This window comes from Emys orbicularis, chromosome 4 (assembly GCF_028017835.1).
Source record: "Emys orbicularis isolate rEmyOrb1 chromosome 4, rEmyOrb1.hap1, whole genome shotgun sequence".
Classification (NCBI taxonomy): Eukaryota; Metazoa; Chordata; order Testudines; family Emydidae; genus Emys; species Emys orbicularis.
In genome coordinates this window covers 71149818-72231715 of record NC_088686.1, presented here as the reverse complement: position 1 = coordinate 72231715, position 1081898 = coordinate 71149818, and the positions used below count along the sequence as shown (strand labels likewise).

Genomic DNA, 1081898 nt, shown 5'->3' with positions numbered 1-1081898 from the left:
CATTGCAGGTTACTGTACACACAAGTGAAAGGCTGGTGGCAGTAGCAGGGTGCTGGGGTCTAGCAGAGGGGTTGTGGCCTGAGTTCAGGTGGCATTAAGGTGCAGGGAAAGTGGCGGTTAAGTGGTTGCTGGGTCTTATAGCTGAAGTCTACCTCTAATCAATCCATTAGCAGCAGAACCTAGCTTTCACTGCATGCTCAGGCCATTTGCAACAATGCTTATATAAAGTCTGGGGAACACAAGTTCATGATTTCCAAAGTTTTTAGGGGTGTCCACTCTAACATGCCAAATGTTTTATTGGGGGAGATAGGCATTAGCAGCCATCTCTTCAGATCTACGGAACACACTTGCTGGATACTAGGGCAGGCTATGTTATTTAAACAGAACCCAAAAGCCACCTGTCTAGCCTCCCTCAGCATCTTGCTGAGGTGTGTGTGTGTGTGTGCTGCATGCTACTGTCCTCTGTTGGAGAGAATAGATAATCAGCCTTCCTTGTATGCTTCTAGGGCAGGGGTTCTCAGACTTTTGTACTGGTGACCCCTTTCACACAGCAAGCTTCTGAGTGCGACCCCCACCCCCCATACATTAAAAGCACTTTTTTATATATTTAACAACATTATAAATGCTGACCCCCAGATTGAGAACCCCTGTTCTAGGGGCTGTTTGCAGAGTAGTCCTTTTAGTTCACTGGGTGGAGTCTGGTGTGTGTGCAGAAGAGAGTTGGGCCTAAACTCAGAACCAAACATCCTCAGACTTTGTAACTTAGGTTGCCCATCTCTAGTTTGCAGCAAAAAGATTGTGAATTCTGGTTCAGGTGTTGCACTTCTGTAGCAGTTACATTAGCAGGATCCGGATGACTTCCACCAATTAGGTAGTTTATAATAACAGCAGAAGTTCCCATCGGCATAGCCAGCTGCAAAATAATTTTCCCACATTAAATCACACCAGCTGACATACTTGTACTTTTGAGGTACCTTGCTTTTGAAGCCAGGGAGTGCAACTTTGTCTTTGGTCTCCAAGGGGGTGTGGTTTGGCTTGCTGGGGAGTATGTACAAGCACAAAGTTAATTGTGTAATGTGACTGTAAGGACAATTCCTAAGTTTAGATTGCTGTTGAGATCATCCATCTACCACAGAGGCAGAGCTTTGAGACAGTATGAAATAAACAGGGTTTAGACAATAGAACTAATTTAGGGAAGAACAGGGATGAAGAAAGGAGCTAAATCAAATCTTATTACTCTAAGCAACACTGTACATTAAACATACTCAGGTAACATCCTGGTTACAGTTACAGTTATCCAACCCAGGGATGTCCCTCAATCTACCCAAGTTCAATTGTAGTCTCCCATCTCATGTTCGTAACACAGTTCTGCCTTCTGCTGGAATCCAAGCAGAGAAGCAATGGGCAGCAAGTCAGGCACTCAGCACTAGTAAAAAGGCTGATCATGTGATGAAATCAGTAACATATTAAAAACAATATTAGGCCAAGATTTTCAAACTTGGGTGCCTAAAGTTAGGCTCCTAAATCCATACTTAGGCACCTAAATAAGTTTGATTTTAAAAGGGGCTGAGAACCTAGCAGTTTCCGTTGACTTCAGGGGGAAGCAGACTCAGACTTACAAAATTTTCTGGATTTCAAGGGGCATTCTGCATGTTGGTTGAATCAGGCAGCCTGTCCTGCTGCACCAGAAAGGCAGACAATGATCCACAGATGCATGAGAAAGGTGGGAAGGAAGCTGGGCTGAGATAAGCAGAGAGCTGGGCGGAGGTTGGCAAGGAACTGGCAAGAGACAGAAGGTGAGGGCAGGGACAGGCAGGAACCTGAGCAGAGATGGACCTAGTAATGGCAACATTACCACTTTCCACCCAAAGAGATTCCCCCAGTGATTCCCACTTCTGCTGCCAACAGTACCCGGAAGAAAGGGACTCTGGTTGCTAACAGTGTGTTTATGTTAATCATTATTCCTGTTGGTTAAAGTATTGTAATAAATAACCAGTGTCAAGGTACCTAAGATTTGCCCAAAGGGTTTCCTTTAGGGGAGAAAGGAACTTATTGTGACTGAGGTATTTATCTTTGTCCCCCTGGTCCAGGTTAATAGAGTTTAAGTCCAGAAGGAGACCTTTAAGATCATCTAGTCTGACATTCTGCACAACACAGGCCGTAGAACCTCACCCAGTAATTTCTGCATCAAGCCCATAACTTCTGGTTGAGCTATAGCAATTTGTTTAGCATGGGATTTGGGAGGAGTTAAGAACAGGTAATGGGCCACAAATGAGTGGCTTGGTTCTGCAATTCGCTTTGATAAGTTAATCCAAGGACACCTGAGGAGAGGCTGACCACAAATTAAGGGATGTCTAAGAGGAGGAATAGGAGCTATTTCCCTATGGCTCCCCTGCTATCCTCTTTTTCATGCTTCTCAACCAGGAAATGTCTCCACCAGACTGCACAGCCACCAGTTTGTATCAGTCTCTTAGCCTGGATTTTATGAGAGATTTTTGTTCTCTCTTTAAAGTCACTGGGACAAATTCTCCTCTCATTTACACCAGTGAAGCCAGTAGGGTTGCATCAGTGTAACTGAAATGAGAATTTGGCCCACTGTTTTTCCCAGGCAGTGAAGCATGACTCCTGAGTCCCAGGACATTCTTCAGCCACTGAACTTCATACAAAGCAACTCCCCAGCGAACTGCCTACCCACACCTAGCCTTGGTGCTTTAACCCCTTGAGTGCTGAAACCCTACCATAACTCACCCCACAGACTCTTGAGCTGCCATTTCTCTAACACAGGAATCCTGTAAGGCTGCAGCCCATTGAGCCTTAAGATGTTACCTTTGTTAAACAGTATTAATAATAATTAATAGCAATAATAATAAATTGCAATTTGTTAAGAATGGGATTTGGGAGGAGTTAAGAACATGTAATGACCACAACTGAGTGGCTTGGTTCAGAAATTCTCTTTGATATGTCAATCCAGGAACATTATAGCAATCCCTTTCAATCCATAGACACATCAGTTGGCAGAAAATAAAATTCAGTATAAACAGCAAAGAACTTGATAAAAATAAAGCCCCCCTGACAGATCTAAGGGATCCATGTTTAGCATTGTTATAATACCAAAACACACCTCACAGTGCTTTGCTAGGAGCACCATTTTAGAAATACATGGGCAGAAGGACAAAATATTTTGGTGCCAACATCTAACAAGTTCTTGAGCCAAAGACTATTAACCCTGAAGTAGTTTAAAAAAGAACTATATGCTAGGAAACTAGAACAGAGGAAATACTACAACCCATATGCCCCATTACAAATGGGAGAGAATGTTAAATTACTAACAAAATGTGACTAGCAACCTGTCAAACTAACAGCTATACCATCCTCACCGAGGGCACATATTAGAACCACCCCTACATGGGGAACAGAAAACATCTGCACAAAACCCAGAAGGACACCCTCTCTTTCTTTTTTGAGGATATCCAGTGTGCTTCTGACAGAGCTTTTATGCTAACAGAAGTAACATGGACCCACATCATTATTGACTGTGAAAAGCACAAGAAGCAGCAACCACAGATTCATAGTAGGAGATCCACTTCATTGGATAAGCAGATTGCTGCAGGAGGAACTGATGTGAGAATAAGAAGTGGCCACAGTATCACACACCCAGTAGTTAGTATTAGTTTGTGATTATTAATTTTTGTTGCTCTTATATTTTATGTCCATTTGATTTTTTTTAAGGGAAGATTTAACGGTAACAATTTGGAGTCGCTGGCTACTGACCCTGTCATGTGACCGAGGTATTTATTTTTGTCACTCTGGCCCAGGTTCATAGAGTTTAAGACCAGAAGGAGACCTTTCAGATCATCTAGTAGTCTGACTTTCTGAACAACACAGGGCACAGAACCTCACCCAGTAATTTCTGCATCAAGTCCATAACTTCTGGCTGAGCTATAGCATATCTTCCAGAAAGATGTCCAATTTTGACTTAAACACTTCATGTAATGGAGAATCTACCACATCCCTAGGTAAGTTATTCCAGTGATTAATTATCCTCACTGTTAAAACAATGCACCTTAGTTCCAACCTGAATTTGTTTGGTTTCAACTTCCAAGCATTGGATTGTATTTTGTTTGCCTTTTTCTGATAGATTAAAAAGAAATCTACTGTCAGAAATCACATAAATACTCATAGGCTGTAATCAAGTCTTACCCTTCTCTTGGATAAACTAAGTAGATGTTTGACTTGGTCATAGGACTGGGACCAGGAAATAAAGTCCAGTTTCTTATCAGCACTCCTGTATGTATCAGACCTTTATTACATTGTCTTCACTGTTAAATAAGATGTATTTTTTAACCTTGTGGGTAATTAATACATGTGAGCTATCCCAAGGTAAAAACACAGTGAAGACCAGGCACTTTAGTTTTTACAAGGTAAACTCCCTGAGATCAACCCCTGGTGGGAGTATAGGTCTGTTTACCTCTTGGTTTACCTCATGATAACACTAAAATTTTCTAAAGTGCCTAGTCTTTACTGTGTTTTTATCTCAGAATAGGTCACACTCCTTAGTTACCCCAAGGAAAAAATGCACCTTTTTTAGCAGCGAAGACAGGGCTGCAGATGGTAAAGAGGAGTAGGCAATGTGGAAGTAGACAGGCAGAGGAGGAGGAGACTGGTACTTGGTAGCATATTTGTTTTGTATGATCATTGTGTGTCTGGTATTGGGTGGTATGCAGCACATTGTTTTCACATACCAGAGTGCTCCCTGCACCTTTCTCTGAGTCCACAGGCTACAGAGGTAAATGCTGTGTGAGTGATGTCATGCATTATATATCACATGGAAAAACTGTATCAAACTCCGTTGCTGTGGGTGTCGAGGTTGCATGTAACCACCCAAGGGGATGAGAAACTCAATCAGGGGATGAGACCAAACTCAGCTGAAGAGGAGTAACAATAGGCTCTGGTTCTGGGGACTGGGAATAGGATATAGTACTTTTAATTTCTAGATTGTTGGTTCATTTTCAGACCATTCTGTAGAAAGCAAAAACTGTTGTGATCTGATGGCTGTTAGGGGGCTGATGTGAAAAGCTGTGGTGGTCTCAGTCCAATTCTTCATAGCCAGATGTCCACACTACAAAACCCACAAATACAATTTACACTTCTGACCCTCCCAGTACAGATGCCAAGGCCTGAGTGGATCCTGGAGACTGACAGGTGTTTCTTGGAGGTCAGGGGTTGGGCAAGGTGCAGGAGGCACTGTTGCAGTCCATGTACCTGTTTAGAGGATGCATAGAGGATTTCAATTTCCAGAGCTGTCAAGCCAATACTCTAAACAAGTAAAGAGGAAAGTAGGTCTTGGGGTGCCCTTCTGATCTGTGATTACCTCAGTTCTCAGTGCAAACAGCTTGCAGCAGCACAGTGCTCAGAGCAGAATAGGATTTGGAGATGAGCAGAATTCCCTGTTATAGAATCCCTATTTACTGAAGTCTATTTCACTGGAACCAGTAGGTTGGAGTGTTTTGGGTGGGCGGGTGGGTTGGGGGAGAGAAGAGAAAAGTTTCTAGTAACAGATATGGCTGGCTTTGTTGGAAGGGCTTTTGGCTCCCTTCCTGGTCTGACACAGGAGTCAGACATGCAGCTGCCAGATGTTTGCATTCTCTGCTCTGGTATCTTTCAGGCCTGTCAAGGAAATGTGTGATGGGAAGGAATTATCTCATGGGGGGGGGGGGGGGAGAGTGTGTGTGCAGAGAGCCCCTGCTGTGCTCTCCTCTGCCTGAATCACCCAGGAGAGGTCATTCTCAGGTTTCTTGTAAATAACCATGGAGACCGTGCCAGCTAGAACATTGTCCCAGACAACTGCGCCAAAACAAAGTGGTGATAGAGCAGTTCTTCTTGGGGCTCCCCTGGCATGAGACTCCTCTCTCATTAGTTTCCATGGTGACTCACAAAGGGAGCAGGAAGATAAACACTGCTCTCCTAGCAAAGAAGAAAAACAAATAGGTTAGTGACTGGCAGTGCTCTTGCTGTCATGTCCAGCAGAATACCTTAGTTTCAGTGCCAGTCCTAGTGCCTTGCTCCCTGACCTGGCATGGAGAGTTCTACAGTGCCATGCCTTGGTGGGGATATTGCTGAAAGCAGCAGTTGATGCTGGCAGGTAGCATTAGGTGGCACAACTACAATTATGCCAAGTGGTGTTACTAGGTAGCACTGGCAAAAGTAAGCAAGTGGCACAGGCAGGTGGCATTACATGGCAGAGGCAAGTGGTATCCCTGAAAGATGGCATTAGTTAGCACTGACAGGGGATACAGTCAGTTGGCATTGGCAGGTGGCACTATAGAGTGTGTATACATGCACATATACTGTATAGATTTAGCATGCACTTTCTAGGCTTTCTGATATCTCCAAAAAGGTTTTAATGTAAAAATATCTGAGGTTTAATCTTTGTAGTATATGAAAAATATGTGTGCAAAGAATGGTCCACTAGAACATCCAGTTCATCAGGTCCCAGCAGCCTTCACCCGCAGACGCTGCCCTGAAGGTCTCACCATGACCTGCTCTCCATTACAAAAGCAGCAGACATTACTCTGCACTGTACCTTTCCGTCCAGTTTGGCAGCTGCTGTCTGCCTCTTACTCTCCAGCCCCTCCATGGAGCAACTTGTGATGCAGCCATGATCAGACACAGAGCAGACCTCAAGGGTGAAATGAGACAGAGGTGGGTGGGTGGTGAATTTCTGATCTGCATCTGTTTTGTTTTGTAATGTAAGATTTCCAGGAGAATTCCAGGGAAAGGAGAGGAATAGAGGGGGCTAAAAGGTAAGATGGCTTTTAAACATGGCCAACATTTTAAAAGTAGCCACTAATCTGTGGTGCCTCCATTTCTGGCTGACCAATTTGAAACATGATGGGCCTTATTTTAGAGCTGCTGAGCACTCCCATAGGCTTGCTAGGTGACTGGTTTTTGACTGGAACACCAGGTTGAAAAGGAACCCTGGCAGCTCCAGTCAGCATTGCCATTAAAAGTCCGGTTGGCAGCACAGTGGGGCTGGCAGGCTCCCTGCCCAACTCTGCGTGGCTCCTGGGAAACGGCTGGCATGTTCCTTCAGCTCCTAGGCTGAGGGATGGCCACAGGGGCTCTGTACGCTGCCTCCACTCCAAGCGCCGACTCCACAGCTCCCATTGGCCAGGAACCGTGGCCAGTGGGAGCTGCGGGGGTGGTGCCTATGGACAGGGGCAGCGCACAGAGCCCCCTGGCCGCCCCTCAGCCTATGAGCTGGAGGGACGTGTCGCCGCTTCCTGGGAGCCACCTGAGGTCAGCGCCCCAAAACCCTCCCACACCCCAACCCCTTGCCCGAGCCCTGAGCCCCCTCCCACACCCAAGCTCCCTCTTGGATCCCGTGCCCCCTCCTGCACGCCAACCCCTTGCCCCAGCCCGGAGCACCCTCCTGCACCCTGAATCCTTCATTTCTGGACCCACCCCAGAGCCTGCACTCCCAGCCCAGAGCCTGTAGCCCCTCCCACACCCCAACCCTCTGCCTCAGCCTAGAGCCCCCTCCCACACTCTGAACTCCTTGGCCCCAGCCCGGAGCCCCCTCCTGCACCCCAACCCCCTCATCCACAGCCCCACCCCAGAGCCCTCACCCCCAGCTGGAGCCCTCACCCCCTCTCACTCCCCAACCCCCTGCCCCAGCCCGGTGAAAATGAGCAAGTGAGCAAGGGTGGGGGAGAGCAAGTGACGGAGGGAGTGGGGATGGAGGTGAGCGGGGGCAGGGACCTCAGAGGAAGGTCAGGGCAGGGGCAGGGCAAGGGTGTTCAGTTTTCTGCAATTAGAAAGTTGGCAACCCTGCACTCACAGTTTCAGTGAAGTCAAGGGGAGCTGTGGAAATGGGACTCAAAGTGTTTCCAACAGGTCATGCCAAAATAATGGCACCCCAAATAAATGGCCACTTATGAAGATGTTGACCTAAATATTTAATCATGCAACATTGTGAGCAGGACAAGCCTCCTCCCCGCAGTGGTTAGAGTCTGTGACAATAGCACCACCTCCTAATAAGTGTCTGTGACAACAGCTCCACTTAATGGTAGAGGGATAGGGAAACCAAGGCCCTCCCATTCTACTGTGTTGTGAACCAAGGGCCTTCTTGACTTTAAGGCAAATGTCTGCTACCTACGACCCAGTTAACACTCTCCCCTGGGTCTCTTCCCAGAGCTTGGCCCCTACTTGGGGTGCTTTCTGGTTCGTGGCTATCCCTGGCAACCTGGTCCACAGGCCTCAGCAAGCTAGGGAGTCCACGTTGTGGTGCAGCAGCCCTCCCTGGGGATGCCCTCCTAGCAAAGTTCCTCCCTAACAGTGAGCACAGATCTGCCTCTCTCCTCCCACCACCCTGCTGTGCTGAAGACACTCACTTTTAAATCCCTCCTCCAACTGGACCATGCCCACAGCCACAGGCTTGAGAGGTTGGGGCTTCCAGGGCCCAAAGTTATTTCTGCACCTGGCCTTATCTCTCCAGTGTGGGGGTTTATCCACCCCATTGTAAACCTCCTTTTGGCAAGTGCCCTACAGGAGGCATAGGTATGAATTCCAAACCTGTTCACTCACTCTGCTGGGAACCTGAGGTAAAATCGTTAACTCACTGAAATCAATGGGAGTTTTGTAATCGACACTCCTGGTGATTAGTACCCTATAGGAGACTCACTCACAAGTTTCAGTCCTCTTTTCTCATTCCTCTGGCCAGGGCTGATTTGAGCACCACTGGGAACCTCTGAAAGCCAACTTGTTTGAAGCCATCTTTCTGTGTCAGTAGTTGTGTCCTGTTCCCCATGCCCTACATATTATTATTAACTGTACAATAATAATAATAAAAAATAATTAACAATTAATTAATACACAACAACTGTTCACACTCTGAGCACCCACCTATCTAGAGAGAATAATTCTAGACAGATGACCAACAGAAAAGACCCAGGCAGCTCCAAGCATAAAAACAAACTGGGATTCTTTACAAGGCTGTCATATCATAATGCCACACAGCAAGAGGGCAAAATGACAGATTCCAAACAGAAAATGCATAGTTTTAGTCAGGTGGGAGATATGAGTTCTAGATCCAGTCCATATCTCTCACACTCCTGGGAATCTAGTGCCAATGCCAAGTGAGAGACAAGCCTTTACTCACAGGTATGACTCCTTCAGTAATTGTAAGGAAATAAATCCCTTGGAATTCTCTGGAATAGAGAGAATGGGGCCAGAAGAAAAAGAGAGAGCTCAACGCAAGGAAAATCTCCGAAGGGTGCCCTCCTGAGTGATCCTTCCAGGTTTCAGGGCTCTGAACCACAGAGTTTTTCAATGGAGTTTTTCATGCATTGGCTGTAAAAATCACCTGCAGTATGTAGCTGCAAGTAGGGCTAGGAGAACATTTTCTGCTGAAACTTTTTTGACAGAAAATTAAGTTTGCAACTAAATGAAGATTTTTTTAGAAAGTGTCTGCTTTCCACACAGAAATTCAATTTTTAGTTGGAAAACCAAAATTTTTAATGTTTTATCAGATCAAAAAATCGGTTTTGATTGCTAAAAAAAACAGTTCTTCAGTTTGCAGGGTTTTTTGACAAAAGTCAATTTTTCGGTGGGGGGGGGGAAATATTTCCCAAGTAGCTCTAGTTACAAGCACTTTGCTATATCAATCTGAGTAAATCCCTATCTTTCTTTGTCTCATCAAACACAGATTCTTGTTTTTTATTTTTTTAAATATATTCTGGAGTACTTGGAGCTGTACCAAAAGAAGGCTGAGGGGGGATATGATTGCGCTCTTTAAATATATCAGAGGGATAAATACCAGGGAGGGAGAGGAATTATTTCAGCTCAGTACTAATGTGGACATGAGAACGAATGGATATAAACTGGCCGTGGGGAAGTTTAGGCTTGAAATTAGACGAAGGTTTCTAACCGTCAGAGGGGTGAAATTTTGGAACAGCCTTCCGAGGGAAACGGTGGGGGCAAAAGACCTCTCTGGCTTCAAGATTAGGCTAGATAAGTTTATGGAGGGAATGGTTTGATGGGATAACGTGATTTTAGTCAATTAGGCAATAACGTGCCATCGCTGGTAAAATGAGGGTCTGGCTGGAGAATCTTGCCTGTATGCTCGGGGTTCTACTGATCGCCATATTTGGGGTCGGGAAGGAATTTTCCTCCAGGGTAGATTGGCAGAGGCCCTGGAGGTTTTTCGCCTTCCTCCGCAGCATGGGGCAGGGGTCGCAGGCTGGAGGATTCTCTGCGACTTGAAGTCTTTAAATCACGATCTGGAGACTTCAACAGCTGAGTTAAGGGAAAGTGGGTGGGTCAGCTTTTGTGGCCTGCATCATGCGGGAGGTCAGACTAGATGACCATAATGGTCCCTTCTGACCTTAAAGTCTATGAGTCTATGAGTGTTTAAAGCTCTCTGCTGAGAGTTCAGAAGCAAGACCTCCCCCAAGAAGTTTATTCATTCACCCTCCTGTGCATGATTACTGTGAAGCTGTCTCTTAGTGCCATCTAGCTGCTGCAATTATTCATGGTTTCTCCATGGTGCTCCAGTTTTCCACTGTAAGGAAGAATGAGCGTCATGATGCTGGGAAACTTTCTGCCTTATAATAACGGGGATAAGGAAATAAGGAAAAATCTAGGCAAGATTCTATATCAGGGGTGGCCAAACCCGCATGCAGCTCTTTTACAGTTAAGGTGTGGCTTGCGGAGTCCCCCACACTCCCCCCCATTCTCTGCCTACCAGACTGGGGGAGGGAGCTTGGGGCTTCTGCCCTGCGTCAGGGTGGTGGGGTAGGGGCTTCTGCCCTGCAGGGAGGGGAGTCTCGGGGCTTTCACCCCATGGGGGGGGGGCACTGGGGCTCAGGGTTTCAGCCAGGTGCGTGCCCTGGCAGGCACCACCCCTTGGGGATGAAGCCCCGAGCCCCATCAGGCACTGCCCCGTGGGCCAAGTTGTGAGTGTCTTATAGCTCTCAAACTTTTGAAGATTATTGTATGTGTCTTGGAAAGTCAGTAAGTTTGGCCACCCCTGTTCTATATTTTGCTATTATAAAGATAGATAGATAGATTCTATCATTGGAAGCAATATATCTAGGAATTAAAGCAGAGGATTATCAATCAGGAGACCTGGGTCCTATATGGTTCTCCCTCTGACTTCCTGAATGACCTTTGGCATTAGTTAAGTCACAGCCAAATTTTGGCAAGTAGTCTTCACTTTTAGATGCTTCAGTTTTGGGGTGCCATATTTGAGATATCTTATATGTCTGCATTTAGGCACCAAAAATTGAGGTTCCCAAAGTTAATGGCCACTCTTGTGGCCTTAACCTCTCTGTACGTAAATTTCTCCATTAGTAAAATGGGTATCTATTTAGCAATATGTTATCTGGTGTAATTTCAGTGGAATTGCATGCCTTTACAGCAGGCTGTATGGGACTAAGGAATGCAGTGTTGTAGCCATGTTGCTCCCAGGATATTAGAGAGACAAGGTGGGTGAGGTAATATCTTTTATTGAACCAACTTTTGGGGGTGAGAGAGACAAGCTTTCGTGCTAAGCTCTGTGTAGCTTGTCTCTCTCACCCACAGAAGTTGGTCCAATTAAAGATATTACCTCCAGGGCCGGCTCTGGCTTTTTTGCCGCCCCAGGCAAAAAAGCCTCCCGCCGCCCCCCGCCGCCCCCCGCCCCCCAGTGGGGAGCACGGCAGGGGAGGGCGCCGAGCCCGGCCGCGGCCCCGCTCTCCCCGGCCTGCCGGAGCGCCGGGAGGAGGGCGGCGAGCCTGGCCGCGGGCCCGCTCTCCCTGGCCGGCCGGAGCGCTGGGGGAGGGCGGCGAGCCCGCCGCGGCTCCGCTCTCCCCGGCGGCCGGAGCGCCGGGGGGAGGGCGGCCCCGCTCTCCCCGGCCGGCCGGAGCGCCGGGGGGAGGGCGGTGAGCCCGTCCGCGGCCCCGCTCTCCCCGGCCGGCCGGAGCGCTGGGGGAAGGCGGCGAGCCCGCCGCAGCTCCGCTCTCCCCGGTGGCCGGAGCGCCGGGGGTAGAGTGGCGAGCCCGGCTGGGGCCCCGCTCTCCCCGACTGGCCGGCGCGCCGGGGGAGGGCGGCGAGCCCGCTGCAGCTCCGCTCTCCCCGACAGCCGGAGCGCCGTGGCGAGGGCGGCGAGCCCAGTCGCGGCCCCGCTCGGGCCGGAGCGCCGCCGGGCGCCCCAACAGCCCCAGTATGTTTAAAAAAAAGCCCAAAAAAACCCAACCCTGAGCGCCGCCCCCCTCCAGGTGCCGCCCCAAGCACATGCTTGGTAGGCTGGTGCCTGGAGCCGGCCCTGATTACCTCACCCACCTTGTCTCTCTACCGCTGGAAAGCCCTCTGAGATCCTTGAATGAAAGGCACTGCAGAAGTACAAAGTATGAAAGACTCATTAATTTGCACTTTGCTAAATGGGACATCAAACACTGCAAACCAAACAGAGCTCTCTCTTCACATCTCAGGGCTTGTCTACACCACGCAGCTTTTAGCAACAAGGCCTTGTCGCTAAAAGTCAGCATGTGTAAAAGCTCTTTGTCCAAAAATACTTCCAGCCCCACAAGCGGCATTAGCTTTGTCGGCAGGAGAGCGCTTCTGCGGACAAAGCCCGTTCACACTGCCACTTGCTTCAGCAAAATTTTTGTCTTTCGGAGGGGGGGGGGGGGCTTTTTTAAATACCCGTGAAAGACCAAAGTTTTGTCAACAACTTTGCAGTAACAACAAGGAGTCTGATGGCACCTTAAAGTAGACATACCCATAGTATGAAATATAAGTTTTGCAGAGGAGAGGTGCCCCTGGGGCAGGGAGTCAGTGTTTTGTTTACAAACAGAGACAGGGTGATTAAGATAAGAAAGGGCTGATGATAATATTAAGGATATGGAAGTTTAGCCTGTAAAAAAGCAAAAGGAGGAGTCCTTGTGGCACCTTAGGCCGTGGCTACACTCGAAACTTCAAAGCGCTACCGCGGGAGCGCTTTGAAGTGCGAGTGTGGTCGCGCGCCAGCGCTGGGTACTCCACCTCCACGAGAGGATTAGCTTACAGCGCTGGGAGCACGGATCCCAGCGCTGGGGCACTGTTTACACTGGTGCTTTACAGCGCTGTAACTTGCTGTGCTCAGGGGGGTGTTTTTTCACACCCCTGAGCAAGAAAGTTGCAGTGCTGTAAAGCGCAAGTGTAGCCATAGCCTTAGAGACTTCTATAACCCACTTCATCAGATGCATGGAGTGCAAAATACAGTAGGCAGGTATAAATACACAGCACATGAAAAGATGGGAGTTGCCTTACTGAGTGGCGGGTCAGTGCTAACGAGGCCAATTCAGTTAGGGTGGATGTGGCCCATTCCCAAAAGTTGACAAGAAGGGGTGAATATCAACAGAGGGAAACAACGAGGAGTCCTTGTGGCACCTTAGAGACTAACAAATTTATTTGGGTATAAACTTTCATGGGCTAAAACCCACTTCATCAGATGCATGGAGTGGAAAATACAGGAGCAGGTATAAATATATGAAAGGATGGGGGTTGCTTTACCAAGTATGAGGTCAGTCTAATGAGACAAATCAATTAACAGCAGGATACCAAGGGAGGGAAAATAACTTTTGAAGTGGTAAGTGACAAGAAGGTGTGAGTATCAACAGAGGGAAAATTATTTTTTGTAGTAACCCAGCCACTCCCAGTCTTTATTCAGTCCTAATTTGAATGTTCACTGTGATGTTTATATCTATGAGTGGAGGCACTGATGGGAATACAAGTTTTATTTGATTAAGGACTAGAAGATTTGACCCTCCAACTTTCTTTCTAGAGGAGGAGCTGCCCAAAGCTCTTGTGCCTGTTTATTTTCCTTTCTTGCCTGCAGTGGCCCTGATATACCTCAGAAGTCTCATTTTTTTTCTCAACTTTAATATATAGAATTTTCTTGGTGTTTGGTTTTAAATATTCTCCTATGAGAACTGCAACTCAGTCACTGTAGTGTTGTGTTTAAGAGCCTTCTGGAAAGTAACTAGCCTTTAAACAGAAGTAAAAGCAGTATTGCCAACTCTCATGATTTTGTCATGAGCCTCATGATAATTGTTTTCCTTAAAGCCCCAGCTCCTGGAGTCAAATGGATATGTGATGATTTCAGCCTTCATTCTTAAAGAAAATGAAGTTTCTAGTCCTCGTGGCTGTGGAGAAAGCTTCAAAATGTGACCCCAGTGCACCCTAAAGGCTCAAAAAGCAAAAGGAAAATAAAAAGAACCCCAAATCTGTTATTTTTACATAATCTCATGATTTTAAAACCAATCTCATGATTTTTAGTGAGCCCGATTAATGATTTTTGAACATTTGGGATTGGCAATACTGTGAAAGTAACTTGAAAGTGTCAGTTTCACTCCTGTTTAAGGTTAGTTTCTAGTCTATTATTTGTAGTGAGGTAACACCTCTAGAGCCCCAGGCAGGTACAGTATAAACTCATGGGGTCTTGCCCTAGTAGGATTTCCAAAGTTAAATGATCTATTCCAACCTTGATGAACCTCAAAAAAGTGATAGAAAATAATCTAGATTTTTCGACAATTGTTTCAATTGTTGTATTCAAGAGTTAGTAACAAAGAATATACATTAAAATTTTAAACCTAACCAGTGTCTCTTAAGTGACTTGACACAAGATGTGAGAACATGTTAGTATTAGAGCTGAGTGAGTCTAATATTTATTAAATCCTCTTTTTTTTTATATAGGAATGACATACAGTGTTCCTATGAGCTAATTTCTAAATTATCTGCAAAAAAACTCCTAAAGTTTTCAGGTGCCTAAGTAGCCGTTGGAATCACGGTTAAAGGTGCTCCTCCCCCCAAAAAAAATCTGAAATGGCGCCCCTGTGCACTGGACAGCCTCATGTATAAGAGAGGACATTTCAGAGGGTATTGCAGCAGCTGTGCTGCTCTTGCTCTCCCACAGTCATTCTCCTCTGTGGCACAACCTCCAGAATTGCCTGCTGGGGCAATGCCACTCTACATCACGACTACCACGGGCTGTTATTTACAGCCATAATTTAGCCCTATGTGTCATCAAGTCACATCTGTTAACTCCACTGTCATAAAGGTGTTTCCTTCTATTAGCCCTGCAGAAGCCAGTAGAGCTTTGTGTCTATTCTATCTCCTACCGAAACAATAAGATTACCAGCCAAGTGGCAAATGCTGAATCTTCCATGAGTTTTTTTGCTGTGAACATTATCACCAGAATTGATCACATATGGGCTTTGTGGCACTCACAGTTAAAAAAATAATCTATGAACTCCTAAACTGAGCACATTTGATCTGGACTCACTGAAAAGAAATGTGGGAGCCTGTTGTGTCATTAATTATGCAGACATTTTCCTGAGTGTAACTGTAAGTTTGGGCCAGCATGAACATCCTTCTTTAAACAGCAAACATCAGAGTTAAATAGTTACTCTTTGCCTTTGCTGTTTGGCGCTCTTGCATACCAAAGCCTTAGCTCTTAGCAACATGAAAACCCATCCTAATTAGCCTTTGTTTAACAATAACTCTCTGTACCATTCTCAGGATGCCAAGATCCTTTTATTCTGGGGCTACAAAAGTGGGAAACAGTTTATTTAAAGCTCTGCTGCAGAGTTTTATGACTCTTTATGTGAAGTGAATTGCACTGTTGCCGTACTTTGGACCTAGCAGACTCAGCTTGAAAACTAAAAGCAGCACTTGAGATTTAAAAGACTCTGAACCAAATGCAGCCTGGTGCAAGCAGGCAAAGCTGCCATAGGAAATTTTGGGCCAATTTCAGCAGTGTTGTAAAAGCTGGTAAAGATGATGCAGTAAGTGTGTAGTAGTCATAAAACCGATGTAATATAGTATAAGTGGTAAGGCTGTGTAATTTTCTCTAATTTGACTCCAATTTGAATGCAAAAGGATTGTAACATACATACTAATGGGACAGAAAAGGGGTGTAAAATAAAACAACCCCTCCACACATACGTACAACCACCACCTCTATTTTAATTACACCTGTACCATTCCCAACACTTCCCAGACCAAATTTAGCCCTCGTGCAAGTTGGTACTACTTCTATTCACTTCAATAAGAGTTGAGCCTACGTATGCCAGAGCCCCATGTTATATATAGTCCCCAGAGGATACTGAATCAATGAAAGTTACACTGCTTTGCATCTTACACTGACTTTCACCTATTTTCTGACCATGATACACCTAATGTAACTTCCACCAGCAGTTAGGTTTACTACTGACTTTGACACAATGGTAAGAAATACACACACACACTCACACTCTGTGGATGAGTAGAAACTCAGAGACTTTTTACTGAATCTCCTATCTTGCTGTCCTGAAAGCACTGGCACAACTGCACCTGCATGTCTATACCCTGATTTTTCAAAAACATAGGCCTTGTCTACACAGCCACTTTACAGCGCTGCAACTTTCTCGCTCAGGATGTGAAAAACACCTCCCGAGCGCTGCAAGTTTCAGCGCTGTAAAGTGGCAGTGTAGACAGTGCACCAGCGCTGGAAGCTGGGAGCTACTCCCCTCGTGGGGGTGGTTTTTTTACAGCGCTGGAAGAGCTCTCTCCCAGCGCTGGTGCCGCGACTACATAGCCACATTAAAGCGCTGCCACAGCAGCACTCTAACATTGCTAGTGAAGACATACGCTAAGGCACATAACTTCACATGCAAAATGCATGCACAATAATGCACCTAATTGGGATAGAAAATTACCATGATTACAAATGCAAATTGGCCACTGAAGATGCCAATGGCTACAGGTCATTTGCATGTGCAGTTGCCCAGCTGGTTCCTCGTTAAGCTACTGTAAACTGTTCCCCTCCCAGGAAGGTCTTTGATCTGCATTCATCCGTAAACATGCAGAGAGTTTCACAGCCAGAGGTACTTTCCATCCTGCTCCACCAGGGAAACCACTTGCAGTCTGTTTCACTCACTTTTCTCCGAAACTTCGACCTACTTTCCCTCCCACAAATCTCCTTCTCTAGTTCAGTTTGCTCTGTGCTGGTGAATAATGCATGGTGTCCTTCAAATCACATCTATCAGCATTTGCATCAAGACTCTTCGTGGTTCACTCAGCCTCACCTCCCTCTGACATCTCTCCTCCATCAAGAAGCTATGCGAGCGGCATGTTCACTAAAGGAAGGTTCATGGCTGCCAAATTAAGCAGGAGAGTCCCTTCATGGAATGAGTGTGATACCTGTTCTTAAAGGAAAACAGTAGTGTCATAGCACAGTTCTTCTGATCATCGCCACTGATTATAAAGAAGTAGGGCTATCAAGCGATTAAAAAAATTAATCGCAATTAATTGCGCTGTTAATAAGAGAATACCATTTATTTAAATATTTTTGGATGTTTTCTACATTTTCAAATATATTGATTTCAATTATAATACAGAATACAAAGTGTACAGTACTCAACTTTATATTTATTTTTGAATACAAATATTTGCACTGTAAAAAACAAAAGAAATAGTATTTTTCAATTAACCTCATACAAGTACTGTAGTGCAGTCTCTTTATGATGAAAGTTGAACTTACAAATGTAGAAATATGTACAAAAAATAACTTAATTCAAAGATAAAACAATGGAAAAATTTAGAACCTACGAGTCCATTCAGTCCTACTTCTTGTTCAGCCAATCGCTCAGACAAACAAGTTTGTTTACATTTTCAGTAGATAATGCTGCCCGCATTTTGTTTCCAATGTCACCTGAAAGTTAGAAAAGGCATTCGCGTAGCACTGTTGTAGCAAGGGTCACAAGATATTTACATGCCAGATGTGCTAAAGATTCATATGTCCCTTCATGCTTCAACCACCTTTCCAGAGGACATGCGTTCATGCTGATGACGGGTTCTGCCCAATAATGATCCAAAGCAGGGCAGACCGACTCATGTTCATTTTCATCATCTGAGTCAGATGCCACCAGCAGAAGGTTGATTTTCTTTTTTGGTGGTCCGGGTTCTGTAGTTTCCACATCGGAGTGTTTTTCTTTTAAGACTTCTGAAAGCATGCTCCATGCCTCGTCCCTCTCAAATTTTGGAAGGCACTTCAGATTCTTAAACCTTGGGTCGAGTGCTGTAGCTATTTTTAGAAATCTCACATTAGTACCTTCTTTGCATTTTGTCAGATCTGCAGTGAAGGTATTCTTAACACAAAAAACATGTGCTGGGTCATCATCCGAGACTGCTATAACATGAAATATATAGCAGAATACAGGTAAAACAGAGCAGGAGACATACAATTCTCTCCCAAGCAGTTCAGTCACAAATTTAATTAACGCATTATATTTTTAACCAGTGTCATCATCATGGAAGCATGTCTTCTGGAATGGTGGCTGAAGCATGAAGGGGCATACGAATGTTTAGCATATCTGGCATGTAAATACCTTGCAATGCCAGCTACAAAATTGCCATGCAAACGCCTGTTCTCACTTTTAGTGACATTGTAAATAAGAAGCGGGCAGAATTAACTCCTGGAAATGTAAACAAACTTGTTTATCTTAGTGATTGGCCGAATAAGAAATAGGACTGAGTGGACTTGTAGGCTCTAAAGTTTTACATTGTTTTGTTTTTGAGTGCAGTTATGTAACAAAAAAATCTACATTTGTAAGTTGCACTTTCATGATAAAGAGATTACACTACAGTACTTGCATGAGGTGAACTGAAAAATACTATTTCTTTTGTCTATCATTTTTACAGTGCAAATATTTGTAATAAAAAATAATAATATAAAGTGAGCAGTGTACACTTTGTATTCTATGTTATAACTGAAATCAATATATTTGAAAATGTAGAAAAACATCCCAAAATATTTAATAAATTTAAATTGGTATTCTATTGTTTAACAGTGCGATTAATCACAATTAATTTTTTAATCGCGATTAATTTTTTTTAGTTAATCGCGTGCGTTAACTGCGATTAATCGACAGCCCTATAAAAGAAATGTAAATTCCCTGCATGAAACACTTTGCTAAGGGGAAGTCATGGTTGCACACATGTAGAATTGTTTGAGAGTATAATGGAGCAGCCATAAATCACTCTACATTTAGTGTTGCAGCCCAGTTCCTATTATAACCCCTGTTTTTTAATTTCCTCTAAAATTCGCAAATAAAGACCTTGGGGGCTGACAGTTAGTAAGTTGCCTCAACGGTCAAGACAGAATTTTGCTAACACATTTCACACAAATTGAACAGGAATTCTGGAGCTACAGAGCCCCCAGAATCTGGCTGGCACTTGCAGTTTAGAAATTCCTATAACTTTTTGGCACAATCATTATTCAAAAAGCATATGGAGTGCAGACATGAAACATACATGTGAGTGACACCCAGCTCTGTATATCTGTTGGATTAGTGTCAGATGGTATAGTTGAAGAACCATGTGCCTAGCCAGGATTTACAGAAGTAAACCTTGACCCACTGGGAGAAGCAATCAGATGACATGGTGGAGATTGTATTAGATCCCCTGACTGAGGGAGCTTACATTTGTTACTCAGGTTTCTATGGGTCTTATTGGATCTTTTGTTGATTCTGAATTTCTACACACCAGCAGTGGCTAAGACCATGTTTTTCATCTTTGTTTGGGGAGAGGTTGCAGGCTTTCCTTTGGGATGCAGACCTTGTCACTGTGACCCATGCCTTTGTCACCTCAAGACTGCCTTTGGGCTCAGAGCTACACATGTGGCTGGTGAAGAAAGTGGCCACACACCCACTTAGTGGTAGTTCTCACAGAGAGCACATTGCCCATTCGCTCCAGAGTATGCACTGTCTTCCAGGTGATTTCTGGGTGAAGCCTAAGATGTTGATTTTGAGTTATGTAGCCCTCGAGTGGTTCTTTCTGCCTGAAAGACTGCTTCTCTCTTCATTTGATGCCACAACACTTGTGTTCGGTATGGTGCTGAAGCTCACAGTTCTGTGATTTAAATTGGAAGAGTATCCTGGCAGGGTGTTCTCAGAAAAATAATCTGGACTTTGAAGTTTACTCATCCCCACAGTCTCACACAACCTGGATTTGATTATCATGACAGTCTGCTACAAAGCTTCGTCTATTTTGCAAGCCTTTCTCAGAGGGAATGTGCTGAGCGGGGCATGAGTGGGCAGAGAGGTGATAATTTTATCCTGGTTGGCTGACAGTAATATACTGATCTAGTAGTATATTTTTGTCTGTATGTGTTTTTATAGATGACCTATAAAAGCCCAGTATTTAGGTATATGTTTCTCTGCTCCTGATTATGATGGGCTGTCCCACGTCCTGCCAGCAGGGATCTCAGCACGAAAGCACCATTTTTACTTTCTTTGGGTATGTCTACACTACGGGATTAATCCGAATTTATATAATTCAAATTTAGGAAACCGATTTTATAAATTCGAATGTATTCGGCCACACTAGGCACATTAATTCGGTGGTGTGCGTCCAAGCTACCGTACTAGCATCGATTTCCAGAGCGTTGCATTGTGGGTAGCTTTCCCATAGCTATCCCATAGTTCCCGCAGTCTCCACCCCCCCTTGGAATTCTGGGTTGAGACCCCAGTGCATGATGGGGCAAAAAACATTGTCGCAGGTGGTTCTGGGTACAGCCTCCCCCTCCCTCCCTGAAAGCAACGGCAGACAACCATTTCGCGCCTTTTTTCCTGAGTGAACTCTGCAGACTCCATACCACAGCAAGCATGGATCCCGCTCAGCTCCAGAACGCAGTCATGAACATTGTAAACACCTCGCGCGTTCTCGTGGAGTTTATGCTTACCCAGGACCAGAAAAAAGAGGCGAGGAGGAGGAGGCGGCGACTGCAGCGCAGCGACAAGCGTGATGAGGACATGGACATGGACCGTGAATTCTCTCAGACCGCGGGCCCCGGTGCTTTGGAGATTATGATGTTAATGGGCCAGGTTATAGGCTTGGAACGCCGATTCTGGGCCCGGGAAACAAGCACAGACTGGTGGGACCGCATAGTGTTGCAGGTGTGGGACGATTCCCAGTGGCTGAGAAACTTTCGCATGCGTAAGGGCACTTTCATGGAACTTTGTGACTTGCTTTCCCCTGCCCTGAAGCGCCAGAATACCAAGATGAGAGCAGCCCTCACAGTTGAGAAGTGAGTGGCGATAGCCCTGTGGAAGCTTGCAACGCCAGACAGCTACCGGTCAGTCGGTAATCAATTTGGAGTGGGCAAATCTACTGTGGGGGCTGCTGTGATGCAAGTAGCCAAAGCAATCACGGAGGTGCTGCTACGAAAGGTAGTGACTCTGGGAAATGTGCAGGTCATAGTGGATGGCTTTGCTGCAATGGGATTCCCTAACTGTGGTGGGGCGATAGATGGAACCCATATTCCTATCTTGGCACCGGAGCACCAGGGTACCCACTACATAAACCGCAAGGGGTACTTTTCAATGGTGCTGCAAGCACTTGTGGATCACAAGGGACGTTTCACCAACATCCATGTGGGCTGGCCGGGAAGGGTTCATGACGCTCGCGTCTTCAGGAACACCAATCTGTTTAAACGGCTGCAGCAAGGGACTTACTTTCCGGACCAGAAAATAACCGTTGGGGATGTTGAAATGCCAATTGTTATTCTTGGGGACCCAGCCTACCCCTTAATGCCATGGCTCATGAAGCCATACACAGGCAGCCTGGACAGGAGTCAGGAGTTGTTCAACTACAGGCTGAGCAAGTGCAGAATGGTGGTAGAATGTGCATTTGGCCGTTTAAAAGGTCGCTGGCGATCCTTACTGACTCGCTCAGACCTCAGCCAAACCAATATCCCCATTGTTATTACTGCTTGCTGTTTGCTTCACAATCTCTGTGAGAGCAAGGGGGAGACCTTTATGGCAGGGTGGGAGGCTGAGGCAAATCGCCTGGCTGCTGATTACGCGCAGCCAGACACCAGGGCGATTAGAAGAGCACACCAGGAAGCGCTGCGCATTAGGGAAGCTTTGAAAACCAGTTTCATGACTGGCCAGGCTACAGTGTGAAATTTCTGTTTGTTTATCCTTCATGAAAACCCGCCCCCTTTATTGACTCATTCTCTGTAAGGAACCCACCCTCCCCCTTCCCCCAGCTTGCTTTCAAAGGAAATAAAGTCACTATTGTTTAAAAATCATTTATTCTTTATTAATTGATTATAAAAAGAGGGAGAGAACCCGAGTGGGGTTTGGGAGGAGGATCAGCGGGAAGGAAAAGCCCACTAAAAAAAGGTTAAAAAAATGGCAGCCTTTTGCTTGGGCTGTCCACTGGGGTGGAATGGGAGGGTGTACGGAGCCTCCCCCCCCCCGTGTTCTTACACGTCTGGGTGAGGAGGCTATGGAACATGGTGAGGAGGTAGGGGGGTTATACAGGGGCTGTAGCTGCACTCTGTTCTCCAGCAGCCGTTCCTGAAGCTCCACCAGACGTCGGAGCATGTCTGTTTGCTCACGCAGCAGCCCCAGCGTTGCATCCTGCCTCCTCTGATCTTCCTGACGCCACCTCTCATCTCGAGCGTCTCTCCTCTCCTCACGTTGGTCCCTTCTGTCCTCACGTTGGTCCCTCATGTCCTCACGTTGGTCCCTCCTGTCCTCACGTTCACTGGCTTCTTTCCTATACTTGCAAACCGTGTCCTTCCACTCATTCAGATGAGCTCTTTCACTCCTGGTGGATTGCATGATTTCTGCAAACATCTCGTCTCGCGTCTTCTTTTTCCGACGCCTTATCTGGGATAGCCTTCGGGAAGGAGGAGGGAGGCTTGAAACATTTGCAGCTGCTGGAGGGAGTGAAAAAAGGAGAGAATTTTTTTAAAAGATACATTTTTCAGAAGTGGGTTGTAACCCACGAAAGCTTATGCTCTAATAAATTTGTTAGTCTCTAAGGTGCCACAAGTACTCCTGTTATTTTTGCAGATACAGACTAACACGGCTGCTACTCTGAAACCAATTTTTCAGAACAATGCTTATACTCTTTCACGGTGACAAATACTATTCACATTACATAGCACATGTGATTTCTGTGCAAGGTCGCATTTAGCCTCTTAATATTGAGTGCCTGTGGCTTTGCTGCTAGAGATCACAGACGCAGGTCCGGGCAACAGAATTCAGCTTGCATGCTGCCATGGTAAGCCACTGTCTTTAGGCTTCTGTGCCCTGCTTTCCCACATACCAAGCAAAGCCCGTTGTGCTGCAGTTTTCCTGTTAACCTTCAGCAGCAGAAAACAAGCTAACACCCCCCCACCATCCAATTGCTTTATCCCTCCCCCCACTGCGTGGCTGGTATCAGGGAAGATCCCTGCAGGAACCAAACTAACACCCCCCCAACCCGCCATGAATTCTCTGGGATGAGTGCTTTATCCCTCCCCCCACCGCGTGGCTGGTATCAGGGAAGATCCCTGCAGGAACCAAACTAACACGCCCCCCAACCCGCCATGAATTCTCTGGGATGAGTGCTTTATCCCTCCCCCCACCGCGTGGCTGGTATCAGGGAAGATCCCTGCTAGCAAAATGCGAAAAGCTCTGGGCCAATCCTCCCCCCCCCCCCCTTTGCACTTGGCTAAATGCAGGGAAGGATTTCTTTTCAGCCACAGGCAAACAGCCCAGTAGGAACGGCCACCTCTGTCCCCTTAATTAAATTCCCGTATTTCAACCAGGTTACCCTAAGCGATATCACTCTCCTGAGGATTACACAGCAAGATAAAGAACGGATGTTGCTTGAATGCCAGCAAACACCGGGACCATACGCTGCCAGGCTTTGTCATGCAATGATACCAGATTACTTGCTACTAGCATGGCGTGGTCAAGTGTCCTACCATGGAGGACGGAATAAGGCTGCACTGCCCAGAAACCTTGTGGCAAGGCTTTTGAAGTACCTCCAGGAGAGCTTCATGGAGATGTCCCTGGAGGATTTCCGCTCCATCCCCAGACATGTTAACAGACTTTTCCAGTAGCTGTACTGGCTGCGAATGCATCCCAAGTGCTCAGGGCAAATTAATCATTAAAAATGCTTGCTTTTAAACCATGTTTTATATTTTAAAAGGTAAACTCACCTGAGGTCCCTTCCATGGGGTCATGGTCTTGGGTACTGGCTTGGCAGGGTACTTCAGTCAGGGTGAGAAACAGATCCTGGCTGTTGGGGAGAACGGAGAGCTGGGTGCTCTCTGCCAGCTCGTCCTCCTCCTCCTCCTCTTCCCCTTCCGCGGAATCATCAGGTGTACCTGATGAGATTATCCCCATCTCGGAATCCACAGTCAGAGGTGGGGTAGTGGTGGCGGCCCCCCCTAGAAATGCATTTAGCTCGGCGTAGAAGCGGCATGTCCGCGGCTCTGACCCGGAGCGACCGTTTGCCTCCTTTGCTTTTTGATAGGCTTGTCTGAGCTCCTTGACTTTCACGCGGCACTGATCTGAGTCCCTATTGTGGCCTCTCTCCATCATGCCCTTGGAAATTTTTTCAAAAGTTTTGGCATTTCGTCTTTTCGAACGAAGTTCTGCTAGCACTGAATCCTCTCCCCATATAGCGATCAAATCCAGTACCTCCTGTACGGTCCATGCTGGTGCTCTTTTTCGATTATCAGCCTGCATGGTTACCTGTGCTGATGAGCTCTCTGTGGTCACCTGTGCTCTCCACGCTGTGCAAACAGGAAATGAAATTCAAATGTTCCCGGGGCTTTTCCTGTCCACCTGGCCAGCGCATCCGAGTTCAGATTGCTGTCCAGAGTGGTCACAATGGTGCACTGTGGGATAGCTCCTGGAGGCCAATAACATCGAATTGCGGCCACACTAACCTTAATTCGGATTAACAATACCGATTTTGACGCTACTCCTCTCGTCGAGGAGGAGTACAGAAATCGAATTAAAGGGCTTTTTAATTCGAATTAAATGGCTTCGTTGTGCGGACGGGTCCAGCGTTAATTCGATTTAAAGCAGCTAAATCCGAATTAAAGTCGTAGTGTAGACCAGGCCTTTGATTGCAGGGATCTCTCTGAATTGAGAAGTCACAGCACAGCATGGATCACGGCAAGAGAGATCCCACTTTTTGCACAAGAGCTGAAACTCTGGTCAGCGGTAAATCCCACTGGGAACTTTCTTGTGCTGTGACTCTCTGCATAATGGGTGTCTGCGCTGCTATTGTCTCACTCAGAGGCTGAGAACGCCGTCTTGGGGGATCCAGGAGTTTTGTCAGGAGGGAGGTGACAACTCCACCCCTAGCAGCTTTTCTTCATCCATTTGGGGGTTGAAACAGTTCTTCACCCAAATTATTTTTCCTATCAGTTTTTGGCATCTCTAGAATTGTTTCTACAAACAGAAGCAGGCCCCCTTCCAAGAAAGATTATTCTGGCACTGTGAAAATGACTTAGAAGCAGATTTAATTAACACAAGCTGATGGAAGAGCTCTGCTGGAGGGTGTCAGCTCCACTGCTAGGCTGTCCATCTGGCAGCCCAGCCTTGCTCATTTCTCCTTCCTCAAATCATGGGACAGAGACATTGGGAACAGAGGGGATTTTAAACATTGGGGGAAAGAAGATGACTAGCTGCCCTAGTGCAGAATATAAAGAGAAGAAAACACTGAAGTGTTAAAACAACAAGGAGTCTGGTGGCACCTTAAAGACTAACAGATTTATTTGGGCATAAGCTTTCGTGAGTAAAAACCTCACTTCTTCGGATGCTACCCCCTGATACTTGACACTGAAGTGTTAGACAGCTTTTTATTAACCTCAGCTAGAAGAGTGATCTAACAGTCTGAGCACAGGCCTAGGAGCCAGGCACCTCTGGGTTAATTTTGTAAATGTTTGTTTGTTTTATACTGATATTTGCAGATAAGGACACAGCCAAGTATTCATTAAATACATAAGTGGATATGCAGGTTTGAGGTGTGGTGCAGTGACTCAAAAGTTAAGCCAGCATGGCCTGATCTGTACTACAAAAACAGTCTAGCTAGAGCACTTGGTTAGAATAGTTGTCCCCGACCGTGTTACAGGAAAGCAAACCGGCCACCAGGTCAACCCAGGGCCCCGGAGAGGGGAGAGGAAAGGAGGTGGCCGGGCCCCACAGCAAACCGGCCACCAGGTCAACCCAAGGAGTCCGATGGGTTGACCTGATGTTCCCCGAGGGGAAAGGGGGTGGCCGGACCCTCTTCTGCCGAGGGTCGCCCTGCCCACCGCCCTGCCCCGGGCTTAAGTCCCGTCCGGCCACCAGGTCCAATTTCAGAACGTGGTTAAGGCTGTATCTGCAAAGTGGACTCTCTCCAGTTTGTTCACCTCTTTTTTTAAAGGGTGGTGCTTGTAGTGGGGCAGCTGCCTCATTCCTGGAAAACAAGGGTTAAAAGCAGCCCCGGAGAGGGCTGCAGCTGTGAAAGGCTAAGCTGATTGGAGTAGCAGCCACAGCTGTGGCCAGTTCAATTAGGGCCCAGATGGCCCTGATAAGAGGGCTGTGGGGCAGAAGCTGGAAGAGTTTCACTCTAGCCCTGGAGTGGGAAGGGCTAGCTGCCTGAGAGACAGGGCCGTAGCAACAAAGAATGTGGCCCCCTCCGAACGGTGGCCCCCTCCGAACATATGTCCGGGCGGGGCCCCTTACAATGCAGAAACTGGAATGCGGTATTTATTTTGCCACTTTTAGGGGCCCCCTTCCTTGCGGGGCCCCCTCCGGTCGGAGGGTACGGAGGGCGCTCGCTACGCCTCTGCTGAGAGAAAGGTACCTGGGAGTAGAGTAGGGCTGGGGAAAGGCAAGAGGAGCTGCTGAGCTCCAGCATGGCAAATGTCCAGGCTGCAGGCCTTGCTAAGGGCCAAAACAGGTACTTGGGTTGCAGAGGCAGCTGGTCCATCCTCCTTGCTAATGATGAGTGGCCATGACAGCCTGCAGTCTGTCCCAGTGAGCGGGGGCTAGATGATGACTGGCAGTAGCCACTGAGGCAAAGTGCGTTTAGAGGGTTGGGGGTTCCCCTGGAAGGGGAGACACAGAATGTGGGGGTACTGCTGGGACAGAACCCTGAGGAAAAGGGCACCGGGTCTGGGAGGGACACGGGGCTTAAGGCAGGCGAGACACCGGCCTGCAGAGAACACTCCAAGCTGGACAAGAGCTAATTCCCAGGATGACCAGCAGGAGGTGCTGCGCCCGTGAGTCATCGCTTTGCTATAGTGCTGAAAACTGGACACAGTACTCCAGTTGTGACCTCACAGTGCCGTGTTTAGTCACTTTTCAGAGTAGACACTCGTTAAGACTTATTTTTAAAGTTCAATGTGCTGTACATGAGCAAGCAGGCATTTGCTAATGTTATATTTAAACTGTATTAGAAAGTATCATGTATAGTTTCTTATTGAAAATGTTATGAACTGACATTCCCCAGTGCTGTAGTCAAGTGACTAATTGTTACAGCTATTTGCATTTGGATGGATTTCTTCACAAAAGTACTGTGGAAAACATCTTCCTCCTCTCCCCCCCAAAAAAACAAAAACCAAAAAAACCCCAACCATCTTTGCAATCCATGTTGGGGTTATGCCCACTGTACTTTCATTACACCCAGGGCCGGCTCCAAGCACCAGCTTACCAAGCAAGTGCTTGGGGCGGCCACTCCAGAGAGGGGCGGCACGTCCAGCTATTCGGCGGCAATTCGGCGAACAGTCCCTCACTCTGGCTCGGAGCGAAGGACCTTCCGCCGAATTGGTGCCGCAGATCGCGATCGCGGCTTTTTTTTTTTTTTTTTGGCTGCTTCGGGCGGCCAAAACCCTGGAGCCCGGTCCTGATTACACCTAGGATATATCAAAATTTGGTGGGAGGTTTATTTATTCAGCATGTCAATAAGAAACTGATATCTTTCTGGACTGACTGATCCTCAAAGATGGGCTCCCTTCCTCAGTCAAGCAAAATTTTCTGAGAACAATCTGGAAAATCACCCCAAATTGTCACCTTGCCATCTCTTGAGATCAAGTATTTGGCACACACATGTTGTATGAAGATAATCAAAACACAAAAGGAAAATGCAAACTTATTTATATTATGCGGTTTAAAAGGGCCATGACCCTCCTGATTTAGCACTCTTTGACCCCTGTACATTTATTTGGGAGACAAGTGGTTAGGTTAGAGGACTATGAGTCCTGAGTTTTATTCCCAGTTCTGCCTCTGATTGGCTGTTTGACCTTGGACAAACTTCTCTGTGCCTTGGTTTATCTGTCTGAATAATGGTTATATTAATATATACCTACTTCACAGGGGTGTTTTGAGAATCAGTTCTGATAAAACTTGGGGATGATAACAAAGATTGGTGGAATGGTAAGTAATGATGAGGACAGGGCAGTCAAGTGGAGTGATCTGGATTGCTTACAAAGCTGGGCCCATTCAAACCAAATGCATTTTAATAGAGCCAAATGCAAGGTCATTCATCTAGGAACAAGGAGTACAGGCCATAGCTACAGAATGGGAAACAGTATCCTGGAAAGCAGTGACTCTGAAAAGGATTTAGGGGTCATAGTGGACAAGCACCTGAACATGAACTCCCAGTGCGATTCTGTGGTATAAAGGACTAATGTAGAACTGGCTGAAACTCCAAATTTCCATTCTGTGGGAATTTCTGATATTTCAAAAAAGTTTTCGTTGTGAATCAGAACAAAACCTAGAAATTTTGAAATTTCCTGCAGAAAGGAAATTCTGAAAAAAAAAATTGTTTAGGAAAAATCCAACTGCTTCAATTTTCATTTTGTTTTTGATCCCCAACTTGAGCTGGAGTTCTCAGGGCTTCCAGGCTCCCAGATGTAAGTCCAGAGGTCTCGTGCTCTGAGATAGCATAGCATGGCCTGGCAGGGCTTCCCTGGAGCCATGGACCCGGGAGCCCTTGGATTCCTGTCCCCAGGGCTGTCCACATGCCAGGGGCTGCCTTGGGGTCATAGACCCTAGAAGTTCATCAAAGTTCACCACTCCCCAGCAGCCAGTTCCTCAAAACCAAAATCCTTCCACAAAACATTTTGGATTAGATGAATCAGCGTTTTCTAATGAAAAAAACATTTATTAAAAAAATTCCCAGCCAGCTCCATGCGAAAGCAATCCTTGGGTGTATAAACAAACAGGGCCGGCTCCAGGCACCAGCTTGTCAAGCAGGTGCTTGGGGTGGCCGCTCGGGAGAGGGGCGGCACGTCCAGCTATTCGGTGGATGGTCCCTCACTCCGCCTCGGAGCGAAGGACCTCCCACCGAATTGCCGCCGCAGATCGCGATCACGGCTTTTTTTTTTTTTTTTTTTTGGCTGCTTGGGGCGGCTAAAACCCTGGAGCCGGCCCTGTAAACAAAGGAGTAGTGAGTAGGAGTAGGGAGGTGATTTTTACCTCTGTCCACTGCATTGGTGAGACCAATACTGGAATACTGAGCACAGCTCTGATGTCCACCTTTTAAAAAGGATTTTTTTTAAATTGGAGAGGGTGCAGAAAAGAGCCACAAAAATTATTCAAGAGCTGAAGAAAATACAGTGGGAGACTTAAAAGAGCTCAATCTGTTTAGCTGAGCAAAAAGACGATTGAAAGGTGACTTGACTAGGGTGACCAGACATCCTGATATTATCGGGATCATCCTGATATTAGGTGCTTTGTCTTATATGGACAACTATACCCCCTACTCCCCGGGGGAAAAAAGGGTCCCAACTTTTCACACTTGCTATCTGGTCACTAGTATATAAGTAACTTCATGGGGGGAAAAGGCCAGGTACTAAAGGGCTCTTTAGTCTAGTGGAGAAAAGCCTAACAAGAACCAATGGCAGAAAGCTGAATCCAAACAAATTCAAATTAGAAATAAGGTACAACATTTTAACAGGGGGGTGACTTGGAACAAACCACCAAGGGAAGTGGTGGATTCTTCATCTCTTACTGACTTCAAATAAGACTGGGTGCCCTTTGGGAAGATATGCTTTAGAGTAAAACAAGTTATTGGGCTTAATCAGAGGTAAGTGGGTGAAATTTAATGGCCTGTGACTTACAGGAGGTCACACTAGATGATCTAATGATCCCTTTTGGATTTAAACTCTATGAATCTCTGAGATCCTTGGATGTATGGTGATGCAGAAGAGAAAGGTATTGTTAATTATTAGTATTTAATGAGCTGCAGTTAAACATACAACATTCCTTTTGTTCTATGCTTGAAAGCCATTTAATGATAATGGAATGAATTAAACCTGCCAAGATAACTAATGGAAGGGACCAGAGGATTGAAAATCTCCACAGAGCGATTTTCTGTGTTTATTTAGACACCTCAGCAGATGGTCACCTTGCCTGGTAGATCATTATAATAGACTTTGCAATATCAGGGTCATCAAACAAGCTGAGACCTGTTCTTCACTGAGTAACTATGCCTCTTCTCTCCCTTGTTCCTCTGTGCAGAGTTTTCTTTCCTTGGTTGTTGCACACACATGCACTGACTTGATCTTGTGTGGAGAAAACTAGATGTGCACATAATACCAAGAGAAAACTTTGCAGAGGTTAGTGTTAGAAAACATGAATGGAAGTTGGTATTTTCACTAGGAATGAAAAATATCTTATAGTCATCATGGGCCAGATTTTTAAAGGTAGTTGAGTACCTAAAGATGCAGATAGGTGCCTAATTGGATACTAGGCTCCTGACTCAGATTGATTTCAATGGACATTTGGCACCATGGGGCTTTTGAAAATCCCACAAGGCACCTATCTGCATCTTTAGGCATCTAAGTAACTTTAAAAATCTGGCCCATTATGACTTTCATCCTGAAGGATGGTTTCTGTGTACAGGAATCTCTTCATGCACCTGTACAGTAGAACTGGCAGCTGCTAACAGCATGCAGCAACCGTACATAATGGCTTAAGTAAGAAAGTGAAGAATCTTATCAACAAGAGAAACTGCAGGAGAAATGTAGGGAGGCAAGAGGGAGAAGAGAGAAATAAATTATTTGTTTCAAATTATTCACTTGATACATTTAACTGCTTCAGAATTGTTTGTAAGCAGCTTCCATTTGTCTCAGATGTATTCACTATTCAAATCATGCTTGGTCTGTGGCTTATTCATGAGCAGTTCATTGTGAGTATTCGATATCCGAAATTCAAGAATGAAGCTGCAGTACTTAGCTTTGAACTGCCTTCCTATATCTCTTTGCCTCATCAGCTCCCCTCTTCATTTCAAATTTCAGATGAAAAATTTTCACCTATACTACTTAATTTCTCTCCTCTTCCTCCATTTTTTCTTTTCCTGTTGTAACCCTTGTCCTCATTCCTCCATCCCTTACCACCATGCATTCAATCATGGTATGTTGTCATCTCTTGTGTACTTTGTCTGAATTACATTGCAAACACCTTGGGGCAAGGACTTGTCATTTTACTTGTTGTGTAAAGCAGGCTGTAAACATTTGGTGTTGTATAAATAAAAAATACAGCTACAGAGATATTAACTCTCTAAAGCATTTTGCAATATAGCATGTATAAAAGATACTATGCAGAATAATATTGTACAGTATTTACTTATTATAGTTATCTTAGCTCTGCCACCGACACCCTGGGAGACCTTGGGGAAACTCATTTTACCTGTCTGTGTCTCAGTTTCCTGACCTAGCTCAGAGTCGTAAATGAATCAGTAGAAGAGCCAGGTATCCTGATGCCCAGCTCTAACCACTAGACAGTACTGTAGTGATGGGTGCTATAGAAAACCCAGGAGCGCCGCCAGCTTTTCTGCCGCCTTAGGCGGCGGAAGGTCCCACCCCGAAATGCTGACCCCCACCGAGGCGGCGGAAGGTCCCGCCACCGAAATACCACTGCGGTCGCCCCCCCCCCAAATTGTAGCGCCTTGGGGGACCGCCTAGGTCGCCTAATGGGTTGCGCCGGCCCTGAGAAAACCCTCAAATAGATAATACCTTGGTCTTATATGGTGGCTTACATCTATAGATCTCAAAGCCCTTTACAAAGGAGAGAAGTATCTGTGTGTCCCTGTTGTAGCCTCTCTCCACCATGCCCTGTGCGGTTTTGGCATATATATTAGCATTTCTTCTTTTTGATTGGAATTCAGCCTGCACAGATTCTTCTCGCCTGCACAGATTCTTCTCGCCATACAGCAATCAGATCCAGTGTCTCCTGTTTGGTCCATGCTGGAGCTCGTTTGCGATTCTGGAACTGCATGATCACCTGTGCTGCTGAGTTCGCCACGCTGACCAAACAGGAAATGAAATTCAAAATTTCCTGGGGCTTTTCCTGTGTACCTGGCTAGTGCATCAGAGTTGAAAGTGCTGTCCAGAGCGGTCACATTGGAGCATTCTGGGATAGCTCCCGGAGGCCAATACTATCGAATTGCATCTGCACTACCCCAAATTCGACCCAGCAAGGTTGATTTTAACGCTACTTCCCTCGCCAGGGAGGAGTACAGAAGTCAATTTTAAGAGCTCTTTAGGTCAATGGAACGGGATTGGTTGTGTAGACGCATTGCTTATAAAATCGACCTAACGTGGCTAAATTTGACCTAACCTTGTAGTGTAGACCAGGGCTAAGAGAAAAAGGAGTTCAGGAGAGCTGGCAGTTTCTCAAAGAGACAATATTAAAGGCACAATAGCAAACTATCCCAATGTAAAGGAAAGATAGGAAGAATACTAACAGGCCAATATGGCTGCATTAGGAGCTCTTTAATGACTTGAAAATCTAAAAGGAATCCTACAAAAGTGGAAACATGGACGAATTGCTAAGGAGGCGTACAGAAGAATAGCACAAACACGTAAGGACAAATTCAGAAAGACTATTGTTACAGAAGGAACTGATTATTATTTTTTTATCAGAAATTCAGGACTTAGCTCCCTTAGAAGATTCTTCAGACAATTCAAGAACTAGTAGGATTGTGCAGGTAACTATGGCTTGATCCCTCCTGCAGCTGCCTAGATGCAGCCATGGAGAGGACCCAGAAGTAGTTAATTCAGCTGCAAACTGTCTTAACTCCCAACCACATTTCTGCATGGAAATCTGACAGCTCTGTTGGAGATAGTGCTGCTGTAAGGCACAGCCAGTCCCATGCTCCTCCACCACCCCAAGCTCTCAGACCTTCCAGAGCTCTGATCCCATGAAGCATGCACGATGGGCCAATGAAAGGGTACAAGTGTGGGGGCAGTACTGGAAGTGTCATCCCTCCATTCCTCATGGTTCATCCTCCTGCTGTTTCCCCCTCATTATAGCCCTTACCCCATTTATCTTCTCCTCTCCCACTATTGCCTCTCACTCTCCTCAATCTAACCCTGACCCCTCCTATCTGGCTCTCCTCCCCTCACTGTGACATTCTCATCTCCACTAACCTTCCCCACCCTCACTCTGCCTCCGCCTTCCATTCTTCTCAGTGTAATAGCTCCTTCCTCTGCCTGATCACTGTGACTGGAGGGGAAAATATAGATTTGCATGTTCATCTCTCCTACTTTTTTTCTTTTTCTTTTACGCTCTTCCATTTCTGTGCATTGATTTCCCCTTCCTGCCTGTGGGTGAGTCTTTCTTTCTAACTAGGGAGCTTTTTTTTTTTTCTTACTTCCTCACTGATCTTTCCCTCATCTCTCACTTCCCATACAGCATTCTCCTTTTCTTCTCATGCTGCGAAATGGTCTTGGATACTTTCTGAAAGATTTCAGAGTAGCAGCCGTGTTAATCTGTATCCGCAAAAAGAACAGGATTACTTGTGGCACCTTAGAGACTAACAAATTTATTTGAGCATAAGCTTTCGTGGGCATCCGAAGAAGTGGCTGTATCCCACGAAAGCTTATGCTCAAATAAATTTGTTAGTCTCTAAGGTGCCACAAGTAATCCTGTTCTTTTTCCGAAAGATGCGACCTAACAATAAAATGTATCAGGTTGTGGTCCTCTTTCTGACTAATTTATCATCTATTGTATTTGTAAGGGACATCTCACTGTAATATCTAAGCAACCTCCTTTTCAACACATTGAAATCTATTCAAAATAATTATTTTTTTTATCAACCACCATATCCTAAATGTAGCAATAATAGCCCAGCTTGCAAAGGTCAGCCGCTGAGTTATAATTCAGCCATATGCTACATTTTGTTTCCCCATCAAAATACTCCATGTTTCTGATACTCTTGTTCTTGCAGAGAAATTGGTGTGGTCAGGTGACTCTGTGACAGGCTGGTTTGCTGCATTGTGGCATATTAGGAGGAATCCCATTCATTTGTGCATAGAACTACCTGAGTGAATATTCACTGAGGGTATGTCTACACTACCCGCCGCGGGTAGCGATTGATCTATCGGGGATCGATTTATCGTGTGTAGTGTAGACGTGATAAATTGATCCCCGATCGCTCTCCCGTCGACTGCTGAACTCCAGCTTGGCGAGAGGCGGAAGCAAAGTCGACAGGGGAGCCGCGGCATGCTGCGAGGACGCGAAGTAAGTAATTTTAATTCGATCTAAGATACGTCGACTTATAGCTATGCTATGCTATTCTCGTAGCTGAAGTTGCGTATCTTAGATCGATTTCCCCCCTCTCCCCCCAGTGTAGACTAGGCCTGAGAATGAGATCCTAATAACACAGTATTCTTCTCCAATGCAATCTTCTGGGCTCTGATATCTGCATGGTGCTGAGCACTTGCTGGCCCTGCAACTTCTCTTTGATTCCTGACACTTCTATGCTGAAGAAGTTATCTTTGATAGATAGTCCATTGTGGCAGGATCTCTTGATGGTCCCTCATTATAAGGCATCCCTTAATTGCCTCTGTCCGGCACAAACCTAATGTTGCCTCGCTCCTGTAGCTATATATTATTGACATCAGAATGCAGAGACATAAAATTAAAGTTATAAAAATGTTCTTCTTCTCTCAGCTACATTAACTTTGTGCTTCAGAGGTCAGAGGGGACCCCAGTCATCTAGTCTGACCTCCTATGTGTAACAGGCTATAGGAGTTCCCCAAAATAATTCCAGTTTGAATTAGACCATATCTTTTAGAAAAACACCCACTCTTAATTTATAATATCCTGTGATGGATAATCCACCACAGCCCATGGTAAACTGTTCCAATGATTAACGACTCACTGTAAAAAACATACGCCTTATTTCCAGTTTGAATTTGTCTAGTTTCCACTTTCAACCATTGGATCATGGCTTTGTCGGATTGAAGAACCCTTTATCCCATGAAAAGCGACAAAGAGTCCTGCGGCGCCTTATAGACTAACAGATGTATTGGAGCATAAGTTTTCGTGGGTGAATACCCACTTCGTCAGACATGCGTCTGACGAAGTGTGTATTCACCCTCAAAAGCTTACGCTCCAATACATCTGTTAGTCTATAAGGCGCCGCAGGACTCTTTGTCACTTTTTACAGATCCAGACTAACACGGCTACCCTTCTGATACTTTATCCCATGAAGTTACTTAAAGACATGATTAACCATAGAAGCCAGGAGAGACACCTGAGGACTATGAAAAAGCAAACATGGAATCTGTTGTTCAGCTAGTTCTTGAAGGAAAAAGGAAGAGCCACAAAGGAAGTGGCTGATTGGAGAAGAAGTGGGTTCTTGCATCTGAAGAAGTGGGTTTTTACCCACGAAGGCTTATGCCCAAATAAATCTGTTAGTCTTTAAGGTGCCACTGGACTCCTCGTTGTTTTTGATTGGAGAAGAGAGATCATGGTTAAAACATGAGACTCAGAAGCAAGTGTTTTAGATTCTTTTCCTAGTTCTAGTACAGACCTCAGGTGGTGACACAGGAAAAGTCATTTTATCCATCTGTACCTCAATCTCTCTCTCTGTAAAATAACCAAACCTTGTACTTCTCAGCCTTCTATCAGAGGACCTTAAAACACATTACCAATGTTAACTAGCTAATCCTCCTCCTCAGAGACCTTCTTTAAGCTAGACAGGTATTACTTCCATTTTACAGATGAGGAAATTGAGGTACAGGGAAGTTACATGCTTGCCAAAGGTCACACAGGAATTCTGTGGCAGGAGCCAAATCTCCTGACTTCTAATACAGTGGTTTAACCGCAAGAGCATTCTTCCACCATACAAAGAGCAGGTAATTTTGCAGAAGAGTTAACACAGAGGAAGAAGGGAATCTGATTCTGTAACTTTAATTTATTTTCATTCTTCTCCATCGGCAAGCTTAGTCAGGGAATAATCTAAAGAGGACTTTCTGGGTGGAAATGGAAAAACCGTAAAGAGATTGTTTCAGGATGTAGCAATGAAGCCTTCGAAAATATATTTCTTGCTATGTGTGTCTGATCTCATACACTACAGGCGTGTCCCGTCAGTGACAACAAATGACATTGGGATCTAAGTTCCCTCCAAGCTGCACGGCTGCCTATTAAGCCTCACGCAGCGGCTCAGGGCTGCGGCACGGAGAGATGCTGCTCCCCGCCGGGCAAAGTACGGATCTGCAGCAGCGGGGAGAGGCGTCCCTCCCCGCCGGCCCCAGTGTGGACCTGCCCCGGACTTGCCACGTCCGGGGGAGAGGAGCCCCTCCCTCGGCCTAGCCCAGCCCCACCAGAGCTGCCGCGGCCGGGGAGAGGCACCTCTCCCCTGGCCCTGAGCTGCTGCGGCGAGAAAGGGCTGGGGAGAGTCCTCTCTCCCCACCGCAGCCCCAGGGCAGCCTGCACCCCAAACCCCTCATCCCTGGCCCCACCCAAGAGCCTGCACCCCCAGCCAGAGCCCTCATCCTTGCACACCCCAACCCTCTGCCCCAGCCCTGAGCCCCCTCCTGCATCCTGAACCCTTCGGCCCCACCCCCACCACATGAATTTTATGTGCACCAATATGAAGGTGATGTGTGACACATCACCTCCATATTGGTGCACATAAAATTCATTCTGCACATGGACGTAAAAAATTAGAGGGAACACTGATTGGGATTATATTCTTTGACCTTTTTTTCCCCTTATGTTTCTTAGGTGTTTTATACATAAATTATTATTAATCAGAAATCATATATGGAATCTGTCTTGTATCTACATTAAACAAAAGTATTGAAATGGCTGTGCAATGCCTAGTGTCCACTCACAACAGCTGACCCAGGCCTTTTACACAGGGCTGGCTCTAGGATTTTTGCCGCCCCAAGCAAAAAATTTGCCATCCCAAGCTCAGGTGAGGCTGGGGCTCACAGGCGGCGCTGGAAGCGGAGGGAGTGATGTCACCTTCTCCCAGTGCCTGCAGTGGCTTTACCCCCTCCCCCGCCCGGCTGTGCAGAGAAGTCCCGATATAAGGGGTGACACAAGGCAGCGCAGCAGCCAGTCCACAGATGAGGTGGCGCAGCCCCGGCTCCCCGGCATGACTCACCCTCTCCTCCCCAGGTAACGGCTGGGCCCTGGCAGCTCAGCATCCCGGGGCTGGGGCTTCCCCTTCCCACTGCGGCCGGAGGCACGGCGCCCTCACCCCGTCTAAGTGGCACAGCTCCGAGAGCGCAACTGCCCCGAAAAAAAGGATGGCCGGAATGCCGCCCCTGGAAATGTGCCGCCCCAAGCACGTGCTTGCTTTGCTGGTGCCTAGAGCCGGTCCTGCTTTTACAAGCATTGGTTACCACATCTGAGAGCAGGTTTTTAGTTAGAAAACTGAACAGAAAATATTTACCACTTTACAGAGGTGTGAATGAGTGTTTGCAAAGGACCTTGAGATTGTAACAGGTTGGTTTGCCCCTGGGCTGGAGAACCCAGGGCTAAACTAGCTGTGATTACAAGATGAGCCAAAGGAATCCGAGAGGAATCAGACAATTCAATATAAATGGCAGCAGGAAGGTGAGGAGGGTAGGGTAGTTGGTTGAGAGAAGTAGCGGAGACTGCCAGAAGCAGGAGGCCCTGAAGTAAACTAGGGAAGCCCAGGAAACAGGATGCTGTGAGGAGCTGGAACTGATTAAACAGTTTGTGTTTGTTTTGGGACTTTTGAGTTCTGTTTTTGACAAACTCTGTTGGCTGCCTCGTAAAGAGCGAATTAAAGGATTTTGGACTGAGAAGGTGACTGGAAACGGAGACTGGAGTTCTTAAAGGGGCTCTCATGAGGGGGAAATTGAGGTAGGTGTCAGACACTGTACTAGAGATCATCCAATAGAAGGTCAATAGCCTAGGATCTATTCCAGGTAAAGTACCTGAGTAGGTAATAAATCAGACTGAGGAAGGAGTGATTGAGGCCTGCAAAGATTGGGTGACCTAAGTGCTCTCTTCTAGCTCCTATTTTTGTATCCTTTGTTTTGGGCCTTTGTCCCATATTTTGGCCGTGGCAAGCAAGGGGGTATGTCATAGCTGGAATATTGATGGGAGGGGGGTGTCTATTTTTCCTGGAATATTGATGGGAGTGGGGTGTCTATTTTTCCTGCAACCCCTCATGGCAACTACAGCATGTAACACAAGGACTCTGAAGCATCACCAGGAAGCCAGTTACCTGCCTTGGTGGACCAGGAGTCTGATGGGGCCTAGCAAATCCTAAATTCTCAGGAGCTGGTACCTGTGTTGCTTCTGTATTTAGCAGCTACAGATGATGCAAATTCGTTGCATGTAAATTTACCAGGTAAATTATTAAAAATTGGAAGAACTGCAGCAGGGAACGTGACCTGAATTAACCCTTAGCAAGCCAGAAGGAGTACGCTGGAAAGCCGATCCTGCTCTATAGGAGCTGCTGTAGGTGCAATTGTAGGTGCTGTAGGCCAGGAGGTGGGAGCAGGAGAGCTGAGGCCTGCAGCCAGATGATTTTCCCTGCTAAAGTCAGTGCGGGTATCTCCCCTCCATCATCACCTCCCTGTATCGCTGCTGGCTCAGGACAGCAGCGAAGGAGTTAAGGGCTGGTGCTGGAGAAGGCCGGCTGTCAGGAGGGAGCATGTGCAGTTTGCAACCGCATCCATGCTACGGGTTAGTGTCACTGGAACATTTAATCTCCAGCAGCCGCCGCCGCCTCGAGCCATCCATGGAGGCGAGGAAGACAATGCACGGCTGAGCGGAGGAGGAGGGAGAGGCAGGAGCGAGGCAGAGCGTGGCCGCAGCAGCTGCTCTGGAGCGCGCTCTCCCCATCTCCGCCAGGGTAGGTGCAGGGGGAGCCCGTCCAGGCCTCCCGCAACGGAGCTGGCGGATGCTGAGCTGGGCTGGGGGATGCCGGAGCCGGCGTGGGAGGGCTCTGGAGCCCGACCGCTGTTGCTTTCGCTTCGCGCTGCGCTGGCTCTGGCTCCGGCTCCGGCTCCGGCTCCGCTTCCTCCCGCAGGAGAGGAGTTGGAAGGGGGGGTGAGAGAGCAACTCACACCCGGAACAAAGCGGACTCCAGGGGTGGGGGGGTTGCCCAGGGCAGCGGAAGGCAAACACAGCGGGAGCGGGCTGGCCCCGTGTTGTGCGCCGGAGCAGGGCGTGCTGGAGCCTGCTGTCGGAGCAGATGTTGGCAGCGCCGGGGGCTGGGCGCCAGCGCCGCTGGAGCGGAGTTGCGGGGGGTGGCTAGAAGGAGCCGGGGCCGGCCATATGCTGGGCGCTGGAGCCACACGGACGATTCCGGGTCAGGAACTGTCGCCCTCTCCCGGGAATAGGCAAGGCATCCGCGTGGGGCATCTGGCAGGCGCTGAGACCCGGCTCCCCAGCAAAGGGAGGGAACCTCGCCTTCCCCGGCAGGCTCTGTCGCTTGCCCGCCCTGGCTGATCGGACAGCGGGACACAGGCAGGAGAGATCCCGGGCACCTGCAGCGTCCGCCATAGGTGCTGGAACTAGGGGGGCTGGAGGGACTGCCGCACCGCACCCGCTGGCTTGAAGTGGGTATCATCATACAGGGTTTACATTTGGTTCAATGGCTCTCAGCACAGCACCCCCAGTATACAAATTGTTCCAGCCCCCCTGGTTCTGCTCTTCCCCTGCGCCTTCCACGCTGTGCCCTTCTTCCCCCCCTCCGCCCCCAGCAGGGGCCCTTCCCCTCCTTCCTTTGTCCCCTGTGGCTGTGAAGAGCCGGGGCTGGCACGCACTGGGTCAGGTCGAGGGTAGGAAAGTTTCTTTGTGTGTGTTTCGCGTTCAGCCAGAGCTGATTGTGATGAGGGGCAGGGACCCCTGTGCGATGTACTGGGGGATCCCTGGTAGAGCTCGCTGCACAATGTACATTAACATGGTCTCTTCGGCAAGAAAACGGGTCAGCTTTGACACTCAGCATTTTCTGTAGATATTGAGAAGTTTTTGTTTTGGGAAACAAATGAAATGGTGTCCATGTGCCCTGCTTTTTCTGAACAACACGGCTCAATTTTTCTCTGCCCAATGCCATTCATTGTTTTGATATGAAACTAATTTTTCAAAAGTTTTTCATAAGGCTGAATTGGGAATGAAATGTTTTGATTTTATTGAAATGAAACACTTCAGTTGACCCAAAATGGAAGAAATTTTCAGAATTTTGTTTTTGCAGAAAACTTCTTCACTTTTTAGTTTTTGTTCCTTTTTCGGAATGGAAAAAACATGTTGAAATTCTTGAGTTTCCCACTAAACAGAAAAACTGGCTTCTACCCATCCCTAGTCCTTGGTACTGGGATTTCTTAAGATACCTTTAGACATTTGTGATGGCTGGGATATTAGGAGGTGGGTTCCCAGCCCCGTCCGAGCTAGCGTGTCACACCCAGGCTTCCTTGTCTGGTTTTGGCATCCTCTTGCACTGGACCTGCAAACTTGTGTCACATAGGAGCTAAGGTTCAGAAGCTGGACCTGCTCTCCCTCCCACCAGAGGCAAGGAAGCTTTCCCAGCTTCAGTTTGTTGCATTGCTTAATAACAGGAGAATCCTCTTATTTCCCTCTTGCCTGCTGGAAAAGATGGTCCCTCCAGGAGCTGAAATTATTCATAGGCAGGATGGTGAATTTGATTACCTGAACTGTATTTATCAAGTGTCTGTAAAAGAAATAAAGCACTCAGAGTGCAACATCCTTTCATTTTCATGTATACAAATACCTTAATACTTATACTGCATTGGTCAGGGACTTGATAGCGATAGATGATTCTAAGATAATAAATCCCAAAGGAGAATTTAAAAAAAAATTATGAGTGAGCAGAAAAACAGCACTTGTTACAATGAGACCTCTACTGGCGGCAGCCACTGCAGGCTACAAGTCAGGCAAGCCATTCACTATGTATCTAATGTTAAATACATGCTTATGTCCTATTTACATCAATGGAATTTAAACCTGAGCTTACGTACTTCCCTGAAGTGGGGTCATAATAAGCTGGTCCAAGATACTCCACACACAGATGACAGTAGTGAACATGTTCCTAATTACAATGACACAGTTCCTTGCTGCTGGGAAAATGTATTACACTTCAAAGTGGAGGGGTATGGTGGGGAATCTCCTCCCTGAGCTGTGTTGTACATAAAGATGGCCTATTCTGCACTGCTTATGCAGAGGACCCTTCCATTTGAGAGACACTATTACTGTTTTGTAAAAGGGGAAACGGAGGCACTGTCAGTAGTAGATCTTTGACTACAACCCAGGAATTGACTCCCATCCCTTGGTTTAACCATTAGTTAACACTGCCTCTCAACAAAGGATAACAGGGGCAGTGAGGCTCACTTATTATTTTTTGTTATTATTGTAGGGCCTACCTAGGAGCTCTAGTCATGTGCCAGGACCCTGTTGTGCTACATGCTGTACAGACACAGAATGCTTTGAGATCCTCCTGATAAAATGCACAAAGAAGTACAAAGTATTAGCTTATCTCCCCCCTACCCAGGATAAGTGGCATACAGGCACTGGAAAGAATATTTACTTTCTCCTTATTGGTGTTGTCACAGCATGACCATAAGGGAAGTCAGTATTATTGTATCTATTCTACAGATGGGTGAAAACTCAGGCAAACAGAAAGTAAGTGACTTGCTCAAGGTCACACGGTGAATCAATGGCAGAGCAAAGAATAGACTAGGAATCCTGCCTCTTATATCTATGCTGCAATCAGGCATTGTGATGGTAGCACCTGTATATGTGTCCGAGCTAGCTCAAGTGACAATGGCAATGAAGCCACCAAAACATGGGCAACTTTGTGGGCTAGCCTTGCCTGCCCAGGATCCTACATTTCTACTTGAGTGGCTGCTGACTGTGCTGCTGCCCTAGTTCCTTGTGCTAGCTTTGATCTAGCTTAGGTCTAGCTCAGGTATGTCTACACATGCTGCAGTCACATCTCCCAATTGCAGTGCAGACACCCCTCCAGTGGCTTGCCCTGGTCATAGTGCTATATATAATATAAACGCCAGAACTGACACAACTAAGGCCCAGTTATGACAAACAAGCAAAACACCCTAATCAAACAAAAAAACAAATACATACAGAATAAATGGTTGACCTATTTGATTAATAATGACTTATCATAGCAGCAGTTCTGCCAGTAAGGGTCAAATATTGGCATTCTCACAGTACTGCAGATTATTGTAAAAAAAACTCATGGAGAGTCACACAAATGATCCAGGGGCTGGAAAACAAGCCTACAATGTGAGGCTTAAGGAGCTCAGCGTATTGAAGGAAAGGATGAGAGGTGACTTGATCACTGTGTATAGATGCTTACATGCAGAATGAGAGAGCTGATCATCAGGGATCCTAGTTTTCTGTGATAAAAAAAAAATTATCTGATTTAAAAAAAATAAAAACGTGCATTTTTCCATGATTAAAATGAGACGCTGAATTTTAGTTTCCCTAGCCACAATATATACAGGTATCAATAAAACATTGTGTTCAACTGGTATACAAAGAAACCTCATTTATCCGATGTAATTGGGATTGGGGCCAGACTAGATAATCAAAAATTCAAATAATCCAGAGAGCTTCAGCCCCGGGTGGCAAGGCTCAGGCTGTCAGCCCTGGTTCAGTTAGTAGGGAGAGCTGTATAATGGAGGTGCAGATAAACTGGGTTCTTATTCTTTTTATTTTTTCACAACATGTAAAAACTAAAGATTCTGTGTAAAAATGCAAATTCTGCGTTTTTCCATGGCAAATGGATTTCTATGATCCCTGCCGATCACAGGGGGCTTTTCAACCTTGCTGACAAAGGCATAACAAGATCCAATGGCTGGAAGTTGAAGTTAGACAAATTCAACCTCGAAATAAGACACAATTTCCTACCAATGAGGGAAATTAACTATTAGAACAGTTTACCAGGGGAGGTGGTGGGCTCATCATTAAGAAGACATAGGATATCTTTTTTAAAAAGATATGCTTTAATCCAGTTTCTGGGAGAAATTCTACAGCCTGTGTATGCAAGGGAGCAGGCTGGATGGTTGTGGTGGTTCATTCTGGCCTTGGAATCTGTGACTCTATGAACCATTGTGTCCATTCCCTTCTTTTATGGGGCATGGAGACAATGGGAAGTTCTCCATTGCCCTCAACATGCTCATAATATTTGCAACTCTGCAGTAAGACAATGACAATCTCATGCTTCAGGGGCTTCAGCCATTTGTCTGCAGGGGTCAGGAAGAAATCTTTCTTTTCCCTAATGCACAATTGTCTAGATGTATTCTGAGGGTTTTTTCCCATCTTCTTCTGAAGCATCAGCAATTGGCCACCGCTGGATACAGGGTGGACCCGTGCTCTGAAGTGGTACAGAGAATCCTCTGTCTTGATGCCTGGCTGGTGTTTTGCTCATGTGCTCAGGGTCAAACTGATCACGAGATTTGAGGGCAGGAAGGAATTCCCTACACACACACACACACACACACACACACACACACACACACACACACACACACACACACACACACACACACACACACACACACACACACACACACACACACACACACACACACACACCCCGGCCCAGATTGGCAGAGATTTTGGTAAGATGCGGGTTTGCCTTCTTCTGCAGCATGAAGCATGGATTGCCTGCTGGATCATCTGGTCATATCTCACCTAATCAATTCTCTGCCATTGCAGGAGCTTCGGGCATCCGTGGCATCTTGGTCTCCTCTTCCTGCCTGTGGTGCACATTATTAGTATTATTATATGTATTACCATGGTACCTAGGATCCCCAGTCAGAGACAGGACCCTGTTAGGCTAGGTGCTGTATAAACACAGAGCAGAAAGATAGCCCCTGCTCCAAAGACCTTACAATCTAAGTATAAGACAAGAGACAACAGCGGGATATAGACAGATGGGGTAGTACAAAGAAACAGTGAGACAATATTGGTCAGCATGATCACCAGCAGCCGAACTGTTGTCAAATTATTTGTAGGTATCACAGAAAAGGAGTGTTTTGAAGGAGGATCATAAGTTAGTTTTGCAGATGTTTACAGGTAGCTTCTCCCGAGCAGCAGCATGGGGGAAAGCAAAAAGGTGCTTGTTTGAAAATTTAACAAATGGGTGACGGAGGCCGGCTTCCTGGGCTAATCAGAGGCAAGAGTTGACCTTTCAGTATTGAATGAGAGATGATAGGTAGGGTAGGGATAGGTCGTGAAGGGCCTGAAAAATGAAGACAAGCAGCTTATGTTTGATGTGATAGAGAAGGGGGAGCCAGCAGAGGGATATAATGAGCGGGTGACATGGTCAAAGCAATGGGCTAGGACAGGAGTTCTCAAACTTCATTGCATTGCGACCCCCTCCTGACAAGAAAAATTACTACATGACCCCAGGAGCGGAGACTGAAGCCTGAGTCTGCCTGAGCCCCACCGCCCAGGGTGAGGGGCCAAAGCAGAAGCCCAAGGGCTTTAAACCCAGGCGGGGTCCTGTAACCTGAGCCCCACCACCCAGGGCCGAAACCCTTGGGCTTTGGCCCTGGGGCTTGGGCTTCAGCTAGGGTTGCCAACTTTCTAATTGCACAAAACCGAACACCCCAAGGCCCTGCCCTACCCCGCCACTTCCCTGAGGCCCCGCCCCTGCTCGCTCCATTCCCCCTCCCTCTGTCGCTTGCTCTCCCCCATCCTCACTCACTTTCACCAGGCTGGGGCAGGAGGTAGAGGTGCGGGGAAGGGGTGTGAGGGCTCCAGCTGGGGGTGTGGGCTCTGGGGTGGGGCTGGGAATGAGGGGTTTGGGGTGCAGGATGGGGCTCCAGGCTGGGCCAGGGGGTTGGGGAGTGCAGGGTGCGGGCTCCAGGAGGGAGTTTGGGTTCAGGAGGGGACTGTGGGCTGGGGCAGAGGGTTTGGGTGTGGGAGAGGGTTTGGGGTGTGGGGTCCCGGCGGCGCTTACCGCAGCTCCTAGGAAGCAGCCGCCAGGTCCCTGTGGCCCCTCCGGCATGGGCAGCCAGGGAGGCTCTGAGTGCCGCCCCCATGCCTGCAGCCGCCACTCCCGCAGCTCCCAATTCCCGGCCAATGGGAGCTGCTTAGCCGGCACTCGGGGCGTGGGCAGCGCACGGAGCCTTCCTGCCCGCTCATGTGTCTGGGGGCAGCAAGGACTTGGCAGTCGCTTCCGGGAGTTGTGCGGAGCTAGGGCAGGCAGGGAGCCTGTCTTAGCCCTGGGCCCCCGCTGCACCGCTGACCGAATTTTTAACGGCCCAGTTGGCGGTGCTGACCAGAGCCGCCAAGGTCCCTTTTCGACCAGGCGTTCTAGTCAAAAAACGGACGCCTGGCAACCCTAGCTTCAGCCCCACGCCCCAGAAAGTCTATGCCAGCCCTGTCACAACCCACTTTGGGGTCCCAACCCACAGTTTGAGAACCGCTGGGCTAGGAAAATGATCTTTGCAGCAGCATGCTGAATGGATATAAGTGGAGCAACATTGCATCTCAGGGCCAGAGAGAAGAATGTTGCAGTACTTCCAAGACAAGATAACGGGAGCCTGGAAGAATATTTTAGCTGTGTGGATGAATAGGAAAGCCCTCTCTTAGATATGTTATGCAGAAGGAATCTGCAAGACTTAAACATAGCCTGGATGTGAGGACCTAGAGAGGGGTTCAGCTCAAAGATGATAACCAGGTTATGGGCCTAAGTGACAGGCAGGATGGTGGAGTTGTCTGCAGAGAACAAGGCAGTTTAGTCTCCTGATGACTGGAATGGTTTAGTCTAACCCAAATTATTGGGCTCAAAACAGGGTGAAATTTAATGGCCTGTGATATGCAGGAGGTCAGGCTAGATAATCGAATGGTCCCTTCTGGCCTTAAACTCTCTGAAACTATGAAGGCAGACAAGCAAATTTTTCGGAAAATGAAAGAAAAGTGTCCTGAAAAGACAGCTACAAAACAGTAACGATTTGGTAAAGCCTAATGTTTGTGAGGAGGTGAAGGTTACAATGGCATATAAAAAGAATCTGTTTGTCCTGGCACTAGAGCCATACAAGTAATAGGGTAGTCGTTATTTCTATTGATGCTATGTCACCCTCAGGATTTTGTGAGTTTCTGGATTTCCTGTAATAAAAGTCATATTTAAATAAATAAAGTGAAGGGGCTTCCAGTCATGGCTTTTCAATGCCAGACTGCCTGCCACCCTCATCAAGATAGACTAGAAAATGGTAATGTTAATTAAAGGGCACCAATATTCCTTCCCCCTTGGGTTAATTATTCTGGGGAAACAGAGTCAACTGAGCTGAGTAAACTTGTTGTTTACCAGTGGGAGTCAGATTGAGATAATTTTTCCTTTCTCCACCTTCCCCTAGTGGAGAGTTTTGTATATTTAGATATGTTCTGGGGGTCTTGCATCTTTCTTTGCATAACGCATTGGCCACAGATGGAGACAGGATCCTGACTAGAAGAATGATTGGTTTGTTCTGGTTTGTCAGCTCCTATGTGGACTGAGAGTGAAGCAAGACTCTACAAAGGTACTTTTGGTTTTGGTCTACACTGAAGAACACTGGTGATGAATTTTAAGCGTCCAGCAGTGGGAGTTCCACCTTCCAGAGAAAAACCTATCTGTAACAAGAAGGTGAAAGTGGCTATTTTCTTGTTTATTTTCAAAGGAAGGTTTAGCACCCAGGGAACTAAATATACAGGCAATACCTGTGCTCGTCATAGCCAACAAGTAAATATATAAAAATGGCCTCATTTTGCTTCTCAGATCTGCTTCCCATAAATATATTTGAGTAAGGTCTGCTGCTTGTATCTTCACAACAAATGTTTCCTCCTGTTAGCCCTGCAAGCCCAATACAGATGTAGTGGAGTGAACTGGAGCCTGTTCTGCTTTCTAAGCCAGCAACAGAGTTGTCTGGTCAGTTTCTAGTCTCTCCATTATCCATGTTGATGTATGAGGCAAAAAGACCCAGATAGTTTCTCACTTCCTAGATGAAGGTTGCTGTGCTGGCAGCCAGAAAAAGCACATTCTTTTGAAAACTGAGCCAGCTGGATTTGGAAGTCACACAAGAATGGGCATACTGTGTCAGACCAGTGGTCCATCTAGCCCAGTCTACTGTCTTCTGACAGTGGCTGGTGCCAGGTGCTTCAGAGGGAATGAACAGAACAGGGCAATTTATCAAGTGATCCATCCCCTGTTGTCATGGAGAGGGGATAAATACGATGTCTTTTACAGCACCACTTTTCTGCCTATATCTGCACTTTAAGGTACAAATACCATCTGTGCTGGATGCTTGTGATATGAAGTTTAGGCGGTGATTCTATCTGATAGTGAATAGGAAAGAAAGCAAACTGAGTTGAAGCTCTGGCTCTGCAGCAACAGATACTAGCATCTGTGCCAGTTTGGAACAACGTGCCTGTTTCTGGTTGGTTAGCATGCCACATTCCTGTTAGCTTCTTTGTAAGTGATACACCCATTGTTGTCTGTTACAAGTCAGAGGTTGTTCATAAACTCAAAGGCATCTAACACCTTCCAACCACCCCATCCCACAAAATGCAAAAGATATAGGTAATTTCCAAGGTTGCATATGTGCATGTTCGTAACTGTTTTTAATATAATATTAGCCTGAAGGGAAGCTGGGCAGCTTTAGAAGTTTCTCTTGTACACTGTATATTCCACACTGAGTGGGGAATCGGAACTGGTTCCCGTTAGTGGGGGGCAGGGAAGGATTTATTTCATCCTCTGCTTGCGTATTTCCATTGAACCCGGCTAATCAAATCTAGTACAGTAGTTCAGAGCAACCCCACTCCTAAACCTTCCCCTCCTCCACAATCTTCTTTTCAAGCTCTTCATAAAAGTTGGATTAGCATATAAAGAGGATCTTGTCCATTAAGTCTTCACTATCATGTGTTATCTTTCCTTCAGTTGCATAAGGCTAGAGAATTAGTGCTCATTAGATCAGCATTGATGGGGTAAGCTGGCAAGTCTTGAACAATCAGTGAACTCCTTTCTTGCTGGATTGTCCCTCTCAGGCTGATATGTTTGTCTAGAATTAAGGCAGCATCTACCAGAAGTACATATTATAAAGAAGCTCTGAAAATCAAACTTCTGTCCTTGAGTTCTGCTGCTCCATCGCTGCTAGTGGAAGAAAAGGGATTCTAAGTTGCTTTGTGCTGTCAAATGGCTGCAGTGCTCCACCTCAGAGGTGACTGCACTTCAGTAGTGCTTGTAATAATCTCTGTATATGTGTCCTGGATGTAAAATTCAAGGAGTGCAAACTGTAAAACAGCATAAATGGGTATAGCTCCATAAATCTTGTCCAAGGTATTGATTTAGATCTATAAAAGCCTATATTAGCCTGGGAGCATAACGTAGTAAAATCTCATTCCATGGGCAAGTTAGTAATAGAACGGTAAGGGAGATGTCATTTGACTCATAAAATTCTACAGAAGTATAATTTAAATGGTGTCATCCTCTGTGGTGTGGCAGGGGAGATTCAGAACCCCCTCACTTCCCAGCTTCAGGTCCTCCAGTTGGTGGAAATTTTAATAAAACAATGTTGTCGGAAATGGGTCAAGTTAGGTATCATTCGAAAACCCTTTCTGCATGAACACAATGGTACCAAACCTGACAAACCTACTACAATTAAGTAGTTATGTATTTGAGAAAATGTTTAAAAATCAACTTTTAAAAATTATACTTTAATGCCAGGGATGCATTGCTTATATAAAAGACATTGATCTTTGGTAATCCAAGGGTAGTTAGCCTTGACATGTAGGAGTGAAACCATTTATTTATCAAAGTCATCATCGGTGTCCTGTCTGTCTAGGGCACCACTGCTAGACATGTCACACTGATCCTCATCTGCGCCACACTCGCATATCTCCATACAAGGCAGGCTTCTGGCCAAACATTTGCAGGATAGTGAACATCTGGTCTTTGCTTTTGATTACCTGAAGGATTGATTTGGGAGCATGTGATATTTCACACATAACTGGTTTGGATCAGTCCATCTCCCAAGATTCATCCATGCCTGATAGTGAGGGTAGTTCTGGATGCGCTCAATCATCCCGGAGCCATTCCATTGCTTGATAATTTGGCCTCTTGATAGCAGGTATGAATGCGTCCCTTGTCAGTGGCAGTTTTTCTCCATTTGTCTATTTCTTGGAAAACATCCACCAACCTAGCTCTGTAAGTGTCATAATGTTGGTCTTCAAATGGTAAACTCAGTATATGAACGCCTCCAGTGCAGTTATGACCTCATCAGAGAGACTCTCAGCTGTTCCGAGGACTCTCAGAGAGAGGAGAGAGTCTTTGGAAGCTGAATCAAATGCCTTCCAGTAAGATAATTTGTTCTTCCAGCCAGCCTTCCAGTAGTGTCACATCCTGAAAGAAACCTGGCAGTGTGGTGGCTTTTAATGGTGTGAATGATAGGAACACACCACCTGAGAGAGAGACAGCGATTCCGTTTCCCAGCAGCAGGCACAAAACCAGAATCTTGCAGAAATCTTGGGTAGTGTCTCACAGAGAGCACTAGAATATCTGTGTCTTGTGCAAAGATATGGAGTTTTAGTAGCACCTTTTTCTGTGGCACTGATGACATGCAAGATAATTTTAGTGTCAGCTTCCTCATGGGAACTATGAAGAAACTCCACTGAACAGAGCAAGGCAGCAGCTTCATTATGCCATCCAATGACAAAATTATTCGAGCAATTATTCGCGTGCTGGAGTATTTTTCCTGTAAAGTATGTGGTTAACTCATCCTTTGTGTGAGTATGAGACAGTAACTTCTTCTCTGTGACATTGGAGATGTTCATGAAGTCAGTGATTTTTGTATTGGTGCAATATCATGGAGTCTCTTCTTTCTGGTAATATTTTAAATTCATTCCTCTGCATATGTATCAAACACCAGGTGGACTTTGCCATAGGTCCATTATTTTCTCTGTAGCCTCATAATGAAGTGTTCAGCCAAATCTCAGCGGGTGTTAACAGTTTTTGGTTTGTCAAGAGCTTGTACCTCAGCCATACCATCTATGTTGGTATGCCGAAAGGCCTCTAGTACATAAGATACTGGTCATTTTGTCAGTAGATGCTGGCTTAGGAAGCCATGCAGGATACATATTAGTTTGCTTTTTGCCCGGCACATATAAATTGTTCTGTCACATTCGAACATCCATTGTGGTACCACGGAGAACTCATACTTCAAGTCTCACGTAGATCAAGATCATGCTGAGATCTGGACACAACCAGGAAATGAGCAAACAATGACCTGTCTGTGGTAAGCCATGAAATAGTCCTGCCACACCTTCACTTTGACTTTCTTTTTTGCATTCGAGCACAGCTTTAGTCTGTTTTTGATCAGAGCCCATAGATTGATGGAGCCTTGGATAATTCTTTGAATTTTGAAGGTTTCATACAAGTGATGACCTAAAGTATCCATTTGAGTGACATCTTTAGCTATCTTATCCCTGAAGACTGCTTTCATCATGATATTAATGAGCTCCTGTCTGTCATACTCAAATAGGTTGCCAGTATGAGTAAACTCATCCTGTAGCTTTAAAATTCCCCCTTCTTGGCATTTAACAATGCCTAATGAGTCTAGATGGTGCTTGCTTACTTCTGGGGACGTCATCCCAGCTATACTTAATGTTTTGTTCTAAATTGGATGGACTTCTGGGGTTGTCAGGAAACACCAGGAAAGAGTATTTGGATGCTGTGTTATGCCTACCAACCCCATAATGACTTTCACTGCTCTGTTTTCATGTTCTAGATTTTCATCTGAACCAAGTACACAGAAGGGAACTGGCGATCTTTTCTAACAACTCAATTTCCTTTTTGAAATTCCTCCCATGTGTCAGGGTCAGACTTTTCTCCACCTGTTATTTCAGCGAGGTGTAGGGCAATCATTGCAGAATAGTTGGCTAAATCTAAAGCAAAAAACTATTTCACAAACCGTATTGTTCCCTCTAATTTTTTCCATCCATGTGCGGAATGAATTTTGTTATGTGCAGCACCAATACTGAGATAATGTGCGGATGTGCACCACCAGTAGAAACAAAAAACCTAGATATAATATATATTTTTTAAAAGCCCTCTCTCCCTGCCGCAGCCCCAGGACTGGGGGAGAGGCCTCTCTCCCTGCCGCAGCCCCAGGACTGGGGGAGAGGCCTCTCTCCCCGCCACAGCTATGCATGCCCCAAGCTCCCTCATCACCGCCTCCCATCTCACCCCACTGCCCACCCCCACCCCTATTCCCCACCTCACCCTACACATCCTCCAGGCCCACCTGTGCCTACACCCCGTGTGCTGTGTGGGCGCCTGCACTAATCAGGTGTGTGCCCCTTGAAACCTCTTGTGCGGCTGCACAGGCGTGCACCTTAGAGGGAACACAGTCACAAAGTCTTCCAGAGCTGTGAGGTGCAAATTCCAATTAGCCGTCCTGACAGATCAAATAAAGAGCAGCAAACACCCGTCAACAGCTGGCATTTGTCCCGGCATCTTCATGTTTCTCCTGATCCTTGATGAACTTCCTCAACCTGCCTTGCCAAAGCCAGTTTATGGGCACACTTCTTATAGCATGTAAGATGCCACTGAGTGCCGTGTTTAAGCAGGTCCCCCACTGTGGTATTCTCCAAAGATTCTGCTACTGGTTGGTACTCTTCATCTCCCCATTGATGCCTAAAAATGATCAAGACAAAAGTAAAAACAAGGATTTTGTAATAAGTTACTTTGAGATTGTAATTAGTTACTTAACATACATTACATAATTTTGTGCATGCCATTGGATTCCTGTAATTTTTGGCTGGATGCTGATGTCTTAACCAGTGTGTCATTACAACTCGTTTGGCATAATAAACAAAGCTGATAATCAATACCGCTGGTCCTCTTCTTTTTTGCTGATGATGGCAAATGAACTTGAAGCCCTCCTTCCATTTATAGTAATCTGTCACATTAAAACAATTAATTGGATATCATGTTCTGAGCATTAATTGATAGTACAATATTGTTAGTCAAGGTCCAGAATTTAACTTTTTGTGAGGGCTGCATGTTTGACATATCTGTGCTAAGATATAATGAAACGTTCTTTCAAATATATATATATCTACATAATTGTTCTAGGTTTGTCATGGTTGGTATCGCTGTGTTCCTGAGAGAAGGGACTTTTGGATGATATCCAATTCAACGCATTGCCAATGACATTGTGGTATCAACATTTCCACCTACCAGAAGACCTGGTGCTGGGAGCTGGGGAGGAAGGGAAGGAGTATCCCTGCCATGCCGCAGAGGGTGACACCATTGAAATTATGTAGATGTTTGCAAATCAAATGACCCCTCCCTTACTTTTCTATCATTAACTGGCCCACGGAATTAGACATGCTCCCAGCTTTTATGGTGTGTGGTTACTGGCTACCTCAGAGACGCCCATTCCCCTATTTCTGTATATTTGCTCACAGTCCCTAGGTCTGAATGTCTGGTTGCTGGGCATTCTCAGTGGAGGGTTTGCTATTCTGGAATTCACTTTCCTTGCTAATCTAACAAAGCCCAAGCCAGCTGACTTTCAGGGCACCCTCTTGGGACCATGTATCTTCTCAGGCTTGTGCATGAGCAGGTGATTGTGGGAAAGACATTCCAGGTAAATTCTTGAGGAGGGGGAAGTCTCTTTCTTTGTTTTGTGATTTTCGTGTTATATGTTGCGTACATTTTCTTGGAGTGGCTTGATGGGTACAGTGTAAGCAGATCAAAATAAATATAGGGTCTGATCCTGCAGTCCTCTCAAAGGCACATTACCCAGTGAAGCCTTTAATTGGCAGCCCACTACAGGATCTGGTGAATAGTTTGTGAAATACTTTGAACTCCACCAGGATGAGATCAGCTAATATGAGACAGCAAGATAAGCGAGACAATTCCATAGTGATGTAGGACTTCACTGTTGCCACTCTGATGCTCTCCATGGCCATTTAAAACTTCACAAAGACAATAGGGAGAGAATTCAGATCCCACTCCCCCCCATTCCAAAAGCACAAGCCCTTGCTGCTTGGGATAAAGGAGAATATCTGTTATTTGTGAACAGCATGGGGACTATCCTATGTAGTTGAGCAGTTCAGATGCCAACCAGTAGAGGGTAGTGGTAGATGTATAAAGCAGCCAGTTTATTACAATATTACGATAATATACAGTTTGGAGATTGACCTTTCATTTATCTATGTACTCAGTCCTCTTGTGAACTAATTACATGTTTTGGAAACAAGGTCTGAGTTTTGACTTTGACATTGTGAGGTATTAGTGATCACCATAAAGGTAATAAAAAGCATGATTCTTTTGTAGGTTTGTTAGAATTTGATCAGTTTTCAAAGATGAAGTCAATAAGTAGAAGACATCCATTTCTAAAAATGTTGCACAGCTACTGAATTATACCTGGTTCCTCAGAGGGGGAGCTCCATTAATTTTTGTGATTGCTGTTACTCCAAGTTTAAGTCTATGTGTGTTACTCCATTTTTTGGCTATATCCCAGGGATGGGAATGAGGGAGGATATCACATTCTGACCGGAGAGACATACTTTTCATATTTTGCTACTTGAGATACGAGTGAAGAAAATTATATGAAAAACAAGTTCTGACAAGTGGAATGACAACAGTCAGAATTTGCTACTTGATGGACCAGGGATGAGAAAAGTGGAGAGTACAGAACTGTAGTAAGTACCAATACCTGCACTTACACAATACCATTCATCAGAGAATCACTGAGTTCATTATCAGTCTTAACGAAGCTTCACCACACTTCTGTGAGGTGAAGTAGGTATTATCAGTCCCATTTTACAGATAGGTAAATAAAGCAGATAAATGATTTGCCCGAGAACTCACAACCAGTGGAAGAGGCAGGACTCAAATCCAGGAATCTCCTAAAGCCCAGATCTATGCTGTAACCACTAAACTCTACTTTATTATCAGTAAAGAGATTAAATGGGTTACTTGTGGCAGCAATTTTTTTTGATTGGGTAAGGAAACATAAGAATGACAAATGATTATGTGACAATGATATCTAGAAGTGTATGTGACACTTGGGAAAAGGTTACTCAGACAAGTTTCTAGGCAACAGTGTCCTGCCTTTGATTACCAATCAGTCAATGAGAGTTTGTTCTGATGATGTAATGTTTGTAGTTTAATCCTTGATAAAGCATGTGTGGGTCGAGTTTTGTGAAAACTGGTCACTTTTGTTTAGGGAACACCCCAGCTCTCATTCTGCTAATTTAATTTTATTTTAAAGACACACTATCAAGTCAAATTTGACCCCAAATTTAAATTTGGTAACTTAAAAGTTTTTATAAAACCGAAGACCAATGGAAATGTTCCAGTTAAGTTATTTTAAAATAATTCAAAAGTCATTTTTTATAAATAAATAACCGTTTCTTTGTGCAGTGTTTGCAATCCAAACATTGCAGCATTATGCTGGTGCCTGAGAGCATAAATGTGGAACAAATATGAAACTGACCAGTCTATTTTTATTTTCATTGTTGAGCAGAAAAAAATTTAAAAAGTGAACAATATAAACAGCAAAAAAGTAGTAAGAATTTAATAATCGAAGGCACTTGGTAATACAGGAAAATATGTGTTTGTTTTTAAATGTTGATTTTAACTGGGCTATGTCCCGTGTATGAAAACAGTTGTAGTCAATTTTTTTTTTTTTACACTTAACTATTACTCGAAACACAGGAAAAGTCAGATTTTGCTCAAGGTAAGCAAACTTCCAAGGAAATATTTGAAGACATTATAATTCTCCTGTGATACAGGCATCTCCCCAACGTTTGTGAGATGTGGGGTGGCAATGAGGCAATTAAAAAGAATTGTTATACTCTGAAACTCTACTATTGTGATTCCCAAACGCTTTGCCTGAAGTTTTCACTTGGGCTACTACTGTACCTAGTAGCATTTAGGAAAAAGGATATCTCATGCATAGCACTGTGGATTGTTTGCTTTCATCATTTGCATCTAGAAGTTGTTGTTACTATACAGACTTGGCTTGAAATATACAGTAGAGCAATTGTTCCCTTTGGTAGGTGGGGAATGCGTGGTAGCAGTATACTGCAGATAACTTGCAGATTCTAATTCAGGGCTTTCATAGGGAAAACTCAGCTGTGAATATGAGCTCATGTTTTGCCTACTAGTCAAGGTTCACAAAAGTTCAGATCCCCGCTGATTGGTGTACAAGTTTGAAAAGGCATATGAAGAACTGTGGGTGTCTAATACACTGTGACACAGCGCTCTCAACCGTATTTTCATAAGAGAGTGGGTTGAGTTTCTGAAAACAGGACTGGGAGCCAGGAATTCCTGGTTTCTGTTTCCAGCTTTGTCACTAACTCACAGAGAAACCTTGGGCAAGTCACATAACCTCTCTGTGCCTACATTTCCTATTTGTAAAATGGCACTTAATACTTTATCACGGAATTGTTGTATGGACTGATTAGTTCATTGGTTTTGCAAAGCGCTTTGAAGAAAAGTTCAAAGTAGTAAACTAACCAAAATACAGAAAAATACATGGAAGAAATACAGAAACTTCCACTTTCCAGTCAAGAATTGACTCCCCTTTTTTGTTTGGTTACTGCAGATACTCTTATTTGGTGAACAGTACAAGTGGTTAATTCTACGAACGTGCAATCTCCAGCCTTGTCTACATTGGGAACGTTAGTGCCCATATTACAACAACTGCCAGCAATGGTGCATCAGTGTGTGTGGTACAACAGTGTAAGTGCTAGTGGTTGACTGAGTTCCTAATAGGCATTCATGACACTTTGTTTAAAAGATGCCTGAGCCTGGCCTACACTAGTGGATTTTATTTATTTTTGTCTAGGTATCTTGATGACCCCATCACCATTATCAAAAGATGCCTTCACAAGCATTTCACCTTTTAAGCATTGATATTGCAAACATGTCAGCTTCATTACATATTGAATGCAAAAACAAAATAATAATTTTGAAACTTTACAGTTGCATTACATGCTCCAAGTATGAGGCTGAGCATGCATCCTTATCTGTTCTGCTTTGCTCATATGCTTTACAGTATACTATTTCTCAAATAATATTTTTCATTCAAATGTAGATACACACATGTGCTTAAGGTAATACAGACTGTATTGTAATGCAGCTGCATTATTTTAGTGAAAGGAGATATCTCCAGCATCATTGTGCCCCCTCATCTCCTGGTAGGCCATTGGTTAGAATTGAGTCGTAAGTAAAAGTGCCCCCTACTGAATCAGGAACACCGCTTCCTAGAGCATTGAGTTTTTCCATGGCAGTGGAGGCTCTCATCTCAGCACATCAGTTCCAAGATGTCAAATTCCACAAAGTTAACACGGTCAAGATCACTGGTCTAGGTAGTAGAACTGCAGGATTTTTTATTCCAGCTCTCATCCTGAAATATCTAGACCTATCTTTTTTTTTTTCTTAGTTCTTAAATGGGGATGGGTGAGGTTACAGACACCAAAATATGTCTGTGGAGATCCAAATATATAGAAGACGGCTGCCTTCTGCTCCTCCTCCCTCCCACTAACCTAGTTTTCAGAAGATAGACTTCTGACCATGATTTTTGTCCTTGATTCTAGGTCAGCTCCTGATCCCATTTAAGTAAATGGGAAAACTCTTATTGGCTTGAATGGAAATAGTGACCACGACAATGTGATGCAAAAGTATAAAGAAGAAATCCATGCAAAATCCATGCTATGGCCAAAACTTTCAAAAGTAGCCACTGAATTTGGGTGTCTAAATTGAAACACCTAGGACCTGATTTTCAGAAGTGTTGAACAATGTACAACTGCTGCTTAAGTCAGCTGAAAATCAGGCCCAGGCACCCAAAATAAGTGTCCACTTTTGAAAATGTTGGTCTAAATTTTTCGTAAGTTTTGCCCTTGTTTCGTGTATCAAAACTGGCAGTCAGGAGCTCTAAGCTATTTGTGTGCACAGGAACTGTTTCAACAAATAAAACCTACTTCACCTTTAAACAAGAGGGCAAAACTAAGTGAATGAATTGGAGTCATAGCCATTAGTTTAAGTATAGTAATGCATTTTCCATATGAGAGTGAAAAGTACATTCCCAAACATAGAGGATGGATTTGCACATTGAAGGAGTTCTGAATAACTGCAAAGCTTTCTGTTCATATGTTCTTTCTCCTCATTTTTTACAAAATTAATTATGGACTGATAGATTTGGCTATCTAAAAATGTTCACAATATTCTCATTGTTTTGGGGAGTACAGTTTTATATGCTTTCTCTGCATCTCAACCTTACAAAGTTAAATACAAACCCCTACAGCCAACTGAGACAAGATACGTAAAATGAAATTAACATACAAATTAAATTTTTTAAAAGCATTATAAAATATATAACAATATAAACCATAGCTAACCCAGTTACAATAGAAAGGCCTTTTCCATATCTGATCCACTAACACAATCTTATTATAATAGCAATGTTATTCTCAGAAAGAGAAGCCTAATTAGATTTAAATCTATCTACGTAAATATGAAATGGGTGCCAACTGTCTCTCTAATTCCCATGGCACATGGATTTAATTAAATGTTTATACTCTTATTAATTATTGCGTAAATCTTGGTGGGAGTTTATTTTTTGGGGGGGGGCTTAGTCATTTAATCTGCATTCATTTTATTGGAATACTTTTTTAGATCACTACTGTATAAATTAAAGCTAAAGTTTTTGAAGGAACCTAAGGGGGTTAGGCACACAAATCCCATTAATTTCAATCCTAACTCAATTAGGCTCCTTTGAAAATCCCAGCCTGTATGTAGTCGGATACTTAGGGCTTGTCTGTACATGTAATTGTTCCTGATTTAACTCCATGTGTGGACAATCTTTTTCCACAATAAAGAGTGCCTTGTTCCTGTTTAGCTTAATGCACAAACAAGGCAGTCTTCTTTCAGAATAAGTGGGTCCATACATGGAGTTAATCAGGAATATCTCCATGGGTAAACAGGCCCTTAGATGGTCAGGTTTCAGAGTAGCAGCCGTGTTAGTCTGTATCCGCAAAAATAACAGGAGTACTTGTGGCACCTTAGAGACTAACAAATTTATTAGAGCATAAGCTTTCGTGGGCTACAACCCACTTCTTCGGATGCATATAGAGTGAACCATATATTGAGGAGATATATATACACACACATACAGAGAGCATGAACAGGTGGGAGTTGTCTTACCAACTCTGAGAGGCCAATTAAGTAAGAGAAAAAAAACCTTTTGAAGTGATAATCAAGATGGCTCAGTACAGACAGTTTGATAAGAAGCAAGTGTGAAAATACTTACAAGGGGAGATAGATTCAATGTTTGTAATGGCTCAGCCATTCCCAATCCCTATTTAGCCCTGAGTTGATTGTGTCTAGTTTGCATATCAATTCCAGCTCAGCAGTCTCTCTTTGGAGTCTGTTTTTGAAGTTTTTCTGTTTTAAGATAGCCACCCGCAGGTCTGCCAAAGAATGGCCAGACAGGTTAAAGTGTTCTCCCACTGGTTTTTGAGTATTATGATTCCTGATGTCAGATTTGTGTCCATTAATTCTTTTGCGTAGAGACTGTCCGGTTTGGCCAATGTACATGGCAGAGGGGCATTGCTGGCACATGATGGCATATATCACATTGGTAGATGTGCAGGTGAACGAGCCACCGATGGTATGGCTGATGTGATTCGGCCCTATGATGGTGTCACTTGAATAGATATGTGGACAGAGTTGGCATCGGGCTTTGTTACAAGGATAGGTTCCTGGGTCAGTGTTTTTGTTCAGTGATGTGTGGTTGCTGGTGAGTATTTGCTTTAGGTTGGGGGGTTGTCTGTAAGCGAGGACAGGTCTGTCTCCCAAGATCTGTGAGAGTAAAGGATCATCTTTCAGGATAGGTTGTAGATCTCTGATGATGCGCTGGAGAGGTTTTAGTTGGGGGCTGAAGGTGACAGCTAGTGGTGTTCTGTTATTTTCTTTGTTGGCCCTGTCTTGTAGGAGGTGACAACAGTATCCCCGATAATGTCACAGCTAACCTGGTGGCTGAACTCTGTGACTTTGTCCTCACCCACAACTATTTCACATTTGGGGACAATATATACCTTCAAGTCAGCGGCACTGCTATGGGTACCCGCATGGCCCCGCAGTATGCCAACATTTTTATGGCTGACTTAGAACAACGCTTCCTTAGCTCTCGTCCCCTAACGCCCCTACTCTACTTGCGCTACATTGATGACATCTTCATCATCTGGACCCATGGAAAAGAAGCCCTTGAGGAATTCCACCATGATTTCAATAATTTCCATCCCACCATCAACCTCAGCCTAGATCAATCCACACAAGCGGTCCATTTCCTGGATACTACTGTGTTAATAAGCGATGGTCACATAAATACCACCCTGTACCGGAAACCTACTGACCGCTACACTTACCTACATGCCTCCAGCTTCCATCCAGGACACACCACACGATCCATTGTCTACAGCCAAGCTCTAAGATATAACCGCATTTGCTCCAATCCCTCAGATAGAGACAAGCACCTACAAGATCTCTATCAAGCATTCTTAAAACTACAATACCCACCTGCTGAAGTGAAAAAACAGATTGACAGAGCCAGACGAGTACCCAGAAGTCACCTCCTACAAGACAGGGCCAACAAAGAAAATAACAGAACACCACTAGCTGTCACCTTCAGCCCCCAACTAAAACCTCTCCAGCGCATCATCAGAGATCTACAACCTATCCTGAAAGATGATCCTTTACTCTCACAGATCTTGGGAGACAGACCTGTCCTCGCTTACAGACAACCCCCCAACCTAAAGCAAATACTCACCAGCAACCACACATCACTGAACAAAAACACTGACCCAGGAACCTATCCTTGTAACAAAGCCCGATGCCAACTCTGTCCACATATCTATTCAAGTGACACCATCATAGGGCCTAATCACATCAGCCATACCATCGGTGGCTCGTTCACCTGCACATCTACCAATGTGATATATGCCATCATGTGCCAGCAATGCCCCTCTGCCATGTACATTGGCCAAACCGGACAGTCTCTACGCAAAAGAATTAATGGACACAAATCTGACATCAGGAATCATAATACTCAAAAACCAGTGGGAGAACACTTTAACCTGTCTGGCCATTCTTTGGCAGACCTGCGGGTGGCTATCTTAAAACAGAAAAACTTCAAAAACAGACTCCAAAGAGAGACTGCTGAGCTGGAATTGATATGCAAACTAGACACAATCAACTCAGGGCTAAATAGGGATTGGGAATGGCTGAGCCATTACAAACATTGAATCTATCTCCCCTTGTAAGTATTTTCACACTTGCTTCTTATCAAACTGTCTGTACTGAGCCATCTTGATTATCACTTCAAAAGGTTTTTTTTCTCTTACTTAATTGGCCTCTCAGAGTTGGTAAGACAACTCCCACCTGTTCATGCTCTCTGTATGTGTGTGTATATATATCTCCTCAATATATGGTTCACTCTATATGCATCCGAAGAAGTGGGTTGTAGCCCACGAAAGCTTATGCTCTAATAAATTTGTTAGTCTCTAAGGTGCCACAAGTACTCCTGTTATTTTTTAGATGGTCAGGGACCATCCTGTAATGATATGTTTATACTGTGTCTAGCACAATGGGGCTTGGACTGCTAGGCACTACATCAATACAACTACTATTACTAGGTAACTTAGGACAATGTCATCCTTCACATACTGGCTGTTGTCTCTGTTAGTCACCTTTTGGTTGGGTTTATATTCTTCTGGACAATAAAATAGGGGCAGCAGACAACTGTAGGGAAAACTTTGAGTTATTATGGGAGAGTTTTGTGCTGATTTTTAGCAAGGATTTATTGTTTATTACTTGGTGTAAGGAAGCAGAGTGGCCTCATCTAACCTCACTCTGACCCCTCTGGAGGAAGTGCAGGGGCAGGGCAGGAAGTATAAGAACAGGGCCCTGCAATAGGGTTGCCAGACATCTGGTTTTTGACTAGAACACCTGGTCAAAAAGGGACCCTGGCAGCTCTGGTCAGCACTGCTGACTGGGCTGTTAAAAGTCCGGTTGGCGGCACAGCAGGGCTGGCTCCGTGCAGCTCCCGGACCAGGAGCTGCCTGAGGTAAGTGCCACCTGGCTGGAGCCCGCACCCCAAACTCCCTCCCAGACTCCACACCCTGACGTGCACCCCAACCCCCTGTCCCAATCCTGAGTCCCCTCGGGCACCCTCTCAGAGCTCACACCCTGAATCCCCTTCCGAATCCCCTGCCCCAGCCCTGAGCCTCCAGACCCCTTGGCCCCAGCCTGGAGCCCCCTCCTGCACCCCAAGCTCCTCATCCCCAGCCCCAGCCCCACCCCAGAGCCCGCATGCCCAGCCGGAGCCCACACCCCAACCCCTTGCCCCAGTCCGGAGCCCGCTTCCGCATCCTGAACGCCTCATTTCTTGCCCCACCCCGGAGCTTGCACCCCCAGCAGGAGCCCTCACTGCCTCCCACACTCCAACCCTGTCCTAGCCCAGTGAAAGTGAGTGAGGGTGTGGGAGAGCAAGCAACTGAGGGAGGGGGGCTGGAGTGAGTGGGGGCGGCACCTCAGAGAAGGGGCAGGGCAGGAGTTGGGGCAAAGGTGTTTGCTTTTGTGCAATTAGAAAGTTGGCAACCCTACCCTGCAGTACAGCTCAGTTAGGGCCGGACAAGGGAAGGAGGCGGATGTCCTTCTCAGGGAGCTGAGCCCTCAGCCGAGCCTGTGACCGGGAGCAGAAAAGAAAGGCAAACCACTGCCCCAGGAGACGGAAGGCCCCAGGGAGAGACTGGAGGAAGGGCCGCCTGATCGCGACACTGAGAGCCAGGTCCCAGCAGCGACGGAGCAGTGCCAGCAGGAACCAGTAGGAATTAGCCCAGGGAAAAGAGACTTTTGGTGTGCTGCCGGGACGTGAGGCAGCTATCACATATTTCCCTGCTGACCCCGGCCGGGATCGCCTGCCACGTCTAGGGCCCTGGGCTGGGACCTGGTGGAGTAGGGTGGGCTCGGATCCCTCTCCCCCCAGCATTGTACAGGGGCTGGTTGCGCTCTAATCTTTAGGCCAGAAGGCCGGCAATATAGACCGTTTAATTGCTCAGCCCGCAGTCAGAGGGCCTGAGCCATAGACTATTGTTGTTCACCCCACACCAGGAGGCCTGAACTACCAGCCAGCTGGTGGTTTGCTTAATCCTCCTTCAGAGGTTTGAACTGCTATTTGGGCGATTGTGCAGCTGCAGACCAGGCTGCCTGATAAAACCTCTGGTGGTCGTACTGACACCCCGCCACTGCCGGAGGGGGCACCCTGGCCCTGAAAGATAGGAAGGCTACACTTGGGCTACAAGGGTATCTAGAGGCTCCAACCAAGATTGGGACCCCATTGTGCTAGGTGCTGTACAAACAGTTAGTAAGCGTCCCTGGTCCAAGGAGCTTACTGTGAAGGACGGGGGGCTGCTCTGCAATAATAGATGAATTATTGACTTCCTTGGCTCCAGCCAAGTTACACAGATTGCTTACCAAGGCTGGGACCCAAAAGATCAAAGGACAATAAAAATTTAAGACTCTCTGCCCAGAGATGAGGTGAGGGAACAAGGCCTAAGACCTGTGGGGGGCACTCAGAGAGATCAGAGAAGGGGTATGGCACTTAGAATCTAAATAGATGATATAACAGACAAAGGATGGGAGGGGAAACAGAGGCACAGAGTTGAAGTGACTTGCTTAAGGTCACAGTGCAGGTCAGTGGCAGAGCACGGAATAGGATTCAGGTCTCCTGAGTTCCAGTCCCATGCCTTGCCCACTGGATCATGCTGCCTCTGATTTTCTTTCTTTACTTTTGCATCACATTGTTCTGGTCACTCCTAATTAGTTGCTTAAACATATTGTGGTGTTACTGTCTCTTTAATACAGCATAAGCAGGTGCACTCAGGGCCAATAAAAATAAGCACAACAAACAGCAGCTAGGGACTAAAGGAAAACAGCAGGTAAAGAGTGGAAGATCTTGTGGCTAAAGCACAGGGGTGTGTCAGAAGATCTGGATTCTATTCCTGGCTCAGCAAAAGAGTTGATGCTTGATTTCAGGGCCTGATTCACCATTGTGTTACTCCAGTTTGACACTAGTATAAATCCATTGGGCTCAATTCACCATTACTCTGCCTTATGTAGTCATTTACACTAGTTGCAGAGTGGGTGTAAAATGCTATTGAATCAGAATGGTTGACGGACACCATCGACTTTACATACTTGATCCAGGCACCTGTGCTTGGCATTGCAAGGTAAGTGTAACAATCCAGAGACCCTGCAGTGCTCACAGGGAGTGCTTGATGGGGCTGCAGTGTGTTTTGTGCATCTAAAACAGGAGGCCTAGTATGGATGCTCTGATCGTTACAGCCTGCAGCAGTTCAAGCACACTGTTATTAGCTGCCCCAGTGCAATTCTATAGTGTGGACCAATTTTCATTAATAGCTCCCACTACTTGCAGTACTTCCTGGTCTTCTTTATCTTATCTTATAACTCTGTTTATAACAAGGCAATCCCCCTAATATCTCAGTGTGGGATATATGCAACTCACATGGACCCAACTCTCCATTCCTCCTGTGATTTATCCTCTGTCCCAATGGGGCTCATTCTTAGTAGCTCTCTCCAGGAGATCCTTGGCTGTGGCATTCTTCACTTCTACTACTGGGGGAAATCCTGCCCAAAGAGAGATTGTGACATCCCTTAACCACCCAACCAACCTCTCCCCTACCCCACAGATACTTCTCCTTTAGTTAACAATTGCTGTTTTACATAGCACATCTGGACTCCATTGTCCAGCTGAATTTGAAGTTGGGGACCAGGTGACTCTCATGGATCCCCATCAGCTGGGGAGGGAAAGAGATGAGGTTGGTTGCAGAAATGCTGATGGGTAAGCAATATTAGCTGCTGCCTAGGGCTCCAAATGTGATCTCGCTACCATTTACTCAGCTGAAAACAGTGCTTTAGTTGGTAGAAAACTGTCATCCACTGAACTGTAAAGTTCAGGCCAGCACTGTAGCAAGGTTATGATAAACCAGGTGTCAGCAGGGTTCCTCAGAAAGCTGCTGGTGGACTGAGCTGTTGGAATGAATCCAAGTGTTGTGTCGATGATGAAGCTGTGAGCATGGTTATTAAAAAAGCTGGTATAAGTAGTGCAAGTGCTGCTTATCGCTTGCCCTCAAGAACCATCAAAGGAAGCACAGACATCTTCCATTGCTGTTAAAACAAAAATCAAGCACCCATGTGGGCATCAAAAAAAACACCCAGAGATATTGACAGCTGAACAAGGCTATGAATAATTCATCCCTCAAATGCCTCCTGTGTGTTTCATCCATTTAGGCTGCTCAGAGTTCTAGCCACTGAATATACAGACAGATCTACTTCCAAAACCACAGGGACGAAACCCTACAGACTGTGATTGCCACTTCTGTCAGCTTGTCCTCCAGGAAGCTGTGGCTGTTGCAATGTTGTGTGACATTTCCCAGGCCAAGAAAGTGATTGTGCAACCTTTGCTCATCTTGCAAGCAGTGCTGGTAGGAAGCAGTGTCACTCAGCAAAATTGGGACTAGCTGTTATCTGGGTGAGTAAATGAGCTGGGGTTAAGCTGGGAAGTAGTGGTCTGATGTCTTCTACAAGAAGGGATGTGATGGGCTAGTTGGACAGTGGCTCTTTGCTTTGGGAGGGGAATTTGCACCTTGAACACTAGTTTATGTGCCAAGCAATCTCTTGTGAGTCCATGTTCAAAAACAGTCTAGGTGTTCCCTGCCGAAAGTTCCTGAGACACGAGTGTGACGTTATTGATATAATCTGGGACCATATAGATCATTGTTGCAACCAAGGTCCTGTAGTGGCACGCAAATCTTGTATAAAGGGGGTCAAATGAGGTGTCTAAGACAAGGTTATGGTTTACTGGTTATGATTAGGCTGTCTATATGTGTGTATCAATTTTGTAGTTGAAGTTATGAATATTGGCTCTATACTGTCTGTATTTCAAATTTATGCTATGCTGCTGGGTGACACCCCAGACAAACTGGTGTTAGCCCTGCCTAGCCTGCTTGATGGCCCATTAAGGACCATCAGCTATACAATGGACCCATTGAGAGAAGGCAAATATGCCTTGAGACTCAGCAAAGTATGCAGGGACTGGCCCAGGTGACTGCAGACTCCATCTTGCTGTAATTTTCCACAGTAAGAACAAAGAGGTGTTCTTACACCTGGAAAAGACTATATAAGGCTGATTCCTCATCTCCATCTTGTCTTCAATCCGGCTTCATATCTCTGGAGGAACTTTGCTACAACTGAAGCTTTGAACAAAGGACTGAGGACCCATCCCAGCGGGGGATGTATTCCAGAGACTTGATTTGAACCTGCAGTTTGTTCTATCGCTGCTGCAAGCCTGAACCAAGAACTTTGCCATTACTGTATGTAATCGATTCCATTTAACCAATTCTAACTCTCATCTCTATCTTTTTCCTTTTATGAATAAACCTTTAGATTTTAGATTCTAAAGGATTGGCAACAGCGTGATTTGTGGGTAAGATCTGATTTGTATATTGACCTGGGTCTGGGGCTTGGTCCTTTGGGATCAGGAGAACCTTTTTCTTTTACTGGGGTCTTGGTTTTCATAACCATTTGTCCCCATAACGAGTGGTACTGGTGGTGATACTGGGTAACTGGAGTGCCTAAGGAGATTGCTTGTGAGACTTGCGGTTAGCCAGTGGGGTGAGACCGAAGTCCTCTTAGTCTGGCTGGTTTGGTTTGCCTTAGAGGTGGAAAAACCCCAGCCTTGGGCTGTAACTGCCCTGTTTGAGCAATTTGTCCTGAGTTGGCACTCTCAGTTGGGTTCCGCCAGAACCGCATCGTCACAACGAGTAAGGATTTTTCCCAGCCTAAACTGTCTCAGTGGAAGAGAAGATGTTAAATGGCTGTGCCACAGCCTATGTGAAGTGAGCTAGTTGTTTCAGCTCATTTGCTAGTGGGCAGTTGTCAGCATCATGGTTGGTGACCTTGTTGGCAGCCTAAGCAGGGACGCTAAAGATTCACCGGACTAGAGTCTGATTTCCCCTCCCACCCCCACAGAAGATCCTCTTGGGTCAGGAGTGAGTTTTTTTGACGGAGCAGAATGAGGGAAGGCTGCACTGAGGAGAAAAAAGGGCTTTGCTTTCCAGGACTGTCAACCTGGTACCTGTTCCTCAGCACAGAATTCACATATTAGGCTGCAGAGACCTTTCTTATAATATACTCCTTCCCTGCTGCTGGTTTATATTAAAAACCCCTCCAACCACTCTATTCATCATCATCATCATGTTCCCATTACGGCTCTAGGATTTTGGGCAGCGACGAAAGCATTCTATCTGGCCAAAGGATGCTGCCAGTTAGATTCATCAGCATTCCCCCATCTCTCCTCCACATTCCCCAGAATTCCTGTGGCCCAGAAGGCTTTTTCCCAGCTTGCAGACAGTCAGACTCTCAGCTGGCTCTCCCGCACTATAATCACAGCAGCTATAGAGATGACTGACTGCTTAGGGTAAGAATTTAACTCCTTGCATGGTTAAAATACAAAAACCATGAGGAGTCCTGGTGGCACCTTAGAGACTAACAAATTTATTTGGGCATAAGCTTTCGTGGGCTATAACCCACTTCATCAGATGCATGGAGTGAAAAATACAGTAGGCAGGTATAAATATACAGAACATGAAAAGATGGGAGTTGCCTTACCGAGTGGGAGTCAGTGCTAACGAGGCCAATTCAGTTAGGGTGGATGTGGCCCATTCCCAACAGTTGACGAAAACGCCACTAGCCATCACCTGTAGCCCCCAACTAAAACCTCTCCAGCGGATCATCAAGGATCTACAACCTATCCTGAAGGATGATCCCTCACTCTCACAGCCCTTGGGAGACAGGCCAGTCCTCTCTTACAGAGAGCCCCCCAACCTGAAGCAAATACACTCCACACAACAGAAACACTAACTCAGGAACCAATCCCTGCAACAAACCCCGCTGCCAACTCTGTCCACATATCTATTCAAGGGACACCATCATAGGACCTAACCACATCAGCCACACCATCAGGGGCTCGTTCACCTGCACATCTACCAATGTGATATATGCCATCACGTGCCAGCAATGCCCCTCTGCCATGTACATTGGCCAAACTGGACAGTCTCTACTCAAAAGAATAAATGGACACAAATCAGATACACCTCTATCCCGATATAACGCTGTCCTCGGGAGCCAAAAAATCTTACCGCATTATAGGTGAAACTGCGTTATATCGAACTTGCTTTGATCCGCCAGAGTGCACAGCCCCGCCCCCCGGACCGCTGCTTTACCGCGTTATGTCCAAATTCGTGTTATATCAGGTCGCGTTATATCGGATAGAGGTGTATCAAGAATTGTAACATTCAAAAACCAGTAGGAGAGCACTTCAATCTCCCTGGACACTCAATAACAGACTTAAAAGTGGCCATTCTTCAACAAAAAAACTTCAGAAACAGACTTCAATGAGAAACTGCAGAATTGGAATTAATTTGCAAACTTGACACCATCAAATTAGGCCTAAATAAAGACTGGAAGTGGCTGGGTCACTACAAAAAATAATTTCCCCCCTGTTGATACTCACACCTTCTTGTCAACTGTTGGGAATGGGCCACATCCACCCTAATTGAATTGGTCTCGTTAGCACTGATCTCCCACTTGGTAAGGCAACTCCCATCTTTTCATGTGCTGTATATTTATACCTGCCTATTGTATTTTTCACTCCATGGATCTGATGAAGTGGTTATAGCCCACAAAAGCTTATGCCCAAATAAATTTGTTAGTCTCTAAGGTGCCACAAGGATTCCTCGTTGCTTTGCTGATACAGACTAACACGGCTACCCCTCTGAAACATGGAAGAATACATTACTTATTAGGAGAAGAAATACACAGACAAAGCAAGCCGGGCTTTTGACTTGTGTCTGGGTGGTTTCCATAGCAATGTAGCTGTGGAGCCCTTTGTGCTGCTGGTCTTGAGCCTCACGGCAGTTCCACTTAATGGTTTATAAGTGCTCAACTCTCATACCAAGGGAAATGTATCCAACTCAAAAGTGGGATGGAAATCCCAAGACAGGCAACTGTGGGTACTTATGTTTATTGTGTTTGCTGTGTCCCCTGAACAAACTATGAACACCAGCGTGTTGGAAACCATGGCTCCTTTGCAGCCAAGTGAGGCAATGAAACTTCACATGGATTTTGGGATAATACAGTAGCTTCTGCAGCAGACATTGATATTATAAGCACAAGGTTATGACGACCCATATCCCTTGCTCTCACACATGCTACAAACCATTAGTACTCACACCTAACACATTCAGAACACATACACAAATCTCAAACATACACTAATCACAGGCACATTCAATACACATTAACTGATCACAGGCACAACCTTTGGACACACATGGACACACAGTGTTCTGTCACACACAGACACCTATCACCTCACTTGCATATGTGAGTCATGAGAGCAAGATTATGATTATGGCTGCATGTAGGTCATGAAATGGTGGATTCTAGTATTTTCATGGGGTGGGTTGTTTTTTAATAGCCTTGTCTTCTGACATTTGGGGATTTTTGTACATGGGGGGGTGGATCTAACTGTTAATAATTGAAAGTGAGAACATTTTAAACTTGGCTTTCAGGAGAGGCTGAGAGAGCAGGATCTTTCTTTGTTACAGCTAGTGGTTTGTCAATTGATCACAGGGATGGAAAGGTACAGAATGTGTGGTGTCTCTGTTTTTCTTTGGGTGTGGGGAAAGTCCTTGAGCTAACATAGCTGGTTTAAGAGGTGACTGTACAATGCTGCTTTTTTCAAAGGCTGAGATCAGGAAGGCGATGTTGAAGAAGAGTGACATTCCTCTGCCTCTCTCACCAGTGCACACCCCACCACCATTATATACCAGTCACAAACATGCATACACCAGTGGCATCCAGTCATGCACTTCCCTATGACTGTCACATGCACTGAAACATACAGCACACCCACTTATCACACTGACTTGCACACTACCAGAAGTATCAATCTCGTGCACACAGATCACACACAGAGACACCAATCAGACATGTCCCGACTATACTCCTATGACTAATGCAGCCATGCCACACAGAGCCTTACGTATGCGCTATGTACCTGCCATCTATGTTTACAACACTTACACATACCCACACACCAACACCTGACATACATCAACCAATCACACACCCAGATGTTTACATCAACCAATCACACGTGTACCACTCCTCCATATCCACCTGGATGCACTGATCTCTCTGAGCCCCAACATCACTGCACAGGTTGAATTCTGTTTGGATGGCAGCCTCCGGTCCTGAGGCCTCTCCATTGTTTTCCTAGGTATGAAACATCGCATTGTTGTTGGACGCTTGTTTTTCCATCTCCCTGAATGGAAGACCCTTTTCTAGGGCCTTTGTTTTGCTTGTTTAGAGCTGATGTAATGAATGTAATGGGTCCTCTGTTCTCTTTGTAGAAAGGAATGTTAATTATTTTCAGCAGACTAATTACACTGCTAATGAGAGGCTGTACTGCAGTGATATTCCCTTTAATTACTTGTTCTTAAGTGCTGTACCGAGCCGTTTTTGAACATGCTATTAAATGCAAATGCCTGCGTCTGGCTTGGAGATGTGCCTTTGGGCTCCCCGGAAGCAGAGGCGGCTCCAGGCACCAGCGCACCAAGCGGGGGTCAGCCTGCCAGTTGCCGTGAGGGCGGCATGCCTGCGGGAGGTCCGCCGGTCCCGCGGTTTCAGCGGCAATTCGGCGGTGGGTACGCTGAATGCGTGGGACCTGTGGACCTCCCGCAGGCATGCCGCCGAAGGCTGCCTGACTGCCGTGCTTGGGGCGGCAAAATATATAGAGCCGCCCCTGCCCGGAAGAAATGCTTTGCTAAGTTTAGGAGTCCATGTGATACAGGCAATTGAACAAATGAGCGTAGTGCGCAGATCCAACTAGTCAGGGACCCACCAGAACAACGGTTTGCTTTATTTTCTGTATGAATTCTGTGCTGGTGGAAGTGAAGGATTGTTGTTATTTCTATTCCAGTAGTGCCTGGAGGTCTCAACCAAGATCAGGGCTCCACTGTGCTAGGGGCTGTAGTACTAACATGGTCCCTCCACCAAAGATCTCACAGTCTAATGAAGCAAGCAGGCAAAGGGTGGATTGGGAAGTTGAGGCAGAGAGATAGAGATGAAATGACTTGCCCAAGGTGTCACAGCAGGTCAGTGACAGAGCTGGGAATAGAACCTAGGTCTCACAAGTCTTAGTGTAAGCGGGGGAATGGTCCCGCTATTGTAGGGAACTTTCCTGGCTTCTGCACTACCCCGGTGAAGTGGGCTAGCGAAAGGATCTGAGTCCTCGCTCCCACTTCCTTTACCCAGAGGCCTCCCTGCCCTTGAGGACTCCCCTTCCACTCTCCTGTCTGGCAGAGTCCTCGTAAACCCCGACAAGGCTGGGCCCAGGATTCCTGGGGGGCTCAACCCCCAACCCTGCTGTGGTCACCCAGGACAGGGGCTAGGGTGTCCCCTCTCCGGGGTACTTTTTCTGCACTGGGCACCTCCCTGACCCACTGATTATTTCATACAATTTAAAGCAAATACAAGTTGTTTAATTAACAATTAATTTTAAAAAAGAATAAGGAAAAATGGGAAAGGTTAAAGGAAAACACATCACCCTGCTCTGTGGCAGGGAACATTACAAACAGTGTCTCTGGAACGTCAGGGCAGTTCACAGTCTGTTCCTTGTAGGTCCCAGGCCTCCTTCTCAGGCCCTGGCTGTGCTGCAGAGATGCTGTGGGTTGGACACTTGCTCTGGCAGTGGCCACACGCTCTCAGGCTCTAGGTGGCAGGACCCTTTTTCCCAGCGTCGCCCCTGCCCGGTCGGGGTTATGATCCCCCTCCAAGTCTGGCCTGCAGAGCCTCTTGGCTGAGGCGTCTCCCTGTGCTGGGCCCACTGCCCAGGGTCCCCTCACGCTCCCCAGCTGCTCACCGCACCCGGCTCCGGACTGCTGCAGCCCCAGCTCCAGTTCCACTCTGCCTCAGCACGGCTGCTGCTACTGCTCTGCCTTCAGCTCCCTGGGCTGCTTGTCTGGCCTCTCTGGCTCTGGTTGCTACAGCTCTGCCCCCAGGGCAGGTCTGCTCTGCAGGCTGCTTCTGTGACTCTGCTCCCAGCTCTGACCTGCTTCCTGGCTGCTTGTCTGGCCCCTCTGGCTCTGGTTGCTGCAGCTCTCCTCCCAGGGCAGGTCTGCTCTCTCTGGGCTGTGCTCTGGCTTTGGGGCTGCAGCTCTGCTTCCAGCAACTTAGCTCGGGCCCCTGCTCTCTCCTTAGCTCGGCCCCACTCTGTCTGACCCAGGCAATTTCAGTTCACACGGAGGACGGGGACCCCCCTGGCCTCCTGACTCTCTGATTAGCCTGCCCGCCCTGTCAATCAGGCTGATCTTGAGCATTGGCCTCTCCCCATTGTTCTTGGGGACTGTCAGTCTCAGGCTCCTGATTTGCCATCGACCCTTCCCCTTTTAGTGCTGGGAGCTAGCCAACCAAAACACCCCCACTGAATGTTAGTAAGGGGGCAACAGTCCCCTTACATTCCCCCTTGCTAAAATACTGCCACATCCACAATATTCACACCGGAAGAGCCGGGCCCCATAGTAACAACATAGACCCACATCATTTTATATTAACAACCCATTAGCAATTATCAAAAGAACATTTAACATTTCACATTTACTTTGTAATACCATACATAACAATATTTATTAAAACACTACATAGAACCAATAACATACTTATTTTTAAGTCTAACAGGAAGTACATCCTTATTAGCCCTCTGGGACCTTCTTAAGACTGGCGGTTCGTTACCCATATTTTTTATTTTTCTATTCTCGGGTAATACTGGGTCAGTTTGAAGGATCTGGCCATTCTTCTTAGGGTTTGGGTTTGCCCCACTCTGTCCCCCTCTGTATGCGGTTTGTGGGACTAGAACCATTTCCCAATTGGGTTCAGCCTCCTCGGGGTGTACTGATCTACGCCTCCTATGGTCCCTGTTTGGACTAAGAGTGCAATGTTTCAACTGGTCCCTATGTACTACTCTCTCAGGACCTCCTCGTTCAGGCTGGTTAGCGTACACTGGCAGTTCGGGATTGTTGTGGGTGACCACAGTGGGGGGATTTGGCTTCCATTTGTCCTGTATTTTATTACATCTCCGGCGTCTACGGCTACGAATTGGTACACAGTCACCAGATCTGATGACAGCCCCACTGGACTTGCTATCATAAGTCCTTTTCCTACTTTGGGCTGTGTCTTTAGTTGTACTGAGAGCAACCTTCCAGGCTGTCTTCAGCCTGTCATAGTGACCTTTAACCTGGTCATCATAATTGGTCACCTCATCCTTAGAAAAGACTTCTTGATGCTTCTCTGGTAACGCCCTTATGTTAGCCACATGTGCAGGAATCAGCCCTTGGCGTGCCGCTTGAACTGGAACTGGCAGTCTTCCATCACATCTTTCTTGAAGAAAGGTAACTCGTCCTCCCTTCTCCCTCGTCACCTGCAGCTTATTTCCTGGTACACAGCGGTGTTCATCAAGGATCTTCCCTCTCCAAGGAGGAATAATGGTCTTCCATTTTCTGCCCACTTTAACATTTCCAATATGCCTTGTGGGGCCCAGGGAATGACTCTGCCTCTCCGCTCGAGCCAGTTCTCTACTCAGCACAGCATTCTTCATAGAGTGCTCGTGACAGTTCATCCTCCTGGTTCCTTCTCCTGGTAAGAGTAGCTCCTTCAGCTCACTAATGATGTTCATTCCTAGAATCCCTGGGACTCCTTCTCCAATATGGCTCCCTTTTGATGCTTTGTCTTTCAGGATGAAGATGCATTTTCCTGGCAGTGTCTGGCCCATATACTCTATGTCTGCTTCAAGGCACCCCACCACTGGGATTGCCAGTCCATTAACAGCTGTTAGATGTACAAACCGTGTGCTGTGCATGGTCAGGTCCTTGTCCTTCAAATATTTTTGAAAATGTGACTCAGTAATGGTGGTGACTTCTGAGCCAGTATCTAACAAACATCTGGTCTTCACCCCTGCTATACATACTTCAGCAGTTAGACAGTCTCCAAATGCTCGCTTACAGAAGTCGCTAGATATGCTGGCACTGCCCACGTTCCTCTCAACACTGTATGCAGAGGGATTTTCCACGAAGGACAGGCCTAGGAATCCTTCTGCCACTGCGTGGCCTTCTACTGTAGATGGACCACTTGCTCCTGGTGCCCCATTGGTTTCGAGTGCCTGGGACTCTGTTCTCCTTTTCAGTGGACATTCTCGGCTAATATGTCCTGGCCTTTCACAAGTGTAACAAACGTATCTTCCCAGCTCGTCCTTCAGTGGGGCTCTTCGGGATCCCGGTGCCCTTGGATACTTTGGCATACTAATGGGATTTTTTTCTTTCATCAACTCGGTCATCACTTTCAGCATCTCCCCCTGTTGGACCGCCAGTTTTTGGACAGCTTCACTTAAGCTTTCGAATGTTAGCTCTGTTTGGGGCAGGGCCTTTTTCCCAGCAGCTGCATTCACTAGGCCCCCACTTCGTGTATGGGGGTTAGGCTTGGCCGCCTCTGCCACAGGAACTTCCTCTTCTTCTGACCACATAATGGCAGCCTGCATGAGTTCATGGAACTTCTTACTGGGCTCTTCTTTAAACCTCCTTTTCATTTCACGTCGGAGGGAGTCATCACGGAGCCCCAGCACCAACTGCTCTTTCAGAACTGTATCTGGGTCTGGAACTCGCCGAGGGTCTCGCCGCTCCACTTTGCTCATTCTCTCCTGGAGGTCATATGCGTATGCCCGGACAGTTTCACCAGGCTCCTGCTTTCTCTCAAAAAACTCCTTTAGTCGGGTTCCAATAGGTACCTTGTCTCCATACACTTTTAGGAGGAGTTCAAATACCTTTTCCACATCTTTCTTGTCTGCCACTGCCATGAACTTTACTGTGGCCTTGGCCTGGCCCTTGAGGTGCTCCTCTATGAAGTCCACATGATCTTCTTCAGGTACTCTTAGCACACGCAGAGCTGCCTTTACAGACTTGACCCACTCCTCTACTGTAATGTCTCCTGGTCTAGTTGGGAAGCCACCAAACTCCGTGATCTTCTGCTCCCGTGGGACATAAATAGTAGGGGGTTTCTTAGCTTCTGCTGTCTGTTGGTCTATTACTGCCTTGGCCAGCGATAAGGCTTCTCTCTGTTCAGTTCTAGCTTGTTGTAATGCCTCCGCTTGGTCTGATAATCTGCGCTGAAGTTCAGCAAACTGGGTTCGTAGTTCTTCAATTCCAGCCCGGACCGTGCTACTAGAACTTAACCAGAAAACCAATGGGGTGGACCCTGTGCATAGGATCCTGTTCGTGACGCCAATTATGTAAGCGGGGGAATGGTCCCGCTATTGTGGGGAACTTTCCTGGCTTCTGCACTACCCCGGTGAAGTGGGCTAGCGAAAGGATCTGAGTCCTCGCTCCCACTGCCTTTACCCAGAGGCCTCCCTGCCCTTGAGGACTCCCCTTCCACTCTCCTGTCTGGCAGAGTCCTCGTAAACCCCGACAAGGCTGGGCCCAGGATTCCTGGGGGGCTCAACCCCCAACCCTGCTGTGGTCACCCAGGACAGGGGCTAGCGTGTCCCCACTCCGGGGTACTCTCTCTGCACTGGACACCTCCCTGACCCACTGATCATTTCATACAATGTAAAGCAAATACAAGTTGTTTAATTAACAATTAAATTTAAAAAAGAATAAGGAAAAATGGGAAAGGTTAAAGGAAAACACATCACCCTGCTCTGTGGCAGGGAACATTACAAACAGTGTCTCTGGAACGTCAGGGCAGTTCACAGTCTGTTCCTTGTAGGTCCCAGGCCTCCTTCTCAGGCCCCGGCTGTGCTGCAGAGACGCTGCGGGTTGGACATTTGCTCTGGCGGTGGCCACACGCTCTCAGGCTCTAGGTGGCAGGACCCATTTTCCCAGCGTCGCCCCTGCCCGGTCGGGGTTATGATCCCCCTCCAAGTCTGGCCTGCAGAGCCTCTTGGCTGAGGCGTCTCCCTGTGCTGGGCCCACTGCCCAGGGTCCCCTCACGCTCCCCAGCTGCTCACCGCACCCGGCTCCGGACTGCTGCAGCCCCAGCTCCAGTTCCACTCTGCCTCAGCACGGCTGCTGCTGCTGCTCTGCCTTCAGCTCCCTGGGCTGCTTGTCTGGCCTCTCTGGCTCTGGTTGCTACAGCTCTGCCCCCAGGGCAGGTCTGCTCTGCAGGCTGCTTCTGTGACTCTGCTCCCAGCTCTGACCTGCTTCCTGGCTGCTTGTCTGGCCCCTCTGGCTCTGGTTGCTGCAGCTCTCCTCCCAGGGCAGGTCTGCTCTCTCTGGGCTGTGCTCTGGCTTTGGGGCTGCAGCTCTGCTTCCAGCAACTTAGCTCGGGCCCCTGCTCTCTCCTTAGCTCGGCCCCACTCTGTCTGACCCAGGCAATTTCAGTTCACACGGAGGACGGGACCCCCCTGGCCTCCTGACTCTCTGATTAGCCTGCCCGCCCTGTCAATCAGGCTGATCTTGAGCATTGGCCTCTCCCCATTGTTCTTGGGGACTGTCAGTCTCAGGCTCCTGATTTGCCATCGACCCTTCCCCTTTTAGTGCTGGGAGCTAGCCAACCAAAACACCCCCACTGAATGTTAGTAAGGGGGCAACAGTCCCCTTACATTAGGGTGATGCTCTACCCACTGAACCACATTGCCTGTAACTTTATGCTTAGAGCCAGTATGACTAATAGTATGACTAGAGCCAGCAGACATATTGCACACTCATAGTGCAAGTTACCTCCAGCCAACTCCACAAGTACACCTCAGCCCTGATCCCTACGTGTTCCTGTGCTTCTCTCCCTGAATTCTGTAGGTCTTCTCCTTATGTCCTCCAAAGTCTTTTCTACCTAAACTGCTGACAAAATGGCATATTTTATGTCTGTCCTGAGAGAGCCACTGTACTGTAGCTGGTATTCAAGTCCTGCTACCCTCCCTCCAGTGCTGCTCAGTCTGGATCTGCAGCACCTCCTTTTATTCAAATGCTGCACCATCTCTGCAAAAGTACCTCAGGTTTTTCTGCAGCACCTTCACCTGTTCCAGTCCTGGCCCCTCTTGCCATTTTCCCAATGCACCTCAACTCTGACGTATCTGATGCCCATAACTTGAGTCTTGAGACTCCGAACACACAGTAAGCTCTGCCAATGCACCTTAGTGTGGTTATTCCAGTCACAGGGGAGATGCAAAGGGCGTGATACTGTATTGCTGTCACTTGCCAGGGAGGAGGAAATGCTTGTACAATGACCATGCTAGGAGCCAGTGAAAGATGGAGTGTTGATAGGATTCCAAAAGTCCAGTGCATCTCAGAGTTACAACAGGCAACTTCATGTGTAGTTAAAGCAACTAAAAGTCAGGTGATCTTGGGACCTTTGTAAGGAGTGAAGTGGACCCCAGGAGACAGAAGACCCTACCCAGGAGGGCACTTTCAGCATGATGTGCTGAGAGTTGTCCCCAGAGCTCTAAATGGCCCAGTGTGTCTTCTGGAATAAATGCTGATATCTGGTATAAAGAACACCCTCAGAATGGTTGCTCTCCTGAGTGGGGCATCCTAGCAAACTGGGCTGAGCTCCTTCATTGGGCAGTTGCCACCTTCATTTGGCTTTTCTGAGAGGCGTGTGTCGAAAGCTCAGTTCCGTTCTGTCAGTTTGGTGGGAGAATGCCTTCTCTCTCTCCTGGCAGGCCCTGTGCCTGCCCCTCACGTTCTCTTTGGAGCAAAGAGTTGCTGAGCTCTGGGAGGCTGAGTGGGCGGGTAATGAGTTTGAGCCTGCATCGCTGGTATCATCAGACTTCTGAGGGGACGATAATCCCTGGGGGGGAAATTCTTGTGAATACAAGTAGGTCATTTGTTTCTGCTTCTCGCACTTCCTTTACTTTTTCTTGCCTTCCCCTCCCCCACTGGCTGTTGCTTGGCTGCTCAAAATGCTCTGAAGCAGCTTCACAGTGTTACTGTAAAGCTTGCTGTTGAAATAAAAAATATGGTCCAGGCCCTCCAATGCAGCGCAGCCACTTTGTACCACACTGCTGGCATAAACTGCCCCGACAGCTGGTGGAATAGGCCCAGGCAGGATCACCCCAGCGCAAGGGTGATCCTCCAGTGGTGCAGAGATGACACAGGGGTTTATGCATCACTTCCTGCTGCTGGGGTAGGAGGGGAAAGAGGTGTGGCCAGAGGAAATAGGCATGGCCAGGACACTCCTGTTGCTATCCAATCTTTTATGTTTTTGCTCTCTTGAGGCTATTTACAAACAGCTGATTAAAGCCGATTGAAAATGGCTCCAATTTGTTGAAAGCGGGGAGCTAGGTTGGTCAGAGGTAGTGCCAGGATGAGGAGAGTGCACAGATGGTCATTTAAGCCACCTTTGGACACAAACCTCTGACCTGCACCATCTGCTTCCCATATTGAGGTCTATATATATACCATGTAAAGTTCCCTTACCTGCCTGACTAATAACACAATAATATTTTTGATCATTACAGTGGAAAGAATTTTGAAAATCTTTGCCCCACTGAAGCCATTTGTCTGTTCTTTGGACTTTACTCATCTCAGACAGTGAAACTAGATTGCCCAGTTTCATCTTATAGGTTGCAAGCCAGTGCCAGGCTAAGTTTAAAGGGAGTATAAAAAGCTACTAAATCTGAATGATAGCCTTTTACATTGACTCCGCACAGGTGTAAATGACTGCACAAGCTGCAATGCAGTGGAGAATCAGGCGCTGTGAGGTGTCTGTATGATATGAGGAGTGATTGCATATATTTCAAAACTAGTGATTTTGGGGATCCATAGGTAGCCTGGTACTTGTGGATTTTATCAGCATCACTTCCTTTTAGTGTGGATGGAGCCGAACAGTTGAATTCTTGCTTGCCACTGATAATGCACCTCTTAGAACAGATGACATAACACAAGCTGTTCATCAGTGTGTAATACCTACTTGGTTTCATGTAAGCTCCTCCGCACTGTGCACATGCCGACCTGAAGAGAAGAATGGGCAAAATGCCCAATGCCTGCTACTCCAGGGCTGTCAATGTGCAGTTTGAGAACCAGGACGCCCAGGACTCAAGGATACAGGCACTGAAGTTGCAGATCTTTTGTCCTTTGTAAAGACTGGGACAACATAGGCTCAGTGTCTGGTTCCATTTGTTCTAGGTCAACAGATGTCATGTTTGCTTAACAGGTTTTAAACATGGGTTAAAACTAATTGAGGCTAATTTAGTTTTGGTTGGCCAGGCTGGACCAGGCTGGACCAAACTATGTTTCACTGAAGTTTAGAAACTGTATTCTGGTCTAGATAGCTATCAGGAGCCCATCACCATAGCATTTAGGTGCCAGTGTTCCCATGTTCATTCAGTCCCCTGCCCAGAAAGACATTGTTCAAGTTGGTGTCCAGCAGGAAAAGAAGAAAAAGGAATAGTCTCATTGTACAATAAGTGAGTGTTGAAATAAAAGGTTTGCTTAGACTTCATAAGTCAGTTATGACCTGTCAGGTGAATAAGTGATAAATCAGAATGGTACCAAGGCGTAATATTGATATGTTAGAGACTGAACCTCAGTAAATCTGTCCCTTGGAGGTGCAGTTATCAGCAGTCCTAAGAGCTATGTGCCTGCATTAAGGAAGGAGCAGGTCCATAGTGTTTAGCTACCAATTAAATGTATCTTTTTTAAAATAATGAATGAAGTGGTTATTTAGATGTTTTCTCTTTTTAGGAGGCATTAACTATGTCCATTGCTAAGTAAAACTCAGGGGCTGAAGTTTGAAACCAGCAGTTAAGCTGACCATAACTGCTGGAGGCATATGAATGGCAAGATCAAGGGCAGGAAATACACCGGTCTCTGAGTCTCCTACTACAGAACAGTGCAGAGTGATTAACAATACAGGATACCTGTGCCATGGCTGCCTGAGACCGTTCTCTCTCCATCTAACAGCTGTTAGTTATATGCCACCTGGGTAAGATTTATGTTACAGTTCAACAGATCAGCTGATCTGGTGGTTCAGTTAAAAGGGCCAGGTGTCCTTATATAATTCAAGAGCTTCTCTAAGTGCTGCAGGCTCACTGCTGTGGTGTCTCTCTTCCGTCCAGTACAGAGTGTGGCACAGCCACAGCTGCTGCCTTTGCAGGCAGTTAGGAATTGAGTGCCTTCTGCAAAGAGAGGAGACCCCCAGTCTCTCTCAGAGGGAGTCCACTGAAACTAATAGGAGCTAAGGGTGCTCAATGCTTTTTTTTTTTTTTTCCTTCTCTTAACAAAACTAATTTTTTTGGGCGGGGGGGGGGGGGGTGTAAATTTCCTGAGTGGCATTAACTAAAAATGACTTCAGCTGCCAGAGAACTCTGCAGACAGGAAGTGGCCTTCACACCACTTCCTCTTGGAAGTTACTGTGCAGAGTGAGCTGCTATGTAGTATGAGCACTGGCAAAACAGGGTTCTCTCTACCTTCCAGCCAACTGGGAGCAGCCTTTGCATTGGGATTTAGCCTCCAAGATGTGGTGGGGTGCCTGGAAACTTAGCCTCTCAAGAGAAGTGAGCAAGGTACATTATGTCTCAATGTTCTGGTGGGTTTTTTGAATGAGAAGACATTCAGTTTGTTACTGTCCCTGAGACATGACCACAGCCTGACACCAAGGTGGTCAGATTAAAGTAATTGAGCAAACAGTGTAGTTCTCTGATAGACCTCTGACTTCTTCTCCTTTGCCCCCCTTATGTCCATATGTCCTAAGGGTCCCTGAGTGACTATCGTTAATGTTTTTGTAAAGTTAGTTCAGTGTTTGTGAATGGTGTTGGTTTGACAGCCCGGAAAATTCATGTGCTCTGTTTATATAAAAGAAAGCAAAGCACCAGCAATGACCGTGTCTGCTTTCCCTACAGCAGTCTGCCTCAACGCTGCCCTGGAGAGACCTGCCTTTAGGGGCAGGAGGGGGAATTCAGAACTCCAGTCAGCTATGGAGACTGGCTTCTCTGCTGAGGATAACAAGAGTGAGAGCCAAATAGTGTTAACTGAGGTGAAGGTTTGATTATAGAAATATGGAGGTGTCAGTCATTGGGATTGAAACGTATACAAGAAAACCAGAGAGAGGGAGCCAAATGTGCTTTGGGATAGGGAGAGGGCTGACAAGACAGGACACTCTCTGAACAGCCTCACTCAGAAAGCAGACACAATTCTAATTTTCAAATTCCCCTTTTCTAAAAGGAATCCAACCCTGACTAAGAAACACTGTTGGTACAGAAAGCTCTCTGGGATAGGGACTCACTTTATGCCTGCACAGTGCTTGGCACAGTGGGGCTCCCAAGCTGGTTGAGATGTGTAGATTTACTGCAGTATAAATGCTATCGTAATAATAAGGAGGTTTATGCTTTGCTCTGAAGTATCTGGTACTAGATACAAGCGGAAAGGATAGAAGATACAAGGGAGTATTGTTCATTCCTGTGTACTTTAGGTTTTAGCGCACTTTTATTTTGAAAAGGTTTTCTTTTTGGTTGATCTATGTTTGTATTCTATCTATCCATCCATTTTAGGAAACACAACGACAATAGCTGTGTTTTTGTGAGAGTGAATATAGCCTCTGCTGGTTGATGGGGCTAAGACTTAAGATCCCAGTTACACTACAAAATACTGAGCTAGAAAATCACTTTTTAAAACTGGCTAGTCTCGAGAATGGTTTCCAAAAGCTGTTTGAATCAAATTATGCCCCATCTATTCAGGTAGTAATGCCAGATTACTGGAAACCATTTTAAAATTGGTATTTAAGAACAATTTGCTAGCATAGTCAATTTTGTAGGGTAGAAAGGACAGCGTGAATGATACAGTCCTACCTCACCCATTTTATCTCTTATCTGCACACAACAGCTGTTGCACTGAGGAAAGAAGGAAGGGTTGCAATAGTCCACCACAGAAACACTTGCCTGAGAAGCTGCAACAAACTTCCTTTCAATAAAACTGAAACAGTGGCTTGTACCAAGATAAATTACTGTCGCCTTAGCCTCCCTGAGCAGGTCTATTGTCTGTACTGTACTCTTCTCAACCTTGACTTGCCTGAACACCTTTTAAATTGGGTTTTTCTGGCTGTCCAGTAGTTTATCCAATCACGGTGAAATGTTCTCCAGTCACAGTGAGCTACCCAGTCATCTTCCCACCAGCCCCTGCCTCACTTCCTGTGTTTTCTTCCTGCATCCTACATAGCAGAGTGGTCTGCCAGGGGGGAGCCACAATGAGTAGCTGCCCAGTGGTCCAGTTTGTAATTACACCTCCCATGTTAACACTGCAATTGAACAAAATACTCCGATTAAGGTAGTTCTAAACAGACTTCTAAACACAGCTGTATTCTAATTTAAGGGACTAAATTGCTGAAATGTATCACTTTAAAAGGCTTTCTTTACTCCCTATGTTCACCTGTTTGTACATGCAGCAGCTTTGTATCTCTCCTGCTCTCTTCCTTTCAATAGATGCCTTGTTGATACTTGAGTGCAGCTTGCTCGCAGTGATCCATCAGCAGCCCAGCAATGAGAGGAAAATGGCCTTTGCTTTCCAAACCAGTTAAAATTCTCAGGCAGGTTTGTTTGAAGGAGCCTGATACAGGGCCGGCTCTACTGTTTTTGCCGCCCCAAGCAGCGCGCCGAATTGCCGCCGTGGACGGCGGGGGCAGTCCGTATGCCATTTGGGCGGCATGCGTGTTTCCACGGCGGCAGCAGCTTCTGTCTTCAGCCGGAAGACAGAAGCCACCGAATTGCCCCCATGGGCAGCTGAACATAGAAGCTGCCGCCGAATTGCCGCTGCCGTGGAAACGCGTGTGCTGCCCTAACGGCACACGGACTGCCCCCGCTGTCCGCGGTGGCAATTCGGCGCACTGCTTGGAGCGACAAAAACACACTGACTGCCGCCCCTTGCAGATTGCTGCCCCAAGCACCTGCTTGGAATGCTGGTGCCTGGAGCCGGCCCTGGCCTGATAAGAAGAGAGTGGAGGCATGAAGCGAGTTGAAGTATTCTGGTATTCTCATATTTACCTGGGCCCTGTAATAGCCACAGAGGAGCAGTGCATCTTCACTAGCTCCTTCTCACAGAAGGGATCTATCTCCAAAGGTGACTGACTATCTAGGTATAGCAAAGGTAGGGGAGGATTCACTAGCTTGTCTTCCGGATAGCCCACCCCAGCAAGGCCTCTACAATAGTAGAGGTTACATTTTTAACAGTGAGGGTAGTTGCCCGCTGGAACAGCTTACTACGGGTTGTAGTGGCACTGACAATTTTTAAATCAAGGCTAGTTGTTTTTCTAAAAGGCAAGCTGTAGTTCAAACAGGAACTAATTCCCTGGAAGTTCCATGGCCTGTGTTATGCAGGAGGTCAGACTAGATGATCACAATGGTCCTTTCCACTTTATAATCTATGAAACACACCTTCTGTCTCACTCCAGTGCGTTCCTTCTTGCTCCTCCATTACACAATCACAGCACTTCTCCAGCCCACCTTCATTAATCCCCTGCCTCAGATCACTCATCTGTTTTGTCCTGCAGCCTTCCCCAAATGGAGGGGGCTCCAGCTCCACACTCCCAGCCTCTCATTTCCTTCTGTGCCTTGAGCTCTGTGGTCATTGAGAAGCTAATAGAATTCTGGGCCTGTAGTTAGCAGGTTGGAGGAATCTAAAGCAGTCTCCCCTCCTAGCAAGGATCAGTTCTATGTGACAGGGCTCAAACCCCAGTCTCCCTTTCCCACTGCATCCCTGCCTTCATCAGGACCGCGCTAGCCTCCTCCATCAGAGCATGGGTATTGGCTCCTATTTGGAGTGCTAGCTAGTGGGAAGGGAGTGAGAGTTCAGTGTGACAGCATTCCCTGCCCCTCTGGAAAAGAAGACTTCCATTCAGTGACACCCCTGCTAGCCCACCCTGCGAAAGACTGAGAGTGGGATTAGAACTAGCAGCCTTGGAAATTTTTGCCCTTTGAGGCAAAGTTATCAGTCCTTCAAGGAGGATGTATTGCAGATATTTTGTCATGATGTGGTGAAGTTGCATCAGCCCTGAAGTTATTTCAGGACTTTCGATGCCCTAGGAAACTGCAGGATAGCATCACACAAGGCTGGACGTTCCCATCAAAGCTGAATTGCCAGCTAAGTTTCAATTTTAGAATAGTTATTTCTGGAAAGAATATGAAAGGCAGAAAGACATGCCTGGATTCTGCAATACTAGGAGGAGTTCATGGCACCAGCAGCTAGAAAAATGATCTTTAGATCCATAGGCAGAGCATGCTGGCTCTAGAAATCACAAAGAGAATCAACATGGGATTCAATCTAGGGCCAGACTGTTGGCCCAAGCCAAAGTACAGAGGGTGCAAGTAGGGCTGGCAACATGTGTTTGTGAAAAGGTGGCTTAAATCTCACCTTTGTGCTCTTCTTCGTGCAGGGGCTGGTCCCTTTGCACTTGGAGTAGCATGAACGATGCCCTAATTTACACCAGGCTGCGATGACCCCAGGGGATAAAAATGCAGCTAAAGATCAATAGAGTTCAAGTGCAGGGGCATCTCGGGCAGGCCATCTTTCTCCTGCTACACTGGCAGCAGGGAGGAAGGGTGGTGTGAGAGACCCTGCATTAGCTCTATGCCACTAGAGTATTCCCCTTGCACTGGGAGGATCTTCCCTTGGCTAGTTGAGGCAGCTTTAGAGCCACATTTCACTGACAATGTAGAGCCAAGCAGCTGTCCTTTACTGGGGAATCTGTCCCCTCATTTATACAGTGCCTTTTCTGATTCTAGCTGCCCCTCCTGGCCCTGTTCTCACCGTCCTGGTCCTTGTGTACTTGCTTGCATCACTGCACAGTGAATGTGATGTTGGGTAAAATGCAGCTATTCTGATGTGGTAGCATTTTATGCCATCTTTGCAAATGACAGCACAAGGCAGTGGAGAATCCAACTCACTGTGTGGGAACTACTCTCCTGGATCTCAAGTTCCCTGCAAGATAGGTCTAAAGTTCCTTGCCCTCCTTATCCTTTGGACAAATGAGCATTGACTATGTGGTGGGGCCAGCTGTACTAAATAACGGGGGACTCGTGGGTTGCTCATTGTTCTCTATTTTCAAGTGTCTGTGTTGAAGAGCACTTGGGTAATAGAGAATAAAACTCACCACTAATTCCTCTGACTGTACAATATGTTTCCACTGCTAATGATACGCTTTGAAAACCATGGAGGCAGTGAACTAATCCTTGTGGTAAGCTAATTGCTGGAAGCCAGGAGGAGAGTGGTTTATTTCCACAGAAACTGCTTAGGGGACCTACCTTTCCCAGCTGTAAACACAGTGGCTCTTTTCAGAAATGGGTTTTAACCGTCATGCCCACCAATGGCAAAACTTCAGAGTCAGTTTTTATGTTGCACATTTGTTTGTTTTAAAGTAGAGGTCCTGTGCTCAGTGGTTGTGATGTTTTGTTTTGTTTTGTTTTTTGTTTTTATTAGGCAGAAGGAACCTTTACTAGAATTGGCCAAGTAGGGCCCAGTCAGATAAGGAAGAAGGAATTTTAAGGTCTTTGGGCTCAAATTGCAGTAGCAAGGGAAGGATGTATTTTAATGAATAGTCAATAGGTTTTTGAAGTGTATCCTCCTTATGCTCCATCCCCATCCAGGAACTATATGATATTTGTATCACCTAGAACCTGTAAACTAGGACCTAAGAACATGGCAGAACTACACTACTAGAGACTTCCAAGGGACATGTTTGATCAGAAAGAATCACACAATATTTTGAGGATTATTATGAGGAATTTCAGGAATCCCAGATTGGCAGCTAATACAAAGGTTCCTGTGCTGGTTTTTGGAGGAACTGATTCCATGGAATCTCAACCTTAGTGTGATAGAAAGAAGATATGTTTTTTTGGGGGTGGGTGGGAGGGTGGAGGAGCTACAGAATTGCTATCAAGAGAACAACAAAAGGGGGAGAGAGAGATTGTGGCTGGACCATTTTCAGGACCCTCTGGAACATAAGAGATGGTAAAAAGTTCAATAAAGTTGAAAGGCCCTTGAAGGGTAATTATACTGTATGAGAGAGCTCTGGGGTAAGATAAATATATTTCACAGTGGGAAGGTTTTTAAAAAAATGTTATACATTGTCTTTGCCTGGGGTGTTCAGAAAGGTTTAGAAGAGAGAAAGTGCTGTAGAGAAGGAAGTTTGTTTCCCCGAGTTGTACCTTTACTCGGAAAGGGTTTTGGAAGCTGCCATTTTGTTCTCCACTAAATAACAGGTAGAATTTTAGAAGCCTAATTTGCCTGTGTTTGCCTGAGACAAGCTAATAGATCTGTCATGTTCAACATTTCTAAAAGCAATCTTTTACTCTCTGCTTCTAGCTCCCCAGAAGCTTAACATCATACCTGTTTTACCCTTCTCTATAGCACTTTGTCTGAGGATCTCTGGGCATTGTACAAATGTCAATGAAGTAAGCCTCATAGGACTCCTGAGAGGGAGGGAAGTCTTGTTATCCCCATTCGTGAGGAAACAGGCAGAGACAATTTAAGTGACTTGCACGAGGTCACATTAGCAGAGGTAGAAATTTAGATGCTCGTAATTTTGTGCCTTAGCCATAAGACTCTATTTCCTCCAGAGCACCCTTCCTAAAGCTGATATGTGTTTTCACTGCCAAATGTGGCTTTCCTCCATTGCACACTGATGCTGGTTTTGATTATCACAGTTTGCTCAGAAGAGCTGGGCTGAACATTTTGGTTTATTATTGTAGGGTTGCTCCTGAGCACTGGCTTTCTCCCATTGGTTGGTTATTGTAGGGTTGCTCATGAAGGATGAGCTGGTGGAACTGATTTTCTCTTTTGGAAAGAAGATTGGGGAATACGTTCAGAAAAGATACACACATTTAAAAAGAACTCTGTGGATTTCCATATAGCTTTAGGAAATCACATAAGATAGGTGACAGTGCCCTGATCTTGATGGTGTCCTCCCTTGAGGTCTGCTGGCTGCAGCGACAGTGCAGAAGGTGATGGGGACTGCAGTGCTTCCTTAGGTGGCTGGATGCTGTCAGCTCCAGGATTCACTCATCACTTTGCAAAAACAAACCAATGAGCCGTGATGCACATAGTGCTCTGCTGATTGCTACTCTTGCTGCTAATACAATATTTAGGCTCAAACTTTCAAAAGTGGCTACTGATTCTGATTGCAACAATATTTGGGTGCCCTTCTTAACAGACTAGGGGCCTGATTTTCAGAAGTACTGAGCACCCACTTCTCCAACTAGGAGGTCTGAATGCTCAGCTCCAGTGACACAAAATAGCCCTAAAGCTGGCTTGGACAGCTGCTGGAGGATTCCCCTAGTGTAGGGGGATCCATGGGTGCTGTTAAGCCACTATAGCAGCTCCTGGTCCCAAGCACCCGCTCCTGACCACTTGAGCAGGAAGAATAGTATCTGGTATTAATTAGAACAGCCCTGTCCCCAAGGGACCTTTCTGGCAGCCAGAGACTGGAGGAGTACGAGGAAAGCCTAGCAATGCTCCCTTCCGCTGCCAGTCATGCTGGTTTATTATATGATAGGGGTCAGTCCAGAGACCACTGAGCCCCAGCATCGGAGGGGGGCAAATGCCTTTGTACACCCCCCTTTCAGCTCTGCTGAGTGCTGCTCAGCTGCAGCTGAGGCTTTGGCCCAGGGAGAGCAGAAGTAGGTCCTTAGCTAACATTATCCTTCTTAGGCTTTTTCTACATTTACAGCAGTGTGTAGCGTATATATGCTGTATGCCCCCTGGCATGGCTATAAGTAGCAGTGTAGGTGGGGAGGCACTGCTTAGGCGAACACACCAGAACCTTGGGGTATGTGCACTACACGGCTCTCTACGTGCCCAAGCAGTGCCTCCCCTGCTATTTTTAACAGGGCAGTGTCTCACTGCCAGAGCCTTTCACTGCCGTGTGTAGCTACACACCGCAGTGTGGACACAGCCTGCTTTTCACTGTGGCATGTAGCTACAGATATCCTCCATGCCTCCACTGTGTAGGCCAGGCCTTAGACTCTTTGTTCATTGCTGTGCTGTAATTCCCAGGAGAGAAAATTAACATTGGGCCTGCCCCCCGTGAGCACCTGGAGGTAGCCAAGTGGGCAAGCTTTGAATGGCCAACCAGTGATATAAACAGAATCTACTGGTTGAGAAACAGGCAAGTGCCACAGCATAATCTATTAAACACAATGAAAACAGTGACATACATGCCTTTTGAAATCCAGTTCACAGCAGAGACTACCACAGGCTTTGGGATGAATGCTTTTGGTAAAGTCACATCTGTAGTTAGGGAGAGCCAGGGTTTATATTTTATGGGTCTGTAATTCCGATCTTGTGTACATTAGGATCCTAAGGTGGATGGGATTTATCAGTTTTTTATGGGTCTTTCATACGAGTCTGGCACTTGCAGGACTATAAGAAGGTCCTGAAATTAGGCATCCTCCTTGCATAGAGATACAAGCTATGTTCTTTAGTGTCCCCACTCTTCTTACAGAGACCATGCAATAGTAGGGTAGTATGCAGGAGTGCTGATAAGAGAGTGAACTTTATTTCCTCCCCCCAGTCACCGGACCCGGGTGAGAGATACAAAGGTTAATACACTTGTCACATAACATGGATCAGTATCCACTGACTCCTGTGGCTGTTGTTACACTGGCTGTCCCCCACCCTACTGTCAGTGAGTGACAGTCATGGACCCTCAAAAATATTCCCACTTGACCAGGCCATTCATTAGTGATTAAGAAGCCTTTGGGGACCAGAGTGGAGTGCTGGCAGGAGCCAACCCCTCACTCAGCAGCACTTTGCTTTGAGTAGCACAGGGTTGCTCCTGATAACCCCCCACATGTGGCCAAAGGACTTAAAACCTTGCTGCTAATACTATGCCTGCAATTCGTCTCCAGAGTAGCCTGGCTGGCTGTGAATGAAATGCCAGTCTCAGCCATGGAGTCAGTCTGTCCCAACAATTCTTCATAAGCTGCTGGATTGCGTGGACAGGCACACATGCATTATTTAATATGATAGTAGCAATCAGAAGATTAGAATCAAACCCCCATTCTATTAAGCTCTGTACAGATACATTCTTAGACCAAGTTTTTGTATGTGGGCTGTGCATGTGTATGATGGATTACATGTCTGTGCACATAGACCCAGGGATATGCATTTGCATGTGTAGATGCACATGGGTGTGAGTACTCATAGGTGCAGACATAAATAATTACATATGTTTGTGGTTCTATTCATGCCTGTCAACACATGTTGGTGCACATGTCAAATGTGGGTGCATGCCTGCTGGTGCATATATAAATGTAGGATGCAGGTATGAGAATGCATCTATGTACTTGGGTGCCTGCAGCCATGTGCATGAGATGTGAGTGTGTGCATGCATACAGTACATATGCCATACAGTACAGTTATCGGTACAGTAGCAAGCATCTCTCATCCTATTGTAAACATAGAGTCTCTATCTTCATGGCTCCCATGTTAGTGTTGCCGTCTGCCAGGCTTAGTTGCAGTTTTCATTCTCTGCCTTACATTTTGTGGCCCCTAGATGAGGGTAATGGGAAAGTGCAAGCTTTATACTCTTTTACTGCCATTCTCCATGATTAAAGTCAGTAAAATGACTACATTAATGATGATGTCTTCATGTTCTCCCTTTACTCCGTGAGCAGTCACCTAGGGAACTGGGGCTGCCTTACTGCTCCCTTGCAATGAACGGTGCCTTCTGGGCAGCATGAATGGAGGAGTATTACTGTTAAAACCCACAAGGACTCAACTCCTTTGGCTTAGCTGGTAATTGGATTCATGTAATCTTCTTTGGTCATCATTCTTTTTTATTGTATTCATATTTTCTCCGGGACAGATTTGAGAGATTGACAGGGATCAGCTGCTGCCACCAGCTACAGGATGTACTGGACAAGACACCAGAAGTGATTGGGAAGGTGTGGGCCCTGGAATGGGAAAGAGACAGACATTAAGAGGCAATTACACAATGTAGGTTTGGGGTCTTGCTTGTATCTTAAAGTGTATTCTTAAAAACATGAATATATATATATTACAAAATTTATTCTCACTTATTTTGGTGAATGTCCTTAAAAATTTAAACTTAGTGATGATTGATTTAAAAATAAATCTTTGAATAAGGAACTGGGAACTGTGAATAAGGAACCAACTTCAGCCTTGTTAAAATTCACCTGAGCTTACATACATACACCCCAGCTGGGGGAACTCTCAGCCTCCAGTCCCCCACTAATTTGAAGAAATGTTCCATGAAAAACTTTTTTTTTTTTTTTTTTAATATTGGCAATTCAGAAGTAGGTAAGTTACCTTGAAAAGGATCCAAGGTAAGCTTGCCAGCCTCTATGGGGGTGCAGGGAGGATGTGTAAGATCTGGGAGAGCCTTTGGAAGACAGGGCACAGATCAGTTGCTTTGGCCTTGATCCACCACAGCATGAGAGCTTCTAGGTAGGAGAGTTTTGACAAGCAAGCAGATTGTGTTCTACATTTTTGATCACACATGCACATGACACACATTAGCATGTTCCGCAAAGCGCTTGTGTGGCAAATCTGCCCTGCTCTGTGGGTCCCACATCACCACTTCACTACTGCTAGCCTGGATGCAGCTTGGGCAATGGATAGTGTCCAGCATCAGAATAGAATGTCAGCGTCATAGTTGTGCTCGCTCTCAGATGCGCAGAGTGGGCTTCAAAAGGGAAAGTGACTAGGACTGCATGATCTCTGCATATAGCTTGCTCTGTGTAAAGGACCACATCCCAGGGTTGTTAGACTGCATCGGGGTATTGGCATGTGTGGTGAAAATATTGGTTGGGAGGGGGCAAGATACACTGGGTAGAAGAAAAGGTTATTACTTACAATGGGAGGGGAAGGGAAGAATTAGCTTGCTCCCACTTCTAACTTCCGGAAGCATCTCTCTAGTCATATGTGAGGCAGAAAGATGCTATCTTCACCCTGGAATTTGGGCATATTCCTCTAGCAAAGTCAAACAAGCTTGAGTAGAGAGTTGGTTCCTGAGAAGAGGATTTGGAGAGTGGTTTGTTGATTCAGTGTGATTATTCTTCTCCCCCTCCGCCCCCCTCATTTTATCTGCCTGGCCCACAGCATCAGCCTCTCTCTCCATATCTCCTCCCCAGATCACAGGAATGGCTAACAGCCAAATCCCAATTGGCAAACTGGCATTTGAAGCCTTCATCTCAGTGCCATAACAGTATCCCTCTTCTTGCAGTCCTGGGCCAGAAAATCTAGCTCTGATCCTAAAACCAGGTTTCTGTATGGCAACACAGCCCTTTAAACGTAGACTGCCAGGCATTTGCTTTGAAAGTGCCCTTGTAAACTGCAGATAGAAGTTCTTGGCTTCTGTCCTGTCAGCAAATTCTATGATTAACCACAGAGGCCTTGCCAGGCAAGGAAGGAGTTCGGTACGGTCTGTTCCCAGGTACACAGTGGGGGAGGATGATGTGTAATTTCAATACTTAGCCCTTTTCTCTCTCTAATTCCATTAGCAGATTGGGAAGGAAGCTCCTAAAAGGAAAATGGTAGCACATGCTGCCCTAGTTTAGCCCTGTTCAGACAAAACATAGAATCATAGAAATGTAGGCCTGGAAGGATCCTCGATGGGTCATCTAGTCCAGTCCCCTGCAACGAGGCAAGACTAAGTATTATCGAGACCATGAATGGCCGGTGTTTGTCCAACCTGTTCTTAAAAACCTCCAATAATGGAGATTGCACAACCTCCTTAGGTAATTTGTCCTTTTGCTTAACTACCCTGACAGTTAGGAAGATTTTCCTAATGTCTAACCTAAATCTCCCTTGCAGCAATGTAAGCCCATTGCTTCTTGTCCTGTCCTCAGTGGTTAAGGAGAACAATTTATCACCCTCTTTATAACAACCTTTTTCATACTTGAAGACTATTATGTCCCCCCTCAGTCTTCTCTTCTCCAGACTACCCAATTTTCCAATCTTTTCTCATAGGTCATGTTTTCTAGACCTTTAATCATTTTTGTTGCTCTTCTCTGGACTTTCTCCAATTTGTCCACATCTTTCCCAAAGTGTGGTGCTCAGAACTGGACACAATACTCCTGCTGTGGCCTTATCAGTGCTGAGTAGAGCGGAAGAATTACTTCTCCTGTCTTGCTTACAACACTCCTGCTAATACATCCCAGAATGATATTAACTGTTTTTGCAACAGTGTTACAGTCTCATATTTAGTTTGTGATCCACTATAATGCCCCGATCCTTTTCTGCAGTGCTCCTTCCTAGGCAGTCATTTCCCATTTTGTATCTGTGCAATTGTTCGTTCCTTCCTAAGGCCAGGTCTACACTATAAACGTCCATCAGTATAACTACGTCACTTAAGGGGTGTGACACACACCCCCCCCGAGTGACACAGTTATACCAACCTAACCCCTGGTGTAGACAGCGCTAAGCCGACGGTAGAGATTCTCCTGTCCACATAATCCACCTCCATGAGGCAGTAGCTAACTACGCTGACACAAGCTCTCCCATTGGCGTAGTAGCATCTTCACTGAAGCACTAATGTAGCGTTTTAAGTGTAGACCTGCCCTAAGTGTAGTACTTGGCATTTGGCCGTATTGAATTTCATCCTATTTATTTTAGACCATTTCTCCAGTTGATCAAGATAATTTTTGAATTCTAATCCTGTCTTCCAAAGCCCTTGCAAACCCTCACAACTTGGTGTCATCTGCAGAATTTATAGGTGTACCTACTATGCCGTAATGCAAATCATTTATGAAGATATTGAATAGAACCAGACCCAGGACAGATCCCTGTGAATCATTGATAACTACTCCCTGAGTATGGTTTTTCAACCAGTTGTGCACCCACCTTATTGTAGGTTTGTCTAGGCTATATTTCCCTGGTTTGCTTCTGATGTCAAGTGAGACCGTATCAAAAACCTTACTAAAGTTGATCTATATCACAGCTACTGGTTCCTCCCCACTCCTGGACCACAAGGCTTGTAAGGCTTATTATCCTGTCAAAGGCGGTTAGGTTGATTTGACAAGAACAAATCCATGTTGACTATTACTTATTACTTTATTATCTTCTAGCTGCTTACAAATTGATTGTTAGATTATTTGCCCCATTATCTTTCTGGGTACCAAAATTAAGCTGTCTGTTCTATAATTCCCTGGGTTGTCCTTATTCCCCTTTTTATAAATAGGTACTCTATCTGCACTTTTCCAGTCCTCTGGGATCTCTCCCATCCTCCATGAGTTCTCAAAGATAATCACTAATGGCTCGGAGAGCTCTTCAGCCAGTTCCTTAAGTATTCTAGGATGTATTTTGTGAGGCCCTGCCAACTTGACATCTAACTTGTCCAGCCTGGTCTACCCTGAAGCGCTACAGCGGCCTAGTTGCAGGGGTGCAGCTGAGCTGCTGTAGCATTTTAAGGGTAGACGCATCCTAAGTAATTGTTAACTTGTTCTTTCTCTATTTTAGCCCGAGATCCTACACCATTTACACTGATGTTTCCTGTGTTAGTTGTCCGATGACTGCTAACCTTTTTGATGAAAACTGAAGCAAAAGAACTTAAGAAGAGCTCTGTGTAGCTTGAAAGCCTGTCTCTTTCACCAACAGAAGTTGGTTCAATAAAAGATATTACTTCACCCACCTTGTCTCTCTTATATCTTGGGACCAACAGGGCTATAACACTGCATGAAACAAAAGAAGGCACTTAACACTTTGGCCATTGCTGCATTTTCATGCTAAGTTTGAAGGCACCTCTTTCGCTTTAAACATTTGAAATGTAAAGTGAATCTAGTGCTGGAGAAAGGTGCTAGTTTCACAGCCTTGAATAATTGAAGTCCTCTGTTTTTTCCAACTCAACTTTCTAGAAAACCATCTCATACTGAGAGCTAACTTTAATAGCAGTGATGGCATCTGGTCAATTAGGAAACAAAAAAATTATAATTAATTCTTTGTTATAACAATCTATGGCCTGCTAACAACCCCCATCCCAAGCTGCCTTTTTTCCTTCTTCTCTCCTCCTACCCCATGAATGGGCCACTTCAACTTGAACAGTCCCTTAAAATATGTGTTAACTTCTTATACTAAACAGTCTGTTCTACCTTGTATTTAGCTGTGACAACCTGTGTATCTCTACACTGCAATTAAAAACCCAGGACTGGCCTGTGCTAGCTGACTGGATCACACTAAGGGGCTATTTAATTGCTATGTACATGCTCAGGCTGGAGCCCAGGCTCTAGGACCCTGTGAAATGGCTCAGGATGCAGCCCAAGCATCTACACTGCAATTAAACAGCCCCTTAGCCCAAGCACTGTGAGCCTGAGTCAGCTGGCATGGGCCAGACACAGGTTTTTAATTGCACTGTAGACGTACATTCTGAGTACGTTTCCCAGACCCGAGGAAGAGCTCTGTGTGGCTTGAAAGCTTCTCTCTCTCACCAACAGAAGTTGGTCTAATAAAATATATTATCTCCCCCACCTTGTCTCTGGAACTAATTAATATCAATCTTTGCAGGCAGCTTTCCTAACAAAAAAGTGCCCATATGTGTCATCCTGTGAACAGGATGTGGCTAGACAAATTACTCCAGAGGAATGGGGTTTCATCTGGAAAAGAGGACCAGCAACATCAGTAGGTAGCACAATAAAAGAAAATGTCTTTAAGATACTATTGCAATGGCACCTCACACTAGTCAGGTTAAAATAGAGAGAGAGATTAAATGGCGATAAATGGTGAAGAAATTGTGGTGAAAAAGATGATTTTAAAGCATATATGGTGGATACATCCAGTCATTAGAAAGTATTTGGATGCAGTCTGTAACAAAATACCACAAATTGTTAGATGTTTATTACCAAATGATCCGTTGGTAATCCACTTGGGCTTCTTATTGGAAATGGTCAGGCACAAAGAGAAAAAGAATTAATCTTTCATCTTCTAGCAAATGCTCAGCTATTGGTAGCCTTTCATTGAAAAAAGAAAAATAGCCCAACTATGGAGGAATGGTTTAAATAAAAAAGTGGGGGAGGTTGTGGTTATGGAAAAATTAACACACCAATTATATACCCAGCAAAATAGACAGAGGACAGATAGATACTTAAATATTTGGTTATCTTTTATTCCATATTCAGACAAAGTGCATTCACTTGCAAAAACAAAACTACACCTGTCCAGTTTTTTAAATGTTAACATTTGATATTCAACAGACCTAGTATGTCTATATGTAATCGGAGATTTCACTCCATTTAATAAAATCACTAGGAACAATTTTGGGGTTTTAATGATGCTGACTCTGTAATTTGGCAACACCCTGTTAAAGAGGAAGATCTGATGATGACTGTAATCCTGTATAATATCTCTCTAAACAAAAGCTCACTGTTGTAATGATTATTTGTTTCTGATATTTATATGGCAAAGATTTATAAACATGTAAGAACTTCCTAAATAAAGTTTTATTTTTTTATTTTTAAAGTGCAGCATGAGCAGTAGCAGAACAAGCTTTGCCTATGCTGCCCTCTGCCAGGGGGACCTGAAGGGACGACCACCAGGGGTTGGAGAGGAGTGCACTCTCTGTGCCCCATTCACTTTCTGCTGTGAACAATCAGCAATGTGCCATCTGCAGCGCTGGCTTTTGGGAAGTGGACAGCTGTCTTGCTGGGAATTGCACTGATATACTCCACCTCATTTCCCACCGGTGACAGAACAGCTATCAACTCTTAAGAGCTTTTTGATCACTATCACGGTCATTCCATTAGAAATCCTGCCATCACATTCAAGCTTCTCTTTGCCTTTAAGACCCTTCATAAATCTGCTCCTCCCTGCTCATTCGTTCTTGTTTCTTATCACATCTAGCCTCCATTTCATAGATTTTAGGGCCGGAAAGAATCACTGTGATCATTTAGTCTGTTTCTTCAACAAATGGCTCCGTGCTTTCTTTCAGGATGCCCCTTGTACATAAAATGCTGTCGTTGAATGAATCTGTAAAGCCACTAATCTTGCCTCCTTCCTATCCCTTCTCCAGAGCCACTTCTGCTGTGATATTTACAAGAAATCAGCCAAGCAATGAAGGCTAGGTGGTGTGGTGCTTGGGGATTAGATGGATTTTATAAACACTTAGATGATTTAGAACCACTGTGTTGTGCAATTGCTAATCTGTGTAACTATGTAATCTTATTGTTTCTTGCATCTCCCCCTCACACTTCCTTTCTGTTTGTTACTCACATGTTGCATCTTGTATACAATAGAATGTAAGCACTTCAGGGTAAGCGCTGCAGCTTCCTATACATTTGCACAGTGCCTAGCAGGATAGGGTCTGATTTCATTTGGGGCCATTGGGCATTACCAAAATCCAGCAAAAGAGAAATGCAGGCCTTGTTTTGGAATCTTTTAATCAGCGAGGAACCTCAGGGGTTAGGTGTAGAGCTAGTTGGAAATTTTTCAATGGGTCATTTTCCTATGGGAAAATGCTGATTCACTGCTGTTGAAATGTTCCCTGGGAACATGTGAATTGCCTCAGATCTTCCTCAGAACATAGGCAGGTTTCAAAACTAGCATGGAGTCTTGCCATCCTTAGTAGCCTCAGTGGCGGACTGCCCTGGAGTTGGGACGCTTGGGCATCCAGGCCCTATGGCTGCACTGAAAGGCGTCTGGGAGCCAGGGCCGAGCTGAGAGCTTCTTGGAAGCCAAAGCTCTGAAGATATTTTGATTAGAAATTTTCTAAATGAAACATTCTGGTTATTTCAAAATGTTTTTTTCAGAATTGCCCTTCTGCAGGAAATTTTGAAGTTGCTACTTTTCATTTTGAAAGTGACTTTTTTCTCCAAAAATGTTGGAATTTCTCACAGAAAGGGGCATTCTGACTTTCAAACAACTCTGGTTAGGAATTGATGGGGTTGTCACTTGAGGCATATGTATAGGGATAATATCTCCACAGAATTTGCTGGGAGTTATGTACATTGGTGTGGCTGACACTGCTGTCAGTTGATAAGTGCACAGTTACCTGGTTCATTCCCAGCACAGCTGATAATTGTGGGCAGTTGAGTTTTCATTAGTGATTGTCACAAGGCTCAAAAAAGACCAGTTATGGTCTGTCTGGTGAACTAGTTGCTAGTGCAAAGTATGGCCTGCAGGAGGCCTGTGTTCAGTTTCTGGCTCCAGTCTCCCATTGTGTGGACTAGATGCCTATTTGGAAAAATACAAGAGAAGAGAGAACGTTGACTTGGTCTCGGGTTAGTCCCCGGGATGAATAATTATCTAATAAATATGGAGTGTATCTTATCAGTAAAGAATGGCTTTCCTCTGAGAGCACCACAACACAGCTCTGGGAATGCTGGCTGTGCACTGGAAGGGGTGCAGTTTTAGTCTGTACTGAACACCAGATGCACCTGCACAGCAAAGCTGGCCACCAGAAGGGGGCGCTGCTAGATGGACACATCTACCCGAGTGTTTGGTCACCAGTGGGCAGGCATGCGGCAACAGGACTTGAACAGAAGCAGTTGTGACTTTGAGAGAAGGTGCTTACTGCATCTTTCAATGCTTCTCTTGCTGAGTTTTATTTTGTAAGGCCCCAGAACATTTTGAAAAGACATTTCTGAACTTACTGGAAAGAAAGGCCTGAGTATGCAGACAGTATTGGGGCTGCGGGAGTTCTCAACCAACAGAATGCAAACACAGCTCCTACAGAGGGGGAGGGGAGGGGGAGTTAGAAAGCCTTATAGAAATGACCTAGAAGAACCTCAGCCCTGGACTGTGTCCTCCCCTCTACTACATGGTGAGGACTCCCCGACCCCTCTCCTCTCCAGACAGTGATAGCTCCCTGTGCCTTGTCTTCCCTGGATAGGAATAGTTCCTCTGATCCTTCTCATAACTCCTGTCCTCCCTCAGACACTGTCCTGTCCTCCCCCCACCCCATCTCCTACTCCTAACTCTAACTAGCGGGTATATAGATCAGTTTTCTCTTGAAATCATGTGAAAATGGAGGAATGATATGAAAACTCATTGGCCCAGGTCTCTCAGCTGTGCTGAGAAGAAACCAAGTAACAGCACATAGAATAACTGCTGGCAGTTCCCCTGATCACCCTCAGGAACATTAGTGACATGCACTGCACTGAAGCTCTCAGTGGCGATGTTACACCTACACACGTCACAGGCAACAACCCTATTGCCCTCTAATCCTCAGAGTTTCTTGGTTGATTAAATCATTCTTAAATTGGGGTCTGAATGGCTCAGAGAATTTTCTAATGACTTTGTAGTCTTTCACTTATAGGTCAACCAGTTTGATATTGACCCAAAGTCTGCAGCACCCGAAGGCTGGTCATTGGCCTATGTAAAACGGTGTGGCTTTGCAGGTATCCTGCCCTCAGCTCCCTCTGGCTTCTTGCAATAATTCACTCCCATGCCAGAATTCTTAAAGTAAGATCCCCCTAGTTGGTATCATTTATTAATTCTTATTGGCACTTTGTCCACCCAGTTCTAAACCTTGTTCCATGTAAATCAGGAGTCCTACAGCCATGCTTCTTTGGCTTGTGCTGTGATTAAAGCAGGGGGTTTTCTCCATGACTGAGGAGTCACACGGCCCCCTGCTGGGGGGCTATACTGTGATTAGAGCCAGTTTCCAGCTCTACTTCACAAAGCACCTCTTCTCTCCTTTGGTTCAGGGGGGCCCACAGCCCTCCTGGGGCTCTGCTTGGCAGACAGGCAGTCTCCTTTCTGAGCTGTCTGCCTTTTCTCCTCCTTTTAGCTTTCTGGGGGCTTCTCTCTTATCTCTAGGTCTGGACTGACTTTTAAGCACATGACCTACCTGTTATGTGGCTACACTAATTTTTCCCACCTGAGGAGGAGGAGGGTTGAATGAGTCATAGGTGAGGCTGGACTCATTACCTCATAAAGGGGCCAGTCGCCCTGTGACAGTGGGTCTCAGTTCATTGTCTAGTGGGACAGGTGCGCACTTCATAAAAAACATCATGACAGTGGGCGCTGGTTGGTCATCTTAATGGCTCTCATATAAGAGTGAGTGGGCCATGGGCACTCATCTGTCTTCCCTATGTTCAGTACTACCTTGATCCTTCTCCTTTTTCAGAAACAAATAGCAGATTAACTTTCTCTCCCCACAATAATTTTCTTTCCCTTTATGCCGTTTTTAGGTAAATTTCCTCCCTCTACCATCTTCCCTCTGCCCATTATTTGGATGCCTTTTCTCCTTTGGAAGTCTTCCTTCTCTCCCAAACAAATCCTTCTCTCACTCACCTCCCACCAGTACCTCACCTCCAGTGCAATTTCATACTGTATAGAGAGAGGCATCATGTTACAGAGCAGGGAGGTTTTACGCTCTCTCTCTATGGCATTGTTAAGACCACACCTGACATTCTGCAGTCAGTTCTGGGTATCTTGTACCATAAAGCTGTCCAGTTCAGAGGGCGCCTGAGGAAGGAAGTTAGAAAGCAGCATCTGAACAAGGGACTGGAGAAACTGATTTGTAAGGATAGATTTTTTAAAAAGTGAATTGGTCAGATTCATTTCTGGTGTAACTCTACTCAAGTCAATGGAGTTACACCAGGATGAACTTGGGACAATGTGTATAGCTTGGCTAAGCAGTGATTAAGACATGATAAATCTCTACAGATATTTGAAGGATGTAATAGTAATTGTTTGGGAGGGGGAGGGTTGAACTTGATTAGGGTGATGAAGTTATTCCCTTTTAAAATCTTTTTCTCCACCCTCATGTCTCTTCCTATAACTTACACTCCAGTATACAGACACAGGGTCCTTATTCCAAACCCGCACTCAGCATGACTGACTATATCTCTACCCTCAGCTTTCCTTTTTATTCTCACCCTTTATGCTTCCAGAAGCCAAATTTGAATGTATTTCAATAGATCTCTTGTGCCTTTTGACTGTAAATCAGGCAATTCTGTATTATATCAAATGCTTCCCTGAATCCCAGATATCTCATGTCTGCCACTTCCTTAATGTACAGCAACGGTTCAGTTGAACAGGGGCAGGTGTAACAGCTGAGAACACTCCTCTTTGTTTCTCTCACTAGCCAGTTAAAAGGGCACCCTCAAATCCCTGTTTGCTAAACTGAGATTTCTGGGGGCATGAACCATGGAGGGCACCATAAGGGTCTAAGATTATTTCAATACCTTACTTGCCTCATCTGTCCTATATTGCCTGAGATTCAGCAAAGTGGGGGTCAGTGCTACTTCTTTCAGAACTAAAGGACTTCTTCCTCCTGTATTTTTCATAGTATTACTTGTTTCCAGTAAGCTGATTTGTAGTCACGCTACCCTTCATCTCCCTCATTACCACTGAGTACCAGCTCGATCCAAGACCTCCTGGTAGTGCAGTGTGCAGGAAACCTGCACTGCTGCTGCCTGATTGCCAGCCTCTTAATCACCAATCTGTCAGCTTTCACCAGCACTACGATTAATGCTAGGAAGAATGAAACCACCTAAAGTTTTTTGCATCTCTGGTTAATCCCGTCATCAAAAGGGATACATCTCATTTCTCGACTTCTCTCTTGTCGATGTTGTTAATTTACTCATATTCCTCTCAATGAGATGAGACCCAGTGATGTCCTTATTGATTTTCTGCCTGTCTTTGTTCCTTTCAGAGTTCCGGCTGGGGACTGTGTGGAAGGATGGCTGCTGCGGAACCCCTGACTGCCTTCTCACGGTGGTACCTCTATGCCATTCATGGCTATTTCTGTGAGGTGATGTTTACGGCTGCCTGGGAGTTTGTGGTCAACTTTAACTGGAAGTTCCCAGGTGTCACCAGTGTCTGGGCGCTCTTCATCTATGGGACCTCCATCCTCATCGTGGAGAAGATGTACCTGTATCTGAAAGACAAGTGTAACATTTTAGTGCGATGCCTCATTTACACCCTCTGGACATACCTTTGGGAGTTCACCACTGGCTTCATCCTGCGCCAGTTTAACGCCTGCCCTTGGGACTATTCACAGTTTGATTTTGACTTCATGGGCCTCATCACCCTAGAGTATGCCATCCCATGGTTCTGTGCTGCGTTCATCATGGAGCAGCTGGTTATCAGGAACACCTTGCGCTTGCGATTTGATGAAAATGCTGAGCCAGGGGACCCCACCGCCACAATCGCCTTGGCCAACGGCCATGTCAAAACCAATTGAACAATAACCCAATGCCACACTTAAAGTGAGAGAGCCCACCCATATCCCAGACTGGTCTCAAAGACTGATACATCCTGTACGATACACCATCCCCTTTATGATGGGGGCATGCATGGGATATAGCAGAATAAAAATGGAACCAATAGATTTTCTATGGATTTTATGTTTTTGGCCACAGGAAGCAGTGTCAGCTACTTGTTGGTTAGGTAGTTTCTGACTTCTAAATTATTATGGGGGAAAAAAAGTCCTGTTAGCTGCATTTTACTGGATGTGGAGAAATGAGAGAAAATGCTACAGTTGAAATGTATACAAAAAACAAACTAGTGGATGGGCATAGACGCCCCGGCTAAATTAGTGATTTGGCTTATTCCATTAGGCAATATTCAGGTGCTTGCTTGCAACCAATACCTCCCATGGGACCTGAGATGCTGCAGGATCAAGGAAAATCCATCTGCTGTTGAGAACGACCCAACAGTGGTGCTCTACTGGGAAGGTAGACAGCGCCCCCTCTTGTGGTCTCCCTGACCTTCCCCTAAGGTTCTTTATTGCACCATAGTATGTTATGGTGCTGGACATCTTGCTGGATTTATATGAAACTTGTACTTTTTGAATTCTCAGTCCTGATGCTCACTCAAGAGTTTTCCCCACTCCTTTTTATAAATAAAAGGCCTTTTCTGCCGGGTGAATTCCACCATACTCTGTGCAATCTGAATCACGGCAAAGTGGCCAAAGAGAGAGATAGCTGAAGTCTTCCCCTCACAGTGGAACTCATCACAAGGGCTGCTCCAGCTCCATTTCCAACCAGGCAAACCCAATGGAGATGTAGACGCCACCTGGGGTTTTCTGCCTTCCTTCCCAGGGATTTCTCTGTCACTAAGGATGCTGATGACTTAATTCTGACTGCAGCCCCTTGCACTGCCTGATGTCAAAGTCCTCATTTGACTAAGGCAGCAACCAGGAATCAGTTGGAGTCCTCTGGGACAGACTATATCGCCTGTGTCTATTTCCTCCTGCACCAGTTGATCTTGTCTCAGCTTGGCCCAGTGTTCTTCTCCGAGTACTGACTTTATTTTCCCTTCCCAAATGCTATTTTAAACTAAGTACAGCAAACCCTCTCCATAAAGCTGATTTGGGGCAGCACAGGATGTGCCTCACTGCCTGATATCAGGGAGTACATTAAAAAAGAAAGTTTCTAAGGAGCACAGTAGGGCTATTCCTCAATTTCTTCCAGATGAGGATGGGGTTGGGTTGTGAGAAGAGAGGTGGAAAGGCCGCAAGGTACTGTTGCTCTATTTTAGAGCTATCTCAGCTAGAGATTGTTCCCAAGTGGCTAAATTTGAAACTATCCTGAGGCTGTGGGGGAGGTGGTGGCATGAAAGATGCATAGCTCTGGCAGCCACACATTAATTGTTTGTCCTGAGGACTCTTCTTGGCTGCTGGCATAAGCAACAAGGATGCATTGTACCACATGGCAGTCTTCTCTCACTCAGAGCTTTATGAGGAGGGTGTGCTGTAAATAGGTATATGGGGCCAGATTAATTCCAGGTGTCATTCCACCGAAGTCAGTGGCATTGCACCAGCAATGAATTTGGTTCAAGATGTGAATGTGTGTGTGATTGTGGAGTCTCGCTTTTCTGTTGTGTTGGGAATGGCTGGATTATTACCATGTTGGTCCACGACTGTTCTCTCTAGCCAGCACTCAGCCCATAAATCTGCCCATTGGTCTGTGGAATTCCATTCCAGAGGGAAAAGAAACTCTGTTGCTATCAATGGAATTGTTTGTTGGTAACGCTGCTGCTTCTGAACAAGAATCAACACACACAGTGTTAATTTTTTTCTGTACTGCACAAAATGCAATTGTTTTATTCCTCCCTATGCCCCATTTCACATGACAACCTTTGCCGGCAACGGACATGTGAAACCAGTGGCAGCAAGGAGTTAATGAGCTCTGTCCTGTGGTATGCAATGCCTCCTGAAATACCCAGAACATAGAGAGAGGTATTAGTATTCCCTTTTTGTAGTTCATTAAATTAAACCAACAAACAAAAAACAGAGAACAGAAACGTGTTTTCCATGCTATGATGCCAGTACCATGAAATCAAAGAAATAATAGGTTCAATTTATCAGCCAGGTAAATGATGGTTTCAAATATTTAGATCTCAGCAAAATAATCACTTTGGGTGTACAAATGCTATGGATGGGTAATTTGCACATGGGGGCAATTCATAGGCAGTAGAGTCAGATATTAGGGGGTGAGTGAGGGAGAGGAGGTGCAGACAGGAACTGGGACATGCCTATCCATTGTGGCAGTTGCATTCATGAAGAGAATGTGTGAGGGTGACTAACCTCAGTGTCTAAATCCAAGGACCTTCTAGCTGCCCAGTTTAACTCTGGTGTAGCACTGCCTTCCGTGCAGCATGCAACGTCTGCGTCAGGTCACGCCCTCACTTTGGAGCAGGTTGCACTAGAACCCTGCCGTTACAGAAACATTAAGAAGGTTTAAGTGGCTTAGTGAATTGGCAGCACAACCAATGACCCCACAGTTATGACTCCGTGGTGGGGGCAGCTATCCACTGTGGTGACCAGCACCTCAATCATGTGTTCTTTGGCTTTAGAAACTCCCCAAGTGCGACTGTTCTTGCACAGCTGCATAACAATCAGTGGCTCACTTAAGGAACGGTCCCTGAGTGGCCTTTGACATGTGGCTATATCATGCAAATCAGACTCAGTTGCCCCCGAGTTACCATTGTGGCACCTATTCAAGCTTCTTGCTCACCAATGACTGACAAATACCGCTCAGCTCTTGCACCCTCACGGGGCTCTAATTTACCCACAAAAGTGCACTTTACTTGCAGTTTGCACACCAGGAACTGAATTGGACCCAGTACATTATTAAATCACTGTGTAGCATCCACTGGATCACTCTCCTACTATTACTGGGTACCCTGGCACCTTCCAACAAAGACACCATTGGCCAGATTTCCGAAAGTGCTGAGTGCTCTCCAGTTCCTGTTTTCAATGGCACCTGCTAGGTGCTGAGCACTTCTGAAAAGCTGGCTCTGTATCTGCTGCTACACCATGCAGGGCTCATTTCTCTTTCTGAAGAGCAACGGTGGCTGCAGTCAGAGATTTAATCTCCCCTTCAATACAAGTGAATACTACCGATAACCTTTTACAACAAGGGTGCCCAAACTACATGACAGCAAGGCCCACATTAGCAGCTCCTCAGGAGCCTGGGAGCTATACCTAATGTGCAGAGACATTTACATACAAAATTTATCACACCCCCCCAACCCCACACACAAAGGCCTAATATTTGGTTGTACATGTATCTTCAATAGATTAAAATTGCCTGTTTGAGTTCACCAGCAATAAAAACTTGTGATTTATCAGTTTTGTCCTCACTCTGCAGCTTTTGGGAGAGGGTGGCCCAGAGCTGCATATTTGGATACGATGGGCCACATTTAGCCCTTGGGCTTCACTCTGGATACCTCTATCTTATATTTCAAGAGCACCTTTCATCCCAAAGGATCCCCAAGCACGTCACAAAATATATACACTGGTGCCTTGTGCATGAGAGCTGGCTCTAGCGCCAGCGTGGTGATCATTCCTGCTTCGAAGAACTTGCCAGTGCAGAACGGTTGATATTAAAGCAAAGTTAGCTAAACTGTTTGTTTAATTTCAGCATTATGATCTAGATGCAGGGATACCAATGTACCAGGTTCTGGAAAGTCTTCCCACTGCTTCTGGTCTAAGTCTGTTTTGTAATTGAAATCCTCCTTGCGTAGAGATAATCCTGTCAAGGCTTTGCTTGAACTACAAATAGTTGTTTAAAAATAAAAGTAAGTGAAGAAAGACTGAAAGCTTGAACAGGTTTGGAATTAGCAAACAGGTAACCTGAGACCTCCTGGGTGCAGCAGCATTGATTGTCAGTAACCAATTTACCAAAACCTGCACTAAGGGAAAAGGGATCTCATATTTAATTTGAACTTCTACCCTTTCTGCATTATGAATATAGTACACAAGTCACTAGTAAGATGAGACTTTCAGATGAGTTTAAACAAAACGTCCTTTTGTTTTAGCCTGGCATAACTTTTCTGAATTGATGCAACATACCATGCAAGAGGTAAGTTTACAGACCAGTGCTCTCTCTGCTTCCAGTTCCTCCTGGCTTCTAACCAGGATCCTCTACTAACAAACAAAATGCTTCTTTTCCCCTTTCCTGTACAATAGAAGGATCCCATTACAATCCCTGCTTTTGCTTCATATCTGATATATTAAAACAGAAAGTGTCACTGCTTTTATGGAGCCCCTTCCAAGTCAACTGCTGGTCCTACAATGCAACACCTCCATCCAATTGCTTCAGCATCTACCCATCACGGAGCTGTGGAGAACTCTAAGAGCCTAGTTCAAGTTTTAGCAAATAGCTAATTACATTTCTGTCTCTTACTACCCCAAAATGTGCTTTTCATGATCTGGAGCCATTGAGAAGGGGCTTTCCACAATCTTCGTGTAACCCACACTTGCAGCGTGTGCCATTCTAACACTGTCTAGAGCAGGGGTGGGCAAACTACGGCCCGGAGGCCACATCCAGTCCATCAGACCTTTTAATCCGGCCCTCGAGCTCCCGCCGGGGAGCAGGGTCCAGGGCTTGCCCCACTCTGGCGCTCCAGTCGGGGAGCGGGGTCGGGGGCTTGCCCCACTTCGTGCATTCCGTGGCTCCGCATGGCTCCTGGAAGAAGCAGCATGTCCCCCCTTCGGCTCCTACACGTAGGGGTAGCCAAGGGGCTCTGCATGCTGCCCCCACCCCAAGCGCCACCCCCATTGGCCAGGAACCATGACCAATGGGAGCTGCAGGGGCGGCGCCTGTGGATGGGGTAGTATGCAGAACTGCCTGGCTGCGCCTCCATATAGGAGCTGGAGGGGTGACATGCCACTGCTTCTGGGAGCTGATTGAGGTAAGCGCCGCCTGGAGCCTGCACCCCTGACCCCCTCCCATGCCCCAACCCCAGCCACAGCCCTGATCCCCCTCCTGCCCTCCAAACCCCTGGATCCCACCCTGGAGCACCCTCCTGCACCCCAAACCCTCATTCCCAGACCCACCTCAGAGCCCACACCCCCAGCCAGAGCCCTCCCCCCTGCACCCCAACCCCTTGCCCCAGCCCAGAGCCCCCTCCTGCACACTGAACTCCTCATTTCTGGACCCACCACAGAGCCCACACACCCCAGCCAGAGCCCTTACCCTCTCCCACACCCCAACCCCCAATTTCATGAGCATTCATGGCCCACCATACAATTTCTATACCCAGATGTGGCCCTTGGGCCAAAATGTTTGCCCACCCCTGGTCTAGAGGGTGGGCCAGGCACAGAGGTTGATAATTCCCTTTTAGCTCAGCCAGTAGAGATTCATGCTTTCTGATCCAGTACTCTCTGCTTCAACCCCCACTGTCAATAACCCACGCAGGGGCATCATGTTATGTGCACATCAATGGGATTAGCTTCCCTTATCTCTAAGATGCCTCAATTCACCCAGAGTCTGCCCTGCTGGCACTGAGTCCCTTAAGGCTATCCAGCTGGAGATTACAGTGGCACAAGATGCCCTCGGTCCCTGTTCTGCCAGGGGCCCACAGTCAGCTAGCACAGCCCCCAAAGTAGGCAATGCTGCCTTGGAAGGGCCAAAGCTAGGGTAACTGGGGATGCATGGATTAGTTACTGACCTGTGGAGCTCCTGCCGCAAATGGAAAGCGGTCCTTCTCTGGTGGAATGCCCAATGAATATGGCAATGCAAATGCTACCTGTCCTTCCCCAGGGGCAAAGCCCTCCTAAAATGTCTCAGGGGAGGAGGGGATCCTCACATCTGTTAAGTCTCCCATTTCCCTGGGAGACTCCTAGTTCTATGAGTTCCCCAATGAGTGTCTGAATCACCCGGGGAAACAAGGAGGCTTAAACAGGAAGTGGGGGTGAAATGCTCCATTCTCAAACCTTCATCTTTATGGTTTCAGCTAGGTTGCTCTGGTTTATGGATGGAGCAACTTAGCTGAGACCTTAAGGACCAGAGGTGGGGGGTTAGAGTGACTCACCCTGACCTCGTGTCAGACCTCGGAGCTGTTCATTTCCTGTGTGAAGCAGGGAAGGGGCCTTCACAGGGTGAGCTGGGGCTGTAGTGAGATGAACAGCAGAAATAGAGCCAGCAGTGATTGCAGAGCAGGGGCTGGAGATGGTATCTATGATCCCAGCTGTCAGAGGAGCTGGACTAGTGAGGGAGTCTCCCATTGAAGGAACTCGGCTCCTCCTGCTTGGGGTTTGTTTGGAGTCTAACATTATTAAAGGCATTCATGTGGCATTTTTCTTGGTTTGGCTGAAGGAGGGCAGTTCTCATCCCCTCACCATGGTGTCTGGGCTCCTCGCTCTCCCTCCATTAGTGACTGTTGGCATTTCTGATATGAGACACTCCATCAGACTGTCAGCCAATACTATTTTTAAACAATAAATCCAAATGTTTGACTTCAGTTTTTATTTATGCTTCAGTTTCGTTAGGACTTAAAGGCACCTAAATATCTAGTAAAGTTATTTATTTTTACAGATGCTTATAGCATGCCTATCATGGTTGGGGGGTGAGCAACTGTTACTGCATGAGGGAGCAGGAGTGGAAAATAAAAATTTGTTCATTAAAAAGACTACTTATGCAAATGAGTCCCGTGCATATTAAATATGCAAACTGCAACACTGCATTATTTGCATAAAACCTGCAGATTTCTGGGTCATCGGATTTACCAGACACAGGGGTATACTTTACACCCACTTCCCCAATGTGGGAAGTGGAACTAATCCCTGGAACAGAATGTTCCCCTCTTACCATTACCAACTGGGATGGACTCTCTTTTCCATAATGACTACCCCATTCCCAACATAGCCACCATAATTTGGAATAGACTTTCCCTGGTGTTTTGTTTAGAGTAATAATAATACTTAGCCTTTTTGTAGCATCTTCCATTAAAGGGATCTCAGAGTGCTTCACACACTTTAAACCTCATGTCAGCCCTGTGATATAGGTCAGTATTATCCCCATTTAACGGGGAATGAAACTCAGGCATAGAGAGAATTGCTCATGCGTGGGAGCAGGGGCCCTCCAAGCCTCCTAAAGATCTTTTCAGCATTGGAAAAGTGGGCTTCTCTCTCTGCCCATCTCCAAGAGATTCTAGATTTGGAGAGCAGACAAATTCCATCCCGTGAAAATCCTGGGATGAGGGAGAAAGGCCACTGGCTTTGGACACCTGGAGCTGAGCTGGGAGCAATTTGCCGCTTATCACTCAGCTTTTACCCCTGAAGACTAAGGTAAGGCTGGGTGAGGGCTATTCAAGATATTGCCAATTGTTTTTCATTTATCCAGTACTGCTTATTGGGTAAAATTCTGAAGTCCTCACTCAGGGCCAGATCCTCCATTGACTTCTGTAAAATTATGCTGATTTACACCAGCTGGGCATCTGGCCCTCAGACTTCAATGGGGACTTTGCTTGAATAAGGGCAGGTTGAGAACTTCATGTGGTCATTATAATTAAATGTTTCTAAAGAGCCCACCACTGAAATCATAGAATCATAGAATATTAGGGTTGGAAGAGACCTCAGGAGGTCATCTAGTCCAATCCCCTGCTCAAAGAAGGACCAACCCCAACTAAATTACCCCAGCCAGGGCTTTGTCGAGCCAAAAACCTTTAAGGATGGAGATTCCACCACCTCCCTAGGTAACCCATCCAGTGCTTCTCCACCCTCCTAGTGAAATAGTATCCAACCTAGACCTCCCCACTCTGCAACTTGAGACCATTGCTTCTTGTTCTGTCATCTGCCACCACTGAGAACAGCCTACCTCCATCCTCTTTGGAACCCCCCTTCAGGTAGTTGAAGGCTGCTATCAAATCCCCCCTCACTCTTCTCTTCTGCAGACTAAATAACCCCAGTTCCCTCAGCCTCTCCCCATATGTCATGTGCCCCAGCACCCTAATAATTTTTGTTGCCCTCGGCTGGACTCTCTCCAATTTGTCCACATCCCTTCTGTAGTGGGGGGACCAAAACTGGACACAATACTCCAGGTGTGGCCTCACCTGGACCTTCCCTGCATTTAAATGCCTTGGGCCCCTGCTGAATGTTGATTAAACTCTTAACCAGTGTACATTTAAACTTCTTAATCCAGTCCAATCTTTCCCAAAGAAAGACATTTGTCTCTTGATACCAACAAAGGTACAATTAGTAGCTGTTCTTGACAGTTCACTTTTACTGGCATTTCCCTAGTATTCCTATCCGCTGTGTGGTATAGTTTGTTTTCTGAACCACAATACTGCATTGTAGTTTACATATTCTGAATTAGCTTTTGTTATATTTTCCTAATAATGTTTGATTGCAGTCCTATTAACTATTTCCATTTATTTGTAATTATCTTTATATGATGACCCCAGTCATGATCAGGGACACGTGCTAGGCGAATGAGCACTGAAAGCTCCCTAGAAGTGAGGGGGCCACCGGTGCCCGAAGCCCCACCCCACCTGTTCCCCAAAACCCCGCCCTTGCCGCGCCTCTTCCCATGAGGCCCTGCCTCCCGCTTTCTCCTCTCTGACTCCTCCACCCCATCACTTGCCTTTAAGGCAGGTAAAAAGTGGGAGGGTATAGCCTTCCCACTTTCAAAAGTTATGGGGCCATGGCCCTCTGCCTCCCACTCCCCCATCCCATTCTGTCACCCCTGGCTAGGCACTGTACTGACACATAGAAAGACACAGTTGTTGCCCCAAAGATTGTACAGTCTAGTGTTTATGCCATTTCATTACCAGGTAGAGTTGTACATACTATGTGGCTAGCTTCAATCCAGGGTATGCCAATGTAATCCCAGGAAGAAAGTCTGCTGCAGGGAGATTGTGGCAGTGTGAAGACAGCTAGGATACAAGAAGCAGAAAACAGCTGGGATTTAGTGTACTATGTAGGGCAGATAGCACTTATAAAACCTGGGGCTCAGAACATTTTGATGTCTACACGTTGAGTTACTGCGTGACAAGCCAGGGTGTGAATCTACAACACACCAGCTTGCCACACACCAACTCACCATGTGAACATTGCTACTGTGCAGTGAAAGTCCCAGAGTGCAGCTAGTTGCTGTGCTGTAAATTTGCCAAGTAGAAAAGAGACAAGTTCTTGCTGCGAGAGTGGAAGGAAGAGCTTTGTCTCCTATACTAAGTGTCTCTATGAGGTTTTTGTTGTTTTATGAAGGAGCTCTGGATGTCCACCTTCATAGTGACCTTCCCTGCATTTAAATGGGTGCTTTCCACTTTTGTCCATCGTAATGCTGCATATACCTTTCTTGTTTCTCTGCAAAGCCTCCTTACTCTAATTCCTGGGCCTGCTTTGGAGCTTGTACTGTACATTTCTGGTTCCGATACTGTATTAGACATGCTAGGCTCCTGGAACAGCATCAGCCTGTGTAGTTATCAAAGTTTACAACTGAAAACATAGACAGACAAACTCTGCATCAGAAAAGGGCTACACTGGCAGCAAGCTGAACATAATTTGTTGGTAGGCAAAACTGGCAAGCAAAGGGGACAGCCAATTTATAGCAGAGCTGTGTCTGATTCAAAACAAGATAGCTGTGCCCATTGTGTCTGCCAGCCCACCCCATCTTCCTCAAAGGAGTACTCTCAGGTGAAGATTTTGAGTCAGGAGCAACCAGCCAGGTTAGCGGATATACTGTGATGACCGTCTGCTACATCAATTTGTGTTGTTGCTGTTACTGAGCCCACTATATGTCACTGCTTCTGTTGCAGGTTTCAAAGTAGCAGCCGTGTTAGTCTGTATCCGCAAAAAGAACAGGAGTACTTGTGACACCTTAGAGACTAACAAATTTATTCCAGCATAAGCTTTCGTGGGCTACAGCTCACTTCTTCAGATCACTCACCATCTGCAAGCTGTCGCTGTTGGTCCTGTTTCTCTACCAGCCATGTTGGCAGTCTGTCCATTTCCATACCCTCATTTATTAAGGACCTGGTTTTCAATCATGGGCACTCTGATGGGACATGCCCCCATCCCAAGCAAACTTAACAGGTGTCCCTCCACTCAGGCACTGCCAATTAGGTGCACCTGCCGAGCATGCGCTGCCCAGAGAAGGGAGCTTACAAAGGTGAAGCTGGCCACAGAGCAAGAGGGGAGTTTACACAAGAGGAGGGGCTGCTAGAGCTCAGCTCAAGGCAGCAACTGGCCTTCCCTCCACCCCCCATTTAGGGGAGACAGACACTGTAGCCCTGAGAGGAACTTCATCAGTGCTCTACAGCTGGACTTGAGGAGCAGCACCAGGGACTGGAGGTAACTGGAGTCAGAAAGGACCCTAGGAGTGAGCTTGCCCAGGAGTGAGGTTCTGGAGAGGCTGCAGGGGCAAGAGATGATGGCTGAGCCTTGGCTGACTACAGGCATCTAAAGCTGGATATCTAAATCCTCATTTAGGTGGCTAAATAAAAGGGGGCTGCTTGCTGATCAGCTGCAGCTTCCCTAGACTTCAGTGGGATTTGGAAGTGCTCATACTTCTTTAAATCAGGGCACCCCTATTTAAGGGCCTAATTTTAGGCACCTGAGTTTGAAATTGTCATCCTATGTTTGTGTTAGTGTCTGAAAAATGGAATGTAAGCAGTTTCCTCTATCCTCTGTGAATCTGTTTGTCCTCCATAATTAGTTTCAGCTGAGTCTGCCTACAGGGTTAGGGCATTCTGCAGTCTCTGCAATGAGGGAAGACACCTGCTGTATGGTAGTTCTTCCCTCCAAAAAGGAGTTTAACATTGGGCAGGGCTCATACATGCAGGCCCATTCTTGCATGTGTGAACTGGAGAGGACCTGAATCAAAGCCCAGCATGTAGACCTAGATTAAGATGACACTTCATAGTTTGACTGTCTATAACTAGCTGAATCGGAACACATTAGCATTGGGGAAAGCTGCTATTCATATCTGTGTTTGAAATCTCCACATTTGGGGTGTTTAGTTCTTAGCATGCGGTTAGGCCCTGGGAAAAGAGATGTGGTTTGGACACACAGATGGCTGTGTCCAATTCTTGCTCCTTCTTCCTTCACAGCATTTCAGTGGGTTATGTCTTCGCTGCAGAGCTAACTCAAGTTACATACCCCCAAACTTGGTTTGTTAGCCTAGCTCGAGGGGGAATGCTCCCATTGTGATATGACACTTGAGCTGCTGTGTTTACACTGGCACTACATTCATTCATAGAAGTGCTTCATAGAATATTAGAGTTAAAAGAGACCTCAGGAGGTCATCTAGTCCAACCCCCTGCTCAAAGCAGGACCAATCCCCAGATAGATTTTTACCCCAGTTCCCTAAATGGCCTCCTTAAAGATTGAACTCACAACCCTAGGTTTAGCAGGCCATTGCTCAAACCACTGAGCTATCCCTCCCTCCTCATGTATAGTACTAAGACCTCTGGAAGCATATCCCACATTTCTTAGTGTTGCAATAAGTGGAGGCACTCTGAGTTCTTTCCCAGTGAACTGTGGGAGGACTTATCTGTCCTGTCTGGGCACATGGGGGAATTGTGGGAAGGCATTGGAGGACTAGTGCTACTTGAAAAGTGCTAGTCTGGGTCCACGCTGCAGCGTGGTTGTGTCAGCAGTTGACAAGTTGAGTTTTAGTCAATATCCCCTGGCGGGCCAGCCAGCTACAGTTAAAAGCATCCCCACACTTCAGTTAAGGATTTGTGTGTGGATGCGATTTGAGTCAATTGTGCAGTGAAGACAAGACCTAAGACCTGATCCTTTTTCTCTGTCTATACAGTTAAACCACGCGTAGGGACCTTCATAATTTCCTGTCTTGTTTACTTCAGTCTCGTCTTCTGTTTTCCCTGACACCCATATTGCCCCACTCCGGCCATACAAAACAGCCACCAAGTTTAATTTCCTTACCCATTTTTCTTACCATGTTTCTCACACCACCTTTGAAGTGCTCCACTAGCTCTCCGTCTCCCCCACATCAAGTTCAAGTTTCATGTGATCACCTTCAAGGCCCTACACAACTCTGCCTTTCCCTATTTATTCACCCTTGTCTCTTATCACCTTGCCCCCATCCACTCAGCTTTCTCAAGAATTCCAGGCGCTGTTTGCTTGTTTTGCTAATAGCTGCCCTTTACAAATAGAATGTCCTTCCTGAGGTGACCCACTAGGAGCTACCCACTCCATATTCAGGTCCCTCAACAAACCAGCTGATTAACTGATCTATTTCACTTATTTATCCTATGAGTGATCTGTTTATTGTGAAGGGGTCAATTGTTACAGGGGAGGGAAATAAGAATACTGGAACTGAAGTGGGGTATGGATGTGAAGGTACATAAGAACTGTGTGTGTGTGTGTGTGTGTGTGTGTGTGTGTGTGAATTTCCTGTGTTTAAATTAAATGCAGATAACCAAAACAACACAGACAAACAAACATGTAGCAGATAAGTCATGTTCCTATCCTGCCCCTGCTCACTCTGCTTGTATGTTGTACCCTTTTCCTCCTCGGTACATTGTGTTCTTTTCCTCCTCAGTATGTCTGTCCCCATCTTCAGGGCAGGGACTGTGTCTTCCTCTGTGTTTGGAAAGTGCATACCACATTTTTGGAATTGCTGCAATAGAAGTACATACATAACAGACACCCCCTTCTTCGGTGACCCCAAAGTTAACAGACATTTTTTGTCAGACTGATTAATTTGCTATGCTCCATCTGACCTCTTTGTAGCTTTGTGACTAGTAAAGTGCTTTCCAACTTCCCCAGCACAGCACAGAAACTGTGCAGCTCCCAGAAAGCAGAAGGATTTGCGTGTAAGGTTGTTAAAGTTATCTCCCTAAACTCAGCTCTATTTTCCATCTGTTGTGTGCTATTACTTTCACAGGACACACAAGGAAGTGAGATGTTGGCCGGGCACTACAGAAATCTCTTGGGTCACCACGCTGAGCACTAGATAAAAGAACCCTACTTAGTCCAACAGAAAGATACCGTTTTGTGTGTGAGAACTCTTTTCAGATTGGGTTATTTTTGCCTTAAAGCCCCAATGATTCATTATAGGATTCTGCAGTGAGTGATTGGACTTTGATGGCTGAGCTCCATTCAGATTTAACACAGCACATGCAGCAGACACTGCCAAAAGATTATACTTCTTCATGTACAGTAGGTCTCCTAGGAGATGATATGTACAGGGCCAGCATGGCAGAGGAGTAGCATTGGGCTGGCATTGGGCTGGCTCTATGGCTCAGTGAGGATGGTGATATACTGTTACAATGCAAACATCTGTACAGCATAGGGCATTCCTGAGGGGGGTCAGCAGTAGACTCTGTGACACTGAGAGGGAGGTGAACCCCTCTGATCCCTCAGTGGAATTGTATCTCAAGTGCTAGGTGACTTTTATAGTCGAATCATAAGCATTACTCAAATAGCTTGCATTTCTGTAGCGCAGGGGTAGGCAACCTTTCAGAAGTGGTGTGCCGAGTCTTCATTTATTCACTTTAATTTAAGGTTTTGTGTGCTGGTAATACATTTTAATGTTTTTTAGAAGGTCTCTCTCTATAAGTCTATATTATATAACTAAACTATTGTTGTATGTAAAGTAAACAAGGTTTTCAAAACGTTTAAGAAGCTTCATTTAAAATTACATTAAAATACTGATCTTACAACGCCAGCCTGTTCAGCCCACTTCCAGCCTGGGATTCTGTTCACCTAGGCCGGCAGCAGGCTGAGCAGGGCCTGCGGCCGGGATGCCGGCTGGCAAGGGGCCGGCAGCTGGGACCCCAGACCTGGGGGGTGGGGTTCAGGGGTCAGGGCAGAGGGCTGGGGGTGTGTGGGGGGTGCAGGGCAGAAGGCTGCGTGGGGGGGGGTTCAGGGGTGAGGGCAGTGGGGATGTGGGGGTGTTCAGGGCAGAAGGCTGGGGGTGGGGGGGGCTTGGGGGTCAGGGCAGAGGGCTGGGGTGTGTGGGGAGTGCAGGGCAGAAGGCTGGGTGTGGGGGGGAGTTCAGGAGTCAGGGCAGAGGGCTGGGGTGTGTGTGGAGGTGCAGGGCAGAAGGCTGGGTGTGGGGGGGGGTTCAGGGCAGAGGGCTGGGGTGCTTGGCTCGTGGGGGTGCTCCCAGCCCCCTGCCCTGAGCGGCTCATGGCAGGGGGCTGGAAGGTATATGCCCTGTTCCACCCCCTTCCCCAAGGCCCCATCCCTACCTCTTCTCTGCCTCCTCTACGGAGCAGGAAGCACGCTGCCACTCCTCTCCCTCCCCCTCGCAAGGGCCATCAGCTGATCGGCGCAGGGAAGGAGAGGAGGAGGGGCATGAAAGTACCAAGCTGGGGGAAGAAGGGAAGCTTGGCTGCCGCAGGACCAAGCTTCTGCCTCCTGCCCCCATAGGGGAGAGCGGTGGGTGGGGGGGGCTGAGTGGGGCTGGGGGACAGGACCCCCCCCACCGCTCTCCCCTGCGGGGCAGGAGGCAGAAGCTTGGTCCTGTGGCAGCCAAGCTTCCCCCCTCCCCCGCTTCTTCCCCCCAGCGTGGTGCTTTCCTGCCCCTCCTCCCCCCTCACCGGGCAGGCAGCAGCGTGCCACTCAAAATTGGCTTGCGGGCCGTGTTTGGCATGCGTGCCGTAGGTTGCCGACCCCTGCTGTAGTGTCTTTCATTTCCAGCTCTGGCCACAGCCTCACTCAGATGAGCAGCTCTTACTCACACACACAGCCCCCCCACCCCCGGAATCGAATGGGACTATACACATGAGTAAAGAGTACTTGCCCCAGCAGAGGTTTGCAGGAGCAGGTGCTTTTTGTACTGTACAGTAGTTTGACGCTACTACTGAAATGCAGACATATCTGGTGAAGAGGTTATCACCACCTGGCCAGCACATAATACCCTGCGCAATACAGGCAGGAGAGGAAATGATGTCCAAGGATACTGCAGCAAACCTCTACTATTGTATGAAAAGCCATGGGATCATTAATGCACACACAGACAGGCCAGAAAGGAGCTCAGTTTTTAAGATGTTCTAAAAAAAACTCCAGCTCTGCCTGACATTCAATTTATCTGTTTCAGATAATAAAGGATTAAAAGCTCAATAAACCCCACTGGGATATGCGTTTCTGGTTCCACAAAGTCTCAGTATTCCAATCCTGAGTTCAGTCCCTTAAAACTCCCTCAGGCTATCACACCTGTTAACCAACTAGGCATCAAGTCAAGGCTATGCTAGACCATGAACTTGCTTCTAATGCCTTGGTATTGAAAGACACTGCGGGACAAATTCTGAAATCCGCCTTCAGGACCAGATTCTCCATTGCCCTCCACCTTATATCGTCATCTACACCAATGGCAGTGGGCAAAAAAGGCTACCAAATTGGAAAGATAATAATGATCCACATCTACTTTGCACTGATGTACATGACGACACCTGGGGCAGGGAAACAGAAAATCTAGCCCTCAGTGGTTATTCAGTCCCAACTCAGGCAAAGCTCTTTTTGACTTCACCGAGAGTTATGCCTGAATAAGCACAAAACAAAAACTAAGGAAGGATTTCTGAATTTAATTCAGAGTGCTGAAAACTGAGCCAGAGAAAGAGCTAGTTTCAGCAGGTGCATCTCAAAGCCTTATCCAGAGATCAGTTTTCAAGCATTTTAGAGCTATGCGCTGCAGCTGACTCTCACATACAAAATGCCCTGTCATCTTTTCCATGTGCACAACTTACTAATACCAATCAAAGGTAAATGGCAGGAAGCGTTAATGTGTAGGGATGTAATAAATATGATTAGGTAACCTAGTGAGCATTATGGGGGGGCTGTAAGGGCTTATATATAAAAAGCACTTAAAAAGACCACAAAAATACCTAAAATAACCCCATTCCCCCTTCATTCTGCAACAGCAGCCATGTGCTATAGACATGCTATCCCCCATGTACTGTAAGAGGGTAAAGTTAGTAATGAATATAGGGTTGGACAGGATGTCTGTGGGTCAGAATGTGCTATCCTGCCACCTGCCCCCTTATTGGCTAGTAGCAGCATTGCAGTATTCCACATAGGTGTGGCAGACGTCATGGGTGGGATGACATGAACCAAACATTTATTTCTAAATTACTGGTGGGTAAGAAAGCAAAAGGTCCCAATGCTGCAGAAGTCGAGATGGGTCCAAACTGCAGAATTCGGATCCAGATCTTCAAACTTTGGGTAGCTGGGGCCAGGGGTTTAGTTTGAGCCCACCTCTGGGGAGAAGTTTGTTCAGAATCAGTCTGATAATATCCTGGTCACTGGTGCCATTGGTCATCAGACACAACGTATCACCACTGTTGCCCTTGTACCTTGGCTAAAATATTGGGGCTAGGAGTGGTGGCAACAACATATTTTTTTCTCTCTTTTAAATAGGAAGAAGAAGAAAAGTGGGGCTGGTGGTGGTGGGTTAGTAGTAGGAACCTCCTATATGGGAGGATGAAGAAACTGACCTCCACCACAAGTAGGTTTCCCATTTTCACTAAAACATGTTACATTTATGTTATTTATAGATTTAGATTTATGACAAAATATACTTAAAAGGTGCCTGTCCATTACTCTAGGCACTTTTGGCAGATATTTAGGAGAACAATCCAACTAAGATCCACAGCTAACCCACATCACAAACAACTCAAACCCCAGCCAAAAGCTTCATCCAAGCGAACCAAACATCAGCCCTCCTCAGGCACTCTGGGCTGCTGACAGGGCTCTCAGCCTCTTTAGTGGCTCTGGAATCGCACTTCAGAGACAGCATGCCTGCTTGCTTACTGATTTTGAAGCAGCTCTGACATGCTTTGGAGAGGATTTCAAAGCTCTTCTTGATGAGAATGGCCCATGGGAAGCATGGGAGGATGGGGGAGCCATGGAGCAAAAATGGAAGGGGGGGGGGGAATATGTGTGGGTTATGAAAGGGACATAGATAACAGCTTGGGGAAGGTTGCTATGTCATTTTGCATTTGAAAGGAATGAGTCTGTTTTTCCTAGCGATTCAGGAAAAGGAGGATGGAAAAAATTGTTTAGGTTTATAAAATGTTAATTGGATTGGTGGTATTATACTGCACTGTTTAGCTAATGGTCACACAAAATACTGCAGAGTTTGAGGTTTTCATTCTTTGTAGGAAATCAATATTCTGGTTAATGGAGAGATTGGGGCACTTGCTATCTGGGATGTGCCAAGTATCTATAAATAAGGCAATAGAAACCAAAAATGATCAGTAGAACTGAGTACAAGAGGGAAAATCCATTCCTTGCCTTGTCCTGAAAACCGCCGCCCCCCACTATTTCAGTCTCTGTTCCTTCCACATCTCAGATGATACACATCAGTCCTGAACTGCAAAGTACCACCCATTTTTCAGTCCTCGGAACATGACCACAGCTCTTTCAATGCAGCTCTGTCTTGTCCTACAGCATATTCTACTAGCCAGTCCTTGTTTACAAAGGGAAATTGAGAAGCCTACGATTTTCTTTTCAGTTGACATTAATTTACCCTCACAGTTTCTTTTCTCTCTGACCATTTGGGAAAAAATGGCTGAAGTAAAAGATTGTGTTTATCTCCTATATTACTAATCCCCCAAATGCTTGAGTTGGTTCACACCAGATTTACATCTGTGTAACTCCATTTATTTCACTGGACTTTGTCCTGATCTACACCAATGTAAGTAGAAAATCAGGCTGTTATATTGAAACATCTCTCTCTCTTTTTTTTTTTTTTTTAAACAGTTTCAGGAGTTAAAAATAAACTAGTCTCACCCCCATCCTTCCATCTTCCATCTCCCAGCCCTGGTGATTTGTATTATAACTTCAGGCCCAAATAATCAAAAATGGCCACTGATTTTGGGTGCCTCAATTTTTGGGTCCCCAGGTGGGGACATTTTAAACCTGATTTTCTAAAGTTCTGAAGTCAGTGGCAGCTGGACATGCTCAGCACATCTGAAGAATTAAGCTTAAAATGCCTCAAATGGAGGTGCCTCAAATGAGTGGTCCCTTTTGATAACTGGGGCCCTAGTGTCTGGTACCAAGTTCCAGCTGAGAGGTGGTGAATATTCTCAACTACCAATGAAAGCAGCTGAGACCTTCTGCAGCTGCTTTTGTGTGGCTATGGGGGACAAACATAGCCAAGGGCAGGACTGCCCCGTAGAAGCCATGCTTGCAGTGGGAAGGAGAAGCCAGAACAGCCACATACAGAAAATCATTTGTGCAGGATGACTAAATCCTCTGTTGACCTGAAAGTCCCTTTCCTTGTAGAAACCTTTAATCTGTTCCATTTCCCACTCTCTGGCTCCATGTCCCAGTCCCCCACCCCAGACCCTCCTCAGGCTCTTTTTCCCAATGCCCCACTCCTTTTCCTACTGGCTCCTCGTCCCCTCGCCACCCCCCAGGCCCAGCATCTCGCTCCTCTGCATGCCATCTAGCCTCCTTCCTCTTCCTGGCTGTCTCGGCCCGAGCTGGGGTAGCACTGAATCATAGAATATCCGGGTTGGAGGGGACCTCAGGAGGTCATCTAGTCCAACCCCCTGCTCAAAGCAGGACCAATTCCCAACTAAATCATCTCAGCCAGGGCTTTGTCTAGCCTGACCTTAAAAACCTCTAAGGAAGGAGATTCCACCACCTCCCTAGGTAACCCATTCCAGTGCTTCTCCACCCTCCTAGTGAAAAAGATTTTCCTAATATCCAACCTAAACCTCCCCCACTGCAACTTGAGACCATTACTCCTTGTTCTGTCATCTGGTACCACTGAGAACAGTCTAGATCCATCCTCTTTGGAACCTCCTTTCAGGTAGTTGAAAGCAGCTATCAAATCCCCCCTCATTCTTCTCTTCTGCAGACAAAACAATCCCAGTTCCCTCAGCCTCACCTCTTAAGTCATGTGCTCCAGCCCCCTAATCATTTTTGTTACCCTCTGCTGGACTCTTTCCAATTTTTCCACATCCTTCTTGTAGTGTGGGGTCCAAAACTGGACACAGTACTCCAGATGAGGCCTCACCAACGTCGAATAGAGGGGAATGATCATGTCCCTCGATCTGCTGGCAATACCCCTACTTATACAGCCCAAAATGCTGTTAGCCTTCTTGGCAACAAGGGCACACTGTCGACTCATATCCAGCTTCTTGTCCACTGTAACCCCTAGGTCCTTTTCTGCAGAACTGCTGCCTAGCCATTTGGTCCCTAGTTTGTAGCAGTGCATGGGATTCTTCCGTCCTAAGTGCCGGACTCTGCACTTGTCCTTGTTGAACCTCATCAGGTTTCTGTTGGCCCAATCCTCTAATTTGTCTAAGTCTCTCTGTATCCTATCCCTACCCTCCAGCATATCTACCACTTCTCCCAGTTTAGTGTCATCTGCAAACTTGCTGAGAGTGCAGTCCATGCCATCCTCCAGATCATTAATGAAGATATTGAACAAAACTGGCCCCAGGACCGACCCTTGGGGCACTCCGCTTGATACCGGCTGCCAACTAGACATGGAGCCATTGATCACTACCCGTTGAGCCCGACGATCTAGCCAGCTTTCTATCCACCTTATAGTCCATTCATCCAGCCCATACTTCTTTAACTTGCCAGCAAGAATACTGTGGGAGACTGTAACAAAAGCTTTGCTAAAGTCAAGGAATAACACATCCACTGCTTTCCCCTCATCCACAGACCCAGTTATCTCCTCATAGAAGGCAATTAGGTTAGTCAGGCATGACTTGCCCTTGGTGAATCCATGCTGACTGTTCCTGATCACTGAGAGCATAAGTGAGACAGTCTCCCTACTATCAGTTCCTGTGGCCTGTGCCAAAGTGGCCCAGAGCAGCCAGGAAGTACCAGTATAAAAAAAAAAATCCTGCTCAGCCCCTGCGACCCTGGGATGGAGCATGCTCAGTGCAGAAGGAAATATTGGAGAAAGTTAGCTGCCACACCAGCAAGTTTCTACTGAGATGTATGAATTGAGATTTTTTGGAAGCTCATAACTTGGCTAAATTTGGGCAGATTTTCACAGAAAAAGCAAAAGGCACAAATAGGACTACATTAATGCAAACTAGGTATCTTTTAGTTCACACTAGTAGTATCTACATGGGGCAGATAAAGCACAACATTTTAGTGCACACTGCAACTCAAACCCCCATGGTCTGCATTATGGGGCTGTGTAGACAAACCCTTAGCTCTCTTTGGAAGAGAATTCCGGAGTTCACAATAAATGTGGAGTCAGTGCACTACAATGAATTGCGTTGTGTGTACGCCAATATTCTTAAAGCAGATTAACTCAATAGTCTGCTTATTAAATTCCAGTGTAGATAAGACTGAAGCCATCTTTGTCTGTGCATAGCTTTCCTTCCAAGTTTTCTCATGGACTAGTTAGGCGAGGAGGAGAGAAGCACACAGAATATGTATTTAAGTTGCAATCCACCCAGTATTTAAGGGCTGGACACTTTTCTCCCCACGGCCCCCCCATCCCCCCCAAAAAATCAGGAGTACTGGATTCTATGTCCAGCACTGCTACAGACTGACTGTGTAACCTTGGGCAAGGCACTTCACTTCTCTGTGTCTCTCACTCTTCCCATCTGATAAATGGGGGGCCATGATATCTGCCTAATTCACAGGGGATTTACTAGGCTTAATTAACTAATATTTGCAAAGCACTTTGAGCTTCTTTGACAGAAGAAGCTATAGAAGGGCAAGAAATATCATTTGAAGTCCAAGTTCTATTGGCCAGACTTTCCCCACTGTGCTATTCATCTCCAGGAGAAAAAAGGCTCTGTGACATGGTGCATGGGCACTGCCTGCTTCCCAGTATACAAGAGGTTAACTCCAGCTTCCCCTGCCCCATTCCTTGTACAGGTATCAGGAGACGGGCTATAAGAAGAGATGCTAGGGAGGCAGAAGAGGGAAAATATCTGTGAGAGAATAGAGTTAGGCTGGTTCTGTTTCTGTTATTTGTTTTTACATAAAGTAGGTTGTTCTTAATGCGTGATGATAAAGATTTTCTCCCTCTCACAAGAAATCCTTGGTGATTATTGTGCTGTCACCCCACCAGTTTACAGCCTCCTCATCTAAGAGGACTTTAAAACAGAGCTATAAAAAGCCCCCAGACATAAATAAGGACTGCTGCTGTCCCTTTAATAAAAAAAAAAAAACCTAAAGGAAGTAGGAAGAAGCTCTTAGAGGGCAATCTGCTTAGAAGAGTAAAGGCTAAATGTGGAATAATCCTTGAGGCCTCTTATTTAGCCTGTTGTGCTTTGGCCAAAGAGTAAACACAACTCTCCCTCTAATCAGTAGTCCTTGTTCAAAGCTGTAATATGTGAGTTGGTCGGTCACCCTGTGTGTACAACATGCATTTTCTTGTCTAGCAGCAGCAGCTGTTCTGGTTTGCTTTAGCAAAGGGGCGGGAGATACAAAAGTTCTTTTTTAAGAAAGTAGATAACTAATGCGAAACGCAAAACTTATTTGTGGTGGGAGATGCAAGATGCAACTTAATAGTGATGCACTAAACAGTGGACAACCCATACTTCCAGTCCTCTGCATGTTGGGGTGGAAAGCAGGGAACTGCCCCATCTGGAAAAATCATCTGTTTCTGCAGGTCCCACTTTGAGAGGCGTCCCTATTACTTATTATTTGTACTACCACAGGGCCTAAGAGCCCTAGTCATGGACAAAGACCCCATTGTGCTAGGTGCAGTACAAACTCAGAACCAAAAAGATGGTTTCCCAGGGACAACTGCAGCCAGGGGAAGCCCTGGTGACATGGCTCTGCTCAACCTCGCTCCCTGGCTGGAGTGTGGCAAACCCCCGCTCCCGCTCCCTGGCAGGAGCTGAGGAGGCGGGATCCAGGGTCTTGTAGCTGGTGTGCCCGTATAGAGCCTCCTGCACATTACTGGCCTCCTGTGGAGATGTGCAGGACTGGGAATAGATCTGCATCTCATTCGGGGAGGATGGCTATCGGGAGAATACGGCTCTTCCCTCGTGGAACAAAGTGGATTCCTTTGTGGAATTTTTCATTCTCGTAGGTAACCTCTGGTGGGTTTTATCCCAGGAAAGCTTGATCTGGCCTGTAATGATTTCCCAGTCCAGGAGAATGTATTTTCTCCTCCATAAGAATATGCTAGGTATCGGTCAAATAGACATCTCCAAAGAACGAGACTATGTCTAGACAGCAAGAATAAACTGGAGAATGATCCATCCTGTGAATTTTGTAGCTGAACTGGTTTTGGTCTGCCTACACCAGGTCTGTTTCTGCATTGACATGAATACATTGAATAGCACTGGCTCGTGCAAGGTCCATGGAAGTACTCTCATGAACAAGTGCTACGCAGCAGGAGTCAGAGCTGCAGAACTGGGTACTTAGATAATAAGCTCTGTGGTAGCGTCTTCTGAGCATGTGCTTAAATGTTCTCCTCCCACACTGTATAACTCTAAAATAATAATGAATAATTAGAAGCTAATCTTGAGAGAGATAATGAATAGGGAGTCTGAGATTTACCCTTGTTTTTTAATTGGCTGAATAATCTGAAACTTTTTGCTACTGCGTAAAATTGTTTGCTGAAGATACATGTGGCAGGCTGCCTTGGGTTACCGAGAGAAACTGATGTGCTGATTCCTTTTCAAGAATTTGCTGAATGGGTACTGTCCTTTACATAGCAGGAGCCCAGCAAAGTCCTCCAAAAGATGAGGGATTTACACTGACAAAAGCTGTTAAGTATTCCACCCTCCACCATTCAAATCAGGCTAATTCCCCATTGGTTTGCCCTTGGGCATGCTACTTACTATTAAATTCTTGATGGTAATTGATCTGCTTGATATTAGAACACTTTGCTCCTACAAAATCTCATTTGTTGTTGCTGTTATACTTTGTTTCTTTGTGACAATCTTCCTCTGGAGCCTCAGTTTAGTAGAAGCTCCTTGAATTAGTGCAGTGAGACTCAATGTTCATGCAAGTAACTCTCGGCTTTATTATCACCATTTTATTATTTGTATTCCAATAATAACATCAGGAGGCTCCAGCCAAGATCATGGCCCCCTTGTGCCAGGCACTGTATATATACATAGTGAGAGAGAGTCCCTGCCTTGAAGAGTTCAGTCTCTAATAGGACAAGACAGGAAAAAAGGTGGGAAGGGAAACATAGGCACAGAGAGATTAAGCTACTTGGTCAAGGTCATACAGAAGAGGCACAGCTGATATTAGAACAGGAATAGGCAAACTTTTTGGCCTGATGGCCCCATTGGGGTATGGAAATTGTATGGTGGGCCATGAATGCTCACGAAATTGGGGGTAGGGTTGCGGGAGGGGGTGAGGGCTCCAGACACGCCTCCGCGTACTACATAGGAGCCGGAGGGGGGCCATGCTGGCTGCTTCCTGGGAGCTGCTTGGTGCAGGGCAAGCCCCCGACCTCGCTCCCTGGCTGAAGTGTGGCAAACCCCCGACCCTGCTCCCCGGCAGGAGCTGAGGACCAGATTAAATGGTCTGACGGGCCGGATGTGGCCCACGGGGCGTAGTTTGCTCACCCCTGTATTAGAACCTAGGTCTCCTGACTCCGACTGGGCCCCTATTCAAATGTGTGAAACCCCTGGAAAAGGTTAGTGAGTCACTTCTAGGCTTGATTGAAAGGGCATTTGAAAGCTTTGTTGACCATTGGAAATATGCGGATGTTTAACACTTCTTACTCCCTTTTTTTGTTTAATAAATATCTTTTGGAGAGGTAAGATCAACTATGCAGTAGTGTGTAGGAAAGAAGGAAGACATGCAGTTACATGCCAGTGTTTGAAAGCTGTAAATAGGCATATCTGGGAAGTAAATAGGGGCATGCCTTTTGATCCACTTGCTTGGATCTCCTTAACAAAATGGTTCATTCTTCTTTAATACAGAAAGAAAAGTGCAAAGAGCCACCCAGCTGTCAAAACAGCTAAACTCACTCTAGTAACATTGCTTCAATAACACATCCTTACATTCTCCAAATAACATCCACATAGACTAGGGGTGGCCAAACCATGGCCGAGCCGCACGTGGCTCTTTGACAGTTAAAGCGTGGCTCACGAAGCCCCCACGCCTCTCCCCTTTCTCCGCTTATCAGACTGGGGGAAGGGGGAAGATTGGGGCTTCTGCCCTGTAGCGCGGTGGTGGGGATACGGGCTTCTGCCAGAGACCACTGGTGCCTGCTGAGAGTGGGGAGGCACAATTTAAAGGTTTGGACACCCCTCCCCTCCCAACAGCTTAAGTCACGCCTCTCCCCTCCCCCCCGCCCTTAGCAGCCGCTCCCAGGTGTTAGCTCCCAGTGAAAAGGCAGCAGCAAACAGCTGGGAGCTGCAGGGAGAAGCCACTGCTTTAGCTCCATGGAGAGAGGGAGCAGCAAAAGCAGTGGCTCTCCCTGCAGCTCCCAGCTTGCTGGCTCCAGCAGCTGCCCTGCAGGGAGGGGCCCCGGCAGCTGTACCATGTGACCTAGCGGGGCCAGCAAACCCTGGCAAAACTCTGGGGGACATGGCCGCTGGCTCTTCTGCCCAGTGGGAAGGGGGGGATCGGAGCTTCAGCCCTGTGGAAAGTGCCTGCCACAGCTTGGAGCTTCAGATCTATGGGAGATGCCTCCCGGGGCTTGGGACTTCAGCAGGAATGAGGCTGAAGCCCTGAGCCCCAACAGGCGCCTCCCACAGGGCTGAAGCTCCAATACCCCCCTTCCCACTGGGCAGAAGCCCTGAGCCGTGGCAAGTGCCTCCTGCAGGGCTGAAGCCTCAAGACCCCTGGCAGGCAGGTGCTTGCCATGGGGCTGAAGCCTCAAGATCCCGCTCCCCGCAGGGCTGAAGCCATGACCCTGGCAGGTGCCTCCCGTGGGGCTGAAGCCCTGAGCCCCCCCCAGTCCCCTCAGGGCAGAAGCCTCTAGCCCCACCACCCTGTTGCGGAACTGAAGCCCTGAGCCTCCGACCAGCAGGTGCACCTCCTGTGGGGCTGAAGTCCTGAGCCCTCCCACCCCCAGCAGGGCTGAAGCCTTGAGCCCCAGCATGCGCATCCTGGCTCTTGAACCTCTGAAGATTATATGTGGCTCAGAGGGTCAGTAAATTTGGCCACCCCTGAGGTAGACGAACACATGATCTGGTACACAAGGAGACACTGCTGGCCAAAACCAGGCTAGATTTGGCAAATGTAGAATGAATATAAAATAAAAATGGCAAACCTTTCACCTTTTGACAGCCAGGCAGCTCTAGCCTATCGGAATATAGCAGCTCTCATTAACTCATGGGCATATCAGAATTTATTATTCCTTTTGGCTACTGGATTAAATTATTGTGCATGCCATATTATATGTGGAGTTGGTACTGCCTATTACAGTTGCCCAACACTTCCCATTATAAGACCCTGTTTTCAGTTGCTTATAATTTTGCTGAAATTTGGGCTAAAATATTCCATACCAGCTAAATTATAAGCCGATCTAGTGAGTGTGATCATGTCTCCCTTTAGTCACTGGTCCTAGCAACTACACAGCCTTCCTATTGCTACCTCTCTTTGAATAGTGGGGGTGCTGAAAGCCAGCCCCCTTACTCCTGTCTGCTCCCCCACTCCCCGGAGCTGGCAGCCACAACCTGGGGGTGGGGACCCAGGGCACCGGGGGCCAGGAGTGGAGCCCCAGCTAAAAGCTGAGGGTTCTGCAGCACGCCCTGCACCCTAGTTCCCGTGCCTATGCTCGTAAAGTAAAGGAGTTCTCTTTTAGCTTGAGCATTAGGGATCTGTGCTTTTGTTGTTGAAGGCCTGAGGTTCCATGCCTACTGATGACCATGGTGTCTGTATGTGTATGTGAACTTAGTTTGTTTTGCACACCCATATTTTGAGGGCCAGAATAAGGGCCCTAACTGCTGGAGGCATATGATTGTCAGAATCTTAAGAAAAACGTGAAAATCTGACCCAAATGTAACCAACACAGTGATATCTGTCTGACGCTGCAGATGGCCTGGAATAGTAGCTCTGAGAGGGATGAACTGCCCTATGCATCTTAATGGGGTGTTAACTGCAAACTCCACTGCTCTGGGAGAGCCCTGCTAACACCACCTTACACTGGTGACTATGTGACAGGAGGAGAAGAGTGCTGTAAATCCAGCCTATGCCCCATGCAGATACTGGGGTAAATACTGGGGGATTCACTACTGCTGCGGCTGTCCTGCCTTTCTGGAGGAAGAGAGAGAACCCTGCTTCTCCTGAGGTGAGGGGGAAACCTGCATCTGGAGAAGACAAAGAGACCTGTGCTACTGCCACTCTGGGAGAAGTAGGGGGGGGGGTTGTTACTGCCACGCCTAGTGGGCAATGGGTCTGTGATATGGTGTCCCAGATTGCCTTAATCTGGCCCTGGGTATCTCTATACCCTGCCCACTCCAATATGCACACAGCTTTCCCTCCCTTGTCCAACCCTTTAAGACAGACTTGAAATGAAAAGTCCATTTTTGATTGCAGACTTCTTTACTACACTAGGTGTCACTCTTTCTCCATTTCATCTCTGTATATTTGACATATTGCTTGCTCTTTTACCAATTCCTTAAATCCTCTGTGGTATTTCTCATTGAAGACAACTCCTTTCTTTCTTAGTGTGAACTCCCTGTTTCATTAACTCTTTCTGATTGTATATTTGTTAGATTTCTGATGGCTAAGGGCTACATTTTAGTCATGGGTATTTTTAGTAAGTCATGGACAGGTCACAGGCAGTAAACAAAAATTCACGGCCTGTGACCTATCCATGACTTGTACTATACCCCTGACTAAATCTTGGGAGTGGGGCCGCAGATGCTGGGGGGAGACCTGGGGTGTGTGCCATGGGTGCTGGGGGAATGCGGGTGTTTGGGGGGGCAGTCCAGGGGGCGCGGCAGGTGCTTGGGTGGGAGCAAACCGGAACCCCCGCTGGTGCTGGGAGGGGGGGAGTTGGAGCTCGCAGGCCCCCTACTTGGCTTCTTGGAAGCGGCGAAGCGGTGACATGTCCCCCCTGAAGTTCCTAGCTACGCGCGCTGGCAGCTCCACAGCTCCCATTGGCTGGTATCCGTGGCCAATGGGAGCTGTGGGGGCATGCCTGCAGCTGGAGGCAGTGCACAGAGCTAGGGAGGGAGGGACGCGTTGCCGCTTTCGGGGCGCCCCCCCAAGGTAAGCGCTGCCCAGAGCCCTCACGCCCTCTTGTGCCCCAACCCCCAGCCCTAAGCCCCCTCCCACACCCAAACTCCTCCTGCTAGTTTTGGGTGGGGGCGGTGCCTGAGACTGCCCCAGCAGTGGCCAGTGCAACTGGCCCAGGGGCTGCCTAAGCTGCTCGGGCAGCCCTGGAGCCTGCCGCACCAGCTGCTGCAGAAGTCACGGAGGTCAAACTCTCAGCCTTACTCATGGCCTCTTGCTATGTCATAGCTTTCACCATGTTTTTATGACTTGCTGCAGATGTGGATTAGGGGTTTGTGGGGGTCTGGGCCAGAGCAAGTGGGGGCCCTTCCCCACTCCTTCTGCCTGCAGTCCCCCACCCCATCCTCCCTCTCTCCCGGTGCTCCTGCTGGGAAAATGGGTTGAGGCGTGGGGGCTTGCCCCACTCCCCCGCCTGGCACTCCTGCCGGGGAGCGGGGTCAGTGTATGGGGGCTTCCCTCGTCCGCCTGGTGCTCCTGCCGGGAAGAAGGGTAGGGTCGCCGGGGCTTTCCCCACTCCCCGGCAGGAGGGCTGGGCGGGTGGACAGGGGTCAAGCCCCTGTGCCCCAACCCCGCTCTCCGGCAGGAGCACCGGGAGGGTGGGCGGAGCGGGGGCACTCATTTTCTGGGGGCCCCCAATTGGCTGGGGCCCCTGGGCACAGGCCCCGTTGGCCCAGTGGCTAATCCACCACTGACTTGCTGGTTTTATAAAGTATTGAACTTGCTCTTGTATTTTTTTTTTTTTCAATTCCACTATATTTTTTTTTTATTGCACTACACACACATAAACATACAGTTCAGGGCATATATCTCCCTCAATATATATTCCAAATGAGTCAACGTATTTTTTCAATCAGCTAGGTTAATCTTTGGGACTAAATATTATGACAATGATTAATACTGTAGATAACACAAATAATACTTTTCACTTTTTAGGTGCCTTCCATCTGAGGATTCCAAATCACATTGCAAACATTAATGAATTAAGCCTCACAAGCTTTCTGTAAGGTAGTTGTTATTCCTATTTTACAGGTGTCACCGAGCAGTTAATGGATTTTCCTTAGGCTGGAGAGGGAGTCTGTGATAGGGCTGGCAGGCCGTAGAAATGAAATCTCTTGACCAAGTCCTGAGTTTGAGTCAAAAGATAATCCTTCTCTTATTATTCATTATTACTGAAACCTTATATTTTATACTGGTTTTCATCCTGAATGCTACCAAATGATTTGTAGACTGTACATACAAGGATTGTATGTGCTAACCTACTAATAGAATGCAGGAACTCTAGGGTAGGGCATGGCAGCCATTCTGCCTCAGCAACGATATGCATGTTTTTAAGGGGGAACGCAGTAAAGACTAACTTTGGCAACTGAACTGCAAGGAGAACTTAAGTCAACACAATGTGATTATCCAAATGGATTTGAACAGGATATTTTCTAGCACACTACTAGATCTTTTTTCATATTGCTTTTTCTGAACAGAGGATGCCAGTAATATGAAATTCTGCAGTGGCTTTGTGAAATGGACAAATGAGGACTAATTAGAGACCAACCAAATTATTTTTATTTGTGACTCATGTCTGGGCTCTGAATCCTGTTCCCAATCATTTAGGATTTTGACCAAATAATCTTGAACTTGATGGAGATTTCCATCAATTATGTTACCATACTGTTTTTTCATGAGAGTCAAATGATGACAAATCACTTAGCTGATTGTGGAGTGAATCTCATTTCTTTTTAAACTCCAGAGAGCTGGACCCTAGAACAGTTAGTGGTTAGTGTAATCTGAAGCATAATTCCTCTTTCTGTTTGCAGTTCTACTTTAATATTGTGTAATCAGTTAGAATCCAACCCTGCCTTGGTCCTTGAAGGCAACCTTTGGCTTTGCCTCCATTACTTGAATAATTTCTTTGTGGGTGTTTCCAGAATTCCCTGAAGGTTGATCTGACAATTTCCTCATAAGCAGATTAATGTAAAGCTCTCTCCCCTCATGTTGTAATGAATTTGAATACTTGTGAATGGGTTACTCTGCCATTAGGGTCCCTCCTTCTCAAGAAGGGAACACTCTTTAGAATTACGATGCAAGAATTTGCTACAGGTGGAGACAGCTACCTGCTAACTGGTTTGTACCATGATGATTATTTTATATGCATTTATAATTTGAAATTGCACCAGTGGCTTCACCTTCAGCAAACAATCTTTCAAACTCTGTACATCTCAGTCTCCCCCATCAGAAGATGGAAATAATACTTACCCACCTTTATAAAGCAATTTGAGATCCTCAGATTAAAGAAGTATATTAATGCTAAGTAATAGTAATCACCATTTTAAAAGTACCTCCATTTTTCCAGTATATGTAGTTTGAGCTCTGCCTTTGGACCAGTCTCTCTACAAGGAAAATGACTTTAGCTGGTCCCTGGACTTCTAACATTCTGAGCCTCTGGGCAGCTTCAAACCATCACGTGCTTGTACATACACAACCACAGCCAAGAAATTATGGGGAAGAGGAATTCTCTTATCTTCCATCCCTTGAAAACAAGCCAAGGGGGGCAGCTGCCAGCCACTCTAGATGCACTGCAGGGAGCAAAACCCCTGCACACCTCATACGCCCACAGGAGAACGGGCTGGGGGGGGTGGCCGCCGCTCACTGTGCGAGCCTCCCCAGAGAACTACAACTCCCAGCATGCCTCGCGCTTGGCTGAGCCATAGCGCTGCAGCTTATTGGTCGGTGGCTTAGGGTAACGGGCCAAGCGCTGCCCTGGATGTTGCTCTGTGGCTCCACCTCTTGCTCGGGGAAGTGGGAGACTTTGAAAAAGTTGCCAGGTCAGGGCGCGGGGCCGTTGTGGCGGTTGGATGGCGGAGCCCGGGGGGAGGGGCTCGGCGGCCCCAGGGCAGGAGGAGGGGGCTGCAGCCAGCAGTCGCCGGGCGGGACATGGGGAACCTGGGTCGGCGCGGGAAGGCAGCGGGGCGCCCTGCACCGTGTGGGAGGGACATTCCCGCACTATCCCACGGGGGAAGTGGGGTCAGGGCAGAATGAGGGGCGCCCCCCTCCACAGCCCATCCTCCTGGGGGCACTGGTGTGTGTATGTGGAGCGACCAGGGCTGCCCAGGGGGCAGGGCAAGTGGGGCAATTTGCCCCAAGCCCCACAGGGGCCCCCACCAGAATATAGTATTCTATAGTATTGCAACTTTTTTTTTTATGGAAGGGGCCCCTGAAATTGCTTTGCCCCAGGCCCCCTGAATCCTTTGGGCAGCCCTGGGAGCCACTCGCTCATTACCGCCTTCTGGGCCATGCAAGAAGTGGGGGGTAGGTAGGGAGGCCTCCCCCCCCCCCGGGGTCATTCACAAAGGAGAGGTAACAGCTGGATGATGATCCCCATAGATGAACTTGAGGATCCGCGCCATAAACCCTGTCTGCACTGGCAGCATTAGGACCTGTAATTCACTATCGGTGCAGCCCCGCTGGTGGAAACTGGGATTAAACTGAGGCTATGTACACACTACATCTTACCTCGGTATGAGTTATGTCACTCAGGGGTGTGAATAAGCTACCCCCCGAGTGATGTAAATTACATGACCTAAGTGCTGGTGTGGATAGTACTATGTCTGCAGGAGCGCTTCTCCCATGGACATAGCTCCTGCTGCTCTCAGTGGCTGGAGTAAACAAGTCAGTGGGAGAACTCTCCTGTTGGCTTTAGAGTATCTGCTGTAGTACTACAGTGGCACAGCTGTGTCGCTTTAAGCTCTGTAGTGTAGCCATAGCCTCAGGTGTTATTTTTGTACCATAGCATCATCTGAGTAGGGTTAAATAACAGGGTGGAAGTAACACTTGAGTCCTGTCTACAGGTTCTACTGCAGGAACTGCATCAGTGATGAATTATGGGTCCTGTAGATGAAGCCCTAATGTCGCAAGGCAAACATGGCAATGAATTTTCAGGATCTCTTGGCTTTCTGGAACTCCCTATCAGTATTTTCCTTCCTCCTTGTTTCCCTGCTAATCTGTTTCATTCTCTCTTTTTTTTTTTTTCCAGGCTGCTTTGGAAGTAGCTCTTGTCCCTTTGCCTGGTGCCATATCGTGTGCCAAGGGTTATGGGCAGCATTTCTATGTCTAATTGTTTTCTTCTCTTCCTGAAACAAAGCAGAGTAACAGAAGATCTGATCAGACACATGGGTTTTGCAATAGCAGTATGTGAGATACATGAGAGCCAGTTGCTACTCTAGAGCTATGGGCTGAGTGTGTGGATGTTATATTAAAATGAAAAATTATTTACTAATTTGATCCTTTTCATGACTGTCCTTTTAACATCCTGCAAATCCTATTCTACAATCAACCTTCACTTCTCAATCTCCAGGACACTTACTGCTTTCTTGGCAGGACACTGAACATGTAAAGATGTATATATCTCCTCTATGGCTGCAGGAGAAATTTAGTACTTCAACAATAACATTTTGATGCAGCCAAATGACAAAGATATATGTTGTGAGCTCTGAGACTCTATAGTGATATACATAACAATGAACTCCACTGATGATTTCTGCACTGCATGAGTATTCACACAACACTAACATAACCCTGTGGCTTGACCCACCAGGCACCAAGATCAGTGATACCTGAGAGACATTCAGAAGAGCCAGTCTCTTTGAAATCCTCGTTACGAGCCCACAGGGAATATCCCCAGGATATTATGTGTGAAAGAACAAAATGATTGAATATATGTGTAGACAGGAAGACAAATGCGTATAGATGCTTTAGACGATCTGTTACATCTGCTTTTCAGTTGCCAGGCATACTGGTATCTTTTATGCCCTGGTTGAGAGATTAGAAGAACATGAAAAATGGTACAGTTGTAATATCCCAGCTAATTACTAGATTTAAAGGCTGGGCCATTGTTATCTTCAAGTCTGAGGTGCATAACACAGGCCATAGGAATTCCTTCTTCAAGTCCAATAGCTATGGCTGAACTAGACCATATCTTTTAGAAAAACAACTGATATGGATTTAAAAATTGCAAGCAATAAAGAATCCACCACAACCCCTGGAAAGATGTTCTAATGGTTAATTACCCTCACTGTTAAAAACATGCACCTTATTTCTAGCCTGAATTTGTCTAGTTTCAACTTTCAGCTATTGGATTGTGCTATACCTTTGCCTGCAAGATTGAAGAGCCCTCTATTATCAAATTTCTGTTCCCCATTTAGGTACTTACAGACTCTGATCAAGTCACTCCTTAACTTTCTCTTAGATAAGCTAAATAGATCAAGCTCCTTAAATCTCTCACTGAGGTATGTTTTCTAATCCTTTAATCATTCTCGTGCCTCTTTTCTGACCTCTCTAATTTCTCAGCAACCTTGAATTGTGGACACACTATTCCAGTAGTGGTTGCACCAGTGCCAGATACTCTCTACTTCTACTTGATATTACCCTACTTATACATCCAAGGTTTGCATTAGTCCTTTTAGTCACAGTGTTGCAGTGGGAACTCATGTTCAGATAATTATCTGCTATGACCCCCAAAATCTCAGTCACTGCTTCCCAGAATGGAGTCCCTAATCCTGTATGCATGACCTGCTTTCTTTGTTCCTAGGTGCATGGCCTTGCATTTGGCTATTTATGGGTAATTGTTATTTAACAGGAGTTGCTCTGTGACCACTTACACACTCCGATGGTACAAAGATTTGTAATGTGTGATATGTTTCCATTCTTTAGAGTAGAGTGTGTGTTTGTGTTTTTGTGCTGGTATTGTTTGTGTTGGTATTGCAAACAGCTTTTCTAGATTTGTTTTGCTGTACTGTGATTGTTTTTTCTGTTCACCAGATGTGGGAACATGGCCACTAAGAAATTAAGAAGAGCAGGGTTATCTCAGGAACTTTGTGACAGGCTGAGTCGGCATCAGATCACTACCTGTCGGGTGAGACTTTCGCTTAATAGATATAGAGATTTATTTTATGTTGGGTTATGAGTCTCTTTGACACATGTATGGCCTGCTGCCTTGTAAAGGTGTAGTCTTGAATTTGTGCAGAAATAACTTCCCAACAGGTTCATACTTTACATTTATATAGAGCCTTTCATCCCAAAGATCCTAAAGTAATGTAGAGATCACTTCTGTCACCAATGAAATTCAGCTGCCACTTGGGTGGAGCAAGACAACTGTTTAACCAAATACAGCAGCACAATACAACAGGAAGTGAAGATGGTCATATTAAACTGAAACTAGTAGTGGTGTTTTCTCATTCTCTTCTCAAACCAGAATTGTTAATTTGGTGTTCTGTGACTTTGTCCAATACAGGGTGATTCAGGGCTAGATCCTGCAAATGTCTGTATGAATAGATCCCTAAGCAGAGCCAGGGTCTCTGTGCAGAGGCTGCAGTCCTCTGACATGAATCCAATTGTAGGATCTGGCCCTAAGTCTGATAATTAGAAAATGAGACCTTGTTTGAGGTGGTCTGTGATCATTTTTCATTTAAGGACAGAGGCTTGTGAGAAAGGCAATATTGTTGTTTCATCCCACCCCAATATGACAATCATTGAATGTTTAATTTTTTCCGCTCTCCCCACTCCCACCCAGCCCTTTAAAATGCGAGGCAAAATTAATGACTTGTATAATTCCATTGTCTTGAGTGGAATTGCACCATGGGGGAATTTGGAATATGAACTGATTGTTTATAAATATATTAAACGGATGTAATCTCTTTCCCCCCTTCAATCCCCAGATTGAACTCTGTTCCTTTTAATCATCTTTCAGGACTTTCTGTGTCTTTCACTCTTGGAGTTAATGAAAGTGACCGGGCAAAGTTATTGGAATGTACAGAAACTTCTTTGCAAAGTCAGCTTAGCTTGTGCTCCCAAAATGCAGACTGTAAGTATCCTTGTGGTGATCCTGTTATGAAATTTGACTACAGTCACTTTTCTTTTTACCTATCAAGGGTATAGTGTAGTATAGGTTTGTTGCAAATAAAATGAGATGGCGTGCCATCCAAGATGTAAACAGTGGAATTCCATTATAAGGATCAAGTCAGGCTATGCCTGTGTTCATTGCTAAATTCAGATCCAAAAGACGACAATGAATTTCTCAGTTCAGATGTGTATAAAAAGAAAATCTCTTTCTTGTCAGAATACAGTGAGTTCAGCTATGCGTTTTAGTGCTTAAGCAGGTTGCTCAGGTTATTACAATAGGATATAAGTAGCACTCCTACAAGTGACATATGTATGCTGAGAGCCACTCAAGAAGATAAGAAATTCTTTCCTACCTCTGAGAATATCAAAGAAATTGCTTCCAATCTGAGCCTTACAACTGAAAGTGCCATTGATTAGTGTAGGTGAAGGGTAGGAACATCAGTGCCCATAGAAACTGGTTTTTAGAAAGTAATGTTAGTGCCAAAGAGCAGAGTGATCATTAAAGCTATATTCTGCTCATTTTGGAGAATCTCGTATTCTCTCATTCCAGGCAAATGGGAATGTGGAGTGGCATGAAAGTGATGCATCTGGTGTTAGAGTTGGTGGGAGTGGAGGGAAGGAGACAGGAGGTGTGGGCTGCACTGCTGTTGACTGGATTCTTGTGGCTACTCTAAGAGAACAAGTCTGAATTAGACTGTTGTTGTCCACCCAGCCATAAAGAAAAGATGCTAATGATAGTAGCCTGCTTGTGGCAGGAGGGAGAGATGGGGCAGAGAAAACTGGGTGTCAAGACAGTGCAGGTCCAGGTAACGTTCACTGCAGTTTAAGAGTTGGCCAAGGAGCTCTCCAGATAATCAATGTGAATTTTTAATAAATCTTGGGTAATAAATCTTGGGCAACTGGGGAAGTTCCAGAGGACTGGAAGAAAGCCAATGTTGTGCCAGTATTCAAAAGTTAAATGGGCTGACCTGGCTGGCCTGACCTTGATCCTAGGAAAAAATAATGCAGTGGCTGATATGGGACTCTATCAGCAAAGGAAGGAAATATAATTAATGCCAATCTGCATGTATTCTTGAAAAACAGGTCTTGTCAAATGAAAATGAAATCGTTCTTTATCAACCACACTTGCAACCTTGTGAAAGGTAACTACTAATATAATGAACTTGGTGTCACATAAAATTCAGATTAAAAAATTAGCATTATACAAAATCAACATAGCACATATTAAATGGATTAAAACTGGCTGATAAATCTCAGTGGATAACTGTTAACTAGGAATCATCAAGTGGTGAGGGTGTTTCTAGTAGGGTCCCATAGGGACTGGTTCTCAGACCATCCTTATTGAGTATTTTTATCAACAAGTCTGGGGTGTATTTTGTCAAACAGTGGTTCTGCAAAGGATTTGGGGTCATGGTGGATAAGCAACTGAACAGGAACTCACAGTGTGATGCTGTGGCTAGCGTGATCCTTGAATGAAAAAACAGAAATATTGAGTGTGGGTAAGAAGGTGATAGTGGTCTCAACATTGTTCCATACCAGGGGTGGGCAAACTTTTTGGCCCAAGGGCCACATCTGGGTATGGAAACTGTATGGCGGGCCATGAATGCTCATGAAATTGGGGGTTGGGGTGCAGGAGGGGGTGAGGGCTCTGGCTGGGGGTGCGGGCTCTGGGGTGGGACTGAGGGTTTTGGAGGGTTGGAGGGGGATCAGGACTGGGGCAGTGGGTTGGGGCATGGGAGGGGGTCAGGGGTGCAGGCTCCAGGCGGTGCTTACCTCAAGCAGCTCCCAGAAGCAGCAGCATGTCCTCCCTCTGCCTCCTACGCGGAGGCACGGCCAGGCAGCTCTATGCACTGCCCTGTCCACAGGCGCCGCCCCTGTAGTTCCCATTGGCTGTGGTTCCCGGCCAATGGAAGCTGCGGGGGCAGCACTTGGGGCAAGAGCAGCATGCGGAGCCCCCTAATTGCCCCTATACGTAGGAGGGGGACATGCTGCTGCTTCCAGGAGCCGCGCGGAGTGGGGCAAGCCCCTGACCCCGCTCCCTGCCTGGAGTGCCAGAGCGGGGCAAGTCCCGGACCCCGTTCCCCAATGGGAGCTCGAGGCCGGATTAAAACGTCTGGAGGGCCGGATGCGGCCCCTGGCCTGTAGTTTGCCCACCCCTGTTCTATACAGATGTACTACTAGAGTTCTGTGTCCAAAGATATTGAAAAATTGGAGAGGATTTAGAAAAGAGTAACAAAAATGGTTTGAGGTCTGGAAAATTCCACTCAGAATGGGAAACGTAAGGAGCTGAATCTATTGAGTTCATCAAAGGGAAAGTTAAGAGGTGATTTGATTGTGGCCAAGAAGCACCTATAAAGAGAGAAGATATCTGATATTAGAAAACTCTAATTGAGCATGCAAAAGCATAACAAGATCCAGTGGCTGGAGTTTGTCAGAAAAATTCAAAGGGGAAATAAGATGGAAAATTTTTAACATTGAACAGACTAAGGGATGTGGTAAATTCTTTTCATTTGGAGTTTTTAAATCAAGACTGAATGTCTTTCTAAAAGATATGTTAGCAAAACCACAATTTCTCAGATTCAGTACAGGAATTATTGGATGAAATTCTATGGCCTATGTTATGCAGGCAGTCAGATTAGATTATCATAATGATTCCTTTTTACATTAAAATCTATATGAGGCAGATCCACAGCTAGTGTAAAATGTCATAGTTTAAAAAAAAGACTAATTTTGTACTAATGATAAAATGTGTGCAAATCCCTTATCACTCTGTGCATTCCTTTTTCCAGTTAACCTGAACCCAAATCTATCAGGATATCGCTGGAGCCAGTTTTGCTTTGTGGTGTTTTGTGCCCTGAAAAGATCAAAACAGATGTTTTTCATATACTTTGTACAGTTCCACTCTCTAGCACCTTTTGGCTGAGGATCTCCAAATTCTTTTCAAATATTAACTGGTTAAGCCTGCTGCCCAGTATTTGGGGAAACTGAGGCATAAAAAAGGGTGCGTGACTGGCCTCATATCTTAAGTCAGCTGGAAGGAGAACCCAAATTTCCTGACTGCCAGTCTGGTGCCGTACTCACTAGATCAGGCTCACAAAACCCAAAAGCTATGCTAGGCTTTGGTATTGACCCAGACTTGTTCAAACAGTTTACAAATCTTAATGAACCTTTCAATGAACTCGAATGGTTTTAAGATGCCAAGTTCAAAATCAGCCAAATTCTTGGTTTTGGGTTTCACTGTGAATGTTTTGCACAGTTCTGCTGACCACAGAGTTAGTATTTCCTTGTTCATAAGTAGTAGTTAGGCAGATCAAAAGCAGCACATGTTGGCCAGGGGGAAAAAAAACTTCACTTTTGAAAAGTTATTGTAAAGTGCTTTTTATAATTTGACATTGTGATGTGGGAGAAAAGTTCAAAGCTAGACTGCAAAAACCTCAGTGTATACAATAAACTTCTTTAAATCTACTTAGTGGTGTCTGCATTTAAGTGTGGTGGAGGCTCAGGTGGAGAAAGAACACAGGGAAGGATGAGAATATAGTTTAGGATTTGTACAGTAAACTTGTAGGCCAAGTATTAAATAATGCTAGATTGTTGGGGCGCAAATGCCAGAAATTTCTCTTGCCCTCTGAAAAAGCTTTTTTTTGGTTAATTTTTGCTGTTATAGGCTTATGAGATGAAAATGAAAAGGGCTATCAATCCATCCTCAGCCTTCTTCTCCACTACCCTAGATGGTTTGGATAAAGCCCTGCATGGTGGAGTGGCCTGTGGATCCCTCACAGAGGTAAAATTAATATTTACAGTTTTTACTGCAGTAGTGCCTAAAGGCCACAACCTTTAGTGGGGGTCCATTTGGGCACTATATAAATGTATAATAAATGACAGTTCTTGACCCAAAGAGTTTTCAGTCTAAAACGTGTACGTTGGACTCTTCTCCACTCGTACAGTATGTTAAATATATTTTGCTTCCACTTTTAAAGGTAGGTAGGACAAAAAGATTTAAGAGATATTTGCGATTATCTTTTCTGCTTAAAAAATGGCTGTTTGAAAATTTCCTAATGATCATAAATGATAAACACTTCACATTTTTTAATATGAATGCACCACTGACTGACACTTCCCAGTGAGGAAAGTTAAATTTTGTAAGCAGTTAGTCAAATGTAATTTTGTAACATGATAGAATAGGACCATAATACTGTCTATTGGTTAGAGCACAAGACTGGAAATCATGATTTTATTCCTAATCTGACATTGACTTGCCATGTGACCTTGGCAAGTCACTTGTTCTCTGCCTACCTTAGTTTACCTATCTAAGTTACTAAAGATATAATGGACCATTACAACAAACAGAAGTGTAAGAATGCAGGGATGAAAAATATTTTTACAAGAAGGATCATGTGTAGCTAAGGCTGTAAAAAAATTGTATAACTTTATTATTTGAAAAATATATGTGATAGTGTAATTAAAGACTGCATTGTAATGTGTATACACAACAGGACAGAATTAAAGTTGCATGTAAATCCTTAACTTTATCACTTTCTGACTTTTAAGTTTAACTTTAAAGTTTTCTTAACATAGTTTTTTGCATGGCATTTCCTGTCTGTGTTTTAAAATAGAACGTCATTATCCAGTACTTAGAAACTATGCTGTCTTGCAAAAAGTTGCCAATAATTGATATAAATTCTATAATTTGAAATTTGCAGTGTTGTTGTAGTAATGTGTAATGACAGAATTTGGCAATACAAGGTGCACTCAAATTCCTCCCTTAAACTTTTTGTACCTTTTGAATCATTCAGGGGCTGAGGTAAGCACTTCTAGTGACCTTGTTCTCTGAAAACATCCACTCAATGTGCAGCGGCAGTCAAAAAAGCGAACAGAATGCTGGGAATAATTAAGAAAGGGATAGATAATAGGACTGAAAATATCATGTTGCCTTTATATAAATCCATGGTACACCCACATCTTGAATACTGCATGCAGATGTGGTCGCCCCACAAAAAAGATGTATTGGAATTGGAAAAGGTTCAGAAATGGGCAACAAAAACGGCTTCTGTATGAGGAGAGATTAATAAGATTGGGACTTTTCAGCTGGGAAAAGAGACAGCTAAGGGGAGATATGATTGAGGTAAAATCATGACTGGTGTAGAGAAAGTAGATAAGGAAGTGTTGTTTACTACTTCTCATAACACAAGAACTAGGGGTCACCAAATGAAATTAATAGGCAGCAGATTTAAAACAAATAAAAGGAAGTATTTCTTCACACAACACACAGTCAACCTGTGGAACTCCTTGCCAGAGGATGTTGTGAAGGCCAAGACCATAATAGGGTTCAAAAAAGAACTAGATAAATTCATGGAGGATAGGTCCATCAATGGCTGTTAGCCAGGACGGGTGGGAATGGTGTCCCTAGCCTCTGTTTGCCAGAAGCTGGGAATGAGTGACAGGGGATGGATCACTTGATGATCACCTGTTCTGTTCATTCCCTCTGGGGCACCTGGCACTGGCCACTGTCGGAAGACAGGATACTGGGCTAGATGGACCTTTGGTCTGACCCAGTAGGGCCATTCTTACGTTCTTGCCTCAACCCATAAATATCTTCAATAGACAGATTACAAGTTGCTCAAGATCCATCTACCTTCTTATGCTGTGCTCATCACTGAAGTATCCAAATGCCTCCTCTCCTCAACCCCTGCACACCTCACAAAATGTGTAGGAGCCCTCCTTCAACCCTTGCATTTTTTTAAGATGCAGAGATGCTAAGGGAGGCCTCCTAAGCACTTTAAATTGCGTAGGAACCCACAATATATTTGACTAGATTTGATGCACTTGAAGTAAGTTAAAAACCCTACTACTCGGTATGTAATTTTCAAATGCTCAGAGCTCAGTCAAGTCCAAACCAATTTTCTCTGGATCACTGACAGTCACTTCCACTCAGTAAGGGCCATTTCCATGTCAAATTTCAACTTTAAACTCAGACATTGTGGTTGTAGAGCTGTACAAATAAGAAGACTGCAAAAATTCTTTTATCACAGGGGAAAGTATATTTTTCCACTCTTCATAATTCAACATGACTGAACTGTTTTTGCTCAAACTTAAAAAGAAATCACCTTTGAAGCATGAAAGTAATAAGTAAAAACAGGCTGGAATGAAAACAGTATTGCAACTTAAACTATAGTGGTTTCTGCTTCAGTAAATGCTTATATAACAGGGTTGGGGCTATGACCTTAGAGACATGAAAGAGACCAGTTTTCTTTCTGCTCCAGGTGTAGAAGGATGTACAGTTTATCTCCAAAGAGCTGCTTAAGAGGGTATCTTGTGAATTTATTTTGTCCCTCAATGAATTAATGAAGGTTTTTTCAGATGTGGGTTTTGATACCTGTGTTGATAACTGGCCATAAGGGGGTCATGTTGCACAATCCAGCCTGAAAGTGATCAGCACTGTGGCTTAGCCTGCATTAGGGGAAAAGGGCAATGTTTCATGGCTGGCTAAAGATGAAACAGTTGCTCTTTGGGCAGATAGGACCAGCACAGAGTCAGATAGGATCTTGAGACTATGCAGATGCCCTCAATAGAGGATGAGCACTTAATTCCTGAAAATATTTTGCTCTGTCTAGCAGTAACCGTAGTTGCTCACCTGGGTTAAATCAATGCTTTTCATACAGATTTTAGTTTCTTCCAGACACTGGGACAGTTGGTGAATACAACACTATAAATGTTTGAGAAGGAGATTGCAGAGCTACTTTTTATCAGATTATTGATGACACTGGAGCCACTGGTATCTCCCAATCTCCATTGTGATTGTGAATGAGAGGTGACAGGAGTGAGCTATGAAGGACTGTATAAGTGAGCACTCAGGGATAAGGAAAAAATACCTCTCATGGTTCTGGGATCTGTCTAAGAGGAATGAGCAAAAACCGCTTAAGGTGACTCTGTACACCATGTTGAGTTCCTGTAGGTGAGTTAGCAGTCCCTCATGATCAGTATAAAAGGCTGCTGATAGATTTAATAGCATTATCTTGGATGCTTGTCTTTTGCCCTCAGCCATAAAGTGACTGTCATTCAGCTTGACCAATACATTCTCCTTGCCATACCTTCACCTGAATGAGGGCTTTTAGATATTGGCAGAGGTTAGGTTTTGCTGGAATTGGCTAGCTACTATCTTTGACCTTGCTCAAGAAAGAGATTAAAGACAAGTGGTGGCTACTGAGTCAATGGGAGTTTTGCCTGAGTTAAGAGACTAAGTTATGAATTTTACGTCACAGAGTTATAGAATTTAGGACCAGAAGTCATTGATATTCATTTTTGGCCTTTATCTAAATGTACAAAGTGCTGCTGCTGTAGGAAATGATGGGTCCATTTTGTGCCAAAGGCATGTTTTCTAAGGTGGGCTCGGAGAATGCTCTTCTGGACATGAATACAGATGTACAGTTTTGGAAAATTATTTAAATGTTTTGTAGATCTTTAGGGCCACTTTCCAGTTGTGTTAAGTATCACAATGCCTAATGCCCTAATACAGGTACTTACAGTACATTAAATCTATGCATTATATTACTGACTAAATGACGTACTGAAGTACATGTCTGCAAAAGAGACACCTATTGGCTGAGTCTGGATTTGCACTTGAAATCTGCTCTACAGCAGTAAGCTGGCCTTGGCTGCATTGTTGCTCCAGGGTAATTATATTACGTTGTCAGTACTGCCACTCCTAAACGTTAAAAAAAATCACAAGTCAGGCCCCAGAAAATCATGAAATTTATGAAAGAAAATATGGGGTCCTTTTTATTTGCCTTCTGGGTTTTGAATCTTTAGGGAGAACTTGGGTCACTTTTTCAGGCTTTTCTTCACAAGCATAGTATAACCTTACTTAAAAAAAAACAACAAAAAAAACCCACTCCCCAAAACAGCAAAAGCTGAAATTTTCACTGAATCACTTGACTGCAGGACCTGGGACTTTAAGAAAAACACCAGATATCACGAGACTTTCAACAAAACCTCGAGTTGGCAAGACTGCAACTCTTCTTCATTTGGCGCTAATATAGGTGTTCATCTAAGTCTATCCGCATTCTATTGCTGCTGCTTCATTCTGGAGGTGTACCTTACAAAGAGTTCAGGTTCCGGTTCCGGTCTACAGTACTCTGTCTTAAGTCAAGTGATCCTGCAACCTGTAATCTCTCTGATCTGAGCCTCCTCTATTAAAATGAGCATCCCTGTGAGCCACATACTTGAACTTCTTGGGCCACGGCACAGTTGACCTGAATGTTGTACTTGGGATACTTTTGCTTTTAGACAGTTGGTTCAAGCTTGGGAGAAGTCCTCACAAAGCATGTTTCTTGGAGCATGTGCTTCCCAGTTGGTGTGGCTAAAGATTTTGCTGTTTTCTCTTCCCATTCCTCTTATGCTATGCAACAGCAATGGTGGTTTGAAATTTGGAATTTGAATACATGAATCATGAGAGGATTTCAGTGGTATCTTCTACAGCCAAATCTTGTCCTTGCATTTTGAGTGCCAGAGGCAAATGACTTACACTGTTCTGGCTCTGACCCTTTTCTCCAAATCACTGGTGGGGTTTAGGTTAGAAATTAAATCATAACTGACATTTTGTGGTCAAATATCAGAACTTTTGACCAAATTGTTTGAGCAAAAATTTGTTCATGGCTATTTGAATGTTTAATCCCCTGGGTAACGCTGAAGTAGAATTAACTACTTAAGACCTCACCTCCCCCTTCGCGCCCCCCCCCCCAAAAAAAACAACCCCCCCCAAACCCCTGTTCAGATGTGCCTGGGAAAATAACATATAATGTACTGAAAAAGAAAAGTGTATTTTTTTAAAAGTACAGACACATTAAACACTGTTGTAGTTCTGAAATCTCTATTATCAGGGCAGACTCTTGATTTCAAAACCAAACTTAAAAAGAGACAAACTCACAGACTCATGGACTTTAAGGCCAGAAGGCCATCATGAGCATCTAGTTTGACCTCCTGCACATCGCAGGCCACAGAACTTCACCCACCCACTCCTGTAATAGACCCACAACCTCTGGCTGAGTTACTGAAGTCCTCAAATCATGATTTAAAGATTTCAAGTTACATAGAATCCACCATTTACACTAGTTTAAACGTGCAAGTGATCTGTGCCCCATGCTGCAGAGGAAGGTGAAAAACCCCCAAGGTCTCTGCCAATATGACCCCGGAGGAAAAATTCCTTCCTGACCGCAAATATGGCAGTCATTGGATCCTGATCATGTGGGCAAGATCCACCAGCCAGAGACTCAGGAAATAATTCTCTGTTGTAGCTCAGAGCCCTTCCCGTGTAGTTTCTCAACACTAAGGCTGCAATTTGGTCATGGAGGTTGTGGAAGTCACAGAATCCATGACTTCCACAGACCTCCGTGACTTCAACCCGCCATGGCTGGGAGCTGCAGGCTACCCCCACCTCCCCTGGTGACCGGGAGCTTCGGGGTACCCCTGCCGCCTGGAGTGGCAGCCTGGAGTGGTAGGGGTCTGCCACTGCTCCCCAGTCCCCGCGGGTGCGGAGGGAATACCCCAGAGCTCCCCAGTCCCTGCAGGTGCTGGGGACCCCCGGCAGTTCCCCAGCCACTGCAGGCGGTGGGGGTGGGAGGAATCCCCCAGAAGCTCCCCAGCCACCACGGGAGGTGTGGGGGAGAATCCCCCGTGCAGCTCCCCTCCTGCCATGGGTGGCAAGAGACCCCCGCAGCTCCCCTGCCTTGGGGGGAATCCCCCAGAGCTCCCCGGGTGGCGTGGGATCCCCCGCAGCTCCCCAGCCACCACAGATGGGGGTCCCTCCCAGCCACAGTGGGGCATGGTGCTGGACCCTCCTCCCTCCCCCTTTTTGTCATGGACATTTTTAGTAAAAATCAAGGACACGTCACGGCTTCTGTGAATTTTTGTTAATTGCCCGTGACCTGTCCGTGACTTTTACTAAAAATGTCCATGATAAAATCGTAGCCTTACTCATCACCAATCATTGGAGATATTTGCTGCTAGCAGTCACAGATTGGCTACATGCCATTGTAGGCAGTCTAATCATCCCATCCCCTCCATAAACTTACCAAGCTCAGTCTTGAAGCCAATTAGGTTTTTTGCCCCCTCTGCTCCCCTTGGAAGGCTGTTCCATAACTTGACTCCTCTGATGGTTAGAAACCTTTGTCTAATTTCAAGCCTAAACTTGTTGATGGCCAGTTTATATCTATTTGTTTTTGTGTCCACATTGGTGCTTAATTTAACTCCTCTCTGTCCCTGGTATTTATCCCTTTGATATATTTATAGAGAGAATCATATCTCCCCTCAGCCTTCTTTTGGTTAGGCTAAACAAGCCAAACTCGTTGAGTCTTCTCTCATAAGGTAGGTTTTTCCAGTCCTCGGATAATCCTAAAAGCCCTTCTCTGTACCTTTTCCAGTTTCAATTCATCTTTCTTAAATGTGGGAGACCAGAATTGCACACAGTATTCCAGATGAAGTCTCACCAGTGCCTTGTATAATGGTACTAACGCTTCCCTATTTCTACTAGAAATATCTCGCCTGATGCATCCTAGGACTTCATTAGCCTTTTTCATTTCTGCATCACATCGGTCATGCTGTGATCAATCAATACACTCTGGTCTTTCTCCTCTTCTCTCTCTTCCAACTGATAAGTCCCCAATTTATAGCAAAAATTCTTGTTAGTCCCTAAGTGCATGACCTTGCACTTTGCACTATTAAATTTTGTCCCATTTCTATTACTCTAGTTTTTAGCAAACTGTCAGTGTGGAATGGTTTTGAATTATTTTACATCCCACTTAAATACCTATTAAGTGAATGTGGTACTGGCCAAAGGTGAAAGATTGCCATCCTTGGGGAGAGAAGGCGTTTGTTTATCCACCGAACAGATACATCATAAGAAATAGCACTACAAGCTTCTTCACATTGCTCTAACAGACTTCAGCCTTGACCTGGAAGGACCAGCTTTAGGGATGAGGGGAATTCAGTCTTCACAGCCCATTCAGTCATTAGCATCTTTACTTCAACTGCAGTTGTGGTGATGCTGATTGTGATTCGGAAAATGGCATACTAGGAACTGGACTGAGATCTGCCAATTCATTTTACAGAGGCCTCCAAACATCTATAAAATGGCAATAATTTGTACTCAGTACTTATCTGGGCTGGATTCAACCAGGGAAGATAGTGTACCCTCATATCAAATCCCTCAAGCTGTCCAGTTGCAATTTTGAACCCTGTATAAATCCTTTCGATAGTTATAATTTCCCTGTTTATTTTCCTGTAGAATGTTGTTTTAGATCATTGTTTTTCAGACCTGTCTGTAGATATCCAGACTTTCTCTCCTGGATTGGCTACCCGAGTAAAGAAATAAATGATGTCAATTCTCATGCATCTTCCAGGAAAGGCTCAAACTGCAAACACTTTCATGAGCTCCTTTCCTTGTCTCCTGTCCACAGAGTTAACAGGGTGAATGAGGTTCCTCTTCTTTTTTGATTTTTGAATTGGAGATATTTTTCAATTGAAGAGGGGTGCATGGAGTCCTAACTGCTTATTCTGGCCCATGGACCATAATTCAAAATGGAATTAGGCCCTTTCTCCCAATGAGTGTAATACCCCTAGTTTATATGAATACTTTTCTTTTTAGGTAACTGGCCCATCGGGTTGTGGCAAAACTCAGTTTTGTCTTATGATGAGTGTACTGGCTACTCTGCCTATCAGCTTGGGAGGACTAGATGGGGCTGTCATATACATTGACACAGAGTCTGCATTTGGTGCTGAAAGGTAAGAAGTATATGTTCTAAAATAATACTTTCAGTTTCTCTAGCGCATTTCATCACACAGCCTTAAAATGTTTTCCAAGCGTTAATTAATTAAGCATCACAACAGCTCTGTGAGGTAGGGAGCTATTTTGCAAATGGGGAAACTAAAGTGCATAGTCTGTGACATTTTGATCTATCCACTGGACATTGCCTCATAATATGCAATAAAGTTTGCAACTAAAAAACTATATGTCCAATTTTTTTTCCTTTTGCATATTAGTTTCTGGAGTTAGCAGGGAAATTTTTGGGAGGCAGAGGTTCACTAAATGAATCTTTTGAATACAGGAGAGAAATAAAAATGACCTGCTTAGATCTTCTAGATAAGAGGTTTCAGGAATTTGGCCTGTGTGCTGGATGTGCCACCGTTGATGTATTTCATGTGGCCTGACTCTTCAGCATCTGAAGTATGTGTATTTGCAACTCAGATCTCCAGCATCTCAAGCTTTCGTTTAAAAGAAAAAAGGAAAAGGAAAAAGTGTGATCCAGGTACTTCTTGGTGCCACAGGGGGTGCACATGGGTTTACAGGGATCTATGGGTCAGATATGTGCATAATTGTTCACCAAAGAGTGGCATGTGCAGTCTCCACTGAGAGCCAATTGCCCACTGGTTGACATAATCATTGTGAAATGTATGTACAGATAATATTTAAGGTGTATGTATCGATATTAAAATCTATGTTCTTAGGATCTTGGCATTAAGGCAGGTCACATACCTCAGAAATTTCCTTTCAGTCAGGAGGCAGCAGCGGGGGAGGGTTAGCTCAGTGGTTTGAGCATTGGCCTGCTAAACCCAGGGTTGTGAGCTCAATCCTTGAGGGAGCCATTTAGGGATTGGGGGCAAAAAACAACTACTAAAAAACTGTCAGGGACAGTACTTGGTCCTGCTAGTGAAGGCAGTGGATTGGACTCAATGACCTTTCAAGGTCCCTTCCAGTTCTATGAGATAGGTATTTTTCCATATATTAATTAATTAACCTATCTCCTTGTCTGGTCATTTCTGTGTATTGTATGCATCACAATATAGGCCTATTTGCGTATTGGCAAGAGAGGAGATTGTGAAATCTATAGGAGAGGAAATTGACAAAGGATTGTTAGGGTCTATATCTGGGTACAAGGAAACGCACAGGATCCTTCACATAGGAGGCAAGCTGACAGCTTGTCTGTCTCATGAAAGGAGGGTCACAACTAATCTGGCTGTGAAATGTTGCAAAGATTTGGGGAGAGCAATATTCTGCAAGACAGGAGAGTATCTTGTTAAGTAAGTCTAGGTCTAGAATGCATGCTATGACTTTGTTTTATATGTAACTGTTTCCAATGCTTCTACTTGCTATTACTTGAATCTCTATGCTTTATTAATAAACTTATACTTGATTTCACTAAAAAACAAATCTAAGTGCTGTGTGTTAAGCGGAGCAGTGATCTGAGGCAGAACTGGTAAGATGGGGTGTACTTTTTTGGAAGCAGCAAATCTGTGAACACTGCAAGTGTCCAGTGGACCAGGGACTGAACACTCTAGGGAGACGCTTGGAGAGCTTGAGGATAGGCGCACACTAATCACTAACCTGTAGAGAGAGAGCAAGGCCTAGAAGGGAGTGCTCATATTGCCAGTGGCCAGTGGAGTAGGGAGCTGACCCGTGGCAGGGACAGGTGGTAGCAAAATGCCTCACAACTTTGGGTACTTCCAGGAAGTGTCACAGTAAGGTTTTAGCCCCCATGGTTGTCAGGTTAACCTTGCAGATGTTTGAAATTAGTGCAAACTGATGCAGTGTTATCTTTGAGTCTACAGATGGTCTGAAATAATTGCACTGAGAAGTATGAATTCCACTGCCTCTATTAATATTAATATCTAACTTGGACGATGACCAGTTGCATATAAGCACTAACTTTCATTGCAGATCATCCTGTCGGGGGGTGGGGAATGGGGTGTGAGTGAAGCTCAGTGGGGGCTGCAGTTGCTGCAGTGACGTAAATGCAGAATGAGGAAAGGAAAAATGCGACACATACACACACAGATACGGAAGTGGGAAAGAAAGAGAGAGGAGGATGGGGAAGGGAGAGAAACACTGCAGAAATAGCAGTGTTTCTAAAGGTGAGAATATTTTTCCACTGACCAATGCTAAACGTGATTTAACAGAGACTAATGTATTTAAAAGTGTTTTTTTTTTTTTTTTTTTAAACTAGACAGGCCATAATCTACATTTGATCTTTGATCAAACCTCACATTGACATGCATGGGAAATCCACAGAGAGCTGAAGATCGTATGTAGTACTGAGTTTAAATATGTTCCATCATAAAAGTGGAATTCAGTCCTTTCCAAAATTCACTTTAACATACCTGTTCTAGAAATGTCAGATGAAAGAGGGCAAATATCAAGAATATTTAATAATAATTTTAAAAAAATAGATAAGCAGGGAAAACCTTACCTGTCATTGTCTTTATCTAGACAAAAATTCACTGTATCAGAAAGTCAGGGATAATGTTCACAGCCCTGCTGTATTTTAGGAATAGGGGAAATGGAAGTATATACTGTATCTGCTGTGCCACAGGCTTTGGTCCATGCTTCATGAAAAAGACACTCTCAGGCAGTTGGCTAACTCCCCCGCCCTCTCCCCTTTGAGACATTCTTTTTGTCTTTCTGGTTAGGAATTGATCAGATGGTGTGAAAGACTTAGTTCAGGCAGGTTTTTGTTCTGAAAAACTTTCATGGTCTATTCTTATGCCAGTTCTCTAGAATGACAGCTTAGTTCACTCTATGGACTTGTGCACACTGGGTGTGTTTATGCTGCAACTCCACCTCACCTCCCCAGCAGTGAGTCTTAGAGCCTGGGTTTACAGACTGGGGCTCATGCTATGGCACTAAAAATAACGGTGTAACTGTTCCTGCTCAGGTTCTGAAACCCCTGCTCTCCTCCCTGAGCTTCAGAGCCCAAGCTCCAGCCTGAGTGGAAACATCTACATAGCTATTTTTAGTGCTGTAACATGAGCCCGAGTCTGTAGACCTGGGCTCTGCTGCAGGAGGTTTTTTTCCCCCCAGTGTGGACATATCTACTGAGACATAGGCCTTGTCTACACTGCCACTTTACAGCGCTGCAACTTTCTCACTCAGGGGTGTGAAAAAACACCCCCCTGAGCACTGTAAAGTGACAGTGTAGAAAATGCACCAGCGCTGGGAGCCACTCCCCTCCTGGAGCTCTCTCCCAGTGCCACGACTACACAGCCATGTTAAAGCACTTCTGTAGCAGCGCTTTAACGTTGCTAGTGAAGACATATCCTTAGTGCATGGGAGGCTGGGGTGTAAATCTACAGTGCACTGGCTTGTTGCCCACAACTGACCATGATGTAGACGATGTTACTATACATTAAAAGTCAGTGCACTTTGACCTACTGCTTTCCATAGTGGATTTTGACATACTACTGTTTAAACAAAGTGCACTAGGGAGCTTTTAGTGCATGGTAGAAAGGTCCACTGGCAGGTTTGTGGGCTGTAGATTTACACCCCAGCTTGTGGAGTACTAACTCTCTGGGTGCCCAACCCTTAACTTACTCCTGGGGGAATTCTGTGGGATTGTGTGCCCGCAGAAAAAGCCCCTCCCCCTGCACAATTCCTGTGCTTCCCTGCAGAAAATGGCAGGGAAGCAAAGGGAAGCCGCGCAGGGGGGATGACCATGGGTTCAGTTTTTCTGGGGATTGCCTCTCCCAAACAGAGGTGAGGCATGGGGGCATACACAGGGTTACGTGCCACTGTCCCCCTCTCATTTCTGCAAGTGCAGACCTGCCCAGCTGAAGGAGGCTGAGTCTCACGGATGCTGACTCTGGAGCTGAATGCTGCCTCCTGGGTCCTAGTGCCAGTCATGTTACCCTTCTGTGTGCTGAGAGCCTTCCTGTTTTCTGTGCAGTAGTGAGTGCCTGTGGTGGGGCTGGGTAAGGGAGGGTGGGGGAAGTGGGGGTGAGGGGCAGTGGGGAAGAAAGGGGGTGTGGAATAGGGAAGGGGAATGTGGGAGTGAGGAGAGGCGGATGGGGCAGTGGGTGAGGGGGATGAGATGGGGAAGAAAAGGGGATAGGGGAATTGCGGGGGGGAAGCGGGAGCCTGGCATGCAGCATCCCCTCGGCAGCAGTTGGGGCTCCCCCGTTAAGCAGGCCCATTGAACCTTCACCCTGATAAACCCTACCACTGGGTAGCTAAGCAATGCACTGTTGCAAGTTTCTGCAGCAGTTTGCATCATTTTAAATCATAATGCAATCATAAATAATAAATCATAATAAAAAGCCATATCAATGCAGTGGATATTCTGCATCTTCATCAACAAGCTGGCACTAGAACAGGTAGATGAAAACATCTCTGTTAATACAGTAAACTAAAGTTGTTTTCAGTTATGCTCTTATTTTTTTGTAGCAGTTCAGTACAAAAGTAACCAGCTAGTGAGTGAGGAATCTGTACTATACTTGTCTAGTGAGTATATGAAAAGCATTTTCTCTGTTTATTCTTTCTTTAACTATGTTTATGGTTTGTGAAAAACACTGGAAACCAAAGCCAAAGGCAGTGTGAGGTTTTCCACCCTGTCTGGGTAAAACACCTCAACCCTGATCTTCAGGGAATACAGTTAAGCTCCTTTCAGTCCTTGGCCTCTCATAATGAATAATAATCCTTAGCTCTTACAGAACTTTGCACCTACACTGTGCTGTGCAAACGTTAACTACATCTCCCTGAAATTGCCAGTAAGGATGTCATTTTAGATTAATTGTACTGGTGTTTTTTGTGATGTGGACACCTTTCCTTTAGGAGGTGGATTGAAGCCAGCAAATGTTTCATCCAGACCACTCACTGAATGGCTGTCATATGATAACGGCACTCCTTATGAAGAGTGCCCTGTCCAGAGTAAGAAAATAGTGGTGTTTTAGAACTAATGTATATGTTAGCAAATATATTTTAATGTTTGTAGGCATCTCAGGTAGTTGAGTGAAATTTCCCCTTTTGACCAATATTCCTTTGGTCTTCCCTGGGTTGAATTTGAGCTGCTTCTCATCCAGGTGTTGATCTCCTGATGGTCTTGTGATATCCTTGTTATGGCATGGTTGCATATGTGAAAAATGAGAGATTCATCCAGGTGTCATTGACATGTTTTTGCAATGAAGCCTGTGTCTTCTCATCAGCTTTCAAACTGTAAATGAGAGTAACTCATGTGCCGAAGAAGGTGAGGCAGGATGGATAAAAATAAAAAGTATTTGTTTGATTTAAATTGGATATCTTTTATTTACATTGAATTAGATACATTTTAAAAATCTATTTAAAATTAAATTTGAAATTTATGATAATGTGTTAAGGTCTAAATTTACTATAATCTATTAAAACCATATAATTGAAATTAAAAAAATAGTGAAGCAGTACATGCTTGCTGTCCAAGTTGTAAAGAAAGTCAGACCCCTGACTGGTGAAAATCACTGACTAAAAACCTGGAACCAGAGTTTGTTGAATGCCAAACCAGCTTTTGACAGCGGTAGCTTTTTTTGTAGGTGCAAAGAAAATATTTTCTTCATGCCAGTTTATTCAGCTAGATCAGTTGAATGACTAGTTCATTCAAAGTTCAGAAACCGATCGGGAGCTGAAAAAGTAGGAACGCTTGTTCTCCTCGTCCAGTCTATGAATTAAAATGAGGTGTGAGAGAATGAGATTTATTGGTTTTAAAATCTTGAAGGACATTGTGACTACAATCAATTCAATTCACTAATTACAGATAACATTATCTTTGTTTAATAAATTAGTTCATTTTAAAAGCAAAACATGTTTTTATAAACTTACTTTTTTCCTTATGTATCCAGGACATTTAAGATAGTTTTAACTAATAAAAATAATTTTACAATGCTGGTTTTGTGTATTTTTAAATAAATTCCAATTTTCAGCCAAATGCAGCTAATCACAAATCATGAGTTAAAAAAAATCATTCTGTAAATAAGAAATGAATCAGTCATTGTTTTCTAATATAAAAATTAAGAATCTGAATACATGTATGTTAACCTATAAAAAAATTAATTAAATGTGTATTGATATAGTGTATCCTCCTGGTAAGCAAAAAGAAGTACTAAATTATACCAACCATTGAGAAACAAACTTTCTTTAAGAAAATAAATAAGTACAAATGCAAAATAAGTTAAAATTGTTTATTTAAACCAAGATATCCTGCTTGCTGATTTAAATCATGATCAAAATTGGTGATTTCATTCACTTTGATTTAACTCAATCCTACCTGAAATGAAGTAGGAAAAGCTAACAGAAGGACTTTCCTTACTTTATCTTACCACTTCCTGTTGTTTTTTCATGGTACTTCCTCCTTAGCACCCAACTTGCATCAATTTGAAGTTTAGTTGTTGTGCAGAGTGAGTAAGTTATTGAATATTGTTACAGTGCCTGAAATGTGCTGTGCAATATACTGGGCTAATTGAAAGTCAAGGTCTCTGCCCTGAAAAGTTGGCTCTGAACTTCTAGATGCAGCAAGTAGTCTTAGTAATAAATAGAGGAAGGAGATTAATTAGAAGGTTATCTTAGTAAGATTACACTGTTAGTCAAGATGTGAAAATGCCTAACCTAATGGTTCAATTAAGAGTTTATTTTTAAATAAAGTAAGCACAAATTATAATGAAAAGTAACATACATTTCCAAAATAGCTTCAGTTTTAATAATATTGTGATCTCTTGTAAAACAAAGGAAAACATTTTATAATATGATTTTTATCTCAACAGTGAAGTGTTTGGGGAAAAAATATCATCCACCAGATGTCACTCTCTTCACACATACAGTGTGTGGAGTGTAAATACTACCTAGCAAAGTTAAACAGTTTCTCTTCCTTGTTCATTTTGAACATTGCAAAACAATTACAATAGTCATAGGGATCAAAAATTTTAAACACCAGTGCCTAAAGTTAGGCTCCTAAATCCATATTTAGGTACCTAGATAAATGTGGCCTGATTTTCAAAGGTGTTTGCACTGAAGTCAGTGCAAGTTGGAAGGACTCAATTTGTGGGAGCTCAGCATTTCTAAAAATCATGCCACTTCCACCTAAGTGCCTGAGTAACTTTAAGCACCTGAATTTGAAAATGTTTGCCTCTGATAATTGAGAATTATTTAGTTTCAGAGTTGTGATTGTGGGCTTTTTTTTCTTCTTCAGAGCCTGGCTTTTGAATATACACCTCTACCTCGATATAATGCTGTCCTCAGGAGCCAAAAAATCTTACCGCGTTATAGGTGAAACCGCGTTATATTGAACTTACTTTGATCCACCGGAGTGCGCAGCCCTGCCCCCCCCCGGAGCACTGCTTTACCGCATTATATCCCAATTCATGTTATATCGGGTCGCGTTATATCGAGGTAGCGGTGTAATAACGTTCGGGACCAGGTGAAAAACATTCATGGTGCTCTGAATTTTTTGGTTTGAACAATTAATGAGATGCACTTACTAGCATGGTAATAAGCAGCTGCAATCTTAACAATGACAACTAATGGACTGAATGGGTCAGGGACTTGCTAATGGGGTATAGAATATTTCATCTCTAAGCCACTCATTTAAATCAGTCAATAGTGTGTGAAAGTTACTGTCATTTGAAAACTGTTCAGTGACCTAGATCAGTGTTTCTTAACGACCGGTCCATGGACTGGTGCTGCTCCCTGAGATCTCCCTGATGCAGGTTAGGAAGGCAGCAAGCCAGTCTTGGTATCAGAAAGATTGAGAAACACTGACCTATGCGAAGCAGTACAATGGTGTAGGACCTGTCTTAATGCCCCATCACAACCTCCTGCCAGCCATCTCGGGTAACCTCTTGGTTGGTTGACTATATTGTGTCAGTTTTGTGGATGAACTGAGGATTTTATTTGCTGGAGCTGTCCATCTAATGATCTTTCCCTGTGGCCTGAAAAATAATTTTTAAAAGGACGTGTGAAAGCCTAGAGCAGAAAAGGGAAAGTGGCAAAATCAGAGAATTGTCATTTGAGAGATTTTCATGCTGAAGCAAACTTTTAAAACAGCCCATACATGAAAAAGCATTTGACTTGGTTAAGAACTCTCTCCGTATCTGTGCTGCTGTTACCAATTTGCATTTGAATCATGACCTCTTCCTCCCAATTCCACCTTTTTGTCTACTGGATGTTGCAGTGATGTCATAATCTTGTGTTTATGACATCAGCTTGTTGCCAAAGAAATTTCTGTGATGACACAAACTCAGCTTTATGACCTCACTACAGGGTTGAGGCAGAAGAGAAGATGATCTGGGATCATCAATACCCTTATTTAAATGCAAATATCATTGATAAGCAGAACTATAGCAATAATACTTTGCACTTCAGTAGCGACTTTTGTACAAGAATCTTAAAGTGCATTTCATTCGGGCCTGGTTTGCACTACAGTTTTAGATCAATGCAAGGCAATTAACGTTGACCTAACTATGTAAGTGTTTACACTAAAATTTTGCTCCTGCTGACGTAATTGCCCCACTACACCAACTTAATAACTCCACCTCCATGAGAGGCGTAGAGTCAAAGTCGATGTAGTTAGGTCGCTGCAGTGTCAGTGTAGACACTAAGTTGCTTACATTGACTGTTACTTTCAGAAGCATCCCACAATGCCCCTCATTGACAGTACAATCGATTCAAGCGTTCCCGGTAAAGACACACCCCGCTTACACAAGGAGCAAAATACAGACACGCACCAGTGATGTAATTACTGTAGCGGCTGTATGCTGACCTAAGTTAGGTTGACTTATTTTTGTAGTGTAGACATGCCGTTAGTAACTAAACCTCACAATTCCCCTTGGGAAATGTTATTACTGTACTTTTATTTTATTCATAGAGGAGCTAACACAGAGAAGTGGTGTCTTGCCTAACTTCACTAGCGATTCAGTGGCATAGCTGGGAATAGAACCGTCATCCCCTGACTTCTAGCACTCTACTCTGGCCGCTAGAATGTGCTTCCTCCTTGGAAAAGGAAGTCAAATATTATTAGCTTTAAATCTACATCTGCTCATCCTTCATCTATTTAGTTCATCAAATATCTCTTCCTTTGTGTACTTTGAATTTATGGGGGTGGTGGAAATGGTACAGGAAGGTTGCTGTCTTGTTAGCCCAGAATTTGCAGTGATGTGCCTTTTGAATTTTGACAGGTTGGTTGAGATAGCAGAACACCGTTTCCCTAATTATTTTGGCACAGAAGAAAAGTTGTTTTCAATGACCCGTAGCATTCATCTCTATCGGGAGCTCACCTGTGACAGTGTGCTGAAAAGGTATTGTTTGCTTTGGAGTGCAATGAGAAGCCCATCATTGCTGAATGGTCTGTAATGAGTATGTTCTACATCTCAAGTTTTATGTACAGTAGTTCACTTCTTTGGGCCTTTACATTTCAATAGCTAGGCAAGTCTGACTAGATAAAATTAGTGCAAAACCACCAAAAACCCTGCATCTTGATGCATGTATTTGATCCCACGTTGTCTTTATTCTGAAGATTTTGAAAAAGCTTTCTGAGATGTCTCATTTAGTGTATGACCAATGGCTATCAATGTTGCTATTTTTATAATGCAGTAACCTCTAATACACAGCCAGCAAAACGTGGTTTGCAGGAATCCCTTCATAATCCTAGATGTAGCTCTTACAGAGTTTGTGCGTCTGATGGGCACCCGGCTTGCTCTAGCTCAGTTTAGGGTAGAGTGAGGAAAATCATGGAAGTGCCTCCCAACTATTCCTCCTGAGTATCTTCCTCCCATCCCCACATTGAGGGAGGAAGAAAAGGAGATGCTGGGATCCTCCTGCAAATAGAGAGAGGAGCCCCACTCATGACTGTCAGCCAGGAAGGCTTTTACATGATGATCCTGTGTTGCCATGTTACTTTGTCAACTTGTGATGACACATTGTCATGAAGACAGGTTATGATGTGGCAAGGACATCTTGCCATTCTTCTTGTGTGTATCTGCAAACGTGTTAGTACTTGTGCTGTATACTACCTACAGCCCCATCAGAGAGGATGAACTATTAGCATATTATTAACCAAATATATTTTGACATGTATATTACATTACAAGTATGTAGAAAGGGACCTGGCCCTATGGCTGTAGAGGGGACCCACGGTGGTAGAAATGGGATGTTTCTACTATATCAGAGAGGAGGCAGGGCACAGCCTCTGTGCGTGCATATCTCTCTGGTTACTCCCATGACTGCATGGGACAGAGCAGATCCATATTATATGGGTCCTCCAACCCTCCACTCTGAAGGGGGCACTTTGGGGTACAGGAGCTATGGCAGCCTGAGAGCTATGGTAGTGGTTATGGAGCAGGATTCCTTCCCACCTCCACATCTCCATAACCCAGTAAGGGTGACTGTTGACAGAGGGGGTTGGCTGTATATAAAGGTTTTATGCTTATAAAATATTTCTTTTTTTTGTGTTAACTGTATACAACTAACATCCTGCTGTCTGATGTTACTGCTTCACCTAAGTCAATACTTTTTGTTTTTTTCCCCTTTTTTTAAGGATTGAGACTTTGGAAGAAGAAATCATTTCTAAGAAGGTTAAGCTTGTAATAATTGACTCTGTTGCTTCAGTGGTCAGAAAGGAGTTTGATATGAAACTTCAAGGAAACTTGATGGAGAGAAGTAACTTTCTGGCTAGAGAAGCATCGTTATTGAAGTACTTGGCTGAGGAATTTTCAATACCAGTAAGTTTTTCCTTTTTTTTTTTTTTTTTTTTTTTTTTAAGTCTCTGGCCCACAGTATCAAGTCATAAAATCAGAGAAGCATGAAAATGACAGGAAGATGAAAAACAGATGATGTTTTAACAGGGATGAACAAGCCAGTTACCGTAAGCACATCTGTGAAAAAAAAACATCATTCTATTTGGACAGTTCAGTTGGTGACTTTATTGTGTTTTCCTTAATATTTATTTCAGACTTTAGAGATGGCTTTACAAGATTCTCTCTACCATTTCTTTTCAGTGTTTCATTTTCTTTAGCTTTTTTGTAAGGCTGTTATCTGTGTTGTTTCAATTAGACTTGGCTCATTTAGTTCCATAATTTTCTTTTGACGCTGTCGTCTAAAGCAGTACTTCCAGTGCTTTTTGGTGAGTCTTACCCGCTGATGGTCAATTTCCTGCCTCTCCTGTTCAGTTTTGTGGAGTCTAAAATGGAGGTTGGCTCTTCCAGGCCCAAGTACTGTGATTTTGAGTTTGGGATCTGGAGCAGTGTCCTTCCTTTATGAGTTAAAATACCCACAGATTTGTGGGAGGAAGGTAGTAAAAGTGCACCAGGCCCCAGGCTTATCAGTAAGCCTACAGTACCACTCACAAGAGCTTCAGTACCATACCAGGACTGGGTGAGGTTGATCAAAGTGGTATTACAAGATGTAATGTCTTTGAATGAAAGAAGGCAAAGTTCAGACATAAAGAAAAGCTTCTAATAGTAAGATCAATTTGAGAACGGAAAAAGTTGCCAAGTGATGTCAGAGAGGCTCCACCAACAGAAATAGATTAAGTATAAGAGAGTAAACTGCTGTAGGGACTTTAGAAATGTGAGGTCTTGTCCATCTGTAACTTCTATGGTTTGTATAGCTGCCTTCTCAGTCAGAGTTATGCATATGTCAGGGGGAGAATTTATCCCTAGCTTAAGAGGAATTGGATTCTGTTTCTCTGTAAAATATCAAGACATTTGGCTACCTTGAGAAAATTAAAAAACCCTGCATCTGTGCCTTTAAAAATTGTGTGCAAATGTAGTATCCCAAATTACCGCACCCAATGATATTTATAGAGCTAAAAAGAAGCCAGGAAAAATATGAAGTTTGCAAGAAAGTGTGTATTTAATGACACTTTTATTCATATTTAGGGAAAATGTGATGCAGTTCCCTGGCAAAGAAGAAGGTTATAAAGTTTATACTGGAAGATGTTCATTTCTGTCTTTTATTTTTTTTAAATTTGATTTTAGTTGTTAAAATGGTAAATTCGAGCTGGCTGTGAGCCATCCAGAGACCATGCTTATGGCCCTTCTTAGAAACAGGGAGACAGAATATTAATATTCATGGAGCTTCTAATAATTTACAGAGACACTGGATGAATTGAAAAGTTAAGGGTTGTGTGCTTATGTTATTTATTTCATCCTTTTGATTTGTTTAACTCCATATAAACCATTTACAGTTGGTTAAAAGAAAAGAAAACTTCACCATTTAAAGTTCTTCAGTGTATCAGAACTAGTGTAGTGTTTTGAGGTATGTATTGTACCTGCTGTCTGTTGGTCCTTTCTTGATTTCAGAGTTCTGTCCATGTTTCCATTAGAAACCTTCCGTACAGAGGTTTAGAATTCTGGCCATAAATTTCTGCCTCTGACTGAAACTTGGTATTTGCAGCTTTGGACCAGGAGAGAATTTAATTTCACAATGTTAAACAAAAATGTAAATGGAGGGTGTCAGAAGTCTTAGAACTATTAATTAAAAAGTATTGAAAGTTTGCCAAAATGTCATTTGTGCACCAGTAGTCCTAAATACCAGTATTGACTGATCAGTGGCTAATTTACTATTCTAATTGCTTTTGGTATCTTGTAAAGAGAGTTGATTTACGATTGTTGAAATATTTGTCCTTAGAAATGGACTAAGTTAGAAAATACTCTTCTTCATTGCTTTCACTCCTTATCATATCAAGCTACCATCTTATTGGCTAGTTTTTATATCCATTCACATGGTAAATGCAGGTGTCCTTTTATTGTCTGAATATGTATAGCTTGTGCATGGAGTTGCTGGGTTACATCAAAAATGTTTAAATTTATATTGCACAACAGACAGGAGGGTCCCCTGTAAATTAGCATATTAAGAAGATCTGGTTTTGGATGAGAGGATGTAGGAGGGGTCAGTAGCACTGTCTATTAAGGTTGTCTGACACTTAGCATTACAAGACTCTTTTTTCAGTTGCTTTTAACTTTGCCAAACTTTAACTGTTTAGACTGAAATTTTCTATTTTGAATGGTTGCCTCAAGCAGAATTTTTTTGGAAATTTTAGCTAAAAAGAGAAAATAAGCTTGTCCATGTTTAAAAAAATCTGGTGCCTTTTTTTTTTTTTTTTTTTTTTAAACAGCTCCAGCTCCCCCTACGCTTTGGAGTAGGGTTCTGGAATGGCTCAGTACTGTGAATGCCAGTCTCAGGTCAGACTGTCAGAAAACAGGGTGGACCCCCCAAACTGGTGGTATATTCTATAGTTAGATTTCACCAAGCCAGTAACAAATGTAATCTCCTGGATCACTATATTAGCCTTACCATGGAGACACGGACAACTGCCTTAGACTCTCCAGCGTATCTTACCAGCCAGAAAACTGGACTTTGTGATACTAGGTTACTCCCAACTCCAAAGGATCAGTCACTTACCCCAGGTCAATGAATACTTTCGATCTTACACCAAGACAACGCTGGCAACCAATTTCTCTAGTAAACTAACTAAAGGTTTATTAGCTAAGAAAAAGAAATGAGAGTTATCGAGGAATTAAAGCAGATAAAATACATTAACAGATAAGTCTAAGTTTGTAAGTCCACAATGATAGTAGAGATGTAGTAATTTGCTAGTTTTCCATAAGTCTCTCAGAGTTACCCAAAATAACTTTGAGGATCTCTGTCTCGCATCTGGAACACTTTCCTTTGAGTGTCCAAATAGTTCAGAGATACTAGATCCCTTTTTGAATTCATATTTATAGCTTTTCCACACAGAAAGCAATCTGATGTGACTTTACTCCATGTCCCCTTGCTTTGAAATTAGCATTTCCTGTTACAGCCATTAAGTCCTTCATTTGCATTTCCAAGGTTCCATTCCCATTTGATGAATTAGTCCCAGGGATATACACAATATAAAAGGTAATGTAATAGGAAACAAACAATCCTTCATTAGTTTTCATGAAATTTACACATCAGGTACATTCTTATCTTAACACACATTTGATCTAGAAGAAACAATGAGGAGTTCTTGTGGCACCTTAGAGACTAACAAATTTATTTGGGCATAAGCTTTCGTGAGCTAGAACCCACTTCATCAGATGCATGGAGTGGAAAATACAGGAGCAGGTATAAATATATGAAAGGATGGGGGTTGCTTTACCAAGTGTGAGGTCAGTCTAACAAGATAAGTCAATTAACAGCAGGATAACAAGGGAGGAAAAATAACTTTTGAAGTGGTAAGAGAATGGCCCATTACAGACAGTTGACAAGAAGGTGTGAGTAACAGTAGGGAGAAATTAGTATTGGGGGGAAATTAGGTTTAGGTTTCATAATGACCCAACAACTCGCAGTCTTTATTCAGGCCTAAACTGATGGTATCCAGTTTGCAAATTAATTCCAGTTCTGCAGCTTCACGTTGGAGTCTGTTTTTGAAGTTTTTTTGTTGAAGAATTGCCATTTTTAGGTCTGTTATTGAGTGACCAGAGAGATTGAAGTGTTCTCCTACTGGTTTTTGAATGTCATGATTCCTGATGTCAGATTTGTGTCCATTTATTCTTTTGTGTAGAGACTGTCCAGTTTGGCCAATGTACATGGAAGAGGGGCATTGCTGGCACATGATGGCATATATCACATTGGTAGATGTCTAGGTGAACGAGCCCCTGATGGTGTGGCTGATGTGGTTAAGTCCTGTGATCGTGTCCCTTGAATAGATATGTGGACAGAGTTGGCACTGGGGTTTGTTGCAGTGTTTGGTTCCTGGGTTGGTGTTTTTGTTGTGTGGTGTGTAGTTGCTGGTGAGTATTTGAAGCAATTGAAGTAATTGAAGCTTGAAGTAAATACTCACCAGCAACTGGGTGGGTGCGGGAAGGGAATGAAGCAGGAACTGGTTGGACAAGAAAACTGGGAGCCATGGGGAGGAGAAGGAAAGAGACTGGGCCCAGCTGGATAAGGAGATCGTGAGAAGGAACCTCAGTCCCTGGAAAAATCATGGAGCAGGTCCTCAAGGAATCAATTCTGAAGCACTTAGAGGAGAGGAAAGTGATCAGGAACAGTCAGCATGGATTCATCAAGGGCAAGTCATGCCTGACTAACCTAATTGCCTTCTATGAGGAGATAACTGGGTCTGTGGATGAGGGGAAAGCAGTGGATGTGTTATTCCTTGACTTTAGCAAAGCTTTTGTTACGGTCTCCCACAGTATTCTTGCTGGCAAGTTAAAGAAGTATGGGCTGGATGAATGGACTATAAGGTGGATAGAAAGCTGGCTAGATCGTCGGGCTCAACGGGTAGTGATCAATGGCTCCATGTCTAGTTGGCAGCCGGTTTCAAGCGGAGTGCCCCAAGGGTCGGTCCTGGGGCAGGTTTTGTTCAATATCTTCATTAATGATCTGGAGGATGGCGTGGACTGTACTCTCAGCAAGTTTGCAGATGACACTAAACTCGGAGGAGTGGTAGATACGCTGGAGGGTAGGGATAGGATACAGAGGGACCTAGACAAATTAGAGGATTGGGCCAACAGAAACCTGATGAGGTTCAACAAGGACAAGTGCAGAGTCCGGCACTTAGGACGGAAGAATCCCATTCACTGTTACAGACTAGGGACAGAATGGCTAGGAAGCAGTTCTGCAGAAAAGGACCTAGGGGTTACAGTGGACGAGAAGCTGGATATGAGTCGACAGTGTGCCCTTGTTGCCAAGAAGGCTAACGGCATTTTGGGCTGTATAAGTAGGAGCATTGCCAGCAGATCGAGGGACGTGATCATTCCCTTCTATTCAACATTGGTGAGGCTTCATCTGGAGTACTGTGTCCAGTTTTGGGCCCCACACTACAAGAAGGATGTGTAAAAATTGGAAAGAGTCCAGCGGAGGGCAACAAAAATGATTAGGGGGCTGGAGCACATGATTTATGAGGAGAGGCTGAGGGAACTGGGATTGTTTAGTCTGCAGAAGAGAAGAATGAGGGGGGATTTGATAGCTGCTTTCAACTACCTGAAAGGGGGTTCCAAAGAGGATGGATCTAGACTGTTCTCAGTGGTACCAGATGACAGAACAAGGAGTAATGGTCTCAAGTTGCAGTGGGGGAGGTTTAGCTTGGATATTAGGAAAAACTTTTTTCACTAGGAGGGTGGTGAAGCACTGGAATGGGTTACCTAGGGAGGTGGTGGAATCTCCTTCCCTAGAGGTTTTTAAGGTCAGGCTTGACAAAGCCCTGGCTGGGATGATTTAGTTGGGGATTGGTCCTGCTTTGAGCAGGGGGTTGAACTAGATGACCTCCTGAGGTCCCTTCCAATCCGGATATTCTATGATTCTATGAACCAGTGTGTGGTGGGGAGAGGAGAGACAAATCTAGTAAGGAGTTATGTGCAGAGGGAGAGCTGGGAATGACTGGGCAAAGAGACTGGGGCAAAGAGTCAGGGAGGGAGGAGACTGGGTCAAAGAGTCATGGAGAAGAGACAAAGATTATATGAGGAGCCCAGTGAGGGAGACTGGGACTGTGAACCAATGGTGGGGAAGGAAGAGGAGAGACAGATTGGATGAGGAGCAGGGAGGGGAGAATGGAGACTGGCTGGTCAAGGAGACTTGGAGTGGGATGAGAAGCCTGAGAAGTGGAAACTGGGACTGGGTAGTGAAGGAGAATGGGAGAAGGACAAGGAGCCAGGGGTGGGGAATAGACAGGACTGGGACAGGTTGAAGGGATGGGGTGGTCAAGCTTGGAGGAAAATAAGGATACTAGTCTGTGTGCTCACTAGCATGCTCCTTTCCAGAGCCGGGAGTGGAACCCACGATTCCTGAGTCTCACTATTCCTTTGCTGTTAGCAAATATCTGTGAAACCCACTGGCAATGTGTGTCTCATTCCCCTCCAGTGTCATTACCAGTTATTCTTTTAACTCACGTGGCAGAGGTCTGTGCAGTGGATCTAAAGATTACAACCCTGCTGATGAGCCATGTGGATGTTAATATGATCGTCTTTAATTACATGAACACATATGATTTTTTTCCAAAGGATCCCTGCCTCATTTAGTGCACTGGATGTACCTGCTCTGGGGATGAATTGTGGTTGTGTAGTGAAGGAATCTCTTATCTGTAGGACCCTTGCCTCATTTGTTGCAGAAGTTGGAAGGTGTGTAGTGAATGAGGCAGAGGACTGCAGGTAGAGGAAGGATGGTCTCATAATTAAGGCAGTTGAATGCTACCCTGGAGATCTGGATTCTATCCCTACCTCTGTCAGAGTGCTTATGTGATGCTAGGCAAGACAATTAAACTAAATTTTTCACAAGTGGTCATTGAAAGGAATCCTAAGATGGTTATCGATCCATTATTAAATGGAAAGATAGAATTGTCAATAATAATGCAGAAAAGACAGAAGTGTTCAATAAATATTTCTGTTCTGTATTTGGTAAAATGCAGCATGATCTATTCACATATGATGATGGTGAAACACTTTCCATTCCAACAGTAACTCAGGAGGTTGTTAAACCGCAACTACTAAAGTTAGACATTTTAAAATCAACAGGGTCCAGATAATTTGCATCCTAGAATTTAAAGAGCTGGCTGAGGAGCTTGCTGGACCGTTAATGATACCATTCAATAAGTCTTGGAACACTGAGGAAGTTTCAGAAGACTGAAAGAAAGCTGATGTGCCAATTTTCAAAAAGGGCAAACAGGATGATTTGGGTAATTAGGCCTGTCAGCCTGACATGGATCTTGGGTAAAACAGTGGAAAGGCTGATATGGGACTTGACTGATAAAGAATTAATGTCAATCAACTGAGGTATAGAGAAAATAGAGTTTGTCAAACTAACTAGATTTTTTTGGATCAAGATTAGGAGTTTGGTTGATAAAGATAAGTGTTGATGCAATAGACTTTTGTAAGATTGACTCGGTACTGCATGATGCTTAGATTAAGAAACTAGAACAATGTAAAATCAACATGGCACACATTAAACGGATTAAATGGCAGACTGATAGATTTCAAAATGTAATTGTAATGGCGTGGCTGTGTTTCTAGAGGGGCCCTGCATAGCATTGTTATTGGCCCTATGCCATTTAACATTTGTATCAATGACCTGGAAGAAAACATAAAATCATTACTGATAAAGCTTGCAGATGACACAAAGATTGGTGGAGTGGTAAATAATGAAGAGGACAGGTCACTGATATAGAGTAATCAGCTGGACGCAAGCAAGCAAAGTATGTGTTTCAGGATGGCCTAATGTAAAGTCATACATCTAAGAACAGAGAATGCATGTCATACTTACAGGATGGGGGACTGTATCCTGGGAAGCAGTGACTTTAAAAGTGTTGGTGCCCACAATAAAAAAAAATGTTGAAAAATGGGAGAGGGTTCAGAGAAGAGCCACAAGAATAACTAACAGATTGGAAGACATACTTTATAATAAAAGACTCAAGGAGCTCAATCTATGTAGTTTATCAAAGAGAAGATTAGGGGGTGATTTGATCAGTCTATAAATACCTATATGGGGAACTGAAACTTGATTTAAAAAAGGGCTCCTCAATCTAACAGACAAAGGTATAATGAGATTCAATGGCTGGAAGCTGAAGCTAGACAAATTCAGTTTAGAAATAAGACTGTATTTTTTTAAGTGAGGGTAACTAACCTTTGGAATAGTTTACAAAGGTTTGTAGACGATTTTCTGTGACAAAATTTTAAAATCAAGAATTGAATGTTTTTTTTTTTTTTTTTTTTAACATGATCTAGTTTAAACAAGAATTAATTCAAGGAAGTCCTATGGCCTGTATTATGTGGGAGGTCAAATTAAATTATGACATTCTAATCTGGCTTTATAATTTATAAATCTATGAATTATTGTGTTGATTTTCTGGGTGCCCAAATTGAGTCTCTGGGGTCTGATTTGTAGAAGTGCTGAGCACTCACAGCTGCAACTGAAGTAAATGGGAGCTGTGCTTTGAATATATAAAGTGTTATATAATTCTTTGAAAAATCAGTTCCTAGGTGTCCCTAATTGGGCACCTAATTTTGACCTTAATCTCTCTGTGTCTCAGTTCTCCTTTTGTCCTCAAGGGTACGTATGAATTGTGTGCAGTAAGGAATGGGGGCCATACATTAAACAATGAAGTAAAAGTAAAATATTGAATAGCTCAGGGGTTTTCAGTCTGTGGTCTGCGGAGCCCTGGGGATCCTCAGACTATGGGGTCCGCAAAAGGTTGTTGTTACCATAGAACAGTGGTTTTCAACCTGTGGTCCACAGACCCCTGGGGGTCTGCAGACTGCGTCTAAGATTTCCAAAAGGACCTGTGCCTCTAAATTTTTTAGGGGTATACAAATGAAAAAAGGTTGAAAATCACTGGAATAGCTTCTTTAGGTGACCAGACGTACTGTCCCGATTTTGAGGAGTTTGTCCCGCGTCCCGACCGAAGTATGGTCGGGACGCCATTTGTCCCGATATTTTGTTATGGGCGTTTTTTTTTTCTTTACACTCACCCGTCCGGGTCTTCGGCGGCAATTCGGCAGAGGGTCCTTCAGTCGCTGACGGTCTTCGGCGGCATTTCGGCGGCGAGTGCTTCTGTCTTTGGCAGGCAAGGTTTATTACCCGCTGCCGAAGACTGTCAGCGACTGATGGACCCTCCGCCGAATTGCCGCTGAAGACCCAGACGGGTGAGTGTAACAATTAAAAGGTGCCCCCCCTGCGGCAGTCCCTATATTTTCCACTTAGCAACTGGTCACCCTAAGCTTCTTAAGTGGGCACTGTATAGTCTGTACACTGAATGAGGCCGGGGTCCTGTAGAAAAAATAGTATGTGATCATGTAATTTAAAAATTGTATCAAAATGTACGTACACAAGAGGGCTGAATTAATTCTTAACTTTTGAGTGCTTGACTTTATAAACTTAATGTTCTTTCAATGGCTTTTTTTGTTTTTGATATTAATATATATGCACACAAAATCGGTAAAAAATCTATTGTTTGTAGAATACATTGAAGATATAAAACAATATAGAAAGCTTTTATTGTGTTTATAAAAGCTATTAAAAAAAGGGAAATTAATAGCACGGTGCATTAAAGGGCCTTTGGATCCAAATGAATGTACCCAATTTTGACTCTTTAAATATTTTAGCATGAAAAATATTAATAATCCAGTGATCAATTAGTCTAAATCATTGTTGTATATTATTAAACAGTGACCACAGTCTCTCAGATACAAAATAAATTTTTCCCTCATAAAAAAAATGGAAGGACCTAAACAACTTGAGAGAATCTCTGGATGTATTATTTTGGACTTTACATGGTGTGAGGCCTTCTGAGTATAATATGCCACAGCAAAATGTGGTGTTGTATATATTCTTTGTTTTTTACATGTTGTTCACACTGCTTCAATGTGATTTTGTGTTTTGAAGCCATTTTATTAGTAAGCCACATCTTATTTTTTAGCCACCCGATGAAGGTGGAAGCCAAAACACACTCTGGATTTACAGTTGGACGAATTTTGTTTGTTTTTGTTGTGTGTGTGCATCCCATACTTCATACGGGTATATTGTGCCAAGGTTTGGAGACGTTACTAAATCACATCAGAGGAAATGTTCATTCTTGCATTACGTGTTTTCTGAGTAATTTTCCCAGGGAGAGTATGTGGCTGATGAGGTTTACAGCTTAGGTTAATTTTTTTATATGAAATGCACGTGGTGCTCGTACCAATCTGGAAACAAGTAATATCACTATTCTAATGAGAGAGAGCGAACTAGACTTGAATATATAGTAAGAATAGTACTGATCATACTGCTTTTCTTGTGACAGGTTTTTAAGTAGTTTTCTGATTACTTGCTCAGCTTCTGTAAATGTTAATTTCTGTGGGCTAGCCTGCTGATTAGTAGTAACAGTTAACAAAATGCACGTGGGTGGCTAGCCATTCCCTCTAGATAGCATTTTTAAAAATGGTACCTGCGAAAGCAAACTATAGGAATAATTCTGTGTAATAAATAAAAGTGGAAAGAAGACTGAGGGAGGCTTAGGATAAAATTCAATTTATTGTAACACCATTGATTTACAGCAGAGATGAATTTAGCTCCTAGTGCTTTGTCCTAAACACTGTGGATGATCTCTTTGTAAATCTGGGCAAATGTGTCCTACTGCATATGTTGAGGACATTGGTCAACACTACTACAAGAAAATGCCCATCAGTTTGTTTTAAAAAAGAAAAGGCGGGGGGGGGGGGGGAATCTCCCTCCCCGCTCAGAGACAAATAGGCTTTGGAAGTGAAATAATTTAATGAGATGGAGAGATTTCCCTTTGTCATCTATGAATATAGTGCAAATGAAAGTGGGACATTTTGGAGTCAGACTTACGCTGTTTTATCTACTATAATTGTGAGAGTTAAAGGAATGCTCTGGTTAAAAACATGTTTTTTCACAAATACATTTAATTTCATTTGAGGTTGACACCGTAAAATGGAAAGTTTTAAAAAGGCAAATTACTTGTCACTATTTGTTCCTGGTTTATATTTTTATTTCTCTCAGCATGAGTAATTAAAAATTTCTGGACAGTTTCCCTCTCAGGCTCTCATGCACTTAGCATAGTGCTATATGTTTGGTTTATGAATCCTGTGGGGGAAAGTTTAAATCCAATAGGCTGCTTTCATGATAATTTAAAAAAAAAAGTTAGCGGAAAATTTTCTTTGTTCATTCTCAGGTTTTGTAAACTCTAGTTTTCAAAAATAATTCAACTTTACATATCATTTGATGCCTGCAGTGACTCTCCTCTGTCCCCTTCTCTGTCTGCTTTAACCAAGTAAATTTATGGTTTCATATCAGCTTCATCCAACTAAATGTCTCCAGAACAGAAGTGCTTCTATTGGGCAAGAAGAAGATCTTCAAACTGAACTCTGTATCTTCTCTTTCTTTTTATGTTAAGTCCTCCCTTTTATCTCTGTTGTCAGTAACTTTGGTATCATCCTTAACACTGCACGTTCCTTCTCTTCTTGAGTGTGCAGTTCTGTTTGTTAACACCTCTGCAAACTCTATCTCTGAACAAATCAGTGTGTTGGGGAGGCCCAAATAAAACTGGAAAGAGTTTGAGGAGAAGATATGAAAAAAGCAAGTTACACTGCCACTGGATATGAATATGCAAAAAACTTTGGGAAAAATTAGGTAGTCTGTCTTTATTGCAACATTGATAACCCATACGTTCTGATATTTCCAACGGCATAGAGATATGTTAACAAATTTGAATTTCAAATGGCCTTTAATTGAGCAATGTCTAAGTGGGGTGGGACCTATAGGTAAGCTCTTTGGGGTGGGACCTTGTTTTCATACTTGTCTGTATAGCAACTACCAGGGTACCTTATTGATGTTATACAAATAATCACATTTGCCTATTGTTGTTTAGTTCAGGGGTTTTCAAACTTCATTGCACCGCGCCCTTTCTGACAACAAAGAATTACTACATGACCCCGGGAGGGTGACCGAAGCCTGAGCCTGCCCGAACCCCGCCGCCCTGGGTGTGGGGGACCAAAGTCAAAGTCCAAGGGTTTCAGAAGCTAAAGTCTGAGCCCTGCTGCCCGGGGCTGAAGCTTCGGCCCTGGGTGGTGGGGCTCGGGCTTCCGCCTCAGCAAGTCTAAGCCAGCACTGGCGACCCCATTATATGGGGTCGGGACCCACTTTGGGGTCCTGACCCACAGTTTGAGAACCACTGGTAGTTGTTTCCTCCACCTTTTTCTTGAACAAACCTATGTCCTTCTAAATGCCTGCCTCACCATGCCCCTTTTGAGTCTGTCTAAAAAGTGAGAACTGTTTTTGTATGTTATGTCATACAAATGTTTGTTTGGTGAATGAGGTGCTGACTAAGAGGGAGAAGCAGTTAGAGAAACTTTACTATCAGTTTGAAAAAATGTACCAGCCATGTTCTAGGCAGAGGACCAGGCCTATTACCCAGAAATTATTATGTACAACTTGGCTTCAAACCGATAGTTTCATAGGCAAGATCTCAATGAGAAGTCCAGTTCCTCTTCCACCAGCTGCTGGGAAGAGGGATGATACTGGGATTTTTAGCAGAGTGCTCTCCTTGGACCCTCTCGTGGGTCTGAACTTTTATGTCATTCTCTGGTATGTGTTGTATGAATTTGAAGTTTCCCCCCCACAATTGCTAGAAGGGAGAAGGAGCTTTCTGTCTCTTCTCCCACATGCTCAGCCTCCTGGCTGCTGCATCAGTAGAGTGTTCTAATCTAGTCCTCACCCAGCCATCTGGTTGCTGCAAAGGAGATGTGGTCTCCTTGATTCTCTATCCCTTCTTCAACCTCTGGTTTTTCAGTCCTTCTCTCCAGTGAATAACTCCAGTGCCTGACTGCGCTGCTGCAGCATGTAGTTTTCTTAATTAAATTGACATGATTTGTGATAATTCTTTGTAGGGGTTCTCAATAGCAGTTGTGAAGCTGATCAGTTTTGTTAATTTTAATCTGCTCCTTCTTGGAAAAGCTAAGGAGCAGCAGCAGAAGTATCTCTTCAGAGTCAGGAAGATGAGAAGATACTGTTGCTTTACAGTCATTGTATTTGGAATGTAACTGTAAGGGCTTGAAATTTAATGTTTATAAATGATTCCTCAGAAGCTGATGAGTCTGAATATTATTAGTGTTTATGAACTAAAGGTATATAGATTTCAAATTACCCCGGTTTTATATGTACAGTTTAATTTCTGCTTTGCATATCTATTGTATAGGGAAGAAGGATGGCCTTGTAGTTAAGGTACAGGATTGGGAAATAAAACATTGGGTTCTATTCCCAGCTCCTCCATTGCTTCCAGTGTGACCTTTGCAGAGTTACTTAAATTTGCCAATTTCTCTGTCTATAAAATAGGATAAGAATACTTGCTTGCTTCATAATTGTGTTGTGAGGCTAAATAAATGTCAAGGGCACAAAGATCTTCTGTTAGAAGGTGATATATAAATGCAACGTGTTAAGGCATTTATGATGATGTTTTGTGTTAATTCTGTGAAAAGACTAATACAAATTAAATCATTAAAAAAATCACTCACAAAACATGACTAATGAAAAACTAACACCAACCATACTTGGACCAATGAAAAACAATATTCACTCAAGCATATGCTTGGAACCAGTGGTGAGCTGGAGCCGGTTCGCGCAAACCTGTTGTTAAATTTAGAAGCTGGTTTAGAACCGGTTGTTAAAGGGGTGGGCAAACTCCGGCCCACGGGACTGTCCTGTTCGGCCCGCCTGAGCTCCCGGCTGGGGAGGCTCCCCCAGCACCTCCGTCACCTTCCCCCCTCTCACAGAGCCTCAGCGTGCCGCTCTGCCGGCGCCAGTGCTCTGGACCGCTCCTGGGCAGCTCTGCAGCTCCTGCCGCTTTGAGCAGCATGGTAAGGGGGTGGGGCTGCGAGCTCCAGTGGGCCGCGCAGCATCCATACACGCTGCCCTGAGCAGCATGGTTAGGGGGCCGGGCCGGGGTTGGGAGGAGGGGTTGAATAAGGGGCAGGGAGCGTTTGAAGGGGGCGGAGGTTCTGGGGGTGCGGTCAGGGGACGGGGAACGGGGGGGTTGGGTGGGGGAGTCCTGGGGGGCAGTTAGGGTGGGGAGTCTCAGGAGGGAGTGGTCAGGGGACAAGGAGCAGGGGGAGATTTGATGGGTTGCGGGTTCTGAGGGGGGCAGTTGGGGGCAGGACGTGGGTGGGGGTCGGATGGGGGAGGACACAGGCTGTTTTGGGAGGCACGGGGGCTTGTACTCACCGGGCGGTTCCCTACCTGGTCTTCGGTGGCACTTCGGTGTCGGGTCCTTCACTCACTCCGGGTCTTCGGCGGCACTGAAGGGCCCGCCACCGACGTGCCGCCAAAGACCCGGAGCGAGTCAAGGACCTGCCGCCGAAGTGCTGCCGAAGAACCGGTAGGGAACCGGTTCTTAAGACTTTGGCAGCTCATCACTGCTTGGAACATGTTTTTGCACTGTCCCCACCAACCAGGGAACCAAACTGTGTTAGAAAACAGGAGCTGTATTTGACCCGTGTTTTAATATGGCTTTCAAATACATTTTCCCTTTGATGTAGATGGACCCCTTAAATGCACTTCAACAGTTCCTGTAACAAATTCTTTAAGAAAGCATGTAAAGCATTTTATAGTTAACTGCATGATTTTTTTCTTCCACATTATAAACCTGTAGCAGTGTTTTCATTCAGGTAGCTCAATCCATAGGTTTGTTTTTGGTTAGCCGTTTCTAGTGTACTCAAAACAGCCATTGTTTTCTCTTTTGTTTTTGTTTTTTTTTACAAACTGTTGAAGTATAGTTGCAGTGAAAATACCTCACTTATATATAGGGTTCACCTTGGGAAAGTATTTTTTGGAATCTGTTTCCAATTGCATTATTATGTACAGTAATAAAAACTAAGAACTTGAGGGGGAATCTGTCAACTGAAGAGCAATGTCCTTTTTCTACAGAAATTTTCACTAAATTACTTCTTATTGTTGGCACATTGGCCATGTTTAAATTGTGTTCCTCCGCTCCATAGTACTGTGCAAAAACTTTTTAATAAAGGAGAATTATTCTGGTTTACTACTGAAAGTGTCACTGCAAAGGTGAATTGAGATGCTTTTGTATTCCAATGTTGGTTGTTAAAAAATTATTCTCAGAAGGCACAACTTTGTGTTAGTTGAAAATGACTAAAATGTAATTATTACCATTTCAGTACCGTTGCAATATGCATTCTTTGTTATAGACCTCTGGAGAATATGCATTTCTGCAGTTTATGGTCTGACACAGTGTTCCTTTCGGAATATCCATGCTCATAAAATGTTTAATACTATTGAGAAAAAGGAATGAAAACCGCTAGAGCAGTATTTCCTGTTTTCATGCCATGGTGAAATATATAGAAGGAGATGGTTTAAAGTTATAAAATACTGGAAAGTCATTTTTTCTTTGCTTTTAACTTTTGCCTCATTATTTTTTCCATTTTACAGTGCAAATGACCCTGCCAAAAACTAACACCCTGCATAGATGCAGGTACAGCGTCATGTGGAAGGAAAGAAGCAAATGGCTTTGTGGATAAGGTGTGGGCATAGGAGTTGGGAGACTAGGGTTTTATTCCCAGATCTGCCATTGGCTCACTGTGTGATTTTGGGCAAATCTCTTACCCTGGAAGTGTCTTCAGGGCCGGTGGAAGGATGTTTCGCGCCCTAGGTGAAACTTCCATCTTGCGCCCCCCCTGTCCCCGAGCCCCCGCCCTGAGGTACCCCCCCCCGCCCCAGCTCACCCCTGCCCCGCCTCCTCCCCGAGCACGCCGTCGCTGCTTCACTTCTCCCGCCTCCCAGGCTTGCGGCGCCTAAACTGATTGGTGCCGCAAGCCTGGGAGGTGGGAGAAGTGAAGCAGCCACGGCGTGCTCAGGGAGGAGGCGGGGCAGGGGTGAGCTGGGGAGGGGAGTTCCCCTGCATGCCGCCCCCCCTTTGCTGCAGGCAGCCCTCCCCGCGCTCCACTGCCCCAGCTCCCTCTGCCTAAATGCCGGCAGGGACCGGGGCGGCCGAAGATCCGGCCGCCGCGGTCGCTGCCAAAGAAAATGGCGCCCCCCAAATCCTAGCACCCTAGGCGACCGCCTAGGTCGCCTAAATGGTTGCACCGGCCCTGAGTGTCTTGATTTCTCTGTCTGTAAAATTAGAATACCTATTTACTTCATGTGGGGGCTATGAGGCTAAATTCATAGGCATAGTTGGTAGCCTATTCTTAAGGTGGTTGGACATTAGTATAAAACCCTGTTTTCAATTGCTTATAACTTTGCCAGACTTTACCTTTTCAGGCTGAAATTTTCCATGCTAGGTATCTGCCTCAGGCTGAATTTAAAAAAAAATTTCAGTAAAAATCGTTCAGCAATTTCTGAGGACAAGATTAGAGAAAAATATGTTTTGTTCAGGATAATACAATTCTTACAATTGTTTTGTTGGGAAGCTGTAACGCCTTCCTGCTTTTGAGCAGGGACTTGAAATTTGGCGGGGTGGGGGTGGGGGAGGAGGGAGGGCGGGCTGGCTTTGTATCAGCTATGTGCCTTTTGCTGTTTCTAGGAAAAATTGTCCCAATTTCACCAAGTTATAAGCTTTTGAAAAATCTCAGTTTGCATGTGCTCAGTAGAGATTTGTTAGAGTTTGACGTGAAAGTTGCCAAAGAGTCCATCTACACTGAGCAAGCTCCACCCCAGTTGCTGCTGCCCGTTGCTGTGACACCAGGCAGCAGAACTGAACTGTATAGGTGACAAGAGATGAAGGTATCAGTGGAAATGAAAGTGAGGCAGCACATGTGATTGCTGTGGAGCTGTCGTTGATAAGCAGATTTTTCAAATAGGATCATATCCTCCCAAGGAGGGATGAAAAGAGTAACCACTTTCTTTCATTGCCTGGAAACTGACAGAAGAAAAGAGAGGAAACCAATGTTGCAATATCTCCTCCTTCTGAATCTATAGAAACCCCTTTGTGAGAAGACTACACTAGTAGGAGCTTTGCTGTTCCATACAGCATACTCTCCTGACAGCCCCATGGGAGAAGCTCCTTCAGAAGTTAATGCTAACCTGTCAACATTGTTTCTCAGAATTTCTACCATGTGGGTTCCCTCCCGTGTTTGGGGAGTAGGGTGGGAGTGGTAGTATCTCCAGGGACAGGCAGGGAGACAGTGCTTGAGGGAGCCATGCTGCCTTGAGGACGGGAAGGCCTGAATAACAGCACAGATGTCGTTAGCTTCTGTGAATTTACCTTCTGATCTCAAACATCTTGTGCATCTGAAGAGCCATGAGCCCTGCCCCCATTAGTGGTGCTCCAAACTCAGCCTTGTGATAGGATGATGAGTCAGGAACTGAGAGTTGCAACTTGAGGAGTTTCCTGAGTAATTTCACCCTGACTTTTTTTTTTTTTTTTTTTAACTAGACTGTTTGATCTGATCCATACTTTGCTTGTCATTTCTTACTTTAATGATAGAGAAACCTATATTTTCATTTTAAACAAAAATATACCTCTAGCTTTTTCTTTGCAGAAATAGGCCTTATAGTGTAATCCAATTGCTCAGGAGGCTTGTCAATAAAAAGACAGAATTTTTCCCACTTAAAGACTCACAAGAAATTTTCAGTAGAAAATTGGGGTGAAAATATTACACATCTGGGTAGCTGCAAGTAAGCATTTCAATACGTTTGGCAAAATTAATGTAATCAAGCACTACAAAGAAACTTTCTAAATGCACAGTCTCCATCCGAGAGTCCATTTGATTTTAACTCCCTTATAAAACATTGGTTGCATTGCTTCTCATTTAGATATGTATAGCATTATCCCATGTGAGACTTTTTGGTTTTTGTGGTAGTATTTTGGGTCATAGGCGCTGACTACGTGGGTGCTTCGGGGCTGGAGCACCCACGGAAAACCCCCCCACCAGCCACAGCTGTTTGGTGGCACCTCCAATCAGCTGTTTGGTGGCTGGGGGAGGGGCTTGGGGAAGGGCAGAGACCAGTGAGCTGGTGGGGGCCTCGGGAAGGGGGCAGGGCAGGGGCAGTAGGAGGTGAAGCGAGTGCAGGGCTTTGCGGGAAGGAAGCAGAACAGGTATCTGAGGTCTTGACTTTCTTTTTGGCAGTCTCCAGTATTTTTGTTTCCATCCTGTGTTGGTTAGTTAAGTGACTGTTAATATGGGAACCACACACTTATTTTTTTCTTTTCTGGTCATTAAAAATAACTTTTCATATCCAGAAAAAAAAGACTTAGTTTTCTTCTAATACCTCATGTTTCTTCTAATACCTCTACCTGCTATCCAGGGGTTCTCAAACTTCATTGCACCGCAATGCCCTTCTGATAAAAATTACTACATGACCCCATGCCTGAGCTCTGCCACCCTGGGCAGGGGGGCCAAAGCCCAAGGGCTTCAGCCCTGGGCAGGGGGCCTGTAACCTGAGCCTCACCACCCAGGGCCAAAGTCTGAACCCCCCGCCCAAGGCTGAAGCCCTTGGGCTTCAGCTTCAGCTCCGGGTGGTGGGGCTGTGGCTTCAGCTTCAGCCCTGGGCCCCAGCAAGTCTAACGCCAGCCCTGGCGACCCCATTAAAACAGAGTTGCGACCAATTTTGGGATCCCTACCCACAGTTTGAGAACCACTGTGCTATACTATACATTCTCTCATGAAAAAACTTGTTTAAGGCTGCTGGCACACATCAGTGGTTTGAGTGCATATTACTTCTCAGTGACGTTGGTTAAAACAAATAAACCTGCAAATGTTGAAAATCAAGGAAATGCAGAGCTAAAGTTATACTTCTCAGACAAGGCACACAGATTACCTTAATGTAATGTGCCCTGATTAGATTGTGAGCCGTTAGGTGCGGGACCATATCTACTTCTGTGTTTTGAGGCTTACAAGGGAAATTTTTGCACCACCTAAGGCTCATTAGGTGACCTGTGATATTAGGTGTTCTCTCTCCAGTAAACCTGAAAGGTGGGAAATGCCCTCTAATCTCCTTTACTCAATCCTCCACCTACATGGGTCTCCTAAGGTCTGCAGGAACAGTGTGCTTCATTCTTGTGAACCTAAGGAGGTCTACAGTAATTGGGCGGGAGTGCCCTTGGGAGGATATCAGAGGTACATTGTCTCCTTACCCATATCCCAATGGACTTTCTAAGGGCTGCAGGAAGAGATAACACCCATAGAATCTTAAAAGGCTTATCATCCTGCGTCATGAGCCTTTTGGTGGGAAAAATTCTATATTTTTTTCATCAATGAGCCTCCTTAGTGAGTGGGTTACATTTTGAGGCCTGTCTCTTCAAGGAAAACAGCCAGAGGTATATTTTTGTTTAAAATGGAAAAATATAGGTCTCCAGAAATCCTCTGATGTCCTATCAATTAGTTTGGTAATCTAACTTTAACTACATTTTGGTCCTGGTCACTAGATCTCTGCTGGAGGAGCCTAGTAAAGTAGGAAAGTAAGCAGGGAAGGGACATGTATAAGAATTCCAGGAGCCTTGTGGACAAATCTGAATTGCCGCTGCTATTTGCTTGAAAAAAAAAAAAAGAGGGGGAGAGAGAGGCACAGTGCAATTGGCTTTGTCTAGGGGAGAAGTCAGTCCCAGGAAGGATGTAATCAGGGAGCAATTTTTCAGATTTTTTGTTTATGGTACATAAACAAGATGGAATTATAATGCTAATTCAGCAGTGCTCATTATTTTTCTGTGATCTACAAAGTGTTGTCTTTCTAACATACTGATATCCAGTTAATTGTTTTGCACTCCATCTGCAACATTCACATATGAATCCCTTTAATTTTAAGCAGAGGCATGTCTGGAAGGTAATTTTTTAGGGTGTATAACCAGTGCTTATTTAGAACAAGAATTGACAATGTTGTGGTTTTTAGGGCTTGGTTGTGTCAACAGTTGTGTTCCAAGAGGAAATTTTTAATTCAAAAAATCTTTAAATGTGTGTAATCACAGAATTTCTTATGATGTAATGCATGCAGTTCAGGTTGATGGCTGGTGTATCTCACAATAATGAAATGTTGTTCTTTTCTAGATAGTCTCTATGGTATGCCTACATTGCAATTAGACACCTGCGGCTGGTCCGTGCCAGTGGCTCAGGCTCGCAGGGCTCAGACTGCGGGGTTGTTTAATTGTGGTGTAGACATTCCAGCTCAGGCTGCAACCCACATTCTGGGACCCTCCCACCTTGTACGGTCCTAGAGCCTGTGCTCCAGCCTGAGCCTGGAAGTCTACATTGTAATTAATCAGCCCCTTAGTCCAAGCCCTGCGAGTTCCAGTCACCTGGCACAGGCCAGACACAGGTTTTTAATTGCCGTGTAGACATACCTTAAGTGCTTTACAGACATTAAGCCTCACAGTCCCAATGATGAGGGATAGATAAGTAGTGTCCTAATTTTAGAGACAGGGAAACAGAGAGAGGTTAAGTGAGTTGCCCGAGGTCAGAGAATGAGTCCGCATCAGAGCTTCAACTGGGACAGAAAATTCTTGAATAAAAGGCTTCGTATAATTGAAAGAGACATCCAGGGTATTTTTCAGTGTAAATGGGCAAAAGAAGCTATGCTAAGCATTAGTATGCCTTTTAGAACCATAATCATTTTATGGAGAATTCAATTACAGGCATTTTTGTGATGGTTTCTGCCTTTGACAAGAGGCAGTCAAATCTCTGGCTGTACTGTCAGTCCCTGCATCTCAAAAAAGTTTTCTTACCCCATAAGGACAGTTTATTAATAATTGTAACTCCGATGTAGTATGTATGTACTGGTTTAGAAATGCATCACAATTTGTTGTGTTTGTAGGTTGTAAGGGATCCATGCATAAAGCATTATCATTGAGGTTAGGGCCGACCTTAGGGAAAATGGCACCCTAGGCAAACTTGTATTTTGGCGCCCCCCCTCCCCATCACTCCTGGCCCCCATGGGCTCCCGGGGTTCCCCCCCATCACCTCTGGGCCCCACTGCCTCCCCAGTGTTTAATTTGTATTGAAAGAGATGACAGAGGCTAGAGCTCAGCCCTGGCACTAATTAAACACTGGCAGGGCAGCCTGATACTGGCGGGTGCTGGCCAGGCACCCAGCTCTGAAGGCAACACTACCACCAGCAGCAGCGCAGAAGTAAGGGTGGCATGGTATATGGTGTATTGCCCCCTTTCTGCACTGCTGCTGTGGCTTGTGGCACCTGATACTCGGCATGTGGCTCAAGGCCGGCTTCATGCTGTCACATGGGGGCTGCATCTTGCCAGAGCCCATGGCCCTCCTGGCTCACCCAGGGTGCCATCTCAGATTTTGGGGTGGGGAGGGGAGGAAACTTTAACCATGATTCCAGGGGCTACTTAGCCACCTGAAAACTCAGTTTTTGCAGATAATAACTTAGGAATTAGCTAACAGGAGCACTGAATCTAATTGTTATATAAAGAAAGAAAAAAAAATACAAACTTCAATTAAAGCCACGTTTAAAGTTTATATGTAAATTTAGAACAATCAGGAGATAATACAGCAAAATAGTCCCAATCCCAAGCCTTGAGGTATCAATTCTAGAGCTTTAACACAGATATCAGAAACACAACGTTTGATACTTTGTACACTATCTTTATTAGAGATACATAAAAATAAATAAAATCTGCTTAAAATCTGTGTTAGTGCCATTGTCTACTCTATTTTAGTCAGTCGTTTTTCACTAAAAACATAATTTTAACATGTGATTAAGGTTTTTTTTCTCTTAAGAAAGAGAATTTATTTTTCTAATTATTTTGGCATTTATGTTTACTGATCACAATCATGTATGTGACTCATTAACATTTGACTCCATCATTGCTATTGGTATCATAGTTGGAACTGCATTTATTTTCATGCAAATTTTAAGTTATTTTACAGATATAACTAAAAATACAATTTGAAAATAATCAACCTTCATCTGCCCAGTGTCTAAAGTTATGTGTTTAGCTAATGTTTTTTAAACTTGCACTGCTAAGGTTAGTACAAGCTAAAGTTACATTCTAGAAGGATATTATTATTTGATTGTACCGCTTTAAATAATGAATGACAAAGCACAATATGATAATAAAAGTAATAATGATAATTACTCCAGCCAGGACAGGTTAGGCATTTTAGAACTCACTACTCAAAGAATTAAATTTAAGCATGAGAGAGAAATAAAATTATGAAATGCACAGACCAGTCAAAAAACTAAAATAACAGCACTTTGAAAGAATAAAATTACAGAGAACATATATGCATTACAGGAAGTACCAACAAGTAGTAACAACAACAATATAAGTATGGGTTGGGGGGGTGAGTGTGAAAGAGACCGCGTGTGTGAGCTGGGGGAGTGAGAGAGCGTGGCACTCATCAGCCTGAAGGAAAGCTCCTTCAGACACAGGAGCAGCTGCCAGCAGCTCCGACCCTCTTTTGGTGAGCCCTGTCATCACCCCCTCCTCCCCCGCTCTGCGGAGATGGGGTACATGGGCGGAGGACACCCTGACATCAGCACCCCGTACGGCAAATGGGAGGCTCCCAGGAGCAGTTGGCCGGGGCGACTCCAAGGCAGGGGGCAGAGCTGCGGGGCTGCAGACGCCAGCAGAATAGCTGGCGAGGTTGTAACTTGCTTGCCTTCCTTCATTATTAATAGTTTTATATCCATCTGTCAGCACTCTATGGCTACAACATTAGCCAAGTTCTTGCAGTAGCTGTTGTAGAAGCCCGCAGTGTATGGTTATCTTCTACTCCTGAGTTTTGTCTACTGGTAAGAATGAAGAGATTTTTCAGGAAACATGTTAAATTGTCCAAGACTGCAAGTTCAGCTATAGGTGGACATTCTGTTATCTTTATAATGCAGCTCAAGCTGCTTTGTGGCATTAACATCTCTGTTTGGTGCAATAGAATATGGGTTTTTGTCCTTTGATTTCTTTGGGGGGGGGGGAGGGATAGCTCAGTGGTTTGAGCATTGGCCTGCTAAATCCAGGGTTGTGAGTTCAATCCTTGAGGGGGCCATTTAGGGATCTGGGGCAAAAAATTGGTCCTGCTAGTGAAGGCAGGGGACTGGACTCGATGACCTTTCAAGGTCCCTTCCAGTTCTATGAGATAGGTATATCTCCATATATTGTTTGAACTATACAGGTTGCATCAGTTACTCAAACTGTCAATGTATTGTTTTGTTTATCAAAGCATTTCTGCTAGAGATTCTGCTCATAGTTTGCATAGTTCTTTAAACATTTTTTTTAAGTTAGAATTATGCTTGTGAAAGTTGCAAATTTGACTTTCTAAGGATCCTGACTTGTAAGGCCCACCTCTAGGAGATAGAGAGAGAGAGGCATTTATTCTTTATGGACCATTCATTTTTTGACCCCTCTCCACTCAGGCCATTGACAAGGTTGTAAGTTGTTTGTAATGAAGATATTTGTTCATTAGAAACTGGACTGAGACTCCCAAGTCATCTTGTCCAGGTTGCTAAACAGCCGTTGAACAGCAGCAATTTTATTTACTGCTGACGTGTTCTAGATTCAAACCTGTGATCTGAAGGTGACCTATCGCATTCACCTGGGTAGTCCAGTGTAATTTACATACTTCCATTACCATCTAATACACAAGGCACTAGTTGGTATCACTTGGGGACGGATGGATGCTTCCAGACTCTCCCTACCCATTCCCAATAGCGGCGCTAGATGAAACCTGTCCAGACATGAATGGAAAGTTTTCAAATGAAGTGATGTTGCTGTATGGTTAAAAGGTGCTGTGTCCTACCACCGTGTCATTCATGTACCGATACCTCAATAGTCATGTGATGAAGTCCTTACTGGGTTATAAAATGCAGAGCCATGTGGTAAATTACATTTATCATTCACAATTGACTGTCCCATCTGCATTCAGTCCACTCCAGCCTCTATAGCTGGACTACTAGTAACATTCCAAAGCTCTGAGCAGTTTCTTCAAACAGTTGTTGTTTAAAATAAACAGAAACAAGCTCTGTCAAAGAAATGTTTCCATTTTTACTTCCAAAAATTCCGAGGTCCAGAACTCGCCCACGATGAGTAGGTTTTTTGAAGTAGATTTTTTGTGTGTGCAGGAATGTTCTGTAATATAAATATAATGATAGCTTGAAGGAAGTTCCTATCTCCCATTCAGGTATTTTAATATCCACTGTCCCCTAATTTAATTTCTCTTGTAAATAGCCCTTAAATGCTACTGTTGTTTACTATAAGATGAAGTTGGTTTCATAGTTATTTATGAGGAAATTACTCTCTAGTAGTAATTAGGAAACAGACATCTGTTCTCTCAAAGGAGACAAAGATAAATGTGTCAGCTGACACAAGGGCCAAAGGTTTGTAAAATCTGTGATATTCCCTCCCAAACTGTATCCCAGAAAGTGTGGACACCATTTTGGATGCAGTGAGCAAACAGCCTCTGGATATGGGGTACTGTCAAGCAGTCATGGAAAAGTACTAATTCCTATGTCAATATGCTGTCTGTGTTACCCTTGACCTTTACTGGGTGAAAAGTCAGACCTGTTCAAATATGTGTGATCATGTCACTCCCTGTTGGCTGGAGTACACAGAAGCTATAAGCCCTAATACTACCACACAAGTATAACTGAATCATGAATCACTATTGTTATGAATCACGTTTATTACGATAGCACTTAAGGGCCAACCAAGATGGGCCCCCATTGTGCTAGGCACTGTACAGACAGAGAGTAATAGATGGTCCCTGCCCTGAAAAACTTACAATCTTACTACAGATAGTCAAGACAGACACAGGATGGAGGAAGGGGCAGGACACAAAGACAGAGCGAATAATGTGATGGTAGCAAATGGCATGTTAGTGCCAGGATTTATTTAATTCAGGGGTTCTCAAACTTCATTGCACTGTGACCACCTTCTGACAACAAAAATTACTTCACAGACCACAGGAGTGGGGACTGAAGCCTGAGCCCACCATTTTGGATGCAATGAGCAAACAGCCTCTGGATATGAGGTACTGTCATGCAGTTATGGAAAAGTACCACTCCGGGCAGGGGGGCCAAAGTTGAAGCTCAAGGGCTTCAGCCCCAGGCAGCTGGCCTGCAACCTGAGTCCTGCTGCCCACGGCTGAAGCCCTCGATCGTTGGTGTCGGCCCTGGGTAGTGGGGCTCAGGCTTCAGCCCTGGTGACCCCATTCAAAGGGAGCCTGACCCACTTTGGGGTTCCGACCCACAGTTTGAGAACTCCCGATTTAATGTATTGTGGGGTGCATTAGGAGGAGAATCAGCTAAATAGAAAAGAGAAGGGCAGGGCAGAAGGTGAGGTGGACGGGACAGGGAAGGAATTGGTGAGAGGTGTGGAGTGAAGCTGAGATGAAGAAACTGGGGCGGGAAGGGGAGAAGGAGAGGGTTGGAGCAAACAGCCAATCAGCAGAAAAAGTCCAGTCAACACTGTAGAAAGTTCTTTGAATGTCTGGAGTCCCTGCTTTGGCCTCTTCTGCCCCTGTCAACTGGAGTCAGGCTGGATGCCCTTTGCAGTGGCTGATGGGGGGAGGAGGAGTCACCACCGGGTTCCAATTCCCCCATGTGTTTATGGGGAGTCTTTTCTGCACAGTTCTTGATACACGGGGGTGTTGGGGAGAGGTGGGCCCAGCTGGTCTCCATTTTATCCCCTTCTCCCTCTTGTGCAGCAGTCCCTGTTTTCACTGCTTTTTCTCCTGCTGGCTGGAGTCTCTAGTCATTACTCTTGAATTATGGGACATAATGAAAACTGTTGAATATCAGTAAAATGATGCACCTTCAGTAAGGGCCAATAGCATGTTCAGTATCAATTTTTTTATTTTTTATTATGTGTCGCTGGGCTGAGCATGCTGAAGATTAGAATGTCGTCCTTAGTATTATCTAAAGTGGTTGCATAGCAAATCAGCCTCTATTTTTGTATTATAAGCTGTTTTACAGTAAAATAGTAATGCTTCCTTTGGAGCCAGAGGCCCTTTTCATCCTTGTTTCAGACACTGGAGTAGCTAGAAGTATCCAGAAATTTTTTAGTGGCCCAGTTACAGTAAATAAAATTGGGTTGACACAAATCTCTGGAAGGAAGGTTGGAAAATCTTGAGTTAAGTCTCATTACATACACACACAAGCTTATGTCATTGCTGTGGGGGCGCAGGGAAGTATAATGTTTCAGACAGTAGGATCTGAGGTGCTTGCACAATGCTTATAAATGACTAGATGTGGAATTTTGCTTTCTTCCTCCTAGATAATTTCCATGTAATAGAATCATTTTGTTGGACTGAATGATTTACAACTTGTCTTGTGCTTGCCCCTTGCATATGCCATCCTGCTCCCTCTCTTGGATGCATGCACTCTCAGAGGAATTCTGAAGATCTGTTGTTCCTGTACAAAGACGTTGGGTCTACAGCTATTTAAATATAAAGGCAAATAAGTCCTCCTCAATCCCACCCCCGAATGAAATAAGGGTTGAATACAGGTGAGCTGGGGAAAGGAGACAGCGCAACAGAGGACTCAGCAGCAGCTGGTGGAATGCTGATATCACCTCTCCTCCAGCATAGTGCTTGTGCACTGGGGAGGTCGGCTGGCTAGTATTCCTGGCAAGGAAGCATTACCAGCCAGGAATGGCTGTGGCCACGCTCCAGGCCCCTGCCGACAACTGATAGGAGGCACAAGGTGTGAAGCACACTCCACACCAAGTGTATATGAACAGCTAATGTCTCAGATAACCTCTGCTTGGCCACTACATCTGCATGCCCTCAGAGCTCCTCAAAGAAGCAAAGCCACGATTGGACCCACTCTATATTTTTAGGTTTGAAAAGTGCATATATTAAAAAAAAGACAGTATATGAATAGTGAAGGTGAATGCTAATAGTCCCTATCCAGGCTCTCATCTTTCTGGCCTCACCACTTTGACAATTTGTCCAACTGTCAGTGGAGTGTGTTGGCTGCAGATTTCAGTGATGCCATTTGAGTTAATAATGCAATCTGAATGTTAAGAACTAGTGGAAAGCATCACCCATAGGTGAACCTGGAACTATAAAATCCAGAGAGCACCTTGCATACATTGTGGAATCTTGTTTGCTCTTGAGTTTGAAGCGTATGCCATCTATGCAAATAGTCTTGTGTACTCTGCTAAATTAACCTTACATAGTTGCACAAGTACACTGTACGGCACCAAACACTGATAATTTGTATACTGAGTTTAATTGTAAAAAATGCAAATAACTATGACATACCTCAAATGGTTCATATATTTCAGTTGTTTGCAAGATATACTAGATAACATCCAGCAATCAGTTGGCATCCTGTTAATCTGCCAAGGGCTGACCGCTTTTAACTGGATCAACATACTCAAATGGGCTCATGGTTTTGATAATTGGATATATGGTCTGTAATTAGGATACTGTTGCATAAAATACACTGTACAACAGCTCTAAGCATTTCAGACTCAATAGAATTCTAATTCAGCTTCAGCTCCCATCCCTTATCTCCCACCCCACTTATACAGACATTTTGTTTCAAACCAGTTAGTTTGGCTGCACATAAAAGAGAGAAAAGATAAAGAGAAAATAATTTAAAAATATATAATTCATTACATAGCAAAGATGCCTCGTTCATAATATTGTACTATAGATGGCATTGTATAAGCAAGAGTCACTGCAATGCTACAATTCAATCTTCGCGTTCTAAATATATAAACTAGGTGATTTTTTTGTCATGCTTTATTGCATGATCAGAAGCTCTAGATGAAATTGTAGCTTCCTAATTTATCACTGGCCCATGCATTTTCCTATATTGCCTATAGGAATATTGCCTATATATATTCCCTATATTTATACACTGAAGTTTTTGTGGCAGAATAAATGTCAGACTTTACTGTAAAGTCTGACCAGTGCACAAACGCTATAGTCTGAAGTCCTAGATTGTAATTGTCACATCTTTTTGCTGTACCTCAGTGAAGTCTGTTGCCTATTTAAAGTCAGGGGAATTGCTAACAGGCTTTGAAATCTGTACTTGAGGGTCAAGGGACAGAGTACTGACACTAAAGCCTCCTGTGTTTCCTAACCAGAACCCCTGCTTCTCTGAAGGTTTCTTTTGCTCTCTAATTAAGATTATATTGTATATTACAAAATTTTGAACTCTTGTTGTAATTTACATGTATATTGCAATCTCTTTGTGCTGGTGTAAATGATGTCACAAAGTACAAGCTCTTAGTGCCCCCCAAATATCTCTTCAGTCACTGAAAAGATTTCTCTTCCCACCTGTTAGGCAAAGGTTGGAATCCAGTGAAATGATACCTTAAGAGAAGCACAATTACTTAAATGGAAATTACACACCCACTTATTCCAGGGCTGAATTGCCCCTGGGAGCGATAGACGAGATGTGGGAGTTAGTTAAAGCACGGATTGAGCCTTCCAGTTAATTACTTTTCCTAATACCCAGCACCTTTCCACTCCCTCTTTGTACAAGTTACTCATTTTGCCCACCTATTGGATGCCAAATTGGTACAAGTTAGACAATTTTTTGGAACTTACATCCACACTCTGACCACATTTACACCATTCTTTTCAATCACTGCTGAATTTGGCCCAGAGGCTTCCATGGGAGTTTCATGTGCTTACTTCAAGCTGCATTTTGGTGTGTTTGGCCTGGAGAATTTTGCTTTGTTTCCTCATGAAGTGGCATGAAAATGGTGGGTGGGTGGTGAGTACATGGTGTCCATATCAGAATTAATCAAACATGACACATGAGCTATCAGAGATCCTAAGGCTTGCCTGTCCTTGTGATTATTTATTTTTATTTTGATGATGACGTATATATTTTTGATTGCATATATGATAACTGAATTGAAGTGCATAAGATTTAATTTCAGATTTATTTTCCATATATATAAGTGCATTGATGGATGGGATGGCAATGACTTACAGGAAAATAATTTTATCCAGGGAGAATCCTAAAACAGAATGTAACTCATCACAATCCACTTGTTTCTTTATAATCTATTGATTTAAAATATATTACAACTTTAAAAAAACCCTAAAACTTAGTGAATCAGTTGCACTAGAAATGATTGTATCTATGGGAAAAGTTTCAAGAACAATGAATGTTGGCTTAATTTATTCTCATACATTTTAACTGGTTATTTGATCTACACATCTACACATCCTGTAAATGATGTCTGAATATTCTAAAAATGTCAGTTGATTATATAGCTAATATCAGTGTGGATTTTGATTTTCTGATGTCATGGCAATTGAATTTTTAAAAAGCTATAAACATTTATTGCCACCTTCCATATTGTGAGGAGTAGGTGTATTGATTTCATCAAGGCATATCATGATGTTTAGTTTGCTAGTGTTGAGAGCCCCATTCCATTGTACATCAATATTTCCTTTTTTGAGATGTGTTTTCAGTCACTTAACGAGAGGGTGTTTTCTCTACTAGTTAGGATTTCTGTCTCCCAGTCTTTCTCTGGATCTTGTTCCCAGCTTTGCTGCATAACCCTTCTGTGTTGTTTTACCCTTCTATAAAATATGGATATTTACTAACTCATGGGAAAGTTGAGGCTTAATTAAGGAATGTAAGGAAAATGGTCAGAGATGAAAGCTGCTACAGAACTGCAAAGTATTGTGGATTTGTTACTGATTTCAATTCGTATAGATGTAATTGGCACATAACTATGTAACTGTGATCTTAGCAGTTAGCCTCATCCTTCCTACCCATTTTCTTCATGTTGTTATACAAACACTTGGGAGTATCTTGTTCTAAATTAGATTGTAAATGTTTTGGGGCCAGGATTGTCTATTACTGTGTTTGCACAACATCTAGCATAATGGGGCTGTGATTCTGTTTGTGGCTATTGACAAATAATAGTAGTCCTCAACACTGAAGCAGTAATTGTGAATTAACTTGCAGCATTAGCAACAGTTAATGCTGTTACAGAAGTGATAAACATATAGATGGGATACTGGAGAAGCCTGCTGTCATGTTGTAGGTTAAACTAATTCACATTTTGGGGTATTAGCATAATTGGGGTATTGTGAGGGTTGTTTTTTACTAGCCACTTCTAAATCAAATACATTTCAGCCTTAATTATTCACACTTGTTATGCAAAACTTCCTGTTATCTGAAACATGCCAGGCCCTCATAATGATAATTTTAATTACTGATAATTTTCTCATTATCCAAAGATATTTGATGTCCCCAATGACATTTGGATAATTGGGGTTGTGCTGTATTAGAACTGTTCCTGCCCGTTGCTGATGCCTCTTTCACAGGGAAAGCAGCCACTAGGTGGTGCCTTTTCATCATGCAACTCTTTAAATTCAAGAGGAAAGTGAGCTAAAAGATGTACTGTATAAAGGGTTGCTGGCTTTTTGCGTGCTGTTTGGCAGAAAGGAAGAATTTAGATAGCAAAGTAATAGTTTTGACCCCTTTCTCTCTAAACAAAAGTTAACACCATCATTCTGTACTGTTTCAAACATTGCTTTATTGCAGAGGTGTCAGCATGTGAATGGTTTGAGTTGTGGTACTCAGAGGCCCAGAACTGGAGAATAGGATAGTGGCTACTGTAAATCAGGATTGAACTGTATTGGTAGAGCTATGAAAGAACCAGCCCTGGAATAAGAGAAATTCTGCAGGTCAGGTTTGAGGTAAATTGCCAGAGCTGTTGGTAAGACCAGGAGTAGAACAGCAAAAGTTGCTGCATGTCAGGATTAAGCTGGTGTATTTAGTACAGATGTGTAAAACCCAAGAGTGGAAGATCAAAGGGTGCTGTAGTCCACTGCTGGGGCAGAGGATTGAGAGGGTAGTTGACATAGTGTCTGTAGGCACATTAAGACTGATTTAGCCAACTTGATCTGTCTTTCACTCCAGTGCAGAATAATCAACACTTCACTCCAAAGTTTGCCACTTCAGTTACATTTAAGTTTATCTTTATAAGTTTAATATAATTGAAGGCGATGCAGTTAATAAATTGCTTGAGATGTTCTCATCTCTTGTTTAGTGAGAATTGAAACTAGGTATGTAAGGGGGGAGTGTTTTTTCACTTGCCCTATATATATTTCCCATCTATGAGCCCTCTGACAATATGCATAAAAAACAAAACAAAACTGATAGGTGAAAGGGGCACTGCCTGAGCTGACAGACCAAACACTTAAATACTCATCTGTTCAGTGCTTTAAAAAAACTGCATGGCAAAGCAATTATATTTTGAAATCTTTGGAGGATCTTCCTACTAGTTGTGCACAATTTCAGACATCAGGGCTGTCAATGGGAGGAAAAATCTGTTTCTCTCAGGTATGCGCTGCATTATATCAATTTTCATTGAAACTAGCAAACCTCAGACTCCTTTCTTACCTCCCTGCCAAATTTCCTGCTATAAATTGGTTATGTGTTTGCTTGTGTGTACCTCATGACCATTGCAGAATATTTGTGGTATTTTAAACCCTGCATTGTGCGCATGACAGTGTTTAGTTTGGAAATGAAATTTAGTTTAATCACACATGTTGAGCCTGGTGTTTATTTTGGAATCCAGAAGTGGGAAGGGTCACTTTTAGTATTTTATAAGTCTGGACACAGTTTGTTACTTGATAACCATGTATGAGATTGAACTCCGAAATCAATATTCAGAACAATGTTAAAATGCTGATGACATTTGGGTATAGCCTCCCATTCACTGCAGGGTTTCAGTGTTTTCAGATCTCTCTCACAAGGAACAAGCCACAAAACCCCAGGAGTTAGTGACAAAATGGCTATTTGTTTAGTAGAAGATTGTGAAGTATTGCGCTCTACATGCCAGTGGAGGGGGATACTTTGGAAACAGTGACATTCATATTAGAGGATAGGCCTTGTCTGTTTGCTCATTGCATGCATTGTGGAGGGAGGGAACTGTGTTTCCAGAGGGAGGTTATAGTTCTTTGGTCCTGGTCTTGGATTTTTTTTGGTATCCACATATCTACGTCTTTCCTACAGCCATGGATGGCAGAATGAGGAGTAGAATAAGGGAGAATCAGAAGCTGATTTACAAAAGATCTATCCTGTGATTTAAACGTTAATAATGAATGTAGAATAATAACTGTGTTCTCAAGCTTCCTTGTCCTGCTCAGAAGGCCATCCTGTACTGCAGTCAGACTGCCAAGGGATGAGGGGGGCAGGAGAGGAGGTGAGTTTCCATCAACAGTGATATCTAATAAAAATAAATTGAAGGCTATGAATTCTGAATGGAAAGCTAGCCAATAGCACATTTATGCCCATCATTGTGGGGTTTCTGTCTCCTACACTGAATGGTTGCCCAAGATAGCTTCAGTATGCAATCCTCAAACTGTCATGAGACATCTATCAGGTAACTGATGTCAGCAAAAAACATTATTGTCCTTGCAATATTATATTAGGGTTCCTATCCAGTGGGAAACTTCCTCTCAGAAGTAGTGTTGGGGTTGTCTCCTAGTATAGCAATCACAATTAAAATACGGGATTTGCTAACAGTTACTATGTTTCATGAAATACCACAGAAAAGTTTAACTAAAAACATAAATACTCTTGCTGGAAGATTGCAATGTAAGATTACTTTATTTCTTGGAATTGAGAATGAGAAAATACAAGAACTCAAAAACAGAGAGAGCAAAACTAGGCTGCTCCCCTAGCACAGACAAGCACAACACATCCCATCTGACTTTAGGCTCTCTGTCTGCAAACTGGCGCACTTCCCTACAGAGCCCCCTGCCTGCAACAGGACTAGGAAAACTTCTGAGAATTTAAAGTGATAGATCACAATTGTAACACAGTTTAATACACCATCATTATCACAATATCAATGTTTGAGATACTATACTCACTTCCTATTCTAAACTTCTGCATAGTGGTATCTCCAACACCATTAGATGGTAACTGTTGGCAATTGCTGCCATTTCAATGGTACCACTGTGGGACTTTTCCATCTCTAATTTCTATGAACTCAGATTGGAAGATGCAAGAGCACTGTGAAAATGGTATCCCCTGGAGGGGGAAAAAGCTGAATAGTATTCCTCTGAGTGGCTGCAGTAACATGTGATTAACCATACTAGAAGTAGATTGAGGAGGGAGTGAAGCAGAGGAAAATGTTGGGTCAAAAGCAAAGAGAGAGTGAGAGAATCTAAAGATCTGGCTTGGACCAAGATAACGAGTTCCCTGCCTCAAAAGGGTGACAGCCTGAGGCTGGTTGGCATATATGCCTTGTGTTGGGATGGTGGGTGAGACTGGGCATACTGTATCAAATTTGTTTGATATGAAAAGGGCAAATTTCTTCCTGGGCATAGCTGACATTTGTCAGCAGAAATACTGGGTTCCTAAACAGATGCAGTAGATGGCGCTTTAGTTCTGATTTTGAAGATACAGAGTAGATTAAGGCTAACTCAGCTCTTGAAGACTTTTTTTAAACAGGCAATATTTCATCAGAAGAGCAGTTTCAAAGCTTTGCATTTGATAAGATAGGCACTCCCTAGAAGATAACAAAAAATCTTTTTCAGTACAAACGTTTTCTCAGAGTCCTTGATTTGCTTTCCATTTGCCTATTTGAAAATAAGACATTTTCAGTTTGAACCATAAATACATAAGGGCTAGTTGTATGCTCATTTCCCTTTTAAATGTTGCCAGCCTTTTTTTTTTAAATAATCCATTTCTTCCATCAGTTTCTCCAGTACTCTTTTCTTTTTTTTGTTTCCTGATCTCTTTCTTGCTCTACCTCCCCCATCCCCTGCCCATTTGCATTAGTAACAGAGTTTCAGAAATTTGCTAACAAAGTGGGCTTTTAGGAATAAAACTTTTTCATAAAACAGTCAAATTGTTGCACAACAGATTCCCTTATTCTAGCAGTGCCTGAATGCCAGTGTTTTGGCTTAAGGGTCTGTCAGTGTTTCTGTTAATCAGAATGTAAAATACAGGGATGAGGATACTCTAAGTCAGTAGTTCTCAACCTGCGGCCCAATCAGCACAGAGCTGCGGTCCATGTGACATCCTCAGGGCCATAGAGGTAGTATTGGATGCAGCCCACATAACACATTGTGGGCCACATATGCAGCCCACAGTGGTAAATAGGTTGAGAACCACTGATCTAAGTGCTTACCTAGTGCTATCTTCAGCGCTGCCCTCGTGGCTAGTACTATCTAGTCTTTTATTTATTTTCAAATATCCAGTTTTCAGTACTGGTGAAAGGCACTGGGCTAACAGCCCTGAAAGTAGAAGTTTCTCCCATAGTGCTCTGCCACCAGAACTCCACTCTGATCTGCAGGGATCCTTCAGGGGATAAGAGGATAGCTCAATCTCTGTTGCCCATTCATTCCTATGGCCTTTCTTTCTCCAAGTAGTGTTGGTGGTTTCTTGTGATGGACACATCCATATGCTATGAACTGGGCTGAAACCACCAAACTCATTTCACATAGATTTCATCATTCTGCCAATGCTAGTCTTTTCTAAGGTGATAGATATCAACTTGTCAAAGCTGAAAGAGTGGCTATACAGCAATCTGTCTGCTAGAGGGCAGATCTTTTCAGCTGTGTATCTTTCACTTTATTGAGCTGATTTGGATAAAAGGCTCATTAGGTGGAGATGCTTGTGTTTGGTTAACAGCATTTATGTAACAGTTTGTAATCGCATCCTTTGGGGGAATGCTACATATATTAATAGTGTTAAAATAGTAAAGGTCAGTGGCAATTAATATTATTGGGAACATCTTGGTTTGGTTTTTGGGACTTGACTACTCCCAGGACAGAGAGGGAGAGCTTCATATCTGTGGGTACTAAAGTGTTCTGGAGGAGAGGGCACCCAGCACTGAAGAAGTAGTGAGAAATTCAGGACGCTCTGTGGTGCAGAGACCCAATAAAAACTTATTTTAGCAGCTTGTTAGTTGTGTACATACAGTCCTACTTTTTTCCTCTTTGAATGAGGCTTCCAAATGCACCAACAGAAGGTACCTCTTTGCCCAGCCAGTTGGCTAAAATGCACATCCATATGCAAAGACTGCCTTGGAACACACATACATTTCATTTTAATTCCAGGCTGCCTTCCTGCCATGGCTGCCTTCAGAAGCGAAAGAAGTGAACTAATCTGGAATCTTGAAAGTAAAGTACTTAGTGAAGCCCTGGGGTTTACTGTAATTCCAGTTGGCATAATTAAGGAGAGGAACTGTACACCCTGTACCTGATATTTTTAATTAGTCTTCCTTTGATCTGGTCTCTCAATTAAACTCAGATCCAAATCAATACCCTGCTGCTATATGTTGCTTAACTTCACTCATTTCTAAAGCCTGATAAGGAGAGGGGAGTTCTTGCCTTCACTTTCTGTTTTTGCTGGAGAAAATTATCTTGGCTGCCCTTCCTCCCAACCTGTGATTTTATATTGGAACTTTGACCCTGAATAGCCGCCTCCTCCTTCTAGTGCTTGCTCATGTTCATTCCACATTAGGTGTGCGTGTGCTGCGTGCATTGTTGCCGGAGATTTTTCCCTCAGTGGTATCCATCAGGCCGGCTATAGCGCCCTCTGGTGTCACACACTTATGCGCCACTATAAGGGACGCTGTGACCCCTCACCCTCTCAGTTCCTTCTTACCACCCGTGACAGTTGCTGGAACAACTCCTTTTGCTTTGGCAAGGCATTTTTCAGTGGTTTCTTCTCTGTATCCTAGTTTATTAGTCTTAGTATAGTTGTAGTGTAAATGTTGTAAATATTTGTGTAGATAGAACCCCTCCTTTATCATTGAGGAGCTCCTTTTGCCCCTGGGATCGGGCATGCCCCTATCCTGGGCTTCCTTGTGCCTTCTGTGGCAAACCTATGCCCATGAGCGAGAGTACTGGTAATGGTCACTTCGTGAGAACTCTGCATCGGAGTCCAAGGTAGAGCCATACACCCGTCCCAAGAACTGCCACCAGTACCCGTCTTATGTTACACTGGACCCCAGTGCGAGACCCCTGCCGGTACCTGGCCAGATGGACTGTGGTCTATGCAATGTGCTCTCTAGAATCCATGGGGATTTCCCCTGGTACTGGGACCGTCTTCTCACTGATCATACTCAGTTGCTCCTGAGAGGAGGGCCTTGCACCGCTCCGGTCGGCACCGGACCCTGACTTTGGTACCAAACCCTGTACTGATACACAGGATGTGGGCTGCATGGAGGTAGTTGAGGTTGAAGAAGAGGAAGAAGCCCCCCCGGTACAGGCCTCTTCCTCCTCTTCCCCAGACAAGGCCGTCTCAGGACTGAGCAGCTCGCTGCCGCAAGATGACTTTAGAGCCCATCAGGAGCTTCTAAAGAGGATAGCGGTTAATCTGGGGCTAGAGGTTGAGGCGCTCAACCATAGCCTCATTGACATTCTGGCTACAGCAGCACCATCTAACATAGCCCTACCCATTAACGAGGCTGTAATGGGTCCTCATCTTCTCTCCTTCCCACTTCGAAGAGGTGTAGAAATACTACGTGCCAGCCAAAGGGTACGAGTACCTATACTCTCACTTCCCTCCTGGGTCCCTAGTTGTATCGGCGGCCAATGAGAGGGATAGACAGGGCCAAGCAAGTGCTACCCCCAAATGGAAGGATGCAAAGAAACTCTATTTGTTTGGGAGAAAAATTTATTCTAGACCAGGCAGCACTGGACGCGGCAGCCAGGATGACGGCTTCTGCAGTGGCTATGAGGCGATGCTCTTGGCTTCAGTCCTTGGGGCTACCTCAGGAGGTCCAGCAGTTGATTCAGGACCTCCCTTTTGAAGGCTCCTTGTTTTCGGAGCAAACAGACACAAAACTGCATGGCCTGAAGGACTCAAGGGCTACTCTCAGGTCCCAGCGCCTCTGTGCTCCGTTTACTTTGAGGAAGCACTGCAGGCCTCAACTGCTGGCCCACTTTTCAGCTCCGCCACCAATTCAGGACCTGTTGAAAAGAAGGGGCAGTGGTTACAAGCATCGTCAACTGCTTCCATCCACCTCAACCTCAGTGCCGGGGTCGCATAGATACTCTGGTGGGCCCAAGCAGGCCTTTTGAAGGTGCACCGAGGGCACTAATTAATTGGTCAGTGGAGTTGCTAGCAGGTAATGTGAATTGATCGTGAGCTATGGGCTGCACTCACTGGATGTTTTAGAGGTACTCATGAACCCCAAGCTGCTGCTATTTATTTTGTATAGTGTGCTATTAAGTTAAAATTGATTCTGTGTTGCAAAAACAGATTCCCTTTACTATGAGGTAGATATCCTCTTATGTTGTTAAAACAAGAAGAATGTTAGGAATCAAATTTAATTTTCACCACTGATGCTGTTAGTTTGCTTTGTAGTTCTCTCAACTTGGATAATGAAAATAGAGTAATCAGTTTCAATGCTGGAGTTTCATGTAGTATCACAATGCTACAATATTTGGGTTGTGAACACTGCTGGGGAACGTTTTTCTCTTTTAAAAAACCATGGAAACACTTTTTGTGTGTGTGACTTTTATAAGAAATCATCCAACTGATGATGGCTAGCTTGAGGGACAGATGGGGAGAACTGACTATCTATATTTTTTTTACATTTAGGTGCATTAAAATTATATAGTTATATTCATTGTTTCACCCTTTTTGTATGTTGCTTGTTGTCTTAGATTGTAAATTCTGCAGTGATTTTTTTTTTCTGTATGTATTAGGATAGTGCCGACCACAATGGGGCCTTGATCTTCATTGAGGCTTTGGAAAGCTGCTCCAATATAAATACTATATGATAATATCGGTCTCACATTTTAGAAAAACAAGCTTTTACAAAACCTACATTTTAGGCCACATTTTAGTTTCCATTTAATTTTGAAAAGCATGGAATCACATATAAAGAATTACATGGTCTTTGCATACAGATATCAGAGAAAGGAAAGTAGGCCAATTTTTGGATTTTGCAACCTTAGCTATATTACAAATTAACAATAGAATACCTACTAGTGATAAGCAAGCTTCCCCAGTTAGAATGAACCATAAGAGGAACTTCTTTAAAAAGTCTTTTATTTTACTGGAACATTTTTGTGTAAACCGTTGTGTAATGTTCCTATGTGCTGTTAAACAGCTAGCATACTCTCTCAGAGGTGTCTGCATTTCCTTTCTGACAAGAATGATTCCTATATGCATATGTGTGGAAAGTGCTTTGGATTCCTTAGAGGGGAAGGGCACTGCACTCTATAAATGTATGCTCTAAAAATCATTGTTTCGATCATTGTACTTCTAGTTTTAATTATTTACATCTAATTGGAAAAAAAATATATTTTTTTAAAGTTACATTAAATACAACAAATTGGTTGTTAGGATTCAGTCACTTAGGGCTTGTCTACACTACAAAATTAGGTCGGATTTATAGAAGCCGGATTTATAGAAGCCGGTTTTATGCAGCCGACTGTGTGTGTCCCCACATAAAATGCTCTAAGTGCATGAAGTCGGCGGACCGCGTCCACAGTACCGAGGCTAGCGTCGACTTCCGGCGCATTGCACTATGGGTACCTATGGGTACCTATCCCACAGTTCCCGGAGTCTCCGGCGCCCATTGGAATTATGGGTTGAGATCGCAATGCCCGAATGATGCAAAGCAGTGCCGCGGGGGGTTCTGGGTACATTGCGTCACGCACCTCCCCCGCCGTCACAGCAACGGCAGACAATAGATTCGCGCCTTTTTACCTGGGTTACCTGTGCAGACAACATACCACGCCAAGCATGGAGCCCGCTCAGCTCAGCTCACCGTCACCATATGTCTTCCGGGTGCCGGCAAACGTGTGACTGCATTGCTAAACAGCAGCAGCAGATTACTGCCTTTTGGCGGTAGACGGTGCAGCATGAGTAGTAGCCTTCATCGGCGCTCGGGATGCTGGTAGCTGTGGGGCTGGCAGCCGTAGGGCTGCATTGCACCAGCCCCTTGCCTTTTGGCAGTAGATAGTTTATTACGACTGGTAACCGTCCTGTCAGTATTGTCTGCTGAGCATCCAGAAGAGGCCGAGGGCAATCTGGGTGCTCAGCAGATCTGAAAGAAGAGCTTTCCTCAGGTCTGAAAGCAAGTAAATTTAGAGGTTGCCTGAAATGCTCATAGATTATTGTAGCCTGAGCGCCTTTACCGAGCCTTCTGGCTACTGTACAGCAGCAACCCCTTGCCTTTAACTGTCCTCGTTGGACAATGATGGTTACCAGTCGTAGTATACTATTTGCTGCCAAGTATTGTCTGCTAAGCACCCAGAAAAGGCCGAGGGCGATCTGGGTGCTGGCAGACATGTGGCTGGCACACGTGGGGCTACATTGCTACACAGCAGCAACCCCTTGCCTTTAACCGTCCTCGTTGGACAATGATGGTTACCAGTCGTAGTATACTATTTGCTGCCAAGTATTGGCTGCCAAGCACCCAGAAAATGCCGAGGGCTATCAGTCATGCTGCACTGTCGTCTTAAGATGTAAAAAATAGATTTGTGTTTTATTCATTTCCTTCCCCCCTCCCTCCGTCAAATCAACGGCCCGCTAAACCCAGGCTTAGGAGTTCAATCTCTGGGGGGGGGGCATTCTGTGTGACAGTTGTTTGTATTTCTCCCTGATGCACAGCCACCTTTCTTGATTTTAATTCCCTGTACCTGTACGCCATGTCGTCAGTCGCCCGCCCCTCCCTCCCTCCCTCCCTCCCTCCCCTGGTCTTTAGATACTAGTTTCGCGCCTTTTTTCAGACCAGACGCCATAGCTAGCACTGGGATCATGGAGCCCGCTCAGATCACCGCGGCAATTATGAGCACTATGAACACCACGCGCATTGTCCTGGAGTATATGCAGAGCCTGGACATGCCAAAGCAAAACCAGGAGGACCAGCTGAGGAGGAGGAGGCGATTGCAGCGCGGCGACGATAGTGATGAGGAAATTGACATGGACCTCTCACAAGGCACAGGCCCCAGCAATGTGGAAATCATGGTGTTACTGGGGCAGGTTCTATCCATGGAACGCCGATTCTGGGCCCGGGAAACAAGCACAGACTGGTGGGACCGCATCGTGTTGCAGGTCTGGGACGATTCCCAGTGGCTGCGAAACTTTCGCATGCGTAAGGGCACTTTCATGGAACTTTGTGACTTGCTTTCCCCTGCCCTGAAGCGCCAGAATACCAAGATGAGAGCAGCCCTCACAGTTGAGAAGCGAGTGGCAATAGCCCTGTGGAAGCTTGCAACGCCAGACAGCTACCGGTCAGTCAGGAATCAATTTGGAGTGGGCAAATCTACTGTGGGGGCTGCTGTGATCCAAGTTGCCAGGGCAATGAGAGGCCTGGTGATATCAAGGGTAGTGACTCTGGGAAACGTGCAGGACATAGTGGATGGCTTTGCTGCAATGGGATTCCCAAACTGTGGTGGGGCGATAGACGGAACCCATATCCCTATCTTGGCACCGGCGCACCAAGCCACCGAGTACATAAACCGCAAGGGGTACTTTTCAATGCTGCTGCAAGCCCTGGTGGATCACAAGGGACGTTTCACCGACATCAACGTGGGCTGGCCGGGAAGGGTACATGATGCTCGCGTCTTCAGGCACTCTCTTCTGTTTCGAAAGCTGGAGGAAGGGACTTTCTTCCCGGACCAGAAAATAACCATTGGGGATGTTGAAATGCCTATCGTGATCCTTGGGGACCCAGCCTACCCCTTAATGCCATGGCTCATGAAGCCATACACAGGCAGCCTGGACAGGAGTCAGGACCTGTTCAACTACAGGCTGAGCAAGTGCCGAATGGTGGTGGAATGTGCATTTGGGCGTTTAAAAGCGCGCTGGCGCAGCTTACTGACTCGCTGTGACCTCAGCGAAAAGAATATCCCCATTGTTATTGCTACTTGCTGTGCGCTCCACAATATCTGTGAGAGTAAGGGGGAGACATTTATGGTGGGGTGGGAGGTAGAGGCAAATCGCCTGGCCGCTGATTACGCGCAGCCAGACACCAGGTCGGTTAGAGCAGCACAGCAGGGCACGGTGCGCATCAGAGAGGCTTTGAAAACTAGTTTTGTGACTGGGCAGGATATGGTGTGAAACTTCTGTTTGTTTCTCCTTGATGAAATCGCAGCCCCCCCCCCCACGCACCCGGTTAACTCTACTACCCTGTAAACCAAGCACCCCAACCTCCCCTCCCCTCCCCTCTTCAAGCACCACTTGCAGAGGCAATAAAGTCATTGTTACTTCACATTCATGCATTCTTTATTAATTGAGCACACAACTAGGGGGATAATTGCAAAGGTAGCCCGGGATGGGTGGGGGAGGAGGGAAGCAGCACACAACTAGGGGGATAATTGCAAAGGTAGCCCGGGATGGGTGGGGGAGGAGGGAAGGAAAAGGACACACTGCACTTTAAAACTTTAAAACTTATTGCTGTGGAAATCATCTAGGGTGGAGTGATTGGGTGGCCGGAGGCCCCCCCACCGTGTTCTTGGGCGTCTGGGTGAGGAGGCAATGGGACTTGGGGAGGAGGGCTGGTGGTTACAGAGGGGCTGTAGCGGCGGTCTCTGCTCCTGCTGTTGGTTACAGAGGGGCTGTAGCGGCGGTCTCTGCTCCTGCTGCCTTTCCTGCAGCTCAACCATACGCAGGAGCATATCACTTTGATGCTCCAGCAGCCGGAGCATCGACTCTTGCTTTCTGAGTACAAGCTGACGCCACTTCTCCTCTTCAGCCCGCGTTTCAGCACGCAACCTCTGCTCTTCAGCCCGCGACTTCTCCTCTTCAGCCCGCCACCTCTCCTCTCGCTCATATTGGGCTTTTTTAAAATCAGTCATTGACTGCCTCCACGCATTCTGCTGTGCTCTGTCAGCGTGGGAGGCAGTCTGTAGTTCAGTGAACATTTCGTCACGTGTCCTTCGCTTCCTTCTTCGAATATTCACTAGCCTCTGTGAAGGTGAAACATTTGCAGCTGGTGGAGGAGAAGGGAGAGTTGTTTAAAAAAGATACATTTTTGAGAACAATGGGTACACTCTTTCACGTTAGATTTTGCTGTTCACATCACACAGCACATGTGCTTTCGTTACAAGGTCGCATTTTTCCTCTTATATTGAGGGACTGCCGGTTTGGTGTGAGAGATCACTCACGCAGTGCCAGGCCACAGATTTCAGCTTGCAGGCAGCCATGGTAAGACACAGTCTTTGGGCTTTTTTAACCTTGTTAACAAGTGGGGATGGTTTAAAACAGTACTGCTCTCATTAACCATACCAAGCACCCGTTGGGTTGGCCATTTAAAATGGGTTTGCAATGTAAAAGGAGGGGCTGAGGTTTAAGGTTTAACATGCAGCACAAACCCAACTAACTCCCCTCCCCCACACACCCAATTCTCTGGGTTGGTCACTTCACCCCTCCCCCCCACCGCGTGGTTAACAGCGGGGAATATTTCTGTTCAGCAGAGCAGGAAGGGGCACCTCTGAATGTCCCCTTAATAAAATCGCCCCATTTCAACCAGGTGACCGTGAATGATATCACTCTCCTGAGGATAACAAAGAGCGATAAGGAATGGATGTTGTCTGCATGCCAGCAAACACCGGGACCATACGCTGCCATGCTTTGTTATGCAATGATTCCAGACTACGTGCTACTGGCCTGGCGTGGTAAAGTGTCCTACCATGGCGGACGGGATAAGGCAGCCCTCCCCAGAAACCTTTTGCAAAGGCTTTGGGAGTACATGAAGGAGAGCTTTCTGGAGATGTCCCTGGAGGATTTCCGCTCCATCCCCATACACGTTAACAGACTTTTCCAGTAGCTGTACTGGCCGCGATTGCCAGGGCAAATTAATCATTAATCATTAAACACGCTTGTTTTTAAACCATGTGTAATATTTACAAAGGTACACTCACCAGAGGTCCCCTGTGTGCCCACAGGGTCTTGGGTGAGTTCGGGGGTTACTGGTTCCAGGTCCAGGGTGACAAACATATCCTGGCTGTTGGGGAAACTGGTTTCTCCGCTTCCTTGCTGCTGTGAGCTATCTATGATGTTCTCTCCATCCTCATCTTCCTCGTCCGCCGAACCCGCTTCCCTGTCTCCAGAGAGGGACTGATAGCACACGCTTGGGCTACTGGTGGCTGCACCCCCTAGAATGGCATGCAGCTCCTCGTAGTAGCGGCATGTTTGCGGCTCAGCCCCGGACCTTCCGTTTGCGTCTCTGGCTTTGTGGTAGGCTTGCCTTAGCTCCTTAATTTTCACGCGGCACTGCTGTGCGTCCCTGTTATGGTCTCTGTCCTTCATGGCCTTGGAGATCTTTTCTAATGTTTTGCCATTTCTTTTACTGTTTCGGAGTTCGGCCAGCACTGCTTCATCTCCCCAGATGGCGATCAGATCCCGTACCTCCCGTTCGGTCCAGGCTGGAGCTCTTTTGCGATCCTGAGACTGGGACTGGGACTCCATCACGGTTACCTGTGCTGATGAGCTCTGCATGGTCACCTGTGCTTTCCACGCTGAGCAAACAGGAAATGAAATTCAAACGTTCGCGGGGCTTTTCCTGTCTACCTGGCCAGTGCATCTGAGATGAGAGTGCTGTCCAGAGCGGTCACAATGAAGCACTGTGGGATAGCTCCCGGAGGCCACTAATGTCGAATTCCGTCCTCACTACCCAATTCCGACCCCCATAAGGCCGATTTTATCGCTAATCCCCTCGTCGAGGTGGTGTAAAGAAACCGGTTTAAAGGGCCCTTTAAGTCGAAAGAAAGGGCTTCGTCGTGTAAACGTGTCCAGGCTTAAGTCGACTTAACGCAGCTAAAGTCGACCTAAACTCGTAGTGTAGACCAGGCCTTACACTGATGCTGTTTAAATAAGGTAAGTTAACCAATTGTGAACTCTGAGTAAACTCTGCTAAATGCACCTACAGATCACATGAAATTGTTAGACAAGCACTGTGGTAAGCATACCAAATGCATCCATCATTGCTTTGCATAAGCAATCAGCGTTTAAATTACAAGTCCATTTCAGTTTGTTGCTTCCTTAAATGAGCATGAGGAATCTCATCATGATTACTTGACAAACGTAAAGTCAAGCTTTTTGGCTTTTCCCTGAGTATTGAAAAAATGGATGCTTTCAAACTTGCTGGCTTTTAGAGAATTGGTGGGGAGATGATCAGATATTCTGCTCATGATGCAAGTACATATAATTGGCAGATAGAATTCCTGACACCCAGTGTGCAGTCTGAGTGGTTTGGTTGGACTGAGGATCTCTTAAGTGGAGGGGAATCCTCCCAACTCCTTAAGACTGGGCCACTCCCACCCTTGGTGTGTAAGTGCCTATTGGATCTACATAGCAGCAGATTTGCTGGCCCCATTCCCTGCTTCTCACCTATCCTGTTTCCCCCCCACAAAACTTGAGTGTTGAGACACAAGGGACCCACACAGAGCCCCTTTGCAGCAGAACTGCACTGCTTCTGCTAGGCAAGAACCCTCTGAGGATAGCAATGCAAATAGGGGAGAAATTTGGCCCAGACTGCCGTGAATACAATTTAAAACTTGAAATCAAAACAATTAGAGATGATAAAGGCCCAAAGGAGATCTAATCCATCCCCTGCCAAGGGCCAGTGCAGGATGGTTCCTGATTGTATATTCTCCAGAGCTTTGTCCTCCATTTTAATTGTATGTAGCAAAATGCAATTTAAAAACCTGGGTTTAAATTCTGCCCTGACTTTCACCCTGTGATGCCCTAGTTAAAAATCAGTAGGGTTGCACAGGATGTGAATCAGGGCAAAATGGTCTTGGGTTTCACTGAATCAAAATTGGCCCAAAAGTAGTCAGGAAGAGAGAGATTCTGTGGCAGTGAAGGCTAAATGGACTCTATATCTACTGTAGGTCAATATATACTACCAGTGTTTAATTTGTGCCAGGGCTGAGCATTTCATAGCCCCAGCACCTCTGGGCTTGCTGCATCAGTTATGAATATTAAAAAATTTCTTGAGCCCAGCACCCTTTTCACTACAAATTAAGCACTATATATTGCCCCATATCCAACTGTTTCAATGCCTTGTCAAAACCAGCTCTTGGATGAAGAGCAGCTGGCTAAACCTGTACCTGGGCAAGACTAAGGTTATGTTTGTCAGTGAGAGCCACTGTCAATAACTTGATTCTTTTGAATTCCGCTGCCCATCCTAGTATAGATGCCATTTGTTCTCAGATTGGTCAGTTAGTTGTCTGGGGTTCTCTTGGGCTTCTCAGTGCTACTGGTTGTCCAGGTAATTATAGTGGTTTCACAAAGTGGCTGTCCCCAGTAAAAGAAGTAGGTCCAGCTCCCTGTGCCAGAACAGGTGCTTCCATTTGGCCAATTAAGAGGGCAGGGCCACACCTGGGGGCCATAAAGGACTGGGGAGAATCTGAGGGAGGAGACCCACTTAGAGAGTGACCTGGTGAATCAGAACTGCCTGAGTTGGGGTCAAGGACAGGTGTTTTCCCTGCCAATTCTTAAAAATGTCCAATGATGGGGTTCCATAATCTCCGTTGATAACTAGTTCCAGTGCTTCCCTATCCCTATAGTTAGAAAGTTTTCCATAATATAGTAGAACCTCAGAGTTACAAACGGAAGTTGTTCGTAACTCTGAAATGTTCGTAACTGAACAAAATGTTATGGTTGTTCTTTCAGAAGTTTACAACTGAACATTGTCTTAATACTGCTTTGAAACTTTACTATGCAGAAGAAAAATGCTGCTTTTAACCATCTTAATTTACATTAAACAAGCATAGAAACAGTTTCCTTGCCTGGTCCAATTTTTTTTTTTTTTTTAAACTTTCCTTTTATTCGTTAGTAGTTTGTGTTCAACACAGTACTGTGCCGTACAGTATTTGCTTTTTTTTTTTGTCTCTGCTGCCAGATTGTGTTCTTCCAATTCCAAATGAGGTGTGTGGTTGACCAGTCATTTTGTAACTCTGAGGTTCTACTGTATCTAACCTAAATCTCCCTTGCTGCACATTAAGCCTGATCACTTCTTGTCCTAGCTTCAGTTGCTGTGGAGGACAATTGATCACTGTCCTCTTTATAACAGCTCTTAACATACTTGAAGACCGTTATCAGATCCCTCCCTAAATGTTCTTTCCTCATAGGTCAGGTTTTCTAAATCTTTTATCATTTTTGTTGCTGTACTCTAGACTCTGTCCAATTTGTCCACATCTTTCCTAAAGTGTGGTGCTAAAAACTGCACATAATACTCCAACTGAGAACTCATCAATACTAAGTAAAGTGGGATAATTACTTCATGTGACTTACCTATGAGACACCTGTTAATACACCCCAGAATATTAGTCTTTTTTGCAACTGCATCACGTTGGCTCATATTCAAGTCGTGATCCTTTTCAGCTGTACTACTGCCTAGCCTGTTATTCCCCATTTTGTAGTTGTGCATTTGATTGTTTGCTTTCTAAATATAGTACATTGCACTTCTCTGGTTTGAATTTAATCTTATTTCAGACCAATTCTCCAATTTGTGAAGGTCGTTTTGAATTCTAATCCTGTCTTCCAAAGTGTTTGCAATCCCTCCCAGCTTGATGTTATCTGCACATTTTATATGCATACTGTCCACTCCATTATCAACACCATTAACAAAAATATTGAATAGTATCAGCTCCAGGACATACTCCTGCAAAACCCCGCTAGATATGTCCTCCCACTTTGACAGCTAACTATTGATGACAACTCTCTGAATACAGTTTTTCAACCAGTTGTGCACCCATCTTGTAGTAACTTCATCTTGACCACATTTCCCTAGTTTGCTTATGAGAATGTCATATGGGACTGTGTCAAAAGCCTTACTAAAATCAAGACCAATGTCTACAGCTTTCCCCTTCTCCACTAGGCCAGTAATCCTGTTAAAGGAGGACATTCAGTTGGTTTAGGCGTGATTTGTTCTTGACAAATACATTTTGGCAATTACTTATTGCCCTATTGTCCTCTAGATATTTAGAAATTATTTAATAATTTCTTCCAGTATCTTTCCAGGCATTGAAGTTAGGCTGACTATAATTTACTAGGTCCTCTCCCCTCCCCACCTTTTAAAGATAGGTACTCTATTTGCGCTTTGTCAGTCCTCTAGGACCTTATGCATCCTCTGAGATTTTGAAGATAATTTCTAATGGTCCCAAGATTGCTTCAGCTAGTTCCTTAAGTACCCTAGAGTGAATTTCGTCAGGCCCTGCCAACTTGAATATTTATCTAAATATTCTTTAGCCTGTTCTTTCCTTATTCTGACTTGTTACCTTCCCCCTTGTTACTATTAATTGTGGTAAACATCTGATCACAGTTAGCCTTTTTAGTGAAGACTGAAGCAAAATAGGCATTAAACACCTCAGCTTTCTTGATACCATCCATTATTAGCTCTCCTTCACTACTAAGTAGTGGACCTACACTTTCCTTCCTTATATACTCGGTGTCTTGTTTTGAAATGCAAATATGGAAGGCAAGTATAATTAAATCTTATTTATGCTGTCTCTCTTCTTACTGAAAAGAAAATCCTTAGTACTATCAGATTTTGAGCTCTGGAGGGCTGATTTTTTTTTTTTTTTTGGAGGGGGTTTGGTGGATAAATGGGGAACAGAGGGTGTATGTATTTACTTGTCAAATAATTGAAATTCACAGCAATTACAGAGATTAAAATAGAATTGGCTAAGGATTAAAAACTGAAGCAACACAAATTTGTATGCTTCTTTGGGAAGACACCGTTTTCCCTGTAGGCGCCTGGGTGTGGGTGTCGGAGTTTGTTTCTTTGTGTTGTCTGAAATGATTTATTTAGTTATGATTTCAACATGCCCACAGGGCCAAACCCTGAAAATGTTTCATAACAAAGTTAACCAGAACAAATGGTATATGGCTTCTTTATCCATTTGCAGACGGTGAACCTGAAAGGAAGCAGCACTGTTTTTCCTGAATGTTTAAGTGATACCTAGTGTGTTTGACTTTTGGGTGTTGCAAGTTCCAGTAATTAAAGCAGTGGTACAGGTTTCAGAGAGAATAACAGTAAGCGAAAACACTAGTCTGTCCAGTTAGATTTTGGAACACTCTCTGTGGGCCTGATCCAAAGCCATTAAAGTCAATAGCTGGGTGCTCATCGCATTTGAAAATCAGGCCACTTATTTGGGTGGCTAAATACGGACTTAGGAATTGAAATTTAATAGCCATTTTAAAAAATCTTAGCCTCAAAGTTTTAAAACAACCTCAAACTGAAGAGGTTTCCTACACAACTTATCATTGTTTTTAGTACTACAAGGGGGATGAGGGTGCAGAGAATAAGGAGAATGGAAATTTACGCAACCAAAACAAACGTGGTTTTAAAATCTAAAACAAAGAAGATATTCAGAATTAAAACTGAAATATTACATGGGTTATTGAACAGAGAACTCTCAGTAACACATGGTATACACTGCAGTATTGAGGCACAATGGGACAAGGAGAGGCTGCATGTTACTTCTCAGCATTTCTGGGTATAATTCTGATCTTTAATTTGCTTTGTAATTATTCTTTTGCTTAAAGAGTTTTGTTGTATTTCAGTACTCTGTATTATGCTTGTAAATGTGCACCAGCTTCTTTAGTTTACTTGTAATTTGATCACTGAAAAGGACACTGTTCCTCCTTAGTTAAAACAACATCACCTGGTTATATGACACTGAACCTCAGGCTGTAATAATTGCGTTTTACATTGAAATACTTGTTTGATCGTAATCATTCGAGACTTTTTATTTACTGTAATAAGCACATTTTCAATTGACATTGATATATTTTACAAAAGCTACAGAAAGGGAGGCTATTTTTTAACCTCATAAATCTAACTTGGGTCATCTGGTTACAAGCTCCGCATCAATTTTGAGATGACAAAGATAACAAATGTCTTGTTGACCTTTTCAGCACCTTGGATGCTTAACACACACTGTCAAGACTTGAAAGGCCCTAAATTTTACTTTTTTTTTTTTAAATCCGTTGGTAAAGCCTATGTAATTATGTACCTGTATCTTTCAAAACAAATGGTTTTTTACACTTTTTTCTTAAAATAAATAAAAGGCCTGTAAACCAGAGCAGCAATATAATACAGCACAATTTGTTATAATAGGGCTTTGGACATTGGTTGTCCCAATCTGTGTTCAGTTTGGACAGTTGGAATACCATACCCATGTCTTAATATCATATCTTAGAATCAGAAAAATGTAGGTCTGAAAGGGGACTTTGAGAAGTTATCAAGTCCAACCCCCTGTGCTCAGGCAGGACCACATAAACCTAGTCCATCCCTAAAAGATGTTTGTCCAACCTGTTCTTAAAAACTTCCAGTGGTGGGGATTCTGTACCCTCCCTTGGAAACCTATCCCAGAGCTTAACTACCTTTATAGGTAGAAAACGTTTCCTCATAACTAACATAAATCTCCCTTGCTGCACATTAAGCCTATTACTTCTTGTCCTACCTTCAGTGGACATGGAGAACAATTGATCACAGTCCTCTTTATAACAGCCCTTAACATATTTGACTCCTACGATCGGGTTCCCCCTCAGTCTTCTTTTCTCAAGACTAAACATGCCCAGATGTTTTTAACCTTTCCTCATAGGTCAGGTTTTCTAAACCTATTTTCATTTTTATTGTTGCTCTCTGGACTTTCTTCAATTTGTTCACATCTTTCCTAAAGTGTAGTGCTCAGAATTGGACACAGTGCTCCAGACGAGACCTCACCAGTGCTCAGAAGAGTGGGACAGTTGCCTCTCATATCTTACATACAACTCTCCTGTTAATACACCAAAGAATATTAGTCTTTTTTGCATCACGTTGTTGACTCGTTGTGATGCATGGCCAAAAAGGGTTAAACATCCTGTAGAATAAATGACTCAAATTTAACCTTAAAGACATATGGGGAGATAATACAGGTAGTGGTCAGCAATGTAAATAACAGTCCCCGTCTATGCTGTATTCTGTTAATTCAAAGATCAAAAGAACATCCTAGCATTTAAATGAATTTTAAACATGGAATATCTCAGTATTTCTCTCTCTTTGACATGTATAGCAAATCACCTGTGAATGGTGGAAAAATAGGCCATTGCCTTATGTTAATCTGTGAATAATTAACAAAGATGCTTAGGAAATGAGGGCCTATTGTTCCCCGAGGGACTCCAACTTGTCAAAGAAGGCCTGAAATGGTATAAAAGATCCTTGGGACCTGATCCTTTTTATCTCAGATCTGCTTAAGCTTCATCAGGGGAAGTTTGAGTTGCATGATTGAGGTCCCAGTTATGCTGGTACTCCCTGAAGGTGACATTGGACTATAACTTATGAACTAAATTCTAAAAGAACTCTTTGCAACTTCAAAGCTCACCATCTCTGCTATGTATCTGAATCTCAAGAATTGAACTCATGTCTGTATGTATATTGATCTTTTAACCATACTCTCTCTCTTTTCTTTTTTAATACATTTTAGTTTAGTTAATAAGTCTTGGCCCAGATTACACAATAAATCAGTGGCAGAGAAGGTAATGGAATTCACTAACTACCCATAAACCCAGTCTGTTGCGCTGTGCCCTACCTTTAACTATTTACATGCACTACAGTAGTTACCAGAGGCCCCAATTCTGACTCTACCCCACACAAGACCTGAGTATGTAAAAGGGGTTAGTTAACCCTGTGATAAGGTCTAATTGATGATGAAGCCCAGCTGGGCAGGGGCAGGCTGAGCTAGTATAAAATTAGGAAGTTGGTGGCAGAAGATGGGCTGCAGGGAGGAACACTGAAGTTGCTCCATAGATAGGAGGGGAGTTGGCAAGAGACAAGGAGGAGTTCTAGGTGGCAGTAAACTCTGGCATTCTGCCTGGGAATACAGACACTGGCAAGAACCTGAGAGGGGGTGGAATAGCTACAGGGAGTAGAGGAAACTCCACAGGTAGTGGCAGTGGCGGGGGGGAGAGGGGCAGAGCTAGAGAAGAAAGGTAGGAAGGAGCCCAGGGTAACAGCAACAGGGTCTGGGATTGCTTAGTCTGTGGTTGCTAGTCATAGGGTCCTTGGGCTGGAATGTGGAATAATGGGTGGAAAGGGTTCCCATACCAGCCACGGGAAAAGTGGCACAGTCTGGGCAGTAGATCAGAAGACTGCTTGAGACAGTTTGTCCAGAGGGACTTTGATATCCCTGAAGGGGAAAACTAATGATCTGACTGAAGGGCCCAGGTCCAAAGAGGGAGCACCCTGAGTCACGAAGATGGAGTAACCTGATTCCAGGGCAGGAGAGAGACCATAGGGCAAGCCACTGAAGGAGGAGGCATCAGACTGGTTGGGAGCTAATTCCCAGACAATGTCAGAAGGAGGTGCCATAGCGGTGAGGAGTGTACCCCATGACGGTGCTGTACAAACATACACTAAGAGGTTAACCCTGTCCAAAGAGCTTACCATCTAAAAAATAGTTAAACTGAAGCAGTCTTAGTATAATGAAAAAATCAATAGAAAATCACCATCTTGACAGCAGATTGTGGAGATAGACTTCGTTGTGCAAGGAGCCGCAACATATTTAATAAAAGAGCAGAAGCCTGGTGAATAGATGTCTGGTAAATGGATAGAAGGGAACTGGGCAGAATCTGGCTAATTGAGCTAAGGGCCTATGGTTTCCAAAACTTTTGGCTAGTCTGTTTCATGTTTGCCTTTTTAGGATCAATTTTGGAAGTGGGGAAATTTCCAAAGACTTATGCCTGTACTTAGGATTTTGTTCCAATTTGCACTGAAAGCTTTTTTAAATTGCTTGCTCTTTTTCTCTCCACCTTGCTCAACATCATGAAGTAAAGATTTATAGCCTTCATCTGCTGCAAGAACCTAGCACGAGGTCACCCTGACTGGCTAGTTTTCTCAATCGCTATTGTTAAATTTTGTTTTTCCAGGTACATTTTTGTTCAAAACCTTGTCTTTTGTCACGAGGTTTTCAGCATCAACTGACTGTCGTTTTTGTTTTCACAAAGAAAAATAGAGGTGAAATCTGCCACCAGTATTTTGTTGGGGCTGGTAGTGCATGAAAACTGTGTTCTTCCACTCTCCACTGACTGAAGTCTTTCTTGCCTAGGATCTTTTTTTTTTTTTTTTAAATCTTCAGTCTTAACCATTCCTGCGATGTGTCACTTTTCTCATAAATTAATTAGTCTTTCATCAGGTTGGGGTGCTTGCTGCACCTAGAGTTGGGCCCACACTAACACCCTGGACATAAACACCTGCGGCTTCCAATTGTTCAAAATCCAGATCTGAATTTTACATATCACAGCTGTACTTTTTCTTTAAAAATAAATAAATAAAAGCCCACACCACCAAACATAACATTTGCTGGGAAGAAAAGTGAGGCCCCGTCCATGCTGGGCTCAGAGTGCTTCAATTTGTAACTGCCTCAACTTAGGGCTTGTCTATAGGAGAACATTTTTCCAGCTATACTAGTATAATCATATTAGACTAGTAATAGCACCGGAACTCCCCCATGTGGAAAATCTTATTCTGAAATAAGTAGCTTTTTTTTTTTTTGGCATGGCTTAAACCAGTCTCAAAGTGACAAACTAAACTGGAAAAAGGCATCCTTATTCTGAAATAAGTGTCTGCTTGGGGAGGTATACTGGTATAACTATGACAGCTTAAATTCACACCCTACCTTATGCTGGCATAACTGTCTTGTGTGAACAAGGCCCAAAATGGATGTTTATAGAAATGAGTAAGTTTATCTCTTTAAATCAGAGAACTAAAGGAAAACAATAGAGATGTTGTGACGGGTTGGATCACAGAAACCCCCTTGGGAGCTGCCACCCAATGTGCAAAGAGTACCCCTGCTTCTGTTTTCCCTGCCAGCTCAGGATTCCAGCACCCTGTCTTGCTGAGCCAGACACTCCAGTCTGCTCTAACAAAGTCTCAGGGTCTGAATCACTTGTCCCAAAGCTGCAAGTTTACCTGAAAACCAGCTCACAGGAGTGTGCTTGTCTTTAGCACTCAGATGCCCAACTCCCAATGGGGTCTAAACCCAGATCAATCCGTTTTACCCTGCATAAAGCTTATGCAAGGCAAACTCATAAATTGTTCGCCCTCTATAACACTGATAGAGAGATATGCACAGCTGTTTGCTCCCCCAGGTATTAATACATACTCTGAGTAAATTACTAAATAAAAAGTGATTTTATTAAATACAGACAGTAGGATTTAAGTGGTTCAAAGTAGTAACAGACAGAACAAAGTAAGTCACAAGCAAAATAAAATAAAATGCGCAAATCTATGCCTAATCAAACTAAATACAGATAATCTCACCCTCAGAGATGCTTCAGTAAGTTTTTCTCAGACTGGACACCTTCCAGGCCTGGGCACAATTCTTTCCCCTGGTACAGCTTTTGTTCCAGCTTAGGTGTTATCTAGGGGATTCTCCATGATGGCTCCTCTCTCTCTCTGTTCTCTTCCACCCCTTTATATATCTTTTGCATAAGGCGGGAACCCTTTGTCTCTCTGGGTTTCCACCCCCCCCTCACTGGAAAAGCACCAGGTTAAAGATGGATTCCAGTTCAGGTGACATGATCACATGTCACTGCAAGACTTCATTACTCACTTGCCAGCACACATATACAGGAAGACTCACAGGTAAACACAGTCTTCTGCAGACAATGGTCCTTGTTAATGGGAGTCATCAAGATTCCAAACCATCATTAATGGCCCACACTTTACATAATTACAATAGGCCCTCAGAGTTATGTTTTATATTTCTAGTTTTAGATACAAGAGTGGTACATTTATACAAATCGGTACACTCAGTAGATTATAAGCTTTGTAATGATACCTTACAAGAGACCTTTTGCATGAAGCATATCCCAGTTACATTATACTCACTTATATTTTTATAAAACCATATAGACTGCACAACGTCACAGATGTATGCTTTACTCTCATTGTCACACCATCCGACCTAGATGATATGATGTTGGGATTCTAAAGAACTAATGAGTGTCAAATTTTTAGACTGGCTGTTTCAAGTCATCTAACTTTGATTTTGAATTCTGAGGGTGCCTTACATGTGGAACACTGGCTATTACAATGCACTCTTACACTTTTAATTAGCTAAAGGGTGGGAAGATGTGTTCCTTCTTAAAACTGGGTGTTATATATTTATAATGTAATTTTTAAAATGTATATTTTAAAGCACTTCATAACCATCTCTGAAATTAATGTATGCTAAAATTAGGGGGTGTCCTATTCACCACTCCAGTGGCTCATAAACTGTTATCTATCAAACTCTTGAAGCTGTATCTACTAAATTCAGTATAGTCAATGTTTGGAGTGAGACACATACAGCACTATATGAATAAATTTCACTTGCTCTGTATCTAAAATCCCCATTTATGTAAATAGAGAGTTTCACTGCAAGTTTAGGGTTGTATATATCTCTAAAGCAGTAAGGAATATTCAGCCAGTTCTCAATTAGCTATACATTCCGCACCTCATTAAACTACAAATGGAGAGGCTGCTATTATAGTCCCTCTCCTAATAGCAAAATCTCATGTTGCTTGTGATGGGGTTGGTAAACCCCACAGTGGGCCAGGGCAGGAATGGGTTAATGGAGTGCCATGGAGAAAGGCGTTTAAATCAGGTGATGAAACACCTGTGAAGCATGAAGTACAAACCCATCAGCTATGGTTGATAATTAGGTAGTGCATCAAACTTAAGAATGTATATCAAGACCTATAGGCAGAATACAAAGGTGAACAAATAGGAGAGATGATTTGTTTGCATTACTACAATAAAAAAGGAATCGTAACATGACACAAAGGGGTTCAGCACAAGTTGTGTGGTGTCCTGTTTTCAGTAAAAGCAACCATTTGACAAGAGTGTCACAAATTGCCAAAAAATGCAAAATACATTCATGAACATACAACTGGAGGACAAAGCTCTGATGATAATATAAAGTTTTGTTGCGTCTAAAAAGATAAGTCATACAAGGTTCAGTTTGTGACACTGGAGATAAATGAACAAACAGTTAATTTCAGAATAGATGCTCGAGATGAGTGGTGTCCTCACAGTTGGCAGGTTGGGCCTTTGTTGCTGTGACACCTGCATAGTGATAATATTGAAAAGCTTATGAGACAAATGCATGCGTTATCCAGTTAAAAGTTATCAGAAGTGGATTTGGAGTGTGAGAAGGTTGTTAAAAGAAGTTATTTAACCAAGTAAAATCTTCTATATTTCAGAATATGTTTCTGAATGTTGTCTGTGTAAAGGCATACATGAGGTTCTGCTGACAGTTACTATGAAGGAATAGCAGACTTCACATATGTTCTGTTATGCAGGGAGCTGCTCAACTTTGTTATCCTCTAACTAATGTCCAGAATATTCAGAAAGCATCTTATAATTAAGCAGTAAGGACCAAGAGGCAGCATCTTCCTGGGCAATTTATAGCATGGCTCTGGTGTTGTCATAAAGCATAGTGTTGAAGGCTTGGTATCTATAACGATTCAGTGTAAAAAATAGTTTAAGAATGCAACACCTGATGTATCCGATTGCTATTCATACCAAAAGTAAGATGGAAAAAGGCAGACATGTACTTAATGGGGCATAACTAACAAAAGTATGATGCTATTGATGGTCAATCGTAATAATAATCTGCTCCAGTTGTGTCTGCAGTCCTGAATTTGATTCTAAGTCCTTTATGAAACCCAATAATAAAACAGGAGGAGGATTGGGTCCTGATGTGCTGTTCACCCACAATTCCCATTGCAGTCATGGGAATGGAGTGGTCAGTTTATTTCATATCTGAGCCCAAGATTATCACCCATCCAAATAAGCATGATTTGGTTGCCAGGTTTGATACTGATGGGTTGAGTGTTCTTTCCTGAATTTTAGATTATGAAACCATGAAGGTCCAAGTCATCTCTTTGATTTAGTCAACCTTGATTATGGTGTGAACATGTCTGCTTTTTTCCCTCAGTAATCCACTCTTTGCCTATTTAGGGACTGGGTGCTTGCTGAAATTCTCTCTCTGGACTGGCACAGAGGGATAGTTGTAACTTCTTAATTGTTAATTGTTATCTGCATGTCTCTGTCTCGTAGCCCAGAAATGTCACTCAACTTTAGTTGTTTTGGTGAAGTATGGATCTTCTTTTCTGAAAAAAATCTTAAGTATTTCTTTAGAAATAACAGAAATGTTATCACTTTGGAAGTCTAAGTGAGCAGATGCAGTCAGCTCCCTTCGTATGGGGAGTGATAGCAAATGAGTTTCCCTTTTGCTATCTCCATCTGCTGGTAAGAGAACTTAAACCTACTCTCTTGACATAGAGGATCTTGGAAAAATCAAATTTACAGGTAAGAAATTACCATCATCCTTCTCCTTGCCATAAAAACTTTATATAAGGTAGAGATGCATCTTTCCATGGTTACTTAAAAAGAAATACAGACAGTCAGACTTCAGTGATCTGGTAAAGGAAAGGGGAATGTCACAAGCGGTAGACAAAGCTTTTAAAATCACCTTTGTTAAAAGCCCTCTGGCGAATGCTGTGTAAGTAATATTAAACATTTACAGATGTGTACTTTCTCCATAATAACAAATAAGGATGAACTTGGTCTCCAGGGAAAACCTGGGAGCAGTGTTTTATTGTCTTGATGGGGAGTAATGCCATATGAAATGATTTATCCCAGAAATGTTCCCTCCGGCAAGCTTGCAGCACTGGCTTTAAGCCTTAAACTATCAAAGCAGAAAGTGTCAGAATCTCAGAGCATTACAGGTATTAAATAATGAACAATTCATGTGGTCTGATCCTTACTGTGCCTCAAAGCTATGCTTATGGCCAAACATTTTGACAGAGGTATAAAGCTAAGGAATACATGTCTATATCTTTTGTGGGTGAGGAGTTTAGCAGAACTGAGATGTGTAATTTTGCAGTAATGGCTTACCATTTGTAAATGGAAAATACTGGTCATGAAATGTTAGAGTTATGTACTGAAATGCATACAAGACAGGAAATTCAAAGTTAAGGTTCTTATAGCAATCTAAAATTGTCCTTGTGTGTATATAGCATTTTCTATTGATGTATTGTACATGATATTGAATATATGTTGCCTTACTACAGAAATAAAATGTAGTCAGATAACAGTTTTGCCGAATCTATAACTTTGAATTACTTGACGTCTGTGTAGTCTTCAGTCACTTTCTCTAACTGTTGTGTAGTGTTGAAGTGTGCTGTTAAGCAGTATCTGCATTCTACCACAAAGGTGGTTGTGTTTCATTTATATGGATCCCTAAACTCTTTACAAACTTTAATAACTGTTTGTACTAGCTACACACATACCAGAGGGAGCCTTTCACCCACCAATGAAAGAAGCTGTGTAAATGCAAAACTGCTGTTTTATCTGACCAAATTCTGTGGTATTTTATGATGTGTAAACCTACATTTTCTTGGATAAGTCATCTACCCACACTCTTCTAAGAAAAATAAGGAAGAGGATCAAGCTTCTGTACTGCAGAGCAAGGGCTCAGAGAATGGAAAATTAGAAGGCGCCTCGTATATTTACTTGGATTATTTGGGGGATTTAAAATTTGAACTGTTGAACTGATACTTGTCTGGTTTTGTAGCCTGTGCTGTTAACTTACTTCAGGTTTTTCTTGCGAATATCTATGTTTCTATCTGGTTTTGAAGTCAGATTTGTGTATGTATTCCTTGTCCTATTAGAATCTAATTCTGTGAGCTAGACACATTTGTTCTCTTTTATGTAAAAGGGGCACTGTTAAAGTAAAACTTATGGTATTGATCCTCTGGTCTGGTTGAGCAGTGCATGGCATAGGACACACAAAATTGGGAGGTAAAGTTGGCTGTATGTGAATTTATATTCCCCTGATCTCAAGGGCTGCTGGAAGCTGATTTGGCCCATACCATGTTAGAGCAACATCAGGGATTCTCTAATCTATGGCCACCTTCACTTAACCCCTTGGGAAAAGAATTGGCTTTGTCAGCTCTTCACCACTCCAGTGATTCCCCTAAACTATGGGAATCCTCAGATTGCCACAAAGATTACCTTACGGGAGCTTTTACACTGCTGGTGTGATGCAAAGCAGCCTTATCAGGGCTGAGAATCTGGCCCCGTATCTAAAAATAATTCCTTATTTTACCAACTGATCTTATTAAATCTGAAATAATTTTAAAATACAACTTGCCTTTCACCATTTATCCAGTTCATTTTAACACTTCACTCACCTTGGATAGTGATAATAGATGTGCCTGATTCCCTTCCAATTCATAGTCAGATGTTTAACTTCCTTATTGCCGGGAGCTAATATAATGCTGTTTTATTTTGGGTTTCCACAGTGTTTAAAAACTAAACAAAAACAGTTTTTATTTACTTTAAAATATAATCACTAAAACCTTGTACTGTAGGTTTTTAAAACAAATCTTAAATTTTTGGTTGAAACTTCTTGAAAAATGTCCTTCCTATTGAATATCCTATTTCATTAAGCACATTACTTGTGAACATAAATTCTTTTCAAATTCATATTTTTTTCCATTTGAAATTACGAGAGTACACACATACAGTTAGCGATGAAGGATGACATTCTATATAGATGAGTTTTTAACTTTCTATAATTTCCATAAAGTTCACACAAGAACAGTGACTAAATGATGAGTCATTGCAAATGTGTCATACTCTACAAATCTAAAGAGACTTATTAATCAATCAAAAATACACAGCAATATATATGAAAGAAAATAATCATTCATCTTCCACAGGCTGGAACATTAGATTTTGTCTCAAACAGGTATAATAATGAAGGTAAATCTGAAATATACACACCAAATAGACTGAAAATCTGGAATAACAGAATTCTTCTTCATCGAAATGTGATGAAAGGCCTATAGTTGATATATGTTCCGTTCAATTCAGTGGGAATATTGCCTAAGTAGGGAATACAGAACTGGTCTTTCATTAGATTTAGATGAATTGATGAGAAATTCTATCTAGGACAAGAAAATCCCAAATATCCAAAACCTGGGTGTGGCGGTGTGCTGGGCAACAGCAGCCGAGCAAGTGCTCTGGTCACTGCAACTCTAATTAATTACTCCACTGCAGACCTCATTAGGAAGATCTGTGCCTAATTGATGGGCTGAGGAGAGAACTAAAGGGTTAATAGGCTCATGATACAAAAAGTACAAGAAGGAAGTGGGAAAGGGAGGAAGTAAGATGCTCTTTCCTGCTTGCCTCAAGAGATGAGGGCTCTAGGGCTAAGGCTTTATGGTACATAAAGGTAGTGGAAATTAATATTATAAATAAATTGCATCAGGTGTTTTACCAGCAAAAAAGGTCTCTGAGCTGTTTGTCTACTTGTCCAGAGGCAGGAACAAGTGGGCCCTGTCACACTAGGTTATCCTACATTTGTCCCTTGAATCTGAATTTTTTGTTTGACACTTAATTATTCAAAGGTTCTAGATGTCTCCTTAGACATTCAGATGATTAGGGTTGACCTGTATTCCAGGGTTTGAGTTCATTGATTCAGTACTGACTCAGAGAACAGTTGGGTTGTGAATCATTTTCCCTGCCTCTTCTCTTCACAGAATCATAAGTGTTAGGACAAGATGGGACCATTGTGATCGTCTAGTAGTTTAATCTGCATAAGTGTGACAGGTTGGAGCCCCTGGGATGTCACGTGGTGTACTGGGACACCACTGAGTCAGACTATTCTGCCAGCCTGGGCCCCCTTTTACCTGGTCTTGCTGGGCTAGGCTCCCCAGCCTTTTCCAGCCAAGCACACAGGCAGGGCCACACCCAGGTGCACAGAGAGACAGAGATCTGCTCTGAGAGGCTCAGTTTAAGGGGCTCGCCACAGCACCCACATGTCCACCCCCCCTTGGGGTACAAACCCAAAATTATATGAAATTCGCCTCTTCCCTCAATGTGGAGGAGCGTATGCACAACTTCTCGCCCCCCCAGTTAGAAATCACATAAACTGGGTTATAGTAGTGTATTTTAAGTAGTTAAGGATTTAGCAGACAGAACAAGGCAGATTACTAAGAAAATAAAACAGAGCACGCAAACTAAGCTTAATACACTAAAGAAACTGGTTACATGTACATTCTCACCCTAAATGTGGTTCTAATAATCTTCTTCACAGGCCAGATGCCCTTCCAGCCTGGGTCCAGTTCTTTTTCCCAGTTCAGTCTTAGGGCCGCAGCAGCACTTTAACGTGGCTTGTGTGGTCGCGGCAGAGCCACCTCAGTGAGGGTCATAGCTACCAGTGCTGGGAGCGTACACTGGCGCTTTACAGCGCTGAAACTTGCTGTGCTCGTGGGTGTTTTTTCCTGAGCGAGAAAGTTGTAGCGCTGTAAATTGCCAGTGTAGACAAGCCCATAATTGTTTCCAGCAGTCATCTTGGGTGGGGCACCAGGGGAGAACTGACGACCTGGATTATCTCCCTCCCCACCCTTAAATAGGATTTGCATAAAGCGGAAGTCCTTTGTTTCCTAGTTTGACCTCTCCCCTCCCGCCCAGCTTCTCATGGAAAAGTACAGAATTCAAGATGGGTTTCAGTATCAGGTGACATGGTCACATGCCTCTGTAGGGCTCCTGTGCCCATTCTTCACAGGCTGACCCACACATTCACAGGAAGACTAAGTTCTTTTTCAGTCTATTGTGTTGCTGATGGGCCATCAGCACTGTCGGGCTTTTTCAGTGTTGTACCTGAAGTGTTAGCAGGGGACGTCACCCAAAGTAACATAGTTGAAATATAGATACATAGTAAATATTCCTAATTTCAGATACAGAAATGATACATGCATACAAATAGGATAATCATATTCAGTAAATTATAACCTTTCCAATGATACCTTACAAGAGTTATCTTGCAGAAAGCATACCTTAGTTATGTCATATTCTGACCACAAGCATATTTTCATAAAGAATATGGAGTATAATGTCACACACAGGCCATAGGACTTGCTTGAATTATTTTCTGTTTCAAGTCCAATAGCTGTGATTGCACTAGGACATATTATTTAGAAAAACATCTAATCTTGATTTTAAAAATTTCCAGTTATGGGGAATCCACCACTACCGTTGGTAAGCTGTTTCAATGTTTAACCTAACTATTAAAATTTTGCTCCTTTATTACTAGTTTGAATTTGTCTAACTTCAACTGCTAGCCATTAGTTCTTGTTATACTCTTCTCTGCTAGATTGAAGAGCCCTGAGATTTCTGTTCCCCATGTAGGTACTTAGAGACTCTGATCAAATCACCCCTTAACCTTCTGTTTGATAAAATAAATAGATTAACAGTGCCCCCTTAATAACGTTGGGTCACTTTTGTGTGTTTGTCCAACATCTTACATTAATGTCAATATTGAATTTTTTAGTTCTTCCATCTAACAGTGGACCATTTTAATGAATAAATACATTTGGTTTTTATCTTTTACTGGGTTGTACAATTGCTTTGAACCACTGTGTCACTCTGAAGTATTTACCTGAACAGAACATATATTTACAAGTATTTTTTGTTTGTTTTTTGGCACTAGAAATGTTAGTCTATAATTTCAATCTGAGCCTGACAGCTTTATTCTGAAAAGTTAAAAGGAATATAGTGAGACTATCAAAGCTCTTTTTATGCCATTTAGGCCTATTAGAAAGCAATAAGAAAGATATAAAAGTGTTAGGAACCTAGAGGGGCAGGGAAATGGGAAGACTCATTGGTAATTGGAGCGTGTGCAGAGGTTCTCAACCTATTTACCATTGTGGGCCACATATGCAGCTCTCTGTGTTATGTGGGCTACATCCACACAATATATATACCACCTGTATGGCCCTGAGGATCTCTCATGGGCTGCAGCTGTGTGCTGATTGGGCCACATGTGGCCCGCGGGTTGAGAATCACTGATCTAGTGTGTTGAATTTATTGTTGTTGGATGCTGAAGGCGGGTGATATAGATTTGTGAACTGTTAGGGGGCTTGCCTTGCTAGAATCTAGCAACTTCTGGAGAGTAGCAGGATATTTGATCATGTGGATTTTTAAGATGCTGGCTAGTTCATTTTAGATTTCAGACATAGTGTTAGGTAGTAGCTGCTGATCTCCACTACTTCAAGTGTGTGATTGGTTTTTAGTTGTTACCATTCATCAGTGTATGAATTTATCTGCCTAAAGCTGAAGGGAAGTAATAGGAAACAAGTGATTGAATGGAATTATATAATGTAAAACATTGTCAAGAATTAAGTAGCAAGATAGAAGAAATTCATTAATTTAATAAAGTGCAGAAAAATGCTTTATTTGGATTCTTCAAGATCAAATATTGATTCCATTGAGTGAAACTGTCTATGGAAGTAGAAGAGCTGAAAATTCAGTGTGTGACGGTGCTGCAAGTGAGACATTTTCAGCACTATTGCCATCAGAGTATAGCCAGAATGAAAATTCAAGTCTCTGTTCCAGGCCTCCCAGCAGCTCTTCAACATTCACTACTAAATATGGCAAAGTTCAAGCAGTGATTGTCATAAAAATGACTGGAAAGGTAAATAATTGAATTTGATAAGAAAATTGCACCTTACTTAGTGTTAACACTATCTTTTGATGCATCAAAAATGAGCAGTTTAAAGAACTGATTGAAATTCATCCCTTTGGACAAACTTCTCCAAACAGGTTTAAGCTTGCAGGTCCACTTGCTCAGTACTGCAAGTGGAGAAAATAAAGGAAGAACTGTGAAATTCCACAGTGACATTAATGCAAAATGGTTGGTCAATCATGGGAAATAATCTAGTGATGGTCACAAACAAGCCATATAAGCAAACATTTGTACGTAAGACTATTCATTCTGTGTCTGAAAAGAAACCCACAGAATATTGTGTTCGTTGTTGTAAGTGCCATTCAAAGAATGCAGAGGCAAGAAAAATAAAATAAAGTTCTCAGGTGCAATCAATCATCCTAAACTATTAACACATGGGTATTCAGCATGCTTTTTTAAGCTGCACTGAGGAAGATGTAATACCTAATGCAGTTTTAAAGCACACTGTGGAGATTCACAAAATTTTCTGCAGTCTCGTATCAGCTTCATAGTTGAAAAAGCAATTGTGACACTTCAGCTTCCAGTGACACTCAGTGGAACCCGTGGGAAGATTCTCTGTTTGCGTCCACCTGCCATAACTATGTTGATATTTGCACTGAGCATAAGGAAGATTGATTAAAAACCTAACACACATTTCACACAACATGCACAGCAATTAAAGAAGGTTTCAAAGAGGCGTTACAGTTTAGTTTGATGACATTACTGAAGCAATCTCAGTGGAAATCTAGCTTCATCTAATTAACAATAAAGAATTGGAACCACGCGAGCACAACTCTGAAAAATTACTTGGAAAATTGATGGAACTTTTTCCTTACTTAGCCAACATGACTAATACAAGAGGAAAAGATTTTTCAAAAGTGACCAGTGATTTTGGGTAGCTCTATTTTTGGATGCCCAGCATGAGGCACCTTAAGGAGGTCTGATTTTCAGGTGATTGGTACTCAGCACTTTCTGAAAATGAGGCCCAAAATGTGTCAAGTTATAAACTGAGTGCAGAGCAGGAGGAACAGATGTAAATATGGGTAATGGATCATACTCCTGAGTTTATCCTTCATGCATATAAAATCAGAGATCCATATCTCTACCCCAAATCTGTAGGTAGTTATTACAGTTCACTGGATTAAAATGGTGGGAAATTATGGAAGTAAAAACATGAGACAGGAAATTTGTAAAAGACCTACACTCCTGTCCAGCATCAATCGATGTGTGTTTTTAGCATGTGTAGTTGATTTTGTTGTAACTTGTAATAGGCAAAGTATTTGAAAAATAAATAAATTGGTAAACATGCATCTAAGTGCAGACACGAGTGGTAGAGCTAGACTGAGAACTTGATTATAGTGTTCTTAGGTTTTCTGAGGCCCTCCTCTGATGACACCTTGCTCCTGGATGTAGAAATCTAGGTGCAATACAATGTTAATGAAAGCATACATGATTCCAAGCAGTTCTGTCAGAAAAAGCCTTAGTAAATAGAGAAGACTTACAGGGAACACTGGTCCCATCAGACTTGGGAATCAAGGTGTGAATCTCAGAATTGAAGTCCTCTTTCCAGAACACCTTGCCTCCAGATGTATACATCTAAATGCTCAGCAAGATCAGAACCAAGGTGAACACTGTTATCTCAAGAGTTAATCTGATCTCAGCTGCAAGTTAAGATGTGAATGCTAGCTGTTTCTAAGTAATGTAGAACCCAAACCATTATTAAAATATCTAGACAATCTAGTCAATGGGTACAGAAAATTAAACTTCTGTTTTTCTATAGATGGGATAGGAGGTCTTTGAAGATGTGCTTTGTAGAAGTATAACTAGAAAATGTCATATGAGATAATGATTCATTTCATTTAGAGGATATTGATGCCAAATGGGGAGAAACATTGAATTACCTAAATAATTAACAGATTTCAAAGAAGTCTTGGAACTGTTTGTTGATAGAATAAATACCGTCAGGGGAGTCCAGTATAAGGGTTTTTCAGTAGGTCCCTTAACTAGCTACTGTCTGGAACAATTTATCTTGTATGATTATTTACCTCGACACACCAAGTTAGAATCCACATTATGGTTCCTTTATTTAAACCTAAAACAAAACTTTTGCTTACTCAGCACATATTTTAGGGAAGACTTTGTTAGGAGCAATGGCTGACATTCTCCACAGTGTGGTATTGTGCGTGTGTGTGTTTGAATAACTTGGCAATTATATTCTGTATGAAATAATGTTCAGGGGTAGTTCAGCCAAAGTTTATTCAATGGAACGATTGAAATTGGAGCATTTTTATAACACTGGGTAGGTAACATCCATCAACTCAGCTTTCCATTAAATAGCCAAATTATGATTAAACACCATGATAGTTTGGATAAAAGGCAGCAAAAATCAAGAAATGCAAAGGTAAGTCCAACAAAGGCTGCTGTTCGCATATGTTATTGTATTAATCTTAAAATTCCAACCTTACCTCAAATGTGTTTTTATATTTTTAAATTCACAAAAACCTAATTTAAACCAGTACTCTTCTGAAGAGTTTCTCTGTGCAGACCTTTGAGGAAAATTGCAGTGACTAGATATAATTAAAGCTGTGCAAATAAACCATATTAAAACAATTTGTTAAATGTAGCCCCTTCTCTGCTTGCAAATTTGCCACAAAGAGATTACATTTTCCATACATTTGTTCAGTGTTTGCATTTACTTGATGACTCCTTGGTGGGGTATATTTCTATTTATGGATTCTGTTGCACACTGCTGCAAGTACTGTATTGCTGTTAGCCCAAATATTGAATGTGAAGATCAAGTACTGTGGTTTGCTACCTAAGTCATGTGCTACCATTTCAGTTCCCTGATTGAATTACTTTTATAAAAAGGAGAGGGCCTGAATAAGTTTTGATACTCACCGGGAGAAGAATTAGCCTTTCATTTTTCCTTCAGTATGTGGTTTATTTGGAAAAAGTACTGCTAAGGCTCCCAACGGAGCCATAAGAGTAAAATCTTATATTGATGCAATATTTTTTACTACTTCACCTAATCAGTTGCATAATACATTGAAAGTGTTGTGTTCTTTGAGTGCTTTCTCATGTCCATTCCAATGTAGGTGTATTCTTTCCCCAAGCAGCGCGGCTGGAAAGTTTCCCTCAGTGGTGTCCGTCGGGTCAGCTTTGGTGCCCCCTGGAGTTGCACCCTCATAGCGCTAGTATATAGGGCCCCACGGTGCCTTCAATTCCTTCTTAAAACCCATGACGGTCGCTGGAACTTCTCCTCGTTCTTGCATTTTTCCTGCAAGTACCTTCTCTCAGTGGACTTGTTTTGTAGATTGTAAATAGTTACCTTTTTAGAGTTAAGTTTTAGTTAATTAATTAGCTAGTTAGTAATATGGCCAGCAGCATAACCCGCTTAGCAGGGCTAGTCCTTCTCCAGCACTGAGGTATGCCTCGGTCCCCGGGGTTCAAACCATGTGCATCGTGCCATAAACCGATGCTGGTTAGTGACCCACACGCTAACTGCCTTAAGTGTCTGGGGAAGGCTAATGTGTAGGAGTGTTGCAGGATCTGCAGGGGCTTCAGACCCAGAACAAAAAAGGACCGGGACACCAGACTGAAGTTCCTCCTCATGAAGGCAGCGCTCCATCCCCCTTCAGAGCCGAGTCATGTGGACTCAGCACCAAGCACTTCGATTTCTGTGAGAAGTGCCTCGTCGTTTCTGAGGGAGGTGCAGTGGCCTTCTGCCTCCCTGGCACTGAGGCGGGACTCCATGCCTACAGCCTGGGACTCCTGGCACTGACACACATCCCTGGTGCCAAGGAATTCAATTCCAGCATGGGACTCTCGGCACCGCTCTCCATCACCGATGGTAAGAAAGACTGACCAGGGGCATTCTCCAATCTCAAGGTCTATGGGCCATAGAGACGCCAGTAGAGTGCGACTTGTGCCGGGCCACTCGGAGACGCCAGTGGGGCATGTGGTACCATTGACTCTAGCCCTGGGAAGGGCGCCATTGAGTCCAGTACCATTGGACTCTCTGCCAAGTGAAGCCATTGGGGTATGACAGCCCTGGCACTACCATCTATACTGGAGGCATTTGAGGCAGCGAGTAACTTACTGTCCCTCCCAGTACCACTATACCTGTCCATTCGGGAAATGACAGTGGCAGCACCAGGAATGAGGACCACTGTGGCACCGAGGCAGGTGCTGTTAAAGGGAAAAATGATCAGGTTGGCGCAGTGCCAATCTTCTCCCCCCAGCACTGTTCTCCAGCACCAGTCGGTACCGCTCTGCCCTGGTCGCCAAGAATGGACTCCTTGGACTCCAATACTAAAGCAGTCCTACACCTCGTGCAGGATCAGACACCGTTTGGATCAGCGATATCCTATGGCTGACATGAGCTAGGGCAGGGGTCGGCAATCTTTCAGAAGTAGTGTGCTGAGTCTTCATTTATTCATTCTAATTTAAGGTTTCGCGTGCCAGTTAATACATTTTAACGTTTTTAGAAGGTCTCTTTCTATAAGTCTATAATATATAACTAAACTATTGTTGTATGTAAAGTAAATAAGGTTTTTAAAATGTTTAAGAAGCTTCATTTAAAATTAAATTAAAAAGCAGAGGCCCGCGGACTGGTGGCCAGGACCCAGGCAGTGAGAGTGCCACTGAAAATCGGCTTGCGTGCCGCCTTCGGCACGTGTGCCATAGGTTGCCTACCCCTGAGCTAGGGCATGCTGCCAATGGCCTGGCCATTGAACAGTGCCATCCTGTAGCCTATAAAAGCTCTATGGCAGACTCCTGCATCACTCCAACATCCTGCAAAGAGGACGGAGAAGAAGTACTTTGTCCCTCCCAAGGGGTATGAATTTTTGTATTACCCCCCCCCCACACACACACACACACTAGGTTCACTGGTTGTTTCAGCGGCAAACAAAAGGGGAGAGACAGGGTCAGCAGGGGCCAAGTCCCAAAGCTAAAGATGCAAAAAAAACTCTACCTTTTTGGTAGAAAGGTCTACTCAACAGGTGGCCTCCAGCTCAGAATTGCTAACCATCAGGTGCTCCTGGACTGGTATGATTTCAACTCCTGGAGCACAATGGTGAAATTCAGGGAGCTTTTTCCCTAGCTGAGGAGGAAAAATTAGTGGCTAAAGCGTCCCTCCAGGTAGCTCTGCATGTGGCAGACTCTGCAGCCCATTCCCTGGCTTCAGCGGTGGTCATGAGGCGAAGCTTGTGGCTTCAATCTTCGGGGTTGCCCTATGAGGTCTAGCAGACACTTCAGGACTTTCCGTTTGAAGGCAAGTCACTCTTCTTGGAGCAGACAGACTTGAACCTGCATATCTTAAAGGACTCTAGAGCCAGCCTTAAATCCCTGGGGCTGCATACACCAGGCCCTGCCAGGAAGAATTACAAGCCCCAACCCAATGCCCTGTTTCTATTCATCACAGCAGAGACCGGAGTACAGCAGGAGAAGGAACAGAAGCTACAAGAGGAGGCCTCCATCCCAATCTTCATCTGCCCCAGTGCCTGTCTTCCTCCTGCCCCCCTCGAGACACTCGGCGGGGTCTAAGCAGGCCTGTTGATGGGACACTCAGGGACGACGTACCAGGACACTGTATGGATCTGATTTCCCCTACATTTGTAGACTGGCTTTCCCACTTCTATCAGGCATGGGTCCACATTACCTCAGATCACTGGGTGCTACTCACGATAGAAGTGGGATACGTCCTTCAATTCAGTTGTTCTTTTCCCTCCCCGTCCCTCTGCAGAGACCTTTTCATGAGAAACTTGTAGCCTAGGAGGTGCAGTCGCTCCTAAGGGTGGGAGCAGTGGAAGAGGTTCCACCAGAATGAAGGGGCCGGGAGTTCTATTCCTGTTACTTCCTAATCCCAAAGGCCAATGGTGACCTCAGACCGATCTTGGATCTTTGAAACCTCAACAGACTCATGAAGAAACTGAAGTTCCTCACGGTCTCCTTGGTCTCCATTATCCCTTCTCTGGTTCCAGGGAATTGGTATGCCACACTCAACTTGAAGGATGCGTATTTCCATATTGCTATATTTTGGGGACACAGAAGGTTCCTACGATTCATTGTAAACCACAGGCACTACCAATTTGTACTCCTATTTGCGTGTCAGCGGCTTCTTGTGTGTTCACGAAGTGCATGGTAGTCATTGCAGCCTTTCTAAGGAGACCAGGAGTTCAGGTCAGCCAGTCGTCTAGGTAGGGGTAGATCAGAGGTCAATCCAAGGCTCGGGTGAAGGCAAACGTAAAGCTAGTACAGTCAACTTTCCAGGACTTGGGGTTGTTGATAAACATGCAGAAATCCACCCTTTGCCTGGTTCAAAGGATAAAATTAATCGGGGTGGTCCTCTACTCAACCCATGCCAGAGCCTTTCTCCTAGAAAACTGGTTCAGAGCTCTAGGGGTGCTCAGAGAGAGCCTAAGGAGTCACCCCAGCACCACAGCAAGAAACTGCTTAAATCTCCTGGGGCATATAGCATCATACACCTATGTGGTGCAACACACAAGACTGCGACTCAGACCTCTCCAATCTTGGCTAGCGTCAGTATACATACCAGGTCGATACCATCTGAACAAGGTGGTCTTACTTCCCCTGTCAGTGATTTCCATCCTCCTTTGGTGGCTGGACCTGGGGACAGTATGCACAGGAGTCCCATTCTCAAGATCCCAACCATCAATGTCTCTTGACACAGACGTGTCGGCGATTGGATGGGGGGCTCACTTGGGACCCTCAGAACTCAAGGCTTCAGGTCCCCAGAGGAGCTCTCGTTACACATCAATGTGAGGGAACTGAGATCCCACTGCGGGACACTTTGAAGACCTGGGGTGCATCTGTTGTCAACCTTCAAGGCAGAGAAGGCAGGGGTAGCCCAGAGGAGAGAGTTTGAGTGGCTAAGATGCTGGTGGTGTTAGGGAGCTAACACCCATCTAGTACAGGCAAGACTCCCTTGTGCTGGAGGCTGATGGCAACAAAGTGAATCACAGCCCTGGGAGCCCCAAGAAGTGTCCCTCCTACTTGATCAGAAACACTGGTGGGTGAGCTCTGATCCATACACCTCTGAGAATACACAGTGTAGTTCACCCTTACATCCCATCCTTGCATATCAGCCACTTTAAAAAAAACAACCCAGCCAATTAAAAATAAAGCATAAAAAGCCACCAAGCTGAGAGCTAGGCTACGGAAGATGGCCTGGTTCAGTCGATGTTGGGGATGAAGAGGAATTTGATTGGATCCTGGAGGAACTCCATGTAGATAGGCAGTGCTGATGGCAGAAATAAAGGAATCTAGCAATAAGAAGCTGTTGTCAGCTAGCAAGGATATGAGGGTGCCAGCTGGTGCTTAGCAGAAGGCTTGAGGTGGATTAGGAAGAGGTAGGGGTCTTACCGAAAAGGGAGGGAGTAGAGTAGAGTGTGGAAGGAGGTAACGAGGAGGCAGAGAAGGAAAGGATCTGGAGTTTGTTTACTTTGCTCCTGTACTTCTGCTTAGATGCACTAGAATGAATTTCCTCATCCTTAGGGGTCTATGAGCTAAAGAAAAATATCACTGAAAAGTGAATTCTTGACCATATGCAGTAGCTAATTGGCCAGGTTTTATATCTGAGGTTTTATTTAATTTCAACTTGTATTTTTATTTCAATAACTCCTATTTCACAGTGCGTAGGCAGGAAGATATATCACACTGTATAACTGATACATTGCAGAACAGATACTTAGCAGACAATATCCAGAGACAAAAGGGTTTTAGCATCATACATAAGAGTGTTGTAGTGATTTATCTTTTGGTTTAGGTGTAAAATCATAGTCCTGACCATTTGTGGCCATTAAGCATTCCCTGTCAACTTCTGCAAGAGTTTAGAGATGTTAGCCCTAGTATCTAAACTGCAACTTTGGTAACCACAGTCTGCCTTCCTAAATCCCATCACAGTGGTTTGTTAGATACAGAACAGAAAGTGAAGAATACTTATCTGTTAAATATTGCTGCTGTGCTATTAAACAACTGTCAGTCTATCCCAGGTGTGATTGCATTTCAGTGGTGGTGATCAAATTCTCTCTACTCACACATTTAAAAATTCAGCTATTTTATTTCCATTAAAAGAAAAAATGCTTTCAGGCTGCAGATGTGTAACTCTGTCTGGTCTCTCCTGTATGGGGTTAGCATAGTTATAGAGATTTGGTTTTAAATTGCAAATTATAGGTAGAAAAATAAATGTAAAAATGAGATTGTGGGGTTCCCAGTTTTCATTATCAATGATTTTGAAACCCTCTCTTCCCTCCCAGATCACCTGGGAGCAGGCTCACCACTTGTCTAGGGACCTGATGTTCTTGAGGATAATGGAGATTCTGTGAAGGTCCCTGCGGTAGTGTTGGATAGGTGGAAATCTTCTATCCACCCATCTGCAGCAGCTCTCTACTCATAGGAAGAATGACAGTTGGTGGTGCCTCCACCTGTATATGTACTGCATACCTTTATTAGATTACCTTGGTAGCTTCCAGGAACTACTCTGGCCTAGAAGATAAGAGCAAATAATACTTACTGCTCTAAGGCAGGGGTTCTCAAACTTCATTGCACTGCGACCCCCTTCTGACAACAAAAACTACTACATGACTCCAGGATGGGGAACTGAAGTCTGAACCCACCTGAGTGCCATCGCCCGTTGGAGGCCCAAGCCCAAGAGCTTCAGCCCCGGGCAAGGGGCCTATAATCTTAGCCCTGCCACCCAGGGCTAAAGTTCTCAGGCTTCAGCACTGGGCAGTGGGGCTTGGGCCCCGGACGGTGGGGCTCAGGCTTTGGCCCTGCGCTCCAGCAAGTCTAAGCCAGCCCTGGCGACCTCATTAAAATGGGGATGCGACCCACTTTGGGGTCCCGACCCACAGTTTGAGAACCGCTGCTCTAAGGAAATCATTAAACACATAAGTTGGAGCCAGGATCAGCTTTACTTCGAAGTAATATAGCAACGTACAATGACAATGCAATAGAAAAAAGAGTACCTACTGTAATGACTGTGACAAGTCAACAAGTGGCATTGTAACGGTTCAGCTAATGGTGACTGCTTATAAACATTAAAGTAAACTTATCTACTACTCACTACAACTGAGGCTTATGTTAAAAAAACAACTTAAACTTGCATAAGAACATTCACCATTACATTGTACAAACCCTGAGCATGCACTCCCCTGTAGTTTTAAAATCACAGACACTTTCTTGTGATGGCATGTTATTAAACAAGAGCTACCAACACTAAGCAGGCAATCACTTTTCTTACAAGCTCCTTGGTCTTCACCTCGGCTAACCTGTGATGAGACACTGTCCCTAACACAAAGACTTTCACTCCAAACCACCACAGGGACTGACAGGGTCTCCCCAAACAAGGATAGTCTCTGGGGTACTCATACTTTCCACAATTGCCTGCAGCTTTCAGTGGTCGGCTGCTGAGAAGGAGGAAATGTGCTGAAGCTTTTTGCTAGCAGGCCTGTGGGTGCAGCGTGGCCTTAATACCGCTCGTGTGGTCTCAGCAGGGACAACTTGACAGCAGAGTCTCCTAAATCTCTTGTTCTAAACATAGGCAACTACTAATAGTTCCTATTCTGCCAGATGCCTAAACCTGGTAAATTAGCACAGCTAGCTCCAGGTCTAGACTCCCTTTCTCATGAAACTTCTGACATTCTTTTTCAGGTGCTTGATTTCCCACTCTCTCTCAGCCTTATCTGTCTTCCAGCTTCCCTTTTCTAACTAATGGTACCACAGACTCCACCCAAACTCTGAAAAACCAGCTGGCTTTCTTTTGCCTCGCATCATCACCAGTAGTACAGTAACTCCTCACTTAACGTTGTAGTTATGTTCCTGAAAAATGCAACTTTAAGTGAAATGATGTTAAACAAATCCAATTTTCCCATAAGATTTAATGTAAATGTGGGGGGTTAGGTTCCAAGGAAATTTTCTTGGGGCAGACAAAAGGCATTATATACTGTACTGTACTGTGGTGGGGACGTGCAGGGTCTGGGAGGGAGTTAGTGTGGGAGGGCGCTCAGGGTCGGGGTGCGGGGTCTGGGAGGGAGTTAGGGTGGGGAGGGCGCTCAGGGTGGGGGTGCGGGAGGAGGCTCAGGGCTAGGGCAGGCAGGAGGTGCAGAGCACTTACCTGGGGCAGCTCCTGTTTGGTGCAGGGGGTGTGCAGGTGGCTCTGCGCAGCGCAGCACCGCCCCCATGGCCGTGATTCCGGGAGCTGCAATTTCTGGGAGCTGTCCCCCCTCCTCCCCTGCAGGCAGGGCTACCTGGAACACAGGGGCTTTAGGGGCTGCAGGGCTCTGGGGCGGGGCCCTGGCCTGCAGCTCTAAAGCCACTTTCAGAATGCGAGCATGGGCCGGAGGACTCAGGAGGAGCAGGGGCAGCTACGCAGCGAGCGGCCGGAGAGAAGCGGCCCTTTCCCCTTCTGTACAAATTTAGCAATCAGAATGTAGACTACAAAAATTCTCTTGCTGATGTGCAAAGTGGAGTAGAATTCAGGTTATTTCACCAAAGCAGTACTGATTGCAGCTGCAGTGCTAACAGGAATAAAATTATATCAGTGTGACCTGCAAATAGAGTCAAATCCTGTTAATTGTACCAAACTCTCCCATGGTGAGCAGGTTTTGGCCCATGTGGAGCAGACATATGAAGTAAAAAGCTGCCATTTTAATAGCCATTTTATTGATTAAAACTGCGTTTTAATTGTAACTGCTAACAGTGACACTTTAACACTTTTTATTGTTAAGGGCTTGGGATTGGCACTGTTCTGCTCTGGTGTGTGTGTGTGTGTGTTTGAGGTGGGATAGGTGTTATAAACACTTTATCCAAAATAATCTAACCAGTTTAAGCTCTTCCTTTATACTAAAGTAATTACAGTGGGGGGGTGGGGGGAGGGATAGCTCAGTGGTTTGAGCATTGGCCTGCTAAACCCAGGTTTGTGTTTCAATCCTTGAGGGGGCCATTTAGGGATTTGGGGCAAAAATCTGTCTGGGGATTGGTCCTGCTTTGAGCAGGGGGTTGGACTAGATGACTTCCTGAGGTCCCTTCCAACCCTGATATTCTATGATTCTATGTATGACTACTCCTTAAAATATTTCTTTGCTGAAATGAGTATATAAGGAGTATCAGAGAGGTTCCTGTCACTTCTAATGGGTCTTCCATTTTGCAGACATAGGACTGTTATTTCTCTGAAACCCAGATTGGTGGGCAATTCTTAACAATGAGACTGTCAAAAGCTGTCTTCACAAGACGACCCCCTCTTCCCCCATGGAGTAAAGCAGTTATCTCAACTTCTAATTTCTTTGTGTCATTAACACACAGTTGGAAACAATCACTAACACAGATGTTTGCCTCCTACATACATGTGTAAAAGACACCACAGATCTATGAAGCCACTTCAGTCTCAACTGCAACTTTCACTGCTATTCCAGTGCTAAAGTTCACCTCAGTAGTGACAAAAACAATGATGAGTCCTTGTGGCACCTTAGAGACTAATAAATTTATTTGGGCATAAGCTTGGCAATTATGCAAAAGTATACAAAACGGTGCGGCTCTATGGCAGGGATCAGGTACAGGGTTAGACTAGCTAAAACTCATTTCATTTATACTCATATGTATTTCACAGGTCTCTGGAGCAAAGATAAAATTTTAATTCAATAAAGGCCCACCAGAGTGAAATGCATTGACAAGTTTGTAAATGCTCACCATTTTATTAAAAATGTATTTCCTCTACCCTCCCAATAATTCACAGCATGAAATAAATTCTGTACTTTAACATCTCTCCATTTTAGTTGGAGCTCTGTAAGTGGCACTGTGCTTTTCCTCACCATTGCTATGGCAGACTTTCAGGATTGCTGACTTTATAGGTTTGACTAAACTCTGCACATCTGTGACAGGGTACCCACTTGTATTGCTTAAGCCCACACTGTTGCATCTACATGGCTATTTTTAGCCATGCTAGCGTGGGTAAAGCTAGCACAGATGCGTCTAACTGAGCTGTAATCACATCTTGACTTGCAGTATAGCTGTACCCTGAGTGTTTGCCTACAGTATGCCTGTGTGGCTGCTGTTCAAACAATCATATGTCCACGAGCCCCAAAATAACTAAATGCAAAGATGTTACCCACTCTTAAGAGTTTATTGGTTATCATTGTTGAGCTACTGAAATACAAGAAGAGTCTGTGGCCTTGTCTACACGCTAACTTGCCTAGGTTTAGCTAAAGATGTTTTTCCAAGCACGCTTAATTAAACCAGTGCAAGTTTGTGTGTAGATATTTTTTTATTTCAGTTCAGCTTAATCCATCTTGTTTACAGAATCAAGATATATTGAAGTTAGCCACTCTTAAACTGAAATCAGTGCATTTACAGCCTGTACAATATTTTAGGTGTCCTTCCACTTTAGACATCCAAGTGAAAATTCTGGCCTTTATAGCTTTTACAATAGCATTGGGAAAATTGTTGAGTGTTGGCGTGTGCATGTCAGTGAAATAGGATAGGGAATAATCAGTCCTGGAATTATTAACCAATATAAATTAGCTACTAGCTTTGGAGAAGAGTCACCTACTGTATCTTTTACTTCATGAGATGGAGTAAGATGAAAAGCAACATAAGAGAAAAGGATTGTTCCAATGGAAATTATTTGAACCTATTTTCTGTACCAGTCTAGTTGTCAAAGCATTCTGCCTGCTGTTTCCAAGCGGTTCTCTGTGAAATAGTTAAAACATAAACAAAGGAAGCCACTATTGCCATGTAAGCAGTTTTCATCATTTGTTTTCAGTGCCTCCAGGTGAGAGAAACAGTGTTTCTCTGCATAACTGTCTCTGACAACTATATGAAAATGACTCACCTGGTGATAAAAATAACCCACAAACATTAGCTGTTTGTTTAGAGACAAATGCTTGGATGTTTTTGGTCAGATGGCTCTGTAATCACTATTTCCTTTGTTGACATATGCTAATACAATGTGTCACTCTGACTGCACCCAAATGCTATTTATATAACTTTATAGACTTTACGTATGTCTGTTAGGGGCTTCTGGCCTTGTCTAGGCTTAAAATTTTGTGGCTTTATCTATGCTGCCAGCATAATTTAAAGTGTCAAAAAACCCCACCCTTGTAGATGTAGTTGTACTAGTATAAAAATGCTTATCAGTTATAGCTATTCCTGCTTGGTGAAGCGAATTAAGCCATATGGGTATTAAATGTACTATACTGGTACAACTGTGTCTACAGTAAGGCTTTAACTGACAACTTTGCTGATAAAAATTATAACCCTTACCGACATAGTTATGTGGCAGAACTTAAGTGTAGACCAGGCCTCTGTCTCTGCATCAGTGTAGTGGCACTAATTTTATGGAGGTTCTCTGTAGAAGATTGCTTCATTGGATTTTGGTTTTGGATGAAGCTCATGCTGAGTAAATTCACTTGATAGCTGTTTTTTGCTAAGTGATTACATCCCTCTAATTGCCTTATTGGGCTCGATTCAGTGGTTATGAAAAGGTTGGTTCAGTGATTTAAGCAAAGGCAAAATAGTCACCTAGGGTATGTGAGATAGAAGTGTTATTTGCACATTGGGGCAATTCAGTGATAATAAACTGTGGTCTAAATTCCTTTATTCAGAGTTGGGGTGGTGAATGTAGTGTGAGAAAGGAAAAAGAAGGTTCATACTCATGGCGTCTGTTCATCCTTTCTGGTAGTGTTGCTCCAGATACACTGTTTCACCAGCTCAGACATCCAGATTTGAACTTGATTACACTGGAACAGTTTTCAACAGCAGTTGCAGAAGCATAATAGCATGCAATTTCTTTTTCTTAAAGCAAGTTGACAATGTGCACAATAGACTCAGGCCTGGTCTACACTTAAAAGTTTTACTGTGATAGCTATGTTGGTTAGGGGTGTGAAAAAAATCACACCTCTATCAGACCTAGCTATGCCAACTAAAGCCCTATTATAGATGCAGTTATACTGAGAAAAAAATATTTTTTTCCAGTTGAGCTTATTATTCTTGGGAAACTGGTATGGGCTATACTGGCAAAAGATGTGAAAATGGAACATGAAAACTGAAGCAAAAATGTACTTGCAGTTGTCAAGAGCAACAGTTTTTCTCACTTTTTCATCAAAGTTTTGAATTTTTAATATTTGCTTCCCTTTTTGTGTGGGAGGGGGGAATCTTCTGTCTGATAGTCCCATCATTTTCTGGCAACTCATTTGGGAGGAAGAGTCTTAGGGCCATGTGAACTCTGTAAAGTTCCTTATGATTAACTGTTGGTCAACCAGGGAAGAACTTGCACCCCTACTGGGATATCAGGGAGACTTCCTCTGATGTAATTCTCTAGCACCTGACTTCTATATAAAGCGTTTGGGTGGGACAAAGGCGTGGTCTCTGCTTTGGGAAGTCAGGAGCGGGGAAAGGCATAGGATGTTATGTAAGAGGTAGGCAGTAGTCTCAAGAAAGGGGGTGATCCTATGTTATTGGCCTCAGGAGAACAGAGTAGGGCAGAGAGTGAAGAATGCATGCAGCTGCTCAGCCCAGAGCTGCAGCTAGGCTGGAATCTCCAAGATGGAGAGAGCAGAGTAAGGGCAGTAAGGATAGTGGGAGAGGGTAATAGCTGGGCATATGTGATTGGGGATAGAGTGGGGTTACAAGCAGAGGGTAGTGTTGGGCTATGTGTGGGAGAGTGATTATGCTCTTCCAGTGAAGCCAACCAATGGCTGTCCTCTGCAAGAATGCACTGCAGGGCTCCCTGCACCACCACCTCCCTCAAGCACACCTGTTCAGGGACATCTGTAATTACATTCTTTAAACATTAAACACAAAGTTCTTGAGCTTGTTTAACAGAAATATGTATTAAATATGTATTGATAATTAAGAGGCAGTGTGGTGTAGAACAGTACCGAACTGAGAGTCAGATGACCTAGTTTGCATTCCCAGCTCTGCCCTGACATGCAGTGATATCAGGCATATGACTTGCCATCTCTTTGTGCCACTGTTTCCTGTGCCACTCCTTCTCTGTTTAGATTGTAAACTTGTTGGGTTATGTGCTGTTTCTGACTATGGACATGTACAGTGCCTGGCACAATGTGGCACTCATCTTGGTTGGGGTTTCTAAGCATTACTGCAATGCAAATAATAATAAAAAGGAAAAATATTTAATCCAGAAATTCCCATTGAAATTGAACATAATTACTTCCATGGGTATCCTGGGATTTAAAGCAGACGGAAACGAGTTTACAGTCTTACTTTAGGTGCTTCCCAGAGAATAGTGGTGTCACAGATGAGGTTGGTTTTTCAACAAGATGTACGGTGCCAGCAGACAACTTGGTGATGCCAGTGTTAAACAGAGACTCTAAATTCAAATATATTTTAAACCTTATACTCAGCAGGAGTGCTCCTTGCCATGTGAAATTTCAGAACTCCGCATGGGGCAAAATTGGATGCATCTTTCCATATAGATTCCTTAAGCTTCTATTTCCCCTTCTAATGTCTTTTCATTTTATTTAACACTTTTTTAAGATGCCTGTCATTCAGCATCTAAATGCTATGCAATAAAATGAAACATAAAGATCCAACTAGCCTGTATGGACTAGCAGCCAGAAGTTGATGTTTGCATGGGCAAACACAGTAGGCCTCAGGCAAAAGCACCTTGCCAAAAAGGGGGAACATAAAAAGGGAGCATTAAAAAAAAATAAAGAAAGCAATTGGCATATAGAAAAAGGAAAAATGTGAACAAGGGAAGATGGGTCCCAAATAAACAGTCCAAAGCAAGCTTGATGAAATAGCATTGTTTATAAGGACATGTGCATTTTATTCCATTAATGGCTATGGTAGTTTTTCCTGTGCTTTGACATAGTGCCTTAAATATGTATCCGTTTTTCAAATTTAGTTGGCGTTAGAATGGGGTGGGAGCATATTTTTCCTGAGATCAAGAAACCTATGCTGTAACTGTTGTCTCCATTGTAAGCGTGTAGACAGAGCCTAGTACGACTAGCTTATGGCATTCTTGTGAACACAGTCTTAGAGCCTGGAGGAAGGTAGTTTTCCTGCAGCTGGCACAAGATTGTAATTTTCTTTTGATGGTTAATTTCATTACAGTTATGCATTTTCTGTACAAAGTCCAGTTAAAACAACTGGATTCTGAACCCACTTCTGTACTGATTAAGAAGTTTATTTATATGGTGTGGGATATGGAGGCACAACCTGTTAACAGCTGCAAATTTTGTTGATTAAACTAGGTGCAGACAAATTTACAAGGGAAACTGTTCCCTGAAACATTCCAGTTCACTGACATATGAAGGTATCCTGGCCATTTCTTACCAGTTTCCACAATCTCTCGCCAAGAATAATAATGGGTTTCTTGCGAAGTGTTGACACCAGAGGTTTTAAATGCTAAATGTTTTATCGATCATCGTGGGTTGTCTTGAATCCCGATAAACAAACAGACGTATCTATGTAGACACCTGGAGATGCTCTTAGCCTGTGAAGATCGTATTCTTTTTAGGCAGACTTTCAGATCCCTTTGTGGCCATAGTGCTAAGTAAGTTTGTGTCGACTGTTGAGAGGCACCAAATAGTAATGGAAATTACAGAACACTGGCCTAAATTTTGTTTATTACACAGTGAAACTCTTGAATAGTAATATTCACAATGAATTTGGCCTGCAGGTAGTACAAATCCTATAATTTATCAAGCAGTGTTATATATTCTGAAATCTTGATATGTGATTATTTGTGTAGTGTCTTTCACCTATGGGTCTCAGAGGACATTGCAAACAATAAGTCTCTCAAAACCCCTGTGAGATAGGGAAGAATTACTATCCCCATTTTATGGATGAGTCACTGAGGCACAAAGAGGTTAAATGACCAGCCCAAGAATAGAGTGAGTCTATGGCAGAACCAAGACTAAGACCCAACTCTTCTGATTCCTTGTCCTTTTATCTAACACTAAACTGTTTCCTCTTTGAATCCAAAGTTAAAGGGACAGAGTCAAGTTTGTTATGCCCGAAATGTGATCTGCTTTTTTTCTTGTGTATGTAATTTAAAAGCTCATGCTCATCTTTCAGTGTATTTTTTCTTACTCAAAACAGATGCTTAGAAACTTTTTAAAACAAGCAGTCCAGTGCTCATGATCTCCTTTAACAGACCAGTGTGTGCAGCCCAGTTTGCAGTAACAAACCAGTGTGTGAATACAGTGGAAATATATCTTCATAAGGAAATGGATTGTAGTTTGTAGCTTTCAGGATGTTGTCATAAATAAGGAGTAAAGAACAAAACAAAAAAGACACCCTCCTCCCGCCCAAGCTGATGAAATACTTGGTTCCATTTAAATTAAAATTTGTGTGTGTGTGAGTGTGAGAGAGAGATGATTGTATAGAGCCAAGGTGATGGACAATTCTGAGTAGGATGTCAAAATAGAACTGTAGCTCTTCCACACAAATTCTTTATTGTGAATTACAGATGGGACTTTTATTGTTTGGGTGTTTTGAGAAGAAACATAGTCTGCTATTGCATGTGAAACACATCTGCTTTATCAGGAACACATTATTTCCTTGTTCACCTATATTCTTGACTGAAATATTGCTCTAGATATATAGATTCTTTTTCTTTTGTTCTGAGACAGTAACTTTAGACAGCTAAAGATCAAGGAAAATGAGCTCATTTAGCAGAATAATCCAACAAGTGCCAAACATATTTGCTGATTGCCAGATTTTAATGCCTTGTGGGAGGGCAAGCTAAATGATAGAAAACACTGAAGACTATTTTGTGAAAAGATGCAAGTCTGTTTAGGTCACCTAGCAAAGAAACATAGCAGAAAACAAACAGTGTACTATTTTAAAATCTTCTTACTCCGGGGACTGGCCATCTCTGCAGATTGGTAATATGATATCAAGATTTTTACCTGGAAGTCAGCAATTCACATCCAGACCAGTTGATCAGGTACCACAATGATGGGGTGCTGTATAAAAAACAAAGCATAATATTACACACACACAAAAAACTACTTTGAAAGAACATTATTAAGGCTGCAAAATCAAGCACTGAAAAATTAGGAAATGCCAGAATTAAGGTTGCCTATGCCCCGTGTGAATTTACATTATGATACAGTCTAATTACAGGATCTCAAACAGTTTTTTCTACAGGGCTCCTGCCTCACTTAGTGCACAGGATGGATGATGCTCCCTTACTGAACATCCATTCAATATTTTGTTTTCTTCTTCAGTGTGTGTCCCAGTGCTTTATTTACTGTTCACTATTCAAACCTTGCTCTGAGGACAGAATTATTAATTTCCTTGTGGGCTTTTGCATTCACTTCTCACTATAGTGTCTGAGTGCTTCACAAATATTACATAATTTACCTTCTCAACACCTCTGTGTGATGAGGGTGTATTATTATCCTTATTTTACAAACAGGGAACTGAGGCACAGAGCAATTAAAGTCAAAAGTCTTCGCTAATCTTGGGTGCCCAATTTGAGACATCTAGGACTTGATTTTTCAGAGTACATAGCGTTAGATTGCACTTAATCCATTTAAAGTGCAGCTGCCGTTGACTTCAGTTTCAGTTGCAAGGGTCCAGCACTTCTGCATATCCGAACCCAGGATGAAGTCAGGCACCAGAAAATGAAAAATACACAGCTAGTGAACACCTATGAAAAGTTTTGGTTCAACCTGGGATCACATAGGAACACTGTGGCAGAGGCAGAGATAGGATCCATTTCTCCACGGCAGGATTCAACTGTCTTAATTAGAGTCTGTCCTTTTTCTTGCTGCAGTTCCCTGCCTCATTCGCTACACCCCCTTCAGATTTTTGCAACAAAAGATGCAGGACTCCTACAGTCAAGTCTACTTCATTACACAACCCTGATTCATCCCCAGAGTACCATCCATCCTGTGCAGCGAAGGAGGCGGGGTGGCGGGGGGGGGGGGAGAGAAATAGTATGTGATCGTTAATTAAAGATATCATCATGCATATGCATGGGGGGGGGGGTCAATTAAGGTTGCACAGACAACCTTAATTCTGGCATTTCCTAATTCCTGAGTGCTTGACTTTGCAACCATAATGTTAGGCTTTTTGTGTAATTTGCTAGATTTTAAAAAAGCAAAGTGAAAAGATAGAAATTCCATCATGCAGCATCATAATGACAGGTATGTGGGTCATCAGTAAGGTTGGGACCTTTTAGATCAATGGCTCTCAACCTTTCCAGATCACTGTACCCCTTTCAGGAGTCTGATTTGTCTTGTGTACCCCCAAGTTTCACCTAACTTAAAAACTTGCCTGCAAAATCAGACATAAAAATACAAAAGTGTCACAGCATACTATGACTGAAAAATTGCTTACTTTCTCATTTTTATCATATAGTTATAAAATCAATTGGAATATAAATATTGTACTAACATTTCAGTATATAGTATATAGAGCAGTCTAATCAAGTAATTGTTTAGCTGAAATTTTAGTTTGTACCGACTTCGCTAGTGCTATTTATGTAGCCTGTTGTAAAACTAGGCAAATATCTAGATGAGTTGATGAACCCCCTGGAAGACCTCTGTGTACCCGCAGGGGTATGCATACCCTTGGTTGAGAACCACTGTTTTAGATTAACCTCAAAGATCTCTGAGACTGCTAATCAAGTAAATGATAGTAGTAGTAGGTTATAATCCTCTATGTGAACCAGCCCTAAAGGGGATGAGACTCTTTACCAGAGAGCTTCACAGATACTTGCTGACAGCAGAGGAATAGTGAGACAGGAATCCTGGATTCCATTCCAGGTTCTGGAAGGGAGTGTGCTCTAGATGGCACAGACTCTTCTGCCCATTGCTCCAAAGTGTAAGCCTTTCTGACCCTTCCCCTCCAAGCTGTCCATGTCCCAATTCTATTTCTGCTGCACGCCTGGCTCCTCATCCTATTCCATTCTCATTTAGCCAGTCTCACTCTCCACTTCTCAGGCTTCTCATCCCAGTTCTAATCTCCTTCCCCAGCAAGTTCTAGCCTCCCCACTCCTTGTCCAATGTATCTTTCTCCCACCCCTGACCTCCAGTCACACTCTCATCCATGTTCCCTGTCCCCACTGGCTCCCAGTTATGGTCTCTGTCCCTGGGGTCCTCATCCAAGTTCAGTATCTCATTTATCCCACCCACATCCTGGCTCATTGTCCTTGACTCTTTGCCCAGCCAGTCCAAGTTCTCCCCCCACACCCCGATTCCTCATCAGATCTGTTTCCCCTCAGTTTATTTTTCCTAGCCATCTTCTCAGAAATGGTTGAGAAGAAAAAAATTCAGCTTGAAGTAGACACCCAACATGGAAGATTTCAGCCTGGAAGGTAAAATTTGGCAATATAATGAACAATTGAAAACAGTATCTTATAATGGTAAGTGTCAGGCAACATTATTAGGCGGTGCTACCAACCACACCTATAATTACAGAGCATGATGGATAATAATGATAAAATATATGGCTGCTCATAATTTCAGTTAAATTAATCTTAGACTTTGTCTACACTGCCACTTTACAGCAGGGAAACTTTCTTGCTTAGGGGTGTGAAAAAACACCCCCTCTGAGTGATGCAAGTTTCAGCGCTGTAAAGTGGCAGTGTAGACAGTGGTAACTACTCCCCTTGTGGGGGTGGTTGTTCTTTTACAGAGCTGGAAGACCTCTCTCCCAGCGCTGGTGCCGTGACTACACAGCCATGGCAGTACTTTAAGGGTATGTCTTCACTACCAACATTGGAGTCTCAGCCCTGTTTATAATGAACAGATGTGCCCTTTACAATCACTACTACCATGTTTAGCACTCTTGACACTCTTGCTAAAAGGCAGGACTAAGTGGTCACACAGACTGAATTGTCTCCTAAAATACACAGACTACCTGTTGGTGTCATGTGCTATAAAGTTTTTGTGGTGCTTGTTTGGGATTACCTGCAGGTTGTTCTCACAGGCAAAGACTTTCAAAACTGGGTGCCTAAATTAGGCTCCTAATACATATTTAGACACTTACATTTGTGGCCTGATTTTCTAAAGTGCTGAATATGCAGCAGCCCCCATTTACTCCAGTCGAAGCCATGGCATGCTAACTACTTTGATAAATCAGGCTTGTTGGGTGCCTAAATAAGAACTCAGGAGCCTAACTTTAATTATTCAGTTTTGAAAACATTGCCCAGAATTGGGAATGAGTTGTACCGGTATAAGAATGTGTAGAGTGATCTATTCATCTGACAACTTTCCACTTGTGCCTAGAGGTCAGAGTCAGAACTAGGCATAGAATTCTGACATTGGTGAGAAACTTGAATTTAAGCCTACAATGTAAATGCTGGTGAAGAGTAATGTATGGGATTGATTGACCGCCGCAGAAAGCAGAGATATAGAGTGGTTTTGTGTTTAATGTTGGAAAGAGGTTACAGAAGGATTCCTGAAAAGAGTATGATGTACTCAACCTCTTCTCTGAGGAGTCTTAGTTTTTTTCCAGGTTTTTCCCCCCAGTTCAAAGGGTTTACACCATGGGTGTGCAAACTACGGCCCGGGGGCCGCATCCGGCCCTTCAGACATTTTAATCCAGCCCTCGAGCTCCCGACGGGGAGCGGGGTCCGGGGCTTACCCTGCTCCGCCTGTGCCATGGCTCTGCGCAACTCCTGGAATCAGTGGCATGTCCCTGCTCCGGCTCCTACGTGGAGGTGTAGCCAGGCGGCTCTGCATGCTGCCCCTGCCCCAAGTGCCGCCCCTGCCCCAAGTGCCACCCCTGCAGCTCCCATTGACCGGGAACCGCGGCCAATGGGAGCTGCAGGGGCGGCGCATGCGGACAGGGCAGTGCGCCGAGCCGCCTGGCTGCGCCTCCGTGTAGGAGCTGGAGCGGGGACATGCTGCTGCTTCCAGGAGCTGCTTGAGATAAGCGCCGCCTGGAGTTTGCGCCCCTGACACCCTCCCACACTCCAACCCCCTGCCCCAGCCCTGATTCCCCTCCTGCCCTCCAAACCCCTCGGTCCCAGCCCGGAGCACCCTCCTGCACCCCCAAGCCCTCATCTCCAGCCCCACCCCAGAGCCCGCACCCCCTGCCAGAGCCCACACCCTTACCCCTGCCTGGAGCCCCCTCCTGTACCCTGAACTCCTCATTTCTGGCCCCATCCCAGAGCCCACACCCCCAGCCAGAGCCCTCACCCCCTCCTGCACCCCAGCCCCCAATTTCGTGAGCATTCATGGCCCGCCATACAATTTCCATACCCAGATGTGGCCCTCGGGCCAAAAAGTTTGCCCACCCCTGGTTTACACTGATGAAGCCTTGTGTTGCAATTGCTTTGATTTTCTTGTGATTGGATCTTTAAAATAGTTTAGAAAGAATCATAATCTCTTCTCCCCCTAAAGACAGAGAGGGGGATCTTTGGGTAGGACTACACAAGGAGAGCAGACATGGAGACTGGAAACTGTGCAACTTGCAGTTTTGCCTTGGGAATACAGGAGAGATGGAACAGAACTGTGTCTGCCTCTGGAAACACTTAACTTTGGCACCTAGCAGGAATCACTTTGCAAGTATGTTCCTTCTATAGGTTATGTCCCAGGTAATTCATTACATCACAGTGCAAGTTTCTTCAGAGGAAATCCCAAAGTAACTTTGCATTTCTGATTGCCTGATATTAACCTATCACTGTCTGGAGGAAAGTGGGGAGAGGTTATTGTTCAAATCTTACTTTTGCTTTCTTCCTCCCCTCCCCCCAGGTTATTTAAATCTGTTTTGGAAGAAAATTTTAAAGTTTAAATGTTAATTGTCCAATAGAAAAGACATTAAGTATGTAAATGTATCACTTCCATCATCATCATGGGGGCATCAGTCTTAGCTCCGTAGCTAAAGTTGATTTCATATTGCGCTTAAAGCAAGGACTCAGCCGCTTTTTTTATATGAACAGTATAGTGTATCCTCCCCAAGCGAACAGCACTTACTTTTTGAGTATAGAATGATTTTTTTGAGAATTTAATTGTAGATCTGTAAATTAGTTTGTAAAAATTTATAAAAATAACTTTACAAGAGTAACACACACTCTTCATACTTTCCATATAGTCAAAATGATTTTAAATTATATGCATAGGCTATAGTTGAAGAAATTAAGTTGTAATTAAATTATTAATGTTTGTATCTAAATATAGACAACAGACAGGGTCAGGACAACTCTGCATTTCTTGATATGCTTTGTTGTGGAGTAACAATAAAATTCCTTTAATATTTTCTTTCTTTTTAAAGGTATGTCTTCACTACAGAGTTTCCTCAGATATGGGAACCATGGTTAGCCAACCCCAGGTGTGAGCATCCACACAGCTAGGTCATACTTGGGTTATATCCATGAAGCTGCGTCCACACTGGCACTGCACTAACCCAGATTAGGTGCTAGGATTTCCGGGGAGATACCCTGTAGTTTTTAGTGCTGCACTACTTTATGAATGGTTTTGTGGCATATTGTGGGAGAACTTGTCTGTCTTTCCCAAATCCCTGTGTGGAAATGTTATTAGCCCACCAATGAAAGTGCTTTCAACTGGGCACGCTCTTTACTTCTGTCCACAGCCCACATTGCAGACAGTAGCAAGATGTTTATCCAGCTCAGGACAATGACCTGTTCCAGCTGTTGTCACTGTTAATACAATGCTTACTTGGCAACAGAAGACAGATATAGGGCACGAGAAACTGTGGAGGCCATTTCTGTATTAGCTTGTTGCCATGGAAAGCCAGCATCATACCTTGGTGAGGAGATCACACAGGCTGCATGCAGACATGGTGTAGTGCAGAAGTTGATGCAGGTTTTAACCTCTGTGAAATCCTCCTGTGCTGATTGGTGGTTCTGGCACAGCACCACAGGCACAGAGTGGCAGGACTACCTCCTTATGCAGATCTGGGATGACCATCAGTGGCTCAAGAACTTCCATATGAAGGAGGACATCTTCATGCAGCTGTGTGAGGAGCTTGCCTTGAACCTTCAGTTCCAGGACGTGCTTCTACACTGTATAGCCTCCTTCTACACTGTATAGCCTCCCTTATCTGCAAGTTGCTACCTTAGGCTATGTCTACACTATGCCGTAAGTCGACCTAAGTTACGTTACTCCAGCTACGTGAATAATGTAGCTGGAGTCGATGTAGCTTAGGTTGACTTACTGTGGTGTCTACACTGCGCTGGGTCGACAGGAGAGACTCTCCCGTCGACTTACCTTACTCTTCTCGTTTGGGATGGAGTACTGGGGTCGACCAGAGAGCGATCTGCAGTCGATTTGGCAGGTCTTCACTAGACTTTGTCTTTATTTAGTATTAATCTGTTCTTTTGTTAACTATGTTGATCGCAGCCATGCACTTTGTGCCTCACTCTAGGAATTTCATTTGCATTTCTTTATGTTCTGCTGCTTGGCATGTGAATGATGCCTTTTCAAGTATCAGGTGTGTGTCACTGAGGATATGTCTACCTTGCAATTACATACCTGTGGCTGCCCCATGCTAGCTGACTTGAGCTTGTGTAGCTCCAGCCAAGGGTTCTGGATTGGGCTGCAGGCCGAGCTCTGGGGCTCTCTCTTAGGGTCCTAGAGCCCATGCTCCAGCCCGAGCCCAAACATCTACACCACAATTAAACCTCCCGTACTTAACTCAAGCCCCGTGAGCCCAGACAGCTGGCATGGGTCAGCCGCAGGTTTTTAATTGCAGTGTAAACGTACCCTGTGTAGCTTTTCATTTACTTTTATACTGATATTTAATGAAGGGAGTCTTATAATATTTCAGTTTCATAATACTCTGGAAAATATATTTTTCACAGGTAACACAGGAACTAGAGCTGGCTGAAATCTTTTCAACGAGTAATAACTTTGCAGAGAAATGCATTATCAGGGCACCAAAACTATTACTGAATTTGGGTTGAATTTGGCAAAGAGTTTTGGCTGGGGGGAAAAAGACATTTAGTTTTTACACTTCATTTCAAAACAACATTTTTGAAGTGGTTCGTTCAATCTGAATGAATTTTTGTTGTTTGTTTCAGCCATCAAACCAAAAAATCTATTATATGCTCAGGTCTACTAGGGACACAATAACAGTCACAGATTTTCAGTGCTCTCTTCTCTTTCATTTCAGCGCTCTCTTCTCCTTCCTCATCACTAACTGCAATGTGGACTGACTGCATTGTAAATATGTAGATCTTGTGCATCAGCTACCATCAACAGCAGTGCAATTTTTAGCCCAACTTCCATTTTACTAGCATCTACAGCTTAAATTGCATTTTGAGCCTTTTCCAAGTTTCAGAATTCTCCATGAGATTTATGATCGGTGGATTTACATGTTGCAGTTGTACAGGCTCAACAGTAGCTATTTTTCGTTTGCTTTTCAACCTGTTAGTAGGCAACATGATTTTCCTCAACCATTTGCAATCTGGCTGTTTTTCTTCTGGATTTGCTAGGAATCTGTGGCTATCTATTCCATGGAGTATTTCAATAGTGATCTAGGCAGCATTTGGGGTAACTTATTTAAGGAACAGCAAGAAATACAGCAAACAGTTATGCTGCTGCTGTAATCTCTCCCGACTATGTTTCTTTTGTGTCAGTGTGAGTCAGCAAGAAATGAGGCACTGGATAGTGTCCTGCAGGCTGTGTGTCAACTCTGAACTTCCTTTGGAAGCCTAACCATTTATAGCACATGGCCCTTTAACTTTGCATTATATGGTCTCTGTCAGATTCATACTGCATGTGCCTGCATCAAAAAAAAAACCCATTACAGTTGGCACTAATTGGCTCCCATGTTGGCAACTTTGCCAAAGGCTGACTTGGTCATGAACTCTGAACTCTCTTCTTACCTCTATAGTTGGTCCTTTTAGGGTAGGGTTGAGAGATGTAGCAGGGCAGTGCCAAGTAGCTTTCAGTCGAACTGCCTCTACTGTACCAAATCTGTGGGAAAACATAGGACTTTAGTCTCCAGGGGTGTCAATCTGGCAACTAAATTCTCTTTTTAAGGATCCAGCTGAGAATTTTATTTCTTGATGTTGTTTATGTAATGTAGCACTGGATCTGACAACCCCTAAGGGTGGTCACTGTAAACAAGTACAGAAATACTTGAAAAATGCTTGTCGTTAACTGCAATGGTGTAAGCAAATCTCCTCTGGCTCATAAATATGACCTTATTATCTTAAGTGGATTTATTAGATGTTCCAGAACCAAGCAACATGATAAAATAAAACAAAGGGAAATCTAGGAAGAAATATACTGTTGCAACTATTCAAATACACTGTCCTCAACAGGATATGAAGTAAGCTTCAGCTTTACTGGGTCCATGTTACATTGTGATTACATTTACAAGTCATAACTTTGTGAAGGACCCCAACATCTTGTCCCAGAACAGGCTTCCAGTGTAAAATAAGGAATACAAACACATGGTGTTCTGTGCTATTGCAGTAAAGCAATGCACACATCCCCAAAACACATCAGAGAGGAGGAGTACAGTAAAAGCTGTGTTATCCAGCACTTTACCAACCGAAAAGCTCTATAAACTGGCATTCCTGATCTTCATTGAAAATCTGGTTTATAGTCCAGTTGGTGCGGGGCCGGCAGGCTCCCTACCTGGCTCTGCATGGCTCCCCAGAAGTGGCAACATGTCCCTGCTGCTCCTAGGCAGAGGAATGGCCATGAGGGGTTCAGAGTGCAGGAAGCGGGCTCTGGGAGGGAGGGAAGGGGGCTTGGAGCAGGGGCGTGGGAGAGGGTGTGGGGTGTCGGATCAGCGTTCACCTCTGACGACTCCCCGCAAGCAGCAACCTTCACGCTGCCCTCGCCCCGTCCTGAGCGCTGGCTCCGCAGCTCCCACTGGCCGGGAACCAGAGGTCTTATGGTATGTCTACACTGCAATTAAAAACTCATGGCTGGCCCATGCCAGCTGACTCAGGCTCGTGGAGCTCGGTCTAAGGGGCTGTTTAATTACAGTGTAGATGTTTGGGCTTGCGCTGGAGGACCCTGTGAGGTGGGAGGTGCCAGAGATCAGAGTGTAGCCCGAGCCCATCATCTACACTGCAGTTAAACTGCCCCTGAGCCCAAGTCTGAGCCAGCTGGCACGGGCCCACCACAGGTGTCTAATTGCAGTGTAGACATACCCTAAAAGACCTGTTGATGTCTCCTGGGGGGAACATACAGGTTATACATTATTTAGATACTTTTTTATATATGTTGTTATCTCTATTCCTTTTCCTATCTTCTTGTTGTTGGAACATTTACCTGAAAATAGGCCATTTATTTCTTCAGGTTCATAAACTCTTGTAACTTATTCATCACCAGAAAACTATAATCCACTGTGATGGTATAATTTGTTGTCATGGAAATAATTATAGGTTGAGTTCTTACTGATGATATTTATATTGCTCCAGGCAGGGGGGCTGGAACAATTTGTATAGTGGGGGTTCTGAGACCCATTGAAGCAAAATGTAAACCCTGTATATGATGGAAACCACTTCATACCAGGGGGTGCGGCAGCACCCCTAGTTTCAGCACATATGGCTCCAGGATCAAGAAGCATCCTCATTTTTAAAAAGAAAGAATCACCTCTGATATTTCATAGGAAAGACTAGAACACCCATAATGGATCTAATGAAGCAAGACTGTAGTATACCATATCATGTAGGGAGATGACTTCCTGGCTGCAGCCAAAGATAAACTTAGGCTTAGAAGCATGAGAATTTAGAACCCTTATAAATTCCATGTCTTCAAGCAGCTCTTTGGGATTCAATTGTGATTCCTTGTTTACAGGATATGTCTGGGATGACTTGTGTAACTTCCAAATCCTGTTTGGTATTGCTTGGGTGTGTCTGCACCCTGAAACTGCCTTTCAGAAATAAAAACACAAATTAGAAGAGGCAATATGGATGAAATTCATGTAAGAACAAAAGGAGGAGAGTATTTTGAGGTTTGACCCAACTGCTCTACTATAAAATAATCTGAGACATTGAATATTCTATCAATAATATAGATGGAGGTCAAGGGAATACAACAAATATTAGAGACGGGAAGAGATCTAACACACAGCCCCTTGACTTATCCAAAAGTTTGTGGGTCTAGGAGTAGCAGTATATCATTGACAATATTGATACTTTGCACTTATATAATGCCTTTCATCCAAGAGTCTCAAAGCATTTTACAAAGTTACAAAATGCAGTGTTGTCTCCATTTTACAAATGGGGGTACTGAGGCACTGAGTCGATAAGTGACTGGCACCAAGGTCAAACAGTGCTTCAATGGTGGACGTAAGAACAGAATCTTGTGACTCAATAATATTCTGTTCTAACTACTTGACACACTGCCTTCCATAGGATTTGGAGCCATTTGTTATGGAGAGTTCAATTTATCCTTCTACATATTTGCTCAGTAAGGGCAAAATCTTGCTGCCCACATGGACAAGCAAGGTTATGAACACAGCAGAATCAATGTGAGATGGCAGGAAGGAATCAGTACAATCATCTCTCTTCCCAATCATGCTGGAAGGAATGTGCCAAAGGAGGAGCAGGGATGGGGCAGATGGGTCTGCCATTTTACCCCACAGTGGGTGTATGTTTGTGCTTCATTTGTGGGAGTTACTGTATCCATAAGGCTTCAACAACAACCTGGAAGTGATTAGCGGCGTGAGGATTCCATCCCTGCTAGTTCCCTTGAGGGGCTTCTTTGAGCACAGCCCATGTACTTAACCTGTGTGTAGGCTCCCTGATATGCTCCAGTTGAAGAATCTGGAATTAGAGAGTTGCATTATCACGTGGTTAGCAGATAGTTGTATCTTGTCTGTTTTTGTATTTGGCATCTGGGCCACCACAAGTTAGAAAAACAGTTTTAAAAGGCATCACATCACTCACTCATTCTCAGCAGAAATCCTTTTCTGCACTCCTGCAGAACTGGGCCCTGAAGTTTAACTTTATATACATGCACACACATACACACACATTATGTACGGTGGTGGTTTTTAACTGTGTATCTGTAACATGGCATTAACTGCAATATTGGACCCAGTAATGATGATGATATGCCATTTGTTGATGCTTTATAGAAATGTACATATTTCACAGGTTTAAATTTTGAAATAGTTCTGTTGTGATGCCTGCACAAAATCAGCCATACAACAAGGTTGAAGGATGTAGCTGATATTATTTTATAATTATTAAAGAAACAATCAAACACAATGTCACACACTTTCAAATGATTTGGACCCATTAAGTGGCATATATAGCTCACCTATATAACCACGTGATCTTGTTGCCCCCCACTTTCATTTTCCTTTCTCTTTCCCTCCTATTGCGGGTTTCATTCATTTGTTGCATATTGGTTTAAATCAGATTAAAAACATTTTCAGGGCAGGGACCAGGTCTTCCCATGTCTTTGTACAGCAGGTAGCACAATGGGACTCCAATGTTGTTAATAAACCCCTGTGAACATTAAAACAGAAATAACATTATGAATCAATTTTTCACCATATATGTTGTTTAACTACTATAATAAAACTTGACAGTCTAAATTTTTCCGTAATCCATATCTTGCATTGATAATGTGATGTTCACTTTCCCAATCTGAAAACTTTTATTTAGAAACAAACATTTCCATGAGGTACTGTAGAAAACTTTGGAAAGGCAATCACTCAGTTTTGTTCTCCATGCTGGAAAGGTATCTAAAGATAACTTGCATGTCAGTTATGAATCATAATAACTCTCCTAATATTTAAGGGACTAACCGTAGAGTATCTCTTTTTAAAATAGTGCATTCCGAAGCTGGTAAGCAATGTTTGAAAGTGACGGGGTTTGTGTACAGTGGAGTAGAGAAAAGGGTTGAACCTTGGAATAAATCAAGTTCTGTAACTCTTTGAGGTACATCTTTGTGTGAAGAGGCTGGTAAAAACAGCATTTGGTTCTGTTTTTCATTTCTGTTATCCTGTACAACTCCCTAAAGACAAGATTCAGATTGTAGAACTTCTGTCCATGTTACTGTGGATCAGAGAAATATTGAAAAGGTCATGTAATTTTTTCTTTACACGAGCAAATAAATCTGAAAGGAAACACAATCTTTACAGTTTGTTCCTCTCTCATTGTTAGTTTTATAAACTGAACCTACACTGCATGTTTCATGGGTTGGGGAAGGGGACAACTTGTCTGTAAGCCTTCCAATAAAGTGATCTCTCTGATTGTCCATGGACAACTTTTCCCCCTATTGAAGCGATCTAGATGTGCCATACATCAGTCAAAATGACATAATCCATATATGTCAAACACAGCTTTTGTTTTTTGAATAGTGTGCACAACCAACGGTTCATACATATCTTACCAGTTAAGACAGTTTACTTTGCACAACTTTCGGAGCACAAGTTCCTTCAGCAAAACCATAGGTGGCAGCAAGTGGTGTGTAGGCAGTGGAGTTTTCAGTTGGGTTCCTTATGTTACATCTTTCTTCTTTCTGAAACAATATAATTTTTTTGCAGTTTAATATGACCTGCGTTTAACCATAAATCTGATGGAAAGGTACATTAAGTACTGTCAGTCTGAAAGCTGAAATATATTGTAGAAATATGACTTGACATGCTGACTATGTTGAACTATCATATGACTTGTTGGTTATAATGTCATATGATGGGTCTTCTGCTAGTGAAATTGTGTAATTGAGTGAAAATGCTTACATTCAATAATTAGGACTCACGAACAAAAGTGTCCAAGTGTTTGACTTTTACAGTGGTAGTGTCAATTGCTGACACTTTTCTCAGTTGGTATAAATAGACCTTATTCAGACCCAAAACATTTTAGCCTCAGCTGTTTTTGAAAGTGCTCTATAGTCATTCAGATTCTAGTTTACATTGTTCATCTGCTACAGTTCTATACATGTATGCACACATTTTCTCACAAAATTGGCTATGTCAACATAGAAAGGAAAGAGTCCCACTCTGTGAATCAGGGCAAACCTTTCTTTAAGAGGCATAACTTCTGTTGTTTGGGAAAGCTCAGTCTTATCAATGTGTGTCTAATGAGAAAAGTGAGTAAAGGTTCCCAGGGTGTGCCAAGTCAGCAGTTTGTGCATGTTGAGGCCAAGGAGTGAATTAAATAGACTGCAAGAGTTTTTAACAAGTCAGAACGTTTTCACTATTTCCATATTTATCAAACGTGTCACGGAATGTGGTCACAAGGCTTCCAGGGATTAACTGCTCTAGTACTTTGATTGTTTTTGTTACCGTGAAGGAAGCCAAGTTCTCAATGTGCTACAGTACTTTCATATCCTCAAGTCTGAAAATGAAGATGATTGGTTGATGTCGTAGATCCTTTCTAAACAGCAGGCAGATTTCTCTTAATGCTAATTAATTTACGCCTTGGAATTCATGTTGACCTATGATATGGGAGATAACTAATATTTTGGCACATCTCCCAGGACCAAAAGGGTGGAATGAATTGTCTGAAGTGTCCGCAAATGATCTTCCTTTGATCAACCAGTGGAGGATACTTTAAAACACACACCACCTCCCCAATGGATGAACAAGTTATGATCTATAGCCTGGGCAGTGAACGTAATCTCCCCAAGCTTGCAGGAGTTGCAAAACCGTTCTGAATATCTGATCATCAGTTCACTCAAGATTTTGAAAATCAGGAAGAACAGTTTCACTTCCTCCATAAAGACAGAGAAGACTCACCAGAAGAGAACAAGAAATGAACAAAGCAAACACATGATTGAGTCAAGAAAATATTGATTCAATGAAAGCAAAACATTTTACAAAAATGTGTCAATTTTGATGAAATTTCTTTTCAAAAGAAAAATTGAGAAAAAGTGTTTCAATAATGTCAAAACATTATGTTTCAACACTTTTGGAATGGAACATTTCAATTTTCCATTTTGAAATGAGTTTCCATTTCATTTTTCTTTTATATTATAATATTAAAAAAGTTGAAATCAGAATGAAACATTGTGACTTTATCAGAATGAAATGCTTTGTCCAAAACAATTTTTTTGGTGGGGGTGGAAGGAAAGAGATTTCATTTTGTGGGAAATCTAGAAATTTTCTGTTTTTGAAATGGAAATTTCAAAATCATGGATTTCCCTGCAAAAAGAAAAGCCTGGATCTTGTCCAGTTCCAATATGGACAAAAAGAGATGTGTGGCATACAATTGGCTTGTGGGCACTGTGGACAATTATGTGCTTGATATAGGAATCGTGTGGTGAAATTCTATAGCCTGTATTATGCATGTGAGACTAGATGATTAGAATGTTGTCATCTGGCCTTAAAAGGTCAAGAATGAACCTCTAGTTTTAGAGTTTTGTATCATTCCCCAGAGCAACATTGAGTAATAATTGGTGCCTTTATTATTATTATTATTGTGGAAACATCTCTGTCAGCAGAAGCAAGAAGAATAGAATAAATCTCACTTATTTCTTTACAGAATCTAAAGAAATGAGAAATCTAAGGATTCTAATAGTGACCCAAATTTTGCCCGGGTGTAACTTCAGAGTAACACTGGAATTACTTCAGGTCTATGTTGGTGTAATTGAGCATAATTTGGCTCCAGTATTTTCTGAAGTATACCAGGTACAGCACCTTTCTTTTTGTGTGTTGTCTTCAGATGACAGTGCTTATGCCCTTAAAATTTGGTTTTGATCTCAATGAAACTTTGTCTAGAAAATTGTAAAATACTGTGTATTGATAGTTTAAAATCTCATTTATGTGTTTCTTGGAGCAAACATGGATTTTGTCTTTTCTACTTGTATGCTTTGGCAGTGTGAATGGAAATATATATTGGCAAGCTGGATGAGGTTGGTCTTATTTAGTGATAGCTTCAATAGAAATAAGGGTTTCTATAGAATCTCTTCAGGTTTTCTTGGTATAAGTCCTGTCTGTATTACAGTTCTTAGTGTTAGGCAGTTTCATATTTAATGCAAGAAAGGTGCTAAAATGTTTTTTTCTGGCCAGTATGGGAAGACATAAGCATGTTATAGATTTCTGGGAACTGGTAAATCTGTCTGTAGCATTGTTTTTTTTGTTTTTGTTTTTTTAACTTCTTATAACATAGTTAGGGCTTGTCTGTTCTCGATATGAGAAGCATTTTAGTACCTTGCTAGCAAGAGCTGTATTTTAACACAGTTCTGGCTAACAACGTTAGAACTGTAGTGTATACAGGGCATGAGGTTTAAAGAAATAATTACTAATAAAAGTCTGCTAGAGGAAGTAAATAGTAGTAGTAATACTTTTCTCTCTATAGTACCTTTCACCTGAAGATTTCAAAGTACTTTATGCCTTACACTGTGATAGGTATGTTCCTGTTTTACAGATAAGGAAAATAACTATCAAATGCCGTTCAAAATGTCACAAGAATCTTAAATCCCAGTTCTCTGCTCTAGGCTCTGATCCTGCAAACAAACAGCTGCTTAACTCTGGCATTACTCAATGCTCAAAGTTAAGCACTTGCAGGTTCCTGGCCTTACTTATTCAGCAGTATTATGTTTGTTTATGCTGAGAAGGATAAGAATGCCAAACTTTTTTCAGGCTGCTCATGGGCTTCCCGTTCTGAGAACATAAATATTTTAATTGTGTTGAATAATGCCTGGAAAATTGTACTGTACAACATTGCATTTATTTCCTCCAAAAAACCCTTCCCTACACAATGAAATAAATATGGAAACAGACACCCTAAATATGTTGCATAGAACACAATTGTTCTCAGGCTTGGTAACTTTGAATTGGGGGATGTTGAGAAATTGTTCAGATTGTTAGTGAAAATGGTTCAAAAATTCCTCTCCATTTTATATTTTTCGTTACACTTTGTTTATTAAAAATATTCCATGCATACTTCCAACTGAGGAACTATTGATAGTATACTACTGTAAGGAGGTCTGAGTTCCTATATTGCATTAGTCTTATGTGCTTTCAAAATAAGACAAGTTCATAACCTATTTCAGTTGTGTGCAGGGCTGCCGGGGGGGGGGGGGGGGGGGGGCAATTTATCCCAGGCCCCGGACCCTGCAGGGGCCTCCATGAGAATATAGTATTCTATAGTATTGCAACTTTTTTTTATGGAAGGGGCCCCTGAAATTGCTTTGCCCCAAGACCCCTGAATCCTCTGGGTGGCCCTGGTTGTGTGTTCACTTAACTTTTCATAAAATCAGTGGGGCAGATCCTCAGTTGGTGGAAATTCTCATAGCTCCATTAGTGGCCAATGTACATAAGCTGAAGATCTGCCCCAGTAGCTTTAATAATTTTAAAGTCTTGGACCCATATCATGAGCCACAGCTGAGGAACACTGAGCACATTTCATGAGTCTGTGCAATGGTAACCTTCAGCCATATTTGTGCTAATCCTGTGGCTGTTCTGAGCAGACTAAAGGTTGTTCTAATATATGCAAGCTGCCAAGTGCCTCATGGGGCTACTTCGGCAGCTAGGGATTAGCCAAGTAAAAGGGATCTTTGCCTCCCCACACTACATTGGTGGCCAGGAGGAGTGGTGGTGAAGGAGACCTGCAGGGGTTCTGTGCTACCCAAGGATCCTCCTGTGCTGAGGGACTCTTCCAATGCCTTCATTAACTGGTTTTTGGACAACTTTGCAACAGTGGAGAAGTGATAAACTGTTGCCATTAAAAAAAAAAAAAAAAAAAGACTTAAAATCCCAGTATTTTCCCAGCGAGTTGGTCAACTGATTTGAACGCACTACAATGTTTATATTGTAACTACAGCTAATGTTAGGTAATTGACAATTATAGCTAGTTACTGCTTAAATATTAGTAAAGCACTTCGCATATGAAAAGCGCTAAATTTTATTAACACTATTGATTTGAGGATAGGGGTTGAATGATCAGTTGCTGTATGTACATGCATTAGTGTTACTGCTGAAAAGACATGGATTTTCCCTTTCAAAATGAATAAATAAGCCATAAATATGAGAAAGGAAGAGAGAAGTGGTTGGGAAAAAATCATGTTATTGTTGGATCAACAAAAAGCAAAAATTTCTTAACCACCAGACCAGATATTGGTAGTAATCATATGAATTTTATTCCAGTTCCAAAGTCAATAATTATAGATGCAGGAATATCATTTACTGTACTAAAATTATTAAAATTTTGTTTTTACGTTTGAGGTAACAAGCAAAATGACAGAGGGATCACTTTTTCTGGTTCTGCCACCATGAAGAATGACTTTACCCAGTGTCTCTAGGCAAAAAGGGTGCTGCATGTAGCCAGGAATAATGCAATGTCTTTGACAAATCATTCAGCTTTTTAAACGTCATTGTTCTGCTTTTGTCCATGGACATGTAACATTGGATTCACAGACACTGCAGTGAGTATACAGGACAAGTGCCTAAGTAGCTTATATCTGTTTATGACACAACTTGCAAGCTAAAAGCAGAGAGAACTTTTAATTTGTATTCATTTGTGGAATATGAGAATGGGTGGAAACAGCCACAATAAGCAACTTATTTGGTTTAGATTTACAGTGTTAAAGAGACTGGTTAAAATTAAAAATAATTATTATAAAACAAATTCTCTTACCCGTGTTACTGATAACATGTTAGATTATTAAAACTGAGAGCATTTTTAAAATCTGATTTCTTTTTTTACTATTTTAACTACTCTTTTGCATTTTTCTCAGCTTGGTCAGTGGAAATAGATTGATTAAAAAATGACCAGTTTCATTTTCAGGCTCTCATTAAAAAAAAAAAAGCATAGTGGTTCAATGTTTGGGTTGCAAATATGTCTGGGGCAGACCTGCCAAATGTCATGCACTTAGCATGGCAATTGCACTTGCAACACCAACCATTTTTATTCCTGTAGCTCGGCTAGAACCTCATGCATCCTACAGAGCTGCAAGTTTTCATTGAAAGTACTCCTTCTAGCTACCCCGGAGGTTGTGGCATCAGATATGAAGGCAGCCGGGCTCTCTGGAGCCACTGTTGACTTGCAGCCTTCAAGGAACTTTCAGTTCTGAAGCAGCCCTAGATAGCAGGGAGGAGGAAGAGGAGAACATGGCAAAAGCCTGCTGCTTCAGTGCGCTGCCCTCAGGGGAAATAAGAGGGGTAGATTGGAGACAAAGGCTAAAGGGTTCATAGTGATTTTGGGAAACAGAATAGAGTGGAGGCTAATGGAGTGGCTTGGCCATATGTCTTGACCTGCCAAGGCCCCATTGTATGACAAAGACCCACAATGAGGGACACAAAAATTATTCATGCAGGAAACTTAAAATGCAGTGGGATTTATGCCTGTAGTGTAAATAATCCTTTCCATAACCAGTTACCTGATTCCTTATTTCTGATTTAAATAATTTTTAATGATAAAAGTGAGGGGGACACCAAATTTGTGTGGAATGTAGGGGCAACTTTGGGGCTAAAATGAGTGACATCCCTCAAAGTAAGGAACTTTACAGGGCCAATGTTGAACTGAGTGGGATAGGAGCTGAAAGCATCAGGAACAGAATATAGCTAGCTTAATAGGGTGCAGGAGTATAATGTGGGGAGCCTCCCACAATTCTCCCACCCAGCCCCAGCATTCCAGACTCCTTCTCTCACTCTGAACAATCCTTAATGTGCTCCCTTCGCTCTCTCTCTCTTGCCCCCTCTTCCTCCCCCCCCCAAGATTCCTGACACCACTTCTGCAGGGTATAGAGAATAAACTCCTCTTTCCCCATTCACTGCCTGTTATGGAAATAAGTGATTTGTCATCAGTGAGAAATGTCACACATGGAGCTGCACAAAACTTGGCAGTTCTTCAGGCAAAGCTGTTGTTTCTAAAAACTTTTCATTTGATTTTTTTTTTTTTTTAAAAGCATGGAAACATTTCTGATGGCCTTGTGAAACCAAGCTCATAATAAGACCGCCATTTTGGATGGCAACAGTGGAAGTTGTACATTCTCTCAGCAAGTGACTCAGTGTGAGAAATCACTGATTCAGTAGAAATAAGGAAATGAGTCCTGTTGGGGGTGATGTAGATTTTCCACATGGGGTGGGTCCAGCAAGACTGAGCTCAGTTTCCTCTCTTCTCCCAGGAGGAGCATAAAGGAAAACACATAAGCACAGGCAAGTCTTCAGACAGGAGGTTGCTGAGGTGGCAAACTCTTTTCATTATATGTATTAGTAATTTCAATTAAACCAGCCACAGATTCTCCTTGTCCCTGCCTTCCCGAGCTGATTGAGCATCCTGTGCTGCTATGAGCCTTCTGTTTCCAGCAGTAACCAACCACCTCACTCAGAAGAAATTCCCTCTTCAGCAGCAGGACTTGCCCCTAGTTGCCATGGTGGATCATCTTATAGGAAATTACAAGCAGATCTGCCTGTGATGCCAGCAAGAACTGAAAGGGGGGGGGCAGTTCTTTTGGCTGAATAACTAAGAAAAAGGTATTAAGTGGGAGTCTAACATGGAGGAACTTCTAAAACGGTAATAAATTAGAGCTTTGATGGTGCTATGCTTAAGATTAAGCTGAGTTTTCTTGTTTGAAATGGGGTACTATTCCATCTTTTACTGAATATTCAAATAACGTGGTCACATAAATATTTGCTTTCACAGTAGTAGGATGTTGTTGTTTTATTACTTTCTTTGTATTATAGTAGTGTCTAGAGGGACCACTGAGATCAGGGCCCCATTATGCTGGGTGCTGTCCATATACACATAGGAAGAGATAATTTCCTTGCTCTGAAAATCTACAGTTTAAATGAACCAGAGGACCCCACTGAATTTCACTGGGAATTGGGTGTCTAACTACCATGGATTCCTTTTGAAATCCCAGTGCATATGGATAGGGTGAACATCTGCAGTTACAGCAGTAAGAATTAAAAGAAGTTCTTAGAATTAAACACTTGTACTTCAGGACATAAACCATCCCACTAACTGCTGGGGGTTAGGAAGGAACTTTTTTCTAAGAATTGGTTATTCCATAACTAACTATTGCAGGGTTTCTTATACCTTCCTCTGAAGCATCTGGTACCAGCCACTGTCATAAACCTGTTACTGGACTAGGTTGACCATTGGTCTGATTTGGTATGACACATCCTATGTTCTTATGTTTGTGTTGTAGTAAAACCAATCACTGGTCTCTTCTGTTTATTATTTAATAAGAATGGCACATGTAATTCACCTTGTGTTTCATATTATGTACAGTGGCTGGGTAGATTGCAGTTTACCTCACTCTATCCTTCCCAAGGAATATTGGCTCCATTCCCTTCCCAAAGGCCAAGATTCCCCTCCACTCCTAGTAATTCAGTAAATGTTTGCTTTTGCACAAAGGGTAAACAAATGCTTTCCATCTAGTTTAGGTTTAGGAGACTCACTTGGGCATTTGATTCCCACAATGCACTGTCTTTGCTTTATCTAAGTACCATGCAACTAGACATATTTCTCCAATTAGCTACGCTCTCTGGTTGTGGTTCCAAAGATGTTTTTTGCAGGCCTGTTGTTTATGGATCTGACATTTTTCTTTCTAATAATGGTTAGTAGGTTAGAGTTGATCCCATTGTTTGGATTATTTTGATTGTGTGGTCCCTATCTGTGCCCTGTTTGTGCCACTACTTGTTTCCCAATTCCTGTGTTCAGTTCCTCATTTGGCAGCCTGCTGCATCCAGTATTTTACTGTCACATAGATGATGGTGGTTGCAGCAACTTTTTGGATGCTCCCTGAGTACAATAGTGTAATGCCATCCATCCCATGTCTTTTGAATTTTCCCCATCAATTCCCTTGCAGCAAATATTTGACCTGGGCTCATCTTAACCAGTGAAGCCACCTGACTGGCTAGCTCTCAATGTAATTGTTGTTGTCCTCCCATTTCTGAAACAGTTTCCTTCCTTGTTGACTTTCAGATCTTCCAAAGATTGTTTTGAATATTGGCTAATTTCAGCCCGGATACGATCACTGCATGTCCTTGTCATTGTTTGTTAGCATTGGCTCTGGACCTGTTCTAGATGATAGTTCTCACCTGCTTGGCTTCATCAAGTGCAGACATAATGCACGGCAGCAGATCCATCAGGTAAACTAAGAATTCAGTAAATAGCCTTGTGCACCAAATCTGCTGCAGGAGGATGAGGGAGTTTCCCCCTCTAAATAACTACCCAGTTTCAGTCATAGGTTTATAGACCTTATTAGATCTTATGCAATGTTAGTCTCTCCATAATACTTTTGTATCCTGGTCTCAATTTAGTGCTCCAGGTTACTTACTGTAGCTGATCCAGTCCTTTTGACAAGTTTTTCCAATTTGTTCAACAATTATGATCTGTGTAGGGAACATTTGGTACCCCAATTGTTGTATTTGTGGTTTTAAAATTCAGCTTCTGATACCTTAGTACATGCTACTTCATTTTCATTTACAGTTACCTCAGATCTATGATGAACACCAACATTATTATTACAAATAACATTTTATTTTAAGTGCATTTATGGCAGTTGAAAACATAATCTTAGATTTATGAAACTTTGGGGGAATAATCTTCACCTCTCAAAGTAATCACAACTATTTTTATAGGAATACCTTATTTCTATTAATAGGGTTCAAAAAAGGCTTTTAATGGACCTGCTGCTTTCAAACTTAAATATGGAGTTGTGTATATGGTTGCATATAATTCTTATAACATTTTATAAATTATAAATGTTAAGATTAATTATTAATATTACAAGTACATATAATCATAATTTTTCAAAAAGAATTGCTGAGACTGCTTTTATTTATTATTGAATACCTCCTATACTTTGGTTTGAAAAAGTATCAGAAATGTTTCTGGCTCCCATCAGAGTTCACATCTCATTTTCTTCTCTTTTCCCTTCCCTCTTCATTGTGTTGGAAATGTTTGACAGGAGATTATGAAGAGAAAGAAATAGGACTGACATGTAGGTGCAGAGTGCTTGGCTTAGATGTATTAATAGTTTCTTTCCCCACCTGTAGAGGAAGAAAAAGGGGGTCAGTGGGTCATTTGTAAGAGGAGTGCATGTTTAAACCTTGTCAAGTTAATTAGCTGACTTGGACTGAAAATTGCTTGCATGTTTTACAAAAGGATTTATCCGGGTTTGTTATTTGGGGGAGGGAAAAATATTCCAAAACAAAGGTGCCTATATTTTTGTTCTACAACATGCACATGTCTTAAGAGAAAGCATGTGCAAGATATTTGTTGTTGACATTCTTTTCTGTGGAAAAAGGTTATAATGAATTCCTTTAAATTATGTGAAATCTGTAGTAGGAATTAACATCCTTAACTGTTGTTTTCATTGAGGTGGTATCCCACTACCAGCTTGAATTCAGAGGGAGATTGTAAAGAAGTATTGACTGCAAAAGGTTGGTCTGGTTTGTTGTTGTTCTGTCCCTTGCTTTCACTTCATGTAGACAAGGGAGATACTGCTCTCTATGATAGGACTCCCCGAAATGCAGTCAGTAGAATATGTGTTTATGGCATCTCTCTGTTATAAAATTCCCTGGTTCATTACTTTATTTATTATTTAATAGGCACAGGTGAATTAAATATCAGCCATATTCATGAAGACAAATGTTAAAAAAAGAAAAATATTTGCCTGAAAGGCATTTGAGAGAGTATGCATAAGGAAAAAATGAGAGGTAAATTTCCCAGTTTCAGTATAACATTCCAAGCAATCTGATGCCAGATTTAGATTATAGTGCTAACATTTTCAAACTTCAGGCCTACTTAAAGCTGCTCAACAAATACTTACATTGTGAATAAAGACAATTTTTCTTTACTGTCTTCATTCTCCTTTTTTAAAAAATAAATAAAATTCTTCTTCAAGCAGAGACACCACCTGGAAAATTTGCTAAAGTTATACATGACTGAAAAAAGGCCTGAGGAATGGAAATGGTTAGGTCAGTGTCACAGCACAGTGTTACTGAAAAATTGCTTACTTTCTCATTTTTACCATATAATTATAAATCAGTTGAAATATAAATATTATACTTACATTTCAGTGGTATATAGAGCAGTATAAACAAATCACTGTATGAAATTTTAGTTTGTACTGACTTCGCTAGTGCTTTGTATGTAGCCTGTTGTAAAACTAGGCAAATATCTAGATGAGTTGATGTAACCCCTGGAAGACTTCTGAGTACCCCCAGGGGTATGCGTACCCCTGGTTGAGAACCACTGACGTAGGTAACCTTATCGGTAGATGTTGCTACTCATTCCATCTGTGACAGACTTCATCATGGTCATCATAATGATCTTGTTGTTCTTTTCAATCACTCACTCACTCATGCCCGTCACCCCAGTCGGGGTATGGGCCGCCAACCACAGATCTCCAGAGTCCTTTATCCTGGGCCATTTGCTCTAGCTGGTTCCAGGTATAGCCCATTTTTATGCTATCAGCCTGAAGGTCGCGTCGCCAGGTGTTTCTTGGACGGCCTCTTTTCCGCTTGCCTTGGGGGTTCCACCGCAATGCCTGTCTAGTGATGTTGGTTGGCTGCTTGTGTAGTGTGTGTCCTATCCAACCCCACCTTCTCTTTCTAATTTCTTCCTCTGCTGGAAGTTGACGGGTCCTCTACAAGAGATAGATGTTGCTGATGGTGTCTGGCCAGCGGATCTGGAGAATCCTTCTAAGGCAACTATTTATGAAGGTCTGGATCTTCCTGGTGGTTGTTTTAATTATCCTCCAGGTTTCAGCTCCATACAATAAGACTGATTTCACGTTGGAGTTGAACAGTCTAATCTTTGTTGCCAAAGACAGCTCTCTAGAGCTCCAGATGTTCTTGAGCTGTAAGAAAGCTGCTCTTGCCTTACCGATCCTTGCTTTGATGTCTGCGTCCGTGCCACCCTGTTGGTCGATGATGCTGCCTAGGTAGGTGAAGGACTGCACTTCTTCCAGAGGGCTTCCATTCAGTGTGACTGGGTCATTACTGATGGAGTTAATCTTGAGGATCTTGGTCTTGTCCTTGTGGATGTTGAGGCCAACCTGTGATGACGTGGCTGCCACTACGTTGGTCTTCTCTTGCATCTGCTGTTTGCTATGCGAAAGGAGTGCAAGGTCATCGGCAAAATCCAGGTCATCAAGCTGGGTCCACAACGTCCACTGGATTCCGTTCCTACGCTCATAAGTGGATGTCTTCATAATCCAATCAATGACAAGGAGAAAGAGAAATGGTGACAACAAGCATCCTTGTCTGACTCCAGTTCGCACCTGGAAGCTGTTTGTAAGCTGCCCTCCATGGATCACTCTACAGTGTATGCCGTCATATAAGTTCTTAATCAGGTTGACCACCTTTGCTGGGATGCCATAGTGCCGAAGGAGCTTCCAGAGAGTCTCTCGGTCCACGCTATCGAATGCTTTCTCATAGTCAACAAAGTTGATGTACAACGAGGAGTTCCACTCCATAGACTGCTTGACTATGATGCGGAGCATTGCTATCTGGTCCGTGCATGATCTATTTTGCCGGAAACCTGCTTGCTCATCTCATAGCTGTGGATCGACGGCATCCTTCATTCTCTCTAAGAGGACTCGGTTGAAGACCTTCACTGGCACCGACAGAAGTGTGATTCCTCTGTAGTTGGCACAATTGCTGAGGTCTCCTTTCTTGGGGATTTTAATAAGATATCCCTCTTTCCAGTCTTCTTCCCATATCTTCTCAAAGAGGGGGTACAGCATTTCCACTGAAACATCCAGATCTACTTTCAGGGCCTCTGCTGGAATATCGTCAGGTCCAGCCGCCTTCCTATTCTTCATCATAGTGATGGCTTTTCTGATCTTATCTCTGGTTGGTCTATCACAATTGATTGGAAGGTCTTCGTTGGCTGGGTCAATGTCTGGTGGATTTAATGGTGCTGGTCTATTCAGGAGTTGCTCAAAGTGCTCCGCCCATCTATTCATCTGTTGTTCTATTTCTGTTATAGACTTTCCCTGCTTGTCTTTGACGGGACGCTCTGGCTTGCTGAACTTTCCAGACAGTCGCTTGGTGATGTCATACAGCTGTTTCATATTACCATTGTATGCTGCCTGCTCCGCTTCTGCTGCCAGTCCATCCACATAATCTCTCTTATCCTTCCTAATATTCCTCTTCACTACTCTATGGACTTCAGCATACTCTTTTTGCGCTTTAGCCTTTGCTGCTCTAGTCCTGCTGTTATTAACTACTGCCTTCTTCTTCTTTCTATCTTCTATCTTAGTCAAGGTCTCCGCTGTGATCCACTCTTTCTGCTGGTATTTCTTAATTCCGAGCACTTCCTGGCATGCTGACCTAAGTGTGTCTCTCACTTTCTGCCGTCTGTTGGGTACACTGTCTTCCTCTTCCTCAGACCGATCCTGTAGTACTGAAAACTTATTCTTCAGCGTCAGTCCAAAATCTTCCTTGATCTTATGATCCTTCAAAAGGCTGACATTGTACTTTGCTCTTCTATCTGACGCGTCTATCCAGTTCTTCTTCAGCTTCAATCTGGCCACCACTAAGTGATGGTCGGACGCTACGTCTGCTCCTCTTCTAACTCTAACGTCCTGCAAAGATCTTCTGAACTTCTGGCTAATACAGACATGATCGATCTGGTTTTCTATCGTGCCTGCTGGCGATACCCAGATACTCTGATGGATCCGCTTGTGAGGAAAAATGCTACCTCCTATGACCAGGTTGTTAAGTGCACACAGATCCACAAATCTCTCTCCATTCTCACTCATCTCTCCCAGAGCGTGGGTCCCCATGACTTGTTCATATCCTGTGTTGTCAGGTCCAATTTTGGCATTAAAATCTCCCATAAGGATGGTAATGTCTTTGTCTGGGAGAATCTCTAATATTTTCTGAAGTCTGTTGTAAAAATAGTCTTTGTCCCCCTCTTCACTGTCATTGGTTGGAGCATAGCACTGTACAACATTCATCTTAATCCTCTTCATTTTAGTTCTGAAGGATGCTGTGATGATCCTGGAACCATGTGCCTCCCAACCAATCAGTGCTCTCTGTGCCTGTTTGGACAACATGAAGCCTACTCCCTGTGTGTGGGGTGCGTCGCTCTCTTCATGTCCGGAATACAGCAACAGCTCTCCTGTCAACAGTCGTCTTTGTCCAGCTTGCGTCCATCTTGTCTCGCTAATGCCTAGTAGGGTCAAGTTGTTACTCCTCATCTCTGCTGCAACCTGCGCCGTCTTTCTTGACTCGTACATGGTCCTCACGTTCCATGTACCGATGGTAATCCTCCTGGTTGCAAGAAGGGTAATCGGCTTAGTGGCTTCCTCACGACTTTCACCACCCAGCGTCATGCGTCTTCGAGTTGAAGACCCTTCTTTTTCCAGGCTAAAAGTCTCTGTTATCTCTATTGTTGGCGTTTCTGTAGCAGGTTGATTTTTTACGGGGTGGAGTTGCTAGCCCCATGCCCAACCCTCCTCCTTTATCCTGACTTGGGACAGGCAGATGGCCCCAAAGGACCTCTCTGGTGGAGTTGTTCTGTTCAATACTCCTCAACCAATTCTGATGAAAAGGAGGGAGTACTCAAAAACAAAATACTCAAATTCTTGCAAAATATGTATTCATTTTATTGGTACAAGTGACAGCACTTGGTAAATATGCAGCATCTTTCATCAGTGGATCTCAAATCATTTTCCAAACACTTTAATTAGGCAATTATTTCACTTAATTTAAAAATAAATAATGGAAGACGGGCTAAGTGACTGGTACAATATAATACAGTAAATTAGTATCAGTCTGAAATGGAATCCAGGAGTTTTGGCTCCTAGTTCCCTGGTGTAACCAGATAATGTCAGTGCAGCTCCTCATTTTGCATCTGTATAACATAACGTTGCATAAAACAGTGAATAATTGCAGAGCTTAAGTTTTCAGAACTTTATTGAAGCTGATGGTTTCTTGTACTTTCTCTACACTGGTGCCACAGAGTTCGTTCGAAGTTCTGGAAGCAGAGCACATCTGCTTCTCCATCCTCCACAGAATGAAGTAATGCCACTGTCATAAAGGCTTTGGGAAAAAATGGGAGGGCCTGTGTATTATTGTAACAAAGTGAAAGCTGCAACTCTTTTAAATTGAGTCCTGCCTCGGAACAGTCTCTATTAAATAAACATTGACTCTGATGGGTTCCTGGAACTCAGTGGATTTCTCATTATTTGGGGTTATATCCATTTTTGTCTGATATATATTATTTTAAAAGATCTTTTGAAAATTACATTGGCCCTGAATTCTTGGTGTTTATCCCTTCCAATGTTTTGTTGTACAACATTATAACCATTTTTCCTCTCTTTTTCAATAGAGGAATGGACTAGAAGTTGGTAGTAAAGTATCTGGCAAGAGGAACACCACTGAGCATGATTTGTTACCCCTCTTTTGTACTGTTCCCTTTGGGGCTGAGCAGGAACGTTAGTATAGATCATCTGTTGTACCTGGTGTATTTAACCTTTACCTTTTTGCTCTCCTTAGTAAAAAAATAATCTCTTATTTACTGGAAGCATGCATGTATCTGTTGGCTACCTAACAAAGGCTAGAATCTGTAAAGCCTTGTCCTTAGAGTGCCTGCAACACCTGTTTCCAAGGTTGTGGCATATAGATCCTGCTACCAAATAGCTAAAAGGCATTAATGTGCCACAGTACATACATAAACCCTGCAGAGGGAAAGCTACTGTAAGACTCTTTGTTCACCTTTGGACCCACCCTTGGGACTAACCTTTTTGAAGGTTCTGAAATATTTCTTTCTTCCATCTTACTCTTGTTTATTTTCTTATGACTTCTGCACTTCTGGGTTCCGTTTGGAAGTGTCAAGATACGATGAGAGAGGTTGTTGCTAGCCCCTCTTGTAAGAGAGCTGCTTCTTCAGAAGTTGTGGTCAAATAGTGCAGATTCAGGAGGTTTGGAGAGTTCAGACAAACTTTGGGTAAACATTTAAAGCTTCTGGGCTCTTATCTGAACAGAGAAAACTTTGATATTTGATTGTCGTGAAACATTATTTCTTTTAAAGACTGCACTTAGTACATAATAAATCTGGAAGCATTGGAACTTTGGCATTTATGTGCAAGAATATATCTAGGCATGTCCGCCATTTGTTATGAAGGAGTAATGCATCAGAATGAGGGGCTGGTCATATGGAGACTTTGAGGTCAAAGCACACTACGGAAGTGCTAGCAAGGTCCACATGGCAGCTTAGTGCGCATCAGACTAGAGTGCTGTAGATTTACACTGGTTTGCCATGCATTAAATCTCTGTGTAGAGAAGCCCTCAGAAGACAAATCTTTTGTATTATTTTCCTCTTACATGCAGTGTTAGTTTCATTTTCCTGAAGGTGACTAATAACATGAGAAAAGCTTTCTTGCAAATTTCACTGCAACAATTTTAATTGTTTTTTTAATTAATGGGAGTTACCTGTTTTGCATAAGAAAGTTAACAGAGTTACTTTGCAGGAATTACTTCTTTTCTTATTGCATTGTTGTTCATGTACTAATAGAAAGCCAGTTGAATTTCTCATGGGAAAAGCCACATTGATGGAAATATGTAGCAAATCAGGACATTAACTTGAACTATGTTGAAATGAACTTACCTGGAGGACAAGGCAACATGAATCATGATAAACTGTGATGAGTTAGTAAGGAAAGTTAAAGAAGATTGTGGCACGATCAGAAAAGTGACCCTAAAAATATCTACAAATTATTGAACACCGCTGCATTATATGGATTATTATTATACATTTTGGTGCTTAAATAATAAGCATCTTACACATGATCTAGGAATGCATATTTGTTCATTGAAGACAGATTTGCTGCTTTTACGCTAAATAATACCATACTTTGCAATAAATCACGTTAGTTTCAGTGGTGCTGCTCACAGCGAAAGGTACTACTTAACATGAGTAAAAATGGCGCAATATAGCTCTCTGTAATTTCAGAGTGAGAGATGCTCAATGTATTGACAAAATAAATCTATACTTCTGTTGGGCCTGCAGAGCCAGTATAGCTGCTGAAGCTTGAGCTGAATTGTACTGTCTCTCACACATCAACAAAATAGTTAGCTGAGTTCTGATTTTGGAATCGTGTGTGGTGGGCTTAATTTTCAGAGTGATTGCTGACCTTGTAATGCTCTCACAGCAAGAAAAATCTGTTTTTAACTAGCAAAATGAGCAAATTTGCTCAGGAGTGAGAGGGAAGAATAAATGTGAAACCAGAAGATGTCATTTTTACAAAGTCACTTTTTGAACCCACTTTAATTCAAACACATTGCGTTAAATTTGTGTTTACTTGAGTTAAGATTGGTCTTTGTTCTGATGTTTGTTAAAATTGTACTTGATTTGGCTTGATTTGCAAAGGTCTGTTCCCTTGTAAATTGGTAACCTAGCTGATGAAGTCCCGGGAATGCTGTTTGGAAGGAAGGAAGGAGACCTGGTTAGTCCATTGAGTACAGAAAATGGACAGGCTTTTATCTCTTCTTTTTAATGCCTCCCTAGTTCATTTCTATCTAGTGCAGATCACTCTCTTCTCAGGAAGAAGCATGTATTTTAATGATCGAAACCTTGAAAGTACAGTAAAAGCTATGTTATCCAGTACTTTATCAACCGGAAATCTCTATTAACCAGTATTTCTGATATCTCCCAAAACAAATCTTCAGTCTAGCAACCGGGACTAGTATACTGCGCAGGAGGTTATGCAATTGCACATTCTGCACTCTACTTTTATGCAAAAGAGGCAGAAGACAAGTAAGCAAGCTGATATCAGGGATTTATTCAAAAAAGCAGCTTACAGGGTGTGTCATAGGGTCATTACAGATTCAACCCAATCTCCTACACCTTCTACATCTACAATGATAATTGATGTTGATAATGATGACCCTGATTCACTGCAAGATCCTGAAGTGCCTTCTGAATCATCAAAGAAAGATTAAATTATGTTAAATATAGTTTTAGTGCTAGTGTATTTTTAGTGATCTGGGTGTATGCCATGTGCTGCCCATAGTGATATCTAGTGTCATAAGATAACCTACTGTATAGAAAACTTTACCTGTATACACCTAAGAGCTTCAAGAAACTAACCACTCTGCAGTGCAGTACTACTACTGGATTGGTGAGTACCTGTATACTATTTTATACTTTATTCATGTTATTGTATTCTAATTCTTTGAAAATTGGTATTCCATTGATAAGTATAACTCTTAGTTCACTGGAATTTTTGATTAACCGGCACCCCGTATTCCCCCAACATGCCAGATAACAAAGCTTTTACTGTAATAAGCTGAATCCCTCAGATAACATTAAGTTGTTCAGCAAATTCCATTACTTATCATGGGTCATTTCTGCACTATAGGCAGGGATGAAGCTGTTATAGAGTAGAGTTAGGTTTGGGTCAAATTGTGAACTCCATGTTGCTTTGTGAACTCCATTTTGTGATTGTAGCCATCACTGTGACATTGACTCTGTATTGTAACCTCCATGTTAGGTTAAGTCATCCAGGTCGTGCTGAAAACCCATCTAATCTTGACAAGATCAGACTGTTCTACATGCTGCGTGCTCATGCTTGAGTGTGGGATGTCTTGAGAGGCTCAGAGTGAAAGGGCCACCAGTGCTGAATGACTTTTCCTTTCTGGAAAGATGGATTTTCTACCAGTAGGGCCTTTGACTTTGATTCTCAACAACCAATCCAATCTCTTAGGACAATGGACTCTTTACACAGAAGCTGATGGTGGGGGAGGGAGGCTGGAGCTGTGAATTCCCTTCCCCTTCTGCCCACCAAAGCATGTTGGCAGGAATGGGACAGACAGTTTTAAGAGAAGGCTGCTATTCTAAGCAAGGGGTCATTCCGTCACCATTTGTAAACTGAACTTGTTGGAGACAGTTAATGCAGGAGACACTTTGCCGCACCTAAAGACACCAACCAGAACCTGGACTCTCAGATGGTGTGAGCTCAGACTGGGGAGGGCAGGGAGTTTGCTGTTTTTAATAGATCTGAAACTCTCTTATGCTTTTTAAAGTGTAATGTGTTTGTGGTTAAGAATTCCTTTGCTAAGCCTGTGTTCCTTGCTTTACTGTCACATTGTCCACAAAGGATGTAACTAGGAAACCAGAGCTCCTACAGCCAGGTGGACTCTGGGGGGATGTGTCCAAGCAACTGGTGGTTCAGGAGAGCTGTGGGACTTGTTCTGGGGTCTAAGGCAGCCGGACTGGGGAGTCCCACTACCCAAAAAGGGTGTCAGATATGGGGTCTACATCAGGGAGCATGCCTGTGAGACTTAGAACTAGGGATAGTGATCAGTCACTAGCCAGGCCCACTGGGCTTAGAATCACATGGGATTTGGTGGTTGGGGCCACTCACCACAGTTTGGTGTTTGTCCAGAGTGATGGACTGGGCCAAGCTGTGACAGAAGCACTAACAAGACATTCCTATTGACTGGGGAGATGTGTAAGGAAGCTAATTGGACATCTGGGCCAGTATACACAATGGAAATTTATCTTGTCTGATATTTCAGTAATTGAACTTCATGCTGCTGTTCTTTCTTGTTCCTAACCAGGATGTAAATATTACCCTTCAAATCTTATATTTACCAGTTGGTGAATCAATTCGGTGGTCTTAGCCGAGAGCCCAGTAGACAGGTTCTTCTTCGAGTGCTTGTTCACGTCCATTCCACATTAGGTGTACGCGCGCCGCGTGCACGAACGTCGGAAACTTTTCCCCTCAGCGGCTCCCGTCGGGCCCGCAGGGTCTCCCTTCCCGCCAGAGCGGCGCCCCGCCCCAGCGTATATATACCCCTGCTGGCCCGACCCTCCCTCAGTTCCTTCTTACCGCCCGTGGCGACATTGGAACAGCTCTTCTCTCGCTTGAGAGTGTCCCTTAGCATAGCCATTAGCAATAGTTATCAGTTCATTGTTTAGTAAGTGTTAGAGTTAAGTAGTTATTTAGTTGTCACAAAGACCAAACAAACTCTTGGTGATAGGGGTTTGGTCAACCCCGGCACCGGCCCTGGGCGGCGGGGCATGCCGCATGCCCAAGGCTTCAAGGCTTGTGCCGCGTGCCGCAGGCCCATGCCAGTGAGCGACCCGCACGAGTCGTGTCTCCGTTGCCTGGGGGAAGCACACCAGAAGGAGCGCTGTAAAATTTGTAAGGCTTTCAAGCCCAGAACTCAAAAAGAGAGAGACTTTCGCCTAAAACAGCTCCTCATGGAGATGGCGTTACAGCCCTCCGCTTCCACGGCACCGTCGGCTTCGGTGCGGAGTGCCCCGGCATCGGTCCGCGACCCGACACAGGCGGTGCAGACTAAGCCTACGGTGCCGCCTCGGCGAGATCACGCCCGGCACCGGTCTGCTTCGCCGGCCAAGCCCAAGAGCCAGCCCAAGGCCCGGGGTCGCTCCCCGCACAAGAAGGTGGCACCAACGAAGACCGCTAGTGCGTCCAAAGCCGTGCCGGCCCCGGCACAGGTCCCGGTACCAGTGGCTCCGGCGCCGAAAGGCCCGTCGAGCCCCGGGACAAGCGCGTCGAGTGAGGAGGAAGGGCTGGAGGAACTGTTGGAACAGCCCTCCACCCCGGACACATTTGAGGCGGCGAAGGACCTCATTGAATTGTCCTCCGTCAGCACACTCCGCGCCAAAGACATTCCGCCGCGACTGCCTTCCAAGGGAAGCCGGCGATGATGCGCCCATCGTGGTCGCCATCTCGGCACCGCTCCCGGCGCCGGTCCCGGTCGAGCTCCGCCTCGGTGGACTCCCGGCTTCCCGCCGCGCAACGGGCCTCCAAACAGACAGGTCCCGGCGCGAGCGAGGCACCGTCCCAGCAACCCGGCCCGAGCAGGCACCGGGACGCTTCGACGGCGAGGACCCCAAGACCGTCCTCCCGCAGCCGTTCCCGGTCCCGCGGTCAACGGTACCGTTCTCGATCCAGATCGGTACGGCGCTACTCACGGTCCCGGTCCCGACGGCACCGCTCCCCGACACTGGACCGGCACCGCTCCACGGCACCGCCGTGGCCCTCCAGGTCACCGTCGCTTGCGTCGGAAGAGAGCTCGGGGCTGTCGAGATACGGCGGCAGAGGGCATGCCGCTACACGGCACGAGGCCTCTTGGCAACCGCATTGGAGCCATCCTGGACAGTGGCCATTCTGGACCCCGTGGGCCTATCATCAGCAAGGCCCGCCATCCAGAACTTCGAGATCGGGCCCTTCAGGGGACCGGTCCCGCTCCCCACGGTGCCGCCCCACCTCCCGTGCGGAGGCCACGGTCTCCAGATGAAGCCGTGGCGGGCACAACAGTGTCCGGCCCTCCCCCGATTGACCACCGGGCACACCAGGACTTGCTCCGCCGGGTGGCCCTCAATTTGGGGTTACAGGCGGAGGAGACGGTCGAGCAGGAGGACCCCATGGTAGACATTCTCAGCCCGGAGGGTCCCTCCAGGATTGCTCTTCCGTTAATAAAGACTGTACAGTCCAATTATAAGACTGTGTGGCAGACGCCAGCCTCCTCTGCGCCGACCGCACGGGGCGTCGAGAGGAAGTACTTTGCCCCATCCAAAGGGTTTGACTTCCTCTTCTCCCATCCAGCCCCATGTTCGCTGGTCGTTTCGGCGGTCAACGAGAAGGAGCGGCATGGCCAGCAGGCCCCAGCCCCCAAGGCCAAGGAGGCGAAACGATTAGACTTGTTCGGCAGAAAGGTCTACTCGTCGTGAGGCCTCCAGTTGCGGATCGCTAACCAGCAGGCGATCCTCAACAGGCATAACTTTAACTCCTGGGCGTCGGTGTCTAAATTTAAGGATGCCTTGCCTCAGGGATCGCAGCCCGAGTTTGCGGCCATTGTGGACGAGGGAAAGGCGGTGGCCAAGACCTCGTTACAGGCCTCGCTCGACTCGGCTGATGCGGCCGCTAGGACTATCGCGTCCGGCGTGGTGATGAGACGCTCAGCGTGGTTGCAAGCGTCTGGTCTTCCTCCAGAGGTGCAAAACACCCTCCAAGACCTTCCGTTTGAAGGGACGGGGTTGTTTTCGGAGCAGACAGATGCCAGGCTCCATGGCCTCAAGGATTCGCGGGCTACCCTCAAGTCCCTGGGGATGCATACCCCTGTGACACAGAGGAAACCCTTTAAACCACAGCCTCCACAGAGGCAGTACCAGCCTCGCCCTCGACACGAACCATACCGTAGGCGGGGCAGAGACAATAGGCGTAGGCGCAACAATACGCCTAACCAGGGTCAAAGCCAGGGCAACAACAAGCCGCAGCCGGGCAATAAGCAAGGATTTTGAAGACGCGATCGAGGACAGCGTACCTATCTCTTCCCCGGATCCTCCCCTGTGTTTCAGGGACCGCCTATCCCGTTTTTTCCGTGCCTGGTCCCATATAACATCAGACCATTGGGTCCGACGCACGGTAGAGTCAGGATATGCCCTCCAGTTTTCCTCGCCCCCCCCCTTCCACCCCCCCCCGTCCCTCTTCAGGGACCCCTCTCACGAGCAACTTCCTATGCAGGAGATACGGACCCTCCTCGCTGTAGGGGCGGTGGAAGAGGTTCCTCCAGACCTCAGAGGAAAAGGGTTCTATTCCAGATACTTCCTCATTCCCAAGGTGAAAGGGGGCCTCCGTCCTATCCTGGACCTTCGCAAGCTGAACAAGTACTTGCAAAAACCACGTTTCCGTATGGTCTCCCTTGGTACCATCATTCCTTCCCTGGATCCGGGGGATTGGTACACTGCCCTCGATATGAAAGACACTTACTTTCACATCGCTATCCGCCCGGCTCACCGGCGGTTCCTGCGCTTCACTATCCAGCAACGCCATTTTCAGTTTGCGGTCTTGCCCTTCGGCCTCGCAACGGCCCCACGTGTTTTCACGAAATGCATGTCCGTGGTGGCGGCCTTCCTTCGGCAACGACGGATGCGCGTCTACCCATACCTAGATGACTGGCTCCTAGCGGGCCGGTCAGAGGCGGAGGTTCACGCCCACGTGACATTGGCGCTACAAGTGTTCTGCGATCTCGGCCTGTTGGTCAATGTGCCCAAGTCCTCACTAGTCCCCACACAGAGACTGGAGTTCATAGGGGCAGTCCTGGACTCGGTGGCGGCACGGGCGAGTCTTCCCGTATCGCGTTTCCTGGCTATCCAGGAGGCCGTGACCTCCATTCAGAGATTCCCCACAACCACGGCCAGACGTTGCTTACAGCTCTTGGGGCACATGGCGGCATGCACCCACGTGGTTGGACACGCCCGCCTCAGGCTCCGGCCTCTGCAGCTGTGGTTGGCCCAAGTATACCGCCCCAACAGCAACCCATTGGACATGGTGGTCTCGATCCCGGCTCGGGTATCGAGCGCCCTCTGTTGGTGGCTCGACCAACAGCAGGTCTGTGCGGGGGTCCCGTTCGCCGCCCCACAACCAGTTCTGACGTTAGTGACGGACGCGTCGGACCTGGGGTGGGGGGCGCACCTAGGGGACCTCCGCACTCAGGGCTTGTGGTCCAGGGAGGAACGGTTGCTTCACATCAACCTGAAGGAGCTGAGGGCGGTTCGCCTCGCCTGCCAGACCTTTCACGCCACCATAAGAGGGCACGGCGTGTCAGTTCTGACGGACAACACTACCGCTATGTTTTATATAAACAAGCAGGGCGGGTCCCGGTCCTCTCCTCTCTGTCACGAGGCTCTCCTCCCCTGGGACTTCTGCATAGCCCATTCAGTGCACCTTCGGGCGGCATATCTCCCCGGGGTCCAGAACGGATTGGCGGACCATCTCAGCCGGTCCTATCTCACACACGAGTGGAGGCTGAGGCGGGACATCCTCCGTTCAATCTTCCTCAGGTGGGGGTTTCCCCAGGTGGATCTGTTTGCCACCATGGACAACAGCCAGTGCCCACAGTTTTGCTCATTCCAGAACCGCAGTCCGGGCTCTCTGGCGGACGCCTTTGCAATCCTGTGGGGCGGGAGCCTGCGGTATGCCTTCCCCCCGTTCCCACTCATTCACAGGGTCCTTCTAAAGACCCGCAGGGACGGGGCGACGGTCATTCTCATCGCCCCGGCGTGGCCACGTCAACACTGGTTTACAACTCTCTTAGAGCTGTCCGTGGCCTCTCCGATAACCCTCCCCCTCCATCACGACCTCATCACACAAGACCGAGGTCGCCTACTCCACCCAAACCTGCCATCGCTGCATCTCACGGCATGGCTGCTCTCTGGCTAAGTGAGGCGGAGCACAGGTGCTCTCAGGAGGTCCAGCTAATCCTCCTGGGTAGTAGGAAGCCCTCCACAAGGGCAACCTACCTGGCCAAGTGGAAGCGCTTCTCCCTCTGGTGTGAGCCTCAGCGCGTCCAGCCCTTGCGGGCCTCGATACCACTAATTCTGGATTACTTGCTGCACCTTAAGCGCCAAGGCCTTGCCCCCGCTTCTATTAAGGTGCATCTAGCCGCCATATCGGCTTTTCACCTGGGGGAATCGGGGATGTCCGTGTTTTCCAACCCCACTGTGGTCCGATTCCTCAAGGGGCTGGATAGGATGTTCCCCTACACTCGCCCACCTATACCCCCGTGGGACCTCAATCTGGTCCTCACTAAGCTCATGGGGCCCCCCTTTTGAACCCCTGGCCTCTTGCTCCCTCATGCACCTTTCATGGAAGGTCGCGTTCCTCGTGGCCGTCACCTCGGCTAGGAGGGTGTCGGAGCTGAGGGCCCTCACCTCGGAGCCTCCTTATACTGTTTTTTATAAGGATAAGGTGCAGCTTAGGCCTCACCCTAAGTTCCTCCCTAAGGTGGTCACGAGTTTTCACATGGGGCAGGACATCTGTTTGCCGGTGTTCTTCCCCAAGCCCCATACGGACCCACGCCACCGTAGCCTGCATACCCTCGATGTGCGGAGGGCGTTGGCTTTCTATCTGGACCGTACCAGGCCTTTCCGCAAGTCGACTCAACTATTCGTGGCCATTGCGGAACGGATGAAGGGCCAGCCTATTTCAACGCAACGCCTGTCGGCGTGGATCGTGCTTTGCATACGCACGTGCTACGAGCTCGCCAACGTGCCTGCACCTCCGATCCGGGCTCACTCTACTAGGGCCCAAGCGTCCTCGACGGCCTTCTTGGCGCAGGTCCCGCTTCAGGAGATCTGCAAGGCAGCCACCTGGTCATCGGTTCATACCTTCACAGCCCACTACGCGATCCACCATCAGACCAGAGATGACGCGATGGTCGGCAGGGCGGTGCTTCAATCAGTTATTCCTTGACTCCTACCCTCCTCCAATGGTAAGCTTGTGAGTCACCTAATGTGGAATGGACGTGAACAAGCACTCGAAAAAGACGGTTACTTACCTTCTGTAACTGTTGTTCTTCGAGATGTGTTGTTCACGTCCATTACACTTCCCACCCTCCTTCCCCTCTGTCGGAGTCACCGGCAAGAAGGAACTGAGGGAGGGTCGGGCCAGCAGGGGTATATATACGCTGGGGCGGGGCGCCGCTCTGGCGGGAAGGGAGACCCTGCGGGCCCGACGGGAGCCGCTGAGGGGAAAAGTTTCCGACGTTCGTGCACGCGGCGCGCGTACACCTAATGTGGAATGGACGTGAACAACACATCTCGAAGAACAACAGTTACAGAAGGTAAGTAACCGTCTTTTTCAACATCACTAAAACTACTACCACAGTTGGTGCTAACTGGGCCCCTTCTGGCAGGCTTAACAGTTGAATAAGCCATGGAGGTAATCCCTCCAGGACTGGGATGTGAGACCTTGATGGGAGGAGCTTATATTGCTACTACCTATGCTGTACCTGCTCGGAAGATAAACAGGTGACTTGACTCTCCATAGATGACAATCCAGCATCTTTCATGATTCACAACCATAGAATTCTCAATATTTTTTAGAAGTTAAGTGTATGCATTAAAATTGTTTTAAAATATAATAATAAATATAATAATTGAATTATGTGCCACACTGTGATCTCATCTTAACTGTTGTGCTGGAGTTAAAAAGTGCACATCTCACCAATAAATACATCTACACTAATAAACAAATAGACAGGGCATGTAGTCTGTTGGCCTGAATGAATTTGTTTTTCAGGTTTAATATTAACACATAATATGGGTATGAACACAGTTATTCAAATTCAGCTCAATGTTTGCTCCCTGTTGGAAGGATCCATTTAAGCAAGTGAAATCAAGGCTCTCTGTCCAGAAAGTGTCAAGATTGAGCATTGTATCTGACATCTCTTCAGTTGAACAGCCCATCTGCCTGGGGTGGCTGTTCTGTTGATCTCCATTTAAGAATGATTCTTCCTTAGTTTTCGTTATGGAAATTGAAGGAACCAGTCAGTAATCTGGTCAGTTCATGCATGAGCTCCTCAGTGAGACCAGTGTGGCGTCTTCTTCCAGATCCTCACTAGAGAACTCAGACAAAACGGCTGCTTTATGTGAAGTCTTGTTCTGCATCTCCCCAAATCTTGGCTTAGAGACTGTATGTAAGGGCAGGTCTACACTTACTTCCTGGTCCGGCCGTAAGCAATCGATCTTCTGGGATCGATCCCGGAAGTGCTCACCGTCGACGCCGGTACTTCAGCTCAGCGAGAGGAGAACGCGGCATCGACGGGGGAGCCTGCCTGCCGCGTCTGGACCCGCGGTAAGTTCGAACTAAGGTACTTCGAATTCAGCTACGTTATTAACGTAGCTGAATTTGCGTACCTTAGTTCGAAGTGGGGGGTTAGTGTGGACCAGGCCTAAAGTTCAAACGGTACATTTAGGTATCATTTAAAAAGAATGAACCCCTGCAAGGGCTTCATTTGAAGTAGTAATAATTATAGTGAATAAGGGTGCTCTTGTTAAAACCTAGGACTAGAAATTGAAAGAATTGAGTTCAGTTCCTACTCCTGTCACAGACTTACTACATAAATGTAGGGAAGTCATTTAACTTCTCTGTGCTTCAGTTTCCCTATCCATAAAATGCTTACCTAACAGCAGGATTGTGAGCCTCAATTCATTAATGTTTGTAAAGAAGGAAGGTGCTGTAGAAGTGCAAAGTATTATCATTTTAGCTCTGTTTGCATTTCCTTTTAGTTCCAGATTTCCAGTGTGAATGAAAGCAAATATTTTCCTTATCATTCAGACCTGTTTGGATCACAAGTGCCAAAGCTGGAAAGTAGTTTTCTTTCTTACCCAAAACTCTTAATTTTTTCCCCTTCCTCTTTACATATTTTGGAAACATTCTCATGTTGCTGCATCTGCCTCTGTCAGTTATGCCAGGAGAACTATTTGCATGCCAACACTTTTGTTTATGTTTAATGTAATATTTTTTTCCACTTCAGACAGTCCTGAAGTGTGTTCAGGGCTCAGCTTTGGCTGCCCTGCATATGTAACAGTAGAAGAAGGGGGCAATTAAAAACCTGAACAAATTGACTAACAGCAACAGGTTCTTTACTGTTCCTAATTAAATTGTGAAGATGGGGAAAATATCTGTTAGTGTCATTTTCCTCCCTGTATTCATGCTCTTCAGGGAGCCCTGACCCAACAGATCCTTCTTTCAATAAATCTAGCCAAAACTAAGAATGGCTTTTCATTGTGCAACATTTTTGTGTGTTTGAAAGATCTCCTAAACCAAAGCCTGCCCTCTTTACTTATTTTCACTGAAATGTTGTTGGTTTTTCTCTTGCAACCTCTCCACCTGCCTCTTGCCTTATTCAGTACCTCAATTCTGCCTTCCTTTTGTACACTTTGCTTTGTGTAACCACTGGAAAGCAAGGTGACCAAATGGTCCCCAAATACAGACATGCTAGCTGTCGTTTTTATTCCTGTTTGATTATTTAACATACTGTGTTTGTTCCAATATCATCTTTTATGACTCTTATTTATGGAAAAGATTGCTCCTGTTAAGTTAAAAAAGTGAGGCGGGGGTGAAGCCTTTTAACGTGTTTCATTTTAGCACTCAGTCTTCATTAATAGCGCATTTTGGGGGCTGGTACCATGTTGGGGGTGACTGTTAGCCCTCTTATGCTGCATTGAAGACTTAAACACTTGATACTCTGCTATAAAGATAGAACAATAACTCGGCTTCAAACAACCTCTTGATGGAACAAATCCATGCAGCCACCTCAATACAGTGCTATTCAATTACTGGCCTTGCTAATGGTGTCTCTTCCTTTTTTTTTTTTTTTTTTTTTCCTGATTGTGGCTCTTTTGATAGCTTGGAAGAACCATTTGATTACAGATTAACATGCTCTGCAGAAGTGAAAAATACTACAATTCTGTTTTCTACTTGGGTATTCAGATTACAGCTGTGGATTACTTGGTAGGGGTTTTAAACAGCAAACATCTATCAATAATGTTATGTTGTTTGGTTCCAATGACAGCTTTATAGAACATCTGCTATCTGTGAGAGTATTGTCAACACACGCTATTAGAAGACAAACAGCTGAGGTTAGATCTGACCTGTACACTGTGGCTTCCTTATTTGCAATGAATTACTGTGTTGCTAATCACCTTTTAAACTAGTTTTTGGCTGGTATTCTTCTGTCTTCTTGGCAGATAGTTTGGTTGTTGAGAAGGGTTATATGAGGATATGCTGCTCCCTGTTTGGAGGAAAAGGTTATTTGCTGTTGATCTGAAAAAGTTCTACCAGATTTTGCGTCTGGGTGCCTTAGGAATGTGTATAATAATAAATTTGGGGTTGAATTAAATGTAAATTTGCACTTTGTTTCTCCAAACTTGCCCCGTTTGCTGTTCATTAGTGGTACATGCTGAGAATCTGGCCACAGCTGTAAATCAGCATAGCTCCATTGAAGTCAATGAAGCAACATAGATTTACGCTCTCTAAGGATGCAGCCCTGTATTTTTTGTAATGTTATTGTACACAAGAAGGGATCTCACTGGGAAGAGAAGGAGGATGCGGCAGACGTCCAATTTAATGGCAAGCCACTTTCACAGGAAAAGTACTGAAGATGACACCGTGCTAGAGTGCTGTGTTTGAATAAATCAGTATAGTGATAGCCTTTCAGTTGAGAGTGGTTGATGCATGCCCAGTGTTTAAAAACTTGACATAGCAAATGCTGTGTTGTGTTTGTGAAGAGAAGACCACAATTAGGAAATTCCAGCTTAGGTAACTGCACTGGTTGAACTCTCAGGTGGTGATGAATCTCTTGCTAATAAATATACTCTTTAGTGATGAAAAGAAAAACAAAAATGTTTCGAACTGGTGTTGTGAAGAACTTTGTGTTTGTTGCTCACCAGTGAACTAAAATAGGACAATATAATTTTTCAGATGCCTTTATCAAGTGTATTAAGGGACCACCAAGATATTTTGGACCTCACAATTTGACTGACGGAATCTCCTTGTTTCCCACCAAGACCCAGATCCTCCAATCAGCATGGACTGCACTTAGAGCAAGATCAGGGGGTTGAGGAAAAAGTGGCTTTAAAGCTGCCTTTGTTTTCCCATTCCTGTGGTCTGCTTGGGACTGGGCCAGTCCCTAACATTATAGCAGCATCAGGGCTGCTCTGACTTATGCCCAGATGTGGATATACTTGATGTTAACTGGCTCCCTTGGATGTTTTTGTGTGTTTGTATTGAGACTAGCTCACCAAGACTGACAGATGCAATAGATATGGTACCGTTCTTTTCCTTCCCAAGGAGTTACCGTCAGAGCTTTGAGGATCCTTTCCTTCCTCCATTAAAAGGCTACATTTTTTAGCAACTGTGTCTCTGGCAGAGCTCATCTGAGCATATGGATTGGTCCATGAAAAAGACAGGAGTGCTCTGTCATTCCCCCCCCGCCCCACCAGACACTGATTTTTGCTGTGTCTACAGCTCTACCAGATTCTGCTTCTGGGTGTGAGAGACATGAAGTATATTCAGTACAGATCTAAAAGAATATTGCCTTGAGACTACAATGTGTTATGACTCTCTAACTTGATACCATGTACGTGAGGCTGCATTATCCAGGTATGTGTATTTTTCAGAGAATCCCATTCGTTGCTTGCAATTTACTTGCTATCAATTAGAACCTATTTATTAACAGAAAATAGGATTATTTTTGGTCAGTCTAAGAGAAAGGAAGATTAATTTTGGTTAGTCTGTGTTTGTTATGCTAAAGCAGGGCCTGCCCCTCTGGTATTTATTTTCTCAAATTAAGAGCTGGTGCTATGTCTTCCTGTAAAATAAATTCCTTTATATTCCCTTTTTAGGATAGACTGAACTGGTATTCATTGGGGTAATTTACTGAAAATTTGTTCTAGACAGCTTCCTTGCCCTCCCCTGCGTCATTCTGTGCGTGAGGTGAGTGAAGTTGACAAGCTCTCAGAAGCACTATCAGAGCCACAGAAGTTTTATCAGTTTCTCTGCCCAGTGACACATGCAGAAAGATGGTGAGGAGGGATCATGTTATAGTACAATAGTGCGCTAACATTGTTGTAGTGTAGTTTGGCCATACCTATGTAGATGGAATCAATTCTTGTTTTCAGTGTCCATATTATGTAATCATCCTTTAAAGTCCTGGAAAGACCAGGGAAGTAGCACAGTTTGGTAATCTTGTGTTGCCTCCTCTGCAATGATGCCAGTCTTTGCCTGTTCGTCAACTTTTTGCACATACATCTCTACCCCGATATAACGCTGTCCTCGGGAGCCACAAAATCTTACCGTGTTATATCAAACTTGCTTTGATCCGCCGGAGTGTGCAGTCCCCCCTCCCCCCCCCCCCCCCGGAGCACTGCTTTACCGCGTTATATCCGAATTTGTGTTATATTGGGTCGCGTTATAGGTGTATGTTGTCTTGCCTTCTGCCCCTTATATGCGGACATTCTCCCTGACATAGTCCATAAAGCCATTCTCCATTCCTTTTTCAAAACCCTCCTCAAGAACCACATATATTGTGACACCTATAAAAATCAGCCAGTTAATGGTGGCTAGGTAGAGGGCAATGGCATTAATTCACACTTTATTAATAATTATTGGGGAACAGGAGAAGAAGGAAGGGGAAGCACTTGTAATGTGATTTAAAGGACGTGAACTGCATTCCTGACATAGTGTATGGAAAAGAGAATGCCAAGTAGCTTTGATCATAATGGCATCTGTCTGACTTTTTTCATTACCATTGATTATTTTTCATTCTGATCATCTTTGGTGGAAAAATGGGCTTTCTTTTTAACTAAAAGTATAGAACAAACTTAAAAAGCACAAATAAAGCAAAATTACTAATTCCTATCAACTGTGGCTTCTTTTAGACAATTTTTCAAGTTCCTTATGAAATTAAACCCATAACACAGTAGTCTTGTTTCATATATGGTGTCTGGTTTGCCAGATATGATCTTCCAACTGAGTCCATATCTACACTGCAGAGCCTATGTTGGCATCGCTATGCTGGCATGGCTGTCTTCTATTGCAGTAGCTGCATGTACACTGGGGGTTTTGTTGATGTAAATGTCGCAAGGCACAGTGTGTTTTTTCACACCCCTGACTGACATAGCTATTCCAGTATAAATTTTAAGTGTAGACCAGGCTTAACTTTTAGTTCATGAGGAACTGAAGAATCTGAAGTTGGCTAGTATTTTGTCTGCTTTTTCTGTTTAGCATTAAGAAAGTAAGAGATCTACTCTTCAACAGACCAGCCATTACCCAGCAAGTATCATTAAAAGACAAGGATTTATGGATGGTTGAGGAATCAGGATCAAGGAAAATAGTTTGGATTTCTTGTTTTCAGCTACTGAAAATAGGAAGATCCACTTCACCTGCTCTTCCTTCCCTAAGTCAAGATTCAGGGACTGGAATTTTTAAAAAATCCTTCTGTCTGTTACTTTGGGGTTGTATATAGCAAGATTATGTTCCAACATGGGGGAAGATCTTTAGACTAGCCCAGTAAGCAGGTGTGTGGATGAACTAGTTCAACAAGTACATAAAAGATTGCTACAAGGAAGAGGAGAAAAATTGTTCTCCTTAACTTCTGAGGATAGGACAAGAAGCAATGGGCTTAAATTGCAGCAAGGGCGGTGTAAGTTGGACATTAGGAAAAACTTCCTAACTGTCAGGGTAGTTAAACACTGGAATAAATTGTCTAGGGAGGTTGTGAGATCTCCATCATTGGAGATTTTTAAGAGCAGGTTAGACAAACACCTGTCAGGGATGGTATAGATAATACTTAGTCCTGCCATGAGTTTAGGGGACTGGACTAGATGACCTCTCGAGGTATCTTCCAGTCCTATGATTCTATGAACAATGATAGATCAGTCCTTCATTCAACAAGTTTTCCTCCTGAAGGTTTTATTCCCAGGCTGTAGAGTGCAGGGATTACAACAGGAGAAGCACAATTTTTTTAAAAACATATTAAACAGAAAAAGAAACCTGGCCTTGACTACAACCTAGCTCTGAAACAAGGTGTGTGTTAGAGCTCCACCTTCTGAAAGTCTTTTCCCTTCTAATGTTCAAATGGCTTTTTTAGCTTCTCCGTACAGACACCCAGTTTAGGCCTTCAGTCTGCTTCTATACTCTGCCCATATGGCTGTGTCAAAGCAGGGAGTTAGCACTGCCTTCTAGTTTGCTGAAAAACAAGCAAGTCATCTGGACCCTGTCACAAGCACGCACACTCAGTGTTGTTAGATCAAATGTGACCTAGTTTGACAATGGCAAGTATGTCCCCACTGATTAAAGTGATTGAAAAGCTGTTCTAGCTGATGTTTACTTTAATGATGATGATTAATTTTCACTTGCACCAGTTCTTTCATTCAGGGATCAGTTTTGTTACTGATTTTATTTTCAGTTGCTATGTATTCAGTTGATAACTCATTGATAAATCAATACTTAAAATCTAACCTGTTTCCTAATTAACCATGTGCAAAAAGGTATCCTTATGTACAAAGACACAAAGAGTTTTCATTCTTATGTTACTCAAAACTGGTTTTAATGATTTGGTGGAAGGTTTCTTTTAAACCACCTTTGTGTTGAAACGAAGCATAAGACATTTCATTGTAAAGTTAAAATGTTAGGAAATTTTATGAAGGAACAAAAACAGAGGTTTAGAAGGGAAGCAATGTCTCTTCCTAAGGCTGAGTGGTTGTGAGGTCATATCCTTCCCACAAGAAGACTGCAGCTGAGATTCCTCCACATGTGATGGAGGGAATGATTCTCACATACGATTAAAATACAGTGCTGCTAATTTCATTTTGTAGAGGTACCTGTAGACTGTTTTCCTTTTGGGAGTCTTACCCATCTGGTTGCTAATTTTTGTAAGAAACCCTTTGTAGTTCACCTTTTAATGTATTGGTCTGTAATTTCTTGTTTAAGATTTTGAACTTTTTTAAAATTAATGGAGTTATGTTTTTTGCTTTCCCAAGCCTTGAGAATTTTGCCTGAATCTCAGGAATTTCTAAAAAGGTTTGTTAATTTCCCTGCACACTTGGGGCTAAATCATGTCAATTGTCAGACAGTGTGGGGCTGCACTGCCTGAGTGTAGCTCAGGGAGGAATTGTGGCTGAGGTTATGTGCAGAGAGGGTACATAGACTCTACTATCTTTTAGAATGGTGTAGGGTGACCAGATGTCCTGATTTTATAGGGACAGTCCCGATATTTGGAGCTTTTTAAAATATGGACTCCTATTACACCCCATCCCCTGTCCCGATTTTTCACACTTGCTATCTGGTCACCCTAGAATGGTGTAGCCTGGTGCTGAGTGGCAAAGTACAGAAGCATAGTCCTGTCTCCTTTTTCCCTGCACTGGGGTGATGTGTGTCCCTGGGGACAAATGGAGGGACCAGTCCCTGCACTGCCTTGAGTGGTACAGAGGGGAAAGCCCCTTGTGCCCTCTATCCCCTCTATGCATCTGCATTGAGAGTCAGTTGCAATCTTGTCTTTGGTATATGCACATGATGCTGTCAGTCAGTATTTGAGGGACTTCTTCATTTACAGAATTACCATGACACCTCCTCTGGTGTATCTTAGGAACATCAGAACACGATTCTGTTCAATATAATTGTACAGTTATGGTCTACAATTTCAGCCAGCAGAACAAACAAGGAAAGCCAAGCCAGGATATAAACTAGCGGAGTTTACTTCTGTTTCAATCTGATTAATCCCACTTTACAGCAATGGAATTTATTCCCAGTGTGAACCAGGCCTTTGTATTTAGAGGAGGGGTCAAAGAGTCAGGGTTCCTGAATTCAGTTCTCAGCTTTTCTGCTTAGTCACTGTATGACCTTGAGCAGGACACTTGTCCTCTTTGAGCCTTAATATCCTCATCTGTACAATGGCAGTAATAATACTGACTTGCCTCACACATTGTGTGGGCTGGGGAGCTGGGCTGCTAAATTCATTAATGATCGTAAAGTGCCCTGACATGCTTGGATGCTGATTGCTTTAAAAGGCCAGTGTCGTCTTATTTCTCTTGGATTTTGTCTGGAAGAAAACATTCCTAGGAACTCTGGGTAAATTTGCTGATTTGCCTTTCTCTTGAGGCATTTGACAGGTGGACTGACAGCACCACGTAACACTGGTGCTGTTGTCAGAAGTGAACCTGATATTGTTATTGTTCCACTTAAATGAAGTTGTGTGAAGAAATGCCAGCTCTTCTATTGAGAGAACCCAATCAAGTGGAAAAGTTTTCAGTTTCTTGCATTAGGAGCTGCCAAACAAATGGGGAGAACTGATTAAATCTGAATATGGCAGCTAACTTGACAAGCCTCTTAAAGAGTGGAACATAAATAAATTCTGCACTTTGCAGGGGAGGTTCCTGGCATGTAAACCACAGGTGGGAAACATTCCTATTCAGCTCGTTGATTTTCTTTGTGTGTGTTACAAAACCCCCATACCTTTTAAAAATGATTAAATCATTGCAGAGTGTTGAGAATTAGACAACACAAAATTTCACACTAACTCTCAGGAGAAGACCAATTAAGAATCATACAATGCAAATTAAAATAAGTCTTTTCTTATACAGTGTAATCTTCTCTTACTGCTCCTGCAACTAACCATACTGCTAGCACACTCTACCTGCAAAACTTCAGGATTCAGGCTTGCTGTTTTCTTGTGGGGCTTGGGAGCTCTCCCAATGACTTTATTTGTGAAGACCAAAATTTTCCAAAGTGGGTGCTTAAAGTTAAACTCCCAAATCCGTGCCTAGGCTTCTAAATTAATGGCCTTATTTCCAGCAATGGTGAGCATTCAGCAGCTTTCATTGACATCAGCACTCAGCAGTTCTGGAAATCAGGCCACTTATTGAAATATAAATGTAGATTAACTCAAGGCACCCACTCCTGGAAATTTTGGATGAAATTTCTAGGGAGCTGGAAGCCTCTTGAAGTTGCAGACCAAGTTATATAGTACATCATACCACAGTCAGAAGAAAATAATGCAATCTACAGAAAAAGGAGGACATGAAGAGGAAACAAGTACAAGTTACTGTTTACAGTCAGGAAGAAAGAGGGTGTTTTGGGAGGTTGGGGAAAATGCTGGTTTCATGGGCTTCTGCCCTATGAAAGAATTATTGGGCTAGTGCTATATAAAATGCTGCTACTAATACTGCTTTGCACTATTATAGGGCCTTCCAATGATAATCTTAATTGGCTTTACAGACATTAATGAGTTAAGCTTCATAATACCCCACGAGGAAGGTAACAATATTAGACCATTTTACAGTTGGTTAAACTGATACACAGAGAAGTGAAGTGTCTTGCTTGAGATTATACAGGAAGTCTTTAGTAGTGCGGGGCATAGAACTAATCTCTCCTGGCCCTGTCCTGTTTTTGTAACCACAAGACCATCCTTCCTCTTCTCTTAAATGTTTGCAACAAAATTCAAAATCTTGTCATTGTTCAGAATTTTTTACACATATTTGAAACTAGATCAGATTAGTGAAAAGGTCCACTACTGTTCCCAAACGATTTGATAGAACCTGGCACTATTTTGAGTAAATCTGGGTTGATATGAATCAGTTACTTTCAAAGAATTTTGCTTTGAGTTTTAAGATTCCAAGTGAAACTCAGCAGTGGTAACTGAAACAAACAAATAGTTCACACAAATCTCTGCAGTCTAAACTGCAGAATTTCACATAGCTATACCTGAAGGGAAGTGTATCTTCCATTTGATCTGGTTCTTCTCCTGATTTGGAAACTGCCTCTGTGAACATTAGAAGTGTTGTAAAATTTTAGTTTGAGGTTTAGATCCAAATATAAAGTTTCCCAAAGTGGGTTGATGTTTTGACTTAGCCCATTTTAGAGAAAGATCTGAGTCACAAAGTTTGGTTCCAGGTCTCAGCTTTTTGAACTTTTAAGTTTATGCCCATCTTTAAAAATGGATGTGAATAACCTTCCTCTGAAACCAGATTTTATGGGTTTAAATGATAATGGTCAAGTCATCTTTTCCACTTATGTGTATTTGCACATGATCAAAAACTTTTGAAAGACAGACATGAGTAAAGTAATGAAAGTCCTTCATTCATTTAAAAAAAAAAATCTATGGCCAATATTTTTAAAATATGTTTTAAATATGTCTTAAAGTTAGGCACCTAAACAAAAAATGGTTTGATTTTTAGAGGTGTTGAGCACCCACGGCTTCTAGTGACTTCCATGGCATTTGTAGCTTATAAAGGTAGTATACTAACCATGTGTGGTCAATAGAGAATGCCTGGAGTTTTTGTTTTTTGTTGTTTGTAAGATCAGCAGTTTTCTCTCTGGTGTTCTGGCCAGATTCCAACTCAGGTAACTTTTTTATGCCTCCTTAAATTTCCTCTTCAGTTTCATTTGATTATATTTATCTTCACTTATTTTCTTCATATCCTAAATTGCTGTGTAGTGTTGCTTTATGCTATTCAGTAATGGGTTCTATTTGTGTGATTTCTATTTGCATAGCACTTTGGGATCCGTTAGCATGAAAGGTGCTATAGAAATTGATGGTAACATTCCATTTAGTTTAGAATATTAAGAAACTTGTGATTGGCTTATATACTAGCAGCTAATTGTTTGAAGTGCACAGTACAGCTAAAGTAAATATGCTGCTGATATTACATATATTTTGACTGTGCTGAGAGTAGAAAAGAGAAATGCAACAAAACAAATGATATTTTAGAACTCTAAATTTGAATATTTATTTTAAATAACAGCAATCCCCATGGTGTAGAGAATTTCCTGTGGGTCAAGGACCAGCTGGGATTAATTGGCCCTCCCAGTTGCTCATTATTCTCCAGGAAGTACTATGCATTTTGGGCACCAGGATTAGTTTACAGTTCTCAGCTTGTTTTCTCTAACATGGGATTGATTTTAAGGTTTTAGTTTGGTTTCAGTGCTTATACCTTTCAGTCTCATAGGATTCCATGGTCTCATATTATATGCCAGGTATCACAGTCCTACTCAGGAAAGTTTCCTTAACAGTCCATGAGACCAACAATGTTGATTATCTCCTGGTATCTCATCTACAGTTAGTTCTCAGCAACTCATCAAGCAACCTGTAGGCTGTTACCTCTTTTCCAGAAAAAATATTTCTTTTCTGTGATTTTTAAGTTGTGGTGTGAAATGATTGTTGATGGGTTAGTTGGAAGTACAAGTCATGGAGGTTCTTCAGTGATGGACAGAACAGAAACCATGTGGATCTATGTGATTAGTATTTGTGCATATTACATTATCTCTTCTGTTCTTAAACCCATAGTCTGAAAAAATATTCATCTGATATTCTTCTGGATGGTACAGAGACTGAAAATTACACTAGTCCAAGTTTTGCTATATTCAGTCCTATGAAAGTATGTGTGTGTGGTGGGGAAAGCCCTGCTTAGATAGAGGGAGGATAGGGGGCACTTAAAGCTTAGCATAGTTTTAATTAAATTGCCTGATAAGTAGCAAGAGCCTGGCCTTAAACTCATATTATTTCTGCTGTTATCTGAAAAGTGTGAGATTCCCCACTAGGTGATTTGTAGGATCCTGCATGCTTCAAGATTTTTTCAGGATTTCTCATCTGATTACTTAGCAGAGCCCCTCATGCTGCAAATTCCAACAGTGTGTGCAAGTTGGATATGCTTATCAACCTTGTATCACTGTATTTTGAACTTTGACAACTTTTGGTTCGTTGAACTATATGTATTTTTATATTAGCAAACATACAACTAGAGGGAAAAAGATGCCCACATTTTTCCTAAGACTGTATTACAAGATATTGTGATGTATTACAATGTCATATCTTGATGCACATCACCAAGATGACTGCTGTTATTTTAAGGACATAACTGTTATATTGGTACAGAGCAGTCGTTCATCTGGTCCAATAGCCTGTTTCCAACTATAGGCAATGCTGGATTCTTCAGAGAAAGGAGTAAAACCTCAGTAATGCCGCTAATTAGTTAATATGTGGGTTTTGTATAATTTCCTCCTGACCTCAGCTGGTGGTAGTTGATGCCCTGCAGCATGAGGGTTAAAAAGCTCCTGTAATTTTAATCCCCATGTAGTCCTACTGCAGATGTTCTTTCTTGTGCCAGCATTGTATTCATTTTTTAAAATATTCTAAGATGTTTCAATAAGAGCTTGAGACAGTGGGTTTCCTGGGTTACCAGCACATTGCATAAAAACATATTTAGCTTTATTTGTTTGTTTTTTAATTAAATCATAGTTTAAAAATAGACTCAAAACAATTTAGTTGTGCAACAAAACTGGCCTATGTTAACACATACTCTTATTATTTCCTTCATCCTCCCTCACTTACCTCTTCCTAATGTTTGTTGTGTCTTCTCTTGAATCAGATGGCAAGCTCTTCAAGTCAGGGACTGACCACCTCTCTTGATGTGGACATAGCAGCAAAATGAGGACAGAAACATACATGGAATTAAAGCAGGCCACAACTTTTATTAAGCTTTAACACAGGGGAGGGTGCTACCTGCCCATCACCCATACACTCTTATACTAGGCATTTAATTGGTTCCAGGGGGGTTACAGGGCTTCTTATCATATAAACTGTAACTGGCACCAGGGTTACAGGGCTCTTTACTGTATAACCAATAACATGAGGTAGGATCTCCTCAGCCTACCCCACAGGACTCAGCTCTCTCTCTGAGAGGGGAGAGAGGGTACAGCAGAGTGGCAACCTCAGCCTGCGAGGGCCACAAGGGCTGACCCTATCACATGAGCCCAAAGCCCAGCACCAAAATCCCAGGTATTTTACCTCTGAGAACTGTTCATTTTATTCTCTTATCCCACTGGAAACTGGCTGCAGGTTGTGATGAATAAACTACTATGCCCCAGTACCTCACTTAGGTACTAAGCCTGTTCTTACTCAACCCACTGTGGCTTGCAGGTGCTGCGAGGAAGGCAAAAAAACCTCTCTGGTTCTCTGCCAATTGGCCCATGGGAGGAAAAAATTCCTTCCTGCCCCCCTAAAGAGGTGATCGGCTAGACATGCAACATCTGTCAGGCTGGGTTTCATTCCTACTTTGGGTGGGTAGAGTGGGCTGCTGGAACAGAGCCAAAAGAGACTCCGCATGGCCCTGTGCTGGGCTAAATCCTGGGAGCTGGGGAATGCTGGCCAATCAGCACCTCTCTTCCTCAGCTGGCTAATGGGTGCCAGAGACTTCCAGGGGGAGGAGCTACTTATTGGCCCTTGGTGAGTGTCTCCCTTCCTTGCTACTGGGACTGGCCCCCTTTCACTGCTGGCCCCATCCATTTCCCCCACCCGTTGATGCAGGTGGATGGCATGTATTTATACAGTGCCCAGCACATGGGGACCTGATGTTGCCTGTGGATTTCATTGAGTTCTCCCTTGTTCTGTACAGGGAATGGATTCCTCCCGACCCTGTATTAAAGTAGAATGAGTCAGCCATGGCTTCCAAAACCACTGACACGCCATGGATCATTTAGATACTCACACTATTAAAACTGTAGACAAATCCCAGAAACACCAGCTAACAACATCTGCTTAATGGGTTCATGAGACTTTTTTATTTGGCGGTTTTTACAGCCAAAAAAGCACTGAGGTTCCAGTGTTACATGCCAGGTCAATTTTAAAGGGCTGCTTCCTTTTCTGTATGCATGGCTTCCAATGCCTCCATTGTCATTGAGCCAAATTCATTCCTGCTGTAACTCAGATGAAAGGAGGGAATTACATCAGTGATAAATTTGGTCCTCTGGCTTCTTCATAACCCTAAGTGTAAGTGTGTTCATGAAGATTATTATTTATTGTGGTAGGATGCGAAATATTCAAGTTGCCTTGAAGAGGATACAGTCCAAAAGGACAAGGACAGAAGAAGGGTAGGGGAAAAGGGGTACAATATATAAGTCGAGTGATCAGTGTAATAATAGTCACATGACTTGCTTGTTACAAGCTTCAAGGGGAAACTGTTCCACAGAGCAGCACTAGTTTCTGGAGCTGGGACTTCTGGGTGGAGCTCTTCCTTTCTGTTGCTCAGAACTCCCATGCTGCATTCTGGCCTGCCTCCCCACACAGTCTCGTCTCCCTTTATTGCCAGGTTCTGCTGCTTGCTTGGGCAGCTGCAGCAAGGGGCAGAGAAATCCTTATCTGGAGCCCAGATAAATTCTGTGCTAAGGAGACAGTGGTCAGGTGGGCAAGGTTTAAGAGGCTCTCTGCCTACTCAGGGGGCACCTTTCAAATACCTTGCTTGGGCAAAGAAATGTGAGGGGTATCACTGAGCAGCTGGAAGAGGGAGAGGGGCTGGGGAAGGAGAGAGGAAATTGAGTTTACCTCTGCTCCCCTTCATCATTATAATCAGATGTGTTCCAAAGTTGCTGTATTTTTTGGAGCAGCAGGACTGTTACCCAACTAAACAGGAATAGTGTAATCTCTCACTGTTGCCATCATGGCCTGACTTCATCACTGATGTAAGCCAATGCAACGCCATTGACTTTAGAGAAGCTGCAGATGTTATCGCCAGCGATGAATTTGTCTCCAAGTTTCCACTCACACGCTAGTTGGGTAAATAATGTTACACAAAGTTCTTATAAGTGGATTGCAGCAAAGTTACAATGGGTTTAATACAGTCTTGACAGACCCAAATGGCTTTGTTTTGGAGGCTGATAATGAGGTTTACAACTACACTGAGGATTCAGGTCTGAACCTGTTACAACATTATGAGGTGGTATCGCTCCACTTGTACACCTAGCTGAATCTATAAGATAAATATTTACAGTCTGTTCATTTGTGTGGTATTTAACCCATGTAGATTAGATTTAGGACCAAATAATTAGGGTAAGGACAGGAGCTTCTGGTGTCCTAAACGGGACTAAATTAAGTGCTGTCAAACCAGCATCTTTCACCAGTGCATAATGTTTATGGGGAAAAATAAAATAACAAATTCTCATCTCTGAGTGTGTCCCCTCTGCCTTGGCGCTTACTTATTTTGTGGGTGTGTAAGGCTAGCCCTGCATGCAGTTCCCATAGTCTGTATGTGTGTTTATATGAGGCTGAGCTTTACCCCTAGCCTGTCTTTCCCAGGCTCTGTATACACTCCATTTGGGTTACTTTATTTGTATTACAAGGTCAAATGTGACCTTGGTGCACAGGAGTCTGTCTTAAGCAGAAATTCCCTTGATTGTTATTGAGATTGCCCCTCTCCTCCCCGCACCCCCCAAGTCATTTTTTGACAACCGATCTGATTGGAAATGGGCAGAATCTGGCATGAAATGCTATTATGTCATTTTTGTTTTTATTTCCTACCCACTCATTCTTTTTTATTTAATGTTATATTAATTTTTCAACAGAGAGTGACATATTGTTATAATTACATCATTTGGAAATGTGTTTATCCCTGAGAGCCCAGATTTGATTTAGGAACTGTTTTTCCTGCTTTCAGTCTGTTATTCATGGCATGGCATGACCAGCAGGCTTCTGCAGCAGGACTTGACACTTACACCACTTTAAATGGTTGCATGCCAAAACACAAGAGTCTATTGATGCATATTGGGGGTGGGGGTGATTTAAGGTTTGATAAAACCCCTGCAGGTTGAATAAACTTTAATAACATCTTGGTGGTTCAGTGTAGACTATTAATTCATTCGTATCTCTTTGCTTTTTGAACAGAAATGTGTTTTTATGAGTGTTTTTATGTGTTTATATAGGGTGCTTGTAATGGGGTTGAATGTCCGGCCCTCAATCTTGTGCAGCAGGAAGCAATGGCTCTTGAGGTTATTTGTTAAAGGAAAACTGCAGTGAATTTTAGAACTGCTTTAGGTGGCTACAAAAAAAACAAAACATTTAATTTGAGTATGTATGTTAAGGATATTTCAAAACAGTATTTAAAAATACAACAAAATATGCCAAAATCTATGATTTTATGATTTAAGCAGCTGTGTAAACCCTGGGAGCTGCCTTTTTAGTGATAATTACAACAGGAAGCACAGCTGGATGATATCTATCAGGGCAGGAAGATAAGAACTGCAGCCAGAGGCACAAGAGACAGCAGGAATTTTCAGAGGTATAGAGTTCAGAGGCAGTCAGCGTTTTCTGGTATCTCTGGACCCCTTGCCCTGATAATAGGTATAAATATCATATGGATACTGAATACACATGAAACAGAAAATCCCAGAAAAAGATACAGAATGTACCCAAAGAGAGAGAAACTCCTACTCCTCTTTGAGAGTCTGCTTGCAACACTGTCCACCTGGCCTGATAAATTGTCAAAATGACAATATGGCAGCTTAATTAGTAGTTACATTTTATAGAGAGAGTATTTGAAACAAATTATTAATAATTTAGGGCCCAATCCTGCAGTCTCTTAGTCTGTAAATAGTTCCTGGGATTATTCATCTGTAAAGAGGTTTTCAGGCTTGTGCCCTCAACCATGTTGTACATTAGATCAGATTATTAGAAATTATTTTTTATGCCAGTAGCCTTTTCCTAGAAGAAAGAAACAAGTTTTTATTATGGGTAAGGTCAGGGCCTGGAGGTCATATAACAGAGAATTAAGGCTCTGCTCTGTTTTGGCCTGTGCACAGTGTGTCTAAGAATGGAACTTCAAAAAGTGATTGTTAGTGTGTTGGCGGGAAGGGTTATTGCCTTGCTGTAATGCACAATTGGTTTTCACTTGCATCCTTCTGTATATTTTATATCCCTCTTTTCAGATGAATTTGTATGCTTTTGCCAGATGGAATGCAAAATCTCTTACTATTTACATTGGGTGAATAAAATAATTTTGAATCATAGCTTCAGTTTTATCACAATTTAAGATGTTAATTTTAATCAGTCTGTTTACATTTCCAGTGACTCCCAGTCTCCTGGACACGTTCATTTTCCCATGCACTGATTGCTCAACTTACAAAATGAATTAAAGTAAAAGCAGCAATGGGACACATAGTAGGACCGATCTTTATTTCTCAGCCTTACTCACATAATATGTGTGATGGTTACAAAAGATTATACCTTTCTCACTTGGCTGGAGTCAGTATCCACTTACTACAGTGGGACTGTGACATCTTTCCTTTAAAAAAAAATCAAAAGCAAATAAAACAGAATGTAAACTAAAACTATAAACCACAAAGGAATACAGACATTTAATAAAACATACAGCTAGGATGGTGAACAGAGCAAATGTCCTGAATACCTATGCACTGATGAGATGATTATGCTCTGTGTTATTGGACACCTGTTAATAATTAACTGTTAACCTCAGTGATTTTCTGATCGCACATCCAATAGTTGTTCTCAGAGAAGTTCCTCCTGGAGTGGCCTGTTTGGCTGCTGCAGTGTGTGTTGTTTTTCATTGTCAGTGAATGGTCGGGCACGTATCATTGTGACAAGGATTGTCAACAACATTCTGGATGTTCTCAAATATCAGAAAGCCAGTCTGTTACAGTAGCAGATTACTTTCCCCACTTCTCATAATGTTATTGTTCATCTTTACTCTAGATCACCATAGCAGCAATAATTACTTCCACCCCATTCTGATCCTCAACGATGTGGGTCATGATGCTTTGGTACGCCTCACATAAACAGGCAGACTCTCAGGGAAGTTGCTTGAAAAGTAGAAGTTGCATGGTTTGGCATTTCCTGTTCCCGATTCTGTCCTGCACCAGAATACATTGAGCATTGGACTGGGGGGAGGGAGAATATCAGGGAGCCAGTTATGCCCTCCTGATTCTTAAGGGGCCCTAACCCTGATGTAAATAAGAACAACCTTTGGGCTCTGTTATTAACACACCTCTAGTCTTCTAGAAGCGCTCAGCGTGCTCTTGACTGGAATGAAGGCTACTGTCATGACTTGCCTTAGACATATTTCCATATTAGAAATCTGGTGAGCTACTGCTTGGAGCTTGATTAATATTTTGACAAAACATTACTCTTAGATCAGTTGCATAATTCGTAAGCCGTATTAAAGTAACTTTTATTTAAATATTCTTTGTCCCAGCACCCAGAGGGAGGAGTACTGCTTGCCAAAGTCCCAAGGGTGGGAATGTACAGAGGCCACTCAAAGAAGAAATGAAGTAACTGAAGTTCCTCAAGATAACCTCTGCACATTCACACTCCCTCCATCCTTTCCCTCTTCCTCAGAGTCCTAATTTCAGTTTTGGACTGGAGGAAGCATTGGAAAGAACTGAGGCATTTGGCATGCCACACTGTCTTTGATAGCCCCACCCTCTGAGCATCTGGAGCTACAATGGAAGGGGCAGGAGACACGAAAGCGCTCCATTGGGCAAAGCTACTAGAAGGTTCCGTTGGTCCAAGGTACGCTGCTGGTGCATCCCAAGAGTGTGAATGTATAGAGGTCATCTTGAAGAACTCCAATTATCGGTGAGTAACCTTCATTTCCTGATGCATCCCAATTCATTAAGCTCTCCAGCAAGTTCTTTAAGACTACGTTATGCATCCTGTTTGGTGGATAGTTTATAATTCTGTTTGATCATCTACGTTTGCAGACTGCTCTTCAACCCATGCACACATTGGACTTCCTGTTCCACTGTATCAAAATCCACTTAGTATCAATCATAGCAGCTTTGCAACATTGACTCATTTTGTCCCTATTATATGAAATAAATTTAATTCTGTATTTTCCCATTGTATGATCGCTAACCTTTTTATATACTTGCTGTGATTGTATTGTACTCACTTTCAGTGATCTATCCTGAAATAATTTTTTTGGTCAAGTTTTTCATGTAACCAATTTTTTTGAGAACTTGGCTTTATAAATGCATTAAAAGACCCAACAAATAACTATGTTTCTGTATCATCAGGAGATGTTTGTCCAGCTCTATGGTTATGAATGTGTTTTGCTTTTTTACTTTGCAGTATGTGCAAAATGTTACCAAAAGGGTTATCAAGTTAGTTGCTTTTACTTCACCCGTTGTATTGGGCATTTTTTGGTGTGGATTGTGATACCCTCCACTTTTATTGTAAACAAATCACGACTGATGTTTACCCATGTATTCAGTTTTGAGGCCTTGGTTTGTTAAGATTTAATTTGGTTAACACAGTGTTTACTAGATGCTTCAAAGAACTGGACATTTGCAGAGGAGATCAGTTTCTTGCTATAATCTTCCTTTGACCTAGTTTACACTTATACCACAAACTGGGTCTCTAATTTGTCTATCTGTGAATTCTTTACATTCACCTGACTTAGCTTTATTATGTAGGTCTGTAAAACAATGGTCAGTGATCTCACTTGGCAGCTGCTCTCAAATGAAGAAAATGTGCCTTTTCCAAATCACATTCTTCCATGGATCAAAGTGTTCTTGAATGTTTTTAATGAATGTGTTTAGCAATTTGTAGCTCCCAAGGAATGTACCGCTGCTCTGCAATTGCTTTGGCCTGCTGTATGTAGTAGCATGGAGAATTTCACCCTCTCCGATTTCTCTTCAATATTACTTTCTTCCAAGAAAACCTGGAAGTACTGCAACTACCTCCCAGATTCCCTTCCAGAATGAAGGATTAAGGTGGCTTCATTTGGTCCATTTTTGCCGCAGTTTTCTTGTGACACCAGGTAACAACAATGTGATATGGGAGTGCCAGTAAGAGAGACTGATCTTAATTTTTTGGCCCCAAGTCACTTGACATGAGTGAATGAGAGTCACAAAAGGTTTATACTTCTTTAAAACATGCAGGAGTCAGCATTCACTGATTTCAGTGGCTGCCATTAGAGTAATACTTGCCTAGTGCCTGATCCAGTGAAGTTCTGTACATCCTCAACCACTATTGACGTAAATGGGAATTGAGGGCACTCTGCACATCACAAGATCGATCATAATATTCCCTACCAATTTTGTCACAAGCAGAATTTATTAACTCATGTCTTTTCCCTATCCCCCCATTTGTTCTTTCTGTTCTCCACTATAATTTTGAAACGATACTGTAAGTTATACGTGTTTCCTAAGGTAAAACTGATTATTTTCTCTTTTGGGGGTGGGTATGGTGGAGGGGGAGACAGATTTCAGACTGACGTTTGACATATTTTTTGAACTTTTACTGTCTCTCTGAGAACAGAGAAAATGAATTATTCACAGTTGCTTAAATAGGAACTTGAAAAGATTTTATAAATTACATACAATAAAATGCAACACAGCTAATTGAGAAAGAGTTGGTTGGAAGTTGATTTTACTAATGCAGATGTGCTGGATAAAAACACATATGGTGCTTGATTAACAAACTTGAACTGATATTCTGTCAAATAATACCAGAAGATAAGAATGTTAAAGGGCCACTGTCAAAATTAAAGATATATATTTTAAAACAAATCCTTGATAGTAGTATATCACTAATCACAGTGTTAGATAATAAAACTGAAAGACTTTAAAGATCTAATTTATTCTTCATCACTTATGCAGGTTGTTTATCTTTTGTAGCTCATTGATCTTGGAGGGGGAAATTAGGATGGTGAATTTCACTTTTCTTTAAAGAAAGCTCCATTTATTGGTCTCCACACACAAGCACAATGCTACTATGTTTGGGTTTCCAGTGCTAGTGGGGAACATTTTTGAATGGCAAAATCCTGCTTTCATTTAAATAAAAAATATAAAAAACCCTAAAAATGTTTTTATCCCTCTTAAAATGTATAGCCCCACCCTTTTTAAAAGAATGTAAGTTTCATGCCTAACCTAAGTTGTCTCCCTTTAAAGATCATATTTGCTTCCTGAGGTTTGTACAGTATATCTCAGCATATCCATCATTTTGTTATTAACTTCTAAATTAGAGTCAATCCCATACCTAATTGTTTGTAGCCTAGAGTTTAGACCCGAGGACTGGGAGAACTTCTAAATTCAATTTACAGTTTTGCCAGAAACCCTGAGCAAATCACCAGCTCTTTGTGCCTGAATTTTCCCGATCAGTAAAATGGGATAATACCTACCTCTTCCAAAAGAAGGTATGCTTAATACTATTAAAGAGAAAGCACTATTAATATGGTGAGGAAACATTTTTTGTAAGTCTGCTCCTAAAACAGGGGTGGGCAAACTTTTTGGTCTGAGGGCCACATCTGGGTGGGGAAATTGCATGCAGGGCCATGAATGTAGGGCTGGGGCAGGGGGTTGGGGTACGGGAGGGAGTGTGGGGTGTGGGAGGAGGTGTGGTGTGCAGGAAGGGGCTCAGGGCAAGGGGTTGGGGCACAGGAGAGGTGTGGGATGTATGAGGGGGCTCAGGGCAGGGGATTAGGGTTCAGGAGAGGGTGTGGAGTGCGGGGGGCTCATGGCAGGGGGTTGGGGTGCAGGAGGGGTGCAGCAGAGGGTTAGGGGATTCAGGGCAGGGGGTTGGGATGCAGGAGGGCTGCGGCAGGAGGCTCAAGGCAGGGGTTTGGGGTGCAGGAGGGGTTTGGGGTGCAGGAGGCGTTTGGGGTGCGGCAGGGGGTTGGGGTGCAGGCAGAGGGCTCAGGGCAGGGGGTTGTGGTGCAGGAGGGGTGCGGTAGGAGGCTCAGGGCAGGGGGTTGGGGTGCGGGGTGCAGGATACATTCCATCTTGAAGTATCACCTCTCTGAAAGTCGGTTTAATATGCAATGTGGTGTTTTATATTAATATGTGTACTGTTTGTCATTGTTACCTCATTTCTGCTCTGCCTGTCTGTGACAGAATATTCTGGAAAGTCATTATCTGGGGACAGCTTAAATGAGAGGAATGGTCAGAATATGTCAGAGTGTTTTTTGTGTCAGAGCTTTAGTGTATGGAGCATTTTATAGCTCAAAAAGAGTGAAGACTAGTCCTAACTGGGGTATGATTAAAAGGAAAGCAAATCTATACATCAGAATTCCTATTTGAATGTGAAGAAATGTTCAGATCACATGATGAGTTAGTGAACTGATGTCTGGATCTTGAGTTACTGAGGTAGGAGCAAATACGTTTTTGCTGTAATCTGACGAAAAGGCTACCAAATATTCATTACTTTTAGAGAACTTCTGTGATAACAAGAACTTGCATATGTTGACCAAATTCATCCTTTGTGAACTCTGTTGAAGTAAACAGGGTTGCTCTAGATCTGAATTTGGCCTGCTGTGCCTAGTTGCTAACTGCCCACCTCCTCAGAGTGAAAGAGTGGTTAAAACCTGCAAAACTTCTATGTTTTTCCTGAATGATCCTTCATACTGTCACGGCTGCCTGTTTGCAATAAACTTTCTTCATAGTGTTTTCTTAATGCAAAACACAAGTTTACTGGGTGACAGAAGTGAAAGATGCAAACTGCTTTCAGTTCACTTGTTACTTCAGAAACGTACAGCTTTGAATTAAGGATAACACTTCCAGCTGTGTTTATAGTTTGCTAGAAATTGAATTTCAGCACCTTTCAAAATCAGGCCACCCTGAGCCTCCGTTCCCACTTCTGTAAAATAGATATAATCATACCTACTGCATGGGGATATTTTGAGTTTTATCCATTGTTTGCAAAGTGTTTTGAGGACCTTGGCTGGGAGGCACTAAGGATGTGCAAAATATTATTGTTACTAAAATCTGTATAGCTGGTGCAGGAGAAGTGTACTGCATTAGTAGGTGTATATAAGCAGAACATGACCAAAATCCGAAGCTCTTCAAGCTTGTGTTTATTGTCATCCTCAAGCTCTTGGCTAATTTTTAATTGTGTGTAATGTCTCAAACCTAGAACTCTGTAATTCAGAGGAAATTATCATGTGATTGAACTGTAGTTGTTGTTTTAGTGCAGACTTGGGAAATAAAAACGGACAGCTGTGTTCCAGCTGTACTCCATTAACAGCAAGCATGGAGAGGCAGCAGCAGCTTTGGGGTTATTTTGCCATCATTGCTGAGCAAAATGAAGTTGCCTTATTTGGTTGTCCTGTGAAATATTTGCCAGGTGATTTAAAGCCAAAATAATAAGAATGGGAAAAGAAAATGCAGTAAATAGATGGAAATATAGTAGTAACAAACAACATGCAAATACACGTACATGCCTGTGGCTATTCTGAATATATGAATGATCAGCTTTAAACTCCTAAAGCAGGAGTTCTCAAACTGGGGGTCGGGATCCCTTAGGGGGTCGGGAGGTTATTTCATGGGGGTTGCGAGCTGTCAGCCTCCACCCCAAGCCCCACTTTGCCTCCAGCATTTATAATGATGTTAAATATATAAAAAAGCGTTTTTAATTTATAAGGGGGGTCGCATTCAGAGGCTTGCTAAGTGAAAGGGGTCACCAGTACAAAAGTTTGAGAACTACTGCTTGGGGAAGATTGTGCCATAGATGATAGGAAAGGTCATCCCCCCCTCAATTTGTGATAAAAGCTCAAATTTAGCATTTAGTGACCTCCATGTCACTACTTATTAATTATTGCCAGACATCTGATATATAGGAAAACAAATATTTGACTGTTGGTGCCTATACTAGAGTTTAATTTACAAGGATAAAGTTGATTAGTAAATCTCCTTTATTTCTAAAATTGAATATCCCTATTCCTTAGGCAGGGAGGCGCTCCACTAAGAAATACATATAAATATTGGTACTTTTAACTGTAAAGTGATGTTTCCATATTTGTTCCTGTTATAGTGTCTTGAGATATATGTAAAAGTAAAGCAACTCTATAAATCTGAATGTTAGTTCAGAGGCTGCCTGTTCAAGAAAAATCGAGGACTAGAAATGGGAGGTGATGCAGATCAGAGCTGAGGTGCACGACGAATGATTTAAGCTACTTATTTAAAGATATTCAGTTTTACTTCTACTCTTAGAAATATTGAACGTATTGGGTCAGATTTTCAAAAATGTTGAAGAGGCTTAGGAGTCGAAATCCCACTGGTGTAAGTCAATGCAATTTAGACTCTAAGTCACTTTAGTTTTGAAAAGTTTACTTGTTTGTTTTGGTTTTATGATTTTTATGGTAAGGCAACATGAAGTCTGTGAACATCTATATACTTTGTAACCTCGTAAGAAAAAGACATAACCATCCTTATCCCATAAAGGGCATATCAGAAATAGAAAAGGTTCAGAGAGGATACAAAATATTACTTTGTCCTTTCTAGGTGGGTCTCAATAGGTTAGGATTACAAATGTTAATGAAGTAAGCCTCATAACAATATGTAAGATAAGTAATTGTTAACCACATTTTAGAGATCAGGTAAGTGAATAAAACCCAGAACTCATGACTCTCAGTCCTGTGCTATAGCTAATGGACTGTTCATGCCTCACAAAGACCACCTATGCCAAAAATGAGTAGAGAGACAAGGAGGATAAGGTAATATCTTTTATTGGATCAACTTCTGTTGGTGAAAGAGACAAGCTTTCGAGCTTACACAGAGACCCGAAGAAGAAAGAGCACTGTGTAAGCTCGAAAGCCAAGTTCTGACAATTTAAATAGTTCCATTAACTGTTTGCACTGCTGATATGCATTCTAGCAGAAACATCACATTAGTGTATTTCAACACACATCTGAAGGTCCTGACTCTGGAAAGCACTTAAATGCATGCTTAAATTCCTCCTCATTCAACACAATACGTAAGGGTATGCTTAACTCCAATTTATTTCTGTGAGACTTAAACACATGCTTAAAGTAATCATGTTTAAGTGCTGTCCTGAATTAGGGCAATTTCTTGTGTCTTCCCTTGTGCCAGAAACATCAACTGTCCCCTAGTCAGCTAGCCAAACCCCCAGATTTTCCCCTGAGAATCTTCCAGTGCAAGACATTCTGCTTTCCTATAAACAGAAGTGCAGAATTCCTCTGGGCTTCATCCATGCTGACAGAGCATTTCAGAAGTGGCATGGGCACCAGGAGAAATTCTGGAATACAGTGGGAGAATTGATGGATGTTTTCCCCCAGCTTCCCTATTTCCTCTGAAACCCAGGAAGATATTTCATACTACACTGTGAAAATTGCCCAGAATGTGGCAAAGCTGGAATCCATGTAAGGGACCCTAAAGTACCTACCTGCACTGTATTTAATTAGATGCAGTGCAGTGTTGAGTGGACGCAAGGTTTGGAATGTGCACACTATCAGTTTTGCTGGATCATGGCTTTTGAACAAAGTATGTGTGTGTGGTCAACACAAAAATAAAATAAAATTAATTTGATATCAAAATAATTAATCTAATAAACTAAAGGGCTGCAGATTTTGGGTCCAGCTTGTTGCAGGGTACATGTTCTTCCAGGACTGTTCAATGTGTACTGAACCATGGTTTGCAATCCAAGTTAATGTGGACATTGCCTTCCATATTTCCCAAATGTAAATTCTCTCCATTAACAGATCTCAAAGCCTTGAAAACTCTCTGCAGACTGGTTTTCTATACAGTCAGGAATTCCATCAGCTGTGATATGTGTTTTAGATGTGACAGCTTGTTGCTGTGGAGTTCTGAATAAGCTTTCTGATCTGAAATAAGAAAAACTCTAGCAATTTGAGCTTCTGAGTTCTTAGACTAGATTTCCGAGTGACCTATCAGTCTCTCTCGCTGATTATTCACCGCATAAAAGCAAAATTAACCTACTACAGGCAACATTGTGCTGAACTGTGATTTACTTACTACAATGAAAACTTCGTTCTGATATTGTGTGTGCAAATATTTTACCAGTTTGCATATTTTTTACATCGGGACAGTGGAGCATTGCATGAAAATGGCATTGGTTTGCATCTGGGATCAGGGCAATGCCTGGCACCCTATAGAAACTGCCTTTTGAATGCCAACTGAAGGGCAATGATTAGAAATTCCATGGGGGGAAATTCCATGTGCTCTCCAGGGTGAAGATTTAAAGAGTGGATGTGGCTTTCTGGACAGAGTATACTAGCATTATCAGCTACACAATGAAAACAGATCATAAAAGCAACTAGAGATGGAAAAGGCCTATTAGGTCATTTAGTCCATCCTCCTCCCCACTCACCTCCGGCCAGTGCAGGATTGCTCCCAACAGTGTGCTGCAAGCCAAACCAGTGGTCACCCATTTATTTGGCTTGTAATAAAATTTCATCCCATTTTTTTGACTGTTATGGAAACTTTCCAATTGAGGGATTATAAAAGAGAGCCAACAAAATGGTTATAGCTGAAAGGTTAGAGACAGCCAGAGAGGAAAAAGTCAGCCCAGTTGGGTGGAGACAGTAATGTGTATTTGACAGCCCGGTGTTCTTTTGAGTTTGAGACTTTGGAGAATGGCCTCTGTATGGTGTATAAATGCCAAATAACTCAAAGCCTGGTAACTTATGCTAAGTCTGCCAAAGTTGGAATCCAAGCCCACCCTGTGATGCTCCATTCTAGAAAGCACTTTAGTGACTAACTAGTAACACCGGACTATAATCCAGTATTTTTAAATCTCAGTCCAAGGCTCAAATTCATAGGACACTGTGCTTCTTGGAACTTTTTCTCTGTGTATTAGTTTATTTGAGTAGAGGGAGTACTTTGTGTCACTGCAACACAATCCTTATTGTTACAGAAACATGATGTGTGAGTTCTAAAGGAATCCCACATCGACCTCTTTGGTGAGGGGAAGTTCAGGAGAGCACGAGGCTTCACTGTGGGTAGTGTGGAGTTGTAAATCAGAGGAAATTGGCAGGTTCTTCAGGGCTGCAGGAGAGATGTAGAGGACACTTCCTAACCCCCCAAAATGCTGTTGATGTACTATACAGATAAGTAGCTCTGTGGAAGTCCTTGTAATGTAACTTGGAGCTGTGTGAATTATGTGGTTTCATATGCCTCTTTAACTCCAAAGCCATCATGATCTGAAGGGAGTCACCCCATGTCTTCAGTGAAAGTGTGTAATGACCGGTCATCCAATACTACTTTAGTGATGTCAAGATTTTATCCACTCATTAGTCACAGCAGAAAATCTATAGACAAAAACCATGAAGTTCTCCACATTCCAAGTCTATGAACTTGTAATGTTAGCATAAATTCATCCTCCTTTTTCCCTCTACCCTCCAGTTGTTTGTTGTGCTCCCTTGTGCATCTTGTCTTTAATTAGGTTGTGAACTCATAGAGGCAGAAATCATGTTTACTACTGTTTGTGTACAACTTGCAACATAGTTGGACTCTGACCCTGACTGATCCCTTTTGGCCCATATATAGTATTTATATTAAATAATAATAATACCCTTTCAAATTGTATGACTTCCAATACAATTTCCTTCATTTAAACACTGTACCAGTCCCCAAAAGCCCTCTTTGAAAACCAAAACAAGCTAACTAAACAAACTCAGGCTGATTTTCAAAGGCACAAAAGCATTCAACTCCCATGTATGTCTTAGAAATTATCCCTCTGTGTATCACAAGCAATATCACACAGTTATTACTGTTTGTTTTATGACTGTGCCTGAAGGCCTCAGTCAGGATCAGGACCTATTTGTGCTGGATGCTGTTTAGACACCAAGTAGAAGACAGACACGGTCCCAGGAAAGCTTAAACTCCAGCCGCCTCAGTGTATCTGCTACATTGGACATTGTTAGTCACATCCTCCTCCTTTCTATTTGATGGTCTTTCATGACTAGGTGCTTGAATAATTCTCCTCTTACTTTCTTACCCACTCCGTCATTGTCATCCTTCTTGGTTCCACCTTCTCCCTTGATGTCCATTAGGGCTCTTCCTTGGCCACCTCCCCTCCACCCTTTATATTATGTTCCTGGGTGATCTCCTCATCTAACATGAATTTAACTTCCATTTCTAGACTGACAACTTCCAAATCAACTGCCTTTGACCTCTTTTTTCTGTTTAGTCTTGGATCTGAAACTGTCCATCTGACATCTGATCCTGGACATCATGCCACAAACTCAGCGTCATTATGGCAGAAACAGAAATCCTCATCTCCACTCTGTTCTCCTGATTCCTGAGTAGAGCAAGGTGGGGACTTGGCAGCAAAGTGAGAGTAGCTCTCACTGACGGGGGGGGGACGGGACGGGACTTATATCACATAAGTCCCATCAAGAAAGCCTCCATGCTGCAGCATCTCCCAGTGGCCTCACCACATCCACCATGGATCTGCACAGTTTCCTAACGGTTAATATTGTAAGCTGGTAGTTTGAATCTGGAAGTGCAAACCTACAATAACTAATATGTTTGGAGAACAGACAGCTGTTGGATGTGCAGTAGCTCTTTAATTCCTTTAGACCCACCTTCCCACATCAAATTCAACATATGTTCCAAGAGTAGAGGGAACAGCTCATGCTCAAACATAAGTTGAGAATTCCCAAAATTTACCAAAGCAAAATACAATTCAGAGTTCCACTTAGGTTTTATATATGACTTCTGAAAGAGCCCAGCCTGCCTCCCAGTTTTGTTGCTCCGATACAATAACCTTACGTTATATAAAAGGAAAATAGTCTGTGTGTAATCAGTTTATAGTGGTGCCACCTGAAAGTGCTGTTTCTCTTCAGACCCTGGGGACAGGCCCTGTACAGCTTCCCTGTACTGCCCTTCCCAGAAGTCTTCACTTTGATACATTATTATTATTTATTATTAAAAAGCCAAGGCCATGGAGCAGTGTCATAGTCCCTCAATGTTAGGTGATGAAATTATTGGTTGCTTATACATGTACATGGTACTTTACAGTCAAAAATGGCAGGTCCCTGTTCTAAGAAGCCTGCAATCTAAACTCTCCGTAATCTGTGTGGTAGTAGAAAAGTGTATTTCTAGGGTTTAGCATTTCAGGTGGTAGAAACTTTGCACAGGGCATTTGGTAACTGTCCCACATGTGCCCCTCTTCTACTTCCATTTACCAGTTAAAGCTGCAGTTCCCAACAGAAAATATATGTACATGAATTGGCACATCATGCTTTTGCCAGTCGTATTTTGCTGGATATCTGTTGCCCTCTGCAATACACTTTCCTACCTTAAATTTAACTACACATTGACTTGTGGTACAGCACTGCTTCCCATCTCCACTTCATTTTGACATTATTCTGATGCACAATGAAGTTTGGGCTGCTCCAACCCAAAATTTATGCTGTCTGGAAGGCTCTAGGACTTGGGGCTCCCCAAGGTCCATGATGCATATGGGAGTGTACAAATGAATGGGCGGAGTGGCCCAGAAGCTGAACCTTGAAATATCACTAATGGGATGTAGGGGAAAGAGACTGCTGACAGCAGTATCCTTTCTCGCTTCCTATCTAAATTGTTGTGTGTTGTTACTGTGAACTGCTGAACAGCTGTCATGTTCCACCCTAGAGGTGGTTGTATTTCAGTGGGTGAAGTGTTTTTGGACCCATTGGGATGAAAGATACTATTGAAATAAGAGTTGCTATTGTTACTTTCACCTTCTGCATAATTAATTCCTCTTTAGGGAGGTAGAACAAGTTAAGAAAATAATTTAACCTCATCAGAACTGAGGCACAGGACCATATGTCCTAGTAGTCTGTGTTATCCCAGACACAAATATTCCAACAGAGAGGGGAAAAGTAAAGTAATAGCAAATGGACTGTGTGCCATTCGTCCCTCCTCTGCCTGAGAGCAGGCAATGTATTTATTTTAGGAAATGGTTCTGTTGAACTAGTCCTGATGCTGATCCAAGTCAATTGGTGACTGCCTTTTCCATGGGGAAGTGAAGTGAATGTGTTATGTTCTAAAGTAAGCTCTTTAGCTGCTGCTCTTCACAGGTTCAGTCTATTAGTTGTTTATTCAGCTGGGCATGACAACTTCTGTCTTAACTGCACAGAGAGAACTTAGCTCAGCTTTTCCCCCCACTTTTATTTTCTCTTCGTCCTCAGGCTGGTGTGATTAATTTTCAGGATTTCTTTCTAAATTATATATCCATGTCTGAGATCGGTTCCTCAACTCTATACTGTACACTGTATCTATAAATGTTACTTTCTCAGTTAAAAATGAAAGGTCATTCAAATACTATTTATTCTCAATGGCTCTGAATGGAACAGTACAGTGATTAGTTAGATTAAGGGAAATGTTATTTGCTAAAGCCAAATAGTGGGAAGGGAAGGGAGAGAGAAACAACAGATGTAACTACCATTTTTTCTATTGTAAATGACCTACAGATGGGCCTGAATTGCCTAGCTCAGATATGGAATCTGTCCCAAATCTGAATTTCTCCAAAGTGTGGGGGATGTTTGGATCTAGGAATCTATTCTGAGAGAAGACTGGACTCTTGGAAATAGAGGCCAGTGTCTCAAGGTTCAGAATTGGAATCAGAATCAGATCTAGAGTTGCTAAAAGTATGAGGTGAAATATTAGGGCATTTGATCTCATTTTCTGGTTCATGCATCTCTCTTACTTGGTCTGCTAATATAGCAGGTTGTTAGTAATAAAAAACAATAGTCAGTTGATGTTGAGTTAGATGAGTTAAATGTTGGCTTTTCATATCCCATTTTGTTAATTACTTGTTATTGTCATCCTTTCATATTATGAAAAACCCACTGCAGATAAAATAGCTACTTTTGATTCAACAGGCATTCAGTACCAAATCCCTAATCACAATGAAAGATGGTTATTTCTGTTTTCTGTTAAGACATTTTGGCAATTAAATCTGTTCAGAAAAAAACATAATTTTCTTTTATAAAATTAATAGTTTTCTTTCTAAAAAATAATAAAGTGGGCTCAATGCACTCGGGCAAGATTAAAGATTGTACTCCAGATCCTCCTCTGCTTAGAATTGGATCTGGATATTTAGAATGAGGAGGAGTCTTGATGGTGAGATCAATATTTACCTTCTATCTACCAAAATTTGTTGGTAATGGCAAAAATGTAGTTTAAAACACATGTTCTAAGAGTGAGGCAAGGGCCGGGGACTTGCAAACGGCACAGAATGGTGAAGGGATGGAAGGTTACTTGTGTAACCACCCCTCCCCCCGCCGCACACCCCTGCAAGAGCCATGGGGCAGGATCAGTGAGAACAGTTATAGGAAGCTATATATACATAAACATGTGGAAATGAGCTGTCTTCTCCCTAACTGCCCTGGAACAATTTTCCAGATTGGTTGGGTTGCACTGTGTTGTGCTGAGCTGGCCTGCATGAATGGCACATGCCATTTGAAAAACTATGGCTTGCAAATTGTTCTGAAGTCAGGTGGATACAGATACTGTTTTTTCAAAGAGCTTTGTTATAAGTGGGTTATAAAACTTTGCCATGGGGTGGTTGTGTAGCGCAATTGGTCTGACACACCTCTTGGTGGAAAATGTCTATTCACGATGGCCAAGAAAACCTGGCAACAACTGTGTTTCAGCCATGGTGTTGGACAGGTGGCTAGTATTTTGACTGGTTATGGGTAAGAAAAGATTCATTGCTATATGTAGGGGGACAGAACTTAGTGAAAATGTTGGTCAGATTATAGAAAAGTAAAGCCCCCTTCTTCTCCCTCCTGTCACTTTGATCAGTCCAATTCACTCCTCCTGTCACAGTGGATGAAGGGAAGAGTAGAGCAACGTGATAGCCGAACTCCATGGACACTCTGGAAGATGAAAAAATGAAACTCCAATTTTCTACTCCCCTGAATGGGTGTAACTTGCACAGGGATGTGCAGAGCCTTGAACTAGTTAAATGCTTTCAAGATGAGTATTTTTGCTACAGTTTTGATTGTACTGATCCATCAGATGAGATTGTAAAACAACACTAAGAAGGACCTCAGCTATTCAGTAGTCATCATGCTTTCTTCTGAGTTACCTCTCAATCAGTGCCTGCCACACAATGATGGATGCTTAATCACTGGGTGGTGTGTAACCACAGCTACCTATTAATGGAAGGCTGAAGGAACAGGTCTCAAGTATAGTCGGGGCCCACAAAACTAACAGCTTTAAAAAAAAGTGCCAGTTTAAAATCAACTCACAACTTTCTTGGCAGACAGTGTAAACCAAACAGGGTATAAAATTATCTTCATAAATCACTACATAAATGAGTGAATAGTCATTCCACTTGAACATACTGCAAGCAACAGGGCAGCCATACTAACGGCCATACTAACGGCCCTGTATAAAGGGAATTTTACAATTGAGTCTCATCGTCACTAGGGCATTTGTACTTGGTGCCAAGATAGCAGTATCTGAGATCAATGCCAAGTATCATTAGATTCCCAGTGGAAGATCACGAGCATCCTTTATTTTGTGAGACTGAGTATCTGCTTTTGAAAAAAAAAATATTGCTTAACAAACTGGATTGACTGCCAATTTTAGGAAGTGAAAAAATTAGGAATTCTTATATTTTACAGTTTAGTAAGCAGAGGCAGGGTTCCGTTGGAGTCCTGGCCATCTCCATGCGACCAGTGGAAGTGCATTTTGGAGGAGGCAGGCACCTTTCCACTTGCTAGATTTGGATGTGACTGGACAGAAGCAAGGGCTCCTAACTTACTTATACACTTTATGCAGAACAGTGTGTTCTAGTGCTGTCTGGCAAATGATTGCACACCTGTTCTTTTAAAAAAAAAAACAAAACAAAAACCTAGCAAGCAGAATCTTAGGAAAATAAATACAAAAACATTAAAAGAATATTAAGGTGCACTCAAAAGCCATATTCTGTTTGTAATTATAATGTTAAGGTTGCCTGTGCAACCTTAACTCTGCCCCTTGTGTGTATAGTTATGATATAATGCTTAATTACATAATCACCTATGCTACTCTTTCCACCAGAACCCTGTCTTGTTTAGTGTGCACAATGGGAGATGTTCATTGAATTGAGGCCACTGTTCAGTGGTTTTGTGCTCATCATTTAATGTGTAGCCCCATGGCTCACAATTGTACACCATTCAAACAATGCACTGACTCTAACCTCATTAAGTGGTCATTCTCCAATTTTTAGAACGAATCCTGCAGGAGAGTTGCAGATTTCAGTCTCATTCCTCATGCGTGTATCACCTTAATCCCTGAAGAAGATAGAGGTGTTTTGGACCTCACCTCATTTACTTATATAAACTAGGTCAACAACCCTCCTTTACTGTCCAGCCTGCGCATTGAATGAACAGAAAAGAGCTGGCAGCTGGACATTTTTAGTGAAGAGTCCTCAACCCTGGAACGCACTCCCATTGTCTTCCAGAACCTGAATTTGTTGCCCTGCCCATGTGTTGCAAAGCTTATATATTTTTCACATGATTTCTCTGGAGGGGCAGGTGGGTGAGTTGGAGGGGGTGGGGTTTACGTTCTGGTAGATGGGAAGGCTTTAGTATTGATATTCAACCTGAACATTTTTTTTTTTTTTTTTTTTTTTTAAACAATTACATTGTGCCTTGGAAGTGCACATTTTATAATGAAATGAATAATTAAATACCATTAATAGATAAAGAAAACTGTCTGCTTCCTTATTTAGTCATGTGCTGGGCATTTAAACATCTGCTCTGAAGAGATGGGGCTGCTATAAGTATAAAAACATGTAGGCAGGGGGTGGATTCTCATTTCCTGTTGTATTTCTAATAAGATGGTTAATGTGCAGAGAAGATGGCAGTAAAATCTGAATTGCACATGAAATCTAACTTAATTCTCCTGTGAAGTTGTGTTAGTAACCCAATAGAATTATAAACATATTTTCACAACTTTTTATTTCTGTTACGTGCTATTAAATAGAACAATAAAGAAAGCATTAAAGGTGTCTATGCTAAATATTGACTTTTAGTATGGCATCCAATATATGAATAATATAATAGCAATATGCAATTGTATAGCATCTCTTATAAGCAATTAACTAGTGCTACTCATGCTTAAAGTTAAGCCTGTGCATATGTGTTTACAAGAGTGGGGCTTTCATCTCACAATGCTGTAATGTAGACAAGGCAACATTACATAACCATTGAAGAGACTAAATCTTAAATATTCCATATAGAATTGAAACCTCAGAGGGAATTTTAGTTAGGCCATATGTAAATATCTGATTTGGAACTTGGTGTGGGATACTGAGTTAATACTGCTACTCTTGCAAAAAGTTCATGGGCTCTTTAATGAAAACAGGTGGTCAGGGCATCAGTTTTATCACATCTGAAAGACCCAACACCCTAGAAACTGCCCTGGTACATTGGGTCACAGAAGAGTGCCACATATATAGTCCTGTAGCACCTGGTTGCTCCTTGGGGGGCCTTTTTACTGACCCAGTCCAACTGAGCTTAGTTTGGGAGCTGCACAAGTGCAGCTGTAGTTCTGGTGAAGGGGTAATGGATCATTAACAGAACTCTTTAAACCCTCTGTTTTCAGCAGGGGAAACAACTCCCATCATTTGAAGGTAAAATGTCCATCCCTCTGACTTTCAAATGTTTTACAACAGTATCTTTTTAAAATCTGCTTGTGTACAGTTTGCCTTCCATTAACATACAAGCTTTGTGGATTTGAAGGGCTTAATTTAAAATGACAGTTACTAACTGTAATTGTTCCTCTGTTTGTGTGCTAGGTTGCAAAATCCAAGCCATTTGCACTTTCCTATCGTTTTTGTTGGAGTGAGCAGGTTTCCTGAAGGAAACAAGTGCTGTTTCATCAAGGTGCAGGACACCTGTTTCTGACACATCCTCCAATACTGTAATTTTTGTGTCATCTTAATCTTGTAAAGTGAAGATGATGGCTATTTTTGCTAGTAAAGGCTGGACTTTCTTTAAATCAATTTGAGGCGTAAAAATTTCTTTCTTGTTGTCACAGAATAAGCTCTGTTAAGACCAGACAGCAAATCATTAAAGGAATTTCCTCCTGTATAGTCTATTCTGAATGAGGTTTTGAGGATTTATTTTAAAAAACAAAGAATGTAATATGGCATATAAAACTATACACCATAATCTGTGTACTTGGTCCAGATAGGAGGTGGTGGCAATGATATATTAGTACTTTGGATTTATTTATTGCAGCACCTTTCATCTGAGGATCTTTGAGCAATTTATGCCACAAACTTCAAGGGCCAAAATCTAGTTTGAGGACTCAGACCAAATAACTCAGTACAGGGATATACAGATGAGGGTGTTTCATCAGGAGAGAAGGAATCTCTTGATTGTTGTGCAAACACTATTGCATTATAGACCATACATTTCTTGCATCTCAGTTCTGCAAGGGGATGGCCAGTCGACGACCAAATTGATCCACAGTGTCTACTTTCCAAATCCCCTTGCATGTAGTGCTGCAGTGAGGCCCCATGGAATGTAATTCTGTAGCACAAAGAAGAGATGGATCCTCTGCATGGGCTAAGTCATGGCATCCTGCTTCCTCTTATCTGCACAGCTGAACTGCACTCTCTGTAGCTCTATGTTTGTACGTCAGTATTTACTGTAAATTTATTAAACTTTGCCAAATCTCTATAAGATGGAGTTGAACCCTGGCTGGACTCCTCTTGTGCACAGTCACCAAGCTGCTGTATGAGTTCCAAACCTTGGCTACCACATGCTTTTAAGCCTAAAGAGTTGGACAGTGTCCAGACACTGGCTCTGTCTGGCTATTTAGGCACATTCCTTGAGAAAACATTCCAAAACTGGTTAACTCTTCTTGGGATGCGAGGCCCAGCTGCCCTTAAGCCTCAAGACCAGTGTGGACCTCCCAAGACTCCCAGTAGCTCTCACATGTCCTCTCCAGAGCACCAACCTTTCAGGTTCTCTAGATTGTAGGTTCTCCAGATAGACGTCCTTTGGGGACATTATGACAGCTAAAGCAAGGACCACAAGGAATTCATAAAGGTCTCTAAATTACACCCACTTGACTGATTGCCACAACACAGAAATATACATATCTACTGAAAAATAACTAATATCTTGGCACTAGGGTGACTAGATGTCCCAATTTTATAGGGATAGTCTCACTTTTTGGGTCTTTTTCTTATATAGGCTCCTATTACCCCCCACCCCCTGTCCTGATTTTTCACACTTGCTGTCTGGTCACCCTACTTGGCACTAGTCCCTCCCACAGTTTCCTTACTCCTTCTTAGAGCTCTTTGTGTCTTAGTCAGTGTCTGCCAGGAAGCCCAGGATTCTTCTGTACCCCCCCTCTCCTTCTGTCCAGTCTTGTCTCTGGTGCTGCTAGTGCTCTCCCTTGCTGGAGAGAGTCTTCCTTTTAACAGCCAATTCTAACATGTTTGTCTCTTCCTGTCCTTCCCCTTGGACTTGGACCAAATGACAACATCTCTTGACACTTGTATTGTTTGGTTAAGTATCAATGATTGGGCTGTCTACACCCATTGTCTGCCATCCTGCAAAGGAGGAACCCTCAAAGACTAAGCTTGCTCTTTGTACCCGTGGAGCAGACACATGTTAGTAATCAAATAGACATAAATACATATAATATTAATTAAAAATACAGCTCTACCATGTTCTTCACAGAAGACCAATAATTATTTAACCCATTTTACAGATAGGTAAACTGAGGCAGGGAGAAGTTACATTTTGTCCAAAGTAGTACCTTGAGTCAGAGACAAAGTCATGTGGAGATCCCAATCCCTTGTAGAACACAGTGCCAGTAGGAGTACTTCATTTCAGGAAGAAAGAATATAATAATATAATTTATAACACTTGTTGGCTCAAATCTCTTAATGCTTCTTATGTGTTATTTCTGTTTCACAATAGATAATTTGAAATTTAATGTTTCCTGTATGGAGAGTACAATACTGATCTTGATGACAGTGGTCATTAGAAATAGATCTTTGGAAAATAATATTTTATTTGCATTTTCCATTGTGCAAATATAGTACACTAAAGAGTATTTGTTCTCTACATTATTTGTATCTTTTACGTGATACTGGTTCTATAAAGCTTATGTAAGCAAAGCAAATAACTTAATGAAACAAGCCCATTTTAAATTACTTGGATTGTTGTTATTTTTGCATATCAATCACTCGTGGTATTATGCATGTCCCTGCATGTTTACAGTTAACTTGTCTGACTCCAGATTATTTACATGTTTATTCAATATTGTAAGATATTTGTTGGGTGAAAAAGTTTCCTTTGTTGTGGCATTTTCTACTAAGACCTTGAAGCAACTTTGTGGCCAGATAAGGTATTTTGCATCAGAAGCTGAGGTTGTGTGTGCTGTAGTGTAGTGGTTCTCACACTTTTTCACATAAGGCAAAGCTCCTTTCATAAACCACCTGTTTTCCTAATCCCCACCCCACCCCTTCTTTGCAGTAACTCTAGTGTGGTATTCTTGAAAAAGTGTTACTGGGACATTATCCAGGAAACAAGGAGATGACATGAAAATAAACTAGTTGTAATGCAATTGGTGCCCCTCCTGATTTGTATCTTTGCTGTTTATTTCCTCTCCTTCTGTGTATTTGGGAATCAATATCCCCTTTCTGCCTGCAGTCCCTACTTCATGTCACTGTGATCTTCTCTATTTTTGGCTCTGATCCTTGGCTGTGGCTGAGGTCTACAAAAACAGCCTTAAGCAACCTTTGTGTATCTCTGACCCTGGGTCAGTTGTTGCCAAGCCTCTCTCCCAGCATCAGTTAGAGCAGACTGAAGACTTCTTTGAGTTAATCCAGCTGTCCCTGCCCCTAAAGGGTTGATATGACAACAGGATCATCAAATTGCCACATCGCCTTTCTCCAGTCACCACCTCTGCAGGTCACAGGGCCAGAAGTGACATATGAGCTGTAGTGCTGTCTCTATACCGCCCGAGGCTCCTTGTGTGCTGAGGTGATCTTCTTGTGGCTGGTTCAGGAGGATTCTGGGCCGCTTTGCATTGGTATTGTGAGGCAAAGCAGCCATTAAACATGGGGAAAGCTGGGCCTTAGTCATGTCTTTAAATTGGTTTGTGCTTGAATTTACAGCAGAGAAAGACCCAACCAAGAAATACATTGTAGTTCCATTGCTCTGGTCTGGGTTTGGGCCCCAGACCCAAGAGCTGGGAGCCTGTCTCTCCTGTGCTCAGTATCCCTGCTGGGCCCAGATGGTGTGAAGGAGGAAACTGCCTGAGTCACATCCAGAGAGGTCAACCACCAGATCTGGGGAGTAGAGTGGGAAAAGGAGCCGGGGGATGGGGAGAAGACTGGGATTGGAGGCTGGCATGGGGGAGGGAAAGGGAAACTAGAATTGGGGAGTTGTGGGGAGACTGGGAGGAAAGAAACTGGGACTGGGAGCCAGGGAGGTGAAACGGGGAAGGGACTAATATCTGATGAGGAGATGGGGTGCAAGTTGTTCTGGCTGGGAAAGGAGACTGGATTTGGGAACCGGGGGTGGGGGGGAGGGAGAAGAAGGGGCAGGGAGACACCTTTGATGAGGAGCCTGGAATGGGGTGAGAACTGGGATTGGCTGGGCAAAGAAAATGGGACTAAGATCTTGTAGAGAAGTGTTGGACTCTGAGACTGTAAGGGGACTCTGGGGAGGGTGTTTGGGACTGGAAGTCCATGGGAGTAGGGGTGACTGAAGGCTAGTGATGGGAGAAGAGACAGTTTGCCTGAGGAGATAGGAAGTGGGGACTGGGACTGGCTGGGCAAGAAGACTGGGGGCAGGAATGGGGGGACTCAGAATGGGTGGGTGTTACCGTTACAGAGTAATCAGCAAATCTGATTCGTTTTTGGTCATTCCTGAGTGTAAGCGTAAGTGACAGGCGCTGTGCATTCACTCATCTCTGAGTGGAATCCTGTGATTCTCCTGCTCACAGACCCTGGTTCTTGGGCTGCAGCACTCTTGTTTACCAACAGTGTTTCCTCAACAGGTCTGGCTGGGTTTGACACTTTCCAAAGACTTCCTTTTGGGAGCTGTGACCAGTAGGTTAATGCTGCGACTCAGAACAGCGTCTTCAAAACAAAGTATTGATTTAACCATAGGAACATACCATTCAGAGGGAAAAGAGTTAAAACAACAAAAGACTCATGGGACCTAACACGTCTTGGCAGACCACACCATAACAATCACACATATATACACAAAATGTTCATAAAACTAATACACCTCTCCCACGGTCCTCACACAGACTGGGATAAAAAGAATAGAGAGTGGCCTGAAGAGGAGAATGGAACTGGGACAAGGAGCCGTTGGTGGGGATAGTCAGGACTGGGACAGGGAAAGATTAGAGGGGATGGGGCAGAGGGGTCAAGCTTGGGGGAAACAGGTAGAAGAGTCTGTGCCCATTCTCTTTGGGGCAAGGATTGTCTGCTATTCTCTGTCCAGTGCCTAGCACAATGGGCCCCCATGCGTGGTTGGTCTTTAGGCACTACTATAATAAACATGATTAATAATGAGGAAGAATCAGGATTTGTAGGGAAGGAGACTCGCTCTGTCTGATTGCTTCATTTGCAGAAGTTGGAAGGTGTGTGGTGAATAAGGCAAGAGTTTGAAGGAAGAGAAAGGATGGTCTTGAGGTTGATGCAGTTGCCCTGGAGAATTGAATTCTATCCCTGCCTCTATCACAGAATTCCTCTGTGATGCTGGGCAAGTCAAATAAACCAGGATTTTCACAGGCGGTGACTAACTGTGCATTCCTCATTTTCTGGGTGCTTGATTTGAGATGCTGGGGCCTGATTTGCAGACGTGCTGAGCACTCACAGTTGCAAGTGCAGTCAGTGGGAGCTGTGCTTTGAACATACGAAGTGCTATGTAATGCTAAATTCTTCGAAAAATCAGGTCCTAGGCACCTCAGATTGGGCAACCAAAATTAGTGGATATTTCTGACTTATCTCTCTGCCTCAGTTCCTCATCTGTAAAATGATGATAATAATACCACCTGACCTCACATGGTTTTTGTGAAAATAAATTAATGTTAATGAACTATTCAGGTACTATAGTGATGAGCATCATAGAAAAGCCCACGAGGAAATTAATATTTCTGTTTTCAGAGCAGGGTTTTGATAGGGCACAATAAATTCGTACTGGGGGCACACACTGAACAATAAGAAGAGAGCAAAATACTGAATAGCTTCTCATTCAGCGAGAACCATGTATCTTGTGCAGTGAATCCTGTGGAAAAATAGTATGATTTTGTAATGAAGGACTGTTTTATAATGCATATGCACAAGGAGGCACAGGCAACCTTAATTCTAGCATTTCCTAACTTCTGAGTGCTGGACTTTGCAACCTTAATAATGTTCTTTTAACACTTTGTGTGTGTGTTTGTAATATTACATATATTAATATTTACATATACAAAATATAAGAGCATTAAAACATTTATTTAAGAAACAAGGATAATAATACTATATGATGGAGACATAGTACTGTTGCCCAAGACACCAGAGCAAAATGTATTCCTGGTGTAACGCCATTGAAATTAGATGAGTTTGTCTCAATAATTGTAATAGCAGTCATTAAAGCATCCTACAGGATATAATAGGTCTTTACACAGATCTGTATCATAGAATCATAGACTATCAGGGTTGGAAGGGAGCTCAGGAGGTCATCTAGTCCAACCCCGTGCTCAAAGCAGAACCAATCCCCAACTAAATCATCCCAGCCAGGGCTTCGTCAAGCCTGACCCTAAAAACCTCTAAGGAAGGAGATTCCACCACCTCCCTAGGTAACCCATTCCAGTGCTTCACCACCCTCCTAGTGAAAAAGTTTTTCCTAATATCCAACCTAAACCTCCCCCACTGCAACTTGAGACCATTACTCCTTGTTCTGTCATCTGGTACCACTGAGAACAGCCGAGCTCCATCCTCTTTGGAGCCCCCTTTCAGGTAGTTGAAAGCAGCTATCAAATCCCCCCTCATTCTTCTCTTCTGCAGACTAAACAATCCCAGTTCCCTCAGCCTCTCCTCATAAGTCATATGCTCCAGCCCCCTAATCATTTTTGTTGCCCTCCACTGGACTCTTTCCAGTTTTTCCACATCCTTCTTGTAGTGTAGTATCACTTAGAAGTCTTCAAGATTTGTGTTTTGACCACTGCAAATGGAAACAAAAGAGCCAGGGAACAAAACAAAACAAAAGTTTTGCTTTTCATTTTTATTATTCATTAGGAATCAAGTCAGAAATCCCATGTAATCCATCTGTCTCCTTGATTTTTCTTCTGCTCAGCTGGGCTGCAGGTATCATGAATTTTGGCTGAGTTTTCAGTACTTGGAGGTTACAGTCATTACTAAAATTCACTGGCACACATTCCCCTTGGAATGCTGCTGATGTCATGGAAAAGCGGGACCTGAGTGGTAACCCCTAACAACCAGAGCTGCAGTAAACAGAAAACGTTACCTCCACCAAGATATTGGTTTTTAAAGAGATTTAACAGGATGATGTTTGCATGCCAAAAATCATAAAAATTGTACTTATAATTTTACCATAGTCTTCCTAAAAGCACCAGCACATTGCTGGAGTTTAGCCATGATATTTGTATGCCTAGTAAAAGCAGAAATAATTCTGTTTGTCTTCAATAGAAGTATTTGATTCTTTCCACCACCTAAAACTTTCTTGGCTTTTCAAATTGTAAAACAGCGTTAGTATGTTAGTTACAAGGTAATTAGTAAGGTAGTTTTCATAATTTTAAAAACATAATTTCTTGCCAAAATATATTTTTCCTGTATTTCCAGATGAGTGCATTAGTTTGTTACTGTAGGGTTAAGATAAAGCACTGAACTGCACATTTTTTTGTTTGCGCTTTTGTAGGTTCCATTCTCAGCCTTGAGCTTTGTTTTGTATGGTCACTCCTGAACGTTGGACTGTGCAGCATTTGTGAACACTGCACCACTCTGACCCCCCCCCCCCCCCATGTAATATTTACTTGGACTTTGTAAGTAAATAATAGTGTGGGGTAAAAGAATGATTAGTCCAAAATATACCTGGAGAGGGCCCTTTTGATAACATATTCGTATTTCTTATGTTGCTTTCTAATGAGAGGACTTAATTGACTATGGTTCTGTTTGATGCCATGTTCACATGCTGTGTTCTTTGGCCTAGATTATGTGCTGTAGTTTCAGTTGCTTTGTGCTTCTAACGGGGGCATATCCATCTGTGGGAGGATCACAGTTTAGAGGGATGCTAGTATAGTATTTCCTACCCTCCTTGCCAGTAGAGACCAATTATTGCTCTTATGCAGACCCATAATTAAGCAGTGCTGTCCTTGGGCATATCTGGGAATCTGAGCCCTTGATTTCATGTGTGCAAAAGCAGGTCTGAATTTGTGTAAGCTCAAAAGCTTGTCTCTCCCACTGACAGAAATTGGTCCAATAAAAGATATTACCTCACCCACCTTGTATCTCTAATATTCTGGGACCAAGACGGCTACAACAACAGTGCATATAAGATAAATGTATAGCATAAGAGAAGAAACTGCAGTGACAAGATTTTGTTCCTTAGGTGCATACAGGTTTCTGCATTTCCATGTGCCCTCCCACTGCCATTTGTATTTCATCCACATTTGGAAAAGCTCTGAAGAAGAGTAACAGCTGGGGTACAATTTTAGGGGCCATCCTGCATGTATACATGGCTTGGAAAACTTGGCTACTACACTTACAATCATTTATCTAACAAGATTAGGTCCCAGGAAGAGCAAACCCCATGACTAGCACAAAACAGCATAATTGTCATGATTTAAGGTCTGATATCTGGGGTCTGGATTTAAGGTCTGATATCTGCCATTTTAGCAACTAGTAATATATGTCCAGTTGAACATCTAGAAATATCCCCTTTCCAATAGTCTAAAATTCTATTTCTAGTTATTGTGGCAGACACAAGATTGGACCATAAAAGTGTGTCTGGCCCTGGACTGACTGTTTTGCCTCTTGGACCATGGAACAGAATAAAGTGAGAGTTTAGGAAAAAAGTAGACACTTGTGGGCAGAGCAGGGATGGAAAAGGAACCATTTCTGTGGTTGAGGTTTTTTAAAATGGTGGCTGTTCAAATTGTTCAGAATGTTGAAATATTAGAAATGCTCCTGGTATAGATACAATGGGCAAATTGCAGGGGAGCCTGTCAAATTGCATAATAAATGCAATGTCACTTGACTTTCTAACTGCTACCATTAAAATAAAAATTGATCTGCCAATTTAAAAAATCCCCCCCATACACAGGTGTGAAATGCAGCACACACAATGTTCAGTTGTGGAAAAAAGTTTCATTTAAAGTCCAATGTCTCATGACCCTCCAGAGAGGCAGACAGAAACTTGATTCCTTTTTTATCACTTTTTAAAGCATTTTCTGTTAAAATCATTGGGGACCTAGGAAACAGCAACGAGAGCCTGTTGCCCTTCTCCAGAGAGTTGACTGGTGTGTTTGTCCTTCCCTGAAACTCCGGCAAATAGAGCCTGCAGATTTTGTCGTTCTTTTTACAAGTTTGTATCTGCATTCTTTTGCTTTTTGTTTACAAATGTCCTGTGGGAGATTTAGTTTCTTTCAGATTGTTTGCCAGACAGCTTTTTCCACATAAAACCTTTTTATACATTTAGACACAGCAAGATAGATGAATTTAGCTCACTCAGAATCATAGAATTTCTTTTCCTACTACCTTTCGTCTTCCCATTTTGATATATTCTCACCAGTTTTTCCCTGCCTCAGTACCAGTGAAGGTCTCTGGTCAAGTTCACTAACACAGCACCTAAACTGGCTATCAGTGATAACTGATGGGACAGGGACCCGGGCCCTGTTGGTTTAAGAAGCCAAAGGTTGTGTATAAAAATCAAGAACAGTTCTCTTATTGTGGAATCCTAGAATAGCACTGCCAAGTCACCAGTCAGTGTCTTCATTTTTAATGGTACTGCTAGTATGACAGTTTCAGATTTCCTGATCACTCTTTGGAAGTCGCGATGTAAATAAATCAGTTGTTTCATAGTGTACTACCCAACTGTCCACTGTTCCTTTTATTACAGAATTCCTTAGCCTTCATTTTAAAGGGTTACTGTTGTGAATATCTTTTCAAGTTGAATGATGGCATGTCAAATTACTTTCTTGACAATCCCAGCGTATCCACTTTTGAATGTTGTTCTTTGTTTCTGAATAGTTTTAGGGAAAAATGTGGGCAAGATAATAAAAATAGGAGCCTAAAGGTAGGTCCCTAAATTGATATTTATGCACCTGATTTATGGGGGGGACTCACAAAAAGAACAATATTAGTTTTAACAGCTTTTCAAATAGAACCTGTAAAACTACATATGTGGATATGATCAGGAGAACATTTACAAAAGATGAAAATGTCCCTGTGCAGAAGGCTGGCACATGGCTCTATGTACCATTTCAGCATCTTTTTAAGGACGTAAGGGTCTTCAACATTGGCTTTGTGTTAGGATGAATTTGTCCCAAATGGAATAGGTAACTCTATATTTTAAAGAAATGTGGAATTTGGGAGTTCCAACTGCTTAACAGCATCAACTGGGTGAGAGCAGGATCAGAAGGTTAAAAAATATTTATTGCATTGTATTTGCCTTCAGTGTGGTGGTGGTGCAAAGAAGCAAGCTGAGTTTAGAAAGTGTTTCTGCCCCTCTTTTCTTGGCATTTGCATCTGAGCCTGGCTGAATTCTTTGCTTGTTTTTCTTTGTATATCAGCCAGGAAGTTTTCAAAATGTGAGCCCACCATAGAAAGCCGCCTGAAGTACCCCTTTGTTTTGAGCTCTGGTTTTCAGCTTGTTTAGCAGAATGTTTATAAAGCCAAAGCTTCACTTCAGGGAATTCTAAACACTATGATAATTAAAAAAAACAACCACCACCAAAATTACTGTCATGTTCTTTTAAAAATCATATTTGCTTTATCATTAGTTTTGATTACCAGGGAATTTTTATGTAAATAAAATCTCTTTATTGTCATCCTGGAAATGATTGTATTGTTCACTAATTGAATTATATTTTGCTATTACTACTGCAATTTTTAACTGAGCTTTTTAAAACCTTAATGAATTAAATCTGGACTCCTGCATTATCCCATGAGGCAGTTAATTAGTATTTCCATTTTACAGATACATATTGCAGGTAGATGTGAAAAGACATGCCCACCATGAACCATGTCAGTAGCAGTGACAGGAATAAAACCTAAGACTTTTTAATCCCTGTGCCTTGCAACATGCTTGCCTAGTTTTTCGGAGATATTCAGCACCAGTGGTGAATGACATCACTTAATTATCAGGGCAATTTAGAAACTAATGCTCCTGTTTAAAAACTAACAAACAAAAACCCTTGGTCACTTACCGAATGAGTGTGTGTGAGGGGGAGAGACAGTTAAATGGGAAGTCCGATAAAATATTAAATTCAGTGCTATTTGCCAGAGTCCAACAAAAGGCCTCTTTAGGGGCCTGATCTGCAAGCACTTATGCATGTGAATGACATTACTCAGGTGAGTAGTCCTATTGAATTTATTAAGGTTACTCACCTGAGTAAAGTTGCTCACATGCATAAGTGTTGCAGGCTTGGGCCTTAACATAGAAGACATCACTATACCAGCTGTATAGAAAATTGTGATACACTATCAGAATATATTAGGGGGTGCCAACACTTTGATAGTTTCATCTTCTTTGTCAATAGATGCTGGATAAGAAAGAAACAGAAAATAGTTTAAAAAAAAAATTTTTTTTAAAGCATTGAAGTGTTTGTATACATGGAACAGGAGGGAATAAGGATTTGGTATCTGAAATGAGTGATTAATATGCAATCAGTGTTGTTAATCCACCGTTTGAGCAAAGCGTGACTTGCCATGAATTGAATTAAAAAAAAAAAAAAGAGGAAAAAAAAAAGACGGAGAAAAATTATTCTCCCTTGCCACAGAGGTAATGGGTTCAAACTACAGCACAGCAGATTTAGGCCATGTCTACACTACCACTTATGACAGCAAAATTTATGTCGTTCAGGGGTGTGAAAAAACATACCCCTGTGCAACATAAGTTTCGCTGGCATAACGTAGTGTGGACAGCGCTATGTTGGCAGGAGAGCTTTTCCTGCTGACATAGCTATCTCAGCTCGTTGGGGGTGGTTTAATTATGTCAACGGGAGAGCTCTCTCCCATCAGCATAGACCGGCTACATGAGAGATCTTACAGCGTTGCAGCTGCATCAGTACAGCTATGCTGCTGTAAGATGCTTAGTGTAGACATTGCCTAAGGTTATGTCTACACTGGCAATTGAACGACAAAACTTTTGTCTTTCAGAGGTGTTAAACCCCCTCACCCCAAAAGACACAAGTCTTGCCAGCGACAAGCGCCAGTATGAACAGCGTGTTGTCGGCAGGAGAGCTGAGAAACAGTGGCTACACTGCGCGACTTTTAGCGGCACAGCTGTAGCAACACAGCCATGTCACTAAAAGCTGTGTAGTGTAGACATAGCCTTAGATTAAATCTCAGGAAAAACTTCCTAACTGGAAGAACAGTAAGACAATGGAACAAACTGCCTAGGGAACTGGAAGGTCCTTCACTGGAGGTTTTCATAAAGAGACTGGATAGCCATCTGTCTTGGATGGTTTAGACATAACCAATCCTGCAGCTTGGCACAGGGTTAGATTAGATCAGTGGTTCTCAACCAGGGGTACGCATATCCCCGGGATATGCAGAGGTCTTCCAGGGGGTACATCAATTCATCTAGATATTTGCCTAGTTTTACAACAGGCTACATAAAAAGCACTAGCGAAGTCAGTACAAAATAAAATTTCATACAGACAATGACTTGTTTATACTGCTCTATATACTGTACACTGAAATGTAAGTACAATATTTATATTACAGTTGATTTATTTTATAATTATATGGTTAAAATGAGAAAGAAAGCAATTTTTCAGTAATAGTGTGCTGTGACACTTTTGTATTTTTATGTCTGATTTTGTAAGCAAGTGAGGTGAAACTTGGGGTAAGCAAGACAAATCAGACTCCTGAAAGGGGTACAGTAGTCTGGAAAGGCTAAGAGCCACTCGACTAGATGACCCTTGCGGTCCCTTCTAACCCTATGATTCGGAGTCAATGAATTTTAATGCAGCTCGACCCTGTCTATGAGTAGGGAGAGGGTTTTTTTCCCTCCAGTTTCCTGCATCATCAAATTTTTCTGAGCCAAGTGTTTTGAGGTTTCATGTTGTTGGCCCAGGAGACATTAAGGACTGGTAATAAATGTGTTTCATTTGTTGTTTCTTGTATTTTTGTGTTTATCATCATGGAATAATTTCCAGTCACATGGCAGGATATGTGCTGCTGCCTTGCACTAGAGTGACTAGTTACTGATCCTGTTGACCTTATCTCCTGAACTGGGGGGAGAGTTCTCACATTTTGGCACTGAGACAGCACTTTCAAGTGCAGTATCTCAAGGGCTTAACACAGCACAGGTCTGCATACCTAAGATACTTTATTGAAATCTAATGCCTGCTTGGCAGTTTTCAAAGGCCTCTGTCAAGTCATATTTATTTTTACTCAGTTTGTTATACATTCACAGATAATCATTACAAGCCAAATATCACTTAGCAATCTATTCTGTAGATGAACAACAATCAAACAATGGACCTTTAAGTGACTCCCACCTCAGAAATGCGAGAAGTGAACAAAAGGAAAATTTCAATGTGGAGTTTCATTTGTAACGTTTTAATACAAAGCCATTTATGAACTGGGCTCCAGATCAGCCTCTCCCAGTCAGAGAGCACTGTGGAAGGGAACCTATGCTAGGATCCCATTGTGGAGGTTCTCTCACATCTCTCTGTCACAGGTGTGGGGTGGAATTTAAGTCTCTGACCCTGTCATGGCACAAGTGTGGTACCTCTGTCAAAGATCTTGGGTTTTGAAGGTTCCACTGAAGGCCAGGCTTCTGGATTGAGATTTTCAAGAAGATGACTAGAGAAACCCCCTGTGGTAGTTGTGTGGCTAAGTTTTAGTCCTTTGAAAATCTCAACTCTGGTCCCCACTGGTTTCTGTAGCACCCTGGCTGTATGTTTCCCCATTGGAAATGTGCTACCAAGAACTCCCACTAGCTACCGCTGCCCTTCTGGGGGCTGCATGAAAAAGATAAAACACCTTCAGTTTGTACTTTCTTTTCCAGGGAGACCCCATGGAGTCAGAGTGACTGTTGTTACTCCCCACCGCAGTCTGCCCACACCTGCACCTAGCCTATGCAGTCTCTGAATACTCCCCCAGTGTAGATCCTAGACCCATATAGTGCCCTCTGTGCAATATGGAAGGAGATAAGAGGGAATGGTGCCATGGAGGAAGCTGAGCACCTTTTCTGTGAGGGGATAAGTCTGTCCTTCTTTAAAAAGAATTAGAAAACGTGAGCATCATGTGAGATGTGTGACACTAGCCAGTTCTGTATTAGTTTTTAAAAAAGTAGAACATTCCTTATTTGAGTTTCTAATAACCCAACAGTTTATCAAAATTGAAAGAGCTGAAAATTCTAATTGATTTTTCATTATCTGAAAGTCGGTTTGTTTTGTACTTCATTCAGCTGGGACAGTAAGGGCCAGATCCTCAGTTGCTTTGTGTCACTCTACTGGTGCAGAAGTGCCCTAACTCTGGGTTTCCTGGTCAATTTATGATTCCCCTGTGTGGATCCTCTCTATCATTTGCTCTAGATGGAATTTGGGATTTCACAGAGTAGCAAGAAAGATGGACAGATCTTGGTGGAACATCAACTTAAGTTTCCCCTCTATGTTCAGGACAGTTCCATGGATATCTTCTAAAAAATCACACCTAATAAGATGGCTGTTGTCTCTGGACCCTGCTAACTTAGTGTTCCCCTGCTGTTTGAATTTCTTTAAAAATATTATTTTTAAAGGTTAAGAATCCATTTGTGTGCTCTGTGGAGCCAAGGTGTGGCAGAGGCCTTGTCTTACTTACAAGCCTCTCATTTTTCTCCTCATTTCTATTAGCTCCTTAAAAAGGACAAAAACAAATTGAGAGCCCACAGAACACTGCAGATGAAGAGAGAGTTTTCAGACATACAATATCAAGTGACAAAATAAACTGAAGTGAGTCAGAAGTTTGAGCAATTTATGCTCTCCTTCTCTATTTCAATCTCACCTAATAAAGTATTCTCCTTAAGGATATTAAATACTTGTGGGTTTTTAAAACCTGATCTTCATTCTGCATCTCAATATTGAAAATAACAATCACTAAAATTAAAATTACAGTTGGTTGCTTCCTGTGGATCTAGTGGTCTTTTCTGAAATGATGGGTGCTCCTCTAATGATGTATATACTAAGTACAGTGCCTCTCCGATTTCTTTCAACATTTTATGAGAAATCTAACTTTGGAATATCTCACGAATAATAAAATAGCTAGAGTAGCCTTACAAAGTGCTCCTGTTCCCAGTGATTTATTTGTGAAATTTATAGAGGGTATGGAAGGGGAATCACAGACATAAGAGAGTGAAAAGGTTTATTAGATCAATTATTCTATTGTGGAGCACAATGCAAGATTGTTTCCTACCATATAGTTTCCAGTGCTTTCTTCAGGATAGTATTAAATAACCCAAACAGTGAAGCTTCCACAACTTTTCCTGGTAAAGTATTCAATAGTTTAATAGGTCTCACTGCTGTGAAGTTTTTTTCTGATTATACATTTACATTTTATTTGGTTTTAATTCATCCTTTTACTCCTGGTAATGCCTCATGGTATCACAGCACTGCCAACCCCAGGCATTCAAAAGTCATGAGACTGGCTTAAAAATGAGATTTTTTTAAAGTAATAAAGTTTGGGGTTCTTTTTATTTGCCTTCTGGTTTTTGAGTCTTTAGGAGTTCCCATTTTCCAACTTTTCTCTGCAACCACAAGGGCTGGAGCCTTACTCTCCCCTCCCCAGCCTTTTTCTTCCTTTAATGAAAACTGGGGCTTCAAGCGAAATACTAAATATTGGTGACTCCTAAAATCACAAAAGTTGGCACTATCGGTACCAATCTAAACAATTCTTTCCCCTCATTGACGTTTACAACCTCAAAATACTTATAGACTGTTATCGTGTCCTCTCCTAGTCATTGTTTAGCCAAGTTACTCATATTTAGCTTTTTTGGTTCACTCTTCCAGTCCCCAGAGCATTCTTTGCTCCTTTCAGAACTCCAATTTGTCTCAATTTTTTTGGTTTTGAAGTATCCAGACCAGAGTTAAATGTAGCCCACTAACACTATATAGACAAGTGTTGCTTCCTGCTCTGTGATTCCTCTGGATATACAGCTCCAAGTTGTATTGGCCTTTCTGCTACCCTGGTGCTTTGCTGAGAAACTGAGCTCATCATAATATATAATGCAAGCACAGAAAACTATGTAGTGAACTACATTGTCTTGTTAGGAAGTTATTGAACATCATACGCCAGGGAACTGTTTATTCTTCTTCGAGTGCTTGTTCACGTCCATTCCACATTAGGTGTACGCGCGCCGCGTGCACGAACGTCGGAAACTTTTCCCCTCAGCGGCTCCCGTCGGGCCCGCAGGGTCTCCCTTCCCGCCAGAGCGGCGCCCCGCCCTAGCGTATATATATCCCTGCCGGCCCGATCCTCCCTCAGTTCCTTCTTACCGCCCGTGGCGACGTTGGAACAACTCTGTCTCTCGCTTGAGAGTGTCCCTTAGCATAGCCATTAGCATTAGTTATCAGTTCATAGTATAGTTAAGTGTTAGTGTTAAGTAGTTATTTAGTTCTTCACAAAGACCATAAAGATCTTGGTGATAGGGGTTTGGTCAACCCCGGCACCGGCCCTGCGCGGCGGGGCATGCCGCACGCCCAAGGCTTCAAGGCTTGTGCCGCGTGCCGCAGGCCTATGCCAGTGAGCGACCCGCACGAGTCGTGTCTCCGTTGCCTGGGGGAAGCGCACCAGAAGGAGCGCTGTAAAATTTGTAAGGCTTTCAAGCCCAGGACAAAAAAGGAGAGAGACTTTCGTCTTAAACAGCTCCTCATGGAGGCGGCGTTACAGCCCTCCGCTTCCACGGTACCGTCGGCTTCGGTGCGGAGTGCCCCGGCATCGGTCCGCGACCCGACACCGGCGGTGCAGACTAAGCCTACGGTGCCGCCACGGCGAGATCACGCCCGGCACCGGTCTGCTTCGCCGGCCAAGCCCAAGAGCCAGCCCAAGGCCCGGGGTCGCTCCCCGCACAAAAAGGTGGCACCAGCAAAGACCGCAAGTGCGGCCAAGGCCGTGCCGGCCCCGATACAAGTCCCGGTACCAGTGGCTCCGGCGCCGAAAGGCCCGTCGAGCCCCGGGACAAGCGCGTCGAGTGAGGAGGAAGGGCTGGAGGAACTGTTGGAACAGCCCTCCACCCCGGACACATTTGAGGCGGCAAAGGACCTCATTGAATTGTCCTCCGACAACACACTCCGCGCTAAAGACATTCCGCCGCGACTGCCTTCCAAGGGCAAGCCGGCGATGATGCGCCCATCGCGGTCGCCATCTTGGCACCGTTCACGGCGCCGGTCCCGGTCGAGTTCCGCCTCGGTGGACTCCCGGCTTCCCGCCACGCAACGGGCCTCCAAACAGACAGGCCCCGATGTGAGCGAGGCACCGTCCCAGCAGCCCGGCTCGAGCAGGCACCGGGACGCTTCGATGGCGAGGGTCGCCAGACCATCCTCCCGCAGCCGTTCCCGGTCCCGCGGTCAACGGTACCGTTCCAGGTCCAGATCGGCACGGCGCTACTCACGGTCCCGGTCCCGACGGCACCGCTCCCCGACACTGGACCGGCACCGCCCCACGGCACCGCCGTGGCCCTCTAGGTCGCCGTCGCTTGCGTCGGAAGAGGGCTCGGGGTTTTCCAGATATGGCCGCAGAGGGCACGCCGCTAGAGAGCACGAGGCCTCTTGGCAACCGCATTGGAGCCATCCGGGACAGTGGCCGTTCTGGACCCCGTGGGCCTATCATCAGCAAGGCCCTCCGTCCCGAACCTCGAGATCGGGCCCTTCAGGAGACCGGTCCCGCTCCCCACGGTGCCGTCCTGCCTCCCGTGCGGAGGCCACGGTCTCCAGACCACCTGATACAGAGAGGGCGGACTCGGCACCGAGCCCGGCACCGTCCCTGACTCAGGGCAGGGGACGCACCCCGGAGGGCCACCCCGCTGAGGAGGAGTTACAGGAGGATGAGGACGCTCAAAAGGCCATGACCACCTCCTCCTCACCGGATGAAGCCGTGGCGGGCACAACAGTGTCCGGCCCTCCCCCGATTGACCACCGGGCACACCAGGACTTGCTCCGCCGGGTGGCCCTCAATTTGGGGTTGCAGGCGGAGGAGACGGTCGAGCAGGAGGACCCCATGGTAGACATTCTCAGCCCGGAGGGTCCCTCCAGGATCGCACTTCCACTAATAAAGACGGTACAGTCAAATTATAAGACTGTATGGCAGACGCCAGCCTCCTCTGCGCCGACGGCAAGGGGCGTCGAGAGGAAGTACTTTGCCCCATCCAAGGGGTTCGACTTCCTCTTCTCCCATCCAGCCCCATGTTCGCTGGTCGTTTCGGCGGTCAACGAGAGGGAGCGGCATGGCCAGCAGGCCCCAGCCCCCAAGGCCAAGGAGGCAAAACGATTGGACTTGTTCGGCAGAAAGGTCTACTCGTCGGGAGGCCTCCAGTTGCGGATCGCGAACCAGCAGGCGATCCTCAATAGGCATAACTTTAACTCCTGGGCATCGGTGTCTAAATTTAAGGATGCCTTGCCTCAGGGATCGCAACCCGAGTTTGCGGCCATAGTGGACGAGGGAAAGGCGGTGGCCAAGACCTCGTTACAGGCCTCGCTCGACTCGGCTGATGCGGCCGCTAGGACTATCGCGTCCGGCGTGGTGATGAGACGCTCAGCGTGGCTGCAGGCTTCTGGTCTTCCCCCTGAGGTGCAAAACACCCTCCAAGACCTTCCGTTTGAGGGGACGGGGTTGTTTTCGGAGCAGACGGATGCCAGACTCCATGGCCTCAAGGACTCGCGGGCTACCCTCAAGTCCTTGGGGATGCATACCCCTGTGACACAGAGGAAGCCCTTCAAACCGCAGCCTCCAGAGAGGCAGTACCAGCCTCGCCCTCGACACGAACCATACCGTAGGCGGGGCAGAGACAATAGGCGTAGGCGCAACAATACGCCTAACCAAGGCCAAAACCAGGGCAACAATAAGCCGCAGCCGGGAAATAAGCAGGGATTTTGAAGGTGCGATCGAGGACAGCGTACCTATCTCTTCTCCGGATCCTCCCCTGTGTTTCAGGGACCGCCTGTCCCGTTTTTTTTTCCGTGCCTGGTCCCATATAACATCAGACCATTGGGTCCTGCGCACGGTAGAGTCAGGCTATACCCCCCAGTTCTCCTCGCCCCCTCCCTCCCACCCACCACCCCCGTCCCTCTTCAGGGACCCCTCTCACGAGCAACTTCTCATGCAGGATGTACAGACCCTCCTCGCTGTAGGGGCGGTGGAAGAGGTTCCTCCAGACCTCAGAGGAAAAGGGTTCTATTCCAGATACTTCCTCATTCCCAAAGCGAAAGGGGGCCTCCGTCCTATCCTGGATCTTCGCAAGCTGAACAAGTACTTGCAAAAACCACGTTTCCGTATGGTCTCCCTTGGTACCATCATTCCTTCCCTGGATCCGGGGGATTGGTACGCTGCCCTCGATATGAAAGACGCTTACTTTCACATCGCTATCCGCCCGGCCCACCGGCGGTTCCTGCGCTTCACCATCCAGCAGCGTCATTTTCAGTTTACGGTCTTGCCCTTCGGCCTGGCAACGGCCCCACGTGTCTTCACGAAATGCATGTCCGTGGTGGCGGCCTTCCTTCGGAAAAGACGGATGCGCGTCTACCCGTACCTAGACGATTGGCTCCTGGCGGGCCGGTCTGAGGCAGAGGTTCGCGCTCACGTGACATTGGCGCTACAAGTATTCCGCGAACTCGGACTGTTGGTCAATGTGCCCAAGTCCTCACTAGTCCCCACACAGAGACTGGAGTTCATAGGGGCAGTCCTGGACTCGGTGGCGGCACGGGCGAGTCTTCCCGTATCGCGATTCCTGGCGATCCAGGAGGCCGTGACCTCCATTCAGAGATTCCCCACGACCACGGCCAGACGTTGCTTACAGCTCTTGGGGCACATGGCGGCATGCACCCACGTAGTTGGACACGCCCGCCTCAGGCTCCGGCCTCTACAGCTGTGGTTGGCCCAAGTATACCGCCCCAACAGCGACCCATTGGACATGGTCGTCACGATCCCGGCTCGGGTATCGAGCGCCCTCTGTTGGTGGCTTGACCAACAGCAGGTCTGTGCGGGGGTCCCGTTCGCCGCCCCACAACCAGTTCTGACCTTAGTGACAGATGCGTCGGACCTGGGTTGGGGGGCGCACCTGGGGGACCTGCGCACTCAGGGCTTGTGGTCCAGGGAGGAACAGCTGCTTCACATCAACCTGAAGGAGCTGAGGGCGGTTCGCCTCGCCTGCCAGACCTTTCATGCCGCCATAAGAGGGCACGGCGTGTCAGTTCTGATGGACAACACTACCGCTATGTTTTACATAAACAAGCAGGGCGGGTCCCGGTCCTCTCCTCTCTGTCGCGAGGCGCTCCTCCTCTGGGACTTCTGCATAGCCCATTCAGTACACCTCCAGGCTGCATATCTCCCCGGGGTCCAGAACGGCTTGGCGGACCGTCTCAGCCGGTCCTATCTCATGCACGAGTGGAGGCTGAGACGGGACATCCTCCGTTCAATCTTCCTCAGGTGGGGGTTTCCCCAGGTGGATCTGTTTGCCACCATGGACAACAGCCAGTGCCCGCAGTTTTGCTCCTTCCAGAACCGCAGTCCGGGGTCTCTGGCGGACGCCTTTGCAATCCCGTGGGGCGGGAGCCTGCGGTATGCCTTCCCCCCGTTCCCACTCATCCACAGGGTCCTCCTAAAGACCCGCAGGGACAGGGCGACGGTCATTCTCATCGCCCCGGTGTGGCCACATCAACACTGGTTTACAACTCTCTTAGAACTGTCCGTGACCTCTCCGATAGCCCTCCCCCTCCATCACGACCTCATCACACAAGACCGAGGTCGCCTACTCCACCCAAACCTGCCATCGCTGCATCTCACGGCGTGACTTCTCTCTGGCTAAGTGAGGTGGAGCACAGGTGCTCTCAGGAGGTCCAGCAAATCCTCCTGGGTAGTAGGAAGCCCTCCGCAAGGGCGACCTACCTTGCCAAGTGGAAACGCTTCTCCCTATGGTGTGAACCTCAGCACATCCAGCCCTTGCAGGCCTCGATACCACTGATTCTGGACTACTTGCTGCACCTCAAGCGTCAAGGCCTCGCCCCCGCTTCTATTAAGGTGCATCTAGCCGCCATATCGGCGTTCCACCCGGGGGAATCGGGGATGTCCGTATTCTCCAACCCCACTGTAGTCCGATTCCTCAAGGGGCTGGAAAGGATGTTCCCCTACTCTCGCCCACCTATACCCCCGTGGGACCTCAATCTGGTCCTCACTAAGCTCATGGGGCCCCCCTTTGAACCCCTGGCCTCTTGCTCCCTCATGCACCTTTCATGGAAGGTCGCGTTTCTCGCGGCCGTCACCTCGGCTAGGAGGGTATCGGAGTTGAGGGCCCTCACCTCGGAGCCTCCTTATACCGTCTTTCATAAGGATAAGGTGCAGCTTAGACCTCACCCTAAATTCCTCCCTAAAGTGGTCACGAGTTTTCACATGGGGCAGGACATCTGTTTGCCGGTGTTCTTCCCCAAGCCCCATATGGACCCTCGCCATCGTAGCCTGCATACCCTCGATGTTCGGCGGGCGTTGGCTTTCTATCTGGACCGTACCAGGCCTTTCCGCAAGTCGACTCAACTGTTTGTGGCCATTGCGGAATGGATGAAGGGCCAGCCTATTTCGACGCAACGCCTGTCGGCGTGGATCGTGCTTTGCATACGCACGTGCTACGAGCTCGCCAACATGCCTGCACCTCCGATCCGGGCTCACTCTACTAGGGCCCAAGCGTCCTCGACGGCCTTCTTGGCGCAGGTCCCGCTCCAGGAGATCTGCAAGGCAGCCACCTGGTCATCGGTTCATACCTTCACAGCCCACTACGCGATCCACCATCAGACCAGAGATGACGCGATGGTCGGCAGGGCGGTGCTTCAATCAGTTATTCCTTGACTCCTACCCTCCTCCAATGGTAAGCTTGTGAGTCACCTAATGTGGAATGGACGTGAACAAGCACTCGAAGAAGAAAAGACGGTTACTTACCTTCTGTAACTGTTGTTCTTCGAGATGTGTTGTTCACGTCCATTACACTTCCCACCCTCCTTCCCCTATGTCGGAGTCACCGGCAAGAAGGAACTGAGGGAGGGTCGGGCCGGCAGGGATATATATACGCTGGGGCGGGGCGCCGCTCTGGTGGGAAGGGAGACCCTGCGGGCCCGACGGGAGCTGCTGAGGGAAAAAGTTTCCGACGTTCGTGCACGCGGCGCGCGTACACCTAATGTGGAATGGACGTGAACAACACATCTCGAAGAACAACAGTTACAGAAGGTAAGTAACCGTCTTTTTTCAGATGGAGGCTGGGCCTGAAAGTAGCCTGGCTTTTCCCCTTCCTCCTCAGAAGTAAATTTCTGACTGTTCCCTAAACATGTTAAGATGAGAGTTAAAATTCCATATATCTCTTTAGCAAATTAGGATCCTGATCCTGCAACTACTTTACACTTGAGTAACTTTACACACATGGGCAGTCTTATTGTACTCATTGGGGTTGTACTTGTATGTAAAGTGATTTATGTGTTTGCAGAATTGGGACCTAGGCTTGTAATAGTGGTACTATCTAATGATATAACACACTAATGTTTTCCTTCCCCATAGTCAATCCTATGCCGCAGATCATTCCTAAATGTCTGCTCTTCTCTCTAAGCATCTTCAAAATGGCATTTTGATCCTTTGGTTTTATGAGCTACAACACAAAGACAGATTCCATATTTAACTGCCTCTGTAACTCACATTTTAACATTAATAAGTCATGTATTTGGGGTTCCTGGTTAAACAGAAGAACTTGCCTTCCCAGATAAATTACTATAGAAGGCAAATTTCAAGAAAATCTAACATCCTAAACAGATAGTTTTTGAAATACATCCAGTTGGGAATTTTATTAATTAGATTTGGGCCAATTGTCTAATATCTTCTTTTTGCATCAAATGTATGTCATAATAATTTTATACCATATCTCACAATAGCTATATTTTAAACAAAAATTGATTTAATCAAATTTAGATGTGTTAACAACACACAATGGGTCCAATAGAGAGCTTGTATCATTTTACTTTCGTGTGTGCACTACAAATATTGAACATATCAAAATAAAGAGAGAACTGTTCAGAGGAGGTTAAAGAACAAATGAAATTTTCTGCTTCATGTTTTTCTACAACATTAACCAAACATATTTTTGTCCCTTTGGCCCAAGTGGGTAGCCAGTATCCAGGGCCATGCAGTTATGATGAGAAATTTGTGGTACAAGTAAAGTGTATTTCTAGTGTAATCTTGTTTATTCACAAAAATATGCACATGGTGCTTTTTCTCTGAATTACAGTAGAAACAACAGCAGGCAGTTTCTATGCTCAGAATTCCCCACATCTGCCACTATAGCAATCTCGGTGCCCAATAAGTCATTCCCTCTGGTTCCATTTTGTGTCACATTTGCAACTCTGTGTTTTGGCTTTCTGCCTCCAGCACATACAACCTATGTCTTAGCCCTGCCTTTATAACCCAGGAAATGCCCCAGTCCACATGGTTAGCTCTAACCTGTCATGTGACCTATTGCCTGGAGTTGTTACCACCATGATCTGCAGCTGTCTTTACTACATGAAGAGGCTTTATTGCTCCTTCTGTTGAGCCTGAGAGAGTACTTGGCTCATTGGCTTTAATGAGTTCTGTGATTATCTTTAGAGCTAAGGCTTGGTCTACATTAGAAACTTTTGTCTGTATATAAGCTGCATCTACACTAGGAGATTGTTGGCATAAAAATCAGCAAACGTTTTCTAGTGTAGACTAGGCCTAAGACTCACCAGCTATCAGCCAGTAGCATCTTTCTGCACAAGAATATAACTCATTGGGTAATATGCGCCTTTCCAAAGCTCATGCTGGAACATATTTAAATGTGAATGACTGTACAAATTAATACTTTATCTGATCATTATTGCAGGTTTGACCATTAGGTAGATCCTTATGGATTTATAGCAAATGCCCTGTTTTTCTGCAGTGGATGCATGTTGCTAATTTATTATGTAATAAGGATGAGAAAATGCTTTTATATTCCCAGGTCTCAAATTCCTTTACCCCATAAACAGGTTTGTGATATACCATGTTCTACACCATCACTCCAGAAAATGGTGACTTCTTTTTCATACCTGTACTTCAGAAAGAACTGCAAATTTTACATGTTCTTATGCTTTTATGTGAACGTTAGTCAAAGTATCCAAACATTTTGTATAACCCCCCCCCCCCCCCCAAAAAAAAAAAAAGCACAGAAAGATACCACTTCAAAACAAAGAGGTGTCAGTAACTCAAGTTTCCTAAATTCATGGGGAATTTAGGAAACTTGAGTTACTAACACCTCTTTGTTTTGAAGTGGTATCTTTCTTTGGATGCTTTCTTTTGAGTGGGGGAGGAGAGGATACAATATGTATAACCAATATTGCATTAGAAAGCAGTTAAAGCCAGAAAAAAGGAGATTGTGGAGTCTCCTATTAATTCTCTTTTGGTGGATCTCAGATTAAATGTAGAGAGACAAGGTGCGTGAGGTAATATCTTTTATTGGACCAACTTCTGTTGATGAGACAGACAAGATTTTGAGCCACGCAGAGCGCTTCTTCAAATCCAAGAAAGGTACTCCCAGTGTCACAGCAAAATGCTAGGTGGAACAGATTGTTTAGCATATGTAGTTAGCACATACTGTGAGGAACCATTCAAGGTAGAGTGGCCCGTTAATACCTCTGCAGTCATAGGACAAAAAGAGTGTGTTAGTGGGTTACAGATTGCTGTAATAAGTCCTATGACTTAGGGCATGGCTACACTTGCAGATGTAAAGCGCTTTGAGTTAAACCAGCCTTCGGAGAGCGCAGTAGGGAAAGCGCTGCAGTCTGTCCACACTGACAGCTGCTTGCGCGCTGGCGTGGCCACATTTGCGGCACTTGCAGCGGCATTGGGATTGGTGCATTATGGACAGCTATCCCACGGATCACCTCTTCCCATTTTGGCGCTGTGGTTTATGGGAAGGGGCGCGGGGGATGCGGGGCATTCTGGGTCCTGTCCCAATGCCCTGTGATGCATCAGTTTGCATCCCAGCAATCCCTGTGCTTCCATCCACATTTGGTGCCATCTTTCAATGTTTTTTGTGCTGCGCGCTCTGTCTTCCCTTTCGGTCTGCGGGAATGGAGCCTGAACTGCTGAGGAATATGCTGACGAGTCTCGCCAGCACGACACATTTGGCAGTCGAGTTATTCCTTAAGATCCAAACTGACAGTGAGGACTCCGACGATGATATCGACTCGAGTAACGCATGTGACACAAGATTGCTTGTGGCATTCACGGATATGCTCACCACCGTGGAACGCCGCTTTTGGGCTCGGAAAACAAGCACTGAGTGGTGGGATCACATCGTCATACAAGTCTGGGATGATGAGCAATGGCTGCAAAACTTTTGGATGAGAAAAGCCACTTTCATGGACTGTGTGATGAGCTCGCTCCCACCCTGCGGCGCAAGGACACGATATTGAGAGCTGCTCTGACAGTGGAGAAGCGGGTGGCTATTGCAGTCTGGAAGCTGGCAACTCCAGACAGCTACCGATCGGTCGCTAACCAGTTTCGAGTGGGAAAGTCGACCGTTGGAATTGTGTTGATGCAAGTTTGCAGGGCCATTAATCACATCCTGCTCAGAAGAACCGTGACTCTGGGTAACGTGCATGACATTGTGGCTGGCTTTGCACAAAAGGGTTTCCCTAACTGCGGAGGGGTGATAGATGGGACGCATATTCCAATTCTGGCACCAGCCCACCTAGCCTCCGAGTACGTTAATCGGAAGGGGTATTTCTCTATGGTTTTCCAGGCGCTTGTGGATCACCGTGGGCGTTTCATTGACATTAACCCAGGCTGGCCCGGAAAGGTGCATGACGCATGCATCTTTTGGAACACTGGCCTGTTCAGGAAGCTGAAAGCCGGGACTTTTTTCCCAGATCAGAAAATCACCATAGGGGAAGTCGAAATGCCCATTGTGATCCTTGGAGACCCTGCTTACCCTTTAATGCCGTGGCTCATGAAACCCTACACAGGGAGCCTTGACAGCAGCAAGGAGTGGTTCAACAACAGGCTGAGCCGATGCAGAATGACTGTGAGAGTGCTTTTGGCCGTTTAAAGGGCCACTGGCACTCTCTGTATGGGAAGCTGACCTGGCCGATGACAGCATCCCCACGGTTATATCCGCGTGCTGTCCCCTCCATAACATTTGTGAAGGGAAGGGTGAAAGATTCACTCAGGCATGGAATTCAGAGGTTCAACACCTGGAGGCTGAATTTGAACAGCCAGAGAGCAGGGCTATTAGAGGGGCCCAGTGTGGGGCTGCAAGGGTTAGGGATTCCTTGAGGGAGCAATTTGAGGCTGAAAGCCACCAGTAATGTTTGGTGCCCCGTACGGGAGTGAAGTGCAGTGGTTCCAATGTTAGTAAGAATCTGTGTTTGCTACTCTGACTTGCAGTGCCTATTGCTTTTCTGGGCTAAGGTATCTTTTACTTTATGCAATAATAAAGAATGTTTTCAAAGGCAAAAAATCCATTTATTGGAAAGAAAATTCATTTATTGAAAAGAAACACAACTGCTTGGGAAACAGAAATGGCAAGGGGGTGGGGTGGGGAACGGTACAATCACAGATTTGCATATGTCCTATCATACTCAGCCTTCCTGTCTGGAGTGCTGTGCAATGAGTGCTGCACTTCAGGATAGCTATACTGCATTGTGATGGGGGTCGAGTGCAGTGGGTAACGGTCATAGTTTTCAGGGCTGGGTGGTGAAGCTACAGGTGTTGGAGGCAGCTGGTGGTGGTAAGAACCCAGATGTTGGGGAAAGTGGCTTGGAGGTGACATGGGGGCACAAGGAAAAGAGTTTTGGGGCAAGGGCTGCAGGGGGGGTGGGCACGGTAGTGCTCCGCCTGCATGGCTACAAGCGCCTGGATAGAGTCCGCTTGGCGCTCCATGATGCTTATCAGACGATCCGTGCTTTGCTGCCGGAGCACCGCGCTTTTGTGCCGGTGCTCCTCATTCTGCTGGTGGATCCTCCTTTCGCTCTCCCTCCACTCCTGCACTTTTAGATTCTCGTTAAGTGACTGCTGCATTACTTCATGCAGCTGTCTTCTTTGCTTCTACGTGGCCTCTTCCTGATTCTTTGCAGTCTCTCGGCCGGTGATAACACGGACGGCTGAGATCTCAAGGTTGCATCTGTAAAGGCAAAATGCAACACTTAACAGAGGCAGCATTGGTCACACCAGACAGAGCAATGATTCCCCCGTACTTAAGGAGGGCAAGCACAGTCTACACAACAGCATAATTTGCCCATCCCAAAGTGAGCGCACATAACCCACGGGAGCCCCAAAATGGTGAGTAAGCACAGGGGCAAGGGGGACTGATTGTTTCATGGCTGTACTGTCCTCTGGGTTTCTGTGCCTTGGGGAGAGCCAACAGCTGCAGGGGGCACCTATACTGAACACTGTCCTCACATTTTCCACAGGAGTTCGTCCTGGAAAAGATCTCGCTGCTGAGGGTGACCTGGGAAGCAAGGGAGAGTCTTCTACTACAATGCGGCTTCCGCCCTGGCCCATATGCAGCTTGCCTATGTGCAGCAATGGTCCCCCCGCCCGTCACGGCACAGTGGCGTGGACATGTTAGCCTGACTGGGACAAGGACCACAGTGGTTCTCCCAAGAAACCTGCGCAAGTGCATTGCCCAAGTTCTGGCTGAGACCTTTGAAGAGATCACTGAGGCCGGTTACTGCGATGTGAGAGAGCACATCAATGCCCTATTCTGCATCTAGGCATGCATGTAGCCCTAACCCTCCTCGCCCCAAGAGCCCGCACTGAATAACTTCCTTCCCAAAATAAAAGCTGCTTACCGGGAACCTCCTCTGGTGTTTGTTCTTCCCCAAGCACCAGCCGCTATGACTGGCTACCTGCCTCCTGGCTTGAGAACAGCTCCTGGCTGCATGCATCTAGGAATTCCGGGGTGTCTTCCTCTGCCTCAGCACCCTTGCTCCTGCTTTGCTCCTCCTCCTGCCTTGTTGGACTGGACTCTGAAGTGTCCATGGTTGTACTCGGAGTGGAGGTGGGGCCGCCCCAAGTATCACGTCTAGGTCTTTGTAGAAACGTCAGGTCGCGGGGGCAGCAGCGGAGCGGCGGTTTGCCTTCACTTTAAGCCTGCTCTGCAGTGCATCCCGGTCATGGCTCCTTTCCATCATGTCCCTTGATATCTGCCCGAAGGTATCGTAATTCCTACGGCTGGAGCGCAGCTGGGACTGAACAGCTTCCTCCCCCCAAACACTGATGAGGTCCAGCACCTCGTCATTGCTCCATACTGGGGATTGCCTGGCACGTGGAGGCATGGTCACATGGAAAGATTCGCTGAGAGCACTCCATGCCTGGCTGAGCAAACAGGAAGGGGATTTTCAAAATTCCCAGAGAATTTAAAGGGCGGGTCTGATGGTTGGCCACCTGAGGGCAGGGCAGTAGAGTTTAAACTGAGGACCAGAGTGGCTAGAACAGGCATTGTGGGACACTTCTGGGGGCCGATCAGAGCCCATTAACAGACCAGGGCGTCCACACTGGTGCTGTTGCGCTCCAGTAGGAGCGCATCAAACGTTATTCCACTCACCAAAGTGGATTACCAGGAGCGCTCTAGTCGCGGAGTCAGAGCTCTGTACATGCCTTGCCAGTGTGGACTCATCGTGCGTTAGAGCGCACTGGGCTGCTTTAATGCTCTCTAACTCGCAAGTGTAGCCATGCCCTTAGGCTATGTCCACACTGGCAATTGAATGAGAAAACTTTTGTCTTTCAGAGCAGTTAAACAATGCCCCCCCAAAGACAAAAGTTTTGCTGCAACAAGTGCCAGTGTGAACAGCTCCTGCCGACAAAGCTAACCCCACTCGTTGGGGGTGGAAGCTTTTTGTTGGCAGGAGAGCTACACTGAGTCAGCTGTGTCGTTAAAAGCTGTGTAGTGTAGACAAAGCCTAAGTAACTTTCAGCACCAGAACTATCCCCCAATGCAGCCATGCTATTTCTGCTTCCCTTACCAGGAAGAAAGCTTCTGCAATCAGAACTTAGCTGACAACTCTTACGCCGATACATGACGCAAATAGAGTTCACTCTCCCACAGCTATATTGGCTAGTTCTGCAAGGCTAACAGGAGGAAACATCATTGTGTCAGCAGGAGCAGCCCTAGCCATGTTGGCCACCAGGGCAAAAAATGTTTTTGGGCTGTCCCCCTACCTCCAAAACCAAGAAAACCCACAGTCAGCCAATCAGAATGGAGTAAAAATGTCTGGACAGTCAAAGTAGAGCAAAAAACTGTATCTAGTAGCGTAGTGGTACAGTGCCCCCATGGAAGTTGGCGCTCAGAGCAACTGCCCTGCTCTCTATCACCTGCACATGCTTGCTTGCTTGCTTGTGCTTGCTCTCTCCCACCCCCCAGCCCCAAAACCAGCCCTGTGTGTCAGTAAAGTGAGCAGGTCTGATTTGAAGATTTGTGGGGAGCAGATAGGTTGAGTAAGAACTCTGTAATTTTACATTATCAGTTTTTGCACCATAACTGCTGGGTAAGAGATAATTGCACTGGATAATTGCTGTGAATCTCCCAATGGTGATGCAAGAGCATGAATGTCAACCTCAGGGCAAACTGTTAAAAACCAGGGCACAAACCCCAAAATGGTTGTGAGTTCTAAATTTGGATTTCACCAACAAGACTGAGAAAAGTTGTTCTCTTTTGCCATAGAGGGCAGGACAAAAGGTAATGGGTTCAACCGACAACCTGGCAGTTTTAGATTAAATTTCAGGAAAAACTTCCTAACTGTAAGAATAGTAGGACAATGGAACAGACTGTCTAGGGAAGTTGTGGAAGTTCCTTCACTGGAAGTTTTCAAAAAAGGAAGCTGGATAGCCATCTGTCTTTGGATGGTTTAGAGACAACAAATCCTGCATTTTAGTGGGGGTGGGGGTGTGTGGGGGGGTTAGACTAGATGACCCTTGTGATCCATGATTCTAAGTGCAATCTCTTTGTGCATTCTAGCAGCTTTAATATGAAGCCACAGACAGTCCCCTGAAATTCTGGTCTGTCTTGCCTCCCAGGTGTGTGCATCTTTGTGATAGATGGCCCCTTACAGCAAGAATCACAGCAATATTCAGGTATCAGGAGGTAACTGTGTTAGTCTGTATCCACAAAAACAACAAGGAGTCCGGTGGCACCTTAAAGACTAACAGATTTATTTGGGCATAAGCTTTCGTGGTGCATCTGAAGAAGTGAGGTTTTTTACCCACGAAAGCTTATGCCCAAATAAATCCGTTAGTCTTTAAGGTGCTACCGGACTCTTGGTTGTTTTAGCAATATTCAGGTTATTCCTAATCCCAAAGGACCAGTCACTTACCCCAAGTCAATTGCGCTTTAGATCTCACACCAATTGTTTTAACAATTTCTGAAGAAGAGCATCTCTTCACACTAATTAATACAGATTCATACCGCCACAGAGGCTTACAATACAACTGCTCAAATATTACATTACAGAATAGAATACAGATATTACAAGTAACATAAATGCATGCAGCAATTCAAAAGCGTTCAATACACACTAAACACTTTCTTATAATTATAATACCTGTTTTATCAATAGTAACAGACAAGTGAATCAGACAGATTCTAGCTATGTATCTGGGAATGTACAGTTGAGACATGGGGCCCATGGCATGAGCTTGCACGGCTGGGGCTAATGTTCTTTGACTTTCATGAACATTATGTTTGCTTAGGGCTTATTAACACCCTTCCCTCCCCATTCCCTCCCACCCCACCCCAGTCCTGCAAGTGCATTTTGGTTGGTGACTGGAGTGTAGCTGAACTAAACTATAAAATGGTAGTTCTTGCAAGGTTTGGTATTCCAGTTTTTATGGAATGTCCCTCAGGAGAAAAGGAATAACATCCAGAGGATGTTATGAATATGTGTGGGATAGGCTGTCAGATTTCTCCTACAAAATGGGGACTTTGTGATACAGGAAGAGTGCCTGCTTTTCTCTCCCTGTGGAATGCGTTTCATATCCTACAGCTGCTGGTTATTTGGTCTAACACCTCAGAGAAATCAAACTTTAAAAAAAAAAAAAATTATACAGTTGATCTGACAGGGTTTGATCCCATTCGTTACTCCAAGTACATGCGGTTTCTGAATGCACTGCAGCTGTTCTGCATTCAGAAAGCTGTTGTGCTACTGTGTTCAATCAAAAAAAATAATAAAGTGGTAAAAATATTACTTTGAAGTTGTGGACTGACAGCAGTTTCTTTCTATGAGTGTTATGAAATTTTGGTTACATAAAGTGATGGTTTTGTTCTATTTTTTAGCCATAAAGCTGAGTATAACACATTGATGACTGAGATTTATTACTGGACAAAGCAAGTATTTTTGTTTGGTTGGTTTTTTTAACTTTTTAGGCAAATTGAATGCCCACGAACTGAGGGACTATTAATACTGTACTGGCTAGTGGCAGATATAGTACATGTGTTTTCAGTGGACCTCTTTCATGAACAGCTTTGCTATCAAGCTTTGGTCCAAACCGGTAACACCTGCTGTTCCAGTTCTGAGCCCACTTCAGGTCTTTCAATATAATTAGGTACTGATCTAAACTATCCTTTGCTGTTCTTATCCTGAACCTGTTCTGACTGAGACTGATAGTGTTGTGTCAGAGATCCATTAAGGACAAGACCTGTTCCAGGATTTGAACTCAGATCTCCAAGGGTGAAAGGTTAATGATCTCATTTCCTCTTGGTTAAAGAAAAGTTTACCAGTAGGATCACTATGCATTCTGTGAAATGAAGAGATAACATGCTGGAAAATGGGTAGTAATGTATATAATCTGGATTGTCAAACTGTTCTCGATTCTAATGTAGCCATGTATACTTAATTTAGTAAATGCAATTCTGGTATAGGTTTCTGGCCAACCTAGTATGGTACTTTGTCTCTGATTGGCAGCTGCTTTACAAGAGTTTTAAATCCCACACTGCGCCTAATAGTGTAATATAATTCTTCATTTAGAAGGACTCAGGGTTGGTTAAATATGACATACCTAAGTGTAAATTAAACAGCAAGAAAATCCGTATTATGGGGCACCTTTACCCTAATACCCACAAAACCTTTCAATTGAATATGATGGACTCCATATCTTCACAAGAAACTCTATTCAGCCACCAACAAAACACAGTAATCTCTCTCGCAGTAAAAATGGAAAACCTTAATTATGTCCTCAGCAACATTGGCAGGTGTTCATGTTTAACATACATGAACAGGTTAAGTGTACAATGTGTTATGTGTTTATGGTAGAAGTGTGAGGTTTTAAATAAGGTTTTGGATAGATGAAAGGTGAAGGAGAAAAGCAATGTTGGGTACAGTAGGGATACTGTAGTCTGGAAAGGGGTACAGTAATCTGGAAAGGTTGAGACCCATTGAACTAGTTGATGTCAAGCATTAATACTTTCCAGCATAACAACACTCCCCAACTCAGCTCTACCCATCTTTCTAATTTAAGATCTTGACACCCTGAATAACTTATGTCCCAGATAGAAAAGAAATAATAATGGTGGGCGAAAGGGAAGAATGGGGAGCACACACAGTCAATAGAGAGGGAGAGGGGTGGGGACACAGAGGGCCCTTGGCATGTGGAGAAGGGAGGAATGGGGGCACACAGATCCCTTGGCATGAGGGGAGAATATGAGAGAATGGTAGGGGGTGGAGGAAGACATGGGGGACACATACAGCCCCTGACATGTGGCAGAGGAGGGAATGGGGACACGCATAGAACTTCTAGCATGGGGGAGAAGACAGATGTGACATATATTGCAATTCCATACAATAGCTTTGGGAATCATGTTGTATTATGTTTATGTATCACTGTGAGCCAGGGATTGTATGCAACTCCAGGGTGGAGGGCTACAACAGTTCTTCCAGGAACCAAAAACAGCGGGGGGAGATTTAGATGAATCACTTAGTTTGTAAACACCCCCAGAGAAGTACCACACCTTGTGATGTTTGCATATAATGGTTCAAACTGAGTTATCCAGAGACTCAGACAAAGAAAGAGCTTTTGGTATGCTGACTTTGAACTGGCTCAGAGCCTTCTTTCTTATCCAGCAATCAGACAGGACCTTCTGTCCAGAAGAGGCCCTAACCCTTGCAGAAGGATTGGAAAGACTTTGGCCTACTAGGGACCCATAAGATTGGTGGGTGATTCCTGGTATGTTTAGTATGTGTTTTAAATCTGTTTTTTTTAATCTGTTTTCTCTGTAATGCTTTTACTTTAAGAATAAATGAGCTTGCTAAGAAAGAGCTGAGCGGTAAGTTTTAACTGCTGGCAAATGCACTGGTCAGAGCCCCCTGAGAGAAAGCAAAGCTGGCTTTTGGGCAGACTGGCTTGCTGGGTATATCACAGTGTAAGGCAGGGATAAGTGCAGCCTTAAAAGCCCTGGTCACAAGGCTCCCTGTCCAGAGACAGGTGATGGCTGGAGACCTAAGACCTGACTGGGGGAATACAGGTGCAATTACTCTGAAACTGTGACAGTGGGAATGGAGGGAGATGGGAGTGGGGGGGGGGGAGGTGCACAGAGCCCCTAGCTTGAGGGAGGAGGTTGGGGTGTTGCAGGGAGTCCCTGAAATAGAGGGGGATGGGACGGTGGCACACAGCTTGTGGGGGACAGTGGAGGAATGCAAGAAGCCCCTGGTGTGCAGAGAGCTCAGCTTACAGAAGCAGAAACAAAGTGTGTGACCCCTTAGGATTTCCCATTACAAGTATAAGGATTACCTGCTGAAAATGCTAAAACCTTACCTAATGGTAAACAGCTAAAAGAAAACTGTTCTATGTGACCGAATGTGTTTTTAATTACAGGAACTGACATTCATTTTCTAAAAAATGCTCAATTCGCTGACCAAGAACAATTTCATTTATCACACGTGCTTGGATGCTGCATAATTATAAAACATACATTGGCACTTAGGAATGTACTTCCATCTCCTAAACAATTTACATAAAAATGATCAAGCCACAAAATTCTGATTAGGAGCCACATTTCAAATATCCCAAAATTCAGGATCCTAAGTTTTGATTAGAGTCCATTTCCGATTTAAATATTAGTACAAAATTAAACAGTTAGAAAAAATACATTGACGTGGCTTAATATACTTGCAGTATGTGAGTATGATTCAGAATCTGGATTGCATTCTGATGGCAATCTGAAGGTGATGCTAATGGACTGAGAGACAGCCCTCTTTAACACTTGCCATAGCATTTTTACTAACATGTACCAGATGTGGGTAGTTAATTGTTCTCAGATGTGATAAGTACCTGCCAGTGCTAATTTTGTTTTTGGTAAACAGTGGCCAAAGGCTCTTGCTGTTCATTTGATAGGCTTGTGACTGTTTGCACATTATCTATTAATAAAAGTGCAACACTCCTTTAGTTTTCCTTTCCCAGGGCCAGATAAAACATTTCAGACACTCAATGTACCTGTCTTAAGTAAATCAGACAAAGTAAACAAATGAGGCAGGTTAACTTTGTAACCTGGTTCAGTGTTACCTTTGGAGTTCAGCTCAATGCCATAAAAACTGCATTAACTACATGCCATTTTAAATAACCTTTATAGCATGAACCCTTCTTTCTTTTATGGATTTAGTACATTTCACAAGTTCTTTCAGCTTTTGGGCAGTAGTAGTACCTTTCACTGTGTTCCTGGTGCAAGAAAAATAAAGTTTAGGGCAACTGATTTGATTCAGGTTTTGTTTGTTTTTGTGAGTTTTGAGGGATTTTTTTTTTTTTTTAAGTGCTGGTGAAAGTGCTAAATTGACAGTGGTGGAGACTGAAGTTCTCTATTCACAGAACAGGTATAACATTGGCACTGGCAGTGACCCCATGCTGTTGCTTGACATTTTTGCCCCAGCCAGAACTTGGAGGGATCATCTATTGGTATGACTTGAGAGCAGAATTGTCTCAATTGTTCATTTAGTCTCTGTCCTTTGCAGAGACTGCTAGCAATTTGTACTTGTCCTGTCCCCTAGGAACTAGACTGAGACATACACAGTGTATATACAGTGTATATGAGGCATCATGGTCTTGTAGTTTCAGAAAAGGACTGGGTTTCAGGTCATGGAGTTCTGTTTCTGGTTACATAGTAAGAGTATGGTGAGGATTAGAACCAAGAATTCCAGAGTATAGGATGGCCCAGTGACTGTAGCATGGCATAGTATGGCATAGTATTATAGAGAGGGAGAGGAAGAGGAATCAGTTGTGTTTGGGATGGGCTGCAGCAAAGAACTATTTCATAAACCTGCCCAAAAATGCAAAGACCTGCTTTACAAACACGAGTCAGAACAGTAGAAAAAAGAGACAGTGCTTGTTATCATTGCCACCCACAAATCTCAGAACAATTGTATGTTTCTGTTAAACAGTCCACAGAAATATACTTCAATGGAAATGTTACTAAGTAGTCACCATTAGGATTCTGAGTTAACACCACTTCAGCATGAGGGCTGCTTGCAACTCTCGGAGCTCTTGTTCAGCCTATCAGGGTTGTTGAGGCAGACTTTCACATGGTCATATTTAGATGGTGTTCTTTGCAGCCATAAGACTGCTAGAAATTTAACTTAAAAAAAAAAAAAGCTTCATTTCTTCAGATGAATCTGTCTGTAAAACGCTGGGACAGCATAGTACCAAGTAACAGGACAATCTTATCCTGAGGGCATAAGGACAGAATCCCAGAGAGGGTCTCTGTGGTGCCATTTCTGACGGTAGGCCATACAGGATATTGCAAGTGCAAAGGCTGTATAATGTTCCAGCCAGTTGTGCATGTCAGTCTCAAAAATAAAATGAAAAGCTCAGGGAAGCAATGCCACAGTGATTGCTTCCAGTCCCTCCAGAGTATAAACCTGTTTCCTCAAGTGTAATACTCAAAATACCACACGTATGCTCATTGTTAAACACATCTATCCTCTTTCAGGACAGAATGTATTCTGGCAAATATAGGTCAGCTATAATGATAAAACAGGTGAGGTGTCAGTTTCCTAAATGTCAGGATTACAGTTTCTGTGACTGTGGAGCGGGGGCCGATGTTGTGATGGAAGAGAGATAACAACAACAGGTGAACAGCTGCTCAGGGCTCACCTGAAAGAGGTAGGAAAAAACAACTGTTGCAATGTAAACTGCAAATAAAGATAACACTCCACCCACTCTGAGTCTCAGTCCCCTACTGAGTCATGCAGGTGCTTTCTATGTGCTAGGTCTTTGATGCTTATCATTAGGACATTTCCTTTAGATTTATCATAGGTCACACTGGGGTCAAAGTGCTTTACCTAAAATCATGGTTTGCTCCCACCTCCTCTGGCTGTTTGACCTGGGTGGCCTTCCATTGTCTCTTGACAGATTTGTACTGTGTACTGTGACCAGCCTGGTGTGATCGATACACCTAGCCATCATGTCACTGAAATTAATACATCTGCACAAAGGTTTTAAATAAGTACATTGCTCTGCACTGACTCTGAGGCTATTTATATGTTCCATTCACTGGCAGTGGCAGTATGATTATCTTCTGTAGGGAGCATAACTAGTGATGGAGATACTGCCTCAATTTCTCTCTTAAAGCTGCATACAGAATTGGTTTAAATTTCAAATTATTCTTAATCTCCAAAAGGTCTCCAGGATGATATACCTCTGATTTAGAATGGTTGAACACTCTTCCTCCATCTTCCTTAAAATTCATGTGTTCATGAAATTTACAAACCGGATACCTGGAGATATCAGTGGTACATCTCGTAACGTGTTCCTATGGGTGGACATTTAGAAGTACAGCATGGTGTTTATGGAAATTCACATTTCAATTACCTCTTAATAAAGGACGGGAGAGACAAATATAAAAACAGCTCCCCCTTTCTGACATTAAGAACCCCAGTATTGTAGAGACACCACTGTTGTTTTTTGAAACATGTTGGCCAAAATTGTGTAAGATCTTGCAACAAAGGAATAAAATATATGCAGACTGTAGCAGAACTATGTGATTACCCCCAACTGCATTATTTAGATGAGAATTTTAGCTGTGTCATGTGAATATTGGGGGGAAAAGCAGGGCCTAAATACTTCTCTTTTCTATGAGATCTATATGTCTTCACTAACTGCTCCAGATTCTAAAAAGGGATTAAGGTACCCTGATACATTTGTGACACCTCCTAATTAGCTGGCCAGTTGTGAAGTGCTGAATATGGGTTAAGGAAGGAATTTGTTCCCCATGTAGGGCACTGCACAACAAGCCCTAGATTAAGTGTTTTATCCTTCCTCTGAATCTTCAGATATTTGTCACTGTTAGAGGCAAGACAGCAGATTGCTTACAAATCTAGACTCCACCTAACTAAGGTTCTCCCTAGCCAGCATTCTACCTCTTAGTCATTTGTACTGTATACCATGGAGCAATAAATAACCTGGATGTGGTTACTGCTGCATGGCAGCAGTTTCTAATTTTAGATACTTTGCTTCATTTTAAAACCCAGAAAAAAATGTATTTGATAGGCATCAAATACAGATTCCCTTTTCTAGACTGTTTGCTGCGGACTAAATGGAACATTATTACATATCAGCTGAGGAATTCACATTAAACAGCATTCATTCTCAAAATCTTACCACATCATCCAAACATTGTTATAAATAGGCTGATTGATGGGAGCTGAATCGCTTATGGCCTAGTGCTGCATGCCTTTCGCTTATCCTGTCTTTAAACCAGACTTTTCAACAGACACACAGTAAAGGGGCACAGTAAAGAGTCTGAGTCGGTTTTTTAGAAGTGGTTCATTTGGATGGGTCATATCTACATAAGTGATCAATCCATATACTTTTCCAAAATAGGTCAATTAGCTTAATAGAAATAATGGGATGCTATCATATTGGCATGCAGTTAGCACAAAAGAAGCTTTTTAGTAAGTGAATTTGATGCTTATGACATTGAAGGATTAATAACATTGATTTCAGTCAAGCCTAGTGCAGGAAGGCACTATTCAAGCTTTTGCCATTCAGCTCCTGCAACATGTTATTCCTGTTTAACTATTCCACTTCCAAAGTGGATTAAGCTAATTTGGAATAAAATACTTTTATTCCAGAATAAGAGCATCCACACATGGAGTTAATCTGCTTTAAATTCACACCTACCTGAATCTGGATTAATTTTTATTAGGGCTCTCAAGCGATTAATTGTGTGATTAATCGCACAGTTAATAATAGAATACCATTTATTTAAATATTTTTGATGTTTTCTACATTATTCAGTATATTGATTTCAATAACAACACAGAATACAAATTGTACAGTGCTCACTTTATATTTGATTACAAATATTTGCACTGTAAAAAAAAAAAAAGATGGTATTTCTCAATTCACCTGATACAAGTACTGTAGTTCAACCTCTCTTTATCATGAAAATTGAATTTACAAATGTAAAATTATGTAAAAAAAAAAACCTGCATTCAAAAATAAAACAATGTAAAACTTTAGAGCCTACAAGTCCACTCAGTCCTATTTCTTGTTCAGCCAATCCCTCAGACAAACAAGTTTGTTTACCTTTGCAGGAGATAATGCTGCCTGCTTCTTGTTCACAATGCCACCTGAAAGTGAGAACTGGCATTCTCATGGCACTTTTGCAGCCGGCATCGCAATATATTTACATGCCAGATGCGCTAAAGATTCATATGTCCCTTCATGCTTCAGCCGGAGACATACAATTCTCCCCCAAGGAGTTCAGTCACAAATTTAATTAATGCATTATTTTTTTAACGAGCATCATCAGCATGGAAGGATGTCCTCTGGAATGGTGGGTCAAGTATGAAGGGGCATATGAATGTTTAGCATATCTGGCACATAAATACCTTGCAATGCCAGCTACAAAAGTTCTATGTAAATGCCTGTTCTCACTTTCTAAATAATAAGTGGGCTGCATTATCACCCATAATGTAAACAAACTTGTTTGTCATAGCGATTGGCTGAACAAGAAGTAGGACTGAATGGACTTGTAGGCTCTAAAGTTTTGCATTGTTTTGGTTTTGGGTGCAGTTATGTAACAAAAAAAATCCACATTTGTAGGTTGCATTTTCACGATAAAGAGATTGCACTATAATACTTGTATGAGGTGAATTGAAAAATACTATTTCTTTCATTTATCATTTTGACAGTGCAAATATTTGTAATCAAAAATAATAATATAAAGTGAGCAGTGTACACTTTGTATTCTGTGTTGTAATTGAAATCAATATATTTTAAAATGTATAAAAACATCCAAAAATATTTAATAAATTTCAATTGGTTTTCTATTGTTTAACAGTGCAATTAAAACTGTGATTAATCGGGATTAATTTTTTTTAGTTAATCACGTGAGTTAACTGTGATTAATCAACAGCCCTAATTTTTATGTGTGAACAGTCTCTCAGTTTTGAACTGTAGAACCCCCAGCTGTTTAAGCCTTGGCTTCTTTTACACAGCTCTGCCAATGTGCCTTTTCCTGCTTTGCTTAACTCCTTGCTGTTTTAGTATGGGGCCCACATAGCTCAGCCAATGCATCTCTATCCTGACCTTCAGCACCGCTGACTGTTCTAGCAGCAAACCCTATGTAGCTTTGCTAGTTTTTACGGCAATCATTCCTGAGTATCAGAACCCCTGGCTACTTCAGTAATGAGTCCTTATGCCACTCGGTCAATGCACCTCAGGTTTCACCTGCAGCACTCTTCTTATAGCCAACCTGAGCCTCTCATGAGCAGACATTATCGATTATGCTAAATGCTGCAGTGGGTTTGGGACCTGTAATTTAAGGTGTAGGGAAGGCTGCAGTCTAACGTAAAGAACTTGAGAGGTTTGAATTCTTGGAAATACATCCCTATTCCTTTCTTCTTTCTGCAGTGGCTGGCACTTTTTGTGCTTGCCGGGTGTGTTCACAAGTAATGAGACCTGCATTGTGAAAGAGAAATTAGACACTTATCCTGTTAATTATTAGCCTCTATGGCCTCATTCACTTCCTCTGTCATGCCTTTATTGTAGCTTATTTGCTAAGTTCTAAGAAAAATCTCAGTGGCATTTTATCATAGTTTTCAGACATCAGAGTACGTGGGGAATGAAACTATCAGGTTGAGCAGATGTGGGAGCTGGGTTTCTTTTTCTGACAAGTCACCTGTATAAACATCTATCAAGAATATGTAGAATCCATTAGTGAGAGTGGTGGTGTAGTGGAATCATAAATAGTTTTCCTATACATTGCTTGCTAAAAGAGCCTGTATATCCTCTAGTCTAGAGGTTCTCAACCTTTTTCTTTCTGAGGCCCCCCCAACATGCTATAAAAACTTCACGGCCCAGCTGTGCCACAACAACTGTTTTTCTGTATATAAAAGCCAGGGCCAGCATAAGGGGGTAGCAAGCAGGGCAATTGCCCGGGGCCCTACACCACAAGGGTCCCCACAAAGCTAAGTTGCTCAGGCTTTGGAGTCAGCCCTGGGTGATGGTGCTTGGGGCCCCGGGCTGCAGTCCTGCATGGTGGGGCTTTGGCTTTCTGCTCTGGGCACTAGCAAGTCTAACGCCAGCCATGCTTGGAGGACCCCTGAAACCTGCTCACAGCCCCCCAAGGGCCCCGGAGCCCTGGTTGAAAACCACTGCTCTAACCTCTAATTGTATATCCCTGATAGGTGCCCTTCTTTGCCCCAGCCCGGCGAGGAATGGATGAAATGCCCATCCATACAGTTGTTTAATCAGTTCTGGGCCTGGAGCAATAGAAATGGGACATCAGATCTCCCATTTGGACAATTAAGGACCAAAAGAACAGCCATAGTAGTTCAGACCAAAGGTCCATCTAGCCAAGCATCCTGTCTTCCAATGGTGGCCAATGCCAGGTGCCCCAGAGGGAATGAACAGAACAGGTAATCTTCAAGTGATCCATCTCCTGTCATCCATTCCCAGCTTCTGGCAAACAGAGGCTAGGGACACCATCCCTGCCCATCCTTGCTAATAGCCATTGATGGAACTATCCTCCATGAACGTATCTAGTTCTTTTTTGAACCCTGTTATAGTCTTAGCTTTCACAACATCCTCTGGCAAGGAGTTCCACAGGTTGACTGTGTGTTGTGTGAAGAAGTACTTCCTTTTGTTTGTTTTAATCCTGCTGCCTATTGATTTCATTTGGTGCCCCCTAGTTCTTGTGTTATGAGAAGGAGTCAATAACACTTCCTTATTTACTTTCTCCACACCAGTCATGATTTTATAGTCCTCTATCATATCCCCCCTTAGTCGTCTCTTTTCCAAGCTGAAAAGTCCCAGTCTTATTAATCTCTCTCCTCATATGGAAACTGTTCCATACCCCTAATCATTTTTGTTGCCTTTTTTTTAACCTTTTCCAATTCCAATATATCTTTTTTGAGATGGGGCGACCACATCTGCATGCAGTATTCAAGATATGGATGTACCATGGGTTTATATAGCGGCAATATGATAATTTCTGTCTTATTATCTATCCCTTTCTTAATGATTCCCAACATTCTGTTCGCTTTTTTGACTGCCGCTGCACATTGAGTGGATGCTTTCAGAGAACTATCCACAATGACTCCAAGATCTCTTTCTTGAGTGGTAACAGCTAATTTAGACCCCATCATTGTATATGTATAGTTGGGATTATGTTTTCCAATGTGCATTACTTTGCATTTATCAAAATTGAATTTCATCTGCTATTTTGTTGCCCAGTCACCCAGTTTTGTGAGATCCTTTTGTAGCTCTTCGCAGTCCTCCTGGAACTTAACTATCTTGAGTAGTTTTGTATCATCTGCAAATTTTGCCACCTCACTGTTTACCCCTTTTTCCAGATCATTTATGAATATGTTGAATAGAACTGGTCCCAGTACAGACTCCTGGAGGACACCATTATTTACCTCTCATACTCAATAGGCCAAAGAAATGGCAATTAACTATTTATATTTCACTTTTGAAAATGGTGAAATCCCAAATTTTGAATGGATGAGAAGATAATCCCCAGTTATGTAAATCTAACCGTTACCGGAGAGAGTGACTTTGAAAAGGAGGAGATATAGTAGTGGCTGGCTTTCAGCCCTCTTGGTTTGACTGCCTCTTCTGCAAGTGCAATGCTTTCCAAAGAGTTGGTGAGCACTTTACAAAGCATCGCTTGCACCAAAATAAGGAAAAAGATTTTGTAGTCAGAAGAGAAATGTTGCCTTAGCCTATGTTTTTGAGTGGAAGGTTTTAGTATCTGGCTGCTTTTGTATGCAGAGAAACAGTGTTGTATACTATGTCTTGGAGTTGTACCAAGGTCCAGACTTTTTTTTCTAGTAGTTGAAAGGTGCCAAATTGACAGATACTGAAATCCTCTTTATCAACAGAAAGGGGGGTGCAGCATGGACAGCATTAGTGTGAGTTTCCCCAGAATGTCCTATCAATACGTCTCAAGGCAATTCAGAACAATTTAGTCTTTGTGGCCCAATCAATTCTTGGCTTCTCTGCTGATGCTGCCACCAAAGGTGCTGACTGATTTTTGTGGTCTTAACACCTCTCCTAGGAAGTGGATTGCAACCACCAGCTCATCTTGAATAGGTCACCACATCATCTGCAAAGAATAAAGATAATGATTAATACCAACCTCATCTTATTGGAAGCAGAAACCTGATAAACACTAGATCTATCTAATCTATTTGTGTGTTTTGAATAAACTTATCACCATGGTACCATATGTGGTGATGTAAGGCTCCATGTCTCACCAACATTTTGGTCCATCGAGTCCTTCTTTGTGTTAGGTTTATTGTCATGGTCCTTAAGCATTGGTTTAGATTGTTTTTTGTAATCAAGTTGTAGCAAAGACAACTATTGGGTGAAAATTTAAAAAAAAGGCATTCTTAGTACTACATTGAGACTGTGCAGATGGATCCACCCAAACTGTAGATCAGTACAGTAAATATAATAGAATTCTTATTTATAACGATCACTTGGCTAAATGCATTAAATCTTAGTTTCCAGAAGTCATCTCCTATTGTGCCTGATGTGTTTTCTCCTGACAAATAGTATAACTGAGGATTTGGTCTTAAAGATTACAAATTATTTATTTGATTTTCTTTGACATTGTAAAAGTTAGGAAAGAATTTCATACTTCTTTGAGTACTTTTCCTTTATCCCCCATCTTCATGCAAAGAATGTTGCAGTTCGTAGGAGCATCAGTTAGAACTAATGTTAACCTCATTTGTTGGGAATGGCATTAAAATGCCTTGGATGGACAAACTTTGTCCTGACAAGATGGACATTTCCTTCTGTGCATGTATCTGACTTAAGAAGCTTACTGAATCTGAATGTAGGCCTTGATTTAGCAAAGAACTTAAACATATGCTTACCTTTAAGCATGTGAGCTGTCCTATTGACCTCAGTGGGACTAACTGTGTGCTTACAGTTAAGCATGTGGTTAAGTTATTTCTGAATTGGAGCCACCCTGATCATTCAGACAGAACCATCAACATGGAGGTTGCTCAAGTGGATCTGTATACTGTTTACCAACGTCCCTTAAAGGAACAGTGTAGTCATTAGTTCTAAGACTTCAGCTAGCTAGATAAATATTTTCCACATAAGAAGTACTTAAGTTATTAAGAACATATATTTTTAAATGATGCCTTAATATAGAGGAATTGTACATATAAAAATGTTGGCAGTTTTCATCATACGGCTGTCACTTAATGTGTGACTATAAAAGAAAACTCCCTGGCAATTAAAATGTCATACTTTCAATTTTACTTCAAACCGCTAAGATATGTTTTCCATGTATACTGACTGATTGATTAGCATAAACTATCCATCTAAGAATATTTAATAATGATGATGCAGCCACAGAAGGCTATTAAGAAGTATCTAACAAACTTCCTTGTTAATTTGTACCACACAGCACAGCTGATGACACCTCATGCCCTCTTTCAGTATGGTCTAAATTCTCTTTTCCAAATTAATTTGGATTTCTCTTGCATGTTCTGCAAGTGAAAAATAAGTGACATGTATTGCACATGTCACTGGGACCGTTGAAAGACTTGCCAGAAACAGACAGGAGTGGAGGAACTTTGTCACTGCCCTAAGCGCCAGAGGCGTAATGGGAACATGATGATGATTGCACATCAGAGATGACAAGTTGGTATTGTCCCTTACGTGTAATAAGAAAATAATATATTTCAATAGCTAGTTTAAAAAAAGGAGGTCTTTGATTTAATGGAGTATTTTGGGACTGTTGTTCCAGTGCTGAATTACTAATTTCATGAGTAATGTGATTAGATTTTTAGTAAAGTAGTATGTGTCCTCAGATAGCATGTTATCATTTGGCCAAATTCTGCTCTCATTAAAGAATCCATAGCACTTTCCACGAGACAAGGGTGTTTCCTGTAATGTCTGGCCAAATTTAAATTGGGTAGCTACATTCTGCCTCTTTAAATTCTCTAGGTGTTTTAAATGGCTGTGATATGGTTTGATTTTCTGCTCTAAACTCTTGTGCTGTGTTTTGTTGCACTAAATGTACAATGGCACAAACTTGGTTTTGTAACACTGTAGTAAATTCAATGTGATTCTGATTACTATACTGGAATTACATTGGATTTATACTGGTTTAAGTGAATTCAGAATCTGAATCAATATTCATCTGAAAACTACTGATATTTTTCATTTATATAAATACTTATATCCTGAAGAATCCAAATGCTCTAGATTTCATTTCTCTATGACTTTCTCTTACATGTGTACTTTAACTGCTGGCATACAAAATACAGCTGCTTAATAGTGCACATTTTGGGTCCTGTCAGTGTCAGTTAAAAACAAAACAAATACGACTTTATTTCTGCTATCCTGTACTAAAATTTTTTAAAACTACATCATTTCCCTTTTTAAAATACAAAAAGGTATACTGTATCACCAAATCTGGAATTAAAGATTTGATGATGATAAACCTCATAAGACAGTATCAGATGAGGTTAATACTAGGTAATATAATTTTGTGACTGGTGGGGGAAAAAATTCTATATTGTTGCTCTTGAATTTACTTCCATCATAATTGTTAATGCATTTTTGTCCCTATTCCCGTAAGTCAGTGTGTTAATCATCTGTGTTACATTAGAAGTACTGAACCTCGCCTGAAACCTACTCTAATCACTCTTTTTATTATACTTATCAGTTTGCAATGCTCAGGTTATCCACTGCAACACAACAGCTTTATGAGGAAAGGAATTTTTGATGTAGATAAAGCTTGGGAGGGAACTTAATATGTCATGCAAACTTAACTACTTTCTTCCCCCCACCTTGCACCCTTTCCCACACTAGTGGGTTATTTAGCAGGGGAAGTTTTCACAACAGTTGCTTGTTTACCTCTTCTGTGAATAATTAGTGGAATCTGGGGTCATGTCTACACAAAATAATTTTATGAGCCCTAGTGTAGGCAAGGCTCCAAATACAGAGGCACATCTTTAATTGGGATGGTGATAAAAAAGCCAGAAGCTACCAGAGCTTGTTTTATCTTCGTTAGAGCTGCCATTGATGCTTGCACTGTTTTAGCTGAATCAGTGTGACTCAGCTATGGTGTGAATTTGTTTTGTAAAATCCTCTAGTGTAGAGGAGGTCTGCTAGGACTAGCTCAGTGGTTTGAGCATTGGCCTGCTAAACCCAGGGTTGTGAGTTCAATCCTTGAGGCGGCCACTTGGGGATCTGGGGCAAAATCAGTACTTGGTCCTGCTAGTGAAGGCAGGGGGCTGGACTTGATGACCTTTCAAGGTCCCTTCCAGTTCTAGGAGATGGGATATCTCCATTAATTATTATTATTATTATTATTAAATCCAGCGCTCTTCACGTTTAAAAGAGAGAGCTGTGTTGTTTTATACCTACCATGAGCACCACTTCAGAAAGTAACACAGAGTTAAAATATTTCTCCCAAGTCATTATGTCTGGCCAAGGAGTGACCTCAACCCTCTCCTACTCTCTGCTAAATTACCTGGGTGCTCTAAACAGACTCTGAGTTAAATTGCAGTGCCAGAAATTGTTTGTTTTTTTCGAGTGCTTTGGATGGCTACATGCACACAACCTTGACATTGTTAGTAGGGTCACTGTTACACCCACGAACTGTAGATGTAGTAGCAGATTAACCACTCCATCTCCAACTACTTTCATGTTTGTAATCTTTCTAATCTTGAGCTAGTAGCCATGTTGTTTGTCTCCTTCTGCACGTAGGCAGAGCCTGGCCGTGGGATTGTTCCTCAGGCTGTTTTTATAGTGACCGCTACAGACTGAAATACACATTTATTCTAAAGAGTGCAGATGCCGCATGAAATGTTATGCTAACACTTACATAGGAGCTGAATCTGAAAATCCCTGCTATACGGCATATTCAAGTAACCAAAATACATTATTAAAATGGCCTTTTAGGAAACATAGAGGATAAGTGCTTTTCATATAATTGAAAGTAGAGCTTTAAACTTCTGTTCTCCACTGCCCTAAAATAACATATGGACATTGGGTCATCAGGCTATTGATGTGTCAGACCCAACACACTGCCTCCAGCAGTGATCAAACTGGTGTTTCAGAAGAAGGGGAGAAAAAACCAAACCCAACAATTGTGTAGTGTTGGCTGCATTCGAGGCAAAATAGGATTATTTCCTGATCATTGCAGCATTCAGTTTATCCCCTGAAGCATGAGATTTGATTACACTTATTTTAGCTTGCCTAACTACAAATGTTACTAGTCATAAAACTAGACCTGAAGTAGAGTTCTGTGTAAGCTTGAAAGCTTGTCTCTCTCACCAACAGAAGTTGGTCTAATAAAAGATATTACCTCACCCACCTTGTCTTTCAAATAAAAACTACCCAGACCTTTTTAAAATCTAGCCTCAGTATTAGACTTTGAAGTGTGAACAAGAATTTTTTTTCTTTCAGGAGCCAAAAAGGGAGCTGTTTTTAGACCTTGTATCAGTGTGAATTACAGTATTTCTAGCTAGGTTTGGTTTGCCAAGGTTTCTGTTGCAGCATGGAGAGAGAAACACTTTTTTCCCTTGGAGCTTTTAAATGGTGATGGACAGTGACACACTTTTAGTGGCATTAGGCGTATGTTCCTTTACACAGTTTTATGAGAGAACCTCTTGCGTGGCAAAAATGGTGTCTTTGAATGACAACAGCAGAATTCCTTAAACTGCCTTGCTTTCCCTAGGTGGCAGCCCCGGAACTTTTTGGGATTTTTTTTGTGATGAGATTTTGCCCACTCTCGTTCTTCTCTGAGATATTTTTCCCTACCTGGAGGGCACTGACTTGATAGAAGAATTGGTTTGATAAATGGAGACACATTCCATGACATCCAACCAAAATATAGTCATGCCCTCTGACATTCAGGTCCGTTAACAAGGACAGGGTCTGAAGAAAGAATAACATTATGGTGCAATATGGTTACACAGCCTTGTACTATGTTAACATCATGGTAGTATAAATAGTGTGGTAGTTGTACCTTACTTGTATTCCGAGACACACAAACTTGAGGTGGAGAGTATCTATCATTAGGGTTTAAATTGGGAAAAATACAGTGATGATTGTCACGGAAGCTCTGCCCACAGTCTGTGTTCCACTTAAAGTTCTTCCTGCCACATGGCATATCTACCCTGTTCTAGTCTATATAGGTTCTAACACTGCACTCATCACTATAATATCTGAGTACCTTCTAGTAGTGCATTGAGTGACATGACTAGCATCTGTCATGTCATTTACTCTCTCATCCTCTTCCCAGGGGGAAAATTGCATGTGCAGTAGTGTTTTGTTTTGTTTTGATGTGTGTGTGTTGGGTTTTGTATGTACATGCCGCTCTGTGTTTATATTAGAGAAGGCAAGTCATCAAATGTGCCTGGCACTTGGAGTGTAAGGGGGTGAAGTTTGTGATGGTCCTTAATTCCTGTGGGAGTTTATGCCACAGTCTCAGACTGTGGCCATGCTCTTTTGACCATATCCCTGTCTGCATTGCCCTGTTCTCCAGCTTATTTTCCAGTGGCCATCTCCATCATTTCTGTGATGAATTGAGAGAGTGAAAAAGAGAAACTGTGAGCGTTTGGAGGATTGAGGAGGGAGAGGAAAATCATAAGGGAGGGATGCCCTTTCCTTTTGTTAGCCATGCAGATTTTAGAGCATTTCAAGTCCAGCTTTAAACACAAAGCTCATTTAACCATTAACTGTAGTAGTCCTGCCAGTCCTCTATAATATAGCTGTTGGGGAACACCTAGTGCCAGTCAGAAGTACAGTATTAGAAAGAGAACATGCCCCAAGCTTCAGCCTGGTGTGTTTGTGCTGGTGCATGCAAGCCTGTGGCATCAGTTAGTCATACCAAGAGGAGACGCTCTTTGAGAGAGCGTTAATATGGAAGTGAATAAGGTGGATTCTGAAAAGATTTTGCCACCTGTTCCAAAACCAAATCAGACACTGCATTTTGTGCCAGGGGTAGTAAAGATTAAAGTTGTGTGTTTACAGAGATGATCTGGATTTATCCAGGGACTCTTGAAGGTAATTGGTGTGATCAGCATTTTGGGAACACTGCACCATGTATCTAAGCTGCTAAGTAACTGAGAGTTTTTGTAGGGACACATTGGGAGAGGCTTGTAGGTAAAATTCTTTACTTCTTGCTTCTCAAATAGCAGCTCTCTTTAATGCATTCCAGGGGTTTAGCCTGCTTGGCTTAAAGTAGAACTTTCATACTCGGGAAGGTAATTATTCCCAAATAATAATACTTTGCACTTCAATACCAAGATTTGTGTATACAGTCAGCTGGTCAGAACTTTGCATAAACAGGGGCTATAATATTTCACAAACTTATTTTTATGTTAATGTTTGGTTTGTTTCCAATATTCTTATTCACTCAGTGACCCAGACACTTTCTTTGTGTATATAGTGCATGAATGGAAACCTGAACAGGACCAAAAGCAGGTGTTCATGGCACAGAGGAGAGCTTTAGAACAATATTTATAGGCTATTCAATTTATTTTCTTTATTTAATTTATATGAAGTTCTTGGATAAGGTTGAAATTGAAACAGAAAACATAGCAAAAGTTCAGCTATATCCAGAGAGCCAAATTTAACCCTGGTGTAACTCTGCTGAAGCCAGGGGACTTTCACCAGGAACTAATCTGAATTGGCTTTTTCCACTGGCTGACTGATACGTTTCCTTAGGGCCTGATTCTGCCACGTGTACTCACATTACATAGTATCTTACTCTAGGATTAGACATCGTTGTCACTACTCTCAATGAGCAGTCCTGTTGAAGCTAGTGGGACTACTTATGAAATAAGGCATGTCTTTATGTGTGGAAGGGTGGCAGAATCCGGCCCTTTGAAAATAGAGTAGGAAGCATACAAATCCCAAGCATCTATGTTTAAATCTCTTTCCATCCCCTATCTGATTCCATCTGTATGTCAGTCCTTTAATTGTGATTGTACATTAAAACTCAGGGCCATGAGACAATGGAAGAGTTTGGCTGGTGTTGAACATCCTAAAGGAAAGCATGCCTTGTGGCTGGTGTTCAGTGCAGCTGTGTGCACAAATCCAGTTTGAGGGCTTGTTCTGGTCTCTCCTTCCCTGTGCTAACAGGAGCTGGAAGTGCTGTGGATACTGCCCATTTGTCCCTTTGGAAGATAATATTTTAAGTTGCTCAACAGCAGTCCTTTGAGATGACTTTGGAGTAGTGAAAGTGCATGCCAAGGGGATAGAAAGATAGTGGCTGAGAGGAGGGACACTGCTGATTGGAGGTTTAATTGGTATATTTGGGGAAGGACAGGGTAAGAACTCTATTAGGCATACATAATTCTGTTTCAAGTAACAGTCAAATATCCTTACTTTTTTGTAGTACGAGTTGTGAGTTTAAATTGTTGGTTTGATCAGAAAAGTGACTTATCTTGTAAGTCAGATATGCTAGTTTTCCTCCCAATTATACATTTTCCTCCTATTAGCCCTGCAGATCCCATACAACTACAAAAGAGCAACCAAGATGGAATCTATTCTGCCTCATTCATCATCTGTTAAATTCCAGGTGGTGAATCTCTATTACTGGAGATGATGTCAGAGACAGAGAGAGCCCAGGTAGAGTTTGCAGCAGCACTAGTATTTAGAAAAATCATATGTTAATTTGTAAACGGAGTATGTTCTGTCCAGAGTCATCGAGAGAGAGAATGTGGAGTCTTTCCCTGTCATTTATCCAGAGTCAGTTTTCAGATGGAAACCACAACTTTCAGATGCACTCAGGTTCATGAGAGGAAGTATTAGCAGTCTTCCCTTAAAGATGATATTGAAACCCATTTAATTTAAATGAAAGATATGATGAAGGTATACATAATCCCATTTCATCCATTTAATATCCGGTCAGCATGGATTTCCTTTTAAAGAGCTGCCCTGCAAAAGCCGGGTAACACTTTTTGTGACATGTAATTTATTGAAATCCATTCCTAAATGTTCTGGCTTCCATGATGCCATGCTTTAGGGGCAGCAGACCTCTTATGGGAGACTTAATTGCTTTCCCTTCCAAAGATTTGAGTCTCTGAAACTTCCATTGGCTGGTATCCAGAAAGAAAAAAAGATTTGTTGGTACAGCCTAGTGTCTGCAAATGTGTGGTGATATAAATATCCACTCAGCTGTTTTCATTCTGGTGAGAGCTGATAAAACACTTGTGGCTAGAGGTGAATAGAGTCAAATTCTGCCCTTAGAAACATGTGCATTTATTCCACTGAATTTTGATGGTTAGGATTCTCTGTGGGAGGTCATTTCACTTGTACACTAACTCTCCTAGTGGGAAAAATGAATAGTTTTTTTAAGGAAGGAAGAAAACAACTTAAATCTTTTTTTTTTTTTTGAAGTCTTATTGTTATAGTTGGTATGGAGTTGGGTGCAGAGCAAGTGAGGGTTTATGCTGAGGCAAGAAAAGGATTATTACTCTTGGAGCTCTTTAATGAAAATCCATTTCACTCTACATGGTTGTACAAGGTCAAAACCCCTCCATATCCAGAACAGTTTGTAGACAACTCTGCCATCTCAGTCCTATATACTTTTAAACTTTTTATGACTGCAGAGAGGAGAGCAAACACATTTCACTTGCATGCAAAACCCAGCCAATCTGGGGCAAAAACCTGGTCAGTGAAGATTTACCTGCTGACTCTGAAAAGCATAAAACTGACAAATACCCGCTTAATTTATTTTGACATAGTCCAGTTTTTGCTTAAATAGATATTATTTCACCCTATCATCTCACCTGAAAGTACATTTCACCTCTTCACCACTCCATATATGGCCTAGTGTAGTGGCTCTCAACCTTTTCCATAGTGTGACCCCCATCTTAAAATGACAAAAAAAAATTGGCTTCCTGTCCCATCTAGCAATAAAGAAAGGAAGTGTAAGGTCGTGCAGGTCTAGAACCCAGGTCTGCAGAGCGGTCAGGCAGCTGACATCTCCAGGCTGTCCATGACCCACTGTGAACACAGACTATGGGAAGACCTGCCTCACAGAGTTTGACAGGCAGCAGCCTCATAGCTCCTGATTGGACTTAGTAAATGTTCCTTAGGAATTGTTAAAAGCCTTATAATTTAAGACTTTAAGAACTAGACTAGACAAAGTACTAGAAAAATGTACTACAGAGAACAGTTCTGCATTAGTAGGGAGATGGACTGGATGATCCTATAGGTCTTTCCCATTTATTTTTAATGCAATTCTAAGTGTTCAAGATTTTAGTTCAGCAACTTTGTGCAGTATTGTCATGTTGTACTGGACCTGGCCCACAAAAGTTAACTTTGCTAAGTTGGAGAGTGAAACTTCAAGGGTGTAGTTTAAGAAAATATTGATTCATTTTTTTGTCCGGATGACAACAAGCAGGCATTTGCCCAGTGGGGCGGGGTAGTAAAGTTATCTTGACTCTGTAGTAATAACTTTAGTGTTTGGCTCTGAAACCTTGAGAACACTTGGACAAATTTGGCGGCTGTTTGCCGTCGGCCAGATAAGAGTTGTTGTTTCTAGACTTGTACCGTAGACTGACTTTTGCACAAACCAATAGCACGGGGATTTCCTACATCGCTGATTTTCCAGACGTCTAACATACCTCATGTGCAATTTCAACCCAGGTGCCTCTTACTAACCCTGGTTACTCATCAGTTGGACAAAGCCATGTTCATTACTCAAGCCAGCAGAATATCTTTGTCAGTGCAAGTAAGCACTGTACAGCTATCCCTTTTGGAAATACTACACCACATATAAGTTACAGCTATTATGTTCTTTCAGCTATGTGTTCTTAACTAGCTGGATTCTAGTTCAGTGTTTTAAACGTTTTCCTAGTGTGGATGTGGCAGAGTAATTACCTGGGAGCTAAAGGAACAGAGGCCCTGGTCTGAAGTCAATGGAAACACACCCATAGACTTAATCGGACTTTGGATCGGACCCTGAGAGAGCTACTGGGTACATACGTATATAAGGAATCTTGTTGGTCTTGAATAGAGTGGAGCATTTGGAGGCCTAGTTAACCTGTGGCTCTTTTGGCTCTGCCTGCACTTCTAAAATCCTCAGTTTGGGAGCTTTCTGAGGGGCATACCCTGGAGATGTTTCCCCATGAGGGGTTTTCTTTCTAACAGAGGCTTTTCTACCAATGGTGTTGTCTCAGAGCTTGAAGCTAGAGGAGGGTTTTTCTTGGTAGTGGCCAGGAAAGGATTGTTGTCCTTGAGTTGAGGATTTGGGAATTGACTTAACCAAATTAAATCTCCTAGGGAATTTGCTGTGTTTGGAAATGTCCCTTTTACTTGAGGATATGGATTAAATGGCCTGGAAGTAAGGAAATTTTAGGACCTGACCACTTCCCATTGAAGTCAATTCCAATGGGCATCATCCAAGGCCAGTTTTTCCAGTGCAATATCTGAGTTTTAAAGTCTTATCCTATTTTGGTATTATTGATTAAAAGCTTATTCTGGTGTGTAAAGGATTACTTCTTCATGGAATTTACGTTGGGGGCAGTCTAATTTACCTCCAGGCAATAGTGCATAATAAAGAAACTGTTCACATGTTATCAATGAGGAAGCTGAGGCATAGAATGATTTAAAACAAAATTTCCGGTGCCCAACAGTAGACTCCTTTACCTTGATGTAACCTAGTAGGTTTCAGAGTTGCTGAGTACCCATTGCTTCCCCTGAAATTTGTCTATTTGGATTGCACCAGAGTTGAGCAGTAATTTAGCGCTTTTTTTTTTTTTAGTTTGAAGTAACACAAACTTATTGCATTCAACACAGATTTGGTTTGTAATGTGCACATCCTTGGATGATTACAAACTGTTAACCATTGAGTGAATGAGAGTGTTTTCTTTTGAGGGATATGGATGAGAGAACTGTGCGCTGTGAAGAGCCATTGAGCAATTTGTACTTTTAAGAGGTAGATATCTTCTCTTACCTTCTCTATTGTAACTCCCTTCTTGCTGACCTCTTCAAGTGCCAGCTCTCCAGACTCCATTGTGTGCAGAATGCAGCTGTGTGGGATAGCGATCATTTATGGCTAGGTTTTTCATGCCCTTCCCACCAAAGGATCAGAAAATTCTCTGGTAATTTTGTACCTATAGCTTTGGAAAATATCTCGGTGCCACAGAAGGGAGTAATCTCTGCTCTTTGATGTTTATACTGGCTCTTTTTCCTTTTTAATAATCAGAACAGGAGGAAATGTGGTGAATTAGCTGCATGACAGAAGCAGAGGAATTCATTAAAGAAACTAAAATGAATTCTACTCAAGTTTCAGGCTTTAGGGTTGGAGTCACAAAGCAGTAATCGTCTTTCAGTTGTTTTTAATGATTTCTTTTGTGGCACCTTCCTTGTCCATGAAACTGATATTTACCTTGGTGTGGGTGAGCCTGAGAAAATGAGCAGTATAGTGGAAGCTTTGAACAGGGATTTTTAACAGCATTAATATTAACCAGTTCCTTTCAACTGTGTTCTCTGATGTGGGTCAGGACTATTGACAGTGTAAAGGGAAAGAGAAATTGGATGGTTGAGGGGATTATATGGGATTAAGTAGCCCTTCTTTTGTAGCCCAGGTTGGTAGTGACTGGAACTTTTTACCATCTGTTGGCAGTTTTGTGGCCTATGTGAAATGAGTTAGTGATTTTATAATGCACAGGTTTCCCCATCATGGCTGGCACTAAGCAGGCCTCTTGTTGGGCTGTCTCAGCAGAATACTGTAGTTAAGGATTGAATGGGCTCTGGAGACTGAACTGCTCTCTCATCCCTAGAAGTTGTCCCTCTAGGTCAGGGTTGCATCACATTGGTGGGGGTGTGTGGAAAAGCTTGCAAGAGGGCTTCACTCTTCAGGACTTAGAGACATTGCAACATCACTAAATATTTGTTTGGGTTAGAGCCAGCTAAGCAGCAAACTTCTGTGAACAAAACTTGAGCTCCAGACTTTAAGGCTTGCTTATCTTGAGCTATCAATGAGAGACACAATGTTTTCTTATTACCTACTTGTTAATTAGAGGCTACCCTTTTTCAGCAGCAGTGTTACCACATTCAAATTGCCTGCACAAGCTGGTCATCCATTTCTACAAAAGGTAAAGATATATGGGGAAAGAACATTATAGAAATATAAGGCCAAATTTCTAATGTTACATGCATGTTATGGACACGCATTTTCACATGCTTAACTTGTGAGTCAGAGAATTACGTACATGCACAGTCAGCTAATTTACACACACACACACACACACTCACTAATCAAGCAGTCAGTTTCCGTACATAAATTGTGATAGCAGTACTGTCCAGTGGTAAGGACACTAGCTTAGGACTTGAGAGACCTGGGTTCAAGACCCTACTCTGCCACAGGCTCTCCTATGTGACATGGGTAAGTCATTTAGCCTCCCTATGCCTCAGCATCCCATCTATAAAATGGGAATGATAGTACTTCCCTATCTCAGGAGTGTTGTGAGGATGAATATTTTAATTAAAGATTGTGAAATGCTACAGTAATAGGAGGGGCCATGTAACTATCCAAGATAGATAAATTGTGGATTGGATTTTATGAGACAGTTGTGTACCGTGATGTAAATACATTTGTGTGCACCAAAACTGGTATGTGCAAACCCCAATATACATGTGTACATGGGCATTATATTTATTTTCCTGGAAATAATGACACATTGTATGTAGCTCCACCCCTGTTTTTATTGAACGAAGCAAGCATCATACTACAATACAATGTGATGAATCAGCTGAGCTGCAGGGCTGACTCGTCCTGTTCCAGCTTTATTGGCTCTGTTATCTTCACTCTGGCACCCATCGCTATATGAACTTCATTCAGAGAAGAGTCTTTAAAGTAGATGTTCCCCAGTTCCCAACTGATTTTATTATGTGCAAGCTTTCTCCACAGCTTTTTCTATAGAGCTGAATATTTGGACAGGTGAAGTCTCGTTCAGGAGAAACTGATAGTCCGGTAGGAAAAGGGGAAGGAAAGACTTGTGCCACTGATTACTGTTGTTGCTCTTCTCTTAACTACCCGAGTATTACCAGGAAAGTCTTTAATACCAGATTTTCTGTCCATTACTGAGAATGAAAAAAGCCTCAGATTAATATATTTGGCAATAGAGGTGCTATGACTGCAATCCTACACACAAACACCCTGCTACATGTGCAGAGATCCACAGCAGAATCAATACAGTTCTGCTGCATGGGGAGAGGGGACCAATTCTGGGGAACTTGTGCAGAGCTTCTGGGGAACTTGTGCAGAGCTTCTGCATCCATTGAGTGCCATGGATCTATAAGACTGCAGACTCCAGTTTGCCGGAAAATTTTGGAGTAGGTTCTCAAGGGGTGCGGATGGTTCATCACACGATCAGTAGATTCATTATTATGCAGATCCACCTCTCACTCACCCACGAAGAGCAGGTGTGGCAGAAGTTTGGCTGAGTGTAACCATGAGGTAAGGGTGCAGATCAGCTCCACTGCCACTCCATGGCCAAGGATATTCCTTCTTTCCATAAAAAGCAACAGAGGGTCCTGTGGCACCTTTAAGACTAACAGAAGTATTGGGAGCATAAGCTTTCGTGGGTAAGAACCTCACTTCTTCAGATGAAAGCTTATGCTCCCAATACTTCTGTTAGTCTTAAAGGTGCCACAGGACCCTCTGTTGCTTTTTACAGATTCAGACTAACACGGCTACCCCTCTGATACCTTCTTTCCATAGGTTCTGTGGGTTTCATCAACACACAGCTCAGCTTCTCAATTTGTATGCCGAGACCATGGTTTGTCCCTTATAACTTACCACTTTTTCAGCTCTTTGTCTTCAAAGTGCTTCAAAGTAACTAATACTCACAACACCCCTGTAATAATTAAGTACACTTTTCTGTATAATGCAGGCTTTATTTGGAAGTTATCGTGGCTTTTCCCCAGAGATGGTATATATCTAGTTGTATGTTCTGAATTAAGTTCTGTTTTCCTACTGGCAGGGCCATCCTTCGGCATAGGCGGCTGCGTACGGTATCTGAAAATTTGGGACACCATTCCCCTCGCTGGCGGCGGCTGGTATCCTCTCTTCTCCGGCCCCTCCCCCACGCTGGGCCAGCGGGCTTCTCCCCGCCCCCAACCCCGCCCCCTCCCTCACTCGCTCCTCAGCATACTTCTATGTCCCCATTATAGTAGTATATTTGAGCACCCCCCAATCTTTTAATGTATTTATTGTCAGAGGGCCCATTTGCTATAGGGAAGTACTCTAATCCCCATTGTACAGATGAGGACCTGGGGCCTAGATTCACAAAACTGCTGAACCGTGTAGGTACCTAAACTGACTCAGGTTTAGGTACCAAGGGAACTTTTTGCAGTTACAAAGTTCCCTTGGTACTTGTTTCTCTGCATCTAGGCATATGCACTGCTGCCTCACTCTAGGCATAAGTGATGTATTCAAAGTCTTTGGTGGAGCAGGCAAGTGAACCCAGATTTTTCGAGTCTCTGGCTAATGCCCTGACCATTAGACCATCCTACACACTGCTAATATTGATTAAAATATTGTTGGTACATTTGTGTATTGTGCAACCAGTTTAAAAAAATGAACTTGAACCAAAAACCCTTTTATAGCAACACTGTAAATACAAGTCAAATTATTTCTAAATATATAAAAATTTGCAAAGTTTTCCTTGAGGTGCCAGCAGCTCGTTAATTAGAAATTTGGTAGTTTTGATGGAAGTTGATTGTAATAGCCTGCCAAAGCTGTACCAGAAAAACGCTTTGTACTTGATACCAGTTACTCCTCAGTAAGTTAGAGGCTTCCTTTATGGATGGTGCTGAACTACAGCAATATCTTGAGCACACAGGGTGTTAGAGGTTAAAGGAAACTTGCAAAGCACATTTTATAGAATTATATAAAAAGAATGTTAAAGAAAGTGTTCTTTATTCAAAATGGAAAGATACATGAACTACCATCAATATTTTTCCATCAGTACCTTCACAGAAGTTCTGGGACTAGAAGTAACAAGAAAAACATCTCAACAGCTAGTAAATATTTCTTTTCCACATTAGCTTCCAGAATTCAAATAAAGTTATTTTAACCTGATATAATTTACAGTTAGAAAGCATTATAGAACATCCACATGCCCAACATAGAATGGTAGTGGTAGGATGGCTTTATAGTCTGTGCATCAGGTTTGAAATACTCAGACTTCCTGGAACTACTGGCTGAAATCCTGGCATCGTCAACTCAACCTTACATCCTTCCGTGGTAGCTTGAGTATTGTACAGTCAACTGGGTGTCAGTCATTTCAATGAGCCCTTAAAAACTGAGGTCAGGTATGCCCTGAGTGGATTTTAATGATCCCATGACACTCTTATAAATGTATGGTGAGGAGAGTTTCCAGGAATCCTTGGCCAAATTGTCCCCCTTCCTATGTCCCCTGTTGTGCAACATTGTGTGATCCAGTTGTTTGTTCCCCTCCACCCTGTTTCAGTAATCCAGACGGTATGTATAGCTATCTGGTATTCTTTGGAATGAAAGGCACTTAATATTCAATCCCAAAAAACCATTGCTTTTAATATTGCTAATATTTTACATTTGTCCTTATAGTAGCCATTTCCTATTGGAATTGTGAAATTGCCAAATTCTACAGCAAGTACAGTACTGTAGCTTGTATGTGACATTGTATATATTGCACTTAGTGACTTATGCATACTAACATAGACAGTACATTCCCCCGGGAACTAGTGTTTCATACAACACTGTTGGAAGTACTGCCGAGGGAAATTAGAGCTAGAAAAGATCAATTAGATGTCTAGTCCATCACCTTGCTGTTCTACAGTACATTTTTTAGTGCATTGATTGGTTTCATTTTTAAGTGCACGTTATGGTGTTACTACAGCCTAATGCATTTAATTGTCAAAACGTTTTTCCTGATATATTTTCTTTCTTAGTTTTATCCCATTGTTCCTAGTTGTAATTCTTTTTATTGCCCTAAATAATTCCTCTGACTGTTTGCTGCTTGCACACTTCAAATATATCTAATCTGTTCTTCTTCGAGTGCTTGCTCATGTCGATTCCATTGTAGGTACGTGCACTCCCACGTGCGTGGTCGTCGGAGATTTTTGCCTTAGTTATCTGTAGGGCCGGCTGTGGCGCCCCCTGGAGTGCCGCGCTCATGCCACAGTATATCAGGCGCTGCATCCCATGCTTCGCAAGCGGCCAGCGGTTCTTTTTCCTGTCTCAGCCTCATCAACACTGGTTCAGCATGCTGCTGAGTCTGTCAGCAGCCACCCCCCTGCAGCTGCCTCTTTGGCCGGATCTGCTATCCCAGAACCACGGCAATCTGCTGCACCCAAACCTGGTGGCACTACACTTGATAGCCTGGCTGCTGCGTGGCTGAGTGAAGAGGAACAACGGTATCCTGCTGGGCAGCAGGAAGCCTTCCACCCAAGCTACCTATGTGGCGAAGTGGAAGCGATTTACATGTTGGGCCTCGGATCGTCACATCCGTGCAGAAGAGGCCCTGCTGCAAGACATCCTGGACTATTTGCTGCACCTCAAGCTCCAGGGCCTGTTTCTTTCTTTGGTCAAGTTGCACTTGGCAGCCATTTGGGCGTTCCATACTCCGTTTCAAGGCAGGTCAGTCTTCGCCCACCCTATGACAGCACGGTTTCTGAAAGGCCTGGTGCGCCTTTACTCACATGCCCAGGATCCGGGACCCCCTTGGTACCTGAATCTTGTGCTGTCAAAGCTCATGGGTCCCCCTTCGAGCCCTTAGCTTCCTGCTCCCTCCTGCTTCTCTCCTGGAAGGTCTCCTTCCTAGTCGCCATAACTTCGGCTTGTCGAGTGTCCGAAATCAAAGCGCTAACATCTGAACCACCTTACATGGTCTTCTATAAGGACAAGGTTCAGCTGCGTCCGCACCCAACCTTTCTGCCCAAGGTCGTCTCCCAGTTCCATACTGGTCAAGACATATACCTGCTGGTCCTTTGTCCAAACCCCCACGTGACGGATTGCATACCCTGGATGTCAGACGGGCTCTGGCCTTCTACATAGACAGAATGAAACCATTCTGTAAGTCGACGCAGTTGTTCGTGGCGATCGCAGACAGGATGAAAGGTTGCCCAGTGTCTGCCCAAAGAATATCATTGTGGATCACGGCCTGTATCCGCTACTGTTATGAGCTGGTGAAGGTGCCCCCACTGGCAATTGTGATGGCTCACTCAACTAGGGCTCAGGCGTCCTCGGCAGCCTTCCTCGCTCAGGTGCCGATCCAAGAAATCTGTCGGGCCGTGACCTGGTCATCCGCCCACACATTCGCTTCACACTATGCACTGACCCAGCAAACTCAAGATGACGCTGGCTTTGGCAGAGCAGTGCTCCAATCTGCAAGTCTCTGAACTCCGAGCCCACCTCCAAGGATTCTGCTTCTGAGTCACCTACAATGGAATTGACATTAACAAGCACTCAAAGAAAAAATGGTTACCTACCTTTCGTAACTGTTCTTTGAGATATGTTGCTCATGTTCATTCCATTCCCTGCCCTCCTACGTCTCTGTCGGAGTTGTCAGCAAGAAGGATCTGAGAAGGCATAGGGTTGGCAGTGCCTGATATACTGCGGCATGAGCGCGGCACTCCAGGGGGCGCCACAAGCTGGCCCCACGGATACTGCTAAGGCAAAAATCTCCAGTGACCGCACATTTGGGCACGCACACACCTACAATGAATGCACATGAGCAACACATCTTGAAGAACAACAATAACAACTGTTTTAGCTGGCGTTGCAAGATATTTACGTGCCAGATGCGCTAAAGATTCATATGTCCCTTTCTGCTTCAACTACCATTCCAGGAGACATGTGTCCATACTGATGATGGGTTCTGTTCGATAACAATCCAAAGCAGTGTGCCCGTTCTCACTTTCTGGTGACTTTGTAAATAAGAACAGGGCAGCATTATCTCCTGTAAATGTAAACAGACTTGTTTGTCTTAGTGATTGGCTGAACAAAAAGTAGGACTGAGTGGACTTGTAGGCTCTGAAATTTTTTATTGTTTTGTTTTTGAGTGCAGTTATGTAACAACAAAAATCTACATTTGTAAGTTGCACTTTCACAGCAAAGAGATTACACTACAGTACTTGTATGAGGTGAAATGAAAAATACTATTTCTTTTGTTTATCATTTTTACAGTGAAAATATTTTAAATAAAAATAATATACAGTGATTTCAATTACAACACAGAATACAATATATATGAAAATGTAGGAAAATATCCAAAATATTTAATAAATTTCAATTGGTATTCTATTGTTTAACAGTGCGATTAAAACTGCAATTAATCATGATTCATTTTTGTAATCACGATTAATTTTTTTGAGTTAATCGCCTGAGTTAACTGCGATTAATCGACAGCCCTAAAATAAACCCCTTCAGCCATCTAATTGGGTTTTTTTGGCTCTAGTTTGAACTCTTCCCCCATCACTACCTTTTATTTGCCCAGAATCAAATGCAATATTCCATGTGTGCTCTCTTTTTAAAAACAAACATTTCCCGCCTCCACTCCCTCCCAGATAGTCAAAGCTGCCTGCAAGCACACAACCTCAGGCTTTGATCTTGCCAAATCTCAGAAGCTGAAGAGGTGGGTCAGGTTAGTACTTGGAAGGGACTAAGAGAGATCTCCAAAGAAACACTTGGGTGCTGAAGGAAATGGTATTAGTGAGTCAATAGACTGGGAATCAGGAGTATAGCTTGGTAATAGAGAACCCTGAATAGTTTACATGCTGTCATTGTGGAGTGTGTTATGAAATCAAGGACCAGAGCAGTTACTGTAATTAAAATACTCACTGAATTTCTCCCATAACTGGAGGTGTTAGCTAAATTGTTTTCTTGGCTAAATTTCTGGTGGAAACTATGCTGCATTTTGCCTACTTATATTCTCCTTGCAGTTTCAGTTGGATACAGTATTTTTTTTTTTTTTTACTTTCTCCCCTAAATTATTGTGTATTGTTGTGTGCTGTTGAAGACCTACTTTCTTCAAACCCAGAGTTGTTAGTATTTCAGTGGAGGCTGAAAACTTTCATTTTCATGTGCATACTGGATTCATAGAGATTCTCAGAGTATTATAAAAATCCATTGTTAGCTCAAATGCGGGTCTCTTGTCATGGGACAAAACTCAGTTCTCCATTCTCTACTCAGGCAAATATCCATTGACGTCGTTGGGTATTTTCTCTGGGTGAGGACTGCGGAACTGGGTCCACAATATGTAAAGCACTTTGTGATCCTTCAGGATGAAAGGCCTTGTACATTTCTATGAACACTGTCAGCTTGTCATATTATAAAATCCAAAGCACTTTCCTTTTCAGCAATATATGTAACACCTGTGAGGATCAAAACTGAAAGAATTTTTAAAATCTAATTTACTTTTCACCGTCTTATAAACCATATGGTCTCCAAAGGCTCAACCCAACTCCCACTGAAGTAGATAGAAAATTCCATGGACTTGAATGGGAGCTGGATGAGATCCTGATACCACGTTTTGTTTACATTAGTCTAGCACTAGTCTTGCTTAATTTTAGCACATGTGCCTTAAAGGGAGAACATACCCCTTTGTAGGAAGTTAGATGATGTAGAGTAGTTTCAGTGACGAACTTTACCCTCCCTCTACTGAGCCCTACTGAATGGATCTGCCAGCAAGCTGTTTGACAGACTGGATGCAATGTTTTTTATCATTAGTAGGGCTGTCGATTAATCACAGTTAACTCACGCAATGAACTCAAAATTTTTTTTGCGATTAAAAAAATTAATCACGATTAATCGCTGTTTTAATCGCACTGTTAAACAATACAATGGGTGAACTAGAGTGCCTAGTATTAAATGAGGATATTGATATAATAGGCATTACAGAAACCTGGTGGAATGACGATAATCAATGGGACATAGTAATACCAGGGTACAAAATATATCGGAAGGACAGAACAGGTTGTGCTGGTGGAGGAGTGGCACTATATGTGAAAGAAAGCGTAGAATCAAATGAAGTAAAAACCTTAAATGAACTAAATTGTACCATAGAATCTCTATGGATAGTAATTCCTTGCCTGAAAAATAAGAATATAGCAGTAGTGTTAGATTACAGACCACCTGACCAGGATGGTGTTAGTGACTCTGAAATGCTCAAGGAGATTAGAGAGTCTATTAATATAAAAAACTCAATAATAATAATAATGGGGGATTTCAACTATCTTCATATTGACTGGGTACATATCACTGCAGGAAGGGATGCTGAGATAAAGTTTCTTGACACCTTAAATGACTGCTTCTTGGAGCAGCTAGTCCTGGAACCCACAAGAGGAGAGGCAATTCTTGATTTAGTCCTAAGTGGAGCACAGGATCAGGTCCAAGAGGTGAATATAGCTGGACTGCTTGGTAATAGTGACCATAGTATAATTAAATTTAACATCCCTGTGGCGGGGAAAACACCACAGCGGCCCAACACTGTAGCATTTAATTTCAGAAAGGGGAACTACACAAAAATGAGGAGGTTAGTGAAACAGAAATTAAAAGGTACAGTACCAAAAGTAAAATCCCTGCAACCTGTGTGGAAACTTTTTAAAGACACCATAATAGAGGCTCAACTTAAATGCATACTCCAATTTAAAAAACATAGTAAGAGAACCAAAAAAGAGCCACTATGGATAAATAACAAAGTAAAAGAAGCAGTGAGAGGCAAAAAGGCATCCTTTAAAAAGTGGAAGAGAAATCCTAATGAGGAAAATAGAAAAGAGCATAAACTCTGGCAAATGAAGTGTAAAAATATAATTAGAAAGACCAAAAAAGAATTTGAAGAACAGCTAGCCAAAAACTCCAAAAGTGATAGCAAATTTTTTTTTTAAATACATCAGAAGCAGGAAGCCTGCTAAACAACCAGTGGGGCCACTGGACGATCGAGATGCTAAAGGAGCACTCAAAGACGATAAGGCCATTGCGGAGAAACTAAATGAATTCTTTGCATCGGTCTTCACTGTTGAGGATGTGAGGGAGATTTCCAAACCTGAGCCATTCTTTTTGGGTGACAGATCTGAGGAACTGTCACAAATTGAGGTGACATTAGAGGAGGATTTGGAACAAATTGATACACTAAACAGTAATAAGTCTCCAGGACCTGATGGTATTCGCCCAAGAGTTCTGAAGGAACTCAAATGTGAAATTGCAGGACTACTAACTGTCATCTGTAACCTATCATTTAAATCAGCTTCTGTACCAAATGACTGGAGGATAGCTAATCTGACACCAATTTTTAAAAAGGGCACCAGAGGTGACCCTGGCAACTACAGGCCAGTAAGCCTCACTTCAGTACCGGGCAAATTGGTTGAAACGATCGTAAAAAACAAAATTGTCAGACACATAGATGAACATAATTTGTTGGGAAATAGTCAACATGGTTTTTGTAAAGGGAAATCCTGCCTCACCAATCTACTAGAATTCTTTGAGAGGGTCAACAAGCATGCGGACAAAGGAGATCCAGTGGATATAGTGTATTTAGATTTTTAGAAAGCCTTTGACAAGGTCCTTCACCAAAGGCGCTTAAGCAAAATAAGCTGTCATGGGATAAGAGGGAAGGTTCTCTCATGGATTGGTAACTGGTTAAAAGATAGGAAACAAAGAGTAGGAATAAATGGTCAGTTTTCAGAATGGAGAGAGGTAAATAATGGTGTCCCCCAGAAGTCTGTACTGGGCCCAGTCCTATTTAACATATTCATAAATGATCTGGAAAAAGGGGTAAACAGTGAGGTGACAAAATTTGGAGATGATACAAAACTACTCAAGATAGTTAAGTTCCAGGCAGACTGCGAAGAGCTACAAAAGGATCTCACAAAACTGGGTGACTGGGCAATAAAATGGCAGATGAAATTTAATGCTGATATATGCAAAGTAATGCACATTGGAATACATAATCCCAACTATACATCTACAATGACGGGGTCTAAATTAGCTGTTGCCACTCAAGAAAGAGATCTTGGAGTCATTGTAGATAGTTCTCTGAAATCATCCACTCAATGTGCAGCGGCAGTCAAAAAAGCAAACAGAATGTTGGGAATCATCAAGAAAGGGATAGATAATAAGACAGAAAATATATTGCCTCTATATAAATCTGTGGTAGGCCCACACCTTGAATACTGAGTGCAGATGTCATCTCCCCATCTCAAAAAAGATATATTGGAATTGGAAAAGGTTCAGAAAAGGGCAACAAAAATGATTAGGGGTATAGAATGGCTTCCATATGAGGAGAGATTAATAAGAGTGGGACTTTTCAGCTTGGAAAAGAGGCGACTAAGGGGGGGATATGATAGAGGTCTATAAAATCATGAGTAGTATAGTGAAAGTAAATAAGGAAGTGTTATTTACTCCTTCTCATAATACAAGAACAAGGGGCCACCAAATGAAATTAATAGGTAGCAAGTTTAAAACAAACACAAGAAAGTATTTTTTCACGCAACGCACTGTCAACCTCTGGAAGTTCTTGCCAGAGGGTGTTGTGAAGGCCAATACTATAATGGGGTTCAAAAGGGAGCTAGATAGATTCATGGAAGATAGGTCCATCAATGGCTATTAGCCAGGATGGGCAGGAACGGTGTCCCTAGCCTCTATTTGCCAGAAGCTCGGATTGGGTGACAGGGCATGGATTACTTGATGATATCCTGTCTGTTCATTCCCTTTGGAGCACCTGCCATTGGCCACTGTCAGAGGACAGGATTCTGGGCTTGATGGACCTTTGGTCTGACCCAGTATGGCCGTTCTTATGTACAATACCAATTGAAATTTATTAAATATTTTGGATGTTTTTCTACATTTTCAAATATATTGATTTAAATTAAAACACAGAATACAAAGTGTATAGTGCTCACTTTATATTATTTTTATTACAAATATTTGCACTGTAAAAATGATAAGCAAAAGAAATAGTATTTTTCAATTCACCTCATACAAGTACTGTAATGCAATCTCTTTATCATGAAATCACAGCTTACAAATTAGAATTTTTTTTGTTACATAACTGCACTCAAAAACAAAATAATGTAAAACTTTAAGGCCTACTAGTCCACTCAGTCCTACTTCTTGTTCAGCCAATCGCTAAGACAAACAAGTTTGTTTACATTTATGGGAGATAATGCTGCCAGCTTCTTATTTACAATGTCACCTGAAAGTGAGAACAGATGTTTGCATGGCACTTTTGTAGCTGGCACTGTAAGATATTTATGGTCCAGATATGCTAAATATTTGTATGCCCGTTCATGCTTTGGCACCATTCCAGAGGACATGCTTCCATGCTGATGACGCTCGTTAAAAAAAGAATGCGTTAATTACATTTGTAACTGAACTCCTTGGGGGGAGAATTGTATTTCTCCTGCTCTGTGTTTTACCCGCATTCTGCCATATATTTCATGTAATAAGAGTCTTGGATGATGACCCAGCATGTTGTTCATTTTAAGAACACTTTTTCTTTGCGTTTTTGAAGGTACCAATGTGAGATTTCTAAAGATAGCTAGAGCACTCGACCCAAGATTTAAGAATCTGAAGTGCCTTCCAAAATCTGAGCGGGACGGGGTGTACAGCATGCTTTCAAAAGTCTTAAAAGAGCAACACTCTGTTGCGAAAACTACAGAACCTGAACCACCAAAAAAGAAAATCAACCTTCTGCTGGTGACATCTTACTCAGATGATGAAAATGAATATGTGCTGGTCTGCACTGCTTTGGATCGTTATCGAGCAGAACCCATCATCAGCATGAATGCATGTCCCCCTGGAATGGTGGTTGAAGCATGAAGGGACATATGAATCTTTAGCTCATCTGGCACGTAAATATCTTGCAACGCCGGCTACAACAGTGCCATGTGAACGCCTGTTCTTACTTTCAGGTGACATTGCAAACAAGAAGCGGGCAGTATTATCTCCTGCAAATGTAAACAAACTTGTTTGAGCGATTCACTGAACAAGACCTAGGACTGAGTGGGCTTGTAGGCTCTAAAGTTTTACATTGTTTTATTTTTGAATGCAGTTATTTTTTGTACATAACTCTACATTTGTAAGTTCAATTTTCATGATAAAGAGATTGCACTACAATCCTTATACACCTCCACCTCGATATAACGCTACCCGATATAACACGAATTCGGATGTAACGCGGTAAAGCAGCGCTCTGGGGCAGCGGGGCTGCGCACACTGGCGGATCAAAGCAAGTTCGATATAACGCGGTTTCACCTATAATGCAGTAAGATTTTTTGGCTCCCAAGGACAGCGTTATATCGAGGTAGAGGTGTTTTAAGTGAATTGAAAAATATTTTTTTTATTTTTATAGTGCAAATATTAAAAAAATATAAAGTGAGCACTGTACACTTTGTATTCTGTGTTGTAATTGAAATCAATATAATATTTGAAAATGTGGAAAACATCCAAAAATATTTATATATTATTGTTTGACAGCGCAATTAATTTTTAATCGCTTGACAGCCCTAATTATTAGCTACCAAAATGTGATCAGATTTTGTAATAACTATGCTGTTTTGCTCTTCTCTACCTGCTGTGCCCACCTAGTTTAAAAATGCTACAGCATCTTTCATCTGAGGATTTCTTAAGTGCTTGACATGCCATAACAAATTAAGCACCCCTATAAGTATTTTTGTTGTACACTTGAGAAAAGTAACAGCTCATCACTGACCAAACACAGTCATGTGGCTAGTGAATAAGCTTCTATCTTTTACCTCCTAAGAGGTTTGGAAATAGTTTAATCAGAAAAAATATGCAAATTAGTGAATGCTGACTTCTATATTGAAATCAGATAAATCTGTCATCTCCCAGGAGGCAAGTAATGTTTTTTATCAAACCCTTTAATTTCATCTGTACTTCAGAATATTAGTTTAAACGAAGAAAACTATACTTTTTAAATACACAGCCACAACAGAGTAATTATCAGATATTTCTGATGAAGACATTTAAAATTTATTAAACAATACATGCTAATATTGATATCTGGTTTTGGTGAACAGAAGTTTTATTGTCCATCAAGGAAAACACTCCCTCTACTTTTACATAAGTCAATATTTTCCCCTTGCTCAGTATCCCTTGATAGTCATCTTTAAAAAAAAAAAAAAAAAAAAAAAAAAAAAAAAGGGCGTTATATACTTGTTCATGTTTATACATGTGAAATTAAAGCACAGAGAGACTCAAGGTATGTCTATGGTGGAGCTGGACGTGTTATTTCCAGCTCTGGTAGACATTCTTGTGCTAGCTTTGATCGAGCTAGCCCTCCAAAAACACCAGTGTAACCTCCACAGCATGGACAACAGGGAGAGCAAGCTGCCCAAGTTACACTGCAAGTATTTTTAGCACCCTAGCTCTATCAAAGCTAGCAGGCATACATCTGTCTGAGTTGGAAATTACAACTTAAGCTGCAGTGAAGACATACTTGAAGGGTATGTCTACACTGCAATTAAAAACCCGTGGCTAGCCCATGCCAGCAGATTCGGGCTGGCAGGGCTCAGGCTAAAGGGCTGTTTAATTGCAGCGTAGATGTTCGGGCTCAGGCTGGAGTCTGTGCTCTAGGACCCTGTGAGGTGGGAAGGTCCAAGACCTCCGGCTGCAGCCTGAACATCTACAGTGCAATTAAACAGCCCCTTAGCCCGAGCCCTGTGAGCCCAAATCAGCTGGCTCAGGCCAGCCACAGGTGTCTAACTGCAGCATAGACATACCCTAAGAGAATTGCAGTGAGTCAGTGATGGAGCCAAGAATTGAACGAAGATCTCCTCTCTATCTACACTATAGACAAGACTAATATGGGTCAAGCGTATGAATAGTTATAATAAGTAGCCTTTCTATTTTGTGCACTTGCATTATCACATGCCTTCTATAAAGCCTCATTTTTCTTCGAGTGCTTGTTCACGTCCATTCCACATTAGGTGTGTGCACGCCGCGTGCACGAGCGTCGGAAACTTTTCCCTTAGCGGCACCTGGCGGGCCAGCGGGGCCCCTGCCTGAGTGGTGCCACTGCGCCGTGCATATATATCCCCACTGGCCTGACCCCCTCCAGTTCCTTCTTACCGTCCGTGGCGGCGTTGGAACAACCTCTTGCTCTCGTACGAGAAGCAATCCCTTAGCTTTAGAGTACTTATTTATTATTAGAGTAAATTATTTATAATTTATAATTTACTTAGCTGCTATAAATTATTTATAATTTATAATTTACTTAGCTGCTATCAGGCTAGCATTCCCTTGTTGTGGACACTTAATAGATTAGGAGCTTGGAGACTTCCAGCACCCGCCCTGGGCTGCGGGGCATGCCGCAGGCCCACCGGTTTAAGGCTTGTGCCACGTGCCGCAAGCCTATGCCGGTTAGTGACCCCCACGACTCCTGCCTACTTTGCCTGGGGAAAGTACACCAAATAGAGAGGTGTAAGAATTGCAAGGCGTTTAAGCCTAGAACAGGGGTAGGCAACCTATGGCACACGTGCCAAAGGCGGCACGCGAGCTGATTTTCAGTGGCACTCACACTACCCAGGTCCTGGCCATCAGTCCAGGGGGCTCTCCATTTTAATTTAATTTTAAATGAAGCTTCTTAAACTATTACTTTACATACAACAATAGTTTAGTTATATAATATAGACTTATAGAAAGAGACCTTCTAAAAACATTAAAATGTATTACTGGCACGCGAAACCTTAAATTAGAGTGAATAAATGAAGACTCAGCACACCACTTCTGAAAGGTTGCCGACCCCTGGCCTAGAACAAAGAAAGAGAGAGACTTTCGTTTGAAGCAGTTGTTGATGGAGGCCGCGCTGCAGCCATCGGGGCCGGAGCGCCCGACGCCGGCTCCAGCCTCCTCGGTGAGGAATGCCCCGGAGTCGGCAAGACACCCAGTGCCGGATAAGCACCGCAAGCCGTCAGCCTCGGAGCGAAGTAGGCCCCGGCACCGCTCATCCTCCCTGGTGCGGCCCAAAGCTAAACCAAAGGAAGGGTGCGGACGTTCCCCACAAAGGAAACCGGCGCCCTCTAAGGGCCTGGGCACCGGGAAGAGCGTGATGGACGCTGTACCGGCGCCGGCACCGGTGGCACCATCGCCACAAGTCCCACTGAGTCCAGCCCCAAGTGAACTCAGTGAGGACGACGGGCTTAAGGGAGTAATAGATCAGCCCTCCACGCCTGACACATTTGAGGCAGTGAAGGACCTCATTGGGTTGTCGGCGGTGAGCCCCCTCCCAACCAGGGAGAAGCCTCCGGCACCCGGGCCTGGGGTGCCGTCTAGGGGAAAGCCGGCAATGGTGCACCGTTCGAGGACACCGTCCCGGCATCGTTCCCGCCGTTGGTCCCGGTCGAGCTTGGAGTCTGTGGATACAGTTACCCGCACAGGGCACCGGACAACAGAGAACACCAGGCTGGGTGGCAACCCCAGTGGGGACCACCAGGACACTGGCCCTTCTGGACCCCTTGGGCTTACCAAAAGCGGCAAGGGGCTCCCTCCAGGGCCAGCTACTTGGTGCACCGGTCCCCGCACCGACGCTCCTCCATGCTGGAAGTTACGGTGTCCAGACCACCTTCGCCGAGCGAGAGACTGGAGAAACCGGCACCGAGTCCGGTGCCACCCCAAGGTCAGCTGTCCTGGCCTGAGCCGGAAGTCCCTCCCTCGGGGGAGGGGGACCAAGGGGACCAGCAGGGGGAAGCTGAGCAGCTGCTGACCTCCTCATCATCCCTGGATGAAGCGGTGGCAGGCACAGTGGTATCAGGGCCTCCGCCAATAGACCACAGAGCCCACCAAGAGCTACTGCGTAAGGTTGCTCATAACTTGGGGTTGCAGGCCGAGGAAACGGTTGAGCAGGAGTACCCTATGGTGGACATTCTGAGCCCAGAAGGTCCATCCAGAATAGCGCTTCCGCTCATTAAGACCATACAGTCAAACTATAAAACTATATGGCAGACCCCGGCCTCCAGCACTCCAACAGGCAAGGGTGTGGAGCGCAAGTACTTCGCCCCGCAGTAAATGAGAGAGAGCGCCAGGGGCAGCAGGCCCCAGCCCCCAAGGCCAAGGAAGCGAAGTGCCTGGACCTGTTTGGCAGGAAGGTGTATTCCTCAGGGGGCCTCCAGTTGAGGATTCCTAACCAGCAGGCCATCTTCAACAGGCATAACTTCAACTCCTGGGCGGCAGTGGGGAAGTTTAAGGACAACCTCTCGCAGGGTTCCCAGCAGGAGTTCACGGCGCTGGTAGACGAAGGCAAGGCCGTAGCGAAGACCTTTCTCCAGGCATCCTTGGATTCGGCAGATGCGACGGCCAGGACAATCACGTCTGGAGTGGTCATGCAACGCTCGACGTGGCTTCAGGAGTCAGGTCTGCCGCCTGAGCTCCAGAACTCACTCCAGGACCTCCCCTTCGAAGGGTCCGGGCTCTTTTCGGACCAGATGGACACAAAGCTACATAGCCTCAAGGACTCGAGGGCTACACTCAAGTCGCTGGGTATGCACACCTTGGCGACTCAAAGGAAGCCCTTCAACCCGCAGCCTCCTCCTCAGCATCACTACCAGCCCTACCGCAGGCGAAGCGGGGATAACAGGAGGCAACGTAATAATAATAATAACAATAACAATGGCTCCAATAGGCCGGGCCAGAGGCAAGGCCAGCGTAAGTCCCAGACGGGCCCTAAACCAGGCTTTTGAAGGTGCGCTCAAGGACAGCGTACCAGACCAACCACTGGATCCGTCCCCTTGTTTCCTGAACCGCCTGTCCCGTTTCTCCCGTGTGTAGTCCAGCATTACGTTGGACCGTTGGGTGTTGCACATGGTGCGAAGCGGATACATGCTGCAGTTCTCCTCCCTGCCTACCTCCCACCCTCCTTCCCCGTCCCTCTTCAGGGACCCCTCTCACGAGCACCTCCTGGAAAAGGAGGTTCGCACGCTCCTAGAGGCGGGGGCGGTAGAGATGGTACTGAAAGACCTAAGGAGGAAAGGGTTCTACTCCCGATACTTCCTCATTCCCAAGGCCAAAGGAGGCCTTCGACCCATTCTAGACCTACGCGGGGTCAACAAGTTCCTGGTCAAGGCCCGGTTCCTCATGGTCACTCTGGGCACCATCATCCCTTCCCTGGATCCGGGGGACTGGTATGCTGCCCTCGACATGAAGGACGTGTACTTTCATATCGCCATCCACCCAGCGCATCGCCGATTCCTGCGTTTCTGGTTCTCCCGTTTGGCCTAGCTGCGGCCCCATGGGTGTTCACAAAATGCATGGCGGTAGTGGCGGCCTTCTTACGGAGGCAGAGGATTCGAGTTTACCCGTACCTCGAAGACTGGCTCCTGGCAGGCCGGTCCGAAGAGGAAGTTCGGTCCCACGTGCAGGTGGCCCGGAGACTATTCCGCACGCTGGGGCTCCTGGTCAACATCCCCAAATCCACCCTCATTCCAACGCAGAGTGGAATTCATATGGGTGGTCCTAGATGCGGTACAGGCAAAGGCGAGCCTTCCAGTATCACGATTCCTGGCCATCCAGCAAGCAGTGAACTCCCTGTGCCAGTTTCCCACTACAACAGCCAGATGCTGTCTGAGGCTGCTGGGCCATATGGCAGCATGCACGTGGTCAAGCATGCCAGACTAAAACTCAGGACGCTGCAGGCTTGGCTCGCCCGTGTATACCGCCCAGGCAGGAACCCCCTGGACTCGGTAGTGACAGCCCCGGGGGACATGCTAGACTCCTTGCAGTGGTGGCGGTCCCAGACCGTGGTTTGCGAAGGCATCCCCTTTGCCGCACAACAGCCGGACCTGACGCTTGTGACGGACGCGTCAGACCTCGGATGGGGTGCTCACCTAGGGGACCTCAGGACTCAGGGCTTGTGGTCGGGAGCAGAGCAGTCGCCCCATATCAATGTGAAGGAGCTCAGGGCTGTTCGTTTAGCCTGCCAGACCTTTCACGCCACTTTGAGTGGTCACAGCGTGACAGTTCTGACGGACAACACGACCGCCATGTTTTATATAAACAAGCAGGATGGAGCCACGAGGCTCTCCTCCTCTGGAACTTTTGCATAGCCCATGCCATTCACCTCGAGGCGTCATATCTCCTGGGGGTGCGGAACGAACTGGGAGACCACCTCAGCAGGTCGTACCGCATGCACGAGTGGACGCTCAGAGTGGACGTCGTGTTTTCGCTCTTCCACAAGTGGGGGTTTTCCCGGGTAGACCTGTTTGCCACCAAGGGCAACGCCCAATGCCCACAGTTCTGCTTGTTCCAGGGCTGCAGCCCGGGCTCAATAGCAGATGCGTTCGCGATCCCGTGGGGAGGGGAATTGAAATACGCCTTTCCCTGCTTCCTCTGGTGCACAAAGTCCTGCTCAAGGTGCCCAGGGACAGGGCGGCAGTCATCCTTATCGCCCTGGCCTGGCCCCGCCAGCACTGGTTCACCACGCTCCTGGAGCTGTCGGTGGAAGCCCCGGTAACCCTGCCCCTACACTGGGACCTCATCACGCAGGACGGAGGGCGGTTCCTCCACCCCGACCTGCAATCACTGCATCTGATGGCATGGAAGCTCTGTGGCTGAATGCTTTGGAGAGCCAGTGCTCCCTTCCTGTGCAGCAGGTTCTACTTGGCAGTAGGAAGCCCTCTACCAGGGCGACTTACCTGGCCAAGTGGAAGAGGTTCTCGTGCTGGTGTGGCCCCAGGTTCAGCCACGCCAGGCCCCGGTGCCAATCATTCTAGAGTATCTACTGCTCCTCAAGCAGCAGGGGCTGGCCCTGTCCTCGATCAGGGTGCATCTGGCGGCCATTTCCGCTTTCCACCCAGGGTTTTCAGGGGGCTCGGTGTTCTCCCACCCAATGGTGGGGCGGTTCCTTAAAGGACTGGAGAGGATGTTCCCTTACTCACGCCCCCTAGTCCCTCCATGGAATCTCAACTTAGTCCTTTCTAAGCTCATGGGGCTCCCATTCGAGCCCCTCGCTACCTGCTCCCTCCTCCACCTTTCCTGGAAGGTGGCATTCCTGGTGGCCATCACCTCGGCCTGAAGGATATCTGAGCTGACGGCACTCACCTCGGAGCCACCATATACAGTGTTTCATAAAGACAAGATGCAGCTCCGTCCGCACCCCAAGTTCCTCCCAAAGGTGGTCTCACAATTCCATCTAGGCCAGGACATTTGTCTGCCAGTGTTTTTCCCCAAACCCAATGCGGACCCGAGTCACCGCAGCCTGCACACCCTGGATGTCCGTCGAGTGTTAGCGTTCTACTTGGAGCGCACCAAGCCCTTTCGTAAATCCACGCAGCTGTTCGTGGCCGGGGCTGAGAGGATGAGAGGCCTCCCAGTGTCGGCGCAGCAAATCTCCTCCTGCATTACAGACTGCATTAGGGCATGTTATGACCTCGCAGGTGTTCCGGTCGCGGCGGTCGCGGCCCACTCGACCAGAGCACAAGCAGCTTCAGCGGCTTTCCTGGCACAGGTCCCAATCCAGGAGATCTGCAGAGCAGCCACCTGGTCATCGGTGCATACCTTCACGACCCACTACGCAGTCAACCAGCAGGCCCGAGAGGATGCGGTGGTTGGTGGGGGCGGTCCTCCGATCAATTGTTCCATGACTCCTACCCTCCTCCAAAGGTAAGCTTGTAATTCATCTAATGTGGAATGGACGTGAACAAGCACTCAAAGAAGAAAAAACGGTTACCTACCTTTTCGTAACTGTTGTTCTTCGAGATGTGTTGTTCACGTCCATTCCACCACCTGCCCTCCTACCCCTCTGTCGGAGTCGCCGGCAAGAAGGAACTGGAGGGGGTTGGGCCAGTGCAGCGCAATGCACGGCGCAGTGGTGCCACTCAGGCGGGGGCCCTGCCGGCCCGACGGGTACCGCTAAGGGAAAAGTTTCTGATGCTCGTGCACGCGGCGCGCGCACACCTAATGTGAAATGGACGTGAACAACACATCTCGAAGAACAACAGTTACAAAAAGGTAAGTAACCGTTTTTTCTCGATTTATAGCCATCACTGGTGCAAAATAATTCCCTTGGATATAGCGCTGCATGTAGTGCAATGCCTAAGCACAGCAAGGCCGATTTAAGAATACTGTAGGAGTGATAGCTGAAGCTGTCCTTGCCTTTGTGAATTTTACTTTAAAAGGTCACTGTCAAGATAAATACCATTTTCTTTACAATTCTATTCGGATTTAACTGTTCTGCCGTGCCGTTAACTTTTCTTCCAGACAGTGCATAGAATTCTTCAATACACTTTTAGTAAGTTGATTTTAAAATTGACGGGTTATACTCTGAAAAGCGACTTAAAAAATCACATGATAAGGTCCCATATGCATTTACTTTGCAACCTTCTGCAACAAATGTGCTCAGTCAAGTCAGAAAATGTTTTTTTTCTGCCAGCACCACAAGCTCCCCTGGGACCCTGAGAATCCAGCTGCATCTTTCTGTCTCATAAAGAGATCTTCATAAACTTCAAAAAAAATCATATTTCCATCTCAAAATGTTTTCCCAATTATAGTTACAAATTGTACCTAAGATTAGTGTAATAGAAGGAGATTAGAGGAAAAATTTTTTTCATTTTACTTTGTGCATTTGACAGCACTTTGTGTACAGTTAGTTTCAGTGTTTCATCTGAATAGTCAGACATTCTCCCCAGTTATGTATGGTGTCTTTCACAGGGAATCAGGGGAGAGACATTTAAAAACCAGGAAAATATGATTGAAACCCACAAAAATTCTCTTTAAACCTGTTGGTAGAAAATGATGAGATTTCAGGTGAGTCTCTTTCAAAGTCAACAATTGGTACTTACCTGAGAATGCTTTCCCTAATATTGGAGACAGAACAGAATCCAACTTGCTTTTCTGTAGCTGTATGGGACACAGCTGAGTTAACAGGACCAAACACTTTCTTTCTTTCATGTACTGCTATTGAGCAATGACTTGAAGACACACTCTAAGCAGATACTGTATATTGAGTAAAAAGGTGTCATAGTTAAAGGGTGACATTTCAGACCATACCCACATTTAAGTGAATATGCTTTTTTAACATAAAAGGAAGATGTTTGCATAATCTACAAATCCAATTTTGAACCCTCTGTAAATTTAGATTCAGACTGAAAGCATTCCATGCTGTTAAGGAAAGGGTAAGACTCTGCCTTCACCATATGGTTTCCTTTAAAGGTATTTGTGTTTTAAAAGTCTGCATTGTATTAAGTTTGAAACCAAATTTTAAAATGTTGTAGTATTTGGCTTTCATTCAGAAGAATAACCTTTGAAACGCAATTCCATAATGTAGAAAACCTGTTTTTAAGCATTGTTTTCATCTATAAATAAAGTTTTATGAAAATATTTCACTCTCCAAAGCTTTTTATTAAAACAAATTTTAACCTAGCAATAATACCATAGTTTGTGTCATATGCTGAAATGCTTATTCCCTCCTCTAGTGAATGTGTTGCACTAATAATCTGGTGCAGAGGCTGAACTTTTTCCAAACCATGATCCACATAACAGCAGAATAAGGTTTCAGGCTCTCTCTCCCATCTAACTATAAAGAAAGGGTGGATTGTTGTGACCCCTGGACCTTTTCTTGTTCACCTAATGTCTATGGCCCCCAGGTTGAAAACGCATGTTGTATTAAATCTAGTTCAGATGACAGATATTGGATTGGTAGCCCAGAGATGAAGTCCTCTATTTTTATCCACAGATCAGGTACAGCACGAACAGTGGCTTCCTCTCTTCACACATGATCTTGCCAATACACTTCACCCTAAAATAGTGACCAGTTCTATAGGGATGGCAGGGAGTTGGGTCTTCAAATTTATTCAATCCTTCATCTCTTGGACACTACTAAGAAGGGCAGCAGTTAGTTGCCAATTGCAATGAGTTTTGGATTTTTTTGTGATGCAGAAATATGTCTGCTAGGAACTAGACCATGACCACCCACTCATTTCACATAAGCCACGGATCACTTGTCAGTTGGCAAAGACTAAGGAAGTAAGATTTAACATACCAGATCAGACTCTTTATTTTATATCTTCCTTGTCTCAGAGTAAGGCAACATCCCCTCACCTGCCTTTCTTGCTATGTCCATATGCATCAGAACAATGTGCAATGCTATGCACGGATGAATGAATGGGTGGGTAGAAATGTACCCCTCATGGCTTTGATGATCCTTTACGCTATGAGACATGAGATTTGATTACCCTTTTCTGTTTGCCTAACTACAATGTTGGTTTTGGTCATAAAGTTGTTCAGCCCTTTCTTAATTTGGCCTTAGCTTCAAGTTTTTAAAAAATATTCATTTGCAAAATCTGAAACCAATAGAAATATTTCCATCTTGTTTTAAAAAATTAGCTGTTTGAAATGTTTTTCTCTAAACATATAGGCATTCTTCTTAAGTGTTTGCCACCCCGATGTTGTTACGTTGTGATAGTATGTGAAAGTGAATTGGCTAGAAATTGCTGGAAAATTAATCAGAGTAGAGCTGATCAGTTTGTCATTATCAAAGCTAAGTGAAATGCAAAAAATAAATAAATTGATCATTAAATCTTCTGGGTTTGAATATCCTAATATACTTAAATAAGCAGATCTGTGATTTTTTTTATTTTAATACACAATGGTGCTAATACAGGAAAGCACTTATGCATGTGCTTCGCTTTAAACAAGTGAGTAGTTCCACTGAAGTCAATGGGACATAAGCACATGCTTTAACCATATGTTATGTTCCTTTAAATCTAGCTCTTTTGTGCTACTTCATTACTTATGATTCTGGTCTGTACAAGTTGGAAAAGCAGAGGCAGAACGAATAGTGAAAAATAAAGTTTAAAATAATGTACATCTTTTAAACCCCAAAAGTTTCAGTTCAAGTTTGTGTCAAAGATTCAATATATGGCTCTCTAATATGTCCATCACTGTGATGTCTTCATGCCAAATACAAAAATTAAAGGAAGCATTAAGTTTATTCAAAAAGGACCCTGTTCTGCATCACTCTTTCACTCAGAAACTGCTACTGAAAGCTTTTTTTGTTGAAGAAAGATGCAGATTCATTCTTGAGCTCTCTTGATTAAGAGGAGGCTCTTGTGAAAAAGATGGGCTTTGCCATGTATTCTGAAAGCGGTCAAACTTGCAGCAGAAGGTCTATGTCTGTGGCCCACTGCATAAAATGTTTGTCCCCATCTTATTATTTTATCTTGGGGTTTGTCAGCTGCAGCATACTCATTGAGTGTCTATATCTCAGTAGTAGAGAAGTGTTTTTTTAAAATAGCTGGGCTTTAGCTCATTAAGAGCCTTAGAGACTAGGACTAGGGTTTTGAATTTTTGGAAATGAATAGGGAGCCAAGTGATATATATGGTGTACCTGGATGATGTGTTCTTGCCAGTCTTTCCTGCTTCATAAGCAGGGTGATTGTAGAAACTAAACTTGCTATGTTGCTTTCACCTTTATGTCTATGTGGAGTGTGTTTCAGTGGTCTATCCTAGAGATGATGAATCACAGATGGATCACAGTTGGAACTTCTTTTTTTGATAGGAATGAGCATAATCCCTTAACTAAACAAAGTGGAAGAAGGCATTTATTGTTACTTTTGCAGTCTGTGTGTTCAGAAGCTGAACTGAGTCCAACATGACTCTGAAACAATTCATTACTTTTGATGATATGAGGTCAGGTGCTGTCAGTAAAAGCCAAAAATCAGTCTTCTGGCTAGCTCCTTTGTGTTTTCCCTCTTCTTACCAGCATTGCCTTTGTTTTACCTAGGTTGCCATGAGCCAGCTGATCTTCATCTATGTGGTTATTTCTCTGAGGTACTGAGAAATTTGTGTGATAGCACTGGCCCTATTTATTGAATAAGAGAAACAGGGATGGGTGTTTTCAGCAAAGTGGAGTCCAGGGAATCTCACAACTTACTTTCTAACTCACAACTTCTCCCAGGGGTCTCTGATACATATATGTGTGTGTATATGTACATGTTTGGATATAAATACTGATAAAGAGAGGAGATAGGGTTGAGCTTTGCTGGATTCCATATGTGATCCTGGGGAAGAGGAGAAATTGCCCAGTGTGACTTTCTGGGATCTGTTTGAGAGGAATAATTGAAACCATCTTACTGCTACATAGTTCACTGGTTCTAGCTCCCCTATACTTGTCTGCAGTACTTTACAATTGGAGAAGATGAAAGTTGTAGAGAGCTTCAGTATGGAAGTTTGTCCTTTGTCAAAGGCCTTAAGGAGACCATCTGTCATTGTCACCAAAGCTTTGTGTATCATGCCCTAATCTGATTGCTGATTGTTAAGAGGGAAGGATGTAGGCAGAGGTCACCAAAGCTTTGTGTATCATGCCCTAATCTGATTGCTGATTGTTAAGAGGGAAGGATGTAGGCAGAGGTCCTGGTGTTCAGCTTTCAGCAATTTTCCCCATAAAGAGATGGCTTGGTCATTGATGAAGTAATTGGGATTGAGTGTTGGGGTTTTTAGGGCTGACCAGAGCAGTATATGCTTCAGCGTCTCTGTGACGTTGTGCAGTCTACATGGTTTTATAAAAACATGATAATAAGTGAATATAATGTAACTGGGATAGTTTTATAAAAATTTTGATAATAAGTGACTATAATGCAAATGGGATATGCTTTGTGCAAAAGGTCTCTTGTAAGGTATCATTACAAAGCTCATAATCTACTGAGTGTGATCATCCTATTTGTAGAAATGTACCACTCTTGTATCTAAAACTAGAAATATAAAATGTAACTCTGAGGGCCTATTGTAATTATGTAAAGTGTGGGCCATTAATGATGGTTTGGAATCTTGATGACTCCCATTGTCTGCAGATGGCTGTATTTACCTGTGAGTCTTCCTGTATATGTGTGTGCTGGCAAGTGAGTAATGAAGTCTTGCAGTGACATGTGATCATGTCACCTGAACTGGAATCCATCTTTAACCTGGTGCTTTTCCAGTGGGGGGGGGGGGGGTGGAAACCCAGAGGGACAAAGGTTTCCCGCCTTATGCAAAAGATATATAAAGGGGTGGAAGAGAACAGAGAGTGAGAGAAGCCATCATGAAGAATCCCCTAGCTATCACCTGAGCTGGAACAAGAGCTGTACCAGGGGAAAGAATTGTGCCCAGGCCTGGAAGGTGTCCAGTCTGAGAAAAAGCTTACTGAAGCATCTCTGAGGGTGAGATTATCTGTATTCAGTTTGATTAGGCATAGATTTGCGCATTTTATTTTATTTTGCTTGTGACTTACTTTGTTCTGTCTGTTACTACTTTGAACCACTTAAATCCTACTGTCTGTATTTAATAAAATCACTTTTTATTTAGTAATTTACTCAGAGTATGTATTAATACCTGGGGGAGCAAACAACTGTGCATATCTCTCTATCAGTGTTATAGAGGGCGAACAATTTATGAGTTTGCCCTGCATAAACTTTATGCAGGGTAAAACGGATTTATCTGGGTTTAGACCCCATTGGGAGTTGGGCATCTGAGTGCTAAAGACAAGCACACTACTGTGAGCTGTTTTCAGGTAAACTTGCAGCTTTGGGACAAGTGAATCAGACCCTGGGTCTGTGTCTGGAGCCAAACGGGAGTGTCTAACTCAGCAAGACAGGGTGCTGGAGTCTTGAGCTGGCAGGGAAAACAGAAGCAGGGGTAGTCTTTGCACATCGGGTGGCAGCTCCCAAGGGGGTTTCTGTGATCCAACCCGTCACAGTCTCTCAATCCATATTGGGCACAATGAGCGCTTCGCTTGGCTATCACCAACCACAAGGGGCAGAGACCATGAAGTCTGTGTGATGTGACCTCTGAGGTCATCTGGGATGATGATCCCTAGCAATTTTGTAGATGGTAAACTAAAGGGACTTGTTTAACTTGTCACTTCTGCAACAGATTGCATTGCCAAGTGGGTCAAGACTGTAATCAAGAAACCTTTGCCTTCCAGTAGGGCAGGGAATTATCAGAGAAGTAGTACAGCCTAGTGGATAGGACACTACACTGGGGCCCAGGAGACCTGGGTTCAATTCTTGGCTTTACAACTGGCCAGTTGGTGAAATGGGGCAAGTCACTTCCCTCCCTGTATCTCAGTTGCTAATCTGTAAAATGGAGATAATGATACTGATCTCCTTTGTAAAGTTCTTTGTGATCTAAAGGTGAAAAGGGTTATATAGAAATGATGTATTATTATTATTATGACTATTACTATAGATTAATAAATTCAGTGCTGAAGAGGCCTTTGGCCTGCACCAGGGCTGGGTGTGGCTGACTATGCTGAACAGAGCTTGAATGAGTAAATACAATACCTTCTTGAGAACACTAGAGGAAGTTTAAAAAAGGAGTCAAGGAGGAAGGAGGAGAAAACAAAATGGTGAGAGAGCTGTTGCATTTATGTGAGTTAGTTTAAATAATCCAGTTTAATTCAATGACTGTTTGCTTAACAAAGTCAAAATACAACAGATTGGGATTGGGCCATTGAACCTTACCCCTCTAAATCATTGGTTAATAGCCAGCCTATGCCAACAGGTCCCAGAAGCCAGTGCCACCTGGTGGCTATTTAGTGACTTAAGTGAAATGTTGGTGAGCTCAGACCAATATCAACATTGCAAGAACTATCATTACCACAATTCATCCCTTCCGCAGAAGGCCAAATTACTATGGAAAATGAACTCCTCCCTCAACCCTAGAAGTGCCTTCTCCAGAATAGGGTTTGGCAAACAGTGCTAAAGTAATGTGGGGGAAGCTTGCACAGCTACTGCCCATGCTATAATTATTCTCTATATTGCAGATTTTATTTTCTAAGGTTGTCACAGGGCGGCTTTGTGATGTTCCCCTGGTATTATCTGGATTGGTGATCTGCTAGGTCACTCCAATCCTCGACTCTGGGAGCCAGCCTTACCTTGCTCTGCTGTGAGAACCCCCACTCCCGAGCTGTTCACGCACAGCCTCTAGCATGGGAGCTGCTCCCAGCTACGTGAGTGAGCACTTTTGGCCAGCTGCTGCTTGGATTGTGCAACCGAATGACACTAGCCAATATCTCCGGTCCAAGACACAACCCTAAGGAACCTCCATCTTGCAGTGTCCAGTTATGCCCGCTGGACACTGCAAGCTTATATTAGTTCGTCAATTTAACAAAGAAATTGATATGTACCAGGCTTGTTATCCCAAAGGGAGTCTCTGGCACGCTTCAAACCAAATGCACTGCTTTAGGTAGAATAAACAAACAAATTTATTAACTACAAAAGATAGATGTTAAGTGATTATAAGTCAAAGCACAACAAGTCAGATTTGGTCAAATGAAATAAAAGCAAAACACATTCTAAGCTGATCTTAACACTTTCAGTGCCCTTACAAACTTAGATGCTTCTCACCACAGACTGGCTGGTTGCCCTTCAGTCGCTTGGTGATGGCGTCTGGAGATGGAGGTGGAAGAGAGAGAGAGCATGGCAAATGTCTCTCCCTTTTATCATGTTCTTTCTTCCATCTTGGCTTTGCCCCCTCCCTTCAGAGTCAGGTGAGCATTACCTCATCGTAGTCCTAAACTGACCAAGGGAAGGGGGTGACTCCCTGGAGAGTCCGACAGATCCTTTGTTGCTGTCTAGGCCAGTGTCCTTTGTTCCTGTGAGGCTGGGCTGGGTTTGTCCCATACATGCCCTGATGAGGTGTGAACTGCCCCTCTGCTCCTGGAGAGTTTCGCCTGGGCTTGTTTTAAGCCATGAGGACACATTTTTAGCCTCATAACTATATACACAAAATTACAACTTATAACATTACTATAACAACAATGCTCAGTGCATCATGAGCCTTCTGAAGACACCCAACATGACAAACTTTGCATTGGATACCACACAATCATATTATAAGGATGAACATGGGGGTGTAGGGTGTTCCCCCGGGGTACAGAGCGTCACAGGCTTTCACAAACACTAACCTCACTTTAAAAAAAGATTAGGAAAAATGTGATACATAGAGATATATAGATAGGTCTCCCTGTGCATATATATCCTTTCTATTGTCTATATAAACTTATACAACGAGAGAGATTGACAGCAAGTACTATCATCTCAGAGAACGCAGTAGCCCAATAAGAAAAGGCTTTTTAATGACACTGGAGCACATTTCTTCAGCTGCATTTACCTATTCCTAAATATTTTGCTTTTTGTTTCGTCCGTGTTTTCCCTATGGAGTGAATAGCTAAATGGCCACTAGTGTGCTCTCTTTGATTTTCAGAGTTTGTGTCACATTGGATAGTCTATAGACAGACAAGGTATTTAACAAATGTACTGTTTAAAAAAACCTGCTTAAACAAGACACTCCACTGCACACACTTCTTCCTCTGGGGAGAGGATAAGAGAACAAACAACACGTAACAAATGTGTAAACAGATTGCTTAGAGCAATACTAGAAGGTGCTTAGATATTACAGGGATGAGCATGCTATAAAATTTTTATACTGTAAAAGATATTTGCCTCTTACTCAAGCCTACCTACATCACCCCCCATGGACGGCAGGTGGAGCCCGCCTCTGGGGAGGCTAGCCCCTGGCTCCGCCCCTTCCACCCTAACCCTCCCCACAGCTGGAGCCTTGAGACCCTCTATCCCTCCCCCCCCACGCAGTTGAAGCCACAATTCCCCCCTGGCTGTAAAGGTGTGTCGTCCCCACCCACCCCCCAGCCACAGGAGTCTTAGGCCGACTGAAGCCCCGAACCTCCCCCTCTGCCCGGAGGAGCCCCAGGCTAGTGGAAGTCCCAAGCCTCCCCCCCTCCCCTGCCCGGAGGAGCCCGAGGCTGGCCACAACCTTGCCGTGCTTCCCCTCCTCAGATCCAACCCGCCCAGGGGAAAAGCATCTCTAAGAAGATGCTTTTGATATGCTCCATGCCGGTTCTGGGGCGGCTGAGGAGGCAGTATGTTCCTCCTCAGCCGCCCCGGAACATGCGTGGGGCATAATAAAGCAAAAACTTCATCACCAAACCCCGCAACCAGGGGTCTGGCAGCCACAGGGAAGGCAGATCCTCCCCTGGCCTATTATACCCGCTGCCCATGGCACCCTCTGCTATTCCAGCCCCAGGCTCCCCACACAGCTTTTTCAGTCATAACATGTAACAAGCTCCTCTGAGAAAACTGTAATGTGGTACAAAGGCTTTGAGACTGGGATTCTTGGTATAGTCAGTGGAGCTCATTTCAGTGAAACCTTGTTAAAGAAATAGTTCTGTAACATAGAATATGTTTTCATTCTGTCACTCTGCTATAATACCACATAGAGAAGCCTTAAGAAATGGATCCCTGACAAAGGAATAGAGATGTGACCAGACGAAAACTCTAGGGTCCCAAATGGTAAAATGTAGAAGAACATAAGAATAGCCATACTGGGTCAGACCAAAGATCCATCTAGCCCAGTATGCTGTCTTCCGACAGTGGCCGATGCCCAGTGCCCCAGAGGGAATGAACAGAACAGGTAATCGTCAAGTGATCCATCCCATCGCCCATTCCCAGCTTCTGGCAAACAGAGACTAGGGAAACCATCCATGCCTATCCTGGCTAATAGCCATTGATGGACCTATCCTCCTTGAATTTATCTAGTTCTTTTTTGAACCCTGTTATAGTCTTGGCCATTACAACATCCTCCCGCAAAGAGTTCCATATGTTGACTGTGTGTTGTGTGAAGAAATACTTCATTTTGTTTGTTTAAAACCTGCTGCCTGTTAATTTCATTTGGTGACCCCTAGTTCTTGTGTTATGAGGAATAAATAACACTTACTTACTTTACTTTCTCCACACCAGTCATCATATCCACCCCCCCCCCCTTAGTTGTCTCTTTTCCAAGCTGAAAAGTACCAATCTTATTAATCTCTCCTCATACGGAAGCTGTTCCATACCCCCTAATCAACTGTAATACTCCATACTATTCCAGCCCTGGGTCTCTCCTGAAATAACATGGTTAATAATACAATGGAACAACTTTTGAAAAAGAAAGTAGTTAAGGACATAGATATAAATGGTAATTGGGATAAAATACAACATGGTTTTACAAATGGTAGATTGTGCCAGAGCAACCTGATCTCTTTCTTTGAGAACATAACTTTTTTTTTTTTTTTTAAGACCAAGGAAATGCAGTGGATCTAATCTACCTGGATTTCAGTAAGGCATTTGATATAGTTCCACATGGGAAATTATTAATTAAATTGGAGAAGATGGAGATTAATATGAGAATTGAAAGGTGGTTAAGGAACTGGTTAAAGGGGAGACGACAATGTGTCATATTGAAAGGTGAACTCTCATGCTTGGGAATAATCTTATTTAACATTTTTATTAATGAACTAACCTAAAAGTGGGGTGTGCTAATAAAATTTGCAAATGACACAAAGTTGGGAGATCTTGCCAATACAGAGGACTGGAATACTATACAAGAATATCTGGACAATCTTGAAAACTGGAGTAATAGAAATGGGACAAAATTTAATAGTGCAAAGAGCAAAGTCAAGCACTTAGGAGCTAACGAGAATTTTTGCTATAAACTGGGGATTTATCAGTTGGAAGCAACAGAGGAGGAGAAAGACCTGGGCGTATTGGTTGATCACTGGCAGTTCATAGTCATGCTATGTGATGCAGCCATGAAAAAGGCTAATGCAGTCTTAGGATGCATCAGGCGAGGTATTTCCAGTAGAGATAGGGAAGTGTTAGTGCCATTATGCAAGGCACTGGTGAAACTTCATCTGGAGTACTGTCTGCAGTTCTGATCTCCCATATTTAAGAAAGATGAATTCAAACTGGAACAGGTATAGAGAAGGGGTACTAGGATGATCAGAAGAATGGAAAACCTACTTTGAAAGAAGACTCAGAGTTTGTCTTGTCTAGCCTAACCAAAAGAAGGCTATGGGGAGATATGATTGCTCTCCATAAACATAGAGGGATAAATGCCAGGGAGGGAAAGGAGTTATATAAGTTAAGCACCGATGTTGGCACAAAAACAAATGCATATAAACTGGCCATCAATAAGTTTAGGCTTGACATTAGATGAAGATTTCTAACCATTAGAGGAGTGAAGTTCTGGAACAGCCTTCCAAGGGGAGCAGTGGGGGCAAAAAAGCCTAACTGGCTTCAAGACTGAGCTTGATAAGTTTATGGAGGGGATGGTATGATGAAACTGCCTACAATGTCATGTAGCTGATCTGCAACTACTAGCCACAAATGATCTCCAATGGCTGACCATGGCACACTAGATGGGGAGGGCTCTGAGTTACCACAGAGCATTCTTTCCCAGGTGTCTGGCTGGTGGAACTGGTGAAATGCTCAGGGTCCATCTGATCTCCATATTGGGTTCGGGAAGGAATTCTTCCGCAGGCCATATTGGCAGAGACCCTGTTTTGTTTTGGATTTTTTGCCTACCTCTGCAGCATGGGGCACAGGTGACTTGCAGGTTTAAACTAGTGTAAATGGTGGATTCTCTGTAACTTTAAGTCTTTAAATCATGGTTTGAAGACTTCAGTAACTCAGCCAGAGGTTATGGGTCTATTACAGGAATGGGTGGGTGAGATTCCGTCACCTGCAATGTGCAGGAAGTAAGACCAGATGATAATGATGGTCCCTTCTGGCCTTAAAGTCTATGAGTCTGTGTTTGGTGGTTTGCACAAATGAGCACTAGAATGAGATCACTATTCTTGTTTTCATTTGGAGTCTAAGTCTGTACATAATTTGGACCTCCAGAAATAATGGCAGAAAGGTGGCAGTACACTACTGCTCTTGCTCATGACGAATATCCCCAGAGCTCAGCAGGTGAGGCTGGTGCAGGGAGATAGAATTTACACCTCTTTGCACCAGCAAGAGTTAATCTGGCTCAGTAGCTTGATTTCTGCTCTCTTTGGCTTCTCACTATATCCTCTCAAAGCAAACGTGTTGTCAAAGTTAAATAATCAGTGTTGGTCTTTTCTGCTTTGTTACAGGTCAAGGGTTAAATAAGAAGGAGTCCAAGTGCTTTCAGCCAGTGGAAAACCCCTGACTTTCCAAATGTTGCAATCCTCATTTCACATGGGCCTTAGTCAGAGTTTAGCACTCTTGTAACTCTTAAAACTCTGTGTTGATTAATTGTTTGCATACCCTGACTCATTCAAGTCTTGAGGAAATAGTTTCAGATTCTGGCTGCATCGCACTATAGATCAGGCTGGTTAGATAATAAATAGGCTTATTGTTGGTGTATAGAGAAATGGAATGTATTGCCAAAAGTGTCTAGGCATGCTGTGCAGAGATGCTAGTGGGCTCTTGCCAGAGGCTGCTGCGGATCAGTCGTATTCAAAACAGGATGTTAATTGAAAAGCCTTTTCATATGTATTATGAAATGTTAGTTTATTTTGAAAGTACTCAGGTCCTTTAAGATGTATTCATTAAAGAGTTACTCCATTTACTTGATTTTTATGACTTTGTTACAAGTAAGGTGTATAATGTACTAAATATGCAACCATGCCACCTCAGGCTATGATTTTTCTCACAATTCTCACAGGCTAAACAAGGTTGGGCCTGGTCAATAAATGGATAGGAGACCGCCAAGGAAACAGGAACTGGTGTTGGCAGGTAGGTAGGTGACTCAGGACTGACTCAGAAAGAGGGTTCCAATATCCCTGCATAAAGGGGCCCTGTAGTGCCGGAAGTGCCATCTTTCTGATGAGATGCAAAACAATGGTCGTCTTGTATGCTCATTGAAAAGTCTCTTGGATTTTGCACAAGATTTCAGTGTCTTGGGCAAATTCCAATTTAGTACCTGCATTCCACCTTCCTAAAATACCCCCTGCAGTTTAATTTTGCGAGGGTATTCTTCACTTCCTCTTCAAAACTGTAGTGACGGGTTGCTGTTTACTGTTAAATAGCTGTCATATTCAACTACAGAGGTGGCTGCAATTCACAGGTGGATAAAGTAGTTCCTTTACTATGTATAGTTTGTAAAGCATACTGCAGTCTGTCTGTATGAAAGAAGCTATACAATAAATGTAAGATACTACTATTACTATATAATTTTAAAATCTGAGTCAAATTACCTCTTCTGCTTTTCCATTAAGCTCTTTTGCTTTATGTGCAAATGCTGTTGCATTCCTACGGTGAATAAGGCATTGTATCAGAGTTCCTGTGAAAAGAAGCCTGTCCTGGACATATGAGCTAATAGCTATGCTCTATCACAGCCAAACCACCAAAAATATAAAACCCTGGAAAGACAGTCTAGGCCTTTTCTCTGGTGTGGATGTGTTACAGAATATCTCACAGGGTTTTGAAATTGTAGAGCAGCAGTTCTCAAACTTTTGTACCGGTGACCCCTTTCACATAGCAAGCCTCAGAGTGCGACCCCCCTAATAAATTAAAAACACTTTTTTATATATTTAACACCATTATAAATGCTGGAGGCAAAGCAGGGTTTGGGGTGGAGGCTGTCAGCTCGCGACCCCCCATTTAATAACCTCATGACCCCCTGAGGGGCCCCGACCACCAGTTTGAGAACCCCTGTTATAGAGGGTTCTTAATTAAGTGATCTCTTGAAGTATTGGATTTCTGTTTTTCCTTCAGTCTCACTTCTAGTAGCAGACTAAGCTGAAGTAAGTGTTCTCCAGAGGTGCCTTCATGCCTGTCCCATAGAGAGCTAGCATATGGGGCTCGTGTCACTAGCACATTCAAGACCATGAATATTTGAAATCGCTAGGCTAATTCAGTCATGGCATTAATCTGCTAATTTCAGTGGATTGGCCTCTACTTACATGAGGCCTGAATTTGGTCTTGTCTTCTTTTCAAAGGTAAAGTTAACTTCCCCCTGTGGTTTAAAAACATCAGTTTGATTGGTCCAGGGTCAGAGAACAAATTAATCAAATCACAGGGTGAGACCTGCCCAGAGATTCATTGGTAATCCACTGTTAATTCTACCAATAAATAAAGCAGCATTTCAGAGTAATAGAGTCCAATTATCTCTCTTGTTGACAGCAGCAAGGATTATATAGCTGGGTAGTGGAAGAAAATAGCACTCTTCTGCATTGTCACATGATATAACAAAATATGGGATATAGCTGTGCTGAAAAATGACACCATCAAGTTCGAATCCAAGGTAGATAAAAATGAATGGCATTTGGTTTCCATTTATTGAATTTTCAGTCAAGAAACATTCATGTACTGTAAAAACTAAAACATCTGCATGATTACTTTGAGTAATAACTACAAATATTTATGCAGTGAAGGAAAAGAAAATTCAGGAGTGAAAAAAGATACTGGGCTTGTACATGAGGACATTCCATTAAAACTTCTGAAGAGTAGACAGGCCTTCATTAAATTCAAGACTATTACAATGCATTCTTCTATGAAATTAAGCTTTTTATAAATGCATGAAAATAATGTTTTACTAGTTGTTAAGGAAGGATTGTCTTGTTAAGGTATTGGACTGGAACTGAGGAGATCTGGGTTAGAGCCCATTCTGCTACAGGCATCCTTGGTGACCTTGGGCAAGATGCCGCAATTCCCTATCTGTAAAAACAAGAACAGTAATGCTTTCCCAACTCACTGAAGTGCGGAATTAATTATTTTGAGGCTCTTTGATACTGTGGTTATGGGGGCTCATATAAATACCTAGATACCTAGCTACAATATTATTGTCCATAATATAGAAACTGTTGGTATCATTTCAAAATCTGAAATTAAAAGCTCTAATCAAAAATACAAATTTGGGCATCAGACTCAGTAATGAGTCCAATCTGCTGGAAGAAAAGGAAACAAAAGACAATAAAAATTGTAAATCCAGCCAGTAAATCCATCACTGCATTCCCACTGTACCAGAGATATTGCTGAAAACACTGCCAGTCACATTACATATTGAAGAGTTGGCTGGGTTCTCCTCTGGCATTCTCTTCCATAGATTTCCTAGAATACATCCTGGAGAAATTCTGTAGGTGGGATACAAAGGTGCTGTCTTGATAATTAATCTATGCCTGACTAAAACTAAAACAAAAATACCCTCCTCCAAGCCCTCAATCGTAGGAGTGTGAAGCTGCTGAAAATGTGTCACTTGGAGAAGGCAATGTTAGTTTGTCTAATGTATACTAGGCAGTTGGAAATCAAAGGCCTAAAGGACCCGAATGAGGGAGTGTATGTTTATTGTAGATGGCAATGGATAGTCGCCAAAACTAACAAGGTATAACACGCCTTCAGTGGAGCTGTAAATGAGGGATAGACAGAATATGTCAGTTTAATACAAAGAGCAGTTAACCATACTACCTTGTGCTGTGATCCCCGTAAGTCTCACAAGCTAAGCAACATTAGTCCAGGGTAGAATTTGAACAGGAGGCCACCCATGACTGTAATGGCCCAATAATGTAGGGAAACCTCTGATAGGACATTATGGGGAGAGGAGTTCCTAGCTCACTGAAGGCATTCTTCTCTCTGAGGAAATACTCTCCCACTGCCTATATGTGGAGATAAGGTCTTTTTTCCTCCTAGAAGCACTGAGTTTTGGATGAGATGTAAAATGGGAATCCTGACCACTTGTGATAATTAAGAATCCCATGAAACTTTTCCGCATGAGTTTTGGATCTCTAATACATCTAACTATGGCCTGGCTCTCTAATTTCCCTCTGCAGTTTCAGTTGGATGGCATATTCTTTTTCACTGCTTTTCCTACACAGTTGCGATGTTACTGTTAGCTGTCCTCTTCCATTCCAAAGACAGACATTCAGCAGTGGTGAAGTGATACTTGTGCATAGTTTACATTTGTAAAGCGCCATGAGGTCCTTTGGTGTGAATGGTGCCATAGAGCACAAATGAAAGATCTAATTTTGTTATTATTAGATCTCAAATAGGCATAGTGAGAACATGATTTGTTTAATTCATTTTTTGGGGGGTAAGGAGAGGGAGTCTTCTAATTTCCTCTTCATTTCTTCCTTTATTTGTCAGAGTGGTCTCTAAAGGCATTTCTCAGCCTCTCTTCTCTCCTACCCTGTGAATTCCAGCTCCTGCTGGACTCCTCACATATCTAAGTGCTGTACTGCTACCACTAGCCAGCTGGGCTGGCCCATGAACTAATTGAATTAATATATTGTGTATAGGACGTAAATAAGAGAGAAGAGGATTTCTCCTTTAAAGGGACAAATCCTGTCCTAGCGAGTGCTGTAAGGGAGAGTGGAGATGCTGTTAGATACATGCTCTGCAGTAGGAATCCTTACACTTTCCAGGCCACCAGGTTACATGATGGAGTCACCTTTATGTTGCTCTGCTGAAAATGAGCAGTGTGTTCTCTTGGCTAATGTGGACTGATGATGGCGACTTACACCAGAGGTTGCTGGGGATTGAATGCTCTCCTGCCCAACTGGTAGACTGTACCCTTTTGTAATTTGCCAGTTATAAAGGGACTTGTCAGTCATGATAAATCCTTAGTTATGTTGCTAGTAACACCTGAGATTCTTATAATTGAAAGGATTTAAAAAATGTAGTTTAACTTTCCCTATTAATGCAGTTTCTCTACATTTACACTTCATCAGCTGGGACAGTTTCACTTTTAAAAAAATCAGGCTACTGTCTTTCACAGCATCATCTGGCAGTGTTTGGATTCACAACCTCACAGGGGAATAATTTTCCCTAAAGAACTGTTTTCTGTGAGATAATTTGAGCATAATCCTGAAAATATTTGTCATTATTATTATGTTTGTATTTTTCTAAATGTTGATCTTTATTGTTGCTGACCTTGGCAGTGGATCTCTTTAAAATTATAGGTGGAAAGGGAAGTAGGAAGGGAAAAGGAGTGTATTATATAGATTACTGTGCTGTTTATGGCTTTGTCTCTGATAATAGTGAGTGATTGTTATTTTTTACAGACAGTGTGAAATAACTGTATTTTATATTGGCATCTATAGAAAAATTGAATTGGTTTTTTATTAGGGTTATTGTTTTAAAGTTGCAAAGACTTGCATTAAAATTTCTAATGTATCCATAAGAACAAACAGTAGGTGGCAGAATAACTGCATCCAAAGATCAGTTCCTTAGCTTAGCCCACCTTTTCCTATGTGAATTTACACATTAGAGAAAAACAGATGTATCCATGTGAGATTTGACCATTTGGTACCCCCAGATAATTCTTTTAACAGAGAATGCACTGAGGGAATTCCAAAACAGATGCTGCAAGATTTTCTTTACTTATCTTTTTTAAGATTCTCTGCTCCTTGATTCTGTGCAACAGCTAGGTACTTTATTTTCTAGAATGTTTTCAAAGAGAGCTCATACCTGTGGTTTACTGCTGCAGAACACACATTTGTTAGCAACATGCTTAACTTAGAATAAATGCTATTTTAGAAGGTTTGTGTGTCTATGTAAATACACACACAATCCTTTTCTTTTTTAAAAAAAAAAAAACAGTATGTAATTATGTTACCAACAAATGCATATTCTGCACCAGTAAGCCACAGACTAATACTGCTGTCAGTTTTATAAAGATATGAACGATCATTGAAAACATTCTGGTAAATAAAGACCACAATTTTTTGACAATCGAAGAGTAAAGAATCTAAATAAGCTATTTTGGGGGAGGGGTGGCGGAGTGTGACAGCCATGAGACAAATAAGATTTATCATGCACTTCATACCAACCCTTCTACACTGTGCCCACTAATCCATCTCCCTGGGACAACTTCTCACGTTCCAAAACTCTGAGCAGCATCAAAGAGTGCCATTAAAAATAAATAAAAGTCTACTAGCTGATTGTTTCCTTCCCCTCTCCAGCCAAAAATTACATTGCTTTAAGGTGTACAATAGGCCTTGATCAATCCTGCAGCAGTGACTAGTCTCTGAAATCTTCAGATCCATCAGGGCTAGAAACAGAGGGCCTGATTCTTATCTATACTAAGGCCCCTTTACACCATGCTAGCATGAGGGTAACTTTAAGGCCATTGTACACTGCTAGAGACATGAGAGTTAGGCTTAGGATCATTGTACCATTGGGAAGGGGAGATTCTCAGCACTTGCTTCTAGCCCTGCTTGATGCCTTCATATCGGACCCTAATCTCTTGGATTTTGTGTTATTTAGAAAAACTAACTGAGGTAACTTTTAGAGCTTTCTAACATTTTTAGGCATATTTTTCTTCCTTGGCTGCCTACACAGTTGGACTCATGAGAGCTTAGCTTTAGAAGTGGAGGGATATGAAAAATAGTACTAAGGATGTTTTCAGATTATCTAAAATATTTCTAAACTAATTTTTCTGTTTAAAAAAAAAAAAAAAAAAAAACCATTCCATATACAAACTACATGAGGGTGTGATGGGGTCGAAAGGTTTCATCAGCACTGGTTTGGGATGCTAGCATCACATGTGAGTAACTGCACCACACATGAGTAATACAGCCATTCCAAACTCAAATTGATAAAACCTTTATAACATCAAGTATTCATATATTTATATGCACACATGGAGTAAAACTTTACATAATGCAACAACTAGTATGAAAAGCAATGATATATTGGTATCGGGCTGTGACATTGTATCTGGATCTGAAGAGGAAGTAAGTAGTAGTTTTGCCTTCATTGCTCTACTGAATTCCACCACGGTGGTTGCTGTGACATCCTCTGACTGACTCCTTTGTGTTGAATGCTATATGACAAGATGGTCATCTGCTGTTCTGTTCTAAACTAAGCCTAAGAGTAGTAGTACTGTAGATGACCCTGCTATGCACACAAATATGAGAAACCAAAAATATTGTATGCTGTAAAACCAGGCCACAGATGAGTGCAGAGGAAGGGAAAAAAGCAGCGCTATAAACAGCAACACTATGTGAACAAAAACTACACTAATTGAATGAAACAATGGGGGGAATTTGGGGTATCATCAGACACATGAAAATGATGTGGTGGGCCAGGAAATTTAAAGTGGGTCTTTTAATGCTCCTCAAAATGAAATACACTAAAAAAAATCTAGAGGTGAAATATCCTAGAGAGAGCTCTTTTATTAGTATTATGCTGCTACTAGGAATTGCCATATAAGATTAGACTCTAGAGGGTTATCTAGTCCAGTTTGGATTTTTACCTGCTGCTCCACATTGAGCAGGGGTCTTCATTGAACTGTCCACGGTTAGGCCCAGGTCTTGAATTGACCTCTCTCAGTTAATTTACAACCTAGCAGTTTGTGTGAATAGTTCAAATTATTCTTTCCATCTGTCTACACTGAATTTCATCTGCCGCTGTTGCCCATTCATCTAGCTATGCTAGGACCCACTGACTTTCATCACAATTCACTCTGGCCTTGACTATGATAAATAATTTTGTGTCATCTGCAAATTTTGCCACCATGATGTTCAACCTATTTCTCAGATTGTTAATAAATAGGCAATTGGGTGAAAGTGATCATGATAGGGTAGCGTTCATGATTCTAAGGAAAGTAAGGAGTGAGAGCAGCAGAATAAGGACATTGGACTTCAAAAAAGGATCAGTTTGCCTTTGCAGAAAAGGAACACTCGTTGGTGAGTGTTTCAACCAATTTCATTCGTACTGAGTAAGACTGGCTAGTCTGCATTATCATTATGATCTCTACTGCTTTTTCTTTCTTTTTTTAGGTGCAGCATTGCTACCCTCCAGTTCTCCAGCACAGTAATTGATTTTTATGAACAAGTGCATAATTTTTTTAGCTGTTTAACCATTTGACATAAGTTTTGTAAGTGTTCTTGGGTGTATGCCATCCAGTCCTGGTAGCTTGTTGCTCCTTCACATATCCATTTGGTCTAGCATCTTTCCCTTCAATGCACTAGTTGTTGGTATTGTGTCATCTTTGTTACCCAAAAAGAGTAGGTCCAGGTCAGGTATTTCCCCAGCATTCTCCATGGTGAAGACTGATGCAAAGGAATCACTTAGTTTCTCCTTCTGGTCCTTATCCTCCTTAATTGCTACTTTTTCTCCCTTGTGATCCAGCAGACTCACTGAGGAGTCTCACTCAGGCTTCTTCCGTTTGATGCATTTTAATAATTTCTTGTTTGTTTTTATGCCTTTGGCTATTTGCTCTTCAAGTTCCATCATAGCTTTCCAAATTTCCTTCTTACATATTGACTGCTGAAGTTTATTCTCCTTTCCATTGACTACACTACTTTTGGATTTCAATTTTCTGAAAATTATTTGTCTAGCTCAAATAACCTCTTGAAGTTTGCCATTTAGCTCTATTGGCTTACCTCTTGCCTTGCTGTTTCTTTTTATGTTCAGGGGCATGCATGCCATCTGAGACTGTTACAGTATGCTTTTAGGTAGCCTTTATGTCAAAACTACAGGTTTGGGGTTTGTTAGTTTTTTACTTTTTGATTTTAGAGCCTTTCACTAGCTTTCTCTCTCTCTCTCTCTCTTTTTTTTGAAATTCCTCTTTCTAAAGTTTAATGCAACTAAGCTAGTTTTTGATGTTTTCCCTCCCCTGATGATGTGGAATTGTGGTCACTTATCTAGTGGCACAACTATAGTGACTCAACTTCTCTGAGTTTCTTAGGAGTTTCTTAGGAAGAACCTCTTGTGCTCTAGCTATTCCAGAAAGGCAATCATTTTTTAAGATCTTGAGAAATTGCATCTCAAAACCTTGTCCTGTTTGACATTTGACCAGCTTATGTATGGGAAGATGAGAAGTCACTCATAATTACTATCGTGTTAGACTTACTTGCCTCTTTGATCTTCCTCAACATTGTGCACTCAACATCCTTTTCCTGAGCTGCAGACCAGTAGTATATTTGTATTCTAATTACTTGGATTTATGTTAATGAAGATTCCACTGTGATATCTTCCGCTTACACTCTGTATATCAATAGATTATATGGAATCATTTAGGTATAATGCTACTCTACTACCTCTGAGACCTTCACTGTCCTTCCTTTATAGTTTATAGCCAGGCATTGTTATATGATATTGACTTTTGTTATTTTATTATTTCTCAGTAATGTCTATTATATAAACGTCTATTCTGTTGCCAAGTGTTCTAGTTTGATAATTTGTTGCTTTTGAGCTTTTCACATTGGTTTACAGACATTTATAATATTTATTTTTGACAATATGCCTATTTTAATTTAACTGCTTATCTCATACCCTCTTAATTATCAGAAATAATTTCTGTGGTCTCCACATGTCCCCATTACATTTCAGCTGTTATTTTATTTTATACATTATTTGCGATCCAGGAGGGCTCTACGTATGTTAGGTGCAATCTATGCATACAGGAAGATTCAATCTCTGCCCACAGTATTTTGTTTTCTAATAGTCCCTTCACTATTGCAGGTATTAAGTAAAACTGTGTGAATACTGCCCAAAATTTACTATTCACATCCATTTGAATTTCTAAGAAAACTCATACTGGCCCTGATTCAGGAAAGCACTTAAGCCCATTGAAGTCAATTGATCTTAAGCAAATGCTTAAAATTAAGCATGTGCATACTTTCCAGAATAGAGGTACTTTCCTGAATCAGAGTCTTTGGCTGTGTTTGCATCCCTTTTGATGTTTGCTTTTTAGAGATATTTATAAACCTTACAGGTCAAACGTGCTTGACAATGTCCATTGTACCAGGTCAAAGTCTTAGAACAGTCCGTTGTTAGATACTTTCTTTGATCTATCCTGGTGCTTGTGGAAAAGAATGTGGCTTCCTTTTCATTTCTGAAGTCTGAGGTGAAAAATTTTATATGAGGTGATGTTTCTGGAGGAGGGAGGCCCTGGTTTGGTCTTTGCTTTGAATGTTATATAAATAATTTATTAACTTGTCAATCCAAATCGATTTTAAAGATTCGTTTCCCAGTCTTGGTTGCATGTCCTGAAAGTAGATGCAGTCAGACGAATTACTGAAAAGAAGAAAATATACACATTTATGGAGTAAAGTGATATATAGAAGAAAGAAATGCCTTGTTTCATTTCCCCCATTGGTTACCTTGCAGTTGTATCATTCTTTAGGTCTGCACAAAATCTTGGGGGGTAAATCTAAAGAGCGACAGATCTGAATTTCATGGCTCAGGCCTATCTCTACTCAGCAATATCTAGAGTTATCACAGTGGCCCAAATTCTCAAAGTACAATGGATTCCTGAGCCCCTCTGAGCATGTTATTTACCTGGATTTGGTTTCAGGAACATTCGTGCCAGGAATGAAAATGGCAGGTAGAAAGGTAACCTTAATAGAGCTAGTTGTTAGTTTTACTGTAAACTTGCACAATAACATCTTCTGGAGACCCAGAGAAGCAAAGGAGGTTCTGTGTGTGAGTAAACAAGTCAAAGGCTTTTTTCGTCACACTCCCTCCCATTCTGCTTAGACATCACAACTCTTTGAAGACATTAAAGACAGAGTTGAAAGACATTGATTGGGACTATCTCCTTCTTTTCCATGTGAGACCTAACAAAGATTGCTAAATCCAAGTATTAAAAAATCGTGATGCAGGCCCCCAAAAGTCACGAGACTCTCTTAAAGATGAGATTTTATTTAAATAAATACATTTGGGGGTATTTTATTTGCCTTCCAGTTAGAGTCTCGAGAGTTCACATTTTCCTGCTCTTCTCTGCCACCAGGAGAACTAGAGACTTTTTTTTTTTTTTTTTAAAGGAAAGCTGAGATTCTCACATAATCAAATGAGTTTAGGAGCTGGGCTTCAAGAAAACCACCAGATATCACGAGATTCACTATAAAATCATTCAACTTGACAGCACTGCACCATACCACTTAATGTAGATAAAGTTAGCCTGCTGCAATTAGGCCTGTTTGCACTACAAATTCAACAGTATTGGGGGCATAGTTACAATACACTTCCATTTTGGAGCCCTTTCCCTTATGTAATTGATTCCTCAATTAGAATTAGACTGCAACCCTGTTATGTCAGATGAAAAAAAGCACACACACTCCTCCCCCCCAAAGCACCATGGATCCTAAATTGAAACAGCTGACACCACTATTAGCTAAGATTTAGAGACAGCATACAAACAGCCATGGCTGAGCCTAAACCTTTTTCCTAGTTGTCTTACAAGAGTGACAAGAAATACAAAGAGTATAATAATATACGTCAACACTGTAACCACACAAAGACTGCATAGCCATTCAAAAATGATAAAAAGGTTTGTATCCTTGCGTAGTAGAGGAAGGACAGTTGCAATTAAAAATGCTCTGTCTGAAGGACTCCTTGTAAACATGGTTCTGGACATGTTTTGATATGATTATCAAAACACACACAAAATAAATGTGGTGAACCTGATGAAAACATGATGATAATACTAGCCCATCTTTCATCAGAAGTTCTCAAGGTAAGAATTATTATATCTGCCTTACAGACTGGGAAACTGAGGCACAGGGATGTTAGATTACCTCCCTCACATTACAAGACACCACTTTCTAGGGCACCCCCAGCAGTGGCAATGGAGAAGCAGTAAACCCAGGGAATAGAAGACTGTATCCCGGTTACACTGAAGAATGAAGTTGGGGATGAACTTCCTGCTTCACAGATTATGTTTATGAGGAATTTGTGGGGAGTTGAAGGACCTATCAGCTGAACCCGCAAGATGCCAGATGTAGTGGGAGGAAAGAGATACTGGTTGTCCCCCAAAGACATCAAAGGTGGGGGAAGGTTGCAAGTTACCCCAAAAGACACAAAAGGGTACGGCATGTCAAAGATTGTTTGGAGGAAGAAGGGTTATGTCTGTTTTGTTCCAAAACTATCTGATATATAGTCTCAACCCAAAACCAGGCAAAACCTTGCTTTTGGCTGAGTTTTCCAGCTTCATGTAATGAACTCTTAGAGAAATCCAGAGGGCGCAAAGCAACACAGACTAAAACTAAGGAAAAGTTCGCCAGGTGTCCTCTGAACTGAAACATCTGAGCTTTGCACTATACTAGCCCCAATTCCCTGTCCCCAGCTCTCTCCTTACATGGGAAAGGGACAGTTAAACAACACCCCTTCCCCAAGTGGGGAAGAAGTTGTTGTCTCCTAGCTGACAGCTCTGGATTCAAATGAAGAGAGCTTATAGAGGAAAACATCCCAATTCAGGCTGACCTAAGTTGTTCTGGCTGCCTGAATAGCACAGTCAGACTTGAGACTTTATGTGGCTGTGCTGGAAGAAAAGGGCTGCTAGAAAAGAATGCATTCCTTTCCCAAAATGATCTGGGGAACAGGAAATAGGACTAATACAGTATCATCGTATTTGAGCTTTTCAAAAATTGACCTGTCAAATAATGTTTTTACACGAAGAAATACAAATAAAAAGATGCCTTAGGTAGACGGTTGGCTTGTGTTCTGTTCTTACTCAGTTTATAAGTCATTCAGAACTGATGGTATCTTATGGGGGATTTTTTAGTCCAGTAAATTTTCTGGAACAATCCTCTGTCACAAACCATGTGACAATGCTCCATGTTAAACTTATCCTCATGTCAGCAGTCGCAAGCTGGCAAGAACTAATGGAGCTGTATACATTTCTTTGGTACTCCTCATTAAAATGTTTTGGTTATGGATTAACTTTTCTTTGCCCATTGTTTATAATTACAGGCTAACGGGAATGTTGAGAGACAATTAACATAATCTGGCTAATGTACAAGGCATTAATGTTCTAGAAATACCTTGTACATACCAGCTGAAAATACAGCACCATTAATACAATCCATGTAATTTTCAGCTTATAACAGCAATAAAATCACATTTTAGGTATTGTGTACAGCATGCAATTCTTTGACTTAGGAGAGGTTTGTAACAGCAGTGTTTGTTTTATTCTGTCTGATAGGGAATAACAAGACAGTCCTCTCTAGTGTACTGTGACAATGGGGGTATAGGGACATGCTATTACTCAACACTTGCTTACCACATAGGAGTGTTGTGAAGTAAGCATTAGCCCTATTTTACAGATACACAGACTGAGGCACTGAGAGACTAAGTACCAAGATCTCAGAGGGAGTCAATGGCATAATTTGAACTCCCGAGTTTTTGGCTTCCATTTCTGTGCTCAGACCTGTAAGAGTTTGATTAGTGGGGGAGCATGTACTGTAAATTATACAACAGTGTTTAAGCAGAGGCACTTGCAAAAGAGACAGTGAAACTGAACAGATTCATTCAGGTAGTCAAAGTGCCCTCAGTTTCTTTTTCAGACAAAGGAAACAATTAAGGCACATTCAATTACATGCATGATATTTCTTGGGAATATATGACTAGTTGGGAGGAGGAGGATGCCCTGAGGAGCAGCCAAGGGACCCACAGATTGTCATTAATTATCCAGAAATTATGTACACTTCAGATATCATCACTAATTGTTTCATCTGCCTCAGATTGGAAACTGCAGCTGTTATAAGATGATAGAACAGTTATCTAGTTTCACTTAGCCTACCTAGCCTTCGATAAAACACAGTTTAACTTAAAAATTCCTCAGTCAAATATAATGGATACATTTAGAAGACAATGCCAAGCAGGACTGTTTTCATCTCTCTCATGCAGTGGAAGAACTCTACAGTTTCAAATCTTTACTAAATGAGAGCCAAACTTCCTGCAAGTTCAAGGACATTTAGATCATTGGTTTGGGCCCAGATCTATTCTTGGTGCTTTTTTTCTCGGTAGCTTACCATACTTTGAAATCCTTCATAATCCTGTTGGTGACTGTTACACAGTCATTCATAGACCTCTGTGGTGGCCTCATGCCATGCTATTTTACTGCCCATAACAGGCACACTTTCATCAAGTTTAACAGATTGGTACTTTTGGGAGAAATGGCTTCTTGCAGAGAACAAATCTTTTATTTATTGCCACGTTACTCACAGTGTAAGGAGGACAGTAAGTCTCTGGAACTCCATGCACTTTCTGTGGCTCCAGCAATAGGGCCTGATGACCCATCTTGTCCTAGAAGTGCTGTATTAATTGAACAGAGGTCTGCTCATTCTGCTGTTCCCATTTATGTTTGGCACCAGTCGTCCTGAACAGCAGAACATATTTTCTGAAACAACCAGATGGTAGTAGGGATTTGTAAATGGGTGCTAACATACTTCCCTGCATCTCCTATCTTTGGCTGCCATGGTCTCTCAGAATTGTAAGTTCAGTCTTTACAAGATATAACAGCTGGTCTCTTTACAGGTATGACATGTTCATGTTTCCAGGTGATCAGGCTCCACTGGCTTCCTGTCCATTTAACAGTCCAGTGCAAAATCTCCCTCCTAGCTTTCAGGATCCTCCTTAAACTAGGCCCCCCAGTTTCCTCAATTTCTACATCAATATTCCCTACGCTTCTCAAAATACTTATAAAGAGGCCCCAAGCCACAGAGTTTAGATCTCAATTCAAACATCCAAACTTTGGGAAAGTTCTCTTCTGACATTTTGGTTCAACCTATTAAAGAGGTAAGCCAAAGTTCACATCTGAATCTGAGCTTCCCCCAGCCTTCCAGGGTGTTTTGGTCTGGTGGTGTGATTTGGGCTCGTCTCTCTGAAATACCAGATTTTTTCCCCTCTCTCTCTGCAATGGGATGTGGTCTTCTCCCACACTGCCCCACCATCTGCAACTGATTCCTTAACTAGCCTGATAGCTATAAAACTGGTGTGAGGTCAAAATCAGGCCCATTTTAGTCTTCAGGACCCTGGAAGATAGGTAACTGTTGTCTGCATTTTACAAGTAATAGATACGACTTTCACAGGGTCACACAATAAATCAGTGACAGAGCTGAGACTAGAAACCAGGAATCGTGCCTCTCTGCCCTGCTCTTAGTTATAGGCCACACTCACTTCTTCTAGCTATTATGCCTCACACTGGTTCTTGTTATTTCATAACTTTCACCACCCTGGAACTCCCAAAGTCCTCCTTGCCTTGCAAAACAGTTGACGCTTCTCTGAAACACCCTCCACAAGAGAACCACAGAAGGAATTCACCACGCCAGAACCACAAGCTAAAACTTACATTAAAAAAAACCCTAATATTATTTTAATAAGGAACTAACATTTCACAGCCATATGCACATCCTAGAGCAGAGAGGCACATCCTAGAGCAGAAGGCAAATTTTCTCCATTTTCCCTTCCCAACCCCAGTACATGCAGTAGTGGTACTGAGTCTGTTGCACATCTCAAGGAGTGGGGAAAGATGTTAAGAACTTCCATCTACAGTACTTAAAGGCATGCAGCTACACTCACAGAACATACAGTACTGGGATACTATTGCTTAAATTACAAAAAACACCTCCACATCAACCGTGTTGAGGGGATTACAACAGTAATTTTTCCTTGTACAGGACTTTTCACCCAAAGATTTCAAAGTACTTTGAAAACATCAACTGTTAAGTTGCACAATACTCCTGTATGGTAGGTATTATCCCTGCTTGGGAAACTGAGGCATAAAATTTAAGTGACTAGCTTATGGTGCTACAGCTGCTCAAGGTCAGAACTAGAATTAGAACCAGGAGTTCTGACTCCAAGACTGCTCCTATCACTACTAGATTATGGCTTCAGGTGAAGACTCAGGAGTAGGAGAAAATGAACTCTTAGCCAAAGATTATCTTTCCTTGCAAATGTCTTTAGGAATAAAGAATGAAAGCAGAGAGAGACAAGCAATGGATCAAACATTTCCTTGGTTAACTCCCTTTAAATCCATGGAGTAAGAGCTAGGATTAACCTGGCTCATTATGAAATATAAAATTAGTAATTTAAAAAAAGAATATCAAAATGTTTTCCCCAGCACATCAGCTATTCTGTTTATCCTGGCCTAAATTCTGTAGTAAGATACATATCAAATGTTCTGCTAGATAGGTGTGTTAAAGATAAAATAGCAAACTTCCCTCTCTATTTCCTTGTGCTTATAAATTTATATACACAGTTACTATGCAGGTCAGGTTTGTTCAAAATGTGGCAATGTTTGCAGGCAAAAAGTAAAACAAACTACAGTCAGTTGGTTGTCCTTAATAATCCTGGGGAGTAGCCAATGGCTAAGGGGATTTTTCAGTGTTATTAATTCCAACAAACAGTTTTCTAGTTGATTCTTGTTTTGATGATCTCAGGAAAACAGACGGCATAGCTTGAAGCATATATTGCAATTGCCATTATGCCTGCAGAAATTGCAATGCTTATATCACACAAGGCATTTTGCAAAATTAGCACATAACTTCATTCACATCAAATGTTTAGCTTTCATGATAAACGTTAGCTAGACTCAGTGTAGGCAGGCAGCTGCTGTTCAAGCTGTTACACACACTGCTCTGCTAATGCACCCCACTAAACTCTCAGCACTCCCTTTATTCCAGTGCTGATGACTTGTATCTGTCTGCCCGTACATCTCAGTCCTGACCTGCATCTCCCCCTTACTGTTCCAGTGCTGGGTTCCTACACATCTCTGCCAATATGCCTCAATCCTGACCTGTGGCAGCCTATTCTGTCCCACTGCTGAGTTCCCACACATCTTTGTCAATACACTACATTCCTCCTGGCAGGTAGCACAACTTACTGTTCCAGTCATGGGAGCTATATGAAGGTCCACCAGTGCACTTCAATACTCCTGATTTACAGCATAATTTACTTTTCTACTCCTGCACTCCCACAAAACTTAACCAATGGACCTCAGTGGTAATGTACAGCATCTCTTGCTAGTCCAGTGCTGGGCCTCTCCTGAGCGGAGACTGCAAATTGAATTTGTGAGGATTTTGTGAGGAAGTCTTTGGAGTAAGCAAATGAAGTGGAGGCCAATGAAAAAGCACTATCCTGTCAAATTTGCAGCAAACAAAAGAAATCGTATAATACGCTGCTAGCAGCCTTGAGCTTTCAATCCTGCAACTCTGCAAAAGCCTAGCTTATTAACAAGGAAATGCCAGACGTTTTTTACTGCTGCCATTATACATACTTAGTAAGATATGCAGCCAGAGTGTCAATAGGTGATGTTCTGCTCCGATGTTTACCCTGTGCAACCCCATTAGAGTCAGAGCAGAACTTGGCCCTATAAATTTAATTCCCAATGAGCATTCCCTTTGGAATTCTGAAATATCCTACATCTAGGACCATCACAAAACGTTACCCTAAAGGATAGCATCCCTAACACTGCAGCAACATAGTTATTTTACCAGAGCTCATGACCCCAAACTTGCTGTAGTTTCAGTGACTTAAAAAAAAAAAAAAGACAGAAAAATAAATGCAAGTATGTATTCAGAGAGGTATGTGTTGTACTGAATAAAGGTGATAAGGGTTATGTTCTTTTCAGTCATTATACATTAGTTCTTAATATGTCAGTTGAACAGACTAATCATTCCTGTAGACCCCTCTCCTGGAAGTCAGTGGAGTGACTCCCATTAACTTCAGAGGAATTTGAATCAAGTTCTTTGTATATATTTCACTGTTAGCAACCTTTCATTGAATTTAACATAGTCCAGTGAAATGTTGGCTCAAACAGCCCTGCAGCATGCAGTCCTCTGGGTATCCTCCAAGTGCAGTACAGGCAGTGGCTGTGCAAGCTTCACCCACACTGCCCTTCATCCATATATTACTGCAGTGACTGTAGGGGTCACCTCTAGGGGTGAGAAGGTAGCTAGTGCACATCTTTTTTTTTTATGGTTCTGAACTGTTTCTCAGACAATCTCAAATGCTATTTTTATTTTATTATGAAAGAGGAAAACCAAAAGTGTCATGCTGCATTCTCAGCACAAAAATGACACACTGCATTTTTCTAAGTTCACTTTCCATCCTTAGCTCTAAGTTTCAGAGGTCTGGGGTAATTTACATTTCCAGAGTAAGGACTAGCTGTCTGCTAGGCGATTAATAAATAGAAGGTTGTCATTTTTAAAAGAAACATAAGCCCCAGTGTTATTGGGAAAGCACTAACTGACTGTGATTCTTAATAATGCAGTTAGAAATAAGCCACAGAACCCCAAGAAAATGCCTCTGATGAAACCCCAGAATAGCTTAATCAGCAAGACCATTTTTTTGTTTCTGTCAGGAAAGGAAACTTGGCCACTTTCGTTTTCCCTCTGGGTAATATCATATAAGACATGCTTGTCAAGCAATCATGTATACTCAGCTATATGCATCCGAAGAAGTGGGTTGTAGCCCACGAAAGCTTATGCTCTAATAAATTTGTTAGTCTCTAAGGTGCCACAAGTACTCCTGTTATTTTCATGTATACTCAGGTCTGTCTTCTGCTTTTTTATGAGCTGTCCAGCTATATACCTCTGTGCGTGTTATATGCAGAATATAGCGCATGTGGTGTTGCAGTTACAATAGGTTGGGGTTTTTTTTTTAGGGGGGTTGGGATGGACACATGCATAAATGGTGGAGCTAATCATCTCACACAAGTGAAAATAAAATCTTCACCCCACACCACATCAGCACACATTCTGTATATGACACACATTTTGCAGGACAAGAGCTTTTAGGAATGCTTTACAGGGTTTTAAAAATTGTATTGAAACTTTAAATTTTAATATCCTTCTGCTTACAAAGCCAACTGTCTTAGTTATCACCATCCAACTCTACAAGCTTTGGAAGCAGTGAAAAAAATACCTAAACAACTTTTCTCTGCACAAAAATATTGCAACTTTATATTATAGGGACTTTGATATCTAGACTGGAAGTAATGCTAGTTATCCCAGTGGAGAGTTTAAGAAATTCTCTGGTCCAGTGGTATAAAGTTTCCATTCCCAGCCCTAATAGATCACACGGTATTGGGCATGTCAGTGGTGCTGGACTGAATATTGCCTGGCCTTTGCACCACTGATATTTGGAGTGGGGTGTGGAATTTCATATTTTGAGGAAGTGATGGAAACATCTTGTAAGTTAATTTTTGTTAAATGGTGAATGAAGCTCCTGAGAGGTCTGGAATATTGTAAGTAGTTCTGGCAGAGATGGAATAGTGGTCAGAGTGACAAAGGTGCATGATAAATGCAATGCAGTGCATTGATATCAGCACATTAGGATAATAGAAATATAGGGCTGGAAGGGAACCTCAAGGTCATCAAATCCAGCTCCCTGTGCTGAGGCAGGGCCAAGTAAACCTAGACCATCCCTGGCAGGGGTTTGTCCAACCAGTTCTTAAAAACCTTCAGTGATGGGGATTCCACAACCTCCACTGGAAACCCATTCCAGAGTTTAACTACCCTTACAGTTAGAACGCTTTTCCTAATATCTAACTTAATCTCCCTTGCTGCAGATTATAAACCCATTACTTCTTGTCCATGCTTTAACTGAGCATGGACATGGAGAACAATTGATTCCCCCATCCTCTTTATAACAGTCCTTAACATATTTGAAGACTGTTATCAGGCCTTCCCTCAGTCTTCTTTCCTCAGGACTATGCATGCCCAGTTTTTTTAACCTTTCCTTCTATGGCAAGTTTTTTAAACCTTTTGTCATTTTTGTTGCTCTCCTCTGGACTCTCTCCAGTGTATCCGCATCTTTCCTCAAGTGTGGCATTCAGAAATGAACACAGTACAAGAGCTGAGACCTCACCAGTGATGAACAGAGCAGGACAATTATCTCCCATGTCTTACCTAAGACATTCCTGTTAATACACCTGAGAATGATATTTGCCTTTTTTGCAACTGCATCACATTATGGATTCAATTTGTGATCCACTATAACCCCCAGATCCTTTTCAACAGTATTGCCAGTATTCCCCATTTTGTAGTTGTGCATTTTATTTTTCCTTCTTAAATGTAGTGCTTTATAGTTGTCTTTATTGAATTTCAGCTTGTTGATTTCAAACCAATTATCCAATTTGTCAAGGTTGTTTTGCATTCTAATCCTGTCCTCCAAAGTGCTTGCAGCCCCCCTTCCCACTAGCTTGGTATCATCCGGAAATTTTATAAGCATACTCTCCACTGCATTATCCAAATCATTAATAAAAATATTGATTAGAGTCTGACCCAGGACTGACTCCTGCAGGGCCCCACTAGGTGCTAATGAGAATGGCATGTGAAAGTATGTCAAAAGACTTACCATGTCTATTGCTTTCCCCCATTCACTAGGCCAGTTACCAGGATATGGGGTGGTACACACATATGGCATATACACAATACAAATGATTGACAGCTATTTCTTCTCATTTCCTTCCATGTATATTTCTGAGCGTGAGAATAGAGAGAGGCAAAACTGACAGTGGTTTTGGATAGAATATGTTTATTCAACAACTAATTATTACTGGATGAGTTAAACCCTCCATCCTTTCCAGCTGATGGTGGCTGAAGTGTTTGCAACACTTTGGGGTTCCTGGAGAGAGAGACTGTTTCTCCAAATGGGCCTGATTGCACTGACTGATGCTGTATTCACTTGTGCAGCTCTTGCTTTGTTCATAAGTTTCTCTGAATTTTGTGGAAATCATTGGTGTTTTGATGGGATAATCATACTTTTATACAGTGTCTTTCACCCCCAATGGATCTCCAAAAGGCTATACAGATGTGGTAATCTTACCTTAAATAAATAGAGAGGAGGTTTGCAGAATTCCCTGTTCTTCCCTATATTTAATGTAGGGAATACTACAAATGTTGAAGTCATGTTACTTAGCTGTTTAGGGCAACTGGCAAGTTTTTATGGGTAAGCACTGTATATACATACAGAACTAAATTCTCTCGCCCTGAAATGCATTCACTTTTCAATGGAGGGCAGCAGGTACTGTAGCATAGTGTGAGAGGAAGAAGAAACCTCCGTCAAGGACATTGTGGAAAGCCCCTATTATGAAAAGCACCCTGGAATCCGTAACATCATTTGTAGACTAAATAGGACTTAACTACTGTACTTTAGGGAGGCTGTGAGGACATATTAATAGTAAAACAATGTGAACATGTGAAGAACAATGAAGTATTTATTAATATTACAGTAGGTGCCCACTTAAGCTTGGAGGAGCACAGAGCAGTACTGGGTAGGGAAGAACAAACATCCCTACAGTTATCTGAGTTCTGCTGCCTATCACAGAAACTTGGAGAACCTCAACTCAGCAGACTCAGGACACAAAAAGAGGGGTTGAATGGTAGTAGAAGCTTTATTGGGCGTACGGCGTGGTGCATACTTTGTCGCTACATTCATTTAATTGTCTAAGTCTGTGAATCCAAGTGGGGAGGGTTGCTAGTCAGCTGTTCATCTATCACTTCCCTCAGATTGTACAACAGATTGTATGCGGTTTGTGAATTTTGGAAACTGCACATGCACAGTGTGACATCCTGCCACAAGATGAGACTGTGCTAGCCCTGCCCACTCCTCTTCCAAGTTTCCTACCCCAAAGCTGACCTGATGAGTGTGCTCACATGTACTATACAAGGTTATTCATCTCAAAACTAGTCCCTGGGCCAGATTTGGGCACCTTCTTTACACTGCTCCAGTAGCAAACACTGACTGTAAACGGGTGTGGGCTGTCCACGAGGAGGATGCCCACAGCACAGGGGCAGCTAAGTCCAGTGTATATAACTCTACACTGTTCCCCTTGCATTCCCTGGCATAGGAGAATGCTGAGGGACAATGGGGCATAAGGAGAAGTTGTCAATCGGCAGTTGAGTAAAGCTGCCATAAATTAGAGTAGCCCTGAAGGCTGCTCTGACTTATACCAGAGGCCTTATTGTTCCCCAGAGTAGCCCAGAATCAGGGAGTTACAGAAGTGAATTAAGCCATTCTAATTCAGGGTCGTACCATCTGTGCTCCACCTCTCTGGTCCTATGTGTGTATTATGATAGGAAGTGTCTTTCTCACACACTTCTCAGAGTCAAATAAGAATACAGTACATTGTGTATCAGCTTTGCCAGAGGCCCATGATGGAAGCTAATTAAGTATTTTAGGAAAAAGTGTGAAAGCGGCCACCAACAAGAGTTGGTGGCTGCACTCTGAGGCCACAAAAAAATTTGTCCTGAGAACCTCTGAACTAGAGCATGAAGTCTCTAATCGGCAAACCAACCCACTGGTGAAAATTAGCAGAGTGAATATTTAAGCAAAAGTGACTTTTCAAGTTCTTTTTTAATGTTTCAGTGTGAACATTTCTAGTCTTCTGAAATTGCACAAAAAAGTGAAATTTTGGGGGGGTGCAGAATCAGATGAAATAAATTGGAAAAAAAAAGTCACACTATTTTTTGCCAAACATGAGACATGGAAGCAGCCATGTCTAGATCTCCCCTCATCAAAGATAACATCGTCTAGTCACTACTAACCTGAGCTGTATTGGAACTGATGACCTAGAGTTGAGGGGTTACAACTTTGCTACCAATCTCCTCTTCAGTCTTCCAAAACAAAGCTACTTGTTTGGAATGAGGGATGGTTTAAGGTTGATTTGTAAGCATAGGCTTTTGCTAAGGAAATTGTACATTCACCACAAACTCCACAATCAACCTGCCATATGATTTTTACTTATTTGAAAATGAAGCAGATTTTGGACAAACAATTGGCTTTAGAGTAGGACTGCCTACTGCTGGCTCTTCCACTCCAGCCTGGCCAATATCAGTTGCCTTATTGTAGTCCCAAAACTGCAAAGGAAAGAGCTCCATACAGAAAGCTGTGTCCTTCTGCAAAGATTTCTAGAGGGCGGGGGAAGGTCTGGTCAAACTAACCTAGAGCTCTGGGAGACTGGCAGGGTGTAAAAGCAGGTTGGCAACCTGAGCCACCTGGCCCTTGGGGGAATGTCTTGCGCATGTCTCTGCAAACAAGTCTGTACAAGCTGCAGAAGCAGGGAGTGTTGGATGTGAAGCCTGTCCAGGCACATAGGTCTTTTTGAGAAGCACAATGAAGGGGTGCTAGAGCCTAGATTTGGAAGGTTACATTTGTGTTGGCTGCGTTCCTTGCTCAGAGAAGAGGAAAGGCAAAAGACCTTGGGCTATCTCTGGGTGGTAGTTGTTTCAACTTCAAGACATGTAGCTGCCTGACAACCGCACATTTTTGTGTTTTGTTTTGTTTTTTTCTTCCTGTGGAACTTTTATTAATTTTTTGTGATTATTTTTAAGCACTTGGCACAGACTTGCAGCTAGTCTCTGCCTCTCCAGCAGGCTTTTGGAATGGAATTGCATAACTCTGTACTTTTCCTGTATAAAACAGAATAAATTGGAGCTAATATACAGTAGCCATTTGGGTGTTTTGTTTCTGAAAAGTTCCTTGGTTTCTTCCCTATCCTATTTATACCCAATGAAGTCCAGTGGCTCTAAGTAGCCTGTGCCACTATGAATTGCCCTGCTGAAGGAGAAGAGCAGAGGATCTTGGGTGGATGAGAGGTGGTAACAAAGTAGGAGTTCAGCTTCCATCATAGAAGTCTAATAAGATCAGTTTCCCCCAGCAGCCTTGGGAAAAGTGCCCTGAATGCTAGATCTCCACTGTGTCAGTACAATTCCTATAGAAGTTACTCATTATGCATTGTTTCTCAACTATTGGACTGTCTAATCAACATTTTTTATCTTGATGAGACACAGCTGAAAACACACAGGATAAAACTCAGCTCAGACAAGATGGGTGGTGCTTGCGTGGGGAGGGAGGGAGAGGAAGCATTTGAGTTGGTTTTTTTTGGTTTGTGGGTGCCTAAAATTCAGGGAATTATACCCATTTCTGGGGAGACATGTTTGGAATTTGAGGGTAACTCTCTTTTCAGCTCTCAGCATGGAGGCCCCAGATTTTTCAGTGTTTTCAATTGTCACATCTAAAAACATCCACCCACTTCCCTCAAATGTGGGCCTCACCAGAGTTACTCATGCCTTTGTCACATTTAGGTAAAACTGCTGTAATGCATTGTTTATCAGGCTTTCCTTTAAACTCATCTGGTGACTGCAACGGTTGCAGAACATGGCAGCTTGTCTGCTCCTTAGGATAGGAGCAAAGGATCCCTGTCACTTTCCTCTGTGATCTACACTGACTGTCAATACAGCACATAAAAGCATTGCTGTATAAAGCCCTTTTAACTTGGGCCTTGATTAAGCAAAGCACATGCTTAATTTTGAGTATGTGATTAGTCCCATTGACTTCAAGGGCTTGCCCTTCAGTCTAGTTCTCTAGTTTTGGCTGATGATCTGCCTGGGCTGGTGGTTCTTATTTTTTTATTTTTTGTGTAATGTTTAGATGGTGGCTCCTATAATTGCACCAGGACACTATGCCATCACAGTAATATAGTGTCAAGATGCAGAGATACAAAGTTATCTCCTGAAAATTCAGTACCATGTCATAAAAACTGGGATTGTCCTTTGAATTTCAAGCTTGGTGGTGACACTGTTTGGGTATGGTAGCCAGCTCCCTCTCAATAAGCTAGTGGGGCTGGCCAGAGGTTAGATATGAGACTAGATGGACACCTGGGAGAAGAGAACTGAGTTGTTGTGGTGAAACAGTGTCTTTTTTTGCTTTGGGTTTGAGCAGGGTGAAAATCTGCTTTTTTCATTGTGTATTTGATTCATATGAGCCAAGAGAGATTTTAAATTTCCTGAGAATATGAAGGACATAAACCCCTATTTTTGTAAGTGCACATGCATTTGGACCTGATTCCCTAGAACAGTTCTGCCCCCAACACACTTCCCCTGAGATACCTAAACTCTATCATAAGGGTAGAGGCTGAAGAACAAGTGAAGACGAACTCGGTGTAAGCTCAAAACCGTGTCTCTTTCACCAACAGAAGTTGGTCCAATAAAATATATTACCTCACCCACCTAGTCTTTCTAATGGTAGAAGCTGTTGGTCACATAAACCTGGTTTCCCCTGTGGCATCATGACTTGCCATCATCACAACTCTGAGCCCTTGAGTTCTTTCAGTAAAACTCTGGTATTGCTTGGTTGTTCTGATACTTCAACTCCAGCTTCTCTCTTTCTATGTCCCTTACTCCTTCATTCCACGGAAGGTGCTGATTTTTTTTGTTTTATTTTTGAAAGGCTGCTAATATGGTGATTTACAGTAAGTCTCTCTGAGGTCATGGGCAACTTTTCAACAGTCTTTGTGGCAAGTGGCTACTAATCCTGACTACCCGAAGAGAGGCTGGAGCTGAAGGAAATGCTAATCCAGTGTCTAGTCTGAATTCTGTGTCGTCAGTAAGTATCCCCTTTCTCCAACTGCCTGTTCTAGCTGGGATACAACTGCTCCCCTTGTACAGAGGCTGATGCTAGTTATCATCACAATCAAAAAAAGCTGTAACAGGTTCCTACAGGAGGGCTGAAGTTCTCATCAGTCTATGAACTGTGCCCCACCTCAGTTTTGTCACCACTCCTTCTTTCCATTTGTAACCCCAGTGCCGCTCCCATCTGGCTTTGTGCTGTTTCCTTTCCTGCTTTGTGCACATTCCTTCCACCAGAACCTAGACAATGGTCATCATTGTTTAAGTCCATTATAAACAGTACTGACTATACTTGAATGCGGCATATTAAAAGCTCTCTGCTCTAGGGCCAGGGAGAGGTGCCTCTTTAGTGACAGGAATGTAGAATGTTAAACTCTGATCTCTTCGATAGGGACAACATTGAAATGTTGGGGATTAAAAAAGCTTGTGTCCCCCTTCCCCAGCATGCTGAGTCAGCATCCTACCCTTGCAGACTGACTGTCACTTGTACCGCTTGATCTGACTGCACTGCTGGAGTGCAGTAAAAAAACACAAAGAACATGCGTTGGTGAAGGACAGAATCGTTCTGGATTTTTGTTTGTGTTTTTGTGCTTGCTCTTCCAGCTCGACAGGAAGCCTTTAATAAGAGTTTTCCTAAATGATGCTGAATGTCAAATGGGGAAATTTTACTCTGTTCTCTTAACAAACAGCCATTTCATGAGAGGGTTTTTCCGCCCCTCTCAGTACATTCCAAAAGGCTTTATACCTCCGCTGGTTACTGATTGATGGCTCTGTGCTGAACTCCCTTTAATTTTGCAATAAACCAACAAGGAGGCTGAGACCACAAGTTTACAGAGAATGACTTATTTACTTAACTGCATTTACAAGGATGACAAAGTCAGATTTAGTAGTTTCAGTGTGGTCCTTGGGAGGGCAGGAGGAGTACTTGAGAAATTATACTGTATAAATAACCAAACAAAAAATAGCTTGCTTATTCTTCCATGTAAAAGCAGTCATATTTCAGTTCCTAGGCCAACTCACTCCCAGGCTCTGCAGGGGCGTTACACTTACAAAGACTGTTCACTAAGGCCAGCATTTTCAAACTTGGGTGCTTGAGCTTAGGCACCTAAAAATGTCTTCTGATTTTTCTGACGTGCTCCCAGAACACCAGCCAAGACAGTTAAATTGTGGGAGATTCTGTTGGCATGATGAGCTGTACAAGTGTTGCCAAAGCATAAAGAAGAGTTGTGCACTTCAGGTATCTCTTACAGGTAGGTAAGATCCATCCAGGATATGGCTACACTTTTTTGGGGCTTGATCCCCTATGTTCCTGTGTACAGTGGCAGCACCTCTGAAAAGCAGGCAAATGATTTAGAAGCCTAAATATTTCTTAAATACCTTACTTTAGGCACCCACATTTGAAAATTTTGCCCTTGCTGTCCCTCAGTTTCCCTATCTGTAATAGAGGATTGTTAATTATTTCTGTAACACCTTAGTTGTTCATAGTGCTTTACAGATACAGCAGGAAGGAAGATGTGGATCATGCCCCAAGGTGCTTAGACTCTAATGCTAATATGCTGCTACTAATACTTAGCTTTCTTATGGGAGAAACTAATTGCAAAGTATTTTAAGATATTAAGAAGTTCAAACTTTTCCAATAAATGGTTCTGACATTTGAATAGATCTAAATAAACTTTTCAACAGTATTTGCAATCTTATCATGTTTTGCAGCCTCTGGACTGCAAATTTTCACTTGTTAAACTGTTAGCCATACTGGTCAAAATTGGCCATGCTCAAAGGTTAAGGGGCAGTGGTTCACTGAACTCAGCAGGAAAGTGAGACAAATTTCCAGCAGCATTGACCTATCCAACTGACCTCTTTAGTTTAGTTTTAGTTGCAGAGGGTGTTTTCTATTCATGTACAGTCATTGGCTGGGGAAGCCTCTCATATTGATTTTACCATGAACAGGGAACAGAAAACTATAACACAACCCATCACCTATTGCAGATGTTTGGGGTTAGCTGGGGATGAAGGAGGGAAGGTGGTGTTTCCTGTTCCCTTGCTCTGTAATGATTACTCTAATAAGAATGAGAGAGAGCTTTGTTGGGTTAATTGATACCAGACAATAGGATCTCTCATGCATTAAAATGTTGCATAACAGAATTCTCACTGTTGAAAGCTCTGTTGGAAGATAATGGACTAGTAATTTGAGTTGTGCCTCTTAAATTGAAGCCAGGGCTGCATGGTCTGAAGTCCATTATGTGTTAGGAGAGCCCACAACAGAAGGGACTGACTCTTTCTTTACCCACTTGGGCTGTGATCCTGGCAAGTCTCATGAACTAAACAGAGTAAAATATGGTCAATATTTCGATGGGAGATCTCCAAGGAAAATTTCAGAACGTTGCATGGTGACTCGATTGAAGGCACCTCCCCCCACTAAATAAGTTCTGGATCAATGCTCCAGCATGTTGTTAGGAAGCACTGCATAATTAGAGATGACATCTTTCAGGCAAGAGATATAACAGATGAAAAATGGATATCCTGACCTTTCCAGCTTTCTGTGTGTATACAGCTCTTATGTTTATCCCTGATGATTTGTGAGATATTGGACCTTAAAGTCAGGCCAGCACTAGGTTTTGTGGGACCTGTCTGAAGAACTATGTGTGTCCCTCCCTACCTGTAAGTGCGACACCCCACCGGGAAATCGCATGGCCATGTCTCACCACCCTTCCTTAGTCTATCTCAATCTCTTCTTGCTCTCAGGCTGTGGTGACTCCGTCACGCACCTGTTTGTGAGGCTCAGCAGCTGCTGGTGAGCCATTTATATGGATCAGGAGGTAAAGATGAAGTGCACTTTTAAAGCTGGTGACGAAGACATTGAAGGAATTTAATACTTGTGGCCTGCTGACACCAGAGTAAAGTGGGGGTGGCATTCTGGCTGGTGAATTAGATGTGCCTGTATGCTGAGGGACCCTGGGAGATGTGGGGCCTCGTGTGCTGATGCTGTTTACAAATGGGATGTTCTCTTGTACCAAAATCCTATTTTAGAAATGTAAAAAATTCTAACTATATCCAGTAAATAGTTATATATGGGTACATTATTTAGAATTTTGTATTAAACTCGTGAGTCTATATTTGAAGCCCCGCATTTTCAGAAATGTCCTTATTTTTTTTGCTGCCCAGCCTGAGACACTTTGGGCCTGGTTGCCACCCTTTGCTGAGCACCCACAATTCCAATGTAAGCCAAGGAGAGCTGAGGGTACTCAACAGCCTTGAAAATCAGGCTCAACTGGGGAAGCTGGGGACCCAGAATTGTACTACTGGTTGATAACATTGGAGATACACAGCTATAACTGAGGGTAGACATTTCAGGCAATGGGGTTGCACAAGTGTAACTGCTACATTTGGTACCTAATTACCAATTCTGTTAATTTATGCTTGAACTAGAGTAGAATCCAGCTCTCTCTCCCAGCTCTGTTGGGCCAAGAGGGGTAAAGAATAGTGTCACTTTATTTTTTTCACAGAAATAAGCTTTCTGAATACACACGGGGCTCCAGTTTCAAAAAGCATCCTTACTCAGGGCACTATTTAAGCACTTGCTCAACTACCACTGAAGTCAGTGGAACTTGAGCACATGCTTAGTTGTCATCCTGAATCAGGGCCAGAGTAGCTGAGTAAAAATGTGCCATTTTTACAATCACTTTACAGACGCTTAAATAGGGAATGATCCCTGATGATCTATTCAGAGAGAAAGTGCACTCTAGTCCCATAGAAGATAAGAATCAGAGGTATGGCTGGTTTTTTAAAGCGAAGGGTGAAGAGGATTACAATCCTCCATCCAAACCAGTGCCACAAGATTCCCTGACATGGGGAGAACTGACCAACCTGAAAGGTACAGAGTCCAGTTATGCAATTTCTAGTTTTCTCTCAGTTTGAAGCCCGTAAAGTCCGTTGGAAGGGGGAGGGAGGGATATGAAATATGGTACCTCTAGGTTTTTTTAAAAAAAATCTTAAATACAGTAGCTTTTCTCTCAGTTGTATGACATAAACTTTATACTGTGTCATCATATTTTGTTTATCTTGGCCCAGGTTTGGGTTGACTGCATCACTCATGGGTGCCTTTGAAACTTATGAGTAATGTGGTCAGTGCAAACTTGTGCCAATAAAAACATCGTACCACACCAGAATACATATATACATATAGCAAATATTTATTTAATTTAAGGTATTACAACTAATCATTGCAGTTTCCCTTTCAAACTGTATAATGTTGGTGTGAAATCTATTCTATCCCTCCCTTTACATCTGCCTCTGTTTACTCAGAGTTTTCTATAAGCTTCTATCAGGCTTGTGCCTTGGGCTCTACCTTATCATTTGAATCGAGGTTTGTCCTATTATAACCACAAAACTGGTTTCTAGGCGCCTGACTCTTCCACCCCCTTGAATAGCTTATTTTCTCTTGGTATCTGAGGTACACGCTCTGTGCTGAGGTTCTTGTGATGACAGTGACATTAGTGCTGTGTACCAGATTGTTCCTTGAAAACCTGAATTCTGGGGTTTCTCTTTTGTAATAAACTTTCACGATGAGCCTGTCACAGAGGCACCAGGCCGATGCTCTGGAGCTGCTCTGTATGAAGCCAGTCAGGACTCTGGTGTAGCATGCCTCACACTGTCACCAGGGCAAGAAGCTTACATAGTTTCGGCCTTCCTGGGTCTGACCTCAGAGCATTCAGTATCCCTTTTCACACTGTGCTTCCCGCAGCAAATCCAGGTTACAAAGGGCACTATCCATAGCTTATGTGCAGGCAGCTGGAGCAGCCTCACCAGCCCCTGAGGGTCTCAGCAAAAGTATCACACTCTTATTCCCACCACCTAGGCATTGGTTCAATACACAGGGAAACTGAGGCATGCACAGTATTCATGCAAAACAGTAAGACTCACATATGCTCACATACAACATAACAAGGGGAAAACCTCACTTTGTCACAGCCTTAACACCCAGTCCTGCAAACACACAGGCATAACTTTCATGATTATTCCTATTGGAGAAGATCCACAGTCTCCTCTGCATTTTTCTGGATGCCATTCAGGTGATACAAAGCAGTCAGAATGCTGACGTAACTGGCTATCTGGGAATTCCCCTAGTGTAAGGAGCCATCTCTTTGCCAATCCACCTCTTAGTACTCGGTCCAGGGAGCATGTTGTTGTTGTGGTGGCGTCATTGCCCTATGGTGATGCCCATCTGCCAGAAGAGGCTCATGGGGGCCATTGCACCTGGGTGCAACTTAGAGCAGCCTTTAGGCCACCTTTGTGCCTTCCTTCACTGTGTCAGGTAGAGCTGAAGCTCTGGTCCAGTAACTTCAATGGGAGTATGCATGGAGTCGGGTTACTTACGTGTGCAACTATTAGCAGATTAGACCCATGCCTATAGCTTTTCTTAGTCTCCAAGAGTGGGGATCAATTATCGGTAATTCTGGGGAAATGGTAATCACTTACATTCTTCTTCGAGTGATTGTTCACGTCCATTACACATTAGGTGTGCGCGCGCTGCGTGCACGAACGTCGGAAACTTTTTCCCTCAGCGGCTCCCGTCGGGCCTGCAGGGTCTCCCCTCCCGCCAGAGCGGCGCCCCGCTCTAGCGTATATATATCCCTGCCGGCCCAACCCTCCCTCAGTTCCTTCTTACCGCCCGTGGCGATGTTGGAACAACTCTATCTCTCGTCTGAGAGTGTCCCTTAGCATAGTACTCAGTGTTATCTTCAGTATCAGTTCTTCAGTAGTTAGTGTTAAGCCCCTGGCTATTTAGAAAGACTTAAACTTCTTTTGTGTCGGGTGTTTGACCAACCCCGGCACCGGCCCTGGGCGGCGGGGCATGCCGCACGCCCAAGGCTTTAAGGCTTGTGCCACGTGCCGCAAGCCCATGCCAGTAAGCGACCCACACGACTCGTGTCTCCGTTGTCTGGGGGAAGCGCTGCAAGATCTGCAAGGCTTTCAAGCCTAGGACTAAAAAAGAGAGAGACTTTTGCTTGAAGCAGCTGCTCATGGAGACGGCGTTACAGCCCTCCACTTCAACAGCACCGTCAACCTCGGTGCGGAGTGCCCCGGCATCGGTTCGTGATCCGACGCCGGCGGGGCAACCTAAGTCCACGGCACCGAATCAGCGGGAACACCTCCGGCACCGGTCGTCTTCGCCGGCTAAATCGAAGGGCCAACCCAAGGCCCGAGAACGTTCCCCGCACAGGAGGGTAGCGCCCGCGAAGACCGCAAGTGCTCCTAAGGCCGTTGCGGCCCCAGCACAGATCCCGGTACCAGTGGCTCCGGCGCCGAAAGGCCCGTCGAGCCCCGGGATAGGCGCGTCGAGTGAGGAGGAAGGGCTGGAGGAGCTTTTGGAACAGCCCTCCACCCCGGACACATTTGAGGCAGCAAAGGACCTCATTGAATTGTCCGCTGAGGGCACCCTCCGCGCTAAGGACATTCCGCCGAGACTGCCATCCAAAGGCAAGCCGGCGATGATGCGCCCATCACGGTCGCCATCTCGGCACCGTTCACGGCGCCGGTCCCGGTCGAGCTCCGCCTCGGTGGACTCCCGGCTTCCCTCCGCGCAGAGGGCCGCACAACAGTCGGGCCCCAACAAGCACAAGGCACCGGCCCAGCAGCCCTGCTCGAGTAGGCACCGGGATGTATCGGTTGCACGATCCCCGAGACCGTCCTCCCGCAGTCGTTCTCGGTCCCGGGGCCACCGGTACCGATCCAGGTCCAGGTCAGCAAGGCGCTACTCCCGGTCCCGGTCACGAAAGCACCGCTCTCCGACCCCGGACCGGCACCGTCCCACGGCACCGCCGTGGCCCTCTAGATCACCGTCCGTAGTTTCGGAGGTAGACTCGGGCCATTCCACCAGATATGCCCACAGAGCACAGACCAGTAGGGAGCACGAAGCCACTTGGCACCCACAGTGGGGCCACCCAGGGCAATGGCCATTCTGGACCCCTTGGGCCTACCACCAACAAGGCCCCCCCGTCCAGGACCTCGAGATCTGGCCCCTCGGGATACCGGTCCCGCTCTCCACAGTGGCGCCCACCCTCTCGCAAAGAGGCCACGGTCTCCAGGCCGCCAGAGAGGGAAAGGGCTGACTCGGCACCGAGCCCGGCACCGTCCCAGACCCACGTCCGGGAACGCACTCCGGAGGAGCAACCAGCCGATGAGGAGTTGCAGGAGGAGGAAGACGCGCAAAAGGCCATGACCTCCTCCTCCTCGCCAGACGAAGCCGTGGCGGGCACAACCGTGTCCGGTCCTCCCCCGATAGACCATCGAGCGCACCAGGACCTGCTCCGCCGAGTAACCCTCAATTTGGGGTTGCAGGCAGAGGAGACTGTTGAGCAGGAGGACCCTGTGGTCGACATTCTAAGCCCGGAGGGCCCCTCCAGGATCGTGCTCCCGCTCATAAAAACGGTCCAGTCTAATTATAAGACAGTATGGCAAACACCAGCCTCCAGTGCGCCTACTGCAAAGGGCGTAGAGAGGAAATACTTCGCCCCATCTAAAGGGTTTGATTTCCTATTCTCCCATCCAACACCATGTTCGCTGGTCGTCTCGGCGGTCAACGAACGGGAGCGACATGGCCAGCAAGCCCCGGCCCCCAAGGCCAAGGAGGCTAAACGCTTGGACTTATTTGGGAGAAAGGTCTACTCGTCCGGAGGCCTCCAGTTGAGGATCGCAAACCAACAAGCGATTCTGAACAGACACAACTTCAATTCCTGGGCATCGGTCTCCAAGTTCAAAGAAGCCTTGCCTCAGGGCTCGCAACCCGAATTTGCGGCCATAGTAGACGAAGGGAAGGCAGTAGCCAAGACTTCGCTACAGGCCTCCCTTGACTCCGCGGACGCAGCCGCCAGGACAATCGCGTCAGGAGTGGTAATGAGGCACTCGGCGTGGCTACAGGCATCCGGCCTTCCCCCAGAGGTGCAAAACACCCTACAAGACCTTCCGTTCGAGGGATGAGGCTTGTTCTCGGACCAGACGGACGCCAGACTGCATAGCCTCAAGGACTCTCGAGCTACCCTCAAGTCGTTGGGGATGCACACCCCAGTGACGCAGAGGAAGCCCTTTAAGCCCCAACCTCCACAGAGGCAGTACCATCCTCGTCCTAGACAGGAACCGTACCGCAGGAGGGGCAGGGATAACAGGCGTAGACGCAACAACACGCCTAACCAGGGCCAGAATCATGGCCAAAGCAAGCCGCAGCCGGGAAACAAGCAAGGGTTTTGAAGCTGCGATCGAGGACAGAGTACCAACCTCTATTCCGGATCCCCCTCTGTGTTTCAGGGACCGCCTGTCCCATTTTTACCGTGCTTGGTCACATAAAACATCGGACCGCTGGGTCCTGCGCACGGTGGAGGCGGGCTACACCCTTCAGTTTTCCTCGCCCCCCTCCCTCCCACCCCCCATCCCCGTCCCTCTTCAGGGACCCCTCTCACGAGCAACTCCTCATGCAGGAGGTACAGACCCTCCTCACAGTAGGAGCGGTGGAAGAGGTTCCTCCGGACCTCAGGGGGAAAGGGTTCTACTCCAGATACTTCCTCATTCCCAAAGCAAAAGGGTGCCTCCGTCCTATTTTGGACCTACGCAAACTAAACAAATACTTGCTCAAAACACGTTTCCGTATGGTCTCCCTTGGTGCTATTATCCCGTCCCTGGATCTGGGAGATTGGTACGCTGCCCTCGATATGAAAGATGCCTACTTTCACATCGCCATCCGCCCGGCCCACCAGCGGTTCCTGCGCTTCACTATCAACCAGCGCCATTTTCAATTTACAGTCTTGCCCTTCGGCCTGGCAACGGCCCCGCGCGTATTCACAAAATGCATGTCCGTGGTGGCAGCTTTTCTTCGAAAAAGACGGATGCGCGTCTACCCATACTTGGACGACTGGCTCCTTGCGGGCCGGTCGGAGGCCGAGGTTCGCTCCCATGTGACGTTGGCGCTACTGGTGTTCCACAAGCTCGGTCTACTGGTCAATGTACCCAAGTCATCGCTGGTCCCCACGCAGAGACTGGACTTCATAGGGGCAGTCCTGGACTCAGTGGCGGCATGGGCGAGTCTTCCCGTATCGTGGTTCTTGGCCATTCAGAAGGTCGTGAGCTCCATCCAGCAATTCCCCACGACCACGGCCAGATGCTGCTTGCAGCTTTTGGGGCACATGGCGGCCTGCACTCATGTAGTCGGACACGCCCTCCTAAGACTCAGGCCATTGCAGTTGTGGCTGGCCCAAACATATCGCCCCAACAGAGACCCCTTAGACCTGGTCGTGACGATCCCGGCTCGGGTGACGAACTCTCTCTGTTGGTGGCTCGATCGGCAGCAAGTTTGCGCAGGGGTCCCTTTCGCCACCCCGCAACCCGATCTGACATTGGTAACAGACGCGTCGGACCTGGGTTGGGGGGCGCACCTGGGGGACCTGCGGACTCAGGGCTTATGGTCCAGGGAAGAAAAGTTGCTTCATATCAACCTGAAGGAGTTGAGGGCGGTTCGCCTCTCCTGCCAGACCTTTCACGCCACCATAGAAGGCCACAGCGTGTCAGTTCTGACGGACAACACTACCGCCATGTTCTACATAAACAAGCAGGGCGGGTCCCGGTCCTCTCCCCTCTGTCACGAGGCGCTCCTCCTCTGGGACTTCTGCATAGCCCATTCAGTCCACCTACTAGCGACATATCTCCCGGGGGCCCAAAACAGGTTAGCGGACCGCCTCAGCCGGTCCTATCACGTGCACGAGTGGACGTTGAGACAGGACGTCCTGCATTTAATCTTCCAGAGGTGGGGGTTTCCCCAGGTGGATCTCTTTGCCACCAAGGACAACAGCCAATGCCCTCAATTTTGTTCATTCCAGAACCTCAGTCCGGGCTCATTGGCAGATGCCTTCGCAATTCCGTGGGGCGAGAGCCTGATGTATGCCTTCCCCCCATTCCCGCTCATCCACAGGGTCCTCCTCAAAACCCACAGGGACAAGGCGACAGTCATCCTCATCGCCCCGGCATGGCCACGCCAACACTGGTTCACGACCCTGTTGGAACTGTCCGTGACCACTCTGATCGCCCTCCATCACGACCTCATCACGCAAGACCGAGGTCGCCTACTCCACCCGAACCTACCGTCGCTACATCTCGCGACATGGTTTCTCTCTGGCTAAACGATATGGAGCACAGGTGCTCCCACCAGGTCCAGCAGGTCCTCCTTGGTAGTCGGAAGCCCTCCACAAGAGCGACCTACCTCGCCAAATGGAAACAGTTCTCCCACTGGTGTGAGCCTCATCACATCCAGCCTCTGCAGGCCTCAGTCCCATCGATTCTGGACTACTTGCTGCACCTCAAGCATCAGGGGCTCGCCCCCGCCTCAATTAAGGTGCATCTGGCTGCCATATCGGCGTTCCACCCTGGGGAGTTGGGGGCTTCAGTGTTCTCTAACCCCACAGTAGCCCGATTCCTCAAGGGGCTGGACAAGGTGTTTCCCTACTTGCGCCCGCCGGTCCCTGCGTGGAATCTCAACCTGGTCCTCACCAAGCTCATGGGGCCGCCCTTCGAACCCCTGGCCTCTTGCTCCCTCATGCACCTCTCATGGAAGGTAGCGTTTCTCGTGGCCATCACATCGGCTAGGAGGGTCTCGGAGTTGAGGGCCCTCACTTCGGAACCTCCCTATACAGTCTTCTATAAAGATAAGGTGCAGCTCAGACCGCACCCGAAATTCCTCCCGAAAGTGGTCACGCAGTTTCATACGGGACAGGACGTTTGTTTACCGGTGTTCTTCCCTAAGCCACACTCGGACCCAAGCCAACGCAGCTTGCATACCCTCGATGTCCGTAGGGCATTAGCTTTCTATCTGGAACGGACCAGGCCATTCCGTAAGTCGACTCAACTGTTCGTTGCCATTGCGGAGCGAATGAGAGGCCAACCTATCTCGACGCAACGCTTGTCGGCATGGATTGTGCTTTGCATACGCACGTGCTATGAGCTCGCTAACGTACCAGCCCCGAAGATCAGGGCTCACTCTACTAGGGCCCAAGTGTCCTCGGCGGCGTTCTTGGCGCAGGTTCCACTCCAGGAAATCTGTAAAGCGGCCACCTGGTCGTCGGTGCATACGTTCACAGCCCACTATGCGATCCATCATCAGACCAGAGAGGACGCGGCGGTCGGTAGAGCTGTGCTTCAGTCGATTATTCCTTGACTCCTACCCTCCTCCAATGGTAAGCTTGTGAGTCACCTAATGTGTAATGGACGTGAACAATCACTCAAAGAAGAAAAAACGGTTACTTACCTTCTGTAACTGTTGTTCTTCGAGATGTGTTATTCACGTCCATTACACTTCCCACCCTCCTTCCCCTCTGTCGGAGTCACCGGCAAGAAGGAACCAAGGGAGGGTCGGGCCGGCAGGGATATATATACGCTAGAGCGGGGCGCCGCTCTGGCGGGAGGGGAGACCCTGCAGGCCCGACGGGAGCCGCTGAGGGAAAAAGTTTCCGACGTTCGTGCACGCGGCGCGCGCACACCTAATGTGTAATGGATGTGAACAACACATCTCGAAGAACAACAGTTACAGAAGGTAAGTAACCGTTTTTTACCACCAAATGATTACACTGCAATAGATCCACACTTACCCACTCAGTCTCCCTGTATAGTTGGCATTATATGTTTGTACTAGTTTGTTTCTCTCTCTCATTGGAAAAAAATAACTGAGCTTTGAATTTATACTGCTAATGGTTCATCCCCTCAGCAAGGAATTAGTATTTGTATAGTACTAGATAAGTGCTAAGTTTTATTATTATTAATTATTATTAATGAAACCTCTTGAATCAGTAAAACATTCCAGGAAACCTTATGAAAACAGGCTACCTTGTGAGATCTGGAGTGCTGCCTACCTCTGGTCAATGTGGAAATATGACGACAATAGCTTTTCTCATGGTGCTGTATTTCAGCACTTATTCTCCTGGTCTCAGTCAGAAATAGGGAGTGCAGAGGCCACATGCAAATATATAGGGTGGCAGTGGGATGCCTACTAGGAGGAAAAGAGCCTCCAAGGGGAGAGTCTTAGGTGGCAATGCTCAGCTGCAGGAGCAAAGAAGAACTCTGCAGGGTTCAGGAGTAAGGGTGAAGAGCAGGGAACTTCAGCATAGCCCAAGGGGGGGGGGGGGGGGGAGGATCATTTGTTTGGATTTTCAGTTGGACTTTTGTTACCCTGAAGGGTGACTGAACTTGAAAGGTGACCTGGCTGGATCACAGAATGACAGGCAATAGAATCCCTGCAATGCCACTTCTATGCACAGGGGGCTGCCTCTGGGGGCAGGACCCCATTACAGTCGCTCTTGAAAAAAGGCAGTATAGATATACAGGGTGGGTAATATTTTGTCTTTGACTAACTTTAAAAGTCTCCTCAGTTTGTTGTGCTTTTTATAATATCCCTTTGATGAGTTATTGCAAGTAGCTTCAAATGAACTTGATAAAGGTCAAAGTGTGGAGTTGTCTGTCTGTCTTTGTATGTTCTAGTTCTCATCTGGGCTGCTACCTGTCCTCCAGTAGCTATAATAATTCATTTTTCCTCCTGTTTGCAGGTTATCTTGACAAATCAGATTACCACACGGCTGAGCAATGGCCTTGATATCCAGGCAGACCTGGTGTCTCCAGCTGATGACTTGTCCCTGTCTGAAGGTAGGAGCTCCATTTTATCACAGCTGAAGCTTGATACTGACGCAAATCCCCACTATCACTTGCAGTCTCTTGTTGATATTCGGGAGCACATGGGACTGGGTTTATCAAGTTTAGCATAAAATATAGTCGGAGTTCAAAAACATTCTTAAATTTCTTTGTAACTTTCATCATTTAAGGGGGAATGTCACCCATGTTAACCAAACGACTACCTTTACTAGGGGCCACAAAGAAATTTTCAGTGTCCAGTTCTATAGTATTTTCCTCTGTAGTATCGCTGATGCATAATTAGCCATGTGCACTAGCATCTCTGATGCCATTGTGAGAGGCAAGAAACTGAATAGACACTGGCTTGATCTGATATGGTAAATCCTATGCTCCTGTTCATTGATTGTAATGATCAGCAATTCAAAAGAGAAACACCTTGCCACAAATCAAAAAAGGATAAACTTTAATTTGTGTCCCCTGGACTATACACTAATCATACTTCAAGTACAGTGACTCAAACTGCAGATCTCAATATTATATTGATGCTATACAAGTGTGGCGTGCCTTGTAACACCTTTCTTATAATACTGCATTTTGTTTCTGTGCTAATTTCAGGGTATTGTATATTCCAAAGAAATTGAAGCAATAATTACACATTTTCATGCAATAATAAGAGAGTTAACTTCTCAGTGTATCTATCAGTGAGAAGAAAAGTAAGAATTCAAGTAAGAATTCAAACCCGGTCACCATCTTGTATGGTAACTGCAGTGTCTAGCTATTGCAAGAATAGTTGGGCCCATACCACATGCTGCAGAAAACTGTAGAGCAGTTCCCTATTTAGAGTTCAGTTGTGTCAGAGGCCCCACTCTGCTGTGGTAAGCAAGGTTTTCCCTCTAGTGGGTTCCTCAAACAGTATTGCTGACCTTATATCACATTTGCAACTTGGCAGGATATGGTAAGGTGGTTTTCACTCTTCTTCTTTGTTGCACCTTTCTGGTGGGTCTGGATCAGCTACTCTCTTACACCAGTTCTCACACAGGAAAATTCCCCATCCTGTATGACACATGCAAAGGGGTATTACTAAAGAGAAAACAGAACCAGGCTAGAGTTCATACTTGTAGCCCAGCGGGGCCCATCAGCGCTGGTTCTCCACTCTCCTGGTGCTGTCAGTGAAACCTCCAATTTCATTTACACTAGATTCAGAGCTAATCTCCCAGGATCACGGTTGCCTACCCCAACTAAGCCTACAATCCCTTCAGTTAACTGCATGAATGCTCCATGGCTAGACAGTCAAGAGCAGGCTTGTTCAAAAGATCCTACTAAATATTAGAACGTCTTCTACAAGAACTTACCTTGCTAAATTGAGGCATTTTTTCACCTGGTCTTGGCAGTAAGGGGTATTGCCAACCAGTTCTTCAGTTCAACATATTCTGGACTACTTACTATACCTGAAATACGAAGATTTGGTGGTTAGTTCCATCAAAATACATCTGGCTGCTATTTCAGCGTTCCATTCTAAAGTGGACAATCACTCTGTTTTCTCCAATGATATGTCCATACGATTTTTAAAGGGCTTAATCAAATTATACCCTCAAATGCAAGACCCCATTCCTCTGTGGGATCTAAACTTACTATTGTCAAGACTTATGGGTCCCCTGTTTGAACCGTTGGCTACCTACTTGCTGTTGCATCTGTCAATGAAGGTGGTATTTCTGGTGGACATTACCTTGGTTTGAAGAGTAGGGGAGCTGTGGGCATTAATGTCAGGGTCTCCATGTACAATCTTTTTTTAAGGACAAGTTTTACCTGCATCCTCATCAAAAGTTCCTCCCAAAGGTGGTTTCCTCTTTCCATATCAATCATCCAATTTATTTGCCTGAATTCTACCCAAACCACACATGACCAGGGAGGAAGAGCGTTTGTGTACATTCGATGTCAGAAGAGCATTGGCATTTGTGACGCTCTGTACCTTGAGGGAGCACCTGCACCCCCATGTTCATCCTTATAATATGATTGTGTGGTATCCAATGCAAAGTTTGTTATGTCAGGTGTCTTTGGAAGGCTCATGATGCACTGAGCATTGTTTTTTATAGTGATGTTATAGGTTGTAATTTCATGTATATAGTTATGAGGCAGAAACTGTGTCCTCATGGCTTAAAACAAGCCCAGGCAAAAACTCTCCAGGAGCAGAGGGGCAGTTCACACCTCATCAGGGCATGTATGGGACAAACCCAGCCCAGCCTCACAGAAACTAAGGACACTGGACTAGGCAGCAACAAAGGATCTGTTGGACTCTCGAGTGAGTCACCTCCCTTCCCATGGTCAGTTTGGGACTACGATGAGGTAATGCTCATCTAACTCTGAAGGGGTGGGGGGGGGGGGAAAGCCAAGAGGGAAGAAAGGAGATGATAAAAAGGAGAAACGTTTGCTATGCTCTCTCTTTCTTCCACCTCCATCTACAGCAGGGGTGGGCAAACTTTTTGGCCTGAGGGCCGCATGGGGTTTCAGAAATTGCATGGAGGGCCAGTTAGGGGAGGCTGTTCCTCCCCAAAAAGCCAGGCGTGGTCTGGCCCCCACCCCCTATCCGTCGCCCCCTGACGGTCCCCCCGGGATCCCTGCCGCATCCACCCCCCCTCCTCTCTGTCTCCTGACTGCCCCTGGACCGCCTGCCCCTAACTGCTCCCCGCCACCCCATCCAAGCCCCCCTCTCCTTCCTGACGGCCCCCCCCGGGACCCGTGCCCCATCCAACCACCTCTTCTCCCTGACCGCCCCCGGAACCCCCACCCTTGACTGCCCCCCACCGCCCCATCCAACCCCTCCTCTCCTTCCTGACTGCCCCCCGCAACCCGTGCCCCCATTCAACCCCCCTGTTCCCCGCCCTCTGACTGCCCCGACCCCTATCCACACCCTCGGCTCCTGACCACCCCCCGAACTCCCCTGCCCCCTTACCACGCTGCATGGAGCACCGGTGGCTGGTGGCGTGGCTGCACCAGGATAGGCAGCCGCGCCGCCCAGCTGGAGCCAGCCACGCACCGCGCATCTCAGAGCACCAGTTCAGGCCGGGCTCTGCAGCTGTGCTACACCAGGAGCTCGCAGCCCCGCCGCCCAGAGTGCTGCCCATGTGGCAACGTAGCTGCGGGGGAGGGGGGACAGCAGGGGAGGGGCCAGGGGCGAGCCTCCCGGGCCAGGAGCTCAGGGGCCGGGCAGAACGGATGTGGCCTGCGGGCCATAGTTTGCCCACCTCTGATCTACAGACACCACCACCAAGTGACTGAAGCATGATCAAAGGGGAGAGCCTGGCTGAAGGGCAACCAGCCAGCCTGTGGTAAGGAGCATCTAACTTTGTAAGGGTACTGAAAATGTTAAGATCAGCTTAGAATGCGTTTTGCTTTTATTTCATTTGAGCATATCTGACTTGTTGTGCTTTGACTTATAATCATTTAAAATCTATCTTTTGTAGTTAACAAATTTGTTTGTTTATTCTACCTGAAGCAGTGCATTTGGTTTGAAGCATGCCAGAGACTCCCCTTGGTATAACAAGCCTGGTACATATCAATTTCTTTGTTAAATTGACGAACTCATATAAGCTTGCAGCGTCCAGCGGGCATAACTGGACACTGCAAGACGGAGGTTCCTAGGATTGTGTCTGGGACCGGAGATATTGGCTAGTGTCATTCGGTTGCACAATCCAAGCTGTGGCTGGCCAAAAGTACTCACTCACGTAGCTGGAAGCAGCTCACATGCTAGAGGCTGTGCGTGAACAGCCCGGGAGTGGGGGTTCTCACAGCAGAGCAGGGTAAGGCTGGCTCCCAGAGTTGAGGATTAGAGTGACCTAGCAGATCACCGGTTCAGATAACACGAGGGGAACGTCACAGCATTTTACCTGGACAGAATCAGACACTTTCGTAAATCCTCCCAGCTGTTTGTATCAGTTGCAGACAGGGTAAGAGGTTAATCAGTCTCCACCTAGAGAATTTTTTCCTGGATCACATCTGGAATATGCATGACCTATGACTTGGCTAATGTCGCTCCATCCAACAGAGTCATCACTCATTCAATGAGGTCTCAATCTGCCTCAGTGCCCTTTCTGGCACTAGTTCCAATTGCGCGCACTTGTATAGCAGCAACCTGGTCCTCACTTTTGGCTCCCACTATGCTGTGGCTCAAGACTCCAGAGACAATGCTAGAGTGGGAAGAAGAAAAAATGGTCACTAATCTGTTCCGTAACAGTTGTTCTTCGAGATGTGTTGGACATATCCATTCCACAACCCATCCTCCTAACCCAGAGGTGGGCAAACTATGCCTGTGGGCCACATCCGGCCCACGGGACCGTCATGCCCGGCCCCCGAGCTCCTGTCCCGGGAGGCTAGCCCCGGCCCCTCCCCGCTGTTCCCCCTCCGCTGCAGCCTCAGCTCATTCGCTCCGCTGCCAGCGCAATGCTCTGGGCGGCGGGGCTGTGAGCTCCTGGGGCAGCGCAGCTGCAGAGCCTGGCCTGACCCGGTCTCTGTGCTGCGTGGTGGCAGCGGCGTGGCTGGCTCCAGCCAGGCGGCATGGCTGTAGCACCACCAGTCACTGGTACTCCTGGCAGCGCGGTAAGGGGGCATGGAGGAGGGGGGGTTGGATAGAGGGTAGGGGAGTTCGTGGGGTGGTCAGGGGGCGGGGGTATGGATAGGGGTCGGGGCGGTTGGGGGGGGAAGAGGGGGTTGAATGGGGGCGGGGTCCTGGGGGGGCAGTCAGGAATGAGAGGGGGGGTTGGACGGGGTGGCGGGGGCAGTCAGGGGCAGGGGTTCCGGGAGCAGTCAGGGGACAGGGAGAAGGGGTGGTTGGATGGGGCAGGGGTTCCAGGGGGGCCGTCAGGAATGAGAGGAGGGGTCGGATGGGGTGGCGGGGGTCTGGGGGCGGTCAGGGGACAGGGAGCGGGGGTGTGTGGATGGGGCAGGGGTCCTGGGGGGGCCATCAGGGAACAGGGGAGGTTGGATGGGGCAGGAGTCCCCGGGGGGGGGGGGGAGGGCCGGGCCACGACCCCCTCACCTAACTGGCCCTCCATACAATTTACAAAACCCGATGCGGCCCTCAGGCCAAAAAGTTTGCCCACCCCTGTCCTAACCCTTGTTGGATTTGCAACAAGAAGGAGCTGAGAGGGTTGGGGTAGCTCTGCCCTTTATATCTGCACACAGTGGTGTGCGGCAGCAGGGGAAACTTGTGCTGCTCAGTGGGTACTGTTGAGGGGAAAAGTTTCCAACAGCCGCTGGATCGCATTGACACCGAGAGGAATGGACATGTGCAATGCATCTGAAGAACAACAGTTATGGAACAGGTTCATAACTGTTTTTTCTCAGTTAAATATAATTTGTGGCTTTGGTTAAGTGTCAAAAAATCCTGAAAAAAATGCTGAAATATACATCTATTGTTAGATAGTATTGGATTCCCTGTACGTGAAAGATTGTGTTAGTGGCTCATGCAAGCAAAGATGATGGTATTCTAAAATCAGGACTTTGGAAGATGGCCTGGGTGTAATTTTTTGTGGTGATTATGATAAATGTGTTCATGCAGCTATTGTGGGTAGTAATGGGAGTTAGTTGTTCGTCTAATTTTCTGGTGCCAGTGTTTTGAACTTTTGCCCTTGAGTGCCATGAATGAGGTGGGATTTGTTGACTTTTGTATGTGAATTTTTTTTTTCATTAAGTAAATTCATGCTGGTGAAAGGTGCTGGAGTGATAGTCATGGGATTTGAAGATCTCTATTTATCCCCAGAACAAGAACAAAACAGTCAGCAGAAGTGCACGTTTTTCCTACAAATTCTCCCATTAAATGCCTCAGTCCTCACCTATATTGACCACCTCTGGCAGTGAAAGTGGAATTCACACCCATTCTGTACTTTTCCCTGTCTGCCAGCAAGGGGCTCAGCTGTCATGACGGTTTTTGCACTGTGGACACTGGTTCACTAGAAATTGGATTGAGACATCCTCCAAACTCATTTGATATTACCACCAAACAACCTGCAAATAATAATAATAATACTTTGCAATTTTATTGCTCTTATCAGCTGAGGAGCTCAAATGACTTTAAAAACATTCGTGAATTAGCCTACCAACACCCCTGTGATGCAGGTAATTATCATTCCCATTTTACAGTGGTCAAAGCATAGCCCCTTAAACATGCAGAGGGGGCTTTTGGTAGGGGATCCTGGTCCTTCCCACTCCACTGGGATCTGGCCCAGGGCCCTGTGACACTCAGGAGCACCTTAAAGCTGTCCTCCCATGGCCACTTTCTACCAGCCTGCTATTGTCCAAAGTTTGCAGTCTATCAGAGGAGGCTGTTAAGGGCGGCTCACTGCTTGGTATCTCTTTGCAGCTGGGCATGGTGTGGTAGCTGTCTTCCTCCTGGGGTGGTGGCTGCCTCCTGTCATGCCTTGGCCCTCCGTGCAGGTCAGTTTCAAGTCTCTCCCTTTCAGGGGTAGTCCATAAACAAAACATAGGGAATCAACACAAATAAACCGGGTTAGTAAATGGGTGGGGGGGAGAATGCCTCCCTCTCTGGGTATAACAGAAACAGGTCTTCCCTTGTCTTAGGGAGTGACCTTCAGGCAGTTGTTGAGGGAGAGATCTTGCCTTCCCTTAGCCCTTTTCTCAGGAACTTCAAGGCAGAAGTTCTTTTCTCTTCCTTGGTCTGCCCACAAGTGAGCTGTTTTGCTCCCTTTTAACTCCTCTTCCAGTCTGTGCATCTCTTGCAGGTGTGGTGGGCCAGGGCTGATTGAGCCCAGAGCAGCTCCTTAACCCCTTGTTGTCCAGTGTGAGGTTTGTATACCCCATCACATATGATCAGGAATATAATCTAGAACTCATGACTGTGTTCTTATCGTAAGATCATCATTCCTTTCATTCATCACCAACTTGAGCTGGATTTGAGCTTGTAACTTAGTTGTAAAGGATCCATAATACAATATTAGTCCCAAAAGGAATTAATTCTGTTGGATTATATATATCTAAAACATTATGTTAGCCATGTCAAAGTCATGTTTCTGTAAACTGCTTGGTGTGTGGATAATTTTTTAGAAAATCATCCAGAAATGAACCTTTCGCTGTTCTAAATATCCTATTAGGAAGAAACAAAATAGGAAGAATAAAAGCTACAGTGGCTTTTATTCTTTGCTTCTGTGTCTGACTGTGCATTAGAAGGGAATTTGTTGGACCATTATTATGTGTTGGATCAGGCCCAGTCCTCACCTCATTTCTACCCTGGAGCAGTTGCAGGGTTGGGTCCTAAAGGTTGCATAAGAAAAGGTAATATTTTCCTACAACAGTAGAGAGCTTTAGGGCTGAATTCATAGTGGTGTAACTGGTGTAAATCAGTGGCATTACAGAAGGGCTGGATTTGGCTCTTAGTGAGGGGGTGATACAGGCAGAAATAACGTGAGCAAGATCCTGGGCTCTAAGTCAAGTCTGCTTTGCACCACATCTCAGACGCAATGCAAATGTAGTTAGTTTAATTGGCCAGCTGAAGATTCCTCTTGCATACGGGAATCCTCTAATGGTGTACAGCCAGCATAGCTGGCCCTACACCAAACCTCTTGCAGCTCCCAACATAGGGGTTGTGTTGGGGCATGTCTAGAGTGTTGCTGCACTTCAGTGAATTTTGGCTTATAGAATAATCCCCTTGTGGGCTGTTGCAGCCAGATGTAACTTAGAGCAGCTTCATGGCTGCTATGAGTTGCAGTGAGGGCCAAACCAGCTCTCAGTTGTCACCAGGCTCAAAAGCATTACCTGAGGAGCTATCCCTCAGTATACAAATTTGTTACAAAGAGGACAAACTCAAAATATCCTTGTTAGTAGTGGAAAGACCCAGAAGAAATAGATTTAAACTGTGTCACGTTAAACAAATATTAGAAGTAGAGCTTAACAACTATTGCAAAACATTTTCTGTGACTATTCATTCAGATTCTTAAACAAATTCATTGTGGCCATGGTTGTGCCCTTTTCATTTTGCTTTTGCAATCATTCACATGATCGGGTTATGCCAGCATGTACACTCATGGAAAAAGTGAATTGTAGGCTTGCATGTTTGAATCCTAGTGGAAAGCAAATTTTAAATTAATTTTCCTTAAGCGTTTGTCCCAGAAATCTGTTTTTTAAGGGAAATGCACATCCATTCAAGGAACACAAACAATATCAATATACTAATCACTTTCCATCTATCCAGGTACCCCACAACACATTATCTCATAGTTGCAGCAAAGCTTGAATAGCAAAGTGTAGAGTAAGCAACATTTTTAAAAAACGTACTTTTAATATTTTTGCATAAAGAATAAATTAGAAAAAATGCTGTTTGCACAGATATTCTTTGAACAGAAGAGGAAGTAAAATACATCAGATATTTATTTGTTACTAATTATTTACTCTGTGAGGTGCAAAGGAAGGCTGTATATTGCCATCAGTGGGGATGCTCAGGATTAAGAATAAACATCCCAGGTTTAGGAAAAATTAAGCCACTCCTACTTTGGTGCTGGGGGATGTGATGGTGTAACCCACTCAAGTACCCTTCTAAACCAAAAGACTCTATGATATTAATATATGTTCCAGCCGCAGGACCAAAAGCTGCCTCTTACAGAGATCAAACAAATGCCCTATCTCACTTGGGCAAAGATCGTGACCATGTTGCTGTGGCCAAGAGCAGAGCCCTGCCCTCTCTGGCAGGCACAGAGGTATAAGAAAAGGGAGGCAGGGAGGGAGGGAGGGAACTCTCAGGTTTCTTTAATCTCAGCTGACTAGCTGCTGTCTTGAAATGTTTGTTTGGAAAAGTTAGAGTTATTCTTTGACTTGACTTGGTCTGTAGGTTTCTGCTAGGTCGGAGAGGCTGGTGTTCCCTTTCATTCTCTTTAAAACAAGCACAGCTTGCTGGACAGTACTTTTTAATTCATAAGTGTAACAGTGGGTTTAGCGTGTACTTTCAAACTTGCTCATCATTGCCATCTTAAATTGTATTAGACTATGGAGCAAGGGTGGCCTTCCAATTTGTGAGGATGAAAGGTTGGAAGCTGCCACACAGCCCTCCCTCCATAGGACCCTTCCTCCCTTGGTCTAAGAAGTTTAGTCTAGTGGACAAGGCAAGGGACTCAGTGTTGGGAGACCTGGATTCTATTCCTTACTTTACCTTTGATTCATTGAGACCTTCGGAGAGTCACTTCACTACTCCATGCCCTAGTTTCCCTATTTTTAAAATGGGGATAATCTCTCCTACTTTGTGACTGATTTGTTTTAAAGCACTTTGAGATCCTCCTGTGAAAAAAGCCTGAGTCCCACTACCGGAGAGGGTAGCTATGCAGGCAAGTACTATAATTTACTCCCCTCCAGGACTGCTGCTGAATGGAGAGGGGAAATCAGGCAGGGAATTAATAAAATGACCAAGGGCCCCCAAACTTCACAGTTCCTACTGGTCATTTATTTTACCTGTTTTTAAGGCTAGCCCTATGGGTAATCTTATCTCAGTCACAAAGATCGTTAATCCCTATGAAAACACAAACACCTCTGTTTCACAGAGGCTTAGAGCTGATGAGACAGCCATTAAACATGCTTTTGAATCAGTGCTGTTCCACTTTGTAGTTTTATAAGCCACGTGAAACTGTGCTTGTTCCTGTGAAGTGCTCCAGCACTTCATATTGAAAAACATTAGAAAGAATCATAACATTTTGACATACATTAGATTACTCTCTTTAGTGTTATGGCCGCAAGCTCCTTAAAACCTTTACAGGCTGGTTTACACAAGTTCTGTCTGACAGAAGAGAGGTTTTGTCTTGACATCTTGTGAATTACTGAGGATTTGTCAGATATTATCCAATTTAACTAGAGTACTTTTTTTTAAAGGACAATTCATAAACAAATAGTCTATCTTTTTGGAATATGGAATTAGCTTTCTGGGGTCTGTATGTATTTGGATGGTAATGAAAGAAAGACCTGTTTTTTGCTTATCATTGACAGTCTTTTCTAATGATTGAGATATTTCATTTCCGTCTTGTACAGTGCTATGCAATCATCAAAGATGTCTTGATTATATTCCTCCTTGAACAGGCCCCTGTAATGTTAGTGGAATGTATGTACATGCATTTGTTGGGAAGAAGAAGAGAGTATGTCCCATTAATTTAATGGAACTTGCATACGCAACTCTTAGGCTTTGTCTACACTGCCTGTCAACAATACGAACCCCGCTCGTAGGGGGTGGAAGTATTTTGTCGGCAAAAGTGCCGACAAACAGCATTTACACTGCCTGACTTTTAGTGACAAAGCCTCAGAGAGGTGGGGTTGGAAAGAGCCCAAAACAATTCAGATATGCACAAGGAGAAGGAAAGACCCCACCTAATATTGAGTTGCATATGAGCACCAGAGAGGGAATAGTCCCCAGTTATGTTAATGGATATCAGTGCCTTTATTGAGTAGTATAAGTAGGCTTGGAAGAATTAGATTTTTATCTGTAGATAACATAAACATTGATTTCACGGTACACACACAAACCGATGATAAAATATTTCCATTTATGATCATTGAAATTTACGGATGGCAAAGAAAAGTGGTGCTTGAGAACTTAGAGTTTGAATTAAGGATATTTGCTTTGTATATTTTGACATGTGATTTTGACCATTTGTTTTAACGGTTATAAAGCTTTAACTTTTTGAATTTCAATATTTACTATCATTAAATGATTGTCTGATTCGCCATTGTCTGACTTCCCCCCATAATTTCCCACAACATGCAAATTTTTTTGATAAAAATAGAAAAAAAGCTTATAAATAAACCTTGATATTATCCATTGAAATTATTAAAAAAATCAAATTCTGCCACTCCTAAATATAGGTTTCCTTGATCTTCCTATCAGATATGGAGCTTGCCAGGCCAATTTGCAGCAGTCTCATCAGTGAAGTTCAGAGCCCTCAGACCACCATCAAATCTGGTCAAAGGGCAGTTGTCAGTGATGTGTGACATTGTCTGTCTTTGACCGCATCGGCATGTAGTATCCTCTTGTTGCCCCATGTGTGAAAGCTGGTTGCATTTTAACCCTGAACCATTCAAAATCAGTTCAGAAGGACTCATGAGTGGCATGGCAAATCGAAGCTGGATACATGCATGGTCGGGCCAGTTATAATAGACTGGTTGCTGATGTCAGCTGCAGATCATTCTTCACACCATGTTGATGTTGCAGAGAAATCTGAGCAGGGCAAGCAGATCCACAATGGTTGCTTCAATGTCAAGCATGCTCTTGGATGGTCAAAGAGGTTTGTGTATAGTGGTAGGCATAGGTTTGCCCTGATCTTCCCAACCATTCTGGCTTTAGTGTCCTCATGATGAATGTGTGGAGGAGTGATGTTGCTTAACTCGAGGAGCCAGAGTATTGGTGTGGGTAGAAGCATCCCAATTACGATATGCACAGTTGAGTACAGTTGTGTGTCAGCCGATTTGACATGGGATGAATGGAGCCAGACTGGAGCATAGTATTCTGCTGCAGAGTAACAGAGGGCTAAACTGAATGATCAAAGAGTTTGAGCATTTGCTCCCCACAAACTGCCAGCCCATTTGCTTAGAAGGTTATGTGACCTCACCTTAGTCACAGTTTTACTCAGGTGGTTAAGAAGATATGCGAGAGATCTATCTAGGGTTACTCCAAAGTAGACAGGGTGGGAATCCTGTTTCAAGAAATGTCCATTGAGAAAGATAGTCAGTTCTTGGGCTGTTCTGGCATAGTAAAGACAGAACACACTCAAAACTGTTTTGGTCACACTTGGTTGTAAATACCACTGACTACTGTATTTGGCCATCTTAATCAAGTGAGCTTTTAGGGAGTCTTCAAGTTCTGCGAATGACCGTGCTTGGATGTCTAAGCAAATGTCATTTGTGTACGTGAACTTGCGGAATTGGGTAAGTGAAAGGTCATTTGTGTACATGTTGAAAAATATGGGTGCCAGCACAGAGCCTTGCGATAGACTGTTGGTTTGTCTTTTCCACGCACTTAGCTCTGTCTCCCACGTGCATTTGGAAACACCTGTTGCAGAGGAGAAGGTCAATGGCATTGACTACTCATGCTGGGAGTGCTCTTGACAATTTGACTAGAGCCCCATGGCCAGACCATGCCATGTCAGTGGGTGATAGTAATGGGCATCCAGAGGGAACTGACCCATTTTTTTATGTTAGTGGGGCTTATAATTATACACTGAGGGTATGTCTACACTACAAAATTAGGTTGAATTTATAGAAGTCAGTTTTTTAGAAATCATTTTTATACAGTCGATTGTGTGTGTCCACACACAAAATGCTCTACGTGCATTAAGTCGGCGGACTACGGCCACAATACTGAGGCTAGCGTAGACTTCTGGAGCGTTGCACTGTGGGTAGCTATCCCACAGTTCCCGCAGTCTCTGCCACCCATTGGAATTCTGGTTTGAGATCCCAATGCCTGATGGGGCAAAAACAGTGTTGCGGGTGATTCTGGGTACATGTTGTCAGGCCCCCACTCCCTCCCTCCCTCCCTCCATGAAAGCAACGGCAGACAATTGTTTCGTGCCTTTTTTCAGCCCAGACGCCATAGCACTGGGATCATGGAGCCCGCTCAGATCACCGTGGCAATTATGAGCACTATAAGCACCACGTGCATTATCCTGGAGTATATGCAGAACCAGAACCTGCCAAAGCAAAACCAGGCGAGGAGGCGATGGCAGCGCAGTGACGAGAGTGATGAGGACATAGATATGGACATAGACTTCTCACAAAGTATGGGCCCCGGCAATGTGCACATCATGGTGTTAATGGGGCAGGTTCATGCCGTGGAATGCCGATTCTGGGCCCGGGAAACAAGCACAGACTGGTGGGACCACATAGTGTTGCAGGTCTGGGACGATTCCCAGTGGCTGCGAAACTTTCGCATGCGTAAGGGCACTTTCATGGAACTTTGTGACTTGCTTTCCCCTGCCCTGAAGCGCCAGAATACCAAGATGAGAGCAGCCCTCACAGTTGAGAAGCGAGTGGTGATAGCCCCGTGGAAGCTTGCAACGCCAGACAGCTACCGGTTAGTCGGGCATCAATTTGGAGTGGGCAAATCTACTGTGGGGACTGCTGTGATCCAAGTAGCCAATGCAATCAAAGAGCTGCTGATATCAAGGGTAGTGATTCTGGGAAATGTGCAGGTCATAGTGGATGGCTTTGCTGCAATGGGATTCCCTAACTGTGATGGGGCGATAGACGGAACTCATATCCCTATTTTGGCACTGGAGCACCAAGCCAGCGAGTACATAAACCGAAAGGGGTACTTTTCGATGCTGCTGCAAGCACTGGTGGATCACAAGGGATGTTTCACCAACATCAACGTGGGATGGCCGGGAAAGGTACATGACGCTCACATCTTCAGGAACTCTGGTCTGTTTCAAAAGCTGCAGGAAGGGACTTTCTTCCCAGACCAGAAAATAACCATTGGGGATGTTGAAATGCCTATCGTTATCCTTGGGGACCCAGCCTACCCCTTAATGCCATGGCTCATGAAGCCATACACAGGCAGCCTGGACAGTAGTCAGGAGCTGTTCAACTATAGGCTGAGCAAGTGCAGAATGGTGGTAGAATGTGCATTTGGACGTTTAAAAGCACGCTGGCGCAGTTTACTGACTCAGATAGACCTCAGCGAAACCAATATTCCCATTGTTATTACTGCTTGCTGTGCGCTCCACAATATCTGTGAGAGTAAGGGGGAGACATTTATGGCAGGGTGGGAGGTTGAGGCAAATCGCCTGGCTGCTGATTACGCGCAGCCAGACACCAGGGCGGTTAGAAGAGCACAGCAGGGCGCGGTGCGCATCAGAGAAGCTTTGCAAACCAGTTTCATAGATTCATAGATTCTAGGACTGGAAGGGACCTCGAGAGGTCATCGAGTCCAGTCCCCTGCCCGCATGGCAGGACCAAATACTGTCTAGACCATCCCTGATAGACATTTATCTAACCTACTCTTAAATATCTCCAGAGATGGAGATTCCACAACCTCCCTAGGCAATTTATTCCAGTGTTTAACCACCCTGACAGTTAGGAACTTTTTCCTAATGTCCAATCTAGACCTCCCTTGCTGCAGTTTAAGCCCATTGCTTCTTGTTCTATCCTTAGAGGCTAAGGTGAACAAGTTTTCTCCCTCCTCCTTATGACACCCTTTTAGATACCTGAAAACTGCTATCATGTCCCCTCTCAGTCTTCTCTTTTCCAAACTAAACAAACCCAATTCTTTCAGCCTTCCTTCATAGGTCATGTTCTCAAGACCTTTAATCATTCTTTTTGCTCTTCTCTGGACCCTTTCCAATTTCTCCACATCTTTCTTGAAATGCGGTGCCCAGAACTGGACACAATACTCCAGCTGAGGCCTAACCAGAGCAGAGTAGAGCGGAAGAGTGACTTCTCGTGTCTTGCTCACAACACACCTGTTAATACATCCCAGAATCATGTTTGCTTTTTTTGCAACAGCATCACACTGTTGAGTCATATTTAGCTTGTGGTCCACTATAACCCCTAGATCCCTTTCTGCCGTACTCCTTCCTAGACAGTCTCTTCCCATTCTGTATGTGTGAAACTGATTTTTTCTTCCTAAATGGAGCACTTTGCATTTGTCTTTGTTAAACTTCATCCTGTTTAACTCAGACCATTTCTCCAATTTGTCCAGATCATTTTGAATTATGACCCTGTCCTCCAAAGCAGTTGCAATCCCTCCCAGTTTGGTATCATCCGCAAACTTAATAAGCTTACTTTCTATGCCAATATCTAAGTCGTTAATGAAGATATTGAACAGAGCCGGTCCCAAAACAGATCCCTGCGGAACCCCACTCGTTATGCCTTTCCAGCAGGATTGGGAACCATTAATAACAACTCTCTGAGTACGGTTATCCAGCCAGTTATGCACCCACCTTATAGTAGCCCCATCTAAATTGTATTTGCCTAGTTTATCGATAAGAATATCATGTGAGACCGTATCAAATGCCTTACTAAAGTCTAGGTATACCACATCCACAGCTTCTCCCTTATCCACAAGACTCGTTATCCTATCGAAGAAAGCTATCAGATTGGTTTGACATGATTTGTTCTTTACAAATCCATGCTGGCTGTTCCCTATCACCTTACCACCTTCCAAGTGTTTGCAGATGATTTCCTTAATTACTTGCTCAATTATCTTCCCTGGCACAGAAGTTAAACTAACTGGTCTGTAGTTTCCTGGGTTGTTTTTATTTCCCTTTTTATAGATGGGCACTATATTTGCCCTTTTCCAGTCTTCTGGAATCTCTCCTGTCTCCCATGGTTTTCCAAAGATAATAGCTAGAGGCTCAGATACCTCCTCTATTAGCTCCTTGAGTATTCTAGGATGCATTTCATCAGGCCCTGGTGACTTGCAGGCATCTAACTTTTCTAAGTGATTTTTAACTTGTTCTTTTTTTATTTTATCTGCTAAACCTACCCCCTTCCCATTAGCATTCACTATGTTAGGCATGACTGGCCAGCCTACGGTGTGAAAGTTCTGTTTGTTTCTCCTTGATGAACCACCCCCCTTGGTTCACTCTACTTCCCTGTAAGCTAGCCACCCTACCCTCCCGCCTTCGATCACCGCTTGCAGAGGCAATAAAGTCATTCTTACTTCACATTCATGCATTCTTTATTAATTCATCACACAAATAGGGGGATAACTGCCAAGGTAGCCCGGGAGGGGTGGGAGAGGAGGGAAGGACAAAGACACACTGCACTTTAAAACTTTAAAACTTATTGAAGGCCAGCCTTCTGTTGCTTGGGCAATCCTCTGGGGTGGAGTGGCTGGGTGGCCGGAGGCCCCCCCACCGCGTTCTTGGGCGTCTGGGTGAGGAGGCTATGGAACTTGGGGAGGAGAGCTGTTGGTTACACAGGGGCTGTAGCGGCAGTCTGTGCTCCTGCTGCCTTTCCTGCAGCTCAACCATACACTGGAGTATATCAGTTTGATGCTCCAGCAGCCGGAGCATCGACTCTTGCCATCTGTCAGCAAGCTGACGCCACCTATCCTCTTCAGCCCGCCACTTACTCTCTTCAGCCCGCCACCTCTCCTCGCGTTCATATTGTGCTTTCCTGCACTCTGATATTGTCTGCCTCCACAAAGTCTGCTGTGCTCTGTCAGTGTGGGAGGACAGCAGGAGCTCGGAGAACATGTCATCCCGAGTGCGTTTTTTTCGCCTTCTAATCTTCGCTAGCATCTGCGAAGGAGAAACATTTGCAGCTGGTGGGGGAAAAGGGAGATTGGTAGTTAAAAAGACACATTTTAGAGAAAATAGGATCACTCTTTCCCGTTAAACCTTGCTGTTCACATTACACAGCACATGTGCTTTCGTTACAAGGTCGCATTTTGCCTCTTATATTGAGGGCCTGCCGGTTTGGTGTGAGAGATCACTCACACAATGCCAGGCAACAGAATTCGGCTTGCAGGCAGCCATGGTAAGCCACAGTCTTTTGGCTTCTTTAACCTTCATAACATGTGGGAATGGTTTCAAACAGCAGCGCCCTCATTTCCCATACCAAGCAGCCGTTGGGTTGGCCATTTAAAATAGGTTGGCAGTTTAAAAGGAGGGGCTGCGGTTTGCGGGTTAGCGTGCAGCACAAACCCAAATAACCCCCCCACACACACACGCAATTCTCTGGGATGATCACTTCACCCCTCCCACCACCGCGTGGCTAACAGCGGGGAACATTTCTGTTCAGCCACAGCCAAACAGCAGAGCAGGAACGGGCACCTCTGAATGTCCCCTTAATAAAAGCACCCTATTTCAACCAGGTGACCATGAATGATATCACTCTCCTGAGGATAACACAGAGAGATAAGGAACGGATGTTGTTTGAATGCCAGCAAACACCAGGACCATAAGCTGCCATGCTTTGCTATGCAATGATTCCAGACTACGTGCTACTGACCTGGCGTGGTAAAGTGTCCTACCATGGTGGACGGAATGAGGCAGCCCTCCCCAGAAACCTTTTGCAAAGGCTTTGGGAGTACATCCAGGAGAGCTTTATGGAGATGTCTCTGGAGGATTTCCGCTCCATCCCCATACACATTAACAGACTTTTCCAGTAGCTGTACTGGCCACGAACGCCAGGGCAAATTAATCATTAAACACGCTTGCTTTTAAACCATGTGTAATATTTACAAAGGTACACTCACCAGAGGTCCCTTGTCTGCCCTCAGGGTCCGGGAGCACGCCTTGGGTGGGTTCGGGGGTTACTAGCTCCAGGTCGAGGGTAAAAAACGTATCTTGGCTGTTAGGGAAACTGGTTTCTCTGCTTCCTTGCTGTGAGCGATCTTCAAGCTCTTCATCATCATCTTCCTCGTCCCCGAAACCCGCTTCCGTGTTGCGTGATTCTCCATTGATGGAGTCAAAGCACAGGGTTGGGGTAGTGGTGGCTGCACCCGCTAGCATGGCATGCAGCTCAGCGTAGAAGCGGCATGTCTGCGGCTCTGCCCCGGACCTTCCATTTGCCTCTCTGGTTTTGTGGTAGGCTTGCCTTAGCTCCTTAATTTTCAGGCAGCACTGCTGGGCGTCCCTGTTATGGCCTCTGTCCTTCATGCTCTTTGAGACTTTTTCTAATGTTTTGGCATTTTGTTTACTGGAACGGAGTTCAGCTAGCACGGATTCGTCTCCCCATAGGGCGAGCAGATCTCGTACCTCCTGTTCGGTCCATGCTGGAGCTCTTTTGCGATCCTGGGACTCCATTATGGTCACCTCTGCTGATGAGATCTGCACTCACCTGCACCTTGCCACGCTAGCCAAACAGGAAATGAGATTCAAAAGTTTGTGGGCCTTTTCCTGTCTACCTGGCCAGTGCATCTGAGTTGAGAGCGCTGTGCAGAGCGGTAACATTGAGCACTCCGGGATAGCTCCCGGAGGCCAATACCGTCGAATTCCGTCCACACTACCCCAAATTCGACCCGGCAAGGCCGATTTCAGCGCTAATCCCCTCGTCGGAGGTGAAGTAAAGAAATCGATTTAAAGAGCCCTTTAAGTCGAAAAAAAGGGCTTCGTCGTGTGGACGGGTCCAGGCTTAAATTGAGGTAATACTGCTAAATTCGACCTAAAATCGTAGTGTAGACCAGGCCTGAGAGGGAAAGTGACTGGAGTTTACAGGGTTATGGCATGGATTTTGAACAAAGTTAAATTATGGTTCGCTCCTTTATATACCATGCTTTAACCATGTCAGGGCATTGCCATGCTAATCTCGCAACATAATTCATAAATGAAGATGGGACTCAAGGTGAGGATACATTTTCTAAACTCAGTTTAGCTCACACTGTGACCACCTCTGTATATACACTGGTTAAGGGAAACAGAAGTAAAATTGAGACTTTGTGTTTCACTAGCATCCAGCCCTGTGTTCTGTGGAGTTCTATAGCACTAACAACTGATCTCTTTTCATTAGGAAAGTAGAGTTTGGGGGATTTATATGTATGGGAAAACATCCCTGTGAAGGGACAGCTGTTGACCTGCAGAAATATGTACAGCATATGGCTCACTCTGCAAAATGAGACCATGCAAGAGTGGCCCAGGGTTGACGGGTATGTGTGTGTGTGCGGGAGAGGGAACACACTTCAAAGTCTCATGCCTATATTCTAGTTCCACTTACATGTCTGCTTTCCAGCTGGATTTGCTCTGGATTTACTGCAGGATGTTTGAAAATTTGACTCCTTGTTAATTCTAGGCAGACCATATGATTAATGGCTCCCCTTATTTGTAATAAAAATGAGTGTATTGGTGTTTCTGCTTAAATTGTGTGTATTTCCTGCTTTAGTATTGTAATTGTGATTTGTTGTCCTAAATCATGCAAGTTTAGAATCCATGAACTTTCTTTGGAGGTTGGAGCTCGGGGTGTGCTGGCATGTGAGTGAACTTCTTTCCATGGATGGGCTGCTCCTAAAAGGATAAATTCAAGCCCCCCTCCCTACCCCACAAATCAACAATAAAAATCAACAAAAATGGCTTCTCTCTTAATATAATCAAAATAGGCAGATTTTCTGTGCTCCCCTTTTGGCTGTGAAGCAGCAGATCTTACACACTGAACAAGGGGTGTATCACATTTGGCCACTGCTTGTCTTTCTGTAATAGAAATATGTCAAACAATTGAAGAGCATTCAGAGAAGAGCAACCGAAGCAATCAGAGCCCTGGACAGATTGATATATGAAGAAGATTAAAATTTTCATTGTGGCTATGATGCTGGAAGGCGAGATGCCAGCTCTTGCCCAGGCTGCAGGCATTAGCTAAGAACTGAGAAACTCATAGCTGGAGACCAGACCAGTTTACCTGTATGTTAAGATTTGCTCAAAATAGGTATTAGTCTTATAAGGATGTATTTCGTGTTTAGATGCTATGAAATGCTTGTAAGTCCCTGCATGCGTTAATCTCACTTGTAATGTCGGTATTCCATCCTATAAGAAAATATGGAAGTTTTGCTTAATAACTTTGAGAATGTTTGCTCTGAACTTGTGAACCCAACCATGCAAATTATTCTCCCACCAGCAACGCTAAATACCAATGAGATATTTGGATGTAAAACAGAAACTTGCCCATTTAATAAACATCTTCTACCAGCCTGCCCATATTGTTTACCGATTTCATAATCCAGTGTCCATGACATCATCATTCACAGTCATGGTAGTGAAAACAAAGGATTGAAACAGCAAAATCAGGAAGGAGGAGGAGCCTGACTGGAAAGGAGAATTTATTCTGTTTATATACATACAAAGATCCTGGTAATTGCCAATGATGGGTGGAGGGGACATGCGGGGGAGGGAGGGAGAGCCAAGAGAATATGACAATTACTCATAGTTTAGATAAAATGCTGTAATTTATATAAAATTTGCCTGAGTTTGGCACTCTGCAAGTCTGGGTTTTCAAAGCTCTATACAGGGCTCTTTGTTTAGGGATGTTGCTGGACTGGTTTTCTGTCAGGCAGGTGTAGAGAGCATTCAGGCTGAAACACAAACACCAAAGTCAACTCCTTATGGTGGCAATCTCCAGAGTGACTCAAGGAAATAAAGTCAGCAATGTCTCTTGCTACAAGCTGGTACTGTACATGCTACTCCTGAATTATTTTTTTAACTTTGTATTCGTAACTTGATCGTCTCTTATAAACTAATTGTATGTCAGAAAATGGAGCACAAAGGCTCCTCCATCTGTCCAGGTTGGATATGGTGCACAATGGAGCATATCCGATTTGCGGTACCTCTTAGGTAATCAGATTAATATCTCCCGAATTTAATTTACCCTTTTGATACAGAGCCTTTCATGTGCCTCCCTTCACGTCTCACATTTTGATGAAGCTGAATGAACTTTTAGTAATTTCCCTGAAATCTATATGCGGGACGTCTGCACTCGTTTGAGGAGTTCTTGGGACTTGTATAATTAAATATGTTTCTGGCACTCTCTTAATGGCATACTCTCCCCTGAGTGAAAAACTGCTCCAAAATCTGAGGTCATTTGTTTAATTTAAAAGCAAAGGTTATGGAACAACAATTTCAGGCTTCACCAGCCAAGCCCCCGTGACTTTGAAGGGAAAAAAATCTAATAAATTTGATGTCCTACGCACAAAATAAATTAACTATTGTGTCACTTTTAAAATGATATCAGATTTCAGGCAGGTTCCCCCTCCCACTCTGTTCCCTGCTCTTCTTTTCATTTTAATTCTTTCTCCACTTATTATGTTTTCGACTTCTTACCTGGCTTTGTTGCTCACTGTTGTTCTTGCATAGCAAACATCTGGATGAGATTTTGTCAGCTGGATTTGAGGAAGAACTGTAAATGATGCAGGTTTTTTTAAAAAAAAATTATTCATAGAAAGTTTGAAGTCAGAATCATGTTTTAAATGGTTTTAGCTTCTGGCTGTTGGTTCCCGAGGAATGCACAGCGTAAGACAGTTTGCTGCTGTTTTCTCAAGGATACTTAGGGTGGAATTATGTAATTCCCCATTCTTCTTCATGTGCTGTCCTTATGTGTATTCCACACACGCATGTGTGCCATGCACCTGAGGTCGGAAAACCCTGCAGTTAGTGTCCATTGGCCTGCGCTCTGGAACTCCTTTTGCTCAGTACCGAATGTATAAGGGGAGGTGCAGAATAACAACCTTTCCTGTTCCTTCTTACCACCACATGGCCTGAGTCAGCATCATCTATGTTTTAAGCTTCTTTGCACTTTCTTATCTGTAAATATAATTTTATATAGTTCTTAGTGTTTTGGTGTGTTTTGTAGTCTATTACAGTTAGTGTAGATTAATTTTTCCCCATCTTGGGAACACTCTCCATTTCCCCCACCCCTTGGGTAAGGACTGTGCTGAGAGTTCCAAGATTTTAGAACTGATGAACACCAGCACTGTCTCTACTGGCTTGGGGAGGCATGTATCTCCACTAACTCTAGTATCTGCCTCTCCTTCCCTCCCTGGATCCAAGAGGGACAAGCCTTGATTGAGGAAGTATCTCGTAGAGAAAGCCATGAGACCCCAGTCGGACCCATATCCTCTTGTACATCGGCCTCAGTCCTCGAGTAGCGCCCCTCTGAGCATGAGCTCCAGGGCAGAGGTCAGATCTGATAAACCCAAAGACCTATAGACTCAGGCTTCTCTTGAGAGTAAGGGACAGTCTCACAGGTACAAGATTGCACTCCAGATCTCCTCCCAAGAGAAGAGATCCCTCCCCAACTCCCTCCAAATCAGGTGAGTTCTCGCACTTGGGTCTTAAAGACTTATGTCTGCTTAAGCCTCCTGACCACAAGGGTAAAGTAGCAGGAGCAAGCATGCAAAGGTACTGACTCTGGTACCAGCTAGTAAGCCAATGGATCAACCTCTGCCGGCACTGACCAAGAACTTCAGGTGGGACTCTTCTCCTCTGACTGTTCCGTCGTGATTATGTAAGGACCTGCGGACCACTAAAACCATGGATGTGCCGGATTCAATGATACCAGCTAACTACTGGGACCAAGTGACCTCTAGAACTGAGACTTATGCCTCCCTGGAGGATATTTTTGCCCTCCCATACCCACATAATCCCAACTATACATATAAAATGATGGGGTCTAAATTAGCTGTTACCACTCAAGAAAGAGATCTTGGAGTCATTGTAGATAGTTCTCTGAAATCATCCACTCAATGTGCAGCGGCAGTCAAAAAAGCGAACAGAATGTTGGGAATCATTAAGAAAGGGATCGATAATAAGACAGACAATATCATATTGCCTCTATATAAATCCATGGTACGCCCCCATCTTGAATACTGTGTGCAGATGTGTTCGCCCCATCTCAAAAAAGATATATTAGAATTGGAAAAGGTACAGAAAAGTGCAACAAAAATGATTAGGGGTATGGAACAGCTTCCGTATGAGGAGAGATTAATAAGACTGGGACTTTTCAGCTTGGAAAAGAGACGACTAAGGGGGTATATGATAGAGGTCTATAAAGTCATGACTGGTGTGGAGCAAGTAAATAAGGAAGTGTTACTACTTCTCATAAAACAAGAACTAGGGGCTCACCAAATGAAATTAGTAGTCAGCAAGTTTAAAACAAACAAAAGGAAGTATTTCTTCACACAACGCACAGTCAACATGTGGGACTCTTTGCCAGAGGATATTGTGAAGGCCAAGACTATAACAGGGTTCAAAAAAGAGCTAGATAAATTCATGGAGGATAGGTCCATCAATGGCTATTATCCCGGATGGGCAGGGATGGTGTCCCTAGCCTCTGTTTGCCAGAAGTTGGGAATGGGTGTCAGGGGATGGATCACTTGATGATTACCTGTTCTGTTCATTCCCTCTGGGGCACCTGGCACTGGCCACCATAGGAAGATTGGTTGCTTGGCTAGATGGACCTTTGGTCTGAACCACTATGGCTGTTCTTATGTTCTTAATCTCCTTTGCTTTCCGGTCCAGTCATTCTGAGGGACATTTTGACTCCAGAAGAGGAAACCACCTTGAGGAGAGAAAGCTACTCCCCCCACTCTATCCATGAGCTGGAGACTCCATCCACCATTACTGACAGTACCACCAGTGGATCTGGTTCCAACCTTCTTGTCAGCTGAACGTGACATCCAGAATGAACCGTCAAATCAACAAAGAGAGATTAGCGTGGACAGGGCTTCTTGACTATCTTGGACCTATCCTCTGCCCAGACAAGATTACCTTCCAAGATAGCTCTGGTAGCCAATGCCCTTGGGGTCTTCCCCAACCAGCCTTTGAACGATCATACTGACCCTGTTGGGGTCCATGGGATCCCTGTACACAGCACCCTGGATCTGTGCAAGAGTCTCACTGGCCCTCTTCCCCTAGGCAACAGCAACCAGCTCTGCCAGAGTATGTGGAGGGGGAAGACATGAAGCCAGATCCAGTGATACCGATGGTACTGACAGACGCATCATCCTCATCTGATGATGCAATTGCCCCAACTTTATCATTGCTGTCGGATAATCACAGGCAATAACAAGTACCATAGGCGATGAGTAGGTGGGAAGTAATGAGGGGTCAAGTGCACCCCCCCCATCAGATTTCTGCTTGGCCTGCCAGTGGAGGGAGAGGGGCTCCCTTCTCTCGCAGCACATGCCCCCTGGCATGCTTGGCCCCTGTACCTAGCAGCTGGGCTTGGGCAGGGAGCAGAAGGGGCAGGACCAGCCACTTCTCAGGCCAGTCGCTTCTCATGCATGCAAGAGCCCAGCTGGGGAGGAGGCAGCAGCCTGCCTTGTCTGCTGCCCACCTGGGACTGGCTGCCGGGGTCAGGGGTCAAGAGAGCCGGAACCCACTCTGCACCCCAGCCACTGCCGCCTCCCCAGCCAGGTTCTCATAGGCAGCCTCCACGCTGCATAGGGCAGTGACCTGGAGTGGCCAGCTTCAGCTGTCATGAGCAGTGGCTCCGTCCCACTCCCCACCTGGGCCTGGCTGCCAGGAAGAACGGCCAAATGATCTGGAAACGTGCCAGGGGGAGGCACAGCATGAGAAGACAGAGCCCCTCCACCCCTGCGGGTAACTCTGGTGGGGCGGGGAGAGTGCGGCAGCCCAGGGCTGGGCACTAGGGCAGGAGGTCACTGGGGAAGGTGCCGGGAGCAGTTTCCCTGGTCTCTGCTCAGCCAGAAGTAGGGTCATTGCCCGCACCCTGTGCCTCCCCTGCTGAGGTGTCTGCGAGTTCTGGGTAGACACTGGTGATGTGAGTCTTCCCGGGCTGGGGCCGGCCCCAGCCAGGCACAGAGGCACATGCTCCCTGTTCCTGTGGCCCTAGCTCCCCAGGAGCTGGCAGGATTGGCTGCCCTTCCCTTTATATTATGCCCCCCCCCAAGTCGTCTATGCCAAGTACTCTTGCAGAGGGTGACTGTTGAACCTAAAATCCCACTTTAGGAAGTTCATGATTACTGATACATAAGCTCCTGGACATCCTACAGCCCACTGGACCCAATCAAGTAGCTCTCCCATTAAACAAGGCATTATGGAACCAGCCAGAGTGGTATGGCACACACATCCATCATGCACCCCAGTCCCCAAAAGAGCTGAAGCACAATTCTTCATACCTGCAAAAGGGGCAGAATTTTTGTTCACCCACCCTACCCCCAACTCCCTAGTAGTATAAGAAGCTGCAGAAACATCCACGCAACAACACCCCAAGACCACCCCTGCGGACAGGGCACCAAATGACTTGATCTTATAGAAAGCAAGGTGTTCATATCCACCAGCCTCCAGTTTAAAATTGCTAACTACCAGGCCCTGTTAGTGAAGTATGATTTTATGAACTAGTCAAAATTCTTCGAGTGCAAAGTTAAACTCCACCAGGGGGACAGGGCCCAATTCAAAGCCCTTGTTGACAAGGGTAGACTTATGGAAAAATCTTCACTCCAACCCACAGTGCACTCAGCTGTTTCCGTATCTGGAGTATAGCAACTGCAATAGTAGTGTGGCGAGAATTATGGATTCACACTTTGGGATTCTCCAGAGAGATTCAGAACACCATCAAGGATTTGCCCTTTGATTAAACTAATCTCTTTAACTAGAAGACAGATATGTCTTTGCAATTAAGACTCCAGGACAACTCTTTGATGCTTGGGCTTGTATACCCTGGCCCAGAAAAGGAAGCATCATAAACTGATATATAACCAAGCCCTCTTTTGCAGCCTTTCTACCACCTATAACCACACGAACCACGATGCAAGCATCAAAAGTTGGAAAGGCCAAGATATGCAGCCCCATCCACCTTGCCATTAGTGAAAGGTTACTTTCAACAGGACATTCAAGAGTGGCAAACTATCACTTATGCTACCCACCTGTTTCCCAAATGTTTAGTGGCCAGCTAGTATATTTCATCCACTACAGGACAAGTGGGTATGAAGTATCATGCACTTTGGCTACACCATTGAGTTTTTTCTTTACCTCCCCACAAACCCACTTCTTGTCGCCTCTGCAGGGACCCACACTCATGAGGAGATCCTCCGACACAAGGTAGCGTCTGTTCTTAAAAGAGAGGCCACCTCAGCACCAAGGAAAGGATTCTACTCCAACTATTTCATAGTTCCCAAGAAAAAGCGTGCACGGAGGCCTAACTTGTGTCAGCAAAATATTTGTATTTGCCCATTAAAATTCCTCATGGTTATGTTGGCATTGATAATTCCATCCCTGGAAAAAGACACGTGGTTTGTGGCTCTCAACATGAAAATGCTTACTTTCATATGGACATTCACCCAACCCACAGAAGGTTCCTTAGGTTTCTGGTAGGACAAGAACATTATCAGTTCAGGGTACTCCTGTTCGATATGGCAACAGCACCCAGAGTCTTCACAAAGATCTTCTAAGTGGGGCAGCACAGGTTAAATGAAACAGCTACACCGTCTTCCTGTACTTGGACGACTGGCTCCTAACAGGCAGGTTCAACCGGGAAGTTCAGTTGGCAATCTTATCTTTGCTCCACCTCCTAGCAACTCTGGGGATCTGTGTAAATATGGAAGAGTCTACTCTTGACTCCCATGCAGACCATGGATTTTATAGGAGCAATCCTAGACTCAACCGCAGCAAGGGCCTACCTTCCAATGGACAGATTCCAGGTCTTGTGCAGCTGATAAAACAAATCACTCACAGATCACTCAAAGTCTGTCTTTCCCTACTATCTAACATGGCTTTTTGTACTTATGTAATGCTCTTCCCAGGCTTCACCTCTGGCTTCAATTGGTGTACTTGCCAGACAGAGAGAACATGAATAACAAAATGACAATCCCCACCAATGTCAGGGCTTCTGTCGCCTGTTAGACAAACCTGAAGCAAGTGCACAATGGAGTCTCTTTCCTTCCTCCCACATCCAAAACAACCATAATCACAGATTTCAGAGTAGCAGCCGTGTTAGTCTGTATCCGCAAAAAGAACAGGAGTACTTGTGGCACCTTAGAGACTAACAAATTTATTTGAGCATAAGCTTTTGTGCTTATTTTTATGCTCAAATAAATTTGTTAGTCTCTAAGGTGCCACAAGTACTCCTGTTCTTTTTGCATAATCACAGACATATTCCTCCTTGGCTAGGAAGCCCACATGGGCAACCAAAGAACACAAGGTACATGGACACCTTTGGAGGCCAGGATGCATATCGATTTCCTGGAACCAAGAGAAGTCAGATGGGCCTACAATGTATTCCTTCCACTTATACAGTCCCAACGTGTCTGGATAATGTCGAGCAACATGATGCTTGTCTTTTACATAAACAGACTAGCAGGTGTGAAATCCCTTAATCTCTGCATAGTGGTGTTCCACTTATAGAACTGGTGTATCTGAAACCACATCACACTCTTGGTGATGTACCTCTGAGGTGAACAAAATTTGCTGGTGGACAATTTCAGCAGACACTTCTCCACTGACCACAAGTGGGAGATTACACAATTCAGTGCTAAACATAATCTTCACTCTGTGAGGAGTGTCATCTTGGGACCTGTTCACCTCTCAGATTAACAGGGAGTTCAACATATACAGCTCCAGATCAATACTAGGTTGGGAATCCAAGGGTGATATACCTCTAATATCCTGGACAGATCACTGAGGTATGCCTTTCCTCTAAGACCTCTTCTACTCCATGTTCTGTGGAAGATTTGTCATGACAATGTGTGAGTCATTCTCATTGCACCCAACTGGCACGGGCAGTTCTGGTTTCCAGACGTTCTGCAAATATTAACCTATCCTCCCATTCCTATCTAACCTTTCCCAGATCTGCTAACTCAGGAGAATGGTGGAATCAGACATCTGAACCTGGACTCTCTTCACTTCATAGCTTGGTGTTTGGATAGGCAGCAGACCTAGAGCATTCATATTCGGAGGCTATTCAAACTGTTCTCCATCACAGCAGAAAGGACTCCATCGGAAAAAGCTGTCTAGCTAAATAGAGGCGTCTCTTTCCACCTGGGTAACAACAGAAACAATTATCCCCAGAGACCACAAGTATTCCTGCTATTCTAGGTTACCCCCTTACTCTCAAGACATCAGTCCTTTCTGTTAGCTCACTGGGGTACACCTAGCAGCAATGAGTGCCTTCCACCTTTGGATAGAGGGCTATTTTATTTTATTCACCCAATTACAACCAGATTGCTGAAGGACCTCACCAGGACCTTTGCACCAGTAGTGAGGCTAACACCACAAAGGGACCTCAGTCTTGTACTCTCAATACTTACCAGGCCACCTTTTGAACCAGTGGCCATGTGCTTGATGTCCCACCTTTCTATGAAGGTCATCTTACTCTACTAGCCAACATGATGATGACAAGGGAGTGTGCGAGGGGGCACTCATGACCAACTCCTCATATGCTAAAGAGAAGGTATCCCTTTGAGTCCACCTGAAATGTATTCCCAAAATCATTTCAGAATTCCAAAAATCAATCAGTTCACCACTGGTATTCTTCCTGAAGTCTCATACTTCCAGTGAGGAGCAGAGGCTTCATTCTTTCAGCATCAAATGAGCTTTGGCCTTCTACCTGCAAAGAGAAAAATCTATTAGAAAAACAGCTAGACTGTTTGTTGCTATAGCAGAATGAACACTGGGTCAAGTGATATCTGCTCAGAGATTCTCTCAGTGGATTTCTGGCTGTAGCCTCCTTTGCTAACAGTTGCTGCATTTCCTTCCTGCAGGTGGGGTGAGGGCCCATTCCACTAGAGCACAGGCAACCTCAGTAATATTTCTTCAACAAGTGGTTATGCCGGACATTTGTAAGTTGGCAACCTGATGTCCATATACACCTTCATAAAGCATTACACTTTAGTCCAAGTCTCTTCTGAAGACACAGCTTTTGGGATGGCAGTGTTACAAGCATCTATACCACCTGCATCCTCACACCTTCCTCCTATTTGACTACTGCTTACCTGTCACCCACATGTGGAATACACACAGGGACCAGCACTCGGGGAAGGAATGGAAGTTACTTATACCTGTAAGTGGAGGTTCTTTGAGACGTGTGGTCCCTATCTGTATTCCACTATCTGCCCTCCTTTCACTCTGCTTCAAATCATGACTGGGTTTGCAGTAGAGAAGGAACTGGAGAGGCAGTTGGTCTGCACTACCCTCAGTGCTGAGCATGAGGAGATCCAGAGTGCAGGCATGGACCAACAGACACTACATGCAGGATTTTCTGGTCTCAGGTGCATGCTGCTCATGGGTTGCCAAGTGTGGAATACAGATAAGGGACCACACATCTTGAAAATCCTCAGTTACAGGTAAGTAACCTCCATTTTTCCACAGGACCCCTTAATTATGCACTCAAACATCTTTGTGCAATTGTGCTTCAGTCAATTTATAATGTCACTATGTTACACGGAAAAACATCAGAAAACATCTAAGACAAGTGTGACAGACCCAGACCAGTGGGGTACAGGAGTCTGGTAGAGGGCAAATATACTGGTCACTGGATGAGTAGTTTTCTGTTCCCTGAGTGACCAGAGAAGGGGCTGCACTAGAGTAATCAGGAACCTGCTAGAACCAGTTAAGGCAGGCAGGCTAATTAGGACACCTGGAGCCAATTAAGAAGAAGCTGCTAGAATCAATTAAGGCAGGCTAATCAGGGCACCTGGGTTTTAAAAGGAGCTCACTTCAGTTTGTAGTGCGAGAGTGTGAGGAGCTGGGAGCAAGAGACGCAAGTTGCTGAGAGTGAGAGGAGCACAAGCGTTATCAGACACCAGGAGGAAGGTCCTGTGGTGAGAATAAGGAAGGTGTTTGGAGGAGGCCATGGGGAAGTAGCCCAGGGTGTTGTAGCTGTCATGCAGCTGTTACAGGAGGCACTATAGACAGCTGCAGTCCACAGGGCCCTGGGCTGGAACCCGGAGTAGAGGGCGGGCCCGGGTTCCCCCCAAACCTCCCAATCGACCTGGACTGTGGGTTCTTCCAGAGGGGAAGGTCTCTGGGCTGTTCCCCAACCCACATGGTGAAACTCTGAGGCAAGAAAATCCGCCAATAAGCGCAGGACCCACCAAGATAGAGGAGGAACTTTTGTCACACAAGTTAGGCACTACATTTCTGGGTGATTAATAGTGTGGCAGTATGTCTAATGATTAATGGAAAGGACTGAGTGTCAGTATTCCTGGGTTCTGTTCATTCCCAGCTCATACCACCAAATTACAAAGTTGGGGATTCTAATATTTCCTTACCTCTCAGCCGGTGGGATGGGGGTTGCCATGTTGTATTTTGAGGCTTAATTAACATTTCTGAAGCATTTTGATAAGCTCAGCTGAAACGTGCTATAGAAACCTAGTTTGCTACTTGAGGCAGGCACCAGGCTGGAAGAGGAGTGACTCTCTACAGAAATATTTCTCGGTGTCCAGCACTTACAGAGAACTATGCAGTGAGCGTGTTCCTGCTAGACCTCAGTGTGAGTGGAGGCCATAAGTGAAGCTGGAATTTAGGATAAGCCTCAATGCATTCAAGCTATGTAGTATCAGGCAGTGAGAGGCAGGGGCAGGGCGAGAGCACAAGCTGCTGGAGAGAGAGTTCACAGTATGCCCAGGTTATGTGCAGAACACCCACCAACCATTGTTTGGGGTTTCCAGTTTATTTTACAGTGTCTGTTGCTTAACCAGAATAATACAAACCTGCAAAGTCTCTGGCCATATTCTCTCCACAGTTTAACATTCTGTAAACGTCTAACAAAACACCATCAACGGGGATGCTTTGGCTTCTGGTCAACAAATCCCCATCTCACCTCTTCCTGAGAACAGCTTGGCCACTTGTGGAACTGGAATAATGGACTCGATGAAACAACAGTCTAATCTGAACTAGCAAATCCTGTGGCTCATGTCCTGGCTCTGTCCCCTTTGTGCCACTGTGGCATTGCAAAGGAGATGGGAAATTCATTTAAAAAGTTACCTGGGGATGCCTCTTATGCAGGAGTGCCACCAGCTTTTTTGCTGCCCTAGGCGGCGGAAGCTCCCGCCCCCGAAATACCGCCCCCGACAGAGGCGGCGGAAGGTCCCGCCCCCGAAATATCGCCAACGACCGGGGTGGTCGAAGATCCGGCCGCCGCGGTCGCCACTCCCCAAATGTTAGCGCCCTAGGCAACTGCCTAGGTCGCCTAATGGGTTGCGCTGGCCCTGCTCTTATGTAACATGTAGGGGAACCCCTGGGTGGTGTAAAGTCATAGGTGGCTCTACGTGCTCTACTCCTGCCCCTCCCCTCCATAAGGGGCATACTAGGGGCAGCAGAGGGAATCGCAGGACCTCTAACAATCCTGAACCAGCAGAATGGCCCTTAGCAGGCCAATCTCAGCCAAATTAGCTGCTGCTGCTGTAGTTTGTGGCTGGGGCTTAACTGCCCCCCCACCCCCATTCAGGATTTGAGGGGAAGACAGGTGACAGAAATCCACCTACAGTATGTCACATTAATGTGAAAAGAGAAGGAAACAGTAAATAAGATTTGCTGCAGTTCTTATAAAGCGATGGAGCTTCAGCTGAATGCAACATTATAAAATCTTTCTTAGTTCCCTCTGAAATTGTGACACCTGATTTGCTTTTTATGCAGATATATCTGGTAGTGGTGAACAATATTGTAGTTTCTCTGTTTAATTAGGGCCTGCTTATGACCCCTCCCCCCACACCTCACATGAGCACTTACTCTTGTGAGTAGTCCCATTGAAAACCTTTGAGAACTTGTTGTTTAATGTCAGTTGTTTAATCTCTAGAACAATGTTGTTGCTTTAAAATTTAGTAGCAGTGATAGGCGTGAAAACCTGCAACCTCTTTAAACTGAGTTCACTGTTTCCTCTCTGCAGTGTGGTTTCCTCCTTTGGCACCTTCAGAGTGGAGTGGTACTGGGTGTTAGTGAGATCACATGCCCTATTTACACTTAGATGGAAAAGACTGCGTCACAAGCGTTTGAAGCAATGTGGGGTTTTCTTACCTCAGCCACTGAAAGCAGACTTCCTGTGAGCACCTGATTACCTATTTTGAACACTAAAATTATCTTTCTAGCTTTGATGCTGCCCTTTGTTTTAAACTTCCTATTCTGCACTTGCAGCATTTTAATACAGCCCCTGTTCATTGTCTGTAATAGAGAATTTCTGGTAACACTGATGCACAAAGGATCAAAGAATAAATATTAGAAGTTCATAATGATGGTCCATTCATTCCTTCTTACCTTAGCTTCTGAAGAAAACAACTCCCTGACCGTGTCTTCTGCTTCTTTTTATCTCTGTCTTCTCTGCATATCTCCAGGATCATCACATTCATGCAGCGTCTCCACATTCAGATCCTCACAGAGAGATCCACAGATGCTAACCCATGACAGTAAGAGCTATCACAACACCATAAAGGAAAATCCTCTAACCTGTCATCTTTTTCTGGGTCTTCTAATGAAGTGTTTCTCAACGACTGGTCCATCTCCCTGACACAATTGAGGAAGGCAGCAAGCCAGTCCCTGATATCAAAAAGGTTGTCAAACACTGTTCTAGTGTATTCTTGTTTTGGCTGCAAGTGTAAATTGTAAGTTCCTCAAGGCAGGGACTGTGCCTTCTTTTATGGCTTTTGTAGCCCTGAGCCCACTGTTGGCATTTAATTAGTAAACTGAATATTAATGTAGTACATCACGGTTTTGTTTGTTAGTATGGCGCCTAGCATTCCCTTGGCATACCCTTTTACATGTCACTCAGACATATATTGGAAACAGAGCTGTTGTGTAGTTATAAGTAGCCACTTCTTTTTTCCCATCTTACTATATTGTTGGAATTTCTTTTGTGCTGGAAGTTTCTGAAGTCTCGATGGAGAACAGATTTAGTTAGGGCCCCGTATTCCTTTCATACCACAGGCTGTCTGTGACCGAGCAACTGCACCACCAAGTAAAGCTTGAAAGATTTATCTGCAAGTCCAAGGACTAAGCCTACTAGCTGTGACAATCAGGGTCCAGACACCTGAATGGGAGAACAGGGGTTTGAACCCCAAAGAGTAAGCAGTTGTATCAACTGGTTGTATGCAATGTTATTGTGCTATAAAATATGTCAAGTAAGGTCTTCTATGAAAGTTTGTAATATTCTAAACTTAACAATCATCATGATTTGTATAGCAGGAGAGGCTATGGTTATGAATTTGTGTATCTGATGTATTGATTGATGTGTATGTATAGAACGGGGCTCATAAGCTTTGACCCCATCTCACAGCAAGACACGGAGTGATCAGAGAGGGAGGGGCACCTCCCAAGCCAGGTGTTTACATCTAACCGGCTCCCAGTAAATGATCCGTTGTCCACCCCAGGAATAGACAAGGATCGACCATTAGAGTTAGTGGAAAGACATTAAGATATCCTGCCCCTCAATTCAAGAGGGGTTTTCCACACTCTGAATAAACACAAGTCACCATGGATTGAGGGGATGGGGGGCAGTGGGGAAAAAAACTTTTAAAAGCAGCCTTGGGTCTGAGGTTTTTCATCCAGAAACTGAGGGACAGTCTCGAAGTTGGAAGTTGTCTGTGAAATGCTGGATCCCCCCTATAGCTAGGAGGGTACACTGGGAATAGGGTGACCAGGCGTCCCGATTTTATCGGGACTGTCCCAATATTTGCTTGTTTGTCCCGCGTCCCGACCAATGTTAGGTCGCGACACTGGACAAACAAGCAAAGGCTCCGGAGCCCGGAAGGGCTCGCGCCCCCTCCACCCCTTCCTTCCGCCATTGGCTCCCTCCCCAAATCCCCGCCTCTTCCCCAAGCACACCATTCCTCCTCCCTCCGCAAGCGCTGGAGGGAGGCCCCAGAGACACAGGGGGAGCGCGGGGCCGGGGTGAGTGAGAGTCCGGCCTGGCCCCGAGCGCAGGCAGGACTCAGTCGGGCGGTACCTGGAGGGAGAGTAGGGGGGTGGCCTGCGGGACCAGGCGGCAGCTGTTCTCCCCAGCTGGGCAGTGGGACTCGGGAGCAGCCGCTGCTGCAGCTCCCACTGCCGCAGGGGGAGGAAGCGGCCATGGCGCTCGGTGGCTGTGGCTCTGGCGCCCGAACCCCCCGAGCCCGGGCCTGTTGCGGGGACCCAGCAGCGCGCACGCTGCGCCCAGCCCCTGGCCAGTCGCGTCTGGGCTGGCTGCCCAGCTGGTGCAATCCCGCGGCGGCCCTGGGGCAGAGGCATCGGCAGCCCAGCCCCGTTCGTTCCCCTGCGGGACCCGAGCGGGATGGGGGGGCTGGGGCCTGCTGCCCCCACTCCGGGGCCGCCCTGCGGGACCTGAGTGTCATGGCCGCTTCCTCCGGCCGCGGCAGTAGGAGCTGCAGCAGCGGCTGCTCCCGAGTCCCGCTGCCCAGGTGTGGAGAACAGCTGCCTCCTGGCCCCGCGGGCCGCCCCCCTACTCTCCCTCCAGGTACCGCCCGACTGAGTCCTGCCTGCGCTCTGGGCCAGGCCGGACTCTCACTCATCCCGGCCCCGTGCTCCCCCTGTGTCTCCGGGGCCTCCATCCAGCGCTTGCGGAGGGAGGAGGAAGGGGGGGGTTGTTTTTTTGCTCTGCCGCCGTTTTTTTTTTTTTTGCTTCGCCCGCCGCCCCTCCCAACCACCCCCTCTCCCGCATCCCGATATTTGACTTGGGTGATCTGGTCACCGTAACTGGGAAATTGCAAAAAGGCAATAGGTAGCTTGTATTGGAAAAGGGATTTTATCCAAAATAGAAGTGTAAAGCCTGAGTTGCATCTTTGTTTATTTACTGAGTAACTTGTATGTGTTTGCTCTCCTTACTATTTCATCTTTGAATCTTTGGTTTTTCTATTAAATAAACCTTTTGATGTCTCCCCCACCATGCAGGTCTCTGGTGTGCAGACTGTGTAGACTGTATTTGCCAAAGTAAGCTAGAATTTGGGGGGCTGGTTTCACTCCTTTTGGGGGATGAACCAGAGGGGATAAGTCTGAGTGTCTGTTAGTTAAGGACTCGGGAAGGATGGATTTGGGGAAACTCAGGACTGGGAAGGTCATTGGGGGTCACCCTCCAAGGAGTCACTAGGCTGGTGGAAGCCAGGGTGAGATTTTGTGCTTGTCGGCAGGCTACTGGTGCCTGGGATCTGAAGGCACTCCAAGGTTACAGGGCAGGTGGTAACAGAACCCCTTGCTGGTTCATGTCATACTAGCCACTGGAAATACCTTTGCTAACAGTCCCCAGAGTCCCTGCAAGTTAAAGGAATAAAATAGTTGTGTGTGTTCATTGTGTACCATGTTTAATTGTGGCGGTGTGGATCCACTTTCTATATAACATGTTTTAAAAATATAACTTATTACTACAGGTGGTTGAATAGCTGGGGAAAATGAGCTAAATATTATTCAGTGAATTCCACAGGGATTTATCAAGTATATATTAGTATATATTCATAGGCCAATATTTGATGAGAATAGAGCTAATTGAAACCTGCAAAAATAGTTTTATGGGTTGGGCCAAACACTGTTGTGGGTCAGACATGACTACTGCCTTCCATTCAGAATAAGTGTAAAGAAACCATTGTAATCAGTTGGCTGAAACAATGGCAGTAGCACCCATAACCACGGGTGCATGAAAAGTTGAGCAGAAGCTGAATCACATAACCCAAGAGTTTTAAAATGCAGAGGCTATGGCTTTGATTGATGGAACGGGGGGGGGTGTGTGTGTGTGTGTGAGAGAGAGAATGGGAGAGACAGGACAAGTGGGAGCAAGACAGACTGAGACAGACAGACAGAGGGACAGCCTGAATAAACATGGTGTATGATCCTGGGAGAAGATAGAAAGGAGACTTCTAGGCCTGGTGCCTCCTAAAGAGGCTTGGGGCTATAAAGAAGCTATTCCCTGGGTTTGTTTTGTTTTGTTTTGTTTTGTTCCTCCTGCATTTGGAAAAGCAGGACTTCCTACATTCCTTGTAAGTAAACAAGACTGCATCAAAGAAAATACCTGATTTCATCATCAATTTCTACTCCCAACTGGAACACCCTTGGAGCCCCTAACTTTGATTAGTTGCTTAGATCAAAAAGGCGCAACAACAGTATCATTCAAATAAATGATTCAACAGTTACCAGAGAAATTCATTAATTAATTTCTGACACAAAAACTATTCAACTCACAGCCTAAGTTTTCAAAACTGGCTAGTGATTATGGGTGCCTCAGTTTTTGGATAACTAACTTGAGAGGTCTTAAAGGGGGCTGGCATTCAAAAAGTGCTGAGCCCTTTAGTAATCAAGCCCCTCACGTTGGGCAACGAAGATGACTAGTGAATTTTGAAAATATAATCTGACATGTTTAAAAAAAGATGTACTTTGTTTTTCTGCCTTCACGCCACTTTTAAATTTTATTTCCTGTAATGGATCATGGGACCTCTTTCTCAGAGTTGCTTTCAGTGTCTGCTTCCCCTTTTTCTTCTCTCCATTCACCTGTTTCTCTCTCTTCCATTTCCTTTCCCTACATTGTGAGCTCTACCTCCTCCTATGTATTTTATTTCTCCTTTCTTCCACGTCACTTTCCATATGTAAAATACTTCTCTCTTCTATCAATCACTGTCTCTGTGTTGCCCACCCATCCATGCACCTACATCTAGGGCTTGGAATTTTTATAAAATTCCTAATACCTTTAGAACTAACCCTACTAGTCACAGACCATTATGAAAGACAGAAGTCCCTCTATCCTAGGGGAATGCCAGGACACCGACCCTTATCCATCTCAGGCTGCTAAGGATGCTGCCTCCTGGATGGTGGGAGATTTTGCTACTTTACCCCTCCTTCTGACTCTGTGGGGCTTGATGGAGCTTGTAAATAAAGAGTTTCTCATCTTTGTTTTATTTTCTTCCTGGTGTTTTCCTCCGGTTGAAGTCACTGTAGATAAATTAACACATCTCATTTTGGTAGCTCAAGTGGGCAGCGCTTGGAAGAGCACTACTGTCTTCCCAAACCCTGGACATAGCAGATAGAAAAATTCAGTCCCTCTTTAAATGAGCAGTTGCTTGTATAGTGGAAAAACTAGCTTTTTTTATATGAAATCTGGCAACAGCTAGTGATTAATTGCAAATATACCGACCTAGGACATCCCAAAAGCTTGGCTTAACAAGTATCCTGCAGTGCCTCTAAAGAGTGTATGTATCCAGTTCTATTGCAGTACTGATTCCCTCTTAACTCTCAGTCCACTTTTCTCCTCTGATATTAATCCCAGGATAACATTAAAGCTACCAATAAGTCGTTGCCCTCAAATGTTGACATTCCTTATAAAGGTAACTGTAACTAGATAAAATATCAGTGCTGACTGTACTGTAACTAAATGGATCCAACCACAGTGTAAAACAAATTAAAAAACCACTGATAGTCAACATTATCATTCTTCTAACACCTAATATGTGATAGATAAATATTATTTTGGCTATGTTAGAATATTGGTGTGAATGTCTTTACTTTCTACTTACATCTGCAGTGACGAAAATATTTACTATAAAAGGACTGTACTTTTAAAAACGGATTTATGGTTCAGCACAGGCAGCAACCGTACAGACTTCCGCCCCACCGCCTCACTAGTGCGCTTCTGCTTTGATCTGGAGACTCCACTTTCAACAGTAAGAGGTCCGTTCTATCTTCTGCCTTTCTTCCAAGATTGTCATCAAGGAGGCTCATTGTAATGTAACAATATTAGCAACCGCAGTCAGGCCACAAATTAATTTTGCATTGGGCACTCAACAGCTGTCATATGGTAACAATGACATTTGGTTACTACTGATCTGTACTGGATTCAGACCAGTGACCTAAAGGTGAAATATACTGTCTCTCAGAACCATCCAGTCTCTTGACTTGAATCAGATTTGAACTAGTGACCTAGAGGTGAAAGGCTTTGTATCCCATTACCAATCCTTTGAGCCAAAAGACTGTATTACTTCAGAGACTGTGAGTAACTCAAGTCTGGTCTTAGGTCTGTCTTGTTCTTTACTGCATTCATAGACCAAATGCTTGAAAAAACACAGCTAAACACTGGCAAATGTTTTCAAACCTAGGGTTTGATTTTCAAAAGTGCCAATCACACACAGCTCCCATTGGCTTCAAATGAAGTAGTGGGTGCCCTGCAGTTCTGAAAATTAGGCCCCGAATGTTTACCTCTATTAAACTGTCCTGTAATTTTAATGTTTTCTTTCTCCTAATTGCTGGCTAACAAGGAATGTGTGTGTAAACAACGGCTTTCTTTTATCCACCCAGACTATCCTCCTGCCTGTCTCATTCAATGATACAGCAATTTAGTGTCTGAAATTACAGTCACTTCTGATGATGTCACAAGAACTGGACAGTGATGTGTCTGAATTAATAATGCAGGAAATAGGAAAATGACAACAAGGGAGAACAATGTTATGAACACATATGCACACTTTCTCTCCTTGGCAATCAACAGCAGTGAAAGGAAATAATGAAAAAGAAAGGTTAATGTAGTTTTAGGAAAAATATTGTTGTCCTTTGCTCTTTACACAACAAACTTAATATGAAGGAACCAAACAGGCACAGTGGGGTCAAAATAATCATGTTTACTTATATACACAACATTCAAGACCTAGCTAGAGACATGCTGCTGCTCTGGTTCGGTTCTGGTGGCTGCTACGGTATAACAAACATGAAGGGATCACAAGTTACCCTGTTTCTCTACCCTACAAAATTTAAAGGTATCAGGGGGGTATGTGGTTAGTGTTACAGCCCTGGCTGAGTTCCACTGAGTTCTGTTGTATTGGATCCAACCTTTGGATCTCACCTGCTGTCAAGCCTGCTGTGTTTGGGCAGAATCCAAACAGAGTCTTTAGTTCTGGCCTCTCAGGATGCAGACTCCCTGATTGCCCCCTACCCCCTTGGCATGTGCAAGTCTGCAATCCAGTTGCTCTGGGCCTGGAATTGGCTCCCACAATCCAGACTGAAAGTTACCATCCTAAATGCTATTAATAAAAGAAAAAGGAATTCAGAAATTGGCATAGACTTATTCCCCAAACTGTCAGTCAGTTCTTTAAAAGAAATAATCCTTGTTGGGATCTGTCACTGGGATAAGTATAGTTTGCATTAATAATACTCTAGTAAGGGTGAGGTGGCCTTTCCATTTTAAACTACTACAGTGCTTAGTCATTTGTTCAAATCTATATTTTCTTTATATGAATTTAGTGCTGATGAGAGGTGCAAGCTTAATCCCCCAAGATAGTGAAGTCCTGTTTTTCCACAGGAGAATTCCAGAATGGGCAATGAGATTGCAAACTTCCCCTTCCATTGACGCAGCAATCTGCATCAACACTAGTCTCGTGGGCCACCCTTAGGGGTTAGTCACTATCTGTAACTACACAGTTTGGCTCCCTGTTGAGATGGCCAGTGCTTTCCATGTCCAAAGCACCGTACAGACACAAATCCAGATGACACTTCTGAGGGGCGGCTGAATAAGATACTATCTCAGTTTTACAGATCGGGAAATTGAGGCAGCTTGCCCAGTAAATACAAACCACTTGGTATAATTTATATGGGAAGGGACAAAGCTTGCTACAGCAGGAGCATGAGGTTGCTGAAACTCCTTGCCAGAGCCATGGCAAAGAGGCAGGTAAGTGAGGGAAACTTTGTACAGTCACATGTACACTCACTGTATGTGAACATGATAGAAAAATTAAATTCTGCATTGGGCCACTAAAACTGACACTAGACTAACTTTTCTAGGCATTATGCCTCAGGAATGGCCTGTGAATATACATTCCCTAGTGTTGATGTAAACATACATTTCTGGTAAAAATATACAATAAAAATTTTTTTACATCTCACTAGAAATCTCTGTCTAGGAGCTGGTTCTAGTGGTTTGAAAGTGCAACTGTAGGTTGGCCTGAGATATTTCTAGTCTATTCTTTTACCACACTAATAGCTATGTATCGACCTATAGTACAGTACCTAACATAATAGAGTCAAGTATCAGGGGGGTAGCCGTGTTAGTCTGTATCTACAAAAACAACAAGGAATCTGGTGGCACCTTAAAGACTAACAGATTTATTTGGGCATAAGCTTTCATGGGTAAAAACCTCACTTCTTCAGATGCATAGAGTGAAAGTTACAGATGCAGGCATTATATACTGACACATGGAGAGCAGGGAGTTACTTCGCAAGTGGAGAACCAGTGTTGACAGGGCCAATTCAATCAGGGTGGATGTAGTCCACTCCCAATAATAGATGAGGAGGTGTCAATTCCAGGAGAGGAAAAGCTGCTTCTGTAATGAGCCAGCCACTCCCAGTCCCTATTCAAGCCCAGATTAATTGTGTTAAATTTGCAAATGAATTTCAGTTCTGCTGTTTCTCTTTCAAGTCTGTTTCTGAAGTTTTTTTGTTCAATGATAGTGACTTTTAAATCTGTAATAGAATGACCAGGGAGATTGAAGTGTTCACTTACTGGCTTATGTATGTTACCATTCCTGATGTCCGATTTGTGTCCATTTGTTCTTTTGCGGAGGGACTGTCCGGTTTGGCCAATGTACATGGCAGAGGGGCATTGCTGGCACATGATGGCATATATAACATTAGTGGATGTGCAGGTGAATGAGCCCTTGATGGTGTGGCTGATGTGGTTGGGTCCTCTGATGGTGTCGCCAGAGTAGATATGGGGACAGAGTAGGCAACGAGGTTTGCTACAGGGATTGGTTCCTGGGTTGGTGTTTCTGTGGTGTGGTGTGTAGTTGCTGGTGAGTATTTGCTTCAGGTTGGGGGGTTGTCTGTAAGCGAGGACTGGCCTGCCACCCAAGGTCTGTGAGAGTGAGGGATCATTTTCCAGGATAGGTTATAGATCGTGGATAATGCGCTGGAGAGGTTTTAGCTGGGGGCTATATGTGATGGCCAGTGGTGTTCTGTTATTGTCCTTGTTGGGCCTGTCCTGTAGTAGGTGATTTCTGGGTACCCGTCTTGCTCTGTCAATCTGTTTCCTCACTTCCCCAGGTGGGTATTGTAGTTTTACGAATGCTTGATAAAGATCTTGTAGGTGTTTGTCTCTGTCTGAGGGGTTGGAGCAAATTCGGTTGTATCTTAGGGCTTGGCTGTAGACAATGGATCATGTGATGTGTCTTGGATGGAAGCTGGAGGCATGTAGGTACATATAGCGGTCAGTAGGTTTCCGGTACAGGGTGGTGTTTATGTGACCATCCTTATTTTCACTGTAGTGTCCAGGAAGTGGATCTCTTGTGTGGACTGGTCTAGGCTGAGGTTGATGGTGGGGTGGAAATTGTTGAAGTCCAGGTGGAATTCTTCAAGAGCCTCCTTTCCGTGGGTCCATATGATGAAGATGTCATCAATGTAGCGCAAGTAGAGGAGGGGCACTAGGGGACGAGAGCTGAGGAAGCGTTGTTCTAAGTCAGCCATAAAAATGTTGGCATACTGTGGGGCCATGCGGGTACCCATAGCAGTACCACTGACTTGAAGGTATAAGTTGTCCCCAAATCTGAAGTGGTTGTGGGTGAGGACAAAGTCACAAAGCTCAGCCACCAGGCGTGCTGTGGCCTCATCAGGGATACTGTTCCTGATAGCTTGTAGTCCATCCTCACGTGGAATATTGGTGTAAAGTGCTTCTACATCCATGGTGGCCAGGATGGTGTTTTCAGGAAGAACACTGATGGATTGTAGTTTCCTCAGGAAGTCGGTGGTGTCTCGAAGATAGCTGGGAGTGCTGGTAGCGTAGGGTCTGAGGAGAGAGTCCAAATAGCCATATAATCCTACTGTAAGAGTGCCAATGCCTGAGATGATGGGGCGTCCAGGGTTTCCAGGTTTCTGGATCTTGGGTAGCAGATAGAATACCCCTGGTCGGGGTTCTGGGGGTGTGTCCATGTAGATTTGTTCCCGTACTGTAGCTGGGAATAAATGGACACAAATCGGACATCAGGAATGGTAACATACATAAGCCAGTAAGTGAACACTTCAATCTCCCTGGTCATTCTATTACAGATTTAAAAGTCAATATCATTGAACAAAAAAACTTCAGAAACAGACTTGAAAGAGAAACAGCAGAACTAAAATTCATTTGCAAATTTAACACCATTAATCTGGGCTTGAATAGGGACTGGGAGTGGCTGGCTCATTACAGAAGCAGCTTTTCCTCTCCTGGAATTGACACCTCCTCATCTATTATTGGGAGTGGACTACATCCACCCTGATTGAATTGGCCCTGTCAACACTGGTTCTCCACTTGCGAAGTAACTCCCTGCTCTCCATGTGTCAGTATATAATGCCTGCATCTGTAACTTTCACTCTATGCATCTGAAGAAGTGAGGTTTTTACCCACGAAAGCTTATGCCCAAATAAATCTTAGTCTTTAAGGTGCCACCAGATTCCTTGTTGTAACATAATAGAAGTACAGTACCATCTGAGAGCCGTACAACAGCCATTGAAGCCAATGGAAATCAGTTTTAAACCCTTTGCCACTCTGAAAATGTACCCATGATGTTGGGTGGCGTTCCATTGCTGATATAAAGATTCTTGGAATGATTACCCTCAGGAAATGGAAACTTTCAAATGAAGCCCTGAATATAGCAAGCATACAACAAAGAAGAGAAAATAAGAGACCCTCCGGATGTATCTTTTTGGAGTGACTGAATTTCATGTATTTTGGATTAGGGAGATGAGGCCCAAGGGAGAGAGAGAGAGAAGAAATTCTGAGGCTGCTTCTCCTTGTTTGCTCTGTTATGTGATGTCACAACACAGTCTTTGATTCCTGCAGCAGAGCTATTTATACCTGATGACTTGCCTAAGGACAGCTTCCGGTGTTAGTGTTTTTCCACTTTGAGTCAAAATTAAAACAGTAGCTTTTCCACTAAGATACTGTTAATAAATTTCATACATTATTTTAATGATGAAGTAGAAAACAGAACAAAAATCTCCCGTTCATCTGTTGTTCTGAGTTTTCTTCTGCTCAAAGCATGGCTCGTAGTGAAGGAAAGATCTGTCTTATGCGACAGGAGGAAGTAAGTCTCATGAATGAGGAGAGAGACAGAGGGATTATTCTATCTACAGAGCGAGGAACCTGGGTACTAGTGGTTTCCTTCCCAATGTGCCCAAACCTGCTATCTTTGAAAATAGGATTCAGATTAGCAGTGACCTTGACTTATGACTCTGCTCCCTTCAGAAGGAAGATATATCTGTCCCACAAATGGCATGCTTCGTGATCTTGTTGCATCTGGAGGGAGGGTTGGAGAGTCAGTGAACAGTGGCTCTCGTGTGTATCTCATTGTAATTGGCATCTCATTTTTGGATTTGGTTTCCTGTCATCTGTCAAAACTCTCTTGGATACTTTCAGTTCCTGTAAAAATAACTGCCTCTCCAAAGAACCTCTCACAGTGAAGTGGTGATTTCAACTTCCTTTTGACTGAATTCCAATTCATGGGATAATGGATCTTTTTTTCTCTTGGGTTGCTGCTTTCCCTGCTCATCTTTATAATCTTTTCTTAATGAGGTTGGCAAAAGTGGATGCGTGTCCCATTGCAGATAGTGGGGTTTCTGTGATTATTCATGTCAGGGAGAATGGTTTCAAGTATTTCAGCTACCAGTGTGACAATGATGCTATTTTAATTCAGTGTCTGTGGAAATCCAAGTCTCATGATTATCATCATTATTTGATTCTGCTAGTGTCCAAGATGTGCTAGGCATTTTCCAAATAGAAAGAAGTCACAATCCCTGCCTGCAAGGAGTTTACAATCCAAAATCAGACAAACAGATGTTAGGGTAGTGGCATGCCATCTGTGTAATTGCATGCCCCTGAAATAAAAAAATGTGGTCTAACTGGTGGCCCACAGGTCAGATATGGCCTTCAGGATGACTCTGTCCAGCTCCCAAACATGCATTGTAGAACAAAATGGTGTGCTCTGCACAGCATAATATCACACATACAGTGCATATGAGGTCACGTTGTGTGGAGGACACCATTTCGGACCACCTAAGGCATTCAAGTGTATAACTGCATGCCTTACTAAAAATGTCACTGTATGCCACTAGGTTGGGGCAAAGAATATGGAGTATAAGTAGAGAGATCAAGATGGTGCTTGGCGGTCTCTTAGGTTAGATCATGGTTTCCCAAACCTCTGAAAGCTGAAGCCCCATTCAGGAAAATGAAACCAGTCATATCCTTCCCTCCTCAGCTAGCCTGGGAAGGCACATTACAGTCTTTGAGAGAGGTTGAGCTACTCAATATAAGTCAGCTAAATTCCTCCTCACAACTGCAAAAGTGAGTCTTTAAGAAAAACTCAAATGCTGAGAGTTCAGGAAGGATGTACTTTACCTAGGGGATGGCATGGAAGAAGGCACAGGAGATATTTATTTGAGAAGTTACTGAATGGCAGGTGAAGCTGACATATGTGCAGCAGAGGTGGATGGAGTCAGGTGAAATGATAAAAGATTAGCTGGGAGAGGTGGAATTATGTTGGGCTTTAAAGATGCTGCTAAGAAGCTTGAATTTGATGCAGTAATGGAGAGGAAACTAGTGGAGGGTTTCAGCAGAGGAAGGGGTGACAGTTGATTTTAGCAGTGAAATTTTGTATGGCCTGGAAAAGTACAACATGGGAGTTTGGAAAATGTGATTTTTTTCGTGTTGATCTTTTTCATCTTCCTCTCTGTCCTCTCAAAATACTCTTTATATTTGCACTGTATGTTCAAAACTAGAGCCAGCCTTCAACCAAAATGTGGATCCAAACACCTATAGTGCAATAGAAATAATATTTAACTCTTTTAGCCTTTCTTAGGCCATTTCTGCCTAGCATGCAAACATCTTTGTTAACCCTCCCCGAATGGATGCTTTTCAGTTTGATGACACATCACATATATGATGTGCAGATAAAATATGCAGTAATCAGGGGACATACATGGGGAAGCTCATATCTGTATCCACACTTCCCCAAAGTTCAAGGGAGTTTAGATCATAGATTTAAGTTCAGCCTATTAAAGAGTTAAGGACTAGTCCCGAAGTTCTGATTTTCATTGATTCATACATTCCAAGACCAGAAGAGACCACTGTGCTCATCTAGTCTGACCTCCTATAACAGACTGTAGAATTTCACCCAATATTTCCTGCACAAAGCCCAATAACTTGTGGTTGAAGAGGAATAGCCAGTCTTCCTTCTTCCTGATTGTGACGAAGTGGGAATGTTCTTAACGTTTTCTCTGAATACTGTGTGGGTGCCTCAGTTTCCCCTATGCATTTCTTAAGTATCTAGGTGGTGGGATAAGGGGGTTTGATTGTTGCAGAGCCCTAGGCAGGTGTGATGCTGTCTGCACAGAGAATGGCTGACACCCTGTCTCCTGGCAACTGATGGCCTGGGCCCCTCCCCTGCAAGGTGCCAACTGAAGGTGTTGGAAAACAAAGAGATCAGGTGGCCTCCTGGCCTGGGAAAGAGACAAAGGCCAGAGGAGGGGCTGGAGGGAGTTTCAGTTTGGAGCTGGCTGGGGAGACGGGGGGAGGCCCAGAACCTGGGTCTGGGCTCCCCACCCCGTAAGATGGACCTGACTGAGGGGTCCTGTTTTCTGTACCTACAAGCTCTGTTTTAGACCGTGTTCCTGTCGTCTAAGAAACCTTCTGTTTTACTGGCTGGCTGAGAGTCACGATGAATCGCAGGAAGTGGGGGGTGCGGGGCCCTGACTCCCCCACACTCTGTGACACTGATACAGTGCCTTATCAAACCCTCAGGAAACTCAACTGTCCTCCTCACCTCTTGAGGTGCTCTCTCCACAACAAGTGTGAGGGGAAAGCTTTCACTGCTGCTACCCATGCTGTACCTGTTCTGTGGGTTAAAGGACTTTTGTCTCCAGTGTTGTTTATATAGGACCTTTCCCCTACTGTGAAATCACATGAAAACTTTTAAAAGGGAATAATTTTATAACATTCAAACGACCTCCCTGCTAGCATTTGCAAAAGTCTTTGCTTAGCTTCTTGTGTTGATCTAGAAACTTACTGCTCAGTTTTAACTTTGTTTCCATACTTGCCCTACTAAATTAGTTTCTTCAAAAGACAAGAGTATCAAATTCTATGCCACAGTTTCCTCTCAAAAGAACTTTTTCCCCCTCAGAGATGAATGTCTGTAACAGCTGTGACTTTCATTCTCCATAAATGCATTCTGCATAGGCACCTCATATACAACAGATAATGTACCTATGTGGGTGGATTTACTGTTAAAGCTTTTCAATTAAGGATGTTAATAAAAGCCTACTTTTTTTTTTTAATAGTAAAAGTCTGGATTCAACAGAGGTGTCATTTCAGGATAACTCAGTGAAGTGAGGGATCAAGCCCTAGTCTCTTTTTTTTTTTTTTTTTTTTTTTTTTAAGCCGTTTTGATATCTAAGTGCCCTTTCAGCCACAAGGGAGAATATTTACCTTTTGGATACTGCAGATTAGAGTCAGGTCAAATGTTCATAATAAAGAGTTTTGGGTCAAAAATTGCTACTTTTGAGGTCAGAAAACTTACAATTTCTGAAGAGGCTATAACAGGAATCCTACATATATTCAGAGTGGGATTTCTGGGATAACATGGGGATGGAGACATTCTAGCTGCAGATAAGGGAGAATGTGGGTTAAAGTGCCTGAAAATTAGGAGCATGGAAACTTGAGCATTAGTTGAATTGTCATTACACGTTGGTACAGTTTGCTGAGCCTTTAACTAGACTTCAACCATCTCATCTGCAGTTCATGGAACACTGGCATTAAAATATCAAGTTACCCAGCAGCATATTGATGTTAACATTTCAGAAATCTTGTTAACTTCACATCTCCCTTACCTCTCCTCATTCCTATCCCACTGATCTCATAATATCTTGCTCATACTGATACAGAACAAAAGCCAGTAGCAAACTGTAACGTATTGTCACTATAGAAATACCTCTGAGCATACCGGTCTTTGCATTGAAGCCCAAATTTGTCCCATCAAAGCAATGTGAGCAATTATAATTGTCCCTTTACAGGAACAAACATTCATGCAATTTTAAAGGTAAAAATTGGTTCCCTTGGTTTGGTCCCGTTAAACTGGGTATCAAATTATCTGTATCATGGTTTATTATTTAGAAATCTAATACTAATTCCTTATTTCTTTTGAAGATTAGACAGCTCCTAAAACTAAACGTCCACAAATTACAATATCCTTTCCCTTCCATGTACATAGTAAAGGATTCACTGAATATCCCTGCAGTATATTCCCCCAGAATGTATTGTAGTGTCTCAAAAGACTGACATGAGTAAAGATCACATATCCTAAAAGTTTTCATCTTTTTTTTGAGAGAGAGCTTTCATGAACTCCTGCATGGAGCTCATCCGATTTCCTGCACCTGTGGCATAATCTGTGAAAGATTGTGACAGGATCATAGAAGAGAGAGAGGTGGAAAAGATCATTTGGTGCATTCCTTTGCCCAATGTAAAATTGATCCCCTCATACCTATTGTCCAGTGCTTTGTCTAGTCAGGTATTAAATATCTCTAGTAATAGGTTTTCCAACACATCCATATTCTAATCCAGTGGTTCTCAGACTTTTGTATTGGTGACCCCTTTCACACAGCAAACCTATGAGTGCGACCCCTCTGCAAATTAAAACCACATTTTTTATATTTAACACTATTCTAAATGCTGGTGGCGAAGCGGGTTTTGGGGTGGAGACTGACAGTTCGTGACCCCCACGTAATAACCTTGTGACCCCCTGAGGGGTCATGACCCCCAGTTTGAGAACCCCTGTTCTAATCCAACAGTTCTCGATTATAGATAATATTGATTGCAATTAAGCCTATACATTTATCCTTTTTTCCTTTTATCCTGTGATCCTGTACCCCACATTTTACAATGTTTCTCCCCAATATTTTATTGCAATTCTTAGAGCCCTGGCTTGTACCTAGTTTCATAGACTTTTTTTCCCACTCTGTCTGTGGGAGCTGGTGGTGTCTAGCACTGTTGAAGATCCGCTTATTTCAGTTTAAACAGCCAGTTTTGAAAATGTACTCCTGAGGTAACGCAAAATGCTTTAGTTCAATATCAATTTGTTTCACAGACTCAACACTTCTTATCACAATAAGCCCCACATCATGTTCAAATGGCTAACTTTAAATCTACTTGTTTAGGCCCTGATTCAGCAAGTCACTTACGCACATGCTTACAGGTAAATGGCTTGGGGTTGAAAGGTGAAACCCAGAAAAGTGACTGATGCATAGTGCTCTAAACATTAGGTTTGGAATAACCAAGCATTAATGCCATGTGTGGCAACACACTGGATTCTTCTTAAAAATATCCATCTAAGTACTAACCCTGGCCTGGTATTGCTTAAATTTGTGAAAGCTGATAAGATTACACCCTAAGATCGTAATGGCTGCAAGATAGTTTCATTATGGATGCACAAGACAATGTAGCACTCTGGGATAATAATGTTTGGGTTTATGAAATAAATATGCAGTAACTGTAAAGCTTGGCTCATGCTGGCAGTGGTTTGCTCTCAGCAGAATCGGTGTCTTGAACATGTCTGGTGGTACACATTAAATAAAATTAGTTGTGGATTTGTTTATTTGTTCTGAATGTTAATCCTGAAAAACAAAATGCTAAAACTCCTTTCAGATTGTCATGCTGGGGCATATATATTTTTTTCTTCTTACCAGAGTCAGAAATTGACAGATTTAGTATCTAAAATAACAAAGCAAAACCCACCATCTCCTCTGAAAACCTGGAGAATAACTTACTTTGTTGACAGTCAGATGTCACAAATGAGTGTGCTAGTGCTTGTGATTAACATACAATCTTTGTAGATTTTGTATCCCAGCTATGCTTGTGTAAAGGAAAATGAAATAGAGACCATTAACGTCCTAGTTAAAAAGTAACTATAAAAAGATGTATATATTCCTCAGAGTTCAAAGTGTAGTCAGCAAAAAAGAATATATGCTGTGAATTGGAAAGAAACCGGTGACTTTGAAATTGTATCCCCTCTCTGCCATTGGCATATCCATGTTCTCAACCTGACTGCAGCTTTTAGCTTCCACCACATGTTTACGTTGGAAATCTGTCTGTGCACATATAGAGTTTGTTCTCTTATGAAATCATGTCTCGGGGGAAGGATAATTTAAAGCCATTTCCGTTTGTTATGTCTGAGCTGAACTAGACTATTAGGGCTTGTTAACGCAGGATAAACTCAAGACCTATAACTGCCTTCATCTGTGGATTATAGAATCTGTCCAACAAATTGCATTCTGATATTACCAGAATAAGGAACAGGGGGGCATTTTGTGTCCAACGCCATGGCCATCCAATAATCACAGGCATGGAGACCACCTCATTTTGGGGCAGTAGAGACTATCTGAGATTTTAAAAGTCAAGTCAGGCTATAGCTAATATACATTCAGATTTATAGCCTATGTCCAGCCTGCTGCATAATGCTATGACAAAACCTGCAGTGGTTAATACAAGAACTGGTTTAAGAGTCTCAGTCAAAGCTACTTTAGACTACAAGGGCTAGATTCAGACTTTAGGCACAGCCCTGAAAAAGCAGTGAGACATAAGCTGCATAAGTAGCCCTAGGAGGTATTGTGACTTGGAGGTACATCTCTAAGGCTATATTTGTCCCCTGCTTCCTCCTTGCTTTGGCAGGGTAGGAGGAGGATGGTATAGCACTTTAATATTGGCCTATACCAGCAGTAAATGCCATCCCTTGCACTGGCACAGACACTGTTCAGCGAGTAGGGTAGATGGGACCAAGTCTCCACCCACTCCCTACCTTTTTCTTTTCACTTCCTGCCCACCTGCCCCAGGGTGGAAGTAAGATCTACTCCTGTGTGATGTAGCTCAAGGTCCAGATAGCCCATGTAGGGATTCAAGGCAGACCATGACTTCTTTGCAAGTCAGAACCTAGCCTAAAATCTAGCCATGAATCCCAAGTTTAGATATTAGTTATTGGTTATTTATAGAGACGGGATAAACTTAAAAGTAGGGCTGTCAAGCGATTAAAAAAATTAATTGTGATTAATCATGTGATTAAAAAATTAATCACAATTAATCACACAGTTAATAATATTTACATGTCAGATGCGCTAAAGATTCATATGTCCCTTCATGCTTCAACCACCATTCCAGGAGACATGTGACCATGCTGATGAAGGGTTCTGCTCGATAACGATCCAAAGCAGTGCATACCGACACATGTTCATTTTCATTATCTGAGTCAGATGCCACCAGCAGAAGGTTGATTTTCTTTTTTGGTGGTTCAGGTTCTGTAGTTTCCACATCAGAATGTTGCTCTTTTAAGACTTCTGCAAGCATTCTCTACACCTCATCCCTCTCAGATTTTGGAAGTTACTTCTGATTCTTAAACCTTGGGTCGAGTGCTATAGCTATTTTTAGAAATCTCACATTGGTACCTTCTTTGCTTTTTGTGAAATCTGCAGTGAAAGTGTTCTTAAAATGAACATGTGCTGGGTCATCATCCAAGACTGCTATAACATGAAATATATGGCAGAATGCAGGTAAAACAGAGGATGGGGACATACAATTCTCCCCCAAGGAGTTCAGTCACAAATTTAATTAATGCATTTTTTTTTTAACAAGCATCATCAGCAGGGAAGCATGTCCTCTAGAATGGTGGCCAAAGCATGAAGGGACATACGAAAGTTTAGCATATCTGGCACGTAAATACCTTGCAATGCCGGCTACAAAAGTGCCATGCAAATGCCTGTTCTCACTTTCTGGTGACATTGTAAATAAGAAGAGGGCAGCAGCATTTCCTGTATATGTAAACAAATTTGTTTGTCTTAGCAATTGGCTGAACAAGTAGGACTGAGTGGACTTGTAGGCTCTGAAGTTTTCCATTGTTTTGTTTTTGAGTGCAGTTATGTAACAACAAAAATCTACATTTGTAAATTGCACTTTCACGAGAAAGAGATTGCACTACAGTACTTGTATGAGGTGAACTGAAAAATACTATTTCTTTTGTTTATCATTTTTACAGAGAAATATTTATAATAAAAATAACATACACTTTGATTTCAATTACAACACAGAATACAATATATATGAAAATGTAGAAAAATATCCAAAATATTTAATAAATTGCAATTGGTATTGTATTGTTTAACAGTGTGATTAAAACGGCAATGAATCGTGATTAATTTTTTTAATCACAATTAATTTTTTAATTGTGTGAGTTTACTGAAATTAATTGACAGCCCTACTTAAAAGGTTTAGAGGCTTGTTTCAGATATATAGTCCTAAGTGTGGATGCTTATCTGAACCTCTTGTCTACAAAATTGGGCTGTAAATCTCACAAAAATGTATTTTCTGGTGAGATTTTTAGTATTTCTTGCTTCTGTTTGAGCTGGAAAAACAAAGCACTCTTTCTCTGTGGTAGCTCCCAGATAGAAGTAGGAAGTGTGGTGATGCACAGAAATGAAAAATAAAAACAAGTTAAAGCAAACCCCCAGTACATTATAACATGTATTCTAATCACATATTTGCTTAAAAAAAAAAAATTCACTGTGTTTTTAACATTGCCTGAAGCCACTGTGTCCCTTCCACACTCTGGCCCTAATTTTTAGAATAGACTAGTGATTTTGGATACCTAATTTGAGAAACCTTAAACGGGCCTGAGTTTGGGTGTGGGTGTTTGGCATTTTCTGAAAACCAGCCTCCTTTTAAGGTGTCAAGTTGAGCATCCAAAATCACTTGTCACTTTTTAATATCTTGGATTCATTAGTAATCCATAAAAAAACAGATTGAGAATATTCCAGTACTAACTTGGAAGGATTCAACTAGTAAAACCTGTTTTATACTACTACTCATTCTCCGCTGGCATAATCCTTGAGAGAGAGGGAGCAGAACCATTCACTGGTCTTTTTGACAGACATTAGGGATAATTCAAACAGAGGCCATACCCTTGTATTCCTTGCCTTCATCTGGGAGTGTTGAGGAGGCAAGGTATGCAAGATTAAGCCTGAAGTGTCTCGTTTCAAAATGGACTCTTGTTGAACTTTACTCCACTGCAGGATTCATATTGTTTACCTAATTCTCATGAGAACTTTATAATAAAAAGAGTCAAATTAATCTTTGGTGTAATTTTTACTTCAAATGGCCTTACACCAGGGCTGAATTTAGTCCAGGATTTGCTGAATAATGTGGCTCTTCTTTTTGTGATCTCACCTTTGTTCTCTCTTCTTTCCAAAGCTACTTACAATTCATATGTAATGTGTCCTATACGTAACTTTATCATGAGAAATGTAAAATATTTTGTGGTGTTTTTAATGCAGAAAGCACAAATCAATGTAACTTAAACTTTAGATCACAGAGTGCAGAGTCAGCTGAGTAATCAGTGAAGAGGAACTTCACATCAGTGAAGAAAAGAAATGGAGTTACATATTACGATCTCCTCATGTGCCTGGAGAGAGGCTACATTAAAACCCAGGCACTACAGAATTCCTCAGAGTATGTATTGGTTGCCAGCTAGACTAAAACTATCTGGTGTAAGATGTCACAGTTGTTGGAGGCATAAAGGAATTACTTGTGGTGTTGGATATAGACTTTGGCCTCATCCTCACTTGAGAACTTTGAGCCTGATAACAGGAGCCGAATACTTTTTGTGAACAGTTGAGTGCCCTTGTCTCTCACTGACTGTATGGGAGTTGTGGATGTTCATTGCCTTGCAGGATCTAGCCAATTATTAATTAGTAGCATTTGAACAAAATAAAATACATCCGTTACTATTATTTATTGGCTAACAGTGCCACATGTTAAGGAGTTGTAATCCTAGGTGCATCCAAATGGACAGCCCATAACCCACCCAAGTAGTCCTATTGTAATCACTGTGGTTACCTGCGTGTGTAAAGCAGGCAGGATTTGGTCCTTCTCTTGTGCATGATTCCAGAAATATACTACATGTGGCATGCCTTAGAGAAGATGAAGTGAGACATCATTCTTATGTGCAAAATATATTTTGCGGCATAGATGGGGAAAAATCCTTTGCCACTTACCTTGGATGACTGATTTTTTAATATTGGGCACAGCTATTTATTCTTTACTCAACTTGCATTGTGTATATATTTGTTGGGTGAGCCTCTCTTGTTTGCTTTCTGTCCTCCTTCTTTTGCTTAGGACTAGATTGTCTCGCCACTTATTTGACTGCACATGAGAGTAAGAGATAATGTGACCTCACTTGCTTCCCTTTCCTGTTCAGATTGCAACTCTGGCTGCGGTGGGGCTGAGCTGGAGCTGCTTGGCCAATACCCTCCGCTGTGCGCAAGAGTGGGGACAGGGAGAGTGTGACATCCCCTAGGGTACAATCTGGACTGTTGAACCGCTGTGTCCCTTGAACTCTCCAGCCCAGGGTGCCTTTTACACTGCTTTGCTAGTGACAAGCAGCCTCTCCAGGCTCTGCTCACACATGGCCATTAGCATGGAAAGTCACTCCTAGCAAAGTTACATGAATGCTCTCCCAGCTACTCATGAACTACATACAGGGCAACACCTGCAAATTCCCCAGCCCTAGCCTTGCATCCCAGGAATGTGCATCTTATACAGCTCAGTAGACCCCTGTGCAATATAAGTTCATATTAGTCCGACATTGCAACAAAGGGTAATGTTTATATGCCCCAGCCTTGTTGTCTCAAGTGGAGTCCCCAAGCACTTCAATCCAAATACACACTGGATTAAGTAAAACTGTGAAACAAGTTTCCTAACTAGAGAGAGATCGATTTTAAATGATTTACAAGTGGAAGGTATAAAGGTCAGAATTGGTTACAAAAGAAATAAAGAGATAAAATCACAATCTAATTCCTAACCTTTATCAAGCTAAATGAGATTTGAAAGCAAAATGGTTTCTCTCACCCCAAACTTTCAGCAGTCCATACTAACTGGAAAGCCTTCCAGTTAGGGCCACTCCCCCCAGTTCAATGATGCGCCTATTGTCTTTCCAGTGATCTTGGTGCAATGAGTAGAGATGAGGGAGGAGAGGTGGCCAGAGGCCTTTTTTTCTCCTTCTTGTATCCTGACCCTTTTCACTGGAAAAGTCCTTGCTGGGTCATGCAGTTCCATTGCGTACGTGCTCTGCCAGTTGTCCTTCAGGTGAATTACAAATATCCTGTTTACAACTCCCCTGCTGGTGGATCTCTGATTAAACAAGTAATGTAAGTAAAGGGGGGAGAGAGAGCTCAGTGGTTTGAGCGTTGGCCTGCTAAACCCAGGGTTGTGAGGTCAGTCCTTGAGGGGACCATTTAGGGATCTGGGGCAAAAATCTGTCTGGGGATTGGTCCTGCTTTGAGCAGCAGGTTGGACTAGATGACCTCCTGAGGTCCCTTCCAACCCTGATATTCTATGATTCTAATGGCCCACCCTTAATGATGTGTCTTGGTAACTTTTCAACACAAGTACGTAACTAATTCAGAGTTACCAATTTGCTTGACATGTTAACTCTCTTTTAAGAACTATATTTCCATATACATTGCTAGCTTTTAATGTTGGAAGGTCTTTTGAATATCTTGTAAGAATGACTGAATTGTCTGTTGATCTCAATTATTCTGTGTTTGTGGTTACTTTTGATGTTTGTCTATACATGTAGCTTTATGTTACCAGCATTTGGAAAAATATTATTTAAACCGTTTTTAAAGTGTCTTAAATATAATTTGAAAAGAATAACTTACAATCAAAAAGAAAACCACCCACCACTTTGAAAATGTAAGGACTGGAAGAATGTAATACAATCTAGGACTGAAAGTACCAGTGTCAACATTAAAAAACTGGAAATTTTCCCAATTCTTGTAATATATGTTCTTTAATATTTATATTACATTTTTGGTTAACTTATTCAAATATTGTAACCAAAACATGATCCTAAGGTAAATTCAAACTGTCTGAATTCCTTCCAATGGCAAAGCCAGTCAATTCAATCCAACTTTGCATCAAACAGGGCCCCAGTCAAGTAGAAGAAATTGCGGTAGCATTCCTTGGTAAAACACACATCAGCAACATTCGCTTTAAACAGAGACAGTGATTTGTAAAAACTGTTTTTAAAATGTTTTCTTCAGTCATTTGTTTCAATGGGTTTGTCTGGAGTGTATAAATCAGCACAGAATTTGGTCTATTTAATAGGACTTTCTGAAACTCTGGAAAGGTTGGAAATTTAAGCTTGGTGCAACTGTTGCACAAGGCTCAGATGGAGAGGATTGATTGAATCAAATTGTTTTGCCCATCTATGGTCACTTATGGTTTTGAAACGAGAACAGAGAGTATGTTTGTTTATGTTTGTTTGCCTTACTCCTGGAAGTGTGTTATTCCAGTGTTAAAACATGCAGGTCCCGTTCTCTCCAGAATCAGTTTTGTTTACTATTTTCATTCATCCATCTCCAAAAGTGCTGTAGATCTCTGTAACCCCACACAATCAACAGCTGTCACTCCCTCTGTATTAAACCCATTACAAACCAGGAGAAGCCATCCAGGTCATGAAAGCTCAGACTTGCTTTTTCCTTTTATATCAAGCTGCAGAGTGAAATCTTCAACTTTTTATTTTCAAAGTGAAAAACATAGGAAATAATATATTGATGAGGAGACAGAAATCACCAATATGTGTATGTTCTTGTCATGGGTTGGCACTCCTGATTCCCAAGACTTGGAAGAAGGATCCTCACCGTTGAGGAGTCTGAGGCTGAAATGCTCTCATCCTCCATAGAGGTAGAAGCTTATCTATAGCAGGGGTTCTCAAACTGTGGGTCAGGACCCCAAAGTGGGTCGCAACCCCATTTTAATGCGGTCGCCAGGGCTGGCTTAAGACTTGCTGGGGCCCAGGGCTGAAGCTGAAGTGTGAGGACTTCAGCCATGGGTGGCAGAGCTCAGGTTACAGGTCCCCTGTCTGGGGCTGAAGCCCTTGGGCTTCAGTTTTGGCCCTCTGCCAGGGGCAGTGGGGCTCAGGCTTTGGTCCCAGCCCCCCTCCCTCCCCCCCAGGACGGTGGGGCTCGGCAGGCTCAGGCTTCGGGCCCCCTTCCTAGGGTTTTGTCGTAATTTTTGTTGTCAGAATGGGGTCACAGTGCAATGAAGTTTGAGAACCCCTGATCTATAGCATCCTTCTGATTTAAACTCAAGACATTTTAGTTTTCTGTTTAGTTTGTGGCTGAGTGGTTCCTTTTTTCACTTGTGGATAGTTGGTTTATACTGTGTTAAGGGTTATTTTTTCCCCCTTGCTGTCTTGGGAATTGCTTGAGCAATGCCATTTTATTAAAACTTATGTCCTACTGTAGAGGCCAGCAGGTGCCATATAAAATAAAAACATGTTGTTATTCTCAGTTTGCCATGGACTCTGAATGACCAGTGATGGTCTGTGTAAACTAGGAGCCCTTCTTGGGATACCAGATCTGTGAAGGTCCTTAGTGTGTACAGGACCATCCTTCTCAGGAGAACTTTTAAAAGACTGAGGGCTTGTCTACATGAACATTTAGTTCATGGCAAGCTGGGGTGTGATTCTACTCGGCACTCGCCTGCCAGACATTTACTGTCCCTGTGGACCCTACTGCTGTGTATTAACAGTTTGTTCATGTGCTTTGATCTAATCCCATTTCAAAGCAGGCTAGATCAAAGCACACTATCAAACTGCTAATGCATGGCAACAGGGTCCACACGGACAGTTAGTATGTGGCATGGTAGTGGGGGTTGATTCACAACCCAACTTGCCATGAACTAAGTGTTTATGTAAACAAGCCCTGAATACCATCGGTGTGGAGTCCCTCTATATGGAACCATTTGTGGTCACCACAGATTGGATGGGGGATGTTTGGAAGTCCATTCCTGGTTGCCTCTGAACTGCCATTAGGTGAGCAAGGCTTGGAAGTCATCCATTACCTAGAGGCAATGTGAGAATGCCTGTGATTCTCACTTCCACTGCAATCTTAGGGTCCAGTGAATTACAGTGGAGACATGTCATGGAGTACTATTAATACATCCATGGTGTTACCCAAGCTGTTACTTGCTGTCTTATACATGTCCTTTTTGCCAAACTAGTGAGGCCCTGGAATCTCTCCTAGGGATGTACTCCAGTGGGCACAAGCTGGGACTTTCAGCAATTTATTATGAACCTTAGTGATTCCAGTTCCCTAGTGGTGAGATTGATTGATTTATTTTTTGACACGCTTTAGAGTAAATTCCTCAATCAGGTAGTCATCCAAATAGGGGAGTGCATATGCTTCCAGTGTGGTTTTTGCCTTCTATATCAAAACCTCCACCTGCTTTCCAAACAACTTCTCTATGGTGTAAGATAGGTCCTTGAGCTGGATTTTTGGTCACTGACCCCTGAGGAAGGGGCCTTGCCACCATCTCACCCACCTTAAAGGACACCCATACCCAATGCTGGGCCAACTTAAAGTCCTTGTGGACTAGCTCTTTTAGCTTCTGGTATTTCTGTTGTAGAAGAGACTCAGTCCTGGTGGAAGCCTCCCTCCATAGCTTTACCTGACTTTTGGCCATGAAGGCCTTGTAGTTTTGGATGCCAAAGGTTGCAGCACAGTCTTGTAAACCCTTCATCCAAAAGAATCCCAGAGTAACAGCTCAGGGTTTTGAGGCACAGTACTGGAAATACAGCCAATCTCCCTCTACCTATGGACATCACCAGCACTAAGATCTTGTGGAGAGGGTGGGAGACATAGCCAGCAGCATCCTCAGGGAGGATATGCTTTTTCTAGACAGCTTTTGAGACAGGGCAGCCATGTGAAATTTATGTTACATTCTTCATCATTAGGTCCAAAATAGGATACAAGAGCACACAGCCTTATTGAATGAGGGTTCCTGGCCTAGGTAACTCCCAGCTGTGTCTCTCGTAGATTCTTGGGCTGCTTTCAGCTCAAAATAAACTGTCTTATACTTCTTCTATAAGAACTAGGCAAAGGTGGGATCCTCTCCTGCAGAGTCACTGTCTTGGTGTTTGTCTTAAATATATCCACCACAGGAGAACCAGCAGCTAAACTGGTCTATCATGAGAGGTGTGTGACAGCAGGCCTCATCTTAGCCACTAATGGACATTTGCCTATATAATAAAAGTCTTATGCGCCTTGTTGTAATTGTTAGTGCCCAGCTCTGAATGTGGTAGCAGTGGGATAATACTAGAGCCTTCGCAAGGTTTAATCAAAGTGTACTGGAAGTATTTCATTGGAGAAGCTTTTGCAGCCTGTTTGGCCTGTAAGCAGTCTTGTCACACTGGAAAATATCCCTAAATTCACAGATGAGATGCTCATGCTCTCCTGAATTGATAGTCTATAAATTTTATAGTGGGAATGAATTGATGTTTTACTCTGTTCCTGCTCATGCCCTGCAGTAACAAAGATAGAGGAAAGAAAACTGACCCATACCTTTTTAAGGGTTGTAAGCTTGCTGCTGAGTGTGGTGTATTGGCATGTGATAGAGACAGGTACAGAGACTGTAAATCTGGCTTCTCAGAAAACACACCTCTCTAATCCCTTCTGTCCACCAGGAGCCCCTTAATCCTGCTGTAAAAAGTCTGTTTTTTAGAGTGATTTGATTCCCACAGCCATGGGCAAAGGCACCCAAGCAGCTCTTGTGCGATTAAAAAGCAGAAATTTTGCTAGAGGCTGTAAACACAAAGAGCTGCTTTCTGAAACCACACAAAGATGGGAGCCAGATTGGGGCTTCTGCTCTTGTGTGGAGTTATGGGATTTTTAAAGAAATCAGTAACTGTCTGGAAAGTATTTCCCTTTGGGGAGTCATTGGGCTAGATTCTAGGGTGCAGCTCAAATGCAAAGTGCAGGTCATGTGTGTGTGAGTGAGTATGACAGTGGCTTAAAGATCACTTTCACCGTCCCCTGATCATTGGGTTGCTCTGTGCACTTCTGGGGCTGTTCCAACTTATTTCAGAGAGACAAGGTAGGTGGTAATATCTTTTATTGGACCAGCTTCTATTGGTGAGAGAGACGAGCTGTTGAGCTTCACAGAGCTCTTCAGGTCTGGGGAGGGTAAACAGCGTGTCTAAGGTAAATACAAGTTGGAACTGATTATTAAGCATAAGGGGTTCACACATGCTTTAGGAGACCTTTTAAAATGAAGTGGGCAATTAAGGGTTAGCAGGCAATGGAGTATATTACTAATTGTTGTAATGAGTCATAAAGCCAGTGTCACTGTTAAGTCCACGTTTTTTAGTGTCTAGTAGAGTTATGAATGTAAGTTTCCAATCTTGTCTTTTGAAGGTGGTGTGCAGGTTTCCTTTGAGGATGAGGACTGAAAGATCCTAATTTATTTCAGGCAGTAACTGCTAAAGAGATCTGAAAATGTGACCAAGGATAAGCATATCACTGGGGCTGCTCAGCCATGCCCACTTTCCACAACAACATCCCCTTTCACTGCTATGCCAGCAACAGAGAGGGAGATTGTATTGGAGCCTCTGCATTGGCTCTATGCCACCCAAGTATCACCCTTGTCCTGGGGTAATCCTCCAGGGCCAGTTGTGCCAGTTTCCAGTTCAGATTAGCTTAGTTATAGGACCAGCAGTTCTCAAAGTGGCTGCACCGCATCGGGGGATCTGAACCATTGTCTTTTGAAGACTGTGTTTAGTTAGTGGATTATTTAATATAAAATGCTATTTGTAGCTAGCTATTTTAAAGGTTCTGAGTTTCCTCTCCTGCACCAGGTATTCCTATTTTTCATCAACAAACATTGTTTTATAGATTGCACAATCATTTTGATTCTCTTTCGTTTCCAGTCATCCTTTCTTATTTAAATGACCACTGGCAAGATAAAAATAAAACATTAGAACAATTTCTTTAACCTATTCCTGATGATATCTGAGGTTATTAAGACTGAAAGATTTTGAAACATCTTGTTTACTTCTGCCTTTGTGTTGTCTATTTTTTCATTTTACTCTGACTGGAGAGTGAAACTGAATTGTTTAATTATTGTTTGCAAACAGCAAAGATGATGAAGAGCGCTGTATAAATGCCAAATATTATGATCAGTTTCACTTCCCCAGGCTCAGACACTAACTCAGTGCTGTTTGCAGTGTTTGGGTTTCCAACACTGCATGTACACTGGATACACACACACACACACACACACGTTTATGTTTATGTTTATGTTTATGTTTATGTTCATGCACACACACTTTCAGTAGCATTCTGAAATTACAGCACTGGGCATCTGGAGATCTGGCTTTGCCATAAACTTCCTGAGGGACCTTGTGTAAATTTGAACCTGTTTGGGAAACTGGCACAATACTGCATTGGGGGCAGTGTCCCAGAAGAATACTGGAGCCCTTCTAGAGCTCTGTGGTGCACTGTAGGGGCCACAAATTGCTACAGCCTTTCAAGGAATGTTGCGTATTTTCCCCTGCTGGATTGTGGAGGATAAAGGGAGCTATGGCTCTGCCTACTCCCCAATTCTGCTTGCCCCTTTTGGGGTACTGTGCACCCCCTAGGGAGCATCTTGGTAGTAGCCCTACAATCCCTGAAATGCAGGGGCTTAAATTCTGTACAGCCCTTACATCGTCATACAGTGGGGGAGGCTTCTTACTCCACACTCCACATTGCATGGCCACATAAGTGCAGGGCAGGGTCTAGCCCAAACCTGTCTGTTCTCCATTTCCTAAGCCTATGCAATGGAGATGATAGTGCATATCTCACAGAGAGACTGCAAGCCACCAACTCATCAAGTCAGGATTCTACAGGGAAGAAGGAAAAAAGATTACTTAGAAGTCTGGCGGAATTTTTTGGAGTTTGTTGGAAGAAGGCATCATTGCCTGCTATCAAATCTGATAGTTTGAGAACTTTTTTTTGAATACTAAGGAAGGGAGAAATTTCTTCAACAATAGTCAAAAATAAACTCAAAATTAAGATATTAAAATAAGGAAAATAGATGAGGGGAAATGAGAAAATCTTAATATTATGTAGAGTTTTGATAGGACAACTATTAAATAGGTGATGCCTCTAAATGTAAGAAAAACAGAACTCATGGACCTAAATATGAGATAGTGAAAGACTTTAACGGACGCTATCAACTGATGAGACAGAAGAGGAAGATAAAGAATAGAAAAGCATCAACCACAATATGTGATCAGTACCACAAAGTTTAAGAAAGTGACTGGTAGCAGTTCTTGTCAATATAACTTTATGGCAATAGGCCAATTGATAATTGTGTGTATATACACATTTATCTCTATTCAAGTTGCAAAACAAGTTTTCTAAGATTGCTGTTATAAAAGAATGGATCTGTTAATAAATAAAATAAAAATTGTACCTCTAATGGTAGGTGCTATAGAAGTGGAATATTTTTAATTCATTGACATTTGAAAGGGAGATGCTGTAATTTGCACTCCAAATGCAGGTTTTGTGTGTATTAAATAAAAAAAGGTAAAATAACCTACTCATCCGAGTAATGTTTTCATGAACTTAAAAATGAAATAATTGAAGACAATTTTTGTTTAGATTTTAAGCATTTCCCGAATGTGTTTGTAGATACTATAGTGCTGTGCCTGAAAGTGAAACTGATTCCAAATTAAGTCAAATGTAAAAAACAATCAGAGCATCCATCATTAAAAGTACATTAGATTTTGAAAATGCAGTTTGAATAATTTGATGTTATTTCTAACACAGCTAAGTATTATTTTAAAATATATGATTTTTCACTTTACAGTTTTCTTTTTAAAAAATTCTCTCTCTCCTAAGATACATATGCCCCCCAGTACCAGAGTATCTGAGTGCCTCCTAAATACTGAAAATTAGAAATAGCAATCTCTCTCTCCCTTTCCAGCCATAGGAGATGTAGCTTGAGTAGTTCATAGGTTTTTTGCTTGTCTCGGTTTGTGGGTGTTGTGTTGGTGGTTGTGATGAAATGAGTTTTGCCTTTGGCTCTGAAAACAGCTAGTTTGAGCCATTCTTTATCTGTTCCTGGAGTGAGTTCCAGAGTTTGTGAACTGTCTGCCTCCTGCTGAACTCCGGAGCCTCTCCCATTAGTCAACAGTGTAATGGTTCTAATGGAATGCAGCAGCTGTTGGGGTGCAGAGGGCATGGAGGGAGAGGCTGTCACTTGGGTAGCGATGTCCAGTCCATAGAGGGCTTTGGATATCAGGGCAGAGACCTTGAATTGAACTCTGTATTCTGTGGGGAGCCAGTGCAAGCAGCAGAGCGCTGAGATGAACATTTATCAGGGTTTATCTATACGGAGACTAGTGCACAGCAGGCTGGGGTGTGAATCTATAGCACACCAGCCTGTCACGCACTCAGTAGCCATATGGACCATGCTACTACCCACTAAAAGTTCCGTAGTGTGCTTGACACTACGGGAGGGTGTGAGAAGCGAGCAATCAAAGAAATGAGGAATGAGAAGAGTGAGCAAGGAGTGTGTGTGCAGAGTGATCCAGCAAGATGCAAGGAGGGAACTCTGGGACCTCTTGTTACTTCCCCTTCACTCACTCTTCCCAGATCCCAAGCCCTTTGACTCTGCTGGGCTCTGGATGAGTTTCACATAGTTTTCCTCTGTTCATTCACATCTAACACAGCTCATTTGCTTACGCACTCCTCCCTGCTCTTCTTTCGCTCCTTCCCCTCCTCTCCTCACTCTCCTTGCTAGTGAAACAGGAGATACATTTTCTTATCAATAACATGTTTAAATAAAAATTTAAAATGGCAGTGACTGGAGCACTTCTTCAGTTGGTAAGTTTGAGCAGTCACTAAGTCTGGCCAGGTAGAAGAGCTATTAGTTAGAGAGAGAGTCTCGGGAAGAGCAGAGAAGTATGCTTTGCTTTCGCAGGAGCTGGGACTCTGATCCTACCTCTGACTATCCTGCAATTGAAGATTCTGGAGCATGTGAGACAAATGCCTGCTGTGATGGGGATGGCCCAGTAGGGATAGCATTGGGAGACAGGACAGCAAGGACTTAGCCCTCCTGCAGAACTGCCTCCCCTCCCCCTTTTTTTTCTTTTGCAGTTACACACAGTGCTGTGGCTCAGGGGTCATTTGTTTCCCACAGCTTCACAGAACACTGTAGCAGAAAGGGGGACAATGATCTCTCACAAGGGGCAATGTGAGTCCTCCTTTCATCTAAAATAAACCCCTTCACTAGTGCTGGGAGGCCTGTTGTGTGTGGGTTTTGTTCTGTTTTTTTTAATCCTTTTGCACATAGTTCCAGCGTGAAACACTCTGCGGCTTCAATTGATATAAAGCATCTAGGTTTTTTTTTTAATGGCCGACTTTTGGCGTGTTGCAGCCTGAGGTGGGTTTTCTATTCAGCCTGAGCACATCAGGAAACGTCCCTTCTCCTTTTCACACAGCTATTAGAATCCAGAGTCCATCTGGTCGACGTCGTCAGAAAGGCTGCATTGAGAAAGCAAGGAGGGGAGGGGGCAACTATCTTTAGCTCCCCTCTGCCAAGCACAGACTTCTCGCTGTACACTGCTTAGCAAAGTCTGCTAACTGAGCATGTCAGGAGGATGCCGATTCAGTGAATTCACTATCCTAACAGTTGCCTGAAAACCCAGGGGGCAGCTATTTATGGACTCAATAGTCAAAGAATAAGTAAAAAAGGTGGTGTCTCCCCAATCTGAGGATGTAGTAGAATTAAAATTCTATACCTGCCCTCTAGAGCCTGAGAGCCAAATTGTTGGGGCCCTTGACTGTGACAGAAAAGATTGTTCTAAAAGAAGTTGGGGTTCCACAATCAGTGCACATCTGTCTTTCTGTGCTTGCTGACTTGGCACTAGAGGGACACTGATTCACTCTTAGGATCACTTGAAAACAAAGGTATAACTCTCGCTTCCTTCAGACAGCTCTTTGCACCATATCTATATATTACTTCTGCTCGCTTGCCCACTCACCCCTTCTTCACACAGCCATCCTCTACCCCATCATCCCACTGGCCAGGTATCCGGTTGTTGCCCTGTCCTGCCATAATCCGCCCTGCCACCTTCTGTCCAGCCACCCTGCTACTCTGCCAGCCTCCACTCACTACCCTGCTACTCTCCCCAGATGGTTCTGGAGAAGTTGGATTTCAGAGCCCTGCAGAAACATCTTTCTGAAAACGAGAGCTCTGTAAATTAGCTGAAAGGGCAAACTTGTGACCTAAGGGCACCAGATGTGACATTAAACTCTCAAGGCAGACCTGTGTGCTCATTAGTTACTAACTTGGCAGAGCATCAGGCTTTCAGGTAACATAATTTGCCAGCAGAGGCACTTTTTGCTCTCTTTTTTTGCTCTGGGTGAATGGGCCTTGTTGTGTTTTTAGCAAAATTCTTTACCCAGCCCTTTCTTATGACGAAAAATCATTGACCAGTGACCCTCTAGGAAGGGTTGCTTATTACAGATTAAATCAGTGCTCAGAATATGAGAGGAATAAAAACAACGATCAGAAAATTCACCTAACTTGGTGAGGAAACTGAGCTGTCACCCTGACAATACCAAGCACTGCAACTCTTTAGTTTGGATTCATTTGTGGCAGTTATGTCCTGGCCTGCATTAGAGTCAGTGAAAGGCCCGACTTCCTCCTGGAGTGATCCAGGTGGGATTGTATCTCCCTCCTGGAGCTTTTGGGGCACGCAAGACAGGTCAAGGGGGTGTTAAATTATCCTCCTGGGAATGTTTAACTCACTTAGCTTGCATGTGCATTGCACTTGCATCTGTCTGACAGGTGCACCAGGATTCCACAGCATTTTGGTCCACAGAGGACAGGGAGTGCTGGAAGGAAGACAATTTTATACTTCAGTGAAAAGGAGAGAAAGAGAGACAGTTCTTGGGAAAGGCCATCTTCCTGCCACCTAGTACAAAATTATGTGAAGTAGTAGAGGCAGAGGTGGTGCCAATAGGTGGATGGATAGCAGGAGATGGGGCCACAGTGGGCAGAGATGTGTGGTGGGGGTGGCAGGGTAGTCAGCAATTGTGAATGGGGCTGTATTGATGTTCTTTGGTGATTTTTAAAAATGAAATTGCTCTGTATGCCAATTCACTTTCTCTGCTCAACACTACCTTGGATGGTGAACTCTGAATGCTTTGGTAACTGGATTGTGAGGTTGTTAGTTTCACTGTAATGTGTGTAAATTCCTCTCTCAAATGTGCTCAAATGCTACTGTGTTACTGCATGCAGCAAACACTCTCCAAACATACCAGACATCCCTTTGCTTTCTAGTCAGGGGTAACGTAGCCTCCTGATTCAACAGGTTCACTACACTTCACTCTTCTTGGATGTGATTTTGAGTTGCAGTCAAGAGGGGAACTGTCGACCTGCAGAAGCACCCTCTGCCCCAGCAACCCTAATCCTGGCCCAGTGCAAAGTGGGAGGGCCTGGAAAGCGGGCCCACCCTGCAGTCATCCCACAGCGGTGGCTCCTGTCTTGTGGGTCTGGGCACAGCTCCCTACTCTGGGCATTGTGACCTGCAACCCGGAGTAACAGAGCCACTCAGGTTTGGCACTCATACTTTCATGATTTCTGTGGGTGCAACTGAACCAGGGATCTGTTTTTCCCCTCTTTGCCCAGTGCTAGGAACCCCCCTCCCTCCCCGGCCCAGTGTTACTAAATGCTAATGTTATGGTAGGCCTCTAATTGTCTCCACAGTTAGAGTGCTTCTGCACTTCAAGCACAGACCTGTGCACTGGCAAGGAGAAAAAGGACAATGATAAAATATAACAAATCCCTTTAGTCCATCAATAACTTGGCTTGTAGAGCTCAATATAAACGAGGTATAAAATTGTTACTGTTACACCATTAGCCTACTTCAAATGCAAAGACCCAAAGAACCTTCCATCAGGTAAACCTTGAACATCTCCCCTGAGGCCATGGGCATGTAAATAAATCCCACCCATGTCTTGAGACACACAGTGGAGCACTTGACTAAATTCAACGTGGTGACCAAAAATGTGGAATAGCAAAAAATCTGGCAATGGTGGGCTGTGGAGCTGGTAAATAACGAGCTTGTTGTCTCACACCCCAGTTAGAGCTCTCAAGAGGTTCTTATGTTGCTTGCATTTAGCAAAAGCGTAAATGAAACCCCTGTTGGCCTTGGCAGATATTGGCCTCTTCCATGACCTTGTTTGAATGAAACAAAAAGTCATTGGTGGAACAAAATTTCATTGCTATGAACTTGTTCGAAAGAAAAGGGCAATTCTCTCAATTGGGTAATTGGATCACCATCCCAAGTGCCCTTGGGCTTATATCAAATATAGAAGAAGGGGATTAATAACTTCAGTGTGTAAACGGACTTCAGGCAGGTTCCAACTGTAACATTTCACTCACAGGAGCTCTGGGGCATAAAAACAGGTCTCTTCTGAGTGCTTGAAGTGTTCTTTATGAAATGCAGGAAGGGCTGTAAACTAGAATCCTTGTCATTGTGCAGTGTCAAGTTTGAATTCTGTAGTTAATGGAATATGTGAGCTCCTCCTTGATGGGGGGCGGAGTTTGTGAACTGTGCATTAGCAGGGCCAACTGGAATGGACTAAAATGAGATAAATTGTACTTTCCTTTCAAATCCTGGTTATTGCTTCCTTGTGCAGCAAATTGACAAGGTTTGTGGAAGGGTCTTCTCGGTGGAAGGCTAAGCTTTGCTTCATGCACAAAATGGGGAAGTGAATCTCTGAATAAAAAGGCTCTGCCCTGCCCCTGTACAGAGAAATCTGGGGACCCTCAGATAAGGCTCCCAGCTCATGTCAGCTCAGATTGAAGCACAAGGGAAACAACAATCTCTGTGATCAAAGCCCAAACTATAAAACCATAAAGGGCTTTGCTGATCAAATCCAACACTGAATTGCACCCACCCAGGAGTGAATTAAAAACTAGTGCAGTCTGAATGAATTGAAACCCAAACCCCCCTAACAGCCACACGCAGTCTTCTGACTTGCTCCAGAGACCTCTCAGGACTCGGGTCTGTGGACTTGCCCAGGGTATGGGTCCAAGCCTGCGTCCTGTTGTGGCATGGGTCCAAGCTAACTCGTTTTCCAGTGTGGATGTTGTTGAAGACTGGATCACCAGGCTTGTGTCTGGAAAGTCCTCCAACACTACCCCACATCTCCAAAAACCAACCAGTCAGGTTTGGGGTCAAAGCTTACATTTTGCATGAATCCATTATTAGCAATTTTACTTAAAACTTGATCCAAGCACTAACCATAATACCATAATCAGGTCTTGGCCTAGACTACTGGAGTATGCAGGGGCGGCTCTAGGCACCAGCAAAGCAAGCACGTGCTTGGGGCAGCCCATTTGCAGGGGCGGCAGGGATCCAGCATGGGAGCTGAGAACCAACAGGGGGCCCTGGGAGCTGTAGTTCCTTGGTTAGCTCCCTGCCTATAGAGCCAGCCCTGGAGCAGGGAAAGAACTACATTTCCCAGCATTCCCTTGGCCACTACCAACAGGAAAGGAAGGGAGAGGGAGTGAGGAAGCTGAGACCTCATGCTGCAGCTTGTTGTGAATGGAGAGCTGCACTGTGAAGGGTAGGAATACCATATTTTAACATTCAAAAAATAGGATACTCCACAGGGAGGGAGGGTAGCCCCACCCTGCCACCATCCACTCCCTCCGACTGCCCCCCACAGAAACCCCAACCCATCCAACCCCCCTGCTCCCTGTCCCCTGCTCACCCCCTTCCGGGACCCCACCCCCAACTGCCCCCCAGGACCCCACCCCCTATCTAAGCCCCACTGGTCCTTGTCCCCTGATTGCCCCCTCCTGGGACCCCTGCCCCTTGGGACCCCACCCCTTATCTAAGCCTCCCTTCTCCTCATCCCCAACTGTCCCCTCTTGAGACCACCCCCAACTTCCCCCCTAGGATCCTACCCCCTACCTGTCCCCTGACAAACCCCTGGGACTCCCATGCCTATCGAACCACTGCCTGTCCCCTGACTGCCCCCCGAACCCCTGACCCATCTAACCCCCCCTTCTCCCTGCCCCTGACGGCCCCCCCCCGAACCTCCGCCCCATCCAACCCCCCCCCGCCCCCTGTCCCTTGACTGCCCCCCCGGAACCCCCTACCCCTTCCCATGCCACTCAGACCAGCGTGTCTGGCTCTGCACAGCGCCAGACACGCTGCTGCATACATGCTGCCGTGCTTCCCTGCGGAGCCACAGCCCCCCCCCCCCCCCCCCCCAGCACCTGCCTTCCAGATTTGAACACCTCAAAATTCAGGAGTGCTCAAGCTCAATTTGGGCAATCAAATATACTGATCCACTGTAACTTGCTGTAGAAAAAGTAGGATAAAATTGAGCAAGAAATGCTTCCCAGTGGTTTTTAGGACTGGAATTGCTATTTTCAACAGCCTTTGTTTGTTTGTTTGTTTGTTTGTTTGTTTGTTTGTTTGTTTAAAAGGAAGACAGTGATAGTGCATTGGCAAATTCCCCATAGAAAGAAAGAGTGGAACAAAAGAATAATAAAGGAACCTCAACTTTTCCTCATTTATGGAGGACAGTCTTATAATATGCATCCAGATATCCTCCAATCACACAAGCTGAAAATTGTTACTGCAGTTCTGTAACCATATGGGAACCAATCCTGTCTGTGTTCTGTGCACATCTAAAATTCCTGCTGAATGACCTGCCCTGGGAACGAGTTACCAGTGACCCAGGGCTGCGGCAGAAGGAGGGTGCAGGTGGGGTGGGGGAGAGCCCAGGGCTGGGGCGGCAGGAGGTGTGTGTGTGGGGCAATGGTGGGGGGGGGGGGGAGGGAGCCCAGAGCTGGGGCGGCAGGGGGTGTGGCTGGGGGGGGGGGAGAGCCCAGGACTGGGGCAGCAGGGGGGTGCGGCGAGGAACCCAGGGCTGGGATGGGGGGCAGCCAAATTTTTTTTTGCTTGGGGCGGCAAAAAACCTAGAGCCGGCCCTGGGAGTATGTGCTGCAGTCTCTGAGGAGCCCTTGATGGAAAGCTGCTATCCATTAGTGGAGACCCCCGGGGAGAGCAACAGTGGAGACATCTCCATCCTTCTGTTGGGGCACTGCCATTTTTGCTGGATCAGGGAGGTGCAATTTTGCCTGTGCATTTACTGGTCAAGGTCTATTTGGCACAATGAGTTTGCCCTACGGAACATGTGGCTAAATGATTGCAAATCACAGTGCTTAGACAGAACGCAAAAACAGACAATTAAAGTCGAAGCCACCACACTTCTCCCACCTTCAGTATCTAACTATAGAGAGATGGGCTAGTGCTGACATAGCAGAAACAGGACAGCAATTGTCATCTACACAAAAGAATAAGAGGGGCTAACAGTCAGTCTGACAAATATACGGTATTGATGACTTTAATCTTTTCTAGAGTTAGGCCTGAACATAAATCCCAGGTTCAAGCACCCCTGAACGATGAGCCAATTCAGAGCCACACACCACATGAATTGGCGGCTTTCCTTTGACTGTTTGGAAGTGAAGTCTTCATTACCCCATTTTCTCTTGTACTTATTAAAACTGTGATGCATAGAGAAGTTCCAGGCAGTTGAGAAATAATGGAGCCTGTCATTGGATCTACCTGGTGGCTGCAACTTACCAGTGAGATAACCCAGCTCAACTGATAGCCCAATACAGAGAAGGCTCCTCGGAATTCTAAAAACGTACTCGCCACCTCTTTCCATGAAGCTAAGGGTTTTTCTTTTAAAAGTGATTTACTAGTGTAGTTTATAAACATCTCCTTAGAATAAAACTGTATCAATTTGGCTGGCAGTCTGAAAGTTCAAAATAATACCACTTTGTCCCTCTTAAGCCATAGTTCATCCAAGGATCTCAAGGCCCTTTAAAGACATTAACGAATGAAGCCTCACAACATCCCTGTGAGATACTTCAAGGAAGTATTATTATCCCCATTTTACAGAGGGACAAACTGAGACACACAATGGTTAATGCCTTGCAAAGGGCCACATGTAAATCAATGGTAGAAATTACAATAGAACTCAGGAGTCCTTGGTCCTAATTTCTCTTCCTTAACCACTAAACTATCATCTTTTGATCCCAGGAATAAACTGTGAAAGCTATTTGAGACGGTCCATAAATTACATAGGCTCTTCTCTGAGATATCTGGTACTTTCTTCTACAGGTGGGTCAGAAATGAGAGATGCAATGAAGTATTGATTGATGTTCAGTCCATGCACACATTCTAGTATTTTGACAGTATTGATAATTGATCAACTAAAAAAAATACACAGATTTCAAGTACTTAAAATGGCCTCTGCCCCAGGGTGGTAGACACATAAGCTGTGCTGCAAAGGTTACTCTGTGTCTTTCCTTCACGGCCCAGAGTACTGCACGCTCATTACCTTTCGTTGTCCTGTCTGCTTCCTACCACCTTTTATTAGTTCCAGCCAGGCTTCTGCCACTATTCCACAGTCTAGCTTGACCCTCAAACTTCATCTGTAGTGCAGAGATGCCCTACGCCCTTTCACTTCCTCCCACTGACCTGCCTTACCCCTGCCACCCCTCCCTCAACTGCAATATTCTCCCTCTGTCCTACCCCATACACTCCCTTGTGCAGGCTTGGCTCCTTCCCTTAACCCAGGGGTGGGCAAACTTTTTGGCCTGATTGCCACATCTGGGTATGGAAATGGTATGGCGGGCCATGAATGCTCACAAAATTGGGGGTTGGTGTGTGAGAGGGGGTGAGAGCTCTGGCTGGGGGTGCGGGTTCTGGGATGGGGCCAGAAATGAGGAGTTCCAGTGTATGGGAGGGGGCTCCAGGCTGGGGTAGGGGGTTGGGGTGCGGGTGGAGGGGGTGAGGGCTCTGGCTGGCGATGCGGGCTGTGGGGTGCAGGAGAGTGGGACCAAGGGGTTTGGAGGGTGGGAGGGGGATCAGGGCTGGGGCAGGGGGTTGGGGTACTGGAGGGGGTCGGGGCGCAGGCTCCAGGCGGCGCTTACCTCAAGCAGCTCCTGTAAGGAGCGGCATGTCCCCGCTCTGGCTCCTATGCGGCGGCGCGGCCAGGTGGCTCAGTGTGCTGCTCCATCCGCAGGCGCCAGCCACCCCTGCAGCTCCCATCGGCTGCGGTTCCCGGCCAATGGGAGCTGCGGGGGCGGCGGTTGTGTTGGGGGAAGCGTGCGGAGCCCCTTGGCTGCCCCTACGCATAGGAGCCAGAGTGGAGACATGCTGCTGCTTCCGGGAGCTGCGCGGAGCCACAGCACGCACGGAGTGGGGCAAGCCCTGAACCCCACTCCCCGGCAGAAGCTCAAGGGCCAGATTAAAACATCTGAAGGGCTGGATGCAGCCCCCGGGCCGTAGTTTGCCTACCCCTGCCTTAACCCTTCCAGAAGTCAAAACGACTGATGTTTGTGCAAACTTTAGAGTATTGACTGGACTTTAAATGCAACAGAAAGGAATCAGATGTTTATGATGCTAAAATCCGTGGTAATCTACATGCTTCAAAAACTGAATTGCCGGGGAGAAGGGCTGGAAAGAGCTGAATTTATTGCTGGTGGGTGTGTCAGGTTGGGACATACGTAGGTCAGCAGCTTAATCTCAGTGCAGCCACTTAAAATCCTTTTTTTCCCCTCCCTACCCCGCCCCACACGCATTGGGTTGGCAACTACAGACAAACAACATCGTCTTGTTAGAGGATTTTCCATAGAGTCTGCCAGTCCCCCCCTCTCCCAACCTCCTTTTACCCAGGAGATGTTTGGTCTGAACAGGGTACATGATTCACCGCCCCTCGGGGATGAGGCATGGTTTGCTGCTGATCTCATGCAGTTTATCTTTCACTGGGCATATCTTGTTTTACTGGATTGTTGGAGGCAGTTTTGTACTCAGAAATTACATCACTGATAAAATCGCTTAAGGAGAATGTCTGCTGTACTGCAGGACACAAAATAATATGGAGCTTTTGCTGCAGGTTGGATGCTAAAGCCGAGCTAAGTGAGTCATTTAATCAACTACAAAAGCGATTTAGTACAAAAGGGTGTCTGGCTCCATGGACGTTATGCAGTATCACCTTGGGTTGTGACTCCTTTGGTTCTAACAAAATGAGTAGGTTCGGGCTCAGCCATTGCTTTGAATGGGAAACCTCCAAGGAAAGGCAGGATATTGCAGAAAATGATGTATGTGAATGCAGAGCCAGCCTTTGGGCCCTGTGAAGCCTGCAACTGCAGGCCCCGTTTATTTGTGGGAACTAGAAATGTAAAGAAGAATCTCAGCTTTCATTTTTTGAAAAAATATGTGGCCCTTTACCTTACCAAGAGAGCTTTGAAAACGTAACTAATAAAAACTGATTGCTATGGTATAAAGAGGCAAACAGCTGATCTCCACTACTACAACAGGCGGCTAGTGGACCTAAAGATACCTCACATGCATATTTTATGAAAAATAAATCAGTTAAATTTGGGGTGTATCTGAAAAAAATCATCTCATTAACTACTTCTAAAATCTATAAGCCAGCTCTGTGCCCAGCAGTGTGATAATTGTACACAGGAACTGCTTTTGTTTGGGTTGGAGAACGGCAAAACATTGTTCCATGGGCCTGGCCAAATGTGCATCCATGAGTAGCACTCTTCTCTCTGAGTCAGTACTGAGCTAGCGTTTGTCCTCCAGTATGGAGTCAGGGGCAGCATTGCTGCTGGGGAGGCCATCTTTTGGAAGAGAAGCAAAGCTGAGGTCGTCAACCTTTCTGGTCATTAAAGAATCTGTGGCACTTGCTACAAGAATAGAGTAGAGAGGTATTAGCCCCAGAGCCCTGGCCTCTGGTTTGGGTAATTGAGCTGTGTGAAGTGTTTGCCAGAAAACCCAAAGGCACACAAAACTTGCCCGCATTTGGAGTTCATTACAAATACATCCCAAGTTCATCAAAGGGCTCATTTAAAGGTCACAGACATTTCAAGAATACTTGGGCCAGTTGGTGGTTTTTCAGTTTTATATGGTTTTGATTCAGTCTAGGTGAAACTAATTTTTTTCCAGAGCATTCAAACCTGAAACTCAGGGGGTGTAAACCCTGCAGGATCAAAAGAACAACAGAAAATGTGCACAAACCCTGCAAAATAGGATTGCCAAGTTTTGCCTAGCAATGAGCCAGCAAAGGGACTTCTACCGCTAGGGATTACTCATAATCGTAGTGTTGGTATGGTGGAAATCTTGCTTTAACCAAAATTTTATTTGCTAAGCGGGTGTTCACAGTTAGGGAGTGACCATTAGCATAGATTTCACTGTCCATTTTGCTGACATAAAGTCTTCCTGTTATTTCAACTGGATACAATATGATATGTCACTTCCCATCCCAAATTGCTAAGTGGTGTTGCTCTAAGTTAAACTGCTGCATTCCAGCCTAGAATACAGTATCTACATTTCAATGAAGGACAATTGATCGCAATGCATAGTTTATAAAATGCTTAAGAATCTTTAACAATTAAAGATGTTACAGTATATGGATGTTTGGTTTTGTATTATTTTTATTCTCACCATTCCTGTTTGACAAGGAAACTTCAAGTCAGCCTATCACACAAACCCCAAAAATATCCTTCTGCTTGGGGGCAGGGCAAGGATGGAATTAAGAGAGCTAGTGATCCAACGAAATAATTGCAATTCCATTAAATTAGTGATTTTAGTAAAAGCATTTGCTCAGTTCACAAGCAAAAAACGGACTTGATAGTTATTAAATATTAATTATTGGTATTCAAGAATAATTACTTGCATACCAGCGCTATGTCAGGGGGAAAATGAGATTAGTTCCATAACAATTATGATCCTTGCTCATATGCACAGAGTTGAATCATACACCAAATTTAGGATGGGAAGGAACTTGCCCCACAGCACATTGGTAATGTCCCCATTTTTTCCACAATCCTTCAGTGAATATCTCTGGGTTCTCTCATCCTGAAAGCATTAGGTATGTTAATATAAATATTAACATTATGCATTTGGTATGTTACTATATTTTAACTATCCTTGATATGCTGCTAGGTTTGGTTGGCCTGTTACGGGCTCGTTTTTTACAAGAGTCCCTTAAATTGTTCATTGTATCTGACTGCACAGTTACATGTTGTAAATTAGCTCATATTTTTCCTTTATTGTTCCTGAAGGTGATGAGCTCTAGCTGACCTGAATTGGAGACAATGAAACAGTCACTCCTTAGCTCACTGAGGTTCTGTTAAAATAACTATGACTTTCCAGAGATTTCTTCTTCTATTTGGAAAAAAATGACAAAGTGAAATGCAACTAGAATATTGAAGGTTAGCAGCCAATACATAGCTTAATCTCACATGAGAAATTTCAGGATGACCACTAAACTATGGTTTTCTTATTGAGCCTTGGGCAAGATAAAGCATCACTGGTCTAATTAAAGTCCCTAGTCCCACTCTATCTGAAGTGAGAAAATACCATACAAGCATTTTACCCGAACCCAGTAGTACCCAGCATGTATATACCCTCTGCAGTATTCTGAAGTTCTCATGTATGGTTATAGGTCACTTGTAAGTACTCTGGATCTCTTGGACAAGTTGCAGTACTTGGCAAAGCAGCTGAAGTTTTTTTTTTCTCTTGGGCTATGATTCATTTTGACTGAATCTGTTGCACTACAGCATATAAACAGAGAGCACCTAATGCCATAAATTTGTACAGAGCAGCAAATGGGAATTCTAGGAGACAGAGCTTGGCCAGTGATAGTTATGCCAGTTTAGGACTCCAGCTTCTGCACGGTGTGGTTGGCAGGTGTTGAGGTCTGGCAACTCTGATCTTGGGGCTGTGTACCTGTGTCCTGGAGTTGGTTCCCAAGAACTTCCTTTTGGACCCGTTTATATAGTGAAACTTGAGTCGTGCTGAGCCATACCTTAACCAATCATTTTACTAAATTTTTACTAACCAATCCTAACATATTGTAACAAAATTCTCTAACCAATCCTACCCCACCACTTTAATTGATTTACACCTAGCAAAATTAATTATGTAACAGACAGAAACAATGAAAGAACCAGACAGAGACCATTCAGACAAACAATAGAGAAGTGGCGACCATAAAGACAAAACAATAAAGAAATGGGGATTTTACAACCATAACTATTGAGTGGTTCCTGGGTTAGTGTTTCTGTGGTGTGGTGTGTAGTTGCTGGTGAGTATTTGCTTCAGGTTTGGGGGCTGTCTGTAAGCGAGGACTGGCCTGCCACCCACAGTCTGTGAGAGTGAGGGATTGTTTTCCTGGGTAGGTTGTAGATCGTTGATAATGTGCTGGAGAGATTTTAGCTGGGGGCTGTACGTGATGGTCAGTGGTTTTCTGTTATTTTCCTTGTTGGGCCTGTCCTGTAATAGGTGATTTTGGAGTACCCATCTCACTCTGTCAATCTGTTTCCTCACTTCCCCAGGTGGGTATAGTAGTTTTAAGAATGCTTGATAAAGATCTTTTAGGTGTTTGTCTCTGTCTGAGGGATTGGAGCAAATTTGGTTGTATCTTAGGGCTTGGCAGTAGACAATGAATCATGTGATGTGTCCTGGATGAAAGCTGGAGGCATGTAGGTAAGTATAGCGGTCAGTAGGTTTCCGGTATAGCGTGGTGTTTATGTGACTATCACTTATTTGCACCGTAGTGTCCAGGAAGTGGATCTCTTGTGTGGACTGGTCCAGGCTGATGTTGATGGTGGGGTGGAAACCACACCACAGAAACAGTAACCCAGGAACCAATTCCTGTAGCAAACCTCGTTGCCTACTCTGTCCCCATATCTACTCTAGCGACACCATCAGAGGACCCAACCACATCAGCCACACCATCAAGGGCTCATTCACCTGCACGTCTACTAATGTTATATATGCCATCATGTGCCAGCAATGCCCCTCTGCCATGTACATTGGCCAAACCGGACAGTCCCTACGTAAAAGAATAAATGGACACAAATCGGACATCAGGAATGGTAACATACAAAAGCCAGTAGGAGAACACTTCAATCTCCCTGGACATTCTATAACAGATTTAAAAGTAGCTATACTTGAACAAAAAAACTTCAGAAACAGACTTGAAAGAGAAACAGCAGAACTAAAATTCATTTGCAAATTTAACACCATTAATTTGGGTTTGAATAGGGACTGGGAGTGGTGGGCTCATTACAAAAGCAGCTTTGCCTCTCCTGGAATTGACACCTCCTCATCCATTATTGGGAGTGGACTACATCCACTCAGATTGAATTGGCCCTGTCAGCACTGGTTCTCCACTTGTGAGGTAACTCCCTTTTCTTCATGTGTCATTATATAATGCCTGCATCTGTAATTTTCACTCCATGCATCTGAAGAAGTGAGGTTTTTTACCCACGAAAGCTTATGCCCAAATAAATCTGTTAGTCTTTAAGGTGCCACTGGACTCCTTGTTGTTTTTGTGGATACAGACCAACACGGCTACCCCCTGATACTTGAACTATTGATAAGTGATGCTTGCCAGACAGAATGCTATAAAACTAAGTTTTCTTTAACCACCTTAAGATCTGTTTCTCTATCTGGTGATGGTGGGTACTATTAGGACAGGATTGCCTTCTTAACTGCCTGATATTACATTGTTTTAATGTAATTTAGATGGAATGTGAGGATGTGACTTTTTGCTTCTTAGCTCATGGCTGCTGCTCTCCCAATATGGCTGCAGACAAAGGCCTTAGGCCTTAAAATATGGCTGCAGGAAAAGGCCTTATCCTTACAAGCCCTGGCGACTCCATTAAAATGGGGTTGCAACCCACTTTGGGGTTCCGACCCACAGTTTGAGAACCGCTGCACTAGTATATCCCTACAACTCCTATTGCACTCTGATAACTGTGCATGCATGTCTGTCTGAGGGCAGAAATGGGACCACTGTATTGTAAGGATACATTTAACATCCTAATTTGAAATCCAAAACATCCCACCTGTGCCGAGTAAGCAAGGTAAGAATTGTATTTTCTGACTTTTGATTGTTTGAAATTGTAACTTTAGTTGTAAGTTGTGCTTGATTTCCTTTGGGGTTTTGTTGTTTTAAAAGACAAGTTAAAAGTGATTAGCATTTTAATCTCTTCAGTGATTCTGCTGTTTATTTCCATAGTTGCGTCATTTCTTGAATATGCAACTGTGAAAGTTAATAGTGAACTAGATATTTAGCTATAGCTTTATGCTAACTTCAGTATTATAGGCTAAATTTTACCATTGTTAGGGATGTGAGTGAGGGCAGAATTTAGCATTGTGTATTTGTTTTTCCAAGGTCCCAAAATGTGGCCTAGGGAATATTTCATACTGATCATGTGCAAAACCAATTTTTCAATCCCATATGTGACTCTATTAATATTTTTACAAATTGGTCCAGAGACTAGTCTTCAGTCAGAACTAGATTACCAGATTTTAAGGCCAGAATGGACCATTGTGATCATCTAGTCTGACCTGTCTAACACAGGCCATAGAACCTCACCCAGTAATTTCTGTATTGGGCTTGTAACTTCTGGCTGAGCTATAGCATCTTTTTAGAAAAAAAATCCAGTCTTGATTTAAAGACTTCAAGCAATAGAGAATCCACCACATCCCTAGGTAAGTTGTTCCAATAAAACCAGACACCTGGAAAGTCCCTGCTTCCAGCATAAGGGACTAATCCCGGAAATAATTACTACCACACATAATGCTTTCTCTCATGAATAGTCCCTCTGTAGTTAATGGGGTTATTCACAGCAGTAGGCACTATGCCAGGTAGCAATTTTCTCAGTCTGGGCCTAAGACTGTCAAGATGGCAGCTTCCAATTTAATGGCTAATTTTTACAATTGTATTTAAGGTACCTTAGGAATTAATGAATTTACTTTAATTTAGAATTACAGTAGTTGTAGTGATTAGAGTATAATTTATATTACACTTCTGTATCACTATGTGGTGTGGAACTGACTGCACTGTAGGAGAAATCTTCCCTGGGGAAGCTATAGTCAGAGGGAGTGCAGTGGAGAAGTATGTGATGGCTGCATTGCAATAAATAAACTGCAGAGATACTGCATTGCCATCTGTCTTTGTTTTGTTAACTTGTTTGATCAGACACCACATTTTGCTAATCCCTAATAATGAATGTGAGCCAAACCTAGAGAGAAAAGCATCTGCATCTCTAGGCTAACAGACCGTTCGGTCTGCATGCCAGTTAGACTGTAGCTTTTTCCAGAGCAGAAGCTGCCAGCTGTGCCATGTTGGACTGTTTGCTATTCTTGTGGAGCCAGGTTCTGTTCTGCCTGCTGAAGACAGAGGTGGCGCTGCTCAAATGATCTCTGTGAATGAGGAAATGCCAAAGAGAGTGAACAGTTTGGATGTTCAAAAATTCCCTCTGCAAGGCTCTCCTTGGTATGTTGCTGTGCTGTAGCTACGACTTTGCCACGAGGCCACTCTCACATTCTTCCCTTCTACAGGTAGTGTCATTTTATAGTTGACAGCTGTTTCTTTGGGTCTGGTTAGGAGCAGTTGGCTCCTGCATAGGACCCCAGTCATTTTAAAGATGACGTTTCTCTGCCTTGCTCTGTTACCAAGAGAGGTGCTGTAGAGAGGCACATTCCCTTTCATGTCTGGGAGGGGCTTGAACACAAACTGGCCTACTCTGGACCATCAAAAATCTGAGCTCCAACATACAATCAAATTTTCATGGTCAAAGCCTATAGGAAATGGTATGTTTTCTTCCATGTGCTGTCTAAAGCATCACCAAATCCAGTTTCTTTATTAATTTCCAGGTCTTCTAGGGCCAGATGGTAAATACCTGTCCCCTTTACTCAGCATCTTAAGAAAGCAGTTCCACCACAATACCACCACTCATACTTTCCCAGCGGGGCCAACGGGCATCTCTCTCCCTTTCCCTTCCCTTGACACATCTCTTCTGGTAGTTGGTTGACATCCTCAGGGACATCCTAATCCTGCCACTGGGTGCTGTGGACTAGCTGATTCCTCTCTCCTTCCCTAGCAGACTCTTCTTCTGCGCTGCCATCAGACAGTGATGAATAGAGCTGGAGGCAGCAGGGAAAGAGAGCTTTTCTCCCTCTTCAACAGACCTGCTATCTGCCACCTGCCTGATACTCTGTGATGATGCTGGTGAGAAACCCAAAGACACCTGCAGGAATCAGGAAGACAGGTTGAGGAGGGGAGGCAGGCAGGTCTAGTTAAATGCTTCAGATGAGCAGCACAGAGACAAATGAGAGAAGCCCAGTTGAGGCTTGTTGGGATCCCTTGACACCTCTTCCATGTGGTTCTCCAATAACTCAATTTGACTCCAGTTTCATCAGGTTCCTCATGCCCAGGTCTATATGGCTGAGGAGAGGCGAGAGAGGAGGGGGTTGGTTGAGAAGGAGGCTAGGAGACACTTGGGGAGGGGGAGTTTGGGGCCAACATGTGGCCCTTGATAAAAGGGAGTGATAGGTTTATACCATCTTCTGATACTTTGACACATTACAATCAGGGAGGAGAAAGGACTTTTTAAAGCACTCTTTAGTGTATGTCTCTAAGCTATGTAGCCATAGAAAATGCAGAATAATTTATAGCTGCATGACTGAAACTCCCAATGAACAAATGAAGAACACTTCACCAGCGGCTGTGGGTTACAGCCATTGTTCCAGGACTGAGTTCCAGCGAGTGTAGTCGCATGCTACATGCTCTCCTCAATTCACAAATGAATGACAGATCCGAAATACTTATGCCCTAGCAGACTGAAAAAATCAATCCTTCCAATGGGATGTCTGTCTTTCCTTCCAGGCTGCTGCCATCATTCTGGTGTTACTGGTATTCCCACAACTATCTTAATGCTCTGACCTAACTTTATATTATTCTTATTTGACAGTACTGTCTAACAGTTCCAACTGATACTAGGGCACCATTGTGCCAGGCACTGTGCAAACACATCATAAGAGACAATACCTGCCCCAAAGAATTTACAAGCTAAATAGACAAGATGAACAAAAGATAGGAGGGCAAACAGAGGCAGAGAAGTGTAAGCCTGGGAGAATTCAAACCTTGGCCTCTTTGTTGAGACTGCCAACATGAAGCTATGCGTGGTGGTAGTTTTTGCAATGTGGACATATGCCTCCAGGAAGCAGACTGAAACCCCAAACTCATCTCACCTAAGCCACCTCACAGCTGTTAAATGGTAACTGTCTATCAATATTAATATCTTTTTTGAGAGCTTTGATCAGAGCAAGATTTGAAATAGGGTCCTTCAAAGGGAAAACTAAGATATATCCCTCGTCCATAGTAATACTTTGCTCATACATCTGAAGCTGGTATTATCTTCATCCCTCAGTTGGCTTTATGCCAATGGAGTAAATATTGGAGTTCTACCTTTTATCTGGTTTCAGAGTAGCAGCCGTGTTAGTCTGTATCCGCAAAAATAACAGGAGTACTTGTGGCACCTTAGAGACTAACAAATTTATTAGAGCATAAGCTTTCGTGGACTACAACCCACTTCTTCGGTGGGTTGTAGCCCACGAAAGCTTATGCTCTAATAAATTTGTTAGTCTCTAAGGTGCCACAAGTACTCCTGTTATTTTTACCTTTTATCTGTGATTTTTCTGAAATACTTTCTCATGTCGTTGGCTCAGTACCATGCCATGAGTTCCACTTGGAAAGCATACTTGGGATTCCGCCGGGACTGTGCCACTCCCTTTTTGCTCAAGTTATTTCATTATACAGTTCTGGCCAGTGTGAAGAATTTTGAGTGTTTTAACAGAACGTACTGCATAAGGCAGGTCAGATAGCTGCAGAGGTAGTATAGCAGTACCGGTGCACTGCAGTTACCCATTCTGACCATGTCAAATATGCGCCACATCTTGCCATTGTGTTACTCTTTAGGCACAGCACGCAACATGAACTTGGCCATAGTGCTCCTTTGTAGAAACAAGAAGTCAGATGGTGTTATTCATGCCAAGAAAGAATGATGAGGTCACTGTGCTTCTGGTAAGCATTTGGGGGTGGGTGAGATGCTGCTTTCTCCAATGAGTGTATTATGTAGAATGCCCCAGATTACACCAGCAATCCGTGATTACACTTCTGGCCATCATCTCATTCTGGAGATCTCACCACTTTAGTTGCCTCAGGCCATCACATATACAGCTCAGTTTGTCAACTCTGTTTTCTGCTCTTGAAATCTTACCAGGAGTATGTAGAACATCAGTATTGTAAAGATAGAGGCATGTCATACTACTAGGAAATAGTCCTGGACAATAGCAACTTCAGCAACAGCCTTTTCAGGGTACTACTGAAATCAGGGTTGGCAAAGTAGCCGCTCTAATTCTTGGAGTAGTACAATAAAACAGTGTATTACATTGTCAAGGGCCTCACACTGCAGTTGCTCTAGGTTAGAATGGCATAATGCAGTGTTTCCTGGCAGCCTCGGTTGTCACCCTTCATTTACCTAAACACAAACACTTTTCAACACACTCCACAGCTTCCAGATAGGTTAGTTTGATTTGATTCTATTTGATAGGCTTCCCATCCCATCCCGTCCTCATTGCATAGTATCTGAATGCAATTAAGCAAGGTGACTAACATCTGTCATGTGTGGTTCATTCTCTCTCTCACTCTTTCCCCTGGAGGAGAATTGTGGGTGGAGCATGGTGTTTTATTTTGTGTTTTAAATGTACACTTTTCTCTGTTCTTGTTAGAGAAATGCTCCTTCCACTTGGTGCAGAAGGTGATGAGGTTTGTGAAGGTCCTTAGTTCCGTATGAGTTGTTCCACAGTCTTGGACTGGCCCCCCGGAAAGCTCTGTCTCCTACACAGATGAGCTTTACCCTTATGGTAGAAAGTTCTGCTATGCCCGAGAAGCAGAGGAACATTCACATTCTTACAGCCTGTCTACAGAGGGCTATTTTTTTTTTAAATACAGGATTGGGGACTTTAAAATAATAGTACTAGCCTAGTACCTCTGGGACTCTCCTCCTCAGACCCTCTGTTAAAATGTAGTCCCTAATAAAATGAGACGGGTCTTAGAATTTCAGACACTCTCACCCTTCCCAAGCTTTAAGACTGAATCCTCACAAAAGCATCACATACAGCGTGTCACATTTGCCAGCTCCAGGAACTGAGCTAAGCCTAGAAACTGTATCGCATCTCGCCTCCCAGAGAGAATGTCCCCCAGGTCAGGGGCGAAATCTTTGGCAGAGCAAGCACAAGGAAACTCGCTTCAGAGCTGCATGCGCCACATCTGGCCTTGTGGATAAATAGGATGTGGCTTCTCAATAGTGCCAATTGTCTGACATACAGGAGCACAAATATTCACTCACCTGACCTTCTACCTACACCCCACTGTCCCTCTCATCGCTTTTTAAAATGTGTACTGATCACTGGAAGAGGAGTAAGTGAGCATATCCACTTGGTTACCATAGCAAATCCAGGAGAAAATAGACCAAAGGGACTGCCAAAATATTACAAATGTGTGATGTTCTCTGATAGCTGCACAGACAGTCCTTTTTATCCACTAACCTTTGTTTGCCCAGTCATCTAAAACAGACTGAGAGTATAATAAGCCCAGTTCCGAGCAAACTCTCTCTAACCAAATGTTGATTTTTCCTTTAAAAAAAAAAAGTGTCTGTTTTGGTTGCATGGTTGTGAGGGTTTTCTGTTTTTAAAGAAAAATCAACATTTGATCAGAGCTGGGACTATTTCAAAAGCACCAGTTTTGGGGGTACAGATGAGAATGACAAAATACAATATTTCAAAAGCATTTTTCAAGCCAGAACTTTTCAAACAACCTGTGTGTTCTTTCCTCGATATTGTGACAAACCCCACAAAAACACACCTTTCTTGTGAAATGGGTACTTATCTCACCCTTAACCAACAGCCCCCTCTCTCCTCCCCACCCCATGTCACCCTCTGCCTCTGAACAGAGTATAGCAGAACTCTGTGGATCTAGGCTGAGGTAATACACACTGACCCTCCTCTTCTGCTTGAATCCTCAGAAGTCCTTTTTGGACATTCTGTTATTGTTCCCACACCCAGCCCACAGGGCAACCTGTCTGAGTCACTGCAGCCCCACAGGCTGAATCTGCAGCTACTCATGTAGGTAACTGCTGCTCATCTGCTGTAAAGGTTGGAGAATTGAGCCTTTATCCAGGTTCCCCCTTTATACTGCGAATGCTCCCACCTGCAAGGGTAGTGAGTGGCAGTGAAGTACTTGGTAAGGTGGCTTCCTCTGAGCTGTGCTGCCTTGGGTGCTGGAAGAGCAGTGTGGAAGTTCAGGGCCTCCTGCCTCTGGCAGCAGCCCTGAGAGCCTCAGGATTAAGGGCTTAAACCCTCTGCTATTTCAGCAGTAGTGGAAACTTCAGGAGAAGGGTGTGTCAGGAATTCTGCAGGTTCCCAGCCCTTACAAGGGAATCACCCATGGAAAGGCATGTCAGGTCCAGGGTTACCTTTTGCTACATCTGACATGGGTGCAATTTACAGAAATATGTCAACAGAAATTCATTTAGCATACTGTTGCCTGCAAGCACTCTCTGCCGTGATCCCTGCACATCCGCCAATCTAAAAAAATCTCTCTCTTCAGTACATAGACACGCCCAATATATAATACAGGGCTTTGGAGCTGTGCTCCGGCTCTGCTCCAGCTCCAGGCAAAAACTTGCAGCTCCACTGCTCCGGAGCTGCTCCGCGCTCCAGCTCCGGGCTCCGCTCCAAAGCCCTGATAGAAAATATTTATATTCTGGTAGCACCAAAAGGCCCCAAAATCAGGATTTGGGCCCTGTTGTGCTGGGTGCTGTACAAACGCAGATGTAAAGAAATAACAAGTATGTGTATAAAATGTTGCAGAATGGGCTGTAGTGAAAGTAGGTCAGTTTGAAGGCCTAGCATCCTCTCCAGTGTCTCTTTAAATGCTGCATCAGTTCATTAATATTGTATATTCACAAATCATGCACATACAGATTCTGAAATACACTCCGTGACTTTCCTCACATTTATTGTACATACAGCAGAGGAGTCAGAAGGATGTTTTCACCCATGAAAAGATACTACGTTTTATCTAAGTATATATTAAAAAAATTACAATACAGTTCAAAGGTCTGGAAAATATACTCTCATGTCAAAGATTTTAGTAGCAGGAGCTTGACTGGACCCCTCAGTTTGAGTTCCTTTGAACGTCCTGTATTTCCCCCCCAAAAATTATTTAAGGCTGGTAAACCACTGTGCAGAACAAAATGTGAACAAATAGCAGTTGAATATATTTGAAAGTAATTTTGAGTGTGACTTTTCAGTGGCCCTTGAGTCTTTAATAGCTTGGAAGCTCTGCCTAGCTTTCCGTGTAGCAGCATCCTGTGTGGACCCTGCTGCAGTGCAGTGAAATTCCCAGAGTGCGGCTTAACACTGCTTCAGCACAATGAAATTCCTGAGTGCAGCTTAACACTGCTATAGCTCAGTGAAAGTCCCAGGACTTTGTGTGCTGTAGCAGTGTCCACCTGGTGAGTTTCTGCACAGCAAGCTAGTGCACTGTAGAGTCGCACCCTAGTTTGCTGTGCAGTAACTTGCTGTGTAGACAAACTCTGCGAACCAAGCTTGGGTCACTCACCCAGAACCCCAAGATAACGTTTCCGTGTAGCACATAGTTTCATGCTTCTGTGTTATAAAAATAGTTAGAATGTTAGTTTGAAATGTCTGTCTATATTGCATAGCCACAGACATAATCTTAGTGTTGCTAGTCCATCACAGAACTGGATGTCAGATCTCACAAGCTAAGTAGGTTGTCAGACTGGTTGAGTACTTGGTTGGGAGCCCTTCATGGAAAATCCAGTATACTGCAGGAAAAGGTGTTGGTTATTCAGTAAATGGTGGCACTCTTCCCTCTGAATCTGTACTGAACCCATAACCCAGTGATATTAAGGGGCACTGTGATGCTGGAGAAGAAGTTTTCTCTGGTGAGCCATAAAACCAAGGTCATGATCACTTCTGACACTGTTTACAAGGGTAGAAGTGTTAGCCCTCACACTCTAGCCCAGTTCCAGCTTGGGCAGTTGTGTTCCATCTCCTATTAGGCTAGCAGTTCAAATAGACCTGGTACTCTTACTTTCTTGTCCTCGAATATTGAGTAGTGGCTCTATTTCATTGGTGAGTGAAGGTAGGGGTGTGTGTGTGTGTGTGTTAGCATTGACTTTAATGGGGACAGAGTTAGACCAACCCTGAGTATCTTTGAAAAATCCCACACAGAACATCTATATACTTACACATACAGTAGTTTGTTCAGTCAGTAAAGTTTGTAAAGCACTTTGTACGGCATATATAAATGTCTAAAAATTTCAATAGAGAAGCAGACAACATAAAAAGTCATCTTATGACAGTGATCATGGATATATATGTGATCATTGTCATAAGGTGACTTATGCTGTCTGCTCTGTAGGAATTTTCAGAAACTATACAGCATAATAAATGATGGGTGAGCTCTTTTATGATATCTATCTTCTTGTGGAAATGACAGAGAACTCATGTGTGGCATAAGAGGTCATTTAACATGTTATATATATCTTACATTTTTATCTCCCACGGTTCTTGCAGAGAACTTAAATTGTTTTAGACAACAGATGTGGAACATTTAAAAATACTTGGAATGTGTGGGAATATACCGGGGAGCCACCTGTCCTGAAATTTGAAAGACAGATCCAATTTGCGAATGTTGGTCCCCGCATCAGCATGAGTAAAACAAAGACACACACACACACACAACCAAAATAAAACAATGAGAGCTATTGAATACAACCATTACCCAGAGAAGCTTAGGGAAGGCTGGCAAATTGACTGATCAACTATTCATATTTAGCCAATCAGCATTTGAAATGATCATTTAATAATCGTGCTCTTGGGCTTTGCATTCTAAAGAAACTAATGATTAAAAAATGGATTGGATTTTGTTTGGTTTAATCTAAATAACATATATTTTTACTTTTAATCATCAGAAGGGTAGCCGTGTTAGTCTGAATCTGTAAAAAGCAACAGAGGGTCCTGTGACACCGTGGGCATTCACCCACGAAAGCTTATGCTCCAATACTTCTGTTAGTCTTAAAGGTGCCACAGGACCCTCTGTTGCTTTTTACTTTTAATGTTTCACTGTTTTTACCAAATAACATCTACTCAGAGTCACACATTAATAACTGATCAGTCTGTCACTTCTAGCAAAGTGAATGTAGCACTGTGCAGCTATCCTGTAGAAGAACATAATTTAAACAATAATTTGGATTTCTATGGTGCTGTACAACCAAGGATCTCAAAGTGCTTTATATACTTTATTGAAGTATCCCTTTCCACACCCCTTTAATGTATAGTAAATATGATAACTCCCATTTCACAGATGGAGAGACAGGATAAGTGATTTGTGCAGCACTTGCAATCCTTTGCTGTGACATTTGGTATGTGATCGCCCACAATTTTTCTATTATCTTTTCCCTTTATTTATTATTGCAAAGAAGGAAATTTAAATTGGGATGATGCTTGCTTACTTCCCTGCCTCAAGAGTGAATCATGAGGATTTATTGGTTAATATTTATACACTGCTCTGAAAAATATCAGGTGTTATATAAATTAGAGAGAAGTTCATATTAGAAATGCAGATTCACCCTACTCCCCCCTCAAACTTCGGGTAAGTTCAAGTCTGCATATGGATTTAAACTTTATGGCTTAGGCCTCTCTCTGAATTTTTGGTGTCGATGGGAGCTGAATTTCCTAGCTCAGGTCACTCTCTAATATTAAATGCACAGTGTCATTAAATGAAAGCAACTGCTAGTGCAATATTGTAATTAAGAATTGCCACATACAAAGGACAGGACATTATTAGCTATGTTTCCCACAGTGAGTGTAACTCTCTCTGCTTTTATATATGATGGCGCAATTGCTGAGTGCTATGAAAGCAAATTCCACTCGCTGGGCAAGGGATGCAGTTACACTTAGTGTGGGAGCCACCACTTGAAATTTCCCAGCATTTTTGCATGCAAGACTTAAGCATTAACATTATTGCTTTGTACTTAAATATTTATAAAGTTGCTGTGAATTAGCTGGAGGGGAGGGCCTTGTGATTAAAGGAAGCAGGTTTCATTGAGCAAGACAAGTTCTGATCTGTCCTTTTTTTCACCTCGAATCAGGGCAAAGACCAGCAGCTTGAGGCTGACCTCTCCAAAAAACCTTGCTCTGAAAAGGAAGATGAGAAAAGCTGGAAATGTTCCTTCTAATGCTCTGCACTGGAGCCAGGAAAAGGCAGCTGTTTCTAGCCCTTCTGGGGTTTTTTGTTTGTTTTTTGTTTCTTGGGTTGTTTTTTTTTTTCTTGTGGCTGAAACCTGGGCTTGTTGCCATATCTGTTTGTCTGTCTCCCTCTCTCTCGTGTTGTTTTTCTCAGAGCGCTTCAGAGGCCAGTTGCCCATAGCAAGTTGCTGGGAACAGAGGTCGTTCCTTGTATCGTCTTAACTCTCCATGCCAGAGTGTTCATGCTTGAATGGGAAACAGCAAGATCTGTCAATATAGCCCTTTTCTTCAGAGCTTTGAGGCTGCATTCTCTATGGCCATCTGTTCCCTTTCACCCCTTTGGACAATGTTGCTATTTGAAACCAGCAATTCTTCACTCCCTGGCTCTCTCTCGCTCTCTCTGCCCCCTCCCCTCTTCTGTTTGGGGGAAAAAAGTGTTTCTGGCTCAGACTGAAGCCTCTTGGGGCTTCAGCCCTCCTATGATTCAAGTTTTAAAAGTGACATTTTGTAACTTTTTATTTCACTGACTTTTAAAAAATGTAATACACCTCAGGAGAGTGTTCAGTGCAGTCAAATGAGCAGTTTGGGTTCATATTGAGATGAACTGCTCTCTTCCGGGCAGCCATGGATCTTTCTTTGGTGTATGCTGCAGAGTGCAGTTAAATACTTGCCATGCCCTGGGATATTTTGCATTATAACAGGAATGAAAATTAAGGCCGTATCAATGTTTCCATTCTAGCTCTCTGTGCTCAGTCAGTGAAACACTCACCTTTTCAGGTTGAAAATTTCCAGGCTTAGGCTCTGTCCAAAGATGAATTGATTTGGTAGGTTTGAGATAAAAGTGATTCATCTCTTTTTGAGAATGACTGTTGTTCTAATGCCTAGTCCCCCTACCAAGAGCAAGACTCCATTGTGCTAGGCGCTGTACAAAGAGATAGTCAGAGACCACCCCTGCACCGACCAGCTTACGGTCTATACAAACAAGACAGGATGGGAAAAGGCAGTACTATCATCCCCATTTTAGAGATGGGGACCTAAGTCACAGAGAGATGAAGTGACTTGCTCAAGTTCTCCTGGCAAGTCTGTGATAGGAATTGAGTCCAGAACCCCTTAGTCCCAGTCTATCTTAACTACAAGGCCTCCTTCATCTTTCTTTTGAAAAAATACACATTCTGCTTTGTAAATGAGTGAATTAAGACCCATGAGTCATTACAGTCTGTACATATGTAATATATTTTGCAGTGTTTTCTTACTAATCTTGTCAAGTGTGCAGCTAAAGGAGGCCATATATGTGTGACTACATAGCTGTGCAATAAAAAATTGAGTTAGGGTGCTCAGTGAATGAGACAAAGTTCTGCAGGGACCCACTGCATCCCTTTAATGTGTATCCCATAAGATATAAACTGCCCAGCTGACCAGGTTTGCAGGTTCCTTCCTTCAGACCTCATACAATGCATGGGATAGGGCATTCATGTAATGCCTAAACAAATAGTTCTGCATTTTGAATTTTTTCTATCATTTTTTTAAACCTAGGACATTCTGTCAAAAACTGTGTTGAGAATATTTATGTTCAGGCTTAAATACTCAAAAGATAGTAAATTCTACAGTTAAGGCTGATGTTACTTTTTTTGAGAAATAAAGACTATCATTCTGCATACACACAAGGGACATATTTAAGATTACACATGTAACCTTACCTTTAATGTTTCCTAATTTTTAAGTTCTTAATTGTGCAACCATAACATTATCTTAATATAGTTTTTGTGATGGATATTATTGAAAGATTCCAAATTCCAAGGTGAAGACCTCCTAATTTGCAAGCATACTACTCTGGACCCAAAATGTCTGGCTTACTCCTGCCTTCGGGTTGTGGACTGAAGAGAAACTCCAGGTCCAATCAACCCTTATTTTGGGAAGAGTTTGGATCTTTGTTCCAAACTTTACAGCTCATTCCCATCTGTGATTATTCTTATTATTTAAGCCCAGCAGTAATTTTTCTAATTCTGAATTATGTGAGTAGTTCTGAAAACATTTAGAGCTGCACTTTCAGAGGTGTGTGAGAGGTCATAATGCAAAAAGAGGCACTTTGCCTGCTTTGCATAGAGAACTGCACATCTTTCCTGTGCAATTTACGGTTGTCTTTTAAAATAATTGAGCCTTTGTTGTCAAGAGTAGTGTTGTGTTTTATTAGAGAATGTTTCAACTTAGGCTATCAGAAATTGTTGCTCATTGACATTTGAAAATAATTACAAAGGTAGAACGGTGCTGAAATATTCCCAAATTTGGGGTGAATGGCTGATTTAAATTGCAGGTTCAACTCCAGCTCAGTTAACAATAATCAGAAATTGTACTAGCTGATGACTTTTTGTTAGCCTATATTAAATGAGGTGAGGAAGTCTCAATCTGCTCCCAAGGAGACAGATGGCCTTGTCAGAAACACCCTTATCACAGTTGGCACTAATTGGTCCTCTTGTAGGGCATCTTGACAGAGAAGCCAAGGATTCAACGTACAATGGAGACTGGACTCCACTCACAGCCTTTCATATGAAACTTGAGTTTCAATGGCAGATTGGTGCATGGGAAGTTTGCACCGCCACTGCCTGCACTGTATCAGTTCTGTGGATAAACGGAGGACTTTCGATTCTAGGGCTCCCAATCAACCGCCTTTTCACCAGAATATAATTCATGAAAAAATATAAATCTAGGAGTTATCGTAAGTCCTACACTGTGGCTTCATGAGATGCCCATGGAGTAGTGAGCAGCATCCTGTAGGACTCCTTAAGGTTATGCCATTTCAAAATTTCTCTCTCCCTCTTCTCTGCATTCCCCCCAGGCGAGTTTTTTGTTTTGACCATCCCTCCTTCTTTTCCACTTTACTGGGACAATAGACACATAGGCTTCCAAACTTCAAGCTGCTTTTTTTCCTTGTCAGGGAGGAGAGTTGCAGCAGGCTCTTTTGGTTTTAGCTTGGGAAGTTTAGAAGAGGGGCATCCAGATGACAGGTAAGCACTAGGAGAGGTTGACACAGTTGAGCAGCTGAGATTAACCAGCATGGAAAAATCAAATGCTGTACACTGTGGTTCTTCAGGATGGTGTGCCAGGGAGCTTGCAGTTGTCTTGACAGAGCAGTACTAAATCTCCCTTCTTTATTCTAGCTTTAAGGGACATGAACACATTAATTCTAGCATTCTATGCCCTCACCCCTATATGCACTCTGATTATTATCATGATCTGTCCACTTCCGTCGGGGGGTTAAAAAAAACAGCAGTAATTTGTAGTATGATTGATTAGATGATAATTAAAAGCATTCTCCAGTTCACAGGGCCTTACTATTGTCAAATGCCCTGCTTGGACAAGGATCATTTTGGACCTGTGTGCCCAAGGTATGTGTAGCCAAGACAAAATTCGGACTCTCTTTCTGAAGAGTGCGCACAATTGGGAAATGTTTTTGCTGTTGGAATGATTTGCTATTGCAAAAACAGGGTTAAATGATGGGACAGGAGAGGGGGTTTGTTTTTTAGTTGTCAGGATGATGTCAGGAAGATCTGGGCAGCAACAAAGGAAAAGAAGGAGAAAGTTACAGTGTGGGAGGGTCAGCAGTGGTCATTGAGGAGATAATGTTGTAAATCAGTGGAATATTAGAAAAAAAGAGCGAGAATTTCTCAAGCCTATTCATAGGGAGGGTGAGTTAGCATGTAAACAGTTTATCCTTAGTTATAGGGAGGAACCCATCGGTGACCACTCTACTGTGTCCTCTTGTATTCACCCTCACCACATCACCTACCCAAGTACTTCTGTTTGCAAGCATCCATTAGAAATGTGGGAATATTGGAGTGCTGGAAGCTGATCAGTTTGTGATTTATTGCCAAACTACAGAAGCAAAAGGTTTGAAGTGATTAAAAGAAACCATCGGCTCCCTAGTATCATCACTCTCTGCACTCCCCAGATCTGGGCCTGTTTCAGGTGCTGTAAACCACCAGCTGTCTTTCCTCCTCCACTGAGCTCCTCAGAGCTGACCGTTTTGTTCAGGGCTGGTGGATTGTCTGGCAAGAAGTCAGACCAGCTGGATTCTCTTGTTTCTTAACTTCAATTCCATTTTTAAGTCAGCAGACAGGAGCCTCAGTACTGGCTTGAGCATTCGCTCTTTCACTGACTTTCAAAACAAAATGGAATCAACATGAACTCATTGATGCCAGGAGTTGAGATTCCCTAATTCAAAACATACTGATGATAATGGACATGCTGGCCAGCATCGAGAAGCATGAAATTAACAACAAAAAGGCATTTGTCTTATTCTCTGGAAGACCCATCCCATATCCTGATACTGAATGGAGGTCCCAACTTATTTCCAAAGATCCTCGGATGTCTTACAGAAAATATTGAAATATATTCTACTCATAAACACTTCTGCTGGCCTATCACTTATTTTTGTTTCTCTTCCCTTGTTCTTTACAGAGGATTATGACTTTAGGTGGGCAATAATCAGCAAGAGCAGACAGAGTCTTAAACCTCAGTTGAGGGCAATGTCTACACTATGAGCTAGGGGTGTGAAAAGGGTAGGTTTTTTTATAGCTGTGTCTGTGATTTATGCTTATAGGGCTGGCATGTGAGTTTGTCGGTCTTTGCCTCCCACCCACTGCCTATTAGTTCCGTGTGGACTGGCAGAGGAGAGTATGTCACATAAAGGGTACGGAATGCACCTTGGCAAGCCAACTCACAGAATGAGATCATCACTACTGGACGGCAAGGCAGTCAAGCTCCTATCCTGACTAATGAACATACTGCAAAGGAAAGAGCTTAAAATGGCAGAGGACGGGGAGTGGGCGGTAGAAGGGCACTGTGGTTAGTGACTTCATATAGAAGCTTGTCCTGTGGCTTTTTATTGGGTAATGGGTTTTTCCACCGTTAGATATTTTTATACCTATATTTTTTGAATAGGGTCAAGCTGCGGGGGGGAATAGCTTCTTCTGGTGTCATTAGAGACCTACACAAAAAAGCCAGGCTAAGTAAAGTACAGGTGAAGAGCAGTGGTCTTTTTATGCTCTGCCAGTGAACCACAGCTCCTGCCTGAGAAACCCACACTGTCTGAGCACAGAGGGAAAATACTTTCATTCTTATTTAAGAACGTGCCCTTTTTGTTGACCTCAGAATATTAATTCATTTATAAATATTTTCTCTGTGCTTTTCAAAGTTTTTATTGTTGGTGAACATGCTGTTGCTGAAAGATGACAGAGTTGACTACTTTGGAGACCATTTTCCTCTGTTTACTTCAGTGTGATGTGTATAGACCCCTTGCCATGTGTGGTGGGGAAATATTTTAAACCCAGTTGCTGAGGGTTTGGCTTCATGCAGAGAATGCAGAGGAGCCTGGCAATGGAGTTGGTCACAGCTGATGGGGATTCTCCCTTCAGGAAGCATAAGAACTTGCATAAAAATTGGGGAAGGGTGGAATGCAGTTGCTCTGAGAAGTTGAACTGGCAAGGGACAGATTATCTTTAATTCAAGAGTACACTTAGACTCTGGCTGCAGGGAACCTTAAAGATTCTGCATTTAAAGATTCTGGCTGCAAGAAGCCTTATTTCTTTGTTTAGAAAACATTAGCTCTAGTACTTCTAAAACATTTCCATAACATGGGCCAGTGCTTGAGACTGATGGCCTTTCATGGCTACCTTCCCCTCCAACCTTCCCTGCAACGATCATATTTCTTGGTCACATAAAAAAAAGTTCCAACATTGTGGCTCCCTCCCCATTAAGGGTGAAGGGGGACCCTGTGAGTCTATCTATGCTAGCCTTTCACTGGGGCCAGTCATGAGGGAGCAACCTCTGATTAGGTGCATGGCTGTATTCCTACCACCAGCAGCACAGAGAAATGAGAGGGTGATTTCACAAACCACGCCAAGTTACACAAGTCTGCAGCATATACCTGTTGTATAGGGAAATGAGAGATGCTTGTGGGTTTGGGTTGTTTTTGTTTTGTTTTGTTTAGTTGATAGAAAAAGCAAAACTCCTAAATACATCTTGGGCTTGGGTTATAACTAGCACCAGGTGTCATTGCATGAAGACTGATGCATGCACAACTGACATTTTTTAGGACAACAAAGCCTCATCTTATTTCAGCTGTGCATGCCTCGTCTTCTTGCTGGAAGCAGCATTTTGGATTGCACTTTGAATTTATTCCTTTGTTTAATTTTTCCTCTGGCTGTGGAAAGCCATTAACTTTGTGTTTGATTTTAGCCACAAAAGGCTTTGTTTTCACTTGTGGCAGCAGGTAAGTGTGACCCAGCCAGTTTTTTTATGGACAGAAATTGGCCTACCATGCACTTGCACTCCAGAACAGTTACAGTCCCTTGTCAATGTGCCTTACTCCTGACCCGGAGGGACTATTTTTTGTGGAGGAGAAGATAGAACATTCTTTATTCTCGTTCAGTCCTTGGCCTTCTTGTTGATGTTGCCAACAAGGTGGTCAGTTAGTACCAGTTGCCATTGGGATTTTGTGATGTGGACTGACACTTCCAACTCATTTCATATATGTTACTGAACAACCAATAGACAGGAACTCGATCTGGATTGGAATCAGTAACCTAGAGTCAAAACGGCAACCTATGTTCTATTACCTGACTCTCATCTGTGAGCTTGATGGTGTCTTTGAGCCCAGCTGCAGGGTGATCTGGTACAAAAAATCTCCAGATATGAAACTACTGGAGATGGGAAGGAGAGGTAGAGAGTGCAGGGAAGGGATGTTTCTATGAACATAGTAACATTTGTTCACCTCCTTTCATGAGCTCATTAATGATCAAATAGCTTTTGAGATAATAGAAAAGATAAGAATTTTTTAACAGTGCATTTCAATTTTAATCCATTTTTCTTCCATTTCCTCTTTCCTGCCTCTGAAACATCTGCTGTCTTCTGGTATTTGGTACAGGGAGGAGGGAAAGAATATCTATTCTCACCATCCTTGAACTTTCCTGCAAAGCTGGCTCTGTTTCCTGCCTCAACTCAGCTCCTCACTTGCTAGTTTTTCTTCCTGTTTGTTGCCTAATATATAAGTCTGCGGCAGACCTACAGTATCTCTTTAAAATGGAAACCTTTTCTGCAAAGCATTCCTTTTCACCCTGTAAAAGTTCTGCACTGTAAATTTCCTCCAGCTTTAATAACCACTTTGCACCAGAGTCATAAATTTGAATAACTTCATGGAAGAAGATTTGTCGGAAAGTGGGTCACACAAACAGTCTTCTTCCTGACAGGTGCTGACACAGCCTGGTACAACAGGCTTTTTCCTTTAAAAAATGAAGAGGCTACAGCAATTAACTTGCCTGCCTTCTTTTAAACTGCCGTGAACCTTGTCCTGCCCTCCTTGCACCTTCAGAACTCCTGTTGGCATCAGTGGGAGTTTTGGGTCTGCAAGGAATGCAGGATCAGGGAGAGTAATGGTGTGTTTTCTCCTCTACTCAGACACTAGACATTTAACTATTTCATTGCCCAGCCCAGCCTTCCTGTCTACATTGAAATGTCAAGATGTTCTATCACATAAGAGCTAATATCAGAGGCACAGAACTTTGGAGAGTTCATCTCTGAACTTCATGGGTAGCCCCTTTCACTCTAACAGGCCAATCCAAAACCCACATGTGACTGCTGCCTTAACTTTGTGATCCTTGCCCATTTCAGCTGTGATTTTTAAAAAAGAGGCCAATACAGTTTGGATGCAGGCCTCCGTCTTATGCCACATGGCTATGAGTGATCTGGAAAATCTTAAGGCTCCCTCTTTGTTCTCTCATTCTCATCAGGTCTGTTCTAATAATAATGTAATACATTTTGGCCTAATATAGAGTGTTCTGTCCAATGATGTCGAGTCTAAGCACTTTGCAAACCTTAATGAATTGCAGTAAATAACTTGCTCAGTGTCACCAAAAGGGTCAATGAGTGGCATAGCTGGGTATCGAACTCAGACCTCCTTGGCCGTGGCTCCAAACATTAGACCATATTCCATCAGGCAGCTGGTAGACTGTACTGGAGAGGTAGAAAGAGATGGTATTATTGTCAGCACATCTGCCTTTTCAATACAGATTGGTTAGACTAACCAAACAGCATTCCTGACACTGCAACTTCCCATTTGCTGTTACTGCTGCTGCTTCTGGAGGTATTTATCTATGTGAAAGCTTGACATGTATCAGCCTAAAGAAAAGCGATCCTCAGAGCAGGATAGTGCTACTGTGGATTGTCTGTTCTGGGAAAGTGCTTGGGTATGGGAATAAGATGTAGTGTTTGGATACAATGAGACAAGTAATTCAGAGTAGCACAGAGTATAAGCTCATACTTAACCACTGCCTTTGATAAGAAATCTTATAAATGTCATGTGTGGTTTCAAATGTTTTAGAGCCTGATTCAAAACCCCCGATGTCTATAGAATATTAACTTATGCCATTGATTTACATGGATTAGCTAGGATGGACTCCATATCCTTTTGGCTCAAAACGTGGTTAGTGCACAACAAACTTTAAATATTTACCATCATTTGCAAGTTACCAACCTTACAGGCAACCTTACAAGTTACTGGCAATTACTCTTAATTAATACTTTTCTGGTGGCCTCACCACTTTTTCCAAAGCACAAGTTCTAAGTTAAAAAAACAACAACCCAACAACAACAACATTTCTGTCCCGTATAGTTGTGAAGAAAGCCTTTCACATGTGAAAGCGCTGATGGCTCTGGTCCTGAGTCTGCAGACAGCCTGAAACAGTAGTTCTAGTTGAGGTATAAACTTCCCTTTTCACCTCAGTGAGGTATTAATTCAAAACCCTACTGGTTACAAATTCAATGTCCACATTAACTATTTCACTGTTGATTGTTTTAACAGAAACATCCAGCTATTCTGGTGGAGAGCAAATAAAAAAAAACCTCTTTTTTTTTCTCAATCCAACTTCTGTTTCCCAGTTTGAAATATGACATGCTGCATGGCCATGTGAAGTAGCTCTTTCTGCTCCATGCCTGAGAACACGTTTAAACACTAAGAAGGTTTTAACTCTTTGTTTATACCCACCTAGAAGCTGAAGAAAGAAAAGACTTTGATAATATGGCCTGATGGCAAGGGTAGGATTTCTCACTACAGTATATTCTTCAGGGTTTTGTCCAGTCTTGTTTTAACTGGCTCACGTGATCAGGATTTTACTGCTGTCCTTAGGAAACTCTTCCACCGTGTAATAAATCTGTCAAGAAGTTTCCTGACATTCAATATAATTTTCCTTTTACTCATCCTCAGTCGAATACTCTTAGTTATACTCTCTTGGACTATCTCAAAAATTCACCTCTCTACTCATACATCAGTCTCTTCCTACCCCCTTTAATCATTTTTGTTGCATTTCTCTGAATTCTCTCCAGTTTTTCCCTTTTTGATTTGTTGAGGTACCACTTGGAGTAAAAACAGATCAACCATCTATCTCTCCATCTTGTACAGAGCATGTGGTATTCAAAAGAAAAAGAGCTGGGGCTTCTGCCAGCATTATAGATGGATCAGTCTCCTATTTCAGAATTAGAAAAATCAAGTGAAATAGTAGGTTAGCAAACCAGGTCACACTGCATTATTAGAAATGCCTTCCCCTGTGTCATCATAGCTGACCAGCACAGATTTTGCTGAACGCATTTTCCCCAAGGCATGTACAGAGTTCACACAAATGAGAAGATTCCCCCAAATCTAACTTCCAGTAAAGGGGGGGGGCAGTTTCATCTCTGATGTAACTCCATTGACTTCATTAGTATTACTGGTATCTCAGGCAGGAGTTGGCTCAGTTTTTGGAGACATCTGACATTAACTCAAGTTTTACAGAATCTGTGAGATTTCTAGTAGTGTGGGGTAGAGTTTAATTTTGAGATCAGAGGCATGACTGCTATCTTTCCTGGCTCCACAGTTATGCCCCATAAACCTCCTCCTTCATGATTCCTTTTAATAACTTCTCTTTCCTGGCCCGCTCCCTTGTCTCCAGACCTGCAGAAGTCGGGACTGCATGGAAGCAATAGGCTTAAAGAGAAAAGTGGGTGGAGGGGATGACCAAGAGAATGAGCATGGTTCTGTTCTGACGAACACATAATAAACAGAATTTTGGGTCTCGATATTGGTCTCAAATTTCTTTCCCAATACCTGAAAGTCTATCAGTGCTTCTCCTGAATGGTGCAACACCAGGTACTTAGAAAAGCATAGTAATATGCATTGGAAATTAGACTCTGCTTTGCAATGTAATGATAGCCCATAGTAGTACTTTGCGAGAGGAGGACTTACACCAGGCCTATGCCTACAAGGCAGGGAATGCTTAAGAAATAGTGGAGAGTTCCTGCAATTGAAAATGTAAGCCAAATATTCATATGAATGCTTAGTTTGTGGAATGAGCTGAGACGCATGACAAAGATTCTTCAGTGAAACACATCCTTGGTGCAGGCATGACACATTGGACTCAGACGTTGTATTGTTTTTAGTTTCAGGAGCCTCTGGGAGCAAGGACAGGGAACCTGGCTATGTGACAGCAGCACTGGGGAACACATGGAGTCACAGCGTCAACACCAGGCTCATACTACAGTATCATGACTTGCACACAAGACAGGTGAGGAACTTATCAGGAAAAAACAGTAAAAATTGAGAGCCCAGAGCCTCATAACCTGTGCTTTAGGGGATGGGCTCACTGTGAGTTCCGGCCCCGTTGGCTCAGAGAGGACTCTGTGAGAACGCTGGCCCCTTGTGCTTGGGGTTATGGTTTATGGAGTGCATTGGTACCCTGTTCTTTTGGATGGGGGGCATTCCTTGAGTGCTCTGACACCCTGTGTTCTGGAGCAGTGATGGCGTTTTCTGAGTGACTTGGTACCTGATGTTCTGGAGATGGAGGGTTGTCCTTTGAGAACCTTCCCACTCAGTGATCTTTGGGGCATGTGCCCTGCACTCTGTATACTATCTGATTTTCTACAAGTCTTGAGCAAAATATCTGTTGTGAGTATTCATATAGAAACTCTTATAGTTTTTGCAGCTATTTGCAAGTGAAATTTTTCTGTCTCCACCTGCAGTAATAGCTTTTAACTGCAAACATGGTGAAAATTTTCCAGGAGCATTTTAGCAATAGCGAGAGAACTCACCATTTTCGCTGAGAAATGTTATGATGTGCAGTGAAGTGTGGTAGAATTTTACTTGCAGTGAAAAATTGGGATTCAAGGCATAATATGTTCGCTTTTTGAGAGGCCAGCACAACTCATGATGTAATTTATTCCCTTGGGGTGTCTGTGTGGTTGGACTTTCTTGGTTTAGCATGTTTCATTATTTCGCCACTGTAACTCTTTCCAAAGATCCTGCCACTCTTTCTAATGTTACTGATTTCCTGTTCCTTAAAGTCAGGGTGTTGTCGGAAAAATGACTATGTAAAACTTGCACCTTCTTATTTCTCATATTTGCTCCCTATGTGTCTGCCATTCAGAGCTTCTGATTTTACTGCCACAAACCAATGGTTCCTTCTGCTAACCTCCCAGGGTCCATACAGCTACAGGAGAGTGATTCTACCATGCACATAATCAGTGGAGTTCTCATTTCAGCATCTTTATTACTGGGGATGATGTACAGTGTGAGGCAGAAAGTTCAGCTGGATCCTCATATCCCAGGTTGAATTTGTATCAAAGACAGGTAGAAAAAGAATCTTTTCACTCATAGAGTGGGCACATTTACTTTGGAGTCATTGAAAAGTAAATATGGAACCCACAATGTCATTTGTACAGAAACACATTCATGAATACAGCTGCTCTTTAAGTTCTTCCTAGTTCTGCTTTACATTCTGTGCTACAGGGAGTTCTGGTCCCTCTAGACATGTTGTACAAGGTAGAAAGAAGCCAATTGTGTCCTGGATCATTTTAAATGTGATTTGCTGGTGTGGTGGGGGGACTGGGTTTAGTGCTGCTTTATGATGTACTAAGCAGGCTAAACATTCTGCTGTTTTCACCTGAGAGAAATTCAGGATATCAAGTCAGGTCTTCCCTGACTTTTCTGGAAGACTCATGGAAATGTGTAGAAGGTGTTTCCTTAGCCCTTAATTGAATCTTTAACGAAGATCTTTTCTCCTGCATGCTTTAGTTGAATAGATGTTTAACAAAAACAAAACATTTGAACCAGTTTGAATTGTTAAGAATAATTATTAATAATTATAATCATCAGCGTGCCAGTAAGTCCCAGCCATGGATAATCACTCCCCATCTCAGTTAATTATGTGTCACCTCCTTGGTACTTATGATGTCATATTCTACTATTCCTCCAGTAAGCCCCGACAAGAACTGAATTTATGTGTAAAAAACATAAAAAACGTCCATGAGGGGAGAGGGTCCCAGAGCCCAGGCTTCAACCCAAGCCTGAATGTCTACACTGCAACTTTATAGCCCCACGGCCCAGGCCCAGCTGACCCTGGCTGGCTGTGGGTGTGTTTTTGCAGTGTAGACATACCCAAAGAGTACAGCCTGACTTTCAGATTCCACGTGGAGCTTGCAGTTAGGAAAAATCTTGTTTCTTGTGAACTGAGCAGATTTGTTATCAATATTAGTGAGACAAAACAGGGCCGGCTCCAGGGTTTTGGCCGCCCCAAGTAGCCAAAAAAAACAAACAAAAACAAACAAAAAAAAAGCCGCGATCGTGATCTGCGGCAGCAATTCGGCGGGAGGTCCTTCGCTCCTAGGTGGAGTGAGGGACCATCCGCCGAATTGCCGCCGAATACCTGGACGTGCCGCCCCTCTCCGGAGCGGCTACCCCAAGCACCTGCTTGACAAGCTGGTGCCTGGAGCCGGCCCTGAGACAAAAATGCAATTTGTAGAGACGCTTTTCAGATTAGGACAACACTTTAAGTATTGGTTTCCACTACCATCCTGGAACCATACAAATCTCATGCTAAATGTGGGGCCACAGTATTCCTACAAGGGTTCCAGATTAAATCTCGGATTTCTGCTGCTGTAGCTGGAACAAGCTATCGGTTAGTGATATTGACAAGCATTGCTGTTTTGTTAAATCAGTTTACCTTAGCTTTAACCATGAAAGTAAGTAGTGTTATGGCGAAGGATTGAAAGTAACAGATATGATAGGGTTAGTTTGAAGAAATAACTGTTAATCCTCTTCATCACAAGTATCACTTTTTTCTTTTGCAGTTTGGAATTAGAAAGTTTTGTGAAAAAACAACAAGGAGTCCGGTGGCACTCCTTGTTTTTGTTGGGTTTTTTTGTTGTTTTTGTGGATACAGACTAACACAGCTACCCCCTGATACTTGACATCATGTAAAGTTTTGTGAAATACCCTCAGTGCATACTGAAAGCTGTAGTCCAGTAAAAAGCAGCCCCATCACTGGGCAGACCTCCAGATAGATTACCATGGCATACCACATAATCTCCCTAAAAAGATGGAGGGCATGTGGAGTTGCCAAAGTGGGACCTGGACATCAAATAGAGGGTTCGCTACCCTGGGAAAGTGGCACGATGACCTGTGGCTGGACCCAGTTCAAAATCCCTCCTGCAAACAACAGGAGATCCTTTTTGGCATAGGAGAAAAACTCTCTTTTGGGGAAAAAGGCCTGGTTATTTATTTTAGAGCACCAACCCAGAGTAAAAATGTCTTCATAAAGGCGCTCAGATCCTCAGTTTACCTATTGAAAACAAGAGGTTTACAATACAAAGTAAGCAAACTAAAGTGCATACGATTATAGCCCACAAAGTTGGGAGATGCTCAAGAAGTGAAAAGTAATTTTCTTTTGGCAGCCAATTTCCTAGGATACTGTCCTCTGTATAAGTGCTCTTTGAAAATTAGAGGCATCTGTCCTGCATTAGTCCCTTGAGTTCACTCAGACAAGGGAAAAATCAGCGCCTGAAAGGCAGAGGACTGTATGGCCAGATTCTATCAAATCAGCAAAGGAGTGGTGTCCTTCCTAGTATGAAGCTAGCATAAGTGAGAGAGGATCCATAACTAGGACAAAGAGATTTCCTAAAGCATAATATGTGAGGGGATACCACAGCATATCAGATTGCTAGATGCTCATTCTCAGTTGGGGGATGCTCATTTCTTGGAGAAGACTCAGATATTATGTGGGTATTCATAATCCTGAATGTTCTGGGACAGGGTGACTCCAAGGCATCAGATTGGAGAATGAATATTTGAGTGAAGTCAGGGAAATGAAGTACAGAATTCTGGCACAGGATCTCTTTTATTGTGGAAAAGACAGTGTCATGTTGTATGGTTCACTGGGAAGTTTGGAGCCCCCTGTGACTGGTGAGTTCTACTCAAAGAGAAGCGAGGGTGGCAAAGTAATGAAACACATGTAACAGTTTTCCTGTCTTAAAATGGACCATGCTTGCTTTTTGTGTTGAGAACAGCAGCTTTCTTTAGTGCCTCATTTATCCAGGAGGAGTTGGGGTTGTGTGAAGAAATACTTCCTTTTGTCCGTTTTAAACCTGCTGCCTATTAATTTCATTTGGTGACCCCTAGTTCCTGTGTTATGAGAAGGAGTAAATAACACTTCCTTATTTACTTTCTCCACATGTCATGATTTTATAGACCTCTGTTCTATCCCCCCTTAGTCGTCTTTTTTCCAAGCTGAAAAAATCCCAGTCTTATTAATCTCTCTTCATATGGAAGCTGTTCCATACCCCTGATCATTTTTGTTGCCCTTTTCTTTACCTTTTCCAATTCCAATATATCATTTTTGAGATGGGGCGACCACATCTGCATGCAGTATTAAAGATGTGGATGTACCATGGGTTTATATAGTAGCAATATGATAATTTCTGTCTTATTATCTATACCTTTCTTAATGATTCCCAACATTGTTAGCTTTTTTGACTGCCGCTGCAGACTGAGTGGATGTTTTCAGAGAACTATCCACAGTGACTGTAAAATCTCTTTCTTGAGTGGTAACAACTAATTTAGATCCCACCATTTTGTATGTATAGTTGGGATTATGTTTTCCAATGTGCATTACTTTGCATTTATCAACATTGAATTTCATCTGCTATTTTGTTGCCCAGACACCCAGTTTTGTGAGGTCTCTTTGTAACTCTTTCCAGTCTGCTTTGGACTTAACTATCTTGAGTAGTTTTGTATCATCAGCAAATTTTGCCTCCCAACTGTTTACCCCTTTTTCCAGATCATTTATGAATATGTTGAACAGTACTGGTCCCAGTACAGACCTTTGAGTGACACCACTATTTATGTCTCTCAATTCTGAAAACTGACCATTTATTCCTACCCTTTGGTTCCTATCTTAACCAGTTACTGATCCATGAGAGGACCTTCCCTCGTATCCCATGACAGCTTATTTTGCTTAAGAGCCTTTTGTAAGGGATCTTGTCAAAGGCTTTCTGAAAATCTAAGCACATTATATCCACTGGATCTCCTTTGTCCGCATGCTTATTGATCCTTAAAGAATTCTAGTAGATTGGTGAGGCATGATTTCCCCAACAAATCGTGTTCATCTATGTGTCTGATAATTCTGTCCTCTACTATAGTTTCAACCAATTTGCCTGGTACTGAAGTTAGGCTTACTGGCCTGTAATTGCTCTGATCACCTCTGGAGCTTTTTTTTAAAAAATTGGCATCACATTAGCTATCCTTCAGTCATCTGGTAGAGAAGATGATTTAAATTATAAGTTACATACTACAGTTAGTAGTTCCGCAATTTCACATTTGGATTCCTTCAGGACAGAAGCAATATTCCTGAGGTGGAATCTCCACTCTGTACCAAAATTAATCATGCCATCCAAGAACACAGCCACATACTGCTAATACTAATTGAGGACTTGGTCCCTAAACTTCTGTGAAGTGTGGTGATGAAATGAAAGAGCTCTGAGGAGGGTGGCAAAGGAAGTTCTCTTTGGACTCCTTTGTGAGGGGAATTTGCCAACATCCTTTTGCTAAGTATAAAATAGCAATTTATTTGTTTTTCTCTAACCAGTCAAATAGGTCATTGACCTGGGACTAGGGTAGGCATCAAACAGTGAAATTCTATTCATTCTCCTGAAGTCTACACAGAATCATATGGACCCATTGGGTTTGGGCCAAAAACAATGGGGTTCACTAGGGACTACCCACACACTCATAGCTTTTTTTATTGCCTTTACTTCCTGCATTGAGTCAATAGGCTCAGAGACTTATGGTCCCAAGTCCACTGGACTCTCTTCAGGAGCTAGCACCCCCATGGTTTTAAAAGGTTGACATGCTATTTTATCACTATTAAATAGGGTCCTGGACTAGATGATGCACTGGTCTAATCTGCGTGGCAATTATTATGGTCTTGTGTTACTTTATACCACACAAGAGGGTTATGAGGCTCGTCGTATTTCATTAATGCCGTAAAACTCTTTGAGCTCCTCAGATGAAAGGTGCTTAGAGAAGTTCAAAGTGTTATTTTATGATGATAGTAAACCTTTTCCTGTGGTGCTCCTTGCAAAGAGGCTGTGTTTTGGATTGAGGTAGGGGTTAGGATTTTCACAGCCTAGACCAGGTGACATATTAGATGGCAGTTTTCCTGATTCAGGTAAAGTGTTCCAATTCCACAAATCCATTGTGACTCATAAAAACAAGCACAAGACTTCCCTTAATCAAAGTGATACCAGACATAACTTTCAGGGTGTCCTTGGTTACAGACCAGCTGTTCTTGTGCTGTTTGCTTAGTACTGTATGAATAGCATTCCAATCTTGTGACTATCAGACAGCCATGACCTTTGGAGATATATAATGAAAAAATGACTTTCAAAAAGTTTTGGGGGCGAGTCTTCCAAACTGTATATATGTTTTTCTACATGCAGTGTGGTTGTCGCCATGTCAGTCCCAGGATATTAGAGAGACAAGGTGGGTGAGAAGAACAGGAGTACTTGTGGCACCTTAGAGACTAACAAATTTATTTGAGCATAAGCTTTCGTGGGCTACAGCCCACTTCTTCGGATGCATAGAATGGAACATATATTGAGGAGATATATATACACATACAGAGAGCATGAAAAGGTGGGAGTTGTCTTACCAACTCTGAGAGGCCAATTAAGTAAGAGAAAAAAACTTTTGAAGTGATAATCAAGAGAGCCCACGAAAGCTTATGCTCAAATAAATTTGTTAGTCTCTAAGGTGCCACAAGTACTCCTGTTCTTTTTGCGGATACAGACTAACACGGCTGCTACTCTGAAAGGTGGGTGAGGTAATATCTTTTATTGGACCAACTTCTGGTCAGATATTACCTCATGCACCTTGTCTCTTTATAGGTTTGTCATTCCACCTATGACTAAGGAATGATCATTAAACATACTGCAGAACCTACAGTATTGTTATTTACAGCCACTGGAGCAAAAGTTAATTAACCCAATTCTAAGGAATTTGCTGATATGGTTCTGATAGCAAGTGAGGGGATTGAGATAAGTTAGTGTCAGGCTAGCTTTTTCTCAATAAGGAGAGAAAGCAAATAAATCACATTGCATTTGCACAGAGGAGAGGAAATAAGTGCTAATCACAGGGGTGCAATGTGTGGTTAATACTTTTTAAAAATCTGCATTAGTAAACTGGAGTATAATGAATATAGTGATCATATTTTCAAATGGTGTCAAATTTAGGCAGGTGTGCAAACAGAGTGGAGGATTATTACTCCAAATTACAGAAGATTCTGGATATTTTAGAGAGATGGACATATTTATTGCAAGTTATGGAGTGTTGAGTTTTAATCTAAAGAAATTGGGTATATTTACTGTGGGTGGGGATCATGACCAGCACAAGTACAGTATAAACAATATAGTTGTGTATTCTAGTGTCTTCCCTATAAACTGGATCCCCACATGCTTTACGGCGTTGCTATAACTAACAGTTACAAAGTTAAATGATAAAAGCAAATGAAGACATAGACAGGGAGAAAAGATATTCATGGATGAGTCTTGAAATTAGTTGTAGGGTATGTCTGTACAGCAAAGAAAAACCCGCGGCTGGCCTATGCCAGCAGCTACAGGTTCGCAGGGCGCGGGCTGCGGGGCTGGTTTGTTGCTGTGTAGACTTCTAGGGTTGGGCTGGAATTCGGGCTGTAGGACCCTGTGGGGTGGTAAGGTCCTAGAGCTCAGGCTCCAGCCTGAGCTTAGAAGTCTGCACAGCAGTGAAACAGCCCCACGCAACCTGAGCCCTGGGAGCCCAAGTCAGCTGGCCTAGGTGGGCTTTTCTTTGCTGTGTAGACATACCTTTAGGACAAAGCAGAAACACATAAAGCTATTCTTGATGGCAGGATCTGCAGTGGTAAGGCAGAGAAGAAGCCAGTTGTGTTTGAGTGAGGGAAGTAGAGAGAGAGCCAAGATCTTTGAGGTGGGCATGGGCAAGCCCTTGGAGAGTTTCAAACACAACAGCAGATTTGAACTGGATTCTGGACTGGATCTTGAGCCAACGAAGGTATTTGAGTACGTGGGGGACGTGATTGTGTCTCTTTGCATGTGTGAGGCAGGAAGTATCATTCTGCTCATGCTGCAGTCTGGTGAACTGGGATTTGGGGAAGCCACAGAGAAGGAAATTTCAATAGTCAAGGCAAGAGTGGATGAAGCCCAGGATGAGGATTGCAGCAGAAGTGTAATTCAAAGCATTGACATGCCCAAGTGTACATGTACAGACAAAATGTCTCCTAGGGGCCTGGATCTATGTGGGAAACCCCAGCTGACATCCACCTGAGTACCATATGTTGAGCAAGGACAGCAGCATATGGCCCAGTACAGTGCTGCTTTTTGGGCAGTAATGCCCCAAAAAATCGGAAGGTGATATTGAATAATGTGTTGACCATTAGCTCAATGCAAAGTAGTGGCAAAAAAGGATATTACTATTCCAGATAATTGAATGGTAAATAACACCTCTCTAGGGCAGAGGGCTGGGTGTTGAAGTAGAAGTGGAATTCACTTAGAAAGTTGCCTGTTATAGACATCCATCTATATTGTGCCACACCACTATATACCATACCTACAATATAGAAAATGAGCCTTCTGAAGATAACGCCAGGTAAAAAATAGATTTCCTGCCAAGACAAAGAGAAATGACTGTTTGAATGAGTCACTTGAAGGGATGAATGTATTGCCAGAGAGTACATTTTCCAGGTGGGGATTATACTTTAATGGTTCAGTGTTATGAAGAACATAGTTTCAAAGTACGTCAATGCACTTTAACACAGGCTTGTTCCCAGACCACAATGCAGGTTTAGGTAACCAGATTTACAATTTCATTAACCCAGACTCTATATCACACAGTTTATGGGAGGAGGGGTTCTCCGAGAAGATTATTTTACCCAAGCTTGTAGAATTTGCACAATTACATAACTGGAAAAGAAATCTCCTTAATACAGCAAAGCAAGATAAATCATTCTTGTTTGCCAAACCCTCATAAAAGGCTGGAAATATTTTTTCTCATCATTTTTAGGCTATATCTATTTGAGAATCATGCTATTTCCCTTGCTGTCCCCATTTTCCTTGTGTTTCCAATGGAGTTAAAATTGTAGCGTGACTGATTCTATTTAACCTTACTTCACTGTTTATTCTCAAATGCACTTTCCTGGTGTGTAATGTCTTTCTGCACCAGCATCATCTACAGTATCTTTCTAGGAACTGCAGATGTGGGCACCGCACACAATGTCTCTTGCAGGTTAGGTAGTAGCCTATCTCTCATTACTCATTGGATTTGTTTGCTCTCTTTTAATTTATCCTAAGTTTCCTTTTTCTCAGATACTCATCAAAATCATTGCTCCCAGGGAGAAAAGAACAGTGAAGTGACTTTCCAATGCCCCTGAAGAAGAGCTCTGTGTAAGCTCGAAAACGTGTCTGTCACCAACAGAAGTTGATCCAATAAAAGATATCACCTCACCTACCTTGTCTTTCTCTCATGTCTCCAGCTGGCTGTTTTATTTTTCTTATTTTGCTTTTTGTGTGGCAAGATCCTTCTGTTGGTCTTGGAGTTTGAAAGAATGGCAAGTGTGGAGACATTGAGGGAGCTTTGATCAGAATTCTATGAACCCTACTACCTTCTGTCTTTTGTGGATCCTTTCTCTAGGATAGCTGGGCTACTGCTGGGTCCTGTCTCCCCTTGATTTTTTCTATTTAGACTCAAGGCCTAATGATAAAGTTTTGGTAATAAAATTGCACAGTATGTGACAGGTTCAAATTTTAGTGCATTTTAAACAATTAGCATGTCTTTTTAAAAAAAAAAGGTCAGGTGAGCATGGGTGGAAGGTTCTCGACTGATAGCCCTGTAGACTGAAGTCTTCCACTTATCCACAGGGCAGATACAGTCACAGGCAGTGGCAATGCAAGCTTAGTGAGCTGTATGAGAGCAGGATGAGGCTGCACATATTAACATACCATGTAACGATTACATAAATATGGTTAATATAATAATCTGGTGCAGTGTTAAACTAGCTAATGCTCTAAATGCAAATGATGCAATAAAGTAGAGGGAAAGGCACAGTAACAAGTTTCTAGAGGTGACACATCATCAGGCCACTTTGCTGACTTATGTGTTTGTTCATGCTTCTGCTGTTTGCAGTGAGCTATCCCTGCTAATGGACTTGTGTGGGTTGTATGCACAACATAAACACTGCCTGAGTACTGTCTACACTAAATGGGGCTGGATTTATGGACCACTCCCATTATCAAGGTGCTTTTACACAGGAAAAATGTTTACATTATATCAGTCTTAACCATGGACCATTTAATCAGGGGCTCAGAGTCTGCATTGATGGGTACTGTATAAGAACCTAAAGAGCAAGGAAAGGACCCTTAATAGAATGGAGTAGAACAGAATGGAATCATATGTTTCACTCAATCTTTCATTTAATCAGCTTTTAAAAAATGTTAAGTGATTTTTATGCTGGTGAAGGGTGCCAGATTGAGAGCCCTGGAAACTGTTTATTCCCAGAAGAGGTAAAGCATAAGCAGCAGCTGTGCAAACTTCTCAACTCCCACTTCTACTGATGTGGGGCATTCCAGACAAGGATTGGGAACAGCTCTAGGGATCTGAGGCAAATTCAGTCATTCAGTCCTGAGCCTTTCTGCTGAAACCTGCCAACAAAGGGGGGCAGCTGTGTTTTGGACACTTGTCTACTAGTAACTGAACTGCAACATCCAAGTTATTTCTCACAGACCAATCAGGCAGCTTTCAGCTGGTAATTCCCTTTGGTCACTACCAACTTGGCTGGATGTGAACTAGTGACCTAATAATCATACTAGTACTTATACAGGGCATCACATTTTAAAATTACTGTACAGTCATGAATACTTAATCCCCACAACACCCCTGCGACACAGGTCAATATAATTCCCAGGAAACTGGGTCACAGAGAACTGAAACACAACTACTAAAACCATTTTCTAACCCCTCTTTAAATTTCTTCACAGCTTTCCTCTACTTCATTACTTGAAATTTTAGCTTCCTGTCTTGTCTTTCCAAGGTTCTGCATAAGTCTGCCCCTCCATTTTTATCCAACCGCATTTCTTATCACACTCTCAGAAAGGAGGGGGTAGAGGGCAGTGATGCTCTCTTCAATCCTCATTGTCCAGCTCCAGGCTTTTTTTCATGCTGTCCCTTTATATAGGGAATCCTTTTTTAAAGATGGTCTGTAAGGTCCCTGTCGTCTCACTAATATCCCTTCAGAAGACTTACTTCTGCCACCAAGACTATAAAAATGAGCCAACAGTGGCATTCGTATATTGTTGTTGAAATTTTTATATCAACAAAAAAGAAAATCTTTACTTTTCCATGCTGCGTACTAGCCTTTGCTAAGTAACCATGATCTTATTGTCTTGCCCTTCCTCCCCCAAATCTTCCCTACTGTTTTGTTACCTTATCCCCTTCATTGGATGACTGTGAAATAAGCAGGGACTGTCTTCTGATCTGTATTATGAGGCATCTACCATGGTCCCAGCAGGACAGGATTGGAACACATTGCCAGGGTAGGGTGGGGAAGTTTACTTATAATACAGCAATTCTGATGATAAACAGAGGACTTCGGTCTCCAGGGCTGTCAATCCAGCACCTTTTACAAAAACTAAATTCACAATTCATTAAAATAACATTTTAGAAAAGGAGGGGAGAGGGGGAAAGGCAGAGGGGAACCCAATTTGATTTTAAAACATTGGGCTGAGTTTTCAGTTAGAGAAATCATTTCTTGGCTTGTACGCTGAGCTTGTTTGCACTGAGAGAATAAATATGGAGCACTCTCATGTTTTTTATAGAGAAGCACTTTTCTGACTTGAACTGTACTTCAGTGTCATGCTCCCCCTGAAAACAGACTGGAATTAGTCTAGGGAAAAATTTCCCGTCGATAACTGGAACACCATCACTCCTGACACCAGAAGTATAATATCAGGAATTGTTTACCCTTGGAATACCTTGACAGATTTCACTGCCTCCTGTCCCTTACCAGAACCTTTGTACCTCTCACTTGATTAAAAAAAACTGAACCTGAATAAGAGTAAATTATTTTTGAAAAGTTCAGCGAATCTGTTCTCTGACATAGGCTGATGCTGAAGTACAGTTAAAATAAAAAAAGTGATTCTGTGTAAACAACATGATGGGACTTCACATCTATTCTCGCTCCTCACACGTGCTTAGTTTATAAGCCAGAAGACAGTTTTTCTAACTGCAGACTCAACCCAGGTCTAAAAACTTAACTGTGTGGATTTTCTGCTTGATCACTAGATTATTTGACATTTCTTCTTAGGCCAGGCCTACGTTAGAAAATGTTTGCCATTTTGTTGGTATCTGTATAGAATTCTTTTGCCGGTGTAGCTCATACTGATTCACCAAGCAAAATAAGCTATACTGGCAAATGTGCTTTATGCTGATATAACTTTGATACATTAGGGCTTTGCTAGCATAGAAAAGTTGTAAAAAATATCATACTCCCTAACTGACATTACTATACCAGCAAAAGTTTCTGGGGTAGACCTGGCCTTTGGCAAGAATCTGAAATATGAAATAGATGAAAGTAGCTAATTTCAGCAGGGAGTTCAAAAGTAATAACCTGTAGACTCCCTGTGTAGGTGCATACACACACACACATGCTATCATCCTGGCATCAGTTCGTTTGGATAGAGAAAAGAGAATATTAGTGTTCTTGTACTGACACCAGCCCTTTTGATCTTTTGAGAGGTTACTATCTGTGCTGGTTCCTGATGACAGTCTCCTGCTCTGTAAGGAGCCCGAGGACATGTGAAGGATTCTAGAGGTGAACTGTAAGGTTATTGGTTGTGCTACTTCAGCTACATTACAGAAAGTGCTCAGACTTTATGCAGATCCCCTGACCTCTGTCAAGTCGCCTATATTAACTGTACTGGCACCTAGGGTCTAGTTTCTTCCCCAGCTCTTACCACAAACATGTTTGACATCAAGAAGATCTGAGGCAATGTCTACATTAGCGAGCTTACAGTGGCACAGCTGTACCAAGGCAGCTGCGCAGCTGTAAGATCGCTCGTGTAGCCGCTCTGTGCTGACGGAAGAGAGCTCTCCCATCGACATAATAAAACCACCATCTACCAACTTAGCGCTGTCCATACCGGTGCTTCTGTTGGTATAACTTGGTGTTGTGGGGGGAGGAGGGGTATTTATTCACACGCCTGAGCGACATAAGTTATACCAACAAAAGTGATCCTATTGGGATCCAGGAAGTGGGCGGGCGAAGGCGCCCACTGCTAAAGGATCCCCACCAGCTTAAGGGGGGGGGGTCCACAGGACCTGGAGACCAAAAAATTACGGGGGACAACTAATAAAAGAAACAGGGACAGGAGTGCGGTGATAGTGATAGTGTGGACATGGCCTTCCCATTGTCACATGGTTAATCTAGCTACCCCTCAAAAGCAAACATCTCATGTAGCATTTTCCCAATGGTTTGTGAGAAAAGGAGCTCAGTTGGTACTATCTACATCCTGTGGTATTTGCGAAAACCTTTCAGATCTGTCAAAGCTAAGAGAACATTTTAACACCAGACAAGTTTTGAAATACTGTCTTCAGTGGACAAAATATACTGTACCTTCCATAAAAGGGGCTGGAGTCAGGCATGCCAGATTCAGGCAATGCAAAGTTTCACCATGCTCTGAGCACATTAGGAGCACATCTTCTAATGCACTCAGTCATCTAGAGATTTCACTTGAATTAATGTTTTTTAAAGTGACACTAATACGAGTGAAAGATGCTGGAGTGACAGCCCTAGTGACTGAGGGCCAATGTGTGTCCTTAGAATGGGTACAGCACAGGCAGTACCAAGTTCTCTTCATAAGAACCCTACCAATATACCCAACCCTTGACCTCATGGGGCCATCTCTAGGGGTGCGAGGAGTTCGTTCTTTGTATCCTGTTCCATCCTTGGCATCTGTTAGAATTCCCATCAGTGATGTCAGTTTGTGCCTTTAGTGGTGATTTTAAAAAAATCTATTTCCTTGAAACTGAATTGAGACCACTAGCTCATTTCACACAGGCCTGTCACAGGGTGACTGGCCCTTTAAGGGGTAATGGGTCCAGCCTCACCTGACTGACTCAGATCTCCTCCCAAAGTGGGGGCAATTATCATAGCTACATGACAGGTAGGTCGTGGTTAAATCAGTCCAGGCTTGCAGATAAAAAAGAAGCCTCCAGAGTGGTAAAGGAAGGAGAGAAGGAGGCTGGCCTGCCCACCTTCCCTTCTCCCCACCCCAAGCCTAGGGCGGGAACCTACCTGAGTTCTCAGAACTGGCCCAGAAGGAGGGCTGTGGGGTCCTAGGAACAAGAGTTGGATTTGAGCAAAGAAATAGGTTGATATGCTGTAGGACAGTGATGCCCAACCTTAATACACAGGAGGTCCTCATAAACCTAAGCACAACCTTGTGTGGGCCAAACCGATTCTACATATTTTAATAAGATTTAAAGTCATCTGTATTGATTTATATTTTAAGTCCAGCTTGTTTCATAAGTCTTTAGATAGATTGTTTCTATGTACAGTACTGTCTATGTTAAGGTTACCATATCTATTAAATAAAAAAAGAGGACCCTCCATGGGCCCTGGCCCCGCCCATTTCCCCACCCCCAGCCCTGCCCTAACCCCGCCCCCTCCTCCCTCCCACTCCCAGCCACGGGGAAAGGGCTGCCCGAGCGCTACCGGCTTCACGGTTTGCCGGGCAGCCCCCAGACCCTGCGCCCCCGGCTGGCGCTTCCCCAGCGCAGCTGGAGCCCGGGAGGGGAAGCGCCCAGCCGGGGGCGCAGGGTCTGGGGGCTGCCCGGCAAACCGTGAAGCCGGTAGCGCTTGGGCTTCGGGCAGCCCCCTTGCCTCCGGACCCTGCGCCCCCAGCCGGGCACTTCCCCTCCCGGGCTCCGGCGGCGCAGGGTCCGGAGGCATGGGGGCTGCCCGAGCGCTACCGGCTTCAGGCAGCCCCCATGCCCGGCTCTTAAACAGAGCCGAAGAGTCAGAGGAGGAGCAGAGCCGCCGCGGCTGGAGGCTCTGCTCCTCCCCTGACTCTTCGGCTCTGTTTAAGAGCCGAGATGCCCCAGCGCTACCGGCTTCGGGCAGCCCCCATGCCTCCGGACCCTGCGCCCCTGGCCGGGCACTTCCCCTCCCGGGCTCCGGCGGCGCAGGGTCCGGAGGCATGGGGGCTGCCCAAAGCCCGTAGCGCTCGGCTCTTAAACAGAGCCGAAGAGTCGGGGAGGAGCAGAGCCGCCGCGACTGGGGGCTCTGCTCCTCCCCTGACTCTTTGGCTCTGTTTAAGAGCCGAGCTGCCCCAGCGCTACCGGCTTCGGGCAGCCCCCATGCCTCCCGACCCTGCGCCGCCGGAGCCCGGGAGGGGAAGTGCCCGGCCGGCGGCTGGGGTCCGGAGGCAAGGAGGCTGCCTGAAGTCCATAGCGCTCGGGCAGCTCGGCTCTTAAACAGAGCCGAAGAGTCAGGGGAGGAGCAGAGCCGCCATTTTCCCGGACATGTTCGGCTTTTTGGCAATTCCCCCCGGACGGGGGTTTGAGTGCCGAAAAGCCGGACATGTCCGGGAAAAAGAGGACGTATGGTAACTCTAGTCTATGTACAAACTTGTGTAAACTAAAATGATATAAACGTGATGATAAAATGCTAATGAATTGGCCATTAGTATATTGTGTTGAAGCAGGCCGCAGGCCTTATGAAATGCTCTGGTGGGCTGTGTATGGCCTGCGGGCTGTAGATTGGGCACTCTTGCTGTAGGAGATTTAATAAATGAGACTCCACAAAGGGGAGATATTAGTTTAAGTATTCTGGCCTGGGAGGTAAGTTCTTACAAGAGCCAAGAGGGAGCTAAGGGTAACGAACCAGCAGGGCTATGTCATGCCACATAGAGGCTCGCTGAGATGGCTCCCTGTTACGAGGCCACTAAACAGTCTTATACGATAGTAACAGCCTTTGATATCCAGTCCCTCCCGACCCGGGGGTGAGGGGGAAGCGAGAGAGGAAAAGCAGCAAGCTACTGGGGAAAGGGGGGAAGAGGAGTGAATGGGAGGCAGGGCCTTGAGGGAGGAAGAGGTGGGGACTTAGGGGGGGGAAGAGGCAGGGTGGGGAAGGTTCTGGCACTCCTGTTGGAGTGTCCGTTTTTTAAATATTACGAAGTTGGCAACTCTCTAATCACCACAGGCCTGGGTTAGACTTAAAACGGTGACCTAGAGCAGTGCTTTCCAAACCGTAATCTGCAGCAGGGGTTCTCAACCTTTTTCTTTCTGAGGCCCCCCCAACATGCCATAAAAATTCCACGGCTCACCTGTGCCACAACAACTGTTTTTCTACATATCCACTAGATTAAAAGCCAGGGCCAGCATTAGGGGGTAGCAAGCAGGGGAATGGCCTGGAACCTGACACAACAGGTAGCCCTGCAAAGCTAAGTTGCTCAGGCTTCGGTTTGAACCCTGGGCAGCAGGGTTTGGACTTGGGTTTCAGCCCTGGGCAGCAGGGCTCAGGCTTCAGCTTTATGCCCTGTGCCCCAACAAGTCTAACGCTGGCCCTGCTCTCTGGTTTATTTTGGCAGACCCCTGAAACCTGTTCAGGGCTCCCCAGAGGCCCCCATACCGCTTGTTGAGAACCACTGGTCTACAGGCTCTTGCTGGTGGCCTGTGGAGAGCTTGGTTGATTATATGGTGCTGGGTCGTCGTCATAATTTCCACCAACTACACTGCATTAAAAAAAAAGCTAAAAATATATTATTTTCCTGGGATTACGTTTCCATGTACTAATTGCTGTAGTTGTCATTCGGGTGTTATGTGATTGTAAATGGGAAGACAATTGCCTGCGCACTCATGAACAGGCGGGAAATCCCGGGAGGTCTATGAGACAGTCTCTCTATCAAGATGTGGTCCACACTGTCAAAATATTTGAGATTACTTGACCTAAATTTAAAAGGCCCTGTCCTATAATCAGTCATCTGAGCCTTCCAGTCCGCCAGCTTGCACCCATGTTATTTCTGCCTGCACTTTTGGCTCCAGTAGATTTGGCTCCTGCATACATATTCAGAATATCATATGCTTCAGTCAACGTGGACTTCATTGTTTCCAGATGGATATGTTTTTGATGTAACACACTGGATTACTGCAGCCATTCAGCCTCTCCTTGTTTGGGTGGTGGGAGAAAGGAGGGGGAAATGTGGCTTTCCTTGTATTTTGGCATATTATGATGATGACTACTAACCAGATTCTTCTCCAGTATGTCCTCAGGAGAAACATCCTATTCATTGTCCGAGAACAGGCTGCCATTGGACTTGATGCAGCTTGATCTGTATTTAACTCAGTCCAGAGTGAGACAAAACTTCAGGTGGACTTAGAAAATCAGCTAAATTCCCTTTCAGCTGCCATTCGTTTCTCATATTAGATGTGATCCAACTCCCATTAAAAGTCAATGTATGCTGGATTGTGCTTGTTTTTCCTTATATTATTCTTACCTTGCGCTGAGACAGTGGTGATCTAAACAGTGTTTAGATCTATTTGAAGTCACCGGAAAGACTAAAACTAGGGGACAGAGGTAAAAATTAAGAGGGAAGAAAAATGTAAGGAAGTATTTTATGAAGAGAAGTGAATAGATAGGATGGGCTTCCAATTCAACTGCATTGCAAGCATTTGATAGCTATATGGAACTTAATACATAAATATTTTGTGTTGGAACTAACTATCTGCCTTTTGGGTACAGGGTGGGAGAGGGAAGGTTAGAAGAGAATTTTTCACTGGTTGTTTTCCCCCCCCGGTTGCATAACTTTGGAGGGCTTTTTGGCATGGCAGTATTTTTTCCCTCTGAGCATAACAAGTTAAAATTTTAAAAATATACAGGATATCTAATATATCTGATATACCTATCTGAATTTCTAAAGCACAGTCACCATAGTACAGTATCTGGGCATTGTAGACATAAATACAACTCCCAATAATTCTGTGACAGGAAGGATCCAAACGCTTCACCTCTCCCTTGATTTACCCAATGACAAGAGAGGGTTCATTTTTGATGAATGTCCTCCAGGGCACATTTGTCATCAAAACATTCCAGACACAATGAATTTAAGGTGCTGCTTCTTGTCCTACAAGACTATATAACTGTCTGTATCATGCATAAGAATTACACTGAAACAAAACATGTTTTCCTTTATCTCAAATAACTAAATTATAAAGTAATTCAACAAAAATGTATTCATCAGAAGCCTCCAAAATTTAGACCAACTCTCCCTAAGCTCTTCTTGTTTATTAAAGAAATGGTTTGCCAATGTTATTCAACCAGTGTAGAACATTCAGCAATACAGATGTTTTCCATTTTTGTAAGGCCACTAAACTTGCCCTTAACACAATATTTTCTTCTGCCTTGGTAACATCCCTGTTGTTAATATTTCTCACGACAGAAAAGCTGGGTACCATAAAAAGATTTAAATTTAATATTAAATTAAAGACTGCCTATCACCTTTTCCCAAAATGCATAAACATGAGGGCACTCCCAAAGTGTGTGTATTACATTTGCTTTTATCAGACCCACAAATCCAACATCTATCATCATTTTTATTCATGTCCTCATTATGCAATGTCCAGTGGGACCTGAAGTATATTCTACTGAAGCCTAAGATATGATAAAATTACTGTCTCATTCCTAATGTGAGTTCGAAAATGTTATTGTTAGATCTTCTCCAAGAACTTTACTTTTAGGAAAAGGATGGAGTGAGCTCAAAAACAGTTGGAAAACTTTTTTTGTTTCATGCTTAAAGCTTTTTGCAGCCAATACTGTGGGTGAAAATATTTATGTTGTGGTCTAGGGTTTGGTTGAATCCCATTTCTTCCTGGCCAGTGTCTGGGAACTTTAGTTTGTGGCTTCACATCAAGAAACCATGAGGGACATTGTTGTTTTTAGTAGTGTCTAGAGATGATGAGAGTGTGTGAGGGGGAGAGAGAGAGAGTCACTTACTTGCCGAAAGAAAGCAAAATGCTGACAATACACGAGAAAGGGCAATGTGTTGGCTGCATGAAGATTTGTGAGGGATTAAAAATCAGGGAATCAGAGATTGCATTCTATCTATATCTATCTATCTATCTAAACATTTTCTTCCAGTAGAAACAGCATGGGAGATATGTTACAAAAGGACTTATTAATGAGGTTCACCAAGATGAGGAAAGAAAGAAGCCCAGACACAGCAGTGGTGCATGTTAACTTTACCAACTGATGCATACCTATGCCCATATATAAAATGTATGTGTTTATGTACTTGTTATGATACAGTCATTAATTACACAGTTTCATTAATATTTCCAGAGTAGTCCTGCCTTATTCAGTGCACAAGTCCATTGTGATAAGGTAGTGTTTGTGAAATCAGAACATAAGCCGGATTGATCAGTTTGGTAAACATACAACCCTTTTCTTGTTTCTAGAACCAAACTCAAACCAAATATTTCTGAAGGTCTGAAAAACGACATTAACTTTGTGATTTTCATTTTTCTCCGTGCCAGTGGAGACCTTAGGCCTGTGCAAGCTACAGTGTGCAGCCACATCGGGGCATACGCTCCCAGGAGCTTCACACCACATACACACACTCCTGACCTGCCAGTCAGAGCAGATTGCCCCTTTTCATATTCCTGTTTCACTTTGGTACCAGGGACCTGGGGCAGACTGAATTCCCTAAGCGTCCTTTCCCACTTGGTAGATTGTAACGGCTTTATCTCCTGAATTCCCCCTCCATGTAGGAGGCTCACCAGACGCTATGGAGCTTCAAACGTATTACAGCATAAGGGGTTGCCATAATCAGTCTTTCTGTGAGGTTTTTGGCCTCTAGAGTCTTTTTTACATTGACAGGAAAGCCAGGAAAAGACATCAACCTGCAATTTACAAAGTAGGGTGATAAGGGATGTTGCAAAGAGACAGGAAGTGGCCGTGGAAAGGCAAATTTCATGGGAATTGGGTTATTTATCCAGTCACAGAGGTGGATACAGCTGCATGGCCTTCCTCACACATTATTTTATAAAGAGCCATGGAAACCCTAGATCTGAGCCTACTCTGTGATTCTGGATGGGATCGGAACAAGAAGTGTAAAACTAAGGTGAGGCTATATTTTGTTAGTCTTTCTGGTCTGAATGAGAGAAAGTACCCTCAAGACAGACTGCTTTTATGAGATTTCCAGCCCAGTTTCAAAAGTTGGGGTATTTAAGACATGATTTGGATAAACACCTAAAATGTTATATGCTTATCTGAACATAACCTCAGAGCATGTAATGTTTACCATCACTAAGAACAATTTCCTGCCAACAAAGTGTTTGTGAATCTCTGAGTACATCAGGCTGGCAAAAGGCAGACTGTGAAGGTTAAAGCTTCTATTTGCAATCTTGGATAGGAAATGAAGAAAACAGGACAGTGAGGACATTTTTTATGGATTTGGCTCATCATACAGAGTGCTGTGAGGGCTTTGGAGCATGTCACAGTATTGAATGGGTAGTCACCTTCTTGGAAAGTTTTGTTTTTCTGTGGCAATGTGTCAAGTCTGATTCCCCACTCTGGCACTTTGAGTGCAGAAGGTGGGGGCCTGCAAGGATTCTAAAAATTAATACTGGCCACTCCAGGCTTGTATTAAACTCCCAAGGTTACAGCTTTTCTCTGACCTTGGATGGGTAGATGCTGCCACCACCCAAGTGAAAAAACCCTTTGAGAAACCATGAAGGCGCACTTGGGAATTTCTTCGTGTGGGGTACTCTCAAGCCCTTTCACCCCCCCCCCCCCCGAAGAGCTGAAGAGTTTCAAATGAGTAGTTTCTAGGTATGATCTGATGATTTTTCATACCTGGCCCAAGCTTTTTACAGCATAGTTCCGCCTGTTCCCTCTCTCCCCGAGAACAACACAGACAGACAAAGGGGAAATTTCCCCCCAATATTTAAAAGTTCTAGCCTTCCCATTGGCTCTTTTGGTCAGGTGCCCACTCCCTTCCTTTTACTTATGCAGGGAGACTTTTTAACCCTTTACAGGTAAAGCAAGTAGAGAACAACTACTAAGAGGGATCCCATAGCTAACTGGGTGGCTCGGTGTCCATAAAAGGGAGCTCCCCCCCCCCCTTCATTTATCACACCATGTTTGTTATTCATTTGAGCTTTTGCTGGTTTCTTTCCAGTGAAGTTGGGTTTGTGGAATCCAGGGATATCTAGAGGTCATTTTATAGTGACTGAAGCCAAAACCATGTCAAAATTGCAGGACATTTTCTCATGTTAAAGCTCCCTCACTAGATGTCTAAGGTCAAATCAATGCATACACACCACAAGAGCTGGAACAACTTCGAGACGTTTGCTCATCCAATGCCATCAGTTATGTGGACAAAATAGATTCAAGATGTGGTAGGTTTGGAAAATTAGATTCCTTTACATTGTTCCTTTACAGTGTCCAATGATAGCATCCTGATGATGGGAAATATCTGCATGGAGCCATTTGGAGATGGTAGAGAATCCAGGTGCCAAAACCTGTGCCCTCGTTTCTTCTATGGGGGAAAAAGGTGATTGACCCAACTGGATCTGGGGAAAAATGAAAACTAGAGTTGTTGCCCTTTAACCTTTCATTGCAGCCTCTATGTGGGAGAGAATGTGGTGTGCTGGGATACAGCCCCCAGCATATTAGTTGGCTGATAAAGGATTAACACCCTGTCACTAAGCAATGAAGTTACTGCAGGTTTCTGTCCCCATTCCTGAGTTTGCTATGTACCCTAGACAGTGGCACAGCAGTTAAGTGATTTACCAAGTGTCACACAGTGAATTGGTGGCAGAGCTAGGAACAGAACTCAGTAATCCTGACTCCCAGCTCCCTGTGCTCAGCAAGATTTCTTTTGCATGTTCCCCTCTAGGAGCAGGAGCCTAGGCAGCCATGTATGGCAAGACTTAAGATTTACGATGTATCTTCTCTCCAGGAGTTGGCCCCCTTGTTCACGAGGATTCTTGTTTTTCATTTCTATCTCCTTCTTTTGTTTGTTTTTTGTATCCTTTATGAATATTGACTGGCCTAACCACATGTGTGTGCAGGAATCATTTATTTTAGTAGAGTCATTGCCTATGATGTTATTCATTATTATAGGAAGAGCTGGACTAGCAAAGTGCTTTTGATAACTTTTTTTTGTGCTTTTGCTTTTGCCTTTGTAATATTAAGTTTTGTTTCATAGATGACCAATTAGAGACTAACTGCGGTTGCGGTCTAATGGTTTGAGAACTGGACTTGATTTAATTCTTGTGGGGTGGGGTTTAGTTCAGTTCTTTATCCTCTGATGATTCCATCCCATGTTTTCCCTTTGCCCTCATGAGTTCACTCACTTATTCAAACCTTTGTCCACCCACTGTTGCTCCTTCTATAACATTTTCTTAAATCTGTCCTGACTTCTCCATCCGTAACACCTTTCCACATCTCTCATCTTGACTGTAATAAAGTCTTCTCTTGACTCCCATATTTCATGTGGACACCCTATCCCAGTCTGTACAAAATGCTGCTGCTAAAATCATCTTTCTTTTCCACCTTTCTGACCAAATCGCTCCTCTCTTTGAATCCCTTCATTGGCTCTCTCTCACCTACCACCTCACGTCACCTTGTTGTGTGTGAATGTATTTGAATAATACTATCAGTGTCCATTTAAGATTGGAAGTTCATTGGGACACACACTATGTCTTCTTCCATGTTTGGTGAGTTTTGAACATGTGATGGACACTTGATACATAATAATAATAATAATAAAAATAATAATAAAAGAAGGAGTTCTAGTCTTGGCTTTCTCATTGGCTTACTGTGTGAACAGGGACATGTTGCTTAAAGACTTTGTGCTCCAATTTCTCCACCTGCAAGAAGGCAATAATGTTATTTATTAATTGTAATGTAGTAGTGCCTGGGAACCAAAGATCCAGGGCCCCGTTGCGTTAGGGACTGAGGGTAAAATTTTCTAAATCATCTAAGTACTATTTTCAAAAGTGACTTCAGCATGTAGGAGTCTAGGCCCCATTGACTTTCAATAAGACTTGGACTCTTAGGTGTCTAAGTCACTCTGAAAAGTAGGATTTAGGTGCTTTTGAAATGTTTATCCTCTACATAAAGCAACAACGAATACAATCTAGGTGTCAGACAGGGCACAACATCTGGACAAAACAGAGTAGGGATATATAGAAGGATATTGGGACTGGCTGGGCAAAGAAACTAGGACTGGAAGGTGGGGAAGGAAATGAGGAGGGGCTGGGGAGCCAGTGAATGATTGTGGGGAGACTAATATCAGAAGAGGAGCTGGAGGGAAAAGACTGGCTGGATTAGGAGACTAGGCCTAGGAACCAGTGGGACAGGGGGAAGGAAGTGGTGGGAGAGGAGAGACAGATCTGATGAGGAGCCAGAATGCAAAGGGAGAACTGGAATTGTTGGTTAAAACTGACTGGGACAAGGTGCCAAATCAAGGGGAAACTGAAGTGAGGGAGACTGGGACTGGAAGCCATTGGGTATGGAGAATGTAGATATGGGGGTGACTGGAGGATGGGGGAGTTGGGGAGAGACAGCTCCGATGAGGAGACAGAGGAAGGGAACTGAAAATAGCTGGGCAAAGACACTGGGACAAGAGTTGGGAGGTGGAGGGACATTATACAGGAAACCTTAATTCTGACATTTCCTAACTTCTGAGTGCATGACTTTGCTGCCTTAATAATATTCTTTCAACTTAAGCTGTGTGCATACTACAAGAACGATTGTGGCATAGCTATGCTGGTATAACCCTGTAGTGAAGATGCATCCTACAGAGATGGAAGGGGTTTTTCTGTCACTGTAGGAACTTCACCTACTTGAGCAACAGTAGGTAGGTCAGTGGAAGCATTCTTCCATCAACCTAGTTCTGTCTACACCAGAGATTAGGTCAGCATAGCCACAGCATTTAGGGATGGGAATTGTTCACACCGTTGAGCACTATAGCTATGTCAACCTAAGTTTTAAGTGTAGACCAGGCTATAGGGTTTTTTGTATGTAATAGAGTATATACATTATTCTTCGAATAGTGACCCTATGGGTGTTCCACTTCCAAATGCGCATGTGCCTCTCAATCCCTTGATTGGAGAATTTCCATTAGCAGTGTCTGTTCAGCCCATGCATGTTCCCTATCCCTCCTCATCCTGGACACCAAGGCTACATAGGATTGCATAGGTGAACCGCTTCAGTTCTTTCTCAACCGCCTCGGCCTGAGATGGAGCCTTAGCATGCCTGCCTTGAGCACGTTGGCTTTCTTGTATACAGTTTTCCTATAGTTGTTTGTTTAGGATTAGTTAGTTGTTAGTGATAGTTATAGTTGGTTGGTTGGTTAGGTAGTTAGGTAGTTAGCTAGGTATAAGTAGAGAGAGGATTGTTTTGTTCCTCTCCCTTCCCTTTGGGAGCTTTATTCTCCTGGCAGGGCATGCGTGGCTCACCAGTCTTAAATAGTGCCAATCCTGCTGAGAGGCTACACCTGTTAGCACTGTTCCCTCTAAGTGGTGCACGTGTGCACGCGCACACAGATCCTAAACCCCGTGCACACGGCGAAACACCGCAAGCACAAAAAATGAAATACTACATCGGAGCCAGGCCGAAATATCATTTACGGGCGACTTTTGACATTGTTCGCCCGCCATCTATCAAAACAGCCAGATTCTACTAGCTGGCAAGGGGGGGAAGGGAAAGGAGGGCAATGAATTGTTCGTACCCCTCCCCACCAGCATTTCGAACGTGGAACGTTGATCACGTCAGGATGGTCGGGACCCACGCATCTCCTTGTAGTCTGTTCATTTGGCTGTGTACAAACTCAAGTACTTGTGAATAAGTCAAAATGCCTGGCTGTAGTTGCTAAGGAACTGCAAAGATTTCCCAGAAATGAACAAAGGTAAGTGTTGTTTTCGTAATTGAAATCTTTCAAAGGCATTGGACTTCATACATTTACTTGTGATGTTTTGCGATTTTCCCGTGGTTTTTTGCCGCATTTTTTTGCAATGCACAAACTTCCAGTATCCTGATCTGAATAATCTCCCATTTGCCCTTTTGTCGAGTCACGCTGTTAAGAGCATTGAAATAGTAGCCATATAATAAAAGTATCAATTTTAAATAAACCAATCTGGTAAAAAAATCAGTCCCAAAATGTCACTGTCTAGAGGTCTAAAGCGTAAAAGAACAGCGACTTCATTTAAATCTGGATGGCTGGATGAGACTATAGAGACGGTTGCACCAAAGTCACATAGTGTAATGCTTGTTAAACTTGGTGAAATATTCACATTTGATGAGGACAACGGAGTGGTTTGTGTATATTGTCGAGATGCCAGAGCTTCAGGAGAATTTTCAACAGGAAGAATGTGGAACGATATATGGAAGTTGGATTTCTTAAACCGTCATCTGTCAGATAAGTCTCATATAGATGGTGTAACAAGACTTAGAAACAAAAACCCTTCCTTACTGAGTGGATTGCTTAGCATGATTCTTGAAAGTCCAGTTGAAAAGCAGAGGAGGCAAATTAATCTTGAACGCAAGCGCTCAAACCCAGAAGAAATCAAGGTACTTATTGACAGTGTGTTGTTGGCTATTAAAATGAACAGCTCAATGCTTTCTGTTCAGGATATTAATGACCATATGGAAAAGTATGCGTGCATACCAGCGAGCTGGAGAAGTAAAAATTATGCTTTTGAATTTCTTGAAATTATCAACTGCATTGTCCAAAATGACCTCATGCATGAAATAGCATTGGCAATGTTTCATACTCTAGCTGTTGATGAAAGCACTGATATATCCATTAACAGCTACCTGATACTCTACTTTAAATATAGATCCATAAATTCTGCAGACTATAAAACTTCGTTTGGTGGATTATTACGATTGCAAGAATGTGATGCTGTTTCAATAGTGTCTGCAATCAAGGAGTTTTATAAAAAACACCAACTTGATCTAATGAAAATGGTGATGTTCACATCTGATGGTGCCTCCGTGATGTTGGGCAAACTCAGTGGCGTGGTGGTTTAGCTGAAACGTGATATTCCACACTTAGTCCAGCAACATTGCGTTGCACCGGGAAGACTTGGGGATTTCCAGTACATGGAAATAGGTCAAACTGATAAGAGACATCGAAACCTTAGTGAGAACTTTCTACACGGAGTTCTGTCGGTCATCCAGGAGAAAATGCAAATTTCAGGAAATAGTGGATGCTTCTGAATGCGAGTCAGTGGCTTTCAGGCCACTCAATGAAGTGTGCTGGTTATCTAGGCACTTTGCACTTCGAGCAATTATTCGCAACTATAATCCTCTTCTGGAATATTTTGAGCAAGACAAAGATACTGATCCAGTTTCTAAATGCTGCCACAAAAAGCTGAATACCATGGAATAACGAATAACATTAGAAGTTTTGAATGATGTTTTGTCGGAGCTGACTTCACTATCCACGCTGCTCCAGAAACGGGGCCTTACACCTCTTAAAGCATTTCACCTTGCCCGAGGTAAACTGAACAATATCGGAAGACAGTACCTTGGAGATTCAGTCTTATGGAGTGACAAAGTTAAGGCTCTCTTGGATATGAGCTCTCAAGAAAATAATGAAATTGATACCAGTTCCATAATAACTTTCATAAACATCTTGTGTGCACATTTGGCAGACAGGTTTCCAGAGGATGAAGTCCAGGAGTGGTCCGCTTTTGATTGTGCAGCAATAGTTAAGTGTGACTTCAATTTTGGAATTCATCAGGTCAAATCCCTATGTTCAAAATACAAAGACTTTCTTGCTGAAGAGATTGTTATAGTCAGTCAGTACAATGACTTCAAGTTTGCAGTAGCCGAAAGAATCAAAAGCCAATTGGTTTTAAGTTTCCCAGATATAGTGACATTTGCTCACCAGAACGAACAGTTTCAGGATCTTGCAAAGTTGATGGATATTGGAGGAACATTCCTAGCATCAAGTGCAGACTGTGAGCGTGGCTTTAGCTTAATGAACACTCTAAAAAAACCTACGGAATCGTTTACAAGTAAATCATTTGGACATGCTGATGTGTATTAAGAGTTACCAACTGGATGGAGGACTGATAGATCTGGACAGAGTTTATATTGAATGGGCAAATGAAAAAGATCACAGGGAAAAACAATAAGGTTAGTTTAGCAGTCTTTGACATTTCGACCAATAAGGAAATTAAAATGCATTTGTAATTACATATCTTATTCTTGGCTGATAATCATTTATTAATTTTTGTTTTTAGGAAAATTTTAAATTTAAAACACAAACTCTTGTTTTTCTTTTTTTACTTATGATGTCTCTATCTGAAAACCCATACAAATTGACATAAAGGCATACTTATTAAATTGTCTTTATTATATGTTTATCAAAATCTTTTCGGACATGTGTATAGAATGAAAGGTGAAAGTGGACACCCAACGGGCAGAAGCCTCTGGACTGATAATGATCATGATTAATATGTGCTTGATATATGCTTGTGATTGTCTATAAAAAAGATCATAAAGCGTAATGCTTAAAACTAACTTCTGCTTCATGAAGAATGGTTAAATTTCCTTTTTCTAAGTATTTAAAAATGACATTTATAAAATAACATGGTGTAAAACTATTATTATCACAAATTGCAAATTAAAACTTTTTAAATGTATAAGCATTTTACTCGCTTGGGCGCATTTGCCTCATGGCGCACAAATTTGAACTCTGCTTCAAAAATTTGCACAGAAGAAATTTTTTGCGCACACGGCCTGTCAAAAATTAGAGGGAACATGGCCTGTTAGCAATGACCACTCTAAGAGTGTCCATTGCTTGGGAGAGTCCCATGTCTCCCAGAAGTGCAACTTCTGCCTGGCTCTCAAATCCAGGGCAAGGAAGAACAGGGAGATTAAACTCAGACTGTTAATGATGGAATGCTTCCTTTAACCATCTTCTGAGTCAGGTCAGGAGCCCTCCGCCCAAACATCTGTCTCCAGATAGATCCAGCACCCCTTCAACCTCGGCGCAGGCTTCCCATAAGAAAGTGCAGACTTTGGAGGCTTCTGAAAAGATTTCCAAAAAGAGGAGCATGGACTCTCTTTTTAAGGAGTCAGCTCCAAAAAAGCCCAGGTCCCCTGTGAGATCTATGGTCTCCAAAGCCTCAACCTCTCAGCTCAGTGCTGTTGAGTCAAAGGACCTCCTCTGGTACCAGTGAGACTGTAAAGTTCCAGAGCTCAGAGGAGAGATACAGCTCCAACAGGGTCTCAGTACCCTCTAGGAGGGACAAAGAGGGAAAGCATAAGCATTTCAGACTGACACTGTTGGGCTCAGCTCCGCCATCTGTACCTACCCATTCAGGACCCTCAGTACAAAACAAGCAATGGTGCCAGACACCATTAGCGCCTGCATCGGTACGCCATCATCGACTACGGCTGGCTTTAGCTACCACATCTATACTGATCCCCTACTCAGTACCACAAGAGTTCAGATACACTAAGGACCTGTGTGTAACAGATGAACTGGAGACCCCGCTCCTCACTGGTACTGAGCGTTTCTTGGTACCAAGATCACAATCTCCGGACCACCACTGTCATCCAGTACCACAGGACTCTCCACCCTTTTCTTGGGTGCTCCTCCATTGGATGATACTGAGGAGGATGAAGGAGATTTCCAGGCAGTCTCTTCTAGTTCTGTATAGGGATCTCCAACATATCCTTTCAGGAGCCCATTCATTGACAGTCACAGGGAAGATCACCACCCCCACTCCTTCATAGGCCCCTCCAATGGCCATACTGGGAACTTTGGGCTGTTTATTGGCAGCAATTTGCCAGATCACCAGTACCATCTCATAGAGAGACTAAAGTCATACAGTCCTCTCCTTAGCAACCAGCACTTCCCCCCCCTGCCCGCAGGAGGGACATTTGAGGAGCAGGAGGCCAGGGCGGATCAAGAGGCTACTCATCAAACACCTATTTCATCCTCGTCTCCAGACAAGGTGATTATGCATCTGCCACCTTCCATGACTGATGGTTTTCGGCAATTTCAAGGCCTCATAAAGAGGGTAGCTGACGCTCTTCAGATTCCACTCGAAGAGGTCAAGGAGTCACAGCAGAAACTGTTGGATATCCTGCAGTCAGCAACACGCTGTAGGGTAGCATTACCAATTAACGATGCTTTCCTGTGTCAAGCCAAGACTGTGTGGCAAACATCTGCTATTGGTCCACCAATGTGTAAATGGGTGGATAAGTACTACGTTCCCCCTAAGTACTCTGATTTTTTTGTTCTCCCACCCTCCACCCAACACCCTGGTGGTGGACACAGTAAATGGGTGGGGTAAGCAACACCTCTCCAAGTCTACACCGCACGACAAAGTCCAAAAGAGACTGGACCTTTTTGGATGGATGTCCTACTCATCAGCAACCCTATAATTCAGGATCATAACTATCAGGTGATCATGGCCAAATATAATTTTACAGACTATAATAGATTTACGGCCTTTGTTGAACGTCTACCTCAAGAACTTTGGGAGCAATTCCAGTCCCTCATCTCAGAGGGCCAAATATTGGCCAGAACAGCTCTTCAAGCATCCTTGAATACTGCAGACACTGCTGCCAGGTCCATCTCCTCAGGAGTAATTATGTGCAGGGCATCCTGGCTCCAACTCTTGGGGTTTCTGAGAGAAGTCCAAAACACTGCTGAGGACCTACCTTTCGACAGTTATAAGCTTTTCTTCGAGACCATGGATGAGTCCTTGCACAGACCGAAGGACTCTAGGGCTACTTTATGATCCCTGGTCATATATATACATACAAATAAAATAAGATATAGTAGGTCACAGACTGCCCAGAGACTTCATCCTGTTCAGTTCTCTGGATTCTACAGATCCACCGAACCCCCAGGAAAAGACATAGATTCCAGAGAAAGAGGCTCACCTACCGTCCATGACCACCCAGTCATCTTCAAAGCAACAGCTTTGACAGGTCACTCAAGGGTTCAAATCCTCCCACACCTTTGGTTTTGCAGCAGTGTCCATTTGCCCACCTCCCCCTCTTTGCAGACTGCCTTTCCTATTTCCAAAGTACTTGGAGGCACGGATCACTACAGACAAGTAGGTCATAACATCAGGCTATACCATCCATTTTATGTCCTTCCTTCCCTTCCACCCCACCTTTCCTGTCCCTCTTCTGGGACCCCTCTCATAAGCTTTTATTGAGACAAAATGGGAACATTCTCCTTCAGTTAGGCACAATAGATCTGTTGCCATCTCCTCACAAGAGGCAAAAGGTTTTACCCAAAGTATTTCCTTGTGCCAAAGAAGGATAGAGACTGATCTTGGAACTATGACTTCTAAACAAGTTTGTAAAGTTTCAGAAGTTCAGGATGGTGACTCTGGCAACCATAATTCCTTCACTGGAGAACGGGGATTGGTTTTCAGACCTTGATCTACAAGATGCCTATTTCCATATAAGGATACATCCATCACAGAGGAAATACCTATGTTTTACTATAGGCCAGAATCACTTCCAATACTGAGTGCTTCCCTTTTGGCCTTTCTTCAGCCCCTACGAGTTTATCAAAGGTCCTGGCAGTAGTGGCTGCTTACCTCTGATGAGAAGCAATCCTAGTCTTCCTGTACCTTGATGACTGGCTACTCAAGGGTCATTCCTATAAAGCAGTGCTATCTTCCATCCAGATGGCCCTTGCTCTTTTCCAATAGTTGAGTCTCCAACTGAATGAAAAAAGTCCATGTTAATCCCTGTACCAAAGATAAAGTTTATAGGGGCGTCTTTGGACTCAAGTCTGGTAAGGGCAGTTCAGGGGAGCCCTCGGACCACAATAATGAACTGTTTTCAGCTCCTGGGATACATGGCAGCTTGCACCTTTGTGACTGATCAAGGAAAGCTATGCCTTTGCTGCTTTCAAGAATGGCTCAGAACAACCTATTCTCTGGCCCGAGACACCGTGGACAGGGATATGACAGTGAGGAACTCCCTAGATTGGTGGAAAGATCAATTCTACATCTGTGTGGGTGTTTTTTTTTTCTGTCGGCCAGCTCTATCAGATGCATCATGTTGGGTTGGGGATCTCACCTCAATGCCCTCACAACTCAGCAAACTAACAAATAATGGAGTAAACCAGTCTCCACATCAGTCTTGGAATTCAGGGCAGGCAGGAACGCCTGTCTTCATTTCCTACCCCTCATAAGGGGAAAATCAATCAAGGTCATGACAAACAACATGTCCTGCTTGTTCCCTTTATAGTATTCTTCAAGGACAAAGTCTCTTTACACCTGCACCCTAAATTCTTACTTATGTAGAGCTTCAGTACCTTCATTTTCTAAACATTACACATTGATCCAGGCCACCAGATCTGATGCGGTGCTTGGTACTGCCATATGGTCTTCTATTCTTCTACACTGTTCAGAAATCACCTGAAGTGGAGCACCCAAAGGGATATTACTTGAAGAAGATGAGGTTACTCACCTTGTACAGTAACTCTGGTTCTTAGAGATACGTGTCCCTATGGGTGCTCCACTACCCACCCTCTGCTTCAGACTATTCTCCATGGGATGTTCAGGTGGAGAAGGAACTGAAGGCAGGTTCGCCTGCACATCCCTATATAGCCTTGGTGTCCAGCATAAGGAAGCATAGGGAGCATGTGCAGGCCAAATGGACACACAAATCTCCAATCAAAGGCTAGAGAGGCACATGCTTAAGTGGAGCACCCATAGCGACACACATTGTGAAGAACCACAGTTACTGCACAAGATGAGCAACCTGTTCTTATATGCCCTAAACTGAAGGTAAATAAACAGACTTGGGTGGTAGATTTCTGGAGGTGAGACAACAGCAGGGCATTTTGCTAACTTATAAATTTGTTCATGTTGCGGTTGTTTGCCATGAGCCTTGCTTCCTGACTTGTGCTAATGGACTTATATAGGATATATACACAGCACAAATACTGCCCGTGTACTGTCTACCCTAATTAGATTGAATTTATGGCCCACTTCTCATAAAATGCTCCCAGCAGCCATTTCACTGTTCTATAAAAAAGGTAGAAAGGAAACCCTTTTCTTAACAGTTCCCACACAAGAAAAACCTTCCAGTGGAAAGGGGCAATATGATGCATTTAAACTGCCCTATAAAGAATTTTATTGAGTTGTGACCCGTTAACCTGGTCTTAATAAATAAATTAATGGAGATATCCTATCTCCTAGAACTGGAAGGGACCTTGAAAGGTCATCGAGTCCAGCCCCCTGCCTTCACTAGCAGGACCAAGTACTGATTTTGCCCCAGATCCCTAAGTAGCCCCCTCAAGGATTGAACTCACAACCCTGGGTTTAGCAGGCCAGTGCTCAAACCACTGAGCTATCCCTCCCCCCAAATGAAACCCAATTTCTCCATTGAAGTGCAGGGACATATTAGACATGACATTTTTCTAGGGAATCATTTTAGGCTAGATTGTGCCTTGATGCTTCATGGGTGCACAAGGTGGGGGAAGATATTCCAGAAGCCCATGCCCCTTCAGAGCAGCAGGGCACAACTGAAGTCCTGTCATCCCCCCTTTGTGTGGTCCATGGTGCTCAAGACATCCAAGATGATATGGGGTCATGTCCCGCTACCTTGCCCCAGGGGGTCATGTCAGATACGTTCACATTGTGACCCCTGTTAATCTCTCATGGCAACTAACCAAATCTGACAATACACCCTGAGACTGCAATAGAAGACATAGCTGTCAATATAAACAGACCCTTTCAGAGCCTCCACCAAAATCGGCACATAAAATCATCAGTTTTTATGTGGAGAGATTCTCTGCAGAGAAGGCTGACATGAAAACAGACATTATGTGCTTGCAAGAGACACATAGAGAGACAACTGAACCAAACATCCCTGGTATGCATATTGCTGTGAATTTTGAAAGCAACATCTATGGCAGCAAAATACTTTTATGTGACAAAAGACTAGTGAAAACCACTGCTCCGAAACACCATGGTACAATAGAACTTATCATGGTTGAACTTAATCAAATGGTAGTATTTTCTGTTTACAAACTGCCAGGTGAACAGTTTGGATGACCAACCAAATTTCCACTGCCAGAAAAACTGTCAGTCACAACACCATCTGGGGAGACCCCAACAATGTAGAAGAAGTTGAGAAGTGGGCAAGAACAAGCAACTTGACCTTGATCTACAACTTCAAGGACACATGCACCTTCCAAAGCACACAATGGAACAAGGTGTACAGTTCTGACCTAGCCTTTATCACCTCTGAAAACGTAGGCAATTTCAGAGGAGGGGGTTTGTGATAGAAATCCCAAGATTGCAGCATTGACCAGTGCAAATGACAATAGAAGCTGCACTACAACCCAGGGAAACAAAGTACCTGCTGAGATTCAACTTCAGAAAGGCTGACTGAGAAAAGTTTACCTTTCAATTGGATGAATCCATTTATAACATTACTCTGACACATAAGCACAATGGGGAATTTGTCTTCTGGGTGTGGAAAACTGCCCCAAAGCCTATCCCTAGGGGATGCTGGACACTCTATATAGCTGGGCTTTCAGAACAGACAAGCCAACAACATGAGAGATATTCAGAACTGTTTGACCTGGATCCCTTTGGTGAAGAAACCACTGGGCTCAGGGAAATGCTTATTAAAGAGATTGGGAAGGAGCGATGCCATCACTGGAGGGAGCTGATTGAAACAACAAATCTGTGCCATAATAGCAAAAAAAAGTGTGGATCACCATTTGCAAACTGAACCCTGATCAACAAAAATCATAGCTCATCGCTGCAGTCTCTCCCAACCATGCTGTGTACCAATTATCCTAAGTGGTAAACCAACCCATGAAACAAGTCAAGCAGCAACTTTTCTCACTCTTTAGAGAGAGCAGAATCTACAGTGAACAGCTCGACATTGAGGAGCTGACAAGAGCCATGAAAATGCTGAAATGTGGAAAGGCAGGTGGACTCCATGGTATCAGCTAATCAACTATTACTACACTTTGGGATGAGAGTACAGAAATGGCTGCTTGACTTCTTTAACTCTTGCATGGAGACAATACAGATACCCAAGCTAAGGAGACAGGCCAAAGTGTTTGCACTACTCAAAAAGCTCCTACCTCTGCAAAGAGTTACCACCCTATATACTCAGTCTGCTTAACCTACAAGCTATATAAGTGGATGAGAATGGGTAGAATAGTGCCAGTAATGGAAGGGCAGCTGACTGATAACCAAGCCAGTTTCCACCCAGGACATTCATGCTGTGGCCAAGATGTAAACCTAACTCCATACACTGAAGATAGCTTAGAAACCTGTAAAATTACAGAGCCTGTGTTTGTTGATCTGTTAGCTGCTTACAACACTGTGAACCATTGTGCACTTCTTCTGAAATTGGCAAGAATTTTGAGAAATAGCATGCTGGTCTCTTCCCTGTTCAAGAATTGAAATTTCCTTGTAGATATGGATGGTCAGAAAAGTCGACGGCATACTCAGCAGAATGGATTGTCCCAAGGTTCAGTGCTATCTGACTGGCTGTTTAATGTCTACTAATCAAGTGACAGCTGGGATGGTAAAGACTGATGACAATAAGACCAAGTGGAAGCTGAGGAATGAACCCAAACGTGCCTAGGCAAACACTGGAACACTACCTGACATGGATGGTGCCCCTGACAACATGCTATTCTCCCAAGGATCTGTTGAGATAAGTGACAGTATCAGGTCTTGGCTGAGGTTTTGGAGTGACAAGCTATGATGATGAGCTCCCTCCCAAACCAGCAGAGTTGTCAGACTATGGAGGATGGAAGGATCTTGCACTTGCTTCAGGGGTATATCAGCAATAACATTCCCCATGCACACTGAGGGACCCAGGGAGGCAGAATTAATGTCAGAGCTCCTTGTAGGGTGATGTGCCTCCATACCTCACAGTGCAGGGCTGTGTCTTAAAGTCACATTTGAGATCTTTGTAATTTATAAGGACTAAGGACTTATCCACCCTATAGTTCTATGATTAGTTCAGTATACCATGCTGTTTCATTCTTTATTCATAGGCCCAGATCATACTTTCAGGCAAAAAAAAAATGCAGGAAGAGATTCTGGGGCAAAAAAGCTCTGTGAGCATCCCCTCTTGTGATCCTCCCAGAAAAGGCTGGAGGGCCTTCTCCCCAAACGTTTACATTCTAGGGGATCTGCTGGAGACTAGGACCACCTAGGCAAGGGCCCTGTGCCTCTGCACTGGGTTCTGGTCACCAGCTACCTGACAGAGTGGTACCATTACAGTAATTTTACCAAGGACTCCCCTTAGCTGTGGAAGCTCCCAGGGCCCCCAGGGAGGCTACATGGAAAAGATAACACAGCGGAGACGTCACAGATCCTACCAAGTGCCCCCTCCTGACCACCCACTAGGTCTGCTGAGTGGGGAATCCAAGTATTTGTGCTCTAAGGCCCACAGGGACTCTGGTGCTGGGTAAAGATCTGGCAACACACAGTGCACTCTGCCTTCTCCTATCTTGGAAACAGTCCCACTCCCTCCTTAAACACGCTGTCTGTGCTGCCTCTATGCCATTCTAGGATTCCCCTCTCTCAGGGGGAATCCTTGGTTGCTCCTGTAAGACACCTTTCCGATTGCGCTGGGGCAGCCCAAAGCAGTTAGGGTTAAGAATTGAAGCTGTCATCATCCTGAGAAAAATATAGATCACCCCCAAAATAACAACTGCTGCTTTAATTGTTTCATTCCAGCCTCAGGATTTGCATTTCTAGAATGTATCAAGTCCCTACACATTGGCATTAAAGCAGCAGGTGAACCCCAACAAGGGACAGAAGATTCAAGCAGCAAGAAAGAAAGAAGAAAAAGGTATCTGTTGAGTTATTTGATGCAAAATCAAGTTGGATGTTTTCCTCACTCTTTTACTAGGCTCTGAAGCAGCTGAAAAAACAACTCTTCTAAATCTACTCTAAGCAAAATTCTGGCATGAGGATTGTCTGTCCCAGACATTTGGCACAATCAGAGGAAAGATTTGTTTTGCTTAGCACTGATTTTATTAGTACATGCATCTAATTGAACCTTCAAAGATAATCACTTCCCTGTTGAATGACATTGCCAGTTCAATGGGCTTCCTTCTCAGTTCTCAGCTACGGTCTTCCAGGCAAATGTAGTTGTCAGTAATGCAGTTAGAGAGTTCTGTTGGGAATTCATGGCTAACAAAACAGACTGATTTTTCTGAGGTCATTTCAGAAGAAATAACTGCAGTGGTGGGAGATGCTCATTTTGGAAATCTACTACATTTGGTGGTTTATCCATGCATTTTAGACACACAACCTCCAAAACACATGCTGGAGTGGTCATAGCCATAGTTTTGTTATTAAATAAAAATGCTTTGTTTATGTATCTGTGTGTGTCACTTGGGTATTCCCCCTTCCTTCCTGTCATCCCTCAGTCACTGGCTACAAAAGAGGAGATGGGGTAAATCCACCAGAAAAGAAAAAAGAGAATCTGTTCCTGATCAAAAGGACAAAGCATTTCTTTTCAAGGAAATAAAAACATCTAAGAAAACTTAGCATAAAGGGGGAGGAGGGTGGGTAGGTTAAAGCAACCCGTGGGGAAACCTAACATGAAGCTTTCTGTCCTTCCACTGGAATGTGCTACAATAATATTTACCCCAGCTCTTTAGAAAAAAAAGCAAGTGCTGTCAAAACCCTGTTATTCTATAACATCTACTGGGCCAATGCATTAATACTGATGTGTTATTCAAGAAGACATGCAAAGGAATAAAATGCTATTGACAAAGTCAGTTTTTGGTTTCCAAGCTGTAATATTGTACAGCAAGTATTGATGGGTTTAGTTGTCTGGAGGCAAAAGGGACAAAGGACTAGGAGGCTCTGTTTTGTGAGGCATGAACTGTTAATGTAACTGATTTGTCTGGCCAAAATAATGCAAAACAGGAACTTGCATTAAAAGTTCCTTTAGCTTTTGCAGTGTTTGAGGGTATCTCACTTTCTGTAGCTATACAGGCCCAAATTTCTTAAGGAATTTAAGCATTGCTTGACTGAGTGTTGCAACACCCAACTGACATGAACTTAAATCTCATTTTCAGAAATGATTCAGGCACTTAGGAGTCTAAGTCCCATTGACTTTTAAGGAGATTTAGGGTTTGTCTAAGTTGAGTAACAAGGTGCCCTATGAGTGTGTGATTTCTAAAGCACACTAACATGTTGATCCACATATGCACCAGCAGGGTCTACACGGACCAATTAATACTCAACGCATTAGTCTGCTTTAGAAATTACACCTCTATAATGCACATTGCCACACCATTTAGACAAGCCCTTAGACTCCTAAATCAGTTAGGCATTGCAGTGGGGAGCAGAGCAAGGCCTAAATTCCTTTTAAAAAATTGGGCCTACAACTTTTTGGAACTCTTTTGGTGGGGTAGTTTCTATGGACATTTGTGGCAGGAATTTGGAAAAGCACATGACCATTCTTAGGAATCTCTGTCATTCTTGTTAATTTTGAGGTCCTAGTATTTTCAAAGGAGTCTCTAGCATTATCTGGTTTGGGTTAATAAATTATTCAAATATTTTAGCTCCAGTGATGCTATATGGCATTTGCTTTTATTACATTTTAAACTTTTTTTCATGCCACTGTCAGAACTTTCTTTGGACAAATTTCACATGATTCTCTGGTTTGGCCCCAAACCAGGATGTGAGTACCAGTGGGATCTCCATACTACCATCTTGCTGAATACTTTTCATACACACTGAGATGCTAAAAGGTGGCTCTTGAAAACAATATGTGCTGTATGGTATGGTGCATGTGGTATACCTAGAACTATCATCATCCACGGGTGTTTCCCAAAATCCACTGGACACGTCCAAAATACTGAAGGATTTAGTTCCACTCAGTCTGCTACTTACTTCTTTCACATTTGGGAGCTGAAAATGCTCTCCCTTTGTAGCTTTGTTCAGTTCCTTGGGATCTAAGCATATTTTGGGGGACTTGTTTTGTTTTTCTAATAGTGCAATTGAATTTATTGAGTCAGTTGCTTCACTGTTCCTTTTTTTGTTAAGCTGCCCTTAGCCATCTTAGCCAGCCACTGGAGGATAGTCCCAGTGTAGAATGATCCTACAGTGGAATAGAGTAAAAAGAGCATGTCCTATACCACCCCTCCCTTCCAGGCTACCAGCATGGCAAGTATGGTTAGACAAAAGGGGGCAGGAGTAGATCTCTCTGGACATCGTCAATCCCAATTGCTGTAATGGCTGCTTGGAGACTTTGGTAGCTGACATAAATTAGAGGAGCCTTCAGTCTGCTCTAATTTATGCCATAGACTGGCCTGGTGCCCGGACAACTCCAGGATTGATGAATGCAAAAGTAGGCTTAAAACCACTTTTGCATCCATTCCGTCTGCAGCTGCAGCCGCAACCAGTGTTCCTCAACCACTGCTGAGAATCTAGGCCCCAAGTGTTTTACCTTCTTTAGAATTCAATTTCTCAATGTGCCAGGGGGCGGGGGGAGGAGAATAGTTGGGTTTCATCATGATTTGAACAGAAATGAAGTATTATCCATAAGGCAACTCATTTAATCAAATACTTCATCAAATTCTCCTAATTCATGATTTCATTAATATGTTTAGATTTCCATTGTGAAAACTTATTTCTTCACAAACTTTAGTCTCTTTTACAGGCTGAGATTCCATAGCTACAATCAAAATAATCTCACAGACTCCAGACTTGTTTTCCCAACTGCTGGTGATTTAAATCCACTGTTGATAATTTTACCTTTGTTAGTAGATTTATTCCTGATTTTCTTTGTTTTCTGGCAGCACTTGGGCTCTGGTATCAAGTTTGATTGTATTGAAGTGTCCATTCAGTTCACTGTCCAGTCAACATTTTCCTTGATATTGTCATGGGTTTATATAGCTCTGCAGTTATACCACTGATTTCTGCGATTCACTTCTTCCGCAAAGCTCACAAACAGTAACGTGTGTTAAAAAGAATGCTTTCATGAATTAAACAAAACTTCGTTAAGACACCTTTTTTCTCTTGTTGTCATTAGGTCTCCCAGCATCTTGTATGTTGGGCTTGAGCTGTCTGTCTTCTCTTATTTTATCTAATCTAATTGTATCTATCTAGTTACTAGCCGTAGTCATCAATGCAATATCTGAGCTCCTACATGGTATCTCTGTATCTTTGTAATCTCCTCATGGCAGGAACCATGTTTTCTTCTGCGGCTTGTATAGCACCTATCACACCTTGTTAGGAAATAATAATCATTACAAGCCTGTTTAGAGTAAATCTGTGACACTCAAAAGAAACGGAAAAAAGATTTGATGGTTCTTGCCAAGTCAGGGCTTTGGCATGACTTTGTTTCCAACTTCTTCTATCATCCAACTCTACCATTTGCTTTCAAGAGTGACTATTGTGTAATGAATAACCAGCTTATGCTTTTATGGACCACTCCAGAAAATTATGAATAACAAACTAGAAAGAGCCAATGCAGCTTCATTGATTTTATTTATTTAATTTGTTTATTAAAATACTCTAGCTACAAATTAGCTATCTTTGATCTCCATTTATCATTGTTTTGCCCACCTTGAAATGTATACTCTTGAGGTGAAACCTTGGCTTCAGTGAAGTCAATGGGAGTTTTGCCATTGACTTCTATGGGGACACGTTTTCATCCATGGTGCATTGATTAAATAGACTGAGAAGTTTATGTAGCTTAACTCATGTCATTGCCTTTGTATCCTTTTCAGAAATACTGTTGTGTAACTTCCTACACCAAACTCTTCTCAGTGAATCACCTCAATTAGTATTATATGTCACCAACCAACAGGACACTACTGCAACTATTTCTTTCACCATGCCCGGCAGGACACCAGTGCTTAAATAGTGCTGCGGGATGTCAGGATTGTAGACATGTACACCTACAGAGGATTAGAGGATTTGCGTAGTAGTTTTCCTCCACAAAACCAAACAAATGTCTGGGGAAAGCCCTCCTTTATATTAGAGAGGGGTGCAAATGTCAGAGATGGATTTTGAACCCTCAGAGTTTGGGGCTGTGCAGATTCTTGATTTTGTTTTAACCTGTTATAAAGTTAGGCATCATTTGCAGAATTTGGATTTCAATTCAGGTTCAGATTACAAAACCCCTCAAATTTGGGGTGGTAATGACTAAAGCTGGAGCAACAGCTGTAGTTAACGTTACCTGGGCATTTCTAAGGCACATTTTCTTCATTAGATCTGTTTGCTCAAATGTTCCTGAACCTTTGTTGTACTGGAAACCTTATCTAGTTGGCCACAGCCCTTCAGCTGGCCACCTGAACATTCTATCTCCAGTGAGAGAAACCGGTGCTAGCTACAAGTATTCCTAAGCAAGTAGTAAGGAGAGCCATTTACCCATAAATTCTAACTTCTGGCGAATAGAAAGCTTCCCTCTTCCTCCTCATCCTGCAAATTCTTAATCACATGAGGGATATCAAGGAGGTTGCTGGTTTGGATGGACCCAGTCCATCTGAGATGGGCTGGGAGGGTTGTACTCCCCACCTCCCTTCAGGGACATGGAATGCTGTGTACTGCCTCAAACTCAGGGATAGTCATGGGTGCTATTCTGTATTCCTGTCCTCTGTTCTCTTTATGTGGTGTTTGAATAGGTACATATATGCATATCAATCAGGAACACTTTTCAAAACTATGTTCATGTAAAATTTAAGATTTCATTTAAAAAAAACGGAATATCTAGCCTTTCTGGTTGGGAAGATAACCTTTCAAATAAGACTGTGCAAGGCTGTCTTTCTGAATCTGCAGAGATGTAAAATAAAACAAAAGCTTTGCCTGACATGAATTGCCCCCATTCTTCTGAATGGAATGTTAACTCTGAACCCAAATAATAACAATTTATGGCAAATTTTTCAAAGGAGACTTGTGGTGTACCTGTGAAAGTGTGCACGCATATGCAGATTTACACTTATTTATGCACATACCAACACTGTGCATAAAACTCTTGTAACTGAACACACAAATGGTCATTTGGATGTCTATCCATTTGTGCATGTGATTGTGGTTAATGTGCATGCAGATATAGATTAGCAATTGTGCCCCCTATTTTGCACAGAGTATTGATAATTTGACCCTAAATGTCAAATTTCTAAACTATTTCTTGGTAGATCTGTTTAATAGAAACATCCTGCAGTTCTGGGGGAGACTGTAGTAGAGCATCACTACCATTTTTTGTCTCACTTTGACCCCAGATAAATAAGAATGAACACTGTTAAGCACATAAGAATGGCCATACTGGGTCAGACCAAAGGTCCATCCAGCTCAGTATCCTGTCTGCCGTCAGTGGCCAATGCCAGGTGCCCCAGAGGGAGTGAACCTAACAGGTAATGATCAAGTGATCTCTCTCCTGCCATCCATCTCCACCCTCTGACAAACAGAAGCTAGGGATACCATTCATTACCCATCCTGGCTAATAGCCATTAATGGACTTAACCTCCATGAATTTATCTAGTTCTCTTTTAAACCCTGTTATAGTCCTAGCCTTCACAACATCCTCTGGCAAGGAGTTCCACTGGTTGACTGTGCGCTGTGTGAAGAAGAACTTCCTTTTATTTGTTTTAAACCTGCTGCCCATTAGTTTCATTTGGTGGCCCCTAGTTCTTATATTATGGGAACAAGTAAACAACTTTTCCTTATTCACTTTCTTCACACCACTCATGATTTTATATACCTCTATCATATTCCCCCCTTAGTCTCCTCTTTTCCAAGCTGAAAAGTCCTAGCCTCTTTAATCTCTCCTCATATGGGACCCGTTCCAAACCCCTAATCATTTTAGTTGCCCTTCTCTGAACCTTTTCTAATGCCAGTATATCTTTTTTGAGATGAGGAGACCACATCTGTATGCAGTATTCAAGATGTGGGTGTACCATGGATTTATATAAGGGCAATAAGATATTCTCCATCTTATTCTCTATCCCTTTTTGAATGATTCCTAACATCCTGTTTGCTTTTTTGACTGCCACTGCACACTGCGTGGACGTCTTCAGAGAACTATCCACGATGACTCCAAGATCTCTTTCCTGATTAGTTGTAGCTAAATTAGCCCCCATCATATTGTATGTATAGTTGGGGTTATTTTTTCCAATAGACTCATAGACTCATAGACTCATAGACTTTAAGGTCAGAAGGGACCAATATGGTCATCTAGTCTGACCTCCCGCATGATGCAGGCCACAAAAGCTGACCCACCCACAACAGAATCTTCCAGCCTGCGACCCCTGCCCTATGCTGCGGAGGAAGGCGAAAAACCTCCAGGGCCTCTGCCAATCTACCCTGGAGGAAAATTCCTTCCCGACCCCAAATATGGCGATCAGCAGAACCCCGAGCATACAGGCAAGATTCTACAGCCGGAACCTCATGTGCAGTACTTTACATTTATCCACATTAAATTTCATTTGCCATTTTGTTGCCCAATCACTTAGTTTTGTGAGATCTTTTTGAAGTTCTTCACAGTCTGCTTTGGTCTTAACTATCTTGAGCAGTTCTCAGACTATAGTAGTACACAAGAACAAAAAGCATGGTAAGGACAAATATGGTGGCACCTTTTTTTTTATTTCTGTGGCTTCTCTCCCTTCCCACATTCAAATGAGAAGTGCTGGAACATCCAAGTGAAGGATTGGGGGCGGACAGGGAAGTACAGGAAAGGGAATTCTGATATTGTCAGGATGAATCACAGACATGATCTCTGACACACTTCTTTCTCCAGCAGCTTGTTACAGTAAGAACAATAATTAACGTGCAGGAGGGGAAAGTGCTTGCATTGCGGTTTTCCTGCATGGAGCAGGTCACAAAGGTTACATTGCATCCTGAGATGGCTTTGCTGGCTTCACACGGCTCAAGGAAAACACTGACGCTGGTGACTGACCCGACGTTCTTTGGCTGTACATGCTGTATTTGTTTGTCCGCCTTTATTTCGTACCTTACTAGTGAGAGTAAATTGCAGGGCCAACAAACATTACATATCAGAGGGGTAGCCGTGTTAGTCTGGATCTGTAAAAAGCGACAAAGAGTCCTGTGGCACCTTATAGACTAACAGACGTATTGGAGCATAAGCTTTCGTGGGTGAATACATATAAATTCTGAAAACCATAAGATTGAATCTAGTTTTGGAGTGGAGAAAATGTGAATCATAATGGTTAGGTTTAAAGACCAGATATCAGGAGGATGTTTTTTTGCTGCCTTTATCAGAATAATATGAGACTGGGTCACAAGAAATCTGAATATGATCTGTGTCCTGACCTATAAGACAAACAAAGCATAGCTACTGTATAGATCTCTTTGGCTTCTACTGTGCCATGCAACACTGTGACCCTAAGAGCACTCCAGTGTCAGATGGCAAGGGACTCCCTGGTACAGAGCAGTGAGTTTCAGATGGTCTGACCAGCCCAGTGTACCCCAACTCACTTTGTCATAATCTGTATCTAAAATGGGTCATGTAAGGTATCATACGCAAACTGGTGACACATGGGTGATTAATTTCATTGTGAAATGTATGTATTAACGCTATAAGAAGAATTATGGATACTCACTAATATTATGCTTTAAAGTCTGTGACCAAACAAAGATGGAAACACGTTTCCCCCCAGAGAGGAGGGAAGGCAGCTATCTATCTATCTCAAGTGAAATTAAGGAAGGTGCGACCAGAAAAAATGGAAGCCCCATTTACATATACAAATCAGCAGGGGGGTGGGAAGTCCACAGGAAGGTAAGAATAGTATGAGGTCATCCTGAGTCTGGGGACAATAGTGAGTTTGGGAAAATTTAAGAAGAAACCATCTTGACATCCATCACAAAAGATCTTTTACCTACGAAGACCAGGGAAACCAGCACCTTGTACTTATGAAGGTCCTGACTCAGAGAAAGTCAGCCACGACTGGAGGTAAAAAGATTAGTAAGAAATCTATCTTGAACCAAGGCTGTAGTTTGTTGAGTTTTAGCCACTAGAAAACATATTTTATTTTTTATTTGCTTGTAACCATTTTGTCTTCATTCTTTGCCCTTGAGCAGAGAGAGATGTGGTGTTTTATAAGACGCATGGCTTCAGGACTTTAATCCCTAAGAAGAATGACCCTAAAACATGCTGCTAGGAGGGCTTTATAGTTGTTGCTAAAAGGAATTTATACATTTAAAAAAAACCCAAAGTAGTCAGACCCGGTATAATAGACACATGGGTATGACATCGCTGCATTTAAAGCACATGCTTTGGATCAGCAGCCTAGTTAAATGGAGCCCTTTGAGTTGTGAGGTTGGGAACACTGCTCTGAAAACCAAAGGCTGGTAACCTGATTTCCAGTTTCTTTCCTATCTTGGGATGAAAAAAAGCAGTGAGCAACTGCTTTTCAAGTGTTTACCAACAACTGTCAATGTCAACTTCTTCTGCAGTGTTCATGCAGGAATCATTGGTTCAGGGTTTGGGCTGATTACCCTCCAGGCAGTGCTTGGCACATTTCAGACAGGTGATAGAGATCTCTTTTTTCAGTGTATGTTGTAAGTCAGTGATCCTCAACCTGCGGTACAAAAAGCCAATGATACATCAGGCTTTGGTGACTGGTACATCAGGCTACAACTCTCTACCTTAATGATAAGCCTGTCTCTTGGGTATCAGAGCTCTGGCACAGCCCATCTCCTCTTCAGTGGTGTGTGGTCAAACCTGTAGTGGAGCTAAGGCAGCTCTAAGACTGGGCTTTGGAGCATCCTAGACTTGATTGCAGATTAGAGCTCACACAGTCGAATACTAGGCTAAATTCAAGTGCTCTGAGACTTGCAGTGGCACCAAGCATCTGCAGTCTCCCTGCTGTCAGGGGACATGCAGCACAGCCTTAAAGGTGAGTGGCATTGGGATGGAATAGAGTGGCCAGGATGTGCATCTGTGGAGTGGAGATTAAAGCAGTTCTTACTCAGAAAACCCTCCGGGAAGGCCAGGCACTGGTAGTGCCATCAACCTTCACTCAGCTGAATCCCTCTGGGTACAACTGGCTGCACCAGCAAGAGAGGTTGTGATATTTGACCAGGGTTAATAAACACTTGTGAGAAGTAGAGAAATGAGGGGAGAGTGTGCAGTTTCCATGAACTGCACACTTCCATGAAGTTCTTGCAAGACCCATGCATCCTTTTAAAATGCCAGCACGATCTGTACTTGTTTTTCATAAGAATCTCAGTTACCCTAGAACTGAAGAGAGGTAATCAATAGCCATTTTATAGTCCCTCTGCAGTATACTGTACCTTTTACTTTAACTCATGGTAGTAGCTTCAGAAAAGTAAATCCACAAAGATTTATCCACAAACTTGAGTTGTAATCAATACATTTTAGGGATTTCTTGTTGTTGTTCTGCAGGTCCTGGTTGCTAAATCTCCCGTTGCTCCATTCTCAGCTTTTTTCTACACCATTGAAAATTCTGGTCTGGTTCTTCAAGGTAAGATCACAAAGGAGATTTTGTTTTACCAATGAGTGTTTTAAGTAGGCTGAAGGCAGAAAATACTGTGATTGTTTAAAATGGTGCCTTGATAACTAATTAAAAGAATATATTGGAGCAAGGTGGCTGACAAACACAATCACGCTGCTCCTTTCGTTATACTGTCTTGAATTATACTGTATTGTGTTGCTGCGTATTTCGATATATCTGAGAGCAAATGAGCCATGAAGTAATTAATCAAGTCTCCCAGTTTTCATTCAAGGTAAAACCAAATTATTCTGGTAGCATCTCTCCAGTAGGTAGGCTTCTCATGGAGAAACATACATGTCTTGAAATATGATAAAAATATGCAATATTATATTGTCCCCCTCTTAGCCATTAGACTGAGACCAATAAAACACAGGAAATCATTATCACTCCCCTTTCTTATACATGTCTTGTTGTGATCACCTTAAGGTGAAGGCCATCTGGCCATAAATACACCTATGATTCTGTATATGTATTGGTCTACTCATTTGTTGATATGTAAACCCCAGCTCACCATACTGAGTCCACCTTTTGCTGAACTGATCTTGGTTGGTTTCCACCCATTTTCCTAATGGATCCAATTTACCAGACTAAGTTCTTAAGGTAGACCTATCAGTGCCTGCCCCTCCCATTCAGATGTATGCGATCTGACCTGCTAAGGAGTTAATATTGTTGAAAAACCTCAGTCTCACTATTCCTCAGTCTTCAGAGGCTCAGAAATCACTGGCCTATCCAGGGCCGGTCCAAGGATATTTTGCGCCCTAGGCGAAACTTCCACCTTGCGCCCCCCTTCCGATGTCAAGCCCCCACCTTCCTATGGCCAAGTTCCCCCCAGGGGCCCAGATGTTCACAAAGTGCAGGGGGCACGGGGGGGGGCTGCAAAGAGGGGGGTTGTATGGGGGCTCTTCCAGGGGGTGAAGGTGGCAGAGAGGGGGGGTGCATGGGATTGTTGCAGGAGGTGGAGGTGGCCAAGAGGTGGAGGGGGCGGGGGTGTAGTGTCAGGGAAGAGATTGCACAGAGGCAAAAGGGGCTCGTTGCAGGGGGTGCAGTGGCAGGGAGGGAGTGGCACAAGGGAGAAGTGGGCAGGAGGGGGTTGTTGCAAGGGGCTGGCAGGCAGGGGTGTGTCTGTGCCCGGGGTTGTTGCAGGGGGGTGAAGGTGGCAGAGAGGGGGGGTGCATGGGATTGTTGCAGGAGGTGGAGGTGGCCAAGAGGTGGAGGGGGCGGGGGTGTAGTGGCAGGAAGAGATTGCACAGAGGCAAAAGGGGCTCATTGCAGGGGGTGCAGTGGCAGGGCAGGGATTGCACAAGGGAGGAGTGGGCAGGAGGGGGTTGTTGCAAGAGGCTGGCAGGCGGGGGGTGTGTCTCTGCCCAGGGTTGTTGCAGGGGGTGCAATGGCAGGGCGGGGTTTGCACAAGGGAGAAGTGGGCAGGAGGGGGTTGTTGCAAGGGGCTGGCAGGCGGGGGGGTGTCTGTGCCCGGGGTTGTTGCAGGGAGGTGAAGGTAGCACGGAGGGGTTTGCACAAGGAGGAGTGGGCAGAAGGAAGATGGCAGGTGGAGGGGGGGGTCCCGAGGTTGATGCAGGGGTGAAGGTGACCGTGGTGGCTGTGGGGGGGGGGGAGAGATTGCTGGGTGGAGGTTGTCCAGAGGCAAAAGTGGCAGGACAGGGTGGGTTGTTGGGGCAGGGGGTAAACAGGGGAGAAGGTAGCTGGTCGGTGGGTGTTGGAGGGGGTGGGTCTGGCTGGGGGAGGGGTGCCCGGGTTGCTCCCACATACACCATTCCCCAGGCCAGGGACTGGACCTGCCCACCCCCCGGCACTCTGCGGGTCCGTGCGGCTCCCCGCAGCCCGGCTAGGTACCTTGCAGGCGGAGTAGACACCTAGCTTCTCCGCTCGAAGAGCAGAGTGCAGCTGCGCCTTCTTCCCCGCGCTGCGGGCCAAGCCGGGCTCTCCGCCGCCCCCGGGGCTCTCAGCGGCGGCACAGGCAGCCAGCCCCCCTGCGCCCGAGCCTGCGGCTGCCGCCGCCACTGAGAGCCCCGGGGGCGGCGGGGAGCCTGACTCGGCGCGGGGAAGAAGGCGCAGCTGCTAGCGCTACACCCTTCCCTTCCCCGCTCCGCCGCCGGCTGATCTCCCTGGGGGAGGGACTAGCCGCGCCACTGGTGGCCCCTCGGGAGGTGGGGAGCAGCGGCAGCCTTGTGCTCCGCTGTTTAAAATTTTTTTGGGGGGCGCCACTTTTTGGCGCCCCCAACCACTTGGTGCCCTAGGCGGCCACCTAGTCTCCCTAGTGGTTGCACCGGCCCTGGGCCTATCTGATCCTATGAAACACTGTAAGCCTTGTATTTAACTACATACCAAAAAGCCATACTGCCAGACTCAATGGCTGGATTCTGCTAGGATAGGCTTGGATCTGTGGCAACTTAGATTGTAAACTCTTTGGAGCATGGGCTATCTTTTTGTTCGGTGTTTTTACAGATCCTAGCACTGTGCTGTCCTGGTCCATGACTGGGCCTTGTAGGTTCTGCTTACGGTAATACCACTAATAATAACAATATACAATGGTCAGAGAAAAAGGATACTCGGATGATTTTCAGTGCAATGGATCCATTTTTGTTTGTTTGACTCAGTTGTATGCTTGTTTGTGGGGTCCACTAGTTGCTCTCTAAATAGTTGGACACTATATCCAGTGCATTCTTACTTATGCTGGAAGCTTAATCAGCCTCATTTGGTATCAGTAACCTAAACAGGCTACAGAAGTCAGGGACAATTTTCTTTACTTTAAGTGGAGTAGACTGGTAGGGGTGGGTATGGATATTTTTAGACTCAGCCCAGAGCAAAAGAAAGGGCTGTTTTATGTCTGTCCCAAACATCTTCATAGTTCTGGAGGATAATTCTAACCACAATTAGCAAAGTGGACCCATCTCCTGATGTATCTATCCCCAGACACTAACACTGAAAATCCTTCCTTCCCAAAGGTCTCTTCTGTCAGAACATGGAAGTGTTTGTATTTTTGTTTGTTTGAGTCCACTTTCTTCAACCAGGAGTACAGATTCCCCATTGATTGGATCCTACCCTTTCAGAGAAACAGATTGGCCTGGTCATTTACCATGATCATGGAGTAGGAGCCTCTTATAGCTGGCTTTTAGACTGCACAGTTGCAGGGATATAGTAGTTGCTTTTTGCACTTTATCCTCTGTCTTCAGGTGTAAAATGTTAAGTCACTTTTTTTTTTTTTTGAAAGGAGGATAAAAGATATACCCAGATTAATCTAAATAAATCCTTTGTCATACATTCTTTACACATCTAGAAAGCAGTTTGAAACTCTTATTTGTTTTAGCCACGTATTAGATTTTGACCAGGCAGTTATAATTTCAAATCCTTTTTCGTTTGTTTGTTAGCTATTTCCCCTTTCTTATTGCTGTGGAAAGTTGACTTTAATTAAAGATAGGGAGGAAACCAAGGTCCTGTTTTCTCTAGTAATTTTCCACAGGCTATTCCATTTAGTAGCTAACCTCCTAACCAGAGACCAGACTCCAGTGTCTGAACCTTAGATGTCACAGGACTCAATCTGAGTCTGTGCTTTTACATAACCCACCTCTGTTCTTCTCGGTTCTGTTTAATGAGTTCAGTGTTTTTGAGAAATGGTGTCTAAGCACTAAGGCCCTGTTTATGGATTCCTTACTTACACTTGTGAGCACTTTCTCAGATGAGTAGAGTCTCATTTAGTTGAATGGGGTTACTCCTATAAATAAGTGTTCTACATTCAGCCCCAAAATGACTGTTGTTATTGTTGTTTCATTTATTCTGTTCTGAGCACCAAAAATGGGCTTGGTACTGCTCAAAACACAGAGGAAGGAGTGTAACAAAACATTTGGAAATGACTGAGTGTCAGATAGGAGGATACCTAACCTGCTAGCCAAGAGGTAACTGGGTATCTAGTACAAGGGGAGACCAGGCTTCTGCCTGAAAAGTGCCTGGGAACTATGGGAGAGGTAGAACCTGTGCTTCTTTCTGAAGAGAGGCTAGATGCTGAGTAATGGGTGACAATTAGGCAGCTAGCTGAGGCATGTCTGGCGAGAGTTGGTACCTGTGCTGCTGGCTGAAAGGCAACTTACTACTAACAAATGGAATCTATCCCATAGGCTGATAGCAGAGGCAGCTTTTCCATTCAGTCTTTGTTGTGCATAGCAGTCGGTGTCAGGAGGGGGAGCACATTCAGGGCGTCTGACAAGAGAACAAGGGGATGAGTGTGGGAACTGGTGAGAAACAGCAGCTGTCTGAAATGAAATGCCCAGGATTCTTTCCTCTAACTGTGGGGGTCCCATCATTAGTCTATTACCCATGAGGCCATAAACAAATTGACATTGAAAATGTACCTGGAAATTCCTTGATTATAAAGGAGGAGAGGGGAATAAAAGACAAAGTGAAAGTTTGATTTAACAGCTCCACAAGCAATTCCCATTGCCACCTCTGAGGGATTAGGATATGTGAAATGGGCTAAAATCAGGAGGAGCTTCCCCCCCCCCTTTTGTTCCATGGACCAGAGGATAATAAATAGCAGGAGAGGCGGTGCGGCTAGTTAGGGATTTCACAGTCTGCTATTTGATGCAGTTTAAGGATCTCTTTTGCTATTGTTGCAATTAAAATGGAAAGCGGAACTGTTCTCCATTTGCAAAAGTCTCCAGCGTCCTTAGGAAAAGAGGGCTGAGAGCAAATGGCTATTAACATGGTAATGCTGCCCATTCGGAGGAGTGCATCAAAATCCTCTTTGTTGATGTAAATTGCTGCTCTGTTTGCCTGGTGTCTTTGGATCTCATGGCCTCAGTATAAGCACAGAAAATTGTTCAGAGAGACTCTAATGAAGGAAAAACCACACTTCTTATATCATTATATCTCCAAGCTGCCCAAGGTCACTGCAGAGAGAAACTTCTCTGCCTTTGTAAACTTGAAGCGTTCAGGGTTGAAAAGAATCCAGTTATTCACTCCTTTTATTCCTGTTTTCAATCTAAAGAAATGCAACTTGACAATTGGAAAACAAGGATGACTAGTCAGAGGTTTAACCAAGGAAGCCAGCCTTCAGCCATCCTCATCCCCAACTTAAATATGGTGTGTAGGTGTGGATGTGTGTGTGCATTGGGGATGAGTGGGGGGACTCAGAAAACCCCATTTGTTTTACGATATAATATAATGTAGATTCCTCATGAGTCTGAACTGTGACTCCAAAATCCAGTCCTGGCTGCAGATCAAACAGCCTCTACGTAAATAATCAGACAAACCAAAAGCCTGGATCTGAACATCCCAAAAACGTTGAGGTTTTTGAAATCTGGATCCAAATTGTATTGCTTGAGTCTCTCCACCCCCCACCCAAATGCAACATAAAATTGCAGTTAAAGTGAGGAAAGTGACTCTGTTAAAAAGAAAAATAATAACAACAACAACAACACATGGTTCCTTATTTATATGTATTCCCTTCCAGTGATTCCAGATCTACTTGACTAAATATGTAGGTCAAAAGATTATTTTTCTAACCGTTAGTGGCATAAACTCCTCCTAGCATCAGAAAACCTAGTTGAGTTTTTTCAGAGTCACACACCAGTCCTGGTAACTATTGCAGTCAGTGATTACCTGACAATTCTGTTTCTGATGCATGAGTCAGAATAGATTCCAGCTCGCTCTCCCATAGTTGTGGAGTTTCAATGGCACTAAATGGAACAAACATTTGTTTATGTATGTAAAGTTGGTAGATGCAACTCAGCCACACACCCACAAGCAGCAAGAAAATAAGCTGAATCAGAAGATGTCAGTTTTAGGCTGTATACATCTCTGACTATAACTATTTGAGAAGCAACATTCTGAGCGAGATGTTGGACTCTCTATTATGGTAGCTTTAGTACAGATTCTGCTGCCTGTGAAATTGTCTCTCTCTCCTCCCACCCCAACCAAGTATCCTCTCTGTTAGTGAGAGGACAGTACTTAAAAAAATGACTGGGCAGAACAATGGCCATTTGCACACATATCTTCCTTTCCCATCCCCAAAGGATAAACCTACTGTGATTTTTCACTGAGTCCTAGTACCAGGTGATTTACCCCAGTGCTCAGTGAAATAATTCACTCTTTATAAGAGGTACCGAAACACAAAGCAATAATATTTATGAGTGAGATGGGAGTTGGGATGAGAAATTACTTCTTTGGGGTTTTATAGATTCAGAGAGTTTAAGGCCAGAAGGGACTATTAGATCATCTAGTCTGACTCCTGTATAAAACAAGCCATAGAATTTCACTCAGTAACCCCCGTATTGAGCCCAATAACTTATGCTTGAAGTTAAAGCATCTCTTCCAGAAAAGCATCTAGTCTTGATTTGAAGAAATCAAGAAATTGAGAATCCACCACTTCCCTTGGCCACGTATTCCAATGGTGAATCACACTCACTGTTAAACACTTGTGTTTTATTTCTCATTCAAATTTGTCTGGCTTCAGCTTCCAGCCATTGGCTATGCCTTTGTCCATTAGATTAAAAAGCCATTTAGAGTTACTGCAGAGTTGCTCAGGTGTACATGAGATCACGGAGTCTAGGTTTTATTCTTTAATTTAAAAAAGCTGTAATTTTTCTGCATTTGGGGGTCAACACTCTCCCCCTCGTGCAGACTGATTCCCCTCACTCCCTGAAGAAGATACTGAATACACTGATAAGGTTCCCTGTACTGCCATGTGGCAGGTTTTGACTTCTGGGACCACAGGAGTGCGGAGCATTGCAGAAGTGATGATGGATTCTTGAAGGGATTGTAACATCCTGACTTCCCCCTTCCTCCTCCCCCCATCCTTTTAGCAGGTGTTGTGGAAGGTTAAGTGGTGTCATGTGTCACGAGCTCATTGAGACAGGTGACTTATGGCTTGTAGAGGTAAGGGATGTGTGATTCTCTTGGGAGGGAGAATTTAGGGTACAGGTTGAACAGATCTGAGAGAGTGCAAGGTGGCAGTTTTGCATAGGTGGAACAATGATTGATACCAATAAATAAAATAAAGGGGATATGCAAAATATGGAAATATTGGGCATCAGAAAGAAATGTGGAGGAGCCTACGAGCAAGGAACTAGATTCTGATTGCATTTCAGAGCTATTATTTTTTCCTACAGCAGTGTCTCCAGCTTTTGCATCTGGGGAGTCAAGAGTTAGCACTGAAAACAGTTCTCATTTTCCTCCACTACTCTGTTCCCTAAAGAACTCATCAGAAGGCCACCCACTCAGCCATGGCATTCTGTGGCACTTAAGGTACAACAGGATGCCTGTTCATCTCAGAATGCTGTGAGAGATTGATTGAAATAGCAAGGAAAGTTATAAGGGAGAAGGTGCATTAACAGAGCTGTTGTGGGGAGTTCAGAACTGGCCTAGCTGGGCTGTTGCAAGTGAGGACTGAGATGTTTGGCAGTACCGGAAGCTTGTACAGCCCCTGTCCACACGCTAGCCAGTGCTCACTTTCATTACTGCCAAATACTCATACTTTATTCTTAAGTATCTAGAGATACTTCATGGTGAAGAACAGGACCGCCCAGAGGTTTCAGGGGGCCTGGGGTCTTCGGCGGCGGGTCCCAGGGTGGAAGGACCCCCTGCCGCAGGTCTTCAGGGCACTTCGGCGGCGGGTCCCGGAGCGGAAGGACCCCCCGCTGCCGAATTGCCGCCGAAGACCTGGAGCGGAAGAAGCTCCGGGGGCCCGGGCCCCGCAAGAGTTTTCCGGGGCCCCCGGAGTGAGTGAAGGACCCCGCTCCAGGGGCCCCATAAAACTCTCGTGGGGGCCCCTGCGGGGCCCGGGGCAAATTGCCCCACTTGCCCCGCCCCCCCCCCCCCCTCTGGGCAGCCCTGGTGAAGAATCCCAGAAGGTTCTGGAGAAAAGGGAATAAGGAAACTGAAAATTATGGCTTGGATTTAAAATGTAATGCTTCACTGGCTGGGGAATTGTTAATGAACATTTACCAAAAGCACATTTTAAACTGACATGGAAAGATGTCCTCAGTGACAGAGAATATGTCTGTGTCTATTTACCAATGATCTTAAATGTAGAGGTTTTTTAGTTCATACATGTAAAGCCATATCTAGGAAAGGTGCTTCTGTATTGGTCTAATAGAGTAGACTCTAGTAGAGTGTATGAGTTCCTCTCTTTGTCGTTCAGTGCATGGTGCAAAATAAGATGCCTTTTAAAAAGGAAACTTTTCATTAATGTTACCAGACTTTCATTGTGCTTCTCCTGTCCTTTCTCAGTGATGACCACCTTACTGTCTTCTCAGATACAAAATGTCTATGAGCACCTCTAGACTTCTTCCTTAGAATTCTAACGTTTCTCCTTGGAACCATGTTATAGGGGCCATCCATTATTTCCTATAACATTTTCTACATATAGATCTAGTAACTTGCAAGACCCCTTTGAATCTGTCAGCAAAGCCCATAAAAACTTGGATTAGGTATGAGTAGTTGAGCAGAATTCCTGGAGAATAGCTTTAAGAGGACAGTATGTATATTATGGAGGGATATATCAGGCCTGTGTCTCCATTCTGTTTTTTGTTCTGATTTGTATTTTTAATGTGTAGGTGGATGAAGTGCTCATAAAGTGAGGGACTGACTGCTGTCAACTCCAAACCTGTCCTGGGGTACTCCCTCTTAATCCAATCATTCAGCCCCACATTGTTCTGACAATGTACTTCATTCCTGATCTTCAGCATCCCAGGTTTATCCCAGTCGTGACCCTCCCATTTATCTTTGCTAATATACCTACATCCTATGCTTCAGTGCACCGCTTGCTATGCCAGGCCTCCAAGGGCTCTCGCAATCCTACCAGTGTATCTCAGTCCTGACCTTCAGCAGCCCATATTTATTCCAGTCCTGCCCTCTCGCTCCCACAGCTCTGCCACTGCACATCAGTCCCAGCCTACGCCACCTTCTGCTTATTTGCGTCCTAGGTCCTCAGATACTACCACTGAACTTCAGTCTGACTCTGCAGCAAACTAAAAAAAATGTCAAATGATTTGGAACTGTCAACTTTTGCAGCAACCTGTGTATCATGTGTTCTTCATCAGGTATGTGTCATGCTGTAGGTGCACATGTGCCTCATGTATGCAAGACTAGAATTTTTTTGAATATCAGTATCCATCCCACCCTCCTTCCCTGTCCCTCTTCCAGCACCCTTCGCACAAGAGCCTACTGCAAACAGAAGTGGCCTTGTAGCTTTGTCTAGGAGCTATAGGAGAGGTTCCATCAGAGTTCAGGGGAAGAGGTGTCTATTCCCAGCATTTCCTCATTCCAAATTAAAAAGAGGGTCTTTGTCCTATCCTACACCTGAGGAGACTCAACAAATACATATACCATCTCTGGTTCAGAATGGTAACAGTTCCCTCCATCCTTCCATGTCTCCAAACTCAACACTGGTTCACAGCTCTTGACTTATGCATACTTCCATATAGCCATCCAAGTGACCCACAAGAAATCCCTATGATTTATAGTGGGGCCAAAATATTATCACTATAGGATTCTGCTCTTCGGATGCTCCACAGCACGGAGAGTATTCAGAAAATGCCAAGCAGTAGTGGCATTGCCGTTAAGGAGGCAGGGAATCCCATATCTAGTAGTCCCTGGACGACTGACTGATCAGGGGCAGGTCCCAAAAGGAGACTGCAACAGCCTTGGAATAGGTCCTTTCCCTGTTCCCTCAACATGAATTCCTTCTGAACTACATATAACCATCCCTTACACCCTCTCATATGATAGAGTTCATAGGAGCTATGATTGACTCCCAATCAGTCAGAGTCTGTCTGCCACAGGACAGATTCTGATCTCTCCCGTCAATGGCAAACAGACTAAAATCAAATTTAGTGAATACATGCATACATATCTGGGACTTTAGGCCACATGTCAGCATGTATGTATATGGCACTGCTTGCCAGACATCACCGTCAGGCCTCACAGTTATATATATGCTCTGTCCAGACACCACATGAACAGGAGGATCACTGTCCCACCTCAAATCCTACAAAAGCGTGCTTGGCAGCTACATACAGTAAATGGAAAAGGGTTCCGATTCCTTGCCTCCTTCCTAACTATGACACTTATCACAGATGCTTCAGGGACAGGCTGGGGTGCCCATCTCAGCCATCTGCAGATGCAAGGACATGTCGCAGACCTACTTAAACTACATATGAACATCCTGGAGCTGAGATCCATCACAGTGTTTCTGCCTGTTCTGTGGAACTCCTTGTTGCAGATCTTGATGGAGAACATGTCTGCAGTGTACTATACAAACAAGCAAGGAGATATTTGATCATCCCATCTGCCCCAAGAAGCCATCAGGCCCTGGATGTGAGCTGATATTCCCTCAGTGGAGGACTATCATAATAGACTGATTTGCAATAGAGACACCAAATGCCTGGACTTCTGCCCCAGGGGAGGCATGAGCCCGGGCTCATTATCAGATGCCTTTCTCTGCCTGTGGTCTCGAGGACTCCTATATGCCTTCCCGCCAATTCCCCTGATCCTCAGGATAGTATCCAAGATCAGACAGTAAAAGGCTATGGTCATCTTGATAGCCTCTTACTAGGCAAGACAGTTTTGGTTGACAGACCTGCTGAAGGTGTCCCAGCAACCTCCCATACATCTCCCAACTTGTCCAGATGTAAGTGATCTCTCTCCTGCCATCCATCTCCATCCTCTGACGAACAGAGGCTAGGGACACCATTCTTACCCATCCTGGCTAATAGCCATTTATGGACTTAGCCACCATGAATTTATCCAGTCCCCTTTTAAACATTGTTATAGTCCTAGCCTTCACAACCTCCTCAGGTAAGGAGTTCCACAAGTTGACTGTGCGCTGCGTGAAGAAGAACTTCCTTTTATTTGTTTTAAACCTGCTGCCTATTAATTTCTTTTGGTGACCCCTAGTTCTTGTATTATGGGAATAAGTAAATAACTTTTCCTTATCCACTTTCTCAACATCACTCATGATTTTATATACCTCTATCATGTCCCCCCTTAGTCTTCTCTTTTCCAAACTGAAGAGTCCTAGCCTCTTTAATCTTTCCTCATATGGGACCCTCTCTAAACCCTTAATCATTTTAGTTGCTCTTTTCTGAACCTTTTCTAGTGCTAGAATATCTTTTTTGAGGTGAGGAGACCACATCTGTACACAGTATTCGAGATGTGGGCGAACCATGGATTTATATAAGGGCAATAATATATTCTCAGTCTTATGCTCTATCCCCTTTTTAATGATTCCTAACATCCTGTTTGCTTTTTTGACCGCCTCTGCACACTGCGTGGACATCTTTAGAGAACTATCCACGATGACGCCAAGATCTTTTTCCTGACTCGTTGTAGTTAAATTAGCCCCCATCATGTTGTATGTATAGTTGGGGTTATTTTTTCCAATGTGCATTACTTTACATTTATCCACATTAAATTTCATTTGCCATTTTGTTGCCCAATCACTTAGTTTTGTGAGATCTTTTTGAAGTTCTTCACAATCTGCTTTGGTCTTAACTATCTTGAGTAGTTTAGTATCATCTGCAAACTTTGCCACCTCACTGTTTACCCCTTTCTCCAGATCATTTATGAATAAATTGAATAGGATAGGTCCTAGGACTGACCCTTGGGGAACACCACTAGTTACCCCTCTCCATTCTGAGAATTTACCATTAATTCCTACCCTTTGTTCCCTGTCCTTTAACCAGTTCTCAATCCATGAAAGGACCTTCCCTTTTATCCCATGACAGCTTAATTTACGTAAGAGCCTTTGGTGAGGGACCTTGTCAAAGGCTTTCTGGAAATCTAAGTACACTATGTCCACCGGATCCCCCTTGTCCACATGTTTGTTGACCCCTTCAAAGAACTCTAATAGATTAGTAAGACACGATTTCCCTTTACAGAAACCATGTTGACTATTGCTCAAGAGTTTATGTTTTTCTATGTGTCTGACAATTTTGTTCTTTACTATTGTTTCAATTAATTTGCCCGGTACCGACGTTAGACTTACCGGTCTGTAATTGCCGGGATCACCCCTAGAGCCCTTTTTAAATATTGGCGTTACATTAGCTAACTTCCAGTCATTGGGTACCGAAGCCGATTTAAAGGACAGGTTACAAACCTTAGTTAATAGTTCCGCAACTTCACATTTGAGTTCTTTCAGAACTCTTGGGTGAATGCCATCTGGTCCCGGTGACTTGTTAATGTTGAGTTTATCAATTAATTCCAAAACCTCCTCTAGTGATACTTCAATCTGTGACAGTTCCTCAGATTTGTCACCTACAAAAGCCAGCTCAGGTTTGGGAATCTCCCTAACATCCTCAGCCGTGAAGACTGAAGCAAAGAATCCATTTAGTTTCTCCGCAATGACTTTATCATCTTTAAGCGCTCCTTTTGTATTTTCATCGTCAAGGGGCCCCACTGGTTGTTTAGCAGGCTTCCTGCTTCTGATGTACTTAAAAAACATTTTGTTATTACCTTTGGAGTTTTTGGCTAGCCGTTCTTCAAACTCCTCTTTGGCTTTTCTTATTACACTCTTGCACTTAAGTTGGCAGTGTTTGTGCTCCTTTCTATTTGCCTCACTAGGATTTGACTTCCACTTTTTAAAGGAAGTCTTTTTATCTCTCACTGCTTCTTTTACATGGTTGTTAAGCCACGGTGGCTCTTTTTTAGTTCTTTTACTGTTTTTCTTAATTTGGGGTATACATTGAAGTTGAGCCTCTATTATGGTGTCTTTAAAAAGGGCCCACGCAACTTGCAGGGATTTCACTTTAGTCACTGAACCTTTTAACTTTTGTCTAACTAACCCCCTCATTTTTGTATAGTTCCCCCTTTTGAAATTAAAGGCCACAGTGTTGGGCAGTTGAGGTGTTCTTCCCACCACAGGGATGTTGAATGCTATTGTATTATGGTCGCTATTTCCAAGCGGTCCCGCTATAGTTACCTCTTGGACCAGCTCCTGCGCTCCACTCAGGATTAAATCTAGAGTCGCCTCTCCCCTTGTGGGTTCCCGTACCAGCTGCTCCATGAAGCAGTCATTTAAAGTATCGAGAAATTTTATCTCTGCATTTCGTCCTGAAGTGAAATGTTCCCAGTCAATATGGGGATAATTGAAATCCCCCACTATTATTGGGTTCTTAATTTTGATAGCCTCTCTAATTTCCCTTAGCATTTCATCATCACTATTACTGTCCTGGTCAGGTGGTCGATAATAGATCCCTAATGTTATATTTTTACTAGAGCATGAAATTTCTATCCATAGAGACTCTATGGAACCTGTGGAATCGCTTAAGATTTTTACTTCATTTGAATCTACACTTTCTTTAACATATAGTGCCACTCCTCCCCCTGCACGGCCTGTTCTGTCCTTCCGATATATTTTGTACCCCGGAATGATTGTGTCCCATTGATTGCTCTCAGTCCACCAGGTTTCTGTGATGCCTATTATATCTATATCCTCCTTTATCACAAGGCACTCTAGTTCACCCATCTTATTATTTAGACTTCTGGCATTTGTGTACAAGCACTTTAAAAACTTGTCCCTGTTTATTAGCCTGCCTTTTTCTGATGTGCCAGATTCTTTTTTATGTGGCTGTTTATCATCTGATCCGGCCCTTACATTATACTTTTCAGTCCTCTGCTTCTGACTATAACCTGGAGATTCTCTATCATCAGACTCTCCCCTAAGAGAAGTCTGTGTCCGATCCACACGCTCCTCTGCAGCAGTCGGCTTTCCCCCATCTCCTAGTTTAAAAACTGCTCTACAACCTTTTTAATGTTTAGTGCCAGCAGTCTGGTTCCACTTTGGTTTAGGTGGAGCCCATCTCTCCTGTATAGGCTCCCCACATCCCAGAAGTTTCCCCAGTTCCTAATGAACGTGAACCCCTCCTCTCTACACCATCGTCTCATCCACGCATTGAGACTCTGAAGCTCTGCCTGCCTACCTGGCCCTGCGCGTGGAACTGGGAGCATTTCTGAAAATGCCACCATAGAGGTCCTGGATTTCAGTCTCTTCCCTAGCAGCCTAAATTTGGCTTCCAGGACATCTCTCCTACCCTTCCCTATGTCATTGGTACCTACATGTACCACGACCACCGGCTCCTCCCCAGCACTACACATAAGTCTATCTAGATGCCTCGAGAGATCCGCAACCTTCGCACCAGGCAGGCAAGTCACCATACGGTTCTCCCGGTCATCACAGACCCAGCTATCTACATTTCTAATAATTGAATCTCCCATTACTAACACCTGCCTTTTCCTAGAAACTGGAGTTCCCTCCCCCGGAGAGGCAACCTCAGTGCGAGAGGCAACCCCAGAACCATCTGGAAGGAGGGTCCCAACTACGGGAAAGTTTCCCTCTGCTCCCATTGACTGCTCTACTTCCCTGGGCCCTTCTTCCTCCTTAACAGCACAGGTGCTGTCTAAGCGGAGGTGGGACAATTCTACAGTGTCCCGGAAAGCCTCATCAACATACCTCTCTGCATCTCTCAGCTCCTCCAGTTCCGCCACCCTGGCCTCCAAAGTCCGTACATGGTCTCTGAGGGCCAGGAGCTCCTTGCACCGACTGCACACATACGCCACCCGCCCACAGGGCAGGTAATCATACATGCAACAGTCGGTGCAATAAACTGGATAGCCCCCACTCTGCTGCTGGGCTTCTGCCTGCATTGTATCCTAGTTAGTGAAAGGGTGGTTTACAGAAGGGAGTTTTGGAATGTGGTTTGGTTTATAGGTTTTAGGGGGGGGCCACGGGGATGGGGTTACGGCTGGCGAGGGACTCCCACTCCCTTCACACTCCCCTTCTAAACTCCCTTGCGAAACTCCCTGTTAGCAGCCCCTGGTCGCAAAGCTCCCTGGTCCCTCAAACAACCAAACACAAGCTCAGCACACAGCAAGTAACCCCCAAACACAAACAAACACACACTACAGACAGTCACTTACCCCACAGATGCTGTATTAGCTCCTCCTTCACCTGGAGAACTCCCTTGCGAAACTCCCTGTAGTATCTCAGAACCAAGTTCAAGAGGGCAGTACTGCAATTATTGCTTGACTGATACAGCTGAAGCTCCTCATTCCCACCATCCGGTGAGGATACTGCTTCCTGTCACCTACAGTGGGATCCACACTGACCACATAGTAAAAGAAGAGAGAGAGAGTGGTTACTTACCCTACAGTGACTATAGTTCAAGATGATGTTGTCAGTGTTGATCCCATGACCCGCCCTCCATCTCTGCCTTGTATGTCCTTGCACGGGAGTATGAGGAGACACTGGGCACATTTGTGGCTCAACAGACACTGCTGTTCAAAGCAGCTTTTGGTCTCATGCACATGAGGCATATTGTGCACCTACAGTGGGATCTACACTGACTACAACATATTAAAGAACTAGTTACTGCAGAGCAAATAACCATTCTCTCTGGTTACCGTTGCTCTTGACTTTCTCTTCTGTTATTTGTTCCACTCACTACTGCATCTTGCTTCAACTTAGAATATAAAAGGGACATTGTCTTTCTGGTGGTATTATTTGTCCGATCCTATCACCTTTAGTTTTCCATATACTGGCCTTAGAGTGGCAGAAAAAATATTATTACATTTTTAACAGCAAAAAGTGAATCAATTTTCTATAATCAATATATTCTAGTTTTAACATCTAGTATTGGGACCTCCCTTTTCCTCTCTTGGTCCTCTGGATCCTAGATTGGAAGATCTTCAGGACATGCTGTAAAGTCTGTCTGTATTCCCAGGCTTTGGGGCGGTGAGAGTGTTGAGTGTGGGCTTGGAATAGATGGTTGGAGTGAGCTTTCAGTTGGCATTATGGTCATTTGTAATTTTTTGTTTAGTTATTATGCTAAATTACTCTCCATGTGCTAAAAGATGATTGATTAGTGAGGGAGAAAGCGCATCCTGAAAGAAAGGGAAGCATTATCTACACAGTATTGTGTGAGTTTGAACAAGACACAATAGTTTACTGCATCAAAAGATTTTATTCAATTGAAGAACTGTTACTATATAGTGACCTTTGTCCAGAGCAGAGTGGACATGATCTACAAAATGAAGCAGAATTGTACTTGTTGACTGGAGGGGATGGAAGACAGATTAATGGGAATTAAGGTGTTTGTTGCTATTGAGATGGTAACAGATTTGTGCATGGTTCAATCAGTGATTTCAGATCCAAGTGGGTGGCTAAATATGGATCTAACACTGTTAGGGTCTCTGAGGAGTGGAATGATTTTTGCTACATTCCCCATTGGACATTGAGAACTTGATGATGTTTGTGAAAGATTTGCAGTATCAGGAACAGAAAGCATTAACAATTGTTCTTCTATAAAATCAAAGGCTCTTGAGGAGCAGAGGGACCTAACTGTTTTCATTACAGAAGTGTAACTGACTAAAATGGCAATGAGAGGATGAGGAGGAGCCACCTTTTTTAATTTTGAAGAAAGACTGGCGACGTTTTGGATTTGATGGGTTTAGACCAAACAGAAATAAGAAAAATCATCAATACAAGATACTAAAATATTTCCCTTTAAAAAGAGAAAACCTTTATAGTGGATAGACTTGTTTAGACTCTGACTGCGCTTTTGGCTAGTAATATAACTTTTGTCAACTTGAGGGAACATATCAAGTAGTTTTAGCCCCAATCCAGCAAAATACTTAAATTCATGCTTAACTTTAAGCATGTAAGCAATCCCACTGAAGCCCTTGGAACTACTTGTGTACTGAAAGCTAAACATATCCTTAAGTGCTTTGCTCAGTCATGGCCAATGTCCCAACATTTAGATTTTTTAAAGTCTTATAAAATCTAATATGAAAGATCCTAATATGTTTTCATGGTTCTTATTACTTTCAGTGAAAAAACATTCATGTGTATGTTTGTTTATTTAATATAAACTTTCAGCTGCAGTTTTGGAAACCACTCAGGCTTGAATACTGAAAATGAACCAAAGTAGGAAGTCCTGCTGTTCACCATGGGTAGAGCCTCCTGCACCAACACTGTCCCTGGTGACCCTTCTTTAAGAGGGATGCTGCAATATAGAGACTGACCAGGCTCTGGGGCCAGGGGAAAAGAATGTATTCTCTCCCCTCCTCCCCCCCCCTCCCCCCTCCCCCCACTTCTCCCTCTCTTCATGCACAGATCCTCCATTTCAAATCTATTGAGCTACCTCACAAGATCCAGGCCAGGAGGACAGCTAACCTGGATGTAGCTAACCTTTCCTAATGTATGACAAGGGCAGATCTTTGTAGAGGAAGCATGATCTGACCCTAAGTTTCAATGTTATTTTGATTCTGTTTCTCTGCTGGCCCCACTCAGCTCTCTAGACTCTTCAGTACTTGCATGTCATAAAACTGAAGACCAAATCCGTTCTCATTTACAACATTGTAAAACTGAACTAAATGTGATTACTCCTGGTTTACAATGATGAAAATGACAGCAGAGTTTGGTCTTAATTTTGCAAATTCCTTCACTCCCCTGCCTCCCACCCAAATACAAGACATGATTCACATGCCCTGCAAATGTTCCAGAACTAAAGTATTCTCTCAACCTCAGATTAGAGAGAAACTTTCCCTTATTATTCTATTGGTAATGAATTCCTGATCCAAATAAGCTGTTCCCATGTGTTTTCAGTAAAAAGCTGAAGCAAATGCTGCCATAGTATACTTCCAAGAGGCTTTGGACATAACGGATGAAGTCTGTAATTGATGACAGCTAATATCTGTGATTTGTGTCAGTATATCCTCCTGGGAACTGAAATATGAGATGCAGAATGATTTCAAGATCTAGTGGTCCCATATGGCTACATCAGCAGTTTTCTGGTTTTAACATAGAAAATGTTACGTTATTACAGCTTTTGTGCTACAGATTTGTACAATATCATCAAACACACTTAATGGCTGTAATATTCTCAAGGTAGCACGGTCCTGAATATGAAGCCAGGAAACATCCTTTTCAGCTGGGCTAGACTCATGTGTTTTTGTATCATAAGATCATGAAAGTAAGAGGTAGAAAAGACCTACTGTCATCTAGTCCAGGGGTTCTCAACCTTTTTCTTTCTGAGGCCCCCGCAGCATGTCACGGCCTAGCTGTGCAACAACAGCTGTTTTTCTGCATATAAAAGCCAGGACAGGCATTAAGGGGTAACAAGCATGGCAATTCCCCGGGCCACACACCACAGGGGGCACTGCAAAGCTAAGTTGCTCAGGCTTCTGCTTCAGCCCTGGGCTTGGGGCTCCGGGCTACAATCCCGTGCAATGGGGCTTTGGCTTTCGGACCCACTGAAACTTGCTCACAACCCCCCAGGAGGCCCCGGACCGCTGGTTGAGAACCACTGATTTGGTCTTTTCCCTCATGGATACAGTAGAATTGCTATCAATATGTTCCAATGTTTGTTCAGTCCACCATTTTTGTACTGCTGCTTAAACACTAAGTTAGCCCATGTTGTCATTTCATCTTGACTGCTAACCATAAGCTCTCCTGTCCTGAAGAATGATTTGCATTTCAGTTGCATGCACAACATCTCCTTAGCTTTAGGGATACTGCTGAAAGTTCATTGGATGACCCTGTTTTGAGTTGTGGTTTTTCCCTGATATTGTTTGGGACTGTAACACCCTGGAAAGAGTAAGACTGAAGAGTGCATTGTTCAGAGGACTAAAGGACCCCTAAATTGTGAGAGACAGCGGCAAACCAACAAGAACCCCATGGCCAGGTGAGTCATATCGTGGTGGCCATGAGGGGGAATCATAGAGGCCATCCCGCTTACAAAAACACTTTGTTACTAAAATACCGACATCATACCAGACTTTGGTAATGTTAGTACTTAAAATTTCCCTGCCTTTAAAGTATGATTCTGTGGCCCCTCTCATGGTTCTGAGCTGCTCACAAACATTAATGAATGTATCCGCACAGGTAAGAAAATGTTATCCTCATTTACAGATGGGGAGCTAAGGCACAGAGAAATGAATATGGACCAAAGTCAGAGAAATGTCTCTGAAAAGTGACATTGTGGGATTCAATATTTCTCTTTTTGGCTTCCAGATCAAATGGGCTCAATTTCTAATTATCACTGCTATAAACTCCCACCTGGGATCACAGACTCCAGCTGGGCTCTTTCTAGCACTGACAACATCCCCAGTCTAAAAATACTGCAATTAGAACCTACCTAACAATTTGGTTAATGATGCATGATGCAAATAGACTTCAGCTCACAATCCTATAGCTGCATAGGCTCAGTAGAATGAATAGGAACATAGAGGTGTTGTTAATTATTTACTACATTTTACACATTTATTTACTGGTGTCAGTGAAATCTGACTTTAAGACACATAAGAAGAGAATATATTGAGTAAGAAGGTGCCATTTGACATAATCCTGTTTCTGACCATAACCACCCTTTAAGGGTTACAGTGGACTCCATTTAAACTGGATTCAGGTTCTATAGGCAAGCCAGACTGACTCTCACTGTAGGCTCTGGTGTAGGGAACACAGAAACATAGCTTTTCTGGATATTTTCTAACTCCTAGCTTTGTTCTGCTGTTTCATTGCTTCATCTGCACCCTCTGTTCCTATCCAATTTACGCCACAGTATCTCTTCGCATTTAAGGCCTGATCCAAAGTCCAGTGAAAGCAATGGGCTTTAGATCAAGCCCTTAGAGGAAGTCTTTCCTCCAATCTGCATTGCAGATCTTTAGTGCATATATTGCACTCATTCTTCTGGTGGAATGCCCATCAGTGATTGGTTCTCTCCACCATTGCCTCAACATGGTCATTACAGATCCCCTAGCACTTTTCATAATGATATGGGTTGTTAGTTCCTGTGTCCTAGCTAAATTCTTACTCACACAACTATATTCTACCTCCCTAAATTCTCCCCAGTTTCACTTGGATATGTTTTTTTCATTTTCTGACTTAACTGTTGTTTAGTTTTGTGGTGCTCTGCTAAACAGCTGCCACATTCCACCTATGGACATGGCCACATTTTAGTGGTTGGGTGAAGTTATCTTTGTATATAGTTTTTATATCAATTAGTAAAACATTTGGGGAGTGATAAGGATGAAGTTGTTACCAAAATGTAAGACAGTAAGAGGGCCAGGTCCTCAAATGGTATTAATTGGCATAACTCCATTGAAATCAATGACACTACATCAGTTTTCACCACCTAAGGATCTTATGTCAGTGGGAGTTCTTTCCATGAACTGACTGGAGAATATGCAGTTGAGATCCCCAGTCTGGATCAGAGAGGAGAATTTTGCCATTAGTGTGGACATTAGGTAAGATGGAAAAATCCATTTTAAAAGGGTTCGGTTGACATTTTCAAAGCACAGTATTAGTCAAAAAGGTGCTTCCTCCCTTTTTGTATTGAACATCACTGTAGCTGCCTTATCCAACACATAGGGTGAAATCCTGGCCCCACTGAAGTCAATGGGAATTTTGCCATTGATTTCCATGGGAACAGAATGTCACCACAATGTCTTGTTCCTTTTTTGTGTATTGGTTAAAGCAGATGAAGGGATCAGAGAATCCTCTCAATGAAGTAATGAATCAAACTTCAAATTCTTAATTCTTAATCAGGTATTTGTCCTGGAAACCTGATTCTAAGAGTTATATTTATCCAGTCAAAAAAATGTACTATGAGACCTATGTATCATATTAAAATAGTTTGAAATTTAAATAACAAATACTTGCAACTGCTCGCCAAGAAACTACAAAATTATACAAAAAAAATTATTCAGCAGTTAACTCCTCTTCCTTGTGGGCCTGATTCTGATCTTGATTACATAGCTCCATTGACTTCTGTGGAGTTATTCCACATTTTCACTGATGTAACTCAGATCAGATACTGGACCTCTATGATACAACGCCATTGGGACCTTGAAAAATTCTTGAGATTAACTGCAGGTCTGGCTAAGGATAGTGAATAATTATGTGAATGCCGGCGTTAATAGGCTAAATCAAGATATCAGGGTTAGAGCACACTGAGCTGGCTAGCTCTTGGGGTTGCCATTTGTTTGAATCCCTTCCAGAGGGATCTGCTCCTAGGCTCTCTACAGGTGGTAGGGATGTGAAATTGCCCTTTGCTGCAAAGATGAAGAGGGAATTCAAATGGATGATGCTCACAGGGATCAAAAGAATCAAGTCTTTGCCAAGATATTTTATCTTTGGAAGTATTTTGTTCTTATATCCATTTTCCACTGAATCTACGTTTTCATTTAAACAAGGAAATAAGTTTCTATCCTTTCTATTGAAGAAATAACTCTCCCACATAATCCAATGCTCTGTGAATTTGGCCTCATAGAAAACTCTTCCCTAGCAAGCAGAAGGAAAGATGTGAAGAAGTGACCTTCAAAACCTAGTTGGATTATTTAAATTGTAACATTATTAAGCAATCTGCATTATAAGAAGCAATGGCTTAGAGCTTTAGGTAGGACACACAAAATCTCAGCCAAGATTTTTACAGTGGGGTCATTCAAGTCAAAATATGTAGCCTGATTTTCCACCTGCTGAGCATCCAGCATTTCACTCCTAGAAATGTTCCCTGCTTGTTGGGGTGAGACTCATTGGCTGGGCAATGCAGGGGAAGCTGACATTTCTTCTGCCCAGGCTCTACGTATTCTATGGATAAACAGAGGACTTCTGTCACCAGAGATGTCGGGCTGGAACTTTTACTAAATTAACTTTCAAGGGGAAAGATCTTAAATAGCAAGTTGTCTTCCCTGTTGCTTTCTCCATTCAGTATTTGTGCTGTGAACAGAACAGTTTCAGCTAGCAGACAGTAAGACATGCGTACATATTGTAGCCATTTATTTGTGACCCATATCCTGTCTGCCTTGGTCACTTGGTGAAATTCACATCCTGTTTGTTTAGTTTCCTTTTGTCTACCCTGTAGCAGTGCAGGGAGAATATTCCTACATATATCTTTTCTCTTCGACTCTGAAATTGGATCACAGTGCAAATGATTGTGCTCAATAGCTGGAAATGCTGAGGATGTCCGATTGCTGAGGTCTCTTCTTTTAAACTCCACATGTCAGGAAGGGTGAATTGGATCCCACCAGCTTAGCACTGTAGGGTGCAGGATGCATCAACAGGAAAACCAAACAAAACATGAAGTGAAATTCATTTGAAAAGGGAAGGGACTGGTGTACCACCCATTAGCAGTGTTTAAACTGTTCGTACTCTCACACAATAGGCTTTTTATTTTCCTTCAGCTCTTCCCAATATGCAAAGCTGTCTTGACCTGACTTTCAGAGATGTAGTCTCATTGAAGTCAGTAGGAGCTATAGCCGCTCAACACCTTTGAAAATCAAGCCAATATAATCGTAGACAGTAACAAAATCCAGAGACACTAGATTAGGATGGTTAAAGTGTGGATCATATACTTCTATAACATGGTCAATGGCCAGTATAAAGATGTGCCTGAGGAGATCACAGGCTCCAGCATACAGGGCATAATTTTAGCTGACGGCTGCACCACATCTTTCCAGTCTTTGAGGTCCACTTCCCCACTTCTTTGTGGCCTTGTTTCATGGCTACAATCCTTCCAATAGAGTGACAAGATAGGACTCCTATGAAAGAGGCTTTTTAATCACCCAGAAGGATTGTTTCTTGAGAAACAAGTTTCTTGCTCTCCCTCTCCCTTGGGTAGCATTCAGAGACTGATGGCCTGGGCAGTGAGGGACCCATAATTGAAACTGAACTTCCCACACACCATAGCAGTATAGAGCATTAACTTTGGAGCCACTACACAGGCTGTTCCACTTTCATTATATCCTGGTGGGAAACAGTCACAAGCAGTGGCCACGAGTAGGAACAACTCCACACTCCTCCCTGAACTCTGTGTGCAGAATCAATTAATTAAATTCCACCACCAAGTCTGAACATGAGTGGGGGAGACAGCCTGCTGGCTGGTCACAGCTCTCTGGGTTCTGCACAGGCATCACCACTTGCTGTATCTCCCAAACACACCAGAAACTCCAGTACACAAACTAAATCTGCAAATCCTTCCATGGCAGAAGGCTTAAATGGTTTTATCTAGATCTGGGGTTGCAACTAACAATATTGCACTGACAGATTTCAACTTCCTTTACATTCTTTTTTCAGTTTCTGCCGTGCGCAGGCAGATCTTGCAGAGGGAGACCTGACTGAGTGATTTAGGAGAAAGCTGTTCGCCTCTCATTAGAACCCTGCCTCTCCCACATTTCAGTGTCCATTGCTTTCTAATCTGTCTGCTAAGCAGAGAACTTCAGTCTATAGTACTGTCAGTTTGGCACCCGCTCTTTAATATGTAGGGGGGAAAGGGGATGGTGGGGAATCCTATTTATCACCAGCTCTGCAGAATGTACATAGCCCCTGGTAGTTCTTTAAGTGCTGAGGAAGCTACCTTAACTGGTGAACTGATCCTCACAGTAACCCTGTGTCGTGTGAATTGGAGGTAGTAGTGGAGGTAACTTGATGATATCTTGTGGCACCTTAGAGACTAACAAATTTATTTGGGCATAAGCTTTTGTGGGCTAAAACCCACTTCATCAGATGCATGGAGTGGAAAATACAGTAAGCAGGTATAAATACACAGCACATGAAAAGATGGGAGTTGCCTTACCAAGTGGGGGGTCAGTGCTAACGAGTCAATTCAGTTAAAATGGAAGTGGGCTATTCTCAATAGTTGGGGTGAATACCAAGAAGGGGTGAATACCAAGGGAGGAAAAATCACTTTTGTAGTGCTAATGAGGCCAATTTAATCAAGGTGGTCCATTGACAAGAAGGTGTAAGTATCAGCAGGGGGAAATTAGTTTTTGTAGTGACCCATCCACTCCCAGTCTTTATTCAGGCCTAATTTGATGGTGTCCAAAAACATTTTTTCCCCCCTCCCTTGATATTCACCCTTTCTTGTCAACTGTTGAGAATAGCCCACTTCCACCTTAATTGAACTGGCTCGTTAGCACTGACCCCCCACTTCGTAAGGCAACTCCCATCTTTTAATGTGCTGTGTATTTATACCTGCCTACTGTATTTTCCACTCCATGCAACTGATGAAGTGGGTTTTAGCCCACGAAAGCTTATGCCCAAATAAATTTGTTAGTCTCTAAGGTGCCACAAGGACTCCTCGTTGTTTTTGCTGATACAGACTAACACGGCTACCCCTCTGAAACTTGATGATGCCTGTGATCAATAAACCTTCTACTTGCTGAGCAGGGCCGTCCAGAGGGGGGGGGGGGGCAAGTGGGGCAATTAGCCCCAGGCCCCGCAGGGGCCCCCACAAGAATATAGTATTCTATAGTATTGCAACTTTTTTTTATGGAAGGGGCTCCCGAAATTGCTTTGCCCCAGGCCCCCTGAATCCTCTGGGTGGCCCTGTTGCTGAGGAGAGATAGGCAGAGGTTGCCTCTGAAGATGATTTTTTCAAAAAAGGGAGCAGGGATAAAATGTAAGGAGAGTATAGATCCCTGTCTCCTGACTGCCTGAGGCCTTGTTTACACTGTTATAGCTGTACCAGCAAACCAGCTGAGTGGAGACGCAACTTAGACTGGCAAAAGGGTTCTTTTGCCAGTTTATCTATACCAATTCCTCAAATGAAATTCACTCTACCAACAAAAGAATCCCCCTCCTCCCCCAACTGCATCTATACTAGGGCTTTTGCTGGCATAGTTGTGTCAGCTAGGTGGTTTTCTGTTTTGTCTTAACACTCCTACCTGGCATAGCTATGCTGGCAAATCTTTTAAACACGGCTTTGGAGCTGTGCTCCGGCTCCGCTCCAGCTCCAGGCAAAAACCTGCAGCTCCACTGCTCCGGAGCTGCTCCGCACTTCAGCTCCGGGCTCCGCTCCAAAGCCCTGCTTTTAAATGTAGGCCCAGGTCTGAATTAGATCAGAAAATGTCAGTTTAATGGTTAGTGTTCACTCCATTCTGGACAGCTTTATGTAGCAACTGCAACAGAAGGTGCTTGGGGTTGGGAGTAGTGCCTGAGGCAACTGTGGCCTAGTGGATTGAGCAGAAAACAAAGAATTAGGAGACCTGGTTTCTGTACCCACTTCTGGCAGCAATTTGCTGTGTGACCATGGGCACTTAAGTAAATTGCTTAATCACTGTGTGTCTCAGTTTACCTGTCTGTTACATAAGAGTAATATTGTTTAATCACATTTCTAAAGTGCTTTGAGATGAAAAGTATCATATCCATTCTATGTATTATTATTTATCTTGATCCATAAAATCAAATGAAACACTTTGCAGTACCTCACTGAAGTACATTTTGCATCATGTCACTAGGCACTCTATTTAAAGTGATCTGCAATAAACCTCTGAAATAGTAAATTCTTGTGTGTAACAATTCAGCTGCAGCTTGGCAAGTGTCCGGTGCAAGAATGGAATAGAATGTTGTTGCTGAATACATAGACTATGACAGATATTTAGGGTGAGAGAGGAGTATTCCAGATGTTCATAAGGAATGGCACATATAGCATCAGATGGGAGGGTGCAGGGTTGGGAGTCAGCTGATGGATCATTGATTAGGAGCGGGCTAGCTCTGCTTGGATCAGACAGAACTAGTGGAGAGCCAGTCAGCGCACTCCAGGCTCTGCAGTTTTGAAGCCTCCTCTTGACCATGCATACATGGGTTGGTGGGAAGGGAGAAATTATAACTCACTAGCTCAGTCATGCAAAACTGTCATGAAAATTTACTGGCTCAGGCACAAGATATACTCACCTGTCCTTACTATGATGACCAGTGATAATGAAAAATTGAATACCTTACTCGCCAAAATAACTGATTGTCCAAGGCAAGTAGAATTTTTCAAGAGTGTACAAACAGGAAGGCAATGAGATAAAGGCTGTGCCATGGGCCATGCATAGACCAGAGGATGAAGATTTTGCTCCCAATCGTTATGGAGGGAGAAAGAGAATGACCTGAAGGTCCTTTCATCCACCAAGGAGTAGATGTGATGGGAAAGGACCTAGTGCTAGTACTGACTTGAGAGAGTGAAACCTGACAGCAAAATACCTATATGTGTTATGTGTACTAAATCTGTACTTAATTGTTTGGTAGGAAACAGAAAGCTCCTGTTTCTTTTAAATGCCTGGTGTCTAGATGCAGCAGCTGAGCCAGTTTAGAGAGAACTAAATTGTCTTTTATTCTGATTTGCACCTTAAACTGGCAGTTTGCCTTCATGCCTGCTCTTGGAACCCTCAGGCACAAGACCTTGGCTGACTGGCCCTGTGTAACTCAACCTTTCCATAGTAGCATGTACTTTTGGTAAAAGGATTATTTTTTTAAATAAAGGAAGTAGAGGTAATGTTGACCTTGAAACACCAACAACTCAAAGGGCCATTCACGGTTTCCTTCAAAACAAAACCAAGTGCAAGATAATAACCACGGCTCTGTTCCTAAGAGAGCATCATAATAAAGCACCCACTATTATTGTTTGAACAGTGTTTGTTCTTAATGTGAACAAAAGGAAGGAAGAGAACTCTGCTATCAGGCTGGAGAGGAAGGATGCTGTCTTTGTGGCCCTTGGCTACCCTAACTTTAAATGCAAGGAAGTACAGGGCACTGCAGCATAACCTTTCTGCAGTAATAGATGGCAAAAATTGATAGTTCAGGGCATAAACTGTGCACGCTATTAATCTGGAGAGCAGGCCTCACATCAAAGCTCTAATTCAGGTACCTGAGTGCTAGTGGTTTACCCAAGGCCGGATTGAGGCAATATGGGGGTTTAGGCCCCCACATTGCTCTGCCCTGTGGCCCCATCCCACCTCCATAGCCTGTCCACTACTTGCAATGGCAGGAGATATACCTTCCTACCCCGAGTGCCAGGAGCTGTAGGAGTCTCCCAGTACTTATCCCAGCATCAGGAGTATATCTGCTTGGATGAGTGACCCAGGCCCACTGCACTCTTCTCTTCCTGGCACACACATAGAGTCCTCTGCTGGAGTGCAGTGGCAGGCCCCCCAGAGCAGTGAGTCTTGGAGTTAACACACCATCAGGATGACTGGGGCAGTTCACTGGTCTCATAGCTGTTGTTTCAGGCTCTCTGCAGACTCAGAAAGTAGTTGCACCATCAATTACACTAAGTCATGGGTAGCGGGGTGGTTACCCCACTCCTGCCCTGCAGGGCTTGAAAGCAGCTCTGAAGAGGGCTGCAGCTCTGAGACCTGGGCTGATTGGTGAAGTAGCCACAGCTGAGCCATGCCCCAATCAGGCCCCAGTTGGCCTGTATAAAAAGGCTGTGAGCCAGAGGCCCAGGGCAGTCTCTCTCTGCCTTCAGAGAGAGAAGGGCCTGGCTGCTGGGAAGCTCAGGGCGCCTAGAGTGAGGCAGGGCTGAGGAGCTCCAGGCTGGCAACTCCCCAGGCTGCAGGGCCTTGTCCAAGGCCCCAGAGAGGAACTGGGCCCCAGAGAGGGGCAGTAGGTCCAGACCCAACCTTGCCTATGATGAGTGGCTTATACTGCAATCTGCCCCAGGGAGCGGGGGCTAGATGGTGACTGGCAGTAGCCTTACACTTAGGTGTGGTGGGATTAGTAGGTGGGGGTTTCCCTGGGTTGGGAGACCCAGAGTGTGGGGGTACTGCTGAGGGGGCAGCACCCAGTTAAAGGGGGACCGGGATCCTGGGAGGGACATGGGGCCAGCGGCAAGGCAGATCACCAGCCTGCAGAAAGCACTCCAAGGCTGGCAGAGCTAATTCCCAACAGAGACCAGCAGGAGGCGCCGCAGGGGTGAGTCTGCCCGTCTACATCATGATTTCAAGGTTTTCTTTGCAGCCATGAAGGGAAGATACTTACTTTTTTTATTAAATGAAAGCAGAGATTCTGATGTTATCACATGACTCCAGGAGTTGGGGCATTGCCCTATGGTGCATATGCCCTAATCTGGCCTTGGGTTTATCTAGTCCAGTTAGCCTCTCTTTGATAGTGGCCAGAGATTTAGAGAATGGTGTAGAAGCCTTGTTATTCCCCAAAGTATGCAATCCTATGTCACAGGGTGTTTGAACAGGCTGTATCCTCATGCTGCTTTCAGTACAATACACACTAGCTTAATTCGTGAGCATAAAATGCTTTGAGACCCTTTGATGTAAAATGCTGGAGACACTGGAAGTGTAATTCTTTATTTTATTTGTCTTGATAACCAGGTGCACTGGCCCATGGATTAACTTGCTTGCATTTTTCACCTGCCAGGTATATGGGCTATAAAATTGCATTGTTTTATGTCTGAGATACATCAGTACCGAGGGTCAGAAGTTCAGTGTGCTCACAGCTCAATCCCACTGGGTAGCTGGGCTCAGGGATGCATATGCTCGAGCCTCTGAATCACATACATGGGTTTGGGGAGTTTGCTTGCTAAATCTTATAACTCAATGGTTTAGCGAGTTGCTTGTTACATCAGGATTCTGCAGATGTTTCAGTAGTCAGGTGAATAGCAAACACACGTCAAAAACACGCAAACTGAATAGCATATCAGCATCCCTTACCTAAAGTGGGTGTTTAAGTGCAAACAAACAGAGCTAATCAATTTAAAAAAAAAAAAAAAAAAAAAAAAAAGGTAGTATGCTACCATCGAAGTGGAAAGCATTAGCAAGAGAGGATGGGGAGAATCCTATGAAACAATTAAGAGTCAGTCTTATGATTTCCACTTGATGAATATTTTAAAAATGGGTCAGGATATCCTCATAGTATACAAAACTGATCAAACCATAAGGATTGCAGCAGAGCTCAAATTATATGTCTACGTTATACTGCTAATGTGTATATATGATTGATCTGCCTGAAGACCATGTTTAAGACTATTGGAAAACTTAAACAAATGTACCATGTTATAGTCTGGGCATTGTGGTTCTAAAATAAAGCCACAAAGTTCAACACAGAACATGGAAAGAAAACTCTTACTGCCCTGGAAAATGAAATTAAAGAATAAATTAAACTGAGACCACCCACCTAAGGAGTTAGTCTTCTGGAAACAAATGATTCTTTGCTTCAAATGTTAGATTTGAAAGTGCAAGTAGGACATGGAAAACCCAGATCTTTTTCACATTACTGGAACTTAAAATGTGATTGTTTTCTGAAAAGTAACTGAAAAATGACATTGTGCTCAATTTACAAATGTGCTCAATTTACAAGTGATTTTTTTTTTTTTTTTTTTAATTGGCAACCCTGCACACAGTCTTGGTCTCTGAGAGTGAAGGTGGGTTCTTTCCTTCTTCTATACCATCACCAATAATAAAGTTTCTGTAGGCCAAATTATGCCCACAGTATCAGCTATACAATCCCATTGTCTTTAACTTATGCCCTCAGTTTGCCTTTGCTTTAAATGCACACTTTCCTGGTTTGTTTTATGACTGGGACTTAGTAAACAGTTCTGTTGAAGATGCACAATAGAGATCAAATCCAGTTTTGATCTCTCTTAACTTTGTTGACTCTGTAGAGCAAACGAGTAATTAGTAGCACAAACTGATCATCACTGAAGTCAGCAGATAAAATTCAGACTACATGCAGGGAGCAGATTTGTTGAGGAAAGAGGTGCCATTTTGGCATTGTTACTTCTCAGAGTAGCACTGCTTTTCAGTGTTATATACTTACTACTATTTTTAGCCACCGTTGAAATGCTTTTCTCCCACTCCCTGTCCCTGTCAGCAGAGAGGGCAGGAGAAGCCTCCTTTGGGACAAGGCCTCAATGCATTTCTCTGAAGGAGATTCAGGGGAAAACAACAACGCAGTGACTTTCTTTCTAGAGACCAAGTTTATCACTTTTCTACTAGGGTTACCATATTTCAGCAAGCAAAAAAAGAGGACGGGAGGAGCCCTGCCCCATCCCGCCCCTGCCCCTCCCACTTCCCCCCCCTCAGAACCCCCAACCCTCCCCCCGCTCCTTGTCCCCTGACTGCCCCCTCCTGAGACCCTCCCCCCATCCTAACTGGCCCCCTAGGACTCTACCCCCTACCTGTACCCTGACTGCCCCAACCCTTATCCACCCCCCCACCCCCAGACAGACCCCTGGGACTCCCACGCCCCATCCAACCACTCCCCACCCCCTGACAGCCCCCCCTGAACTCCCAAAAACCCCCCCCCCCCGCTCCTTGTCCCCTGACTGCCCTCTCCTGGGACCCCTGCTCCTAACTGCCCTCCAGAACCCCACCCCCTACCTAAGCCTCCCTGTTCCTTGTCCCCTAACTGCCTCCTCCTAAGACCCCCCCAAATGCCCCCCAGCACCCTACCCCCTACCTGTACCCTGACTGCCCAAAACCTTATCCACACCCCCACCCCCACCCCCAGAAAGCCCCCCCCGAACTCCCAACAACCCCCCCCTCCATCTCTTGACTGCCCCCTCCAGAACCTCCCTGCCCCTTCTCCGACCCCCTGGCTCCCTTGTTGTTGGCCTTCGCCTAATGTCTCTGTGAGCTTGCTCAGGAATGGCCTGAGCCGTTCGTCCTGGCACGCTGGGGAGCGGGGGAGGAGCTCCAGACTGCCAGAGTCGATCTGCGAATGCAGGGAGGGAGGGAGGGAGTGATCTCTGCTGCAGGGGAGAGGAGGAGGGGCTCTCTCTGGCTGTCAGAGCCCCATGTAAGTGGCACCATCTGGCCGGCTGCCCTGTTAGCCGCGCGTGCTCTGCATGGGGGGGGGAAGTCCGGACATTTACAAATTCCCCCCGGACGCTATTTTTAGCTCAAAAAGCCGGACATGTCCGGGGGAATCCGGACGAATGGTAACCCTATTTTCTACTGAATTAGACTTATCACAGACAGACATTCCTGTGCAGCTATATAACATACCAGATGACCAGAGATTGGAAGGTCCAATTTTAAAGCAGTGTTAAGTAGGAGATTATTTGGTTCCTTTCATTTCTTTGGTGGAATACCATTGAAAGGCTTCTGGGGAGAGTCTTGCAGAGGGATTTAAATGAAGAGAGAGGGTAGTTGTATGGAACAGAAGAAGAGGAAGACTGATCCAAGCACCATTTTAAATACAAATTAATAGGCATTTCTGGTCAAAAGCGCACACAGTGCTCTCAGATACAGACTTTACTCAGTCTGCGGAGTGGTGCTGTGATCTACCCTTTACATGTAGATGCAGACACAATAGAGGAATTCTCAAGGGCCTCTCCTGTATGTGCTGAAACCAGCACAAATTTGGTTTTTATCCTCACATAAAACATGAATACAGCACAAAGCTACTTTAATTGGGGTTCTTATAAAGGAACCAGGCCTGTTCACAGAATATCATGCTCTGGGGCACCCTGCTGAAACCTGCCTGAAGATACAGAGAAGCCTTTTTTAAATGAATCCCAGAACAAAGAATAAACTGGTTGCCAGGAGGAAACCTTTCAAGGTGTACTGTAAAGTGATGATGACAGCAAACTGATCTAATGAAAAAGCCAATCTAAGAAATGACATTTTCCTTCAAACCATATAACGATTCCTGAAGGAACAGTGGTTTTTGTATCCACAGGCTAGTTATATGGACATTGCTACAGGAGAAATTTGATTACAACACATTCACAGGTTTCTGCTATGGAATGTTGGGGATATACTAATGGAATCAGTAGAATACTCCATAAGGACAGGGCAGGAGAGATTCACTACATTTAATTTACGTTTTCCCTCCAACAAAAATCATATTCAGGAAGGCCACAGAAAATCCTTATCTCAGTTTATTATTGGATGTTGAGATATGCATTTATTATAAGAAAGTAGAAACAGATCACTCTAGCAAACATAACTGAACTTAGATTTGCCCTCATGTTATCCAAAAAAGCACACAAAAATATAGCTTCGTTTTATAGCCAGGCACTTAGAATCCAACACAGCTGCAGAGGAGGCAGCAGAATAAACTCTCAGACAGGCTGACAACAGTTCCACTGCTGAGGTGCCCCTTGTTACAGACAAGACAACAGATGAAGAAATCTTGAGAATGACCCAGAGCAACACTCATTAGTGAATGAAACACAGGCAGGAAATGGGACAAGATTCCTTTTGTCATAGACTTTCACCCAGCTGTCCACCCTTCCCACAGCCACCCACACACAAAAATATTCCCTAGCAGTCAAACTCAGGAAAAGCTACACAAATAAAATGTACAGTGATCTTCTAAAATGTCTTTCTAGTTACATATACCTTGCTAGAACAGAGTGAAAATTTACTGCTACATATCCATGCCGGTTAGCACTCTGACAGACATTCATTGAAAGTTTGTGTGTAACAGAGTTGAAGTAACTGATTGTAGTCCAGGCAAACTTGCCAGGATCACATAACTCCTACATGTAAATCTACTAATGTATTTATTATTCATTACCAGTACCTTAATTATATTATGCAGATATCTGTTGCAGCTCCATTGTTAAGGTAGAGATGAGGTTTGCACTTAAAGTAGGTATCCAACGTCTTTGTTGTATGGGAATCTACAGTATATTCTCTCCAAAATTACAGCATTTACTCTAAGTACAGAATGATTTTTCTAGAATTCACTAGTGAATCTGTTAATTAGTGTGCGTTATAATTAATTTTTAAATGAACGCTTTAAAAAAATTAGCACCCAATGTCAGATTTTTTAAATAATGTTAATAACAGACTCTTGGTATCTCCTGTATATAATTAAAATTCACTGAAATCTTTATGCATAGGCTACATTTGACATTTTTAATGGATGAAAAGTCATTTTTGCCAGTTTTCTTGGTGAAAGTTTCTCCTACAGCAGAGACTGTTACAAAGAATTCCATAAGGAACTGTCCTCTTTCAGAATGGTTGCCATCCTTTTGTTCTCATTGGGACTGAGATCACAGGTTGCTCTTAGCAAACATGACCACCACCACTATTCACTTGCTCTTCACAATGTTATCCTCAAGTCTCCTGGCAACTTGGCTTCACTCTGGTTGTGGAGGTAGTGGCCATTTGGAAAGAGGGCAATTCTTCATAAGTTTCTCTGAAGGAGAACCTTTAATGCAACAGCCACTACTGACAGATAAACTTTACATTATGAAAAATAATGGCAAAAATTACCATCAATCCTAAATATATATATATATTTTTAAAATGCATTGCACTCACTCTATTCAACAAGGAGGGCAGGTGAATGAGGGAAACCAGCAGTGCATATTCACATAGAGGAACGAGGGGGGAAATGGGGATGTGTAGGTTCAAGGGACTGGAGGTGGAATTTGGTGTGTGTGCGCGTGCAGGAGAATACAGGGGGTAAAGAAGGAATAAGGCATTTAGGGGTGGGTCTGAGCAGGGGAATGTGAAATACATGACGGAAGGGTAAACTGACATTGACACTGGCTGTTTTGTGCTGCTCTATGATGCAATGCAGCGGTATACCTAGCTTACCCGCCCAGTATGCCATGGTTGCTTAGTGTTTCTTCAGAATGGCATAAAGCAGCAGAGCATACTGGTGAATCTGGTCTTAAAAATTATAAATTTTAAAAAGATAATTTAAGGTTTATACTACCAACCTTCAGATCATTAGAAATGTCACCTGATAGCATTCTTTTAGTGGTTAGGTATGATATTGTTAAATAAAAAAATATAAGGACATTTCTAGACAAAAACTGTGTTAAGTTTCATAGTATGTATGAGTCATTTAGGGTAAAATACATTATAGGGATGTTGTAATTATCCCAGAAACAAGCAAGATTAAACCCAGACAATTCAGAGTTATGGCTAAACTTAAAAGAAATCCAGACATGTTAAAATATAGAAATGTAGTTAGAGCACCCGAGTAACCTTAACTCTGCCTTGTAGTGACACCATGAGAAAAAGAAAAAATTGAATGTGTCTTTAAAAAATCAATTGAATCTAATTTGGGGCCATAAATACTAAAATACTTTGATCATAATTATATAATGAGTATGTGGTGGTGATGTGTATCAGGATCTACATATAACATTAGCATATGGCTGTATTAATGAGGAACAATGGTAGGGTAGAAGTGACTGTCATTCTTTTCCATTGTCACCTGACAGTTGTCCCAAAGCCTCTGTGCACCTTATATCAGCTGGCACATTACCAAACAAAGAGAATTTCTTGTATACCTCTTTCAGTGTGCTAGTTTGCTTTCTCTATTCGATACTCATTAGAGCTGCTCCGTATTAGCTTCCTTGGACAGAAGGAGAGGAAAGGTTATATATAATGGCTAGCAGCGTTTCATTAGATGCATTATGGGGTTTTGGGTTTTGGTTGTGTTTTGCTTCTTCTGTACTATCTGGCACTGACCCTTGTGGTTTACAGTCTAACTCTCTCCAGGGTATGCAGTAGTTGTGAAGCAGTCAACACGCTCTCTCTCTCTCACACACACACACACACACACTTTGTTCAATCTATTAACTTTATGCTTTTTACTTAACAGGTAAAGCACAGGAGAATACAGATCATATAAAACAATAAAGCATCATAAACACTATGTCCCTCACTAGGTCAGGCCTGGTCCTCCGCCCACTTGCCTACCCTTCCTCTTTTGCCTGCCTCATCTTAATCTGGTGCCGAATGGCTCTCTCCCCCATTCCCTCCAAGAATCCCTTTATAGACTCCTGTCCTGTTGGGTCACCTGTTTCTTCTATTCTGTCTCTTGGTAATTTTCCATTACTTCCAAACCCCCCTCCCTTCAGGCAAGAGGAGGAAATGTCTTCTTCCAAGTAGAACAAACCCATTGTTCCAACATGTTTTACTTTGAATACAGGATAGTTAAATGCTGATTATGCACCATTGTCTCAGACCTGCCAGAGACATGACTCAACCCTACTAGCTCATGGGCCATCCATATCCGTATTGGCTTTCCATGACACAGTAATTTCATGATAAAATTTCATAAAAACATCCAGGATTCAGAAGTGGTACAGACAGAACCCCCAATTTGTCAGAGAGTGGATTACATCTAGGTAGCTTAGTCTCCCTCTTCAAAGGGCCTGTTCAGCCCTGGGCCTGTCTCCTGAGGTTGCCTGCAAGGAAGACAGCTCCAGTAATAATGGCAGCTTTTTTTATATTGACACCTATCCACTAGGAGGTAGTCTAATACCACAAACTCACTTCACCTTGGTCACAAAATAGACATCAGAGGATAAAAGCTTTCAGTCACTACCAACCTAGTCTGAATTTAACCAGCAACCAGAAGATGAAAAACTCTCAGACCAGTCTTTGGGTCATCCAGTTCCCCATCTTTGGAATCTTTTTAACATCTGTCATTTTGGTTGTTATTGTCAGTCATTACTACAGCTCCCGTCACCAGAGCATTTGGGCATAGTATCACTAAAGTATTTGGTTGTTTGTATGTTTTCTTCTCCCCCCCCCCCCAACTCCCATTCCTCAGCTGCACTTGGATAATGGGCTTGTTCAGCAAGTTGGCTAATGAAGAGCAGATTTCTTACTCATTCGGGTATCTTTTTCATTTTCCTCTATTTATATAATACACAATTTTTAATCTCTTTAAAACCAAAGGGGAGAGAGAAATCTTGAGTTCATCTAGATTAAAATCAGCTGCAGCCTATTAATGGACTGAGCCCAAGATTGAGACTTTAGGAAACAAAAACACTGGACTAAATTAGACTGAGCTGGCCTCTGTCTCCTGGTGGGGGATGCGGGGTGGGGGGGGAAAGAGAGGGAGAGGATCTCCATGTGGTTTTAATTAATTTTGATTCTCTTCCTGAAACTAATTTACCCAACATAAAGCATGTGTAGTGCTGTGCAAGCCAGCTTTTAGAGGCTTGGCTCTCACCGATAAACAACTGGATTCCTGTTCTGGAGGTCTGAGTGAGTTTGGTGTGTATAATTAACAGGTTTAAACTGATTGTTTTGGAATAGAGAATTTCAATTGCATGGTAATGTCTTTTCATCATCTGCCAGACAGCATCCCAAGGACTTTTGCATAAATTTGTCAAACTCCTCTGCTCTCTCACTCTGGAAGGGTTCAGGCAGGAGAAAACCAGGGAGTGACCGGAGTTTGCAATGTGATTGTTGATATTTACATATACTGACAGTCAGGTAATGGCCCAGTGATAACATGCCAAACTGCATCATCTTCTAATATTTGGAGAAACATCTTGCAGGGTGAGAGGGAGGAATTGGGACTGTGTGGAGAAGGAGAGTTGTGGTAAGCCTGAAAGGCATTGGGGTGGAGCCCAGGCCCTGGAAGGCAGGGTCAGTTTGAGGCAGTCCTTAGGCCTGAGCAGGCTTGAGAAGGATCAGGACAATATCTGGGAGGGCAGGTTGGGATGGCGCCAGATTCCAGTGGGTCCAGTGGGAGGAGCTGGTTCTCAGTGCCATAGGCTAATAGTTTTTTAACTGCAAATGCTAAGACGTTTACCTATCACTAGCTCTGGTTTAATTTTGTTTTTAAAAGCCTCCAAATTCAGCATTAACCATGAAAAACTCCTTCTTGAATGTGCCCCAGCTATGATCAGTAGTAGAGGAAGGATGGTCTTGTGGTTAAATCCTAAGAACATCTGGCTTCAGTTCCCATCTCTGCCACAGATTTTGTGTGACCCTAGACAAGTCACTTCACTTTTCTGTGCCCCATTTTTCATATCTATGAAATGTGGATAATACCTCCCTGGCTCACAGAGGTGTTGTGAGGATATTCAGTTGTGTATGTGAGTACATACATAGATAAGCCAGGTGTTGCCGAATCTTCAAGAGAACCTGGAGGGTGATCTGGCCATAGCATGCAGGATTGGATTTGCAACTATCTTTTGTGGTTTAAGCCCCAATTCAGCAAAGCATTAAAACGTGCATAAATCCCATTTGCTTCAATGGACTTGAATGACTTCCCACACAGGCTAAAAGAGGAGAGGAAGTTACCAATCCTTTCGGAAGTTGGATGGAACAGGACTGGCTCCTTCAAGGAATCTTAAACTAGTCCCTTTTCTCCATGGCCCCAGGTCATATCTTTTTTCCAGCACACAACACACAAGCAGCATTCCACAAGCCCCTTGAAAGCTTACCATACCTGATGGTGCAGAACATTTGAGGATTAGGCAGTCTCTTATGAGTAAACATAATTTATTGTGACTGTACAATAGTGAAAGTGAAAGATAGGTGTGTTGGGAACAGGGGTGAAGGACCTGAAGTGCTTTCAGCAACTTCCACCTTTTCCACCTGGTTTTTGCCAAAATTTAAAGCAGTAATTTTGTTAATCTGCCTAATTTCAGGTATGACTGAAATAAAATATGCCCAGGAGTGTTGAAGTGAACATTCCACATGTTTCTCTAGGCTTTCCCCTGAAACAGATAGAAACAACTTCTCTCCCCGTCTCCTAGCCTTTTTTTGTTTTTGTTTTATACTAATGCTCAATAAAGCTATCACTTGTCCAAAACTCAGACGCATCCTATTATTTTCCTTTTAAGGTATATTAAATACAGGTGGGTCTGATGGAGGAAGTTGGGGCTTAGTTGATGACCGGTAGGAAGTCATTAGCCAGGGCCAAGATAAGCTGTGGGTAAAAGATGAAGCTGAAATCCTACTCACCTGCTTAATATGTTTCAGAGATTTATTTTAAGCCTCCAAATTGACTATCAGGATTTCAAGATAGTAAATCCATTTTGAATGGCTTCCTTTCAGGAATCACCAAGTAAGAAATAGTCTCTGAGAACCCTGCTCTTGGGATTCTTTTAACAAACCAGGACCGTGATTTTCTTTAGTATCTTTTGTTGCCTCCAGTATCCCAGCATGATTTACGTGGCAGTCATTCTGTCTTTAGCAATGACTTATAGAAAGACTTGCCTATCTAAATTAGTTTTGAATGTTGGCTGGAATACTGTATTCATCCTCAACTCTTCGTAAATTGCCCTGGGATCTTTAAGTTCCACCCAGACCACCAATTTGAGAAAAGCAGAAAGGAATGTCTGTATAGTATCAGCTGTGATGGATGGCACCCCTAGCAGTACAGCACTGCATAATACAATAGTGCCTTGCATTGTCCGCATTAGGCACCCATAAGCAAAGGGGATCTCTGTTTTCTCTTTGACAGAATAATACAGCAACAATGCTGCAACCTCCATAGTATTGCAATGCAACATCAGAAATGAGTGAGGGTCCTAATCTTGGTGTGGTCTGGAACCCAACTGAGCCTTATTAGCACCAAAATAACCAAACTGAATGTGCTACATATCAGGAATGAGAACTGGAGATGTGGTGTGAACATTAGTATCATGAAGGCAGCTCCAGAAAACCTGCTCATCATTGCCCAACTGGTACTCGTGACACAATCAGCAGCTTATTCGAAAGAATCATAGATGACTTCAGAGATTGGGACCAAGAATGAAATAAAAGCACAGGTGTGACCTTTGAGAAATTGCCAGATCCAACGGCAAAGAAATGAAGCAAGAAGCAGGATTATGGAGGAAGATATTTGGCTGAAGGTAGAGAGACTTGAGTTTTCAGAGCAGTTCTGTTGTATCTGTGGAGAGAGTAGCTGTAGGTATTGGATGGCCTGCACTTTGAACAGCAAGAGAACCAATCTACATAGTAGTAGGGGCTTGGTCCAAAGCCCAGCAAAGTCCATGAAAAGACTCCCATTGATTCAGTGGGCTTTAGAGCAAACCTTAGGAGAGCAGAACAACTTTAAAAAAGCTTTAAGTTTGGAAGAAAGGGAGAGTGGCATGGAAGGAAAATAAAAGCCAAACAAATAGGGAAACTATTACGGAAAGCTGCCACAAGGGGATCAAATTGGGATGTAGAAGCCAGTTTGGGGGGACTTGTTTCAGGCCATCTACAGACTCTGGCAGACATCACTGGATTGGTTGCACTTAGTTCACAGTGTCATTGCAACCATAGGGCTAGAAACTTATTTTTTTTTAAATGAAAGATGAAATTTGAGAGCACAAGATGCAACCACCATGACAAAGTACCATCTCACCATGCTGCCATGAGCCAGCCCACCTTGACCCCTGGCTGTAGTATAAAGGAGGGGATGCTGTCACATCTTGATGCTGGAGATTCCTGGGGCTGTGATGGAACAGATGGGATGTGATTATGTGTCAGTGCTGGTGTCTCCTGTGGGCTTCCATGGAGACTGAACTCCTGTTACCCCAGAGGTCAGTGCTGAGGCTGGACCTGATGTGATGGAAGCTTGCACAGCTGTTGTCCATACTGTATCTATTCTGAGGATAAATAATGAATTTCAATATCCAAAATTCACAATCTGCCATTTTTCACTAACACAAAATTATCTTTAAAAAGAAAAATTAGAGCAAAAGGGAGAGAGAAATTATACTCTCATGTACTCAATCTCTTAGACAGGCATACATGAGCATGTGCACATACCACCCCTCCAGTTAAATGCTCTCATGCGAGTGAGTGCCACTCTTCTGGTATGGTGACTGTTAACAGAACAGGAAGCGGGGACATTTCGGAGGATTTATTTTAAGAATCTGAAGCGTAATATTTTTTCTTAGGTAGAAATATCCATTGCGAACAGATGGACGTTCTCCTGGGGATGCTCTGAATGAGCTGCACATCAGGTCACCAGTGGTTCTTGTTTGCCTTGTTGCAGCCTTCAGTTAAGTGTAATTCAGAACAAATTGGTGGGCTATCAATGTGAGCTCTTTGCACATTGCTTCACTGACTGTAACAGACAGTTCAGGCTGGCTGCTTCCAAATATATTCCTGTTTGTGCGTTTAAAATTATTTCTGATGGTTTCAGTAGTATATTAATATTTTAACCTTAGATACAAACTCTTCCAGGGGCTTCTGCCATGTAGTATACTTGTGTGTTCTGGGGAGAGGAATACCTTTAGTTTGTCATGGGGAGAAGCTGATGTGTGATGCATATGTAAATACCCACAGTATTATACTAACTTTATTAACGGCAAACAGGAAGAACAGTACACAAGAGCATTCCATAATTTGCTGTATCTACAGAATTCCATTGGGGAAGGAGCTCCATCACCCACTCCAGTATCTTGTACATTACATTTTTGTAAGTCTGTCTTAAAAGAAACCTGCTCGAGATGGCTTTACGATTTCCAGGGCTCTAAGCAGTGAAGCTACTGCAAGGGCCCCAGAGTCTGAAGACTTCCCCTTGGGTGCTGGTGCTGGATGTGGGGAACAGACGGTGAATTGTCCCGCTCCCCTAGTACCCCACTGTTTGATGGGCATGAGGATTGCACAATGAGATTTTTCCCCCATCTCTGATCCTGCTGCTGGGCAAGGGGTTAGTTGGAGCCTGAGGAAGAAGAATTCAGCAACATGGTGGCTCATGTGAACAAATGATCCCTTTCTTCTGTTTTTCAATTGAATTTGCAAGGAAACTGAGTTGGCAGACCAGGCTTCATTTTCACCTGGTTGATTGTATCTGTCAGTCATTGCTTCCAAGATTTATGTGTAGGCCAGTGCTTATTTCGTGGGTCTTTTTGTTCTCCTAGTTGCCAGACAATAGAGATTTCCTAGCCTGGGTTGAAGTCAATTAGTCCTTCTGTCTTGTATCTTATAACGCTTTCCAAGAAGAGACTGCAGTAAACACTCAGCTCTTTGGGGGTTTGGTTGGTTGGTTTACTTAGCTACTGTGAGTTTTAGTATCAGTCTTAGTGTGCTGTACAGACAAATATGGACTAGTCCAGGGGTCCTCAAACTGGGGGTCAGGACCCCTCAGGGGGACGCGAGGTTATTGCATGGGGGGTTGCGAGCTGTCAGCCTCCATCCCAAACCCCTCTGTCTCATTTATAATGGTGTTAAATATTAAAAATGTGTGTTTAATGTATAAGCGGGGGGTCACACTCAGAGGCTTGGTATGTGAAAGGGGTCACCAATACAAAAGTCTGAGAACCCCTGGACTAGTCAGTAAAAGCAGAAGTTGCTGAACCATCTGCCCTTTCAATAGTAATCTGAGTCATAGCATGAGTTTAAGGCCAGAAGGGATTATCAGATCATCTAGTCTGACCTACAGAGGCCACCAACACCACCCAGCACCCACACACTAAACCCAACAACCAAAATTAGACCAAAGTTATACTGCCCTCAGAAGACTAAACTATTATGTGCTACAGTCAGTCATCAGTTTTCTGAACACATTTAGCACTACAGTCTGGTTCTGTGGGTCCCGTATAGTGATGGGTTAACATTGGAAGGTCTGAAGGTTCGGTTTGGTTAATCACCCAAAAGCCTGGATGCCTGTTGCATCTTATCTGAACCTCTCAAATCTGCAAAGTTGTTATTACCATAGCAAATATGACCCTACCCCAAAGGGTTGAAATCACTCAAACAAGCTTTCTTGTGAGATTTCTGCTTCCAGTTGGGCTGGAATTACGCCGAGAGCAACTTGTGTCATGTTATTTGCCATTTCCCAATCCTCATCCCTGCAGGAAACAGACTTTCTGAAGTCCAGAGGCAGCACAAATATGAAAAATAGTAAGAAAAACATTAATTTGACAATTTTCACACATGCACAAAGGTTCAGAGTTCAGGTTTTTGGACAAGTTTAAACAGAAGTTTGGGGTGACTATGTTATCCAAACCCACTTATCTGTTCCTAATTACCTACCAGGGAGCTATTCACACAGCCATATTCCAGACATACAAAGTACCAGACACATACCGTACACAGCAGCCACATACATGGCTACATGTGCCAACCATCAGGTACACCAAAATACTCAGGCATGTGCTTTCCCAGGCTTCCGAATAATGCACCACTAGCGCTGCTCCCCCACCCCCTCCCCAAGTGTAGAGAAAAGGCCAGGCCAAGCAGCAGGCTAGTTTCAGCCAGGAGAGTAACATGCTTGACACGAGAGGCGACGTTGGGGGGAGCATGTGGGGTCACGTGTCCCACCAGATTTCTGCCAGGCTTTGCCAGTTCCGCTCAGTCACATGGTGTGGCCAGGCCCCCTCTCTGCGCAGCAGTTGCCAGAGCCCACAAGCTGCACCCCACCTGGAGAGGTAGGAGCAACAGCTGGGAGCTGCAGGGAGGGGCAACTGCTTTCTGGGAAGGGAGACTGAGGGTAAGGGGGGGGAGCCCTGTCTGGGGGAAGGCCATGACTTGAGTTGTTCTGTGGGGCTGCCAAATTAAATTGTGCCCACCCCCCACTATCAGCAGGTACGGGTCATCTGCTTGCCACAAAGCAAATGACTAGGAGTAATTTTTTCCCCTTTCTTCCCCCTATTTCCCCTGGTGTGTGTGTGTGTGTGTGTGTGTGTGTGTGTGTGTGTGAGAGCAACCCTTTTATTTCATTTCCTCTTTCTTAACTGTACAAGAAAACAAGACCCTTTGGGAAATAAGAATCAAATGTAGATTTTCACTCCCACTCCCTGCAACCTTTATAATCTGTTGCTTTTAGTGATTTCCAACCCCTGCTCCCCCCTTGCTGTTAACTAATGGACTTTGTTAGTAAGCTAGCCTTTCAGTACATGCCACCATGCCAACAAGTGTGTGTGTAGCCATTCTGTCTGCTTTGGAAGGCCCCATATGCAGCCAGAGCTAAAACAATTCCTGTATTGATCCTGTGCTTGTCAGTTAATCTGTCATAAGGCCTGGGAATCCTAGTCCCTTCCACATCTGCTTGCATAACTGCAAGGGCAAAAGCAACTCCCTGAAGCTTTTGCGGGGAAACAAGAAAGAGAAGAAATGGAAGCTTCCAGGGAAAAAGGGCCTTACACTGCTGGGCCAGTGGGTCATGTGATCAGCTGACTGCTCCACCCCTCTTCCCCCCCATTCTTTTCATCCTCCTTCAGGTCAGCAGGATCAGGTTTACGTTAGTGAACTATGAGGCTTATCAAATAAATGCTGCAGCAGCAGATGTTTGAATCTGGCTGTCTCCACAGACGAAGCCTAACAAGGTTGACATTGTGGCTGAGGCCAAGGTAATGCAGTAATTACTTTTTCTGAGTTTGGAGCCCCCAAGAGGTTTCTGGGAACCAGTTAGAAAAACAAATGTTGCTAAGAGCAGAGGATTAAAAAAAAAGAACAGTAGTCCCCTCTGTGCCAGACTGGGAGGACAAGCTTTTCAAGTGCAGCATCCAGCACAGTGCCCAGTTTCCCTTTTACACGCCTCACGTTACTGGGGGTGAGGGGAGGCACTGTGTTTGTGTCTGGGTGTTCACATCTGGAGGGGCAGCTGATTGTGGCCCTAGCCAGCATGTGGAAAGGCAGCTGTTTTCTTTAAAGACATTAATATGCTACCAGGAGAAGAAAGAAGCAGGGTTGGGGGGCCCTCAAGTGTTTGCAATTCCACCTACATAATTAAATTTGGTTTACAAGTCAGGAGTTAGATTACATGGCATCCCCACCGCTGGGTGTTTCTCTTGAACTGCTCTCATGTAAAGTGCCCGTGGAGAAGCTGAATTTTTGAATTGTGATAAACACTAAGGGCCCAATTTAAGCAAAAGTGAATGTGATTGCAGAAATGGGCTCCCATCTACCATACATACTCCTGTATCTTGGGTAATTTGCTTTGGAGGGAAAGGAAATGATACTTCACTGGGAATTTGTTAAAACTGGTCTGTGTAGTGTTGCTGGCTCTTTAATCAGGCTGCTGACACTATGCAGCAAGAAACTTGCACACTTAGGCATGTTTTAAAATGATGGGTGAGCCATGAACACTGTCCCCCTTTTGGAAAAATTAAAGAGAGATTATTCATTTATTTTAGGCCAAAGAGGTTTTTTAAAAAACTATTAATATAAATATTTGTATGGTCTTTTTAAAATGATAATTAAAACAGCTTTTAGGGATTTAAAACTGTTCCTGAAGTATTGGAAACTCAACCACAGTACCTTTTGTGCTGTTTCATGAGACCAGAATGTGAAAGTGACAAGAAAAGCAAAAGCAAAACTGACTAAACTATCATAGGATTATACATCAGATTCAGCTTTGGGCTGCCAGCCTGTCTTTGTAAAAATAGCATGTCTCAAAAGGTATGTTTATTCAGAAAGAGCCAATAGAATTCTTATCAGCTATGGGTTTTTTAAAAATACATCTTTGCTTTTGGAGCAAGCCACACAGCAATGGCTGGCCCATCCTGTCCTTATGTGGTAAGGGAATCTATGAGGGGAGTAAATGTTGCTATTTCTTTAAATTAACCTAATAATGCTTTTTTTTAATCCCTACTGTGTATTTGTCAGACCCTGGGAAATGAAACGTTGCCTCCCTGTGTTACATTGCAAAGATCTAGTGCTGGGGTGAGACTCAGTTCAGACATGCCCTCCCATTCTCTCTACTGCTGTCCTGGCAATTAGTGCAGCCATGGATTTTACCACCTGTGCATGTCGAAATTCCTGTAGTTTCTTTTGCAGTGCACGTTGCCCTACAAACGAGCCTGTACAGAATATATTGTCAATGACTTCACTTTCAGGAGTTGCTGTGAGTGCTATGGCATGCCAACCCCCAGATGTTTAATAGCATGGTATGCCTTCACTGCCGGAATGATAAATTCAGGTGTTGCTCCTCTTCTGACCACACAGAAGAACCTCTAACCTAGGCACAATTGATTTAAGGTGTAGTCTACACTAGAAAAGGTTTTCTGGTATAGCTATGTTGTGAAACTCTCCTAGCGTAGACACAGCTTATACTGGCAAAAGTGATTTGCTGGTATAGTTTATTACTAAGGCTACAATTTAGTCACTAGTATTTTTAGTAAAAGTCATGGACAGGTCACGGGCAATAAACAAAAATTCATGGCCCGTGACCAGTCCATGATTTATACTAAAAATACCTGTGACTAAATCTTGAGGGGTGGGGAGGTGTATGAGGGGGTTGCTGCTGGGGGGAGCATCCAGGGGGGTCGCTGCAGGGGTGGCACAAGGGGCCAGTGGCAACAGCTGCCGGGGGCTGTGGACTGCGGCTGCACCGGCCGGCGGGAGACGTTGCCTGGGGCCACCTGAGCAGTGGCTGGTGTGGCTGTCCCTGGGGCCACCTGAACAGCTGGCCCCGGAGCTAGCTGCTTGGGCGGCCCTGGGGTTATCCACACTGGCCACTGCAGAAGTCATGGAGGTCGTGGAAAGTCCGTGACTTCCGCAACCTCTGTGACAGACACGGAACCCTACTTATTACACCAGTTTCCCAAGCAAAATAAGCTATGATGGCAAAAGCACTTTTCTGCCAGTATCACTGCATTTACACTAAGCATAGAAATGTCATGAAATGTCACACCCCTAACTGACATCACTATCTCCACAAAAGTTTCTAGTGTAGACCTGGCCATAGTTACAAACAAAAAAGGCAAACACAACACACAAGTCCCGACCCAGCCCATAAGGGGCAGTCCAGTACTGGAGTGTGAAGGTGGGGCTCCCCCAGCTAGTGCCAGGGATACTCACTCCTGGCAACCCCTCTCCTGGAGGGTATTACACACTGGCCTGCAGATCCCCCTCTTAGGGTATGTCTACACTGCAATTAAAAACCTGTGGCTGGCCCATGCCAGCTGACTCAGGGTCTGGCTAAGGGGCGATTTAATTGCAGTGTAGACATTGGAACTCAGGCTGGAGCCTGCACTCTTGGATCCTACAAGGTGGGAGGGTCCCAGAGTGTGGGCTGCAGCCTGAGCCCGAACATCTACACCACAATTAAACAGCCCCTTAGCCTGAGCCCCACAAGCCCGAGTCAGCTGGCATGAGCCAGCAGCAAATTTTTAATTGCAGTGTAGATACACTCCCAAAGTCCAATCCTTTTGTTCAGTAACTCATTTTGTGCAGCCTCATCTCCCTGCTCCCCCCTCTATTTGCTGGCCACTCCTGGCTATACACCCATCATAGCTACCACTGGCCCTTTTATCAAGAACAGACTGGTGATATCCTGGCTTTCAGTCCTCCAATCCCAGCTCCTAAGCTGCCTGACCTTCTCTTCGCAGCCAGCTTCAGGCTTCTGCCTCCAGCCTACTATCCTGCTGACTCCTTCCCAAGCCAAGTCCCCTCTGACCTCAGGCACTACACTCCTTTCCTGTGCTGGAGGGAGTATGGAGCCCTTTACTGGATGGATATTGCACTGGGGGTTAACACAGTGTTCATGAAGGAGCCAGCAGGTTCATTATAGTATTTTGCACCATGTTCTCTTTAGGGATCCAGTGTTGACCCTTGAGATTCTGCCTGACCCCTCAGAGTACCAAATGGATTTCAGTCTTGCTGTCACCCTTAGTGTTAATAGCGATGTAAATTCTGATAGACTGTTGCCTGGTGCTGCGAGGTGTGCTCCCACTCCACTTGTGCCTTTACATGATGTTAGATTAATGTTGGTGAGTCCTGTCTTTGACACTAAGATATTTTATGAGGCTAGGTGTAAAACTGATGTTTGTGCTGCTGTCTGCTTTAATTCAAAACACTGCCCTTTATTGGTGGCATTCACATGTCAGTTGTGATGGGTCAGAGGTAAGTTTGCATTTCCTGGTATGGCCAGGGTTATGCTTGATGAAATGATTAATTGCAAATTTATGCAGCTTGTTGCTGCTGACAAGAAAAATATGAAAGCCCATACTAACACAGACATTTGTTATTCTATAGCCACGGATCTGTTTACCACGACCCTTTCATTTGATTTTTTGCAATTTGTACTCGCGAACCATTGCTTAATGCAATTATCTTTCACTCCACTGTTTTACTATTCAGCATGCCACTGTTTGCTTTTTCACGCTTGGAATCCAAGTGTGATACCTGGAGCTTGGAAAAGCCAAGAGCTGTCTCTGCACTCTTTGTGAGGATATATAGAAAGCCCTCATCCCAACACTACCTGCCTTGACTAATCATCCAGCCCTACTATGTCCCTGTCTTTATTGTGGAGTTTTGGGGGCTCTCCTAGGACTCAGGTGAAATGGGGACAGCAGTTCAAGCAATTCTGGGAAGGAGTTGATGGTAGTGGATTAAAGACTCCGATATGCGAGGTCTACCTTGGGATGCATGTTGTGATGACAGGAGCTGAGCACACATAGGAAAAGCTGAGTGTCACCTCAGGATACATACAAAGCCCTCATGATCATTTGAGAGAAAATATCCATAGGCCTCCTTAGCAACAGCAAAGCTTCCAAAGACTGAGTTTAGGGACTGGGGAAAGGAAAACTGTTGTGGACTGGTGCTAAGTGTAAAACGGAAAGAAGAGTGGACACGTTGATTTGCACAAGGGAAGTTTGCTCATTGTGCAGTTTGCAAACTTCAGCAGCTACAACTGAAATTATAATTTGGAGGCAGAAGGGAGGATTGAGCTGATTTGGGTTTGCAATCCTCATCACAAATGAAAATGAGTTTGGGAATCTTCTCCTAATTCCAATTTGTGTATAGCACAAAACTACTGCAAAATTGGGCACAATTGGTTGTCACTGCTTAGGAAAGACCCTGAGCCTCTGCAGGTCAGAACTGAGGTGTCTGTTTAGATTGGAAGATCTTTTAGGCAAGGACCTGTTTTTATTTGTCTGTAAAAGGCATGCCCATCTGTGGCTGATTAGAATAATAGTAAGTCATGTGTATTGATAGAACTGGGAGGTGAGGGGTGCAGGATTGGAATAGTGGGATGTTGCAGGTCAGGATTGACTAGAACTTTATGGGAGTCCAGTACCAAAATATCAAAGGGAACCTGATGTACATCAGAACTGATGTGCTGATGCAGAGCTGGGTGCACGACCCTCATGGAGCACTTAACACTATACCTGACTTGAGCCAGTGCTATTTATTTTCTATTATTAATGTAGTTACGATTTTAAGAAACTGTGTGATTGGAGGAAAGTGCTAGCTTTTCAGTATGTACGACGAGTGACAGTGTTCTGGAACTGGGAAGCGGTAATTGTTTATGTTGTCATATGAAAGCAGGAGCATTTCTTTTTTAGGCACAAAACAATTACTGAAGCACCTCCTGAAGCTCAAGAAATAATGATGGAGAGGAAAACAAATGGCAGCAGAATAGAGCAAGATATTTTATATACTGTAACATTTTGTGTAGTGGTCTGAAAAAAGAAACAAAAGGGAACTTTTTGGGGTCATTGTTTGGAAACAATCTTTGCTGCTGATCAAGTTCATCTTTGCCAAGAGAACTATTATTTAGCATTAACAAGTGTCTTCTGAAGTGGTTCAAAGAACTGCCCTGATACATCAGCTGTTAAAAGGCTCATTTGATTAGATAAGAGAGTTGGAATCTATTTGAAGTTAGCATAGAGTCCATCGACATCCTTTCCTACATACCATATGAAATCTCTCCATCTGTAGTCTAGCCAAACACGCCTCCAATGTAGGATTTTTGATGTCATCTGTATGTTCGTTAAAGTTTTTGTGTGTGTGTGGTTTTTTTACTATTTCCTTTTTTCAATAGAGGGGGTCAGTTCTGGCTATAAAAATAATGAAAATGTTTGAGGCTTTCAGGGATTGGCTGGTTTGGGGACTTGGTAATGGGTTACAGAGCCATCACCTAAAGTCTGAATCCAGGCCACGTCAGTAGGGATCAAAAGTCACTGTTCAGTGGCCAATGTTAAGTGAGTTGGTCTCATCCCAGTCTCTAGTAGAACAGTCTTCTTTCTGATCCCACAACACAAAACCCATCATCGCAAGAGCAATAGTTGGATCCCTACCTACCAGAAAAACCAAGGACCGAATAGACCACACAAATTGAGTTTCTCCTCTCACCTCAAAGAATAATCTTTCTTTTGTTCAAGTTTGAGGTATATAGGTAGAGACATATAGCATTGTCATACATCCTGATATTTCCAGAACAGTTTTGATGGTGTGATCCAGCTGTCTGGATGTTAAAGCTAGGCATGGATATTTCCCTGGGTCTATAAAATTAAATAATTCATTGCCCTAAACAAAGTGTACCTATTCTTCCTTTGTCTTTGTGGACCTGAATCCAGCACTTACTTCTCTACCAGCCCATTGCCACTATAACTGACCTATGACTGAGACAAATATCTCATAAAGGGGCAGTGCTGAAATTGCTTTCTTGATCCATATGCTGTTTACATAGAGTCACCTCTAAGGAGCTTCTCAGTCCTGAGCTCTACTCCATCTATGTGTAGAATAATTGAATAATATTGATACATAACGAGATCAGATTATTATTTGGAATTACACTTCAACAGAAAATAAATAGAATACAGTTTTACGTAATTTCTATCCTGGGTAGCCTGAGTATATACACAAAATTGTACAATGTGTTTACTATGTATAATACAACTCCTCATCAGACCTTGACTTCAGTATTCCTGTATCTTTACATACAGACTAAATACCTGAAAGTTTCTTCCTAGATAGAGTCAATTGCCATTGATCTTCTCGTACAATCCACAACATTGAACTCATTTAATCCACCAGTTCACCTGGAATGATGAAGGGATTTTCCACAAGTCAAGTTTCAGAGCATCAGCAGTTTTACAAAAGAGCGACTAATGCCAGCAATCTAGCTGGGAATACTAGGCAGAAGAAAGCTTTCTCTTCAGATGCACTATGGAGAGTTGAGAATGTAAGAAATGTTTAGATACAGGAAAAAGTCCAACGTGTCAGCCTGTTTAAATTGTAGTTTAAACCTATCTTCCTTTTGTTTATTTTTCTTTTTTTGAGACACAATACTGCTCAAATTCCCTGTTTAGTCCTTGCTTCCACACTGTTAGATTATATCCTCTAGTTTTTGAGGCCATCACCAGTATTCAGAAAAAACATTATCAAGACTTTATCGTATTAATTATTTTGAATAATGCTATTAGCTCACTTTGGTAACTCCTGTTTTCCAATCATTGTAATACATTAAATTTAAATAGGACCAGCTCTTCAGTTTATATAAATTGATTTAGCTTCATTGAAATTAATGAAGTTGTATCAGTTTACAGCAGCTGAAGATCTGGCCCATATGGATTTTCAGGAGGATCCCAAAGCAACTTAGTAACTAAATAAATGGGGTCACTCACCCACCCTTGAAATGCAATAGCCCTTCCACCCATTGTTGGCAGCAACAATAGACAATGATTTTGTAGGTTGGGGATAATGTTTCCAGTTGAAACTGCAGGGGGAATGTTAGGCATGCTGAATGTAATTACTCAGGTTGGATAAATCAGAGGGAGGGCATTGTGGGCAAGAAGGGAGTGGAAAAGAAGAGAGACAGTCAAATCTGGGGTATGAAGGAGAAGAGAGGGAGGTTGAAGGAACAGGGAAATTGAAAGTAGGAATGACCGAGATAGGGGCCATTAATATGTTCCAGTGGGCTGGAATAGATGGAAAGCAAGGGCAAGAAAGGTCAGAGGGAAAAGAATGTGGAAAAGAAGGGAAATAAATATATAGGGAAACACACAATGAAAATAGCTCAAAAGAAAATACCCTGTGAAGAGACAGTGGAGAAGAGAGAAAATAATTGAGAAACTCAAGGAAGAAAAACAGGAATCATGGAGGAATCTTTACTAGGAAGAGATGAAAATGGAGGCAGTTTAAGACTTTGTCCACACTGCTAAAACAACTAGCTAAACTTGCTTTTGACCAAAATGGTTATAACATTTTTTTCTGGACAGTGTGGACAGTGGCCAAATTTATTTGTTATAAGGATGTTTTTTTAAAAAAAATTCTCAAAACCTGTTATCCCAATCTACTAAACTGTACTAAAGTATAATTTTAATTTTTTAGAAGTTTGGCCCTGTCCATGCAGGCTGGCCAAATCATCTTATAATCAGATCAGCCACAATCAGATTTAACTGTTGTTAAATTTTGTCATTTGGCTATGTAGATAGGGCTTATTCAACAGCCAGTATTGAATATTGGCTTATTCAACAGCCAATGACTTCATTGGCATCACAGAGACTTGATGGGATAAATCTCATGACTGGAACATTGGTATAGAGGGGTATAGCTTGTTCAGGAAGGACAGGCAGGGTAAAATGGAGGAGGTGGTGTGTTATACATCAGTAATGTATACACTTGTTCTGAGGTCCAGAAGGAGGTGAGAGGCAGACCAGTTGAAGTCTCTGGGTAAAGATAAAAAGGGAAAAATAGGAATGACGTCATAATAGGTATCTACTATAGACCACCAAATCAGGAAGAGGAGGTGGGTGAGGCATTTCTAGAACAAGTAACAGAAATATCCAGAACATAAGACCTGGTAGTACTGGGGGACTTTAATTACCTAGACATCTGTTGGAAAAGTAACATAGCAAAACAAATTTCTAATAAGTTCTTGAAGTGCATTAGGGACAATTTTTTGTTTCAGAAAGCGGAGAAAGGGGCAGCCATTTTAGACTTGATTCTGACCAACAGGGAGGAATTGGTTCCGAATCTGCAGGTGGAAGGCAATTTGAGTGAAAGTGATCATGAAATGATAGATTTCATTCTAAGGAAAAAAGGATTGAGAGCAGCAGAATAAGGACAATGGACTTCCAGACAGCTGACTCTAACAAACTCAGAGAACTCGTAAGTAAGATCCCATGGGAAGAAAATCTAAGGGAAAAAGGAGTTCAGGAGAGCTGGCAGTTACTAAAGGAGCTAATATTAAATGCACAACTGCCACTTTTCTCAATGTGAAGGAAATCAAGAATAGTAAGAGGCCAGTATGGCTCCATCAGAGCTCTTGAATGACCTGAAAATCAAAAAGGAACCCTACAAAAAGTGGAAACATGGACAGAATGCTAAGGAGGAGTACAAAAGAATAGCACAAGCATGTAGGGACAAAATCAGAAGGGCAAAGGCACAAAATGAGTTACACCTAGCAAGAGACATAAAAGGTGCACAACTAGTTGAAAGATCATACTCAGAGTAGTTATCAATGGTTCACTGTACAACTGGGATGATGTATCTGTGGTCCCACAAGGGTCAGTCCTGAGTCCAGCAATATTCAGTATTTTCATTAATTACTTGGATAATGGAATGGAGAGTATGATTATAAAATTTGAAGATGACACCGAGCTGGGAGGGGTTGCAAGCACTTTGGAGGACAGGATTAGATTTAAAATGACGTTGACAAATTAGAGAATTGAACTGAAACCAACAAGGTGAAATTCAGTCAAGATAAGTACAAAATACTACATTTAGGCAGGAAAAATCAAATGCACAACTACAAAATGAGGAATAACTGGCTAGGTGGTAGAACAGCTGAATAAGATCTGGGGGCTATAGTGGATCACAAACTTAATGAATCAACAATGTGATGCAGTTGCAAAAATTGCTAATATCATTCTGGGGTGTATTAACAGAAGTGTCATATGTAAGTCACAGGAAGTAATTGTCCTGCAATACTCAGCACTGCCATTGGTGAAGCCTCAGCTGGAGTACTGTGTCCAATTCTGTGAGCCACGCTTTAGGAAAGATGTGAATACATTGGAGAGAGTCCAGAGGAGAGCAACAAAAATGATAAAAGGTTTAGAAAACCTTATCTATGAGGAAAGTTTTACAAAACTGGGGAGGTTTAGTCTTGAGAAAAGAAATCTGGGAGGGATACTTGATAACAGTTTTCAACTATGTTAAAGGCTGTTATAAAGGGAATGGTGATCAGTTGTTCTCCATGTCCACAGACGGTAGGACAAGGAGTAATGGGCTTAATTTGCAGAAGGGAGAGGTAGGTTAGATATTAGGAAAAACTTTCTAACTATAAAAGTAGTTAAGTTCTGGAACAGGCTTCCAGGAAGGTTGTGGAATCCCCATCATTGGAGGTTTTTAGGAACAGGTTGGACAAACACCTATCACAGATGGTCTCCATTTACTAGGTCCTGCTTTAGTGCAGGGGCCTGGACTGGATGACCTCTGGAGGTCCCTTCAAGCCCTACATTTCTGTGTTTCTGTGATCTCTTCCCTGCTCAGTGTAGGGGGTAGGGAGAGCTGCAGCTCAGGTTTCAGCGTCCTGTGATAGCACTCTGTCTTCCAAGCATTGGTCAAGGCCTCTAGCAACGAGAGAGATCACTCAGGGCCACATAATCATAGAAGTGTAGGACTGGAAGGGACCTTGAGAGGTCTTCTAGTCCAGTTCCCTATATTCAAGGCAGGACTAAGTATTATCTAGACCAGTAGTCTTCAACCTTTTTAGGCCCAAGATCACTTTCTGAATCTAAGGGCAACCCAGGATCTACCCCGCCCCTTCCCCAAGGCCCTACCCCTTCCCCAAAGCCCCGCCCCACTCATTCCATCCCCCCCCCACCGTCGCTCGCTCGGGGTTGGCATTCGGGAGGGGGTGTGGGCTCTGGGCTGGGGCCAAGGGGTTGGCAGTGTGGGACGAGGCTCTGGGATGATCCTGGGGCAAGGGGTTGGGGTGCAGGAGGGGGTGCAGGGTGCTGGCTCTAGGAGGGGGCTCAGGGATGAGGCTTGGGGTGCAGCCTCCCGCTGGGCAGCACTTACCTCGGCGGCTCCCGGTCAGCGGTGGGCGCAGCAAGGCTAAGGCAGGCTCCATGCCTACCCCGGCCCCACACTGCTCCCGGAAGGGGCCAATGCGCCCCTGCAGCCCCTGGGGGGGGGGGGGGGGTACATGGCTCCACACACTGCCTCTCTCTGCAAGCACTGCCCCCGCAGCACTCCCGGCCAATGGGGGCTGCAGGGGTGGTGCTTGCAGGCAGGAGTAGCGCGTGGAGACCCCTGCCCTCCCCCAGCCGCAGGGCTGCACTGGCCACTTCCGGGAGCAGCATGGAGCCGGGGTAAGCAGGGAGTGTGCCTTAGCTGCAGCCACACTACGCCGCCGGAGATTGCAATCGACTGGGAGATCCTCTAGGATCAACGGATTGGTGACCACTGATCTAGACCATCCTTGACAGGTGTTTGTTCTAATCTGCTCTTAAAAATCTCCAATGATGGAGATTCCATGACCTCCCTAGGCAATTTATTCCAGTGCTTAACTACCCTGACAGGAAGTTTTTACTAATGTCCAACCTAAACTGCCCTTGCTGCAATTTAATCCCATTGCTTCTTGACCTATCCTCAGAGGTTAAAAGAAAAAACAAATTTTCTCCCTGCTCCTGGTAACCTTTTATGTACTTGAAAACTGTTTTCATGTCCCCTCTCAGTCTTCTTTTCTCAAGACTAAACAAACCCAATTTTTTTCAATCTTCCCTCAGAGGTCATGTTTTCTAGACCTTTAATCATTTTTGTTGCTCTTCTATGAACTTTCTCCAATTTGTACACATCTTTCCTGAAATGTGGTACCCAGAACTGGACACAATACTCCAGTTGAGGCCTAATCAGCGCAGAGTAGAGCAGAAGAATTACTTCTCGTGTCTTTATTACAACACTCCTGCTAATACATCCCAGAAGGATGTTTGCTTTTTTTGCAACGGTGTTACACTGTTGACTCAAATTTAGCTTGTGATCCACTATGACTCCCAGATCCCTTTCCGCTGTACTCCTTCCTAGGCAGTCATTTCCCATTTTGTGTATGTGCAACTGATCTTGACAGTCAGTGTAAAAGTCAAGGAGACAAAAATGCCTGGAGTAATCTATACATCACCAGGTGTCAGGAATGAGGTCATGCAACAGAGCCAGTCTGGAAACAGGGCCCTGCAGCAGAGCCAGTCTTCAGGGAACCTAACAAGCACTGCTGTCTGTAGTAGACTGCCTGATTGGTAGGAAGAGTCAGCAGACCCGCTCTTAAGCCCAAGAACAGCAGTAGTTCAGTGGCTGCTCAAAGCATTTGCCCACCGCTCCACTGGCTGCTGTGCTTGCTTGTTCCCAGTTGTGCTTCTGCCTTGTTCCAGCCCTGCTCCTGCTTTACCTCACTCCAGGTAACCCGATCATAACCCTTGAGTTCAATTCATGACTTTTGACTTTGGCTCTGACCTTTGGCTCCGGTGCCCTGGCATATGATTTCAGCTCTGACCCTGAACACCTGTTTCTAGCTACTGACTGCGGCTCTAACCACTAGGAATGACTCCTGCTCTAACCTCTGGATATGATGACCCACATCCCTGTCTCTGACACCAGGGAACAGGAAAGAGCATGAACACTCTTTATGTGTGTGATTACTTTACAGCTATGTAATGCGCATTTGGCTCCATTTTAGAAAAATTGGGGAGGAAACGTCAATGGTCTGGGTCCTCAGCTGCATCAGAGCTAAGGAGAGGGGCGGGGCAAAAGCTGCTTTACACCACCTTTGTCTTCTCCTGATCCGCACGGGCTAAACTGGCCTTGGGACTGCTCTAAATTGTGCTGCCTTGTAACAGCCCTCAAGGGGCCATTAGATCAGGGGGATCAGCAGAGTGCTGTAAGCTCTGGTGGGCATGCCCCCAGCAGACCCCCTACACCATGAGGAGTAGCACAGAGCTGGCAACGCCAAAGGAAAATCCCCCTTAGCCGCCTGTATAGGGCAGTTTTATGGCCCCTTTGCACTGTCAGGGTGATGGAAAGAAGCAATAGCACACAGAAAATGGCCCAGTGTTTATCCCCTTTACGAAGAGGGGGACAAGATAATTTTTAGAAGCTTTTACCAAAAGGAGACTTTAAAAAAATCCCATAAACAATATTAAACAAAAGATGACAGGACAATATTGTGTGAATTCTAGTGCTTGCAAACATGCTTTTAAAATTACGTCCCCCAAATTATGTCTAAACCTCCCACTGCTTCCACTTGACAGAATGTTGCACCTTGAACCTGTTTGTTTTAGTTAAGCTGACAAAGAACCAGACTCATAAATGCCGATCTAACTCCTTTGAAGTCAGTTCCAGTACATGCAGAGAGGCTAATAATAAGAGACCTGGTTTAGGGACTTAAGCCACATTTCTAATGTCCAGTGTCTCCTTTCACAAGACTGCCTTTGAGGCCTGCCAGTGCCACATGGGGTGGGGGATGGGGGAAGTTAAGAGAGAAATTTTCAAGAGTGGCCTCTGTTTTCGAGTGCATTGATTTTTGGTTAGACCTTATCACTGTATTACTCCAGTTTTATGCTGCTATGACTCCACTGATTTCAGTGGAGTTACATGAGTACAAAACTGGAGTAACAATGTTGAGTCAGACCCTCTGAGCCTGATTTTCTGAGCGGCTGAGCACTTGCACATTTTGTTATTTATTATTTGTGTTGTGGTCGCATGTAGGAGCCACTGATGGACCAGGACTCCATTGTGGTAGGCACTGTACAACCACAAAATGAAAAGATGGTCCCTACCCTATTGACTTCAAATAGAGTTTATGGGTATTCCACACTTCAAGTAGTCTCAAGTTAGGCATGCGAAAATTAGGGCAAATAAAATCAGTGGCCACTTTGCATAGGCTAAAAATTTTTAGACCATGTTAATCAGCATCTAGCCATGTGCCATCACACACTGGAAGCAGATTTCTGCCCTCTGATTGGCATGTCAACCATTCTCACAAGCAACATCGTGTGGTGAAGGGCTATCACAGCATCCATTTCTCCTAAGGTCCAGGAGTGGGATCACGCTTCTTTGAAGGAATTAAGAAAGGCAAGGCATATTTTTAAATGACTGCCTTGGCAAAAGGCAAGGGCAGCTGGGAAAAAAGAGAAACAACATGTTCTGATGTGGCAAGTGCTCATGACCAGGCCATGAATACCAAGGCCTCATGAAAGAGCCCTGTAACCTGTTTGACTAATTTTGTTTAAAGATCTTCTAGATAGAAAAGACCCTCATCAGGGCAGTAGTGACCAGTGACCTCTGTAAAGCAAAGGCAAGGCCATTAGGCCTTCATTGCTGTGTTCTATTCTGTGTTTGCAGTAGTTTTGCACTGCAGTGTTTATAGGCATTCATTCCATTTTCAGCAGTGGCCCTAGTCTAACTGCCTGCCAGCAATAGGACCTTTAAACCCCAGTGAGGAAAGAAAAACCTGCTTGTTTTGTTGCAGCTAGCAAGCAAAGGACATGCTGAGCCAAAATAGAAATAGCAGCAGGGTCAGGCCAGGGCAAGGCCCTCCATTTCATTAGCCGGGCTTGGCTATGGGTGATTAAATACGTACAAGAGACTTTGAATAGGGCCATGGAGGGAGAAAGACATTGTGGAATACAGAAAAGTCATTCTTTGCCACCCTCAGCTGGTTGAATATGGGATGGGACTTAATTACAAAGATAAAAGGAATTTATTTTAATTTTGGAGAGGAGTGAGCTCTTTTCCATTTAGCATTTTTTATCTGTGGGCCAGGGGAAGCCTCCAACTAAATGAGCTAAAACGAATCCAGATAGCTTCGAGGTGCATGTTGGCCTCGCCTGTAATTTTTGTTAGAGTATTTAGATCAAGGCACGATAAAAAAGACAAAATTATACAGAGCCCTGTTAAACTTTGGGGGGCAGTTCAGATTTGAAATTGACCTTCTGGGCCTGTTTCACACCAGGCATTTGAGAGGGAAGGGCATGTAAAGAATGGGGCTTTGACCCAGAACAGAGTATTGTTTGTACTGGGGCTCTGGCCACCTAGCATGACTTTGCTATGGGGCTTTGCTGGCTCATCTGGCTTTTAAATTGCTGCATGGTAATTTTTATATTATGTTTATTGTAGTGTAGGCAGTCAGGGCTATTGAATGGGCACTTTTTGTAATATCCAGCCCCCTGGCCTGGAGTATTTTTGCCCAGCCAGTTAGAAACTGGAATAAATTTAAATTTGGCCAGAACACCAAAGTTAACTTAATCTTTGCAAACCTTTCATGAGGTCTTTTGTGATCCCAAGTGTCTAGATCTCAATGTTATGTCTCTGCTAAAAGGTGGCACCTCCAGCAGTGCAGCACTCCATAGTGTCATGGTGGGGCACAGATCGGAATCAACTCAGGGCCGTTCTGTCTATGCTTAACTTTTGCACTGATTTAACTAAATTGGTAGAATAAACAATCCTACCCCTCTGATACTTGGTACCATGCAAAGAATAAACAATGTAGTTAAACTGGTGTAATCCCCCTGTGTGGACACCACTATTCTAGTATAAAGGTGTTTCTGTCAATATCGCCTAACTGGTGTGTGTCCTTCTTCTCTACTCAACACATCTTGAATACACAATAATTCTCTCCTCGGACAGTTTCGCACACCGTGTCTGCTCTGATACAATAAATATAGTCTGTTCACACAGAGAAATCTTTTGCTCTTTTGAAACTCATTTAGCAGTGGAGATAACATTAAAGTCCAATTCATTGGCTGAGGATCATGGTTTGATTTGTATGTTTTTCTGCTGGTGAAAAGTGTGGGATAGACAGTCCCGGAGACTGAAATCACCTGAACAGCAGCATATCGCAAGCTTCTCCCACATTTCTCTATGCTTCTACTCTGATCCCTAGGGAGGCGAGCATATTAAGCTTCCACGGGCCACCCAGTCCTTAGCCTGTGTGTTGAAATTGCAAGCAAGGGGCCCCAATCCGTGCTACCTGTGTGGTGTGATCATCAATTTATTGAGATGGTCAGTAACCATCAATATTTCATATTAGTTATTGAACAGTCAATCCAGTGGAACGAGGAGATTAGCCAATTCTGAGTGCCTCAGATCCAATCAGGAGTCCTGGGGCTGGCTTTGTCTCTGCTGGAGAACAAGGGCACCTAACAGCCCCCAAGGACCTGTCTCCAGCCAGGGTTCCTAAGGCTGCCAGGCTTTCTGCTGGCGGGCTGCCTGTGTTTCAGCAAAAGATTGGTCAAATCTGCAGTAGATTTGACCAAACATTTTGGCCCAACAAACTGACATTTTCTGATGAAATTTAGTTTTGTTAGAAAATTTCCAGCCAGCTCTACTACCAATAGTTCAGTCCAGTCCTCTTCCCCCCATTAGTCCACCACCAAGTATTGCCTAACAATGGGCTTGGAGGTTGTGTGTGTTTTTAAAGACTTTCTAACTACTAGCATTAACATAAATTTTAAGCTTTTACGTTTTGGTTGACCCCAGTGTTTCTCAGTATATGGTTGCTGAATCAACAACACTGCTGTCTCAGTTTACCAGTTGCTACAGATTTTAACTGCAAATTGATTGTGATACTCTATCCTAATTCTTTCATTCACCTTCTTCCTCCCTACGTCTCTTCTTTTCTTTTTCCCACTGTTTTCTCTTTCTCCTCATCTCCCTCACCCATCCACTTCCACCTTTTCCCAATTCACCTTGCATTTCCCCCTTGCCTTCTCTCCATCTCTTCCCTTCTCCCACTTTATTTTCTCCCCTACTTCTGTTGATCCCCCGTGCCATCAACCTTCTCTTCTCTCTCCCTCATCACCTTTTCCCTTCTTCCAGCCAAGCAGCTGCTCTCTCCATTCTGATTCCCATCCTCCTTTTCCCAGCCTAACCTATCACCTCCTCCGATTATTTCTTGAGGACAGAGGAGTGCATCAGGACTTTGGAGCATTAGCAGCGTCATATAAACATACCCAAAAGACTCCATCCCTGTTTCCTTCCCTCCCTTCCAACTTCTTCAATAAATAAATACTAGCAACTGCAGGTCCAGATCGTGAGTTGATTGATTTCACAGATTTTATTCCTTTACTTCCTTTTCACTGTGAAAATTTTTCTTTAGAAATCTAGGATTGAGAGAAAGAGGGAGATGCACTATTCTATTCTTTTGTCCCCACATGGATCCAAGAGGATTTCACTGTGGCCTTTTCCTTTATACATGGTACCCTAACAGGGGGCCCTGCCTTGGAGAACTTTGTTTTTTCTTCCCTTGAGGTTTTCTTATAGACCTTTTCTTAAGTGAATGGAGAGGAGTGAGTTTCTTGTATCACAGCATTCTTTTCTTTCCCTCCTCCCTTCAGTGCAGTCACATCCCTAATTAATTGAATTCCCTACTAGCCCTTTTGTGAGTCATTTCAATTGCCCATTAGCAGAGCAGCCTGGGATTTGTGCTATGTTTTCAGTCATCTTACTGGAATTTTTCCTCTCCTTCCTCTCCTCCCCCCTCTCTTTTTTTTGTTATTGCTCTGGTCTGTGAAAGGCATTAGATGAGCTTTAGTACAGAGTGCCTATATTGTTCACAGACCCAGCTGCATACTTTTACACACTGCCTTGTGCGTCACAGCTATTCATCTTGTTTTGTACTTGGCTTGGCTGCAGACGCTGTAAATATGGTAATTTTAGATTCCCTGATTGGAAAGAGTTGCAGGGTGGGTCCGGTGGTAAGAACAATGTTTGATTTACTCTAGTTTGTACTAGTTTCACAGAGTTCTGGGGGTTTAAGGTTACAGCTGAAGTTAGACATGTTTTTTAATGCAATCTCTTTTTTTAGGGCTGTGAGACTGATGCAAGTGATGTCAGCTCTCTGTATGTGCACAATTGCTGTTCTCTAAATACTCACAGTAGACTGTAGAGAAACTAAACTCAAGCAGGAGATACTGCCTTAATCCCAGGTACTGGAAGGATGAAATGGCAGTATTGTAGAATTTAAATGCACTTGCATAGGATGCTTTTATAAATGCAGTTAGCAGCAAACCACATGGATGGAAAAACTCTTGGGCATGGAGTGGCCACTGACAAACTGAATTTCTTAGATAACCCTCAGGTACAAAGACAGTTTAAACTCAGGACAATCCCTGAATAAAGCACAATGATTAATGCATTTCTAGTAGTTTTTTGGACTCTTTGGGTAGGATTGTAAAGACTGTTGTACAAGGTTTCTGAAGGATGTTAGCACATCTTGGGCAGAGATAAAAGACATATCTTTTGATGGTGCAGTAATGGCCTTGAAACATGCTGCCTGAAGAGCCTTATTTGTATTCTGAAGTCATATTTTTACAGTATGTAAAATAAGGGAAGCACTTATATCCAGGATATTCCTCCCAGGGAATGTAGACAGGGCAATGGCATCACTAGACACCAATCAGAAATGTTTCCCTTATGTCCCAAGTTCCAAAACAGATTCACGACACTCACATTACTCTGCCACCTTCAGTATTGCTTGGTCCTGTGAGGTTGGAGTAAGCTACAGTTTATGACAGGAGTGATCTGGCATGTGGTGATATTTGCTGTGAGACCTAAAGAGATGATTTTTTCTCATAGCTTTTCAAAGTGATCTTGTCAATCTCTGAACTGACAAGGGAGACATTTATTGAGGGTCCCTTGACATTTGTGCTTACATATGCAGGAATTTTTCCTTCTTGGTCTCTACTCCTTTAAGGAAAGGAGGAAAGTAATGGTAGGAAAACAGTGCTGGAAAAAAATAAAGGCTTGCATGGACTGTAGACATGGGCATGTCAAGAGCATTCTATGAGACCTATTTGGGAATTATTTTGTTATGCCCTGACATTTTGAATCCCTTCCAGTAACTTTATTCAGAGGTAAATTTCAGGTCAGACCGTGATAAGATCAGCTTTTCCATACAGATCAGAGACATGGGCAACCAAAGAGAGGCATTTGAGAAGATTTCAAGTCATTGAAATGAGATGTTTGAGGACAGTGATGGGATTACATTGCTGGACTATATGTGGAATGATGTCATCAGGAGCGTGAGACCAAGGCCTGTAGTATCAGAGAGAAGCTGCAAGAGAGGAGCCTAGAGGTGGTATGGGCATGTACGAAGGACGGATGAAGGAAATTCCATTAGGGAAGCACTTGAGCCAAGAGTATGTGGGCCAAGAACAAGAGGACAGCTTAGAAAATGGCAGACAAACTGTGTCTGGGAAGATGGAGTAGGTATGCAGCTAGCATTGGACCAGTAAGCCTGGAAAAGAGTGATCTGTGACCCAACCCCAGCTGGCTGGGAAAAGGACAAATTTCAGGGGGCTCATTTAGGCTACTGTAGTGCTTTGTGTATCATGGGGCTGCATTGCTCAAGCCTAAATACATTAATTTTAAGAGAGAAACTGGCTGATGAAAGGTGTCATATATGAGCCCCAGCAAGTAGCCATCCCCTATATAGTCACAGGACATGCAGCACCAGTGCAAACTGGGCCCATATAATCTCATTGCAGCATCTCAGAGACATCGTCTCTTGGCAGCACATTATCTAGTTAGTTCTTGTCTTCTGGGTTTTCTTGCAGGCATGCCTGGTAGCACGTTACAAGCTGCTTTTTTTTTTTTTTTTTTTTTTTTTTTTTTAAATCTCAGCCAGGCTTTGTGCTTTTTTTGGATCATGCATACAATCAAAGGGTACGTCTTCTCTGAAGAGTTAACCTGGGCTCTGACCCAGGTGTTACCCCATAACCCTCTCCCATCCACACACAAAACCCTCCGATAGCCAGGTTTGCTGGTGTTTTCAAACTGGGCTAGCTGACAAAGCCTTGGGGTATGGGTTGGAGCCTGGGTGCTGGTAACTCACCCTCTTTGTTTTGAGGACACAAGATAAATTACTCGAGTGCTGCTAGTGCTCCAATGCCTTCCCACAGTTCCCCCTGCGTGTCCAGAAATAAGTTCTCTCACAGTTCTCTTAGAAAGAATCATAGAGCGGCTAAGCTTACTGCAGCACAAAGAACCATGGCATATGCCCTGAAGTTCTAGGGTGTGTCTACACTAGTGCTGGAAGGTGCCAGCTCTAACTGTACTAGAGCACTAAAAATAGAAGTATAGCCATGGTGGTGGGACAGGCTGCTGCCCCAAGTACACGCCTAGGGTCTCGGATGGGATCATAGTTGGGAGGCTAGCCTGCCCCACTGCAGCTATGCTTCTATTTTGCTAGCTCGATCAGGGCTAGCATGGGTATGCCTACTTGCACTGGAAATTACACCTTCTGGCTCCAGTGTAGACACAACCCAAGCGGCAAACACAGGGATGGATGGTACTAGAAGTGGCTACAGCACCAGTGAAGACAGAGTAACTCAAGTATGATTTGCACTATGGCTGTTCACACACAGGCTAGTTTAACCCAGGTGCCAATCACCCAGGCTAACTGCAATACAGACATACCCACAGATATTATAGATGGAAAAACCTGTTAGATCGGCTAAGTCATACCCTCCAGCCAACTCAGAATGGTTCCCTGAAGTATGTTTTCCAGTGCTTTGTCCATTCTATTGATTGATACCAATAAGAAGTTTTTATTGATATTAACCTACAGTTTTCCCTTAGCCGTTTTATCCTGTTATCCTGATTACATTCATCCCATGGAGTTAACTTAATCTACCTTTTGGGGTTTAAATGTTTCAGATACGGATACTTAAAAATGGATATACTCCAGCCCCTTCCCCACTGTCTTCCTTCTTAGTAATTGTGTAGCTAAGCTACCTGTATTTTGCTCTTTTAATTTTAATAAAATTCCATTTGGTGCCTAGAGTCTATGTTGCCCCATGTCCCTACAAGTCCTAAATCCACCTGGTAATTTTAATTGGACCCTGTGTTTTCTTTCTTATAAAAAGCTGCTATGTTTCACTCCAGAGGTGGCTGCATTTTACTAGTGGATAAATTACTTCCTACCTAAGTGATCTACTTTGTTCAATCTGTTAGTAAAGTTTAGACAGCATTTTGGGAACTATATGGATATGAAAGGTGCTATAGAAATTAGATGCTTGTATTCCAAACTCTGCGTGGAGATTTTTAAAACATGGGCTCTAATCTGTAGAGCTGTTTTAAGACTTTGTGGGTTCTACACTATAAAACTTTTTAGAGCTTCATTGATTCCCAAACATGGAACATTTTGATTTCCGCATTCTATTCTGGGGTAGGAATGAGAGAGGAGTCATTTTTGATTAGGGACAATTGTGTCTTTCAAAAGTTAAGAACTAGTAAAGATTTTTTGAAAAACCAAACCATGCAGGATTTTTCCATCTCTAGTATAGTACTACTGTTAGATACCAAAACTTCTAGGTCTAGATAGTTGGTATCAGCCAAGCTCCACTCAGTGCAAGACGGCAAAATTGTCTTTAATCTCTCCAATCCTATGACTAGCTGGGTAATCAGTTTGGCTGATGGCACAACTTAGAGCACCCTCAAGACCTGAGCTATCATGCACCTGGTTACAACAGTTTCCAGACAGTGATCTGGCCACTACCTGTTTACCCAGGTATTCACTGACACACTTTCTATGCTTTATACTAAGGGTGGTGGCCACTGGTGAGGGAGAACGGAGTGGCAAAGAGCCAGCTACACCAGCCCTGTGCCAACAGGGGATTCTAATGCACCAGGTGAATCCTTGGGTAGCCAGCTGAGCTGGCTTTACAGCCTGCGCACAGCAGAGGCCAGAATCTATCCCTTAGTATCTAGAAGTGCTAGCTTTGTTTTCTTCCAAGCAAATGTGATAGGACGGAAAATTACTACTATTTAATATTCATAGTATGGAATAACTCAAGAGGCGTCGCTCAGGAAGGGACTCCATTGTTTTTACAATTTAAGAAGACAAGCAGCATATGAAAGGCTGGGAAGAGGGAAACAATCAGATTTATATGTTTCTTACAAATGTATTTATATTTACTGTTTTCTATCATCGGAATGTGTAAATATCAGTTTTCCCCAACTGCTCCTCAGCTCTGCTGTCACGTTAGCCAATTTCTTGTAGGAGTCATGGTACAAGTGTTTTATTTGAAAGAGAGGGTAGCAGCTTTACAGATCCGTTCAAGGAGAGTACCCCAACCATACAGAGCAACCTGCAAGACAACATGGAGCTTATGGGAGGAATGGTCAGATGGGTGGTTGAGGCTGGCACTCTTGGTGGAAGAGTGGGACAGGAAAGTGATGTTTTACGAGACAAGAGTGAATAAATAGGGAGAGGCAGAATTGTGAAGGGCCCTGAAGGTCAAGACTAGAAGCTTGAATGAGAGGAGGGATTCAAAAGTGGGGTGATGTGATCGGAAGGGGCAGGGCAGCCAGCCGGCAGCCTGGGTCTTGGGCCAGCTGGGGCAGGGCAGCCGGGGCTCTGGGCACCCGGGGCGGGGCTAGGGGCTAGCCTCCCTGAACGGGGGGTTCACGTGCCGCCCATGCATTTCATAATAATAGTTAGCATGTATGTAGCACTTTTTCATGTTCAAAAGCACTTTACAAATGTTGGACCTAATCTTGTATTGATTACTCTCAACTCTCCTTGCAGTTAGCGGGAGTTTAGGGCACTTAAGTGTCTGTCAGGAACTACGCCATACCTTTATAGAATCGGGCCCATTATCTGGTTAGTCCTGAAGTAAAGTATTGTTATCCCCATTTTACAGAGGGGGATTAAGGCTGAGAGGTGAAGTGTCTTGCCCCAGTCACAAAGTGAGTCCGTATCCGAGCCAGGATTAGATCCAGAACTTCTTGATTCCCAATCCTGCACCTAATCCTCCTATAGATCACATGTCTAATCTAACCCTTCTTTCTGTAGGACTACACTTACTACAGATGGAGAGATGAGATTGTCTTTATGATATATAGATAATCATGATGTAGTGTCTATTGTATTAGAAGATGGGGAAAGATTCCTTTTGTATTTATTCCCCCCTGTGAAGAACTTGTAAATCAGGATTTTATATATATATAATCCACCTTTAGTTTTGTTTGTCAGAGGAATCTGTAGGCTCTTTGCCATGGATTGGGGCTGAGCAATGTGTAATCAATTCAGAACTCTCTCTCTGTATGTCCCTCATCAGCTAGCTTGATGGCAAAGCCACAGCTCAAACCCATCTATTTTCTCTCTGATCAGGGGAGGATTTGCATTTGATTTTACAAAGAGAGGGTGCTTTCTGTACCAAGGAGGATTTCCTCCCTGCCCAGTACTTGGAGTGGGTTGGTGTGCTCTTCTACATCCTTGATCTCTTGCACTGGAAAAGGGTTGAGTGCTCTGGATTCTCAGAGTGGGCTGTCGTGCTTGCCCTCCATGAACCCCCTAGATCTGGCAAAGGATTACCCCGTCCACAAGCCCTCCAGCAGCTGGAGAGGTTAAGCTAAAAGCAACATCCATAATAGCTAAACTCCCAATTTGAAATGTGTCCATTGTATCTGATGTGTGTGTGCTCAATTCAAAAACAACATATCCAGGCGAGTGCAGCCCTTACAAGTAGTACCCCTGGGCTTTTTTTATGCCAAAGCGGAGATATTTACCCAAGGAAAACAGGGAAGTGACGGGGTAACAGAGTACACATGTTATGAAAATATGCAGGCAGGGACTGAAGAAAAAATAACATTCTACCATAAGTAGCTGCCTTGTTCCCTCACTTTTTTTTTTTCCTCGAGATTAGAACCAGCCATTTCTTGTGCTCTTTCGAGCACCTTCTGTGGTTTCCTGACAGCTGGCTGGAAAGGATTGAAATTTGGCTTTAAAAATGGGCCATGGGTCATGTAATTTTCAGGAGGGGAGAAACTGAAATTCTCAGATTGGTCAAAATTCAGTTTCTCTTTCTTTTTTTATTGGGAGCCACAACACTAAGGCATAACCTTATTTCTAGTCTCAAATGATGGATTAATAAAAAAATAGCTACAGAATCAACTTTCCACCCCCATCCTCTCCCAACCAGAAATCAATTTATAATGGCAGACAAATGTCTGCTGTTCAGTGTTGAGTACCAGCCCATTCTGTTACTCTCAGGAGTCATATTTTCAGAAGAAAAATGTTCAATCTACTACAAGAATGTGTTGGGGGTTTTTAATGATGTGCCAACACTTATTTTCCAAAACCTGTTTCATTAACAAATGGATGACTCCGAGCCACAGTCTCCAGTTTTTTGTATGCTAGCTACTGATTGTGCAATGTCAGAATTAGCAACATCAGTATACCCAGATTTATGGTCAGGCAAACATTTTCTGTCTGGGGGTTTGAATTTTCTTTTAAGCTTCTCCATTCTTTCATGTTATGGAGAACATGTTGTTTCCAAACTTTTTAAAGTGAATATGTAGCTCATGAATGAAAGTGCTGGCCTAATTGGCCTCCACTTTAGGGAGGGAAGCTGCTCTCTCAGAAACAGCATTGCCCCCGCCCCCCAGTCAGAGAGGAGGTGCCACAAAGATACTGCTGTCAATCGAGTTTAACAAAAGGAAACAGGTGTAGAGTCAGAGGTGCAAGGGGAGGATGTCAGTAGGAGACAACAAGCAGAGAACCCAGACAGCAGCCATTGCTCCATGAAGAAATGAAGGGATCCCAGTGGAATTCCAGCTGTATGTGGGAATGGTCATGGGTAAGGAAAAATGAAAGTACTGGTTTAACAGCCCTGGAAGTCCTCTCTTAACCCCAGAACAGTTACAGCATAGGCAGTGGTAGGGAAACTTTTTCAACCCTGCCTGTGGAAGGACCAGCTGGAAGGAATAGCGAGTCCGTTATGGATGAACCTGTTAAAAGGTGAATGCATCATACAACACAGCTGGTTTTAAATGAGTACAGCATGGTATATTGGCTAGAATAGATGACATGACTAAAGACCTGGAGCTCCTGAATTTTTATCTTAACTCTGCTACCAATTCATTGAGTGGCCTTGGGCAAATCATTTAACCTCTCTGACTCATTTTGGAAATAATAATATCTACTTCAGAGGGATTGGGGAGGTAAATTAGTTTATAAAATTGGTAATTTTTATTCATAGGCAAAAAGCAACCTACAAAATGTGGGGAAACGGGCCAAATGAATGAATCTGTTCAGCCTATTTATGTCTATGCTCCAAATGATAAAATCTGACTCAAATACTTGATAAAAGATTAAATTCACTGGACCACATTTACCTCTTGCATAAGTGAGTTACATTGACTTCTTTGGAGCTGTGCCCACTAGCACCAATGGTGAATTTAGCTCGCTGTCTTCCATGTGTAACTAAACAGAATTCTCTAAAACAGAACAGTCAAACTCATTCTGAGGTGATGGCTGAATTACACTTTTAGTTGTGGCCTGTGGGCCAGAGAAACAAAAATAATTGGTAAGAGGAATATTTCACAATCTTCAACTGCAGAATGTGCCTTTTTAGTGGTAGTAACTCTTTCTCCCCCACACCCTTAGCAGAAAATCAGCAGGAAAGTAGATTGGCTGGTGGAGGCCGGAGCACGTCATTCCCATAAGCCTTTGTTACCAGGCTCCATCTACTTTTTGGATATAGTCCAGGCATTCAAGTTTAATTAAGGAATATTTAATAATGGAAGGCAACACAATTTAATGGTTAGAGAAGGGCAATGGGAGGCAGGATTTCTGAGTTCTAATCTCAGCTATGCCTTGGAGATGTTGGCTGGCCGCTTCAACCCTCTGTGATTCACTTTCTCCTTCAGCAAAATCGGTATAATAATATTTATGAACTTCACAGGCTTAATTAATTAATGTTTGTAAAGCTGTTAGAGTTTCTGACAACATTTGCTTTTAGAACTGCAAAGTATTCTTCTTATATCATAACTTTCAAGAAAACTGCTATCTACTTTTTGGTGGTGTTTATATGAGCTGGTCATAGTAGCAGTGGCAGTTCCATTCTTCAAACCCTTATTTTCCATACAGTATATTTCATTCTCTATTGTTCGAAATCCCCTTTAGAACACTTAACAATAAGGGTTTCTCTCCTAACTAGTTTGGTCCTTTTTCATTTGGCAAACAGTGATTTGATTTTTTTTTTCTTTCCTGTTTATCTAAAGTAACTGAAGGAAAGGGACACATTGCGTCAAGGCAGATAGGGCAAGAATTAGACCTACTGTATGTACCAGTTATATTCTAGATCACAGGCACTTCCTTTCTCCTCCCCCACACCAGCAGCCAGCTCCGCTCCATTCTTTCCAGCAGGCAGGATATTGAAATGTACAAGACTCCTGCTCTTTGAAGTGCTGGGAGACCAAGGTTCTTGTAAATTTCCTTAAACGGCCAGTTCACAAGCATGACGAGAACAGGTACAGTGGAGAGGGAGGAGGGAATGCTTCCTGTGCACTGCTGCCAATGGATTTGCCTTTGGAATGGTTGCCTAGTACTACAAGAGTTTTTGTAGATGTTTGGTACTTTAAGGTCTGCTACGCCAATTTAGACTCACCCTTTGCTCCCTTGTATAGGGGAAAATTCTTTTCAGGTTTACATCTCCTGCATACTTGTTGACTTCCATGGAGGTGCACAGCATGTATATTAATACAAAATTTGGCCTCCTGGAGTCACAAAGGCCTTGTCTACATGGAAAATTTGCACCAGTTAACCCACTGTGTGGACACACTTATTATGGTTTAGTTTTAACATGTCCCAGAATAAAAGTGTCCACACTAGGATTTGCACCAGTTAAAATATCACCTTTAGTTAAACTTTCACAAGCCTTATATTCAGTTACACTCCCCTAGACTAACTTACACCCACTTTACTGATGCCCATAAAGGACTCTAAGTTGATTTAATTTATATGCCAAGGACCAGTGTTACTATATCCTCCACTGTGTCAACTATTTTGTGTCTTCTCATATGTCACCTGTAGATGTGGGCACTACACAGCTAATTCCATTTCCCGGTCAATGCTGAACACTAGACAGAGCAGGTTTCAGCTCTAGACCCTATATGGTACCTCACTTATCACGTCTCTATGCAGTAGTTTACTGCCATTAATTATGATTCTTTGGGTGCTCCCTACAAACCAGCTCTTAGCCATTTCGCTGTTGCTTTTTTACCTTGTTCAGCAAAGGCATGATCCAATGTCCCTTGAAGGCAGTGCAAGTTTTTCCATTGACTTAAGTAGGCATTGGATCAGACCACAACTGCCTGTGTTGTGATGAAGGAAAGACAAGAAAAAGGGAACAACCTTCTATAGAAACCAGGAAACCCATTTTAGAAATAAGAAACAAATATGTAGGATTCCATGAGCCAAGCTCAGAGATGATGATGTGTAAGACGGTGTAGGTTAGACAACATCCCCCTCTACACACACTCACACTAACTTTCATTCTCATTATGCTCTGTTAGACTCCCTTAGATGGACTTGTATCTACTTTACCTATGTGTAAGGGATTATAAATTAGTGTTGGGGGGTCCAATTTAAGCCACTTTACACATTTCCTCTGCATTTTGCCCTTTGTATTTTACACTTGACGCACAGATGTAACTCCCCACTAGGAGTCACATGGTACATCAGAGACTCTTTTTAAAGGGATCTTAAATATGTAGGCTGCTTAACAGGGAAGAGATTTTAGTGGAATAGCAGATGAGAGGAGAGATTGTCCATCCACTTTAGCTCTCTACTCTCCAGACTGTTTCATGCCCAAGCCTGCTCTAAAACTTGTAGATATCAGCAACCTCTCTCATCGTGTTAAAATTAAGATGCTAAAAAAGGACTGATCCTTTAAAGGAGCTAGGTCCTGTAACTCTGTCCCTTTTAGGAGGGAGGAAGACTCAGCTAGAGAAAAAACCAGACCTCCAACTGGGGCGCACTCTTTCCCATCTTAGTAAGTGGATCAAGGTGAACAATTGGTACTCCAAAGTGGGGTTGCTCATCTAGCTCACTTCATTGTACAGGAACTAACGCAGCGCTGCCATATATGACTAGACAGCTGTGAAATGGCTACTAAAGACTGTCAAGAATAGAACCTAGTACTCTGTTTCTGTCTCTCATTAGAACTGAAAGTAAAAGACTGGAGGATTCCTAACTAATGACTCCACACCTATATGAAGAATAAGATCAGTGCAATAAAATACAGTTACAATTCTGCACAAGATTCACAACTGTCTGGTGGCTGTCCAGTAGCTAAGGTGAAATTAATTAGGGGATCTCACTCCAGCTCTTAGTGGGCAAGAGGCCACGGCACAAATATACACCACCACAGTTAGTAGCGATGTCCTTTTTGTCAGTCTCAGTAGTGAGGTCAGGGACTGAATGAGTCATGGAGACTGCCTTCCCCTCTCACCTGTAGTCCTGGTCCCTCTGGGGTGACACACATTGGCAGACCAACGTTTTGGGGAAGCCGGTGCTGCTGGTCTATCCATGTTGTTCCTGTTCTGTGGATAAAGAGAGGAGCTCTGTCTCTAGGGCTGTCAGAGCTGCACCTTTCACCATCTCTAAATTAACTTTAAAAGCAATTTAAAACATTTATTAAAGTTAATGTTTAAAATCAAATTTACACAAGTTAAGAAGGAAGGTACTGTACATCTGGGGTCAGGCTTTAGTAAAACAAAGATTTGCCCAAGTAATCCTGCTTTTGTTGTGCTTTGTTTTCCCTATGCTAAGTGATCCTTTGCAAAAGGAGGGACCTCAGAGGAGGGGTGTGTGGGGAGGGAGATGGAAATCCTTATCTTTACACCTGCAAAGGCTATTGTTAGTCTGTAAAAGCCCAGGCAATGACCTGCAAAGGAAGCCTGAAGATTGAGCCAAGCAGAGAAATATGTGCAGAACCTCCCTCACTATCCAGGCTGCAGGGGACATTTAGCACATAAATAAGTCAGAAGTAATCTTTTAAGAAGTTCTCTACAGCTCCCACAGACTCTTCTGGGCAGTTCTGTGTTTGCTGCTGCTGTCACTGATACCAGAAATGGAACGGTAGTTTATTATAGGCAAAGCTCGTAGCTATAGTCACCTATAGTCAAGTTTTCCTCTCTCTTTCCATTATATGACCCAGTTTTCAGCTGCTTATAACTTGCCAAGCTTCAACTATTTGAGCTGCAGATTTCCATGCCATGTGTCTGTTCCAGATTGTGTGTGTGTGTGTGTGTGTGTGTGTGTGTGTGTGTGTGTGTGTGTGTGTGTGTGTTGGGGTGGAGGGTTGTTTTGTTTTGTTTTTAGTTTCTGCAAAAACAATTCAGCAATTTCTGAGAATGAGTTTAGGGAAAATATGTTGTTTTGCCAGTGATAAATTCTTAGTGACATTTTCTTTACAATTTCTAGTCCCTCCATGCTTGAAGCAGGGATTTGGAATTTGGCTTGGGGAGAGGATCTCCTTCCTCCCAGAGAGGAGCTTTTTCTTGTCCTCATGAAAACCCACCCAACTTTGGCCAAATTATAAGACTCAGAAGATTTTCCTGCAATTATTCCTCCCAGCTTCTAGGGACAGCTGTGGCACTGGGTGCCAGAACTGATAGCAGAAAGTGTCTCTCTCCTGTGTTCTCAGTATTCTCCCTGCTGGCACCCTGGCAGCTGGAGAAGGAGGGAGCTGCCTGAATTGAATGCAAAGGGGCAGGCTTTCCAACCTATGTGGGTTTTGTTTTTGTTTTTTTCTGATTGGGCTATTTTTGAAAGGCCTTGATGACAAAAAGTCTTGAATCAGTAACAGGCGACTTTTGGGGCTACAGATCACCCAAATCTTGCCACAAGAAAGTGACATTACTGTCCCTCCACCCCTGTTGCTCCCCAGTCCTTGTCTCTTTGCTGCTACCTGGTAGCCTTTTGAATGAGCTGCTGTCATTGAGGTGCATGCGCAGCTGGACCAAATCTTCCTCCCTTGGCCATCGGAAGCCACGTGGTAGGGAACAGAGCCCCACTGGTCCCTACATAGCTGGGCTTCCTATTGGCTGCAGGATGTATCCAGGCGGGCAGGGAGGCAGCCAGTGGGGAGACAGGGTTGGGATATCAGACCAGAAGCAGCCCATGTGTGAGTGAGATGTGGCTATTACAATGTGGCCAACCTCGGTGACTTTCTTTTGAAATGGTAAAAATTAGGGGGGCTTGAAGCAAATTGTTGCTTGGTGATTTTTAGGTTACACTTTGCATGCAATCAGCAAAAACTCAAGCTTTGAGGTTGGCAACACTGCATGAGGAGTAGACCGGGACAGGCTGGGAGCAGTGGGAGTAGAGGGGGACAGCCAGTAGCTGAGGGAGACAAGAACAGGCTGGGGGGACAGGGCAGAAGGCTCTGTATAACCAGTAGAGTGCACACTGGCCTCCAGAAACTCAAACTGATGCCAGGATTTTTGGTGCTCAGCATTCCTCTGCCATCTGGCAATAGTATGTTTCATTCCCCTCTAGTGACTGGTCCATAGAGAGGATAACGTCCTTCTACTTCTATCATTTACTTCATTAGTGCAGGCAGTAGTGGTCTGTGCTGTGACTCTCTAAAGATCTCAACCCTTCTGATGACCCAGGTGAGTGTCAGTATAGTTCCACAGGATGGAATTTCTGGGGGGTTGGTTTATTGGTTTCTTTGTTTGGGGGGTTTATTTTCAATTTGTTTTTTTTAAACTTGGGCAGTTCTGTACAAAACCCTGTGCTGTGTGTATATATAATAAAATAATTTAATAAAGGGGAATTTTGAAAACCATGCAATATACAGCAACTAAACAATCCAAACTCCTGTGACCAATCTGATCCCCTATGGGCCTTTTCCTTGCAATCACTGAGGCCTTGTCTACACTGCCACTTTACAGCGCTGTAACTTGCTGCGCTCAGGGGTGTGAAAAAACACACCCCTGAGCGCAGCAAGTTTCAGCGCTGTGAAGTGGCAGTGTAGACAGTGTACCAGCGCTGGGAACTACTCCTCGTGGGGGTAGTTTTTTACAGCGCTGTCGACTACACAGCCACGTTGCTAGTGAAGACATACAAGAAAACAGGGCATCTTTGACCTCACAGAACAGTGCATTTTGAGGCATCAGGCACATAAAAAGTAGGAAGACTTTGTGTGAGCCAGAATAATTTTAAAGGTTAATTTAGACTTATTTCTGTGCCAAATCAACTTTCAGTTTTTGTGTTTCCTCTGTAAGATCATATCTGTCTCTCTGAGTATGTCTACACTGCAGCTGGGCCCAAGCCTCCCAGTGGTGGTAGACAAATTCATTCTGATGAGGCTTGAGCTAGTGCTCTAAAAATAGCAGTGTGGACTTAGTAGTTTGGGTGGGAGCTTGGGCTCTGAAGCCCACCTGAGCCCCCTTGGCTTGAGCTTGGTTGGCTAACCCGAGTCTCCGCTGGAGCCACAGTACCCACACTGCTATTTTTAGCGCACTAGCTCCAACCCCATTAGTGTGAGTCTGTCTGTCTGGGCTGGGAGGCTTGCTCCTAGCTGCAGTTTAGATATACCCACAAAGGATAGCTCATCTGTTTAAGAAACGTGATAGCAGTAGTAAACATACAGTTTTGGGCTGGGGGCATCTGTTTCCTTGGTGATGACTAGATTTGTGCCCCAGCCAAGATCTAAGTTTTTCTAAAGTTTGGGGATGCTCAGATATAGGGTTTGGTTTGGGCCCATTTCTAGTGATGATAGTAGTCAAGCTTGCTCCATACTCCTGTTATTTTAAGGTTTTGTGTTATGATAATGGCAGCTTTTAAACTCTTCTCATCTTCCTACTTTTTCACCAAAAACTGAAACTGTCTTGATTTGTGGGAGTGGGAACAGTTTTAAATGACAACTGTGAAATCTTAGGAGACTGTAAAACCTATCCCAAAGCTCAGACCCATTAGAATGTTAGATTTACCTTGGCATGATTGTCTAAAAGTTTACCAGAATGTACACAAATAGTTACTGGTTCTAAGAACTGTGCAGACCTCAGTTTTGCATATGGCAGTGTCTCTAAACCACAACTCACAAAAGAATGTCAGTGTGATGTTTGGCTAGTTAAAGGAGGACAGCACTGCTGAAGCAAGCTTGTGGTTTGACATGCATGCAGTAAGAGTCCCAAATATTAGATTATTTTTCTCAAACATGTGATCATTTATTTTTTCTTCAGTTTGAAGCAGCAGCACCTGTGTAACCTTGTTTAACTGGCTTCAAGCGCCTTCCTGCTCTCAGCTAATATTCTGCCAACTTAACAAACATTTTCCTCTCTAACTACAAAATACTCTGAAAGCTGTATTCTCAGTGGCTTAATAAAAGAAAAATTGCAATGGTTAGTTGCAAGTGTGTGGGGGGGATTTTTTCAAAACTGTTTTAGAAACACTTGTCTCATAACTGAATGTCACCTAGGTTTCTCTTAATGAGAGCTGCCATTTTACTGATACAGTGGACGCACTTAAAATGTTTCTCCTAGTCTGAGAGAAATTACCAATTCAACTGGTATTCCCCATTTTCAGGATAGGGCATATCTCTCAGGCTAGCAGAACCTTTCAAAACAGAAGCAACTTTTAAAGGGCAATCACGGTACTTCACTCCAAAAAAAAAAAAAAAAAAGGAGGCGGGGGAAACAGTGGCATGTCCACATTGGTTACTGAATGGCATTGTAATTCCCACTTGTCCTCTTTTGGCATCTAGACCTGCCTCGCTGCACAGAGTTGCTTTGGCTTTCATGCTACTTCTTATTCACCACAGGCTGAACTGATTTTACACTCCTCAGTTCATAATCGTGGGGAGGGAACAAGAACTGATAGCAGAGGAAGTCACCCCGGGAGAAGCACAAGTTCCTGGCAAGAGGAGGTGAGACAAGGCTGTATTTGCTCCTCCCAAGAGTCCCAAATGTTCTGCCCCTCCAGTGACCACAAAACTTTGCTTCAGTGGTGAAAAGTCATTTAGCTTTTTTAATCATCTACGGGGTCACTAGTAACACGAGTGAAGGAAATTGTTAAAATGTTCATCTCAACACTGTCCCTTTAAACGTGAGTCATCGATGTGCAGTATAGAACTCCATGTCAACAAGTGAACCAATGAGGATCAAGAAATACTTTAAAAAAAAATTAAACAACCAAGGCAGAGTTTGTATTTCCTTTCCTGTAGAACATATTTGGAGCTTCCCTGTCTCCAGTTGGTTGTGGGAGTGGAGCCAGCCCATAATGGTTGCAGAGCACAGTATGTGCACAGGGGAAAGGGCTTTCACCTGATTGATGACTCTGGAAAAGTTTGCAGCATGAGGAGTGCTGAAGCTGGTAGAGCTGAAGTTTGTTTGGAGGGAGGAGGTGGATGTGTTTTTTCAAAACCTGGCAGTTTTTCCCTGTGAGGCGCGATAAATGTTGCATGAAGGGTCTTGTTTCATTTCCTTGTGAGCGCTCCGCTCCATGAAACCTTTTGAAGTGGTTGCCAGAGGATATAGCTGAGATTGGTTGAGCTTCCTCAGGGTTCTCTCCCCTGGTTGTGCAGCCATCCTTTTGATTTGGCTCTAGAATGTTCTATTGGCAGGGCTGCCTGTCAGGACTTTGCTGTCATGGAGAGCCCGCAATAGGTGATAACTATAAGCCCCCTACCTTGATATACATGGTGACCTGAGGGGTCTCTTCCTTGCAGGGTTTGAAGAATCTACTGTAGTGTAAAGTGTGCAATCTTATTTGAAATCCATGAAGCATCTTCCACAATTTCAGAATCCTCCCCCCCCCACTCCCCACACACCTGTTTGCTCCTTCATTGGCACTACAGTGCCCCAATTTTAGCCCAGATTCCTCAGAGTCCAGGTCTCTGTGTTTCTACCTGACCTGATATAAACTGATCCTGCCCTCATTTTCATCTGATATTGCAAATATCTTATTGTTCCAAGTGACTTAAGCCCTGCATAAGGATTTTGAAATCCCTTATAGCATCTTCCTCAAGGGGAAGAGGAGACAACTGAAATTGCTGAATCGTTCCAAACATGGCGATTATTATTCAGGAAGATTCCGCATGCAGCTGGGCAAGGGGCAGGATATCAGGGAATGTGGAGTAAGTCTCAGAATAGCACTTTAAAGCTTCATTGTTTTGGGAGGAAGGGGCATTTAAAAATATCCAGGAGGTGGTAGGAGAGAGGAGATGAGGGGAAGGTGTCGTGGACCCTTGCGTATCTGACTTTTTCATCTGCAAAGGCAAGGCCAGAAATCTCACGAGACCAGGGTTTCCTGTAAGATTTCAGGTCCTTCTTGCCTCTGACCAGCTCAGAAATACTGTGAGTGTGGCCTGTTTTGTGGTATATTTGTGCTTCCCTTTGGAATCTGAAAGTGCAGAGATGCTTGAAAATGAGGCAGGGGGGATTTATCTTAAATGTCAAATGCAAAAAAAAAAAAAAAAAAAAAAAAAAATTGGAAATTTTGGAGCTGGGTTTGATTTCTGGGCAGATACTCAGGACAACTCTTATTTTGTTTGACCACTTCCCCCTCCTAAGGGGTGACATTTTCAGCAGTGATATGATGGGCAAAGCCCAGGGAGATTCCATAGCATTGCCTTGTTTTGCAGCTGGCTGTGAATAGAACGCATCAGCTACAGTGCAAGGCTCACTCCAGTTCAAAAGGGGATACGGTGCTCCTTTGTGCGCACATACACACATGCCAGATGAAACCAGTTCTCTCCTGCTTGCTGGGGAGTCTCAGTTACAGTATCTGAAGCCAGAGTTTGGTTTAAGCTATTCTAACTCCTGATTGCTGTCTCTCTGCCTCCCTCTCTCAGCACAGAGCCTGCAAAATACTCCCCCCTTCCAACGTGCATGGCACAAAAAGTAAAGTGGACTCAAGCTTCCCTTTGCAGATGGTACTTATCAGTCAGAACACACACACACACACAGAGGTCATACGTGGGAACTCAGCAAAGCACTAGATCAGTGAGAGTTGGTCAGGGGAGGGTAGCAGGAGGAATAGGGCTGGATTCTTTTTTTATCATCATTATTATTGTTGTTGTTGTTGTCTGCTGTTTAAGAAGAGAAAAGGAAGAAAGATTACAGCAGCTTTGCTATTAAATGAAAAGATTAGCGTGCCTTGGATGCTTTGCTGGGGCGTGATGAGATTTGCAGCAGATGAGTTGGTTGCTAGGCGATACTAATGAAAAGCAGGCCTTGAAAACTGCTGTGCTGTGAGGGCCCAAAAGTTATCTTGCCTCCCTCCCCCATCCCCCACGCAACCTTCCAAATATTTATAAAATCCTCACCAGAAACAAAAAAGCCAGACGCTGGGCTGGGCTTTTGACAGCTCTTTTCCTGAGCCGCTTGTGTGACACACACACACTCGGCTTTTTTCTTACAACGGTTTTTTTTTTTTTTAAAGCACCGGCTCCTCAACCCAGCCCAGTCTTGAATTTCGAAGTTCACTCGGAGTTTAAGGGCTGTGTGTGTGTGTCTGTTGGAGGGGGATGATGTGTGTTTGTTTTCTGTTTAATTCCATCCTTCAAGCTGAGATCTAACTTCTCTCTCCCCCCCCTTCCTCCTCACAAGCCTCCTTTCCCTTTCAAGGCCCTCAGACACAATGGGCTTATTTTCCCATGCTCCATAGGAAAGCTTGGGATAGGCAAGTGGAAGCTGCTGCCTCTGAGGACCCTTTTAAACTGAAAAATTGAGTATTGCTCAAGCTACAGACATAATTCTGGCTATTTTTACAAATGACCCAAGTCTCACTTCCCTTCTCAGGAGTATCAGCATTCTTAGATTTCCTACCATCTGTCCCTTTTAATTTTTTTAAGTAACTTTAGTGCTGGTATGACTGCCTTGGAGGCTGATGTATTCTTCTGTTCATCAACAGAACAGAACAGCAGGCTTCTCCTCATTGCCCTGTTAACTTGTCTCAATCCTAAAGTGTGGAGGGACCACATCTAGGAGTGAGAGGTGATGTCTCCATGGCCCAGTCAGTCCAGAAACTGCTATTAAGGGGGACAGTTAGTGACAATTGTGGTGATGATCTGATGTACACATCTGTCCAAGTTAAAAAACACCCAGATCATTTCATATAGGCTGCCTAACAGTCATCAGGTAGTAACACCTTTTGGTTACTATGCTGGCCTGGTCTAGTTTTAAACCAATGACCCACTGTAGTGATTAAAGACTCCATATCTGACTACCAGTCTCATCCAATGTTCCATATGTTATCATGTCTTATTCTAAGGGGTCCATTCTCTCCTCAGTGTATATGTGTATTTCCCATGAATGCTACTAGGGAGTTGTGAGCATGAATCAGTGAGAGAAGAGAAAAATTACTACAAAGACTTAGCTGAGGGTCTCAGTCAAAACAATACAAGCCTCTGTTTGCCAGAAGCTGGGAATGGGTGACGGGATGGATCACTTGATTACCTGCTCTGTTCATTCTCTCTGGGGCACCTGGCAACAGCCACTGCTAGAAGACAAGATACTGGGCTAGATGTACCTTTGGTCTGACCCAGTATGGCCATTCTTATGTAGATCACCAACAATACATGAAGAGCCTAGAGAAGCCACTGGCACTTTGGGAAATGGAATCAAGGGTCTGTGGGTTTTTACTGCTTTTATTATTTGTTTTGTTTTTTAACGACACTGGTTTTCCGTATGCCTTTCTCCGTGACTCCAATATAAATTGCTCAGGTGGTCAGAGTTTGTGGTGCCAGGCACAACCTTGCCAAGACCATACTTTGGATGGCACAAGCCCATCTATTCTCTCCCTCCTTTGTCTTCTCTCTTCTAAGTGTCTCTACACTGTGTTGGGGCCACTGGGTGGATGGAGGTGTCACGTTTCAGAAGAGCTGTTAAGCGGGGTCTTGACCACATGTGGTGATTAAAGATCCCATAGCACTTTTCCCCCAACTGTTAACCGTTCAGATATAAGTTTGGAGAATTACGTTCTACATCATAAATCCCCCATGCAATTTTCAATTGGATACACTATTCTTTTCACTTCCTATCCTAAACTGTTGTGTAGTGTTGCTGTGCACTATTAAACAGCCGTTGCATTCCACCACAGAAATGATTGCATTTCAGTGAAGGATGTAGTGATTCCTTTAGGTAGTTTGTAAACTGCTTTGGAATGCTCCAGGACAAAGTGCTATACAGTATAAATATAAAATAGTATCATCTCTCTAGATAATCACTTGGTGTTCTATGTTGTTCCCACATTAGCAACCATCACCCCGCCTTGCCCTGTATATAGGAGGGCTTTGATTACCAACAGAGCTGGGTTGCCCAAAAAATCCATCTGTGTGACCGTATATTGAAACACCAAGTATACTTAAGCTGTGACATTGTTTGCAGAAAAGACCTTACCTCCACAGCTCCCATCAGTCAGTGTGTTCAGGAAGCATTGCTTTGGGGTGCTACTTTGGGAACTACATGAAAAACATGTGCAGATACTGCACAACATTTTCTATTAATAGTAAATTAGCTTAATAAAAACAACTGAGCAATCAAGTTTTATTGGCATGACTTCCCATAGAAAACAAATTTCACAATCACATGCATGATCATATGTGAAAACTGTATTTTATAGTCCCATGTGTGAGAATTCACACTGGAATCCTTATATGGTCATCCAGTCAGGAAAGAGAAGCAATACTATGTGATTTACCTGACCAGTCACAACAATACACCCAGCTCAAAAAGCAACTGTCATTAAATAATCATATGTGTGATCAGTCCATGCTTATTAAGTCACACACAAATTAATTGAATAAGTTTGAATAATTAATATTTTGAGGGCATTTTAATTTTTGGCTGACCTTCATTTAATACCTCCTTTGGCAAAGATAAAAGAATGAAATGCCCCCTACCTTCAAGGAGGTCCTGCCAATTGTACCACAATGTTTGGACTTATTTAGGGTTAACACATGCAGCTGTTTGTTCTTTAGGATAAATCCATTATGTTGTCTCATCTCACCGTGGTGTCATTGCAAAATTGTCGTCATACAGTTGTGCAATATCACAGTGACATCATATCACAATACAGAGTGACCGCATCAAGACATAAGGTTATCATGTCACTATATGATGTCACAATGTGCCAATATTATGCTGGCATGAAATAGTTTTGGGAATTGTTGCAACTTGCAGGATATGAAATTAGGACAAATATGTTGCAATCAGGATGATCCTATAAAGTTCAGAATGGTTGGCATCTGTAAGTAGCTAAATTATTTCAAACCCGTTAAGGTAAATTGCTCGTCTCATTAGCAAGTCTTTGGACCAATTGCTTCAAAGTGAAAAGTTCCAGACAGTAATCCTCCCCTTCTCTCATCTAGGGCTTGATCCTGTGCCCATTGAAGGGAATGGTAAAGCTCCTATTAACTTCAGTGGGGAAGGATCAGGCACATAGTGATCTTTTGGGGTGAATGCTATTGGATCTGTGCAAGCAAAACAGCATTTGGTAGGCCTAGTTTATCGAGTTGTTTCACTTGTACTTTGAAGTAACATTTCCTGTTCCACAACTGCCATTGCTAGTACCACACATTGTTTAGAGAAGGTCCTCCCTAGATTCACACACACTCAATTGATCATGAATGAACCTCAGAGCAGTTATTAATCTTATTGCCCTGCTGCTAAACCCCCTTCTAATCCAGCTTCTGTTCTCATGGACAATGAATGCAGTGAGATGAAGGCAGGATCAGTGCCAACGTGGAGCTGCCCTTTTTACTAGTCATTACAGCAGGGGTTTGTACATCAACTGCAGTGCTTCTTCCTTTAGAGTATTAAAGGAGAAGGGAGTGAAGGGGAATTAAAAGGGTCAGAAGTTGTGCTCTAGGAGGATGACAGAGTCTCATCCTGGCATTGGGTGCCTGGTGAATTTCTGGACTGGGCTCCTTGCATTTAATGACTGACCTAACAAGACGTTGCAGCCCTCCTGCCATTTGGAGAGCAATGAAGAGCTCAACAAGAATTAAGAAAGAGTGCATTGTGCCTTTGATCCAATGGACAGTATTAAATCTGCCAGGCTGTGAAATAAAATCTCAGTGGAGCCTCAGTTCACTTTCTAAGAGGATTAAAACTGAGTTATAAGTTCCCTTTCCTCTGCCATTGGTTGTAGACTATTCTTCCTTATGTATTGCCAGTGGTGCTGTGGAGAAATAGGGCCTTCATGAGCTCAAACTGGTTATAAGCAGCTGGTTGAGACCAGTTCGAGGCCTGCAGTGAGAATAGCGGGAAGCTAGATGCTGCTTGAGTCTTTTTGTTCTTTCTTGTGCTTTGAAGTGACCCTCTGCCTCACACACAATGCTAAAGCCATGCTGCACGCTCACAGAGGAAAGCCAAAACTGGTGGTGGTGCTTTTTTGTCATTGTTTTGAGCAGCATTTGCATGACAGGGCTGGGTCCAGTGTCATTACCTTATGCCTGGCTTCTGGAACCATAGGTGTTGGAACAATTTTTATAGTGGAGGTGCTGATAATGGAAACCATGGAGACCATGTATTTGTTGTTTATTATTACTACTACAAGCCAGGAGGTGCGATAGCACCCCCGATGCTCCATAGTTCCAGAACCACTGTCTGAAACCTTATCCAAATTCCAGTCAGCACTGCGTGCAACTAGTCTACTCCAAAGCTGGTAGAGTGAAGAAGTCCACTGCCAAGCAATCATCCCTTGAGATAGTTTTACTTGGATCAGGATATGGTCAGAGAGCAAAGTTAAGTCAGGGGAAGGTTTTACAGCAACTAATTAAGGGAGCTTCAAGCAGTGACCATCCCTTCTTCTTCAAAGCAGCCTCTCTAACAAAAAAGTGAAGCGTTGGAAGGAGTGTAGAGCTGGACAAGCTGTCAAATAGCTACCTTGGGAGTGACCACTTCCTTGAATACTCAATACTTAGGCAACTTAGCACTCAAGTCTGACCATGAAGTACTAAGCTCCAATTGGGATTTTGGGATGCAGAATCTAAAGAAGTCCAAATATGAAAATCCATGGATTTGTGACTGGAGAGTTGTTTGTTTGAACATCTGATCACTTTAGCCACACTCCTCCAGCTTTGTCTGCTCCCTCTCTGCTGCTGCTATGGAGGAGCTGGTTGTGTCTCCATGGTTAATGTTGCAGTGAGAATTCCAATCTAAGCCATATGTTGACACACACCCCGTCTAACTTTCTGTAGAAAGGCAATATGAAAGGTATGAAAATGACTGTGCTTAGTTTAAGGGAGGGGAAGGATTTTACTGAGATTTTTTCAAACTTGCAAGATAAATACTTCTGAAATGCTAAGGACTCAAACCTTAGCCCTTTTTGAAATGTAAAATAAAGATCTTGTGATTTATTTCAGCCACCACTAACTGAAACAGAATACTCTGTAAGCTCAAACATTCATTCCTAGATTGTTGCCCACTCCCATACAGAGTATGGGCTGTTGGAATGTTGGTTTTGAAACAAAAAACGTGTTTTATGGATTAGATCTCTACCTGCCACTTAGTGGTTAAAATTTTAATTACCATTGATTAAAGTTTTAATTGCTTGGTGAATAAAGTTTTCTTTACTAAGCATGTAGCAACTGAAGTTTTAGCATGTCACAGTAAGTGACTAGCTGTCAGCTATTGGGGTTCAGGGAGCACTGTGTGGGTTTGGAGGGATCAGGATAGGCTCCAACTCTGATGTGCAGGGACTTTAGCACTCGGCACTCCTGCTGAGGTGCAGTGGTTAGAACCTCCATTCCAGTGGATCTTATAGGACCCAGCAGAGCTCGGGTCCCCTCCTTCAGTCCTCAGTAGAGGGACATAGATACTGTAATTTATACAGTACTTCTAATATAGGAGTGGGAGGGGAAGAGCTGCATTCTGGAAAGCCAAACTATTGTTTGGAACTGAGGGGTACAGGGGTAGTGGTGAGTATCAAAAAGGAATAAAGCAAACAAAGTGAAATATCATGAAGGGAGAAGGGAAGCAGTCATGCAGAAGGCAATGGAGATCTGTGAGATTTTTGGAATAGTCTGCCAAGGGGGACCAGAGAGAGCACTATTATTTGAGATTTAAAATTAGACCAGACAAAACAATGGAAAATCCACTGCACTAACTCCTTCAGGAGAGACTAGATAAACCACCAGGTCTTCTTTTGCCCTCTGCAAGTTTACTTACTCTTTTGCCACTATCCCTGAACATTTCCATTCCAAATAATCATTTGCCCTCCCTGAATATGAGAACTCGCCCCCTCCTCGGCTCCTTCCCTTTTAAGAAAGGAGCTGTATTTGATGCATTGTGTAAGTTGTCTCTGAAGTTCTATATTGATCCCAGGAGTGAGAGCTCACAGTACTGATGAGGGTAGGAGCGATCAGCTACAGGCGTTCCTGTTGCTGGGTTTGCTGACGGCCTGACCATTTTTAAGACTTCAACAGATGTTTCTGTTTAGAAACTATTGGCATCTTTATGGACTGTTTTTTCCATTCTTCCCTCTCCCCCTGTGTCCCAGCAGCAATGAATTATGTAAGACTACATTCCAACCTTTTCCTTATTAATATTTCGGTAGACACATCCCTAAGAAGTGGATCCATGTTTTCCTCTCATACTTCTGAGGGCATGGACATTTTCTTGCGTGTGTGTGCATGCCCATGCACCCAGAGACCATTAAAACACATACACACGTGCTCTCTCACATCCTCACAAGTTTATTTGCATCTTTAATTCATTCACAATTCCAAAAAGCAGACACTGAACATGGCCCATGGGTCGTCTCAAGTTTTCCCTTGGTCTTCATATTGCAGTCCTACTTGCTATGCTCTGTGTATAGTCCCTACAACACCAAGGAGCTAAGTTCTATTTGCATTTCTATCTTTGCACAACTGACTACACTGCAGGTGCTTAACAAATAGCAATAAATAATAATAAGCAATGGAAATAGATGTAGCAGTTGCTGTTTCTGTTTGCAGCCAGTCTTGCAACTGCTCTAACAAACGTGATCCCAGGTTTAGTGATTTAGCTGACCGTTATTAAAAAATAAATCATTCAGACAATTGTGGGTGGGCTACGTGCACGAAACCAGTTTATCTGTATTCTTGAGAAGGTAATCCCCAAAAGTACACTGTGTAATGTGTACAGGCCAAACTGGTGCTGTCTGATTATACTTAACCAGTTTACATTGTGCTGAAAAACTTAAAATCTGGCAACTGGTTGGATTAAATTTTGAAAAAGATTATGTAAGTAATGTGTGCAGGGCCATATGCAAAACTTTTTACCTGCTGATTCATAAATTGGACGCATTTTCTTCTTCAGGAAACTTGGTGCAGCTCAACCATTTTTCATACTCACTATTTGTCTATCATCTGCTCCTTTCCCTTTTTTATAAATCTGATTTAAGCCTTTAATTGTTGAAATTTACTTAAGGTAACTAACTAAGATTGCTGGAAGTGTGCCTACTCTGCTATGTTTAGATTTCCCTCTGGATTTGAACATACCGGGATTTTTGGATCTGGGATTTTGGACTGGCCCAGTTTAAAGACGTTGGAGATACAGAGAGAAGATCTAGATCCAAGCGTTACCATAGTCTAAGGGAGTTTTTGAACTGAGATCATCTGTGAGGATTGAATCTGTGACCTTTGGTACAAAAAGTGGCCTCTACTAATTAAGCTAAAGGAGTGACTTCATTACTTGGTAGCTACAGTAGGCTCTTACTTTCTTTGTGGACTAGCTAGTAGAAAAGAACATGATGCTCTTAGCCAGTTTGTTAACTGGGGGTGGCAGGTTGGTTCAGGCCCTTCTGTAGTTATTGCAGCAAACCTGCTCTGTAAATCCTGCCTGTATCCTTCTGCTACAGAAATACATTTTAAGAAATGTAATTTGTTCTTTGCTAGTATAATTTTCTTATTGTCCATCACTGTGAATATGAATATCTTGTCCTAATTGAATAGGGTTCAATTATTTCCAGCTATGTTTGAAATGAGCTTTTTGGCTTCTTAATTTTTGTGTGAATCTACTGTAACTGAAAGGTGCTGAATGGACAGCCCTGGATGCTAACATCTTCCATTTATCTATATTGTAGGTACAGCTCAGACAACAACTGAGCAAACCCCCAGACTCCCTCACATTACCTTACCAATGTGCCTCAGCCCTGACCTGAAGGGATCACTGCTAGAGTACAAAACGGAGTCCACAGTCCATTTATTTCTTGGCCTCTCAACTGAGACTGCCCAACAAGGGAACCAGTAGCAATGATGGTTTTAATGATGTGGCCTTGTACAGCTGATAAAAAGATTCTAGCAGTTGGAGTCTTCTGCCTGTGAACAGTTAGAGCATGGCATTGGCAGTGCAAGCATTCCTTATGCTATCCTGCTTTTAGACCTTTTTAAAGTCCATTCCTACCCATAAAGAAGATAGAGATAAGGTGGGGAATATCTTTTATTAGACCAGCTTCTGTTGGTGAGAGAGACAAGCTTTCGAGCTACACAGAAAGCTTGTCTCTCTCACCAACAGAAGTTGGTCCAATAAAAGATACTACCTCACACACTTTGTCTCTCTAATATCCTGTGACCAACACGGCTACAACACTGAAAACATAAAGAAGATAGTCTATGATATATTCTACTTTTAGATGGACCAAATTCATATGCTAGCATGAGGTGGGTACAACCGCCATTGAAGTCAATGAAGTAACCCACTTACACCTACCTTCTCCTAGGAGCGGGTCTTTTTCTGGACAGAACTGAGACATTTCTCAGTAGGCTAGGATGGGTGAAGCTTTCTTTGTCACTGCCTGTGCTGTACCTGTTCTGTGGATACAGGACTCTAGTTTCATAGTTCGCAGTCAAGCACCTTTCACCAGTAATGTATTCACTTAAAAACTTTGTACAATAGACGGTTTGGTTTGGCTTTGTATTTTTTAACTCTTATCCAGTAGATAAGATATTACTGTTTGAGCGGTTATTCTCTATACTTTTAATGGGGAATACCACTGGAACTGGTAATATTTTTCTTACAACATTTTTTTCCTTTGTATCAGTAACTATGCCCCCATGTTACACAGAGCTTGATGTTTTATAAACACCTTAGAAATATTAGTGGTACGAATCCTAACCATGGCCTGTTTTTGTTATTACCATTATTTTTAGGAAATAGTATTTTACAGATAGTCACACGGCAAGCTAGTGGAGAGCCAGGATTAGCACTCAGGAATTCCTGGCTCCCAGTCCTGGTCTTACTCCACTACACCACACTGCTTTGTGCTTTTCCTGTGGAGAGTTAACTTCACTTCAGGTTCCAGCAGAAGATGCCAAGCTATGAGCCCTTATCCAAGAACAAAGATCTGCAAAAACACCAAATGGAGCACATAAACAGACTAGCCAAGGAACTTGATGCTCTCTTTTCACAGAGGTCTCGGTGCTGAAGGTCTACTCAGACCTCTCCCCATTAAATATCAACTCTCCCAGCTACCTGGACTTGTGGCTCACTGGCTGAAGGCTTTTGGCAAGCCCTGTTTTGTATGGTTTATGGCTGATGCTGCATTTTTACAGGTTTGTTATATTTTCCCATATTCTGAGAAGTGATCATTCCACTGTCAACAAATAAATCTCTTTGCCCAGTGAACAATTTTCCGTTAGCAACTTTGTGCTCCCATACTATAGAGTGCTGTAAACAACAGTGTTTACACTTTCTGTGATTATAAGAACATTAACATATAAACAGAGGGGAGATTTAAACAGGCTAAAACAACCCCAGCCTGGCCTGTTGGGAAGGGGTGACAAGCTGCTTTTTCAGTGTGCTCGCCAAGGATGTCAACTTTTCTGTAGGTTTATTGCATGAATGAAAGGCTTAAGGGGATGGAAAGCTTTTGTCTGACAAAAGGAAGATCCATCAGGCTTAGAAATGGACTGAATGATGTCTTGCCTATTGCGATTTCCCTATGAGCACGTTTTGGGGGGGGCAAAGGCAGGGGGTATTCCATTAGAAATCATAGGTGAGCCCTTGGAAAGAATTCTCATACAATACTGGTTCTGCCCAAGTTCTAAGAATGTGATTATTGCACATGGAACAAGCATATGGCCTTAGGAAAAGAAATACAAAATAACCTTGGTTTTGTGTAGCATCATTAATACACACTGCATCTTGAATGCTTTACAGTAAAATAATAAAGAAAATCATTTACCTCTCCTATCTTATCTATATATGCTATCCATCCACCCATCATATTTCAAAGGTGCCCATCACTAGTGAGCAATAAGTACTAATATTGGGGTTACTATCAAATAACTCATCTTTCTTCTTATCATTAATACAGTTTCAACACTGAATGTGTTTTATTATAAATAAAATATTGAAAATAGAATAAACAATAGCAGAAAAGAGAGAAATGAAGAGAACGAGGCAAGGGAGGAAAAGGGGGTTCTCACCACCAGGGATGAGACTGTGTGAAGTAACAGGCCGGAGATCAGTACCAGATGAAAAGCGGGAGAGGAGTAATGAGAGATGAGACTAGGCTGGTGCAAATCTCTGTAGCATTTTAAAAACAAAGAGGGTAGTTCTGAAGTGGGTTATTCTGAAGAGAACAAGAGTGGGTTATTCTGAAGAGAACAAGAGAAACTAATAGATGCAAAGTACTGTACATTATACACTTTTTGTTTTTACTACCTTCCCTTATTTTGCTGAAGGATGAAACCCATCTTGTCCTGGTGCAATGCCGTCATGTCATAGATCAATAGATAGCACAGCCTGAGCATGCCACTTAGTATTCCAATCTGACCCTGATATTTCACTGGACACCTCCCAATTTTAACTGGTTTAAATATCTGCAAGTGCAGATGCCTTAAACCTCCCTTGGAGTCCCAAAGCAATTTCTCACCCACTGCACAAATGCAGGGCTCTCATAAATGTCCTACCAATGGGACAAAGAATTAGGACTCCTCAAATTTCAAGACTTCATTTAAAAATGATACTACATTGAACAGGATGGCTCAGTACTAGCCAATGGGACATGGAGACTTTCATTTCTAGGTATCAGTTTGAATCTGATCTAAGTTGACAGTCCCTCTTAAATTATCGTCTGATGTTTGTTCCAGTGACCATATGAAATGAGAGGTTTTTTGTAAGGGATGCGGGGAGGGTCTTATGAAGTCCCAAGGGACAGGTGTCAGCATTACCAACCCCCCCACCATAGCTGGCACAAATCACTACGTTAGTTGGCAGGCTGATCAGAGTGGGCCATGGACTGAATAGGCCATGGAGAGTTAACTCCCCACTCACTCCTAGAGGTGTGAGGCACAGAAACCGAGAATGTGAGGAGAAACATGGCCTGCTGCTGTTTTTGCTGTACCCGTTCTGTGGATAGAAGGTTTCAGGCTCCAGGGCTGTTGATCCATCATCTTGCATGAGCAAAAGCAGCCCATTTATTACAAGTAGGTTGGTAAATTATGGTGGAAGCCAGTACAGGGATAGGATGGAGGCAAGCTAAAGTGCTGAACTGGCCTTGGGACTGGATTTGGGTCCACCCGCTGTGCCTTCCCTCCATTGGGGGTTGATAAATATCCTCCTTCCCCCAGCCCCATTTTCCACCGCAAAGAGCAGAGACAAGGGGACCCTTTCATCTTGGCATAGCCCTCTGCTGATTAATGTGATGCAATGTTCCCATGTAGGCAGAGGCAGCAGTATGTCCGCCGTGTAATTAGGAGCGAGATAATGAATGCTTTAGAGGCTATTCAAGCACTGCTGCCCGCCTCCCTGCAGAACGAGGCTCTTTCTCAGCAGTTAAGCCAAGTGGAAGGAGGGCCGGCAGAAATCTCATTGGCTCTCTGCTTAATTGTACTGGAAACTGGGGCCTCACACTGCAGAAAAGAAGAGTAAGGGTTGGTAGGGGAGAGATGGGCAAGTAGGTCTCCTCTAACATTACAGGACCAAAGTTTTGTTGTTGTTTTTAATGTGTTTGACCTTGTGGCAGTAGAAGCTTTAAACATGCACATCTTGGCTTTGTATCTGCATGCCTTTTTTGTTTCAAATCATATGGGAAAGCCATCATTTAATAAGCATAAGACTCTGCCTTCTCAGTAACCCAGGGGCAAAGATGCTGCTGCTGCTGCTGCTTCATGGCCTTTGAAATGTGGGAAACAAGCCAGAGACACAATAGGTTTATTCTTTATTGTGAGGCTTTACAGTTACAGCACCATTGTCTAGTTAATAGTTGCAAAAAGGACACTCCCCTTCTCCTGACCCCTATGCGCACACGGGAAAACAACCCATTGGTTCTAAACACTGCTACCCAAACTTCCCCAGATTCATATGAGACTCAAACGAGAAAGAAGCTGAAAGTTTGCCTGATCAGCTTGAAGCCAGTGAATCCATGCTTTTTATTAGAAATTAAGCTTATTCCCCATATGGTTTCCTAGATTATTTCTGATGTTTGCTAATGAAAAATTATTTTAAACTTCATAACTGAACACAAAGTAGGCTAAATTCAGCTCAATGCAGTCAGATGTTAGCAAGTGTAACTCCCAGAAGAACCAAATTCACCAGTGATATAAATGTGGTGTAAGTTGCATAGTGGGTGTAAATTAGTCAGAATACAGCTTTTAACTAGATGGTAAAGTGAAGAAATTTGCAATGATTTGGTATTGTCGGTTTGCAAACTGAGTGCAACTTTCGCAGCAAGTGGCCAATGGAGGATCGGGTGTAAAATAAAGCAATGCTCGCACATGTTCAGATTTATGCCTGATCCATCCCAACAACCCCTAGAGTAAAATTCACACTAGTATAAATAGGTACATTCCCATTAGCATCAGTGATAAAATTGATCCCCACAGAATACCAAAATGGAGTAAGTCCCACTTTATTTTGCACCCACACTGAGTGCCAAATGGATGCAAGTTACATTACTACATCACTTGCTCCCATTTTTAATCAACCCAAAATGTAACTAAAACCACCATTTACTGCTGGTTTTCACCCAGTTATCAGATAGCGGAAGCTCCCTGTGTAATTTTCAGGACTTTCTTGCATATATAGAGCCAAAGGAAGAGATGGAATTGGACGTCTAACATGCTGATGCAGTTATGACAAGATCAGATTTTTTCCCCCACCAGAAATGTATATTCATCACCACATACCACGTGCAACTGGAGTTAGTGGCAGAGAAGGCAGTTCTACAAAACAATCAAAGCCACCATTCCATTGCTATCTCCCAGAAATCCCACAGAGCTATCCAATCGTACACAGACACTCATTAACTGATATTCTTGCACATGCTCTCACACACACACACACTCATTACACCTCATTTTGGTCATGCTGTACCAATGCACAAAATACCACTCACACATGCTCGCTATGGCACCGCATTTCCTGGGTCTCTCACGTGCCCTTTATTTTTATTCTTTTTCTCTCTCTCTCATGCCTGAGACCCGGACAGTAAAAGTTGAGGAGTGGATAGTGGAGATAAAGTCAAGATAGCCCTGTCCAAGCTGAGGGAAGCACAGAAAGTAAACAACATAAAGGAGAAACCAGAATCCCATTCCTAAAGCAGATTAAAATGTTTTCCAGAGTCTCCTCCTATTGATGAAGCTGGCTGGCAGGAAGTGATGCAACATGATGTAAGTGTTTCTTCCACTAGCAGAAATACAGAACATCCTCCAGAGGGGGCAAAGTCACTGATGGTGTTGACCGTAGGTCTATAAACCATAGTATCTCTAAATAGATCATAGGCAAACCTGCTGATGAAAAACATTTGGTGATCTAACTGATGACTTCAAGTTTCATTCCTGTGCCAGTGAGCAGAGTCTATCTGTGACTGGTACTAAAAGAAATATGCACAAGAACCCATGACTAATTTGGTGTGTTGTAGAAGGATGCAATGTATCCCTACCCTACAACTTACATGATGATGAAAACAAACCTCACCAGATTCTTATTTGAAGAGCTATTTGTTCAGCATCTACCATGCATCATCTGGAGGATTTCCAAGTGAGTAAGGCATTCATTTACCACGAAGTTCCACTGATGTGACCTCTCTCAGGGCAACCCATGAAGACACTGACACGTCTATAGTCACATGACATTAATGGCATTTGTAATTTAGTTGTGTCTGCAAGAACACAGATGTTCTGCCCCGCTAGTCACCGGCTCCCCCCACACCCATGTTTATTGTTCAAAATGCTGAGTACAGTTGGTTACAGTCAGGAAACGAAAATATATTCCCATGGAAACTGTTTTACAGAAGCTGCCATGTGAATCTCAGACATATCTGTAGCCTTCCATGTCCTGACAGGATGAGATACTAGGTGCAAACTCTGTGAGGGAGTTTGGGTACAGGAGGTGGCTCCGGTCTGGGAAAGAGTGTTGGGCTGCAGGAGGGGGTACAGAGTGCTGGCTCCGGGAGGGGGCTCAGGGCTGGGACAGGGGGTTGGGGTGCAGGAGGGGATTCAGGGTGCAGGAGTAGTTATGGGGTGCTGGCTCTGGGAGGGGGCTCAGTGCTAGGGCTGGGGCAAGGAGTTGGAGTGTGGGAGCGGTGAGGGCTCCCACTGGGCAGCGCTGACCTGAGGTGGCTCCCAGTCAGTGGCACAGTGGGGCTAAGGCAGGCTCCCTGCCTACCCCAGCCCCGTGCCACTCCAAGAAGTGGCCAGCATGTCCCTGCAACTCCAGGGGGGGCACATGGCTCCGCGCACTGCCCCTCCCTGCAGGCACTGCCCCTGCAGCTCCCATTGGTCCATTAGCCACAGTTCCCCGTTCCCAGCCAATGGCAGCTGCGGGGGCAGTGCCTGCAGGGAGGGGCAGCACACGGAGCCACGTGCCCCCCCCCCCCCCCAGGCGTCACAGGGACATTCTGGCCGCTTCCAGGAGTGACGTGGGGCCAGGACAGGCAGGGAGCCGCGGGACTTTTAGCATCTGGAGATCGACTGTCAGAGGCTCCACGATCGACCAGTCGATCGCGATCTACTGGTTGGTGACCACTGCTCTAGATGAGCAACCTCCCAACACTTGGGGGTCAGTTACAAGATAATGGCCTATTTCCAGGCTCCATCCCAAAGTTACACAGCAGTTTTGCCAAGCTGAGAGCGTAGAGATCAAAGGGACACTAAACAGTTCAAAAGACCCTCTGGAAAGAGTGAGGGAATCATGAATTTGCTATTCCTGGGCATGGAACACAGACACTTACCCTGCAGGATGTCTGAAAGCAGCTGGGGCCTTCCCCAACTTCCAGGGACCAGTAAACCTTAGGGAAAGCAGGCATGCGTAGAGACTGGTTATTATTTTAAGGTTTGTTTTCTCTGGCATGTTTGAGTTTTAAATAAACAAATCTTTGCTTTAAGAAGGCTGTCTGGTGACTGGACACCACTTGTCATAGCTCCTGGAAGGGAAAGGACTGCAGGTACTGAACCTAGCTAGGACCTGCTGAGGTAATTACAGCTAGCTGCTGGGGACTGCAGCCAAGACCTGGTCTAAAAGTGAGAGAATCACATAATTCCATCCCAAGAGAGGAAATAGTTCAAGGCCTGAGACCTCAGAGGGGGTGCGTTCGAATAGACCAGGAGGGGTCAGAGGTTCAGTAAGCCCAGTAACTGATACACAGATCCACTGTTCCCTAATAGCATACATTTCCTTTCCTAAGTTTCATCCCTTACCTGAAGAGAGACCCCTTGTGTATTTATTTTGATAACGAGATGCCAGCACTCTTGGGATATCAGCTTGTTGGAATTACGAGGGCATATCAAAAAAGAATAGCAAAAAGCATGTTCTTTATTATTGCAGTATAATGCCAGGCCCAGTGATGCTTCCAGAAGGCGAGAGAGAGAGAGCAGAGCATAACGTGTCCCAGACCTGTCCAGAGGGACATAACAGAAGAAGTTTTATTTTATTTGTTTATACAGTGACTCAGTCTGTAGTAACTGGGTTAAAGTCCACTTAGAAATAAAGAGAACAAAAGGCCCCCTGTTAGTACTGGACATTTTCCTCTTAAGATATCACAGAAAGGATTTAAGAAAAAAAGAAAGGAAAGAAAAACTCCAGCAGGATGCAGGAAGCCACAAGCTTATAGGAATGTAGCAGTGCTTTGGAAAGGAAAACACAGCCTCAGACTTTCATCTGTAGATTTTTTTTCTTCATTTTTCCTTAGCTTCTCTACAGCCCATTGCAGCTAAAAGCATTATCAAGGCCAGATCTCCAAAGACTACAGGGCTCCTATACAGAGGGCAAGCATGTGGGTGGGGGCAGATCAGTGGATCCAGTGTTCCCCAGACAGAGGAAATACGCTGGATTGTGCCGATCTCTGGAGTTTTGCCTGCCGGGGGCTTCTACAGAGAGAGAAATTGCACTGGTGTGGCTGTATCCCACAGCCACTTGATCCCATAGTCCCTTGCCAGATTGACAATCCTTCAATGGCCAGATTCCTTGATCCTATAGAACCTGCTAGAGAGAATATATAGGGCATTGATTATTATTGTTTATTTTGCACATCAAATTACCTCCTTTATCCAAGTATCTGAAAGCACTATCTAAACATTAATTAAGCGACACTGTCCCCTGTGTGGTATCAAGAAGTGTCTGAAATGTTTGCAGTGAAAGTATTTGAACTAGGAGGGAGCATGGGGCTGCATTTTATTACAAATGCAAACACTGTCTTAATATCGGTAAACTAAAATTTCATGAATTTTTTTTTCAGATTTTTTTGAATGGAAATTGAGTCATTTTCAAGTGAAGGTGACTAGTCAGGGAAAGCATGCCCAAGTGAAGTTCTGAATATAAAAATAACCATTTCACTGAATTTTGCAAAAATACAAAATTGAAGAAGTTAGCAGGTGCCTCAGATGAAATGATGGCAAATTTCATGACTAATTCGTCACTCTTTTCTACAGTTCTAGTTAGTAGTATTATCCACTTTTTAGATCAGCGTAAACAGAGGTAATAAGCTATTACCTGACTTGCCTAAGGCTACACAGCAAGTCTGTTGCTCAGTTGTTTGGTCAGAAGACTGTCAAAAATATTCCCAGTTAATTTATAGATGTTTGAGACTTTTTTGTGTTCAAAATAACTCCTGAACAGTTTTCTTCACACCCTCAGGACTTTGTCATGCTGCCTTCATTGAGGACCCATAATATTGTTCAATCTTTTACACTGACAAAAAACAACCATTCTTAAAAATTCAGATCTGGGGGACTAGATGGTTTAAGGGATTGATAATGAGGTACAGAATCATTCCCCTCTAGTTTACTAATTCAAATCTAACTAAAGTCACTGGTAACCAACAGCAATTAATATTGAAGACTGGTTTGTATTTTATGTGAAATGAGTTGGTAGCCTGGGTCCAGTTCCTAATGGACAATTGCTCCAGTCAGTAAAATCAACATAGTTGTCACTGACTTTGATACGTGGAAAAATACTGGAACAAATTATGAAACAATCAGTTTGTAAGCACTTAGAGGATAATAGGGTTATAAGTAATAGCCAACATGGATTTCTGAAGAACAAATCATGCCAAAGCAACCTTTTTTCCTTCTTTGACAGGGTAACTGGCCTAGTGGATGCAGGGAAGCTGTAAACATGATTTACGTTGATTTTAGTACACTTTTGCCACAGTCCCACATGACATTCTCATGACCAAACTAGGGAAAAGTGATCTACATTAAATTACTATAAAGTGAGTACGCAACTGCTTGTAAAACCTACTCCGAGTAGTTATCAATGGTTCTATGTCAAACTGGTATGACATATCTAGTGGGGTCCCACAGGGGTTTATCCTGGGTCTGGTAGTATTCAATATTTTCATTTAATAATAGAGTGGAGAATATGCTCATAAAATTTGCAGATGACCTCAATTTGGGAATGACTGCAAGGATCTTGGAGGACATTCAAAATGACCTTGACAAATTATAGAATTGGTCTGAAATCAACAAGATTTCAATAAGAAAAGTGCAAAGTACTATATTTAGAAAGAAAAAGTCAGAGGCACAACTACAAAATGGGGATAACTGGGTAGGCAGCAGTACTCCTGAAAAGTATCTGGGGGTTATAGTGGATCACAAATTGAATATGAGTCAACAATGTGATGCAGCTGGAAAAAAGGCTAACATCATTCTTGGGTGTATTAATAGGAATGTCATATGTAAGACACAGGAGGTAATGGGCAGGTTGAGCTGGGGTAGGGTGCCACACTTCAAGGAAAAGATGTGCATAGACTTGGAAGAGTCCAGAGGAAGGCAACAAACATGATAAAAAGTTTAGAAACCCTGACTGATGAGAAAAGGTTAAGAAAGGCTCATTTAGTCTTGAGAGAAGAAGACGAGGGGAGACCTGATGAGTATTCAAATATATTAAGGGCTGTTATAAAGAGGACAGTAATCAATTGTTTTCCATGTCTGCTGAAGGTAGGACAAGAAGAAATTGGCTTAATCTGCAGCGAGGGAGATTTAGATTAGATATTAGAAAAAACTTTCTAGCTATAAGTTAAATTCTGGAATAGGTTAGCAAGGGAGGTTATGGAAATCGCTGTCATTGGATGTTTTAAAGAACAGGTCAGAAAAATACCTGTCAGAGATTGTCTAGGTATACTTGGTCCTGCCTCAGCATGGGGGTCTGAACTTGATGACCTCTCAAGGTTCATTCCAGCCCTACATTTCTCTGATTCTACAATTGTCTTTTTTATTGGCATTTCCAGCAAAAAGTCCTAGGACTAAAATCCCTACTCTTCTGTGACCTCATATGAGGCATTGTCTATACTGGGAGAAATCATGTTAGAAAATGTATTAACTAAGGGTATGTCTACGCTGCAGCTGCCTGCCAGCCTGGGTAAATAGACTTGTGGTAGCAGAGCACATGCTAGCTTGCTAAAAATAGCTGTGTGGACATTGTGACACCGATGGAGGCTTACGCTAGGCACCCGAGTTCATCTCAGAAAAGTTCTCCCAAAATTTCCTACCTTATTGCAGTGCAAATAACCATGGGATATGCTCCCAAAAGTCTCTGTGCCATAAACAGATGAATGCAGCTCAAGTGAAGACACAGCAGCTCTAGTGTTATTTTGCAGTGTGGCCTCTTGCACTCGAGCTAGGCTAACTTTGAGAGAAGTAACGTGAGTGTAGATATCTTGCATGAGCTCTGCAGTGAAGACATATGCAACACCTATGAACTAACACAGTGTTAAATACTACTTTGTCTTTACTGTGGCCAGTGATAATCATGTTTAAAAACATATTAGCCTGGTCATGATTATCTCTAGAGAGGATAGTGTTAACCAGTCAGCACATGTTTAAACTTGTCTGGAGTTATCCAACCTGACATACTACATTATGTTAGAACATGTGTTAACTAACAGTATGCTAAGCACTCAGTGTAGAGAAGTATAGTCTCACTTAAAATGGTGTCAGCTAGTCTCCTTAACATTTGGGATAACCACAGCGATCTGACATGGTTTTAAACATGACAGTCCTTGTAGTTAACCATGACCAGGTGCTGTGGTTTTAAGCACAGTACTGTAGTCCCTGTCTATACTGTGTGCTGAGTTATATTTAAGATCACTGTGAAGGAGTAAGGGATAACATTCCTCCACAGTCAGAGGCCTGGAGCTGGCCTGGCTGCCTGATTAGCCCACCTCCCCCTGCACCTGAGGAGAGAGGTGGATCTTAATTAGCTGACCCATAGAAAAGAGGGCAGCAGGAATGAGGGGGAGGGGACTACACCAGGTGGAGGGGATTCCAGGAAGTGCAAGTGCTTGGGCAGTGCTTCAAATGGATTGTCACTGGAGTTACAGCTGAGAAGAACTGCTCCAGAAAACAAAATGGACAAGAGGGAAATTGTTTGGGGGAGCCCTGAGGTTGTGAGGTAAGGGCTAGAAAATCTTGCTATGGGAATTACTGGTGCAAAAGACTGATTTGGGGAAGGGACTGTTATGCTTGCATAGACTTTGAAGTAAGAATCTGTAAAAGGTGGGTTTGTGTTTAGGAAGGCTCAGTTATAGAAATTACTCAGCTGATGATTGCTTCTTAAGGAATTGAAGGGAGTGAGCAGCTGGCCTAGCAGAATAAAGCTTGGTCTGACAAGAGGAGGGTGCTCTAAGTTAGTCCCAATCTATTAGTCACATTAGTTAATGTGTATTCTAACATAATAAAATCTTCTAGCTCAGACAAGTCCACTGAGGGCAAAATCATGTTTAACACCTTGTTAATTACTGTGTGTTGGAGAAGGAGAATGTTCCCTGAACTTTGCTTCAGACTCCACCTTTCTAGGCCTCGAGAGATGCATTCTCCTCTAACCCATCTGGTAAGGCACTCTGGAAAACCTCAGCTTGGCCCACACCCACCTCAGACCCTGAACTGTAGTTCATATGTTGCTAGAATCACTAACTGCCCAGTTTCACATATCTCCATATATCTGCAGTGGAACTACAGAGCATATGTATGGAGGACATTTTGTGGCTTTTAATTGTACCCAGAAATTTACCTTTTACTCTTCTTCTCTCTCTTCCCTTCCCCCACATACACCCCGCTTCTGGCAGGACTGTGTGAGGCGGGAGAGAGAGGGGAAGAAGAGGAGAAATTGAATTTGGGGGGATGCATGAGACTTCTCAAAAAGGGCCGGAAATTCTGTCTGCCGTGAGGGTAGGGTTGAGTTTGCTTTTGAAATCCCCTTCTTTTTGGAAGGGATCCTACACAAATTTTTGGTTTTAGGATGTGATATTTGATAAGTGCAAATGCACCAAAAATATTTTGAGTTTTTTCACTTCTGCACGTCTGCTGCCTGCTCTAGGGGGCCGAGCCTGACTTGTAACAGCAATTGCCAATGTCTGTACAGCCAAATGGGGCCAGCAGTTTTCCCTGACCCCAGCTTACAGCTTCCCAAATGAATATGCTGTGCCTGAGCTGCTGCTGCCAAGGAAAGCAAATGGACAGGCAGCTTCTGCAGCACTTCAGCAATGGGAATGGAGTCTGCAAATGGTGAACACACAAAAAGAGTTCAAGGGCAGGAGGGCTGGTGTTTCCAAAACCCACCCATGCCAAACTGTTGGCAAAGTCCAAGTAATTCTTTGTATTTGCAAATGAAATACAATAGCCTTTGGGGGAGGAATCAGGATCAGCACTATAATAAATTAGGATGTGCAGCCCATCTAGTCAGGGACAAATCTTCAATAAAATAGTGGCCACAGACCTGCCAATGAGACATACACAAATGCAGGGAGGGGGAGAGAGGCAGAAGGGGAAAGAGATGCACACTAACAGAGCAGAAGTGAGGGACTATAGAAGGAAACCTATGAAAACAAAATAAACCAGGAGTAGCAGACTGTTGTGCACCCAGGCAGTCCAAAGCAAACCTTTCCTTGTACTTCCCATGACACCCAGAATTACATGCCCAAGAAATTAATTTAAAAAACTGGTTCCAGGCCATTCATCTGCTAACTGATGAGGCAGGAGCAGAAGCTAGTGTCAGCTTTAAACAAGGTTAAAACTGCAGGAATGCAAAGAGACTACTTCACACAGCATACAGGCTCTAGCTACATTACATTTTTTTTCTGAAAAACAGTTCTTTGATACTAATACAGTGGCAATGCCACTGGTGACACAAATGGTGGCAGCTCTAATTCAGGCAAGGCTCTAGGCAGCTGCTGGTTTTAGCTGCTGTGTCATCTAGACCTGTGCAAAGCAAGTCTGAATTGCATGCTGGTAAAAAAACTGGTGGCTGCTGGCACTTGGTGTACAGTAGCACTTCACTACCAGCAGTGGAGTTGCTCCAGTGCCAGCAACAGTGAGTTCTTTCTGCCACCTCTGCGGAACCCTGCAGTGCACAGTTTGACCCCTGTAGGATGAACTTGCTCTGAGTGCATTTAGTATTTAAAGCCATTACACCTCTACCTCGATATAACGTGACCCGATATGGGCTGCGCTCTCCAGTGGATCAAAGCAAGTTCGATATAACACGGTAAGATATTTTTTTTGGCTCCCGAGGACAGCGTTATATCGAGGTAGAGGTGTACTAATTAGCTCAGTGGTTTGAGCATTGGCCTGTTAAACCCAGGATTGTGAGTTCAATCCTTGAGGGGGCCATTTAGGGATCTGGGGTAAAAATCTGTCTGGGGATTGGTCCTACTTTGAGCAGGGGGTTGGACTAGATGACCTCCTGAGGTCCCTTCCAACCCTGATGTTCTATGATTCTAATTTAGGATGATCTGCAGCAACTTCATTCAGTGGGGCTGGAACTGCTGACCCCTCTGCATTATATAATCCCAAGAGGGAGGAGTTAGGGGACTGTACACAGAACACCTGGGACTGTGGAATTCTTTGTATTTCAACAGGCAGGGAGTATAGCCTAGTGGATAGGGCACTGGACAGGGTTTCAGGAGATCTGGGTTCTGTTCCTGGTTCTGTTATTACCCAATGTCACCCAGAAGGGCAAGTCACTTTGCCCTGTTGTGCCTCAGTTTACACATGTGTAAAACAGGGATAATGATACAGCCCTCCTTTGTAAAGCACTTATATCTAAAGATGAAGAGCTGGGTGTTAGTATTATTAATATACACCAATGTACTTCCATGGCTCATTATCGGTTGTGGGGAGGTTTGGAAGGAGTTATTTTTACCCCGGTTCTTAAATCTTGTTTTGTTATCAGGCTGTATTCCCATATAGAAATTTCTGGAGCCATAAGGTTTTGGGGTTTGAACAAATTAAATGTGGTGGTATTGAAATAAAATGTGATGGCAGTCCTAGTTGGCCCCTATCTCTTCCCCTGGACTGTGAAGAGCTTTGATCAGCTGGTGAGTTTCCAGTTGTAACCTGAGCCCTTCACTCAGTTCTGTTAGGAGCATATTGTAACCAGTCCGAGGGCAGGAGTCCAGACACAGAATGTTCTAAGGGGGGTGACGAGACTGTAGTTTATACCCAAGGTCAGGGACAAGAGAGCAGCCCTTCTTCAGCTCGGGCAATTAAATGGCCGATGAGTTCAAACTCAGTAGAAAGGGACAGCATAGTGGAAACGGAAATTACTCCTTTGTTTTTCTTTTTCTTTCAGCGTTGGTTTAAGAGGCTGAGTAACTTCAATCTAAGTGCACACCGAACCATGTCCAGTCAGGGTAATAAATAGGGGCTGGACAGAAAGTCTGCTCATGTGGAAATGGGTGGGGACCTTGTATTGACATGTTAAAAAATCTTTTCTCTGAGATCAGAGTCAGGCTGTGTACCGGAACAGAACTACTCCTCAGGAATCCCGATGGGCTGAGGACTCCAGAGCTTAGCAAATTCTTTATGGCCTTAATGTGTGTCAGTATCTTTCTCTTTGTCTTGCTAAATTCTTCCTTTTTTAGTGATAGCAAAAGAGCAGAGGTATTTGTGAGGGAGCTGGTGGGGAGAAGTGAAGGGGACGGGAAGCCATTACATTTGCTGTTGCGAATCCAGAACTATTCCAAAGGCAGGAAAGCTGTAAGGATTCTGTGCATGGTAGCAAGGGACAGGGCAGATTTGCGTCCCTGTGGCTGCTCAAGAGAGAGGAGCCCAGTGTCCTTGCTGTGTCATAGAATGGGGCAGCTCTGATTTCTGAAAGGGATGTCCCTGTGGTGGTGAGGGACAGAGCAGCTCTGTTATCCAGTCAGTTATGAGGACTGGAGCAGCTCTGTGTCCCTCTGTGGCAGCTCAGCATCCCTACCACCACACAAAATGCTTCAGCTCTTCAGGTGAAGAAACTGCCAAAAGAGATTGAGCCAAAGCCAGTAACAGTTTACAACTCTAGTCCCTGGCTCAAAGGGTGTGTGTGTGTGTGTGTGTGTGCAATACAAACTGACACAGCAAATAATCCCAGCAAGGAGGAAAAGGTAACGTTGTGACCCAGTTTCAACAAAAAGCCCATGAGTTATGCAGAGAAGTAATTAAAAAACACACTGGCTTCAAATCCAAGCCATTCATGCCTGAAAATGGAGCTGTGCCTGTGCAGTAGAATTTAGCACCAGGTGTTTTCCTCTTCTAACTTTGGTCCAGAGATGACAATCAGCTCTCTTCCCTTTCAAAAGGGTTAGTCTCAGGTCTGATGATTTGTAGGGAGGAGGAAGAGGAAAGTCTCTGTTCAGAAGCCAAATATGATAAGGAGAGACTCAGTACATGGTCTGTAACAGGAATAAAGTCTGTCTTTCTCTCTCTCCCCATCCCCCTGCCTTTCATACGTGGGATTAGTTCCTTCATAACCAGACTCTGTGTAGTCACAAGTAGGGGAAGTATTTTGAAATTGGAGATGGCACCTTCTCTTGGGAGTTAGAGCTTTGTTGCAGGGTGTCTTTTCTTTTTCTTCCCTGTTTTGTGTGTGGTTCCCACTCTCCCCCCCCCCCCCCCCCCCCCACACACACACACTCTACCAGAGATGAACCTGAACCAAAGATCTAAACCTTTGAATTCTGGGAAGTGTAGATCTGGATCCAGACTTTGCATCTGACTACTTATCTCACTAATGGGTTAAACCAAAACGCCTGATTCAATCAATCCTAAACTTTTTAAGAAAGTTTGGTTCCAGAGCCAAACATCAGTTTTTGCCTATTGCTAGATTCAACTTTGTTTCCCAGTTACTGGCCAGAAACCATGGCAAGATAAGTGAGATCAGATGGGAGAAAAGGAGGCCTACATGTGTGGGAGAAAGGTTCTGAGTATAAGGGTATGTCTACACTACAGGATTAATCCGAATTTATATAATTCGAATTTAGGAAACCGGTTTTATAAATTCGAATGTATTCGGCCACACTAGGCACCATTAATTCGGTGGTGTGCGTCCAAGCTACCGTAGTAGCATCGATTTCCAGAGCGTTGCATTGTGGGTAGCCAATAACATTGAATTGCCAATAACTTCGAATTGCGGCCACACTAACCTTAATTCGGATTAACAATACCGATTTTGACGCTACTCCTCTCGTCGAGGAGGAGTACAGAAATCGAATTAAAGGGCTCTTTAATTCGAATTAAATGGCTTCGTTGTGTGGACGGGTCAAGCGTTAATTCGAATTAAAGCAGCTAAATCCGAATTAAAGTCGTAGTGTAGACCAGGCCTAAGAGTTGGCTGTGTTGGTGTCAAAGGCGGAAGGAATCTCTCCTTCTATCCCCATTGTGCTGCCTTTTTTGTTTTGTTTTTTAAACAAAACCTCTTTCTGAACTGCTAGAGACAGAATATTAGACCTGATCTGGTATGGCAAATCCTCTGTTCTGTTCTCTCCTCTGGCAGGCTCAGAAGTGTGTGCTTTTAAGATAAGACACCTGGAGTTTTCTCTGGCTTTGTGTGTGTGTGTGTGTGTGTGTGTGCGCGCACCTCTTAATTATTTTGTTTTGTGGGAATGTAGGTGTAGAAGGACTGAAGCCCTATAATGGGTTGGGCAAGCTCACTTTGCTCAATTTCAAACCAGTTGAATGTTGTAACCTTGAAAATTCAACTCCTGTGATACACCTCTACCCTGATATAACGCTGTCCTCGGGAGCCAAAAAAATCTTACCGCGTTATAGATGAAACCGCGTTATATCGAACTTGCTTTGATCCGCCGGAGTGCGCAGCCCCGCTCCCCCGGGAGCACTGCTTTACCGCGTTATATCCGAATTCGTCTTGTATCGGGTCGCATTATATCGGGGTAGAGGTGTATTTGGATTCAGGTGAAGGGCAGGGGAGAGAGAATTTAATGACAGGTAAGGAAGTGTAATGTCTTTCATGGTGGAGAAGAAACTGGACTGTTGTAAAGATTTAAAAGGGATTCTTTTTTGAAGTTTCTAGATGCAGGCAGGACTTTGTAGTTCTTTCTGGCCCTCTTGTTCCCAGACTATCTAAACCAAACTTCTCTCCACACAGGTTCACCGTAACTCCTGCCTTGACTCAGCAGTCATGGGGAGGTACTTTCAACTCTGTTACTGGAAGTATTATCTCCATTTTACAGATGGGGAAATTGGGCCTAATTCTCCTCTTTTTGTGGCAGTTTTACAGTGGTGTGACTCAGTTGACTTCAGTAGAGTTAATCCTGAATGACATTTGTGTAAGAATAAAGAATCAAGCTGAGTAAGTCTGTGGCAGAGCTGGGAATAGAACTGAAGAGACCTGACTGACTGCCAGTCCCTTTCTCTAATTGCTGTGCATTGTTCTTTCTCCTGGATTGGAAAAACATGTTTGTGGCTTAAATTCTAGAAATGAGATTTCCCTCTAGTTTGCCCATTTTCCCTTCATTGTGTCATTCATCCCGGGTCTCCCCTCTGCTTATCTAAACACAATTCTTACATACGCAGCCCTCGCTACAGAAGAAGCCAGCACGTTTCCATTTCTTCCCAACGCATTTGGACTTGTCCATCACACACAGAACAAAACACAAGCAAACCAGTCAACATAATGCATTTTGTCCTCCTATTCTCTCTCCCCCCCCCCCCCCCGCTCCCCCCACTCCTACACTTGGGAACCATGGGACAGAAGCGTCTCCTGCCTGCTACTCCAGGTTACTGTGATCCAACTTGCTCCCAAAGTGCATCTTAAATTTCTAACGGGGGTTTGTGGGAGACTGAAACAGACCTTTCACCCGCACCCACCTGCTCAGAGCGCCTAGTGTTGACCTGTCCTGCCTGCTGACCCCTGACCCTTCCTCTGACCTTGCTGGATTATTCCTGCTGTGCTTTCTGCAAGAGAAGGCCCTCAGCTCTGCAGACGAAAGAAAAAAATACCCTCCTCCCCCTCCCCCCCAATAATGACTTGCTATTGTTGAAGGGAGTAATCTATACTCTGGGCGCCAAGCTGAAGTGGCAGAGGGAAGGCTCTTTAACCCTCTCTGTGCTGAACTCTCCCTGGGCTCTTTGCCCTCCCCACAGCCAAACTCAGCTGCTGCACAATGCTGATTAAGAAAACTGTATCTGTCATAACTGTAGTCTGTGCTGGGGGGGAGGGGGAGAAAACTGGACAGAGCAGAAAGGGTGCCTTTCAGAAACAGATGAGCAGGAATTTATCTTGGACACTTGTCTCATCTCATTACTCCCCGTGGGGCCCTCTCTCAATCCTTGGGGGTATCCCCTCATCTCTTCCTTGATGTTTAATAACCTCTAATCTGTCACATTTACCATCCTTCCCAAAAGGAGGACTGGAAGCAGGATTCCCATTAGAGTTTAGTATCGGGGGTAGCCGTGTTAGTCTGTATCCACAAAAACAAGGAGTCCAGTGGCACCTTAAAGACTAACATTTATTTGGGCATAAGCTTTCGTGGGTAAAAAACCTCACTTCTTCAGATGCATGGAATGCATGCATGCATCTGAAGAAATGAGGTTTTTTTCCCCCCCAAGAAAGCTTATGCCCAAATAAATCTGTTAGTCTTTAAGGTGCCACCGGACTCCTTGTTGTTTCCATTAGAGTTTGTCACCACCTCTTCCTCATCAGCCAGAAGAGTTTGCTGTAAATAACATAAGGTGTTGCTTCCTTGGTTACTGCACAGTAGGCTGGGAGCATTATGGTGGGGCTTCTGGTTTTTTGTTTTGTTTGCCTTCCTCTAAAGCACAAAGCATTGGCTTCTGCTTAAGACAGACTTGATGAGCCTGTTTTGGTTTTGCAAATTCTTTTCCCCTGAGCATGTGACCACTGCAGCACTAGGACCCTGCCAGCTGGGGAGTGAGAAACTAGGCCCAGGAATTGAATCTGGAAGTGCAGAGCACTCCCCACTGGCCAGCCCTATTTCAGCCAGGTATAGTTAACAAATACTCTAAACTCAAGAAACTCTTTCCCCCTGTCATTTCTGCTGGGCCAGACCAGCTAAGCTAGCATTTAGATATTGAACGAGAATCTGCTAGGATTCTCCAGGAGTCCCCAGTCCTGCTTTCACTACAACCTTTGACATTTGGTGGGAGCTTGGCCAATTTAACTTACTGTCTCTCTCACCAGGTGTAAAATGAGGACTGTTTTATACTTTGAAGTGGTGGTGTGAGGCTCAATTAATTAATGGAAATAAAGAGATCCTCTGAGGAGAAACACTACAGATGTGCAAAACTGCAGGATTCTCTCCTTGGACTTTGTGGGCTCCACATCACATCAGAGTGGAATCTGTTACATCAAACGCTTGCTTGCTCTGTTGAATTTCTGTTCTTCATCCTTTGCAACAGGATCAGGGTATGGCATGTGTTCTGTACAGTAGGTTGGACACAGACCTGAGCAGGATTTCAGATCCAAGGTGTGCCTTTTCATCACCGGGATTAGTAGCGAGGTGTGACTGGAGATAGCAGCCAACCACGCAAGTCTCACCTCTTTATCATCGCGCTTTGGAGCGAGGATAAAGGAGGCTTAGATCACTTGTTCGCAGCCCTGGCATTTCTTAGATATCTGAAAAGCAATATCAAGCTCTGCTTTATGTGAAAGCGGAAGGAGTCTTTGCTGGAGGGACTGTCGCTCTTTGGCAGGCTTAAAACGAGTATACAGCAGCACAACTGGCAAATTTTTAATTGTGTTCGGACTGCTGCACTCTATTAACATTTTGCAAACTGCTTGCAGCCAGGTTTCAGAGTAGCAGCCGTGTTAGTCTGTATCCGCAAAAATAACAGGAGTACTTGTGGCACCTTAGAGACTAACAAATTTATTAGAGCATAAGCTTCCGTGGGCTACAACCCACTTCTTCGGATGCATAGGTTCCTGTGTAAAGGATCCTGAGCAAAGTTCCAGTTACAGGCAGAGTGAGCAGAACACCTATCTCAGGAGCTTTTTCTGCTTTGTCTGTTTGATCACAGGAAAGTTAGCCCAAAACAAGAAAAAAAGAGAGATTTGTCCTTCTTCCCATCTACAAAAACAAGGGGGTGTGGCTCCCCCTAGCCCTTTTCTTCTCCCATACAGAAAGACACTTAACAGGAGGAACCACTTCCCCTCCCAGCAGCCAGAAGGGAAGGGGCAAACACCAACCCCCACACATGTTTTTGTAAGACCTTAAAAGTATCTTGGGAATTGAGAGAAGCATTTTTGACTGGTTTAACCATAAAACTGGAAGTCTGGATGCCTGGGTTCTGTTCTGGGCCTGTCATTGACTCATTTCCTGACCCTGGGCAAATCACTTTGTTCATTAATGTTTGTAAAGCACTTCAAGATCCTTCGATAGAAGGGCAACGTATCATTATTATACTAGTGGGTGATGGGTAATAGTAATAGTGTGCCTCTAATGTATGACGTGCCCAAAATCTGTGGCAAAGTAAATAGCATCATCTGTTGCCTATGTTGTGTTGAAGATATGTTAGAATAAGAATAAGTTAATTGCCCATCCTCTCCTTCCTCCTGCATGATCTTGCAGTCAGATGAAATTCTTCTGTGTTTGTGACCTGCAATATGTTGCCCTGGAAGTCACAATGTGGATTAGAGATGCAGCATTCCAACTTCATAGTGAGATCAAGCAGGGGTAGGAAACTCTTGTTTTCAAACAAGGAAAATGTCAGAAAATGCTTGATTGGATGAATGGATTTTTAATTTTTAAACTTGTCTTTAGATCAGAAACCTGGGTCCTTTACTTCAGTGGTTCTCAGCCAGGGGTCCAGGGTCCCCTGGGAGGCTGTGAGCAAGTTTCAGGGGGGCCACCAAGTATGGCTGGTGTTAGACTCGTTGGGGCCCAGGGCAAAAAGCCAAAGGCCCACCATGCGGGACTGCAGCCTGGGGCCTGAGCAGAAACCTGAGGAACTTAGCTTCACAGGGCCCCCTGTAGTGGGAAGCCCCAGGCAATTGCCCTGTTGCTACCCCTTATCCGGCCCTTGCTTTTACATGTAGAAAAACAGTTGTGGTGCAGGTGGGCCATAGAGGTTTTTATAGCATGTCAGGGGGGCCCCAGAAAGAAAAAGGTTGAGAACCCCTGCTTTACTTCATGTAAAGGAGCATGATCTGCATTCTGTTTTGTGGCCCTGAGCAAGTCAATAACTCCTCTGAGCTTTGGTTTCTCTAGCTGCAAAATGAGACTATCCTACAGGGGGTGTGTGAAGTGTAGTTAATTAATATCTATAAAACGTTACGATTCTCATCTGAAAAGTGCAATATACATTCAGTGATAGCATGGGAGTGACAACACTGGTCTACAATTTTTGAGAAGTCGTCTGCTTCAGAGATAAAATGTGCTATTTATTATGTATTTTGATGTGCTGAATTCAAATATGACAATTAAAACAACTGGCTACTGTTTCTAAGATATTTAAGTTTTTACATTTTATGTCTATGTATATTGTGTAGATAGAGTTTTATTCATAAATTGTAAACCTAGGTCTTTTCATGTGTTTATGGTTGCTTTACGTGATAATATTTCACCTGTCCTGTTTATGTAACACTTTAAAAATCAGCAAAAGGGTTATATAAATAAAATTTATTATGAAACAAAAGGCAAAAAACTATTCTGTACATAGTTTAGTCCTATTCAGTGTCTACTCAGCGCTTCTTGGCTTGTCTCTTGTATTCATTAAATGGAGCATCTCTTGTCACTGTCCAGCAATAGTCTGCAAACATTGATGGGCTCCATTTGCCCTGATAGCGTTTCTCCATTGTTGCAATGTCCTGGTGAAATCGCTCGCCGTGCTCGTCGCTCACTGCTCCGCAGTTCGGTGGAAAAAAATCTAGATGAGAGTGCAAAAAATGTATCTTTAGTGACATGTTGCAACCAAGGCTTTTGTATGCCTTGAGGAGGTTTTCCACCAACAACCTGTAGTTGTCTGCCTTGTTGTTTCCGAGAAAATTTATTGCCACTAACTGGAAGGCTTTCCATGCTGTCTTTTCCTTGCCACGCAGTGCATGGTCAAATGCATCATCTCGAAGAAGTTCACGAATCTGAGGACCAACAAAGACACCTTCCTTTATCTTAGCGTCACTTAACCTTGAAAATTTTCCACGGAGGTACTTGAAAGCTGCTTGTGTTTTGTCAATGGCCTTGACAAAGTTCTTCATCAGACCCAGCTTGATGTGTAAGGGTGGTAACAAAATCTTCCTTGATTCAACAAGTGGTGGATGCTGAACACTTTTCCTCCCAGGCTCCAATGACTGTCGGAGTGGCCAATCTTTCTTGATGTAGTGGGAATCTCTTGCACGACTATCCCATTCACAGAGAAAACAGCAGTACTTTGTGTATCCAGTCTGCAGACCAAGCAAGAGAGCAACAACCTTCAAATCGCCACAAAGCTGCCACTGATGTTGGTCATAGTTTATGCACCTCAAAAGTTGTTTCACGTTGTCATAGGTTTCCTTCCTATGGACTGCATGACCAACTGGAATTGATGGCAAAACATTGCCATTATGCAGTAAAACAGCTTTAAGACTCGTCTTCGATGAATCAATGAACAGTCTCCACTCATCTGGATCGTGAACGATGTTGAGGGCTGCCATCACACCATCGATGTTGTTGCAGGCTACAAGATCACCTTCCATGAAGAAGAATGGGACAAGATCCTTTTGACGGTCATGGAAACCCTAACATCACCTGCTAGGAGATTCCACTGCTGTAGTCTGGAGCCCAACAGCTCTGCCTTACTCTTGGGTAGTTCCAAATCCCTGACAAGGTCATTCAGTTCACCTTGTGTTATGAGGTGTGGTTCAGAGGAGGAGGATGGGAGAAAATGTGGGTCCTGTGACATTGATGGTTCAGGACCAGAAGTTTCATCCTCTTCCTCTTCCTCGTCTGACTCAAGTGAGAATGATTCTGGTGCATCAGGAACCGGCAGTCCTTCTCCGTGGGGTACTGGGCGTATAGCTGATGGAATGTTTGGATAATGCACAGTCCACTTTTTCTTCTTTGACACACCTTTCCCAACTGGAGGCACCATGCAGAAGTAACAATTGCTGGTATGGTCTGTTGGCTCTCTCCAAATCATTGGCTCTGCAAAAGGCATAGATTTCCTTTTCCTGTTCAACCACTGGCGAAGATTTGTTGCACAAGTGTTGCAGCATATGTGTGGGGCCCACCTCTTGTCCTGATCTCCAATTTTGCAGCCAAAATAAAGGTGATAGGCTTTCTTAACCATAGTGGTTATACTGCGCTTTTGTGATGCAAAAGTCACTTCACCACAAACATAGCAGAAGTTATCTGCACTGTTCACACAAGTACGAGGCATCTCTGCTCACTTTGGCTAAACAGAAATGTGTCCCTTTGCAAACTCAAACACTGACACATAAGAGAGCACGACACTGTATGATTTCTAGAGCTGATATAGGGCAATTTGTTCAGCAGAGTGATGTAAGCTTCGTTATGATTGCATCATCCATGACTTCTAGGAATAACATGATGCAATTCATATCATGTATGACGCAATACCAGCTTCAGATTGCATCATTCATTGTTTTGCCTAAAAAGCAAGTACAGCCATAGATTTATTCATAGATCCAGTCAAAGATGTATTTTAGTCATTTCTGGTTTAAATTGAGATCCCTTCCCTTTATAACTCACTTATCCTCCGCCATTCCCAAGTCAAGGGTCGTATATACTGACCCAATAGCATATCTTGAAAACTAGAACCAATCAACAATTGTAAGCATCATTTTCGTTCTCAGTGACCCAGAATTAGTAAAGTTTGACTACATTTATTTCAGAAGCATTTTGGCTGTAGAGCAGTGCAATCGGATGGAGGAACCCTGTGGGAATCCCAGCATCTTCAAACTGGGCAGAAATCTTTTGGATTGTCTCAGGGTTGACTTTTCATTTTACTTTTCTCTCAGCCTGTTTTCCAGCTTTACTGTGACTTGGGATCATTGCTTTATCTCTCATAGGATGTGTGAGGTGGTTTTCCTTTTTTTACCTGGGAAATTGATACCAACACATTTACAAAGGTGCTTTTGTCAAGATGAAATTGACAAGATAACATAAGCTTTCATCCTCCTTATGCAAACTCTTAACAAAAATACTCATTAGTAGAAGAATGAGGAAGAGAAAAAGGAATCTTGTGCACCTGTGCCATCCAGTTAATCTTAAATTAATCCTCTGAATATTCCAACATGCCTTTTCATTTTCAACAGGGCTTCATATTAACAACACTTTCCCTTCTAAAGTGCCTTCCACCTAAAGTTCTTGGAGCACTTTAGAAACATCAATTAAAACCTCACAATTTCCCCATAAGGTAGGTAAATATCATTAAACACATTTTACAGATGGGGAAAACTGAAGCACTGTGAGTTTGTGGCAGAACCAGATGCTGTATGAATCAGTAAATTCACAGTGAGCTCAAAACCTTTAAAAGACTTTTTTTTTTTTTTTTTTTAATCTTTGTATGGTAACGTTTATTTGATACTTCAAAATCAGAGAGATTTCCTCCAAGATTCCTTTGAAATCAGAGGCTAAATCTGTGTGATTGGGGTAAAAGGGATAATATAAATTGGCTGTGTCCAATGTCTAAGTCAGTGAGAGTAGCACATGGGCATCTTTCTGCATTAAGCCCAGTATTGGCTATGAAAGTAGCCTGAAAGTCTTGTTTACTATTTCACTGTTCCTCATGCTTTTTAATGACTGATTTGGAAAGTTCCTCAAATTTTGTCTAAAAGTATGCTGTCACGTTTTAAAGTCGAGACTACCTACTTTAAAGTTATCTGATGGAAAAATTCCTCTCTCACTGGGTACTTATATGGCCCCTATCACCATGGTATCTGAGCATCTCCAAAGTATTTAAAAATAGAAATAACAATAACAATCTCTCTCTTTCTTCCCAACCTGGAGGAGCAATAGCTTGATTAGTTCAAAAGGTTTTTTCCCCCCCACCTATGGGTTCTAAATAAGTGTTTTGTACAGAATTTACCTGCTGTTCCATTACTCCATTGGCAAGGGGTGGAGGAGCTATTAGCCATCACTTGTATAAAGCCCTCAAAGCTGTAATGTTTTATGCTCCCTCTGCTGAGTCCGCTCCAGCCATTAACTAACAAACCCTATTCCAGGGTTTGTTAATGCTCAAACCCGAGATGTCTTGGCAGGATCCAGTGTTACATAAGTTGTTGATGTTTAGGGAAAACTGCTATGTATGTTAATTTCGGCTCCAGTTGAAACGTGGGGGTGGAGGAATCAATGCTTGCCAAATGGAAAGTGATTGAGAAAATATTCTGTTGCCACGTGAAGGCAGTTCAATGTGTCAAAATTAAACAAGTGTCATTTTTCCTTTTTTTCTTTTTTTCTTTTGTCTGTCTGTCCTACTCTCGTTATGGTGGTATAGAGCACATTGTAGTAATCGACACTGATGATCTCTCCTCTGACCTCTCCCCTTTTCTATTGGGCAATAGACTGAGCAGTTTGTTGTGTTTTTATGTTAATTACTGTGGAGAACCATTGCAAAAGGGTGGGTGGAAGCGTTCTGAAGACAGTAAATTTGTCTAAGGGAGTGCTGAAGCTCTGTCCCCTGGCCCAGTCCATGAGATACTTCAGATCCATCCCACTGAAAGCTTTGAAAATCAGAATTAGGTTTTTATGTGATTGGGTGTTTTATGGGGAGTCAGTAGTGCTGGGGTAAAGTGGTCACAATGACTCGTTATTTAATAGGTGAGCTGCTGCATGTAGGACCAACTGGAGGCTCTTCAGGTCTTCTCATGTACAGTGCATTACAGTAATCCAGTCTGGAGGTCATGAAAGCTCAGGACTCAGATCACTGTGGCCAGATCCTCATCTGTCAGGAAGAGACCAAAGCCTCCTGGAAAGCCCAAGTTGGAAACTGAGCCCTTTGGAGCTCTACAAATGAGAGTTTTCATGGCAGAGAGCAACTTCCCACCATCATCCTCTGGGATTGGCTCAAGAGATGGGATATGATGCAACTCAGGGGCCTTTCCGTTTACCCTGACAGATCTTTAAGCCAAAACAGCACTGTTTCATTATTATTGCTACTGAGTAGTTTGAGTGCTAGATCATGCCTCTCTTAAAAAGTATAGGTATTGAACAGAATTACAAAAAATGGATAATACTTCAGTTTGGGAATTTATAAAGTTATGTACAGGAGATAATCCAGTTATACAGCAGCAGAAAGAGGAAAATTAAGAGGAATAAGCAATGGTGGGGGCTTGTCTGTACAATACATTTTTATGCAGCATGACTTTTCCATATGGATTCTTATGTTTCATCCAAAGAAAAGACCCCTTGTATCATTTTTTAAAAAGCATTCCCTTGTGATGTCTCTGTAAGGATCTCACAGCTAATAAACTTTTAGAGCACTATCAGTGGTTTGTGGGAAAACTCAGAAAACCACTCTTTTTAGAGACAATTTTGTAAATGTATCACACTTTCTGCAGTACTCACTTTTTATTGCTGGCAGCATTAGCTTGGAAACAAGATCTGTCTATCTCTCTGAGTGTTCATGCAAAGTTCTTGCTTGCTCTTCACCTGACATCATCATTGTCTGCTTCTGATATTTGGTATCTGGCTTTGGAGATGAGTGTGATGGCACAAGCTCAGGATGACGAATAAGCAGCAGGTCTAACTTCAGAACTCCTCACAAGGCAGAGAGTTGGTGTTCAACAAGCTAGCTTTAGAGGGGACTTTGTAAATGAAGAGGGCCTGATACCATGGTGCCTTGCACTCTGTGTAGTGATTTACACCTCTAAAGTTGAGGGCAAAGACCATATTGGTTAAAAGCCAACCTTGTTTACAGGGGAAGTGAAAGTAGCTGTAAAACAAAATACATAAAAAATTTTGAAAAAGGGAAGTTGCTAGTGGTGGATATAAATTAGAAGCTAGGAATTGTAGAAAATTGATAAGGGAAGTCAAGGGGCCACAAGGAGAAATCTGTGGCCAGCAAAGTTAAAGACAATAAGGAGTTTAAGTATGTATATTAGGACCAAAAGAATCCTCACAATGGTATTGATCCATTACCCTATGGAACTAGTAGAATTATCCATAATAATGCAAAAAAAAGGCAGATGTGTTCAGTAAATATTTCTGGTCCGTATTTGTGGGAAAAACAGATCTAATCCATCATATGATTATAACACTCTTTCCATTCTACTAGTATTTCAGGAGGATGTTAAACAGTAGCTACAAAAGTCAGACATTTTTAAATCAGCAGGTCCAGATAACTTCTATCCAAGAGTTGTAAAAGAGCTGGTTGAGGAGCTTGCTGGACCATTGATGTCCCTTTTCAATAAGTCTTGGAACACTGAAGTTCCAGAAGACTGGAAAAAAGCTAATGTGCCAATATTTTAAAAGGGTAAATAGGATGACCCAGGTCTGTCAATCTGACATCGATCCTGGGCAAGATAGTGGAGCAACTGATATGGGACTCTATATTACTAAATAAAGGTGGGTAATATAATGAATGCCAATCAAGATGGGTTCAAGGAAAACAGAAACTGTCTAACTGATCTATTATTTTTTTAAATAGATTACAAGTTTGGTTGATAAAGGAAATAGACGTGGTCTTCTGTAAGTCCTTTGACTTGGTACCACATTTTGATTTAAAAAGAACCAACTATAATTAGCTATAAAATTAACATGGCACATATTAAATGGATTTTTAAAAATGGCTAACTGAGAGGTCTCAAAATGCAAAGGGAATCATTGAGTGGGTGTGTTTCTAGGGAAATCCAGCAAGGATCTGTTCTTGGCCCTATACTCAGCGCCGTATTATTGCCTAGGCCGACAAATTTGCAGGGGCGGAAGCTCCCCTCCACGCCCCGCCCCCCTGCTCCAGCTCACCTCCACCTCCTCTGCAAGCGCGCCGCCGCATCCTGTTTCTCTCCCCTCCCAGCGCTTGCGCCGCGAAACAGCTGTTTTGCGGGGTGGGGGGGAGGAGGGGGAACGCCGCGCGCTGGGGGAAGAGGCGGGGCTGGGGGTGGGGATTTGGGAAAGGGATCCAATAGGGGAAGGGAGGGGGTGGAGTTGGAGCGGGGAGGGGGTTGGAATGGGTGCGGGAAAGGGGCGGAGTTGGGGCGGGGCCAGGGCGGCAATTATTTCCCGGCCTAGGGGCGGCAAAATTATTAATCCGCCACTGCCTATACTACTAACACATTTTTTTTTTTTTTAATCAGTGACCTGAAAGAAAACATAAAATCATCACTGATTATACAAAAATTAGGGGAGTGGTAAATAATGAGCACAAGTCACTAATACAGAGCTATCTGGATCGCCTGGTAAACTGGGTGCAATCAAACAATGCATTTTAAATCAGCTAAATGTAAACATGTACATCTAGGAACAAAGAATGTAGGCCATACTTACACCATGGGGGACTCTATCCTGGAAAGATGCAACTCTGGGGGGGGGGGGGGGAAATTGGAGTGGATAATCAGCTGAATAGAAGCTCCCAGTGCATCACTAGCCAAAAGGGCTAATGCAATCCGTGCACGCATAACTCTTCTACTCCTACTCAAGATTTATTTTACCTCTGTATTGGTCACTGGTATGACCACTGCTGGAATCCTGTGCCCAATTCTGATGTCAACAATTCAAGAAGGATGTTAAAAAATTGTGTAGGGCTCAGAAGAGCCACGATAATGATTAAAGAATTAGAAAACATGTCTTATAGTAGACTCAAGGAGCTCAATCTATTTAGGTTAACAAAGCAAAGGGTGACTTGGTTATAGTCTATAAGTAACTACAGGGGAACAAATATTTGATAATGGGTTCTTCAGTCTAGCAGAGAAAGGTGTAACATGATCCAAGGGCTGGAAGTTGAAGCTAGACAAATTCAGACTGGAAATAAGGCATACATTTTGAACAGTGAGAGTGTTCCAATTGTTAGCCAATCAACCAAGGGTCATGGTGGATTCTCCATCACTGACAACTTTTAAATTGATTGGAAATTTTTTCTTCAAGCTGTAGGAATTATTTTGAGGAAGTTCTGTCTTATACAGGAGGTTAGACTAGATGATCACAATTGTCCCTTCTGGCCCTGGAATCTATGAAAGTGGGTATAAGTCATATAGCCTTATCTGGTAGCTTTTACATCCAATTTTCACTAGGCTAAATGATTGCACAAGATGCAGGGAAATGATGAATTGGACCCAAAACCCCTGCAAGAAAAGATTGGCTAATAAACATTTGACCCTTTTTAGAGAGAAAAGCCTGCACTATTTAGTATTAGTACTAGTTAGCATTACCAGCAAAATTATTCATAAAGGGGTAAATCCTGAGTCTACTGAGCTCTGAGGCCAGAAACCTGTGGTCAAAAAGCTTGTTTGCCACTGGTTCCAGCTCCATTTTCCTCTGGAATCTTCAGACAACCAGACTCTCACTCTGTACAGTGTCTAATGTGCAGAATATTCCAGCAAGTGCCTGACTGTTCATGTGTACAAAGAAGCTGGACTACTTCCATGCCTATTCTCAAGCACCTCCACCTGCTCCCCATTCATTTCAGGATCCAGTTCAAAATCGCCCTCCAATGGTTTGCAAAAGCCTACCACAATGACTCTTTACTACCACCACAGTACACTCCGTCTAACACCAGCCTTCTCTCTCTCTCTCTCTCCCTCTACAAGCACTCACCAACAGCCTTCCAGTTTCTCTCTCCATCTGACTTCAAATATTGGCCCTAATCATATATTTTCTGTCAAGGAGATAAGCTTTGTTTAGGTTGTTTCAGCATGGGAATAGGAATCAAGAATTCCTGAATTCTAATCCTGTCTCTGACACAGGGGCCTTCACCTCTCTGCCTATGATACGTTTCTCCATATGTTAAATATGGAAATACTTCCTACTTATCTACCTCACAGCACTCTTAGGAGGCTAATTAGATATTGTTCCATCCAGTGCTTGGAACATACAAACGCTACATACAGGTGCTAAGAATTTCTGCTTTGTAAAATGTTTATGAAAGACACTATAATGAACTGTAGTAATTAAAATTTTATTATTTTTATCAAAATAATGGGTTAGAAATTTACCATTGTTTATGGGTTAATGCATCAGGAAGAACAATAATACTTTACTTTTCTTAAACTGCCATTCAATGATCCAAAGTATTTTACAACATTAGCACAGAAACTGCACGTGCTTCACTTCAGATACCTGAGAAATCCCATTGATTTCAATACATAATAATAATAATATCACCTACCTCTTATTACTCACTCTTCATCCATAGATCTCAAAGTACCTTACAAAGGATGATGGTATTATCCCCATTTTACACATAAGGAAACCGAGGCACAGAGAAATGTAGTGACGTGCCCAAAGTCCTATAACTAACCACTGGTGGGCACAGAACCCAGGTCTCCTGAACTCCACTCCTGTGCTTTAACAGGGGATCAAATGCTGGATATACTTGTAAACCTCCCCCTCCCCAAGGAACTTACCTAGATTCCTGGGGCTCTGTGCGTTGGTAGCTCAGGGAGAGGCATGCTGTCTCTGGTATGGCGGGGAAGCCAAGGATTGACTCAGTGCCTGCTTGGCAACCAATAGAGGGAGATGCCCTTCCCTAGGAGCTCAGGAGGGGAGAGAAGCCATTTTGGAGCAGTCTGGAGCCAGCCAGGGAAAGGGCAGGACTGGCTGTGTGGGGGACTGGTGACTCCTAGGCTTGCATGCAGGCTTCCCCCCCCGAGAACTGGCCTCTGGGGACCTAGAACATAAGAACGGCCATACTGGGTCAGACCAAAGTCTATCTAGCCCAGTAGCCTGTCTTCTGACAGTGGCCAATGCCAGGTGCCCCAGAGGGAATGAACAGAACAGGCAATCAAGTGATTCATCCCCTGTCGCCCATTCCCAGCTTTTGGCAAACAGAGGCTAGGGACACCATTCCCGCCCACCATGGCTAATAGCCATTGATGGACTTATTCTCCATGAACTTACCTAGTTGTGTGTTGTTTTTTATTTTTTTTATTTTTATTTTACCTAAAAGCAAGATCCCTCAGCTTGGCCCTTTCCCTCTCCAGGGTAACTCCCAGTTTGTAAAGTTTTGTTGGGAAAACTTCCCCAAGCCAGGCTGAGTTAGCCCTACAGCTCTCTAAGTGAGATCGGGCACCACTGTTCTGGCTGCTAGTCCGGGGCTGGCTGCCTGCCTGCTCTGAGTATGTCTGAGCACTGGGGTGAGAGACTAAAGTTTGGATTTTAGTATAGTGTATTGTAATCTTCACTCCGAGCCCTGCACCCCTTTGTGGTGAGGGGAAATCCTGGTACTAGAAGCAGCCTGATGCCTGCATGAAGAGGACGCCTGACACCAGCCCCTCTGCGGTGTCTGAAGCGTCCAGAGCCATCTCTGAACTTGAGGATCGGTCACAGAGTTGTGAGTGCACCATCTTTTAGCTAGCTACTCAGGGAAAAATTATTAATGGAGATATCCTATCTCCTAGAACTGGAAGGGACCTTGAAAGGTCATCGAGTCCAGCCCCCTGCCTTCACTAGCAAGACCAAGTACTGATTTTTGCCCCAGATCCCTAAGTGGCCCACTCAAGGATTGAACTCTCAACCCTGGGTTTAGCAGGCCAGTGCTCAAACCACTGACTATCCCTCCCCCAATAGTGTGGGAGACCCCTTACTCCCTGAACTGTGTCCTCAAGCCAAGGAGTAAGTGTTTGGGGATTTTGTTATCTGCTGCCTATTAAATCTGCGGAGGGATTTAGCACCTTATCCTGCTTGTGAGTCTTTTGGGCTGTACTGAACAGCCCCATTGCTAACTGCTTCACAGAAGATGGTTGTGGTCACAGGTCATCAAGGGCCCCTACAAGGTATGTGTACCAACAGTACACTAATTTTACATTTGCTATAGCGGGTCACGTGAGTGGGGAAATTCATGGGTATTCTCCTCCTGGTGACCCTGAGAATAGTGTTTTACCCTGTTATGCTATGTTTATCTCCTGTTCAATGTAATGACTGTGTTTATTATTTCTTGGAAGTCTCCAACTATCTGGCAAGTAAGGGGGGCTATCCTGTGTTTAGAATTTTCCTCCCAAGCTGCCCTGGTGACCCTGCCAGGAAGGAGCAAGGGGTGGAGGCACCGCCAAATAAATTCATATGGGAAGAAAAGTTACACCTACTGAGTGGGTGGCATTCAGAAGAACCCAGGCCTGTACATCAAAATCTGTAAGGAGATTGGTGCTAAAGGAGGTAACTGGATGGAAGGGGGGGGGGGGGGGGGGGGCTCTACATACTGAATTTGTAGGTTCTGCATTTTAGGTTGTGGAGGAGGAAATTAAATGATCCTTTCTTCTCCCCCCCCCCCCCCCAAAACAAAACACAGCTCATCTAGTGTCACTGCCTAAGACCAGTAAAATGCAGCAAATAAACATCAGTGGTGAAAAGTACATTAGATTTTAAAAATCTATTAATGTTTAATTATCTCAGTTGTTAGCATCCTAGACCACTTTTTCTTAAATGTGGCCAAATTCTGGTGTCCACTAAACATGCACGGTCCCTTTGATTGCAATTGAGTAGTGTGGGTGTAATAGAGGGCAGAAATGAGCTCCCACTTTCTGTGTCTCTGATGTTCCTTCAGGACTTATCCTACAGCAGTGAAGGGGTTAATAAAAATTCCCCATGTACCTGGTATATAAAACTGTCATGTAATCGAATGAGAGGAATGTACTCTACTGTGTACTCTAGCGAACACTCCATGCAAGGGGGCTGGCTGGGGCACACGGTTTTCAGTGTTGCCTTGCACTACAAAGCCCTTCTTTGTTCTCTTGGCTCTGTTTTAAATATCTGCTGACTATTCCACACCATGTCAGTGCCAAATCCTCCAGCTTTGCTGCAAAGTCTGTGCAACAGCACATTGTGGGCAGATTGGGTGGGGACGGACTGGTAGCATGTTGGTATCTCCCATTTCTTTGCCTCTCAGGCAAGTCCTCTCATTGACTCTTCCATCTCCCTGTTTCTATAACCCCTGGCATCCACCTTGATACACTTCAAAGCCAAAGAAAATAACGTTGGAGTGAGGAGCCAAGTTTGGTTCCGAACATGGCAGCTCCATTCTTGAGTATGCGCCAAGATGGGTGTAGTCATTGTTGAGCCAAGGCAAGGCAAATAATTTAAAGTGCATTCTTCTTGCAAGGAATACCTTTGTTGAAACTTGTTGCACTCATACCATCTCTGACTGTGATCTTGTCCAATATTGATAGCTATGCAACCCTGAGCCTTGAAAATAAATAGTTTACCTGGGAACAGCTAGGTGCTACAGGAAGAGGAGTTGGTGGTGATCTTCCCTTTGCTTCAGGATTGAGCCAATACCCAGGAAGGCGTTAGAACCCCCAGCAGCACAGCACTCCTGTCTTTCAGATGAGATGTTTAAACCAGGGTCTTGACCATCTGCATTCATTAAAAATGCCAGTGCACTATTTGCTTTTTAGAGTGTATACTGGCCACATTCTAATTTGGGTGACTGTCCTGTCCAGATTTCTCCTGTAGTTTGAAATATTTCACTTCCTTTTGGGTGTAGCATTACTGTACCCATTCAATTGCTGCTGCGTTCCACTCAAACGATGGCTGCACTTCAGTATGGGCGAGTGATCCTATATGGCTTTGGGATCATTCACTATGAAAATTGCTAATGTCATTAAGATCATGAAATAGTCTCCTTGTTGGACCTAAATCTGGTACCTCTGACCAGGAGGTGCACTTCTAATTACTACAGCTGAGACTTTCTGGATAAACCTGAAGTTAATGGTGTTTCCTGAAAAGTTCTAAAAAGCCTATGAAAAGAGGCTCTGCCTCTTCTGGGTGAATGAAATAAGCAATACTGTGAGCAAAGAGGAAAGAAGAAAATCTGAGATGCTTAGCCCATGGGTGACAACTCACTTTTTGTGACTAACTCATATAGAACATAGACTGCTCAGTTTTAGAGCTGGAAGAAATTTTGGGGGCTAAACTTTTTCTCCACTGAAAAATGCAGATTTGGGTTGATCAAAATACTTAGTGAATTTGTTGATTTTTGGCAAATTGTTTTTGTCGGGAAGAAAAGGTTTTGGAAATGTCAAAACACACTGTTTCCACACTTCTGAAACAAAACATTTTTACTTTTTTTCAGGCTAGATTCACAAGGGAATTTAGGTGTCATTCAGAAAAAGGAGAAGGAGTTGAGCTATTAGGTTTAAGGGGATGTAAGTGCACTTATGTGGGAGAGGGGAAGACCTGGGCTCAAGTCCCTGTTCCAGAGGGGGGGAGGGATTTGAACTTCAGTTGCCCACAGCCCAGCTGCATGCTCTAACCACAGGGTGGCAAAGGGACAGCACCATGACCATTTATGTCAGGTCAAACTAAATATTTCATTTGACCCAAAATAATTTTTTTTTTTTCCTCTCGAGTTTTCAATTTAGCTTTTGGGTGACCTGGAACACTTATCTCTTCCCCTCCCCCGAACTGCCACTGAACACAAAAATCAGTTATTCATGCAGCTCTACTCAGTTTCCTTTTCTGTTTCTAGTCTGCTTCACTTTCTGCTTCTTCCTGAGCCTCGCCCAATGTTTTTATGTCGGAAACTCAACACTGCAGCAGAAGGTTTAAATGAATTGTAAAACAAGCCTGTTTTCATGCAACTTTTTTCACTTTACATGCAAACATTTCTAGTCATGTTAGACTTCGTAACTCCCTTTTTAAAGCAAAATCTAAATATTGGGCCAAAATGATTTAATATGGACCACTTCAAGGTGAACCACTGTGCTTTTGTTTAATGATTAAAATAAAAAACCATGATTTCCAAAGCACTGAATGAAGTTCACAGTAGCATAGAGACGAGGCCCTATTCACTGCTAAAGCTCATTGGCCCAAATAATCCTGTCTAGCACACAACTTAAATATATGGTTGTGTGCGGGGAGCCTGAGAAGGAAGAATCTACTTTCCCAGGACGAAGAGTGGCTGGGGAGACACTGATACTGCGGCTTCCCCTATCTTCTGTGGCTCCCCTCACCGTAGTATCTGAGCACCTTCCAACATTAATGAACGTATCTTCATGATACCCCTGTGTGGTAGGGAAGTGCTGTTATCCCCATTTTACAGATGGGGAATGGAGGCACAGAGAGATTAAGTGGCTTGCCCTAGGTCACACAGGACGTCTGTAGCAGAGTCAAGAATTGAACCTGCATGTCTTGAGTCCCAGACCTGTGCCTTAACCACAAAACCACTGTGTTTTCCTCAGGACCTTGCCTTTCTATTTTACATTTCATCTCGGTGAATCCCAGAAAGCGTCCCAAACAAGATCCAGTGAGGTGGAGGGCAGCAACCAGCAGGCAAACATCTCACTGCATAGCACTGGGACAAGGTCATGTTTCCACTAAAGGAAATTGAACACACCCCTACTCCAAAAAAAAAAGTCCACACCTAGCAGACATGATCTTGGTTTTTAAGGTCTCCCTAGAACTTTGTTTATCGTTCTGAGGAAGAGTAGAGACTGAGGTGACCACCTGGGATTTGTATTTGTGATTCCAGGCAGTCTAGGTATTTGGAACACACAGCTTAGCCACTAAGCCATCCTGTGATGGAGTGCATGTACTCTTACATACAGTCTGGTAGGGAAAAAGTTTAAAATAGGCCTGAAGGGAAATGTTCCACCTGGCCCCACTAACAGCTGTAGGTACACATAGACTTGGCTGTCATAAGGGAAGGTCTCATCTCAGGGCAGGACTCAACCTGGCACAAACCAAAGGAGCCCACAGAGGTTTTAACCAAAAGAGGCTATTAAACCAAGCAGAACATGGGTATATGTTGAAGACCAAACTGTACATAGGGATGAGGGGCTAGACTAAGGCATTTTCCTGGTATTCATTGGGCTGGACAGGGCTGGTGGTATTCAGATGGGATGTTTGGGAGAAATTAAACAAATGTGTTTAGTTTCCCAAAATATAGTTGGAGCATAACTCAAGACCAGAGAGTTAGCCACTGATTTCAGAGTGATAGGTAGAGCCTGTTTGGATTCTTAACTGGAAGCAGCTCCAACCAAGTGAGGGGGGTGATCAACAGCTTTGAAGGGGAAAGCGCCGCTTCTCTCCGGCCGCTGGCTGCGCGGCTGCCCCGCTCCTCCTGAGTCCTCCGGCCTGTGCTCGCAGGGCCGCATTCCGAAGGGGGCTTTAGAGCTGCAGGCCAAGGCCCTGGGGCCCCCTTAGCCCAGGGCCCTGCAGCCCCTAAAGCCCCTGCATTCCAGGTGGCCCTGCCTGCGGGGGAGGGGGGCAGCTTCCCCGTTTGCTCCCTCCTCCCAGAAAGTCCTGCCAAACAGCTGTTTGGCGGTGGGGGAAGCACTGGGAGGAAGGGAGGAGGTGGAAAAGAGAAACTTGTGCAATGCTCCCTTGTAAAGTCAGCCAAATGACGTTCTAAGGGAGCATTGCACAACTTTAAACGAGTATGTTCCCTAATGGAGCAGTGACGTAACTTCGAAACAACATTAAGCGGGAGGACGGTAAGTGAGGAATTACTGTACATGGAATTGCAGTCGTTGCTGTGCCCTAGCTGGCACTGCTAGGCAGAGAAGGTGGCTTACGTGCCAACACAAGAGGCAGCCACAACCTGGCTCTTTTTGTTGTTGTTTAGACATAAAATAAAGTATTTCACATTTAAAAAAAACAACAACCTGCAACGGATACCCTTATAGCCAAAGTATAGGAAACCCCTTATTAAGCTTCTCACATTAATGTTAAAGAAGCAAAATATGCAGTAAATTAAGTCTGATTAGCATGGGATTTGTCAGGCATGGAGCGAGCCTGGCATGAACAAAGAGATCCACTTTGTTTGAATATACAGGGCCAAATTCATCTTTAAGGTAACTCCACTGAAGTCAGTGGAGTTGCCCCAAGGATGAACTTGGCTCTTTGCCTTTGAGTCAATTATTTATAGCCACACTATCTTTCTGTTACATTAATGGAAAAGATCTAGTCTGCCAGTAATCCCTTCAGAGCTGGATAGGGGCATACTGGGAGTGGGGGGGTATATGCTGCCTGTGCTGTACCTGCTCTTGGAATAAACAGAGGACTTTGGTCTGCAGAGCTGTCAAGCCAAGCACCTCCCACCAACATGACACTAATTTTAAAACATTAAAAAAAACCCCTAAATGGAATCACACCATTACAGATCCCAGCTCTGTAGAAGGGAAAGGATAACAGTATCCTTACAATATAACAACCCCCTGGCATTTACAATACAGCATATAAAAGGATACAGTAGATGGCCCCAAAATGAATAGAAGGCTGTAATTCACTTGAGGAGCTCTGCTGACATCCCAAACCGTGAGAGCGCAGCTGGAGCAGTTTATGAACAGCAGTCAAGTTCCAAGAGGGAAGTCAGGCCTTTATTATTCACACTACAGTCACCTATTGTTTTGCTTCTTGTTTTTCTCAACATGTTTAGATGTCTGGCATGCAGGAAAGCAAAAGATTGAGAGTGTTGGCTGTAGCCAGCCACAACCTTTGCAGATACTGTGCAAACTTCCTCCTCTCACAGCTCTGCTACTGCTGCTTTAATACCAAGCTGCAGCTCCCTCCTGCTCTTTCAGTTCTGGGTCCCCACACCATTTAGCCAGTGCACCTCAGTCCTGACCTGTATCCCCTCTGCTATTTCTGTCTGGAATCCCACATACCCAACTTTGAGGTGCAGTGGTTGAGCTAGTAGCAGCCCCTGCTACCCAGTCCTGGGTCTCTCTTGAGGGGAAACTGCAAATGGTGCTAAATTATGTCACATTCTGTAGTGTTTTTCTGATTAGAGCTAAGGACCAGGGTGAAGTTAATCTCATTTCAGTTGTGACCTCAGACAGGTATGAATCCTGCTTTCCAGTGGCAAAAGGCCTTAATCAGTAATTGTTTGTGGGTCAATTCAAAGTATAATATGATAAAATATTTCAATTTCTTGACATAAAAATCCAACATTTGTTAGCTGAATAAAAACATTGGGATGGGATTCTCCAGTCCACTAAGGCCATTATAAAAGCATAAAATGGTCTTAAAGCAGCCAGAGACAGCTAGTGGGGAAATCCTCCTGCATAGGTGAACATGAACCACCAGCTGCCCACTCCTCCCCCAGCAGAAGGGAGGGAGCAGAGCTCAGTGTGCTCTAACCTCCACTGCCATAAGGTCCCTGCTTCTCTGTCGTTCTAATTTGGACCAGAGCTGGGCCACTAAGGGTCCAAGAGCTACAACTAGCTCCCTGCCGTCCTCCAACTCCATCATAGTGGAGCTCAGGCAGAGTGGAGAATTGAGCCCACTTAAATTACTATAAATAATCTTAGCTATTTCATTATCACCGTATTCTTGACAGTCCCATCACTGTCCAGAAGTTGTTGATGTGCTACTAAAAAAAAAAAAAATGGGGCCAATCTTCATCACTGGTGTAACTCCCAGGGATGAATGTGGCCCATAGTTTGGTCCTCTGTGTTTTAGGGAATCTGACTGCAGTTTTAGGATGATGCAACAAGGCTAGGGGAGTTTCCCCTGTAAAATACACAGAAGGACGCCCTGTTCCGTGTCCCAGCCTGCCTAGGACAGATTGTTTGCAGGCATTCAGACTCGTGTACTCAGAGCATGGCATGCCAAATAGCTGGAAAAAACAAGCCATTCTGAGGACAGGGGTGAGGGATGCATGCTATTTACGTGGGACACACAATAAAGGAAGAACATTTTTTTTAAACATGCTAGATTAATGTCTCCAACACTCTAAATATAACCCAGCTGCAGCAAGCTGCTTTTTAGCCTTACTAATACCAGGGCCCCACATTCACCTCACTCTTTTAGTCTAAAAAAATCACTCGCAAAATATTAGAATTTGGTCCTTCAGAAGAGGCATGAGTTGTTCAGACTCACTGTCTGGTGTCAATGGGGTGGGTGCATGTAGATGGATTTCTGTTTTTCTTCCCACTTATCCCTACTGGAATAGAAATGCCTGGGGCTGTCAGTAAGGACAAATGAGCCATATTAGGATGTAAAGTTGTCCTGTCTCTGAGGTAAAGTAATTCTCTTTAAATTCACCAAAGTCTTCTCTACATTAGGAAAATTACCTATTACAGACGATGGATGTCAGCAATTGGCACAGATATAAGGCAGTGGTGAGGAGGGGTTAGGGTTGGGGTTTAACAGAACAAACTCTGTTCAGCACCATTTGAGAAACCATGGTTAACATGTCAGTTAAATCGTGGCCAGCACCTGTGTGTGGTGTTGACACCCTTTGTTAGCAAGAGGTAAGTGTGCTACTATACAGAAGGCTCTAGCTGTACCAAAGCAGCTCTGCTCTTCTGGCCAGCACTAACTAAACATAGTTGCTTTCTGAGGGGTTTTTTTTTTTAAGGGAACATGTGGCATATGAAAGAGGCAGTTTAATTGACCTGGAGACTAATGTCCACTAGCTACAGAACATAGGGTTACCATATTTAAAAAATAAAAAAAGAGGACACTCCACGGGCACTGGCCCTGCCCCTTCCCCACCCCTTCCCTGCCCCAACTCCGCCCATTCCCCGCCCCTCCCCCAAAGTCCCCGCCCTAACTCCCCCTCCTCCCTCCCAGCCATGCAAAAAGGGCTGCCCGAGCGCTACCGGCTTCACGGTTTGCCGGGCAGCCCCCAGACCCTGCGCCCCCGGCCGGCGCTTCCCCAGCGCAGCTGGAGCCCGGGAGGGGAAGCGCCCAGCCGGGGGCACAGGGTCCGGAGGCTGCCCGGCAAACAGAGAAGCCGGTAGCGCTCGGGCTTTGGGCAGCCCCCTTGCCTCCGGACCCTGCGCCCCCAGCCGGGTGCTTCCCCTCCCGGGCTCCGGCGGCTGCTGTGCTCCCTGAACTCCTGGGCTCTGTAAGCGCCGAGCTGCCCAAGCGCTACCGGCTTCGGGCAGCCCCCATGCCTCTGGACCCTGCGCCCCCGGAGCCCAGGAGGGGAAGTGCCCGGCCGGCGGCTCAGGGTCCGGAGGCATGGGGGCTGCCCGAAGCCGGTAGCGCTCGGGCAGCTCGGCTTTAAACAGAGCCGAAGAGTCAGGGGAGGAGCACAGCAGCCGCAGGAGGGGAAGTGCCCAGCCGGCGGTATTTTTCCCGGACATGTTCGGCTTTTTGGCAATTCCCCCCGGACGGGGGTTTGATTACCAAAAAGCCGGACATGTCCGGGAAAAACCGGACGTATGGTAACCCTAACAGAACAGGAAGAGACTCAGCAGTGTAGGCTTCCCCACAAGGCCCCAACCACCAGCCTGATTTTCCATTCTCTTCCATCTTGTATTTGTTTATACCTGTGTAAAGGGCTCCCAGACCAGCATGGTGGGACTTTGCAAAGGTGTCAATGATAACCTGAAGGTGCCAGGTAGCCAGAGAATAATCCATAAAGTGCCTCATCCCTGGCCCAAAGAAAACACATACAGAGATGTGAGCTGCTCGGTTCTTGGCCCATATGTACAGTTAGTGCCAGTTGCAATGGTGGTTTTCTTATTTGAAAGTCCAGCAGCATGCCAACCATAGTACTACTGTCACCGCTCATTTGCGGAGCGTGTGTGGAATTCATAGTGCTGTTGCCATTGAACTTTGATGGTAATAGATGCAGTTTTACTATTGTCTATTTCTTGTAATTACACCTCTACCCTGATATAACATGACCCGATATACAGTGTGTTAAGGGTGCCGGGCCAGGGCCAAGGAGTCAGGTGCTCCCCCCCAGGTTCTAGGAGGCAGGAGCTGTGGGGGGGCAATTTTGGGGGCCCTGCAGTCCCAGAGTGGCCCGGGGGATTAGTGGGGGGCTGGGAGCAGCCCACTCCACTTCCCTCGCCCCGACCCCAGCCGTGTCGCTCGGGGGAGGGGACTTGGGGGAAGGGAAGCCCCCCGCGCACTCACCGGCAGCGGAGCAGCCCGGCCCCAGCCCGCTCCACTCTGCCAGCTCCCAGCCGCAGCGCTCCGCTTCCCGCCGCAGGTGAGTGTGGGACCTTTCCCCAACATGCGCCTCCCCACGCCCAACGACACGGCTGGGGCCGGGGCAAGGAAAGCGGAGTGGGCTGGGGCTGCGTCGCTCCGCTTCCCGCCACAGGTGAGTGCGGGGGGCATCCTTTCCCCAATCTCCCCGCACTCACCAGCAGCGGGAAGCGGAGCAGCCCAGACCCAGCCCGCTCCACTCTGCCGGCTCCCAGCCGCGGCGCTCCACTTCCTGCCACTGGTGAGTACGGGGGCATCCTTTCCCCAACCTCCCCGCACTCACCGGCGGTGGGAAGCGGAACGCCGTGGCTGGGAGGTGGCGGGCTGGGGCCACGTTGCTCCGCTTCCCGCCGCTGCCGGTGAGTGCCTGACAGAGCTGAGGCTGGGAAGGCGGGGGGTCTCTCCCTGGCAGCTGCAGCCCTGGAGCTGGAGAAAGTCGCCTCTTTCTCTGGCCGCCAGAGCCCTGCACATCCCAAATTCCCCCTTCCCCCTCTTGTCACCCTACTGTCCCCTCCCACCTAATCCCTATTCCCCCCAAGGCCACCACGTCACCTTACATGTGTGTCTTCTCCAGGATCCACGCACCAAATTAATGGAGCCACGCCTGCGCAGCTCCACTAATTAGGTGGGTGGCTCTTCATTCTTAGAAGGAGCTATCCACAGACCACCTCAATGGAGCTCGCGGACCACATGTGGTCTGCGGACCACTGTTTGAGAACCTCTGATCTAAACATTTGAGTGTGGGGACAACCAAAGGTTATTTATCCAGAAAAGTTGTGTTAAAATGAGATGGTTCACTTTACAAAGGTGACTTAGACTCCTCTTCTCTTATTTCTGTCCTTCATGTTGTTTGTACTGAGATGCTATGCTAATTGGGGATTGTGCTTCTTCCACATACCTTCCTTCCATTCCATCAGACCATTGACATGATGGCTGAACAAATTATTTTGCTACAAGTTTGGATTTTAAGTGAAGTAGAGAAGTGGAGGTCAGACCCATAATAAAGAGGCTGCCTAATTCATAAGAGTTAGAGTTGGAGCAACCCTGCTAGATCCTACTGCAAGATGCTTCCTGGTGCTTAATATAGGATTATTCCATACAGTGCATTCTCCAGTGTTTTTTGGCCAGCACTGTCCTAAATATCCCAAGCAATGGGGCTTTTACCTCCTCTCCAGCAAAGGGGGTTTTGTCCTTGTGACCATGCTCTGGCTGCTGTCTGCGGGTAGTATTTGCTCATTCACACCTGGATGAAGTATACAAAGCAAAATGCTCTTAATTGCTTCTGGAACAGTACAGAGAATTGTTTAGACTAAATTTGCTGCTCTGATTTGTGGCTTTCAACTAAGTGGGCTAAGAGACAGAGCTGACCTCTGCCAGAACTACAAAGAGCACCCAGCTGAGGCTGGATACATCTCTTAGGAAACAGTTTGGGAGCGAGCCTGACTCACTGACGAATGTTGCAGCACTGATTACAGTAAATCCTCATCTTCTGCTGACTTCAGCAGACTATTTTCAGACAGGAGTCCTGGTTCTAACAGTACCTCAGAGGTTAAAACAAGAAGGCTGTGATGCCAGAAATCAACTCAGTCGTAATTGTTCCTCTCTTTAGCAGCTTTAATTTACAATACTTGAAGTTTGGGTCCGATTTACTTTGGAGTTTTGGATTAGAGCCCCCTCACCTCCCCAGCCCAGTCAGCTTGTCTCTGCCAGCCCACTGAGAGAAGCAGTGGGGAGGGGAGTGGGCTATGTTGTCTTTAAAGAGCTTCAAGACAGAGACACTAATATGGAAAGAAAACAGAAGCTTTTGGGACTTCAGTCTCTGGAGCGGTAAAGAGTTTCCCTAGTAGAGCAAGACATTAACCCATTCACTCTTTAGCTTCTGGGGGCTGGGCACCATGCCAGTCACTTCCATGACTCCAGTTCCTCACTCTTCCCACAGGGGTTACAGACTTACCCACTACCCCAATTCCTCTACCTTCCTACTGGGACTTAGTCCCTGACCTAATCCCCGTATCTACTGTGCAGTTTGGTGACTGCTCCTAACATCCCCCTCGCCTGCTTCAGTATAGGCATTGCCCCAAGCTCTCCATCTGCTTGTAAGGCCCAGCAACTGTCCTTGTCCCGTCCTTTTCTTATCGGGCAAGGTTCTCCCCTTGGCTGGGGAGTCCCTTGTGCTGCCCTGGTCCCTTCCAAACACTGAGGTAGAGGCACTACCCTAATTCCTGCACCCCATCCCCATTGCTTCAGGATATTTATAGCTCTAAAGATAGACCTCTTGTTATCTTTTACCTATTTTTCTCCATCTGTTCACCATCCCTGTGTGTGTTAGATGTGTGTGTTGGGGGCATTTCAGATCATTGGCAGCATAACACAAGACATGTACCTTAGCTACTGTTTTGTGGCTTCTGTGAAGTGGGTTGGTTTGGTCTCACTTCACTTCCTAGCAAATATACATGCACATCGCAAATGCTGGTAGCCTGGTTGGCAGACTCAGCAGAGAAGCCAAGAATTAAATGGGCCATGGAAATAGAACTCCCCTTTCAGTCCTAGAGGCAGGCCTCCAGGTCAGGGCTGAGGGCATTGGCAGGGCAGCATGTGTAATGCTGCTGCCTAAGCAGTATTTGTTCTATGCATAAACAGAAGGCGTCCATGTTCAGAGGTGTCAGTCCGGCACCTTTCGCCAGCTTGAAATTCATATAAAAGCATTTAAAGAAAATAGAATGCAAATATCAAATTCGAGTAAATAAGTGAATATTCAAGTTCCTCCAAATTTTAAACTGGTATGGAAGCCAGATGGACAGTGCCAGTCTCTGCTCCATTTCCACACTTACCATCTCATAAGAATACACAACAGAAAAAGCTGACAAACCGAATGGACATTTGGGAAAAAATATTTTGACGTTAATTTTATTAAAGCTAATGTTTAAGAAGGAAGGTACTGTACATCTGAGGTCAGGGTTGAGTTATGGGAGGTTACAAGTATTGGTTTACAGGTTCACAAGATACATACATATTACATAACCAGCCTGGACCCAAATTGGGGTGTGGGAGTTTTAAAGCGTCACTGAATAAATGATCTTGGGTATGCCACCCATAGAATTACTACAGGCTAAAGCTGCTACGTTCTTCTTGCCCTACTACTAACTGGCTGCTGTACTCACCTGCACTTCAGAGGCAACACTTTTCATTTTCACTGGTGTTCAAGAAGGTATCACACTACTCTACATTTACCACGCCTGATTCTCTGCTGCCTTGTACCTTGAGCAGTCACTTATACCTGTGCAATGCAGTTATAGGGTGGAAGCATTTATACTGGTGTAAATTACATAAATGACAGGGTCACTTAGCTTAATTTGAACCCCAGAGGGTCATTAGATTTTGTGGGTCTGATTCTTATTTACACTGTTGTGGCTATAATGTAATTTAATGTAATGTAATTTACTTCCAATTTACTACCCTTTTACACTGCCTTAGTGTAAATGAGAATTGTTGTTGTAGACAATGAGTTTCACAGAAAACCCAAAGGAATAAGTATTATTTAATGACTTTTTTCTGTCCAGTGAAAAAAGTTTTCATTTTTTATTTAAACTTTTCCATTCAGTGTTGGAGACAGGGACCAGAGAACTGGAAAGTGAAACTGACTAGAAATAGGATGATGAAACTGACTTATGTAGTTATCCTGTCCAAGTTCAGTGAAGCATGAAAAGTAAACAAACTGCATAAGTGGTGGAAATGAGAACTTGATTTTAAAATTCTCTGTTTTAATTATTCAGGATTTTACAAGTACCATTGGTAAGGACTTTAGAAAATATTTATGCCATTTTCATCTTGAATATGTCTCTATAAAAGGCAGTCCGTAACTTCATTAGTAATCTATTTATAAGTATGCCCAGGAGAGTGCACGGTAATATATACATAACAAAGAATTTCCAAAGCATTCTCAGCTCTGTATAATATTCCCATGCAGAATCCCTGCAGATGCGGATACTTTATGGAAAAAGTTTCCCATGTCTGAGTGAAGGAACATATTTAGGCAATTTCTACCAGTTAAAGGAGAAATACATGTGCATCACAGATCAATGCGCTAACTGTACTGTGCTTGGAATGCTTTGTACATTCTTTTTAGGGTGGTATTTATACTGAACTATGCATTATCTGTAGAGTGTTTATAAATATGTCTGCTAAGTCTATACCGTGACTCTCTCTCCAGCAGCCCTTATAACAACATGTCACCCTTGGTTTTATTTATTCCTTTGCCAGGATGGTAGTTCTTTTTTTCATTATAATTTCTTTACATGCCTAACTCTGCCAGCTTCAAATTTGCTTTTTTGCACAAATTATTGCAAGTCACTGTGCACTAAATATAGTCCTCATGTCTGTTTTCCAGATGCTGAGACCTTGGCATACATCCTTGAAACATTCCAAGCTAATTCTCTCTCTCTCGCGCGTGCACGCACATGCACTTACACACATGCACAAAATTATTCAAAAGAAAGTTACTGGGCTGGATTCAGTGCAATGAGAAAAGAACAGTAGTTCCCTTTGTGGAATGGAGGCTATTTAAGTTTGTATTCTCCTCATTCATGTAGCATCTTGTAGGGGTTTTTTGCTCCTTGGTTACTGACACCATTTCGTTGTCATAATGGTACAGTATATCTTTACTGATGTAGACATTTTAGCTAAGTTTTTGTCTCCTTACAGTGTGTGGTTTTAATAATTTAAGTCCAAATCTTGCAATCTGATCCATGTAGGCAGATCTTACTCCTACTGCCTCTTGTACAGACTGGAGGATCTGGGCCTAAGTCTCAAATATTTCAGCACACAATATGAAAGTTTCAGACTGAAAATGGGGATTAGAATAGAAACACTTATACAGGCTTGAACAGGCAGTATGTTCATTTTGGATAAGTCTCCCACAGTTTGAAGGCTTATTTGAAGCTTATCCCAACAACCAGATCGGCAGTATTGGGCTGGAAATCTCATGAACAGAAATATCCTTCTTCACTTCCTGCCCCATATCTGTTGTGTGATGGGGTTCGTACCATTAAAATGTCTCCCACCAGTCAAGTGACTATTTTGATACTGAGTGAAGTGAACCTTGTACAGAGTATTTAATACTTCTACCCTGTAAAGTAGCTTGAGCTTGCCAAAGGCACAGTATAAATCTATTATTTTTGTTATCATTCATTAATGAATTCCATGCATTCTATAGTATTTTTTCATCACAAAGGATCCCAAAGTGATTTACAGATTTACACCAATACTCAGAACAAACAATATATTGGGATTACTTTATCCACCACTGAAGAGCAGTCACCTCTGCACTGCAGTGTGGCAGCTGTTTAGGGCAGGAAGTAAAGAATCTTGTATCTAATCAAAATTGCAGGGGGGAATTTAGGTTGGCAGAATGTACTAGGGACTGACTTTTCATTGTGTGTGCGGGCGCACGCACAGTGCCTAGCTCATTGGGGCCCCAAGGATGGGGGCCTCTGTATGCTACCACAATACAAATAATAAATACTAATAATACTGGTACTTAGTCAGGACCACAGGGTTAAATTCTGTCATAATATTTTGTAAATTGCATATGGATTTATATTGACTATAAGTGGTGAGGGCCTCAATCTCACCCAGAGGACAGTATCTCCTGCCTCCTAACACCAATGATTCATTATTGTCTCAGAAGCATGACTCCTACTGAACCACTAACCCCAGTTCTTGCAGCATCTGGTCCCAAGAATTGGCCCAGCCCTGCTTGGCTTGTGAGGCCTGATGGGAATAACAGAGGGGTGTAGCTGGATGCATTCAGTTATTTCAATAATAATTATTTAGTGACACAATGCAGAATATCTAAAAACAGCAGAATTCTGCGGCCAGATAGCGTCTGATTTCCAGGAGTTGTGCAGCTTCTCGATGTGCTGAGTACTCTGCTGAGCTGATGGAAACCAGCTTCCCGGGAGGCTTCCAAGTCCTTGGGACTCCAGAAGTAACAGTGGTTCCAGGTGCTGCTGCCAGGCCTCTCCTATAGCAGCTTGTAAATATCAGTATCAATGACTGGTTTGCTGTTCTTCTACCTCCAAAGAAGTTATAACAACCCCTACACCATGTATTTCACAACACAGCGTGTCGTTCAAAACAGAAGATAGCTGCAGTTCAGAGCAGGGTTGGCGGGAAAGGATCACTCAGGGCGTATTATGTAAGCCCTCCCCAGCATTGTGCAAGCTGGTTTGATGGGGAAAGAAGGGGGGCTGAGAATGATGATCGCTGAGGCTGTAACAAGGCAAACATTGTTTGCCTGCCTATCAGTTGGTTTTTGATTCATCGACAGCCAGTGTTTCATGATCAGATCACAGCTGGCCCAAGGATATGCTTTCCAGTGCATTTAGTATTTGGAACAGCCCCAGATTTCAAGAACACATGGTGGGGAGGAGGGGACAGCTGTGATATTGGGAAGGGAGCTGATTTTTTGTCTTTCGAGATGAGTGCTCTTTTCATAATTTGGTAGCATTAGCAGCATTTGAGGATGTTGTTTGAATTCCAAACCTCTCCAGGTGAGGGAGAAGGGCAGACAGAGAAGGGAGGAGGATCATATGGGCAGCTGGGTATATGTACTGCCACATGTCCCGCTCCCATTACATTGAAGCTCTGCCTGTCAGTGATCTGTTATGCCAGTTCTGGTGACAGCTCTCAAATAGATCCCAGGTGTTTAATCTCTTTCTCCGTTCAGCTAGGAGATTTTGAAACACACTAGTTTGGCTCTAATTTGGGGGATACGTGCCTGATTAGTCCAGCAGAATATCATCTATGGCAAAAGCTGAGCTTTGTTGTATTTGAAAGTTGTCCATTCTGAGGTCAATTGGACAGTGGAGAGGTATGTCATGGCTGTGGGAGGGGAGTGAAGTCTAGATTTGAACTTGAGTTCTGCTTTGGCCTTTTAATTTATTTTTTAAAATCTAGTGTTTAGGGACTGCTGAGCTTTCTTGCTCAGGTTTCCTGTAAATCATTAAACCTGCTATTCTTCCTCACTCCCTAGCCTAAACTACCATGTAGCATTTCTGTGTGCTGTAAACAGCTACCACATTCCACCCAAGAGGTGGCTGCAATTCAGTGATGAATGAAGGAGTCCCTATCCACGGGGCCAGTTCCAGGCTATGGAAGTAAGCTTGGAATCTGGGACCATCCACAGAATCCCCCATCAGCAGCAGTGGATCCAGAAATGGTTCCATCTCTTCTTCCCTCTTTCTGCAGCTGATCGCAGAAAGTCAGAGCAACTGATGGTGTCTGGGTTACTGAGTGCTGCAGATTCCACCTAGCACAGAAATTAATGACTGCTTGCCAGGGAAAACTACAGATCCTGCCTATGCATTATGACCTATAGATCTGTAAAGTACTTTAATGCTTGAGGCAATATATAAATCAGTAATCATAATAAACCAGCTCTTTTCTCTCTCTAAGGAACACCAATCCTGTGTAGCATCATAGAAGCTAAACATAGAAAAGACCTACCTTATCATCAAATCCATCTCCTGCTAGTGCAGGGTTGTCCTGTTGTACCTTTTTTTTTTTAGTGTTGTCCCCAGTGTAGTTTTAAATGTCCCAAGTGATGGGGCTTCTGCCATTTCCCATGGGAGATTATGCCCAGCCTAACACAGCTCGCTGTCCAGAAGATGTTTCTGATAGTCATCTAAATTGCCCTTTATGTTAATTAATTCCGTTACTCCTAGCCACACCCCTGCAGTCCCTGCAAGATAGTGCATTCCACTGGGAAAACAATCCCATTTTCCTTTAATGAGGCAGGTGAGGCAACAGTCTATTTGGCCTGGCCTCTCTGCATTCAGATCTAATTTCCCTTACCCTTCAGTGGGGTGGGAGGAGCCCTCTTCATATTTTCCCTTGAAGCCGAGCAATGAAAAATAGTTGTTTGCCAAAATCTTTCACCTTGAGCAGATACACTAACAGATGTTTTCTACAATATAAACAAAGAAGCAAAGAATGTTCATGATTGGGGGAGGAGAGGTAGTTGGGAGGAAGGGAGGGATCATGCGGGAGAAATACAGCTTGAAATACTTGACTGCGGTTTGATCCCTTTCTGAAATTTAAAAGAGCTGCTTCCACTACTATGAGGAGCAGTGCCAGCTGCAAAATCATGAGCGGCTTAATATAACATATACATTCAAGCCGTCTGTCTTTGTCTAGGCATTTTTATGCACTCATCGTCACAGTATCTAGATGCCATATGTACAAATTAAGAATAGTAACAAAACTGGCTGATAAGACCAAGTCGTCAACCCTCCATCATTGACATATTTTTCTAAATAGAACTGCTCTTGTTTGTCTCCAGGAGAGGCTGTGCCATCCATTGTTACTGAGAGCAGTCCTTCAGGAAGAGATGTGTCTAAGGATAGCAAGACTTGGATGTATCCTGAACTCTAGAGATAGGGCACTCCATAGCTGAGAGCCTGCCACTGAGAATGTCCAGCACCTGAGAATTTCACCATGGACTCTGGCAGCCACATCATCTCTATTGAATGCAGTTGTCTCAATGGATCAGAGTGGTCATCTCTGAGACAGCCTGGTTTATCTCATTGCAGCCTTTAAAAATTAGCTGTAGGACTTTGGAGAACATATGGAATTGCTTGGGGACCAAATGTGGGGTCCTGAGCACTGGTGTGGTGTGATGTCACATGGTTCAGGCTGCCACAATTTGGATCAACTGAAGCTTTGACATGGCTTTCACAGTCAATTCCAGCTAGAGTATATTGTAGTGGTATAATTTGGAGGTGAAGAAAGCATGAATCACTGTGTCTATATCTCTATCTGCAAGGAAACAGCACAGTCTTCCAACCAGCTAACAGTGGGAAAAGGTATTTTTGGCTATTGCTGCTGTTTGAGTGTCAAGTAATGCCATGAGTCCAGTAGGAACCTGATGAGACTTTGACAACTGGAGGTGCTTATGATCCGGAGGGTGTTTACACAAGCCCCTTTGGTCCAATGAAAGAGAAGTTCAACTTTCATATTAAACAAGAGTGAGTTTCTAGCCCATTTCCTTGTGAAAAGAGCCTTGAAAACAACAGATTTAAAAAAAAAAACTTGTACAAACCAATTGCTGTGGATGATGAAAGAGTCAAGCATGTGGGCTCCACTTCAGCAACAGGAGGCTTGGGTGGGAACCTAAAGATGTCTCATGCACTCACACATACATTATATAGAATGAATCCGTTAGATTTGGGATGTAGCAACTCATTAACCCTTCCTCAAATCCTGGGGGGCCGAGAGGTACTGAGCCAGAGGTGGTGAGAGTGGAAGGATTAAGAATTTGAAATTTCATGTATTATGGATAGAACTGATGGTTTGTGAGGGGGATAAGAATACAGAATGGAGGGAGTTTTGATGCATAGGCATTTGTATGTAATTGATGCTTTTTAAGGGAACAGGGATAAGAGAGTGTGGGACTGCAGTTGAGGTTATTCCCTTTCAAGAGAGGTGTAAAGGGGGAAGGTTTCTTGCACACTCATTTGAGGACTGGCCACAATTTGACCTCAAATCCTTGCTAGGAAGTGGGGAAAGAGTTTTAATTTTGTGTTTGTATGGAGTGGAGGCGGGGGTAACAAAATTTTACTCTTAAGTCTAGCATGCAAAAATATGAAGAAATATATTTTGAGCTCTTGTTTTGTGAGGTTGTTGACTTAAGGACAATCATAGTTACAGGGTATTTTTGTTAACCCTAAACACAGTGTTCCATTGAAAATATCTGGGCTTCCCAACTATGCAGTGATTTCCCACTTTTAAAAGGAAAATGCATTACTAAGACACCTTTGTCGCTACCAAAAACATAACATATATCGTGAATAAAAACTCAGGTTGATTGTAGTAGTGCCCGGTCTTCTATAGTTAAGATTGAGTGTTGCTTTCTGTTTAAAGGTGAACTATTCTAAGTGCTCTAAAATCTACATGCTAACTTGGATTTTCTTGAAATTTGCTGTGCCTTCTAGGGGTGGAGTGTCAGTGGTCCAAATTTGGGCTCATCTGAGCTAGGGGTTCATGAAATACAGCTCCCTCCCATAAAGCATTTTACAAATCTCATTCATCTGACATTTTGTGCATACCTGGGGCTCAAACTATAGCACTGATCCTCCCCAAACTGGTCGCAGCCAGTCAGGGTTTATCTCAGCTACTGCACAGCGCTCACTCTCACTTGGGAGAACAAATATTGAAAAAAATAAGGATAAAGTTTGTGACTCAAGGTCAGCACATGCCAAACTGATGTGCCTAAAGGACAGAAATGTACATGGCAGCAAAACTAGGACTCTCTTGAAGCAAGAGGGTTTCCAGGCAGTAGGGTGGCTCAAGGCGACATACTGTGGCCATTCAGAGAATGTGTGTTGTGCATGTTCCTTGCTCTCTGCCTGCACTCTGCAGAGGCTCCTTTTGGAAGTTTTGTCATGAGGCCAAAATTTCTGTTTTAAGAATGACATTTTAAAGTGCTCTAAAATCCACGTGCAGATTCTGATTTAACTTTAATCAATACTAATTTCCTTGAAAACACATCTAAATAGAGGGAAGATGAGAGTCTAGTAGGCAGTGAGGATAATGTAATGAGGCTTCCTGAACAATGGAAATGAATGTGATCAAAGGAAAGCAAGTCGCTGGGTCATTTGCTTGAACTGATACACATCCCCACCCCCCAACATGACCCGCTCATACCCTTTCAGATTATTTTAATTTTTTGGTGGGGGGGGGGGGGCAGAACAGTGAGGAGGGAATGTGTGGGGACTTTGGAGGCGGAGCTGTGCTGGGTGTGTGGTGGGGCGGTTGGGAGAGTGCAGGAAGGTGAGGGGGCATTGGTGCAGAAGAGTAGGGGGAGAGGATTTGGGGCTGTGGCAGGGAAAGTGGGGAATTAGGACAAGGGGGATAAATAGGGATGAGTGGTAGCGGAGGGGATTAAGGAAGGTGGGGCTTGGACCAGAGAGAAGAAGTGAGGAGGGGTGGGAAGCTGGGAGACTGGAGGCTAGGGGGGAAGGATCAGGGTTGCCCATTCCCTCATTTGCTGTGTCCTGTCTGGGCCAAGTCGGGAGCCAGATAGGGGAGATACCTCCCATCACAGCCCCATCTCTCAGGGCAATGGTCAGGAGCCAGAGGGGGATGTACCTCACACAAAGGTGTGAGTGGAGTGGAAAGGGGCAGCAGCAATCCCCTTTTACCTTCCTCTGACTATTTCCACAGAAATCTGACTGAAATCATTGGAGTCCTGTAAAGCTGAGACACCCCCACACATTCAAGCAGTGCTCCCTGCAAGAAGCTCTGTTGAAATCAAAAGAGCCTCAAAGGATGCAAACTTTTCCTTTGCAGTTTTATGTTTCTTCTAGTTAGTTTGTCTTGAGGACTGATAATGGCATATGGAATTTTTCACCGCTTGATCACCTGTCCAGCTCCAGTTGATAGTGAATGAAAGTTGTTACCAGCTGATGGTTGTTTTGTGGACACTGTGAAATGAGTTGGTGGTCTCTCTAATTCTTAAAAGTCAGGTGTTCTGACCATCATCTACCCCACCCAATTTGTCCCCGTTAGTATTTTCAGCAGAGATCCAGAGTTAGAAATGTACTATCCTTTGTCTACTAGAGAAGGTTTCTCAAATCTCTTCTGGAGAAAAAAGCTCAAGATGGTCCCCGGCTGAGTCATCAGTACCACTTCCTGCTGCACCTTCATTTTCTGTGGAATTCTCCCAGCCAAGTACCTGGCCTGACCCTGTTTAGTTGTGAGAACTGGAAAGTTCACAGCCCAAGATGGTCTGGCTTCAGGCCAAAGTGGTAGGCCAGGTAGGCAGGGTTCTCCCTGCCTGGTACTGTAATTGTTGTGAAATCGTGTTTGAAGCACAGGCAGGTTTTTGTTTTTTGTTTTTTTTTAAACAAATCTCTTGGAAATGTGCTGCTTTTGAAGACTAGAGCTCAGAGACCTGACTCTCTCCACGACAGATTTATGGATTCATGTCATTCTGTAAGGGCGAGGGGAGGGACCCCAGCCTCTTCAAGTTGCTGTTTGCATGGCTGAAAGCCAAAGGGGGTCAAGACCATCATCTGTTTCCAAGAACATATTTTTAAAAATCACTTCTTGACCTGCTTTTCCAAGAGCCCTCATTATTTTCTGACTTCTATATATGGCTCTTTTCTATGCAGCACAACAGAGCCTTTGTTAGGCCCTCGGCAGAGTAGCTAAGGGGGTGAGGACTGCTTCCTGTGTTGGGCGTTATTCCACCCAAATGAGGAGCCAGTCCTGCAATCCTGACTTCCTACGACTAGTCCTTATTTGAATAGTCCCATTGACTTCCATGGAACTACTCTTTTCAGCAAGGATTGCAGGATTGAGCCCTGCTCTTCATGCAGCCAAGAGAAGCCATGCTGTCCTGGAGGAATCTTCCTATCTTCATGGGAGGTATGGAGTGGACAACAAGCAGCCTTTCCCCCACACCCACTCCACTCTTACTCCCGTGTACCACAATCCTGCTTTGTACAAAGGGCAGAACAGCAGAGCTCGGTGGCATATGCCACTTCATTTTTATCTTGTTTATATATAAACTGTATGTTTTACTCCATCTTCCCTTCCCTCTTTAACAGCCCTGTAACTGTCCCAAGGAATGCATTATTCAATGGTAAAGGTGTCCATTTGTTTGCAAGGATATCGGATGCACCCTAATCTTCTCTCCCTGCATCACCAGTTTGAATATTTTTCCAAATTTGGAGGGGGAAGGAGAATTCAGTGCTCACACAGTGAGTGACTAATGCACCAGCCAGAGCCAGGCAGAGTGTGGCTAGCCTTTGTACAAGCTTTTCGTGTGTAGCTCTACCAGTTCAACCTGCAATCCTCTTCTAGTCCTGGGCTCCCACATACACAGCTCTACTAATGCATCTTAATCCTGACCTGCAGCATCCCTGCTATTCCAGCCCTAGCTCCTGTCAAGCAAGTGCCCAGTCCACAAACACACCTGCTTAAATCTCCTGCACCCTGGTACGCAATCTTCCCTCCCAACTTCAAAATCTGCCGGAATCACAGTCTCCCCGCTGTCAAACCTTCCATTGAACAATCCCTTACCTGGGAAACCAGAGATGTCCCATGAATTTTACAATGGCTTATTTTGATTTTGCCTGGAAGCTGTGCTTTGAAAAATGTACTGCTCCTGAAAGTGTTTGTACTGGCTTACAAACTATACGCACATTTTTCCACATGATTTTTAGCAAGTGATCTCCCGCAAAAGCCTGTAGTTATAGATTAAGAGCCAGATCCTCGTGTAGTTTCATTGATTTCTGTAGAACTACAGTAATTTAAAGAAGCTGAGGATCTGGCCTACAGCCCTGATTCCTCTCTTGTTTACTCTCGCTTTATCCTACAGACTTCAGCTAAATTACTCCAGATTTACACTGGTGGAACTGGGAGCAGAATCAGGCCCTTATTCAGCTGGTTTCTGACTGCATCTGCTCTCAAAATAGACACTCTAAAATTGTCAGAATTCAGATGTGGGGAAAGCAAGTTGGTAATCAGAATGACATGATGTTAAGGTCTGTAATCTCAAAACTAATAATGGAATATATGAAGCATATATGCCATGACTGAATTTTCAAGATGAAGGATTATAGGTGCTGGCTCAAGCCTTTAATCCAGTCCAATGGCAAAATTCAGATTTAGCAGAAATGAGCACAATTCACATTGATTCAGTTGGAGTCGTATCCACATCAGTGCTGAATTTAGTCCTAAAGATTCAATGATCTTTAGCAAAGTGCCTACTATCCTCAAACTAACAAGCAGTGTTGGTTAAACTCCATATCACAGCTGTGCAATCGACATGAGAGTATGGGAATTATTGTAGAGTTATAGTCTGGATAATCCCTGCAAACGAGGAAGGGCTTGAGCAGTTCAGGGAGTGATAATGGGAGGCAGAAACTATCAGGTGTAGCTCACCAATTTGCATCTTACCCAGGCAGGTAGTGACTAAAAGTTGTTGGCAGAGCTGATGGCGATTTAGACCCCACTGTAAAATGAATTGATTCAGTCAAGTTCCTAAAGAATAGGCATCCACATCATGAAAACCAGACTCGCATTTTACATGCAGTGGACACCCGTGCTGGCCCTCAACAGAAAGACCTAGGACTGAACTATAATGGAAACTGAATTTACCCACTCACCTTTAGAGTTGATTCCTTGTTGGTGTGAGTTGAGGGGGGAGGTTTGCACTGTTACTGCCCTTCCCATACCACTTCTCTATGAACAGAGGATGTCAGTCTCTAGGACTTACCATCTGGCACTTTTCATCAGTACTAAATTCACTTAAAATTGAAACGCAAAGATAATCTCTTTGAAAACTCTTCAGTTCTAAAAATGGAGACCCAGCTGTTTCTTATCTCTTTGTAACTTAACATTTGTTCAACATGAAAAGTTCGCAAGGCAGATTCAGCCTTCCAAGATCCATAAACGTGATCAGTATTTTTATACCCCAGGAAACAGTGGCCTTGTTTATCTCAAAATGTCCAAGATTAAGCTGATTTTGTTGTTGTTAATCTATCCGGAAATAAGCAGAGAGGCTTAATTGCAAACAGACTGAACTTTATGTAGGAAATATTTATGCCCTGTGGGGGCACCTAGAAAGTGAAGGTCTGAAATTAAAACCCTATCCCCTTCTCCCTTGCTCCCTGAAGCATGTAGGCCTGAAATGAGAGAGCCTGCTGTGTGCTAGCATAATATCTCAGTAGTTCCTATCCAGTGTAATACTCCAGCCATCTCAGTACTGGATTAACAGATGTTTCCTGCCATGTAAGAACTTCAGGTAACTAGTGATGCGTGTGTTTGCAGTGAAAGTATTTAAAGAGTCTGGATATAAATTAGAAAAATAACAGCTGCTATATTAGCAACCTAATTCAACTACATGAGCACAAAGAACAGGAGTACTTGTGGCACCTTCGAGACTAACAAATTTATTTGAGCATAAGCTTTCGTGGGCTACAGCCCACTTCTTCGGATGCATAGAATGGAACCTATATTGAGGAGATATATATACACATACAGAGAGCATGAAAAGGTTTTTTCCTCTTACTTAATTGGCCTCTCAGAGTTGGTAAGACAACTCCCACCTTTTCATGCTCTCTGTATGTGTATATATCTCTCCTCAATATAGGTTCCATTCTATGCATCCAAAGAAGTGGGCTGTAGCCCACGAAAGCTTATGCTCAAATAAATTTGTTAGTCTCTAAGGTGCCACAAGTACTCCTGTTCTTTTTGCGGATACAGACTAACACGGCTGCTACTCTGATACATGAGCACAGTGAAGCAGGAATGTTCTGCCTGATTCAAGAGCTTCACCCACATGTTTCCCAGCAAAATGCCAGCACACCCAACCAATGAAACAGAAGATAAAAAGCCTTACATTGTCAGAACAACTCCTGATCAATGATCCTGAGGAAGGACATGCCTGTCTATAAACCTCTGAGAGCTGCACTGTGTAGTGGATAACACATACGCTGTAGGACAGAGCAAATGGATTCAGCTTAAATAAAAGCCCCACACAAACTTGCAGGAAAAATTTGAAATGAACCCAGAAAAAAGGGGGTGGTGATGTGTTCCAGTGTCAGTCAACCTCTAGTCTCAACTCTAACACTGACTCCTTATGGGACCTTGAGCAAATCACATCTTAAGCTCTGTGTCTCAGTTACAGAGAGGGAAAATGGGGCTAATGTGCTGCTTCCCTTCTTTGGAAAAGCATTTCCTACTCCACACATGTAAAGCCTAACGCGAATGCTAAGTGTTATCACGATGAATTTGGTTTGAAAAAATAATTTACTTTTAGTTCATGTTAGCTACTGCTTCTGAACTCCAGGTTCAACCAGGGCCCAGGCGCACCAAAATGCTGCATGAAAAATTGCTCTCATGAGATTTCCTGCCCCCCATGTTTGCAGAACCAAGAAGTTTGTGTGAGTTTCAGCACAAGCCAACCTTTTGTTTTCTTCCCTACAAAGCCTCTCAGGCTTTCAAAACCCCCTTTTTATTTAGTTTGATTTATTGACACACAAGTAGCAAAGCCTCCTATTTTTATCTTGAAATATCCGTAAAAGAAAAGTTTTGGGGGTTGCAGAGAACGGGGCCCATCCCTCCTCCTACCTCACCCTGTTCATCCTACTGAAGGATTCTTCAGAGAAGCATAAAGAATCCATATTAGTGTCCAGTTCAGCAAGAGTGCTGCACACCACGCACCTTCCCTTTGTTCAGTCCTCTTTTCTTAGCACACCTAAAACAGAAGCTAAAATAGGAGTTGAGTGAAGCAAGCTCTAGTAAGTCACCACTCACAAACTGACTGGAGATGGGATAGGACTGCCATACCTAAAGCACGGGGCTATCCAAAGATACATGCTAAATCCCAGCAGATGCCTGGAGAATCTGATCCATATCCTACAGTAAATGTTTATATCCAGCTGCTCCCTGCAAACCTCCTAGCATTTTGGTTCTCACTTCTGAGCTAAAATGCTATCCAGGCTGGACATATGAGAAATGAAGAGCCTATGCCCCAGGACATGTCTCGGGAGTAAGGGAGTTGGAGGAAAGTGTTAGTCTCCTTTAGACTGTGCTGTGTTCTGAAGGTTGCAGCCACTCCTGTAGACTGAAAATCAATGCCATATTCCTGCAAGGCTACACCATGCTCTGTCAGACTGTATCACATTCCTGCAGCCTGTGCTATGCATCTCCAGGCAATGCTGTGCTCCTGGAGTTCTTGAAACACTTTTGCACTTAGTGCCAAGTTCCTGCAGCCTGTGCCATGCCAGTCTCCTACCGACTGTGCCATAGTCCTGAAAACTGCAATTACTGTCATGCTCCTTGCAGTTAGCAATCATTGCTATGCTCCTTGGTGCCACGCTATTCCTTCAGTCTGAATCCCAAGCCCAGTGGTCTGTATCCTAATTCCTGTCTGGTAGGCTCTAACTTCTGAATAGCCTGCTGGCAAGAGCATGCACAGGAGACCAGAGATCCTTAGATTTATTGCTTGTCAACCAAAAAGTATATTAAAAACAAGGAGAGATAAAAATAGATGGGGAGCCTAGGGACCGGAAAGGCAGCCAGTGGAGATTAGAAGCACTGCTGGTTGACTCACCCAACTTGTTTTATTGTAGCATAGTTCTAATAACGGCTGTATTATTCCAGCTTACATACAGTGAGGAGACATTTGTTAGCACTTTTGCACATGAACGTTGTACATACTTCATTTCTGCCAGCTTCTCAACATTTGGGCTTGTGATTGCAAACAGGAAAGGGGGTGGCTCCAGAAGACAACCAGCCAAATCCTTAGCTGGTGCAAATCTGCAAAGCTCCATTGGCTTTAGTGGAGCTATGCTGACTTGCACCAGCTGAGGATCTGTCCCAATGTCTATCGTAAGATAGTTTCCACACTAAGACAAGGTTTAAGAAAGCCTCAAAAACGATTTTCTTCAGTAGCGAATTTAGTGCTGGTGAAAGTACTGAATTGGCTGTCAGCTCTGGGAAGGGTCTTTTGCTTCGCCACAGAACAGGTACAAGATACACTGTAATTGTCTAAGCTTCCCACCATGTTTGGCTCAGCCTGTTCAATCCATGGCTTCTTTGCAGAGACTGCCAAGGGGAGCAGTTAGTGCCAGTTGTGGTATGGACACCTGTCTGTTGGGAACTGGACTGAGACCACCCACTCATTTCACAGAGGCTGCCAACTACCTACTGCATGCTGATTTTTGGTCATTATCAACTCGGGCTGCATTCAGACTTGGCCTAGAAGCAGGAGTTCATATCTCATTACGAATCCTTGAGCCATCCTGTATTTATCGTGTTAGCAAGTTAATACTGTATGGCTATTTGATTTTGCTGTGATTTTAATTGAAAAGTTTATTTACATTTTGGCTTCATCTGTTGTTCCTTAGCAATTATGAAAGGAACAAATGCTCTGAATTGTGGAGCTGTTTTAACTCTGAGAAGTGCTATAATCTTCCCTCTTTTGCTTTGGATAAGAAAAAAAAAAAAAACACCCCACGACAGTGACTTTATTTGACTCTGCCCCCGTATTGTGGGAGTTGGTTTGCTTTAACATAGGGCCAGACTGTGGATGGCATATATAACTCTCAATCCTTCCGCACCACAAATGTGGCCCACAGACCCTTTCTTGAAATGTGACAAAAACACCCAGTCCGGGACGCAACCAAACAAATAACACAAGAGAGGGCTCAAAATGACAGATACTTTTATAGAAATGAACTATAAGGTGAAATTCATCCCTGGGGGTAACTCTCCTAATGGCAGTGAGTTTCCACCAGACATGAATTTGGCCCTTACTTTTTTCCATAACCTTGTTTTCAGGCTTTTGCATTTCTGATGGTAGTAATTTACAGGAATAAACAGTGAGGTAACAGCAATTTTGTGTGGGAGAGGTACATTTTGGTTTGAAATGAGTGATGCACTCCATAAAGAGGAAGAGTCAAGAGGTAAGCATGTGGGAAAATGGAACATTTCTACAGCTGAGTGAGAATGCAGTAGGGAAAAGGAAGCCACAGTACAAATTAAAGATTGCAAATAACAGGGCCAGATGCCAAGAGCCTTAGAAAAAAACACTTGATTAGACCAACTGTTTGCTTTACTATATAAAAACTGACCTCTTTGAGGAACTCGTAGCCTTGGCCTCTTGGGCGTTTGAGTACGTGCGGGTGAACCTCACAGTTCTTAGCCTTAAAATGGCAAGACCACGTCCATCGTGATAGAGCAAAAATATAGAAGAAGAATCTTCTGCCCAGTAGATTTCCAGTTGGGCCAGGTGCAAATGCCTTTCCTGGAAAGAACTCTTGCCACATCAAGATGATAGCACCTTGTGCTTTATCCAACTTGGCAACACATGCCGATGTTTTTGTTGCTGAATAACTGTAATAATCTGACTTTGATTGTGTGGGTGGACGGGGTCGCTACTGCCAAATCTGACCATCCATAACTAGCAGACCTGGCTTGCCTCATGGGAAGTAGTACCTAGATTGATGAATCCTAGAGGCAATGTGCCAAACTTATCCCTGCACTTAAAATGAGCTCGGCACAAGAACTGAGGAAAGGACAGAAGTGGCTTTACACCTCTCCTGTGCTGAAGCTTCTAGAGGTCAGTTCAACCCTCAGCACCTATTACAGCAACTATGGGGTTGCCCAGCCTTGCTCAGCTGCCAACTGCCCTTATGGCCCATCCTGGTAGCTGGGATTACATGGGGGTATAAGAATATCCAAGTAGTGCCTCCTTCCTTCCCAGGAATTCCCCCAGCCTTCTGCCCCAGGAACTTCTATGGAGGGTGACGTAGAGTCAGCTATGCCAACTGTATATCTGCCGGGGACTTGGTACACCTGGGAAATTCCCCAGCACAAAGCCACCATAGGACTACTGTGAATGAGGCCCAATATACTTTGTCCTAGTGAAAATGATCATTCACTGCAATATTTTCCACCATCTGCCACTCTTCACAACCTGGTTCTTCATCTGATCATTTCATGAGGCCTTTACTGGGTGGAGGCTTTCTATCACCATGTTTCACTGAAAGGGAGAGGGAAATTCAAGAGCTACAGTGCATGCATGGCCACCATGTCTTGCATGTGCTTTAAGGTCTTCTCCATTTGTGAAGCTGAGGAGTTGTACCCTGGACACTACATTGTGAATGAGGAGCACTGTCACAGAGACGCAAAGCTGCTCTGAGTAAGCAGGCAGACAGCGCTTGTATAGAACACGTATATTCCAAAGCTTCCAACTGCAGTTTCCTCACTTTTATTTGCATAGCTGTTACCTGCTTTCCAAACCCCCCATCCTCCATTCCATAACTGTAAGGTAGCAGCCGGGGAGGTCTGTGCATGAATTCTGCTTATGCAATATAATTAACTAGCACAAAGGTTACCAGAAAGGAGTATTAGCTCTTGCTAACTGCACAGAATAGCAACACATCAGGAACTCCAGAGCACCCTATCTCTTCCCATTTGCAATGAAATAGCAAAACGCATAACAATTAATACTTAGCTCTGGCAAAACCTTTTAGAAACATTGAGGAACTAATTATAACAAAACCTCTGTGAAACAGGAGAGTATCGGTATTTCCATTTTACAGATGAGGAAACTGAGAGGGGTTGTTTTCCCAAGGCCACTGAGGTATCTGGGTTTAGAACTCAGGAATTCTCTGCTCCCAGAGAATTCTCTTGTGCTCCGAGCTCTGGACCATGCCTTTTTGTAATGAACTCAAAAATTCTCTTTTGTACCCCTCCACTGTAAACCTACAATAGCACAATCTAAATGCAATTATTTCCATAGCCTAGGGCACCTAATCTGCAAAATTATTCTATATGCTGAAATATGTTTAGCGATCAGTATAGCTAGAAGGCTTTTTATAGATATATATTAAAAAATTCCAAAACATCCATGTATAAAACACTTCTAACCTTCCTCCCTATATGTACTAGAGGGCTGGGGAGGAGGGTCAGGTGAAGGTAATTGCAACTGCCTCAGGCCCCAGCTGTCTGAATATTTGAGATTTGCTATATTTAAAGGTGCATTCCAGCATCTTTTCTAAGGAAGCAAACAATGATTTTAAACTAAAATGGAATAAAATCCCTCGAGCAAGCTTAATTCAGGAATGTGAGGGTACAGTACCAGCGGCAAGGGGGAGTCACTAAAAAAGGAAGGAATAGCCTAGACTACTTTGCACTAATATTGCACCTTTCATCCAAGGATCTCAAAGGTCTTCAAAAACATTAATGAACACTGACAACTCCCCGTGACATGGCTATTACTGTTCCCATGCTACAGATAGGGAAACTGAGGTACAGAAGACCACTCATCCCCCATGTAACTCAGTGGAGTCACAGCAAGGATGCATTTGTCTCAGAGAAGGTAAATAACTCTCACAAGTTCAAACAGCAAGTCAGTGACATGGCAAGGTATGGATACCTAATTTAGGCCTGGTGCAACTGTTGATTTCAATGCAGTTGCAGTCAAAATAAAATCAGAGCATTGGTGGCTCAGTGGTAAAATTCTTGCTTCCCACTGTGACGGGTTGGATCACAGAAACCCCCTTGGGAGCTGCCACCCGATGTGCAAAGACTACCCCTGCTTCTGTTTTCCCTGCCAGCTCAGGACTCCAGCACCCTGTCTTGCTGAGCCAGACACTCCCGTCTGCTCCAACACAGACCCAGGGTCTGACTCACTTGCCCCAAAGCTGCAAGTTTACCTGAAAACAGCTCACAGAAGTGTGATTGTCTTTAGCACTCAGATGCCCAACTCCCAATGGGGTCTAAACCCAAATAAATCCGTTTTACCCTGCATAAAGCTTATGCAGGGCAAACTCATAAATTGTTCGTCCTCTATAACACTGATAGAGAGAGATGCACAGCTGTTTGCTCCCCCAAGTATTAATACATACTCTGAGTTAATTACTAAGTAGAAAGTGATTTTATTAAATACAGAAAGTAGGATTTAAGTGGTTCCAAGTAGTAACAGACAGAACAAAGTAAGTCACCAAGCAAAATAAAATAAAATGCGCAAATCTATGTCTAACCAAACTGAATACAGATAATCTCACCCTCAGAAATGCTTCAGTAAGTTTTTTCTCAGACTGGACACCTTCCAGGCCTGGGCACAACTCTTTCCCCTGGTACAGCTCTTGTTCCAGCTCAGGTGATAGCTAGGGGATTCTTCATGATGGCTCCTCTCCCCCTCTGTTCTCTTCCACCCCTTTATATATCTTTTGCATAAGGCGGGAACCCTTTGTCCCTCTGGGTTTTCACTCCCCCCTCACTCGAAAAGCACCCAGGTTAAAGATGGATTCCAGGTAAGGTGACATGATCACTTGTCACTGCAAGACTTCATTACCCACTTGCCAGCACACACATATACAGGAAGACTAACAGGTAAACACAGCCATCTGCAGACAATGGTCCTGGTTAATGGGAGTCATCAAGATTCCAAAGCACTATTAATGGCCCACACTTTGCATAATTACAATAGGCCCTCAGAGTTACATTTTATATTTCTAGTTTTAGATACAAGAGTGGTACATTTATACAAATAGGATGATCACACTCAGTAGATTATAAGCTTTGTAATGATACCTTACAAGAGACCTTTTGCATGAAGCATATTCCAGTTACATTATATTCATTTATCATATTTTTATAAAACTATTCCAGTTACATTATATTCACTTCTTATTATGTTTTTATAAAACCATATAGACTGCGCAACCTCACACCCACACAGGAGACATGGGTTCAATTCCTGGCCAAAGCAACATATGCACGAGAGCTAAAATTGTCTCCAACAGTCCTGATTCCCCACTTTAACCACAGGGCAACACAGAGAGTCATTTTACTTCTGCATAATTGAGTAATCGGGGTTTTAAAGAGGGCAAATCAACAAATAGTCTCAAAGTCCTTCTCAGATATCATAGGGGAAAAATTTGGAGGTGTTAACATGCAGGTTGCTTCTGCTTGCATTTCTTTAGTTAAAGTTAAAGATGTGGAGAGACGTTTTAGGGAAGAGCATGTGTGGTAGTAGAAAATGAAAGCAGAGTGCGTCTGAAGTCCTAGAAACACTCTCTCTACTGTCCAATAGACAGCAGCACATGGAAACTGCTACTTAACTAACATGCACTAGAAACTCATGCACCCAAGTTCAAAACCATGTTAATGTAGCCAAAATGCTGGCAGCCACATATTAACCAGTCAGAGAGAAGTGGAACATGAGTACTTTGTGAAAATGGGCATACTTAGTGTGCACTGTAATGGTTTTCATCCTAGGTTTTTTATTCTGCTGGCCTTTCTGAAAACAGTCTGCCATGTTCCAACACAATCTGAAAGGAGACACCTAAAGTTGCCAACTTTCCATTTGCAGAAAACCAAACACCCTTGCCCCGCCCCTGAGGCCACACCCCCACTTGCTCTCCCCCACACTGGCTCACTCACTCATTTTCATCGGGCTGGGGCAGGGAGTTGGGGTGTGAGAGGGGGTGAAGGCTCTGGCTGGGGGTGTGGGCTCCGGGCTGGGGCCGGAGATGAGGGGTTTGGAGTGTAGGAGGGGCAGAGGTGAAAGTAAGCCGGTACGGTACGGCGTACCGGCAAGAGCTAGTACGCCGTGCCGGACCGCACTGGCTTCCGCGGCGGGCAGGGCCGGCTTTAGGCCGATTTGGCCGATTCCCCTGAATGGGGCCCCGCACCTAGAGGGCCCTGCGCAGCTGTCCACCCCGCCCCCGGCCCACTTCCCCCTCCTCCCCTGAACGCTCTGCCCACCTTCTCCTCCCCCTCCCCTGCTTCCCGCGAATCAGATGTTCGCGGGAAGCCTGAAACAAGCAGCAGGCAGGAAGTAAGGGGTGGGGGGATGAGGAGAGTTCCAGGGAGGCGCAGTGCGGCCCAGTCCGGCCCTGGCCGAGCGCGCGGCTCCCTCTGGCCTGGCCCCCTGGCCTGGCCCCGGCCGAAGACCCCCAGCCCGGTCCCGGCCAAGTGGCTCTGGCCCGGCCCGGCTCGGGCCCCGCGGCGCTGGTCTCGGGCCCGGCTGAGCGGCCCGGACCCAGAACCGGCCGAGCGGCTCCGGCCTGGCTCGGGCCCCGCGGTGCCGGCCCTGGCCAAGTGGCGCCGGCCCGGCCCGAGAGGCGTGGACCCGGCCGAGCGGCTCTGGCCCGGCTCAGCTCGGGCACTGCGGCGCCGGCCCCAGCCGAGCGGCGCCAGCGCGGACCGAGAGGCTCCGGCCCGGCCCTGGCCCAGCGGCTCCGTCCCAGACCCGGACCCGGCCGAGCGGATCCGGCCCGGCCCCGGCCCAGACCGAGCGGACCCGGCCCAGACCCGGACCCAGGCCCGGGCTGAGCGGGCCCGGACCGGACCGGACCCGGACCCGGCCCTGGACCCAGCCCGGACCGAGCGGACCCGGCCCAGACCCGGACCCGGCCGAGCGGCTCCAGGCAGCGCGGTAAGGGGGCAGGGAGCAGGTGTTGGAAGAGGGCAGGGGAGTTCGGAGGGTTGTGGGGGGGTGGATAGGGGTCAGGGCGGTCAGAAGGCAGGGAACAGGGGGATTGAATGGGGGCAAGGGTCCTGGGGGGGCAGTCAGGAAGGAGCAGGGGTTGGGTTGGGTGGTGGGGGGCAGTCAGGGGCAGGAGTTCCAGGGGCAGTCGGGGACAGAGAGAAGGGGTGGTTGGATGGGGCAGGAGTCCCAGTGGGCCATCAGGAATGAGAGGAAGGGTTGGATGGGGCGGCAGGGGGCAGTCAGGGGACAGGGAAGGGGGGTGGATGGGGCAGGGATCCCGGGGTGTGTGTCAATAACTTTAGGTAGGCTTAGCATGCATCCGCATACATTACGCAATGTATGTAATATATAATTTTGTTATTATTTATATAGTTATGGAAAGTAAATAATACATGGAAGAAATGAAAGGTGTTTTTTACATGTTTTTTTTTTTAAGTCATCCCTGTCGGGGCCCCGCCGAAAATGTTCGAATTGGGCCCCGCACTTCCTAAAGCCGGCCCTGGCGGCCGGGATTTAAAGGGCTCTGGGCTCCCGCCCGCAGCTCCGGCAGCTGGGCTGGGGCCGGGATTTAAAGGGCTCAGAGCTGCTGCGGGGAGCCCAGAGCCCTTTAAATCCCGCCCACAGCTCTGGCGGCCGGGCTGGGGCCCATGCGCCCAGGAGAGGGTGAGAACATGGCAGGGGCTTGGGACAGCGCTTTGTCGGGAGCCGAGGCCTGGGCAAGCGGGACTGGGCCGGGCAGCATGTCCGGGGAAGGGCTGCTTGGTCCCGGTCCATCAGCGCCCCAGGGAGCAGCGGCTAGCAGGGGGCGCAGGGAGCTCAGGGCAGACGCAGTCAGAGAGCGGCTCTGCCCCCGGGCCGGCTCCCCCAGCCAGAGGCTTGTACCCCGAGGGGCTGGCCGAGCGCTAGCAGCCCTTGTGAGCTGGACACGGGGCTCCCAGGGGCTCTGCCCTGGACTAGGTGGGGGTCGGGCTCAGTGACCGGTCCCTTTGGGGTGGAACCGGCTCTTGGAACACCCTGCCCCCACTCTGTCCAGGGGCAGCCAGAGTCCCCCGATCAGGGCTGAGCAGTCCCTCTTTGCCCCGGCACGTTTCCTTCCCAGGCCGCTCCGAGCCCCTCCAGTGTGGGGGAGTCCGATTCACCCAAGGGAGGCAGCTGCCGTGGGGCAGCCTGGCTGGTGGCAGGGCCAGAGGCTGGCCCAGGACTGGAGCAATCACTGCTTGGGGAGCGCCGGGGCAGGACCTCAGAGCCCCAGCAGCAGGGCAGCCCCGGGCCCACACAGGAGCAGGGAGCAGAGTCCAAAGCCCAGGAGCTTTTCCATTCCTGAGGGGGAACCAGGGGAGCTCTGGGCTGGGCTCTTCTGCTTCCGGTGCGAGGGCTTGGCCCTGCTTGTGCCGGCATGAGCGGGACCTGGCATGGGGGTCAGGCTGCCTTGCCCAAGGACTGAGCTGCCCAAGCTGTGCCCACCAAGGGCAGCCTGCAGAGTCCCCACATCCCTGCAGGCAGCGTGAGCTGCTGGCCCTGGCCAGAGGCTGCATCGCTGCGGGGTGCCACCATGCTCACCCCTTCCAGGGAGGGGTCCCAGGCCGGCCAGGGCCCCGAATCGGTGCTGAGCAGGGCCCGTGCACAGAGCAGCTCCAAGCAGGAATATTTATTGGGGCCCAGACCCAGCGTCCATTGCCCAAGCAGCTCGGCGCCTGGGCTGGGGCCGGGATTTAAAGGGTTCGGAGCTCCCGCAGCTGCGGGGAGCCCAGAGCCCTTTAAATCCTGCCCGCAGCTCCGGCGGCTGGGCTGGGGCCGGGATTTAAAGGGCCCTTTAATTTGCCCCTGAGCCCTGGGGGCTCCCACCCACCTCTGCAGCTGGGAGCCCCGGGTTGATTTAAAGGCCCTGGGGCTCCCAGCCACAGCCGGTGCCCCAGGGCCTTTAAATCTTGAGAGGCCCCGCCTCTTCCGGTTGAGGCCATGCCCCCCTCAGGACTCCGGCAGTACCGGTAAGTCCTGTAAGTTACTTTCACCCCTGAGGAGGGGGCTCCGGGCTGGGGGTTGGAGCTGAAGGTTTTGGAGTGTGGGAGGGAGCTCCAGGCTGGGACAGGGGGTTGGGGTGAGTTCGGGCCCTGGTGAAAAAAAATTTTCAGGCCCCCCAGCAAGGGCGGACCGGCTAAACAGGGCTGACGAGGGGTGGGGGAAGCTGGGCCCCCTTCCGGACCACCGGGCCCCAGTAATTTGTACCGGCTCCCCCTCCCCCCCCTCGTCAGCCCTGGCGGGGGGTGAGGGGAGCTTGGCTGGCGGGGGGTGCAGAGCAGTCACTAACTTTTCCCTATGGTCGGCGCCTATGGTGAACCCTGCCTCCTGAGAGCACAAGGGCAGAAACAATATGAATGTTCTGGATTCCTTGGAATGAATGCTCTCTCAAGAGTAGGTCCTCTTGTACTTTCGTTTGTTTTCCCCTTCTCCAAAATCCACCACCATTTGATAAACTCTCTTGTTGCAATCAGACTTAGGGCCAAATCCTGCTTGCTTCACTCATGGGGGGAAAAGAAGGAAAAGGCCAGTGCACTTGGGACTCAGCAGCTGATCCAGATTGGGCTTAAAAGATGGGCCCTATATGGGAGGGAGACCTGGTGAATCAGAGCTGCCTTAGAGTTCAGATGGAGTCAGTCAGAAAACAAAGGCAGGTGAGAGCTGCCTCAGAGGTCCCTGAAGGAGTACAGGAAGGAAGGGGTAGGTGAGAGTTTCCTGAGCACATGAGAGAGACAGAAGGAGCAGCAGAGTGGTGCCCTGGAGGGGGGATCTGCAGTGAGCAGAAGGCTCTGCAGGCCCTCCCTGGTAAGAGGGAGGAGTTGCCAGGAAGCCAGTAGAGGGACAGGCAGGCTTGTTCATCTTCCTGAGCCAGAGAGCCAAGGCCAGAGAAGGGAGAAGAGGGCTGAAGGCTAAGAGCAGCAGAGGGAGATGCCTGCTGGCTCTTTGAGCTGGAGGGCCAGAGAGATCTGAAGGCTGGGGTGAGGGACGCTGGAATAATACATGGGAGGTGAGTGGGGTGAGAGATGCTGGAGCTGCAGAGAACCTGAGTGTGGTGAGGGATGTTGGAGCTGTACGTTGATGGCATAGGCGGTCGGTGATCCGGCCGCTGGGGGAGGCAAGCCCCCAGCCCCTCCCCTTCTGCCTGAGGCCCTGCCCCTCCTCCTCCCTGTTAGGCCCTCCCCCCCCCCGGAGCCGAGGCCACCCCCACAGCGGGCCCTAGCGCCGGGCGGCACGGCCGGGACAGCCCCTGCCCCAGGGCGCCTTGCAGTGCGGCAGCAGCGCCCCCAGCACCAGGTAGCAGGGCAGCGCGGTCCCAGGGCCAGCCGCCTCAAGTCCCCGCGACAAGCCGTCCAGCCCCTGGGAATGACAGGAGGGGGACTGAGGGCAGAGCATGTGCATGGCCACTCCAGGCTGTTTGGGTGGGCACAGCCTCTCCCAGCCTATGATACCCGCCGCCCATAGTTGATGGACTCTCTGGGGGGTTGATTTGTTATGGTTTATATGCACAGCACTTTCTGCTGTAATAAATGAACCCTGCAAGGGCTATTTATACTCAGAAAGACCATTTGGACTATTTTTAGGGAGCCACTGAAGGGGAAACTGAGGCAGGCACATTGTTAGTGCTGCAGCTTGATGCAGGAGGGTGCCCTGCTCAAGGGCTGCCATAGGACACCCAGTAAAGTCAATGGGAGCAATTCTCATGAGTAAGGCAAGCAGAAAGAGCCCTTGGGTAAAATCCTGGCCCCACTGAAGTCAGTGGCAAAACTCCCATTGATTTCAGTGGGGTTAGGATTACACCAGTTCTTCTCTTACCTGCATGTAAAGTGCCATGCACAACAGTGCTGCCTTTCAGCAATGTCCCACACAAGTGAGGAAAGTGTCCAGAAATAGTTCACTGGAGTTCGAAAGGGGCATGTCAAGCAGGCAGACTGAGTTACTTCACACATGCTCTCCATTACATGGCTCCACCCCTTGCAGGGCCTAATGCTGCAGTCCTTTAACACGTGCAGCTCCCCTTTCTGTCTCTGTGAAACAGCAAGATCCCACTTGTTTACCCTTGAGCATCAAAGCACGCTCATAATTTACTGTTAGAGAGTGGCGGGGATGTTAGTTCAGCATGTTACAAAGATAAGGGCCTGTTGGGAAGTTGTGATCTATATCTAACCTCCCCCTAAGGTTCAAGAGGGTTCTGATCTGCAGTTCAGTTTCTGACCCATCTCTAGTTACCTAGGAAGCCCAATAATGCAGATTTCCAACCCAGACCAAATTTAAACAACATTTAAAGCTACATGTTCCCTTTTTCATGGGCGCAGAGTCTCATGTCTCACAAGAGCTTGTGCTTACAGCAAAGTCATCATGGATTATGAGTGCACAATGGCCATTTTTTAAAAAAAAAGCAAGAATCTGAGGAGGCCCCTGGATTCTTTACTGGAATTAGCCCTTCCTTTATGAATTCCAGAGTTAAATGTTGTAAATGTGCTTCGCATACTCCTTCCCCGCACCCAAGAAGAGAGATCTGCTGGACACGTGCTGAGCAGAGCAAGGGAAGATGTGGTGTGAGTCAGGAGCCTGGAAGGCTGAAAAGAATAGATGGGAGAGAGCTATGCAGCCTTCAGTCTTTGTAAGATTTACTGCCTTTGCCTCTTGCAAAGACCTTGTGTGCGTGTGCATGTGTCCGTGTCCAGGGCAGGCAGTAAACAAGAACTTGGAAGGGGGAAGGAAGCCAAGAGAAAGTCAGGCATATTAGTCACACAGCTGCATTTCCTGTCAAAGGACCCCAGTTGAGTAATCACTCAAGATATGCTGGTTGGTTTTTCCCCTATTTTAGTTTATTTGAGCTTGCCAATAGATTTTGTAATTTTTTTTAAGTCAGCCTCAAAGGGGAAAATGAAGAAGAAACAGACACAACTTTTCAGATTTTCTTTCTCTTTTAATTAACTGAATGCTCTTTAGTCACTTTTCAAGAATGTGAGCAGTGCAAAGTAGATCTGGGCCAAAGCTTGTTCCACATGAGACAGGTCTGATGTTTCCAGGATATATATTTACAGCAGGGACTGGGCATCAGGACTCCTGCATTCTGTTTCCAGCTGCTGCCACTGACTCACTCTGTTCGAGCCATATATCAGGTTCTCCATAACTCAGTTTAGCCATATGAAAAATGCACCTTTAATACCTAACTCATAATGGTGGTGTGAGTGTTAATTAATTAATGCTTCTAAAGAACATTGGGGTCTTTTGATGAAAGGTGCTGTAGAAGTGCAAGTATTTTTCTAAGGGAAAATTGAAAGAAGAGTCCAGCTGGTGGTTAGTAGAGATTGCAATGAGACCACAGTTCCACTTCATGGATTTTAATTAAACAGTAGAGCATTCCTGTGAACAGATTTTAAGAGAAGTGGTTAAGTGGCATAAGAGTAATGGCATCAGATTAAGGAAAGGAAAACTTGCTGACATTTAGTGCCATTAAAGTGTGGAATAATGTTCCAAAGGAAGTGATGGAAGCATGATCTCTTGAGACATTCAAAATTAGACAAAACACTAGCAGACTTACGATAGGGAACACTCGTGTAATATTAAGAAAGAGACTAGATCTAATACTGTAAGGCTTTTTCATTGCTAGATTCTGTGATTAAAAAGGTACTGGCTCTAGCTATGTGATACCCGTGTCAGGAAGATGTATCCACAAAGCCCATGAAGAAATGAATGCCTAAAATGTTGCATTTTTCCCGGTGTTTGCAAAGAGAATGCCTCATTTCTCAACAAATATAACATCAGAATGATAAAGCCCACATTATACAGGCCACCTACGAAAAATACCATGAGCCTACTTAAAGACCTATGACAGCCCGTGGCTTATATCCCTGGCTGTAGGTCTGACTAGGTGATCCTTTGAAAATGACTGTGAAGGGGGAAAAAATCTGTTTCGGTGGCTATATAAACATAGAGTTGATCATTGTAACTTAAAATGTATAATAACACAGCTTCATACACTGCATGAGGAATGAAATTTACATTTGTGTGTAAGTTAGTGGTAATGTTATATAATCCTCCAATTTGGTATCTCAGATGTGTAATGTTTCCAAACCACAGTTTACGAGTTAATGTGATGTAAACAGCTTTCTCAGCCAGTAAAATTGTATAAACTCAACTGAATGTCAGATTTATACAGATTTACTTTTAAAGGAACATTGAAAGGTTGTTTATATACCTTTTGTAAAGTGATTTAAAATTTTCATTTGTACATATTTATAGTGCACTGAAAATGAGCCACTTACGGATCATGGCCCAAATATTGAAAATTCCCCATTTAAATTGTGCCTGCAAAATCTGCACTCTCAACTTTTCTGTGAGCAAACTCTAAAAGAGGCGGTATGCTCATTCTAACAGGTATTTACATCTGTAATGACATGTTTTGTGAGGGCAAATGGCCTTTTCACCCTCACAGTGGATATGTATGTGTATTTTGTAGGCACAGTTTAGGTGCACATTTTTGAATATTTGGCTCCATGTGTGAATTAACATAAATCACCAGTTTGCTAGTGCAGTGTAAACTTTGTAAATTTTCCTTTTTTTATGCAGTGTGATGTGTGAATCTTTCTTTTTTCCTTATGTTCGTTATATGTACTTATAAGGTTCAAATAACTCTAATACTTAATATACCAGAATCAAGTATAGTAAGAGTATGAAATTAATACTTAGCATTTTCAAATCAGCAGATAAACAATAACTAATTCTGCCTATCTGCTGACCTACCTATTTATCTTAGTTACTTATGTGGCTCCCCTCACCATAGTATCTGAGTATCTCACCTTAATGTATTTATCTTCACAATACCCCTATGAGGTAGGGAAGCGCTATTATCCCCCATTTTACAAATGGGGAACTGAGGCACTGAGCAGCTAAGTGACTTGCCCAAAGTCACACAGGAAATATGTGGTCTCCTAACTCAACCGTGAGGCTGGCAAGAATTACCCTCCCAATTTTACAAATGGGGAAACTGAGACACGGAGAAATTAAGTGATGTCCCCAAGGTCAAATAGTGGCAGAAGCAGAATTAGGACTCAAGACTTAGGGCTTGTCTATACTTACGCGCTGGTTCGGCAGCAGGCAATTGAACTTCTGGGTTCGATTTATCGCGTCTTGTCTGGACGCGATAAATCGAACCCAGAAGTGCTCGCCGTCGACTCCGGTAATCCTGCTCGGCGCGAGGAGTACGCGGAGTCGACAGGGGAGCCTGCCTGCCACGTCTGGACCGCGGTAAGTTCAAACTAAGGTACGTCGACTTCAGCTACGTTATTCACGTAGCTGAAGTTGCGTACCTTAGTTCAAAATGGGGGTTAGTGTAGACCAGGCCTTAGACTCCTAACCCCTCACTCAAAGTACTAGACTGCTCTCTCGCTCTCGCTCTCCATCAGTGAAATAATCACCGCTGGTATAGTGAGCAGCAGTCAATGCTGTGTTAATGTAGTGGTTATGTGATGTACATAGAGGTGAATTAGACAAATAAGTGCTTTATTGAGAAGCTAAATCAACTGGGGAAGCAGCATGGTGGGCAGTGGATTTGGACTCTTGGGACCTTTCCAGCCCTGCAATTGGTCTACTATGTGAAATTTGACAAGTTACTTCACTTCTATATGCCTCAGTTTTCCCATCGGTAAAATAAGGATGATCCTAATACTGACATGCTTTGAGATCTGTGGATAAAATTTGCTATATTGTTCTGTTCCAACTCCCATTAAAGACAATGGAATGATTCTCAACAAATTTACTGAATCAGGCCCTACAAAATCAAGTATTATGATGATTATTATTATTAGCTCCATGAGCAAGAGCGCTAGTGTTGTCATTAAAATGGTTTCCAAAACGCTAGACATGCAATTCTCCAGCCACCACAATCAGTGAAACACAAGTTCGAAACAGTGCTTCATCAGACCAATCTATGAGTGGCTAATCAGCGACCCTAAAGGAAGGAAACTATTGCCTAGAAACGTCTAATAGCTGGACATTTCTTTCATGGATATCAAACACATCACAATCCACACCTGCCAATGCACAACCAAACATACTGGCATTTCAAAGATATGAAGACATAATTTTTATAGTGGGTGGGGAGGAAAAGGGAACAACCAAATTACTTAAGGACACTAGAGTCTGATAGCTCTTATACAACTCAGAATAGAACTAGATGAAATAAAAACTCCAAGAGGGTCTTAAATCTTTTAAGTTTTCAATCATCACATCCTTTAAACTGCGAGACAGGAAATGGGGAGAGCCATTAGAGTTTTCCCATTTTATTGTTTCACTTTCTGTGATAACATTGGGAACTCTCCCTCTTGAACTAGGAGTGGTTGGTAAGAAAATTCCACACTGCTGAGAGCCATATGCTGTCAGAGGACTTTTTGATAGAACCACTACCATAGGCGCTAGAAGTAGGAGTGTGGGGGGTGCTGCAGCACCCCCTGGTTTTATGCAGGGTGCCGGCTGCTGGCTATGCACGCAGGGTCCCAGCTGCCGGCCCCATGCCCGGGATTCAGTTCCTGGCTGCGCACACGGGATCCCAGACCCCTTACCCCTCCTGGAGACACGGCCCTGCTCCCGGCCTCAGCTCGGGGGAAGGGGGGGTGGAGGTAAAAAGTTTGGGGATAGTTTTGCTGGCTTTCAGCACCCCCACTATAAAAAGCATTCCAGCGCCACTGACCACTACAGTGCTCCTGTGCAAGAGGGCACTAGGGTTGCAGCTAGGCACTGGATGTTCTGCACCCCTTCCACCTTAAAGACAGGCCCCACAGTATTCGATATGCCCATATGGAGAGGAGGATAGGAAACTGAATGGGGGATTTGGGGGGTGATCCTACAAGCTACTTGATGTAGATTGGCAGCTGCAGAGAGGCCTCAAAACTGGAGTTCCTTTCCTCCAAAATCAGTGTAGGATTGCCACATAAAGTTAGATTATGTGCAGGCTTCAAGAATTTCACTTCCAGAGCAAATATGACTGGCAAAGGGTTAACTTGACTAATGGCAACACATCTGTGAAAATGGAGAGGGTTGAATGCAGCTCCTGAGCCTTAATAAAATGCAGGTGTTTTTATAGTTACTTTAAAAAAACCCAGCCTCGTACTGCTGCAAGCATGTAAAAACAAGCACCTAATGCTGTGGAAAAAATGTACTATTGGATAATGAGAGAGCAGTTTGGAAAGGCAGCAATGGGTTGTGCGAGGGGGTTGTGAGGAATGCAGCAGTCACTGGTTGTGGTCTACCTTAAAGTTCAGAGAGAAAAAAACACATAAATCTTCTAAGAACAGCTCCTCTGACCACATGAATTTGGCCTCCAGTGTATTATACCAGGGATTAACTTTTGACATTTTCCTCACAGTCACTGTGGCCCCTGTCTCTCAATCTCTCCCTCCAGATTATTTGAGATCTAGTTTATTTTATTTTTTCCTTCCTCTGTTTTCTACTCTGTGTTAATGGAGCTCATAAGGAACATACATAGCATATACACGCATCCTATACGCACAAATACTGTATACATACATATTCTCTTGTCTGTTTGGTGTAAGGCTGCCTTGCGGGAGGAAGCATTATTAAAATTATAGGACAAACTAGGTAAAAGAACTTTTTAAATACATAATTTTTTTCTCTCTTTGTGCACAACTCCTCCACTCCCTGGAAAACACTGTGGAGACCATTTATGAAACACATTGGTTTGAGTGCCTACAATTTTATTAGAGGAGACAGGTCTGGTCTCAGGGACTGAACCTTGTGTTTCACCTGATGATCAGTCAAATCAAAAAGAGGAAATTATTATTATTATTTATTTGTCTTACCGTAGCATCTAGGAGCCCTAGTTATGGAGCAGCACCCATTGTGCGAGGTGCTGTACAAACACAGGACAAAAAGGGTTTACAATCTAAGTATAAGATAAGATGAATACAGACAGGGTAGTATAAATAAACAATGAGACAGTATTAGTCAGCGTGATAGGCAATAGTCTCTGCACACCAGCAGCCTCATCATTGTCAGTTTTTTTGCAATCAGTCATCATGGCAAAGGAGAGTTTTGAGAAGGGATTTGAAGGCAGATAATAAGGTGACATTCCGGGAAGTAGAACACAAAGACTTGGGGAAGCAAGGATCCATTCATAGTGCCTGCCCCATGGTATTGAGGGTTGGTGGGAGTAGGGCTTTTACAATGCTGTCATCCTCACGGAGTAGTTCCATGAGTAGTACCATTGAGACGGCTAATAATTTTTTGGTACCCGTACAATGAAAGTCACTGCACAATGTAACAGCCTCCATGAAAACTCAGCCTCTTGGAAAGAAAAGGTACAATGATCAGATTGAGCACAACTTTTATGATACTGGTGTACTTCCACTTGTGGAACAGAAGGAAATAACTATTCTCCCTCTTCTGTTACTACAGCAGGAAGAGGAATACCTTTTGGGATTTGCTGTGGGGTATTTAGTGTAAGAAGTTACACAACAGCATTTTAGCAGAGGATACAAAAGCACCAGCGAAACTAGACAACCTGCCAATCCATTCATCAGAGGGCCTGCAGCTACCATTTCAAGGAAGATGAAGCAGTAATAAATACTGAACAAAGCAAGTTAATCTGTGCCCAGAAACATTTAAAAAGTGAAGTAAAACAAAATCAGAGCGGCTGCATTAGCTCATGCCAGCTCTTGTTAAAATGGGAGCAGAATTCTCCCTTATGACAGTATGAGCAAAAAAACAAAAACAAAAAATCACACCCAAACTATCCCATTCTTGACATGTTATCACTGTGTAGTGTGCATCTTTGCATCCATGACCTCATTCCAACAGGTCAAGGATAGTCCCAACCTGAGTTATTAGCAATGATGGACAGGAATATAAGGCTATGGATAAAGAAGGGAGATGCATTCTTTCCTCGCTTTAACCTATCTATCATCTTCTCCACACTCATTGAAACATCTCTCTCCCTGACTTCCCACCACCATCAAAAACTAAATGAACTTTAAGAAGCCTTTTCTCCCGATGCAGATTTAAAAATAAAGGTCTATACTGCAATAGGGGGCTCAGTGGTAGAGCCCTTCATTAAGAGTACCTTAAAGATTCCCATCAAGACCCTGATCCAAAGCCCAGTAATGTCACTGCGAGTCTTTCCACTGACTTCAGTGAGCGTTGGATCAGACCCCATTTGAAGGGCCTAACACAGAGACGGCTCAGTAAGCATCGGCCCCTGCCCTTCTCCTCTTCTCCAGCACTCCCTATGATCCTGCCTTTTCTCTGGATTCTACTCTCAGGTATGGCTAATTTGTGTAGCTCTGTTCCCATTTTGTCTAAGTAAGGACATTGGGATTTGGCTTATGGTCATAAAGGAAATATTCTCCAAGACTGCAAGTGGGACAAAATGCTTGAATGTTTAACAGGTATCCAAGTGCACAATAGTATCAATATGCTATGAGTGTGGAACAGTTATCATGCTCCTCCCAGTCCCACTGTGTTCACCTTGCAATGGTTTGAGAATAGCTGAGATGGGTGAACAGGAGCACTGCTGCAGAGGCCTTCACCCCACAGCAGGGCTGAGAAAGGAGGCTGGAAAGGAATGAACATGGTTCTGTTTGCTTTCCCTATCCCATACATTACTGTGGGCTATTTCCAAACATTTAATTAAAGCTTTTGTCTGAATGCTCAACACAGAGATAGCTGTGTTTTCTTGAAATCACAACACAGGAGCACCAAAGAAAATACAAGAGTGTCACAGAAGGAGCCAGGAAAAGACAAATGAATAAAAAAGCATATCAATTGAAGAATACATTTCCCAGAATACAGCACTCAAAGGTCATGAGGTCACAGATGCTCAGCTGCTCATGCATATCCTCTATTCTCTCCGCTTGCATGCTTGCCCCAGCGAGGACAAAGATTTAATGAGAATAGGGTTAGCTTTTGCAGTTCTCACCCTTCCTTAGCCCCTACATCCGAAAACCCCTTTGAAGATGGAATAGACACACATTGAACTAACCCAGTGCACAAGCACAATCTGGGGTTGTCTGAGCAGGTACAAAAGTACAAGGTGGCTGTTGTCCTCAAACTGCCCTTGATATAAACAAAACCATGGAATCAAAGACTCATCACATTTAGGAATGAAAAGGACTTTACTGCATGGGTTGTCTGCCACTTCCCCCATCCACTGCCTCCTGGCCAATGCACTTGCTGGCAAACTTAAGTTCTCAAATTTTGATACAGATTTTGATAGAAAGTACATCTTCAGTAAAGTCTGCATTAATGCCATAATTTTAATGGATCTATGCATCCTGAATGGGAGAAAGAAGGAATAACATTAACCAGTCTCACTCTAAAGTTAATTAAAGTGGTCTGTGCACAGAAGATGTTTCAGTTTGTTTTGGATCATTGGGGACAATTTTTAGGTCTTAATTTGGAAATAGAAATATCAACTGCCTTTAAGGTCAAAAAAATTCCATGGGGAGGGAAGGGCCTTCGTGCCAAGCCTAGGTTTTACCTAATGTTCAAAGGCACCCTGGTAGTTGGAGCCAACCATAAAACTCTATGATACCGTCTTATGTAGAGTGAGAAGTATTACACTTCCCACTCCCAGGAGTCATTCCATCACACAGAGTTCTATCTTGCATCTGTCCCCACACTATCCAGAATCTGATCAGTAGCTACCCACGTGAGAGTTTATAACAATTTCTGTTAGCTAGTACATTGTTCCTAAGATATCACAAAGAAATCCCAATCAGTCACAACAGCAGACTATTTAGAGATGTGTTAGAATCAAAAAGTGACTGTAAAACCAGTCCCATGGTAGTGCACATACAGTATCTGTTCTGTGTGGGTGTGATTTAGGATTCAACAGTCTCTGATTGCCATCTGCTTGTGTCTTCACAGTCAGATTTGTTTAGTTTAGAGACAAAAAACAAACTCTGTCAGCCCTTCAGAGCCAATATAATTTCTTCAAGACCGACCCAATCTACCTTGAATTCCCCCCCCAGCTACTTAGTCACTTCCTGTCTTTGAATTTCACCATAAAGCCTCCTTTCCATGTTAGCCCCTGATTGACATTAAATTCTAGTCAAAGTTTCCTTCCCCCAACTTTCATTACTGCCACCTCCCACTCTTCCCTCACCGTAAGGTTCACCCCTGCTCACCTTTGCCTCACCCTAGCCTCATGGGTGCATAAACTGTTGGCTGTAAATCCATGTTAATCTTCTTTCTTTTATTCTAGTGCAGGGATCGGCAACCTTTGGCATGTGGCCCACCAGGGTAAGCAGCCTGGCAGGCCAGGCCGGTTTGTTTATCTGCCGCGTCCGCAGGTTCGGCCGATTGCAGCTCCCACGGCCCGCGGTTCACCGCTCTAGGCCAATGGGGGCTGCGGGAAGCCGCGGCCAGCACGTCCCTCGGCCTGCGCTGCTTCCCGCAGGTAAACAAACCCGCCCGGCCCGGCCCGCCAGGGTGTTTACCCTGGCGGGCCGCGTGCCAAAGGTTGCCGATCCCTGTTCTAGTGTATCTCCATACCTTATCGTGTCCTGCCTATGAGAGTCACTCTCCCCAAGACACCACCTTATGCTCTCTGTTCCCCCTCTCATTGAGAGAAGTATGGCATAATACAGAGGCACAAAAGTTACCATATAGAAACTTACTGTACAGATGTGATGAATATCAGATTTGAATTCAGTCTGTACATATATACCATGTACAACCCTCCAAAATAGAACTGACACAAACACCAAGTACTTGCAATGGCCACTGCTGCATGGTGGCAGCCATTTTAAATGAGTTGTCTCCTGACACCAGATCTGATGACATAAAACTCTCTCCTTTTTCTTCCCACTACCTTTGCCAGCACAACACAACCCTTATAGTCAATCTCTCATAGTGCAGCATATGTACTTTGTAGTACAAGTAGGCTACAGAGATGCTATGGTGATGGGCACCAATATGAAAAGTAGATAAATCTTCTCACTCATGCCCTTACTGCACAATGACATGGCTTGGAAATAGTCATACCCACTTCCCTCTTGTGACCCATGAGGATTCCGACTCAAAGGCCTTGACTCTGCCACCTGGTGATTCCCACCTATTTCAGTGTGAGTTCCAGAAGACCAGATCCACAGCTTTATAGTCCATTTGCTCCACCATACCAAACCCAAGAAGCAGACCCTACATTCGTTGAATACCATTCGGAAGAGTATTTTATATTTAGCAAATCTGAAATGAGTGGATTTGTCCCATTCTTGCTGAACTGTATAGTCTCTACGAGCAAATTTTTTTTTTTATGTATCCAGTTGCCACCATCTCTTTCTCCTTCTACCTGGCTTCCCACTTTCCTGCTTTGTGCCTACCTGCCTCTCTGTCACTCTGTTTAGACATTTGGATTTCTGCATTCTCTTGTTGTTTTCAGTTATAGAAACAGGTTATAATGCAAATAAAACACCAAGACTTCCTATCAAGCACAGGGGGCTGGGAACCAACTGTATTGGGAGGTGGGAGGTACAAGACATTCTCATTAAGAATCTCCTTTAATTTATCTCAGCCCAGATTACAGTTCTGCAATGCAATCACTGCCACTCTATACCAGTCCCACCTCTGCATGTAAGATGAAAACAGCCACTTGAGCTCCTTCTAGCATGCTTTTGAATGGGCCTGATGCTAGGCACAGAGTAGAGATAAGCAATGCATTGAAGTTATATCACTGAGACGGAGGGGTCAAGAAATGGATAGAAACAAACCATCCCTCTGGCACTGCCTTTTTCCTGAATAGGGGGGTAGATCAAGGAGCTCAGATTCAAGTGTGTGGCTGGAGTCAGTAGCCTCTCAGCTGATGACAGATTAGACTCAGGGCCTAGTGAAAATATAGTGATTAGCTCTGAGCGGCATCATGTGTTTGTCTCCAGTGCTAGAGGAATTACTGCTGCAGGCTGTGATTTTCCCCAGCAAACTGTAATTATGTCAGGGACCCTTGTTCCTGTAATTTTTCTTGACAACCAAAGTGTAAAAGAATAAGAGAGAGAGGAGGTAGGTAAGGGTGGTGGGAAGCAAGAAATGGACAGGAAGCAGGGGAGACACATTTTGTCTTATTTCAGTTCAATTAGCAAAAACTCAATTAACCTCTCTTTGTTCCCCAGAATCAGACTGTTCCTATACAATTTTTCACAACAGTCATTGTCAAGTTTTGAGTCCCCAAAAGTGCCATACAGTCAAGCTAAATCTGATGGGCTGAGTCTTCTGGGTCTTCCCATGTTCTAGCATTGGTTAAATGAATGTAGTGCCTATGAAAGGTGCCAGTCAGACCCCCCTGAAGGAGGGGCTGCATTGAAAGGTGCCAGATTGACATTGCTGGAGACCAAACTTCTCTGTTTATCCACAACGCAGGAACGGGTACAGCATGGGTATAAGTGCCGAGTGGTGCTTTGTGCTATGGACTGCTGCCCACTGGAGACTGAGCAGGCTGAGCTAGATTTGAACCCTGATCCCAGAAGCCTTTTCTAGACTATGATTTAAGGGGTTGATGTTAGAAGGGATTAGGTTGCACATACTAACTAACATGTTTGAAAAGACTAGTGTAGACAAAGCATTGTCACCTTTAACACACAGTAAGGACTGATCTACACTTAAAAGTTTTCCCAGTGTAGCAATTAGAGCAGTGGTTCTCAACCAGGGGTACCTAGGGGTACTCAGAGGTCTTCCAAGGGGTACATCAGCTCATTTAGATATATAGCCTATTGTAAAACTAGGCAAATAAAAAGCACTAGTGAAGTCAGTACAAACTAAAATTCCATAGACAATTATTTGTTTATACTGCTCTGTATACTATACGATGAAATGTAAGTACAATATTTATATTCCAATTGATTTATTTTATAATTATATGGTAAAAATTAGAAAGTAAGCTATTTTTCAGTAATGGTGCGCTGTGACAATTGTATTTTTATGTCTGATTTTGTAAGTTTTTAAGTGAGGTGAAACTTGGGGGTACACAAGACAAATCAGACTCTTGAAAGGGGTACAGTCATCTGGAAAGGTTGAGAGTCACTGGATTAGAGGGTTTGATATTTTTGTGACATTTCTGTACCGGCAAATGGCCTAGTGTCAATGCAGTTATACCAGCAAAAAAGGGCTTTTGCTAGGAACTCTTATTTCATTTGGGAATCTGGTATAAGCTGTACTAGCAAAAGGACATTTTTGCTGGAATAAACTGCATTTATACTAGAAGGGTTTGCTGGTATACCAGCAAACATTTTAAGGGACAAGGCCTAAATTGGTGAAGTTAAAGCCTAGACTCCCCCTAGGTTTTATTTTGACCAGTTTAGCATATGTTAAAGGCAAGGGTCCTTTGTCTACACTTGACTTTCAGAATCTGTTAGCACATGTTAGCAAAACACATTCTAACATTGGACCTTTTAATCCTAGCTGAGACAAGGTCAGAATTGTTACTGTCGAGACATGTCGCCCCTCTACATCAGCCAACAGACCTGGCTGGCATTGGAGGGAAATGTGTACTGTGGTCCCTGGAGAAGTGCAGCAGCAGGCATGCTATCCCCCTTGTGCCGGAGAGCTCCAGGAGACCTTGTGGTGACTATTGGATCCCCTTCAAGCTCCTGAGCCAAGACTCACACTGAATTCTAAGCCTGGTCTATTTCCCCTGAGTGCTGCAGTTATGCTGACCTAGCCCTGGGCGTAAACACAGCTAGATGGATGGAAGAATACTTCAAGCAACCTAGCTACTGTCGTTCGCAGAGGTGGTGTTCCTACAGCAATGGAAAAACCCCTTCAGTCACACTAGTCTGCATCTCTGCTGCAGGGTTACAGTGGCATAGTTACAGCACCACAGCTATACCACTATAGCACCCTTAGTGTAGACATGGCTTTACAGACACACAGCTCCTTTCACCTGACAACAGATGCCAGCAACTTGCTTGGCTGGAATTAGCACAAAGGATGCTGTGAGTAAGAGGAGGGAATGGAAGGGGTTGAAAGAATTCTTATATACTTCTTCATTTCCTTTCCCAACTGTTGTGTGATGTTGCTGTGAGTTATTGAACAGCTGCTGTGTTCTACCCCAAAGGAAACTGCATTTCAGTAGTGAGTGAGCCTGACTGCTAAAGTAAGTGCTGTGGAATGAAAGGGGCTACAGAAATGGTTCTCTCTAATTCGTTATTATGTTAAATACATTTGGGACCACAGCACCTGAGGCCCTATCCAGAGATGCCATTCTAGCTCCTCACATCTGCAGTCTCTGACACTCACTGGGCATTTCTGACTTATCACTTGTGCAGTAGGTGGATCTCTCTTTTCTTTCCCCTTCCAGGTAGCTCCTTGCAATACTCCCAGTGGCTGGTTCTGAAATTCTGAGGAGGCCAGATTACTCAGGCAAAAGGTGTTTGCAGCCTTCAAAACTTTATGACTTCGGGGCTCCTGGAGATAAGGGTAGTGGATGGAAGAGGAGTGGGTGTATTGCAACTGCCCAAGGGCTGAGAGGGAGAGCATTCTTTTGCATCCATTCAGACACTCAGCTATTTCCTGCTTTGCTCCTGCAGTCAGCATGCTCCACCTGCTCTTACTTAACCATTTCCTGTTTACTGTTTTCAGAAACCCTGTGGTGCAGTTGCTAGGCTAATGTGTCACTGACTGGATCAGTCTATATATACAACCCTTTTCAGACAGGCCTTCACTCAGAATTTTTTCACTCTAGTATTATCTGTATGTGAGTCTTCCAGGGAGATCCAGCAAGTGTGTGTGTGTACTCACACACATCTGCATGTAATTGCTACTCAGGGCGAAATTCATCCTTAATGTAATTCCACTGAAGTTGATAGAGTTACATTAGGGAAGAATTTGCTCCTTAGCTTCTGTCACTTTCTGTCTCTGTCTCTTTTTTTTCTTGTGGTGCTTTCTGTTTGTTTCTATGGACTTGACCCAAGAGATGAGCAGTACACTGGAGGCAAATTCCCCTTTCTTTAGAAAAGAAGCTATTGAGATGTTTTGAACAGAGTCACCCTGTTGCTGTCTAAATAGCTTTAAAACTGTCCTGTCCCAAGAATGAGGGATTTGTCTGCATGGTTTTCCCCAATTCCAAAATATTTTCTAACTTTGAAGGCAGTGAGGGGGATTTCTTCCGACTTCCCACCCCCTCCTGCTTCTCTTGCATGTAAGGTAAGAGGCAAGGAGCATGGAAGAAAATTATCCATGCAATAGGTCTGTTTACAGTGTTGAAGTGTAGATGGTTCCTAAGACAATATTTCTCATGAAAATTAATTTTAAAGGAACACAGGCTCAAAATCAATTTTTCTTGTCCATGTTACCAGTAACTCCTTTATGATTACACTGTACTGAGCTTTTCAAAATCCCTTTTTCTCTTCACCCTTTGTGCTGTTTTTCTTCCCCCCCCCCCCCCCCACGTTTTTGCATTTCGGTTGGCTTGGTCAGTGAAAATAGATTATTCATTTTCACTCTCTGACTCTCAAGCACTAGCACAGCGCTGGAATGTTTGGGTTGTGGTGAACCCTTTAGGGGAATGTTTATTTGTGAAAAAGCAAACAAAACCAACCTGTTCCCACTGCCATTCTGTTTAAAAAAAAAAGTAATGGAAACATTTCAGTTGGAATTAGGGTTGTTTTAAAAAGAATCTGGGGCCAGCTTTGACCTGACAGTATCCCAAAGGTATGTGCTGTATGCCAGTGTTATAATGATGTATATAGAGAGAGAATTGCAATCACCTTCTAAGAATGCTGCAGATTTAGGTCCCATCTGCAAATCCCTAATGTAGACACACTGTGCCAGTGTAAAGCATGGCACTTACCATTGTGGCTTGCTCTGCTAACTTAGCCGAGTAAGTCATACCTGCCTAAACCTGGTTTTGTATGAGGGCAGCACATCTACATTAGGGATTCACACTCATGTAACTGCATCAATGTAGTTATACCAGTGTGTATTTTTAAAAATTTTCCTAGTATAGATGGAGCCTTGTTGTGATTGTAACATGGATTTTCACTATTAGGTGTTATAGATGCAAACAGGACATCCCAAACAGCTATTAGCTGCAGGAATAACATAACTACAGTTACGTCAGGGTTTTCTGAAGTGCCCATCAACTCATCTCTGAGGAGCTTCTGATGCTTCTCTTTAATCAGGAAGGCAAACGGTTGTTTTCTACACATCAGTGCTTTTGGACTGGATCACATATATGAAATAGTTACTTTGGTTACTCTTACTGTTAGGGTACCTGTCATCAACAGCACTAGCCCAGAATGAGTCACACCCACTCATGCCATGATTTGCTTAAGCCAGCAAATCTCTACTTTCCCCCACTTTTTACAGGGTACAGTCCTGTTAAATTCATAATCTTATTGCACCATACAATTCTTCCTACAGCAGGCCCTTGCCCTCTAAGCAGTCTGTGAATCCAAGAGCTCAACTGCTTCAAGACATTTTGGTTCATTGCCTGTCTTCATTTACCAGGTGTGTTCTTTTGCCACTTTAGTTTCCTGTTGCATATCAAATTTGGGTCCCTAGAAATTTCTTCTTACTAGAAATAATTAGATGTAATTAAGAGAAAATGTAGGCAGAATAGTGAGAAAATGTAATGGATGATGAGGTCAATTGTACTGTAGAATACTCTTTTCTTTAAATCTAAGATGAGCAAAGCCCGGGAAAATATACTGTAAGGAATGATACTGCACGGGCCCCTGATGCGGGGAAAGAGACTAGTTGCGATCTTATAGGTATTTTCTGTCTTAACTTACATGATTCTTGGTAACATGTTCATTTCTCTATTGGCGATTCATTCGTAAGGGCATTTCTGTGCAGGATGGAGGGGAGGTTCAGTGTCCAGAGAACATTAATCCTTATTTTAGCAGGTACAGGGTAAAGTGTGTTCCCTTGTACTCCACTGTAACTGTAAGCCTTGCCAAGCCCTTACATTCTTTTCTGAGTATGTAAAAGATAAGATAAAACATGAACACTAAGAGCTCATCCTGCCCCAAGGGTCTCTATCTATCTCTCTTCCCTTTACCCTCCCTACCCCACAACTTGGAATTGGTGGCACAGACCCAATACTTGACATGTTTGGGCCTTTTCTTCCTTATTGCTGCTAACCATGCAAATGAAAGTAGTGAGAGCTGGGAGCCTTTCAGAGGTGGTTTGAAGTCCTGTATAGATGCAGAAAGAGAAGCGAGTAAGGGTATGTCTACACAGCTGACGTTAAAGCGCTGCTGCGGCAGCACTTTAACGTGGCTGTGTAGTCACGGCTCCAGCACTGAGAGAGAGCTCTTCCAGCACTGTAATAAAACCACCCCCACGAAGGGAATCGCTGTCAGCACTGGGAGCGCGGCTGCCAGCACTGGAGCACTATCTACACTGCCACTTTACAGCACTGAAACTTGCATTGCTCGGGGGGGGGGTTTCACACTTCTGAGCGAAGAAAGTTTCAGCACTATAAGTGGTAATGTAGACAAGGCCTAAGACAGAGCTGTAGCACACAAGCACCATCCTAATCAGCTCATAATCATTTTTAGACATCAACAAACACTAGAGGCAAAGAAGAGATGAAGAAAAAAGGTCTAATCCTAAAGTGCTTTTTTATGTTGCTATTCCCCTCGTTCTGCCCCCACACAGTGACCCAAAACACTGACAATAAACAATGGCAAGACCCAAAGTTTGGATTTCAGTGCAGGTTCAAAGGATAGGGTGGCCTCAGGAGCATTGTCTACACTAGGACTCCCACCACTGCTATCATCAGTGGAGCTGAACTAGTCTTAGCAACAGTGCAAAATGTTTGCAGAATTAGTCTAGTATAGTCAAGGCCTAAGATTCCCCTGAACTACTCCCAGTTCCCACCTTGGCAAATCTGACCTAAAGCATATAAAGTTTCATTATCAGTTCTCTGTCTTATGATGCTGTTTACATCATGATCTTTCATTAGGGTCCCAATAAAATCATGGTATGTTTCTAGGCAAACCACTAGCTTTAGATTATAGAAATTAGGGATGGAAAAGACTTAGAAATCACTCAGGGCTTGTCTTCACGTACCCCGAGAGGTGGTAGCTAGGTTGACAGGAGAAGCTCTCCCATCAGCTTAGTGCCATCTATATGGGCGGGGAGGGGGGGAGGGAAGAGGGGAGTAGGTATGACTATGTCACTCAGGGGTGTGGATTTTTCACACCCCTGAGTGACATAGTTATACCAATATAGGTCTATAGTGTAGACCTGGCTTAGGTTCATCCCCCTGCAAGATCACAATATCGCCCCCCTGGTAGAGGCATTACAGGTATCCAGTTGATTAGAACAGAGAGTAGAGCTACTCTTAGCCAAAAGACCAAGAGCTCTCTTAGAATCATAGAAATTAAAGATGAATAAAATCTACTAGGCCATCCAGTGCCCTCCTCCTTCCCAGGGCTAGCTCAAGATTGTTCCTTACACTGTAATTGCTAGTGCTTTGAACAGTTTAGTTTTAAATGTTTCAAACAACAGGAGTCTCAACTGGGAGACTATTCAACAGTCTAACAACTCATTTCACCATCAGGAGGTTTTCCTGAGAGCCAGCCTTTTCTTAATGTAACCCCCCTGCTACTCCTAGTTGAAGGTGACCCACCAAGGATTTAATTTTATTTTTGTAATTATCTGTGTGCCCTTTCTTTTGAACAATTTTTTTTAACAATTGAAGAAGGCCTGGGAGGTTGCTTTTGGTCTTTCTTTGTTTTTTACCTTAGAAATACTAGGAATAATAATGCATAGTGCTTCTCATCAGTAGAGCTCAAAGCACTTATCAAAGGAGGGCAGTATCATTATCCCCATTTTATAGATGGGGAAACTGAGGCACAGAGCGGTGACATGACTGGCCTAAGGTCACCCAGCAGGCCAGTAGGACAGCCAGAAATTGAACACACAGCTTCTGAGTCCCAGGCCAATGCCCTATCCACTAGGCTATACTGCCTTCCTTGTCAGGGTTAATTTCCCTTGGCTTTTTTTGGAGAACCTGTAGGGAGCCCTCACTGAAGTTTATTCAGACCTTTCATATCTTCACTGAAAGGGCAGTGTGTAGGCTATTTAATAAAGATATCCTGTCTGCTACGTGCTTGTTATGCATTGGCGTTAAACAGGCATGAATAAAGGCAAAAAAAAAAAGAGAGTTTTAAACAGACTGAGTCAGTTCCTCCAGCCTCCTGATCATTTTCTGAATTTCCTCCAGTTTGCCTGCATCTTCTTGGTAGTGAGTTGTCCAGAACTGAACACAGTATATCAGCTGTAGTCTTACCCATGCAGTGCGGAGACTTCCCTACCAATCAGTGGCATGATGCTTCCCTTGCTTGCTTCATTTACATTTAAATGCAATTTTCAGTAATGGTGCCTTGTTTCTTACAATCTGTGTGGCTGTTGGAATTACTTATGTTCCATTGGGGACTTTAACACTAAAGCTTAATGTTGTCCAGTCTACCAGTTTAATAGACACCGATTGCAGGATTTCATCTAGTTTAGATTACAAATGAAAGTGGCTTTGTTTTCATCCAAGCCTGCATTTGTGAATGTCTATTGTCACTTCAGCTCATGAGACGGCTCATGGTGTCCGACACCATCAGGTGGTCCAGAGACATTTATACGGAACACATCACAGGACACCGTCAATACCACATTGAGTAACCGAGACCGCCGACCAGGGAAATAATCCACTTCCTTCCCTGACGGACCAAGGGATGCACCCCACCCATGTATTTATCCGCTACACCGATACTGACTTGGACTCCTTATTCATTCCATGGGTTGCGTACCTGAGCCCACCTATCCACTGACACTTTAAAAACCCTTGCACCCCAATCTGGGTCTATGCAGGTTATGCGATATGTATGTATCTTCTCGTCCTTGCAAACGATACCTGTAACCCCCCATAACCCAAGCCTGACCCCAGATGTACAGTACCTTGCCTCTTAACTCGTGTATATTTCATTTTAAACATTAACTTTAATAAAAAAATTAAATTTGTTCAGAAGAAGTCCCAGGGCTGGAACCAGAAAGACACTGCAGGTCATGCTTGAGGTGTAGTGACAGAACTGTGTGGGGATCTGGAATGCTAAGAACAGGTGGTGTGCAGGTCAGGGTTGAAATGCTTTGGCAAAGTTGTATTTGGGGGCTGGCATGTACATATTTTCCTGGCTGCCAAGCTCTTCTGCAGTATCCCAGCACATCCCATCCTCGGCCCCACTCCCTTCAGCTGCCAAACCCTCCTCATTTCCAGGTGTTATCCACCTGGAATGGGATGATGTTCTGAAAGCTGCAAGATTGTTGTAGGTCGCTGAGCAATCATCATCATTGCTTTCTGAGAATTTGAGAAATACCAGCAGGGCTGTGCTTGCTCTTTTGCCTCCTAGCCATGCTAATAGAGGAAGTTGAGAAGCAGCAATAGATTACATAAAGTAGGGAAATTCCCGAAGACCTCACCCAGACAATCTTAAACTAAAGTTGCTTTGCATACACAACAGATAACCCTGCAATTGCCTGTAGCTCCAAGAGGGGGGTTACATAGTCATACCCTTGTCCTGTAATCATTCAGTCCGGTTAAACCAGCTGAACCATGGAGACAAAGTAAAAATCCCTGAAACAGATTCTACCTTTTCCAGGTCACAGCTATATGGAACTCCGAACGATTACACATAGCATCAGTCTCTCCCACACCAGGATATACACTTTGATAATTATATTCCCATAGAAATAACAGCTCCCTATCTCTACTATCAATTGCTGTGAAAGCCAGCGTTGCTTCTAAAAGTGTGCCACACTTTGAAAACGTGTGATTATGTAATAGTAGTAGTACTCACTCCACAGTTAAAGTTGCAACTGAGTTTCCATTAGAAAACCAGTTTGGCAGAGAGTGGATGCTTATGGAAGTCACAAAGAAGTCATAGCAGCTTCAAAATGGTAGGTTAAGTCTGGGGCTAAGGCAGAATTTTTCTGCAACATTTGAAATGAATTATACATGACATTCCGAAGTATGTCACTCTAAAAGTAGTGAGTGTTGTTAAACATGGTTCCAAAACTCTTCTAATTTTTTTGGCCCTTTGTAGCAAACCACCAGAGAGATGGAGACAGAAAAACCTTCCTTTACTGGACTATCCTAGTTGAGATATAATACCCAGGACCAAGATGAAGTTGATTTGTGTAAAATTACAAGTTATTAATGTTTTCTTTAATGGCATTGCTGAGGAATGTTGGTACAAGTTCATTAAGAAAAATAGTACTTCTCTAGCCCCTTTCTTGCAGAGACAGACATCAGTGTGTTACCAGTTACTAGGGAAGTTTATCAATGGAAAAATTAACTTTTTCCAGCAAAAGTCTTGTTATTTTATTGGGTTTCAATGCTGTAACTTGTAAATGGGCCAAGAACATGAAGTAGAATGGCTTAGAGTAGCAGTTGTTAAGGAGTTGTTAGCAGCTGTCTTTGGGGAAAGGGAGAGGGAGGCCACAATCCTGTAAGACTTCTGTTCCCTTCCACAGCCTGCTGTTGCAGTAAATTTCAGTGTTGTTGGAGCCATGTTGGTCCCAGGGTTTTAGAGAGAAAAGGTGGGTGAGGTAATATCTTTCATTGGACCAACGTCTGTTTGTGAGAGAGACGAGCTTTTGCACTTGCACAGAGCTCTTCTTCAGGTCTGGAAAATATACTCAGTATGTCACAGCTAAATTTCTGGCCTTCAAACAACCCAACTTTGCCAAGCTCATCAGCAGAAGCAAGCTCCCCACAGACCAGGACACGCCAACTCAAAGCGGCACCAGACCCTGCCAGAACAACAGATGCAAAACACATTTCAAGATCCATGGGTCGTACACATGCCTATCACATGTGGTGAGCCTCATCCAGTGCATCAAATGCCCTCAATAACAACTAGGTGGGTGAAACCAGGAAATCACTACACTCTCATATGAACTCACACAGAAAAATGATAAAAGTCAGTAATATCATATTATCCATGGGCAAACACTTTTCAAAAAGTGGTCACTCCATGTCTGATCTCTCGGTCCTCATTCTCAAAGGAACCCTGCACAACACCTTCAAAAGACTGAGTCTGGGAGCTTAAATTCATAACTTTGCTGGACTCTAAAAATCATGGATTTAATACAGATACTGGATTTATGACTTATTACAACAATCTTTAACCCACTACCCCCCCCCCCCCCTTTTTGGTACTATGTCTGCATATGGGTGAACTGGCCACTTTACCTTGTATGGTCTCTTACAATGTGTTAACCACTTATGCTAAATAATCCGTTCCATATTGTATTTAGCTGTGACACTGAGGGTCTGTCTACACTACAAAATTATGTCGGCCTAAGTTATGATAATGTACAGCCGACACAGTAATTAAATCGCTTTTACGTGTCCATATTACGCTCCTTGTGTCCTCATTAGGAGCATGTGCACCGATTTAATTGTCAGCATGGGGCATTGTGGGATGGCTTCTGAAAGCCAGTAGCAGTCAATGTAAGCAATGCAGTGTCTACACTGGCACTGCATCGACTTAACTACATTGACCTACCTAAGTGCTACACCTCTCGCAGAGGTGGAGTTAAGTCGGTGTAGCGGGCGAGTTACATCAGCAGGAGCAACATTTTAGTGTAGATGCTTACAGAATTAGATTGATGTAAGCTGCCTTGCGTCAACATAACTCTGTAGTGTAGACTAGGGCTGAGTACCTTTACCAGACCTGAAGAAGAGATCGGTGCAAGCTCAAAAGCTTGTCTCTTTCACCAGCAGAAGTTGATCCAATACAATATATTACATCACCCACCTTCTCTCTCTAAATTTGCTGAGTCATTTGCAACCAGTCCTTTCTAAAGCTAGAAATGGTCCATAAACCACTGCACTGATTCCTGAGGCACATCCCATGAAGCCGTGCAAAGGACTCTGCGCATTTGCAGAGGACTCATTACAAGTGTCTTAGGCTGGGTCGCCACTAAAATATTTTGCCGGTATAGTGATGTTGGTCAGAGGTGTAATTTTTTTATGACATTTCTATACTGGCAACAGCCCTAGTGTAGACTACTCAGTTATACTGACAAAAAAGTGCTTTTGTGGTAGAGCTTATACCGATCTACTGGCAAAACCACTTATTTGCTGGTGTAAACTGCATCTACACTAGAAGGGTTTGCTGTGGATAGTTATACCAGCAAACCTTTTCTAGTATAGACTGAGTCTTAGTATGGGTATCACACAGCATCAGGCAGACTGAGAGAGGAGAAAGACAGCATTAGACGGGAGAGAGAGGTGGAGAGTCTCTTCACTTCAAAACTCCAAATAAACCATAAGAAAGGACTTCTTTCCTACCTGGCACATTGTCCCTTCTGAACACCTCTGCTAATGCTGGTATTATCATGGCCCCTTTCAGTCCATCAACTTGCCTTTTACCTACCTCCTTTCACTCAGCTTTATTGACTTTCTTCAAAGCTTTGATAGCGAACAATAGTGATTGGCCCATGCAGGTGTTGACTGCTCTGCAGGGTCCTTGAGGGAACTGTACTTTTCTATCCTACAATGGAGCTTGTCTAAATGATCAGAAGTACATATTTGCCTAGGACTATGGCAACTTGCAGTGCAATTACTGGCAGCAAACAGGTCTTTTCAGTCTAATTCCTCTGTCAAATAGGAGGACGTGCTCTGACTGGTGATTCATTATTACCTGGGATATTTTGGTTCTGATAATTGCTGGGTGCTCTTTCAGTTCATTATCTCACCTCTACATCTGCCTACAGCATAGATCAAGATGATCTTAAAGAGTACTCTCATTATGGTTATCTCTTCCCAACAGACAACAGTGCATCTGCTACATGCTGTAGTTAATCATAATAATATAACATCTCTACATTTATATAGCACGTTTACTCTCCAAGCACTTCACACACTATATACGTCTAGCACCGCTGAAATGGAATTGAGTCCGAGGTGGGGGGCAGCAGCCAGGCAGAACACTGAGGGGAGTGGAAGTTTTAGCCAAGTACATGAGGCAAAGTCCTAATTGGCCACAAAGATTCCTGTGTGGAAATCTAGTTTTCCAAGACCCCAATTAAGAGCAGAAGCAGCAAACTGTAGCTCCCTAGGGGAGAAAGGAGGTGAGCTCTGCAGAGATTCAACCACCCTGTGAATAAGGGCAGAGTGTTCTCCAGAGAGGAAAGAGTACCCCATACTGTTTGACAGAGACCGTTCAGATAGGCTATGAATCAGCACTGTCTTGCTGGGAAGGCAGTCGCAGATAGCTCTCAGCCCAGTGGATTTTGAAGGGGGCATAGGATGGAAAGCAGACAGCCTTCATTGCCTATATAAATTCACCTCCACTGTTTAAAATCTAATCATTAGTCTTCAAAGTAAAGTCTAATGTAAAACTTTGGATCTAGATACCAGTGCAGAGGGATATCCTAGGATGACAAAAGCAGAGTCCATTTTGCTTACTGATGTATTTAGTGCCTAGATGCTATGGTGACCAGCACGTATATAGATTGATCTGATAGACAAGCCATGAGATGTTCTGGCTATTGGCATGATCTGGACAAAGGATTCTGGGACACTGATCTGCTTTATCACTGGAGAGAGAGAGGGAGTGGGAGGAATCCCCCTAGCTGACTCCAGGTGGGTGAGGCGGCATTAGGGATAGTGATTCAGTGGGGAGTATGTTCTGCGAGAAGTTAGATATTTCATTGCATTTCAGTAGATGATATAGAGATACTTATGGAAATTACATTTAGACAAGTCCATCAATCCATTTATTAACGTGCCCACTGTTCCTGTTTCAAGAGGGATGAAACACTGAAAGTATTGGTGAGCAACAATACTTGGTCTGTATTCACAGCAGTTTGATTACAAGTTGGAAAATAATTTGCGAGCCCTGGAGGTCCCATCTAACATTTTTTAAAAAGCACTTTTACCTTTAGACTATAGCCTGTAATATGGAAATTGGGTAGATGAGTGGAGTGGGTTACATCCCTATCAGCAGAAGGTCTCTGCAAGGACAGCCTAAATGTGGATCTTGACTGATACACGTAGGGCCAGTTCCTCAGCACGTGCGAATTGGCATAGCTTCATTGACTTCAATGAAGATATGCCAGTTTACACCAGCTTAGGAGCTGGTCTTTAGTGTGATCTAGTGAAGAATGATTGAAGGGATTGGATCAGGCTAAGATTTGGTTTATAGGGGCAGTTTGATCCTGTCACCTTGATGCCCAGTGTGGGAGTTTGCCTCTGTGAGGAGCATCATAAACTCTGAAAAAGCCAATCAGACAAACAAGAAAAAGCAGCTAAACCTACAGTACTTTTGCATGTGCTATTCCAAGCCAAACAATCCGGTGACTGCAAGGCCCCAGGACAGCCAATCAGGCTGCTGGAGACATGATCATTATTCACTGATTAAAAGTTAAAAATCAAATAAGTAAATTAAGCTTCAGCCAGTCAGAAACTGGCTTATACTGAAAAGTCTAATGTGCTTTGCTTTCATGGGTAAACCAGATTTCTGACTGGCTGAAGCACACAATATGTCTTGTCTCTCCACTAGGTGAAATGCTACCATTCGGTCATGATCCAAGTGCATACAGTGATTCATTGGCCTTCTTCGTTGTGTGTTTCAGATGGAAAGGACCACCCAGATGCCAGCTGGGAAGGCTCCAGTCCTGTACTACAGGCCATAAGAGTGAGGACCAATATCTTGAAAGATGGCTTCCCCAGTTCCACTGCTGAGACCCTCAAGCTAGCTCAACCCATATGAAGAAGAACGTGTCTCAGCTGGAGAGAAGCATGACACAGATATTTTGCCAAATGTGATTTCTTTAAATTCCTATGAAGCAGTTTGTGGAATTGCTTTTTCTTTTACCTCTGAACGAGGTGACTTTGAATGTGGTTCTTGTTCTTTGTACATGAGTAGCCATATTATATTTAGTGATATAAAAATTCTGTGTTAGTTCTGGTTAATTTAGGTGACATGCTGAAGAAAGATGCCGGATTGGTGCTCTAAAATAGGTACAGCTCAGGCTGTGGCAGCACATGCATCCCCATCTTACCACGGCCTTGCCAATGGGCTTCCTGACCTGGAAGACCCACTTCCAAGAGTGAGAGGAGAATTCAGTTAGTCCTAAAATGTCAGTTCAAAATCTCCAGGGAAATGTTGAACCCACCAGTTGGCTTGACTAAAGTACAGCAGTTCAGTGGTTCTTGCGTCTATGATGTACTTTAGAATAATCTTAGCCTGTTGTGTATCACAGTGAAATCTAATCGTAGGCTTATGGCAATTCAGGGTTGAGGGAGAAAATGTAGCAATGATTGCAATCTCATCCTTCTCGTGGCTGAATTCTAGAAGATTAGTGTGTATGTCCACTGTTCAGCTTTTTCCATCTTCAAAACATTCACTAATCCTCACAACACCACTGCAAGGAAGGAAAGTAATTGTTACCCATTTTACAGGTGGAAAAACAGAATCAGAAAACGTGACCTGTTCAAGATCACACCTGGTCTACACCTAAAATTTAGGTCGACCTAGCTACAGCACTCAGGGAAGTAAAAACTTTTGGAGTCTGTGCGACATGGTTAGAGCAATCTAACCCGCACTGTAGACAGAGCAGTTGGTTGATGGAAGAATTCTTCCATTGACCTAGCTACCTCCTCTTGGAGAGATGGATTTATTACAGCAATGGTGAAAGCCCTTCTGTCAATGTAGGAAGTGTTTTCACTACAGCGGCACAGCTGCGTCATTGTAGCTGTGGTGCTGCACCGTAGACATGGCCTGAGCTGGGATTACAAGTTCCTGGCTCCTAATTCTCTGCAAGCACAAACCATGCCTATCTCTCCACAACTAGGGAGGTCACTTGTCTGATTTCGAACCAGACAGCCCACTTTTGGGGTGGTTTGTTCCCTACTGGGACAAAAAACAGACATGATATTGTCTGGTATTGGATGGGGGCCACCATTTTTCAGAGTGCTCTGCTCTGCTCCCTCTGGCATGACATTGAACACACCATGCATTGATCAAAAAGAGGAAACCAAGTGATGAAATGCAAAATGAGGAATCCAGAAAAATGCTACATGGATGAAGAGAGGTTTTCCCTTTAGGGCCATTCCACTCCAGCCAACGTTGATAGTGAGTGAAAGTCATTACCATTTGATGGCTGTTGAGTGCTCTTTGTGAAATGAGCCAATAGCAGAGGCGGATTGAGGTCTCCTGGGGCCCTGGGCCAGAGCAAGTGACGGGGGGGGGGGACCTGATGCCGGAACTGTGGCCTCACCCCACCCCTTCCTCCTGCTGCTCCATCCCTTCCGCCTGCACCCCCGCCCATGGCCCTACCCCATTCTGCCCCTTCCCCCGTGGCCCTGCCCCATTCTACCCACAGCCCTGCCCCACTCCACCCCATGAACCCTACTCCCATTCCACCTCTTCCTCCGCAGTCCTGTCCCCCACTCGCTTCTTTCTGCCATCCCCCGCTGCAGCCCCGAGGCCAGAGAAGCTCTGGCTGCGGCGGGGAGCGAGAGCTCCTCCATCCCCAGGGCCGCAGCAGGGACCCCTAGGCCCGGCCCCATAGGCCTGTGCGGTAATCCTCCACTGCCAATAGCCTCAACCCAGTTCCTAGTGGACAATTGCTCGCATCTCAAAAACGCCATGACGTGTGTCACTTATTGACACTCATGTTGGCAGTCTCAGTAGAGGCTAAGCATGGGATGGGGCACAGAAAATAATCTTCCTTCTTACTGAGTAAGTTGGGAGAGCAACCTGGAAATGAGTGCTCTGCATACACACACACTCTCTCACACACTCCTCTCTCTGGAAGTAGCCGTTGCTACAGTTGCCAAGCGTGTTATTCCATTTCAATAGGCCACTTCATAAAATTTCCAAAATGCTTCTTGGGGAAGAGAAACTCCCTGGCTGTTGTGTTACTGTTTGGTACTTTGAGGAGGCTTTTTTATTTTTAAACCAAAGGAGAGATTTTCAGCTTGACGAAGTTGTCTGCCACGGCCGCTTTTTAATAAGGTCCCGCTGGGCTAGTATGTACCCATTTCACCTGAGTAGCTTATAAATGTTTGGTAGCGCATTCAGACGCAGAAATGTTTTCTGCTCTTACCGGAGGCAGTGTTAGCCCATGGGGGGTCCTAAGCAGGAATATTCCCCCCCACACACAACACATAATAAAAAGCGAATAGGGGCCCCCCCTTGAGCTGCTCAGGGTCCTAAGCAATTGCTTAGTCTGCTTATGTCTAGCGCTGGCTCTGGCTCTTACAGTCACATGCCTGAGTCCAGGACCTTTCAGAACTACAAAAGGCTGAAGGGCAGGGGAAATTCCATCGAGAAGCATTCAGGTCGCCAAGAAACTGCCAGTGTCTGTTTAGGCTTAAAATGCTTTGTTGTTTGGGGGGGGAGGTAGAAGAGGGGAGCACATATTTTTTAAATGTTGAAATGCAAGAATTGTTTAGCTGATTTGTCCTGTATTATAGGAACATTATGATTTGGGGGGGGGGGGAGGGCACTAAGCTTTTTAATATATCTAAGGAGCTAGAGTGTTTTACGAACATTATTGTATGCAGTGATGTTGTAGTTGTGTTGTTCACAGGCTCTTAGCGAGACAAGGGGTGTGAATAAAAGATATTACTTCACCCACCTTGTCTCTCTAACATCACTTCCCCTTCTGTGATGTGATGGCCTCAGCACACCCTGAATAACAGCCCCTGCACTCCTTGTTCATCCCCTGGGAAGCACAGAGACCTGCTGACTACCGCTCCCCCTTGGGATTAAGATGACAAAAATGAATGGTGGGGAGCCATGGTCAGAGTTCTATCCCTATCTGCACTGGCTCCCAGGGTGCACCAGTGAGAGCAATCTGAGGCACAATCTCTCCAGTGTTTCTGCTGGGCCTGGTCAGTTCTGCACCACCACCGCACAGACAGAGCTGTGGCATAAATGTCACAACCAAGCCCATATTGCCAGAGAAGCCTGCTTTTGCAAGGAAATTAACCAGATGAACCAATAAGTCTCTTCTGTTCCTACTCCTGTGATTCCATGGCCCTGCAAACACATGCACTCAATTCCTGCTGCATCCCATGCTATGAATCTTGCAACTAGACTGCTGCAGCCATTCTCTTTCTCCTCTCTAAGGACAATAGTAAAATCCACCAGCCACTTCCTTCACTAATTGGGTCAGGTTCTCTCTAAGAAATTAATTGACAGTTGAACAGATTTATTTCCACTATAGGTGAGCAAAAAAAGAGCATGAACGTGATTTATTGCGTGAAAGGGACTACAGGTTTGTAGTTCAAAAGGCCTGAACTGATTTCTTTTCTCTTTTCCTCCCCTATCCAAACTGCTCTGTAATCAGATATGCAAAAGGGCACATACTGAGTTAGAGTGACTTTTTGAAGGCTTCTCACACTGTACAAACAACTTCTGAGGCCAGTCAGGAGCCAAACCCAGCATGTATCAGTTCATTCCAGCACTTGTGGAGGAAAGAGAGTGAGAGAAAATTAGATCACTCAAGGACAGCTTCCTCCTGTTTCTTCTATGTCCCACTACGCCCCCCAGGCCTATGACCTGCTAATGTCCTTTTCCTCTTTGTGACGTCATGCCCCAGTTAAGATAATGGCCTGTTTGTACATTTCCATAGCACCTTCCACTGTAAAGGATCCAAAGTGCTTTGAAAATTCTTTTCACAGCGATCACTTCGTCCATCACTGAAATGTAGCCAGGTCTGAGGTGGAACATGGCAGCCACTTAACAGTGCCTAGCAACGCTACACAGCTGTTGAAGACAAGAAGGGAAGATGTCTATATACAAATGCAGCTACAGGGACAATTTTACATAGGAAGGATATAAATAGCAGAGTTGAAATTTGGCCAGGATGCTGGGATTAACAAACCAACTCTTGCTGGTAATGCGTTGGGCTCTGTAATAACCACAACTAATGAGTGCCTCTGATTTTCATCTCATCTGAATGACATCAGAATAGTGCCCCCTATTAATGTGCTTGGGCATTGCTTCAACACAGATTCAAAAGGAAGCGTGCCTGACTCCGCTGTACCACCTAGCTACTGCCCAACGCCAACAGCAGCAGACAGGCTCATAGCCCAAAAGGGATATGGCATGGATTGCATCACACCTTTACAGTAAAATAATCCACCTCACACATGCACTCCGGGAGCCTGGCTGCTCAGCTGGCCCGTAACTAGGGGGCTGCACACTTTGTGACTTTGATAGGCCAAGCGCATTGCACACAACAAGGACTCTTTACACCGCTCCATTACCTCCCACAAGCTCGCTGTGTGCCACCCTCCCCCTATATTTCAGGGATTCCCTCCCTGCAACCCCCACCACCCCTCCTCACCAGTGGCAGATTTACCGTGAAACAAACCATGCTGTGGCACAGGGCCCCCAACAACAGGGCGCCCCAAAATGCAGGACAAATCTGACAAATGACTGAATTTAATAAGCACTGCAAGTCGCGAAGCAGTCCAGGCTTTCTGCATTCTGCAAACTGTGCTCCAAACTTGTTTTTTTTAAATAGTCTAGCAAAGAATTTTGCTTTGCCATTTTTTCGCTGTCTCGGCAATAACATAGCAGCAACTAAGGGAAATTGTCGTTTGCCAATCAAACTCTGTCTGCTTGACCAGTTAGCCAATTGAACAAAAGCACCCTCCCCCGCACATTGCAACAATGCCTGTGATTTGTCACTAGTATGTAATTGGTTAAAAATCCCGTTTTTAGAGAGCCTGATAAAAATGCAGGATTAACTGCGTTAAACCTAATTGGGTGATCCACGGCCCACCCAGGCCCACCTGTGGCTACGCCCCTGCTCTTTCAGACATTTTTTAATCTGCCTAAACTCAAGGTCAGTTTTTTAGCAATAATGAAGCAACACTATGAGCCTGGCAGTCAAAAACGCAAAAAAATGAAGGCGAGGCAAGAAGCCGAAGCTAAGCAAAAAGACAGTTTGTCATCTTATTTTAAAAAGCTTGAAGTATTGAATAGTGGACATGCATCAAAAAGTATGGGCAAGGAAACATTTGAATTAGCTGATCACTTGCTGAGTTGTGGGGATACCACAATGACTGCAAAAGTTGAACAAGCCAACTCTGAAGTGACAATGGAACTACCAAATATTGGTAATGTTGTCGAAGTAAGGGAAGAAACCTATCCTGAAGACATTGCATTATGGCCAAAATCTGTTTCATTGGCTATGATAGAATATTTCTTAGTAAATAAACTGAAAAATATAGGTAATATGGAAAATTTGAGAAAAGAGTATGAGGTTGCAGGATGAAAGCAACGTATAGGTCTTCATGAGTTCCATTTTCTGAGGATAAATAAAAATGGGACGACAGACATGAGAATTTGGTTGATTTTTTCGGAAACAACTAAGGCAGTCTACTGTTATGTTTGCAAATTATTCCCTGACCATAGTAAAGGAAAACAAACATTCGTCGACGGGCACTCTAATTGGAGAAATGTTGCAAGCCATATTGCTGATCATGAAACTTCCAAAGCTCGTATTAATGCTATGTGTAAGTTCGTTCAAAGGTGTAAATTATCTGGAATAATTAATTCTGTGTTATCAGCTTAGTTTGAAAAGGAGTGTTCTTATTGGAAGAAAGTGCTGAGATGTGTTGTTCCAACGGTCATGATCATTGAGTCATCATTGTCAAATCAGCTCAGTTTGAAAAGGAGTGTTCTTAATGGAGGAAAGTGCTGAGACGTGTTGTTGCCACGGTCAAACTGCTGTCTTCTTTGGGACTACCTCTAAGAGGACATGATGAGTCATCATTGTCAAATCAAAAAGGTAATTTTTTAACCTGCCTTGAATATCTTAGTGAATTTGACGATTTTCTCAAAGAACATTTGAAAAATTATCAGTATTGTGACTCAGGAAAGGCCAACTTTTTAATGCACCAAACCTACGATGAATTCATCACTATAATGGCAGAGCGGCTCAGAAACCAATTCACTGATGAAGTAAAGGATGCCAAGTACTATTCCATAATAGTCGATTTAACACCAGATGTGAGTCATGTAGACCAATTAACATTAATTTTAAGATAGGTGACCGGCTATGGTGACGTTATAGAGCGATTTATTTGTTTTGTCCCACTAAAATCCCATACTTCTGAATGTCTAGAGACAACTGTTTTGGAAATCATTGCAAATTTAGATTTGGACATCAAAAATGGTCGTTGGCAGAGCTTTGATAATGCAGCAAATATGGCAGGAAAATATTCAGGTCTACAGACAAGATTGAACAATGCAAGCCCCTCTGTTTTATTCATATCATGTTCCAGCCATTCCTTAAATTTAATCTGCAATGCTGCAGCCGAATCTTGTGAGGGAGCTACACATTTTTTTGACTTCATTCAAAATGTGTATGCCTTTTTTTCAGTTTCCATGCATTGGTGGAATATGCTACAATCACATCTGGAGCAGGCAAATAAAAAACATTTGACAGTCAAAAGAATTTGTGACATCAGATGGTCTGCTTGTGTAGGTGCTGTTTTGGCTTTGAAAATGAGCTATGATGATATAAACAAAACCTTATTGGACATAGCCACATCAAATTCTGAAAAACCATGTGCGAGAACTGAAGCAAAATCCTTAGCAGAAAAATTTGAAAAGTACGATATTGCTGTTTTTACTCTTTTGTGGAACCGTTTACGTCAAAGAATTAATGCCATCAGCAAATCGCTGCAAAAGATTGATACAAATTTATTGAATGTTGCACAATTGTTAGCCTCAGTTAAAAGTTTTGTCATGGAAGTTCGAAATGACTATTGCTCGGGAAAAGCAGAGGCACTAACATTAACAGAAATATAGGTTCCTCTGATATATCTGATGAGAAGCGTAAAAAAAGCAGGAAGTTATTTTTCGATGAAACTAGATACAATGAAATCAATTTAAAAGGGAAAAAAATCATCGTTGAGACCGTCAATGTTATTTGTGACAATAATAGTGCAATTGCAGAGTAGAGGTGAATCTCTAAAGAAAAATGTTTTATTTTGAGTGTTTTTTGACAGAAGTATGGACAAAAATGCTAAAAGCTACTACAGTAAGAAATTAAGTGAATTCTACCGAGAGGACATAGACACAAATATTTTTGAAGATGAAGTGAAACATTTCATTCATTTTATCGAAAATGATGAGTTCTGTGCTTCGAGATCACCAGTTGATTTGTATAGACTTGTACATGACGGTTTGCAGGCAACCTTTCCAAATGTAGAAACCATTCTGAAAATATTTTTAACAATACCTGTCACAAATCCTTCTGGTGAAAGTTCTTTTTTTTGTATTGAAACGAGTTAAAAATTAGTTGCAAAATACGATGAGTCAGGAACATTTGACAAGTTTGGCAATATTGACAATTGAAAGTGCCTCTTTACAAAATATTACTTACGATGACTTAATTGACGATTTTGTAAAGAAAAAGTGTAGAAAAAAAGCTATCTGAATAAACTTTTTTTTTTTCAAATTGAATAAGTTTCTTCAGAGGAAGTTAATTTTTATTATTCCATTCATGTGTCATCTATACTTTTTATTTTTACACATTTTTCACGTTAGTGTAATGCAAATACAAGCTTTTATCTAGACCAGAAGTTCTCAAACTGTGGTCCGAGAACTCCATTCAGGTGGACCGAGGAAAGCTCTTTTTTTTTTTTTTTTTTTAATAAAGCGCTCTTATCCAAAGCACTTTACAATAGTTAGCTAACGGTACAAACAACATTTGGAAAGATCATTAAGTGGTCTGCCGAGACCCTCAGCGATTTTCAAGTGGTCTGTGAAAAAAAAGTTAGACTACAAAAACAATCAAGGTACCTCACTTTATTTTCATTTACTTCCTATTACTTATAATGTAGGAGGAGGAGGAAGAAAAAAAGAATGAAAAATGGAATGGGGGAGATAAGAGAGAACGTCCTGAAAATGAAGCTGCGCACAGGGCCCCACTAACACTAAATCCACCACTGCTCCTCACTCATACCAGGGCTCTGTGTGCCCCCCCCCCCCCCCGCTAGGGATTCTGTGTGCCCCTCATTCCCCCTCCTCCCATACTGGGTCCCTCATCCTCTCTTACTATGCCAGCGGCTCTGTGTGTCCCTCCATTCCCACCATCCTCCTCATGTCAGGGGCTCTGTGTGCCCTCATACCAGGACCCCCCTATAATCCCCCCACGGGTTCTGTGTGCCCCTTATTCTCCCTCCCCACCACCCCACCCATTCCACCGTCTCCCATTCTCTGCCTCATGACAGGGGAGCTCTGTGACCCACCTCCCCCATTGCCCCTTCATGCCAGGGGCTGTATGTATGCCCCCCAGTCCCCTGTCCTGCCCATTCTCTAGGAGGGCAATAAAGGTTTCAACATGTTAAACTGTGTTGGGAGGATAGGCAGAGATTAAATGGTGTGTTATGGGGCTGGAAGGCATTAATGGGTGTCATCAACTAGTTTGATCCATTGGCAGAGGTGCTTGAAGCTGTGACAGTGCTAAAGAGCTGGGCATCATGAGTCCCCTATTACCACCCTCCCTCTTTTGGTTTTCTAGTTGCCCCCCCCCCCCCCAAAATAGTATGGTTTTGACCACATATGCTTAGAACATTCCCTGAAATTTTGGCATTGAGCGGCTGTGGCATTCAAAAATTATTGCACTACACAAAGACAATGCAATGCCAGCAAATTGGGTGAAAGGCCTGTGCAAGCTTAGCCACTAACATTCATTAGTTAGCACCCAGGCCCCAAAACTTTAACCAACTCTAAAGAAAGCTATGGAAAAATAGGGTAGCCCACACTAATCTATTATTACTCCAGTGGAAGCAGAACCAGCAGCCCCACATCAGGCCTCATTCTCTGCTACCTGGCACCATGGCCGTGTAAAATTCTACCAAATCAGAATGGCAGTGCTTGACTGCATTTGTGCTGGCATAAATGACCATGTAAGCTGCAGGGTCATGACCAATTAGGCCCTTCATCTCTGCCCAAACACACACAAGAATGTTTCCCAAACTGGTCTGTGAGCTGCTTACTGGCAGTGTGCAGTGATCTGGCTAGTTGCATAGTGCTGGCTCCTCCGCCTTTCTTCCAGCTACTAAATCACATTCAAAGAAGCTAAGCGACATAAATGTTTGCCCAATATTACTTTCCATATAAGCAATTGCTGCATTTACCACAGGGATGTTATATGACCACAAACAGGCAAGGAAGTGGTTGAGACAATCACAAATGGGAAGGGAGGTCCAAAAGGCAATTGCCCTACCAATACATGCCCCACACTACAACGAAAAGTAAGAATCCCTGGTTTACCGGAAAGCAGTGGTTCACAAACAGTGGGCTACAGAGCACATCTATATAGTGCACAGAGCCTCCCAATGGTGAAGAATGTTCAATGGAAACAAGAGGGTTTCCTGCCATCCTAGAAAGTGTAATTTGTGTATAAGCAATTCCTTATGCAGAGCTGCCTTCTATGCCAACTGGGGCTCTCTGTATGCTTCTGACTGGCTGGGCTGCAGCACAAGCATTGAAATCCATCAATGAGTCTCTTTTTTGTTAGGTGTTCCTAGTGTAACCTCACCAGTGACCAAATTTGCTAACAGCACCTAAGTAAGAGGGATAATAAATGTACAGGACAGACTCAACGTGATTTGGAGAGTAAACCAGTGGCTGCTGCAGGCACCAGGAAATCCAGTCCTAATAAATAAAAAGTCTGACAGCCAAGGAGAAGAAATAAATGGCACCAATGCAAAATGAGGCTAGGAATCCTGCATAGTTGTGAGCCAGTCATTGCCTTACACTGAGCTGATTTCATTTACTAGTGTGCTAACGTCTTATGTGAACATGCACTCTCACTGTTGGAAGGAAAGTGTGGGAGCGGGAGGCTAGCTGGTCAAAGAGCTGGTGTCTATCCGACATTGTCAACAACCACTTCAGTTAAGGAAGCCAGCAGAACACACACATCCAGACCTGCCCCTAAAGCCTTAGTCCTGGAGGATGATAAAAGATGATTCCATAGGGTAGTGTGAAGAATTGTAGAGTCATGCTTCTCAATGGCAAATGCCCTGCTCCCATCACTGATAATGGTTACAGATGACACAAAAATCAGGGGGGCTTAAGAGGACATAGCACCGATTTAGAGCAATCTGGATCGCTTGGTAAACTGGGTGTAAGCAAACAATACGTGTTTTAATATGGTTAAATGTAAAGGTATACATCAAAGAACAAAGAATGTTTGAGGTTTGGGGTGCAGGAGGGTGCTCCAGGCTCAGATTGAGGAGTTTGGAGAGCGGGAGGGGGATAACAACAAATAGAGATATCCTATCTCCTAGAACTGGAAGGGACCCCAAAAGGTCATTGAGTCCAGCCTCCTGCCTTCACTAGCTGGACCAAGTACTGATTTTGCCCCAGATCCCTAAGTGGCCCCCCTCAAGGATTGAGCTCACAACCCTGGGTTTAGCAGGCCAATGCTCAAACCACTGAGCTATCCCTCCCTCCTGTGATCAGGGCTGTGGCAGGAGTTTGGGGTGTGGGGTGAGGCTCGGGTGCAGGCTCCCAGCGACGCTTACCTCAAGCAGCCCCCGGAAGCAGCAGCATGTCCCATCTCCGGCTCCTATGCGGAGGTGCGTAGGAGCTGGAGCGGAGCCATGCCATGGCTTCTGGGAGCCACGTGGTGCGCCCCCACCCCGACCCTGCACCCTGGCTGGAGTGCTGGAGTGGGGAAAGCCCCAGACCGTGCTCCCCAGCGGGAGCTCGCAGGCCAGCTTAAAACGGCTCTGGCCCGCGGGGTGTAGTTTGCCCACCTATGCTCCAGGCATTAGTTTGGGGGAAATACTGAGGCCTGTGTTATGAAGGCCAAACTAGATGACCACCATGGTCCCGTCTAGCCTTGGAATCTATGACTCAATGAATGAATCCCCCCAAGATTTGACATTTGGGATGGTCAGCAGTTACTTCCACTACATGCCCTCAAGTCCTATATTATTTCAGTATGTGACTTTTGCCTTCTGACACTGCACCAACCTCTAGATAATTGTGTGATGGGTTGGATCACAGAACCCCCCTTGGGAACTGCCACCTGATGTGCCAAGACTACTTCTGCCCCTGCTTTCCTGCCCTGTCAGCTTAGGACTTCAGTGCCCTGCCTGGTTTGAGCCAGACTCACTAGCCTATCCCCTAACAGCTGTAGGCTTACCTGAAAGCAGCTTACAGAAGTGTTCTTGTCTTTAACATTCAGATGCCCAACTCCCAATGTGGTCTAAACCCAAATAAATCCGTTTTACCCTGTATAAAGCTTATACAGGGTAAACTCATGAATTGTTCGCCCTCTATAACACTGATAGACGCACAGCTGTTTGCCCCCCCCCCCCCCAAGTATTAATACATACTCTTGGTTAATTAATAAGTAGTAAGTGATTTTTATTAAATACAGACAGTAGGATTTAAGTGGTTCCAAGTAGTAACAGACAGAACAAAGTAAGTCACCAAGCAAAATAAAACAAAACATGCAAATCTATGTCTAATCAAACTGAATACAGATAATCTCACCCTTAGAGATGCTTCAGTAAGTTTTTTTCTCAGACTGGACACCTTCCAGGCCTGGGCACAATTCTTTCTCCGGTACAGTTCTTGTTCCAGCTCAGGTGGTAGCTAGGGGATTCTTCATGACGGCGCCTCTCTCCTCTTTGTTCTGTTCCTCCCCTTTATATATCATTTGCATAAAGTGGGAATCCTTTGTCCCGTTGGTTCCCCCCCCCCCTTTCTCAATGGAAAAGCACTAGGTTAAAGATGGATTTCAGTTCAGGTGACATGATCACATGTCACTGTATGACCCCCCAAGCCTTCATTCCTCCCAGCCTGACTCACAGGAAGGCCTGCCTGCAAACAGAGCCATCCACAATCAATTGTCCTGGTTGATGGCAGCCATCAAGATTCCAACCCACCATTAATGGCCCACACTTTGCATAATTACAGTAGGCCCTCAGAGTTATATTTCATATTTCTAGTTTTAGATACAAGAGTGATACATTTATACACATAGGATGACCACACTCAGTAGATTATAAGCTTTGTAATGATACCTTACAAGAGACCTTTTGCATGAAGCATATTCCAGTTACATTATATTCACTCATTAGCATATATTTATAAAATCATATAGAGTGCAACATCACAAATTGATCCTAGGTTCTTTAATTGATGACCATTAGTTTTCCCCATCACATATACAGGTAGGCCAAGAGTGAAATGTCTCATTTAAAAAGCTGTCCCCACACTACTGTATTCAAGACCTAATCATGTTGGATCCTTTTATTGTGCAAGACATAGAATTATAGAATCATAGAAGATTAGGGTTGGAACATACCTCAGGTGGTCATCTCGTCCAACCCCCCTGCTCAAAGCAGGACCAACCCCAACTAAATCATCCCAGCCAAGGCTTTGTCAAGCTGGGCCTTAAAAACCTCTAAGGATGGAGATTCCACCACCTCACCCATTCCAGTGCTTCACCACCCTCCTAGTGAAATAGCTTTTCCTAATATCCAACCTAGACCTCCCCCACTGCAACTTGAGACCATTGCTCCTTGTTCTGTCATCTGACACCACTGAGAACAGCCTAGCTCCAGCTTCTTTGGAACCCCCCTTCAGGTAGTTGAAGGCTGCTATCAAATCCCCCCTCACTCTTCTCTTCTGCAGACTACATAAGCCCAGTTTCCTCAGCCTCTCTTCATAAATCATGTACCTCAGCCCCCTAATCATTTTCGTTGCCCTCCGCTGTACTCTCTCCAATTTGTCCACATCCTTTCTGTAGTGGGGGGGCCAAAACTGGACGCAATACTATAGATGTGGCCTCACCAGTGCTGAATAGAGGGGAATAATCACTTCCCCTGATCTGCTGGCAACGCTCCTACTAATGCAGCCCAATATGCCATTAGCCTTCTTGGCAACAAGGGCACACTGTTGACTCATATCTAGCTTCTCGTCCACTTCAATCCCCAGGTCCTTTTCTGCAGAACTGCCACTTAGCCAGTTGGTCCCCAGCCTGTAGCACTGTATGAGATTCTTCCGTCCTAAGTGCAGGACGCTGCACTTGTATTTGTTGAACCTCATCAGATTTCTTTTGGCCCAATCCTCCAATTTGTCTAGGTCACAGCATATCTACCTCTCCCCCCCCCCCCCATCTTAGTGTCATCTGTGAACTTTCTGAGTGTGCAATCCATCCCATCATTCAAATCATTAATGAAGATGCTGAACAAAATCGGTCCCAGGACCAACCCCTGGGGCACTCCGCTTGATACCGGCTGTCAACTAGACATTGAGCCGTTGATCACTACCCACTGATCCCGATAATCTAGCCAGCTTTCTATCCACCTTATAGACCATTCATCCAATCCATACTTCTTTAACTTGCTGCAAGAATACTGTGGGAGACTGTATCAAAAGCTTTGCTAAAGTCAAGGTATATCACATCCACCGCTTTCCCCATATCCACAAAGCCAGTTATCTCATCACAGCAGGCAATCAGGTTGGTCAGGCATAACTTGCCCTTGGTGAATCCATGTTGACTGTTCCTGATCACCTTCCTCTCCTCCAAGTGCTTCAAAATGGATTCAAAATGGAACATAAGTTTCCCAACAAGTACAATAACTTGTCACACCAAAGGTGGTGGTGTACTCCCAAACAGAACATTGCCTTATTCTGCTTATTACAATCAGACTGCTGTTTTATGTTCTTGTTGTGGTAGTTTTTAAGAGGCTTGATGTCACATTACCAGTCCTGAGGATGTTGAAGCTCTACTTTCTTTTCATTGTTATGAAACACCTAATGCCCTATCCTTTCTTCTGTATTGCAGAACCATCTGCAGAAACCAAGCAATATGCAGTGAGTGACTCCAGGGTGGCAAATGTCACCATGGATAATTGGCAAGCAGATTTGGAAGCTGAATGGCATCAGCCTTCTTAATCATAGGATACTGTTGTAGAGCGTGAGTTGGCAGGTTAAGCAAAGAGGAAAAGTCATTCACAAATTGCATGCATACGACTTACTTCATTCATCATGTCGTTTTTCCCTTTCATCCGCATCCCTAAGCCCCATGCACATTGCTGGCATTCTCGCTCCATTCCATAGAAGTCCAAGGTCGCCAGAGCCACTGCTTCCCAAAGACATCTGCAGTCATTGAACAGCCAGCTCAGTCACGCGCCGTGTTATGTGCTAGAGTTTAAGCTTTTTCTATTGACCTTTTTTTCTTTCTTCATCTCTTGAATCCACTGCAATGTTTTCCTGATCCAGTCCCAGGAAAACTTTGGAGGGAGCAGGGTGTTACAAAAGTAATCACTCAGCCCCTCAATGCCAACTCACTTGAGCTACGTTCCAAGGTCTAAATGCCAACCATAGAGCAGGCTTTGAAAGCAGTGCATCTCTGACAATTCTGTATAAGGTCCTGAAAGACCAAATTGGTGTTTCCAAAACTGCATTGTTTCCCTTCAACTCTTCACCTGCACAATAAGGCCAATTCTAGTTCATAGCCACATAAAGGTCCTTAAATAACTAATTAACACCTTATCTGAAAAGGAAAACTCCCCATAGCCACTAAAATTAATCTTCATTATAATTCACCACAGTAAGTTACATAATCAACAAAGAAGATACAGTCCTTGCCCCAGACGTTTTAAGTGACAAATTACACATCAGAGTTCAGATGTAATACACAATGTGACCAGAAGATAATCTAATATCTCTCCCCACACACACACACTTCAATATTTTGGAGGATTAACAGTGCGAGGCTACAAAGAAGAGATGTGGGTTTGGAAAGGCTTGGATGAGGGGCTGGCAATGACTGGATTCCTTAAAGGGAATGGTTACTAAACAATGTACATGGAAAACAGAAGTTTTCCGCCACTGACCCATTAGCTGGGAAATGCAAAGGGTGCTGGGGTCTCATTCAGAAGAAGCTGCCATTGGACTGATACTTCCCAGCAGAAACACCACTCCAGTAAGACTCTGTGGCACAGGAAGTGCAGAACTGCAGCAGAATCAGGGGTGAAAGTAGGCTGTTATGGTGTACCGGTAAGAAGTGGCCACCGGTACCAGCCCGTACGCAGCAGACGTTAAAGCGCTGCAGCAGCCAGAGCCCTGGGCCCTTTTAAATTGCTGCTGGAGCCCCGGGCAGCTCAGGTCAGGCAGCATGGATGGGATGGCTGGGGGAGGCTGACCCCCAACCCCACCTCTTCTGCCTGAGGCACCGCTCCTTCTGGAGGCCCGGAGCTGGGCCCCGTACCAGTATGTCTTCTATGCTACTTTCACCCCTAAGCAGAATGCATGGGGCTGGCGGTGATGTTCATGGCCAGATGTTCAGCTGGCCTCTGTATATGGCACATGAACCCAGTGCTAGGTGCAAAACCCACATTTGCACCTGCAGTTTGACTAATTGGATGTTCGAACTGTGAACCCAGTTTTATGAGTACGCAAGTGTACATTCACGTTTGTGGTTATACGTTTAAAGGCCATGCCAGACAATTGACTCTCAAAGTTGTAAGGTAAATTCTGTTTTCTTTTGTGTTTAGTCTGTTCAGTCACTCTCCCCAACCTCACTAAAATAAAAATTTCAAGTAAATAACAGAACTTACATCACTTTTGGAGGGCTCTGCTTTTCAAATGTGTTTCCTTTGTCTCAAATTACATCATCAGACTGTCAAGATGGTGGCTTCTTGTTTGAGTATGACTTCCTTTTTCTCTATTTTAATACAATTTTTATAAAAAATCTCACAACTCTACCCTTCATCCATGCCTAAAACTAGCTCTAACAAAGACTGCCTAAAGCCAAATGTAGCCAGTTAAAACCAACTTGTCCAACTTTAATTATGGTAGCTGTACTTATGATTTTTCTTTAATATTTGAAATGTGAGTGACTCTAGCTTGCTTCAACTGAAATTTTCAAACTCAGCATGTCTGAGACTTGGAAAATCCTGTCCCTCCCAGCAAAACCCTCATGTAAATAACACAGCAGTGACTTCTCCCAGCGAGCAAAGGGAACATTAAAAGAATCGATGTTTATGCACTGAGTTGTAATCACCCAACACTGCTGGTCTGTCTGAGGGGGAAACAGCCACCAATTAGTCAGAGTGAATTCTAATGACCAATCACTAGGAATGACCCGACATAGCAATGGCAGACTTTCTGTGACAGTTGGCAGTAGACAAATGGCTGCATGGCTGTTCAAAGGGAACAAGTCATTCATAAATGCAATGCACACTTTGTACTTAATCCATTGGCATCAGAAAGAGTCACACACACACACGAGTCACTGAGAACATGAGTGTGGAGGCACTTTCCCTCGATAAGGGTTGCAGGGAAATGGATGGTTCCCATCATCCTGACCAGAAAAATCAAGAGGTTAAAAAAATAGTTTCAAGAAAAAATTGTCTTAAGGAAATTGCTTGACATTTAGTCAGGCATTTATTTTAACAATGTGAATAAACAAGCAGACAAAGTCCATGTTTTTCAACTCCAGTGGGGGCTCTTGGCCAAGAAGAATAAGTAAACTATATGTGCTGTATCATTTTAAACTTTTTTACTGAGAACACATGCAATATTTCTCTGTCAGTTCAAGAGTTGTCATTTCCGGTATGGTAAGACACCCCCTCCCCCCCCAACCCAACACACACACACAACTGTCTCTCTGGTGTGTGGGGGGAAAACAGTCATTGTAAGATACCGTACTGCTATCTGCTCACAGAGTGGCAGCCACTTTTGATTTTGTGTACAGTTATGAATAACAATCTGTAAGCAACGTCAAATAATACTGAGCACATGCATTCGCACATATATACACTGGCAATGATCCAACTATTCTGCCTTGCTCCCTGCAGACTTACCACCATCCTGTCCCAAGCAGGATTGGATTAGGCCACTACTTGGCATGTTGGAGAGAGGTAAGTATCTCTTTGGGTATGTCTTCATTGCAGAGCTAACTGGGGTGACTGGCATCTGGGTCTGAGTACCCAAGTTGGCCTCTCTTGGCTGTCAGTGGCCACACTGAAAAGCCATATTTGAGTGTGTCCACTCAACTGCACCCACATTAGTGCTGCATTCACTCGTGTGAGGCACTGGGACTTCTGGGTGTCAGATCCCAGGGTTCCTAGTGCTGCAGTAAGCTGAGCCATTCGATGGCTTTCCTATTTAATTGTGGGAGAACTTGTCTGTCCTTCTAGGCACATGGGGTGGGGGGAATTGTGGGAAGGCAATGGAGGGCTAGCTGCACTTTAGTGGTGTAGCATTTGTATCCTCACTGCAAAGTGGGCTGGATATCAGGTCGAGTGCAAGCAGCACTCTGGTTTTAGCCTATAACCCAGCACCGGCCAGCTTGCTCAGGTGTAAAGCGTCACCACTTCAGAGCAGGGCCACCCAGAGGGTGAGGCTAAAGGGGCAGTTTGCCTTAGCCCAGCAGTTCTCAAACTGTGGGTTGGGACCACAAAGTGGGTCACAACCCCATTTTAATGGGGTGACCAGGGCTGGCTTAGACTTGCTGGGGCCCAGAGCCAAAGCTGAAGCCGAGGGCTTCATCCCTGGGTGGTGGGGCTCAGGTTACAGGCCCCCTGCCTAGGGCTGAAGTGCTTCGGCTTTGGCCTCCCCACCCAGGGTAGTGGGGCTCAGACTTTGTCTTCTCCCCTCACCTCCCCCCCCCCCCCCGGGGCAGTGGGACTCTTATGGGCTCAGGCTCTGGTCCCCCCTCCTGGGGCTGTGTAGTAATTTTTGTTGTCAAAAGGGGGTTGCGGTGCAATGAAGTTTGAGAACCCCTGCCCTAGGCCATTTGAGAGGGATTCCCAAACTGAGTGAAGCTGTGACTCCACACACTGGGTCGCAGCGCCATTCACTGAAATTTTGCCAGGAGCCCTCCATCATGATGGGCCAAACCTGAGTGGCATTGTGCCCCTACACGCCACTTCGCAATGCCTGGAGCAGGAGCCGGGCCCAGACCTACAGGATAGGAGCAGCCGCTGCAGGGTGATTGCAGTCTGGGCTCACACACCAACACACACACACAGAGCCATCTCTCCTCAGCGATAATTTTATTTGGAAGAGTGCAGGTAGGGGGGTGGGGTCCTCAGTTTCAGATTTTGCACTGGGCCCCCCAAAACCTCAGTGAGGCCTTGCACTCATGTAAGGGGGGGGAGGGTGAGAGAGAAAGCCAGGTTAGGGGCAATGCCAAGTTAACTCTGCAGTGAAGAGAGAAGGTAGTGTTGATGATTTAGTAGTGGGCATGCTTACCTTGTAAGTAATTACTCCACCAGTGCCCCCAGCATATTGGCAATGTTGATTCGCTGTGTTGATGGGGGTATCACTTTCCAATGAAATCAAAACTAAGGTGCTGATCATTTGTGGTCATTAAAAATTTCATTTGCCCACTGGTAAACTGGACAAATTCAAGTTCAGTTAATTGCATTTTATCTACCTAAAACTGACTTGCAGTTTCAATCATATATAGTATTCTTGTTCTAAATTGTTAGGCACTGTTGCTGTGCACCATTAAAGAGGTACTGTGTTCTGCTCCAGAGCTGGCTGCATTTCAGCAGCGGCTCTTGTTGCAGACCAATAGTTTGTATGTTTAACGTCTAAAGTTCACTGGGATCCTTCAGGCTGAAAAGCACTGAAGAACTGTACTATTGTTATTTGATGGAAGACTGAAGTAAGTGTTTCACTAGTTTTGTGATCTACATTTGCCTCTGCAAAAACACATATCAGTTACCTGCATAATTTGTGTAAATGCCTAGCAATTCTGATCACACTACAAATGATTGATGACTATGGTTAAATGTCTGATGTAAAATTTGCAGCTGAAAATCTGCTCACGCCATTCTAATTACTCCAGATAAGTTCAGGGCTGTTAAGCTTTTTGGAGCTTTGCATGAAAGTCCAGGCCAGAAATCATCCCCTTGAGGTTAGAAAAGGTTTCATCTGTCTGTGGTTAGAAAAGGCTCAAGCTCGTAGATATCCAGAAATGCATAACGGATGATGTGTATACTGCTATAGCCAGAAGCACATTTTGGGAGCCACAACAGGCTGTGAGGCAGTCACCGAAATCAATCCCATTTAGAACTGGTTCAGACAGCTTAATGATATTTTGATCTTTCAATTGCTGAGATTCAGTGTAATGGAAGTAGATTCAGATTTCAGGCCTGAATGTGACCTCAAGCAGTCACTGAAGACATAGCATGGACTCTCCACTTTTTGTTGACAGCATATTTTCTGTTCATTTCAGATTGTATCTACCTAGGGACTCCCAGTTCATCTAGGCAAAAAGGGGGAGACTCAACTGCCAGTGGATTGCGATACACACCAGGGTAGCCATCTTCATCTCTAGGTGTGTCTCGGACAACCCGAACAAAAGACTCGCTTTGTTCTTGTGATCCTGTATGCTGCCATGTAGAACTGGTGAGGCAATTCTGCAGAAGATCCTATCATATCATTGGCAGCATATTTAATCATAGCAAGGTTGTTAAAATAAAGTCCTGCTGTTGAATAGACTCAGGGCAGGAGAAGGGAAGAAATGTTTAACCATGTAATTGCTGACTAATGTATCTGTTATATCTCCAGTATATGCACAGTCTGCATGCTTCCAAATGGAACAGATATTGTGTGGCTCCAATATACACACACTTTCCATGCCACCAACTGGATCTGGTACAACTTGGTATATGCCTATATCCTGCCCTAGTAAATGGATAGTGCACATCCTATGCTGTGAATGAAGTGTGTCAATGTAGCCACACTGCTTCACTACAAACATGGTACAGCCATGCCTCGCTCTCAAGGGATTTCACTGAGCTTGGATTGTGAGCTCCTTGATCCATGACCTGTGTCTTCCTACTTGTTCAAACAGCACCTAGCACAATGGATTGGATGCAGTGTGAGTGGATCCTCTGGGCATTGCCATAATATAAATAAAATAATTCATATAAATTGACAACACTTGAGTGGTGGGCAAATCCTCATCAGCAAAGGCATTATAATATTTGTTGGTATGCAGAATTTTACGGTATGGTTGCTCTGACAATTGACTAACAATGGCATTGTGGTTATCCATGTTTCTAAACTTTACTTGGGTTGCAATGTAGTATGCCTTTATAATTGGGAAGGTTTGTTCGCCATTTTTCATCAGGCGCTTCAATTATTTCTTTTACCTTTGGTTTACTCTTTCTCTATGAATCCTGAGATGTATTTAGCAATGACTTCTACCAGGAAATAGGTAGACTAGTGGTAGAAGGTACTGGTACAAAACCACTATATGTGGGAAAATGTTAAACAAAATCGCTATTGGAAAGACTCAATGCTGTATTAAAAGGCAGAGTAATTGGACTGAAAATATGGCGGGAACTGAAACAAAGAAGCTCATAAAAATTTTATAAATTAATTTGAAAAACATCACTAGGCGGCAGGAGATAAAGGAATATCTGAATCTCTTTTTAATATTGAGATCACTGTCTCCTATACCGGAGACTACTATGCTAAACATTAAAATTGAACACATCAGATATGCTAAACAAATGTAGTCTGCATATGTCACCAAAGCAAGCCAATCAATTAAGGGCCACATCCAACTCCCATTGAAGTCAACAGGAAACTTTCCATTAAGGTTAATAGGAGTTGGATTGGGTTGTGAGGAACAAACAGGCACCCAGAGTGGTAAGACATTCTAAAATGTTCCAAAGGGAATTATTGCTGCAGCACTGACCAAAGGTAAATGCAGGCAGGTGGGTTGGCTCGGATCAGAGCCACAGCATTTCAAAATTCGGAATAAGCTTCAACTGAGCATGGGCACTTTTGGAGCCATAATCATGGTCTATAGTGATGTGATCTGAGTGGAAAGGCCAGTTTTTAAAAAGGAAAAAAAAATGATAATCTCCTAATTGTAGATGCTGAAAGAGCCTCTCCCACCATCTGCTGGGGAATGTTCCTGCCCCATCATCACAGGGCCTCCCCAGTCCTAATTTTAGAAAACACTTGTTGGGCAAAGCAGGTTATTTTAAGATGTCTCCTTTTTGTAACTGGAATCTTTCTATTGATCCCAGCAGATCTAGTTGTGCACATCTTATTGAGAGGGTGGCTATCAACCACAGCCCCTCTCAGGTACCCCATAGGCCACCCCTCCACACTACCATCCCACTATAAATAACTCACTGCACATTTTAGCATGGGATTACTCATCACACTGAAATGTGAAATAATCCCCATTTCAAAGACAGCGGCTCTCCCTCCTCCAGTCTCCTGCTGCGGGAGGTCTGATGCCTAGATGGTGATCTACATAGATCAATTCATCCCAGTTGTTCAAATACTTGTAGTGTTCCTTACTAGGAAGGGGCAGAAGAAACCTGTGCATCAGAGTAACCATGGGAAACCAGCCTGCAGGTTTCAAGGTTCAGCTGTTTAAGGAAATACATTATAGACTGGTGTATGTGTATATCTGGTGTTTAAGCAAGGGAGTAGATGTCTGCAGGTGTGTACTCTAGTAGGTATGTGTGCATTAGGTAGGCATGCATGGGAGCATATGTGGCTGAGTGTATGTAGCTGTACAAATTACACATCTACCTCGATATAACTTTGGGAGCCAAAGTTATATCGAGCCTCGGGAGCCAAAAAATCTTACCGCGTTATAGGTGAAACTGCGTTATATCGAACTTGCTTTGATCCACCGGAGTGCGCAGCCCCACCCCCCCGGAGCACTGCTTTACCGCGTTATATCCGAATTTGTGTTATATCGGGTCACGTTATATCGGGGTAGAGGTGTATATGTATATGTGGGTGAGGTGAATGCATCTATACAGGGAAGGATAAAGATACATCCTCCTCCATGAGATTACCTCTACTTTTACCTAACCTCCTGTCTTTGGGATGTAGCAATGGGGGGACATCTCTGGATAAGTCATCCTCCTTTCCCACATCTACCCTGAATTAGTGAGAAACAGGCAGTACAATTGCAGTGTTGTTGGCTTGTCACCTGCTGTGGGTATAGGCTGAAGGGAGGAGGAGAAGCACTCTAGTCCATAATCCTCCCCTCAGTCCTTCAAGTCATGCTATGAGGTTACCTCAGGAGAGGGGGGCCTGCACATCTGGGAGTTCTATAACTCCCATTTGGCCAGCATGCAGCACACATTGGGTGTGCATGTTGATATGGACCAGAGACCAAAGTTTTAGATATTCCAAGCCTGCACGCATTGTTGTGTGTGTGTTTCTGAGCCTGTCCCCTGCCCTCTATCAATTGGAGAGGATGTGAAAGTAGCCCCACTCTGGCTGCACCTTCACCTCCAGCACACAGAAAAACAAACACAGCCATTCTTCTGTTTGTTGTTTTAGTGCAGGGCGCTCCTTCCAAAACAAAACCATTTCCCTGCAGGCAGCAGGCTAAGACCTGTTTGCTTATTATTCTGCAAAGGAAAATGAGGGTTTCGGGAGGGGCACAGTCTTTAAGTATCTATATCCTGTTGATAAACAGATAGAATGGAAGGAGGGAGCCCTTCCAGCTGCCCTCCTGCAAATATCCTTCTGAGTCTGTGGTATGTTTCCTCCTCATTCATTATTTCATGTGTTCTGTCTCACAGGCTAGGCCCATTCGGTGTGTGAACATTTCCCCTTGTCCCCTGCATCAGATGTGAACCTGGAAAGGGAAAACCTTGGTGCAAAGAAAGTTAATCCTCCACTGTACCAGAGACATTTATAACAGAGATGGATGTGAACTCGGGAATGTGAGGTCCAGATCTGCATTTCACAGCTGACCCTTGCCTCTACAATGTTCAGAACCAACCCCTGCCTCCCCTTCCCCCCCCCCCCCCACTCAATCTAAACACCTTTGAATGTTGGGGAAGTTTAGTTCTGGATCTCAACTTGGTGGCTCAATCCCATCACTAATTTGCAATAATATAAACATCCTCCTAGCTTTTAAATGGTCGGGGCATATTTGGACTCCAGGAGTGAGGTATTGCCTTGTTGCAAGAGAACCAAATGAACACAGACTCAGGACAATCTTTGCTAGTCTATTTTTAATGTACAAAATGCACATGCCAACCGTTCCTGTCATTGATTTGATCAAGGTTAGATAAAAATAGTAAGAACAGCAGCAAAGTTTACTCAGAAGTAGCACTACTTTTTCAGTACTGCAGTGAAATAGCTCTGTCATTGCATCCCCCAGCAGACTTCAGTTTCTCTTTGTGAGACAAGATGGGTGAGGTAATATCTTTTAGTGGAACAACTTCTGTTGGTAAGAGAGCCACGCTCTTGAGCCACACAGAGCTCAAAAGCTTCTCTCTCTCACCAACAAAGTCGGTCCAATAAAAGATATTACCTCACCCACCTTGTCTCTCTAAGATCCTGAGACACAGCAACTACACTGTTTGTGTTATAATTCCTCCCCAAATAATTAAAATCCTTTTGTTCCTTCATTGTCTGACAAAATCACAACTCCTTTGGCTAGTAGGATGTGTCACTTAGGTACCCTGGGCCTTATTCTCCTCTCCCAGTAATGTATACCAGGAGTAACTGCATTAAAGTCAATGGAGTTACATCAGAGTAAAACCAGCGTATGTAAAATCAGGCCCCATATACCTGCAGCTGTTGAGAAAGTGGGCTATTGTCCAACTGCTCTGCAACACAAAAGAAGCCCAACAGAATTAAATTAACCTCCTTAAATACAGGGTTGGAGTGGGCCACTAACTTCCCATCAGCTGTTGTTCTCACTGAGGTAATGAACTAACTAACTAATTGTATCTGTGGTGGCTGTCAGTCCCTTCCACAGGGTCCAACATCAGAAGTTGATTTCAGTAGCTATAATGCCTTCATGGCTTTATAATTTTGTTACAGTCCATGGCATAATTAACCTAGCGCTTTTTCTCACTGAGCTGTTTGCAGATAAGAATCACTTCACTGACCACTGAAGTGCAGCCACCTCTGGGATGGAATGTGGCACAGGAACACAGGAATTGCCTTACTAGGGCCTGGTCCACACTACCCCCCCACTTTGGACTAAGGTACGCAAATTCAGCTACGTTAATAACGTAGCTGAATTCGAAGTACCTTAGTCCGAACTTACCGCGGGTCCAGACGCGGCAGGCAGGCTCCCCCGTCGATGCCGCGTACTCCTCTCGCTGAGCTGGAGTACCGGCGTCGACGGCGAGCACTTCCGGGATCGATCCGGGATCGATTTATCGCGTCTAGACAAGACGCGATAAATCGATCCCAGAATACCAATTGCCTGCCGTCGGACCCGGAGGTAAGTGTAGACGTACCCTAGGTCTGTCTAGTTCAGTCTCCTGTCTCTGACAGTGGTCAGCACTAGATGCTTCAGAGGAAGGTGTAAGAATTCTGCAGTAGACAGATGTGGGATAATCTGCCCTACATATTAGATCTCATCCTGGTCTCTAATAGTTAGAGACTGGCTTAATCCCTGAAGAATGAGGTTTAATATCCTTTCCAAAATTCTATCAGTACTTATGATAAGTCTGGATATTCTTAATATCCAATATATGTCCAGTCCTTTTCTGAATCCTACTAAATTTTTGGCTTCAACAACTTCATGTGGCAATGAGTTCTGCGGTCTAAATATTCATCATGTGAAAAAGTATTTCCTTTTATCCATTTTGAATTTGAATATATATTTTAAAACTAACAATTGAAATCAATGCTATGTAACAGTTTAGGAGAGGTGCTTAGCTACTACAGCTATAGACACCTTAGAAATACCTGATGTAGAGAGGTAAGATAAAAGAGAAGAAGACTATTACATACAATCAACATTTCAAGGAAAATTTAAGTTGTCAAACTGTAATTACACAAGTTTGAATTTGACCAAGACATTCGTGATAATGGGACTAATGCACCTAGTCTTGTAAAAAGTGCCAAGTGATCTTTAAAGATCATTAGTATTCAGAACCTGAGATGCACAGAACATGGCACCTGCAGCAGCACAGCAGCCCCTAGAACCATGCTGGGCTACTAGTTTAGTACTAACCCAGAGGGAAGAATGGCAGCAGCTGAATCACTTACTGCCACGACAACAAGCTGGGTTTTCTTTTGTAGTTTCCCACCTTGAGTGTTGCCTGGGCCTAACTTGGTTTAATATATAAGAGCTAAGATGAGAGCACAGCCCAAAATAGTATGGCCACAATTTCTTGGTTTGGTTTGGTAGACATGTGGGTTGATCCTAACAGCTTACTAGTTCTTACCTTATCAGGTAGAATCATAGACTCACAGGGTTAGAAGGGACCACAAGGGTCTAGTCTAACCTCCCGTCAAGATGCAAATTTGTATTAAATGTGTATTAAGTATTGCTCAGTGCATGCCCATCTCTCTATATTCCATTGGCCAAATCCTGGCCCCATAAAACAGCCCAAGTAAACCACCTATGTAGGAGAGTTCTATGGGACCTGGGTTGTGGATGACAGACCAAATCCTCCCCACACAGGGCATTTACTTTTTTAACATGTCTTCACTGATGAAAATGTCCATTTCTCAGAGCGGTTGTTTTATTGCCTCACTTTCCTGTTGCATTTCATCTGGCAGTGCTCTGGAGGTTGGGACTGGGTTAATTCCTTTGACAAATTCATTTCTAAGGGCTGCCATAAGGATTCAGTATGATGCAGTCAGTGGCTGCCTACAAAACTGTTTAGACTGTCACTGCTCGTAATAGAAAATGAAGTGCTGATTCTAGGCAGCAAGACCAAGAACGTCAGGGATTGTTTAACTTTCATTGCATATACTCCTAAAAAGTCAATGCACGTCTCCACAGTTTCACAGCATGTCCGTGCATCACTGCACATTTTGTTAAGCCCTGGCTTTAGTGCATGAAGACTGTTGTCCTGTAAACAGGTCTGTTTCTTTTTAGGCCTTGACAGGGGGCTGAACCACTGACGTTCAATTTGAAATTATCCACTGTTGTGTCTTTAATTCAGAATAGGGATAGGTAGACCTAACACACACACAAACTTTCTCTATGAACAGTCTTGTTGTCTGGGAAGTGCTGAAATACCCTAAGAAGAGATGATGAAGGTGAGATCTAGACCAGGTTTACAAATTCTATTGGTTTGGCTCAAATTATGAACTTCTGGGTACCTATCACAAACAATCTTCTGCCAATTGCTCATTTATAGATACTGTAATATTTGTTAGACTCTGGTGCCCAGAGGTCCCAAGATGGGCTGTGGGGTTTTGCCACCTCATTACATGACTAGGGGCTTTCTACACTTACAGCACTGCAGCGGCGCAGCTGCACTGGTGCAACTGTGCCGCTGTAGCTGTTAGTGAAGACACTACCTATACCGGCAGGAGAGCTTCTCCTTTTGACACAGGTATTCCACCTCCCCAAGAGACAGTAGTTATGTTGATGGAAGAAGCCCTCGCATCAACGTAGTGCTGTTCACACCGGGGGTTAGGTCAGTATAACTAAACCAGTATAATTTATACTGACCAAAGTTTGTAGTTTAGACCAAGTCTAAGAGAAGCTGAATAAGCAGACACAACTCTCTGGTAATCATGCATTATAAGCAAGATCCATCACTCATCAGGGTTACATGCAGATAGGGAGGATTTATTTAACTGTATCCAATGCACTTTGAAATACTATCATCGTATTAATATGTGTCTTATTCCAAGTGCTGCACAAACATTAACTTTCTACTCCATACTGTATCCTTGTAAGGGCTGTACTATTATTATACATACCTAATAGATCAGGACACTAAGAAAGAGAACTACAGGCCCTATCAACACCAAACTATCACCGAGTCACTGGCCCCTGTTACAATATAGTTGTTCCCTGACCATGTTAAAAGCAGTATTGTAAACATGTGTAATGGTGTCCCTGTCACCTGGTTAAAGCCGTGGTCTATCTGGGATTTTAAACTGAATAGGTACCAGCTACATTATAACTTTAACTCTGGTGTTCCCAGGTTGGGGGCAGCTCTCTTGCACATGGGTCCTCCTAAATAGTTATAGTTGTAGGGTGGGGATCTTAAAAGCACCTAACTGACTTTCAGTGGGACTTGTGCTCCTAAATCACTTAGGTATTTTTGAAAATCCCACCCATAGTGCATATAGAGTGACTTGCCCAAGGCCACACAACAAGTCAGTGGCAGACCCAAGATTTGAAGAGGTCAGGCCTTCCTGGCTCCTAATCCCATCTCATTCCCGTATACTACACTGTCTTCTAGTGCTAGTTCCTCATTCTCCACACTAATAGATACCTTAGCCATGGGAATCTGGTGTATCTCTGTATGCACCAGTTTCCTCTAAGAAGCATAGAATACTGACTGGTACACAAATGCAAAGTGGCCTCCTGTCTTCTGTGTCTGAGAGGAAGGGACACTGTTGGGCTAACCTTGAACTGCAACCGTGCGATCACTGAAAGGCAAATCCTTCTGACTCTAAAAACAGCCCTTCTATGGGGCGAAAGGGGGGATGGGAATTCTAAAGCATTCGGCAGTAAAATACCTTGAGACCACCGCTGCGTGTACTTCCCAGAGGCTTGGCTCCCAAGTCTGCAGTCTCTGGATAACTTCCATCCCAAATGTATGTCACATTTCCTTCCAATAAAAGCAAAATATTTACACTAATCCGGGGTCACCCAGAGGCCATCCTGCTATCGCAAGTTGGAAGCAGCTGCGATTCTGTAAATCAAGGGGAGAGAGAGTGGATAGGATTAACAGAGGCCTCCAAAATAAATGATGGGATTCGCTCTCAGCTTCTGCTGGGAGGTGTCAGAAATGGGGAGAGTCACTGCCTGGCCCTGATGGGTAATCTTGAGCTGGGACAATGAGGTGCTGGCAGCAGAACCAGGCTTGAGCCTTCAACACGGCATGATGAGCACAAAGAAACTGAGTTGGGAGGATTGTGGGACAGCCATATACTGTAGCTGGTAGAATGCACAGGGAAAGGGAACCCATAGTGAAGCCATGCCCTGCCCGCTGGTGATCAATACATAATGGCATTGACAACCAGGTAGGAAGTCCTGGAGGTTGTAGGGAGAACTGACAATGACATAATGAAGGGGAGGAAGGGGTAAAGGAAATCACCCTTTTGCATTTTTAGAGAAGGGCTGAGCAATTCATTAGCTAATCTGCCTGGAGAGAATTTTCTGAGCCAACCCTGAAGAAAAGATACATGAAAGTTCATATCATCTGGATGATCCCAAACCAGATGTTAATGACTTTTAGGGGGTGGGGTTTGCAAAATACTTGGGATTTTCCATCATCTGGTTCTCCTGGTCCCACTGACCAACCTCTCTAGCAGAACTCTATAATGCTATTCACTTCTGTAGTTTGGTAGAACACCAAGGGTTCTCTCCTGCCAGATTTCTATTCAAAGAAATGGTTTTGGCCAGCATGTATGGCTATGGCCATCACGTAACTTCTCTGCCCACCTTCCAGAACCTGTTTGGAAAGATGTCTTTAGTCCTGGACAGATGCTGTGAATACAGCGCATGTCCATGATGGAGGGAAACTTTCTGTTTGGGCAGAAACAGTGTGACCGAGTTCTTCAGTCACCTTTGGAGACAAATCTCCTCCACTACAGATAATGCCCTGGATATACAGCCAATCACTTCTGCGTCTTTCCTGTGTATGGATTATAAGCCAAATTCTGCATATATCCAGTGCAACCCCATTGAAGTCAATGACTCAGATTCTCTTCTGCATTTGGACTGTTTTGTGCCATACCTTCAGTGCAATGTGACCCTAAAGGCAGCATAGCCAGCCACAGGAAGATCACCCCAGTGTAGGGGATCCTCCGGTGACACAGATCTGGCATAGAGAGGCCAATATCACCTTCCTCCCTGTGAGTGAGGTTGGTGATATGGGGGAGGGGTAGATGCCTGATCCGCAGCTACTGTAATAGCTCTTTGAGGCCATTGGCAGTGGGCTATCTTACAGTGTCATGAAAGCAGTTCTAATTTATACCTAGAAACCTGCCCAGTTCACAGCTGACCCAGGATCAGGAGCATACAAAAATTGCTTAAAGTCACTTTTAGACCATTCCTTCCTGAGCTGCATTGGGCTTTTCTCAAAAGCAAACAAGGTTCAGGCCCAACACAGTTGCATGAGCAGAATTTAGCCCTACTGTTGGATTATTTTTGTAATAACTTACCCTTCTGGAAAGTTTTGTATGCATTGAACGGTCTGATCCTCATTCCCTGCGAATCTCTGGATAGGAAGCAGGGTTGGTATTGGAGTTGCAATGCTTGATGCCAATGATGTAGTCAAAGTAGATTTCAAGACGCAAAAAATCTTCGTGAATGTGAAGGTTTGTCTGAGAATAGAGTAGATATCAGTAATTTACAGGTAAAAATAATTACTAGAACATTGCAGTTAGCAAAAAACAATCAGAACTCCACGCCACGCTACCGCTGCCCCCAAGGAGTCAGAGTTCAATGAAACTTAAACCCAATCATTTAAAATTATGATTATTCACAGTTTAGGTACTCACTCTGCCTTAACTCTGCCCTTCACTGTGATCCCCCTGACAAACTTGCTTGTACTTCATTATCCCTCCACAACAGTTCCCTCTTATCAGTGACCACAAAAACAAGAATGCTTTAATCTTGCTCATGCAATGATTATGCCAACTACATACTTCATTAAGGTCATATTAAGTCCACAGGGAAAAAAATGTATTTAACAAATTCCTGACTAGACAAATGGCACCGGACGGCAATCATTCCCCGTTCCGCCTTCTTAACGGCCTGCTCAGCAGCTCACGGGAGCGGGTGCTATGATTTTATATTATCAAAGTGTCATTAAACAAAAAGCTAGTATGAGTCCACAACCTCCCAGGTCATGAAACTAACACTTACATGAAATAGGTCACACTTAGTACTGGCAACATGTGTGCATGAATCCAGTGATAAAGCCCGTGTTTTTAGAAACACATTTTCAGTACTCCACCACAAAAAACGGCAAATGAGAGGCTGCTTGCTTCTTAACGTTCAAAGGCATTTCTCAGATCACGGATACGTACTTTCAGTCTTAACTCCAGATTGATAACGTTTTTTGTCTGGGGGCATTTTGAACTTTAGTTGGACACACCAATAACTTTTGAAGTGTCGCGAAGGCTGAAGGTATCTATTCTAACAGAATGTGTTGCAATGACAGCAATGGGAGCAAGAGGCAACACGGTAGCAAAAAACCCAAACCACTAAAGCCATCTTTCTCAGCGCTAATGTCAACAGTGTACTTCGCCTCACACATAGTCCTGGAGGCATCTCCTGACTGACAGTTACTGCCTGCCTCCAACTGCCATAGAATCTTGACCCTATTCAAATAAGCATGAGTGCTCTGCTGAGCATGCTCATGCTAATGCGAACTGACCAAGTGTTTGCCTGGTCTCTTCCCATACAGTTCAGCAGAGGGAAGTGATACACATATAATTTTAAAAGCTCTATCTAGCAGTGTGTTAGCAAAAGGGCTGGATGCCTGCTAGATGCCATGAAAACTGTAGCTCCCCCCTCCAAAGGAAATTAAAAATTATGTAGTACAGCTTAGATATGATAAGCCCAATATTGATGTCAATTGAGTTTTGCCACTGATTTTAAATGGTAACAGGAGCAGGCCTGACATATTTCCACGTCTGCCTGTGTTCTGGCAGCTCAGCATGGACCCTTTCAGTAAATGCAGAAGTTGAATACACCAGTGTAAAGGCTTCTTTAAAGCCCAAATCAGAGTTCTTTTTCACAAACTGCAGCACTTCTTCTTTCCAAACTGTAGGCAGAATGTGTTCTTCCTGTAGCAATGGCTCATCCTTTCTTGCCTTCCTCTTTCAGTGGAAACTCACATAAGGCGAGACAGTGTATGTGTGTTTTAAAATGTGTGCTTCTGAGTGGGCCCGTGTGCAAGGAATGTCTGGGTGTGTGTGTGTGTGTGACTAGGAAGTTGTGTGTGTGTGTGGGGGGGTGTTGGGGGTGTGTGTGTTGGGGGAGGCACTACAGCAAAGTCACATACAGCTTTTCCAGTGATTCAATATTTGTGCACAGTAAGAAAATATAAGGTGAAGAGCCCTTTTAAGAAGCAGTTGGAATGTTGGAGGCTGAAATTTCTATGGCAGGCAGCTGGAAGGTGATACTTAGAGACCAAAGAAGGGACAGCCTGTGGCGCTGAAAGGAGAGATAAACCCCAGGCTACCCTACATTATTTCCCATGTTAGGAAATAATTTTTAAACAGTGGATTTTTAAAAGGTTTTCTGTAAACATGGATATGCCACCTAGTATGGACAAGACCATAGGAACAAGCCATTTTTAGTTAGTTCTCCAAACAAGGTAGTGCCTATTTTGAAAGTGTGGTAGAAGTGTCAGCGTTTTGCAAGAGCGGAATTTTAGCTCTTAGCTTGAATCCATCTTGCCTGATCAAAAATCCCTGCTGCAGTGTCAAGTGACATGAAGGCAGCTTCAGCCCTGGTGTAAGGAGCTGCAACACCATTAAAGTCAGTAGAATTGCAGTTCCGTACACCAGGGCCAAGGTTGGCCAGTGGTTGGAAAATGTTTTTTAATAATAGCTTTGGCAAAGTTCTGCTCTGTTAACATGGGCTGGTATAACCATGTTTGCAGAAACCACTTTCAAGGCCCCTGTCTTAAAAATGGTTTCCCAATGCAGGGGAAAGTGTAAAGCCAAGCTAGATGAGAAGCATGTGAAAAGCAAACAAAAAACATACAGAGCAAAAAGGGAATGTGATTTGTAAAGTGATTTCCGCTTTAATACTCTGAGGTGTAGTTAGTTGCAGAGGTAAAGAAACAGGGTAGATGATATAAGTGAAATCCTGTCCTCGTTGAAGTCAATGGGAGTTTTGCCATTGACTTCAATGGAGCCAGAATTTCACCCTCTATATTTTATAAACAGATGTCCCTATGATGACATGAAATTACTGTAATTCATCTGAACTCTGCAGAATCACATAATATTTTGCTTCATAAACAGTGCTTGCTCATGTTTCTATATATTTCCCATACGTGTGCAATAGATTTATGACAGATATGTAAGCAAGTTTCTGTTTTTTCCTCTTTCCTTTCCTAATGGCCCCCGTAGACATCTGCCATTTCTAGATATCCATCAAGGTCAAAGATGACTAAAGTGGAACAGATCAAGTAAAGAAAACAAACTTCCCCCTTCTCCTCCGCCTCCCCTAGAGCTGTAAGCGTTTCACTCACAAACAGTTCTTAACTCGGAAAAAGAACAGGAGTACTTGTGGCACCTTAGAGACTAACAAATTTATTAGAGCATAAGCATTCGTGGGCTACAGCCCACTTCTTCGGATGCATATGCTCTAATAAATTTGTTAGTCTCTAGGTGCCACAAGTACTCCTGTTCTTTTTGCGGATACAGACTAACACGGCTGCTACTCTGAAACAGTTCTTAACTCCTTAGTCTCCTCTGCCCTCCAAGATTACTGGTGTGGTGAAAGTGGAAAGCATTTTAAAGGAAAGGTCTTCTCTGACGTGTCACTTGTCAAATAACCAGGCCTCTGTGTGACACAAAAATGCAAATATGGGTTCTCACAACACTTCATAGCAGTGATTAATGAAACCTCATCAAACCCAGTGAAGTACCATTCACATTTTACAGAGCATTAAACTGAGGCTGAGTGGCTAAGCAACTCAACCAAGACCACATGAGTCAGTGACAGAGCTGGACAAAACACAGGAGCCCTGATGCCCAGTCTCTTGCTCTGGCCACTCGAGCATGCTGTCTCCAAAAAGGCATTTGGCTATTTTTCCTGTCCATTCTGTACAAGGATTTTTTTTTTTTTTTTGGTTACTGCTGAATAGTTTTTGGACCTTCCCAGTGATTTCATTCCCCTCTGCTCCTCTGAGGTATTGGTTGTAGCCAGAGAAGGGAAAAACAGTTCAGACAAAATAAGACCTGCCCTGAACTTTCCATCAGAACTCTAACTGAATCCAAGCCCTGAAATGTTCCCTTCATTTTTTCATTCTTTGTGCAGCAGCCTTTGCCTTCTGGTTGTGACAGGGGAGTGGAAGTTCTGAATTCTGTGGTAGGCTGTTCTCATGGCACTTCCGTCCTGAGCGGAATCAGGAAGTATGGTGAATCTACCAAGAGAGCTGCTCCTCGCAAACTGTCAGCCCAGTTTTCCAGAACTGGGTGGTTCATATGTGCAGCCAAACTTTGGCTGTTTAGCCAAATGCCAGGCTTTCTGAGGTTCACTCATCACTAGCTGTAGCTGACATTTACTTTTTATCTCCCCTCTTTGCCTCCTGAGTGAAGAAAAATAAATGCAAGCTGAAGCTATGGCACCTCTGCCCTTGTGATTGACACCTTCCCTCTGCTGCTGGGTTAAGACCTTTGCAAGTGGGAATTCCTTCTACTGAATTAATTAACTATGGTATTGTTATTACCCTTGATCTACTGCCATAGGAACGGGAGTGGGTGCTATAAAAACTCCACTTGTGTACATTTGTTACACACACAGCTCTGAACAGAATATTGAAGGGCTCATTTATAAGACAGTGGGGCAGAAATATCCCCCTCCCCCTCCTATGCACTTGGGACTCACGCTTCACTGCAGACACTGTGCAGAATTGATTACAGACCTCTAGTGGCCTTATTTATATGACTTGTTTAGCCTCATAATTGCTCACCAGTACAGTATCTTGGAAAACTGTCTGCAGTTTTCCCAATGGGATTACAACATGGTGTCATTTCATCTCCTCTACATTTCCCATCGTGTTGTCTGTTTGTTTTATTTTCCTTGCCATAACATCTGTCCCACATTGCTGAGAGGTTTCACAATTTGGAACCTGCAATAAATTATGACGCAGAGTCAACAGGCTTCATCGTTTCACTGTTTGCGTTCTGCTTCTTTTTCAAGGGAGGCTTGGTCAGCCACCGCTTTTAAATGGGCTTCAGTTTTTTCTATTTTTATTCTGTTGTTTGTAAAAACTGTCTCTAGAAGCTGAAAAATAACATTTCTGTCCCTCTTGCTTGTGCCCTTTTCCATGTGGGGCACTGGTTTTCCCTCAGATTGTGCGTGGAACTCAAATTAAACTGCTTTAAAAGGCTTGCAAAAAGAGCAATAACAAAATCTGCACCAAACGACCTGGCAGAAAATTCAGATATAGAACAGCACAGCCACTCATTTTTCTATTTGCCAGTGGCTGGGAAAGAGCCTGCGGTAGTCTTAGCACCGTCAGCAACTGCCTGTCTCCATACCCCACAGCCACAAATTGATCTGGGGTCCCTACCAAAATAGAAGGAAGCACCTCCCTGGATTACATGGGCCACAGAGACCAGCCCTAGATGGCTGTGTGGGAGACTGTAGGTAACATCTGAATTTTGGAACTAATCACAGTGGCAAACTTTCAACACTAGGGACTGGTTCACATTGATTTACTTTTTCAAGATTACAATAGTGTATCTCCACAACAGAAAGGGCCAGACACTTTTTTTAAAAAAATGAAAGCTAAGATTAGCCTTACTTTCCTTTGGCAGTATAGTTCTACACCACCAAAAAGCAGGGATGTGCCTACAACTGACTCCTTGGTACCTTCCCCTGCCATTCAAACCTCTCTTCCCCAGAATGAACAGCAGCTTGCAATTCCTTATGAAAGGAGTAGCCTTCATTCATTTGTCTTCATTCAAACAGGGAAACTGCAAATGCTCCACAACCACCAGCCTTGGTTCCTTCAGTAGCCATTCCATGATAGAAGCTGTCAGGGCCGGCTCCAGGCACCAGCTTGGGAAACAGGTGCTTGGGGTGGCCACTCCAGAAAGGGGCGGCAGGTCCAGCTATTTGGCGGCAATTCGGCGGACGGTCCCTCACTCCTGCTCCAAGCGAAGGACCTCCCGCCGAATTGCCACCGCAGATCGCGATCGCGGCTTTTTCTTTTCTTTTCTTTTTTTTTTTTGGCTGCTTGGGGCGGCCAAAACCCTGGATCCGGCCCTGGAAGCTGTTGCTTCTTTCTTCAGTATTGCTGTTGTTTTGTTGGAACCTACGGTATTAGATTTGAACCTTCTGCTTCCCCCAAAAGAAAGGGGACCTAATCTTGAGTTTGCACCATTTTTACACCAGTATAACTCCTCTGATTTCAGTGTTAATCGGGGTAATTCCACCAGCATAAGGAAGATCAGAATCAGACCCTTTGTTTCTACCCTCTCACTCACTGTTTGGCTACATATGTGACTAGTCTATTAACATCCACCTCTGCTGGTCAGTATCTGTTTAACACATAGTCCTTCACAGCATTCTAACCCAGATACGGATTTCAGACATCCCGAAGTTCAGGAATGTTCAGATCATTTTTCTTCTGGCTTTTTCCTTGGATTCACTGTTGCTGACTCCCTTCTCAGCTGGCCAAAGTGCAAAGTGGATGTTGGTGGAATTGGGAGCATTGTTTGGTTTTATGTGTTTGGGGAGCTCAGCTTAAATCATTTATGGCTCCACTTTTCATGAGTGGCATAGTCATCCTAAACTCACGCCAATAGAAATCCTAGCACTTCTTACTCTATTACATTTTCTCTAGCTGCACAGAGCTACCAGTAGCCTACTGCTTACTAATGAAGATGCTGTCGTAATTCACAGCTACAACAGCAAATCTGTATTTCATTGCTGTGATAATATCACAATGGTGTTCTTTTTAAAGAATCTGATGAGCCTGTGAGATATGTAGACATTAAGTTTCTGTTGCCAAGGAGGAAGTGAATTTGAGAGGGTACTGCAGTTCCTTACAATCAGGCATGATTCACTTCGGGTTAACTGCTGTAACATCAGGTGATACTGAAGGCATGCAGCCAGGAGTGGATTCTCAGAGGAAAAGCAGAAGTACCTAGCTCTTTGCATAGCTACGAGTCTTCTTCCTTCCCATTCAATTTCTTTTCTTCTTAGAATTCCTGTGTCTTTTGCAGTGTCAGTCGTTTCAATTACAGATGCTATGATGACAGAGACACAGGAACGTTCTTAAATTTTCATCCATCTTGGTCAAAGACTGACCATACCCAGTGAACCCAAAGATTGCAACATGTGCCCGCAGTTATTGACACCTCTTGAAAACAAGCTAGTGAGCTAAATAGTATGGTATTCGGGGAGAGGCAGTGGGATAGCAAGGGAGGTACTGACACTTGGTCGGGGAGGAGCTGTCTCTGGGTTTGGAAGGAGGGTCTTGGGGGTTCCTACCTGCTCCCAGGCCTGTTCCAGCACCTCTGGGTCTCCCTGGCCCAGTCCTGGGCCTGTTCCAGCACCTCTGGATCCTGGTCCCTGCTCCCTGGCACAATCCCAGGCCCCACGGCAGCTGCTCCAGCTAGTCTTACCTCCTGCTTAACACAGACCATAGAATTTCACACAGCAATTACTGCATCAAAGTCAGAACTTTCTGGTTGAGCTATAGCTTATCTTTTAGAAAGATATCCAGTCTTGATTCAAAGACTTCAAGTGATGGAGAATCCACCGCACCCATAAGTACATTGTTCCAATGGCTAATTACTTTAAAAAACTTGTGCCTTATTTTTAGACTGCTTTTGTCTAGCTTCAGCTTCCAACACTAGGTTTTATTATGCTTTTCCTAGATTAAAGAGCCATCTACTACAAAAAATCTCTTCCTCAGGTAGGTACTGACAGACCATGATCAAGTCACCTCTGAACCCTCTCTTGGATAAACTAACTAGGTTGAGCTTCTTTAGTGTCTCACTATAACACGGGTTTTCCAGACCTCGAGTTATTCTCATAGCTTTTTCTGAGCCCGTGTCAATTGTTCAACATTCTTTTTAAAGTGCAGATACCAGAAATGGGTAGAGTATTTCAGTAATAGTCTCACTAATGTCATCTACAGAAGCAATATCTTTGTACTCCTACTCCTACTTGATATTCCCCTGCTTACACAGCCCAGGATTCACTAAAGATCCAATTCTCTATCATTGACATTTGTGGGAATGTTGCTATTGACTGCCATGAGAGCAAGATTGGGCCATTAACTTCCAAAATCCTGTTCCAGTACATACTGGGTTCAGAATAAAACTGGGAGGGATTCCCTGGGGACAGCTTCTTCTCTGGTTGTTCTAAAGTGCTGAGCACACAACAGCTCTCATGGAAGTCAACTAAGATACTGAAGTCAGTAGGAGCTATTGGGTACTCAGTACTTTTGAATATCAGAACATTTATTTAGGTGCCTGCCTGCTACTCCGCTAGGTATCACAAATCCTGAAGTCCTCATTCTGGCTATATTTTTCTTGACCTTAATGAGAAGGCTACCAGATTAAGGATGGAGTACAGAACACAGCTGCAGATCAGCTGGAGAGAGCACTCCTTCAGGAAGCCAGAGGCTCAGGGTTCTGAGTGGCCTGATATCATGCTTCAGCATCATGAAGTTGCAGTATGATTATTGTGTCCTGCACGACATTCAAATAAGTGGGTATCCTATGGATAATGAGAGTGAGCTTTTTCATCCAAAAGGTCAGCAGTATGTGGGACACATGGCCACGTATCATGGTAGGAGCTGGAAGTGAAAATGAATATAGGACCAGACCATCGCCTCTGCTTGTGTGTGAGCAAAGCACAAAAGCCTCAAGGCTGCAGAGTAGGATGTAAGAAAGGGAAGAGTAGTGCCGCCCCTTCCCTGAAACTCCATGGAAGCGCTTTCTACTGGGATCGATGCTCCATGGTACAATAAGTACTCTGAGGCCTGCTGACTCCCCAGATTGCCACTTGGAAATCCAAGGAGAAGTAAATGTTGCTTGAAGCTAGGGTTACCATATTTAAAAAATAAAAAAAGAGGACACTCCACGGGGCCCTGGCCCCGCCCCTTTCCCACCCCGGCCCCGCCCCAACTCCACCCCTTCCCCGCCCCAACTCCACCCCTTCCCCAAAGTCCCCGCCCTAACTTCCCCTCCTCCCTCCCAGCCACGCGAAAAGGGCTGCCCCAGCGCTACCGGCTTCACGGTTTGCCGGGCAGCCCCCAGACCCTGCGCCCCCGGCCGGCGCTTCCCCAGCGCAGCTGAAGCCCGGGAGGGGAAGCGCCCAGCCGGGGGCGCAGGGTCTGGAGGCTGCCCGGCAAACCGTGAAGCCGGTAGCGCTAGGGCTTCGGGCAGTCCCCATGCCTCTGGACCCTGCGCCCCCGGCTGGGCACTTCCCCTCCCGGGCTCCCGGGCTCTGGACCCTGCGCCCCCGGAGCCCGGGAGGGGAAGTGCCCGGCCGGCGGCTCAGGGTCCGGAGGCATGGGGGCTGCCCGAAGCCGGTAGCGCTCGGGCAGCTCGGCTCTTAAACAGAGCCGAAGAGTCAGGGGAGGAGCACAGCAGCCGCGGGAGGGGAAGTGCCTGGCCGGCGGTATTTTTCCCGGACATGTTTGGCTTTTTGGCAATTCCCCCCGGACGGGGGTTTGATTACCAAAAAGCCGGACATGTCCGGGAAAAACCAGACGTATGGTAACCCTACTTGAAGCGGCATTAGCTGTTTCTGATTCCAGATGCCCCTACATGGGCTGCCTGCTGGACACTAGCTGCCAACAAGAGACAAAAAGCTGGTACTTTTGTTTGCTCTACAATAAAAATATATTTTAGGCAAAGAGCTCTCACCTCCACTTATGTTTGCCAGTGAACACTGGGTGTGCATGTGCCTGCAGGCCTTCTGTCATAATGCAACCACTAGAGAGATACAACCCCCCACCCCCAATAAAACTCCTGCTAAAGCTATTGGACAATACAATCCAACGCCATTCTACTAAAGTGAAGCCTGAGGCCCAACTTTAACAGATGATTACTCTGATTGGAATAAAACCCCAGCAGAAACTCTACTATGGCTTGGCCTACAGTTAAAAGTTTTGCTGTCACAGCTGTGTCAGTTAGGAGTGCGAAAAAAATCAACCCCTAGTCAACAAAGCTGTGCTGAAAAAAGCCCTAGTGTAGCCAGCAAAAAGTCCCAGAGTTTATTTCATTTGGGGAACTGATATCAGCTAGATCAGCAAAAGCACTCTTTTGCTGGTATAAGCTGCGTCTCTGCTGGGAGGATTTGCCAGCAAACTCTTTCTAGTGTAGACAAGGCTGTTCTGCCCAGGAATTCTAGCAACAACAATGGCTGCAGAGCAGGTACCCCCTGGTGCCATTCCAACCAAAGCCACAAATGTTCCCTCTGCCACTAAGCACTAGTAGAGCAAAAACTAAATCTGAACAAAAACGTGTTCCACTTCTAGGCATCATTGTTCCTCTTCAGGCCCAACAACTGTAAACTGCCAATAAATGAGGCAAACAGCCCTGCCTACAGCTGAAAAGTGCTTGAAGTGCTAGACCAGCACCAAAAATACCAAGTCACTGAGAAAAATAAATAAAAAACAGCAACAAACTAGATCGCTACTAATCCCTACACAGAATTATCACACTAGTAGCCTCCTTACCACAATGAAATATGTCAACCTATGGCAGACTCTCCCCAAATACAGAAGCAGTGATTACAAACTATAAGTGGAAACTGGGAGGCACAATGCACATATGAAACCTAGAGAGGAGTGATTGTGCAACCAATTTACCAAGAGAAATTGGGGTATAAAGTGCCTCTCAGCCTCGTCTGAAATGCGAGGGAGTGCATGAAAGATATTTTCTCAGGATCGCAGGAATCACAAAAGACTTGTCATCAAAAAGTGATGAAGAAAGACTATGCTTGGGCCTGGAAGAAAGCAGAGATGGCTTTGCACTATGTAGCAACCTGCCACTGCATCAGGAATAGACACTGCTTACAAATGGACACAAGGGATCAAACCTCACATACAGTGGGTCTGCTTCTATGTTAGTCACAAATCACACCTAATCACACCCCTGACTGACATAGCTATGCTGACAAAAGTTTGTAGTGTAGACTTGGCCCAAGTCAGAAAGAGTTAAGAGCCGATGGCTTGCTTTTTAGAACACCTGATCCATCTTCAGAGGAAAGCCCTCAGCTAGAAAGGATTGTCTTACACCAGCCTGCAGAAGGATCTTCTGATACCTGAAAGAGCTCAAACAGTAAGGCTCTGTTCTCAGGCTGGGCTGCCATGTGGAAAATGCTCTCCCCTTAATGCAACAAGGGACCCTGCTTGTTCCTATGGCGGGGGAGGAACTACACAAAGTGGGAGGGGCAAGGATTTAACCTAAAAGGATTTGCACATTAAAAAACTAAAGAAAAAACATCTGTGTGAAATAAATAACTGTATACATCCTAGGAGAAGCCAGATGTCTGTAAAAAGAACAGGAGTACTTGTGGCACCAGATGTCTGTGTGTGTCACCTGCCCAAATGGTTGGGTGGCTGCACAGTTTGAGTTGAGAATGGAATTCTTGGCAGGGGTGGAAGTATTAAGGGAGGAGGGCACTGCGCAGGGAATGTTAGCGTAACTACTTACATTAATGGATTGCTTTTTAATAAGGGCGATATGGTGGCTTTTAAACCACAGGCTCCATTGGGGGCAGGAAGGGGGAGGATGCAGTGATGCTGCACAGCGGCAGGAGTCCTTGGAGACATTCTAGCAAAGGGCAACAGAATTCTTCTGAGGAGTACATGCCAGAGTGGGAGCTGCTCTCTGACTGTCTTCTTGCCCTAGGGCCCTCTTTTAATGGCCCCTTGCCCTAGGCAGCGCCCTCTTTTAATGCACAGATGGTTTCACCGCCTTAAACCTGAGTGAAATTATAGATGGATGAACTAGGTCAAAATAATAAGAAACACTCGCCCCCAAACCTGAAACTTTTGCTTTTGAATTCAGACTTGACCCTAAACTTCACTGCAGTTCAAATAGTTTAGTTAATTTTTTTATACTGCTGTTATTTTTCCTGGGAAACTGGCTGGCTCGGTTGGCAAGTACTGGTGAAGGGTTATGGTACCTCTGACTATTAATTCCTTTCCTGGGGGTAAACCCAAGGCCTGCAGTCTCCAGTGCTGTCAATCTGGTATCTTTCACCAGGATTTCGACTCACTTTTTCAAAAATGTTTAAACGGACGATTTAAAGAAAACCCTCAGGAAAATAATTACTTTTTTGTACAAAGCGTTTAATCAAGGAGTGATCCTGCTCCCCCACTTTGATAAAAGAGCCTTCCGTGCTGGGGGAGGATAAGATAAGTCAGCTCAGCTTGCCTCAATTTAACGAGCTCCTTTAGGCCTTATCATTCACCAGGGGCTTTTCCCCATTGTGAACTTTACAGCCTCACCAAAAAGGGCTGGCTTTTTTTTTTTAATCAGACTCTGTTTGATCAGCGCTTTCTTTCCACAATCCCCCACATCACGCTGGACCTAGTACCACTGGTGCATGTCGGCGTGCCCTAGCAACAGAGAGATTAAGGGAGCTACCAGCTCCGGACAACGTGCTGGCTGGGACCTACTAATTAGCTGCAGAGAAAGAAATGGGTGAGAACAACACTTTAGCTGGGGCAGAGAAAGCACCAGGGATAGGTGATGTAGTTTTGCTGAAAGAAAATTCCCCTCCCCCAAAACCTGGGTATACAACTCAGGCCAAGCCAGTTTTTTAAAGTCTTTGTGTACAAGTGAAGTTACTGCTGGTGAGAAAGGCTGGAGACTGATATACAGGAAGAATGTAGACTGGGGCAGTGAAAGCTTCCGCCTCCCCCATTCTGCCATGTGCCTCAACTCTACCTAACAGGCAGCAGCTCTAGGATGGAAAGAAGAGTTCAGGCGCCATGGCCCATTCAATCTTAGGCCTCTCTGCTGAGACGGGCAGTCTCCACCTTGAAATCTCTCCGGGGTCAATTACTGCCCAGTGTAGTGATCACTGGTGGAATGAAATCTGCAAGCTCCGTTCACACCAGATAGGTGTCAGAGCCTGCCCACTTTAAGTCAACCTTGACCTCAACATCTACATCTTTTGTGAAATTTTGAAGACATTCTGCTATGTCCCGCCCCCCCCCCCCCCGACCCTTGGTTCATTTTCTTGCTGCCGCTGCACTTATTGGTTCTGTCTGTAAGTGGAAGTGAGAGTGCTTAAAGAGAAGTTTTTCTTGTGATATTTCTGGCCTGACCAGGAAGTACCAGAAATGTTGAGAAACAGCATGTTCATGAGATTTCCATCCCAGTTTTGCAAACTCAAGAGGTTTAGATAATGTGGGTATGTTTTTAGAAGCATCACAATTTCTAGTGCTTATCCAAACTGAACAGCCACCCAAGGGATGAGCCCTAGCGGAAGTTAGTGTCCAAACTTCCCTAAGCGCTAGAACAGAGGTTCCCAAACTTATTTGGCCTACCGCCCCCTTTTCAGAAAAAAAATTACTAAGCGCCCCCCTTTTCAGAAAAAAAATTACTCAGCGTCCCCCTGGAAATCTACCTTCTTTAAGCGAACAAACAGAAAGATACAGTGACAAATTTGCGTTCTTTTATGTATCTATATTTCTACCTACGTCCTACAATATAGTAAAGAAAGATGTGTTATTAGAATATCGCCCACGACATCAGGTATACAGTGGTTTTTGCGTAAGATGGCAAAAGACAACCAAACTAAAATACTAATGAAACTAATAAACTGGGTTTTGTTCTTTGCTCAGCATTAGATATATGTATTTGATATTAAATTGTCAAATATCAAACTAAATTTATCAAGAAATAATTAATTTAAAAAATAATCAATATGCAATTAAAAATCAGTTAATAGTTTTAATTTAGTTTGCCCTTATTTAAATAATTGTTCCTTATTAACCAATTAACACAGATGATTCGATAGATATAAATAAATGTTAATAGTTAACAGTTTTTTTACGATTTCATTCCCCTGTTTTCGTTAATATTGTAATAAAAAATATGACAAATATATTGACTGTACACTTCAAATAGTACTGTACCGACACAAGCCTGCTACGATTTTATTATTAGTAAGCACTAGAGACACAGAAACGTACGGTAGATATGTAAGAAAATGTATAAAAATACTCACGTGTAAATTGCTGTTTTATTGAAACAACAATAATACAATTTGCTTTGTATGTGATCTGTAATCCGTAAAGATCGAAGGTATCGAATATGAATAAAATTTTTTAAATACTTATTGCACTATTGTTAACTGCTTTTTACACAATTCAGAAACAATCTAAATTAGATTTCATACATGTCGCCTATTTATAGTATCGTATTGTAAACAAGTCATTACACGCACATATTCCTGCCGATGCATGCTGGACTTCCCGACAATGCGCGACACGCTCGCCTGCCAACACTTGCTTGTTAAGAGCTGTTGGCGGACTTGACACCTGATCGGTTATAATTTGTGAATTTATTTGGAAAATAAAGTAATCACTACAACTTTAACTCTATGTTACACAACAGATGAAACATGTACGAACGTTTTTTCAAAATTTTCTTATATTCTCTTCTTTCTTTATGCTTCCACCGCCCCCTTATTTTTATTCAATGCCCCCCAATTGCACCCGAGGCTACTACTGCCCCCCTGGATCGTTCCAGCGCCCCCCAGGGGGCGGTATCGCCCACTTTGGGAACCTCTGCGCTAGAGCATGGTGTTACCACAAGCCCTGAGAAAGGACCACGCATGGGTGTGCTGCCCCAGGAGCGAATCTGGGACAGTATTATATGAGAGTCCCAGTTTGGTCCCTGATGCCCTCTTTCTTCAGAAGTAATCTGCACAAGCCCTTTACTGTGCAGGCTGGAATACTGGGAGGAGGGGGACAGAGTCAACTCGAGGCATAGGAGAGGAATAGTGTCCTATGGAGACTGCTCTCTCTCTCTCACACATACACATTCTCTCTCTCTCTCTCTCTCTCTCTCTCACACATACACACTGTGACCAGGGCTGGCGCTTCTATTTAGGCGACCTAGGCGGTCGCCTAGGGCACCAGGATTTGGGGGGGTGGCATTTTGCCGCCCTCAGCGGCAATTCGGCGGCGGGGGGTTCTTCCGTGCTCCGGGTCTTCGGCGGCAATTCGGCGGCGGGTCCTTCACTCGCTCCAGGACCCGCCGCCGAAGTGCCCCGAAGACCAGGAGCGCGGAAGGACCCCTCTGCCGCAGAATTGCCGACGACGATGGGGAGCGCGGAAGGACCCCCGCCTAGGGCGCCAAAAACCCTGGCGCCGCTCCTGACTGTGACACTGCAGGAGAATAAGGGAGTGCCTTATAAACCCATACTCCCCTGTGTGGGTGCATCCTGCAAGTCACAATTTGGCCCTAAATGTTGAGTGTGTCCAGGCTGGGTGCAGAGGAAAGGTTATAGAGGGACCAATTTGCAGGTGGAGTGGGGAGTTCAGACTGGGGATTTGATCTACGTCCATTTCTAATCCAGTCCTTTTGCACTTCACTATAAAGCACCAGGGGCAGATCAAGGCTGGAACCAGTGGATTGAAGGGGTATGACACAGCAGTGAAACCAAGTTTCTACATACCACCACAACTGGATGTGGTGGGAGAAGGGGAGAAAAAAGTCTGGTGGAACAGTAGTTTGAAAGGAAGAAATTTTTGGGACCCAGGTGCAGAAAAATCAAGGGCTGGGAAGAAACATCTCTTTGTGCTGGAGGGAAATAATTTTTGGGTGGTGTCACATTTATGCCCCCAGAAAGCACATGGGTTTCAAGTGCATGCCTAAACTTAACTATTTCCCTACCAGCTCGAGTTCTGGTGTTACCCCACAAGTCAGGTGTGTAAAACTGTGATTTCCAGCCTGGTCCAGCTAAACCTTTTTCATGCTTGTTTCTTGGGCCCCCTCTGTTTGGTGTCACTGCGTTCCGCAGTCATGGCTGTCAGTGACCGAAGAGAGATGATGGTGTTCCCAAATTGGGGGAGGAGTGGGCAGAGGGCAGGTTTTGTGCCCATCTGGGTACCTCATGGAGTCACCAGGAGTGGATGCACTACTGAGGCCAGTATTGCCTCATAACATCAGTGTTGTCAGCTATCAAAGGAATGGCAATAGAAAGGACACTTCTCTCTTTCTTTTTGGAGCCCACTTGGCCCGGGAGCCCAGCACAGTAGGTCTGGCTCTCCACGTGTTTCACCTTATATAGTCATTTACATCTGTGCAAAGAGATTGCAAAATGCTGCCCAATCAGAACAGTAGCATTTTACATGCATTTCAGGGGGATTTGGAACCAGGGATTTGGGTCAGGCCCATAGTTGTTTGGGGCATTAAATGTTGAAAGCATTAAATAAAAAAGTGAGTTGAATGCAACTAGCATATCTGGGACAGGTTTCTCATTGAGCTAAATTGCTCCTGAATTGGCAATAGCTTTCTGTACGTGCATGTGATCACAATCTAATGCTGGCACAGGAGCAAAACACAAGAGGAGACATTTAAAAGTCAGCTAGATTAAGGTGAAGGCTAAGCACTTCAATGTGCTTTACAAATACTATCTAAGGGCTTGTCTACATGAACATTTAGTTTGCAGCAAGAGGGTGAGGGTGCAAATGTACCCCAGACTAATCTACCACACAACTACATGTTTGTGTGGACTCTGCTGCCGCACGCTAAAAGTTCCCTAGTGCACTTTGATCTACTCCCACTTCAAAGCAGGTAGCTCAAAGTGAACTATGGAACTTTTAGATGTTATACATGTTAAACTTGCAAATATTTGTAGACAATCCCCAATTATTCCTCTCAACAAGCCTGGGGAGGTAGGTAAGTTTTATGATCTCCCTTACACAGATGGAATACTGGGGCAGACAGATCAAGTGTCTTGCTTAAAGACCAGAGGACATCAGTGTCAGAGAACAGGGCTAGAACCCAGTACAGCCTGATTTCTAGTCTCTGTCTAAATGGGACTGCACCTCTTCTAGGAACTATAATGTAGGGAACAATATGTCACTGACGTGGGAGGAAGCGTTAGATTCATAGAATTTAAGGCCAGAAGAGACCATCAAGATCATCTAGTCTGACCTGCATATCGCAGACCACAGAACCTCACTCACGTAATAGGCCCAGAACCACTGGCTGGGTTACTCAAGTCCTCATGTTACAGAGAATCCACCATTTACTCTAGTTCAGAAGAGCAAGTGACCTGTGCCCCACATTGCTGAGAAACACACACACACACACACACACACAAACCACCAGGGTCTCTGCCAATCTGTCTTGGTGGGAAATTCCTTCCTGATCCCAAATATGGTGATTAGTTAGATTCTGAACATGTGGGCAAAACCCACCAAACAGACACCTGGGAAAGAATTTTCTGTAGTAACGCAGAGCCATCCCCACCTAGTGTCCCATCTCAGGCCACTGGAGATATTTACTAGTAGCTGTTGTGGATGGGCCATATGCAACTGTAGACAATCTCATCATACCATCCCCTCCATAAACTCATCAAGCTCAGTCTTGAAACAAGTTAGTTTTTTTGCCCTCACTGCTCCCCCTGGAAGGCTGTTCCAGAACTTCACTTCTCTGACGGTTAGAAACCTTTGTCTAATTTCAAGCCTAAACTTATTGATGGCCAGTTTATATCCATTTGTTCTTGTATCAACACTGGCCCTTAAATAATTCCTCTCCCTCCCTGGTGTTTATCGCTCTGATGTATTTAAACAGAGCAAACATATCTCCTCTCAGCCTTTGTTCGGTTAGGTTAAATAGTCCAAGCTCCTTAAGCCTCTTCTCCTAAGGTAGGGTCTCCATTCCTCTGATCACCCTAGTAGCCGTTCTCTGCACCTGTTCCCATTTGAATTCATCTTTCTTAAACATGGGAGATCAGAATTGCACATAATAATCCAGATGAGGTCTCACCAGTTCCTTGTATAATGGTAATAACACTTCCCTATCTCTTCTGGAAATACTTCGCCTGATGCATCCTAGGATTGCATTAGCCTTTTTCATGGCCACATCACATTGATGGCTCATACTCATCCTGTGATTGATCAATACCCCCAGGTCTGTCTCTTCCTCTGTCGCTTCCAACTGATACATCCCCAACTTACAGCAAAAATTCTTGCTGTTAATCCCTAGGGCAACGTGCAAAGTCATGCACTTATTAAATTTCATCCAATTTCTATTACTCCAGTTTTCAAGGTTGTCCAAATTTTCTTTTATGATATTTGGGTCCTCCTCCGTATTGGCAATACCGCCCATCTTTGTGTCATCTGCAAATTTTAGAGTACCCTTTTTGTACCAAGGTCATTAATGAAAATCTTAAATAACTAGGCCCAAGACTGATCCTTGAGGAACTCCACTAGTAACCTCTCTCCAGCCTGACAGTTCACCTTTCAGGGTTAGATGACGAATTAGTTCTTTTCCATCAGTAATGTCTATGACACTATGATAACCATCCATTCCCCCAAACATGCTGTAATTATCAACATTTAAAATTACTTCTCAAACAAAATGCCACTAAAAAGGAAACAAGAATGTCTTGACCCTCACCCTGAAAGTGCGGTTTTACTTTTAATATATAGTATTGAAAAATGGCACCATCTCACTCAAAACATCTGCTCCTGGTGCATATTTACACTCAGACCTGTTGACATTAGTGACAAAAGGCAGTTTTTACTGTTTTTTACTCCCATTAGCCTTGCAGAGCCAAATCAGCAGAGAGAGTGAGCTGCAGTCTATTCTTTCTTGAACATCATCATTGAAGTCGTTTACTAAATTCCTATCAGCTACACTTGTGCAACCTCACTGTAGACAGTATACAGAATTTTGTGGGAGATTTCATAAAACCTCTAGAATTGGTATGATTCTCTATTCCAGGGGTTCTCAAACTGGGGGTCGGGACCCCTCAGGGAGTCACGAGGTTATTACATGGGGGATTGCAAGCTGTCAGCCTCCACCACAAACCCTGCTTTGCCTCCAACATTTATAGTGGTGTTAAATATATAAAAAGTGTTTTTAATTTATAAAGGGGGTCGCATTCAGAGTCTTTCTATGTGAAAGGGGCCACCAGTAAAAAAGTTTGAGAATTACTGATAATCTATTCAATCCTATCACTTTCAAGAGTAATTTCTATAGAATCCTATTGTGTCTGTAGCATTCCATTGATTTCATATCTCCGACTTTTTATGGGACTTTGCCATAAGTGTTTTAACAGAACCACTTTTCCAAGCAGAACTGCACTTGCTAATGTGCTCTGTCTGTGGAGGGAGAGAACATTCCAGAGTTACAGGCTCCCAATGGAAAAGGCTTTGCTTTCTGTCCCCAAATGCTGGGCAGGGACAGGAAGCAATAGTCCCCTAGAAAATTAGTCAAGGCTAAAATATTTAAATAACTTAAAAATATTTTGTGGTAACTGTTACAGCATGGCCTTTCTTACTGTAGCTTGGAGAAATAGCAATTCTGGCAGCTTCCTAGCCCTGGGGATCATTACACCACAAATATGCCATTATGTTTATATGTGAATTGGGCAACCTAAGACAATGCTATGGGTTAAAAATCGTTTCCATTGATCCCAGACCAAGATAAACCTCCACCCCTGTCAGAGGTGATTGTGATGTTTACACAAGAGCTTATGTAAATAAGGCAGCCAGTCCCTCCAGCACTTCAGAAAATGGGAGAGCTTCTCTGTTGGCTCTCTCCTGTATTTAGCTTTTATATGGAAATGCATCTGCAGCAGTGTTCATTAGTCAATGCTTTCTCTTTTCCCATCCTTCCCTTTTCTGCTATTTACTCCCCGCCCTGCATGTAAATATCTTCTCATCTTGCAGCCTCCAGCCTTGAAGCTGGAGATGACATCAAACCCAGAAGCTCCCTGGACTAGGTGAGGCTGAGCACAGCTGTGAGTGAAGCACCCATCCCACCCTGGAGGCTGATGAAATTCTTCTTGAGGGAGCCCTCTAGTTTGGTTCCCCCGAGCCAGGAAGGCTCCCATGATCCCAGGCAAAACTACAGCATATTTAACACTTGGTTAAACACCATTTAGCTCCTACGTGGCATTAGCCAAATTCATCCCCAGTCACTGGATATATGTGAATGTATGTGAATTAAGCAGGAGTCACTACCATCCATTCATATGGAACATATGTATATATTTTACTCTCAAACATGGCTGATAAGTGTCTACTGAAACTTTATTAAAAAAATGGGCTTAAGACCTAATGTGGAAAAATTCAGCCCAGAAGAATTTTATTTAAGAAAGTTAACTGAATAAGGGGCATTATGCTGGACATTGCACTCCAGTTATAGTGGTTGCTACTGCTACAATATACAGACACAATTTAATCACTTTACATACACCGCTAGTCAACAAGAGAAATGAGTGACCTCTGGGATGGAACACAGCAGCTGCAACTGCAAAACAGCAACACTATCAAACAGGTGAGGACAGGAAGTGAATAATTTTCTATCAGACTGAAATTTTAGAGGGAATTTAGAGGGATATAATATAATTACATGTGTTTGAATTTGGACAAAACAACAAGGGGAACTCCACTACTCTTGTGAAAATCTTAAATGATCACAAGGGCTCAGGGTCTAGGTTTTATATTCCATTCAGAAGATGTAATATGTAATATTACTGTTACAAAATTTAAGCCACTTCCTCCGTGAAGAACAAGCTGACTCCTGCTTCCATCTTCTCCTATTTCCTCACAGCCCACAGGCAAAATGGAATTCTTTGATTTCAAAAAGTAAAACGTTCCTTTGCGGCACTAAACAGACAGATACAGTTTGTGGTTACTGCCATGTATATACACAGAGGTCCATTTCTAGCTAGCGGCCTTGGAACTGACTGGGTGTATACTTGCCCCTGCCTGCTCTGCTCATCAGCACACAGAGGCAGAGGTGTGCGCTGCCTTTAAATTAACATTACATCATCTGGAATACTGGAAGTCTGCTGCCTGGTTCTTCACATGGGGGATGTGAGTCTTCAGCCAAGCTCCATGGGTATTACTTTTCTTTCTTCCTCATCTCATGTTACTTTTCTCTTTCATTATTTGCTTCCAAGATGTGACTAACTGAGATGGATGAGGCATGGATCACACTGGAGCTGCTCTGTGAAGGCCACGTGTCCACAGGGAAATGTGGATTATTTATAAGCAGTTCTCATAATTTCAGAGATCCAAAAGCAATGAGTTAGAGACCAGAAGTGCAGTGACTATACGGAACTATTGTGCACTCAACAACGGAATACACCCAGCTTTCTATATCAAAAAATCACTGCTGGAGTAGCCACTGGTTTGACATCACACAGAGCTAAGTACACTCACGGTACTACACTGCAGTGTCAGCACTGGGTGTGAGATCAAGTCCCTGCATGAAACTCAGACCCATTAACTTCCAGCCCAAAGTGCTACTGACTTCCTTCTGGTTGAACCACCACAGTGCACCATGGGAGATGGAGTCCACTCAGGAGGCTGGCCCACAGAATAGAATGGGGATAATAATGCATCTGAACTGCAACTCCCATGAGGCAGCAGCTCAAGCAGACACAGATTAATGTTGAATCGACCTAAAATGAAACATTTAGATTCTGTTCAGCAAACTGAAATATTTCAGTCTGAGTCTGTGCAACCAGAAATAAAATATTTCATGTTGATTTTCCCCACAAAAATTAAAAAAAACTTCAGCAAGATCAAAATTGTCCTGTGGAACATTCCTAGTCTGCAGAAACTGGGAATCTTTCTTTGAAACTTTTTTTGATAGAAAATGCAATCAGCTCTAGTCTCTCGCTATGTACTGGGAAAAACGGGTCCAGCTCACAGCCCAGGGCTGTGTTGGCTCAGCAGGGCTTATAGGAGTAAACAGTTGTAAGACCTTGTTTTTGTCAGTAAGCTCAGCAGCTGTGCCTGAATACACACCTGCTTCGCCTTTCACTGACACTAGTTTTATGCCAGTGTAACTCCACTGACTTCATTGGGGCTACTCCTGATTTACACCATTGTGAGAGGCAAATCAGGCCTAAGGAGCAGATACGCTGAGCAGAATGATCACTTTTTTTCCACATTTTAGAGTAAAACTGCACATTGAAGACTGAGCTGCTTTTGATGAAATGTTTGCTCCTTTTCTACCACAAAGTATTTGTTTTTTGGAAGTTCTTAATATCTCTGTGTGCCAAGCCAAAATATTGCGTCATGCTGTTTGTTGGTGTTGCTTGCCTAGCATATTAAGATATCACACCACTAAATAATTGAGTTGTAATGACTGATGCAGATAGGTGGCAAGAATGACAGTTTTCTGACCTGGATTTAGAGCTACCATCTGTGCAGGTCTGAAGTGCAAAAGAATCTGTGCCGGGTAGGTAGGTGCCAGAGAACCATAACCTGGAGAGGGCTGAGTCACTGTAGGACATTAGCTTCTCAGTGTGAGCCAAGCATCCTCTTTCCAGTTACTTTGGGCTATCCACCTGTTCCATGAGGCCTATGGCAATAATGACCGCAGGTCCCTCTGTGTTTCTTAACAGAGTCTATGCACTTGTCTAATTAGTTCATAGCAGGCTGGGGTGTAAATCTACCCCGCACTAAGTGTCTGTGTGGACCCTGCTTCCATGCACTTTGGCTTTGTCTTTACTACCCGCCGATCCGGCGGGTAGCAATCGGTTTTTCGGGGATCGACTTACCGCGTCTAGTGAAGACGCGGTAAAATCGATCCCTGATCGCTCTGCCGTCGACTCCGGAAATCCACCTCGGCAGGAGGCGGCAGCGGAGTCGGCGGCAGCGCGGCAGCGGTCGACTTTCCCGCGTCCTCACCGCTAGGTAAGCCGACCTAAAATACGCAACTTCAGCTACGGTATTCACGTAGCTGAAGTTGCGTATCTTAGGTCGGACCCCCGCTGCAGTGTAGACCTAGCCTAAAAGTTCCCTAGTGCTCTTTGATCTACTCCCATTTCAAAGGGGGTAAATGAAAGCACATTACAGAACTTTTAGTGTGCAGCGGCAGGGTCCACACAGACACTAGTACCTGGCAGGCTACTGCAAGGTAGATTTACATCCCAGCCTGCCATAAACTAGTGTTCCTGTAGACAGGCCCTGTGTCTTTAGAGCAAGGATGGCCTAAAGGTTTCTGCTACCCTGGGCAAAAAAATACTCTGTAGTTGACAGGAATCTGAGTGACATCAATACATTCTTATCTTAACATGCTTGAGAATCTGTTCTTGTTCCCCAATGCCCCTTCTATTTCTTTATTCCTTGTTTTCTCTTTCATCTTCAAATTTCATTCTTCTCTTTTCTCTCCACTTTATTTTCACTCTTTTATCCGCCTTCCTTTCTGTTTTCTCTCCCTTTCTTCTTCCACTGCCTCTTTTCTTCCTCTTACACCATTCTCTTCCCTCCCAGTCCATTGTGATCTGTTTTCTTTCCAGTACCCCCAATATCTTTCTGTAACCCATTTCATTCTCTGGGCCCCATCAGGACCATCCTTAGGATTGATGGGGCCCCACGCAGTATTATTAAACTAGTGCTCCTATGCCCAACTTGCTCTTAGCAACACAAACATAAGCTTACAGTATTGGAAAATTTGCCACATGCTCTTTATTAAAAACAGTTTAATTGTGCCCCCTTCACCCCTAACCTCTGCACAGTGCCACCTTTACCCCTAGCCCCTGCACTTCCCTCCCACCTATGCCCTCAACCCCAGCGCTGCCAGCATGCCCCACCACACCGTCCCCCTATCCAGTACCCCTACCCCCTTATGCCCAGCAACCCCCATGCCCAGTGGCCCCTCACCCAGAGATCTCCACCACAGATCCCTGTGCCCAGCGATCTCCCACCCACAGACCCCCCCCCACTGCCCAGTGCCCCTCTCACAGCCCTCTCCCAACTGCCCAGCACCCTATATTCCTGGGGGAATTCAGCACCAAAAAATTAAATTCTGTGCACAATATTTTAAAATTCTGCAAATTTTGTCAATAAATAAATGTGGAGGCTCCACCATGGCAGTGGCAAGCATAGGCCACTGGCTGCATGGAGGTGGGAGATCACCCTGCAGCCTTCCCTCTCCTCTCCCCGCCTAGGATAGGGACTTGGCAGTGAGAAACCTCTGTGTGCATGTCAAAAGGCCACAGGGAAGTGTTTTACATGATGGCTGGGATGTCAGCCATGACCCAAAATCCATTTGAATGACAAAAAAGAAATAGCTGATACCAATGGCTGAGTCCAGCCCCCATCCAGGCCCTTTCCTGCCACCACTCTGGGCCATCAACTCCCAAATGGCCTTTCATTCTCCCTAAAATAGAGCATTTCCCTCTAATCCTGAAAAGTAAAGAGGTGCTTGGGATGTGCAGTTTAATAAGAAAAGGAATTATATTCAGGCACCAGTCTTTTTTTCTGCCCTGATTTACACACCTGGTTGCCACACACGGCTCAGTGGGATTCTACTGAGTATAACTCAGGGCTAGTCTACACTGGCAACGCTAAAGTGCTGCCGCGGTAGTGCTTTAACGTGGCTTGTGTAGTCACGGCAGAGCGCTGGAGACAGGGCCAGTGCAACCACTAGGTGGCCGCCTAGGGAGCCAAGTGGTTGGGGGCGCCAAAAAGCGGTGCCCCCCCCCAAAATTTTAAACAGCGGAGCACAAGGCTGCCGCTGCTCCCCGCCTCCCGGTTCCAGAGGGACTGCCAGCGGCACGGCTAGTCCCTCCCCTAGGGGGAGCAGCCGGCGGCGGAACGGGGAAGGGGAGGGTCTAGCGCTAGCAGCTGCGCCTTCTTCCCCGCGCCGCGGGCCGAGTCGGGCTCCCTGCTGCCCCCGGGGCTCTCAGTGGCGGCGGCAGCCGCAGGCTCGGGCACGGGGGGGCTGGCTGCCTGTGCCGCCGCTGAGAACCCCGGGGGCGGCGGAGAGCCCGGCTTGGCCCACAGCGCGGGGAAGAAGGCGCAGCTGCACTCTGCTCTTCGAGAGGAGAAGCTAGGTGTCTACTACGCCTGCAAGGTACCTAGCCGGGCTGCGGGGAGCCGCACGGGCCCGCAGAGTGCCGGGGTGTGGGCAGGTCCAGTCCCTGGCTTGGGGAATGGTGTATATGGGAGCAACGCAGGCACCCCTCCCCCAGCCAGACCCACCCCCTCCAACACCCACCGACCAGCTACCTTCTCCCCTGTTTACCCCCTGCCCCAACAACCCACCCTGTCCTGCCACTTTTGCCTCTGGACAACCTCCACCCAGCAATCTCTCCCCCCCCGCCCACAGCCACCACGGTCACCTTCACCCCTGCATCAACCTCGGGACCCCCCCCCTCCACCTGCCATCTTCCTTCTGCCCACTCCTCCTTGTGCAAACCCCTCCGTGCTACCTTCACCTCCCTGCAACAACCCCGGGCACAGACACCCCCCCCCGCCTGCCAACCCCTTGCAACAACCCACTCCTGCTCACTTCTCCCTTGTGCAAACCCCGCCCTGCCACTGCACCCCCTGCAACAACCCCGGGCAGAGACACACCCCCTGCCTGCCAGCCTCTTGCAACAACCCCCTCCTGTCCACTCCTCCCTTGTGCAATCCCTGCCACTGCACCCCCTGCAATGAGCCCCTTTTGCCTCTGTGCAATCTCTTCCTGCCACTACACCCCCGCCCCCTCCACCTCTTGGCCACCTCCACCCCCTGCAACAATCCCGTGCACTCCCCTCTCTGCCACCTTAACCCCCCCTGCAACAACCCCGGGCACAGACACACCCCTGCCTGCCAGCCCCTTGCAACAACCCCCTCCTGCCCACTTCTCCCTTGTGCCACTCCCTCCCTGCCACTGCACCCCCTGCAATGAACCCCTTTTGCCTCTGTGCAATCTCTTCCCTGCCACTACATCCCCACCTCCTCCACCTCTTGGCCACCTCCACCCCCTGCAACAATCCCGTGCACCCCCCCTCTCTGTCACCTTCACCCCCTGGAAGAGCCCCCATACGACCCCCCTCTTTGCAGCCCCCCTGGGCCCCCTGCACTTTGTGAACATCTGGGCCCCTGGGGGGAACTTGGCCGTAGGAAGGTGGGGGCTGGACATCGGAGGGGGGGCGCAAGGTGGAAGTTTCGCCTAGGGTGCAAAATATCCTTGCATGCCCTGGGTGGAGAGAGAGCTCTCCCAGCGCTCTAAAAAACCATCTCCACGAGGGGCATAGTTCCCAGCACTGGTGCACTGTCTACACGGGTGCTTTACAGCGCTGAAACTTGCTGCGCTCAGGGGAGTGTTTTTTCACCCCCGAGCCAGAAAGTTGCAGCACCGTAAATTGCCATTGTAGACAAGCCCTTAGCATGCAGTTTCAACAATACTTCAACAGTGGGGCTGGAGCCATAACCAGCCAAGTCTCATTTGAACAGTGGCTCTTGTTTTGCATTATTTAAGGCAGTTTTTAAAGGTCTTTCCAACGGGTGAGGAAGAAGCTGCTCATTCCTGAAGGCACCTTTAAAATCCCACTCAACTCTGCACTGTTTAGAACTCTCCCTTGTTCAAAATGCTACCAGCTTGAGAGACAGCCCTGGAGATACTTGGATCCACAAGAAAAAAAAAATCCTGTCCCTTTTCCCTAAATAAAAGTTTTCAGCTACTCCAGCCTTGTCAAGTGCAAGTCCACGTTCCTCCCCAGCTAAGAGGTCGCTCCCTCCCTTGCATTCTACAGCCCTGATTGCTGTTTTTTTGCTCCGGGTACATCCCCCTCCTCCTTTAGTGTCAGTTTCCTCCTGATGACACCCGAATATTGTGAATGGGCAGGAAGAGCGTTTAACACCTCCTGCAGTGTGGTGCCCAAAGAGACTGTCTAGTCAATCTGTGCCTAAAGCAGTGATGGCTTTAGGCACAGACTGACTAGACATACATACAGCTACATTAAAAGAACATTAAGGTTAAAAAGTCAAGCTCTTGTATTCAGAATATACCATAACTAATGTTGCTGGTGAAATTCAGACCCCTTGCATGCATGTGTTATGATACAGTCTTGCCCAGCAACAGCAGGAAGTTTGCAGTTTGCAGAGCCCAGAATGGAACCCTGCTCTCCTGGGTCCCAGTCCAGTACATTAAAGACAAGAGAATATCCTTTCTGTTCTTGCAACCCTCTGCTTCATTTACTGTCCATCCTGTGCACTGAATGAGGGAAGTGTCTTGTGGAAGAAATAGTATGTGACCAGTCAGAATGCATACTCACAAAGGAGCTGGATTAAGATTGCACAGGCAGTTAAAAGCAGTACCATCATTAGACAAATATCTCCTTGGCTGATCATAACAGGCCAAAGCCTGCTCCGAGTGAAGTCAAAGACCAGAGTCCCATTGACTTCAGTGGGAGCAGCATTGGGCCCAGGGCCGGTGCAACCATTTAGGCAAACTAGGTGGCCGCCTAGGGCGCCTAGTGGTTGGGGGCACCTAAAAGCCCGCTCAGGCGAGGAGGTGGAGTGGAGGTGAGCTGGGGCGCGGGGGGCTCGGGGAGGGCCGCCCGCAGTAACGGGGGGGCGCACAGGGGAACCGCTCCCCGACCCAGCTCACCTCCACTCTGCCTTCTCTGCTGAGCACACAGCCCCCGCTCTAAGTCTCCTCCAATCGGCGCCGCAAGCCTGCGAGGGGAGGAGAATTAGAGCGGCACCAGCGTGCTCAGCGAAGGAGGCGGAGCCGAGGTGAGCTGGGGCGGGCTCCCCAGGCGGGGTTAGCTGCCACGGGGGGGAGTCTCCCCAGGCGGGGTTAGCTGCCGCAGCGGGGGTCTCCCCAGGCGGGGTTAGCTGCCGCGGGGGGGGGGGAAGGGGGGCTCCCCGGGCGGGGTTAGCTGCCGCGGGGGGGAGTCTCCCCAGGCGGGGTTAGCTGCCGCGGGGGGGGGGGGGTCCCCGGGCGGGGTTAGCTGCCGCAGCGGGGGTCTCCCCAGGCGGGGTTAGCTTCTGCGGGGGGGGGGGGGGAAGAGTCTCCCCAGGCGGGGCTAGCTGCCGCGGGGGGGGGGGGGGGGGGGGCTCCCCGGGCGGGGTTAGCTTCTGCGGGGAGTCTCCCCAGGCGCGGTTAGCTGCCATGGAGGCGGGTTCCTTGGGCGGGGTTAGCTTCCGCGGAGGGGGGGTAGCTGCTGCGGGGGGTGGGGGTGGCGGGCTCCCCAGGTGGGGGGCTGGGTTAGCTGCCGCGGGGGGGCAGGGTTAGCTGGGGGGGGGGGGGCGCAAGGTGGACGTTTCGCCTAGGGCGTGAAACTTCCTTGCACCGGCCCTGATTGGGCCTGTGCTGAGACCAGTAAATTGTTGCTAGCTACTAGTGGAAGCGGTACTAGGGTAACCAGACAGCAAATGTGAAAAATCGGGACAGCGGGTGGGGGGTAATAGGAGCCTATATAAGAAAAAGACCCAAAATTGGGACATCTGGTCACTCTAAGTGGTACTCTTAAATGACTTAGCCTTTTCATGCATAACATATACACCACAATTTATATTTATCGTTCAAGTAGAGATATTAGCCCCCAAGTCCCAGGGGCAGTTTTGTAAAAGGAAACTTGCTTTGCCTTTGCAGTACCTGTTCTTATTGTTATTTGTTAGTCACGGTCAGTGTACTCAGCACTGAACAAAATACACAGAAAGAATTGGTCTCTACCCCACAGATCCTGCCAGCCAAACGGTACAGACAATAAATACAACCAGGGGAAGGTTAATAGATAATAGGCACTTCTATGCAAGGTGGGTCTATGGGTAAAAATGGGGCCATCAGTTACCAGGCTCTAAAATAAACGAACAAACAAGACTCGGATTTTACAAACACATCCTAGAGAAACTTTCGCCAGAGCCCTGCCACTGGGGTGGGGAGTGATTAAATGAAGTAAGTCCTTTCCAGCACACATGTTTCCAGGAGGCTCTCATTCCTTCACTATTTCCAAGCAGTGGGATGTGCTGCTGCTTCTCCCCACTTTGGTGTTTGGCATAATTGAGCCCTTCGGCCTGTGCTGAACTTACCTTATTATTATTAATGTAGGCTTATTCCTACTTGTATTACAATAGCACCTAGAGGCCCCAACCAAGATCAGAGCCCATTACGTTCGGCATTGCTCATCCCTGTCCCAAAGAGCTTACAATCTCAATTTAAGACAAGATGGGAGAGAGGAAGTATCCTCGTTTTACTGTTGGGGGACTGAGGCACAGAAAGATTAAGGTGAGACTCTGTGCTGTGCCTCTTTGGGCTCTACCCAAAGAGGCTCTTGGTTTAACTTAGACAGCCCTAAGGCCCATGACAGCTGTCTTCTGCAGTGCCTGGGGAATCCTCCTCCAGTCAGATATGGGGCAGTTAGGGCCTCTATGTTGCTCCAGCCCTTTTGTATATAGAGGCCAGAGCAAGGTGAGAATCTTACCCTAGGAGTTGCCCAAGGTCTCACAGAATTTTGTGGTAGAGTCAGGAACTGAATCCAGATCTCCTGAGTCCTAGTCCAGTGCCTTAACCACAAGGTCATTTTCTTCAGGGTAAACTTCTGCTCTATTAGACTGTGGACTATTCTTCCAAGGGCAGACCTCCTGTCCAGCAACCTTGTCTAACTTTGCCCACAGGACACTTGAGTAAATCTATGTGCACTTCCTCCACTGCTGTGTTTTTCATATTAAACTCAAATTATATATTTAAAGCATTTTTTAAAAAGAATCATTCATATAGAATCTGGAGGAAAGCTCCCATCTGGTAATGAACTAAAGGTAGGCCTGCTTTTAAACCAAAACTACTTGACCTCATTGGTTTGTTTGTTTCTGTTCTGCGTGTATTTCATGGAATCTTCCTTCATACCAACCTTACAAGCAACTTTTTTTCCATGTTCAGCAAACTTCTGACCCATCTTTGAGATCATCTTCTTCTCTATCTCTGTGGGTTACCTCCTACTGAGTAAACAATCATGCAAATTATAATGACAAAGACCTACTTGAATCACCTAGTCTCTTGTCTGGGGAGGCAGTGCAGGATTGTCACTATAATACATTAAAGAGCAAAACACCTGTCTAGTTTTAAAATACCATGTGACAGAGTTCAACCACTTCCCTTGAGAAACTAATTATTCCCCAGCCTAACAAAACTCAGCGAGGATGTTTTCTGCTATTCAATCTAATATTTTCTTTGTTTAATTTACTCTCATCTCACCTAATTCTATTCTCTTGTACAATGCAAAACAATTCCATCAACTTCTTTGTGTTTGTACATTAAGGATTGGTGAGTTTGTTTTGAACCCCCTCTTCTACTGTGGATTTGAAAGTTGGACTTGAATGCAAATGTTACTGGGTTTGCATTCCAGGTAGGGGAAATGATGATGAAATGGGCAGAGAGAGGGGCAGAGAGAACTAATCCATCAGGAAAAGAAGGGTAAGAAAATGGAGCTGCGAATGTGGTGAGTACAAAACATCACAAGGCTTGGAGAGAGAGAGAGAGAGACAAGGCGAGAGATTCTAATAAACAAACAAATGGAGCATATATACCATATGTAGGACACCAGCATGGTTTTGAGGAGGTTGTTTTATCTCTAACACATAGTGCAGACTTCCCTTTAGCTAGAAAAACATTATGTTTTAACAGTGAGTCAGCCTTGAGAAAAACGTGGGTTTACTTTGCAAGAGGAAAAAGGTTTTGTGAACTCTAATTTTGCAAAACCCCAAATAGGAAGGTTCACAAAGTCTTACACTTCACAAACCATGTGTCCATCCTAAGCTCCCATACATGGGGATGACAATCAAGCCACACTGAGTGCTTGATATGTACCATATGGGCATAGTCCTGTGCTGGAGCTGCACCGCCCTGGGGGACCTGCTGGAGATGCACTTCAGGGAGGCAAAATGTGTCTGGGAGCTCCCCCAGTCACAGGGGGAACACACCCACTGCAACACCCTTAGCAGGGTACTGCATGTGCTCCCCAATGGTTCGGAGGAAAGGAGTGGGGAATATGGCCCTGCTGTCTGCCCCTGCTGGTGCCTAGTGGGTGTTAGCAGGGACCAGGGCCTCTTCCTGGCCCTGGTATGAAGTGCAAAGGAGGGAAGGCCCCCTTTCACCTTCCTTCACTTTCACAGCCATAATCAAGAGCCTGTTTTGCCTCTCTCATACACTGGTTTTACATTGGTGTAATTGCATTTACTTCTGGGGAGATTCTTCTGTTTTATACAAGCATAAGTGAGAGAAGATTCAGGCTCTTAGGCCCAAATTCTGCTTTTAGTCACACCGATTTAAATCTAGATTTAAATCTCAGATTTACACCAGGTCACATCCAGTCCTTACTTTTCAGTCTTCCAGCCCCTTAATCAATTCAAACACCAAGTGCGTTCCCTGGACATCACCTATTGTCCTAGCATAGCTGTAGCCAGACACCAGTGAGGCTGGGAGCAGTAAATATTTATTTTGTTAGGTTGTGAAATGTCCAGTGATTCCACAAGGGAGTGAACACCATGGGAGGAAGGATGGTCATGCGGTTATAGCTTCAGACTGGCAGTTAGAAGATCAAGATCCCTTTCTTGGCTCTGCTGCAGTCTTCCTGCATGAAGTTAACCTCTCTGTGTCTCAGGTTTCCCATCAATAAAACAGATAATAATATAGAACAATATTCCCCCACTTCCCAGGATGCTTGTGAGGTCATATTAATTAATGTTTGCTAAGCCCTTTGAGACCCACAGATCTACAGAAGAACATAATATTATTATTATATGTTACTTAGGGTGAACCAAGGGGCATGGCTAGGAATAACAAGATAAAACCAAACAAAGGAAAATTTAGGATGAATTTCAGGAAAGAAACCCTAATCATGAAATCTATTATTAGTAGGGTGACCAGACAGCAAGTATGAAAAATCGGGACAGGGGGTGGGGGGTAATAGGAGCCTATATAAGAAAAAGCCCCAAATATCGGGACTGTCCCTATAAAATCAGGACATCTGGTCACCCTAATTATTAGTCAGCAGAATAGACTTCTGAGGAAGAGATGAAAACTCAGTCACTTAGAACATTTAAAAATAAACTGAGCAAAAGAATATTCTGTAGCTAACAGACCTGTACTACTCCTTTTGAATGGACACTAGCTGATCTCTAACGCCTTACAGGCCAAATTCTGCTCTGTTTATACTAGTGTGTATTTGGAACAATACTACTGAAGTAAGTGGAATTACTCCAGATTTACACTAGTGTAAGTGAGAGAGGATTTGTGTCAAGGTCTTTTCCATCTGTTAAGTTCCATGGTTTATGATTCACATGCAAAAAAAACAAGGGTGGTTGAAAAAAAAAGTTGTTTTCAGTTGTGTGGTGATGAAATACAGTAACTGAAAATGCTGTGGGTTTTGAGGTTGGATTTTGTGATTAAAATATTGTTAGGGTAGGGACAGGATTGGTTGGCATGCTCTGTAAGGTATTACGCTTTCACCTCTGGAGAGCTGAGTTCAAACCTGGTTTAAGATCACAAAACCAGTAAATAGAATGATTAACAGTTTCTAGAGGGTGCTGAAGATCAAGATCATGATCATGACTGATGTCCATGCATTAGCAGTACAGGATGGGGACCCAGGACTGGAATAAGAGGGGCAGAGAGAGTGAAAACAGAGCTGCATTGGCAGAAATATGGAGGGGACCAAAGATCAGAATAACAGGAGATGCTGTAGATCAGTATTAAAGTGTTCTGGCAGAGCTGTGTGGGTTCAGGACTGGAGTAGCAGGTTGTACTGTAGGCATGGACTGAGGTGCCTTTGCAGAACTGTGCAGGGTCAGTGCATCTTTGCAACTCCTGAAATTCTAAAAATGGTAAGTTTACGGTCAGTTATGGGCCAAACACTCCTTGTTATTTCAGGCATTCAGCACCGTCTTTAAAATTCTCTCTCATTTCTCAAAAACTTTTTGCAGTTATATTGAAATTCAGAGTCACATGTTCCTGTTACAGACAATAGCCCAGCTGCAGGAGCAATGCTGGCAGCCATCTTGGACTAACATATTGAAAATGATCCCCTTCCCCCCTGGGCACTTTCATTTTCAAATGCAGCTTTTCTTAAAAGGAGGTACTCTCCTCAAACTGCCAACATGCACAGACCCAGCCAAGACAGTTGTAACCTGCTTCAATGCACTGGTAGGTAACTGCTGCTAAATGCAAACCAGTGCACTAGACATGAGATTCACACCTGTGTAGAGGGCCAGCCCAAGGTCTATGCAATAGTTAGGTCCCATTTAAGCACCAAAGATAAGGCTTAAGTAAGACATGAGTGATGCATAGTCCTTTTGCTGCTCCTTTGCCCTGGGATGAATGTCACCCAAAATGCAGTTACTGTGGTTACTGTTAACAAAAAGCAGTAGATTTGCTCATGCGTTAATAGCTATTTTAATACTCTCTTGATCTAGTCAGCTGGCAACCAAATTTAGCTTTTCCTCTCTGTATTCTTGGGTACCTCCAGCTGCTTCTGGAAGGTTTTAAAAATAATTTTATATCCTTATTTTTTCTACAATTTCCTATTATTTAACTGATGCCTAAAATGCAGCAGAAGTGTGATGTAACTTTACCTTAGATACTGTAGAAGGTCTTTTTGCATCAAAGATATTCTCTCCTGAAGGTTAGCTCATGTGGTGAGTTAGCTAATCAATAGTAACAGTTAATAAATACCATGCTTTGAGGTTCTATTACACCTCTACCCCGATATAATGCTGTCCTTGGGAACCAAAAAAATCTTACCGTATTATAGGTGAAACCGCGTTATATCGAACTTGCTTTGATCCGCCGGAGTGCGCAGCCCTGCCCCCCCGGAGCGCTGCTTTACCGCGTTATATCCAAATTCGTGTTATATCGGGTCGCGTTATATCGGGGTAGAGGTGTACACCTTTCAAGTAAGGATCTCCATGTGCTTTGCAGAGGGGGAGCATCACTTCCCCCATTTTACAGAGTGGGAATAGAGGTCAGTGGCACAATGTGGAACAAAGCTCATGGCTACTTCTTTACGCTAACCACTACACCACACTACTATTCATGTGCTCTTGTCTCAGCTTATGATGAGCCAGTCAGTAGTTCTAACAGACTAGATATATATGTATGTATTCATTTATTTATTTCTATTTTAACTAACTAAAAAAAAAAAAAAAAAAAAGGCTACCCAAGGCTCTAGGTGCCTTTAACAATACAATTAAATCTCAGCAGCATTTCAATTCAACAGGACCCCAGCTAGCCAGACACCTCCAGAAACTCCTTTCCACCCCTTCACTGCTCTGGGAAGCACGCCCACAGCCCTCCCCAAAAACCCTCTCAGATATTTGTCTTCTGCAGCTTGCCCAGAAGGTCACCAACTGTGGGCCATTTTGGCCCAAAGGGGGTGTGGGAAATGAGTTCCAGAGTCCTGCAACCTCTCCAGATGGTTTTAAAGTGTAACCCGATTGCAGCAGTCTGATCTGGAGATTACAGAAGCATGGCTAATACCCTATGGGAGGGCAATTCTGCAAAACTTTTACATCCCATGACCATCTCAGTCAATTAGATGACAGGCTGTAATTCACTATACTGTATAAACAATAATTTAATCTGGAAAAAAACTTGATGCAAAGTTTGTTTTCTCAGCCCTCCACATGGGATAATATTGTACAACGCTGTGGAGGTTTACAATCCTCCTGGGAAGCACCCAGCATTGGCCACTTTTGGAGGCAGGAGACCCCAAACGATGTGGGCAGTTTGTCTTTTCTGGTATATCAGTACCAATGTATGGTAAAGACGCGCCAAATTCCTCTTGAATAGCTCCAGCTTAGCCTTGGTCTACACTAGCAGTTTATGTTGGTATAATCCACACCCCTGAGTGACACAGTTATACTGACCTAACTCCCGGTGTAGACAGGGCTATGTTGACAGGAGGGCTTCTCCTGTTGACCTAGCTACTGCCTCTCAGGGAGATGGAGTACCTACACTGACAGGAGAAGCCCTCCTGTTGGCGTAGGCAGCGTCTTCACTGAAGCGTGACCGCAACGCAGTTGCATCAGTGCAGCTGCGCCCCTGCAGCCTTTTAAGTGTAGACAAGCCCTTAGACTAGACATAAAGAAACAGCGTGTTGAATGCTGAGCCAGCAAAGCTGCCTCACCTGCCCAAAGCTGTAGTGTGTTAGTCAGCGCCACAACCCCCTCCCCCACCTCCAGCACCGCCAGCCTCCGTTCCAGCACAGAAACAAAGTAAACCAACAGGGGAAGTGTGGTTAATAACACCCAGGACATGCAGTTCTCGACAGCCTCCGTGGCTTTGTGATGCAGAGCTGTAAGGGAAGGAGGGTGAGATTAACCTGTGGGAACAGAGCGTGTTGCAGCAGGCAAGTGTTTGTACTTTGCTGCCAGGCCCCACCTGGCACTGACGTACCAAGTGTCTTCTCTGGCAAACAGAACACACTTTGGATGAGCCTCCCTCCTGCCAACTGGCTGAAGGGCACCAAGAGGCAGCACTGAGTTCCACCCACCACCTTTATTCCTCTCACCTCCTCTCCTGTTATCCCCAGGGCCTTCTAGCTGTGGTGTAGCACGGTGAGGTTGCTGCTTGCAAAACAGCGTTGGAGAGTTTGGGTTTGAGGGAATGCTCCTGGGGTGGGAGAGCGCTTCGACTTTATCATGCAAAAGAATTTCTCTGGCCCCTTCTGTGGCGCTGTACTAGCAGCATACACAGTACTGGGATTCAGGGGGGGAATGGACAGCTACTGTGATATCAACAGTCTCTCACATTACAGATGGGCTTAGTTACATAACCACATTGACTTCTCCTCATGTGCCCAGCGCTAAATTGATCACCAATAGGCATATTCCATTAGTGAAAACTGTCAGTGGCTTCTCCCTTGTTTTAAGAGCACTGAGCAGTGACCATCCATTAAGATCAGGTGGGAGTATCCACAGTCTACTGCCTATCATTTGTCTGCTTCCTGTGCTTACCTGGAGGGAGTCATTAGGCATGTGGGAGACCTCAGTCCTTCCTATTGTATCTTCTATTGTTTGTTTAATTTAACTGCATCAATGCAGCCAAACCTACCAGGTACATGAGGCAAAAACTCCCCTCTGGTGCTGCATCATATGCAGTAAGTTCCAGTGATAAATTGGTACTTCAGAGGATACCACCATATTCTTCCACAGAGACTATGGCAGAATGCAGCACTGAAGCATTTAACAATCAGTCAAGAGATCTAGAGGTCTGCAATAAATTGAGCCATATCAATCTAAGCCACTGCAACTCACATTTTACCAAAACTCTCACTAGCAAATGTCCTAGCAGGAACCTGAAGGGAAAGCAGCACCCAAAGGCAAAATTTCTGGGGAGATATATATTGTGGTGCCCTCACCAGTGAGACTGGCAATGATACTCACAGGGAGAGAGGAGGTAGGGAGGCAAGCCACTTGCTTGGTCAGTATCCTGCCAACATGTAAAGCTGATTCTGTCCAGAGGGCCTTATCTAGGGCTTCTCTACACTGGCACTTTACAGCGGTGCAACTTTCTCGCTCAGGGTGTGTGAAAAAACACCCCGCTGAGCGCTGCAAGTTTCAGTGCTGTAAAGTGCCAGTGTAGACAGTGAGCTATTCCCCTCATGGAGGAGAGTTTTTTAGAGCTCTCTCCCAGTGCTATGCCACGACTACACAAGCCACGTTAAAGCGCTGCCACGGCAACGCTTTAATGTTGCCAGTGAAGACATAACCTAAGAATGTGTTTACTTTCTCATCCATATGATGCTAACAAAAGGGAATGAGATGGGCTGTTCCTCTGTGGTGAAGGGATGGGGTTGGGGCAAGAATTCTTTTTTACGGGACCTTCTACCAGTGCAGTAGTGTAGGTGACAGAGAAATACCTTTTTACAAAAAATTAATTTAATTCAGGGTTTTGTCTTTTTTTTTTTTAATTGCAGGAATTGCCTCAGGGGAATCTGAAACGAAGGCCTTCCTTCTTAGGTCGGTTACTAGTTATGTCTAGCAGCCTGGACTTTTGTAAAGGGATCGCTCAGTTCAACAAAAAACATTTCACACGCTGGACTGCAGGCTGGAAACTTGCTGCTTTGTTCAGCTGCATCACAACAGAGCGTTGCAGAAAAACATCCCCTGATTAAATATGAAGGGGGGGTGGAGCATGTCTCCATCCCATAATGCTCTGGGTAATCCAGTTAACCCTATCATGACCACTTTACTATATTAACAATGTTCTTTCACTGTATCACCATTTCATACATTTAGTGCTGGGGAAAGATACTGGGTTGACATCCCTGAGGACCGATGTCCTTTGTCTACAGAATATGTACAGCATGTGAAGCAGCAGTGCAAGCTTCCCTCCTCCACCCTTACCAACTGGACCTGAAGAGCCACCTCAGTGGTGAAAGAGGAATTGAATCTTCATGACCCATTCATTCCTTGGCTTCTCTGCTGAGACAGTCAGCAAGAGGTCAATTACCAGTGATAGTCAAGGGGAGTGTTGTGATGTGGACACTAAGAGTATGTCTACACGTAAAACACTGCAGCGGCACCGCTGTAGCACTTCAGTGTAGACACTACCTATACCAATGGGACACTTCTCCCATCGGCGTAGGTAATCCATCTCCCAGAGAGGCAGTAGCTAGGTCCACAGAAGAATTTTTCCATCAACCTGGCACTGGCTACACTGGAGATTAGGCTGGCTTAATTACACTGCTCAGGGGTGTGGATTTTTCAAACCTGAGCGATGTAGTTAAGCCGACTTAATTTTCATGTAGACCAGGCCCTAGACATCACCACTTTACAAGGGTCACTGAACAGTCTCAATATACCTGGGCAGGATTGGAGCCTGGCTCTAGAGGTGAAAAGCTCTCTAATATCTTACCAATCGCTTGAGTCATCCAGTCTCCCAATGTCTCATTATTTAAAATTGATATTTTTTAGTAATGGGGAACAGCAACAGTAAGCGCCAAACCAACTAATGTATCATCGCTTAGATACAAACATGGGAAGTGTTGCCTGAAATTGGGCCAGCTAGTAAGCTTAGGGAGGACTAATGACCCACCAGAGTTTGGCAGAAAGCACCACGTTTATTATACTGATAGCTAAACTCAAAAGAAGGGGGGGGGGGAGGGTCACACTCACACTCACATATTCACGCTCCCAGGACAGGCACAGCACTGGAGATGTCAGGATCCTTCAAGGTAAGTGTCCCACAGCGCAGCGATGGATGGTGCGATGAAGGTAAGTCTTCCCGAGGCACGATGGAATGCAACGCAGCGAACCACTGGCCAGGCGGTCCGGGCGAAGGGCCTTCACGGGAGGTACAAGCTTGTGAGTGCACTCCTGAGCACATGGCCCCTTCCCCTTTTACGGACCTGCTCCTCATGGCCTGCGACTAGAGATGACTTGGCTGCATTTGGTTGGCCACACTCCACCTCAGCCAGTGTCCGTGCAGTGTCTATGCATTGGGTGTGTGATCGCTGCCTAATTAGAGTCCCAGACACCTTATCTACCTGGGAGCTCTTCTGATCTTCCAGCTGTTCAACCAGCCCAGTCATCCCACAAGCATTCCAGGAGGGAGGGGTGGGGGAAAGCCACTTCACAGGTATTCAAAGGGGGGGGGGGAGTGTAACAGACTTTTTGAGCATACAGGTTATACATAGCATACAGATCACTGCTGCTCCTACACAGGGCCGGTGCTTCCATCTAGGCGACCTAGGCGGTCGCCTAGGGCACCACGATTTGGGGGGGGGCGGCATTTTGCCGCCCTTGGCGGCAATTCGGCGGCGGGGGGTCCTTCCGCGCTCCAGCTCTTCGGCGGCAATTCTGCGGCGGGTCCTTCACTCGCTCCGGGACCCGCCGCAGAATTGCCGACGACGACCGGGAGCACGGAAGGACCCCCACCTAGGGCGCCAAAAACCCTGGCGCCGCTCCTGCTCCTACAACAGGAAGCACTCTAGAACTAGCGCAAGTAGGCAGAGGGATACCACGGTCTCTTAGTGGAGTATTTTGGAGAGCATTCTTAGGTGAGGACTTTTGAAATTAGTCACATTGTTTACTAAAGCTTCCGTTAAGCCTCCCCTCCCCACAGCACATTGGCTTCTTACTGCTGCTTACACCTAGGTCAGGTTCCACACAGAATAAGAAACACATCCGTCTCGGTGCAAGGCAGCAGTGAATTTGCAGTACACCCCAACGGAACTTTGAACTCTCTGAGTCAGAATCATCTGCATGGTTCTGAGGGCACAAAACAGATATGCACAAACCCAGCTTCACTAGGGGAGCCTATCCAGGTTTTCCCAGGATTGTCCCTTTTTAGAACTAGCTGTCCTGGTAAATCTCGGGGGGGTTCAGTACACACTGCCAGCTGTCCAGTTTTATGGGGTCAGGATCATCCTGGATGTCTGGCTTTTTTTGTACCTCAGAGGTGGCAACCAGAAGCTGAACTAGCTACCTGGGATTCCCCCAGTGTAGGGCAATCTCCAGTCTGCATAGGGCCAGTGAAGCAGCTGTTATACCACCTGTCCCTCCCATAGGGGATATGTCCAGGGAAAAATGCATCTGGTTGGGGATCTACCACTAAGTGCACTTGATCTCCAGCTACTGTAAGGCCACTTTGGGCCATAGATAGCTGCTGTAAAATAGAATTGCCCTGAGGCTGCTTTAAAATGTGTGAAGGACCATTATGTGTGCTGGCTCCCAGCTTAGGGAGCCAGAAATAAGGCTCAAAGTCACCTTGCTGAACTCCCTCTGGATTTGCACCAAGCACAGCTCAGCCAGTCCATTGAGTCTGGGCCCTTTTTGCCATGTCTAAACTGACAAAGGGCTAGGCAATGAAGACACTGCTTTTTGTTCCTGTCACCCTCACAGAAGCTCTGCACCGAACTTTTTTGGGGCCTACCTGCACATCGCCTAAAAGCTCTAGCTACTTACGGAATGATACTCCACTGCCTGGCACCTTATGCAGGCAGTTACACATGAGGAAGGTGCAAGCCAAGTAGATGAGAAATGCTACCACTGGTTAATGGTTAATTCTGCTTGGTTGTGTTTTATATCCACTTTGCACTGACTTTGTGCAGGTACAAATGACTACACAAGGTGCTAGGCAGAGCAGAGTAAGATCCTTAGTCTCTGGCTCATCAGTTGCCCCTGTAGGTTCTAGCTTTGCTTAGTCCTCTTGGAGGCTGGTGATGTTTGCAAGTTGGTAGAGAAACCTCATACACATTGGAATGGGTTACATCAAAACCATGGATGTGACAGTCAAAAACAGTGCTGAATTTTAGTTCATTCATTCTCTGAAAAAGTGGACATGGGTCAAGCAATTTTCATCTGCAGAGGCTGCAAAATCATTCTAGGCACATACTGTAAAAAAAAAAAAACCCAACGAAACCATTACATATATGCTGGGCTGGTTTTAAATAGCCTCCTCTCTTATTCTGCCTGTCCAGTCAAACTGTCTACACTTCTGTTGGAGACAGGCAGAGTTGGGGGAGTGGCTGAGAAGCTATGTGTATAGTCAGGGTTCACCAGTCATTACTGCAGTATGTTTTCACTGAAGTGGGGGAGTGGATGCCTCCTCAAGGAGTGCAGAGTTAGTAGATTACTCCTCTGGCCTTTCAGATGATGGCCTGAATTCCAAGGTGAAGTGCAATGATTAAAATTGATTTAAATGCAGATTTTTGTGCTGAATGTCCCAAGGGACCAGATTAGGTTGGGGATGGGGAGTGAAGGGCATTCAACATAGCAATCAGTTTTAATCCACCTTTCAAAAATTATTTTTCCATCTGGGGGCATCCTCTTTGTTCTTGCTGGCTCACTGAAGAGATCCCAGACTGCAATATCACAATTCCCAGAAGTCTCATTGCAGCCTATGATATTTGTGATCTGCCACAGAATGATGCATTCTGGGTATCTCTTTGGTGAACAGAAAGACCCAAGAAGATTTCACAGAGGGGGAAAATATTTGTAAAAGGTCAATTAAAATGCATTTCTGTGCTTAATTATCCTCTCTCTATAGCCTGATTAATGAGTATGTTCAGCACAAAAATTGGACTGTATCTCCATATTAATGTTTGCCTTGAACTTTCAAATTCTACTTAAGGATTTTTTAATCAATTATTTTTTTAACAGTATTATTAGTTTTATGGCAGCCTTCAGAAGCTTTAGCAGGTAGAGCACAAGTAAAAATGAATTCGATCTAATATGGTCTCCTTTTGTCTCAGTCACAAAACTGCAACACAACATAACATGAGTGGCAGTCTCTTTCCAGAGGAATATCCAGGACTAGAATAATTGGGGTGTTGCATGTCTAGACTGAAGTGCATCATAGCAAAGCTATTTTGGGGAGCCTATGATAAGAAGAGCAGGTCACAGAACTATCTGGAGACCCTCGTACAGCAAAGGCCTGCACTCTTTATTGCTGTATCCAGTTTCTCATTTCCCTGAGCCCTAAAATTCACCCCAGATTAAATTAGACAAAACCAGCCAGAGCCAGCTGCTAGGTTTGTCCACAGGAACCAATACTGCAGTTAAACACACTGATTGACAAGGACTTCTGTGCCTTGCAGTTAGAAATGACCCTGAACTAACTAACTCCCCTACCGTCCCAACCATCCATACCTAACCTTGGGAAGTTGGGATTCGGATCCAGAGCTGAATTTGGCAACTAGCTTCTGTCTTTGAACCTAAACCCCAGAATCCAGACCCTGTGAACTTGGGGGAATTTTGGATCTGAGCATTTTGTCAAATCTCAAGCAGTACTTTTTCTCCCCTCCTTCAGCCAAGTAAAACAAGAGTTTTTCTCTATGCAGCTATAAAGAAATCAGACCTTTTTTAATTGGAAAGGACTCAAGCCACCTCCACCTGCTCTGTGATCATTTGCCGAATGGCAGAAAACATAGGAAACAAAAAAAGCCACCTTGGCTAATTCTTATTAGTTCTCCTCCTCTAGCAAATTGCCTGAAAGTTCAGTACAGCCCGTTCAACCCAGTCAGGCATGGCTGCTGGCATAGGAAGATACTTCAGGCTCTACCCTAAACTAGTGAGTTTATGGATGATGTCAGTTTGGTCTCTTGATGGCTGCTGTTCTCATCAGCTAGGGCTGATAAGATGTGTGTTATGACCAGGCATAGAGGTTTAACCATATTATCATGTATGAACAGGGCCGGCTCCAGGCACCAGCCGACCAAGCACGTGCTTGGGGCAGCACCTTGTAAGGGGCGACCAATCTTCGGGTGGCAGGGTGGCACTCGGGTTTTTTTGGTTTTTGTTTTGGTTCGGCAGGGCGGCGCTCCAGGTTTTTTGTTTGTTTGTTTCAGCGGGGCAGGGCGGCGCTCGGGGGGGGTTGTTTCGGCAGCGCGGCGCTGGGGGGGTTGTTTCGGCGGGGCAGGGCGGCGCTGTGGGGGGGTTGTTTCGGCGGGGCAGGGCGGTGCTCGGGGGAGGTTGTTTCGGTGGGGCCGGGCGGCGCTCCGGGGTGGGGTTGTTTCGGCGGCGTGGCACTGGGAGGGGTTGTTTCAGCGGGGCAGGGTGGCACTCGGTGGGGGTTGTTTTGGCGGGGCAAGGTGGCGCTTGGGGGGGGTTGTTTCGGTGGGGCAGGGCGTCGCTCGGGGGGGTTGTTTTGGCGGGGCAGGGTGGCACTCGGGGGGGGGTTGTTTTGGCAGGGCAGGGTGGCGTTCGGGGGGGTTGTTTTGGCGGAGCGGCGCTGCCCTTTTTTTTTTGTTGTTGCTTGGGGCGGCAAAAAAGTTAGAGCCGGCCCTGTGTATGAAGTGGCCAAGGAAATATTGAGTTTCTGGTACAGTACCTTTGCTGAGGCTAGCTATATTTCACAGGTATTGCAGTGACATTCTCTGACACATTTAGCACACATGAAAGACTGCTGACTAGTTTAAAGGCCAGACATGATCACAAGTGTTTCAAAATCCAGCCCTTCCACCAAAATATGTTTGGAGGTCTTTTTCTGTCTCTTTTCCTACTCTCACTTGCTGTCTCTCTTTCCTCTTCTTCTATAATATTCTACCCAGTGGATGAAACCGGGGACTGGTACAACTGTCTAGTGCTAGCTATAGTGTCGCAAGGTTCCCCCTGACAGCTCTGCTGGTGTACCACAATAAAAATCCGCAGCACCTTCTGCTATTTAAATTCTGTGGCACCCATGATATTTGGCTTGCACATGTCTGTACAGCCCAGCCCTGCTGAGCCCAAAGGCACTCAGAGCTGATATGGAGCACCCCCTGGTTTTCAAGCACTAAGACACCCCCTGCCACGTTACATCACTCCTGAAGTACCCTTTTTTAGTCAAAACTGGGCATACATACAGCGCCGCCACAGCTTCTCAGGCCCAGCCTGCAGCACCAATTGCTATTCAAGTCCCCAGGCTTTCACATAGCTCTGCTCCTCAGTCTTGCCTTGCAACTCATTACAGTACTCCTGTTTTGGACTTAATAGTGAATATTATGTTTTATTTCTTCAGCAGAGATGAATGATAACAGTAACTCAAGACCCAATTCTGCACAGCTGAATTAAATAGGAATTGTAACATTGATTTTACTGGGAGCTGGATTGGGTTCTAGTGGCCCAATTCTCACCTCCCTGTAAGCACCTGAAGAAGCTGAGGGAAGAACAATTTGTGGGTCCCTAATCATGAGGCTGGTTCTATGCTATCCCCATCCCCCAAGTACTTTAGAGCAATCTTGGGGCTGCTGTACGCTTTGGCAGCTGGCTGTGGCCCCATTGGGCCAGTGCCCTACTTGGGGAATCACTGGAGTACAGTGGCACTCCAGCCAATCCATCCACCTCACCATATCCCCTACACTAGGGGCTGAGGGAAGGTAGCATAGAAGAGGGCTATGCTAGCTCCATGCCACTCAGGGATTCTCCCCTGCCAGGGATTGCACTGTGCTTTCTGGCCTCTTCATGCCACTGGAGTGGAGAATCTGGCCCTCCGTGTTCAAGATGTAGTGATCCATCTGACAGTGAAAAAGTAAAGAACTGCTAATAAAAGTACAACTTTAAAGGGACACTTCAGCTCAAAATCTTTCTTTTAAAATGCTCTTACCTCCTTTACTAATAAACAACACCTTTGATAGGTAAGACATAATGTTTCTACTTAAATCAGTGGTCTCCCCTTTCCCTTGGCCTCATCCCCCTACCCCCGGGAGTCATGATCAGGAGCCAGGACTGGAGTGGGGCCATGGCTCCGGGGTTGGGGGTGGATAGGGGGCTGAGGCTGGGGCCAGAGCCATGGCTGGGTCAGGAACCAGGGGCCAAGGCTGGGGGCGGGTCTGGGGCCGGGACTGGGAGTGGAGCCATGGTCAGGCCACAGTTGGGGCCAGCAGCCATGGCCGTGGTTGGGTTTGGAGCCACAGCCGAGCTGGGAGCCAGGGACCAAATCTGGGGCCATAGCTGGGGGTGGGGCTGGGTCCAGGAGTGGAGCCGCAGCCGAGGTTGAGGCTGGGGCCAGAGCAGAGCTGGGGCCAGAGTGGGGCAGGGTGACACTCCCTCCCTACCCCCCTGAACGTTCCTCCGGGCCCCCTTAGTGGGGCGCGCCCCACAGTTTGGGGACCACTGACTTAGATTGTGAGTGTTTTGAGGCAGGAAAGGTCATTTTGTTTTCTGTATTTGTACAGCACCTAGCACAATGGGGTCCCAATCCATGACTAGGGCTCCTAGGCACTACAGTAATACAAATAAATAAATAATAATAAATATAATAATTTTAGACCCCAATTTACTTTTTGCCATTCATAGTGTTTGTTTACATTTTGCATTTTGATGCCTCCCCCCGCTTCACTGTGCTGAATGGAGTTCATACACAGGAGAGAATTGGGCCCACAAACCCTGAGACCCTTACCCTTTCATAACAAAGTCTGATCTAATCAGTGACCACAAATACCAGAATTCCTAACTCCTACATATTCAGTGATTGTGCCAACTCTGGCCTTTTTACTTGCTGGGCACAGGAAAAAAAAAAAAAAGAATTTGTACTATCGCCCATTCTTCATTAAGGCTCCATGTGACAACAGTTAAACAACTATCAGTAAATACAGTGCTAATGTGTTTATATGTACAAACCTGCTAGGCCCAGCTAGGGAATTATTCCACTTACATGAAAAGAGCAAAGGTTAATGTGGTGAAAAAACTTCACGCTTACAATTAGTGTCTTACATGCCTGTCAGTACAAGCTGTACAAGTGCAATGTCCTCTCCAAATGTAGATTTCGCCAAAGACTACATGCTTCTTAGAGACCTTGTGAGAAAATTGAAGAAGGGAAGTGAGATAGGCAATACAGTGGCTTTTCCAAACACGATGACCTCAACCTTAGTCTTTGAACTTAGAACAGGTAATTGATTAAAAAATAACACATCGTACAATGCCTGATCCTGCAAACTCACATGCGTAAGATCAGCCCCTAGGTATAGAAGGCAAGCCAGAGGCTGCCATCAGTCAGGTGCAGAATTAAGGCGGTACCGAGGCCTAAACTATGTATTTCCATGCATCCATGTTTGACATTCTTTTAAATTCAATCCTGACTCTGAGTTTCCTGGATTTCTAATGTTTGGAGTTTATTAAAGCTGTTTGTTTGTTTCTTTGCTGATGAGTGATGACTACAACATTCTTGTAATTTTTTTTGTAGCCTTAAGTTATTGATACGTGATCACTACCTTAGCTCCAACTTAACAATGTGATTTATCTGTGACTGACTATTACAGCATCACTGGTGTGTCTGATGCTGTCTATAGACATGTCAAAAGACATTTTATTGTCCTACGGCGTTCCCAGCTTACAGCTGAGAATTGCAGCATTTGGCCCTAAGAAATTAAAAGTTGCATGTACAGTTTTCTTGGAAAATTTTGTTGATCTGTGTGCTTTTATGAGGGAGAGTTGGCTCGGGTGGCCATGATCTGGGGTTGATGGGCAGAGTGAATTGGGCCAGTTAAGAAGAAAAAGGAATGATAGAGTGGGTTAACTGAAATAGCCATGTTTAGTATTGAGGCCCAGATGAAAATGAAGGACAGGGTCCAAACTCCACTACGCATGTGCAACTGAGCTAGGTGATCAGCAGGCATGTTATGAGATAGAAGAGCTTGATGTGCATCCTCTACTACCCAAAGGCTGGGTACTCCTGCCGCAAGAAATGCACACATACGTCGAATGCTAGCAGAGGTGGTTACCTACAGGCACACCAGGCAAGGGCCTTGGGCTTAGTCTCTAGACAAGATTTGGTTCCAAAAATATAAATCCACGTGGTGTCTGAGGAGGAACCACAGGGATACAGGAGAAATCTTTTGGTGTAGCACACCACTCAGTCTCTTCCCCCAGGAAGCTGTTATTTTGAGGAGTGAGGGCAGGAAAAGGAGGCCACTCAGACGCTGGACACCACTTTAGAGTCATACAGTTTGTGGCAGCAACTCTGACAAAGGACCCATGTGTGATGCCAATAGGGACATTTGTCCCTAGCAGCTTTAACCATGGTGATGGTGAGCAAAGACACAGTTATCTAAATGTTGCACCCAGCCCAACTAGCATTGTCCAAGCTGCTGAAATTCCAGAAAAGCCCTTCAACTGGATGGGAAGGAAGAGCAACACCCCCAAACCGGCTTTTGCTCTGCAGTGGGGCTGAGAATGGTGGAGATGGATGAATGGGCAGAAGCAATGATGGAGAGACCTAGCCCAACAGCAGGGCTACAAATAGCTGCTATAGATGGATGAACAAGAGAACAGTGCTGAAGGGCCTGCAGTGAGCTGAAACTGGCCAACGTGGGTGGATGGACAGGAAAGGTCTTTGCCCTACAGTAAGAATGAGAACAGCTAATGGAGATGGATTAACAGGAGCAGAGATGATAATAGATTTTGTCCTTTCTTGGGCTGAGAATACCTGCTAGGTAAACTGGAGGATAGGAGAGAAGCAGAGGAAATAAAAACACTATTAGAAAAAGAGAGTGAGTGTCTGATTATTATTTGCCAGTAGTTTGCCACATGCTGTGGAAGTTTAGGGCAGTAGCCCAGGAACACATTACCTCAACATATTCTCCCAGCTTTAATGCAGGGTCTGTTCTCTGTTTGTGAAATCCTAAGCAGATGTGGCCAGACTTTGGCGCACCCAGAGATGGATCCATCGTGGCTTGCTCTGCGGTTGACAATGGCGATTTAAATTAGCTTCAGAAAATGGACACTATTTGTTCCTCCCACTCCTCCTAAGCAGTCTCTATAATAAGATAACTAAACTGAATCGGCTCTATTCTGCCTCCTGCAGAACTTGCTGATCGGGGGTGGGGGGTGGGGGCTTTCTCTCTTCAGCAGATGTCTGCAACTTCCTGTCAGCTGAGCTACCACAGAGCAAGCAGGACACATACTTTGTGCTTGGGCCCACATGCTGCCTGCACTCATTTCTGTCCCTCACTTTCCATGTTCTCACCTTAACCCCTTCTGGGGTGCTGGGTTAAAGTTGTATCACACCAAGTGGTTTCAATTGCTAATCATTTTGCATGTGAGAATACAGCCATAGTCTGCATTAGAAAGGCCACTGAAAGAGCAGATAAGGGTGACCCAATAAACAGACTGTGGTCCCATGAATTTTCAAACATGTTTTGAAAAAGGTCTCTTATAAACAGGGCCGGCTCTAACTTTTTTGCCGCCCCAAGCAAAAAAAAGAGTGCCGCCCTCCATAGCGCCGCCATAACACACCCCCTCAGCACCGCGCCGCCATCCCCCCCCCATGCGGAGCGCCGCACCGCCGAACCCCCCTAGCGCCGCGCTGCCAACCCCCCCCAGCGCCCCGCGGAGCGCCGCGCCGGCGAACATGCCAGCCCCCGCGAAGCGCCGCCGAACCCCCCCCCCCCGCCGAACCTCCCAGCCCCCCGCAGAGCACCGCCAACCCCCCCCCAGCCACCTGTGGAGCGCCGCGCCGCCAAACCCTCCCAGCCCCCCGCAGAGCGCTACACCGCCAAACCCCTCCAGCCCCCCGCGGAGCGCCGCACCGCCGAACATGCCAGCCCCCCGGCGCTCCCCCCTGCCGAATCCCCCAGCCCCCCGCGGAGCGCCGCAGAACACCCGCCCTCGCGGAGCGCCGCGCCGCCGAACCCTCCCGCCGCCACACACACCTCCCGCGGAGCGCCGCCAAACCCCCCCCACCGAACCCCCCAGCCCCCCGCGGAGCGCCGCTGAGCGCCGCTGAACACCCCCCCACACCGCGGAGCGCTGTGCCGCCGAACCCTCCCGCCGCCACACAGACCTCCCGCCGAGTGCCGCTAAACACCCCCACTGCCAAGCCGTGCTGCCGATCACCCCCGCCCCCGCGGAGCGCCCCGCCGCGCTGCCACACACCCCCCCTGGAGCGCCGCTGCCGAATCCCCCCCCAGCCGCCAAAACAAAAACAACCCACCCCACCCCCAGCGCCGCCCAACCGAACCCCCCCCCAAAAAAACAAAAAGCCCTGAGCGCCCCCCGCTACCCCAAGATTGGCCGCCCCTTACCAGGTGCCGCCCCAAGCACGTGCTTGGTCGGCTGGTGCCTGGAGCCGGCCCTGCTTATAAACTACTATAACAGAAAATAAATAACCACAGGTCAAGGGGCAAAGTTTTTCATGCATTAAAGGCCAGTTAAGTAATAGTAAACAGAGTTAACAGCTACTCCTCAGAGTTGAGAGCTGTCAGTGGATGTCCCAGGGACTGGTATAAAGATCAATATTATTTTACATATGGAGGAAGAGGCAGACAGTGGGTGCAAGGTGCTGGTAATATTAAAGTGTGGTTCCACTCTGTCAGGAATCAGGGCCTGCAGCAGAGCTAATCTCCAGGCAGCTTCATTAGTACAGCTGGACAACAGCAGGCTGCCTGATTAGCCATACCACCTAATTGGCTGGAGGGGCCAGCACGCCAGCTCTTAAGTCAGCAGCAGCAGGATCTTGCTGGCTGCTCAATGCTCATGTTCACCCTGAGCTACCTTGTTCCTGCTACTCCTGCCCTGCCCCGAGCCTTGCCTCTGTCCTGCCCCTGCCTTGAACCCTCCCTGCCTGATACCCTGCCTGCTCCAGTTCCTGCCCTCCAACCTGACCAATGACTCTAGCTTCTGACTACTGACTCTAGCTCTGACCCTAGTCCTTGGTTCTGATGCCTGCTCTGGCCCACTGTGCTAGACCACCTTCATCCCAGTTGGCTGACACGCTCTCTGAATACTGGCTATGGAAACAGGTTACCTTTTATTCAACACATCTGCTCCTTATGGGTAGTCAGAGTCATAGCTGCTATTTTTAGTAACAACAAAATAAGATTTTACTTTTTTACTCTGGCTAGCTCAGGAGTCTCATTTTGCCTCTGTCAACAGAATTTTTAGCTGGGTCCTGACTGCAGAATTTTTATTATTAGTGAGGCGGGATTCATAAAAAAATCCAGCTCAACTTTCCGATTCCAGGTTGAGTGTGCTGGACTGATGGTTAGAAAAAGCCATTTTACTTGTAAACTACACAGAGCTGATCTGTAGCGATTGAGAGACAAACCTAGACTCTCAAGATGCCCTGTTTACAGAGTCACTTTTCAGAGCACATTTTAAGTTAGGGTGGTAGATGATGGAGGCTTGTGAGGCATTCTGCAAAGATTTAAACACTTTGGAAAATTGGGCAGCAAGACAGCCAAATGCATTTAACTTGAAGAAATGTAGGATAATGAACACTGATAAGAATGCCAGTAGCCTCTGAAATGGAGGTTACTTACCAGTAACTGAAGGTTCTTCGAGATGTGTGGTCTCTATGTGTATTCCACACATGGGCAGGCATGCACGGTATGTGCCTGAGTCCAGAAATTCTAACAAGCAGTGTCCATTGGCCCGCAAAGTGCAGTAGATCACCTTGCGCTCCCGACCTAAGGAATAAGAGGCAGTGTGCGCTGACACCTTTCCATATTGTGACTCCAATATGATCGAAGCAGAGGGGACAGAGGGCAGGTAGTGGAATACAGATAGGGACCACACATCTCAAAGTAACCTCCATTTCTTCTTCAAGTGCTGGTCCCTATGTTTATTCCACACGTAGGTGACTGAGAAGCAGTGCTCAGACTGGAGCAGGGTGCGAGGAAGCCAGCAGCAAAGATTCTTGCAGTGCTGCAGTTCCCACTGCTGCATCCACAGCAGAGGCCTGAACTAGCAAGTTCACTAGTGAATCTAGTGAATGTGTGGCTGGAGCTCCAGGTGGCTGCTCTGCATGTGTCTAGTATTGGAATGTCCTGTAGGGATGCTTTATAGGCAGCTTGTGGCCTCATGGAGTGTGCCCTGACTCCATCAGGAGAAGGTCAGTGTGCTAATCTCAGTGATGCACCCAGAAAACCACTAAGAGATTCTCTAAGAGGATATTGCTTGATCTTGTGATCTTTCTGTTATGGCGAGAAAAAGTCTTGGTGATTTTCTGATAGGTTTGGTCCTTTGCAGGTAAAACACCAGGGCACATCTGACATTGAGGAAATGAAGTATTTTTTCTTTGGCAGGAGCATGGGGTTTCGGGAAAAGGACAGGTAAATGGATACTTTGGTTGACATGGAATTCAGAAATAACTTTGGGGAGGAACTCAGGATGGAGGCAAAGTGACACCTTTTCCCTGTGAAAAAACATATAAGGAGCATCTGCCATGGGGGCTCGCAACTCTCTCACTTTCCTGGCTGAAGTGATTGCAACTTTCATGGACAGGTGGGACATGCAGCCTGTCACCAACTGTTCCAATGGTGGTCTGGTGAGTGTTGACAGGATGAGATTGAGGTCCCATTGAGGTGTAGGTTTGTCCACTGGTGTAAAGGTCTTGACTAGGCCCCTTATGAAACTTACTGTAGTTGGATGGGTGAAAACAGAACATACGTCTACCGGAGGGAGGGAGGTACTAATCACTGCGAGATGGACCCACACTGAGCTATAGGAAAGATGTGAGTTTTTTAGAGACAGGAGATAATCTAAAACAACTGAAATAGCTGCAGTGCCTGAAGAAGGTTGATTATGCTGCACCTAGGTAGAGAAACATCTACATTTAGCTAGGTAGCAAGTCCCAGTTGAATACTTTGGGTAAGGATAGCCTGAACAGGTGCCAAACAGGAGTGCTCTACTTCCAATGCCCATCCAAACACCAGGCCATGAGATGGAGTGAGTCTGGATTGGGTTATCTGATTCTGCCCCCCTCCTGAGTTAGGAGGTCTGAGAAGGAGTGGATTCTAATTGGGTAGGCTGAAATTTTCAGGAGCTTTGGTATCCAAAAGTGTGTGGACCAACTGAGTGCTAGGAGAATGACTCTGGCCCTGGCATGACAGATCTTTCTGTCATGGTAGCAGAGGAGTGGAAGGAAAGACATATCTGAGATCATTTATCCATGACAACAGGAGAACATTGCCCTGGGAGCCATAGCCCATAGCTCCTCTGGAGCAGTACAGGTGAAGTTTTCTGTTCATTTGGGATGCAAAGAGTTCTCATTGAGGTGTACACTGAGTGAATATTTCTCTCAGAACAGAGTTGTGAACCGAACCTCCTATTTGTGGTCCACAGAGAAGTGCCTGCTTAGGTTGTCTGCTAATGAGTGCTGAGCATCTGGGAGGTTGGATAGTGATGTGGTTCTGGATGCACCAGTTCCAAAGCCTGACTGCTTCGAGTCAAAGGGGAAGAGATCTTGCTCTCCCCTGTTTGTTTATGTAAAAGACTGTGGTAATGTTGTCTGACATCACTCTGATATGGTGTAAATGTATAAGTAGGAGAATGGCTCTGCAAGCCAGGTGGAACTGCTCTTAGTTCTACTATATTGATGTGCAACCTGCCTCTCGTGGTGTCCATTTGCCTCATGCAGTGTGGTTGTTCAGGTGAGCACCCCAACCCAGAAGGGAAGTGATGATGGCAGTGGTGATAGGAGTGTTGAAGGGAACACCCACTCTCACGGTCTCCAGGTTGAACCACCAGGCAAGAGAGGCGATGACTCTGGTGGGAACAAACACGCTGAACTTGATGTGGTCTTTGGAGTGTAGACAGACCAGAGTAAGGCCTGCAGACATCATAAATAAGCTTGGCGAACAGCATCTCACAAGTGCACACAGCCATGTGGTCTAAAAGACACATTCTGACTGTAGTTCTTGGTCTGCAAGTAGTCCGGGCTATCAGGCTGCTCATTAACTGAAATCTTTCTGTGGGAAGGAAAGCTTTCACGGAAACAGAGTCCAGTGTCATGCCGATTAAGTTTATTTTCTGTGTGGGTGATAAAATAAACTTTTCTTTGTTTAGGCAGATGTCCAGAGTTGCTAGAAGATGGAGCAGAAAATCCATCACCACTCTTGGCATGAGTGACCTACTGAAAGCCAATTGTCCAGATATGGGAAATCTGTGTAACTCTGATATCTCATTTGGGCTGGCACCACAGAGAAAAGTTTTGTAAACACTCTGGGTGCTGTTGCTAGCCCAAAGGGAAGGACTCTGAACTAAAATATTCTTGGCCCACCATAAGCTGCAGAAACCTTCTGTGGGAAAGAGGTATGTTTACATGAAAGTATGCATCCTTCATGAGCCACGAACCACATCTCCTCCCATAGGGAGGGAATTATCGATGCTAATGTAAGCAGCCTGAATTTCGACTTTCAAATAAAGATGGTTAGTTGTTGAAGGTCCAGAATGGGTAGCCATCCTCCATCTTTTTGGAGGACTAGGAAATACTGGGAATAGAACCCCCACCTTTGATACTGAGGTGAGATGTGCTCTACTGCCACTTGTTGTAGGAAGGAGTCCACCTCTTGATGAAGACTCACCTTGTGAGAGTGGTCCCTGAAGGGGGAAGGGAGAAGAACTGCATGGAGTATTCTTGATGGATAATATCCAAGACCCAACTGTCTGTCATGATCAAGTCCCAATTGTGGGTGAAGACTGCGAGATGGTCTCTGAATATAATGGGGGAAGAGGTGGTGGCATCTGTGGTAGAAGGCGGGTCTAAAATGAGAGGCAAAAACAGCCCTTTGCAGGTGGCTGGGAATGAGTAGAGGTCATGGTGGTAGAAGGGGCCAAGAATCAAGGCCTCTGGCCCTCTGACATTTCTGGGGAGGCGTGGCTGGATGCTGGGGGTAGAACACTCGAGGACAGGGTGGCCTTGGCCTATTGGCTTGTCTCTGGTGTTCTCTCTTCAGACTCATAGTATAAATCTCCAGAGAGCGTAGAGTCGATCTAAAGTCCTTTAATGAGTGTAGGGACCCATCCATTTTCTCATTGAAGAGATTTGACTATATGGTATTCTGGACCTCTCTGGGGAAATGTGAAGACCATAGCCAAGAATCCCTCCTCATGACTATACCAGTGGCCAGGCCTCTGGATGTCATATTTGCTGCATACACTGCAGCCTGGAGGGCCATTCTTGCCACTAACTTGCCCTCTCCTATGAAGGACTGATATTGGGCTCTGTCCTCAGGGGGAAATTTGTCCTTAAAGTCTGCCAGCCTGGAATAGTTGTTAAAATCATATTTCGCTAACAGGGCCTGATAGTTAGCGACACGGAATTGCAGGCCTGTAGAAGAAAAGACCTTTCTCCCCAAGAGGTCCAACCTCTTTGAGCCCTTGTCAGTGGGATGGTCCCTTGATGTTGTGACCTAGCCCTCTCTGTAGCTGCCTGTACCACCAGAGAGTTGGGGATGGGGTTGGAGAAAAAGAAATTCAGCTCCCTCTTGGTAGGGACAAAATAGCACCTCTCTGCTCTTTTAGGTGTGGGGCACAGGATGCTGCAATATGTCAATCTAGCCAGCATGATGGGCTTATTAACTGGAAGCACCACCTTCCTTGGGGCTGCAGGTTGCAAAATATCCATGAGTTTGGGGCAGGGGGGCATGCCTATCCACTTTTTAACATGGGCATAGTTTGGGGGGGCAGGGAGGTCACGTTGCTCCCCGCAACTGCATGTCTTGGGCAGGCGTGAAGCGGCACCAGCGGCCCCTGCTGGCTGCACCAGCCTCTTCTTGGTGGGGGCTGAGGTGGGCTTTAGTCCCCCCTTGCCATGAGGCCCAGCCCCGCTCAATGGCCCCACCCCTGCTCCTCCTGTTCCCCCCGAGGCCCTGCCCCCAGCCAGGCCAGAAGCCAGAGCCAGGCAGTGGTAAGAGCCACCCAGCGAGCCCAGGCCACTGTGGGGAGCCCCGGACCCTCCACCTGCATCCAGATGGTAGCGTCCAGATCTCCTCGACTGCCTGTCAGGGCTCAGCTCTCTCTGAGGAGATGGAGGAGTGGCCAGAACATCTGACTAGTCCGAGTCCGAAAACTGCTCCCCTTCCAATGGTGGGGCCTTTGGTACTGGATCACTCCTGCTCGACGGTTGGAGATGAGATGGTTCCTGAGACACTGAAGTAGTATCGTCCTCCAGTGTAATTGCCCGCAGGAGGGCCGGGCCATACAGGGTAGGAGACTGTGGGTAAGGGAGGAAAATATCCTGTGGTGTTGTATATGTCTCCATATATCCTGATGTTCAGAGGGTTTTGATGGTCGTAACCAATGGTTCCGGTGTTTCTTGGGGGCTAGTGCAGTCCTTGGATGAGTGAGCTGGTGATTCCAGACCCACACTCCTAGACAGAACCAGTGGATAACAGTCCTTGTGTTTCGGAACTGGACTCACCAATGGAACCAGTGGATCTTTCTTCTTGCACACTTTATCCTACAGCCTGCGGGTTTCCAGCGGTGCTGGCCTGTTAGAATTCCTGTGCGAGGACTTACCCAACCTTGATGGGCTGTAGGGATGGGCGGTAGGGATCGCCTCTCTTGTAGACAGTCCTGAACAGGGATCTGGCCTTGTGACCATGAGAGTGGACTCGACTCTCATAGGAAGCCCTGGAGGAAGAGTCCTTAGGTTTAGGAGCTGCAGTCTCTGTTCCTAAGCACATGCTTGGAGACGCGCCGCTCATCTGTTGGGGGCCAATGTACAAGAGGGTCTGCCTGGCCCAAATTGGAGTAGGGCCTCATAGCTTTCAGCATAAGGTGTTTCCTTAGACAAAGCTCATGAGCGTTGTGAGTTTTTGATAGAAATGAGCAACAAATACGTCACTTTGCAGAGATATGCATCTCACCCCAGCAGTAGATGCAGTGCTGGTGATCGTCACTCACGGAGAAGGAGCAAAGGCAGGACCTGTGATTCTTGAACCTTGGGACTCTGGGCACAGTCCCAGACTACAGGTAGGGAGTCCCCAGGATGGGGAAAAACAAGCTATACTAACTAAACTATACTAATATAAAAGCTATGAAGTATAAACATTATTTACAAATCTATGTACAGTTTCTATCTGGCCACGGTCAGAGACAGGATTCTGAACTAGATGGACTGTGGGTCTGATCTAGTATAGCAACTTCTGTGAACCTAAATATGAATTTAGGAGTCTAATTTTAAGAACTCAGGTTTGAAAATCTTGAGCTTCATGAATAGTTGAATGAAGCAGCCGTCCAGTGCAGAGAAGCCGCTAAAAAATTAGATGGTACTCCTGGCTGCATTGAAAGTGATTTAAAATGTTCTGACAGTTATGGTGAACTCTTTTGGAACTATGTGTGTCTAATTTTGGTTGCTTCACTTTGAGGAGGGTGTAGAAGAGGTTAAAAAATATCCATAGAAGAGCAATAAAGTTGTTAGAGGTCTAGGTGGGATTGCCATTTGACGAGAGATTATATAAACTAGGATTATTTGGGATGAAAAGGTGAAATGGCAAAGGAGACTTGATTGGCGTATTCAAAATTATGAAGGACACAGCGAAAAGTGAAACATCCCTGTGTCTTACTCCAGCCAATAATATGAGACCAAAAGGGTCGGTCGATAAACCTAAAGGGCAGTACACTCAGAGCAAACAAAAGGTACTACGTCTTTACATAGTGTATGGTCACCCTTTGGAACTGAGCTGATAGGGGAGGTCACAAGTCCAATACTATGGGTGAATTTTTTAAAAGGCGGGATAATTTTATGACCATTATGAACAGTTATAACTATGCAATTCATGGTAAGAGGGACTAAACTGGCTCTTATGTTCAGGGTTTAAGCTTCCCAGAGACAAGAAGTATTTTTTTTCCTTCAGGAGGAGGATTGTACAAGTGACCAGGTGCTATGGGGCTCAGGGGTGCAACTTACACTGAAGCATCAAGTATTATCCACTGCCACAGTACATTATCCAAACCTTCAGCCGGCGGGCTGCTTGGAGGCTTCCAAATACTTTGAAGGACAGTAGTACAATCAGAGCCGGCTCTTAATAGAGTGGAAAGAGAAATTAAATTCAGTAAAGGAATAATCCTCACACAAACATGATATGGGGGGGGGGGGGCCCACTGGCTAGGCAGGAGTGCTACAGAGAAGCGTCACGGGCCTCAGGAGATGACAAACTGAAGAAAAGTCAGCAATGTGATGCTGTGACAAAGGTTAAATGCTGTATCTGGTTGTATTGTAGAAAGATAGTGTCTATCTCCATCTTGGCAGTTATTCTGCTCTTCTCAACCCAGGTTAGGGATGTAAAGAGATGTTATCAAGAGGGTGGTGTTCTATTTTGATTAGCCAAAAAGGACAGGGCAAGAAATAAATGGACTTAAACCACAGCAGGATAAATTCAAGGTAAATATTAGGATAAATATGTAAACATTAGGACAGCTTGAGCAATGGAACACGCCGCAGAGGGAATTCTGTGGGCTTGTCAGCAGTGGAAGCATTCAAGTTTAACTCTAGACAGCTATCTGAATCCGAGGTGGTTTAGGGATAATGAAATCAATCCTGCTGTAGTCAGAGGGATGGTCTAGATGACTCACTAGAAGTCCTTGCCAACCCTAATGATATGATAACCCAGCAGGCCTCCTGCCTCCCATTTCCATCACTAGGTTCACTCCTCCAACTGCCTGTTTTAAAGTTATCACAAATTGTTTCTTTGTTTTTTAAAAAGACAACTTTTCCAGCTGTTCACACCCACCTGAAAGTGCTGTTATTGTCAGAAAAGTGACTGTAACAATGGCAGATATCTCGTTCGACAGATCTGTTCCCTGTGTGTGCTCAGCTGACTATTGGCTGAACTTAGTGAAAAAAAGTTTTTACTGTTTTTCTACTGCTGATAGACATGCTGGGCTAGCATAGGTGAGAGGGAGCAAGTTGGAGTCAGTCTTTACTTTTAGATCCAGGATGAATTTTTAGGGCTGGCAGAAAAAAAAGCTTGATTTGCAAACTGAACATATCACATCTGGAGGTGATGAGAGAAAATGAGAATGGAAACTTCTTGTACTGTTTTTTACAGTAATTTTCCAGAGAACTACTGCACTTCTTAAATGACATGACTACTCCATTGTTGCATATGAACATGACATTCCATGGTCACATGACTGCAGTCATGCCGAAACCAGGATTCGTATAGCCTCCTTAACTGAAAGCTGGGACTGCAGTGGAGTCTCACTCTCCCCAGTCATTAGGAGGGTAAATGCTGATGTCTTCCAAGCATGTCTTCCAAGAAATTCCTTAAAAACACATATATCAAAAGCATTTAAAAATAACTTTGCTTGCTTTTATTCCATGTACTCTAGTCTCTCTTTCAGGGCCTGTGACTACAGACCTAAGCAGTACTGGCATTTCTATTACTTGCGTTCCACATCCTTGTCCTGTGAATCAACATTGGCATCTGTTCATGAAATATTTGCTGTGATCTAAAGATTAAAACAGAAAGGTAGAAGTCAGAAGTCCTAAATTCTTTTCCTAGCTCTTCTGCTGACAGACTGTGGAACTTTCATCAAGTCACTTGATTTAACTGCTTTGTAGTTCAGTTTCCCCATCTATGAAATAGGTACAGTGAAATTTGCCTACCTTAAGAAATGCTCAGTATCTTAGTGAAATGCTTCCAGATCCACATGAGAAAGGAAACCTAAGAAGTGCTAAGTATTAGTTCTACCTGTGCAGTATAATGTATCCATCTGTGTTACTACAACTGCTGCCCACTTATATCGACCTCCTTTTCCATGCAGGAGATAATACTCCAGAGAGATGGCAAGACACATGGCTAAACTTCCACATGACTCTCACATCTAGGACGGTGGGCTGTTGAAAGCCCAGTGTTAAGACGGTGGGCATTCCAGTCTCAAAGCATTTTTGCCCCTGATGCCATCAAAGAGGGGCAATAGGATTTGAAAATATAGAGAAATATAAATTTGTTTCCACTGGTTCCCATTCTTCTTTTTACAACATACCAACATCCATTTAGAAACTGGGAGGGAAACACTGCCTTACAGGCTCTGACAATTGTGTAGCTGGCAGCCATGTGCTACACAGACAGTTATAAAGCCTGGAGAACGTTAAATGGAGAAGTTTCACTTCCATGTGTTGAGCAAGTGGTAGTGGTGGGTGGGTGGAGGAGGACATAAAAATAAAACCGTAAAAAGATTAATTTGCAGAAGGAATGAGGGCTCCAAGCTCATCCTTTGCATCCCCATAAAGCAGCACAGTTTTGATTAAACCGTGTCACCAAGAAGAGGCTGAGAGAATGGTAATAACAAAACAAAATTAAAAATCTTTGGAAAATTAAGACATGGAATTCCAAACATTTGCAGTATAATAAACCCTACCCAGCGCAGAAAGCTGTGCTAACCAAACAGGAGTTCTGGTCTACCCATGAGGAAACATAAGAAACTGTCACACCTGGCAGCCACCCACCCACATTCCCATTTCCTCCCTGGTTTACTGCAGAATTGTGTTCCTCAGTGCCCTTGCCTATGCTTAATGTGTCTGTTTCCAGTAGAACCCCCCTTCATTCAGAAGGGGAGGTTATAAATTAGCTACAATGCTGCCTGAGGGGCTTAGTCATAGAACAGCAGGTATTGATTTAGGGTGTTTTAAAGAACTTTTTTTAATTGGACATTTTCTAGAGAAAAAGTACAGGCTTTGCAAAAAGCAGACATGGAGCCACAGAGTCTCAGAACAAAGGACAATGTACACCACTGGACAGTATCATCTTCTAATGATCTGGATTAAACTGGCCCTTTTCAAAGTTCTAAGTGTAGTTCCATGAGTTCATGAAACACTATTTCCAAATCTCTGCTGACAGGACTCTTGTGTTACTAGGGTGCCTACCTGAACTCCCATTTCTTGATGAAAGACAGGAGCTGTCTCAATTTCTCCTTCCCCTACCTCAGAGCAGCCTTTGGCATCATGGAGCACTCCTTCCCCCTAGACTTAGACCCCCAATCAATGCAATGATTCCTGCACTTCCCCTCCCATTCTGGCTCTGTTCTTACCAAACTTTCTCCAGTATAGGTTCCTCCTCTGGCCCCAGGTCTCTGTACTGTGGTGTCCCAACAAGACTCTATTCTTGGCCCTCAGTTGTTTTTCATCTACTTTTCATTTCACTCATCTTTTCACTGCTTATAACCTTAGCTGCTGCTGTTACTCAGACCATTTTTCAACCTCTGTGACTTGTCCCTGACCCACATTGTCTTGAACAAGTCTGGCTTTCCATTTCCTGCAGCTCTCAAAAACAGACATGGTTCTTTGGGCAAGAGGAGCCTTCCCAAGCACAACTTCATCTCAACTCAGCCCTTCCACTGGCTTCCATGGTTTGTAACCTCATCATCGTCTTGTGCTCTGGACTCCCTCTCCTCACACATCTGTCTGTCCACCCACCCACACTTCTGCAACACCACTCCTTCACATCAATGTTGGAAACCCCATCTTCTCACACTGTTGCAGCTCCTCTCTTTATAGCTTCCCCAACCCCCTGCTCTCCAGACTCAGACTCAAATGCGCTGGATACTCTTCCCACCTCAGACCCTCCTCACAACACTCCACCAGTTCTTGAGGCATTTCTGGAGAGCCAGTTCATTGTTGCTTGTAGCACCCACCATTAGTTAGTACTGTGTGAACATAAGAAGGCACGATCCCTGCTCCAACCTGTGTTTATAAAGTGTTGTATGGATTTGCTCTACCCAGCCCCATCATCTAGCAGCAACCTCCTACATGTCCTTTTGCACATGCTCACTCTGCTTTTTAAGACAGCCTGGCCTGGGCAGCTCATTGCATTCTCTGTGTATATTGTGGTAGCAGCTAGGGGCCCTGTTCATAGACCAGGGTTCCACTGTGGTAGGCACTGTACAGACAGTCCAGGTGCTTGAGGAGCTTGTAACAACATTCCTGTTTCACTTCCACAGTTCTTAAATCACAGCTGGAGACAGTTTTCTTCCTTTTATCCATCTCTTAACTACACTGACAGAGCAAAATAGTAGCAGGAAAAGAGAAACAAGAGTTTGTAGGATATTGTTTTTAAATGTATTTTGCTTTATCACTCCCCTTTCATACTCCAGGCACATCACATCTATTTAAAACAGACTAAACCCAGCACATCAAAAAAAATAGACAGCAGAGAGACCTGTTTCCCACCCCCGTAAAGAACCCACCTCACACTGCATGCCTCACATCCAGAGAAGTTTGGGCAAATAGGTGAGTCACTTTGCAGGTTTTGCCAGAGAGGTTGGATTCGGTGACTGTCAGGCCAACGTGCCAGGGAATGGGGAGAGGAAAGCATTTCAGAGCTCCATCTTGGTTATTCCAAATAACTACAAGCTAGAGTGCCTCAGCTATTACAACTGCCATCCATCACAGAGTGGGAGAGGCAGTCACTCAAATAGGTTGGGCCTAAACCATGTAGAACTTTGCAGATCAAAAACTGCCCCTAACATGCCAGACATCAGGTAGCCAATGCAGATCATGGAGAGAAGTATCACTGCTCAGCAAGCAGGCTGCTTTATTCTGAACTAGCTGCAATTTCTGGATGGTTTGAAGGTCAAGAGCATTATAGACATTAACCTCAAGGCAACAAAGGTAGGGAACAAGTGAGGCCTGGGGCTGAAAGAAATGGATGCAATCTTCTTGTCAAGCAGAGATGACAAGCAGCAGGCTTTGGAACAGCAACTACTTAAACTTCAAGTAGCGACTGCAGAACCACGAAGAGGCCTGAGTGGAGAACCTTAGAAGTGAACAGAAGGCAAACCCCATCAGTCTGGGTTGCTGAGGTAAGCTCTGCCATCTAGTTTGTTTCCCCTCAACCTGTAAGCATTCTTCATCTTATCTGTACAGAGTCTTGGGCAGCTGGCTCTCATCCATGCATCAGTTTGCACGTTAGAACACTGAACAAGTCAGAAGAGATTGAGTGGGCTATTAGCATACTGAAGACACTGTTGCCCATACTTCCTCACTACCCACCTTAACAACCCCATATACTAATTGAAGAGAGAGGCAACAGAAGGAAATACTGGACAAGGCCCCTTAGATCAGATGAGCAATTGCCCAAGACTATCCTCCAGCACTTCTCAGAAAAGGAGCAATGAAGCCACTTGGTGACCCAATTTAATCTTCCTAATATCTGATGACATCACCAACATCTCATGATTAAGTTTTAGATTTGTCAGCTGCCATCTAGAAGAATCAATATGGCTAATTGAGCTTCATCCACTGACAGGAGAATAGCAGCACCGTTAAGATAGCTGCTATGCTATAGCCAGGCCTAAATCAAAGTAACTGGGGTTAGAGACCAGGAGACTCCCAATATTAAAGAGGTCATACTAAATAAATGTGTATTGTGGCCTGTTCTGAGCGGTTAGAGTGTTTCCTCCTTCTTCATCCACCCAGGGCTCAAGTTTAGTCTAACTATTGCAAAACACTGCCATAAAAACCTACTGGCAAAGGTGTGTGTCATCAAGAAAGAAAGAATGAACCATCCAAAGACAAATGGTGGCCTGTCTCCAAAGGCTGGCACACTAGGCCACTGCACCACCAGGGGAACCACACAAGTACTATGCGCAAAGGTCTGCACAGCATCCTAATTATTCCTCAGAGAGCAACATGCAAGTAGCACAGCTATTTCCTTCATCAATTATTAACAGGGCAAAGCACATTCATTCAAAGAACTCTAGAATGGTGAGCAGTTTCCAGCTCCATGCTCACACTCTGGAATATGCCAAAGAATCCTTTGGCACTCAGAGCATTTATTTTTTTAAACCAAAACTCCATTAAACATTCAGGGGAGACAGTTAAGCAGTTACTGCTGCAAAGCACCTTATGGTAGATACCATAGTCTTTCAGGCTTGAACAGTTTTGAGTAACCGAGAATGTGCAAATATAAGCAGATTGCTGCAGCCTGTGCAATACATTTGAAGGACATTTGTCAAACATTAGTAACAGCATGGTGGTTGTGCCTGGAGCTCTTCCCTCATGGGCAGCATGTACTGCTTACCAGTTGTGAAGTTCTGCTGGATAAAATTCCATATGGCTTTTATATGATCCAATGTAACCCATTTCTCTAGCAGCCACCTCCTACTCCACTTTTACCTCTTAAATTGGTCCTATATTTCTGCCAAACTGCACTGTAGAAATGCTAGGTCCAAAGGGCCTCCAATATCACAGGTGGAAGTTTAGCATAGGCCCTGGGGTGTTCTGCAGGTTCTATGTTAGGAAGATGTTCTTCTACAGTAAGTCTGGAAAGATTTTCTCCTGAACTTCCTTGAGATGGGGCAAGAGACAGAGCATAGATGGTTGTTGGTTTTGTATGTTTTCCCACCCCAACTACTTGGAAAGATGCTGAAACATGTTCAGATGGGTAGGGGAGCCTCAAGCAAGTCTGAGTACAAGAGTTACACTGTAAGCATCACCAGGGAGAAAGTGCCAAGACAATACACTTTCAGCAGTCCCTGGAAGCGCCAGTGAAATTTTGCATTGAAGGAGTAGGTGAGGGTTTGGCTAGGATGTGGGATGAGATTTATGCATTTTGACTCAACTGCTTTTGGTTGGTGTTCTTTCACCTTGTAAAATATGTAGTCCCTCTAAAAGCCTAACTAGAACAGTTACTAATGTACAAACCCTGAAATCCGAAAGTAATTAGAATAATTTAATCAGAAACTTCAGTTTACCAGAGTCTAGTTCAAAACATAGCTCATACTCTCCTGGTGCAAGAAAGATCCATCCCTTACAGCAGGAGTGGAAGCCAGTTCAGGAGATCCAGATACAAATATCAGGAGAGGAAGTTTGTGGGAAAAGCATGAGTGACTTTGAAAATTAAGACAAGAGGAAGATCCCAGTGATCCCAGTGTAAACATGAAGATCAACAAAGCCTGATCGAATAAGCCACTGCATGCATCTTCTTACAAGGAACTACACACCCATTTGCTTGTTTAAGCTGATCAGCATATTCTCATCTCCGAGAAGGAGAGATGGTGTATCAAAGCCCCCTGTGCAGACTGTGGGTTGGGAGGAGGAAGTATTCTACATTTGAGTGGCTATCTTAAAAAAAACCAGCATCTCGTTTTTGCAAGAAAAACCAATTTCACTGTCAGTTTCTTGAAAAAACTTGGGGTTTATTGATTTAAACTGCAAACAGTCGTTACAAAAGAGATTCTTTTAAATAAACTCACAAAGAGGAAAAAAAAAGCAATGTAGTGAACAGTAACGGGGGGAAAATTACATTCATTGTTTTCTTTGTGCCAGTCCCGTTCACCTCAACAAGGAAAACTCCAAACTTGGAATACAGAAAGGCAAAGACAAACTGCATTTGGAATGTCTTCAAATAGGCACTTTAAGCCAAAGGCTTTTGTCTCCTTTAAGAAGCTATCAAAAAAAAAAAAAAAAAAAAAAGGAAGTAAAATGTCTTCCTTCCATACTGTCTAACAACAGAGCTTATACACATACATTCTAAAGCCCAGGTGTGTATGACCTAGGAGGGGAGGGGGAGGAGGAGGAGGAGGAGGAAGAAGAGAAAAGGCAAAGGAGCACATTAACTCAATTTGCAGTCCAACACAAAAAAAGGGGGGAAATTCTAAAATAAATAATCCAAACACAGTTTTTGCATTTTTTTTAAATTAATTTTTCATTTTTTAAAATAAAATAACCAAAAAAGTGTAAAGTTACAAAAATGTCATTGTAGTATAATATATTAAACTGTGGGGGGAAAAAAGGAAAAAAGACACTTCACAATCTTAAGATTAATATGGAAGATCATAATTTAAACATAAAAGAATATATTCTATGGATTCATCATCCCGATAAATATGAACAAAATTAACAAAAAGCATAGGTTTCGGCAATAAATACGTTTTGATAAGTTAAATAAGCTTTTTTTATATTGTTGTGCAGTGACAAGCAAAATTTGCTCTCCAATTTCTGAAAAGTTATACAAAATTAAAAACCCAGAAAAAAATAATAAAAAGCTCGGCGTGAGTGCTCTAAGATAGATCTAATGTACTCTAGAGCAAAACCATTAAAGCGATGTCTACTGGAACTTGGAATACACGGAACTTGCGTGTGTGGAATGAATTCCATTTGCCCACCCCCTCTAGTTTTATTTATTGTTTGTAAAGATGTGACATGTATACATGGGGAACTTTTAGCACCAAAATCAAGTCTTTCATAGTCCATCTGGCTTTTCCCCCAATCACAAGTCCCACTCATGTTACAATCTTTGTCCATTCTCAGCTTTTCTTCCTGCAGACCTGAGCAGACCCCAGGCAAGATTAGTCTTTAAAGGGGGAATAGGGTTGGATGTTAACCGCTGTCCACATGCCCTAAGTCTAGCAGAAACTGGCCAATGGAAAGGGAGGGGAGAAGGAACAATGCATTATTGTGGCCAGTGGAGGGAGCAGTTGGTTCTGGATATTCCCTGCACATCTGGAAGTGCACAGAGCTTTAAAGGAGGCTGCTGGTGCCCTCTGCAGCCAGAGAGGTAATACAGTCACAGTGAAAATGTTCAAAGGCACTAATTTTGTAAACGGTTATTGCTTTTTATTGTAATTTGGCACTTAAGGTCTAAGCCAGTGAGTTGGCTACAGGCAAGTGGACAGCCTTTATGTTAACATCTAACCCTTAGATTGGGGGCATTAAGGAGGGGGATTCAGCTTAACATTGTAATAAAGGTGGGAGGAGGGCAAGAGGAAACCCCAGTTTAGTCATCAGAGATGGAGAGTCTGCTGAAGATGGGAAGACGTCTCGAGTTATCCAGGATGGGTGAATCTGAGCCACTGTGGCTGCTGCTGGAGCTGCTCAGATAGCCTTCCTGATCAGAGAGGGAGTCCTGAGGACTGGGGGGTGAGTCAAACATGTTGGGGGACTCAGACATGGGCCTGAAGAGGAAAGCAGTGGGTGAACCCCCACTGGTCACCTGCACCCCTATGCTGGGGGCAAAGAGAGTGGCCAGCTCCTGGCTGGAGAAGGTGAAGGGGTTGCTGGCACAATCTGGCAATGTGGGCGAGCCCAGAAGGTCATCAGCACTCAGCATGGGTGGTGGGGTGACTGAGGTGGGGCTGTCCAGCAGCCCATTGGCAGTGACACTGGGGAAGCCAGCAAAGCTGAAGCTGTGTTGGAGGCGGGGTCTGTCGGCGATGGTGGGGTCCCGGCCCCCAGCCACAGCACGGCGCTCCTCAGCATTGTGGATGAAGTGACAACGAGGCCCATAAGGGCAGAAACCGATGGTGTGGAAAGTGCGACACAGCTCCGTCTTGTACTTGGGGTGGCGGGTTAGGCTCCGCAGCTCATGGATGCCGTGGGCAAACTGGCACTTGTCACCGTATTTGCAGGCACCGTTCTCCTCAAAGGGGCGGCACAGCTCTGTCTTGTAGCGGCTCGAGTTGATTTGTCCCCCGGGCTGCTTCTGCTGCAGCAGGCGCTCGCCACCTTCAGAGAAGGAGCGGTCCCGAAAACGGCTTTCCCTGGGACCCAGCACAGGGGTCGGCTCCCCCTTGAGGCTGCTTAGGAGCTGGTTCTGGTGAAACTTGGAGTTGGGCAAGGTGACAGAGTGCCTCCTGGGGAAACCCCCGCCAGCTGGGGTGCCCACTGCCTTCCTATCCAACAGACACCCTCCAACACCTGAAGGGCTGTAGTTCAACATCTTGTTACTCTGTGGAGAGAAAAACAAGAGACAGTTAGTCACCCAGCCTGCTCCAGCTCCCTCCTGCAGCCTATTCCCAATGCAACTCATCAGTCAACAAGGTGACCACATCCAGCCCCACCATATCAAACCTAGCCTTTATCTTCACCAGCCCCATCTCTCTGCAAAATAACCCTGCTTCTAATATCCCACCTCCTAGGACAGCAAATCATCCTGTTACAGGGCACCCATTTCCCCAGGCAATGACCAGGTGCCCCACCTACCCACACAGTGACCCTGCAATACATATAACCTCCCCCACCAGAGGCAATAACTTGGGTGCCCCACCTACCCACACCTAGTGCTGCCTGCAAGAGCCAAACCCACTATTCTTCCTTCCAGAGTTACACAGTCCTCCCCTGCCGCAAGCAACTGCTCACCCCGCTCCACCTGCAGTCCCACAGCCACATCTCCCCCAGGTTCAGGACCCCTTCCAGACCCAAGAGCCAGTACTTCCTGTCATCTCTCTCCTCTTTTGAATTATTCCACCCTGTTCACAGACCCCTCTAGTGTCAGGGACTATTGTCAAAACCTTTTGAGAATTGTAGATTTTCTGCACTACAGAAAAGTACAGAAGCATTATCTGGGACAGTCCTGCTTCAGGGACAGGGCGTATGTGTGAGACAAATGGGTGGGGGCATGAGACTTTTTGGAAATGCACTAATGACTGATCTAAATTAATCCCATTTCTCTTGCTCCTCCAGCACAGCAATAGCATTTCATCTGATCCAGACCAGTCTTCACCCCTAACCACAAGAGGATTCCTTTACAATTAGCCTTTGGGCTGCAAGGAAAGTCTGGAAGGGATCAGGAACCAGTTACTTCATCTGCAAACTTAGTTTTAAATATTAAAAATGCTCTTTTGGGGAGAAAAGTTACACAGGTTTGCTACAGTTACTTGGAAAAGCAGAGCTTTTTTAAAGCTCTTCACCTGTCCAGATTAAACTTTTTTTTTTTTTTTTTTTTTTGGAAAGGGGAGGCACAGCCCTTGTTCACATTCATTGAATAGGACACTCCTAGCCCTGTTTTAGTAGTGCAGCTTCATTGTCAACTCTTAAAGTAAACAGGCAAAACTGAGTCAGTATAGAATTTCTATTTGTAATCATTCTACACTGATCATTTCAAAACATGGAAAAATCTAAGGAGTAGGAGGAAAAGTACTTTCTTGACTATCAGTTTATTGAGGGTAGACAACTCTGCTTTTGTTTCCCTTTTTAAACCAGCTCTGTTATAAATTAAGAAAAAGTGTCTTTAGACAGAATTTTGCTAAACAAAGGATAAATCCACGGGGGGTGGGAGGGAACAAAGCTGATCTGAAGGGGAGGAGGGAAAATAAGAAAAGTAAAACTGCATTGAGTGAATGGAAGCAGCTGTGAGTGCAGCACAGTGGCCTGCAAAGGTTATTAAAGGAACCTCATCACCAGATCGTTTTGCCCCCAAAGTAAATTTGCAGCTGTAGGAGCAGAAGCAGAACTAACTTGGAAAAATCATAGCAACAAGACCAGGCGTGTTACAGCAGCCTAAAACTTAAGCAATTAAAAGTGGCCGAGCAACAACTCGGAAGAAAAAGCTTTCTAACACGTTAAGATTCCTTCTACCAACTCCCCATGTCAAACAGCTCTATGAAGCCAGAGGTAGCTTTGACACACGCATATGCACACACAAAAAAGGAAGTTTTACATTTCCAATACTTTTAGAATCATCTCAGTTCAAAAGCACAGAACTCAGAGAGAAGGGAAACGTCCTTAACACGTTTAACAAAACTACTTGGATTCTTGGGATTTCATACCCGGAATCGTTAAACACACACATCTTCGCAAAATACAGCGATTAACACATTAGAAAAAATTCCCCCCCTGGAGGTCTGGTTGGGGGGAGAAAGAGGAGACAGTGAAAAAGGGAACAACTCACAAACAGTTTGGCCACATTAACGAGTTCTCTTTACAACTTCATTGAGCTCCAGAAGACTATTTGCAGAAAAGAAAAAAACAAACAAACAAAACAAACCACAGCCCCGGAAAGGCACTCAAAACATTTAGCAAGTTTGCTTGGCTGGGCATAGTCCTTCCTAGGGGCAATGAAAGGCAGGAAAGCCAGCCCGACGGGCAGGAAAGAGGTGAAACAAACCAGCCACAATCAGCTAATGAGGGAGAAGACCACAATAATTTTACTGCACGCAGCAACTGACTTACGATCGAGGCAACACAACCTCCCCTCGCCGCACGAGGCGAGCGCCAGGGTGGGCTGGCGACAAAGTTTAGTCCAAATAGGCACCGAACTTTAGTTAAAGAACAAAAAAAAAGCTCCATTCCCTAAAGCTACACGGGCAGAGGGGGCCGATCAGCCCCGAGCGCGCCGCCCAGGCGAGCCCCTTTACCTTGCACAGAACTTCGCTCAGGTCGAAGATGGTCGGGGACACCAGAGCCGTGGACATGTTGGGCGATCGCAGGGGGGCAGGAGGGCGGCAGAGCAGCACTAGCCCGGCGCAAGGGATCGCAGTGTGGGAAGTAAGGCACAGCCTCCAGCGCCCTGCTCCGAGTCCTTCCCCCCTGCTCTGCCGCCACGCCTCGCTCTGCCTACGGCCGGCCGCTCGCTTTCCCCCGCCGCTTTGCCTAAACTCAATTTATAAAGTTTGCAAGCTCCCAGCCCGGCCCGGGGAGGAGCTCGCGGCCCATTGCCAGCCGGGGAAGGAGGAGGAGGAGGCAGATGATTGACAGCGCGATTGACTCACCCCGCCGGTCGGGCCCGAGAAAACTTTCAAGAGGAAGGAGGGGGGGGAGGGCAAAGCCCGTTCGGAGCCTGCGCTGGGCTCCTGGTACGAGGAGGAAAGTTTTTCAAAGCTCCCCTCCCCCTCCCCGACGTGCATGTACAACTTGGTTGTGATTAGAAGGCGGGGGAAGGGCCCGCGCTCCCTTGTGAGTGCTGGAATTATGCAATGGGTGGTGACATCATTTGCTGCACCCACTTTGGGCTACTGCCCCCCCTCCCCCAGCTCAGCTTGCACTGAACTTTTGCAAAACGGCCCGGGCGGGAGCTGTGTCTTTGCAGCAGGCTCCGCGAGTGCCCAGATCCCCCGCCCCCCAGGTAGTTTCCCCGCTTTCCTTCTCGTGTGCAGGAAAGAAACGGCAACTTTAGCCTTTTGTAAAGGCAGGCAGGGTGTGCGCGCAAGAGTAGATGCGTAGTTGTGGTCGGGTTCGGGGTAGCAGACGAACAAAACAAAGCTGATCTTTGCAAGACTCATCTTCCTTTCTCCCAGCTGTAATTACCGTGAAACTAAAGAGGAAGGGCTGTTTGTGTTTGTTTGCAGGATATTGATTCTGTGAGCTAGGTAGTAACGTTTGCTTTTTTCGAGTGAAGCTCTTTCCTCTCTGCTGGACACCAGTTGCATGCTTATGTGTTGGAGGTTTCCCCCTCTCCCAAGGAGATCTATTTCCCCAGTAAAGCAGGGACCCAGTTTTCAGCTGCTTAGCAACACATTGGCAGATTTTTATTTAAAATGGTCTCTGCGATCAGATAGCAAGTGACACTGACAAAAAACGAGGCCCTGTCGATTTCCCCTCTTTGCTTGATCGAAAGCTGGAGTACTATTTTGTGTGTTTGCACGGGGTGCGCTTTCTGCATGAGTACCCGTTGCATTCTGTGCTCCCCTCCCTTCCCCTCTTTGAATGTAACAGATGGTTTTTCAGTCCATCTAGGTTTCATTTCACTCTTGTTATTAATTTTTTTCTTCTTTTGGCGGGATGACAAAGGAGCGGGGCACATGGATTGAAACATGACAGACTGACTTCTAAAAAAACAACCCGTAAACTTGTTTATCTGCGCTTTGCATCAGGAAAGCAACACGTTTGCAAAAGCTGATCAGTTTCCCCTCTGAAGTTCTGAAATGGAAGACTAGACTGAATGGAAATATTAAACTCTTAATTTCTTTCCTACATATTTCCATTTGTCCTTCCTCACCTCCTCGTCCTTTTTACAGTAAGTGTCACCCACTCCAGCCCTCAGATGTTTATTCCACAACACTTTTAACTCCTCGATCTGTTATGAAACAATGTGTGTGTTAAGTGCATTTTCCATTGCAATATAATTAGGTCACCTAATTATAAGCACGTTTCTTTAGAAAGGCAAAATTAGAGTATGAATCTCTCTGACTCTCCTCCTCCTGACAAATTTTAACAGGAACTTATTTAATCAATGTAAAATAAAACATCAGAGCGCACACAAACTTTAGATTTTACTTGTTTAAGCTTTAAGGGCTGCTGCTGAGCTGTGCATTGCATTTCACAACTATAAAAAATTATTTCCAGTTTGGGCTGGCTTGGATTTGTCTACTCTGATTTAAATTGATTGAATCCATTTTTAACATTGCTGCTGTCTTTGCATTTTTGCAGGCTGACTGTCTTCAAGTTGATTCACATCTCCCACCCCCTTAGTCTTATGGCTTTTTTTCCAATTTTTATTGAAAGCTGGCAGGCTCTGCTAAAGGAAATAACTCACATCCATATTAATTTAAATCATTAAAATATGTGTTTAGTCCTTAAAGTGGTGTTTGCTAATTTCTGCCTTTGCCCTCCACTCTTCCCCTAGTCCCCAAAGGGCACTTTTTAGCAATTTGAAATAATAAAGCTGGAGGGCGCGGGGAGGAGTAAAGTTTCTTAGCAAATAATCTGTTCCAGATTTTAGTACACAAAGAATTATGTATACTGATAGTGATGGAAGGAGCGGGGAGAGGTTTCTTTGTAACAAGCTTATGTTTCAAGGCGTCTAACCTGGGGCTCCTTAAATGTGAAACTTGTTGGGTCAAAACCTGCAGTCCTTACTCAGGCAACACTCTCACTGAAGTAAGTGGGAGTGCAACACTCTCACTGAAGTAAGTGGGAGTGAGAGTGTTGCCAGAGGAAGGACTGTGGGATTTGGCCCCCTGTTATTAATCCATCCAGACTGAGACTTGAACTATAAACTCCTCCTTAAAATGCATCTCACTATTGTACTGATGATTCTGCTTCCTCATGTAGCCCAGACTTCCAAGGAGAACTGAAACCCTAACTGCAGAGTCCAGAATGCAAGCCCAGCTAAAAGCACATTTAAAACTTAAAACAAATGATCCCTGTTCCCACTTCCTCTTCTGTTTGCTTCAGTCTCAGGAACTGGGCTTTAAACTTGTCTTCCTGGCTTTCCCCTCCTTCGATATCCAAGAACAGCCAAAATAACAAATCGAGAGCAAACACCCACAGAGTCGGTCCCTTCCAGATTTCTTTTTTTATTCTTTATTTAAGGCTAGAACACTAGTTCCGCTAATTTTCCTTCTCTTTCTAGATTCATTTTTGTTTTGTTTTTTGCCAGAATTGAGAAACAACCAGCAGAGAGAGCAGCTTGAACATGTTATTTTCTGCAGTTGTTTACTGGCTCTGTGGATGGTGCTTGTTCCCAGAGCTCTGAGCCTCTGTATAATTAAACCCTTTTTAATTGTTAGGTTGGAAACGTCATTCCAGGGACTTTCCAAGGGTTACCAAGTCCAAATGAGGAAGCCAGTACAGATAACTATTTCATGACTGACTTGCTTGGAGCCTGGCTTTTTCATTGAATCTGGTCTCCTGTACTTTATACAGAGCAACTCCGATTACTTAAATGTCTGAGGACGAGAGTGGAGGGTGTGCCACAGTGGGCACAATCCTGCATTCTTTGCACACCCTACCCACACGGATTTGAATGTGAGTTTTGGGTGCACAAGGAATGCAGGATTGGACTCTCTGTTACATGCCCCATATCAATCAACTCACCACATTGTATATATGTTATATTTAATATTATTGCACATATTTTGTGCCTTATATCAAATGTATGCAATAGGATATACATATACTTACTATGGTAACTGTAGCTTTCTGTTTCAAAACTTCTGTGCATTTAGGGTCAAATGCTGGTTGCACTGATGTCCAGTGAGAATTTTGATGGAATCTGAATTTAGGCTGTAAGAGCCTGACTTTCAGCCACGAGGCATGTCTGGATTTGTGCGCAAGCAAATCCCTCCTTTGAGCACGTGCCTGGATAAATATAAGCCAGACTCGCCACATGCACACACACAATGGGAATTTGTTGTGCACCTATGCACGCCTCTCTGGGGGCTGAAAAATCAGATATTTCCATTCTCAAATATAACATTACAATCACATTTTTGCAGTGAGTTTAATTGTGACTTTTGGTTTCTAAAAAGAAAGAAAAAAACCACACACTTGAGTAAACACATGGGTGTCTTTATCTGAATGTGAATCTCTCTGGGGTTCGCACTGTAGATCTTCAGTGCAGTGCACCTACCCTGCAGCTTAGATCGTGCAAATGGACTTGGGGTCAGCAATAAAGCTGCCAAATTTGTTGAGCCTCTTCTGCGGCCATCTGTAGGCCTCTTTTGTAGGTTCTGCTTCTGGAGTGCCATCACATAAGCCTTAATCATCAGATTCAGGCACCGCCCAACCGGTTGACTAGGCCTCCCTTCACTCTTTATTGGCCAAGCTCCCCCAGTGACATGGTTTTAAAAAGAGGGGGAGATGAGTCTTATCCAGTCCACATGCACATAGAGGAACATGGAAATTGCCAGAGTGGATCAGACCTATGGTCCCTGTAGTCTAGTATCCTGTGTCTGCTAGTGGTCAGTACAAGATGCTTCAGAGGAAAGGATGAGAAACCCCGCATTAGGCAGATGTGGGATAATTACTCCCCCACCTCCTCCACTACGTCTCCTCCTAATAATCCCTAATAGTTAAAGTTGGCATCTCAAAGGCTCCACCAGGTCTGGTGGCCTCGCTCCTGAATTACCGTTATCTTTTCATGGGACGTGATGACATCAATGGGAGTTTTATCATTGTCTTCAAGGGGCGCAGCATATATTGCAAATGGCTGTTAATTTCCAATTTTGTGCACTTTTGTTCAGATTTCAATGCAGAGAACCACAGTTTGCAAAATTGGAATTGGACATGTACTGTCATATTGTTTGGGCCGGGGGCAAAGACTCCAGCACAGGGAACTTTAAACTGATCTCTAACTGGTCTCATAACCAATGAACACTTTATTTCAACGTGCTTGCCTCAGATGGACCTGCAAGAATTGCATGCCTCAGTACATTGTTAAAAGATAGAGGAAAAATCCTTAGTCCTTACTCTGATTAACTCCCAGTGACTATAATGAGTGGTTAGCCTAAGGGCCAAGTTTAAACCAAATAAAGATTCAGGATTTGGAGCATGCAGAGTCTGTGATTTTCTAATTCTTACAACCATGGAGAGATTTGGTTTTCTGCAGAAATACCAAAATTACCAGAAGCACCTGTTCTCAGCTGAGAAGGTTATAAGCCCTTGAAAATAGGGGTTTCCTGTGTAATGAACGTGGCTTCTCAGTTATAATGCTTTAGTGTACACTGAGTTTAAACAGGCAGAGTAACCTTCCTATATCTGTTTCAGCTGGTTCACTGGAGTATTAATATCTTCTGGGGCACAGTGCTATTTTTGTGTGTTTTGGGGAATGGGTAAAGGTAGATTTCTTTTAGTCTCATGTACCCCCACTGTCTTTTTACACATTTTCCCCATTCCATGTACCAGTTCTTCAGCAGCCTTTACAAATATTGTGCATGGATAGGTGAGTCCAGGCATGCCTCTTTCTGTTTTTTCCCCTTATGCGCCCTTAAGGTTTGTTTGGTTTTTTTAAATCTGTTATTTTGGTCTTGTGTTCCCTATATGTAACACTTCTGTGTATCCATTGGGAGGTATGAATGGCCCAAGTTGGAAACCATTGCTTTTAGGAACACCCTCTGCCGGGCACTGCTGGCTCCTTGGGAAATGCCTAGCCTTCTGGTCAAAAGCAAAAAGGTATATTTGCAGCTGCTTGGTAAGAAAACAAACTCCCAAAGATACAGGAAAGTGCGTGGACGTGGTAGGAAGCGATGGGATTGCGATTCCTGGCAGCTTGGGTATGTAAACATTTATAAAAGAGAGAGAGAGAGTGTGTGTGTGTGTACTTTGCGGTAGCAGGAAACCCAAGTCGCCAACAGCATTATTTTTGCAGGAGTTGGAAGATCCAGTACCAGGCAAATATTAAAAGCTCTTAATCCTCCTGACTTTACACCTGTAAATAACATAAAGAACATCCAGCATGAGATAAATTACATGACATCTTTGCTAATCATTTCTGGGTTTTAGGATCTCAGTTTGCTGGTCACAAGAGGGTCTCATAGTTTCTTAGTAGCTCAGATACTTGAATCCATTTGGCCGGGGGGGGGGGGAGGGGGAGGAAGAGGGAGAGGCAGGAGGTGAGGATAGAATTTGCTCTCTGCAGAAAAGATCAAAATTATTTGAATAACTTGTGACAAACTTAGCGCTGGTGGCATTGACAAGATAGTGCGGTGGAAAATGCAGAGGTGTCATTTTGGCAGGCTATCGAGTAAGGAAACTTAATGGACATAAGTTATAATTTCCAGGAAATATTAATGCCATTAATGTATTTCCACATAACAGGACACTGAGCCTATACTTACGTTTGCTTTCTATGATTAATTTTCTTGTGGCCAATACATTGCCATGTTAAGTAGCTGTGAAGAGGGATCCAAACATGCTGGAGAGAGGGAAAAGCAGGCCCTAACTGCACAGCAATGGAAAAACAGTGGGTGATACAAGAAAAGAGTTAAAATCTGTGTCTGGAGCCCCTGCTGCCCATCTGTGTAAAATAAATGTGCTCCAGATGTCATCTTGGCCTTACAGCTCTGCTCTTACTTTTCCACTGTTTTCAGCATACTTGCCTTCATTTTTTTCTGGCTTTGTGCCTTCTACTATACTGCCCCCTATAGGCCAGGTTCACCATTGTCTTGCATCCTGTTGTAGACACTGTTTACATGAGTACAAAGTGGGTGTAGAAATCTTTACCATTCTGATTTGGTAGCAGTTTACATGCACTTTGCACTGGTGTACATAACTGCAGTGAATGAGGCTGTTTGTCTGTAATAGGCCATGTAGCCTCATCTCGTAGCCAGCCTCTCAGCTCTTCAAAACCTACATTTTCAAAACAATTCCTTCTTTCTTCTTTTTATTAATACCACCCACCCTATTGCTTGTACTATTGTCCTGTGTCTTATTTTGTGTTTGTTCTGTCTAGCTTAATTAGAGTGTAAACAGGAGGGAGCAGGTCTTATCACTGTTTGCAAAATGCTAGCAAGTTAATTAGGCCATATAAATGTTTTTAATATTCATAACAACATGGAAAGTAGGCCAGTTTAGTAAAAGAAACAGTGCAACCATATGAAGGTGTGGGAACAATTTCTCCGCTGCAGATTGATGTTGCACCATTGGTGAATTATGGCCTGAGAGCCAGCCTAGCTAGCCAGGGTTAGAGCACCCACACATAGGGGGAATCTAATGGCATAGAGCTGGCATAGTGACTCCTACACCACCACAGCCATCACAGCTTCCCTATGCCCCAGGAACTACCAGCTGCACTATCTACCCTTGCCGTTGGCAGCCAGTATCAGCTTTCAAGCTGCTGTAGGTTGTGTCTGAGAATTGGCCTGGCACACAAAAGAAGTTTTGCACCCCCACCCCCCCCCCCACACACACTTCGTTAGCTTTGCTCTGTGCTCACTGGCTGAAGCCGAGGATCTGGGCTGTGGTGCAGAGCGTAACAGCCACATTAGAAAAGGAAAAGCCATTTTAATAGTTTAGTTTCAACCTAGCCTGATTGGAGCTACCTTTGTTTTGTTCCGTGCACAAAGGGCAGTCAAAGACTCTCAGATACATGACTTTTATTTTAGATCAATGGAAAATACAACAACCCAAGAAAGAACGACAGTAAAGTCTCCATGAGAGAGAGCAAGTGGCACCTGCCGCAAATCTGAACAGAAACTGCTCTCCAAAATGGAGGGCCTCCCAGAAACTTAAAGGAGCAGTACACAGAAGACAGCACAAATTCCAGACTTCTTTCCAAAATCTCACTCCAGATTTATAAACCCATGGATGTTGTTCTATACAAATCTAAATGATTTAGATTTGTATAGAACCTCCCATCCAGGAGGAATATAAAGCAATTCAGTCACTATGTGCCAATATCTGCTCAATTACATTGGTGCAATTCCAATTGTGTCTGACAAATTTTGACCCATGCAATTTTCCATCCTTGGTCTTTGCCGGAGGTTGAATGTGCTAATGAATTTTTGCCAATGTTAAATATTTGTCAAGGTTTTTTGTTGTTATTTGTTTGAAACAACTCGAGTGCCTCCAGGGTTTGGGGTGGGATCTTGCTTCTTGGCAGGGATGTAGCACTGAGGTCAGGGTGCTGACTTTTTCTACCTGCTTGCAAATCCATCCAGATTTTGCCAATTTATAATCCTTTAGGGGGGAAATTGCATATCCATGATGGAACTTATTCTGCACTTGTTCCATAGTTTTCTGAACATTCCCATTGCACTGCATATGCTTCTAAGCCTCAGTGAGGTGTTTGCACCAGCCAGTCAGCTTGCTTTCCTGCCCATCCCATCAAAATGCCTTTTAGCTTGGGGGAAGGTGCAGTGGGCAGGGAGCCAAGTTCAAGTCTGGTCTCTTCTGATGAACCTCATGCCTGTGCATTTTGATGCAGTATTAAAATACATGATCACATATTTTTTCCACAGGATGGCAAGTGTTAATTTATGCCATTTGGGGATTACTGGAGTGCACCATGCTCCAGCCATGTTTCTGACACACCTCCTACATCAGGAGCTGTAAGAGGACTTGCTACACTGGCTCCTCTGACCATTGGGTAGATACAGGGATTTTCCCTTCCCTTTGTATCACAGAAGTGGTTCAAAGAGATTAGAACTGGGGCAGATAACCAGGGGCGGCTCTAGGTTTTTTGCCGCCCCAAGCACGGCAGGCAGGCTGCCTTCGGCGGCATGCCTGTGGGAGGTCCGCAGGTCCCACGGCTTTGGCGTACCCGCCACCAAATTGCCACTGAATCCACAGGACCGGTGGACCTCCCGCAGGCATGCCGCCGAAGGCGGCCTGACTGCTGCCCTCGTAGGGACCGGCAGGGCACCCCCCATGGCTTGCTGCCCCAGGCATGCGCTTGGAGCGCTGGTGCCTGGAGCCGCCGCTGCAGATAACAAAAGAGCCAATGGTAATCCCTCATCTGGAATACTGGGCCAGGTTAAGATTTACCACAAAGGATGTCAATTATTGCTAATTGTGGTGGTGGTTTTGTGATGTGACCCTCATCCACTGGGAGCCTGTTTGTTTTCATTACCAAAGAATGATGACGAATGCAGATTAAATTGAACACATAAAACTTCATGAAACTCTGTGAACTGCTCTGTCCACATGGCTAGGTTGCTTCTAGCCTAACTCTCTGCATTCCCTGTTCCACTGGTATCCCATCAATAAAGGTCCCCCACACCCAGAACATAGGCCCTCTAACTCCAGTTCCACTGATCATGATACAGTGCCTGAGATCCCCAACCCATTTCACTTAAGCCAATAAATAACCACCAGATGGTAATAAATTTCAGTCACTGGGGCTGGATTTGAACTGTCAGCCTGGAAAGGCTCCAAATCACATTACTAGACTAAACTAAATATTTATTAAACTCCTGGGGGGCAGGGTCCATGTCTTACTATGTGTTTGCACATCACCTAGCCCAATGAGGCCCCAATCCTGCCCAGGGCCTTTGGGCATTGCTGCAGTACAAACCAAAAATTCTATTAGTAATGTATTAATCTGCAAGCCTTGATGAAATGCAGCTGGGAATTTTAAAAGAACTCGAGGGACATTGAGAAATAAGCACCGGTGAATCATGAGAGTCAGGAGAAGCTACTAATGTGTGGGAAAAGGCAAATGTGCTAACTATTCTCAAGCATATAATAAGGCACTATGTAATAATAATTATTGTTATGGTAATGAAGGCTGTGTGACTATTTGGGAGAAAGATGTCTAATAACTGACAAACAACGTGGCTTGGTTTGTTTTGATCTGAGATTTAAACAATGGTTACGTATGCAAGACAATATTACACAGGGCACAGAACCCTGGCATAACACCAACTATGTGCATGACAATTTGGTTTTATATAGGTCATGCCAAAGAAATAATAGTTTTCTTCAACATAATTACTGATTCATTAGGTATAGGGAATATAATCGAAAGAACCTGGGTTTAAGGGAGGCGTTCGATATAGTAAACTTATATATTTAGGCTTTGTCTACACTGCCACTTCACAGTGCTGCAACTTCCTCGCTCAGGAGGGTGAAAAAACACCCCCCTCCCCGAGCGCTGCAAGTTTCAGCGCTGTAAAGTGGCAGTGTAGACAGTGCACCAGCGCTGGGAGCCGTGCTCCCAGAGCTGGGAGCTACTACCCTCATGGGGGTGGGTTCTCTCCCAGCATTGGTGCCGCGACTACACAGCCATGTTAAAGTGCTGCCACGGCAGCACTTTAATGTTGCTAGTGAAGACATACCCTAATGGAGCTTCCAGACCATCCAACATTGACCTAACTCTGCTCCCACAGCAGTCAATGGTAAAATTGCCATTGACACCGACGGGGGAAGAGCTAAGACAACATTGAACACTTTTGAAAAACCTGCCGTTAAAGTTTAATAATCAGTGGTACTTCTTTAATGCTTTGACCAATCATCTCTTAAATCCCTATATAACAGTTTATAGGTAGATTGGGAAACTGAGCCACAAAGAGATTAAGTAACATGCTCATGACCACACAGCAAATCCAGGGCAGAGCCAGAGATAGAGTCCACACTTCCTGTGTCTCAATCCCCTGGTGTAATTAGCACTCTACATGCCTTCTCTGAACAAGGAAAAGAACCCAGGTGTCCTGAACCCCATTCCTCTCCAATGACTAGAGAGCACTCTTTCTATTATAAAGAAGTTAGTAAATCGACATTTAAAAAAAAACATGGATTAAAAATTAGTTTTCCCTCAAACTCAAGAGCAATTGGGCAGTAGACTAGACTCCTGAGGTAAATGGTTGAGGCACCATCACAGCAGATGTTCAAGAGGAAATGCTATACAAACCTGCTCCCACTCACCCTGAAATCAAAGTCAAAACTCCCATTGACTCCAGTGGTGCAGGATGAAACCCGTGGTGAGTAGCCTTACAAAATGTCTAGCTCTGATATTGTATATGATATGAAAAGTGGAAGGTGCCAATCTTCAAAAAGGAGCTAATGCAGATAGCAGAATGTATAGACCTCCTAACCCTGACCTTTGTTTTGAGAAAAACAACTGAGCAAAATCATAAAACAGCTGAACAAAATGAGTAAGATTTTGTAGCTTTTTGTAAGGCTGAATCATGCCTCTCTAATCAGTTGACTTCTCCAAGTTACTAAAATAGCTGATCAAGAAAAAGCAGGGACTACAATAAATGCAGTTTCAAAAGACTTTTTGATAAAGATCTTCCCGAGAGTCTAATAAGGAAACTTGGTAATGAGAGGATGACAGGGGAAGCTTTGTCATGGATTAAAAACTGTGTCTGAAAGAGGAAGAAAAGAACTGGAAAACTGGCCGTTTATTTCTACATCGAAAGAGGCTAATGCAGGGGAAGAGGATGAAAATAGTATTAACATAATGGAAATGGGCAAGGCAGCAACATTTGCTGACAATGCTAAATTATTTATTGCAGCTGCAAGTTAGTCAAGGCTAGTGAGGATTGTGGGACACTAGAAAATCCTAACAAAACTAGGAGATTGGACTCCGGGATGCTAGATAAAGTTCAACATAGGCAAATGCAAGATAATACATTTTGGAAGAAATCATCTAAAGCACTCATATACACCTGTATGCTCCAAATTAGTGGTTAACGTCTCAAGAGAAAGATCTAGGTCTCATTGTGTCAACAGGGCAATGAAACCATTTACTCAAAACACAAGAGTGGTTAGTAAAAGGGATAAGATAGTAAGCCTGAATTAAGAAGGAGCTAAAGATCAATATGGAAAATATTATAACACGGTATAAGTACATAGTCACTTCTTGTATGTCACATCATCTCAGAAAGGACAGAGTAGAAACAGAGAAGGCCCAGAGAAAGACAACACAACAGAACAGAGATGCATAGGCTTAAGTCAAAGATGACTAGGATGGTGAGGGGAGGTATAGAAGTCTAGTACTACTTAGTATAAGGGAGAAGCACAATGACAGAAGCATCTAAAACAATAAATATAACTAATAGTGCCGTCTGGATGTTCCATTTTATTACCCAACTTTAAACTGTCCAAGGGGAAGATAAAGATTCAGAGGCACTTTTTGAAAAAAAAAAAAAAAAGTTGAAGGTAAAGCAGGTGTTCTGGTTAACATTCTGTCTCTCAGTATTGTTCCAGGTGGTGTGAGATTTACTGATTGGATTACAGTAATTGCCACATTCACCTAACACAATTACTGTGCTAGCAATGTCTAACTCGGTGCTCTCAGATCTCTACCATCGGCATTTAGACTGTGCCCATTAACATCGGATCTGAACTCCATAGAGTCTGAACAGTACTATAGAGAAACAATAGGCACTGCAGCATATTGTAAGATAAGACCCATGTAATAAGAAAGAGAGATAAATATATAAGTAAGTTAGTCTGCTATAATCTAAATGCTGCCAGCCTTCACTATATTTTTGTGTGTTCGGTAGGCACAGACACAAAATAGAAATGCTGAATTTATGGAGACTAGATTGAGCTGGTGAATGGGCTTTACAGGGAAAGCAAACTGAACTCTGCCATGAAGACTGGCATCTGTGATAAATGAATACACTGCAGCACACATCAGATCTTGTGGTTGGTATACCTCTAGCCCGGGAAATCAGCAGATACTAAAACCTCAAATGGAGCAAATTAGTCTACCTGAATCCTTTATTCCAAAAGGGAGCCTGGCTGGGAAATGGAGGAGGTGGTTGCAGAGCTTCTACATTTTCCTGGAAGCGAGTGACATTGCAGAAAAATTGGAGAGGGTGAAGTCCTTCACACTGCAACACACGGAAGGCCCAGAGACATTGGACAGCTACCATACATTCCAGTGGGAGCATGAAAGAGGCTGCAAATTGCTAGATAATAGCATTCAAAAGTTTCAAGCATACTTTGATCCACACAAGAAAGTCACTTGGGAAAAACACATTTTTCTACAAGCTGGCTGCCAGGTGAGACTATTGATCAGCATGTTACAGCCCTATGTAATAAAGCCAAGTCATGTGAATTTGATGAGCTAACAGATGAATTAATTAGAGACTGAAATATCTGTGGTATATAACTGATAAGCAGGTCAAAGCGAAGTCAGGGATAAGTGGGAGGAGGGGAAAAACTTCTGCAAGGATAGTCCTACCTTCTTAGTAGTTGATTATTAGGTGATACAGTCTTTGAAGTTGACTCAGAAGAGCAGCTCACAAACCTTACAAGATAAGCCAGGCTGAACTTTTCAGTACTAAGATTGGAGAGCTCTCACACACACACACACACCCCGACAAAGAAAATCCAGAGTGTTGCAGTGGTGCTGGTGATTCAGTAGATGACGTTCCTCCCTCTTAATCGATACTGAGACAGAGGCTTAGCAGCGTGCCAGGGGTGCAGTGCTGCTGGAGGGACAGTATTTTGGATGGGAAATAAAACTGAGGCTCTGACCACTTGCCATTTAAAAATCTATTCATACTTTTCACAAGAGTAGAAATATTAGCCCTAGAGTCCTAGCTAAATTCCAACTTAGGGCATTACTATCTGCTACCTAAATAGTCACAGCACTTTCAACTGGACACAGCATTCTCCGCTTGCTGTCCTAATCGGTTGTGTAGTTTTATGGGATGCCACTAAGCAGCTGCTGTGCTGCATCTCTCTGTGAGCTGCATTTCATTGGTAGGGTATTTCCTCTGTACTATGTCTCTGCTTTGTAAAGTTGGGATGAAAGATGTTGTATAAATATAACTTATTTTTTTAGGCTGCCTGGTGAAAGCAGTTAGTGCTGTTGCTGCATGGGAAGGAAAGCCAGATCTCACATTTTTAATGTGAATCTCACAATATTTGCTGTTTTTCTTAAAGACCCAGCCCTGGGAGTCATGCGATTATGTGAGACTCTCGGTTTTCATTAAAAAAAATGTTTTTAGCTGTTCTGGTTGCAGAGGAAAGCTTGAAAATGTAACCCCTGGAGATGCACAAACCAAAAGGCCAATATAGAAAGAATCCAAATTTATTATATTTTAAAATTGCTTGATTTTTAAGCCACTCATGCTATTTTGGATAGAGCAGTTCTATCTCCTGGCCTGTAGATCCAGCCCTTAAATTCACACAGTCACATAAAGTTCCTTTTACTAAGACAGCGTGCCTGCTGATTGTCACCAAACTTGCAATCGGTAGATAGTGTTGGAACCTCAGCAGCAGTTAGATGATCATACAGCAGCAGTGATCAGGATGGAGGAAGTGTGCTGCTCTTTACAAGTTCAGAGATAGCATGAACTGTGGGTCAAAGATGAACATCTCATTCACCTTTAGTGCCCTTGATGGCTTAAGCAAATACAAACTCCAGGTGTGGTGGTGATGAATAGTGGTGTGCTGGGTGACTAATTGATTTTTCGGTTTGCTGGCAGTTCTGGGGTATGTGTGTGTGAGGGAAACTCGATTTGGGTGAACCCTAAATCAAAAAGTTGGGGAAAAAATCCTTTAGTGTTAAACAAAATGTTTTGTTTCAATTTTGGGCATTTTTAGCCATTTTTTTTAAATAAAAGGAAATTATGAGTTAGATTCACAGAACCAAGGAGAATGAAAAGGTGGGGCTGCCCCCTTTATGCCAATAGCCCACGGTTAGGGCAGTCACCTGGGATGTGGGAGATCCAGGCAGGGCCAGTGCAAGGAAGTTTCGCGCCCTAGGCGAAACTTCCACCTTGCGCCCCCCCCCAGCCCTGCGGCAGGCCCCCTGCCCTGAGGCCCCCCCCCGCGGCAGCTCCCCCTCCCTGGGAGCCGTGCGGCAGCTCCCCACCCCAGCTCACCTCTGCTCTGCCTCCTCCCCGAGCACGCCGCCCCCGCTCTAATTCTCCTCCCATCCCAGGCTTGTGGCGCCAAACAGCTGATTGGCGCCGCAAGCCTGGGAGGCGGGAGAAGTGGAGCAGTGACGGCGTGCTTGGGGAGGGGGGCGGAGCAAAGGTGAGCTGCCTCAGTTTTGTGAATTGTACCTAAATCCCCTTGTGAATCTAGCCCAACAAATCAAAACATTTCGTTTTGGAAATGTCAAAACTGTTCATTTTGACATTTCCCCAAAAAATCCTTTTTTTAAACCAAAACAATTTGCTAAAATCAGCACAAATTCACAAAATGTTTCAGTTGACCTGAATCTGCATATTTTGACAAAAAAAGTTTGTCAAAAAACTTCACCCAGCAGCAGTGATAAATGTGTCTTGTTGCAGCTGTTTCCAAAATAACACTGCCTAGTTATCAGTGCCAATCAAATGGTTAAAGAATAGAAATTCATTACGAAGGATGGATGGATAGCTGAGCCTTCCTGTGTGAAAACTATTAAGATGAGTAAACCTGTTACTAACGGAAAAAAGTGCTATGGTCACCTAGGGTGTCATACTCATAATAATAATAATAATAATTATTATTATTAATAATAAACCAGCAAGGCATCAGAAGTTGAAAAGCAAAAAGAAATTAAGCCAATAAAAAGAGCTGTTGTGGTCAATGAAAATACTTTCAATACACCAAATCAAGCTGCAGCCAAGCTCTCCGACCCCCAGGCCAGTCACAGGGAGAAACTCTGCTGAGATAACACTATGGAACAATAATGAGGTTATACCCAACTCACATGCTTCAACTGTATAAAATTATAGTCAATTTCCATTTGTGGAACTCTTACTTTCTCTCTGGTTGGCTTATAACAAGGTGTTTGTGTTTTGTGGATGGGTGTATGTGTGTATGTATGAGAGTGTGAGTGAGTGAGTGCTAGATTATGCAAGGAGTGGTGTATGTGTGCGTGTGCGAGAGAGACTATGCAAGAGGGGTGTGTGTGTGGGAAAGAGACCATTATTTAAAATATTGTGGTCCTGGAAGAGTGGGGCAGGATGGATTTTTTTTCTTGGTGTTTATGTAGCACAGTTAGTAGCATGTGGCTTAGTAAAGAGTTAAATTGGTAAAGAAGATTCTAGAGAGACTCCTGTCAGCTATAAACAGAATGATCAGCATACACAGGATGTGGCAAGCAGCTAAAGCCATCCAATTATTAACTTCACTTTTATTTCAAGGGGATTCACTTCTCTGTTCTGTTTCCCATTGAGGATGTGAAACCCAAGCTCTCAGTGCCATGTTTAAATTGTTTGGTCACAGCTCATTTATTCTTCTTCTCTTAAAAAGAAAAAAGAGAATTTGCTTTCCCTTTAATGGGGAGTGCATCAATTTATCAGGTAATATAGTCTTAAGTCTTCTCTGTTTCTCTCCTGAGGAATTTTCTCAAGTACTTTCATTTACAACTATTAACTTTGAAGTAAGTATTTTCAGGAACATATACATTAAAGACTCTGGGTGAAATCCTGGCACCACTGAAGTTGATGAGACTACCCTATGGATTCTTTTTAGTAGAGCAGAATTCTGTACTGAAGTCCTCCCATTCAGCCCTCTCAAGGTGCTTTGTAAACATTAATTAAGCCTCACAAACCCCTCTGTAAGTAAGGGTAATATTATTATCCCCATTTTACAGATGGAAAACCTGAGATACAGATAGGTTAAGTGACTGCCCAAGGTTACACAGCATGTGAGTGGCAGAGCCAGGAACAGAATCTAGGCTCTTGGCTCCCCATCTCCTGCTCTGACCATTAGTCCACATTCCCTCCCAGAACGTTCTATGAAAGTGATGCCAACCCCATATGATGGCTGCCTGCTTGTCCTGTGGAGCAATAATCATGTAATGATACATCAGTGTTAACAGCTTGACATCACAATGTTGTGCTAATGCAAGGTGACAGTGTCATCATGTCATGAGACATTGTTATGGTTTCATGATGTCACTATGCCTAAATAAATGCAGGACTCTCTCAGTACCTTGCAGGATGCAGGACAGAACCCTGGAAATCAGTAATGCTGCACCCATAAGCCATGCCAACTTGGACCAAGACACAATTTGGTTCAACTGAGCTGTAGCTGGCCACCTAAAAAACCTGCCCCTCTCATGTTTTTCCCCTCTACCTTTCTATTGCCCCCATTTTAGACCTAAATTGACTTCTCTCCTACATAATCCTGATGCAAAAGACTGAGATCAGAAATGTAGATTCATGAGGTTATGGAAGATGTTTCTATGTCCTATGGAATTTGCTCCAAAGAACACTGTCAAACTGAAAAATTGTGGCCTACATTTTCAAAAGGGCCTAGTGATTTTGGGTACTTATCACTTTCTAAAAATCAGGACTTGTTAAGGAGACTCAAGTTAAACACCCAAGAATTGATTGTTAAAATTACTAGTCACTGGCACTGCTGAACATTTAGGTCATATGTTTTTTAGCCTTTTACTTGTATTATCGTCATCCCACCCGAGTATAGACCTAAAACATTAAAAACACTTGTATCCACCTAATTTGATTTTCATGCTGTTTACATTGTTCATGATTTCTGTCATCTTGAACTCATTGTAGGCTAGTCAGATTAGTCAGATTCAGTCTGTGAATCCAGCCAGTCTCACTGTGTGGTTCTCATGCACTAACAGGATGCCACTGTAATGAGGTTCATAACACGTCCCAATAAGTAACTTTCTATACAACTTTTTTATAAAGTTCCCATTAAGGTCTGTTATGCTCTTAAATTTTAACCTTTGCAGATCTGGGTCCATTCATTGGGTTGATTTGTAGGGTGGCTACATCTCATAGACTTTAAGGTCAGAAGGCACCATTATGATCTTCTAGTCTGACCTCCTGCACAACGCAGGCCACAGAATCTCACCCACCCACTCCTGTAACAAATCCCTGACCTATGTCTGAGCTATTGAAGTCCTCAACTTGTGGTTTAAAGACTTCAAGGTGCAGAGAATCCTCCAGCAAGTGACCTGTGCCCCATGCTGCAGAGAAAGGCGAAACCCCCCCAGGGCCTCTGCCAATCTGCCCTGGAGGAAAATTCTTTCCCGACCCCAAATATGGCCATCGGTTAAACCCTGAGCATGTGGGCAAGACTCACCAGCCAGACACCCAGGAAAGAATTCTCTGTGGTAACTCAGATCCCACCCTATCTAGTGTCCCATCACAGGCCACTGGGCATATTTACCACTAATAGTCAAAGATGTAGGGCCTGAACCAAAGCCTACAATGAAATCAGTGGAAAGAATCCCATAGATTTCAGTCAGCTTTGCATCAGGCCCTTAGGGCCTGATTCTGCAGCCATTGAAAGCAATGGCAAAACTCCCACTGATTTAAAGGAGTGCAGGATCGATCAGGCCCTCAGAAAGCATTTGGAGGCCTGAGGAAGTCATGATACTTGCAATGCAAGTCCCTCAGTACACAGCCACAGCATACAGACAATTCAAGAGCCGTATTGACTGTTTCACAGAGTGCCCATCCAAACCTTCTCAGCTGCAGAGTGTGCTTTGGAGTGGTGATGTGGGGGAGGGTGAGGGGAAAGTCTGCAATTGGAGAAAAATGGGGAGTAGGGAAATCTTATAGCTCCATTAGTAATGTGGAAGAGACTGACTTGGAGAACAAGTGTAATCTAAATTATATTCATCCACAGACGGCCTTAACTCTGGCCAGATTGCATCTGAAACCTTGAGAGGCTCAGCAGAGGCACAGTGGCAGACTGCTGGGTCTTCTCCTGTGGAGTATAAACATCCAATCAAAGCTGAGCATTAAACTGGATCCTCACAAGGAAGCCACCAACTAGGGAGGGGGAGTAGGCTAGTACTGCCTGACTGCCACAAAGCTGGAGGGACTGCAGCTGGTACTGCGGGGGAGTGTGGGACGGCGTATGACAGATACTCTAGTCAGCACCTTTCATCCAAAAGAACAGCAGAGTCTCTGTTGTTGAACTGGAGTAGAGTTAATCTCATAGTTAAAATGTTACTGGACTTTACCTGCCCTTATCCTTCCATAGTGCAAGGGGCAAGGGGTTTAACAGGTCATCTGGCTAGTGTCTGACAACAATTAAAGGGACATGGTCAAGGCACATAATGTGACCTACACCTTTTCTCTTAGATCCATTTCTAAAGTTCATCTCATTCTTTTAAAGTGTTTTTCATGCCTCGGTGCTATATTCACTCAACAAAACAAACAACTAAAGATACTCACATCCAAGCTAGTGTGTGTAGCACAACACTTGTGAACTACCTTACAACAACATAGTAGTGCACACAGTGCTCATGAACAACCCTACCAAAACAAATCACTAAATGAAAGTCCATGCCCATAACCAGTGCTGCAATTACAAAGCACAGTGCCCAAGATGGAGGAAATAAAGTGTGTGAGAACACATATTCCAGGTTCAGGATTCCAGGAGACAAACAACAGGGAGTAAAAAACAAAAAAGGGATTTTTAAAAAAATAGGTAATTCCTTGCCACTATCGCATACTCCCACAGGATCCCTATAGACAAAACCACATTGCAATTGTAGTCAGGGCCCTGTGTATTCTGGGTTTCTGTGACTACAGGATGCCATCAAAGAATCCCCTGTGCCAAAGAGTTTTGCTCTAGAATCTAAGCTTTCATTTCTGAAAATTACATTGTTGCTATTATGGTTATGATGGAAACTGTTCAAATGTGAACAGAGTGTAAACAGTGTTGTCTTCCCGGTACATGGCCGAGATGTATCTGCTGCACACATTCATCTAAATGAGCGGTGAACTCTGAAACCTAATGATGAGGATGTAAACATCATTATGCAGCTAATTTACCCACAATCCCAAAGATGCTAAAAAAAACCCAACCCAGCTGCCAAAATCTCCATCTTCCTTGCTGACAACTTCTATAGTGCAGTTCAGCTTTGTCAATACTGAAACTTTGGGTACGTTGCAAACATAGGGAGACAGGAAAATAAATTGAATTTCATATCAAAATGAATGACACAGGATAGGGGACTGACTGCACTGTTCATTGTCATATTGAATTCAATAAGCACCTTTAAAAAAAAAAAGTTCCTGAAGCTGGTGCAGAATTTCCAGTTTGCGGCAGAGAGCCACAGATTCCATGTGTGAGCGGAACATAGGTCCAGCTTGCTGCAGAGTACACAAGGCATTATCTTTCCTCCAAGGCTCTCAAAGCACTTTACAAAGATTAATTAACCCATTGAAGTAGGCCGGAATCATCTCTATTTTATAGGCAAGGAAAATGAAGCACAGCGAGGTGAAATGACCTGCCCAAAGGAAAATAGCTTACTTGAGGGCAGAGGAATGATTGAAGTGAAGAGAGGACACAGTGCAGTGGTTTATAGACATCAGCAATGCCAAAGACAAAGAGCTCGATTTCCACCCCCTTCTTTCTCACCACTGGAAATTCTCTAAAAAGATATTGAGCCTGATTCATCTTTTCACCAAAGTAAATCAGTACCTTTCTATCTATGGTACTTATCTGGTCCCCATTACAGTATTATCTGAGCACATCACAATCCTTAGTGTATCTAGCCTTGTAACAGCTATGTGAGGTAGAGAAGTACTATTATCCCCATTTTACAGATGGGAAACTGAGGTCCAGAAGGAGTAAGAGACTTGCCCAAGATCACACAGGAAGCCTGTGACAGAGTAGGGAAATGAACCCAGGTTTCACAAATTCCATGCTAATGCTTTAAGCACTGGACTGTCCTTCTACTCCTTGATGTCAATGGAATTATGTTGGTGTAAAATGGATGTGACTCATAAATTGCAATGCATTCACACAACTCATATTATAATATTGTCCATCTGGATATATTCATGTTTTGCAAATTTCTTTAACAACAGAAAAGCCAGATGAGCCAAACAATCCAAGCCTAGGCCATCAGTGATTTTTCTTTTCTCATTGTCTTTGGAGTAACTCTCTGCCTTCCAGAACTAGCAGAACTTTAGGAGAAACTTCCTGATGGTGAGATGTATCAAGGTGGATGGAAAGCCTGTAGCTTGAGACATTTAAAACTAGATTGCACAATACCCTAGAAAATGTAAAAGAGGGAATAATTGCATGGACTAGAAGATGGACAGGATGAGCAAATGTTTTTCTCCAAATCTAACATCTCTGATTCTAGGGACTTCTAGGTATTGTAGTCAACGCATGAGAAGCCTGCCGACTGCAGCTATGGATCTGCTGTTTCAGCTCCACTGACACGTCATTCCCTCGGGACACCCAGTGACCTGGTTAATCTAGTTCCTCGCTTCTTACTTGTCCCTGTAAATGATTTATCAACTGGCGAGGATCCCTGTTTGCTTAAGGAGGCACGAGACGACCTCTGGCAGGCCTTCTGCACAAAGATACAAGCCACATTTGGCACCTGTCTCTTAGTCTGAGCTCGTGACTGTTGGTGTAGGGAGCAGGAGGCCTGTGCTCTGGTGGAGGCTTGTGGCGAGAGTCAATAGGGGGAATTGTGGGTAATGTTTACATGGCTCTGTGGACTGAAGCTAGTAATTGTGCTTTGTTAGCTCTACAGCAAAAGCACTTTCCTATGGCCTACCTGGGCCTCTTCTGATCTCAGTCACAACACCTCCACTGTAAGCGACCATGCTGACTGGTACATGGAGAAGCGGATACAGAGCAAGGCTGTTATCCAATGTGAAAAGAATTCATGGCCAGACTTAGGTGTTCCGGGTACCCTAGGTAAAAATAACATTGGTATCCACCACCTCACCCCTCTCCACCAACAGGAAAATAGTGTCAGCAGTAGTTATATTTGTATGGCGTAGGTGCTGGTTGTAGCTCCGTAGTTACAGTGAAGTTGAGCTTTGCATTTAAAGAAGGGATTTGCCTCTTTGTTATGTATATCCATAATTATAAGAATAGTGTATATACTATTACATACCAAAAACGACATGAAAAGGTTGTTTCGGTTGTAAAGTCAAGCACTCAAAAGTTAGGCAGTGCCAGAATTAAGGTTGCCCATGCAACTTTAAATAGTCCCCTTTGTGCATATGCATACATGATCACAGACTATTTTTTCCAGAGGACCCTGCCTCATTCAGTACACAAGACAGAAGGTGCTCACTTAATGAGCAGCTAATCAATATACAAGAATCAGGGGTCACCCAATGAAATTAATAGGCAGCAATTTTAAAATAAACATGGGTGAAGCAGTACTTCACACAACACAGTGTTAACCTGTGGAATTCATTGCCAAGGGATGTTGTGAAGGCCAAAAAGTATAACTGTGTTAAAAAAAGAATTAAATAAGTTCATGGAGGATAGGTCAATCAATGGCTATTAGCCAAGATGGTCAGGGATGCAACCCCAACTCTGGGTGTCCCTAAACCCCTGACTGCCAGAAACTGGCACTGGACAACAGGGGATGGATCACTCAATTGCCCTGCTCTGTTCATTCCATCAGAAGCATCTGGCACTGATCACTGTCGGAAGACAGGATACTGGGCTAGGACGGACCATGGGTCTGACCCAGTATGGCCATTCTTATGTTCTTCTGTAATATTTTGTTTTATCCTCCTCATTCAATGTGTGGCTCCAACTCTTATTTACTACTCACTACACACTATTCAAACCCTGCTCTGAATACAGAAGTATTCATTTCATCACAGGCTTTTCTATGGCATTCATCATCACTAAGATATCTGTGTGCTTCACAGCCATTAATGATATTTTTCTTCACAACCTCCTCATGAGATGAGGGCTGTTATTATCCTGATTTTGCATATGGGAAACTGAGGCACAGAGACATTAATGTCAAAGATGTTCACTAATTTGTGGTGCCCAATTTGAGACACTTAGGATGTGATTTTTCAGATAATTTAGCATTATGTAGCTCTTTATATGTTCACAGCACAGCTCCCATTGACTTCAGTTGCAAATCAGTCCCCTTGTGTCTCAAGTTGAGTACCCAGAGAATGAGGAACACACTAGTAGTGGCCACCTGGGAAAAGTTTGATTTAAGTGACTTGCCCACCATCACACAGAAACTCTGTGGCAGAGGTAGAGAGAGAATCCAATTCTCTAGGGCAACATTTGACTGCCTAAACTATAAGACCATCCCTTCTCTTCCTGCCATCCCCTGCCTCATTCACCACACCTTCCAACTTCTGCAACAAATGAAGCAGGAGTCCTATAGACAACAGTCTCATTACTACTCAACACTAATTCATTCCCTGAGCACATCCATACTGTGCACAGAATGAGGCCAGGCTCCTGTGGAAAACATAGTATATGATCATGTAATTAAAGATAGTATCATAATGCATAAGCGCAGAGGGTCTGAATTAAGGTTGTACAGGCAAACTGTAATTCACACTTTTCCTAACTGTCAAGTGTTTAGCTTTGCAACCTGAATAATGTTAATTTAATACAGGTTCTCATGTACAATTTGCTAGCTTTTAAAAACAGCAAACTGGAAAAGCAGAAATTCCATCATATTGCATCATACGGACAGCCACGTGGTTCATCATCATCAGTTTTGGAACCTTTAGACCCACAGCACAAACCTCTGCCCCTGGAGCTGATTGATAGAAGTAGTAGGCTGTCATCCACTATGTGCACCAGCCATTAGAAGAGGAGGAGGCATACATTTTCACAGCTATTTGCTAACAGCAGAGGAAAGGTGAAGCTCAGGAATCTCTGAGTTCTATTCCAAGTTCTGAGGGGAGTTTACTCTAATGGACACAGTCTCTTCTTCTGCTGTCTCTCCGAAGCCTGACCCCATCTACCACTGGCCTGTCCATCCTGTTCATGCCCCCTTTTGAGTCTCCTCTCTCACCCCCTTTGGCTCTTCATCCCAATCCCAGTTCTTCCCAACCCCTTGGCTCCTTGTCTCAGTCCTCCATCCCCACTTCCCAGCTCCCTGTCCCAGTCCCCTTCAACTCCTCCTCCCAGTTCCCCACCCGCCCCTCAGTGCATTGTCCTGATCTTCCCGCTTGCCATCACCTCAGGCGTGGCTCCTTGCTAATGTAGCCAGATACATCTGCATAGGAAGTTTAGGGAGGCAAAATGTAATTACCCACAATGCAAAATGGCCCAGGTCACCATGGAGCTGCCATAGTCACACAACGAACTAAAAAATGTGTCCTTAAAAATTAATATAATCTGGGACCACAAACGCTATTATGCACTAATTATAATTATATGACTATGGTATAGCATCACTACAGGGCAGAGTTAAGGGTGTTTGGGTGTCCTAAGTGTGTATTTCCATGCCCTAATATGTTTGGACTTCTTTTAAGTTTTACCTTAACTTTGAATTTCCTGGATTTGTAATGCTTGGTTTGGAGACAATTACTTCCTCCTTGTGATGTGTTTTACCCTAAATTACTAATGCATATATTCTGCCTTAGGTACTTATATGGCTTCCATTACTATCGTATCCGAGCACCTCACAATCTTTAATGAATGTATTTTCCTCACAACCTCCCCGACAGGTAGGTAGGTGTTGTTATCCCCATTTCGCAGATGGGGAAATTTAGGCACAGACTTAAGTCCAGATTTTCAAAATAACTCACCAGTTATGAAGGCACTTAAAAAAAAGACCTCATTGTGCTGGGTGCAGAGATCTTCTGAAAACCTGTCATATGGAACTGGCCCACGCTCACACAGGAAGTCTGTAGCAGAATGGGGAAGTGAACCCGATTTTCCCAAATCCCAGGTTAACACCCTGGCTACTGAATGCTCTTTCCTAACTCTCAGCCTTAATTTAGTTTTCATCATGGCATTAGAATATTCTCAGTAGTATTTTCTGTCCTGTTCTTTATATAACCTAAGGCTGTTGGGTTACTTTTTTGACCACCACTGTACATTGAGCAGTTGGTTGCACTGAATTGAAACCATCTTGTTGCTCCCCTCTACCTTTGGGAGGCTGAAGTCCCCCAGCTGACATGGGAGAGCAGTTTAGGACAGGTCAGACAGAGGTCACATGCTGCCTATTGGTTCTTACAGAAGGGAATCCCAATTGAGTGGCTTTCCAAGGGGACCTAGATTTGATTGAACGAGCCCTGTGGTCAAGACCACAGTCTCATTCAGAGGATGGCAACCCCCTCCAGTAGCAAGCAGCCTGCTCCTCACACTGATTTTGGGACACTGGCTCAGATGGAAGAGTCATCAGTACCATTTGCTACAAGCATCTGTTTTTTAACTTTGTCCTCCCAGCCAAACACTGATCAGGCTCAAACCTGAATCATGTGCAATGTGGGGTGTGGCTGCAGATAGTAACTGAAGGAGATAATAACCTGTTCTTCTTGGGCCTGATCCAATACCCATTGAAATGAACACAAAGGTTCCCATTGACTTAAATGGACTTTCAATCAGGCCTTAAATTACTCATACTCTTTTTTGTGTTTTCCTAAAATGAAAAAACTGTTTTCTGTATTCTATCCATATTCATCCTCCCCACCCCCCAAACTTGCCCAGCAGTAGGAAGTGCACCCATTCTATCTAAGCACATATACTGTGCTCATCCCTTTGGGATTGGCATATCAAACGACAGGCGATCCACAGCCTTGTTCACTATGGAAATCAAACTGACTTTAAAAGTTATAAGCTGTTTTGTCCAAATGTACAGGCTTTCCATTAAATGTTCCAGTTTAGTGCTTGTAGTTTTAAAGGTGCACTGTCAAGATAAAATCGCAGGCTAAACAAAAATCCCTTCTGTTATCAACTTCCGAGGTTATCAATTTAAAAATCATGTTTACTTTTTTCCATTGACGCTGTTTGCTTGCTTTGTGCACTTTGCTCACTTTGGACTGTGAGTGACAGTTGGTAGGTCAGTTCAAGAGAGGAAGGATGGTCCAATGGTTAGGGCAGGCAACTGGGACTGGACAGACAAAGTTCAATTTTCTCCTCTGTCACAGACTCCTTGTGTGACCTTGGACCAGTCACATAGTGCCAGATTTTTAAAGGCATCTAAAGATGCAGATATGTGCCCAGTGGGATTTTCAAAAGAGCCTAAGTACCTAACTCCCATTGTTGCAAGGGAATTATATATTAGACTTCATCTTGACAGATAAAGAGGAACTGATCACAGAACTAAAAATTAATGGTAACATAGATACAAGTGGTCATGACTGGATCACACTTATAATGTGCAAACAGAATAAAGTCCAAACCAGTGATATATATATTTGGTGCTTTAAAAGGGCAATTTCACAAAGCTGAAAACACAATTATGATCCAAATGCACTGAGAGGAAAAATTTAATCAGAGAAATGTGAATGATAATTGGGAATTGTTTAAGAATGCTTTACTAGATGGATAAAAAGCCACAACCAAAAAAAGGTGGCCATATTGATTAAAAACCAACTTGGTTTAGAGGGGAAGTGAAGGCAGTCATAAAAAATTTAAAAAACATATAAACAAATGGAAGATAAGGGAAGTTGATAGTAATGAATATAAATCAGAAGCTAGGAATTGTAGAAAATTGATAAGGGAAGCAAAGAGGCACAAGGCAAAATCTATGGCCAGCAGAGTTATAATAGGGACAAAAAGAGTCCTAACAATGGTATTGGTCCATTACTAGATGGAAATGGTATAATTAACAATAATAATGCAGAAAAGGCAGACATGTTCAATAAATGTTCTGTATTGGGGGGTGGGAGGCGGAAAACGGTGTAGTCACATCATATGATAACTTTCTTTCCATTCCACTAGTATCTCAGGAGGATGTTAAACAGCAGCTACTAAAGTTAGACAGTTTTAAATCAACAGGTCCAGATAACTTGCATCCAAGAGTTTTAGAAGAGTTGCCTCTCACTGAACTGTTAGTGTTGCTTTTCAAGAAGTCTTTACTGTGGGGAAGTTCCAGAAGACTGGACGAAAGCTAATATTGTGCCAATATTTAAAAAGGGTAAACAGGTTAATCTGGAAAATTACAGGTCTGTCAGTCTGACATCAATCCCAAGCAAAATAATGGAGCAGCTGATACTTACACGATGAGGGACGCTATCCTGGGAAGCAGTGACTACGAGAGATTTGGCAGTCGAGGTGGATAATCAGCTGAACATGAGCTACCAATGCACTGCTATGGCCAAAGGGGCTAATGTAATCCTTGGATGCATAAATAGGGGACTCTTGAGTAGGCATAGAAAGGTTGTTTTACCTCTATATTTGGCACTGGTGCGACCAGTGCTGGAATACTGTGTCCAGTTCTGGTGTCCACAATTCAAGAAGGATGTTGATAAATTGGAGAGGGTTTAAAGAAGAGCCATGAGAACGATTACATTGAATCTATCTGTTTAGCTTAAAAAAGAGAAGGTTAAGGGGTGACTTGATTACAGTCTATCTGTATCTACACAGGAACAAATATTTAATAATGGGCTCTTCAATCTATCCAATGGCTGGAATTTGAAGCTAGACAAGCTGGAAATAAGGTGTAAAATTTTAACAGTGAGGGTAATTAATCATTGTAACAATTTATCAAGAGTCATGGTTGATTCTCCATCACTGGCAATTTATAAATCAAGATTGGATGTATTTCTGCTCTAGGAATTATGTTGGGGAAGTTTTATGGTCTGTTATACAGGAGCTCAGTCTAGGTGGTCACAATGGTCTCTTCTGGCTTTGGAATCTATGAATCAATGAGTTAGAATCATAAATCCCACAAAGCACCTATCTGCATTTTTAGGCATCTAAATACCTTTAAAAATGTGGTCCTTAATCTCTCTGTGTCTCAGTGCCCCATCTCTAAAACAGGGTTCCTTACCTCACAGAGGTGTTGTGAGGATGAATATATTAAGGACTGTGAGGCGCTCAGATACTACAGTAATGTGGCCCACATAAGTACCTTAGGAGTAAATTAGATCAATAGCCTCATTTCCTGCCCATAGTCAACTTCACTGTGGTTCTCATGATCATTTCTGTTAGCATTTACAACACCGCAGGGGAACATTTACATCACTCCCCCCAGAGCCTGCTCTCTTTTATTTTAAATATAGAAAGAGATCATAAAAACATTTCTAAACATTCTGAGATTTAGCGGAATTCCCCTTTCCCCCCCACACACACTTTAAAAAAGGTTTGCAAATTTACATTTGGATCCTAAATTACAGCGTCCATAAACCACAGACAGGGAACCTTTGGTCTATTAGGTATAATTAAAAAAAAAATAAGAAGAATTGCAGAGAAATTTACGCTACAAGCACCTTGAGCAAAGTGTGCATTTACTTCTGTCTTATTCGCTTAAAGCTAAATGATTTTATCTACCTAATTGTGGAACACTGCTAGCAGGAAAGATTCCATGAAGATTTAGGCATGTGCTTAACTTTACCCAATAGGGCTGTGTGAGAGAGCAAAGGGAGTGAGGGAACTGCCTGCAGGAGACTAGAAGCCTGGAGCAGGCTTGTTAAATGAGTCAACCAGAAACATCTGGTGTGGGGAGGGAACCTCAAGCAACTGGTTCCTTATAAAGAGAGGTGTAGTATCTCTCGAAGAGGGGAGCTGATTCTGGAAAGTCTGTAAGGGAATCACCTCTGAGCAGGGTAGTTGAAAGCACCTCCTAAGAACAGATAAAAGGCCCTGGTGAAGGAACCTCCTTGCTCACTCAGGCTCTGGGGTAAGGGCCAGGCCCTGGGACAGCCTTTTGGGACTTTGAGTTTTGCTTTTTCAGTTCATTTGTCTGAATGAACCCAGACCCAATAAAGGTGGTGACTGGATGAGCAAGCACGTGGAGTCTGTTTAAAAGGACCTGCAAGAGGGAGGATACAGAGCAGGGCAGCACAGAGACATCCTGGCCCTGAAGGGGCACCTGGGGGCAGCCAACTTGTTTACATATGGCACCTACCCACATACTTGGGGTATCTGGTGGGAAACAGGTAAGTACATAACCCTTGGTTGGTAGAGTGGAAGCCCCAGCTAACTTACCCATCTGAAAACAAAAAATCAAGTTTAGGCATTGCTTGGGCTGGGAGGGTATTCTAGGCAATTTGTACCCAAGTTTGCCTCTCTTGTAGCTCCCCTTAGTGATCTCATTTAAAAAAACAAAAAAACAAAAAACAAAACAAAAACAGCTCCTTGGCAGATCAGTAGGTCTTCCCACTATGATCAGGTATTCTGAGAAATTAAATGGATTCTTTGTAACAAACCAGTACTGTATAGCCCTGATTTTTCCCATGAATTTGTTTTACACATGGATGTCTCACACCAGGGCCTGGAAGCGGCACTCTCACAGAAGTTCCATGGTCAGGAACATCCTATCTTGTATATGAGTAGGAAACTCCTGGACCGTGAAACCTGGTATTCGGTCCTCAAGGAGGAGTCTGGCCGGTGAAAGTCTTGCATTATTATTTGTTTGGGACTCTCTTTCTTCTCATTCCTGACCACTCGGCACTCTGATGGCTTCAGACAATGAAAGATTCACATGCCCGGTTACCCGTTAGTACCTCACCTTGCAGTTCTTTCATTTTCACATAGAGCATCGTTCTGGCAAGAACCATCAGAATGCGGCCTTTCTGTCCAGGATGGATGAAGATAGCGAGCCACACAGTGAGTGTCCTCAGAGGCCCAGTCAAAGGGGAGGTGGGGTATGTGAGAGAGCAAAGGAGTCTGTTTAAAAGGACCTGGAAGAGGGTATCTAAAGAGTAAGGCAGTACAGAGGCACCCCCAGACACAAGAGGCACCTGGGGACAGCCAACTCATTTACAGACTGCTCCCTAAATCTGTGCCACAGGAACTATCAGGCTGACCATTGCAAACACTGCTTTTTAGCATTGGAAACTCATATATTCATATCATCATTCATGCTCATTTATGGGTAAATATGGAGCCAAAAGGTAGGGAAATCCTTATTTCTATGTGCTTATTAGTGTTTTGGGGGTTTCTTTTTAAGAAGGAGGAAAAAAGCAAACCCAGTTTGTTTTTCATGAAATATTGACTGCATGTAGCTCTAGGGCTGAACTAGCAAACTCTAAATCCAGCCTTCCATTCTATTTTTAAAATTAAGTTTTCTATGCAATTCTCGGTATTTTGATTATATTCATAGAATAGTATGGGTGCCCTCTAGAGGCCAAAATAATATACCTGAAAATGCCTATGGACATGAAGTATATTCTATTTATCTGTTTCCTAATTGGCATTCATAGATAATATCCACTGCGGTGGTATCTGAGTGTTTTACAAATATATTAAAAAGTGACCACAAGACGATCTCTCTCCTTCCCCTGTTGTGCAGAGATTTTTTTTTTAAATGTGTGATTTTGGTGGAGACGAAGAGTGGGGCAGAGGCTTTGTGTTGCTCTACCAGTCAAATCTGGCCCTACATCCAGCCTAATCTCTGATGGAGGACCATCCCAGCCAACGGGGATCCTCCAATGGAGTAGAGTCCTGTGCCACTCCACCGCACTGCTGTCCATAGTGGAAAGGGGCTATGATTGGAATGCCCCAGCACCATATTGATCTTTGGCTGCGATATTGGTTCCTTGTGCCCAAATGGCATAAACGAGAGCAGGCCTCAGTCTTCTCTCCATAGAACAGGGGACTAGCCCAGCCCAGAGGAGCAGCAGGATCAGAGAAGTACAAAGGTACCGTGCAAATCAGCCACCTCCTCCGCCCCCTACCCCGGATCTGGTCCCATCTCTCAGTATGGAGAATGGAATCTGGGCCTTGCTTTTGTTAGTACAGCCCTGTGTACTGGGAGATCACGTTTAATCTGTCATTCACTTTCCACTCCTAGATCCTCTTCTGCATTGCTATTGTCTAACCATGTTCTCCCAGTATGCATTTTTATTTAGTATTTGTCTTCCCCCAGTATTTCCGTGTGTGGTGCAGGAGCTACTTCATACTGACTGAGAACTGCAGGGATAACAGCTTGAGCATCATGGGGAATCAGATATGGGTTATTCACTGCTACCAAAAAGCCCTCCATAGTCCTACATACTGCTTGTGGATGCATTATCTAATCTCCCCTCCCCCACATAGGACTGAGTCCCCACACCCACCCCAGCTAGCAAGGCAGAGCAGTTTGAAGTGGAGCATGGACAGGAGGGTTGTATATGGAATTTTGGGTCTTGCAGCCTGAGAGGCCCAATCAAATGGCTTTGCAGAGGGCCTGAGGTTGGTTTAAGCACATCCTGACCTCTGCCCTACATTGGCTGTATTATAAAGCACCCCATCGTGTCCCCTATCCTCTAGGCCTCCAGTCTCAGCACCAGTTGCACTTTTGCAGTCCCTCAGCCATGAAGGTGAAAGTGGAGGCCTCGACACGGTCCATTCTCCCTAACTAGGAGTCTCTTGCCCCTGGTATTGCCCTGTCAAGGGGCTCATGGGAGCGCTCTCCCTTTTACTCAAGACAAAAGAATTAGAAGTTAAATTGAAAGCAGGCCTGAACTAAAGCAGGCACGCTTACATCAGAAACAGGGGAAACAGCTATTTCATGACAACAGAGCAGAGTTCTGCAGATGTGTCTAAAAATAGGGCTGCCCCCTCCGCCCCCGCAACCCTTCCGTCCTGGCCCTGAAACACAACGCACAGCTTTTGCCTCCTGCAGGCCCTGTCCTTTCCTTGTTGCTCACTTGCCTTATGCCCCAGCTTTGCAGTGCAGCAGCTTCCTTTCTATAAATAACGTCAGGAGCTTTGAAATGCAATCTACTCCACTGCACTGCCATTTCCCCCCAGCCCTCCTGGTCTATTACGCACAGCACTCATGTCTTAAAGCAACAGTGATGTGTGGTTTAGGCCCAAAATACAGCTTCCGCTAATAAGAAACTAAAAACACCAGAGGGTAACAACAACAGCAGCTTTTACAAAACCTAACCAACAGAAATCTTTTCAAGAATGTTGTTTAAGTAAATGAAAAGGAGGTTTGCTTTTTAAATAATTGTGATTTAGGATAGCAGTTTCAAAAGCACTTAAGTCTCTTTTGAAAGTGGGACAGAAGTACTTAGCAGCCTAAATCTCACTGAAAGTCAGTGGGATTTAGGCTCGTAAGTCAGTTAGGTGCTTTTGAAAATGTTACCCCTGGCCTTGAAATGTTGGGTGCTTTCACTCAAATCTAACAGCTTAGCACCTCATACAGGAGATCTAGGAAGTGCAAGTGAGACCCATTTCACTGTCCAAGCTGAGTGAAAGGAAAAAAGAAAACAGCATCAGTGATGGAAAGTGAACACTATTTGGAAAGTTTCTTCAGCTTTAATAGAGGAGGAGATCCATAGGGCAGGACTGAAACGCAGTGAGCTGGCAGAGTGGCTGGAGAGATAGGGCCAGAACCAGAGTGGCATGGATCTTACATGGCAGGATTGAGGTATTTTAGCAAAGCTGCAGGCAATGTAGGACTGGACTAGCAAGAGGAGGGAAAAGCCAGCACTAGAATGCATTGGCAGAGCTGCATGATAGCTCAGGACTGGAACACTAGGGGTTTCCAGTTCAGGATTGAGGAGCATCAAGTCTTTTGTGAGGAACACTCTTGAGGAGATGAGTTTACATGCATCATCCAAGGGCATCTCAAAGGACTACTGGAAACATACTGCATGTTGCCACTTGCCCACTGTGCTGATCTCACTGGAGAGCAATGTGTGTGGTAATTTTATCGGTAGCAAGTCAGGATTTCTGGTACTAAAGCACCAGGATTTTCATGTTTTCTGTCACATGGGAGGTGACGCTTTCAGGAATGGGGAAGGGAACTTCTGAGAGGTGTTAGTGCTAATGAGCTCCCCAAAGCTAAATGGTGAAAAGACAGTGGGGGGAGACCAATTAAACTAACCAGTTTTTTCACATTCCAAACCCATGCACACGTACAGAACCACAGGGAACTACCCTTGTCCGTTCCATGGGCCAGCAAGTACTGGGAACCTTGTAAATCAAGGGAGCATGTGCTGAGCTCCTGGTGGGAAGAATAGGGCCAGACTTAAGCACAAGCAGAGCAAGAGACCAGCTGGGATACTGTGGCCTGGTTTACACTATGAGTTTAGTTCGAATTTAGCAGCATTAAATCGAATTAACCCTGCACCTGTCCACACAACGAAGCCATTTACTTCGAAATAAAGGGCTCTTAAAATCGATTTCTGTACTCCTCCCCGACGAGGGGAGTAGCGCTGAAATCGACATTGCCATTTCGAATTAGGGTTAGTGTGGCCGCAATTCGACGGTATTGGCCTCCGTGAGCTATCCCACATTGCACCATTGTGACCGCTTTGGACAGCAATCTGAACTCGGATGCACTGGCCAGGTAGACAGGAAAAGCCCCGCAAACTTTTGAATTTCATTTCCTGTTTGCCCAGCGTGGAGAGCACAGGTGACCACACAGAGCTCATCAGCACAGGTAACCATGCAGTCCGAGAATCGAAAAAGAGCACCAGCATGGACCGTACGGGAGGTACTGGATCTGATTGCTATATGGGGAGAGGATTCCGTGCTAGCAGAACTACGTTCCAAAAGACGAAATGCCAAAACATTTGAAAAAATCTCCAAGGGCATGATGGAGAGAGGCCACAATAGGGACCCACTACAGTGCCGTGTGAAAGTTAAGGAGCTCAGACAAGTGTACCAGAAAACCAAGGAAGCAAACGGAAGGTCCGGGGCAGAGCCGCAGACATGCCGCTTCTATGTTGAGCTGCATGCAATTCTGGGGGGGGCCGCCACCACTACCCCACCCCTGACCATGGATTCCGAGGAGGGGGTAATCTCAACCATGCCTGAGGATTCTGCGGACGGGGAAGATGAGGAGGAGGAGGAGGAGGACGAGGACGAGCTTGCGGAGAGCACACAGCACTCCGTTCTCCCCAACAGCCAGGATCTTTTTCTCAGCCTGACTGAAGTACCCTCCCAACCCCCAGACAATGAGGCCATGGAAGGGACCTCCGGTGAGTGTACCTTTGTAAAAATAAAACATGGTTTAAAAGCAAGCATTTTTTAATGATTAATTTGCCCTGAGGACTTGGGATGCATTCGCAGCCAGTACAGCTACTGGAAAAGTCTGTTAACGTGTCTGGAGATGGAGCGGAAATCCTCCAGGGACATCTCCATGAAGCTCTCCTGGAGGTACTCCAAAAGCCTTTGCAGAAGGTTTCTGGACAGTGCTGCCTTATTCAGTCCTCCATGGTAGGACACTTGACCACGCCATGCTAGTAGCAAGTAATCTGGTATCACTGCATGACAAAGCCTGGCAGCGTATGGTCCCGGTGTTTGCTGGCCTTCAAGCAACATCCGTTCTTTATCTCACTGTGTTATCCTCAGGAGAGTGATATCATTCATGATAACCTGGTTGAAATACGGGAATTTAATTAAGGGGACAGAGGTGGCCGTTCCTACTGGGCTGTTTGCCTGTGGCTGGAAAGAAATCCTTCCCTGCAGTTAGCCAAGCGGGGGGTGAGGGTGGGGCAGAAATCATTGGCGCTGAGCTTTTCGCGTTTGGCTAGCAGGGATCTTCCCTGATACCAGCCACGTGGTGAGGGGGAGGGATAAAGCGATCATCCCAGAGAATTGGATGGGGGGGGGGGTTAGTTTGGTTTCTGCTGCTGCACGTTAACAAGAAAACCGCAGCACTCAACGGGCTTTGCTTGGTATGTGGGAAAGGAGAGTGCTGCTTTTCTGAAGGCTACAGAAGCCGAAAGACAATGGCTTACCATGGCCGCATGCAAGCCGAATTCTGTTGTCCGGACCTGCGTCTGTGCTAACACCAAAGCCACAGGCACTCAATATTAAGATGCAAAATGCGACCTTGTACCGAAATCACATGTACTATGTAATGTGAATAGTGTTGTTCACCGTGAAAGAGTATAAGCATTGTTCTGTAAAATGTATCTTTTTAAATACTTCTCTATCTTTTTTCCCTCCCTCCCGCAGCTGCAAATTTTTCAAGCCTCCCTCCTCCGTCCCGAAGGTTATCTCAGATAAGGCGGCGAAAAAAAAGGACACGAGACGAAATGTTCTCTGAAATCATGGAATCCACCCGCTCATCTGAATGAGTGGAAGGACACGGTATCAAAGTACAGGAAAGATGCCAGTGAACGTGAGGCCATGAGGGACGCTCGAGATGAGAGGTGGCAGGCTGCAACGCTGGGGCTGCTGCGTGATCAAACGGACATGCTCCGGCGTCTGGTGGAGCTTCAGGAACGGCAGCAGGATCACAGAGTGCCGCTGCAGCCGCTGTATAACCTCCCTCCCTCCTCACCATGTTCCATAGCCTCCTCACCCAGACGTGTAAGAACGTGGGGGGGGGGGGGGGGGAGGCTCTGTGCACCCTCCCACTCCACCCCAGTGGACAGCCCAAGCAAAAGGCTGTCATTACTTTGAACTTTTTTAGTGGCCTTTTCCTTCCCTCCTATCCTCCTCCCAAACCCCACCCGGGCTACCATAGTTCTCTCCCTATGTTTATAATCAATTAATAAAGAATACATGATTTTTAAACGATAGTGACTTTATTTCCTTTGAAAGCAAGCTGTGATCGAAGTGGGGAGGGTGGTTTGCTTACAGGGAATGAGTCAATCAAGGTGCGGGTTTTCAACAAACAGAACTTTCACACCGTAGCCTGGCCAGTCATGAAACTGGTTTTCAAAGCTTCTCTGATGCGCAGCGCTTCCTGGTGTGCTCTTCTAATCACCCTGGTGTCTGGCTGCAAGTAATCAGTGGCCAGGCGATTTGCCTCAGCCTCCCACCCCGCCATAAAGGTCTCCCCCTTACTCTCACAGAGATTGTGGAGCACACAGCAAGCAGCAATAACAATGGGAATATTGGTTTGGCTGAGGTCTGAGCGAGTCAGTAACGTGCGCCAGCGACCCTTTAAACATCCAAATGCACATTCTACCACCATTCTGCACTTGCTCAGCCTGTAGTTGAACAGCTCCTGACTACTGTCCAGGCTGCCTGTGTATGGCTTCATGAGCCATGGCATTAAGGGGTAGGCTGGGTCCCCAAGGATAACTATAGGCATTTCAACATCCCCAACGGTTATTTTCTGGTCTGGGAAGTAAATCCCTTGCTGAAGCCGTTTAAACAGAGTAGTATTCCTGAAGACGTGAGCGTCATGAACCCTTCCCGGCCATCCCACGTTGATGTTGGTGAAACGTCCCTTGTGATCCACCAGTGCTTGCAGCAGCATTGAAAAGTACCCCTTGCGGTTTATGTACTAGCTACCCTGGTGCTCCGGTGCCAAGATAGGGATATGAGTTCCATCTATCGCCCCACCACAGTTAGGGAATCCCATTGCAGCAAAGCCATCCACTATGACCTGCACATTTCCCAGAGTCACTACCTTTGGTAGCAGCAGCTCAGTGATTGCTTTGGCTACTTGCATCACAGCAGCCCCCACAGTAGATTTGCCCACTCCAAATTGATTCTCGACTGACCGGTAGCTGTCTGGCGTTGCAAGCTTCCACAGGGCTATCGCCACTCGCTTCTCAACTGTGAGGGCTGCTCTCATCTTGGTATTCCGGCGCTTCAGGGCAGGGGAAAGCAAGTCACAAAGTTCCATGAAAGTGCCCTTACGCATGCGAAAGTTTCGCAGCCACTGGGAATCGTCCCACATCTGCAACACTATGCGGTCCCACAAGTCTGTGCTTGTTTCCCGGGCCCAGAATCGGCGTTCCACGGCTATAACCTGCCCCATTAACAGCATGATCTCCAAAGCGCCGGGGCCCGCGGTTTGATAGAATTCCATGTCCATGTCCTCATCACTCTCGTCGCCACAGTGCCGTAGTCTACTCCTCCTCGCCTGGTTTTGCAGATTCTGGTTCAGCATAAACTGCACGATAACGCGTGAGGTGTTTACAATGTTCATGACTGCTGTCTTGAGCTGAGCGGGCTCCATGCTTGCCGTGGTATGGCGTCTGCACTGTTCACCCAGGAAAAAAGGCGCAAAACGGTTGTCTGCCGTTGCTTTCCCGGAGGGAGAGGGAGGATGTACTCAGAACCACCTGCGACAATGTTTTTGGCCCCATCAGGCATTGGGATCTCAACCCAGAATTCCAATGGGCGGAGGAGACTGCGGGAACTATGGGATAGCTACCCACAGTGCAACACTCTGGCAGTCGACACTAGCCTCGGTACACGGACGCACACCGCCGAATTAATGTGCTTAGTGTGGCCGCATACACTTGACTTTATAAAATCGGTTACCAAAAATCGAATTCTGTAAATTCGGAGTAATCCCGTAGTGTAGACATACCCTGTGTCATGTGCAACTCAAAGGCACTGGCCTTATTTCCTCTACAACAAAAGGACCAGAAGAGGAGGAAGCAACCCACCACCTCAACCTCAGGAGCAGAGATACTGGCAGCTCTTGGCCTGATCCTCTTCTCCAGCAACTTGGGAGTCCAGCTGCTCATGCCTAGAGCCCTAGAAACTGAGAGTCCAGCCCTGGAGAAGGAACGCCTCACATTATACTTGGAGCAGCAGCTCCAGGGGCCTGATGCTGCTCCCACTTACACCAGGATAAATCAGGAGAAATTATTAAAGTCAGTGAGGTTACACTGCTGTAAAACTGGTGTAAGCAAGAGAGAATCAGGCACTTGATCAAAGATAGGCCAAATAGTCCCAAGATGCCCAGTCAGCAGGCCCAACATCTAGGCAGCAAAAGCATTTCCCCAACCAAGCCAAAAGATATTTCCTGAAGCCTCCTAGCCATCAGACCCACCTGGCAAATATTACAGAGAGGTCTGCTGCAGGAACAATGCTGTAGTGCAGCAATGACTGGCAGGTTCTATTCCACTACTACAGGTACCCACAAAGGACCCAGAGCCACTCTCTCATGGAAAAATCTTCCAGGAGAGAACATCATGCTGGAAACTCCCTGAGATGAACTTCCTCTGCAGGTGAGGGATTCCTGTCCCCATGAATGGGGTTTTGAGGCACAGCCTGAAAACCATGCAGAGCCAGGTTCTGTCTCTGGAGATCTCAAAGCAGACATGGTGTCATAAGGAGGAGGGAGAAAACTTGTTCACCTTAGCCTCTGAGGATAGAACAAGAAGCAATGGGCTTAAACTGCAGCAAGGGAGGTCTAGGTTGGACACTAGGAAAAAGTTCCTAACTGTCAGGGTGGTTAAAGACTGGAATAAATTGCCTAGGGAGGTTGTGGAATCTCCATCTCTGGAGATATTTAAGAGTAGGTTAGATAAATGTCTATCAGGGATGGTCTAGACAGTATTTGGTCCTGCCATGCGGGCAGGGGACTGGACTCGATGACCTCTCGAGGTCCCTTCCAGTCCTAGAATCTATGAATCTATGAATAATTGGAGCTGGCTTTTCTACATTACCTCTTGGACCCTGTTCCCCGGCTTCTCTGAGGGAATCTTGCAGCGTTAGGATCTCCTCACCAGGCCTGTGCCTTAACACCTCTCAAGAACAGGGGAAAGGGAGTGACTGCCACTCAAACAATGAAATCTGCTCGAGTTCAACCAGACACCAGTGGATCTCAATGGCTGCCCCTTCCTAGGGCCTGGTACACTAGGAAATTCCTTACCCATTTTTCATCAAGGGTGCTGCTACCAATAGGGGGCAGATGTTGTCAGCACCATGGTAGGGAAACCTGTGCAGAACAGGGTTAGGTGACATGGTGGTAAAAACACCGGCTCGCAATCTACACTGCAATGCTGCTGAAAAACAGGTAAGGGAAGTCATAGTACAGATGAGGCTCTAGGTTTCATTAAATCTACCTAGGTGCTCTGCTGAGCCCACATTCATTCTTCTTCAGACTGGCTATTTAAACAGCTGTTCCCTTCTATCGTATGGCTATTTATCTAGCTCCCTCATATTACTGTGACTTTTTCTACCTTGAGTTTATTTGGCACATGAAAGGGGGTGGCTCAGATCATTTTGAAAATTGCTTTAGAAGAGTGGCAACAATAAATCTATAATCACACTGTTGGGATGAGCCGGACCAGATATACAGCCCAGACAGGACAGGGATGCCACACTTGCTCCCTTTTCCTGGCTAGTTGTGTGGGTATTTTGGGGCTGGCTCCCCTTCAGATATGTTGATTACTTACTCTAATTCAGAGGTGAAGCCTGTGTAGCTTTTTCTACTTACAAGTCCTGCTAATTGCTCTCTCCCTCAATGAAAGCCAATAAAAGGCTTCCTGGGTGATTGCTTTGTGGTTTAAATGTGTAATTTAAGTATCTAGATCCCAAAGCATCTCCTCAGTATCTTTGTGCAAATAAAAGCACTAGAGATCCCCTGCCAGTGGCCACAGAGGAGAGAAGCAGAGGCCTTTATGAAATTGTAACCCTCTTCCTCTGCAGGGTTGAGAGTCTGCACTTGGGTAGAGACTGGGCTGGGGGACAGATGCATATCAACCCTGCTGGGATTCCCCACAACATTGAGCCGCACAGCTGAGCGGAAGACATCACAGGGGGGACTCCAGAGACAGATGCCAATGAGAGACTGACTCCAAAGGAGCCATTTTGCCAGGGAGCCAGAGGGAGGGTGTGGGAACCGGGAATCAGCATGCGAGTACAGGACCTCTGCACACACAGCCTGGGCTCCTAGCAGAGCCTTCAAGAATTGCACACATCTTGGGTGATCTGCTGATTTTGGGGGGCAACCCTCCTGCTTCCCTCAGAGGAGTATGTGCAGGACCCTGTGCAAGTTTCCAGACCCCTATGCAGACTTTTCCTATAGAGAAGAGGGTTTGGGTCATGATCACTGTTCTAAAAGTCATCGGTCATAAAACGCTCACTTGTGCAATGCAGTGTGGCAGCACCATCTGCTGGCTATGATAGGTAGCAGGTATGTTTTCTTTAGGGATGACCCTTTCACAGAACTCACGGATGACAGGTTAGCGATTGGGGTAGTGCCCAACGAGCTCCTTAAAATGAGGATTAATTGTGCTCTATTAAATGTCCCGGGTATCACAGACTAGCCCTTACCATGCATGAGCAGGGCTCCCCCAAGCAAAATCAGACTGCGATGCCAGGTAAAAGGGGAACAGCTTCATTCCCTTTCCATGTACAAAGAGAGAATTTTAGAATGATGGGATGGAGAACTAGTAAAAACAATACATGGCTCTAATGTGCCCATCAGCAATCTCTCTCAAAGCACCTTCCAGGCATTAATAATTGCCCCTCACACCACTCCTTTCTGTATTATTAACACCATTGTGCAGAGGGGGAAGCTGAACTGTAGAGGTTAAGCGACTTGCCCAAGGTCTCAGGAGTGGCAGAACTACAGACTGATCAGAGCAGGTCTGACTTGCAGTCCCATGCTGGGTCATACACCCTGATAGAGCTCTCCACCCACAACTGCCTTTCCTCAATCCTTAAGACACTGGTAGTCCAAAAGTATTAAACACATCAGGGTTATCTGGGAGTTACCAGGGGATGCTGTGGAAAGAGAAGGAAGGGTTTCTGGGAGACAGCACCAGGCCATGACACTAGGCTGAAGTGAGTCCAGATTAGCCCCATCCTCCAACCTGTCAGAAATCCCCCTCCCTTGTTAGTGTTTTTGACACCATGTAATATTTTTGTCCACTTTATGTGGGTATATGCGATAGTCAGAGAAACTCAGGGGGAGAGAACAAACTTTTACTAGTTTCTGCACAAAGTTTCCCTACAGAGCTGCACTACAACTAACAACATGCATTTCTCCAAGATCCAACTGCCTGTATACTAGGGCTCCCCCTCCCACCATTGCTATCACCGGTGGCGTTGCCAAAACATTCTAGTGTAGAGAAGGGCAGCATAGGGGGCAGCACAGCCCAGGGCTTAGAGATTTCAATGGGCTTATCCAGCTACGTAAAGTCAACTGACCCATCGTTTGTGAAGTTTGTTGAGAAATTTGGAGTCTTTGTATGAAAGTTGCTTTCTAAATATCAGCTACTGTTAGAGAATATGGTATGCAATGTGAGGACCTTGGGGTGGGGGTGGGGAAAGGAGCTATCAGCTATTTGAATAACTGAGACATGTTTTTTGCACTATGACTAGATATGGCTTTTAAAATGTCCCAATATAGATCTTACAAGAGGGAAAAGCAAATGAATGCAGAAGGAGGTGGGATGTGGGTAGGGAGTCTGCAGAAAGAAAGGCAGAATCATTCTAGCAAGCCCGGAAGACCAATAAATGTGGTCAGAAGTGATTCCTGGATTTTGTTAGAAATGGCCTTGGCAGTTAGAGGAAAGGAGTTCAGGAAACATTTTAACAGATAAGAGGCTAGAATTTTGATCACACAGCTTTTTAATTACACATTCATTGGAAATAACAGCTATGTGGAAAACAAGGAGAGGGACATGTCTTTGAGATATGGCAGGACTATTGTCTTATGATTTTTGTTAAACATCCAGCATCTGAAGTTTTTCTGGACTAAACCTTAGGAAAGAAAGAAGCCAAATATGACAAAAACAAACACTTTGAACTAGAGAGTACGTGGGTGTAGGGTTTAACCCTGGCTCCTCTGAAGCACAGCATGCATCCATGGCCACAAATGTATAGGGCCGGGTGTGAAAAGAGCTCAAAAGCAGATTTTCAAGCTCTCAGCACTCACAGTTGGGGCAGATTTTCAAATGTGCTCAACTCCCACTTTGTCCCCTCAAGGAGAGCCAGATTTTTAAAAGTGCTCAGCATTCCACAGCTCCCACCGTGGCCAGATTTTCAAAAGAGCTCAATACCCAAGGTGCACCCAGCATGTTGAGCCCTTTGGAAAACTGTGGCCACAAAGGTTGTTCAAAGGTGCCCACATGCCACTGAGTTTCAGTGGGAGTTGGACATCTTACCCTCTGAGGCTCCTTTGAAAATCGCAGAGAAATCACGGCTTTCAGTGGGAACTGGGCCCAAGGCCTTTGGCACCAAAACACAGGTCCTTGCCACTATAGTTCAAGGAATAACTCTTAACCGTAGCTGTGAAATGCAAAGCCTTCAGCAAATTCAGCCTCTTCCCTTTAGTATTTCTTCTGCCTCTCACTTTCCTTCCCCATTTCATTCTGTATCAGTGAGGTGCCAATGTCTGCTTCAATCCCCACCATTGCATGGACGTCTTCAAACAACTTCCTTTCCCCCAGCTCTTGTTGATTTCAGTAGGTGGAAGTGGAACTCCTGTATTTCCAACATTACCTGCACAGCACCAGCAGCAATGCCCCCTACTCCCCTCTCTCCTGATCTCCCATGGGCTCAATCTAGAACCCTGAGTCTGGCCACAACTGTCAAAACCGATTTGAGGTGCTTGCATTTTGGGGTGCCCCACATTATAAGTCTCCTTTTCAGAGGCGCTGAGCACCTGCAGATCTTACTGACTTCAGTTAGAGCTGTGGGTGCTCAGCACTTTTAAAAATGGGGCGCAAGATGGCTCAAATTGGGTACTTAAAAACGGAGGCACCCAAAATTGAGTGGGTCCTATACCTGGAAAGAGCAAAATCATCGCCCTCCCACCAGGGAGCACTGGCTGTATATTGAAGGGCATGCAAAGGAGCCAGCATAAATGTGACTGTTGGGCTTAGTCTGAACTCAGTCTCCCACCTCGGAGTCTCTAACTATGCACTTCCTCCACCTTTTGTCTGTGTGTGCACACACAGGCACAGAGAGCAGGGCTGGTTCTTCAAACCTGGGACCTCTGGAGCTAAGTGCATGAGCCTCTACTGCATGAGCTAAAAGCCATATGGCCCTTAGCTAAGGCTGTAGAGCAGATTAATTAATCTCTCTCTCTAAGTGGTCTTGGTGCCACTAGATGGGACAGAACACCACACCCAGAAGGTGTGTGGGTTACACGTCTAACACTGCCCACCCCAGCAGGCACTGGAGCAGAGGCTCAAAGCTGCCATCGGTTCTCTTTCACTCCCCCACACGCACCCTTTTCCTAATTTGCTTTTATCTTGAGCTGCTCTCAAAACACTCTCCTACATTGGGACAACACTTGGATCCGAATCCAGATCTCAGGTTGCAGCTCAGGCCCAACCCGGCTAAGATCCAATATGGGACAACTTACGTTGACTAACAAAGGAGAGAACAAGGAGAAAGATTTGATAGTGTTTGGGGTAAGCAGCCGTTACATGATACAAAATCATTATTCAACTCCTATGAAACGCTTATCCTTTTATTTAAAACTCTTCATTACTCCTGAAGAGTGGGTTTCACCTTACTCTCTCTCTTTCCTTATCACTAGCTCATTCTCCTAAGTCCTGCAAATCAATAGTAGTGATTGTCCTTTAGACATCTTGAGCATATCCAGATATACACAGCTGCTATTACCCAGCATTTAACTACAGCATATAATTTGCCCTAGTTTATATTTCAGGCCACAGGCTAACTAACCCTTTCACTTCACTCTCAATGCTGCCTCTTTGTGGTGACTGAATAGTTCTGTTGTCTGGAGTCGATATATCCGCTCTGTCCCATCCATTACATTGACATGTGTATGGTGCACTGATTGTGCCACCATCTCTAACTGCAGCCTTCCTTTTGGTGTAACTGCTCCAATCAGTGTTACATTCCTGTTAAATCGCCCCTGGGTGAAAGAGGACCAGCTCTCCTGTAGATCTGTAATCACAGCGGGAGGAGGAGAAACTGATTGCAGGGTTGAGAGGAAGGGAATTGTGCCCTCAGGTGCCTTACACAGAGCCTTCCGTCTCAAAACAAAGAATGACAAAAAGGGGGAGGGAGGAGGAAACATGCCTGAAATGAAATGACGCTTAAGTCATTGCAACATACCTGAAGCCACCGAGAAACTACATTACGCTCCGTGGTCTCTCAGAACATTATGGCAGCAGCGAGAGAAGACAGAACAGAGAGCTTCTTGCTCCAAAAAGCACAGTCCTTTATCACTTCAGCTAGCTGAAAAATTCTGCCAGTGTATTACCATTGTAATTACTGGGGCAGGAAAGGGAAAGTTTGCAGTTACCCTAGATGCAGAGGCTTACACAGCTGCAGTTCAAAGTGAGCAACAGCAATTCTTGTTTGAATCCCTGGAGCACCGCATCTGAGAGTTAAGGCTCTGTGGACTCTGTCCTTTCCAGTCCAGTCTCTATTCAAGCAACCCTTGTGGGTTTCCAGGCAAGGCTCAGCTAGTGTCTCTCTTTGGGGCCCTGTTGCACTGGTTCCCTGCCCACCTGCTGTTACCACCCCAAAAGTCCTACATAGACCTGCACCCAAGCTGTAATGTCTGGCAGTCACAGCCTATTCCCCATGCAGCTTTGTCCACAGTTCCTGGCTTCTCTCCAGCTCCCTACTGCTGCCGTGCAGCTCTTCAGCTTCCCTTCAGCTCCTCCTTGTCATGCAGCCACCGCTCCCAAAACAGAGCCCACCCACTTCCTGGTTCACGACCCTTCCCCTTACCTGGTCTGGGCAAAGTGCTGTGGGGAGGGGGCAGATGGGAGTTGTAGTCCCTTGCTTTGCAGGTGCATCACAGCATTATAGTCTATGACACACAGTTGAGTGGTAGAAGGCAGTGCTACTGACCAACAGTTCATTACAGTGTTATTGCCATAGTGTTGAGCAGAATGATTGTCAGACAAAATGAAATAGGTGACTTTACTACACATCAAGGTCAACAGTGATCAGAATTTAATTTCAGTTCAGGTCAAAGTGAGGTTTAGAGTTTACTGACTCGTGAACTATAAGGTCCCATTGCCTGCTGCAGAAACCAGTCTAAGGGTGTGTCTACACAGCAATCACGGGGTATAATTGCAGTTCAGGTAGACACACCTGAGCTAGCTTTTATTTAGTTAGCACAGGTCTCGGAGTGGTGAAGCCACAGCAGCACAGCTTCAGTGTGAGCCAGCCACCCAAGTAATTACCCAGGGTCACGGGTGGGCTTCTACAGGCCACACTGAAACCTGTGCTGCCACAGCGTTGTTGCTTCAGTACCCAAGCTAGCTAGATTAAAGCTAATGTGGGTGTTACGGATTCCCAGGGGTGCAACCTGGAACTGGGGTATTGCTGAGCCCTCTGTCTCACCAGCCTGGGCTCCCTCTCACACTCTGATGCTGTGACAAGCTGCAAACCCCTCCAGGTCCTGCGCTTGCACAGACATCTACAGGCAGGGACACACCCAGCTGAATTACATGAATGCTTCTCCTAGCCACTCATGAACCAATAATAGAGAGGCTCCAGCCAATTCCCCCAGCTCCCCTGCCTAGGACCCCAGAGCTGTATCGTCTTGTCCTGGTCAGAAGCCTGACCAGTGTAAATTTATTACCCGGTCCGCCACTTCTACAAAGGAAAGTGGACATGCACCAGCTTTTGTACACTGAGCAGATTCCCCAAGCACTTCAAGCAACACATTGTTTTAGGTAAAATATAAAACAGATTAATTAACTACAGAAAGAAAGATTTTAAGTGATTGTAAGTAGTAAGCGTACAAAGTTGTTACCTAAGAAATAAAAGTAAAATCGCAATCTGAGTTCTATAAACTAGACAGGATTTGAATCAATCAGTGTCTCACTTTGATGGTATAGTTCCTTCCTACACAGGCTGGGATCTTCCTTTCCAACCTGGGATCACCTACCCAGCTCAGTCTTTGTCCTCCAGACACGTTCCCAGGTCTTGAGTTGCTGAGGGGGAGGGGGAGAGAAAGAGGCCAAATGATGATGTCACCTCCTCCTTTATAGGTTCCTCCAGCTTGCTGGAAAGATCTTTTGCTATGTGTCAAGCAGTGTCCATTGTTTTCATGCTACCTCTGAGAAGTCTTCATTGTACACAGATCCTGTGATAGTCCTTGGTAGTGTGGATTCCCCTTAATGGGCCATCAACACAGTCTGGCTTCTTCACTGTTGTACCTGAAAGGCTAGTTGAGGGTGTTTCCAGCTTCACAACATATTTCAGTAACATACACATAGCAAAACTTCATAACTCCACATACAATGATAGCACATACAATCCAACAGGATATTAATGTTCAACACTTTTAGAGTGATACCTCACAAGGCATACTTTGTGCAAAACATATCATAATCGTATCACCATGGTAAATATGGGGATGCCAGGGTGTTGTTTTGGGGTATAGAGTGTCACAGTGGGTATGTCTACATGAGCTGCAATCACACTCTGTGATTACAGTGTGGACATACCCTAAGTGTTGGCCTCAGGGGACTGGGGAGGCAGAGGGCTCACAGCAGGAATATGAGCACATTTGGGAGCCCGTAAAGGGCAGTGATGTTCTTTGTAGGAATGAGAAAAATAGGACAAATTCTTGTCCGTTTCTAATTGGACACATACACTTTATAAACCTTGAAATTAAAGTGACATTTTTCAGAGGAAGGGCTGGAATAGATTTCAATGAATCTTATAAGAACTTGTTAATAGATAGTCTTAGGGACATAAAATAATTTCTGGTTTAGTGAAGGTAAATCCAAAGCTCCTATTTACCCTCCTTTTCTTGTTTACTGTGGACACAATTTTGGAAAGAAGTCCTGAAGGAACAAAAAGATACTCCATCCCTGTAGCTGTCTTTGAGGTTTAAAAGAGAAATGCATTGTCTTTGTCTAATGGATACAAATATCTTCAGACATTGTGTGACCCAGAGTCCCATTGGTGGTTCAGTACTCTGCGGGCAGCTGCAGGAGGCAATATTTGAAATGGCTTGGCCACCTACCATCCTCTCTCTCTGTATACTTCTAAATGCACTGCCAGCAACACAACTATGTCCAATTTAGAAAAGGTACTCAGGGCCATAAATGGCTGTCACAGATTGCCACCTCACATGGAGTTGCTGCCACTAGCACCCAGATTAAAAAGTTGGTGTTACGTCTCAGAGGTAATAAAGATGTCTTCCTTTCTGTACATCAGTGGTCTCCAAAGTGGGGTGCACGCACCCCCCGGGGGTGTGCAAGAGGATCCTTGGGGGGGTGCGGCAGGAGGAGCTTTTGTTTTTGTTTTTTTTTGCTTCGGCGTGGCAGGGGGTGCATGCTCAAAATTTTTTTTACTGTTAGGGGTGCGCGATCAAAAAAGTTTGGAGACCACTGCTGTACATCACTAGAACATATGGGTGGGGAAAGGGTTAATGTCCATTCCCTGAAAACACTGATTCAAGATGCAGTGATAACTTTTGGCCCCTATTTTTGACACTCTAATATGCTCTGATTGATGCTGTTGTTTCATCTTTGTTCTTGAGTGAGTTTTCCACATTAGTCTATGAAAATTAAATTCTCTCCATGTCATCACTCCAAAGGCAGTGATTGCAAGTACAGTCATACACCACTAGATGGCTCTACACAGACACTAATCCAGGGGTGGGCAAAATCTGATCCGCCAGCTGTTTTAAGCTGTCCCTCGAGCTCCTGCTGGGGAGCGGGGTCTGGGGCTTGCCCCACTCAGGCGCTCTTAATTCAGGCAATCGCTGCAGTTCCAATCTGCATCTCTCTCTGTTTTAGCTGCTGTGTCCTTCAAATAGACCTTAGTGATTCTGAATTTTAATTCACTGAGTAGGGAACAAAGGGAAGGTGGGACTGGAGAAGATTATATTGACCAGCCTGTATATTGACTGCCTGAGACCAAAATAGGGATATCAGACCAAGAATAGGAGGAAGGCATGGGTGTGTGAGATATGTTGATCAGTATGGTGCTATACCCCCTTGGACATGGCTGTTTCCCCTTTCCTCCTGGATTTTCCAGGTACAGGAGACCTGAGCTGGACAAGCTGCAACAAGGGGAGACCGGAAACCCAGACCCAGTTTATGTGCTGGTCAAGATTGAGCCCTTCAGCTGTTCCTGAGGACTAGCCAGCCCCACCTCCAAGCCAATTAATAAGCTCAGAGGGTTTGCAGAACACTGTGATGGTCAGGGGCTTCTGAACTTGCTTTAGTCATAGAAGGAACAGTAAGTTGCAGCACCACCTGGAAGTTTCTGACCAAACCTCTCAACCTTGCCAATGCCCCCAGACCCTGCCAGATTACTCAATGACCTCAGAGATTAAGGAGGCTGGAGAAAGATACTCTGTGAGTTTATGCCGAGGCTGGATTCCTGCTGTTAGCATCAAGATGCATGCTGCAGCTTCCTGCCTTACTGCGGCAGATGTCAGTAATTGCTACTGAGGAGAGCAGTTCTGTCTGGGACTGTAATGGGGGGATGCCCTTGCCCCTGGAGAAAGAGGAATCAAGTGGGAAGGAAGTCTAATCCGAGGTTTGTGGAAATTAGTCCCATGACTGAACTGCAGATCATGGAGATGGTAACCTATAGCCTTCAAAATGCTGCCCTTATGAAAGTGTGCTCTATAACTTAATAGGGCTGATGCCACTAGGGCTCTGTCAATTAGGGCCCTACACAGATGATTTAGGGCCTATAGCATTTATTAGAGAATCATAGCACTGCTACAGAATTCTAGAGATTGGCTTCAAAAATCACACTGCTAAACTCCATAGGAAACTTCCATAAAGCATGGAGCAGATAGGAGATGGAATTCAGTGGGGAATGGAATGGGGCCATTCTACCTCAAATTCTGTATTACAATGCAGGTAACATGTCATCGGATAGTTTGAGGCATTTGTATTATTTCTTGTTTTTATTCTGAAACTCACACCTTCCTAAATCCTTTCCAAACCCCCCCCCGTCACATTCTGCCTTTTGGCTCCATCTACAGTACTTATATGGCCCATCTTACTGTAATATTTGAGTGACTCACCATTTTTATTGTATTTTTTATTATTTTATTTATTATTTTATTGTAGGAAACTGCCATTAGCCTAATTTTACAGTAGAATTGAGGTAGAGAGAGTAAGTGAATTGCCAATATCACACAAGGATTCTGCAGTGAAGCTAGGAAATGAACCCGATCTCCCAAATCACAGGCTAGCACCCTAACCACCAGACCATCCTTCCTCTCTGGACGACTCTCTCTCTCCTTCCTGCCCCTCCCTCCTCTCTCTTTCTCCATCCTTGGGGGAAAGATGTGGAAACAAACCATTGAGAGAGAACTGGTGCAGATACAACCTTTGTTCCTGGATCCTGCCCGGAGCTTTGGGAAGGCTTTTGACACTGCAGGCTCAATTGAGACTGAATAGTGGGATTGCCTATCTTGGATGTTGATGGAGACTAGAGACTGTTGGAATTAGGACTACGTAACAGTGAAATCTGAGCAATTCAGAGCTGGAAGAGCCTTTTAGTCAGATGACTGAATTCTTTTGTTTTTCAAACATTTAACACAAACTTGAGAAAGGAAGTTTGTTAAAGATTCCACACTTCCCCTTCAATTCCAAATCCACAGTTAGGGCCCATTAATCTTCCAGAAGAAACAGAAAACGAGATGTGATATTCCTAGTATTTCTAAAGATAACCCTTCCACTCCCCCAAAATACCTTCCAGTCCTTTATGCATCGTAAAGGGGCAAAATACCCATTTTTAACAACTCATTCCAGATCACCTTTAACCCTACTCCCCACAACAAAGTATAAAACAGTCTGAATTTAAAACCCCCACATTCCGTCTCATGTAATTAGTTTACACTTTAATGGTACCCACAGCTGAGGTGTTGCAATCCTATTAGTTCTCCAGTCAGCCATCAGTATAAAGTGGTATAAACCCTCCAGTGTCGATGCAATTACATCGGTATGAAGATGCTTACATAGCACAGCTATTCCTGTATGGGAAGGAGAGTAAGCTATAACTGTACATAATTATATTGTTATAGCTGTGTCCACACTAGGGATTGCATTGGTGTAACTTTTTTTTTTTTTTTTAAGTTATGCTACCTCTAACCAAAATAGTTATATAGGTACAAAATCTGTGGGTAGACCAAGCCTTGGACTCAAAATTATAGAAACATGGTCTTTATGTATTCAGGGCTGCAAACACTACACAGGGACCCTGAAGCCTATTTATAGGTTTGTCCATATAGGATTCTCCCCCACCCAATATTTCTTACTGTTGCTACCACTGGTAGCAATCAATAGTGGGAAATTTTGGGGAAAGAAACCTAGTGTGGGTCAAGGACCAAAAAAATTATTGATAACAAGGATTAAGGGTGAACTTTAGTTTTAACTCAATATTTAATTCAGGTGCAAGCCTAATGTGGCATGGTCAGAGGCTTGGAAAGACATATTTCATATTGTATTTGCCTACCATATAGGAACTAGGCCAGGAAAAGGGTTAAGTGTGTGCAAATAGAGCTTGTCTTGCACGAACTGAAGTAATATTAACACTAACATTTTAATTTTAAAGATGGGGATGAAGTTAGTGTTTACAAAAGAATGAGACTGATAGAAAACAACAGAGTCAAACATGGCCAGGGCAAGCACTTTTTAAGGTTTCCCACATAGCTCTGACACATTTGACCATTTTACTTTTCGAAGTCCTGGGTCTCTTCTGTTGCATGCTGGTGTCACAATATGAACTGCTTAGGGGCTCAAGTCAGACTATGAAACTCTGTTTTGCTTGTTAAGTGATCTACATTTGTTCCCTACACCTGAGTGAAGTGCTAATGTATTAAAAGCACACTGAGCCCTTACAAGCCCAGAGTCCACAAACAAGATTAGAAGCAATAGTTATGCTTATGAAAGGTGCCAACCTTGAAGACAGAGGTCCTGTATCCACAGAGCAGAAATACATAAGAACGGCTGTACTGGGTCAGACCAAAGGTCCATCTAGCCCAGTATCCTGTCTACCGACAGTGGCCAATGCTATAGTCTTCACAACCTCCTCAGGTAAGGAGTTCCACAAGTTGACTGTGCGCTGTCAAATAGCATAGGCAAGGCAAGTTTCCCCCACTCTTTCCAGAAAATGTACTGCAGTCCTTACGGTGGGACCCCCCGCTGGGGTGATGGGGTAATTCAGTTATTGGCCTTTCTGCTGAGACTGGTAGTCATTGGACATGGCTAAGAACCATACTTAGACTGCCATTTGCCTTTAACTCATTTCACATAGGCTACTGAACAAGCCATCAGATGGCCATGACAGTAAAACCCTAAGGCCTACTTTCCTCACATCACAAAGGGTCTAATGACAAAAATGTAGCAGTTTCTGTTTCTAGTTTGTGTTTTGTTAGCTTTCATGAGAACATATGTTTTTATAAAAGCAAATAATTTGTGACAGAACAAAGGCTTTACAAAATGAGCAGTACCAGCACTAAGGTGACAAACTCCTCCACTCAGTGAGCTAAGCAGGTAAAGACACTTGTTTATTGTACTAAGATTGGTACATTTAACATAAGTATGCCTTGGGGTTTGATTTACAAACTTTTTCCAACAAGATTCCCCTTCTTTTAACTAATCAAAAGCCAGAAAAATACTAATCACAATAAACTAAAAGAACGTACAATACTATTTGCAGTAGAAATACCTATTAATCAAAACTATTGCACATTCAGTAAATTTAAAGAAGATACCCTCTCTTTACTCTTAGACATTACCAAATTTTCCTGTCATAACCTTAACTAAACTTTTACTGGGAATTTTTGCTGCTGTCATGTTCTAAAATAAACTTCCCCTTCATCAGCCATTTTGATTTTTGCTAGTCACACGTGTTCATGGTATTTAGCATCATATTCTTGTTGTGAATATGAAAGCTATGCTGCCTTTATAAACATATTAAAACCCGGGAAATACATAGAGAGACTTGTGTATCTGATGCAATTTCTAATGGATTCATCTGTCAAATGAGGGCCTCCTCACTCTTTCCTACACCATCCTACTGAAAGTCTCACTAACTGGAAGAAAATCCTGATAATCCTTTGTCATCTGGTCATGGTATGTCCCACTGTAACAGGAAATTCTGACTCCTTCACCAAGGGGTTAACATATTGATTCACTCACTACCTAAACAGGCAGTAATATGCTGACAAGTACTAAAGGACACCTATATACTGCGAATGTTATCTGAGACCTCTTAAAGCTGGAATTTAATAGCCCGTTCAGCCCAGCAATGGGGGTGAACCAAATATTAAGCCACTAAAAGAATTCAGTTATCTGCTTACAAAAAAGAAATACAGCCATAGGAATCTGACTAATGAATAAAATCTACACTTCAGGTTCTATAGATTCAATATCAACAAAAGCGAATACAAATATGCTGTTCTGAAAAAAATGCAATGTATGGCCTCAACCTGAAACCTAACATTGTGTGTACATGGTGCAACTAGGTGAGAAATATTATTTACTGACAAAACAAAATATTGTATTAATTGGCAACCCCCCCCCACCACCACCCCCCTCACACAACTTCACTCCTCACAGAGAGACAGAGAAGGCCTGTTATATGTGCTGCAGCCTATTTGATGACATGCATTTTGGTAATGAAAAAGGTGGTTAGCCCCTCATCATGTTGTTAACTCTTCCCCCCCTCCCCCCTCTTGTTTGTAATTTGTCTCAAGCTTTTAGGGAAATATGACTCGGAAATTAAACACACTGGCACATCTTTTGGAATACACTAACTACGGCTCTCAGCAGAGCTCGACCGAGAACGAGATTTTTTCTTGGAGGAACGGGGAGATGGAGACGAAGGCTGCACGCTAGAGTGGTGGCTCTTCTGAGAGTATTTTTTGTCAGGCGTACGACTGCGAGAGCGAGACCTACTGGTTGACCTGGAAGATCTTGCAGACTTGGACTTGCTGCGAGATCTTGAGTAGCTTCTTGAACGAGACCTGCTTCTGGGAAAAAACATTAAAGGTCTTACTCTGGAGTATTTTTAAATTAAGAATTTTAATGGATGTTAACTATTTTGAAAAAAGCTACTTTGCACCCATAACATTTCCATCTACAGAACTCAAAGCACTGCGCAAAACATTCAATCACTTCAGGTATTGAGTTTCTTTTTTTACTCTCCATCATTTGTAAGATCCTCATCAACTAAAACTTGGGGTATGTAAGCAATTTATACTCATCTATCAAGAAAAATGCAAGCACAAGATCACACTAGTCATTTTCCCTCCCTATAAAAGCATATGTAAATTAGGTACAATCCTTGGGACCCCAGTAAGATGTTAACATGTCGCTGAGTATCACAAGAGCTCTGCAAGCTCAAAGATTTGAAAATTACATCCCTTGTTCTGTTGTCAATCTTTTTCCATTTAACAAGACAGATCTTTGTATAGATTATGATGGAGCTGAAGTTAACATACGTTTTTATTACTTTTAAAAATGTAAATGTCAGAACAGCTTTAAAAACATACATTAATTAGTTGCTTTTTACTGGGTCTCACCAGAAAGGCAGTTTAGCAAAATTCCTGAAGACTGAATAATGGAAAGAATCTGAAAAGATTTGGAGGAAATTTTCAAATTATAACCATTTAATGTGGGCCAAATTTTGGATGGAACATCTTTCATTTTGCCCATTTAGAGAAACATCAGGTTTTATTCTTTATAAAATCGTCTCTCCACCAAAAAGATGGCAAATAAAACTCAAATCAGCACTAAAAATCCATCTTTTCTGAATTAAACATTTTGTTTGAAACTCTATTTATAGTACATCTACTGCTGGGAACTGGTTTTGTACTGTGGTATAGCAAAGGAGTTAAATACTACAACAACATGGCACAGTTCTTGGCAGTGCTGATACCAACCTACAGAACTGCCAGGTCAGGCGACATACCTGTGTGATTTGCGATCTTCAATTAATTTAATTTTGCGCCCATTGAGCTCAGTGCCATCCAACTTGTCCAATGCACTCTTCATATCATCATATGATGCAAACTCCACAACACTATGGATCATCAGGAAGTCACAAAAATTAAGTTATGGGGGAGAATGGAGGAAAGCAGAGAAAAAAAAGATTTTGTATTCATTAGAGTGGGTGGTTTGTTTTTTTAGATCTATATGCTCAGGTTTTAATTCCTTAAAATTGATTTTCTAGCTTGATTAGTAACTGGACTGACATTGACAAAACAATCCTAACCACCTCTAATGCCCACACTCATCTTAAATGATAAAGGGCAAACTCCTGAAGTCATCACTTGGGGGCAGATCTCAGCTGCTGTACATCAGTTGGGAGTCAATGGAGCTATGACAATGTATGGCACACCTGAGCATCTGCCTGCCCTTCATTCCTTATTTGGGCAAAATTCTGAAGGACTTCAAGATATGGCTTAAGCTTTTCAGGAAAGAAGGAATACAAATGAGCTAAGTCTGCCCCCTCCTTAGAACTTTAGCAGTAAATATAATTCCCTTCTTTAGCTGGCCTCATTTACACCTCTCTTCCCCCAAACATGTTATCAGGGCTGCTTTAAGCTGCACCTGTCTGCAATGGGCCTCAAGGAGTTATTCTGGCAGTGGAGATTCACCAGAGAACAGTAATGTTCTAGCCATGCTTCCTTTTCCCTGAGCTACCCCCAACAAGTCCCTTAGCATATGTTTATGGACAGTCAAAATTTGTACAAAAGTTCCCTAAAAGGAAATTCGTGAACAAGAACAGTACCTTAGCTCTAAGTATGGTGATTTTTACACTTTGAAATAGCAGGAAGATTGGATCATCATTATCCTGGTATTGCCCAGATTTATACACAAATATGGATTTACCCTTCATTCCTGTTGTTTCTGTGCGCATCCACATAGGTCACCTCTCCTGCCTTTCTCATGACATCTTTCAAGTCCTGCAGTAAAAATTACAGTTCAGCTTAAACATGAAATACACTAACAAGCTATCTGCAAGTCAAAAAAGTAAAGTTCTCTGTTAGACAGGTTACAATTTTTGCATTTAGACTTCTTTTGAAACTCAGCCTACTTAGTAACAATTACAATAATAAAAACAAATTATTGCTTTTAAATTAAGCCCATATCCCAAAAGCAGCTCTTATGAAAACATGGTGCAGCAATTAAAGCATTAATTAACATTGTAACTATACCAGATAAGGAGTTATATGATATTAAATGCAAACGTTTACAACTGACCATAAAGGCTATTTTGGAAAACCTCATTTAAATGAGAATCTTGCATATTTAAAATTGCCTACATGCATATTCTCCTCCACCCCCACTTAAAGCTACACACACACAAAAATTAAATGCAAAATGTCTATGTTTAATTAATGCTAAGATTGTAACAAACTGACAAACAGCAGAATATTCAGAGTTACAAGAGTAGAATCTGTCTTAACTCTGATTTTTCTGGCTTTCACCAGTCTGTGTCACAACCTCAGTGTTATTTCAAAAGAGATACTTGTATTTAATTTCAACAGAGACTGAACATACACTATAGCATGTTTACTTGCCCCACAATGGGATAAAACGAAGTGAACAAATAATGTTACAGGTGATTAAAAAGATAAGTACAATTATATTTATAAGTTATTTGCAAAACTTAAAAACAATATATTCTCCAAATAATATTGCGCATTTTATAGCCCAAGGCTACTTACCGCAACATACCACAAGTGGTCAGATGATATAAGCAGGTACCTTAAGTAAACAGTCGCTTGTCCAATACCTAGCTGGCCAAGAGGAACTCCCTTACATGAGAAGGGCAGAGGAATGGCTCATAGCAATACGCTTCAGGGGGATGTATCAGAGACCCTGAAAATACTTGACAACATCCGGAAGTGGATACAGAACCTGCGGCTGACCTGTGCTAGCCAAATCGAGCTCAAACCTGGACAAACCAAGATCTAGATCGCCAAAACAGGAGTGTCATAGGAACCAAAAGGAAAATTCAGAACAGGCCAAGCCCTAGAATTTCAGCCACTAGAAACCCCAAACTCTTGGGCTCTCTCTCCTCCACACAAGAGAAACGAGGGTTAACCCAAAGCAAGGCTGTTAAAAGAGGTTCAAAATGCACTTGGTTAGAAATATGTTTGAGAAAAAAATACAAACAAAAAGCTAAGAAATAAACTTTAGAACATTTGCTACAGCATATGGAAGACTCAATTTAATGCTTAATAAAGCTCAACAATTTAGTTCTAAAAGTGAGCATCTGAATTACACATTAGGCTGCAAAATAGTGAATACTTTTTCTTGTTTAAAATGCTTAAAAACCCAAACAATCTCATTCAGTTACCACATTTAATATATGATCCATAGCCACATTTAAAAACCATTACTGCAAACTAAACACATGTACAGTAATTCAGAGATAAAGGGTGAAATCCTGAACTTACTGAAGTCAATGGGAGTTTTGCCATGGACTTCAGTGGGGCGAGGATTTCACCCAACAAATTTAAAACTATACATTTGTTATTAATAAATCAAAGGTTTTCTTGATCTAGAACAAAATGCTCTAATTTAGAAGTGCTGCTAAGAAAAGGAAATTAAGTAAGGCAATCACACAGACTTGCATTCTAATTTATTAAGTTGTTTTAGGTTCTAAAATTTTGAGCCATCCAAATAAATGCCTAATATTTAAACTCTGATTTGCTAAGGATCACGGCCATAAAAAGTTGTGTAACAGAACAAGAAGATACGATTAAGACACTAACAATATTATTTGAAGAGAGAAGAAATAAGTTTGTATAAATATAGGAAGTTTAGGACGCTGCTCTCTTTCAACCAACAGAAAGTCTTAAAACTACCTAAACTAATCTCAATAAATAAATAAAGAAATAAATAAAAATCTGACAATTCATGAGGGTTAATGTTTGGTTTCACCTCACTCACAAAAATGTATCATTGTGATCCTCAGCAATTAAAAATTTAATAGACAATGTATTTAAAAAAAAAACACAGAAAATTGTGAAAAAGAATAAACTTACATTAATATTGTCCTAAGAAGACATGGCTTTTACTTTTCTTTTAGCAATCACAGATCTATTATCAGATCAACTATCAACTTCAACTATCCTTTATTTTTTGGGAGAACTGGTAGTGTTGACGGGAAGCCAGTCATAACAAATTTGCACTGTCATAGGCACAGGTAATTAAAATTACTGATTGTTTGGCTTTAAACACACATGGAGCCATAAAACGGGGGGGGGGGGGGGGGGGGAAAGAGAAATGTGATGTGGACACACATTTTAACTATTTCTCGCATCTGAAGGTGCTGGCTTTAAAAGCAGACAAATATAGTCCTGTCTCAAATTTTGGGGAGCTACACATCCAGATGCCTACAAGTTTTGAAGACAAGGTATTGTATCTATTTCATTCAAGATAGCGAATTTCTCAAAGGGAGATGAAGACCAGAACTTGTCCTGGGATAAGCTAGAATCCAGTATTTTAGTGACTATCATATTTCTAGTCTCATCAATCATATTAATAGTATACTACTTTTTAATGTTTAATAGTTAGCAAATTCTGATGTATTATGGCTGCAAAATTAAACTACATTTGTACAGGGAATGTTACTTTAAATTGTAACATTTTAGAGAGAAGCAATTGTCTTTTAAAACAGTTTTGCTATAATTTGTCACACTTCTAGCTTACCAAGTACTTTAATTGTATACTTCCACAAATTTAAAAGAAATGGCACATTGTCCTCCTTAAATCATCTCTAATGGACCAGTGCCAATATTCACAGTAATGTCACACTAAGTCTACAAAGTGCAAAGCTGGTCAGGAGTGCTTACATTAGCACTAGTGTACTTAGCACTTGCAAAATGTGCCAGAATATTCTCAACTTTCATGTTAAGCATTCAAGAAATTTTACTCCAAACTTTTAGGTATGGATATGTTCACATGCTCAGGTAACCTCAAAAGATTTATTATGGTGAATCTGAATTAAGACGATGTAAATCTAATGTGTAATTAGTAGAAATAAAGCCATTACAAATATTCAAAAGTAAAAGTTATTGCAAGATCCAATTTCCAAGCTGTGAATTAATTTTAACATAAATAGCTCCATTAAATTATTGCTTTCCTCAAGACTCCATTATAGCTTTTACCCCTCCCTCAATGTTACCTCTACAAGATCAGTGATTTTTAGAGCTTCATATACAGAGTAGTGGTGTAGTATATACTAGAGGGATTTAGATGAAGTCCACTTGTCTGCTCAATCAAGTTTAAAACTGATCAGAGTTTTATTATTTAATAATAGAATCATATAATCAAATATTGTGCTTTCCATATGAAAGGATGGCACATAGCTTTGCAAACTTAAGTCCTAATTCTGCCACTGGATCCACATGGGTGGACCCTTGTGAAGCACCATTAACATCAGTGAAACTGCAGACAGGCACAGAATGTTTGCCCTTGCAGATCTTGTTGCAGGAACCAGAGCCTTAAACTAACACAATCTATCCATGTCCGTCTCTTCAATGTACAAACAAAATCCATCTATGTTCATTAATGTAGTGTCTTTTAAAAAAATAAAATAAACCTCACTTGTTGATTCTACTTTTTGTAAGTAGCATGGGCTTAGCAATAGATATTGCTGTTGCGAAGCCCACAAAGAAAAGTTAATTCCTTATAATGGGTATATTAGAAAAACACACACATTAATATGACCACATGATCACTGTTTTTATTCTTTTTAAGCTAGCTAAGGATTAGAAAAAGTTGTAGACATCACAAATGCAGTGATATAGCTTTAAAAAGAATTTTAAAAAGAGTTTATCTGAACCCCTGCAGTAAGTACACTATGTCTAAGTGGCTTTGTTGGAATTTGCTTTATTCATGCAGTATTAATGGATTCTTCTCAATCATGCTCCACCTCAAAAAAATGTTTAGCACAATTAAAAAAAAGACTACAAGTTTCAATCAGAACAAAAATGTAAACTCAAAGGTGTGGAAATCTCAAATATTCCATCCTAGTAAACTGATTAATGATTTAGATGTTACAATGTAACCCCAAATTAAAAGATAATCCAAAGTATCACCAGCTGAAAATCATAACTAAGCAAAAACCACTAGCTTCCCAACTACAAAACGTCAACTATGATACCTATTTGTAGTTTTGAAAATTAGTTACTCCTAAGTGTTGGAGTATATAATTCAAGCACTTTTTTTACTTTTAATAAAAATTAAATATTTATTATGGCTTTAATACAAGATTAGATCGCAAACTGCCTCCTTAAGGGCAGGAAAATAAAATGCTCTGAATAAAATCATGTATTAAAGATTAAAAAAAAAAAAAAAGATTGAAATCTAACTCACCTGCCAGCTGATCCGTGAAGAAAGGTTTTCAACTATAATTCTGTGTTCAGTACGAACAGGAGGTCCATACCAGCTATAAGAATTCAGAGACAATAAAATACATTTCCCCAAAGCAGAGTATTTAAAACTCTTATACACAAACTCATGTGTTCTGACAGTTTGCTGATGGAGTTAAATACTAATTATTTTCCTTACAGATGGAGTGCAGATTAGATTCTCCCTGGTTAACTCTTTGCTATATTTCAAAGCATATACCCATTATAAGAGTGGAAGTGCCGATGTTAGCAATAAATTAGTATTTCGATGGAAGAACTTTACACCTAGGCAGTCAATATAGATGACATTTTCAGATCTACTGAAGACTAATTTATTTTCATTAAATTAGTTCAGACAAAAAAGTATAATCTAAGTACTCTAATGGCTTTGGTCATATTGCCTCTGGAGGCTACTCCCACTGAAGGTGTAATTACTTCCTTGCTGACAAGGGGCTAAATTCTGCCTTTTGAAGTCAAAGAGACACATGCACACATCTGAAGACAATTTAGGCCAATGGTTCTCAATTCCCAAGCACTTGCTAATATCTGGATATGCCAATGTGCCCCTATGGCAGTTTCTTATGGGTCAGAAAATTTTGACTTCAAGAAACACAACATGAAGCCAACTGGTTGCATACAAGTGGCAGTGGCACTTTGATTGTGAATAAAAGAAATGTTCATGCCATGAAACGTTACTGAAAGGAATTACTATATAGTAGTTTTAAATGAATATTGATTAAACGTTTGTTTGTTTTAAAGAAGCTAAATATAAAGCTTAGTTTAAAATATATATCTATTTGTATAAAAAAAAAGAACAAGAAAAGGTCTGATCGAGAGTTATGGGGGATGGAGAGGGGGGAGAGTGGGAGAGGAAGTCCCTAACAGACAATTAGTGCTCCCAATCCCAACAACTCTATTAGAGGGTTTGAGAACCCTTGGGGAGTTTGGAAAAAGCACATTGGCTTTTGAAGAGATAATGTACAATTCTGTTAATGGTGTTATGTTGGACTTCTATCAGAATAGTGGAAGAACAAGAACAGTACAGTGAGAAGATAAATGTTTTCCACCTGACTGTTCTTCCACTCAAGTGTTTCTGGTAAAGGCTATCAAGAGTTACAAAGCACTGATAGCAATTTAAGCCAATCAGACGACTTAGAACATTTTTTTCATCCCTTCCAATTTATGTCTCACACAATCACAATTCAAAGAGGTTGTACTGCTACTGTGGGCACCCTTGTATTTAGTTATATTTTTCAAATGAAACAGACTTAGGTGCTTATTGTAGTACTAAGTACACCCAATGACACCGTTTCATGCATTCTCAGTTTTGGATAGATAAACCAATTGTCATTGCTTCCTAGTCTGTCCTTTTACTCTCACACGAGGTGCATATGAAATGACATTAATACAGAGAAGAACTGTCTAGTGTGTGTGTGCATGCGTGTAAAATTTTACTTGCCCTGGCACAAAAACCCTTCTTACGGTTATGAAAAAATTGTACGATAGAAAATTAATACACATCATTGGGGCCACACCTTAAATTAATTTGTTCGTCTAGATGCCGGAATCACTCAGTGTTATGGTTCTTTCAACTCCACGCCTCATCCCATAAAATGTAACCCTAATGGTGTGTACTGATTTGTACACTGAAGCATAGGTAATTTGATTTCAGCGCATACCTCAAAGTGTCCCAATTTTTTTCAGAACATCCAGATCTTCAGAGCATTTAAACAGAAGTCCCAGAGTCCCAAAACTGGCAGGCTGAGTCCCATTTTTTCATTATTTCAAACGGTAGTCTCTTCCTGTCTGGCACCGGGTGTCTGACGTCATGAACATGGCCACAACGTCAGATGCCCACGACCTTCAATCACACTTCCTACTTTAAAAGTTCACTTTTAGCCTGGACCTCGGATCAATCCTACCGCATCAAGGTCACTGTCGCTAAAGAAAAAAGAATCTAATTAGCATACTTGCATATGCAAATTAGATGCCCCAGATTTTACTGGTCTGTGGTTGGGAGGAACTCTGCCTCTGAAACAACTTCAGAGAGGTTAAGAATTATATTTCAGTGAAATGTTTATCCTTCTTTCAAAAACTACTCTGTATAGTCCACAGTTACTAATTCTACTACAGAATACATCAGTTCAAATGGTTTACTTTAGAAATAACAATTTAAAGTAAAAAACAAAGTGGTGCTGTGTCATTTAACTAACTATGCAAAATGTATCATTTACAAAAATCCATTATCAAAATACATAAAGAGAACACTATCTTATTAAATAATTCAAAGTAATACTTTTTCACACATACTGTATATCCAGCATATGTAGTAGATACACGTTCTGTACCGTAACTGTTTTTAAATTCCATCCGTGGACGGAGATTGTCCTTTAGGGGGTCACTTTCTTTTCAGTCAGCAACTTTTGCCTTTTTGTATTTTTATACTGATGGCTGTGTATGCTACCACTCTGTTCCTACAACAGTGGTTCTTACCATGATCTATGAGACCCCATCCCAGTGTTTGCTGAATTAAACTTTTTAGAACCAGACAATGGGAAATTTGGAAGCTTGGTAGGTTAGATGATCCACGAGAGCAACTTTCAAGTAAAATGGTTCACAGAATTTATGCTGGAGAACCAATGCTGTACAGTAAAATTAAACCCATGACACATCGCTTAGGTAGAGAGATGCCCCAGTTGAGAAACATATGATCTTAATATTAAAAAATTAATAAACTTGCCAGGGTTTTTTTTAAATATTTTTAAAAATAAAGAATTGGTTTTCCAATATGAATCACAAAAGGTTTTGGGACAGATACATACTGGGAAGTATTTATGACTTCCTTCCTTGCTGACTCATGCAACTTTGTACTGGCAGTTTCAGACGTCAATTAACACTTAAGATTTTCTATTGGTTTCAAACGAAGTCATTATACTGACTTGACATCTGTAATTAGCTACCTAGTTATGTTAGGAAAAAGCCTAAAAAAAGAACGGACCAACCCAGGGGCACAGTGTTAGTACTCAGCATCATACAGGCCAGTACAGAGTGCAAGCACAGTAGTGTTTGTTCAGTAGCAGTGGGGTACAGAGGGACCACTCAAGTTGCTAACAGCAAATTCCTCGAGTCAATTAAGGAGCAGCACTGAATGGCTCAAAGGTGTCCCATCTTGTCCTCCTCAGCCAGAAAAATAATGGCTACAAGATACAGGGATGTCAGTACTGGGTTCCCCAATGGTATGTAAGATGTGGAGCTCCCCGTCTCTACCAACAGGAAGAAGAAAAAACAATGTTTTAAGCACAGTGAATCCCCAGTTATTTTATATGCAGTAAATTGAGACCAAATAACTCACCTAGGTCCACTGCTACGTGACTGGTAATAATTGAACCGTTGTGGAAATCTGCCTCTGCCTCCCCCTCTTCGTGCCCTGGCATGTTCAATTGTAACCCTTAAACGTGAGGAAAAAAAATCCGTAACTACTTAAGTCACTTCAATCCTTTGCAATAGGAAGTACACATGCAGAATCAAGAGAGGTCCTGCCCTTAGTTTTTATTTGATGCAGCATAGCAGAATCAATGGCAGATATTTCATAAGCATCCAAAACATTAACTCAATGTTTCCATGAAATTTACTACAGGTCTGCTGTTTAGATTTAATGGTCAGAAAGGAAGAACAAGAGTCTATAAACAGCATCAGGTTGTGAAAAGAAAAGGCCCACACTGATGGTTTAAGATAAATATGGACGTTGGTTTTTAGCTCATTAAGTAACGTATTGGTTTCTTATGTACAATGACTGTTTGGCACTCTTATAAGTCATACATATGCTAAGAGGTTCTGATCAATTTCTGGAAGTGACAGATGGACTAATGAGGAGAAGAGTGAAATGAATGGATTTGACATTTCTGGTAAGATTGCAACTGTTCATTTGGGGAAGAGACATATAACATATATTGGAGGGAAAACACAAATTCTTAACATCTCTGTCCAAAAAACCCAGTTGAATTCTATGCCACAATATAAACTAAGGCCCCCAGTCCTGCATCAGGATATGCTAACAGACCCCTCCACATACATGGAGATCTGTCAGAGATCCACCCAAACCAGATGTTGGAGCAGAGCCTAGTGCATCATATTTGGGGTATAAAACCTATTTAGTGCTTTAGAAAAAACATATTTGAAGTTTACCTTTCATTGCACAGTTCTTTACCATTCAGTTCATAAACTGCATCATCAGCATCTCTGTGGTCTTCAAACTCCTAGAAAAGAAACAGGAATAAGCATCAGAGATTTATAATGATACAATCACATTTCCCACTAGAGTATTCTTTTCCATATCCTCTTTAAAAATTGTGTATATTTAAGAGCTACACAGTGCAGCAAACATCAACTAGCAGGTCTATATCCTTAAAGCAGAACACAGTGAAAACTGATGAACATTTATGGACTTTTACTCTGAGAATTATTCTCCTTCTCATTTACACTAATGTATCTCCATTGATTACAGTGAGTTAGTCCCAAGAAGAGCATCAGATCCTTTATATGGATATGTTATGAGTTAACAAGTCCCTTATTCTATGTATTCTTATCAGAGGAGGAAGGATAATCTTGGGATTAGGGTATAGGATTGGGTTCCTATTCATAAACCTGTCACAGATTACCTTGGGGAATTTACTTAGGCCAATATTTTAAAGTTTCCCTGGAGTTGGGTACCTAAATAAGAATGTTCCTGAGTTTCAGCAGTGCTTAGCACCCACATCTCCCATTGACTTCAGTTAGAGTTGTAGGTGCGCAGAGTTTCAGAAACAAATACCAGGCCACTTATTTAGGTACCTAACTTTAGGTCACTATGGTTTGAAAAATTGTGTCTTTATCCTCTTTCTTTACAGTATTCTATAAAATTTAATCTAAAAAAAATAATAAAAAAAAATGAAATGATCTCTAAAATGATAAATCAGCCCTTTTGTCTTGTACCTAAGCAATAAATACACAAAGAAACATGTTTTAACAGTATTAAGAGTGCTTTAGCTCTTTAGTACCTCCTGCTCATTGACACCACAGCAGAAAGCAAGATCAGCAGCACTTGCATTTTGAATGCTTAACACCACAAAATCTGCTTTCATAACAATAGCTAAAATGACTGAACATCTCATGGAAGAAAATAATTTAGAAACAATATGAACTCCTTACTCACACTACTTAGCACCTTACATCATGAATAGTCCCACTGAAATCACTCACACATTAAGATGCTATACACTGAGTAAGGATATCAGAATCTGGCCCTTAATGGTTAAAGCAGAAAACCAAGAGTTGGGTGTTATGGATTCTATTCATAGTTCTACTACAGACTTGCTGTGTGACTTCAGCCAAGTCACTTAATCTCAGTTACTCAGTTCACCAGTATGTAAAATGGGAATATTACTTAACAGAGAATACTGAGGCTTTTGTTAGTACATGAAAGTGCTTTAAGATCCCTGATGAAAAGTGCTATTAGAGCTAAATTTTATAATTTGCTAGTGGCTTGATGGCTATTGAAGAGGGAGTGCAACAACTACTGAATTCCATTCATTTGTGGAGTTTTAAAAGTATTTTTCTTTTGAAACCGTTTTTGGCAACAACTGGTACCAAGCCATTCTTTAGAGCAGTGATACTCAGACTGAGGCTCGCGAGCCACAAGCGGCTCTTTAATGTGTCTCCTGCAGCTCTTTGCAGCACGTGATATTAAAAAATTGTGTGATTTATTTATTAACCAATCTAAGTTATTAACCAATCAGGATGCTTTTATTATATTATTTTATCAACTACAATTGGTTAGCGCTTGGTCAGTCATTTCACTGTGAGAATAATATATATAAAACCTAAATATTTACCATCATACTGTTTAAATATGAATATATAGTACTATAGTAAACAAAACAACGAATTCACAGTACTGTGGCTCTATTGCAATGGTCCCCAACCTTTCAGTGTGGCGGGCACTGGACGACTAGCCACCGAAATGCCGCCGAGGACGGCGGCAGCCGAAAAAGCAACCGCCGAAAAGCGCCACTGCCGAAAAGCCGCCAAAAAGCGGCAACGCCAAGAAGCGCCACAGCCGAAAAGCAGTGTCATCAAGAGGCGTCGCTGCCGAAATGCCGCCGAGAAGCAGCGACGCCTCTTGATGACACTGCTTTTCGGCTGTGGCGCTTCTTGGCCGAGAAGCAGCGGCATTTCGGCGGCGACGCTTCTTGACATTGCTGCTTCTCGACGGCATTTCGGCGTCTGCTTGCTCCCTTGTCTGTAGGCGGGCGCACATAGATGCCCCGGTGGGTGCCAGGGCACCCACGGGCACTGCGTTGGGGACCACTGTTCTATTGGGTAACGTTGATTGCTAATTTGGCTACTGAAACACTGAGATCTAGGTATCACTGCTTTAGAGATTTGGCCAAAGATACCAGGAAGCACTAAAATAATGTAAAAACTGCAGTATAAGCTTTTTTTCTTTCAATTTCTTTTAAAACCCAATCTTTTCCCCCAGGACAAAAGTCCACTGAGTTTTACACTTGAGTGAATTGTTATAGGGTAGTTAAGTGTCCTCAAAAATAAGAGGTGACATCGTGATCCCCATTGAAGGTAATGGCAAAACTCCCACTGAATTCAGAGCCAAGATTTCATCAAGTATTAAAAGGAAACATGGACAAAATTGCCGTTGAACAAAAACTAACCTTGAGTGGGAAAAATCTGAATTAAGCTCATATGAAAAGCAAGTTAAAGCACAAACATTTTCCATTTCACCATTGGAACTGTTACAGTTTCAAACATTTCTTCCCTAAGTGATGTCCCCTCCCTGCTAGTAAGCTAACTGAGCCTGTAATCGCATAAAAGAGGAAGCATGAGGATACACCTACCACAAACCCAAAACCATTTTTCAGATTGATTTCACGTATATGTCCATATCCTTTGAAGAACTTCTCCACATCCCGCTCCCGGGCATGTGGGCTCAAACGTCCAACGAAGACACGACAGCCACTCATTTTAGTTTAAAGGTGAAACTGTAAAACAGTTGTTTAATTAGCATTATTCATCATTAACTAAAAATAGCTTAATTAGAGTCATTTGTAAATGAAGCCCCAGAAATCCTGGTCACTGGTCAAATTAGATACTCAAGACAACAAAATCCAAAGCATGTTAGAAATATGATTCCTCTTTATAGTGAGAGAAGTCCTTTATTACAGTCTTAAGTAGAATGTAGATGGAAGAACTCTTAGGTTGTTTTTTAAAGTATAAAAAATATTTCTTGATATCTGCCCTTTGATAAAGGAATTATTTCAGCATCAGACAATGCACGTGGGCATCACAGAAATGTGAAAACTAACTACAGAGTAAGATTATTCACTCTTGGAGAAGTGCTCTTCTGATACAGAGAAACAAGGGACTAGTTTTCTGTTTGGGGGCATCAGATCCAACTAGCACAGACTGTGAAATGCAAACACACTAATTAACTACAAAGTTTTCACATATTTTGTATATAAGATATTGCAAGGGCACTGGACATACAGCATCAATTATGTATTTAACTGGCTGCATAGTTCACTGATCAGACAATGTTATACCAATTTTATCTCCTCTTTGAACAGTGGATATGATCTGAAGTGACCAAAAAGGAACCCTGTTACTCAGTAGATCTCCACCTTCTGTGTATGCAGAATCATGTTTGGTTACTTTTCTGAAAAGAAGGGCTTTTTTGTTTGTTTACTGTTTTTGTTCCTTCGGAGCCAACCCAGCTATTGGGTAGTGATCTAAAGCGTAAACTGGCTCATACATCATTAACAGACTTGTTAACCAAGTTCCAACTGCAGAGTCTTTATTATTGAGGATAATATGGATCCCGGAAAAAAGCCCAAGTGAATTTCAAACTCAGGACTAGTAATGAGAAGAAACAGCTTTCTATTTGTAAACTAAACAAAATGGATATAGAAGTCATTGATGCAAACATGGAACCCAAAGGTGCATTTTACAGCATGGCCACACTACAGTTATATGACGTATCATGTGAAAGACATATTTTATAACTCTTAACCCAGTTAGTATTACTTCCTTCTGAAGATCACAGTACTTAAGGTTACACTTTGCTCAAATGAGTCCAAATATCAATAAAGCATTTTCATCTTTAAAAAAGGATGCAAGCATTTTGCTGTACGCAGCATTCTACCAGACCACACAGAGTGAGATGTGATTTCTCATCATGAGAACTATTTGAATAGTGGCAGAATGGAGGTCTAACATTAGGGACCAAGATTTTCAAAACTGACTAGTGATTTTGGGTATCTAATTTGAGACACCTTCCAGAAAAAGCTTTGTGAAGTGCATTTTCCCATCACTACTACCACTAGACCTTTCACTTGTGGAGTTCTGTAAGAATGAATTCTCTCTCCAGGCCATTCTCCTCCTGCTTTAACATTGGTTTAACAATCCAAACAACTTTGTTCAGAACAACATCATTTCAATTTTTAATAATAAAGTATAGGTGCATCTGTTTAAATTTCAGAGGGGTAGCCGTGTTAGTCTGAATCTGTAAAAAGCAACAGAGGGTCCTGTGGCACCTTTAAGACTAAAGGTGCCACAGGACCCTCTGTTGCTGTTTAAATTTAGGTGACTGTGTAAGCTTTAACCCAAGATTATTTTGCACCAATATTCTCATCATCATAAAAACAGACAGTCTCTGCCCTGAGGACCTTGAAATACCAGGGTTTCTATCCTGTAACCTTTTTGTATATGAAAGTGTTACAGAACTAGGCCCTAAAGTAGACAGATAATACCATTTGGACAATATACCAAATGAGCCATGAGGGGTGAAATCTAAGGGCAATTCAGATGTAATTTTTTTATGTTAATGTAATTTACCACTTACATCTCACATAGAGTAGCACTGACAGGCTTCAACAAGCAGCATGTTTATAAGGAAAGATTTAAAGGAAGAGAAGGATTCAATGTTTTGAATTTTAATTAAATGGCATTTACTTTTTTCAAATGTCCAAAATACACTTCTTGACTCAGAACTAGGAATATTAAGAAATCTGATCAACCAAAATTAAAAAAATAAATAAAACAGATTAACAGTGAAATGTGCCTAGGTAGATCAAACAATGTCTAAATGGAGTGACAGAGGTTTGCCCCTGCAGGGGTTTGCCTGCGCTAGGGTTATTGCAGTATCAAGGCCCATTCTGGCTTGGAACTGTCTTTGCCCATCCTTCTCTGGAATGGGCAGAAAACCTTCATAATAGTCACAATTGTTTATTAACTATTTATTTCTGTACCTGGAAGTTTTTAACTAAAAACATTTACACAAGGCAACAAACCTCGAACAGGTAAACAAAACATCCCTCCCATACGCATCTATGCTAAAGAAAAGGCTTGAGTCTTGCCTCCAAGGATTCCATATATGTTCAGCCATACACAAAGGGAGATAGCAGTCAGGAATTATAAACCAGGAGTGGAAGGGGCCCTCTCTCACCCTCTTGCGAATGGAAAACAGGACAATGAGCACTTCCAATCTCACCAACCTTTCAACAGGTGAAAGGGAAGACAGACCCACAGATTGCTATTACCAGGCATCTTTGCCCTGCTTTCAGTCCCTTGCTGGTACATTTCCTTGCATACTCCTCCTCTCCCTTAGCTTGCTCTGGCTTACAGTAGCAAGTTTTCAACTTTGCCAGTCATCTTAAACAACAACTTCCACAGAAAACTACTAGCTCCCAGACATCAACCTGGCTGTGTGTCTACTAACATTAGGTAGTAACTTTCTGATAACAAGGTATGTCTTTTTTTTAAAACTCAGCAACAGAAAATCATAAGATCTTATATGAACAAGTGAATATGGTGAGTTTTAATTGTTTAGATATTTCTTATTTGTGTATTTGCATTCCTCTTGGTACAGAGTTTTGGTATATACTTGCAGAGGCTTTTCTAGCTATAGGTAAGCTAGGCAGCTGCTTGGAGTGGCAGATTTCTGGGAAGCAGTCTAGGCTGGCATATTAGCCCATGCCTTGCCCTAGTCACGATAAAATGGTGGTTGTGACCCCTGCATACCCAAGGCCATTTCCTCAAATGTGGCCCAGCCAACCACCCCTCTGTCATGATGGGAGGGGAGGCCAGGCCAAGTCCAAATTGGAGTGACATCCGGGGAGGGGGAGTGTTGCCTAGGCCTGGAGATTGCCTTGTGCCACCTTTACATACTTGCTATGTAACATGGTGAAAGAGGTTAATAAGCTGAAATAGAGCGGGTACTGCTATTTCTTGAAGAGTGAATAGATGAAGTACTGAAACATCTTAGATCAGTGTTTCCCAGCCACAGATAAAAACCAAACAGACCAAACTTGCTTGCTAACACACAAAAAGAGGCAAAAAAACCCCAAACAGATCTCCACAGGCCTGACTTACAGAGCACCTGAGAGCAGGCCCCGAACAGCAGGCTCAGGGAAATGGGGCGTTGCGATGTGCTTAGCAAGTAATAACTAGAGAGAGAGAAGGAACAGCCATCTCGCCCCGCCGGGGAGCAGAACCCGCGGGAAGGGCGATGTGTAACGGGGGCCGGCCACGCGGGGGAAGGGCTATGGGAGCACGGCACCAATGGCGAGGGGGGGCTCCTGGGCGGGTCCGAGCGAGGCAGGTAGGGCCGGTGGCGCTGGGCGGGAAGCACGAGGCGGGGGAGGGGCAGGTCTCTCCTGCCCGAGGTGGCACAGGCCGCGCGGGCTTCTCGGTGCGTCACGCCGGGGCTCGCGAGTCGCTCCGTTTGCGCAACTTCGCAACACACGGATCAGGTACCGCCCCTCCCCCCCAACTATCCCCGCCCGTGACCTCCGGTTCCCTCCCAAATCCCTTCTCCCTCCCACAATCCATCCCTCCCCACCGCCCCTTTCCCGGCTCCCTCAGGTTCGCGGGGAGAAGATATTCACCCGTGGGGGCCGCTGGGTCCAGCCAGACCCTGGGAGCGCAGCGCACGGTGCCTCTCTCCTCCGCCGCAATATGGCGGCGCCAGTCCCGAGAGGAAGGAGGCAACCACAGAACCCTGCTATTGGCGCGCCGCCGCCGGACTACACCTCCCAGTACGCAACGCGCCGTCTTGTCCCGCCCCAACAGCCGTCTGCCCGTGCCGCTGCGGAACGGCCAGCGCACTGCATGCTGGGAGTTGTAGGACCGATGCGAATCGGAGCTGGGCGCTGGAGCCTGGGAGCTGCCTCTGCTGGTCGTGTTCCTTCTGTGGCGGCTGACGTGGAAGTGACGCATAAACAAGGCGGAGCAAGCGAGCCGTGTTTGTTCCTAGCCCAGGTTAAGCACGCTTGGCTCTGCTAGCCCAGCCGTACCCTCTGAGACAAGGGTGCAAGCTGCTCCCTCTGCTTTGGGTGTCCTGGGAGTGGGCAGCATCTGGAGCAAAGCGTTCCTGACATAAGGGGGGTGGAGAGATAAGGTGGGTGAGGTAATATCTTTTATAGGCCCAACTTGCATGGGTGAGAGAAGCTTTTGAGCTACGAGCTCTTCAGGTCTGGGAAAGGTACTTGGGGCAGGTCTATACTTACAGTTTTGCAGCTCTGGTGCTTCAGTGAGGATGCTACTGTGCTGACAGGTGACCTCCTCCCGTAGGTATAGTTAACCCACCTCCATGAGCGGCAGTAGCTATGTCCATAGGAGAAGCTCTCCCATGGACATAGAGCTGTCTACACCAAGTTAGTATAACTGCATCACTCAGGGGTGTGGATTTTTCACACCCAAGGGACATATTTATACTGATTTAAGTTTATAGGGTAGACCTGGCTTCATAATGTCACAGCTGAATGCAAGGTGGACAGATTGTTTACTATAAATGATTAACACGTATTTCAAGGGACCACTCAAACTGAAGTGGCCTGTTACTACCCATCCCGTCATGGGGGGAGGAAGGGGCAGCTGGAGGAGTTGTTAGTGGGTTATAGTTTGTTGTAATAATCTATAAATCATTCAGTCTCTATTCAGTCCATGATTTTTAGTGTCTTCAGTGATTTTTAGCAAAGTTATGAATTTAAGCTCCCAGGCTTGCCTTTTGAAAGTGGTGTGCAGGTTTCCGTTGAGGATGAGGACTGATAGGTCAGCTATATGATGATTGCTCTGTGAAAAGTGTTCACCCACGGTGAGGTGCTGTTTTTGTCTTTTATCATTTTCCTGTGTTAGTTCATTTGAGAGCATAGTGATTGTCTAGTTTCACCCATGTAGTTGTTATTGGGTTATTTAGTGCACTGGGTGAGGTACACCACCTGTTGTGATAGGCATATGTAGGACTTTGAAAGGTGTGTTATGGGGGGTGTTGCTCATTGAAGCAGTGGAGATATGTCTATTTGCATCTGTTGTTCTGGCAGGGTCTGGTGCTGCTTTGAATTGATGTGTCCTGGTTTGTAGGTATCTTGCTTCTGACGATGAGCGTGGCAAAGTTGGGGGGTTGTTTGAAGGATAGAAGAGGGTGGTCAGGAAAGATTTCTTTCAGGATGGGGTCCCCACTGAGTATGGGTTATAGTTGTTTGATGATATGGGTTCTAGAGTGGGATGGTAGATGACAACTAGGGGTGTGCATTTGGAGGGTGTTTTATTTCTGTATTGAAGAAGGTACTCTTGGGGTATTTGGGTTGTTACCAGATTTGCCCGTTACTTTGGGGTATGCTCATATATTCAGGTTACTCTCCTGGGGGTGGGAGTGGGGTGTTTCTGTAATTCTATCAATGTACTGCTTGTGTCACGTGTGTTTTCATATGGAGCTCTACTTCTCCCTTATGCAAGTCCCCTCCCAATGGAGCCATCCTGCAGGACCTAGGTTCCCTAGGGCTGGGTTCCTCCAGCCCCAGAACCGGATGAACACACACACACACACACATTAACAGAGCAAGTCTGAGTGGACCGGGTCAATCAGCACTTTCAAGCTGACCCCTTATATGTCCCTGGACTCAATGGGCCGGGTCAAGCAGCACTTTCAAGCTGACCCCCCTTATGTGTCCCAGATTCAGCACATCCCTATCCCCACTCTCACATCACAATTGTACTGGTAGTAACCTACTTGATGAGTAAACCCCACAGTATTTTGAGCGCTGCAGGGATCTTTAGCTTAGGTAAAAGAAGCATTGCTGCAGAGTAAATGGGGGAAGCTAAAAACACAAAAGAGTAAAGTTCAGCAAGAGAGAGAGAAGCAACCAGCTTAACCATAAAAGTTATTTATCGAATAATAGTGATAACTACACAAGGAGGGCTAAACCAACATAACATACATTATTAAAGGTTAATACCTAAGGTAGAAAGGAAACAGAGAGAGAGAAAGAAGGGGAATCTCACCCACTCCATGAAGCTTGAACTGGTCAGGGTTCCCAGATGATGATGGTAGCTCAGGGTCCTGAGTGCTGGAGACAGGCAGAGCCCCCAGCACAATCAGTCAGGAGAAGATGGAGTACCAGTGGAACCGATGCATAGTTTGGATCTAAGCATCAGAACCCTTACTTGAACATAGGTAGGGGGTTTTGTAGAGAAACAACAATGGTTCAAGGGAGAACACTAGATTTGTTTATGTGTAAACTGATGACTCAAGGGTTTTCTTTAGGCTAGACAATAGGAGCTGATCACCCTTGGCTACGGGTGGTGTTTTCTTCCAGGGAGCGCACAGTGCAACTAGGCTGCTTCAGTATTTTGGATATCAATCAAGGATTCATTATACTAGAATTGGTCTGATAACTGCTGAGCTGGGTGTGGGCAGGTGTAGGTTCATGAACATCTGGAGCAGAGATTCCCATGATGCAATGCGTCCCTGCTTTTCTGGTCCCAGAGTTCAGTCCGGTTCTCTGTTCTTCATTCTGTATGCTAATCCCCGTCCCATCTTTCATGCAGATGAGGCTAGGGGAGTTGTTTCTACTCTCCATTCTGTATGCAAATGGAGATGTCTTAATCTTGTCACCCTTGTCAGGAGGGGTCTCTAGGTGTGTGTCCCAACGCCCTTCATTGCTCTCTACAAGCCTTTTCTCTGATTGGTCTTGGTTCAAGCAGAGACCGGGGTGTGTGTGTGTCCCTCATGAGTCAGACAGGCCAGACACTGCGCCCTGATTCCCCAAAAACACAGAGCTGACTGGTATCAGGTGACCTGCTCCATGATGCCATCTACTTCTCTGACGGAGTGTCCTTTTTTGGAGAAGGCAGTTCTGAGTGTATTAAGGTGTATATCCTGGACTTTCTCCTTGGAGCATATTCTGTTGTATCTAGTTACTGACTGTAGGGAATAGATTTCCTCGGTGTGTTTGGGGTGGTGACTGGATCTATGAATGCAGGTGTGGTGATCTGTGGGTTTATTTTATATAGTTGTCTATAGGGGTTCTATTGGTGAAGCTGATCATGATGTCCAGGAAGTTGATTGTTGATCTGGGAGTGTGTCAGAGAGAGTTTAATGGACAGGTGGTGGTTGTTGAAGTAGTGGTGGAAATCTATAAGGACGTTTAAGTCATCTGTCCAGAAGATAAAAATACCAATGATGTATCTCAGGTATATCTTGGGTTTTGTGATACATTTGTCCACTAGTGTAGTCAAGTGCTTAAAATACCAGACAGGGAGTCAGGACTCCTGGGTTCTATTGCCAGCTCTAGTACCATAATTGCCACATACCTATGGCAGAAGGAGGTCCTGTTCCCAGTGTTGGTGTATGCAGAGTACAGACATGGCCTAGGAGTATGCGTAGAACTGTGATAATGTGAGTTTTTCAATGGTAGAGCTCACATGGAAGGTGTAATTCCAAACTGGACCTTTGGGGAGCTATTCATTGTGTCTCCTTCCTGGCAGATCAGCACTACTCTGTTACAAAGGGAAAGGGGATGGGGCAGGAAAGAAGACACAGGGAGAGGCAAAATCTGGTGAGGGTATGGGGAGATGACTGGGTATCTCACTGTGACTAGAGGACTTTTCTCCTTGATTGCCTAAACTATTAGACAGCTGGAGAAACTTATTTCAAAGAGGATTCAGGACAAATCAAGGCTGAGAAGAGTTCTGTACAGAAAAGAGAGCCCTGCCCAGGGAGCTTAAGAAGGCATCGGAAGTCACTGTAAGGGGAGAGTTACGATTTACTGAAATTATGTTCTTTTCAGAATAGAGTGCTGCTGTGCCTATATATTCCTACCAGTCTTCCCTCTGTTCATAGTATACCGCTAATCTAATAATAATAATACTTTGAAATCTGCGGGAGTTAAGTATTTTATTAAGGACAGCAAGTATTTTTCTCTTTATCCCCATTTTACAGATGGGGAAACTAAGGCATAGTGATTTGCTCAGGGTCATTCAGCAGGTCATCACTGGTGGGAGTCTTAGTGTAGACAAAGTGCTCATAATATGTGCTTAGCAGGATTAAACAATACAGTGGCTAGGCCTGGTCTACACACTATAGAGTTAGGTTGATGCAAAGCTGCTTTGTTTCCATCAACCTGTGTAAGCACTACAATGTTGCTTCCACTGATGTAACTCGCCCACTACTGCAACGTAATAACGCCATCTCCACGAGAGGCATAGTGCTTAGTTCGACGTAGTTAAGTCGATGCAATGTCAGTGTAGACACTGCATTATTCACGTCTACTTTAGTGGCCTCCAGGAGATGACCCACAGTGCCCCATCATGACTGCTCTGGTCACCGTTTTGAACTCTGCTGCCCGGCAACCATGTACACAAGAACACGACCCTCCCTTTTAAAGCTCCACAAATTTTAAATTCCATTTTCTGTTTGCTCATCTCAGAACGTTCACATACCAACTACCCAGCTGACCATGCGGGCTCCACGCTGCAAACGCTCTCCTGCCTGGAGTACACAGAGGAGGTGGTGGATCTCCTGGGTCTGTGGCAACAAGAGGTTGTGCAGGCACCGCTCCGATCTAGCCATAGAAATGTCAACACTGATGAGCAGATCACTCGGGGGATGGGGGAGAAGGGCTACAAGAGTGACATGCAGCAGAGCCACGTGAAAATCAAGGAGCTGCAGTAGGCGTACCAGAAGGCAAGGAAGGCAAACAGTCATGCTGGTGCAGAGCCGCAGACATGCAGCTTCTCTAAGGAGCTCTATGTCATCCTCAGCAGCGACACCCCCATCACCACAAGGGCCCTGTGGATACTTCAGGGGAGCTGGAGGCACAGGCCACCAAAGTGAACCCTGAGGATGAGGTGTTGGAAGAGGAGGAGGCGAGCTTGATGCAGGGGTAGGAACCTCTGGTAAGTATGCAGTTTGCTTTGATATTGCTGGGACACATCTGTTCATTTACTCATTTTTAATCATGCTGTAAGAGATAGTGAAATAACCAATAGAGGTAGATTTGCTATCTGCTTGCCAACAGTTAGGCAGAGGGGCCCTTGCAAAACAAATTGTTTATGTGCACTGGGATGGCCCTTGAATCCTCCATAGAGATCTCAAGGAAGCTTTCCTGGAGGTAGTCTGCAATCCTCTGACAAAAGGCTGCCTTATTTCTTCCGCCATGGTAGGACACTTTCCCACACCAGGCATCATTGCAGCACACAGGCTAGCAGCATACGGATCCAGTCTGCAGCCAGATGCGTGCAGGAGCTGTTCCCTTTCAGTTTCTGTTATCTTCAGGAGTGAGATATCAGCTAAAGACACCATTGTCTGTGGAAAATGCTGCGAATATTCAGTTCAATGGCTCTATCCGCATATACTTATGCCTGTGAGGTCCACCCCAGTGTCCAGCTGTCCCCTCCACCCCCCGGCCATCCACACCATGGCTGGGAATCCCACTATGAGCTATGAATCCCAAGCAGAAGTGAGAAAGTAGTGCTTGTTACTTGTGTGGATAAAGTGGGGAGTGAATGCACTCACAATAGTTTCTCTATCTATTGTTTCTTTTGCAGCTGCAAATGCGGTCTTGAGGGTCTCTCCATCCACACCCGTGGAGTGGCTTAGCCAGGTAAGAAGGAGACTGAAGAGGACAAGGGAAGACATGTCCCAGGAGATCCTGCAAGCCTCTGGTGCTTCAGATACCAAACAGAGGGCTTGGAGGATTACACTTGAGGACAGAATGGACAGGGATAGTGAGGACAGGAAAAACGGACAGCAAGAGATGATAGTACTTCTCAGGGAGCAAACAGACATGCTGTGGTCTCTGACTGACCTTCAAGCTCAATAGGTCCATGCTCGTCTCCCCCTGCAGCCAATAGAGAACTGCATTTTGGCACCTCTACACACCCTCCCAGATCCACATGGCGTCTGGGGCCTGTGCAATACCCCTACCACTCCACCTGGGGGAGAGTGTTTGTGAAATTGAAGTGACTGTTCTTTCCCCTTCAAAGGCTCTTGTCCCTGTATTTATAAAGTTTTGTTCTGCTTTAAAAATGTCTATTTGCATGGGTTCAGAATAAAAGTCTATTTATGGAAACTTAATTCATCTTTATTAGTTCACAAGATATGGTGGCTGGGGTTGGCATCATTTCACAGATAATAGCAATAGGTACATTTGCAGTATTATATTACCACACACAGAGCTCTCATTACAAGGTGCATACTGGGGTGCAAAGAAAAAAAAATGCCAGGTGCAGCACACTAGAGCAACACACATTACTGTGGCTCATTGTTATAATGGTCCTTCAAAGTCTCCCACCCAGGGGTAGGCCGGATCTCCCAAGATCACTACTGGCATTTCAACATCCCTTTTGGTAATCCTCTGGTCTGGAAAAGTCCCTGCGTTTGTCATGCGCCTTCCCTGACCTGCTCATGTTGATGTAGGTGAAATGACCCTGGTAATCCACCAGCACTTGCAATGCCATAGAAAAGTAGCCCTTTCTGTTGATGTACTCCGTGGCAAGGTGGTGTGGTGCCAAAATAGGGATATGCATGCCATCTGTCACTCTACCGCAGTTAGGGAACCCTATTGCTGCAAAACCATCCACTATTTCTCAGACATTGCCCAGAGTCACAGTCCTTTTTAGCGGGACACAAGTAATGGCCCTGCACACTTGCATCACCGCAACCCCCACAATGGATTTACTAATTCCTTCCTAAAGAAGCTGACCAAATGCCTCACAAAGCTTACTTAGACATCAAGCAAGTATACAGCCAATATTCTTAACCTCAAGCACAAAATGCTATATGTGTACAAATAGGATGAATAGATATAGTAGACCATAACCTTTACAGAGATATGTTACATGGCACAAAACATATTCCAGTTATGTCATATTCCCATAAAGCATTATGGGATACAGCGTCACACTGTGCAGAAACTGGAGTCCCCCAGATGGACCTGATCCTGACTGGCCATCAAGAAAAGTCCATCTGTCTTATTGGGAGTGGTGAGCACTGTATGTGTAGCGTGTGCAGTCTGTTTTTGGTGATTGTTAATAAATAAAGGTTATGTAGTATATTACTGTGTAAGGCTCTTTCACTGGTAAAAGACCCTGTAAACCCACAAAAGATTAAGTCCTGAGTCCACAGGGAAAGGGTGTTTGCCCAGAGCCCACGGAGGAGTAGAGCCCGGAGCCCACGGAGGGGTAAATTTAGGTGCTTTTCGCCTTGAGCCCTAGGAACTGGGTGAAGGTGGGTGCCCTTGAGTGTGCGAGTAACAGAAAATTTTGTGCGGGTAACAAAGAACTTGGGGTAAATTTTCTTTTAGTAAATAGAAGAATGCCTTGTTAGTTAAGTTTATGCTCTAGAATCATCATGTTCCTATTACGCCTCTGGTGTTTAGGGCAGTGACGAAGCTCCTCCACTCCTGTCTGGTTCTGGCAAGTCTTTCAATGGTTCCCCAGCTGTGCCCCAGGTTTTTTAGCTCGGCTTCCACAGCTCTTCGCCATGTTGTTTTTGGACAGTCTCGTTTTTGCTTGCCTTCAAGTGTCCATCTTATTGCTACTTTGGTGATGGAATCAGTTTCCATCCGAAGCACATGACCGATCCATCTCCAACACCTCCTGGCAATGATGATGCTCAGATCCTCTTAGCTGTGCTGTATCAATAGATCTTGGTTTGAGATTGTTCTGGGCCAAAAGATATGGAGGATTTTTCTGAGGCAGGTTGTATGGAATGAAGACAGTTTGGACATGTCATATTTTCTCATTCTCAGAATTCTGCACTAGCTCCTGAAGGTGTTCCTGGATTTATTGATTTTGTTCTGGATGTCCTGGCTGATGGTGCTACCCAAGTATGTGAATGTTTCTACATTGGTGAGAACATAATCCTCTATCCATTCTGGTGATGGTGAGGCAATATTAAAGGTCATGATATCTGTCTTATTGCAGTTGATTTTCAGTCCAATTTGCTGGCTGAATGCGTTGAGTGGAGTTGTTTTTTCTTGTATATGGTGTTGGGTAGGTGATAGGAGAGTGATATCATCTGCAAAGTCCAGGTCTTCAAGGAATGAGAAGAGTGTCCATTTAATGCTTCTTGGCATGTCTTCTGTTGTATGCTGCATTATACAGTTGATGGCAATGTTGAAGAGGATTGCAGACATGACACACCCCTGACGTACTCCTGTTTTGACTTCAAAACCGAGCTCACTGTGATCAACACTGCATGTAAAGTTGAAATAGAAGCTTTTGAAGACGTTGATTATATGGAAAGGATTCCATATGCCCACAGAATGCGCCATAGGCTGGTCCTGTGAATGCTATCAAAAGCCTTCTCAAAGTCTATGAAATTTATGTAGAGTTGCTGTTGCCATTCTAAGCACTGTTCTAGTGTGTTTCGTAGAGTGAAGATCTGGTCTGTGCATCCACGCCCTTTCCGAAAACCAGCTTGCTCTTTTCTGAGAACGCTATCAACTGCCTCTGATGTACGTTGGACTATGATCTTACACAATTCTTTGCTTGGCACAGATAAAAGCGTGATACCACGCCAGTTATTACAATCACAGAGTTCCTTTCTTTGGTATCTTCACTATAACCCCAGTGGTCCACTCATCTGGCACTTTTTCCCTTTCCCAGACTGATGTAAATAGAGGGGGCCAGGATAGATGCTGTTAATTTAGGATTTACCTTGAACAATTCTGCATTCAAGTTATCCTTGCCAGGAGCTTTCCCATTTTTTAAGGATTTGATGGCTTGAATGATCTTTTCCTTAGTTGGGGTGTCTGTGTTGATATCAAGATCTTCTGCCTCCTGGATGTTTGCTTCCTCTTTAGGTGGCTCCCTGTTCACCAATTCTTTGAAATGCTCTGTCCAGCGCATTTCTTGTTCTATTTTGGTTGTTAGTAGGTAGCCCTGTTTGTTCCTGAAGAGAGTGTTTGTTGGTGTCTGCTGTTTACCACTGATAAGCCCCGTCATTTCGTAGACTGTCCCTTGTTCACCACGAGCAGCTGCATCCTCTGCTTGTGTTGCCAGATTATCAATATAATGCCGTTTGTCCGCTCTCACAAGGCATTTGACCTCCTGTGTGCCTTGCTGTACTGCTCGTGGTATTTGTCCTTTAGCTTCTGGGATTTTGTGTCTAAAACTTTTTTCTTCAGGGCTCATCTGGTTTCTAAGGCATTCCATGTGCTGGGTGTAATCCACCCCTTCCTTCTCTTCTGCCTGTAGCCTAGACAGGCTTTACTGGTCTGTTTATAAATTGCTGTTACTTTGTCCCACTTCTTGTTGAGCTCCTCATCTGCATTTCCGTCCTCTTCATCAAGGTCTGCAAGTGCTTGAAACCTGTTCTTTAACTGCAGACTGAAGGTTTTCTGTGCTCTAGAAAGCATGTTATAATTGTCTTTTGTATGTAACTATTTGTTCCCAATATTTTCACTCATCTCTTGAATCTGTTCTTTGATAATAAACATTCTTGTTTTCACTATATCTAAGTGCTGCATGTTCAGTGAAGCTATGTTCTAAGGTAAGTAAGCTGCAGTGTTTGTTTGGGAACACAGGCCTGGTGTCTGGGTGTTCAGTGGATAAGGGGCTAGACACTAAACTGAACACGGGGGACTCTGCTGTTGTGCGTATCTATTGTTAACTTGTATGGAGAGAGAGGCTGCGGAGGCCTGGAAGGTAGTTTTTGTATTGACAGAGGCTAGTGTTTTCAGGGAGCTGATCCACAGCAGCCAGACACAAAATTTCCTCACACTAAGAGCAGATGGTGGTGAGGTACCTCACAACCCTTGGTACCTTTGGGGAATGTCACAGGGCCCCAGACAGAAGATTATTCCCTGCTTGAAGTCATAAGCAGTAGGAGAGGATGACAAACAATACTAGTGTCATTTGAATGTGCTTAGTAATAAAGGGATAAAATGTTTTGTCAAAGTTTCTCCCTGTGCCGCAGCAGCTTTTTCAGGTAGTTCTTGGGTTTAGACAAAACTGTACAACAAAGCCAAGGTAATTCATAAAAAAGCAATAACAGAAATTAAGGGGCTGGAGCAAATGGTTTATGGAGAATGATAAAACAATGGTCATGTGGTTAAAGCACTGGACTGGAATTTTGGAGAACTGGTACTTCCCTACCTCACAGACTATAGAACTTCCTACCTCTCGGCCTCACAGGGGTATTGTAAGGATAAATTCATTAATATTTTAGAGACCCCAGATACTACAGGGGCGGGGAGTCTAATAGATAGATCTAATTATAGTTTGGCCAAACTGACCAGCGTGGTGGTCAATAATATGTGAACTGTTGACAAGTATTGGGAGGGTGCGAATGGCAAGGATGGAATCATTTAGGGTGGTGCAAGAGGTTCAAGCTAAGAAAAATAAGTAAGGAAATATTTCTTGATCATGGTTTTAGTTTTCAAAGTGGGCGAAGCCATTATAACATTAGACTGGAGAGAACACTGAAGATTATTCTGTGGGAAACCATTTTGCAATGGCCCACAGGGCATGGTCTAGATCAGTGGCTCTCAACCTTTTCAGACCACTGTACCCCTTTCAGGAGTCTGATTTGTCTTGGGTACGCCCAAGTTTCACCTTACTTAAAAACTACTTGCTTACAAAATCAGACAAAGATATAAAAGTATCACAGCACATTACTGAAAAAAATTGCTTATTTTCTCATTTTTACCATACAAATATAAAATAAATCAATTGGAATATAAATATAATTACATTATAGTATATAGAGCAGCATAAACAAGTCATTGTATGAAATTTTAGTTTGTACTGACTTCACTAGTGCTTTTTATGTAGCCTGTTGTAAAATAAGGCAACTATCTAGATAAGTTGATGTACCCCATGGAAGACCTCTGCGTACCCCTGGTTGAGAACCACTGAACTAGATCATTTAACAGGTCTTCCTTTAGTTTTGGTTTTAGCTGGAGGAGATTCAAGCCTATCTGGACATTATTAAAGCTCAAAGCATCAGGCCCTTGACTGTATTTTGTCAGAAAAGTAAATATGGATGTCTTTGAAAGATGTAGATCAGAGCTAGCTGCCTTTGTGCATGATGGGGAAAATCCAGGGTAGCTAACTGGCCATGCAACATAGGTCTGTTAATTTAGGTTTACTATGGCAAATTCTTCTAATAGTTTAGAGCTAAAGAAATGGATTTTAAGGCTTATATCACAGTAGCTCTTTTGAAAGCCAAGAGTCCCTTAGGCAGTTCAATTAATTCAACAGGATTGAGCTTTAATATTTGGCTACCACAAGAGAAAGCTGTCCCACTCCATTGTCTACAACATGAGTGATTTTTTTGCTACTGTCTGAAACAATCTTACCTGCATTCTGACTTCTAAAAAAGTCATTTTAGTTCAAATTGGTTCTTTCCCAGCAATTACAAATAGTTAGCCTCCTTTCTTCAGGACTTCCAGTGTGGTAATTTGACTGAAATAAGCAAGCAGCCAGTAAGATTAAATTGGACGGGTACAATACAGAGGAATAAACACTTTTCTAAACTAAGCTCATTAGAGGTAGCACTCTAAGGTGTCTTCTTTCTAGCCTCTTTCTCCATGCTCCCTGTAATGTGCAAGCATTCATTGCATCTACTGTCTCCTGCTCTATTCATTTAGGGCAGGAAGTCTCAAACTTTTGTACTGGTGACCCCATTCACCTAGCAAGCCTCTGAGTGCGACCCCCCCCTTATAAATTAAAAACACTTAATATATTTAACACCATTATAGATGCTGGAGGCAAAGCGGGGTTTGGGGTGGAGGCTGACAGCTTGCGACCCCCCCATTTAATAACCTCACAACCCCGAGGGGTCCTGACCCTCAGTTTGAGAACCCCTGATTTAGGGCTTGTCTACACTGGCAAGTTTTGTCACCAAAAACTGCCTTTTGGCGACAAAACAGTGATAGCATACACACTGCAATGTGACTTTTTTCAGAAAAAATAAAAAGCCTAGTGCAGCCAAACGCTCTGCCTCAGTGCTCCACACCTGAGCAAACATTTCACCCTTAGATTCACACAGATTATGCAAAGTGCAGCACGTGGCTATGACCACGGGAATATTATCCTTGGTAAGGTCTAGCCTGCCACTAAGACACCTCCAGCGAGCTTTCAAACAGCCAAAGGCACATTCGAATACCATTCGGCACCTGCTCAGTCTGTTGTTAAAACGCTCCTTGCTGCTGTCCAGGTGCCCTGTGTAAGTTTTCATGAGCCAGGGCTGTAAGGGGTAAGCCGGGTCTCCCAGGATTACTATGGGCATTTCCACAACCCCCATTGTGACCTTGTGGTCTGAAAAGAAAGTCCCCGCCTGCAGCTTTCTGTACAGGCCACTGTTCCTGAAGATGCGTGCATCATGCACCTTTCCAGACCAGCCTGCATTGATGTCCGTGAAACACCCCTGGTGATCCACAAGCGCCTGCAACACCATGGAGAAATATCCCTTCCTACTGATGTATTCAGAGGCAAGGTGGTCTGGCGCTAAAATTAGAATGTGTGTGCCATCAATCGCCCCACCACAGTTAGGGAAACCCATCTCTGCAAAGGCATCCATTATTTCATGCACATTTCCCAGAGACATGGTCCTCCGCAGCAGGATGCGATTTATTGCCCTGCATGCTTGGAGTAATACAACCCCAACAGTGGACTTTCCTACTTCAAATTGATTTGCAACTGACCGGTATCAGTCTGGATTCGCCAGCTTCCACACACCGATTGCAAAACGCTTCTCTACCGAAAGGGCAGCTCTCAATCTGGTGTCCTTGTGCTGCAGGTCGGGGGACAGCTCAGCACATAGCTCCTGAAGGTTGCTTTACACATCCTCAAGTTCTGTACCCACTGGTCGTCATCCCACACCTGCATGACGATGCGATCCCACCAATCAGTGGTAGTTTCCCTAGCCCAAAAGCGACAGTCTACCATATGCAGCTGCTCTGTGAATGCACAAAGCACTGATAAGTTGCTGCTGTCCATATCACACTCGGGTGCCTGCAATTCAGCCTGTTAACTTTGCGAGTAACTCTGCGAGTAACTGTGCTGCCATGCGCAATGTCCTCACAACAACTAGCAGAGCATAGGAGAGAAGTGCGGGATCCATCCTCTCTCACGGCAGATGCTGGCATGCACTACAAAAGAATGACAGTTGGAAAAACGGTGCGAAAGGAAGCCAGAAACCATTGGAGGGGCGGGACACAAAGCGGGGCATGATGGTACATTTTGCACATCCCAGGATGTGCCGCGCTCCGTTTCCGCATTCCCACAACACCTAGCGACGGATGGTATCGCCAGGCACTGTGGGATACATACCCACAGTCCATTGCTCTCGCTGTTGACAAAGGTGCCCCGAATGTGGACATGATCTGTCGACAGAGGGAGCAAATATAGACATGCTTTGGCGACTTTGCTTTTGTCGATTTTTCCTTGTCGACATTAGTTGCATCGACAAAACTTGCCAGTGTGGACAAGCCCTTAATATTAAATACAACCTTCTCTCCATTTCCCAACATGCCATAACCCACACGAACCAAAGCCTTTGATTGAAATAAAGAAAAAGCAAGTAACCAAAAACAAAACAAAACAAACAAAAAAACCCTCCACAGTTGAGGAGGAATCACAATGGCATTTTAAATGACCTCAGTACTATGACTCAGCATTTCTGATGTAAATCTGCTCCACTAGTGACGGCCAACAATAGGCACATGTGCCACCTTTGGTTTAATGACTTGAATGTTGCCGACTTCACTGAACATTTTGGCAAACTAAAATTTTGAGGATGAGAGATGACAGTGGACACCATGTTTGAAAGCAAAGCTTATGAAAGAAATTGGAACTATTTAAGCAAGACGCAAAAACCTGCAACTAACAGAGTTCCTATGATTGCACAATACCTGGAAAATTCATTCACTTACAAGGACACTGCTGGCACCATTGAAGTAGTGTGCCAATTATGAAAAAAGATCTATTTGGGAAGCTGTTGGAAATCTTCATTTTAAGTTCTGACAGCTAAAAAATAGTTACAATCTACATATGTTTGCAGAATTGTTGTAGCTGGGTTGGCCCCAGGATGAGAGACAAGGTAGGGGAGGTGATGATATCTTTTATTGGATCAACTTCTCTTGGTGAGAGAGAGAAGCTTGTTTCTCTCTCACCAACAGAAGTTGGTCCAATAAAAGATACTTCCTCACTCATCTTGTCTCTTAAGTATTAATATATCTCTTGCATCTGAAGAAGTGAGGTTCTTACCCACGAAAGCTTATGCTCCCAATACTTCTGTTAGTCTCAAAGGTGCCACAGGACCCTCTGTTGCTTTTTACAGATTCAGACTAACACGGCTACCCCTCTGATAATATATCTCTTGTCACTCTATCATCAGAGAGCCCCACATCGTGTCAGGTATGAAGATCTCAAATGGCTAGATGTCAACAATATTAAGATTTTTGAATTCTAGGAGACATATCTGGAAAATCATTTAAAAAAAAATCCCGGTTCACATCTGGAAAATACTGAGCATGGCAGGACTGAAGAAAATCCCCTTGAAAAGGAGATTTTGTGAGCAGAGACCACATCCAACTGTTTTTTTTCCCCCCTCGAGTGAAAATAATTAGCCATAGCCTTGAAAACCTGTGGATCAAAATTCTCATACAAATAACCATTTCTATCAGTTAATTTAATCAATTCTGACATTAGGGTTAGGCTACTGACTGCTGCTAATTTGTTGGTGGAAACTAAAAATATTAGCTTAAAATAAAAAGCTGCTGCCTCACTCCACAGAAAACAGCTGCTGATGGTAGTGCTCCCCACCTTATAACTTGCCGGGGATATGGGAGACTTATGCCTGGTCTACACTGCGGGGGCGGATTGATCTAAGTTACGCAACTTCAGCTACGTGAATAATGTAGCTGAAGTCGACGTACTTAGATCTACTCACCATGGTGTCTTCACTGCGGTGAGTCGACAGCTGATGCTCCCCCCGTCGACTCCGCTTCCACTTCTCGCTCTGGTGGAGTACCGGAGTCGACGGGAGAGCGCTCGGTGGTCAATTTATCACGTCTAGACTAGACACGATAAATCGATCCCTGCTGGATCGATCGCTGCCCACCGATCCGGCAAGCAGTATAGACAAGCCCTTAGTCATTGGGTCAGAGAGAGAGAGAGAGAGAGAGAGAGAGAAAATGACACTATAGCTCAGTGATTAGAGCACGCACCTGGGAAATGGGAAACCCAGGATCCAGTGCCCCTGCTACAGTGACTAAGTATTTATATACAGTGGAACATCTTCAGTAGGAGATTGATAAGCCCCACATAAGGATGTGTCATAGGTCTGTGGTTAGAGTACTGGCTTAAGAGGCAGGAGACCCCTGTTCAAATCCTGTCTCCTCTTCAGGTAGAGGGGGCAGGGAAATTAAGCCTGGGTCTCCCACATTCCTGGCAAGTACTCTAACAAGCAGGGCCGGCTCCAGGGTTTTGGCCGCCCCAAGCAGCCAAAAAAAAAAAAAAAAAGCCGTGATTGCGATCTGCGGCGGCAATTCGGCGGGAGGTCCTTTGCTCCCAGCGGGAGTGAGGGACCGTCCGCTGAATTGCCGCCGAATACCTGGACGTGCCGCCCCTCTCCGGAGGGGCCGCCCCAAGCACCTGCTTGCCAGGCTGGTGCCTGGAGCCGTCCCTGCTAACAAGTGAGCTAAAAGTTGTAAGGTAGGTAGTACTCCCTCAGACCGTGAATGGGACCTGATCTGGTAGGCAGCCTGTGCACACCTAGCAGATTGGGCCACCCCATTTGAGTTAGGCAGACAAATGCCTCTTTCCTAGATAATGGATCACTCTAGGGCTTAGGTGTGAGATAAGCATCCAGACATGCCTAGAGGCAGAAATTTAGCTACAGAGGGAACTTTGACCCTGAAAACTTAGGCACCTATAGGAGATCTGTGGATCGCTGTGGTGCCTAAAACTGGGACTTTGGCACCAAAGTATCTTTATGGATCAGGGCCAAACTGCTTTGCCTTTAGCACACAATCTGAAACAGGGACATATCGCCAGATGCAGTTTAGCAGAACAGGGAACCAGACATGTAAGCTCTGGCCAGACTACCCAAGGCCACCCACCTAAGCTGAAAGGGGAGCCCAAGATACAGTAGATGCAGCTAAGATTTTAAATTCAAACCACCTACCATTGTTGCCAATATGAGCCTGTTTTTAACTACACAGAACCAGGGCACACATGACAATGTTGTTAACATCTTAACCCAGAGGATGCAGTGTTGTATGGTGATTAGTGCACACAATCGAGTCAGGACTGATGTATAACAGCTACTAGTCCAACACTGCCACTGGTTTGCTGAGTGATCTTGGGAAAAATCACCTAACCTCTCTCTACGTAAAACATGGATATTACTACTTTCCTGCTTCACAGGGAGTTGTGAAGCAGTTTAGAGTGTCTAGCACAATGGAGTCATGGTCTGTGGGCACTACTGCAAGACAGATAACAAATAATTAACATTTGTGAAGTACATTGAGATCAGAGTAAGAGTGGACATTGCAAAGTACTATTAGCAATTTCCCCCAAAAGGGTCATTCTAAATCCAGAGAGCTTTCTGGCTCCATTTTAGGTACAGTAAACTAGTCTGGTTTGGGACATGTAGCCAACTCAATCATACAATGTACATAAGACTGAATAGCCATGAAAAGTTAAAATCTCTCTTCCCAAAATTCACAGTGGAATAAGGAGGAAGGGCTCCTTTTTTCCTACATCCAGGAGTCAAGAGTCCCCAGAGCATGTATGCTTTCTTTTTCTAGCATTTCTTTAATTTGAAGCAAAAATCAAGTTAGTAAGAACTGCACTGCATGTCCTTTAAAAGAACATTTCCTTTTCCTGCAAAGCATAGTAGTTACGTGCTGTGAATTGCAAGTAATGTAGAGCCAGGTCTACACTAACCCCCTAATTCGAACTAAGGTACGCAACTTCAGCTACGTGAATAACGTAGCTGAAGTTCGAAGTACCTTAGTTCGAACTTACCTCGGTCCACACGCGGCAGGCAGGCTCCCCCGTCGACTCCACGGTACTCCTCTCGTCTAGCTGGAGTACCGCAGTCGACGGCGAGCACTTCCTGGTTCGACTTATCGCGTCCAGACAAGACGCGATAAGTCGAACCCAGAAGTTCGATCGCTCGCCGCCGAACTACCGGGTAAGTGTAGACCTACCCTAGATGAGCTTGTCAGGGAAGAAGATGATGATCCAGCTACAAGTTTTAAAAAATTACTAGTGTATTATATAGGGTCCTCCAAAGTTTTAAGTAGGGAGAAGTATGGTCTAATCGTTTAAAGCGCAGGCCTGGCAGTTAGGAGGCCTTGGTTCTAATCCAGCTCTGACATTGAGTTGCTGTGCAACCTGGGGTAAGTCACATAACCTCTCTGTTCCCCTCAGCTGCTCAAGATGAACTGTGCTGAGTACAATGTGGTCTTGTAACTAAATTGTGTTCAGCCGTACCCTTTGGTGACACGTTACCACCACTGGTAGGCGAGAGGAAGGTCAACAGGTAGTTTAAGAATTTTTTAAGCATGTCAGCAGAATTTGTTCTCCCCTCTCCCAGATACTGTAGACAGGTTTTGTGGGGTTGGGATTACATGACAGCCCAGTGATTTTTTCTACAGGTTACACACTAGATTAAGAATAAGAAAATAAAGTTGTATTCAGTTGAAGGATTTAAAAAAAAAAAAAAAAGTCTATTCTTGCTCAGAAACCAGCCTAACCCCAGGAAATCAGAACGGACTCTGCTGGGCAACAGCACTGAAAGTAGCAGGTGTTCCTTTTCACTGTGTGAATTAATGTTGCACTCTTGCAATCTATTAGTCCAAGAACAAACTGGCTGTAAGTGCTAGAGTCCCTGACATCTGATCATGCTGAAAAAGACATGTGAAAAAATCTTTACTGGAGAAAACGCCTTAGTTTCCGAAAAGGTTGCAGAAGGGATGAAGACTAGGGAAGGTTAAAGGTTACCTGCAAAGTGAGGAGGGATAGGAAGGGGTTAAATGCCCTTTTTTGCTTTGTTATGATATATAAATAAGGCCTGTACAGAGTTTTGTCAGAGGGCAGTTGGTTGGTTGGTTGGTTTGTTTAAACATGTTAGAAACATGAAAGACACTATGGTGACTGATGTGATAACATCACAAATACTAAGATACTTAATGTTAAGCTTTGACAGGGGGAGGAATGTTAATCAGACCATTTAAAACTTTGGTTTATTTAACTCCAGACACTCATTCTGAGCTGGTCTTGTAGTAATAAAATAAAACTCACTATTCCCAGAGATATGCTGACATCAGGAATGGTTCAAGATGCTATTTTGCAGTGATAAGACTTCGCATTTGAAGCTGTTTATAAGTATCTACCAGCTATGTAAATTTCAACATCATTCAACACAAAAGGAAAAGCTTCTAAGGAAATGGAGGTAAACATTTAACCTCAGATATTATGAAGATTAAAAAAAAAAAAGCTATCAAATTGATTTTGAAAGAATCTACTTGTGTTCAGGGTGTTGATTAAATGGAATTAAACAAATCCACTAGACAAATGAAGGAAGTCTAGATTTGTTATCACAAGAAATTTTTAATATGGTTTGTGACAAGCAATATATCAAAGTTACCAACTCTCAAGCTTCATATTCTGAAACCAGACAACTCTCAGCAACAACAACAAAAAGTTGTGCACTGATAAACATAGGAGGCATATTGAAAATTTTTAATTAAATATGAAAACATGAGCTGTGTACATTATTTTTTCCCTAGAAAACACAGCAATTTCAAAAGTTTATCATAAAATATTTTCATGAAATGAGTGAACCAGCAAACACATGCACTTGCGTGTCTGACCCCCCCTCCCAAGATAAACATGATAAAGAGACATACGCAAATGGAAAAGTTAACAGTACAGGTGGCTTGCCTTTTTTTTTTTTTTTCGTTCTTTTTAATTTTTGTAAAGAAGAATGGAATGTAACACTGTGCTCGATTTCCTATGTCACAACACAAAACATTTGGTGCAATATTTTTAAATTTTCTCTTTGTTTTAATTTGATGGAGAAAAATACCTGTTTTTCTATAATAAAATATGTCTTTATTTTTAAATGTAACTTTTTTTTGCAGAAAATAATTTTGTAAACTGTCATTTCAAGGGCAAGGTAGACGGTCATTTCAATGTCCCCCTTATAAACATGATCTGTTATCTGAAGCAAAAATGGAGACACCAAATAAAAGGAGGCGGAGCAGAGGCAGCTTTGCATACAGAAAGAAGAGTGCGCCTGGACTGGAGAGGGGGTGGGGAGAAAGGAAGAGGTTAAAGGTCACTTTCGCCATAGAGCGCTGTGGAGAAGGACATATAGTCCAGGGCACCAGGTACAGCATCAGGCCCGCTGTATGGTGCCATCCTAGCAATGCAATATTCAGCTTGATCAGGAGGCAGTTCCCGTCGTAATTCATCCACAGTGATGTAGTTCTGCAAAAACAACAAGAGACCAAGCAAATTATTCTTTCCAGCAAATGGTGCTACTTCGAAAGTACTCTACAAATCACTTCCTGCTGCTCAGGGGGGCAGTGGGGCAACTGTGCTAGAGTTCAATTAAGAATACTGTATCCCATTGAAGGCACATTGGGTATGCAGGAAGGCAGAATGCAATACCCTGCCTAGTTGGAATTTGGCCAGGGACCAGCAATGGAAAGATAGATTATAGTGGGAGAAAAGCCCTGGAAGACCAGGAGTGGTTGTGTGGGAGAGCAGGGAGGTTGTCAGTGTCAGGCTGACTGCTGTCTTGCTGATGGTGTGGTTCTTGTTTAAGGTGAATGGGAAGAAGCAGAAATTGTTCATTACCTCCAGTCCCTCGTTAACAACCACTAAAAAGATGGGTGCCCTACTGCGCCCTATAAGTTGATTTTAAGGCTACAAAATGTGGCCTCAATGACTCATTCTCCAGAAAAGGGATGGCATCCACAAGACAACGAATTAGTTCCTACCGGTGCTGGTAAATTATAGCAGCACAGGCAGCAGACAACATTGTCTACCAAAGAATTTTTGTTTTTTCCATAGTTTTCTCCCTCCACTCTCCTTGCTTTTCCTACGTCCCACCTTTCCTAGGGACATTTTTCAAAAGGAAGTAAACCTCCAACTAGGTTTGGCTATTGGAAATGTAAACACACTGAAGCTAGTCTGGCCCATCACCAATTCACATTCTGGATATAAGGTAGCAGTTTGTTGAACATGAGCTAAGCAACAAGTTCTTTGTAGCTAACTGACTCATGGACAATTGTATTTGGAAGCATCTAAAAGATATTTAGGTGTCAGATTTTCTGTCCTTTGACTTCCTAATTCGTTCATTAAGTGTTCTGCTTTTATGTTCATGAATGGAGTTTGAGGGAGGATTACCTTCTTAGTGCAATGTGAATCAAAAAGTATTTTAGTATAAGATTTAAAACCAATTAATATTGATAATTATCCTTTTTTGGAAGTACACAGTAATCAAGTTTAAATTTAATACTCGATCACAAAACTACAGAAAACGTTATTTAAATCGTAATTTTCATCCTGTTGAAATAATTAGGAATTTACTACACAACTGTTGAGACAGGAGATATACTCTGATCAGAGAGAATGTGTAATAAAAGATGGATGAAACATGAGGTTTATACGTAGAGATTATAGTAAAATCATTAGCAAAACATGAAAAAAGTACTCAAATTAGGATAATTCATTAAAATCTGAGATTTCAGTTAACATGGTATTCCAATATTTTCACTACATACTGTCATATTTCAAAACAGATCACCAAAATTATTAGAAAATATTGGCATATATTAAGATTAAATTTATTTCATTAGCTAATTTAAGGAATTGCCAGTAATTTTATGCAAGAAAAATAAAAAAATATGATTTGTTGGTACATTCATTCCACTGATTAACCAAATCTAGAGAAGTTATAATCTATCCTGGTCCTGGGAGTTTTCCAGTCTATCATATAGTATTTGTAATAATACGGTTAAAAGGTGGATATTTGAAAATCATTTGTTAACTGATAGAAGTTATCCTCAAATCAGTGAAAATCTGATACTGATTACGTAAGACATAATTTACAATGACATGTAAGTGTGTCACATGTGGAAAAACTACTTGAACTTGTAGATGTCCAGTAATTCATCTTTTTCAAGATTAATCAAAACACAGTTGATCAGTACTGTGTTTGTTGAATTTAATCATGCACTTTAAAATAACCAACCAAAACCATAACTTTTGATTAGTTACTTTAGTATCATGGCTCCAAACCGTTTAAGTTAAGATAAGGTAATTGCTCTACTAATTTGTAGTTATTGTGTGTATAAGAAACATCAGCTGACATCAGTGATTGATATTGGTTCCTTTCCTGTCCATGACTTCAAACTTTTGTAGAAATGTGTTTTTACTTCAAGGTAGTAAACATTTTTGGCTCCAAGAAACACTTTTGTGTTGAAATATTAGCTACATTGGTTTCTTGTTTAATATTAACTTTTTGTGTTAGACATTTTCTATATCAGGGGTCAGCAACCTTCGAGAAGTGGTGTGCCAAGTCTTCATTTATTTACTGTAATTTAAGGTTTCAGTGCCAGTAATACATTTTACATTTACAGGGGCCAGCGGACGGAACCCCAGACTGGCAGCGGGTTGAGCGGGGCCGGCGGCTGGGACACCAGCTGGCAGGGGCCGGTGGACGGAACCCCAGATCGGCAGTGGGGGTGGCAGACGGAACCCCAGACTGGCAGTGGGCTGAGCGGCTCAGCCCGCTGCCAGCCTGGGGTTCCGTTCATCCAGGCAGACAGCGAGCTGAGCGGGGCCGGCGGCCAGGACCCCGGCTGGCAGCAGAATGCCCCTAAAAATCAGCTTGCGTGCCGCCTTTGGCACGCGTGCCACAGGTTGCCGACCCCTGTTCTATATTATTGCAGTTATATACTTAAAGCATATTTTAGTTCCACTGACTTCAGTAGAGGTCGGTGGGACTTAAGCATGTGTTAATGTGCTTTGCTAAATCAGGATCTCTGCAGGGTACATGAAGGTAAGAGCTATTGTTTGGCCTCTGAGCTGGTCAGGAGGCAGAGATTTACATATGACTGCAGAGTGTTTCATTGTTCACCTCTGAGGAATTATACTTCCTGTCTCTTCACATCCGTTCGGCCACTCCTGAGCCAGAGTTTTCTTTTTTATGTAAAAGTAGCATTAGTTTCCCTTCGAAAGTCTAAACTTACCTTGTCTCCAGCCAGGATCTTGAAGGAAGCCATGACCTGGTCAGCAGTATCAGTATCTGCTGTTTCCCGGGACATGAAGTCGATGAAGGCCTGGAATGTCACTACTCCCAAGCGGTTGGGATCTACAATGCTCATGATGCGGGCAAACTCTGCTTCTCCCTAGATAACAAGACAGTCAGCAACAGGTCAGACTATTGGTAAGAATGACCAGAATGTAAATCCAGTTCGCACAAATGATGGCATCTGGAAGGTGAAATAATGAGACTGGAATGTTTCTAAATGATCCCAATCTCATGGCTAAGAAAATAAAGCTATGGAAGACACTTCAAATCAATCTCACAAACACATTCACCAACAAGCTTTCCTAGCTGATTTTTTTTTTTTAATGTTCATTTTCCCTTTGGAGTTAGGTATTTTCAACAGTGCTCTGGAACAATGCCATCCTAGTCCCACAAAACTGCTACCCTACATTAGCTGTCAAAGCAGAACAGAGCAGTAGTCTTTCTAGTTTAGTATCATGTCGCCAACACAGGCTAATAGTATGGATGCTTCAAGATATAAAGGTACCTATAATGCACAGAATGATGCAATTCTATATCACAGGGCCCTCTGAAAATCAGATAATTTATTTAGGAGCCTAAACATGGATTCAGAACCTAATTTTGGGCAGCCAGATTTGAAATTGGCCTTAGTCTTTAATTTCTTCTCTGGAATCTCTTACTTCCCTTTTACTTCTCATCATACCTGTTGCCCTTCTCTAGGACCTTAATGGTTTTAAGCTCATCCTTACCAAAAAGGCATGAGAAATCAGAGACCTATATGCTTTGGAGAGGCCTGGCAGAGCAGCATCTCCAGGGTAGTGTCTTTAGACCCAGGGATTCTTTCACTGTACATTATTTTGACATGGAAGCTAAGACCTTATGCTTCTTAATTTTCTCTGTATCTAAGAGCATCTATTCTGATCTCTTGTACCATTTTTCCCCCCTGTATGAAGATTAAGAGGTAGATCCCAATCTCTGCCTGGGAGCAAGAGTGAAACCTTCAGGCAACTCAGTACAAATCAACATGAAACAGTAACACACATACACAATCTTTAAAGCATTTGGTCAAATGCTAACTGATGTGGCCTTGTACACCAGACTAAAGGTGTTTGGATTTATACTGCGCTGAGAAGTAGGTTACACTGGAAGATTGCTTTGCCTAACATTTGTGGCAGCAAGGTTATTAAGGGCATTATTTAAACTTCTTGTGTGATTCTCTTTTCCTCTTAGAGAAGATTAATACCAATATGTTTTGCCTGCAGAAGTTCTCCCCATTATGATTCTTCTGTCGACAAAGTCAGCCTAATGCTGTGTTGTCCTGAACGCTAATCTATTTACTGAGGAAAAAGCTATGAGAAAGCTACAAACAGGACTCTAACCTGCATGAACAGGCAGGAGCGGAGTGGAATAAAGGAGTATTTCACTGATCATAGTGGGAAGGGATAGGGCAGGAGAGGAAAGGGAGACAGCTACCAGGAAAGAATTCTAATTGCACTGTTTCTAGTCTAAGTATCTTTGGCTGGTTGGAAAAAGCTGATCTCACTAATGTTATCAATGGAGATTAAGATTTACACCTGCTGAAAGACCTGCTGCCACATTACCACTGAAAGCTTTACAAAGGGATATCAGGATCCTAGAGTCATAACTGGCGTTAGGAAGAAGCTTGAAGCAAGTACTCTTGTAGCACACCAGGTGTGGGGGGGACACAGTATATGAGACTAGAATGGATAGTCCGCTTTTGGGCACTAGAAGCTTAAAGGCTGAATTTTAGTTGGATTTATTTATAAATGGTAGTGTGTGTGTGTGTGTGTGTGTGTGTGTGTGTGTGTGTGTGTGTGTGTGTGTGTGTGTGTGTGTGTGTGTGTGTGTGTGTGTGTGTGTGTGTGTGTGTGTGTGCGCGTGCGCGCATTGAGAATTTAGGAAAAACACTTCCTGTATAAACAGTTTTATTTCAATATTTATTTGTAGCAACAGCATTCATTCATTCCTCAGGCTGTCATGAAGACTTTCATGGAATTCTACTGTTACTTATTGCTGGAGAGGTTACATGTTGCTGTATGCAAACAGTGAACACAGCAACACGAGCTGTGTTATCGCTTCTTCCAGTTTATAAGCCATGCAGTTTTCCAAATCAATTCTCACTCTACACAGATCAGAACTGGACATAACTCTCCCATTCTTCCCTCCAGCTAGAGCTGTAAGACAAAGATTTAAACGCACACATACACACAACCATTTCAACACTTAGTTTCCATTTCTGAGAGTCCTAGGAATTAAGGTAGCTTTTACCTTGATTCATTACAAATGTGTCCCCTTCCCCTTTGCAGAAGGTCATATGAATCATTGTGAACATGAGTGACAGAGGGCTCTACGTTACCATATTGTAACCCATGGAGATAAGGCAGGCTCTGAAATCTTCAGAATCCATCATGCCAGTCTTCTTCTACATGGAGCGATGCAAGGATGGAAGAAACCAAGAGAGAGAAAATGGAAACCAGTCGAGGAAGAGATGAACCCACAGGAGAGATTACAAAGAATGAATTTGGGAAAAGGGGACAGGAATTATTGGACAATGAAAAACAATACAATAAAGGTGGTTTGAAAAACCATGAAGAAGCAATGATTCAGTTGGAAATGAAATCGTTTTTATATAAGACACATATTGAATATTAAAAAAAAGAATGACGCATAATGATATCAAGTGAGACAAATACACAAAGAGAAGAAGACAGGGAAAGTTAAGTGAAACAAGTAAATGGAATAGGTAGATATAAAAAGAATTCTCCCAAGACAATAAACAAAGGTAATTAAAAGGGGTAGATATGAAAATTCATTAAGTAAAGAGAAAAGGTGGGATGGAACAGAGATACATGTACAGTTAAAACACGAGAACAACGACAGAAGGATTAAAACAAAAAAGAAAAGAAAGGAGAAAACTGTTATTTCCTCATAGTTCAACATCTCGCTGCATTCACCACTAGCATTCAGTACCTGTGCATCGTTTCCAATATCGTAACCCAAGCTGATGAGGCAGGCTTTGAATTCCTCAGGGCCAAGTGTGCCGGAGTGATCCTGGTTATGCGGTGTGCCAGGCAACAGGACATGCAGTGCCAGGGGGGTGGTAGTGTGGGGCAGGTAAAAGAGAGGTAAAGAAGAGATCAAGAGCAGGTGAAAAGACAACAAACAGGTGCACCATGCAGTGGATGAGGAGAGGAGAGAGATAGAGAAAGAATGACATGCAGATAAAAAGACAGGGAAGAAAAATAAAAAGTGCACAAAGTTAGATACCACAATGACATTTCAGGATGTGCTAAAAATGCTCTCAAAACAGTAGCTTCTCAGAGAACTTGATCACATCTTGACAGTGTTTGAACAAGAATTGTTAACACTAGCAAGCTTTAAAATCTACTTTTTCCAAATCAGTCCCTGAATTGCTATTCTTTTACCCAGTAATGCCAGAAGTCCTGCATTTCAACAGTAACCCAGAGTGCAGGGAAGCAGACAGACACAGTGGGTAGCAAACATTATCACCTTACTGTTCTTGCTATCAAAAGTCAGATGCCCCAATAAAGGGATAGGCTAGGGTAGGTATGCCGGGCAATGCTTCCGTGAAGCTTAGCTGGTGGAGTATCAGAGGGGTAGCCGTGTTAGTCTGAATCTGTAAAAAGCAACAGAGGGTCATGTGGCACCTTTAAGACTAACAGAAGTATTGGGAGCATAAGCTTTCGTGGGTAAGAACCTCACTTCTTCAGATGCAAGTAATGGAAATTTCCAGAGGCAGGTATAAATCAGTATGGAGATAACGAGGTTAGTTCAATCAGGGAGGGTGAGGTGCTCTGCTAGCAGTTGCCATCCACAGCCTCAGAAACCACCCTGACATTATCATCAAAGAGGCTGATAAATGAGGTGCTGTTGTCATCATGAACAGGTTTGACTACCAGAAGGAGGCTGCCAGACAACTCTCCAATACCAAATTCTACAGGCCACTTTCCTCAGATCCCACTGAGGAATACACTAAGAAACTGCACCATCTACTCAGGACACTCCCTACACTAACACAGGAACAAATCAACATACCCTTAGAGCCCCGACCGGGGTTATTCTATCTACTACCCAAGATCCCCAAACCTGGAAATCCTGGACGCCCCATCATCTCGGGCATTGGCACTCTCACTGAAGGACTGTCTGGATATGTGGACTCCCTACTCAGACCCTACGCCACCAGCACTCCCAGCTATCTCCGTGACACCACAGATTTCCTGAGAAAACTACAATGCATTGGTGACCTCCCAGAAAACACCATCCTAGCCACCATGGACACCATGGCTCTCTACACAAACATCCCACACACAGATGGAATACAAGCTGTCAGGAACAGTCTTCCTGATGATGACACAGCACAACTTGTTGCTGAGCTCTGTGACTTTATCCTCACACACAATTATTTCAAATTTGGTGACAATATATACCTCCAGACCAGTGGCACCGCTATGGGCACCCGCATGGCCCCACAATATGCCAACATTTTTATGACTGACCTGGAACAACGCTTCCTCAGCTCTCGTCCACTCATGCCCCTTCTCTACCTACGCTACATTGATGACATCTTCATCATCTGGACCCATGGGAAGGAGACCCTGGAAGAATTCCACCATGATTTCAACAGCTTCCACCCCACCATCAACCTCAGCCTGGACCAATCTACACGGGAGGTCCACTTCCTAGACACCACAGTACAAATAAGCGATGGCCACGTTAACACCACCCTGTACCGAAAACCCACTGACCGCTACGCCTACCTTCATGCCTCCAGCTTCCACCCCGGACACACCACACGATCCATCGTCTACAGCCAAGCGCTGAGGTACAACCGCATCTGCTCCAACCCCTCAGACAGAGACCAACACCTACAAGATCTTCACCAAGCATTCTCAAAACTACGATACCCACACAAGGAAATAAAGAAACAATTCAACAGAGCCAGACGTGTACCCAGAAGCCTCCTGCTACAAGACAGGCCCAAAAAAGAAACCAACAGAACTCCACTGGCCATCACCTACAGTCCTCAGCTTAAACCTCTCCAACGCATCCTCAGTGATCTACAACCCATCCTGGACAATGATCCCTCACTTTCACAGACCTTGGGAGGCAGGCCAGTCCTCGCCCACAGACAACCCGCCAACCTTAAGCATATTCTCACCAGCAACCACGCACCGCACCAGAACAACTCTAACTCAGGAACCAACCCATGCAACAAACTTCGATGCCAACTCTGCCCACATATCTACACCAGCAACACCATCACAGGACCTAACCAGATCAGCTACAATATCACCGGCTCATTCACCTGCACGTCCACCAATGTTATATATGCCATCATGTGCCAGCAAAGCCCCTCTGCTATGTACATTGGCCAAACTGGACAGTCACTACGCAAGAGGATAAATGGACACAAGTCAGATATCAGGAATGGCAATATACAAAAACCTGTAGGAGAACACTTCAACCTCCCTGGCCACACAATAGCAGATGTAAAGGTAGCCATCTTACAGCAAAAAAACTTCAGGACCAGACTCCAAAGAGAAACTGCTGAGCTCCAGTTCATTTGCAAATGTGACACCATCAGATCAGGATTAAACAAAGACTGTGAATGGCTATCCAACTACAGAAGCAGTTTCTCCTCCCTTGGTGTTCACACCTCAGTTACTAGCAGAGCACCTCACCCTCCCTGATTGAACTAACCTCGTTATCTCCATACTGATTTATACCTGCCTCTGGAAATTTCCATTACTTGCATCTGAAGAAGTGAGGTTCTTACCCACGAAAGCTTATGCTCCCAATACTTCTGTTAGTCTTAAAGGTGCCACAGGACCCTCTGTTGCTTTTTAGCTGGTGGAGTATCTTGTGTACTCCTGAACAGTCCTGGCATCCCAAGAACACATCAGGAAAAAACAGCTGAAGCTCAGGGAAGTGCTGCCACCCCTGTATTTCTGAGCTCTGTATATGAAAGCAGAGCTGTGACTGGCTGAGCTCTCTGAAGTGCTCCACCCTTAAAATAGCACCCCTGGCTTTATATAGCCACTAGCTTTGCTATTACACAGAGGGATGCACCAACGATGGAGACAATATTCATTTATCACACCCCCTTTCCTCTGTGTTTTGAGAGGACCCCATGGTAAACATGAACTTCCTCACAAGAGAGCCTACTGGAGGCCAGTCACAAAGCCCAGCAGAACATTTCACGACAGCTGCACTTCTTTTGGCTCAGAATCCCCAAACACTGTGGGGTGGGAAGTGTTCATCACCAAGAGTTACACACAAAATTGAGAATCCCAATTTGAAAAGCAGAACTTAGCTGCAAGGCAGCACTGCCTGCAGTCATCATCATTTTGACATGCCACACTGGCAGGAGAAGGAAACTCAGGGTAGGTGTGCGGGGCTAGCTTCAGCTGACTCCCTCTTTCAGAAAAAGAGTCAATTTTTTCAGTTTGGTGTTTAAATCAGTATTAAAGCTTCCCAACAGAAGAAATAATTGAGGATGAGGCAACCATATTTTCCATGTTACCAATGTAACCTCCCCTCTCTTGCATCTTGTATGTAAATGGAAGGCCTGTTTATGTGAATGGAAATCTAGGATGTACAGGGTACACTGGGGAACACTAGAAAGAAGAGAGGGGGTCATTACCTGAATGCACCTTCAACAATGCGAGAGGAGTTAGGATGGCCTTATTTGGCCATCTGGAGATGGCTTCTTCTTGAAATTAGACTGCAGTAATGGGATATAGCTTGAGACCACTCAGAAACTGAAGCTAGCATAGAATGCTGTGACAGGCTTAGCAAGTGTCAGGCACATATGTTTGCACCACTGCTCTGGGATCTGTATTGGTTGCCAGTAGGTCTATGGGTGGCATTCAAGGTGTTAGCATGGAACCTACAGAACCCTAAATGGTTTTGGACTTGGGAGTGCCTCTCTCCGGGTGGCAGTGTGGCTGTTCAGATTCATGGAAGCACGCCAGCTGATCTCCCCTAGATGCAAGTGAGAGAGCTGCTAGCAGGATGATGGTTGAGTTTATTATGGGCTTATTTTATTATTGTGTTTGCTGGTGGCTCTGTATTTATTTATGTTTTGTTATACTGTATGTAGCACTTATGTGAGGGACCTCCAGAGGAGAGGGGATGGGTGCCTACAGAGTTTTATAAATCCAATACTCAGTCACTATGTGGAAACCCTCTTGAGGGATGGGGAGTAAGAGGTGGGGAGAATAATCCATTTTCTAAATATGCTGGCAGACTTTCCCGAGTCTTAGCTCAGTCAGGAAACTTGCATTCCAGACAAACTTCCTGTCTCAGCATGACAAATAGACTAGCCTAATGTGGACAGGATTACCTGACAATCTCCACAGGGCTGTCGGCTCACGAGACCTGGTCCTCTAAGCACAAGAATGAAAAGTCTACTATGTGGATAGTTCTACTACAGGGGCTGTTTGGTTTCTAATGCTATGCCAAGCCTATGAAGAAGCAGGTGGCCCACTGAGCTCCAGGGGGCACAGACTTACCCTGTCAAAATGGTTAAAGGAGGCCCGGAATTCATTCATCTGCTCCTGGCTGATTCCTTTGGCATCACGGGTCAGAATCTGATTTTCCACTTCATTGATGGTTCTAGCAATTGTTGTAAGCAACTGCTCCCAGCCCACTCGGATATGCTGAAGAAGAAAGGACAAGACTTTTCTTTTAAAAAGTGGAACCTTCTGCATCTGGAGCCCTTGGTTCGACTGTGTTAATCATTACAAGTTAAGTGATCCTGATGGTCAGGGCCTGGGAAATCCACTTGCTCAGAAAACATCTCTCTCACCCTGGGCAAGTGCCATCAACTTCTTCAAAATCTGAACCTTCATTTAAAAAAAAAAATTAAAGGTCAGATTCTCATCTACACTAAGGCATTACATCAGCTTTAAGGTCACTTTACTCTGCCAGAGTGGTGTAAAGCAGCCTTAGAGTAAACAAGAATCAAGCCCAAAGTTTTTAGCTCTCAGTGATGCAGAAAACCTTTCAAATGTGAACTGAGTGTAAAGTGATGCACAGATGTCTTCCTAGGTCTGACACCCACTTCTCCAGTGCCTCTATTATAGCACAGCCAGATACAGTAATGAGAAGTGACCAGAGTCTGTTGCCAAAGTGAAACTGACGAATCTGGTTAATTTTAGTGTGCTGTTGCTTGGGAGAGTTTCCAGCAGCAGCACTGAAGCTATTAACTAGGGAGAAGGAGCAAAAGAATGGAGTCTGTGAAAGGCATGGATTAGCAGAGACATCTCACCATCCCCATATTCTTGTAGCACCCAGCAGGATGTAGAGGGGGAAGCAGAGAGAGAAAACTTCTGTTTTCAGATGATGGGAGAACTTGGCCAATTGCAGGGATCTCAGTCACTGTTCCTGGTTGGGGCCTCTAGGCACTGGTGCACCTTGGTCCCTCCTATTCTGTGCCTGTGGCAGATAATAGTCTAGCCTCCCAGGAGCCGTAATACTTTGGTCTAATTTTAGTTGTGGGTTCAGTGTGTGGACGCTGGGTGGTGCAGATGGCCTATGATACACAGGCCACCAGACTAGATGATGTGGTGGTCCCTTCTGGCCTTAAACCCCATGACTCTAAATTTATGAGACATCTACTAGCCAGAGATTGATACAGAAGATTAAGGCCCTCACTGCCCCCAAATAGAGTTCAGGGATCATACCCTGGTATGGATCCCAGCAGTCTGGCAAATGGTGGGGCACTCATCTGTGCATTGGCCCTGGACAATGGACCCCATATGTTTCATATCAGGCTATGGCTATTCGTACGTGTAGTCCTCTGGCTATTAAGTATCTGGCACAATTTCCCGGTCTATATATGAGTGGGTGGATGTGGAAGGAGAAGATTGATAGAATAAGTACGGAATAGCTATAAAGAGAGGAAAAGGAGAGAGAGACAATATAGGGGAGGAGGCAGAGAACTCAACAGAGAGAGAAAGGGAAATCAGGAAACACACTGAAGACAGCTCAAGCAAAGATGCACCATAAATAATTATAGGAAAGTGAAAAGAAGCCAAGAAAGGAAAGTCAATGCTAAAGAGAGAAATTTAGTGAGTAGAGCTGGTTGAATAGTATTTGGGGAATTTCTCCAGTATGTGTCAAACAATTTATTCAAAAATACGTTGTGGAACTCAACCAGCTCTATAGCTAGTCAATTACTAGTCAGCTAATACCAGTAAAGTTAATTGCATAATATATTCAGGTGTTATCTTTCTTCTGTTATTTGACCAGCCCTAGTAGTAAGTAACATTAAAAAAAAAAAAATCATTAGCTAGGGAGTTGATTTGCAATGTTACAATGAAATATGGAGCACAACAACAACACACAGCTGTCTTATTCCTTGAAACTCCAGGGGTCAGAGTGGGGACTGCCTGTATGTTGCATTCTTTCCCCTCACACATTGTGTGTCTTGTCTATTTAGATGTTAAATTGTTTGAGGCAAGAGTCTCTTGCTATATTTGTATAGACCCTAACACAGCAAGGTCCTGTTCCTGGTTGCGTTCTCTAGGTATTATCATAGTATAAATAACGCATAACATATCCACACCACCACCATCACTGGTATCTTCACCCTGGCTATTAGGTTGGCATTCAGCTATCAAGTAGCAGGCTAATAAGTGTCAGGTAAACACTGAAGATGCATTGGTGTTCTTAACTGGTCCCCATCTACCACCTGCTGAAGTTGCAAATACTCAGGGAGGACTCAGAACTGGATTAGCATACAGAGCTGCAGGTCTGAACTAAGGTGCACTGGCAGGGCACTGTGGGCGAAGCAGTGCTGTAAATTCCTCACTTTCCTGAGTGCGAAGTTTAGCCAAGGGTTTTGGAAAAGAATCTGGGTGATATGGGGATGCTCATCTTAACTAGGTCTGGCCAACACAGCTTAGGTTGTTTTGTATGCCTGGGCTAAAACACAGCAGGCTGAAGGCTTCTCCAGGCATTTACCTCCATGGTATAGTTGGTGTGCTTGTTGTCAAAGATGAGTGCCTCCTGAATCTGCTGGTGGTCTCCCTCCAGCTGGTCAATCTTTGGTTTATAATTAATAATGCTCTTCTCGTACTGCCGCAGGTGGTTGAGCTGGTCCTCCAGGGTCCCATGCATCTCTATGGAAATGCGGCCGATCTCCTGCATAAACAAACCCAAGGGAGTTGGGCCCATTAGAGGGACAAGCCTCAACACACACAGTATCTACCTATTCCCTGTATGGGATGAAATGCTTCAACAACAAGTCATATAGATCTGAGAGAATAGAATCTAGTTTTATGGCTTTAAAGAGAGGAGATAAACATATGAGGTCAGACCCCCATATGTTACAAACCACTGTAGCGCTATTGAAGTCAGTGGAACTACACCAGTTTACATCAGCTGAAGTTCTGGCTCACTGTCTTATGAGTAAGGTTACGATTTAGTCTCGGGTATTTTTAGTAAAAGTCATGGACAGGTCATGGGCAATAAACAAATATTCACAGCCCATGATCCATCCATGACTTATACTAAAAATACCTGTGATTAAATCTGGGGGAGGAGGAGGGGTGCTGCTGGGGGGGGGCACCTGGGGCCAGCCAGGGACCGCTGCCCGAGGCCCCCGTAGCAGCAGCTGGTGTGGCTGTCCCTGGGGCCACCTGAGCAGCTGGTCCCAGAGCCAGCTGCTTGGGCGGCTGGGGGGTCAGCCATCCTGGCCCCTGCAGGAGTCACGGAGGTCTTGGAAAGTAACGCAATCAGTGATTTCCACGACATCTATGACAGATACCGAGCCCTAGTTATGCAATTTCCTTTCCTCCCTAACCAGTTTGTGTGCTCACCACATCAGACACATGCTATACTCTCGCACTTTGTCACATATGCCAAGTCCCAGTCACCAGGCGCTCTGTGGAAAACCTCATCAACACCATCCTTTAAGTAAACTGATCAAGGGTAACTACTGAGTGAGGAGGTTTACCCTCCTTTACCTTTCACCTTCTGCCTCTTCCCACTAGGAAGAGGTAAAGACACCTGCTGCAGGACTGATCCCCACTAGCCTTGAAAAATAAGAAGTTTGAGAACAAGGGTCCTAGTCCCTGGTAGGCGTTGCTGAGCGTGACCTCTAAAATGAACACATCAGACCTTTGATTGTGCGTCCAACTAGGATGAGGCATATATTCCCACTTTGCAGGTGTAATTTGCACCTGAATTTTACACCTGGAAAATGAATTGTGGGTGCACGTCTTAGGAGGTCACTTCAAAGGCCATCATTCCACAAATCTACCCCTTGATGTCTATCAAGATCACCTAGGTCTAGGGATTAGCATGTGTGCAGGGTAATGGTGCCTTCCATGTTGGAAACAAACTGTTACCCCATATCATACAACTCCTCCTTCTCCATCACCAGTTAAACAATGGGAAATGTTTTAATACAGCCAGGACCTCATGCTTTCAGAAGACATGGGGACATGACATGAGGAGACTTATATAAAGCCATTTCTGTGCAAATCAGAAACTTGCCAGCAAAGGGGTAGTAGAGGATACATAAGAGATACATCTCTGTACTTGGACAAGGGTGGGGATTTGAAGATGACAGAAGATGGAAAAGCAATGATGCTGGGAACAGTTGGAGCTCAGAGGAGCAGCTGCATTATATGTTACCACCTCCAACTGTGCCACTTGGGTCACTGACCCAAAAATCAGTAACAACATTGGCGTTTCCTCAAGGCAGACAAGCAGCCTACACTGAGGGGATTCAATGAAGTGGAATCACTAGTTGGGCAACATCTGATGATAAAAGACGAAGGCATGGCTGATTGCTTTGCGAACCCTCTCAGTATGTCTATGGTAACAGTAATTTAAAGGACAGGGAATAGGCTGGCCAGCACTTTTCTTTTCCTCAGCTAGGAGAGAGATCAAGATGCTTTCCTCACACGGTATCTGCTGTCCTGCTTACTTCATGCTCTTTATCTCTGTGAGCCTTCTCTCGTGGCTTTTTTCTCCTCACATCTCTGCTTATCTAGCACTGACTCCCTTACTCCCTTCTTAAATGTCTTCCTTGAAGAGCCTCCCCCACCCCTTTCACCTCCTGCCATCAACACTAGCCTTCTTGTACTCTATCTTTAACTCTACTTACCTTAATTCAAATCTTAGCTAAAAAAGTTCTCCCTTAAAAATTCTTTCCTGCTGCTGTTTTACCACATAATTGTGTTTATTTTGTAGTGCATTTTGAAACAGATGGTATGAAAGTGGTTATACAAAATAAACTTCTGCTGTATTTGTGTAAAGCAAGCGAGAAACCCTTTGAATATATTCAAGTGCCAGCATCCCTTTCTCGAGGCCACATTTTTGTATTTGCTGCAAAGAGCGGGGAGAAAAAAGTACCATGCATCTGATTAGCCAGAGACAATCTCAGCACATACTATCCATTGATTTTCTGTGAAAGCCTCCCTTATTGAAGTATGAAAAGAGGATTGCCCAAAGGCTGAAGGAAGAGGCAATCCAGAATGCCCGCTGCAATTGTGGAGGAGAGGAAAAAAAGATTGTTTCAAAATTATTAAGATGCTACCTCCATCTTGGTTTGGATCCAGGGCCCAATGACATTAGCCTGTGCACCAAACTGTTTGCGGAGTCGTTCATTTTGTTGCTGGCGTGTGTGCTCTTCCATCAGGGCTTGATCCCTTCGGGGAACTAACTGCCGCACCTGTAGCAAAACATACCAAGGCACAGCATGCATTTCATGCATGGTAAGCTAGACACAATGCATTCAGAAACGGGGTGTGGACAAATAAGAAGTCATAAGCGTCTGGCCTGGGCTGGATGGCTTAGGGGATGGGCAACGGGACATGAAACCTGTCTTCTCTACAGACAATGTTAAATACAACCCAAGTTATACCTAACCCAAATAAGTGAACATCCCATGACTCTATGATGGCCTGTGTTAAATGAGTTGAAGGGCTCTGTTCAATTGCCATTTGCCCACAAAGACCATCACCACAACTGGTATTAGGGATAGCGTCTTTCATCAGCACAAGAAGGGAATAAAAGAAGATCCAAGTTCTCTTCTTTAACCTGCACATCGAAGCACACTAAGCCCCCACACGTGTGCTGGAAACAAATCATGCGAGACTAGCAGGGCCTGTGCTCTGAGGTGATACTGAGAATTCGGTCTCTCTGGTGTTTGGCTGGTGGGTCTTGTCACCTTCTGAGAATCTAACTGATCACCACATGTGGGGTCGGGAAGGAATTTTCCCACGAGGTCAGACTGGCAGTGATCTTGGAGCATTTCACCTTCCCTTGCAGCACGGAGTGCGGGTCACTTGCTGGAATTATCTGGGTATATCTCACTTAATCATTTCACTGCCATTGCAGGGGCCCTGGGGCATGTCAGTTCCTCCTATTCTTAGCCTGTGACCTGTAATAGTTTAGTCTGTAAGCTGTAATACTTCAGTTGTTGGGGTTAGTGTGTGAGCGCTAGGTGATGTTGGTGGCCTGTGATATACAGTAAGGCAAACTAGATGATCCGGTGGTCCCTTCTGGCCTTAAACTCTGTCTCTAGCTGAGCACTGTGCATTGGACAGGAGAACTCAGAAAGGGAATAATTCACTTCCTGGGGTGATAAAATAGGCTGAACATCTTCTCCCTTACAGAGAAAGTGCAAGGCTCCAAGCACTCACGTGGTCCCATTTGCCATTGATTTCCTGTGGGGTTATGGTAGTGTAGGGATTGGTTCCTGCCATGTTGACATGGTAGGTCTGGACAATCTTTGAGACTTCATTGTGGATCCCCAGGATGGCCTGTCGCTCCTTGTCGGCATCTGGCAAAGTGGCCTTGAACTGTTCATGGGCGGTGGTCAATCCCTGGAAAACAGAGGTGCAAGCAGAGGAGAGATAAGAGAATTAGGCAAAACACCACGTTAAGGTGTTACTGAAAATAGTGCAGTTTGGAAACTCCTCTGCCGCTACAGCAGAGCAATCAATCTCTGAGGGTGCAGAAAAGGCCATTCCACAGCAGGTAAAAGCCACTTTTATGGCACTCAAACATTTTTCAGACCTTCATAGTTAGATTAAAGCAGGCAGTTATGAGGCAAGTTATTTTTGCCGTGTTTAGTTGTATCCCATGTTGACTAGCTACAGAGATAACATCACAAAACCTGTCAAATACATCATGCTTTAGACTCTGGTGGGCTGATTTTCCCAGAGTGCTTGATCCCTGCAATGAGGGTTGTGAGCACTAAATGACTTTGGAAAAAAGAGATCAGACCACTAGTGTTACTTTATAGCAGCTGGGTGACTAACAGAGTGCTAGCACCAATAGCCATTAGTTTTCTCCAGGTAGGATTGTACCAGATCCACATCTAATATGGTTACAGTGGAATCAATAGAAGTAGGCCTAGTCTGTTCAGGGACCACAACTAGGTGAACATCTTCCAGCCCACAGAAATTGGTAAATTCCCATTGGCAAAGTGCTCCGTAGCTGGAAATGGCACTCTTTCCATGACCACAACTGGTCCTTTCTATTCCTCTTAATGCTGCGATTCCCAAACTGTAATCTAAGGTGGTCTGGGGAACACTTGCTGATCGTTTGTGGACAGTTGGCAAGTCACTTGGGCCTCGCTCATTTCCAGCCATTTCTAGGTCTGTAATTCCAGAGAGCATGGAAGCCTGTAAAAGAGGAGAAAGACCAGGGAAACAAGTGCAGGGGGAGAGGTGGCAAAGGGGACCAGGAAGCAGAGGCGCAGGGGCAGGGATAGAGAGGGGAAGAGGAAATGAAGAATGAAAGCAGAGTGTGTGACTGATAACCTACTTCCGTTATACACAGTTAAACACAGTAAATAATTTCCTATGTAAGCAACTGTTGTGGTGTTCACAGGAATGTAGTTCAAGTATGAATGGAAGGGGAGTTTAGTCCATGAAGTTACAAATGGGAGAAGGCGGTGTTCATAAAATGCACTCTCTATTCAGATTTGATCTACAGTATGGAAGAGTTAAAATAACTCATTGGTCTAGGACAGGGGTTCTCAAACTTCATTGCACCGCAACCGCCTTCTAACAACAAAAATTACTATACAGTCCCAGGAGGGGGGGACTGAAGCCTGAGCCGAAGGGCTTCAGCCCCAGACAGTGGGCTTTGGCCCAGGCAGTGGGGCTTGGGATTCAGCTTGGCCCTGGGCTTCAGCTTCAGCCCTGGGCCCCAGAAAGGCTAAGCCAGATCTGGCAAACCCATTAAAATGGGGTTGTGACCCACTTTGGGGTCCCAACCCATAGTTTGAGAACCGCTGGTCTAGAGGAAGCACTTTAGCAAACGGCAGGTCTCTAGTTCAGTAATAGGGCTCATGCTGTGTCAGTACCATTTATGACATCTCCACCCAGTAGCTCATGGTCACTGCTACTGCTACAGAGCCCACACCCAAAACGTCCACCAGCACTCTATGCATTCTCTCTCATGTGCAGTGTTGCTGTCAGACAGCCCCACAATGACCTAACCTGGAAGTGACAGTCTCCTAGCCTGATGGCGAACAAATCAGTTGCTACCATGAAGCAACAGCTGAACAGCAAGAAGAGCCCGTTTCTTCAGCTCAGCCAGCCTAATCCAAGCAAATACATGTACTGTCTGCTGTCTTCAGAAGTGCCAGAACACCATAAGCACACCACTTGCCATAATCAAGTGAAAAGTATTGTCTGATTGCACACAAACACATCTCAGGGGAAAGACTTGCATATACCTGGATCTCCTCTATGGTATGAACAATGAAGGTGTCCTGCAGATCCTCCATGGCCCCCTCCATCCAGTTATTGAAAGGGGCGGCTCGTTTTGCATATTCCAGGTATAGCTGGTCAATTGTCTCCAGCAGCTTCTCTGTCCTCTGGAATTCCCAAAAAGAAGAAAGGATTAGAGAAGAGTTACCGAACAGCACGCTTTGTAATTACCTAAGCAGAGCCTTCGTCTTGTGTTTATCTGCTCCCCCACTCCTTGCCATGGCCCTGCTCCCTGAGTGTTCTCAGAAGGAAGTGACTTTAAAAGTGTTCCTGAAATTAGGGTCTGGAACTGGAAAGACCGACTTCTTAAATATTTTTGATTTGCATATACTTAAATCAGCTACATGAACCATAACATTCTGTTATATAATCATGCCATTACACAAGATTGATTTTCCCTCTTCTTTTTACTTATTTATTTTTTTAAGAATAATCTTTTCAAAAGAGAGCTAAGTTATAAAATACAGGAATGCCAAGAAAATGTAACAGCTCACGTAATGCAGAGGTGCCAGATCTGGTGGTACAGCTAGGCTAGAAGTAAAAATATGACACTCGTTTACTAGTCTGGATACCCAAGCGTTGGGAAATAGTTTGAAGATCTGAAGCTTAATGCTAGTGTGCACTGCAGCTGGTGTGGGAATCCATGCTAGGAAAGGAGGCTGCTGGCTGTCCTGCATTTATGGCATCCTATTGATGAAACCATGGAGTGGTCCTAGAAGTTATCTCTAGGTCAGCAGCAAATGATGCAAGAGAGAAAGAGGGGACCATGTGTCTGTGTGAATCACACTCTTCAACTTCAAGTTTCTGATAAGCAAGGAACAACAGAGGGCCTGAAAGGTTCTCTCTGCTGGATGGCCTTGTAATCCCAAGGGCAAGTACTTGCAAGGTTTCAACCTTCTTCTGGAACAATGGGCAAGCATGGGGCTGGCGAGCTTCTGTTACAGTGGGTGCACAAGTTACACATGATCAATTTTCTGCAGTGGGGGAAGGAAGCATTGGTAGACTTCCACAAAACCATTTATCTAGGAGAGATCATAGGTATCACCCCTGTTTTGAACTTGCATCGTCCTCAGTGCATTGTGTTATCTGAATTGCATTGCCTTTGTTTAAATTGGATCATAAGCTCCTTGGGCCATGGGAATATCTTATAGAATAGGAAGTGAGATAACAGACTAGATTCCTGAGTGAGTGTAACACTTGATGGTGCTGGCAGTCAGCCTTGGAGAGTGAAACTCTCCAATATCCCCTGAGCAAGCCCAGCACAGTCAGCAGCAGTGCAAGATTCCTCCAGACCGCCAGGCCAATGTGACTCAAGATTGATCTTAGTGAGCATATCTTACCTCCAAGGCCTCTCTACGTTTCTGGGTCAAAGCACCCAGATTGTCCCATTGGTCACATATCTTCTGGCACCTGGCGTTGACACTTGGTGAGTCGTAATAATCCAGCTCACTAACAAGCAACAACAAAAATGGAAAAATTAAACAAAGACACCCAGGGAAGGAACAATCAACAATTCCCCATCAATCTCAGAGAACGGAAGTAATCAAAATACCCCCACCCCCTGTAATGAGGAGACTTAGAAACCAACAGTACCCAGCTTTGGAGTCATTGCGCATGATGTTACAGAGTGGTATCGTGTATCACATTCAGAATGCCGCTACATGGAGATTATAAAATAGAAAAGAACCCCACCATTGATTTCCCATGACTATTTTCCAATTAATGGTGCAGGTTGGGAAGATTTGGGCAAATGCGCTGGGAGAGAAAAGCTGAGACTTCAGTCCAAGTTGGGAGTTGGTGGTTTTCAAGTACACAGCCACGCCAAATGCATTCCACTTCAGAACACCATGCTGCCTAAATACCTACTTCTTGTATATAGGGAGAGGGGGCTGAGAAGGTCCTCATTGTGGATTCAAAGAGCGAGAAACCATGCTAATGGATGTAGAGTGCTGCAGGCACACTTTGGGCAATGAGGAACATACAGGAGCAGCTGAGGTGCACAGAACATTAACTTATTTAAAATAACCTCAGGATTAAAACGTGGATTGATTTGCCTTATCCCCTGCTCTAGAGCGCAATGCCTGCAATGCCCATACTCATGGGGCAATGTTCTGTAAGAGTGAGGAGACAGAGAAGAGCACACTCATCTCTCTCGGTCCTGCACTTAGCAGGAAAGGAAGAGAGTAGCTTGATGACACCCAGCCTGGGAAGTGCCTGGGGCAGGAGGCAGGCCACGCAGCAGAGAATCCTGAATGCCAGGTAGGATAATTGACTTGACTACTGAGTGAATACAACACTTGCAAGTGCTGGATAATGAAACTCTCCTATAGCCTCTGAACAAGCCCAGCAGAGACAGCAGCAGGGCAGGCTTCCTCCAGACCAGACTTCCTCCAGACCAGACAACCAACAGGTCTCAACCTTGACTTGTTAGAATAACTCCAGAAGGGAAGGGAGCTCAGCATCCATGCTCTGTTACTTGGCCCCTTTTCACTGAGGCTGCTAACAAAGAGCAATTGATGCCAATCCTGAGGTTGGTTTTTGGGATGTGCGCTGAGTCCTCTGTTCCCTCCTGCATTTCACACAGCTTGAAAGGGGAGGATCTCTTCCATCCCAGGACCAGGGCTCTCCAATCTCTCTCTCTGCTGCAGTCAGAGATTTAACTGCTTTGGGTGCTTGGCTAACATGCAGCATGCACTCTGGAAGTGGAGGATCACTTTAATTCCTATTGACTAGCTGGCCTTAGTTCTAATCTTCGCTCAAAGGGATTGAGAAGTAACTTGGCCCTCCTCCCCTTCTGAGGTACCTCCTGAATTAGACAAGCGGGCAATTCCTAAAATCTCTGCTGGTGAAGGACTGATCCAATAAGCCTAATCCTGTAAAGAAAACATCCCCCCAGCCCCCAAAATGCTGATGTTACCCCAGTCAGGCTGTTCAGGTCAAGATGGGGTGGATACTTATTCTTCAATATTAAAGAACTGAGCCAACACCAAGTTGTGCTGGTCCTTATGCAGCCCCAGCTAATTCTCTTCCTCACATGCTATTGACCAGCTCTTGCCTGCCTACAAACTGCCCTCAAACTGTGGCCACCACACACCCCAGCTTCCCCGACTGATGAGGCTCCACTTCCCTTGTGACCCCTGCGTCACCCCCTCCAGGAAGTAGAGCTGAAGTGCAGCATTCCAAGCAGGAGCAAGGGAAGGCAGTCAGAGAATTCAGTCTGTGCTGGGACCCACTGGCCCTGGAGTCAGTCAGGAGTGTAGACCGTGCTCTAGCTGCCAGGCCAGGCATATGGTGCAGGACTCCTGGAAGTGTGGAGCCTTATTCACCTGCATAGGCCCCAGGGACCTAACAACGGCACCTGCTTGAAATCATACAAGTCATCTCATACAAATCTGTGATTGATGGGTCCATCTCTACTCCCTGGCAGACGAAGCAGGGCTTGATATATGAGAGGGAGGGAAAAGGATTATAGGGTAGCTTCCTGGTTGCCCTTTCTAAGCTAGCAAGAAGAGAATAGAAACAACAACGACCACCACCAAAAAAGCTATTCCTCATCCTGAAAAACTGCAATAGCGCTACAGCAACTGTTCTGAAATCCAGCAGGAGCAGGAAGAGGACCAGGCTCTTTAGGGAAGAGTTAATGGCAGCACACTGAGGTGGAAGAGGGTGGGAAACCCCTTTCAGAATCAAGCATATGCTCCTATCTTACCACTACTAATCTTCCCCACAGAGAGCATTTCCTAACCTATACCTCTCTCGTGTTTCAACCCCTCCTGCCCCCGATCAGAGGACAGTGTCACTGGGATTTTCCTACATTCCTGCATTCTAAATCTTAACAGGGATTGTTTTATGATTGTGCTGGGCAGGACAGCAAAGCCGATTAGCCTTCAAGGTCCCCATTCTAGCTCCTAGAAAGGCAAATGCAGCAGGCGGCAGCCGTACTTGAGTTCTTGTGCAATAGCAGCAATCTGCTCCACACGGTCCTGGTGAGCAGCTAGGTCGCTCTCAAAGGCCTCATGTTTCTTCAGCAGGGCCTTGATCTCTGACAAGGTAGCAGTTTCATAATCCTTCTGCTGCAGCATTACCTCCTTACCTACAGAGGGAGCCAAAGGACAGGAGAATGAAACCAATAAATCGGCATGGATTCTTCATGCCCATGCTCAGGCCAACTAGCTTACACTCCAATGGTGGACCCACCACTACTCCAAATGTAACCCTTTGAACACTCCTGCAATCAAGACAGGCCAATTTGGAGATTCACACTTTTCAGTCTCAGACGAGTCTCTTGGATTGTAAGTATCAAGTGTGAACTGCCAACAGCGCTGCTCAACCAAGTGCTGTCAGTCACACTAGGACCCAGATTCAAGTCTCTAGCTTGGAAGAGGCCCTGGGGTTTTTTCGCCCTTCCTCTGCAGCATGGGGCACAGGTCACTTGCTGGAGGATTCTCTGCACCTTGAAGTCTTTAAACCACAAGTTGAGGACTTCAATAGCTCAGACATAGATCAGGGGTTTGTTACAGGAGTGGGTGGGTGAGATTCTGTGGCCTGCGTTGTGCAGGAGGTCAGACTAGACTGAAGATCATAATGGTCCCTTCTGACCTTAAAGTGTATGAGCCTATGTGGCCACAAGGGGGAGATGGCTACATAATCAGAATGTGGCCACACTAATATATTTTAGTTAGAGAATATATTTTATGGAACATAGTCGTAACCACACTGCCAGAGAGGTTCCGGAAGGGTAATGAAGCAGGTTTTATATATATTTCAGGCATAATACCAAAAGCATATATTTGCCACAGGCCAACCAGTAGTTTTCCAGCTCAGAAGATAGAGATGTACTGACACTCATGCTCTATATGGTGGCCATTCTGACTATATTATTTGTTTGTAGAAGACTTAATTCAATGGGGCCCTGAATATAGTCCTTAGGTGCTACTTCATTATGTTATTATTTTCCTAGACCTGAATCTCTTCTCAATACTAACATTCAAATTATTTTTTCTCCTTAAAAATGTGAGTGGAGTTGGTGCTCATGAAAGTCTCTCTCTCTCTCTCTCTCACACACACACAACTGGTGTGAGCCAAGCAACAGCTTTGCCAGCTGCAATAAGCACCTCCCTCCAGCTCTGCCAATTGATCTACATTTCCACATGCAGCACTCTCCTACAGTCTTGGACCTATCCAGTTTAGTATAGATTAGAGCCATATGATTTATTTATTAATTATTATTATTGGCAAATAGTAAATTAGCTGAAAATGCATTTTTCAGGCCACCAAAACCATTCACAAATTCAGGCTGAATTCAACAAATACCTTCAGCTGAAAAAAAAATATTTTAGAAACATTTCAACATTTTGTTTCAACTTTTCTTTTCAAAGTGACACTTTCAAAATGAAATGTCAATCCAAATCAACATTTTGTTTAGAAACTGCCCCTTTGGATCGACATTCAAAGTATTTTGTTTGATTTAAATTAACATTTCTCTGTTTTTTTCTCTCCCCTTCTCCCTCCCCCCCAGAAAAAAAAGAATACATTCAGTTTCAATTCAAAACTAACCAAAAAATTATCAGTTTGACTACTGAACCAATTATTTGCTCAGCTCTAATCTAGATGTGAAAGACCAGTACAATCACTCCCGTGACACCCAGGGCTCTATCTTCAGATAGGCAATGGCATGTTTTCAGAAGCAAAATGCTTTCAGAAGGAAGCATTAGGATTGGCATTACCATCTGTCCAGGACTCGTGAATGGAAGCTTTCTGCCGGAACTTCTCAGCCAGGTGGTCCAGCCTCTCTAGCCTTCGGATCTCATTCAACAGCCATTCCTCATAGCCCTTCTCAGCCTGCTCTAGGCCTCCCCATGCATTGTTTATGTCCTGCAGTGATGTAAAAGGTACAGCAGCATGAGAGGAAGGAATTAGTTCAGAAGATTGGGAATGTTCTTCAGCATCATGCTTTGAGCATTCATCCAAGCGGGCCATAGGCTTCTAATCACTCTGTAGCAACAGGAGGCTGTATTTTGGCTCCATGGTCATGAGACGTAGATTTGCAGCAGGCTGATGATCTGACCAGATGGAGTGCATTTAGCAGGTCAGAACCACGGAACCCAAAAGAGACACTCTGTGAAGCACTTCCACTCACAGCACGTTATCTATGAATGCAGTGAAATGTCATGAGAGGCAGTCACATGCCTCCTAGTACGAAAAAACCTCTTTGATCACTCCTTCCTTCAAGAGGTCAATAAAAAATTAGTTTGTGGCCTCAAAAACAGATGGACCCAGTGTTCACCCAATCACAGATTTCACTGTCAGCTAGCCAGGAGCCTGAGGGCCGGACCTAATTTGTACACAGAGAAGCAGAGACTGGACCGCCACTCCCACCTTAATGTGCAGGAATAGTCTGTGTGAGGACAACAGGTCTCAGGGAGCAAATATCCCATCCTGATCTAACTGCTTTGATCAGGATGGAGTCCTGCATTCAGAGACCAGTGGTTCCTATTGAAAATGAGGGTGGCATGGCCACACTTCTCTCATGCCTGTCTGTCTCATCTTCTACTCAAGAACTGGAAACTCTCTGGGGCAGGGACCATCTTTTTCTTCTGTATTTGCACAATGGGGTCCTCATCCATGACTAGGGCTCCTAGGCGTTATGGTAATACAAATAATATGGTCTAAAGTAGTAAGCTTGATTTGGAAGGGTAGACAGATGCCTTGCGCTTTTAGCATATCACACTCACCGAGACCATTTTCCCCTCTGAAGGCATGAATGCCGGCCTGTTGCTGAGCCGCAGCTTGGTCTGCAAGGTATTGAAATTGATTTCAAGTTGGCACTTCTCCTGGACCTTGGGGGGCTTGTGCAGGCGACGGTAGTCCCGGAAGTCCTCCAGTTTCTGCTGCATGGCTTGCATGGTGTTCTCGGGCGCCCGATTCTCCAGCCAGGGAATGGTGCGACGGATCCATTCCAGCAACTGAAAACAGCAAGGACGAGAGGGAGGAGTCAGAATAGCTGCAAAATCATTACAAATTAAGCCCCAAGTTTAGGTTTTGTTAAAACTACTTGTGTCCTCAGAACTTAGTAGGGATTGTCCACTTTATGTTTGAAACTGGGTGTTGCCAGCAGGGTTCTGCCAAAGGCAGGGAATTGGTTTAAGAAAAGGCTGTCAACCACTTTGTAAAAGTATGGTCTTATGGTATCTACCCTGTACAGACTACCATGCAGAGGCACACGATTAGGGTGACCAAATGTCCCGATTTTATAGGGACAGTCCCGATATTCGAGGCTCTCTCTTATATAGGCGCCTATTACCCCCCACACACTGTCCTGATTTTTCATACTTGCTATCTGGGCACCCTACACACGATTACAGCACAGAATGCCTTGATGTGGTTAATTCATAGTTCAGTTCTGCAGAATCAAGACCAAACTCTGTTCTCAGATCATGCTAGACCTTAACAGGGCAGTTGCTTGGTTCAAAAATACTGCAAGCCTGTCAGTGTTTTAGCTCCGTTGGGGCTACACTGTTGTAACTGATTTGCCCTCTCTGACACAGAAGGGTCTACGCTGTAGAAACCAAGTTACTGCCTCCATTTTCATTTTTCCACTCTAGCTTCTTTGAAGTCAGCACAGCCCCGAGAACAGTCTTCCAAAGCAAACAGCTGCTAGGCAGCCAGCAGGGAAATAAAACAATGGGCAGCTCCGGGTGGAGCAGAAAGCTGCCACATGCTTTCCTACAATGCAGTGGGATCTCATCACATCCATCCCAAAACAAGTGTGGTGGCTCCCAGTTCATTTCAGGATCAATTTTACAACTGTCCTCTTTGTACTCAAAGTTCTTTATTGTCTTCCTCCAACCCTGCTTATGGACCTTATCCCTTTGCTCTCCCATTTGCTTCTTCTACTTGTCTACCACAGGCCTCCTATGGTCATTTCTGCAGTCTCATAACTGTCTTTGTGTGAGCCTTCTCCCATGCAGCTCCTGCTATCTGGAACAGTCTTCAGTTTCTAGCCTATACAGACGCTTTCCAAATGTTAGTGAATGCTTATTTTCTTCCTTGCCTACACCTTTAACTTCTCTTCCCCATTATGATTTACTTAACTCTTAACGCATGAAGGACACTACACAATAAAGTTGTACAATATTGCACATCTTTTCTTAAAATGACTTTTTTTCTCTTTAGTTTTAGTAATACAATGATTTCTTTCAATAAAATTGAGAATCCGAAGGCTGTTCCACTCAGGATGGCCACCATTTTAAAGTATATTACATTTGACACCTGACATAGTTCAGAGTCTTTCATATTTACCTATTGGAAGAAAACACTTTCTAAGGAAACATGGGATGGTATATATTCTACAGTACTAGAGATCTGGCTGTAGGTTTAAAAACACAGTGCTGTGTTTGTACAGAGCCTAGCACTATAGTGTCCTGGTCCAGGACCGAGGCTCTACAGTAATACATGTAATACACACAACGCTGCCCAGGAATTGACAGCAACATGGATACTTACATCACTGGCCAGCTTTTCATAGTCTTCCATGAGCTGTTCATTCTCCTGATTGACTGCCAACACCTTGCAGATACGATTGGCTGCTGTCTCCGCCTGTCAAACAGGAGACAAAACAGGAAGGGGAAAAAGTGTCAAAACACCATAACCCAAAACTTGTGGTTTAGCCTCCTGCTACGTACCTGTGGTGAAGGGTAAAGTCTCCCATCCCTGGCTCTAGCAGCCCATCTCTGGTCCGAAAGCATGTCCAGGAAACTTAGTTTTTTATTTGACTTTCTACCATAACTGATTTTTTTTCTCCCCAGTAAAGCATCTCTCTGCGATGCATTCAAGTGGATTCAGCCTCCATGCTCAACTGATGCAGCAGTCTAGGCCTGTCTGCTCTGGGACAATCAGAGTTCTGGGTCTTTTCTGAAATTATTCATATAAGCGGCCAGAGACATCCTCTCCACCCACAAGCAGACGCTCAAAGTCACAACTCCAATATTTGATCTATGATGCCTGGGCACTACTATGGCAAGTGTCAAACTGGGGGAATCTTCCTTAAATGCTTTTAACCTTAAGAAAGTACTGTTTATTTGTATTTGATCCCGACGCTGGACTCTGGGTGAGTCTTTACCTAATTTATAAGAAAATACTTAAGTTTGTTCTTTCCTTACCCCCAAAATCTATCTAACAATTGAGCAAAAAGAACAGGAGTACTTGTGGCACCTTAGAGACTAAGTCTCTAAGGTGCCACAAGTACTCCTGTTCTTTTTGCGGATACAGACTAACACGGCTGCTACTCTGAAACCTAACAATTGAGCTATCTTCTAGCTTGCCCTACAATATACAGTCTTTGATATCCTTTACGTGCAATTCCATCTCAAGGCATAGAAGTATCTGATGGATGGAGAAACCTTTCCTTCCTTCCCCACCAGCTATTCAGACCTACATTTATGTGGATTTTCATGATCCAGCGGAGAATGAGACTCTCCTTCCATCTAACTGGGATTTGTTTCGTAATCTCTCTGCCTCCTTCCCCAAATCAAGTCTCTTGAGCAATGGTGTATCATCATTACAGTGGCTTTCTGCAGGGAGACTGGACATGTTGAAACTTGGATCAAGGAATGGAAATCCCAGCTGCAAACTAAGGTCTGAACAGTCCACCCTGGAGTACCACATTATTAGCAAGAGCACATGCTTAACACTTGAAATATATAAGAGGCTTGTTCTTGGGGCATTACTTGCCCATGTATCTGCACAGCTCCTGTGACCACGAAGGAGAGTTAGATCCTTCTCCAGAGGTGGACAGAGTCCTTGGAACAACATCTGCTGTGCAGACAACTTGAAGGGCCATTTTCTTTCTGGCCCAGATAGCAGTGCACTAGAGGCCATCATCATCATTATACTTATCTACTCTTCTCACCGAAGCCCTAAAGATACTATCACCATCCTACCTCCACAATGTGGGTATCTCCAGGTGGCTGAGGAAGCTGGGATAGGATTTCCTATAGAGGGAGTCAATCCCAACTCGTTACATCACTCACCGGTGGCCAACAGGAGACTGTTGTTGAGCAATGCAAGGAGTGAGTGCACATGGTGTCTCTACAGCTTTCACATTCTGTAAGTTACAGGATGCTCTAGATCTGTAAGTGGAACTGACACCAAAAGTGGTTGTGTGCGTGTGATTCTGGAGCAGTAAACAGCCCACCATTTAATGAGCTCATAACTGGCACGTTTAAACATACATCTATTTTTAAAAGGAATTTAATATTTGTTTATTCAGCCTCTGATGTCATTGGAGAAAAATCCTCTCGTTATTGCGGCTGATGTGAGGTAGCAAGAATAGCAATAAAAATCATAAGCTCCAAAATGACGTACAAGTCGCACAGTCCCAAAGGAACTGGTGATCTTAGTCGTTGGGAAGAGGCTGAGTGTTCAGTCATCTCTCCCATAGCTAAACTAGGCCAGCTAGCGGGTATACAAATATTAGCTACATTAATAAGAACATGTAGAAATGGTCTTTAAAGGGGAAAGAGCCATTTCGGTAAAAAATATAAATGAAAAGTGCTCAGGACAGTTTAAAATGTCAGAAAGCATTCTCTTGTTTTGATTTTAACTTCCTCTTGGCTGGTACTAAAGGCTCATTTTTGCCATCCATGTGGACTTTACAGAGAGGATATCAAGTGATATCTCAAAAAGACATACCCCGTGTCCCTACATCCAATGTGACTTGAGGGAGAGAGAGGTCACCTCAAACTTTATAGGACCCAGGGCCAGGGTGGTGGGGATTTTTTTTTTTTTTTTTTTGGTTAATTTTCCAACCCTGTTATTCACATGTGGCTGTGGCAGCAGCCAACTAAGCAGTAGGGATTCCATTTTAAACAGGTATATTTACAGGTGTTTGATGGCAGATTTCCTCCAGTCCCCCCACATTTTGGGTGTCCGTGTGTCCAAACACAAAAATCCCCAATTGCCGATGTTTAGCTTGTTTGGAAGTCAGTCTCTCTCTCCCCTACACCAACCCCTGCTTCTCTGTGGCCCTGCCTACACTGGATTTCTCACTAAATCATCCTGTTACTACAAGTAACAGTAGGAGCATTACAGTAGACAAGGTGCTACAACTACTAGAGTTGCAGGCAATATGTTGTGCTGACCTGCTGTGATTAGGGTTAGACAACAGAATGTTCCATGTGATCTCCATTTGTGCTCCCAACAATGCTCCCAAGAAAGGAGCAGCAGCAGAATGTTTAAGGAAAGGAGTGGAATGTAGATATAATCTACGTAATGTCTAGACGGCTCACCACATGTTCCTTTATTAAAGGAATGTTTATGGACAATTTGCTGCTCCTGAAAGGTTCTGGACTGACAGTCCCAGAGATTCTAGCCACAGAAGAGATACAATACAGGCAGTGGCACCATAAGCTTTGCCCACTTTATCTTGTCCATGTGTCTCAATCCTGGCCTTGAGGAGCTACCTCTCTAGGGATGAAAGGGGAGTGGTCTCCATGGCCCATTCGACCCTGGGTCTCCCTGCTGAGAATGTCAAAGCGATCTAGGACCATAATGGTTTCTGTGATGTGGCCACCTGTCTATGACTAACACATGATCCCAAGAGCACCCCAGAACACTGCATACCAAACAAACACTTTATAAAATAGCAAGAAGTTATTCAGAAAATTTCACTGCAGAAGTCAAGTTTTACAATATATTAAAACATATTAAACCCAACCAGTAGTTAAACACCCATGCAGTTTAGTGCTGTGAAAGTTAGAAGCAGTTAGAAAACAAGCAAACCAACCAAAGCAAGTATACACACATATTTTTTTATATAAATCATTTAAAGGAAAAGCAGCCATCCACATAAATGTCATGTCAGGCTAGGGCCCCTGTACCTTTAAAGACTCAGTATAAGAGAATGAAAGAAGCAGAAAGCTGATCATGTGACCTCCCCTTCAGGGCTGGTAGCAGTAATGAGAAATCTGAATGAAAAATGGAGCGACATCACAGTAAGTCACCTAATCAAGTAAGAGACAGCAGTGCTTCAAGGAGCACAGAGTGTCTTTTTACCTAGTGAGAGTCATGCTCGGTAATCACTCTGTATTAGCCCGGGATTTTAAACTCGTCACTCAACAGCTGGAAAATGTAGGACTTGCCCTGGGAGAGCTTCAAAAAGGAGCAACACCCTATCCTCCAGTCATAGTTAAGTTCCTAGCAAATTGACAATTTAATCAATTTTCTTAATCCTCCCTATAAACCAGTTAGACTACATGGGATTCAAACCTTAATAGCGAAGAAGCAAATTCTCTGATTCCTACTCCAGTTACTTGGTTCGGACATTGTGGCAGTAGACAAGGTTTCTGTTTACAGTATCGATAGAAGCCTTGGCACCAGTACGAATTGCTAAAATGGGCACAGGAGCTGCTGCAAATATTTTCAAAGGATGGAGTGGGACGGGAGAAGAGAAGAACATAGGATTGAGGGGCAGCACCTTTAACACCACCAGAAACTATCCAGTGCTTTCACCTTCTACCCACATTTGAGGCTTGCCATCAACCTAAACTGAAGAACTGTGTGTAGGGCAACTGGAAAATACTGGGGCTGGTGGTTAGTCTGGCATGGGCTCTGGGAGAATGGTCTTTATGGGAAAGCATCAGCTGGCTTGTATTCCACTTAGCCTGCTGTGAAGAGTTTCAAATAATTTACTAGCCAGGATCCTCATGGCAAAGCCGCCACCAAACCCATATATGTCAAGTAGGTGAACCTACTTCAGCACTGTCCAAATGGAGTATCACATTTGCAATTTACTAGGAACCAGAGCTGCACCTATTTTGCATAAAACAGAGCAGGTCCCAGCATGCAATGTTCCAGCTTGATTAAAAAAAAAAAAAAATCTTATGGTTCAAGCTAGCTCTTTACATGTGGAACCTGCAACCTATGGGTAGCATCTTGGTATAAAAACTGATGCTGGCTACCATCAGCACTGATGTATATAAATTACATGTAGCCCTGAGGTGCTTAGTATGCTGCCAGCATGGCTCTCCCTTGGGGAAAATGTGGACTGTGCATCCTTTATAGAAAGCAGTTGTGAGAAAGAAGGGAAATTTGTGTCCTGTTTGTAACATGTTAATTAGAGATGGGTCTAAGTCTCAAGCTTTGGACCATATTTCCAAAGCCCCTGGTCTGAATCCCCTTGAGCTTGGAGGGGGAGGGGAGGAGGAGAATGCACACCTACACTGAGTTTTCCTCCTATAAAAAGCACTACTAGAAAATTGGCATTTTAGAAAACTGTTGCTCAGTAGGAGGCAGGGATCTCTGAGCTCGCTAATCAGTTCCCTTGGGGGTAGGCCCAGTGCCAGGCAAAGGGGCTTGGAATAAAAGCAGAGAAAGAACTAAAGAAAATATTGCAGAAGATAAAGAAGCTGACAGAAGGAGGAAGAAACAGCTGGTTTGATGAAGGGAGGCGAATGAGTGGGAAGGAAAGAACAAAAGGGAGACGAGCCAGGAGAGGAGACATGGGTAAGAGAGGGGAAGTTCAGGTGGTTCAACAGAGACTGATTAGGGATGAAACTCGCAGCGGGAGCACTGTCTAGGGGTAGGAAATTATGGGCTACTTCCTCTTAGGTAGTTCACATATCATTGGAAATTTGCCCAGGAAGAGGCCACTGACCCAGTGTGAGCTCAGTAGGGAGGGAATCTGGCAGCTGCAAAATGAGACCCTCAACAGTCCCATCTTAATCAGCTTTCAGAACAAGACTATGCTTGACAAGGTGGAAATTAAGCTTGCTGCTTTGAGATACACATCATCCAGTCAGGAGTGATGGAGTCCAAAGGTCAATTTCTTCCTGTTAGCTTGGTCAGTGGGGTTGTGCCCACCCTGGGCAGTAATCTTGTGTCCACCACATGGGAGTGGATGCAGAGAGAGGCATAAAGGAAAGAGCTGAAGTATGTTTAAAGAACACTTTCTGAATCCATAGTTTCCTCATATTACTTCAGCCAGGTTAAAGATCATACGTCCCAGAACAGCTATGTATGTGGTTAGACTGCTCAGTGCATGGGATTCCCTGCCTCTATGTTCATGGACCAAAGGTTTGGGATGTTTCTCAGACTTAACTGTTGGGGGGGCAGGGAACAGAAAAGGGAGGGTTTTGTTAGGAGTAATGTCTCACCTTCTGCGCACCTGAGAAGGCGTGGTAGTAACATGAAACATAGGTCATAATGGCCTTCTCATCCGGCCTTAGCGGGCCTATAATATCTGTGCAAAGAAGGAAAAGAGGTTGAAAGGATAAAGTAAGAAGCAGAACATAGAATAAAATAAACAGTCATGGGTGGTGTGAGAGAGGGGGAGAAAACTTCCCATCATGCATTGCAGGACAGGCCAAATAGATTTCCATGCGGAGAGCTGGGAATTCGGATCAGAAAGTGACCAGCAGGGTTGGCTCTGTGGATCAAAGTGGTACCACCCCTTTCTCCTCCCAGCATCCAGTTCTTGTTCCTAGTCAACCTCCAAATTACATATTTTCACAGCCCCACAGTCAGTGGGCCTGACCCAGCCATGAGAATGAATAAAATGTATTTATTGCTTTAGCATTTTAAGAGTCTGCTCTTGAAAGGCTTGTGAGTCTTAAGTGGCTGGGCCATTGCAGAGATCAGACTGCCTTCTTACAGAGTATTTCCCACTCTGCTTCAGTGTGCACTGCTTAATCCTATGGCACTGAAGCAGTTAAAGTGTGTTTGATTTTTGAGGGAGATTTATCAGGTCTCACTTAGCAATATTTTCTTTAAGTAACTACACACCATCAGGCAATTGCTTGGCAAAATACAGCGAGGACACACCTGTCCAACCTCCACACACAAGGGGGGGGAAGACACAAGGGAGGAAAGAAAGGGAAAAGCAGGTGTCTCAGATGCAATATGTGATCCCCTCTATTTCAAGAACCACAGCACCAGAGGGTTTGTCAGATAAACTCTTTAAACCCGAGCTGAATCTGGGCTGAGTTCACTGTGTAAAAGGAATAGGTGTTATGCTGAACTCTGCCAGGAGTGGTAGCTTCGTATTTGGGGTGATCCCTCCAGTGGCTCAGTTAGTCGAAGAAATACTTCCACAGATGCCTAAGGAGTAAGTGAAGAGAATCAGGAAGAATTAAGGCTTGCAACGGTGGTTGATTTACCAGGTCTAGTGAAGACCCGCTAAATTGACTGCAGATCACTCTCCTGTTGACTCCTGTACTCCACTGGATTGAGAAGAGTAGGAGGAGTCGACGGGAGAGCATCTCCCATCAACATCGTGTAGTGTGGACCCGGCGGTAAGTAGATCTAAGCTTAGATCGAATTTCCCTTGTAGTGTACACAAGGCCTTACAGACCCTGTAGCTCAGGTGTAGTGAATGTGTATAAGGGCGAGTGAATGTGTGCTCTTTCTGAAACCTCCTGCCCAGCCAAAATTCCCCACCCTCGCAAAAAAGTGGATCATCAGAAATAAACTCACATGATGGTATGCTGTAGTGTCTGAGCAAGCTTGGTGGCCTACCTTGGTGGCCTACACACCGCAACAGTGTGTTAAAGATTTAGGTTTGATTTCCAATTCTAGTCCTACTGGTATGACAGGAGCTGGTGCTCAGCTAGTTGAGAGGGAATCTGGATGGCAGAGCTCCCAGTACCACAGGATTAATGCGCACTCGGCAGCCCTGTGGCTTTACTGTACACTGACTGTAGGGATGTGCTCTCCCAATCCCTGCCCCCCAAAATATTATGTTTGGGACACCACTTTGAACCAACAGCCAACTCTACCAAAAATAATATAAAGATGCCCGTAGCTAGAGAGGAGAGAGAAAAAGAAAAAAGGTTTGGACATTAGCAACAGGACCAGGTGCGCTGTGTGGAGGGAGCTTGGAATCCTGCGATACCTTCTGGGCTCCTGAGAAGGCGTGGTAGAAGCTAGAAACATAGGTCATGATGGCTTTCTCGTCAGGGCGGGCAGTTCCAACAATGTCTGTCAAAAAAAACCTGAAGTTAAGAGCATATCGACTGATGGGAGAAGAGCAAGGGAGGAGAGCCAGAATGGTCAGGACACCTGGTGTGGGGCACGTACATATCACAGGAAAGTCCTACTCTGCACACTCTTTGCGCAGGACTCACTGACCCTCCCCAGCAACCCTTTCCTCACCAACAAAACTCCCAAGAGGAGGTGTAATCTAGCCTCTGGCAAACCTAATGGGATTGCAGTACGTTTCGTGTTGGAACATTTCATCCCTCTCTAGAAGGATCCAGCCAAGGCAGAGCTGTCAGTTGAATCAGTGGGACGAACCCAGCAAAGCACCAATAGGCTGTTGTTGTGTTTATAGTTTTAGCATAATTCAACTCCTCCGTCCCCTAAAAGTTCTTGAGGTGAGTTTTTTCCTGCCCCTCAAACCACCCCAACATATGGATGGCCTGATTTTCCAAAGGTGCCAAGTGCTCCAAGTCCCATTGCTGTCGGTGGGAACTCAACACCTCTGAAGATCAGGCCATCGGTATTTACACTGCAGAGGTACACACATTTGTTCTATTCCTTTAAGAAGGAGAGCCACTCTGACAAAGCAGGAGAAATCCTGCATGGCCTTAACCATCTGTTTCTATCATTCCCAAAACTAGACTCAGTTAATTTCTGGGGTAGATTTCTTTGGGAGCACCTGGACAAGACAGTCTTATAAAATCCAGCCCAGAAACATGGCGATTCCTTGGGATCACAACAATGAGGAGCGGGCAAGGGCAGGAGGAAGCATGACTGGTTACTGGGGCTGGAAACCCTGCATCAAAAAAGTGTGCAAAGTAAATTGCTAGTTGTCCAAATGCTAGTTAACCAGTTTTAATTGTGTGTATCCCCACCACCGAGATGTGTTATTTCACAGGTCTTCACTTCCCAAACCAAGCCTGGAACATAGCCTCCCTCTTCAGAGCCAGCTGTCCTTGGGCAAACAGCCACTATACAAATGAAGACCTGGCCAGCAGTCTGAAGTGCAAACGAGAGAGTTGGAGCCTTCCAAACTGGACCCCACATGTTTCTAAAAGGTAATCCCTGCTGCCCCAAATGCCTTCAGATAACCAGTTACTTTCTACAAGAGGCACTTCTGAAAAAGTGGATCTCTCCCTTTGCTTCCAGAACTGGTCAGTGCTGTATTCTCATGCCTAATATTACTGAGCAGTTCAGAGGGAAGCAGTTTACAGTACCAGACATGGTAAGAGTGGGTTGGAGAAATCTAGAGAAAACTGGCAGAGTTGTTCTTGCCAAGTTTGTTCTCCACACCCTCCTCTAATCCTCAACAAATGGCTTCATTTAAATGGCAGCGACCAACTACACCAAAAAAGGGTCAAGGATACAAATCCTGGATCGAGGGAAGAGTATGTTCTGCACTGGATTCTCTCTTGAACCACTAAATCTAGATCTTGAAAGGATATGGGGAAACCAAGCTCTTAGGTAAATTTTAGATTCATGGCAAGAGAATTGAAACCTTTACACAAGGTAGTAATGACAGTGCAGGCTTCCGACTACAGAGATGACAAATTGGTATTAGGTACAAGCAAACTCTTGTAGTCAGGAGTCTGGTCTGTGGGAACTGAAGACTAGATCCAACCCAAATTGGAGCCTTTACTGTAACTAATAGGGAGCTATGGGCCAGAGATGGGATGCCAATGTGTGTCAAGAACAGTACGATGGGGACAATGATACCATGACAATATTTAGGAAATAACTGAAGTTGGTCTGTTTTGATGTTTTCTCCCCTTCATTATATGTAGGGCCACCACATAATGTGCTGTTGGTTCACAATTCAGTTTGGTGTCCAATATGGAGCTCCACCCCAGTCAGATAGATCTATCCAAGTATTACGTGTCTCTGACCACTATATCAGCCCCAGGTTAAAAACTACAGAGCAGACATGGGAGAATGAGGGTACCGGAGGAAGAGAGAAACTTCTGTTGTAACCTTTATTCTATTTGTTTGGGGTGTGGTGATGGAGGGGGCATTCAAGATTAGGAAGCTCTGAAACAATACATGTCCATCTAGAAGAGGTGAAGAATCTCTTGGAAAAAAACAAAATTAAAAACAAAAATTGGATTCTACTTTACCTTCTGCATCCAACATCTTGGGAATGTCCAGATACTTCTCAGCCACGTCGAAGGCTGTGTTTAGGTTAGTAAGAGGATCATCCTAGGAAAGGAAGAGCCAAAGTGTTAGCATCAAAATGCAACAAGAGGAACAATATTTCCCTGAAACCAGAGACCATCATTGTTTGATTTGCTTCAGATAACTCAGTTGGATTGACAGAAATACATACATGAAACCACTGATGCAGCAGGCACCACAACAGATTAAATAAATGGGTTCATTTTAAAAGCAGTGCCTGGGGACTCAGTCACGTGACCAGGGCTGGCTCTAACTTTTTTTCCGCCCCAAGCAAAAAAAAAAAAAAAAAAAAAAAAGAATGCCACACTCCATAGCACCGCCATAACACACCCCCTCAGCACCGCGCCGCCACCCCCCCCCCCCCCGCGGAGCGCTGCGCCGCTGAACCCCCCCCCAGCCCCCCGCGGAGCGCCGCCGATCATGTCAGCCCCCTGCGGAGCGCCGCCGAACCCCCCCACCGAACCTCCCAGCCCCCCGCGGAGCGCCGCCAACCCCCCCCCAACCCCCCACGGAGCGCCGCGCCGCCAAACCCCACCCCCCCCAGCGCCGCCGAGCGCCGCTGAACACCCCTCCCCCACCCGCGGAGCGCCGCCGAACCCCCCCGCCGAACCCCCCCAGCGCCGCTGAACACCCCTCCCCCACCCCGCGGAGCGCCGCCGAACCCTCCCGCCGCCACACACATCTCCTGCCGAGCGCCGCTAAACACCCCCACCGCCGAGCCACGCCGCCACACCCCCCCCCCCCGGAGCGCCGCTGCCGAATCCCCCCCCCAGCCGCCAAAACTAAAACAACCCACCCCACCCCCAGCGCCGCCCGACCGAACCCCCCCCCTGAGCGCCCCCTGCCACCCCAAGATTGGCCGCCCCAAGCACGTGCTTGATCGGCTGGTGCCTGGAGCCGGCCCTGCATGTGACTGATGGCATTAACAGGAATCACAAGCGTATGCATTTGATTGGTTAGGAGTCAACTTTGCAAACAGATTTAACAAAAGCATCTAAAGAGTGTGGGGATTCCTAGCTTTTAAGGCCAGAAGAGACCATTATGATCATCTAGTCTCACCTCCTGCCGGTCATAAAATTCCACCCAATAACTCCTGCATCAAGCCCATAGCTTCTGCTTGATTTAGAGCAGGGGTTCTCATACTGGGGGTCGTGAGCCCTCAGGGGGTCGTGAGCCCTCAGGGGGTCATGAGGTTATTACGTGGGGATCGTGAGCTGTCAGCCTTCACCCCAAACCCCGCTTTGCCTCCAGCATTTACAATAGTGTTAAATATTTTAAAAAGTGTTTTTAATTTATAAGGGAGATTGCACTCAGAGGCATGCTTTGTGAAAGGGGTCACCAATACAATGTTTGAGAACCACTGAGTTAGAACATATATTTTAAAAAGACACTCCATCTTGATATAAAGATGCAACAATAGGAAAAGTTATGCATACCTCACAGCCTAATTAAAAGGCTCTAATTTGCCCTACTATAGATGTAATATCATATTGACAGTAACAGTGGTAATTTACATTTATACAGCACTTTTTACCCCCCCAAAAATTCAAAATGCTTCACCAACTATTTACATCTAGCAACACTATGATGGCAGCTACCTCTGGGCTTGAGTACGGTTACCAACTGGTGTACAGTTCATTGCACACAGTTGAGTGGGAAGAAAAGGCAGTTTCCCAGGACACCTGGAACAAATCCCTACTCTACAAGATCTTTTTTTTGTTTTTTAGTAAAGATCCTGTCTTTTGTATGCGTATTAAACCTCCATCCAAGATATCCCCACTTACCAGACACTACATAGCCCTTGAAAACATATAGCATATTTTTATTAATTTCTATTATACCTATTGCCAGGGCAAAAATGCACTTCAGTTACAGAGCTTAAAAGGTAGTCAGTCAAATCCTAAAGAAAGTAAGTGTGCCTTGACCATACCATGACGATAACTAGACTTTAAAGGACCAAACAAGGGGCTAGAATTCCAAAGGCAGGAATCATCAAAAAAGAAAGCCCTGTGAGAAATCATTAAGTGTTCAAACATTGGTACCAAGAATCTAGTGCCTCCCAACCAGTCGGAGAACTCTCGGACTCCAGACTATTCAGCTTTGCATCAAACACCTATGGAAATGAGATTTAGTTTTATTCTATGAAAATATCGCAATAGCCGAAACCTGTCACAATCATGGTGGTTATGCTCCCAAAAATCATTCCATTTGTGTGCCAAAGAGATACCATCAACTTTTATGTTGTTGGCACTGGAACCAGTGGCTTCTATTGGTGGAGAGTCTACATGGCAGTTGGTAGTGTTTAACTAGCACATACTCTAACAGGTTTTCAGGATAGTGTGAAGACTGTCTCTCTCAGCATATTCTCATCAATACAAGAGTGGTGTAGCCCTGACTCTCCCCAGTGCTAGGAGATAAACTGTATGGAATTTCTTCATCCTTCACATTTGGCTTTTCTGTGCCCCTTAACTCCCACTCTTAAGGATCGAGTCCTCCATCGTGTAACTATGGCCTACATTGTTCGTTTCTAGATGTATACGTTTTCATTTAGTTGTATTAAAACATGTATTGTTTGCTTGTGCCCCAGCTTACTAAGCAATCTAGATCACTCTGTATAACTGACTTAGCCTCTTCTTTATTTACCACTCCCCCAGTTTGGGTGTCATCTGCAAACTTTATCAGTGAAACGGACACACACAGAGACGCTGGCAAAAATACTCTATTGGCAATACATTCAACATCTAAAAAGGAGTGCATCACAATTAACAATAAGCACTTCAATCTCTAACTCCTATACATTCAGATACGCAGAGCCAAGAAGGCCATCTGTAATAGCACATCTGGAGAGTCCCAGTACTGAACACAGTCTAAGTATCAGTGTAGACCAAACCAAAATGCATTCAGTGCCATTTCAAAAAGTGTGAAGATCGGGTGGAACATGCTACTACTGGTCACTTTTTCTATGCTGGTTTTAAAGTGCCTTGTCTACATTTGCAGATAATGATTTTCAGCACCAGATGAGGAGCAAGGGAGGCCAGTTGCAGTGCTGTTTTTTGTTGCACTGTTTTTTGTTGCAGACAACCACTGCCAGCAATAGGTCATTTTCTAGTGTTGCTAGACTACAGAGATGCAGTCTGCGCATTTCCCTTGTATTTCCTGCCTGCTACAAGTTAGAGAGAGATTTCTTCCTCCTGCTTCCGTAACACTTGGGTCCCTGCCTAAAATAAAAAAAGTGACATTTGGCTGACAAAATGTGACAACCCTAAGCTCCCCTCCTCCTCCCCGCCACTGCCAAAAAAAACAAATCTCCCCCCAAGCAAGGCTGAAAACAGTTTGTCCATTAATCTAAATGGGATGTGTCTATATTAAGTGAGGAAACCATTGTATGGACACAGCTGGCATGAAACTGATGGCTGTCACATTTGTCATTATGAGAGCCGTAGCCACAAATAATTAATGCTGCTCGATGGCACCTTTTTGCTTTGTCCAGACACGGTACACTCATAACTGTGATTGTATCAGTGCTTTTAGATTGCAGGCAGCCACAAAGCACTGCATTGTGGGATGGAGTTAAGAGGACTGGACACAACAATTCGCATGCAACATTCTTGTTTCCAATCTGCACTGGGGAGAAACCATGATAAGCCATGCCTGTTCAGCCAGTGCTTCACTAAAGACCTCACCTCAGGGATTGGGACCAGCTAGTAAGTCAGTGCTTGTAAAACACTTACATCAGCTACAGTCTGTGGATACACAATGTTTCATGAATTTGGCAAACTCCAAACAACATTTATAGCAGCATTCCTTTACCTTATGAAGGCAGAGCCTTAGACCCATTGCTTGAGAGAGAAAAAAGAAAAGGCCTTTCATGCATTAAACTACATTAAATTCTCAGCCAGACTGTTGCATGAAAAAGCATGAGAATTCAGAAATCCAAGGTGCTGGCTCCATCACAAACTTGTCCCCTAGCCCACATGGCATTTCCATTACTATACAGAAACACCACATACATTAAGCAGCACCATGTACGCTAACAGTCTAATTTCTCAGTCATAAGTGAGCATTAAACAGTTTGGCATTTAAATGGCCTTGTAAAACAAAAATCAGCACTGATACACTTCACTGTAGACCCGTTTGAGCATGTGTTTTGAAGAGTGGTCAGACTCAGCAACACCTCCTTCAGGAAAAGGAGGAGCAAAATATTAAGTCAAACTCATTTGCATATCAGACAGCATCTACACCCTTCCAACACCAAGGAGGGAGAGGAATCTAGGCCTGGCATAGGAGGGGTACAGCTTAGCGTAATGGAACCTAGTTAACAAGAAATTTTGTGGCTGAAAGTCAGGAAGGGTTTCCTGAAGGGAAGATCTACTATGTAGAAGTTCTCCCAGAGGAAGCACTGGAAGCCCTGTTGTGTGCGAAAGTGAACACAAAGCGAGACAAGTCCGTACATATATAAATTTTGTAGGTAACAAAAATGCAAGATTCAGTGGCCTATAAGGGAACGAAGCTGATGACCACACCACTGCAAGCAAACAACCTAGTGTTTGACAAAGACTAGCTCATGGATGAACAGGGGAGCTAAACCTGAGCAAAAGTCAGACTATGTGAGCTGGCAAAGAGAAATGCTTTGAGAAATGTATAGCAATGGTGCAGTCTTCTGTTGGAAGATGCATAATTAGTCAAGTCAGTCCAGTTTAGGAGTGCCCCTGTATTCCATGCTTACATTAGTTCTCATACAACACCGAAGATGAGCAGTGCACTACACCATCTCTGGCTAGCTAGGAGACTGTCCCCTCCTAGACAAGTGGTGATGACCTGGCTTCAGTAATACAAACCTGTGATACCTCTTGACTGGGCTACAGCAATGCAGTCTACCTGCACGTTCCTCAGGAGCTACAAGACACAGCAGCACATCTCCACATCAACAGGGGTCATCGTGAGCACATCATACCTGTCCTTCACTCACTACACTGGCTCCCTGTACTCTCACACCAAAATGCTTAACAATCCAGTCCCCTTGTACCTGAATGATTGCCTAAAGATCCAGGAAGAGGACTATGGTCAACAAGTCCACCTCTCAGGAACAACAGAGCCATCTACTGCAAAGGTGAAGCTCATTCATGCAGGAGACAGAGCTGTCTTATAGGCCAGTCCAAGACTGTGGAATGAACTCCCACAGATTCTAAGAACCACCTCTAAACCTCACCATTCTCCATTCCAAACACAACATGCACCTCTTCAACCTCACCTTCACTAATATAAACATACACACAGCACCGCAGACATATTGTTATTTTAAATCCAAATGCAGCAGATTTCCCATAGATAGAGAAAAACAAGGAAAGAACTAATATGTGACAGATATTAGTCATGTGGTTTAACACAGCACTCATATGCCACAGCGACAGGTGTGATAGGAGAACCTGGATAGACTGGCACAGAATGAAAGCCGAGACTTCTCTTTCTCTAACATCTCCAATTCCTTCTAGGGCTGTGCACCCCAAAGAACACACAAGACTGATGTTTAAAGGGGTAAGGCCCAGCAGAAGCGCCTTGACACCAAATTGCCTCAGATGAGCTTTAAGGTAGATGAGGGAAGAAGAGAGGAACAGCTTGCTAGAGTCTGTCTGAGCCAACATTAAGGAAAGCTGTATTTTACTTGTTTAAAGATTCCACTATTTAAACTGTGATCGTTGGTAAACCTGGCCAGAATAAAAACTATCTTGTGCACTCTGCTTTTGCTGACTGGAGACATTCATGTTAGATTCTCCCACAGTTCCCCCTCCCTCCCTACAACCCTGACTCACACACTCAGAGATGTCTCTCCTCCTCCAGTAAGCTTGAAGTTCCCATATCACAAGATGTTACCATGGTAATTATTGCAGTGTCACCAATACAAAAATTCCTCTATCAACCAGCAATCAGGAAGGAGGTGGGAGTGGAGAGACAGAGCACTTACTGTATCTGTCAGAGCTGCAGAAGCCGAAAGAAATCCAATTAGTATGACTTATGTTTTCAGGAGTTGTCTTAAACAAATTAGGAAGCATCCAACGTGGCAATATGAAGCTTATACTGGCCAAGTTTATGTACTGATTACAGTACTGGAGGAGTGATTATGCCATCATTCACTCTTCATGCTGAATGAAGAGATCAGAAACGTGGTTTGCAATTAGGCTAAAGATAGGGGAGAGATGGGAGAAGGGAAAACCCAACTCCTGTTCTGACAAACTGCCCCATGCCAGCGTGCCAAGAGAATTCACCCCAACATCTTCCCTACCATTAACTAGAGCCCTGAAGAGCAATCACTTGTCCAAAACAGGTAGCTGCAATATCAAGTAGTTGCTGCCATCCAAGCCTATTAAGGCTCAGGTGTGCTCCAGAACTGCTGAGCCCTTTTGCAGCTTTTAGTGAAGCAGCTCAATAGGACATCAGGTGTCAACATTTCATTACAAAGATGGCAGTTTTTCCTGCTGCCTCTTAAGCCCATTATAATACTAGTCTGAGCTTCACTGAAAGAGCGCAATCCCCCAGCTTATCTCAAAGATTCCTTTATGTGGACAATTGTGTCTCCCTTCAGACATATCTGTCCAGAACATGCCCAATTCCCTTCATTTTATCTACAATGATAAACTGTGTCTTTTATTCTGCTACCCTCCTCCTCACTGATCCAAAAGCTCTAGCAGGAATGAAGCAGTACCAGGGGAAAGGCTCCAAACTCTGGGAGGAAACAGCAGTCTCCAGGGGACAGGTGGAGAAAACTAAGTGAGATGAACTGAAGAGACAAAAGGCAAGGATCTGAGGAGGGAGAAATGGCTTTGCCGAGACTAGGATTTAAAAAGAGCCATGTTAGCAACATCCTAGATGACATGGTGTAAAAGTGTAGCGTGGAGAAGGCCCCCTGCTGCCTTCAACATGAGCTAAACTGGTAGAGTTGGAGCAAGGCTGCCTGCTACACTCTCCCTAGGCTTTAGCTCAACCAGTTCAGCGTGTGTTAAAGACAGTGTCCCTCAGCCAACCCCTTTGCTGTAGACAACATGCTAACAGGACACCTTTAAATCCTAGTCTAGGCAAAGCCAAAAAGAGCAAGGGGAAGAGGCAAAGGAACAATGGTGGTGAGAAAAGTGCACAGGGAAGGAAAAACAACCATGGGAAAGAGGACAGGAAGCAGTAGAAAAGGTCTGATGAGTTTCTCTCATTAGAAGGTTTCTCTTTAACCTTCTTCAAGAAGGGCAGAAGACAAGGGAGGAGCAGGGGTTGTCAAACCCTCCTCAGACCAAGTTCTTGCCCTCCACGTGGACAGGACAACCACTCATTTTCATTCTGAAAAGCTGTCAGGCTGCGTGAGCAGACAAACTTCCTTTCCCTTTCCTCACAGCAGGGTGATTTGGCTTTTGTTTCTAGTAGGGGAACTCTGTGGTTTCCCTGCTGGATTTTTCATTTTCAAAGGCCCATTGTTTAGCTGCCTTATTTTTCCAATAGGGGGGAAAAAAAAAAAAAAAATGAAAACGTGGTTGACTTTAACCTGTTTTCTTTTGTTGCTGCTGTTTGTGTAAACAGATGGGGTCCAGCTCCACTGTTTATTCATCAAGTGCTGATCCCAAGACGCTAAAACTGATAGAAAACACAACTGACTGCTCTGCAAGACAGCGAACACCTCGGAAGTTATTGATTCTATGGAGTATTAGGCATTGTGCAGTTAGCGTCTCACACAGACAGCTGATTTAATTAACTCTTTTGCACTCTACTTATTTGCATACTGGTCCCATCCACTTGCCCCCACCATTGCAAGAACCGAGATCCATTAGCAATGGGGTTCTATGCTTATATCATCAATGATTTCTATATCTAACACGCTCAGTTTCCAAGTATCACAAATTCTTGCCCTCAGTGACACCTGTGCAGTGTCATTTCCTTCAATGAGTTGGCACAGGTGTAAGTAACTGGAACTACACCTCTACCCAGATAGAACGCTGTCCTCGAGAGCCAAAAAATCTTACCGCGTTATAGGTGAAACCGCGTTATATTGAACTTGCTTTGATCCGCCGGAGCGCGCAGCCCCGCCCCCCCAGAGCGCTACTTTACCGCGTTATATCCGAATTCATGTTATAACGGGTCGCATTATATTGGGTAGAGGTGTAGTAGACTGTTCTGTTGACAATGCAGAAGCAGGAATAGAATCCAGCTCACGCTTTCATACTGTGCTGGCTCAGGAGAGCTAACAGGTATATAAAACAATAAACACTCTTTAGGCACCAAGTCATCCGATCTGCCTCCAATACACCAGGGAGCTGATCTTTTGAGCAGGAAGATCCCATTTTCATAGAATTGTTTTTCAAAGTAGAATCAAACTTTCCTATAAACACTTTTCAGTTGCTGAATGCGCCAATCCAAGTGCTAGGAAGAGCCCAACACTACAGTAGAGATGACTTACCACTAAGGAGGCAGCGCATTACAAGGCTTCAAGAGATAGCAAAGAATGCATATATGCCTGTCTCACTCTAGTTCTGTGAAAAGGTACCTCATAGCCAGGTAACCTGCCCCATCCTTTTTGCTCCAAACCTAACATTGACTTGACTGGCTAGTTCATGTAATTTGCACACAAGGCTAGCATAAAAGAATTGGCATAACTGAGTTAACAAATTTTGCTACATTGGACCTGGGCAAACGTGATCCATACTTCCTACAGACCACAGCCACCTCTTATCTGCCAATAAGTCATTGTGAAAACAGGGAATGGCAGGTAGGCAATTCATAAAGCTTTTTTCAGCGAGGCTGAATTTATTGATCTCTCCCCTCTTTCCTCCCTTAGGCAAGATATTTTCAGCTTCAGTTGCAAGTTGAAGTTTTCCTCCTGGTTTGTCAAGCTAATTCAAGTCCCTCTTAATTTCAACAAACCCAGGGTATCTGATCCTTAACTTAAATCAAATTAAGCTAGTACCTTTCGCAGCTTCCCATAGTCGATGAGCTCTGGGCGATGTCTGTGAATCAAAGCACAGAAGCCAAGGCCATCCTTCCAGCTGCGAAAGAGACGGAAGACAGCACAATTAGCAGTGTTCAGTCAGGAAGACACATGGAGGGGCATGACAGATGGGGGCAAGACTCTGGGAGCCTAGATCTTTACTTTGGGGCTCATTCGCTTATAGCAACTTCTGTAAGTACTCAACTGGGGACAAGGCTCTCCTCTGCTTTAGACCCCCATCCTGCTCTCACTGAAGTCAATGGCCAAAAACCCCACTGACTTGGTGTAGGACCAGGTTGTTAGTGCTGCCGCCTCCCTAATGCTAATTCTCACTCACCACAGAACTTTCATTGTTAAATAGTGCCCAGGCACTCAAGGGCAGACGCAGAGCTTAGGGATGAAAAACATCTTCATATGCAAACCAAAGATCTTCTAGGAGAGGACAGATCAAGAATGAGGGGGAGCAATCGCTATTGGCTATGATCAGCACTATGTTTGCCCTCCCTCATCTCTGCACCCCCCTCTCCCGCCCCCGCCCCCCCCCCCGGATCCTCGGCACAGAATCCAAAGATGGTGGGAGAAGGGAGGACAAAAAATAGACCAATAGCAGGGTGGATAAAAATGGGGTTTATATTCTATTATTTAAATTATAAAAAAAATCTTTTAAAAATAAACCCGTTTAAAATGAATCTCAATTTAATACAAAAATATGTTAAGGTCTAAATTTATTATAATCTCTTGAAACATTTAAATAAAAAATAAATATGCTGAATCCATGAGCCTCTATCAAAAGCTTTCGGTAAAGGCTGCTTTTCTATACAAGGAAAGAATCCAGGGGGAAAACATCCAACTTTTGAGGTCAAGCTTTGTAAATATGGCACAATAGCTCATGTACTATATTAATCCTTGATCCTGTGGGGGCCCTGGGGCTGCGCTACTGGGTGTCAGAGACTGGCAAAGTCATCATAGGCATTGGGACCCAGCCTCTGACTCCAGGAGACACTATCATCTACCTCATCAGGATCACTCACTGAGCCCCCCTGGGTGGTCTCATACTCCTATTTTGTAGCTTCTCCCTTCCTGAGCTCTGATTGGCTCAGTTCTCAAAATTATGTATATTCTTATAACTCCTCCCATCATTCACCATTTTCTAACATGCTAACAATGTACAATTAATATGAATCTGAAAATATCTAAGTTGTATAATTGCTTAAATAAATGTATACCAACAGTGTACCCTACTACGTAGCAAAAAGATGTACCCAATCTAGTGTGAAGGCTCGGTTTAGTTGTAAATCAAAACATTTTAATAGTTATATCAACCTATGAGAATTCATCTTTCTTTAAAAACAAAACAAAACTGAAGTACAAATGGAAAAGTTAATTAACACTGATTATTTAAATTAAGGCTTCCCACTTGAGGATTTAAATCAATCCACCCTGATCGGTGTAATGTCAGATTAATACAAAAGATTACCTATATTTTGCCTTTGGAGAGGGATGGGCTTTTATTTAGTAGAACTCAAAAGGTGAAGGAAAAGGGAAAAAAACAAAAACAAACAACACTGGCAATCCTAGTCAATTTCTCCTCCTCCCCAGTTCAACTATGACAGGATCATTCCACACAGTTATGCTTTTTGTAAGGATTTGTTTAACCTAACTTTATACCACCACCCCCACTAGCAGGGTTCCTCCCTCCTCCTTCCATGGTGATACTTGCATAGCTTAACAGATCCCAAACTTAGACCACGTCTACACTAGAAAAGGTTTGCTGGAGTAGCTCTGCCGGGAAACCCTCCTAATATAGACTCAGCTTATACCAGCAAAAAAGTGCTTTTGCTGGTATAGCTTAAACAGGCCCCCCCAAGCAAAGTGAGCAGTAACGGCAAAATCTCTCTTATACCAGTATAACTTCGCCTACGCGAGTGCTTTTGCCAGTACAGAAATGTTATTTAAGAAACAAACAAAATAAAAAAATCACCTCCCTAACCAACATTACTATACAGATACAAGTTTCTAAGGGCTGGTCCACACTAAGCCCCCAGTTCGAACTAAGATACGCAACTTCAGCTACGTGAATAACGTAGCTGAAGTCGAAGTATCTTAGTTCGAACTTAAAGGTACTTACCGCGGGTCCACACGCGGCAGGCAGGCTCCCCCGTCGACTCTGCCTACTCCTCTCGCGGAGTAGGATTACCGGCGTCGACGGCGAGCACTTCCGGGATCGATTTATTGCGTCTAGACAAGACGCGATAAATCGATCCCAGAAGATCGATTGCTTGCCGCCGAACCAGCGGGTAAGTATAGACGTACCCTAATATAGACACGACCTTAGGAAATTTATCCTAAAACTTTTTGTAGCTTCACTCAGGGGAAGTACCATTTCTTAATCAGTCTACAAACACCGACAGTGTCTTCAGTGGGCCTAACACTCCAAAGTATTTGACAAAGGCAGCATTTTTGGTTGGAGAAAGGGACTGGGAAGCAGAGAAACTGGGTCCTGTTGTGGGTTTTGCCACTGATTTGCTGTGGGACACCGGGCAAGTCAGTAGATGCTACTTTTCACCTACATAATATCAGAACTAGTCTCAGAATTTCCTTGATATTTATGCCAGATGCTGAATAGTGTTAAGAGCCCTATGAACATACGAGGATCAGAAAGCCAAATACTATAAACAATTTTTTTTTAAATAAATAAAGTTACCTGATATGGAAATTCTGGATGTTCACATTTTTGTAGGGAGCTGTCTTCCTCTGACACCATAACAAAAGCCCTTCCTTAGCAGATGTCTCTAGAGAGAAAGCAAAGACACACACGGATTAACCTATTTTTTCCTGGAATTTTCTGATCCCTTGCATAGGCTGTAGAACAGTATTTCCAATTCATTCTGACCCAGTGTCTTTGTTAGAAACAGCAGTGAGGCGCTCTGGGAGGTGGTGGAATCTCCTTCCTTAGAGGTTTTTAAGGTCAGGCTTGACAAAGCCCTGGCTGGGATGATTTAGTTGGGAATTGGTCCTGCTTTGAGCAGGGGGTTGGACTAGATGACCTCCTGAGGTCCCTTCCAACCCTGATATTCTATGATTCTCATTTAACTTCCTTCTTCTAGGGATGCATCCCTTATGTAGGTTTCTGATTTGTTACCATTATTTCTCTCAGGGTAGGTCTACATGGCATTTTGGAGTTAGCTGCCTAGTCTGGGTCGACATTTCCATCCAACACCATAGATCAGCCAGCAGGAAATGTCCTAGAGTCCAAGACCCACTGCACATTGCCAGGTTTCACCTTTGCCCCTTTCCTTCCCCACTCCTTTCAAATACACTCCAAGGAGCAGGATATGAAGACTCCTCCCAGAATATCCATATCAAGCCATGAACTGGCCATCAAGGGTGGTCAGAGTTCAGGGCAGCTTGGATCTCAGGCCCCATTGGGTCATCCAGGATATGTCCTCTGCTGATTCAGTTACCCCTGAAACGGGATCTCCTTTGTGGCAAGGAACACAGCTACCTGCCCCCCAACCAAAGCCACCTGCACTTGTTCTTGAACAGCAGATGGAGGCTCTGAGATTTACCTTCCACAGAGATATCCTGAATGGCAAAGCGAAGGATGATGGTCCAGATCATTCCAAGGGTCATTTTAACATTTCCATCCACAATTTCTGCAGGAAAAAACAAAATCATTATGTCGTGTGCGCAAACAGCAGTGGAAGCCTGACCAAGGAAACACGGGGAGCTTTATCTTTGAAGGATCTGACAGCTGGACTTCCATCTGATGAACGTTTCCCAAGTTAAATTTATACTGCCCGGCAGGCTCTCCACAAGCTTGCCCACCCCAACCTCTACAGCTGTGCCAATGCACCACAATCTTGACCTGCAGCACCCACTGGTATATTATGTGTGAGCTCTGCACAGCTCTTTTGATATCTCTCAATCCTTCTACTGAGCCTTTAAGTAGAGGCTGACAGTATAACGGCCTATCTACATGGGAAAGTTATATCGGTATCTGGTAAGGAGTGCATTCAAACGGCTATAGCTATACTGGTGTAACTTCCCAAGTGGACACTCTTATTTCAGTATAAGAATGCCTTTTTCTGGTTTCGCTTATGTCATTTAGAGCTTGGTCTATGCTACAAAGTTTAGCCAGCACAGCTATGTTGACTTGGAGCCTGGTCCAAAAATCCCCCTTGCTGACATAGCTATGTCAGCAAAAGCCACAGCGTAAATACAACTACGTCGACAGGAAAGCGCCTTTGTCAGCACAGCTAATGTCATTTGAGGAGCTGAAAGCTAGCAGAACTCTTTTGGCCAACATATACATTGCATCTCCACTAAGGGACTTTGCTAGCATAGCTATACTGGCCAGGGCTCTAGAGTAGACAAGCCTTTAGAATCTGTTTAAGCTCAACTGAAGAAGTTTATCTTAAAAGTTACTCATATCCCAGAACAAGAGTGGCCACGCAGGGGAGTTATACACCTGATAGAACTACTGCAGTTTAAAATATCAGTATAATTATACCTATGTAACTGGTGAATCTTTCCTGTGTAACTAAACCCTAAGAGCTAGTGTTGTGGTGTGGACAAATACCCACCAAGATTACAAATGAAACATGGCTGGTTCCTGGGTAAGTGCAGGTCTTCAGACTGCATCCATGTAGGGCTACTTTCAGATATATAATTGCCAAAAAGCATCAACAGCATGTCACCATCACAGCGCATACATCTCAGCTAAAGATGCAGCAAAAGGCACATGTTATCCTCCACTCAAGCACACGTGAAACAGATTGTACTTTATTGCTCACTGGACCCTTTTGCAATGCAAATCAACAACTGATCGACAACTCATGGGCTTTAGAAACAGACCCCATGCATGCGTGAGACATAACAAGTTTAGAATTTGTGATATAAGTTCTGGAGAGTAGCAGCCGGTTCAGAAAGGGTTTGCAAATTGCTTGTGGATTAGTGCCAAATAATACAAATGACGTACCAAATAGCGGTTTCTAATGCTCTGACCCTTGACAGGTAAAAAGATTCCATACAGTTTAAGAGGAAAACATTGTCAACGTTTTCAAAAAGCCACTTTAGGATACCTAGCCTCTGTCACTAGTACTAGAGATTACAAAATTGAAAGAATCACATATAATGTATGTCACCAACTATTTTTGGACAGTGAAACTAAACTAGTCAGTTTCTCTTTTTTATTCTACTGCTATTTCCTGCATTGCATGGGAAATGTTTGAGAGACAATCAACTTTAAAATGACTAGAAAGGTCTTTCTAATTTAAGACTTCTAAAGAAAGGGGTTAGATAAACCTGTTGTTTTGGGCCTAAGCTACTAGAGTGCTAACAAAACAGCTGGCAGAGTTAGTTTTTGCCCCTGTGCAAACCCCTTGTGTAGCTGCCTCACACTGGTGCAAGCGAGGCTTGCATTGGTTGCAGCTGCTAAATCTCTTGATTTTATAGTGAGACCCACAATACTTGGCTTTTTTCTCATAGCCAGCTACTGGAGTCATGGGATTGAATGGGAATCTTGGCTTTCATTTTAAAGAAAGAGAAAAAAAAAAAGTAAGCCCTTGTGGTTTCAGCTAAAAGTTGGAAAGTATGATCTCTAAAGGTTCCAAAACCAGAAGGCAAATAAAGAGAACTCCAAATCTATTATTTTGGAAAGCTCATGATTTCAAGCCAATCTTGTGACTTTTGAACGCATGAGGTTGGCAATGTTGCTGTTATGACAATCCCTTGTAAAGTACAAGGGTAAGCCTCCTTGATGCAGTCCCGGTTTTGCAACATGAAGCATGTCTCTATAAGGGTTTGTACTGGTAGAGATTTCCCAATTTTCGACAAATCCTAAAACAGATATGCTGTTACATTCTCCTCCACCCTTCTTTCCCACACGTCTCCCCACTCACAATATACTAATGGACTATGGTACTTTTACTATCCCAATCTGGAATGGAATCTTTGTAGTAGCAGACTCTCACTGCCCAAGAAAAATATGCATAGAACTTTTTGTTATAGCACAAAAGAGCATGACCATGTGTTGTATTCACACTCCTGACCAGTTTCCACAAGCAAGTTTGCCTGTTGCTAGATTTCCTTGCAAATTAAATTCCTGTGGGATTGTTTTAATTAGTTGGTTGTTTTTTCTGGGGGGAAAGGAGGAACACAAGAATAGCCATACTGGGTCAGATCAATGGTCCAACTAGCCCAGTATCCTGTCTTCTGACAGTGGCCAATGGCAAATGCTTCAAAGGGCATGAATAGAAAAGGGCAGTCATAAGTAATCCATCCTGTCATCCAGTCCCAGCATCTGGCAGTCAAAGGCCTAGGGACACCCAGAACATGGGGGTAGCATCCCTGACCATCTTGGCTAATAGCCATTGATGGAACTATCCTCCATGAACTTATCGAATTCTTTTTTGAACCCAGTTATACTTTTGGCCTTCACAACATCCCCTGGCAATGAATTCCACAAGTTGACTGTCCGTTGTGTGAAGAAGTACTTCCTTTTGTTTGTATTAATTTCATTGGGTGACCCCTGGTTCTTGTGTTATATGAAGGAGTAAATAACACTTCCTTATTCACTTTCTCCACACCAGTCATGATTTTATAGACCTCTATCATCCTCCCTCCACCCCCCCGGTCATCTCTTTTCCAAGATTAAAAAGACTGGGCTTATTCATCTCTCCTCATATGGAAGTTGTTCTATACTCTTTTTCATTTTTGTTGCCCTTCTGTGTCTCCATTTCTAATATATCTTTTTTAAGAAGTGGTGACCAGAACTACATGCAGTATTCCAAGTGTGGGCTTACTATGGATTTATATAGAGGCATTATGATATTTTCTGTCTTAATGATTCCTAATATTCTATTAGCTTTTCTGACTGCCGCTGCACATTGAGACGATGTTTTCAGAGAACTATCCACAATGACTCCACAATCTTTTTCTTGAGTGGTAACAGCTAAATTAGACTCCATCATTTTGTATGTACAGTTGGGATTATGTTTTCCAATGTGCATTACTTTGCAATTATCAGCACTGAATTTCATCTGATATTCATCCCAGTTTTGTGAGATCCCTTTGTAACTCTTTGCAGTCAGCTTGGGACTTAACTATCTATCTTATATATTAATTTTGTATCATCTTCAAACTTTGCCAGCTCACTATTTACTCCCTTTTTTCAGATCGTTTATGAATATGTTGAACAGCACTGGTCCCAGTACAGATTCCTTGGGGACACCACTATTTATCTCTCTCGGTTCTGAAAACAGACCATTGATTCCTACCCTTTGTTTCCTGTCTTTTATCCAGTTACTGATCCATGAGAGGACCTTCCCTCTTATTAAATTTTTTAATTAAATAAATAAATAAATATATGGAGATATACTTATCTCATAGAACTGGAAGGGACCCTGAAAGGTCATTGAGTCCAGCCCCCTGCCTTCACTAGCAGGACCAAGTACTGATTTTGCCCCAGATCCCCCTAAATGGCCCCCTCAAGAATTGAACTCACAACCCTTATACCATGACTGCTTAATTTGCTTAAGAGCCTTTGGTGAGGGACCTTCTCAAAGACTTTCTGAAAGTCCAAGTACACAATACCCCCTTCTCCTCATGTTTGTTGACCCCCTAAAAAGAATTTTAATAGATTGGTGGGGCATGGTTTGTTTGTTTGTGTATCTGATAATTCTGTTCTTTACTATAGTTTCAACCAATTTACCTGATACTGAAGTTAGGCTTATTGGCTTGTAATTGCCCGGATCACCTCTGGCATCACATTAGCTATTCTCCAGTCATCTAGTAAAGAAGCTTATTTAAGTGATAGATTACATACCACAGTTTGAGGAAAGAATCAAAAATATGATACGAAATAGTTTACAGCAAGTTTTTCCAGTCCTATGATATTAGTATTTTGAAGAGCTCCAGAACACAGTCAATTTACAGAAAAAAAACCACACTTCCCTTTGAGTATTTTTGTACTTTTGTTACAAATGATGTCTACAACCTGAGATGCCTGCAGTTCAGAAAGAATAAAGGAAAATAGCACTATTGTGTTCAGTTTGTTTATCTGGTACATCTGACAGCATTTTCTGTGGGTTTTTCCAAAGCAAGAGGAGAGAAACATTTGGAAAAAAACTAACTAAGATTGTAAAGATCACAGGAGTTGGCAGGAGGACACAAGGGAAGGTTTAAGCCCTGAAACTACTGCTAGCTTTTTATTTTAGTTGACTCCAGTTCAATTTATGGCATCTTTTAATCCTAAAAGTGCTTTACAAACACTAACAAAATCAACCAACAACCTGAGGAAGGTAACACTGCTCTACAGCTAAAATGCTTCTGAAATAAATGTAGTCAAACTTTACTAATTCTGGGTCACTGAGAACGAAAATGATGCTTAAAATTGTTGATTGGCTCTAGTTTTCAAGATATGCTATTGGGTCAGTATATACGACCCTTGACTTGGGAATGGCGGAGGATAAGTGAGTTATAAAGGGAAGGGATCTCAATTTAAACCAGAAATGACTAAAATACATCTTTGACTGGATCTATGAATAAATCTATGACTGGGTTTGGACAGTACTTGCTTTTTAGGCAAAACAATGAATGATGCAATCTGAAGCTGGTATTGCGTCATACATTATATGAATTGCATCATGTTATTCCTAGAAGTCATGGATGATGCAATCATAACGAAGCTTACATCACTCTGCTGAACAAATTGCCCTATATCAGCTCTAGAAATCATACAGTGTCGTGCTCTCTTATTTGTCAGTGTTTGATTTTGCAAAGGGACACATTTCTGTTTAGCCAAAGTGAGCAGAGATGCCTCGTACTTGTGTGAAGAGTGCAGATAACTTCTGCTATGTTTGTGGTGAAGTGACTTTTGCATCACAAAAGCGCAGTATAACCACTATGGTTAAGAAAGCCTATCACCTTTATTTTGGCTGCAAAATTGGAGATCAGGACTAGAGGTGGGCCCCACACATATGCTGCAACACTTGTGCAACAAACCTTCGCCAGTGGTTGAACAGGAAAAGGAAATCTATGCCTTTTGCAGTGCCAATGATTTGGAGAGAGCCAACAGATCATACCAGCAATTGTTACTTCTGCATGGTGCCTCCAGTTGGGAAAGGTGTGTCAAAAAAGAAAAAGTGGACTGTGCATTATCCAAACATTCCATCAGCTATACGCCCAGTACCCCACGGAGGAGGACTGCCGGTTCCTGATGCACCAGAATCATTCTCACTTGAGTCAGACGAGGAAGAGGAAGAGGATGAAACTTCTGGTCCTGAACCATCAACGTCACAGGACCCACATTTTCTCCCATCCTCCTCCTCTGAACCACACCTCATAACACAAGGTGAACTGAATGACCTTGTCAGGGATTTGGAACTACCCAAGAGTAAGGCAGAGCTGTTGGGCTCCAGACTACAGCAGTGGAATCTCCTGGCACGTGATGTTAGGGTTTCCATGTTCCATGACCGTCAAAAGGATCTTGTCCCATTCTTCTTCATGGAAGGTGATCTTGTAGCCTGCAACAACATCGATGGTGTGATGGCAGCCCTCAACATCGTTCACAATCCAGATGAGTGGAGACTGTTCATTGATTCATCGAAGACGAGTCTTAAAGCTGTTTTACTGCATAATGGCAATGTTTTGCCATCAATTCCAGTTGGTCATGCAGTCCATATGAAGGAAACCTATGACAACATGAAACAACTTTTGAGGTGCATAAACTATGACCAACATCAGTGACAGCTTTGTGGCGATTTGAAGGTTGTTGCTCTCTTGCTTGGTCTGCAGACTGGATACACAAAGTACTGCTGTTTTCTCTGCGAATGGGATAGTCGTGCAAGAGATTCCCACTACATCAAGAAAGATTGGCCACTCCGACAGTCATTGGAGCCTGGGAGGAAAAGCGTTCAGCATCCACCACTTGTTGAATCAAGGAAGATTTTGTTACCACCCTTACACATCAAGCTGGGTCTGATGAAGAACTTTGTCAAGGCCATTGACAAAACACAAGCAGCTTTCAAGTACCTCCATGGAAAATTTCCAAGGTTAAGTGAAGCTAAGATAAAGGAAGGTGTCTTTGTTGGTCCTCAGATTCGTGAACTTCTTCGAGATGATGCATTTGACCATCCACTGCGTGGCAAGGAAAAGACGGCATGGAAAGCCTTCCAGTTAGTGGCAATAAATTTTCTCGGAAACAACAAGGCAGACAACTACAGGTTGTTGGTGGAAAACCTCCTCAAGGCATACAAAAGCCTTGGTTGCAACGTGTCACTAAAGATACATTTTTTGCACTCTCATCTAGATTTTTTTCCACCGAACTGCGGAGCAGTGAGCGACGAGCACGGCGAGCGATTTCACCAGGACATTGCAACAATGGAGAAACGCTATCAGGGCAAATGGAGCCCATCAATGCTTGCAGACTATTGCTGGACAGTGACAAGAGATGCTCCATTTAATGAATACAAGAGACAAGCCAAGAAGCGCCGAGTAGACACTGAATAGGACTAAACTATGTACAGAATAGTTTTTTGCCTTTTGTTTCATAATAAATTTTATTTATATAACCCTTTTGCTGATTTTTAAAGTGTTACATAAACAGGACAGGTGAAATATTATCATGTAAAGCAACCATAAACACATGAAAAGGCCTAGGTTTACAATTTATGATTAAAACTCTACTATCTACACAATATACATAGACATAAAATGTAAAAACTTAAATATCTTAGAAACAGTAGCCAATCAGTTGTTTTAATTGTCATATTTGAATTCAGCACATCAAAATACATAATAAATAGCACATTTTATCTCTGAAGCAGACGACTTCTCAAAAATTGTAGACCAGTGTAATTAATATCACCATTTTAAAGACTTTCTGATACAATTTACATAATTGCTGCTCTGAGTAAAGAGCGGGCAGGCAGGCACCCTTCCCTTCTAGAGCCCAAGTACATCCTCCAGCACCTTGGGTACAAGTTTTGCCAGCTTGCTGAAAGAAGTCAGTGGTCACACCTACTCCAATGAAGCTATCTGACCCTAGCCCATTCACTCTCCTACAGCTGTGTTCCTATTGCCCAAGGTGCACTGCAAGTTCATTCCACTATAGGATTCATGTGGGGCCCTTGGACTATCGCTGCTTCTAATATAGGGGAGCAAAGCTCACAGTGCAGCAGGGAGTTGCTGGTTCCACACTACAAAGAGAAAAAACAACGAGGAGTCCTTGTGGCACCATAGAGACTAAAACATTTATTTGGGCATAAGCTTGCGTGGGCTAAAAACCATTTCATCAGATGAGAAACTGACACCACAGAAGTTACAAAGGAGTTAAATGTAACCAATTAGAGCAACCTCACACTTGTTTAATTAAAGACTCTGGATGTTTGCTCCCCATCAGCCCAGCTAACACTGAACAGTTTGAGAGCAGTTTCTATGTGACATTATAGGGCTCATGATCAGATCAGAGAGTGCCTCCTGCTGTGGAACCAATTGCCCGATTATGCTTTGTAACGCTCTGAGGTGTGAGCTCTACAAAAATTCTTTGCGCGCTTCCGCTAGTAACACCAAGCGGCTGTTCTAAACCGCAACCACAAGTGCATGTTATTAATGTGACTTAAACTGATCTATCCCCATATTGAATGTGAGATTAAAACAGATGAGGTTTTGCTGCTAATGGCAGGAAATGTTTTGCACCAGTAAATGCGCTTCCATCTGACTCCCATTATTACAACATGCACTCTTAACAAGATATGCAAAAATTACAGCACCTCCATCCATTTGTTTGGCAGCCAATTAAGGGGCTGACAAATATTTGCTCTTCAGGAATAAGACTGGCTTGCTCTGGAGATCTGGAGTTTGAAATGCCATCACCCTTTTCATATGCATAACCCTCTGGATAATGTTCTAGGTACCATGGTCTCTTCTCCTCTCCTAACCTCAGTGGTAAGAAGCAGGGTCAAAAGAATTAATTTTCTCTCCTGGCCATTTATGTGTGTCACCAGTAGAGCACAGTCACTGGAAAAGCAGTTTGCCACTATCTGGATAATTGGCAGGATAGGAGATGATATAATTAGGAAGTTAAATAGACACCACTCTGCTGACGAGTGTCCATCAACATGCCAGCATTGATCAAAATGAGGCACATTAAAGGCAATGAGCCCTGAGGTCACGCCCATGTTTTATTTATCTTAACTGGCCACAAATAAAATATAGAACAGCCTCCAAGCAGAGGTCTAAAGGAGGCACACTACTACTGATGGACTGGGACAGATCAATACTTAGGACAGGTCACTGGGCATCAGCAATTTGGGTATGCATGCCACACAGTCCTTTCACCTGCTCTCCCAGTTCCCCAGTTGCGGAGGGCAGGAGGTGGACATAAAGATAACCTTGTTTTGTAAATGCTGAAATGCAGACGTCTCCTCGCTTTCTCTTTCCCTTGCTCATGAACTGACCCAAACCCTTACTCTGCTGTCTGTCTTCTGCATGTCTGCGCTGTCCAGGATTTAAGTGGACATCTTGTTCAGATGGCCCCTTTTATATTGTTGCGCTCCTTGAGCTTGATTTGCATCTCTCTTACATGGAGGTAAATCAGGAGCAACTCCACTGAAGCCAGAGTTACACTGGGTTAAGCAAAAGAAGAATCAAGCCTCACATGTTTAAGAAATGGATTGTTTTCTGTCTACACTGGAGATGCAAGTACAGTAATGCAAGTAGTGAGGAGTTAATGTTGGCCCTGTTGAGCTTGCCTGAATCCTGATATCATACCCAATGTGGACTCCATTACATCAAAGAAAGACCTCTGCAGAATGAGATTTTTAGTGTCAGATAGAGAATCATTTGGAAGCCACCCCTGGCTACAACACCCTTGACCCAGATTTTTACAGCTGTCTTGTACTGCAAATGACCCGATCAGACGGCCTCCAATTAAATCATTTTTAAAGGTTAATAGTGATGCTTGAGGTTAATAGTTGAAGATAGTTGTAAAAGCTGTGGTTAGGTTTCACTGGTTATTCTGTTTGCTTACAATGCATTTAATTCAGCTTGGACAAGGAAACACAGCCAGCTCTATTATTGTTTATAAAGAAGTCAATTCCACTTTCTGGTTCACTTGCACCAGCACAATGCTACGTTTGGCTTGTAAATACCAGAGAATATTTGTTAGAATGTAAGAAAAATAGCATGGAAAATATTACCATTGGCCTTGTGTCTGATAAAACCAAGACTGACACACCCCTCCCCCTCCCCCTCCCCCTGCTGATTCCCACCCCCAGGACTTCACCTCTGCACAGGGCTGGAAATAAGTACGGGGTGGGCTCAATCTCTAAACCTGTGCCCCCTCCTCCCCACCATGTGGGGCCAGGAATCAGTGTGGGGTGGGCTCACTCTCAATGCTTGCTCCCTCCCCCACATAGAGCACCAGGCTAGGAATCAGTGTGGGGCTCAGCGTTCGCCAAAGAATATTTTCACCAGTCGCCCATGCCTGACAGTTCCCCATGGATATTTTTCTAGGCTTGCTTTTTTGGAAGGGGGTGGGAAACAATTGTCTGTCTAATTTAATAAATAGGTCTAGACACAGATATGGGCAATAACAAACTACTGTTGTTATAATATATATATATATATATATATATATATATATATATATATATATATATATACACACACACACACACACACACACACACACACACACACACACACACACACAGAGAGAGAGAGAGAGAGAGAGAGAGAGAGAGAGAGAGAGACCGCCCGCCCGCCCCTGGGTATCAGGTCCTTTGGATGCCACACAGCAGCCTTACTCTGAGATATGGGGGGGTGGGGAGGACTGTTTTAGGGTAAGAAATGCACTTGCCTGGCCAAAGTTTTTCCCCCTTTTATAGTAAGTTACTCAGATAATTTCCTAGCTCAGTCCCACCTGTCTGAGGGGTTTATAGCTTGTTTTCCCTGAACTGTGTTAGTAGCATTTTGACTGCCTCATTGGTTTTTATTTTCTAGTTTGCTGATGTGATGACTTTTTGAAGTCTTAATTTAGGCTATTAAAATACATGCACCAGAAAAGCTCATAATCCCTTCAGTGGGCAGAGTTACTGTCACACCAAGGACATTAAAGGCAGAGGCCCTTTTTTAATGCTGATGTATATGCATTTCACTTAGCACCTAGACCACCTACATCTTCTTACTCCATGAATTGCAGCATAGGCGCTGACTCTGTGGCTGGAGCACCCACGGGGAAAATTTAGTGGGTGCTCTGCACCCACCGGCAGCCAAGCTCCCTTCTCCTCACCTCCTTCTTCCCCCCCTCCCCCCCCAGCGCGCCAGGTTCCCGCTCCTCCCACTCCCTCCCAGTGCTTCCTCCCCTCCTCCCCCCGCCACCTAACAGCTGTTTGGCAGCGCTTAGGACTTTCAGAGAGGGAGCGGGGAGGCAGCGGAGAAGAGGTGGGGCAGGGACTTGAGGGAAGAGGATGGAATGGGGGCGGGGCGAGGACGGTGCATGGGTGGGAAGAGGCAGGGCAGGGGCGGGGAGGGGTCAAGCACCCACAGGGCAGAGGGGAAGTTGGCGCCTATGAACTGCAGTGGTTTGGGCTAAGCCTCACCACATATTCAATGGCAAAAACCTACTTTACTGTACTTTTCAGGTTGCTTGGTCTCCCCGTGCAGAATGCTGAGTTCAGCAAAACTCAAATTTCTGAAAACCAGGATAGGCACAGTTAAGGCAGCCCATTCAACCTTAACTCTATCCTCTTTCAGCAATGCCTTAACATGCTCTGTTAACCAACACACACACACACACACACCCCTCTACAGCTGCTGAAATGTACAAGCTCTTCACCTCCTTTTAGAGCCCATTCACTCTCACCCACAGGATTCCAGCTAACATTAGTAAAGGACAAAAAAGAAAAGGTTGCCCACACCACTGTCCCTGTGTTCCCCTGGAGCTGGCAGTAGCCAATGGGAATTATTTGGATTCACTCCGGGTGCAGTCAGCAAGCCTTAACTCTGCTTTTCTTGATTTTCAGAAGTTTGAGTGTTACTCAACTCAGCGTTCTGCAAGGGGACGACCTACCACCAAGCAACCTTAACTCGGCATTAACACAGGGCTTGTCTACACTTAAAATGCTGCAGCGGCACTTCAGTGAAGGAACTACCTACGCCGTAATTCTCCCATTGACCTTGTGCCGTCTTCAGAACACCTCCCAAATCATGCTGCTGACCATTCAATCAAATGCTCTTCTCCCCCTATTCCCCCACTCTTCAGTCCCCAATATCCCGTTCCTCCCAGGAATCTTGCATGTGTCTATTTTTTCCCCAACACTTTGATTACATTCCCCCAATACAAAACTGCCACCATGACTCACAAAACTGTAACTGATGTCAGGTTGCGTCTACAATTCCTTTTATTTTAGGTGGGGGTCTGATTAACTTATCCTTAGATATATTAAATGAAGGGTGAGTTCACAGCCATCAAGAGGTCTGTGATTCATCCAGTAATTAGTGCCTTTCAGTTTAAGAGTACAAGGTAGCACAAGGAAACCTTTTTGGGGGAGCGGGGAGGTGGGGGCACCCAGCCTGTAACTTAGGAACCCATTGGTCAAATTACCCCAAATTTGGATCACTAACAATAAGCCCATGCCCCCATGAGGCACACCAAATTTCAAAGCAGTAAGAGTTACTTTTCAGATTTTACAGCACTTACAAGAGTAAGCATATATATTGGCAGGAATTGAAACCCTCTAGCCATTTTTCGGTTTTGGCACATGCACACTGTAAAAATGGGCATTATCTGAAATAACACTCTCAATTCGGGTCACCCAAAGATTTTGAGAGAGCCATGTACTACCTTGGGTAAAACACCAACAGTTTGAGACCATTTTGACCCATAGCTTGTCAATAGTTTGATCACTAGCCCTGTGCAAAAATACATACCTATAAACTTTTTTAAAAATAGCTACTGGGGGGAGGGGCTTGTATCTCCAGAATCCCTGGCTCAAACGATTCCAAATTTGGGTCACTAATCCTATTCTGCATCCTCCTAAGGCACACAAACATTCAAAGAAATCTAACGAAGCATGTCAATTTTAGAGGTCTTAGGTCAACTTTTAAACAGATCTCAGGATGCAACCCTAAGTATAGCGGTGCTCCCCCACCACTATAAATAGTTATATTAGTGAGGCCTAGCTGAAATACAACTTCATGCTTATGCCGTGATCACTTAGGCTTGGTTATAGCTTGTGCTGTCGTTAAAGAACATGTACCAGCTTTCTGAATAGAGATCAGCCAATCCTCAGTCCCAACTTTCAGCACCCCCTGCTACCTTAGTCCCAGCCTCCCCACAGATTCAGACACGGGCACATATAGACCAAGGAAGAATTTAAAATTAGTACACCAGCTAGTCCCACACTAGTTTTGAATTGAGCTTTGTTTTCTGCACCTGCTTCACCTGAGGAGAGGCTCCGACAATCACAGGGTTTCCACAGTCTTGTACCAGATAGTTTTAATCTGCACCACATTTCTTCAGAGTATCAGCAGGAACAGCTCTTTTGATTATCATAAGCAAGGCCATTCCCTTGATGGCATCAGTAGCCAGATATTGGTTGGGGCAGTAATTCGGCCAGCTGTAATTCTCACCCTATTGGTAAAGCAAACAAAATGGAACAAAGGCTACCTAGCTGCCAACCAGAAAGGGAGGATGCAGATATATTTCAAAGAAATAAGAGATGAAGGAAGTGGCCCGACTAAAAAGAAAGGATGAATTGTGGCCAAGCCAAAGGAGGAGGCAATTGAGGAGATCTGGGTGGGACAGTTTTGGGAAACTGCCTATATGAACTTATGAATTTCTGTATGATTTTATGAACTCTATTTTCTTATACGTCTTCCACTAAAGATGGTCACATTAGATTACATCATCCCTGTTGTGTTAAGGGGGGGGGGTGACACATCTAAGCATCTGTCCCTGAATTCAAGTGTCATTAAAGACCATCAGTAATTGATTAACCTTGCCTTAACAGAACAATGGAGACTACTGGCCAAAGACTCTTCATTTGCTGATGACTCAACTTGCTGGCAGCTGCAGCTCAGAGGTCTGATCAGAGAATGGAAAAACCCCAGGGAAGAGACAAGGTGTTAGAATCTACTATTAAAAGGAATCACTCTCACTAACAAGGAGAGACCAGAAGAGAAGACCTGGCAGGAGGAGTGGCGGGGGTGCAGAAGGATCCTGGATTCCCTTTGAGAGACACTAATACCCAAAGGACTCTCGGGAGGAAACTGAGGGCGGAACTTGAGTGCGTGTGTTTCTTATTCTTCCATAGATCTGTACATCTCTGTGTCATGTCTATGAGCAAAGTGTGTGGGCTTAGAGGTGCCTTTGCAAAGTCTCTGTGTTACTTGCTTTAACTGTCACAAAGTCCCCAAAGAGTGAAACTGTAAAGTAGAGTACACCTCTGCAGATGGTGTTCTGGAGAGGGTATGAGAGCTCTACTAGTGAGACTTGGGTGGGGGGGTCCACCCTGATCTTGGGGCTAACGCTGCTGAGTCCACATCCCAAGAAGGGGTACTCACATTGGAGTCTGTACTCCAGGAACGTGCCTGAAAGGCCAGACTCTCAGACAGCATCTGGGTGTTGCTCAGAGTCAGTAAGCTTAAAACACATGGGATCCAAGGTTTGGGTCCAAAACAGCAGCCTGGTGACAGTCCACAAGGGGGAGCTCATCCTGGGCTCCAATACTGGGTTTAATTCCTGGCTCTATCACATGCTTCCTTTGGGAACTATAGCCAAATAATATAGTCTCATCTGGTAAATGGGGATAATAAACCTCGATAACCTCACCTAGGTGTGTGAGGATAAATCCATAAATGCTTTGGATATGCTCAAATACTACAGTAACAGTGGCAATATAAGTGCCTAGATGGAATCTAAATACAGGACTGGTGAGGATGGACAACCATGTCATGGAGTTGGAATCCAGATCAGTAGACAAGTTGTTTAGTTTTGCAGTAATCAGAGCACACATCCTCAACTGAGACCTGAAGGGGTCACTGGTTAATAACATGTACTGCAGAATCCTTGGAAGACGGGTGCCATAAGAACAAAAACTCCCTTGAAGTGCAGGAGGTTGACATTATACCCATTTTTACAGATTGCTAAAAACTAAGACAGACTAAGGCCACAGTTTTCAAAAATATATTCTTGTTTTGGGTGCCTCCATTTTTGGCCTCTCAGTTTTTGACCTCTAAGACCCAATTTTTGGAGCTAAGAACATAGGAACAGCCAGACTGGGTCAGACCAACGGTCCATCTAGCCCAGTATCCTGTCTTCTGACAGTGGCCAATGCCAGGTGGTTCAGAGGGAACGAACAGAACAGGGCCAGTGACCAATCCCTTGCAATCCAGTCCCAGCATCTGTCAGTCAGAGGCCTAGGGATACCTAGCCTAGAGCATGGGGTAGCATCCCTGATCATCTTGGCTAATAGCCACTGATGGACCTATCCTCAATGAACTTCTCTTTTTTGACTCCAGTTACAGTTTTGGCCTTCACAACATCTCCTGGCATTGAGTTCCACAGGTTGAATGTGTGTTGTGTAGAGAAATATTTTTTTCTTGTTTGTTTTAAACCTGCTGCCTATTCATTTCATTGGGTGACCCCAGGTTCTTGTATTATGTGAAGGAGTAAATAACACTTCCTTATTCTCTTTCTCCACACCATTCATGATTTTATAGACCTCTATCATACTCCCCTACCTTAGTCATCTCTTTTCCAAGATGAATAGTCCCAATCTTTTTAAATCTCTCCTCATACGGAAGCTGTTCCATGCCCTTCATCATTTTTGTTGCCCTTTTCTGAACCTTTCCCATTTCTAATATACTGTATCAGCTTTTTGAGGGAGCTGCTGGTGCTCAGCACTTCTGGGGGTGGAGAACAAACATGCTTTTGACAACTCAAACTGAGCATCCACATGACTGGACATTTGGGCTAAATAACTTTCCCAGTTCTGCAACAGGTTTGTTGCAGGGTCTTGGGCAATGTACCCAGGAGTCTGGCTTCTCGCCTTATGAATTAAACCAGAGGGCATTACTTCATATAGCAGAATAGACAATAGAGCAACAAAAATGAAAAAATGGGGGAAACTATAGAGAAAAATTGCCCCCCCCCATCAAGTAAAGAAGAAATGGATCATTTATTTTCTAACATAATAAAAAAGTAAACATTAAGAATCTGAATAAATAAGTAAAACTATATACTTGCTTAAATAAATGTGTATCTTCCTGACTAGCAAAAAGAAGCACCAAATTTAGTGTAAAGGCTGTATTAAGTGGCAAACCAATGCCTTTTAATTGTTACCAACCAATGAGAATCAGCCTCTCTTTAGGAAAATAACAAAAGTACAAAAGCAAAACACAATTACAACTGATTATTTAAATCAAGGTTTCCTGCTCGCTGATTTAAATCATGATTAAAATTGGTGATTAAAAAAAAATTCACTCCACTCTGGCCTCTGCATAACCTCACCACCATTAGACCAAGCCCCTTCTCCACAGACCGTACCGTCTAAAACAGCTTCCTTGTCTCTCCACTTCAAATCTCAGCTGAAGGAATCTTTTCTCCCACTTCTTAATCTTGCTCCCCTTGTTAACTCCATATTCCAAATATGCATGGAACAGTTTTATTTTATACAACATCTTTCATACATGAAATATTTATAGCCTCTCTAAACATTGCCACTGAGTCAGAGCAGGAGAGTCAGAATAAGTGTATGAAGAAACTGGCAAGAAAAGCACAGACCCCTCAACGCTGGAGCCACATTGGCAAGTGGGATTTCAATCTTCATCAAGGGGCCCAAAATGTTTCTTCCCCCCATCCCCCACCCTTGCCTTACACAGAGAGGCATGAGCTAGGTTATAAACAAGGCTATAGAGTAATTGGGGGGAGGGAGGGGTGCGCAGGGGAGAGAATGTGGTGTGGAGTGGGGGAAATAGCATATTTAGACTAGGTCTAAAACTGAGGGAGCTGCCAGTTCACCCACCATCATCACCTGCCCCCCTCTAGATTTTGAGCATTAGAGGCATGTATTGGCTCCCTTACCTTCTGCTCCAATAGACACCAGCTTCACTCCTTTGCTAGCGATGAAATCCAGGGCCTTGTTCACATTGGAGATTTTGTGCACTCGCATTTTGCCTCTTTCAGGCTTAGCCAAACGTTCACCTAGCCAGAAAGGGGGGAAAGAAAATACAAAACAAATTCGGAACTGGTCCATTCCACTCTCCCCACCAACAGCCCAAGTAGGCAGATCTAATAAGATAATCCCAACGCTTGATCCAAGTCACGCATGTTCTTGCCCTCAGCAGTGAAGATACAGCACACGATCTATTTGGTCACTTCCTGGGGATTCCTGGGCTTGGCAAAATTTGATTATTTTTTTCTAATTTTGACAAAAATTATCAATTTTTATTTAAGAGGTTTTTTTCTTCTATTTGTAACTATTTTTATAGTTCTGTGGAGTAGCACTGGGGTTGGGATTAGGGCAGTGCTGACAGCGGGGCTGCAGGAGGCTCCCTATATGGCTGAGGAGCCCAAGACCCCAGGGCTCAAGGTGTGGGGAGACTGTGGTCATCCTGCCCCTGCAAAGCAGAGACCTGTGGCCAGGTCTGTAAGTAGGACGATGAGCCCCCAGCTATCTCGCTGTTGAACAGTTCCTGCCTGGGGACAGTTCCAACACTCCTGGCTGGTGAGTGAGCGAGCAGGGCCGTGACAGTAGAGCTGCAGAGGGCCCCCTGCATGGCTGTGATGCTGAATCCCTTGCAGGGAAAAGGTGCAGGGAAGGCTGGGTCCTGGCAGGGCATAGCAGAGAGCTGTGGCTGCAAAGAGGAGGACTAGGCCACAACTGTGGGGAAGGCCACCAGTCTGCTGAATGGCTCCTGCCTGGGTACATTCACCAGCCAGCCAGGGACAGCGACTCCGAGTCCTCACGGTCCTGTGGGGGGGGGGGGGGGGGGAGAGAGAAAGAGATATCATTCCCAGAACCTTGTGGCTGCGGGGATCTGGTGTCAGCGGAACCCAGTCACTCCCCAGCTGGGAACCTCAGAGCTCTCCCTGGGCAGAAACTGTTCAGCAGTGGGCTGGCCTTCCCCTGTGCCTGGGGGCTCATCCTCCTCCTTCCAATCCTGCCCAGTGGTCTCTGCTCTGCCCCATCAGGACCACTGCCTACTCTCCCCTCCTTAACCCCCCCCCCCCCATTCCTGCTGGGAGCCTCACTGTCCTACTACCCCTACCCCAAGAAGCAGCAAGCTGAGAGAAAAACAGCAGCAAAGGTGGGTCCTCCAAGCTTGCCTAGAAAGGAGACTCTGCAGTTGCAGTTTCACAACCCACACAGACCTGATCCTCCAAGGGCTAGAGGGGCTAGCAACAGACAATCAGGGCCCTACTTGGCCAGATAAAAGGAGCTGCCTGGGCTTAGCAGTTCAGTTTCTCACTAGGACCAGAGGAGTGGTCCTCTCTGGCCAGAGGAACTTGAGGGACAACTGGAGTTTGTTTTCTGGATGCATTTTGCATAGCTGGGTTTGCAGGAAGAGAAAGGACCTAAGAATCTTAACCCTGAGATAAGGGTGAAGCTAAAGGGGCCAGGGAGGCAGAGAACCAGGGAAGAAGCAGCAATGAATTGAATCAAGCTGCGTGTGGCTGCTGTTTAGAGAGCCCCTGCGTGGGAACCTGGAATAGTGTGCTGGCCACAGATAAAGTGTCAAACCCCTACAGGGGGTAGGGCTTATTTGGGAGCCTGAACAAAGGGCTGAATTTAAAGAGTGCAGACCAGGGGCTGAAGACCCTAGCAAGAGCAAATAGACTGTTTATTGGACTCTAATACCCTGGAAAGGGTTCATTTGGACTTTGACTTGGCTGGAGGGGCAAACCTCTGAAGACCTGCCAAGGTTGGCTGGAAGCCTGCAGGAGGCACCAGAGGCGAGAGGACTACAATACTGCACCCAGCTGCAAGGAGATGCTCAAGAGGTGACTGCCCTTTCACAGGGAGCAGCACAGCTCTTTGACAAGAGCAAGTAATCTCTACTTGGATGGGGCTGGATCTCACAGGGAACACCAACTTCTGACTTGAGTAGAGCTCGGAGAATACTCTAAAAAAGTCTTTGGAAGATATTCTTCTGAAGTAGTTTGCTTCAGGTATATTTGTGGCCCTTTTGATTGGCTTCCTGTGAATATTCACACGATCCAGTTTAACTGGCATTCATAGGGGGAAAAAAAAGGCTCACACATGAACTCAGACTGAATTTTAATATATCCTATAAGCACTCACACCAGAAACCTAATTAGATAGGTACATGTCACCAATCACCTAAGCAGAACTATCCAAACGTCAAAGAGAGTCACAGAGTTCAAAAAATTGCAAGAGATTTTACATTCAGAACTAGTTTTAGCAAGTTGTGGAACATCCACAAAGAGATAAAAGTGCAAATCTGGTTAAGTTATTTGTTAGTGGTTATTCACTCAGTTCATTTCTCGTTCCAAAGACTACTCCTAAGGCCCAATCCTGCACCATTTAACTCAATGGGAGCAGGATCAGACTCAATATCACTAGGTTTAATGGGGGAGGGAGAGAAGTTATTTTTTCATTAACTCTTCTGCCCCATTGAAGAAAGATGTGTTGTTTCTTTAAAAAAAGTTTGGAAAGGTGAAGGGGGAAAAGCAGCAGATTACTTCAGTGGGCATTCCCTCCCTCTGCCAGAGAGAAAAATTATTTTATTCCCAATTATAATAATTGTTTCTATTATTTATTGCAGGCCTGTTTCTTTTTACCTGACAATCAAGAGAGACACTCATCTTAACCCTACGGCGTAAACAAGTTTCTTTACCTAAATTACTACCGCCAACTTAGATTTAAAAAATTATCTCGCTTTTAATAGTCTACAGCAGTGGTTCTCAACCAGGGGTACAGGTACCCCTGGGGGTACGCCAACTATCTAGATATTTGCCTAGTTTTACAACAGGCTACATAAAAAGCACTAGCAAAGTCAGTACAAACTAAAATTTCATACAGACAATGACTTGCTTATACTGCTATATATACTATGCACTGAAATGCAAGTACAATATTTATATTTCAATTGGTTTATTTTATAATTATATGGTAAAAATGAGAAAGTAAGCATTTTTTTCGGTACTATTGTGCTGTGACACTTTTGTATTTTTATGTCTGATTTTTTAAGTAGTTTTTAAGTGAGGTGAAACTTGAGGTACACAAGACAAATCAAGAAAAGGATACTGTAATCTAGAAAAGTTGAGAGCCACTGATCTAAAGTACATGACACACTGTGCTGCTTTCTTTTTGCATTTCTCCAAGCTTGCATAATGAAAGTCATTGCAAAACAAAAATGAAGCTGGCTTCAATCAGTTTCAGTATGAGGTTCTCAGTGTTTCAGACATTACAGCAGGATATTTATTTGTTTAAAAATAACTTTGCAGTGGAAAAAATTGAAGAACCAAGGACCTTTCCATTAGACTAGGATATACATTTGTAACAAATTAGATTTCAGAGCAAAGTGTCAAATGACAGTGTCCCTGTAAAAATTTTTCCGTCATAGGTTATTAGAACTAAACCATGTGAGAAGTGTTTTGGGTTTCCCCCCCACACTTTGGCTTTCTACTGTTTGCATTGCTGCTTTACTTTTCTGTACTATGCTCAGCCAATTAAAATAATCTAGTCACTTCCACTTTCTGGTTCTCATGTACAAGCCAAGCCTGTAGTTTGGGGCCAAAAAATGCAAGGAACTGTTGGCTTAAAAGCTGCTTACAGTGAAATTTGTTTAATAAAAAATGCTATTGGTCAGCTTCTTTGTAAAGGGGCGGGAGAGAGAGAGCGAGCTCTTTTACAGGAACTAAATTTTAAGTCCAGTTTGTTTGGCCTGACAGCATCCTATTTAAAAGGTGCATGGCAAGCAAGGGGCTTGCTGGTGAAGGGAATGCATGAAGTAGGAAATATATGCATGGTGGGAAAGCTGTTTTTCAGGGCAAACCTTGTGATAGGGCCAGATCATCACCTCCTAACGTAAAAGCAAAAGGAAGGGACTTTCCTTTTGGAAATCTTCCCATATCACCTTGTTTGGAGAGGGAACCATATCTGCCTGCCCCCTCTGCACCCCAATCTGGTGGGTCTATGTGAGGCTAGGGCAATCTGCACAGAAATCCTATCTCACCACAGCACCTCCAGCAGCACCCCCCTCTTGCTCTCTGGCAGCTGTGCTGCCAGGGATTCTACCCCACCCCACGGCCAGTTCCGATAAGGGTGACCAGACGTCCCGATTTTATAAGGAGAGTCCTGATTTAGGTGCGTATTACCCCCTCCCACTTGCTATCTGGTCACCCTAGTTCTCACTACCACATGGAGAGGCGCAGATCTGCTCATGGATCTCAGCAGAGCTGCCATGGCCCATTATTATTGTACTGAGTTTGCTGTCTCATTACTGGGGCACCTTCTTCCCAGTCCTGCTGGGCTAAAAGGAAAGGATCTAGTCAGTGGAGGGCACTGTTACCCAGTTCAAAATCTAGCCAGTAGAGAGCTCCACCATCCTGAGGACAGGAAGAGGAAGGACACGCTGGAGGTTAGAGGCGGCTCTGGAGAGAGCCAGGGCTGTAAAAGAAGAGGGAGAGCAGGCAGAGGCAGTAGCCTGCAGGCTGAGACTGGAAGGCTGTGAGCCAGGCAGACACACCCAGTTGGCAGGGGACTAGGAGTAACTGCAGCAAAAATATGCAGGGCATCAGCCTACATGCAAGATAGTGGCTGGGATCCACCTCAACACTGAGACCCTACCCTTTATATCCCTGTACTGGATTGCCCCTAGGAGCTGGGTTAGTGTCTTCTTGTAACTGTGCCTTAGTAATCATGCCTTTTGGTGTCTGGCAGTCCTAGTAAAGGAATCCTCCCCTTACTCAAAAAGTATGAGTGTTTATGGGAAACTATCAAGGGCCTGAACCTCTAGAGCAGAGTGCTTGGAGCACATGCAGCGCGGGCCACACCCAGCTGCATTCAAGGTAAGTCTACAGTGCAGCTGGGAGCATGCTTCCCAGCATGGGTAGACACAGACAGGCTAGCTCTGCTAGCTGCGGGGAGCACAGGTGGTGGCTTGCACTAGCTGCCTGACCCAATGGGTACGTACCTGGGCAGCTAGTCTGAGCTTCCACCCGTGCTACTCCGAGCTACACTGCTATTCTTAGCACACTAGCACACTAGCACCCTGCTGCAGTGTAGACATGCCGTTAGAGGCAGACTGGTGCCTCGCATCACTCAAACACACTGCTATAGACCGGATCACTTACAATATTTAGAATGCCACAGTGCTCAGAATAGGTTCCAGCATATATGGGAACCCACAGTCCTTGCCCTAAACCAGGGATAGTCAATTCTTTTTTGTCAAGGTCCAAATTTCCTGGTTAAGGTACAGTCAAGGTCCAGACTCCAGAGAAGAAAATAATAAAAAAAAAAAACAACCTAGTAACCATAATGATAACAATAAGTAAATAAAAAGATTTTGGGGTCTGTTCAAAAATGTCTGACCATCTGGATTTGGTCCGCAGTCCACCTATTGACTATCCCTGCCCTAAATGGACAAAGCCAAATGATTGACGGGAGATAAGGATGACCACAGGGGTGGTGATAGCTACAAGTCATATTGGTTACTTTTAAGTTAAACTAACACATTCTCCCTCCATCTTTCAATCCCCTCACCTTCCCTTTAGCCTCAGCAATCTACAGCTTGAATACTTGCATTGGTTCACATTTCCTCCCCATCTTCAACTCCTCCCCTGCATGTGAACAAGGATTCACTAAAAAGGTAAATAATTGAAATAAGCAGCATGGTGTCAAGTATCAGGGGGTAGCCATGTTAGTCTGTATCTACAAAAACAACAAGGAGTCTGGTGGCACCTTAAAGACTAACAGATTTCTGTTAGTCTTTAAGGTGCCACCAGACTCCTTGTTGTTTTTGAAATAAGCAGATGACTCAGGGCAGGTCTTCACTACAGGGGGGGTCGATTTAAGATACGCAAATTCAGCTACGCAAGTAGCGTAGCTGAATTCGACGTATCGGAGCCGACTTACCCCGCTGTGAGGACGGCGGCAAAATCGACCTCCGCGGCTCCCAGTCGACGGCGCTTACTCCCACCTCCGCTGGTGGAGTAAGAGCGTCGATTCGGGGATCGATTGTCGCGTCCCGACGAGACGCGATAATTCGATCCCCGAGAGATCGATTTCTACCCGCCGATTCAGGCGGGTAGTGTAGACCTAGCCTTCAAGTCAGCTACTTTCTTACAAAAGAGTATGTGCTGTGGAACTCCTATCCCTAACTTCCAAGTCAGTAGCATTTTGAACTCCGAACCCTCTAAAACTAGCAGCCTGAGGAAAAGATAGGAACATGAGGTTTGTTGTGTCCTCAGTTTCTGCAGAGCACAAAAACTGACACTCTAGATGGGGAGTTAGGGTTTGAGTGTCCCTGCTGAGGCATCTCTGTTCGTAAATATAAGAGGTGGGGAAGGGAGCAAATCAAACAGAGGGCCTTTATTGCTGGCATGGAAAGCCTGCTGAAGGACCCATCAAAAGAAAGCCTAAACATAAAACCCCCAGTTTTATATAAAATTGTATATACCACTCCACCACCACCACCACACACCTGTGCAAACAGATTTTTTTGGTTCAGTGGCCGAACTGGATGATGGAAGGGAGAAAAGTTAGTTTCAGGCCAAATAAAATGTTTTGTTTTGAAAAGTATCAAAACATTTTGATTTTTTTTGCAACTTATTTCTGGGAGGGCTGGGGGTAGGGTGACCAGACAGCAAATGTGAAAAATCAGGACAGGGGGTTGGGGGGTACCAGGAGCCTATATAAGAAAAAGACCCAAAAATCGGGACATCTGGTCACCCTAGCTCGGGGGTTGTTTTTGCTTTTACAAAAACAATTCAGCGAATTCAACCCAATTCCTTGCTGACAGGAAGGGGTGGGGAGAGAAGAGCAAAAGCACTGGATAATGGGCAGAGGCCATAAAACCTGAGCTTCGCTCTCAGTACACTGCAGATCAGGAACAGGTACAGACAAAGCTTCCAGCATCATTGCCCATGCTGTCCTGCATGTATTTAGTATTGGGTGAGCAACATTAATGACACTTAAATCCACACAAAACCCCTCTCACCTGAAATGACTTCCAGAAGTAACATGAGTTTAAGACCATCCCTGAAATCTTCCTCTATGTTGTCAATCTGCGTGCCGGCCTTGCGGAGGTGAGAGTTACACCATGCTGTGAATGTCTAGAAACAGGAGGGAAGAGAAGAAAAGAAAAAAGAGTAGTTGGCAATCTTCCCAATGGCTATATTACAGTTCAAATAGGAAATACGGAGAACCAAAGAATTGATGCTAGGATACAGGGGGTTAGCTTCAAGCCACAATTAGACTGAACAACACTTGATGCATTGACCCTGCACTAGAGCCAGTACCTGAAGACACAAGGGCCTGCAAAGCCCTTCCACGTATGAGTACAATACTAATAAGAGTTTACTAGAAACAACTACTCAATCCAGGGCTCCAGGATGTCACGTTCTCCTGAATGCCCCCTAATTTTGGGTGCTCAGCTTGAGACACCTGAAACTGATTTTCAGAAGCGTTAGGCATTCACAGCTCCCATTTACTTCTCTTGGCTCAGTCGCACAATATGTCAGAAAGGAAAATAATCCAGGTCTACCTATTCCAAGATGGGTGTTTGAACCAGAGGACCATTCTTTTACCCACCTTTTTCCTTCGTCAATAAAGCATTAGGAAGTACTACAGCCTGCACACTTATGGAGACTACATAGAGCAGAGCCTCTCAAAGTGTGAGAGCAATATCTTAAAAGGGATGATCTTGTGGCCTACCTCCTCTCTGCTTCATAGTAACACAAGCTACCTCACCTCACATTCATGGTCATTTAACATCCCTACGGCAGCTGCTTATGTGGAAGAATATATGCTTTCCAAATAATTTTAGTATTTGCTGCCTGTAATGTAATATAGTAGCTGGAAGAGAGAAAAATCAATGATGATAAGACACCAGAAAGCGTTCTGTGGTCTGCTGATTGTCCACGGACCATTGTTTGGGAGCCGGTGCAGACACCTCTAAGATAGAATACAGCCTCCATTCTATAAACTAGCAATTCTATGCAGCAGAAGGAATTTAGGCTCCCAGAGCAGATATATCCGAATTCCAGTTGTGCTTGGACACTAACACCTACATACTCTTGGGAAATGCCCTGGGTCTTAAATAATCCCAGGTGGTCAGAGCGTCGGATTTCTCAAGGGGATGAGCATAACCACAGAAAAGATTTAGTCAGCAGTTGTGGTGAAATTTGTCTCAGTCATCTGCAATCTGTGATCATGACTGTTTGGTCAGTCATGAGAAAGACCTAAATTAAGATTAGCATTTTGAACACATGGTAATATAGGTTGCCTGGATATCTCTTCCTTATCAGCTGGTAGGTTGCTAAGGGGAAGCATCATATATGTAAGGCCAGAAATGTGGTGTGCCTATTGTTCACTTAGAAATTAAAATAATAAATACCTCAAGTTCAAAGTGTGGCAGTGTGCTAACTAGCTGAATAAAAGGATCTTGGGTGGAGTAGCAGAGGAGAACTGAGAACCTGGATTACCTCACTCCCCACCCTTAAATAGGATTTGCATATGGCGGAAGTCCTTTGTTTCCTAGTTTGAACCTCCCACCCCCAGTTTCTCCTGGAAAAATACAGAATTCAAGATGGGTTCCAGTATCAGGTGACATGGTCACTTGCCTCTGTAGCCATTCTTCACAGGCTGACCTACACATTCACAGGAAGACTAAGCTCTTTTACAGTCCATTGGCTCTTGCTGATGGGCCATCAGCACTGGAGGCTTTTTCATTGTTGTACCTGAAGTGTTAGCGGGGGCGTCACCCAAAGTAACATAGTTGAAATATAGATATAGTCAATATTCCTAATTTCAGATACAGAAATGATACATGCATACAAATAGGACAATCGTATTCAATAAATCATAACCTTTCCAACAATATCTCACATGAGCCATCTTGCATAAAGTATCTCTCAGTTATGTCATATGAATATCATAAGCATATTTTCATAAAGAACGTGGAATGACACGTCACACCTCTGCTCTGAGATTACTGCCAGAGGGTTGGTCACTGACCAATGCGGAGGCAGTGTGCCTAAAATTCCTTAAGTGTAGGTGTCTTGGCATTTAGCCACCAATACTAGGAGGCGGTGTGCCTCAGTTTCCCCTTCCACACGGCAGTCTAGATTGGTTATGCTTTCTCTACTGTGCCAAACTCTAAGCTTGTTTACAGGTACCAGCTGAGAAACAGTATGCTCATATAACTTTGTTACTACTCCCAGTCTGTACCAAAGATTTTTCCAAAAATCATGCATGTTACACATTTTTAAAGTATTTACCACCAGTATCAAATTCTTTGTCTTAACCCACAGTGTGTGTAGTAAGAGACAAAGTTACCAGCAAATTCATGACAGAGAGGTGCTTCCAAGTATGATTATCATACTATGCCTTCTGTCTAAACAGATCAGTTTGTTCAGCATTTATGGTATTTCACATCCCCTCAGAAAAAGTTCTTACTTTGGGAATGTCTTTGGAGTTTTGGCAAGGAAAGGGTGTAAGGAGACCTTGTATGTTACTGGCCCTCCCCCTGTGGAGTTGCATTTCCTCTCCAGGGTTAAGCCCATGCGAAGAATCCACCCCCTCTCCTGAGAATCCTTTGTGCTGTTCACCTCCAACACTCAGGTTTGATGCTTAGCTGTGGGGAGGGGTTTACCTGCCCGGGAAGTGGCTGTCTCCACCCCTTCATCAGGTGGATCATTAGCATGTTCACAGACACCAAAATGCTTGGAAGAAACCCCCCCTGCCTTAAAGAGACAGAGTTAGTTTTCACAAGTACAGTAGGAAAAACATTTTGCCAAAGTGGGGCCTGGAGTGGGGTACCCTTGGTCACCCCTCTCGCTGTTCCCAAGAGGACAGTTGTATGGCTGCTCCCCTCCAGGAGGTCAGATACACAGTTCCCCCTTAAAACCTGAGCCACCGGTGAGGTGCCTGGGATTACAGATGCAGATCCAGCAAATTTCTCCTGGGCAAAACCCTTCCCTGTAATGAATGGGGAGACACTCCTGTACTCCCCCACTTAGGGTGACCAGATGTCCCGATTTTATAGGGACTGTCCCGATATTTGGGGCTTTTTCTTATATAGGCTCCTATTACCCCCCCACCCCGTCCCGATTTTTCACACTTGCTGTCTGGTCACCCTACCCCCACTTTCCTTCTTAACTTCTTTCTTTGGGCCCCCTGCCAGAGCAGACACCCCTGCGCTCCCTGGAGGGCAATCTGTCCCCTGTCCAATTCTGGGCTCACGGCTACCAGCCATGACAGACCCTTCACTGTCAAGCCCTGTACCCTTCTCCGTCTTTGAATGGGGTTGGCCTCCAGTTACAGAGCCTCTGGAATCCTCATCCCCCCCGCCCCTCCCGCAGCAGTTTCTTGGATCCCACCTTCCCCCTCTAAAGCTTCCTCCAGGACACATTTCCCTATGCATCCTAGAGCAGGATTTATCCCTTGCTTAACTGCAACCTCCTGGCAGCCAGCAACCTGGACAGTCTCCCTACCATAAGGCAAAACATTCCCCTCCCCTGAGGGAACAGCCACGGGACAGAAGCTGGTTCTAGTCACCCCCACCTCTTGGGGCAAATGGCTTTGCAGTCCTGGAGAGGAATTAAAGAGACTCTCTCCCATTTTCTCAGCAGTATCTGTAGCTTTGCTCCTTCCCACTGGGGCTTCAGCACAAGATTTCTCCTCGCTGCTGACAGACCCCTGTATAGCCCTAGACACATTGAAAAAGTCATTACCCAAAAGAATTTGTGTTGGGTTATGAGAAACCGCAGTCACGGTTAACTCAGCTTGCAAATCCCCAGCTTCCATGTGCACTTTAGCCAAAGGCACACTGATTTTGTGACCCCCTACTAACAAAAGCTCTGCCATCTGTCCTGGCAGTATGTCTTTCTCCTGACCACAGAGATTTCTGCACCAGTATCTCTCCTTGCAGGGAATTCTGCGCCATTTACTCTGACAGCCTTCATGTGCTTACTGCCTGGCTGTACAGTGGCAACCTTTACAAATCCTGTGTGATAAGTGGCAACTGCCTGAGGTGTCTCTGTGCTCTGGGTAGCAGCATTTCCCCGAGTTACCTGTTCCCACTCAGCATAAGGCATTTATTCCTCAGGTGCTCAGTGGAATTACAATGATAGCACCTTCTGGGCTCTTCTGCTTTCACAGGAGATTTGGGACAAGGACTGCAGGAGTGAACTTGGGGAGGTGAGTGTCCAGCCTCCCATCCACCCTCCTTCTTCCCAGGAGTAAAACAGGGACTTTGCTTCCCACCGAACTTTAACCCCTCTGCCTGTGATTTATTCCTACTAGGTGGTTGGGATTGCTCAAATTTATCAGCATAAGCAAGTGCATCGACTGTTTCCACCTTTTTATCCCATAAACACTGTTTTACATCATCACTAGACATATTCAGGAACTGTTCCTGAGCAACCAAATCACACATTCCTTCAAAGTTTGAAATATCTTTTCCCCTCACCCATTTATCCAGTAGATCTCTCATTTGGTTCACATAAACCACATTACTTAATCCAGCCCCTCTCTTAAGACTTCTAAATTTTACTCTAAAATTTCAGGTGTAATCAGAATCTGTTTTAAAACCAAATCCTTACATTTACCATAATTGGAAGCATCACCCATGGGCATCTTATTGAATATGTCCAGAGCTCTCCCAGTCAATTTTGCAACCAAAGTGGTCATCTTTTGATCCTCAGAAATTGCATGGAGCATACACAATCTCTCAAAGGCGATGAAATATTCAGCAATGTCACCAGACTCACTATATGGTGGGCACAACCGCTCCTACTTGTGGATTTTTGGAGAGGTGGGGGTTCTGTCTCCTCCACTTCATTACAGCCAGTTCATGCTTCTGGGCTTCCCTTTCTCTCTCAGCCTCGAACTGTCTCAGTTCCATGGCTTGCTTCTGGGCTTCCCTTTCTCTCTCAGCCTCGAACTGTCTCAGTTCCATGGCTTGCTTCTGAGCTTCCCTTTCCCGGTCAGCCTTGAGCTGTCTCAGTTCCATGGCTTGCTTCTGGGCTTCCCTTTCTCTGTCAGCCTCAAGTTGGCTCAGTTCCAAGGCCCTCTAATGTGCAGACTTCTGCTCATCAATTTCCATCTGTTTTAATTGTCTGTCTGTCTCTGGGGTATTTTTTCCATTTTCCTCTACCTGCAACCTGTAGAGCTCCAACTTCCTCATAGCTTCACTTTCACTCATTTTCATACTTTTCTGTCCCTACTTCTCTTGCCCAAAATAAGCAAACAGAAAATAACAAACCAGTAACTACTTTGTCTGTTCTCTAGCCACCACACTTAAAACTACCACCAGTGTTTCAGGGCAATAAGCCGTGCACACTATCCTGCTCAACTATGCCACTGTGATGGGTTGGATCCCTTGGGAAGCCACCTGATGTGCTGAGATACCACTGAGTCTATCTGTTCTGCCAGCATGGGCCCCCTTTAACCTGTCTTGCTGAGCCAGGCTCTTAAAAACCTCCTCTAAACACACACAGAGGCAGGGCCACATCCAGCTGCAGATCAGCTCTGGGAAGACTCAGTTTAAGGGACTTGCTCCAGCACTCAGGTGTCCACCTCCCTTGGAGTACAGATCCACAGATATATTATGAAATTCGCCCCCTCCCTCAATGCGGAGAGAGGCATGCACACTTCTTCCCCCTCCCTCCCTCTCCCACAGTTAGAAATCACATAAACTGGGTTATATTGTAAACCAGAAATAAATTTATTAACTATAACAGGTGTATTTTAAGTAGTTAAGGAGGTAGCAGACAGAACAAGGCAGATTACTAGGAAAATAAAACAGAGCACGCAAACTAAGCTTAAGACACTAAAGAAACTGGTTACATGCAAGTTCTCACCCTAAATGTGGTTCTAATAATCTTCTTCAGAGGCCAGACGCACTTCCAGCCTGGGTCCAGTTCTTTCCCCCAGTTCAGTCTTAGTTGTTTCCAGCAGTCATCTTGGGTGAGGTAGCAGGAGAGAACTGATGACCTGGATTAACTCACTCCCCACCCTTCAATAGGATTTGCATAAGGCGGGAGTCCTTTGTTTCCTAGTTGCGCCCCCAGCTTCTCGTGGAAAAGTACAGAATTCAAGATGGGTTCCAGTATCTGGTGACATGGCCACATGCCTCTGTAGGGCTCCTGTACCCATTCTTCACAGGCTGACCCACAGGTTCACAGGAAGACTAAGCTCTTTTACAGTCCATTGGCTCTTGCTGATGGGCCATCACCACTGTCGGGCTTTTTCATTGTTGTATCTGAAGTATTAGCAGGGGGCATGTAGTGGGGTGGTCACCCCGCTCCTACCTGGAGGGGTTTAAAACAGCCCTGGAGAGGGCTGTAGCTGGGGAAAGGCTGATTGGGGAAGCAGCCTCAGCTGGGGTCACGCCCGAATTAGGGCCCAGCTGGCCCTTATAAGAGGGCAGAGAGCCAGGAGCAGAGAGTCTCTCTCTGTCTCTAGAGGGAGAAGGGCCTGGCTGCTGGGAAGCTGAACCAAGTACCTAAAGTGGAGCAGGGCTGGGGAAAGGCCAGACAAGCTGGGGAGCTCCGGCCTGGAAAACCCCCAGGCTGCAGGCCTTGTTAAGGACCAAAAAGGTACTAGGGTTGCAACGGGGCAGCCCAAGAATAGGCAGAGGCAGCAGGTCCAAACCCCCCTTGCCAATGATGACTGGCAATTATACTGCAGTCTGCCCCAGTGAGCGGGGGCTAGATGGTGACTGGCAGTAGCCAAAGACTGAGGTGAGGTGGGGATAGGGGGTTGGTGGTTCCGCGGGGAGGGGAGACCCAGAGAGACCACAGGGTACTGTAGGGGGCAGAACACAGGCAGAAGGGGCACCGGGGTCCGGGAGGGACACGGGGGCCAGCAGCAAGGCGAGACACCAGCCTGCAGAGGGCGTTCCTGGGTCAAAGGGCTAATTCCCAGGACGACCGACAGGAGGCGCCGCAGGGGTGAGTCATCGCATCATTACAGGGCATCACCCAAAGTAACATAGTTGAAATATAGATACATAATCAACATTCCTAATTTCAGATACAAATGATACATGCATACAAATAGAACAATCATATTCAGTAAATCATAACCTTTCCAATGATATCTCATGAGCCATCTTGCATAAAGTATATCTCGGTTAGGTCATATTCATATCATAAGCATATTTTCATAAAGAATATGGAATGACACATCACATGGACAATAACTGCATCTCTGAGGTTGGAAGGCACCTGAGCCCACTTCAATGCTATTGCAAGCCTTTCTTGAGAATGAACCATACCCAAGAACCCCAGTTCTGACACGCCTAGGTCTCTCCTATAATCATACTCACCAATATCACAAACCCTCTGACACCAATTTACTCTGCAAAGCCTGGAAATTCAGTCAGAAAACAGCTGACAGCTCAGCTCCTCCTGGTTGAGCTCCATGCTCATTTAATACAGAAAGTAGTGACAATTCCCAAGGATACTGGGATGTCCATAACAGTTTCCCAGCACACCCTTCAGGTCCTACAAAAGTTCACAAGTTGCCATGCAGCCCCACAGTGCACTGATGTAGCAACAGTTGGGAGCCCTGTAGGTGGATGCACTGTTTGCCATGTGGTTGTAGCTGGGTTGGTCCCAGGATATGAGAAAGACAAGGTGGATGAGGTAATATCTTTTATTGGACCAACTTCTGTTGATGAGAGAGAGATGCTTTCGAGCTACACAGACTTGAGGTCTAAAGAAGAATTTGGTGTAGCTCGAAAGCTTGTCTCTCTCACCAAATGAAGTTTGTTCAATAAACAATATTACCCCACCCACCTTGTCTGAGGATGCGCTGGACCATTTTACAAAGGGCAGGCTGATGAATAATAAATGCAGTCTCACTGAACTCTCTCACAAACAGCAGCCATCTTGATGTGACTCACAGGAAGCATCCTCGCAAACTGTGGGGTGCACTTTATTGAAAACATTCAGTACATAGAAAGCAGCTTTACAATTACATTAGCTACATATGCTGTGCAGGGTAAAGTACCCTGTACTCTTGAAGTAGAGGGTTAGAAAGATGTGTGATGGGCAGATGAGAGGCCCAGGGGCGAGAGAATGTGGTAAGATGGTGGGGTCCTGGAAATTTTACTGTCCTGTAGGGCTAGATATCTTAGCAACCTTGGCTCAAGCCATTTTTACTGACTTCGCTTCATAGAGAATCTCTCATGCACCCCCCTCCAATTTTTTTGGTTAAGAAAACAGCTCCTCCTTCCCCCCCACACAGCTAACTGTAGCCATCAGCAGCTGGCAGCCGTTACAGCAGCTGTACTTCCTGTCAGGAGGAAAAAAAGCTTTTGAAAGAGGAAAAGGCTGTTGAAAGCAGCCAACCTCATTTCCCGTACAAGCCCAGCCCTGGGACCAGCCAGACCAAAACAAAAAAACAAAAAAAAAAAACCACCTGTGTTTTCTGAGGTGGCGTGAGGCAGCTGGCAATTCTGCATGACATTAATAATTCTTGGAGTATGGAACCTGAGATGTCTTGGAATCCCCATTTAGTTATTCACTGGCTAAAATTACTCCTCTAAAGCGACAGATGTGTATTTCCTAGACGTCTACACAGGCAAGAGCCAGGACATTGTTTCACTCCACTTTGGGACAAGGAGTTGGAGGTAAAGGGAAACAAGAAATACATTGTTAATCTCAAAGGATTAAAAGAAAAATCTTGCTAAACTGGATATAGTAGTGGCACAAAAAGGTACTGCCAGTTGGGCTTCCTCCACACAAATCCATGACGGTGCCCCTGTGTTATTTACACAGCATTATACATATGTATGGATGGCACTTGACCAAAAATATCCTAAACACAGCCATGCTCCTCGACCCAGAGACCTTAACCTATGTTATAAGCTTAATTTCAGCCTTGAAGACCACAACTCTTCAATTCCCTCCTCAAGGCCCACTTCTGTGATACCTACGAGTTATGAGCCAACTAAGGGTGGCTAGGTTGAAGGGTAGTCGGCAATAGCCGATGTGTGTTCATTAGAATCCCTAAGTGATTCAGAACCATTATGTTGTGCACTTAGCTAGCCCATATAAATGTGTGATTTTATCATCATTACGCTCAGCCTCCCTCCACCCCTTTTCATTTCTATGGTTTGTTACCCCCTCTTTTTGCACCTTAATTGTAAGGCCTTTGGGACAGGGATTGTCTCCTCCCACATGTGCTATGTGCTGTTTAAACACTAGGGTCCCCATCTCGACTGAGGCCTTTGAATGCTATTGCAATGTAACTAGTCCGATAAGAAGATAAATTACAAAACAATAAAAAAGTAAAGACTATTAACACTCCTACTGTTCTGGATCTGCTGTTCTTCTTTGGAGAGCAAATATTGTCCTCACTACAAAACTGGAGCAGAGTAAGTGTCCACCAGCTAAGCCATTTCACTTGTGAAGTAAACAGAATATGAATTCAGGTCTTCCTCTTGGTAGCAGACAGTCATTTACTCTATTCATTTATTCATTTTCTTAGTAAGTTTCTTTGGAACCCAACTAACCATATCCCACCTAATTAGATATATATTGCTTTGGTATAGACTTAATTGTTACTCACATGCTGCAGAAGTAGAAGCATGTTCTCCTGAGAGGCAAGGGATAAACCAGCCTACAGCAGCTATATGATGGAAGTAGAATAGACGTGGGCAGACTCCTGTCAGGATTTCCATAGAGGCTAAAATGAAACTCTGAGTCATGACATGAGGATAATGCAACAGCCTGTGTTTGACTGCCAAGGTACAGTCTATGGCTCCAGGTGACTAGATTGAGAAGTTTATGGAGATGGGTGTGTTGCTTCCGCACATTCTTCCTAACAAAAGATATGGCAACAGAGTACTTGGAAGGAGTAGACCCATTACCAACCATTGATAAGGGAAGAGCATCTGTCCCTCACTAAACCCAGGAAGACTCGATTTTGTGACCTACTAATGGAGCCCTCACCTGCTTTTACAGAGCAAGTCAATGGTAATAGTGACTGCGGCTGCAGGCAGTAGTGACCAGAGCCCCGGCCCCAACAACTCCAAGGCCTTCAGACATTGCACATCCAATTATCTAGGGTACTTCTTCCTCAACTCTCCTCCCAGATGTGTTGTCTCTCAACTAGTTTTGTAGCGAGGATTACAGGGGAAAGACTGCTTAAATAGGTAAGCACAGTCCACATGGACTAGTCTCTTTGCTGAGAGAGGAAGAGGCGTTTCAAGAAACAGTGAGATTACTTCAGAAAAATATTACATATAAAAATCTGAAACAAAATGCAATGCAAGCCTCTGCTCAGTCACTTTACGTTGTGTCCCTTCCTTCTACCCACCCTTTGACTCTGGGTTGTCTGGTTAGACTGTAAATTCCTTGGGGCAAGGACCTGACTTCATACATGTATAAAGCAAACACACCCTTTTGGGAGCTATATAGTCCCCCTGCTTCTCCAGCTAGGAAGACCCAAGCTAACCAGATTCCACTGTACCAACTCTTGTTAGCGCCAGCCAGAAGCACAAGAAAAGCATGTGGCTACTTGAGGCCCCCAATTTACTATGAGCACCGTTAACAAGTCATAGTTCCTGGCCTGATCCTCCTCATGGCAACTGGCTGTCCTGCCATTACTGTAGCACCAACTTGGCGCACGCGCACGCACACACGCACGCACGCACCAGACTTCCACCCCAATCCTCCACCAAAGTCAGTCAGTCCGGCCTTTGCTCATCTCATCGTCCTTTCCCAATCTCACACTTTTTTGTATCAACAGCTCTAATGAGACATCCTGCAATTCAGGGGGAAGCCATGGGAAGTCCACTGTCAGATTCTTAAGAGTGTGGCAAAGTCTCAGAGCCAGTGCTGAAAGAGAGGGTGCACCATCGGGACAGAGACTTCCATTGTTACTTGGACAGGTGCTGTGACAGCTACAATATGTTGCACAAGGCAAAACACAGAAGTGACATTGCTGCAAGAAGCGTAAGAGCTCTCTGCAACAGGAAAACACACAAGGCATGATGCACTTCACCCCCTCAAGCAATTTTTGCAATCTAAAATGTCAATGCCACCACAATCATAGAAGTGACAGATATTAATAAAATCAAATGGGCAGTTTTATCTTCTTGCTGAGACATACCAGCTTTATCTGACCTTTTCAGCTGCTCTTTATTCTTTCTAGTCCTACTAAATCCTTCTTCCACCCCAGCCCCTCCTTCTACTGCTGAGTATAAACTTCCCACCATGGCAGAGAGGCTGCACCATAGTTGAACAATAGCTGCAGAGACATTGTAACTAAGCCAAGAAAGTCCTGTTTGCTACTCTCCCATTTAGGAGATTTAAGTCTAGCAGCAAGCAGCTCAAAGGAGCATAAGCTTTGCTAGAACAAGACCGTGTTAATCACCATCAAAAGCTACCCAATTCCCTCTTTGTGTCATAAGTTACATTTAACGTCATGTTATTCACACACACACACACACACACACACACACTTTTGAGGACGAGTAAGTTTCCATAAAGATTTAGTCTGTGTTTAGAAGAGGGGAGACCTTCAGACAGTCAATCCTCTGTGCACTACACAGTACACTATCTACTTTACAAACCAGGTCAGATGTACTTTGCAGTGTGAAATCTTGGGCAAACTATAGCTACAGGGTACTATCCCACAATTTTCAACTGCCACATCTTGAATTAGGGGCAAAGTCCCTCCCTCACCACAAAGTAAAGGCTATAGGGGCAACACTGAGAAGTAAATGTCATACATGTCTGGAAAACAAAATCAATTCACACAGCCACTGGCGCTTATGTTTGGAGAGCCACGTGTTTGAATAGCTGCACCTGTGTTTCTGAGTGCACAACACAGCCTGCTTTTACTACCTGGTTTGGAAGTAGGCACTTTGCATTGGTTCTTGACATGATGCTGTGCATTATGGGATTGCCCAGAAAGACCCACTAGCTTCTTCAGCAAACTGTAATGCCCTGTCCATGCTACTATTAGGCTTTGTTTAAATTAAAATCATCCAGACCCTCATTCATGGTTCTGTAATAGTTTACTAAGAACGGATAGAGAATTGGTTCACACAGGGCTTTGAAGCAACACAATTACCCATTAGAGCAGCTCTGGCTGCCCATAGACTAGACCTACACTATAGAAAGTTTGGATTGTGCACATGGCTAGTGTTGCAGATTTTTACATCTATATCTTCAATGATTGCACTATATCTATGCATGCTTCTAGATACACAGCCAGGGCCGGGTCGAGCTTTTTTGCCGCCCCAAGCGGCGGGCGGGCGATCGGCAGCTGCTCTACCACTCCGCTTCATTCTTCAGCGGTAATTCGGCGGCCGGTCCTTCCCTCCGAGAGGGACTGAGGGCCCGCCGCCAAAGACCTGGACATGCCGCCCCTGTCCATTGACCACCCCAAGCACCAGCTTTTTATGCTGGTGCCTGGAGCCGGCCCTGTACACAGCAATAAGGGCAAGTTGATCTGGGCAACAAAACTACTTTAAATTTTTATAGCATCTTTTGAAAGCAAAATTGCAGTGACTACATAAGTCACCAAGTTAAAAAAATAATCAAGAAATATATTAAGTGGATTTTGAGACAGAACCATTTTATCACTGTTTTGCTAGCTCTGTAAATAGACTACTGTGGAGGTGCATAGTTTTTGTTGTAGTAGCATGTGTGACCCATAATGTCCAGTCACTGCACTGGCTTTGCTACTAAGTTGCTGGCAAGATTTGTGATTTGTTTGTAACCTGTCTAAATCTCTGTCCAGCTGTTAACCTGCCACAGCACAGAAACTGGGCTTCGCATCAATTCTGACTACAGATGCCCATGACTAAGGGGCTAAGATTTTGTCACGGAATCTGTGACTTCCAGAGACCTCTGAGACATTTTCAGCTTCAGCCCAGGTGCTCCCAGCCACTGTGGGCAGCGGGGGAAACCTCGGAGCCTAAGCAGTGGTAGGTGCTGGACCATCCTCCCTCCCCATTGTGTCACAGTTATTTTTAGTAAAAGTCTGGAATGGGTCACAGGCTTCAGTAAATTTTTGTTTATTGCCCATGACCCACCCCTGACTTTTACTAAAAATATCCATGACAAAATCTTAGCCTTACCTATGACAGATACAGCTGAATCAGTGCTGAACCCTGCTTGGCTGCAAGTGTAGACAAAGGCAAATCATATTCAGCACTGTTTCTGTAGTCATAGCTATTGAAACCTGCCTCTTCGGATACTACGGACATCCTCCCACTCAGACATTTGGTAGCAGGGTAAGGAATGACAGAGGGTGAAAGTGTAAAACACATGTACACTTGCATCTCTCAGGTCCAGGCAATACCCCCAGAAACTCACCAGAGACCAACTCCCTCTATTACACCTCTGTTGCTGCTGAATATACTTTTGTCTCAGGCCTGGTCTACACTACAATGATTTGCTGGCATAGCTATTTTAGCTAGGAGTGTGAAGCTATGACAGCAACCCCCCTGGTGTAGGTGCAACTATCCCAAGACAAGAGTGCTTCTGTCGGCCTAGACAACTTTTGGGGAGGTGGTGTAGCTAAGTCAGCAGAACTCCTGCCAGCTTAGGCTGCATCTATACTAGGTAGCTCTGCCAGCATAGCTATACTGACCAAGGCTCTGTGGTGTACACAAGCCCTTAGCGACCTGCCAGAACTTAGCTGTGCAGCTCATGAAGAAGTCAAGGAGTAAGCAGAAGCCCATTTAGACCAGAGCTATGTCTACACTAGGAGCGCTTTATTGGTATAGGCATCGGTACACTATACCAGCAAAGCTTTCCTAGTGTGCATGCAGCAATGCCAGCAAAGCTGCACTTTGTACCAGTCCCCACAGGTGAACAAACTATACCAGTGCTGGATGCAGTTATACTGGCAAAACTGCACTACAAGACTATGGCTTCTGCCACCACAGCTCTGTCAGTCAGGGATCACCAGTCTTCATCCCCTTACCAGACAGACATAGCTAGTGTAGTGGTCTAGGTAAGCAAGAATGAGTCTAGTTTTTTCCTGGGATTTCACAGGTATGAGATGTTTCTACCAGTAAATCAACACTGCTGGCAAAGAGGCGGGGGCAGGGGAGAAGACCCCCATGCCTTGCAATCCAGTCGTACTCTGGGACTGTGAAAACTGAATTAGCAACCACCTGTCACATAAACCAGTCTCACGTGAGTCTGGCATAGGAGTTTCTCATGTATGCTCAATAAAATCTAATTTTATATGCATTAGATGGGAAGGGGAAAGAAAAGCTGGGATCCTTGCCGAACTGGTTTTCCCCACAGGATATTGCAAAATGCTGTGAAGTGAGTGTACCTTTTATTAGCCAATGACAGACTAAAGTAGTGAGAGAAAAACAACCCAGCATGTGCCTCCATAAATACATGGTAAATATTTGCTCTTCTTCCAAGCATATGTGCCTCATGAATCCTGTGTCTCCATTACCGCCTTGTGCAGCCAGAGGAAGAATCTGCTGCTGCCATTTTAATTCTATTGGCGATTAAATCACTGAGTCAGATGGCATTCACCGGCACGGCTTACTTCTGCATGACCAGAACAGTAATAACGTTAGTAAGTCACCCAAAAGGTTTGCCACCTCACTCTTTTCCTCTGAGAAGCAGGAGGAAGTCCTGGCAAAATTAAATAATAAAACTGGCTGTGTTGGGAACATTAAAAGTATGCCCTTAATATTATTTTAAAGTGAAATTCTGATTAGCAAAACTCTTCATTTGGGCTTGAATAGCGATTGTTTCTGTCCTTAGACACCAGCTCACAAGAAAATATAAAAATGTGTGGCAGGCTGTCTGAAGGCAGAGTGATGTTACAAGGCAATATCACACAGTGTTGCGGCTTGCATTACATGTTTTGCAAGTTCCAAAAAACATTTTACAGTACTTAAAGCTATATTGAAAGGGATCAACTTGCCAAGCACTAAGATGCAGCCTCTTCTTGGGTGGAAAATAGCAACAAGCTATCAAAGACAGGAATTAAAAATCAAATTAATTTATGGAGGCAGAACTCAACTACCCAGATTAGGGTTTGGCCAAGATACCAGGACTAAAACTACTACAAAGAGCCATGCAGCTTGGATGACCACAATTTCCCCAAATTTCAATTTTAAATCTCTCCACTGCTGCTGGAGATGCCCGTATCATGCTGGATCTCTGTAATGAGTCCAAGGGAAGAATGTCATCTATTGAGTCATCAACAGCTCTTCCTGCACCCTTCTGGATTTTCCTTGGAGGTCTCCTGTCCACATACTGACTGGATTTAATTCTGGTTTGCTTGAGATCACAGCAAAAGTTTTTAGTAAGATGAAAACTTTAAGCAGGGTTGAGCAGTGTCCTTGCAGCAGCCTAAACATGGCTCCAGTGAAGGTCTACTCCGAGGATACCCCGGTCAAGATGTGTGATGTGTTCCCCACACAGAGCTGTATTGCCGCAGCTCTGTACAGTAGAACCTCAGAGTTACAAACACCTCGGGAATGGAGGTTGTCCGTAACTCTGAAATGTTTATAACTGAACAAAAAACTTTATGGTTGTTCTTTCAAAAGTTTACAACTGATCACTGACTCAATACAGCTTTGAAACTTTAATATGCAGAAGAAAAATGCTGCTTTCCCCTTAATTTTTTAGTAGTTTACGTTTAACACGTACTGTATTTGCCTTTTTTTTTTTTTTTGGTTGTCTCTGCTGCTGCCTGATTGCGTACTTCCAGTTCCAAATGGGGTGTGTCGTTGACTGGTCAGTTCATAACTCTGGTGTTTGTAACTCTGGTATTCTACTGTACTTTGGTTTTGCTTTTAGCACACTCGTGGACTTTGCATACAGTTCCAAGTATTTCTGCTCTCTGTCAAAGCCCTTATTGTTATCAAGAATGCTGCCAACTAGAGCAGCTCCGTCTCCTCACATTTCATGAGAGGACTTGCAGGTGTTGCCTTTTCTATGGTGTTTCCTGTGCTGCTTATTTTGCTGGGGGAGGATAGGTAGTGTTGTCGCTCTGGGCTTTCTAAACACAAAGCTAATATAGAGAGAGTGAATAATTAAAAGAGCGTAACCCATCTCCCTGCTGCTTTGCACAAAAGGCTGTGCCAATCAAGTCCTTCACCTGCTCTAGACAGTTGGCCCGCTTTCAATCACCAGGGCTGGAGCAATTTATCAGTTCCTTGTTCTGTTAAGCAGATGGACCTTGAAATAATCTTGATTTCTAAAGGAGAGAACTGCTTACCAGGAAGAGATTTTTCCCCCTGGTGAAGCTTATTTCCCCCCCACCCCCCATCTCCCTCAAAAATACAGCCCCTCAATAGGGATCCTGAGTAGTCAGCAGTCCAATTTCCTCACCTGAAGCATACTAGCCCTTCCTGAATGCAGGGACTGCACTCTGTTATTGAGAGCCAGAGCACCTCACCATGAGCAGGGATGGGGAGAGAAACCTTCTTTAAACCAAATCTGGAAGACCTCACTTCAGCCATCTGGTAGCAGGAAGGTAGCAGTCTCTCCCTGGCAGCTTTCACAGCCACACCACAAGATCCCATAGTTATGTTTCCGGTGAGAAAGGGATAGTTTCTGGTGAGAAAGGGAATCAGAGCTAGTCATTGGCACGGAGCCTGACAGCTTGGTAACAAAGAGCAAGGAGTTGGAAGGAATACCTGCAGCCAAGAGATTTCCTGATGGCTTAGCATAATGGATTTACTATGTATTCAGCCTTCATCCTCATCCCCTGTGACTCAAACCAATAGCTAAATTTGCAGGAGGAAAACTAAACTAAACTAGTGAGGACACTGTAACCTTCAAGTCTTTCCCTCCAGATCTCCCACGTTTGTAGATTTGTTCATCACCACCTCTGCAAGAGCCCTGCTTATCCCACTACCTTTGCTCTACTACGCTGAATTCTTCTCCCTTACCTTCACTTCTTCTTGTCTTTACTGATTGCCATTCCCTTTGCTATGACCTTCCTAAATCCCATATCTTCAGGCTTTAGCATGTGCAGAATGCTGTACCCTTTCCTTAGGTGTACAAAGAGCATCAACCACATCATCTGTAAGGTGGCAAAAGATGGCTACAGATGCCCATATTGTAACACCAACTATAACAAAATGCAGAATGTTAACACTGATTCACAGCTGTAGGAAAAAACTTTCTTCAGACATCCCAATAGCCTGCTCCTTTGTGCAAATGCATAGTCATTTTAATGACTAACTTGGTTTTGAATTGTTATAATTGACAAAGTGATTCCTGGGTTAGCATGACCCACAGATCTATTATTATTATGAATTATAATTATTTGTATTGCTGTTGTGCCTAGAAGCATTGTGCTCGGTGCTGTACAAACACAAAACAAAAATGATGGTCCCTGCCCCAAGGAGCTCAGAGTCTAAAAGTAAGAGACAACAGGAAACTAACCAGAATGATAGGAAGGAAAAGCAATGAGATAATGGTCAGCACCACAGACTGCGGTTTCAACACTCTAGCTGGTAAAAACTGTTAAGGTTTTTATTTGCAATGTACTGACTGGACAAAAAGCTCGGTGTGGCTTGAAAGCTTGTCTCTCCCATCAACAGAAGTTGTTCCAATAAAAGATATTACCTCACCCACCTTGTCTCTCTAAGGTTTTTGTAGGCATCATGGCAAAGGAGAGTATTCAGGAGGATATGGTAGCTTTGTGGATGTTTATAGGGAGCTCCTCCCAAGCATGAGGAGCAGCATGGGAGAAAGTGCTTGGTTGAACATTTAGCAAGTGGGCAATGGAAGCAGGCATCTCTGGCATATTGGACGTGGGAGTCTATCTTAATAGTGAATGACTGATGATAGGTAGGATGGGGATAGCCCCTGAAGGGTCTTGAAAGTGAAGGTAAGTAGCTTACATTCGAGGTGACCCAGAAAGGCGAGCCAATGAAGAAATGCAAAGAAAGAGGAAGAGGGGTGACCCGCTCAAAGTAACAAGCTAAGAAAATGATCTTGGAAGCATTATTCTGTATGGATACAAGTGGGACAAGACTGCAGTTTTCAAAGCCTGAAGAGAGGATAGTGCAGTAATCAAGACATGAGATAATGAGAGTCTGAACGAGAGTTTTATGATCCTTCGTCAGTTGTGGAAGGAAATAAAAATTAACTCCCTGATCCGACATATAATCACATCTATTGCCAAATGACAAGATTTCATTGATCTGGATGGAATTAAGGTTTTGCATACATATAAAATGAGTATTGGAGCGGGGAGGGGAGGGGAAATCCACCATATTTATGTATGGAGATATCCTATCTCCTAGAACTGGAAGGGACCTTGAAAGGTCATCAAGTCCAGCCCCCTGCCTTCACTAGCAGGACCAAGTACTGATTTTGCCCCAGATCCCTAAGTGGCCCCCTCAAGGATTGAACTCACAACCCTGGGTTTAGCAGGCCAATGCTCAAACCACTGAGCTATCCGTCCCCCCCGACAGAACAATGTAGCCTCAAAAGTAAAATACATATCTGAACCCCAAGGAATTCAGAGGTAGCTTTACTCAGTCCCCCCACTGGCATGTCAGAAATTATCGAAAGGCAGAATGAAAAATGTGGTTTTAATCAAGAAGCGACTGTAAAAAAGGAATCTTCTTACTCAGTAGAACTGCTCCATATGCGTACACCTGATTTAAAACAAAACAGGTAGCTACTTTTTACTTCTGTTATCTCTGCAATGGCAGCCCAGCTAAGATAACAGAATCCAGCTCACTCTACTTTTTGTGCATGAATAGAATTGATCACTAAATTCGAGTCAGACATACACCTATAGTCTAAGCCAGCGGGGTTTCACAGTGGTCACTGGGGAGAGAGGGGGGTCTAGTTTGACCTGCAAATCTTTATTATTGAAGAAGATGTAGGTTAGGACCCCGATCCTGCATGTTACAACATGCAGAGCCCCACTGACTTCAGTGGGGCCCTACATAGGTGCAGAGGTCTTCCTAGATGTTGTAACTTGAAGGGCTGAGGCCCAAGTTTGTACAGCTATAATTTAGGTTACAAGTAAAAATGTTCTAAGTACCTTGGATATGGAGCCATTGTGATAAACACACAATGCCACCAGTGAGTAGGGGGAAGGAGGTTTAAAAAAAGAAGAAGAAAGGAATGTTCAGATTCTAGACTTTGACTACTTTAACTGTACCCCAGAACCTCAATGCTGCCTTGGGTGGCAGGTTTACAAGACACCCTCGGTATAAGGTAGATGCAAATCTGTGGCAATTCTCAATTACCCAGGATACCTTGGGGGTTTATCCAGGAATGCCAGTAGCTGGAAGCATCTGAACCCACATCCACCATGGTTTACTTAGCAGATTACGTATAGCCTACTTGCAAGGATATCCAGGATTTAAGCTGTCCACAGCTGCAAGGACCCTCGCCATTGGATAGTAAGCTATTTCCTATTGCTCACCGCAGGGACAGGTGATATCTGCCAATGCTTGGCCTTATTACCTTGCACCGTGGGAGCCCAAAGGCTGCAACTCTTCCTACTGTCCAAGAGCTGGTTATAACAAAGCCTTACCACCACCTATCCTGTCAGTGATGCCATACTACATTCTGAGCCAACCTGTCCCCAACAGACACTGAGCTGTGCGTTAGGTGACCTGTGTCAAATCCTTTAGACTAAGTTGCCCTGGTTGAATGGATTTCCTCCCTCTGCAGATTACAGAGCAAACGACACAAGAAAAAGCTAGTTAGTTAGCATCTGAGGGGAGAAAGACACTGGCCGGGTCAGTCCAGTCCATTCCAGTTCCTGTAAAAACCTGCCCAGAACGTTTGCTCACATGCAGTGCCGATAGTCCTAAGTGAGATTTAAAAAAAGGAAAGCAGAGGCAAGTTAAAAGTTGTGTGTGATCAGTTACAGCAGTTCTTTCCAGCCTGTTGTGGTTCAATGTTTCAGACATCCTGTTTTGTGAGAAACAGCAGTGCCCGGTTTGAGAGAGATGAAAGCAATTTTGACTCATTCCATGTAATACAGTTGAGGACAGTATGGCTGATTCTCCTTTTCCTCCCTCAGCTCACACTCTCTGTTCTGGTACACTGTCCCCTCTCAGCAGCCAAGGCCCCAGACTGGGGACCTAAACAGAAAAGGATTCACGTTAAATGGACTGTTAAAGGGAGCTGTTTAAAAATTCTTTTACTTTTGAGACTCAACACCTCCAAATTTTATGTATTTTGACTGTAATTATCTAGTTTATTTGTCACTGTTTATGCAGTTTGTAAGGGCAGGAAACAGTCTCACTAACAGACATGTCAGACATTGAACCAGGGGTGAGCAAACTTTTTGGCCCAAGGGCCACATCTGGATATGGAAATTGTATGGCGGGCCATGAATGCTCACAAAACTGGGGGTTGGGGTCTGGGAGGGTGAGAGGCCTCCGGCTGGGGTTGCAGGCTCTGGGGATGAGGGGTTGGGAGTGCAGGAGGATGCTCCGGGCTGGGACCAAGGGGTTTGGAAGGTAGGAGGGGGGGGATCAGGACTGGGGCAGGGGCGCGGGAAGGAGTCAGTTCCCAGCCAATGGGAGCTGTGGGGGCAGCGTGCGGAGCCCCCTGGCTATCCCTACATGTAGGAGCCACAGGGGGGACATGCCGCTGATTCCAGGAGCCGCACAGAGTGGGACAAGCCCCTGACCCCGCTCCCCAGCTGGAGCACCGGAGCGGGCAAGCACCAGACCCCGCTCCCTGGCATGAGCTCGAGGACCAGATTAAAACGTCTGGAGGGCCAGATGTGGTCCCCGGGCCATAGATTGCCCACCCCTGCATTGAACTAATACTAGGGGATTTTCTTTCATGCCTTTGCTGCCACTGAACTGACCAGTTTCACTTCTTGGTAACACGGTCACATTGCATCAGCACAAGGGACCCAAACTTAACAAAGGAACATCTACAGGTTAAAAAGCTTCATATTGACCATTTTTAAAATCTTCTTATTCAGTTCTGAAACCTTTTATAAAAAAAGCCCTCACCCCTTTCCACTTAGTTTTAGGGCCTTTAAAATACATTGAATTCTACGGGAGAAAGGGGTCAGCTGGGAGGTTTGCTGATTTATATTAAATTGCTATAAGTGACATCTACATTAGGGGTTTGCACTGGTGTAACAGTTGGATTTAAAAATCAAGTTAGTTAGAAAAGTTGCCTGAATGTAATATTCTCCATCCCTGAGTGTAGCTGTGCTTAACAAAAACTGGGAAGTGCTGTCAGCATTCCCTATGGACCTGCTCCAAGGCCACTGAAGTCAATGGGAGTGTTCCCCTGGACTTCAATGGGATATGGATCAGGTCCTATCTGCTGGGGGTGGGTGGGAAGGAAATGACTGAAAGAATCTGGTGACTCATAGTTCCAAACAAGCCATGAGATGCTGCTGCATTATTTGAAAGTAAATATAGATAATGCTTTGCCAGAGATCATTGGGAAGAATTTGCACTACTCCATTTAATCCAGCAATAAAGTCTTGATCACAGGAAAGCCTCTGTGAACAGAGGGGAAAAACACTGCGGAAACAACTGAAAGGAAAACGCCTTTATTGATCAGTTCAGCCCTTCAGGAAATGTTTGAAGTTTCTACTTTTCTAACTCAAAGAGCTGGAGGCTTCAAAATAACATTCTCTGTGCATCTGAGCATTTGGAGGACTGGGAGACAAAGTGGTTTTCCAGGAGGGGAAGTTTTCTCACTAATATAAAATAGTAGTCTGTACAGCATCATTGCCCCATGAAAGCTGGAGTTCCCATTAGCTCACATAGGCTTAGGAGTTCCCCAGCACAAGCTTTGCTTCTATAAAACCACACTGCTTTCAATCACTCCTTCCTCTTGCGAAGACATGACAAGCCTAACCCTAGCTAGATTATCAACACTATGCTACTGTATCAGGATGGGGAAGTTAATTTCAACATATGGGGATAGCAGAGGAAGCTGATGAATGTTTGGAGGGGAAGAGTTTGAGCTACAGTGGCTAAAGTATTGGAGACAGCATAAGATTTAAGCCCTAGGCACACTTGGGATAAATCTGTATATTCCTTAATTTGCCTGTTTTAGGAGGCAGTGTTCAGGAATTTGCAAAAAATAAAGGAGACTGGAAATAGAGTAGGCAATGTAAACTGAGAAAGGTTAGATGTTGAATCCTAGTTCTCAAAAGCTTTTTCCAGCTTTCGACCAAAAGGGGTCAAAATCTTGAGTTATTTTCAATAAATCAAAAATCCTGAAGAGTGTATTTGGTCGAAAGCTGGAAAAACTTTGAGATCCTAGATCTTTATTAAAAGCAACTAATCCACTATTCAATCTTTAGATTCATTCATTTTTCTTGATGAATCTTTCTTCTGTGTTTGGTTTCCTTAGGACCAGTAGCTCTCAACCAGGGATACCCATACTGGGGGTACGCAGAGGTCTTCCAGGAGGTACATCAACTCATCTAGATATTTGCCTAGTTTTACAACAGGCTACATAAAAAGCACTAGCAAAGTCAGTACGAACTAAAATTTCATACTATGACTTTTTTTATATTGCTCTATATGCTTACACTGAAATGTAAATAAAATATTTATATTCCAGTTGATTTATTTTATGACTATATGGTAAAAATGAGACAGTAAGCAATATTTCAGTAATACTGTGCTGTGACACTTGTATTTTTATGTCTGATTTTGAAAGCAAGTAGTTTTTAAGTGAGGTAAAAGTTGGGTGTAGGGAACTGATTGATTTCTCTTGGGGCACCTCTTCACTACCCGCCGGATCGGCGGGTAGCGATCGATCTATCGGGGATCGATTTATCGCGTCTAGTGTAGACGCGATAAAATCGATCCCCGATCGCTCTGCCGTCGACTCCGGAACTCCACCGCAGCGAGAGGCGGAAGCGGAGTCGACGGGGGAGCGGCAGCGGTCGACTCGTCGCCGTCCTCACAGCCAGGTAAGTTGACCTAAAATACGCAACTTCAGCTACGCTATTCGCGTAGCTGAAGTTGCATATCTTAGGTCAACCCCCCCCGTAGTGTGGACCTAGCTTTGGGGTGAGGGACATTGCAAAGATTGTGGGCAGGAATTTATTTGGGTTATGAGTCTTGGTCCCAGGCTGGAGGTGGTGACAGCAGTTTTGGTCCAGCAGCAGCAGCTGGGGAGGCCGTCCATATTATGAAGAATTTCAGGAAATCCCTGCTATGCTCCAATACAAATTTGGAATTGTCCACTTTTCCCCAGAGGATGTATAGCATTTGTTCCTAGTGGTCAGATATATCTGACACTAAAATGATCACTAACCCCTCGGACCAGTTATTAGTTTGTCACAGATACAGGACTTAAAATGCATCTTTATTTTATCCCTGCATATGATGAAGCTTTGAAGAATGTTCGTCTTGGATCTAAACAAGACATTTAAACTCAGGGGAATTTTTAAAGTCCTTACTCAAAGGGAAAGTGCTGGAGCTCAGCAATAGGCCTGCCACAGCTATAGTTTAATAGAACACACGGCTTACAGTACAATCAGTTCCTGATGAGACATGCATAAATATTGCCCTCCACACAAGATTTTAGTGGAGGGCAATATTTATGCTAGTTACAATTGTATTGTGCAAGACATTACCTGTAATTTGTTTCTGAAGAGTCCTGATGCAACTAATATCAACGTCCAAGTTTCTTTTCAAAACCTGGCTCTATTGAAATTGCTTGAAGAACACAAATCACACTTTTTTTTATTTAAATAAACCCACTCACCACAACAATAAATTTGTTCATTCACTCCTCCTTCCCACTGCTGCTTTGAAGCACAGACTTAGAGCAATGCAGAAGTGACCATCAAAGGGTTAGAAGAAGCTAGGACTAGATTGCACCATGAAGCAGTTTTATAGCCACCATTGGGAAGCTCAGGTCACTTGTGACATGTTCAGATAAAGCCATATGCAAGTGACTCTTTGCCTCCCATTTCTAGGCTGAACAGAATGAGAAGCAGCCAGCACAATTTTCCTAAACAGACCTAGGAGACTGACAACTATGTCTAGTTTGTTAAGAAACAACCGTGACCAAGAAGCCACACCACATGGCAAAGCCTTGTTGGATAGCAGATATCAGGAACTATTTAAGGAGTACAATGGAAGGACACTGGAGCAGTTGCAAGGCTGACCACAAGCCACAGAAGCTCTCAGAAGCTAACAGCATTAGAGCTCCCCTTGCTAGGCACCAGAGCTCTTCAGTGTAAACACACCCTTTTCTGAAGCAGAGAGCTGTAATACAAACCAGATGCTAGAGGGAATTTTCTTCCCCCTGTCTGCACTAAATTTAAATACTGAGCGCCTCCTCTGTTGTCAAAATTACCTAGATCTTAAAGGGTCTCTGCACCACGCATCTCTCCTCTCCCACTCTTCCCCCCACAACTTACCCAAGCTTAACTGAGTACTGAGAGCCTATTAACACCCCACAACAACCTTCATTTATCTTTGTGGTGCAAGTGTGCTTCATGAGGTCTTGAAGAGTAGCACCTAGGACTCTGTAAATTAATTGGTGCTGAGAGCAGAGCTTGCTTCACACCTTCAAAACTTACTTTCATTGGCATGTCACTTGAATGCCAAGAAAGCCCCCGCCGGTAGAGATTGAGAAATGCACAGTAGAATAATCTAGCAGGGGAGGGAAGGTGAAAGATTATTCTTCTTCTTCTTCCCCACTCCCCTGAATGGTGGAATATGGTGCTTCTCCTGAGACACTGACTGCTCCAACTAGATAGATTAGATAGTTAGAGTGCTTATTAATTTATTGGGCAATTTACATGTGGTCTTATGCCCTAATGCAGAAGAAATATACAGGTCTCTGGTATAGCTGCACACCTGGTCATATCATCTGCCAAGAAGCTTTCCTACCGTTAACTAGAAAGGTCACCTTTAAGTTTCTAATTTTTTCTACTTCGAGGTACATCCCCTCTACCCCTATTACACATCAATTTTTGGAGGGAAAAAGACTGGAACGAAGTTCAGTTTGAGCCCGATACATTCTCACCCAGGGATAACAAAGAATTGAGCCTTGTTGGAAGAGTTTTGCTGTTAAAATAGACCAGGACGGATCCTCAAAGGGAAACTCTAGGTGTTTTTGACCAACAAGTCAACCTGGATACACTGTCAGAAACAGTTCAAGAGCCTTTCCAGATTAATTGACCCAGAGGTTACTCCAGCTGGTATCACACCATAGGATATGCTTTACAAGCAAATTACTGAGGATCCAAAGTTGGCAGAATTCTAAAAGGAAACGTGAACCTCTTAAAGGTCAGGAAAGAAAGACACCCTGTGATGGGGTTGACTCCCCACACTAGCCCTGCAAGAGCTGAATTAAGCCAGGTGAGCCCAATCAGCTAATTGGGCTGCAAGCAGGGAAGATTTAGGCTGGAGGAAGCTAATTAAGGACAGGCTCAGCTGTGCAGAAACAGGCAGGGCCTGTATAAAGCCAGGTAGTTGGCTGCAGAGGGGGGGCTGCCGCTGGGAAAGGCTGCAAGGAAGTAGGCTGCAGTCACTCCATGAGTGGAAGGAGTTGGAGGCTGGCAAACCCAGAGAAGCCAGATATGTAGGAAGAAGCCCAGGGCAACAGCAGCAGGAGGTAGGACTGTGGCTGCTTGTTGTAGGGTCCCTGGGCTGGAACACAGTGTAGAGGGTGAGCCTGGGTTCCCCTAACAGCCACTGGGGCTTGGCAAAGGTGTTTGAGGCACCAGACAGACAGGAAGTCTGAAAAGACTGAATTCCCCAGAAGAGGAGGACCTTAGTGATCTGGCCTGAGGGCCAAGCCATGAAAAGGAGACTGCAATTCTTGGAGTGACCAGGGCAGCAGAGGGAGACATGACAGAAGAAGAAGACAACACCCAAGGGAGAACACAAGCTGGCAGAGCTAATCCCCAGGACGGCCAGCAGGAGGCACCGCTAGCAGCGAATGGAGCTAGTGACATACCCACAAGAGTACTAGCTCTTAAGTGTAAGGGCTTGTTTACAAGATACGGTAATGCACCCTATGGGGTTATGTTTCCAAATGCATTAATGTGCATTAAATTGGTCTGTGTAGACCCTGCTAGTGTGCTCTAACATATCATTGTTTGAAAAAGCACTACAGCAGTGTTTACGTGGACCTGTTAATGAGCACCACATTCATGCACTTTAGCAATCACACCCCTGTAGTGTGTATTGCTGCTCTCTATAGACAAGTCCTAAGGTTATCATTGCCCACCTGTGGTTGCAGAAGCGTAGTGCTATAACGGAACCGAACAAATCCAAAGTTTACGTTAAGTCAGCAGCTCTCCCCACAGCAAAGGTAGATCAGTACTCTTAGAAATTCATAGGCCTTGCGCGCGCGCGCACACACACACACTCTCTCTCTCTCTCTCTCCATGGACCAAGCAAGACTGAAAATTATAATGCATCAGACCTTTAATTCACTAAGTTTATCCCTCTCCCATTCACCATGTGTGAAACCCCATCTTCAATTTAATCACCAATAGATCTTTCAATACTTTGCATATGCTTCCTGATCCCATTAGCAATTGGCCATCCTTCTCTACAGTTTATAAATTAAGTCACTAAGAACATTATGGGTAATATGAAATTTCAGAAAACTGCATGGTTTGCACATTTTCTTACATGCTCTTCTATTAAACTCCTACTTTATCCCAGTCCTCATTGAAATTCATACGTCACTGCCAAACCCAAATCAGCCAATTTACTGATTTGAGAAAAATATAGGGGGAGACTTTCAAAGGCACAAATGGGAATTGGTTGCCTAACTTCCAGTGAAAGTTGGGTGCTTAACTGCCCTGTGTGCACCTTTAAAAACCTCCCTCCTAAACACCATGATGCTTCCTAGTCTGATATTTCTGGGCCATTGCTGAGAGTATAATTAGAATTAAGTAGGGCTGTCAAGCGATTAAATCAATTAATCGCGATTAATCACACTGTTAAACAATAATAGAATACCATTTATTTAAATATTTTTGGATGTTTTCTATATTTTCAAATATATTGATTCTATTACAACAGAATACAAAGTGTACAGTACTCATTTTATATTTATTTTTTATTACAAATATTTCCACTGTAAAAAAAAAAAAACCAAAGGAAATGGTATTTTTCAATTCACCTAATACAAGTACTGTAGTGCAATCTCTTTATCATGAAAGTTGAACTTACAAATGTAGAATTAGGTATAAAAAAAATCAAAGATAAAACAATGTAAAATTTTAGAGCCTGCAAGTCCACTCAATCCTACTGTTCAGACAATCGCTCAGACAAACAAGCTTGTTTACATTTGCAGGAGATAATGCTGCCCGCTTCTTGTTTACAATGTCACCTGAAAGCAAGAACAGGTGTTCTCATGACACTGTTCTAGCAGGCGTTGCAAGTTATTTACATGCCAGATATGCTAAAGATTCATATGTCCCTTCCTGCTTCAATCACTATTCCAGAGGACAAGCGTCCATGCTGATGACAGATTCTGCTCGATAAAGATCCAAAGCAGTGCAGACCAACGCATGTTTATTTTCATCATCTGAGTCAGATGCCACCAGCAGAAAGTTGATTTTCCTTTTTGGTGGTTCGGGTTCTGTAGTTTCCGCATCAGAGTGTTGCTCTTTTAAGACTTCTGAAAGCATGCGCCACCCCTCATCCCTCTCAGATTTTGGAAGGCACTTCAGATTCTTAAACCTTGGGTCGAGTGCTGTAGTTATCTTTAGAAATGTCACATTGGTACATTCTTTGCGTTTTGTCAAATCTGCAGTGAAAGTGTTCTTAAAATGAACATGTGCTGGGTCATCATCCGAGACTGCTATAACATGAAATATACGGCAGAATGCGGGTAAAACAGAGCAGGAGGCATACAATTCTCCCCCAAGGAGTTCAGTCACAAATTTAATTAACGCATTTTTTTTTAAAACGAGCATGGAAACTGATCAATGCATAGTGATGCACATCTGCAAGAAATTTTGAATTAGTCATACATCTTGTTGGATTCTAAATTAACTGTGCCACTCAGGAAGAGAGATCTGGGTATCGGTATGGACAGCTTACCAATTCCTCTGCTTAACATGCAACAACCATCAGAAAGGCAGACAAGATGTCAGGACTCAAGAAATGGGTTGAAAAATATCACCAGCAATATTATAATGTAATTGTATAAAATCAAGGATCCACCCTCAGCTGGAGGGACTGTATTCAGTACTGAACCTCAAAGAAAAGAGCAGAAATCAAGCACTTCCACTAGCATATTCTTTGGGCCCATTGAGATACCAGCATTATGAACGCCTAGTAGTGTCATGGGGAAAGAGTATAATCATGTGGCATTTGTTCAATATTTCAAGAGGGACAGTTTTATTATTAATTATTATTATTAAGTTCAGGCTCTTGTATTTACCCTGCGCAAACTGCAGCAATGGTTGACATTACAGTTTACAGTATTACTACTACAGTGTTTTTAGACCATTATCCCATTTGCAGTATTTGCTAGGGAAGGTTTATACAGAATTTGATTTAGAAGGTCAGCTTTACATTAAGGGACTTGCTGTTGGGTTTATATTTGCTGTTTAAGGCAACACAAAGCAACTCCTCCCCTCCCCCCCTTTTCCAAAGAGAAGTTGTCAGGGTTCAAGCAACAGCTACTGAAATCCATGTTTTCTGTGGACATTCCGGTTGTATATTAACTACAGGTGGACTTGCTACCAACAACAGAAGCCTCAAAGCCATCTAAGGGAGGTGCCCCCTTTCTCCCATACATCAAATAGAAATGTTTACTGAATAGGTCACTTTCCTTCACCTTGTGCACCACAACTTTACACGTTTTAAAAAGCTGCACCAAGATGTCAAAGAGGCACCTGCACTTCAGTGAACAGCTCAGCAGCCAAGAATATGAGCTGAGGGCACTTTCAAAAGAGGTTACAGCTAAACAGGGCTACGGAGCCTTTGGAGCTGCAGCCACCATTGTGGACAACACTACCGACAAGGACAAGGCACCTGGCAGGACTAAAATGGAAAGGTAGGACTGACTGCTATTAAGAGAAAATATTTCGATTTCACCATCCAAACAGCATCTTCCCTATACAGCCTTGTGCAGGCAGGCAAAGTACATATCATCCGACTAATCAAGAGCGGTGTTCGCAAACTGCTCCTATCTGCCTGCATCCAAACTGCATGAATCATTCAGAGAAATAAGGTGGGTAAGGTGATATCTTTTACTGGACCAACTACTACTGGTGAGAGAGACAAGCTTTTGAGCCACACAGAGCTCTTCTTCGGGTCTGGGAAAGGTACTCCTAGCATCACAACGAAATGCAAGGTGGAACAGATTGTTTAGCATATGTAGCTAGCACGTATTGTAAGGCACCCTTCAAAGTGAAGTGGCCTGTTGGAAGCCTCCTCAGCTGAGCAGCTGAAAACACTTTTCTTAGCTGGCAAACTGGAGGACCAGATTTACCATCGTTCCCACCTAATGCAGGGGAGGACTGTGGTGGCCCAATTGGATGGCAAGTCAAGCAGTGCAGTCTCAGTTGCAACCCTTCCCTTCTCCTCTCCCCCTGAGTCCGTCTAGTCCCAGGGAAGAAACCGGTCACCCGGTGGTTGCTCAGTCCTACAACACATTGCCATGTGACCTTCCTAAAGATGCATGCATTATCTCAACATCCATAATGTTACATCAAGTGGCTATATTTAAAAAAGTCTACATGAGCCACCTCTCGATAAGGGGCTCCCTTTATAAATGTGAATGTGTACTATGGAAGTGGCCCCAAAACATGATCAAATCGCTGTGGCACACTGGTGCTTTGAACTGTTTCAGGGGAATGGTGTATTTCTTTCCCGTTGAGGCAGAGAAAAGTCTGTTTGCAGAATAGTTCTCCTCTGAAGCCTGGGGTAAGTGCCACTTACGGTGGATGTTTTAGTCCCATGACTTGCTCAAAGCAAGATCAGTTTCTGTGGAGTGCAGAAAAAGGCTGCTAGACTTTATTCAACCCAACTATGTGCTGCATTAGGAGGTTCTGAACACTTCCCAACTGCAGTTGGAAAAAAGCCTCTTGGCTCATAAGAACATAAGAATGGCCATACTGGGTCAGACCAAAGGTCCATCCAGCCCAATATCCTGTCTACCGACAGTGACCAATGCCAGGTGTCCTAGAGGGAGTGAACCTAACAGGTAATGATCAAGTGATCTCTCTCCTGCCATCCATCTCCACCCTCTGACAAACAGAGGCTAGGGACACCATTCCTTACGCATCCTCGCTAATAGCCATGAATGTATCTAGTTCTCTTTTAAACTCTGTTATAGTCCTAACCTTCACAACCTCCTCAGGCAAGGAATTCCACAGGTTGACTGTGCACTGTGTGAAGAAGAACCTCCTTTTATTTGTTTTAAGCCTGCTGCCCATTAATTTCATTTGGTGGCCCCTAGTTCTTATATTATGGAACAAGTAAATAACTTTTCCTTATTCACTTTCTCCACACCACTCATGCTTTTATATACCTCTATCATATCCCCCCTTAGTCTCCTCTTTTCCAAGCTGAAAAGTCCTAGCCTCTTTAATCTCTCCTCATATGGGACCCGTTCCAAACCCCTAATCATTTTAGTTGCCCTTCTCTAAACCTTTTCTAATGCCAGTATATCTTTTTTGAGATGAGGAGACCACATCTGTACGCAGTATTCAAGATGTGGGCGTACCATGGATTTCTATAAGGGCAATAAGATATTCTTTGTCTTATTCTCTATCCCTTTTCGAATGATTCCTAACATCCTGTTTGCTTTTTTGACTGCCACTGCACACTGCATGGACGTCTTCAGAGAACTATCCACGATGATTCCAAGATCTCTTTCCTGATTAGTTGTAGCTAAATTAGCCCCCATCATATTGTATGTATAGTTGGGGTTATTTTTTCCAATGTGCATTACTTTACATTTATCCACATTAAATTTCATTTGCCATTTTGTTGCCCAATCACTTAGTTTTGTGAGATCTTTTTGAAGTTCTTCACAGTCTGCTTTGGTCTTAACTATCTTGAGCAATTTAGTATCATCTGCAAACTTTTCCACCTCACTGTTTACCCCTTTCTCCAGATCATTTATGAATAAGTTGAATAGGATTGGTCCTAGGACTGACCCTTGGAGAACACCACTAGTTACCCCTCTCCATTCTGAAAATTTACCATTTATTTCTACCCTTTGTTCCCTGTCTTTTAACCAGTTCTCAATCCATGAAAGGATCTTCCCTCTCATCCCATGACAACTTAATTTACGTAAGAGCCTTTGGTGAGGGACTTTGTCAAAGGCTTTCTGCAAATCTAAGTACACTCTGTCCACTGGATCCCCCTTGTCCACGTTTGTTGACCCCTTCAAAGAACTCTAATAGATTAGTAAGACATGATTTCCCTTTACAGAAACCATGTTGACTTTTGCCCAACAATTTATGTTCTTCTACGTGTCTGACAATTTTATTCTTTACTATTGTTTCAACTTGTTTGCCCGGTACTGACGTTAGACTTACCGGTCTGTAATTGCCGGGATCACCTCTAGAGCCCTTTTTCAATACTGGCATTACATTAGCTATCTTCCAGTCATTGGGTACAGAAGCCGATTTAAAAGGACAGGTTAAAAACTATAGTTAATAGTGCCGCAATTTCATATTTGAGTTCTTTCAAAACTCTTGGGTGAATGCCATCTGGTCCCAGTGACTTGTTACTGTTAAGATCATCAATTAATTCCAAAACCTCCTCTAGTGACTCTTCAACCTGTGACAATTCCTCAGATTTTTAATCTACAAAGGATGGCTCAGGTTTGGGAATCTCCCTACCATCCTCAGCTGTGAAGACTGAAGCAAAGAATTCATTTAGTTTCTCCGCAATGACTTTTATCGTCTTTAAGTGCTCCTTTTGTATCTTGATTGTCCAGGGGCCCTACTGGTTGTTTAGCAGGCTTCCTGCTTCTGATGTACTTAAAAAAAATTTTGTTATTATCTTTTGAGTTTTTGGCTAGCTGTTCTTCAAACTCCTTTTTGGCTTTTCTTATTACATTTTGACACTTAGTTTGGCTCCAAGAGTCCCATTGGCAGGAGAATGAAGTGAACATTTAACTTCACTTTCAGGGTCTGAAGAAGTGCCATTCCATTGGGATATTTCACATGATCGGTTGATGTGATATGATGTACCACATGCCATCCTGCCAAGTACAGATGACTGAGTTTGTTCCGTCTGCCAAACTCCAGTAAGTGGCAACTTTGCTAAAAGGGAATAAAGGCTCTATACTCTCACATACCAAAGGCATGGCAACCTTACCCTTAAGATGGGAAGAAATTGTCCTCCAATACAAGCCTATAACTGCAAAGGAAGTCAGATGGTTAATGCCATCACACACAAACAGAATGATGTCAAGTTCCACTTCTGAGGGAACATCGAGAGATGGAAATCAGCAAGCAGTGCATATTCATCAAGAGATTGGCAGAGGTGAATCACTGCTACTGACTGGGGTGGGAGGCAGCAAAGTTGCGAGCACACTGGATCTCTCTTCAGCAGTTGTACACCTTTAGAAACAGACCATCAAACCCGTGTGAAAGAGATGGGGGCATGGCACTAGTTCTTACAGACTACTTTGCCATACAGAGAGCCCAGTGCTGGAATAAAGAGAGGACAGAGGTGCCAAGGAGGCACAAGCCAAAGTGAGAACTGACTGCAACACAGCTGGTGTCCAGGAGACCGAGAGCACCTTGAACTTACACTTTGTCTGCATCTTGGCAACCATGCATGATGGCCTGCACTATTTGACAGGCCAATCAACAAAGATACACCTGAGGTCTCCGTTCCCTCATCATTAAACAGGCCCCAGTTCCCACTATTCAGGTTCCATAAAAGTATGTGCATTGAGAGTGAGCTTCATTTTTTTTGGAACAGCAAATCGAACACAGCATGCAGGATAGAGCTAGCTAGTAACCATGGCACAAGTTTCCTCTGTAATTATGCTGGCAGTACTGCTGCCCTCCCTCCTCCAGCAGAATCCTGGAACATTCCAAAGGCTTTGTTTCATTACCACACTAGTCAATACAGCGATGAGGGTGGAGAAGGAAAGGAAAAACAGTGATTACAGTAGTAGCCACTACACTACATGCTTGTACCAGTCCCGGCACAGACAGTTCACCAGCATCTGAGAGTTCCCATGTGTTGTGCTGGGCTGTTACTAGTCCATCCAGGGGACGGGAAGGAGGAGAAATTCAGAATGGGATTTACCTAGATTTTCTTTGAACAAAGAGGGACCCTAGATTTGTTTGGGAGCAATGGTGACTTGCAACAAGCAAGATTATTTCTGAGGGAAATAATTATCTACGCAAACAAAACTACAAACATACATTTAAATCCAGGAGGGCCAATGCCCATGTTGCAATCATCCCAACACACCAAACTTAAAATCTTCTTTACCATTTTCAACCCACCTCTTCAGGGATCAGGCCCTAACAAGCATCAGACCCAGGCTCTGTCAGACTAAGGTGGGAAAGCAAGTTCCAGAGAAGAGGTCCTCTCACTCAAAATGCCCTCCCTGCTAGCTGCTTCTTGTTCACTCCAAGAGTGCCTTCACAGGAGCTCTGTCTCAGTAAGGAAGTGCTGATCTGGATTTTCCAGGTTGAGAGCTGGGTGCAGAGGAAAGGTTTGCAGTTAGGACTGGGGCTCTGGTTCAGGCTGATCCCTAGATTAGAGACTTAACTCATTTAGGACTCCATTATAGGGCCTACTCAAACATCAGATAGCCACACAGAGAATATAAAAATCGCACTCTAGGACTATGAAACCAGTGGGTTGTTTTCCTTTATGTAACTTACATTTTAAACTTTTCAGAGGGGTAGCCGTGTTAGTCTATATCAGCAAAAAGAACAGGAGTACTTGTGGCACCTTAGAGACTAACGCATTTATTTGAGCATAAGCTTTCGTGGGCTAAAACCCACTTCATCGGTGCCACAAGTACTCCTCGTTATTTTAAACTTTGTTTCCACTGAATTTCGTAATAAATTAAACAAGTTCCCATCATCTTCATAACACTAGTGTTGTGGCATCAAGTGTCACTCAGTAGATCCTCCACGGGTTCACACTACACTTGCAAGACTGCTAGAGAAGCTCCTTCAACTAGAATGATGTTTGCTCATCCCGAGTAGTTGTTTAATGCAGGTTCCCTTAATACCTTATATCCTGTCTTCCATGGATGAATAAGCCATAGCCATGTTTCCCTCTCTTAAAGGCTGAAACATGCTCTTAATCTTCAACTAATTGCTAAATTGGCTCAATGTGTACAGTCGTACACATTCTACTATGTGATAAAAATGGTTCCATGTTCAGGCTACAATATAAATGGTGGGGTAGGTATGTGGAAGAAGAAAGATTTAGTGAAATTAGTGTTTCAATTTATTGCTTGGCTTAGCTCACTGTTTTATATTTCAGTTCTTTCGCTCCAGTGATCCGTGCAATTTTTACTATGCTGCTCTCCATCAGGTATCCATTTTCTGCCTTGCAACTTAAAGCCTTGCCTACTATAGTCTTATTTTCCCCTCAAGTTTCCCTATCTGCAGCACTAACATAGACAAGGTGCTAGCATTTTAGCCACTGCATTCTCTAACTCTGCCCAGACCCAGACTAGATGACATGATGGTAGAAACACCGGTGCCTTGTCTACAGTAGAGAAGGCGCTGGTGGGAAATTTGGGGAAAGTGGTGTCTAGTTTAGACCAACCTCAAAGGATTTCTCTATGGAGGTTCACTAAACCAACCACCGCCTCTTTGGCCAACAAGGGCTGGATGGGACTTCCTTCGAAGTTCATCAATGCTGCTCCTTGAGTAGCCACAAGAATCACTGCAGAGTAAAGCACTCCTGCCCTACATGACCACAACGAGATGCTATGTAGTACAAATAATGACATCTAACACAAAAGGCACTATACATGTAAGGCTGCTCAGAATCTTCACCCAACCATGTGGTTTTCAACACTCCTTAGTCCATAAGCATTCATATTCCCACACAGGCATATAAGCATATTCTAAATCATTCAGTAATGAACAGCAAGTCACAATACAGCTCATCTGTTTGAAAAGGAGCACCTCACTTAGAGACAACATCAACTTAATACACTATGGGTTCTGAACTTTGCTTTAACCTGCAGATTGTCCTTGGCAACAGTCACTAAGCAAAACATTGAGATACAGTTTACAGCCACAGTTGGTAGCAGATAACAATTTGGAATATGTGCCATGCAAAATGTATTGCTGTTGGGTCTTGCTCACTTTGCATATCTCCCCAAACTCTCTAGATCTTCTGCTTGCTGTATTTCCTCATCAGTGTCATTCCGTTTTTTGTTCTTTACCCAAGTGGACTCCTAATTGCATTTCTATTGCAGAAATATCCATGTGTGGGTGTAACTAGAACAAAAAGAAAAACCAGCAAACCCTGGATTCCACCTTGTATTTAAAAAAAAAAAAAAAAAGAAGAGAGACAAGAAATAGATAATCCAAATGATAGTGTGTTCAATTGATCAGTTATCTGATCCAGCTCCTATGTTTTGGCAGCTGCTTTCCTGACGTGGGAAACTAGCTGAATGAGGAAAAAACCTATCAAGGAAGGGAACATTAAGATAGTCAATAACTAAGTTTTAGTTACCATTTGGAAGTCAAAGATGCGATGGTGTGTGGTGCTAAGAAGCTTTATTGCCACTTGTTTAGGAAGACCTACAAATTCACCCCAAAGATAGAGGTCATCCTAAGCTTCTCACAATAAGAAATTAAGATTGCTTTATAGTGCTCCACAACATTCTTCATGGATTTGTTAAATACAGGAATTTGTGATGGTTTCCATAAGCCCATGTGGTTATGTGCTTCTCTTGGAATAACTTTATCTGGTATAGGTCTACTTCATTACACTGGATTTACACAGCTTTTCAAGTCGCTATAGCTGTGTCATGGGTTAGTAGTCAGAGCAGAGGAATGGAAGCCAGGAACTCCCATGTTGTCATCCTGGCGCCAATTCCTTAAGTTGATATAGGAAAAATGATGGTGTGCCAACCATTTTAAGTGTCTTACAAGATGTTGTAACGCTTTGGTTAGTTTACTTTAAAAAACAAACAGAACAAAACAAACCAGGCAGTTTTAATAGAACCGATAGTCACAGAGGAGGATTTCAAATATGTGCTAACGGCAGAAGCCATCTCCAGTTCCCCACTCCCTCAGTTCTGAAAGCTTGCTAACCTCTACTAACTAATAAGGCGGGGAAAAGCTGTCCCCATTGGCTCATACCTTTCAAAATGGGGGTCCAATGAAAGCAAAGCTACAATGAAGATAAAACACAGGAGGAGGATGTAGGCCTCACTGTAAAGTCAAACCTCTCTTTCAGCCCTTCTTGGTCCCCAAAACTGGGCCTCCACACCCAATGCCAGTTTTTAAAGTCAGTTGTTTCCTACCTCTGCTGGCTGTCTTTGTGCTACAGTGTGTGTGTGTAATTGTTGCCAACCAACTCCCTAGGCAAAGCAGTTAAGATACAGTAAAGCACAATGGTTTGACTTTACAGTGAAGCCTACACCCTCCTCTTGTAGTTATGTGGAGTTTTTAGGGCCTGTAATACCCTTCTCCACACCTTGCCCACAGATACTATTGGACTTCCTCCACTGCTCTCCTGCCCCAGTGATACAGCTACTTCACAAGAGATCAGACTGACTCTGATTATCCTTTATATTTTAAATTAGTCAGTTATGGGGTACTTTATCTTCATTGTAGCTTTGCCTTCATTAGACCTCCATTTCTCTGAGAGACAGACTATCCCTGTCCAATTGGTATTTCATTCTGCAGTTGTCTGAGGCCTGGTCTACACTACACCTTTAATTCGGATTTAGTGGCTTTAATTCGAATTAACTCTGGAACCGTCCACACAACGAAGCCATTTAATTCGAATTAAAGGGCCCTTTAATTCGATTTCTGTACTCCACCCCGACGAGCGGAGTAGCGCCAAAATCGAATTTGTCAATTCGAATTAGCGTTAGTGTGGCCGCAATTCGATGTTATTGGCCTCCAGGAGCTATCCCACAGTGCACCATTGTGACCGCTCTGGCCAGCAATCTGAACTCGCATGCACTGGCCAGGTGGACAGGAAAAGCCCCGGGAACATTTGAATTTCATTTCCTGTTTGCACAGCGTGGAGAGCACAGGTGACCACAGAGAGCTCATCAGCACAGGTAACCATGCAGGCTGATAATCGAAAAAGAGCACCAGCATGGACCGTACAGGAGGTACTGGATTTGATCTCTATATGGGGAGAGGATTCAGTGCTAGCTGAACTGCGTTCGAAAAGACGAAATGCCAAAACTTATGAAAAAATTTCCAAGGGCATGATGGAGAGAGGCCACAATAGGGACACAGATCAGTGCCGCGTGAAAGTCAAGGAGCTCAGACAAGCCTATCAAAAAGCAAAGGAGGCAAACGGTCGCTCCGGGTCAGAGCCGCGGACATGCCGCTTCTACGCTGAGCTAAATGCATTTCTAGGGGGGGCCGCCACCACTACCCCACCTCTGACTGTGGATTCCGAGCTGGGGATAATCTCATCAGGGACACCTGATGATTCCGCGGAAGGGGAAGAGGAGGAGGAGGAGGACGAGCTGGCAGAGAGCACCCAGCTCTCCGTTCTCCCCAACAGCCAGGAACTGTTTCTCACCCTGACTGAAGTACCCTCCCAAGCCTCCCAAGCCAGCACCCAAGACCATGACCCCATGGAAGGGACCTCAGGTGAGTTTACCTTTTAAAATATAAAACATGGTTTAAAAGCAAGCATTTTTAATGATTAATTTGCCCTGAGCACTTGGGATGCATTCACAGCCAGTACAGCTACTGGAAAAGTCTGTTAACATGTCTGGGGATGGAGCGGAAATCCTCCAGGGACATCTCCATGAAGCTCTCCTGGAGGTACTCCAAAAGCCTTGCCACAAGGTTTCTGGGCAGTGCAGCCTTATTCCGTCCTCCATGGTAGGACACTTGACCACGCCATGCTAGTAGCAAGTAATCTGGTATCATTGCCTGACAGAGCCTGGCAGCATATGGTCCCGGTGTTTGCTGGCATTCAAGCAACATCCGTTCTTTATCTTGCTGTGTAATCCTCAGGAGAGTGATATCGCTTAGGGTAACCTGGTTGAAATAAGGGAATTTAATTAAGGGGACTGAGGTGGCCGTTCCTACTGGGCTGTTTGCCTGTGGCTGAAAAGAAATCCTTCCCTGCATTTAGCCAAGTGCAAGGGGGGGGGGGGGAGGATTGGCCCAGAGCTTTTCGCGTTTTGCTAGCAGGGATCTTCCCTGATACCAGCCAGGCGGTGGGGGGAGGGATAAAGCACTCATCCCAGAGAATTCATGGCGGGTGGGGGGGGGGGGTGTTAGTTTGGTTCCTGCAGGGATCTTCCCTGATACCAGCCACGCGGTGGGGGGAGGGATAAAGCACTCATCCCAGAGAATTCATGGCGGGTGGGGGGGGGGGGGGTGTTAGTTTGGTTCCTGCAGGGATCTTCCCTGATACCAGCCACGCGGTGGGGGGAGGGATAAAGCACTCATCCCAGAGAATTCATGGCGGGTGGGGGGGGGGGGGGTGTTAGTTTGGTTCCTGCAGGGATCTTCCCTGATACCAGCCACGCGGTGGGGGGAGGGATAAAGCACTCATCCCAGAGAATTCATGGCGGGTGGGGGGGGGGTGTTAGTTTGGTTCCTGCAGGGATCTTCCCTGATACCAGCCACGCGGTGGGGGGAGGGATAAAGCACTCATCCCAGAGAATTCATGGCGGGTGGGGGGGGGGGGTGTTAGTTTGGTTCCTGCAGGGATCTTCCCTGATACCAGCCACGCGGTGGGGGGAGGGATAAAGCACTCATCCCAGAGAATTGGATGGGGGGGGGGGGGTGTTAACCTTCAGCAGCAGAAAACAAGCTAACAGGAAAACTGCAGCACAACGGGCTTTGCTTGGTATGTGGGAAAGCAGGGCGCAGAAGCCTAAAGACAGTGGCTTACCATGGCAGCATGCAAGGTGAATTCTGTTGCCCCGACCTGCGTCTGTGATCTCTAGCAGCAAAGCCACAGGCACTCAATATTAAGAGGCAAAATGCGACCTTGCACAGAAATCACATGTGCTATGTAATGTGAATAGTATACACCGTGAAAGAGTATAAGCATTGTTCTGAAAAATGTATCTTTTAAAAAAATTCTCTCCTTTTTTCACTCCCTCCAGCAGGTGCAAATGTTTCAAGCCTCCCTCCTCCTTCCCGAAGGCTATCCCAGATAAGGCGTCGTAAAAAAAAAACGAGAGAAGAGATGTTTTCCGAAATCATGCAATCCACCAGGAATGAAAGAGCTCATCTGAATGAGTGGAAGGAGACGGTTTGCAAGTATAGGAAAGAAGCCAGTGACCGTGAGGACAGAAGGGACCAACGTGAGGAGAGGAGAGACGCTCGAGATGAGAGGTGGCGGCAGGAAGATCAGAGGAGTCGGGAAGCAACGCTGGGGCTGCTGCGTGAGCAAACAGACATGCTCCGGCGTCTGGTGGAGCTTCAGGAACGGCTGCTGGAGAACAGAGTGCCGCTACAGCCCCTGTATAACCCCCCTACCTCCTCACCATGTCCCATAGCCTCCACACCCAGACGTGTAAGAACACGGGGGGGGAGGCTCCGTACACCCTCCCATTCCACCCCAGTGGACAGCCCAAGCAAAAGGCTGCCATTTTTTTAACCTTTTTTTACTGGGCTTTTCCTTCCCGCAGATCCTCCTCCCAAACCCCACTCAGGTTCTGTGCCGCTACAGCCCCTGTATAACCCCCCTACCTCCTCACCATTTGCCATAGCCTCCACACCCAGATGTGTAAGAACACGGGGGGGGAGGCTCCGTACACCCTCCCATTCCACCCCAGTGGACAGCCCAAGCAAAAGGCTGCCATTTTCTTAACCTTTTTTTACTGGGCTTTTCCTTCCCGCTGATCCTCCTCCCAAACCCCACTCAGGTTCTCTCCCTCTTTTTATAATCAATTCATAAAGAATAAATGATTTTTAAACAATGGTGACTTTATTTCCTTTGAAAGCAAGCTGGGGGAAGGGGGAGGGTGGGTTCCTTACAGAGAATGAGTCAATAAAGGGGGCGGGTTTTCAGGAAGGATAAACAAACATAAATTTCACACTGTAGCCTGGCCAGTCATGAAACTGGTTTTCAAAGCTTCCCTAATGCGCAGCGCTTCATCGTGTGCTCTTCTAATCGCCCTGGTGTCTGGCTGCGAGTAATCAGCAGCCAGGCGATTTGCCTCAGCCTCCCACCCTGCCATAAAGGTCTCCCCCTTGCTCTCACAGAGATTGTGAAGCACACAGCAAGCAGTAATAACAATGGGGATATTGGTTTGGCTGAGGTCTGAGCGAGTCAATAAGGATCGCCAGCGACCTTTTAAACGGCCAAATGCACATTCTACCACCATTCTGCACTTGCTCAGCCTGTAGTTGAACAACTCCTGACTCCTGTCCAGGCTGCCTGTGTATGGCTTCATGAGCCATGGCATTAAGGGGTAGGCTGGGTCCCCAAGAATAACAATTGGCATTTCAACATCCCCCACGGTTATTTTCTGGTCCGGAAAGTAAGTCCCTTGCTGCAGCCGTTTAAACAGATTGGTGTTCCTGAAGACGCGAGCGTCATGAACCCTTCCCGGCCAGCCCACATGGATGTTGGTGAAACGTCCCTTGTGATCCACAAGTGCTTGCAGCACCATTGAGAAGTACCCCTTGCGGTTTATGTACTGGGTACCCTGGTGCTCCGGTGCCAAGATAGGAATATGGGTTCCATCTATTGCCCCACCACAGTTAGGGAATCCCATTGCAGCAAAGCCATCCACTATGACCTGCACATTTCCCAGAGTCACTACCTTTCGTAGCAGCACCTCCGTGATTGCTTTGGCTACTTGCATCACAGCAGCCCCCACAGTAGATTTGCCCACTCCAAATTGATTCCCGACTGACCGGTAGCTGTCTGGCGTTGCAAGCTTCCACAGGGCTATCGCCACTCGCTTCTCAACTGTGAGGGCTGCTCTCATCTTGGTATTCTGGCGCTTCAGGGCAGGGGAAAGCAAGTCACAAAGTTCCATGAAAGTGCCCTTACGCATGCGAAAGTTTCTCAGCCACTGGGAATCGTCCCACACCTGCAACACTATGCGGTCCCACCAGTCTGTGCTTGTTTCCCGGGCCCAGAATCGGCGTTCAAAGCCTATAACCTGGCCCATTAACATCATAATCTCCAAAGCACCGGGGCCCGCGGTCTCAGAGAATTCTGTGTCCGTGTCCATGTCCTCATCACGCTGGTCGCTGCGCTGCAATCGCCGCCTTCTCCTCCTCCTCGCCTCTTTTTTCTGGTCCTGTGTAAGCATAAACTCCACGAGAAAGCGCGAGGTGTTTATAATGTTCAAGACTGCGTTCTGGAGCACAACGGGATCCATGCTTGATGCAGAATGGAGTCTGCAGAGTTCACTCAGGAAAAAAGGCGCGAAATGGTTGTCTGCCGTTGCTTTCAGTGAGGGAGGGGGAGGCTGTACCCAGAACTACCTGCGACAATGTTTTTTGCCCCATCATGCACTGGGGTCTCAACCCAGAATTCCAAGGGGGGTGGAGACTGCGGGAACTATGGGATAGCTATGTAAAAGCTACCCACAATGCAACGCTCTGGAAATCGATGCTACTATGGTAGCTTGGACGCACACCACCGAATTAATGGTGCCTAGTGTGGCCGAATACATTCGAATTTACAAAATCGGTTTCCTAAATTCGAATTATATAAATTCGAATTAATCCTGTAGTGTAGACATACCCTTAGAATAGAGTCTCAGCCAGCAATTCTTAAATCTACCTTTGAAACAGAGCTGGATAATGTGGATCAAGTTCATTCCCATTGTAAACTTACTGGCTTCAGTTCTTTCCTGGCATAAGTAGACTTCAGATTTACAGCTGGGACGAATTTGGTCCACAGCATTTTATTGCTCCTAGTAGCCTCCAGAAACATCCATTTTCTACTGTGCTGGTTACTTCCTCTAAGACAGGGGTGGCCAACCTGAGCCTGAGAAGGAGCCAGAATTTACCAATGTACATTGCCAAAGAGCCACAGTAATACGTCAGCAGCCTCCCATCCCCTCCCCAGCCTCCTGGCAGCCCCCAACAATCAGTGCCTACTCCTGCCGCAATCAGCTGCTTCACATGCACAGGATGCTATGGGGTGGATGGGGGAGGAGCAAGGGCATGGCAGGCTATGGGGAAGGGGCAGGGGCCTTGGGGGAAGGGGTGGAGTGGGGGCAGGGCTTGGTGCAGAGCAGGGGCTTGAGCAGTGAGCACCCCCCAACTCATTGGAAAATTAACATCTATAGCCCCAGCCCCAGAATCAGTGCCTAGGTAAGGAGCTGCATATTAACCTCTGAAGAGACGCATGCGGCTCCGGAGCCACAGGTTGGCCACCCCTGCTCTAAAAGGACAGGGAAAGGAGCTGGTCTCTGCAGTAGAGCTGGTAGGGTATGGACTAATGGGAGCACCAACATGGAATTCACACATTGTTTCAGGGGCTCTAAGTGCTAATCTGTTTCCGGCTTTGGATGCCAACCCTGATTACGAGAGAAGTATGCAGTAAACAGAAACTTGTTGCATAATACGTGCACTTACTGCACAGGGAGTAGCAAACAAGCATTTGTACATGCCAACCAATCTCCTCTGGAAGAAAACTGCCATGTGAGAGAAGGGCAAATAAAGCCGTCACTCACAATTGCTCCCCACAAAGACTGTTTATTCTGTGGCATATTCCACTCTGGCTCAGGCCTAGGGACCTGCACTAGCCACCATCACATTAGAGGACAACACAAATAATAATGTGCAGATGCAAAGGTGCAAGAGTGAGAAAATAAGATCAGGGTAATTAAATCTCATACCTGGCAGGTTACTGGCTAGGTGCTTTGGGAGCAGGAGCCACAAGGGTCGTGGCTTTTCTCTAAAGCAACAGGCACGGATTGCATGCAACAAGGATAGCTAAGTAGAGGCCACTACCCAGGGCCGGTTCTAGGGGTGGGTGAACAGGGCAGTCGCCCTGGCGCCAACTTCCAGGGAGCGCAATACTGCTTGGCTTTTTCCCCCCTCCTTGCTCGGTATCCCATGCCGGGGTGCAATCCAGACTCATGAGGGGCTGTGGCACCACCTGCCCTACAACCTTGGGTGCCTCACGATGCTTTGTGGCTGTAGCACCCCACGCAAACAGCATGCAGGTCACAACCTCTCTGTGTATAGCTGCAGCCTGCCAGCAACACTCCAGTCACACTCGCTTCCACCTGCCTTGGTTACCACTTGCAGGGTGACCCCAACGCACTCCCACTCCCGGATTTTCCCCAAAAGCACATGTTCTGCACTGTCCAGCCTGCTCCTGGACAGTTCAGATATTATAGGTCCATTGCCCCTGTAAGGGGTCAATACACAACAGTTTGCTACCTTAATTGGAGCTACCAAACAATTCAGTTTAAATACAACACAGGATTAGTTTTGATTAAAGAATAAAACAAATTTATTTAACTACACAGAGATATACCTGCACTCACTTAAAATCTAAGGCATTGAAGTCAGAAATGGTTACAAGAAAAATAAAGATACAACGCTTCCTAGTAGCTAAGACTTAAACTAGACGTGGTTCAGGGTGAAATCCTTACATGTGCCCACCAACATAGCTGACCAAATTCATAAGTCAGGATCTGCCCCCAAAGTCCCCAGGGCTGGTTTCCTAGGTCTTCTCTGGTGTGAGTGTGAGTGAGATCTGCTTAACCAGGTCTTTATGGGTTTGAATATGTGCTACCAACATCATTCAGGGGGAATTTATAACTTTACATTTAATATTGCTCCATACGTTTCACCATGATATTATTGACCAGTGAGTTTCTAGTGTAAGTGATAACTCACAAGGCATATTTTGTACAAAGATTATCATAGTAGCATGTACGGTGTGAATACAGGGGTGTATTCGGTCTCAACTGGCCACTGGCGGGGAGGGTGAGGGGAGTGCATGCCAAAAATGGTTTCCAGGGTGGAAAACAGCTAAGGCTGTACCTGCCACCACCTGAGACACGGCATCTGCCAGCCATACCAGAAGTCTGATCCAGTGCATCAAATCCTATGTTAATTCCTACAGTTACAGAAAGGGGTCATAAGTATTTTGTATGCCAGCACCCACCACAAGGTAGGCAAAGAAACTGCCTCAAACCAGCAGGATAGGACCCAGGTAATGTGTCCTCCCCCTTCCATTGTACTGTACAGCCTGCCACCCTGCTATTTGTAGTATCCAACACCAGTTCAGAGGGTTTTTTCTTCCTATGCACTTAGCCAGCGATACAGCATTGTGTATGGAGGGTAAAATTTTCCTTCCTAAATAAAGCAGTCAGTTTGTGCCAGGAAGCCTGAGGCTTCACAGCACTAAGTACTGCGCAGTACCTAGCCTGCCTAATTACAATTGTTAATGCTCTGAGTTAGTCACACTCTTTTAAAATCCTATCTCAGTATCAGACCTTCTGCTGCAGGCCATTCCACATTTATGTATTGGCAGCAGTTGAACAAGGTCACCATTTCCACACGAGAGCGTTTACTGGGCCATGAACTAGCCAGTCTATTTCTATAAAAAGGCAAGGTATTGTTAAACTCTTTAGAGTTTATTCCTTCTCTCCCCGAGTAGGGTTGCCAGAGCTGTTAAGTCTCTGGATTTGGCCTGCAAGCTCCTGTCTTCAGCAGTTTTCTGAACTGCCCCTGCCTAGGAGATCTTAGTTGGAGAACTAGAGACACTCCAGGCTGCTTCTCTATTGTAAAGGTGGCTTTTGCTAGGATCTACCCAAGAAGACTGAGCCTTGAGCATGCTGCCCCAACGCACTTTTGGCTACAGACTTGGAGCTGTGTTCAGACTGTGTTCAGATATCTCCCCAGTCAACAGGGCCGACTCTAGGATTTTTGCCGCCCCAAGCAAAATCAATTTTGGCCGCCCCCCCCCCTTTTATTCTTACCCCACCCCCCGGCCCCGCCTCAACTCCGCCCCTTCCCCAAATCCCCAGCCCTGCCTCCTCCCCCCAGGCTCTCAAGCCTAGGAGGGAGGGGGAGAAGCGGTGCGCGCGCCACGGCCACTCGGAGTCTCCCCCTCCCTCCCAGGCTCTCAAGCCTGGGAGGGAGGGGGAGCAGCGGCGCACGAATCAGCTGTTTCGCACGCCGCGGCCGCTCGGGATCTCCCCCTCCCTTCCAGGTTTGAGAGCCTGGGAGGGAGGGTGAGCAGAGGTGCGCGAATCAGCTGTTTCGCGCGCTGTGGCGCGTGAGCGGCGGCAGCAGTGGAGGTGAGCTAGGGCGGCCGGGGCACATTTTTAGGGGCAGCAGGGCCGGCCATGCCGCCCCTAAAAATGTGCCGCCCCAAGCACCAGGTTGTTTTGCTGGTGCCTAGAGCCGGCCCTGCCAGTCAAACAGGCCTGTGAGCAGTAACTAAGGAGCCATGGCCAGGCTGGGCCAAAGCTCCACCTGCCAAGGAACAAGGGGCTGCCATAGCAGTGCACCCAGCCAGGGGCTAGCCCACTTAGAGCATCCCCAAAATGATGGCAGGAAACCAGCATAGCCCCCTCAAAGCCCAGAGCAAGCATCAGCCAGCACCAGGGGCTACCAACCCAGCCAGACAAGGAGCAACTGAGGAAGAGCCTTAAGGAATCAACCACCAGTTACCTGGACACCATCCCAGGCAGAAGCACGAGCCAGCCCAGAGCACAGTAATTCTGATATATCCACAGTTTATTCCATGCTGCAATCTTATTGTTCTTAAAATTATGGTATTCAGGACATTTGCTGCCATTTGTGCAAAGAAGGCAGTTCATATTCAAATTTAAGATATCAGATCATTTGCATAAAGCCTCCAGATTTTTGAACCTTCAGCCTTAACAAATATGGAGGTTGCACGGATGCAATTGTTATGCTATGAGCCAATGTCCAACTTGGTACCCAAGTGTAGGTCTGAGCTCAGAAGATCACCAGTGGGACTAGAAGGAGTTAGCAGAAGCTTCTTCATAGGCAACAGAAGCAATGCCTTTGCCCAGTCCTCCAGGGTTCGCAGCAGATGCAGTTATTGTGACACTCAGCTTTAACACTCTTTTCTAAAATGCAGGAGGCTGTGTTAGAACCACAGGAGGAGGCAGGATGCCAAATTCAAACTATAGGCCAGGTCTGTAGAGTACCCAGGGGAATGACATGGTCAGAGTTAAGATCACAATACTGCGTCCTGTGACAGTTACTTGAATATAGACAGTTTGCTGTAAATTACAGACCTGACAGCATTTGCATCCTGCTGAACCTTACTGGAATGGCCAGTCTGCAGTTCCTGGTTGAACAGTATTCAAGCCAGCCAAGGCTTCCCATTGCCTGCCTCCCATGCTTGAATTCAGATGTATTGCTTAGTGAAAGGTTGTTTAAACTTTGTTATATTCCTACCAATGGAACATTAAAGCAGAGTTTATTCTTCTCACATACAGAGTAACACGATTACTGGGCCCACCTGCAAAAATTCAGGATGGCTGGGCAAGGCTTGAACAGAGGAAGAGAGATTGTTTTCCCCCCAGGCAGTAGATGGTACAGCAGTAAAAACCAATTGCCATTAGAGTCCTGGGATGGGGTGCAGCCCTCCATCTCTCTTGGCTATATCAGGGCTAGATCCCATCTGCAATTTGTCTGTGATTCCACATACCACTCTGCAGAATGAGCCCTTCCCCAGCTAAACTAAAGAAGGGAGAGGACTTCATTTTGGATATACAAAAGTTAAATCAAAAGTACGATACAAGAGTTTGACAGATCTTAAGTTTGGCCAGTGAAAAAAAAACAAGAGACTGCCAATTTGAGGGGATCTTTATGGAGGTCTCCTGGCAAATTATCCAGAGTTGGGATCACACAGTACAAACCTAATCCCTCTTTATAAGGCTTTTTTCTAGTTACAGAACTACCAAGTTGCACCAGTTCCACAGTCGATTTAATGCTATATAACAAGCCTATGAACAGTCCCAGAGGGGGGAGCTGTACCAGACACATACATCTGTAAGACTCTCTCAGAATTTCAGAAGTGCTTTACAAATGGCAATTAATTAAGCTTCAATCCACTTTTGAAGTGAGTAGGTACATATTTATGGCCAATACTCACCTAATATCTACCCTACTGGGTAGGGCTGCCAAGCATCCAGTTTTTGACTAGAATGCCCGGTCGAAAAGGGACCCTGGCGGTTCTGTCAGCCCCGCTGACCAGGCTGTTGAAAGTCCAGCCAGTGGCGCAGCGGGGCTAAGGTAGGCTTCCTGCCTGCCCTGGCTCCGCACGGCTCCTGGAAGCAGCAGGCATGTCCTTCTGGCTCCTAGGTGTAGGGGCAGCCAGGGAGGCTCTGTGCACTGCCCCCACCCCGAGCGCCAGCTCCGCAGCTCCCATTGGCTAGGAACTGAAGCCAATGAGAGCTGCAAGGGCGGTGCCTGCAGGCGCAGGCAGCGAGCAGAGCCCTCTGGCCCCTCCACCCAGGAGCTGGACATGCCGGCCACTTCCGGGAGCTGCCTGAGGCAAGCACCACTCAGAGCCTGCACCCCTCACCCCCTCCCATATCCCAGCCCTCTGCTCCCAGCCCTGAGCCCCCTCCCACACTCAAACTCCCTCCTGGAGCCCGCACCCTGCACCCTCTCCTGCACCCCAACCCCCTGCCCAGAGCCCCCTCCCACACTACAAATCCCTCATTTCTGGCCCCACCCCAGAGCCCGCACCCCCAGCCAGAGCCCTCACCCCAACCCCTTCCCCCAGCCTGGAGCCCCCTCCTGCACCGCAAATCCCTCATCCCCACCCCCACCCCAGAGCCCGCACTCCCAGCTGGAACCCTCACCCGCTCCTGCACCTCAACCCCTGCCCCAGCCCAGTGAAAATGAGTGAGCGAGCGATGGAGGGAGGGGGGGATGGAGTGAATGGTGGTGGCACCTTGGAGAAGGGGTAGGGCAGGGGTGTTTGGTTTTCTGCAATCAGAAAGTTGGCAACCCTACTACTGGGGTTGGGAGGCGTACTTGATATTGTGAGGCACTCAGATATTATGGTAATATCTGAAAAAGCCTAGAAATAAGAATGGTCCTCATTTTACAGATAAAGAAACCAAGGCACAGCAAGATTGTGATTTGCCCACGGTCACACAGGAAATTCATGGCAGAGCCAGGAATAAAATCAAGACCTCTTAGCTTTAGACTCAAGACCATCCTTCCACATCCACTTAAGAATGTTTATACAGAGGACATCCTTGGCTATGTACTGTACACAGAGTTCTAGGTGAAGGACTTTGTTGTGCACAAGAGCCGTTTCCTTGCATGCACTGTGTAAATTACATTCCCATCTCAGATTCCCATAATCTGATTGTAAACAAACTTCCCTATGTCAATCTTGTCTGTTACTGCCATACACAGAAGCAGGGTGAGGTTTAGATAGCTAGTGGCTGCCAGAATTCATTGCCAACAGGAGATTTCAGAATAAATACTTTTAAAAATGGCACAAGTGAAATAGCCTACAAAAGGAAGAAGCTGAAGAAGATAACTGTTGATAATTTGTTAGCAGAAGTGCTGTTTTTGAGTACTTCCTTTCCACGATTGTCTCAGTTTATTAACGTAATCAGACCATGAGAGCCAGCAGCCAATCTAAGCGCAACAGCAAACTTCAACCCAAAGCATGGGGAAGCAGCAAAGACAACAGCAGATTACAGTGAGAGCAGGGATTTAGCTTCACAGCTCCCACTGATAATGGTGAGGAAAGGCAAGAGAAGAGAGCAGGAAGGAGAATTTGACATCAGAAAAAAACCTCATGGGTTAAATCAATTCAATAGCCCTAGATGAAAGATATTAAAGGGATGCTGTCCAAGAGTTTATGCTCAAACTAGAGATGTAAAAATAAATAAGATGTGGATTTGTAAGACCCAGTATGACTGGAAATGTTTGTGAGCTTTTTAGCTCCAGTGACAGTTTTGATTTAATTTATTCCCTGCAGCAATGGACTAGGATGGTCAGTGGTGGAGCACTAGTCCAAGACTATGGAGGTGCCTGTTAAATTCCCCTTCTCCACCACAGACTTCCTGCATGACCATGGGCAAATCACTTAGTCTCTCTGTGCCTCAGTTCCCCACCTGTAACATAGGGATAATAGCACTTATTCACCTCACATTAAAGACTGTGAGGTGGTCCAATATTGTGGTAACAGGGCCACATCAGTACCTAAGACAGATGGAAACTCAAACACCTTGTGCTAGAGAAGAAGAATAAGGAACTGAAACTGATGGGGCTACTTTCATGGTTCAAGCTAAGTAAGATGCAAACAGGCACCAAAAATGGGGAAGCAAATTCCATTTGTAATAATCAATATAAAAGGCTGTAAGGAAAAAAGTTAAAGGTAAATTTTGACAATGTCCTTTAAGGCCAGGTTGTTTTATGAACTAGTTTTGTCTCATGGATACTCTTTGGACTCGGCAGACCTACTCCCGTGTTGGGGCCCAATTGTATTCCAGAAACCCTCCTCGCTACCTTATGACAAGAATCGGTGTCAAAGGCAGTGCCTGTACAATAAATTTGTTTTACAGTCTGGGTCATACTCCATTCCACATAGTGTACCGGTGACATCAGGGCCTCTGAAGTAATAACGCAATCAACTCTGTGGGACTGTGATGTCAAAGGTGATTGTCTGTTACCTGGTTTCAAACAAAGTCTGACCATTTCCAGAGGCAAAAGCCAGTGCATGGATCAGGCCAACTCCCACCAGCAGTTTTTAAAATTCCTTCTTTCCTCCTCACTTTAAATGGCAGAGCCATGATTCAAATTGCATACATCTCTATTGCCCCGCACACATCAAGAGTGGAGTCTGTGAAAGCAGTGAAATAAGATTCCCCATAACCAAACTGAAGATTCTGTGGTGGGATATGTTTTTCCTTTCCCTGTCCTGAAGCCAGGCTGAATACCTTTTTCACTCCCTGATCCTGTATCACAGGCCAACACACACTAAAACAGAGCAATTCAACCACTCGGCACATCTAGCCTGCGAACAGAGAAAGAGTTGGCAGCTAGATACACCAGTATTTTAATGTCAGATCCTTTATGTTCTGTAGCTCTCCCTCCACACCCATCCACTTTCTTCCTCCCTCAGCCGGCATCGCTCTCTGCTTTTTGAGCTTCCCAAATGCCACTCCTCAATCCCTCTCCTACACAAGACAAGAGTTAGCTTGTCTGTAGCACAACATGCTTGATACAGGACGGTATGAGAATCACACAGATACCACTGTGATGGGAGCCATGTAAGCTCCTAGATAAATATATGGGGGAAGTGAGAGAAGAGCAGGAAAAGCCTTTGGGTTAGTCACCTCACTGATCCTAAAAAGGAAGAGAGTCTTAAGACAAAGGCAAGGAGGGTTTGTCTGCTTGGAAACTCTGAGCCCTAGGCAGAAGGGTGAATCAGCAGAGAAAGGAGATCACCTCACCTCAGGCCCATTGGAAAAAAAAAAATTAGGTTTTTTTTTGGAGTAGGAAAAGCATACATTATATGGGGGTGGGGGGCGCGAGAGGTTCATATGACAACAAGAGAATTACTCCCACTGGGGGAGGAGGGGGGATTGTTTTTACCATGCAAAAACTAGGCATTATACCACCTTATACCCTGAAAATCAACCTCTAGCTGCCACTTGGCTTCATCTTACACTGTCTCCTTTGACTTGGACTCCTTGTGGCCTCATGCAAGTAAGAGCGTCATTTCTGACAGAGGAGTGCAGGAAACTGGCACATGGCATTTGTGAAGATGTGGAGCGTTGGGACAGGATGGGATTGTCCCCACACCAATGAGAGTCAAAATTAGTGACAAGAACTGCCTTGCCCATTGGTGCAACATACCGCTCCCTGTTTGTTCTATTGCCCTTCAAGCAAAGCAGGGAGCAGAGAGCCCAGCACTAAACAGGTATCCCCTTCCCTTTGGGGTGGGAAGGGAGAAATGAAGAATGGCCCACTGAGTCCCACATCCACCTACCTGTGGATGAGGGACTCAGTGGATGTAGGGGGTAAGGGTAGGGGAACAGTAGCTTCAATGCCTCCTTTGAGGAGAGAGAAGGAAGAACCCTCTTCTCTAGCAGACAGGATGGGAGTTGGGCATGAACCACTCCAGAATTTGCCAGACACAAGCTGGCAAACCATGGTGCCAAGAGGTGTGGATCCTCGTGGTGGGTTCCTGAGGTGGCAAAGGCACCTTCCCACAACATGCCTGGAGGGGAGGTGTTCTGGGCTTCGCACCAGATGCTGACCAGCAGCCTCCCCCTTCTTAGCAGCAGTCTTGGATAGTAGTTGTCAGGTAGAAGTTTTTCCAAGCCCTGCATATATCGATGGTATTAGCCTTCAAGTATTATTACTACTGTAATTAATAGAATGCTTACAGTAACTACGGAGCGACTGGATTGGATTACAGCCAGTTAACAGCCTTAAAGAAACAAACCACTACAGAAGGAATAGGGGGAAATCGCTAAGGTTCTAAAATGGAAACCTCTCTTTTCAGATTTCAGAGCCTGTTAGTAGTTGGCAGGCTCAGAGCATTTGCAGAGACTGGCACAGCAAGAAGTGCAATGTAATGTGTCACAAAATGATACATTGTTGCATGAAAATTACACTCTTGGTGGAGGCATAGTTGCATGAACAGGAGGGCTCCTATTCATACACTAGCTTTGTAATTTGGGAGGCCTGTACACCATTTGAACGATAAGGTCTGCTGTAGACAGGCGTGTGCATGTCAAGTTATCTACATGCCATCATGTTCATAACAGTTTGTTACAAGCATGTAACAGCATGTAATGATTTGTAAATGACAAACATTTTGGAAACTCTTAACACAAACCTGCTAGTTCTGACTGATTAGCCAGACGTGAACACTGACAGCATCCTGAGCCAAAGGCCATGTCATCTGAAACAGTGAAAATGCAGTATTTTTCCTTGAGTAGCAACCTTTAATGATAATGCAAGGGCCTCAAGCATCAGTCATTAACCCAGAAGTTTCCAACCTGGTGTGGCTTAGTCTCAGTGGGTGCCTATTGCAGCCTCTGGCCCTGTTGATTCCATCTCTCCTTTTTCCCCTAAGGAGCGTTCCTTGGAGGCAGAGTGCCAAGAGAAGGTTGGGCCAATGGGCTGCTCTGGGTCCAAGCCCTCTGGGTCCAAGAAGCAATGCTACCAGAGCTGGGAGATAAGACAGGCAGTTTCATGGAGCCACTCCATGCTGTACTGTGACCAAGCATTTTCTGTGTGGTGAGGTAGATCATGGTCACAGCTTTTCCTGCTCCAGCAACATACCTCCTCTGTCCTGTACCACTCAGGATGAGAGAGAGAGAAAATGGAGCTTTCCTATTTAATAGAAAGGGAAAGGAACACCCAATGTGCCAGAGCCACAGTAAAGGGGAAAAAATTCCAATTCCCAGAGGGCTCCCCAGTGCTGCCCAATATGCTTGGGAGGTACTCCATGTAAACATCTCCAGAGCCACCTCATTATTCATCACTTTCAAACCCCTTCTCAAAAAAACCTCTCCTTTGCCATGATGCCTACCCAAAAAACAAAAACAAAAAAAACCACCACACACACCTTGATAACGGTTGGGCTGCTGGTGTGCAGAGACCACTGCCTATCATGCTGACCAGTACTGTCTCATTGTTTACTTGGACTGCCCTGTCTGTGTTCATCTGTTGTCTCTTGTCTTATACTTAGATTGTAAGCCCCCTGGGGCAGGGACTATCTTTTTGTTCTGTGTTTGTACAGCGCCAAGCACAATGGAGTAGTGATCTACGACCCAGGCCCACAGGTGCTATAACAACACAAATAAATAACATTGCTCCTCTGTGGGGCCTATTTACACCTGCACTCTCTCCATCCCCAATTGTCTCATATATGCTGTCAGCCTACCTCACCACTAAGATTTGAAGCATGTAAGCCCCCCTCACCACACAGTGATGCCTTGTTCTGTGTGGCCTACCTCTCCAAGTCACTTCCACTACCTGTTCTCAGCTCAAACGCAGGCAGGGAAAAGTTTGATCACGTCAGGAGTGCAGGCTGGTGATAAGGAGTTCTGACCGGGAAAGCCAAGGAGTTGGGACTACAGCCCAGAGTGAATTCAGAGTTGGCTCCCCACAGCTGGAACCAGTTTTAGTCCTGGCTTGAGCTCCCCAGTGGCCTAACAAAGCCCTTGAGAAACAGCTAGTGTCCATGGGTTAGCCACCTTGAAACAGACTGGTTCTTATTAATGAAGCAATATATAAAGACGACCCTCTTCCTTCCCTTTCTCACCCCAACCTCCAGGCAATTCAACTGACTGAACTTGTTGCTGGTGAAAGGTGCCAGACAAACAGTGCTAGAGAGATTGTGCTGTACCTGCACTGTGGATACAGCAAGAACATCAGACAGCAGCCACTCACAAAACCACCACCATGATCTGGAGCAGGAGTGAAGCCAGTAGCTTGAAACATGTGCGCGCACACACACACAGCCCTAGCTATTGTTCTCTTCTCCACAGAATATCAAAATCTCCCAAGCCAGGTAGGACATTGCTACTTCTTATATATATATCTGGCAAAAAAGGCAAAAAAGGTACAGTCGGAGATACCTACTAGGGTATTAAGAAGCCAGATGAAAAAATAGACAGATGTTATTGGCTGCAATGAATATTACCCCAAGGAAATTAAGTATTTACCCATGCTTGGTATAAGTATTTTAAGAGAATATTTCTCGCTATACCATCATTAATCAATTGAAAGGGGACAGGGGCTTCTTAGGGGGTGGCGGTTGGATTCAATTTTGTTTTATATCTTTCTTAGGGGATAACAAATAAAGTAGCAGAAGTTACTCACGGACTGCCTCTGTGCATTTGTTGGGACGTGCATTCACACCAATAAAGGTGCCACAGGTAACAGCACTGAGAATTTCAGGAAACCCTGTGTGACATATACATCACTTTCTATAGTGAAAAAGAGAGTGAACACTTTGGACATATAGACCATACCTGGATCTCTCTGCATGTCCCAGAAAACTTGAGAGGCTAGTTCACAAGTCTGTATTCAAGGGTTTAGCAACACAACTTACATTACAGCAGTAATTACAATAAACACACTTTACACCTCACTGAAGAGTAGCAAGAACCCTTGGTGCCTGATCCAAAGCTCATGGAGGCATTGGGTGTCTTTCTGTGGCTTTCAACAGGTCTTGGATCAACCCCCTCTGAGAGCTAAGCCTGATACTAAAAGAATCTGATAGCAATGTGTGTGTTCTCCGTGGAACCCACCTCACACAATAGTGAACCTGTTTATATGGCAAGTAGAATGAAAGTTCCTGAGCTGTTTTACCACACAGGTACCCTGCTTTGCCTGGATACAGATTACTCCAAAAGGGTTCCACCGTTAACTGGAATTAAGTAAGTGCAAAAGAGCAGCATGTGCCTATGCTATAGTGAAGGATGGGCCCACTGATCATCCCCAGCAATCAGTTCTGCCTATCTACCCTGATCATTTAGTACAGTTAGTTATTAAAGCAGAGATTAGGTTTCCTAGCCCAGGGGTTCTCAAACTGGAGGTCGGGACCCCTCAGGGGGTCGCGAGGTTATTACATCAGAGGTTGCGAGCTGTCAGCCTCCATCCCAAATCCCGCTTTGCCTGCAGCATTTATAATGGGGTTAAATATATAAACAAGTGTTTTTAATTTATATGGGGGGGGGGGGGAGGTCGCACTCAGAGGCTTGCTGTGTGAACAGGGTCACCAGTACAGTAGTTTGAGAAACACTGGCCAGTTTCAGACTCTGCTGACTTGACTGCTTTTGAACCCATAATCACCAAGTGAGGCAAGGCAGCAAGGAGCTCGCAACACAGCACTTGCAGAGTAAGATCAATGCATGGGCCACCCCCACCCCATTTTATATTATAAAACTTTTTATTTCAGGGTGGTAGGTGACCATCATCATAGTAATCTGGAGTCACTACAAAGTTAAACAGACTTAGAATTATTGCTGATTCTGTTCGGAGTCAGCCCCCCTTCCACTGACCAATGAAGCCTTCCAAACTAGTTTGAATGATTTCCTTAAATCTCTTCTCCGCCCCCCACATCTTTTCATTAATCACATTGGTTTGTTTTTGTAGGGTTGCTCATAAAAAACGAGGCTGCTGGCTTTTAGAGCCCAGACACTTACATGAACCTCCCAGATCTGAGAAGACACAAGTTAACTAGAGTCTCACACCTCAATAGTAAAAGCAGCAAAGAATCCTGTGGCACCTTATAGACTAACAGACGTATAGGAGCATGAGCTTTCGTGGGTGAATACCCACTTCTTCGGATGCATGTGACCTCACACCTCAGTAGTGTGCACTTAAAAGGATACAAATGACCAGAACATGGTTTTGTAACCTGCCAGCGTCTCCCATTCAGAACAGTGCCCCTTGGCTCCAATACAATGGAAGAGCAGGTTTTGGTGTCAGTTCCCACTCTTTAGAGTGGAATGCATTTCCAGGAGGCATTCTCTCTGTGTAGATGGATTCATAGCTGTAAGACTCAGCTGGGTAAATGACCATATGCCACACTATGTTTATCCATACACCTTAGACTCACACCAATGGGAGTTGTACTTATGCATTGAGAAAGCCCTTTGAATGAGATTTCTGGGCCTGGTTTTCCAGCTCCCATTGACTTCAGCGGGAGTTGTGGATGATCAGTACCTCTAAAAGTCAGGCCCTAGGGGGATAGAAGACACCAACGTGCAATCAGAGAAGGCATCTCAGCCAGAATTCCGCTTGCCCAACCCCAGCTATGCAGCAAGCTGTAGTCACTGGTTGGCTGCCGCCTCCCACCGCGAAGGCAGCTGCATTTCAGTGTTTTTCAGCATGCTTGGCAATATTTCCAGGTAAAGGGGTGCAATACAATTGTAGGACCTGGGTTTGCAATCATAAAACCTTCTTGAATTCAGGTCTCAGTACTTCCAGGCATCTGTATGTGTTTGGGACAGAGAGGGAAAGAACAGGAGATGGCAAGCAGGAGAAGAAGAAAAAATGAGGAAAGTCATAAGGCAGACAGAAGACAAATTTGAGTCCATGCACCACTGAGGTGTGAGGCAGCGGTAACAGCCCTGGCAGGGCTTGCTTACAGTAGTCATAGCCCATCCAGTCACATGTCCATTACCAGCATGGCAGGAAAGATACAAGGATGGGAAATTAACATGGAAAAAAAAATGAGAAGTGCTGTTTTATTGCCTAATAGGGAGCTAAGAGGCTTGTCTGGCTCCAGGCCACACCACAAACATCCTATGGCTGGGTTCTGTTATAATGAAGGGGAAGAAAAAAAAATAAGGCAGCAGCAGAGAAACAGGAAGCTAGCTAGCTCTTTGCTAATCTTATTAACGTTTGCGGTTTCACTCAGTTAATACAGTTTGTAGCTTAGAGTCCCAAGGATTCCCTTCCATTTCTCCCCACTCTGAACCCCCCATTCAAGAGATTCCCCATCATCACCAATAGGCTCCTTTCAGAATGAGTCAGTCAATCTTGCTTCAAAATGCAGTTGGAAGTAGCCCTGAGAAGGTTAACTGGACTTGACATTTAAGTGACGGCTACTCTCAGATCGGAGGCCCCAGGGTCAACAGTCAAGGCTCACAAATCATCCTCTCCCCATCTACATCTTCGTAATTGATCAAGGCTCTGGATATCTGTCTCCAGCACTGAAATCCTAGAGGTGGGCATTCTTCATAAAAAAGTCACTCTCTCTTGCAAAGCTCACATTTGGCAATTTTTAGGGAAAAAAAACACTCTTGCATTTTATATATTTATTTTACATGCATACACAAACTCAGGTCTTTTATTAATTGGGTACTTATTTCCCGATCTTGAGGTGGGAGAGGCCAGGGTGGATTTTTTCCTAACATACCCACATGACAATGGATGCATTAGAAGTTCTTAAAGAACTACAGTGGAGTTCCCTCCCCCTCTCAAAAAAAAAAAAAAAAAAAAAAAAAAAATCGGTGCTTGGCCCTTATGAGATAACTTATTTAAAATCGGCAACACAACCAGTGGGCCTATGGGCCAGAGACAACTCAGCCTTTTCGTGGCTCTGACAGGCGCCTTAGGCAACACCTTCATGAAGTCTTCCCAAGGTAGAGTCTCCAACCCTTTCTCCAGTCTAATTTCAGACAAAGCAAGCTGCCTCATACCAATGCAACCAAACCCCAGAGAATGTCCTAAGTGTTAGACACAACAATGATAAATCACAGGCACAGGACTTCACAGATAATGCTACAAAATAAAATTAGCCGCGATGTAGTGACAAGCTCGCAAGCCTTAAGTAAAGCTGTGTTAGCTTTTGCCATCTCGGTCACCAAAGCTTGTGCCACCAACTGGGAGGACTCCAGGCCATTTTAATAGGTGAATTCCAAAGATATTGCAATGAGCAGTACACAATCCCACATCCTCATTGGTGAAGATGGCTTACAACCGCCAGTATATAAAATGTATTACATGTGAGGCTTTGGAATTGTATATCACATGCAGTGAGGCACTAGTTCAATAGCAAAGTGCCTAGGACAAAAATAGCTGCACCCCCACCCTCCAGGATACAGTACATTACTGCATTTGTATTATGCTGATCTAATGGTCAAAACATTAAAAAAAAAAAATCTTGTGTGCTCTAATTAAGACACAATAGATGTCATTTTAATCTGAGCCTACTGCTCTTCCAATCCTAGCTATTTTAATAATACTGTTAGACCCATACTCCCAAACCTGTAATCTAGCTACATTTAATTTCTGTATCAGGAAAAGGCCATCTCAAAACATGCAATTTTTTTAAAGAGACCAATTCTCACTAGACAGCCTAAAAGAAAGTGTTTATACAACTTTCTGGACAGTTTCTATTCAAATTTCACCACTTATTGGGCTAGCAGTAAGCACAAAATACACACCAAGTTACACTCTGAAAATCAGTAATGAGGTTAGGGAGGCTGGTTAATGGTATCACCTTTGCCTTGTGTAGTTATGTACAGTAAGATAGTGATAACCAAATCACAGACCCAAGAATTTAAACTGGTTGCCTGCAACAGTCAAGGAATTCCCCAGAACCATACATTCACACCGCTGGGCTAATAGCTTGCTTCCTTTTGGGTGTTTTCCCCCCTCCTGTAGACGATTAGGAGGATGGATCTCAGAGTAGGTGGACAGATGGTTTGATCCAGTACATTAAATCTTGTGATTTTAAATTGCAGTCCACACTTCTGTAACATCCCTCACAAACCTGCACAGACCATTTTCCTGTCCATCCCCACCTCCTCCTTATTTCTTCCACTAACATGCTGCTGTGTGGATGAACAAGTCACTACAAAGCCCAGATGCCTCACTCATCTCACAATATGAAGAGGTTACAATGAATAATAATGTTCTTGGTAAAAATACAAAACAAAACAAAAAAAGCCCTGATCAGAGGGAGAGAGAGAGAGAGAGAGAGAGAGAGCGCCACCTCCCACTGCTCTACAATGAATTGCCTTACAAAGCCAGTGATTTATCCATCCTCTGCAGCAACACTTCAGGGACGCTTTTGAGCTAAATGTCTTTAAAGAACTAATACATTATAAGGTGGGTTATGTAATACAGGAGAGTCTCATCTTACGCTGGGGTTACGTTCCGCTGTCAGCGCGTAAAGCGAAAATCACGTATAGTCAAAATTACATTGAGTGTAATGGCGGGCGGAATCGCCCGCACTACAGGTACAGTATTTAAATTGTTATTTGGTTTTTGCTGACCGCGCAAAGCTGAATTCGCGCATGTTAAATGCGCGTAAGATAAGACTCGCCTGTATATTTTATTGGACCAACTTCTGTGGGTAGATCCATTGGACTGAATGGAACGGAGAGTCAGGCAGACAGCACCCATTCCACGGCTTTCTGGCCATACAAACTACCATTTATGTTCATAAATGTCTTTACATACGGCACATGACACACTGCTTGCTAGACTCAGAGGATTACCAGTTACTGGGATGGTGCCATTTCTAACAGATAATTTCAGTGATTTATAGATACTGTATTTAGTCAATATTTACCTATAAACAGGACGTGTTCAGCACAACTTATCTATTGCTGTCACTGTTCCACTAATTCCAAAAATCGGAATGGTTTAGATTTCTCAGCAAGAAGTGCGTTTTATTGCAGTTTCCTAGTAAGCAGTCCTGTGTGATAACAGGCCTGGAGAAAACAAGCAACGTTATTTTTTTAAATAAAAATTAAGTGTTTGAATCATTTACATTGAATCAATATTTTAAAATAATGTTACTGTAATCCCTTAAAAACAGACAAAAAAACAACTTCTGTTGGTTTTTAATTTCTGTTCACTCATTACAAATGGATTCTTCACCCTACTCTGCATCATATTGTCAAGATGGCAGCCGTCTGGTCAGAAAGGGAGCATAGTATCGTCATTAGCATACCAGGCTGGGAATCAGGAATTTTTTCTTCTCTCGGTTCTGCAACCTTGGACCAGTTGCTTACAAACTGCGACCAGTGTCTGAAATTAGAGTGAACCATTTGAAAAAACATGAGCCGGATTTTCAGAGGTGACCAATGCTCAGCATCTCTAAGACTCAGATCTATGGTATTTCAGATGGAGGCACCGCAAAAGTCACTGGCCTCACAAACGTTTTAGCTTGAACTGCCACTGCATCCTCAGGGGCTGGTGTTCTCTCTGGGGGTTGGTTGTCTTCAGCTGTGGACTTTGCTTTCATCACCAGTCAGACAAAGCCCAAGCTTGCTGATCTGCAGGGAGCTCACCTATTCACTCAGGGCCTGATCCAGCCCTCACTGAAGTCAGTGAGTGTCTCTTCATTGACCTATGGGAGCTGGATCAAGGCCTCGGATTTTTCTGATCAAGAGGTGGAAATTTCTTGTGGACTGTGAAGTTCTATTTCACGGCGGCTTTTACAACTGGGATAACAAATTGGCTAGTATTTCAAAACTAGTAAATGCCCACAGGAAGGCAATAATTGGCACATTTTACAAGACTACATAGATTTCCCAACAACCTGCAGTGATGAGAACATTTTGAGAGTGATCTTCTGACAGTGGCTTTCAAAAAGTTTCACCGGATAACAACGAGAAGTAGTAGTATCAGTCTGTTAGGACTTAGCAAGTGTTTTTTGAAAGCCCATTTACTGTATTTTCTTGAGAATAATGGGGAAGAGTATAATAGATGGTAGTTTCTTCTAACTGAAAGATTTCACCAAGAGTCGTCCGATATTGCAAGGGAAAGAGATTTAATTCCCACAAGAGACCCCTGCTGTTGTACAAATGGGCCCTGCAGAAGCTTATTAAAAGTCAGATTGAGCAGAATTAGTTCTGTTCATTATTTTCCACCCCTTAAGTGAATATCGCTGCTGAGATGAGCTCTTGAAAGCCTCTTAAAAACCTTTCTGAAAACATGACAGCCCAAAAAGCCTCTTACAGAAAAGCTATGCAGCTGGAAAAGCTGGTTTTTCCAAGCAGTAGCAGTGCCCCCTGCATTCTAAATTGACAACTTCCTGCTCCTCACCTAGCAAGCTCCTGCAGGGAGTTAGTTACTCAATGGAGTCTGAAATGAGAGGATACGAAGATGTGAGGGAGCGGAGGCATCTTCCAGCTATCAGGTTAAAAACGCCTATCATCATTCATAAGAACTTCTAGAGGCTTTTCCTCCACAGATCTCAAAGTGATTTATAGGAGACACTAATCCCAATTTTACTACTCACCTGTGAAGAACACTGCATCAATCTCATTGTACAGAAGGAGAAATACAAGCACACGGAACGTGTGAAAACTACCTGAAAACTAACTTTGTATAAATATCTCCTTGCACATTGGGTGCAGATCTGCTGAGCATTCAGAGTCAGTTACTAAAAATCAGCAGATCTAAATTCTTACTCTGCATTAGTTCTGCTGAGCCAGCGCAGCAAAGAGAGATTCTAGTCCTTTTGTGTGTCAACAGAACTGTTTACAAACTTTCAATTGGGATTGCACAGTTACCACCCAGGGCCTAGTTTGGCCTATACAGCAGTGGTTCTCAACCAGGGGTATGTGTACCCCTGGGGGTACGTAAAGGTCTTCCAGGAGGTACATCAACTCATCTAGATATTTGCCTAGTTTTACAACAGGCTACATAAAAAGCAGTCAGTACAAACTAAAATTTCATAAAATGGACTTGTTTATATTGCTCTGTATACTATACACTGAAAAGTAAGTACAATATTTATATTCCAATTGATTTATTTTATAATTATACGGTAAAAAATGATAAAGCAAGCAATTTTTCAGTAATAGCATCCCATGACACTTTTGTATTTTTATGTCTGATTTTTTAAGTAAGTAGTTTTTACGTGAGGTGAAACTTGGGGGGTACACAAATCTGACTCCTGAAAGGGGTACAGTAGTCTGAAAAGGTTGAGACCCACTGCTATAGAGCAGTGCTGAGAATGGCTACCTGGGGGTAGGTATGTCTATTCTCAAATGTTGAAGCAGATTCCCTCAGTCTTACACAGCTTCAGAGTAACCCGTCTGCTTGGAAGTGTTAAGATGGAAGCATCTCTTCCTTCATACCATCAAAAAGGGTGCTATCAGCACTATTCACATAATGGAAAGGAAACACTGAAACAGTGACAGTAAGTTCTAAAAGCTGATTATACAAACAGAATTATTTATAAAAACATCATTTTATATATATATATATATATTATATACACACACACACACCCCATATATATACATACATACACATACACAAAAAACTCAGAAACAGTTGGTGTGCACTCATGCACTATACAGGCTCTTCTCTGAATCTACTATCTTTTCTCTCCAGTCTTGGCTTGCTATAAAAGCAACAGCAGCTATTGTGGTTGTGAAAAAAAAACCTCTGAAATGTGAACCAAGCATATCTGGTCCAGACATGAGTCTGCAAAGCAGGTGTGAACTGCCCCCTTCACCTCACTGGGGTGAGAACTTAGATGCCCAGTGATTATTATTTAATGTCAACACTGTGAACTATTTCATTCCTTGTGTAAGGCCTTGTCTACACTGCCACTTACAGCGCTGAAACTTTCTTCACTCAAGGGTGTGAAAAAACACCCCCCTGAGCAATGCAAGTTTCAGCGCTGTAAAGTGGCAGTGTAGATAGTGCTACCAGCGCTGGTAGCTATTCCCCTCTCGGAGGTGGTTTTATTATAGCAGCTCCCGCAGCGCTGGAGCCACGACTACACAGCCACATTAAAGTGCTGCCGTGCTGTGTAGAAAGGAAATCACATCTGCATAGTTTACTGAGAGTCTCGTTTTGGGTACATCTACACAGCAGCTGGAAGGTGTAATTCCCAGCTTGGCTCAACATACCCATGCTAGCTCTGCTCAAACTAGCGCACTAAACATAGCAGTGTGGCTGCAGCAGCGTGGGGAGTGGCTCAGGCGAGCTGCCTGAAATACATAGTCAGGGAGTCAGATGGGATTTACGCAAGTGGCTAGCCTGTGCCACCATGGCCACAGTGCTATTTTTAGCACTCTAGCTCTGCTCCCAGCTGTTACTCTTCAGTGCCACAATTGAGCGATACTTGGGAAATACCACCACTTCCCCCTTAATAAAGAAGGAGCCAAGCCCAAAGAGTGCAAGGGCATATTCAGGCCCCACTGAGGGGGCACCAGGCAGCACACAAGATCACATTTTGAACATCTGCATATTCTACACAATCTGGTGATTCACATAGACAGTTTATTTTGTGGGCAGAGCATGGGAGAATACCACTTCTCCCCCACCATCTGACCCTGCATATACACGTGCGCAACCAGAATGGTGTCTCACTATGAGATAAGGATCCTACATCCCTCTGCAGAAGAGAATCTCTTTGGTCATGTAGCATTTGGAGGAAAGGATCCATGCCACAACCCCATCCCCCAAAGAGAGAAACACGCAGACATCCACATCCTTTCTATCACAACAGGAGGAGGAGGAATGACGTGCAATATTCCAAATTCATTGGTCCAGGCTCAGTTTCAATAGACTATAGCAGGGGTCGGCAACCTTTCAGAAGTGGTGTGCCGAGTCTTCATTTATTCACTCTAATTTAAGGTTTCACGTGCCAGTAATACATCTTAAAGTTTTTAGAAGGTCTCTTTCTACAAGTCTATAATATATAACTAAACTATTTTTGTATGTAAAGTAAATAAGGTTTTTAAAATGTTTAAGAAGCTTCATTTAAAAATTAAATTAAAATGCAGAGCCCCCTGGACCGGTGGCCAGGACCCGGGCAGTGTGAGTGCCACTGAAAATCAGCTCGCATGCTGCCTTCGGCACGCGTGCCATAGGTTGCCTACCCCTGGAATATAGTTTAGAGAGACTATTATAGATACACTAATTCCTTAGACCATTTCCCCTCTTATAGATACACTAATTCCTTAGACCATTTCCCCTCGTGCCACTCATTTCTCTTGTGCGTAACCCACGTTTATAGTGTAGCTTTTAGTCCCCTTTTAGTGGTTGGCCCACACAGCGGTTTGAGTGTGCTACATCCTTGATCTAAAAGATTTTTGCTCAGGCAGCAGAGTCACATGCTTTTAGATCTAGAGGCATGGGATCAATCCCTGCTGCTGACAACCAAGTCAGGGTGTTACACGATTTATGAAATCACTTAATATTTACCCCCAATGAAGCACAAGTAACAAATAGAATATACCTCTCCCATCAGAGAAGTATCTATTAGCAAAACTGATCACCTTGCTCTGCAAAGGAAATTGCTAGGCTCCACTAGGCCACATTAGATCTTACCAACTTTAGTATCCTAATTAATACCTGGGTGAGAATTAAACTTTATGGCATAGTCAGACAATTCTTTTAAATTAGTCAGGAGTAAAATAAAGAAACTACTGCTAGTTGGTCCTTCAGATAAGCAATCTAGCATTCTCACACTATGGACTGGGAATTAAACTTTCCCTCTTTCCTCCCTGTTGACATATAAGCTCACCTACCATGAACTCTGTTCTCAAATAAGCACTCTTGTTTGTATGCTTTAGGTCTCATGCCTTTTATCCTCTCCATGCATCCTTTTCAAGCTATGAAACCAATGGCAGGAGCTCCATAGCTATCATTTCTAATTAACTCATCAGTCTCCAATGGAAATCTTTCTGAACCCACCATTTCAGTTAACTATGAATTAAAGTATTGGGGGTGGGGGCCGCAGGGAAACAAAGAGTCCTCTTATTGGTACACACAGTCACAGTTACTCCCAAATTCATGAAGGGAGCCAAACACAATTTTTAAAACTCCGGATATACTCCCACCAGCCTCCAACACCTATGTCTAGGGCCCTACCAAATTCACAGCCATGAAAAATGCGTCACGGACCGTGAAATCTGGTCTCCCACCATGAAATCTGGTCTTTTGTGTGCTGTAACCCTATACTATAGAGATTTCAAGGGAGAGACCAGCGTTTCTGAAATTGGGGGTCCTGACCCAAAAAGGGATGGGGAGGTCCACAAGGTTATTTTAGAGGGGTTGTGGTATTGCCACCCTTACTTCTGCACTGCTGCCTTCAGAGCGGCGGCTGTTGGCTGGGCACCCAGCTCTGAAGGCAGTGCCCCGCCAGCAACAGCACAGAAGTAAGGTTGGCAATACCATACAATGCCACTCTTACTTCTGTGCTGCTGCCTTCAGAGCTGGGTGGCTGGAGAGTGGCAGCTGCTGACTAAGGGCCCAACTCTGCCGGTAGCAGCGCAGAAGTAAGGGTGGCAATACCATACCATGCCACTCTTACTTCTGCGCTGCTGCTGGCAGCAGCGCTGCCTTCAGAGCTGGGCTCCCGGCCAGCAGCCGCAGCTCTCCAGCTGCCCAGCTCTGAAGGCAGTGCCACCACCAGCAACAGCGCAGAAGTAAGGGTAGCAGTACCATAAACCCCCCTACAATAACCTTGTGACCCCCGCCTCCCACAACTCCTTTTTGGGTCAGGACCCCTACAATTACAACAGCATGAAATTTCAGATTTAAAAATAGCTGAAATCACAAAATTTACAATTTTTAAAATCCTTTGACCGTGAAATTGACCAAAATAGTGAATTTGGTAGGGCCCTACCTATGTCCACTATATGCGACAAGAAAGTAGTTCCATTTTCTATTCAGAATTGGCAAGATGTGATACAAACTGCAAGCGTAAAATTAACGAGTGATTCACTCTAGTGACTTGACAGTTGTAGGAGGTGCCCTGCCATGCTGCTTAAAAAAAAAAAAAAAAAAAAGAAAGTTCTATTTTATTGTCTGATGAAGTGACTAAAAGGGAAATGTTTCAGGGATTAGGATTCCAGAGTGATCTAATACAGGATGCCTTTGGCTTAAAAAGAGAAAAAGAAGCAGCTAGGACTCCTCCTAAACTCCCCCCCACCCCCAGTTTAAAAAAGGGATGAATGTTACCATTTTTGGACATAAGTTCTGCACAAGCCCAACCCTAAACCACACCATTCAAATGAGAAGTGAGCTATCATCCCGCTTGTGATCACATGGAATTGGGGACCATTCAAAAAGGGAGAATAAGGTGGTGGGAACGCAAGAGGTAATTTACTAACAACAGATTGCTGGTCAGTCAGTCAATCTGATCTCCTAAATAGTTGTAGTGCTCCTGTTTCCTTGTATAGGTGGGAGGCAGGTCTAGCGTACAGGGGTCATCTCCAGCTGAAGGAGCGTGCACCCTGGAGAACAAGCTAAATTTTACATTCACATTCTGATTTCCTCCTTAATCAGCGTCTGCTGCCCCCAAAGAGGGCGTTCCTTTGTGTGCCATTGTTCTCTGGGGGCAACGCAGACGCGTGGAGAGCTTTGCAATGGGAGTGACACTTCGTAGCAGACACACATGTACCTGCATGGCCCTCCCTTCTCCCAGGGCACCAGCAGCCGCCCAAATCATCTCCAACAGCTTCCTGAGGAGCAGTTCGGCGGCCCCTAATAGCACGCACAGCAGGACAAGCCAAATGCAGTCCCATCACTATTTAAGAAAACCAGAAAGTAAGGAGTGTTGCCTCGTAAATTGCATTGCGAAATGTGAGGGGACTGAGCTAGGGCTCCCGTCTGCATGGCTCCTGGCGCTGACAGGGAAAACATCTGTTGCTTTAGGGGGGGAAAGGAACTTCTGCGCTTGCTACATTGGGCAATAAAACGGCTCCATTTCTTTGCCTATCCACCGCCCCTCACAGGTCGCACTACTTCAGCGCCCACCCACCTCCCACACACACAGGTAGGAAAGACAACAGCCTAATGTGTGCCTGTTACACGTTGTTTCTTTATATCACACAAGCCCTCCAGACGCGTTTAATACACAATCTCCAAACGCTGTTTCCACGGGGATCTGTGAGCCACCAGATAACACCTTGGTTTAAACTGTTGTAGATCGAATTAAAAGACAGGCGTGGGGCGTGCTATTTGCTCCACGATTCGAGCTCTGCATCTCAACAGGTCCTGTGCAAAGCTGGGCAGGCGAGTACAGCTCCAGGGTCCATTGCAACCTCTGACCATATGGGAAAAATCGGAGGGAGGAGGAAATAGGCGGCTATGCATATACAAATCCATAATTAGGTTGATGTTGCAGCTCGTCCCACCCCCAACCCCCTTCTTCAGACGAGGCTCCATTATTTAATTAAATAAAACGAGAGGGTGATGCAGGGATCCGGCTCCCAACAGGAAACCTGCCCAGCTATCAATCAAACCAGCTCTCTACCCTGGACCCTCAGCAAACGTGGAAAATACCCCCAGCGTTAAACAGGGAGGGGACTGAACGTGCGAAGGTAGTCACACATACCCCCAATACACAACTAGTCTCCAGTAAATCCAAGGAAACCTTTCCCCCACCCCCATCCTGCTAAATGCCTGTAACACAACACTCCTCTCTAATGGAGCTACTGCAGCCTCTACTAATGTCACCCCACCCCCTGCTCCAGGATCTTTACTAGGATGCTGGGGGGGGGGGGGAGAGAAAGGGGTGAGGTGAGGGTGAAAGTGGTGGGGGGGGAAATTTACCTTTCTCTGCTGTTTTTCCCAGGCTGGATCCAAAAGCATGTCCCTGTCCCAGTCCTCCTCCGGCTGCATGTAGTCATTGGTTTGCGGAGAGTCATAATGATCCATGGTTGTGCGTGTGTCCTTTGGTCTGCTTTTGGTTTTCCTCCCCTGCTGCTGCCACAGCTCGCACGCCCAGGCGGTCTCGAGAGCTCCCTGCTGAAGCACAGCTACAGCGGAGCACAGGCAGAGAGAGAGAGGAGGTGGCGGCGCGCGGCAGCTCCACTTACACCAGAGCGCAACCTAGTCTTTGCACACACAGAAGGGAAGGGGGCGGCGGGGGGGAAGAGCCCTGCCTCCTAGATAATCTCATTGGCTAGGCGGAGTTGCCAAAAGTTCATTTTCCAAGGCTACCATCGCTCTCATTGAGGCCCCCTTGTGTCAGTCAGGGCTTTCAGCAGTTGATATAGGTTGATTTAAGGCTGCCCTCCTACCTCCTCCCCTTTACTCATGTGACATCTGAGTTTAATCTGCTCAGTTTGGTGACGTCTCCCCTTACCTTGGGGGTTTATAGTAATATCAGAAGCTACTGAACAGACAGAATATACATTCTTAAACCCAGTGAGATACCTGCTGTGCAATGCAAAAAATGCAACAACAAAGTATGTCTGCTTATTGTGTTTGACCGAGGGACAAGGTGGGTAAGATAATATCTTTTATTGAACCAACTTTTGTTATATTACCTCACCCGCCTTGTCTCTCTAATATCCTGGGACCAACACTTCATACTATTATATTTGATGTATTATCCCCTCATTCCTGTTTTACTAAACAAGCTTCTACATTATTCAGGTCGGTGTTAAAGAAACATTGTCAGATTAACCATGTACAATATTCAAACAAATAGTCCTTACCTGGATTACTAGAAAAACACCTTATTAAAAACTGAAAAAATGTTAAACATCTTATTGACTTGTCAGTAGGAATGCACTTTATTTAAGCCAGAATCCTGCAAATCCTTATATACATATACTTAACATGTCTGTAGTCTCGTTGAGTTTAATGGGACAAATGGAAAGTTAAGCATGTGTATGAATTCGCAGAATAGGAGCCTTACTCTGTGCATATCTGTCAAATTGGACAGTCAGTTACAATGTTTCCAGTTATTTCATTTCCTGATTCCACTAGCACAGTGCTACAATGTTTGGGTTGCAAACTTTATAGGGAAAAGTTTATTGGTTAAAAATCAAATTATATTGAAAGTTTGAA

The 1081898-nt window shown here is 44.2% G+C and overlaps 5 protein-coding genes across 10 annotated transcripts; 2 read left to right on the top strand and 3 right to left on the bottom strand.

Annotated features, from left to right (window-relative positions):
- Positions 1-79555: 79555 nt before the first annotated feature.
- On the top strand, positions 79556-100443 carry TMEM229B (transmembrane protein 229B). Of its 3 annotated transcripts, none has more exons than XR_010561381.1 (3): positions 79556-79732; positions 89020-89150; positions 92634-92800. XR_010561381.1 is itself a non-coding variant. In XM_065403562.1 (3 exons), exon 3 carries the CDS (start codon positions 99793-99795, stop codon positions 100294-100296), a length of 504 nt encoding a protein of 167 aa, XP_065259634.1. In that variant the 5' UTR covers positions 79556-79732; positions 89020-89150; positions 99766-99792; the 3' UTR covers positions 100297-100443. The 3 variants fall into 3 exon arrangements, 2 of the variants coding, with proteins under 2 accessions (XP_065259634.1, XP_065259633.1); XM_065403562.1 differs by lacking the exon at positions 92634-92800 and adding an exon at positions 99766-100443; XM_065403561.1 differs by lacking the exons at positions 89020-89150; positions 92634-92800 and adding an exon at positions 99766-100443.
- Positions 100444-130174: 29731 nt separating this feature from the next.
- RAD51B (RAD51 paralog B) lies at positions 130175-687280 on the top strand. The gene is made up of 11 exons (XM_065403312.1): positions 130175-130217; positions 133210-133303; positions 134138-134251; positions 137954-138070; positions 145928-146064; positions 155248-155367; positions 156606-156789; positions 432740-432836; positions 529675-529799; positions 574983-575061; positions 687129-687280. Exons 2-11 carry the CDS (start codon positions 133220-133222, stop codon positions 687278-687280), a joined length of 1209 nt encoding a protein of 402 aa, XP_065259384.1. The 5' UTR covers positions 130175-130217; positions 133210-133219.
- A 159188-nt stretch (positions 687281-846468) lies between these two features.
- ZFP36L1 (ZFP36 ring finger protein like 1) lies at positions 846469-851646 on the bottom strand. Its single transcript, XM_065403100.1, has 2 exons — positions 851428-851646; positions 846469-849020 (listed from the first exon to the last, which is right to left on the bottom strand). The coding sequence occupies exons 1-2, from the start codon at positions 851482-851484 to the stop codon at positions 848070-848072; spliced, it is 1008 nt and encodes a 335-aa protein (XP_065259172.1). The 5' UTR covers positions 851485-851646; the 3' UTR covers positions 846469-848069.
- A 50387-nt stretch (positions 851647-902033) lies between these two features.
- Positions 902034-920941, bottom strand: LOC135877245 (serine/arginine-rich splicing factor 5-like). 2 transcript variants are annotated; one of them, XM_065402637.1, is made up of 8 exons: positions 920855-920941; positions 916808-916951; positions 914106-914176; positions 913273-913368; positions 909886-909958; positions 905386-905459; positions 904463-904573; positions 902034-903521 (listed from the first exon to the last, which is right to left on the bottom strand). In XM_065402637.1, the coding sequence occupies exons 2-8, from the start codon at positions 916931-916933 to the stop codon at positions 903302-903304; spliced, it is 771 nt and encodes a 256-aa protein (XP_065258709.1). In that variant the 5' UTR covers positions 916934-916951; positions 920855-920941; the 3' UTR covers positions 902034-903301. The 2 variants fall into 2 exon arrangements, with proteins under 2 accessions (XP_065258709.1, XP_065258710.1); XM_065402638.1 differs by having other exon boundaries at positions 902034-903518.
- Positions 920942-939930: 18989 nt separating this feature from the next.
- On the bottom strand, positions 939931-1080950 carry ACTN1 (actinin alpha 1). 3 transcript variants are annotated; one of them, XM_065404027.1, is made up of 22 exons: positions 1080654-1080950; positions 1013605-1013719; positions 1006502-1006621; positions 989979-990065; positions 989114-989201; positions 986389-986467; positions 977390-977471; positions 975190-975275; positions 967806-967898; positions 966035-966265; positions 965027-965174; positions 963243-963393; positions 960641-960749; positions 959267-959407; positions 957219-957401; positions 956111-956245; positions 953527-953706; positions 951072-951218; positions 946507-946587; positions 945893-945958; positions 943475-943633; positions 939931-940703 (listed from the first exon to the last, which is right to left on the bottom strand). In XM_065404027.1, the coding sequence occupies exons 1-22, from the start codon at positions 1080756-1080758 to the stop codon at positions 940545-940547; spliced, it is 2745 nt and encodes a 914-aa protein (XP_065260099.1). In that variant the 5' UTR covers positions 1080759-1080950; the 3' UTR covers positions 939931-940544. The 3 variants fall into 3 exon arrangements, with proteins under 3 accessions (XP_065260099.1, XP_065260101.1, XP_065260102.1); XM_065404029.1 differs by lacking the exon at positions 945893-945958; XM_065404030.1 differs by lacking the exon at positions 946507-946587.
- Between the last annotated feature and the right edge of the window lie 948 nt (positions 1080951-1081898).

Excerpts from the sequence above, each read along its gene's own strand:
- TMEM229B (XM_065403561.1), top strand. The coding sequence starts at position 79,685 with ATGTGGTGGGGTGCCTGGAAACTTAGCCTCTCAAGAGAAGTGAGCAAG. Across the intron at positions 79,733-99,765 it reads TCTCAAGAGAAGTGAGCAAG|AGTTCCGGCTGGGGACTGTG; the intron begins GTACATTATGTC and ends TGTTCCTTTCAG.
- RAD51B (XM_065403312.1), top strand. The coding sequence starts at position 133,220 with ATGGCCACTAAGAAATTAAGAAGAGCAGGGTTATCTCAGGAACTTTGT. Across the intron at positions 133,304-134,137 it reads ATCAGATCACTACCTGTCGG|GACTTTCTGTGTCTTTCACT; the intron begins GTGAGACTTTCG and ends ATCATCTTTCAG. Across the intron at positions 156,790-432,739 it reads CTGAGGAATTTTCAATACCA|GTTATCTTGACAAATCAGAT; the intron begins GTAAGTTTTTCC and ends TCCTGTTTGCAG.
- ZFP36L1 (XM_065403100.1), bottom strand. The coding sequence starts at position 851,484 with ATGTCCACGGCTCTGGTGTCCCCGACCATCTTCGACCTGAGCGAAGTT. Across the intron at positions 849,021-851,427 it reads TGAGCGAAGTTCTGTGCAAG|AGTAACAAGATGTTGAACTA; the intron begins GTAAAGGGGCTC and ends TTCTCTCCACAG.
- LOC135877245 (XM_065402637.1), bottom strand. The coding sequence starts at position 916,933 with ATGAGTGGCTGTCGTGTCTTCGTTGGACGTTTGAGCCCACATGCCCGG. Across the intron at positions 909,959-913,272 it reads TCACGTAGCAGTGGACCTAG|CTGGTATGGACCTCCTGTTC; the intron begins GTGAGTTATTTG and ends GAATTCTTATAG. Across the intron at positions 903,522-904,462 it reads GAAGATCGCAAATCACACAG|AAGCAGGTCTCGTTCAAGAA; the intron begins GTATGTCGCCTG and ends GTTTTTTCCCAG.
- ACTN1 (XM_065404027.1), bottom strand. The coding sequence starts at position 1,080,758 with ATGGATCATTATGACTCTCCGCAAACCAATGACTACATGCAGCCGGAG. Across the intron at positions 989,202-989,978 it reads TCAGGATATCTCTGTGGAAG|AGACATCTGCTAAGGAAGGG; the intron begins GTAAATCTCAGA and ends CTTTCTCTCTAG. Across the intron at positions 953,707-956,110 it reads GGATCCAAACCAAGATGGAG|GAGATCGGCCGCATTTCCAT; the intron begins GTAGCATCTTAA and ends TTGTTTATGCAG.